The 1,040,584-nt window shown below is 41.5% G+C and overlaps 8 protein-coding genes across 31 annotated transcripts; 5 read left to right on the plus strand and 3 right to left on the minus strand.

The window, feature by feature from the left end:
- Positions 1-1,911: 1,911 nt before the first annotated feature.
- On the plus strand, positions 1,912-66,656 carry ppef2a (protein phosphatase with EF-hand domain 2a). Its single transcript, XM_072549469.1, has 18 exons — positions 1,912-2,200; positions 20,814-20,914; positions 30,899-30,922; positions 34,001-34,128; positions 36,335-36,392; positions 38,618-38,796; positions 40,322-40,436; positions 45,624-45,670; positions 45,775-45,941; positions 49,641-49,677; positions 49,784-49,933; positions 52,921-53,301; positions 54,170-54,355; positions 56,814-56,956; positions 60,537-60,643; positions 61,482-61,645; positions 63,256-63,343; positions 65,151-66,656. Exons 2-18 carry the CDS (start codon positions 20,860-20,862, stop codon positions 65,330-65,332), a joined length of 2,211 nt encoding a protein of 736 aa, XP_072405570.1. The 5' UTR covers positions 1,912-2,200; positions 20,814-20,859; the 3' UTR covers positions 65,333-66,656.
- Positions 66,657-75,252: 8,596 nt separating this feature from the next.
- nup54 (nucleoporin 54) lies at positions 75,253-148,192 on the minus strand. Of its 7 annotated transcripts, none has more exons than XM_072549592.1 (15): positions 147,615-148,192; positions 137,356-137,457; positions 125,558-125,629; positions 120,698-120,850; positions 112,922-113,005; positions 103,237-103,380; positions 102,865-103,088; positions 100,376-100,563; positions 93,721-93,917; positions 92,198-92,252; positions 83,352-83,445; positions 80,751-80,858; positions 77,210-77,329; positions 76,959-77,069; positions 75,253-76,595 (listed from the first exon to the last, which is right to left on the minus strand). In XM_072549592.1, the coding sequence occupies exons 1-15, from the start codon at positions 147,643-147,645 to the stop codon at positions 76,467-76,469; spliced, it is 1,812 nt and encodes a 603-aa protein (XP_072405693.1). In that variant the 5' UTR covers positions 147,646-148,192; the 3' UTR covers positions 75,253-76,466. The 7 variants fall into 7 exon arrangements, with proteins under 7 accessions (XP_072405693.1, XP_072405722.1, XP_072405730.1 ...); XM_072549621.1 differs by lacking the exon at positions 147,615-148,192 and adding an exon at positions 147,451-147,580; XM_072549629.1 differs by lacking the exon at positions 137,356-137,457.
- An 8,826-nt stretch (positions 148,193-157,018) lies between these two features.
- On the plus strand, positions 157,019-162,989 carry LOC140456053 (liver-expressed antimicrobial peptide 2-like). The gene is made up of 3 exons (XM_072550708.1): positions 157,019-157,127; positions 160,503-160,654; positions 162,655-162,989. The coding sequence occupies exons 1-3, from the start codon at positions 157,062-157,064 to the stop codon at positions 162,689-162,691; spliced, it is 255 nt and encodes an 84-aa protein (XP_072406809.1). The 5' UTR covers positions 157,019-157,061; the 3' UTR covers positions 162,692-162,989.
- On the minus strand, positions 162,985-231,985 carry LOC140455550 (lysosome membrane protein 2-like). 2 transcript variants are annotated; one of them, XM_072550501.1, is made up of 12 exons: positions 231,701-231,966; positions 219,574-219,731; positions 210,069-210,216; positions 201,029-201,220; positions 199,700-199,791; positions 199,221-199,340; positions 196,635-196,813; positions 195,651-195,769; positions 191,165-191,238; positions 174,195-174,246; positions 171,020-171,178; positions 162,985-164,591 (listed from the first exon to the last, which is right to left on the minus strand). In XM_072550501.1, the coding sequence occupies exons 1-12, from the start codon at positions 231,821-231,823 to the stop codon at positions 164,550-164,552; spliced, it is 1,458 nt and encodes a 485-aa protein (XP_072406602.1). In that variant the 5' UTR covers positions 231,824-231,966; the 3' UTR covers positions 162,985-164,549. The 2 variants fall into 2 exon arrangements, with proteins under 2 accessions (XP_072406602.1, XP_072406679.1); XM_072550578.1 differs by lacking the exon at positions 201,029-201,220 and having other exon boundaries at positions 231,701-231,985.
- A 13,095-nt stretch (positions 231,986-245,080) lies between these two features.
- Positions 245,081-283,112, plus strand: LOC140455894 (protein FAM47E). The gene is made up of 8 exons (XM_072550696.1): positions 245,081-245,166; positions 245,585-245,963; positions 251,460-251,596; positions 253,380-253,539; positions 260,688-260,876; positions 271,147-271,302; positions 277,035-277,112; positions 281,753-283,112. Exons 1-8 carry the CDS (start codon positions 245,081-245,083, stop codon positions 281,792-281,794), a joined length of 1,227 nt encoding a protein of 408 aa, XP_072406797.1. The 3' UTR covers positions 281,795-283,112.
- A 19,281-nt stretch (positions 283,113-302,393) lies between these two features.
- Positions 302,394-313,166, plus strand: stbd1 (starch binding domain 1). 2 transcript variants are annotated; one of them, XM_072550676.1, is made up of 2 exons: positions 302,394-302,680; positions 311,714-313,166. In XM_072550676.1, exons 1-2 carry the CDS (start codon positions 302,443-302,445, stop codon positions 312,652-312,654), a joined length of 1,179 nt encoding a protein of 392 aa, XP_072406777.1. In that variant the 5' UTR covers positions 302,394-302,442; the 3' UTR covers positions 312,655-313,166. The 2 variants fall into 2 exon arrangements, with proteins under 2 accessions (XP_072406777.1, XP_072406784.1); XM_072550683.1 differs by lacking the exon at positions 302,394-302,680 and adding an exon at positions 303,590-304,038.
- A 2,254-nt stretch (positions 313,167-315,420) lies between these two features.
- On the minus strand, positions 315,421-485,494 carry LOC140455186 (coiled-coil domain-containing protein 158-like). 8 transcript variants are annotated; one of them, XM_072550001.1, is made up of 25 exons: positions 485,066-485,166; positions 480,688-480,754; positions 471,426-471,521; positions 461,421-461,466; positions 459,448-459,611; positions 443,557-443,753; positions 438,122-438,231; positions 436,781-437,108; positions 417,397-417,473; positions 393,225-393,339; positions 389,472-389,591; positions 380,902-381,099; positions 378,583-379,098; positions 371,592-371,781; positions 366,910-367,062; positions 365,428-365,540; positions 353,810-353,968; positions 349,508-349,600; positions 337,997-338,110; positions 331,351-331,511; positions 328,777-328,833; positions 327,723-327,784; positions 317,150-317,353; positions 315,986-316,087; positions 315,421-315,751 (listed from the first exon to the last, which is right to left on the minus strand). In XM_072550001.1, exons 2-25 carry the CDS (start codon positions 480,710-480,712, stop codon positions 315,675-315,677), a joined length of 3,477 nt encoding a protein of 1,158 aa, XP_072406102.1. In that variant the 5' UTR covers positions 480,713-480,754; positions 485,066-485,166; the 3' UTR covers positions 315,421-315,674. The 8 variants fall into 8 exon arrangements, 7 of the variants coding, with proteins under 7 accessions (XP_072406102.1, XP_072406031.1, XP_072406259.1 ...); XM_072549930.1 differs by lacking the exon at positions 480,688-480,754 and having other exon boundaries at positions 485,066-485,494; XM_072550158.1 differs by lacking the exons at positions 389,472-389,591; positions 480,688-480,754 and having other exon boundaries at positions 485,066-485,494.
- A 143-nt stretch (positions 485,495-485,637) lies between these two features.
- shroom3 (shroom family member 3) lies at positions 485,638-939,145 on the plus strand. Of its 9 annotated transcripts, none has more exons than XM_072550746.1 (11): positions 485,638-485,830; positions 737,480-737,634; positions 896,268-896,399; positions 904,274-907,610; positions 916,448-916,545; positions 919,923-920,012; positions 922,827-923,651; positions 927,639-928,142; positions 932,869-933,025; positions 935,212-935,484; positions 937,079-939,145. In XM_072550746.1, the coding sequence occupies exons 3-11, from the start codon at positions 896,341-896,343 to the stop codon at positions 937,415-937,417; spliced, it is 5,682 nt and encodes a 1,893-aa protein (XP_072406847.1). In that variant the 5' UTR covers positions 485,638-485,830; positions 737,480-737,634; positions 896,268-896,340; the 3' UTR covers positions 937,418-939,145. The 9 variants fall into 9 exon arrangements, with proteins under 9 accessions (XP_072406847.1, XP_072406820.1, XP_072406925.1 ...); XM_072550719.1 differs by lacking the exon at positions 485,638-485,830 and adding an exon at positions 518,258-519,268; XM_072550824.1 differs by lacking the exons at positions 485,638-485,830; positions 737,480-737,634 and adding an exon at positions 519,133-519,268.
- Positions 939,146-1,040,584: the final 101,439 nt, after the last annotated feature.

A 1,040,584-nucleotide genomic window follows, 5' to 3' on the forward strand; every position in this document is an offset into this window, starting at 1 on the left:
GTATGCTTTCCTTTATTGGTCAGAGCATTGAGTATAGGGGTTTGGAGGTCATGTTATGGTTGTACAGGACATTGGTGAGGCCACTTTTGGAATATTGTATGCAATTCTGGTCTCCATCCTATCGGAAGGATGTTGTGAAACTTGAAAAGGTTCAGAAAAGATTTACAAAGATGTTGCCAGAGTTGGAGGATTTGAGCTCTAGGGAGAGGCTGAACAGGCTGGGGCTGTTTTCCCTGGAGCGTCAGAGGCTGAGGGGTGACCTTATAGAGGTTTACCAAATCATGAGGGGCATGGATAGGGTAAATAGACTAGGTCTTTTCCCTGGGGTGGGGGAGTCCAGAACTTGAAGGCATAGGTTTAGGGTAAGAAGGGAAACATTTAAAATGGACTGAAGGGGCAGGTTTTTCACGCAAAGGGTGGTACAGGTATGGAATGAACTGCGACTTTAAGTGATGGAGGCAAAAGTGAGGACTGCAGATGCTAGAAATCAGAGTCTAGATTAGAGTGGTGCTGGAAAAGGACAGCTGGTCAGGCAGCACCTGAGGAGCAGGAAAATTGATGTCGATTTTCCTGCTCCACGGATGCTGCCTGACCGGCTGTGCTTTTCCAGCACCACTCTAATCTAGACTGGAAGTGATGGAAGCTGGTACGATTACAACATTTAAAAGGCATCTGGATGAATATATGAACAGGAAGGGTTTAGAAAGATATGGATCACGTGCTGGCAAATGGAACTAGATTATCTTAGGATGGCTGGTTGGCATGGACAACTTGGACCAAGGGTGTGTTGCTATGACTGTGTGACTGCATAATTATGACAGGTAGGACGTGAGGTTTTTGGAACCTACTTTCATGTGTGAGGGCTGTGCTGTTATTTTCGGAGAAGAAAGGTGAGTTGGCTTGTCTGTCCTAAGGGAAGGACAATGTGGTCACTGTAGTAACGTCACGATAGAACCAGATTTTCCATTGTTATTCATAGTGATACCTCCTTGTTACTTCAGGTGAGATCACAGAGAAGAACCTAACCACAAAGCCTGCAAAACATGAGGAATTCTCCCAAGTAATATTGTTGCCACAGACAAGTGCCTGTTTTTAATACAAATCACACAGAAAGTGCGCCTCATAGCACATTCACGGGTGTGTTTTTTTTAAATTTGAGGAGGTTAATGAATATAGCTCTTTTGGTCACATTTAAGTAACATCTGTTTATAGAGACTAGACTATCTAATTACATTTGTAATTCGTATAAGATAATAAGAGGAGACAAGGGTTTTGGAATTTTTGATACAACAGGTTTGTAAAATAAAGTATTCAAAGTATTTTTGCATGCAATTGGTGCCATCAAGGCTTTTAGTGTTCCTCATAAATCTAACACCATTTGATAACGTTCTTGTGTATTCTTTTCACATTATTAACAATAACAAGCAGTTCTCGAACCATGTCAGCTACTTAGCTAAGCGAAAGTGAGGACTGCAGATGCTGGAGATTAGAGTCGAGAGTGTGGTGCTGGAAAGCACAGCAGGTCAAGCAGCATCCGAGGAGCAGGAAAATTGATGTTTTGAGCAAAAACCCTTCATCAGGAATCTTAGCTAAGTATAGCCAAGGATAACTCTCATCTGTCAAAGAAATCTGAGAAATGTTTAAAAAATGCAATATCTGTGATAATTTGGGAGAGACTTTGAATTAAGCAATCCATGGAGTATTAGTTCGAGCAGCGTCAAGTTTCACAAGCTCAGGCCTGTATGTGAGCTGGTGTCACTGGTAGAAGGAAAATGCTGAAGGTTTAAATTAAAAACAAATCCCTCTATAATCCCAATCTACTTGAACATGTTGGTTCAATTAAATGAGTCACATGGGGACACGAAGCCACTTAGAACAGCTTATAATAAGTGTCGTACTAGTGTGTGTACCTCAGACTGTCACAGGAGAAAATATGAATATGGTTTCTGGATTTGCCGTCTGAGCTCATCTTCACTGTGAGTTGGCAATAACATGAAACAGAATTTATTCCATCTGGCATCCAGTATGGAGAGTTGCTTAACAGATTTAACAAATTAATTTCACACTGGAGACAGCCACCATAAGACCATTACAAAAGACTGATCATTGTTAAATGAGGCAGTATTGTGAATAAACCAACTTCCAGAGGATTTGTGAAGAAGGGTCACAACTGGGAATATATACAGCAAACAGTCACCAGGTAAGGAGGTTATGTTACTACTGCTCTTAGTGCCATTTCAATGCCTGGCCTATGGATCAGTCAGTCGCTATGAATAAACAGTAATTGATGTTAGTAAGACTTAACCCAATGGAGTTTATTTCTGTGACAGATTGGTAGGCCACTAAATTTGGCTCTTTTATATCATAGGGAACATTTTCAACACCAGTCCCAATAAAACTTGTCCAAAAACTGATCATAGTTTGTTAATTTCCCACCTCTCACACTGCAAAGGAATATTTTTTCACATTAGAGTTATGTGTCAAATATATTTGTGCACTATTTATTATGTGAACTTTGATAGAAAGGAAGATGTAAAGCCAATTTGGAAGTGTTCTTAACCATACAGAACAGAAGCAAACACCTTGACAAGCACAGGGCAGGTAAACACTCAACAATTTGCTCACAGATATTTCAGTCTGTACCTGTTCTCTAGAGAGTGCATTTGCTTTTTATTTGGAAACAAACTCTCCTGCAATGTTGCAGATGCTCTTCTTTCTTGCTATTTTCTCTTTTTCAGGTTTTGGGAGCCCCATGTCGGTCAAAATAGGGTCCTGACTCCATTATATATGGGGAGTTTCCTCACATTGATCAAATAATGGCCAGATATTGGGCTCTTCTTTCAATTAAGTGCAGTGGGCACGGTCTCAAATATGGAGGGCCAATAGAAGGCATTCAAATATTGAAGATGCTGTAGCCTGCAGTTCAGGAGAGGTAAATGGAATACTTCCATTCTAAGGTGTTCTCTCCCCACCAACTTATTTAAGTATTAGATTTATAAATAGACCTGAAACCCATTCCAATATTATGGAAGGGGTGTCCTGCCATCACAAGCTTCATTTTGCATTCTTGACTGAGAGCCCTGACATTCATTAGTATGTTTGAACTGCTGCACCCAATGGAAGATATTGCTTGACTGACAGTTTCTTTGTGGTGTTTGGTGCTGTTAATTGCACAATGCTTATTTACATAAGATAAAGATTGTCAAGCACTGGTAGTGAGATTTTGGACATCTCTATAGGTCAAAGGTAAAGCCTCTATAGTCTTATCACATTAGAGAGAGATTACAATGATGGTGGTTTAACCTGAGGGTCAGATGAGGAGCAGCATTGAGAAGGCAGGACTTTTGTGGTAACCTGAGTTGACATGGGAATTGAATGTGCACTGTTAACATTATTCTTTATTATAAATCTGCCATCCAGGTAGCTGTACTAACCAATCCCAAATCCTATAGCATATAGTTCCATGAACACTGCTGTAACTTAAGGTTCAATATACTGGGTGGATGAACATGAAAGTATATTAGCTTGGCATGGAGGGTGCGAAGAATCATTGGTGGAGGTGCATAGGTTGCTGTGGAGGTATACGAGTCTATGAGGGTGGGTAGAGGTTTGTAGATTACCATGGAGGATAAGAGGAGCTATGTGGAAAGGATGGAGGGAATGAGAAGCCATTGTGATGGGTGGAAGGGCATAGGTTGATATGGGAGTGTACAAGAAAGACATTTTGAATGTAGCTTTCGAAAGATTCCCTCATCCTTTATTATCAAGTGAGTCAAAAGTTAATGGGGGCAGCAGGGAATATAGAGTTGAGGCCACACAGAGGGCAAGGAGCCCCTAATTCATATGTTTGTCCAATCCAAATAATGGTCCACAATATCTGTGAAAGACCATTAATCATGACTCCTTGAAAGTGTGTCCCTACTCCAAAAAGGTTAAAGGAAACTTGGAGATCAATATCCCCACAAAAGGCCTAGATAGGTCAGGAATGCAGGGTGCAAGCTCATGATCTGTACCTTTATATCTCCTTGACAAAAAAACGGAAATGTCAGAAATGGGTTTGGAAATCCTAGGATTGGGAGTTGGCTGCCTTGCCTAAACATCTAGGTAAAAACAATGACTGCAGATGCTGGAAACTAGAGTCTAGATTAGAGTGGTGCTGGAAAAGCAAAGCAGGTCAGGCAGCATCTGAGGAGCAGGAAAATCGGCTTTTTGGGCAAAAGCCCTTCATCAGGAATAGAGGCAGGGGGCCTGCAGTGGAGAGATAAATAAGAGGGGGTGGGGGTGAGGAGAAAGTAGCATAGAGTACAATAGGTGAATGGGGCTGGGGGTGGAGGTGATAGGTCAGAGAGGAGGGTGGAGTGGATAGGTGGAAAGGAAGACAGGCAGGTAGTGGATTCTGGATTAATTGTGCTGGAAGAGCACAGCAGTTCAGGCAGCATCCAAGTAGCTTCGAAATCGATGTTTCAGGCAAAAGCCCTTCAACAGGAATAAAGGCAGTGAGCCTGAAGCATGGAGAGATAAGCTAGAGGAGGGTGGGGGTGGGGAGAAAGTAGCATAGAGTACAATGGGTGAGTGGGGGAGGAGATGAAGGTGATAGGTCAAGGAGGAGAGGGTGGAGTGGATAGGTGGAAAAGAAGATAGGCCGGTAGGACAAGTCCAGACAAGTCAAGGAGACAGTGCTGAGCTGGAAGTTTGAAACTAGGATGAGGTGGGGGAAGGGGAAATGAGGAAGCTGTTGAAGTCCACATTGATGCCCTGGGGTTGAAGTGTTCCGAGGCGGAAGATGAGGCGTTCTTCCTCCTGGCGTCTGGTGGTGAGGGAGCGGCGGTGAAGGAGGCCCAGGACCTCCATGTCCTCGGCAGAGTGGGAGGGGGAGTTGAAATGTTGGGCCACGGGGCGGTTTGGTTGATTGGTGTGGGTGTCTCGGAGATGTTCCCTAAAGCACTCTGCTAGGAGGCGCCCAGTCTCCCCAATGTAGAGGAGACCACATCGGGAGCAACGGATACAATAAATGATATTAGTCACATCGGGAGCAACAGATACTAAACATCTAGGTAAAAACAATGACTGCAGATGCTGGAAACTTGAGTCTAGATTAGAGTGGTGCTGGAAAAGCAAAGCAGGTCAGGCAGCATCTGAGGAGCAGGAAAATCGGCTTTTTGGGCAAAAGCCCTTCATCAGGAATAGAGGCAGGGGGCCTGCAGTGGAGAGATAAATAAGAGGGGGTGGGGGTGAGGAGAAAGTAGCATAGAGTACAATAGGTGAATGGGGCTGGGGGTGGAGGTGACAGGTCAGAGAGGAGGGTGGAGTGGATAGGTGGAAAGGAAGACAGGCAGGTAGTGGATTCTGGATTAGTGGTGCTGGAAGGGCACAGCAGTTCAGGCAGCATCCAAGTAGCTTCGAAATCGACGTTTCGGGCAAAAGCCCTTCAACAGGAATAAAGGCAGTGAGCCTGAAGCGTGGAGAGATAAGCTAGAGGAGGGTGGGGGTGGGGAGAGAGTAGCATAGAGTACAATGGGTGAGTGGAGGAGGGGATGAAGGTGATAGGTCAAGGAGGAGAGGGTGGAGTGGATAGGTGGAAAAGAAGATAGGCAGGTAGGACAAGTCCGGACAAGTCATAGGGACAGTTACTGAGCTGGAAGTTTAGAACTAGGGTGAGGTGGGGGAAGGGGAAATGAGGAAACTGTTGAAGTCCACATTGATGCCCTGGGGTTGAAGTGTTCCGAGGCAGAAGATGAGGCGTTCTTCCTCCTGGCGTCTGGTGGTGAGGGAGCGGCGGTGAAGGAGGCCCAGGGCCTCCATGTCCTCGGCAGAGTGGGAGGGGGAGTTGAAATGTTGGGCCACGGGGCGGTTTGGTTGATTGGTGCGGGTGTCTCGGAGATGTTCCCTAAAGCGCTCTGCTAGGAGGCGCCCAGTCTCCCCAATGTAGAGGAGACTGCATCGGGAGCAACGGATACAATAAATGATATTAGTGGATGTGCAAGTAAAACTTTGATGGATGTGGAAGGCTCCTTTAGGGCCTTGGATAGAGGTGAGGGAGGAGGTGTGGGCACAGGTTTTACAGTTCCTGCGGTGGCAGGGGAAAGTGCCAGGATTGGAGGGTGAGTTGTTTGGGGTGTGGACCTGACCAGGTAGTCGCGGAGGGAACGGTCTTTGCGGAAGGCGGAAAGGGGTGGGGAGGGAAATATATCCATGGTATTGGGGTCTGTTTGGAGGTGGCAGAAATGTCGGCGGATGATTTGGTTTATGCGAAGGTTGGTAGGGTAGAAGGTGAGCACCAGGGGCGTTCTGTCCTTGTTATGGTTGGAGGGGTGGGGTCTGAGGGCGGAGGTGCGGGATGTAGACGAGATGCATTGGAGGGCATCTTTAACCACGTGGGAAGGGAAATTGCGGTCTCTAAAGAAGGAGGCCATCTGGTGTGTTTTGTGGTGGAACTGGTCCTCCTGGGAGCAGATCTGGCGGAGGTGGAGGAATTGGGAATATGGGATGGCATTTTTCAGGTAGGACAGGTCATGAGGGCGGTGCTGAGCTAGAAGGCTGGAGCTGGAGTGAGGTGCACCACCCTCATGACCTGTCCTACCTGCCTATCTTCCTTTCCACCTATACACTCCACCCTCCTGTCTGACCTATCACCTTCATCCCCACCCCCATTCACCCATTGTACTCTTTGCTACCTTCCTCCACCCTCCTCTCTGACCTATCACCTTCATCCCCACCCCCACTCACCTATTGTACTCTATGCTACTTTCTCCCCACCCCCACCCCCCTCTCATTTAGCTTCCACTGCAGACATCCTGCCTCTATTCCTGATGAAGGGCTTTTGCCCGAAACGTCGATTTTCCAGCTCCTTGGATGCTGCCTGACCTGCTGTGTTTTTTCCAGCACCACTCAAACCTTGCCTAAACATCTGCACAGTGCAGAGACACCACAAAAATCCAGTCCATTAAATTAATTTTACTTGCATATTGTCACGAGACATTTGTACGTTTATACGATGGTATTTCTACAGTTCAGGTTTCCTTTGTTGAACCCTTGTCAGTGCAAGTTGATTAAACTATAATCCAAGTTCAATGCATGAAATCTAAACTGTAATGAATACATATATTGACAAAGCCAGTCAAAAGAAAAATCTGTTTAATGTTACTTTTGACCAAGCTTTAGGTCCTCTGTCTTAATTCCTCCTTGATAAGCTTAGTGTCACATTTTCTTTGGTTAATATCACTGGTGAAGTTTCTTGAAATGTTATTAAATGTTCATAGAACATAGAACATAGAACAATACAGCACAGAACAGGCCCTTTGGCCCACGATGTTGTGCCGAACATTTGTCCTAGCTTAAGCACCTATCCATGTACCTATCCAATAGCCACTCAAAGGTCGCCAATGATTCTGACTCTGCCACTCCCACAGGCAGCGCATTCCATGCCCCCACCACTTTTATAATTGCAAATGTTGTTGCTTTTCATCAAAATGTCTGATTTGTTGGGTGATATTACTGAATTACTTACATTTGTGATATTTATGGAACACAGTCTGGTTTAATGTGTAATACTAATTTACAATGATGGCTGCATTGTGTTATGGAGTATGAATCAGTATTAGATGATTAACTATACAGAACATGTGCAACAGGGAACATCACTGAACTTTTAACAAACAAGTAAAACACAATAAAAACTGAAGAAAAAGAGAAAGAAAGACTGTGTTGAACTCCTTTGTTAGGCTTCACTTAATCTTTGAAAAAGGAATCTGTGATATAATGCAGGGGTTTATGATTTACTGACAGTTGATAGTACAAGGAGCAGTAGATTATGACAGTAATTACATTGGATTGCATTCAGCACAGCCTTTCACCCCAGCCTGTCCATAACTGGCATTTATGTCACCCCACTCTGTGTCCTCCTGCTCCCTTTCAGCTAACACCATCAGCACAAGCTTTCACATGTCGAGCAGAGAAGTGCCAGATGAAATTTAATGCAGAGAAGTGTGAAGTGGTTCATTTTGTTAGAAGAATACAAAATTGGAGAAATAATATAAAATAAAGGTAACAATTCTAAAAGGGGCACAGAAGCAGAAGGAGCTGTGTGTATTTGTACATAAATCATTGAAGGTGGCAGTGCAGGCTGAAAGAACAGTCAGTTTCTTTCAATAGATGCATAGAGTACTCAATCAAGTGAATTATGGCAAAATTATATAGAACACTGGTCTGCTTCGATTGAAGTTTTGAATCCAATTTGGTGTCAACTGTAGAAAGGATGGGAAGGCATTACCACAACGCAGAAAAGATTCATAGGGGTGTTTCCAGGAATGAAAAACTACAGTTACATGGATAAATGAGAAAAGATGGTTGAGTATTCAAAATTATGAGGTGTCCAGGCAGAGTGGATAGGAAAAAGTTGTTTCCACTATTGGAAGGATTGAGAACAAGAGGACTCAGATATAAGGTAATTGTCAAAACAAGCAACAGAAACATGAGAAAAAAATTCTTCACACAGTGAGTGATTGGGAGCTGGAATGTATTGCCTCAGCGTGTGGTGGAGGCAGATTCAATAGACATATTCTAGGGACAATTCAATTATTAGCTGAAAAGGAAGAGCATACAGTAAGGACAAAGTGTTGAGTTCCTGAGGTGAATTGTTCCTTTGGAAAGCCACCTCTGACATGGCAGGCTGACTTAGCTGTAATTATTCTATGATTCGGTGTTTATCCAGTTTGACTTTAAATGCATCTATATTATTTACCTTAAATACACCTTAGAGTTATGGAAGCTAAGGAAACAGACCTTTCAGTCCAACCAGTATGTGCTGATCATAATTACAAATTAAACTAGCCCCACCAGCATGTGCTTGGCTCTTATTCTGTCAAACATTTCTTATTCATGCCCTTATCAGAATGTTTTTCGGATGTTTGTTACTGTACCCACATCCACCACTTCCTCTGGAAGTTCATTCCACACATGAACCACCCTCCATGTAAACAAAAATTGCCCCTCATTTTTAAAATCTTTCTCCTCTCACCTTAAAAGCATTCCCCCTAGTCTTGAAATCCTAAGGAAAAGATACCAGCCATTCACCTGATCCATATCCCTTAATATTTTATAAGCTTCCATAAGATCACTCCTCAACCTCCTACGTTGCAGTGAAAAGAAATCCCAGCCGATCCAGCCTCTCCCTGCATCAAACCTTCCATTCCTGGCAACATCCCGGTAAATCTCTCTGAACCCTCACCAGCTTAATAATGTCCTTCCCATAACAGGGCCACCAGAATAGGACACAGTATTCCAGAAGAGGCCTCACCAACCTTCTGTACAACCTCAACATGACGTCCCAACTCCTATACTCTAAACAATGAATGCAAGTGTGCTACATACCTTCTTTACCACCCTATCTATACATGACACAGACTTCAAAGAATTATGTACCTGAACTCATTGGTCTCGCTGTTCTATCCAAGGTCCTACTTTTAATTGTATGACTCATAGAAGTCCATGCTAATCTCTGAAGTGTGACTTGATCAAAAGCCTTTTAAAAGTTGATGGATATTCACATCCAAATCATATACATAAATGATGAAAAACAGTGGACCCAGCACCAATCCTTGTGGCATACTACTGGTCACAGGCCTCTAGTCTGAAAGGCAACCCTCCACCACCACACTCTATCTCCTACATTCAAGTCAATTTTAGTATCCAAATGGCGAGTCCCCTATGGATTCCATGTGATCTAAACTTGCTAACCAATCCACCCAACAGAATCTTGTTGAATGCCTTGCTGAAATATATACTGAAAATGTCTACCACTCTGTTTTCATCAATCTTGTTTGTCCATTGCTCAAAAAACTCAATCAAGTTAAAGAGTCAAAGAATCATGGAGATGTACAGCATCTGAACAGACCCATCAGTCCAACTCATTCATGCTGACTAGATATCCTAAATTAATCTAGTCCCACTTCCCAGTGGCCAACATCCCTCTAAACCCCTCCTATTCGTATATCCATCCAGATGCTTTTTAAATGTTGCAATTGTACCAGCCTCCACCACTTCCTTTGGCAGTTCATTCCATACACACACCATTCCCTGTGCGAAAAAGTGGCCTCTTAGATCCCTCTTATATCTTCCCCCTCTCACCTTAAACCTATGCCTTCTAGTTTTGGACACCCCTACTCTGGGGAAAAGACCTTGACAATTCACTTTATCCATGCCCCTCATAATTTTATTAGGTCACCACTCAGCCTCCAATGCTCCAGGGAAATTGGCCCTGAGTTTATTCAGCCTCTCCCTATAGCTCAAACCCTCCAATCCTGGCAACATCCTTGCAAATATTTTCTGAACCGTTTCAAATTTCACAACGTCTTTCCTATAGTAGGGAGACCAGAACTGAACACAGTATTCTAAAATTGGCCGAACCAATTTCATGTACAACTGCAACATAACCTCCCAACTCCTATACTCAATACACTGACCAATAAAGGCAAGCTTACCAAATGCCTTCTTCACTGCCATGTCTACCTGTGACTCCATTTTCAACGAACTATGAATCTGTTCGCTTTATTTGACAACACTCCCCAGGATCTTAACACTAAGATTACTGAGGCACGATTTTCTACAAACAATGCCATGTTAACTAACCCTAATCGGTCCTTGCCTTTCCATCTACATGTCAATCCTATCCCTCAGAATCCTCTCCAACAACTTATCTACCACTGACATAAAGCTCACCAGCCTATATTTCCCTGGCTTTTCCTAAGAGTCTTTCTTAAATAATGGCACCACATTAGAAACCCTCCACTCTTCCAACACCTCACCCATGGCTGTCAATGATACAAATATCTCAGCAATCACTTTCTAAGCTTTCCACAGAGTTCTTGGAGATACCTGATCAAGTCCCAGGGATTTATCCACCTTTATGGGTTTTAAGATATTCAGCAACACCTTGTCTCTATTACAGAGACCTTTTAAGATATCACTGTTTGTTTCTCCAAGTACCCTAGTATCCATACGCTTCTCCACAGTAAAAATAGATGTGAAATACTCATTTAGTATCTCACCCACCTCCTGTGGTTCCACATATAGACAGCCTTTTTTGAACTTTATGGGGTCCTATTCTCTCCATAGTTACCCTTTTGCCCTCAGTGGTTTTGTAGAATCTCTTTGGATTCTCCTTAACCCTATTTGTCAAACCTATCTCATGTCCCATTTCCTGATTTCCCTCGAGTAGACTCCTATTGCCCTTATACTCCTCTAGTGATTCACTCCATCCTAGCTGTGTACCCCTGATATATGCCTTCTCTTTTCTTGACCAGAGCCTCAATTTTCCTAGTCATCCAGCATTCCCATTCACCAGTCTTGCAATTCATACTAACAGGAACATACTGCCGATAAACTCTCGTTACCTTATTTTTTAAGGCCTCCCGTGTTCTAGCCATCCCTTTACCTGCAAATAGCTTCTCCCAATCAACTTTTGAAAGCTTTTGCCTAATACCAACAAAACTGGCCTTATTCCAATTAAGAACTTTAACTTTTAGTTCAGGTTTATCCTTTTCCATACCTATTTTAAAACCAATGGAACTATGAAGACCCAGTGCTACCGACTGCTACTTAGTCCCTTGCCTTGCCTTATTTCCCAAGAGAAAGTCAAGTTTTGCTCCTTCTCTCATATGTACATCCACATTCTCAATCTAAAATTTTCTTGTTCATGCATATTCAAGCCCTTAACATGATCCCAGCCTATGTTTGGAAAGTTAACATCACCTACCATTACAACCCTATTATTCTTAAAGATATCTGAGATCTCCTTTCAAATTTGCTTCTGAATTTCCCGTTGAGTATTGGGGGGGGGGTGGGGGCTATAGTACAATCCCTCAATAAAGTGATCATTCTTTTCTTATCTCTCAGTTCCATCCAAATAACTTCACTGGATGCATTCACAGGAATATGCTTCCTAAATACAACTATAGTGTTATCCCTAGCCAAAAATGCCACTCACCCATCGACTCTTGCCCTGTCTCTATCCACCTACAGATAAAGGTGCCCAGAAATCATCCCTTTTCTGCTGAAAAAACAAATAGGTGCAGTTTTCAAGTGTTGGGTGAACCTTCATTCACTCTCCTATGCTTTTCTACCTAATGATTAGATCCCCTGTGGAAACAGGCCATTTGGCTCAACGACCCTTTGAAGAGTTATCCACCTCCCTACATTTATCCCTGAGTAATGCACCTAATATGATGGGCAACTTAGCATGGCCAATTTACTTGACCTGCACATCTTTGGATTACGGGAGAATGTGCAAAATTTACACAGTCGCCCATGGTGGGAATCAAACCTGGGTCCCTGGTGCTGTGACACAGCAGTGCTAACCACTGAGCCACTATGCTGCCCCAAACACATTGACTCCATCTGTAAATGCAAATTATTGATTGTGTTTCTCTAAAAGCGATTGCAGCTTCTGAATAATTTTTCCACCAAGCCTTCATTCCAGGCAACCAACACTTCAACTGCAAAGTTGCAAGCCCACAACAATATATTACTGATCTAATCTCATTTTCATAAATATCTTATATACTTACCTGCATTTCATCTTTTTATGCATTTAGTTAGTAACTTTGTTAACTTTTGCTGAAGTAACCTTTGGCGGTGCATTCTAACTTAACCTTTATTTTGTTTAAGATTAAAGCTTTGCTGTTGGTTATTTTTAACATGAGTCACTCGCCAATTAAAAGGGGGTAAGTGACACACATTCAATTTCCTAGCTCTCAGATCATTGTGTGGAAATGCGTTTTTTGTGGTCATGACACCAGTTCTACTATTCCTAAACTCCACAGTCCAACTATTGTTTGCATTGTATTAAATGATATGAAAGGCCCAACAACTTGCTATTTAAAGGAATCATGAACTAATTACAGATCATTTTGTCTGACTATCAGTGCAATTATACGTATTTTCAGACCCTTCCTGTAATTGATGAGTTGGAATTATTTACAGTTGTCTGTTGCTGAAGTACTTTCATGTTTATTTAAATGCTAGCGGTGGTAAAAATAGCTTCCAGACATGGGTAGCCTAGTGTGGTTTCTTCTGGAAATTGAATTTGACTGTAAGTTTAAAGAGAAGACACACGAGTGACAGTGCTGTAAGGAGGGAGAGGCTCTCAGCAAGAGACTGTCAGGGGACTGTCATTAGGGAGCAATTCTTATCGCTCAACTTCAGTTGCTTCAGAGGACCAACGCTTGAGCAGTCTTCACTCCACAGAAGAAGCTTCAACTGAGCTCTTGCACATCTTGAAACCCCTACTGTAACCTCGAAACAAATCAAGGGCAGCACTGCCACTGATCGTCAAGGTAACAGATCTTTTTTTGTAATTTGTGCCCCCCGCTTCCTTCAAGACTGACCCTGGAGATGTTAGCAACATCTCACAGTTTGCAACGGCAGGAGCTCGCTGTCGTTCTCCAACATGGGTTTGAGGGCACGGAGATTTTATAAAGCCCACCGGGTTGGGAAATGTGGCATCCAGGTGAACAAACCATTCAGAATGCGAAACTTAGATTTAAGATGCACAGGTATAGTTAATGATATGTTCCTGGTGTGTCAAACCTCACGCAATCTTGGGTGAGTTTCTACCTACAACGTATTTGCATGCTAGTAATTCTTGTTAAGCTATTTTCTAAAAAGTACATCCTATCTTTAACATGAAGTCAGCTGTACACGAGAATCTCGTGACGTCTGGTTCGTGATCAGTTAAAGACTGCGTGCCCCAGCTGACTTTGCAGTTTTGGAAAAGGTCTGTGGTTTCCTATAGTTAACTCCACAGTACATAGGAGAGCCGCAGGAGAGGGGATTGTTGCTGGGAGAACAGCGGGTGGGGCTGGCTCAGGCAGGAACGGAGGATATGAGGTGCTGGGTATAGTGGGAACAGCCAGTCAATGTCAGGCTCATGTTTGGGTAGCATGACTTTGTTATCTTCCTATTAAAGGGCTGTCCACTCCCACACCCTTTAAAACTCTTAATCAATAATCTTATGTAATAAAAATATCAATGGTAAAATTACCATCTTTTGTAACACCATATCCTGAAGAAGGGCTCATGCCCGAAACGTTGATTCTCCTGCTCCTTGGATGCTGCCTGGCCTGCTGCGCTTTTCCAGCAACACATTTTCAACTTTGTGGCTGCCTCAGCTGATCTGCTGCTGAAGCCCTCAATCACGCCTTCATTACCTCAATAGTTGACTCTTCCAATGCACTCCTGGCTTATCCCTCCATTCCCTTCAAACTTGAGGTCATCTAAAACTCTGCAAACATGTCCTGACACTCAACAAGTCCCATTCCTCTATCATCTCTCCGCCCACTGACTGACATTGTCTCCCAAGCAAAGTGTTGATCTTCATAAACATTTCACTTATGTTTACAAATCTCTTCATAGCTTTTCTCTAAATTATCTCTGTGATCTCGTCCAGCCTTCCAACCCTCTGATACGCATTCCCTCTAATTCTGGAATTTTATGCAATCACAAGCATTGTCTCCACGACTGATGACCATTCAGTTGCCTAGGTCCCAAGCTCCGGAATTTCCTCCTTAAACACCACCATCTCTTTACCATGATTTTCTTCTTTAAGGCCTTTCTTAAAGCCTATCTCAATGACCAATCCTGATGGACAGGATGTACACATATTTGGAAAGGAAAGCACTGATTAGGGATAATCAACATGACTTTGTTCATGGGAAATCATGTCTCACAAACTTGATTGAGTTTTTTGAAGAAGTAACAAAGAGGATTGATGAGGGCAGAGCAGTAGATATGATCTGTATGGACTTCAGTAAGGTGTTAGACAAGGTTCCACATGGGAGACTAGTTAGCAAGATTCAATCTCATGGAATACAGGGAGAACTGGCCATTGGATACAGAACTGGCTCAAAGGTAGAAGACAGAGGGTGGTGGTGGAGGGTTGTTTTACAGACTAGAGGCCTGTGACCAGTGGAGTGCCACAAGGATTGGTGCTGGGTCCTCTACTTTTCGTCATGTATATAAATGATTTGAATGTGAGCTTAAGAGGTACAGTTAGTCAGTTTGCAGATGACACCAAAATTGGAGGTGTAGTGGACAGTGAAGAAGGCTACGTCTGATTACAACAGGACCTTGATCAGATGGGCCAATGGACTGAGTAGTGGCAGATGGAGTTTAATTTAGATAAATGCGAGGTGCTGCATTTTGGGAAAGCAAATCTTAGCAGGACTTATACACTTACTGGTAAGGTCCTAGGGAGTGTTGCTGCACAAAGAGAGCTTGGAGTGCAGGTTCATAGCTCCTTGAAAGTAAAGTTGCAGGTAGATAGGATAGTGAAGAAGGTGTTTGGTATGCTTTCCTTTATTGGTCAGAGTATTGAGTACAGGACTTGGGAGGTCATTTGTGGCTGTAAAGAACTTTGGTAGGCCACTTTTGGAATTTTGAATGCAATTCTGGTCTCCTTCCTATCAGAAAGATGCTGTGAAACTTGAAAGGGTTCAGAAAAGATCTACAAGGATGTTGCCAGGGTTGGAGGATCTGAGCTACTGGGAGAGGTTGAACAGGTTGGTGCTGTTTTCCCTGGAGCATCGGAGGCTGAGAGGTGACCTTACAGAGGTTTATAAAATCATGAGGGGCATCAATAGGGTAAATGGACAAAGTCTTTTCCCTGGGGTCGGGGAGTCCAGAACTAGAGGGCATAGGTTTAGGGTGAGAGGGGAAAGGTATAAAAGAGGCAACTTTTCACACAGAGGGTGGTAAATGTATGGAATGAGCTGCCAGAGGATGTGGTGGAGGCTGGTACAATTGCACCATTTAAGAGGCAGTTGGATGGGTATATGAATAGGAAGGGTTTGGAGGGATATGAGCTGGATGCTGGTAGGTGGGACTAGATTGGGTTGGGATATCTAGTCGACATGGACGGGTTGGACTGAAGGGTTTGTTTCCGTGCTGTACATCTCTATGACTCTATGACTGTATGACCAAGGTTTGGATCATCTGACCAAATATGATTTTTGTTGCTCAGTATCACATGCTTTCATAATGCTGTTATGAAATAGCTCGGGATCATTTCATTATGCTAAAGGCTCTGTATAACCATAATACTTTTGTTATTATTTGCTTTATGCTCCAAGACTAGTATTGTTTTCTATGTGCATCGTCAGTGAATGTTTTCTGAAAACTCAGTGTAGATGAGTCCCCCTGCCTTCTCCTCCACCTCCATCATTCTGTGTGCAAACAGCTTGTCCTTTTCTGTTGCCTCTCCTCATCTCCATTGCAGGCCAAGGTAACTACAACACTTGACAGCAAGTGATCTAAGCAGAACTTTGTCAGATCCATACATGACTTTCACCCTAACTTCCTGTGGACATCACCAAAGTTAAATGATGATGGAAAACCCACCAAACTCATTCAAGAGTTAGTGATAATCAAGCAGCAGCCAATTGTTGTTGCCTTTAAAAAGTGTTGTTGGGAGAGCCCTTCATCGCTACTGAATGGTGTTCAGTGATGTATGTTTAAGAGTATGGAATGTTTTACTCCCAAAAATTTATAGGCCAGTGATCCTGCAACTAACATTAGGATTATGACCACCCCAGGAAACCTATCCACTGATCCTGGCAAACTTTTCAAAATCCAGGTATATTCCCTAAACTGCCTGTAAGTGGCTAGTATCAAGATATCAGGTACATTGTGCAAGTGAGAGAAGCCAGGCAAGGCTAGTCAGTGCTAGTGCCTGGTGTTGGGAGGATGTGCAGGAGGGTGCATGTAGGTGGGGGAAATGCTTGGGAAGGGATGGTGCAGGGCAAGGGGGATGGTGTGAGAATAAATGGGCACACTGTCAGGTTCTACACTTTGCGCTTGGAAATGAAAAGCAAATTGTCAAGTCTGATCCATGACAGAATGACCAATTGTTATAAAATAAAATAAGGGTCACTTCAACTCGGGAAAAGGATATGTAGCGATGGTGCTGGTCGGAAGTGTTTGGCAAATATGAGGATGGTGGGGGTTTTCAATATGAAGTGTAATGGGGAAATCATAATTGCAAGGGGGTGGTGCTGTCTCAATTTAACAACTTACCTTGTTTTCTCACATTGCAATCTCTCTACTAGCTGCCTCACTCACTTACAGTCCCATTTGAATTGCTCAAACTCAAATTGGAGGCTCCCAGGATTTGTTTCCATAGGCTGTAATAGAAAAACAAAAATTGTCCCATAAGGAATAAAGAATCCTTTAAAGTATGGGAGAGTTGGTCCTCTGAATGACAGCCTGGACCCCAGCTTGTGTTCCACAGTCACTGAAAGGTCAACTGCTATGCTTTCTCTGAAACAGACATTGTGAAACAGACCATATACTTGCTCCTAAGGTACAGAAATCCAAAATTCAGTGTCCTTATCGAAGGCTTTGCAACAGAACTCTTTGGCAAAAATCTACCAACTTTGCTGATGTGCTTTCACCCACTTTCACTGCTTTCTTTGTAAGATATAATATCCATATGACTGTAATTTAGGTCATTGCACAATTAACTTTCCATGAATTCTAAGTGTCTCATTGACCTGATATCCAATTCGGGTAAAGATGATTAAGTTAAACAGTTTAATCAACGTTGCTAAGATACAGTTGGTTTGTTAGCCAAGGCAAGTGAGAATCAAATTGACTTATTTCCATTGAATCAAAAATAATTTACAAACACTCCAAAATCATCAGTAGTATACTTACTTGGAACATGATACATTTGCACTGTGCAACTCTTATTTATAAAAATAAAGTATAGAATAGAATAAAAAAAGGAGGGAAAGCCCAAAATGTAATTAAACGTTTGGTCAGGAATATCTTCTGGCTTTCACCCACTCAGCTATTGTTACTTCAGCAAAAACACAAGGGGGTAGAGTCAGTGAATTGTCTCAAAGCTTGAACTTGGGGAAATAAATAATGATATCTTGAAGTATCCATATTAAAGAAGAGGAAGTGTTGAAGGTTTTAAAACGCAGGGCCTGATCAGGTGTTTTCGAGAACTGTGTGGGAAGCTGGGAAGGGATTGCTGGGTCCATTGCTCAGATATTTGTGTCACTGATAGCCTTGGGTGAGGTGCTGGAAGATTGGATGGTGGTTAATGTGTAGTGCCATTATTGAAGAAAGGTTGTGAGTAAAAGGCAGGGGACCAGTGAACCTTATGTCAGTGGTAGGGACATTGTTGGAAGGGATTCTGAGTGACAGGACTTACATGCATTTGGAAAGGCAAGGAATGATGAGAGATAGTCAGCATGGCTTTGTGTGTGAGAAATTGTGTCTCACTAACTTGGCTGAGTTTTTTGAAAGAGTGACAAAGAAGATTGTTGAAAGCAGAGCAGTGGATGTTGTCTATATGGAATTTAATAAGGTGTTCGACAAGGTTTTGCCAGGTGGACTAGTTAATAATTTTAGATCACATGGGATCTGGGGAAGCTAGCCAATTGGATACAAAATTGGCTTGAAAGTAGGAGACAGGGTAATGGTGGAGGGATAGTTTACAGACTGGAGGCCTGTGACCAGTGGTGTGCCATGAGGATCAGTGCTGGGTCCACTGCTTTTTGTCATTTATATAAAGGATTTGAATGTGAATATCAGAGGTATGGTTAGTAAGTTTTTAGATGACAATAAAATAGTTGGTGTAGTGGACAGGGAAGAAGATTATCTCCAGAGTACAACAGGACCTTGAACAGATGAGCCAATGGTCCAAGGATTAGCAGGTGGAGTTTAACTTAGGTAACCATAAGCTGTTGCATTTTGGCACGGCAAAGCAGGGCAGGAATTATACAGTAAATGATAGGGCCCAGGGGAACGTTGCCGAACAAAGATACTGAGAGGTGCAGGTGCATCGTTCCCTGAAAGTGGAGTCACAGGTGAACAGGCTGGTGAAGGGGGTGTTTCGGACCCTTGCCTTCATTGGTGAAAACATTGAGTATAGGAATTGGGAAGTCATGTTGGAGTTATACAGAACATTGCTTAGGCCACTTTTGGAATACTGCATACAATTCTGGTCGCCCTTTTATAGGATGGATGTTGTTAAAGTGAGAGGTTGCAGAAAAGAAACTTGCTGGTACTGGAGATCTGAGCCATAGGAAGAGACTGAATAGGTTGGGCTATTTGCCCTGGAGATTCAGAATGACCTTATTGAGGTTTATAAAATCATGAGCTCAATGGATAGGATAAATATCCAAGGTCTTTTTCCTTGGAGTCCAAAACTAGAGGACATAGGTATCCTACAGTAGGGAAGCAGGCCCTTCAGCCCAATGAGTCCATATCAACCCTCCAAAGACCAACCCACCCAGACCCATTCCCCATATTTACCCCTGACGAATGCAATGGGCAATTTAGCATGGCCAATTCATCTTTGGATTGTGGGAGGAAACCCAAGCAAACACAGGGAAGAATGTGCAAACTCCACAGACAGTCACCCGACGCAGGAATTGAACCTGGGTTGTTGCTGTTATGAGGCAGTAGTGCTAACCACTGAGCCAACATGCCATTTAATGTGTGAGTGATAACTTTAAAAGGGTGCTGAGGGGTAACTTTTTAAGGCAGAAGGTGGTGCATGTATGGAATGAACTGCCAGAGGATGTGATGAAGGCAGGTACAATTACAACATTTAAAAGACATTTGGGTGGGTACATGAATAAGAAGGATTTAGAGGGTCACAGGCCAAATGCTGGCAAATGGGTCTAGGTCAGAATGGAGACTCTTATTGGTGCAGATGAGTTGGACCAAAGAGTCTGTTTCCATGTTGTATGACTCTATGACTCTTTGGTGGCAGAGAAGGAGAATGGCTGAAGAAATTACCAGCCAATGCTGGAATAATTCAGTGGTTCAGTCAGTGGTTGGAAAGAATTCTATCTTCACCAGGCCCAGGGAAATAAAACAGCAGGGACTTTGTTGTATCAAGTTTGGCCAAAGCTGTGATGTAGTAAGCTGTGATGTTCTCATGGTTTGGTTCACATCTGGAAAATGGGCACTTGCCTGAGATTCAGGATGAATACTGATCCCAGTGGAATTGTAAGTGTGTCTTGCTGCTAATAAAAAAAATGAAATTTTCATTTTTTTAATTGTGCAAATGCATGATTCTAGTCATTTGTAATTATAATTCATATGGTTTTGTTTTTACCTTTCCCATTGATACTGATGGTTCAGATATTAGGATTCATCAAATATATTATCGTTGCCTGAACAGAAAATGAACGTATACTGCTGGGAGGAAATGTTTAAGAAATCAATAACATAGCCATGAAATCATGAAATTCCAGAGGATATTTATGCAGCAGATCTAGATTCAGGTGAATCTTCTAGCTGGTCAATGGATGATCGTTTCTCACACACTTGAATTCAGGAGGGTTTGCACACTTCTTGTGCTATGCCACATTAAAGTAATGGAAGTCGACCTGGTTCTCCATCCAATACTGTGACATCATTTTAAAAGCTACCGCTTTTCATTAAATTGAATTTCTGAAATCAATCTGTCATCTAAATTCCTTCCTTGCTTGGGAGCCAAGATGTTTCTGCTTCATGCTCCTGAATTATCTCGATCAATAATCATGTGGTGATAAAATTAGTTTTTTCACAATACAATCTTGTTTCACACTTCATATTTCACTTACACACTTCCTATGTAAAATGCAAGAATCTCTTTCCATTTCCCATATTGTTAAGACTCCAAGTTAGCTAAAAATAACTATATAATTTTTTTTGAGATAATTTGTGGCAAGGATGCACTGTTTCCATGAGTATACCTCACTGTCCAGTAACATATATATGCTGTAATGTTCATTAAATAAGCAAATTTCTTCTCACAGCTTTAGAAGGTGGTGAAAAAGAAAGACTTTGAAGGACCAACAGACCATGGGATGTGGTAATTCTAGAGTTAATACTAATTCGATGAAGAGATCAGTGAAAGGTAAGGCTGGAGTACTGCTTACTCAGTTTCTGCTCAACTGACATTACAAGAGTTTGATGAACCAAACTTTTTTTAGGTGCTATATTAGACATATTTAAATTTAAAGGCACAGTTTATATTTTCAGTGGTATTTTATCCTTATTACACCTTATACCCCCTCATGCTAAATTTCCATTGTTATATAGAATGTGACCTCCAGCTATGTTATATATTTAGAACATAGAACATAGAAGAATACAGCGCAGTACAGGCCCTTTGGCCCTCGATGTTGCGCCGATCAAAGCACACCTAACCTACACTAACCCACTATCCACCATATACCTATCCAATGCCCGCTTAAATACCCATAAAGAGGGAGAGTCCACCACTGCTACTGGCAGGGCATTCCATGAACTTACGACTCGCTGAGTGAAGAACCTACCCCTAACATCAGTCCTATATCTACCCCCCCTTAATTTAAAGCTATGCCCCCTTGTAATAGCTGACTCCATACGTGGAAAAAGGTTCTCACTGTCAACCCTATCTAACCCCCTAATCATCTTGTACACCTCTATCAAGTCACCCCTAAACCTTCTTTTCTCCAATGAAAACAACCCCAAGTGCCTCAGCCTTTCCTCATAGGATCTTCCTACCATACCAGGCAACATCCTGGTAAACTTCCTCTGCACCCGTTCCAGTGCCTCCACATCCTTCCTATAGTATGGCGACCAAAACTGCACACAATATTCCAGATGCGGCCGCACCAGAGTCTTATACAACTGCAGCATGACCTCAGGACTCCGGAACTCAATTCCTCTACCAATAAGAGCCAGTACGCCATATGCCTTCTTCACCGCACTATTTACCTGGGTGGCAACTTTCAGAGATCTGTGTACATGGACACCAAGATCCCTCTGCTCTTCCACACTACCAAGTATCCGACCATTAGCCCAGTACCCCATCTTTTTGTTACTCTTACCAAAGTGAATCACCTCACACTTAGCTACATTGAACTCCATTTGCCACCTTTCTGCCCAGCTCTGCAGCTTCTCTATATCCCGCTGTAACCGGCCACATCCTTCCTCACTGCCTACAACTCCTCCGACTTTCGTATCATCCGCAAACTTGCTCACCCAACCTTCTAACCCTTCCTCCAGGTCATTTATAAAAATGACAAACAGCAATGGTCCCAAAACAGATCCTTGCGGAACACCGCTAGTGATGGCACTCCAAGATGAACCTTTGCCATCAACTACTACCCTCTGTCTTCTTCCAGCCAGCCAATTCCTAATCCAAACCTCCAACTCACCCTCAATGCCATATCTCTGTATTTTCTGCAGTAGCCTACCATGGGGGACCTTATCAAACGCCTTACTAAAATCCAAATATACCACATCTACCGCTTTCCCCTCATCTACCTCCTTAGTCACCTTCTCAAAGAATTCAATAAGGTTTGTGAGGCACGACCTGCCCTTCACAAAACCATGCTGACTATCCTTGATCACATTATTCTTATCCAGATGTGCATAAATCCTATCCCTTACAATTCTCTCTAAGACTTTGCCCACAACAGAAGTGAGACTCACTGGCCTATAGTTACTAGGATTATCCCTACTCCCCTTCTTGAACAAGGGAACCACGTTTGCTAGCCTCCAGTCCTCTGGCACTACTCCTGTAGACAAAGAGGACACAAAAATCAAGGCCAATGGCTCTGCAATCTCCTCCCTTGCTTCCCAGAGAATCCTAGGATAAATGCCATCAGGCCCAGGGGACTTATCTATTTTCACCCTTGCCAGAATTTCCAACACCTCTTCTCTACATATCTCAAAGCCATCCATTCTACTTATTCGTGCCTCAGTATTCATATCGACAACAATGTCCTGTTCCTGAGTGAATACTGACGAAAAGTATTCATTCAGTGCCTCCCCAATCTCTTCAGCCTCCACATGCAACTTCCCATTACTATCCTTGATTGGACCTATTCCTACCCTAGTCATTCTTTTATTCCTAACATACCTATAGAAAGCCTTAGGGTTTTCCCTAATCCTACCAACTAAGGACCTTTCATGTCCCCTCCTTGCTGCTCTTAGCTCTCTCTTCAGGTCCTTCCGGGCTACCTTATAACTCTCAATCGCCCCTATTGAACCTTCACGCCTCATCTTTACAAAGGCCGCCCTCTTCCATTTAACAAGGGATTCCAATTCCTTATTAAACCACGGCTCCCTCACATGACCCTTTCCTCCCTGCCTGATAGGTACGTACTTATCAAGGACACTCAATAGTTGCTCCTTGAACAAGTTCCACATATCAATTACGCTCTTGCCTTGGAATCTACTTTTCCAATCCACACATCCTAAGTCATGCCTCACCGCATCATAATTTCCCTGCCCCCAGCTATAACTCTTGCCCTGTAGTACACACTTATCCCTTTCCATCACGAGAGTAAAAATCACCGAATTGAGGTCACTGTCCCCAAAGTGCTCACCTACCTCTAGTTCTAATACCTGGCCTGGTTCGTTACCCAGAACCAAATCCAGTATGGCCTCACCTCTTGTTGGCTTATCTACATATTGTGTCAGGAAACTCTCCTGCACACATTGCACAAACACTGACCCATCTAACGAACTTGAGCTATAGCTTTCCCAATCAATATCAGGAAAGTTAAAGTCCCCCATAACAACCACCCTATTACTGTCACTCTTCTCCTGAATCATCTTCGCAATCCTTTCTTCAACGATTCTAGGACTATTAGGAGGCCTGTAAAAGACACCTAACAGGGTGACCTCACCTCTCCTATTCCTAACCTCAACCCAAACTACCTCAGATAGCAAATCTTCGTCCATCTTCCTTTCCACCGCTGTAATACTATCTTTGACAAGCAAAGCCACACACCCCCCTCTTTTACCCCCACCTCTGACCCTACTAAAACATTTAAACCCTGGAACCTGCAACAGCCAATCCTGTCCCTGATCTAGCCATGTCTTCGTAATAGCCACAACATCGAAGTCCCAGGTACCAACCCACGCTGCAAGTTCACCTACCTTATTTCGTATACTTCTGGCATTAAAGTATACACACTTCAAGCCACTCTTCTGTTTACAGGCACCCTCCTTTAAGATTGATGCCATATTCCTAACCTCCCTACACTCCAGGTCCTGCACCCTAAAGCTACAGTCTGGGTTCCCATGCCCCTGCAGAGTTAGTTTAAACCCCCCCCAAGAGCACTAGCAAACCTCCCCCCAAGGATACTGGTGCCCCTCAGGTTCAGGTGCAGACCATCCTGTTTATAGAGGTCCCACCTTCCCCAGAAAGAACCCCAGTTATCCAAGTACCGAAATCCCTCCCTCCTGCACCATCCCTGTAGCCACGCATTTAACTGTTCTCTCTCCCTATTCCTCGACTCTCTATCACGTGGCATGGGTAACAAACCAGAGACAACAACTCTGTTCGTTCTAACTCTGAGCTTCCAACCTAGCTCCCTAAAAGCCTGTCTAACATCCTCAGCACTCCTCCTACCTATGTCATTGGTGCCAATATGGACCACGACTTCAGGCTGCTCCCCCTCCCCCTTAAGGACCCGGAAAACACGATCAGAGACATCACATACCCTTGCACCTGGGAGGCAACATACCAAACGTGAGTCTCTCTCGTTCCCACAAAACCGCCTATCTGTGCCCCGAACTATCGAGTCCCCAATTATTATTGCTCTGCTCTTCTCCACCCTTCCCTTCTGAGTAGCGGGGACAGGCTCCGTGCCCAGAGGCCTGAGCCCCGTCACTTACCCCTGGTAAGTCCCCCCCCCAACAAGTATCCAAAACGGTATACTTGTTCTTGAGGGGAATGGCCGCAGGGGGTCCCTGCACTGGCTGCTTCCTCCCAGTCCCCCTCACTGTCACCCATCTATCTGCCATCTTTGGAGTTACTACTTCCCTATAGCTCCGATCTATGACCCCCTCTGCCTCCCGAATGATCCGAAGTTCATCCAACTCCAGCTCCAGTTCCCTAACACGGTCTTGGAGGAGCTGGAGATGGGTGCACTTCCTGCAAGTGTAATCAGCAGGGACGTCCCTTTCAACTCTTTGCGCAATGTATCATTTTATGGTTCTATTATCCTCTACAAAAGATTTCCCTGAGACATCCCTGATTGTTGTATAGATTGTCTCTCAAGATTATAACTTAGTCAAATTTTCCACACAGTTCACAGTATTTTTCGTGGAAGCAGATTACTATGTCATTCAAAATCCTCCTTATGGATCCTCCTTTTGCGTGAGCAATAGGTTCCCAAATACTGTCTCTTTAAGGATGTATGTTAATGGCCTTTGGGGTTAGGTAAACTGACATCGCTAGATGGATTATGTATGGTTCAGAAATAATATGAAGAGCATTAGTTTCGACCCTGCTCCACCCCCTTTTCTGGCTGAGGAAGACTTGAAGCCTTCCTCTTTGCCCGATTCCCAAATCAAAACCACGGCGTGATGTGTGCTATGATAATCCTGAATGATGCTACCTAGAGAAGCAGATAATAGTTTTAAATACAACGTGAACAGTAGTAGGACATATGGCCTTTCAAGTCTCAACATATTGCCGTAAAAGTTGGTAAACTATTATAAAAGTTTAGATGTCATCCACCAGAAATTCAATTTTAAGATCATTAACAAGAATTCCACATCAGTTCACTAGCAAGGCAATGCAAAAATGGATAAATTGGTACTAACTGTCAAATAATGACAAACTTCCTGATGTATAAAAGAATAAATCAAAACGTTGTCTCCCCAATGACTGTACAGTGCTCACTGTAACTGATATTGTCATGGACAGATGCATTTGTAGCAGGCTGATTGGTCAGGATGAGGTCAAGCATGCTCTTCCCTCTTGTTGGTTTCCTCACCACTTGCCACAGTCACAGCCTAGCAATTATGTCCTTTAGGATTAGACCAGCTTGATCAGTAGTGGTGCTCTGAACTACTTTTGGTGATGGATATTAAAATCTTCTACACAGTGTTCATCTGCCCCCTCGCCACCCTCAGTGTATCCTCCAAATGCTCTAACCAAGAATGGACAGTACGTGGCAATAGCAGGAGGTTTCCTTGCCCATGTTTGACCTATGCCATAAGACCTCATGGGATCCAGAGTCAATGTTGAGGAATCCTAGTGGGCTGCCACCTCTGCTGGGTCTGCCCTGTCGGTGGGAATGTCTGAGTAAAATATCATGTAAGTATGACTATATCAGGTTATTGTATGACTAGACTGTGAGATAACTCAACAAGAGTCAATAAAGAGTGGAGCTTGAAAAAGCACAGAAAGTCAAGCAGCATCAGAGGATCGGCAGAGCCAATGTGTTATCAGGGCTGAAACCTTTCCCGTACCTTCAGCGCTCATTATCTCCAGATAGCTCACCCAGTTTAGGCTCGAGATATTAGTAAGGAGGACTTTTCAGGTTAAAAGTCAACAAAACTGTTGTGGGTTTGGAATCACATATAAACCAGAGCAGATAAGGAAGGCATTTCTCTCCTAAGGATATTAATAAATACTGTAAGATGGATTTTTAAAAACTGAATGTTTTCATGGACATCATTGGATTTCTAAATCCATTTTTAAAGAAAGTTACATTAGTTCCATCTGCCAGGATGGAATTTGAACCCTGGTCATTAAAACACTAACTGGATCTGAGGAGTACCATTCCAAGGTTTAAACCACAAGGTCATCGTCGCCATATGTGCCCTGGCAGCCATTTTGGATGTAGGCATCACTAATTGGGTAAGCATTTGCTGTCCATCCCTTGATGCCCTTGAACTGAATAACTTGCTAGACTATTTCAGAGGATAATCAAGTGACCCACATTGCTGAAGTTCTGGATTCACATGTGGACTAGATCTGGGTAAGGATGGCAGCTTTCCTCCCTGAAAGGGCATCAGTGAACAACGAGGTTTTTACAACAACAGCTTCATGATCATCTTTGACGTTTACTTCACTTTTTCTTTAATTGAATTCAAATTACTTCAGCCATGGTGGATTTAAATCCTGGTCTATGGGACATTAACTGGGTCTCCAGATTATTATCACTTTGCTCTTATTCTAACTGTGGATTTCTCAGTAGTTCAGAGACTAAATACTGGAAATGCTGACCTTCTGCATATATTGATTATTTAAACCAACTAAGCAAATTTGGACAACATGTTCATTTGTCAGTGAGGTGAAACCTGTGTGTCATTCTACTGGACAAATAATCTAGAAGCCCAACTAGTGTCCTGGGAATCCAGGTCAACCTTACCGGTCAACCTTACCAATCTCCCTGTCACAGATGCATTTGAGCATGATTTGGACTGGGGTGTACAAAGTTAAAAATCACACAACACTAGGTTATAGTCCAACAGGTTTAATTGGAAGCACACTAGCTTTTGGAGCGAAGCTCCTTCATCAGGTGATAGTCATCTGAGCATGACGGTATCAGTAAGATGCAATATCCTTGTGGAGATGAAATCCAGTGATAATATTGTCCATCATACTGTGTTGCACTATCACCATGCTAAATGGGTTAGACTCCAAACAGATATAGCAACTCAAGATTAGGATTCACATGAGGCAGGGTGGACCTTCAGCAGCAGAACTATACTCCACCACAATCTACAACATCATGGCCTGGCTTATTCTCCATTCTACCATTACCCTCAAACTTGGTGTAATGAAGAATGCAGGAGGGCATACCAGAAGGAGCACCAGACATGCTTAAAGGTGAGGTATCAACTTGGAGAAGCTACCAAACAGGACTGCTTGCATGCCAAACAGAATAAGTAGCAAAGGACAGACAGAGCTAAGTGATTGGATCAGATCGGCAGACATGTTGGACAATTAACAGTTCAATAGAACAGAAAGCTCCACAAATATCCCCATCCACAATATGATAGGGCCCAGTATGTCAGAGATAAAGCTGAAGCATTTGCAACAAGCTTCAGCCAGAAGGTGGTGCATTTTGGGAAAGCAAGTTTTAGCAGGATTTAAACACTTAATGGTAAGGTCTGAGGGAGTGTTGCTGAACAAAGAGACCTTGGAGTGCAGGTTCATAGTTCCTTGACAGTGGAGTTGCAGGTAGATAGGATAGTGAAGAAGGCATTTGGTATGCTTTCCTTTATTGGTCAGAGCATTGAGTACAGGAGTTGGGAGGTCATGTTGCAGCTGTACAGGACATTGGTTAGGCCACTGTTGGAATATTGCATGCAATTCTGGTCTCCTTCCTATCGGAAAGATGTTGTGAAACTTGAAAGGGTTCAGAAAAGATTTACAAGGATGTTGCCAGGGTTGGAGGATTTGAGCTACAGGGAGAGGCTGAACAGGCTGGGGCTGTTTTCCCTGGAGCATCGGAGACTGAGGGGTAACCTTATAGAGGTTTACAAAATTATGAGGGGCATGGATAGGATAAATAGGCAAAGTCTCTTCCCTGGGGTCGGGGATTCCAGAACTAGAGGGCATAGGTTTAGGATGAAAGGGGAAAGATATAAAAGAGACCTAAGGGGCAACTTTTTCACGCAGAGGGTGGTATGTGAATGGAATGAGCTGCCAGAGGAAGTGGTGGAGGCTGGTACAATTGCAACATTTAAGAGGCATTTGAATGGGTATATGAATAGGAAGGGTTTGGAGGGATATGGGCTGGGTGCTGGCAGGTGGGACTAGACTGGGTTGGGATATCTGGTTGGCATGGACGGGTTGGACCAAAGGATCTGTTTCCATGCTGTCGACCTCTATGACTCTATGACCCTAAGTGCAAAGTGGGTCCACCTTGGCCTCCTCGGAGGTCCCCCAAATTAGAGATGTCAGTCTTCATTCAATTCAGTGCACTCCATATGATATCAAGAAAGAGCTGGAGACACTAGATACTGCAAATGCCCTGTCAACATTCTGACAATAGTACTGAAGACATGCTCCAGGACCTGCCATGCTCCGAACCAACTTACTCCAGTATAGTTGCAGCAAGGCATCTACATGATAGTGTGGAAGGTAGCAGAGGTCTGTCCCATCTACAAAAAGCAGGACAAGCCAAGCTGGCCAATTACTCCCTCATGATTCTACTCTCAACCATCATTAACATGATGGAAGTTGTCACCAACACTGCATAAGAATAACCTGCTTGCTGACACCTAGTTTGTATTTGGCTAGGGCCAGTCTACTCTTGATCTCATTATAGACAAAAGTGCTGACATCAAGGCCACATTTAAACAAATGTGCAATCAGGAAGCCCTAGCAAAATTGCAGGGAGGGGTGGCACGGTGGCTCAGTAGTTAGCACTGCTGCCTCACAGTGCCAGGAACCAGAGTTCAATTCCTGCCTCGGGCGATTGTGTGTGTGGAGTTTGCACATTCTCCCCATGTCTGCATGGGTTTCCGCTGATGACGTCGGCTTGTACGAGAGGGCATAACTACAAATTGAGGGGTGATAAATTTAAGACAGATGTCAGAGGCAAGTTCTTTACACAGAGAGATTCTATGCCCTCCCTGCTAAGGTAGTCAACTCAACCACATTAGGGAGATTTAAACAATCCTTAGATAAGCTCATGGATGATTTTGGGATAGTGTAGGGGGTCGAACTGAGAAAAGTCCACAGGTTGGTGCAACATCGAGGGCTGAAGGGGCTGTTCTGCACTGTATTGTTCTATGTTCTATGTTCCTCTGGGTGCTCCGGTTTCCTCCCACAGTCCAAAGATGTGCAGGTTAGTTGAACTGGCCGTGTTAAATTGCCTATGGTGTTTAGGGATGTGTAGGTTGGGTGCATTAGTCAGGGGTAAATGTGGGACAATAGGGAATGGGCCTGAGTGGGTTACTCTTCGGAGTGTCGGTGTAGACTTGTTGGGCCAAATGGCCTGTTTCCACACTGTAGGGATTTAAAAAAGAAAGCTTCAATGGTTGGAGTCAAACCTGGCACATAGGAAGATGGTTGTGATTATTGTAGGACAGTCATCTCAGCTCCTGGACATGTCTGTAAGAGTCCCTGAATGTAGTGCCCTAGGCCTGACCATATTCAGCTGCTTCATCAATGACCTTTCCTCTATCATAAGGTCAGAAGTGGGATATTTACTCATGACTGCACAGTCGGCAGCACCATTCCCAACTCTTCAGCTGGTGAAGCAATGTATGTCCAAATTTAGCAGAGCTGATAATATCCAGGTTTGGGATGATTAGTGGCATACAACATTTGTGCCACACAAGTGCCAGGCAATGACCATCTCCAATAAGAGAGATTCTAACCATTGTCATTTGACAGTCAATGGCATGCCCCATATCATTGACCAGAAACTAAAGTGGATTAGCCACATAAATATTGTAGCCACAATAGCAGGTCAGAGGCTAGGAATCCTGCAGCAAGTAACTCGCCTCCTGTCTCACCAAAGCCTGTTCACCATCTATAAAGCACAAGTCAGGAATGTGATGGAGTACTCCCCAATTGCCTGGATCGGTGCAGCTCCAACAGCTCTCAAGGAGTTTGAAACCACCTAGGACAAAGGAGTCTGTTTTATTAGGCAGCACATCCTCAAATATCCAATCCCTCCACCACAGATGCACACTAGCAGCAATATGTACCATCTACAAGATACACTGCAGAAATTCATCAAGGTTCATTGGACAGCACCTAACCAACAAATGAACACTACTATCTGGAAGGGCAATAGCACAGATACATGGGAGCATCAACTACAAGTTCCCCTCAAAGCCATTCACCATCCCTGCTTGGAAATATATCACCCTTCCATTATTGACACTATGTCAAAATCCTGGAACTCCCTCCCTAACAACAATGTGGGCCTACTTACAGAAGATGGGCTGCAGCACTTCAACAAGGCTGCTAACCTTCTCAAATACAATCACAGGTGGGTAATAAATATTGGCCTAGCCAACAATGTCCACTCCCAATGAATAAGTAAAATAAACTGCTCAGTTAGTGTCCTAGTGTCTAAACAGCTCACTCTTCATAAACAGAATTAACTAATTCACTTCTCTGTATGTTTATGTATTGTAGAATATCACTGCACAGCTGGGACAGGTAAGAAATAATGTCATTGATTCTCTTAGCCTCCTTACAGTAAAATAAGTCTTATACTGGTTTTACATTTTTACTTTTACTTAATTTAATAGAACTCATTGTTTAAACAGTCAGATAAATTGAGTATTATGCACCCAGCAATGTAGTTGCTAGTTTCCAGCACTCAAATTAACACTAGAGGCTTATTGTGGCATTGCTTATCTATGCTGCTGTTTAATAAAGATCCACATTGGAGGGAAATTTTGCTATGCAAATATGTTTGGACTGCAGCTTTAAAAACATTTAGTAAACGTTTGTGCTAGTAAAGGAGAGTACCGTGATTACTAATTTAGTTCGACCAACTCAATGTTATTATAGAACTATCAACAGAAGAATAATTCACCATGAATGAATTCTTGGGATAGTGATGTTACTGAGAAGGCTGAGAAGTTATTATCCATCATTAATTTCTCAGAATTTCTCATTGATAAACAACGCTGATCCTCTGTTGGAGGTTTATTATAACTCATTAGCTTGTTGGACCAGCTAAGAGAACACTTAGCAGTCAACCACATTGGCTGTAATGATGTCACAAATAGTCTTGGCTAGATAAAATCCTAACCTAAGGTCAGTAATACCCAAAATAACTTGCACTGTATTTATATAGTGACTTGTCGTGTAATAAAATGTCCCAAAGCTACAAAGAAAACTTTGAAAAAGAGCCACTTAAGAAAATATTAGGACAGATGATCATATGTTTGGTCAAAAAGATAGATTTGAGGGTATGTCTCAAAGGAGCAAAAAGAAGAAAGGACATCTTGGATGTTTAAGAAAGAAGTTCCAGAGCTCAGAAAGATGAAAGCTTTGCTTGCTAATAGTGGGCAATTAAAATCATATGTGCTGAAGAGGTCAGACTGGAAGGAGGACAGACATCCCAGTGTGGGAAATAGAACCCATTCACTTCAATAATTTCAGTCAGAGGCAAGATCTGAAGCAGCAGTATTGTTTATTATACGCTTGCAAGCGTGGGGTCTAAAATAGACACAGAGTTTAGTAAGTACATATCGTATATACAATTAATTTCTTTTTTGCTCCTCCCCCACTTATTCCATTGCTCCTCCCCTGTTTACATCTCCCACTTCTCTCAACCCGGCGCCCATGACTGTTGTTTATCTCTTGCCTTATCCGGCCTTGTGCATAATAAAGTACAAGTTTTGCTTGGCCATTTCACCATATCCTGCTGTGGTCCATTGTTAGGTATATCCTCCTTTACTGCCATCTGTTTCCTTTGCTTGTCACATTTCCTCCCATTCTTCATCCATTCTGAGCCTTATGATCTCTTGATTGTGGTTTGTTTTTGTTTTTGCAGAAGCGGGAAACAGATGCTTATAACTACTGTTTGTACAGGCATATCTAGCTTAACCTACACCCCATCCCCTCACAGCACCTAATCTATTTGTCTGTAACATCTACCATTGTTTGCGGGCACATTTCATTCTTGTATGCACATTTTAGCTAATTCAAAAACAATTATGTATTTCCTTCACATAGTTCTCATTCTTGTTGACTCAGTTCTTGGCTGAAACAATTATACACTGGTGTGAGTTAATTTACCTTGCATAAGCAATAATGATTGCAGAAGTAACCCTGCTTTACCTATATCCCACATCAGGACTGTGGGCAGGGACAGCTTATAGAAGTAAGAAGGCGAAAGGCTAGGGAGAGATTTGAAACAAGAATGGGAATTTTAAATCAAATTGTTGCTTTCAAAGGAACAAAGTACATTAAAAGCACAGTATGCCAGGTAAGCAGAATAATTTAGGCTGGGACCTGCCAGCAGATAAATGATAAATGAATGAAATGAAATTGTGATGGAAGACTCTATTGACAGAGATAGTGTTAGTAACTGCATATCTAACCGCCATGATTTTGCAATGGCATTGCAATCACCGTGTTTCAGGCTTTCAGAGGCATTGTACGGAAGATGATATTCAAGACGTTGTGCAGTCTTGCTTGGCTATTCCTGCCAAGCTGTCTTTCTGAAAGTTCTGACTCACATATCGGTTAAACACATTGGGAAGTGACTTGTCAGTATTTGGTCAGCAGTGAAGCAGATGTCACACTGCACTGTCTGTTACAGAGACACTCCAACTACAGTGAGCATTGGCACAATGTGCCCCAAAGTCAACAAAATCAAATATGCAGGAGGTGGAAATCTGAAATCAAAACAGCACATGCTGGAAAATATTCAGTCAGCAGACAGAGAGAAATCAGTGATTTTTCATCAGATTTGACAAGAATCCAATCCTTGTGGATTTGCTGAAATGTGGATATCCGGGGTGGTGGCATAAAGTGCCACAGAAACAACCCACCTTATAACTCATTCCTTGCATATCTACCTCAACCCTGACAGGCATTCATCAGCAATCAGGTGCAGGGCTGCTCCATTACTTTCCATAGGGATTCAATGCATTTCCTTATTTCCTTTGTTTCTTCTTAATCATCTGCCCCTATACCTTTGTAAAAAGCTATTCATTCATTGTAATGCCTTTTAGAAGGCTTGCTTGTTTTTATATACCCCTACTCTACATTACTGGGCCAGTTAGATCATTTGGTTAAATGGCTGACGTGTTTTTGAATAATACAAACAACACAGGTTCAATTCCTGTTTCACAGGGATAGAGGTGGGCCTTGTCTCTTTACTCTTGGCCTGGGAGTAGAAGGCAACTACAAACAACTGAGAGATTGGCTCAGGTTGAAGTATCAACAGACAATGGACTAGGGATCTGCCTTCAGGCACAGCACACATACTGGGTTCAAGTTGCAACAACTCTTCAGCCTGTGTCAGAGACCAGAGCCTACAAATAAATGCTGTTTCCCTCTGCAGAATATTACTTTCCTTTTGCAGGCTGGAATCCTGCAGGACGCTCATGCCACAAAATGAATAAGCCTTGACCCAGGAAGTATGAGTCAGGGTCAATGATGCAGAAGCCAATAGTCAAGTGGAAGTCCCACTTCACTGCTACCCAACCAAGAAGAGGACAATTTACTCTGCAACTAAGTAATTTCTTTTGCATTTGTATGTAATCCTCCTCACAGCCATCAAGGCTGCCATTCTCATTCAGAGGTGGTATCGTCAATATGTTGCCCGGTTGGAAGTTCGCAGACGGTGCACGTGGACTATTTTTCAATCAATTGAGTATGCAGGAGAGCAGGATCAAATCAAGGTAAGAATGAACAGATTTTTGAACTGTGGTCTGCTATATATCATGAAAAGATACTGTCCTCACCTCTCAAGGTCTCTAGCAATATGGCCAGAGATCAGGCCAAATTTCTAACAAGTTCTTTCAGGATGAGGGTTCCCAAACTAGATTGTAAAAGGGAATTGAATTTCAATCACAATGATGGGATATGACCATCCTCATTTAAGAATTAAATTATAGAATTAGTGATATGAAAGAAGGCCATTTGGCCCTTTGTTCTCATACTGGTTCTAACTCTAGCAGCAAGATGTAGGGACACTGGATTTTCACAAAATTCAAGCCAGTACCACAGTCTATAATGTGGAGATATCTGGCCAGAGTCCAAACAGAAAGGTGTTTTAGAAAATTAACCATGGCATTAATAAATTCAAGAGGGTATTATTTATCCAAAGATTAGTTTAAATGGTTACAATTGCTACAAGGAGTAGTTGAATTGAATAGTGTACAAGCAGTCAACAGGAGACGAGAGACAGAAAGGAATAGAAGGTTAAACTAAAATAGTTAGAGTAAGAGGGATGAGAGGCGCATTAGGAGTATAATCATCAACGGGGACCAGTTGGGCTGAATGACCCAGATTTGTTCTATAAATTCGACATCCCTGATTTTCGTTTCCAGGTTGGATGCACAGTGACAGGAGACTGCCTGGCTCCGTGAACTTGATCTTTAAACCTAGGCAACCCCAAAGCCCATTTCCAGTCTGGAGGTGGTGGGGATAGAGGTGCTGGGCTACATTTGAAAATCATGTCTGATGACACCTCATCTCTCTCACAATTAATGAAATACAACAGAATGATAGAGCCCTGAAACTTGGAGCAATCCAGAACTTCCTAAGATGATCCTGTTACCTTCAGCGTGCCTTGGGACCAGTAAAGATGTTTATGGTGAAAGATAGATTTTTATTAATGTGTCACTTTCAGGACCAAAGAACAATTTAAAACACTTCACAGTCCGTGAAATATTGTCACTGTTGGCAGCCAGGTGGAGACAGTGTGCTCTCACCAGCAATAATGTAACAATGGTTGGAAAATCTGGTTATGGGATGTTGAGGGATAAATATTGGCCAGGATATTAGGGATCACTCTCTTTGAAATATGGAATCATTTATGTCCGCCTAAGTAGGCCACAAAAAGGCTTAGGTTTTCCATCTTATCAGAAAGACTGCAGCTCTGACTCCACTGCATTGCTTCAGTGGAGTGTTATCTTTGACTTTTGTACTTCAGGCCTGGGTATGGATTTCATGTGTTTTCGACTGGGTGACACATAAACAGATCTAGTAACCTATCCAGCTGTAAGCTCACTGCCACTTTGTGCCATGGATGGAATCAGCAGTCTGCCCTCCATGTTTAAATGAATGATTAAACATCAATTGGCCTTGTCAGCAGCTCTATTGACACGGATAACACACTACCCATGCCAACTGGTAAACCCTGTTGGCAGGCAGGAAAGAGTATCCCCCCCCCCCCCCAAATGAAAAGTAGTTTCAAGGAAGCAAAGGCACCTCATTTGGAAGGTGTTTAGTGCATGATGGGAAGCACTCTCTGAGATGTCACCCTTACACACCCAACAGATTGGACAGCCACTCCTACTGAAGGGTATAAGTCCCATGCTCAAATAATTTAGCCCACCCCAATATTAAGGCTGAAGGATGGATTTGCCTGGAGGGTCCATTTTTAACTGACTTTAAGCAAACCATCAGTCTGCGCCATAGACTCCAGCTCTTGAAGTAGCATGCACACCTACAGTTTTTTTGGCTCAATACAAAAAAGCCATCCACAGAACCACAACTGACCCAAATTGAATTAATCCTATGAGATTACCAAAATTAGCAGTTCAAGGAATTAGTGTGTAATTTTCAAAAGGAAGGATTCAGGATTCATTTAAAACACTGCACAAAATTAATTAGGTTTGGTCACTGGTTTGTAATGAATTAGTTGATCTTCTCAAGGGCTCAATGCCTTGGATGAGACCAGTGTTTACACCAAATGTGGTTTTCCTTTTGATTGAATAGTCACGTGTAGAATGGCTACTTGCATGAGACTTCACTGTTTGCAAATGGTACCTGCTTGTGTTTGTTAGCACTGACACAGTAGATGCTTAAATTGTAACTGATGATACTATCCCCATTCACTACCCTACTTCCAGTAACAGATGTTTTTTCCCGGTCTCACAGCTGCATGACTTTTTCAGTTATTTGATGGACCACTTTACTCCAGCTTCTGGCAATGAACGTAAGTTGTTTAAAACAGCATTGTTGTGCAATGGTAGTGTCCCAACCTCTGGGAATGCTTGTGTGTGTGTGTGTGTGTGTGTGAATTTGACGAACCTGAGTAGAAAATATCTAGAATGGCTAGTACTTAAGATGGATGTGTAACTGAGCTTCTCCCTGCCTTGGGAGGGAGACTGACAAATAGAACGTTTGTCTGAAAGCACAAGTTTGTTTCAAACCAAACTTTTTCTCTGTTCAGCATTCAGGATTTTAAAAAGATTTTTCTTTATTGTTTGTGGCTAGGTGAGTTGGATATATCAGTGTAAGTGCTGCAGACTGGCTCATCAGCGTCATTCTTGTTGAATCCGAATTAAAACACAGCCAATATAAAAGCTGCTTAACTATGAAACTCACGTGGGAAATGTCAAGCTGATAACAAAAGTGGGAGACTCGACTGTCATAACAAACATGTATTTATCTCTGGACAACAGGAGTTTGTGTATGTTTGTGCAATTTTGTAAAATGGATGAGAGTGAATCACCAGCACAGTTTAATTTTCTCTCTCGATGTTTATTTGTCAAACTCAACAGAAATAAAGTTATGGACAGCGGGAAAAGAGGCAACTGATGCACCGACACGCTACATCACTGTACAAAGTCAAAATTACTCAGGCTACCTGTAATCGTTTTGAAGGAATTGAAGCAGTTTGTGGCTACACTCTACAGCCATTTTTATGGGAACAATCGAGTTGCTTGCTGAGGCTGCTGAAGTTGCAGATTGAATCTAATCAGTTCCTATTGCAGGGAAATTCCATAGTGTTAACAGCAACATGAAAAGAGCTGTGCTTGGCTGGAATTGCCCAGTTTCAAGGAAGTCACATTCGGGAATCTTCCCCATGGGCTGTTGCTGAGTTTAAATCCATGGCCAGGAATTTCCTTTGAGCTTCTTTGTTGCTGATGTGGCTGAAAGTCTGTTTCAGTGTTGGAGCAGGAACAGCCATGAGGAATTGCTTAACCTGTGTCACTGATCCACACAGTTAGTTGAGCTGAGGTAAAGAAAAAAAACACCGAAGTGCAAGCTGCAAAGTCATTTAACACAGACGCAAAGCCAGGAGGTTTGTTGTGGTTGTCAGTCGGCCTCAGTCAAGTCAAAGGGGGATAGTCTCCACTCAAGGAATTCTGGGACATTTGGTCAAGGGCAGCCTCCAATAGCAGCCTAGGGCCTTGGACATGGTCAGTCAGCCTCTGAAGGTGGTCAGAATCAGGGTATTCCCCACATATGGGTTGAAGATCCGAATGTCAAGGAGCTTACTACCCATCTTTCTGTCCTACTTGGGGCTGTTTGCCTTCAAAAATGAGAGACAGGCATTAAAGATATGAAAGTGGGTGGCACTTACATTCCTTTAACATCTGTGTCAATTAAGCAGCAGAGAAAGCAAATAAGATTAGTGCTGTCAGGGGTCAGGGTGGGGGAGAGTGACTGCGAGAAAATGTTGCATGAATGGGGAGAGTGGTAGAGCAGGGTGGGAGGTGGACACAGTAGCAGAGATAGAGTGAGTGGGAGGTTTTGGAGAGAAAACGATGGCACTTCAACAGATGGAGTGGAGAATGCTCTAGTGCTGAGCATTCCTTTTGAGATCCGAGACTGCTCCAACCCTGGTGGCCACTGTGGACCAGACTGGGGATGGTGGGATCTGCTACTGGGACTGGGGGTAAAGGAGGTCCTGCCCCTACACCACCCAAACCAGCATGATCTCCAATTCCCTGTCCATGCAGTGAGGCACTAATTTCCCCCGTCTGCCATGTCTGGGCAAATGTCAGGAAACAGAAATGCACCTCTGGACTGATGCTGCTGCACTGGATGTCCTATGGGCTTTTAATGGGATCTGGCAGAGGGGAGTTGCTTTGGTATAGCTCATGATAAGGTTGGGCTGGAACTGAACATGAGGGGTGCTGGGGTAAGGTAGGTAGTTACAGGCATGTTTGATAAAGTATAGCCCCAGAACAATTGAGCCCTCCAAAAAAACATGGTATAATCTGTTCTGAACTAACAAATGTAAGATTCAGCTACAGATTTTGTGTACAGTCGTAAATCTAAAGTGCATTATATCAAATAAACTACAGTTTTGTAATGCATATTCGTTCTGAAATCCTAACCGTAAATGTTGATGTGGCAAAGTCTCAGAATCTCATGGATTATACTTATATCATCACCAAGAAATATTAACTTTCATCTTTCCCTTCACAGAAGATCATATTTCCCAAATTTTCACTCAGCCAAATAGGTCATGTAAGGATGCAGAACAGGATAATCAATGCATCTACAGTAATATTGAGATTTCAGGCTCTTACACTGGACCCCATCTCTGTTTCCCGCTCACTCCTGCACATGTAACTGCCTTACTGGAAGCTTTCAAAAATGAACAAGTAAGTATTTAGATATCAAAATCATTTTCGATTAAATACAAAGTCTAATATCTCTGGAAAGGAACTCAGATGACCCAAAAAATGGGCAGCTCATTTAGATAATTAGTGAAAGGGTAAATGGCTCTGACTATCAAAAGACATTGAGAAGCCTTAAGAGTTCTGAAGCATAAATGAAAGCACAAATCAAAAGGTCATCCATAACACTGAATGTGCAACTCTAAATCGGAAAGAAGGTAATGATCATCAGAACTGAAACAAATGGGGTGAGATGTTTGGGATCCTCAAAACAAAGTCCGGGAAGGATGGTAAAATTATTTTTAAGAAGGTCGAGAATTTATAAGGGAATATAGACAGGAATTATTCATAAAAGATGTATGGTATCCTGAGAGATTAATATTTTAAGTCTCAAATTTAATTGCGACTTTGGTAAAGGATTGGTGGACGTTATGAATTGTGGGAAAACTTACATGCTTCAGTCCAGAATAAATCCAAATATTGACCATAAGTGGACACTATTCCAAGACATAATTCCAAGATGGCAGCAGAGTTGGCTCCTAAGCCAGAGCTCGTCTATTCCGTCATTTCTTTTCTTCTTTTTCCTCTTTTTGTTTTGTTTTCTTTATCTTCTTTCTTTCTTTTCTCTCGACTTACCTCCATTCCTTGGATGGCATTGGTGGTGGAGAGGTGAGCCCACATAGACTCGAGGGACTCCTGGCCTCGAGGAAGTCCAGCGGGGATGGACTTGATTGACTCTTGGCCCTGTGGAAGGCCAGTGCAGACTCTATGGACTCCTAGCCTCGCTGTGAGGCCCAGCGTGGACTCCTGGCTTCAAGGTGAAGCCCAGTGTGGACTCTTGCTTTAGAAGGAGTGGAATGCTGAACTGTTACCTTTATTTCTTTATGTTTTAAATTTATACCTAGGATTTTGTACCTAGGCATCTTTGTACCTAAGATGGCGCCGAAAATGGTGACTTTATACACTTCTCACTGTACTCATGTATCCCTGAACTTGAGTGCATGTGATAAGAAACCTAATTTTAATTCTAGTTCTATTCCAATGGTGAAGGAAGTCAGTTTGAAGAGCCAAATGGCCACCTCCTGCTTCCACGTCAATGGTTTTGACTATCTTCCTATGTTACCAGAACAAATTTTTCATTCTGGTTAAATTACAAGACCAAGCCTATCAGTGAAACAACTTTTTGAAAAGGGAGGATGCAATAGTCAATAAACATTGGTTTAAATATAATAACACCTAATATATTGGAGGATCCCTGAGAAGGGACACAAATGAAATATAGTAAATTAAATAGTTTATTGTCAATAGTGAAAAATCACGAGGACAGAATACTTCATACAAATTCTATGAAAAGCAATAAGCAGCCACTTACAGTATACTTAAATAAGTTAAAAAGAATTTAAGCAAGGCCTCTGTAACTTTAAGTAATCTATTGCTGCGGTTCAATATTCAAATATGTTTGCCAGCATGTGCCTGCAATTTGTCCCACTCACTGCATTTCTCTCAGTAGCAGCTTCATGCTCACTATGTATTAGAGCTTCTCAACGAAACCAGGAAGCATTTGGAGCATTTTCCAAATATCAACCACCTTTCTACCTCCTACAGTAAAGAAATTACAATATGCGGTAAGAATTTTACCACTTCACTGCAATTAAAAGGCATTGATAAATCAGATGTAGATTATGTAGAACAATAATTTAGTTCAGTGCTTCATAAAGCTTAAGCATTGATTAAGGCTTCGTAAAACATTGTAAATCACAGGACAAAGTTGATGCACTAATTTTTACTGCAGACTGTATTTCACTTTAATGTGGTTATTTTACATCAGGAAAAATTAAAGAATTGTACAGCAACATCCTATTGACTCCTATTGAGGCTATTGACTCAACCTGGTTTGTTTGATCTTTAAAGAAGAATCTGCTAATCCTGCTCTTTCCTATACCCCTGATGTTTTTCCTCCCTGTAATTAGACAGAGAAAGAGTTGGGCGGGTCCATCCAATGACAGGACGTGGGCCTTCACCCTACGGCTATTATTACCGAGACCTCCCTTGGTTTGTGGGTTTGGGGAATGTGGCCATTGGCAAATGGAAGTGGACTGTACTTTGTACATATGTGTCGAAAGCAGAGGCTAGATACCTATCACACACATTCATAAGTAGCTCTTTTTTTCAGAAAGAAACTTCTGAAAGTTAGGGGCAGCACAGTGGTTAGCACTGCTGCCTCACAGCGCCAGGGACCAAGGTTCAATTCCAGCCTCGGTTGACTATCTGTGTGGAGTTTACACATTCTCCCCATGTCTGTGTGGTTTCCTCCCATAATCCAAGGATGTGCTGGTCAGGTGAATTGGCCATGCTAAATTGTCCAAAGTATTAGGTACATTAGTCAGAGGGAAATGGGAGGTTACTCTTCAGAGGGTCAGTGTGGACTTGTTGGGCCAAAGGGCCAGTTTCCACATTGTAGGGAATCTAATCTAATAAAAAAGTTGGAGGTTAGGACTTTTCCAAACAATGGTCGGGTCCTGGGTAGTGTTGTATAACAGAGTCCTAGGGGTTCAGGTACATTATTCTTTGAAATTTGCATCACAGGTTGACAGGATGGTTAAGAAGGCATTTAGTACACTTGCCTTCATTGCTCAGAGCTTTGAGTATAGGAGTTGAGCCGTCACATTGACGTTGTACAGAATGTTGATGAGGCCTGTTCTGGAATACTGCATGCATTTCTGGTCACCCTGCTATAGGAAGGATATTATTAAATTGGAGAGGGTTCAGAAGAGATTTATAAGGATGTTGGAGGGTTTGAGTTATAAGGAGAGACTGGATAGGCTGGGACTTTTTTCACCGGAGTATAGGAGGTTTAGGGGTGACCTTAGCAGTTTATAAAATCATGAGGGGCATAGATAAGCTGAATGATAAGCAGCTTTTCCCCAGGGTGGGGAAGTCCAAATCTAGGGGACATATTTTTAAGATGGGAGAAAGGTTTAAAAAGGGCAGGAGCAACTTTTTTTCCACAGAGAGTAGTTTGTGTGTGGAATGAAATGCCAGAGGAAGGGGTGGATGCAGATACAGTTAAAACATTTAAAAGACATTTGGATAAGAACTTCAATGGGAACGGTTTGGAGTGATATAGGCTAAGTGCAGGCTGGTAGGGCTAGTATAGTTTGGGAAATGGTTGGCGTGAACTGGTTGGTCTGTTTCCATGCTGCATGACTCTGTGTCAGGATCCTGATCCTTGCCTTGACCTCAGCCTCCGTCAGCGGGTGAGGGACTAAAGCCTGTTACCACACTTCACCTTTGGTGTACTAGGTCTCATATAAACCATGGCCCCCAATAACATAGACTTAACATAATAGCATAACAGTATTATTGTTGCAGAAAGGATGTTTGAGGACTTGTCTACTGAGGTAGTATGGGCTGAGATTAGAAACAGGAAAGGAGAGGTCACCCTGTTGGGAGTTTTCTATAGGCCTCTGAATAATTCCACAGATGTATAGAGTAGGATAGCAAAGATGATCCTCGATAGGAGCAAGAGTGACAGGGTAGTTGTTATAGGGGACTTTAACTTCCCAGATATTGACTGGGAATACTGTAGTTCAAGTACTTTAGGTGGGTCAGCTTTTGTCCAAGATGTGCAGGAGGGTTTCCTGACATAGTATGTAAACAGGCCAACAAGGAGCAAGGCCAAATTAGATTTGGTACTGAGTAATGAACCCAGAGAGATTTCGGTATCCAGGTACATAGATTCTTGCAAGTTGCCACCCAGGTTGAAAGGGTCGTTAAGAAGGCATACGGTGTGTTAGCCTTTATTGGTCGGGATTGAGTTTTGGAACCATGAGGTCATGCTGCAGCTGTACAAACCTCTGGTGCGGCTGCACTTGGAGTATAGCATACAATTCTGGTCACTGCATTGTAGGAAGGGTGTGGAAGCTTTGGAAAGGGTTCAGAGGAGATTTACCAGGATATTGCCTGGTATGGAGGGAAGGTCTCACAAGGAAAGGCTGAGGGACTTGAGGATGTTTTCATTAGAGGGAAGGTTGAGAGGTGACTTAATTGAGACATATAACATAATCAGAGGGTTAGGCTGGGCAATAGAGCCTTTTTCCTCAGATGATGATGGCGAGCACGAGGGGAGATAGCTTTAAATTGAGCGGTGATAGATATAGGACAGATGTCAGTGGTAGTTTTTTTACTCAGAGTAGTACGGGCGTGGAACGCACTGCTTGCAACAGTAGTAGACTCACCAACTTTAAGGGCATTTAAGTGGTCATTGGATAGGCTTATGGACGAGAATGGAATAGTGTAGGTTAGATAGACTTCAGATTACTTCCACAGGTCGGTACAACATTGAGAGCCGAAGGGCCTGTACTGCACTGTAAGGTTCTATGTTCTATAGACAGGCCATTTCTGTCAGAGTTCACCCACATGTAAGCAAGGGGCCGAACTTTCAATTATATGAGAAAATTTAACTTTTACCAAAAGTGTAAAGTGGGTGAGACCAAATTGGCAGTTTCTGTTCCAACTTACATGCCCATTGACCATCTTTTGTGTGTGATAGTTATGTAGTCCCACATAACCATGGAGTTTGCTACAAGCCTTTGAAGCAAGAAAGCACAATCACCTCTACCACCTGAGAAGACTAAAGAAATTCTGCATGTCCACAAGAACGCTTACCAATTTTTATTGATACACCATACAAAGCATACCTTCTGGATGCATCACAACATGGTTCGGCAATTCTCTTCCCAAGAGAGCAATAAGCTACAGAGAGTTGTGAACATGGCCCAGTCCATCTCGCAAATGAGCCTTCCATCCATTGACTCCATCTATTTTTCCCGCTGACTTTGGAAAGCAACTAACATAACATAAAGACCCTTCCCACCCTGGTTGTACTCTCTTCCACCTTTGTCCGTCAGGCAGTTATAAAAATTTGCATACACTCATGAATAGATTCAAGAGCACCTTCTTCCCTCCTGTTATTAGACTTCTGAATGTACCTCTCAAATTTTAAACTTCATGTTGATCTTGCTGTCTGTGCACCTTCTCTGCAGCTGTAACCTTGTAGTCTTTACAGCATGCAAAACAAAACCTTTCACTGTACCTAACGACAATGTGTATGACAATAATAAATCAAAGCACTGGTAGTTATTTGACCATGTGACAGTTTTTATAAGTAATGGTTGGGCATTGAGGGTGGTAGAAGGAGTGACTTTCAAATGCAGGCTATGCTTTTCTCTCCTGAACAATCATCCATCCTGTACAGTTTTCAGGTTGGTCTGTATATTGACAACCTGCATAGTCCACTCCTTAGGGAAGAATGACAATAAAGCAGTCATAGAGATGCACAGCATGGAAACAGACCCTTTGGTCCAACTCGTCCATGCCGATCAGATATCCTAACCTAATTTAGATCCATTTGCCAGCACTTGGCCCATATCCCTCTAAACCCTTCCTATTCATACACATCCAGCTGTCTTTTAAATGTTGTAATTGTACCAGCCTCCACCACTTCGTGTGGCAGCTCATTCCATGGACGCACCACCCTCGGTGTAAAAGGTTCCTTTTAAATTTTACCCCTCTCACCCTAAACAGATGCCCTGTAGTTCCCCCACCCCAGGGAAAAGATCTGGTCTATTTATCCTATCCATGCCCCTCATGATTTTACAAATCTCAGCCTCCGACTTTTCAGGGAAAACAGCCCCAGCCTCTCCCTAGAGCTCAAATCCTCCAACACTGGCAACATCCTTATAAATCTTTTCTGAACCCTTTCAAGTTTCACAACATCCTTCCAATAAGAGAGAGACTAGAATTGCACAAAGTTTTCCGAAAGTGGTCTAATCAATGTCCAGTACAGCTGCAACCTGACCTCCCAACTCCTATACTCAATGTACTGACCAATAAAGAAAAGCACTGTCCTATCTACTTGCGACTCTACTGTCAAGGAACTATGAACCTGCAGTCCAACAACACCCCCCAGGAACTTACCAATGAGTGTATGAGTTCTGCCTTGATTTGCCTTTCCAAAATGCAGCACCTTGCATTTATCTAAATTGTATCAGCCTCCACTACTTGCTCCGCGGGTGGCATGGTGGTTGAGTGGTTAACACTGCTGTCTCACAGCACCAGGAACCCAGGTTTGATTCCCTCCTCGGTCTGCGTGGATTTCCTCCGGGTGCACCAGTTTCCTCCCACAGTCCAAAGATGTGCAGGCCAGGTGAATTGGCCATGCTAAATTGCCCACAGTGTTAGGTGCATTAGTCAGGGGTAAACATGGGTTGGGAGAGTGTGTCTGGGTGGGTTGCTCTTTGGAGAGTCTTGTGGACTTGTTGGGCCAAACAGCCTGTTTCCATACTGTAGGTAATCTAATCAAATAAACTCCATCGCCCGAGGCTGGAATCGAACTCAGGTCCCTGGCGCTCTGAGGCAGCAGTGCTAACCACTGAGCCACCATGTTTCAAAATCTTTAGGCTTGTTTGGTAAGAAAATTGTTTGGTTTATTTCATCTTGCCTTCATTATTTTTGCTTAATAAGTATCTGTTTTATTGTGAAAAGCAAATCTGTAATGTTGCATGCTTATGTTTCAATGACCACCCACTCTTTAAAGACAACACTAAAAAATGTCCCAGAATTCAATTGGGATCAGACTTGTCCAATAGTAACATCAGCTGGAAGCATAACAGTATTAGCAGCAGTTCCTTTCATTACTTTATATTTTCAGTTATTGCAGTTTGTCTTTCTTACTATATAATCTTTGAGTTATACATACTTCTGTTGAAAAATTGTATCAATAATTTATATTTTCTCTATGGAATTCATAGGTGATTTACATGGACATTTGGATGACTTATTTTTAATATTTTATAAGGTATGCCTGCATATTTTTGAAAGCCAATTGCCAGAATTGTTATATGGTGCTGAAACAATAGACATTTCTGTTACAATGTAGATTTATTTCTGTTTCCTAACCAGAACGGTCTGCCATCACCAGAAAAGGTGTATGTCTTTAACGGAGACTATGTTGACAGAGGGAAACATTCCATTGAGATTCTGCTAATTCTGTTTGCATTTCAACTTGCTTATCCAAAAGCAATCTATCTAAACAGAGGAAACCATGAAGATCATGTCATCAACTTAAGGTACATAACATAATTCATTTACCATCATTTTGATTCTCTCCAATGTTTCAATGTGCATGTGGAGTGATAATTGTCTAGAAGAGAATTAGGTGGACATTAGTCAGAATTTTTGCTTGTAATCATTGCCTAATGACTATTTCTAGAAATATGCATGTCAAAAATTATGTTAGACCTTAATCGGAACTCAGCTTTAATGGGTTTTGTCATTGTATAACTTGTCAACACAGATTATCAAAGTGTAAGTATGAATAGTAATGAGTATATTATCAGTAATAATGGGCAAGACATAGCAAAGTAACTAGCTACTGTTGAAATTCTACACAGCAAGAAGTCCATACCTTAAAACCAAGATGACTGTCAGCATCTCTTCAGACAATGTAGATCTTCTAAATGAATTTCTAACAGAAGTTGGGATACATCTTCAGAGATACAACAGCTGAAATAGGCATTACCAATTGGGATTAAGAAGCAGGGCATTAATTAGTATTCCAAGTCTGATCTGATCGATTAGATCTCGGCTGATTTAAGACCTAACTCTATTCAACCATCTTGGTTTCATATTTGTTGATCTAATTTTTATTATTAAACATCAATTACTAACCTCTTTTGTGGGAGTGAGTTCAAAACTTCGACTACCCTTTGCTAATCTATTAACTTCCTCTTGAATGGTCTGGTTCAAATTTTAAAGAGCTGGATTTTACGTTCTCCTGTCGGCAGCTTTAAGGTGGGGCTGGTATGTGGTGGGGCATGTAACTTCCACTGGGTGGTCTTCCCACTGCCCACCCGGTTTGCAACGCTACATGGAGCGAGGGATGCCGTCCTTGGGCTTATTGAGGCACTTCCGTCACCAATGAATGGGCAGTTAAAGAACCCTGATTGTATACCGGCCTTTGGTGACGGAGGTCCATGCAGGACGCTCAGCTGCATTAGTTACTTGGGCTGGTGTTGAGCAAGGATGGCACTCTCAAATCGCAGGTTCCACAGGCCCATGAGAAACTTGTTGCTGTCATTCTCTCATTCAGACACTAGAGGCCAGTCTCTCATACTGACACACGCACATGCACGCACACATACACCAGCAGTGGCCACCACTCCCACTGACCAATTGATTTGGATTGAGATAGAAGTGAATCACAGATCATAGAACAGCAGAGCACAGGAACATGTCTATGCTGACCATGATGCCATTCTAAACTAATCCTATCTGTCTGATCACGGTCCCTCTATTCCCTACCTGTTCATGTCTCCATCTGAGTGCCTCTTAAACATTGCTATCCTCTCTACTTCTATCACCTTCCTCAGCAGCACGTTTCAGGAATCTATCACTCCTATGTAAAAAAAACTACCTTTAAAACAATTTCCCCCTCACCTTAAACCTATGCCCCATAGTATTTCACTTAGGTATCTTAAGAAAATGATTCCAACTGTCCACTGTATCCATGCCTCTCATAATTTGAGATACTTTTATCAGGTTGCCCCCTCAGCCTCCAATGCTCAAATGAAAACCATCCAAGTTTGATACAACCTCTCCTTATAGCTAACACGCTGATTGGGGCATCATCCTGGGAAACCTTTATTGTACCCTTCCTAAGGCCTCCACATCCTTCCTATAGTGTTGGTATCAGAACTGTACATACTACTCCAAAAGTGGCCTAACTAAACTTTTATACAGCTACAACATGACCTGCCAACTTTTATGCTCAATGCCCTGACCGATGAACGCAAACATGCCTTCTTTATCACCTTATCCACTTGTTTTGCCACTTTCAGGGAAGTATGGATTCGTATCCCTAAATCTCTCTGTATATCGATGCACCTAGGAGTCCTGCCGTTTACTGTAAACTTTCCCCATGCATTTGACCTCCCAAAATGCATCACTTGTCACTTGTCAGATCAAATTCAATTTACCATTTCTCCTCTCAACTTTCCAACTGATCTATATCATCCTGTAAGCATTGAAAGCTTCCTCCCTATCCACAATACCACCGTATTTGTGTTGTCTGCAAACTTACCAAATCACTTATCAGAGCACTGAATTTTCAAAAAGTGTGGTGCTGGAAAAAAAACAGCTCTTCAGAATGAAGAGCTTATGCTCGAAACGTCGACTCTCCTGTTCCTTGGAAGCTGGCTGTGCTTTTTCAGCACCAAACCTTTTGACTCTAATCTCCAGCATCTGCAGTCCTCACTTTCTTGCACTTACATTTTCATTCATATCATTTATATATTACAAACAACGGAAATCTCAGCATCAATCCTTGTGGTACACCACTGGTCACAGAACTCCCGTCAAAAAAACATTCCTCCTCAGCTATTTGCTGCCTTCTATGACCAAACCAAATTTGTATCCAACTGACCGTAGATCCTACGTGACTTAATCTTCCAGACCAGCCTACCACGATGGGCTTTGTCAAAGGCTTTAATAAAGCTAATGCAGACAACATCTACTGCTCTATCCTCATCAATCATCTTAGTCGCTTGCCCAAAAAACTCTATCAAATATGTGATCCAAGACATAAACCCATGTTGACTATCCCTAATTAGTTCATTCTTTTCCAAATGCAAGTCCTGCCTTAAAGCAATTATTGCTGCTCTGAGTTCCACAAGTATAGCCCTTATAAGTCCAAGCCCCTTTGCCCTAGTCTAGCCATCAGCAAAAAGAATTTCTTGCTATCTATCTTATAAATTACATATCGACTATGCAGGTCCTTTCATGGGCTCAACATTCTTAGTTATTTAAAATGGACATAGAGTTCATTCCTCAAACATGAGGACAACAATAGAGAAACTGTACACATCTTTTGCGATACAAGGACTCTTGGAAGTGTTGCTCACAGATAATGGGCCATCGTTTCCCAGGAGGGAATTTGTGTACTTTCTAGTCAAAAATGGGCTAAATGCTGGCAACCGGAACTACAGTAACTTAGGACATTAGGTGAGTTGGACAAAAGGGTTTCCATGCTGATCATCTCTATGATCCATCAATTGCTAAAATAAAACTTTCAAATCTACCCTTAACCTTCTAGGATCCAGATAATATGAAATTAGCTTATGGAATCATTTCTCATAATTTAATCTGTTGAACCCTCATAATACTCTGGTAAATCAATACTGTTCTCCAACTCAGGCCAGTTGCCCTTTCCAAATATTGGTGTGCAGAACTGCACAATTGAGATGTGGTCTAACTAGGGCTTGGATATGAGACATTGCACTATTTACTTTATAACTTATTATTAGACATTTTAGATGACCAGATATTAAGTACAGGTAGAAGATCCTTAATCCGAACATCTAAAAACCAAAAAGCTCCGAAATCCTAAGGTTTTTTTTTGGTGGAGTTTTTTCTCATGAACAAGGTTGTTTGGTGAGCAAACAGTTAACCCAAGTCGACACCCACTCGATGCATATCACTCAGCTGCGATGTGAGGGGGCGTGGCCAAGCAGTGACCGTCCTGTTCTTACTTAGAAGTCTGCTCCTCCGGTAAGACTTTTAAAAATTTCACATTAAACTGTCACTTATTCTGAAAACTGAAAACCGAAAAATTCCGAATTCCGGAAAACAGCTGGTCCTGAGCATTTCGGATAAAGTATCGTCTACCTGTAATACAAAAATATGCAGTAAAATAGCATATATTACAATAAACCATTCAACGTTCCAATAAAATAATTTTTCCAATATTAAGGTAAATTTTACTATTTCAGATACGGGTTCACAAAGGAAGTAATGCAGAAATATCAGGTAAATATTTGAATGACCACTTCTTTATTCTACAAGTTCTTGACGATGTAATGTTGGAATGTTTGAATATTTTCCATACACTAATGAATTTTTATGCTTGTCCTAGGTGCATGGCAGTAGAATACTGAAATTAATACAGAGTGTTTTCAGTTGGTTGCCACTAGCAACAATTATAGACGAAAAAGTATTAATTTTACATGGAGGTATTTCAGAAGCAACAGATTTGGATTTCCTAAGCAAGATTGACAGACACAAGGTATAAGTTGACCACTTAAGATAACAAAATATATGTCTGAATTATGAAACAAACTATTCTAATTACTTTTACTTTGCAAAGGAACCCTGGATATATTTTCTCTTGATTGCTTCTATTTTTATTTAAGCAGAGTGGGACATGTGGAAGACTCATAGCAACGCTAATTTATCTATTTCTTTATAATTTTCAAAAATCACTCTTCAATATTGATTGGATGAGTATGAAAACGCATAAAGGTCTAAGTTAACTTGGGCTGGATCAAACAAATCAATTCATCCAATTAAAAAGGTCTGGCTTATCTTTTCAAAGACAAAGTGAAGGGTCAAAATATTCCTTTATACATGATGACTACCCTTATAGTTTTTTAAAATATAACTGGAACAGGGATTAAAGAGCAAATATTTCCATTTCTTGTGCAGACTCACTATATGGAAGGTTTGATCCAAGCTCATTAAGTCTAGAGATCCCACTGGGCTTGTCTGGTGTACTGTGGTACAGGAATACCACTAACTGGCCTAAATAAAGAAGTGCCTTTCTTTGATCATGAAGTACCTTACTGCATGTTAGTAACTGGTTAGGAGTTAAATTGATAATGATAGGCATCATCACAGAGACTATGAGGAGGATTTGGATGGGGAACTCACTCCTTCAAGATCTTGAGATTTTCTGCCCACAAGTCCATAATATCATCATAATGTCAGGTTACAGTCTAACAGGTTTATTGGAAATCTCAAGCTTTTGGAGCGCTGCTCCTTTGTCCTCCTTCATACAACCTTCCTCCTTTGATCTAACCACACCTTAGAGTTCCCCTGTTAGCCATGGCTTGCTCACTTTCCATGCTCAGTATTTTTGCCTTAGAAGATTCTATGCTTGTTTGAAAATCAAGCATTGATTCTTTAAATACTAGCCATTGCCTATCTATCCTCGAATCTTCAAATGTATTTTCCTAACCTACTACTGCCAAAATTACTCCTCATGTTTTCATTATTACCCTGGTTGAGACTGAAGAGCCCAGTTTCAGATTAAACTGTATATTTTCCATTCTTATTGGAAATTTCCATCATGCTATGGTCCCTATTCTCTCCCTGCCTTACACTTCTTTCTCTGAAGTTTAAGTTCAACCATTTGCCTTTTTAAAATTTATGTTTTCTCTTTACTTTTCTCCTCTTCTATTTCTTGCTACTTCAGCTGCAGCTGACCTTTAACCAATGGAAGATGTGATCTGCTTGAGTTAGGCTGCTCTTCCAATCCTAAATGTTGTCCTATTACCTCAACTACCTTTGTTTTCTTAATCCATGCTTTTAACTCGTAACTTCATTGTTGTTAATTCGTGCAAATCACTTCAGATAAATCTTCCCTTTCCAGAAAAGTTTTAACAACTGACAAATTTGTTTTACTTTTGAACATTGCCAGTAAAATTCACAGTGAAAATGTTAACCATCCTTGACCTCAATCAATCCCAGCACTCATATTTGTTCATGGATTTTTCTCCACAAGATCCCCAAAATATGTTGTGAGCCAAGACAGGACCATTGAATTTATTGAAAGCTGGCTCGGAACCATTAGCTTTTATGTCTAAAGTAGAAAAAAGTGTGAAATCTGGGAGACTTATTCAGAAATTAAAAGCACGTTTCCACAATTTTGAACAAACAGTAAAAGACAGTTAGAATAATAAGACAGTACATGCGCAATTTACTTCTAATACCCAGAATTAACGTGACTAGGATGGGTAACAAACTGTGATAAAACACCCCACAATGCACAAATGGCAAAAGCTATCAAAACTGCCCCCATTAATTTTTCAGCAATTCCTAACGTCTCTCCCAAATGTTAATGTCATGGAGAATCACTAAGTCTCATTAAAGCTCACAGACAAACACAATTCTTTACATTTGCCAATCTTGAAACTTCCTCGCAAGGGCCACTTCAAAACAGCCTGCATCAATAACTGCTCCTGTTATGGTCAGTCACCTTCCTTTTCTGGGTCACTGTTCCCCTGGCCTGCTGAAAATGTTCTCCTTCACAGGCAGAGCTCTATCTTTTCACAAAACGCTTGGGTTTTTCTGAGTGTTAATCGTTTTCACTTATGTCAAGAAAATGCTGCTGGTGAAGTTTTCAAACTCCACTCTTTGCTGTAGTGAAGTATTGATACTCTCAGGCTTTATCTGAGCCCCTTACAGCTTCCCTCAGCATAGTGAAAGCAACTTTCCTATTTTCTCACCTTCTCAGGATGGTTTCTGAGCACTGACCCCAAGATTTAACTGCCTGCTAATCTTAGAACTTCTTCCTGACATCTGACAACACAGAGCTACCAACTGCTCCAGTCTTCATTGCTATAAGCCCCTCTGCTATTGTGGGGTAGAACTAAATGTTGTCACCTAATAAACTTATGCTACTATCTGTTCCTTAAGTGTTACCACAGGTCACTGGCTTGTTCAAGACAAGCAACTGATGCAAATAGAGGATTTCATCACAATATATTATACAAAAGGAAAAGAAAATCTTGCTTTTACCTTGCATGTTTCACAATGTCATGAAGGATAACCCAGAGCACACTGCAGCCAAATACACACATTTGGAAAATGTGTCACTATTTGCAATGTATAAATATAATAGACCAGTTAACATGCATTTATTTTTCATACAGTTATGGTTAAACTCATCTATCACTTTAAAAGCACAAAATCTGAATGCTGTAATTAAGTTGACTACCTGTACAGATTTATCAAAAACAGCTTGTGTTGAAGATGTTGAGGTTAATTGCTATATCTAAGGAAACTGGTTATCCTTATTTAAGACATTCTATGTTCATGCTTATTTTCCTATCTGTTTAAATGTGATTTGTAGCTGTTTTGTCAATATCATTAAGCTAAACAGCTGCAAATGCAATGGGTGTGTCAGATGTAAGACCTTCAAATCAATAGATAGAATGCAAATATACCACAAAGGTGTTTCTTTCTGAAAGAAAACTCATCTGTTTATGACAGTATGTTTCAGCCTTGAGGCCACACAAAAGGAAAAGGAATGAATGGAGCAAGCAAGTGTCAGATCAGAAACAATACTTCAATGGGGGTAATGAGCAATGTGTGAACAAGTCTGATCAAACTCCAAGGAAGTTGTTGTTACCCGGCATCTTTAACCTTCATTCTCATACGTACAAGAATCAGAGGGGGCAGAGTTCTGGCACAACATGTGTAAAGGAAAAGGAAATCTCTCGAAGAGTAAGGTGCTCAGTTGAGGAGGAACTAGACAAATGTCGTAGAAAAGTGGGCTTCAGTAACACGTATGAAGAATCTAAAACATCACAGCCCATGTTAGATTCAGATACTCAAGAAATCCTTGACTTCGATAAGCATGAATGGAAACAGGTGTGTTGGCATAAAATTTTATATCTTGATTTATAAGGTATCAAATACAAAAGACTAATTTGTACAACACTGTGTTATTCCTTGTACATCAGAAGCAAATGAGACATTTCATTACACATAGTATATGGAAGACCTTGCCAAAATAGGTAACCAAGTCTCAAACACGAGGCTAATTTAAAAATTGTTTTAACTGGCAACATAATGCAACTGAATGTGATGGACTTCAGTGTTCTTCATCTAAACCTGCTTGTGTCTTTTTGAAGACGGAGCCCTGAAAATCCATCAAACTCTTCACAGATACTGCCTGACCTGCTGAGCTTTTCCAGCAATGTATTTTTATTACAGATTTACAGCATCCGCAGGTCGTTTGGTCTACATTCAATTTTCATACCTATTACATCCCGTCTCTGCGGTATTTCCTCGTTGCTGAGCGCTGACTGGTTTAAATGACATTCAGAAAGTGATAAAGCATCAGTGCATGTGCAGAATTTTCTATTCGATACCACCCCTACTCGAAACAGGATTGCTGAATCACCCCTCGGTCATGAGTGGCCTCTAGGATAGGCTCAGAGAGTTTGATGGGCCAAATGGCTTCTCCAGTTCTATGTTTCATCTCCTAATGTTTTCATTTTAAAAAAAATATTGTTAATGGGACTTGGGCATTGCTAACAGTAATTGTTCCATTATAGATGCTCTACAAAGGGTGACCTTCTGTTTGAACTATGACGATCTCTTTGAATTAGAACCATCTTTCTGTTCTTATAATAATGTCAGGGAATTCCAGAATATTAGTCCAATGAAAGGGACATCAATAAATCAAATGGTTTAAGAATGTGGGACTGAAAAATGTATTTTATTTTCTGTTGAGATTGTGGACATCTTATGGAGTGACCCAATGCATCAGGAAGGTTGTATCCCAAATAAAGTCAGAGGAGGTGGATGCTACTTTGGACCTGATGTGACTGAAAAGATTCTACAGAAACACAAATTACAGCTCTTGATCAGGTCCCATCAGTGTAAACAGGAGGGCTATGAGTTCTGCCACAATGAAAAGGTAAAGATAAATCTCAACGAAGCCTGTGAAATCGTATCAGTACAACAAAGACATTCGGTACTTACATTTTGTCTGGCAGTAATCGTTTTACCTGCTTCACGTTAATACAATGTCTTGGTCACAGATCCAGTATAACTAACTGCCACAGAACTAAGTAACGACCGTTTCTACAGGTAAGGATCAAAATCAGAAACTGCTGGAAAAACTCAGCAGGTTTGGCAGCACCTATGGAGAAAAAGCAGAGTTAACATTTCGGGACCAGAGACACTTCTTAAGAACTGAAGTTAACTGTGCTGTCTCTCCACAGATGCTGCCAGACCTGCTGAGGTAATCCAGCATTTTTTTAAATTTTGTTTCTGGTTTCCAGCATCTGCAGTTCTTTGGCTATCTGACAGTAAGGATAATTCCCAAACACTGGGATGTTGAAGAGAATAAATCAGATCACACAACTTCAGACTACAGAGGACTACTTTATTCTGAATTTTAGGAAATTGACCCATTATATGCAACTGAATAGTGCAACACAACAAAGAGAATGAAGGTTCATATTTAATCAGATCATCTGTTATAGGAAGAAGAAACACTTACATTTATATAGCATTCTTCACACCTCTCAACTGCTCCAGTTGTGTTATGAGCCACTGATGACTTTTTTCACGATTGTATTGATGGATATAATGAATAAACAAATATTTGATTTTAGCACTCACATTACAATTGAGCACACACTCACAACATAAAACCAGTTACCTACATAGCTGTAATTACCACTGCAAGAGAAATTACTTCCCCCAACCCCAAATATCACAACAAACATTAACGTGCATTGAAGGAATGGAAAAAAAATACTTGATCAGCACAGGCTTGGAGGGCCGAAGGGCCTGTTCCTGGGCTGTAAATTTTCTTTGTTCTTTGTACTTAGTGAAAATAGATGGCTGGTGGCTGGTCGATTAATTATGCCAACAAACACCATCCCAGAATACATACATTGAATAGGAGTTGATTACGTGATTTGATCCTTCAAGCCTGGCCTGACATTCAATATAATTATGTCTCATCTTCTACTTCAACCACACCTCCCTACACGATCATCTTATCTCTTGGCTCCTTAAAAATCTGTTGATCTCTATCCTGAACACACTCAACAAGACACCTTTCTGCACTACAGAAATCTAATGGTCCACAACCCTTTGAGTTAAGACATTACTACTTATCAGATACCTAAATATTCTGAGTGTGACTCATAGTTCTAAAGTCACCAGCCAAGAGAAACATCTTGCTCCAACAGCCCTGTGAAGCCTCTTAAGAATTTTAGATGTCTCGATGAGCGCACCTTATTGCCATATTATAAATGTCAGGGTATTTAGGCCTGCTCAGCCCCATCTCTCCTTGGAGGAGAATCCCTGAATTACAGAAATCAGTCGAGTGAACCATCTTTACACTACCCCCAAAGGTGAGTATGTCCTTCCTTAAGTGAGGAACCCAAAAATGTACAGAATATTCAAGGTGTGGTCTCAACACGGTAATATACAATTGCAGCAGCACTTTTTCACGCCTGTCTCCAACCACTTTGTAATAATATTACTTGTCATCCCAATTGCTTTGCTGTACCCATGTGTTAACTTCCTATAATTCATGTCCAAGAACACACAGGTTCCCCTGAATACCAACTCTTCCCTGCTTCTTATCACTTCAAGGAATATTCAGCATTTCTATTTTTCATTCCAAAGTGACTCACTTCACACTTCCCCGCATTATATTCCATCTGCCGCAGTGTTTTTCATTCACTTATTTGGTCGATGCCCCTTTCCAGACTCTTTGCATCTTCACATCTTAATTTTTTTTATCTCACTTTATTGCATCAACAATCTTGGACACATTAAATTTGGTTTCCTCATCAAAGTCATTGCTAGAGATTGTAAATAACTGAGTACTGAGCACAGATTCTTTGCAGTAGCCCACTAATTCTGGGCCACCAACCTGAAAGTACCCATTTGTTCCTACTTTGGTTTCAACTGTAACCAATTTTCAATCAGTATTAATATATGACTCTCATTCATAAGCATTGAGTGTATTTAATAATCTCTTTTGTAGTACCTCTGCAATTCTTTTTTCCAAAATCTGAATACACTTGATCCAGAGACTGACCCAATGTACCTTCCCAGCTACAACAAAGAGCTCTAGCAGATTTTCCAAATACAATTTTCCTTTCATAAATCTATTGCTTCATCATATGGTTCATTAAGAGCACTGTTCCCACATCCTTAATAATGGATTCTCGCATTTCCTTACTGTTGATGCATATAATTGTGTTTACATTCTCCCTCCCTAGAAAGAAATGGCTCAGTCAACTTTCTTCATTGTTGAAGTGGTGCTCGAATTGTCCAAAATTTGTCTCTATGGCAGGATTGCACATGAATATCCTTCATTACATTGTAATTATTTTTCTTACTAATAGGTCCTGACCATATTTTCTGCTTCTAATTATTATGAAATTGGCAGTAACAAAGGAGCTTATGTGAAACTTGGCCCTGACCTTGTTCCTCATTTTGTACAGTATCAAGTTAGCCAAAGTACTCGGAAACTAACCCTGAGACAAAGGTATGTAAACTCCTTGCAAATACATTCTCATATTAAATGTTAGAGGTACATCCAACAATACTTTGCAAAATGTCTAGCAGCATCATAAGACCATAAGACCATAAGACATAGGAGTGGAAGTAAGGCCATTCGGCCCATCGAGTCCACTCCGCCATTCAATCATGGCTGATGGGCACTTCAACTCCACTTACCTGCATTCTCCCCGTAGCCCTTAATTCCCCGAGACAACAAGAATCTATCAATCTCTGCCTTGAAGACATTGAGCGTCCCGGCCTCCACTGCACTCGGCGGCAATGAATTCCACAGGCCCACCACTCTCTGGCTGAAGAAATGTCTCTGCATTTCTGTTCTGAATTTACCCCCTCTAAGTCTAAGGCTGTGTCCACGGGTCCTAGTCTCCTCACCTAACGGAAACAATTTCCTAGCATCCACCCTTTCCAAGCCATGTATTATCTTGTATGTCTCTATTAAGTCTCCCCTTAATCTTCTAAACTCCAATGAATACAATCCCAGGATCCTCAGCCATTCCTCATATATTAGACCTACCATTCCAGGGATCATCCGTGTGAATCTCCGCTGGACACTTTCCAGTGCCACTCCAAATGGGGCCTAACCAGAGCTTTATAAAGTCTGAGTAGCACAATGTTGCTTTTATATTCCAACCCTCTTGAGATAAGTGATAACATTGCATTCGCTTCCTTAATCACAGACTCAACCTGCATGTTGACCTTTACAGAATCCTCGACTAGCACTCCCAGATCCCTTTGTACTTTGGCTTTACGAATTTTCTCACTGTTTAAAAAGTAGTCTGTGCTTACTTTTCTGTACTTTTCTGTAGCCAGATGTATCATATTTATTTTCATCACACTCTGGTAATAGGATAATCTGAGAAAAATGCACAAATTTAAAATAGAAAGTAAACGTTTGTGGGGTGGGCCAGAAGGTAGAAATGGCAAATGATTTCTGAACAGAATTGTACATTTCTCTTTCCTCCCTTTTTATTTCCTTGATGAAGAAAGACACTCTCCATATCATGCTCGCAACTGAAACCTTTGCCTTAAAGCAGTAAGTAAGTAGGTGTTACCTTCTAACAGAGGTGAATTTTGAAGCAGTTTTGTTATTCTCAGTGAAGCTAAAGGGAACTTAAAGCTCCATTTAAGACTGCTGGTTATGCTACTCTGTATCTGTGTCCTGCTTTTTGTGGCCAGGAGAAATTTATCAGATAGGTGTGAGTGCAGTAACTTTATTGGAACAGCTTGGCGAGAGGAGTTTCTAGTTCTGCGATACAGGCCTTCAGCATTTGTCCACTCACTACCTGAAACGACCTAAAAATTGATACTAGGATCATCCACACAACGTGGGAACTAACCAAGAAAAGGAGACAATGGTGTTGTGACATCAGAGGAGCAGCAATTCAGAAGCTGTGGCCAATGACCTGGAGCTGAATTTGGATCTCACCAAGGTAGCTGGTGGACTTGGAATTTGATTGATATAATCAATTGATTGATTGAATCTGGAATTGAAAGCTGGTCTCAGCAATCAAAACTGGAAAGCAACCTTTGCTTGTTGTAAAACCATTTGTAGTTCACTCATATCCTTTAGGGAAAAACATCTGCCATCTTTATCTGGTCTGGCTGCTATATTACTCCACACCCAAAGCAATGTGGTTGATTCCTAACACCCCATGGTGTGGCTTGACACTCAGCTCAAGGGGAGTGGGAGTGGGAGTGGGAGCACCACCCCATCCCATGAAAGAATAACTAGAAAACAAATTTACATCCTTAAGCAGCCTCTGATCAGTTTCAAGAGAATGGGTTACTCTTCTATTTACAGAATCACCCAAGTATTGAAATCAGGAAGACCTTCAACACCACTGAGGTTACCCTACATCACTCTCAATTGCCAGCCACCCATTTTTGAGGTGAGAAATAGGCAAAGAGGATTTGAAAATCTAACCAGCATCTTTCTCAATATTGCATGCATCCTGAATTTGAAAGAACATAAGAGATATAACACATGTGCAGAAGAACACCTTTCTATTGCTTTCATGCACACTGATCAACACGCACATTCAACTTCTTAGCCTTAAACTAAACACTCAAAAGTTTCATTTTTAAAATAAGATGTTCTTAGATAGCTTTCCTTCAAATAATTAATGAATACTGTTAACACTTAAACAGCTAACTGGAAGAAAAGGTGGCTCCAGAAACATTTGCATGATCAAAGATGGCTGAGCCTGTTAACTTGAGTGCAAAAGTATGGCCAAAACATTTTCAACCACCTTTGGCAAAAAAAAGTATTGAATGAATGATGCATTTCTGCCTCTTCGTGACATCCTCACCTCCACAAAGACTAACCCTTCTCCAACCAATTCAGTACACTCCACGTGACATCAAAAACAACTGAAGGCACTGGATTCAGCAAAGGTTATAGGCCCTGATGACATCCTGGTTATAGTGCTGAAGATGTGTATTACTGAAGGGAGCACACCCCTAACCAAGTTGTTCTCATACAGTTACGATGTTGCATCTGGTCAACAACATGGAAAATTACCCAGGTATACCCTGTTCACAAAAAGCTGGAAAATGCAATCTGGCTAATTATGCCCGCTTCTGTCCCCACCACCTCCACCCACCACTTCCCACCCCGGCCAATTGAGTTTACCAATCAAAGTGATGGAAAGTATCACTAACAGTGTTTACTCAGCAAAACCCAATTCACCTATGCTTCAATTGGGTTCCAACAGGAATATTTGTCACCAGATCTCATTACTGACCTTGATCCCAAAATAAACAAAAGAAGTGAATGTCAGAAATGACATGGGTTTGACTGCTCTTAACATTAAGGCCTTTTGGAATCTGGAAAAAACTGAAGTCAATGAAAAAGCTCTCTGGTAGTTGGAGTCATACCTAGCACAAAGAAAGATGGTTGTGGTAATTGGAAGTCAGTCACCTAAATCTGAGGTGCTCCTTAGCATAATGTACTAAATTATGCATCTTTAGTTGCTTTGTCAATGTCCTTCCCTCTATCATAAGATCAGACATTCATAGATGACTGCTTTGTGTTCAGTTTCATTCATAATTCCTCAGAAACTGAAGCCGTCCATGCTCATTTACAACAAGACCTGGACAACATTCAGGCTTGTGCTGAAAAGTGGCAAGTAACATTTATGCAAGGTAACGACCATCTCCAAGTAAAGAGAATCTAACCATCTCCAATTGATTTTCAATGGCATTACCATCAGCCAGATAAACAACGTGCCATAAGAGCAGGCCAGTGGCTCAGTATATTCTGGTCAATAGCTCACCTTCTGCTGTACTAAACCTTTCCATTATCTACAACACACAAATCGAGTGAGATGGAATTCTCTCCACATTTTGCCCAGGTAAGTGCAGTTCCAACAACACTCAATAAGCTCAACAATATCCATGACAACGGATTGCAATTGCTTGGTATAAATTCACAAGATTAAACCATTCTTATCAGACTTCTAATTTATATCGACTTGTAACTGTATTTAACTTAGCAAAACATTATTTGATGTGCAAATACATTCTAATCAGAAACTCTCTTTATGCAGAGTGAGTAGAGTTGAGAGATCAGCATTAGGAGCTCTGCGGAAGAAGATTTTTGCTCATAAATCAGACCTCATCAGTGCATTTGAGCATTATGATAAGAATAAAACAGGTAGGGTTACAAAGTTCAGTTGTAAATAGATAGTGATTTATTTCACATAATTTGATTGGTGACTAGATTGGTGACAAAGCTGAATGATGGTCCAACCCTTCCTCTTTGGTAACCAACTCCAAGCATGCAACAGAAATCTAGAAGTTGTTGAAGAACATTAACATTTACTAAGTATCATATTGCATCACCAAGATCTGCCAAAGATGCAAGAGCAGTTTTTTCTTCTGCAGTTTTAAGGACTTGATTCTAAATCAGATGTTTTACACAGTGAATTTAAATTATTCGACAAGCAAGAATGTTGTGTCTCTTAAAAGTTGATCCAGATTTCAAACTATTTCAGTCTAATATACTAAACAAGCTCATTCAAAAATATGATGTCTACCTTAAGCAAACATAAATGTAATCACTTAACACCAAGCCACTCAGAGCTAGATGCATTTTCTTGTGGTGCTGAGAGAATACAAACTGTCTACAGAGTGAATGCTGTACTGTGCAACAGTTAATCAATTTTTCTTTCCGCTGTTAAAAATCCCACAACACCAGGTTACAGTCCAACAGGTTTAATTGGAAGCACACTAGCTTTCGGAGCGTCGCTCCTTCATCAGGTGATAGTGGAGGGCTCAATCCTAACACACACAGAATTTATAGCAAAACTTTACAGTGTGATGTAACTTTCAAACTGTGAATATAGAAATGATCATTGGAGAGGTCCCTTAAGACATCAGCTGCCATATTCAATCCCCCAAATTTAAGATAATAACATCTATTCAATGTACCAATATTTACTTTTGGTAAAGTAAACTGATGCTAATTGTTATTGTCTTACAATAATCCATAGGTAAAATATCACTGAATGACTGGGCAGATGCCTTGGAGGAAACTTTAGCTTTGGGACTGCCGTGGCGTGTTTTGCGATCGCAACTTGTGCCCAGTGCTCCGAATGGACTTCTGAATTTTTACTTATGGTTCGATGATCTTGCCAAAGAGAAACCCATTGCACAGGTAAGAGATGGGTTTCGCAACACACTGTAAGAATGCAACACTGATTATCTAGAGAAAGAACAAAATTTGCATACTTGCATGGCTTTATATTGTCTGTTTGGGCATTCTAAACACTTTGCATAAGATGAACTACTTTGAACCATAAGAATCTAAATAGGAAAACATGGAGATCCAGTAGGGTTCTGGAGTGAGCCCAGTGTGGACCTCAAGTGGGCTGAGCAATGGTACACTTGCAGATGTATTCAGGATGAATTAAATAATAGGATATTAGAAAGGAAAACTTAAAACATGCTGATAAGAAAGGAGAATGAAGTGGGCAGAGTCAGAATTCCAGAGCTTGGAAGTTGATGATTTCAGGCACATTTATTAAAGGGAGCATGTCAGAGCAGGTCAGACTTGGAGGAGTATGAGTTTTTAGAGGGATGCAGGGGTTACAGAATTCAAAGGATTAGACCATCAAAGGGCTTGAAAACAAAGATGAGAATTTAAAATTACAAGTCCTGGAGGACCAGGAACCAATATCAGTTACCAAGCACAAGGGCCATGAGTAAGGCCTGATGAGCATTAGGATATGATTAGCAGAGTTTTGCACAAGCTGATATTTCTGGAATATAGAACACATCCAGGAAAGCTTCGGAATTGCAAAGTCTAGAGGTGACAACAGCATGGATGAGGAATTTAGCTGTAGATGGGCAATGTCATGGAATTGAAATAGACTCTGTTTGTGGTGAAGGTACAGTTCAGATCAGGGTGAATAAGTACATCAGGGTTGCAAACAACTGACCTCAAACTAAAGCCAGAGAGGTAATTACTGGTGATGGCAGCAAGTTCGTGGTAGGGCCAAAATACAGTTACTATAGTTTCACCACCAATATTTTGCACTCATCCAGGACCAGTGCTCGACAAGTTAGAATCGTACATGGAAACAGACCCTTCAGTCCAACTCATCCACGCTGATTAGATATCCCAACCTTACCTAGTCCCATTTGCCAGCCCTTGGCCATATTCCTCTAAACCCTTCCTATTCGTATACCCATTCAGATGCCTTGTCAATGTTGTAATTGTACCTACCTCCACCATTTCCTCTGGCAATTCATTCCATACACATATCACCCTGTGTGTGAAAATGTTACCTCTCAGGTGCTTTTTAAATCTCCCCCCTCACCCTAAACCTATGCATTCTAGTTTTGGATTCCTGAACCCTGGGGAAAAAAACCTTGGCTATTCACCCTATCCATGCTCAACACAGCATTCCAGTCACAAAATCTGTGTATGTGCTGCTTTATTTTGGATTACATATTACATTCTACCTAGAATATTTCACTGCTATTTAACTTGAAAACAACACTTTAAAGATGTGTGTGTATAGGAGGCTTTGTTACTGTTGATGTGGGTAGGACAGGGGAAACAAAAAAACTAATTGATAATAAGTATATTTTAAGAGTTTGTACAGAAAACTACTCACATGCATAGGGAGTTTGATACCTGTATCAAAATTCAATATGCCAGACAGATGTGACCAGTTTTAAAAAACACGTCCATCTTGTCACAGAGACTAATTCATCTGGCAGTTTTGTTTAAAAATTAAAATGCACATTTCCCCTTCGCAGTATGTCCAACCTAGTTTGCTGGAAATGCTTTACAGAAGCAGGTCTGACCTGGAAACCATTTTCAGAATTATTGACAGTGACAACTCTGGTAAGTGCCTGTTTATAAATATGCCTTCCAATCTCCACCCCCACCCCCCACCAAACCCCACACAGACAGTTGCCCAAGGCTGAAATCGAACCCAGGTCCCTGGCACCGTGGGGCAGCAGTGCTCACCACTGATCCACCGAAATGCCCCCTTGACTGCTTGGAATCATATTTAACACACTGTAGTTGTTGGGAGACCAGTCACCTCAGCTCAGAGTTCCTCAGGATAGTGTCCTAGGCTCAACTACCTTCAGCTGCTCCATAAATGACCTTCCCATAAGGTCAGAAGCACTGATGATTGCACAATGTTCAGCATCAGCCACAACTCCTCAGATACTGAAGCAGCTCATGTTCAAATGCAACAAGATCTGGACAATATCCAGGCTCACGCTGACAAGTGGCATGTAACATTCATTCCATAATAATGCCAGGCCATCATCAGTAAGACGATCTAAACACCGCCTTAAACATTCAATGGTGTTACCATCACTGGATCCCCCACAATCAACATCCTGAGGGTTACCATTCACGAGAAACTGACTGGTTTACCCATATAAATACTGTGGCTACAAGAGAGGGCCAGAGGCTATGAATACTGCAGCCAGTAACTCATCTGCTGACTCCCCAAGACCTATTTACCATCTAAAAGGCACAAGTCACTTGCTCAGATGAGTGCAGTTCCAACATCATTCCAGAAGCCTGGCACAATTTGGGACAAAGCAGCCCATTTTTGACTGGCACCAGATCCAAAATATCCACTACCCCTCCAACAACACTCAGTAGCAGCTGCAGCACAGCAGAAGCTCACTAAGGTTCCTTAGACAGCAGCTTCCATTGACAAGGGCAGCAAGTACATAAGAACATAACCATCTCCAAGTTCCTCTCCAAGTTAGTCACCAACCTGACTTGGAAATATATCACCATTCCTTCACTGTTGCCCATTCAAAATCCTGGAATTCCCTCCCTAATGGCATTCTGGATTTACCTGTAGTACAGACTGTAGCAGTTCAAAAAGTCATCTCATCATACCTTCTCAAAGGTAACGAGAGACAGGTAATAAATGCTGACTCAGCCAGCACACATGTGCCATGAGAGAATTTTTTTAAAATTTGCACCATGTTTATTGTGGATATTGCTAGCAAGGCCATTTACAGACCACGCTGAATTGTCCTTGACGAGGTGAGTCTCTTTCTGGAACTGCTGATCAGCATCTGGTGCAAGTACACAGGGCTGCAAGGGGGTTCCAGGATTTTGACACAGTTAAGATTGTGATGTATTTTCAAGTCAGGATGATGTGTGACTTGAAGAACTTCTTGCAGGTAGTGGTGTTCCCATGCATCTGCTGTCCTTGTCCTTCTAAGTGGATTGAATAACACTTCAGGAAAACTGGAAACTAAATAATTAAAATAATTTATTGCTGGACAAATGATCGGGATGTGAAACTGAACAACCTGGTAACCAAACCCAGAATAGATAACAGCTATTTGCTGGGTCATTTCTCAGGGGAAAGCTAATCTGCCTGCTTTAAAACATAAACAAAGCTTGGCAATTAACTGTCACTCATCATTAACTGATGCATTCTCTATCGTAACACCAATTGACTTGTAAACCAATTAGCATCCTGTTCTCATACAGCATATTTTATATATATATTAGAAGTATATATTTTTACCTTTCTCTTCACATTTCTCATGGACTGCTCAGACAAATACAAGACAAAATGCTTTTTTACAGTAATCATTTAGAAATTGTACTTGTTGCTTTCTATCCCGGAAGCAAAGTAAACTGTCCATTTTCATGTCTATGGCAGGTCTGATAACGTTCGAGGAATTGCAAAAAACTTGTAAACTCCTCAGTTCTCACCTTAACATTGATGTTAGTGATAAAGCCATTGGTGACCTGGCTCGCAGTATGGACTTCAACAAGGATGGAAGTATAGACATTAATGAGTTCCTTGAGGCTTTCCGTCTGGTTGACAGCTCAAGTTACTAAAGCTGGAGAAGCTAGTTTGCTGCTAATTTCCCCTTGGGTTTGGTGAATTAAGCAAGGAATTAAAAAGGAAGATGTCAAGTTGATATGATGTAAAACAGGATTGTTAGAAAAGAAAACATGCTTTGTTTAATTTTAAAACGGTCATTTCTGGATCAAAATGGTCACTGCAGATGATTTGCAAGTTGGCTACAGCTCTGGAAACTTCCAGCAGTAATTACAAGGAAAAATGCAAAACCAATCATCTTGGTGCAACTTCTCAACTAGAAATTGCATGGACAGTGAAACACAGAGCAGTAGACATGCTGCCTGCTGAACTTGAACTGATAGTAATGGAGATGTATCATGCTCATCATTACTAAGCTGGTGGCAGTGATTACCATCTAACTCAAATGGTCAATGGATTTTGATAGATAAACACTAACTTGTCTTAAATGACAAAACAATGGACAATGTCACATGACCAAATCACATCTGCCTTTCTGAACAGTTTTAATTTCTGAACCCTTGACAATCTGCTTTAACATCAGGGCCAACAGCTAAGCCTGCCTCAAGAACAAGTCTCAATGAAACTTTGTTCTGGAAAGAATCTTGTATTCACCAAAAATAAACTACATTCCAACCAATAAGAATCGTTTTGCTGCGTCAAGAAAATCCGCAACTCTTGTGGTTCACCCATCTTGATTCACCTCAACTTTACTTCTTCGAGTAAAGGAACTCTAATTGACCTTTGAATCGCATGAATTAAGTGTCCTCACCGTTGGTTTTAATATTACAGCTGCAAAACTCTCCTTTCCTGTTTCTTGTGTGTGTACATAAGTGCATATATGAGAGAGAATGCCAAAGATCACAGCAGGTTTAAAAACTATTTAAGCATGAACACATACAATTCTTTAAAAGTGAGTGTTTTCTGCCAAGATACCTTTTCAAAAATTGACAACAGTGGGTTGGAAAACATACTACATTTGAAGTTAAACCACTCTGCTAAAGACAAAATGAGGACAATAAACTCATTTAATCTGCTTCCCTACATGTCTCTGATAAAGTTACTATCAGTCATTTTATGGTGACGATGGATGGGTTTCTGTAGCACAATACAAATATACTTCATCAAAGTACAGAACATCTGTTTTTGAACTCACTGTGCAAAATAGTTTGGATTTCCTGGCAAATTTAGTTGTACATTTACTGTTAGAAATACAATCATTACACATCATGAAATGTTTGGATGAATGGGTCAGTAATCATTTGCATATTATGTACTTATCAGCTTCTTTTATTAAAAAAAACATCATGACCATGAGTTTCAGTGCCAAAAATATACATTTCTTGGGTCATGTTTTGGTGGCTGCTATTGACAAAAGAATATTCCAATACAGCTCAAACACATCTCATTTCAGGAATGAAGAAATGGCATCTCACACAAGCACGGTAATAATGCGTAATGATTCGAGAAGCAGGACCTGAGAGGTAATGCATTTTGGCGGGAAGAATAGAACAGCTGAATCTTACTTAAATGGAGAAAGATTGCAGAAAGCTACAGAACAGAGGGATTAGGAAGTCCTGGTCCATGAATTGCAAAAGTTACCATTCACGTTAATCAGGTAGTAGGAAAGGCAAATGGACTATTAGCCTTTGTTTCAAAGGGAATGGAGTTTAAAAGTACAGTAGGGAGGTTTTGCTAAAACTAGATTGGATTCTGGGTAATCCAAGATGGAGGACGGGAAAACTTTCTGGCTCTAAGAGCTGCTCCTTTTTTTGAGGTATTTTAGGTGCTGGAGGTGATTTCCTCAAATTCCAGGAGCAGCAATTACTGTTTTATATGCTGTTGCATTGTTTTGGAACTTTGGGAAAAAAAAGTCAAAACAACAGCAGTTTTAAAAGGAAGAACAGAACAGACAAAGGAAGTACATGGTGAGGAGAGGGAGAGAGGGAGAACCTGCACAGTTACCACCTTTGCTGCTTGAATTAGTGTATCGCTGGACATCGGAGTGCATCTGGGAAAATTAACAAAATGAAATTCACAACTAATCTTGGAGGAACTGTTGGGCGAAGTTCACAGCACAGAATCAGATAAGTTAATTGTTGTTTTAAGTGTGTCCAAGAGAAAGGCTGTATTAGTGAGTACAGTGGGTTCTTTCTTGATTATATGTTTTTGGAGATAAGTCTCTTGATTAAACTTAAAATATAAGCCATAGCTCTTAATTTAACCTGGGGCAGTGTTTGTAGAGGAATAAGACAATGTTATTTTCTGGGTCTGTAGATTGTGAAGGAGCAAAAATGGCCTTTGCAGTGACATGTACTTAGAGTCATAGAAATGTACAGCATGGAAACAGACCCTTCAGTCCAACTCGTCCATGCCAACCAGATATCCCAACCCTACCAGCACCTGGCCCTTCTTGTCAGATGTGGGAGTTTAAAGAGAGTTTAAGGGTTACTGCAGATTATATCTGCCATAAATGCTGTTGGATGTGAATCTTATCAGATTGAGTGGATCGGTTGGAGAGACAGATAGAAGCAATGAGGAATTTGCAACAGCATGTGATGGATTTCAGTTATAGGAAGGGGGGAAAGTTTCAGATACAGTCACATAGATGGGTTAACTCCAGGAAGGATAAGAGGTAGGCAGATAGTACAGGAGTCTTTTATGGATATACCCATTTCAAACTGGTATGCTGTTTTGGAAAATGTAGGGGGTGATGGATTCTCAGGGGAATGTAGCACAAACAGCCAAGTTTCTGGTATTGAGACTGGCTCTAACACAACGAGGGGTACATCGGCTTCCAAGAGATCAATTGTGTTTGGGGATTCTGTAGTCCGAGGTACAGACAGACATTTCTGCGGCCAGCAGAGAAAAAGCAGAATGGGGTGTTGTTTCCCTGGTGCCAGGATCAAGGATGTCTCAGAGAGGGTGCAGAATGTTCTCACGGGGGAGAGGGGCCAGTAAGAGGTCATTGTCCACATTGGAACCAACAACATAGGAGGGGAAAAGGTTGAGATTCTGAAGGGAGATTACAGAGAGTTAGGCAGAAATTTAAAAAGGAGGTCCTCAAGGGTAGTAATATCTGGATTACTCTCAGTGCTACGAGCTAGTGAGGGCAGGAAAAGGAGGATCGAGCAGATGAATGCATGGCTGAGGAGCTGGTGTACGGGAGAAGGATTCACATTTTTGGATCATTGGAATCTCTTTTGGGGTAGAAGTGACCTGAACAAGAAGAACGGATTGCACCTAAATTGGAAAGGGACTAATATACTGGCAGGGAAATTTTCTAGAACTGCTTGGGAGAATTTAAACTAGTAAGGTGGAGGGGTGGGACCCAGGGAGATAGTGAGGAAAGAGATCAATCTGAGACGGGTACAGCCGAAAACAGAAGTGAGTCAAACAAACAGTCAGTGCAGGCAGGGAAAAGGTAGGATTAATAAATTAAACTGCATTTATTTCAATGCAAGGGGCCTAACAGGGAAGACAGATGAACTCAGGGCATGGTTAGGAACATGGGACTGGGATATCATAGCAATTACAGACACATGACTCAGTGATGGGCAGGATTGGCAGCTTAATGTTCCAGGATACAAATGCTACAGGAAGGATAGAAAGGGAGGCAAGAGAGGAGGGGGAAGTGGCATTTTTGATAAGGGATAGCATTACAGCTGTGCTGAGGGAGGATATTCCTGGAAATACATCCAGGGAAGTTATTTGGGTGGAACTGATAAATAAGAAAGGGATGATCACCTTATTGGGATAGTGTTATAGACCTCCTAACAGTCAGAGGGAAATTGAGAAACAAACTTGTAAGGAGATCTCAGTTATCTCTAAGATTAATAGGGTGGTTATGGTAGGGGATTTTAACTTTCCAAACAGAGACTGGGACTGCCATAGTGTTAAAGGTTTAGATGGAGAGGAATTTCTTAAGTGTGTACAAGGCAATTTTCTGATTCAGTATGTACCTACTAGAGAAGCTGCAAAACTTGACTTACTCTTGGGAAATAAGGCAGGGCAGGTGACTGAGGTGTCAGTGGGGGAGCACTTTGGGGCCAGCGACCATAATTCTTTACGTTTTAAAATAGTGATGGAAAAGGATAGACCAGATCTAAAAGTTGAAATTCTAAATTGGAGAAAGGCCAATTTTGATGGTATTAGGCAAGAACTTTCAAAAGCTGATTGGAGGCAGATGTTCGCAGATAAAGGGACGGCTGGAAAATGGGAAGCCTTCAGAAATGAGATAACAAGAATCCAGAGAAAGTATATTCCTGTCAGGGTGAAAGGGAAGGCTGGTAGGTATCGGGAATGCTGGATGACTAAAGAAGTTGAGGGTTTGGTTAAGAAAAAGAAGGAAGCGTATGTCAGGTATAGACAGGATAGATCGAGTGAATCCTTAGAAGAGTATAAAGGAAGTAGGAGTATACTTAGAGGGAAATCAGGAAGGCAAAACAGGGACATGAGATAGCTTTGGCAAATAGAATCAAGGGGAATCCAAAAGGGTTTTTACAAATATGTTAAGGACAAAAGGGTAACTAGGGAGAGAATAGGGCCCTTCAAAGATCAGCAAGGCGGTCTTTGTGTGGAGCCACAGAAAATGGGGGAGATACTAAGTGAATATTTTGCATGAGTATTTACTGTGGAAAAGGATATGGAAGATATAGAAAGTAGGGAAATAGATGGTGACATCTTGCAAAATGTCCAGATTACAAAGGAGGAAGTGCTGGATGTCTTGAAATGGTTAAAGGTGGATAAATCCCCAGGACCTGATCAGGTATACCCAAAAACTCTGTGGAAAGCTAGAGAAGTGATTTCTGGGCCTCTTGCTGAGATATTTGCATCATCAATAGTCACAGGTGAGGTGCCGGAAGATTGGAGGTTGGCTAACGTGGTGCCACTGTTTAAGGGTGGTAAGGACAAGCCAGGGAACTATAGACCAGTGAGCCTGACCTCAGTGGTGGGCAAGTTGTTGGAGGGAATTCTGAGGGACAAGATATACATGTATTTGGAAAGGCAAGGACCGATTCGGGATAGTCAACATGCTTTGTGTGTGGGAAATCATGTCTCACAAACTTGATTGAGTTTTTTTGAAGAAGTAACAAAGAAGATTGATGAGGGCAAAGCAGTAGATGTGATCTATATGGACTTCAGTAAGGCGTTCGACAAGGTTCCCAATGGGAGACTGACCAGCAAAGTTAGATCTCATGGAATACAGGGAGAACTAGCCATTCAGAACTGGCTCAAAAGGTAGAAGACAGAGGGTGGTGGTGGAGAGATTTACAAAATTATGAGGGGCATGGATAGGATAGATAGACAAAGTCTTTTCCCTGGGATTAGGGAGTCCAGAACTAGAGGGCATAGGTTTAGGGTGAGAGGGGAAGATATAAAAGAGACCTAAAGAGCAACTTTTTCCATGCAGAGGGTGGTATGTGTATGGAATGAGCTGCCAGAGGAAGTGGTGGAGGCTGATACAAATGCAACATTTAATAGGCATTTGGATGGGTACATGAATAGAAAGGGTTTGGAGGGATATGGCCCGGGTGCTGGCAGGTGGGACTAGATTGGGTTGGGATATCTGGTAGGCGTGGACGGGTTGGACTGTTTCCATGCTGTACATCTCTGACTTTATGACTCTATATAAGTCAATAGTCTAGTCAGACCACAGCTGGAATACAGTGAACAGTTTTGAGTCACGTATCTAAGGAAAGATACTGGCAATGAAGCAGTCCAGGGAAGGTTCACTAGGCTGACACCAGTTCTAGACTGTGTTATGAGAAGTTGAAATGATTGTCCTGTATTCATTGGAATTTAGAAGGACGAATGGCAATCTTATTGAAATGCATAAGAGATTTTGAGGACTTGACAGAGTAGACACGGGAAAGTTATTTCCCATTGTCGGAGAGTCTAAGATCAGGGGGCATAATCTCAGAATAAGGGTTTGCACATTTAAATCAGAGATTGGAAGGAATTTTCTTCTGAAGGTAGAGAGTCGGTCAAATTCTTTACTGCACAGGCCTGTCAAAGTTGTACTATTAAAATAAAAACCTCTCTGAACTTTGGATGTACTTGTTCAGTAAAAAAAAAATCAAGGGTTTTTGGGAAAAGGCAGGAAAGTAGAGTTTAGGATTTTCAGATCAACTATGATCTCATTGAATGGGGGGGGGGGGGGGCAGACTAGATGAGCTGAATGATCTATTACTGCCCCCATATCTCGTGGTCTCATGAACTGTTGCTCAGAAAATCAAATCAGATATTTTGGACTTATAACTTCTCATAGCAACTTGAAGTTTATACATTAAGTTGCTATGTCCATTTAATTTCACAAACCAACAGTAAAGAGGGATGAAGGAAAGCTAAGAATACACCAAAAGGAAACGAGGTCTATTTGAATCCATAGATGTTGCGAATATTCATTCATGGGATGCAGGTGTTACAGGCTTGACCAGCATTCCTTGCCTATTCTTAATTGCACCGAAAAAAGGTGTTCTAATGCCTCCTTGAACTGATGCAGTGCAAGGGGATTAGGGACACAAACAAATGTTATGAAGGAAGATCCAGGATTTCAACCCAGCAATGGTGAAGGAAAGGTAGTACAATTCCAAATTAGTGTGGTATATGGCTGGGAGGGTAACTAGCAGGTGGCAATGTTCCCATACACCTGCTGCTCTGTGCTTCTAGGAGATAGAGCTGACCAGGTTGTAAGGAGTCTTTGAAGGGAACTTGGTGACTTACTAAGCGTGCCTTGCTATTGGTACACACCACAGCCACTGTGCAGCAGTGGATGGAGTGAATAATTAAGGCATTGGATGGGTTGCTAATCAAATAGCATGCTTTACATTAGCTGGTGTCAAGTTCCTTCAATATTTGTGGAGCCACATGATTCCAAGCAAGTAGGGAGCATTCTATCATACTTCTGAGAAGTGTGTTGTAGATGATGAACAGGCACAAGGGAGAGGAGACAATTTCTCATCACAGAATTCCTAATCTCTGACCACAGTACTTATATCACTAGTTCAGTTTCCGATCAATGGTAACCCCTAGCAGCCTGATAGTGGGGAATTCAGTGGTAGGGCAATGGTTTCAGCCTCTCTTGTTGGAGAGGATTATTAACTGCCACTCATGTGGCAAGACTGTTAACTTGCCACACATCAGCCTGGACATTGTCCAGTATTTGGCACATTTGGGCATGGGCAGCTTCAGACATCAATCAGCAGAGAATGTTTCCCTGTGATTTTCATTGACTTTAGTTTTGCCAAGGCTGCTTGACACAACACTCAGTCACATGGTGCCTAGGTGTCACAGTAATCACTCTCACCTCAGCTCTGAAATTCAGTTCTTTGTCCACGTTTGGAGCATCAGTGAACAAGATATTTGTTTCGAAGTGCTGCTGGACAGTACTATTGACAAACCCTTCTATCATTTTATTGATAATCCAGAGCAGGCTGACGGGGCAACAATTGGCAGGGTTGGATTTTCCCTGCTTTTGTTGACAACATACTTGGGCAATTTTCTACATTGACTGGTAGATACTAGTGTTGTAGCTGTACTGGAATAAAAGTTAGCTAGGGGCACAGCTAGTTCTGGAGCATAAGTGCACAGGACAATTGCTAGAAATGTTGTCAGTGCCCATAGTCATGGCAGTATTCAGTGCACTAGCCATTACTTGTTATCATATCAGTGAACTGAATTGATTGAAGGCTGACATCTGTAACACTGGGGATCTTAAGAGGATGCAGAGATGGATTTTCCATTCAGTACATCTTGCTGAAGGAGGATACAATGCTTGAGCCTTATCTTTTGTACTGATGTGCTGGGATCCCCCACTGTTGAGGATGGTGTTACTTGTAGATCCCCCTCCTCCATTGAGTTGTTTAATTGTCCAGCACCATTCACGACTGGATATGGCAGGACAACACAGCTCAGATTTGATCTGTTGGTTGTGGAATTGCTTATCCCTGTCTGTCACATGATGCTTATGCTTTTTGGTGAGCAAGTGGTCCTGTGTTGTATCTCCATCAGGCCAATGTCTCCATTTTTGGAATGCTTGGTGGCTGCTATTGACATTCCCTTCTTCATTGAACTGGAGCTGATGCCCTGGCATGGTGTTCAGGTTTGGTGATAATAGTAGAGTGGGAGGGGCCATGGGGGTAGCAGATTGGGTTGGAATACATTTATGACTCTGATGGCCCACAGATTCTCAGGGATGTCCAGTTTTTTTTTGTTGCTAGATCTGTTTGAAATCTGTGGTGGTGGTGGTAATGACACAGAATACAATGAAAGGTATCCTCAACGGAAATGGGACTTAGTCTTCCCCAGGACACGGAGGTGTTCACTCCTACCCATACAGGTCATTGCTTGATGCATCTGTGAAAGGCAGCCTTGCCTGTCAGCTATATACAGAACCAACAGTTTTGAAATCAACTGTTTCATTTCCAAGGTAAAAACAATGACTGCAGATGCTGGAAACCAGATTCTGGATTAGTGGTGCTGGAAGAGCACAGCAGTTCAGGCGGCATCCAAGTAGCTTCAAAAATCGACGTTTCGGGCAAAAGCCCTTCATCAGGAATAAAGGCAGTGAGCCTGAAGTGTGGAGAGATAAACTAGAGGAGGGTGGGGGTGGAGAGAAAGTAGCATAGAGTACAATGGGTGAGTGGGGGAGGGGATGAAGGTGATAGGTCAGGGAGGAGAGGGTGGAGTGGATAGGTGGAAAAGGAGATAGGCAGGTAGGACAAGTACGGACAAGTCATGGGGACAGTGCTGAGCTGGAAGTTTGGAACTGGGGTGAGGTGGGGGAAGGGGAAATGAGGAAACTGTTGAAGTCCACATTGATGCCCTGGGGTTGAAGTGTTCCGAGGCGGAAGATGAGGCGTTCTTCTTCCAGGCGTCTGGTGGTGAGGGAGCGGCGGTGAAGGAGGCCCAGGACCTCCATGTCCTCGGCAGAGTGAGAGGGGGAGTTGAAATGTTGGGCCACGGGGCGGTGTGGTTGATTGGTGCGGGTGTCCCAGAGATGTTCCCTAAAGCGCTCTGCTAGGAGGCGCCCAGTCTCCCCAATGTAGAGGAGACCGCATCAGGAGCAACGGATACAATAAATGATATTAGTGGATGTGCAAGCAAAACTTTGATGGATGTGGAAGGCTCCTTTAGGGCTTTGGATAGAAGTGAGGGAGGAGGTGTGGGCGCAGGTTTTATAGTTCCTGCGGTGGCAGGGGAAAGTGCCAGGATGGGAGGGTGGGTCTTAGAGGGGCGTGGACCTGACAAGGTAGTCACGAGGGAACGGTCTTTGTGGAAGGCGAAAAGGGGTGGGGAGGGAAATGTCAGCATTACAGGTAAAGTCCAAGTTAATTACCGTAATCTTTCAGCAGCTACTGTTCACAGAACCCAGTGACAGACTCCTACATCTTTATAACTGTTACCTTTTTACACAGTGCGCATTTCTAATCTGTGGGTATGTGCACTGTATTTTGTTATCTTTTCTTTTCTTTAGTTTTGTCGTCAAAAACTCATTCTTTAAAAGGCCAAAGAGTTCCAGATTGTGTTGGAATACAGTTCCATTTTTGGGCATTTTTCTTAGCATGGGGGGGTAGTTCTGCAAACTTTCACCTTCAAAAGCAGTCTAATAAAGTAGCAATACCATCTACACCAGTCCATTATTTGAAACTCAAATTTCTTTTCCAAAGACAGCAATTCAGATTCTTAGCTGAACAAGAAACATCATTTCCCATGGCCAAAGGGCACTGACTTAGACTTCCTATATAGAATCACAGTTCCTCAGTAATACAAGGAACTGGAGCAAATCATTTGACTAATATTCTTAAGGAAGGAAATAAAACACTTATCAGATTGAAGAGCTGGGAGAAGGAATGTCAATGAAATTTCATAATGAAATTCCTGAACAATATCTGATTCACACCACGAACATAATATTAGAAGACTCCAAAGTGGATGATTATTAAATCAAATTGTTTATTTAGAATTTATCCCCTCTTTGCATAATTATTACAAATATTTAACACACTGAAAAGTAGTTCTTCACTACAGATCCTTGTCTGGCTTGACTTTGGTCTAGCCAATAGCTCATCGCTGCTACTCCAGCATTAAGAGATTGTACTGATGTACATTTCAAAGTGACCACAAATGACACAGGCATTATTTTGTAAACATGACTGGCACTAACCTGAACGTGCTGCTGGATAAGAAAGGAGTTGCACACACTAAACGTGAGAAATATCACGGATTGAACTTTTAAAAATATCAACTCTCAAAAACAAATGCTCCTTGTGGTAATTTTATAAATACACGTGTAAGAGTTTAACAAAAAATAAAATTGGTTTGGATATCTACCATTTCTGCTTCTCTGAATCTTCTAACATTAATTATCAATTCATGGTTCCAGTCTCCAGGGCTCTTATTATGTCCATTAAAGCACACTTCAAATTTTCCACATTCATAGCAAGGTCACATTTTCAAGCTATACAAGTTGTTCAGAAGTACTCAAGAGAGTCAAACACCCACCTCATTCAACACAAGCAAAGCTCCAGGTGCACGCTAATTTTTTGAAAATGTAAAGAAACTCCAATTTGGCCCTGACAGAATCAGTACTGATACAGACGTTCCTGTTCAATGCAAGTCTGATTACTAGCAAGCGTTTAAAAACACATCTGTCCCAACCGATTGCATAGAACAGGAAAATCTTCATATTTATACACTTGACAAAAATCAGAAAGAAAAAAGTGGAGATATGAATCCAGAAGCTACTATTTGCAACTTTGATGAATAAATGCTTATTACATATTCAACAGGTTAAAATCTACATTAAAGTAGGTCGTTCTTCAGTGAACAACATTCATTTCAAACATTCATCACGAATCTACACACAGTAGTTTCTAAGTTATGCCTTTGGACATGCAAAACAACGTCACTCAACAGTCACTAATCTCTTGCAAAGTTTTGCAGCTGGGTGCTTTCAGTAGGATCCCCAAAGCTGCAGATTTATCAGAGGTGACTGCAGCGTTTAATGAACAATGGCAACAACAATTCTTTCTCCAGTCCACACCAACATGGAGATGTTATATCATTTGTGCAGGTGGGACAGACCCAGAAACAGTTTGGTTAGAAAGGAAGAAAAGCCTTAACCACAGTGATATTCCAGAAAGGCCATCAACTGAAAAGGTCACGGCGAACATGAACACTCTCATTAAGGCCCTGCTCAATTAGCTTCACATCCTCCAAATCTTCCTTCAGGACACTGATCAAATGAGTCAGACCTTCCTGCTGCAACTTCAGGTGCTAGGAAGAGGAAGAGAAAGAGAAAGCAGAGATTAGCAGAGATTCAGGGAGATACTGTAAGCACAATTAGTTTTGAAAATCAGTGGCCATTTTTTTTTTAAAAACAACAATTAATAGGATGATAGAAAGCAAATTAAAAATGTGAAAGTTTCTCATAATGGTGTCAAACTGTCTGGTCAAGAGTGTTGCTTTTTATCTAAAATTAAACTTTATAATTAATGCAGTTTTTTTAAAAAAAAGGGTGTTAAGCCTAAGATTCTTTACGGTCAAAATTTAACCTGCACAATAAACATTAAAATTCAATTTTCAGTACAGTTTTCACTCTGGGGAGCTTATTCTAGCTCTCTGGGGAAAAAAATGTACCTGCTTGATTTCGCCCAAGAGATCGCCATCGACACTGTATCTCTCTTCTGATCGGACAGCTCCAACATGATTCTGCATTCTTATCTGAGACATCAGTTCGTTCAAACGGCCCTGCACATAAACATCATTACTGCAACATGCTGTCTTGTTCACTTACATTTCTTAGCAACCTTTCCAATCCAGTTACACTTGCTCAATACAAACTGTTTTGTTCTATGTCATAATGAATTCAGAGAACTAGATGTCTGTACCTTAAACTGGGTAGGTGCATTTAGCTCACTTTGGATAGTATCTAGCTGCACACGAAGCTGTTCTTCTTCTGCTTGTATTGCATAACCTGCTTTCCTCTGGATCTCTTGCTTTATTAGCACCTAAAGAAAAAACAGCACGAACTTGACAACTGACCACCTACAAGTTACGTGCACAGATTGTGGGTGGGGGAAAGTGGCCGAGGAGAATGCTCACAGTACTCCAAGTTTACAGAAAGCATTTAGGTCACCACTATCTTTGAGATACACACTTATAACTATAGGAAAGCGAGAGCAATAACGTTTTATTGTCCAGCCACCCCATTGACATCAGGAGATCTCCCCCCCGACATTCTTGCCAATATTTTTTCTTTCAAACATTAAAACAAACGCCATAAAGTACCTGGTGATGAAGACCTTGTTGCTTGCTGAGTGCAAATTGACTACTGAATTCCCTATATTACAAGAGAGACTGTAACTCAAGAAGTTCTTCACTGGATGTAAAAATCATAGAATGATTACACAGCACAGGAGGCGACCATTCAGCCTATCATTTCTGTACTAGATCTTTGCAGAAAATTTTGTTGGGAAATCCTGGTATCATGAAAGGCATTATATTAATTCAGGTTCTCTTTATTTTTCTTTTGTCCAGTTCTCCCTTAAAACATGCTGCCTGCCTCAAGTTTTCTGAACTTCAAAGACTGGCTGTATAAACCTCTACTGACAATCCACTTATTAATAATTTTAACCTGATAAATCGCACAGCAAAAGGTCATCTATTTATTTTATCAAAACACTCAATTACTTTAAACATGTTTAATAAATCTTTGGTTTCAGTTAAAATAGCCCCATCTCGTTTTACAATTTGTAAATATTAAAGTGCAATTCAGGTCTCCTTCCAATTGGAAAGATGTTGTGAAACTTGAAAAGGGTTCAGAAAAAAGATTTTCAAGGATGTTGCCAGGGCTGGAGGATTTGAGCTACAGGGATAGGCCGAATAGGCTGGGGCGGTTTTCCCTGGAGTGTCAGAGGCTGAGGGGTGATCTTAGAGGTTTACAAAATCATGAGGGGCATGGATAGGATAAATAGACAAAGTCTTTTCCCTGGGGTCAGGGAACTAGAGGGCACAGGTTTAGGGTGTGAGGGGAAAGATATAAAGAGACTCAAAGGACATCGTTTTCACGCAGAGGGTGGTATGTTTATAGAATGAGCTGCCAGAGGAAGTGGTGGAGGCTGGTACAGTTGCAACATTTAAAAAGCATCTGGATGGGTATATGAATAGGAAGGGTTTGGAGGGATATGGGCCGGGTGCTGGAAGGTGGGACTATAATGGGTTGGGATATCAGGTCTGTTTCTGTGCTGTACATCTCTGACTCTAAATGCTTTAAACACGAGTAAAACATCCCAATGGTTTTGCAATGGCACTCATTTCTAATTCTTCACTGCTGAATCCAATCTGGTCGATTTTAATTTCTCTTCTGTAAAACTGCAGACAGTGCATTAATTGTGACTTAAGCATTGAATTACATAAATTCACTACCCTCTTTGCTCTGTAGTTTATGCTATACATAAAATCCAAAATGTTATTTGCATTTTGTTAATGATTTTATCTACTATTCTAACACTAATTAATTACATCAAATTCACATTTCTCACTGTTTATCTGCAAACTTTGCTCTAAAAGGTATAGAGCATTATATTTCTTGATATTAAATTTATCTGAGTATGCCCTGGAGTCTTTCGTATTGCATTAGCAACCTTGGGGCATTAGCACAGCATTTGACTTCATATCCCTTGATCAAATCCAAACCATTATTATACAGTTTAGATGTGAATTAACCTTAATATTTCACACTTCATCAATGCGAGCAATACTGATAAATCTCATTACTGCTTTCTATCCATCAACAAACTTTTGACCTTTTGTAAAGAGAAGGATCTTTGTTATAGAAGAAAAACTTTGCAAAATTCAATTCTAAATACAATATGCCAAATAAATGATCATGGCATCATTTCAACAAAAATCTAAAGTCTGTTTTTGAATAAAATAAATGGACGTTCAATTACAAGGTAGGTAATCAAACTATTCTCAATGTTTCAAGTGTTTTTACAATATTCTTGTACTAACCTATTGTGGTAGAGAGTTGTTTCTGATCAATTACAAAGATCAGAATCATTTGTCACAAAAGCAGAAACAGTTGGAAGCACACAAGTCACTCAGTATCTTCAGGTTCTGATGAAATATTATAGTCCTGAGCTATCACAACCATCTTTTCTCTTCAACACAGCTGATTGCCTTGCAGCCTTAGATATTTTGATATAATCTCAAGATACTTAATCTCATACCAATCTTCTGCTTGCATTTACAACTACACTTCACATTTCCAGCAAATTGCCATTCTTGACTGCACTACTGCATTGCTCAAGAGTTGAGATGCTGGTCTGTGGAGAATTTATGCCCAGACAATAAATTGAGATCTCTCACACCCCAGGCCCAAAAGGTAAACCAGAGAAGAAAGCAGAGACGTGATTTCAAAGTCTCACAGAAGCTCAATAGTATAGGGCTCTCCAGGCTTGGAAAGTAACAATACAGGACTTAATCCAGTTACAAGATATTTGACAGACTTGGCAAAGTGAACATGAAATGAAAGATCCTACAACTTGGGGCAGCTGGGCAAGATTAGATTGAGAAGTGAGAGAGTTATAGGCAGGTATGGAGAGGAATATATTTTACTGCTGTTGATCACAAAATTTGTAACAGGCCACCAAGTTTTAAAAAAAAAGCTACGATATTAGAACATTACAGCGCAGTACAGGCCCTTCGGCCCTTGATGTTGCACCACCCGGTCATACTAATCTGAAGTCCATCCCACCTACACTATTCCATGTATGTCAATATGCCTGTCCAATGACGACTTAAATGCACTTAAACTTGGAGAATCTACTACCGTTGCAGGCAAAGCATTCCATACCCTTACTACTCGGAGTAAAGAAACTACCTCTGACATCTGTCTTATACCTAACTCCCCTCACTTTAAAGTTGTCTTCTCGTGTTTGCCGTCCCCATATTTGGAAAAAGGCTCTCCCTGTCCACCCTATCTAACCCTCTGATTAGATAAATTTAGAAGGTAAAATGCTGTGATGTGAAGACAATAGGGTTAGCATTCTGGGGGGTCAGAAAGATCAAATGAGTAAATGGGATTTCTTCAAACAAATATCTCTTGTGAAAGAAAATGAGGAGGATTCTTCAAAAAGGTTTGTGGAGTGCAGACTGCCTAGTTAGTACAATCAGAAAAGTTTGGATAGAGGGAATACTTACACTCCAAGATTAAGCACACAAGGCAGAAAATGCAAAATTGATTACATAGTGGTTTGAATAAGTGGGCATTTGGGCTGGAATATGACAAAACATTCTGTTCTGCAACACCTGATCAAGCAAATTCCTTACTGACATCTGTATGTAAAAATCCAAATTTGCAAAAAAAACATTTTAAAAAAGTTTTAAATTTGCACATAAAAATTGCAAATATATGCAATAAATTACTTGCAAGACTTTATGAGCTTGGTCCATCAGTTTTCGCTTGTACTGGGCTATCTTCGCTACAGTCGTAGCCTGGTTCTTCTGCAGCTCATTTACATCCTCAGATATAATCTGTATGTGGGGGTGGAGAAGGTACACCAATGATAAGCTATTAAAGTTTACAAGATGTACAAGAGAAAGACGTCTCACATTTATGAAACTCTATCTTTAATTGTTTTATTTGAATAATTGCACAAATGGAAATCAAAATATTATAGGAAAGGGTTAGTCTGTTTGCTGCTCAAACTGTGTGTGAAGAATGAAAAATCCTGCTCCTTGAATACTGCCTGACCTACTGTGCTTTTCCAGCACCACACTCTGGACTCTGATCTCCAGTATTTACAGTTCTCACTATCTCACTGTGAAAAATGTACGTGTGCTTCCAGTTTCTTTTTACATAAGCAGATGGAGATGCTAAAGAGTTCGGAGAGCATCTCTCATTTTGCAAATAAATAGGGGCAACATGGTGGCTCAGTGGTTAGCACTGCTGCCTCAGCACCAGGGACCTGGGTTCGATCCCAGCCTCGGGCAACTTTCTTCCCATGCCTGCGTGGGTTTCCTCTGGGTGCTCCAGTTTCCTCCCACAATCTAAAGATGTGCAGATTAGGTGAATCGCCCATGCTAACTTGCCTATATCGTTAGGTGCATTAGTAAGAGGGAAATGGGTCTGGGTGGGTTGCTCTTCGCAGAGTCGGTGTGGACTTATTGGGCCTAAGGGCCTGTTTCCATACTGTAAGGAATCTAATCTAAATTACCCATAGGGTTCAGGGATGTGTGGGCTAGGTGCATTAGTCAGGGTAAATGAAGAGTAATAGGGTAGGAAAATGGGTCTGGGTGGGTTACCCTTCAGGAGGGTCAATGTGGACTTGTTGGGCCAAATGGTCTATTTCCATACTATAGGGATTCTATGATTCTATGAAAAGACAGCAATCAAAAAAAAACATGAGGATGACACTATTTTCTAACCTTTCTCTCTCTAAAGAAAATAAACAAAACAGTTGCTTGTGTAAAGAACTTAGAATGAGTTGACCTACAGGCCTTTTTCAAACACTTCCTACAGTGAGTACCACAGCAAAGTTCTTATTGATACAGTCAGATTAATAATTATTAGAAATGTGCTCAAAGATGCTGCACTTTTTTTTGAATGACTCCATAGGAACTCAACAAACAAAATACAATCAGTACAAGATTCACATTGGAATAAAAAAAAATGATACCTCAGGTTTGTGTGGGTCTGATTGGATAAGGAAACATGCTTTGTGTGGCCAGGAATAAGAATGCCAAGTAATTTGCTCCCAGACGTGGCAGTCGACAGCCAACTGTTGGAAGCTGCACAACAGCAGCCCAGCATTAATGTTCCTGATGGTTGCCTTGTGCTCCTGGTAAGTAGTCAGCAAGACTCTGCTTGGGAAATCCATATAATGGCAGAGGATCAACTCAGCATCTGACTATGGCATGCTGCACTGCAAGTTCAACTCAGTGTCCAGGACTTCTATCAACATAGCTTGTTAATAGGTATTGTCAGCTCTTGTGCTTGACTGTATAGCATTTCTCTCCATCTTACTTTGGAGCCCTGATTCCTTTGGCCCATCTAGACAGAACTATGACAAGTTATTTTTTAATTTAAAAAATGTTTCTGGAGGATATTAAAATCAGGTTTTTGTTGAAATCTCAAATCATGCCTTAGAGGGTAGATGATCAACCTACTCTCAGTACCCACATCACACTGAGCTAGCTGTAGAAAACATAACAGCAACCAAAACACTATTGCCTAATTTACTTTAATTTGCTGGCAGGCAACTGAGATCAGCCAGGAGCAGATTTAAACATCATTCTCAAATGCTGAAATGCCACCTGCTGGCGTCTCAATGTGTTACACCTCTCCAATGTCAGATCCATACAAAGAACAATCAACTTAAAAATCTGCAAAAAGAAATTAGAGATTATTTGAATGTCTTACACTTGTTTCTAAACGTATTCATGGTGACAATTTTCACAACGTAGCGATGCATAATTTCTGCATCACGTACTGAAGAAAGCTTTGAAACAAAAATTAATAGATTTACTTACAGTGTGGAAACAGGCCCTTTGGCCCAAAAAGTCCACACCGACCCTCCGAAGAGCAACCCACCCAAACCCATTCTTCACCTAACACTACAGGCAATTTAACATGGCCAATTCACCTGACCTGCACATTTTTGGACTGTGGGAGGAAACCCACGCAGACACAGGAAGAGTGTGCAAACTCCACACAGACCGAGGCAGATTCTTAAGAGTTTCTGACCAAAATCACTTTCCAAAACAATGGTCCACAAAAGGACACAATATGTCCAAGTAGTTTGCAGCAGTGAAGTGACAACTGCTGAACTTTGCTTAAAGCTTTGACAAAATGTGCTACTTTTTAAACATAACTCAGGTTCTGTGTTACTAAGTGACTAATTGCTGCAGAACCTGCAGAGTGCATAATCATACCAGGTCAGAATTAACAACAGGGAAAAATAATGTTAAGTAAACAGAACTGATAGTGGCCTAAAAATGACTTTTGAAGCTAAAATCCCAACTCACATCCAATCTGCTTTGATGCTGTTTTGTCATCTGTTCCTGGAACTTAAGCCTCCTCAGCAATTCCTTAAAACCAACCATGGGCACTGGTATAAGCCTTAGGGGAGAGAGTAAGGGACAGAACAGTTAATAATCAAGTTGCATGTATATAATGAATGAAAATGCTGTTAAGGATCTTGTTATCACCACCCCCATTCGGTTGTAGTTTAAACGATCTGGAGATAGAGGATACCAGCTTTTTAGGAAAACGTGCAAACCTCTTAAAAGATACTTCTATATAAAGCAAGAGAGAAAGTTTGCTTCATTGCAAATAAAAGGTTAATTGTAATGGAGTATAATAAAGCTCAAAACATTAAAAAAATTGGAAACGAGTCCACACAGGATTTCACGTCTTGCTTGATTTTGCTGATGAAGGAGCGTCGCTCCGAAAGCGAGTGGGCTTCCAATTAAACCTGTTGGACTATAACCTGGTGTTGTGTGATTTTTAACTTTGATTTTAGGTCAGATGGTTTTGGTGGGGTCAAGGGTCACTTGGACTACACAGTGCTGAACAAAAAAAAGACTGCTGTGTGAGGCTGACAACTAGTCCACACCAAAGCAACACTTAGCTGAATAAGTTATTTTGCTCATTTACTAAGATTAAAATGCATGCATAGTAGCTTACAAAACCATCTTGTTTTATAATCATGCAAATTAGGGATGGGGCCATTCAGCCACATGAGCCTGCTCCCACATTTTGCAAGATCATGGCTGATCTGTTTAGTTTATGTTGTCCATGTTCCCTCCTACAGCTGATGACCTTGAATCCCCTTGCCTAACTTTAGTTTCACCTTGAAAATACTTAATGGCCTCCCTCTGTCACTGAGGCGCAGAGCTCGAAAAATTGACAACCCTCAGAAATGGAATCTCCTTCTCTCTGTCCTGAAATGAGTCTGGGTGGGTTACTCTTTGGAGAGTCGGTGTGGACTTATTGGGCCTAAGGGCCTGTTTCCATACTGTAAGGAATCAATCTAAATTACCCATAGGGTTCAGGGATGTGTGGGTGACACCTCATTTTAATTCCAGACTCTCCCACAAGGCAAGAAATCCTTTCCATACTTAGTGTCAAGACCATTCAGGATCCTGTCACTGTCACTTTTCTAAACTATCAAAACAAGCCCAGTCTTTCTAACCTTTCTTCATTAAGCAAGCCACTCATTCCAAGTACTAACCTAGTAAACTTCTGCTGAACTGCATTTATGACCTTCCTCATGCAAGAAAGACCATAACTGCACAGCATTTGAGACATGCTCTCACCAGTTTTTTTGTATAAATGAAGCACACTATTTTAACTGATGTTAAATTCCTCTAAAGATGAAGGATAACATCTCATTCGCTCTTTTAATTACTCGAAGTACTTGTATACTAATGTTTTGTGGCCCATGCACTAGAATTCCTAAATTCCTCTGCAGTCATTCTCCATTTACTCCATAAGACTTATTTTATTCTGATTGCCAAAAAGTGAACACCTTCACACTTATCCACGTTTTCCTCCCTCTACCTGTAGTGTAAAATTGTGAAATGGGGAAAGCATTGAGTGGTCCTTCTAAAAGATGTTTTTTTTCCTGTGCTTAGAGATTCAGAAAGGATGTCTGTGGTTTTGCGTGTGCACAGAGCCCCTGAATTGAAACATTGGTATCAAAAGGGCTGTGGGGTTAGCAATCCAGACAGCAGTTTTGTTTTGCTATCAGGACAAAGTTCAAATTTAACCAAACAATTTAAATCAGGCCCTTAGCCACCTATTAAATTTAAACCTGATGGTTTTGACAATCTAGGATCAATCTGATTGTAAAAATATTGACAGGTCATCATCAAGGGTATAAAAGAAGAGGGTATCTGAAAATCGGGGTGAGAGCACCTGCCATCTGTTAGAGTTAACAACCACCAGCTCTAAGGGAAAATCACTAGCTCTCTGAAAGTAGATCAGCGAAGGAGGCACAGAACATTCCGGAAGACGTATCTTGGCTTTAATTTCGAGGATGAAAAGTGTGGTGCTGGAAAAGCACTGCCAGTCAGCCAGCATCCGAGGAGCAGGGGAATCTGTACACCTGCAAACCCACTGATACCCTTTTCAAATATCACTAAGCACAAAAAACCCAATCTTTTAAAAGGGACCACACAATGCTTTCCTCATTGTACAATTTTACAAACGTTGCAACATACCACATTTGTATTCACTCACTCACTCTACCTATTTTTACGGGTCTACATCTTCCTTTGTCTTCAGCATACTTTCCAACTTATCTTGGTGTCATCAGTGAATTTATAGCTGCACTGCCACTGCTCCCCTTATCCAAGTTATACTTTTATGCTCAATTCCTTTTATGATAGCCTATAGCATCCCACTGGTCTTCTTGATTACATGCTATACCTGCAAACTAACCTTTTATGACCCATGTCATGACAACAGATAACTTGGAGACAAACTTTTAACGATGTGTATTTTTTTTAAAAAATGGATATGCAGCCATGAGGATTTAAATAAAGTGGTTGTCAATGGACAGCGTCAGGGTCTGGAACATCCCCCTCCCACTCTGCCGAGGACACGGAGGTCCTGGGCCTCCTTCACCGCCGCTCCCTCACCACCAGACGCCTGGAGGAAGAACGCCTCATCTTCCGCCTCGGAACACTTCAACCCCAGGGCATCAATGTGGACTTCAACACTTTCCTCATTTCCCCTTCCCCCACCTCATCCTAGTTTCAAACTTCCAGCTCAGCACTGTCCCCATGACTTGTCCAGACTTGTCCGACCTGCCCATCTCCTTTTCCACCTATCCACTCCACCCTCTCCTCTCTGACCTATCACCTTCATCCCCTCCCCCACTCACCCATTGTACTCTATGCTACTCTCTCCCCACCCCCACCCTCCTCTAGCTTATCTCTCCACGCTTCAGGCTCACTGCCTTTATTCCTGATGAAGGGCTTTTGCCCGAAATGTCGATTTCGCTGCTCGTTGGATGCTGCCTGAACTGCTGTGCTCTTCCAGCACCACTAATACAGATGACTAGGTGTCAAACAAACTTTAAAAGGACGGATGTTAAGTGGAGTGGGGGAGGTAGTAATGCACTCCAAATTGAACTGCAATTGTCTGGGAGCTCTCTCAGACTTTGAATACGATGGGAGAAAAGACTAGGTAAGAAATATTGCATGTTACCCCCTTTTAAGATGCACAATAACAGGAGTTAAAATTCACTTCATTCTTGGTCTGTGCGCGCTAGTGGCAAGTGTGCTAATGAGCTGAGTACAAGCATGAGTTTATGCACTGTCGCGTGCTGTGAAGGTCAGTTGAAGAATCACTCACTGATCACTGGCATTGCCGGTGAAGGCAACTCTCACTAACTGCTGGAAACCAGCCACTGCCAAAATGAAACAGGACAAGAGTATCTTAATTAATCTGCTGCACTAAGAATCTCAAAATCAACTGTGAAACTGCAATATTCCACTATCTACTCTTAATGAACAACTCATCAAAACCAAAATGCATATTTTAACTCTTTTTTTTTTGGATTCACTTCTGTTTTCCGGTCTGTATGAATGTACCATGTTTATTATTGCGACTTGTGTTTATTAACGACTAAACTCACTTTTCTTACCTCCGGAAAGCTTAATTAAATTGGCTCCTTTTGAAAATAAATTCATTTGGTCTAGGAGAATATCTTCCACAAGGGAGGGGATTTTTGTAAATTAACCTTGTTGTATAAAACTGAGGGGTCTGTGACTGAACAAAAACGTGGAGCCAATTCATCCCTCCCTACCAGAGCGTGGAAATTTGAAGTATCCTGTCCGGAACCATTATAAATTGGGAACCTTCCCTGGAATCTGGTAAGACATTTATGAACTAGAAAGCCCAGACCCATTTGACAGTGGAGTTCTGAGCTGCATTCTCCACTTAAGTAACCTTTTTAAAAATTCTTCTTACCAGGATGATCAACTGCACATTTCCCAACATTATATGCCTTCTGTCAGATTTACGCCCACTCACTCAACCTATCAATACATGTCTGCAAGTTCCTTCTTCAAAGTTTTTGTGCCCATCTTTGTGTCAGCTGAGAATTTAACTATTATGCCTTAGCTTTCCTCATTTAAGTCATTGATGTAAACAGCAGGAAGTAGAGGCCCAACACCACACACATCACATTATACCAGACAAGATCCATTTCTGTAGATGGTTTCTGCCTACCAGCCAATTATCTATTCCTGTTAATAGGTCATGCCCTACACCAAGAGTTTTATGCTCTGCAACAACCTTCAGCACCTTATCAAATGCCTCCTGAAAATTCACAAACATAATTTTTGTCGCATAATATCAAGCTGAATATTCCTGATTATAGAGTTTTGCGAAGCATTTAGCTGTCACCTCTGATCAATTCTAAACATCTTCCCCTACACAGACATCAAACTAATTGGGTTATAACTGTTTTCTGCCTTCCTTCCTCCCTTCTTGAATGGGGGCGGTTATATTTGTTACAGTCCAGTCTGTTGGAACCATTCCTAAATCTCGAAAATTGCAGCTTATCACAAAAGAATCTACTGGTCACTTCTTTTTAAGACCCTAAACCGAAGTTCCATCGGATCAGAAGCACTGTTGGCTACAGCTCCAGCTGTTTGCTTAGGACTATTGCCCTTGTGATTGTAATTGGACTTCTTCCTCCCTTCCAGCTATTACTGGAATGTTTTGTTTATCCTCTATAGCAGAGGTAGAGCTCTGGAAGGGAGGGATGAATTGGCTCCACGGTTTTGTTTATTCTCTACAGCATTTAATCGCGTGATCATCAATTATTCCCATTCTCACTCTCTAGAGAATCAATACTCACCTTCTATTCTTTTCCTTTCTAATCTGTAGAAACTCCTCGATCCACTTTTACATGTCTAGATTGTTTCCTCTCTATTCTCACCATTTGGTCACACTTTGTATTCTGACTAATTTTGGCCATTCTTTATACTCTGACTAATCATCTGATCTGCAACTCATTTTTGTACAGTTGAATACTTTTCAAAAACCTCCTCAGTAACCAAAGATGGTGAATCCTTCCTTTAGAATAGAAGAAACATAGTTATTCAAAGTATTTGCAGATATCCCTTTAAATACATCCGTTCCAAACTGGGTATAAAATTCAATCATATTATAGCCACTGTTACCCAAGGATGCCTTAATTCTGGTCATTCATTAATCCGGTCACTCTGCAACGATCAGCCTAATGCATCTGGTTTTCTGGTCAGTTCCAGAATGCATTGCTTTAAGAAACTCTCAAAAGCCACCAATGCAAGTCCAGGCTAGTACTGGCAATCTGTTTTTTCCTCAGTTTGTATGTAAAGTCATCCACGATCACTGCTGTCTCTTTATCACAAGCACCCAATATTTCTTGTACAATTTGTCCTTCATTGTGGTTGCTTTTAGGGGCCTGTAGACAACTTCCTCTAGTAATCCCCTCCCTACTTTTTCTCATCTCCTCTCAACAGATCCTATCTCCCAAATGAAGGTCCATTCTGACCACTGCACCCATTAATTAACCCTCCAACTTTACCTAGCTCCCTATTCTTCCTGAACATGATAAGCTGCTCAATATTCACAACCTATCATGCAGCCATATCTCCATGGTTATCAGATCATACTTGCTCATTTCAATATGGCCTATCAATTTGTTTACAATTTATGAATGCAACTCAAATAGAGATTTTAGTGTGCATTTCTTTGTAACATCTTGTCTTGATTGTTGATGTATACTTAGGGTTTCCCTCTCTGTCCCTTCCCATCATTCTCTAACCCTCCTTTCCAATTTTACTATTCTATTTTATCTTTGATGTACCACAAATTCATCTTTCTCCATTTGATCCCTTGCTCCTGATATTTAGTTTAAACAGCTCGCCAGATTTGAGAGAGAGAATGCACCTGCATTGATGATTCTTTACAGGTAGATTCAGTCCCAAACAGGAATTATGGTGCACTTATAGGAGAACAAATATTTGATCAAACACCAGTTGTTAAGAAATGACTCAGACACTTAAAAAGAAAAAAAAATCTGTTATCATTTTCCAAGTGCAAATGCTTTTAAAGATGTACAACTTGTATATTATGAACCTATCCACAGCAAGATGATGCCATTAAACATGCAATCTAGCCATCCTTGTGTCAGTCTCTCCTGACAAGATCCTTCTAATATAGGTCAGATTTTGGTGAGGAGGATGGGATTGATGTAGAGTTATTTGCTTCAGATAGCAGTAGAAACTGTGATTAAACAATATGGCTGCCAGGGAGTAAGCTGCTAGCATATCAAAGGATGTAGCGGGATTATGTGAAGCCTGAGCTTCAAACTGTCTCCTCAGTGTAGGAGATGCCTGTTGGTCCTCATGCCCATCTGATTCAACAACTGACCATACTCTGTTTAGATTAGATTCCCTACAGTATGTAAACAGGCCAAACAAGTCCACACCAACACTCCAAAGGGTAACCCACTCAGATCCATTCCCCTACTCTATATTTACCCCAGACTAATGCATCTAACTCTATGGGCAATTTATCATGGCCAATTCACCTGAGCTGCACATCTTTGGATTGTGGGAGGAAACCAGAGCACCCGGAGGAAACCCATGCAGACACGGGGAGAATGTGCAAACACACAGTCGTCCGAGGCAGGAATCAAACCCAGGCCACTGGCACTGTGAGGCAGCAGTGCTGACCACTGAGCCACCATGCCGCCCTCAAATAATTCACACCGACTCCCCCTTAGCAGGTCCCGCATATAGAAAAATCCCAAGGAGTATTTTAAAATAAATTAAAACTTCACCCTCCAGCTATATTTTTTTTTTAAAAACAGCATTAAATGAAGTTAGAGGGAAAACATTTTTTGAAACAGCTTGAAAACTGAAAAGAAAAAGGCTACATGCAGTAATAAATTACACTGAGCCAAAGTTTATCTTGGAGTAGAAGTACTTTATATAGTGATTGAATGAAAGGCGAGAGAGCAAGTTAGTTCAAATACATTGGTGACAGAATAGTGGTGATGAGCTGCCCAAGGCAAATCCTCTGCTCAATTCTTCATGCCTCCTAATGCTGAGCTTTGGTCTTCAGTTGTGTGGCAATAGGCGCTCATTAAATGTAACAAAAGGAAGATAATATACGAGATGGGTTTCCCTTCGCCATCCTCACGAGCGAATAAGGAAACATGCCCTCTTCCTGAAGGACCCTCTGCCTGCAAGTAGCCACTGTCCCTCAAGAACCTAGCTCTTGAAACATCACCATCAAATGATTGCTGAATCTAACATTGGGTCATGCTGCTAAGTGTGGCCCTCTTAATGGAGCCCCGACAATTTGCAAAAGGACAAAACCAACCTTCCTGAGTTATCAAACAATGTTACTTCAAGGGGTATGTCAGAGGGAAGAACATTCATTCCCCCCAGTAGAAAACAGAACAGAAATAAGCTAATTCTGCTTGTAATATTGGTATTTGAAACACTGGAAAACTGAACTCTAACTACAAACGTTACCTAGTTATTCAACCCAAACGTCCAACTGTGCAATTCATGAGGTAACCTTGGGAGCTCCGTCACTGTGCGGAGACTGACTTGAAATTTCATTATAAAAAAGCTCACTTATAATGGATCAAATAGCTGTTTATTTTCATATTTTGGCTATTTTAGAACCAACACAAAGATATAGAGTCATACAGTACAGAAACAAACCCTTCAGTCCAAATCAGTCCATGCCAAACATAATCCATAATTAAACAGGCCCATCCTGTCTGCTCTTGGCCCATAGCCCTCCAAACCTTTCCTATTCATGCACTTATCAAAGTGTCTTTTAAATGTCATAACTGTGCCCGCATCCACCACTTTCTCAGGAATTGTGAATCATTGCACATGCGAACCAACCTCTGTCCAAAAAGTTTGCCCCTCATGCCTTTTTAAAAATCTCTCTCTCTTTACTTTAAAAATATGCGCCATAGTCTTAAAATCCCCCATACTAAGGAAAAAACACCTACCATTAACCTCTAGCTATACCCTTCATAATTTTATAAACCTCCATAAAAATCACCTCTCAACCTACTACGTTCCAGTGAAAAGAAGTCCCAGCCTTTCTTTATAACTTAAACCTTTCAGAACTGGCAATATCTTGGTAAATCTCTTCTGAACCCTCTCCAGGTTAATAATATCCTTCCTACAACAGGACAACCAGAACTGGACACAGTCTTCCAGAAGAGGTCTCACCAATGTCCTGTACAACCTCAACAGGACTTCCCAATCCCTGTACTCAAGGGACTGAGCAATGAAGGCAAGCGTGCTAAATGCCTTTTTGATCATTCTGTCTATGTGTTGCAAACTTCAAAACAATTATGTACCCGAATCCCTAGGTCCCTCTGTTCTACTCTTTGTTGTATCAAAATGTAATGCCTCGCGTTTATCCAAATTGAACTCCATCCGCCATTTTTCAGTCCATTGACTCATTTGGTCAAGATCCAGAGTGAAAGAAAATCACTGTCTCTAACCACACTCACTGTGTTAACTGTCCAATGTTACTGTCTACTGTTTGGTACTGAAAGTATACTGCAAAGACATTAACGTATCGCTGCTTAATCCATTCTTCATTCAAGCCCTACCTGCCCCATTAGATATCTCCATTGCAAAAACAAAATGGAGAGGAATTTCAGAACTGTACTTTCAATGTTTGCACTGAACATATGAAACTTTACGCTATCATATAAACCTATGCACAAAAGAATTATGTAAACAAAAGCAAAACCATTGTACTTTTTAACACAGTTTCCACTAGTCATGCAATATGAATGGTGAAAGGAGGAGATAGAGAAACCTACTTTTCAGGATCAGGATTGTCAACTTTAGCCTGCTCCCAAATTATTGGATCAACACCTGCAATGGAAAATGGTACCAATAACTGTAACATTCACTGAGAATTTCTTTATGATTGACATTTTGTCAGAACAGATAACTTTTTTCCTGGAAACACATTATTGTGAATCACTTCAGATAGTTTCATTTAAAATCAACATTCCACATGCTTTGCAATTGCAGAGTGTGATTTTCTGATGTATAATTGAATTAAATACACGTTAGGGCAACAGAGTGGCTTAGTGGCACTGCTGCCTCATTGCGCAGGACCAAGGTTTGATTCCAGCCTCAGGTGACTGTCTGTTTGCATAGTCTCCCAATGTCTGCTAAGGGTTTCCGCCAGGTGCTCCAGTTTCCTCCCAAAATCCAAAAGATATGCGGGTTAGGAGGATTGGCTATGGGAAAATGCCTATTTTGTCCAGGAACGTGCAAGCTGGGTGGATTAGAAATGGAGGGTTACAGGGATAGGGTGGAGTGGACTCAAAATCAGCCAATGGGCCTGATTCCACAGTATAGGGATTCTATGATTCTACATAAAAATAGAAGTTCAGAAAAAAAAAATCACATTTTATAACTTGGAAATAAAACCCAGCAGGAAAGATCAAAGAATTCGCATGCACCTACATTCTTTGGTAACTCTGAATTTTCGAAGTTAAAATTAGCTGTGGGTGGTGATCATGCTGCTCCCACATGGTCTAAGAAGATGCTTTCTTTTCCTGCCCAATCCACTCCAGGACTTGGGCATAAACAAATCAAAGCTGACACTCCACTGCTGCACTGAGGGAGCTGCTGCCTTTCTGGTGTACATTAAACCAAGGATCTGTCTGTCTGTTTGGGTGGATGTTAACAATCCCATGGCAGTACTTCTTATAAGGGCAAGAGAGTTAAACTTAATAACCTGGACAATATCTATCCCTTGATTAGCATCAAAAAAGATAGACTACCTGGTCATGATCAGAATGCTGTTACAGGACGTTGCTGCAAAGAAATTGTCTGCTGTTTCCTACGACAGCATTAACATTTCAAATATACGTCACTGGCTGTAAGCATGGTGGTCAGATAAAACACCAGATAAATGCCAGTCTTTATTAAAGTTCACCATGAGATTGAATTTGATAGAGTTGGCCCTTTGTGGCAAGGTGGGAATGAGTCTTAGACTTGACAGGTTTATCCTGTACATTGTGGTTCGAATCCAATTTTCACATGCAGAAGCTGTTCAGCCGCATTATCTAAGACAGACAAAATACTGCAGAGACTGGAAATCTGAAACCAACAAACAAACAAACAGAGAATGATGGAGAACCTGAGCAGTTCTGGCAGCATCTGAGAAACAGAAAAAGCGTTAATGTTTGGAGTCCAATATGACTCTTCTTCAGAACTGATGATGCTGTTGCCAGACCGGAGTTTCTGGAGAATTCTGTATTTGAGCCACATTATCTGTTCATTTCTATAAACAGGAAGGGTAACTGCTTTATATTACACTACATACCAGCAGGAGGATTCTGTAAAAGTTGCTTCATCTGAGCTGGAGAAAGTTCTGTCCTGGGCAGTGTGACAATCACTCCTAACTGCATCAGATGACTCTTTACGGTAGCTTGCTCCAGTGAGCTGTAGAGGTTCGTCACTGAAACTCTTCTGGAATTCCCGTTTGGAAAACGTTCAACGACATAGATCACCATTTCTGTTCTGAAAATAAAAAACATCTTTATAACCAAGATGCAATCTAGAGACAGAAGTAAAGCTCCAAATTCAAATCACAACTCAGCAGTTCGCACAAACTGATTGTTAAGAAAATCTTTATTTAAAAGGGGCAGCACTGCAGCTCAGTGGTTAGCACTGCTGCCTCACAGCACCAGGGACCCAGGCTCCAAATCCAGACTCGGGCGACTGTGTGGAATTTGCACATTCTCCCCATTCTCCTTACAAAAGGTCTGATGGTCATTAGTCACTAATGGAAGGAAACCTGCATCCTTACCTGGTCTGTCCTACATAGGACTCCAGGTCTATAACAATGCAGTTGACTCAGTCGTCCTTTGAATAGGCACAGCAAGCCACTCAGTTACTTCAAACTGCTAAACGGTCTCTAAGGAATTAAACTGACAGACCACCAGGCGTCAAAAACAATAACGACATACTCAGCACTGTTGAGCCTGCAAAGTTCTCCCGATGAACATTCAAAGACAAGTGCTAATGTTGGAAGAGCTGACACAAAGTAGTCAAGAAACAGCCCATTGATTGTAAGGTACAATTGCATGAGCATAATTATGTCCCAGACAACACTATCATCATCACCATCTCGAGGGGTAACATCCTGTCCCAACAGCACAACAGGTCCAGCAGGGGTAATAGCATAGTGGCATCCAGTGAGTTTTCCGACCTGTGAAGTCTCATGTTATTGGGTCAAACAAAGGTAAGAAAATCTCCTGCTAATTAGCACATTAGAGACTTGGCTGAAAGAGGGACAGCTGAATGCCCCAGGATTTAGATGTTTCAGGTGATAGAAAGGGAGATCGAAGGAGTGGGGGAAATTGTGATACTGGTAAAGGAAAATTTCACAGCTGCGCTAAGGGAGGATACGTCAGAGGACTCACTCAGTGAGGCAATCTGGGTAGAACACAGGAGTAGGAAAGGTGAAACCACAGTGCTGGGGGTATACTACAGGCCTCCCCAACAGCCAGCAGAGATAGAGGAGACAACATGTGGACAGACTTTGGAAAGATGTCGTGGGGGGTAATTTTAACTTCTTCTATATTGACTGGGACTCACGAAGTGCTAGGGGCTTGGATAGGGCAAAATTTGCAAGGACCATTCAGGAGTGGGGCTCTTGATTCAGTATGTTACAGACCAGCCAGGGAAAGGGTTATATGGACCTGGTTTTGGGAAACGATCCCGCCCAGGCAAATGAAATTTCAGTGGGAGAGCATTTCGGGAGTAGTGACCATAATACTGGTGAGTTTTAAGATACTCATGGATAGGGATAACAGCAGCCCTTGGGTGAAGGTGTTAAACTGGGGAAGACAAACTACAATATTATGCAGAAACTGGAGAATTTTGACTGTAAGCAACTGCTTGAATGTAAATCCACATTGGACATGTGGGAGCATTTCAAACAGCAGTTGATCAGCGTTCAGGAGTGGCACATACCTGCGAGAATGAAGGATAGGTATAGCAAGTTATGTGAACCATAGGTAACCTTGGTCAGAAATTAAAATAAAAGGAAGCATACACAAGGTCTAGGAGAATGGGAATTGATGAAGCCCTTGAAGTTGTTATGAAGATGTGGGTGTACTGTACTTTGAGAGTTAAAAGCTTGCAGAACTACCTGACTGCACCAATTGTTCTGAATAATATACAATGTAACATGTGGTCCAGTAGCTAGGGTAACTGGTTATCTGGAGACAAATCAAATTTGAATTAGGCCAATAGGTTTAGAATATACTCCAAAAACAAACAAAAAAACCCCACCAAACTCCGATCAAGTACATTGACAACATTAAAAGTCAATGACACAATCCAATGCTTTGGGGGTGTAAGTCCAGGATAAATTAAACAGTTGGGTAGAACTGCCTAAAGATCAAAAGATGTAGGCTGCTAGTCAGAACTCTGAGGTACCTGTCTAGAGAAGGAATGTGCACAGAAAAAAAAAATCAACACTGGCCTGGAGAGAAAATCTATAGAGGAAGACATAAAAAGAAGATTCAACCGCTGGCTAGTTTTGAAATTTGAATTTTTGGTAAAACTGAATCGGGGGTTTTACCAAACTAGCACTATGGGAGGGAAAGTAAAAAGATAGGCTGGAGGAAGGAGTTGTGAATAGTTGTTCATTAATTATTCTGTTATACTTTAAGAAATAGACTTGTTAATTTTTACTTTAAATAGTTCTTGGCCTCTCAAACAGTCACAGATTACTGCGTGGGATAACTTTGTTTCTGGTTTAAATTAAGCAGGAGGGTTTAACCAGTGTTGTAACAAAGTACATAAGGAAAAGTAGGAAAAAATGTAACAAGGAATTAGAAGGGCTAAAAGGGGCCATGAAAAGTTGTGAGCAAACAGGATTAAAGGAGAATCCCAAGGCTTTTTGTATATATCTAATAAGCAAGAGAGTAGGCAGGGAAAGGGTTGGCCTAATTGAGGACAAAGGAGGGAATCAATGTGGGAGCCAGAAGAGGTACGTGAGATCCTAAACAAATATTGTGTGCCGGTATTCACCGAAGCGAAGAAATTGGTGGAGGATGATCTCAGGGAAGAGAGTGGTGCGTTTCTAAGCCAAGTTGTTATTAGAAAGGAAGCGGTGTTGTCAATCTTAAAACGTATTAAAAGGTAGATAAAGCCCCTGGGTCCTGATGGAATCAACCTCAGTATTCTGAGAGAGGCAAGAGAACAAATTGCTGGAGCAGTGCACAGATGTCTGTGCACTTTCTTTGGCTACAGGTGAGGTCCCAGAGGACTAGAAAATAGCCAATGTGGTTTCATTGTTGGTAGCAGGAATAATCCTGGAAATTGCAAGCCTGAGAGTCTCACATTGGTAGTTGGGAAATCATTGAAAAAGATTCTCAAGTACAAGATCTATGCACATTTAGAAACAAACGGACTGGTTAGCGATAGACAGCATGGTTTTGCGCAGAGGAGGTTATGACTCACTAACTTGATCGTGTTTTTTTTGAGGAGGTGAAGATGATGATTGATGAGGGGAAAGCGGTTGATGTTGTCGACGAGGACTTGAGTAAAGCCTTTGACAAGGTCCCTCGTGGCAGACTGATACAAAAAGGTGAAGTCACGTGGTATTAAGGGTGAGTTGGCAAGATGGTTACAGAACTCGCTTAGTCATCGGAGACAGAGGGTAGTGGTGGAAGGATTCTTTTTGGAATGGAGGGTTGTGATAGTGGTGTTCCACAGGGATCAGTGCTGGGACCTTTGCTGTTCATGATCATTATAAAATTATTTGGAGGAAAACATAGCTGGTCTAATGCCTCACATTCCATTTTGTGACCCTGCAACCATATGGGATAAATGTGGATTTCAACAGCTTCCTCATTTCCCCTCCCCCTACATTATCCCAGTCCCAAGTCTCCAACTCAACATCACCCTCTGGACCCGTCCATCACTTCCCCCTCTGACCTATCACCTTCTCCCTCACCTTCAGCCACCTATTGCTTTCCCAGCTACCTCACCCCAACCCCACCCCATCCCATTTATCTCTCAGCCCTGACCCATAAGCCTCATTCCTGAAGGGCTTGTGCCTGAAATATGGATTCACCTGCTCTTCAGATGCTGCCTGACTGGCTGTGCTTTTCCAGCACCACACTCTCGACTCTAATTCATAAGTTTGCAGACGATATAAAGTTTGGAGGAGTTGTGGATAGTGAGGAGGATTGTCAGAGGATACAGATCAGCTGGAGACTTGGGCAGAAACATGGCACAGAGTGTAATCCAGACAAATGTGAAGTGATCCATTTTGGAAGGTCAAGTACAGGTGGAAATTATACAGCGAATGAGCAAACTCTTGGGAGTATTGATATGCAGAGGATCTGGGGGTGTGCACGTCCTTAGATAACTGAAGTACGCAGTGCCGATAGATAAGGTAGTAAAAAAGGCTTATAGCATGCTTACTTTCATTGGAAGGGGCACGGAGTATAATGATAGGGAAGATGTGCTGCAGCATAAAAGAACTTTACTTAGGCCACACTTGGAATATTGCATACAGTTCCGTTCACCACACTATCAGAAGGATGCCGATGCTTTGGACAAGGTACAGAAAAGGTTTACCAGGATGCTGCCTGGTATGGGGGATTTTAGCTATGAAGAAAGTCTGGACAGATTGGGTTCATTTTCACTGGAATGGAGGTTGAGGGGCTACCTAATCCAAGTTTATAAGATTGTGAATGGCATGGACAGTGTGGAAAGTATGAGGCATTTTCCCCAGGATGGAGGGGTCAATTATGAGGGGACAGAGTTTCAAGGTTTGAGGTGGGAAGTTTAAAAGAGAGGTGCAAGGCAAGTTCTCTCACAAAGGGTGGTAAGGGCCTGTAACACGTTGCCAAAGGAGGTGGGAGAAGCAGACCCTAGCAGCATTCAAGCAGCACCTGGATGAGTACATGAATAGAATATGGATCCTGTACGTGAAGACAGTTTTAGCATGGAAGGGCAAAGAGGGCCGAAGGGCCTGTTCATGTGCTGTATTGTTCTTTGTTCTTGTTCTTTTAAAGAGCCAATGACTTCAGCTGATGAATCATGCTCCTCCATATTGAACATCAACAGAGGATGCACTGAACATGACAAGAGATCAGAATGTGCTCGGCTGGGGAATCTTCAATGTCCACCATCAAGAGTGGCTTGGCTTGGCAGCAGGACTACTGGTCAAACTGGTAGAGCCCAAAAAGCTGCTAGATTGAGTAAGGGAAACAAAAGATTAAAAAAAGAAACAGCTGGATCTCAGTCTCCAGCAGTTTGCCTGCTGCAGAAACATCTGTCCATGACAGTAAGAGTGCCCATTGGAGTACCTTCCATCATGTTGTGAGGCATTATCACCTAGCTGACTGCAATAGGCATAGAACAGATCTAGTAACTCGGGATAGGGCATCCACGAGGTGCTGTCGGCCATCAGGAGCAGCAAAATTGCACACCAACACAATGTCTCACTCACTGAGGTTGGACCGAGACCGAGACAGACTGCCAGACAATGAAAATTTTCAACAAGGAGAGAATCTGAACACTGGCTGTTATATTCTAAGGTACTTCCATCACTGAGTTTCCCATAATAAACATGCTGGAGATTACCATTGTTCAGAAACGGAATTGGAGTAGCCACCTTAATAGAATGGGTACAAAAGCAGGTCAGAAGTTGAAAATCTGGAGCAAGTAACTCACCTGACCCCTTAATGTCTGTCCAATACGTACAAAGCACAGATCAAAAAAGTATGATGAGAAAGTGCGACGATAACAACACAAAAGAAAAAGATCATCCAGGGCAAAGCAGTCCACGTGATTGGCAACACATCCACAAACATACACACTCTTCAATGGTGCACAGTTGCAGCATCTACAAGATGACTGGAGAAATTCACCTTAGACAGTACCTTCCAAATCCACAACCATTACCATCTAGAAGGACAAGAGCAATTGCCATCTACCAATTCCCCTTCAAGACACTTATCATCCTGACTTGAAACTCTCACTGTTTCTTAGCTGTTGTTGGGTCAAAATCCTGAAGCTGCCTCCCTAATGGCATGTGGGTCTACCTGCAACATATAAACAGCAACAGTTCAAGGCAGCAGCTCACCAGCTGCCTTTTCAAAGCATAATAAAATGGTTGGCCATCCATCAAAACCTAGCTTTCATTGTTCATATATGGGATAAAGTCAAAGTTTAAGCGTCAATCTTTGGAAAATTATAGATTAGTTATATCATGTTTGTTCATATTATTTTTAGAGTGAATAGCAATAAACTTTAAAATATTTTGACCGGCTTTGGTAATATACATAAATAACACAATGATGATCTAAAACTGACTGCACGGTTTTAAAAGCCTGCATAGACCAAAGACTCATGCTAGCTTGCTGATTGATTATATTTTCTTTATTCATTAATTAAACCTAACTATCAAGTTCTAGAAATATTTTAGTTAGTTATATTATTCTTTTATTTCAGCAAGTTCAAATTCAGCCTGGACTGATTGTAAAGAATTTACATGAAACACATCCTATAAGAAATGAATTTGGATAATTACAAGTTAAACTCCTAATAGGTATAGGTATTCAAAAAAAACACAATGAGCAGTAGATAATGAGGGTGGCTTCAAGAAAAGTTAGGTAAGCAGGAAAATTTCACTGATGTAATAAGCAAGGATGCTTCTAAAATAACACTAAAGAGCAATTAACCTTGCACAGCTTTCCAGATACTGCCTGACCTGCTGAGCATTTCCAACATTTCCTGGCTTTGTTTCAGAGTTCTAAAAACTTCTTTGAGTTCTGCTTCTTTTAAAAGGAATTGTTGGAAGGTGAAGAGAGAGATCCCCTCGCCACTAGCTGTACGACAGCTGGCATAGGATAGTTCAATATTGAAAACAAACCACTTATTATTGTCATTAACACTGTCCCTTCATTACAAACAAAGAAAAATGTAAAATAATCGACTCGCGTACTTACTGGTCATCAGGCAGTGCTCGGATTCCTTCAACATTCACCATGATTTGTGGCAACCCTCCGAGAATTTTGTGCAAAGATTCTACGATCAATTGTTGCTGGTTTCGAATGTCTGCCTCTTTTTTGTTAAAAGCCAAAGCTACTAGACCATCCTCATCCTTATTACTGGGTATGCAGCTGAAACCAACAGTCTGCGACAAGATGCAAAACATTAATTAATCACTTTCACAGGTCTTCAACATGGGAGGGAGTCCTAGACTCTAGAAACGTAACAAGGCTGCTACAACAACACAGCCAGAGAAAGTGGTAGCGTCGGCTGTGCACAAAGAAACAAACAATGTCAAGATGCTGTAAAATTCACATGAAAAATTATTTCAGTATCACATTGCCGCTGACGTGCCAGATTATAAAAGTGCATTTCAGACCAAGTATAAGCTCCAAGCACCTTTCATGGGACAATACAAGTTGGCTGTTCCAATAACAACCAGGTCAAAGTGTTCTGGTCCCTTCACAGATTGGGTTAAAATCTGGGCTGCTGATGAACCCTGGTTTTGAAGCCAATCAGAAACTTTAAAAAAAAAATGTGGTGTGAAGTTAGATATGGAACAATAAGAATAAACAGAAGAAAGAAAATTTTAAAACTATTTTTTGGAATATGTAACAGGAATTTAAGTACATTAAATATTTAATGTTAACTAACTTTAGTACACGGTTGGAAAGTATTTTCTTTATTTTCTGCTACTCAAGTTAACGAAGACAATCACTTGGGGCTTCTCACAGATGAGCATTAAGTAAACCAATTGAGCAGAAGAACATGAGGAATAGGAGGAGTTGGCCAGCTGACCTGTTGGGCCTGCTCTGCCATTCAAGATAATAATGGTTGATCTTTTTGTGTATTCAGTGCCACTTAACCATCTGCTCACCGTAACCATTAATTCCTTTACTATTAAAAATTCTGTCTTTGCCTTAAAAAGATTTAATGAGGACCCTTCAACTGTTTCATTGGGCAGGGAATTCCACAGATTCACAACCCTTTGGGTGGAGAAGCTCCTCCTCAACTCAGTCCTAAACCTGCTCACCCTTGTTTTGAGGCTATGCCTCCTAGTTCTAGTTTCATTCACCAGTGGAAACAATCCTCCTGCTTCGATCATATCTGTTCCCTTCTTAGTTTGATATGTTTCTATAAGATCCCCCTTCACGTCTAAATCCCAGTCCACCCAATCTCTCTTCATGAGGCAACCCTCTCAACTCCGGAACCAACCTAAATGAACACCCTCTGCATCCCGTCCAGTGCCATTACACCCTTTCTCAAGTAAACAAACCAAATCTGTACACAGTACTCCAGGTGTGGCCTCACCAGCATCCTGTACAACTGCAATGCAACCTCCTTTTTTAAACTGTATCCCTCCACCAATGAAGGAAAATATTCCATTTGCCGCCTTAACTACCTGTTGCACCTGCAAACCAATGCTCTGTGATTCATGCACAAGGAACGTAGGTCCCTCTGCACAGCAGCACGCTGCAGTTTTTCACCATTTAAGTAACAGCCCATTTTGCTGTTATTCCTACCAAAATGGACAATCTCACCTTTACCAATACTGTACTCCATTCGCCAGATCCTTGTCCAATTATTTAACCTATAATATATATAGGTAATATCCATCTGCAGACTTGTAGTGTCTGCTACACACTTCGCTCTACCACTCATTTTTGTGTCATCTGCAAACTGACACACTACATTTGGTCTCCAACTCCAAATCATTTATATAAATTGTAAACAATTGTGGTCCCAATACCGGTCCGAGGCACACAACTTGCCACTGATTGCCAACCAGAAAAAACAAACATTCATTTAACCCCACACTCTGCTTTCTGTTAGCTAACCAATCTTGTAGCTATTCGCAGTGATAGGAGCCATGTGGGTTTGCTATCTGTGTTAGCAATGCCTGTGGCCACCACAGGCAAAAACAGTTCTACCAGAGATTAACAATTAACTCACATTAACAAAGCGCACAACCTCCGAATCATACTATGGTTGAAATAACTGATCAATTTCAGGAATGCAGTCAGCTGTGAATGTGCAATATATATCTTCATACATATCAATAATGTCACCATCTAATTGTAACCAACTTTCTATTCATCAGTGAATTGAGTGAAATCTTTTAATGAATCAGATGTATCACAAGCTTTTCTTTGATGGGTAGATGAATAGGAAGGATTGGGAGGGATACGGGCCGGGTGCTGGCAGGTGGGACTAGATTGGGTTGGGATATCTGGTCGGCATGGATGGGTTGGACTGAAGGGTCTGTATCCATGCTGTACATCCCTATGACTGTTTGGGATCACACATAGTTCACGCCTACCAGCTGCTGCATCAGGAATCTATGGAGGTTCTTACTTTGTTCCTTTCCTTTCTTAAATCTGACATTTGTATCATTCAGTCATGTACAAGTACAAACGTTTGAAGTTGCTTCTACTTAAACATTCACCTTAAACCGACAGAAAGGGTTTTCTTGAGTGAACTCGACAGGAGCCAGATTATTGTGGAAGTAACCTTTCCCAGTTCCCCAGAATGCCTGTAGCTGGTTCCACTTTGCCAATATAGCATCGCGCTCATCCCCCAGTAGAGTTGGTGCAGAAAGGGCGCTTGCTGTGTTGATCAGTTGAGCTGACTGTGTCGGAGGCTGTATCGCCTGTCCAAGAAGTCCTCCAGCTTTAAAAGTAAAAAAGAGAAATCAAACAAAACTCCGAGCTGGTTTTACACATTTACTATACACTGCTGAAACCATATTTGAATTAGATTTTACAAGAGTCTGAAAGCTAAACACCTACTTTGTCCCTTTGCCTTCCTGTGAACTTACCTTGCTGCTGTTGCTGAGTACCAAAGCCACCAAACCCTCCAAATGTGGAGCCAGCTGCTAAGCCGGTTGTCAGACCTGTGCCAGTACCCGTGCCGAAACCACCACCAAACCCAAACCCTTTATTCGCTGTGTTCTGGAAAAGGCCTGAAAAACAAAGAGAACAACATGGCATTACAAAAGCCCCCCAAAAAAAATGCAACACAGGCTTTCTTAGGATTGCCAATTTGTTGGTTTAGATTAGGTTATTCTTCAGGAGAAGTTTTATTTAGGTGTAGTGCAAAAAAGAAATTTTGAACAATTGCAAAGAATGTCTTACAAACTATACACATTTACGTGAAACAAAACAAAAAGTTTGTTTAGACAGCAGTTTATCATTTCTTCAGGATGTCTCAAAGTACATTCCAACCACTGGATACTTTTGAAGGGCAGACAATGCCATTGTGGCAGATCACCAACAGAGTGAAATCTGTGCATACCAAGGTATCAGATAGCCTGGATTTAACATCTCCTTTAAAAGACAGCACACAATGTGCTCAAGGCTGTCGTGTGACTATAATCATCAGATGGAGTGCCATTAATTGAGCCAAGCGGATAAGTGTGTTTTGTGCACACGCATGCCTGCATGTACATGGGAAATCATGAGCAATGTTCATATCAACTCTGTGATGAATGACATCTGTTTTATTCTATTCAAGGTCCCCCGCATAAATCTCCACTAATTTTATTTTGCAATCACAGCTTCCAACTACATCATAGAGGGATAGAACTGAGTGAAGGAAATACAGAGCTTCAACAATTTAAAGAATTGAACAAATGCTGAGACAACCACAAACATCAGTAAAATTTGACGATATAGATCAGCTCAAATCTGTTAGAGATATGGAGTTTGAAGCTTTTCCCTTAGAGATTTCAGTAATAATGTAAGGAATTATTTTCTCCTTTCCTATTAATTTTTCTTTGAAATAGCAAATTGTGATTTGTTATATATTTCGCATCTGCCCTCTGTTACCTCACCCAATTCTCCAAGAGTTGTGCTGGACAGGCTCTCTGACCAAGAAAGTTCTTACATTTCTTTTCACATGAAGTTCTAGAAAGAGGTAAAACAAAAGAACGAAGAAAGTTTACAGCCCAGGAACAGGCTCTTTGGCCTTCCAAGCCTGAGCCGATCCAAATCCACTAAAGCTGTCGCCAAGTTCTTAAGCACCTGTATCCCTCTGCTCCCTATCTACTCATGCATCTGTCCAGATGTACCTTAAAAAGAATCTACCGTGCCTGCCTCTATCACCTCTGCTGGCAAGGCATTCCAGGCACCTACCACCCTCTGTGTAAAGTACTTTCCACGTGTATCCCCCTTAAAACTTTTTCACCTCTCACCTTGAAGCGTGACCTCTTTATTGGATCCCTCACCCTGGGGAAAAAAACTTCTCTATCCACCCTGTCTATACCCTTCATGAGTTTGTAGACCTCAATCAGGTACCCTTTTTTTCCCCCTAATGAAAACAATCCTGGCCTACTCAACCTCTTCATAGCAAGCACCTTCCATACCAGGCAACATTCTCAAACCTTCTCCAAAGCGTCCACATCCTTTTGGTAATGTGGCAACCAGAACTGTACATAGTATTCTAAATGCAACCAAAACAAAATCTTGCGCAATTTTAACATTACCTGCAAGCATACTCTATCCACTTGTGCAGCCACCTAGTGTACAAAGGACCTGAACTCCCAGATCTCTCTGCTCATCAACTTTGCCCAAGGCTCTTCCATTTACAGTATAGTTCACTCTAGAATTAGACTTCCCAAAATGCATCATCTCGCATTTGCCTGGATTGAACTCCATCTTGCCACTTCTCCGACCCACTCTATCTATATTCTCCTGTAATCTTTGACAGTCCCCTATGTTTTCTACTACTCCACCAATCTTAGTGTCATCTGCAAACTTACTGATCAGACCAACAATACCCTCTTCCCAGATCATTTATACATATTGCAAACAGTGGCCCCAGCACTGATCCCGGTGGAACACCACTGGTCACCTTTCTCCATTTCAAAAAACTCCCTCCAACTACTACTTTCTGCCTCCTGTTGCAGAAGTAGTTCTTTATCCACCTAGCTAGAACACCCTGCACACCATGTGACTTCACTTTCACCATTAGTTTACCATGGGGAACCTTATCAAACACCTCACTAAAGTCCATGTATATGGACTTCCTTTATCTATCAACTTGGTCACTTCCTCAAAAGAACTCTATTAAATTGGTAAAGCATGATCTACCCCACAGAAAACCATGTTGCCTATCACTGATAAGCCTATTCTTTTCCAAATATAAATAGATTTTATCCCTCAGTACCTTTTCCTGCAACTTTCCCACCACTGACGTCAGGCTCATCAGTCTGTAGTTACCCTGGAATATCCCTACTACCCTTCTTGTACAGGGGGGACATCATGAGCAGTCCTCTGACACCTCACGTGTGTTGAAACGAAAGGTAACCTGTGGCAAATTGGCCAACTTTCATACTTGGATCCCAGGGTTATTTGCGACATTTGCCTCAAACCCCATTAGCTATCACACTGACAGGTTAGCCAACTCTCACGATAAATGCTGAATCTGGGACATGCCTTAAAGCCACACCAAGTAGTGTATTTAGATGAAAAGTAACCTGGACACCACATCATAGGATTCAAAAACAGATTAATCACAGGCAAAGCTTTACTGTCACCTGCTGGCACATTTACAGATGGCAGAGACTGTAAAAGTTCCTGGGTGACCTTCCTGCCATCCTCGCCTCAGTTAAGGCCCTTTGATGGTTAATAATCAACCAATTAAAGAGAGGATCTGTTGAAAGCACATGCCCAGTAAGCAGTGCACAGTCAGGAAGGAGAGATCACACCGAGAGCGGGACACAGCCCAAGTTACTACATAGATTGGGGAATCCGGAAGCAGTCTGGGAATTCGGGCAGAGCGAAGAAGTGCTTTTGCTTGCTTTTTTGGTTCATAATTTGCAAGGTATTCTTACACAATAAACTTCAGCCCAGGATCTAGGACCCAGTGCAAAAGAAAGAAAGAGTGACATCAAAGGAAAACCACAAGTGCATTGGTTGGTAATAGCTACTAATTTGACTATCATAGGCTACCTTCAGAACGAAGGTAAATAGAAGAAATATTTACAGGTTAAAAACTAAAAGACCAGGAGGAAATCTTTAAAAATCAAGAGTGAAGTAAAAAAAAAAGTGTTGCAGGACCAAGTGATGTGTTGTACCTGCAGGAATCCGTTGTCGTTCAGAGTGACCACATCTGCAGCAAGTGTTAGTTGCTTGAGGAACTCTGGCTCAGAGTTAGTGAGCTGGAGTCTCAGCTTTGAACGCTGCAACACACCAGGAAGGAGAGAGAGAGAGAGAGAGAGAGAGAGAGTTACCTGGATGATGTGCTCCAGGAGACATCACACTCCTTAGACTAACTACCTTAAAATTCGGTCAGTGGTCAGGGCAGGTAGGTGTGACTATGACCGAGGCAGGCAGAGAGATCCAGGAGATAGTGCTGAAGGAGCCTCAGCCCCTGAGCTTGTCTAACAGGTTAGAGACTCTTGCTCCCCGTGTGGATGACAGCAGGGGAAGTAGGAAGGATGAGCAAACTGACCCAAGCACCGTGGTGCAGGAGCCATTCAAGAGGAGGGGAGAAAAGAGAAATGCAGTTGTAAATCAGGGATAATACCGTCAGGGGAATAGACACTGCATTCTGTGGCCAGGATCAAGAGTCCCGAAGGCTGTGTTGCTTGCCTGGTGCCTTGGTTTAAGATCAACTGGATCTTTCCCCTCCCACTTAAAAGTTCCTCTGCAGCCCAAAGATCCAGTTGTCCCAGTCCACTAGGTACCAGTGATATAGACAGAAAAGAAGAAAGAGGTTCTGCTCAGGGTATATGAGAGCCAAGGGCTAAATTAAACTGCAGAACCAAAAAAGGTAATAAGGGGATCACTACCTGGGCCAGGAGCAAATTGGCAAAAGGATCAACAAGATGAGAGAGAGGTAAACATGTGGCTCAAAGATTGGTTTGGGAAAAATGGGTTTGAATTCATGGGACATTGGCATGAGTACTGGGGAAAGGAGGGAGCTGTTCCAATGGAACTGGCTCCACCTGAATCAAATAGAGGGGCCTTTTGGGCAGGCAGGGATTTCAGCTGCATGGAAAATTACCCAGCAAGTTTACAGGGAGGGGGAGAGATCTCAGCAGAGGCTATTAAAAAAGCTTCCAGGATAAGTTGTAGAACAGAGAGCCTGGAAAGACTCAGAAATCTAACTTCAGAAGGATAACAGCAGATAACGAGACAACTAGGAATAGGGGCAATCAACACAGGACTGCACTTAAATATGCGCAGTATACAAACAAGACAAATGAGCTTGTACTGCAGATTGCAATTGGCAGGTACCATGTTGTGGGTATCTCAGAGACGTAGCTGCAAGGGGATCAGCGCTGGGAAATGACATACCCAAGGATGCACGTCCGACTGAAAACAGGCAGATGAGCAGAGGGGAGCAGTGTTACCTTGTCAGTAAGAGATGAAATTAAATCAAGAGCAATAAGTGACATAAATCTGCGTGGGTAGAGTTGAGGAACCACAAAGGAAAAGAAAAAAAAAAGACCTTGATAGGAGTTCCGTACAGGCTTCCAAGCAGTAGTCAGGATGTGGGAAAGAAAATAAACAGGAGAGAGAAAAGGCACGATCACAATAACCACGGGGGATTTAAATACGCAGGTGGACTGAAAACATCAGGTTAGCAGCAGATCCAAAGAAAAGGAATATGTGGAATGTCTACAAAATGGCTTTTTTTGGAGCGATTAGTGGTAGAGCCCACTAGGAACAGACAATTCTGAATTTGGTGATGTTATATGTCAATAATCTGGACAAAGGAACAGAGGGCATTGTTGCTAAGTTTGCAAATAACAAAGATAGTTGGAGGGGGAGGTAGTTCTGAGGAAAGGGTGGGGAGGCTGCAGGAGGACTTGGGCAGGCTAGGAGAGTGGGCAAAGAGGTGACAGATGGAATACAACGTAGGAAAGTGGGAGGTTATGCACTTTGGTAGGAAGAATACAGATGTAGACTATTTTCTAAAGGTGAAAAGGCTTCAGATATCTGAAGCACAAAATGGACTAAGGAATCCTAGCTCAAGATCCTCTTAAGGCTAAAATGCAGGCAGATAGGAAACCAAATGAAATGTTAACATTCATCATCAAGGGCTAGAATACAAGAGCAGAGGTGTATTGCTGAGGCTTTCTAAGGCTCTGATCAGACCTCTTTTGGAATATTTTAAATGCAGGGTCCAAAACTGCTCAAAGAAAGAATGTGCTAACGTTGGAAGGGGCCCAGAGGAGGTTCACAAAAACGGTCCCAGCGATGAAGGGCGATAAGGAAGATTTGAGCACTCTGGGTCTGTACTCGATGGCATTTCGAAGAATGATGGAAAAATCTCTTTGAAACTTACAGAATACTGAGGCCCGCAGAGTGTGGATGTAGAGAAGACATTTCCACTAATAAGAAAGCAGAGGACACAGCTTCAGAATGAAGGAATGACTCTTTAGAACAGAGCAGGAAGAGGAATTTCTTTAGCCAGAATCTATGGAACTCACCGACTTGCCCTCTACACATTCTGCTGCATTGTGTATTTAAAACATAGGTTAGATAGTAGGAGAAAGTGAGGACTACAGATACTGGAGATCAGAGCTGAAAACGTGTTGCTGGAAAAACGCAGCAGGTCAGGCAGCATCCAAGGAGGAGAATCGACGTTTTTGGCATCAGCCCTTCTTCAGGAACCGAAACGTCGATTCTCCTGCTCCTTGGATGCTGCCTGACCTGCTGCGCTTTTCGAGCAACACATTTTTCAGCTCACAGGATAGATAGTTCCTTGATTAGTAAGGGGTTCAAGGGTTATGGGGAGTAAGCAGGAAAATGGAGTTGAGAAACATATCAGTCATGATTGAATTGTGGAACAGACCCAATAGGTGGACTGGCTTATTTCTGCTCATGTGTCTTATGGTCAATGATGGGCTGCCATCACACCCTCAATTTCTAGGTTGCCGAGAGTAGTTCAGGGGTGGTGGAGAAAGCCTGACAGGTCACCTTTCTCAAATAACCCCTTTCCACTTCGGGTGCCCTTCCCACCCCTCTCCTTCCTCCCTGCCAAAGATCAGTACGCAACAAGTGTGCTCTCTCCAATGAAATCTTGACTCCTCCAGCTACAGCTGCACATCCCCGGTTCCCTTGGGTATCATCTCCACTGATTTTTATAAAAGGCGATTACTTTTCTGGTCTTGGACTCAAGGAAACTGCTGATTGCCCTGGCCCTGACCACTCAGCTGGAACTAAGAGCTATCAGCCAACCAGACTGACTAGCAGTCCAGAGGCTGAACCTCTGCCCCGTACTCAGAGCAAAGACCCCGCTGTGGTAGATCAACGTCATGGAAATCAACCACGATTGGCAGAGAAGTGCTCTTGACTGACTCTACAGGTGCCAGGACAGGAAACGCCAACATCCGAAAAGCCGAGTCCCAAGATTCTAAAGTTCTGCTGGTAAATTTTGGACAGTTTGATATTTCTTTGAAGTACTGGCGAGCTGGGTGGAGCTCCTCCAATTAGTAACAATTTAAAGCAGAAATCTACAAATCAAGATACTTGATCACCAAAATCAAAATGTTATGGTGACCTCAGCCAGGGTGCATTTGAAGAGTGCTGTAAAACTGCTTCCAGCTCTTCTTCACAGCAACAATCAGCCCGAATATTTAGAGAACTGCAATCCCTCTGGCACCACCCCTCACCCTGCAGCCTCTGTCGAATTGCTTGCTGATATTCCATCAATGCTGATGCACAAACAATGACAAATCTGCCACGTTCGCCAAAGGCAGACAGTAGCCGTAAAACCATATTCCATCAGAACGTTAGCACCGCTGGAGGGGTCTGACTACAAATTAGTGATGTGATACATCGTACATTGTGGAAGTTTGCAGAAGATTCAATTGTCAGCGCATATGTATCAAAGCACTTATCCAAAAGGTGCACGATACTGCTAAGCGAAAGTTAGCATGACAGAAGACCCTCCTTTTCAGGAGTGTTATCAAGGGATGCTTTCACTTAAAGCAAAAGTTTGTGGATATTTTAGTCAACAAAACTCTTTTACTCTCCTTCTCAATTCTATGGTGTGCCACTAAAACAAAAAAAAACTCGAACAAACAGAATTTATAAATAGCACTATATTTCAAGCTTCACAATCTTCTCAGTGAAAAAGCAAGCTCAGCAAAACATGTTCAAACCATGAGCAGCAGCAGCAGCAGCAATGGAACCAGTACACTCAGCTGGGACCAAAATAATCTAAGTTGTACAGAGAATCCTGAGTATAACTAGGATTTACACAGACTGCCTCTGAAAATCCAAAAGGAATAACAGTCAACAAATCTAAATTTTCAAATATCTTGAGAGTTTGGTCCAACTATTCTGCATCTTCCCTGGCATTTTATTTTGCAGCATGCACTGTAAACTTAGCTGTAGTATCACCTATAACTGAATTGCTGCTGTTTCAAATACAATATCTATTGGTCCTTTATTTTGTTGCAAAGTCCACCTACAAGCAAACAATATGTAAGGAGGTTTTCTGCCTCAATGGCTTGATGCTTACAATGCAAAGCCACATTGCTTATGGATAGAGTCATTGTGCGAGGGGAAGTAGTGGCATAGCAGCAATATCACCAGACGAGTAATCCAGAACCGCAGGCCAATGTTACAGGGCGTGGGTTCAAATCCAACTAGATACACAGTCAGAGTCAGAGATGTACAGCATGGAAACAGACCCTTCGGTCCAACCTGTCCATGCTGACCAGGTATCCCAACCCAATCTAGTCCCACCTGCCAGTACCCGGCCCATATCCCTCCAAACCTTCCTATTTATATACCCATCCAAATGGCTCTTCAATTTTGCAATTGTACCAGCCTCCACCACTTCCTCGGGCAGCTCATTCCATACACGTACCACCCTCTGCGTTAAAAAGTTGCCCCTTAAGTATCTTTCCCCTCTCACCTAAACCTATGCTCTCTAATTCTGGACTCCACCCCCCCCCTCCCACCCCAGGAAAGACACTTTGTTTATTTAACCTATTCATGCCCGTGATTTTATACACTTCTCCAAGGTCACCCCACAGCCTCCAATGCTCCAGGGAAAACAGCCCTAGCCTATTCAGCCTCTCCCTGTAGCTCAAATCCTCCAACCCTGGCAACATCCTTGTAAATCTTTTCTGAACCCTTTCAAGTTTCACATCATCCTTCCGATAGGAAGGAGACCAGAATCGCACGCAATATTCCAACAGTGGCCTAACCAAAGTCCTGTACAGCCGCAACATGATCTCCCAACTCCTGTACTCAATACTCTGACCAATAAAGGAAAGCATACCAAATGCCTTCTTCACTATCCTATCTACCTGCAACTCCACTTTCAAGGAGCTATGAACCTGCACTCCAAGGTCTCTTTGTTCAGCCACACTCCCTAGGACCTTACCATTAAGCGCATAAGTCCTGCTAAGCTTTGCTTTCCCAAAATGCAGCACCTCAGATTTATCTAAATTAAACTCCATCTGCCATTTCTCAGCCCATTGGCCCATCTGATCAAGATCCTGCTGTAATCGGAGGTAAGCTTCTTCACTGTCCACTACACCTACAATTTTGGTGTCATCTGCTAATTTACCAACTATACCTCCTATGTTCATATCCAAATCATTGATTATAAATGACGAAAAGTAGTGGACCCAGCTGTGGCACTCCACTGGTCACAGGCCTCCAGTCTGAAAAACATCCCTCCACTACCACCCTCTGTCTTCTACCTTCGAGCCAGTTCTGTATCCAAATGGCCAGTTCTCCCTGTATTTCATTAGATCTAACCTTACTAGCCAGTCTCCCATGGGGATCTTTGTCAAATGCCCTACCGAAGTCCACATAGACCACATCCACCACTCTACCCTCAACAATCCTCCTTGTTACTTCTTCAAAAAACTCAATCAAGTCTGCGAGACATGACCTCCCATGCACAAAGCCATGTTGACTATTCCTAATTAGTCCTTGCCTTTCCAAATGTGTAAATCCTGTCCCTCAGGATTCCTTCCAACAACTTGCCAACCACAGATGCCAGGCTCACCGGTCTATAGTTCCCTGGCTTGTCCTTGCCACCCCTCTTAAACAGTGGCACCATGTGCACCAACATCCAGTCTTCCAGCACCTCACCAGTGACCATCAATGATACAAATATCTCAGCAAAAGGCCCAGATGTTGAAATTTTAATTCAAACTAATAAGAAAACTTTAAAAAACCTATCCTAAAGGTTAGCGTTATCGATTGTTGCAAAAATCCATTTTATTCGTTGATGCCCTTTAGAGAAGGAAATCTGCGATCCTTACCTCATCTGGCTTTATGTGACTCCAGACCCACAGCTATGTGGTTGATTCCCCTCAATAAGGGGTGGACAATGAATACTGGCCTAGCCAGCAATGCCCACATTCTATATGAACAAACTGTTTTTAACAAAAAAAAGTTCTTTGTTCCCTTGAACATCACCAGAATACCTTCCTCAAAAAGCACAGAATAAAATGCTGTGTTTTGCTAAAATAAAATTTAATTGTTTATCTCTCTGGCAAGCGATTACCATTTTCTTTTTACCTGTTACCCCTGTATTGGCAGGTGTTGCTGAGAAATTGAAAGCAGGAGCAGCTGTCGTGGTTGTGCCAAACCCTCCAAAACCACCTATGTGGACATTTAAGAAAAATCAGAATTCAACAAAAAGTAAACTAATTCATTTCATACCTTTGTATTTGTGACCCACCATTATTTCAATACATCAAAGTATTCAGTCAGAATATTTTCAGATTTAGTGAGCAATTTCTAACCATATAGCTTTAATAAAATGCCAATCCTTTCCTACCCATAAATGCATAATCACACTGTAGGGTGGCAGGTTATTTGACTACAATCAGGAAATGATTGTAGTTGTGTGAATTATACCATAATCTTATTGCATCACTGTGATGCAAGGCTAGAAATACATTGTGCAAGATAGTAACTAGTCTTCAGAATGTTTCACAGCATTTTTATATCAAATTGCACTGGTGAAGCAGCATTGTCAGATTTCCAATCTTCTTGGAACAGTTAATTTATTCCATCATATTAAATCACAACTTTAGAAAACAAAAGACCTCTTGACTAAATCATTCTCCCTTCCTTTTAACCAGGAGCCTATAGCTATCAATATTTCTTATGCATTCATCTTCAATAGATTTTCCTCCTTCAAAATTAAACAAATCTCCAGTGTTCAGAGCTTTCTTAAAAAAAAAACTGGAAGAGGTAACTTGAAAACTATCCAGAAGTGACAGAATCTGCTATCAAGTACCTCAGATTTTTTTCCTGTCTGGGTATTTTTCTTGTAATGCACAAAAAAACTTCAATGCACAAGAGTTCAGTACAACTAATTTCACCACTTGCATTTTACATTTTACATTTAAGTCAGGAATTCAGAAAATCTCTTTCAACGTTTTATGCCAAATTGTTTCGTTGGTGTTTGGATAGTAAAGTGACCTCCTTTCAGCTATCGCCAGCAAGCTATTCAATATTTAACTACTTTCAAATGGATTATCAAAAGACCTTGGTCAACAGAACCTATGAAACTGACCATTCTGATGAAAAGACCTTTGACCTGAAACTGTTCTGTTCCTCAACTGATGCAGCCTGATATGTTGATTATTTCCAGAATTGTTTTTTAAGTTTCCTTGCAGGTTTCCAGAAACCACTGACATTTTTGGTTATTAAAACATCTGGATTCATTAGCTATATTACACAAAGAAATAGATTACATTAAAACAATTTACACACACTTTTCAGAGATCATAAAACACTCCGTCTGATTGGATATTAGGAAAAGGCGAGTAAAAGACTATTCCTTGCCTGGTTTAAGTGTTGCAAAAACAGGTAACCATAAAAATAACGACCAGGTAGTTGAGAAAGAATTTCTGATAATGTTACAGGTTAATTCAAACACATTGCGATTTAAAAAAAAAACATCTGGCCAGTAGAAGAATCTCAGTTTCCATCATCCCTGCCAGGATAATAAAGGTGACTTTTATATTTTAAATATAAAGCATGTCAAACATGGAAATGATGGGTCACAAATACTTACTAACCATTTGCAAACATACATCATTCTAGCTAGAAAGATTAACACACTAATGCTCCTTGTTAAGTGTATGAGTGCAACATAGGAGAAATGGATCATTTAAAAAGGCTCATCTGATGACAATTTTAATGCAAGATAACATAAATGTCATCACTGATCCCGCAAAAACATAATTAGAAGAGAGAATGGCATTCTTGCAAAAAAATAGTACTGGAACTCCTCCAAATTGCCATGCAAACATGGTGAGAATGAGAAGCGAAGTTCATTTCATACTATGTGATGTCAATGAACCAAAAGCTTGTGGTGTTTGACTTTTATAAAAGTCATCGCAGAACTTGAAAAAGGTGAAATTTTGAGCATCACACAATGGCTCAAGACTGGGAAACTAAATTGATTATATGCAACTAGGCCAGACTCTTAAAAAAAATTACACACCTCATTGTCCTTCAAATGTGTTACATTTTGAATGGAGCCAACTCATCACAGGTTGAGAAAACTAAAGCACACAGTAGAGAGAACGAAACAAAAAAAAAAGGGAACAGGGAGATAGAGACGGGCCTTGCAATAAGGTTTAACAAAAAAACTTTAAAAATAAATTCCTTCCTCTCTTCTTGGATCAATTCACATTTAAAATAAATGGTTAATTCCTCCATTAATGGCTAAGGAATGAATTTCAATAAGCACATTCAATGCCCATATCCAAAAGAATAATTTCAAATGATCCTGACTTCAACATGGAACTATCATAGCATTGCTGCAGTAACAAAAGGACTACAGGTTCGTCTATTCCAGGTTAACTACTAGATTGTAATTTCCAGCAAAAATATATCCTTACAGCATTTAAAACATTGACTCATACAGATACAGGAGCAAGTGTATTTGTCTAGCCTCAATTGCAACTTTGTCTCAGTATTAGTTCTCCATGCATAACCCTGATCAGCAGACCCTCGAAAACTCAAGTATTGCATTTTGATCCTTTGCCCTAATAAAAAGGTCTCAATCAAATTTCTCAGTCTTTGAATATCCTCAAACAGTTAAAAGGGAATGCCAACCAGAATTTTACATGTATGTTTGGAAACAAAAATAATATGCAAGTCATAGTGAGTAGCCTTTTGATGGAGTGGCTCATGCTGTACAATGGTTTAAAATAAAAAAAAAACATTGTCAACAATTGATCACAAACACAAATGAACCGAATCAGATCCAGCTAGGAAGCATTTTTTTTTTTTAAATTCAGGGTATTCCTCCTTAAACTAAGCAATAAACATTCTCTTCCCCCATGGTAACATACATATTTCTTCTGAAATATGACAATGTTTAAAAATATATTTCACATACAGGTTCCTACTTAAGGAAAGAAATTTCACGAATTCACATTTATTGTAAAAAGAGACATTTTACCAAAACACCAAATAATATTCAGTTTCTAAACTCAAAATTTAAAACAAACAAGAAACTTGTCAATGCCATGTACTGAGCACACATCTGACAACCCATTTCATACTGGATATAAAGCAGACCCATTAGCATAGAGACAGAATACCATTTTACGCCTGATCAGCAAAAGGACCTATACCCAAAATCCAAATTTACAAAATTTACAAAAATTTGCACTTTTTCTTCCACTTTTTTTAAAGCTACGTGGTGTTCATGATTCAGATGTGGTGAAAGTGAGGACTGCAGATGCTGGAGATCAAAGTAAATCAGGAGGGCTTTTGCCTGAAACATAGACTCTCCTGCTCCTCGGATGCTGCCTGATCTGCTGTGCTTTTCTAGCACCACAGTCTCGACCTGATTCAGATGTGCCCGCCTCTAAAACTAATTGACTACTTATACTTCACTCCTACTTTTTAAAAAAAAACTTTATTAGAGTTGTGTGGGTACCACAAGCACATCTTTCGCCCCATCTCAAGCAATGACACTATACTCCAAGAACTGAGTTTTTGTTCTATAAAATGATGAGCAAGGAGAAACTGTGCCTCTGAACAAAGACGACAGCAGCAGCGCCCTCCAGAACGTTATTCCAACTACTGGCACTTCAGAATTAAGTAAACAAATAATCAGGAACACCAGGAACAGTGAAACCAAACAAACAATGGTAGAAGAGATTTAAAACAAATAAAAGGAAGTGGTAACTCAAATAAACATGCAAAAGGTAGCTAACAAAAAAATAAACTTTCCAAATAGATACGCTGGATAGGTTTCTTGTACTGTCACCACTCCAACCCAGAGTTTGGATAATGACCAAGCCACTTCTGGAATTTGGAATTTTCTAGATTGTAGAATGGTGCGAGAAAACCTGACCACAGATGAATGACTGAAATACTCCACTGATAAAAAAACTTTTACTGGAGACATAGAAGTGATAAAACATTTGTAAAATAATAATAAAAATGACCTCACTTAAGCAAACCCTGTATCATTCAGGTTCCAGTTCTAAAGCACTGTTCGAAAAACATATCAACGGCAACAGAAAAAGTTAGTGTGCAATGCTTTGGGGGAAGCATACTAACACTCTACCCACTGATTTGAAAGATGTGGAGGTACCGGGGTCAGACTAGTGTGGACAAGGTCAGAAGTCACGACACCAGGTTATTGCCTAACAAGTTTATTTGAAATCACAAGCTTGCAAAATGCTTCTCCATCATGACCTGATGGAGCAGTGTCCCAAAAGCTTGTGATTTCAAATAAATGCGTTGGACTATAACCTAGTGTTGTGCGACGTCTGACACAGATTTGAATGGGCATGGCTATGTTCACTTGATTTAAATGTTACAGTCAGGCAAGCTTCTACTTAAAATATTTCAGTAGATTGGCTGGGAATAATGAAGGAGTAATGGAGCTTTTCTGAATCACGTGGTCTCTTCATCAGGTAGTTCCTTAATTTTCACAAACCTTTTCCAAAATCAACATTTTTAATTTCCATGTTAAATGGTAGTAAAATAAAGTTCCTCCTGATGGTGGTGTTGAGCCAGTGTACAGGGTTTCACATTAGCAGAAATATACTTGCAGTTTTGTCATCACAGTAAAAAAAAAGTTCAAGTCGTCAAAGTTTTCCACAGTACTATAAATGAACAGTGCAGAAAAGTGCATTCTGATTATGGTCTGGAAGCTGTACATCCATGAAAGGGAGTGCTTTGAAGGTGAACCATGAATATTTACAAAGAAAGTCAAAATTCTCCTATAGAAGAGAAGCACCATAATTGCTGGGGTTCCATAATTCCGAAGGCAGACTTTGACTTTTCCAAAAACATTGTCAAATGACCAAACCAGGTTTATGGAGAATAGAATGTGGGAAGCCAACTAAGAGTGGATTGGAATAGTCAAGCCCAACAGCAAGAAAGGAAGGCGTGGGAGGAGAGTTGTAGCAGCAGACGAGTTGTGGTGAAGCTAAGTTACTGAAGTGGAAACAGACAGTCTCAGCGATATGTGTTTACATGCTCAGCCTGGGTCAACATAACAGTCGAGAGCATGGTGCTAGAAAAGCACGGCAGGTCAGGCAGCATCCGAGGAGCAGGAGAATCGATGTGTCGGACATAAGCCCTTCATCAACATAACACAGTCTCAGACAGTGACCAAGGAGAGGGACAGAGACAGAGATAACAGTTAGACAGTGGTATTTGGAGCAAAGATTATAGATAATGGTTTCAGAATTCTCAAGTCACAACTGAAAAAAATTCTGCTAAGCCAGTGCCAGAAGTTAAATAAGCAGTCAAAGAGCTTGGTACTGGAAAAGCACAGCCGGTCAGGCAGCATCCGAGCAGGAGGAGAGTCAATGTTTCGAGCACAACCTCTTCATGAGCTAGTGCTCAAAATGTCGACTCTCCTGTTGCTCAGATGCTGTCTGACCGGCGGTGCTTTTCCAGCACCACACACTTCGACTCTGATCTACAGCATCTGCGGTCCTCACTTTCTCCTAGTGAAATAAGCAGTGACAATATGTTAATTTTTATTTTCAATTTTCTTCTCTATCATCCCATTGGCATGGACTTTCAATGGGATTGAGCTCAAGAAATAATAACAACCTTCTATCAGGGGCTGTTCCTCATATGATTATTACAGCGTTAGACATTCTATTGCTCCCGATATCGTCCTTTTTAAGAAGTGCAGATTATGAGAAATCAAGTATGAAAACCATTGAAACTCCTTTCCTTTCCCTCAGTCAATATATTGAGATCACTGCCTGTATTCACCCATTTAGGATTCTTCCACCACCTACAACAAACACTAAACTTCATTCTCTCCCATTGAAGACGATTCATCAAATGTTAAACCTGGGGCTTTGTAGAACCGCAAAACTAATTGGAAATGCTGATAGGAAAACTCTGCTTTCAAATTTCAATTTCAACAAAATGAAACATCAGTCTAGATCAGTGAAAATTTCAGATGAATTATCAAGCCAGTTGGTTATAAAAGTTACCAACTGACACTTTAAAGCAGCAGTAAAGATTGAAAATGACAAGGAACAACATGCGACCACTATGCCAGTCAAGCTGATGCTTTTTAAAAGCTAAAATCCAGCAAAAATACAAAACTGATTGCAAGAAGGATTTAATTCGCAGGGCTGATAAAGAACAAACAATTTGGCAAATCGTTTTGAAACACAGATTATATCCAATACAAAGCAGGGTCGAGTTCCCGAATATATGACAAGTTCTCCAAGTCAATCAGGAAACCAATTTGTAGCGCAATACAATCCTGGAGAATTCTATGATCATCTTATGTTAAGCAAACTCTCATTACATGCTCTAACGTAGCTATCACCCATGTGCAGGGAATAATGCACAATCCATGCAGTAGAACAGCCACATCTTTTAAGACAGGTGTGGTTCTCAGAAAATAAGCTGACCCAATTACAAAATGCTCCCTCAAACAACATTAACCATTTTACAAAACAAAGACTAATTTAACATTTAATAATCAAATCCATTGGATTTAAGAAATATTTGCCCTATTTCGTTTGTAAAAGACGAAGGGACAGAAACTTACCTTAAGTGGCTATCTGGAGTTCTAATAAATAAATTGAGATTAACACTACAAAGCTACTTGCTGTCCAAATAAGTCCATCTGTTTTACTGAATATATCACAAAGTTAAAGATTTAGTTATAAGCAGCAATTTATGTTGCATTTCACAAAACATTAGTATAACACTAGAATGGATACCACAACAATGAAATGTTAGCATTGATACATGGTACCTCCTGGAGGTGCTGGGGCATGCATTCACACCCACAATCTACCAGTCTTGACCATGCTGTTAAGGGACCAATCAACAAAAAGCACCTCCTCAAACAGAAGGACAGAAAGACTATGTCTGGGCCATGATCACACACTTCAATGTCTAGTGTGAAAGCTTCACTTGAAGTGGCTGGTAACTTGGTTTCACAGAAGTGACTATACAAACTTATAAAAGGGGTTTGGAATATAATTATTAACATTGGGCATACAATTCAAATCCTTCCCCTTTACATTTCTGTGGAAAAGCAGAGACTAAAGCATTTAAAGCAGAGATTAGGAGGAGAGAATAACCTAATGATTTTCTCAAAAGTAGAGGAGGAAGAAACCTTTTCTATTACCAAAAGCATGAATAGTCAGAGAAGAGAACTGGCAAATAATCCAGTGGAAAAGAAAGTGAAGCTTTTTTTTCCCCCTGAATTCTGGTTGAGTTGGAATGTACTGTACAGAAAAGTGCAGGAAGCAGATTCAACTGTAACTCTCAAAACGAAATTACATACACACTTGCAATGTAATAAGCTGGATAGTGAGATTAAAGTGATGGTTCTTTCAAAGAACTGGCTTAAACAGGATGGCCAAATACCCTTCCTTCCATTGTTAAATGCATAGTGCTCCCTTAAGTAGGGACAGCAAATTAACTGTATTATTCCAAACTGTTCCCATTATTTCAGGACTGATACTAACTACACAAAACCAGGTACAAAAAGTGTAAAAAGTCCAAGCTGCTGTAACCACTGTTTCAATACTGACAAAAAAAAAATACTACCTACAGCAATCACAGATAACTGTTGAATGAAAACGGAATAAGGACCCAATGAAGAATTGCAGAATGTTTATTACTACAGTGCAGGGTTTCCAAATCTACGTCCAGTATGTTACACTGAGCTACTCAGCTGGGGATCTGTTCGCTCATAGGCAACCACTAAAGACGTCAAACGCTTGGTGAAACCAAAACTTAGATGAAATGAGGCATTGAAATGAATGAGTGTATTGAAAATGATCTGCCACTTTGCTTGCAGTGGCAGGAAACTACCTGTGCCAGCCAAGCCACCACTACCAAAACCAAAAGCTGTGGTTGTAGCTGCACCAAAACTTCCGATATTTAAGCCAATTGCAGTGTTAGCGTTTAGTCCGAAACCCCCAAAATTAAAGCTACTGGCTGTAGCAGCTCCAAGCCCACCAAAACCTGCAGAAAAGGAAGCACCGTAAAACCAATGCAAAAAATGGTTAGTTTAAAGCAAACAGCATTTTATTACGGTCCCAAAACAAACACTGTCAAATACAGATTTCCCTAAAAGGGCATAGGAACATTTTTAGATTGTATTAAAATGGAAAACAGAAAGGACTCATTAAACAAATACAAACTAGCAATGCACACAGCTGCAGAATATAAAGTAACAAATTAAGAATACTGAATAAGGAGGTAAATATATAGTTCTGAAGTATTCAAGTGTTTGATTTGGACAATTAAAATAGTAAAGGGCCAAATCATCGACAGCAGAGTTTCCTGAAGTGGATGCCCAGGGGTCAGTGCCATATTCCATCAGAAAGACAACACCCCCAGTTCAACCCCATTTTGGAGCAGATTCAGTCATGGAGATGTAAAGTACACATACAGACCCTTCGGTCCAACTCGTCCATGCCGACCAGATACCCTAACCTAATCTAGTCTCATTTGCTAGCACTTTGCCCATATCCCTCTAAACCTTTCCTCTTCATATACCCATCCAAATGCCTTTTAAATGTTGCAACTGTACCAGCCTCCCACCACTTCCACTAGCAGCTCATTCCATACACTCACCACCCTCTGGGTGAAAACATTGCCCCTTAGATCCCTTTTAAATCTTTCCCCACACACCATGAACCTATGCCCTCTAGTTCTGGACTCCCCCACCCCAGGGAAAAGACCTTCACTATTTACCCTATCCATGCCCCTCATGATTTTCTAAACCTCTAAGGTCACCTTCAGCCTCCAACACTCCAGGGAAAGCAGTCCTGGCCTATCCAGCCTCCTTCTGGAACAGCTCAAACCCTCCAACCCTGACAATATCCTTTTAAATCTTTTAAGAACCCTTTCAAGCTTAGAAAGAACGTTCTGAAAAAGGGAGACAGAATTCCACACAATATCACAAAAGTGGTCTAACCAACGTCCTGGATGCAACATTGGAACTTCTGACTTAAACAGGAGGGTGCTACACCACTGAACTAAAGTTGGAACCACCTCAACACAAGTACCAATTACAGGAATTGTTTTTGACATATGCTAACACAAGCCATTATCATATGATTACTACACAGACATACTCAATTTTGATCACAGGACAGAAAGAAACTGTATTTTGTTCCAGGACAAAAAAAAGAACTGTTTTACTTTAAAAAAAATGTTAATTCATTAGATCACGATGTTTTAAAGTAACCACAATAATTGTGTCTTAGTTAGGAGCTGAATTACAGCTTTATTTTCCAATCATAAATATACACGGGGCAAGATTCTCTCTCGTTTTGTCTTGATATAAAATAAAAGGAACTCAAATTTCATGAAAAAAAACCAATGACCACTCCTCTTCCTCCAATCCTTCATAGCCTCTTTCTCTGCGATATTTGATCCATTGTAATTTATTGAATAACATGGGAAAGGATGCCAAAGTCTTTCATATTCCCTACATCAAAAGAAATGTTTAATTCCTTTTTTGGGATACATTTCTCAAAATAATGCTCATGCAAAGGTCCAAATAGAATAATGATTTGTTAAAATTATTGAAAACTACCCCTACTTAACAAGCCATTGAGAAAACTACACAATCTATTCACTGTATTAGTGCCCAAAACAGGTGATTTCAATAGTGTAGACCTTTTGGACCAGCTGAGGGCAATCTTTCAAGGGGTAACGATAAGTTAGAGACAGCACCACATAACTGCTGCAAGGTGGAGCAGCTTGGGAACCTTCACACTGCTAGGTGTTCAGCCTTTTGTTGTATATCAAGAAGTAAAATTGACATATTATTTTGAACGGGGAGAAAGTGAGGACCGCAGATGCTGGAGATCAGAGCTGAAAAATGTGTTGCTGGAAAACCACAGCAGGTCAGGCAGCATCCAAGGAACAGGAGAATCGATGTTTCGGGCATAAGCCCTTCTTCAGGAATGAGGAAAATGCGTCCAGCAGGTTAAGATAAAAGGTAGGGAGGAGGGACTTGGGGGAGGGGCGTTGGAAATGTGATAGGTGGAAGGAGGTAAAGGTGAGGGTGATAGGCCGGAGTGGGGGTGGGGGCGAAGAGGTCAGGAAGAAGATTGCAGGTTAGGAAGGCGGTGCTGAGTTCGAGGGATTTGACTGAGACAAGGTGGGAGGAGGGGAAAATGAGGAAACTGGAGAAATCTGAGTTCATCCCTTGTGGTTGGAGGGTTCCTAGGTGGAAGATGAGGTGCTCTTCCTCCAGCTGTCGTGTTGCTATGGTCTGGCGATGGAGGAGTCCAAGGACCTGCATGTCCTTGGTGGAGTGGGAGGGGGAGTTGAAGTGTTGAGCCACGGGGTGGTTGGGTTGGTTGGTCGGTCCGGGTGTCCCAGAGGTGTTCCGCAAGTAGGCGGCCTGTATCCCCAATATAGAGGAGGCCACATCAGGTGCAGTGGATGCAATAAATGATGTGTGTGGAGATGCAGGTGAATTTGTGGCGGATATGGAAGGATCCCTTGGGGCCTTGGAGGGAAGTAAGAGGGGGGGGGGGGGGCGCAAGTTTTGCATTTCTTGCGGTTGCAGGGGAAGGTGCCGGGAGTGGAGGTTGGGTTGGTGGGGGGTGTGGACCTAATGAGGGAGTCACGGAGGGAGTGGTCTTTTCGGAACACTGATAGGGGAGGGGAGGGAAATATATCCCTGGTGGTGGGGTCCGTTTGGAGGTGGCGGAAATGACGGCGGATGATACGTTGTACATGGAGGTTGGTGGGGTGGTAGGCGAGGACCAGTGGGGTTCTGTCCCGCTCATCCGCCCTTGAACCCCGCCCCTCCAATCGCCACCAGGACAGAACCCCACTGGTCCTCACCCACCACCCCACCAACCTCCATATACATCATATCATCTGTCGTCATTTCCGCCACCTCCAAATGGACCCCACCACCAAGGATATATTTCCCTCCCCTCCCCTATCAGCGTCCCGAAAAGACCACTCCCTACGTGACTGCCTTGTCAGGTTCACATCCCGACCAACGCAACCTCCATTCCCGGCACCTTCCCCTGCAACCGCAAGAAATGCAAAACTTGCGCCCACACCTTCCCCCTTACTTCCCTCCAAGGCCCCATGGGATACTTCCATATCCGCCACAAATTCACCTGCACCTCCACACACATCATTTATTGCATCCGCTGCACTCGATGTGGCCTCCTCTATATTGGGGAGACAGGCCGCCTACTTGTGGAACGTTTCAGAGAACACCCCTTGGACACCTGGACCAACCAACCCAACCACCCCATGGCTCAACACTTCAACTCCCCCTCCCACTCCACCAAGGACATGCAGGTCCTTGGACTCCTCCATTGCCAGACCATAGCAACACGACGGTTGGAGGAAGAGCGCCTCATCTTCCGCCTAGGAACCCTCCAACCACAAGGGATGAACTCAGATTTCTCCAGTTTCCTCATTTCCCCTCCTCCCACCTTGTCTCAGTCAAATCCCTCGAACTCAGCACCGCCTTCCTAACCTGCAATCTTCTTCCTGACCTCTCCGCCCCCACCCCACTCCAGCCTATCACCCTTACCTTGACCTCCTTCCACCTATCACATTTTCAACACCCTTCCCCCAAGTCCCTCCTCCCTACCTTTTATCTTAACCTGCTGGACACAATTTCCTCATTCCTGAAGAAGGGCTCATGCCCGAAACGGCGATTCTTCTGTTCCGTGGATGCTGCCTGACCTGCTGTGTTTTTCCAGCAACACATTTTTCAGCTCATATTATTTTGAACACAAAACAAATACAGGGCACATGACAAGGTAGTGAGGAAGGAAAAATATGCCAACACAGAACAAAGTATGAAAAGCATTGGTAAAAAGCTTAGTTTTAAGACAAAAACAACTGCAGAGGCAAATCTGCTTAAGCATGATAATGTGGATTAGGGTGGTGTCCAGGCAGCTAAAGACACAGATGGGGAATGGAGAGTTTTAAGTGTAAAGTGTGAAAGGAAGGGGCAGTGGCACAAAGGTATTCATTTCAGCACACCAACAGCAATTTTCAAATCGGAAACATTTAGGAATCAAAAGTCAGTGTGAACATCACTGTCAAAGGGAGAGAAAGAACAAAAGTAAACTTATCAGCATCTGGTCCTTATCTCACTATTTAATTAGACAAATGGCTCTCTGTACTTCAAGTCCATTTTTCCTATGTTTCAGTTTAGACACTAACACAAGAAAAATCTAGATCTCAATCTGAACAGCTTCAATTAATCCAGCATCTACAATCTTTATCAAGGATGAATGGCAAATTCTAAACACTATTTCTATGAACAAGGGCTTCCCAATTTCATGCCTGAAAAGTCCAGCTGTAATGATTATAATTCCCCCACCAGAGATAACAATACAGAAATAATCCATAGGACCTAAAGAATTTGTCTGTAAAATTAATTACTACATAGTGTTTCATTTTATTTACTAACAAACAAAATCTGGAATGGATACACCATCTAATAACCGGTATTATTAATGAATACCAAGCTTCACTGACTGAGGTTGAATCTTTAATATGGGGATCATTTCCACAGACACATGTGACCACCAAGCTCAATGAATTGTGGGTAATGAAGGTCAAGATAGTTTTCAGTAACCATCTAGCAAAAGAAAATACTAGAATTTCAAGGTGCAATATTTGCAACAACTTATTTCACAGATCATTTGTTGATCAACGTTACCACACCTGTTGATGCTCCAAAAGGAAATCCTGCTGTTTGCCCACTTGTGGTGGTAGTGGTCCCAAATGTGCCAAAACCTAAAGAAATATAGGACAGCTTACAAAATAGTATTTTAGAAGGCACTCATTAAATTTTAAACTCTAAAGATATTGGCTAATGAAAGGTGCTACTCAAAAAAGATTAACTTAATATTCTATTTACAAGTCCTCAACAACCTGTTCTTCAAGTCTGGCATTCTGGGAAGGGAAAGCACATCTAGTGGTAATAATTTTTTCAACATGCTTATTTTTCAGAAAAAAAGAATGTGGTAGGTCATGGGAAAACGTGGATCGTATCGCTCAAATACCAACTGAACCTGAAAACAAAAGTTCTGAAGAAGGGTCACTGGACCGGAAACATTTGCTCTGCTTTCTCTCTACAGATGTTGCCACACTTGCTGAGCTTTTCCAGCAATTTCTGGGGTTTTGTTTTATTTCCAGCATCCACATTCCTTTTGTTTCTTTTTCTGGAAAAAGGTAGTATTGACTGCGATTTCAGAATTCCCAGGCTGTAATATGGTTTGTTGGAATGAACATTACCGGAGGATAATCGTTCAGTCGTACAAGTGTTGGAGTTTTGCTCAAACAGTCAATTTGCTGGAATTAACATTTCAGCAAAGCTCAGTCATTATGTTATTAAGTGTATCCTCCAACCAATCAGCACTTATGATATAATGATGAGGTTTCTACCTCTAGACCAGAAAAGACAGGTTCAAGTCTCACCTGCCTCACAGAGAACGTCATAACACCTTTGAACAAGTTGATCAAAAATATCTGAAAAGATAGTTTTCCCTTTATTTTGGTATTTATTGTGAATGACCCTGATGAATGTAAGATAAAAGAAATTTGATAAAATGTATTTTTTTTTCAGTAATTCACTTTCAGGGAACTTCTTGACCAATTAATAAACCAACTCCCCTCTATCCTGTTACCAACTGTACTGGTGACATCATTAGAACAGTCCAATGAGGATGGACATTCACCTCAACAATCTCAGCACTGAAAAGAAATTTCAAAATTCTAATGGTTCCTATTTACCACTCCACAAAATATAGTTCCCTTGAATAAGAAGGGGTCTTCTCTCAAGACAATCCCTCCCTTTCAAACATTAAAGATAATGATAAAAGTGCATGCTTGTGTGCAAGTAATGCATAACAAACAACAGAAAAAGGTAAGTGACATTCTTGGAGTAAGATATCTGTCATCTCACCTGTATAAGCAATATAATGCAAGTAAATACCTAGAAAGGTTGTTAATATAAAAGACTGTATGGCACTATTCGAACAACAGTGGCATTCACCCTAGTCTCCTAAACAATACACACCCCTTTGAGAACACCCAAAACAAATAATTCAGTATTGCATTGCTGTTGTGGGACTCTACTGTGCAAATCAACTGACATATCTCCTACAAAATATAAGTTCTTACATCGGCAGGAAGAACCATAGAATCCCTGCAGTATGGAAACAGGCCCTTTGGTCCAACAAGTCCACACTGACCCTCCGAAGAGTATCCCACCCAGACCCATTCCCCTACGTTTACCCCTGACTAATGCAGCTAACCTGCACTATGGGCAATATAGCATGGCCAATTCATCTAAACTGCACATCTTTGGAATGTGGGAAAAAAACCAGAGCATCCAGAGGAAACCTACACAGACACTGGGAGAATGTCTGTGTGGAGTTCGCAGTCGCCAGAGGCTAGAATCAAAGCAGAGTCCCTGGGGTTGTGAAGAAGCAGTGCTAACCACTGAGCCACCATGCCACCCAGTATTTTGGGATATCACAAAGCTGTGCTAAGTGTTATATAATACAAGTCTTCCTTTCTTTATTACAGAAGGAAGAAATTTTAAATGGAATTAAATGAATGACTTCTACTTACAAATAGGTTACGATTATTGAACAATTTATTATACTTGTGGTGGCCAGACATCCAATTAGATGCCAGAATTAAATGATAGTAATTGGTTTTGTCAGATTTATATCTCACTTCTTTCAGCTACAGCTTCGAGGTGTTGGAAATTTCTTATTGAATCAGTTGTTTGGCTTTGTTAAATAGTTAAGAGTATTTTTGGTTACATGTTCAATTTTTTTCTGATGCTAATTTACTGAACTTGATTTCACAAGTTGTCATTATGAGATGGAAAGTCACGAGATCAGAGTTGCCCAGTTCAATAAGCAATATACTAACACACCTGAGATTTGGGAGAAAGTTTGTAGCTCAGGATGTAAGCTTGCTCGTTCATCTGGTAGATTTGTTCTCATTGTCTCATCGCCATGCTCGGTAACATCGTCAGTGAGCCTCTGGTGAAGCATTAGTGTTCTGTCCTGCTTACTATTTGTCTAGTTTGCTTGGTTGTGGCAGGTGATACCATTTCCGGTTCTGTTTGAGAGTTTGGCAGAAGGGGTCCAAAAGCTGTGTTTATTAATTGAGTTCCGGTTTGAACGCCAGGTCTCCAGGAATTCCTGTGCTTGGCTTTGTTTAGCCTGTCCCATGATGGATGTGTTGTCCCAGTCAAACTGGTGTCCCTCTTCGTCTGGGTGTATGGTATCACTGAATTGTTAATCAGGGATAGGCAACATGGTTTTGTGCAGGAAAGGTTATGTCTTACAAACCTAATAGAATTCTTTGAAGACGTGACCAAGTTGATGGGCGGGGGGGGAAAAAGGAGGGGGGGAGAAAAAAAGAGAGAGAATAGGCTGTATATATTTGGACATTGGGACCAGCTCTGGGAGAGGTGGTACAATTACAAATTGGATGGTCTACACCTGGGCTCGACTGGAACCAATATTCTTGGGGGTGCTTTTGCTATTGCTGTTGGGGAGGGCTTAAAACTAATATTGCAGGGGATGGGAATCAAATGAGGCGGTTAATGGACAGTAAGGAGGTAGTAGCTAAAGCCTGTAAGGAACGAGATAATGAAGTCAGCGTGACTCAGGAGAGGAGTAAGCAGGAAGCAGATTATGAACACAAAGGGACTGGTGGCCTGAGGTGCATTTGTTTAAATGCAAGAAGTGTTGTACATAAGGCAGATGAACTTATGGCTTGGATTAGTACCTCGGAAGTAAGATGTTATTGCCATTACTGAAACTTGGTTGAGGGTACAGCATGATTGGCAACTAAATATCCCAGGATATTGATGCTTCAGACAGGACAGAGAGGGAGGTATAAGAGGTGGAGGCGCTGCTTTACTGGTAAGAGAGGATATCACAGCGGTGCTGAAGGAGGGCACCAGCAATGAGGCTGTATGGGCAGAGCTAAGAAATAGGAATGGTGCTGTACTACATGCCTCCCAAAAGCGGAGGGGAGATAGTGGTACAAATATGTAAACAGATAATGGAAAGATGTAGGAGCAACAGGGTGGTGGTGACAGGAGATTTTAATCTTCCCAACATTGACTGGGATTCACTTAGTGTTAAAGGTCTAGATGGAGCAGAATTTAAGGAGAAACCGGGAGGGCTTTCTAGAGCAGTATGCAAATAGTCTAACTCGGGAAGGGGCCATATTGTATCTAGTTTTGGGAAACTAGCCCAGCCAGGTGGTTGAAGTTTTAGTAGGGGATTACTTTGGAAATAGTGATCACAATTCCATCAATTTTAGAATACTCATGGACAAAATCAAGTGGTCCTAAAGGAAGGGTGCTAAATTGGGGCTAGGCCAACTATAACAAAACTCGGCAGAAACTGGGGAATGTAGATTGGGAGCAGCTGTTTGTAAAATGTAGGAGGTTTTTAAAGCCAGGTTGATTAGAGTTCAGGAGAGAGATGTTCCTGTGAAAATGAGTGATACAAATGGTAAGATGAGAGAACCATGGATGACAGGTGAAATGGTGAGACTGGCTACGAGGAAAAGGGAAGAGTTCATAAGGTCTAGGTGACTGAAGACAGACGAAGCTTTGGAACAATATCGGGAATGTGGGACCAATCTGAAATGAGGAATTAAGAGGGCTAAAAGGGGTCATGAGATATCTTTAGCAAACAGGGTTAAGGAAAATCCCAAAGCCTTTTATTCGTATATAAAAGGACCGAGGATAACTAGAGAAAGGGTTAGCCCACTCAAGGACAAAAAAGAGGAAAGTTACATTTGGAATCAGAGAAAATGGGCAAGATTCTTAACGAGTACTTTGCATTGGTATTCACCGAGGAGAGGGACATGTCAGATTTTGAGGTTAAGATTAGATATTTGATTACTCTCGGTCAAGTCTGCATAAGGAGAAAATTTTGGGTATTCTAAAAGGCAAGTTCCCAGGTCAGAATGGGATCTATGCCAGGTTACTGAGTGAAGCGAGAGAGGAAATAGCTGAGGCTTTAACAGAAATCTTTGCAGCATCCTTGGACACAGATGACGTCCCAGAGGACTGAAGAATTGCTAACGTTGTCCCCTTATTTAAGAAGGTTAGCAGGATAAGCCAGGTAATTATAGACTGATGAGCCTGACGTCAGTGGTAGGGAAGCTGCTGGAGAAAATACTGAGGGTAGGACCTATTCCCATCTGGAACAAAATGGACTTATCAGTAATAGGCAACATGATTTTGTGCAGAGAAGGTCATGTCTTACAAACCTAATAGAATTCTTTGAAGAGCTAACCAAGCTGATTGATGAGGGAAGGGCTGTACATGTCATACACATGGACTTTAGTAAGGCGTTTGATAAGGTTCCCCATGGTAGGCTGAAGGTGAAGTTGCATGACGTTCAGGGTGTACTAGCTAGACAGATAGAGAATTGGCTAGGTAACAGGAAACAGTAGGGGAAGAGAGTTTCTCAAAATGGAGACCTGTGTCCAGGGGTGTTCCACAGGTATCGGTGTTGAGACCACTGTTGACTGTGATATACATAAATGAGATGGAGGAAAGTACAGGTGGCCCGATTAACAAGTTTGCAGATGACACTACGATTGGTGGAGTAGCAGCCAGTGAAGGGGACTATCAGAGAATATAGATAGATTGGAGAGTTGGCGGAGAAATGGCAGATGGAGTTCAATCCGGGCAACTGCAACTACTTTAGAAGATCCAATTCAACAGCGAACTATACAGTAAATGGAAAAGCCCTGGGGAAAATTGACAAAGAGATCGGAGTGTTCAGGTCCATTGTTCCCTGAAGGTAGCAACGCAGGTCAGTAGAATGCTCAAGGAATACAGCACACTTTCTTTCTTTGGATGGGGTATTGAGTACAAGAGTTAGCAGGTCATATTACAGTTGTAAGACTTTGGTTCTGCCACACTTGGAATACTGTGTACAGTTCTGTTGCCACATTACCAAAAGGATGTGGATGCTTTGGAGAGGGTGCAGAGGAGGTTCACCAGGATGTTGCCTGGTATGGAGGGCACTAGCTATGAGGAGAGGTTGAGTAGATTAGGATTATTTTTCATTAGAAAGACAGAGGTTGAGGAGGGACCTGATTGAGGTCTACAAAATCATACGAGGTATAGACAGGGTGGATAGCAAGAAGTTTTTCCCCAGACTGGGGGACGCAATTACTATGGGTCACGAGTTCAAGGCGAGAAGGGAAAAGTTTCGGGGTGATATGCGTGGAAAGTTCTTTACACAGAGGGTGGTGGGTCCCTGGAACGCGTTGCCAGCAGAGGCGGTCAAGGCGGGCACAATAGCATCATTTAAGATGTATCTAAAACAGTTACAGGAATGGGCAGGGAGCAGAGGGATACAGACCCTGAGAAAATAGGCAGCAGGTTTAGATAGAGGATCTGGATCGGCGCAGGCTTGGAGGGCCGAAGGGCCTGTTCCCATGCTGCAATTTTCTTTGTTCTTCCAAATCTACCAGCTCAACAAGCAAATTTACAAGCCGATACTAACATACCCTCGAATATTACTTTGCAATAATGCAAACCTCTCTTGTTATCGCACTTGTAGGACATGCTTTTGCATTGAATTTAGGCTTTTAGCTTATGCTTGCTTAGACATGGTTTCCTGATGTAGACACTGTCATTAAGATGGTTGAATAGACACACTGTTGCTTGCACCGTTTGTGCAGATACCGGAGCCCCTTGAAGGGATACCTTACTCAGGAAGCTTTCTAAACACTAGTTTCCACATAAAAATGGATTAAAAGCCTGTGGACAGCTGAAAGTTTAAGTGAACGTTCGCAGTTATTTCATTGCTGACCGCATATCCCGTGTCCATACCTCCAAGCATTTTATTTATAACAAACTGATTTATATCAACAACAACAAAAAAAAAATCAATTACATCAGTCTGGCACAAGTGCTTGATCGAGGTTGCCTAGTTTGAGAACTTGTCCAAGTTCAAGGTTAGAAGGTTTGCTGGTTTCCAAATTAAACACCGATTGTCTAAACCCACTAACCTTAAAAATTAGGAAACTATTTAGAACTGGAACTCAACATACATTCTGTGGAAATGGAGAATGATTTAAACACAAACATGATTCTTTTAATAAAGGGATGAAATTGTGACTTTTCCCAAAACAATGTTCCAGGTGCTACTGCAGCAGGACAAGTAATAGCTCTGACTATTACAATTATGTTTTAAAATTTCTTTGCATTGTAATTTGCTAAACACGAGTGTTGATAACACACAGTGAGGGAACCTGGTCACCAGGAATCAGGAAAGCATTGTATATATTAGCAAATGTAAGAATTTTTTTTAGTTTTTTTAAAAAAGCTTTTTTGGCTTTTAAAAGTCAAATTCAGAGGGACTGGTGTGAAACTGTACAAGGAACCCAAAGTTAGCATGCAGGTACAGTAAACAATTAGGAAGGCAAGTGACATGTTGGTTTTAACTTCAAGGAGACTAGAACACTAGATTGAGATTGCCTCGTTCTTAAGGGCAAACAGAGAGTATTGTGCATTGTTTCGGTCTCCTTATGGAAGAATATTCTTGCATACAAAGTCTTATAAAATATAGTCGCTCCTCCCTAATTGCCATTGAGAAGGTGGTGGCGGCTGCCGCCTCCAAGGAGAGGTTAAATAGGCTGGGGCTGTTTTCCCTGGAGCATCAGAGGTAGAGGGGTGACCTTTGAGGTTTATAAAATAGTGGAGGCATGTATAGGGTAAATAGACAAGGTCTTATCCCCAGGGTAGGGGAGTTCCAAACTAGAGAGAATAGGTTAAAAAGGTGAGAGGGGACAAATTTGAAAGGGACCTAAATGACAACTTTTTCACCCACAGGTTGGTGCGTGTATGGAATGAGGTTCACTTCCAATTACAACATTTAACAAGGCACCTGGATGGGTAGATGAACAGGAAAGGTTTAGAGGGATAGAGGCCAAATGCTGGCAATTGGGACTAGGTTAAGAAAAGGATATCTAGTCAGCATGGATGAGTTGGACCAAAGGGTCTGTTTCTGTGCTGTGCATCTCTATGGCTCTGACACTATGGCCTGCTATAAAGAAAAGGGAGTTATAGGACTTTGCTGCAGCAACATTCTGGATAGCATGTGGCTTCAAGAAAAACAAGAGTATTTGCAGCATCTTCTGCCCTGCTGGGCAGAAATCTCCATCCAAGTCACAAATTTTTGCTGCACATCGTGGAGATGGTACACAGCGTCGTCACTGCATATCGCTGGTGAACAGTGAATGCTGAAGGTGGTGGATGGAGTTCTACATAAACAGGCTGCTACGTCTTCAATGGTGTCAAATTTCTTGAGTGTTGGAGCTGCATTCATTCAGGCAAGTGAGGAGCATCCCATTCCACTCCTGACTTGTGGAAAGTTGACAAGCTTTTGAGGACAAGGAGGAAAGATATTCACTGCTAAAACCCAAGCCTACAAGCTGATGTTATAGCTGCAGCATTTATATGGTAGTGGAGTTCAGCTCCTGGACTACAATAACTCCAGGATGTTACTAGTTGGATTTTCAACAATGACAGATGGTTAGCTTCTTCCTGGTTGAAGACAGTCATTGCCTAACAGCTGTGTGTCATGGATGGAACTGGCCTTGATCAGCCAAGAATTGCTACACCAAGGACACCGACTAGTTCAGGATCTATGAAATGGTGCTGAACAATGTGTAGTCATCAACAGCATCCCCAGTTCCATCCTTATGATGGAGACAAGGAGACTGAAGAAGCAGCTGAAGAAAGTTAGGTCAATGAAACTACCCTGACAAACTCCGAGCCAGGACGCTCAGGTTCAAGTCCCGGCTGGTGGTATTCAATACCATCTCTGAACAGGCTGATCAGAAATAGTTACTCTGATGAATTTCAGCAGCGATAACCTGGGACTGAAATGATATTCCTACAATAGCAGATATTGCTTTGAGCTAGGTGTGACTTCAATCAATCAAGAGTTTTTCCCCTAATGTCCAAGGGACTTCCAGTTTGTGAACCTTCTTTAATACTAATCCTAGTCAAATGCTAACAAAAACAAACATTGCTGGGGTTCTGTGAACTTTCTTCAGAACTCCAAAATGCTGACCTTGCTTTGTCTCCACAGATACTGTCAAACGTGCTGCAGCTCTCCACATTTACTTTCATGTTCCTTTTTTGTTGCTCTCACTACCTCTTGTATCTAGTTTTGCTCTTTGTCATTTTGTTGTGTCCCCTGAACTGTTTCATTTGCTGCAAGAAGTTACTGAACCCAATACAAAGAGAGCTGAAACGATAAGGTCACTGACATCCATTATACCCTTACCCAAGCTCATGAGATCCATAAGACCATAAGACATAGGAGCGGAAGTAAGGCCATTCGGCCCATCGAGTCCACTCCGCCATTCAATCATGGCTGATGGGCATTTCAACTCCACCTACCTGCATTCTCCCCACAGCCCTTAATTCCTTGTGACAAAGAATTTATCAATCTCTGCCTTGAAGACATTTAGCGTCCCTGCCTCCACTGCACTCCGTGGCAATGAATTCCACAGGCCCACCGCTCTCTGGCTGAAGAAATGTCTCCGCATTTCTGTTCTGAATTTACCCCCTCTAATTCTAAGGCTGTGCCCACGGGTCCTAGTCTCCTCGCCTAACGGAAACAATTTCCTAGTGTTCACCCTTTCCAAGCCATGTATTATCTTGTACGTCTCTATTAGACCTCCCCTTAATCTTCTAAACTCCAATGAATACAATCCCAGGATCTTCAGTTGTTCCTCGTATGTTAGACCTACCATTCCAGGGATCATCCGTGTGAATCTCCACTGGACACACTCAGGTACCAGTATGTCCTTCCTGAGATGTGGGGACCAAAACTGGACACAGTACTCCAAATGGGGCCTAACCAGAGCTTTATAAAGTCTTAGTATTACAACGGTGCTTTTATATTCCAACCCTCTTGAGATAAGTGACAACACTGCATTCGCTTTCTTAATCACGGACTCAACCTGCATGTATACGTTTAGAGAATCCTCAACTAGCACTCCCAGATCCCTTTGTACTTTGGCTTTACAAATTTTCTCACCGTTTAGAAAGTAGCCCATGCTTGTATTCTTTTTTCCAAAGTGCAAGACCTCGCATTTGCTCACATTGAATTCCATCAGCCGTTTCCTGGACCACTCTTCCAAACTGTCTAGATCCTTCTGCAACCTACCCACTTCCTCAGTACTACCTGCCTGTCCACCTAACTTTGTATCATCGGCATACTTCGCTAGAATGCCCCCAGTCCCTTCAGCCAGATCATTAATATATAACGTGAACAGCTGCGGCCCCAACACTGAACCCTGCGGGACACCGCTTGTCACCGGCGGCCATTCGAAAAAGACCCTTTTATCCCAACTCTCTGCCTTCTGTCAGACAGCCAACCCTCAATCAATACCAGTAGCTCACCTCGAACACCATGGGCCCTCACCTTGCTCAGCAGCCTCCCATGTGGCACCTTATCAAAGGCCTTTTGGAAGTCTAGGTAGACCACATCCACTGGGTTTCCCTGGTCTTGTCACCTCTTCAAAAGAATTCCAACAGGTTTGTCAGGCACGACCTCCCCTTACTAAATCCATGTTGACTTGTTCTAATCCGACCCTGCTCTTCCAAGAATTTAGAAACCTCATCCTTAATGATGGATTCTAGAATTTTACCAACAACCGAGGTTAGGCTAATTGGCCTATAATTTTCCATCTTTTGTCTTGATCCTTTCTTGAACAAAGGGGTTACAACAGCGATCTTCCAATCATCCGGGACTTTCCCTGACTCCAGTGACTTTTGAAAGATCTCAACCAACGCCTCCGCTATTTCCTCAGCCACCTCCCTCAGAACTCTAGGATGTAGCCCATCGGAGCCAGGAGATTTATCAATTTTAAGACCTTTTAGCTTTTCTAGCACTTTCTCTTTTGTAATGGCAACCATACTCAACTCAGCCCCCTGACTCCCTTTAATTGTTGGGATATTACTCATGTCTTCCACTGTGAAGACTGACGCAAAGCACTTATTAAGTTCTCCTGCTATTTCCTTATCTCCCATCACTAGGTTTCCAGCATCAGTTTGAAGTGACCCAATGTCTACTTTTGTCTGTAGTTTGTTTCTTATGTATTGAAATAAACTTTTAGTATCATTTCTAATATTACTGGCTAGCCTACCTTCATATTTGATCCTCTCCTTCCTTATTTCTCTCTTTGTTATCCTCTGTTTGTTTTTGTAGCCTTCCCAATCTTCTGATTTCCCACTGCTCTTGGCCACTTTATAGGATCTCTCTTTTTCTTTAATACACTTCCTGACTTGCTTTGTCAGCCATGGCTGTCTAATCCCTCCCTAGATAATCTTTCTTTTCTTGGGGATGAACCTCTGTACAGTGCCCTCAATTATACCCACAAACTCCTGCCATTTTTGCTCTCCTGTCTTCCCCACTAGGCTCTGCTTCCAGTCTATTTTCGTCAGTTTCTCTCTCATACCCTCAATTACCTTTATTTAACTGTAACACCATTACATCTGATTTTGCCTTCTCTCTTTCAAACTGCAAACTGAACTCTACCATATTATGATCGCTGCTTCCTAAATGTTCCCTTACTTTAAGATTTTTTATAAAGTCTGGTTCATTACATAGCACTAGGTCCAGAATAGCCTGCTCCCTTGTGGGCTCCATGACAAGCTGTTCCAAAAAGCCATCCTGTAAGCATTCCATGAATTCCCTTTCTTTGGGTCCACTGGCAACATTATTTACCCAGTCCACCTGCATATTGAAGTCTCCCATGATCACCGTGACCTTGCCTTTCTGACATGCCTTCTCTATTTCCCAGTACATGTTGCGTCCCTGGTAAGATCAATATGCCACATCAGGCTTGATAAATTCCACTATGTTAGCAGTTTTCACTGTTCAAACAAAAAAGTATTCAACAGAAATTTATGGAAAAACAGGGATGATGTAAACATTAAATAGAATTCATTGCACTATAACCGTTTAATTTTTAAACGGGGTACTGACAGTGACAGTTCTCACCATTCAAATAACATTGAGGCTGCCTAGCCAAGTTAATGTTTAATGGTCAAATGGAAAAAACCTAAAAGCCTGCTAAAAAGGTTAATCTCATATTATAAAGAGGTTTATCAAATTACCAAAAAAATTAAAAACAGAAAAGGCACTTCATAGACACTTAGTTCATCATATATAAAACACCAATTAGTCAAAGCTAAATGGGTCTGGGAGGGTTGCTCTTTGGAGGGTCAGTGTGGGCCTGTTCCCCACAAGTAGATAATTTAATCTAAACTAAAAAAGCTAAATGGAAGAAGAGTATTGCAAATGCATTCCTCAATTCAATAAAATCAGAGCGTTTCCCCGAGTTATATTTCCCCAAGTGGAACGTCAGTACAAGGAATAATTTCTGTACTTGGCCTACCCTTGAAAAGCAAGAGTGTACAGAAATATTTGCATTACCTCCGAATCCTGAAGCAGCTGTTGTGGTGGTGGTTCCGAAACCAAAACTGGGCTGTGCCGTGGTTTTGGCACCAAAAGAACCAAAAGAAAATCCAGTGGTTCCTAAAAAGAACAGATTTATCACTAAGGATGGCACAGGTTTTCATTGTTGTGCATTTTAATTGTTGTTTATGGGTGTGTCACCAGAGACTTGGTAATACTGAAGATTTGATCATAATGGATTAAATAAATATTCACTCATCACACAACAGATGGCACGGAGTATTTTTTTCACCCATGTGATCCAAATTACGTAGAACATAGACTTTTGGAGCAAATGACTTTCTAATTGTCCTCAAGGTGAAAAGCAAAAAACTTTTCATTTCAAAACCAATCTTGATCACGTGGCATCGAATTGCTGGCCCTGTGTTAACAGGTGTAAGAAGAGCTTCACCAGAATTAAATAAAATTCTCTTTCAGATGTTGTGAATTCCCAGCAGATTGTGCATTTGATTTAAACTCAACATGTGGTTCAAGACCAGGCCTCCGGAACAGGCTTGTACACATCTATCAAGCTCTGAGCAGAAGATACTCTTTCTTCACAACATTGCTGCTGCAAGCTGAAAATTGATCTTTTGAATGAACTTGTCACTTAGGAACAGGAGGTGGCCATTGGGCATCTCAGACTCTCTGCCATTCATGAAGTTAATGATTGCTCCATTATTGTGCATCTCTAAGAGAACCTTTCATCCCCTTGCTTGGCAAGAATCTACCTACCTCTGGATTAAAAATATTCACAGACTCTGCCTCCTATGCTCTTGGAGGGAAATTTTCTAAATATTTACGACTGAGAAAAAATTCTTCTCATCTCTCCCTTAACTAGGTGACTTTTTTTTTTAAGAAGAACAGTGCACCCTAGTTCTGGATTCATGCCACCAACGGAAATACCTATTTCATGTTCGCCCTGTCAAAATCACTCTGCATCTTTGTATCAGGAGGCAGTCACACTTATGATGGGGGAGGGGGTCGCCTGACTCGATCAGTGTTCATGGTCAAGAGTGTATGACTCCAGGTAAGGAGAACTGGAGGGAAAACATGTCTCAAAGGCAAGATTCCTTCAGCTTGTCTGGGTAAAAACGGGGCTGCGTGGTGGAGGATGAAGCCATTTAAATGGGAGGAGAAGAAAGGAACATAATGGTAGTTTGTGACACTATACTGAGGGAAGTTGAAAAATGTTCTCCACAATAAAAAAACAACGCAAGTCCAGATGGTTGTGCTGTCTGCCCAGTGGAAAAGTTCAAGTCATTTGCTCAGGACTGGAGAGATACCCGCAGTGCAATATCTTCATGAAGGGAGAAATCATGCCTGACAAATTTACTAGAATTCTTTGAGGTAATACCAAGATAGATAAATTGGAATCAGTGGATGTAACATATTGGATTTTCAGAAGGCATTTGATGAAGTACTACATGTTAGACTGCTTAAGAGAAGGACCCATGCTGTTGAAGGTAATATGGTTTTTTTAAGCATGCTTAGAGGATGAGCTAACAAATAGAAGATAGAATGGAGGGGCTGTTGTGGTGCAATGGTAGAGACCCTTGCTCTGAACCAGGATGGCAAGTTCAAGACCTACTTCTGAACAGGTTGATTAGAAAATACCTAGAAGGGAAGAGATGGGATTTGGGGTCATTTTCAAGATGGCAATTTGGAACTAGTGGAGTGCCACAAGGATCAGTCTGGGACCACAGTTATTTACAACAATATTAATGACATGGATGTGAAAAATGAAGATAGGTGGAATGGCGAGTGGGGAGGATGACTGCACAAAATTTATGGACAGGCACGGAGCAGCAAAAATTCTGCAGTTCGAACACAGTGCAGGAAAATGTCAGGTACACTTTGATACTTTGGCAGGAAAAGTGGTGAAGCTGAATATTGTTTAAATAGAGAAAGACAGCAGAATAATGCAGAACAGAAGGATCTGGGAGACCTCAGTCAGGAATCACAAAAATGCTAGCATCCAAGTTCAGCGACTAATAGGAAAAACCAATGGAATGTTGGCTAATTCAAAGGGAATGTAGGTTATGCTGAAACAGCACAAATCACTGGTCAGAGCACAGCTGGAATACTGTGAACAGTTTTGGCTCCTTTATCTTAGGAAAGATATACTAGTACTGTAGGCAGTCCAGACAAGGTTCATTATGCTGATACCAGGTATGGAGGGACTATCTATTGAGGAGACGTCGAGTAAGTTGGAATTTAGAAAAATGACAGGTGACCTTAGGAGACCCGACAGGATTGATGCGGAAAGATGCTTTCCCCCTGTGTGAGTCTCAGTCCACAGGGCATAATCTCAGAAGGAGGGGTCACTTATTTCTGACAGATGAGGAGGAATTTCTTCTCCAAATGAATCTGTAGAATTCTTTACGACAGAGTTGGGTCATTAAACACATTCAAGGCAGAGGTAGATTCCCTTACTGGTGGAAATCTTTCTAAGGTTACTGGGAAAAGGCAGGGAAGTGGGATTTAGCATTATCAGATCAGCCATGATCTCACTGAATAGCAGAGCAGTCCCAATGAGCTGAATGACCTATCTCAGCTCTTACACCTTAGTCTTACAACAGAGGGAGGCTCCAGTCATCCTGATCCATGTAGGTATCAGAAAAGGAGGTTCTTGTATGAAGAATTAAAAATTGGATCCTGAAAGGATTTCTGGCCTAATACTTGAACCATGTGCTAACTGACAGGGTAAATCAGATTGGGTATTTTTAAAACACCCTGCCCAGGGATTTTATTATATATCTCTGAATCAGGTGGGACTTGAACCAGAGTTAGGGACACCTGAGAGGAATGTATGGCTCAAAGATTGGTATGGGAGAATTTGGTCACAGTTTAGGGAACATTTGATGCCAGTAACATGGAAAGCAGAATCTATACTGTCAGGACAGTCTCCACCTGAACCATGCTAGGACTGGCTTTCTTACAAGTCGCATATCTAGGGAAGTAGGCAGGCTTTTAAGTTAAATATTGGGGTCAAAGAATCAAACCTGGGAAGGGGTGATAAATCAACTAGTACAGCCAAGGCCAAAAGAAAGTAATATGAGTAATTATAAACATACTGTGGGAGGAAGGGACAGAGACTATAATCCAAGGGTAAACCATAAAAATATGGTCAGAAGATACAGAAATAAGAAAAGGTTAAAGACTGTATCTGAAAATATGTGGCTTTTGAAACAAATTAGATGTGTAGAGAATGGAAAAGAAATGAATAAGTACAACTCAGGAGTCACTGCAAAGGCACAGCTGCAGGACGACATGGATTGCAACCTGAATCTTGAAGGATTCATCACATTTAGGAAGGACACAGTACTAGCAAAAGGCGGAGTTTTGTAAATGTTAATCAATGATAGTAGCACATAGAAGGGGATGACCTAACTTTATGATATTAGGATGTGGAAACATTTGGTAGAGATGGAAGTTAATAAAAGCAAAAGATCACCTCTGGGAGACATACATAGGCCTCGTAATAGAAACCAAACAGTAGCTTAGAGCACAAAGGAATAAATAACTTGAGAGAGAGAGCAGCAAGAGGACCACAATGGCAGTTGCTACTTAGAATGTTTAAGCCCAGAATTTCAGCTCATGACCCACTTGGAATTCTGAACCCCAATTAGGGAAACTCTGCTCTAGCAAATACAAGCAGCATCCCAGAAAAAGTGACAAATCAAGAAACTAAAGTGAAGAAGAAACTCAAGAAAATTACAATTACCGAGGAGGCACAGAGTAAATTTCTGGAGCTGTGGTTTGACAAATGCCCTACTACTAAGGACTTGATCGCAGGGTCTCAAAAGAAATGGCTAGTGAAATAGTTGATGTGGTGGTTTCAATTTTCTGAAATCCTTCTGATTCAGGGAAATTCCGATCAGAGTATGACAGCAAATGTAACTTTCATTCCAGAAGGCAACGAGAGAGAAAGCAGAAAACTATAGGCCATTTAGCTTGACATTGGTCATAGAGGAAATGTTAGAAGCTAATATTAAGAAGGTACAGCAGAGCACTTATAAAATTTCAAGGCAAGGTAAGGGGTTTAAAGTAAAGGAACCCCAAGGGGGAAGTGGCCATAACAGAACAAACTGACCCTGCAGATGGAGAAGGAGAAGCTGGAAAGATTTAGTTGGTATTACAATTGAGTAACGGTAACTACAATTGAGGGAGGAGCTGGCCAGATTTGATTAGAAGGGGTGCCTGACAGGGAAGATAGTGCACCAATAATGGCAAGACTTCTAGGTGTAATTCAGGAAGTGTAGTGAAGGCAGGCTCAATTAAGGCATTTAAGATGGCATTAGATCAATAAAGTAGGAACATCGTGCTAGGTCACAGCCAGACGGCAGGAGATTGGCACTAACTCTCATGCTTAGACAGTTGGTGGAGATATAATCAGCCCAGTGGCCCTCCTCTGCCCCATAACGATTCCGTTTTTAAGTATCTTCAAACTAATAAATTGCTGGCCCAGATGAAATGCATCTAGGCTGCTCAGAAAAGCAAGGGAGTAAATGAGGTTCTGACAACAATTTGTCAACTCTGTCTGGTGACAGCTGTGCTGGCGAACTGGGGCCAAACATTGGAACGTTGTTTTAAAAAAAAGGACAAGTTGGAATGAGTAACAGCAGTTTTGAAGTTCGGCAAGTTATGGTCTCGTTTGTTTCCAATACTAATTTTCATTTCGAAAAGGTGAATAATCAAGGACAGTCAACATGGATTTGTTAAGGGAAGATAATGACTGTCTAAACTGCTTGAATTTCTTTGATAATGTAATGAGGATAGTAGATGAGGCAAGTACATTTGGATTTAGTCTGTTTGGATTTCAGTAAGGCACTTGACATGGTCCCACATGGTAAATTTGTCAGGTAATTAAGTGCAATAGTTACCATGGCACAGTGGTAACGCCCCTACCCAAGTTCAACCTCTCACCAGCTCTGCAGACGTGTCATAACATTTCTATGAGATTGATGAGGAAAGGTCTCCAAGGGAAAGTGGCAAGTTGGATCCAAGTGGCAGGCAGCAATGCTAATGAAGACATAATTAACTGAAAGGATGTTTCAAATAGGATTTGTCAGGTGTCAGGTCTGGGTTCCTTACTGTTCAAAGGATAAATCACTGACACAGAATTAAAGGTACAAGTCATGTAGTTGACAATGAGGACAGACGCTGTAGTCTGCATGGATACTCAAGACTGGTCTGTAGTGCCAGTGCCACTGCCACTGCACCATCTCTGAACCAGAAGATTGGGATTGGGCCATGCCCCAGAGATGTGTCACAGATCAAAAATGCTGAGAACTAAGTGCTGATGGGCAGAAAAAGTGGCAACTTTAATTCAACCTGGTGATGTTCAAGGTATGTAATTTTGGAAGACAAACAACATATGAATAGTTGGACACTGAGAAATGTACAGGATTACAGATATACAGACCCCTGTTGATATTAGTTTGCTGTAGATCTGCAGTTGACCAATATAATTTCAGTAAGAAAACCCCCATTTGGCCACTTGAGCTTCCTCCACCATTTAACAGAATCATGGTTGATCTGATTAGAACCTTAAATCCTCATTCTCATCCATCCCTGATAAACTTTCACCACCTTAACAAGAATTTATTCATCCATCTTAAAAATATTCAAAGACTCAAGAGCCAATGGGCAAAAAATGGCAGATGGAGTTCAATCTGGATAAATGCGAGGTATTGCTTTTTGGTACAACAAGGGTAGGGCTTATACAATTATTGGTTGGACCTTGGGTGGTGTTGTAGAACAGAGGGACCTGGTGGGGGGGCAGGTACATAATTACTTGACGTGTGCATCACATATAGACAGTGTGGTTAAAAAGGCATTTAGCACACTTGCCTTTATTGCTTAGTCCTTCGACTATAAAGAATTGGGAAGCAGGTTGAGATTGTACAGGACACTGGTGAGGCCTCTTCTGGAATACTGTGTATAGTTCTGGTCACCCAGTTGGAGGAAGGATATTATTAAGCTGGAGGGGATTCAGAAGAGATGTACCAGGATGTTGTGGATATGGACGGTTTGGGTTATAAAGAAAGGCTGAATAAGCTGGGACATTTTTTCACTGGAGTATAGGAGGTTGAGAGGCAACCTTTTAGAAGTTTATAAAATAATAAGGGGTATAGGTAGAGTTACTGGTTGTTCTCTTTTCCCTGCGGTGGGGGATTTCAAGACATGGGGACATATTTTTAAAGTGAGAGGAAAGAGATTTTAAAAAGACACGGGGTAAAGTTTTTTTTTACACAGAGTAGTTTGCTTGTGGAATGGACTTTCTGAGGAAGTGGTGGATGCAGGTACAATTACAATGTTTAAAAGACATTTGGTGAAGTACATGAATAGGGAAGGGTCAGAGGGATATGGACCAGGAGCAGGCAGGTGGGACCAGTTTAGTTTGCGATTATGCTCAGCATGGACTCGTTGGACTGAAGGGTCCGTTTCCATACCATATGTTTACAGAAAGAGTTCCGAAGCCTTACAATCCTCGGAATTATCTTGTCGTCACTTTTTTTAAAAAATGGGTGACTCCTTATTTTTAAGCAATGAACCCTAGCTCTTGCTTTCCCTGTAAAAAGAAACACTGTCTCCACATCTACGGTGTCGAGACTTCTCATCTATGTTTCAAACAAGTTACCTTTTACTCTTATAAAACTCAGCAACATAATCCAATCCTGCACAACCTTTCCTCAGAACATAACCTCTCCATTACAGTATTAGTCTGTAAACCATCTCTCAAATGCTTTTAACATGTTTACATCCTTCTATAAATATGGAAACTAATTTTGTCCACAGAACTCCAGATGTGGTTTTATCAGTGGCCTGTATAACTGAAGCATAATTTCCCTACTTTCTTTATTCAACTCCTCTCGTAATAACCATTAACGTTCTATTAGTTATCAAACATAATAGAATATCCTTTATATATGTGCTGTACCTGCCTTTTGCGATTCTTACATTAGAACACCCAAATAAAACCATAGGCGTAGAAATTAGGCCATTCAGCTCATCAAGTCTGCTCCGCCATTCAATCACGGCTGATAAGCTTCTCAACCCCATTCTCCCACCTTCTCCCGTAACCCTTGATAACTCTGTAGCAATTATCCTCAATGACATGGCCTCCACAGCCTTCTGTGGCAGTGAATTCCATAAATTCACTGCTCTCTGGCTGAAGAAGTTTCTCCTTATCTCTCTACAAAGGTCTTCCCTTTACTCTAAGGCTGTGCCCTCAGGTCCTGGTCTTTCCTCCCAAAGGAAAGATCTTCACAACATCCACTCTGTCCAGGCCTTTCAGTATTCTAAGTTTCAAATAGATTCCCACCCTCATCTTTCCAAACGCCATCGAGTGTAGACCCAGAGTCCTCAAACGTTTCTCATATGTTAAGCTTTTCATTCCTGGGATCATTCTTGTGAAGCTCCTCTGAAGATGCTGCAGGCCCAGTACATCCTTCCTGAGATAAGGTGCCCAAAACTACACACAATACTCCAAATGGAGTCTGACCAGAGTTTTATAGATCCTCAGAAGTACATCCCTGCTTTTATATTCAAGTCTGCACAAATTAAATGCCAACATTGCATTTGCCTTCCTAACTACTGACTCAAACTGCAAGTTTACCTTGAGAGAATCGTGGCCTGAAACTCCAAAGTCTCTTTGCACTTCAGATTTCTGAATTTTCTCCCTATTTAGAAAATTGTCCATGCCTCTATTCTTCCTACCAAAGTGCATAACGTCTCTGCATCTCAGTGCTCCACTTTCACCATTTTCGTAACATGCTTCTTTAATCTTTCTGCCAAAATGGACAATTTCACATTTTTTTCAAATTATACTCCATTTGCCACATCTTTGTCCACTCACTCAATCTATAACATTTTCACCTCCTTATGTCCTATTCACAACTTAACATCCTACTTATCAACATCATAAGCAAATCTGTCAATGTTCTGTTCCTTTATCCAGATCATTTATTTAAATTGCAAACAGTTGAGGTCCCAGCAACGATGCCTGCAATACACTTATTACATTTGGTCAACCTGAAAAACAGCTATTTCCACACCACCCTCCCCCGCCTAAATGCAGCCAGCGTACTGTATCCTGTGAGCCAGCCAATTGTCTGTCCAAGCCCATATACTGCCCCCCCACACAATAAGCTTTCTCTTATATTCATTTACATGGCACTCTATCATGTGCTTTCTGGAAATCGAAGTACAGAACATCCCCTTTATTCAGAACACGTTACCACTTCAGAGAATTTCAGATAAGTTAAACATAATTTTCTCTTCCCGTAACAATCTGCATGATTACCAAAAGACAAAAGCAGTTTTATACCATTCAGATAAAGTCTGCCCTGCCATTCAAATCAGGGCTTATATATTTCTCAACCCCATTCTCCTGCCTTCTTTTCATAAGCTTGATCCCCTTACGATCAGAACCTCTGTCTTAAATACACTCAATTATTTGTCCACCAAAGCCTTCTTCAGCACTCAGTTCCACAGATTAACCATCCTCCAGCTGACAAAATTCCTCTTAATCTCAGTAATAAAGGGTAATCCCTTCACTCTGAGGCCATGCTAACAGGTCTAGTCTCTTCTGTCTAATGGAAACATCTTCTCCATGTTCACCCTATCCAGGTCTCTCAGTACCCTTAGAAAGTTTTAAATCAGATCTCTCTCACCCTTCAAAACCCTATCGAGTACAGGCCTAGAGTCCTCAACTGCTCCTCAAATGACAAGCCTTTCTTCCCTAGATCATTCTTTTAAACCTCCTCTAGAACCCCTCCAACACCAGCACATCCTTCCTTAGATATAATTAAGAATCACACAACACCGGGTTAGAGTCCAACAGGTTTATTTGGAGCGCGGCTTCTTCATCAGATGGTGACAGTGCTCCAAAAGCTAGTGCCTCCAATTCAACCTGTTGGGCTATAACTTGGTGTTGTGCGATTTTTAACTTTTTTAACACCCCAGTCCAACACTGATACCTCCGAATGTGTCATGTGAATAATTTGTGGTCCCAGCACTGACCCCTCCACAGCTCCACTAGTCACCAACTGTCATCCTGAAAAAGACCCTTTATCCTCATTCTCTGCCAGTCAGCTAATCCTTGATCCATGTCTGTACCTTGCTCCTAACACCATGGGTTCGTATCTTATTTAACAGCCAGAGGGCTTGCTAAAGGGTTTCCAAACAGATGACATCCACTGGCTCTCTTTTGTATAACTTATCAAACTTGTTCATGAAAATGGTCCCAGGAATGAAAAGCTTAACATGTAAGAAATGTTTGAGGACCCTGGGTCTTTACTCAAAGACATTTAGAAGGATGAGAGGGGATTGAAATGAAACTTGCAGAATCTTGACTGGCCTGAACAGAGTGGATGTTAGGAAGCTGTTTCCACTGGAAGAAGAGACTAGGACCTGAGGGCACAGACTTAGATAAAAGGGAAGATGTTTTAGGACAGAGATGAGGAAAAATTTCTTCAGCCAGAGAGTAGTGAATCTATGTAATTCATTGAAAGGTTGCAGAGGCCAGGTCATTGAGTATATTCAAGACCAAGATAGATCAGCTCTTGAGTATCAAGGGGATCAAGGGTTACAGGGAGAAGGCAAGAGAATGGGGATGAGAAACTTATAAGCCATGATTGAATAGCAGAGCAGATTGAATAAGTTGAATGGTATAATTTCTGCTCCTGTGTCTTATTACCACCTCAAGAGAATTGTAATAGATTTGCCAGACATTACCTTCCCCCAACCAACCACCCTCCCCCCGTAGATTTAGCACCATTTATTTTTCATCATCATCATCATCCATCCCCTCAAACATCTCCACATTGAAATTCATTTTCCATGCATCCAGTGACTCCACAGATTTATCAATGTCCTTTTGAAGTTGCCATACTGTTTGCGCTCAGTTTCAACACATCCCCAAGTTTTCTATCAGCTGCGCCTGACCTCCCTATGCAGCCTCGTTAACCAATGTCCTGTACAGTGTGCGGATGTTAACCAATGTCCTGTACAGTGTGCGGATGTTCCCCCCTCCCCTCCGGTCAGGCTGCAGCCCTCACGCGGTACCATTGTCCCCAGATCCGGGCCACATTCGAAACCCCGGCAACTCCCGCGCGCAGCCCACGCGCCGCCGGGCCAGGTGGCCGGAGCAACAACACCGAGGCGGGGCAACCACTTCCTGCGGCTTAAACCCCAAATGCGACGTCCGCCCCTCCGGCTCGCAAACTCACCGGAGCTCCCACCGCCCAAACTGAACGCCATGGTGCAGCGCGCCGGTCCCTCATGGCATTCTGAGCCGGGTGGAGTGCAGACATCCCCGTTTAAACGTTCCGCCGGTCATGTTGCACCCGGAACGTTTCGATCAGGTCACTAAAGTTGTTGAACCATTTCGTTTTGCTGCTGGGGTTCGAAAGGGTTGCAGTGAAGCAGGAAGCGAAAACCTTGCATCCGCACAGCCATTGCTTCCTCCTACATTACTGATGCGTAGGAGTGGGAGATGTTGTCACAAAGAAGTCTGGCGTGAGGCGTTTGTATACCTACAACAAGCTTCAGGAGAAACCCATGCGGATTTACACTTCCGTTGGAAGCAATGGACAGTTATTTCTAAATATATCAGAAGTCTTTTGATTTTTGTTTACAGAATGGTGAAAGAATAAAAATGCAACCTTCGGCAACTAATCAATTCAGATCACAGTCAAGTGGATCTGGCCTCACTGTTTCAACAAACGCTGCCTCACACCACCAGGGTCCCAGGTTCGATTCCAGCCTCAGGCGACTCTCTGTGTGGAGTTTGCACATTGTCCCAGTGTCTCTGTGGGTTTCCTCCGGGTGCTCTGGTTTCCTCCCACAATCCAAAGATGCGCAGGTCAGGTGAATTGGTCATGCTCAATTGCCCAGTGTTCAGGGATGTGTAGGTTGGGTGCAGTAGTCAGAGGAAATGTAGACGAAAAGGGGAATGGGTCCGGCTAGGTTACTCCTCGGAGGGTCAGTTTGGACGTTGGGCCAAATGGCCCGTTTCCTCACTGTAGGGATTCTAGGATTCCGTCAACCTAATGGCAAGCATCTTCGGAAACATCACTGCGTTGTTTACAAACAAGATGTGGAGAAGCAGGTGTGGACAAAGTCAAGAATCACACAATGCCACGTTATAGTCCAACAGGTTTATTTGGAAGCTCTAGCTTTCGGAGCAGTGCTCCTTCATTTAGTAGCCGATGAAGGAGCAGGCTTATGAAAGCTAGTGCTTCCAAATAAACTTACTGAACTATAATATGGTATTACTGGATTAGTGGTGCTGGAAGAGCACAGCAGTTCAGGCAGCATCCAACGAGCAGCGAAATCAACGTTTCGGGCAAAAGCCCTTCATCAGGAATAAAGGCAGTGAGCCTGAAGCATGGAGAGATAAGCTAGAGGAGGGTGGGGGTGGGGAGAGAGTAGCATAGAGTACAATGGGTGAGTGGGGGAGGAGATGAAGGTGATAGGTCAAGGAGGAGAGGGTGGAGTGGATAGGTGGAAAAGAAGATAGGCAGGTCGGACAAGTCAAGGAGACAGTAACTGAGCTGGAAGTTTGAAACTAGGATGAGGTGGGGGAAGGGGAAATGAGGAAGCTGTTGAAGTCCACATTGATGCCCTGGGGTTGAAGTCTTCCGAGGCGGAAGATGAGGCGTTCTTCCTCCAGGCGTCTGGTGGTGAGGGAGCGGCGGTGAAGGAGGCCCAGGACCTCCATGTCCTCGGCAGAGTGGGAGGGGGAGTTGAAATGTTGGGCCACGGGGTGGTTTGGTTGATTGGTGCGGGTGTCTCGGAGATGTTCCCTAAAGCGCTCTGCTAGGAGGCGCCCAGTCTCCCCAATGTAGAGGAGACCACATCGGGAGCAACGGATACAATAAATGATATTGGTGGATGTGCAGGTGAAACTTTGATGGATGTGGAAGGCTCCTTTAGGGCCTTGGATAGAGGTGAGGGAGGAGGTGTGGGCACAGGTTTTACAGTTCCTGCAGTGGCAGGGGAAAGTGCCAGAATGGGAGGGTGGGTCGTAGGGGGGGGGGAACTGACCAGGTAGTCACGGAGGGAACGGTCTTTGCGGAAGGCGGAAAGGGGTGGGGAGGGAAATATATCCCTGGTGGTGGGGTCTTTTTGGAGGTGGCGGAAATGTCGGTGGATGATTTGGTTGATGCGAAGGTTTGTAGGGTGGAAGGTGAGCACCAGGGGCGTTCTGTCCTTGTTACAGTTGGAGGGGTGGGGTCTGACGGCGGAGGTGCGGGATGTGGACGAGATGCGTTGGAGGGCATCTTTAACCACGTGGGAAGGGAAATTGCGGTCTCTAAAGAAGGAGGCCATCTGGTGTATCCTATGGTGGAACTGGTCCTCATGGGAGCAGATACGGCGGAGGCGGAGAAATTGGGAATACGGGATGGCATTTTTGCAAGAGATAGGGTGGGAAGAGGTGTAATCCAGGTAGTTATGGGAGTCAGTGGGTTTGTAAAAAATGTCAGTGTCAAGTCGGTCGTCACTAATGGAGATGGAGAGGTCCAGGAAGGGGAGCGAGGTGTCAGATAGTCCAGGTAAATTTAAGGTCAGGGTGGAATGTGTTGGTGAAGTTGATGAATTGCTCAACCTCCTCGCGGGAGCACGAGGTGGCGCCAATGCAGTCATCAATGTAGCGGAGGAAGAGGTGGGGAGTGGTGCCGGTGTAATTACGGAAGATCAACTGTTCTACATAGCCAACAAAGAGACAGGCATAGCTGGGGCCCATACGTGTGCCCATGGCTACGCCTTTGGTCTGGAGGAAGTGGGAGGATTCAAAGGAGAAATTGTTAAGGTGAGGACCAGTTCGGCCAAACGAATGAGAGTGTCAGTGGAAGGGTACTGTTGGGGACGTCTGGAGAGGAAAAAACAGAGGGCTTGGAGGCCCTGGTCATGGCGAATGGAGGTGTAGAGGGATTGGATATCCATGATGAAGATAAGGCGTTGGGGGCCGGGGAAACGGAAGTCTTGGAGGAGGTGGAGGGCGTGGGTGGCGTCTCGAACGTATGTGGGGAGTTCCTGGACTAGGGGGGATAGGACAGTGTCAAGGTAGGTAGAGATGAGTTCAGTGGGGCAGGAGCATGCTGAGACAATGGGTCGGCCAGGGTGGTCAGGCTTGTGGATCTTGGGAAGGAGGTAGAACCGGGCAGTGCGGGGTTGGAAGCTGTGGGTGGGAGATCTCCTGAGGTGATGAGGTTCTGTATGGTCTGGGAGATGATGGGGGGTGGGGTCATGGTCGAGGGAGCAGTAGGAAGAGGTGTCCTCGAGTTGGCGTTTGGCTTCGGCGGTGTAGAGGTCAGTGCGCCAGACTACCACTGCGCCCCCTTTATCCGCTGGCTTGATGGTGAGGTTGGGATTGGAGCAGAGGGATTGGAGGGCTGCGCGTTGTGAGGGTGAGAGGTTGGAGTGGGGAGGGGGGGACGACAGGTTGAGGCGGTTAATGTCCCGGCGGCAGTTGGAAATGAAGAGGTCGAGGGCAGGTAATAGGCCAGCGAGGGGTGTCCAGGTGGATGCAGTGTGTTGGAGATGGGCGAAGGGGTCCTCGGAAGGTGGGCGGGAGTCCTGATTGTGAAAGTAAGGTCGGAGGCGGAGGCGACGGAAGAATTGTTCGATGTCACGTCGTGTATTAAATTCATTGATGCGTGGACGGAGGGGGATGAAGGTGAGTCCTTTGCTGAGGACTGATCGTTCGTCCTCAGTGAGGGGGAGGTCTGGAGGGATGGTGAAAACTCGGCAGGGCCGGGAGCTGGGATCTGGTGTGGGTGTAGAGCTGGGAGTGGGGTCGGAGCCAGTACCTGGAGTGGGTGTGATGGTGAGGGGAATGGGGGTGGAGGCATGAGCTGGGGTGATGTTCCCCTCGGGGTTCTGGGGTGTGGGGATAGTGACAGTGGGGTCTGTGGGGGGCGTATCAGCAGAATGCAGGTGAGTGGCGCTGGTGGAGGCGGAAGTGGTGGTGATCATGGCAGTAGGGGTGGCGGGAGTCACTGAGCATGTGGCATCAGCGATGATGTGAGGGCTGGAAGTGGCTGTGGGAGTGGCCATGATGTGGGCGGAAGTGACATCATCACTCAGCGTGGGGGTGGTAGCTGCGTCAGCCACATGGCTAATGGCGTTCCGCCTTCCGCAAAGACCGTTTCCCTCTGCGACTACCTGGTCAAGTCCACACCCCCCTACGACCCAATCAACCAAACCGCCCCGTGGCCCAACATTTCAACTCTCCCTCCCACTCTGCCGAGGACATGGAGGTCCTGGGCCTCCTTCACCGCCGCTCCCTCACCACCAGACGCCTGGAGGAAGAACACCTCATCTTCCGCCTCGGAACACTTCAACCCCAGGGCATCAATGTGGACTTCAACAGCTTCCTCATTTCCCCTTCCCCCACCTCATCCTAGTTTCAAACTTCCAGCTCAGTTACTGTCTCCTTGAATTGTCCGACCTGCCTATCTTCTTTTCCACCTATCCACTCCACCCTCTCCCCCTTGACCTATCACCTTCATCTCCTCCCCCACTCACCCATTGTACTCTATGCTACTCTCTCCCCACCCCCACCCTCCTCTAGCTTATCTCTCCATGCTTCAGGCTCACTGCCTTTATTCCTGATGAAGGGCTTTTGCCCGAAACGTTGATTTCGCTGCTCGTTGGATGCTGCCTGAACTGCTGTGCTCTTCCAGCACCACTAATCCAGTATTTGGTTTTCAGCATCTGCAGTCATTGTTTTTACCTATAATGTGGTATTGTCTGATTTTTAACTTGGTTACAAATTAAATTTTGTAAACAAAGTCCGAGTTAATTGGAATTTTAAGGTTCGTAGAGTTCATCATGATGAAGCTGTAAGATTCTTGTTTAGAATCATAATCAGTCTCACGTTGTAGTTGTGACCATTTTCAAGAAGGGAGATACGATTGATTGCAGGAACTACAGAGGGATCTCCCACCTGTCTGACACAGTCAAGGTATGTCAAAAATCCTCTTTGAACACCTCTTCCCAAGGTTTGAAAAGCTCCCAGCAGAGTCCATCCATCAAGAGACAAGGTGGACATGATTTTCAGGTCAAGGCAAAACCAAGCTAATTGCAAAGATACATAGCTTTTTTGAACCTCACAAGGGCCCTTTGACTCTGCCAAGCAGGAGAGACTGTTGAATGTGCTCCACAAGTTTTGTTGCCTGCCGAAATTCATCACCATCATCCACTTCCGCAGGACAACATCCAGGCTGTGAACCTGACCAATGGATCCACAATGCGTATGCAACTGAGGCCAAGTAAGGTAGTGTTATCACACCAATGTTTTTCTCCATCTTCCTTACCACAATACTTCTCCACATCTTCATGAAGCTTTCGACAGGAGTAGAACAAATGTATAGGACAAAACAGGAAACTATTCAACCTATCTCCAATTCAGAACCAACCCTAGCTCAATCTCTGCCATCAAGCTGCAGAGTACTTGTATGTGTGCAAGAACCATTGATGTATTCATAAGTGTTATGAAGATGTAGGTGTGTAGTGTACCTTTGAGAGAGAGAGGAAACTAGCAAGAACTGACTGAAAGCATAGAGTGTGCTCAACAATTTAGAAATGTAACATTTGGTTGAAAAAAATAGCTGGAGTTGCATTGGTATGGAACAGAAACAAATTCAAATTTGGCCAATCAGTTTAAATTATGCCCCAGATATCAAAATCCAATCGAATTTGAATTTTACTGTGTGGGATGACATCAAACCAATGAAATGATCCAATGTTTTGGGGTAGAAAATTGGACATTTTGAACAGTTGGGGGAAGAACTGCAAAACGCACCAACAAAAACAGACTACTAGCCAAATAGCTCTGTGAAAGGTTCCTGTCCATAAGAAAGTTGTGTAGCAGGAGACCAAAAAGATGACCCAGGAAAATACAGAGGAAAATCTACAAAGGAGAATCAATGGCTGGTTTTGAAATGTGATTTTTTTTTTAGATCTTAATTGGAGTTTTTATTTTTATTGGACCAGTATTGTGGAGTGGGAGGTAAAAGATAGGTTGAAGAGAAAGGAGTTGTCAATGCCGATTTTAATGTTCTCTGTTGGACTTAAAGAATAAAATTGTTAATTTTTACTTTAAATAGCGACATCTGGGATAGTTTTTTGCCTGTCAAAATTTAAAGGATTATGGTGCGAGGGGAGCTTCTCTGTGTGACGGGTTTAAATGAGCAGATGGGTGTACCTTGTGTCATAATAATGAGGCATATAGGAAAATGGAGCTTAGGCTAAACATCGTTAAGATAAAGGTCCACACAACACTGCCCCAGCCGTGACTCCCAACCCCCCAGAGTGACTACCTCACTGCTCTTGTGGAGACCATGTCCTGTCTTCACATTAAGAATAACCTGCACCATGTTGTGTGGCACTATCACTGTGCTAGGCAGACAAGGCAGATTTAGCAATGCAAGACTGGGCACCAATGAGGTGCTGTGGGTCATCAACAGTAGTTGCATTGTACTCCCAATACAATCTGCAACCTTGTGGCCTGATATAGGCCCCAATCCACCATTACCATCAAGCCAGGGATCAACCGTGGTTCAGTGAAGAGTGCAGGAGGGCATGCCAAGAACAGCATGATGCATTCCTAAAAGTAAGGTGTCAATCTGGTGAAGGACTACTTGTGTGCCTAAGCAGCAAGTGAGCTAAGCATGGAAACAATCAATGGGTCAGATCCAAGCTCTACAGTCCTGCAACATCCAGTTGTGAATGTTGGTGGAGAATTAAGTAACTCACTGGAGGAGGAGGCTGCACAAGTATCCTGATCTCAATGATGGAATAGTCCAGCAAACCAGTGCAAAAGATAAGGCTGAAGTATTCGCAGCAATCTTCAGCCAGAAATGTCGAGTGGATGATCTATCTCAGCCTCTTCCAGTATTCCCCAGCATCACAGATACCAATCTTCAGCCAATTTAGTTCAGTCAGTGTGATATCAAGAAATGGTTGGAAACACTGGAAATTGCATAGGCTGTGGACCCGAACAATACTGCAATACTGCTGAAAACTTATTCTCTAGAACTTGCCACTCCGCTAGCCAAGCTCCTCCATTAAGTTACAACAATTGCATCTATCCAATGTGGACAATTGCTCAGTTGTGTCTTGTATGTAAAAAGCAAGACAAATCCATTTAACGTGGCCTATTACTGCCTCATCAATCTACTCTCAATTATCAGTAAAGTGATGGAAGGTGTCATCAATAGAGCTATCAGCACGTGGTCCTGATCTCATTACAACTTTGGTTCAGTCATGGACAAAAAGCTGAATACCAGAGGTGAGGTTAGAGTGACAGCCTTTGACATCAAATTGGCACTCAATTGAGTGTGGCATCAAGGAGCCTTACCAAACTAGAATGAGTGGGTATTAGAGGGGCAAACTCTGTAATGTTTGGAGTCACACCTGACACATGGGAAGATGGTTTAGTTGTTGGAAGTCAGTCATGTCAGCTCCAGGATATCTTTGCAGGAGTTCATCAGGTAGTATCCTAGGCTCAACCATCTTCAGCTGCTTCATAAATGACCTTCCCTCCATTATAAGGTCTGAAGTGGGGATGTTTGCAGATGATTGCACAATGTTCATCTCAGCAGATATTGAAGCAGTCACTGTTCAAATATATCAAGTATGAATCATATCCAAGCTTGGGCTGATGAGTCAAAAAGTGTGGTGCTGGGAAAGCACAGCCAGTCAGGCTGCATCCAAGGAGCAGAGGAATCAGGTAGCATCAGAGGCATCAGGAAGCTTGCAAATGCCAAGCTATGACCAGCACCAATAAAAGACAATCTAATCACCACCGCTTGAAATTCAAAGGTGTTACCATCACTGAATCCCCTACTATCAACATTCTGGGGGTTACTATTGATCAGAAACCCATCTGGCCTCGCCACATAAACATAGTGACCACAAGAGCAATTCAGAGCCTAGGAATACACTGGTTAGTAATTCATCTCATGAACCTCTTCTCCATTATCTACAAGTCAGAAGTCTGTTAGAGTATTCTCCACCAACAACGCTCGGTCGCAGCAGGTTGTACTATCTAAAGATGCATTATTCCCAGCATTACGTAGGAATCTCACATCTAAGACAGAACAATTTGGAGCGGTAGCATCCAATTAGGAGCATAAATTACATTTGGAGCATCTTCAACTGGGCTAGATGAAGAACAAGTAAAAAAACTGGAAAATGCGTGAAAACTCAAGCGTCCCACCCAGCCGGTTCAGCAAACTCAATGTACCCTAATTGGGACCATGTTTGAAGATCCTGTATTAAACTGTTTAGACACCTCAGTGCTCACGTGACTGGAAAATAAGTAAATCAAGGGACTGCCTAAGAGGAAACAGACATTTTCAAAATGGGTTCCTGTGGCCCAACAATGAAACAGAAGACTTTTTGTTTTGTTTTTAAATGCAATTTGCACTTTTGAGGAAATAATGAGATGACCTTTGATAGACATTCTATGAAATAGACTGGATGGATCAAACCAGAACACTGTTTGCTTTCCCACTTAAGGTAAACTTGTATTTCAAGCTCTGTTACCTCGGTGTCAGTTTGGCTTGGTGATAAGTCCTCTGTCCTATAAATCAGAAATCTACAGATTCAAGCTACTCCAGTTTTTAAACAAAATCTTTAGTGCTGTAAATATCTGTTAGCTCCCCTTCAAGCCATTCACCATCCTGACTTGGAAAAAGGTCGTATTTATTCTGTTCCACTGGGTCAAAATCCTGGAACTTCCTCCCTAATGACGTTTTGGCCAAATGGATTGCAGCAGTTTGAGAAGCCAGTGTCCTGCCATCTTCACTTCGGGCTCAACATAATTTAACAAAAACAGTATTGAGGGACTGTTCTTCTATTAGAGGTGCTTTCCATTACTCAGAGCTTGAGATGAGGGCTCTCTCCACTCATGTCAAAGTGGAAGTTTCCATTTGAAGAAATTCACCCCCAATAATTTAATTGGTCATTCGTTTAATTTGCTCTATGTCTGATTTGGCGGCTGAACTTGTGTAAAATCAATTGAGGATGAGTTAATTTCTGTGAGGCGAAAGGGATTGGCCTCAGAGCCATTATCAAAAATTGGAGAAGAACACAGCAATGCTTGTTTTTTGAAGAAATGTTTCGGGCACAGGTAAAGCAGACAAGCAAGGCATCCAGAGCTAGAGATGGGGAATAGGCAGGAGATTGGAACTAGGAAACAGAACCGGTGCTGGTACGATGGACCGAATGGCCTGCCCTGTTACTATTCTGTGCAATCTAGGGTCACACAGTCCTGGGGGAGTGCAGGTGCCGCTCCGTCTTTCAAACTCGAGCTCTTCGAGTAATATGCCTGAATCCAGAACAAGGTCTTTTCCCGGACAAAGTTACAACTCACACAACACCAGGTTATAGTCCAACAGGTTTAATTGGAAGCACACTAGCTTTCGGAGCAACGCTCCTTCATCAGGTGATAGTGGAGGGCTCAATCCTAACACACAGAATCTATTGCAAAAATTTAGTGTGATGTAACTGAAATTATACATTGAAAATTTTGTTGCCCTTTGCACAGCTCCTGTTCAGGGAGAGCCTGCCTTCCTTCGTGCCGATCAGGTGATAGGATAATAAACAATAAATAGTTGAGCGGTTCAGAACCCTGACAGCTTGCACTGGGAGCAGGAGACAGCATGAGGGCTCAGCTGAACAAGGTGCTTGCAGTTACAGGGATGCTCCTATTAATTTCCAGCATGACGGTAAGGAACTACTTTTAAAATAAAAGGACGACTCACAAACCTCAGTAACTCTCATTTCAATCATTTGAAACAACAGGCGGAAAAATGAGTACCCCATTCGACCGAGTAGGATGACAAACTGTAGTTCAACAAGGGTTTACGTCCGGTCAGATAGGAAACCTCGAACTGCGTCCCAGAAAGTTGCACTCGCAGTTCGGCGGAATATCTGATGCTGGAGATCAGAGTGGAAAACTGTGGCCCTGGAAAGGTATAGCAGGTCTAAGGAGCTTGATCAAGAAGTTTGCAGATGACAAGACGCTTGGTAGTGTAATAGTGAGGAGGAAAACTATAGACGACAGGATGGATGTAGAGGGTGCTGGTCTGATGGCACATGGAATTTAATTCTGCAAAATGAGACGTGATGCACTTTGGGAGGATGAAGGAACAAGGGCAAAGGAGTACACTATGAATGGTATGACCCGAGGCAGTGCAGACGATCAGAAGGGCCAGGTTTACATATCCACAAATCGTGGAAGGCAGCCGAGCAGATAAAACAATTAGATGGTATATTCGAAATTAACCTTTCATTAGTCAAGGCATTGATCAAGCTCCTTAGACCCGCTATACTTTTCAATAACCAGGAACATAGACTTAAGGTAAAAGGACAGGATGGTTAGAGGGAATTTAAGGAGGCATTCATTTCACTCAAAGGGTGGTACAATTTGGAAACCCCCTGCCTGAAAGTGTAGATGAGGAACCATCACAACACTTAAGTATTTAGAGATTACTAAGCATTGATGAATGTTCCAACAGCCCTAAAGGTTGAAACATCACACTAGGAATGAAGTTAAGGCTTTAGTCTTCCCTGCGTTTTACCATAGAGTCATAGAGCTATACAGCATGCAAACAGACCCTTTGGTCCAACTTATCTATGCTGATGTGATATCCTACATAACCATTTACCAGCATTTGGCCTATTTCCCTTTGAACCCTTCCTTTTCCTATACATATCCAGATGCCTTTTAAATATGGTAATTGCACCAGCCTCCACCACTTCCCCTGTTACAAATAAAAAAAAACAGCTGATGCTGGAATCCATGGTAGACAAGCAGGAGGCTGGAAAAACACAGCAAGCCACGTAGCAGGAGGTAGAGTCGTCCTGAAGAAGGGTTACACGTGAAACGTTGACCTCTCCACCTCCTAACGCTGCTTGGCTTGCTATGTTCTTCCAGCCTTCTGCTTGCCCAACACTTCCTCTAGCAGCTCATTCCATACACTCACCACCCTCTGCATGCAAAAGTTGCCCTTTAGGTCTTTTTAAAAAATCTTTCCTCTTCACTTCATACCTATGCCCTCTAGGTTTGGACTCCACTTACCTCTGGGAAAAATACCTTGGCTATTCTCCCTCATGATTTTACAAACCTCTAAGGTCATCCCTCAGCCTCTGATGCTCCAGAGAAAATAGTCCCAACCTCTCCCTATAGCTCAAACCGCCCAATCCTGGCAACATCCTTGTAAATCATTTCTGAACCCTTGCAACTTTCAAAGGAATAAGTTTCCAGAAATTGATAAAAGCAAATAGTTAGACTAGAGTTACTGGATGTCTGGGCTTGACATGAACATGTACAATTAAGGATGGAGGTTTGCTTGTGAGAGCTGAAAGGTTCATCACCATTCTAGGTAACATCTTCAGTGAGCCTCCAGATGGAGCACTGCTGGTGATTCCTGCTTTCTATTTATGTTTGGGTTTCTTTGGGTTGCAGATGTCATTTTCTATGGTCATTTCCTGTTTTTTTTCCCTCGGGGGTGGTAATTTGGGTCCAAGTTAATGTGTTTGTTGATGGAGTTCCGGTTGGAATGCCATGCCTCTAGGAATTCTCCTGTGTGTCTCTGTTTGGCTTGTTCTAGGATGGATGTGTTGTCCCAGTTGAAGTGGTGTCCTTCCTCATCTGTATGTAAGGATACTAGTGCGTGTCTTGGACCTGATTTACCACCCACTGAGAAAAAGAACAGGAAATGACATCACCATAGGAAATCACATCACCATAGGAAATGACCACCACAGGAAATGAGATCACCAATCCAAACATATAAATAGAAAGCAGGAATCATCAGCAATGCTTTAGCTGGAGGCTCACTGAAGATGTTACCTGGTACGGTGATGAAATGTCTGAACATGAACCTTCCAGCTCATACAGCAAATGAACATGGCTATTGAACACTTACCTCATCTACCTCCATAGCCCTGTATGCCACTGATAATGAAAAATTAACCTCTACTTTAAACATATCGAAGATTGAGCTTCCAGAGTCCTCTACGGCAGAGAATTCCAAAGGTTCACCATTGTCTGATTAAAATATTCTCAATCCCGGGCCAGACTCACAAGCAGAGTTAAAAGAAAAATCCTACCTTCAACTGTCCGAAATATCCCTTTAAGTATTCGAAGTTTCAATGAGAACATCTCTCTTTCTTCAGAACCTGAAACACAGGCCCAGACTGCCCAAACTCACTTCACAGGATATGCCTGCTATCATGGGAACAAGTCTGGTGCATATTGCTTTCAGTCTACGGCAATAATATCCTTTCTGTTAGAGACCAAAACTGCACACAGTACCCCAGAGGCTGTCTAATCAAACTTTTTCACGCAGTTTAAAATGGAGAAGGGGGAAAGAAAAGGATGTTTAATCGAACCAAGACTTGAGGAAGTAAGGTCAAAAAGGTGGAGAAGTTTTAGAAACAGAATTCATGGGACATGTACAATTGAAATCCTAGCCTTCTTTTAAAAAGGAATTTAAGTACCTCTTCCCTTCATGAAGTCTTTCTCCCCCTTTATTTTCCATGCCCAAATTGATTAAATCACCAGGGTTAATAGACAAGTTAACCTTGTTAAGTGCTTTGGAAGAGTTTAGGCAAAGCAACATTACTTTTATATACAAAGTCTTATGATGCTGGAGTCACTGGACTTAAAACATTTACTGTTTTCCCCTCTATAGATGGTGCTACACCTGAGTTTCTCAAACTGGTCCTTTGGATGGAAAGTAAACAGTCTGCTGGGTTGCCAAATTTATCATTAGTTGCATGAACTCAATGATATGATTTATTATTTCGACTAGTCAAAATATTGAAAGCTTTCAAGCATGTTCACATGGAAAATGTTTGTTAACCAGGAATGTAATATTAAAATCTGATAAATGGTCATAATCTGTTGAATAATTTCCATGATTTCTCAACAAAATTAATGCAATTACTTGACAGAAAATTAATTTGTAAACAGACAGATTTGCAAATCTCAGTAAAAGGATTAAAACATTTCCAGTGAAAAAGTTTCTCATGTAGAGTTCATTGAATAGAATTGAGTGTTGACACTAAAATATGTAAAATACAATTATTTGTAGATCCAGTTGGTTCCAATTTCTGACAACCAGAAACCATTAGTTCAGCGGATTAAGAGATCAATGCTTTGGCGCTGGATTACTCAGAGACCCATTGGTGCAACTTGCAGGGTGGACTCTGAATGCATCACCAATTACTGTGAAATTCAGGATACGTATGTATTCAAGTACTATTCCCACACTTACTAAATTTTGTTTAGATTAAAAAATTTGTAAAATTCCAAGAAATAGATTTTAACACACATTAAGTAGACATATAATCTACAAAGCATAACAGTATTAACAATGGCAGTTTTGCCAGTAAATTAATTTTAACACCATGGCAGAAGGTTTAGAGCATGTTTTTAAACTTGGCATCCTCAAGAAAATACAACATGGGAGAAACAAAGAAAATCTTGGGTTACAAAATCTATTTTGTTTGTGGCAGATAGGAAAACCAGAGGTCAAAAACCAATGGACCAACTGGTCTTGTTGATCTCTAGATGTTAATAAGTCACATACTGAAATGTTCAGGCTATACTGTATACAGTTTTATACTTTTTCATATCTCAGCATTGAAGCTTAATATTGATCTATTAATATTGATTAACTACCAAAATTTTAAATGGAGTATGAAATCTATCCTTCAAAATCTTACATGCTGGAGTAGTTTAAGGGTTCCAGGAATTAGTTTGTTTATATATGGAGGTGTTCCTGGATAGTCAAGACTTTGTTTCTTCCTGCACCCACACAATTTTGACCAATGACCATGAAGGAAAATACTGTATTTCTGCTCAGCGGAGGCACAGTACATTACATTTTTTCACTTCAGGCACACTCAGGGCATTGGAATAATATGCATTGAAAGTGAACTGATGGAGTTTGTTAAATTGTATACATTTGCATATTCTAATTTTACATTGTCTTGCAGCCAAACAGCCTGGTAGCACCAAATTTAAAGATGAAGGAAAAAGTTGGTCCTATTGGAATTCTACGAGCACAGTCAATACTCTATTTGCTGTCACCATCTGAAAGGACAGTGTGATTTGATCCAATTATTGGGATATACAGTGACTCTAATTCATACTCTTCACTCCAGATGGCTGGATTTGCCTGCAGTAGTACACCTGCCAGCCAACTCCAGTCAATAGATACACAAATTCCTATAGCATTGTGTGATACAAGATTGGCTTTAACATCAATCTCATAAGTAGGGCTTGAGCTATTTGCTAGTCATGCAGGCTTGATGCCAAAATATGACACAAGGCTAGCTTATGGGATAAGGGCGACCCCAAACAAGTCATTGCTTGCTGTATATCATGCAAACTTATAAAATACCCTAAGGCCACCATTTTCCATCTAAATACAGGTGAAATTAACTGAATAATCCAGAGTATGAAAAGAATTGCATGAACAGCTAATTGAAGATAGAGCTCGCAACATGACTCACTGAAATATTTTAGAAGATGCAGGCGATCAAGCACAGGGCACAGTCCCTTGCAGGCAAAATAAATCTATCAGCACCCAATTATTTTTTATCATAGAATCTCTACACAGCGTGGAAGCAGGCCATTTGACTCATTGAGTCCACACTGCCCCTCCAAAGAGCAGCCGTCCACCCAGACACATCCCCTACCCTAACCTAGTAGCCCTGCATTTCCCTGGCTAACCCACCTAGCCTGCACATCCCTGGACATCATGGACAATTTAGCTTGGCCAATCCACCTAACCTGTAGATCTTTGGATTGTGGGTCGAAATCAGAGAATGCAGAGGAAACCCACACAGACACAGGGAGAATGTGCAAACTCCACACTGACAGTCGCCCAAGGCTGGAATCAAACCCATATCTCTGGTACTGAGTGCACCACACAATTCAAATTATTGTCCCCTTTGAAATTTGGTATGACATCTGTCCACCAAGTTTGTTTTCATCAATACCATCGACTGTTCTACACTATCAAATATTTGTACCCCTCCCTTCTCTCAGTCCTTTCGATTAATAACTTTTCTCATGTTTCCTTCCTGGATTAGTATACAAGTGTTCCAATGAAAAGATATTTGAGGTATATACTGAAGCACTGATAACCAACCCTGAGAATATATAGAACAGCTTGGTCAAATAAAGTTGGTTAAAATATGTGAACCAATACAATATGAATGTTTCTTCCCTTGCAGGATTTCACTATGTTCATTACAAACAGTCTCAGCCTAACCCAGTGGACACGAGGCTCCAATCATCACTATTTAGATGTAATCATGTTTTGGAAACTACTCATTTTCACTCTCCTAAAAATGATCTGTGGATGCAAAACCACTTCACTTCCCTGACAGTCAATGAAATCTCTAGCCACAGAACATGAATACTGGTGTAATAAAGTTACCTGAGGCCACTACAACTAAGCGATTCTAACACATACCATGGATATTGCTGATTTGCCAAACTCACTGGATGATCTTATACAGCGAAATTGTACAGACATATTTTTGTGATTAAAGTACCACAAATTGAATAGCATACTTTATTAATATTTTGGAAACATTACAATTACACACATTCTGCAATGCCAAACATGGGTCAGTATGTCACAAAATGCTATGAAGTGTTTGTGTTGTGCTTATTTTTAAAAAAACAAAATTATCTAAAACATTTCAATCCATACAAAAAATATATACAAAGTACACTACTTGGTATACAGTGTGAAGCAGAGTAAGACCTGTTCTATACAGACAATCATGGTTACTTCCTTGAAAATTTAGATCATGTTTTGGACAGTGCTTAGCATCACATTATTGGCCTGAACACAGAAGGCAGATTTAAGAAATTTAACCATGACATACTATTGGTAAGTACAGTTGCTGGGGTGGAGTCAATAGTGGATGTTAACTTGATTATTAACCAAGCTAGTAAACAAGCTAACATGTCATACAAAATATTAATTTGACACAGTGTAACTTGGATCCTTAGATTGCTTTATTAAATACACAAATATTTAATAATGAATTGTGGCATACCAAATCACTCGACGTTACACTGAATATGCAAGTGGTAATGTGAACAGTAAACTGTCCTGAGTGCCACTAGTGGATTCGCCAGAATACAAAACACAGGAATAAGAGGGAGGGGTGTGTAAATAACACTATGTCCTTCCTCATACCTTTTCTATTACATTCTGAATAAAATCTTAAACAGCTGAGCTGATGATGATGTCTGGAGTGCATTAAAAGGCAAAGAGTACACAGAGAAACCAACCAAGTCCAAATTCATATGTAGAGATAGAATATTGTTTGGTACTGACATTCTTCATTAATTTGACTACCTTCTTTCTTCCCCCAAATGAGCAAAATATGAATAAAACCATTTTTCCACAGAATTTAATAAATACTTTGATTTTCTTGACTGCAGCAACATAACTCTTTGCCATAATCACAAGAGGTGTATTTACAAAATACTTAGCAGTCCATTTGGCAAGTGCAGAAATAAATATGAATGCAGCAAAGGGATGGGAGAGAAAGAAAGAAAAATGTAGGGGTAAGGGTCCTAAACAAACTAGATCGCTCTAAACAGAAGAAAGGACCCAGCCTGTGGCCATTCTCATTAAAGTCAAAATGAGCTAAATTACATATACTTCAATATATACACAAGTAAACTTATTCAAAACCTCAGAGTGCCAAATTCAAAATTGTTATAGCAGTATACTTCTTCATAACACACACAGATCTGAAGCAAAGGCTTGGTTACAAAAGTTCGCCTTTACAAACTGAAGTCATAGCGGTCAACACTGCAGAACTGCACTGGGTAGTTCATTTAAAAATCAATTTTTAAATCATTACTCAATTTTTTAAAAGCTGCATTTGATACTTGAAGTAGTGTTGTATACCAATGTATAATTTTGCAAGCTCAACCTTGAAAGCTTATTATTCACGTCAGTAGACTTTAAAATTATAGGTAACAGACAGTGCTCTGTGAGACTTTGAAACCGATGGTAATTCCAAAAAATGGGGAAGAAAACAAACATGTATCCTTTGCATAGTTTCACTCAACGAGGCTGCAGAAATATTGGCATGAAGTTTCAAGACGGTTTCAAAAGGGGTGTCCTTTCTGCCTCGGATGCCTGTTTAGGAAAAGAATACATTATAAAAAATCCAAGAATAAAAAAAAGTGCACATCACTGACCATTCCAACAAATACCTGAAGATAAATGCTTCCTCACTGACATGTCTGCTCTCTTTTCTTTCCAAAGCCCATGAATTAAAGATAAATCACAGTAATTTACATCTTCAACACAACTCACCTCCTAGTTCAGTTCCTTCCCAGGTGATCTCTCCTCCTACCATCACATATGACCACTTTGCCATCCTAGGTTGCCTCTCTAATCTTAAGACTTGAATCATAAGGTCATACCTAATTTCTTCCTTGTATTTCGTACCATTCACACCCCCTTTCTGCATCTCTTCCTGAATAAACTCTTCAGCAAGTTATTGGCCAATACACTTTAAAACTCCTGTCTGACTTGTGTTACGCATTCCGCTGTCATTTTAAATCTGTCAATTTGCTCTATCACTCCCTTACCGTCACATTTGAAGTACAGAAATTTATAAAATCATGAGGGCATGGATAGGGTAAATAGACATGGTCTTTTCCCTTGGGTGGGGGAGTCCAGAACTAGAGGGCATAGGTTTAAGGCAAAAGGGGGAAAAAAATTTTAAAAATGACCTAAGGCACAATCTTTTCAGAGGATGGTACACATCTGGAATGAACTGCCAGAAGTGGTGGAGGCTGATACAATTACAACATTTAAAAGGCATCTGGATGGGTATATGAATAGGAAGGGTTGAGGGGGATATGGGCCAAATGCTGACAAAAGGGACTAGATTTAATATAATTAGGCAGCATGGACGAGTTGGACCAAAGGCTCTGTTTCCATGCTGTGCATCTGTATAACTCTCCAGTAAAACACTTATTTTCTCCCATTCTGTTTGATCCTCTGATATGTCTTATCTTTACTTGTCAGGTTTAAGGCATGCAATGGATTTTCCCCATCTCTAACCAGATCTGGCTGGAATCCATCAAACAAAATCAGATGATAAACTGGATCTGCCAATATGACTGGAAAAATAAATATAACTGTTTCTTTTCTCCAGCACAAATTGCAAACTTTCCCAACTACAATGAACTCAGATTTCTGTCACCAAAATTCAGCCTGTTCATTTAGCCTGCACCCACACCACTCCCTCACCTCCATCCAAGGCCCCAAAGGATCATTCCAAATTCAGAGATGTATTTGCACACCCTCTAACCTCATTTACTGCATCCATTGCTCTCCTCTATGTCAGAGAGGTAGAGTGCAAACTCATGGAACGGTTCAGGGAACATCTCTGGTCCATAGGCACCAACCAACCCCACCTTTTGGTGGCCAACCATTCCAACTCCACCTCCCACTCCTCCGATGACATGTCCATTCTGGGCCTCCGCCACCTACACACTAGAGAAAGAACACCTCATCTTCTGCCTCAGGATCCTAAAATCACACTACCAAAACATTGAATTCACCAGCTTACAAGTCTCCGGACTCCATCCCAGATCAAACCTCAGTACCGCCCTATCTATCCATGTTCTTTTCCACCGACCTATCACAATCACTTCTACCTGCATCCACCTATCGCCATCCCAGCTAGCTTTCCCCCAGCCCCACCTCCCTTTCCCATCCCATCCTGAAGAAGGTCCCACCTGAAACGGATTCTCCTTTTCCTCGGATGCTACCTGAATTGCTGTGCTTTTTCTAGTGCCACACTATCAACTCCCTTTATCTATCCCACCAGGTCAATTTTCACTAGCCTTGCTCCTGCTTAGGCACTGAACCCATTTTCTCAGTCTGGACGTTCAGGAGAACCTTGGTGGATTTCACAAGGGAAGTTAATCATTGACGGGATGTTCATCTGATATCTGACCAATATTTTAACGAAGTAGCAAAGAACTCTTGTTGCAATTTTAGATTAATAGTTAACCATTAGCTTAGAGGTAACCATTATCTTAATCCTCAATTGATGAGCAAGAAACATTCCTCAAAGACCTTGAAAATAATGGGAATATATAAAATGCTTCCAGTGCATGAGAAACATTATGCACTGTATAAGTTAAATTCTTTGCTTCCTTACAATGTAATCTCAAGATTGTTTATTTTCCTCCCTGTTGGATTGTACCCAAAATATATACAGTCATGCTGATGATAGTTTCTTTTGCAACAATGTTACCTCTACTCATTTGCATCTCAGTCACAGATGTACAGCACGGATATAGACCCTTCAGTCCAACTCGTCCATGCTGACCAGATATCCCAACCCAATCTAGTCCAACCTGCCAGCACCCGGCCCCTATCCCTCCAAATGCTTCCTATTCATGTGCCCATTCAGATGCCTTTTAAATATTGCAGCTGTACTAGTCTACACCACTTTCTCTGGTAGCTCATTTCATACACATACACCCTCTGCGTGAAAAAGTTGACCCTTAGGTCTCTTTTACATCTTGCCCCTTTCATTCTAAACCTATGCCCTCTAGTTCTGGACTCCCTCACCCCTTGTCTATTTATCCTATCCATGCCCTTCATGATCTTATAAACTTCTATAAAGGTCACCCCTCAGCCTCCGACGCTCCAGGGAAAATAGCCCCAGCCTATTCAACCTCTCCTTAGAGCTCAAATCCTCCAACCCAGGCAACATCCTTGTAATTATTTTCTGAACCATTTCAAGTTTCACAACATCTTTCCAATAGGAAGGAGACGAGAACTGCACGTAATATTCCAACAGTGGCCTAACTGACATCCTGTACAGCCGCAACATGACCTCCCGACTCCTGTACTCAATACTCTGACCTATAAAGGAAAGCATACCAAATGCCTTCTTCACTATCCTACCTACCTGGCGACGCCACTTTAAAGGAACTATGAACCTGCACTCCAAGGTCTCTTTGTTTATCAACATTCCCCAGGATCTTACCATTAAGTGTATAAGTCCTGCTGAGATTTGCTTTCCCAAAATGCAGCACTTCGCATTTATTTAAAGCAAACTCCATCATCCACTTCTCAGCCCATTGGCCTATCTGATCAAGATCCCATTGTAATCTGAGGTAATCCTCTTCGCTGTGCATTACACCTCCAATTTTGGTGTAATCTGCAAATTTACTAACTATACCGCTTATGCTCACATCTAAATCATTTATATAAATGATGAAAAGTAGTGGACCCAGCACCGATCCTTGTGGCACTCCACTGGTCACAGGCCTCCAATCTGAAAAACAACCTTCCACCACCACCCTCTGTCTTCTACCTTTGAGCCAGTCCTGTATCCAAATGGCTAGTTCTCCCTGTATTTCGTGACATCTAACCTTGCTAATCAGTCTCCCATTGGGAACCCTGTCAAACGCCTTACCGAAGTCCATATAGATCACGTCCACTGCTCTGCCGTCATCAATCCTCTATGTTACTTCTTCAAAAACTCAATCAAGTTTGTGAGACATGATTTCCCACGCACAAAGCCATGTTGACGATCCCTAATCAGTCCTTGTCTTTCCAAATACACGTACACCCTGTTCCTCAGGATTCCCTCCACCAACTTGCCCACCACCGACATCAGGCTCACTGGCTGATAGTTCCCTGGATTGTCCTTACTGCCCTTCTTAAACAGTGGCACCACGTTAACCAACCTCCAGTCTTCCAGCACCTCACCTATGACTATCGATGATACAAATATCTCAGTAAGAGGCCCAGCTAGCTTCCCACAGAGTTCTAGGGTACACCTGATCAGGTTCTGGGGATTTATCCACTTTTCTGTGTTTCAAGACATCCAGCACTTCCTCCTCTGTAATATGGTCATTTTTCAAGATGTCATCATCTATTTCCCTACATTTTATATCTTCCATGTTCTTTTCCACAGGAAACACTGATGCAAAATACTCGTTCTCTTAAGTAACAAAGCAGCAGCCACAAGCTCTGGGAACGAGCTGCTTTGTTGGTCTGGTGTTCAAAGTTCCCTTTAATCCTACTCTTTCTATTGCCTTCCTGTTTCCACAGGCAGTGATTAATGTTGGGGTCCAGTTCCATAACTGCCTTAGACACAGTGCCTGAATGGCCTGGCCGTGTTAAGTGGAATCAGAGAAATAACAAAAATCAAATCAGGAACTTCTGGTTCATCATGCAGTCCATTCACAGCGGAGTGCCACACTGGGCAACGCATTCACACTACTAGATGTCATTTGCAACAGTGTTTGGTTCCATTGAACAAAATAGCATACTGACAATCTAGCTCATCCATCATGTTGGGGCCTGTGTCTAAATGCTACAGATTTATGGCTTTAATTACACCTTCAGACAATGCATCAACATGTGCATTCAAAACTGAATGGAGCCATTTCAGTTAGGAGTAGGTTTAACAAATTATTGAGATGAATTTTTACAGTAACAGTAAGTCATGAACACCACACTGACATTTCAGTCTCATTAAATTCCCACCGATATCACCACCTTTTTCTCAGATCACTAGTCCAACCATCTGCATTGTCCTCACGTCCAGTATTGAAAAACAGATATAGGGAATAAAATCAGAGTTAGGCAGAACAATCCACTGTTTCTGTTCCTTCTGCATCTGATCCCTTTGCTAATGAAAACTGGTGCTTTGTCACCTCATAATAGCCAACTGGTCAAGGCAATTTTTGAATCTTCCTCAATAACTTCCTAATACTCAAATTTTTGACAATTTTGTTCCATTCAACATGCTAATTTTGATTAGCAAAATCAAAATTGTTCATTCAAGGTATCTGGGAATCACTGGAACAGCCAGCGTGTATTACCCATTCTGAAATTTGGTTCATTTTAACTCCTGGCCCTTATCCTAATTTTACCTTCGGTCAATTGAGCCTGTGGATCATACAAAGTTGCACAATGCAGATTCTTAAAAAGTACTGGTGCTCAAATGGCAGAAGAACTTCAAAATTTTTTTGTTTACACTCTTTCAAAAGAAATGCAAAAAAAATTCATTAAACTTCAAGTCCATGGAAGAAGCTACTTGTTTTGTAAATTAAAAACTGCAAACATTAAATAGAAATTCAATAAGTTTGCATTCTGGAATGATTGGCTAAATCTCCTGTGAAAGTTAAATGTTATCCTATATTTAGCAAGATACGTTATAGATTGGCTAAAAGGACAAACTGTTCAAGTCACAGGAAAATGACAAATACAATAGCTTTCAATAACAGTTAAATCAAAAATTTTAAAAAGATGTAATCAATAAGATAGCTCTGTCACCAAACTTCTGCACAAATCCTCCTCCATCACCATGACATTCTGCACACTAAAAATAGCCTGACTTGTGTGTGTTTTTTTTTAAAAACAAGCTGCCACACTGTTCTGAGGTTTATGACTAGGACAAAGATAAAGTAAAGTCAAATATGTGGGGATAAGAAGCAACACTCAAAATACATTATTCTCAAATTCTTGAGCTGCTATGGCAGATTTTAAAATGTGCACACTGAAAATTGGCTCATATCTATGATTAGTAGGCCTGTAGCATCACCAGTAACAATGCCTGAAATCTATAAACAATCAGACAATGATTATTAAATTGGGTCTATTAAGAAATCTGGTGTCTTAATACTGTTGTGCCTAGGTGAAATCCTTTTTTTTGTATTCCTATTACACCATCACATACAGAGCTTTCACTTGGAGAGGGATGTTTGATAATGTCACAGGCAAGTTGACTGAGTCACAAATTCCCTATTTCTCAATGGCTAATGTTGAGAAATTCACTACTGGGATGAGGAAAAGAACATGCCCTTCATCAAAATGCCATCCAAGTTCTGACACCTCAAATTGATATGAGCAGCACAGCTTTTTTCCTCCAACTTTAAGGAATAGTGTAATGCAATCAGTCTTTGCTCTGAAAGAGCGCTTTATCAGGCAAGATGAGAATACAAAACTATAATCTTTCCACACAAAAACTGGTGTCAACATAACGGTGCCACAATTAATGCAGATGCAGACATATTGAAAATAGGCATTTGTCTATTTTCTTACATCTGAACAGGTTTTGAACTTTTTATTTTAAATCAGCCACTGAATGGATGGAGGAGGTGTTTGATTGGTTTATTGAATTTTCAGTTAAATGTGCACAAGTTGTGTTTGTTGGGGTTACAATGAAATACTATGTGCAACAAATATTATGTCATCCATCAGTGGAAATTTAGGCCAGGGCAATCAGCTACTGCACTATGAAACTGTGCAAGTACTCACTGATGTTACAGGACCTGCGGTTTTGGCTCACTGATTCAATAGTTACAAAAGGTGACAATTTGTACAGTGCAGATGCCACCGGATCTGACATTAGCAAATAGCACAAGCCAGCAGACTGAAGCAGAAACTCAACTAAAATTAAGAGAAATAATTCAAATCAAGGTAATAAAGACCCTATGTACCAAAGATTCATTTTGAATAGAATGCAACCAAGGAATAGCAAAATCAGAGCACTTTTCATTTACATCATGAACACGTACCTCATTAACCTCATTGCGACTAGTGCACACAAGTATAATGAAGATCAAACCAAAGAGAATCCCCAGACCCATTATCATAAATGGAATTACAGTTATTACTTCAGACTGCAGGAGCATTGCGTTCAACTTAGCAGCTGATACATTGTCAATCAAAACACTCTGGAAAAAAAAGAGAAAATAATACAAAGCAAAAAAAGTGAAACAGAAGCAAACAGGAAATAATATAATGAACAATGTAATCGCAATACAAATATTATCATTCTGAAAAGATCAAAATCACTACAATTCACTGCTACGAACTCAGAATGTTGATTAGCAGGAAACATTAATAATAGAAAAAAAAACAGGGCAAGTTAGAAGAGGGAAGTCACAAGACAGATAAACTTGATGGATAAACTCTTCAGAATGGACAGGAAGGGACAACATTGCGAATGTACATGTGCTACCAGTCCTGCAGCTTTGGGGGCTTCACCCTCCAGATCCAGTTTACATAGCAATGTCTGCAGGGATCAAAATGTGCCCCAACAACAGTCTGTAAGCACAGTCTGGGGTGTTTGGAACACAGGTGGGATAAGAGTTAGCAAATGGCCATTTAAAAATAAGCTTAGCAGAAAAGGTGAATCAGTGTGAAATTAATCCTGACAGTCTGCACCATCTAGGCCTAACCTCAATCAATTTCTCCCCAAAACTTAAATGGGTTGGTAACCCGCAGCTTAAAAAGTGCTGTTTCTATGGCATTGCCTTGCTTTGTCACTGGAGAAAAAAGTATTCTATATTGCCCGTACTTTCAGTGTATAAACCACATCAATTCTTGATGAACAGACTCAATACTCAACATGGCAGTTAGACTGTTATCTTGTCCTCAGAATGGGAGCAGTCAAGATTAAATGATGCATGTTGCAATTTTGAACGCCCTTCCACTTCACTCAATGAAATAATAAATGTGGCCTGGGTCAGAAGTGATTGCAGAAGTGTGAAAGGAAAATCCATTGGAAAACAATTTATTGAGTTAGAAATGTTAGTAGTTTCAAAAAGGCACTTGGTTCGGACCAAGGTAAACAGGTATAGTTTCCTTTGTTAAAGGGAAATCATATTTGACCAATCTATTTGAAGGAGTATGTGCTGTAGATAAAGCAGAACTGAATGAGACACTGTACTTCGAATTCCAAAAGGTAAAATGAAAAATTGCATCAAATGCGTTTTGTATGTTCACAAAGGTTACTGAGGCAAATAAAAGCTCATAGTATAGGAGTTAACATTTTGGCATGGATAGACGATTGGTTGGCTGAAAGGAAATAATTAGTAGACATGAATTGGCCTTTTTCTGGTTGCCAAGGTGTTACAAGTGGTATGCCACAAGCTTCAACTGTTTATATTTTATGCAGATGACTTGGATGAAAGGACAGAAGGCTGCCAAATTTCCTGATGATAAAGATAGGTAGGAAAGTAAAAGGTCTTAAGGAGGCTACAATAATAGAGACAGATGAAGGAAGCGGGTAAAGATGTGGCAAAAAGAGAAAATGTGGCAAATAGAGAAAATGGGAAATTGTTACTTTTGGTAGGTCGGATGAAATCATCTAAATGTTGGGAAACTGCAGAGCTCAGGAGATGCAGAGGGAATTGGTTGCTCTTGTGGAATTCATGCACAAGATTAATATGCAGAAATGACAAGTAACAAGGAAAAAATGACCACAATAGAATTTAATACAAAAATAGGAAGGGTATGCATGAATTTTACAGGGCTCAAGGAAGGATGGTGTGAATTTACAGTCAGAAATGGTTTACTTGACTAATACATCAAATCTGGAGGGGAGGGGGGGAGGAGCAGGAGAAAGAGGTGAAGTGAGGCAGGATAGTTGTGAGAAGAGGAAAAGATTGGAGAGGATATGTTTGTATGTTCTACGTTCTGAAGAGTAAATGGTGTCATGAATCACGCAAGGTCCTGTGTGATCTTGTCCAGGTAGATGTGGAGCAGCTGTTTATCACTATATTAGTGTTACTCTTTAATACAGATTTTCTCTCCTCAAGAGGGTTAAGTGCTTTTGCAACTCTCTCCACATAATAACAATAGAAACAGAGACTTTGAACATCTTACAGTCCTCAAAGATCTTTAAGGCAGAGGGAGACAGATTCTTGTTAAGCAAGGGTGTGAGTGGTCATCAAGGAAAGGCAGGAATGTAGGTTGGAGGTTACAATCAGATCAGTCGTTATCTTATTAAATGGCATTCCTGATGAAGGGCTTTTGCCCGAAATGTCGATTTTACTGCTCCTCGGATGCTGCCTGAACTGCTGTGCTTTTCCAGCACCACTAATCCAGAATCTGGTTTCCAGCATCTGCAATCATTGTTTTTAACCTTATAAAATGGACCCGAAAGGTCTGCAGGTTCACAGCTCCTTGAAAGTGGAGCCACAGGTAGATAGGACAGTGAAGGTGGCGTTTGGTATGCTTTCCTTTATTGGTCAGAGTATTGAGTACAGGGGTTGGGAGGTCATGTTGTGGCTGTACAGGTCATTGGTAAGGCCACTGTTGGAATATTGCGTGCAATTCTGGTCTCCTTCCTATCGGAAAGATGTTGTGAAACTTGAAAGGGTTCAGAAAAGATTTACAAAGGTGTTGCCAGAGTTGGAGGATTTGAGCTATAAGGAGAGGCTGAACAGGCTGGGGCTGTTTTCCCTGGGGTGTTGGAGGCTGACAGGTGACCTTATAGAGGTTTACAAAATTATGAGGGACATGGATAGGATAAATAGACAAAGTCTATTACTTGGGGTGGGGGAGTCCAGAACTAGAGGGCATAGGTTTAGGGTGAGAGGGGAAAGATATAAAAGAGACCCAAGGGGCAACTTTTTCACGCAGAGGGTGGTACGTGTATGGAATGAGCTGCCAGAGGAAGTGGTGCAAGCTGATACAATTGCAACATTTAAAAGGCATTTGGATGGGTATATGAATAGAAAGGGTTTGGAGGGATATGGGCTGGGTGCTGGCAGGTGGGACTAGATTGGGTTGGGATCTCTGGTCGGCACGGACGGGTTGGACCGCAGGATCTGTTTCCATGCTGTACATCTCTATGACTTTATGACCTGCTCTTTGTAAGAAATATATTAGTGCCGTTCACATACTGGCAATGATATTTATATCAACCTGAACATTGAGTTTTAATTTGAGCATTAGTCTTACCTCGTTGAGGTACATCACAGGAAATACAAGTGTTTTGACTTTACCAGTCTCACTGCAAAAGTAAAGTAGAAATTTTTAGCAATAAACTAGCAGATATTCCTCTCAATTTCTGTTCTCTCAAGCTTTACAAAGTTAACTTTCTCTTACTCCTCTCCATTGAGGACAAATGACTGAGCATAGTGTTAATGCACAGTTTAGCAGATTTTGCGGAACAGAAGTGGTTGGATGGGACATACTGAGAAAGTAAGGAGAATGGGGAGAATTGCTCAACTGCCAGTCCTCAACTAGTGCTGCCCTATCAGAGTAGGCTGGATAGTGATGAGAAGGAATCCATGCTTGCATTCCACCTTGCCTTTTGTCCAAGACAAAGGCATTGGAGACCATTGAAGCATCCATCATTCTGAATGATAGCTAATGCATTTCAAGGATGACCTCAGGCTATAACATAGATCACTATATTAATACATGTACTGAACAGAGTCAGCTTCAGCAGTAATGCCAAAACAAGGTACATTTAAAACAAAGCTTCATCATAGAAAAAACTACCCCTGCTTCTAAGTGCAAGTATTTGAAATGGTACAAATCCATCAATGTGCAGTCTTTTTTTTAAAAACATCTTACACACTTGTACTCTTGTATACGCCAATGGACCCAGAACAGCACCTACATCCTCACTTTAAGCTTAACGATAGTTACAATCTTTGTCGGGACCAGCTCTCTCAGGGTCTCTTCTCTCTACTTTCCCAGGGTGAATCTTCCAGTGCCCTTTTAAAAGCTGCCTCCTTCACTCAATCTTCTGATCATAATTGAATGGATGTCTCATTGGCAGGGGCCCTCTGGTGATTCTGTGCAATTTAACCATTGCTTGGCAGTTAACCTGAAGCACCCGGTTGTGGATTTTCATTTTCTAAAAGTATTAGTCTGACAGCCTCTGGGCTGTGCGAGTATGCAACAGCCTTTACCTGTGTGCCTTGATGTTAAAGCATGGGCCACAATATCCATACATCATTGAATGCTGGAAAGATTTAGTGCAGCTTTGACAGTGCAGACTTAAGAGCCCCTTCTGTACAACTGTGTTTGACCTGGACTTCTACTCTTCTGGTAATCAGGTGACATGGATTTCTCCCTATGCAGACTTTGTATAAAAGTCACATGCTTCTCTTCACTATTACATCTTGAATTCAGTTTAAAGCACAAATCACAGGGTACAAGCTGTGCTACTGAGAATATTTCCATGCGAGAGATAAACATAACTCCTCTATAATGTCCTGTTGTCATTACAATTTGCCAATTCTTCAGGCATAATTCAATTGAGACACGTTACAGTTTCATATTACCACCACACTACATATCTTTTCGATAACAAAAAAATGTTGAGAGATCTTAGAACCTATATCTACTATATAAAGAGAATATAATGACAATGAATAGTTAAATAATAAAAGACCAAATTGCCATGATCCACCATAAAATACTTTTTTGGAAATGAAATAATTTAGAATCATGTAAAGTATCATACTGATTTAATCTTAACATTAATTTGTGAACGATAACCAATGTAGTAGTATATTGTTCATGTGGTCGGGCACTGAAATACAATCTTCCTCTGTTGCTAAGTAGTGTGATTCTTGCCTTTTTTAAAATGATTGAATGGGAATATACACCACTTTTCAACAATTTGCCTGCCTGTGAGATCACAGCGCACTATAAACATTGCCTTGGATCACAGACAAAAAACAACCATGCACATGACATTTTCTTTTAAAAATTATATTCTTGGGAAATCAATTAACTTCTTTGCATTATGCAGAGAGGCAAGGTTTATACTAGTGCTCCCAAACTTGCACCTCAGATGAAAGGTGAGAAATTTGGATCTCAACTCTGGCTTGCTTAGGCAGCTTTATCTGGATTACTAGTCAACTTGTGCCATTTATCATCCTTCTTCAGTTTATAAATTAATAAAGCAAAACAAATTTATATTTTCAAATAGAAGTCTTCACAAACATAAATGGAGAACTGGCTATAAATACCAACATAAACGGAATCCAGGACACAAAAAGGTGTATAATGTGTACTGAAATACTTAAGAGTTATAACTGAGAGAAAAGTATTGAGAAAATAAAATGGGAAAGGTAAAGAGTAATGTGGTAAGCAAAAGTGAAGTAATGAAAATGTCATTTTTAGCAGCGAGATGTTAAAACACAAACTACTCTTGCAGTTTTAGTAACTTATTAAAATTGGCACCTTCACTGTACACAAGCTGAAAACATAAAAATCAACTGGTCCAAAGAGACTAAAATTTTATTGACTCACTGCAGGTGAAGGGGTTTGATCAGTTGCTCTGATCGCTGGACTTAAAGATTAAATTCAAAATGTCTGCACATCTGCCATGCAATTTACACTGTGATGCAACTGAAATTTCTTGTGCATTAGTTAAAAATTAAATGCAATACAAGGCTGAAGTAAAAATGCTAACTGTACAAAAGCAGACTACTTTAATTGCTTGCACAATTACAATGCTCGGTCACATTAGTCAGATTATTCAGCTGGATGAAATTGTCTTTTTGTAGATCAGTTTCTGAAAAACTGCTCAAATAAAATTAGAAAAAAACACTCAAAAGGGTAATAGATGTTTTAAGACACTGATGCAAGGAATAACCCATTTCCATGATTCCTTTTGGCAATATCTGCTAACTAGACTGCACTTTATAACTTATTTCAGTTGCATCAACTAACGGTCATTGCACTGGACTGTAAAATTGATTACAGGTCATTGTACAAAATGACTTACATAAGTACATAACTATTATATAATTGATAATTCATCAGTACCATAAAAATAAACCTTCAGTAATAGAAAACTACTTAAAACATGATCAGATAAAAAATTGACATCAACTAAGAAAAGAGATATCAAAAGAAATGACCACGACCTTGGTTAGGACTGGCAGTTTTTAAATTAGGGTCTTTAAAAGAAGGAGAAAGAGAGAGAGAGAGAGAGAGAGAGAGAGAGAGAGAGAGATTTGAGTGTTATGGTCAAGAATTCCAAAGGAGAGTGTCCAGAGAACTCCTGCCACTGCTACCAGCCAGTCACAAACATGCCAAATGCCTCACTGAGAGAGAGCTTCAATTATTGCACTCAAATCTGGAGTAGGACTTAAACTCATAGTCTTCTGACTTGGAGACCAGAGAAATAATTGATACTCCAGAAGGGTGCACAGGTTTTCAACATAGAACAAGAGAAGGAAGACTGCATCATCTAAAAAGGCAGGAATATGGCAAAGTGCTTCCATCATTCTGATTGAATATGTCACTAATACCTGAACACTGACTCATCAAGAATGTGCGAATAATGATGGTGCCTCTCCGAGTTCTCACTTTAAGCCAAGTCTCACATAGATTTCCATCTAGGTTCATTTGCCAAGTTCTGAGGTGATGGGGAATTGGGCTATGAACCTGGGAGCCCTTAGACAAGGATCCTCTCACAGGCAACAGATCCATAAAGGTCATTGTCTGAATGACTGAATATCATCTGAATACTGTATCCTCTTTTCTGAACTCTCAGATAACTAATGTTCCAGGGTACAACTGATGAAATGCATCCTTAATGACTGTAAAGAGCTCACAACTAATATCTTCAATGATGAAAATTTGTCCATCAAGCAGCATCATGGTTAGCGTCCAAAAGCCTTAAATGGTGAGGCACAAAGGGGAAGAAAAGAAAGCAAATCTTTTACACTGGTTCTCAGATCTTGGCTCACCCAGCTCCAAAAGCCCAAAGATCGGTGGGTCTTTGGTTAAAAATCACACCACTCCTTGAAGAGCATCTACACAGACCCAACTGCCACCCCTATCCATGTAACCCCACATTTCCCGTGGTCAATCCACCTAACCTGCACACGTGGAAGAAGCCCATGAAGACACAGGGAGAATACGCAAATGCCACACACAGTTGCCTGAGGGTGGAATTGAGCCCAGCTCCCTGGCATGGTGAGGCAGCAGTGCTAACTACTCAGCTACCATGCTGCCCCATGCACTTGTCAACATACACAAATATAAATAGAATGCTCAACACTAATGCTTGATTAAATAGACAGGAAAATAATGTACTGACCATATGGAATTAAACTTATATGCATGAAAATGAGAGTACACTTAGAACAAAATAATGTAGCAGTGGCCATCATTAAAAGAGTGGAAGGATACATCTGCAGTGTTATTAAAAATTATTGACTAACATCTTCAGATTTATGATCTGCATTTCACTTGCCAAGTCAGCCATGAATAAACAGATTTCCCCCAAATGGATGGAAACCTAAAAAGCATTGACTTATTAAAAGACGCACATGTACAAATCACAACAATTATAGCAGCACTCCCAAATGTTCCCAAATGGGAACTGTGGGAGAAGCCTCCACTTATTCATTCATGGGATGTGGGCGTTGCCAGCTCAGCCAGCATTCATTGCCCACCCCGCAGCTAACCATGAACTACATTACTATGGGTCAGGAGCCACGCACAGACCAGACCAGGTAAGGACAGTACAGTGGACTTCAAATCATGCAAGAACAGAACTGGGCGGGGTAGACTTGAAGCAAGATTGGTCGTAGAATCCCAAATTCATTAATACGCACATCAATGGTAAAGGGTGGTAAGAGGAGGAATAGCACCAATTAGAGATTATAAATGGAAGCAGGACACCTCCACGTGCAACACCCTCCACATGTTAAACAAGTAATTTTCTGCTGTCGGCTGCATAGGACAGGGGAGGAAACTCATCACTAGAAAGGTTTAAAATTGGGAAAGGAGGTATTGGATAAACTATTTGAAATCAAAGTTGACATGGCACAAGAATTAAGTGAGAGGTTTCAAAAGATTTAAGGAAATGACAGTGGAAATTGCAGACGCACTGGCAATGATCTTTCCATCTTCCCTAAATTTGGGGGTGGTTCCAGGCGACTGGAGAATTGCTAATATTACATCTTTGTTGTGTTGGCTAGGAACTGCTCAGACATTGAAACGGCAGCTTGTGAACTGAAGTAACCAGAGCCCCATCCACTGGCTTGTGCTGGGTGGAACTAATTTGTCTCAGAGGAAAACGAAGGAAGTGACATAACGTACAAGGACTTTATTTGGTGGAAGAGTAATGAGGCCAGAGCCTATAACGAAAGGCCATAGCCTTGGCAGATGAGCCACAGCCAACAAAAGCAAGACACCACAGTTTGGAAAGATAAGGATGAAGGATAAAAGTGGAGGGTTTCATGCAAGCAGCCAGCAAAATCTCCGGAGATCAACCTTCGCAGTAGGGGATGATCTTACGTTCGAAGTGTGGAGACAATATCAAGGACCCAAGGGATCACCCAGTCAGCGTGAACTCCTATTCTCAGATATTAGCCTTTGTATCCTGTATTCAGGTAACCTATTGGGTGCACCATAGGTTTTAGTCTTGTATGAAGTGCATGCTTGCTTTTCACCCTTTCTCACCCAAACGGTGTGAACTGTATATGTGTTTTAACTTAAGTAATAAAGTCAGCTGTTAGCTGATACAGATGTGACTCTCTTCTTGGTACCAAGCCAATAACTTAAGGGCGGTAACCGGGCAAACTAATTGGTGTCCCTGAGTGGGCGTCGACAAGAAGCTCCAACGCCAAACCTACATCCAGCTCCAAAAAATGAAAACATCCAGCCTTAGGCCCTGAAGGAGTGCCAGAAGGGGGGAGGAACTAAAATAAACAACGGAGTTAATCCTGAAGAACACAAGAGCTTTTAAGTTGAAGTGTGCTCTGTGTCTTCTATACTAACTTCCACTAAGCTTAACTGGTGTCTCAGACAGAGACAGTGGGTAGACTCAAGGTTAAATCTCTTCAGTGGGAGACTCGAGTAAGACTCCATTGTGACAGTACAGAGAGAACTAGAGTCTGGGATAAAGTATACGAAGCAAAGGGAATCTCTAGGTCCTGGGGACGGGGTGTGTTTTGATTAGAGGGGATTCCTTCAAACGTGCGTAATGGGCAAGTGACCGCAACTCGGAGTATGCTAGCTGCGCCAACAGTGAGGGAGAAACTGCTGGGAAAACCATTAGAAAGACTGCCCAAAGGAAATTGCCAGAAAGGGAATTTAAAACGTTGCAGAAGGTTGCAGCAGTTAGCTGCCAGTGGAAGGATTGGGTAGCCTGGATCAAATAGGATTGGTTAGAGATTTTATTTCCACTGTATTGACTGGGCCATCCAGAGTGTAAAAGACCTGGACAGGGTGGAATTTATCAAATGTGTCCAAGGAAGTTTCCCAAAATCAATAAATATGTACAGGGCCCTACTTGGGACAGTGCGACGCTGGACCATCTTTTAGGAAACAAGATAGGAGAAATTACTGAAATGTCAGACGGAGAGCATTCTGGGTCCAGTAACCAGAGTCTAATGTCTTAGTTCTAACATAATTATGAATTGAGATAGAACTGATCTACAGGTAAAGGTGCTAAACTGGGGCAAGGCCACATTTGGGGCCATTAGGCAGGATCTAGCAGAGGTCAACTGGGTGAGTCTGTATGAAGGGGAATGAATGACTGGCAACTGGGAGGCTTTTAGGAGTATGAATCCAGGATAGTATGTCCCTATTAGGGTGAAGGGAAAAGCTTGGCAGGTTTAGGGATCCCTGGCTGATGAGAGATACTGAGGCTCTCGGCAGGAAAAAGGCAGCGGCATACACTGGGTTAAGTTATCAGGCTCAAGCGAATTCCTTGATGCGTATAAAGTGTGTACGAGCATAATCAAGGGGAAATCAGAAGAACAAAAAGAGGGTATGAGATGGATCTGACAAATAAAGTTAAAGATAATCCCAAGAAGTTTTATAGCTACGCTAAGAGTAAAATGGTTAAAATCAACTAGGAGATAGTGAGGACTGTAGAAGCTGGAGATCAGAGTTGAAGAGTGTGGTGCTGGAAAAGCACAGCTGGTCAGGCAGCATCCGAGGAGCAGGAGAAACAAAGAACAAAGAAAATTTACAGCCCAGCAACAGGCTCTTCAGCCCTCCAAGCCTGAGCTGATCCAAATGTACTGTCTAAACCTGTCGGTCAATTCCTAAGCATCTGTATCCCTCGGCTCCCCACCTAACCATGCATCTGTTCAGACGCATCTTAAATGAATCTACCCTGCCTGCCTCTACCACCTCTGCTGGTAAAGCGTTCCAGACACCCACCACCCTCTGTGTGAAGAACTCGCTGCGTGCATCCCCCTTAAAACTTTTCACTTCTCGTTATTGAATCCTTCACCCTGGGAAAAAGCTTGTCTCTGTCGACCCTGTTTATACCCTTCATGATTTTGTAAACCTCAATCAGGTCCCCCCTCAATCTCCTTTTTTCTCGTGAAAACAAACCTAACCTACTCAATCTCTCTTCATAGCTAGCACCTTCCATACCAGGCGACATCCTCGTAAACCTTCTCTGCACTCTTTCCAAAGAGACCACATCCTTTTGGTAACGTGGCGACCAGAACTGTACACAGTATTCTAAATGCAGCTGAACCAATGTCATGTACAATTTTAACATGACCTGCCAGCTCTTATACTCAATACCCCGTCCGATGAAGGCAAGCATACCATATGCCTTCTTGACCACTCTATCCACCTGTGCAGCAACCTTCAGGGTTCAATGGACCTGCACACCCAGATCTCTCTGCTCATCAACTTTTCCCAAGACTCTTCCATTCGTTATATAATTCCCTCCAGAATTAGACTTGCCGAAATGCATCACCTAATATTTATCTGGATTGAACTCCATCTGCCACTTTTCCACCCAACTCTCCAGTCTATCTGTATCCTCCTATATTCTTTGACAGACCGTTATGCTTTCTACTACTCCACCAATCTTTGTGTCATCTGCAAACTTGCTGATCATACCAATAGTGACCTCTTCCAGATAATTTATGTATATCACAAACAGTGGCCCCAGCACTGATCCCTGTGGAACTCCACTGGTCACCTTTCTCCATTTTGAGAAACTCCCTTCAACTACTACGGTCTCCTGTTGCTCAACCAGTTCTTTATCCACCTAGCTAGAACACCCTGCACACCATTTGACTTCACTTTCTCCATTAATTTACCATGGGGAACCTTATCAAACGCCTTACTAAAGTCCATGCATATGACATCTACAGCCCTTCCATCATCTATCAACTTGGTCACTTCCTCAAAACATTCTATTGAATTGATAAGGCACGATCTCCCCCACACAAAACCATGTTGCCTATCACTGATAAGCCCATTCTTTTCTAAATATAAATAGATCCTATCCTTCAATACCTTCTCCAGCAACTTTCCCACCACTGACATCAGGCTCACTGGTCTGTAGTTACCCCAGAATATTCCTACTACCCTTCTTGTACAGGGGGACAGCCTGAACAACCTTCCAGTCCTCCGACACCTCACTTGTGTTTAAGGATGCTACAAAGATACCTGTCAGGGCCCCAGCTATTTCCTCTCTCGCCTCCCTGAGCAACCTGGGGTAGATCCCATCCGGTCCTGGGGATTTGTCCACCTTAATAACCTCTGGCCTACCCAAATATCTTCCCTACTTGGGAGAATTGACGTTTTGGGCATAAGCTCTTTATCCTCATTCCTGAAGAAGGGTTAATGCCCGAAACGTTGATTCTCTTGCTCCTCAGATGCTGTCCGACTGACTGACTGTGTTTTTCCAGCATACACTTTCAATGAAAAGTAAAAGAGTGGCTAGGGAGAGAACAATCTCCTTAAAGATCAGTGTGGTCATCTATGTATGGAGCCACAGGAGATGGAGAAGATTTTTAATTAATATTTCTTCTGTTTACAGATGAGAGAATCATGGATGCTAAGGAAACAAGGAAAACTAGTGGAAATGTTTTGGACCTCATACATATAACCGGAGAGGTGTTTGTTGTCTTAAATCGCATTAAAGTGGATAAATCCCCTGGGCCTAATCAAATCCATCCTTGGATATTGTGGGAATCCAGGAAAGAAATTGCTGAGGGCCTTGCAGAGATTTTTACTTCATCTTTAAACACTGGTGAAATTCCGCAAGATTGGAAGGTGGCTAATGTTGCTCCATTGTTTAGGAAAAGTAGCAAAGATAAGACAAGGAACTACAGGCCACTTATCCTAACATCAGTGGTAGACAAGTTGTTGGAGAAGATAGGAAGGGACGGGATCAACCGACATTTGGATAGTCAAGGTCCAACTAAGGATAGTCAGCATGGATTTGTGCCAGGGAGGTGCTGTCTAACAAATTTGGCACAGTGGTTAGCACTACTGCCTCACAGGTTCCTGGGTTCAATTTCCACCTCAGGTGACATTGTGTGGAGTTTACACATTCTCCCGGTGTCTGCGTGGGTTTCCTCCAGGTGCTCCGGTTTCCTCCCACGGTCCAAAAATGGGCAGTTTAGGTGAATCGGCCACGTTAAATTGCCCATAGAGTTAGATGAAGGGGTAAATGTAGGAGAATGGGTTGCGCTTCGGCGGGTCGGTGTGGACTTGTTGGGCTGAAGGGCCTGTTTACACACTGTAACTAATCTAAACTAAATCTTTTAGATTTTATCAAAGAGATAACCAAGAGGATATGAGGGTAGGCAGCGGATGTTGTCTATATGGACTTTAGTAAGGCCTTTGACATGTTCCAGCACAGCTGGCTAATCATGAAGGCTAGGTCATATGGAATCCAGGGATAGCTAGCTAATTTGATTCAAAATTGGCAAAATGGTAGGAAGCAGAGAGTGACGGTTGAAGTTTGATTCTCAGACTGGAGGCCTGTGAATAGGGGCCAGTGCTGGTACCTTTGTTACTTACATACATGACTTGGATGTGTATGTACAAGGCATGATTAGTAAGTTTGTGGGTGGTTTAAGGTGAGGGGGGAAAGATTGGAGGAGGACCTTAGGGGCAACGTCTTCATCCAGAGAGTGGAGAGTATATGGAATGGGCTGGCAGAAAAAGTGGTTGACGCAGGTACAATAGCAACATTGAAACATTTGGATAGGTACATGGATGGGAAGTTTTTGGAAGAATATAGACTAAATGGAGGGAATTGGAACTAGCACAAGTGGGCATGTGATCAGCATGGACCAGTTCAGGCCAAGGGCCTGTTTCCATGCTATATTCCTTTATGACTGAGTTAAACCAGCAGAACCTGCAAATCGTGGTAGATGACATTTGAAAGATTATCAGGCTTACAGAAAAAGCTGAGAATTATTTCACCCACATGAAACAGTATAAGATAGAGTACAAGAAATTAGCAGGAGAAATAAACATGACGTGGCATTTAAACAAGATCAGGAGGAGAAAGAGACATTGAAAAAGCAATATAATAGTTTGAAGACTGCTATGAATGTCATACATAAAAAAAACTCAGGGGGAAGAGCAATACTACATGAGATCAGACAAAATGCTTAGAGAGATTAAAAATTCAGGAGTCACATCTCAGCTCAGCGAGGCATAAATGGGTACCTTCACACCCCTACCCTTTGAAGGGGGAGGAGGAGGAAGCGGAGATGTCAATTGGGGAGGGTTAGTGGTCAGAGCTGCTAGGTACAGTGAGGAAGATAATCAGGAACGGCAGTCTCCATCCTCAAGTGAAAAGGGGAGGACCCAGCGACATCTGCTCTTATGTATCCTGTAGTGACAAGTCAGAGTGGAATGGGGGATTGCTCAGGCTATTAACTATTCCACTCCCTTTGGGATCAGAACAGAGCAACAAAGACAAATTCCCAGACACTGATACAGATTAGATGATGATGAGAAGAAATTAATATTAATGTACCTACACCTGTATGTTCTCACAGCCCAACCAAGAAAAAGAGCTAACGGACAGTGAACCCTCACTCATTTAAAAGGAAGCTGTTTTTTACAGTTATAGGAGCTATTGGAGGTGACCTTGTCGAATCATTAAACAAGTGTAGACTGAGGAAGGGGGAACACCTGACAGCTTTCGCCCTTTGACTCTAGTCAAGGTTCTGGAATATTTATGGGCCAGCTTTAGACCACCAGAACCCACAGGACAGAGAGGTTGCTATGGTTATTCACCTTAGTATCACATGGTACAGAGGACTCAACAAAGGCTCGTGACCTTGTTTGACCAACAGAGACCACAAACAGACTGAGGGATAAGACGGATGAGAAGTGCACATGAAAAGGAAAGGGGAAAGCCAAATAAGATTAACACGGCTAGGAATGGCACCAGCTACCAGTACCAAAGGGATGGGGCAGGGGGAGGGAGAGAGAGGTGGAACTGGAGAAATGTAGAAAGATGGTCTGTGCCCAGGAACCTCTCCCCCACCACCATACCAATCGGTGGACAAGGGCAGGGGAAGGGGAACCTCAACCGGATGCCAGCAGCAACAGACAAAACCTGGGAAATGCTAACCAGTCTTGTATCTGTGGAGGAGTGGGACGCTACGCTAAATACTGTCTTGACCCCTCGGAAGGGTGAGAAAAATCACACACAAGTCTAATCCTTACCACTAGAGGGACCCCAGCCCATGCTACAAAATAATGTACAGCCAAGTGAGGCAATAAAGGGTTGTACCCACAGCTCACAATGACAACTTAAGGCCTCTCCAACATGGAGGTGGGACACCAGAAGGGGTGGAATGGGAAGACCTTGGAAGATGACAGGGTTGGAGGTCACCCTGCCACTCTTCTTTGGGACACAGGGAATCCTGAACCACCCTAAGCTCATCCTGTTTACATCAACATTCTTGGAAGATTGAAGCAGAAATTATTCCAACTTGGCTGATAGGGCATTCATAAGTAGGACAGGTGACTACTCCTTTAAGTGTGCGGATTGGATCTGGGCTCTTAAGGCACTAGGTCAGCCTACCACAACTACCCCAGCAACAGGAACATATTTTGGGAACAACCTACTTGGTATGAGCCAGTCTTTGTTTTGATCTGGTCAGCTGTATGACACAACAAACACCAGGATGATCACAGTGCAGACTGTCACTGCAGTTTCAGATGGTCAATACAGGGAACAGGTTTGCACAGGGGGAGAAATTTGAATAAACCCTATATAAGATGAGTTTTGGATCCAATGGTCCAGACCATACTAACAGTGAACCAAAATGCTTTTGCCAAAAGCAAACATGATTGTGAGAAGATGCAGGGGGAGGTTTGCATCCAAGGACCAGACCCTGAGTCACAGAAACAATACAGATTTCCCAAACAAGCATAAAGAGACAGAGAAAGTAATCCAGCGTCTAGTAACTTGAGTTCTGTGACCTCTCGCCTCCATTAATCTCCTCTAATTTGGCAGTTTAAAAGCCAGACTGGAGCTGGCGATCAACTACAAGGAACTAAATAAAGTCACACCGAAAACAGCTCCTATGGTGGCTACTAGTCCTGAAATGATGATTAAATAAAGTGAGTAAGCACTATGGCTTACAGTATTAGATATCATTGGATTTTGGTCAATCCCTTTGACTCAGGAGTGTCCGTATAAATTTGCATTTACCTTTAAAGGACAGCAATACATGTGGATAGCTTTATCACAGGGATTTGACAATTTTCCATCAAAGGGTAAGCAATGGATTAGGCATTTTCCTAGGCCAGACTGTCTGATACAATATGTTGATGACTTGCTTTTACAAACAGGAACCGAACGGGATCATTACTTGTTCCTATAAGAGTTTCTGCAACTATTAAAAGGCAGTTTGGGTTGAAAGCAAACCCAAAAAAAAATTACGAGGCATGAAGTGAGTTACTTAGGAGTGATGTTTAACACTAGGAAAAAGATAGACAAACAAATTGAAACAGCAGATAGACTTCCCATCCCTACAAACATGAAGGGATGAAGATGTTTTTGGGCTTAATTAAGTATTGTAGAGACCTAATTCATATTTTTTCCACAAATATAACACCATTAATGATGTTATTAAATAAAGATGCCCCATGGAAACGGAAGCAATAATAGTTTTGAAACAAGGCTTAGCAAATGTTCCTGTCCTGTAAACCCCAAACTCCACTGGACCATCCTCCCGAGAGGTGGCTGCAACATATTCCACAAAATCAGTGGTCTTATTGCAAGAGGTGTATGGTTAGATAAGACCTAAACCTCATGTACACTCACACCAGTACAACATGGGGTACTGGACATGAAAGGCATTTGTTCGCAGTTTTCCGGGTGGTACAACACTTCACCTACATTGTCGGGTTGAACCCATTGACAATTTTGACAGAACATATATTCATTGAGATGCTGCTGGATGGACATACTAACGATGGCATGGTAAGCCAGATGAACACTGTAGTTACAGGGGAGAAATATGATTATAGAGGTGAAAACCACCATTATGTTAGCCAATAACTTAGTGGATCAAGGAGAAAAACATGAGTGCCAAATTATGATAGCAAATGATCCCAAGGGGCCATTTGTATCAAAACAAAAAAGGAAGTAATACTGGGGGAGAGAGAACAAAACTCTTTAAAATGTTTTTTGACTGTTTGTCATCTGTACAGATAGGCAATAAAAGAAACAGGCCACTCCTCTATCCCACCACAAGAAGAAATTAGTGAAGAAGAAACAGACAGAGTCCAAAGAAAATTGGGAACAGGACTTGGATGGACTAGTAGGGAAAATTGAAAATTTGGACTTAATGTAAGAAACAAGCTGGAAATAATATGCAGATTTTACACTTGTGTATTACAGGTCTAGTCCAAGATGACAGGAATAATACTTCTCGTTGAGACCAGGTTAATAGCGACTGGGGCACCATTGGACCTGCTCCAGAGCCCTTGAACTTTAGTTCTTACTTTTCTAACTTATACTATGAATAATTAAGAGCAATGTAAACTTTTTTATCTATTTTGTATCTAAGATTGCGCCATTGTAAACGTTTCATTTTAATCCTGTACTTGAGTACACATGACAATAAACTAACTCTAGTTCTTCATCACGGCTGACAAACAGACCAGTAAGTGTTGACATTTGAAGAATACCCAGTGATCAACACTTCACTCAAAAGATCAAGATACTCCAGATTAATAGAGGGGAAGTAGAGGAGTCAAGCATGCATTATGCAGGGGTGGATGGTTTGGCACGCACAGGTACGACTGAGTATCTGGGAACGTACAGGGATTCGGTTCTCAACAAAATTTTAGGAAGTGAAATTGTCCATCATCCCAGATGGAAAAATTATTAGCAAGTTTGTCAGCTCATTATTGAGTGACGATTGGATAATGATGGCCACAGTAAAGTTGTTCACTGGGATCAGTACTTATCAAAATTGTTCATTGTCTGCTTGCCTGTGAAAAATCTTTTTTTCTTGTGCGATATGCATGTGTAGTACAGACATACTACATAATGGTATGTGGTTGTTGAAAAATGACTTCAGACCTGATCATCGTGGGGGAATGAAACATCCCATGGCCAGTAATAAAAGCGGTAATGAAGGAAAACCTAATGATTCAATGCATTGATACGGATCAGGTTCTGTGGGGATATGTGTCACCACATTACCACCAAGTCCAGACCTAACAGCAGGTTGTACATAAATTGCGGAGGAGGCAAAGAAGATAATCCATCAATGGATTAAATATACTGAAACAATTAGAATAAATGCTGATAAGGCAAATGAGGCGTTGAGTGTCCCCAGTTTTTGGCGTAAGCTTTGGAATTGGGGATCTAATGTTCAAATACATCTTTGGGGGAGAATATTATCAAGTGCGGCTGCAATACTGATTTTCTGTACATGTTGAGTACTATGATTACCAATGTCTCAGGGTCAGAAGGTGGAAAATTAAAATATGAAAATTAGAAGTTGAAGCTTTCCCAAAACAGAATGGGTGATTTATTATAATGGAGATTGTTTTTAAGGAGGTAGATGTACTTTTACATTTAAAATGCACATGTAACAGATCTACTGGGGTCAATCGTGATCCCATGAGCAGTGAGCAAAAAGAAAGGAAAATGATCCTAAGATCAAAAAGGAGGGAGGGGGGAAAACACGTTGGCCAGGAACTGCTCACTCAGAAAATCAGTAGCTTGTGAACTTAAGTAATCAGAGCCCTAACCACTGGCTTGTGTTGGCTAGAACTGGCTCAATAAAGTTCAATGCACAAAACTTCAAGCTGATGCACTATGGTACAAGAGAGCCTAAAGAGTAGTATGGAAAGTGCTACTATTCCAAAGGGTATAGAGGATGAGAGACACCTGGATTTATATATGCAGTCATCACAAGGTGGTAGTACAGGGAGACATAGCTGTTAATAAAGCCTAAAGTATGCTAAGCTTCATTAATAGAGATATACAGTACAAAGCAGGTAGGTTATGCTGGATTTATACAGAACTAATAAAACCTCAGCTGGAAGAGTGTGTGCAGTGCTAGTTGCCACACTCTAGAAAGGATCTGAATGCATGGATCGATTACAGAAGAGGTTTTTGAGAATGGTTCCAGGAATAAGAAACATCAGTTATGAGAAATGATTGACGAAATAGGTACAGATTTCCTTGTATAGGAGAATACGAAGATGAGATCTGATGAAAGTTTTCTCAATTGAGGGGTGGCTAGACAAAGCAGATAGGGAGAAATTGCTCGTGCTTGTAAGATGACAGATATAAAAGATATGACAAGAAATAAGTATAAGAAACATTTTATCGTACAGACAACAGTCAGGTATGGACTGGAAGTGATAATGCACTGCCTCAAAGTATCTGGAGGAGGTTCACCTAAAGATTTAAGAGGGCATTGGAAGATTAAGTAGAAACAACGTGTAAGGTTATGGGGAAAAACAGATATTTGGCACTAAGCCCAAATGCTGAGAGTCAGTACAGTATATAATGGACCAAATGGCCTTCCCTTTTCAAGTAACAATTTTGTGACTCAACAATCTCTTTGGTGCGATTTCTGAACTGTCCCCATCACTACACAGAAACAAGGAGTATTTGGGCCTGTTATATATGGATGCTTTATCTATCCACCTCAGTTTCAGAGCACTTATATCTTTGCTGAACAAAACTTTTCAACCTTAGTTACAAAATTTGCAACTGAATTACCGTTAACAATTTTTTGGAAGAGACATCTTGACATTCATTACCCAAAGTGCCCAGCTCTCTCTGATGTACTCAATTTTTATTTTAAAATTAGATTTATATAAAGTTGTAAATCCATCTAGGATAGACCAGAATGTGGGGTCAATATAGAATAGTGCTCATCAAAACATAGCAAGCAGAAATGAATAGCTAATAGAAAGGAAACAGGCAGAAGTCTGTGCTCTCGGAGGCTGCCAGCCACTTTACAATGGAGACAATCAACGTCATGCATTTAACAACTATCATTAACATGTCAAAAACTCAAAAATACTCTGACCAGCCAAATCTAGTGAAGAAGCAAAGTCTGAAAAGAAAATGGTCTCAAAATCTGATTGTTTAAAATACTGTGATTAAATCAAGGAAAACAAAATCTTAAAAATTGACGATAAAGCTTGATACGATGAAGTTGTTTTGACTTGTAAAGAAACAAGAACAAGAGGCCATACACTAAATGTGATATGCAAGTGAAGCACGGATGACGGAGGAAAAAAAAAGTGTACGGAATGCTAAGCCGGAAAATATGGCGGAGACAGGTTCAATTGAGGCCTTCAAGAGACATTAGATATGCGTAGTAATGGCATGTAGAGGTGTGGGGGAAAGGCAGGAGATTGGCATCAGATAATACAGCATGTGCAGGCATGAGGATCAATGGCCTCTTTCTCCACCGTAATAATTCTGGCCTTGTCCCCCAGCTTTATTGAGACAAAAAAAAATTGATGGGAAGAAACAATGCATTCAGAACTGCTTCTAACGTCTTAAGAGTCAAATCAAACAGTTTTTAAACTGAACTTCAAATTTTGCTTTTCTACCATTTTTGACACAAGCTAAAAATAGGTACAATGTGAACAATATTGATAAACGGCAAGTGCATCCCCAAAATCACCAAGCACTGGTGTTGAATAATATTTGAAAATCTACTCACATAAATCCTGCTATTGGTTCAATGTAAACATTGATCTGAACTCGCTTTGCTGCCCTCACCAGGAGACCTGTAAGCTAAATAGTACCACAAGTCAGCACAGACAGTCATTCACTCGTGCATTCATACAGAAAAACGAGTTATTTTCTTGTAGGTGTTCACCATCCTGTAATAAAACTTCTTTCAACTGTTTGCACCCATGCACATTATTTTAGAAATGAGCAATTCTTACTGTCTGTTTAATTCAATGTACTTTACCTTTCAAGCTGCCCCACATTAAGTGGCACTGTGACTATTCACATGTATTTACCTACCATGAATTATCGACATGTTTTAAAATATTCAAATTTACAAACTAAGAAAAATGTATTTGCCTTAATATTTACTTCGCCTACTCCTTAATTTTAATCTCCCCTCCCACTTTTTTTTGGGTGAACATCACAGTCACACTAATCATGAAAAGGCTCCATGTCCTCTCTCCAGTCAAAACTGCCCTGCTTGGTATAGTTTTCACTCATCGTATTTTCCCAGATAATGATTGCTGGTATGTGATATGGTGATGTGATATTTGCCACCTCTACTACAGAGGTACAGAGTAAAAAGTATTGGTGGTAACTCTGCCACAAATCCTTCATCTTTGCTGCATCTTGGGCTTTAGGATTAGGGATACACCATTGTAGATTATCAACAGAAGAGGCGCTGTTTTTAAAAGAGATCACATTATTAGTTGATAGCATTACGTACTGTATCTGGTCAGGCATAATTACTAGGATCTTGTGAAACAAATACAGATACACTGGCTCCCTCCCAAAGCTAGAGTAGAACCTATTGGCCACACCCACAGACAGAGATATTAACATACTGGCTGGAGCTAGTGTAACACAAAGGTTAATCCTTGCAGAACCACTGTTTCAGACAACACCCTTCATTCCTAATATCAGAAATTCCAGTCACGGTGGAATGTGAATCCACAATAACTTAAGAACAAGAGAAAAAAACATTCTATAATAATGACTTTGGTGTGCCATAGGCATCTGCTTTGTTTCAGTGGCATCAGTCACTATTTTAAGCAGTTTGTTAAATTGTTGCTACGTAGTAACATCAACTATGTCATCCCTAAATCATGAGACCATTCCTCAAATAGGAATATACATAGATAAATTAGTTTATAAACGAGTTATTTAATTTCTAATAGATGTGAAGCTATACTTGGGTAATTCCAAAGGCTAATTAAACATTGGAACAATTTCCTTCCTTGTACCAAACTTTTACATTGGTTAATTTTTGGTCTTTAAGAATGAGCTCTGTTATTGACTACCTTGTGCTTGAACTATCCCCAAATCCAGTCAGCTGATTTTAGGTTGAGATTTTTTTGTTGAAATACAGTATCAGCCTTTACAGCAGAAACATGGGAAGTCGAGGTGCACATCATTCTTGGATTAAAAAGTGCGACAAAGCACCAGATACAAAGCATGCTTGTAGCAAGTAGTGACAAGTGACAGGAAAGCTTAATAAGACTAGAGCACCTGTTTAGAGTCTCCGGAGTATCTTAATTTTATTGACCCATCCTATCAATGGCACTTCATCCCCATCAACAGCAATCATCCAACGAGCAGAAAACTGTATTCTTAAACAGAATTTGTTTTCTGAAGTGCACATTTCAGGTTTGATTTGATAACATAGTAAAAGAGATTAGTTCAAAAATCCACAAACATTCCCACTTTAAAAGAACATTCAAACAGCCAGATATTTCATCATTTTATCCAGTACAACACACTACATTTGAAAAATAATTGCTTCTGATTGGTGGGTTAGAGCGGTCCATTGGAATCCAGATGCTAACCTTATACTATCTGACAGAAAGACGACATTATAATGAGCATGATCTGGATTGAGAATTAGGCATGGATTGGTAGCATTATGTCCTTTACGCAAAAGTTGGGAGTGGGACTTAGACTGTGCAGTACTTGTAAGGTTGCAATTGTTTGTTGGATTACTGAGTGTTCTGCCTTAAACAATCTCAGGATACTTCCTTTGATCTTTACAAATGATGATAGCTGTTTTGAAGGAAGCCATTGGACAGTTGAGCACAACACATAAAACCGACCTTCTAGAGTACTTTCAGTAACAAATTCACTTATCAGCAGAGATCCAACAACCCAGTCCTGAACCTGCTTTCCAAGCAGCAATAATAAAGGAGCTGGAATTAAGCTACTGGGCTGCTTACATTTGAATTGTATCTTTGAGGTGGCTATCCTAAGCTTTAATACATTCCTTAGCACGTGGTTCTGTACCTTGCAATGTACCAATCTGTAACACTCAGTCAAGGACAACTCTTTACACTGCAAGACCAGAACGTTTCAGGCAAAATAGAGCCTTTAATCAGGGTGACAATCCTCCAGGTACAGTTGACATTTGCCTTGGTGCACATCCCTGGGAGTAGCTTGTACAGCACAAAGTCTTGCATCACAATGGTGTTAGGGGTGAACAACAGCAAAAACACCTGCCTCTAGGCAAAGGGAGACAGATGATCTTTTTTACCACTGCAGCTGGCTCAAGGGTAAATTTATGGTATCAGAGAGGCATCACACACACAAAAAGATCAAGACAGGGTGCACCCTTGTCACCACTGGCCAAGTTTGTTTGAAAGTTCTGGTGGTAAGGCATTCTGCCAAATGTCTGAGAGTCTGCTCCAGAACCGCTTGAGGACATGATATGCTGATTAAAGCCTGATGACAAAGGGGTTTCTCTATACAGTTTTTTTCCAGAAGGACCAGATAATATAGTACAGTCCAACTACTTGGAATATTCTGTAGCAATGTGGCCAGATCCAGTCTATTCAACACCAGGGCAGGTAGAAGGTCCGAGACAGCTGCCAGGGGAAAGTATATTCTTTATCCTCTAAAATAGAGAAAATATATGGCAGCACATAATTGATTTCCAGCAAACCATAAGAGGCCATTGTTCAACTGTTGTCACATATGAAGTTGAGCTAATCGCAGGGCAGATAAATGCATATTCTGGTGCCTAAGTAATATAAGGTGCGCTTCTGCAAATGGTCACTAATTCTGAATGCAAATCATGCATAAATTGACATTAAACCAATTTTGAGACACAATAACAAAGATTACAACTTGTAAATGGCCATCCCAAGCTGGGATATTGCCTGGGTCTTGTTGAGTTTGCATATTAACTGCTTCAGTATCCGAGTCGTCGTGAATGGTGCTAAAAATGCTAGAATCAGCAGCCATTATTCCTACTTCTGCCCTGACTATTGAGGGAAATACTGGATTAGTGGTGCTGGAAGAGCACAGCAGTTCAGGCAGCATCCAACATGCAGCAAAATCGACGTTTCGGGCAAAAGCCCTTCATCAGGAATAAAGGCAGCAAGCCTGAAGCATGGAGAGATATCTCTCCACACTTCAGGCTCACTGCCTTTACTCCTGATGAAGGGTTTTTGCCCGAAACGTCGATTTTGCTGCTCGTTGGATGCTGCCTGAACTGCTGTGCTCTTCCAGCACCACTAATCCAGTATTTGGTTTTCAGCATCTGCAGTCATTGTTTTTAACCTTATTGAGGGAAATTCATTGATGAAGCAGGTGAAGATGGTTTGGCTAGCATGCTGTCCTGAAAAACTCCTGCAAGGTGGCCTGGAGCAGAGATGACGGATGGCTCCAACCACTCAAGAGCTTTCCCGATTCTCAATTAGGTGTTGGTTATAATGACCAAGTGCATGATTCACAAAAGGTTAGTATGCAAGTACAGCAAATATTAGAAATGTTAATAGAATGTTATTAATTACAAGAGAATTAAAAGTAGGGAGATTATGCTTCAGTTAGATAGAGCACTGGTGAGACTGCGACTAATTTTGTTAGGAGAAATGGCTGGACAGGCTGGTCTTGTATCTGCAGGAGTTTTGAACAATGAGAGACAATTTGATTGAAATAAGGAGGGTATTGAGAGGTAGATGAGGAGAATCTACAATTGTGGGTGACTGCTTAACAATATGGGACTGAACATCTAAAACACTTGAGGCAAAGGTTTTACTGTCAGAGCATCCAGATGTTTTGATACTCTGCTTCCATCACGTTTTTGGGGAAAGACAGTCCTTGAATACATTTTTGTCAAGCAAGGCGCAGGGGGATGATGGTGAAAAGTTACCATGTGCAGGCACAAATATGGATTAGTGCTTATAGTCAGACCAATCACGACCTTAAAGTGACAGAGCAGGCTCAAGGGGCAGCATGATCTACTCCTACACATTGTTAACATTTTCATACATCATTTTGAAAGTTACAATTCTTAGATTACAACCTACACATTGTGCACTATATTGCAAATTGTCAGTGACCAAGAATAGTTGGATGATCCGCAATGATCATAACAAATGCCAGTGTAGGCTTGAAGGACCAGTGGCACTCTCTGCTCCTTTTCTTTTATATAATTTTGCTAGGTTCTATTTTTCATGAAGTTAACCACATTTACTTACAGGATTTATGTCCAGAAATGTTTCATGATTTGCCTTATTTGGATGCATTCCTTTAATATCATCGATAAATTTTTGATCTGCCTGGTAGAAGTGTGGCGATGAAAGAATAATAGGGGCCCCTATTGTAGCCAAGGAGAGAAAAATAAAGCATTAATTGACTGAGTGTGCCTATACAGTATTGTCTTTTGTAAATAAGGTGTCTTTTCGTTTATAGTGAAACTACTGCATATTTAGTGACTGCACAAATTAAACTCACACTTTACTCAAATTAAAAGAGGAAGATTGGCTTAGTTGATTTGTATAGCAGCTCACCATATGCACTGAACCTAGTTAGGTTTCCAGGAACAGAGAAACATGCACTCCCTAAACAAGCGGTGACATTATTGACAGGCTGGCCTGGTTGTAACATGCTGACCTGAGTCAGCTGAGACCATTTCAAGTGCTAAATACCCTCAGGCAGTCAATTTGCAAAATTCCATTGACCTTTTCAGTGGGACTTAGCGTAAGTTGCAATATCTTATGAACACAATTGTTAAAGGCGAGTTCTGCAAGTGCAACCACAGGTTGCAATACTTGCCAGTTCGAACTCCCCACACAAATTGCACACTGACCTACTATTGGTAACATCACAAGAAGTCATAATAAATGCTTCCCAGGTGACAAATCTTAACACACTGGAACTGTAATACCTTTCTTCTTCAGGTACCACACGATTACTTACGCTAATTTAACCGAGCCTAACGCCATCATCGTGCTAAAGGGCAGGATAAAGGAAGAGACCCTAAACCTATCCCAGCAAAGACAGGAATGCAAAGTTGGCATCATGCTCAACCACATCCTCGCTGTCCAGCCAGTGAAGCTAACCAGCCTCCTTTTGTATCGTTAGTCCACAAAATCTTTAACTTTATCTTGAAGGATCCAGAACTTTCCTTCAAATAGAACTCTGCTCTTTCCAACAGGGAACATGGGACTTTAATCAGTTACCTTGCTTGCAAGTGCTGATGTTCAATACACCTGATCCCAGGCAGTTTCCAGCTGGAACACAGAAACCTGCATTTTCTGGGTTGACTGTTACATTGGCAAAAATCTCATTTGGCGGCACAAATCGCATAACTGGTATCCCTTTGACACTAAGCTCCTGCTCAAAATTGGCATAGAGAGACCTATTAAGAAAAATTTTCAAAAAAAAGCATAATTAGTCAAGCTCCTCTTATTTTCAAAAAGATTGACAAGACAATACAGAATGAGTTGCATTCTGCGCCAGTGTTATCGAACACAAGCTTTGAACCAGAAGATGCTTCGTAATATTTAGAAAGACTAACAGTATACACGAGGGTCTTACCTGCTTAAGATGGTCAATTTTAAAAAGCAGACAATGGTGATTTGCTTATTTTACAATGACAACTTAATATTGATACAGCAATTCACTGTAAATTGAAGTGTAACCCGGATGTAATTTGCTAAAAAGCATTTTACAATGCAAGTGTCCAAAACATTACGGCCATTATATTTGTTGCCCGTTCCCCCGAGGCTCTTGTGGTGGTGAAGTTCCACAGGCATCCAGTGGCTCAAACTGACTGAGGCTTTTCACTGTCACCTGATGTACATGATCAAGAAATGGACATCCTCCTCCTAGTCCGTGACACCTCCCACAAGGTAAGGCAGCTCCACACAAGTTGGGTTTGCATGCTCAAGGCTACAATTATTTGAGAGAATGGGGAGCCAAACAATAATATATTTAATTAGATTAGTTCCAGTGTGGAAACAGGCCCTTTGGCTCAACAAGTCCACACCAACTCGGTGAAGCAGAACCCACCCAGACCCATTCCCCAACATTCACCCCTTCACCTAACACTACGGGCAACTTAGTATGGTAAATTCATCTAACCTGCACACTTTTGGACTGTGGGAGGAAACCGGAGCACCCGGAGGAAACCCACTCAGACATGGGGAGAATGTGCAAACTTCACAGAGTTAGTCGCCTGAGGCGGGAATTGAACCCAGGTCTCTGGCGCTGAGAGGCAGCAGTGCTAACCACTGTGCCACCGTGCCACCCAGAACTGCAATTCCGTGCCAAAGGACCTGAAACAAACCATCTCAATGTGTCAGACTCTTGCCATTCCCAACAGTTTGGGAATTGCATGGAATTCCAAAGACACACAAAAACTGCAACTTTCAAAGGGGATTGCAGAGTGTTCTTATCTGCTCCCCTTGCACCATCCCAAAAAGATATTCTCCTCTTTAAAGTGGTTAAAGCGTGTGGAGGATGGGAGGAGAATGTCCAATGTTTGTTCATATGCTACTGTACAGAACTGAACTGCTTTAGTGACTATGTATATGAAGATCCTAGTCATGAATATTATCTATTTTTGAAATAGATCAGAAAGTATAAACAATTTGCGTTATAAAGTAGCTTTAACATAATACATATTTCAAGGCACCACACTGGCATATTATTGAATCAATTTACTAAAATGTTTCTTGAAAAATGTCCAAGAACAAGAAATAATTGAACACATTCTTAAGAGAATGCAGACAGATACAGTAAAGCAACAAGTTCAGGTCGCACAGGTCTCCTCCTAGTGGGACACAGACTATAAATAAATATAAAGCAAGGAAGAACGAACTTTACATTGAAGGAGAAACTTCCCAGAATTTCTTTCCAACGGCTGTCATTTGAAAATTACCTTGGTATTATTTTATTTTTAAACTGCTGCATGAATTATTGATCCATAAGATCATTTAGATCAGCAAAATGATGAATACCAACGTCAGGAAATTAGAGGTGGTCCTCAGTGTATCGAGTATTCCTGCATCATGGACATTATTCATTATAACATACAAAATGAGCAGCAAACTGAATGCATTCTACTCTAGCGCGTGTCAGATAGATTCAGGGTTATTCAGGCTGGCCAAGCTCAGCTTTGTGCTTGGAGCACCATGTGGAGCTTGTGTTGTGGTTCTAGGATGGAAGTCACAGTTTCCTGGAACTGGAAGAATAGGTGGCTTCAGCTGCAGCCTTATTTTCTTCGGTGCTTTATTGTGGTATTCACAAAACAAAATGTTAAAATGTGAGGTAGCAATGGGAAAGAAAGAGCAGGAAAGGGATAAAAGGAAGAATTAAAAGATATACAAGAGTTTAAAGAAAAGGTGTCCAAATGCTTTTGTGACCATGTTCTCTCTGCCTTTCTAACTTGTTCACTCCTAAAAACCATCATGATCTACCTGCGCTTTACAATTCTGGCCACTTGCATAGCCCACATTTCCATCACTCCCAGTATTAGGTACCCTTCCTTCTAAATCCTAAGATCAGGCATTTCCTTTCCAATTCTCTTGTTTCAGTAACTCTCCTTCCTCCTTTAACTCACCCGTTAAAACACTTCCCTTTGGCAAAGCTTTTAGACGTCCTTTGGTTTGGTGCCAATATGTGTCTGATTACACACGAGAAAACACGAGCATGTGCTACTACATTAGAAGTCACTCTATAAATGCAAGTTCCTGTTACTAACAGCTTTGCACATTAGCTGAATGTTAAAAGAAAACCAAAAGAAAATGGAAGAAATAACTTACCGGCAAAGGTCTGAAGAAAAGAAGCGCAGCGTTTCATTTTTGGTTATCAATGGGTGGAAAGAGGTTCCATCAGTCCCATTGATCATATTGCATGCACCTGTTGTCCACCAGTCCAATGACCTAAACATTTTATAAAAATTGAGGGAGAGGTAGGAGAAACACAAAACCAGCCAGAAAAAAAGACTTGCATTAGAATAGCACAAAAAAGGAACAGCAACCATCAATTTGCATCATGCACTACAATTGATGCTTTCACAAAGCAGATCTGTGCATTACATTGTCAAAACATTTAATGGATAGTTCTGTACATGTTCCTGTAAAATGCCAGCATTAACAGTACACCATAAGTTGATTAACAGGAATCTAGCCAGAGTTTAAAGCTGCCAGATCAGCAACACTTTGTTCGGGTTTGCACATGTTGTCAAATTCGGTAGATTATTAATCCTCAAATCGAAACAAAAAGAAAAAAAAACACTTACTTGTTACCTCTCCATTCAACAATGGTAGTAAAATTTTTATAACTTTTTTGCCCAGTGAGAAAAACATATTCACCATCATCTGTCCTGTTCATCTGAAAAGTACAATAACGCATTATAACCAACGATTGCCTGGCAAACAGATACACAAATTAAATCACTTGACCCTCCAGGTCAGAAACCTTTCCAAATGCAATTCTAATCATTTAAATTAACCCCTGCTTCCACACAAAATCAATTCAAGAATCAAAAATGAAACATAATAGTGTACAGACTCATCCAGTCAGTGCATAAAAAAAAAGCACACAACTTAAAAAATATACTGTACAACAAATAAGGACTGTTGGAGAAACTCAAGTCTAGCAGCATCTGTGGAGAGAAAAACAACATTCTTCAGAGCTGAAAGGTGTTGGAAAATCGTGATATTTTAATAGTTTTCACAGAGGCGGAGGAGGATCAAGGAGCAGATGGCACAGATCCCCAGTGCAGAAGACAAAGGGGTAGTTAACGGTGGTCAAAAGAGAAAGAGAGATGCAAAATGGGTGCAAATATGAAAAGGAGTGAATGGGTCCTCTATGAGCAAATAAACAAGCCAAGAGTGTGATGTTGGGGCTGTAGGGAGAAGAAAATGCAAGAAAGAAAATGGGAGGACAATCATAATGCAACCAATTTCTGAAGCTCTTATTTCTTGATGTTGTGCTTTGTTGGAACATTGCAACACACCCAGAAACTAAAATATAAACATCGACTGCAAAATAATTTGGAAGAACTGAGATTTTTTAAAAACAAAAGTGATACTTTCAAGTGCATACATCTGATTTCATGCAGTCAGGCTAACTTTCTACAAGAACAAACTGAGAAGGCAGAGAATCTTTTTCTCTTCCTGAGCCCAGTTTCTACACACAACTGTGGGAACTTCATAACTGTTGATTCTTCCCTGTGCCCCCAGTTCAGCTGAAAAAAAATGCTCTTTTCATAAAGAACAAAATTCCAGATCACAGCTGAAATAGTGAATGCAACCTCATGCGTGCATTTTTATTTGAGTAGAGGGCTCCACGGCTTCAAGATCTAATTACAACTTGCAGGGTAGCTTCCTAAAGTATCACTCAAATCAGCAGTACCAAGTAATGAGCCACCCACACACAAAATGGTGAGGGGGTGGATCAGACTATCACGGTCTGAAGGATAAGGAGGTCAGCACTCACTTGCACACTATCATCAAGACTAGACTTTTAAAGTTTCCAGTCTCTCTTCAAAATGTTAGCAGAATTGCTGTGCATTTTCCACTTTGCAAATTCTTCATCAATAAAAAAAACGGGAGAAATTACATACCTTATAATAGAGCCCAAATTCATCATCAATGTCCTTTTCGAAGAAGTGGATGGCTGAAAGTACTGGATCTTTGTAACCCCAAAGGAGCTCGTGTACTGTTCTTGTTGTAAAAATGCCAGCCCTTTCGGCAATCAACAGAGCATTTAACAGTAAAATCTGGAGACTGGAATACCTTACCCTATTCATTACAGTCTATTTACAAAAAGAAACAAAGATAAATCAACTCAAGTACAAACAGAATTGAAAATAAAATCCAACTTTCATACACAGCTGATTGGGAAGAGGATTTTATCTCTGTGGTTGAATCTTCTGGTAGGTGGCAGGGGGCATGGAGTATTTCCAAGAGGCAGTGCTGAAAAAACCAAAACTTACCAACTAGTTATATTAGACCGCTGTACCCCTCTGACCTCCTTAAATGGTGAAGATCTAAAGAACATTGGCAACCCAGCTATATAGATTGTTTAAATGTCACAAACAAGTACAATATGTTAGCTGAAAGTGGATGAGTACAACTTTATATCGAGAGAAAATGGCAGTAGCAAAGCCCTGCTCTACCGTGATTGCGTAAATAGGGATCCCTCACTTAAAGATGTGATTGCGTTCCTGAGAATTATGACTTTAAATGAAACAACTATGCAAAGCATGGATCAGCGTCAAAGTCAGTGCTAGGGACTTGCAGAACCTTTGACCTGGAAAAAAACCGTACAGATGAAAATACTGTGCTATGTGTGACTTACCGTGTATTTCAAATTGAAGTAACTTTTAAAAAAAACAAATCACTAATTGTGGATAAATACCACACACTGTGCAATACATTAGTATCTTAAAGGATTACACGCTTACATTACACTACATTTAGGCTGACCAGGTGCCATCTAGGGGCAGACATTTAGGAGTCTGTGCAGGTATCAGCTGGTAGGATTACCTACACTGAGCAACTCTGGGATTAGATAGAAACGTGGTGGATGCAGGTTCAACTGAGGCAATTCAAGACTGGATTGGAAAGTTATGCAAGCTGAATAATTGGGCAGGATTATGGGAAAAGGACAGGATAAAGTTAAAATGCTCAGAAAAAATATGTAGATAGAAGAGGATGAATGGTCTCCTTCTACACCGTAAGCATTCTTCAAAATAAATTCATATGCACTAATTATCTTCTTTTAAGGTAAACAATGTAAAGCGAGTTGACTTTAAATGAGATTTTTACTTCATAAAAGTTAATAACTTGCACTGGCTTGATGTTTAGTCTTGTATGCCCAACCACTACAAGCTGCTAACGATATTCATATAATAACAAATGGTGAGGAAATTCAGAAAAGCAGCAATACGTGTGATGAAAAAGCCCAGCAGCAGCATCAGTAGGTGGTGGACTGCAAGGCCAGCCAAACAATTGACCAAGGAGAGGAAAACTGCAACAACAGTCCAGGGACAAGTACAAACAGCACCAGAGGGGACACAGACATCAGCTCAAGTTGAGTAAAGAACTCTGTCCAGGGAGTTTCCAAAATGTACGGGGCTTGAAACAGGATCGACAAGAGCGTAGCAGGTGTAAGCCATTCCAAGTCACTCACCTGAGAAGGTGCAGAACCAAGACAGCACCACTGTAGTAAGCAGGGAAGTGTGTCAAAAAAGGCACCGACCACCCATATCCCTGCAGTGGCAGAAGGAAGGTCTACAGCTGTGAAGCTGGCTGTGTCAAAAGCTTATGACTGTTGTGAACCACAATGGGTACAAACCCTTGCATCACTTTGCTCAACTAAATACACCTCAACGACAATTTTGAAAAGAGAGAGATCAGGCTTGGTGCTGACTGAATATTAACAATCATAATTTGAGCAAATTAAAAAGATGCTGATACCTTCAGAGGTCAGAACTTCTTCTTACTGTAATGGCAGATGCATTGTCCACAAATCTATGAGCATTTTCACTCCAAATTCAAGGGATAATATGACACTGCAAAGATACTGACTGAAACAAAATGGCTGCATTCAACAGGAAAGAAAGAACTGCTTGCTGCGACCTGGGCATGAAAAAAAAACTGACTATGCCTTAGGACTACCATTTACAATGGAAACTGACCATAATTTTTTATTAACTACTGAATGCAAAATAAATCACCAAGATGCTACCCAGAATCCAATGTCACACATCTACATCAGGGATCAGCGCTCGCTCCAAGATGAGTGTTTGCTGATCCCATGATGTCTGCATCTGGATATCATCCTGAAGATTGCCCAGGGTCATCTTGATATCTTCAAATATTGGGTCAGGACACAGTAATACACACGTAGTCAGTGGCTCAGCTTCTCTCAAGAACACGGTCACCAATTGTTCCATTCACAGATAGTAGCAGAAACAAATGCCTCCCTGACAGTGGAGTATTGCAATGATTTCAGCTTATGTTATTACTGGACAATTCAGATCCCAGACTAAAATCTAGCTTAATGGATTATATTTTGATTTTCTTTGAAAAAAGCAAAGTGACCTTTCACCAAACCACAAGCGTGCAATGCTGCAGATCGGACTTAGATTACACAAAATAAATGATAAATAAATGAAAGATTGTGAAACAGTAAAAAACACCATTATCTAATAGCAATCCTCTACAGTACTGAGAACTCCCATCACTATGACATCTGCATGCTTGACTTAGCTGTTTCTCTCATTTCCTAGTCATGAGAGTTTGATTCCCTCTTCCTTGAATATTCTCTCACACAACCGAGACTAGAAACCCCTTCAGAGTTCAAGCCAAATACTTTGGACTGGAACTTCCAAAGCTCAAGACTCTTGAATGGCATTAACATATTGCCTAACTTTTGAGCTTGTTCCTTTAGAGGAAACTATTTCAAGCAGGACTTGCACACATTAAAACCAAAAGCCCTTCCGAGCTATGCACGTTTCCTCTGAGCAAACTAAACCAGATCCCGAATTATCTAAATGAAAGCAAGCTAGAACTCCAAGATTTACTCTGTCCACTTGTAAAACACTTGCCAATGTGAACAAATTCCCATTACCCCTCCAAAAAATTTCTCTCTCATACAAATTTCAAAAAATGTGGCTCTAAAACTTCTTACAGCTAAACCTCCTCATGAGGAAGGATATTTTCCATGTAGGAAAACACAGCTAATATCATCTCTAACAATGGACCACAATTCACTGCGTGTTTCCAGTGCTTTGCATGTGGATTGGTCAGAAGTTCACCAAGGTGCTATACTGTAATTAATACGTTGCAGTAACCAAGCTCATACCCTGTCTAAACAAACTGGCATCATTTAGAATAACAGGAGTGCCATGATTTTGCTGAAACGGCCAGCAGCCAGGAGGTCTAAACACACTAACCCTCAGGAGGCAGCCAAGGCAACACTGCTAATAATGACAGAGGCAAGGAATGAAGGGCCTCAGAGGATGTGTTTGGAATAAACAAATCCTTAATTATCTCAAAAATAACTCAGTACATGGTTGGACAGAATGGTGAAACCATCCCAGAGATTATCCCCACACAAAAAAAAAATCCCTGTAAATAGTAAGAAGGGCTCAAGATTTGGAAATGTGGAATAAAGAATAAAATTGCATCAATACTCTGACAACAGTGACTGAGCATGTGCAGAAACATCAGATTACATGGGACAGAGACGCAACGGAATAAAGCACTTGCAGAGCCCTGCTCTGCTACACGTCTGGATGCTTTATAATGTCATAGAGTCATAGAGATGTACAGCACGGAAACAGACCCTTCAGTCCATTCTGTCCACGCCGACCAGATATCTCAGCCCAATCTAGTCCCACCTGCCAGCATCTGGCCCATATCCCTCCAAACCCTTCCTATTCATATACCCATCCAAATGCCTCAAATGTTGCAATTGTACCAGCTTCCACCACATCCTCTGGCAGCTCAATCCATACATATGCCACCCTCTGCGTGAAAACGTTGCCCCTTAGGTCTCTTTTATATCTTTCCCCTCTCAACCTAAACCTATGCCCTCTCGTTGTGGACTCCCCGACCCCAGGGAAAAGACTTTGTCTATTTACCCTATCCATGCCCCTCATAATTTTGTAAACCTCTATAAGGTCACCCCTCAGCCTCCGTTGCTCCAGGGAAAACAGCCCCAGCCTGTTCAGCCTCTCCCTATAGCTCAAATCCTCCAACCCTGGCAACATCCTTGTAAACCTTTTCTGAACCCTTTCAAGTTTCACAACATCTTTCCGATAGGAAGGAGAGCAAAATTGCATGAATTATTCCAATAATGGCCTAACCCATGTCCTGTACAGCCGCCACATGACCTCCCTACTCCTGTACTCAATACTCTGACCAATAAAGGAAAGCATACCAAACGCTGCCTTCACTAACCTACCTACCTGCGACTCCACTTTCAAGGAGCTATGAACCTGCTCTCCAAGGTCTCTTTGTTCAGCAATACTCCCAAGGACCTTACCATTAAGTGTATAAGTCCTGCTAAGATTGCTTTCCCAAAATGCAGCACCTCGCATTTATCTGAATTAAACTACATCTGCCACTTCTCAGCCCGTTGGCCCATCTGGTCCAGATCCTGTTGTAATCTGATGTAACCCTCTTGGCTGTCCACTACACCTCCATTTTTGTTGTCATCTGCAAACTTACTAACTGTACCTCTTATGCTTGCATCCAAATCATTTATGTAAATGACAAAAAGTAGAGGGCCCAGCACCGATCCTTGTGGCACTCCACTGGTCACAGGCCTCCAGTCTGAAAAACAACCCTCCACCACCACCCTCTGTCTTCTACCTTTGAGCCAGTTCTGTATCCAAATGGCTAGTTCTCCCTGTATTCCATGAGATCTAACCTTGCTAATCAGTCTCCCATGGGGAACCTTGTTGAATTCCATATAGATGACATCTACTGCTGTGTCCTCATCAATCTTCTTTGTTACTTCTTCAAAAAACTCAATCAAGTTTGTGAGACATGATTTCCCATGCACAAAGCCATGTTGACTATCCCGAATCAGTCCTTGCCTTTCCAAACACATGTACATCCTGTCCCTCAGGATTCCCTCCAACAACTTGCTCACCACTGAGGTCAGGCTCACCGGTCTATAGTTCTCTGGCTTGTCTTTACCGCACTTCTTAAACAATGGCACCACATTTGCCAACCTTCAGTCTTCTGGCACCTGACCTGTGACTATCGATGATACAAATATCTCAGCAAGAGGCCCAGCAATCACTTCTCTAGCTTCCCACAGAGTTATCGGGTACACCTGATCAGGTCCTTTATCCACCTTTAACTGTTTCGAGACATCCAGCACCTCCTCCTCTGTAATCTGGACATTTTGCAAGATGTCACCATCTATTTCCCGACAGTGTATATCTTCCATATCCTTTTCCACAGTAAATACTCATGCAAAATATTCATTTGGTATCTCCCCCTTTTTCTGTGGCTCCACACAAAGGCCGCCTTGCTGATCTTTGAGGGGCCCTATTCTTTCCCTAGTTACCCTTTTGTCCTTAATATATTTGTAAAAACCCTTTGAATTCTCCTTAATTCTATTTGCCAATGTTATCTCATGTCCCCTTTTTGCCCTCCTGATTTCCCTCTTTAAGTATACTCCTAATGCCTTTATACTCTTCTAAGGATTCACTCAATCTATCCGTCTATACCTGACATATGCTTCCTTCTTTTTCTTAACCAAACCCTCAATTTCTTTAGTCATCCAGCATTCCCTATACCTACCAGCCTTTCCTTTCACCCTGACAGGAATATACTTTCTCTGGTTTTTGTTATCTCATTTCTGAAGGCTTCCCATTTTCCAGCCGTCCCTTTACCTGCGAACATCTGCCTCCAATCAGCGTTTGAAAGTTCTTGCCTAATACTGTCAAAATTGGCCTTTCTCCAATTTAGAACTTCAACTTTTAGATCTGGTCTATCCTTTTCCATCACTATTTTAAAACAAATAGAATTATGGTCGCTGGCCCCAAAGTGCTCCTCCACTGACACCTGTCACCTGCCCTGCCTTAATTCCCAAGAGTAGGTCAGGTTTTGCATCTTCTCCAGTAGGTACATCCACATATTGAATCAGAAAATTGTCTTGTATGCTCTTAAGAAATTCCTCTCCATCTAAACCTTTAACACTATGGCAGTCCCAGTTGATGTTTGGAAAGTTAAAATCCCCTACCATAACTACCCTATTATTCTTACAGATAGCAGAGATCTCCTTACAAATTTATTTCTCAATTTCCCTCTGACTATTGGGGGGGGGGGGGGGGGGGGGGTCTATAATACAATCCCAATAAGGTGATCATCCCTTTCTTATTTCTCAGTTCCACCTAAATAACTTCCCTGGATGTATTTCCGGGAATATCCTCCCTCAGCACAGCTGTAATGCTATCCCTTATCAAAAATGCCACTCCCCCTCCTCTCTTGCCTCCCTTTCTATCCTTCCTGTAGCATTTGTATCCTGGAACAATAAGCTGCCAGTCCTGCCCATCCCTGAGCCATGTTTCTGTAATTGCTATGATATCCCAGTCCCATGTCCCCAACCATGCCCTGAGTTCATCTGCCTTCCCTGTTAGGCCCTTTGCATTGAAATAAATGCAGTTTAATTTATTAGCCCTACCTTGTCCCTGCCTGTTTTACTCACTTCTTTTCTCAACTGTACCAGCCTCAGATTGATCTCTTTCCTCACTATCTCCCTGGGTCCCACCCCCACCCCCCCCCCCCCACCTTACTTGTTTAAATCCTCCTGAGCAGCTCTAGCAAATTTCCCTGCCAGTATATTATTCCCCTTCCAATTTAGGTGCAATCCGTCCTTCTTGTACAGGTCACTTCTACCCCAAAAGTGACCTGTACAAGAAATGTGAATCTTTCTCCCATACACCAGCTCCTCAGCCATGCATTCATCTGCTCTATCCTCCTATTCCTGCCCTCACTAGCTCATTGCACTGGGAGTAATCCAGATATTACTACCCTTGAGGACGTCTTTTTTAAAATTTCTGCCTAACTATCTGTCATCTCCCTTTCGAGTCTCAATCTTTTCCCTTCCTATATCATTGGTTCCAATGTGGACAATGACCTGCTGCTGGTCCCTCTCCCCTTTGAGAACATTCTGCACCATCTCTGAGACATCCTTGTCCTGGCACCAGGGAAACAACACCCCATTCTGCTTTTTCTCTGCTGGCCACAGAAATACCTGTTTGTACCTCGGACTACAGAATCCCTGAACACAATTGATCTCTTTGAAGCCAATATACCGCTCATTGTGTTAGAGCCAATCTCAATATCAGAAACTTGGCTGTTTGTGCTACATTCCCCTGAAAGTCCATCATCCCCTACATTTTCCAAAACAGCACACCTGCTTGAAATGGGTATATCCACAAAAGACTCCCGCCCTAGGTGCCAACTTCTCTTACCCTTTCTGGAGTTAACCCATCTATGTGACTGTATCTGAGACTTTCCCCCCTTCCTATAACTGCCATCCATCACATACTGTTGCAAATTCCTCATCGCTTCTATCTGTCTCTCCAACTGATCCACTCAATCTGTTAAGATTCACACCCAACAGCGTTTATGGCAGATATAATCTGCAGTAACCCTTAAACTCTCTTTAAACTCCCACATCTGACAAGAAGTACATATCACTGCAAAGGCCATTGTTGCTCCTTCACAGTCTACAGACCCAGAAAATAACACCATCTTATTCCTCTACAAACACTGCCCCAGGTTAAATTAAGAGCTATGGCTTATATTTTAAGTTTAATCAAGAGACTTATCTCCAAAAACATATAGGAGAAAGTGAGGACTGCAGACGCTGGAGATCAGAGCTTAAAAATGTGTTGCTGGAAAAGCGCAGCAGGTCAGGCAGCAAAGGAACAGGAGAATCGACGTTTCGGGCATCATTCCTGAAGAAGGGCTTATGCCCGAAACGTCGATTCTCCTGTTCCTTTGATGCTGCCTGACCTGCTGCACTTTTCCAGCAACACATTTTTAAGCTACAAAAACATATAATCAAGAAAGTACCCACTGTACGCATTAACACAGCCTCTCTCGGACAGACTTAAAACAATTAACTTATCTGATTCTGTGCTTCGCCCCATACCAGTTCCTCTAAGATTAGTTGTGAAATTCACTGTGTGTTCATTTTCCCAGATATACTCCGATGTCCAGCGACACATGAATTCAAAAACAGCAAAGGCAGTAACTGTGCAGGTTCTCTCTCACTCTCTCTCCTGCACTGTCCTCACTATGTGCTTCCTTTGTCTGCTCTTCTCCCTTATAAACTGCTGTCATTTTGACTTTTTTTTTCCAAAGTTCCAAAATAATGCAACAGTAATTGCTGCTCCTGGAACTTGAGGAAATCCCCTCCTGCACCTAAAATACCTCAAAAAAAAAAGGAGCAGCTCTTATAGCCAGAAATTTTTCCTGTCTGCCATCTTGGATTACCCAGAATCTTATGAATAAACATTCATAGTTTGCTCTAGCCTGGTATTTAGTTCTAGTCTGTCCAAAGCTGCTAATGATATCTGTACAAAGTTGACAAGTTTTCATAAGTTTAAAGTTACTGAAAGTGACAAGGGGCAAAGGCAGGTTTATGGAGTTAAGTTGCAGATGAGCCATGATCTCACTGGATAACAGAGCAAGCTTCAGGAGTAAGTGGCATATGCCTTTTTCTATGATGGTTGGGCCAGGCACCTTAAAATCTCAAGATAATTTCAAACGCCTTGCTGCCTAATTGACCTGAACTTGATTAGAAAGTCTCAATATCAAAAGGTTTAAGTGCACAGGTCACACATCCCAATTTTCACTCTAACACAAACACAGATCCAATGTGGAACATCAGAGTTATCCAGGGTATCTGCCCCTTATGGAGTTGTGCCCCTCAGAAAAACAAAATTTCTTTTCAATAATCTAAAAATTCATCACCAAAATTAGGAGCTAACTTCTGAAGTTTAAATTCCAATGAAGATCAGAGGCAGCTCAAATTTATAAGTTCATCTCTAATATATAGAAGTTAATTTAACAGTACCTTGAGATGTCTATTGCAAAGGGAGTTTAAAAAAGCCAGCAACTCACCACAACTGGAATATTCACAGTCCTAATCAGGTCTGTCTCAGGATGTCCATTACTCAACTCAGGAACAAACACATAGGTCTTCGTGGTGATAGCAGACACCTTCTGTCCATCATCCAGAAAAGTCACATTTTCTTTAGGTTTATATTCTCTGAAAGAATATGCCAAAACTGGTTGCTATTCAAGGTACATTATTAAGGCACAAAACACTGTATAATTATTTAAGTGTGTACATATTGCCCTCTGCGCTGCAGACCCACTCTATCTTTTGTCAATACTTCAGTGGGTTTAGGCAGCTGACTGCTCAAGCCCTACTGACCAATAAAACAGGAAAGAGACAGCTTAGAATGTCTTTCATTAATGCCATACATTACAAAGTGCATCAGTGGCAATTAATTACCTCTAAAGTTTAAGTCACTGTTTTGCAGGCAAGCATAGCTGCTAATTTGAACCAGTTATCTCACAGACTCTAGAATAATTGGAATAAATGTTAGCCCACAACATTAGAAATCCATCTGTGATACAAAATACTATAAAAGCTTTATAGCCATCTAGGCAGGAAGGCAAAGTCACAGCTTAGTGCCCTGTGAACAACACTGCATCACTTACTTCTGCACCTAGACCAGAACACAGTGTGAACCCACTAATTTGGGATTCAGGAGAGTATTAGCAACTTACAAAATTGACACTTCAAACTCTGGTCAATGCCAGCATCTGCAGTCCTCACTTTCTCCTCAATGCTAAATTGGCCAATCTCATTGTTGGCAGCAGCAAAAGAATTAAAATCGGCCTGGATTAGGGAAGAGAGGGATTAAAGTAGATTTATCCTCCCCTCCAATAATAGTGACTGGGCTTGAGGCAAAAAAAGCTCAGAGACAAGAGAACAGTTTTTCAGAGAGGAATTTTAGAGCGGAAAAGAAGTTGGGGAGGAGTGAAAAAAAAAAGGCCATGCAGAACAAGTATTGAAGACAGAGGGTAACGAACAGTCAGAGCTTTAAGCAACAGAGTTTTAGGTCAACTGGACTTAGGGTTGGTGGGGAGGGGTCTGGACGGGGAAAACGTATTAAACTAAAAGTCTGGAAGCAAAGTACTTAAGAGGGTCTCAGTACTGGACTGGTTGAGACAGGCAGGTACGCAGGTAGCATAATGGAGGAGTGAAGCTATGGAATTGGAGGAATTAGGAGTTAGCTCATAGGCTGGACCAACCAAAAACTGATTCCATCTTCCTCCTGCCTTCAATGGGGAACCTGAATCCCTCATTAGCCCCTAAAGCTCCATCCCTTTCACATCAGATTTAGCTGCAGGACAAACGAAGAACAAACCAGGACACAGACAGACCCTTCGGCCCTCCAAGCCCGCGTCTTCACTTTTTTGCTCTGCCATACTAACTGCCTTTATTTACAGGATCCGTATCCCTCTACTCCCTTCTTGTTCATATACTCATCCAGATATGTCTTGAAATCTGCTATTGTGTCTGCTTCCAACAACTCCTCTAGCAACGCGTTCCAAGCCCTCAACACCCTTTGTGTGAAAAATGTGTCTTGCACATCTTTTGTGAATTTTACCCCTCACACCTTAAACTTGTCCCCTACTAACTGACCCCTCTAAACTGGGAAGATGACTCAATCTATCCTCTAGCCATCCCATTCACAATCTTGTATACGTCTGCTAGGAGGCTGAGGAGTGACTCGCATCCCAGATAAAACAAACCCAGCCTTTCTTCATAGAAGCATCCTGGTAAGCCTTTTCTGTACCCTCTCCAAAGCATCCACATCTTTCTGGTAGTGTGGTGACTAGAACTGTATGCAATATTTCCAATGTGGCCTAAGTAAAGTTCTTTAAAGCTGCAGCATAACTGACCTATCCTTATAGAGTCTAGATTAGAGTGGTGCTAGAAAAGCACAGCAGGTCAGGCAGCATCCGAGGAGCAGGAAAATCGACATTTTGAGCAAAAGACCTTACCACCCTGACCTATCCTTATACTCAATGCACCTTCCAATGAAGACAAGTATGCCCCAAAGCCTCTTTCCACTATCTTATCTATCTGCGCTGCCACCTTCAGTGATTGAAGGACATGAAATACACATCCCTCTGCACATTTATAGTCCTAAGAGTTTGGTCATTTATTGTACAATTTCCACCTGTACTTGACCTTCCAAACTGTATTACCTCTTATTGGTCTGCATTAACTCCATCTGCCATTTTTCTGCCCATGCCTCCAACTGATCTGTACCCTCTGACAATCCTCCTTGCTACCTGTTACCTCAATCTTTGTAATGTCCGCAAACTTACTAATTAGACCAGCTATGTTTTCCTCCAAATCATTTATGTAGCTCACAGAGGTCCCAGCACTGATCCCTGTGGAACACTAGTCACAGCCCTCCATTCCAAAAAGCATCCTTCTGTCTCCTATGAGACAGTCAGTTCTGTATCCATCTTGCCAGGTCACCCTTGATACCATGTGACTTCAACTTTGAACCAGTCTGCCACAAGGGACCTTGTTAAAGACATCTCTGAAGTCCGCATTGACAACATGAATCACTTTTCCCTCGATCATCTTTGTCACCTCAAAGAAACTCGATCAAGATAATGAGGCACAACCACCCCTCAAAACGTGTCAGTCTATCATTAATAAGTCAATTTGCTTCGAAAGGTGCATAGATCTTATCAAAGAATCCTTTCTAATAATTTCCCTACCACCAACGTGAAGGTCACAGGCCTGCGATTTCCTGATCATCCCTGCCTTTCTTAAACAGTGGAACAACATTGGCCATTCTCCAGTCCTCTGGGACCTCACTTGTTGCCAAAGGGGATACAAAGATGTATGTCAATGCTCCAGCAACTTATTCTCTTGCCCCCCTCAGTATTATGGGATTGATCCCATCAGGACCTAGGGGCTTATCTACCTTAATACATTTTAAGACAGACCACACCACTTCCTTCCTAATAGCTACTTGGCTTAGAAACTCGACTCTTCCTTCCCAGAGATCATCCGCTATCAATTCTCTCTTGATAGAACACAATAGAATAAGAACACAAAGTATTCATTTAGGACCTCAGCTACTTCATCTGGCTCCACACATTCATTTCCTCTTTGTGTGGGCCAACCCTTTCCCTGGCTACCCTCTTGTTGACTGAAAATGAAAGTCTCAGACCACACAAATTTCAACGTTTATTTTGAATAAGCCAGTGATAGATCAATAGTCTACAGGCCAGAGTATCAATTAAGATATCCCTGGATGGACTCATGAAAGATTTCTGATTTTTAGCAAAAAAGGCAGCATATTTTATAGCCTGCGTAACAATTCATTTTTACATTTCCCCACACAACAATTTTTCTATCTCTAAGTTCTCAGTTAAAAATTAGATGATTAATACATTGTTTTTAAATCTTGTTTGCATAGATCAAAACAAAGCTATTTCTATATCTGGTGTCATTCTTTTGCATCAAAGCAGATAAAGCTAAATACTTATCAGTATTTTGTTCATTGAAAGTGACCAAAGTTCTGTCTGAGAAAGAATAGCTGCAAGATTATGCTAAGAGTCTTGCATTCTTTGATTCATTCTCATGATCACTGTGACTGCCATTTTAAACTTGTAAGACAAATTATTATTGCAAGATGGAGACTTAAAATGGAGGCTTTTAACCGTTGATTCCCCAATACTTTACCACTCTGACTTTATGTATAAACAGCCTTGGGATTCTCCTTCTTCCTGTTTGCTAATGACTTTTCATGACCCCTTTTAGCCCTTCTAATTCCTTGTTTAAGTTCTTTCCCACTTTTCCTTATATACTTCAAGGGCATCATCAATTCCCATCCTCCTACACCTTATGTACACTTCCTTTTTGACCAAGGTCATAACATCCCTGGTCATCCAAGTAACTTGCCATACCTATCCTTCATTTCGCAGGAATGTTTCACTCCTGAACTCTGATCAAGCCCCGTTTGAAATATTCCCACGTGTCCAATATGGATTTACCCTCCAACAGCCGCCTCCAATCAACATTCTCCAGTTCTTGTCTGATATTGTAGTTTGCCTTCCCTCAGTTTAACACCTTCACCCAAGGACTACTGTTATCCCTATACATGAGTATCTTAAAACTCATGATATTATGGTCACTAGTTCCGAAATGCTCCCCTATTAAAACCTCAGTCATCCGGCCAGGCTCATTTCTTAAAACCAGGTTCAATATAGCCCCTTCCCTGGTTGGATTGTTTACATAGTGTTTCAAGAATCTCTCTTGCATTGAAAATAAATAGCCAATTGTCAGACAGTTTCACAGCAAAGAGCTGTGGAAAGGTCTCCGCCTGGAGGTCACTGCATGCAACTTCCTGTTACTTCTCGATACAGTTGACATTCCCCAATGTGGCAGATAGCCGTTCCAACCTCAAACTTGTAATTTAACTTCTACTTCCAAGAAGGAAACTTCCAGAAACTGTGTGAAATGTCCAAGTCATTTTTTTTTAAATTAAGCATGTATCAGGAGAAACAATAACACAAAAGGAACTGAAGAGACTTAACTGTCGACAAAGTTTTCACTCACAGTTAAGGTCAATGCAAACACTGAGAATGTATAAACCATCACAGTAAGCACTTCCTCCTTAGCAAATTCCATGAGATGAGATTTGAAAAGTAGGCTTTAGTTCAGGGTCAAAGTCATGAAACACAGGCTCAGGTCAGTAGAAACAAAAACCAACCACAAATCAGATGACCAACGCTATTTTGATTTAGATTAAAACATTCACTTTACTAAAAGAAAATCATGAAGTACAACATCCAGGTTAGTTTATTTCCACATCTGCCACGTATTTGACTTAATCAAGCCTAAATGCTAGAATCTGAAGAAAATAAATTGGAAGCAGTTCGAAAAATTAGAGAGAACTAAGCAAAAATACTTGTCAACAGGATCAATGGCAAAAGTTCAGATACAAAGGATGAGAGCGTTATTCAGATGTAAATAAAATTCCAATGATGATGCAGACTTAGGGGTTTGCACTATTTGACTTTGAGGAAGAGAGAAATATAAATACTGTGTGCATCATTTTTACTGATAGCTAGTATTGAAAGGTCACTGCCTATCCATTACATCCCCTAACATTGGTGGGCCACACTCCTCAGTATCACGACTAATGGAAGAGGTTCCAGTAACTGCAATACAATGACTGAGAACTTTCCCCAAGAATAACAGTACTTGTTTACACTGCATCCTTTTGCCAAAATCATTTTCCCTTCGCTGTAGTAAGGCCAAGAGGAGCCTGAACATGGTCTCAGCATTGTGAGCAGATGAGTTGGAATGCTGCCAAGTAGGTTGTGGAAAAGAAGCCTTTCTAAACCGAAACCTTTTTGCCTCTATTTGGTCCATACCCCTCTGTGCCCTACCTATTTATGCAGATGACTCTTAAAACATTACTATTATTGTGGTTCTGTTCGCCGAGCTGGGAATTTGTCTTGCAAACGTTTCGTCCCCTGTCTAGGTGACATCCTCAGTGCTTGGGAGCCTCCTGTGAAGCGCTTCTGTGATGTTTCCTCCGGCATTTATAGTGGCCTGTCTCTGCCGCTTCCGGTTGTCAGTTCCAGCTGTCCACTGTAGTGGTCGATATATTGGGTCCGGGTCGATGTGTTTGTTGATAGTCTGTGGATGAGTGCCATGCCCTGAGCACATCGACCTGGACCCAATATACCGGCCACTACAGCGGACAGCTCGAACTGACAACCGGAAGCGGCAGAGACAGGCCACTATAAATGCCGGAGGAAACAGCACAGAAGCGCTTCACAGGAGGCTCCCAAGCACTGAGGATGTCACCTAGACAGGGGACAAAACGTTTGCAAGACAAATTCCCAGCTCGGCGAACAGAACCACAACAACGAGCACCCGAGCTACAAATTTTCTCCCAAACTTTGAACATTACTATTATATCCACATCTACCACCACCTCTGGCAGCGCAATCCAGGCATTTACCACATTGTGTGTAAAAAAAACTTACCACTCACAGCTCCTTTAAACCTGAACTAATGTCCCTCAGAAATTGACACTTCCACCCTGGGAAAAAGACTGACTATCCATTCTATACATGTCTCTCAGAAGTTTCAAAATTTATCAATTCACTGTGCTTCTAAATGCACAATATTCAGACCTTATAACTTGCCAAATTTAAAAGGAAATATATAAGGGACATTAGAAAAGAGAAGAGAAAAGAAAGATGTCCAAAGTTGCTTTAGATTTTTGGTGAAGAGTTTAAAAAAAAATCTAAAATATCTGCCTTAGCTTTAAAAACGTTTACTGAAGAAGCGTCAACTACTTCACTGGGCAAGACATTCTGTGACATTACAACCCTCTGAGTTGGCAGGATTTGGAGATGCCGGTGTTGGACTGGGGTGTACAAAGTTAAAAATCACACCACACCAGGTTACAGTCTAACAGGTTTAATTGGAAGCACTAGCTTTCGGAGCGACGCTCCTTCATCAGGTGGTTGTGGAGTTTAAGATTGTAAGACACAGAATTTATAGCAAAAGAAGTTTACAATGTGATGTAACTGAAATTATATATTGAAAAAGACCTGAATTGTTCGTTAATTCTGTCATCTTTTAGAATGACCATGTTGGTTTCAGTTCTTTCACATGTAAATTGCAAATTTTTTTTTAAAAAGTTTCATATTCTAGTGAATTTTCACAACTGGGTGGCACGGTGGCTAGCACTGCTGCCTCACAGCGCCAGAGACCGGGTTCAATTCCCACCTCAGGCGACTGACCGTGTGGAGTTTGCACATTCTCCCAGTGTCTGAGTGGGTTTCCTTCGGGTGCTCCGGTTTCATCCCACAGTCCAAAAAACTGTGCAGGTTAGGCGAATTGGCCATGCTAAATTGCCCATAGTGTTAGGTGATGGGGTAACTGTAGGGGAATGGGTATGGGTGGGTTGCGCTTCAGCGGGTCAGTGTGGACTTGTTGGGCCGAAGGGCCTGTTTCCACACTAAGTAATCTAATCTAATCATCACTTAGATCAAATGAGAATAATGTCAACTGGTCATAGACATGTACAGCGTTAAAACAGACCCTTCGGGCCAACTAGTCCATGCAAACCAGATCACCTAACCTAACCTTGTCCCACCTGCCAGCATTTGGCCTGTCCTATTCATATACCCATCCAGATGCTTTTTAAATGCTGTAATTGTGCCAGCCGCCACCACTTCCTCTGGCAGCTCATTCCATACACGCAACACCCTCTGCGTGAAAAAGGCGTCGCTTAGGTCTCTTTTATATCTTTCCCCTCTCACCCTAAACATATGCCCTCTAGCTCTGGACTCCCCCACTGCAGGGAAAAGATCTTGTCTACTTACCCTATTGATGCCCCTCATGATTTTATAAACCTCTGTAAAGTCACCCCTCAGCCTCCGATGCTCCAGGGAAAACAGCCCCAGTCTGTTCAGCCTCTCCCTATTGCTCAAACCCTCCAACCCTGGCAACATCCTTGTAAATCTTTTCTGAACCCTTTCAAGTTTCTCAACATCCTTCTGATAGGAGGGAGACCAGGACTGCACGCAATATTCCAAAAGTGGCCTAACCAATGTCCTGTACAGCTGCAACATGATCTCCCAACTCCTGTACTCAATACCCTGACCAAGAAAGGAAAGCAAACCAGACGCCATCTTCATTATCCTATCTACCTGCGATTCCACTTTCAAGGAGCTGTGAACCTGCACTCCAAGGTCTCTTTGTTCAGCAACACTCCAGAGGACCTTACCATTAAGTGTATAAGTCCTGCTAAGATTTGCTTTCCCAAAATGCAGCACCTCACATTTATCTGAATTTAACTCCATCAGCCACTCCTCAGCCCATTGGCCCATCTGATCAAGATCCCGTTGTAATCGGAGGTAACCTTCTTCGCTGTCCACTTCAATTTTGGTGTCATCTGTAAGCTTGCTAACTATGCCCCCTATGTTCATATCCAAATCATTTATATAAATGACGAAAACTAGTGGGCCCAGCACTGATCCTTATGGCACCCCACTGGTCACAGGCCTCCAGTCTGAAAGGCAACCCTCCACCACCCTCTGTCTTCTACCTTCGAGCCAGTTCTGCTTTGCTAGTTGTTGGTATTGGGTGCTTTAGGTTCATCAGTAGCTGTTTCATTGTGTTGCATTCACCAGACATCACCATCATCATCAGCAAGGACAACATCCTCATGCTTGTAGACCTGTGCCTCACTACCAACCTCACTTTCAATAACAAGACCTACAAACAAATCAATGGAACATCCTGGGATCACCAGTATTAGGCTTCTTAGCAGAAGCAGTAATGCAGAGACACCAATGAGCAACCCGCCCCACCTACAACCCAAACTTTGGGTCCACTACATGGACAACACCTTTGCCATCACAAAATGGAACAAATTATAGGAAACCTACATCATCATCATTATCTTTACTGGTATACATTTCACAAAAGAGAACAACAACTAACTCCCCTTCTTAGATGTCACAGTAGAACAAACACAGTCAGTGGAGAACTGCAGACCAGTGTCTACAGAAAGCAAAACACCCAGAACAGATACTAAACTACATAAGCAATTGCAACACTCACAAACAGAGCCACATCAGGACATTTAAAAGGGCCACATCACACTGGAGCACCCAGGAACTACGAGCAGAAGAAAAATACCTATACAGCATATTCAAGAAGAATGGGGCACCCAAATAAATACTGTCTGCTGATTCTTAAACAATAAAATCAAACAAGTAGGACGTAACATACACCGAAACTCTAGCCACACTACCATAAAAAGACATTGCGGAGTTAACGACCAGACTATTCCGACCCTTCGGCATCATGGTAGCCCACAAACCTACCAACACACAAACAGCAGCTGATGAACATGAAGGACCCTATATCAACGACATGAAAAACAATGTCATTTATAAAACACCATGCAAGGACTGTAATAAACACCATATTGGACAGACAGGCAGAATACTAGTCATCAGGATACACAAACACCAACTAGCCATCAAAAGACATGACCCACTCTCGCTAGTACTCTTACATACAGATGAAGAACACCACTTCGACGGGGACAAGAGATACACACGGGAATTCCTAGAGGCCCGGCATTGAAACCAGAGCTCCATCAGTAAACACATCGATTTGGACCCCATTTACCATCCTTAAGAACAAAACTTGAAATGATATCACCCACCTTAAGAGATGAAGACACAAACAGAAAGTGGGACAGAACACCAGCGCTTCATCGGAGCTTCATTGCTGATGTTACCTCGCTCGGTGACGAAACATGTGAAAACAAACCTGCCAGCTTAGCGGGCAAACTTACAACCCAATCTATATGGTCTAGCAATGGAAGAGACTTCAGCAACAAAATTATTCCCCTACTCCATATTTTATTTTGCTTTAAATATAGCGAGAAACTCTCCAAACCTACGTAAGTTACAAAATGGTCTGAAAAGCATTTTGAAACAGTTTCAGTTAAACAGAGCAGAATTTCATTCATCATACCTGTAAGTGTAGGGGCCTTTTTCTTCAAGAAAGGGCTTTCCTCCATTTAGTACCTCTTCCGGATTTGTAACATTAAAGAAGTAAAACTGCATGTAAATTGGTGGAGGGGGATTTTTCCAAGTCTCAAAGGCATCCGTATCATTCTTCAGTTGCACTTCCTGCCAAAAGATGTGAACAAAAAAAAAAGAGAATGACCAAAGTTAGGAGCAGCTAAGGAATTCTTTAAATTGGTATGCATTATATCCACATTCTGTTGTGAAAGCAAATAATAGACTTAGTAATGCTGCACAATTAGATCACAAATTTGCAACAGGACTTTAAAAAGTCCCTGGTTAGTACAATGTTCTCTTCATGAAATGAAATATGAACTTCTAACTTCCTCAGTGAAATCCTGATTTGAAAGGACTTCTGTAAATTCAAAGTAGCAGACTCAGGAAGAAAGTGAACCCACCAATGGGAGGAAGTTTGAACCTTGGTCAAGCTTGCAGTAATTGTTTAGTTGTTCAAGATACTGACGGGACTCAGATTGGGGAAGATGGATGTATTCAGCAAGATCATCTATGAAAATTTAATGAATACACCATGTTAAAATGTTTTATTAAAATAAGATTTCTTCTAATATACACAGTGAATTGACTTGTATGAGCACAAAACCACATTTTCAAATTTTGTTTACATTGCACAGAATTAGCCAAACAAAGCCACCACAAACTCAATGCTTCTGCATAAGTGTTGAACTGAATTGACTGACATCCACATGATGTTAAAGAGTTAATCAATGCACAATACACAGCAAAGACTGACCTGGCAAAATCCTGACTGAAATGCTGAGGACCTAATTCCCTCCCAATCAAACACTTTGCGTAAAACCAGGACTGTACCTTCAACCAAAAATTTGCAGCTGCTCAGGTAGATCATCTCACTAACGAGTAGATAAGAGTATATATCATCCAGCCAACTTCCAGCTTTCCCCATTCAACAAAACGATGATCAAAGGTATAGGTGGAGTATTTAAGAGAGAAATCTCAAACATCACTGATTTAAAGGTTAGATTCAGATACACTTTGCTTCATACTTCATCTCTGGCCATTGGACAACCATCAGCCCACTGACTGAGGTTCAGAGTGGTGGCATGTGTCGATTCGCTTGATAGGCACCAAAATTGGTGGTATACTGGATAGTGAAGGTTATCCAAGATTACAAAGATATCACGAATGATTGGGTCAATGGGCTGAGGAATGGCAGACGGAGTTTAATTTGTATAAATGTGAGGTATTGCATTTTGATAAAACAAACAAGGGCAGGACTTATACACTTAATGCTTGGACCCTGGGTAACTCTCAGCACCAGGGTCCCAGGTTTAATTCCAGCCTCGGGAAACTGTCTGTGTGGAGTTTGCACATTCTCCCTGTGTCTGTGTGGGTTTCCTCCCACAATCCAAAGATGTGCAGGTTAGGTGAATTGGCCATGTTAAATTGTCCAGTGTTAGAGGGGGGTGGGTTACTCTTCGGAGGGTCGGTGTGGACTTGTTGGGCCAACAGGCCTGTTTCCACAGTGTAGGGAATCTAATCTAATCTAATCTAAGTGTTGCAGAACAGAGACCCCTAGAGGTTCAGACACATAATTCTTGTAAATGATCACCACCAGGATGGTCAGAACACTTGCATTCATTGCTTAGACCTTCGAGTATAGGAGTTGTGACGTTGCACAGAATGTTGGTGAGACCTCTTCTGGAGTACTGTGTGCAGTTTTGGTCACCCTGTTATATGAGGGAAGCTATTAAACTGGAGAAGGTTCAGAAAAGATTCATTAGGATGGTGCTGGGAATGGAGGGTTTGAATGATAAAGAGAGGCTGCGACCTTTTTCCATTACAGCAGAGGAGATAGAGGGGTGACCTTATAGAGGTTTATAAAATCATGAGAGGCACAGATTAAATAGCAAAAAAAAAGTCTTTTCCCTAATCTGGGGTTCAAAACTAGGGGCATATTTTTATTCTGAGAAGAAATATTTAAAAAGGACACAAGGGAAAAGTTTTGTTTTAACAGAGGGTGGTTTGTGTGTGGAATGAACTGCCAGAGAAAGTGTTAGAAGGATGCGGGTCCAGCTACAACATTTAAGATATCTGGATAAGTATGGGAATAGGAAAGGTTTGGAGGAATATGGGCAAAATGCAGTGAGGTGGGACTAGAGTAGTTTGGGAACATGGTCAACATGGACTAGTTTACCCTTGCCTATTTCCATACTGTACAATTCTATAATTGACAGATTACAGCATCAAGGGGTTCAAGAACAAGAGGTCAGGGGGAAAACCATCCAGCAACTACAGCCATGCTCAGTATGCAAGACGGTGATTATCACAGGCTAACCATCACAGACCTAAAACATTACTTTATGGGATGATTACAGGAAGATCCATGAACAATTTTACTTCCACAATAAAGATCAAGTGTGAGGCTACTCATGGACAACATTTATGTAGCAGCCAATGTAGCCAGTAGATGACAGACATCGTTCAATTTGACAAATAACAGACAATGCCCATCTGCAGGAAGACAGACTTGCAATCATATCTCATTGACCTCTAATATTCAATACATCAACCACAATCAACATCTTGGAGATCACCACTGATTTCAACTAGAATGAACATATCAATAAGATTAAAAAGAACAAGGCAGCAGAGTCTAACTGAACCCAACACGGTCACATGTCTCATTTCATCATTAACACAAATCTTAACCTCTGATCAAACTACAAAGTTCATATCAGGAACTTGATAAAGTACTCACTTCTGCCCTAAATACACCAGCCACAAAAGTTTAACCACAAAGAGACAAAGCAACCCTCTTGATCAGCACTGGACTTACTAGTCATATCTCAAACTACAGATGTTCCATCATGAGGACGCTCTTCAACACATTGGGGCAGCACGGTGGCTCAATGGTTAGTACTGTTGCCTCACAGCGCCAGGGACCTGGGTTCAATTCCAGCCTTGGTGATTGTCTGTGTGGAGTTTGCATATTCTCCCGTGACTGCGTGGGTTTCCTCTGGGTGCACCGGTTCCCTTCAACAGTCCAAAGATGTGCAGGTTAGGTGAATTGGCCATGCTAAATTGCCTGTAGGTGTTCAGAGATGTGTAGGTTAGGTGCATTAGTCAGGGGTAAATGTACAGTAATAGAGTTGGGGAATGGATCTGGGTGGGTTCCGCTTTGGACGGTCTGTGTAGACTTCTTGGGTCAAATCCACACTGGTCAGGATTCTATGAGAAAGACATGGTGTTGGTACAACAACACCCAAACCAAGAATTAACCAGGGGGAAATGATCATCACTGGAACAACCTTGGAAGTTGCTGTCCAAGCCAAGGACATGCACCCTCATTGGTGCAGGTTCAAATCCTCACCTGATATTATGGGGAGAGCACTGCAGGAATGAATAGTTCAAGATAGCCAATCATTAACTGAAGGGCAGCTGGGGAAGTGTAAATTGAGTCTTGGCAACATCATGCCTATTCTGTGACAAAAACATCCTTTGGTACTGGAAACCCTCTAAGATTATACTCAGTAGCTATTCTTCAGAATAGATCAGATGGCAAGTTATTTCATATGAAGAGCACCACAACCTGTTTGGGAGACATGTCAAACAAATACGAGCTAGTTTTTTTTTGGATGGCATGACCTGGGGAGACTGAGACTGTATGTAGTCAGGCAGTTGGATATAAGCAGTTGAAAACTGGGATACAACTTTTTGGTTAAAAAAAAACACTGACCAAACAAAAAAAAAGAGAGGACCAAAAAAAAACTTGCAAAAAACAAACAAAATTACAAATTAAATTTGCTACAACACAACTGAAATTTCGTCCAGTGTAACAATGGGAATGAATACCTTACGCCCTGTACATCACATATTTTAAAAGCAGAGAGAATATTTGTGTCTCGGCTATGTAAGGAAATGGCAGCACATGTGCTTTGAATAGAAATGCCAATTGCAGTGGGGAGGCAAGCAAGCTCAGTTCCTGCCAATAAAGTAAACTTTATAGTTGAGACATCACTTACAGACGTTTCACAGTATATTATCAAGTGTTTGTTGCAAATATATGGGGCTAATCTTTGAGCAAACAAAACGTCCAATCACCCATCTTTCTGCCTGTCAGAGAAGATGTATTTTGTTATATCATGGTTTTTAATTCCTGACTTTCAAAATTCTAAATAAAATCTTCCTACACACTTGAAACAGCTCATTCGCCTATGTCTTCTCCTTTTAGCTATCCATGCTTCCAACTGTACACGAAGTGGTTAGTACTGCTGCCTCACAGCATCAGGGACCCAGTTTTGATTCCAGCCTCAGGCAAATGTCTGTGTGGAGTTTGCACATTCGCCCCGTGTCTGCATGGGTTTCCTCCGGGTGCTCCAGTTTCCTCCCACAGTCCAAAGATGTGCAGGTTAGGTGAATTGGTCATAGTAAATTGTCCCATAGTGTTAGGTACATTAGTCAGAGGGAAATGGGTCTGGGTGGGTTATTCTTCGGAGGGTAGGTGTGGACGTGTTGGGCCGAAGGGCCTGTTTCCACCCTGTAGGGAATCTAATCTAATCTAAAAATTTCACAACACCTCCTCTTTATACACCAAAGTAATGGGCGTAATGCAAATACAAGGCTCCAACACCCCTCAATACTTGAGTTTTAAATACAAAAGGAAAAGTGGATACACTTCTGATCATAAGATGGACAAAAACCAACTTGTAGGTCAACAAGTTTACATATAGACAATTGTGACACAGGATCATCAACCTGCACGTACTGCATACCCTGTTGAGTAATTTCTGGTTTACTTGCAATTTCGAGCGCCCATGGTTGTATTGTTTTTAGAAAACAAAGAGAACACTTAGTTCATGAGCAGAGATCACAACTCGCCAACACATGGATTGATAGAAGGATTGAAACAACAAGCACTTGTTTGGCATGTGGAGCACTACTCATTTAAAATTTTTAAATTCTGTCACTAATATCTATCAGCAAAATATACACAAGAATCAAATACCTCAAACCCTGGAAAGGGCATGATTTCCGAAAAGGAATCAATTTCACATTCATCAGGTAGCAAATTGCCAAAAAGATGTGTTTTGTCCCTTCCAAAACCGCTAATGTGCACATATCCACACACTCCATTCACCAAATCCACAATAACCTTTCTGAAGTGGACAACAGCACACTGATTCACAAACACATTTAAAAAGGACTACTTCATCAGCTGTTTAAACTGCAAAGACTATTTCAATCTGACATGCTACAATGGCTTTAGGCGGTGTATTTTGTCCTGCTTTATTTTGAAGAGAGATTTTTAAGATACAGGTGATGCACTGTCTATTCGAAGCCAATAAGCTAAACATGCCTTGCGTTTTTTTTTAAAAAGAAAGGTTGAACAATGGAAGCAGCATGAATGGATCAATTCAGGATCTAACAGAACAAGCGTTTCAGTTTAGCTTTCAGCAATTGTTGGGGTTTTGAAGTTGGCTGTGGAAGCTGTAACATCTCTATTAGCCACAGCAAAAACCTAGAGTTCTCTGCAGCCAGAATTGCATATGAAACAATTTTACTGAATTTGTATTTGCCAAGGATGTTTTTATGGGGTGTTACTACATTGAAATAGCTGTTTAGTAGTTAAGTAATCTACTGTTCTGTAAGTCTTCCCAAAGAGTTACCAATTGTTCTTTCTTTTGTTTGTATTTTAACTGGGGGTAAGACTAAGTGTGCTTTGCTTAAAGCAGTGTAGTGAGACCTATTGAATTAGATCTGGAACGTAGCACGTTTCAGTTGCTTTTAAATAAAAGTTAGGGTCCAAGCTATCTCTTTAATACATGTAAAGGAAGAGGGTTGTTCTGGTCCATAGCACTGTTATTTAATGACCAAATATATGATGGGCCCTCATTTCTACCATTTCCACATTAAATTCTGACAAAAAAATGAAGATAAGGACACAGGAAATAGCAAAAGAACAGAAACAACAATGGAAACAAAGGAAGAATACTGACAGAAATCAGAGTTGTGAGAAACAGCTTCAAGAGTCATTAAAAACAACCTTATGACCCAATTGCCTGTGCCCAGTAGAACTGGAGCATGCGGTTTCTTCTCACTGTGTTGAGTTTGGTCGGAATAACACAAAGTTGAAGGCTGAAACTAAAACGGGTATCAAGCAATCAAGTTTACAGTTGCACAAGTGGACAAGAGCAGAGAAAATGGCACAGCAATTTCCTAACTTGATGTGGGTTTGCTAATAGAGAGGATTCAGCACTGTGACTAACTAATTAAGTGTACTAGGTGGAAGAAGTACATCTATGTGTATGTCATACCTATCAGATGAATTTTTGGCCTGGACAGTGAATATTTCTCCACCACTTCTCACCCCTCCCCCATCCTCAGGGTAATGGTAAGGGCCCCAACATTCCATGCCAACAAACCCCATATTTGGCAAATGAACAAGTGCCATTTCACAGCCTCAAAGTGATGCCATGAATCAGACAGATTACTTCTTCCCAGTAATATTTTGTATGCACTAATCCCTTCTTAATATCCCAGTCATTTTCACCATCGCTGTCATCACCAGTTCACCTTCCCCAGGCACTTTGCTGTGCAAGTCCTAGGAATGACAACTGTACTTTCTCATTCTACACCACACTGCCAATGTGAAATGGGTGCTGGTGAAGTAGGCTCAATCTACTCTTACATCCTCAGAGTCCTCAGCCATTAAAACTGCTTCAATTTATCAGATTTTAATATTTCCTATTCTACTTACCAATCAATCTTCAGCAAAACTCATATCTTACATGCATTTTTAAGTCCTCAATATGCCTTCATTCCTTCCTGTACACATTACTTCTCCTTTGCCTACTTCCTGAACCTCAATAATAACATTTTACAGACATTTCTTTCTGCATTCGCCACCCCATTCCCTTTCTCTCTATTTCTTCCCTCTTATCATAGATATTGTTAATTACTAAATCTACAGTACTGAGGAGAGGACTATACTGGAAAAAATCAATGTCTCGTGTTTTCTCCACAGATGATCCCCTGATTCTAACATCCTCAGATGTAGTTTGATTTCTAACATCTGCAGTATTTTACTTACAAATCACATTTAAAATAATCCTCTCCTGTCACTGGAAGTATTGCAAAACAAGCATTGATAAAACAAAATAAAAACATCTACTTCAATGCAAGTAATTATCTGCAAATTTGACATCATATCCAATACAAAAACCATCAGATTAAATCAAAATATGATCAAACTAAAACAGGTTTGCTCCCATGATGTTTTTCAAGTTTAATATCTAATTAAGAGAAAGGAACTTAGAGATTGGATAAATTGTTATCAGAGATGGAAAATCACACTACTTAAGAAGTACTTAAAGTACATGTTATGTTTTGAAGGAACTTTTATCTTCAAACATTTTCAAGATCCAATGAAAAGTTAAGAAAGTGATCCAATCAAGGTAAACTAAAAAGGATAGATTAACCTGGCAATTTTGATAAATTACTCCCTCTGCAAGAGATCAAATTCTAAATTTGTGTTGATAATAAACTAAACTATTAATGCTGAATAGACATTACAAAACAGCTTGGGCAGCTGTGAATACAGTTTACTTGTTGACCTCAATAAAAATTCTCACAATGGATGATTAATCCTGGCTCAAGGAACAGGAACAGAAACAGCTCGTCAGAGAGAGCACATGGAACAGATCATTGAATTAATACTGTATAATATCTTGAGAGCTGATTACCTAACACATTATATCATGATTCAGTTTTAAGTTATATTATGGTTCACTTTGGAATAAAGTTTCACATGAATAAACATCTTCTTCCAAATCTGAGATGAGAAAAACATCAGAATCACTTTGAACAGTACTATTTACTGCAACTTGGTATTCCCCAAATAGACTTCCAACAGCATTAAATCATTTCAAAGTATTTGGTGTCTTGTAGCATCTCACCCAAGTAAGATGTTATACACATCTAGTCTTTATAACAAAAAGCATTGGTAGGTTAGTCAATCATGGGAGACATGATTACTGAACCCAATTATTTTCCTTAGACTGATAATCATTGATCAGCTGTGTACGACTGGCTATGATTAGAAACCAAAACTTACTTCAACTCTTTTAAGAGGACAACTGCAGTGACACTACTGTTGCCCCTACACAAATTTGAAGATTACATGAATTCTATAGCTCTAACTCCTTAGGTGAGATCTTGCTATGCAACTATGAACCCAGCTGAGTTTCCTTATTTTCACACTGTCAAAGAAAATCCTTTCGAGACTAGTTATTGTACTTACCCAAGTAGTTTAAGCTTGTATTAGAGAGAATCAGCCAAACAAAAACATTCCAGTGAAACAGCTTAATTTGGAGACTGAATTAAACCATAAATCAACTTTAAAGCAGGCAATTTTAATTACTTTGTTGCTTTTGCTTGTCAAACTGAGTCCCGTTTGCTGTAAAGATTAGCTTCAGTGAGGTTTGTTGAGCGTGGTGTGTAACATGACACGATGTGCAATATCAAATGACTTCTAAACATGCTTCTTCCAAGACATGTTCCTTCACAAGCTACTACAACTCCTTAAAATTATGTTTCACACACCTAAATCATATTAAATATGTGATCACATCACTTGACAAAAAAAGGGTAATGACAAATAGCTCAGATAAATTCTACAAGTTTATAGTCCTATTTAATGAGATAACTAGCACCACAACAAAAACGCAATCTCATAACTGTCTGTGTGGAGTTTGCATGTTCTCCCAGTGTCTGCGTGGGTTTCCTCCCACAGTCCAAAGGCACGCAGGTCAGGTGAATTGGCCATGCTAAATTGTCCGTAGTGTTAGGTGCATTAGTCAGAGGGAAATGGGTTTGGGTGGGTTGCTCTTCGGAGGGTCGATGTGGACTTGTTGGGCCGGAGGGCCTGTTTCCACACTGTAGGGAATCTAATTTTTTAAAAAATTTACAATGAAATTATAGTGTAGTAACAGGCTCTTTGACCTACCTGTTCCATGCTAACATTTTATGTTCCACACAAGCTTACTTCTACTCTATTTGATCTGAAACCATCAACATATCTTCCTATTCCTTTCTCCCTCAAGTACTTAAGCAGATTATTGTTAAATACTTTCTTCTTCAGCTTCTCAATGTGATGATAGGTTTTCACCCACTAAACACTCTGGACAAGTATGAATTTCTGCAAAAGTTCTCACTGGATTTATTAATGACTGTTTAAATATACTATGTTTCTGGTTAAATACAGTAAAGTGCACTTCTCTGGTCTCAAAAACTCTCCTGCTCATGTCCTAATTTGCACCAAATACCATTCATCCAACACCTCTATACTGGCTCCTGGTTAAGTAACACAATGACTTTAAAATTCTTAATTTTTATAAATCTTTCCTTGACCTTTCTTGCTCCTCATGCCCAAGCTCTTCCCCATCACAAGCCTCAGACACATCCAAGCCTCACTTTTTCTGGCCTTTAGCATTGCCAGTTTTAATCACTTTACTATTAATAACATTTTGACAACTAAAGACTTGCCTTGGTTTATCTGTCAGTCACTTTCCTCCTCAAAGATACTCAACATTTCTCTCTGGCCAAGATTTCAGTCATGTGCCCTAACATTTCCATGATTCAGTGACAATTCTGTTTGGTGACACTCCTCAGCAGCATCTTAAGATATTTCCTTATATTTAGGAATTCAATATGAATGCAAGTGTTGTGATGCCATTTAGCTTTAGAGCCCACATTAAACCACAAAATATTACCTTATAATCACATTTCTAGAATTTTGGGAAACTAAGGGTCTCATCTTTAGATGCTCAGAAGCTGTTGCCACTATCTCTATGCATGAATACTTTGCACCTCCTCTTCAGTACAAAAAAAATGACATTTCCTCTGATCGCCAATAATCAAACTATTCTGACTTATGTCAGGCAGATTCCAGCATTCCCACGTACACTACATTTCGAACCAAAAATACCAAGAATAATTCAATCAAGAGAAATGAGTCTCAACTTCACAATTGTGACATATCCTTGCCTGACAAAATTCTTATCTAATTTCTGAAATTTTCAACTAATCTCACCTCAACAGTTTTATGGCAAGCAAAGTAAGTTCCATTTTGGCATACCATCACCATCAAGGATAATTAGGAATGGGCAAAAATGTTGACTTTGGCAGGGGCACTCAGCTCACTCAAAATCAATATAAAAGTCACTAACCATTACAAATTCCTGACATTGTGCCTAAATGACACACACTAAGTTTTGAAAATTTCTTGCCGTGTACCCCACCAATTGAAGAGTTTTTATTGAAAAGTCCCTTTTAACAAAATCCATCAGTGCATAAAGTTATTTAAAAAGTAAAAACAGTGGTAAAGAAAATTTAAGAGAATATATATTGCTTAAATATAGTTAAGTAAAGGATTTAGAATTAACATTAAGTACACATAGTGCACAACAGCTCAGCAGTTAATACTGCTGCCTCACAGCACCAGGGATCTAGGCTCAATTCCATACTCAGGTGACTGTGTGTGGAGTCACAACAATCTCCAGTGTTTGCATGGGTTTCCTCCCACAGTACAAAATTGTGCAAGCTATGTGAATTGGCTAGGCTATATTGCCCATAGTGTTCAGGGATGTGCAGGCTAGGTGGATTAATCATGGGAAATGTAGAATTACAGGAATAGGGTTGGTGGATGGGTCCAGGTTGTAGACTCGATGCGCCAAATGACCTGCTTCCACACTGTAGGGATTTTATGATGATCTATGATTAAACAGCTATACAACAAAAAGGATACAATTAGCAAAACAGCAATTTGTCCACAAAAAATGTAAACTTTGAGAGCCAAATGCTGAGATACCTGAAGGATATAGATGTATGGAGAAAGCCCACAGACCAGCCATGATTTCATTGAACTGAAGTCTGGAGGGGCTGAACAGCCTACTCCTGCTCCTATTTTTATTAAATCAAAGCTCTTTAAAAGAGGAAGAGAGTGTCATATGCGATTACCTGCAAAAGATCATTTGAAGTCATAAAATCTTCGTTATTCTTTCCTAGGTTCTCTCCTCTGCATCCAAAGGATTTAAAAATCTACTTTAAAAGCATGCCTGCTAATTAACCCAACTGGATGCTCGCATGCCACAATATCAAATCGTATAAAGAGAAACAATTTTGGTAAAAACAAAACTTGTACACTTCCACCCTCCTCCCACTTCAATATTGGTAGCTACTTTTAGCTGTATTCAAGCACCTATCCTTCTCTTCCTATATGCTCATACTACCTGCTAATGTAGTCAACTCAGCCACATTAGCAACATTTATAACAATCCTTAGATAAGCACATGGATGATTTCTGGATAGTGTAGGGGAACCAGCTGAGAATAGTTGACAGGTTGGCGCAACATCGAGGGCTGAAGGGCCTGTTCTGCGCTGTATCGTTCAATGTTCCCCTCATTCAAAACTTTCTTCATCACTATCCCCGTCCCTAACTCCTTTCTCACGTTTTCTTACTAAAACGCTGCACATTCACCTAGCTTTTTCGGGCTCTAGACAAATGAACTATGAATATGGACTGCTGTGCAGAAGTCATGTGTCATCCTCAACCATGACTCAACACTCCAGTATGTTCCAATTACGCAAACCTTGCAAACTACACTCATTCCCCAATGTACAGGCGACACATCAGTAGAATTGAAGTATTTGGGCCGTCTAACTAAATTACACGCTGTTTTTCAACACTAAAGATCTACAGTTTCAGGGCTGTCACCAACTCTGCAACTGTTTTCAATTCCAGACTTTTTGTGCAACATATTTAATTGGTAACAAACAACAGCAATGTTTATGTGACGGCTTTTATTTAAGCTTGGAACAAAGCCAAAAGTATCCTTCTACACAATGTTGAGTAGTTCATTGATGCGGCGGCCCCTATTGTGAATTTCTTCGCCTCAATATCAACCAAAAACAACTGCTGTTACATCACCAGGGACATCCAAAACATGAAACAGGTGAAAAGGAGGATAAGCAAAACAGAATGCACTCTTTCCCCCCGATACAACACAATTAACTTGAACACAAACGCCAGGCCTTACCTTTTTAACGTACTTATCGACAATATCAACGAAGACGTTAGTAACTAGGAGTGCAATGCTCGCTATTAAGAGAATAATGCAAAGAATGCCGATTGTGTAAGTGACTGCAGGCCGCACCCCCATTGTAGAGAGCGAGAAGCAGCAGCAGCTGGTGCTGGAACAGACTGAGTGACAAACAGCTGAGAGCGATCCCCGGGCCCTGCGCTCACACAGGGAACACGCATGCGCAGTTACTCTTTCCCAGGGCAGGGCGAAGCTGCAGCTCCTGCAGGAAAGCTGTCTCTGAAAGGGAAACCCATGCTGGTTTCAGGTACAGGCAGTCCAACCTCCTTTCACAAATGCGTCGACTGATGGGCGGTGCGTTTGCAACACTGTCGTGCTTTCACTTTGGATCTGTATCGTTCGCGCTATTTTTCTTTGAAGAATCACTGATCCGAAGATGCCCAGCCTCTGTATTTCAGTCTTCCCCTGGACTATGACCCCCATCATAGAACATCAGACCATTGTGTCTCCTACAGTCACTAACCTCATTTCATCTGGCGATCTGCCCACCACTGCCTCCAAGCTGCTAGAACACCAGCTTTGTACAGGTCGCCTCTACCTCCTTGCAGAAATCTACAAACAGGTCTGGCCTGGGCAGACCCATTGATTTTGTCTGCTCCTGTACCACAGAACTAATCTCCTCCTACCTTGACTCAGTCTTTTCTCCCCAATCCAGTCCCTGCCCACGTTCATCTGCAATTCCTTTGATGTTTTACGCCAGTTTTGGAATATCCAGTTTGCAGGCTCCAGCTGCCTCCTCAGGAAATAAAATCCCTTTACACGTCCATCCCCCACCAGGATAGTCTGAGGGCTTTCCACATCTTCCTGGAGCAAAGGCCTGAACCGTTCCTACCCACCACCACTCTCCTCTGGCTGGCTGAGCTCAACAACTTTTTAAACTCCCCTCATTTTCTTTAGGTCAGGGGTCCCAGTTATGGCTGTCTCTTCATGGGATACATGGAACATTTCACATCTTATTCTGGCCTCTAGCCACAATTCTTTCTCCGATATATCAATGATATCATCGGTACTCCTTGTCTCTTTTGTCTCAAATTGGAAAAGTTCATTGATTTTGCTTCTAATTCCAACCCACTTTCACTTGGTCTATCTCTGACTTCTCCCTCCACTTGCTCAACATTTTTGGGGATAGACTGGCCACATATCCACTTTCAACCCACTGGCTCCCACAGCTCCATGAACTATACATCCGAGCACCCTGCTTCCCGGAAAGCCTCCATTCCATTCCTCACTCTCTTTCGCATATGTTCCAATGAGTCGAGGGTGTGGTGCTGGAAAAGCACAGCAGGTCAGGCAGCATCCAAAGAGCAGGCAAATCAATATTTCGGGCAATAGGGGTTTTTGCCTGAAACGTCAATTTTCCTGCTCCTCAGATGCTGCCTGACTTGCTGTGCTTTTCTAGTATTGCAGTCCTCACTTTTGCCTATGTTCCAATGAGGCCGATTTTAAGAAGGGAGCCTCCGAAATGTCCTTCTTCCTCAATCTGAGGATTCTCCAGCTCTGTTGTCAACAGGGCCCTCAACCAGTTCAGACCCATCTCCCGTCCTCACCCCCCTCTCTCTTACCACAACAGTGCAAGGGCTCCCCTGTCCTTACCTACCATTGCACTAACATCCACATCCAGAAGATCATCAGTCACCAGTTGTACCATTTCCAGCAACATGCCATAAGCAGAGACATATTCCCTTGTCCACCTTCTGCAGGGAACATTCCCTCTGGGACATCCTGGTCCACTCTTACTTCACTTCCCAACACCACACCCACCTACCCAATATTCCCCCCCCAACACAGCCTCATGGCACCTTCCCCTGTAACCGCCAAAGATGGAACACCTGCCCATTTACCTCCTCAGTATCGAAGGGCCCAAACACACCTTCCAGGTGAAGCAGCACTTTACATACACTTCACACAATCTCGTCTCCTGCATTCACTGTTCACAATGGGGAAAATGAGGAGACTGGGTGACCGCTTCACAGAACATCTACGTTCTTCCCGCAGAAATGACCTTGAGCTTCCAGTTGCCTGCCACTTTAACACACCACACCTGTTCCCTGGTCAGCAGCTCTGTCTCAGGCTTGTTGCAGTGCTCCAGCGAAACTCAGCGCAAGTTGGAAGAACACCACCTCATTTTCTGCTTGAGGACTCTGCAGCCCTCTAGCCTCAATATCAATTTCAATAACTTTAGGGCCTAAACTCTCCCACGTCACAGCTTCCTACCCCACATACCAGGCCTTGTTTCCTGCCATTACACACTACCTATTATTAGCCACTAACAGTTTCTATTAATAACTCGCCTGATCATTATCAACTCTCTGTCCAACTGTTTTCTCTATTTGGGCTCTATCCCCACCTATCGATTACTCCCCACACCACCCACTACCCCACCCCCACCCCCCATATGATCTGCGTATAAGCTGACATTTTCCTAGCTACCATCAGATCTGAGGATCACCATACTCGAAAAGTTCACTTTGATTTCTGTTCACAGATGCTGCCAGACCTGCTGAGCTTTTCCAGCAATTTCTCTTTTTGTTTCTGATTCACAGCATCTGCAGTTTTTTCCATTTTTACTCTCTGTTTCAATATTTACTTGAGAAGAAATCAAATCAGATTTGTCTCGTCATTTGAAATCCAGGAGGATTGTCCTGGAGATTCCAGGAATTAAAAATTAATCTCCTGGACTTGATTGTGAGCAGCAAAATATGTTATTTATAGGGATGTTTGGAAACATTTTATCATTGTCCTTGAGTAGCTTCATTTAGTGCTTAGTTATACAGATTTTGGGAATTGGATATGGGATTGTTTGTTGAGGAGAGAAATGTTTTGACGAAAGCCAGGCCAACAGATTAGATACTTTAAATTTGTTCCTTCTCCAATCCAGCAGGAATGGAGCAAGACTTGGAGGAGTAAGATTTGGAAGTTGAGGAATCCCAGCATCTGGGCACATCAAGACAACTGAGTAGAGGGTGCTGCATCCTGGACAACATATCCAACACATACGGGAATTGAGCCATGGTCTTGGACCTTTCTGAGATTCAATGACAGATGGATTACCGCGATTTCTTGCAATAGAACTTGTTGCCTGTGAGACCTGTTGAGGTGAATATGCCCTACCAATGGTCCTCAAAGTCATGTCTACTTTGAATTTTGCTCTTCTGGGTACTTTCAGTTAGCTTCAGTTAGTTTATCAATCACTTCTGCCAGTTTGCAGTTCACAGCTGTAGTAGGTAGATAACCAATATCCTCTGTGCCAAATGAATGGATCATGATCTCCATTGGCTCCAACATTCAATAGAAAAGATACATTGTCCTGGCGTCTGTGTGATATTGGTGTCCATTGAGCACCATAATAAAAGCTCATTCCAGCAACAGTTTTAAATCTGTGGACTGTCAAGATCAGAAGTTTGCTTCAACACCATTTCCCCCAGATCATATGTCATACGTCAACATGATCAGCAGAATATTGTTCCACTTTGCCTTGAAGAAGGATGGTAAGGACAAGCCAGGGAACTTATAGACCGGTGAGCCTGACATTGGTAGTAGGCGAGTTGTTGGAGGGAATCCAGAGGAACAGGAAGTACATGTATTTGGAAACGCAAAGACTGATTAGGGATAGCCAACGTGACTTTGTTTGTGGGAAATCATGTCTAACAAACTTGATTGAGTTTTTTGAAGAAGTAACAAAGAGGATTGATAAGGGGGAGCAGTAGATGTGATCTATATGGACTTCAGTAAGGCGTTCAACAAGGTTCCCCATGGGAGACTGGTTGGCAAGGTTAGATCTCATGGAATACAGGGAGAATTAGCCATTTGGATAACGAACTGGCTCAAAGGTAGAAGAGAGAGGGTGGTGGTGGAGGGTTGTTTTTCAGACTGGAGACCTGTGACCAGTGCCACAAGGATCGGTGCTGGGTCAACTACTTTCTCATCATTTACATAAATGATTTGGATGCGAGCATAAGAGGTACAGTTATTAAGTTTGCAGATGACACCAAAATTGGAGGTGTAGTGGACAGTGAAGAAGGCTACGTCTGATTACAACGGGATCTTGATCAGATGGGCCAATGGGCTGAGAGGAGGTAGATGGAGTTTAATTTAGATAAATGTGAGGTGCTGCATTTTGGGAAAGCAAATCTTAGCAGACTTATACACTTAATGGTAAGGTCCTAGGGAGTGTTGCTGAACAAAGAGAGCTTGGAGTGCAGGTTCATAGCTCCTTGAATGTGGAGTCACAGGTAGATAGAATAGTGAAGAAGGCGTTTGGTATGCTTTCCTTTATTGGTCAGAGTATTGAATACAGAAGTCAGGAGGTTATGTTGCGGCTGTACAGGACATTGGTTAGACCACTGTTGGAATATTGTGTGCAATTCTGATCTCCTTCCTGTTGGGAAGATGTTGTAAAACTTGAAAGGGTTCAGAAAAGATTTACAAGGGTGTTGCCAAGGTTGGAGGATTTGAGCTGCAGGGAGAGGCTGAATAGGCTGGGGCTGTTTTCCCTGGAGCGTAGGAGGCTGAGGGGTGACCTTACAGAGGTTCATAAAATCATGAGGGGCATGGATAGGATAAACAGACAAAGTCTTTTCCCTGGGGTTGGGGAATCCAGAACTAGAGGGCATAGGTTTAGGGTGAGAGGGGAAAGATACAAAAGAGACCGAAGGGGCAACTTTTTCACACAGAGGGTGGTGCGTGTATGGAATGAGCTACCAGAGGAAGTTGTGGAGGCTGGTACAATTGCAACGTATAAAAGGCATTTGGATGGGTATATGAATAAGAAGGATTTGGAGGGATATGGGCTGGTGCTGGCAGGTGGAACTAGATTGGGTTAGGATATCTAGTCAGCATGGACAAGTTGGACCAAAGGGTCTGTTTCCATGCTGTACATCTCTATGACTCTATAAGAGGAACCACCATCAAATGATGAAAACCTATGAGAAAGAGGAAGTCACTGAGTGAAAAAGGCACTCTGCACAATTAGCATATTGTTGCAACAGATGTAAAAGGCCACACATTTAGCAGTGAGTCCCATGTGATTCTTATATCCCTGCCCTGAGAACGTAGGCAGAGCCCACCTGCATATCAATTCTTGTCAAATGCTTCATTTTGCATCGAACATTTAAAACATGCTATACTTCCTATAAATAAGACATTCCGACAATGTCATTCCTGATGAAGGGCTCATGCCCTAAGCATCGACTTTCCTGCTCCTCGGATGCTGCCTGACTGGCTGTGCTTTTCTAGCGCCACACATCTCGATTCTGACAATTTTGACTCAGAAGTAACTCTGAAACTCTGTTGAAGGCCAAGGTGGCTGAATATGATCGAGTTGGTTCATTTAATGACAAAAATAATGAATGCCTTTTATTTCTCTCATCCAGATGTAGTGTTTCTCTTTAGAGAATGTTTCCTAACTCCTGTGAGGTTCTCTTTAGTGAGCTGAGCAAAGCTGGCATTGTCTTGGTGTTCCTGAGTGCTCAAGCCCATTTGGATCCGATTTCAGGTTACTGCAACTCAGTTGCTGCCAGTGTGGTCTGTCCTAGCTGGCATGTTGGCACTGTGGCAGGTATTAGTTGTTCAGGTATGCTGACAGTTTGTTCCCATTTCACTACTGCCTCCCTTCAGATTTGGGTCTCTTCCACTGATCTGTCTAAATGAAGACAGCAGAAGATGCCAGGATCAAGGATATCTCAGAGAGGGTGCAGAATGTTTTCAAAGGGGAGAGGGACTAGCAGCAGGTCATTGTAAACATTCGAACTAACAACATAGGAAGGGAAAAGGATAAGATTCTGAAGGGAGAATATAGAAAGTCAGGCAGGAATTTATAAAGGAGATCCTCAAGGGCAGTAATATCTGGATTACTCTCAGTGCTACGAGCTGGTGAGGGTAGGAATAGGAGGATAGAGCAGATGAATGCATAGCCGAGGAGCTGGTGTGTGGGAGACGGGTTCACATTTCTGGATCATTGGAATCTCTTCTGGGGTAGAAGTGACATGTACAAGAAGGACGGATTACACCTGAAAAGGAAGGGTACTAATATACTGGCAGGGAGATTTGCAAGAGCTGTCTAGGAGGATTTTAACTAGCAATATGGTGGGGGTGGGGGGAGGTTGATGTGGGGTGGCACCCAGGGAAATAGTGAGGAAAGAAATCAATCTGAGACTGATACAGTTAGGAAAGAGAGCGAGTCAAACAGTCAGGGTAGGCAGGGACAAAGCAGAGAACAAGGTAGGACTGATAAGTTAAACTGCATTTATTTCAATGTAAGAGGTCTTACAGGGAAGGCAGATGAACTCAGGGCATGGTTAGGAACATGGGACTGGGATATCATAGCATTTACAGAAACGTGGCTCAGGGATGGACAGGACTGGCAGCTTTATGTTCCAGGATACAAATTCTTCAGGAAGGATAGAAAGGGAGGCAAGAGAGGAGGGGGAGTGGCATTTTTGAGAAGGGATAGCGTTACAGTTGTATTTAGGGAGGATATTCCTGGGAATACGTCCAGAGAAGTTATTTGGGTGAAACTGAGAAATAAAAAAGGGATGATCACTTTATTGGGATTGTATTATAGGCACCCTAATAGTATGTGGGAAATTGAGAAACAAATTTGTAAGGAGATCTCAGCTATCTGTAAGAATAATAGGGTAGTTATGGTAGGGGATTTTAACTTTCCAAACATAGATTGGGACTGCCATTGTGTTAAGGGTTTAGATAGAGAGGAATTTGTTAAGAGTGTACAAGAAAACTTTCTGATTCAGTATGTGGATGTACCTACTAGAAAAGTTGCAAAACTTGACCTACTCTTGGGGAATAAGGCAGGGCAGTGGGGGAACACTTTGGGGCCAGTGACCATAATTCTATTACTTTTAAAATCGTGATGGAAAAGGATAGACCAGATCTAAAAGTTGAAGTTCTAAATTGGAGGAAGGTTAATTTTGACAGTGTTGGGCAAAAACTTTCGAAAGCTGATTGGGGACAGATGTTCGCAAGTAAAGGGAAGGCTGGAAAATGGGAAGCCTTCAAAAATGAGATAACAAGAATCCAGAGAAAGTATATTCCTGTTAGGGTGAAAGGAAAGGCTGGTAGGTATCGGGAATGCTGGTTTACTAGAGAAATTGAGGTTTTGATTAAGAAAAAGAAGGAAGCATATGTCAAATATAGACAAGAGAGATCGAGTCAATCCTTAGAAGAGCATAAAGACAGTAGGAGTATACTTAAGAGGGAAATCAGGAGGGCAAAAAGGGGACATGAGATAGCTTTGGCAAATGGGGTTAAGGAGAATCCAAAGGGTTTTTAATAAATATATTAAGAACAAAAGGAAAACTAGGGAGAGAATAGGGCCCATCAAAGATCAGCAAGGCAGTCTATGTATGGAGCTGCAGGAGGTGGGGTAAGATACTATGGAAAAGAACATGGAAGATATACAATGTGGGGAAATAGATGGTGACATCTTCAAAAATGTCCATATTACACATGAGGAGGTGTTAGATGTCTTGAAATGCATAAAGGTGGATAAATCCCCAGGACCTGATTAGGTGTACCCTAGAACTCTGTGGGAAGCTAGAGAAGAGATTGCTGGGCCTCTTGCTGAGATATTTGTGGCATCGATAGTTACAGGTGAGACACCAGAAGACTGAAGGTTGGCTAATGTGGTGCCACTATTTAAGAAAGATGGTAAGAAAAAGCCTGGGAATTATAGATCAGTGTGCCTGACCTCAGTAGTGGTCAGAAAGTGAGGACTGCAGATGCTGGAGATCAGAGCTGAAAATGTGTTGCTGGAAAAGCGCAGCAGGTCAGGCAGCATCCAAGGAGCAGGAGAATCGACGTTTCGGGCATGAGTTCCTGAAGAAGGGCTCATGCCCGAAACATCGATTCTCCTGCTCCTTGGATGCTGCCTGACCTGCTGCGCTTTTCCAGCAACACATTTTCAGCTCAGTAGTGGTCAGGTTGTTGGAGGGAATCCTGAGGGACAGGATTTATATGTATTTGGAAAGACAAGGACTGATTAGGAATAGTCAGCATGGTTTTGTGTGTGGGAAATCATGTCTCATGAATTTGTTTGAGTTTTTTGAAGAAGTAACATAGAGGATTGATGAGGGCAGAGTGGTAGATGTGATCAGTATGGACTTCAACAAGGCGTTCGACAATGTTCCCCATGGGAGACTGATTAGAAGGTTAGCTGTCATGGAATACAGGGAGAGCTAGCCATTTGCATACAGAACTGGCTTGAAGGTAGAAGACAGAGGATGGTGGTGGAGGGTTGCTTTTCTGATGGGAAGCCTGTGACCATTTGTGCGCCACAAGGATCAGTGCTGGGTCCACTACATTTCATAATTTATATAAATGATTTGGATGTGAACATAGGAGGTATAATTATTAAGTTTGCAGATGACACCAAGATTGAAGGTGTAATGGACAACGAAGAAGCCAGAACATAACGGGATCTTGATCAGATGGGCCAACGGGCTGTGAAGTGGCAGATGGAGTTTAATTCAGATTAATGCGCGGTGCTGCATTTTCGGAAAGCAAATCTCAGCAGGGCTTATACACTTAATGGTAGGGTCCTGGGGAGTGTTGCTGAACAAAGCGACGTTGGAGTGCAGGTTCATAGCTCCTTGAAAATTGAGTCACAGGTAGATAGGGTAGTGAAGAAGACATTTGGCCTGGCTTCCTTTATCAGTCAGAGTATTGAGTACAGGAGTTGGGAGGTCATGTGCCGCCTGTACAGGACATTGGTTAAGCCACTGTTGGAATATTGCATGCAATTCTGATCAGCTTCCTATCAGAAAGATGTTGTGAAACTTGAAAGGGTTCAGAAAAGATTTGCCAGGGTTGGAGGATTTGAAGTGTCGGGAGAGGCTGAACAAGCTGGGGCTGTTTTCCCTGGAGCGTCGGAGGGCTGAGGTTTACAAAGTTATGAGGGGCGTGGATAGGGTAAATAGACAAGGTCTTTTCCCTGGGATGGGGGAGTCCAGAACTAGAGGGCGTAGGTTTAGGGTGAAAGGGAAAAGATACAAAAGGGACCTGAGGGACAACTGTTTCACTCAGAGGGAGGTTGCATCTGTGGAATGAGCTGCCAGAGGAAGTGGTGGAGGCTGGTACAATTACAACATTTAAAAGGCATCTGGATGGGTATATGAATAGAAAAGGTTTGGAGCAATTTGGGCCGGGTGCTGGCAAGTGGGACTAGAATAGTTTAGGATATCTGTTCGGCATGGACGAGTTGGACCGAAGGGTCTGTTTCCATTCTGTACATCTCTATAACTCTATGACCGAGCCCAGAGAATGTATTATCCATTTGATTTACCAATCACTCAGTTATGTATCCTGAACTCTGGATGGCAGCTATTTTAAGCTTAAACTAAAGCTGTAGATCATGTGAGCATGACTTCCCATAAACTGAGGGCCTAGTTTCTGCTTATCTGAAGCTAATCACACTATTCAGAGTGGAGTGCAGAGTATGAGATAACACCACAGACTAGATAAGGATTCCTTACTTCAACCATTATTGTGTAACTTCTAAGTATAACTCCTCCTACCCCATCCAGTTGTTTGTGTGAAGTCAACATTTATCAGGCCCTTAAGTACTTTATCTCTCTAATCTCAGTAGAAGGAGTACTCCCTCATCACTTTGTCACCAGAAAGATCAGGGATTAGCTCCTCTCTCAGTGATTCCAATCAGCCTCTTGCAACGTTGCCCTGAGAGCTGTGACAGAGTGTGACAGTGTGATCTCTCCTGGGTTGTCCTTGCCAGCAGTCATTACTGTTGTCCACTGCATTTTGCTTGGTGCTGATTCCTCAAGCTCATTATTTCTCCCATACAGAGTTTGAATTGGTGCTTGGGACAGATAGAGATCCTTCTCAGAAGGCGTTTTGATCTCTTACAGGATCTTTTAAGAAAGAATAAGGAAAGAAGGATTGGAATGGGATGGGAAAGTGAACATTAGCAGGTATCAGGGTTTAGATCAGAGTGGTGCTGGAAAAGCAGCATCCGAGGAGCAGGAAAATCGATGTTTCAGGCAAAAGCCCTTCATCAGGAATAGAGGCAGGAAGCCTCCAGGGTGGAGAGATAAATTGGGGGGAGGGAGGTGGAGAGGGGTGTGGGGTGATGGGGCTGGGGAGAAGGTAGCAAAGAGTACAATAGTTGAATGGGGGTGGGGATGGAGGTGATAGGTCAGAGGGGAGGGTGGAGCAGATAGGTGGGAAGGCTGATTGACAGGTAGGACAGGTCATGACGACTGTGCTGAGCTAGAAGGTTGGAACTGAGGTAAGGTGGGGGGAGGGGAAATGAGGAAACGGGTGAAGTCCACATTGATGCCCTGGGGTTGAAATGTTCCAAGGCGGAAGGTGAGGCGTTCTTCCTCCAGGCGTCGGGTGGTGAGGGAGCAGCAGTGGGGGAGGCCCAGGACCTGCATGTCCTCAGCAAAGTGGGAGGGGGAATTGAAATGTTGGGTCACGGGGCGGTGGGATTGATTGGTGCGGGTGTCCCAGGAATGTTCCCTGAAGCGCTCTGCGAGGAGAAGTCCAGTCTCCCCAATGGGAGCAACAGATACAATAAGTGACATTGGTGGATGTGCAGGTGAAACTTTGATGGATGTGGAAGGCTCCTTTGGGGCCTTGTATGGAGGTGAGGGGGGAGGTTTGGGCGCAGGTTTTGTAATTCCTGCCGTGGCTGGGGAGGGTGCCAGGATGGAGGGGTGGTTTGTTGGGGGGTGTGGACCTGACCAGGCAGTCACAGAGGGAACGGTCTTTGCTTTGCCAGTTATGGTCATGGGTTCCTCATTCTAACCACTGTCTAATAAAGAAGCTACATGTTGAATTTATGTGTGACAATGATTTATGGACCCTGGCCTTGGCTTTCCCTGCAAGGTTAAGCTTTTTTCAACATCTACTCTGTCAGACTCCTTCACAATCTTAAAGTCACCCTTTAAATATTTTTAGAGAAACAAGCTTAACCTGTTAATTTTTTTTTGCAGATTAATATAACCTGACATTTATATTATTATATCTTTTGCAACGTCTTCAGTGTCTCTGTAATGTTTTTTTGTTACACAGAGACAGAACTGATCATAATATACCAAATGAGTTCAATACTTTTTAAAGCTTTCCCTTTTGAAGTGAAAAGCTGTGCCTTATTTTTTGCACCTCATTATTTGTCCATTTAAATTACCATTTGTTGATGTTGCACTTAATTTGACAATGATACTCCCATTCTGAAAGTGTATTTTTCTTCAGTCCTTCTCCTTGTTAAAAATACTCCTCAAGTTGACATCATTCATTGTTTTTTCTAATTTCTGAATTTAAATTTCTGAATGTAAATGGGGAACTACAGTGAAACCAGCACTGATCCTTGTGAAACACCATTTCCTGCCTTTCACCAGTATGAGTGACAAAGAGAATTAATGAAGATAGTGTTGATATTGGGTATAGAGCCTTAAACAAGGGGTTGGTTCAGTTGTTTCACATGTTGTTCTTAATAATACCAACAATTCAATTTTCAATCTAGTTGAAGTGGACTTGGGACTTCCCTCTTTGTCTTTTGTCTGAGAGCAGAAGGCAAATCCCCAGTGACTAAAATGGTCAAGAAAGTGGCTCAGAATGAAGCATCAGCAGATAAGAATCTGTGGTCCTGCTCTCAGGCAAAGCACGAATGGAATGGAAATCTTAAACAGCTAACCAGTGTCTATGACAGTACTTGTTTTTTCTCGTTTGCATCTTTTATTACAAAATGAGAATAGATCACCTTTCGTGTATCATGATAAAAGATCAGAATCTTGCAGTACATTTGGACATATAAAACTTTTAATTACAATATGTGACTTTTAAGGTAGACTGATGCAGTTAAGAAATAATCTGTGGATGTAAATTCACTCACTATCTGATAGAGTCCTGTGTTGGCCCAAGGAATGTCACAGCTGTACAGTGTCAGGGAAACTTCAAACAGAAAGGCTAAAAACGAAGAGCTAACAAGAGGCTGATCACCTAAACCTCTCTCAGCAGGAAGCCGTATCTGTAGATTGTGTATTACTCTTCTAGGGATAAAGAAAAGGGTTAAAAACAAACTGCAACACTGGTCTCAATGTTTGGTGGCCTAATGTCCTAGATATGGAGTAGTGCACTCTGGAAGGCAAAGCTTTAAGAATAGCCACTAAACACTCCTCCACTGAAGGTAAACCAAGGGAAAGTATTCTCTCACTCTGAATGCAGCCAGTCAGATGCTGTCAAAAGGAACTGGAGAAGGGAATTACAATCAACTTGCAAAGTGAGGAATCTTAAGATCTACTGTTCAATTTCCGTGTCAACATTATTAGTGACATCCACTGTAATGGCCTCAATGTTTGCCCATTGGCTATTTATGAATGATTCAGAAACCAATCTTTTTTTAACTTGTATCCATTTTTGACTCATTTCACAATTCTAACCTGTGTGTATGTGTGCAGTGTTACTATTTTTCTTGCACATGAGAAAATAGTGAACTCACTCTTCTGTTTTGGTCAAGAAAGCCTGATTAATTCAGTTCCTTTTGAGACATAACTTTATTTGGTCTGAGAGGAAGGTAGTCACAAGGGAAGGGTTCCCTTTTTTTCAAAATAATCTTGCTGTGTCCATCCAAGGAGCTGTTTGCCTAAAGAAGGAAGCGAGTTGATTTCTCCCTGCTTTGGAGCTTAAGTTGGGGTAACCCATCTAGAATGGAATACACTAAGAGACTAGATAGACTGCAATTATTCTCCACAGAGCAAAAAACATGAGGGAAAATATGAGTCAGGTGTTCAAACCATGGAGTTCTGACTGGGTTAAATAGTTTCCACCAGGCAGTGAAATGTTCAAACTCTGGCATTCTGACTGGGTTAAGTGTTTTCCAGTTGCACATCTATTTAGGGCAAATTAATCTGGGGAGATAAGAAAACGTTTTTATGCATGAAATTGATAGAATAGAACGCATTGCCTGAAATGGTGGAAGAATTAGAGTCGATAGTAATTTTCAAATTGCACTTTAAAATATGATTGCAAAAGGAGAGTAGTGCTTGGCTATCAAGAGCATTAGAATGGGGGGGGTGGGGGGGGGGGTGTGATTGAGTAACTCTGTCAAAGACCCAGAGCGTCCTCTTGTGTTGTCAGACGATGTGATACTTGTCAGTTTCCTGACATAGAACTGGCCTTCCGGTGTTTACTGCTGCTACAAATGGGTCTCCTAGCAACTATATTGTTTACAATCGATGGGAGGGAAGTCAGGCTCGGCCAGTGCGAATGCTGCCTTTGTAATGTGTCCGCAGTGAACAGTGTCATTTGGGAAAAGCAGCACAATCCCCCCCCCCCCCCCCTGCGATGGCCCACAAGTACGACACGCTTCTTGCTGGGAAATCTGACTTCAGCAAAACACGCTCGAACAAGCCGCCACTTCCCCAACCCTGGTAAGCGGGTTCTCTCCTGCGGTGTGCTGAGGCAGCAGTGGTCAACTTGTTTTTCTAACATAGCAAGCATAATGCAAACCGAGCCAACACGGATTCAGTTGCTGCGCATTTGAAGTGGGAAGGTTAAATGGTGCGGTACCATTTACAATCTGGGAGCTGGCTTTTGGTTGCACTTCCCCGCATGAATTGGCAAGCAGCATCTGCACAGAGCTGTTAGACAGGATGGGGAAAATGTTGATTTTGTAGACAAGGGAATTTTCCCAGAGTGTAGCCGCTGCTGGAGGGGACATAGTATCGGTTATGGAGTAAAGTCTATCCTGTAAATTCAGGGCTGTGTTTTTTTTTGAGGAAGAGACACAGTATAGTGAGGCACAACACCAGGTAATGAATGAAACTGAAAACTTACTTCAAATTGTAGGTACAAGGAGAGGTTAAAGACGAAGTATCTCAAAAAGAATCCTACCGTGTTGTCTGATGCTTTGAATGGACATCGATGGCGTTTTTTGAAAAGTGGACTGGATGATTTCCGCGATGGCTATCCACCTCAGACACAGGAAGACTTAGCCATGATATACAGTGTGAAGGGTGCTGGTCCTCGTCCCTTTCTCGTGAACATCACCGAAACTTTCAAACCTGCTCAGCGTGTGTCAAACAGGCTGACTAAATCACAGATATGTTTTTCCAAGTCTCTGCCATTACAACAGACTAGGAGGGAGCAACTGGAAGAGATTGAATATGGCTTGAGTCAGCATCCATTAGCTCTTTATCCACACCTGGAGGAAGGAATACCTCCAAAGGTAGGAAATAACTCAGACAAAAAGCTGACAATCTTATTTTGGGTTTCTCCTATTTTGTTTGAGTGGGAAAGGCTTAATGTCTTCCACTTTTGACTTCTGGTTCAAATAGTAGTCAGGGTTCATCAAAGTTCAATTTGAACTTTTAATAAGTAAGACTCTGTCTATTCTGACCGGTTTAAAATTGAATCCTAGTATAAGTGGAGCAGGACCTTGGTGGGGAATTTCCATGTGTTTTTTTTAATGTCCGTTAGGCTACTTTTGACTGGAAGGGTAGAATTAAAATCACCCCATAAAATTATTTTAAAATTGCGCAGAGCAAATCATATTCATCTGATACAAACAAAAGTCATACTTTTCTATTCGGATCAACTCATGGATTTATCTACTTATTCTCTGTACTACTCAGAACTCTACCATTAATTGCAAAAGTCCAACCCATGTTTGTTTTGCCAAAATGTAGTATCTTGTATTTATCAAAATTCATCTCCATCTGCCACTCAGCCCATTGACCAAATTGATCAACACTCCTTTGTAATCTTAGATAACTGTCTTCACTGTCCACTATATCATAAATTTTGGTGTCATCTGCAAACTTATTAATCATGCCTTCTAAATTCTTATCCATATCAATGAACCTTGTGGAACACCGCTGGTCACAGGCCTCCAGTCCAAAAATACCAGCTTTCTCCCCAAAGGCCACCCTCTGTTTCCTACTGTCAAGCCAACTTGTATCCAATTGGCAAGCTCACCCTGAATCCCATGTGATCTGACTCTACTAATTAGTCTAGCAAGCAGAACATTGTCAAAGGCTTTACTAAAGTCGATGTAAACAATGTCTATTGTTTCACTCACATCAGTCTTTTGGTCAAAAAACTCAACCAAGTTTGTGAGAGATACAGTTTCCCATGCAAAAAAAATGCTGACTATCGCTAATCAATCCTTGCCTCTCTCAATGCATATAAATCTTATGTCTCAGAATCCCCTCCAACAACTTATCCATCACTGATGTCAAACTAACCAGTTCCCAGGCTTCTCCTTCCAGCATTTCTTAATTAAAGGCACAACATTAGCCAGCCTCTGGTCCACTGGCACCTCAGCCATGGCTATAGATGATACAAACATATCTGCTAGAGATTTCTTCCCAGCTTCCCATAACATCCTGGGTTACATTTGATCAGGTCATGGCGATTTATCCACCTTTATGGTTTTTAAACCCTCCAGCACCTCCTCTTCTGTAATGTGAACTGTTTTCAAGATATCTTAGCCTCCAATTCTTTCCCCACAGTAAAAATTGATCTGAAATATATACATTTATTATCTCTTCGATGGTTCCATACATAGACATCCTCGTTGAACTTCAAGAGGCCCTAATCTCTTCTTAGTTGCTCTTTTGCTCTTAATCCCCTTTTAGAATCTCTTTGGATTATCCTTAACCTTATCTGTCGAGGCTATCTCATATCCCCTTTTTGCCATCCTGATTTCCCACTTAAGAATGGTCCTACATCCCTTATACTCTTAAAGAGATTCACTTGATTCCAATTGCCTATACCTAATATATGACTCCTTCTTACTCTTGACCAGAGCCTCAATACCTTTATTCAGCCATTGTCCCTGACTCTTACCAGCCTTACCTTTCATGCTAACAGGAACATAACGTCTCTGAACTCTCACTAGCTCAATTTTGAAAGTCTCCCACTTTTCAGTCATCTTTTACCTGTGTAAAGTCTACTCCAATCAACTGTTGAAAGTTTTTGTCCCATACTGTCAAAATTTGCCTTACTCTAATTAAGAACTTTAACTTCTTGAACAGGCCTATCCTTTTCCATAACTATTTAAAAACTAATAGAATTATGATTGTAGGTCCCAATGTGCTCTCCTATTAACACTTAAATTTTAGTTGTGTCAAGTTTTGCTCCTTCTCTCATAGGTACATCTACGGATTTATAAAGAAACTTTTCTTGAACACTTTTAACAAGACTTCACCATCCAAGCCCTTAACACTATGGCAATCCCAGTCTATGTTTGGAAAGTTAAAATCTCCTCTATTGCAAACCTATTATTCTTACATATATCTGAGATTTCTCTACATATTTTCTCCTCAATTTCCATCTGATTTTTGGGGGCCTACTGTACCATCCCCTTCTTATTTCTAAGTTCCACCCATTTAGGTTCACTGGACAATCCCTCAGAAATATCCTCTCTGAGTACAGCAATAATGTTTATCCTAATCAAAAATACCGCCCCCCCCCCCCCCGCATCTTACCTCCATTTCTTTCCTTCCTATAGCATTTAAACCCTGAAACATTGAGCTGCCAGTTCTGTCCCTCTCTCAGCCATGTTTCTGTCATAGTTTTAATGTCCGAGTCCCATGTTCCCATACGTGCACTGAGTTCATCTGCCTCACCTGTAAGACCCCTTGCAATGAAATAAATGCAGTTTAATTCTTCAAAGTTACCTCTTTCTCTGACTTGCTCTTGCCTGCCTTTTCAATTAACTTGCTCTTTTTTAAATTCAAAATTTAACTCACCTGTCTTTCTATTCTCACCACAACTTTGGATTCCTTCCACACCCTCTCCGTAGTTTAAAGGCTCCCAAATCTCCCGCCAGGATGTTGGTTCCCTCCAGTCCAGCTGAAATCTGTCCCCTTTAAACAGGACCTTTCTGCCGGAGAAAAGATCCCAATAATCCAAAAATCTGAATACCAGCCCACTGCATCATTTCCTCAGCCATTGATTTATCTGCCCTATCTTCTTATTCCTACTCTCACAAGCACGTGGCGCTGTGAATAATCCAGAGATTACTACCTTTTAAGGTCCTGCTTTTTAGCTAACTTCCTATACTCACACTGCAAAGCCTCAACCCTATCTCTAACCATGTCATTCTCACCAATGTGTACAGCAACTTTCAGCTTATCAATCTTCCCTTTGACAATATGCTTACAATCACTTTGATATGTCCTTCACCCCAGCACCACGGTGGCAACATACCATCTAGAATTCTCGTTCACAGCCCCTGACAGGAAAGTCTCTGCGAACAATTAGTCTTTTGAACTTTGACAAACCCTGCTTAACAGAAGATTTATCCTGGTGCCCAAGATCTGGCTGCCACTTCAGTTTTCCTTTGAGTGATCCCCTTCAACAGTACCCAAAAGGGTAGAGGAATAAACACAGGAGAATCTTGATCTACCTTCCAACCTGACAGTCACCCATCTCTCTGACTGAACTGTGGTGTGACCACCTCTTTAGAACTATTAACCATCACACTCTGTATCTCCTGTTGATCTTGCTTCATGTAACTCCTGTGCAGTGTAACATTCCTCACTCTGTCTAAGAACCTTATATTCTGTATGTCCTTTTTTACTATGATCTGCCTGTATTGCTAGCAGACAAAGCTTTTCAGTGTACGTGGATACGTGTGATGACAATAAATCAAATCAAATCCTGTATGCTCCTCAGGGATTCTAACTGCCTCTCCAGCTGATCCAAACAGTCTGATATGAGACAGATCCAATCACACCTCTTGCAGACATAGTGTCTCAGGACAGTCAACTGTTCCATAATCTCCCAGTCCAACAGGAGGAGCATACCACTCCATGGACTGCCAGTGGTATGCTCCTCCTGTTTGAGTGGGAGATTAGGGAACAGTTGACTGTCCTGACAGACTATGTCTGCAGGAGGTGTGTTTGGATCCATCCCATATCAGACCGTTTGGATTGACTGGAGACTGTGCCTTAAAACATTTGCTCATTTACATTAGCCTAAAAAGACTCACACTTCTCTCGAATCCAGTGTTTGCACACTGATTACCCTACTGTCATATTGTGCTGGGAGAACTTAAAACCGATATTTGATATTATAAGGCTTTATATCATAGAAAGAAGCTCTAAACACAACCATTTTTTAAAAAAAGAACTACCCTTCCTTTACCCACAGTTTTTAATTTTAAGCACGCAAAAGAGAAAATTAAAATCGTATAATCCAGCATTTAGCTTAATCTCCCAGAAACCGAAAACAGCTTCATTCTCAAATCATTTATCAGTTAGCTCTCAAATCTCCGGCTCTGAGTAAAAGGTCTGTGGATCCCACCAATCCTTAGACTCAGCCTTACAAAAATAACGGATCCAGGAGCCTGCTCCCCCATCGCTATTTAGACCACTAATATCCACCTCTCAAGAAACAGGTTGAAAAGGTCGATCTCCCAGTCCAAGGAGTGGCACAGTGGTTAGCACTGCTGCCTCACAGTGCCAGGGACGTGGGTTTGATTCCCACCTCAGGCAACTCTCTGTATGGAGTTTGCACATTCTCTCTGTGTCTGCATGGGTTTCCTCCCACAGTCCAAAAATGTGCAGGTTAGGTGAATTGGCCATGCTAAATTGCCCATAGTGTTAGGTGTAGGGGAGTGGGTCTGGATGGGTTGCTCTTCGGAGGCGTCGGTGTGGACTTGTTGGGCCGAAGGGCCTGTTTCCACACTGTAAGTAATCTAATGTAATCTTATGAGTTTTGTGCAAATAAAAAACAGTCTCTTTCTGGAGCCATTGTCACCTTTACAAACATGTGGACAGGCCCCTCCCACAAACTCCATCTTTCCAATCTCTCCCTCTTCACTTTAGTCCTCTTTTAAACTATTAAAGCTCCACTTATAATTTTAAATATCCCGACACGGACGGCATAGTGGCTCAGTGGTTAGCACTGCTGCCTCACAGCACCAGGGTCCCAGGTTCGATTCCAGCCTTGGGCAAATGTCTGTGTGGAGTTTGCACATTCTCCCCATGTCTGCGTGGGTTTCCTCTGGGTGCTCCGGTTTCCTCTCACAGTCCAAAGATGTGCAGGTCAGGTGGATTGGCCATGCTAAATTGCCCATAGTGTTAGGTGCATCATTTAGAGGGAAATGGGACTGGGCGGGTTACTCTTTGGAGGGTCGATGTGGACTTGTTGGGCCGAAGGGCCTGTTTCCACACTGTAGGGAATCTAATCTAATCAAATGTGACACTTTCTGCTTCTGTGCTAGAAATCTAAAGACCTTGAATTCAGGAGCAGCTGCAATATCCACATTACTCTGCTTCCACCATTTTTTAAATGTTCGGAATATGTAAGAAGTTGCCCTTCTCACAGAGTGTCTGCCCTCTCACTGGGACGCTAATATAGTCCCACATTTCAACACATTAATAGACTAATAGAGTATTGACACTCTTAGGCTTCTGTCGATAAATTCTAAATGTGTAAGAGAGAGCCACCAACAGGTATCCAGGACTTCAGTTTAGAGATTCATTCAAAAGGTGCATCAGTGCCAATAGAGTACGTACTTGGTACTGCTCTGGAATCTCAGCCTCGGCTAAACACAAATACTGATGTCACGTTTGAACCTACAGCTTTCCGATCCAAGACAACATTATCACCTGAGCCAATCTTCTGTCCATTGATCACCTATGAATAGCCACAAAAAATTTATAGTTGTGCACTTGTCCCCAAAAGAATAACAAACATATTTTCAATCCAGCTCTTTGAGGTAATTGTAGGTCTCCTGGATCCAGAGATGCTATTGACTGAGGATCTTTGTGTAGAAGTACCTGAGGAAATGAAGCAGACAGTTATAAAACCAAAAAAGAAGACTCAACACAAAAAATGTTTAGAAAAGTAAGTAGTGCTGTTCTGTACTTAATGTGCATTTCAATTAAGAACATTTTTCACTCGAAAGACTGAATTAAAACTAAGTGTTCAGCTTATTCGATACATGAAACCTGTCCTCTCTACAGATGCTAACTAATCCAATTTGCCATTCAAACTTTTTTTCAAAGTCTTAATGAAGCATCTGCCTGCTCCAATTTCATCCTCTATTTGATGTTCTTTTCAATTATCATGTATCTCCTTCCATTTCTGGGCCCCTTGCAGTACAGTAAGGCTGTAAAAATCACAAAGAAGGCTGCAAAAATCACTTTCTTCTTCTCTAGCAACATGGCTGAAATTTGGGAGTTTTGGGGATTTTCTCAATCATTCGTCACAGCTTCGGTGAAAGATTTCTGGGAAATGCAAAAAAAAAGCAGTGTAGCTCTCTCACAACATTTTTATATGCAATACTGCACAACACTACTGAAAGAAAACAGAGGTTCGAAATGCTACAACACTGAAATTCCTGGGTTGGGGGAGAGCAGGGGTTGGTTGAATGGTTGGGCCAAAATGTGGGATGGACTCTACCTCAATATTGGGGAAGTCCAGAACTAGGAGTGACAGTCTAAGGGATAAGCCATTCAGGTCTGAGATGAAGAAGAGTTTCTTCCCTCAGAGTTGTGAACCTGTGGGATTCTCTCCCACAGGAAAGTGTTGGGGGCCAGTTCATTCGATACATTCAAGAGGGAGCTGGATGTGGCCCTTGCTGCTAAAGGGATCAACGGGTATGGGGAGAGGGTGGGAATGGTTACTGAGATTGCACGATCATATTGAATGGTGGTGCAGGCTCAAAGGGACAAATGGCCTACTCCTGCACCTATTTTCTATGTTTCCATGTTTCTGTGCTTTCTTCAATATGTGCAGTTTTCAGTGTTTGACCCAACATCCTTGCTGTGGGCTTTACCAGAGAAGGATCAACTGGCAACACCATCCCACCTGTTCTGCCTCAAATTGCAAGATGCAGACAGATGAAAGAGGGCTATTACCTCATTATGTGCTGGTTAATTAAAGGCAATTGATTGGAAAGTGATCAATCGCTCTTGAGAATGTTTCACTAACTCATTTTCTCAATATTATAGACATCCTCAGGAATAGCTAGCCTTGAAACTTATCCTATTTTTTGTTTTGGCCATTTGTAGAATAGATTAATAGTTAGATTTCTTTTTTTTAAACTTTATATTGATGTTATTATATTGCAAAGTGGAATACACTAGTTTGTATTATTTTTGTAATTTTGTAAAATAAATTTTAAATCTTCTTTCTTAATAAAAATATCTATATAAAAACAATGTGAAATTTATGGCTACTGGCAATGCAAGACACTCCAATCATGATGGAGTTAGTGCACATGTCCACACAATGAACTGAAGTAATTTTAAGAACCTGCTTTTTTTAATTTGATTCCTGTAGTGGAATCGCTGTGCATGAGGAACCATTAGTGAAGCAGATACAATTGTACACTAGGAAGTTGGAAGGGATTAGAGCAGAGATTGACTTTTTCAATCCTGTTGTTAGTTGTATAAAAATTGATATCATAAACTCTTATGCTCATTCAGTCATCTAGTTCAGTTCATTAAGTGTTCCAAAACAATGTGTTTTTGCCGAAAAAGATGCCAAAACAGGCGTTCTTGTGAGCTAAATTCAGTATAAATTGTGTGCTTAAAATATCCTAACAGTGACTCAGCCTGAAAATCACACGCTACTTCTATTGATACATATAGTTTCAATAATTATTGGTGCTTGGATTGTACAGTGGTGAAGAACCAAAGCAAAGAAACCCCTATAAGTGGATTTTATTCAAAGGGAAAGAGAAAGAAGATCAGAAAACCAATCGAAAATGGGATAAAAAGAAAGGACAAGATGAAGAAATAAAACAAATAACAAAGGAATTTTGTGACTGGGTAGCTTCTCTGGTATGTGGAATAAACATATATGATTAAGATATTTAAAGTGTTGCAATGGCATTTAAAAGATTATTGTGAATGAAGCTGTGTTTTGATTCACTGGTCTCCCGAGTCTGCTGGCTGTTTCAAACAAAGAAATCTTCCTGGAGTGCTGCCTGCTGGCACATATTCCTGCTATTGGTGATGTCCCTTTTGTCATACGATTACCATAAATGCTTCAAAGACAAAATCTACACAAAGATTGACTGGTACACAGTGACAAGAAGAATTGTTAAAAAAAAAAGTCATAAAAGATAATAGCAAGCAAAAATAAACATTCACAGGTTGCTCCATGGGCTTTTCATCTAAAAAGTCCTATTCAATGTTGCATTCTTCAAATCAAAAATTTGGCAATCTAGCAAGTCAGGAAGAAGAAATTATTAGTAGCAGATTATGCAGATTCAACACTCGCAAGCACATTTTACATTTAAAGAATTAGGGGCTTAAAATGATAATTTAATACTATTCTCTGAAAATGTTTGTAGCCTTTTGCAACAACGGATCTCGAGAAATGCATCTGTGACAATTTGAAACTTTATTTTCCTGTCATAACAAAGTCTTTGACATTCCTTCAGTGGACTTTAGGAAAACTTGTGCCAGCTGCCAATGAAATGAAAATCAATGTTGTATGCAGATATTAAGATGCTTGGGGCAAATAATAATTCCTTGTCAGATTGGTGATGGTGTATTCTAATACTCAATCTAACTAACCACATAAACTTGACCTCCTGAAATTAGTGCAAATTCACAAACTGAGAACTCTAATGGTTCAGGCTGGAAATGACCTGTTAAAATTTGAGAGAGATTTAAAATAAAATGATATCATTAGCAGAGTGAGTGCAGTAATAAAATACTTGGTGAGGAAATTTTCTCTGAACGTTTTCCACACTGGCACTGTAATGTTGGTGGAAACCCAGTTACATGTGTTGTATGAAAGGGGTTTCTGCCAAATTACCATCAAACTATGACAGCAGAGCAAGAGAAACCTCAAGGAAATTAATTGTATGATTTCTTTCAGTCCTTCAAAAAGTTCCAAAATAATTAAAGATTGGCAATAACTACATTGCAACAGTGGCTACACTGCTGAAGTAAATCTTTAGCTATAACGTTCCATGAAACATTCTGAGGGTTCTTCATGTTAATTTGTTTTTTTGTTCATGGGATGTATTTACTAAATTGCATCTTGCAGGTGGTACACACTGCTGCCATTGTCAATGATGTTGCAGGGTGGGAATGTTGAAGGTGGTGGATAGTACGCCAGTCAAAAAGGCTGTTTTGTCTTGGATGGTAGGTAAAAACAATGACTGCAGATGCTGGAAACCAGATTCTGGATTAATGGTGCTGGAAAAGCACAGCAGTTCAGGCAGCATCCGAGGAGCAGTAAAATCGACGTTTCGGGAAAAAGCCCTTCATCAGGAATGCAGGCAGAGAGCCTGAAGAGTGGAGAGATAAGTGAGAGGAGGGTAGGGGTGGGGAGAAAGTAGCATAGAGTACAATGGGTGAGTGGGGGAGGAGATGAAGGTGATAGGTCAGAGAGGATGGTGGAGTGGATAGGTGGAAAAGAAGATATGCAGGTAGGATAAGTCACGGGGACAGTGCTGAGCTGGAAGTTTAGAACTGGGGTGAGGTGGGGGAAGGGGAAATGAGGAAACTGTTGGAGTCCACGTTGATGCCCTGGGGTTGAAGTGTTCCGAGGCGGAAGATGAGGCGTTCTTCCTCCAGGCACCGGGTGGTGAGGGAGCGGCGGTGAAGGAGGCCCAGGTCCTCCATGTCCTCGGCAGCGTGGGAGGGGGAGTTGAAATGTTGGGCCACGGGACGGTGTGGTTAATTGGTGCGGGTGTCCCAGAGACGTTCCCTAAAGCGCTGGGTGAGGAGGCGTCCAGTCTCCCCAACGTAGAGGAGACCGCATCGGGAGCAACGGATACAATAAATGATATTGGTGGATGTGCAGGTAAAACTTTGAAGGATGTGAAAGACTCTTTTAGGGCCTTGGATGGAGATGAGGGAGGAGGTGTGGGTGCAGGTTTTGCAATTCCTGCGGTGGCAGGGGAAGGTGCCAGGATGGGAGGGTAGGTTGTAGGGGGGCGTGGACCTGACCAGGTAGTCATGGAGGGAACGGTCTTTGCGGAAAGGGGTGGGGAGGGAAATATATCCCTGGTGGTGGGGTCTTTTTGGAGGTGGTGGAAATGTCAGCAGGTGATTTGGTTTATGCGAAGGTTGGGAGGGTGGCAGGTGAGCACCGGGGGGGGGGGGGGGGTTCTGTCCTTGTTACAATTGGAGGGGTGGGGTCTGAGGGCGGAGGTATGGGATGTGGATAAGATGCGTTGGAGGGCATCTTTAACCACGTGGGAAGGGAAATTGCGGTCTCTAAAGAAGGAGGTCATCTGGTGTGTTCTGTGGTGGAACTGGTCCTCCTGGGAGCAGATACGGCGGAGGCGGAGGAATTGGGAATACGGAATTCCATTTTTGCAGGAGGTAGGGTGAGAAGAGGTGTAATCCAGGTAGCTGTTGGAGTCGATGGGTTTGTAAAAAATGTCAGTGTCAAGTTGGTCATCGTTAATGGAGATGGAGAGGTCCAGGAAGGGGAGGGAGGTGTCAGAGATGGTCCAGGTAAATTTAAGGTCAGTGTGGAATGTGTTGGTGAAGTTGATGACTTGCTGGTGTCATGCTTGTTGAATGTTGTTGGAGCGGCATCCATCCAGGCAAGCAGAGAATATTCCATCACATTCCTTTTGTCTTCTAGGTAGTGGACAGGCACTGGGGCCACGAGTTAATTACTTGCCATAGAATTAATAACCTGTGATCTAGTCTTACAACCACAGTATTTATATGGCTTGTTCAGTTCAATTTCAGGTCAATGGTAGCCCTCAGGGTGTTGATAGTGGGGAATTCAATAATGGTAATGGCATCTAATACCTAGATTCTCTCTTGGTGGGAATGAACATTGTCTGGCACTTCTGTGGTATGAATAGCCCTTGCCATTTATAACCCAAATCTGGATGTTGTCCATGGCTTGCTACACATGGAACATAGATTGCTTTAGTAGCTGAGAAGTTGTGAATGGTGCTGAACATAGTAAAATCAGTGAATATCACCATTTCTGACCTTATGTTGGAGGGAAGGTCATTGATGAAGCAGATGATGTAAAATTGGACCAAGAACACTGCAATGAGGAATTCCTGCATGCATATCCTGGGATTGAGATGATCAAACTCCAATAACTTCAGCCACCTTTTGTTGCACCAGGTATGATTCCAGCCAGCAGAGATTTGCCCAATTTCCATTGAGTGGAGTCTGGAGGACTGCAAACTGAGCATCAATGAGCAGGTTATTCCTTTGCAAATGCTGTTTCATAATACAGTTGACCCTTTCCATCATTTTGCAGTTGATCAAGAATAGATTTATAGGGTGGTACTTGGCTGGATTAGATTTATCCTACCTTTTGTACATAAGATGTAGCTGGGCTATTTTCTATATTGTCAGGAGAAGCCAGTGTGTAGCTTTGGAACAGCTTAGCTAGGGGACTGCTAACTCTGGAGCATAAGTCTTCAGTACAGTTGTCAAAATATTGTCAGACACCATATTCTTTGCAGTATTAAGGGCCTTCAGTCAGCTCTTGACATCATGTGGAATGAATTGAATTAGATGGAGATTGGCATCTGTGACACTGAGGACCTCAGGAGGAGGTCAGGATGGCTTGTCCACTCCAGCACTTTGGAGCTAAAGATGGAACTGTTGAGAAGTTCCCATTGTGTTTACATCAGATGAATAAACCAGCTGCCATTTCTAATTCCATTTGCCAACACCTAGCCCATAGTCTTAAAGGTTAATGAAACTCAGGTGCAGATCCAGGTTCTTTTAAATGAGATAAATGTGCCGGCTTCACCCCACCAAACTGGGTAGTGAATTCCAGACTCTCAGCACCCTCAGGGTGAAAATATGTTTCCTCATGACTCCTCTAAGCCTTAAATCTAAGCCCCTTGATTATTGATGTCTGTGCTAAGAGAAGCATGTCTTTTATCTCTGCTCTACCCAAGCCCCTCTTTATTAATTGATTAATCTTGATTGATTTATCCCTCAGCCTCCTCTAAGGAAAACACCTTAGCTTAACTAATCATTCCTCTTAGCTGAAACCTTAGAGCCCTGGTGATCCCCTCTGTACTCTCACACGGGTAATGATGTCCTTTCTGTAACGTGATGATCAGTACTTGTGCAAAACCCCAACTATGACCTAACCAGGATTTTATATAGTTTTTTAAACACTCCTGTGTAGGATATGGGGATCGCTGGCAAGGTCAGCATTTGATGCCCATCCCTACATGCCCTTGAAGTACTTGGCTCTTCAGGTCATTTCAGACAGCAGTGATGATTCACCTATATTGCTGTATGTCTGGACTCTCAAATTGGCCAGACCAGGTAGAGAAAGCAGATAACTTTAGTGAACCAGCTGAGCTTTAACAGCAATTGGCTATTTGGCTAGTGTTTGATTCCAGATTTTTATTAAATTTAAATTTTATTATCTACTATGGTGGGATTTGAACCCTGTTTCTGATACATTAGCATGGATCGCATATTGCTAGTCTATTAACAGTAGCCCTTCACCACTGCATCCCCAGTTTGCAGCAATAGATCCCTGTTTGTGATTTCAAAAGCTTGCCCAATGAAAGGAAACACCTCATTTGCCTTTACTATCTTATCTGCCTGTCCTAGCACCTCCAGGGTCCCCTGGACATGCACTAAAAGATCTCTCATGTTCTGTGCTCCTTACAGAACCCTCCTGTTCATTGTGTATTCACTTGCTTCTGGATGAAGAGCTTATGTCTGAAACATCGATTCTCCTGCTCTTCGGATGCTGCCTGACCTGCTGGGCTTTTCCAGCACCAGACTCTCGACTCTGAGCTCCAGCACTTGCAGTCCTCACTTTCTCCTATTTATTTGCTTTATTTGCTTTTCCCAAAGCCATAACCTTATACTTCTTCAGAATTAATTCCATTTGGCACTTTGCCTCCATTTTAGCCAATACATTACATCTTCTAACAGTCGATAGCCATTCTCTTTACTATCAACATCCCGACTAATGTTTGCATTATCTCCAAATTGTTCAATCATTTTTCCCACATTTAATCTTAAATCAATACATACCAGAACAACTAGCGACCCAAAACAGAGGCTTTTGGAACACCACTGGAAACCACTTCCCAATCACCAAACATCTGTTAAATATTACCCTTCATTTCCTGTTACTGAGTCAATTTTGGATCCAAATTGCCACATTCCCCTGTACCCATGGTCAGTTAATATGGGGCAAAGATTTAAGATAAATGATGAAAGGATTAGAGGGGTCATGAGGAAACATTTTTCACCCAAGTTCACTGCCCAGTTTGTTAGTTTAAGGCAGTGTTTAATCTTTCTGACTGGTCTGCCAAGTAAGACCTTGTCACATTTCTGATTAAAATCCATGCAGACAACATCTCCTCAATCACCATCATCAACGGTCCTCATTACTTCCTCAAAAAATTCAATGAAGTCAGTAAAACATTACCCTCCCTTTACAAAACCAGACTGTCCCCGAATAATCCATGTCTCTTCAAGTAACAGTTATTTCTATCTTCCCATATTAATTCCAGTAATTTGCCCACCACTGAGATCAGACTGACCTACCTATAATTATTTGATAGCTCACTCGCATCCTTTTGGATAATATTACAATGTTTGCAGACCCTCTAGTCCTCTGGTACTTTGCTGGTTCTGGTGAACATTGATAAATGATCCTCGCAGCATCCACCAGTTACTCACTGGCTTCTTTCAGGGTACATTTCATTTGGCCCTGATGATTTATCAGTCTTCACAAGGTCAATCCCTTCATTAACTCCTCACTTATTCTGCTTACTTTATCCAATATTTCTAATGCTTCTCCTCTTTAACTAGAATGTCAACATCATTCCTCTTCTTTGTGAAGACCAAGACAAAATACTAATGTAGAAACCTGTTCACATCTTCTGCATTGTCATATATGTTACCATTTATGTCTCTGAAAGGCCAAGTCCTTTTCTTACTCATCCTGTTGTTCTTAATGTACTGATCAATTAAGATGGATGAAAATGCTTCAGCCTGGTCTTTTCTAGGTCAGTGCCGAGTGGTCTGTCTGGTTTAATCCTTTCCTTTGGCTTTATAATGGCTTGATGTAACTGAGTGGCTCATTAGACAGAAGACAGTTAAGATTCCACCACAATGCTGTGGGTTGGGAGTCTCATGGAGATTAGTCTTGGTGAGAATTGTCAATCCTTCTGAAAAAGACATAAGTAAATGATAATCAATCATTACATAATTGCTATTAAGCTAGCTTTTAAATTCCATTTTTAAAAATTGAATCAAAATTTCACTATCTGCCATGGTGGGATTCAAACCCTTTTCCCCACAACTTTACCCGAGAATTCTGAATTACTTTAGTCCAGTGGTATGGCCTGTCTTAGCATTTCAATTTTTTTAATAAAGGCAAGTTATATTTATCTAATCTGAGGGCCTGGAGAGCCTTTTTTGGTCCAAGTTAAGCTGGTGATCATCCAAAATGTCTCATATTGTAAACTCCAACTTTAAATTTCATATATTAATTTTCCTGGTTTTATGAACCACTCTTAATACTCAACTATCTCAATGTTCTATTAAAGATTATGTAGTAGGAAATTAGCCAAATTCAGTATGTGCTGGGCGGTGCAGTCACTGAATCGAAGCTACATGGGATGCAGGTTTAATATTCCTCACATTGTTATGCTATAGATCACAATCATGCAATTGTGATGATTTGATGGGAGGATGTAGATTTATTCTTAGTGGTGTATAACAACTAACTGAACTACTATCTCTGGAAGATTTCGAAACACCAACTGTTTAAACGGGATAGCTTCAGGAAATTTATACAGCAGCTCCAAATTTATCCATCCTGTGCACTTTCAATAGATCAAAAGGATGTATTTGATCCCAGGATTGCCCTGGTCCCACTGCATTAAACATGCTGCCTATTCCCAAAAGAATACTGATCTGACTTGGATGTACATTATAGCTTATTTAGGTATAATAATATATCCATTAATATTTCATGAATTGTGTGTGCTATACAGGGTGGAGACAACCACAACATAGAAGAATCTACAATCATGAGCCTTTTTGCGAGTGACTATGAAACCAATCCTGCCCTACCCATACCTATCCAAGTAATGGAGTTGACCAACATTCCTACCGAGCTAAGGATGACAGTGGGAACACCTCCACCACGACCTTTACATAGAATCCGCAAAACCACTAACTTGGTGAGCAGGCATACTTACAATTTTCTATCAATGTTTCTCTTGAGTAAATGCCATGTTGTTTTTGACTGTGGACTAAAACTGGGAAAATATACTGTTTTAAACCAAACTGGGGGTGGACATGTTTCCAGTTTTAAGAACAAGTTGTTGAACTGCAGTGTGATTTTTATCTACAATATTGCCTTACTCAAGCTGTGAGGGAGAATTTCAGACAAACCAGCATCATCTTTACGTGTTATCGGCGGTTCTGCCTGGAGACAGTCTTTTGATTTGCTTTTCAACCAGATTTGCTGTGGGTTCAGGAGTGCTCATCACAGTACAAAGGTTTTGATTGGTTCCTGGGCAGAGGACTACAGTCTTGTATGTGGACAACACAGCAGAAACATCTAACCTGCAAAGAGAAAACATTTATCTCTCTTTTTCTCCCTTCTCTGTGGAGAAGGCAAAGAAAATCCAAGTAACTAAGAACCTTTCCATTGTGAGCCGCTGTATCTGAAAATGAAAGGGAAAACTACCTGCACAGGCACTGAAAGGGTGAATTCTCAACCACTGAATGAAAGACTGACTGTTATGTCATCAGCAAGGATCAGAGTGAAGGAATAGAAAAGAACCAAAGTCAAATAGTTCCCTGATGTCTAAGATTTGCACTGATGCCAGAACTGTTTCTCTGGCTTTTTGTTCTTTCCCGACCCACAATATTTGTGTCATGCCTTGTCCATTTCTGAATGTGTGTCTGTATGTGACAATGAGACTTTTTTAAAAGGGTAAAATTTCAAGTTTTACAGTTATAAAATAGTAATTCATCTTTTCTACTTTTGCCACTGGCTATAAACTGTTCAATTATAATGATTAGTTATCTTCATGGAAATGGGAAAACATGAGTTAGATGGATAAAACTGAGTAGTTCAGTGGTTTCATCAAATTTTCACATTTAGTGTCATAGAGTCATACAGCAGGGAAACAGACCCCTTGGTCCAAATCGTCCATGTTGACCAGATATCCTAGCCCCATTTGCTAGCATTTGGCCCATATCCTTCTAAATTCCATCTATTCATATACCCAATCAGATGCCTTCTAAATGTTGGTAATTGTACCAGCCTCTCCACTTCCTCTGGCAGCTCATTACATATACACACCAGCCTCTGTGTAAACAAAGTTGCCCCTTAGGTCCCTCTTAAATCTTTTCCTTCACATCCTAAACCTATGCCCTCTAGTTTTGGACTCCCCCACCCCAGGTAAAAAAGATCTTGGCTTTTCACCCTAACCATTCCACTCATCATTTTATAAACCTCAGCCTCTCAGGGAAAATAGCCTTGAGTCAATTCAGCCTCTCCCTATATCTCAAACCCTCCAACTCCGGCAACATCCTTGTAAATCCTTTCTGCACCCTTTCATGTTTAACAACATCCTTCCTACAGCAGGGAGACTAGAATTGAATGCAGTGTTCCAAAAGTGGCCTTAGCAATGTCCTGTACAGCCGCAACATCACCTCCCAACTCCTATACAGGTAGTTCTCCTATAACACGATAATTGCGTTCCCGTGTGACACTGTGTAATAGAAAATCATGTGATGTAAATAATGGGGCCTATGGGAAAAACAGGGTTAGGAGCAAACCTCCAAAATTATCAGTAAAATCAAAACAAAAACAGTATTCAGCCTAACACGAACAATAGCACAGTCTAAGTAAATCTTTAAATCACGTATTTTATGAAGTAATAGGGTAAAGTTAACACTTTAACACTAAAATCACTGACTACAGCACTGTACCTTTCACAAGGCTCTTCACCAGAGAGCGTGTGATCTGATTAACCATGTGACACCAATGTGGAAATCCAGTCCTCCTCAGGATTCTCCCCCAGTTTGAAATAAAGTTCCTTCTAAATGTAGGCTACAATTCCAGGTTTCAAGCTACGTTTCAAGGCTTACAGAGCTGTTACATTCCTGTTTTAGCTGAACACACTGAATGTGCATTTTGCAGATAGAGGGTCCTGAGGCTGGGTTTTGCTGTTCAGCTAGTGCCGGCCATGGAATCACATCAGCAAACGGGAGTTTGCTTTCTTAAAAAGCAATTCACAAATCAGGTTACAACCAAATCATATTTAATAAATACATGTTATAGGAGAATTACCTGTACTCAGTGCACTGACCAATAAAGGCAAGTGAACCAAACACCTTTTTCACTACCCTGTCTCTTGTTTGGCAACACTCTCTCGGGTTCTACCACTAACTTCATAAGTCCTGCCCTGATTTAGTATAAAAATGCAGCACCTCACATTTATCTAAACTAAATTCCATCTGCCACTCCTTAGCCCATTGGCCCATTTGATCATGGTCTCATTGTACTCTGAGATAACCTTCTTCACTGTCCATTACACTACCAATTTTGGTATAGAGTCATACAGCATGGAAAGAGACCCTTCGGTTCAACCAGTCCATGCTGAACTTAATCCCAAACTAAACTCATCCCACCTGCCTGCTCCTGGCCCATACCCCTCCAAACCGTTCCTATTTATGTTTTTATCCAAATGTCTCTTAAACATTGTAATTGTACCTGCGTCATCCACTTTCTCAGGAATTTCATTCCACATGCAAACCCCCCCTCTGTAAAAAGTTGCCTGTTTCGTGCTTTCTAAGTCTCTCTCCTCTCACCTTAAAAATATGCCCTGTAGACTTGAAATCTCCCATCCGAGGGAAAAGGCAACTACCATTAACTCTATCAATGGTCGCATGGTGGCTCAGTGGTCAGCACTGCTGCCTCACAGCAGCCCTCCTGATGAAGGGCTTTTGCCCGAAACGTCGATTTTCCTGCTCCTTGGATGCTGCCTGACCTGCTGTGCTTTTCCAGCACCACACTGATCTAAACTCTGGTTTCCAGCATCTGCAGTCCTCACTTTTGCCTCACATTTTTCCTTCACATCCTAAACCTATGCCCTCTAGTGTCTGCGTGGGTTTCCTCTGGATGCTCTGGTTTCCTCCCACAGTCCAAAAATGTGCATGTCAGGTGAATTGGCCATGCTAAATTGCCCATAGTGTAAGGTGCATTAGTCAGAGGGAAATGGTCTGGGTGGGTTACTCTTCAGAGGGTCGGTGTGGATTTGTTGGGCTGAAGGGTCTGTTACCATACTGTAGGGAATCCAATCTAATCTATACCTCTCATTATTTTATAAACTTCTATCAGATCGCCTCTCAATCTCTTATACTCCAGTAAAAAAACTCCCAGCCTATCCAGCATTGCTTTATAACACAAACTTTCCATACCCGGCAACATCCTGGGAAATCTCTTCTGAACCTCTCCAGCTTGACATATCCTCCTTATAACTGAGCGACCAGAAGTGGGCACAGTATTCCAGAAGAGGTCTCACCAATCTCCTGTACAACCTCAACATGACTTCCCAACTTCTATACTCAAAGGACTGAGCTATGATGTCGAGCCAAATGCTTTTTAACTGCACTGTCTACATCTGATGCAAACTTCAAAAAATTATGTACCAGTACCCCTAGATCCCTCTGTTCTATAATACTTTGCCAGGCCCTACCATTAATTGTAAAGGTCCTTTCCTTGTTTGTTGTATCAAAGTGCAATATATTGCATTTATCCAGATTGAACTCCATCTGCCATTTTTCAGCCCGTTGACCCATTTAAGACCATAAGACCATAAGACATAGGAGTGGAAGTAAGGCCATTCGGCCCATCGAGTCCACTCCGCCATTCAATCATGGCTGATGCGCATTTCAGCTCCACTTGCCAGCGTTCTCCCCGTAGCCCTTAATTCCTCTAGACAACAAGAACCTATCAATCTCGGCCTTGAAGACATTTAGCGTCCCGGCTTCCACTGCACTCCGTGGCAATGAATTCCACAGGCCCACCACTCTCTGGCTGAAGAAATGTCTCCGCATTTCCGTTCTGAAATGACCCCCTCTAATTCTAAGGCTGTGTCCACGGGTCCTAGTCTCCTCGCCTAACAGAAACAATTTTCTAGCATCCACCTTTTCAAAGCCATGTATTATTTTGTACGTCTCTATTAGATCTCCCCTTAATCTTCTAAACTCCAACGAATACAATCCCAGTATCCTCAGCCGTTCCTCATATGCTAGACCTGTCATTCCAGGGATCATCCGTGTGAATCTCCGCTGGACACGTTCCAGTGCCAGTATGTCCTTCCTGAGGTGTGGGGACCAAAACTGGACACAGTACTCCAAATGGGGCCTAACCAGAGCTTTATAAAGTCTTAGTAGTACATCTCTGCTTTTATATTCCAACCCTCTTGAGATAAGAGACAACATTGCATTCGCTTTCTTAATCACAGACTCAACCTGCATGTTTACCTTTAGAGAATCCTCGACTAGCACTCCCAGATCCCTTTGTGCTTTGGCTTTATTAAGTTTCTCACCATTTAGAAAGTAGTCCATTCCTATATTCTTTTTGCCAAAGTGCAAGACCTCGCACTTGCTCACGTTAAATTCCATCAGCCATTTCCTGGACCACTCTCCCAACCTGTCTAGATCCTTCTGTAGCCTCCCCACTTCCTCAGTACTACCTGCCTGTCTACCTAACTTTTGTATCATCGGCAAACTTCGCTAGAATGCCCCCGGTTCCCTCATCCAAATCATTAATATATAATGCGAACAGCTGTGGCCCCAGCACCGAACCCTGCGGGACACCGCTCGTCACCGGCTGCCATTCTGAAAAAGATCAAGATCTTTGATCAAGATCAGTTTGTAATCTTCGAAAACCTTCTTCACTGTCTGCAATGCTACCAATTTTGGTGTCATCCCTAAACTGACTAACCATGCCGTCTATATTCTCATCCAAGTCATTTATATAAATGAGAAAAAAATCACTGGACCCAGCACCGATCCTTGTGGCACACCGCTGGTCACAGGCCTCCAGTCTGAAATCAACCCTCTACCACCACCCTCTGTCTCCTACCTTCAAGGCAACTTTGTATTCAAATGGCTAGGTCTCCCTGGATTCCATGTGATCTAACCTTGCTAACCAGTCTACCATGCAGAACCTTGATGAACACCTTACTGAAATCCATGTAAACAACATCTACCGCTCTGCCTTAATCAATCGTCTTTGTCACTTATTCATAAAAAACTCAATCAAATTAGTGAGACACTATTTCCCACACACAAGGTAATGTTGGCTAACCCTAATCAGTCCTTGCTCTTCCAAATACATTTAAATCCTATCCTTCAGAATCCCTCCAATAATTACACACCACTGACGTCAGGCTCACTGGCCTATAATTCCCTGGCTTTTCCTTACCACCTTTCTTAAATAGTTGCAACACGTTAGCCACCCTCTGGTCTTCTGGCCCCTCTCCCCTGGCTATTGATGATACAATTATCTCACCAAGGGGCCCAGCAATCTCTTCTCTAGCTTCCCACAAAGTCCTAGGATATACTTGATCAGGCCCCAGGGATTTATCCACCTTTATGCATTTTAAGACATCTGGCACTTCCCCATCTGTATTATGGACACTTTTTAAGCTGGAGAGGGTGGCTAACGTGTTGCAACTATTTAAGAAAGGTGGTAAGGAAAAGCCAGGGAATTATAGGCCAGTGAGCCTGACGTCAGTGGTGTGTAATTATTGGAGGGATTCTGAAGGATAGGATTTAAATGTATTTGGAAGAGCAAGGACTGATTAGGGTTAGCCAACATTACCTTGGGTGTGGGAAATAGTATCTTACTAATTTGATTGAGTTTTTTTTAAGCTGTCACTATTTATTTATCCAAGTTCTCCAGCTTCCATACCCTTCTGGAGAATAAATACTGATGTGAAATACTTGTTTAGTATCTCACCATATCCTGCGGTTCCATACATATTTGGTCTTGTTAATCTTTAAGGGACCCTGTTCTCTCCCTAATTACTCTTTTACCCTTAATGTATTTGTAGAGTCTCTTTGGATTTTCCTTAATCCTATTTGCCAAAGCTATTGCATGTCCTCTTTTTGCCCTCCTGAGTATACTCATACTGCCTTTACACTCCTCAAGGGATTTGCTCAATCCCAGCTGCCTATACCTACCATATGCCTCCTTCTTGTTCTTGACCAAAGCCTCAATTTCTCTAGTCATCTAGCATTCCCTGCACCCACCAGCCTTGTTCTTCACACTAACAGAAACATACTGCCTTTGGACTCTTGTTATCAGTGGAGAAAATGCAAGAGTATTATAAAAGATGTGATAACAGAACACGTGGAAAGCATTAATGGGAATAAACGAAGTCATCGTGGGTTTATGAAAGTGAAATCATGGTTAACTAATCTACTTGAATTTTTTTGAGAATGTAACTAATAGAATATAAAAGGGAGAACCTGTGGATATGGTGTATTTGGATTTGAGAAGGCTTTTGCTAAGACCCTACGTAAGAGGCTCGTGGGTAATATTAAAACACATGGGATTGAGGATAATATACTGGCATGAACTGAGAACTGGTCGATAGGTCAGAAACAAAGAGTGGGAATAAATGGGTCTTTATCTGGGTGACAGAGGCAGTGATTAGTGGACTACCACATGGATCATTGCTTGGGCCCCAGTAATTCATGATATACAAAAATATACATATTTAAATGACTTCGTGAGAGAACCACATGTACTATTTCCAAGTTTGCTGGGAAACAAGGTGGGATTACGTTGTGAGGATGATCAAAGGAGGCTTCAGAACGATCCAAACAATTTGCTTGTGCGGGCAAACACATGGCAGATGCAGTACAATGTGGTTAAATATGAAGTTGTAAACTTCAGTCTGAAAAACAAAAAAGCGAAGTATTATTTAATGGAATATATTGGAATTGTGGATCTCCAAAAGAATCTGGGTGTCATTGTACACCAAGCAGTGAAAGTGAACAGGCGGCTGCAGCAAGCATTTAGGAAGGTGGGTGGCGTGATGACCTTTATTGTAAGAGGATTTGAGTTCAGAAGGAGAGTTGTTATACTGCAATTATGCAGGGCCTTTGTGAGACCACACCTGGAGTACTGTGTACAGTTTTGGTCTCCAAAATTAAGACAGGATATTTGTCATAGAGGGATCGCAGCAAAGATTCTCTGGGCTGACACTGGGGATTAGCAGGACTGTCGTGTGAGAGTCAATTGAACCTGTATTGACGAGAGTTCAGAAAGATAAGTGGGAATCTGATTGAAATGTATAACATTCTCACAGGGCTGGACAGACCAGATGCAGGGAAGATGTTTTCCTTGGTTGGCGAGTCCAGAACCAGGGGCACAGTCTCATGGTGTGTAGGTTAGGTGGATTGGCCTGGTGGCCACGTCTGGATGGGATGCTTTTCAGTGTGGACTCCTTGGGCCAAATGCCTCTTCCTGCAATGTAGTGGTTCTATGATTTTATGACATGGGTTAACCCATTTAGGACTCAGATAAGGAAACATTTCTTCACTCAGAGGATGACCAACTAGTGGCATTAGTTTATCACAAAAGTCTGTCTTTATCACTGAGTATATTCAAGAAAGATAATGTTAGTTTTTTAGATATTAAAGGCATCAAGGGATATGGGAGAAAACAGGAATATGGCATCCAGATAGAGGATCAGCCATGATTATATTGAATCAGTCTCAGAGGACCTACTTATGTTTCAAGTTTGTACTTTGGTTGCAGTAGGAGGGGGTGTGGAGGTAGTGGCAATGAGTCAGGGGATGTGAATCTGCAGGGGTGAAGCTAGGTGGGGGGAATGAATTTACAGATGATGGCCTGGGGTGGGGAGGGAGGGAGCTGGTGAGTGAATGTGCAGAGCAAGGCCAGGGATCGTTGGTGGATGGAGCCAGTTTGCAGGGTGAGGCTGATAGAAGTGGACATCTTCCAGGTGAGCTCAGAATGGGAGAGGCCAGTGGCTGCAAAGTGGAAAGGGAGGGAAGCCTGACAACAAACCAATACCTCACTAACTTGGATCCAGGAAAACTTAAAGTCACATGTCATGAATTCCTTGCAAATTACTGTGTTTATATTAATGAACTGTGTGTTAGTTACTGTAAGGAACAGTTTTTGTTGCCATCTTAGGGCTGTTGACTTGAGCCAATTTAAATACTGTGGTACTTTTGAACTTTAAGCTTCCCTCCTGTGACGTGGCATTAAGTTTAATGGGGAGTTGGTTTGATGAATGTTTCTAATTCTGCTGCTATGATTGCAAAGACCCTGTAGGTCAACAGACATACAGACACGATAGCTGCATCTCACAAATAGAGTTAGTGACAATGAAATAGTAGCCACAATAAACAAAATATTTTCTTGAGAAATCTTGAGAGTCCGCAGGGAAAAAAAAAGTCTTTCAGCATTTAAAGGGCATTTGGATGGGCATATGAATAGGAAGGGTTTGGAGGGATATGTGCTGGGTGCTGGCAAGTGGGACTAGATTGGATTGGGATATCTGGTTGGCATAGACAGGTTGGATCGGAGGGTCTGTTTCCATGCTGTACATCTCTATTTGACCTCTGTTTTGTAGTTATGTCACAAATTCTGGAATGTATGCAGTGACTCAATCAGTATTCTAAGACAAGGATTAATGTTTGTCCTTCTTGGGCAACACCAGATGAACTGATAGTCTACAATATTCGATCCAGTAAAATGTGGGGCTCCCAAACTGAACGTTTGCATCAGGTTGCAAGGTAGATACCTCCTGGTAGACTTATTCTCCTAACAAACATAAGAAATATGTGTTGAAATAGAAGTGGAAAAGAACATTAGAAAATCATGGCAGAAAAAGACCGGTTTGTTTATCTAATCTGTCTCATACACAGTAGCTATAATTCTTTGTGTCCACAAAATATACACTTACTACCTACCCAGAGCCATAGAAACCCCTGGAGATGTGAAAAATTAGATAAAACTCCAGGCCGTTTAAGATAAAATATACAAGTAGTCCTTCTCTAACCGTTTGGGAGTTCAAAACTAGTCCAAGATATCATTGACCTATACAGAATATGTACCTCTTGTATGGAGCATTCACTGATACAACAAGAAAGCTGTCCTGCTCTTTTTGAAAATATGCAATGAATTAATGTTCTCCAAACAAACTGACCACATATTCCAAGGAACATGTGCTACCTACAAGGAACAGAAGAACCATCTGACACCCAGCTTAAATAAAACATCGAGCTACAGATGCTGGAAATCTGACAAAAAAACGTAAACTTCTGGAGAAACTCAGCAGGTCTGGCAGCATCTGTGGAGAGAAAGGAGAGCTAATGTTTTGAGTCCAGTAACATGAAACATTAACTCTGACTTTTCTCCACAGATTTTGCTAGACCTGCTAAGTTTCTCCAGAAACTTGTGTCGTTGTAAATTTCAGCTTAATTCAGTTCGAATATAACTCTATGATTCTATAAATATATAAGCCTGACTTCTTATCTTCCCCGATTGGCCTGGTTGAACTATTTGACCACACAAACACGCTACCTAATAATCTATTAATTTACAGAACTTAAATCAAATTAACTTTGAGTTGACTATTCTTTAATATACACAAGCCTTGCTGTTTGAAACTATCTTGGTAGTTAAGGTGCTCGAAACTGAGAATCAATTTTCTGTCCTTTTTTGGTAGTTTTACCAAAGCCTCAATATCCCTCACAATATGAGGGGGGGCAAAGTGAATATGGTATTCTAAGAGACCTGGGAAATATTTTGTACTAAGACAATTGGTATATTTTGTTTTGTGTTACGTTTCTGTGTAATTGTTGATTTTGTATACGAAGTAAGGAATTAGAGTATAAATTAATTGGCATTTACAATTTATAGTTAACCTGCATGTCTTCGTTATCCTGCTTAGAAGCCATACTTGGTATGGCTGTCTTAAGAAAGCAGACTATTTAGGAGCACTGAGTTACTAAACCAGGCGTATTTGATGAGCTGATCTTTGATGAAATCTGCTCTCAAGGAATTTTAATGCAAGTAAATCATGTATTAAATAATGCGATCATACCTTGTGTCAGTATTACTGCTGGCTGCATTCAAGGAGAAGGCAACAGTCACTCTGATGCAGGACAAATTCGTTTTTGAACTTACTTTTGCTTATCTCCAAAAGAACTTTAAACAGGAACTGATGTATCAATGAGAATACGCGCTCAGATTGGATTCACTTTAACATATACTTTAATTAAAGTTAGGTTTCTGTTATAGTGTATTTTAACTCAATTGTTATTATTTACTTCATTTTTAATGAATAAGCAATTTATTCAAAGTGAATTTTCATATGCAATTTTTCACATGGACATAAAATGAAAACTCAGTGAAGTAGCATTGTGTTGATATTATGGTAGGAATCCACCCAGCCATATGGGGATAAATATATATATGGAGCCTGGTATTTGGACCGAAAGACATGGACAAAAAGAAGAGCTGATGAACCTCTGGTTGATCCCAATTTAGTGGCTGAGAAAGACAAAATAATTTTACCTGAAGGAGCTGGAGAGAAGGTACTAATTTATAACGTTTACTTTTGCAAATTAATAACCAAATCATCCAATTTAGTGGGTAAACTCATTCTTTTCTTATGTGGTGTGCCTTTAGCAGGTATCAGTTTAGTATTCCTACTTGTCACCAATTTAAGAAGCATAGTCTTCCAATAGAAACTAACTTCCTTACTACTGCAGGCAGAATGTGGGAATAGCAAACAGAAATAAAAGGGAAACTCTGATAATGTCAATTCATAACTTCTATTTGTGATTGTTTTTCTCATGAAATTTAGTTGCTTTTAATTGACTGATTGACTTACCATTTTCTAGTAACAGTCTCCTCGAATTTAACTTCCTAACATGTCTTGTGAATGAACAGATAAACATATATCCAAAATATATTAAATGATACCTACAAGAGAGTACTGATTGTTGGGCATTTTATTGATGGAAGTGTTGCCTTTTATATTTTGGCAATATTAGGAATTTGAGTGTGTGAATTAGCTTGATTACACATTAATGCAACCTCTAGAAACAACTGACTCATGCTGGGTAACAGTGTAATGGATACCATCCACTCACTGGTGGCTCGTCTAAGGGACAACATTTTACATCTGACTTAGATAGAGAATGTCAGGAACTTAACTGACCATGGAGGATATTATGTTGACATTTTACATCAGGATCACTCAATAGTGATCAGATGCAGGAACCATATATGGGACAGTTACTACAGTCATGAATTGAGTTGAATTAAATTAAATGAGACTTGCATTTAGTTAGCACTTTATCATGTTGTCAAAATCCTTCATATCTTGCAAGATTTTGTTTAAAGTGTACAGCTGTGTTTATGTTGACAGACTGAATTTCTATTCATGCATTCACATCAGAAAACAACAGCTGTTGTTTGAGTCAAACAATAATTGTAGACAGTAGTTCTGTAGCTTTATTAGTGGAACATGAACTCTTGTAAGGGTTTGTACAGATTCTAGACTTAAAACAGATTTGAACTCAAGTAAATAGGAGTAACTTTGATTTTGTGACAGTGTAAAACAGGTATTAGCAAATCAGCAGCCATTGTCCATGTTGTCTGATTTTCATTTCCAGTGCAGGACAGATGTAAAGCTGGTGATCAGTACGCTGTTGTCTGTTTAATTCGAGTAAAATTTGCCCTTAGCCTGTTTGGGAAAAGAGAGGGTGAAATTTGCCAGTTCAAAGATTGGCCACTAGATGGAGCACTGCCCAACAAGGGAGACTGAAGAAATAGAAACTCCAGCAAGTCAAGTTCAAATGACTGCAGTGCACCTGCTGTCAGTGATCTTAATGGCATTGAAAGTGACTGTGCGACCAGCCTCCCCCCACCGTGCCATTTAAAAGAGGAATCCAATAGGCAGAAACCAGCAGTGATGGCAGCCTACATGAAGATAAAAACAAATGGAATTAATAATATTACAGACTTAATTGTGGGACTAGCTGAGGAGCTCAAGAAATAACTGACATAGGTACAACAGGATGAGTGTTCCCTTTCTCTGCGACAACATTTCTATACTATTCAATCCAATCAACTTCAGGAGTTCTCCCTGTTTCATATTAACCATTAGGCTTTCATGGAATAACTACAAAAAATGGCTTTGGGATAAATACGTCACAGATTTCCCAGGCACACACACCACATACAGGGAACTAACAACAACCTAACTTTTACATTGTTCAAGGTATTAATGATATGATAAAATATTATTGATTCAGCCTGGATCTCCGTCCAGAGTCTGTTTCTATAGAAAGGCTATTTAAAAAGAAATTAAAAGAGAATTGTCAATGAATGATGATAAACTATATTTAGTTGGTGATCATAATGGATATAAAGGGTGCTAATGTGGAAACACTAACCTTGAACATATCACTGTCTCAGCTCTATTTTACATCAAGGTTTCAAAATTCAACAGTTTGGTTTGTAAATGTACGGTCTGGTTTGCACATGGAATAGAAAGACATAATGCAAATACATTTTAATATTATCACAAGTGCTAGCATTCATTTCTGTGCCCATGGAGGCTGTTAGTCCAAGCTGCTGTTTAATGAATATTCGTCCTAGCTCAGTTGGAAGCACTCTTGATTTTTATCAAACATTTCTGTGTGGAAGTCCCATGCCAGAGGTGGAATCTTGTTTTTCTTGAGAATGGTGATTCTTGAGTGCCCTTCTTGTCAAAAGGTTAATGAATGACTGGAGTTAGTTGGAATGTTGGTGTGTGGAGCTGCAAGAATTTATGTAACTTAGGGGCGGCACAGTGGCTCAGTGGTTAGCACTGCTGCCTCACAGCACCAGGATCCCAGGTTCGATTCCAGCCTCGGGCAACGGTCTGTGTAGAGTTTGCACATTCTCTCTGTGTCTGCATGGGTTTCCTCCAGGTGCTCTGGTTTCCTCCCACAGTCACAAAGATATGCAGGTCAGGGGAATTGGCCATGCTAAATTGCCCGTAGTATTAGGTGGGTTACTCTTCAGAGGGTCGGTGTGGACTGGTTGGGCGACGGGCCTGTTTCCATTCTGTAGGAAATCTAATCTTAATTCTGTAGTGAGTGATTCCCTTTGGTATTAATTCCTTCACTGAGTGCCTGTGAGGTAGTACTTTTCCGTTTCTGTTTTGATGTGATTGCCTGTGATAAATGTGTTTGTGCTGGGCAGGAACATGAGCAAACAGACTTGGAGTCCTTCCCATTTGGACTGTACAATCTCTGAGAGGCCTTTGCTTGAAAGCTGATGAAGAGCAAGATTGTGATTGTAAATGTTTCCTTTAAGTGATTCACCTTCCATTATGCCCCTCTAGAATATACTCCCCTTCTCCCCCCACTGTGGATAGCTTTTTCCTTTCCAATGGCCGCATGTCTGTCCTTCTGCAGTCTCCTCTTGAGACTAATGTCTCATGCTCAGTTTGTCAATAGAGACATGCTCATGATAACATTGTTACAGAGCTGTTTATGACCTGAGGGTGTAAAACTTTCATATTCCACCTTACCTTGGATCACTTGTACTAGTACGCTGTACTAGAAGCCTGCTGCTCTAGTTTAGTTTAATGTTAGGCCAGACTCTTCTATGCCTAAGGAATGTAACATTTGCATTTCATAGTTTGTTATAATAAATGGTTTTGGATTCTTCAATATCATAATATCCATGCCCAGTTTCTTATGTTATAGGAGATAATATCAGCATTGCTGAATCAGGTGAAAGACCTTTGCTAGAGGCAATCTCATGCTATCACTATCTCACAATCCCAGCACAGAGCCCCATGCCCAGCTTTACTCTAATATTGCCCCATTATTCAAGCTCACCTGCTCATTCTCCTTTCTCAGACGTCTAATTACTCCATTGTGTTCTACACCTTTCCTTGTCCCCTTTGCCCCTATTGCTCTGAGTCTATCCTCTGCATCCCAGTTTGCTCCCGTCATTCCCCAGGAACTACTCCATCTCACAACTACATATGTTAAGTTCCACTCTGTACTGTTCCTTTCAATTTCCTAGTTGAGTGCACCGCCCGGGTCCCCATGAATCTTGCCTATCTCAGTCAGGTGTGCTGGCTTCAGCCAGTGTGGCTACCTGCCTATTTTCCTTTCTACCTATCCACTCCACCCTCCTCTCTGACTTATCCCCTTCATCCCCACCCCCAATCACCCATTGTGCTCTTTGCTACCTTTCCCCACCCTCCTCTCTGACCTATCACCTCCATCCCCATCCCCATTCACCTATTGTAGTCTATGCTACTTTCTCCCCACCCCCACCACTACGACCCCCCCCCCCCCCAATTTATCTCTCCATCCTGCAGGCACTATGCCTCTACTCCTGATGGAGGGCTTTTGCCTGAAACATCGATTTTCCTGCTCCTTGGATGCTGCCTGACCTGCTGTGCTTTTCCAGCACCACTCTGATCAGACTAGTGCGCCTAGTCAGCCTTCACCCTGAACAATGGCATTCGTTAATGATAGGAAGGCAAACTGCATATGACTGAGGCTGCTCGTGAGCTGCTGCCACCCCAGTCAGATCTCACCCCTTGTACCATAATCATTTACCTTCCAGAAGAAGATCTCATATGACTGAGATGGTTGACTTGGTCAAACTTCACCCATTGCACTTTAAACACTTGTGCAAAGAAACAACAGCCTGATTGTGAAGGAGTCAAGATAGTGAGGAGTTTTCACTCACTGGAGCTTACATAAAGACTGACCCTGCCAGATACGTGCCTTATGTATATAGTGATCATGTGTTTGCTGTTTTATGCCTAACAAAATTGAGCCTGTGAATGTAATGCTGGTGAATATTCATGACTTACTAAAGAGGTTGGTGACCATGAGGCATGAGAGATCTGACCCGCCTGAGAACTTTAATATTAAAACTTTCACCCTCCTGGAATCGGATTTTTTTACCTCCCGCCAATCTAGTTCCTGGCCCACTCTTCTTAAAGCTCCAGATAGGCCCAGAAGATTCCGCCCCAGGACTTGAACACAAAATCAAGGTTGACATTATGATGCAATCCTGAGGGGAGATGCTGATTTTCAGATGAGATATTTAACTGAGACTCAGGTGGTTGTAAAACATCCCAAGATGCTATTCTGAACAAGAGGCAGAGGAATTATTATTGGTGTCCAGATAATATTTATCCTTCAATTAACAAAAAGAAAACAGATTATGTAATCCTTATCACATTGCTGTTTTTGAGAGCTTATTCTGTGCTGACTGCTGCATTCCCTACAGTACAACAGAGACTACATTTTGAAAGTACTTAATTGACTATAAAGTCCTTTAAGACATTAGATTAGATTTCCTACAGTGTGGAAACAGGCCATTTGGCCCAATAAGTCCACACTGACCCTCCAAAGAGTAACCCATCCAGGACCATTCCCCTACCCTATATTTACCCCTGACTAACACACCTAATACTACGGGCAATTTAGCATGACCAATTCACCCTACCTGCACATCTTTAGATTGTGGGAGGAAACTGGAGCAGTTGGAGGAAACCCACGCAGACAAGGAAGAATGTGTAAAGTGCTCACTGACGGTCACATGAAGTGGGAATTGAACCTGGCTCCCTGGTGCTGTGAGGCAGCAATGCTAACCACTGTGCCACCCAGGAGAAAGTAATCATTAATCTCTGCCTCTATAAGACTTATTTGTTAAGACCTCAAAGGATAATATCTGGTGGAGGACTGGTTGGGGTGGAGTTGCTGCACAATGTAGCTGTTCAAACAACAGTGATACTTGCACAATAAAGTACAGCTCCAAGATACCTAACACTTTGCAGGGTCTCTTGCCAGCAATCAGGCCTTGGAGTCCACAGGAAAAAACACATTTTGCCTATAAAAAGGAGCTTTGCAAGCAATCCCAGGATTGTCAAATTTGAGTGTCCATTGCGTAGCCACCATTGCTACCTCAGAACTTGTGCCCCTAGTTGTCTAATCCCCATGATCCAAAATTTGATAACTTCAGAAATAACACACTGTCTCTTAAATGGAGAGAGGTGCCATTGATCCTTTGTAAAATATGGTTAATTACCTGCATCAGAAAGTAAGTAGGAAACAGTTGCTAGAACATCCTTCTCTGTGCCATAGCACTGGGTACGTGGATATGTTGACCACGTTGGGCAATGGTAATATTTGAGGATAGATGAGAACTGGTGGAAGGAAGAAGCAAGTGGGAAAATAGGAGTGTGGTGATCAGTAATCAGATCTGTCTCCTTTCTAAATTATTGTTTTCTGTGAAGGATGAAGAAATAAGAGGACTTCAAGCAACAATATCTTTCAAGAAATACATAGAGGCTTTAGGATGTAGGAAACCAGAGGTAAATATCAATTTAACAACGTACAAATATATAGCATCTTGCACAGGTGGAGAAAAGTTGTAAATTCAATCATTCTGCCTGATATTTGAAGTCAGTCCAATAAAAAGTGTAGTTCACAAAAAATAACTCTTCAGTATAATACTGCAACACACAGACAAAAGGCTTTGATGATTATCTTCTCAACTAAAGTGTTTTCTAAGTCTTCCAGAGGTTTCCTACAAAATGCACGTGACAATTTTCATTTATTTTCTTGTTCTGAACGTATGGGCATTCTTAAAACCAGGTTTCATTGCTGGTCTGACAATTACATTGCTTTTCAGCAGCTTAATCTTAAGTATTAATTTAATGTTATTGGACTGTGGAACCATAGGAACATGTTGCAATTCTTTTCTATTATTTTTTGCTGAATTATATTCCAAATGTGAGTGAGCTGGGGAATGTAAGTGTTTTCCAATCCTGCTATCAGTTATTAACATTAGATTTAGCATTGACGCAGTAAATCTAGATAAATCATCTTACAAACCATATGTTAGTGTCATGATGGACTAAATATTTTTGCTTTTCATGCTCCTGACAAATAGTTCTGAAATGAAATTTGTTCTCTTTGAGATCAATTGCAATTGGTCCTTCGTGACTGCATAAAAATTGCAGGCCCTAATTGAACCTTATTAGGGATTGGTTAGCTCAGATGGCTGTATTGCAATGCAGTGATGTCAACTGTGTGTGTCCAATCACTGCCCTAGCAGACGTCACCATGAAGGTCCTGGTTTCTCAACCTCTCCCCTCACCTGAGAGAGTGGTTAATCTCTCCATCAGTCGTTTCTCTCTTTCTAATGAGGGATTGAGACTTGAGCAATGTTACCTTTTTTTTAAATAACGAATGGAAAAGTTCCTCCCAGCTTCATGCAAACTGTTTTCTTAAAGCGCTTTCCATTCTTTGTCCCCTCCACCATAACCTCCATAATGAGTGTGAGGAGGTGATGAATTTCTTTGCCAATAAGATCAAGACCATCCTCTGACATATTCTTCCCTTCCAAAAACTCACCTGGCCAAACTCCCCAATGCTCCCACCATCTTAGTCCTTAAGTTGTATCCTCCTTGAACATCATTTCTGTCTCTTGTCATTATTTCCTCTAAGCTCATTTTGTTCCTGAGTCTTAATTCCTTTTTCATCTATTCTATTCCAACTAAACTGTTGATCACTCACCTTGGTCTCCACCCACCTTGCCTTCTTGCTGTTCTGTCAGTCAATATTATAAGCAGTGCTTTTGCTTCAGATGTTACCCTTTGTTATTTTTAATTATGCTGTCATCATTTCTCTCCCCAAAGGACCAAAACTGAACTGCACTATCCTTGCAAACTATATCCCACCAGCAAACTCTGTGCTCTCCAAAGTCAGTGAATTACCTCCTAAATCTACTTCCATGTAGATTTTTTTATTTGTACTTTGTTATTTGTACTTATACTCTATTCAGGTGAACCTTCATTAGATATCCACATTCGTTAAGGATACAGAGTCGAATTTCTGTAAATAAATATATTTAAGGTCAATCACACACTAATTTCAAGCATTAATTCTCACATTAATTGAGAGACGTTCGCAGACTGTCAGGTGCTTGTAAATTTATAGCTTCGTGTGAATTTACAAACTTTCTTCAACAAAACTATCTACTTGACCTCACATGAAATAAGTGCCTTTTCCTCTATCATTACTTTAAATATTTATGACACTGGAATGATACATCGGAGGTTTGCTGCATTTTTCACATCTTACAGATAATAGTATCTTTTGTGGTATTGATGTTACTGGGTTAGGAGATATATTTGATTGTGACATCTGAAGCAAGATGATTAAAGACTGACAGGAAATAATTGTGACATTTACAGAAAATGCAAGTTGCTGCATGATTTTTTCGACATATATTAGAAAACTTGAATCTTTATCCTTTTGTGCATATGCTGTTTACTATCAGCAGGAACTTCAGTTCTGATGGGAGGTCCCTCCTACAATAAACATTGGCAGGATAAAATCTATTAACAACAGAGTTCAGTTCATGTCTTGCCCAATATCAGAGAAAGGAGTTGGTAATTGTGTAAAGCTGAAGACCCACATGAAACAATGAGGAGCAGCTATCCTGAGGGGAAAGGGGGCCTGATCTGAACTGATTATTGCCAGCAAGTGCTGATGAGTTTTATGTCTTTATGAAATATTGACTGTCAGTATGAAATGCAATAGTTGGTACATGTTTAAAAACATGTAGCTGACCAGATATTTAAGAAAAATTAAGAAGTCCTTCCAAGGCAGAAGGTAAAGTGGGAAAGAGTGGAGGTGTAGTTGGGTAAAACCAAAAAAGAGTGAAATCTGAGGCCAAGTGAGATGTGACAAACAAGTGAGAACATACAAGTCAAAAGCTGCTTATGGCAATTAGAAACTATGAGTCACCCAAGATTGCTTATTTCAATGTTAAAAATATGAAAGTGCTTGCCAATTGTATTGCACTTTAGTAAGTTCTGTGAACAGCAGAGCAGGATCAGAGGAAATTTCGACATGATGGTGTTTTGACAGTTAGAGGAAATGGGAGAGAGTTGAAATTGACCTTCTGGATAGCCTCAAAGGCACGTTTGTGAAAGTAATACAAGCAAATATGGACATTAGTTCTTTCCATTGGACAAATGTACACAAAGGTATGGCGACGACACTAAGGTTGCTCGGAGCTGAATTTTTTATGGTGTCAGGCAGAATCTGTGGACCTTTAATATTGGTGCCTGGGACCCAAATGGAGAAATCCCAGCTCTACTTCTGACAGATTACATTTTTGACATTAGGGGAAAGGGAGGAGGAATATTCACACAGGAGAGGAAGCCAAACTCAATGCAGTTATTACTCCATTTTGGCTGTTACAAGGGCCTTAGCCTTCGTAAAGTGCTCATAAATGCTCTTCAACAATGGTATAACTGTCCACATAATGCTGGACTGCTGTCATAGACAGGAGGAGGTTTGAAAACCACCAGCATCTAGTTGTACAGTTTCAAGATAACTCTGAGCTAACAGTTCCATGAGAGCTTTCATGTCATTATGATTACTTGGCTTCAGAAGCTATTATTATCTCTGCACAAGGTTCTGATTTCACAGTTTGACTGACAGCTTAGCAAGGCCATTAAAGAATTTGAAGTGCAGACTGAATAGAAGTTTGTTTGTTTGTTTGTATAAGAGATTAACCACTAGAGATTTTAAAGCTTGAAATAGATTTATGAATGGGAGTTTTTTTTTCATCAGTAAATGTTTAAGATTGAAAAACTGTTTGATGTCTATTTTTTAATCTCCAAGCCTCCCAAAGTCTTCCCATCTTACACACCAGGTAATTGACCATGCAGTTGACACAGAGTTATTGAATTATTATGGTGCAGAACATGCCTGCACCATCTGTATCATCTAGTGCCAATCCCCTGCCTTCTCCCCAAATCCCTGCACACCATTACTATCCAAACCCATCTTGAATGCCTCAATTGAACCTATCTCCATCACATTCCATGCAATGCATGACATACCCTAATAATTCACTATATAAAAAATGCTTTTTCTCTCCTCACTCTTGCTTCATTTACACATCACTATAAATCTATGCCCTCTCGTTCTTGTTTTTTTTTACAAGTAGAAACAGCTTCTCCCTTTCTACTCTGACAAGCCGCTCATTTTGATACCTCAATCAGAATTCCTCTTAACCTTCTTCCCTCCAGGGAAAACAGACCCAACTTCTCCAGTCCATTCTCATGGATGAAGTTTCTAATCCCTGGAACCATCCTCATAAGTTGCTTTGTATTTGCATCTTTCCTACAATATGGTGCCCACACTGTGCATAATAGAGCATGTCATCGAGTATGTATGGGGCCACGGAGGATGTGGTGTTTGGTGTGAGTGGTGAACGGGTGTGAGGGGTGAGGGTTAAAGACCTAACAACAACTGGGATGAAACCCCAGTGAACCAAAGTGAACAAGCTGCTCCAGCATATCCCCACCCCTCTGGCCAAATCTGCTCTACTTCAGGGGTCACAATATTTAACAGCATATATTTTATATAGCTGTGGCATTAGTATTATTGTGAATAAGCATTGTTAAATAGGATGCCTTTTGGAAGTGCCATTTTCATTTGCACGGTATCTATGAAATATGTGAAGCGCATATCTATTCTCTGCTTAAGAAAATAAATCGAGAACAGTCTGTCCAATGGCCTAATTGTACTGGCTGACATTGTTAGCTGAGCCTTGAAACGATAAAGTGACATTTATGTTGCCAGCATATAAACCCATTTAAGAATTTGCAAAAGTATATTTTGGGACTGGAACAACTACAAAATAGCTGACTTTTTGAACTAAAATGAGTGATTGTCAATTCACCAGATGACATTTGGAATAGCTAGTGTCATTGTCTTGAACTCAGTTGTTTTATCATATATTTGAGTCTGGCCCATCAAGAAGAGAAATGACTGATATTGAGTGTTGGCCTTGAAATGAAGACTGCCTAAAATTATGAAGATAGGGGGATTTGAAAAATAAATGTGTTGTGTATGTGGTTTGGCTTTGTCATAATGTGTACATGTAAATATTCACTGTGGTTAATATGTTATATTTTAAATATTTCAGTTCCTGGAGAAATTATTTGCTGAAGTTGATGAAAACAAATAGATAATCAGAAGAACAGCTTGAAACAGAAACCTCAGTAATGCAGATTTCATTCTTCATGACACATAGGATTCATGCTTAATTACCATCTTCTCTCAACGGTATAATTTTATCAATGTTTATATGAGATTATGATTCCCCCTACAGATATTAATACCAACTTTAGTTAATACTTAGTGCTGTTCAGTATTAAATATGATGCAGTACAAAAAATATTTACATTCCTTCTAGAATACTCAAATATTGTGCCAAATAATTATATAAATAATACCCATAACTGAATCCAATAAAAATGCAAGTTCTCCGCTATGCTGTTTAACCAGCTATCTGATTTTCTGAGCTATATCTTAAAGATCACTCTCATCTATTAAAAGAACAAAGTTATCACATTGTGTTACTAAACCCAAAGAAAGATGGTACTTTTAATATCTGCCAGAACTTTCATGAGACAAATGTTCTCCTAGCTTTCAGTTATTACTTTTAACCTTGTGAAATGATTCAACCTCACAACCTGGAACAGTACATCTCAGAACTGTATGACTCACCTACAAGGGTAAGGCCAAACTTTTGAAATTTTAAGTTCCTTACCCATTTTAACTGTTCATCAGAGGACTCCGCATTGTTGCAGATAACAGAGATCACTGCACATTTCCTTAATGTTGTATTTGTGCATACTGATTGACCAATAAATTGAAACAGTAGTTGAGTTAACTTGAACAGAGGTTTACGTATGTATTATGTAATGAACACTTTTTACTGCAGCCTATGCAAATTATTGATTAGATCAGTTAGGATATCTTATTTGGTTTGGCATGGCATAGTTTAGGAAGGATGGCAAGACCATGGATGTGATCATTCCAGGATCAAGGCAGTTTATGTTTGAGGAAAGACTAGAAAAAACACAACTCCTTTCATTAGAACAAGAAGGAGGAGAGCTCTGTCGTGATTAAAGTTATTACAGGATAAATGGGAAAACCTTTGTTTTACTATTAGAGAAATTAGTGACTAGAGACTAACAAATGTTTACCTTTACAAGAGGTTGTTGGAATATAAAATGCTCCTGCTGGAATGGAAACTTTTCTACAGGGAAGTAAGTAGCTATTGGAAAGTTAAGCGTTTGGGGAAAGCACGGAATATTGAGACCAAGTTTCACAAATAATAATGGCACAAATAGCAGGATAGTTTCCTGTACTGTGATATTGTATGAATATGAATTCATTTAATTATTTGTGTGAGGACTGGATTAATTCCATGAGTATTGATATATTTACTTGATCATCTTTTGATAACTGTAAGATTAATATACAAAACTGTACACATAAAAAAGGATCAAATACATCTGTATTCAAAATTTGAATTCTATTTGTAATGTGTCATTTCAAAGAATGAGAGGGGCATGGGGGTGGTTTGGTAAGTGGGGGCAGTTAGTGAGTTTGAGGGCTGAAGGCTGATTTTAAAAGATCTATATGTTCTGACGGTTTGAAATGAAACATGGCAACGATACTGTGCAAATATACAATAGATCTTCCGTTATATCCTGTAAAGCAAAAGAAAATATTAATATTTGATGTAGAGCCATTTGGTTCCAGGAAGCTTAAAGGGAGACATTCCAACTCAGTAATTGCAGCATATATTTAAATGGGAGATCAGGGACCCAGACAATAAAATAAAACAAAACAAAGAACTGTGGATGCCAGATGTCTGAAACAAAAACTGTTTTGCTGGGGAAACTCAGCAGGTCTGGAAACATCTGCGGGAAGAAGTCGGAGTTACCGTTTCAAGTCCAGTGACTCTTCATTAGAGATTAAAATGATGAGTCACTGGACTCGAAACATTAAATCTGTTTTCTTCCCACAAATGCTGCCAGACCTGCTGAGTTTCTCCAGCAGTTTCCATTTTTATTACAGTGACCCATGCCATTGCAAGAAACACTGGAACAAAGTTTCTACCCTAAAAACATCTCTATTATTTTCTGAGAATATAATGGAACTGTTCTGTATTTCCAGAATTTGCTGTTTGCTTTAGATTATTCATGCTTGTTGAATATGGGGCCTTTAATTTTTCTCCCGACATTTGGGTTAGGAAAATCTTTGGTGCTGATTCCACAGAGCCAGTGTTGTTTTAAAGTTTTTAAAAATTGTTACATGTACTTGAGTACAAAAGTACAAGAGTACAGTGAAAACTGTGTAATGTCGCCACACAGGGCACCATCTTAGGTACAAGTACCTAGGTACAGATCTTAAGAACACAATAGAAAGGATAATTATAGTACAGTGTAAAACATACAAAATAAGATTAAAACATACATATTGCAAGCCCTCTTTGTCTTAAGTAGAAAATGAAGAAATAATGCTGAAAGTTCAAACATTACAGTCTTACTTAAGTGCTTAGCCACAGTGGGGCTCTGCTTCAATGAATCTCCTTGAGACCGGAAATCCACGTTGAGCCAAGAGACTGCCACATACCGCCGAATGATCACCACGCTGGGCCGAGAGATTGCCAGCCAGGCTGGGAAGCTGACATGCCAGGCTGGGAGGCTGACACGCCAGGCCGGGGGGCTGACACGCCAGGCCGGGGGGCTGACACGCCAGGCCGGGGGGCTGACACGCCAGGCCGGGGGGCTGACACGCCAGGCCGGGAGGCTGACACGCCAGGCCGGGAGGCTGACACGCCAGGCCGGGAGGCTGACACGCCAGGCCGGGAGGCTGACATGCCAGGCTGGGAGGCCGACATGCCAGGCTGGGGGGCTGACACGCCAGGCCGGGAGGCTGACACGCCAGGCCGGGAGGCTGATATGCCAGGCCGGGAATTAAAAATGCACCAAAAGAAATTGTATTTAAGCTTGTAAATGATCTTCTGTCAACTCTAGGGTGAAGTAATGTCAGTGAACCAGGAGCAACCCCAAGGAATCTCCTGCTCAAAGTTTGGAGTGATAGCACAGCCATTTTACTGAAGACCATCGTAATTACAGCCAGTTTTCCTTCAGAACTATTTTTGCTTAATAATATAAAACTAAGGCCATATGCTGTCATTAATGTTCAATCTTCCAACTAGTTCAGAGGATTAAGCAATACAACTTACATCTCAGATACAGCTCGGGAGTTGTGAATCACTCGACCTTTCGGGTCAATGTATGTTCCACCGTTGTTTGCTACGCAGAACCTCATCCTTAACTTTCCTGTTATTTTTCAGAACTTACTGGATTTTCACACTAATGGTCCATCAAAATCACTGCAGAAAGTTTGGACAAGTAATACCTTTTAAATCATGAGTGTGGAGTAAAGAGTTATCCATACCTTTAATGTGGGTAAGGAGCTCTGTCACAATGATGCCATATCACATTGAACTGAAACTCAAGTGTGCAGGATACCAGAGATATCTTCTCTTACTATCTCCTTGATACAGTTTCTACCTAAAGATCATTGTGGTTCACTGATTTGGGTGTGAACTGTGTTCTGTCAACATCCCACAACAGATGACACTAAAACATAATAACTGCTAATGTAATGCTGATCAACATCTGTCCCAGAAAGGGAACAGTACAAATTGATCAATCTCATTTGTTTCTTTTCCAATTCTTGATATCACCATTTACTAAGGACATAGATGCCCTTTTGCCCTCACCACACTGTTGGCAGTTTTCCCCTTTCAGCAAAAGCAACAATGTTTTCAAGCTGAAGGCCACATGAAAATGTCTAACCATTTAATAGGGTACCCTATCAGAGCTGTAGCCCAGTATTGCTCTATTCTGCCTTGTCTTCTGTTCTGAATATATTAATGTTTGTAAATTGGCACTTCAGTTCTTCCTCATTTTTATTTTAATTGACAGTGTTAAATTTAGTTTGTTTAAACACTGAGTTTATGAACATAGGAATTAAGAGCAAGAGTAAGCAATTTGAATTCTTGGGCCTGCTCTGCCATTTAATAAGATCATGGCTGGTCTGATTTTGATCTTCAATATGGTAGTGACTGACAGAGATATGAATTATTTGATTACTGTTCAGGGGTTTATTTCTGTGTATCAGTGTGGTCCTGTACACCATCATATACAGTAATATAAATGGAATTTACATGCAAATGTACCTGTTTGCTGCATGATGGAGTTTGCCAACAGAGAAACCCAACATAAATATGGATCCACACTGAGCAGATTAATGGAAATGTGCAACAATTGTTTGTCTATACTTTTAAAATATTTGATATAGTTGACCCTCTCCCAAAGAGAAATAATGAGGTTCTAGTTATCGAACAGCCTCTCCAGTGCTTATTGTTGTTGGAAGAATCAAATCAGGTTCGCTTGGAAAGAATGTAGCTTGTCCAGCAGAGGATCCCAAAATATTCTTTAGATTTAATTACAGGACAGTAACATCCAACCAACTTCAACTCAATTAAAAAATTCATTTGAAGATGAGCTCTCTTGTTCATAAATTTCTCTCAGATCCACATACATTAAACACACTAAGATATCTGCATGATACTTCATTCGCTTAATGAGGTTGTTTGCAAAATAATTTCTGAAGAGGCCAAAGTTTGAAAATTAATTCCTGTCCAAGATGAGTCATAAGATTGTATAGTTTAAAGCCAAGTGTCAGTTTCATCTGGTTTCACAGAAGGTTTCTCTTCATGGGGTCTCATAGAGTTTCTCACTGTATCTTATCAAATCTGTGCCATTAACTACCTTCCACGCCCCATGGTGCCCTTTTCATTCAATGCTAGCCTAATTCTACTGGCATCTCAGCTGGGCCCACAGGGACCGACCTGACCTCACAGTCACCACCCATTTTAATTCCCCTTCCCACTCCCTTTCTGACATGACCATTCTTGACCTACTCCACAGCAAATCAGACTGCAAATTGGAGGAACAACACCTCATCTTCTGCCTGGACTCAACATTGAGTTCTCCAATTTCAAATAACCTCCCTTCCCATCCCCTCCCCCTCCCTTCCATTCCTCTTATCACCCCTTCCTTTCAGCCACCAATCGGATTCATTCCTCCCATTGACCAACCAGGTCGTACCGTCTACCTGTGTTCACCTATTCCCACCTCACCAACACCCCTCCCCCACACCCCATTTATCTGTAGCTCTCCAAACACCCACCCTCAGTCCTGAAGAAGGGTTAATAGCCGAAATGTTGACTTCTCCACCTCCTGATGCTGCCTGGCTTGCTGTGTTCCTCCAGCCTCCTGCTTGTCTCACCTAATTCTTCTATCTTGCCATAGGTGAAAGAATTCCCCGTCTGACCAGATATCCTGCAACAGAATGGCACCCTGGCATTGGTGCCATCTTTAAATCCAGGCATACATCTGGCCAAGCATTGGCATTCCAGACTGCCCTTCACTGGCAATATAATGACACAGCAGCTCCAAATACATGCTGATTACAGCATATACTTGATCTGGCTCTTACTTCCGAGCACATGCAATTCCCTTCCTTGCCCCAATTGCTGGCTTACCACCAGGTCACACAGTTTACTGGTTGTTCCATATTCCATCCCGAAGTCACCACTACTCTCTTCCCAGTGCCAATGATGTCATCTCCCTAAATTACCCCCTGAGCCCCGGCCGTACAGTTTAGTCATGACGGTTGGTATTGATGACCATGTCTCCCACTGTTACTCATATCCTCGAATGCGCTATTGTTTCTCTCATTAGAACGTTGCGTAATTCTCCTCTTCACTTTCTTGTCCCTTTGCTTTCCAGTATGCAGCCTCCAATCCCTCCAACTAACTTCTCCAACTTTCCTGCCACAGTAGTGGCCTCTGATAACTCCCCACTGAGTTATTGCCTAGGACTGACTGTGGCCCAAACGCTCCTAACTTGGACAGTCCTACTGATGTGATGGGATTCCTGACTGATCTCTATGCAGTTTTCCAGCTGACTTACTGTGATACCCCAGATTGATTGCACCTGTCCTGCAGGACTGACCATGGCCCAATCTCCAGACTGTAGTGATGCAGAACCTCTGACCCTGGAAGGCCCTAGTGGCTAACTGACCATGACCAAGTCCTTGGATGAATATCAGACACTGTCTTAACTGACTGGGACTACGCCCCTTAGTCTTTGAGACATGACCACTTGGCTGAAGCACACTTAGTGTGTTTGCCACATACATTGCTGGTACTTTATGCTGATGTGACATTGATGTCTCACTGTGCTGTACACCAACACGTCCACCTCCTTGACTAATCAACAACTGTGACAAGCTTCTTGACTTTGTCTGGGCGAGAGGACAAGCCAGAAGTACTGTGAGCCTTTGAGCTCTTGCTGAGGTGGCAAAGGCTATAAAGGCAAGACAGAGAGGCTGTAAGCATCCAAGCAGGCATCAAAGAAGCAAGCACTAAGAGAGCAAGCATTTATCCCTGAGATGTGCTGTGGTCTAATGCGAGTGTTGGGTGCCCCTCCCTAAGCACAAAGAGTCCTGGGTGCAGCATTCCAATGCTGGGGCTGGTGTGTTCCAAGGCACTGACTTGTTCATTGAGGACATGGCATCTTTTCTGATGATGAACACAGGACTTCCACTGCGATGTTTGTACAATCTGTAGCACCTTGTGGCTGGGGCAATCCAATGACGTTGGCAAAACCCATCACCCAGACTGAAGCACTGGCTTTGTCATGGGGAAATGAGGTGACATTGGGCACAAATTGTAATAACAGCCTTGATGTACTTGCGGGTCGAGAACGGAAAGATCTCGTGCAAGTTCCTAGTGAAGCTTGGAAGCAACCAGTTGCTTAAACATTTAGTGCAGTTTTCCCCTTGATAGCCACTGGGATAGGGTGGCCATGTTGCAGATTTGACTCCAACAATTGCAATCATTCTGTGCTGGTGTGCCAGGACATTGTCAGTCTGTTGTGACACTGTGTCTTTTTCATTAGAGAACAGTATCAACCATAATAAACTCTGGGCTTGCTCTACCTCCTGCGGGGATCTTCAACTGCAACCTCTTCATGTGCAGGTTGTCGGCAGCTGCTGGAGGTTGCTGCTGGCTTTAGACTTGCTGCCACATTTTCTTCTCAATTTCTCTGTCCCTTGCCAGCAACACAGCCACAGTGTGGCTGGATCCATTGGTCATAGTTTCATTGAACAGTGTGGAGAATACCAGAAACAGAAGTGTTTTAGTAATGTGAGCAGTCAGTGTTAGCATCACATGGCACACTTCCTCCTCTCCTTGAGGGACTGCTGATGAACGAATAAAACACATTGTTAAATAGAATATTTGTCAAGTGCAAATTTCATAACAGGCAAACGGAAAGTTTACTTTTAGATATTAGTCTTGAGTCTAGCCTTCAGGTCAGAAAGGTTTTAGATATGGAGCAACAGAATTTCAGATGCTGGAGGTTTAAATCTCTTTCAGTAGTGAGGTTTGAATGGTTGGATGTGATGGTTGGGGGGAGCTGTAAAGGACGTGGCTGAGTTTAAAGTTCACAGTGAAGCCCTTCTAAACTATTTGGTTTCCTGACCTGCTGGCAGCCTCCCCTGTTGCAGATACTTAGCTATCAGCCTCTGTTCAGAAGTTCGGTACCCATAGGGAGGGCCTCAACCAGGACCTTGGGTTCTTGTCACATTACAGGTGATCACCATTGCACTGCACACACACACAGAGATATTCCAACACACACACACACACTCTCACATACACACGGACACAAGTACACACAGACACCCACACACACCCTTATAGACACACACACTCACACAAGCACCCCCTGACAGACTTAAGACGCTCTGCACTCACTACACACACACACACACACACACACTTTCTCACACTCACAACCCCCACCCCAGACACACACACACACACAGAGACAGACAAAGACCCACACGCACACCTATATTTTGTGGGGTAAGTTTGTACTTGCAGGGCAACATTGTACTTTGCTCAAAAACTGCATGAATTTATGTAAAACTCTGTTACCTCACTTTTTAGATTAGAATCAATCTAAACATGCCTTTACGATCTACTGCTTGCTGCTTCACAGTGAGCAAAGAGAACAAGGGGGCCCACACCTTCAACATATTGTCTAGCTATCACCATTGTTAACAGCTAACCCGAGAATGCAACTTTTAAAAAAAGGGTTTTGTGATTTACACATGAAAGAAGTGAAACTATCACTGTATTCTAACAGATGAAAGGCTGAACAGACAATCAGTTTTTCAATGTATAATTTCAGTTACATCACACTGCAAATTTTTGCTATAAATTCTGTGTTACGATCGAGCCCTCCACAATCACCTGATGAAGGAGCATCGTTCCGAAAGCTAGTGTGCTTCCAATTAAACCTGTTGGACTATAACCTGGCGTTGTGTGATTTTTAACTTTGTACCCAAATTAACACACCTTTCAGCAAAGACTCAACTGATCTCCATTGTTCATCAGGCTGTTGCCTAAATGACCCCAAGGTTTGTACCTTCATGTACTGCCCAAACTGTCACTTCTTATATTCTTCCCTTTTTTGCATGACAAGTAATTAGTCATTTGTAATTAGTCTTAAGAACTTCATCCATAAGTCCTAACTTTGCCTTTTATTCAGTTGATCCTGTTTGTTCAATTCATATGAAGTTGTTTTACGGATCTACCTTTCAATAACATCTATTTTCTTGTATCATGCATATTATAACAGATTTGTCACTTCCCTCCAAGGCTGGGGAAAGTAAAACATTTTCAAATCTCTTCTCTTGAATTAATCTTCTGACTGTGAGGATAAAGTGTTGTGGCTCCACCCTGTGCTGACTGCATGTTTACATGCTTCCTCTGTCTCTTCATATCCAGAATCACACCCAGGTAATGTGTCACCTCAGCAAGCTTGAATCCCTCTAATTTCAGCTTCATGCCTTTACGATCTTTAGATTACTTACAGTGTGGAAACAGGCCCTTCGGCCCAACAAGTCCACACTGACCCGCCGAAGCGTAACCCACCCATTCCCTGACATTTACCCCTTTTACCTAACACTATGGGCAATTTAGCCTGGCCAATTCACCTAACCTGCACATCTTTGGACTGTGGGAGGAAACCGGAGCACCCGGAGGAAACCCACGCAGACACGGGGAGAATGTGCAAACTCCACACAGTCAGTCGCCTGAGGCGGGAATTGAACCCAGGTCTCTGGCGCTGTGAGGTAGCAGTGCTAACCACCGTGCCGCCCACGATCTACTGCTTGCTGCTCCACAGTGAGCAAACGTAAGAACATTGATCTGATATTGTTTCACTCTATTACATTCCTCTCCATAAGTAATACAGAAGAAGGAGACACAGATTGTGGACTTCCGAAATTAAAATTGACAATGATAAAAAATACTCAGCAGGTCAGCCAACATCTCAGGCAACATCTGTGGAGAGGGAAGCTAAATTCACTTTTCAGGTTGGTGACCTTTAATCAGATTGGAAAAAGTTAAGGGATGTAACAGTTTCGGAGAGAAATAGGGAAGTGTGGTAAAAAAAGAATTGAATTAGGTTTATTGTCTATTGTCACACGCAACAAGTTTACACATTGCCACATATGACATCATAACAGGGAATGTCTGAGATAAGAAATATGACAGAAGAGAGAAATTTTTTTTCGAAGTGCAAGGCAAAGGGAGTTGGTAATGGGACAATAAGGAAAGAAAATGGTAATTCCAGAGGAGTCATGAAGGGAAAATAACAAAATCAACACCAACAACTGTCTCCAGAAAATAATGAAAGATGTTCTAGTCCGTCAAGATAACAAATCATAACCTCAAATTACTTACAGACATATTGAATCTATAAGTAAGACAGTTTTATTTGTTGCAAGATGAAACAAAAGAGGTGATGCCAAAGTTGACTGGGCGTATAAATTCCCAGAATGTAGTTCAGCGACTTAAACATTCTTTGTGGATTCTTTGTGGAAACCAGTTATAACAAGTCTGAAACTGACAAACTCAGTGTTGATTCCAGAAGGTTGTCAAATGCCTAACTGAAAGTGTGTCATTGAAACAGGGGATGGTGGGGGTGGGGGTGGGGGTGGGGGTGGGGGGTGGGGGGGTGGGGGGGGGTGGGGGGAGTGGTGTGTGGGGAAGGGGTACTGCTGATTCCCTTGGTCCCGAAGAGATCCTGCCCCTTACGTGACTAAAGAAAATGTAAAATCCCATCCCAAGTTATTAATGGAAATGAAAACAATAGTATTGGAGCTTCCCTCTCCAATACTGTTCCTTCAGGATCCACTCTCTGCCCTTGCTCCATACCAACAGAACTTTTCTCATTTCCTTCATCACGGGGCTTTGAGTTTGTCAGTTTCAGACTTGTCATAACTGGTTTCCAGTTAAGGGTCCCTAATTCGTATTCTTTTGGACAGGACTCAGCCAAATTATTATACTCTTGGATGATAAGCAAGGTACTGGCTCCCCTCATTTCTTCAATGGCCCCTTGCCTTAGTAGGTTGAAATACGGTTCACTTAATACAACTGATCCTTTCCTTCATCGATATCTTTCCCAATTCCAATATATTTATGTTTTAACAGGAGCCACAGCACGGTGGCTCAGTGGTTAGCACTACAGCCCCACAGCACCAGGGGCCTGGGTTTGATTCCAGCCTTGGGTGACTGTCTGTGTGGAGTTTGCACATTCTCCCTGTGTCTGCGTGGGTTTCCCTTGGGTGCAAATCCAAAGATGTGCAGGCTAGGTGAACTGGCTGAGCAAAATTGCCCATAGCCCTTCAGGGATGTGTAGGTTAGGTGCATTAGTCAGGGGTAGGTTATTCTTCAGAGGGTTGGTGTGGCCGAAGGGCCTGTTTCCACACTGTAGGAATTTGATGATCACAGGAAGTGACATTAAAAATCTGTCAGGTGTGATCTTCCCTATTTAAATCCATGTTGGTTTCTGCTTAATAGGTTATTATTATAGAGATATTCCTTAACTTTATTCCTCATAACTAACTTCATTTATTTCCCCAACACTGAAGTAAGTCAAATGCATCTATTGGTCATGAGAGAATTGGCAACAAAGGAAAATAATTGGATAAGTTTTACCTGGAGAAAAACTCACCCCCTTTTTGACACCTCAACAATTAAGTGCCAGAAAGGTTCAGGGGTGTCTTTTTCAAGTCGCCAACAATTAAAGCCCTTCAAAGCTCAATTAATGGCTCCTTATCGGCCTTAACTCACCACCTTTTCACCCGCCTGCCTCTGCAGTGAGCAAGAGATGTAGATAGTTTCCAAACTTGGAATTCAGGGCAAAATCCTGTCAAGTTGAGGAAGGGCCTGCAATTGCCTCAGTCTGTGAGCATGGGGCGGTATGGTGCCTCAGTGGTTAGCACTGCTCCCTCATAGCACCAGGGACCCGGGTTCAATTCCACCCTTGGGCAACTGTCTGTGTGGAGTTTGCATGTTTTCCCCGTGTCTGCATGGGTTTCCTCCAGGTGCTCTCATCTCCTCCCACAGTCCAAAGATGTGCAGGTTAGGTGGATTGGTCAAGCTAAATTGCCCATAGTGTTCAGGGATGTGTAGGTTAGGTGTAGCCATGGGAAAGGCAAGATTATAGGAAAAGGATAGGGGGTTGAGTCTGGGTGGGATGCTTTTTTGAGGGTTGGTGTGGACTTGTTAGGCCAAATAGCCTGTGTCCACACTGTATGTATGGATTCTATGGATTATCTATGGAAAAAGTAATATAGGTAGGTCTGCCTTCATCTCCAACACCAGTATTCCCCTTTTCCATATGACTCACACCCCACAGAGAAGAAAAGACATACATTCTCACTGCTAGAGTAGACATCAAGTGGTGGATTTTAGGCCCAGATGCTGCCAGCCTCTGATTGGCTAGAAGCTTCTGGCAGCCTGGATTACAAGATTTGAGGCTTGTGATAGGTCAAGATACTTGCCTCTGCTCACCTCATAATGACCAATCCCAATAATTATATCACTGGTGGGTCAGCACCTTAGTTCACATTACACACCCATACCTACACTGAGGTAAAAAACATAAAATCATGCTCATATTCACCACATGTTATTTTATCACCCCCTTTTGAAAATGGAAAGCATTTGTGCCTGTTTTCAAACTCTTGGAATTTTGACAAGAGTTCATAAGCTCTCCCATAATGACTGTGAATATCCACAAAATTGGTGCATATAAATGAGAAACACCAGAAAAACAAAGTTTACACAATGAGTCCACTGCTGAAATTAGAAAAAGCAGAGGAATTCTCAATGCTATCTAGCTATATTAATGATTCTGGGTTTCAAGCTCATCCCATTCTTTTGGTCTATTTGATATGTTGAGTACGGTATACAGTATTATGATTGTGGTTACCACGTTGTGCTCCAATTTATGTATATTAATTTTAATGCTTTTGGCCTTCAGTGTCTTTATGTTCAAAAATGTATCATTTGTTCCAGTTAAATTAATAATAAATTGCTTTTAACATTATTTATGAATAATGTTTTTAAAAATTCCTAAAGTCAGCAAGCGTTTTAACTGTATGTTTTACTTTTCATTTTAGGTCTTATTTTATCTTTGACAAATATATAAATTTATATTACCCTGTACTGAACTATCACACCTCATAGTAATTCACAAAATGAATTACCAATCAAATGCAGGGACTATTATAATGTAATCCAAATGTATCTTATGATGCATTTAGGCAAGTCTAATTCTAGAGTGAATTATACAATGAATGGAAGAGCCGTGGGAAAAGCTGATGGGCAGAGAGATCTGGGAGTGCAGGTTGCTGCACAGGTGGATAGAGTGGTCAAGAAGGCATATAGTATGCTTGCCTTCATTGGATGGGGTATTGAATATAAGAGCTGACAAGTCATGTTAAAATTGTAGAAGACATTGGTTCGGCCACATTTAGAACACTATGTACAGTTCTGGTCGCCACATTACCAAAAGGATGTGGATGCTTTGGAGAGGGTGCAAAGAAGGTTTACCAGGATGTTGCCTGGTGTGGAAGGTGCTAGCTATGAAAAAAGGTTGAGTAGGTTAGGTTTATTTTCACTAGAAAAAAGGAGATTGAGGGGGGACCTGATTGAGGTTTACAAAATCATGAAGGGTATAAACAGGGTGGATAGAGACAAGCTTATTCCCAGGGTGAAGGATTCAATAACGAGAGGTCATGCTTTCAAGGTGAGAGGTGGAAAGTTTAAGGGGGATACACGCTGCAAGTACTTCACACAAAGGGTGGTGGTAGTTTGGAACGCGTTGCCAGCAGAAGCGGTAGAGGGAGGCAGGGTAGATTCATTTAAGATGTGTCTGGACAGATGCATGAGGAGGTGGGGAGCAGAGGGATACAGATGCTTAGGAATTGACCGAAGGTTTAGACAGTACATTTGGATCAGCTCAGGCTTGGAGGGCCGAAGGGCCTGTTCCTGGGCTGTAAATCTTCTTCTTCTTCTTCTTATGTCTTTTTTTTCAAACAGACTTTCAAGTGTGCAGCTTTGATTAATATTTCTGGAGAAATCAAATTGTCTGTGTAGACAGATTCTCTGCAAATGTACATATGGGAACAGCAAAAACAGGTTTCGGAGAAATCTGGTAATAAGGTAATTTTTATGGTAAATTCAGTCTGACAGACTGTTGATAAATTAAGCTGTCTGATAGCTAAGGGTGTTTACTTCTTGAGACTGGAGTGATCTTCAATTATGGTGACCTTTTTACTGTATACTATTCCTGTACCTGATGGCATATTGCTGTAGTATGCCAAATTGTAAAAGAATACAACTACCAGGGTCATGAGTGGTCATGTCCTCATGTTGATCAGTGCCAGATTTGTGTCAACAGAAAGTTAAGTGTTTCAAGGTTAGGATTTCAGAAGTGAACATGTAATTGAATGAAAGAACAAATATTTCTTATCAAATCTTTGGAAATAGTTACAAATGCTGCAATGCCTGCCTGTATAAAGACACGTACCCACGTCACAGTAATGCATGAACTTCGTTACAGAGTGGTGCTGTGACACTCCTTAAAGAGCAAATGTCTTGTAATCATCACACTCAATAATTGTTTTAAAAAAACCAAAATTTCATGCTTTCTACAACAAAAGATATCCTACATAAATCATTTTTCAATTTTAAAATATTTCAGCCAACATTTTATTCCGGGTAGGAAACTTTCTGTGGAGTTCAGATGACTGAAGCTGGAAATTTTGAACCTTAACATAAATGAATTCTTATTATTCTGTAGTAATAATTGAAGACATACAGGGGTCGTACAACCAAATATAACAATATTTTTAGTACAACAACTAGCATGTTGCAGCATAAAGTCTGCACTTTGATTGGAAGCATTCCATAGATGTGTGAGCTACCATTTCTCTGTGCTGACATATATTAACACTGACTTGATGTACTTACATATTGCCATTGCTATATTTATTTGCATCTGTCAGGATGAAATGTACATCAATAATGTTTCTAATCCAGTGTGTCCTTGCTGTGTCCAGTATGTCCCTTGTTTGTACGACTTGTAAAATTCATCAATTGGCATAAATATATTCGTATATTGTTACTGTTAAAATGGAATATAGACCCAATCCATTCCTTGGTTACAATGCAATATAACAGATTGAGTCAGTTGGTATTGTTGCATTACCACTGCTGGTACAATGCAGACAAGAGGAACACTGCAGGCAGCACATCCTACTGCTCCTAAATAAAATGTTCTGCAGGATTGTGATATAGAGGCACACAGTCATAGAGATGTACAGCACAGAAACAGACCCTTTAGTCCAACTCATCCAAGCCGACCAGATATCCCAACCTAATCTAGTCCCATTTGCCAGCACTTGGCCCATATCCCTCTAAACCCTTTCTGTTCATATTCCCATCTAGATGCCTTTTAAAGGAAGAGTTGGGTTAGGTTGGGATATCTGGTTGGCATGGACAAGTTGGACTGAAGGGTCTGTTTCCATGCTGTACATGAACAGCAAAAAAAATACCATTTTCATTTGATCACATTTACATTGTTATGGGACAAAGACTTTTTTGAAACAACTTTGTTTCAGCCAATAAGAGCACAGCCAATCCTAGGTTCATTTTTATAGTCCATTGATATCTTCCATTAAAATTTTAAGTCTTTCGAGCTTCCTCCAGGCATTTGTTGAACTGTCTCCAAAGCCTCAGCATAAACGGGGTTTCTGCTAAGGAGCATCAAGGTGTATTTCTCTTTCTGATCAACTCAGTAACCAGTAGAAACAGTATTTCACAATGAGCCTTCGCAACCATTATACTGCCCAATTACATTTCTAGATTTTAAATTATTTGCGTGAGAAGAAATTTTGAGTTTGCTTAATATCATGAAACAAATGAAATACTAACTGAAATATAATGAAGCTAACTTTGGCTCACATGAGCTTCCAAACACAAAAAAAAGCTCCAGGGCGGCACGGTGGCACAGTGGTTAGCACTGCTGCCTCACAGCGCCAGAGACCCGGGTTCAATTCCCGCCTCAGGCGACTGTCTGTGTGGAGTTTGCACATTCTCCCCATGTCTGCGTGTGTTTCCTCCGGGTGCTCCAGTTTCTTCCCACAGTCCAAAAATGTGCAGGTCAGGTGCTAAATTGCCCGTCGTGTTAGGTGAAGGGATAAATGTAGGGGAATGGGTCTGGGTGGGTTGCGCTTCAGCGGGTCGGTGTGGACTTGTTGGGCCAAAGGGCCTGTTTCCACGCTGTAAGTAATCTAATCTAAATATGCAAATTTGAAGTACTTCATCAATCTGAGACAATGATTGAAGAAAGGGATTAGAAAGTTTCAGAGAGGTTTGCAGCTTTAATGTGCTGAATTTAATGCTGGTGGTGATGGCCCTTACTGTATGCTGGAAAACCAAGGGTGAAGCCACCTTGTCTGTTTCCAGGAGATTCCCCCCACCCCTAACATGGATTTAAACCCATCAGGCAACTGATTGCCTGGCACTGGTGCTCCCATCATTTAAGGCCCTCAAAACTTGCCAGACAATTGGAGAGCCAACAGCTCTTTAATCCCAGCAGGGCCAATAAGAGCAGTCCCTCTACCGGGATTGCAACCAGCCAGGCCTAGTGAGATCGGACAGGTTTTAAAGCTCAGACAAGGTTGATAGGGCTTTCAGACACCTATCAGATAACCTCAGTGAGGGTGGAGGTTTATTGGTGAGGAAGCATTTCCAAGGCAATGCCAGCCCTCTTGTTGCTAGGGGGCACTCTCCATGCGCTCAGGATACTAAAAGGTGTCTCCACCAGCCAGGTTTTTGACTGGGCTGTCTTACCAAACTGCTACCAGAAGAGTCCATGAGGTGGTCCTTAATTAGTTACTGGAGGGTCTAAATTGCCTGCAGTATGGGAAGGCAATTTTCGATCTTTGCAGCTCCAGAGTCAATCAGATGACTCAGGAAGGTATGACTAGTTCTGGAGCACCTGTCTTTAGTATTATTGTGAGAATATTGTAAGGCCGCACACCTGGAGTGAACCAAATTCAATGTAGACTGACATCAGATGTTGGAGACCTGGAGAGAAAGCCAACATGGTCTGTAATCACATAGTGCATTTGGGTTCTATTGAGAATCTTATTCATTAGGATTTGAAAAACAAAAATTTCCTTCTACTTATAGAATGTCTTTACACAAAGGCTGGTAGATGTTTGGAACTCTCTTCCACTAACACCAGCAGATACTGGATCAGTTGTTAATTTAAAATCTGAGATAGATATATTTTTGCTAAGCAAAGGTATTAAAGAATACTGGCCAAAGGCAGATATATGAAGTTAGGCCACACAGCAGTCATAATCTCATTGAATGGAGAAACAGGCTCAAGGGGCTGCTTGGCCTGCTGCTGATCCTAAGTTTTTATGTAATATCGCGATTCAACTTTTCCCATTAATCTGCACCTGTCACCCACTTGCCCACATGGTTTTCCTTTCCCTGTCCTCCTGCATTCCTCTTCTCAATTCACCATGTCCAGTCATAAATGTAACTGATGTACTCCTCTGTCAATATCCACACCATTTATATAAATGAAAACAAATGATTCCAATACAACTCCCTGGTACATAGCATTGCACACGTCACTGCAAAGTTGCCAATTTATCTTCTACCTACAACAAGCTCCAAATAGATACATTTTACCACAATGTGTTCTTATTCAGCACTTTATCAATCAATTTACATTAAAAACTTAACTATACAATATTAAATGCAATCCCTTCATTTACGCATTTATTTCCTCAAAGAAATCAAAATGTTAATTACGTACAATCTTTTACAAATACCTGCTAATTTTCTTTGGAGCTGGAATAAACTCTCAAAGATCAGTCAGTTAGGTCATACCCACTTTTGGAAAAATACAAGGAATTCAAGGTTAATGCTCCGTCCAAGCTCTCTGACAGCCAATAAAATGTAATTCACAATCCCAAAATCTTACCTGGGGTCATGATCCACAGTTTGCGAGAATATTAGCATCCACAATAGCAGTAGCTGACCTATGACATCCTAGCTGACTTGTTCTTTAGCCACTGAACAAGATAATAAGATCACCATCCTCCCATACTTTAACACAATTTCTATTTCCAACATTTCCTTGGGGAATTATAAATTTGTTATCTCTTCCTCAAACTCAGTAAGTATTCTGGGCTGAAATCTAAGCCTGTCTGTTGACTTTTCTACTTCTGGTCTGACTTTTAAATAGAGTTTCCTTTTAAATGATTAGCTTCAGGATGAGCCGTTATACATTCTCAATGGTTGCCAAAAAAGTTCTGTTTCTTCTGTGTACACTGAGATTAAATCTTCAATAGCATCTCTGTCATTGCCTCACTCTGATGAAACTGGCAGCACCTTGCCTTTCTGTGGTCTCACACCTCCTTTACATAGTCTTTTTGACCTATGTATCATGTGTTTGAGTAGATGTGAATGGATTGTAATATTGATTCTCCTTGTTGCTGATTACGGCCAATTGGAGATAATTGATCAGATCTGATTTGTCCTCTTTCTTGGATAGCATGTACTGGGAAATTTCTACAGTCAGGTAAATACAAGTGTCATTGCTGCACTGGAGTGAGTTGCCAAAGCAAATGGTTAGAAGTTGGAAAAGCACAGCAGGTCAGGCAGTATCCAACGAGCAAGAGGGTCGACATTTCGGGTATAAGCCCATCTTATACACGAAACATCAACTCTCCTGCTCCTCAGATCTGCCTGACCTGCTGTGCTTTTCCAGCACCATACCTTTCGACTCTGACTCTCCACCATCTGCAGTCCTCACTTGTTCCAAATGGTTAGAGGTATGACATTTCTTGCCTAGCATTCATATCATGTGCCAGATTTTCATGGAGGTGTTGAGAAATTCGAGTTGGGAATGTTTCTATTTGTCTCCATCGTAAAGATTCCTGCCTGCCATATTTGTATGTCAGGACTGAAGGGGACAGGATATCCTACTGTCTTAGAGACAGGCCTGAAACAGCAACAGAGGCAGGCGGATATGCCCTCTCAACTTGAATGTTCATTCATATTCCCCAAGCCCCCAACATGAACCCCCTCCATGCCTCACAGTCTCTATGCACTCTCCACATTCCTTTATAGCCTCACATTCCCTCATGCCTCACGTGTCCTCCATAGCCATTCACCAAGTATCTACAATGGGATAGGATCCATGGTCAGGATTTTTAGTAAAGTGGGGTATCCTTCTTGCCATCCGAAGAGTCAGTAATGAACACACCCTGGCTGCCAAATGCCTGAAAATGGAGATATGGCCCCTCACTCAGCAGGAAGCCGTATCTGGACAGCAGCTGGCTAATCTGATTGATTGACAGCTCTGTAGACCCAAAGTACTAATGGTTCAGTGAATAGGACTGGGGTTCAGCCCCCAGAGGTTAAGTCCCAGAAACAAGAACCGGTGAAATCTAGTGGTTTCATGGCAGGGTGAGGAGATATGACGTAAGATGAAGTGGTAAGTAGAAGTGGACTAATGGATTGTTGGTGAAGAGGATGGGGTCAGGATTATGCTGGCAAAGTTCTCGGCCATTCCGCCACAAATTGTGGTTAGGTCTCGGTCAGCTGCACTCAGTAGGTTGAACACCTGTGGAATTTTTCAGGCTCACCCACTTCCAATTCTGACAGTGGGAGGATTGTAAAATTCTGCTCTATGTTTTTGAAGTTGAGATGATAAAAATCTAACAGAGCTCAAACACTCTTCTTACTGGACAAAGTTTCATTCATAAAACCCATTCAAAGTGGTGAATTTATTGCAAAACTAAATAGTTTTTTTTTCCCCCATATCAAAGGCCTTAAATGATCTCTTGAAGCTGCCATTCAAAATGTGAACGCAGCTGCTGTTATACTAAATGGCCTTGAATCTTTTAAAACCCTGTCAAGCATTTATAATGAGGCCAAACAATAATAACCACCCCTGGGAAAAGAAATGTAATCGATAGACTTGACTGAAGCTGGAAAAAAACGATCTTTTCCTTTACCAAGCTGTACCTGATTTCCTGACAAGCAAAGCAACTCAAGAGTGGGTTTATTTTACTGAGAATCTCAAGGATTTTTGCACTGTATAAAGTGACTGTAAAATTTAAATCATTGGACACTTTAAATAGTGCTTTCTTCACTCTGAAAGCATGAGAGCACTTTCCCAAGTTCAACTACATTAATTTACCTTGACGGATGGTAAAGACTGAAGAACATTTAACATATCCAGAGTTGTTGATGGAAATGATCGAGATGTTTGAGTTACAGATGCAACTCAGGCACATCGATTCATTTTTTTCAAATATGGGATGTCTTGCCCAACTTGGGCATGCTCCTACATACAGTAAAATCATCCAGGCTAAAATTGTCCATCTCTTATGCCATTACCATGAATAACATACCTGAGCAGTCTGTCCATTATGTTTCTTATTATCCTGCTTCAGAGTGAGCATTTGGATGTGAATGGTTTCTTCGGCTACTTGAGAAGGTATAGTGGACGCTCATCAGCCATTTAGGGTGCACCCAGAATTTTGTCAAATAGAAAATGTGGCAAAATTTCTTCCATATATGTGAGAACCAATTGAAACAGGTTGCATGATAACTTCTTATGGTAGTGCTGACAAGCTAGCATATTTATTGAATTCAATGTTTCAATTGTTGAACAGCAAAATTAGAAAAATCCATAACATTACTTTAAAGTATCTCGTTAAAAATGACTCAACACCACGTTATAGTCCAGCGGGTTTATTTGGAAGCACTAGCTTTCTGAGCACTACTCCTTCATCAGGTGGTTGTGGAAGCTGTCAATCAAAACGTGAACGCTCCACGTGCTTCCAATTAAACCTGTTGGACCATAACCCGGCGTTGTGTGACTTTTAACTTTGTCCACCCCAGTCCAACACCGGCACCTCCACATTAAAGTATCGAGGGTGTTAAAGCAGGAAGATCAGGTTTCAATAGATGAATGTGTAATTTAAAATAGATGGCATATAGAACTTCATGCAATTAGTGACCAGCAGTGGACATACTCTTTGAGGAGAGAAAAAAAAACCTCAGACGAATTCATAACCTTTGAGAAGAATGAACTAATCAGGTTAAAATGGATAGGGAAGGCAGGAGGGAAGGCGCAATTTTCGGCAGAGTGCCATGGGCTGGGAGGAGGGGTTAGGAGTGGGAGGAGGAGCCGGCAGCTGGGATTTGTCCAGAGTGTCAGCTGAAAAGGTTCAGAGTGAGGTGGCTTCTTGGTGGAGCCTGAGTGTCCAGCGATGGCTCTGGGGCTGGTGAGTTTCTTGCAGGGGATAGCAGCGATGGTGAGCAGCGTGTGGACAGTTTTGCCGCTGGCGCTGGCAGTGGCCCTCAGCACCTGGCTGTGGTTTCAGAGGAGCAAGAACCAGGAGCCGCTGGAGAACTCAGAGGGAGCCGGGCCACACAGCGCTTCCCCGGAGGGCAGAGAGAGCAGCCCTGAGGACACAGGGACAGACGGCTCTCAGCAGGACCCTGCTGGTAAAGATTAACTAGCTGTTTGCATTCGGGGCTGCTGGGAGAGGGGGCACTGGGTTTGTTTCATGCAGAGAAACAAACACACTCAGTGTGACCCGGGCTCAGTTATGGGCAGCCTCTTCTGGTGTGTAATGTACCTGGAAAATGTGCCACTCCTCCTCCTCCTCCTCCTCCACAGACTCTGTGTGTGTGTGGACACCAATATATCCAACTGGCAGAGATGAATGTCACTTTGGGAAGGGGGTGGCGGTAGAGAGAGAGAGAGAGATGACAAGGCGCCTAAATCCTTAACTGCGTATTCTCTGATCAACTCGAATAAATGAAACATGAAACACTGCGAATGCGGGAAATCTGAAGCAAACACGCAAGGGAAACTCAGCACTAACCTGCATTCTCAGTCTGTGGGCGAGAACTTCGTCCTGGTCCCCATCACGAGAGTGTTCTATTTTCCCCAAAATTAAAAAAAAACACACAAATCCGAGCTGCCGTCACCCGAGGGGACGGTAACTTTATTTGCTGCTGATGCTGCAAATGGGAAAAAGTGCGGATTGAATCCGGCTCAACTCGCGGTGAATGTGGTGGAAAGGTCACCCTGAAGCCGCTTGGCTTGGTTTGGTTTGGGAGGGGGGTGTGGGGGGAGGTGTTGGTTTGGGAGGGGGGTGTGGGGGGGAGGTGTTGGAGTTTCCTTGGCGGGAGGGAGGGAGATAGGGAAGACCATCCTCCTGGGCAGCCCGGTGTGTCCCTGTTGCTTCACGTCCGCACTGACGAGAGGCTCTCTCTCTCTCTCTTTCTTTCTTTCTCTTTCTTTCCCCCCCCCCCCCCCCCCCTCCTTCACTGCCCGCCCCCTCTCCCCTGGCCCGCATTGCACCAAATGAACACTGCACCTTATGAACCAGTGCGTTAACCATCAGAACCAAGCTGTGCCAGTACAGAAACCTGTTGTCCGCAGCACGCACAGTGTCTCAGTTCTGCTTTGAAGCGAATTTAATTTTTTATCAACTGTCTAGCTAGTGCTAACTGCTTTGCTGGGCTGAAGGAACATAGTTTAAACCGAGTCTGCAACTATCCCGTTTTGGTTTTTTTTTGGAAGAAGCATACAGAGCAGATACTGACAGTTGTGCAGGGACTTTTGGGGCCCCCAGTGATGGCACAACACGGGCGGGACGGTGGGCTCCCAGTGTCTTGGCTGTGCTGCAAGTCCTGGTGGAGCAAGTGGAAAGTTGGAGCGATGTCTTGTATCTGCAGGACCTTCTCCAGACCGTCTTCAGCAGACTGGGACACCGAGCCCAGTGCCAGGAGTCGGGCCCCGAGGACCTGGATATGTGCAACAGGGAAGCCGGTGACCTCGCGCCCTTCTCAAGGTCAGTGTAGGCAACCTGCAAGTGTCACACCCACCCCACTGTTCAAATCAACAACCCCTGCCATCCACCAAGACCTGGCACCAGTCAATACTTGTACCTGAAGCTCATATACATTTACTGCACTCGATACTTCTAGGATCAGAAATTAATACTGTCTTCTGAAACTACTCTTCCCTGCATCACTCTGAAAGTCGGCAGTTTTCCACCTGCCGCTGGAGCATTGCTGCTTCCGCGCACCAACCGGCACAAAGATTTGGTTTTGTATGCAAAATGCAACCATTTGATTCTGTAACTTTTCAGCTTCAACTATTTATTGGGTCACTTTTAATTTTCAGCGAATTGATGGTGTGATTGTGTGACAGGGAGAGTGGGAAGTGATATTCTTAATAAATAGGAGTGTATTTGTTTTATAATCGGATCTTTTTTGATGAACAGTCTGCACAGAACTGTGTGGATTGCTGCCTTATGTGGCACGCTACAGACTATCCATCATAAAGCCAAGTGCAGCAGGATCTTTCTCTCCAGAGTGGTCCAGGCGGTGGATGCATTGTTTCGGTGCACCAGTGGCCTTTAGTTTGCAACCCCTGGAGCATTGGAGGTTGACCTTTTTTTATATAGAGGTTTTTGAAATCATGAGGGTAAATAGAAAAGGTCTTTTTCCTGGGGTGGGGGAGTCCAGACTAGTGGGCATAGTTTAGGGTGAGAGGCGAAAGATTTTAGAAAGGACCTAACGGGTGACTTTTTTTAATGCAGAGGGTGGTGTGTGTATGGAATGAGCTGCTGGAGAAGTGGTGGAGGCTGGTACAATTGCAACATTTAAAAGACATGGGAAAGGGTGTATGAATAGGAAGGGTTTGGAGGGATATGGGCCAAGTGCTGACAAATGGCGTTAGAATAATTTAGGATATCTGGTTGGCATGAACTAGTTGGACCGAAGGGTCTGTTTCCATGCTCTGTCTCTAGAACTCTATTTGCTTTCATATAAATGCATATGTTTGTGTATAAGTCACAAGGATCTGAGCAGCAGATAGTCCTTTATTTTATAGTAACCAGTCATTAGGTTATAGCTCAAATGTTGCTCATATAGCGGACTCAGGAATTGCGATCAGATATTCGGCATCGACCACATTAGGTCTTTGATCAGCATGGACTCTGGGCCAAAAGTCCACTTGACATGCTTAAAAATAACAACACCAGGTTATAGTCTGACTGGTTTAATTTGAGGCACTCTCTCTTTTAGAGCAGTGCTCCACAACCACCTGATTGTGGGAGCAGCACTGAACTATAACCTCGTTGGGATTTTTAACTTTGTACACCCCAGTCCAACACCAGCATCTCCAAATCATGACTCTACATGCTGTAATACACCATGGAGAGTGAATCTGTCTGAAGTACATAGGATTTGACACTGTGCCTGCAAGCAGTGGTATCATGCTTATCCGAAGTGTCAACACCTAAAGGGCATATGTCTGCTCTGCTTGGTTCTGTGACTAGAATGCAATCTATTCAGCTCTTATTGAGTCGTGTCTGTGACCCCCCCCCCCCATCACGACCTTCGACCTCAAACTGAGAAATGTTGCCATTACCTCCAGCTTTACTCTGCAAGCAGCTAGACACAAAAAAAATCCATGTTAACGTCATCATTTTGCCACTGGACATATCGGCTAGCTATTCAGAGACTGCTGTTATGGCACATCATTTTGGTAAATTTCAAAGACATTTTTACTTAAACATAAGTATCTCTGTTCCTCTTGTAGGATTGTCCCCTCAATGCATTTGTTTCCCCCAAGCAGCTGTGAGCTCTTCATTCTCCAAGCCCATTCTGTTGCCAAGGGGAATGTTACCTTCTGCACCTAGTTTCCTTGAACATCTATCACACCAGTTTTTCTAGAGTTTAGCAGCTTTCTTTTTTTTTGTTTTTAAAAAAAACAAAAATACATGTAGTAAATAATAGCCAGTAGAAATTCTGAGTAACTAGCCTGCAAGCAGTTCTCATTTAAAATCTGCTGGATTTCTTCTGAAAATCATCTTTGAGGTGAAGACTGGAGTAATGATCTCCAAAATGGTGCCATAGGCATCAGATTACACTGATCTGATGTCATGACTTGCACACTTTCAGCATCAATTTAGTGTGTTCATCACCGCCCTCACCACAGCATCCTGTCTGATCTGCCCTTGAGGTGTGTTTGCTGCAGAAACTATTTAGTCCAGCTGGAGTACTATGAAAACACTTCAGACAAGCCCACAGATCACACTTGAGGTCAGGATGACTATTCTCTTGTTTAAAACATTGTTCCAGGTCACCCCATGTACACTAATAGAAACTTACTTACTAGTGCTTTTTTTTTAGCTTCCAACTGGAATCATTTGGCAATTTTTACTGGCACCATCTGAAAGAACTCAATGACTGGAAGAGGCCAATTTTAAAAATCAGGATGCCATTTCTTTGTCCATGTGTCTGTCAAAGAACATGCTTGTTAGAAAAAATATATTGGTGAAGTTAATTCTTGAATCATTGTGTTTTTGTAAATGTTGGGCATTCTTTTTTTCATAATATCAATAGAAGGTCAAGGATTCTGGGTAATCCAAGATGGAGGATGGGAAAAATTTCTGGCTGTAATAGCTGCTCTTTTTGGGAGGTGATTTTTCCTTGAATTCCAGGAGCTGCAATTACTGTTTTATATGCTGTTACATTGTTTTTGAACTTTGGAGGAAAAAAAGTCAAAACACCATTACTCTTAAAAGGGAGAAGAACAGATGAAGGAAGCACATGAAGTCAGTGCGGGGTGGGGCATGGAGGGAAAGAGAGCGAGAGAGAGAAACCCACACTGCTAACTGACAGTTAGCAATTATTGCCTTTGCTGTTGGATTCCTGTATCGCTGGACATCGGAGTGCATCTGGGAAAATTTAATAAAAACGGTTACATTCACAACTGATCTTGGAGGAACCTGTTTGGAAAAGGTCACAACACAGAAGCATACAAGTGGATTTTAAGTGCAGTCTTAAAATAAGTCTGCAGCAGTGAGTAGAGTGGGTTCTTTCTTGTTTTTGTTTTATTGAGCTATGTCTCTTGATTAAACTTAAAATAGAATCCATAAGTATTAATTTAACCTGGAGCAGTGTTTTGTAGAGTAATAAGACAGTGCTATTTTGAGTTTGTAGATGGAAAGAAGCAAAATGGCCCTTTAGTAGAGTGATATGATCTCTTGTCGGTTGTGGGAGTTTAGGGAGGGTTTATGGATTACTGAGGATTATATCTGCAATAAATACCGTTGGTTGTGAATCCTATCAGATTGTCTCTGTCTCTCTAACCGATCCATTCAATGGGAATTTACAAGAACAAGGGGATGTGATGGATGGCAGGTGTAGGAAAGGAGGGGGGGGCAAGTCTCAGATACAGTCGCATAGATGGATTAACTCTAGGAAAGGTCAGAGAGGTAGGCAGGTAGTGCAGAAGTCTTCTGTGGCTATCCCCATTTCAAACAGGGTATGCTGTTTTGGAAAATGTAGGGGGTGATGGACTCTCAGGGGAATGTAGCACAAACAGCCAGGTTTCTGGTATTGAGACTGGCTCTAATGTAATGAGAGATACGTTGGGTTCCAAGTGATCAATTGTTAGGGGACTCAATCATCAGAGGTACACACTGATGTTTCTGTGGTCAGCATCAAAAAATTTAGAATGGTGTGTTGCTTCCCTGGTGCCAGGATCAAGGATGTCCCAGAGAGGGTGCAGAATGTTCTCCAGGGGGAGAGGGAAAAGCAAGAGGTCATTGTCCACATTGGAACCAATGACATAGGAAGGGGAAAGGTTGAAATTCTGAAGGGAGATTAGAGAATTAGGCAGGAATTTTAAAAAGGAGGTCCTCTAGTAGTAATATCTGGATTGCTCCCAGTACTACAAGTTAGTGAGGGCAGGAATAGGAAGACTGAGTAGATGAATGCATGACTGAGGAGCTGGTGTATGGGAGAAGGATTCACATTTTTGGATCATTTGGAAGCTGTTTTGGGGTGGAAGTGACCTGTACACGAAGGACTGATTGCACCTGAATTGGAAGGGGACTAATATACTGGCAGGGAGATTTGCAAGAGCTGCTCAGGAGGATTTAAACGAGTAAGGTGGGGGGGGTGGGACCCAGGGAGATAGGGAGGAAAGAGATTGATCTGAGACTGGTACAGTTGAGAACAGAAGTGAGTCAAACAGGCAGGCAGGGACAAGGTAGGACTAATAAATTAAACTGCATCTATTTCAATGCAGAGGCCTAACAGGGAAAACATATCTCAGTCCCATGCTCCTAACCATGCACTGAGTTCATCTCATAGCATTTACAGAAACGTGGCTCAGGGATGGACAGGAGTGGCAGCTTAATGTTCCAGGATACAAATCCTACAAGAAGGATAGAAAGGGAGGCAAGAGAGGGGGAGTGGTGATTTTGATAAGGAATACATTACAGCTATACTGAGGGAGAATATTCCTGGAAATAGATCCAGGGAAGTTATTTGGGTGGAACTAAGAAATAAGAAAGGGATGATCACCTTATTGGGATTGTATTATAGACCCTCTATAGAAACAAACTTGTAAGGAGCTCTCCAGTTATCTGTAAGAATAATAGGGTGGTTATGGTAGGAGATTTTAACTTTCCAAACATAGACTGGGACTGTCATAGTGTTAAGAAATTCCTCTCCACCTAAATCCTTAAGTGTGTACAAGACAATTTTCTGATTCAGTTTGTGGATGTACCTACTAGAGAAGGTGCAAAGCTTGACCTACTCTTGGGAAATCAGGCAGGGCAAGTGACTGAGGTGTCAGTGGGGCCAGCGACCATAATTCTATTACTTTTAAAATAGTGATGGAAAAGGATAGACCAGATCTAAAATATAAAGTTCTAAATTGGAGGAAGGCCAATTTTGACTGGGTCAGGCAAAACTTTCAAAAGCTGACTGAGAGCAGATGTTCACAGGTAATGGGAGAGGTGGAAAATGGGAAGCCTTCAGAAATGAGATAATGTGAGACCAGAGAAGATATTCCTATTAGGGTGAAAGGAAAGGCTGGTAGGTATAGGGAATGCTGGATGACTAAAGACATTGAGGTTTGGTTAAGAAAAAGAAGGAAGCTTATGTCAAGTATAGACAGGAGAGATTGAGTGAATCCTTTAGAAGAGTATAAAGGTAGTAGAAGTATACTTTGGAGAAATCAGGAGGGCAAAAAGGGGCCATGAGATAGCTTTGGCAAATACAGTTAAGGATAATCCAAAGGGCTTTTTATAAATACATTAAGGACAAAAGGGTAACTAGGGAGAGAATAGGGCCCCTCAAAGATCAGCAAGGCGGCCTTTGTGTGGAACTGCAGGAGATGGGGGAGATACTAAATGATTATTTTGCATCTGTATTTACTGTGGTAAAGGATATTGAAGATATAGAATGTAGGGATATAGATCATCTTGAAAAATCTCCATATTACAGAGGAAGAAGAGCTGGATGTCTTGAAATGTATAAGAGTGGATAAATCCCCAGGATCTGATCAGGTGTACACTAGAACTCTGGGAAGTGATTGCTCGGCCTCTTACTGACACTTGTATCATTTGATAGTCAGAGGTGATGTGTCTGAAGACTGGAGGTTGGCTAACATAGTGCCACTGTTTTAAGAAAGGTGGCAAGGACAAGCCAGGGAAACTATATAGACCAATGAGCCTGACGTCAGTGGTGGGCAAGTTGTGGAGGGAATCCTGAGAGACAAGATGTACATGTATTTGGAAAGGCAAGGACTGATTAGGAATAATCAACATAGCTTTGTGTGGGAAATAATGTCTCTCAAACTTGATTGAATTTTTTTTGAAGGAGTAACAAAGAGGATTGATGAGGGCAGAGCGGTAGATGTGATCTATATGGTCCCCCATGGGAGCCTGGTTAGCAAGGTTAGATCTCATGGAATACAGGGAGAACTAGCCATTTGGATACAGAGCTGGCTCAAAGGTAGAAGACAGAGTGGTGATGGGTTGTTTTTCCAGACTGGAGGCCTGTGACCAGTGGAGTGCCACAAGGATCGGTGCTGCGTCCTCTACTTTTTATCACTTACTTACTTAAATGATTTGGATGTGAGCATAAGAGGTACAGTTAGTAAGTTTGCAGATAACACCAAAATTGGAGGTGTAATGGACAGCAAAGAAGGTTACCTCAGATTACAACAGGATTTTGATCAGATGGGCCAATGGGCTGAGAAGTGGCAGATGGAGTTTAATTCGGATAAATGCGAGGTGCTGCATTTTGGGAAAGTAAATCTTAGCAGGACTTAGACACTTAATGGTAAGGTCCTAGGGAGTGTTGCTTGAACAAAGAGACCTTGGAGTGCAGGTTCATTGCTCCTTGAAAATGGAGTCGCAGGTAGATAGGATAGTGAAGAAGGCATTTGGTATGCTTTCCTTTTATTGGTCAGAGTATTGAGTACAGGAGTTGGGAGGTCATGTTGCGGCTGTATAGGACATTGGTTAGGCCTCTGTTGGAATATTGCATGCAATTCTAGTCTCCATCCTATTGGAAAGATGTTGTGAAACTTGAAAGGGTACAGAAAAGATTTACAAGGGTGTTGCCAGGGTTGGAGGGTTTGAGCTATAGTGAGAGGTTGAATAGGCTGGGGCTGTTTTCCCTGGAGTGTCAGAGGCTGAGGGGTGACCTCAGACGTTTACAAGATTGAGGGGCATAGATAGGATAAATAGACAGTCTTTTCCCTGGGGTGGGGGTGTCCAGAACTAGAGGGCATAGATTTTTTTTTAGATTGGATTACTTACAGTGTGGAAACAGGCCCTTCAGCCCAACAAGTCCACACCACCCCGCCGAAGCAAAATCCACCCCTTACCTAACACTACGGGCAATTTAGCATGGCCAATTCACCTGACCTGCACATCTTTGGACTATGGGAGGAAACCGGAGCACCTGGAGGAAACCCAACGCAGACACGGGGAGAATGTGCAGTTAGTCGCCTGAGGTGGGAATTGAACCCAGGTCTCTGGCGCTGTGAGGCAGCAGTGCTAATCACTGTGCCACCGTGCTGCTGATTTAAGGTGAGAGGGGAAGGACATATGAGACCTAAAAGGGCAACTTTTTCACACACAGGGTGGTACATGTATGGAATGAGCTGCCAGAGGAAGTGGTGGAGGCTGGTACAATTGTAACATTGAAGAGGTATTTGGATGGGTATATGAATAAGGAAGGTTTGGAGGGATATGGGCCAGGTCCTGGCAGGTGGGACTAAATTGGGTTGGGATATTGGTTGGCATGGACGAGTTGGACTGAAGGGTCTGTTTTTTGTGCTGTACATGTCTGACTCTATAACTAATCTCTTGATTGATACTTGAGCCATGCAGGATTTACCTGGAAAATAATGTTGTTTAAATTTAATGTTCACTTCCTGATTTTAGGATTTTACATGTGGTTTGTATAATCAGCCTGTTATCACATACTTCCAGGGCATCTAACATCTTCTGGTTCAGAGGTACAGACACCACCACTGTACCACAAATCTTGATTGTACTGATCTGTTTAAAATTAATTGATGTAACGTAATCCAATTCCTTATAGTTTAAAATTGGAGTTTGAAAATTGTTTGACTGTTTCCACATGTTTGCCATTGTTACTTTTTTTTGTGAGAAGTAAGGGAAACCTATGTCTTTTTTTAAACAGATAAAATTACAGATTCTGAAAGTGACAATATGCCAGTGATCAAGACGACAGAATTGAGAGTTAGTACTCAGCAGTCTCCAGTTGAACAAAAAACAGTGGCTTTGGGAGCTCCAGATATTTCTGATGCGGTGGTAAAGATTCATAAAGAGTGTGCACAGGACCAAAATCTGTCAAATAAACAGGATCCAGCTGATTCCAGACAAAAGAATATTTGTGAGAGCAACCAGACACAAAGTAACTCAATGGCTCAAGCAACCAGTATTGGGCAGGTTACTGTTCATAATACAAGCATGGCTGAAGACTGTAACTTCAGTAAAGAGGAGATTTGTGTTTGTGAAACGAAGTCTGCTGACAAAATTGCAAAGGTGGATGAAAAAACTGGTTGTAAAGACGAAGCTTCTGATCAAATGTTGAAATTAGATAAAATGAACAGAACAGCTTATCTAAAGGAAGCAACTGATACTAATATCAGTGAAAATAACGTTGACATGAGAGATGAATTGGAATGTCTTAAAACTGAAAAGGAAAGAGAAGATAAGAGAAAATTCTTTCAAGAACATGTTAATGCTGAGTCAGAAAGAATGAGTACAAGTTCAGAGCCTGAAAACGTGACCAGGAAAGTTGCTGCAGTGTCTCCTTTACCTCTCAACAATGTCTCTGTGAACTTTAATGTTCACTATATTACTTATTTACACTCTCAGATCCTTGCAGTGACCGGAAACCATGAGTGTCTGGGGCAATGGGAGAGATATGTGCCATTGAAACCAATCAAAGATGGATTCTGGTCCAATTCCATTCTGCTCCCGATGAATTCCAAGATTGAGTGGAAATATGTGGTGGTGGAAGATGGAAAGATCTGTAGGTGGGAGGAATGTTTCAATAGGATTCTGGAGACTGGTCATGAAGACTTTGAAATATTTCAATGCTGGGGTTACCATTAAATCCCATACAAAAGTTGGAGTAACGTAATATTCAAGAGTGAGTGCACTGGTTAGTAATGTGGAATGATGGGGTTCAGGTTTGAGCTTTTGTTCACTTCACTGCTTTCAAAGAGGGAACTGGACATCAGTGATTTTATGGAATGTTTTCACTGGAGGATAACTACTTCTTTAAAAAAAAGCTTTTTCTTCTTTGTCTTTCTATTTTTTGTGCTTTGACTTCAGATTTTGGGCTGCCAGAATGTGTTTTGCTGTGCTAGTTTGTCTGTATGTAATAACTTGCTGCTAAAATGTGCTTTATACAATAACCTCTTCTAGAGGCAAGTAAATCCGTAATGTAAATAAGCCTAAAATATTCTAACATTTACTATATATGTAATTATACAAGGATAATTGCATGCATAGAATCACTAATACTCTTACTGTAATGTGCATTTGTGAGAAATAATAATAAAAACCACACCTGGATTTCCATACTTGATATTTAAATAAAGAATACTAAACTTTGGCATGAAGATAGCGAGGTATAACAATGTGCCCAGTGCACCAACTTCCTTTCTTTCTTTTCCCCCCTCTTTCCCCACCCCCCACCCCCCACCCCCCACCCCCCCAGCAAGTTTTTTCTTTTTTGAAAGCCTAGCAATTTAAGTTCATTTCAGAAATCTAATGTTGCATTTCTACAAACTATTAGAATACAAAATTTTGGAAAAAGTACTGAATGTTTTGGATCTTTTAAACAGAAGTAAAACTTGTCTGGGCACAGATGGGTTTAAAGGTCAGTTTTTTTTGAAAAAGATACTGAAACTTAAAGACTTTTTTTGCTTTAAATGTTGTGAATCATTTAGAGTTCTGATCAGTCATTACAGTGGTACAATTAAATGAATTGTTCTTTTTTGGTTTGTGGCATGCAAGTGCTACTTTTTTTTTGGTAAGGTAATAATGGTTTTCATGTACTTCAAATTAAATCCTGAAAATAACAACGTGCTACTGAATATAAAGCCTGTAAAAATATAAGCACTATGCAGTTAGGCAGTAGTGTGGGGGTTTTAAAAAAAAAGCCTGTAGTCCACACTAAAATTGTCAAATTAATTTTTGTATTCCTGAAGTCTTGCATTGCACTAATTTGAGTAGTTGCTGTTCTGATTCTAAGACCCAAGTCTGACCCACAGACACTGGAGTTCAAACAAAGCTGGAGTTGAATAGGGAGTGGGTTTATTTCGGATTTGGAGGTATTTGTAGCCATAGATCCTGGAACACAACTGTTAGATTCCTTATTTAGCAGATGTTAAATTCTTCTTGACTTACATTGAGGGCTAGTTTCCAATAATTCAAGAACGTTTTAGCCGCCTTTAACTGCAAAGCCCTGCAGGGAAATGGCCATTGTTCTAGTAATGGTAGATGCTAAGTTTACACGCAGGCATGCTAAATAACCTTGCTGTAGTTGAACAAACCAACTTAATTTACACCTATTTTTGTTCAATTTGAACTTTTCATAAATCAGAAGTTTAATTTGTGACTGCTGAATTTTAATCCGGTGAGAGGACGAAAGTTTGGAATAACACACTTTACCATGATTTTTGTAAATTTTACAAGGCTAAAGGACTGGTATTTACTCAAACCTTGAATTGTGTCCTGCATTTCAAACTTTAAAAGTCAAGATTTCCAGTTTCAAAATTTGTAATGCCTTTTGTTTAAAGATATTTATCTCTATGCAGAGAGCAGATTGATGTTTTTTTCTATAATTTTGATAGTGAGAATTCAGACTGAAGTTTTCCTTTTTTTTTCCAAACAGTAATTAAGAAGATTTTTGCCACACACAAACTAGTTAGCGTATTTGAAAATTGTGACTTGCAGCACTCCTCTACAAACATAAGGGACCCTGAATAGTATGCTATTGAGTCTCTGCCTGCAGTTCTAAATTGCTAGGAGGCTCAGATGAGTTGCTAACAGGTATGGGCCCATTAGAATTATGTTTTAATGGAGTGCATCTACACCCTTTTCTTCCACTTGCCTTTTTTCCCTGCAAATCCCACACACTGATTTTTTTTTTTCTCTCCTCCACAACAAAAAATAACCAATTGAAGCCTGGTTTTGCTTCTAGATGAACTTCTCAGAATCTTGCCTTAATCAATTGATACTGAAACCCTCCATTCGATTTTTTTTTTCATCTATCTGTTTGAAGAGTGATTGTGGAACACAAACTGGAAGTCGCCCAATTTTTAATTTGTCCATCCCTTTTTAAATATTTTGGGAGACCAGTATAATAATCTCAGATACTGCTTAGCAATGATACACCTGTTTACATGTCGTCATATTTTATTTGGAAGGTGCAAGTCAAAGTGAGCTAGAGAAACCTCTTAAGTTTTCCGACAGATTTAAGACTTCTCTGATTTTTGTTGTTCCATCTGGCTAAGAAATGAATTTGTAGTTTATTTTTTTGGAAAGGAGGTCTTGGAGGTTTTGGTAAAGGAGGTCTAAAGAATTTTAAAAATATTCTGACTTCATCTTGAATGGCATAATCATACCTATACAATAGAGAAGAGAATAAATATCCAACTGGAGAGTAGTAATCTTTTGCATTTGGGGAAATAATTAATCTGTTCGTGGTTAAGACAGTGTCTCCCACAGGCTTTTTAATCATAGTAGACAAATTGTCTGTATTGAATAATTCTGCATAATATAGAACTTTAAATACAGTGTGTGGAAAGAGGAACAATTCCATTAAGTTTACACTGTAGTTTGTTTTTCGGCTTTCCCTTCACCCTCCTCTCCAATTATTCTTAACTCAATTAACATGACTACTTATTTCACGATGCAAACGTAGCATGATGTATTTACAAACATCAGAATATTTTGGCATGACAGATTCAAGAGTGAGTAATCTCCTCCTGTATATATTTCAATGATCTTTAATTACATTTGGATAGATTGAACAGAATGGGTTTCACAAGGTATTAAATAGCAGCAGGTTTTATTTTGTGTACTGCAGCAAGTCAAAAGAATAAAATGCAAAAACATGGACTTCACTTCTTTAGCATTTTCTCTCTGTCTTTTACTCTCTTTATCCTCTTCTCTTGGTTTCTGATCATGGAGGACATTTCTGTAAATCAAATGTTGTGGATTCAGTTAATAGTTCTGAAGTATTAACTTGAACAAAGTCCTCCAATAAATGGGTTTAAGTTAAACAATCACAGTAATTTGTAATGTGTGCAGTGGAAGGGTGTACCAGAATAACTGTCAAGGTTTCACTTAAACATGTGTAAAGGTTTATTTCTAGCTGGTTTGTAAGTGTACACAAAAACCTAGTGAATTGTTTTGGTAAGGTTGGAAATACCATGATTCTTCAACTGAAGATCTTCCACCAAGTTTTGCAGACCGTCCAGCTTGTTCTGCAGTTTCTTGCAGGCCTGTCCTGCAACATCCATCTGGTCAGTATCTAAAGAGAGAAATAGTGCACTGAAACAAGGTATGATGAGAAACACTGGCTGCCATGTGTCCTAAATTGCAACACTCTTCACACAGTTGTGAAAAAGTATATATTGATGGGCAGAATAGGGAGTCAAAGTGGGGATAGAAGAACAATGAGTTCAGAGGTCAAGTATTTCTGAAAGTTGTATCATAGGCTAGGAAAAAGATTTTTTTTAAAAAAAGTCCAGTATTAAGTGTTATTTCTAGATTGGGTTTCACAAATTTTTAATTCTACGTTAGACTCATTACATACCATATCAGTGCAGTTCGGGTTGCTGTTATCAAAAAATGTAGAGGCACTGGAGAATTTGCAGAAATTAAAAGAATTAAAAATGTGTATGCAACAGCAAAGGCCATTAGGCTTGGATTTGGCATCTTCATTTGAAAATGATGAAAGGGTGACCTTATCGAGGCCTTCAGAACTCTTCAAGGTTTGATAGAGGGACTCCGAAGTAAATCTTTTTCATGTGGAAGAGCCTATTTAAAGGCAATCAATGCAAAAGATAGTCAATAAGGACTCAAATTTGGAATTCCGAAAGAATGTTTTGGGAAACTCTGCTGCAGGGAATTGTTGAAGTGAATGTAAAGATGTGTTTAAAGGGAACATAGGCCAGCATGTGGGGAAGATAGGAGTAGTGACTTCAAGAACTGGGAGGTCAGGGTTCCAGTCTCACCTGCTCCAGAGGTCTGTAATAACATTTCTGAACAGGCAGATTTAGAAAAAAAAATTACAAGAATACAGTGAGATGACCAAAGATGGGAGGGAGGCTTGAATGGAGCTTTAACACATACCAAGATTTGTTGGGCTGAACAGTCAGGACACAGGGTGCTGAAACAATCAATATAACCAAGTAATACATGTATCTAATACTCTTGTCCCTGTTAGTTGACTGCCGATGCTAACATTGTTAAAACTGAATCCTTCAAAACAAACCAAAAGGTCAAACATCCTTTTGTCTTAATAAAAAGACAACTGTAGAATAAATGTCAGTGGTTCCTGTTTCTGCCTTAGGTTACACACAGATCTTACTGTTATGGAAGTGAAGTTCATTTTCCGAATATGGTGATGACATGTAGCTGGTCCTTGAAGAGCAAAGGTCATTAACAGCTGTATTTTCCCTTCTGTATTCACATAGTGAGCCTGTTAGCAAGGAAGATACCGGTGATCTTTCTGGACTCTGATGCTTGGGGGAGGAGGTGTAGCACGCACCACTCATCTGTGATGAGTGGTTTGCTGTATGGGGGGGAATAAACAACATTTTTATCTTGAGCAAAATGTAACTGGGAAATTGAAATATACAGTTAAGTTCCACTAGCTGCATCAACACAAGTTGTCCTGAGATTAAAAGAGAACCAATTTCGGAATCTAAGTCACTGGATTTGTAAGTACCTTTTATGGGTTCAGCCCAGTTTGGTTTTTTTTTTAATCAACCAGTTTTGCAGATGTTTTGTAGCAAATGTAGTAATATTATAGCGAGGTGTAAGTAAGTGTTTGCGACACCCAGGCCTTCATGTCTCCATGCGCTTACCAAAAGTGTAAATTGCAGCAGTAGCTTTGTTTACCATTGGTAACTTTATTTGTAAATTTTGTGTATTATGGATTTTCATATTCTTAATTCAAAACATCATCCCATTTTAGTTACTTATTAAGTCATGTTTTGTGCTTTGAAGAGTGAAATGTAGACCTCAGCTGGTAAATCTGCTTTAATCCCCTATATTCAATCTCTTGCCAACTAAAATTCAGATTTGATAGGATATCCACTATAATAAGGTGGGAAGGCAGTAACGTTAACTTGAAGTTTAAAATTGAATATTTAGCATATTGTTGCTCTACCCATCTTGAAGAATTTTATTTTTCTGACTTCCTCCAGGTTCCTGATCCTGGCACAGGAAAAAAAACACACACTCAATCCTATGCAAGTATGACAAAAGTTAACTATCCTTCCTGATCAGCTGCCTGCAAATTGTGACATGGTTGACTAAAACACCCCCTTTTTCAGATTTTTATTAACTGAATACTGTATAAATTTTCTCAGTAAGCATGCTGGAGTTTAAACCCGTGGATTCAGAACATCAGTTTTGATTATTAGGCTAGTGACGTTACCTCTACCTCCATGCCACACTCTTATCCTCAATTTGCGGATTTAAAAAAAATCAGTCTATTCATGGATGTTATTACTCACATGTGGATCACATGGGATTTGAACCTTGGTCTCCTAGTTCAAAGGTAAGGGCACTACCAGTGCACTTGAGGTTCCATTCTTAACTAGCTAAGCATAATTGCAAAAGCTGCTTCAATTACTTTTCTTTCTGCTCCAGCACTGTTAACTGTGTGTCTCAACGATGTATCCTGTCCCTGATTTCTAATCCAAATAATGCCATAGCAACATTGTCTAAAAACATTAACATCAGTTTCCACATCAACAAAACAAAGTGCTGGAGAAACTTGGCAGATCTGGCAGCAGAAGTTATGACAAAGGGTCATGACTTGAAATGTTAATTCAGAATAAGAGAATTTAATATTTATAGTTCAGCCCTTAGTCGGAACCCTGCTGTCAAGCTTGCTTCCAGTACTTTTAGCTTGCCAGCATCTGCAGGTTTTATCTGCTTCATCATGTATGCTTATTACATCAATCTCTACCTAATCAATATTTCTCTCAACACTTTTCTCATTGTTAGACTACTGGTAAAGCAATCCAGTAATTCATGAGTAGAAATTTCCTCAATTTATGTACCAGGAAAACTGATGCTATTGATTTTTGGCCCACCTCAAACTCTTCTCTCAGCACTGACTCAATCTGGCAATTTTCTGCTGTTAAGCTGTTCACAACCTGTGTCATTACCTGATTCTGAAATGAGCTTCCAAACATGCACCTGTGCCAATAATAAGGCTGTCTATTTCCAACACATACATTTCTCGATTCCACCACTGATTCAGTTCAGCTGCTGAAACTTTCATCCAAGTATTTATAAATCTTAGACTTGGCCATTGCATTGCACTCTTGTTCAGCTTCCTGCCTTCTCTTTAAACTTAAGGCCATTCACAACTCTGCTATCCATGTCCTAACTCAACAATCTTGTTCAATCGCCACTCTAGTGTCCAATAATCTATAATCCAATAATCTCTTCCCTACTTCTAAACTCCTCCAGCTGTGCAACCCAGTGCTGAGGGCCACCAAATTGGAAGTTGAAGGGCTGAAGAACCATGAAGATTACCATCATTAAAATTGCAACAGCAGAAACAAACCATCATGCTTTTGATCTTCTGGTTTCTTAAGCATTCCTTCTATTTAATTAGTGCACTGTTTGTGGCTGTGCTTGCAAACATTCCCTCTCTAAATGTCTGCCCCTCCTTTTTTCCCTTTCTTTCTCTCCTCCTCCTTCCCCCCCCCCCGAGACAGTATTGGTCTGTAGCCTACAGGTTGAGGTACTTTATGTCAACATCCAAGCATTTCTAACAGTTTATTGTTAAAACTGACTTGTCTAAATAAGCATTTAATAAGGCTGATTACTATGTCCTTCTGTAGTTTTGAGAGACCTTGTTTCATACTTTTCTGTAATAACACTTTTTTTACCCCCACCCCCAACTCCCAAGGCATTTCAAGTTATAATCTGATCGTTATAAAAATAAGTTGCAATCAGGGCAGTATTTGGAGGGGGAAAATATACTGGCGTATTTAATCCATTTGCAAATTGAAAAGGTGGTGGTTCAACAAATGCTGGTAGGGTAACTTCTTTCCAAAGGAATTAGTGCCTTGTTTCATTGTTTTAGAACAAAGGTGAGATACTTTCTTGTTCTTCAGTATTGAATATATAAAGTCGCTATTTTTATCTTGCAAGGTTCTGGTCTTGATTGCATGACGTAGTATCACATACCTTCATAAATCTCAGTGGAACAGTTCACTGCAATTAGCTTCAATAGAACTCACCTGTGTGCAGCTGGGTGGAAGAAAGATATTTAAAAAGCCCAACATGCATACTGAACACAGTAAATCAGGCTGACTCTTGGTTCTGTGTTTTATAATTAGTTGCTGGAGCAGGATGCAGCTCATAATACTGCAGGCATGAACAGGATCTGAATTAAACTGATTTGCTCTCCTAGCTGCTAAGGTAGATATGTTTTGTCATGAAGGTGCCCAGGTATGGTAGCCGAGCCGCTTTGCCCTATTGTGCAAAATAATACATTTTGATAAGGGCTGTAGAAGACACTGTTGGTCAATAGGGGTGTGTATGTGTATGTATATGTAGTGAGATGAGCTATACATACTGTAAATGTTACTCTTGTGTGCATATGGACAACTGCTAACTTGCATTATTCAACATTCAAATAAGAGTTGCAACTTTAGTATCCTAGCTCATGCAATTATTTCATATGAAATAAATCCATATTACGAGAGTGACTGTCAATTTAGTTCTCCAAATAAATCCTTCTATGGTTTTAACAAGGTCATGTAAATCTCATGCTCTCAATATCCAAAAGGGGCCCAATAAAATATCCCATAGATGAAATGAAAACTAACACCCTATTAATGTAAATGTTGCTTGATGGTTTGGAAAGATGCAATAAAAAAAATTGAGATTTCAGGCCATTACTAATATGATTTTTAAATGGTCATTCTCCAAGCTTTTAATTGAATAGGAAACCATAGTGTTTGACTGAGGCGATAGATTGAATTTGGCCACCTTTTTAATATTGTAAAATTAATGCAAAGGTGATTAAAATAATTACATGTACTTTCATGCACTGTTGCATAGCTAATATTTTGTGGCCTTAAATTAGAAGGACACAAGTTTCATTTGTCTTTCTTTTGAGTTTGAAATTCCTTTACAAAACAAACTTTTAAAGTCAATAACATTTAAAAGTAACATTTTTAAACAAACACTATGTTGAATCTATAGTGAAAACAAAAAATGCTGGAGATCAGTGGGTCAGGCAGCAACCGTGGAGAGAAAGCAAACTAACATTTTGAGTCTAGATGACTCATTTTTGTTTTCAATACAGATTCCAGCGTCTGCAGTAATTTGCTCCTATGCTGTTGCGTCTGGTCAGGTCCATTATTGAAAAATTTGCATGGATACAAAATGTGACTATACTATGACAAGTTGATGTTCCCACCCCAAAAAAAATCTTATAAGGAAGTCTGAAATAAAAGCAGAATTAGCTGAGAATACTCAGCAGGTCAGATACTATCTGTGGAGAGAGAAAGAGTGTTTATATCTCAGATAGTTTGACTTGGACTGGGAAAAGTTAACAATGTCATAACTTTTAAGCAACTTCTGAAACAGAAGTAGGGTGGGGTGACAGAAGGGAAGAACAAAAAGGCATGTTTTGATTAAATACCTAATCAGACACAAGAAAGGAACGACAGAAAGCAGTGAATACAAACAATCGAAAAGAGACAAGTAAAACTTCAGAGTAGGCTTTCCTGGGAGGGATGTAGCAGATAATTAAACATTGACAGTATCTTAATCTGAAATGCTGTACAGGAAATGCTGGAAATATTCAGCAGCATCTGAAATTTCCATGTGTTTTTTTCCATTATGCACCATTATTACTATTTCCTTCTCCTGTTGATCAGGTGCCTAACAAAACTTCCCTCTTTGTTTACTCATGCAACATTTTGTATTATCACATATTCCTCAATCATACTCCTGATATTATAAGTAGGATATGGTAATACAGCATTTGTTATTGGACTAGAAAACTCAAAAGCCTGGACAATTGACCCTGAGACCTAATTTCAGATCCCACTATAACTGAATTTAAACACCATAGCTGTTAATCACGTTTAAAAGAAATTATAATAGTCGAAACTGGATAAACCAAAAGTCAGGATGGGTCAGAGTTATCAGCCATTCCCACTAGAACAGGAAATCCAGTACATGGATGTCTATGATAAATTGAAATTCCTGGTTTCTCTGGATGAGCCAAATTTGGACATGCCAGTCATGGGACCACACCAAGCAACTGGAGTGGAGGAAGGTCAAGTCCTGATGGACTGGGGTGATTAAGAACCTAAGATCCAAATACTAAAAGCAGTTGATCTGTCATATGCTAGAGATTGTTGATATGAAGCAGGTGTACAACCCACGTGTCTGCAGGCCTTTTTAACACAGGGTGAGGAAAATCAAACGAGACTCCTTCCCTTGCCATGGAAAGTCAGAATGGAAATTCCAACAGAGACAACCATAGAAACGGATACCAAGATGAACACCATTGTACACTGCACAATAGAATGGAGAGATGATGCAACTGTCAATATAGAACATTTTCAACTGAGGATGAATTACCCACTTGTTGCTGTAGTTGAGACCTTAAGGCCTAAAGAGGTGACATAGAGATGGCAGGTTCTGGATAAGTGGTGCTGGAAAAGCACAGCAGTTCAGGCAGCTTCCGAGAAGCAGTAAAATTGACGTTTCAGGCAAAAGCCCTTCATCAGGAATAGAGGCAGAGTGGCTGAAGGGTGGAGAGACAAATGAGAGGAGGGTGGGGAGAAAGTAGCATAGAATACAATAGGTGAGTGGGGGAGGGGATGAAGGTGATAGGTCAGGAAGGAGGGTGGAGTGGATAGGTGGAAAAGAAGATAGGCCGGTAGGACAAGTCATGGGGACAGTGCTGAGCTGGAAGATTGGAAGTAGGGTGAGGTGGGGGAAGGGGAAATGAGGAAACTGTTGAAGTCCACATTGATGCCTTGGGGTTGAAGTGTTCCGAGGTGGAAGATGAGGCGTTCTTCCTCCAAGCTGGTGAGGGAGCGGCAGTGAAGGAGGCCCAGGAGCTCCATGTCCTCGGCAGCGTGGAAGGGGGAAGTTGAAATGTTGGGCCACAGGGCAGTGTGGTTGATTGTTGTGGGTGTCCCAGAGATGTTCCCTAAAGCGCTCTGCTAGGAGGCGTCCAGTCTCCCCAATGTAGAGGAGACCGCATCGGGAGCAACGGATACAATAAATGATAATGGTGGATATGTAGGTAAAACTTTGGATGTGGAAGGCTCCTTTAGGGCCTTGGATGGAGGTGAGGGAGGAGGTGTCGGCGCAGGTTTTACAGTTCCTGCGGTGGCAGGGGAAGGTGCCAGGACAGGACCGTGAGTTGTAGGGGGGTGTGGACCTGACCAGGTAGTCACGGAGGGAACAGTCTTTGCGGAAGGCGGAAAGGGGTGGGGAGGGAAATATATCCCTGGTGGTGGGGTCCGTTTGGAGGTAGCAGAAATGTCAGCGGACGATTTGGTTTATGCGAAGGTTGGTAGGGTGGAAGGTAAGCACCAGGGGGGTTCTGTCCTTGTTATGGTTGGAGGAGTGGGGTCTGAGGGCAGCAGTGCGGGATGTAGACGAGATGTGTTGAAGGGCATCTTTAACCACGTGGGAAGGGAAATTGCGGTCTCTAAAGAAGGAACAAGTGGTGCATTGGTTTGTGGTGTAGCAATCAGTTACCAATAACATAGAACATTACAGTGCAGCATGGGACCTTCGGCCCTCGATGTTGCGCTGACCAGTCATACCAATGTGAAGCCCATCTAATCTACACTATTCCATGTACATCCGTATGTTTGTCCAATGACGATTTAGGTGCACTTAAAGTTGGCGAATCTACTACCGTTGCAGGCATGGCATTCCATACCCTTACTACTCTCTGAGTAAAGAAACTACCTCTGACATCTGTCCTATATCTATCACCCCTCAATTTAAAGCTATGCCCCCTCGTGCTCTCCGTCACCATACTTGGAAAAAGGCTCTCCCTGTCCACCCTATCTAACCCTCTGATTATCTTTTATGTCTCTATTAAGTCACTTCTCAACCTTCTCTCTAACGAAAACAGCCTCAAGTCCCTCAGCCTTTCCTTGTAAGACCTTCCCTCCATACCAGGCAACATCCTCGTAAATCTCCTCTGCACCCTTTCCAAAGTTTCCACATCCTTCTTATAATGCGGTGACCAGAACTGTACACAATATTCCAAGTGCGGCCGTACCAGAGTTTTGTACAGCTGTAGCATAACCGGAACTCGATCCCTCTATTAATAAAAGCTAAAACACTGTATGCCTTCTTAACAACCCTGTCAATCTGGGTGGCAACATTCAGGGATCTGTGTACCTGGACATCGAGATCTCTCTGCTCATCTACTCTACAAAGAATCTTACCATTAGCCCAGTAATTTGAATTCCGGTCACTCCGACCAAAGTGAATCACCTCACACTTGTCCGCATTAAACTCCATTTACCTCTCAGCCCAGCTCTGCAGCTTATCTATGTCTCTATGTAACCTACAACATCCTTCGTCACTATTAACAACTCCACTGACCTTAGTGTCATCTGCAAATTTACTAACCCACCCTTCTACGCCCTCATCCAGGTCCTTTTTTAAAATGACGAACAGCAGTTGACCCAACACCGACCCTTGCAGTACACCACTGATAACTGGACTCCAGGATGAACATTTCCCATCAACCACCACCCTCTGTCTTCTTTCAGCAAGTCAACTACTGATCCAAACTGCTATATCTCCCACAATCCCAATCCTCTGCATTTTATACAATAGCCTACTATGGGGAAGTTATCGAACGCCTTGCTGAAATCCATATACACCACATCAACCGGTTTACTCTCATGTACCTGTTTGGTCACCTTCTCAAAGGTCTTCAGCCTGTAAACAATTATGTGATAGGTTCTCAGGTAGCTGAACAGCCTGTGGCTGTGAACAAGATGAAGTGTTTTTAGACCACCAGCAGCTCAGGAGCTCTATCTATTCTCTGTAGAAAAAGCCACTTTGCCACTTAAGAAAATCAGTGTTTCTTTCATCTAGTAGGTGCTGTGAGCTGCAATTTCTAGCTGAAAATTCAGAGACCTAATATAAATGAACCAGCCACCATGTGCCTCTTGCAAACCAAAGGAAGTATCTGGAGAAGGATGAATGAAGAGCAGCACAGAAATCATAGGGATCAACTCAACAATTCTTTGAACAATGTCAAAGAGTAGTCCTGGAAAAGCATAGCAGGTCAAGCAGCAGCTGAGGAGCAGGGAAATCTTTGAACAATGACCACTGAACTGCTTTCCCTGTGTTCCCTCAGTCCATTATGCTCATATTTTATGACACAGTGCGTGTGCGATAGTAAAGTGGAGCATTTAAATTAGTAGTTATATGCCAAGCATTCATGAACTGTTTGCCATAGCTAGAAGCTGTTTCATGTAATAAATAGTTTTTGTTAAATACAGAAACCGGAGTCCAAAAGACAGGTACACCAGGATCTTTGCAAACTTTTGAAAAATCTTTTTAACTTTTGCGATGATCCCTGGATTAGTAGGGATAGATTTCCAGCATGCGACCCCAGTGACTAAAAGGTTGTGCCTACCACAGTTAGAGATGTGTCAATACAGCACGAGGAGGAGATGATGACAACATTGGTAGATAGTTGTGGGGTGGGGGGAGCGCTAGAAGTTTGGAAGGGAGATGGACTATGTAATGTTAAGTATTAATGCGAAGTGGCTGGGATTATGATAGTGGGAAAATGTTATACCATAAAGACTCAATGAGACTGTGTAATGTTATTGTACTTTTTTCCTACATTGTTACTATCTGCATGGCACCAGACCCTAGGATTTCACCAGTTAAGCAACATACTCACATTCTCTCTGCAGGTTGTGTATAGTGGATTTTGTTCTCTCTTGGAATCTGAGTGACAACATCATCCAATGTCACAGAGTCACAGAGATGTACAGCACGGAAACAAACCCTTTGGTCCAACCTGTCCATGCCAACCAGATATCCCAACCCAATCTAGTCCCACTTGCTAGCACCTGGCCCATATCCTTCCCAACCCTTCCAATTCATATACCCATCCAAATGCCTCTTAAATGTTGCATTTCTACCAGCCTCCACCACTTCCTCTGGCAGCTCATTCCATACACATACCACACACTGAATGAAAAAGTTGCCCCTTAGGTCTCTTTTATATCTTTCCGTCTCACCCTAAACCTATGCCCTCTATTTCTGGACTCGCCCACCCCAGGGAAAAGACTTTGTCTATTTATCCTATCTATGCCCCTCATGATTTTATAAACCTCTATAAGCTCAACCCTCAGTTTCCGATGCTCCAGGGAAAACAGCCTCAGTCTATTCAGCTTCTCCCTATAGCTCAAACACTCCAACCCTGGCAACATCTTTGCAAATCTTTTCTGAACCCTTTCAAGTTTCACAACATCTTTCCAATAGGAAGGAGACCAGAATTGCACACAATATTCCAACAGTGGCCTAACCAATGTCCAGAGAGCGTTCTTCTCTTGCCTGCTGCAATATCTTTCCAATGCTTAACATGATTTCCCATTCAGCCATGATTACAGCCCTTTAATAGGCAGAACATCTTTAAAAAGAGCAGGAAACCTACAGCACTTGAATGCGCAACAATGCTGCTGTGAAAGCAGGGAGAAGGTGAATCTTCAGTCTTCTCAGGGAAGACGTGCCCAAGCTGCCCAACCCAATCTTCATGTGCTACAGGAAGACGAAAATTATGTCCAGTGCACCTTGATTTCAATGAGCTCTGATGGGTCAAAGTCACAATCTCCACACCCAAAGGCCAGACAGGCCCAATTCAAGCCTATAGCTTCCTACTTAATCATAATCCAGTTGTATGAGGGGAATAAAATTTCTACTCATTCTCACAAAATCCAAAGCAACTTTACTTAGAAAAGATTATTTTCGAAGCACATGTATGCAGCAGAAAACTAGACTGATTTAAGTTAAATATGCGGTATATTAGAATTTCCAAGGTTACCACCAGAACAGCTGTCAGAAAATGGCATCTGTGCTTATATTAAACAGAATATTTTACTCCTTGGAAAATAGAGTAGGAAATGTTTATATTAATTTTACAATATTGTGCAGAGCTAGGGCAGAGTGCTGGCATTACACATAGCCCTGGATTATACATAGCCCTTTCACTTCTGGGGACTGGTTTAAATCTTGCCAATCTAATGACATGACAGTCTGATGTCAATCTCTGTAATGGAGTTCTACGATGTTTAAGTCTCCATGGAATTTTGAGGGATAAGAAGTTAAAACTCAAAACTAGCTCAGAACCGACACAATTTGCTCAACTCAGTCAAAATAAAATGTCATAGAATGCTCGAGAAATGGAGAAGCAACAGGTAGCACACCAGAATGTGCTTTGCCGAGTTGAACTGAACTACACTGTTGAGGTGGAGTACAGCAAATTTTACCTGGCAGCTTATTACACAACATCGTGTACGCAGAATGTTGGGCTGTAATTTTCAGGATCTGATTCCCCAACAATAACCCCCATCTCTCTCTCTGCAACCTCCCCTTCTATCCTTCTCCCCCCTTCCCCCATCCCCACCGACCCCAAATTTTAGATGGACACACAGAAAAGCACAAATTAAATAATTATGAAAGAATTGAAGATGAAATTTTTTTTCAACACAATGGTAAAATATTTTTGTTACACTGATAACATTTCTTGCATAGGTTTGCTATATGAATTCCTATACAAATTTCAGTTTGTTTTAGTATGACATTTTTCAGAAAAACATATATTATTGACAAAATTAACAAAGGGACACAGACTTTTAGCAATCCTGGCATGCTGTTAATGTTAAACTCACCAGTGCAAGAAAAATGGTCAGGTTTGAAGGTTTCTTTTGCATCCTGAGTGCATAATCGATCCCTGTGGGAAAAGAGGTGCAGATAGCATTCCAAATTGCTAGCAGCATGCACAGATTTAGTAACACATGGCATAAAGGTTAAATGCAGCAAGCATGCAAACCAAGCATTGTCGCTGGAAGAACAAAGGCATCTCAAGGGAGAATTGCCTGAACTACCAACAAACAGAACACAGTAATTCAAGGTTATAAATCTAGTGGAATTCAAAGTTGCTGTGTAGAAAACAAAGAGGATTTAATTTTCATCTAAATGTTGTTTGAAAGTTCAATTTTTCAAAAACAGTCGTAGAAAAAGTAATTCATTAAAAAAGTAAAAGTAGAAGTGATGACTCCTGCGGGAATGTGTGTGTTTGCGTGTGTGTATGTGTGTGCGTGTGTGTGTATATGGCAGGGGAGTAAAATAGGATCCGATTTGTGAAGCTCCAAAGATTCAAGCATTTCACATGTTGTCTGAATTTGGGCACAGTTGAGATTTTGCAAGTAGCTTGCAAACCATAATTGAACAATCTAAGTTATTACCATTTTAAATAGGGAATGAGAACTGAGCTTCACTTTCTTGACATGGGTCAGTTAACACAAAATGAAGGCCAGTATGACCCAATGCTTGCTGTGAGCTTTACATTAGTTGAATGGGTGGAAAAGGAGGACTTAGAGCGCATCTACCCACAAATATATATTTATTGCATCCTCTTCTGTTAAACAGAAGTCTTAATTCCCTCTCACACAGATAACTGATTTGCAAACAAACCTGTGTAATGATGTGAGTGAATCTCAGAACTGTGTCTCATTATTCAAAATTCACTCCGTGAATAGTAAAAAGTTATTTTAAATACAATTCATAAATTGTGAATTTAGTGAGTTTGACTGCATTTAATTTTGTTACCAGTACCTGCAGCAGAAAACAAAATCAACTATTTTCAGTTATTGTTCTAACAATGTATAAAAGCAACTGCATTTGAAAGCAAGCACATTAAACCAAATTGAAAAACGCTCAAACCTGAAGCAGGTATCATGTGTTCCTCTTTCCATACAAATTTCTGTATTCAGGTCATCCCTAAAAACAAAACATTGTGATATAAAAGTAATGCAATTAAATTTGTGAAACTTCCTAATTTTATAGCTACCATAACCGTTACGAAATGTTGTTTTTGCTAAAACACATTTGGAATTTATCATGAATAGAGAATTTCCCCATTTTTGAGTTTTCTGAATTCTCAACTCAAAGTCTGCAAGATAGATTTATCTCCCAGAAATCCAGTATTGTTTTCCCAACCTGTGCTCCCTTCGTTCAAACTTCCATTGGGTTCTTGCGTTTGGTAAGCTTTCCAAATTGAGAAATCATAGTGGTAGGACACCAAGCAAAAAGGAAACTAAAATGAAAGTAAGGGTAAACCAGGGGAAACAAGCTTTAAAAAAAACACAGGACTTATAGAGATAGTATTCAGTAAATGAAATAGTGACAGAGTATTCTGATCAGAAAATAATTTAAACCATTAATGTATTTTATGGCTATAATGAAAATGAGAAGGCAACTGTTTCCACTTATTGAAAGGAAAAATGCAATTCAAAAGAAGTGATAATGTTAATGATCAGATGAGATTTGGAGTAATTTAGGAAGGACAATTTTGCTCAAAACAAGGAAGGAGGGTGGTTATGTTAAAGGCAACCAGGATGCTTAATGGGGTCTGATGAACTGAAGTCATGAGGAAAAAAACTGAGTAGATTGACGGAAAACAGCTCCATTGCGAACTTAATAACAGAAATTGCAATTTGAAAGATCCATTTTCTAAAGCAAAGAAATTATGTTTCTAAACATTACATTTTTAAATTTGTGAGATTTTATGTGCAACATATATATGAGGTTACAGTTGTTAGATCTCAGCTACAGTATTGCATGCAATTGTGGGCATCACATAAAATGAAAGATGTTAATTCATTCCAAAGAATGTAGAAACGATTTACTGGTCCAAGGTATGAGAAACTTCAGTTATGAAGACAGATTGAAGGAGACTGTTCTCCCTAGAGAGAAGAAGGCTGAGAAATTTTCAATCTCATGCAAGTGGTGCAAGTTTTTCTGCATTTAATAACACATTTATTAAATGTGCCTGACAGGGACATGACAAAACCTAGAAACATTCTAATATGAAGTAGTGGTAGTGGAAAAGATCAAAGGATGGCAACAGTGCAAGCAACAAAAAAAAATTAAACAACACATAAGGGAAGGTCTGAATAGTCTGCCAAATCAATCCTATGTGGAATACAATGTATGAGGGATATAAGTTTTTTTGCTGATGTTTTGGCAACAATTGGGAGCAGCATTTGAATAACCTTAGCAGTAACTGAATATTATATATAAATCCAGAATTTTCAAGATTCTCACAAATAGGATCCATAGAGAAAGGAAGAAGCAAACTAGCATTGTTACTTGACCTCACTAGTCCCGGTAAGACAGCATGTGGGCAAATGAGTCCCTGAGCATCACGAGGGGAAACGAATTCCGGAGCAGCGTGAGAGGAAGTGAGTCCCAGAAAAGCTCAACTTACCTTGGAGCAGCTGAGTGCCGGTGCGGAGCAGACTGGAGGCTTGGAGTGGAGTGGGACAGTTGTTGGACTGGGGCCTGGCATGGGCAGTCAGACCACGTGCTGAGATGCTGCTATTTGAAATTCTTTACTGGACTATAATGCTAATCTTTTAATTATGTCATAACTATCTTATTTCTAACTTATTTTTTAGACACTAAGTAATAGTAGTACCTTTCCTTTTATTCCTCTTTTGTGTCCAAGATTTATATCTAGATGTATCTAAGATGGCACCATTAGAAGATAGACATTGCAAAAACTTTTCACTGTACTCCTGTACTGGAGTATTCGTGACAATAAAGGATATTCTACATTCTACACATTTGAGAATATTATATAATTCTGTTTTAATATTGTAAAATCTAGTGAAATTTCAAAATAAAATTCATACTTTCCAAAAAACTTGGAAGTTACATCTAAGAATAAAACATTAAAATGTTTTCATTTCATATTTTTCAAAAACATTGATGTTAGGATCCTGAGCTGATATTGATGAACATCTAAAAAGGCAGCCTTTTTATAAAATGTAACATTTTGTTTCCAAAAACAAATGGATTAGTACATGATTGACTATTTTCCTCCTTCAATGAGGGGGCAGCAAAAAATAATTCCTGGAGCATGCAACCCCTAAGAAGGCTCTTCCTCCTTTGAGAAACAGGCTCACAAATATTGAATTTGATCTGCATGATCAGTACCTGCCACGTAATGTGAATTTGTCCAAGTGGTCATTCTGAATGGGAACGCTCAACTTCAATGAGAATGCCTTTTTCTATAAATTGAAAGAACTGCTGTTCTAAGAGCTGACAATAATGTCAATAGAAATGCTGGAAAGCATGTTTTGATAATTATTCATTCTCCAGAAAAGTAAGTATGAATTAAGGTTTTCCAAGCACACTTGAAATTGGAATTATGGTAAACTTAAGCTATTGAACACATTTGATGGTACTCTATCATGACCATACAGTGAAACATAGCAAGTGTGTGAATCTTACACTGCATGCATATTCCTCGATGCTCTTTCTCCTTCACATTCAGTGTAATTTATGCTGCTTGATCTGTTACACCCATCACAGGCTGAACTCTTAAGATCCATTAGAAGATTTTTTAAATCAGGGTTCAAGTCCTCTTGAAGACAGCTGCTCCTGGACACAGCCTGAAATTTATAAATCGAAAAGACATTATACTTGGAATGTTTATTTGGAGTTAATTAAAAGGTTAAGATGGCTATTAATATGCTACTTGAATTTGCATTAGGCCTTGAGAGCTGGGAGGAGACACAAGGGTAAATTTCCATCTTCCTTAGTAAACAGGTAGGATGGATTGGCAGCCCAGTTAAGGAACCACCTGATTTTCGTTTCCATTGATTCCAATAAAAATGAAAGTCAATGTTTCCTTTCTCCCTGGTGGTGGAATATGAATAAAGTTTTTTGCACTCGTTTGTTTTTCACTGTGTCCTACACCTGCACACACATGACATGGGTGCTGGAAAAAATAAACATGACTGTTGTTGAGCGGTAGTGTGGAGATTTATATATAAAAAAAGAAAGTCAATAGAGTTCTCAAAAGGTCCAGTTCTTCAGTTTACCACCCAAGCCAAGAGATAAAATGACCCTCTTTGTCCCCAGAAATGTCGGTCTTTTGAAAAGCTCATCACTGTTGTACTTGGTTGTAACTCTTTAAACCTGTAATTTATAACTTGACATCATCTGTAATGCCTTGCTATAGTGACAATTTCACGAATTAATAATAAAGGTTTAACTATAAAGTCTACATAGTATCTCTTCATCCATCACCTCAATGCAGCACCTACTCCGTGACTTGGTATACTCCTCCTGCAATAATAACATTGGCATCTGCCTCTTGGACTCTTAAAATTCTTAGCATAGAATTTTAAATATTTTTGGCCATTAGTGATAAAGAACAATTATTTTAATATTTTTGTATGAATTTGTCATCAAGATGGGAACTCATCAAGTGATTTACCACATGATCTACTTTTGTCTACTGTTAATATCCTCAAATAAATCAAGCATGCAATGGAGTGAAATAGAAATATATACCCATGAATTTTCTATGACTGACAAATTTAACTAGAGAGCAGTAATTTGCCATTGTGCATTTGTACCTCTGAAAGGTAATGTGAACATATCTGGGTATCTCTAAGAGTAGACTGGATGCTAGCAATACTGCAAAAATACTAAGAACATAAGAAACAGGAGAAAAAAATGGTCATAACACCCATTGATCTTGGTTCACCATTCAATAAGGTTATGATTGAACTTCTACATCAATTTCATTGTACGGTCCTATTCTCACAAACCCTAATTTACTTTGTGTTAATGCCTAAAAATATATCAACCTCAATAAAAAACAATTACAAGTTACAGCATAAGAGATTGTTTGGCTCAATGTACCTGTGTCAGCTGAAGAAGCGATTTCAAACTTACTTCCATTTCTAGATCTTGGTCTGCAGCCCCACAGGTTGCAGAAGTCTGAGTGCATATCCATATCAAAGAAGGTGAGAATATCTGCTTCCAATGTTCTTTCAGGCAATGGGTTTCAGAGCCTTACTAATTTCTGGGTGAAAACAATCATCAGTCCCCTTCTAATCCTTTCACCCATTACTTTAAATTTATACCTCCTGGTTATTGACCTCTCTGGTTACTGACAGGTCCTTCCTATCCAGGCTGTTCATAACTGCGTGCATCTGAACTAAATCAACCCTCGGTCTACACTATACCATACCTTATTGCCTCACAGATAAAATGTTCCAGTCCTGAGAACATCTCTTAAATCTCCTGTGCACCCATTCTAGCGTAAATCAAATCAATCCAGTTAATGTGGTGAATGGAATGGCACACAGTGGCCTCAGAGGTGTTTTATACTAATTCTAGCAGAAACTCCTTACTCTCATATTCCGTGCCTTGACTGATAAAGGAAGGTATCTTTTGTATGCTTTCCTAACTACTTTATCTCCTTGTTCTCCTATCTTCAGGGTCCTGTGGGAATGCATTCCCAATGTTCCTCTGTTCCTTTGCCCAACCATTCTTCATTACTCCCTTGTCTTGTTTGCCTTCCCTAAATGCATCATTTAATATTCCTCTCGACTGAATTCCATTCATGATTTATATGCCAACCATTGATATCTTTGTGTGGTCTGCAGCTTTCTTCCTCTTGCACAATCTGCAAATGTTTTGGAATGTCTCCTATATTTAACCTATATAGAGTCATAGAGAAGTACAGCATGGAAACAGACCCTTCAGTCCAACCCATCCATGCCGACCAGATATCCCAACCCAATCTAGTCCCACCTGCCAGCACCCGGCCCATATACCTCCAAACCCTTCCTATTCATATACCCATCCAAATGCCTTATAAATGTTGCAATTGTACCAGCCTCCACCACTTCCTCTGGCAGCTCATTCTATATCAATCAAAGATATCACAAAAAGCCAGAAACGTAGTGTTTACCACAGAACTGAAATCTTAAATCATTCAAAGCCCTGTAGAAATATAGAAAGTATGAAAGGGGTACTTAAAAATAAATGAGGAAAGCAAAGGAGGGTATGAAAATCACTGTTGGCTGAAAAGAAGGAAAATCCAAAATCATTTTATAAATATATGAGGGACTAAAAGATAACTGGGAAAGAGTGGGACCTATTATGGGTTTAAGCGGAAACTGTGGGTGAAGACTGAAGATGTGAGGTTTTGCATTAGTACTTTATGTTGGTATTCAGAATAGAGAAGAACCATTTAGGTATTGAAATCAGGGAAGAGGACTGTGATATACTTGAACAAGTTAAATTTGGATAAGTTCCCTGGTCCCAACGAGATAATCCCAGGTACTGTGAGAGGAAAGGCAGATGATGGTAGGGAGACTGATATTAACGTTTTAAATCCTCCCTGGACACAGGAGAGGGAGCAGAACACTAGAGTAGAGTTGATATGGTCCATTATTCAAGAAAGGTGGTTTGGATAAACCAAGGGATAGGCTAGTATATTGAAGTTTTTGGGAAAATGCTGAGGGACAGAATTAATCTCCTCTTGGAGAGTCAAAAATCAATCAGGAATAGTCAGCATAGCTTTGTCAGTAAGAGATCATATCTGACCAGGTTTAATTGAGTTTTACACCGAAACAGAAGAAATAGCAAGAGCAGACCATTTGGTTCTTAGAGCCAGCTCCACTATTCAATATGATCATGCATCATCATCCAACTCAGTACCCTGATCTGATCCTACTTTCTTCCCATAGACTCTGATCTCTTTAGTCTTAAAAGCTATATCAAACTCCTTTTGGAAAACATTCAACATTTTGGCCTCAACTGCTTTCTGTGGCAGAGAATTTCACAGGCTCACCACACTCCGGATAAGGCTATTTCTCCTGATCCTAAGACTGAGCCTAATTCTAAACCCTCTTGTCCGATGGAACACTTATCCATTAAGCTTTATAACAATTTTATATATTTGCATGACATCATCTCTCTCTTAGGACAAGCCCTCCTATCCCAGGATTCTGTCTAGTAGACATATTTTGCACCCCCTCTAAGTCAAATGAAGCCAAAACGATGCGAAGTATAGGTACTCAGTTATGTGGGCCCCACCCCCAGTTATCTCTCCACCCTGGAGGCTTCGTACCTCTATTCCTGATGAAGGGCTTTTGCCCGAAACGTCGATTTTCCTGCTTCTCGGTTGCTGCCTGACCTACTGTGCTTTTCCAGCACCACTCTGATCTAAAATCTGGTTTCCAGCATCTGCAGCCCTCACTTTTGCCTATGTTCTCACCAAAGCCTATTTAATTGCATCAAAACTTGCTTACTTTTATACATCAGTGCACTTGCTATAAAGGAATCAGGCCATTTCTTTTTCCAACTGCTTGTTGCACCTACATGTTAACGTTCTGTATATAACATGCAAGCATCTCCAAATACCAATATTTATTAGCCCCTCATCTTTTAAAACAAAGCAGTTGTGTTTTTCATTCTTCCTGAACATTTTTACACTTACCCACGCTCTCGTCCATCTGCCAACGTCTTGTTCAATCACTAAGCCAGTCCTTATCCCTTTACAGCCGATTTGTGTCCACTACAGTTTATTTTTCCACCTAGTTTCATATCATGAGCATATTTCATTATCCAAACCATTGAAATGGATTGTAAATAGCTGAGGCCTGAGCACCAATGCTTCCACTGGATACACCTGAAATTAAAATGAGTCAGGACTTATGTCCTTCTTATTCATCTTAAATCAGGTAAACTACTATCAATAACTTGCTCTGCAAACTGCTGCAAGAATTAAACACTGGTGAATAAAGTAAGACCATAAGACGTAGGCCATTCAGTCCATCGAGAAAGTTCTGCCATTCAATGAGATCATGGTTGATCTGATAATCCTCAATTCCGCTTTCTTGTCTTTGCCGAAAACCCTTGATTCCATCACTGATTAAAAATTAGCCTTGAATACACTTAATGATCCAGCCTTGACATCCCTCTGCAGTAAAGAATTGCACAGATTCACTATTCTGAGAGAAGAAATTCCTTCTCATGTTTGTCTTAAACCTTTATTTGGAGATTATGCTTTCTGGTCCTAGACTCTCCCACATGGGGAAATAACTGTTCCTTAATTCGATGTTTGAATTAGTTACACTTCCTTGCATATTGGTGTGATGCTTACAATGACAACAGAGTTCATAAGTTGGCCTGTTGTGGACCTCAGCATCATCTTCCGGTGGTGCATTTACACAAATATTTGCTGAATAACTAAATAGAACAATTCGCAATGTACTCAGGAGTGAGCAGAAGCAATGCAGTCATCAGCCAAAGTAAAAGCTCACCAGAGCAGAAGATACTCAAGTACCAAAGTATTTGAAACAAATAAAAAAAATACAGATGTTGGAAATCTGAACTAAAAACAGAAAATACTGGAGAGACTCAGTTGGTCGGGCAACATCAGTGGGATAGAGAAAGAGTTAACATTTTGAGTCCGATATTACTCTTCTCCAAAACGTAGCCATGTCAGACTTGAAAAGTTAACTTTGTTTCTCAGATGCTGCCAGAAACCACTATAAATGTAAACTAAAAGATAACTTGCTTTTATAACTGATGATTTAATACATTATATAATGCAGTAATCCTACCTTCCCACTATGATTGTATAAACAAAATACAGAAATTTGAGGCCGCTAGTGTTCAGCTGTTTGAAAAACACAGAAATAATTTTTCAACTTTACTACTTAGAGGATATTGGACGCAGGCTTCTAAACATCATATTCAGAAGACACAGAACTCCTTGGAACACCTTCACTTCAGGATATGACAAAGTTTCCATGATACAGTTTCCTTTACAGTGGACAGAGTGAACATACATCATGTGACCACTTTGCAACCCTGAACTTCTCGTTGTCGATTATTTTACCTCCCTACCCCACTGGCACTCTAACCCTTTCTCCCAGTCTCCCACACACTGTTCCAGTGAAATTCAACTTAAGTTGGAGGAATACAATTTAATCTTTCGGCTAGGCATTTTACAACTTTTCAGACTCGACAATGATTTCAACAAATTCAGATCATAACATCTTCCCTCTATTTTTTTGGGACAATAACTGTTATCGATGTCTCTATTGTTTCCAGCTGTGCCTTCACTGGCCTGATCTTTTATTTATTTCCTTGCCTCAGTACCATTTCCTTTGGCCTTGCACAATTACCATTTTCCTCAGGTTGCTGATCTGAAACATCTACTCTGTTCTTCTTCCATAGATGCATCCAGACCTGCTCAGTATTTATAGCATTTTCTGATTTTATTCCATTGCATTTTCACTTGACAGAGGATATGTTTTGACCTGGCCAGCTTGCACATAAATTTGGCCAAAATGGACAAACTAAGATTTGGATAGTCATTAATTGGTTTTGTTCAGCTTTTAAGCTGAAGTAAATGATGGCTGTTCAAGTATTCATACTTTAAAACATACTAAATAGGTAGGCTGTTAGTTCCTTATCTGAATAGTTAAATTGTTCATTCCAGTGGCTCTCAGACTGATGAAATCCTGCGAGGAAAATCACAGCTACAAAATGCACTTCAGATGTTGATGGTGAACGTTCACTATGATTCAATGTAATTGTCACATTGTTCATTGGTGTAAGCCATCCAGTGCGTTGGTCTACTTTTCACTTTGGTTTAGATTCTTTCAGTGCCCAACTGCATCACTGATCATCATCTCCTCCCCAGGTTTGAGGCCCATGATTTTGTTTTGGTTAATAGAAAAGACACAAAGAGATTTCACCAAACTTTTCAGTCAATGCAAGTGCATGGTAGAACAGGAAAACATCATGAGAAGATGGCATGGCTCACAGCCTGCCTTACTATCCTGCTACCACCATGAGAACAAAAGAGGAAGGTGGGAGATCTGGTGTGGGGAAATCTGAACAAAGCCTTGGTACACTGTGCCTTGGTACACGTGACAACAAATTCAATTCAATTCAACTTCTTGACTCATGAGTCTTTCAGATGCTACCCTGACAGGACCAGTCCAGCACGAGCTCTCGACAACCCCATAATGGATAAAACAAGTCATTTGCAGCAAAATCATGGCCCTGGAAAATAAAAGTGCTTGTAGCAAATGGATTATGAAAGATGAACGCTTACAGAAGAGAGGTATCCTGCAGATGGCCGGGAAGATGTTGGATTAACACATACTGGAGGGGAATATACTCGAGTATTTGAACATTGACCAGTATTAAAAGCTGGACCTTGTAGCTCCTTTAAAACAAAGATATTACACAAAAATTATCATAGAAGATTAACAGTATATACCAGTTAAAAAGTTAAAAAAAAAGAAACATTTAGCAAACAGTTAAAGTTTGACTCAAACACAAAACAGAAATTGCTGGGAAAGCTCAGCGGGTCTGGTAGCATCTGAGAAGAGAAATCTGAGTTAGCGCTTTGGTTTGGGTCACCAGACCCAAAATGTTAACTCTGGTTTCTCTTCACAGATGCTGCCAGACCTGCTGAGCTTTTCCAGCAACTTTTGCTTCTGATTTGCACTTCCTTCAGTTTTTATAAAGTTTGACTCATCCTAGTAACACTGCAAATGAACCTACACCACATGAAATGCCCTTCCTACAGCTTCTTAAAAGTGATCAGTGATTGACAATAAGTACTAGCCTTGCCAGCAATGCCCACATTTTACGAACAAATAAATCAAACAATATTTTACGACCTTAATTAAGTTTAGTTCAACTGCAAACTCAAATAAGAATTGTAAAACTGCTCTGGAATTAAAACACAACATTAGGAGTTCAATTTGGTTCAGTTCAGAATTGACAACACAGCCTGTATCAACTTGACAAATAATATTAGTAATATTTTGTTTGGAGGATTATAGTCTTTTAACCTGTTAGCCCTTCATAGTTCATGTACAAAAGAATAGAGATCAGTCACACTCCTCTGATTTGAAACTACATTTTGGATGACATAGAAATATCTTCCAATTTAACAGCAGTTTAACCAGTACATTTCAGTTCCATTTCTAGCCTATTACTATCTCACACACACAACTCTGCTGTTTTCTAATTTCAAGCACTTTGAATGTACTTTTTATTGTACAACTTTAATTATCCCAACTGCTGTACTGGAACAATTTAAACAATCATTCACAGACTTCTGCTGAAGCACCTAGCAAATTACAGCACAGCTTTCCTTTTCTAATTAAACCAGCTTAAAATATTAATTTAACAACTTGAAAAACATAACCCACTTTTCAAACCTCTAATAGATTACTCAATTAAATTGCCTTGGCAATTTTCTAGTTCAATGAATCACTTGAGGGACATCAATACACTCACTTCTTGTTATCCATTGACTTGCTATTCATGGATCCATGGACTTGGGAGGTTGATCCCAAACCCCAATCTTTTTCCTCATTGACTCATCAGGTCTGATCATACAAGAGGGTCACATATAAGCAGTATCCACACTGTTATCCACGGGAAGTTTGTGCCCCAACACTGTGGATAATGAGGATTTGGTGTAATAAGTAAAATTACAATGTACTAATTGAGCATTGTAATCAATATTTTCCATCTTTACTCAGTGTATCTCAGCTATTTCATGGTTTTGACAGGATTGGAATTATAATTCGGCATTCAGTTTATGTCTATTTTTATCCTCCTTATATCCTCATGTGACCTGCTTAGACCCTTGCTTGCAATTGTAAATTTAGGAGCAAACAGATAAACAGCTATCAAAACAATCATTTTCTGATGTTATTTGGACAGGATAATAATATGTGGCTTGACTTCTTCAGTTCAGAAATGTGCATAAGAACACTTTTCTGATGTTATTACAAATATCAAACAGAAAAGTGGGTTAACAGGCTTTCAGTATTGAAGTTCTGTGTGAAATACTGACTTTAGAAGATGTCTTGGATTATTTAATACTGGTCTACAGTTGATATTAGGATCACAAGAATAGGAAAAGGTCATATAGTCTCTATGCAAAAAAAACCCCAAAGAATTGTCACTGGACCTGAAATGTTAGTTCTGTTTTCTCTCCACAGAGGCTGCCAGACCTGCTCAATTTCTCCAAGAATTTCTGTTTCTAATTTAGTCTCTGGGACCTGGTCTGACATTCAATTAGAACATGGTTAATAAGGTATCCAATTCCAACTTTGTTCCATATCTCTCAACACCTTTGGTTAACAAAAATCTGAAACTAACAATTCAACCAGTACCAACAATCACTTGCAGAGGACAGTTCTAAATTTCTACCATTCTTTCCATGTACTTTACATGAAGTGTTTCTTAATTTCAGCATTGAAAGATACTATCCTAATATTTAGACTATGCTCCTATTTTTGTAAATGTTTCTTTCAATTCATTCACAGGATGTGGGCATCACTGGCTATTGCCCATTTTTAATTACCCACAAGACAGCTAAGAGTCAATCACATTGGAGTCTGAAGTCATATTTAGGCCAGACTAGATAAGGATGATTGTTTAGGCAAACGTGAGGACTGCAGATGCTGGAAATCAGAGTCTAGATTAGAGTGGTGCTGGAAAAGCACAGCAGGTCAGGCAGCATCTGGGGAGCAGGAAAATCAATGTTTCAGACAAAAGCCCTTCATCAGAAAAATTCCTGAAATGCTTTTTAGCCAAAACCTTGATTTTCCTGTTCCTTGGATGCTGCCTGACCTGCTGTGCTTTTCTAGCACCAATTTTATCTAGACAAGGATGATTGTTTCCCTCCCTAAAGGATATCAGTGAACTAAAAAGGTTTTTACGACAATCTGCAATGGTTTCACGGTCATCATTAAACTTTTAATTCCAAATATTTATTAAGTTCACATTCCACTATCGTGAACCCCATGGCAGAGTTCAAACCAGGATCCTTGAATATTACCCGGTCTTTGGATTAATAGTCTTAATACCAATAAGCTATCATCTCTTAATCTAGTCACCAAACATACCTAAAAATGAGGTTTCAACCTGGTGAAGCCACCAAAAGGAACTGCTTGCATGCCAAACAGCAAGTAATAGACAGGGCTAAGCGATCCCACAACTAGTGGAACAGATCTAAGCTCTGCAATCCTGTCACATCCAGTCATGAATGGTGGTGGACAATTAAATAACTCAGTGGAGGAGGAGGCTCCATAAATATTCCATGCTAATAATGGAAAAGCCCCGAACATCAGTGCAAAAGATAAGGGTGAAGCATTCACAACCATCTTCAGTCAGAAATAGTAAGTGGAGAGCTATCTTGGCCTCCTCAAGTGGTCATCAGCATCACAGATACCAATCTTCACCTAATTCGATTCACTCATGATATCAAGAAACAGCTGGAGGCACTGGATACACAAAAGGTATGGGTCCTGACAACATTCCAGCAAAAATACTGAAGATATGTGCTCCAGAACTTACTGCTCCCCTAGCCATGCTATTCCAGTACAGCTACAGCACTGGCATCTACCCAACAATGTAGAAAATTCCCCAGTTATGTCCTGGACACAAAAAGTAGGACAAATTCAACCCAGCCAATTATTGCCCTATCAGTCTACTCCTGATCATTGATAAAATGATAGAAGGTGTCATCAACAGTGCTATCAACAACAGCTGACAACCTGCTCAGTGACACCCAGTCTGGGTTCCACCAGGGCCACTGAGCTCCTGACCTCATTACGGCCTCAGTGCAAACATGGACAAAAGAGCTCAATTCCAGAGATGAGGTGAGAGTGACAGCCCTTAACATTAAAGCTCTGAAAAACTGTTGCTTCAAAGAGCCTTCGCAAAATTGGAGTCAATAGGAAACGGGGGAAGCCTCTCTGCTGACTGGGGTCATATCTGGCACATAGGAAGATGGTTGTAGTTGTTGGAGGTCAGTCATCTCAAGAGTTCCTCAGCATCATGTCCTAGGCCCAACACACTGCTTCATCAATGACTAAAAGCAAATTACTGCGGATGCTGGAATCTGAAACCAAAAGAGAAAATGATGGAAAATCTCAGCAGGTCTGGCAGCATCTGTAAGGAGAGAAAAGAGCTGACGTTTTGAGTCTAACTGACCCTTTGTCAAAACTAAAACAAAGCTTTTAGCTTTGACAAAGAGTCAGTTAGACTTGAAACATCAGTTCTTTTCTCTCTTTACAGATGCTGCCAGATCTGCTGAGATTTTCCAGCATTTTCTCTTTTGGCTTCATTAATTACCTTTCCTCCATCATAAAGTCTGAAGTGGGGATGTTTGCTGATGATTGCACAATGTTCAACACCATTCGTGACTCCTCAAATACTGAAGCAGTCCATATTCAAATGCAACAAGACCTGGACAATATCCAGGCTTGGGCTGACAAGTGGCAAGTAACACTGCCACACAAATGCCAGGCAATGAACATCTCCAATAAAAGACAAGCTAACCACTGTCCCTTGGCATTCGATGATGTTACCATCACTGAATCCCCCAATTATCAACATCTTGGGTTACCAATGACCAGAAAATTAAATGGACTCACCATATGAATGCTGTGGCTACAAAGGCAGGTCAGAAGTTAGAACTATTTCAGCGAGTAACTCACCTTCTGACTTCCTCAAATCCAGTGAACCATCTGCAAGGCAGTGCAAAAAAAAACAGCCTGCTTTTTTGGCACCACATCCACAAACATCCACTCCCTCTACCATGACATTCAACGGTAGTAGTTTGTACAGTCTACAAGATACACTGTAGAATTTGCCCAAACCTTAGAGAGCACCTTTCAAACCCCCCACCACTTCCATCTAGAAGGATAAAAATAGCAGATACACCACCTGCAAGCTCCCTTCTAAGCCACTCACAACACTAACTTGAAAATGTATCACTTTTCCATCACTGTCAGTGGGTCATATCATGGAATGTCATCTCTAATGGCATTATGGGTCTACTTACAGAACATGGACTGCTGCAGGTCAAGAATGCAGCTCACCTTCTCAAAAGCAACTAAGGACAGGCAGTAAAATATCCTTCCATTAACACCCCTGTCCCGTGACAGAATTTTAAAGAAAACTAAGCCTTCCTTGGACTGCAATCACATTTGCGTAATTATTCTTCGCGATTTCACTTTTGAAGTCCAGATGCCATTCGAGTGAATCAATGCTTTGTTTCCTCAAATATAGATATATTTTTCCTGAGCCACAGTGCCCAGACTGACAGAGTACTTTCTACTGGTGTGGCCTATCCATGGTTTCATAGATGTCTTTGTATTTTAGTTCCTTAGATAGAAAAGCCAGCAGTGAATTAGCTTTTATAATTTTTTTTTGATCCTAAACATGATATTTCAACAATCTTTGTCCTTAACTTACTTGTTGAAAAGCATTCTTATTAACCATTTTTGGGTCCAAAATGGATTACCTCACACTTGCTTTATACCAAAACAAAAACAGAAATAACTGGAAAAAGCTGGGCATATCTGTGGAGAGAAAGCAGTGTTAATGTTTCAGGTTCAGTGCCTAAACGTTAACTCTGCTTTCTCTCAATAGATGCTGCCAATCCTGCTGAGCTTTTCCTATAATTTCTGTTTTGGTTTCTGATTTACATCATCTGCAGTTCTTTTTTTACCTTATACTGAAATCCATTTGACACAATTTTACTCTGTATTTATAAACACCACTTTTCAATTATATATTTTCATCTACACTGCTTACATTGACACCTATTTTTGTGTAGTTGCCAAATTTAGATATGTTGTTCTCCATCCGATAAACTAAGTTGTTATAAATGTAGTATATAGCTGTACCCTAACACCAGTGGCACACTACAAGTCACATCCTGACAATTAGAATAACAGTCAATGTCCTACTCTTTGTCTCTTACTATGAATTCATCAATAATTTACTCTCCAATTCATGAGCTTAAACTTTAACTAATGCCTTTTTGAGGGACGCTATTAAATATATTTTGGAAGTGCATATCGATAACATCAATCTGCATTCATTAATCTATACATAGACAAAATGGTTGTACTTGACCGAGTATTTGACTGAGAATGATATCAAGGAGAGCTGGTAAAATTGAAGTCAATGTAATTGGGGGAAATTCTCCCCTGGATGGGATCATGCCCTGTAGAAAGGCAGAGGGTTGTAGTTATTAGCTGTCAATCATCTCAATGCCAGGACACTGTCGAAGTTCCTCAGAGTACTGTAACCACTATCTGCTCAAGTCAGTAATGGAATACTTCTCATTTCACTGATGAGTGCAGCTACAGCAACATTCAAGAAGCTTGACACCATCAAGCAGTCCTTATGATCAGTATCACATCCATCAATCCACCACTACATAGCCACAGCAGTGTGTACCAACTACAAGGTGCACTAGGGTAACTCACTAAGGATCTTTTGACAGCACCTTCCAAACCCACAAACTCTACCACCAAGTAGGAAAAGGACAGTACACTCAATGAAACACAATCATTTGCAGGTTCCCTTCCCTTGACTTGAAATTATATGGAGATCCATTCGCTGATATGTGATTGAAGTCTTGGTATTCTCTTCCCAGGTGTACCTGCAGCAGATAGACTATAGCAGTTCAAGAAGGAAGCTCATTGCCTTCAAGGCATTTAGGGAATAGCAACAAATGCTAGCCTTGCCAGTACCGCACATATCCCATGAAAGAGTTAATAAAACTCCACTGTTCTCTACTTTAGTAACTAATTCAAGAACACTCATCAGTCGCATGAAACATAATGTAATCCATGTGGTTCTCTCCCTAGTCAACTCAAATATTTCCATGACATTCTAGTCCATCTTAGTCTTAATTATAGTAATTTTATATAAGATTCCCTTTCACTTAAATAGCAGAGTGATATGGTCAATTTTCTAATATTAATGAACAGCTAAATGACAGAACTGTTGAAGTTCAAAGTTAGAGTATTAACAATGTTTTCATCAACTTCTTTTAAAAGTCTGTGATGGATACTATCTGAGGTTTTGGTGTTTTGTCACCCTTTAATGCCATTATTTCTTTCATTTGCTGAGTTTTGTAAATTTGCTAATATCTGGTGAGACCCTGATTCATCCGATACAACATCAGTTCCCTTGTGATGACTGATATACCATTGTCTTTTTATATTGTACATAATGATGGAAAGCAATTATTTAATAAGTCTACCATTTCCTTATTTTCATTAATATCACCACATTAGTTTTCAAGGAGCACACATCCACCCACCTCCTCTCAATATTGTGATAATTGTGTTGATTTTGACGTCCTTTAGATGTTCCTTTTCTCGCACCCTTTTGTACACTCGATCTGTTTTGTTACCTTTGGTGTTCCATGTAGCTTTTGCTTTTTGCCAGAGTCTGTGCTATTTTTTGCATCCCTTTTTCTTTTAAGCTTACCGTGTCTTAAGGCTTTTGTCCCTTCACATACAGTGACTCTCATATCAGTCATTTTTATAATTTACAAAACTCAGCAAATGAAAGAAATAATGGCATTAAAGGGTGACAAAACACCAAAACCTCAGATAGTATCCATCACAGACTTTTAAAAGAAGTTGATGAAAACATTGTTAATACTCTAACTTTGAACTTCAATGGTGGAGGTATAAACTGGTTCCATACCCTGTTAAATTCTCTTTTGGAAGTATGCCACTGATTATAGTAACTTTACTCCCATTATAACTTGTGCAGTTTATTGTGAATAGTCTCTGGCTTTGCCCTCACAACTTCAACATTTAATGTATTGATATTATGTTCACTAAGAGTTCATCTTCTGTTAGGTTGCTACTAAATCAGTGTGGTGCTGGAAAAGCACAGCAGATCAGGCAGCATCCGAGGAGCAAGAAAATTGACATTTTGGGCTTATCCTCGGATGCTGTGCTTTTCCAGTGCCACACTCCTCCACTCTGATCTCCAGCGTCTGTAGTCCTCACTTTCTCCTGCTACTAAATCAGACGCATTATTTGTTATTAAATCTAATATGGCAAGACTCTCTGGTTCTAGGTCATATTGTTGCAGAAAACTGCAAAGATTTTCTATCTTTTTGACATGAGCACATCTACTTATCTCAATCTACACAAAAGCTAAAATTCTCTATTGAACTCACACTGTCTTAATTACTCATTTTTGTATTTTTCCACTTTACAACAATTACCATGCAACCTATACACAAATCCTAGACGCTCTTAATTCCTTTTCTGTTTAATTCTACCCGTTCTGTCTCCACTGCCCATTTGCCTGACGTTATATCATTGCACATCACAGAAGTAGCTTAATTCATAATTCATCCCGACTTTGAAATTTTGCTGTTTTTTCAGTGTCGCTGGGTCAAAATCCTGGACCTTCCTCTGAACAGCACAGTGGGGTACTTACTCCAAATTGATCGCAGAGGTGCAAGAAGGTAGCTCACCACTATCTTCTTAAGTGCAGTACATTGTGACCAAGCCAGTGATGCCTATATCCCATAAATTAACAAACTAAAAGAACTGTTAATAATACTACCTTCCTGCCTAGATTAAATTTCCTTTCTCTCCAGTAAACCTTTCAAACTTATATTCTCTCATGCAATGCGGTATATTGCATTGGTTAGCAGACCTCACCTATGATAAGAACCTCTGATTAGATTACTTAATGAGTGGGCATAAATGTTCACTTGGTGATGTGTTTGGAAGCAGGGAGGCATTTATTTGAGCAAGACAGTGCACATTATAGAAGGCAGCTTGAAACAACATCAGGGAAATTCAGGATTTCTAAATGAACACGTAGGGATATTTTACATGGTACCTTTATGGCAATTTGATGATCAACCAGAAATATGGTTCTGGTGACACCTTTTTAGCTATATGTGCTCATTATACTAGAAAGAGTCTAACTTATAATATGTACTTCATGTACAGTGTGACATATACAACTTTAAAGGTGAAACTCTACCATGTTTATCTTTCATCAAAGTTTGGAATTCTGACATGAATATATCAGACACAATACTTCTGAACTACAATTTCCGGCTGTTGTCTAACATTTATGGGTGATAATTTGACTTTATTAGAGTGACTGTGCAGAATGTTAGAATGTTGCCTCATCAAGATACAACTGCGCTCCATCAAGAACATGGATGAATATTTCCTGCCCTTGGCCACGTTCTATTGGAACTGTTTCTTTTTGTTGGGTTTCAATCCTTCTCCTGTCTCAAATCGATTATTCAAATTGGTTGAAATGGACAAGACTAATCCTCCCCTCTCCATACAATTTTGCAAGAGATGCCACTGTGCTTCAGTTTTAAAAAAGTTGTGATATGCATCATGTTAGAAAAAATAATACTTTTACTAATAAATATGCACAAAGCCTCAGTGCAAGCTGGAAGAACAACACCTTATTTTCCGCTGGGAAACTCTGTAGCCTTCTCGATTCAATATCAAGTTCAACAATATTCGGGCTTGAGTCACCTTTGACCATGTCCTTACCCCCACACATCAGGCCTTGTTATCACACAGTCAACTTTTACACACAACCTATTATTAACCACTAATAGTCCCTTTTCGCAGCTATGCATTCTCCTAGGCTGATTATTATTCTTTCCTTTGTCTGTCCAATTGTTCTCTCTCTCTATGGGCTCTATTTCCACCTGTCATTCACTCCTTACCCCCTCACCAAACCCCCCACTCTATCATCTGCGTAAAAGAATAGCCTTTTCCTAGCTACCATCAGTTCTGAGGAAGAGTCACTGGACCTGAGACATTAACTCTGATTTCTCTCCTCAGATGCTGTCAGACCTGCTCAGCCTTTCTCGCAATTTCTGTTTTTGTTTCTGATTTTCAGCATCTGCAGTTCTTTTGGTTTTTTAAAAAGAAAATGATCAATCTCATTGAGACATAACTGTTGATCCAGCAACAACACCTGTTTGCAGAATGGCTTTCCAAACTTCTGCCACACTTGAAAGGTCTCGCTATAATTTTTTGGTTCTGCCTCCGTTTTAGATGCCTCAAACAGTGGAAATACTTTTCTCATTCTACCTTATATGTTCCCATAATATCTTGAAAACTTCTAATAACTGATCACTTCACCTTCTAAATTCCAGGGAACACAAACCTAGTTCTTTTCTCTCTTCATAGCTTAACCCTTGGAGTTCAAATATCATTCTTATAAGCCTGTCCGACTTTTTCTCCAAGACCAACACCTCCTCCCGAAGATACAGTGGCAGAAAAACTCTTCATCCTTTGTGATCTACCCAGGGCTGCACATAAATGAAGTATGACTGTTGTGTTTTAATTATTTTCTGTCGCTGCTCATGATATTTTCATGATCTGTGAATCTCAACCATAAAGTATATTTGGATTTCCACAGTTTCAAATGTTTTAAACTTTAGAAAGTACTTGATTTTGGATTCAAAATCACATTTGTCCACATCGAAATCCATTTGCTCCAGTTTTGCCCATTCACTTTATCAATCAATATCTCTTTGTAGTTATATCCTTCCATCCAAACTGTTTGTAATACTACTAACATTGTGTCATCAGCAAACTTAGACAAGTAGCTAGCCTGCTTATTACACAAATTGTTAATAAACACTGTGAAAAGCTGAGGCCCCAACACAGATCCCCATAGGCATCAGTGGCTAGTGGATTAGGCGTCCATTTCCTTATTCTCTTTTCACAGACCAATTTCCAAACCAGGTAAATAATTTTCTTTAAATTGTAAAATCTTCAACTAACAGTCTCTTGGACAGGATTTTATTAATTGCCTTCTGGAAGCCCAGAGAAATAACATCCTTACATATTCTCCTGTCCACCATTTTTACCACTAAAACTAGAGGGCACCCCATGAGCTGAGTCAGGTCACATCCACCAGGCAGAAAATCAAACGTCCCAATAAGGGAGGGTGGCACAGAGAGTGCTGATGTGGTGAGCTGGGGAAGGGGTTGGGGGAAGACCAGGCTAATTGGCTACTCTGGGGCTAGCTGCAAGGCCTTCCATTGAATGTGGAGCCTGATTAAGAAGGCCTACATCCTAACCCTCAGCTAGGTCCATGACACACAAACCCCCACACCAGTGGCAGCAAGGTGAGGTCTTTAATTGGCATCTTCAGGGCCTCAACGGACCCAGAAGCAGGAAAGTCGACGACACCTTCCAATCCCTGACTTAATTGATGGAGAAGACACGGTGGTTGCAAAGGTGTCATTCACCCCTCTCTACCCTATACCTTCCCACGAGATTATACAGCCTATAGTCAGCTGCGGAGTAGGACCATTAAATTCTACCCTGTACGCCTGGTTTTGCCTAGCCTCAAACTAGACCCAACGCATGGAAATGATCTTAAATAATTAGGCACAGACCATAATGAAGTTAATGTCCAATATGTAAAACTAAATAGTTTTTGATGGATTTTCCAGGAGGGTAATCTGGAGGGCATTCAAATTTAAGTTCTAACTCACTGTAAACATTAATCAAAAATATTGAACCAGCAGAATTATTGCTTTGCAAACTGAATCCAACATTTACAGTAAAACTTTCATATGAATCAAATCAAATCCTTCCAGTTTCTATAGATTTAAGTCCCAATGCATTCCAGTTGACATGGCAGATGCAAAACTGTTTATCCACGTCTAAATATCAAGCACCAATCACACAGATTGAAACTAAGATTTTAAAAGAAATCATGATAGAACAAAGCATCAATATTATAACAAGTAAGAAATTCATACCTTTACTTCCAAGGCGTGCTGCAGCTTTAAGCGCATGAAGTCCTGTTCCTGTCGCTGAATAACTGACTGACAATCAGAAAACCTAAGGCAGGCCTGTTTCACATGGAAATCACAAACAAGGCAAATTCATTGGCCAAAGTTAAGTCCTCTCTTAGGAGCTTTTACTCAAAACATTAATACATCGCTATATTTCTTACCAATTTTAAACTGAACCTTGATGCTTCCAAAATGGGACGTACATCTATAATAAATGTTTGATAATTTTCAACTGGAAGACTATACAGCATTGTCATGTTTTGTAGGAGGGGTATCCAACCTGTAGCCCCAGAGTCATATGATTTAGTTATTTACAAATGGAGCTTTTGATGCTTTTGTAACTTACACCCATTTGTTTTCAGGTTTCATTTGCTCACTTGTCGGTATAAAATCTGTACAATTGGAAATTTGGGAAGAATTGCTTCTGGTGTTCATTCATTGTTAATTGTTAGGACTTAAAAAAATCCCTGTCCATTCATTGAGATAAAATAGAAGATGGTTTTGTAACTTAAGATGAAACCTGTAAATACATTGGGACTCCAAGGAAAGGGATATCTGCAAAAAACGGACATTGCCTGGCAGTCATAAATAGCTTTCACTGTAACACATTCATGACCAAATAAAGTTACACTGCGATATAACATGAAAGGCAAAACCATAGCCAATGGACAGCCTTTAACGCAAGAGATTTTCTACAACTTAAAATATTGGACACAATAAGTGCTCATTACAACAGGTTAAGAAACTGTTTTTGTGTAACGAAGCGTGTCCAGTGTGCATGAGTGGCAGAGAACCAATTTGATCTTGAGGATTGAATGCCTCCACAGTTCCATCTTGAGATATGGGAATTTCTCCTGTGCCAGGGATGGTCAGAAAAGAAACCATGAGGAGATCAGACGATAAAGATTTACAAGAATGAGGATTTAAACAGTTGGGGGCTGTGGGGTCAGGGAGGGGGGTAGGGGAACTTACTGGTACTAGAGAGGGGCAGACTTTTTTTTTCTTTGCCCCACCTTTGCTTTGATTTTTTTGCCTGTTCTCAGGTGGCTTCCTGGTTCTTGAAAACCCCTCATAATAGGTTTGGATGCAAAATCATTGACAGAAATGATCAACTACAGGAGGCCTTTGATCTCTTTTTTAAGGATCTTAAGTGCTGATGCTTTGGAAGCATTTCAAAAAGGTTTACTTGACTGATTCAGAGAATGAAGGAATTGTCTTCTGAGGAAATATTGAACAGGTTTACCTAGACTCATTGAAACTCAGAAGAATGAGAGGGATCCGTATAGAGTAATAGAAATGACTGAAGGGACTTGACGGTAGATGCTTAATATATGTTTCCCATTGGGGAGAAGTCTGGACCTAGTTTAAAAATAAAAGATTGCTGATTGAAGACAGAGATAAGGACAAATCTACTTTGCACAGATGCTAGTGGGAGCTGGATTACTGAACACATTGAAGGTTGTTTGAGACAGTTTTTTGATTGACAAGGACACTCAGGGTTCTGGAGGAACAGGCATGAAAGAAGAATAAAGGCTACAATCAGATCAGCCTTGATCTTATTGAATGTTACAGCAGGTTTGAGGGGATGAATGGCCTACTTCAGTATATTTTGTACAGTCTTTAAAAAGAAAATTAAGTAACATTTGTAGAAATTCCTCGACCCCGTCCATAATCAAATTTTCAAAGAACTTCTAAATTATACCTACAGCTGTTGCCTTATTCCATGGGTCTCTCTGGAAATCATGAGCTTCTTCGCCAGAACTTCAAACATTAGCAGTTGCTGCAGACAAAGTGGAGGGGTGCGAATTAATCCCACTCCATTGTCACACACCCAATGCCAATTTGACTGGGACTGATGATACTTTGACCTTCAGCTACCACCTTACCCTATTCAGATAGTGAACATAGCACATGGAAGAACCAGGCTATCTCTCTTTCTTGATGAAGAAGGAGTGTCCTTGAAAAATAGGGGACTGGGAAATATAAACTGAAATTACTTCATGCTGACACTGCACCTGAATTAGGCACTATCACCAATGAGAGAGAGAAAAAAATAATACAGCATGAGATGCATGGGAAATCGTATCTCACTAAATTTGATTGAGTTTTTGAAGAAGTAGCAAAGAGGATTGATGAGGGCAGGGCGGTGGACATGATATATAAGGACTTCATTAAGGCGTTTGACAAGTTTCCTCATGGTAGACTGCTTAGCAAGGTGAGACCACGTGGAGTACAGAGAGAACTAGCCATTTGGAGACAATAATGGCTCGAAGGTAGAAGGCAGAGGATGGTGGTGGAGGGTTGCTCTTCAGACTGGAGGCCTGTGACCAGTGGTGAGCCACAAAGATCGGTGCTGGGTCCACTGCTTTTTGTCATTTTTATAAATGATTTGGATGCGAAAATAGGACATATGTTTAGTCAGTTTGCAGATGACACCAAAATTGGATGTGTAGTGGACAGTGAAGAAGGTTACCTCAGAGTACAATGGGATCTTGATCAGTGGGCCAAGGGCTGAGGAGTGGATGATGGAGTTTAATTCAGATAAATGCGAGGTGCTGCATTTTGGAAAGGCAAATCAGAGCAAGACTTATACACTTAATGGTAAGGTCTTGGGGAGTGTTGCTGTACAAAGAAATTTTGGAGAGAAGGTTCATAGTTCCTTGAAAATGGAGTCACAGGTATATAGAATAGTGAAGAAGGCATTTAGTATACTTGCCTTTAGTGGTCAGCGCATAGAGTATGAGTTGGGAGGTCATGTTGTGGCTGTACAGGATATTGGTTAGGCCACTTTTGGAATACTGTGTGCAATTTAGGTCTCCCTGCTATAGGAAGGATGTTTTGAAACTTGAAAGGGTTCAGAAAAGATTTATGAGGATGTTGCCAGAGTTGGAGAGTTTAAGATATAGGGAGAGACTGAATAGGCTGGGGCTGTTTTTATGGAGCGTCGGAGGCTGAAGGATGACCTGATGGAGGTTTAAAAATCATGAGGGGCATCGATTACACAAATAGACATGATCTTTTCCTCAGGGTGGGGGAGTCCAGAACTGTAGGGCAGAGGTTTAGGGTGAGAGGAGAAGGATTTAAAAGGGACCTAAGGGACAATGAATTGCCAGATGATGTGGCGGAGGCTGGTATAATTACAACATTTAAACGGCATCCGGATGGGTATATGAATACGAAGTGCTTGAGAGATATGGGCCAAATGTTTGCAAATGCGGCTAGATTTACCTGGCACATCTGGTCAGCATGGATGAGTTGGAACAAAGGGTCTATTTCCATGCTGTACATGTCTATGACTCTATTAGATGCAGTCTGTTCCAGAATATTTGGCCCATATGCTTAACTACACATACAATTGATATTTTAAAAATAATGACATCTGCAAATAAAGGACACCTAATACAAGTCCTTGAGGTACTTCTAATTTACAGGTTTCACTGTATAAAATATCTGACTGCAAAATGTAAGAACAAAAGATTTGTTTCACGAAACAAGTATGAAAACAACAGGCAACGTTAATTGTTTGAAACACTGTCCATGAAAACCTACAAAAATTTGAAAATATCAATGGCTAATGAAAATACATATTAAAGCGAAAAGCTTGTAGAGTAGGCATCTTTGAAAGGCCAATTAACCTGATGGCACAGCATCACTCTAATGGAATTCATGTGAAATAACTCCGCAGAGGCCCACCACCAAGTTACCCTTTATTTACACATGCAGGGTCCTTGACACTGATCCAGTTCCCTCACAGCCAACTCTCAGAATGTCAGGATGTGTGATATAACTCCTTTTATCTGTCAGCCAGGGCTTCCTGATTTGAACAGATTAACAAACCAATCAGGGAACTCACATTCTATGAGGTCCACCCAGCTTACCTCGTTACAATGACTATATAAAGGGGATGTACAAAGTTAAATATCACACAACACCAGATTATAGTCCAACAGGTTTATTTGGAAGCACTAGCTTTCGGAGTGCTGCTCCTTCAATGACAACCAACTGATGAATGTTGATTCTTCTGCTCCTCAGATGCTGCCTGATCTGCTATGCTTTTCCAGCAACACACTCCCATCTAGATAGTAGGAAGGTCTGCTTAACTTGTCCACTAGTGTATGCTGAGTTGTCTCAACTCAAATCAGATGCAAATATTAAAAGGCAAAGTTTATTTAAGGTAAACTAATCACCAGCACTGCTATTATCTAAGGTGATAAACACAAGAGATATCTTAAATAATTAATGAAAAGTTAAAATTAGTGTAGCTACCTTTTCTAATGCTGACTCCAGTCTAACCAGCTTTTCCTTCAAACATTTTTCTTGAGATTTAAGACTATCAAGCTCTCCAGCAATTTTATTTCTTTCCGATACAATACAGGCAAGTTCTTTCGTTAGGCGAACCTTCTCTTCCTTTAGGTAGCATTTCTCCTTCAAAACATAAAAAGGTTAAACAATGAATTTGTTAATTTTAAATTATTTGAAGGACATAGAAGGTAGAAGCAGCGAGGGGAAATTTAATCTTGTATATGGTTCAAAGATATGCCTTAAACCTTTCCAACATTCACACTGATTGCTCAATGACAGTGATAAGATTTCTAAAGCCAGAATAATCAAACTTTTAAAAAACAAGGTACCCAAGATGCCAGTTGGAAGGGCAATATCTAAACTTCAGTGAAAAGCCTTACTGATGTATTTCTAGGATTATCTTCATCAGAAATGTTGATGAATCCTTGGAATTAAAAATAGTCATGAAGTAGCACATGTACTTATTTATGAGTTAAACGCCTTCAGCAATTTAAGTGTGCAGACATTTTGGCTTACTATTTAAAATGAAACAAGGTACTTTGATGGTTGGAATTTCTTTATGGGGAATAATTTATCCTCATTCTTCAAATTTTTTGATCTGAAATTGGAGTACTATAGAACGTCTATGCAGGTTGCAAGTTGAATACCATTTCTTGTTACATCAAACTCCTTTACAATTTTGAACACCTCCATGAAATCATGCTTTAACTTTCTCTGTACCAAGGAGAACAATTCCAGCATTCCTTGTCTCTCTATAAAACTGGTCTCTCTTCTCTAGTATCATCCTCGCAAATCTCCTTTGCACTTTCTCGAAGACCACGATATACTTCCTGAAAATGCAGTTCACAGGATTGGCTGCAACATTTAGACCACTAAATGTAGGAGCAGACGCATGAACCTTTTCTGCACTTCTCTCTCTGCACTTCTCTCAATGCCAGTCTATTGTCCCCGAGATATGGGGACCAGAACTGTTCAGCTGTAGTCTGACTAATGCTTGGATAATTTTAGTAAGACCACCTTATTTTTATACTCACTTTGAAATAGCGGCCAACATTTCATTTGGCTTCCCTATTCCCTGCTGAATTCGGAAGCAAGTTTTGTGATTCCTGCACTTAGACAACTAAATCCATCTGTGCTGTAGCTTTCTACAATCTTTCCCCATTAAATATCATTCAGCTTTCCTATTGTTCCTGTCAAAGTGCAATAACCTCACATTTTCCCACTTTATTTTCCATCTGCCATGTTTTTGCCCATTCGCTTCAACTGCTGTGTCATCCTAAGAAATAGTTGAATAAGCTTGGGTGGTTTTCTTTGGAAAGAAAGGCTGTGAAGTGATTGAAGTGTATAGGATTGAGGTGCAAGGACAGGATGGATAGAAAACAGCTGTTCCCCTTATTTGAAGGGTCAGTAACAGCACAGCATAATTTTAAGGTGAAAGGCAGGATGTTGAGGAGATTTGAGGAAAAGTTATTTCACCTGGAGGGTGGTAGGGAGCTTGAATGCAGTGCCTGGAATGGCAGTTGAGATGGGAAACCTGACAATCTTTAAAAAGTACTTGGATGAACACTTGAAATGTCATAACATTCAAGACTAAGGGCCAGGTTTTAGAAAGTGGGATTAGTGTAAATTAAGAGTAGTTTCTTGTTGGTGAAAACTTAATGGGCTGTCTGTCCTAAAGGATTCTGGGCGTCTATGATTCTCATGATTGGCCTTCCAACTATTTTTGCGATTCCTGCAAACTTGGTGGGACACATTCACTTCTGTCATCCAGCCCATTTACATATATATAAATAGCAATTAATTGAGGTCCCAGCAATGATCCCTGTGACACTCCAGTAGTTAGAGATTTCCATCCTGAAAATGGTCCCTTTATCCTAACTGTCTACCTTCTATTAGTAAGCCAATCCTCTATCTGGGCTAATATACCACCCCTAACACTATAGGCTCAGATTATGACTTAGCCTAATGTGTGGTACATTACCAAATGCCTTTTGGAAATACAAATTTATTATGTCTACTGGTTACCTTTTATCTATCTTGCTTGTTACTTTCTCAAAAGAAATGTAATGAACTTGTCAGACATATTTTGCCTTTCATTAAGTCATGCTAAACTCTGCTTGTTTGGACTGGAAAATGGCTAATGTAACATTTCTATTTGAAAATGGAAGGAAGCAGAAGACTGAAAATTATAGGCTGGTTAGTCTGACCTCAGTTGTTGTCAAAATTTTAAAGTGCATAATTAAAGATGAGATTGCAGAATACTCGAAAGTGTATAGTAAAATAGGATTGAGTCAGCATAGCTTCACCAAGGGGAGAACCTGCCTGACAATCTGTCACAGTTCTTTGAGGAGGTAACAAGCAAGTTAGACAAAGGAGACCCAGTATCTATTTGGATTTGGAAGGCCTTTGACAAGGTGCAACATGGAAGGCTGCCAAATAAGAGCCCATAGTGTCAGGGAGCAGGTAGTGGCACAGATAGAGGATTGGCTGACTGGCAGAAGGAAGAGAGTGTGTAAAAAGGAGATTTTATTTCAGGATGGCAGTCAGTGATTCGTGGACTGTCTGCGAATTCGTAGTGGTCCATGTTGGGACCACAATTATTCACGTTATACATTGATGATCTGGACAGAGGAACTGAAGGTATTGTTCCCACTCCACTGCTAAGTTTTCAGATGATACAAAGATAGGTGGAGGGACAGGTAGTGTTCAGGATGTGGGGAGGCTGTAGAAGGACTTGGACATACTAGGAGAGTGGGCAAAGAAATGACAGGTGGAATACAGATGGGAAACTGAGAGGTTATGCACGTTGGTAGGAAGAATAGAGTTGCAGACTATTTTCTAAATGAGGAAGGACTTCAAAGGTCTGAAGCAGGAAGGGACGGATGAGTTCTAGTTCAGAATTCTCTGAAGGTTAACATGTAGATTCAGTTGGCAGTTAGGAGGGAAAATGCAATTCATTTCAAGAGAGCAAAATACATGAACACAGATGTACTGTTGAGGCTGTATAAAGCTCTGGTCAGATCACATTTGGAACACTGAGAGCAGTCTTTGACCCAGTATCTAAGGAAGAATGTGCTGGCGTTGGAAAGGGTCCAGAGGAAATTTACAAGAATGATTCTGGTGATGAAGAGCTTGTCACAAGGAGTGGTTGAGGACTCTGTACTTGACAGAGTTTAGAGGGCTGAGGGGGGATTTGAATGAAATGTACAGAATACTGAAAGGCATGGATAGAGTGTCTATGGAGAAGATGTTTCCACTAGGAGGAGAGACTTGCACCAAAGGGGACAATCTCATAGTGAAGGGATTATCCTTTAGAACTGAGGTGAGGAGGATTTCTTCAGCCATAGTATGGTGAATCTGTGGAACTTAATGTTCTGCTATTATAGCATTTTTAATAAACTTCCGTCTCCTTCCTGTTTTGAATAACAGTGCTACATTGTAAGTTATCCAGACCTCTGGCACTTGCCCAGAATCTCAAAATTGTTTTTTTAAATAGCTTTTTATTTGTCATTTCTACCATGTACAATTGATATAGTAAAAACGAGACAGCATTCTTCCAGGACCAGGACAGCACAAACTACACAATCGGAAGATTACCACCAGTGTATCCACTATCTCTTCAGCTTTCCTTAAAATTCCAGGATACAATCTATTAGCTCCATAGGATACATCAGCCTATAGCCCATAAGTTTCTCTCCAGATAGTTATTGCATTTATTTTCTCCCCAACTTAAGACCCTTGATTGTTTAGTATTCTTTGGAATGCTATTATATCTCCTAGGCATTCTGTGGCCATCAACATGATTGGAAGAAAATATGTTGCCTCCCTGGTACCTGTTAAAAACAATGACTGCAGATGCTGGAAACCAGATTCTGGGTTAGTGGTGCTGGAAGAGCACAGCAGTTCAGGCAGCATCCAAGGAGCTTCGAAATCGAACTTTCCGGCAAAAGGCAGGAATAAAGGCAGTGAGCCTGAAGCGTGGAGAGATAAGCTAGAGGAGGGTGGGGGTGGGGAGAAAGTAGCATAGAGTACAATGGGTGAGTGGGGAAGGGGATGATGGTGATAGGTCAGGGAGGAGAGGGTGGAGTGGATAGGTGGAAAAGGAGATAGGCAGGTAGGACAAGTCCGGGCAAGTCAAGGGGACAGTTACTGAGCTGAAAGTTTAGAACTAGGGTGAGGTGGGGGAAGGGGAAATGAGGAAACTGTTGAAGTCCACATTGATGCCCTGGGGTTGAAGTGTTCCGAGGCGGAAGATGAGGCGTATTTCCTCCAGGCGTCCGGTGGTGAGGGAGTGGCGGTGAAGGGGGCCCAGGACCTCCATGTCCTCGGCAGAGTGGGAGGGGGAGTTTAAATGTTGGGCCACGGGGTGGTGTGCTTGATTGGTGCGGGTGTCCCAGAGATGTTCCCTAAAGCGCTCTGCTAGGAGGCGCCCAGTTTCCCCAATATAGAGGAGACCGCATTGGGAGCAACGGATACAATAAATGATATAAGTCGATGTGCAAGTAAAACTTTGATCGATGTGGAAGGCTCCTTTAGGGCTTTGGATAGAGGTGAGGGAGGAGGTGTGGGCGCAGGTTTTACAGTTCCTGCCGTGGCAGGGGAAAGTGCCAGGATGGGAGGGTGGGTTGTAGGGGGGCGTGGACCTGACCAGGTAGTCACGGAGGGAACGGTCTTTGTGGAAGGTGGAAAGGGGTGGGGACGGAAATATATCCCTGGTAGTGGGGTCTGTTTGGAGGTGGCGGAATGTCACAGACCAACAACAGGACATTCTTTGAGGGAGAATGAACAGAACCTAGGGAGCTACAGAAAAAGTTACCAAGCAAGACCAAAAACATGTTCATCTTTGGATTTCTCTTAGTGTCGTGTGCAAGCAAGTACAGAAACAATGGGATAAGACAGATGAATGTGTGGCTTGAAAGATGGAGCAGTAAGAAGGGCTTTAGATTCCTGGGATTTTGGGATTGACTCTGGGGAGGACGGCATCTGTACAAGCTGGATAGGTTGCACCTAAATGGAGCTGGAATTGAGGTCCTTGCAGGACATTTTGTTCGTGTTGTGAAATGGGCTGCAAATAACATGACAGGGATGTGCGAACCAAGGCAGAATATTAGAGGCAAATATCAGGGTTCATAAAATATTTTAAGATACGTTTGGCACTAGAGTAGAAAATAATAAGGCAACGGGTGAAGTCGGAGGAAGGGAGAAAGAAAATATCCAAACTGACTTAACATGTAAGGCTGTGAGCTGAGGTACCAGAAGACTAGATGTTGGAAATATGGTGGCATTATTTAAGAAAGGCAGTAAGAAAAAGCCAGGGAACTACAGATGCTGAGCCTGACATGAGTGGCTGGAAGGATTTTGGTGGGGATTCAGAGGGACAGGATTTATGTGCATTTGGAAAGACAAGGACTGATTTAGGCAGTCAACATGGCTTTGTGCGTGGGAAATCATGTCACACTAACTTAATTGAGTTTTTTGAAGAAACAACAAAGAAGACTGACGAAGACAAAGTGGTAGTCATTGTCTAGATGAACTTCAGCAAGGCGGTCAACAAGGTCCCATATGGTAGCATGGTTAGTGAGGTTAGATCACATGGACTCCAGGGGGACCTAGCCAATTGGATACATAATTCTAATTCCAATTAAGGTAGGAGACAGAGAGTACTGGCAGAAGGTTGTTTTTCGGACAGGAGGATGGGACCAGCAGTGTGCCACAAGAAGCGGTGCTGGGTCCACCACTTTTCTTCATATATATAAAGAATTTGGACGTGAATTTAGGAGGTATGGCGAATAAGTTTGCAGATGACACCAAAATTGGTGGTGTAGTGGACAGTGAAGAAGGTTATCTCAAAGTACAATGGGACCTTGATCAGATGCATCAATGAGTTAAGGAGTGGCAGATAGAGTTTAATTTAGATAAATGTAAGATGTTGCATTTTTGGTAAGATAAATCAGGGCTGGAATTATACACGTAATGGTAAGGCCCTGGGAGCACTGCCAAACAAAGAGACCTGGAGTGCAGGTACATAGTTCCTTGGAAGTGAAGTCACAGTAAACACGGTGGTGAAGAAAGCATTTGGCATGCTTGCTTTTATAGGTCAGTGCATTGAGTGTCAGAGTTGGGATGTCACGTTGCATGTCATGTCATGGCATGGCATCAGGACATTGGTCAGGCCACTTTTAGAATACTATGTTCTATTATGGTCTCCCTGCTAAAGGAATGATGTTGCAAAACTTGAAAGGGTTCAGAAAAGATTTACAAGGATGTTGTTGGGATTGGAGGGTTTGAGCTATAGGGAGAGGCTGAATAGGCTGGGGCTGTTTTCTTTGAAGCATCAGAGGCTGAGGGGTGACCTTACAGAGGTTTATAAAATCATGAGGGGCATGGAACGGATGAATAGCCAAGGTCTCTTTTCCCAGGGTAGGGAGTCCAAAGCTAGAGGGCATAGGTTTAAGGTAAGCGGGGAAAGATTTAAAAGGGACCTGAGGGGTAATTTTCTCATCTTGAAGTAAATTGTGACGAAATGTAAAGAAAAACACAACCTCTCCTCATACAAAGATACAGGATGGGGGAGTTTTCTGAAAGTCATGTGAATATATGATGGAGCTAAGAGAGTTAAGGATAAGATTAAAGGCTCTGTATCTGCTTTCATTTAACATTCAAAACAAACTTGATGAACTGAGAACACAAACAGAAATGAGCAAGTATGATCTATAGAGGCTTAACTGTAGGATGGTGTGTACATGCATGGAACGAGCTGCCAGAGGATATGTTGGAGGCAGGTAAAATTACACATTTAAAAACAGCTGGATGGGTACATAAATAGGAAGGGTTTGGGGGGAAATATGGGACAAATGCTAGCAAATGGGACTAGATCAGTTTAGGATATCTGGCCAGCCTGCACAAGTTGGACCAAAGGGTCTGTTTCTGTGCTGTATAGCTCAGTGACTCTTCGTAAATGTGCGGAGCATAATGAGTAAGGTTGAGGAGTTAGATGCAGATTGCAATGTGGAATTATCATATTGTAACAGTGACAGAGATCTGGTTCAAGGAAGGGCAAGACTGGGTGTCAAATAATCCTGTTGTATAACTTCTTGTTAGTACTTGGATGAACACTTGAAATTTCATAATGTTCAAGGCAATGGGCCAAGTGCTAGAAGGTGGGACTAGTATAAATTTACAGTAGGTTTTGTCAGTCAAACTCAGGGCCAAGGGGCCTCTTCTGACTGATATAACTTTATGATCTCAGTTTGCCATGTTCTTCCAGGAGTAGAATGTGAATGATTTGCCAGGTTTCTCATTTTGTACTGTATATCAATTGTAGTTAGTTAGCTGCTCCTGAGGCATTTTGACCATTCAGAAATGTTATCTTCATTACAGAATTATGAACCTACAGTACAGTAAATACTGAAGTGTAATTGAAAGTAGAAATTATATCTTCAAGTTAGCACATCAGAAGTATAACAACCTCAGTGTGGCTGATTCAGATTCACTCCTTCTAAGGCTATTATGGAAGTCAGCTATATTTAACTTCTAAATTTGAACTTCTGCCAAAAACAGTTGGCAGGAAGACTTAAAACTCTACCACAGTACACAGCTATAAATGTTTGTTGGGGAGGAATGAAAGATTTCACCAGTAATCTCCATTAGATAAAATGTGAAGTATGCCATGAGTTACATCATATACCCACTCTATTAAGTCCTCAGAAAGCAATTTGCACAACACAGAAAATAAACCAGGGTCAGCAGCTTTGGAAAGCTGTTTCTGCAGAACCTCCAAATGCTCAACTTGAAATAAATTGTGAGGAAATGTAAAGCAAAGCACAATTTCTCCTCATGCAAAGATATAGCACTGGATGGGGAGTTTTCTGAAAGTCATGTGAATATGTGATGAGGCTAAGAGAGTTAAGGATAGCATCAAAGGTTCTGTATCTGCATTCATTTAACATTCAAAACAAACCTGATGAACTCAGAATGCAAATATAAATGAGTAAGTATGATCTGGAAGCCACTATCGAGGCGTAGCTGCAGGATGGTATGCTTCAATACCTGAATCTTGAAGGTGCAAGACTTTTAAGAATGACAAAAGAATAGAAAAGGTGGAGTAGAGGCTGTGATATATTATGATGATATTAGCACAATACAAAGGCATCACCCAAGTTCAGGAAGCCAAGATATGGAAATAGCTTGGGTAAAAATGGGAAATGATAAAGGCATGCTACTTGTGGGTATGATTTATAGGCCACATAACAGTAAACACATGGTAGGGCAGATCATTAACTAAGAAACAGTAATAGTTTGTGAGAAAAGCACAATGATTATCATGGAAGATTTCATCTACATTTCGACGATAAAAGTCAGACAGGCAAAGAAAACTCAGATGAGGATTTCATTGAATGTTTTCAGGATAGCTTCTTAGAGCAGCATATTCTGGAACTGACCAGAGAGCAAGCTTTATCTGGTATTATGCAATAAGAAAGTATTTTTAAAAAATATTAATCTCATAGCCATGGTGCCCTGATAACAGCGACCAAAATATTGAAATTTACATTCAGTTTGAGAGAAAGAGGCCTGAGACTATATTTTTTAAATTTAAAGAAGAACACGAAAAGTGGCTAAAGTGAACTGGAAAATTAGGTTAAAGAATAAATCTATAGTGATGCAGTGGCAGATATTTAAGATGATGTTTCAGAATATGTTGAATTGATACATTCCAATGAATAGGTTATCCATGGTTAACCACAAAAGTTAAAGGAAGTATCAAACTAAAAGTTAAAATATTGGTAAGTGGCAGATCATAAAATTGGACTGAATTCATAAAATTGAACAGAATATATAAAACAGCAAAGATTAACTAAAAAGTTCATAAACAGGGAAAAAGTAGAGTATGACAGAACACCTGCCAGAAATGTAACACACTTTGTAAGAATATTTGTAAATATTGACACAAGAAAACAATTAACAAAGTGAGTACTGGTCCTATAAAGGTTGAGAGTGGAGACTGATTAATAGAAATTAAGGAAATGGCAGATGAATTGAACAGGTATTTTGTATCAGTCTTCATGAAAGTGAATAAACAGTATGTCCCAGAAGTAGCAATAAATCAGGAAATAGACGTAAGAGGGGAACCCGGGAAAATGACAATCATGAGGGAAGTGATACTGAGTAAATAGTTGGAGCTTTGGGCTGCCATGTGCCTGGGCTCTGATGGTTGGCCGATTATTGGGAGTAGTTTGAGGATAAAGGGGAATTGGTGGATGTACTGTACTTAGATTTCTATAAGGCTTTACATAAGATACCGCATCAAAGCTTATTGAGTAAAATAAAAGCTTATTGTGTATGGATAGTGTACTTGCTGACAGGAAAGCAGACAGTAGGTATAAGAGTTGTTTTCAGGTTGGAAAAATGCAATAAGTGGTGTGCCACAGGGACTGGCACAGGACTTCTACTGTTTCCAAGTTATATAAATTATTTAAAAGAATGGACAGAAGGTATAGCTACCTAAGTTGCGGATGACAGACAGATATGTAGGAAAGTAAGTTGTGAAGAAGACATAGGGAAGTTACAAAAATATACAGATAGGTTAAGCGAGTGGGTAAAGATGTGGCAAATGTTACATTATATTGGAAAATGTGAAATTGTCCAATTTGGCAAGAAGAATAAAAAAGAAACTTATTATATAAACAGTGAGAGATTGCAGAGGTTGTGACGCAGGGGAAACTGGATGCCCTGACACATGAATTGCAAAAGATTAATTTGCAGATATGTGAAGTAATTAGAAATTCGAATAAAATATTATTGCTTTAATGAGGAATTACAGTCACAAGTAGGGAGGCAATGCTTCAGTCATATACAGCACTGGTGAAGCTGCTGAAGTAATCTGCACAGCATTGATCACTTCATTTAAGGAGGGATGTAAATGCATTGGGGGTAGTTCAAGAAAGGTTTACTACACTAATACCTAGGATGAGAAGTTGTTATATTAGGAAACATCAGATGAGCTAGGCTTGGATCCAGTGGAATTTAAAAGACAAAGAGGTGATTTGATTGAAGCATGAAAGTCTCTGAGAGGTCCTGACAAGGTAAATGTGAAATGCATGTTTTCTCTTTTGGGAGAGTCTAGAACTGGGGCACATATTGCCTATGTAAAACAGGATGAGGCAATTTACTTTCATTCAAATCATCATGAATCTTTGGAACCCTCTTCCTGAAAAGGTGGTGGAAATACAGTCCTTACGTATTTTCAGGCAGAGGTGAATATGTTATTATGAAGCAAAGGGGTGAGAGGTTATCGGGGGAGGCAGAATGTGCATTGAGATTATAATCAAATCTGGCATTTCTATTAAATGATGAAGCAGATTTGAGGGATGGAATGGCTTACTCCTACACCTAATTGTAGGTTGTAAGGTAACGAATGAAAAAGAAAGTGAATAAGGTAAAGGGGAGAATGAACAATGTGTAAGTAAACTGCTGTTGTTTTCACTGCTATTGAAAACGGTAGTCTATGGAGCTTTTCTCCTTAGCAATGTTTCAAATGTGCACTACAGTGAAGGATGGAAGTTACAAATAGGACAGTATATCAATAATAAAGAAGTATTGGAATTTCTTCAACTCCTGCAATTTCAAAAATCTGAACTCTGCACTGGGCTTTTTCTCAAAATGCAATATCGTAAGCTGATCTGTATCTCTGCTTCTTTCCTTCCATCCATCCATCCATCCATCAACCATGTGAAGAATTTTATTACATGTTGGGAAAGATATCATCCCACCCCTAGATGTTAGAGTTTTCGACCACCTTCAGTGTTCAAGGGATTGTAAGGATCAGAAACGGAAATTGTTGGAAAAGCTCAGCAGATCTGACAGCATATGTGGACAGAAATCAGATTAAATTTTGGGCTTTTGTTTCTGATTTACAGCACCCGCAGTTTTTCTAGTTTTTACTGTAAGGATCAGTGTTGAGGACTCCAATAGGCTGAAGCTTCACAGTAAGCTTTTCACTTGTGGAAATCCTGAGAGATCAACACAACATATGGCTATCTGTTACCCAAAGAACACATGATGTTTAATATGAGTCTGAAATTCAGAATTCAGCATTAACTGGCACTGAAGCAATTCCATAATCGATCACTTTATTTAAAGCTGGACTCAACTTAAGTAAAGTAATAGAAAAAAAACAAGCATTGGTGACAATGGACAATGGAACTTGACAAGTAAAATTTTAAAAATTGGCTAAATTTCTGCAAATGATTATAATAATTACTTTACTGATAAAAATAAACTGGAAGGGATGTATTTTTGTTCTGTTTGCACAAGGAAAGCCATCAAGAAATACCAGCAAACTCGAGTGTGGTTTGAAACAAGTCTCCAGCTAAAACAGATTAAGAGGATTAGAAAGCATAAGGTTAGGGTGAGTCAATACAGTGCAAAGTACTAAAGGAAAAATGTTTGTTGGAATGTGTTCCCCACTCCAAGAACCCTGCATTAGATGTTGAGATATCATTAATTAGAGGGTGATCAATGAAATAAATTGTTTGTAATCAAAAGTTTGAATAAGTTTAGAAAATAAATGAATTACTGCATACCCTTTCAGAATTCTCTAATGCTTCTTCTAGGTACTGGATCTTGCTCTGAAGTGCATCAATTTGCCCACGCTTGGCTGTGATCTGCTTTTGCATTCCCACGGCAACTTTCATTGCTGCAGGGCACAGAATTTAACTTTTAAAATTGCATTAGGGCATGATATCGATAACAAGGCAGCAAGGGTATAACTATGGAGTAACAAATCCCTCTGGTAAATAAACAAACATGGTAGAAAAGTAGAAGAGATCCAACAAAGTTTTACTGGTGTTCAATAGAATATTTTTCTTCAGATTCTTCAAGTATAACAGAAATCAAGGTCTCCTAATTCCTTGCCATATCTTTGGTGTAAAATTATTGGCCTTTCTTAGAAATAGTGTAAATGACTTTTCTTCAGTCACGTCTTACAAGGTGACTGCAATTTTCCACCAATATTATGGTACCTATTATTAAAAAAACACTTTATTCATAAAAATTCAGAAGCATAAAATTGCAAAATTTGAAATTTGAAATGAAAGGAGAAAATACTAGAAATGGAGATCATGTCAAGCTCTGTCAGAAAGGGAAAAATGAGACCAGTGACCTGTCATCTGAAATCTTCGAGAGGCAAACCGACTATTGTGAATTGCTATTCCCACTGAGCTTTTCCTCTCCGACATACATAAAGGATTGTAATTACATCTCTGTATTGTTGTATATTGCAAGAGCATTAAAACATAAAGGGATGTGGAACACTTGATGGAGTATGATCAGATGAATGTTAGATGTCTTCTTGATATGGAAGTGCCATGTTGGACTGGGGTAGACAAATCACGTGAATTTCGCAAAGAAAAAGCTACTAAAAATTTTTTTTTCAGGATGCTCAGGTAATTTTGTTTATTTGATTAACTAAATGCCTGAAGGAATATTACTTTAATATACATGTTGTTCAACAGTCAAAGTGCCAAATTATAATCATATATAATTTGATTATTCCTGAATAAAAAAATGCTTATTGTTGGAGTTTTCAGTTTTGCAAGCATTAGGGCAGAATGAATTCAGTGGCAGTGCCTTGACCAATCAAAATCACCTTCTAAGCCAATCAGCACCCTTTTCTCATGCAATATAACTTGTTGCTGCTTTTGAAATTTGACATTCTCGTACCTGGCCTGATGAGTGCAAAAGCTTTGATAGCATGTCTCTGTTGATAGAGTGGATGAAGAATGAAGCTGGAAAAAGCACTGCAGGTCAAGCAGCAGCAGAGGAGAAGGGGAGTTAACGTTTCAGGTCGGAACCTTTCATCAGGGTTGGAGGTGGGGGGGGGCTGCGAAATAAATAGAGGGAGGGAGGGGGGCTGGGGGAATGAACTGAAGTTCTGTACTGTCATGTGACTATTCATACGGAATTTTAAAAAAATCACTACTGTCACACTATACAGGGTAAAAGGATATACAACTAAGTAGCTTGCATATATAACAGTCTAAAAAGTGTGGACTGAAAATGACTACCGTGGGTATCTGCTCCTTCGAGTACTTTCATCGCCTCCCTGGTTTGCTCAAGATCAGTTTGGGCTGATTTCAGCTGAGCTTTAAGTTTGTTTGTAGCCCAGTCATACTCTTCAGTTTTGCATGTGTAGGTCCTCTGCAAGTTTTCATACTCCTCTATGATCAATAAATAAAGAGTGAAATCACAACCTCAAGCAAATGGATAACACAACTCAGAGTATTCAAAAGTAATTATTTAACATATTTCACATTTATACAATGCAGAGTCAAAGCATCTCAAAACAGTAACAGATCATTTGGCCCAACGAGTACATTTTGCATATTTCTCCTGATGCGGCCTGCTCCAATAATCTTTCAATATCTTTCCTATAAACAAACTTTGGGCAGCATGGTGGCACAGTGGTTAGCACTGCTGCCTCACAGCGCCAGGGACCTGGGTTCAATTCCCGCCTCAGGCGACTGACTGTGTGGAGATTGCACCTTCTCCCCGTGTCTGCGTGGGTTTCCTCCGGATGCTCCGGTTTCCTCCCACAGTCCAAAAATGTGCAGGTCAGGTGAATTGGCCATGCTAAATTGCCCGTAGTGTTAGGTAAGGGGTAAATGTAGGGGCATGGGTGGGTTGCGGGTCGGTGTGGACTTGTTGGGCCGAAGGGCCTGTTTCCATGCTGTAATGTAATCTAATCTAATCAAACTGATTACCTTCTAAGACAATCTATGGATATTGTGTTGTAAGTGGCTTGTGGTAGAAAATTCCACATTCCAATTATTCTCCATGTAAATACACTTTTCTAATCTATCTTTTTAATTATTTCAAATTTCAAGTTCCAATGAGTGGAAGCAGTCAATGATTAGTATATCTTTGTTATCTTTCCTATGGTATAAAATACCAACTCAATTTTCTCATCTATGCTCTACTTTGCCCATTGTTTTTCATCATTCCTTAAATAGGACCCCTTTGAAGTGGGATCTCGTGCAAGTTCAACAAATTCAACAATAATGTCATGGGCAGACCTTGTCAGATGGTGTGTTTTTCACCTATCCCCCTGAAAAGTCAGTGAGGGAAACGTATCCCAGCAGATACCAGCTGCCAATTCCTGACATGAAAGTCAGAACTGTTACCCAGTGGCTGCAGCTGTCTGGTGCCTTCACTGAGTGCTCACCTTGGGCAGCATTCCCCTACATTTCAGGGCACATTCCATGGGCAGTGACCCCCTGCACCCTCCACCTACAGAGGTTGGCACCAGCAAAACATCACTCCCACCACATCATCACTGCACATCTCCAACTTAATGAAAGCATCATTCAGCACTTCAATACTGCACTTTGGAACTGACTGGCATCTTATTTTCCAATGTTGCTTCCAGCTGTTTTGCAGGCAAGGGACGGGCACCTTTTTCATCAATCAGAACATAGTGCATCTCAGAGGTCTTTGCTTGCCCTCTGTGCACTCACTCACTTTACGCTTACTTGAATCATCACGAAATTTCCGCCGTGCCTTTTGCTTTCACTTGGAACTTGCAGACTCACAGGAGTTCTGTCTTACTTTGCCTTTTAGTGCAGACACAAATGCAGGCAGCTTTTCAAATTTCCCATCAATGATCCAATCTTTCCTACAATACCCACAATCTCCTACTGAATGTGTGCCACATAGTCTGTGCAGCATATATCTAAATCACGCCTACCATTCTTAGTTTGTTATCCACTAAGTTCAATGTAGAGGCATCCCAGTGCCCGACTTGCCAGGGGCCTCCATTTCCCAATATTTGCAAGTCAATGGTTAAGTTTCATGGCTGAAACTGCTGACTGATCACATTACTGAGGAGCTATGCCATTTCTGATATTCCTTACATAGGCTCAATAGAACAGTCAATGATGGATCTTTCATTAAATAATATCTTCCACTCAGTTTTCTGTGTCATCCTCTCGTGGTTGTAATGTTAATATTCATAATTCTCCTTGATGTAATGCACTTATTGACTGCCTCCACATCCCTTCATTCTCTACAAATTTATCTACTTCATCTTTTAGTGGTGCTAATCCTACTTATTATTACAAGTATCCTAATAGAAAATCTTTTTATTCCACATTTTGGGAGGGATCTTTTATTAAGCTCTCCTCAACTTCTATAATCTTCATTTTGGCTTTCCTTTATTCTTTACTGCCTCAGTTTCAGATACTATTCATTGTCTTAAGAGCAATAAATTACCTGTTTAGATTTAAATCTGCTCTAAAACCTCTATTGACCCATGGAATAGAGTTAATTTGTATGTCTTTTTATCTCCTGTTCATGATTCCTCCTCTTGATCACTTGGTTTGTTTGCAATTTGCTCCTTCCATCTCACCTGGAGAAAGGTTCTTTTTAAATCTCATTATCCTATATTTCTTTTCCCAGTCCTTTTCTTCAGTTGACCCTAACTGTATAAAATCATTGTTTCCTAAACATTTCCCCACTTTTTTTTCCCTACTTGCTTGGATTCATTAGCCACAAGTAGGTCAAGAAATGTATGCTTCTCTGAGGCAGTAGTAGATGAGAAAATAAATGCAGAAACATTGGCAATAAGAGTTCTCCCTTCCAGCAGCAAACATTTTTCTTATTTCAAGATATATTTTTGGGTAACAAAAATCCTCTGAAATTATTCTAATATTAATAAATATTTAGCTAAATCATCTAAAGCTAAAGCTTCATTCTTAGTTTGTTATCCACTAAGTGACAGCTCACAATATACTCTCAATAAGGTGATAGATGCATTAGCTATTCCTCAGTTCAGTCTGAAAGCATTCAGCTTGTGCTGCATATCTATTGAGATGTTTTCATGCTGCAGTGCACAGGTCATAGCTGTAATCAATACAGCTAATCCACCCCTCTTATGCTTCTTTAAAGCTTTATATCAGAAAGTTTTAACAAACAGCTGTCATTGTGCTGAAATCCTAATGATGATTCAGGTGGAGAACCATGACACGATAAAAGTAATAAAACATCATTATTTTACTTTTCAATCTATGACCTGCTCTATAATTTTGCTTCTTACAGTGCACAGACACTGATACAATTTAGTTTGAATTTCTTTGGATGCGTAATTTTTCTTTTTGTTACCATTTTGATTTTTCGCTTGCTATGTTAACCTGCTAAAAACCATCAAATAGTATCTCATTACACAGACACTACAAGGTGCTGATTCTTCCTACATGTCTTCCCTTCTCTACTCAGTTCTCTCACCAGTAACTCCAGTTCATTCCCTTGCAAGAATCTTGGTCCCAACGCTACTGAGGTGTACGCTGTCTTAAATAGCTTAGTTTCTAGAACAGTCTGAGCAGATTGGAAATCAGCAATATAACTGCTTTTCATGAAAAGACAGCGAGTGAAAATATAGATTTTAAAGCTAGCCTTTGACTAGTATATATACCAGAATATGCTGGAATTAAGGAATCTAAAAAATGCATTAAAATTCAAATATGATCAAAGTCAGTAGTAATTTTTCAACTGGCAATTTCTCGAATGGAGTACTCCTTAAGAGTGCAGTAAAGTCGGAAAATTCGAAATGTTCCAACTGACCAACAAAGCTTAACAGTTAACCAGGATATGTGAGAAGATTAGAAACCTACTGTAACCCCTTGGTAATTAATAAGCTGACTCGCTGACTTATCACTGACTCCCTGAACTCCTTATAGCCCCATAACCCTGACAACCACATCCGAGCAGAACCCCCACACAACTCAGTCCCTATTCCACTCCCACCAACCCTACTGGATTTGACACATCGTCACTGGCACCAGCTTAACTCCACCCCCTCCTTCAACCCAGAACTGACAAAGCCTGCCCCTCCACAACCAGAGACTGGTGGATTGAGTACCCCATCCAGAAATCTCCAGCGCAAAATAATTTGGTAATTTTTAGTCTGAAAAGGGGCAGAATTTTTAGTCTGAAAAGGGGCAGAAACAGGGATTCCAAACTTAATCAAAATATTTGGGCCACTGTCACAGAATTGATTGTCTATTGGTTGCCCAGCTGGCTGTAGGTACATTATCACCTTTAATTCTTTTTTGGCAGCAGTGATTCCACGCAGCTCAGTGCTTTCCTTTGTAGGTTATCATTTTTGGAACACCTGTTCAATGTTAATAACTTACCTGTTGAGATAGGTCCTCTTCCCACCTCAGTGCTTATAATGTAACTGTCGAGCGATTACCTCTTGAAATACATATCCCAGAAGCCACTGGGCCTATAGGAAGGTATAACTCCTACCAGTATGTTTGCCCTGAATGCATAAATCACTTCCAACATCCATCACAGCAAAATTTGGAGAACAACAGTCACCCCTACCACGTAACCTTTTAAAAGTTTTACAATACAATATGAAATTCTTTAAAAGGTGTGCTTATCACTTTAAAAAATGTGATTAAAATCTATTCCAAAACTTCTCAAAATTTCCTTATTTTAGCAATTATACAACATCCAGTTAGGCAGTTTCTGTTCCACTTATAGCATTAGTTTGCATTATCAAACAATTCACCAACAGAATTGTTTGCAGAGAAATGTTAAGACCTCAGATATCATCAATGTTTAACCTCACATTTATATTAACATAGAGTTTTACAGTGATGGGAAGATGAAGAGTTTAAGATATTACTGACAAAATGCAAGGAGCACAATCAATATCCCAAAACCTTGTTGGCAGACTATCTCATACCTTTCAATTCAGCCATTTGATTCTGGATGAGATTTAATTCATTTGCAAGCACTTCCTTTTCCTGTAACAAATCTCTCAATTCAGACATTTGCTGAGTTGCAGAATTTACTAACTTAATTTTCTCCTTTTCCAACTCGGAGAGATGTGCCTTTAGTTCTTGCATTTGTGATTCTTTGTGATCCAATTCAATCTAACAGAAAACAAAGTTATTCGCACCAAATTAAATTATTGTAAGGTGACAACTCAAGAGTGCACATGTATAAATACACTTCTACCTATAGACGACTACTCGAAAAACAGCACATCAGCCTATATACCATACCTCCATTTACTTGATACTTGTATCAACCTTGTTTATAAGCAAATTTATGCTAATCAAAACAAAGTTCCTGAAAATAACTCAACTGCTGATTTCTTTCACCCAGTCACTCAGAAACAAACTGTTGTAATAATAATGACAATTTCACCACTATGTTACAATTGCAGTGATCTGTACAGGGTTTTCTCAGAAAACGGTATATCAGAAACAGATTGCAAAGGTTTAAAGGAAATGGGAACCTCTGGTAAGTAGTTGAGGGTAAGGTTTAGTTTAACTTTTTGAATTTACCTTGGAACTTTAAATACTCTTGTTCGTCCAAGTTCTTTTGCTACTTGCTTGCTGTTATATTACCTCTGACTCTTTCCACAGCTCCCCCCGACCCCACTGTCTGTAGCCATTGCCCAGTTACCTTCTCCAAAACTTCATTTGACGATCCCAACCTTAGATTTTCCCTGGTTCTCTGTCCAGACATTTTGCTTCCTGTCCCCCTGCACCATTTTCCAACCTAACTAAGTTTCTGCAAGGGATAAAAATATTCTCTCAAAACTTCTCATTAGCTCTAAGTTTTAGTTCTGCCTATTGACTGTAATGGTTTTCTACGTGCTCCTCCCTCAGTTGGTCTGTCCAATTTCCTTTATAACCCAACTGTGACAGCAAGGTCAATACTTTCTTTTCCTGTATATTCCTTTCAATATGCTACAAACCACTATCAGCTTCTTATTTTCATTTTTCTCCCCAGCTTTATCTATTCCTCTCCATATTTTTATTTCAATACTTGCATATCTGATACATCCCCATTTATTTCTAGACAATTCAATCTTTTTTTTATTCACTTGTGGGATCTGGGCATCGTTGCCCAGCATTTATTGCCTGGTTGCCCTAGAGAAGGTGGTGGTGAGCTGCCTTCTTGAACTGCTGCAGTCCACTTGCTGTAGGTTGACCCCCAGTGTCCTTAGGGAGGAAACGTTAGGATTTTCACCCAGCAACAGTGAAGGAATGACAATATATTTCCAAGTTAGAATATTGAGTAGCTTGGAGGAGAACCACAGGTGGTTGCATTCCCATGTATCTGCTGCCCTTGTCCTTCTAGATGGAAGTGGTGTGGGTTTAGAAGGTGCTGTCGAAGGATCTCTGGTGAATTTATGCAGTGAACCTTGTAGTTATGACATACTGCTGCTACCAAGAGTCAGTGATGGGGGGAGTGCATGTGGTGCCAACCAAGCAGGCTGCTTTGTCCTGAATAATATCAAGCTTCTTGAATGTTGTTGGTGCTGCATCCATCCAGGAAAGTGGAAAGCATTCCATAACACTCCTGACTTGTATGTTGTAGATGGTGGAGAAGTCAGGTTTTTTTTCAGCAGTACTCCTAGTCTCTGAGCTGGTCTAGTAGCCACTGTGTTTATGCAGTGAGTCCAGTTGAGTTTCTGGTCAATGATAACCCCAAGGATGTAGATAGTGGGGGATTCAGTGATAGTAACACCATTGAATGTCGAGAGGAAGTGGTTAAATTATCTGTTATTGCAGATAGACTTTGTCGGGCATTTGTGTGACACAAATATTATTTGTTACTTATCAGCCAAAACCTGGATATTATTCAAATCTTGTTGGATTTCAACATGGACTGTTTCACTATCTGAGGAGTTGTGAATGTGTCGAAGATTGTGCGATCGTTGACGAACATCCCCACTTCTGACTTTATGAAGGTCCTTGATGAAGCAACTGAAAATGGTTGGGCCCAGAACACTACCGTGAGGAACTCCTGAAATGTTTCTGGGACAGCTGAACCAAACAACCCCACCGCCCTGTGGCTGAGACTTTAACTCCCCCTCCCATTCCACCAAAGACATGCAGGTCCTGGGCCTCCTCCACCACCAAACACTAACCACCTGATACCTGGAGGAGGAACGTCTCATCTTCCGCCTTGGGACCATCCAACCACATGGCATCAATGTGGATTTCGCCAGTTTCTTCATTTCCCCTCCCCCCACCTTATCCCAGATCCAACACTCCAACTCGGCACCACCTTCTTGAACCAGCTACCTTCCCACCAGACCCAACCACACCTCCCCACCCCATTTATCTCTCAGCCCCTTTGGGCCACTAGCCTCATTCCTGACGAAGAGCTTATGCTCGAAACGTTGATTCTCCTGCTCCTCAGATGCTGACTGACAGGCTGTGCTTTTCCAGCATCACACATCTTTCAATGTGCCCAATATAACTCTAATCTGCAGAACGTTTGCCCTCTGATACCCATTAATTCCTGTTTTGGTATGACTCCTTGATACTACACTCTGTCAAATGCAGCCTTGATGACAAGGGCTGTTACCCGCACCTCACCTCTAGAATTGAACTCTTTTGTCCATGCTTGAACCAAGGCTACAATGAGGTCAGGAGCTAAGAGCTCATGGTGGAACCTAAACTAGGTGTCACTGAATGAGTTATCGCTGAGTAGGTGCTGCTTGATAGCACTGTTGATGACACCTTCCATCACGTGACTGATGATAGAGAAGACTGATGGTGCAGGAATTAGCTAGTTTGGATTTGTTCTACCTTTTGCATACAGGACAGACCTGGGCAAATATCCAAATTTGTCAAGTGAATGCTAATGCTATAACTGTACTTGAAGAGCTTGGCTAGGGCAGCAGCAAGTTCTGGAGCACAAGTCTTCAGTACTATTCTGGAATGTTATCAGGGTCATAGCCTTTGCAGTTACCAGTGCGTCCAGCCGTTTCTTGATATTACATGGACTGTATCGAATTGGCTAAAGATCGGTATCCGTAATTTATTTCAATTCAATACATTTTTTGCATTTAATTATTCTAAATGGCAAAATTTACCTCTTCATTGGTACAATGTTCCAAGGCACTTTAGCATCCACCATATAACTGTACATTTTCAAAACATTTGCTCTTTCAGTTTCCATGCAATTTCCTTTCTGGTCCATGACTGGCTCACCTTTCATTTGGCTATGCTGTTAAAATTTCTACTTTGGGCTCTGGTTTATTTTATCTCATCTATTCTCAAACATCCTTCCTTGAACTTTCTTAGTTCCTTTTTTAGTTCATGCTCTAACATTTGAAAGCAACAAACCTGACATTTGTTATAAGTTTCCATTTCCTTTTTTATTTTAATCTTCATATCTTCATTTATCCAGGGAGTTTGTGTTTTGGATGTTCTTCCTTTTGTTGTCATGTGGGAATGTGCCTAATCTTTACCCCAAAGTATCGCATTGTTTGAGGCTTTCCTTTGCTTAGTATTATTTTACCTGCCAATCTTTGAAGCCAAACCACTTGGTCTTTTCAACTTAGAAATTTATCCATCCTCCAGTTGAGTATTTTCACATTTCATGTTTCCTTGTCCATTTCCATGACTACTCAAAAACCAACGACACTATGATCACAGTCCCTGAGGACTGGTGAGTAGCTAATGTTGATCCTTTGTTCAAGAAAGGAAATAGGGATAATCCAGGAAACTGTAGACTGGTGAGTCTCACATCAGTGGTTAGGAAGTTATTGGAGATAATTCTTAGGAATAGGATTTACGCACATTTGGGAAAGCATGGCCTAATTAGGGACAGTCAGCAATGCTTTGTACAGGGCAGGTCATATCTTACTAACTCTATTGAATTTTTTGAGGAGGTGACAAAGGTGATCAATAAGGGTAGAGCAGTGGTTGTTGTTCATATGGATTTTGATAAGGCTTCATGGAAGACTCATCCAGTAGATTAATATGCATGGGATCCATGGTGACTTGGCAGTCTGGATTCAGAATTGGCTTGACCATAAAAGGCAGTGGGTAGTGGTGGAAGAGTACCTTTCAGGCTGGAGGTCCGTGACTAATGGTGTTCAACAGGGATCCATACTGGGTCCTCTGCTGTTTGTGATGTGTATAAATGACCTAGATGAAAATGTAGATGGATGGGCTAATAGTAAGTTTGCAGACAATACAAATATCTGTGCAGTTGTGGGTAGTGTAGAAGGTTGTCAAAGGATACAGTGGGATATAGATCAGTTGCAGATATGGGCAGAGATGGCAGATGGAGTTTAATATGGGTAAATGTGAGATGCTGCACTTTAGAAGATCAAATTTTAAGGAAAAGTATACAGTTAATGCAGGACTCTGAACAGCATTGATTTACAGAAGAGTCTTGGGGTTCAAGCTCATAGCTCCCTGAAAGTGTCCACGCAAGTAGATAGGGTGGTAAAGAAGGTGTGTAGTATGCTTGCCTTAATTGGTCGGGAAATTGAGCACAAGAGTCAGATGTCATGTTGCAGCTTTGGAAGACTTTGGTTTGGCCATACTTAAAGCATTGCATTCAATTCTGGTCGCTACATTACAGGAAAGATGGGGAGGCTTTGGAGAGGGTGCAGAAGAGGTTTACCAGGATGCTCCCTGGATTAGAGGGTATGAGCTACAAGGAGAGGCTAGAAAAACTTGGGTTGTTTTCTCTTGAATGTCAGAGGCTGAGGGGAGACTTGATGGAAGTCTATAAAATTATGAGATGCTTTAACAGAGTTGACGGTCAGGAACTTTTTTTCCAGAGCTAGAATGTCTAATACAAAGGGGCATGTAATTAAGGTAAGAGGCAGAAAGTTCAAAGGAGATGTGAGGGGCAAGTTTTTTTTTTAACACAGAGAGTGGTAGGAGTCTGGAAAGCACTGTCAAGGGTGGTGTTTCAGGCAGATTGGATAAGGCATTTAAGGGTCATTTAGAGAAGCACATGAATATACAAGGAATGGAGGGATATGGATCAAGGGCACACAGAAAGGATTAGTTTCATTTGGTGTCATATTTGGCACAACACTGTGGACCAAAGGGCCCATTCCTGTGCTGTACTATTCTATGTTATATTTCCCAAATATTCTCCCACTGAAATATATTCTACTTCATTCCCCAAAACTAGGTCTAGATTTCACAGAATCACTACAGTGTGGAAACAGGCCATTTGGTCCCAACAAACCCACACCCGAATCTCCAAAGAGTATCCCACCCAGACACATTCCCCTGCCATATTACTTTACATCTACCCCTAACTAATACACCTAATCTACACATCCCTAGATTCTGGCTTAGTGGTGCTGGAAGAGCACAGCAGTTCAGGCCCAAAACGTCGATTTCGAAGCTACTTGGATGCTGCCTGAACTGCTGTGCTCTTCCAGCACCACTAATCCAGAATCTGGTTTCCAGCATCTGCAGTCATTGTTTTTACACATCCCTGGACACTACAGAACAATTTAGCACGGCCAATTCGCCTAACCTGCACATCTTTGGATTAAGGGAGGAAACTGAAGCACTCAGAGGAAACCCATAATAGACACGGGGAGAATGTGCAAACTCTACACAGACAGTCACCTGGGGCTGGAATCAAACCCAGGTCCCTGGCACTCTGAGGCAGCAGTGCTAACCACTGAGTCACCATGCTACCTAACAATGAATTCATAGCTGCAAACCTGCAGACAAGGCTAGTATGAGGATTGAATTCATGATGTGGCATTATTATCACCACACTCTAACCAGTTGAGTTAACCGACCGACTCTCCCTTCCTTGCTGGGCTGGAAAGATCCTGATTCAGAAAATTCTCCTGTACTCTATATACATATCAGAAATTCCACCACCTCTTGCTCAATACACGATTACTATCCCAGTCTATATCAGGATAATTAAAGATTCCACTGACAATATTTTACCATTCTTGCAGCATTATGTAAATGGTGTCCAAATGTGTTTCTCTATCACCTCCTTGCAACACTTTACAGAAATGTGAGGTGGGGTGGTGCCTGTAAAATTTTCTAGGTGGCCTCCTACCCTCAACTTCTCTGAAGTTTTACACAGGGCAGTCAGTTATTGGTTACTTCAGAGCCAATTGCCATCTGGTGTCAATTTTAAAGCTTATTGAGGAGTTCAAGGATAGGGATAGAGCCAGGCAGGTCTTCCTGCCTGGGCCTCTGTGAGAGGAATGGGGGGGAAACGTGAAGAGGAGCAACTCCCCCAGAGACCCACACAATCCTTTCTAAAACCAGGTAGCAAACCCAACAAAGCACTGGGGCCCATTCTGGGGAAAATAAAACATTTGTTAAAAGTATATAGAACTTTAATTGCACTATACTTGAGGTGTTGTGCATAGTCCTGGTTGTCATAATATCAAAAAGATATAGAGATATTGGATTTGGTGGCATTATATTATGATCAGTTCCTAATCTGTCAATGCCTCACAAAAAAAACCTTGCAAATTATTCACAAGGAACTTATCCCTATCAAAGTGCACTGAACAAGCTTGGCTTCTTTTATCTTTTAGCAAAGTCTGAGGGGTCACCCTGATATAGGGACTTAATGATTATAAAAGGCTTTAAGGCAGATGTGGAGAAAATATTTCCAACTGTGGAAGATCTAAAACAGAAACTGATATTTAAAAAATAGTCACTAATAGACCTACCACGGAAGTCAGGAGCAACATTTTAACACAGAGGGAATTGGAATATGGAGCCCAGTACACAGACACGTTGAGATAAACTGCATTGATGCATTTAAAAATAAGCAATTATATATATGAAAGAGAAGAATAGGAAGTTATGGTGAGGAGATTTGATAAAAGGCAGTAGGACAAATCTTGTGTGATGCATAAACAAGTTGACCATAGTGACCTATTTCTGGCCGTATATTCATTATCTGACCTTTAACTCTTGAATCTTCTGGTTTTGACAATCTATATCGGACTGAAGTTGTTTTCTTTCACGCTCTAGTGCCTCAGATGCACAACTCTGTTGTGATGCCATTTCAGAAATGCTTTCCATTTCTTGTCGCAAAGTGGCAAGCATCTTGTTTTTCTCATTCAACTCCATTTTCAGTGAATCATTATCACACTGCATTTTCTTTAAGTGGGTAACCGCTTCTTCAAATTGATCACAAATGGTCTCCTCTGCTATTTTCATCCTATGAATCTTTTGGCACTTTTCATCAATTTCATGCTGCAGTTTACCTTTTTCTGCGATTTCATTTTCCAGACATCTGTCTTTTTCTTTTATTTTCTCCCCCAACTGGCAGATGGTTATTTCTGTTTGGTCAAGTTGCTGTTTCGTCTTTTTAAGCTCCTCTCCAGTTTTACAAAGTTGTTCCTTACAGTTCTCATACTGTTTGACTAAGTTCCTGATTTTCTCTTGGTCTTCATTTCTTTGTTCCTCTAATGATGCCTTTGGTTGAACAAAGAAAACACATGTTTACAAGTATCTAAGAGAATTTTTATTCTAAAAGTATCCAATTTGTTTCAAACCTTATATTATCAGCTTTCCCTAATTTGACAATGTCTCACAAAAAAACCTTGCAAATTTTGAAGCAAATGTCCAGGCACTAACATCATCATTACAATACACTCTGTCTTTGCCAATATAGGTGGCAGAGCTAGAGAAAAATTGTTGTGCTGTAGAAGACACTGATCACTGGTAAAGAGATTCAAAAATCTGTCCAGTCACAAAATTGGTCCATTGCAAGTTTTACTCTTTGAAATGTTTCCCCTTTGAGATTTAGACTTCCACTAAGAATGCCCTGTAATCAGAGGAAATATTTTTCAACTTTTAAGTCTTTCATCAAAACATTCTTGGGAATAATAGAGAAAAAAAATTATAATCTTCCATACTTAGAAGGAACAAAGAAATGAACATTTAAGAAACAACAGAATGTGCAAAATTTCAACAAAGGCATGTAGAGGAATTCTTAATTAAAGAGAAGCAACAATAAAACACTTTCAGGTTTGTGCTGTGATTTTGATGGCATCGTAGACTGACATCTGTACTTTACCAACATTTCTTTGTGATGAAAATCAGTTAATAATGCAATAATATGTGCTTTCCTCTAATGTTTGTTTGAGGGATAGATACTGACCAAGACAATGAGGACATCTCACCTGTTCTTCTTCATATTTGTGTAATGGGATCTTTTACATGAACCTATTCTGAGCACTCGTCTGCCAGTTTAACATCTCATCATAATGAAATTAGGCAACGAGACTGCTGCAAATTCAATTTCTTGGCTTGATTATTTGCCATACATTGGTCTTGTAATATCAAATTCTACCAAATAAAACCTGAAAAAACTCAATTGGCTTAGACCCAACCATCTTTGGCTGCTTCATCAATGATTTGCTCTCTACTATAAGGTCAGAAATAGGGATAAATTCACTGATGACGACAAAGCATTCAGTTCCATTCATAATGCTTTAGGTAATGAGGTAGCCTGTCTATTTACAGCAAGAGTTGGATACCATTTAAACTTGGGTTGACAAGGCAGGTAATGTATATGTGTTATACAAGTGCTCAGCAATGACCATCTCTGTTAATCACTCCATAATATTCAACGGGATTGCCAATGCCAAACAATAATTTGGGAGTCACTGCTAACCTTACAAGTCACATAACAAAAGCAGGTCAGTCTCACTATCTACAAGACAAAGGTCAGAGTTCTGATGGGATATTCTGCACTTGCCTAGATAAGTGCAGCTCCAATAATAATCAAGAAACTTGATACCATCCAGGATAAAGACGTCTGTTTGACTGGCACCCAACCACTACCTTAATAATGTAGTTCACCACTGGATCAGCAATCAACAAGATGGACTGCAACAATTTGAAAAGGCTCATTCAATAGCACATTTCAAGCTTGTTAAGAGTTTAGAAGGATAAGGGCAGCAATGGAGTTCTAAGAGCAGGTTGGCTGTCTCACTTCCAAGGGGAGTGACATGGAGAAACACCGAGAGCAACAGATAGACCTGCTTTTACCAAGGCTGTTGTAGGATGAGTTCAGCCATAATTAACAGAAGGGAGTTTTTAAAAAAATATTAAACTCAAAGAAAGTGTGACAAAATACAATACAATTTTGTTTAGATATTATGAATATTTTACGGTATTATCAATTCGCTGGAGTAGGTGAACGATCATTTCTATTCATTTGAAAAGAGATTTCTCACTCAAAAAAGCTTAACAACCTTTGCATAAACTAACCTGACATTGCAACTGATGCTGGTACTGTTCCTTCAAAGAGTTTATCATACCATCTAGCCGCAGAATTTCTTGATTTTTGCACTCCAATTCCCGCTCCAAGTTTTCAACAGAGAGACTATTACTTGCACCACGTTCCCACAGCTTCTGGTTTTGTTCTTTTGCCACTTTGAGGTCCTCTTCAAGTTTACAATAGTCAGCCTGAAAAATCAAAGATAAAACTGACTTGAAATTGAAAAACTACGACTGCCAGCATTGAAGAACTAGCTGGTTTAACAGAGTTTGGGAAATGGAGGGGGCTAAGAGCATCTAAAGTTTATGATTGAAGAAATATCAGTCAGCAGGATCTCATGAATATGTGACAGATGCATGAATGCAAAACCTTTTTTTCCTGCCCTCACCATTGTTCGCCTTGACTGAGAGATTAAGCTTGTCAGTCAGACCCCAATCCTATTTCTCGGGTAAAATTGAGCCATGGGTGAGTTTTGCAGAATCAGAAAGGCACTTCAGAAAATAGACAAAAAAGACTAGTGCTCCTCAGATCTCTGAAGGCTGATATGACGAGTGAAAAGAGTGGCACTGGCTATAAGGAGGAGGCAAGTGTGATCAACTGTGTGGCAGGAGGGGAGAGGCAAAATGCACACCAGGAAATCAATAATCACTTCCTTTCTGTTCAAATTGGAGATAAGCGAAAGAACATTTTCTACAGCACACCTCAATTATCCACCAATATATAGCTTAATAGGAACCATTCAAGTTTATATATGGAGATCTGGAAGCAGCAAGGATGAGGCAGTGCAGGTGTTTAACTGTTGTCTCACCCAAGGTGCACCCAATCCAGCCATTCCATTTTCAGGAGCATGCAATCTCTGCTGGTTGATTACATGATTATTTTGACAAGGATACTAGGGAGGTCCCTTCTTTGCATCTATTGTTTCACTACCACTTCCCTGAATCACTGATGATTGTCGATACTGTTCCACGCTTCATCACTTTAGCACCTCAATCAAATCACTCAATAATAATGAGTTTAAGTGAAAACTGCCTTAATCTTTCCAAGGATTTTCTGTATTCATATATCCTCACATCCTAGCAAATGAAATCCCTTTATTGCTTTCCTGTAGTGTGAAGCCCAAAACGACAAATGGCTCTCCTGCTCTCTTCTTCCTAAAGTTTCACATTGAGTCACATTTACTTCTCAGTGTTTATGTTTTGTACCAGTATTTTATCAGCTGACCCATCCCCTTATCAACTTGATGTGACACTCAATGTTTGTGAAGCTAAACACCCAAACCTTCCTTGTTGTTCTGTGTAAACTGTGTAAAATTAAATGCTTAATTGTGTATAAATTTGAATCATTAATATAGAGAGAAAACAAAAGCAAATGAGAACTGCACTGTGAGACATTCCTGGTCATTTTCAAAAACTGTGAAACTACCCCTTAACATGCAACACTCTGGTTGCAATTTAATGCTCTCTTCCAACGCAGGTTTAGTGCAAGGACATTTAGTTGAGACAGTGGATGGGATTCTGTCCATATCCAAGTAACTGGTACTTAATATCACAGACCTTCCTAACAGCAGGCAACAGACGGCCCTCGCTGATTCACCAGCCACCAGGCGAGACCTTATCACCTTCAATAACTTCCACTCTCTGTAATGCCCTTTCTAATAAATTTTCATCAAATTTCTTACCACCCTTCTAATTCCATACCACTTCAATTCCTCCAATAGTGTGCTCAATTGTTGAAAGCCTTATGAAAATCCTTCTGTGCATCCACTCTGTTTTCCTCAACCATCATATCTATTACTGCAAAATGATCCTAAGAGATTTGTCCAATGCAGTCATTCTGTCAAGCCAGTTTGGCTACATCTACTTCCTTTCTGCCCCAGTATTAGAGCTTTTCAAACTTTCAATCATGCCCTTTACACTCTCTAGATTTGACTTCCAATTATCTTGCTGGGTTTCAATCTAAAATAGACCCCAAGATATCTAATTCAGAAGATATTTCTTTCCTAAAGCATGGGAAGACTTAGCACCACATAGAGTGATTAAATTAGATTCCCTACAGTGCGGAAACAGGCTATTCAGCTCAACAAGTCCACACCGATCCTCCAAAGAGTAACCCACCCAGACCCATTCCCCTAATTAATGCACCTAACACTATGGGCAAGTTAACATGGCCAATTCACCTGACCTGCACATCTTTGAATTGTGGGAGGAAACTGGAGCACCCAAAGCAAACTAACGCAGACATGGGACGAATGTGCAAACTCCACACAGACAGTCACCTGAGGGTGGAATCGAACCAGAGTCCCTGGCGGTGTGAGGCAGAAGTACTAACCACTGAGCCACCGTGTCGCCCCATGGTTGCAGCAAATAGTATAGATGCATTTAGAGTGAAGTTGGATAAAACATGAAGGAATAGTTTATTGATGGTTATATAGATAGATAGAAGGAGCCTGAGTGGAGAGCAAACAGCTTCATGTAAAGGTTGGTCAAATGGCCTATTTCTGTGCCATATATACTCTGTAACATTGTATACAATTCACCATACCCAAAGTTCTATGGTCATATCATAGCTCTCAATATCCTATTCACCTATCAGCACTCTGCATGCTGACCTATATTGGTTCCTAAACTAGCTATACTGGAGTATTAAAATTCTCAGCCTTGCCTTCAAACCACTTTTATGACCTTGTCCCTTCCTGGGCAGGCTGTAACTCTCTGAACCCTCCACCTCACTGAGATCCCTGTTTTCTAATTTTGACCTCTTGTATATCTCCATCTTATGATTAGCAACCATTGCTTTTAGTTGCTCAGGACTAAATCCTGGAATTCCCTCTCTCCACCTCTCTATCTCAATAGCTACTTCTACTACCCATAACACACTCTTTAAATCCTAGCTCTTTGACCAAGCTTTTGATCACTTCTCAGGATAGAAGTTGCTTGGTGGACAGTGCTGATTCCAGACAATTATACAAGCAAGCTATATGTTTATCCCTTATTTCTAATGCTGAGTACAGATTATTTGGATAAAATGACTGAGATGTAAGTTATGCCAAGTGTCTGGTCACTGGCTGGCAAGTCATTGTAAGACAAATTTCAAACAAGCTTTTCACTTGACAGCAAAGATGTATGTTACATAAGTATAACACTGGAAAGTACCTATAGACCCAGTATTTTCTCTCAAAATGGAGGTGAGAGTTTGGCTGTGAAACTCTGAATTTTACTGGATAATACACTTTCCTTGTGCTTTTCCAGTCCCATTTCAATTTTCAACGTGGTTGTTTCACAGATCATGAAGTCTTTGAGTGCAAACATGCACATACCTCATCAGACGTTAGGGCTGGGCTCCTGCTGTGAGGGTCAGCAAAAATTTGTATTGCCTCCTGCACACAATTTTTGTGTGTGAATGTGAGTTTTGTAAGTGCTAAAAGAAAATCTGGTTCAAGAGATAAAAAATAAAGTTGCCATAGTCTTACCAGACCATAGGGCTGCTATCTCATTAGAGAGAGAGAGAGAGAGAGAGAGGACTGGTGGTGGTTTAACCTGAGGGTCACCACACCTCAGGCGAGGGGAGGGATTGAGAAGGAGAGTCCTTCACGGTAATCTCAGCCAGTATAGGAAAGAGATAATGACCAATGGGAAGAGCCCTGCTGAAATGGTGAGAACATTCTGAGAGATAGATGTAACATGTTAGGATTAGGTGCTGTACTGTAATGTAGATGCGTTTTTAGTGCAATAACAGTGTCTGCTTAAAGCTAATCCAAACCTTGAATGACAGCTCAGTATTGGAAAAAAAGCGCTGCCTTTAGAAAGTTGACAAATATTTCTGCACTTGCTTCCCTTCACTAATGGATAAGAACTTTGCTTTGAAATGGAAATGGTACATCAGTTACCTCAGTTTGAGGCAACATAACGGGAAGCTACTGTCAACATTCTGAATGCTTAGCTGCAACTGGCTTCAGCTCATCAGGTTCCAAGAATGTTTGAAAACTTTAAGAAGCTGTAATGACAGAATATGCTTTTGATGTGGTGTCTTATTTAAAAACCTAATAAATATTTAAGGATTATAACTTTTTTTAACATAGGTATTTTTATTCTAGTATCAATGCTGATGTGTTTGAATTCATAGTTTTATTACATTATTAGATGCTTGTTTTTTTCCAGGAAATTTTGAAAAAGAATTCCAAACCCATTGAATGACTCTTGAGGACTTTACAAAGGGCATTCTGGGTGATTGGTTACGCTGGATGCATGGGAAGAATGGAGAAAGCATAAGAGATCAGGTGGGACATGGAGTTGCCATTAATAAACTGAGGGAGATGGTGGTGTGGGTGCCTGGTGGGCAGGGTGATGGCAATAGTAACTGGGGGACATTATCATGAGAGGGACTGACATTATCCTCTGCAGCAAAGAGCATGAGGCCAAATAGCCATGTTACTGCCTGCTGTGAGGGTTTGGAATGTCTCCTTGGGCTGGAGAAGAAGTTACAGTGGGAAGGGGAGGATCCAGTGGCCATTGGTACCAACGATGTAAGTAGAATCAAGAAAGGGGTCCTGCTGACAGAACATGAGATGTTAGGTGCTAAATTAAAAAGCAGAACATAAAATATAATAATTTCTGGATTACTGTCCAAGTCATGTCCAAACTGGTATTGGATAAATAAGATTAGGGAAGTGAATAAGATTAGATTAGATTAAATTCCCTACAGTATGGAAACAGGCTCTTCGGCCCAACAAGTCCACAATAACTCTTTGAAGGATAACCCACCCAGACCCATTCTCCGACCCTATATTTACCCCTGACTAATGCACCTGAATTAGCATGGCCAATTCACCTGACCTGCACACCTTTGGATTGTGGGAGGAAACCAGAGCATCTGGAGGAAACCCACGCAGACATGGGGAGAATGAGCAAACTCCACACAGACAGTCACCCGAGGCAGGAATCGAACCCAGGGTCCTGGTGATATAAGATAGCAGGATTAACCACTGAGCCATCATGCCGCCTTAGAGAAGTGAATTCATGTCTTAAAGACTGGTGTCTGAGAAGTGGGGCATTGCATGAAAACTAGAGAAAGTGAGGTCTGTATCATTAGGATGGTCTTCACCCAAACTGGAACAGGTCTGGTGTTCTCAAGAACCACAAAAATCAGGTAAGTAGAGAAAGCTTTAAACTAAACAAGCGGGTGAGGGATCAAGTTTGTGTATTTGCAACAGAACAAGAGGTAGAGTCAAGATGGAGAGCACATTATTGTCAAAAATAAAGTTCAGAGAATGATATGAATCTGAACACATGTAGCATTCATGACAAAATCAATAAATTCATAGTGCCCTGAAATGAATAACTATGATCTAATAAATATTATGAAGACATGGTTGCAGGATGACAAAGACTAAGTTCTGAATATTGTGGGGTATAAGGCATTACCTACCTAATCATCTAGATGCAATAGCTAGAAGTGAGCTTGGCTCAGGAGATCAGGTTGTAGAATCTTGTTGGGTGAAGATGTGGATAGTAGGGAAAGGAAGTCACTTGTGGGAGTGATCTTCAGGCCATTAATTAATCGCAACGTAGCATCCTACTGATTATATATTAAATACTGGGTGCTTGTAACAGAAGGACAGCAATAGCAATGCATGAGTTTAATCTACAAATAAAGTAAAAGAAAAATCAGAATGGCAATGGTAGATTCAAGAAAGACATCATAGAATACTGTTGAGGTAGATCCTTAGAGCAACACGTTCTGGAACTGACCACACAGCAGGCTGTGCTAGACGTGGTATCAGTGATGACGTAGTAATGATCATAATATGATTGATCATTATATCCATTATGAAAGGGAGAAGAGTGGCTCTCTAAGACTAGTAACTGAAAAAGAGCAATTATGTGAGTTAGCTGAAGTGATATTAGGCTAACAGGCAGGTCAGTACAGAAGCTGTGTCAGATATCCACTCCTTCTAAAAAGAATTTCCAAGGGCTAGACCACCATCTGCAGTTAACTAAATGAGTTAAGGAGAACATCAAACCGAGGGAAAAAGCATACAAAAAAAAGGTAATTTACAACTGGTCAGAAGGCAAATAATCACATAAAATGAATAAAGAATTAATCAAGAAAAATAAATTGGAGCTTGAGAGAAAACTAACTAAAAATGTAAAAACAATCAGAATTTCTATAAGTATTTATAAAGAAAAAGAGTAAGTGAAGTGATTAGGTCCTCTAGAGGGCAAGAATGGGAGTCATAACAGGTAAAAAAGAAATAGTGAATATGATAAATAAATCTTTTGCCTCTGTCTTCACTATAGAGGATAGAAGAAGCATCCCTGTAGTAGCTGCAACCCTGAATATTGAAGAAAGAGGAACTTGGTGAAATTATCACCATTTAGGAAATGGTACAAAGAAAGCTGATGGCGCCACAGCTGATAAGTCTCTGGGTCCTCATTTGACTTCATCGTAGTGTTTTAAAAGAGGTGGCTAATGAGACAGTGGATGCTTTGGTGTTAACTTCCTAAAGTTTGTTATATCCCATGAAGGTTTCACTTTGACTTTAAAATAGCAAATATAACCCCTTTATATGAGGGAGGGAGGGAGGCAGATAATAGTGAATTATAAGCTAGTTAACTTGATGTCAGTCATGGGGAATCTCTTAGAAGCAAATCACTGAGGTTATAACTATGTCTGTGCTAAGCCCACAATGTTTTATAATTTATATTATTGAGTGAGATGAAGGATCAAAGATATGATTGCTAAATTTGCAGATAGCACAAAGGTAAGTGAACAAAGTGTCACTTAAACAGAGAATAACTACAGAATTCTGAGATGCACAGGGATCCAGGTGTACCAACGCATGAAACACAAAAGATTACTTTGCAGTGATGGCACAATCAGTCAATCTAATGTGTTGCTAGCCTTTTGAAATGACAGAAATTGAACATAAGACAAGATTTTTGCTTGAGTTATACAGGGCATTGATGAGGCCACATTTTAAATATTATTTACAGTCTTCCGATTTAAGGAATGAGGTAACTGCATTGAAGACAGTTCAGAGAAGGTTTACTAGATTGATACCTGTAATGAGTGAGTTGTCTGATTAGAAAAGCTCAAACAGACTGGGCTTGTTTTCACGAGTTCAGAAGAGTGAGGAGTGATTTGATAGAGGTTTAAAAGAACTTGAACGTTCTTAACAATGTGAATATGGAAAACATGTTCATGCTTGTGGGTAAGTCCAGAACTAGGAGACATTTTTTTTCTCTGAGGATTGGGTGACTTTGGAATTCTGCCTCAGAAAGTTTCAAAGGTGGAGTCATTGAATACTTTTAAGATCAAAGTAGTTAGATTCTTGTTAGGCAAGAAAATCAAAGGTTATTGAGGATATAGGAAATGAGGAATTTGGGACATCAACAGATTGGCCATAAACTCATAGATAATTGGAGGAGCCTTGAAGGGCTGAATAGCCTATTGCTGTTCCAAATTTGTTTAGGGAACCTTCACTTGACATTGAGGGCTGAGCTGCAGTGTTGGAGAACCAAGATTGGCCTTTTCCAGCACCAGTACCCAAATGCATACACCACAACTTACAAAACATAATCCCTATGAGAGAAGGCAAAGAAAATCCCACACAAAGTCACGTATGGATTAGGTGTGTTCTTCAGAAGGAGCAAGAGCATGAGGGTCTGGTTTTCTCAAGTCCACACAAAAGTCCAATCTTTGATCTTTCACAAAGATTATAAAACCAGAGCAGCCACCAATTGAGTCCAAGTTGCGATTAACTGGATACCCAGCCTACTCAACAGGGATATGCTTTACTTACCATTACCCACCCAAGGTGGCATTAGTACTTTGCTCCATTATAATTTCTAAATGAATTTTACCGGGAAACTGCATTATGGAAATAATATTGAATTGGGAAAAATGTCACAGGCTTAATTAAGAGTTAAAAATAATAAGGCAAAATTATTTTTCTAATGTGAAAGAATTCAGAGACATTATGTTCGTAAATAGAGAAAAGAACCAAGAAAGGGACTGGAACGAGGCATTATAATGGATGGCTATTCTTCTACTCATGAAGAATGTGATTTTCTTATTGGCTGTGTACCTGAATTATGTTCCTCTGTGGGAAGACTGCAATTCCTATTTTAAGACCGTAAGATCATTAGAAATAGGAACAGGAGGAGGCCATTCAGTTCAGGCATTCCTCATTTACACTTTCTTGCCTTTTACCCACAACCCTTGATTCCTTTACTGATAAATATTTAGCTATCTCAGACTTAAATATATAGAAGGACCTTGCCACCACAGTTCTCTGTGGCAAAGAAATTCCAAAGACTCTGAACCTTCAGAGAAAAAAATCCTTCCTCATCTCAGTTTTAAACTGGTGCCTCTTACCTCTGAGACTATGATGTATGGTCCTAGACTCTCCTTAAATGTTCAGCAAGTGAAGGTTTGTATAAATGAAAAGTTGTGGAATCAGTTAAAAGCAATTATAATTTAATACAAAGTACTATCCTGTTTAACATATTAAATATTAATGATTTCAGATTAGAAATTAACCAGCAACTAGACTTACCATTAAAAGTTGGAGTCGACCATTTGTGCTTTCTACCTGTTGCCTGAATTCATTTTTTTCTCTTTTGCAATTGTAAATCTCGCAATTAGATTGCTCTACTTGTTTTTCCAAGTTCTCTATCTGATAAAACAGCATAAAATTGCTATGAAGCTCTGAATCAGTTTAAACCAAGTGTTTCCTTGTTCTACAACACTGGGGAAAGCACTGCCTGCACATGTGCAGTTGCAATCTCAGTGTTAGCATCAGAATGCCAGCTGCATTAATGATAGCAAACTCACTTGCTTGACACAGACTAACTATAAAATTCAAGTTATCCGTTTTTATTATTGCATTCCTTAACCAAGTTAACCAACCAACTAACTGCAAGGTTTTGCGTTGAGCACACTTATCATTTAACTGTTTCTTCTGTAAAACGTCCTATATAACAAGGAAATTCATTAAATGGGATTCTCAAATTTCAACGTGGAGATTTGATTCTAATATTTAAGGATAAATTTGCAGGACCTGATCTAACGTTGTGGGAAGTAAGACAGAAAATTACAAGACCCCTTGCAGAAATACTTGCATCATCTATAGCTACAGGTGAGATGCCTGATCACTGGAGGGTGGTTGATGTTGTACCTTTGTTTAAAAAAGATTGTAAGGAGCAACCGGGAAACTATAGACCTGTGAGTTTGCGTTCAGTTAGGGGCAAAATGTTGGAGGTATTTATAAAAAATAAGATTTATGGACATTTAGAAAGGCAAAAAATTGATTAAGAATCGTCAGCATGGTTTTGTGCAACGAAAATCATGTCTCACAAACTTGATTGAGTTTTTTGAGGAAGTTACCAAAATGATTGATGATGATTGCAGAGCAGTAGATGTTTATTCAGATTTTAGTAAAGCCTTTCACAAGGCTCCACACAGTAGACTAATTAGTAAAGTTAGGTTACATGGGATCCAGGGTGAGCTTGCCAATTGGATATATAATTGGCTTCTTGGCCAGAGACAGAAAGTAATGGGTGGAGGGTTGCTTTTCAGACTTGAGGCCTGTGACCACAGCATTGTTTCATTTGATTGGGTCTGGGTCCTCTTTTGTATATCATTTATATAACTGATTGGATGAGAATACAGAAAGCATGGTTAGTAAGTTTGCATCCAATACCAAAATTGGTGACATTGTAGACAGTAAAGAAGGTTTTCTAAGATTACAAAGACATCTTGACCAAGTGGGTCAATGGGCTGAATAATGGCAGATGGACTTCAATCTGGATAAATGCAAGGTACTGCATTTTGGTGTAACAAACAAGGGTAAGGCCTATACAATTAATAGTCGGGCCTTGGGTGGTGTTGTAGAAGAGGGATCTAGGGGTACAGGTACATAAATCTTTGAAGTTTACATCACACATACACAGGGTGATTAAAAAGGCATTTGGCATGCTTGCCTTCGTTGCCCAGTCCTGTGAGTATAGGAGTTGGGAAGTTATGGAGAGATTTACAGGACATTGGTGAGGCCCCTTCTGGAATACTGGGTCAAGTTCTGATTGCTCAGTTATAGGAAGGATATTATCAAGCTGGAGGGGGTTCAGAAGAGATTTACCAGGATGTTGCCTGGTATGGAAAGTTTAAGTTATAAACTTAAGGTGAGAGGAGAGAGATTTTAAAAAGGCATAAGAGGCTATTTTTTCCCAAAGGGGGTGGTTCGTGTGTGGAATAGTGGTGGATGTGGGTGCAATTACAAAATTTAAAAGACACTTGGATACATACATGAATAGGAAAGGTTTGGAGGGATATGGGTCAGCAGAAGACAGGTGGGGATTATGTTCGGCATGGTCTGGTTGAACCAAAGGATCTGTTTCTGTGCTGTATGACTTTGTGACATGTTTGATTGAAGTTAATACAGAAGTATTTTGACCAAAGTACTCAAGAGAAAAATCATTATCAAATGTTGGACTCAAAAGCCATATTACTTACCAATGAGCAACCAAAGCTAGGTAGAAACACGCGGCATAAAGCCTTATCACCCCAGACTCAACTTAGGGAGTCAGCATTCAAAATCTCATTGAGTTTATGATTTCACCAGAGATTGGGAGCTATGACGTAAGTTTTGCTTTTCTCTGTGCTACACTGGAAGGATGCAGTGGAATTCCATTACAATGCTACTTGGTGGTACAATTGGCAACATACACACACGCAAGTGCTGAATTTTAATATTAAGAATTTCCACAGAGATGCTCACAATGCAACTTCCTATAGAGTGTGAGTGTACATTGCTGTTTCTTTTTCCGAGATCTAAAATTCTGCCTCTGACTGGAAACATTTTAGGAGCAGTTATGCATATGCCAGTAGCAGCGGTGCGCATGCACTATTATAACTGGTGATGTTCCAGTCAGCGGCAGAAGTGTCAAGAATTTACACATCTTTTAACATGGGTCACCCTGTCCCATACAGTCATAAAATTTCTTGTTGAAGCACTATATCTAAAAAGTCATTTTAATTTGTCCCAAGCATAAATCTTGTATAGTTGGGGGTTATGATGCATTATACAATGCATACATTGTTTATAATGCATTATGATAAAACCTCAAAATTAGCATTTTTACATGGGGTTTGTGGATTAACACAGCAGCTACAGTTAACCTTCTCCAAGTTTACTTGTTTAGATTAGATTAGATTCCCTACAGTGTGGAGACAGGCCTTTCGGACCAACAAGTCCACACCAACCCTCCGAAGAGTAATCCACCCAGACCAATTTCCCTCTGACTAATGTAGCTAACAGAGCTTAAAAATGTGTTGCTGGAAAAGCACAGCAGGTCAGGCAGCATCAAAGGAGCAGGAGAATCGATGTTTTAGGCATAAGCCCTTCTTCAGGAATTATGCCTGAAACGTTGATTCTCCTGCTCCTTTGATGCTGCCTGACCTGCTTGCTTTTCCAGTAACACATTTTTAAGCTCTGATCTCCAGCATCTGCAGTCCTCACCTTCTCCTAATGTACCTTGTGAGCGGCACGATGGCACAGTGGTTAGCACTGCTGCCTCATAGCGCCAGAGACCCGGGTTCAATTCCCGCCTCAGGCGACTGACTCTGTGGAGTTTGCACGTTCTCCCTGTGTCTGCGTGGGTTTCCTCCGGGTGCTCCGGTTTCCTCCCACAGTCCAAAGATGTGCAGGTCAGGTGAATTGGCCATGCTAAATTGCCCGTAGTGTTAGGTAAGGGGTAAATGTATGGGTAGGTTGCGCTTCGGCGGGTCGGTGTGGACTTGTTGGGCCGAAGGGCCTGTTTCCACGCTGTAATCTAATCTAATCTAATCTAATCTATCTAACACTTTGGGCAATTCCTGAAGAAGGGTTTATGCCCGAAACTTCGATTCTCCTGTTCCTTGGATGCTGCCTGACCTGCTGCGCTTTTCCAGCAACACATTTTCAGCTATAAGAGAAAACCAGAGCGCCCGGTGGAAATCCACGTAGACACAAGGAGAATGTGCAAACTCCACACATACAGTCGCCCAAGGTTAGAATCGAACCTGGGACCCTGGCGCTGTGAGGCAGCAGTGCTAACCACTGTGGATGATGTGTGCCACTTTCAGATACTGACAACAATTGTTTAACCAACTTATCTCTCTTTGCAGGACACATCTTTCTCATAAGGCGACAGTGAAAGGAAGGGTTTCTGACATTAAATGACTCCTAACGTATTTGTTTATCAGTATGTGCTTTTTTATTAAGTTGAAAGCAATCAAAAGAAGAGATTGTATATAAAGATGTACACCAGACCTTTTCTTCATACATCCTTTTTGCTTCTCGTAATTCAGATCGCAGTTGACAGACTGTGGTCTCCAATTCTGTAAGCTGCCGTGAGTACATTGTGCTCTGATTCTTGGCCTGGTCTCTGGAGGTAGGAAAAATGTTGACTCAATATTTTTCATTATTTACTAACAGAAAAATATGTTTAAAAATTTTAAATGTATATTCAGTAAATATGAATATTCAGTAAATATGAATATGGCTGAACACCAAACAACACTCCCAGAAAATAAACAGAATGGAAGAATTGTAAATACTTGTTACCCAAACTGGGTTCCTCCTTGTTTACAGAACATAATCCAGTTACCATAATTAAACACTCCCAAAACCACACATCTCAATTAAGCAAATAGATTTAAAAGAAGCTGTAAAAGGAAAAATATGTCTACATACATTTTGTACACTGGGGTGAATGAGAAAATACAGGAAACTATTGAAGTTTGATCAAAAGGGCAAAGAGAAACATAATCTTCGCTGGTATGCTGTTGTCCAAGAAAAACAGTAAAATATTCAATAACAGTAAAAGATCTGTCAGAAAGATGAGAACCAAACTGTTGCAAAAAGACCTGGAATATGGGAAGGCATGAGAAACATGCCCACCTCAAACAAGAATATCTCGTGTAAAGTTAAATGAGAAACTTAAAATATTCTCCATCACTTGAGAAAAAAAAACTGGAAAAAAGATGGAACTAAAAGCCTGATGAGATCTCTGGACCTGATGGATTACATCCTGGGGATTTTAAAGGATGTGGTTGTTGTGGAAAGTTTTAGACTTTGAACAGGGTTAAGCACAGCCCAATATATTTATGTTATAAAGACTCTGATGGACGAAAATGAACTGTTCAGCTTTTCTTGCTGCACAACTAGTTTTCCTCCAGTTGGGTCAGAAAAATTCTTCAAAGTCCACTGGAACCTTCAGTACTGCTCACCATGTTGTTTGATGAACCCTAAGCACTATTACCTTACTGAAAGATAAATCAGGTAGATTTGCTGACATCCTCCTCCTTCAGGATGAAGATCCATAGGGACTAACTGGTCTATTGTGGAAAGAAAGTCATTTGGTAGGCTAACAAGCAGAGGCTTTTGTCTAAAACATGACGTTTTTCACTGTTCGATGGCAATTAAGCACAAATTACGTTAGTTCAATATAAGGTTCAAAGTCATTTTTTTACCTTGCAGAGCTACTTTTTGATTTTTAGGAGTTACTTTTTGTTTTTTAAGGGCTCCTCTTTGCAGCCTATTTTCCTATTGCAGTTGTTTTCAAACCTTTACACAACCACTCACTCCCCTTTGTGGTTTTCTTCCTGCCTTGCAGACCCTCATCCTCTCTCGGTAGCTCTCCTCTCCCCTGCTCCACTTCAGCTCCTCTCTCCCCATTTTTCAGGTCACATTGTCATTCCACCCCCAGCTCCATGATTTTGTTTCCAGGACCTAGCTTTGTTACACAGCTTCACACCCCAGGCTCTTGGCCTAATTCCTGGCTTTCCCTACCTCCCTCCCCCGTCTTGCTGACCTTGCTCTGCAGTCTCAGTCATCTGTCCAGCTACCACTGGTCTTGCTGACTGCTACAATTCACCTTGCTTCTTCTGGTTATCCCACATTTGTTGCTGATTGTTTCCTTATGAAATTATCAGTGATAAATGTGGGACAGAACAAGTCTTTAACTGGTGGAGCAGCTCCTCACCATTTCCTTGCATTTAATTAAAATCAGTTATAACATTATGGAATGGCAGACCAGACGGATGGGCTGAATGGGTCGATTCCTGCTTCTATCCCTCATGATCTTTTCTGACTGGTCATTGCCATTAGTGAATTTTCCAGGATGACTTGGAGAATTTGTGGGGATAATTCACCCCCATGTATTTTCACCTCTGGTATGATAGTTACTAACACTATAAGGGAGACCAAAATGGTAGGACATTGCTTTTGGGATCCAGAGCTATTCTCCATCCAAGTCCATATGTCATCATCCTATTGGCATTGATTTCAGCATTAAGCCTTTCAAAGTCTAACACCTTGTGCAACAGCAACCACATCTTTTAAGATCTGCCAACTTTTTAAATCCCAAGAGAGCACATTCTGACGGAGTATGGAACAGAGTATAATCAAATTTGTTTCCATGGTCATCCCCCAATATTGAAGCATATTCACAACCACATTGTCTTGGGGAATCATGGAGTCAGGAAATGTTTGCATAATGATTCCCAGGATTAGGGTATTATCTCCGAGGATGACCTTAACCTTCCATTGTACCTGGAGTAATATGTGGTTATGGGGGTAGTGGCCCGAGTACCTGTGAGCATTACCAACTGATCTATATAAAGGGAATGTGTTTTGTTTGTTAAGGGCCTCTTTGACTTGACGTAGCACAGCTATGAAGGGTGTCAAAGGGGTCATCTAGCTTGTACAGGCTTTAATAAACTTTAACTGTTTGCAGATGTTGGTGTGTGAGAATTGCACCTCTTGTGTGAAACCTTGGGAAAAGAACCTAACGGGGCGACCCCTGTTTCCACAGAATCATTTTCTGTGGTTTCACTTACCCACAGTTTACCACAGCCGGAACTTATAAAATGGTATGTTCCAGCACTACTGTATACATTAAAATGCAAAAGAAGCTTGGATAAAATATTGTTTTAGGTGTTTGATGCTGATAGGATTAACGCTGACGAGTGCTATAAGCACTACTTTGTATGCTGATGTCCTAGAGATTGGCGATAGACCAACTTAACAGGGTCCATTAGATGATCTTCCCCATGTGGCAAGTTTCCGATCAACAAGTGGGTGAATAATGTTAAATGCCTGCTTAAGGGTTTCAAATGCCAACTGGGCGGGCATACCACCCACAAGCTTTCCTGCCCCAGAAAAAAAGAGGAAACTTGATGAGATGTCCATTCTGCACTATGCCAACCAATCGCATGGGAGCTCACTTCATATCCAAACTTACTGGAATCTCAGTGTCAGCTGGAAATATGCACAGTCCTGAACTCCATCATTCTAATCATTGGTGCTCAGTACCTTGGCAAGCAAACAGGGAACATGGGATTGTGACCTCACTCCAGGTGCTCCTTCTTCACAAGTAAACCAGACAGTCCCAACAATCATCCAGCTCAAGGGTGAAATACTTTCAGGTCCCCTTAGAAGTTTCCTCTCGGGTCACTCCAGAGGAACTGCATTTCCACTTTCATCCTCCCTGCTACCCTCAGCCTCAAAGGAGTTCAAGTCAAGAAATTCAAGGGTGCATCTGCCTTTAGGCAAAGTACACTCAGCACATTTGAGTCCTCTGGTCACAAACACTCCAGGGTTTGCCAACCAAACCTCCAAGGCCATGGACTCCATTGTGGATTGGGGTTCCACCACTTCACCTACAGAACCCAAGAATGCATTGAGATGTGGTGGAAGGGAGAGGAAGATAATGACCTTCTGAGGGCACATAGGCAGCACCAATGACACCTTATTGTAAATACATTCACACATTTGTAAATATATTGTTCACTTTTTAATCAGATATGTGAGAAAATATCTGTCGAGCTGCAACTACAAGATTTAGGATAGAGTTTTCAAGAGAAAAACTGTTTCTGCTTATGAGCACATAGATTTAAAGTGATCTGTAAAAGAAGCAAATATGACTTAACAAAATCTTCTTTTCACCCAGTGAGTTGTTAACAGATGGAATGCACTGCCTGCAAATGTGGGGGAGGCAGGTTCAACTGAGGCACTCAAGAGGGTATTGGATTTTTTTTGCATAGAAGTAGGGTGCAAGGTTATTGGGAAAAAGTAGGAGATTGCATGCGGTAAAGATGTTCATTTGAAGAGCAGTGCAGGCATCCTGGTGGGCTGAATGGTCTCCTTGCGCACCGTAACGCTTCTGTGATTTGATTGAAGGTACACAGTCTCGTCACCCTCGGAGATACATGAGGTTTTATGCTCCAGTGCATGAAATGAGCATCTCCTACATCATCTACAGGCTATGGGAACTTGAAAGATGCTTGCTACTTTGGCACCAAGGGTTACTCTTTCAAGACTACAAATAATTGCTTGTGGTCAAAATTGCTTATGGTGGCTTAATGCCATTCACATCGCATGTGCGCCTTTCACCTGTATTCTATCGATGTCTGTGTAACACGGATGCCCCCACCCTCACAGAATGAAACACTACCCTGCTCATTCCATTTATTTGTGATATGCTTTCCTTTGTTGGTCAGAGCATTGAGTACAGGAGTTGGGAGGTCATGTTGCAGCTCTACAGGACATTGGTTTGGCCACTTTTGAAATATTGTGTCCAACTCTGGTCTCCCTCCTATTGGAAGGATGTTGTGAAACTTGAAAGGGTTCAGAAAAGATTTACAATGATGTTGCCAGAGTTGAAGGATTTGAGTTATAGGGAGAGGTTGAATAGGCTGGGGCTGTTTCCCCTGGAGTGTCAGAGGCCGAGGGGTGACCTTACAGAGATGAAAAATCGTGAGGGGCATGAATAGGGTAAATAGACAAGGTCTTTTCCCTGGGGTGGGGGAGTCCAGAAATAGAGGGCATAGCTTTAGGGTGAGAGGGGAAAAATTTTAAAGGGACCTAAGAGGCAACCTTTTCACACAGAGAGTGGTGCGTGTATGGAATGAGCTGCCAGAGAAAATGATGGAGGCCGGTACTATTACAACATTGAAAAGACATCAGGATGGGTATATGAATCAGAAGGATTTAGAGGGATATGGGCCAAATGCTGGCAAATGGGATTAGATTAGTTTAGGATATCTGTTCAACATGGACAATTTGGACCGAACGGTCTGTTTCTGTGCTGTACATCTCCATGACTCAATGACTTGTTTACACCATAATGGAAGGAAACACCAGTCATTTCTCATGCATAGAATCATAGAATCCTTAGAGTGTGGAATCAAGCCATTCAGCCCATCAAGTCCACACTGAGCCTCCGAAGAGCCCCCCAACCCCCCACCCTGTAACCTTACATTTCCCATGGCTAATCCACCTAGCCTGCACATCCCTGGAAACTATTGGCAATTTAACATGGCCAATCCACCTAACCAATGCATTGAGTCTCAGAGACAGCCTCTTCTGACAGCTGGTGAACCCTCCAGTGTTAACATTCCTTTCCTGATAACCCTGCCAATTAACCTGACTTTGAAATTCCCCACATTCCCATCTAACCCATCTATCTTGATCAACCCACCTCACTCCCACAGCCCCAGGAATATTGAGTTAACGTGCCAGATATATCAGTCTACTGTCCCCCATCAGTCATGCTGTTGCTTTTGATAATACTTCCACACCCGACATTACACCTTTTCCTTCAATGCTTACCAGTAGAATTTGCTTCATTTGACACCTTACATGAAAAGCTAGTCTCCACTGCATTACATATCCTTGTGAGCAGACAATAAACAAAATACCCAAGACACATGGAGCATCTATGGTTTTTTAACTTTCAATTGCCCATACAATGACAGTAATGCGTGATGGATTTGGCAAACCAGTTAAAAAGATGCAATTTACTGATTGATTTTCTTGAAAATCATCCTGTGCCTTTTTGGGGAAAGTCTATACTTACTGTATAGCCTCCACTTGGTTCTGGAAACTTGTGGCAAAGCTGCGAGAACGGTTTACTTTTTCAGTTAGTGCTGACAATTCTTCCTCATGTTCATGATTCAGCTGTTCTACTCTATGGAAAAGTGATTACTGGTTATCGTATAATTCATCATGTCGTGCCTTTATCTTTATCTAATCTTAAAATCCCAAAGAAAATTTGCAAAGGTACTATCTGGTAACTCTTTACAAGTGGGTCTCAAAACCGATGCCATTTCAAAAAAAGGAATACCAATTAAGAATTATGATCTTTGCTTGTTATCTTTGAACAGCCAATAAGCTGATCTCCTATGACACCTCTCCACTAGGCTCAGATTTCATACTTTTGAGTGGGATTGGGGGGAGGGGGAGAGAGAGATAGAGAGAGAGACAAAGACGGCATGGGTGTTAACTAAACTTTCCTTCTCAATAAGGGTGAAATTATAGCTGTACTAACCCTAGGAAAAGGAGACAGTGAAAATAAGGCTGCGTAATGTCAGTTGAATATTGTGGAAGTCACGTAAAAGATTGCATACTAAAGCCTGGATTTAGCTGACAGTGTCAGGGAAGGGAAAGCTTTGATATTTGACTATCTTGTAATTTTTTTTCTCTTCCATCACAGTTATTGTCATGTCTAACCAATGTTTACATTTTAACCCTTATCCACCCTTTGCCTCCACTCACCCAGAGGTTACAACTTTCATTATAAGTTGGTGGAAGGTGTTTCAAGTCAATGCTGTCAGACTGTACTCTGATTACCTCCTTCATTATTGCAATAAATTATCACAACCTCAGGTTCATTGGATTAGTCAGAGATGTGGCAGTGAATAGAACGTGATAGTTTTCACACTGTTAAAGCCAATAACATCACCTATAAGTGTGATAAGTGATGCAGTTGAAGGTTGATTCTTCTAAATAGGACTTTACATTGTTGTAGCCTTAAGTTAAGATCTTTTGGTAACATTTTCAATAAAATTAAATGTTTTTTTCTACTCACTTGTGGGTTGTGGGTATCACTGGCGGGGGCAGCAATAATTGCCCATTGAATCATAGAAATGTACAGCACTGAAACAGACCCTTCGGTCCAACTTGTCCATGCCGACCAGATATCCTAACCTAGTCTAGTCCCATTTGCCAGAACTTGGCCCATATCCCTCTAAACTCTTCCCATTCATATACCCATCCAGATGCCTTTTAAATGCTGCAATTGTACCAGCCTCCACCACTACCTCTGGCAGCTCATTCCATACACGCACCACCCTCTGAGTGAAAAACTTACCCCTTTTATATCTTTTGTATCTCTTTTATATCTTTTCCCTCTCACCCTAAACCTATATCCTCTAGTTCTGGACTCCCCCACCCCAGGGAAAAGACCTTGTCTATTTACCCTATCCATGCCCCTCATGATTTTAGAAACCTCTATCAGGTCACCCCTCAGCCTCTGACACTCCAGGGCAAACAGCCCCAGCCTGTTCAGCTTCTCCCTATACCTCAAATCCTCCAATCCTGGCAACATCTTTGTAAATCTTTTCTGAACCCTTTCAAGTCTCACAACACCAGAATTGTAAGCAATTTTCCAAAAGTGGCCTAACCAGTGTTCTTACAGTTGCAACATGACCTCCCAACTCCTGTACTCAATACTTCTTCACTATCCTATCTACCTGCGACTCCATTTTCAAGGAGCTATGAACCTGTACTCCAAGGTCTCTTTGTTCAGCAACAGTCCCCAGGACCTTGCCATTAAGTGTATAAGTCCTGCTCGGATTTGCTTTTCTAAAATGTAGTAGCTCACACTTATCTAAATTACACTTCATCTGCCACTCCTCATTGGCCCATCTGATCAAGATCCTGTTGTAAACTGAGGTAATTTTCTTTGCTGTCCACTACATCTCCAGTTTTGATGTCATCTGCATCAAATTATGTCATTTACCTCTTATGCTCACATCCAAATAAAAAACGAAAAGCAGTGGACCCAGCACCGATCCTTGTGGCACTCCACTGGTCACAGGCCTCCAATCTGAAAAACAACCCTCCACCACTACCCCCCATTTTCTACCTTCAAGCCAGTTCTGTATCCCAATGGCTAGTTCTCCCTGTATTCCATGAGATCTAGACTTGCTAACCAGTCTCCCATTTCCAACTGCACCTTCAAATATCTTTAGTGCATAACAGAATGGTATTTTCCAAGGACTCAAAGCATGAGAAAACTGGCTTGAAGAAATTGAAAGTTAAAATGAAAAAAAATCATCTACCCGGTGTTTTATTATTCCTTACAAACAACAGAGCCTTTAATTTGAAACAAATTTCTTTGAAACTCAAAATTTGAATATGTGGTCCCATTTTGCATAAATTGGGATCTCATGAAAAAAAATTGGTCACTAAATTATGTGATTAAAAGAGGAATGTTAGCCAAGATAATGAAAAATTACCTGTTCTGCTTTGAGGTCAACGTGTGTAAATTTACCATGTCATTAATGTATCACTCAGCACTATCCTGAATGATTATTATTGTTCTGTTACTTATCAAATTAAGTTATGCTAAATCTTCAAAGAACACTAAAGAGGTCCCACACTGGGGTTGACTGGATGTCAAGATCGGACAGAGATACAAGAGAGATTTACGAGAATGGTATCATGAATAAAAAACTTCAGTTATGTGCAGAGACTGGGAGAAAGTGGAGTTGTTTTTCTCAGAACAGAGAAGGTTAAAAGGAAATTTGAGAGAAGTGTTCAAAGTCATCAAATAGGAAGCCATCAGAGAAAATAAGAATAAACAGTTTCTAATGACAGAAGGTTGGGAATTAGAGCACACCGATTCAAAGTGGTATACAAAAGAATAAGCAGGAACATGGGGAAATATTTATTTATTTAAAAAACTGTTGTGAGCAAGAATGCAATGCCTAAAAGGGTGGCAGAAGCAGTTCTAATCACAACTTTAAAGTGGAATTAGATAAACATTTGAAGAGAAAAAAACTTAAAGATCTTGGAGAGACAAAGGATGTGAGACTAACTAGCTCTACCAGAACCAGCACAGGCACAATGTCCTGGCAGCCACCTCCTGCGTTGAATTATTTTACACAGAAGCAGAGAAAGTAGAAGGAGTAGGCCAGTCGGCACTTGAGCCGACTCTGCCATTCAATAATGATCACGATCCAACTCAGTATCCTGTTCCTGCTTTCTCACCAAACCCTTTCATCTCCTGATTCTAATTTTATGATTCCACAAAAATGTAACAGCAAAAATAAAATCACAATTCTTTCCAATTGTTCAACTGGGGACAGTGCTTTATGTGCATGAATATGTCCTGGTTTGATACATGTTTAGTCTCAGCAAAAATATTGTCAAGCAGCCACTGAGGAAAGACAGTTGCCTCCCTCAAGGAGAGGAAGAAACTGGACGAAGAATTAGTGTTGGACTTTTGTATTGGGTCTCCAAGCAGCTCACATTCACATCAGTTGTGAAGGGTGTCAGGCATAATCCTCCTGCAGCAACATATCCCAAGGAAGTAGTGAAGTGAATACACACTTGAATTCAATGTTGTGTCACCCTCTTTATTCGTTAACAGTGTAATAATACTAAATATAGGTTATCATCCTTTCATTAATGATGCATCAAGAGCCCTTTGGAATAAATGGTCTTTCCAAGGGGAATATACAGAGATATTGTTTGAAAGAGCAGCTCCTTCCTGCCTTTAATGTGTGAGCACACTCAGCATATCCAGTAGCCTGAGAAAACAGAAGCAATGAATTTCTGGTCACCTCACCTAAAGCACAGCAAAAAAATGCACTCCGACTGGGATTCAGGATCATATGCTGGTAAGACAGTCAGGCCAGGGGTTTGTCAGTTAATGATTAATCGTGTGAATCAAAAAAAGATTAAAATACAATTGAAATCGCACTTCCTTAAAGTGACAAGTTGTTGCACTTAGACACAGACAGTTTAAAGATGTTGTTCCCAGCCAATGAGGAAATACCAATCGCTGGATGAAACGGATAGTTGAACCCGCAGTGACAAAATGTTTGCCTTGTCATATTTGCCTGTCCTCCTCCCAAGTTACTGATTAAAGTGGCAGTCATCTACTTGCTTGTATACACTTTCTGAAGCAATGCAGATGTTTAACAGCACAATGCAATGAATCCTTATGTTGCTACACAATAAGCCTGTCTGTTCAAAGCATCAACTAACTAGCAATTTTCTGCTCAAATCATGCTTTCTGTTTCATGGTTTACAAAACAATACAAACACAAAGAACAAAACAGCACAAGACCAGACCCTTCAGCCCTCCAAGCCTGTACCAACACATTTTGTCCTTCCATACTAAAACTGTCTTCACTGACAGGATCCGTATCCCTCTATTTCCTTCCAATTCATTTACTCATTCCACCATCTCCTCTGGCAGCGTGTTCCAGGCCCTCACCACGATTTCTGTGAGAAACTTGCCTCGCACATCGAACCTGTGTCCTGTAGTAATTGACCCCTCCACCCTGGGGGAAAAAGCCTCATACTTTCCACTCTATCCACGCCATTCACAATCATATAAACTTCTATCAGTTCGCTCCTCAACCTCCCATGTTCCAGTGAAAACAAACTCAGTCTGACCAACATTTTTTCATAGCTATAATCCTATATACCAGGCAGCATTCTGGTAAAACTTTCCTATACCCTCTCCAATGCATCCACATCCTAATGGTAGTGTGGTGACCAGAACTGTATGCAATATTCCAAGTGTGGCCTCACTGAGGTTCTTTAAAGCTGCAGCATAACTTGTCTACCCTTATACTCAATGCTACTTCCATTGATGGCAAGAATTCCAAAAGCCTTTTTTACTTCCTTATCTACCCATGTTGCCATCTTCAATGATCTGGGAACCTGCACACCGAGATCGCTCTGCATATCAATACTTCGAAAGGTTCTGCCGTTTACTGTATAATTTTCACCTGTACCTGACCTGCCAAGATGCATCACCAGAATAAATTTCATCCACCATTTTTCTGCCCATGCCTCCAACTGCTCTATATCCTGCTATATCCTCTGACAATCCTCATCACTATCCACAACTCCACCATCTTTACTAATTAGACCAGCTCCACAAACTTACTAATTAGACCAGCACTTTTTCCTCCAAATCATTTATGCAGCTCACGAACAGCAAAACTGCCAGCACTGATCCCTGTGGAACACCTCTAGTCACAGCCCTCCATTCCGAAAAGCATCATTCCACCACTACCCTCTGTCTCCTATGACTAAGCCAGTCGATTCTCTTGCGCCTCAGATGCTGCCTGACCTGCTGTGCTTTTCCAGCACCACATTCTTGACTCTGATCTCCAGTCCTCACTTTCACTTCCAAAGATGTCTGTCAATGCTCCAGAAATTTGTTCTCTTGCCTCCCTCAATATTCTGGGATAGATCCAGTTGGGATATGGGGACTTATCTGTTTTAAGATGCACAACACTTCTTCCTTTTTAATAGCAACTTGACTTAGAAACTCGACACTCCCTTTCATGAGATCATCCTCCACCAATTCCTTTTCTTTGGTTCATTTAGGACCTCACCAACCTCTTCAGGCTCCACATATAGATTCCTTCCTTTGCCCTTGAGTGGGCCAACCCTTTCCCTGGTGACGCTTTTGTTTTTTATGTATATATAAAAAGCCTTGGCATTCTCCTTAATCCTGTTTGCTAGCGACTTTTCATGACCCCTTTTTAGCCCTTTGAATTCATTGTTTTAAGTTCTTTCCTAATCTCCTTATATACTTTAAGGGCTTCATCAGTTCCCATTCTCCTATGCCTTATGTATGCTTCCTTTTTCTTGTTGACCAAGGTCATAGCATCCCTGGTCACCCAAGGTTCACATAACTTGCCATACCTATCCAGAATTCTCGCAGAAACAGCCGCTCCTAAACTCTTATCAACTGCTATTTGAAATACTCCCACATGGCTGATATGGATTTATCCTCAAACAGCCGCCTCCAATCAACATTCTCCAGTTTCTGCCTAATATTGTTGAAGTTTGACTTCCCCCGTTAAACACTTTCACCTGACGGCTGCAGTTATCTCTATCCGCAAGTATCTTAAACTCATGATATTTTGGTCACTACTCCCAAAATGCTCCCTCACTGAAACTTCACTCACCTGGCTGGGCTCACTTCCCAATACCAGGTCCAATTTATCCCTTCCCTGCTGGATAGTTTACAGACAGTGTCAAGAAACCCTCCTGAATGGTCCTTACAAATTCTGCCTCATCCAAGCCCCTAGTACATAGTGAGTCTTACCACAACAACCCTGCTGTTTTTACATCTTGCCAAAATCCGTCCACATATTCTCTCCTCTATCTCCCACTGGCTGTTGGGAGGCCTGTAGTATTCCTGAAGAAGGGCTTATGCCCGAAATGTCGATTCTCCTGTTCCTTTGATGCTGCCTGACCTGCTGCGCTTTTCCAGCAACACATTTTTAAGCTCTGATCTCCAGCATCTGCAGTCCTCACTTTCTCCGGCCTGTAGTATATCCCCAGCATTGTGATTTCACCGTTCCTTTTCCTGTGCTATACCCAGATTGCCTCGCTGCATGAATCCTCCGATGTATCCTCCATCAGTACAACTGTGAGATACTCCCTTACCAGTAATGCAAACTTTGAGCAGAACTGTCAGAAACGAAACAATTACGCAAGATCCATTACTGACTCAGTTGATAGTTTTCTTCATTAAAGAGGAATTACATAGTCTTTGAGAAGTTTGAAAAGTAGTTTATAAGCAGCTAAAGATGTGAATATGTCACAGCCATTAAATACTGTAGGTTGATTGGGAGAATATTATATTGATAGTTTTCTTTGAGACTTGAGTGCTGTACTTACTTTGATTCAGTATGGATCCTTAAGGTTATTAGATGTCAAGCGTCTAATCCCCAAATGATCCAAAGTAGCATTATCTTGAATAAAAATTATTTAAAATCCTTACAGCAAACTAATTTTAGATTTTATTTTAGATGACAAAGTAATAACAGTAAATCCAATAGCTTTCATGCACTAAAAAAGATACCTCTTTAGCTGAAAACAGATGAGCACTGATAGAGGAAGAAGAGCAAGGGGGGAGGTCATTCAGACCATTATGCTGTAGAAAGAGCTAATTAGTCCCACACTCTTGCACTTTTCCATAGTCCTCCACACATTTCCTTTAATTATTTATTCAATGCCCCGTTGAAAATTATTTTTGAATTTACTAACAATACCCTTTCACATAGTGAATGCAACGTGCTTTGCAAAATCATTTCTTCACATCATCCTAGGTTCTGTGACCCTTTGCCATGGTAAATAATTTCTTCATACTTAACCTATTACACCCTTCACGATTCTGAATACATCTTTCAAATCTCCGAATCTCTGCTCTTACGAGTACAAGCCCAGTTTAGTCCTTATGTAAAGGACGTACTTCACATTGATGCCATTCTAATCAAATTCTCTCCACTTTCCTTAAGGCATTGACATCCCTCCTAATTAGCCACAGTATTCCGGACGGGGGTCAGGTAGTTTGGTAGGTTCAATGGCTGTTCTGTGAAGCAGAACAACAACAACAGCGTGGATTCAATTCCCACACCAGCTGAGGTTACCATGAAGGACACTCTGTCTCAACCTCTCCCCTTGCCTGAGGCGTGATGACTCGGATTAAACCACCACCTGCTGAATCTCTCTAACAAGGGAGCAGGCCTATGGACTGATAGGACTGTGGCGATTTTGCCCTAGATGGTGACATGAATAGTGTTTAAGAAAGGTTCAGCATCATATTATTGATTTTGTATACTAATTTCTCAATTTGAGAAAGTAAGGATCCACATGAATTTTAAAATAGCATTCTTAATTTGGTCTATCACTTCACCAGCAGGCACCTCTGTTCCTGTTCCTTCTTGTAATTGTACCTCTGAGTTTATAATACTTCTCCTATACCAACATCCCCTCAAGGCCAACTTGGCTGGACAATTGTATCACAGAGTCATAGAGATGTACAGCATGGAAACAGTCCCTTCAGTCCAACTTGTCCATGCTGACCAGATATCCTAAATTAATCTAGTCCCATTTGCAAGCACTTGGCCTGTATCCCTCTAAACCTTTCATATCCATATACCCATCCAGGTGCCTTTTAAATGTTGTAATTGTACCAGCCTCCACTACTTCCTCTGGCAGCTCATTCCATACATGCATCACCCTTTGTGTGAAAAAGTTATCCCTTAGGTCCCTTTTAAATGTTTCCCCTCTCACCCTAAATCTATGCCCTCTAGTTCTGGACTCCCGCAACCCGGGGAAAAATCTTGTATATTACCCTATCCATGCCCATTATGATTTTATAAACCTCTATAAGGTCACCCCTCGGCCTCTGCCGCTCCAGAGAAAATAGCCCCAGCCTATTCAGCCTCTCCCTATAGCACAAATCCTCCAACCCTGGCAACATCTTTGTGAATCTTTTATGAATCCTAAATTCTGGTTTAGCAGCATTGTCTATTTCCCAAGAATGAATATTTAAAAATCTTCTCTTTTTTTTCCCTAGATTGAATCACTTTGTACACACTTGCATTAAATTTCACCTGTCATTACATTACTGTCTATATTTTCTTGCAGTTCATTAATATTCTGCTCACTATTACTACCATATTACTATACTTTGTGTCATCTGCAAACTTTGAAATGATGTCATGTATACCTAAATGCATATTACTAATACACATCTAAGAGAGCGATGGTCTCAATATCAACCCCTGTACAACATAATTGCACATTTTACCACAGTTTGAAAAACAATTCAACTGTACCTCTGATGCCAAAACTTCCATGGTAATAGATTCACTGTCTGAACTTAGCCCCCAAATTCTGAGGGTTTCTTCAAAAGGATGTGATAAAGAAGAAATCATTTAAAAATTGGGGTGCCTTTTCTAAAACTATTGGTGCCCATGTCACTTGTAAAATGAGATAAATATATTTACCAGGTGGCTCAGACTAATGACATTAACTAACCTCATGCCATTGTCAGGGATAGCTGGTTTGCTTTGTTGTTTTGCAGACTGCTAAGCTACTGCAACAATCCACAATTGATGACCTCATTGGTGGTGGTAATGGATGATGCAGCTCAGGATGTCTTTGCTCCACAGTCAAGCATCTTTATAAATTTCAGGTTTCTCCAATAATGGTCAGATGAGTCTTCTAATCTCTCTTAACAGAATAATTTCTCTTATGAGAAGTTAGAGTCACTGAATGACTTCACCAAAATGTAATTCTAGGTATAGCTCGACTGGCTGATTTTGCAACCCCACACCTATCTTTAACCTGAACAAAACAAAGTCAGCCTCAATGCTTAGGAGGTTTAAGAATGACCAGGTAAGGTTCACCAGCACTATCCAACCAAGATGGATTTACCAGCTACTACTCAAACTGCCATACCTCTTGAGTGACTTTGTCATAGCTCCTCCCTCAATATCTAAGACATGCTATTGGGTAGAACATTAAACATTTTGTGCATAAATTGAGGGACATTATATTGATTCTGTAGGCAAGGCAGATTGTTTGAGGGTCTTGTTTTACTTTTCTTGAATAAAAGAGTTGGTCATCAACAGCTACTGAAAGGTAAACAGGCAGACTCGTTCACTATTTACTAACTGGTGAAGAAAGTAGAGATATTTTAATTACATTATTTTGGGTGGAAATCAGCATGGTAAAGGTGAAACTGAAAAGTCTAAGTTATTTTTTAGTGAGATATATCTGTTCTCCCCTTGTCATTGGTAGAATTCACAACATGAATAGGTAACAGCAAGTATGACTGTCCTATGGGAATAATATACCTTAAATGTATGTTAGATTCAATTTGTATACTCCCAAACCCAATGGCTATCTAAACTATAATTTATCCTTAAAAATAAATTCATGAAACTCTTGGGTATTTCCAAAAGGCAATAAATCTCCCCTGTCTCATGTTGGGTCATGTTTCAAATTAAATAGACAAGCGAGCATCAGTCAGTGCTGTTGGTATAGTGAAAAATTCAGTGTTGAAAGCAATTTCCTCCTCCTCCACTCCCATCACTCCTTCACATAAATTAGGGCCATAACCAAAGACCAATGAAGTAGATAGTTGCTAAGTTATTTTAAAATTAACTGAGGGGGAATCTTCATGCAACCATCACTGATAACTGTTTCTCTGAGGTTCAAGTTGTCTTTGTTGGGCTTCATTTAAAGCTACTCCAATACTCAGTGAACAGTTTGACAAGAATTGTGAATCCCAATATCACACTACCTTCTAGGATCACTTTACACCCCTTTAACCTCCTAACAAATTCATTAAGAGTCTTAAAACAAGCTTAGTATTAAGTGCACTGTTCAACATACAAAAGTAATGTAGGCAACACTTGTGGCTGTAATTATTAAATAAAGGTGATCTCTAAGGTTATCAGAAACTTTGATGTAGTCACAATGGTCGGCAGATGTCACACTAATGACACAAACCTTGACTTAAGAATCGAGTCATTGTTCTCTGGAATAAAGGGTGGAATTTAATGAGTGCAATGAGCTCTCTCCCTCTCATTGGAGAACCAGCAGGCGCTTTGAATCGCTCCTGTCCAGGAAACCTGACACAAGTTGAAGGTAATCAGGCACTTCCATCAAGACGGACATTTGATTAAGGCCTCACACTTGATTAAGCCTTCAATTGAGTGGAAATCTCTCCCTGAGAACTGCCTGCCAATCAGAGGTCAGAATTCAATTGCCAGATCTGATACATCTCTGCCTGCAACAGGAAATATTCATGGATCCCTGGATAGAGGTGAGTGTGGGCAGTTGGGGTCTTGGAAGGACAGATTTCAGAACAGTTTAATTGTTTTGTTAAGAACCTCAAATATTTTCTAGTGAGATGGTCACTCTCGATCCTTGAGTTTGGTCAGAAGGCAAAAGGATGGCAGGGTTCCCACCCTACAACTCCCATTCAGACAGTGACTCATTCCTCCAAACCTGCCTTGAGGAGAATTATATCTACCCAAATAACCAATAACATGTACAAAACTGAACAAAAACACTTGCAAGCATTTATTTAAATGCACTTTCTCAAACTAATCAAACTGTTGAAACTACAGGAAATAACCAAGCAAATAGAAGGTTTTTCTCTCTAGCGTAGAGAAATATGAGTTGTGCCAAAGATGACAAAAACTTAAACTGAATTGATAAGAGTAGTCCTCGGGTGAAGGGGAAGGTTAACTATCAAAATATTCTGCAGGAACTGGGGAACGTAGATTAGGAATGGCTGTTTGAGGGTGAAATTACATCTGATACGTGGGAGACTTTTAAAGGCCAGTTGATTAGAATTCAGCATCAGCATGTTCCTGTGAAAAATGAAAGATACGGATAGAAAAATTCGGGCACCTTGGGTGACAAGAAGAATTGTGAGCTTAGTCAAAGAGAAAAAGGAAGCATTTGCAAGGTTTAGGAAAGTGAAGACAGGTAGAGGCCTCGAAGAATATAAGAAAAGCAGGAAAGAACCTAAAGATGGGATGGGGAATGTAGCGACTTTAACGAGGTCAGCCACATGGACCTCATAGAATAAGAGTTCCTTAACTGGGGATGTTAACCTGGTCCAATCAGGGAGCCCTGGCTGACGTATATAAACAGCAGTGAGAGGTTCTGTTCACTCTGAGAGCTGACTCTGAAGAAGCTGGACAAGTGTCAAGTATTCTGCATGTGTAAATAAAGGATGACTTGGTGGTGGGATACTGAACACCGTTGAGTTATTTCAAGGAGGGCTAAATGTCCTTGGGAAAAAGATTAAGAAAAATTCTAAAGAATTTTATACATTTATAAAGAACAAGAGGGTAGCTAGGGAAAGGGTAGGTCTCCTCAAAGACAAAGGAAGAAATTTATGCATGGACCCAGAGAGAGTGAGTGAGATCCTAAACGAATCTCTACAGTATGGAAGTAGGCTATTCGGTCCATCAAGCCCACACCAACCCTCTGAAGAGTATCCCACCGAGACCCACCCTATGTAATTCAACTAACCTGTATATCTTGGACTATAGGAGGAAATTCATGCAGACTCTGGGACAATGCACAAATTCCACACAGATAGTGGCCTGAGGGTACAATTGTAACTGGGTCCCTGGCGCTATCAGGCAGCAGTGCTAACCACTGAGCTACTGTGCCACCCTTTAAGGTGTTGGGTATTTTGAAAAGCATTATGGTAGGCAGGTTGCTGGGTTTTTATACAACATCTTAATTACCTCTTCAGTCATAGGAGAGGTCCCAGAGGATTGGAAACTAACTCATGTTGCTCATTTGCTTAAGAAAAGCAATAGGGATAATCCAGCAAATTACAGGCTGGTGAGCCTCATGTCAGTGATAGGGAAATTATTGGAGAAGATTCTTAGGGATAAAATTTACTCACGTTTGGAAAAAAATTGGACTTACTTGCTTGAGGGCAGCATGGCTCTACCTGGGGAAGGTCATGCCTTACAAACTTAATTGAGATCTTTGAGGAAGTGACAAAGATGATTGAGGGCAGGGTGACTGATGTTGTCTACATTGACTTTAGCAAGGCCTTTGAAAAGATCACTTAAAGCTGGCTGATATATAAAGTGATGTCACATGGGATCCACAGTGAGCTGGTATGGTGGATGCAGAACTGTCTTAGTCATAGAAGAAAAAGTCCCAGAAATAGAAGGGTGTTTTTCTAACTAGGCATCTGTGACCAGTGGTGTTCAACAGGGATAAGTGCTGGGAGCCCTGTTGTTTGTAATTTATATAAATTGTTTGGAGGTGAATGAAGGTGGGCCTGATTAGTAATTTTTCAGACAATAAAAACATTGGAGGAGCAGCAGATAGTGAGGAGGATTGCCAGAGGAAAAAGGAAGATAAATATAAGCTGGAGACTTGGATGTAGAATTGGCAGATGGAGTTTAATCTGGACAAATGCAAGGTGATGCATTTTGAAAGACCTAATGCAGGAGACAAATATACAATAAAGGCAGAATGCTCTGCAGCATCAACATACACAGTGATCTAGGCATACAGATCCTCAGTTCCCTGAAAGTGGCAACACAAGTGGAAAAGGTGGTAAAGAAGGCATATGGCATGCTTACCTTCATCAATAAGGACATAGAGGTATAAAAATTGGCAAGCCATGTTGCAACTATACAGAACTTTAATGAAGCCACATTTTGAATATTGGTCACCACACAGGATGTGAAGGCTTTGAAGAGGGAAAAGAAAAGGTTTACCAGGATGTTGCCTGATTTGGAAGGCATTAGCTATGTGGAGAGATTGGACAAACTTGGTTTGTTTTTGTTTGAACATTGGAGGATGAGGAAGTGATCTGATAGAGATTAACAAAATTATAACAGGCACAGATAGAATGGACAGTCGGAGTCTTTTTTTCCAAGTTAGAAATATCAATTACTAGGGGACATAGGTTTAAGGTAAAAGGAATAAGTTGAAAGGAAATATAAGAGGCAGGATTTTCTTCTACACAGTGGGGTGGTAAGTGCCTGGAATGCACTCCCAGAAGAGTCGGTTGATACAATAGCAACATTTTAGAGGTATCTTGACAGATTGTGAATTGTCAGGGAATAGAGGGATATGGACCACATACAGGCAAACCTTTTTTTAAGTTTAAAAAGACATCATATATCGATACAGTCTTGGTGGATCAAAGAGTCCATTGCTGTGCAGTACTATTCTTTATTCTTTACAAATTCAACCCATACAGAAGTGTTGCTGATGTAAGGAAGGGTGCATTCTTTAGAGCATGTTACTTTAGAGCAGATCACAGAGATAGAGTTTGGAGTACATTCATTTTGCTTTGCATTGGTTTGGGGAAACAACTGAAATCCATTACTTTTCTTCTCCAGGTAGCATCTCAAATTATTAAAGATTTGAGGAACCACAGCTTATGCTGTAATTTTACTGCATGGCAGGGTGAGGAAGGAGGTCTCGAGTCCAAATCAGGCAGCACATGAATTAAAACCTTTAATTTTAATGCCATTCTGAATACCTGAGCCATTTAGACAATATTCTAATCACACATTTGTTCACACACACACACACACACACACACACACACACACATATACAAAATGAGAACTGTGACAGGTTAATTTACATTTTTGAGATAGTAAAATTGAGCCAGTCCATGTGGTATACATGGATATTAAAGGACTCCTTCAGAAATGCTGTACTTCCATTCTGTCAATTCTTATATTGTGCATGCAGTTGGAGGAAGGCAAACCATGGTGCGTTTTCATAGCAGGGAGAAAGTGAGGACTGCAGATGCTGGAGATCAGAGCTGAAAATGTGTTGCTGGAAAAGCGCAGCAGGTCAGGCAGCATCCAAGGAACAGGTGAATCGACGTTTCGGGCATAAGCCCGAAGAAGGGCTTATGCCTGAAACGTCGATTCTCCTGTTCCTTGGATGCTGCCTGACCTGCTGCGCTTTTCCAGCAACACATTTTCAGCTGTGTTTTCATAGCAGTCAGTTGCTACATTTTGAAATTTAAAGCTCCTGGCAGCCACTTTGACAGCTGCTATTGACGATCTGCATATAGGGCAAGTGTGGTGTTAGGGTGTGAGGAGGGCAGGATACCAGATGGCGAGGGGGGTCATGTGCTAGCTGGGTTGGGAAAGGTGACAGGGTGAAAGGTAGCAAGGCAAGTGTTTCGGATAGGTTGGGGTCGGTTGGAAAAATTGGGTCTAGTTGTGTTGGGGGGCGGTGGGGAGGTGTGGTGGCTAGTTGGGAAGATGGATTATTGGTTTGGGTGAATGAGTGTGTGCAATCAGTATCTGGTGATGTAAGTGAGTGAGTTTTTAATAATAGTATTTATTAGTCCAAACGAGTAATTATTCCACTTACTTTGATTGGAACCATGCAAAATCTCAGATGTTTATGGCGATTTTTGGAGGGTTCCGGATGTAGAGCAATTGCCAAGAGGATAATTTCCTGAGCAATTCCTTCAGAGTCTGCCACAACAGGAATTCCAAAGTGTCTGTGTGTCCAGCTCCCATCTACACTGGCATTAAGACTATCTGGCCAGAAGAACATCTGCCCTATTGTGGGTGATACAATGCTAGCTGAGAAAGTCAGCTATGAGGACACAAAGAGAGACCAAAGAGATGGAGAGAAGTTAACAGCAACAAGGAGGCAGATGAAATATAATGTGTGAGGTTGTTCACTCTGGTAAGAATAGAAAAGCAGAACCTTTTTTTTAAAGATATGAATGTTTTAAAAGCTATTGATAAGGGAGACCTGTCTTTATGTAGGTAAAGCAAGCAATTAGGAAAGTGAGTTTGCTTTTATCCCAAAAAGATTGGAGTAAAGGAACAAGAAGGAGGAAATCTTCAATTCACACAACATTCTGACTTGGAATTATATTGTCTTTCATTTATTATCACTGGATTGAAACACTAGAACACCCTCCCTAACCTCATTGTAGTTGTAACAATATCACTTGGACTACAGTAATTCAAGAAGATTACCCCCTTGCCACTTTCACCAGGTCAATAAATCATGAGTTTGCCTGCAATGACCATGCAATGGAAAACAGCAGATGGAGTCTGAAGTCAGCAGTGAAGGACCTCAGGTCCCTTGATTCCCACGACAGCACTAATAAAACCAGTAGGACCTTGTCCATGTTACAGTTGAAGGTCACACACTAGCCAGCAGATGCTCCATGGAGATGCCCACTACTACTATATTGCAAATTATCAGTTCCAAACTCTGTAGGATGCCTGGAGTCAATTTACAGCAGACCTCTTCAACACTCATTGGCTGGAGGTATTCTGGCAGACTTACCATTACAGCAAGCATCTCATTGCATATATTGATCAATGTTTTCTGCAGTCTGTCCCAAGGAGGTCCTCATCCAAATCCTCTGCAGCAAAATTACTATGAGATTCAGCCCTCTAGAAAGTCTAAAGATGGAACTTATGCAGCCCATTTTGTCTTGTGACTCATCACTTGCAGATTCTGATTCTAAACTAGCCTGTAAGTATATGCCCTGCCAGAACCTGAAATGGAAGCTGCAAGTATTCGGTTGGATGAGGTCATTTTTTTTCAGGTTATCTTCCTTCACTTTCCTCTCCTCTGCTCCTGGAGGGTCTTAGCACCTTGTAGTTCCACATTATCTGAAAGAACTATAACGTAGCGGATGAAATCAGAGTTTTCATGGTCACTCCATGTGTAATCTCTGCTTCACAACACCTTTCATGATATGGAATTATCAGTTAATGTTAGAGATTTTTCTAGTGTTGTAAGTATGGTATATTGAGCAGTGGTGCAATTGAGATGGAGGTACAATTGTATCCAGTGAGAGATGTGGGCTGGATTTTATGAGGCACATTTTCCCCTTGAGCAAAACTTTGTCAGTCAACCCACTACCTGAAACCTACTACAGAGATGTCACATTGGGAGCAGTTTAAATTGTTTCACAGTGGAAAGTAGACCTGCCCAAGAGAGTTCCCCACCAGTCTCCTTAGTACCAGCTGGTGACAGGTTTCTTCCAACAGGGTGTTGTACCTGATGTAATAATACTTATGTACTCTCCCATAACATAAAACTCAGCATGGATATCATGGTGTTGATGAATCCAACAGATATTTATTACATTTAAACATTATTTACAAACACTATCTCCTGTGGCAGAAAACTACCTGTGTTAATATTAAGCTGTTAGATTACAACAGAGGACGATACTTCAAGTAATATGAGGTAAGATGGAGTATGTGATCTTTGTATCCTCAGGACACATACTATGATACAGTGATGATAACATGAACATGTCTCTTAAAGGAATACTGATATACTGATTATGAGACAAGACACAACATCAGCAGCATTAGGGGCATGCTGTAAATATAGACAGCCCCTGAAGAAGTAATGAAAACTGTCCTGAAACATAAGTATGGAATTTAGGACAGGTCTGGCTGACACATCCCAGTGAGGGAGGGGGTGGATGGGCAGGGGGAGAGCATTAAAGCTGCTCTACGATCTTATGGGAGCAGGGGGTTAATAGGCACAAAACCCCACAAGAGTTATTTACCATCTACCCCACACCCTACCCACTGCCAGCTCCACAAAAAATCCTCACAGTAAAAGCTGTTGAGTTATTGTCTTGCCTCTGCTTTCTCTTGCTCTACATAAAGTAGTGTTGGTGGTAGAAGGAGGCTCTTAACCCATTACTAATTCATCACTCAAGGGTTACTGGCCGAAGGGTGCCTGAGAAGGCTGCTTAACATTTACTCCACCCACCATACTGTGGGAGACAGATCAGGAGTACACTGAATAGCAACAGGAGGCCACTTACTTGATTCTGAACACAATTCAATCCTACCATCTTTAAATATTTCTACAGGGAGCTGTAAAATCCAGCTGATAGTGGAATGGAGCTTCCACTCATCTTGGCCAGTCAAGTGGAGCAGGAATCTTCATCTGCCATTGTCAGTCATCATTTTCTGGATACTGACAGCTCTCGGTACCTGTTCCCATCCTCTTCTCATGGTCAGTCTGCCAGGCTTCTTTCCCCACCATTCTCTATTCTCCTTACCTGCCAGTAATAGGACCTTCACTCTTAATTCCTGAAATAGCACATTCAGAACAGCATGGGTAATTCTGGGTGTCCCTCCTCCCTTCCTTCAATATGGCTTTGAGGGGCCAGAACCATTACCAACAGCTGCCATGTTGACAGTGCACTGCAACTTCCTTCTTATTGTAGGAAGAGGAGTCATATTGGACTCAAAACGTTCACTCTGTTTTTCACCTTACAGATGCTGCCAGACCTGCTAAGTTCTTTTATTAATCTTTTTATAGGAACTGCACCTTAAGAAGGCGCTGCCTGGCACACAAACTTTCCACTGAATTGCTACTTGACCAGAATTTGTACAGCATCCTTGTACTTCAATGGAGCTTTGAAGATATGCCTTACATGCCACAGTCATGAAAACAAGGTGGGTAGATTAACCTTCTGTTTTACCCATCCTGTTCCTAATAGATGAGGGCAAGTTATAAACTGTGGTTCATACAAGTACTTCTTTTATCGGGGTCCTGTGCCGATGAACTGAGTATAAAGTGAACGCATGAAACTAAAGGTATATACTGAATCTCAATCAGTCCATTTATTTATCATTAGCATCTGTGTTTGGGAATCATTGTGTATATAAAGAAGTAATATTAAAGAGAGGATGGAATGTTTTAACAATTGTTAATATGTACTCCACTTCAGTACTCCAATGCACTGTGTATGATTGCAACTGAGGTTTCCAATCTGTGTTATCGGGGAAAATGCTTAACTAGGTTAGTCTACTCCCCAAAGAGGGGGATATTTTAAAAAGTCACTCAAATAACACCCAGTTAAACAGGAAAATGCATACAGTTTGAGAGTAGATGAACCTAAAATGGGAAAGTAGACACAAGTTATGGTTTTAAAAAATACAAATATTCACGTTCACAATGTAAACTGTAGGGGGAATTTTCATGCAGCAATTATGTTTGACCTCAATTTCTCCCCACCCAGCAATCCAAGATAACAATACAAATTAACTCAGAGGAGACCATTAAATAAAATTACCGCTCTTCTTGTGACTTAAGCAAAGCTTCAGGTTGGTTTTGAGCTTCAGTTTTCAGGTTTGCCAGCTGTTCTTCCATCTAAACCCAAATAATATATTTCAAGGTGTTATTCTTGAAAGTCTAATTCCACGAACAAACAGAAAATAATGTTTCTCTAAGATAACAATCTTTGTAAATGTAGAAATATAATGTTTTATACAAAGTTGGAATATTACTGATTATCAAATCCCTTCTGTAACTGTCCTTGTTCATCTATCACTCCATAATTGTGATTTTGTTTATATTCTGCTCTCTCTCTCTGGCTCTTGGACTTTCTTTCTGCTATCTCTATTTTGATTCCTTGTCCATTTTTTTGTCCTTGTTCTTCTGTTTTCATAGATTTGTCTCTCTCTCTAAGCTTCTACTTCATCTTAATCCTTTACAATTTCTCTAACCTGCATTTTTAAAATAAATGTATGATTTACTCACGTTAAAAATTGTATTTATCAAGGTGTTAAAATAGATGCTAGGGAAGACATCACTCTGTGCTCTTTGTATATCAGCAATACTTCCAAATTCAATATCTGATGTGCATGCACTGAAACGCAATCATGTAGAAATGTACATCCTGGACTGTCATAATCAGATGACCCTGACCAAGAGATGGACACGCAATGAAGGTAGCCATTTCATAGATACTTCAGTGTAGACCAGACTGCTGTCTCGTGAGCATAGAACATGGTGTCAAAAATGTACTGAAGAGTACTGAAGAGCTTTACAAAGGTAGACCTACTATCAGGAATATTCACAGCTATGAAAGTTGCAGCTGAAAGAAACTGGAAAAGGACAAAGAATGAGGTCACAGCTAAAACGCTGGATAAGGCACAATGGCTGAAACTTCCCTCCTGACTCCAGTGAAAATGAAAGGTGAAACAAAGAAATACTGGCAGTTGTTCCACATGCCATGGCTAAATTACAAAATAGTGACAGGTTTGTTTAACAAGGCAGAGCAGCTGAGAGCAGCGACACATTTATCACTGACTGTTTGTTTCAAAATGTACTCCATGCTAAATTTCCCTGAAAAACACAAGAAACAAACTGCAGAAATTTTGAACATCTTGAAAGCACACTTTTACTTTGAATCCTAAGTGAGCATAATTTATGAATGGCACATGTTCAATATTAAAGTCCAGGTGGAAGAACAGTCCATTGAGCAGTATGTGACTTAAAACCCAACTAACAGATTTTGTGACTTTGCAAAACTAAAAGACAATCTAAGTAAAGAAGGATTATGTTAGAGTCATAATATCATGGAATCCCTACAGCGTGGAAGCACGGCCATTCAGCCCATCAAGTCGTCAGGGCGGCATGGTGGCTCAGTGGATAGCATTGCTGCCTTACAGCGCCAGGGACCCGGGTTCAATTCCCACCTTGAGCGACTGTCTGTGTGGAGTTTGCACATTCACCCCGTGTCTGCATGGGTTTCCTCTCACAATCCAAAGATGTGCAGGGTAAGTGAACTGGTCATGCTAAATTGCCCATAGTGTTAGGTATGTAGGGGTAGTCAGGGGTAAATATAGGGGAATAGGTCTGGGTGGGTTGCTCTTCGGAGGGTTAGTGTGGACTTGTTGAGCTGAAAGGCCTGTTTCTATATTGTAGGAAATCTAATCTAATCTAAAAGGTCAACACTGACTCTCCAAAGAGTATCTCCCAGACCCACCCCCTACCCTATTCCCTGTAGCCCTGTATTTCCCATGGCTACACTACCTTGCCTGCACATCACTAGACACTATGGGCAACTTAGCATTGCCAATTCACCTAACCTGCACATTATTAGATTATGGGAGGAAGAAAACTCACGCAGACACAAGGAGAATGTGCAAACTCCACATAGACAATCACCCGAGGTTGGATTGAAACCAGGGTCCCTGACGCTGAGGCAGCAGCGCTAACCACAGAGCCATCATGACCTATTAGTCATAAGAAATCCCATAGTGAGGTCACGTTTCGTGAGAGAGGAGAAACTAACTCTCAGGAAAACAGCTGACACACCCAGAAGTACTGGGATTATAAGCTAGCAACTAGAGCATGTTCATGCTAAAACAGACTAGACCTGTGTACACAGACAGTCCAGGCCCAAAGGGCTGAACAATCAGGGGGAAACAGCAGGAAGTAATACAGTGGAGGGTATCCACAAAGTGAAGGTGAGGGGAATGCAGTATTCTGACTGTAAGAAGTGGAATTACTTTGCAAACAACTTTAGAGCTGGAAGGAGCAAAAATAGCTGTTGGAGAGATAGACGCTGAAGATACTGATTAATCACTTTATACCATATCACTGGCTGGATAGATAGGTTGTAAATTGTTTATGGCTGTTGGAATGATGACTACATCAACAGTGTCAGACACTGACACGACATACAATATCAGTACTTACACAAACTTGTGCAAAGCATATTAAATCCAAAAATGAAGCCCTTGAAATAAGGTTGAGGCTTTGTGATGGCACCATACATGTGCTGAGAGGACAGATTACAAGTCTCTTTCAATGGCATGAACAAAGCTCTGAAGTTCCAGATCCCAGTAATCAAGTAAATGCCACTCTCTCACCCAAAATAAGTCAAAAGTTTGGATTGGTTATCTTCACTTGCCAAATCAAAGATGTAAAGTTTCGCAGCACACTAAACTATTAACAGTGTAACAGATCCTGGAGGAATACAAAGATGTATTTACAGGGTCAGGATGTCTTCTGGAGAATATCATTCAAAGTAGATAAGAATGTAAGACCAATTCAGCTGCTCTCACTTCCAGTCGACATTAGATGATGTGGAGGTGCAGTAAATGGACTGAGGTGGACAAGGTCAGAAGTCACACGACACCAGATTATAGTCCAAAAGATTTATTTGAAATCACAAGCTATTGGAGTGCTGCTCCTTTATCATTGAAGTGAACAGAAACACACAGACACAGAATTTATAGGCAGAAATATCAAAAGATTGTACATATGGTGAGAGTGGGGTGTCAACCAGCTGAATAACAAGTGTTTGCAGGTGATCAAGAGTGTCAGACAGTGTGGGTAAAATGTCAACAGCTGAATAACAAGTGAAAGGATAACCAATAATCTGATTAATTGAGGCAGAGAGATAATTACAAAAAATTAAAAATAAGATGGTCGTGGAGACAAACCAAATGTTGGAGTGACATGATAGACATAAGAGTCACATGGTGATGGTCTCACCAAAGCAATAAATAATCCAAAACAGTTCAAGCTAATTAAGGTAGAGAGATCATAATAAGTTATCAAGATGATGGGATCAAAACAGAAGTGAGGAAGATTTTACAAATACGGAACATGTGGTGGGGTTACATGTGAAGCAACATGAATCCAAGAGAAAATTGGAGAAATTGGTGAGATGATTGTTGTCATTGATGACATGTTGAAGGCTGCAAAGAACATGGTGTACTTTCTCCTCTCCGGGATGTTGGAGGGTATTCTATCGATCATGTCCTGTGTATGTCTTCTGAGGAGGTCGTTGCAGTTTTTCCACTGCAACAGTACCAGCAGTAACCAAGCCTCCTCAAGTACCACATTTGAAACCAATACCACCACATGGAAATCCATTGTCAACTTGTCTGACCATACCCTTCAACCAGGCGAAACAGAAGTTCTCAGCCGAGGGCTCAATTTCTGCCGCATGACAAAAATGGACCCCATTGGTGTCACAGCAGACACAGGAATTCATCAGGCGAATGAGGCTCTGGGAATTCTTCCACAAACCCCAACATGTAGGCAGCGAGCCCAATTCATCTGCTCACCCTCAACCACAACAAACAGCTCTTCATCCAGACACATGGAACAGCCATGGGGTCCAAATGTGCATCCCGATACGCCAAAATGTCCATGCACAAGTTCGAGCAATTCTTCTTTGCTGCACAGGACTTCCAACCAATGTGATACACTAGATACATGGACATTTTCTTCCTTTGGATGCATGGTGAGGAATCACTGAAACGGCTGTATAATGATATCAACAAGTTTCATCCCACCATTAGACTTATCATGGACTACCCTTCAGAATCAGTCTCAATCTTGGACACCCACATCCCCATCATGGACGGACACCTCAGTACCTCACTCTACCGCAAGCTCATGGATAACCTCATGGTGCTGCACTTCTCTAACTTTCACCCTAAACATGTTAAAGAAGCCATCCCCTATGGACAAGCCCTATATATACACAGGATCTGCTCAGACAAGGAGGAATATGATGGCCACCTGAAGATGCTGAAAGTTGCCCCTCATAAGAACAGGATAGAATGCTCAACTCATTGATCACAATGCCAAATGGAAAAACTGCAACGACCTCCTCAGAAGACATACACAGGACATGATCAATAGAATACCCTCCAACATCCCGGAGAGGAGAAAGTACACCATGTTCTTTGCAGCCTTCAACATGTCATCAATGACAACAATCATCTCACCAAGGTCATCCCTACATCTCCAATTCACGCCTTTAGACAACCGCCAAATTTTAAACAGACTGTTGATCATTGCCTTCAGGAAAACACAACCACACAACCCTGCCATGACAATCTCTGCAAGACAGGTTAGATCATCGACCACGTACATGGCACATACTCACGTGATTCGACCAATGTTGTCCACCTCATATGCTGCAGACAAGAATGCCCCAAGACATGGTATATTGGCAAGACCATGCAGACGCAACAACAACAGATGAATGGACACTGCGCAACAATCGCCAGATGGGAATATTCCCTCCCATTCGGGGAACACTTCAGCAACCAAGAACATTCAGCCTCCGACCTTTGGTTAAATGTCCTCCAAGGCAGCCTTCAAGATACACAACAACACAGAATCGCTGAGCAGAAACTGATAACCAAGTTCCATACTCATGAAGATGGCCTCAACCTTGATCTTGGGTTCATGTCACGCTACATGTAACCCCACCACATTGTTCTCTATTTGTAAAAGTATCCTCACTGTTCTGTTCTGATACCATCATCTTGATAACTTGTTATGATCTCTCTACCTTAATTAGCTTGTACTGTTTTGGATTACGTGTTACTTTGATTAGCCCCTAGTCATGCGACTCATACCTATCATGTAATTCTAACCATTTGGTTTGTCTCCATCACCATCTTCTTTTTAATTTTTTGTAATTATCTCTCTGCCTCAATTAGTTGGATCATAGGACATTCCTTCACTTGTTATTCAAGCTGTTGACACTTTACTCATACTGTCTGACACTTCTGATCACCTGCAGAGACTTGTTATTGAGTGTGTTAACACATTTGTACGAACTTTTAATTCTCTGCCTGTAAATTCTGAACCTGTGTGCTTCTCTTCATTTCACCTGATGAAGGAGCAGTGCTCTGAAAGCTTGTGATTTCAAATAAACCTGCTGGACGATAACCTAGTGTGCCATAAGATAAGACAGAAGAGCTGGAAAAGAAGGGAATAATTAAGGAAGTGACAATTTCTGCAGAATGAATTATCATCATGGTAGCAGTGATATAACCTTGAAAGCTGAGAATATGCATTGACTTAAGGAAACTAAATAAAGATCTGAGAACAATGTCCACTACCTATTATTAGAGTTTGACTTTTTTTTAAAAATTCCCAAGTCAACAATGCTTGGTCTTTCAGTGAACTTGCCAATTTCCAAATACTGGTAAGGTTTGCAGTATTAACTCATGCTTACTTTGGATTGAGATCATTTAAAGTAATTTTACCTGGGATTCTTAAAGCCAGTATATGCAGGTTATTTCCATTTCACCAACTTTAGCCGAATTTAAAGCTCATGATTAAAAAACAAGAGGAGAAAAGTCAATGCTAACTCTCTTTTGTGGACATTATTGGCTAGATCCATGTGGATTATATATTTTTAATTGCCCTTGGGAAGATTATTACCAGCTGCCTTTGTGAACTGTTCCAATCCATATAGTGTAGGTATACCCACAGCATTATTAAAGAGGGAGATCCAAGATTATGGCCCAGTATTAGTCTTGTCCATGTGAGAATGGTAGATAACTTAAGGCGAACTTGCAAGTGGTGTTCTCATACATCTTCTACCCTTGTTCTTCTAGATCACAGATCGTGGATTTGGAAGAACTGACCAAAAGCACCTTGGTCAGTTCCTGCAGTGCTTCCTGTATACGGTGTTCACTGCTATCACTGCAGTGGAGGAGGGAGAAAATATTTAAGTTGATAGATGGGATGCCTATCCATTGGGTTGCTTATTGCTAGGTAGTGTCAAGTTTCTTAAATGCTGTTGGAGCTGCATATATCTAGACAAGTGGATATTATACAACTATACTCGAAGAATGAGGGAGGATCTTATGGAAATATATAAAATTATGAAGGGAATAGATGAGATAGAAGCAGGGAGGTTGTTTCCACTGGCGGGGGAAACTAGAACTAGAGGGCATTGCCTCAAAATTAGAGACAGCAGATTCAGGACTGAACTGAGGAGGAACATCTTCACCTAAAGGGTTGTGAGTCTGTGGAATTTCCTGCCCAGTGAAGTAGTTGAGACTTCCTCATTGAATGTTTTTAAAGCTAAGATAGATAATGTTTGAACAGTAAAGGAATTAAGGGTTATGGTGAGAGGGTGGGTAAGTGGAGCTGAGGTCACAAAAAGATCAGCCATGATCTTATTGAAAGGCAAAGCGGGCTTGAAGGGCCAGATGGCCCACTCCTACTCCTGTTTCTTATGTTTCATGTGTTTGGTGCACAGGCCTTGGAAATCATGAACTGAATTACTCACATTGAATTTCCAGCCTCTGGTCTGCCTTTGCAGTGGTATTATTTATATGATGGGTGTCATTTCTGGTCAACTGTATAATCGCACCCAACCACCCCCACCAACTCTCCCCACTCCCCAACCCCTTCCCCGGCCTCCCAAGAAAGGATTTTGATAGAAAGAAATTTAGGAGTGGTTATGTCATTGAATGACAAGGGGAAATGATAACATGCTTTGATGTGGGAGATGGTCATTGCCTGGCACCACGTCGGGTAACTTACATACCCAGTTCCACATATTTAATGTGCTACTGCCAAGCAAGTGCAGCCCACCTTATCCAGAAATCCACATTTAAATCCCTTCAACAAGATGTGATGGAATCTATTGGGAGGTCATGTTGTGGCTGTACAGGACATTGGTTAGACCACTTTTGGAATATTGCGTGCAATTCTGGTCTCCTTCCTACCAGAAAGATGTTGTGAAACTTGAAAGGGTTCAGAAAAGATTTACAAAGATGTTGCCAGGGTTGGAGGATTTGAGCTATAGGGAGAGGCTGAACAGGCTAGGGCTGTTTTCCCTGGAGCGTTGGAGGCTGAGGGGTGACCTTATAGAGAGGCATGGATAGGATAAATAGACATAGGATAAATAGATAAATATTTATTGGGTGTGAAGCACAAGAAAGATTTAAGGGCACTAGGGTGACTCAGCAACTTAGTGTATATGTGGAATGGTTAGAAATGTTTTTCACAGCTGGAGGAGTGAGCTATGGAGGTATTCAAAAGCAAGGATTAAAATTTTAAAATTGAGGAACCACCATAAGTCAGCAAACACAGCAACATGACTGCCTGGGCTAGAATGTATTTATTTCCAGGTTGGATTGCCTTCCAGTCACTTGTGCAGTGGATCTGAAGCTGCAATATAAAATGGTACATATAGAAGAAAAATATTCCCTGCAGAGAACACTGAGGCCACCTGCAGTGGGAGGTGGAGCCATGTCTGGAAAAATAATCGGGACACAAGCCAAGGAATTCAAGTTAGGACAAAGCCTAGCTGAGGCCTGGAAACTGTCAGTCAACCACTGGTAAAATGACAAAACCGTAAAAATAAGTCAGATCCTAGTCAGTACCTGATAACGCCCCAACTGTTAACATTTAATTATTCCTCGCCAAAGATACATTAATAGTCATGTAGTTGACAGGGAGCAACTGGAAATCAACATTAAGATATAGAAGAGCAGACATAAGTGTATGCATACCGCCTCTTGTTAAAATAAGCCTGTATAAATGAATAGAACCATATCTAAATTGTGCACAGATATTAATATGATGACTACGTGGCAATGTGCCATTCAGGTCTGGAGTGTGACAAACTCAATACATGGAATGCACTGAAGTAAATGATGTCAGCTGAGTCTGCTGTAGGAAACTATATTTATCTGGTATTACATCTGTCTCAGTGACCTGAGGCAGGGATCATAAAAAGTCAGCTAAGATGCCTAGACCCACTAAACATGCTGCCAGAGACAGCATGCAAAACATTAGAATATTATTTGAACAGAAAATACAAGGACAGCTTCTACTGTGTCAGAATCAAGGCTAATTAGATTAGATTAGATTACTTACAGTGTGGAAACAGGCCCTTCAGCCCAACAAGTCCACACCGCCCCGCCGAAGCGTAACCCACCCATACCCCTACATCTACATCTACCCCTTACCTAACACTACGGGCAATTTAGCATGGCCCATTCACCTGACCTGCACATCTTTGGACTGTGGGAGGAAACCGGAGCACCCGGAGGAAACCCACGCAGACATGGGGAGAACATGCAAACTCCACACAGAGAGTCGCCTGAGGCGGGAATTGAACCCGGGTCTCTGGCGCTGTGAGGCAGCAGTGCTAACCACTGTGCCACCGTGCCGCCCACAATATTACATTAGTTAAAACAATAACAAAGGTAATTAATTCAGAAGATTACTGACTTTAAACTTGATAACTTATAGCAAACAACAGTTTCCTAGCAAAATGATCAGATGTGAAACCTATTTCCTTAACAGTTGATAAATTATCCCCTCCTTATTTGGAATTGGTTCTTGCATAATTCTTCAGAGATGATAATACTGACTGCAAACTTAATACTAGTTTGTTATCTCGTGTTTCACTTGGACAACTTTCAGTCAATATATAGGATGGTTTCCACAACTTGCATTTATATGAAATCTAAAGCATTTCACATAGATACACGAAAAACATGAACATCAAATAAGAGAATGCAGGATATTTATTGGGTGCGAAGCACAAGAAAGATTTAAGGGCACTAGGGTGACTCAGCAACTTAGGGTACATGTGGCGTGGTTAGAAATGTTTTCCACAGCTGACAATATCCTCAAAGGTCCTGCTAATCCTGTTAATCAGGCAACGGGAAAGCAAAGGGATGATATTTCTGACAGAAGTAGGCTCAGAAGTGTTTGAGGTGCTCATGAATTTGCTCATCCCTGCTAAGTGCAAAGACATGTTTCTTTTTGGCATGATGTGGAGGTGCCGGTGTTGGACTGGTGTGTACAAAGTTAAAAATCACACAACACCAGGCGATACGCCAACAGGTTTATTTGAAAGCACTAGCTTTCGGAGCGCTGCTTCTTCATCAGGTACTCCACAAACCACAGTCTGGTGTTGTGTGATTTTTAACTTTCTTTTTGGCGTTTTGTGTAAACTTGAACAGTGCAACAGTCCCAAACCATTGGAGATTGCAGAAAATTATCAGAATAAAAACAAGAAATTAGTTACCCAATGAGGATATTGAAGACTTTATTGTAACTTTGAAGATATTCATACATTGTTATTTTGGAGAATTTTGAGAGGCAACATTGCAGAACAGATCTGTGTGTGGTGATAAAAAGTGAAAGCATTCACAGTGCATTGCTGTCATTGCCAAAGTTAATTATTGACATGGCCTGTCAAACAGCCTTGTCACTGGACATAGCAGTACATGATTTGAGAGAAGTCAGAGTTGACCACCACCTGTTTATATGTTGAAGTAAACTAGCTGCAGCTCACTGTGCAAAAGGCCCCAATGTTGGGTGTTATTACTAGCAGAGGTACAAAAACGTTGTAATATCAATCTGTGGACTAATATTGGGCACAGAATTGCCTGTTTGTAAAGACAGAGTGCAACAGCTGCAACAAAAACGGTCATCCTGCCAAGGTATGCTGAACAAATGTAAACACAGAAAATGCTGGAAATGGAGGAAACAGCAATCACTGCACATGGTATTGAACAGTGTCAGGTCAATGAAGGATCAGATGAGATCCATGCGAACCAAAGTACAAAGATATTGAGTGTAAATTCACAGGACGCTGTAGTCCATGTAGTGTTTTTGGATAGAGATCTGATAAACATGGGGTCAACAAGGATGCATGTGATTTCTGAATCACTGTACCACAAAAAAGCTGAGTCGACATCAATTGGAGAAATCGTGCACAGAATTCAGAAGTTATGGAAGAGAGAAGATTATGAAGCATGTTGGTTTCAGTCACAATATAAAAGGTAATATACAAAACTGCTCACCAGTGTGGCATTGGGGGATAAAAACAGCCTCGTAAGGAAAAAGACTAACAGCATTTAGTTGAAAAAGGCCTTTTTGCACAGAAATGAAATTCACAATGCAAGATGACATGATAACCAAGTGAATCGTCGCCGATGTTAGTGAACATCAAATCAATGAAGGATATAGGACCAATGTACAAGTTCAAATGCATCAGTAATTATTGTGGAAAAGGATATGGAAGATATAGACTGTAGAGAAATAGATGCTGACATCTTGCAAAATGTCCAGATTACAGAGGAATAAGTGCTGGATGTCTTGAAACGGTTAAAAGTGGATAATTCCCCAGGACCTGATCAGGTGTACCCGAAAACTCTGTGGGAAGCAAGAGAAGTGATTGCTGGGCCTCTTGCTGAGATATTTGTATCATCGATAGTCACAGGTGAGGTGCCGGAAGACTGGAGGTTGGCTAAGGGGGTGCCACTGTTTAAGAAGGGCGGTAAAGACAAGCCAGGGAACTATAGATCGGTGAGCCTGACCTCGGTGGTGGGCAAGTTGTTGGAGGGAATCCTGAGGGACAGGATGTACATGTACTTGGAAAGGCAAGGACTGATTCGAGATAGTCAACATGGCTTTTTGCGTGGGAAATCATGTCTCACAAACTTGATTGAGTTTTTTGAAGAAGTAACAAAGAAGATTGATGAGGGCAGAGCAGTAGATGTCATCTATATGGACTTCAGTAAGGCGTTCGACAAGGTTCCCCTTGGGAGACTGATTAGCAAGGTTAGATCTCATGGAATACAGGGAGAACTAGTCATTTGGATATAAAACTGGCTCAAAGGTAAAAGACAGAGGGTGGTGGTGGAGGGTTGTTTTTCAGACTGGAGGCCTGTGACCAGTGGAGTGCCACAAGGATCGGTGCTGGGTCCTCGACTTTTTGTCATTTACATAAATGATTTGGATGCGAGCATAAGAGGTACAGTTAGTAAGTTTGCAGATGACACCAAAATTGGCAGGGTAGTGGACAGTGAAGAGGGTTACCTCAGATTACAACAGGACCTGGACCAGATGGGCCAATGGGCTGAGAAGTGGCAAATGGAGTTTAATTCAGATAAATGCGAGGTGCTGCATTTTGGGAAAGCAAATCTTAGCAGGACTTATACACTTAATGGTAAGGTCCTAGGGAGTGTTGCTGAACAAAGAGACCGTGGAGTACAGGTTCATAGCTCCTTGAAAGTGGAGCCACAGGTAGATAGGATAGTGAAGGCGGCATTTGGTATGCTTTCCTTTATTGGTCAGAGTATTGAGTATAGGAGTTGGGAGGTCATGTTGCGGCTGTACAGGACATTGTTTAGGCCACTGTTGGAATATTGCGTGCAATTCTGGTCTCCTTCCTATTGGAAAGATGTTGTGAAACTTGAAAGGGTTCAGAAAAGATTTACAAGGATGTTGCCAGGGTTGGAGGATCTGAGCTACAGGGAGAGGCTGAACAGACTGGGGCTGTTTTCCCTGGAGCGTTAGAGGCTGAGGGGTGATCTTATAGAGGTTTATAAAATTATGAGGGGCGTGGATAGGATAAATAGACAAAGTCTTTTCCCTGGGGTCGGGGAGTCCAGAACTGGAGGGCATAGGCTTAGGGTGAGAGGGGAAAGATATAAAAGAGACCGAAGGGACAACTTTTTCATGCAGAGGGTGGTACGTGTATGGAATGAGCTGCCAGAGGATGAGGTGGAGGCTGGTACAATTGCAACATTTAAGAGGCATTTGGATGGGTATGTGAATAGGAAGGGTTTGGAGGGATACGGGCCAGGTGCAGGCAGGTGGGATTAGATTGGATTGGGATATCTGGTTGGCATGGACGGGTTGGACTGAAGGGTCTGTTTCCATGCTGTACATCTCTATGACTCTAATTGTGAGACCAGATTATTGCAGGCCTTGTCCATGGCCTTATGCCCTGAGGGAGAATGTAGCACAAAAACTGAAAGACTTGACACTGAGAACACAATCACTTAAGTCAAACAGAGTAACTGAGATAACTGGCAGGTGGTGGTGCAAGATATGTGGGAATTATCAAGCAGCCATAAATCAGGCACTAGAACATAATTCACTTGATACTTTGTAAATGTCATGCAATGTCATCAGGAGGCCAGATTTTTTTCAAAATTAGAATCAGCAAATACTTATCTGCAACTTAAGTTAGATGGTGAGTTAAAAGCCCTATTTAACTATTAATATACACATTTGGTCTATTTCAGTTTCATAGACTACCATTTGGTGTTTTCTCTGTCCCTGGAATTTTCCAATAGATAATGAACTTAATTCTGCAAGGAATTCAGGGTGTGGTATGTTATTTAAATACCCTACTTATTTCAGCTCCAAACAGGCAGGCCCATAATGTCAGGTCAAATAACATGCTCCAAAGTCCAAAGCATGGAATCTGAGTGAAGGCACACAAATGTGAAATGGTTCAAAACTCTGCAATGTACTCGGAATACAGAATAGATATCCTACCAAGTGCAAGGTTAAAATAATAAGAATTGCACCACACTCCCTGAGCTCAGATTTATTTCAGAGGGGCTAAGTGAATTACTATGGTAAATACACATACCAAAGTTATTGTATCCATTCAATTAACTCCAGAGGAAGGCTATTCTGGGGAACTGGACAAGGCAGTGTGGCAAAACATTTCAGCTGAGTATACGTTGCTCCAATGACTGACGGTAGTGAAGAAGACATTTGGTAAACTTGCATTTCTTGGTCAGTGCATTCAGTCTAGGAATTGGGAGGTCATGTACAGGACATTGGTTGGGCCACTGTTGAAGTACTGCATTCAGTTCTGGTTTCCCTGCGACAGGAAGGATGTTGTAAAACTTGAAAGGATGAAGTAAAGATTTACAAGGATGTGGCAAGAGTCGGAGGGTCTGAGCTGTAGGGAGAGGCTGAATAGGCTGGGGCTATTTTCCCTGGAGAGTTGGAGGCTGAGGGGTGACTTTTCGGAGTTTGTGGAACATAAGGGGCATGAATAGGATGAATAGTCAAGGTTTTTTTTCACAGGGTAGGTGGTGTCCAAAATTAGAGGGCGTAGGTTTAGGGTGAGAGGGGAAAGATTTAAAAGGGACCTAAGGGGCAACATTTTTCAAGCAGAGGGTGATGCGTGTATGGAATGAGCTGCCAGAGGAAGTGATGGAGGCTGGTACAGTTACAACATTTAAATGGCATCTGGATTGGTACATGAATATGAAGGGTTTAGATTAGATTAGATTAGGTTCTCTACCGTATGGAAGCAGGCCATTTGGCTCAACAAGTCCACACCAACCCTCCGTACCCCATCCAAACCCTCCCCCTTACCCTATATTTACCCCTGACTAGTGCACAAAACACTATGGGCAATTTAACATGACCAGTTCACCTAACCTGCACATATTCGGATTGTGGGAGGAAACCGGAGCACCCGGAGGAAACCCATGCAGACACCGGGAGAATGTGCAAACTGCACACAGACAGTTGCCTGAGGCGGGAATCGAACGTGGGTCCCTGGCAGCAGTGCTAACCACTGAGCCACTGTACCGCCCAAGACGAATTTGGGCCAAATACTGGCAAATGAAACTAGATTAATTTAGGATACAGGTACCCCCGCTTTTCAAACATTCGCTTTACATAATTTTCCTTTTATGAAAGAACTACATTAGTACATGTTTTTGTGAATGCAAAGAGGATTTTCGCTTTGACAAGAAATGACGATCCTTTTTCTCATATAAATTTTGCACCTATGCTTTATGCCATTTTCAGCTCATGAAAGGTTTCCTGGGAACACTGTACTTTGGGATAGCAGGGGCTACCTGTCCAGTAAGCTGAGCAACTACTTGATGGCTCTGCACATGCCAACATGTTGACCTCAAGTTCCAGAAAATACTCCTGTGCGTGCACTGTGGGAGTCAGCACAGTAGTGGGAAAATCACAGGGAACATAGTAAATAAAAAGTTACTGTGTCTTGGCTAAGGCAACAAGAATAGAAATATTGAATTCCTACTGTACAGATAGAGCCCATTCGGCCTGTTAATTGTGCAACAATTGTCTGAAGAGATCCCATCCAGACCAAGCCCCCAACCCTATTCCTGTAACCCAATACTTAGCATAGCTAATCCACTTAGCCTGCACATCCCTGGACACTATGAGCAATTTAACTTGCCAAATCCCCTACCTGCATATCTTTGGACTGTGGGAAGAAATCTGAGCATCTGGAGGAGGCACAGTGACAGTGATTCAGCAGTTAGCATTGCTGCCTCACACTGCCAGGGATCCAGGTTCGATTGCAGCCTCCAGCAATTGTCTGTATGGAGTTTGCACATTCTCCCCATGGGTTTCCTCCGGGTGCTCCGGTTTCCTCCCACTGTCCAAAGATGTGCAGGTCAGGTGGATTGACAATGGGAAATGCAGGGTTACAGGAATAGGGGTAGGGAGGTGGGACTGAGTGGAATTGTCTTCATGTGGTTGGATTTAATAACACCTTCCAGGGCTTCTGCCAAGCGCCCACTTGTTCTGGACATTTCCAAAAGCTTTCCTGAGTCCTAACCCTGCCCTTTGTTGCACCTATCCATTCCCAGGGCTGTTCCTGAGCCTTAACTTCACGATGGGCCGAATGGATGGCTTCTGCATTGTAAGGATTCTATAAAACCCACGCAGACACAGGGAGAATTTACAAACTCCAAGTTAACCAAGGCTGGAATCGAACCCGGTCCATGGCACTCTGAGGCAGCAATGCTAACCACTGAACCACCAATAAAGCCACAACATTCCACAACTTTGACCAAACAAGCTTTTCTATACAAAGTTAAAATAGTAAAAGAATATTCTATATACATACATACCTTCTGCTATACCTTCTTGAATGACCATGTTGTAAATATGGGCAACAGTGGTCAAACACCCCACAGAGTGCATTGAGTTGCAAATGCCGTCAAGACAGATCCCAAGGATTTCTTAGCAACTTTTCCTAGAGTGGGTCTGTGACACTATGGATGATCAAATGTCTTTAAAACTTTATAAGGCATTACAATTGTCCATTTTTTAAGGATGTAATCTTGGAATGTCCTTGGAAGCAGATCTATTAAGGACTGCCTCAACAACTTCACAAGTCCTTACAGTTCAGTTTCTCCCCACTAAGATGGTGTTCCATTGGATTCCCAAGACAGCCCTCAAGTATGTAGCCAAGGACATAATTCCAACTGTTTTACAGACTGCCAGCACTTAATTTGACTAGATTAGATTACTAGATTAGATTACTTACAGTGTGGAAACAGGCCCTTCGGCCCAACAAGTCCACACCGACCCGCCGAAGCGCACCCACCCATACCCCTTCCCCTACATTTAACACTATGGGCAATTTAGCATGGCCAATTCACCAAACCTGCACATTTTTGGACTGTGGGAGGAAACCGGAGCACCCGGAGGAAACCCACGCAGACACAGGGAGAATGTGCAAACTCCACACAGTCAGTCGCCTGAGGCGGGAATTGAACCCGGGTCTCTGGCGCTGTGAGGCAGCAGTGCTAACCACTGTGCCACTGTGCCGCCCACGGGTTTTGTCCAATCCCCAATCATTTTCAGTTGCAAGCAATTCTGCTTCTGTCCCCCCCCCCAACCCAGTTCTCAGATGCACGGATTTAATAACACCTTCCAGGGCTTCTGCCAAGCACCCACTTGTTCTGGACATTTCCAAAAGCTTTCCTGAGTCCTAATCCTGCCCTTTAGTTGCACCTATCCATTCCCAGGGCTGTTCCTGAGCATTAACTTCACAAAGCCTGCTACAGTAGCATCTCTTCAGCATGGAGCATCTACCCCTGCTCCTAAATCTAATTGACCACCAAAAGTAGCAACCTTCTGCTTTGACTGACTTTGATCAACTGACTAAACACCAGTTGTTCAGTGACCGTTGAATGGTTTTGAGCGATCTCTCGATGACAAAGCTATTAAAAACTAACCAACCTTGTTTCTGAGCAACATAGAATGTAACAATGAACTTTGAATGTCCTGTTCGCTGAATGTTAGAATATTCAGGAAGTTGCTGACCTACACAGCACATTGGATAAAAAATGGATTTACCAAAAGTACGTTGGGAGATGGTAGAATGCTTATATTTTACAGTGTGTCTAAAGAAGGAATTGCTTGGAGGACGTAGGGGGACAAGGTTCCAGGTGATCGAGGTAAGATAACAGATGGTGAGCACGTACATCCTGGTGGGTGAGGTGGTTTAGGTCACAGATAAGTCGTTAGGGCAGATCGTGGGGTTAGCATCTGGAATTGGAAAATTGAGGTCCAACGTTGGGGCAGCAGTGACAAAGAGATGTCAGATCTTGCAGTGGAGAGAGGGAGATCGACTGAGGGGTGTCTGAATTGCAAGGTGTCATTGAAGGGATCAGCAGTGATTCAGGGATTCAGATTAATAGTTACCTAGAAGCTACAGCAGGTTTTTAAAATACTCTGACATTTCCTGACTGTTAAGTGGGTCACAACTCTCCAAATTCTTCACACATAAGGGACATTTTCAGAGGATCAAGGCTCTATGTAAACAGTTGAGATCCAGATATTGGGTGCCTGTCACACACCATGCACTACATTTTGCCCACTTGAAGAAGACCCATGTATTCATGCTATCTTCTTGTTGTTAGCCAGCCACTTGTCTTTCCATGTCAGTATGCTAATCCTACACCTACATGAGATTTTAACCTTTTCTCTGATGCTTTATTAGACATCTTGACAAAATATTGCCCATCGGAATGGTCAATTTCTCGGATAATTGCCTCAGAATCAGGTGTCCTGTGATCTCTGCACGGTCCTGACATCCACTGTCAATCTACGCTGCAGTTACTCTCTTACAAGTTGTGACCAAACCTAGTACAGATCCAGTCAGAGTCAGACTGACACATCTGACAAAATGGAAATTTCAAATGAAACTCAAGGCCAAGATCAACCCTTGTTGGAGAAATCTTTTTCTCAGATGCGGGCCATTTAGGTCAGGGTTCTAAAAGTTTTGGTCAAGAGTGGAGGTGCCCTCTTTAAAACAAGAAATGAGTGGTTCGATTAGATTTGTAAATAAGTGATAGAAGGAATGTTGTACAGAATTATGACCATAGCATAACTCTTTCATTAAGGATGGATGAGTGAAAAAGCATCTTCTTGATGCTATTTGTCTGTGTATGTATATGAGCCAAACTGAAGGATACTTGAATTCAATATGCATGCATCAATTTTTCTGTGCTGCAATTAAAGTTTGACCTGGAAAAAGCTGAAATCAGCAGAGGCAATAAATGGGTGGTTTCCCTGAGCAGGTGAAGATGAGAATGGAGATGGCATGAGAAAGGTTGGTAAAAAGAAGCAGAAGCCAGGGGTAACATCCGCTCCCTGGAGTAATGGGTAGTTTCAGCAGAGGTCAACCCAGTAGAACATGCTGTGTTCCAGCCTGATCTGATAATAGATGGGCAAACACGATCATATTTTGTCAAGATGTCTAATAAAGCATCAGAGAAAAGGTTAAAATCTCATGTAGGTGTAGGATTAGCATACTGACATGGAAAGACAAGTGGCTGGCTAACAACAAGAAGATAGCATGAATACATGGGTCTTCTTCAAGTGGGCAAAATGTAGTGCATGGTGTGTGACAGGCACCCAATATCTGGATCTCAACTGTTTACAATTTATATAAATGACTTGTTTGAAGGAATATTTGGTGACCAAAGTTGCTGGTGACACAAAGGCAAAAAAGTAAATTTTAAAGAGGCGATTACAAAAAGTCATAGATACGTTAAGTGGGTGTGCAAAGATGTGGCCAATTGAGTATCACTTTGGAAATTCAGATTAATAGTTACCTAGAAGCTACAGCAGGTTTTTAAAATACTCTGACATTTCCTGACTGTTAAGTGGGTCACAACTTGTGGGTCACAATTGTGAACAGCCCATTTTGGCAGGAAAAATTAACAAGTATTTTATCTGTTGGTCAGAGATTGCAGAACTCTGTAATGCAGAGTGACTTGGATTAGATTAGATTGATCTCTCATCACACGTTTTACAATTACAGTGAAAAGTGTTGATTATTGTTGTCACTCTCCAGCACCATCTTCTAACTTGGAAAACAAAGCAAGACTCAGAATATAAAGCCATAAAGAGAGCAAAAGTGTTCATCATCACATTTCTTTCTTGTTATGGACTCCAGAGTCTTTGGATACAATCATCTCCTCTACTGCCATTGCTGGTATTCTGCGGGTCCTCCACCTTGCCAATAGGGCCTGGGACCAACTGTTGCCACTGCCATGAGTCCCACTCTGGGGCCATCATCATCACAGCCTGCCTCCACCTCTGCTTTCCTTTGTCAACATAGACACCACAATGGCGCACTAGTGCCATTACCATTGCTGCCATGATCGCATACTGAGCCCACCTCACCAATGCCACTTGATGATGCCACAGAGCTCTTCAAGAATGTGGTAAAGGGTAAAACAAAGCCAAAATAAAATAGTTGAGAGAAGGCAAAAAAAAAGAAATGTGGACAGAAGAAAGGAGCAGATGAGCCCCAGACTCAGGAGCCTGAACGCTGCCTACATCACTGCCGTAATCTTAGTGCAAGAATTGCAAATAGTATGCAGATACAGCAAGTAATTAGAGAAATAATATGATATAATTTATTGTGAAGGAAATTGAATACAAAAGTAGGCAGATTTATATGGAGAAAGTGAGAACTGCAGATGTTGGAGATCAGAGTCGAGAGTGTGGTGCTAGAAAAGCACAGCAAGTCAGGCAGCATCCGAGGAGCAGGAGTGTTGATGTTTTGGGCAAAAGCCCTTCATCAGGCATATTTATATGTCATTTATACAGAGCACAGGTGAGAGCACATCTGGAGATTGGTGTTTTCTTTGGTGGGGGACACAGAGGAGCAAAGGTAAAGGCCACTATGTTTGACAGGTCTCCCTAATGACAGAACAGCATCAGCAAACAGTCCACACAACAACTGGTATTTTTCCAGAAGCATCCCGTAACACAGCCCCCAGCGATGAACTAGCAGACAAGAAATTATTGTCTAATGAAATCTGATAATCACTTACTGGTCCAAGTCTTCCTTTGAGGTAGGAAATGTCAGCATCTGCATCTCTCAGAATTTTATCCACTACTGTGCCCATATTCTGGACATGAAGGCAAGAGAGATTTTTGTGTTCATATATTTTTTTGCCAGTGCGCTCCTCATAATGCAACAGTGCTTGATGGATATCGTTTAGCACAGCATCATAGATATGTATCTTTTTCCTCAGTTGCTCAATTTGAGTGTTTGCATCTCGAACAGTATCATCTTGCATTCGATTAACTGTCTCAAGGTCTTGCACTGTGTTGTGTAGCTTGCATATCAATTCTCCCTGGTCCTGACTTTCTTTAAACCTGAAATACAACACACGTTCACAGATTTCAGCACTTGATATTGGAACTTTTTGTTCATTCTCATCTTGTATGTGCACTTTGTTACAATGTATTGAAAATGATTTTTGGCTTTCACAACTCCAGTTGAATATTTTCCAATCAATCTAGGAGAATCTAGTACAATTTTTGCATCAAAATAGAAATGTAACTGGGAACATAGAACAGGGAAGCAGAGTAAACAAGGGAAAATACCAGCCAACACGTTTGCCAGTGCCAACAATGCACAAAATCTGGTAGTCTGTCTCGGACATCATAGCAACATCATCTGACAGGTCAGTATAGTTTCCGCCCTGGAACAGCATGTCAATGCAGGAAGCTTTCAGCAGAGATGGACAAAAGTGAATCATGAAGAATACGTGGACTAGAATTTTTCTTCAAAACAATGTCTGTCTCTTTGAATAAAATACACAATCTAGTTTGCACACAGAAGGAGTCCTCCAGCTGTAATCCCTGGTCCATTGAATGAATTGATTTTTAGCTAGCTTGCTTCCGTATTCTACCACTGACCTCAGTAGATTTGAAAAAAGAAGAAACTGAGGGGGCTAGGTAAAAAAGTGAAAACCAGCCAAATTTCCCACACGTAATGACTTCCTGTGTACAAAGGCAATATTCAATGGAAAATGCCACTCCATGTTGGCCCTGACTAATTGGACAATATAGTAGAGAGGCAGGGTAAGACAGGTGAAGGTACACCTTGACAGGTAATTATAGTCTTCATGAGAAATGGGTGGAAACAGATAGATTTCTTCAAAAATAGAAACAACAGTTTGTATAAGCCAGAAATCACTGTGTTACTTCAAATTCAACAATCCCGTCAAGATAGTGAGCTTATTCATTGTGCAAGTATAAGGCACCTCTTAAAAAAAAAAGACAAACTGCTGATCTTTAGGAATGTAAGCTAGAATCTGCTCAAATTACTCACATGATAATTGTATCATATGAAAATACTGGATTCACCACATTTCCTCACATACCTGAGATTCATCAGGTTATCTCTTTCTGCTTGTAATTCCTGTAATTTACACTGCAAATCTACCACAGATCGTCTAATATTACACCTTGGCTGTTCATGATATTGAAGACTCTGAAAAGAGAAAGAAAAATGGATAGGATATCGCCTACAAAATTATCTACAGTTTTCAAAGTTTAGCACAATTGAATTTCAATTCACTTTCATTACATTTTATTGTCCATATGTAATTTCATTTTGGTACATTGTTTATTTACTTTGTATACAATTATTACCTAAAATCGCCACAGTCCTACCAGACTATAGGGCTGCTCTCTCATAAGACAGAGACAACTGGTGGTGAGTTAACCTGAGGGTCACCATACCTCAGGCAAGGGGAAAGGGTGAGAAGGAGAGTCCTTCATAGTAACCTCAGCTGGTGTAGGAATTGAACCCATGCTGTTGGCATCACCCTGTATTGCAAACCAGCTGGCTAGTCGTATATGATAATCAACACCAAATATATACAAGTCATAGTATCACAGAATTATTACAGTACAGAAGGAGGCCAGTCAGCCCATCAGGTCTGCATCATATCTCCAAACAAGCAACTCAGCCAGTGCCATTCTCCTCTCTTCTCCCCACAACTCTGCAAATTTATTAATGACCATTTAACCTCCTTTTCAATGTTTTTGTAGAACCATATCAAACGGTTAACAAGTACATTCCAGTTCCCACACAGAATGAGAAAAGCTGTTTCCCATGTCACTTTCTTTTCTTCTTTACGAACTGCTTTAAACGTGCGCCCTCTCCTTCTCCTGTTATGAATGGGAACTGTTTCTCTCAAACTACTCATTGACAATCTTTCACAATTTCGAATACTTCAGTCATATCTTCACTCAGCTTTCTCATCTCCAAGGATAACCAACCTTTCTAAATCCATCTTCATAAATGAAACTCCTTGTAAACCTCTTCTGCACTTTCTCCAAAATGTGACATTGGGGAATGGACATACAGTTGCTTCAGCCAACTGGTGTATTATATAACTTCAGCATTGCCTTGTTCTTGTACTCTATGTCTTTATTAATAAAGTCCAAGGTACTGTATGCTTCATTAACCACTGTCTCAAACTGCCCTGCCGACTATGGCTTATGCATACAGGGTCTGAAGAGTGACAAGTGACATATAAGGCTTTATTTCAGAGTGAAATACTTTTATTTCATTGAAGTTTTTGGTAAAAGAATAATTAAGAACAATAAATTTGATTGAGAGTGTTTGGAAGTCTCCACTAGAATCATTTGTACCCCTTCACTCAACCTATGACCCTTTAGAGCCCTAGTGACAATTCACACCCTGCACCCACCATCCTTTGCCCTTACAGCCTCCATGGAAATTCCCCTAGTATCCACCCACGGCAGATGTAAGACCCAGGCTGAGATGAAATGAGATCAACTTTTTAAGTGTCTATTGACAAGTTGCTATTTAAAAGTGGATAATCTCATTAATTAAATAAAATTAATACATTTAATTCCCTTCAAGAAAACGACCCCTTAGCAAATCAAACATTAATATTCATAGGTTTACTTCAAGTGATTGTATAAGTAGTTGAAGGAGGTGGAAGTGGCTACTGCAGATGCTGGAGATTAGAGTCAAGATTAGAGTGGTGCTGGAAAAGCACAGCAGGTCAGGCAGCATCCAAAGAACAGGAAAATTGATGTTTCAGGATGGAGCCCTTCATCAGGAATGAGGCTGGGAGCCTCAGGGATAGAGAGATAAATGGGAGGGAGGTGGAACTGGGGAGAAGGTAGCTGAGAGTGCAATACGTGGATGGAGGTGGGGGTAAAGGTGATAGGTCAGAGAGGAGGGTGGAGCAGATATGTGGGAAGGAAGATTGACAAGTGGAACAGGTCATGAGGACAGTGCTGAGCTGGAAGATTGGAACTGGTGGGGGGGAAGAGAAATGAGAAATCCGGTGAAGTCCACATTGATGCCATGGGGTTGAAGTGTTCTGAGGCAGAAGAAGAGGCATTCTTCCTCCAGGCGTCGTGTGGTGAGGGAATGGTGATGGAGGAGACCCAGGACCTGCATATCCTCGGCAAAGTGGGATGGGGAGTTGAAATGTTCGGCCACAGGGTGGTGGGATTGATTAATGCGGATGTCCTGGAGATGTTCTCCGAAGCAAGAAGGCATCCGGTCTCCCCAAAGTAGAAGACACCACATAGGTAGCAACGGATACGATAAATGACGTGTGGAAGTGGAAGTGAAATTTTGATGGATGTGGAAGGCTCCTCTGGGGCCTTGGACTGAGGTGAGGGGGGAGGTGTGAGTGCCGGTTTTGCAATTCCAGCGGTGGCAGGGGAAAGGTGCCAGGAGGGGAGAGTAGGTTGTTAGGGGGCATGGAACTGATCAGGTAGTAACTGATGGAACGGTCTTTGCGGAAAGCAGATAGGAGTGGGGAGGGAAATATATCCCTGGTGGTGGGGTCCATTTGTAGGTGACAGAAATATTGGCGGATGATGCGATCTCTGCAGAGGTTGGTAGGTAGGAAGGTGAGGACGGGGGGGGGGGGGGGGGGGGGGTCCTTGTTTCAGTTGGAAGGGTAGGGTTCAAGGGCGGAGGTACGGGACATGGATGAGATATGTTGGAGGGCATCTTCAACTATGTGGGAGAAGAAATTGAGGCCTTCTGGTGTAGTTCTGTGTTGGAACTGGTCCTCCTGGGAGCAGATGTGGCGTAGTCGGAGGAATTGGGAATGCAGCATAGCATTTTTGCAGGAGGTAGGGTAGGAAGAGGTGTAATCCAGGTAGCTGTCTGAGTCGGTGGGTTTGTAGAAAATGTCAGTGTTGAGTTGGGCATCATTGATGGAGATTGTTTAAGGTCGGGGTGGAATGTGTTGGTAAAGTTGATGAACTTTTCAACCTCCTTGTGGGAGCACGAGGTAGTGCCGATGCAGTCATCAATGTAGCGGAGGAAAAGGTGGAGAACGGTGCCGGTGTAACTCCGGAAGATAGACTGCTCTACGTTGCCGAAAAAGAGACAGGCATAGCTGGGGCCCATGCGGGTGCCTTTGGCTACCCCTTTCGTCTGGAGGAAGTGGGAGGATTCAAAGAAGAAATTGTTGAGGATGAGGACCAGTTCAGCCAAACAAATCAGAGTGTCAGTGGAATGGTACTGGTGGAGACAGTGGGAGAGGAAGAAACAGAGGGCTTGGAGGCCCTAGTCATAGTGGATGGAGTTGTAGAGGGACTGGATGTCCATGGTGAAGATGAGGCATTGGGGGCCGGGGAAAGGGAAATCTTGGAGGAGGTGGAGGGCATGGGTGGTGTTCCGAACATACATGGGGAGTTCCTAGACCAGGGGGGAATAGGACAGTATCGAGGTAGGTAGGTGGAGATGAATTCGGTGGGGCAGGAGCAGGCTGAGACGATGGGTCGGCCGAAGTAGTCAGGCTTGTGGATCTTAGAAGCAGTCAACCTGTGAATTGACAGGCACCTCAGAGATTTTAATGGTAGATTGTGAAATCAATCATGTAGCATAATTCCTTTAATGATAGCCCTCAGGTTAATATCAACAGACAGAGTGAAACAACAAACACTGATTGATTTTATTAAACTACATGCAGTCTTCTCAAAAATTTGAAGTCCATGAGACTGAAGCCACCTGACACTTTGCTCAAGAATTCCCTTGACAGTTCAATTGAATTTAATAACTTTTTACAAATACTTGTGTCTACTTCTAACCAGGTAAAAAAAGTACCTCTACACTCCCAAGTTGTTGCTGGACCCACACAAAAAGGTGGTCCACTCTCTGAAAGGATACCCTATTTCTCCAAAGAACTCCAGGAGCTTTAGACTTTGGCTTGAAAAGTAAAATTCCACACCATGTATTTTGGAAATTCCACATGTAGAAACCAGATCCGATTTTAATTTAGACATTGCCTCTGTGACCCACCGATGTGCAAAGTACAAGCTGACCCTGTTTCCAACTCCAAGTCCAAGCCGACCAATCATCCCCGCCCTCCCAATCCAGCAAAAATGAAAGGAGCTGGTTCTGGGGCATGACATCCAGAGTCATAGTTCCAACACAATTTTTGTTAAGTCTGAATTTCTCTCTATTTTAAGGAATATGAGGGCCTCTGGCTATCGGAGCAGGTCAGAGATTTGAATTCTATGGCAACCAACTCACCCCCGGACATTTCATAAGCCTTTCACCATCTACAAGAGATCAGGATGAAATGGAATACTGCCTACTTGCCTGGATGACTGCAGCTCTGAAATTATTCAAGAAGTAAAACTAACAAGGTTAAAATGGCCCAGCTGATTGACACCAAATACCAACTGAAGTGTGATTGCCTCCATGACAGGTGCAAAATGTTAATGGGGCATACCATCTAAAACTATTTTGCAGCAACTCTCCAAGGCTCCTTCAATGACACCTTCTAAACCATTAGATCCACCAACCTAGCTAGAACAGGAACAGCAGCCATGTGCCGTTTCTTTCCAAGTTATAGACCATACTGACTTGGAAATTTATTATAATTTCTTAACCGTCAGAGGTTTAAAATTCTGGAATATCATACTTAATGAACTATCTTCATCACAGGGACTGAAACATTTCAAGAAAGTGACTCATTACCACATTTTCAAGGATAATTAGTTGGGTCACAGAAGCAAATGTGCTGGTGATACCCACATCCCATGAGTGAATAAAAATGACTGGTTCCTGAACATGGGTGATGTTGCTAAGGTTACATTTTACTTCACATTCGTAGTTTGTGATTCTTAAGATCATGGTGAAAGGCATTCTCAATATACTGAATTATTTGATTTAATGCTGCTTCCACAATGCACAGAATATGTAATTCCAGGATACTGATATTGGAGAAATGAAGCAGTACTGAAATATGATGCAGTACTGAACTACCAATGACACAATTGAGTTACTGACATAGTTTGATTGCTGTAACCAATTGCTGAGGTAATAATTATAAATAAAGGTTGAAACAATTATCTAAATGTCACAGAAGGAAGATGATTTAGGTTCCATAATTGCAATTTTTCTTGTATGGAGTTCATTATTTTGACCGAGTAAAGGAATATACATCTTTTATAAATCTACAAGATGCCTTCTAGTGGCCAGCTCAAGAGTATTACTTTCTAACATGAAATGGGAAGGAAATTGAAATGAGATATATATTTTAAATACAAGGTATCCCCAGCTTACTAATGTCCAAAATATGAACATTCATACCCATTCGTCCTGTAATATTTATTGTAAAGATCCAATGCACGATCATTTCCATATTCTTATGAATGGTTATTTTATATAGTACTGCATTGTGTTCCAACTTGTGTACAAATCAACTTGCGAATGATCTTAAGAACAGAACCCATTCACAACCCAGGGACTGCTTTTCAGTAAGCATTTTATTTCACTTGATCGCTTATACAAATTGTTTACCTCATGTGCACAGTCATCCATTGACCTCTCCACACATGGCGGTCCAGAGAACAGGGGGTTCTTTCTGGATACAACCAAATCCAGGTCATATTTAGTAGTCTGTGGTGATTTGTTACGATGGGCTTTTGAGATAGAAGCCTGAAGCATTGAACTACGCAAAGGAGATTTCACATTTGTGAAGCTTGTTGTAAAAGAACCTGAAACAAAAATTTAAAATGCTTGAATAAAATTAATAGAGGTCATATTACTTATTATTGAAGAATAGAATTCTTTAGAAATGATAACAACAGCAAAGCACAGTCTTATGCTTAGATCGCAAGAAGAATCATAGAATGTAAAGTGAAGTTAGAGAACTGCCAAGTCCACGCTCCTGTCGAATCTATCCATACCACTGAAAGATCTGTGTCTTCCACAAAGAAAACTTTAATTTTTTGTTGGCATGCTGGTTCCTTTAAGAAATTGGAGTAGAGGACTTAGGTCAAGGACTTAGTTTCTAGTTAATGATGATCCGAACAAATTGCATGAACATAAACAAACTGATAAGATTAAGAATGAGTTCATTATAGAGGTGAATACATTGAGTGTTTTAGCTTCTAGCAAAGTTAATTTGAAATTCGGTATATTGACTAAACAAAGTTAAACCTTTCTGGATTAGTGGTGCTGGAAGAGCACAGCAGTTCAGGCAGCATCCAAGGAGCTTCGAAATCGACGGTTCGGGCAAAAGCCCTTCATCAGGAATAAAGGCAGTGAGCCTGAAGCATGGAAAGTCTCACTGCCTTTATTTCTGATGAAGGGCTTTTGCCCGAAACGTCGATTTCGAAGCTCCTTGGATGCTGCCTGAACTGCTGTGCTCTTCCAGCACCACTAATCCAGAATCTGGTTTCCAGCATCTGCAGTCATTGTTTTTACCTAAGGTTAAACCTCTTGTTAACTGAAGGCTCCTAGCAGAGAGTTAGGCTTCTGGTATAGCTATGCTGAGAAGCAGGAGAGGGAGAGAGTGTGTGAGAGCACGAACAAACAGAAATAAGAGAACAAACAAGAATGAGAGAAAGGTAGTGAGAAGAACAAGAGGAACAGAGAGATAGCAATTTGAGACAGTGACAGACAGCAGAAGAGAAAGTAAGATAGAAATGAGAACCTATGTAGAGATATTGGGGTAACTGGGCTTGAATTCTCTTGAGTTTTGAAGAATGAAAACTGATCTCAGTGAAACCGACTAAACACTTAGAGGTATAGTCAGTGTAGATGCAGATAAGATTCCAATGGATGGGGAGTCTGCAACTAGAACCATAATAACAAAATAAGGAGAAAGCTACTTAGAACCAATGTGAAATCATTTTACTCAGCCTTTCGTGAAACTTGAAATTCTTCTCACTAGAGGGCTTAGGATGCTCGGTCATTGTGTGCATTAAAAATAGACTTTGACAGATTTCTAAATGTCAGTGACATACAGGAATGAAGGGGAGCTGTGGATCATCAGCCATGACTTGGTGCTTACGGCCCAAAAATTTCAAACTTTGGGAAGGCCTACTCTGCATTCCCCAACAGTAGAAATAGTGGATTGCTCAAAGCCATAAACATGTTGCCCTCAATAAATAGACGGGAAGAGAAACTGCAAAAACAAGTCTTGAGGTTCTAGCAGGACAAAGAATATACAGAATCTATCCTCCAACCCATGAGCTCATTCCACTCAAAACACTGGCAGCCTATTGATAATAGCAGAATATTGATCCCAACAAATTCTTAATTCGCCCATATAATGCTCCAACCAGATTGTAACTTGGATAGAACGTCAAGTTCTACTGGCCAAGAAACAAGGACTGAGATGTAAAGGTGGACAGAAGTCACTCATGGTACTTGAAGCCTTTGTTTTGCTCAATGGTCAAGTCACAGGGCTTCAAACTGTTGTTAGAAACTAACAGTTGCTGCATGTATTTTATAAATTGTATGAACTAGAACTACAGTATTTCAATGAGATGAGTAGATCACTAAGTCCTGTGGCAGGACATTAATCAAACATATTCCACTGTCCTGAACCATGATGAACATTACCCTCATCCACACAAGGGACAAGTTCTTAACTGTGCATTGCAGATATTGAAAAAGCTTTATTAATATGGCTGCCAGTTAATCATCTGTTCGATATGAAGTTATTAAGCAAACATCACAGCAAATCAACTAATTTGTGTGTGAAGCTTGCAGGGTTAAAGCAGATTAACTGCCACACAGGGTCACGAGATTGTACACACACAGCACTTGGAATTCTAAAAAATGAACTGTCTTAACAGCAAGGTGTACAAACAATATCTCTTTGCATTCCAAAAAAAAATTGTTATTGTAAATAGGTGGACTGAGTCTATGGATTGGAGTCTCTATGATGTTTAGGTTATCTGCTGAAATATCCAAATCCCAATGGTGACTTTGCTTAGAGGTATTGTTGATTAACTGTCACCAGTCATTGTGATACTGTTTGTCATTCCTATTTGCATCTGGGATCTGGTACATGATGTAAAAGGATTGGAAGGCCATGGGAAATTGAAACTGACTTGATTTGTTCTAGGTTTTGTTTCACCAGTTACACCACCATGCGTGTGGACTCAAAAGGACCTCAGTTCTGAACACATTCTTATCACCTTGGTTGGTTGCCATGCACATTCTGTGGAACTCTCAACAGACTTTGTTGACCCACTGTAATTTAAGTCATTCTATACTCCCCTATTCATCATGCTGGTCATCCGCTCTTGCAGGTTTACAAGGTGTTCTTGAGTTTTAAAAAGAGAAATTCAGATATGCGTTGACAAATTGGTGTGCATTGGTCTGCCAAACGTGAGCAGATGGAAAAATTACATTGAGTGTTGCTTTCAAATATAACATTGGAATATCCAGTCCTTTCTTAGCCTATCTATATTTGAGTACTAGGTTTTTAATTCTGTGAATCATGCATTCAGCTCGACCATTGAGAACCTGGAATAATCTAAAGTAGTAATAGTAGTAGCAGTACAACTGATAATCCATTTCTCTCACGTCTCCTCGAATGTCCTCAATGCAGGTGTCAAATAAATAAAAAAGGGCTTAGAGTGTACATGATAGTTAGGCTTGACATATTGTGCAATTAACAAATGACAGTGTACTTGGTAAAATATTCAATGTTGATAAAGTAGTAATTTAGATATACATGAAATACATTGAAAACAGTGTTAGACCAAGGACAGGCAAAGACTTTGTGGTATCAATAGCTCTGTGTATTGACTTGGCATAAGCTCTTCATATGGCTCCAAGTTCTTAACAAAATGACAACATTACTGCTGATACTTAGCCAATATACTGCCTGTTTTAGGAGTCTTCTCATTCAATCTATGCCCATATGTACATGATGTAGTTGTTGAAGAATATCAAGTCGCTAAGGAGCTGGTATGCTGACCTATCTTTCTTTAAAGAATACTCCATAGAAAAGCTTAACTCATACCAAAAGCTGAACTCAATCCATGCATATGTGTGCAAAGATGTGCTGAATTGAATCAGACCACCTACAACAATGTTTTTTCATAGCTTCTGTCGTGTTTCTATTTCACCTTGGAGCTGATGTTTGTACCAGATCAATTTGGACAACACTTTTGATGTTATAAACTAAGGGTATAGCTTCTGTTCTGACCAAGTTAGGTAACCTCATTGCGTTTGATGTGAGCATCAGATTATTAGCTTGGATTTAATCTCACAAACATAACCTTCGATCTTTATCTGGAAATGACTGCAATCTTGGCAGTATAATTTGGTCGTCAAGGGTTTTTGGCAAATCATCTTTTTTTTTCATATGTAGGATGTGGATGTGGTTGGCTAGGGCAGCATTTATTGTTGATTCTGAAACACCAAGGAGATGATGCTAGTAAACTGTCATGATGCACTGCTGTAGTCCTTTGGGTGTGGGGACACTGTTAGCGAATTCGAGGATTTTGATACAACAACACTGAAGGAATGATGATATAGTTCCAAGTCAGGGTAGTGAGAGACTTGGAACCTGCAGGTGGTGATCTGTTGCCTTTGTTCTTCAAGGTGGTACAGTTACAGGTTTGGAAGATACTATCAAAAGGACCTTAATGAATTATGCAGTGTATCTTGCAGATGGTTCACATTACTGCCACTGTGTGTCTCAATGGTGGAGAGAATGAATTTTGAAGGTGGCTTACTGAGTGCCAATCTAACAGTCTGCTTTCTTGTGGATGGTGTTAGCTTCTAGAATGTTGTCGGAGATGCACTCACCCAGACAAGTAGAGAGTATTCCATCACAATGCTGACTAGTGCCTTGCAGATGGTGGACAGGCTTTGGGGAGACAGGAGCTGAGTTAGTTGCAGCAAAGTTGGGTGGCACGGTGGCACAGTGGTTAGCACTGCTGCCTCACAGCGCCAGAGACCCGGGTTCAATTCCCGCCTCAGGCAACTGACTGTGTGGAGTTTGCACATTCTCCCAGTGTCTGCGTGGGTTTCCTCCGGGTGCTCTGGTTTCCTCCCACAGTCCAAAGATACGCAGGTCAGGTGAATTGGCCATGCTAAATTGCCCGTAGTGTTAGGTAAGGGGTAGATGTAGGGGAATGGGTGGGTTGCGCTTCGGCGGGGCGGTGTGGACTTGTTGGGCCGAAGGGCCTGTTTCCACACTGTAAGTAATCTAATCTTCAAAGTTCCTAGCTTCTAACCTACTCTCATGGCCACAGTATTTATATGGCTGGTCTAGTCTAATGAATATCACAAACAATAATGGGCACGGCCTTGATCTCTGTGGTATGCTAATAGACACCAGTCTCTAGTCACATGAACAGGTTTCTATCATCACCCTGTCTCCTACCACAAAGCCAATTTTTGATCCATTTTGCCAAGTTAGCCTGGATCCCATATGGCTTCACCTTCACTGACAGTCTCCCCTGTAGGACCTGAACAAAGGCTTGGCTGAAATCCATATGAACGACATTAATTAAACTATTCTCAGCTACACATCTAATTATCTCCTCAAAAAAATACACAATCAAATTTATTAGGCATGGCCTCCCACTGACAAAGTTATGCTAACTATCCAATCAAACTTTGCCTTGTCAAGTAGAGATTAATTCTCTCCTTCAGAATTTTCTCCAAAAGTTTCCCCAACTCAGACTCACTGGTCTGTAATTCCCTGGTTTATCTCTGCTATTCTTCTCGAAAAGTGAAACCATGTTAGCTGTCCTCCAGTCCCCTGGTGACCAGAGACAAAATAAAAGGTTGGGTCAGAACCCTGTAATTTCTTCCCTCATCTCCCACAGCAGTTTGGGATAGAACTTATCTGGACCTGGAGATCTGTCCACTTTTAAGCATGCTATAACTTCCTCACTCCCTATGGCAAACCGCTCAAGAACCTCAAGCACCCCCTCCCAAGATTCTGTTCCTCCTAAGTGAAGACAGAAGTCGAGCACTTGTATAACACAGTACCATTGGTCTCCACTCAGACTACTTTGTGCTCATCACCCTCAGTGCTTCCTCCAAGTGTGCTTAATATGGAGCAACATTGGTTCATCAGCATGAGGTTTCCTTGACCTGATGACATGGAACTTCATGGGGTCCATGTCAATGTTGAAACTCTCAGGGAAACCCCATTCCAACCTCTCCGGTGAGTTTGTCCTGCTGATGGGACAGGACATTACCAAAGATGATAATGATGACATCTGGGAATCTCTATCCAAGGTATGATTTTGTGGATATCATGATGTTAGCCTGTTGCTCGAGTACTCTCTGGGACAGCTCTCCCAACGTTCACACAAAGCCTGAGATGTTGGTAGGGGAGTGGTGTCATAAGAGCTGTCCTTGCAGTCAGGCCTGGTTTACAGTGCCTGGGTTGATACTGGGTCATCCATCTGGTTTTATGTCTTTGTTTAGGTTTTGAAGGAGTTTGGTACAACTGACTGACATACTTAGACCGCAGTTCAGAGTCAACAAAATTGTTGGGGACCTGGGGTCATACTTCGGCAATATTAGGCAAAGACATACGTGTATCAGAAAGGGTTTTTATATTAATTGAGAGTCGTTACATGGTCACCAATAGGTCAGCCTTTTATTCCAGATTTTTAAAAATTTCTCCAACGACTGTAATGAGATTCATATCCAAGTCACCAGAAATTAACCAGAGCTCTGGGTTACTCATCCAGTGACTTTGTAATCATGATGCCACTTGTGGTCAGTCTCTATCATAAATCTTTTGCATGAAAATACACAATTCCAAAAACTAAAGCAGACTTTTTCTGATCAATATTTGAATCATTGGGCTGTACTATTGACAGCACATTTGCAACAAATGTGATTTTGGTTTGTCTTTGAGTAGAGTGCATACTCTGAGGCTTTTCTGTCAGGCATCTACCTGCAATGATTGTAAAATTGCAGAACTGATACTTCTAATAGTGACTGTTTCAATGCTTTGACGACATTCTGGTACTTCACAAGCCATTGGAATGGCACACCTCTACAATAGCTCCCTGACAACAATTTTCAGAAAAACTGGAAATGGATGGTGAAATTAAACAGGCCTAGACATCTTTGAACAGTGGCTTCACCTTTAGGTGTTTGCTTGGCTTTTGTACACACTGACCAGGTTGGAATAAAAAGTACAGAAAAAGTTGATCTGTGACAATTCTGGCTGTTGAACACCAATCCTCTAGAGTGTTCTGCATGCTTCAATAAAAGCAAATTATGATAAAGCTCTTGATTTGTTTTTCCTATCACAGCAACATCATCGGCTAGCCAGATAAATCCGGATTATAGTAGATGTATTGCAATATATGTGAGCAAGCATGACATCCTGGCCAACATATAGTTTGAAGGTAAAACACTGAAAACAGTATTGCCCAAATCAGGTTCAGAAAGTAGTGAGGCCTCGTGACTGCTCAACAAGACATTTTGACGAGTAACCATACGTGGTAGCAATCGTCAAGAAGAGTTTTGCATCTACAAACCGCGGATCTAGCTGTTCTGAGCTAGGCATTTAGGCATCACGGACCACAACTTAGTCTCAAAAGGTGCATATTTTCATAACAGATGTTGTTGTGTTCCTGTACACTCTTAATACATCCATCTCACCTAGCTGAATCTTCAAAGTCTTTTTAGTGATCACTGCAATTGCATGAGGGGCCAATGGACGAGCTTGCATTCTCCAAGTACAACACTACAGCTTTCTTCCAACTGGCAATTTTATCAAGTCATTTGGAATATTTCAAAGTTAAGCCACAAATAGACTTTATAGGTAACTTTATGAACTTGATTTGTAGTCTGATGTCTGACTGATGCCATAAATTGTTACTAGCATTAGTTCATGGTATGCCATTAGATTTGCACTTGCTGGTACAGCAGTATCTATGATGTGGACCATCTGCTATATCTAGTAGGATTATTGTAGTTGTACACCAGCTTTGTTGATCCTGTGTGTGGAATTGGTGAATCATTGCATGCAAAAAGAATTACACTGTAGCTTCTATTATGATTTGACACTGTTTTATATGCGGTTTATGTTTTGGTGAAACTCAATAGTATTTCAGCACTTGTCCCTTGCCGATCTTAGCCAATAACAAATAACCACCCTTTTTTTTTTAAGATTAGATCATTTAAGGTTTTGCAAACATTTCACATAATCTGATCACTTTAAATTTTCCAGGCAACTGACAGTGTGAAATGGCTTTGCTACTCTTCACACTCAAAAGGCACAATCAGATTCTGATCTATCGATAATTTCATGTCTAGCAGAATACCCAATGTATATGCTCCATTTAGGTCAGTATGTGGCTCTTTGTAGCTGTATCAGCCTTTGCTATTGTGCACTCTCACTGCTAATGAACTCTTCCTGTAATATAGCTTTCAGAATTGATTGAAAGATGGGTACTTCCTTGATGCAGGCAGAAGGCCACACATTCGATGTGTCTTGCTGGGTTTGAGCGTTCTTGTGATTATGTCAATTGTCACATTTATACTTAGGACGTGTAAAGATTGCTTTGCACTTTCAACTATTCTTCAGTAGCTCTTTGTCACTATAAGTCTTAGATTTGCTAGACAAAGTTCTAGAAAGCTGCATGGATGGATGAGATCACCAACTCAGCAATTGTTTGCTCGCTCCCCATCTGAACTCTTTTCCTTGCATCTGTTCAGAGTGACCTACTCATTCTGTAAACTTTTGTCGAAATGCAATAGATTTTAATCAATAGATAAGAAACTTAATCTGATTTTGAATTGATCTTCTCATGTCTCCACTCTTTTTTGGGATCTTTTAGCTTTCCACCTGTTAATCCTGATGTTTTAAATTGGTATTGATCTTCATTCCCATTCTTAAGCAAATCTCTATTTTTGTTTTTCTGCATCGGACATACACAAACTTAGAAACCATAGAACGGTTAGCTGTTTAAATATTGTAAGTACTGTCAGACCTGCCATGTTCCAGTTTAAACAAGGGAATTTTCCGGACACTCTGGAAATATAACTTTGAGTTTCCCTTGCTCGCTACCGATTTGGTGCACACCTTGTAATCACCACCAAGCAACACTATTCCTGACATCATAATGAATTAAATAGCATCAGTGGAGTGATTTACAGTAGCACGCAAGGAACCCAGAGAGCAACAATTACAACACTTTAGTAAGTTTGCAGATTACACCAAAATTGGAGGTGTAAATGACAGTGAAGAAGGTTACCTCAGATTACAACAGGATCTTGACCAGATTGGCCAATGGGCTAAGAAGTGGCAGATGGAGTTTAATTCCGATAAATGCGAGATGCTGCATTTTGGGAAAGCAAATCTTAGCAGGACTTATACACTTAATGGTAAGGTCCTAGGCAGTGTTGCTGAACAAAGAGACCTTGGAGTGCAAGTTCATAGCTCCTTGAAAGTGGAGTCACAGGTAGATAGGATAGTGAAGGCGGCATTTGGTATGCTTTCCTTTATTGGTCAGAGTACTGAGTACAGGAGTTGGGAGGTCATGATGCAGCTGTACAGGACATTGGTCAGGCCACTGTTGGAATATTGCGTGCAATTCTGGTCTCCTTCCTATAGGAAAGATGTTGTGAAACTTGAAAGGGTTCAGAAAAGGTTTAAGGATTTTGCCAGGGTTGGAGGATTTGACTATTAGGGAGAGGCTAAACAGGCTGAGCCTGTTTTCCCTGGACCGTCGGAGGCTGAGGGGTGACCTTATAGAGGTTTACAAAATTATGAGGAGCATGGATAGGGTAAATAGACAAAGTCTTTTCCCTGGAGTCGGGGAGTCCAAAACTGGAGGGCTTGGGTTTAGGGTGAGAGGGGAAAGATATAAAAGAGACCCAAGAGGCAACTTTTTCATGCAGAGGGTGGTATGTGTTTGGAATGAACTGCCAGAGGATGTGGTGGAGGCTGGTACAATTGCAACATTTAAGAGGCATTTGGATGGGTATATGAATAGGAAGGGTTTGGAGAGATATAGGCCCGGTGCTGGCTGGTGGGACTAGATTGATTTGGGATATCTGGTAGGCATGGACAGGTTGGACCGAAGGGTCTGTTTCCATGCTGTACATCTCTATGACTCTGACTTTCTCCCAGGTATGTGACAGCTCCATTATAAAAACAATTTTTTTTTCCCTTTTATGGGACAATAAACTGAAATGGAAGCTGAACTGCTCTATAATTTAAATATCAGATTATATTTACAACTTGAAGATCAAGTGCATGATATTTTTGAGCTGTGCAATACAATGTCACTCTTTGAAGCAGTGAGGCAGAGAAATGAAAACAGAGTTACTACAAGTCATACGAATTAAGGAAATGCTACCTGAAGACAGCCCTCTGGTCGAACGATAGGGTATTAAAAGCTTTAAAAGGGTAGCGGAGAGAAAAAGCATCCAGATCTTGCAAACTGAAGCTTACAGCCCCTGTCAACATCCCCATCACCTTTCCCCCCCCCCCTCTCTGTCTTTTGTTAAAGTTGTCCGTTATAAATCGATTAAGCTATTTTTGTTTAATGAACTTGTTTGAACTACTTTTTCTGTCTTGAATAGCAGTATATCAGGCAAATTAGTCGTTTTGGGGATGTAATTGGGATTTTATACATTTTATGAAGACTTGTGGACCAGTGATGAATGATGATTGGCACATGATTCCCAGTTAAGTGGTGCAGAATTTCCAACTCTGTACCCTTCTCCAGTGAATGGTGTTGGAGAGAGTGGGATGAAGTTGTTCCTTTAACAAGGTTAGGTTGTAAACAACGCAGGTTTCAAAAAGTGGGAGGTCGGATGGACTTTAGGGCCACTTTGTTTTCAGCTAACAGATACTGCTTAAGGCAGAACACCTTCAAGTTAAATAAAAACACTTGTATGATGAAAAGGGAGCAGCCAGTTCTGGCAACTCAACGATGGGTGTATGGGTAACACACATCACCATAGTTCTTTCAATAGAGAGAAATGACTAGTGGTGACTTTAACCAGAGGATCACTATAATCCCAATATCTCAGGTGAATGTCCTGCCTTCTAAATCTCACATTAACCTCACTCAGCGCATAAATTGAACTCGCACTGTTGAGATAACTTTGCATTGCAAATCAGCTGTTCAGCCAACTGAGCTAACCAACTACCAATAATATGGTGATAAAATCAGGAGGCAAACATTAGGAGATAATGACTAGGTGACCTTGAGTATGTATTGCCTCACGACACTTAATATTTTCTGAAATAACTTTGCTGTTGATTGGGAAACATTGTATTTTTTTCTTTATGTAGCCAGGACATAAGATTATATTATAGGAGCAAAATCAGGCCATTCAGCCCATCAAGTCAGCTCCAATACTTGATCATGGCCAACATGTTTCTTAAGCCCATTCTCCTATCTTCTCCATGTAACCCTTGATCACTTTTCCAATCAGGGACATCTCTCTCTCTCACTCTCAAATACACTCAACAACATGGCCTCCACAGCCTTCTGCAGCAATGAGTTCCACAGAGTCACCACCCTTTGGCTGAAGAAATTTCTCATGTCAGTTCCAAATGGGTTGTTCCTTCACTGGAGGCTATGCCCTCAAGTTCTAGGTTCTCCTACTGGCCTCTCAAAATTATATTGGTTTCAATGAGATCTCCTCCCACCCACCCCCACCCTTCTGAACTCAGAATATAGACCTCGAGTCCTCAAACACCCCTCATATAACAAACTCGTCATCTCCAGAATCATTATTGCAAACCTCCTCTGGGTCCCTTCCAACATCAGCACATCCTTCCATAGATACAGGACCCAAAACTACTTATAAATTCCAAATGCAGTATGACCAGAGCATTATACAACCTCAGCAGCACATCTTAGCTCTTATATTCTAGCTCTCTTGAAATGAATACTAACATTGCATTTGCCTTCCTAACTGCCAAGTGAACCTGCATGTTAACCTTAAGAGGATTCTGAACTAGGACTCCTCAGTCCCTTTGTGCTTCAGATATTCAGAGCCTTTCACTGTTTAGAAATTAGTGAGCCTCTGTTCGCCCTAGCAAAGTGCATAATCTCTCTCTCACAGGTATTCCATCAGCCACTTCTTTACCCACTCTGCTCACCTCCCCAGCTTCTTCTACAGCTCCCTGCTTTCCCAACACTACCTATCCCCATATCTAAATTTGGGTCACCTACAAACTTAGCAATAATGCTCACAATTCCTTTGTCCAGATCATTAGTGTATAGCGTGAACAATTCTGGCCCCAACGCAAATGCCTTGTGGAACTCAGCTAGTCACCAGCTGCCATCCTGAAAAACATCATCTTTGTCCCCACTCTCTGCCTTCTGCCAATCAGCCAATTCTTTATCCATGCCACTACCATACCCCTGACAACGTGGTCTGGTGTTATTTATAGGCCACCTGTGCAACACCTTGTTAGACTCCTTCTGCAAATCCAAATAGCTCACATCCATTGGTTTTCCTTTGTCTAGCATGCTCGTTATCTCAAAGAATTTTTAACAGATTTGTCAAGCACGGCCTCCCTTTGACAAAGCTGTGCTGACTCAGCCCTATTTTACCATGCTCTTCCAAACACTCTGCAATCTCACTCTTAAATGGATTCTAAAATCTAAATTAATGACCAAGGTCAGGCAAACCAGGGTATTGTTTCCTGCCTTCTGCCTTCCTCCCTTCTTGAACAGGGGTGTTACATTAGCCATTTGTCAGTCATCTGGGACCCTCCCCAATTCCAGTGATCAGTGAAAGATCACCACTAATGCCTCCATAATCTCCTCAGCTATTTCCTTCAGAACGTTGGGGTGTAATCCATCTGGTTTGGGTGATTTATCCACAGCTTCCCCAATACCTTCTCCTTAGTGATGGCCTCGACACTCACATCTGCTCCCAACTCTCTGGTATACCACTGGTGTCTTCTACTATGAAAACTGATACAAAGTATCTCTGCCATTTCTTTGCTCCCCATTAGTACTCATTAGCCTCATTTTCCAGCATTTCAATGTTCACTCTAGCCTCACTTCTCTTATCTTTTAAATATCTATAAAAACTCTTGCAACCTTCTTTTCTATTAAGAGTTAACTTACACTTCGGTTTCATTCCTCCCTGATTGACTTTTTCGTTGTCCTCTGCTGGATTTTAAAGTCTCCCCAAACTTCTGGTTTCCCAATAATCTTCACCACAGTGCACGTTATATCATTTGTTTTTATGCTGTCCCTGACTTCTCTTGTTAACTATAGTTGCCACATTCTCCCCTTAGTGTGTTTCTTCTTCCTTCTGCCTTCCAATTACTCCCAGAAACCCCTGCCATAGCCTTTCCCTGCTAGGGTACCCTTTCAACTCTGGCAGCTCCACCCTTATGTCTTAGTAGTTACCTTTACTCAACTGCAATAACATTACATCAGATTACAGCTTCTCCCTCTCATTTGACCTTCAGTAAATTCCCATCTCATTCGGTTCTACCTTGGCAAGTAAGTAATTCAACTACTTTGGTCCTACTCCATAACTCTAAATCATTGCATCAATTTGTCTCTGTTGTAAGAAAGTAGCTGAGAACTTTGTTTGACCAAGGTTTCAGTCACATCTCATAAATGGACATCTACAGAGTCACAGTATGCTTAAAGTAAGGAAGGAGTAATATTCTTGAAGATAGGTTAGAGTTTAATCCGGTCACCTATAGAGAGGTACTTCAAACATTTTGTTTTTATTAAAAATGTACTATACAAGAACAGAACTGAGTGATTTTTGTTAAGCTGTATTAGCAAGGGATATAGAGTCATAAGGAAGATTTAGATGTGTGGAAAAAGAAAAAAAGTTGGCCAAGGACAAACGTGGAACCCATAACAGGTGGGAACAGAATTTATTTTATAGCACAGGGAAATAGTGGCGAAACTGAAGTTACATTTTCTCTATCTTTACAGAAAATCTCCCAGAAATATTATATTATATGAACCTAAAAACCTACAAAACTGAGGAACTAAATGAAATTAGTACTAATAAAGAGGAAGCAAATTCTATTTTTAAAATTGCAAATCCACTGGACCAGCTTTACTTCTTTTCCAAGTGTTGAAGGTGGTGGCGAGAGAGTGGATGCATTGGTGCTACCTTGCATAATTCTATACATTCTGGAAAGGTTCCTGTAAAAGTGGAACCGCACTATTTGAGGGAGGGAGGGAGAGAGAGAGAACACAGAACATTCAGACATGTAAGTGTAGCAAACAATTAGGCAAGCAATTGGTATTGCCCTGTACCAATTGGTAGTAATACTGGGCAAGTTTGATCGGTTCAGAAGGACACCTGGCTTTATAAATTATACACTTTTTTCAGTTGGTTACCATAGTGATTGGTCACTTAAAACATACTCACACAAGGCTACAAATGCTTTTTCTAAACAAAAGAATGCAAGTTTATTACTCAAAGGTAAAGCAAAAGCTAAAAATAGGTATCTATGAGTGACAGTTACAAAAAGTCTTCATACAGCATTAAAACACATGTTCACTTGTTTTCTAACACTATCCTTTCACTCAATTCCAGACTCATTTCATAGAGTCAAGAGTTGTGCAACACAGGAAAAGACCCCCTTGGTTCAACTTGTTCATGCTGAACAGATATCCTAAATAAAAGAGTCCTGTTTGCCAGCATTTGGCCCCTCTCCCCTTAAGCCTTTCCTATTCATCCAGATGCCTTTTAAATGTTGTAACTGTACCAGCCTCCACTACTTCATCTGGCAGCTCATTCCATACATGCACCACCCTCTGCATGAAAGTGTTGCGTCTTGGGTCCCTTATAAAATCATTCCTCTCTCACCTTTAACCTATGCCCTCTAGTTCTGGACTTCTCTACCCTGGGAAAAAGGCCTTGGCTATTCACCTTACCCATTCTCATGATTTTATAAACTTCTATAAAGGTCACCCCCCTCAGCCTCCGATACTCCAGAGACCCAGCCTATTCAACCTCTCTCTATAGCTCAAACCATCCAACGCCGGTAATATCCTTGTAAATTTCTTCTGAACCCTTTCAAGTTTCACAACATGTTTCCTATAGCAGGGAGACCAGAATTGAATGCAGTACTTCACTCCCATCCCAACTCTAAATTTTTAACTCTTCTCCATATCTTCTCCTTCAACTGTGAAGACAGTTTTACAATTTCGTTGTCAGTGTGCTCACGTAACCTCAATTCTGATGGCCTAAACATTTTTGGTTCAACAACTTGAAGACTTCAAGACAAATTCTCCTGATTTGGAAGACTCTTAAACTAAAAGAACGCTTTGGTTAGGATTCAGTGTTCCCTTTAAACTGACTCTGACATTCTCTGCATGGCAGTTGGAATGCTGACGTTGATCAGTGCTGGAAGTCACAATTTAAGAAGTCGCTGCCATGAATGGACCTTGGGAGTACCACATTGATGTAGCCAAGATATTTCTTCTGCCTGCTGAGTGGGGTCATAATCTCAAAATTATGGCTAGGTTATTTCAGTCCACCTAAAAAGGAATTCCTTCAATGAGGGGATAGGGAATATTTTGAAAGTCTTGACCACATAGGATTGTGGAAGTTCAATCACTGAGCATGTTCTAGGCAGAAATCATTATATGGAGACAGACTAAGGAGGTGAAATGGAGGTAAATAGTCAGTCAGGATTGCATTGAATGGCAATGAAGGCTCAACATGCTATACAGCTATTATTGTTTTTATGTTCCGCAAGCTAAGGTGGACAAATGAAGCTTAGATCATGACATAATTTAATGGTGTAGCAGGATGAAGGGACGGATATGCTTGTTACGGTCTCTAAACTTCGTAAATAAACAAATGAAAAATATCACCCCATGAAGAAGAGACAAACACTACCCATAAGGAGCTCTCAATTTGGTCTTGCAGTCTCTTAAGCAGAGTGTTTGCCAGTAGGCTGTCAAAATAAACTGTGATCATCACGTAAAAAAAGGTCTCTATATCCTAACTAGAAAGGCTGGAAATGAATACATTAGTTCCTCAACATTTTTGTCAATACAAAAATATTTTGGTTTTACATGACTCACGAGCAAAAAGTTATCAAGGCATTTAGAACTGAACTTATTTTCAATGTGGAGAGAATCGGAGAGAGAAAAACCTGTCAGTCATTTTAGGTTAGGACAGGAATTGGCACAGTCATGGGTCATTGGAGAAAATAACAACACGAATTTTGAATAAATCCTTGATGGTACCAAAGTGGACATTGTGGTATAAACTGTATTTTTCAATGGAGAAAATCAACAAGAAAACATTTTCTATACATTTACAATGAATTCCTAGCATCCTTTCAGATGGCTCTATCTTTAGGATCTATCTTGTCCATCAGAAAACAATGAGTTAAGGTACCACACAGATAAGAATATGTATGAAATTTATGACAATTGTACAATGCATCATGAATTCATCTCCAGAGAGTGTAGTACATAAGCTAATACTTACTGTCTGGTTCTGTCTTGTCATTAGGGCTAGTTGAGAACTCATTGTGATCGGAACTTCCATCCTCATTGAAATTCCAGTTGAATTTGTCCATTGTTAATTTGGTAGCAAGCTCTACTTCTTCCTGAAGTATCTTTGTTTCTTTTGTCTGTCTTTCTAGTTCTTTCCTGTAGGCAGGAGCAGAAATAAATAGTAGAAAAAAAAAGTTGTTCTTGATACTAGAAAACATTCTATATGCCAATGTTGTCATTGGCTACAATCAACAACCTCAAAACAATAGTCAATGATAAACTGCAGCACCTAAAGAGGAATCAGGAATATTTTACTGAAGGTTATCTTGTGCCTAACTGATGAGAATTGATGATCAGATCTTTGCTAAATTTGAATTTCTCCACACATCATTAACAGCAGGCAGAAATCAAAAATCCAGTATGTATCCAAAATAATTTTTCCTCATATTAGGAACACAGAATATTTTTGAGATTTTGCGCATACTTCCAGAAAGTATTCAAAAATTGGAACAGTATAACATAGTGCACTGTCGTTAAAGCTTAAATTGACTAGCAAGGAAGAAATATCCTATGAACTGCAACTCCACACAAATTAGAGATCAATTTGCAAAGGTCTGTAATTAGCTGTGGGACAGAACTCTCATGGCTAACCTTCCTGAGAGTGTCATGAAGTAGCTGCATTTGCTACTTCAATGTATATCAAATAATGAGAGTAAAAGTGCATTTGGTATTCGAACAATGACCTCAACAATACCTTGTACAATCAAAACATAATGTCCCCTTGATGAGGGTCATAATTTAAAGCTATCCCCCTGATTTATGGTTTAAGAGAGGGTTTGAATATCTCCCACCACCTCCCCCCTCTTCTCTCCTCCACTTAGAAGATTGCAGTATCTGGAACCCATTACCTAAAAGGGTGACAGAGACAGGAACCCTCAAGACACTCAAGAACTATTTGGAAGAATACTCAAAATCCCATGGAATACAAAGTTATGGGCCAAGTACTAGAAAGGGATAGATGCTCGATGAACCGAAGGACTTCTTTTTGTGTTGTAGAATCTGACTATATGTTGAATTCCCCTCAAACTATATCATTGCATTAGCCTTAGCCTTCTTAATTACACACTGTGGCTACATACTAAGTTTGTGACTCATGCTTTGGAACACCTAGAATCTTCTGTCACCTCAATTCTGCAGTTGTTCCTCATTCAACTAATACTTAATTTTAAATATGATTCGGAGGGGAAAAAAAATGAATTTAATGAATAGATGCATCGCAGTGAGATAGCCTCAGAGAAACTAAATGTTTGTAAATTACCATTTACCACTGACTGATGGAAACAACCTCAATTTGACTCATGATAAAAAGGTGTTGAGGAACAGAAGGATTACAATGGTTAAAAAAGTCAACAAAATCCATTATAAAAACTGTTTTAATTTTGACTCTTAACTATCATTATACTCAAATGTTTCTGACCCTCTTAATTAACCCACCTCATCGTTATCCTTCTGACCAGTGGGCAGGGAGAGGGAAAAAAACTACAATATGCAGTATCTTTGAAATCAGTGTTAAATGCATCAGAAAATCCCTTCCTTAGCGTCCAAAAGCAAACTTACATAAAGACTTGGGGAATGACTCTTGCATTTGGTGTTCCAGTTGAAAAGTGCATCTTCGAAAATCAGAGGTGATATTTCACAATTTATGTTCATGTATTTTAACAGATTAAAGTTCACAGATGACCCACCCACAATATCCAAGTTCACAATGTGGGCAGTGGATCATAGAATAATGTCTTATATTCTAGTTTATGATGGGGTTGTTAAATATGAGAACAACTTCTTATAACTTTTTCACTTCAGTCTAATTGTAAGTGATGTACTGTCTGAAGAACATTTAGTTCAGTGTCACATTATGAAATAAGAACCAGCCATATATACACTTTATTAAGTCAACCTGAAACTAACCTCAATTTCTCTAAGTTTTTGCTCGGTCTTCTGCTATCAGAAATATCTGAAAAAGACAACCATATTATTCACAAAATTAAGATGATGAAACTCAAATTGCATTTAAATGAAGTATTTGAAAACTTCAGCATTTCCTTAAATTCTCAAATGAAGTTCGAAGAAAATCTTTGTGCCACTTCCATAGACAGTCCACTTCAATGCAGAGAACAAACAACACAGATTGACACAGATATAAATTAAACTCAGTGGACCAAAGTCCTCTGGTAAAGGGATAAGCTTACTGATTGACTGTGTCTCCAGCTACTGAGCAAATTTGTAAAGTAAATTACAATGATACATTATTAATTGGGCACTATCATATACATTGATCAAATCTACATCACCAGAACAATCCTTTTAACCCATTTACTCTATGCTGGAATTTATGATTGACTGCCCCTAAATTTCATCTAATTCCATCTGTCTTTGACGTATCCTTGATCTTTTACTACATAAAAAAAACGGTTAATGCTTACAACAAAATTCAGCTCCACTCAATCTGTTGATATCATAAGGATTTGGTTGGTTTGAAGACAGAACACCTTAGGATATCAAAATGTCTTTCTTACTAAAATAATTTGCACATGATTGCTGACAAGCAATAAACTACATCTTGTTTGAGGCTCTTCTTTTCCAACTACCACTCTTTACCAATTCAGCCCAGTGAAAACAATGTGGATGGAGGCAGCTATTTACCCAGCTACATGTTGGCTACAGTCAGCAACAAAAATTCATGAAGAGAATGAAGGGTGAAGATATTGGATGGGGTGCTAATCAAGCAGGCTATTTAATCCTGAATGGTGTCAATTTTTCATTGTTGTTGCATCTGCATTCTTTCAGGGCACAGGAGAATTCTAGCAGCATAGAAACAGACCCTTCAAAATGGACCATAATCCCAATCTTAACTACTCCCATCTGTCTGCGCTTGGCCCATATCCCTCCAAACATTTCTTATGCATCGAATTATCTAAATGTCTTTTTGAAATTGTAACTGTACCCATATCCACCACTTCCTCTGGAGGTTCATTCCACATACAAACCATTGTCCTTTTTTTCTTAAAAAGATCTTTCTCCTCTCACCTTGAAAATATGCCCACTAGTCTCGAAAACCCCAACCCTAGGGAAAGAAAACACCAGCCATTCATCTCATCTATATCCCTCATGATTTTATAAACCTCTAAGGTCATCCTTTAACCTCATATGCTCCAGTGAAAAACATCCCAGCATATCTAGCCTCTCCTTATAACCCAAATTCCCCATTTCTGGCAACATGCTGGTAAATATCTTCTGAACCCTTTCCAATGTATTAATATCCTTCCCATAACAGGGCAACCAGAAAAGGACACAGTACTCCAGAAAAGGCCTTACCAATAGCCAGTACAACCACAACATGATGATCCAAACTCCTCCTCAAAGATCAGAGCAATAAAAGGCAAGCACGCTAAATGCCTTCTTCAACACCCTGTCTACATGTGACGCAAACTTCAAAAAAATTATGGACCTGTACCCAGTTCTCTCTGTTCTATAACACCCTGTTCTATAATGCCCTACTTTTGATTGAAGTCCTGCTCTTGTTTATTTTATCAAAATGCAATACCCCGCATTTATCCAAATTAAACTCCACCTGCCACTCTTCGGTCCATTGATCCAATTGAACAAGATCCTTTCGTAATGTTAGATAATCTTCTACACTGTCCACTAAACCACCAAATGTGGTGACTTACAGATGGCAAATAGGCTTTGAATAGATAAAAGGGGAGTTACTTGTGTAGAATTCCTAACATCTGACTATTCATATTGAGGATCTGAAACCTGAATACAGGCCGAGGTAACTAGTTTTTGTCAGGAACAACCACTTAACAGATTTCTTAATAACTTAGGTGGAATAAAACGGCTTCTCGATTCAAACAACATGACAAAATGGCTTCTAGGCTGAAAATGGACAATTCTGCTAAAGCTGCATAAAATGGCTTTTAAGTTACTAACTGCTAATTCTACTATGGCTGCATAATTGACTAACCACAGTCTGCTTCAATAGAGATTAGAAAACAATGCTCCCTTTACAGTTAGGATGGGCAGTAATGTCTTATCTAGTCTAGAAATAACTCTACTAGACAAGACATTACTGGCCATTCTAACTGACCTATGCAGGTGCAATGGCTTGGATAGTAGATAAAGCTGGCCTGAGTGTTAGAAAACAAAGTTGGTTCCCAGGAAATATCATTGGACCACGTAACTGTCAAATAAAGCAATATAGTGTATTGATTGGTAATTGTTTGAATGTACTGTGTGATCATGGCCTGTACCCTTCTTTAAGAAAAGTATAAAAATGTCTTTGTTTTAAGCCATGTGCGCAGCTGCTCCAAGGAATACAGAAGTACACAACCTGCTTCCGGATGCTCTATACCCAGCCGTATGAAGAAATAAAGAATGAAGTCTTAAAGAACCAGACTGATTGGTCAATAAACACTCAAATCACAGAACAGAAACCCCCCACCCCCCAACCTCTCCCACCACCACCACATCTTCAGTATAGCCATGGTCTTCATACAGTCAGGAATTAAACTACCGTGAGGCCAACGAATATCAAGTAGAATAGTTAGATTCTCGCCTTTCGGAGATGGGAATTTCCTGGCACTTGAGTAGCACCAACATTGCTTGCTATTATCAGCTCAAGCCTGGATGCTGTCCAGCTCTTGCAATGTTTCGACACAGGCTGCTTCAGTGTCTGACGAGTCACAAATTGTGTTGGTCATTCTGCAAGCATCCTCATTTCTGACCCAACAATGGAGCGAAAGTCATTGATGAAGCAACTGAAGAATTCGTGCAGATGTCCTGTGACTTAAACGATTGACCTCCAACAACTACAACTATCTGCCTTTCAGTTTGGAATGAGCAATCAGCAGTGTTCCTAACAATTCCCAATGGCTCCAGTTTTCCCCCAATTACTCCTTGAAGCATCCAGAAAGCATTTAAAGCAACAGGAATGAAGCAGCAATGAAATACTTTAAATCTTTTCATTTTTGCAGTAAGAAAAATAAATAATCATATTCTGAAGAAACAACAGGAGAAACAATATAGCGAGGAAGATTTAATTTCAGATATATGGGCCAAGTAAAATACTGAAATGGATACCTTGGAGGAAATAATTGTTAAGATGCAGAATTGCTTCCAAACCTAGTGGGCGGCACGGTGGCACAGTGGTTAGCACTGCTGCCTCACAGCGTCGGAGACCCGGGTTCAATTCCCGCCTCAGGCGACTGACTGTGTGGAGTTTGCACGTTCTCCCGTGTCTGCGTGGGTTTCCTCCGGGTGCTCCGGTTTCCTCCCATAGTCACAAAGATGTGCAGGTCAGGTGAATTGGCCATGCTAAATTGCCCGTAGTGTTAGGTAAGGGGTATCTGTAGATGTAGATGTAGATGTAGATGTAGGGGTATGGGTGGGTTACGCTTCGGCGGGGCGGTGTGGACTTGTTGGGCCGAAGGGCCTGTTTCCACACTGTAAGTAATCTAATCTAACCTAAAAAGCTGAACAAGTAAACAGAATTTGCATGTTCTCGCTTACCTCTGCATGGGTTTCCCTCCACGTGCTCAGGTTTCCTCTCCCTCCAAAGACAAGCAGTTTAGGTGAATTGGCAATGCTTAATTGCCCATAGTGTTCAGGGATGTGCAGGCGAGGTGGATTACCCACGGGAAAAGGAGGTGTTGTAGGGAGAGGGTGGGATACTGCTCGGGGAGTCGGTGTGGACTCTATGGCCTGCTTCCACACTGTGAGGATCCTTTGTGAGGAATCCATAGATAGTTTCCTTACCAGTATCTACAGATTAGTGAAAACATGTGTATATGGAGCTTTGAAATTAGAGTTCACAAGAGACACAATTGTTGTTGAAATTGCTCATAAACATTTGGACTGAAATCTGTATTTGGGCTTTCAGAAAGTGTTTGACAAATTCCCACATAAAAGAGAGATTATTGTGTAAGATTAAAGTGCATGGGATTGGGGCAAGTCTGTTGAGATAGAAAACTGGTTGGTTGAGAGAAAACAAAGAGTAGGAAGTGATGGGTCCTTTTCAAGTTGTCAGGCAGTAACTAGTGGGGTGCCACAGGGATCAGTGCTAGGACCCCAGCTATTCACAATATGTATTAATGATTTGGATGAGGGATCAAAATGTAACATCTCAAAATTTGCAGATGATACCAAGTTGGGTGGGAGGGTGAACTGTGATGGGGATGCAGAGATCCTTCAGAATGATCTGGACAGGTTGGGCGAGTGGGCAAATCAATGGCAGATGCAGTATAATTTGGATAAAAGCAAGGTTATTCACTTTGGAAGCAAAAACAAGACGGATTACTACCTGAATGGGTGGAAATTGGGAGAGGGGAGTGTGTAGCAGGACCTGGGCATCCCTGTGCACCAGTCGCTGAAGGTAAGCATGCAGGTGCAACAGGCGGTAAAGGCAGCAAATGATATGTTGGCCTTCATTGTGATAGGTTGCAAGGTCAGGAGCTGGAATGTGTTATTGCAGTTATACATGGCCTTGAGGAGGCCACATCTAGAAATATTGTGTGCAGTTTTGGTCTCCTTTTCTGAGGGAGCGCAGCTAAGGTTTACTGGACTCATTCCGCGGATAGCGGGACTGACGTGTGAGGAGAGATTGATGAGGTTAGGATTGTTTTTGATGGAGTTCAGATAAGTGAGGGGGGAATCTCAAGAGACTTATTGAATTCTAGCAGGACTAGACAGAGTAGATGCAGGGAGGATATCCTGTTCCTGATGGAGGAGTGCATCCAGAACCAGGGGACACAGTTGGAGGATTTGGAGTAGACCATTTAAGATGGAGATGTGGAGACATTTCTTCACCCAAAGAAATCAAATAACTACTACATACATATTAATGAGGCAGAACAAGGTGCAATAAAGAGACAGCCAATGCATGCCCCAGGGGAAATTGGTCATCTAAACAATTCACTTTGAGAAAAGCCATTTAATGTCTTGTCATGAATTGCAAGCTTGATACTCCCTCCAAGTTTGAACAAATCAATGTTTGACAGTTGCGCTTACTTTTTTGCTATCAACTGTGGAAAAACAGTGGACAAAAGGTGCAAGTGTTACATACCAAGACCAATGATGGAGTTCTCAGGGTCTTACTTAAAACATTCACCACATATGGGATCCTTGATGTGGTTGTGTTAGATAGTGGACCACAGTTTGGTAACAAATCTTTCATCCAATTTGCAGCTCATTCTGGAATTGAAAATTATTCAAATGTGCTGAAATGCCCACAGTTGAATGGAGAAACCAAGTGTGAGATCCAGATAGACGAGTCATCTTTGAAGAAAAATGCTGAGTTTTATACAGAGTAGTTACATTACTGGTCCACCTCATTCCAGTGTAGCTTAACGCTATCAGAATTGCTGAAAGGTAGAAAACTGAAGACTCATCTCCTTATCTTCCCAAAAGCGTTGACTTTGCAATGAAGTCCACAGGGCTATAAGCACGTATACAAGAAGGAACTATCGTGCTGGAAATAATAAGCTGCCCACGATCATAGACATCACTGTGCATGATAAATGACACACAAGAACAGCTGGACCATAACAGGGAAGGGACAGCTGTTAAAGAGGCAGTGCACCAGCAAACATGCATTGATCATATAGCTGAGGAAGTTGAACAGAAGAATTACAGTAATCTTGTGGACCAATCATTCATCAATAGTTGATCAGGGTGAACGTAACATGACAAAGTCTTAAGATTCTGTTAATGACTATGAACAGTTCAAGGTCAAATGTCCTCAAGCTAAAGACTTAATCTTCCAATTTTGAAGGGAATGTATCCTGAAAGAACTGTGAAACCTCCAGATAACAATATGAGGAAATGAGGTAGTAGTAAACGTACTTGTATACAAATTTGTAAAGGTTGATTATTGGAGAAAAGCTTGGGGGGAAGGTGGTGTACAAGGTATTAGTTCTTAAAAGGTGAATGCTAAAGGCCTCATTAAGCTCTGCCAAATCTGATGACTAGAACGAGTCGAGTAGAGAAAGGCAGATCCTGTTTGAATTACAAAAGGGACAGAGCAATGTAGTAACTATGTCTGACTTACTTATGTTACTTGTATTACCATCATTTCATTTTATTCATTCACAGGATGAGGGCATTGCAAACTAGGCCAGTTTTATTGTCCATCCCAGACGGCAGTTAAGAGCCAACCACATTGCTATGGGTGTAGTCACATAGTCCAGACCAGGTAAGCATGATATGTAATAAAGTACACCTTATTTAAGGTATCTATCCACAGCAGATTATCTAGTGGTTTTCCTCTAACCCTTTAAACCAAATAGGTGCTGTAGACTCAATCAGAAAAGGGGGATGGTGACAACTATCTAATCAACCACATGTTGGTATATGCTCATACAACATTCTTAAATGAAAATATTTCCACACGCATGATTGTGATTCCAGACACACACAATAGTGTCAACAACTGGGCTAAGTTACAGCAATTTAACTTACGTAATAATAGACTAGATTTATATAAAGAAGTAGTTCTTTATGCTTCTGTTCATGTAGTTAATTGACAATAAAGTTGCCACATGCTGAATGTAAATTGGTCTGTTGTATTGCCACAGAGGAAAACTCCAGAGAAGAAGCCAAAGAAAGTAGATACCAGAGGGAAGTGGCTTTGTTTTCACTCTTGCATGTTGTGATAGTTCATATTTTATTTGTTCATGAGACATAGATGCAAGTGGCAAGGCCAACATTATTGCCCAACCTGAGTTGCTCTTGACAAAGTCTTGATAAGCTGCTTTCTGGGATCACTGCTGTTGGGAGGAAGTTCCAGGATTTTGGCCCAGCAACAGTTTAGGAATTATGATATAGTTCAAGTCAGGATAGTGTTTTACTTGCAAGGGAACATATAGGCAGTGATATTCATCTGCAGCTGCTGTCTGTCCCCTTCCAGCTGGCATAGATCAGGCTTTGAAAAATGCTGTCAGAGAAGCCTTGTGAGTTGCAGTTGTACAGTTTGTAATGGTATTCATCACCAACATTCTGCCTCCATGGTGGAAGGGCCTGAATGCTGATATGGTGCCAATCAATTAAGCTGCTTTGTCCTGGATGATTTCAAGCAACGAGTGTTGATGAAGCTGCACTCAATCATGCAATGGAGAGCATTCTATCACAACCCTGATTTGTGCCACATTGATGGGAGAGGCACTTTGGAAAAACAGGACTTAGTTATGGCAGAATATCTATGATAGCAGGGAGTCAGTGATGAAAATGTCACTGAATATCAGCTAGATTCTCTTGCAATCTCAAGTGGCATGTATATTAATTCTCATTTAACAGTCCCAGCTGAAATGTGCAATGAGACCTAGGTAGCAGAGACATGAACTATTTCACGGTCCAAGGAGTTGTGAGTGGTATTGAATTCTGTGTAGTGAACATTCCTACCTATTGCATTAAGAGGGAGAGAAGTTATTAAACGTAACTGCTGAAGATGGTTTGAACTTGGACATTAGCTTCTGACATCTATGAACATGTTCCATCATGCTAAGTATGATTCCAGCCAGTGGAAAGTTATTGCCAGCTGCCTCATTCTGATTTTCACTGACTTAGTTTTATTGAGTCTGGCATCAAGAATCTCCAACCAAGAATGGAGATCAAGAATAGACTTTTGTTTCATGCCTGGAATTCTGTTTTACTGGTGAAGACACTGGTTTTGACCAAAACTATAATGAGATCCGGAGTCAAGTGACCCCTAAATTGTGCATCAGTCAGCAAGCTCTTGTTGTATTTAAGTGCCACTTGAGAACGCTCCTTTTGACACCTGCCACAAATGTGCCAGTGATTGAGTGTAAACCAATCAGGTGATAAGTGGGCAGATTGGATTAATTCTAGAACAAAAACAGAAGTTGCTGGAAAAGCTCAGCAGATCTGGTAGTATCTGTGAAGAAAAATCAGAGTTAACGTTTTGGATCCAGTGACTTTTCCTCAGCCAAGGCACCAGGCCTGGTTCAATGATAAGCAGAGATGCATGTCAGGAGCAGCACCAAATATACCTAAAGATGAGTTGCCAACTTGCCAATAACGCAACACAGAAGGATATGCACAGGATGAGATTACCACCTGATCAGTTTACTCCCTGAGAAAGGGTCACTGAAAACTAACCCTAATTTCTGTTCACAGATGCTGTCAGACCTTTTCCAGCAACTTCTGTTTTTGTTCCTGATTTACAGCATCTGTAGCTCTTTCAATCTTTATTTGAAATAATTCTAATTTTGGTGAACAGAATAGTCCTGAGTAACTTTCCACATTGGTGGTAGTTGCCAGTTTTGTAGCTGCATCAGAGAAGCTTGGTTAGAAACATACGTCATATTGGAACACAAGTCTTCAGTAATACAGCCGGAAAACTGTTGAGAGACCAGAGGTTCTCTCAAAACCAGTGTCTTCAGCAGTTTCTTGATTACATGCAGTGAACTGAATTGGTTATAATATTGGGAATTTCAGGAGACAGCCAAGATGGATACTCTGTACCTCTACATGAAGATGGTTGCAAATGCCTGATCTTTTCCACTCACTTGCTGTGGTCCACAATGACTAAATATTAAAAACCTTCTCCCCATTAGATATTTTGTTGTCTGCCACCATTCAGGACTAAATGTGACGGGACTGTAGAGTTTTGACATAAGTCATTGGTTGCGAAACTGCTTCACTGTCTGTAGAACGCTGCTGTGCTGTTTAGCATGTATATCATCCTGTGTTGCACTTCCATCAAATTAGCAACTCACTTTTAGGTATGTTTGCACATCAGGAGCAGCACTTGCACTTATCATTGAACCAGGGTGGTGCCATGGCTACATGGTAATGATAAGAGTGTGGGATATGCCACAGCATGAAATCAAAATTGCAGCTGCATACAATTTCAATACATTATTGGATGCCTAGTTTTGAGTCACTTGCTCTCTTCTGAACCTCTTCCTTCAGTAGTAGTGCTGCACAATATGACAGAAGGTGTTAAGCTGGGACTTCATTGCATCACTACTTCTGCAGTGGTCAACTCTATCAGAATGGTCATTGACAAATGAATCTGTGTCAAGTTGCTTGGTAAGGACAATATTATGCATATTTTCCACTCGTGTTGGTTCCCTTACCACCTGTCAGGGGTCATGTCTGGCAAACATATCCTTCAGGACTTACGCAGCTGTCAGTAGTGGCACCACTAGAAAAGTCTTGGTGATCGCCATTGAGGATGCTTATTGCTATGAGTCTGAAATCACAGCCCTGAATGAAGAGGTATGGACAGCAAATTTCCCTCCTTTGGAAAAACATTAGTGAACCAGGTAGTTCTGATGACAGTTACATTATCATATGTTTTTATTCTAGATTTAGTTAATGAAATGAATTTGAATTTAGATTGTACTCTCTTCATCCACATAAAAATGAACTTTACTATAAAATGGCATACCATATATTTGTATACATTATCAATTGCAGATAAGAATGCCACCATTATAATAAAAACCAACAGATCAAACCCGATAATCCCTTTTCTTCACATTCTGTCCACTATAAAGATTGACAAGAACACAGGATACAGGAGCAGACTGTACCAACTCTGCAATTCAAATACGATCAAATTGATAAAATGCTTCAACTCCACTTTCCTCGTCACTCTTCATAACCCTTTCTTTCCTCCAGCCCAAAGATTTGCATGTCTAAGCCTTAAATACATTTATTGATGGAGAAATGACAACCTTCTGGGGCAAAGAATTCTGGATTCAATGTTTTGAGTGAAGAAATTTCTCCTCATCTCAGTTCTAAAATGAATGACCGCATATCCTGAACTTGTATCCCAAAAAGAGCCCAGCTTCCTAAGCCAGGAGAAGCAACCTCTAAAATTCAGCTAGTGTTGCATTGAATAAATTAATCAAGAAATAAAAGAGCATTACAAGTAATCCAACCACTTACAGTTACACAATGTAAATTGTGTTTTTCCAGCTTCTGAGGCATGCAGACTTGACTGACAAGACCGATGGTCAGTAGATGAAAAATGTCCACGAGCCCCTAGTGACAAAAATAACAAGTCAATACAAATTCAGTTATATTCACTTTTTCTTGTTATCCTTTAGTATACGAGTATGCCTTTGCTCTTTTTAAATTCAGTTCAGTCACCAGCTTTTGTTTTACTCTCGCAATAGCATACTACGTTAATTCACTCATTCTAAAGACAACTTTACATGAAACACAATTGAAACATTTCAACTGTAGAACAATGGCAAAAAAATGTTCCTTTCATCTATGTGATTTAAAATTCACAACTGACAACAACAGTACCACAATAGATTTTGGTAATATATTCACTGTTATACTAAATCAATTGCAAGTTCACAAAAACACAAGTTAACAGCGATATTGATGAATAAATTGCCCCACAATTTTACAGATTGAATACTAAAGAATCGGACCTAAAAAGAATAGTTTAAAAGTTGAGTAGAAGGTTGTGGAGGCCAAGTTATTGAGTATATTTAAGAGATATAGATAGTTTTTTGATTAGTAAGGGGACCAAAAGTTACAGTGAGAAAGCAGAAGAGTTGAGAAACATATCAGCTGTGATCAAATAGTGAAGTGAATTTGATGGGCTAAATTACCTAATTCTGCTCCTATAGCTTAAGGCCCTATGAAAATAAGCAAAAGCGACCATTTTATCCTTGAATTCTGCCCAGAGACTCTTGTTAGTGACAACAGTTAATAGCAGCTTTCTCCTCTTGAAGAAAACCAAGAACTACAACCTATGAAAGAATCTTAGATGAAATAAACATTTTGATTAAATCATGTTCTATGGCAGTAAAAACTTTAAAGATGGTTTTGCTCCACCAAATCTAAAAAGTGACCCACTTTCGCTGGACTTCAATTCAGGCTGTTCGGTACATCAAAATAAACCATTTGTTGACACAGGTGCAACAGTACTGATATGCTCACCCAATAAACATTTTATAAAATCAATGTCAATATTTAAAATTATGCAAAGTAAATTAATTTTAAAATTAAGTGAAAGGTATTTAGATAATAAAATACATCCAAACCTATGTGTCTCTGCAGAATGAGCAGCAACAGGATAACTTTAAAAATCAAGAGCTTCGAGTGATACAGATTAGTAAAAGTAAAGCCGAAGTCTATTGGTTTCATTACTTAAAATATATATTGAATATGTATATGGAAACCGAATTAAAAATTCAAGAGAGATATTATTACCACCACAGCTGGACAACAGTGGAAAAACCTTCAGGAGATGCTGCAGTGACAGTGCTGTGATGGGGTATTATGACATAGTTAACAAAGAATAATCAGTTTGTGATTCACAGCAACATATAACAAGAAACTTATTATGCCCCCAGAAATTGATGATTTATCACATTTATGGAAATCAAAATAAATAAAGTTGATCAATTTTATTTAAGTTAATTGTTTCCTTCATACATTTCTGGCACACACATTTTCTCCAATGTGGCAAGTAGTGGTGCTAAGAGGTTATTATTTGGCCACTCTAAGTGAGGTGGTAAAAGCCTAATGATATTACAGCTGGGGAGTGGTACGGTGGCTCAGTGGTTATCTCTGCTGCCACACAAAGCCACGGACCTAGGTTTCATGCCACCCTCAGGTGACTGTCAATGCAAACTCCACATATTCTTCCCATGTCTGCGTGGGTTTCCATCAGGTGCTCTGGTATCCTCCCACAGTCCAAAGATGCGCAAGTTCGGTGGATTGGACATACTCAATTGCCCATAGTATCCAGGGATGCATAGGTTAGGTGTGTTAGTCATGGGAAATGCAGGGATAGGGTAGGGGGATGGGTGGGATGCTCTTCAGAGGGTTGGTGTGGGCACACTGGGCTGAATGGCCTGTTTCCCCACTGTGGAGATTCTATTCTATAATTCTAACTGGGCTGTTAATCCAGAGACCGAAGTAAAGTTTTGGGGACCTGTGTTCGAATTTCACCACAACAGATTGTAGAATTTGAATGCAATAAAAATCTGGAATTAAGAATCTGTCAATTGTCAGAACACCCATCTTGTTCACTAATGTCCTTGGGGGAAAGCGAAACTGCCATTGTTACCTGGTCTGACCTACATGTGACTCCAGTTCCACAGCAATGTGGTTGTCGCTCAAATGCCCTCTGATCAGTTAGGGATGGGCAATAAATACTTGCCTGGCCAGCAATGCTCTTATGCTATGAATAAATACATGAAAAATAAACAGGTTTAGGGGTCTTAATTGGTGTTAAATTGAGAATGTCACCAACTGTTGTGGTTCTGTTCGCCGAGCTGGGAATTTGTCTTGCAAACGTTTCGTCCCCTGTCTAGGTGACATCCTCAGTGCTTGGGAGCCTCCTGTGAAGCGCTTCTGTGCTGTTTCCTCCGGCATTTATAGTGGCCTGTCTCTGCCGCTTCCGGTTGTCAGTTCCAGCCACTGTAGTAGCCGGTATATTGGGTCCAGGTCGATGTGTTTGTTGATTGAATGTGTGGATGAGTGCCATGCCTCTAGGAATTCCCTGGCTGTTCTCTGTTTGGCTTGCCCTATAATGGTAGTGTTGTCCCAGTCGAATTCATGTTGCTTGTCGTCTGTGTGTGTGGCTACTAAGGATAGCTGGTCGTGTCGTTTCGTGGCTAGTTGGTGTTCGTGTATACGGATCGTTAACTGTCTTCCTGTTTGTCCGATGTAGTGTTTTGTGCAGTCCTTGCATGGGATTTTGTACACTACATTAGTTTTGCTCATGTTGGGTATCGGGTCCTTCATTCTGGTGAGTTGTCTGAGCATGGCTGTTGGTTTGTGTGCTGTTATGAGTCCTAGTGGTCACAGTAGTCTGGCTGTCAGTTCAGAAATGCTCCTGATGTATGGTAGTGTGGCTAGTCCTTTGGGCTGCGGCATGTCCTCGTTCCGTTGTCTTTCCCTTAGGCATCTGTTGATGAAATTGCGAGGGTATCCGTTTTTGGCGAATACTTTGTATAGGTGTTCCTCTTCCTCTTTTTGTAGTTCTGGTGTGCTGCAGTGTGTTGTGGCCCTTTTGAATAGTGTCTTGATGCAACTTCGTTTGTGTGTTGGGGTGGTTGCTTTCATAGTTTAGGACTTGGTCTGTGTGTGTGGCTTTCCTGTAAACATTTGTGGTGAATTCTCCGTTCGGTGTTCTCTGTACCATCACGTCTAGGAATGGGAGTTGGTTGTCCTTTTCTTCCTCTCTAGTGAATCGGATTCCTGTGAGTGTGGCGTTGATCATCTAGTGTGTGTTCTCTATTTTTGTGTTTTTAAATTATTACAAAGGTGTCATCCACATATCTGACCCAGAGTTTGGGTTGAAGTTGTGGTAAGACTGTTTGTTCTAACCTTTGCATTACTGCTTCTGCTATGAGTCCAGAGATCGGTGAGCCCATGGGTGTTCCGTTGATTTGTTCGTATATTTGGTTATTGAATGTGAAGTGTGTTGTGAGGCACAAGTCCAGTAGTTTAAGTATGCCGTCTTTGATTATAGGTTCAACGTCCTGTTGTCTGTTATGTCTGTCCAGCAGGTTGGCTATTGTTTCGTTGGCTAGTGTTTTGTCGATGGAGGTGAACAGTGCTGTTACATCGACATCCTAGAGGCATGACACTCATCCGCAGACTCTATCAACAAACACATCGACCTGGACCCAATATACCGGCCACTACAGTGGACAGCTCGAACTGACAACCGGAAGCGGCAGAGACAGGCAGAATGCCGGAGGAAACAGCACAGAAGCTCTTCATAGGAGGCTCCCAACCACTGAGGATGTCACCTAGACAGGGGACGAAACGTTTGCAAGACAAATTCCCAGCTCGGCGAATAGAACCACAACAACGAGCACCCGAGCTACAAATCTTCTACCAAACCTGCTGAAGCGGGTCAAAAGGAGTATGCATCTCTCCAGGGTCAATTTGGCCAATTATCTGACTGTCCCATTACCTCCGGGGAGAGAAAACTGAATGTTTCCATCAAGGAACTGTACTAGAATTACCTAAAATAAGGTAATGCATTGAGCAATCTGGATTGTATGCAGTCATGGCAGATGAAGGGAATTGATTTTTTTTATAATGATGATTGTGAAATGGGATTGGGGCGAGGGTGGGGAGAGGAAGCAGCGACAAAGCGTGGAACAGAGGATAGAGAGAGAGAGGGTGGGTTTGGCAGCAGTGTGAAGGATAGTGGCTGTAGTTTCTGCCCCCCCCCCCCGCCCCAGGAGACCCCCTTAACCTCCCTTCACATTGAGGATGCCCTGCATTGTGCTCTCTGCCACTACCACTATGCTGTGACAGATTTTAAAACAGATCAGAATGAGCATCAGCCCTAGGTATCAGTGCTTCATTTGACCAATGATGGTTGCAAGGGGCACAAGCAAAACTGGAGTTATTGGAAATTGGGGTAAACTTTCCACTGGTTGGAGTCATACCTAGTGCAAAGGAAGAGGATTGCAGTGGTTGGAAGCCAATCCTAGTCACTGGATATCAGTGCAGGCATTCCTCAGGGTAGTGTCCTCGGCCCAATCATCTTCAGATGTTTCATCAATTACAACAAATGTTTAGAATGCATTATTATTTCTTTAAAACTTAGATTCTAAAGTCGAGGTAAATGGGTTTGGGTTTTCAGTTCTGTGAAGGTGACTTTTTCTTTTAAAAAGGTCAAAAACATTTTTTTTTCAAGCAGTGGGTCAAAAACACCATTCCCAAGACATTACATGGTTTAAATAAAACAATGAAAATATTTGTAACCTCATCAAGTTGAGTAAGAAAGTAGAGAAATAAAATGGGAACAATACTTTACAGGGATTGAGTCTGAAAAGCATCTTTCTGGGGAAAAGGGTGCAGTTCATGGTGAGACCTTAAACTTCATCTTTTCTCCTTGTAACGTAATAAGCTTGTGTTCTTTTAATAAAAGGTACATTCGCAGTCTTGTGAATATTTCAGTGACTGATCACAGTAAATAAATTGCAAAAACAAAATAGGGTCTATCAAGCTAGGATTCAAACTAGAATCGGACTTCGAACGTGGTGCTGGAAAATCACAGCAGGTCAAGCAGCATCCGAGGGGTAGGAGAATCGATATTTCCGACAAGCCCCTCATCAGGAAAGAGCTTTGATGAAGGGCTTATGCCCGAAACGTTGATTCTCCTGCTTCTTGGATGCTGCCTGACCTGCTGTGATTTTCCAACACTACACTCTCGACTCTGCTCTCCAGCATCTGCAGTCCTCAACTTTCTCCTAGAATCTGACTTATCTAGTATTACCAAAGCAAGGGCTTTGGGATAGAAATCCATTGGAGATCGAGTACATGAATATACTGCACATCAAAGCAAGACTTCTTAGGAAGTATATTGCAAAGATTGGAATTCAAAAAAGATGTGACTGTTGGTAGAAAATTAAACAGTGAAGTAATTGAAATCTTTGACGAAAGCTAAACTGAGAAATAGTGGATAAAAAAAAGTCAGCATCTATGAATGAGATAAGAAGTTATGTCAGTGCTCGTAGCAGCTAGGATTCAATTAGAAACTAATCAAATTCCAGTGGAATTGATTATTTATCAGGGTGTTACAGGCTAAAATACTAAATCATCAACTGGCCAGGATTATATTAAAATAGTCAAATTTTACCAGACATATTCAGAATCATAGAATGCCTACAGTGTGGAAACACGCCATTTAGCCCATCAAGTCCACACTGACCCACTAAAGAACATACCAATCAGGCCCATCCTTGCAAACCTGCATTTTCCATGGCTAAACCATCTAGCCTGCACATCCCTGGACCCTATGGGAAATGTAGCATGGCCAATCCACCTGACTTGCACACTTTTGGACTGTGGGAAGAAACCAGAGCACCCAAAGGAAACCCACGCAGACATGCAAACTCCACACAGACAGTCGCCCGAGGATAGAATTGAAATCCAGTCCCTGGTGCTGTGAAGCAGCAGTGTTAACCACTGAGCCCCATCTGCCATGTCATTGGGAAATCCTAGCCGGTTAAACCAATGCTTTTAATTCTAATGTAATCTTTTGAAGACCTATTTAGCAGTATCTTACTGGATTATCTAAAAACAGGAATGGGCATTAGTATCTTTTAATACTTAGACAGTGAGGCAGTAGCTTTCAAAAAAGGAGGGGCAAAATGGTACAGAAAACCTCTTTTTTTAAGTATGCTATTTGAATTACTCAAAATTAACAACAGTAACAAGGATTAAACATAACGTCACAAATAATCAGGGAAATCGTATTTTGGGGTTAAACCAGTTTATATCTTGAGTTTATCATTCACGATCTCAAGGAACGTACAAATCCAGCATCAACCATTAAAGCCAATCAAACATGATTGGAGATTACGGCTGGGATAATGGAACTTCCTTGTTACTGTTTGCCATTAGGGAATAAGGACCCAATCCTTTTGGACAAATATATGGAAGAAGTGAGGTCACCTTTAAATTAATTTTTTTTAAAAAGTAACCAACAGCAGTTTTTAACAATCTGTGTTTCTCTCTCTTAGAGTGTATTTTCATATCCCATTTGCACTTTATCAATTTTGATTATACTTTGCTGCTCTAAGTTAAAAAAAACTGAATCCAAGGCTTACTAGCCTTCTTTGCAACATTATCAACCTTTGGTAAACCTACTTTAACTTTTCATTAGCCATTGGTTATCATTCCCCACCCAACACCAATGAGGTTTTAAATTCTTCAAGCAATCTATATTTGCTGCCACTACTAATTTTATTTACATTTTTACCATTGGTCATCTATCTTTTAATCACATTTCTCAATCTGATTTAGCCTAATAGCATAGTTTGCTTTACTCAGATCGAAGAATGGAGTTTCAATCAAAACTAAATCACAAACTCAACATTGAACTCTCATGTTGCAATCACTCTTACTCAAATTAGTTTACTGCAAGTTTTGGTTTTTGTTGCATAATACCAGAAGTAAAATACTCTCTGCTCTAACTGGCTGCTCAACAAAATGATCTCAAAAACTACCGCTTACAGGCATTCCATTAACTTGTCCTCTATACTATAATTTAAAATTTGATTTGTCCATTCTAAATGAAGTTTAAAATTCATGATTCACATTTCACCCTTGTTGCGTTACTTGAATACTTTTCGGAACAAAACATGAATTAATGGCACAACTACAGGCTAATGGTTATGATCTTATAACCATTACAGAGACAAGGAAATCGAAATTGAGAACTGAACATTCAAGGGTATGTGATCTTTCGAAAAGACAGGCAGGAAGCTAAGGGTGTGGGTGGGGTGGATTTAATAGATGATGAAATTACTACATTGGTAAGAAATCATCTTGAATCAGAAGATGTTGAATCCATATGGGTGGAAAGGGGAATAAGACATTGATAGAAGTTGTCTATAAGCTTCCAAACTAACTGATTATTAGGTCAGAATAAATCATAAGATAAAATGATAGCATGCTAATCGTGGGACACCTTAATCTACACATAGACTGCGGAATATCAAACTGGCAGAGTAGGTGAGAGGAAGAATTCAAAAATGCATTTGGGATTGTTTTCTACAATAATAATTTAAAAAAGAACAGTACCGTACAGAACAAGATACCTTTTGAAACCAAAAACCTTTTGCCTCTAAAGGGGTCCACATATCTCTATTCCCTGCCTATTCATCTCTCTGCCAACTTGACCCTTAAATCTGCTTCCACCATCTCCTCTGGCAATAATCCCAGATACATATCATAATCATCATCATCATCAGTCCAAAAACATGCCTCTCAGTCTCCTTTAAATTTATTCCCTTTTACCTTAAACCCAAATCCCCAGCAATTAATATTTCTAGCCTGGGAGGAAAAAAAAAGGCTGACTATCCATTCCAACCTTGCCTCTTTCAAGTTTGCAAGCTTCTATCAGTTCACCCTCATCCTGTAACATTTAAGTCAAAACAAACCAAGTTTGTCCAATCTCTCCTCATAGCTAATGCCCTCCAAATCAGGCAACATCTTGGTAAACTATTTCTGTATCCCTCTGCAAAACCGCCACATCCTTCTGGTAACGTGAGGATTAGAAGTGCACACAATATTCCAAATGTGACCTAACTAATGTTCTGTATGTTGGGACTCCAACCAGGGATCAATCTATTTTGGATCTGATAATGTGTAAAGAGGCTGCTTTTAACAAATCATCTCAGAATAAAACAGCCCTGAGAATAGTGACTATAACATGGTGAAATGTAGTATTTAGTTTGAGAATGAGAAACTTGGGCCAGAAACAACTGTACTAAACTTAAAAAAAAGAGTGATTCCATGGGAATGAGGCCAGAGTTGGTGGTGTGGATTGGAAAAGGAATTTAACAGAAAAAGGCAGTTGATGAACAACAGCAAATGTTTTTTAAAAATAAAGTCATGACTCACAGCAAATATAATCCTGGTGAGGAAAATGGATTCTAGGAAGGGAAGACACTGACCACAATTAGCCAAGAAAATTAAAGACTGTATCACAATTAAAAGAAAAGGCAATCAGTGTGCCAAAAGATTAGCGGTAAATCAGAGGATTGGCAACATTTTAAATACCAACAGAAGGTACTCAAGAAAACAAAAGTGAGAAAATAACCTGAGGGCAACTAACAAGCAATATATAAAACAGAAATATAGCCAAAGGAAGAGAGGGCTGAAAAATGTGTTGCTGGAAAAGCACAGGTCAGGCAGCATCCAAGGTACAGGAGAATCGACGTTTCGGGCATAAGCCCTTCTTCTGGAATGAGGAAGGTGTGCCAAGCAGGCTAAGATATAAGGTAGGGAGGAGGGACTTGGGGGGAGGGGTGTTGGGGTTAAGGTGAGGGTGATAGGCCGGAGAGGGGGCGGGGGCGGAGAGGTCGGGAAGAAGATTGCAGGTCAAGAACGCGGTGCTGAGTCTGAGGGTTGGGACTGAGAAAAAGGTGGGGGAGGGGAAATGAGGAAGCTGGAGAAATCTGCATTCATCCCTTGTGGTTGGAGGGTTCTAGGCGGAAGATGAGGCGCTCTTCCTCCAGGCGTCGTGTTGCCATGGTCTGGCGATGGAGGAGGCCAAGGACTTGCATGTCCTTGGTGGAGTGGGAGGGGGAGTTAAAGTGTTCAGCCACGGGGTGGTTGGGTTGGTTGGTGCGGGTGTCCCAGAGTGTCTCTGAAACGTTCCGCAAGTAGGCGGCCTGTCTCCCCAATGTAGAGGATGCTGTCTGACCTGCTGCGCTTTTCCAGCGACACATTTTTCAGCTCTGATCTCCAGCATCTGCAGTCCTCACTTTCTCCTAAAGGAAGAGAGGGGCTCAGTCAACATAGGCCTCTTACAGAATGGGTCTGGGGAAATAATGAAGGCAAGGTGGGAAATGGCAGGGGAGTTGTACAAATACATTGCATCCATCTTAAATGTGGAGGATACTAATAGCATAACAAAAAAAATAGTGGGGAGTGAGGGTTTTGGGTAGATGAGCACAATAAATATCAGTAGAGAAAACGGACCAGGGAGATTAAAGACTAATATGTTCTTGACGCTGCTGGGTTGTATCCTAGGATTTTAAAGAACATAACTACAGAGACAACGGAGGCACTTACAATAATCTGTCAAGAATCCTTAGATTCGGAGAGTCCAGAGGATTAGAAAACTGCTAGTACAACACCCCTATTCAAAAAGGGAAGGAGCCAAACAAAAAAGCCACACAGGTAACTATAAGCCAGTTAGCTTAACATTTATCATTAGGAAAATGTTAGAAATGGGGCAGCACGGTGGCTCAGTGGTTAGCACTGCTGCCTCACAGCACCAGGCTCCTAGGTTCGATTCCAGCCTCGGGGGCGACTGTCTGTGTGGAGTTTGCACATTCTCCCAGTGTCTGCATGGGTTTCCTCCGGTTTCCTCCCATAGCCCATGTGCAGGCCAGGTGAATTGGCAATGCTAAATTGTTAGGTGCATTAGTCAGAGGGAAATGGGTCTGGGTGGGTTACCCTTTGGAGGGTCGGTATGGAATGGAAGGGCCAAAGGGCCTGTTTCCACAATGTAGGGAATCTAATCTTATTATAAAGGATGTAAGAGCAGAGCACTTAGCAACACCATATAATCAAGCAGAGTCAGCATGGCATCATGCGGCAGAAAATGGCTGAAAAAGTTATTACAGTTCTTTGAGGAGGTTAACAAGCAGGGTCAATAAAGAGGAACCAGTAAATTTAGTTCTGGATTTCCAAAAAGGCATTTGATAAAGTGCACACAAGGCTATTGAATAAGTTAAGATTTCATGGCGTTGGGCATAGCATATGAGCATGAATATGTGATTGGCTAACTAACAAAATACAATTGGGATAAAGAGGCCATTTTCAAGATGGCAATCTTTAACTAGTGAACTACCACAGGATCAAGGCTGGGGCCACAATTATTTACGATATATATAAAAATGACTTGGATGACTGAAGCAAATATACTATCGTTAAGTTAACAAACCACACAAAACCATGTGGGGATGCAAGTAGTGAGGCTGACAGAAGGCGTCTACAGAAGGATACAGATGATATAGAAGGATATAAATAAGTGGGCAATAAAATAGCAGATGAAGCAATGTGGGAAAACGTCAAGTTAGGAACATTGACAGAAGAATAAATGAGCAGAAAGTGAGGACTGCAGATGCTGGAGATCAGAGCTGAAAATGTGTTATTGGAAAAGCGCAGCAGGTCAGGCAGCATCCAAGGAGCAGGAGAATAGATGTTTCGGGAATTTCCTGAAGAAGGGCTCATGCCCGAAACATCTATTCTCCTGCTCCTTGGATGCTGCCGGACCTGCTGCGCTTTTCCAGCAATAGATTTTCAGCAGAAGAATAAAAGAGGTCAATATCATCAAACTGGAGAAAAGCTGCAGTAGAGAGGATGTTGGGGTCCAAGGGCGTGAATCACAAAAGTTGGCATCCAGGTTCAGCAGGTAATTGGGAAGGCAAATGGAATGGAGCATAAAGTAAAGAGGTTTTGCTAAAACTACACAATTAATCAGAGATTACTATTGCAACTATGCTAAGGAAATATGTGCTGACATTGGACATTGCTGAGAGAATGTTCACTACATTGATCCCGAGTACAGAGAAGAGATTGAGTAGGTTGGATATGTACTCATTGGAGTTGGAGAGAATTAAGGGAGGCTTCAACAAAACATATACGAAGCTTTGGGAGCTTGACAAGGTATAGATACAGAGAGGGTGTTTCACCTTTGAGTAAAGCCAACAGAGTAAAGCAGAGTAAAGCTCAGTGTGTAAAGCTGAGTAAATCAGCAAGAGAATCAAGGATTTGGGGCAAGATAGGAAAGTGGAATTGATGATTATCAGATTGGCCAAGATCCCATTTGAATGGCAGAGTGTACTCAATGGGCTGAACCAACTACTTCTGATCCTATACGTTCATTCATCTTTAATGGTCTGAGTTATGCACTGCCTGACATACTATTGTACAGAAGATCTATAAACTGTTCCCACTAACATTTCCTGCTCAATTATTTCTTAACTGCATTCAAAATGATTCTGTATGTTGATTTTTTTTGAACCACTATTCTCTCAAAGGTTTTAACTCATCTTTCATTATCTGTACTATCCATTCTGCTAATCATTCTTCCTCTGCCATTTTCCTACACTGCCAAAAAAATCCCATCCCCTCCACTGTCAGCATTCCTCAGGAACTGTTTCCTCCAATGACAGCCTGGCCCATGCCTCAATTCAACACTTCATTACTCCCTTCTTCCTGTAATACTTGCCAATTCACCTCCTCCTTTATCATTGTTGAAGGCCCCGAACACAGATTCTCGGTGAGACAGCATTTTACTTTTCCATCTTGTCTACTGCATTTGCTGCTCACAATACAGTCCCCTTTAGATTGGAGAAGCCAAATGCAGACTAGGTGTATTGCAGATGCCTCTGCTGTTTGTAGGAATGATGCTGACCTCCCAGTTCCTTGCCACTTCAATAAAACAATTTGCTCTCATGCTAACATTTTTATCTTGGACTTACTACAACATTCCACAAAACAAACTCAAAAAACAATACCTCATTTTCTGGTTAAGTACTTTACAGCCTCAAGGTCTCAATATTGAATTCCGGGGGCAGCACAGTGGTTAGCACTGCTGCCTCACAGTGCCAGGGACCCAGGTTCAATTCCAGCTTCGGGCAACTGTCTGTGTGGAGTTTGCACACTCTTCCAGTGTCTGTGCAGGTTTGCTCCAGCTTTCACCCACAGACCAAAGATGTACGGATTAGGTGAATTGGCCATGCTAAACTGCCCTTAGCGTTCAGAGATGTGGAGATTAGGTACATTGTTCAGGGGCAAATATGTAGGGGAATGGGTCTGGGTGGGCTACTCTTCAGAGGGTCGGTGTGGACTTTTGGGCCGAAGGGCCTGTTTTCACACTGTAGGGACTCTACTTTTAAAAAACTTCAGAAATTGACTGCATTATGTATGTTCGCCATTTTTCTTATATTTTCCCCACTGCCACCACAACTCATTTGTTTTTAGCATTGGACCTCTTCATTATCTGCCCCCTTGTTTCTCCTCTGCTTCTGTCAAAAGCATTTTATAAATTTCCAACACCTTTCAACTTTGAATAAGAGTCAGACTGGACTTGAAGCATTTAACTCTATTTCTCTCTCCATAAAATGTTTCCAGCCTGCTGAGTTTCTCCAGCAGAATCAGTGTTGGTTATCCATTTTACATATTGCTTCTAAAAGTGAAGCATCCTAAAATGTTTAGTTTCCAAAACGTGGCTAAGCACCAAGTCCTAGTTATTTAAAATAACAGGGAAAAAAACAGAATGGTCTGAATTTTGACCTCCAGGAGACAGTTCTGTGTACTTCTCCAATTAGAAAAAAAAATCCATTCAGTATTTTCTCTAACTTCACTGAACCATAGAGTACACTAGCACTTTTGTTTTAAATAAGGCCATTATATGCTACATTTTCACAATGTTTTTCAAAATAGCCAAATATACAAGCACATTTACTACAATGTCTTTATCAACCCTTTGTGTTACTTTCAAGAATATAATCAAAATCAGTCAGTCACGATTGGCTTTAAATCTGCACTGGTTGTCCTTTATTAAACCTGTGTCAGAGATCCAGGTGGATTAGTGACTCATTCAAAAGACAGGCCAAGCCTCTTGGTGAAAGGAAGAACTTGTTTTCCTTTTTTTAAATATATAAAAATGAGGAGTGGTAAGAAACAAAAGCCTAGAGTTAACTCACTAGAAATTGAAAACCTGGGGAGATTCATGCCCATAGTCCTCCAGCACCAGCGCTTTGTTTACAGCCTTCCATGGGATCTCAAGAGTTTTTTTTTGAAACCATTCAAGGGTTGGCCAGCATTTACCACCTAACCCTAACTGACTTTGAGAGGATTTGTAGAATTGCAGCCAGGTTTCAGACAGAAAATGCTACTCTGTTCTGCCTCCGACCCAAATAGTGTTCAAACAGCCAGCATTCATTCACAAGAACATGTATAGTAGTGCCCTCCCGCATTATACAGCCAACAGCTCACCCTCAGCTGCAAGGCGCCGCGTGAATTAAAACATGTCAAGGAACATTTACTAACCATGACATACTCACTTCCTAGAGATCTGGAAACTGCTGGCAAGTCGAGGGCCGGTCTGCTGCTCAGTGCCGCAGTATCGCCACAGGCCGCTGGGTTCTTCTCGGCTTCAGTTTCAAAAACGTTGGGCATTTCTTTTTCAAAAATAAACTTTAGGCGACTTTTAAAAAAAAATAACCTTTGGGCCTTAACGTTGGCTGACTTAGAAAAATACACATTTACAGTAGATAAATAGACGGACCTATGTCAAAATTTATATTTTAAAAAAAAAGCAAGTTCAGCTAAAAAAATATATAGATTACGAATAAGACTATGACTCTGCGAGATAATTAAAAAAAAGCTCTTGACTAATTGTGCGCGCGCACGGAGGTTTCGGTGAAACACCACCTGTCGCCCTGATCACAGGAGAAGCCTTCCTTGCCTCTAGCTCTGTCCGAGCGGCCACTGGAGACCCACCTGCCCCCTGCCCGCTTCCCCCTCCCCCCAAATCCTCAGCCAGGGTTATCACTCCCGGAGTCCGCGGGAACCGACGCGGCAGAACGCTAACGGGATTCCAACGCTCCGTATCTTAGCAACCGCCTTTGCAACACCCAGCGGCTTTGTGAGGTCACAATGGATCCCCCGCTGTGACGTCGCACAGAAAGGACAGTCGCCGCTGGGATTCCCAGGTCAAGCAGGTGGCAGCATCACTTAAGCTGTCCCTCCGGAAGTCGTGCGGTGTGCATCCACAGGACACTGTGCTGTTGCCCCCAACTAAACATTTTCAAGCACCAACATTGGAGGTAGGAATTGTCTTGAGGAAGTACTTGGAGTATTAACTATTTCAATGAAAATTGAAACTTGTGTCTCTTTTGCTGGTGAATCGCTGGCGCTATTGATGACCTTAAGTTTCAGAAAGCAAAATGTATAGGAAAGAGGTCAAAACCGCACTGATTCTTTCCAGAGGGGAATGCTGCCACTGACTGGGGCCATTTTTCATTTGCACCATGTTATTTGTTTGCCGAATTATTATTTTTGGTCTATATTTAGCAAAGTTAAAAATCACACAACACCAGGTTATAGTCCAACAGGTTTATTTGGAAGCACTAGCTTTCGCAGCACTGCTCCTTCATGACAACCACCTGATGAAGGAGCAACGCTCTAGAAGCTAGTGCTTCCAAATAAACCTGTTGGACTATAACCTAGTGTTGTGTGATTTTACCTTTGTACATCCCAGTGCAACAACAGCACCTCCAAATTATGATTCGCAAAGTTGATAAAGCGTGGTGCTGGGAAAAGCACAGCAGGTCAAGCAGTATCTGACGAGCAAGAGAGTTGATGTTTTGGTCAGAATCCTTCAGAACTGGGGAGGGGTAGCACCTGCAGTCCTCACTTTCTTCTAGTTGCTGCAAAAGATACTGCAAAGCCTCTTCCAAGGATGCCCACCTTGAAGAAATTTTCATCCTCCCTCCATAAAGATTACCCGCTCCTCCTCCCCAGTTCTGAAGAAGGTTGCTGCCCAAGACATCGACTCTTGCTCCTTGGATGCTGCCTGTCCTGCTATGCTTTTTCCAGTGCCACACTTTATCAACACTGACTCTCCAACATCTGCAGTCCTCGCTTTCCCCATAATTAGCAAAACAATGGGAAAGATTAATGCATGTGCCATTACTAGCCTGTAAATTGTGCAGCAGTTTTTGTCATAGAGCAGAAATGGTGTGAATTGTGAATTATCTGAAATTGTTGGAAGATATGTGCTCTTGCACTACTAACTGTGCAGAATTGATAACAGGATGACAAACTTCTTGTCAATTTCAAGTTATGACTATACTTAAATATTGACTGCAAATTAAATTTGTTGCAAAAAGTCAGGGTTGGTACTTAACAGTGTAATTCCACGATTTATGTTCTTAATATCTATCAAATTCTCTAGTTTAGAAAAGGAAAATATGAAATGTTTAAGTCTCCTGATGGGAAATAGTAACTTGTTTCTTAAATTTTTCAAATCAATCTTCAAATCACTTTGTTTTACCTTTCTGGTGTTGTATTCTCTATTCTCTAACCTTTTACTTCTTCCTGTTATTTGTTTCTGTTTCTGTTTTTGACTTGATTGTAAATCACAAAGTTTCTTTCTGTGTCATCTCTCTGATTCCTTAACCATCTGTATATCTGATCAGTAAAGACTCAATACAGCTGTTTATCAAGGTCCTAGGTGCTGCATTATCAACACAGTAATGTGCAGTGCAGCAACATTTTGAGCTGAAGATAGTGGTAAGAGCACACTCCAGCAAATTCCATACCTGCAGAACACCTATTGGTAATGATTCAATCCCCAGTTAAATCAAAGGCAACTTGAATTTGTTGTTTAAGTCTCTGAAAATGCTATTACCACTTAGATCATTTCAGATTGGTACTTGTGAGTAGAGGAATCAGATTGATCAAAGCAGATGCCACACTTTTGAAGGATTAATGTAAGGCAAATGTAAATGTTATTTGTACTTGTTTCTTGCACCTAATTATGTAATTGAAGAAAATAGAATAATCAGAATACTTTGTTTTCGCCGGAGTAACTGTTTTCTGCATTGACATCAGAAACCGTTTCATAAGCAGTCAGATATTGCACAACATTTTTCCCAAACTTCACCCATGCCAGCCATAGCCTTGTGATACAGTGTGAGTCACAGGAAAACAGTCCTCTAGGAAATATTGTCCCTGTTTATCATCTTTTGATAGTTTTCTGCTGATTATAAATAAATGTTCGTCAAAGGTGACCATCTAATGATTTGATACTGCTGTGTTATGAATTGCATTGCACAGAAAGAAGTTATTATGGCTATACTGGCTCTTTGAAAGAGCTATTGAATTAGCTTCACTCCCCAACTCTTTTCCATGGTGCTGCAGTGTTTCCTTTTCATTTGTGTGCCTATATTTCTTTTCGAAAATTACTGTTGGATGTGCAACCACACCTCCCTTATTTCTTACTGTAATTGAAGAAAGTAGAATAGTGGATAAAACTTTATCCATTGATTTTGGGATAACTGTTTCCAGCACTGGCATCAGAAACAATTTCATAAGCAGTCAGATAATGTACAGCATTTTTCCCAAAATTCACTCACGCCAGCCTGAGCCTTGTGATACAATGTGAGTCACAGAAAAACTGACTTTGAGAAAATGTTGTCCTTGTTTATAATCTTCCAGTAGTTTTCTGCTGAATATAAATAGGTGTTCGCCAAAGGGAACCATCTAATGATTAGATACTGCTGTGTTTTTATTAATTTACAGAATTGTGTGGCACAGAAAGAAGCTATTCAGCCTATTATGGCTATACTGGCTCTCTTGAAAGAGCTATTGTATTAGCCCCACTCCCCTCCTCCTTTCCACAGTGCTGCAATAATATATATTTCTTTTTGAAAATTACTGTTAAATCTGCAAGCACGTCCCAAGCAGCAATCTATTCCAGATCATTAAAAAATATTTTCCTCACCTCTTTTTTTTTGGTTCTTTAGCAAATCATGTAAATAATAATAAATTGTGTTAATGATAACGAGCTGTCTTCTCCTGCACTGCTATGACCAGATCCTGGACAAGATTCCCCTAAATTCATTACAGTTCCAGATGGAATACCCAATATTGTCGAGCTCCTCAGTATGGACAGATGAACTGGCACTCCTTAATTGGTCACAGCAAGGTTAATTTACCAAGGATTCCCTCTCTTGTGAATACTTTTCTCAGATCAAATGAAAGCTGTGTGAGGTGATGCACTTGGGCAGTTATACTTCGTGAATGGTAGGACCTGGAAAGCACCAAGGATCAGAAGTATGTTGATGTGCATGTCCACCAGTCCTTTAAGGCAGTGAGACATGTAGATAAAGTGATCAAAAAAGCATAGAGGATACCTGCTTATATTGCTCAAGGCTTAGAGTTTACGCCTCAGCTAAAAATGTAATCGTACAGACCTGTAAATAGGAATGATTACTCTGTTTCGGTATGCAAACAAATGGAATGTTTACATATGTATGGCATGTCCAGTTGTACAGATCATCAAAGTATTTTATGAATAAAGTGTATTTTTGAAATACAAACAGTTCCAGTATAACTTCCATTTTATGATACACAGGTTAGGCTACAGCCAGAGTTTTATGTGCAGATTAGGTAAGCATAGGTTAGAATAGTCAGGTGTAGAGGTAGCAAAGAAATGAATGAGGATTTCAACAGCAGAAGAGAAGAGAGAGTTGAGAGGGCAACATTGCTGTTGTGAAAATAGTTAAAACTCACACAACACCTGGTTATAGTCCAACAGGTTGTTTTTTTTGGAAGCACTAGCTTTCAGAGCACTGCTCCTTCATCAGGTACTTGTGGAGTAGGACCATAATGTTACAGTGTCATGCAGCTGAATTGATATACACTCTGACACGTTGTGCAGTGATTGTCATGACAGGGTTGTATGGTGTTCTGGTCGATGCTGTCCTGAAGGCTGGGCCATTTGCTGCGAACAGTGGTCTGTTTACAGTTTGGCAGTTGTTTAAAGGCGAGAAGTGAAGGCATAGGGAAGGTCTTGGTGAGGTGTTCATCTCTGAAAATGTGTTGTAGGCTGCAAAGAACATAGCGTAGTTTTTCAGCTCCTGGGAAGTACTGGACAATGAGGGGTACACTATCGGTTGCAACCAGTGTCTGTCTTCTGAGGAGGTCATTATGGTTTCTCGCTGTGGCACATAGGAACTGGTAATCGATGAGTCATGTTTTCTGAGCAGAGGCTGTGTGTGTGTGTGTGTGTGTCTGTCTGTCTGTCTCTCTCCCTCCTCCATCTTTGTCTCTGTCTGTCTCTCTCTCTCTCTCTCTCTCTCTCTCTCTCTCTGTGTGTCTCTTTCTCTGTCTCTCTCTCTCTCTTTCTTTCTTTCTTTCTGTGGGTCTTTCTTTGTGTCTCTCTGTCTGTCTGTCTCTCTCTGTCTATCTGTCTCTCTCTCTCGCTCTCTCCACCTCTCCCTCTTTCTCCATCCCCTCTCTTCTCTCTTTCTCCCTCCTTCTCCCTCTCTTTTTCTCTTTCTTTCTCCCCTCCCAATTTCTCCTTCTCTCTCTCTCTCTCTCTCTCTCTCTCTCTCTCTCTCTCTCTCTCTGTCTCTCTCTCTCGTTCTGTCTGCCTCTGTCTGGCTCTCTGACTCTCTCTGTCTCACTCTCTCTGTCACTCTCACTCTGTCTGTCTGTGTCTCTCTCTCTGTCTGCCTCTCTATGTCTGTCTCTCTCTGTCTCTCCGTCTCTGTCTATATGTCTGTGTGTGTGTGTGAGACACACAAACACACACCCTCTCACAGACTTATACCCCATCTCGCTTTCACTCACACAAACACGCACTCTCACATGCACTCACACTTACCCGCACACATTCTTTACCTCATGCGCGCACACACACATATATATTTATATAAGCATATCGGGTGAATTTGTATTTGCATTCTATTTTGCTCAAAAGATGCACAATCTGCAGGCAGTCAATCCATGTAATATTTTGTACATTCCACTTTGGAAATAGAACCAGTCTGACTCAGATGTCACCTTTTTATTATAAAACTTTTAAGTTATCTCAAGAATGTGAGTTAAAAGAAGTTCTGGGATTTACATAATAATGAATCAAAACCTGCAACCCATTCTGAAAGATAAAAGACTTAACAACACTCTAGGTTTGTTCGATATATCATTTCAGTTGCATGACACTGTGATCTTTTGCTATAAATTCTGTGTCTTATGATCCTGCTCCATAACCACCTGATGAAGGACCAGCACTCCAAAAGCTAGTACTTCCAAATAAACCTGTTGGACTATACCCTGGTGTTGTGTGATTTTTAACTTTGTCCACCCCAATCCAACACCGGCACCTCCACATTGTGGTGTAAATAGGCATTTATAGTGATGCAGAGGTTCATGGCTGTAAGCTAATCTCGGATTCAACTACGAAAACAAGATTGAAAACTGTTTTATTCAGCCTCATGAAGTTGTCAGAAAGAAAGATGAAAATGGTAGCAAATGAATAGGGTTTGTAACAAGGATCAAAGTTAATAGTTTTAGCCTTCCCAGTTTTTAACTGGAAGAAATGTGGATTCATCCAGTACAGCCTTCTGGTTACTGACCCTTGCACCCCTGAAATTAGCTTTCTTTTTTACTGGAACAAGATGATTCATAATTTTGAATGTGGTTTGTCAGTCTTGGCAGTAATGGAGCACTCTTGCCTGAGTCACAAGATTCCCGGTTCAGGTCCCGCTCCAGAGAATTGAGCTTTCAAATTTCTCCTGATCTTCCAATGCAGAGTAAGTGCTGTATTGTCAGAAGGCTGTCTTTGAATAAAACACCAAGGTCCCATTTGTTTTGAGTTTTCCATGCAAGATCCTGGGAAACTATTTTGAAAGGAACATTACACATGTTCCTCTGGCCAGTGTTTACCCTTTGATCAACATTCCACAAACCTCGTATCTGATCAATGTTACATTACTGTTTCTAGGAGCTTGCTGTGTGAAAATTGTCAGACATATTTCTTATATAACGTTGTGTTTGCACTCAATATTAATTCATTAGCTGTTAAGTTCTTAGAGACCCCAGAGGTCATGAAGTGCGATGTCAATCTTCATGAAATTTCTTTGCAATAGGAATAATAATCCCAACCTCTCCATATATCAAAAGACCCTCATCATTGCACTCTCCCTTCAGCCTCAATATCTTTATCTTGTGGTTACTAAATTAATGATTGGGAGATATAACACAAATTTTACAACTAATTGTAACAAACAATCTACTGGAATTCAAGATTAATCACACTTTTGAAAAATAATTGACATTATACTCTCATAGTGTTTAATTTCACAATCTAAAGATTAAAATTCCAACAGCAATTTACAACTGAAACTGCATGTGCTCTAGAAGTATGATTAAACCATTAAGCCACTTCTGCTATACAGTTATATCAGGGGGGATCTGATTTGAACTAATTCATCATTATCTATCATTCTGTCTGTTACACTGCTTTGTTCACTGACGCACATTCTCATTATTTACCCAGTGAATTTTATCAGAAATATCAAACTGGAAGATGGGAGTTTCAACATTGTGATGAGTTTGTCATTGGAGCAATATCCTTCTGTGCCTATTTGGGGGATTACAAAACATATGTAAAACACATTCAGAGACCTGGTGGATCTTCCTCTGACCTTTTATTTGGGCCTTGGAAGAGAATTATTATCACTCATTTCTGTTTGTTAGACCATGTTGTACAGAAAACGATTGCAGTATTTCCCATTGTAACCAGAATAACTATGCTTCAAATGTAATTAGTTTTGAAGTTCTTAGGGGCATGCTGACAATGTGCACTAGATAAATGGAAGTTTGTCCTTGATAAAATAGGTAAGATAAATGTTCTTGTTGGTCTTCCCAAAGCAAGGAGTTGCCCTTGACTGAATGTCACATTCGAAGGTGCAGGATGACTTGCTGAGGGATGCACTAAGGCTTGGAGCAGTTGCCACCAAGGCACAGTGAAGAAAGACCACAATCTAAGGCTTTTCTCCTGAAGTTAAATGGGGGTCTGTTCAATTATTGGATCCTGCCAGTACCTCAAATATATATAAAAGTTATCTTGTACAAGTAAGAAATGTGTTGGTTTTGTTTGCTGGATAGAGTCAAACTCCAATGTTTGTGTGTTTTAGTGCTTTACTGACTATCTATATCTATATAAAGATATTTTTATGAAAAGAGTAAAAACTTTGTGATAGTATTATGTCTTATGTCTTGAAATATCTGTGACAAATGATAACTTCTGCTCAAGTCCAGTCAATCACCGTCAACTTCAAGCAGAAGCAAATAGCCATTACTTTGTCCGATAAAACAAAGATAAACTACAAAAATTAAGTCAACAAATGTTTTTCATCCTAATAACACAAACCAAGGTAACTTCTGGCTCTTTCCAGGTTTTGCTCAGATTTTCATTATCCATTAGATTCCCTTTTAAACTGCCGACATCAATTTGTCAGATGGTAATTTCACCTTGCTGCCATTGATGATGACAATAGACAATAGACATTAGGTGCAGGAGTGGGCCATTCTGCCCTTCGAGCCTGCACCACCATTCAATATGATCATGGCTGATCATCCTTAATCAGTATCCTGTTCCTGCCTTATCTCCATAACCCTTGATTCCACTATTCTTGAGAGCTAGATTAGATTAGATTACTTACAGTGTGGAAACAGGCCCTTCGGCCCAACAAGTCCACACCGCCCCGCCGAAGCGTAACCCACCCATACCCCTACATCTACATCTACCCCTTACCTAACACTACGGACAATTTAGCATGGCCAATTCACCTGGCCGGCACATCTTTGGACTGTGGGAGGAAACCGGAGCACCCGGAGGAAACCCACGCCGACACGGGGAGAACGTGTAAACTCCACACAGTCAGTCGCCTGAGGCGGGAATTGAACCCGGGTCTCCGGCGCTGTGAGGCAGCAGTGCTAACCACTGTGCCACCGTGCCGCTCTATCTAACTCTTTCTTAAATGAATCCAGAGACTGGGCCTCCACTGCTCTCTGGGGCAGAGCATTCCACACAGCCACCACTCTCTGGGTGAAGAAGTTTCTCTTCATCTCTGTCCTAAATGGTCTACCCCGTACTTTTAAGCTGTGTCCTCTGGTTCGACACTCACCCATCAGCGGAAACATGTTTCCTGCTGCCAGAGTGTCCAATCCTTTAATAATCTTATATGTCTCAATCAGATCCCCTCTCAGTCTTCTAAACTCAAGGGTATACAAGCCCAGTCGCTTCAGTCTTTCCATGTAAGGTAATCCCGCCATTCCAGGAATTGATCTCGTGAACCTACGCTGCACTCCCTCAATAGCCAGAATGTCTTTCCTCAAATTTGGAGACCAGAACTGCACACAGTACTCCAGGTGTGGTCTCACCAGGGCCCTGTACAGCTGCGGAAGAATCTCTTTGCTTCTATACTCAATCCCTCTTGTTATGAAGGCCAGCATGGTATTAGCCTTCTTCACTACCTGCTGTACCTGCATGCTTACCTTCATTGACTGGTGTACAAGAACACCCAGATCTCTTTGTACTGCTCCTTTACCTAAATTGATTCCATTTAGGTAGTAATCTGCCTTCCTGTTCTTGCCACCAAAGTGGATAACCATACATTTATCCACATTAAACTGCATCTGCCATGCATCTAACCACTCACCTAACCTGTCCAGGTCACCCTGTAATCTCCAAACATCCTCCTCACATTTCACCCTGCCACCCAGCTTAGTATCATCAGCAAATTTGCTAATGTTATTGCTAATACCATCTTCTATATCATTAATATATATTGTAAAAAGCTGCGGTCCCATGCACTGATCCCTGTGGTACCGCACTGGTCACTGCCTGCCATTCTGAAATGGAGCCGTTTACCACTACTCTGTTTCCTGTCAGCCAACCAGCTTTCAATCCAGGTTAGTACTTTGCCCCCAATACCATGTGCCCTAATTTTGCTCACTAACCTCCTATGTGGGACTTTATCAAAAGCTTTCTGAAAGTCCAGGTACACGACATCTACTGGATCTCCCTCGTCCATCTTCAGAGTTACATCCTCAAAAAATTCCAGAAGATTAGTCAAGCATGATTTCCCCATGCTGACTCTGACCTATCCTGTTACTACTATCCAGATGTGTCGTAATTTCATCCTTTATAATAGACTCCAGCATCTTTCCCACCGCTGAGGTCAGACTAACTGGTCTATAATTTCCTGCTTTCTCTCTCCCACCTTTCTTAAAAAGTGGTACAACATTAGCCACCCTCCAATCCGGATGAACTGATCCCGAATCTATCGAACTCTGGAAAATAATCACCAATGCATCCACGATTTCTTGAGTCACCTCCTTCTGTACCCTGGAATGTAGACCATCAGGCCCCGGGGACTTATCAACCTTCAGACCTAACAGTCTCTGCAACGCCAATTCCTGGCAAATATAAATTCCCTTCAGTTCAGGTCCTTCAGCCACTGTTACCTCAGGGAGTTTGCTTGTGTCTTCCCCAGTGAACACAGATCTGAAGTACCAATTCAATTCTTCTGCCATTTCTTTGTTTCCCGTAATATATTCCCCTGTTTCTGTCTTCAATTTTAGCCTTAACCTTTTTTTTGCCTTTTCACATACCTAAAAAAGCTTTTACTTATCCTCCTTTATATTTTTGAGGAGAAAGTGAGGACTGCAGATGCTTGAGATCAGAGCTGAAAATGTGTTGCTGGAAGAGCGCAGCAGGTCAGGCAGCATCCAAGGAATAGGAGAATCGACGTTTCGGGCATCAGCTGGACTGACCTGCTGCGCTTTTCCAGCAACACATTTTCAGCTCCTTTATATTTTTGGCCAGTTTACCTTCGTACCTCATTTTTCCTCTGCGTATTTCCTTCTTAGTAATCCTCTGTTGCTCTTTAAAAGCTTCCCAGTCCTCCGTTTTCCCACTTATCTTTGCTATGTTATACTTTTTCTCTTTTAACTTTATATGTTTCTTAACTTCCCTCATCAGCCACGGCCACCCATGCCTCCTCCTAGGATCTTTCTTCCTTTTTGGAATGAACTGATCCTGCATCTTCTGCATTATACACAGAAATATCTGCCATTGTTCCTCCACTGTCATCCCTGCTAAGGTATTGCACCATTGAACTTTGGCCAGCTCCTCCCTCATAGCTCCGTAGTTCCCTTTATTCAACTGAAATGATGCTGTGGTTCCTCAGGTTTAAAGCTGCCAGTCAGCTCCTGTCCTCCACAAAATACTGCATTTTTTTCTGATTAATTATTTACAATGTAAACTAACAACTGAGTGTATGACTTTAAAATGGCAACTGACAGATCAATGTTTACTGGTCCACTTGTGGTCTGTCCTCTTGCCTTCATTTGGTGAAAAGGCTACACTTGTCTTGACATTCCTTGTGCTGTAGAACCATATAAACATAATAAAAAGACTTTGCGTGAAAATATTATTTTAGTTTTAAAAAAGAGATGCTTATCATTAATAACCTGACAATTAGTATTCACATTTACAAATGCTGTATTTGTCACAGTCAGTTTTGATTACAGATAAAATCAGCATAATAAATTAAAAACCTGATAACACAACAACTATAGGGATTTGAGAAAATTCACCTTGAAAGTGTAAATTAGTTTTCCAATCATTAATTACAGAAAACAATAAATATTCTTTTTTCTATTGAAAAGCCTTCTCCAGCAGCACTGATTTCACTGCATCACTTCCAACCCTTTTCAGTTCTCAATATCCCTTCCTGCTATTTGCATTTGTAGATTTTGTTTGTATTTGGCTTCAGCAAACCTATGTTTTCTAATCTTTTCAATATTAGTTTGAATAATATTCATGACTTGTCTTTGTTGTTTGTTTTGTGTTAAGGATGGAAGACTGAGAGTTATGGTTATTTGTTATTTATCAGATTTCAAAATAGTTGACTGTGGTATTCCTTGAGGATGATTACAATGACTTTTTTGAAATACCCTCCTTTTATACCATGAGAAAACTTCCTGAAACCTGTCTCCAGTGTCTCCAGAACAGTGAAGAATGAAAGTGTATGTGACTGGCACAATCATTGCCATATGTTTACCTGTTGAAACATGGACAGATAAGTCCATAACTGGAAATAATTTGCATGTCACAAACATATTTTTAAAAACAATGCTATCAAGCCATGATGCATCAATAATAATTACATTCTCGAATAAATTCTGTACTGATAGTTTAAGAGAACTTACAATTGAACACATTAAAAGAGGTTATTTACATTTAAGATACATTTAACTTTGATTTTCAGAATAGAATTGTATTAATTATGGTTTCATGTTTGGATTCACTCTTTAAGGGAAGTAGAATAAAGAAAAAAAGGAATTTGATTTGATTACAAATTCATTTACATCTGATTGCCTTGGAAGAAAATTATTTTTCTATAATAGTTTTACCATTGAGGCAGTAGTTGTAATGATACTGTAGCACTACAATAATACAGCACTTTGTGATGTTTCTGAAATAACTTCTTTGTTAGTCACAAGACAATATTAATTCTGATTTTAAAAGTGCTTGCCAGACAGAACAATGGATGTTACATCAAAAGACTTCCTTGACCGGAAATGGAAATTGTATTTTCTGATGTGTCTTTCAGTGCAACACAAACAAAATGGGCGACTACTGGCAAAATAGTCGGTAGAAGTTAAAGTTTGTCAGTTACAATTGTTCAAGTCAATTTTTTTATGAATACGTTGAATAATTACATCATAAATTGAGTATAGATGGCTCAAATCTAGTATTAAACAATTGGACATTTTCAACACCCGTAAACTATCCATGGTGCTATTTTAGTTAAAAATCTGTTGAAATTCTGTACTCGAGACTTTTCATATTGTCTTTGGCAGACTTAGAATTGAGCGACTCAACTTTGCTTCATTGTGTGATGAGGAAATACCTGGAAAGGATAGGTAGCTTCTTTACTGGCAACAAGAAATAATAGCAATTGTTTCACTCCCACTGCTGCCCCTTTTAACAATGTACTTTTATGAGATCAATCACCCAGATAGCTAAATGGCAATTACTTCACATTAATATATTTATCTAATATTAATATATTAATCTCTCCTTTTCATCTTCATACCTAACATTTACTCTTGCTTACTTTAAATCTCTCTATCTGCATTTTAGCTAATTACTTCATCAATTTTACTGAAATAACTTACAGTAATATGTATGTAAGAAATTAACCTTTTATTTTGATTAATGGATAAACCATGCTGCTGATGGTCTATAATTTGAAAAAAGTTATAAAGAAGTAGTGACATTTAAGGTTACATAGTGTACAGAACCATTCATGAGAGAATCTAACTTCTCCTTGATATTCAAAGGTACCGCGATAGCTAAATCATCCATAACATTTTGTGGGTTACTATTGACCAGTTTTCTAAATACTCTGGCTAGCAGAGCAGATCAGAAGTGAGAATTCTGTGATGGGTACCTCGCCTCCTGATTCTTCAAAGTTAATATTTTCTACAAATCTGAAGCATGAAGAAATACTTGTCACTTGACATGATTAGCATCCCAACCAATATCTTAAACATCTTGAAGAAGAAACGACATTCTCTCTTGTTAGAGAGGATCATTGCCCGACATTTGTATGGCATGATTGCTACTAGTTACTAATCAGCCTGAGCCTAAATTTTGAACAGGTTTTGCTGCATGTCGACACGAATCTTAAGAGTCATGAATGGTTCTGTACACTGTGTAATCTTTAATGTCATTACTCCTCTAAGTGTGGTTCATGAACTAAGAATGTATATACTTTATAACTGTATGTTAATTTTCAGATTTTTCACAGCAACTGTGTATACTATGTACAAGATGCACTGTCGCACCTCGTCAAACTTGCTATGACAGCATTTTCCAAATCTATGAACTCTCTCCCAACTAGAAGGACAAAGACAAAAAGCACATGGAAATATTACCTACTGCAACTTCCCCTGCCAGCCACACACCATCCTGACTTGGAAGTATATCACTGTACCTTCATAGACACTGGGTCAAAAAACCTGGAACTTTCTATTATACTGTAGTGAATGTTTATCTTTATTAGGTGGACAGCAGTGGCTCAGGAAGGCCACTTAGTCATCACTATCTTCTCAAAGACAATAAGAGATTGGCAACAAATGCTGGCCTTACCAGAAATGCTCATGTTTTTTATGGATTTTTTTAAAACTAAATTTAACACAGAATTGTGAAGTGATTAATTTTCATAGGAAGAATGAGGAGAGGCAATGTAAATTAAACATTCCAATTTTAACTGGAGAGGAACAACAGGAAAACCTGGGGGATGTATGGATGGGAGGGATAGTTGATGCTTGCTCTGACATATTTGAAGGTCATGGACAAGTTAAGGTGGTTAAAAATAGAAGCATGGAACATAGAAGAATAGCAGCAATGCTAGATATTTAAAGAAGATGCATATAGTAGAATGGCACCAAGGGTGAAACTCTTCAGTTACATGGAGAAACTGAGATTGACCAGCATCGAGTAAGGCGAGATTTGTTAGAAGTTGGCAAAGTTATAAACAATTTTTGTTTCAAGCGAAGTGAGCCTGTTAGCAATGGAGGAAGGGTTGGTAATCAGAGGATGCTGATTTTAAAGTTCACCAAGAACCAAACAAAAGGAAACATAATGAAAATATGTTCATCCAGAACATGTCATGATGTGGAAAGTACTGCTTGAAAGGGTGATGTAAGCATTTCAGTAAAACTTTCAGTGGAATTGGATGTGTATTTGAAAGGGGGAAAATGTCTAGGCTATGGTAAAAGAACAGAGAGTAGGTCTATTTGGATGATTTTTTAAAAAATAGCTAGAATAGACATAATGGGCTGAATGGCCTCTTCCTGTAACTTTATGTCAGCTACATATGCATTGTTGATTACTAACTTTGATTTTGTGAGTACCACAATCAGCCCTCAGCTTCCTTTACCCTCTCCTGTCTCCTTGCCTTCCCCTTAAATATACCTCGCTACTTCATTAGATCGGGAGAAAGTGAGGACTGCAGACGCTGGGGATCAGAACTTAAAAATGTGTTGCTGGAAAAGCGCAGCAGGTCAGGCAGCATCAAAGGAGGGGTCAGGCAGCATCAAACCTGAAGAAGGGCTTATGCCCAAAATGTCGATTCTCCTTCTCCTTTGATGCTGCCTGACCTGCTGCGCTTTTCCAGCAACACATTTTTAAGCTCCTTCATTAGATCTCCTCACACCCTTGCTTAGATTTATCAGAAAACAAAGTAAGGATTACTCTCGCCTCACCTCTTTCTCCATAACTGACACAATTCTGCTTCCACATTATGCCTTACTAACTGCAATGTCCTTTAGGGAAGGAATTCTGCCATTCTTCTCTGGTTAAGCCTATATTTGGTCCAGATCCAAAGCAACATGGTTGACACTTGACTCCTTCAATTGGAGATGGATAATAAAAATGTTGGCATAACCAGTAATATCCACATCCCATGAACAAATAAAAAAAAATTGGTTTAAAAAAATCTTGAACATTTTTAATTAACATATTTTCTTCTGTGTATGTGCTCAAAATGGCTTCATTCCATGTTAACCTTTTATTCCTCAAACCTCCGCACTCCTCCTTGTTCTCCCTCCCAGCTTTTCTCCTTCCATTCCTCATCTCTCCCATTTTACCCCTTCCTTCTTCTCCATTCCATCCTTCTCCTTTCCTAATGTTTCCTCTCCTAAATTCAATCCTCATCCAATTTCCCCCTAATTCTCTGACCCTATTTCTCATTTGAGCAGTTTGTGGGCATCTTACAAATTTCAAGTCTGCATGGACATTCTCTTGGGTTCATTGTTATTGGAGACTTAATTAATTGAATTTACCTTTCTTGGCCTACATGTTCAGTAATTATTGTGACAATCCTGTCATTTTAAGAGGTTATTTTGTCTTTTTATTTGAAGAGAGATTATAAGGAAGAGGTGTTGAACTGGTTACTGAAGACCTCTGGGTTTTTTAAACAGCCTGAAGGTGTATGGCTAACTTTCTCAGATGTAAATTTCTGGGTTTTAGTTTCTTTTCAGTGACATAAGAAGCCGTTGGTGTCCCAAAAGAGTTAGAAGCTCCAGTGAAGCTCCTGGCTGTTAGGTCCTCTGCATTTTCTCTTGATGTTTTTTCCTTCCTGAATTGGAGAACTATATGTGGATCTATGTGTGAATTTGCCTTTTTGCCAAGGGGTGTGTTTATGGGTTGTTATTATATTGGAACAGTTAATTATTAAGAGTTGCTGGATCTATTATTCAGTTAAGTTTTCCAATGATTAAGTTATTCTAAATTCCTCCCTTGTTTGTTTGTTTGCATTTTAAGTATGGTGTTTAAATAAATATCAGTAGTTTGAGCAAAGGCATCGAATCCTGAACATGACACTTCACATTTATCTTTAAAATGAGAATAAGTTAGGGTCTAGGCTACCTTTTTAAAATATTTTAACAGGGTCTGAACTGGTCCATAACGCTGTCTGACAGCATAATCCAGAGGTAAAAACAATGACTGCAGATGCTGGAAACCAGATTCTGGATTAGTGGTGCTGGAAGAGGTTATTAGGGTGAGGTGCTTTCTAGAATCAGCAATGTTTCACAATATTCAACGTGTGCTTCCCTTATCTTCCAGCAGGTGGACTAATAATATTGTGTAAAGATTCCGATTGTAAAGAAGAAACCTGTATTTTTTTCTCTACAGATGATACAGGATTTAACAGAATGCAGTTATTAATACATTTGGCTGCATTTCATATAATTCCTCATAATTCAAAAATAACAAAGTACACATTTTATCTCAGTTAATAGCTAACATTAACATTACAGGTAGGTAATCCTTGAAACTAGGTGCTACTGTAGAAAAGAAAGAGTTCTATTAACTCTTTGCCCTTTTTCCATTTTTTCTAATATACCCATTCAAACAGTAGCCTCTTCGAGATGAAACTGAATACTGTATAGTGAAACCCTTGCTTCAAAGTAATGTTTTATACACAATAAAACTACTATTTATCAATATCATTAATAAAGGGATTTTTCCCCACTGTGGAGTTTCAAAAGATGACTATGTCATTTGCATGACTTGCATTTGGCTGGCTGACTGATCAAATTGCCTGCAAAAATTTTTTTATCCCTTGCATAACATCAGTCTCCTGAGAACACAACTGAACAACTCATTCCAAGAAACATATAAAATTGAGAGTTTGTATTTATGGCATAGAATCATAGAATCCCTACAGTGTGGAAACAAGCCATTCGGCCCATCAGGTCCACACCGACCCTGCAAAGAGTAACCCACCCAGACCCATTTCACCAACTCTATATGTACCCCTGACTAATGCACTTAACCTACACATCCCTGAACATTCTAGACAATTTAGCATAGCCAATTCACCTAATCTGCACATCTTTGGACAGTGGGAGGAAACCAGAGCACCCGGAGGAAACCCACACAGACATGGGAGAATATTCCCTTTTCCCAGAACACAGCAACATTTTCATTTTCAAATCTATGCCCAATTCCCTTTTGAAAATTACTGCTGAACCTCAAGTTATTTTAGGAGTTCTTAATATTAAAAATATAATGATCAGTGATTGGCGATATAATTCAGATTACCATAGAAACAGTAATGTTGCATAAACTGGACTGTAATGTATTTTCTTTCCAAAGAAGTGGCCAATAGCCATAAATTAAATGTGAAAATACATCTTTCAGGCACCATTTGTTAGACATCCATCTGAAAGTTTTGGATTAACAGACAATCATGCAACAGGAACCATCTCGCAGTCAACGGTAGTATAAGGCTTTCAAATTATAGTTCGATCGTGGGGATATTTCAGAAATACTCAGTTAAACAGAGAAAGACAGGGATCCATTATTACACACTAACCTATGTTACTAAGATGCTAATTTTAGCATTTTCTAATTATTACGTATCAGAAAAACAAGAAATGCTCATAGAAGTTTTGTTCAAATGACAAGCTGAAAATTCTGAGGAACATAGGAGAACCTCAAGAGAAACAATCCTGTGACTTCTTTACCTGATCAATTGGAACTCAACTAATTGCTGACATGCTTAGTAATAGCAAGAGCATTAATTTACTCACTTTTTCAGAGTTTGGTATCAGCCAACATTAATTTGCAGATCAGGCAAGGTTGATCAGACTCCGGTTCTTGGTTAAGTGTCACCTCACAGAAAATCTGATGTAATCCAGCGGGATTACTGACAGTTGGAAGATAGAGAAAAGTTAAACCATTTTATTCTTGATTTTTGGATAAGTCGTCATCTTTTTAATATAAATTTTCTCTCTGATCCAAATAGCACAAATAAGCCTAAGATAACCAAACACAGAGAATCCTCAAGTCTGGCAGCATCCGAGGAGAGGGAAACAGAATTGGTGTTTTTGAGTCCAATATAACTGTTCTGAAAAAAAAAGTCATGTTGGACACAAAATGTTAGTTTTGTTTCTGCCAGACCTGCTGAGTTCCTCAGTTTTACCTTTGACTATTTACCTTATCATTTTCTCGTAAATATTTTGATTTCATGACCAATTGATATTGATTTTGAAACATTTGTTATGCTCCTCACCACCATGTGAAAATAAATGCCGGAGCTGGCTGGTGAAGAGGCAACCATTCGTATGGGGGAGACTGGGACCTCCACGTCCAGCAAAATGAGTGAGTTTCATTAGGCTATGCTGCTAGGGTTTTATCCCTTTGTTCACAATTAATTCCCTCTCTCCTCTTAAGCATGTACTAATGGGACCCAAGAAACCACTGCAAGAAAGAAGCCAGCACCAGAAATCCTTAGCTCCACCTCCCTTTTTGAGGGGGAAGCCACTGAATCCTCAGGATGCACCAACAAGGCTTCCACCTGCACCCTCCTCCACCTCTTTCTAGATTAAACCTGGGAGCACATCACTGATACATGTCGCAGTTGGCCAAGGAAGAAATATCTCTGGTCTCTGATGTTCACAGCGCTGGCTGAGACCAGGCACCTGCTCAGCCCCAGGAAGACAAATCGCATGACCTTGGCTTCATCCAAATGCACAAACAGGCATGGAGAAATCAGTTATGTCAGAGGCAGTTGGCATTGAAGGATGGAGGAATCCATCACCATTATCTGTACCATGCTGACTCCTGTAGGTGCTCATCTGGCTCCTGCCATCTTCACCACCCTGTCCACCTGTGATTCCACTTTCAAGGAAATATGCACCTTCACCCCTAGGTCCCTTTGTTTAGCAACAGTCCCCAGGGCAAGGGTGAAAGAAGATACCTTATATTTGTTACCGTAAAGAAACATTTTTTTAACCACAAAAAAAGTTCCTGAACTGTAGAAATAACCAGGTTCACATGAACGGACTGGGAGCCTGTTTGCCATATTCAATAGAAGTGACACAATGAAACTTCCATGGAGAGTCAGGCCTAGTACATTCAATGCTTGCTAAGTATCCACACAGATCTGTACTCTATCTCAGTAGCCATTGGTGCTCAACAAGAAGGGGAGGGGGAACCTCACTTCAGGTGTCCCTTCCTTTCATGGTGATGAGGTGGTACCAGCAGGTACCCATAGGAGATGGGGTTACACACAGGAGAGCCTTCTCTCCAGGTGAATCTACCGAGAACACTCCAGAATGGCCAGCCGTTTCACCACCTCCTGCCTCTGATGTTGAAATGTGCGGAGGGGGAGCCTGTATCTGGGCAGGCCTATGCACTCTAGGCCCAAACCTACTGAAGCCACATCGGTTCACAGGGGACACAAATAAATGTTCACTTGCACAATTACATTTCAGCTGTAGTCTCTTTTTAGCTATGAGACCTGATGAAGTTGGATCCATTTGAGATGATGTGCAGCTCCTTTAGACATGAAAGACGTTATAATGGCCAAGCTTTACTCATCTATCACTAGTAGCCAACTCCTTGAAGATATCAGTCTTCAGGGGTTGGAAACTGTATGTTTGATGATTGCATTCAAGGCATTGTGCAATAAGATAGACAACACTGAGGTTACAAGTGATGTGAAGGGATGTGGTAGAGCTTGCTCTGCATTAATCATCTGCTTACACCCACACTGTGAGTGAGAAGATAGAATGAGTGACCATTCCAGACATTTTTTCAACCTTTCAGCCCTTCAAGGCAGCTTATTGTTAATCAGCACTGAATAGTGTACAAAGGGCAATTTACATTCTCTCTCTCTCTCTCTCTCTCTCTCGACGCTGCTCAAGCATTTCATCACAATATAATAATCTGTACAAACTTTGAAATGTTGAAGGGTGAAAGAAGGTTCCTTATATTTGTTACCAAAAGGAAATACATTTGTCAACTGACACGTTCCAGGACTGCAGGAGTGACCAGGTCCAGAGTGAACTGACTGGTGGCTTGTTTGCCATGTTCAACAGAAGTGACACAATGAAATAAGTCATTCCTCCTGGAAATGGGTCCTAGTTAGATTCTGTCTGACTGCTTGCACTTGCTGTTGCAAAGCTCTATCATGGTCTCTTGGATATCCCTCCCAGTCAATGCCCTGATCCTCGTCCTTTGAGAATCGATTTTGATCCCTTATTTTTTCCTGGAGTAATGACATGGCCCTCTTGGTCAGCTCCAGTGTGAAGGCTTTCTAGAATATACAGTTAGTTCTGCATTTCTTCAACATGATTTGGCTATAACACGATTGAAAAATTTAGACCATTATTTGTGGAACACAAACTTTCCTTACTTGTATTAGCTATAAAGCGATTCTGGTCCCATTGATTTAAATGGTGCTGCTATTATGCAATTTTCTTACATCAAGGGATCACAACGGATTGGAACTATCGCATTATACCAGAACAGACTGTGCTGCAAGATCATGCCAGAACAATGAAACCTTGTATTAAGGAGATCTATGGTCGGTTTCACTATGACACCGGTGACAGTGTGAGCAGCATTGTATCTCCCTTCTGTATCAGTCTGAGATTTTGTAAAGGTGTCATCAATCAAGTTTGCAAGGGGTAACCCTTACCTCCGAGGAGCCATCCTGTGTAGGCCAAGGACTTTGGGATTCCCCATTGCTCCTTGAAAGGAACTGGTATAAAAATTGGGATACAATGTAGTACTGTATTAATATTTTGGATACATACAACTGGATGAGGTTACATCACTCAAAACTCCATATCCAGACATGACATTAGCCTCCTTGCAAAGCCTGCTAGCCACACTGTCTACACAAACAGTTGCTTCATTGTAATTGTTGTGGGGGATTAGGACTACTGCTACTTATTCACTATTCTCCACTGATTATCAGCTCACTCATCTGAGGTACAATCTGTGTTTGGAGGATCCCTTGAGGCCTTAATGAACATACGACAACAGCATCAAAGAAGACATCAATCAAAGTGTCACAAGCAAACCAGATCAAACAAACAATCACCAGCAGCTGCAGCCCAGTGTCCAGAGGGAGAAGCAGCAGGTGAAGAGCCCCCAAGGAGGTAGGGAAGAATGACTAGGAACTGAGCTTACCAGCCTCATTGTCATTTGTCTGAGCCAACAGCTCGAGATAAAGTTGGCCCAGGCCAATATCACTGAATTATGCCATCTGCTGAAACAGGACTGGCACTTGGAAAGAATATGTGCCATAGCTTGGACCACACAGGGATGGCTGCTGGGAGGCAAGGGTTACCACTTCACAAAATCTCAGACTGACACAGGAGATACAATGCTACTCACACTTTCACCAGTGTCATGGTGAAACCGACCATAGGCTTCCTTTTGACAAGGTTTCATTGCTTTGGAAATTCAATGTAGTGGTAATGGCACCACTTCCCAAAAAAGGTCATCCCAAAACATCACAGATCATGTCTTTGCATACTTCAAGTTAGGTGCGGGATGTAGCAGTTCCAAAGCATTGTTTTTAATTTCACATATCAAAAATTTATGAATTGGCAAAGGCAGGTGAGATTTTTAAATTTGTCTTTGCATCGCTTTGCAGATGTGACATGGTGGAGGCTAGTTGATGCATGATGGTCAAGATTCCTAGATGCCATTATTCTCAATGTTGATGGTCCCTCACTTCACACTTATCCAGATTCCATTTGTGACTGAGCAGCTGATCTAACAAGCTGGTCTATATTCTCCTGTAATGCAAGGCTATCCTCCTCACCATTTACAACTCCAAATTTTGCAACAACAACAGCAATAAAATAGAAATTGCTAGAAAAGCTCAGCAGATCTGGCAGTGTCTGTGGAGGGAGATCAGAGTTAATGCTTTGGCCAATTTTTAAATCATCTACAAACTTGAAGATCTAACCTGCTACATTCAAATCTAAATCGTTTATATACACCGCAAACAGCCAGAACCCCAACACTGACCCCCTGTGGAACCCCCTCAGACACAGACTTCCAATCACTACAACACTTCTCAACCATCATCCTCTGCTTCCAGCCAGTCAACCAATTCTGGATCTAATTAGTCAAATTTCCTTCATACTCTTTGGATCTTGCTTTTTTTTTCTTTACTTAGATCCCCTGGATTCTGATGATCACTAAGAGTGTCCCATCTGGGATCTTATCAAAAACCTTGCTGAAGTCCAAGGAGACTATGTCAAATGCACTGTCCTCATCTACACACTTGGTCACCTCTTCAAAGAATTCAATCAGGTTGGTTAGACATGATTTCCCCTTAACAAGACCATGTTGTCTGTTCTTGATTAATCCCTCCTTCTCCAAGTGCAGATTAATTCTATACCTCAGAATTGCTTTCAGTAGTTTCCCCACCATTGAGATTAGACTGATTTGGCTTGTAAATTCCTGGTTTATCCCTTCCTCCCTTTTTGAATAGTGGAAGGACATAGGCTGTCCTCCAGCCCTTTAATATCTCTCCTGTGGCTAGAGAGGAATTGAAAATTATTGTCAGCACTCCTATTTCCTCCCTGGCCTCACTCAACTGTATGGAAAACATTTAATCTGACCCTGGAAATTTATCTCATTTTAAACCTGCTATTTTACTCAGAACCCCTCTCTTCTTTGTCTCTGCTAATTTCTCCTTTACATTATCCCTCTCATGAGTGAACACCAAAACAAAGCATTCATCTAGAACCCTACCTATGTACTCTGGCTCCAAGCATGCATTACCTACCTGTGGTCTTTAATGGGCCTTACTCTTTCCCTAGTAATCCTTTTACCCTTAATATACTGGTAAAATAATTTAGGGTTTTTCTTTACCTGCCTTTATCCTTTCATGCCTCCTTTTGCTCTCCTGATTTCCCTTGTAAGTTTCCCCTTGCACATTCTGAACTCCTAGAGGGTTTCTGCTGTTTTGAGCCCCCAGCTCATGTCCAAAAGCCTCCCTTTTCTCTTTATTCAATCCTGTATATCCTTCAATATCCAGTTTGCTGGATTTGTTGGTCCCACCCTTTATTTTTATTGGAACGTGTTAGCCCTGGACACTCCTTATTTCCTTCTCATTACTCTGACACAGATTTGCCTACAATTATCTGCTTCTAATCCACTCTGGCCACATCATACCTGATGTCTTTAAAATCAGTTTTCTCCAGTTTAGAACTTTGATTTTAGGATCATCCTTTGCCTTTTCCATAACAACCTTGAATGTAAAGGAGTTATGATCATTGTCTGCAAAATACTTCCCCAGTGAAACTTCCACCAGTTGCCCAGCTTCATAATTTAAAATTAAATCCACAACCACTGGCTTAAAAAGCTCTCCTGGAAGCATTTTAAAAATACTGTTCCCTTTACAACTTTCACACTATGATTATCCGAGGTAATGTTGGGGAAATTGTACATCCCCATTATTTATTATGCTATTACTTCTTATAATACTCAAACTTGCCTACAAATCTACACTTCTATTTCTTTCTGACTGGAGGATCTACATTATACTTCCAGTGATGTGATTGCACCTTTTTGGTTTTTAAGTTCTATCTGTATGACTTAATTTGACGACCTTGTAAAATATCACCTGTACTGCTAATCAATATTGCCTCCTCCCTCCTCTTTTATCTCCTTCCCTCTCTCACCTGAAGACCCTATATCCTGGAATACTGAGTTGCCAGTTCTGTCGCTCTCTCAATCATATTTCACTGACAGCAATATTATCATGCTCAAAGTTTGGGAGACAATTTGTAGCTCGGGTGCTCATTGTTGTGGTTCTATTCGCCGAGCTGGGAATTTGTGTTGCAGACATTTCATCCCCTGTCCAGGTGATATCCTCAGTGCTTGGGAGCCTCCTGTGAAGCGCTTCTGTGATGTTTCCTCCGGCATTTATAGTGATTTGTACCTGCCGCTTCCGGTTGTCAGTTCCAGCTGTCCGCTGCAGTGGCCGGTATATTGGGTCCAGGTCGATGTGCTTATTGATTGAATCTGTGGATGAGTGCCATGCCTCTAGGAATTCCCTGGCTGTTCTCTGTTTGGCTTGTCCTATAATAGTAGCGTTGTCCCAGTCAAACTCATATTGCTTGTCATCTGCGTGTGTGGCTACAAAGGATAGCTGGTCATGTCGTTTCGTGGCTAGTTGGTGTTCATGGATGCGGATTGTTAGTTGTCTTCCTGTTTGTCCTATGCAGTGTTTTGTGCAGTCCTTGCATGGGACTTTGTCCCTACATTGGTTTTGCTCATGCTGGGTATCGGGTCCTTTGTCCTGGTCAGTTGTTGTCTGAGAGTGGCTGTTGGTTTGTGTGCTGTTATGAGTCCTAGTCCTAGCAGCACTAGAATGCACACTCAGAAACAATGGACTGACAGAAGAGACACAACAAACAGTGAGACAAAGTATCGTACCCCTGATAACAAGAAAAAGACAAACACATAACCTCAACACCAAGGAGAGGGAAGCACTAAAATCTCACTAAGAAACGATAAGAACATAATCATACTACCAGCAGACAAAGGCAGAATGACGGTCATCCTGGACAAAGCAGAGTACATCCATAAAGCACAACAACTACTTGCAGATACCAACACCTATCAAAAGAGGGAATTTGACCCCACCCCACAACTCACCAATCGGATAAACAACACACTGAGGAACCTACAAAAAAACGGACAGATAACCAGGTTTGACCTACAGAGAATGAAACCTGAAAGCAACAACACCCCCAGATTCTATAGACTACCGAAAGTGCACAAACCAAACATCCCACTCAGACCAGGGACACCATCACACAAACTGGCTAAAGAACTAAGCAGAAACTGAAACACCTGATCAGCGGATCCAGACACTCTATACAGTCAACACAGGAATTCTTGGACATCATCAGAAATATACACATAGACAAGGAAGGAACTATGGTCTCATTCGATGTAATGGCACTGTTCACCTCTATCGACAAAACCCTAGCCAGAGAAACAATTGCCAGCCTGCTGGATGTACAGAACAGACAACAAGACTGGGAACCTACCCACAAAGACTGCATACTCAAACTACTGGACCTGTGCCTCACAACACATTTCACATTCAACAACCAAATATATGAACAAATCAACGGCACACCCATGGGCTCACCCATTTCTGGACTCATAGCAGAAGCGGTAATGCAAAGGTTAGAACAAACAGTCTTACTGCAAATTCAACCCAAACTCTGGGTCAGATATGTAGATGATACCTTTGTAATCATTAAAAACACAGAAATAGAGAACACACACCAGATCATCAACACCACACTCACAGGAATCCGATTCACTAGAGAGGAAGAAAAGGACAACCAACTCCCATTCCTAGACGTGATGGTACAGAGAACACCGAACGGAGAATTCACTACAAAGGTATACAGGAAAGCCACACACACAGACCAAGTCCTGAACTACGAAAGCAACCACCACAACACACACAAAAGAAGTTGCATCAAGACACTGTTCAAAAGGGCCACAACACATTGCAGTACACCAGAACTGCAAAAAGAGGAAGAAGAACACCTATACAATGTATTCGCCAAAAACGGATACCTGCGCAATTTCATCAACAGATGCCTAAGGGAAAGACAACGGAACGAGGACAAACCGCAACCCAAAGGACTAACCACACTACCATACATCAAAAGCATTTCTGAACTGACAGCCAGACTACTGTGACCACTAGGACTCATAACAGCACACAAACCAACAGCCAAACTCAGACAACAACACACCAGGACGAAGGACGAAGGACCCAATACCCCGCATGAGCAAAACCAATGTAGGGTACAAAGTCCCATGCAAGGACTGCACAAAACACTGCATAGGACAAACAGGAAGACAGCTAACGGTCCGCATCCATGAACACCAACTAGCCACAAAACGACATGACCAGCTATCCTTAGTAGCCACACACTCAGATGACAAGCAATATGAGTTCGACTGGGACAACGCTACTATTATAGGACAAGCCAAACAGAGAACAGCCAGGGAATTCCTAGAGGCACGGCACTCATCCACAGATTCAATCAATAAGCACATCGACCTGGACCCAATATACCGGCCACTGCAGCGTACAGCTGGAACTGACAACCGGAAGCGGCAGGTACAAATCACGATAAATGCTGGAGGAAAGATCACAGAAGCACTTCACAGGAGGCTCCTAAGCACTGAGGATGTCACCTAGACAGAGGACGAAATGTCTGCAACATAAATTCCCAGCTTGGCGAGAACCATAACATATCATCATGCCCTCATATTTTAATTTGTGCCTTCAACTCATCTACTTTGTTCATCAAACTCCCAGCATTAAAATAAATACTATCCAACCTTGTCAAACTCCTTTAGTAGGAGAAAGTGAGGACTGCAGACTCCTTAGTACCTTAACTTGCCTTTAATTTCTATTCTTTAATTACTCACTTGCTGTCTTTTCTAATTTTGGCCAGACATCTTCCCATTCTGGTTCACATGCAGCCCATCCAGTGTGTGCAGGTGCCAGCATCCTGAAAAATGGTCCCAATTCCCATAAAACTAAAGCCCTCCCTCCTGCATCATTTCTGCAGACATACATTGTTTTGGGTGAACCTCTTATTTCTGTATGCACTAGCATGTGGCATCAGACATAATCCAGGGACCTCATCCATTTTCTGCTGATGTTATCACACAAAGCAAATTGTCTCAAGCTCAGCTGCAAGGACCCAATCTCACTGTAGTAATCACAAATAGTCTTGAAAGATGACTGAGTTTCCCAATGGTGGTACAGATGAAATAGTTTACACAAGACCATTGAAGACAATGATTACATTGTGAAGGGAGTTTTTATTCTGCTTAATTTATGCAGTTTGCAAGGTCTGTAAATCTAGCTTGTGTGCCTCTAATTTGTTTGATTATCAGTCTGTTGCTCAGCCAGTTGGGGCAGTGGGTACAGAGAGGCTATGTGATGGATGGTGGAAATGTGAATGTGGGCCTTCATTCATGGAGGAGAAATACATGTTCTTTCAGGAACTTCATGATGGAGAAATCACTCTGAATAAGATTCCCATGAACCTTCCAAGTATGCTGCTGCAGGGCTCTGACTGAAAGTTGATGTTCTGATTCCTTTTGCTTTTTCCTCCATATTTGTCAGTCCGAGTCTGCTGTATCATTGTGCCCTTCTCTGTTGAGATAGATTGTAGCATCCTTCGTTCTTCACAATCATCGTGGAGACCCTTCCTGGCTCATTCTGAAGAACAAGCCCAGAGCAGGCACTGCAGTTTTTAGAAGGCGAATTGGTTGCTCTGTGTCATGTCAGAAATTGTATTGAGTCTCTATTTCATTACTGGGGTTTTGAACAGTGTATTATGACCTCAACTGAGTGCATCATCTCCTAAAAAAAGAAGTCTGTACTTTTGGTTATTAACTGAAAGAATCACGCCGTAAAGTTTCACATTTTAAACAAAACTTTACTATATAAAAACTAAATAAAACAATTTAACACTAAATATATTTTATAAACATTTAGATTTTAAACTTGAAGATCTCAATAGACCACTTCCTGTTCTGTTTTTAATTCCATGCAAGAATTCCCCTTCACATTACAGAATTTAGAGGGTTCCATTATATCTCCTGGGACCAAAGGAAGTTGTGTCACAACTCTTAGGATTTTGTCTTGATTCTCCTTAGCACGTCTGCTTTTCCTAGAGATATGCAACTTCTTGATGTTCTTCCAGTAGCATTCAGCTAGGCAGCCCACTTTAAAAGCTCATCACTATGGACACTCCAACTCAGGTGAAGGTTTGACTGTCTTCCTGCTTCTTGGTGTATGATTTTCTTTTCTCTACTGACTTCCAAGCTATTCCACTTTGTAAAGTTTGTAAAACTATGGTGCTTATCGGAAAAGACACAGGTAAACCCAAAAGAAAAAGGGTGCCTTCCTTGCATACTATCTCCATGACAATGTGGCCCAATTGAGATATCCCAGATAGCGATCCAAACTAATTAACTTTACCTTCCCAAATCAATTTGTTGCTATAACAAATGTGTGAATACTATAAGGCCTGCTCTTATTTGCCAGTTGCTTTCCAACATCTCTTTGACGTAGCGGAATTACATGAATAATTTACACATTTAATTGGGGAAAACAGCAAACCCATCAGACTCACTTGTTCCATTCATAAGCAAACAGTAGCCCACCGATCTAATTATCAGTTTCTCAAACCCAATATTTTTTACACTTATGTTTAAAAATGTATGAATCATGAAATTAGGCATTTTCACAACAGGTGTTAACAGCCAAGATTTGAGAGGGGAACTCCTGTTGCCTTGGATATATCCATGGTGTTGTGTGACATGTGTAAACAGCTGGACAAGTTGAGTACTGCCGGATGTGACTGGTGAGTGCTTCCTGGGATAACTTGCACAACATACTTCCCATGGTCACATACTAACTGATCATAAATTGAATTAAACCTCTTGCTGTTGTTAGAGGCTGCAGTCTGCAGGGCTGAAGCTTCAATGGCCAGATATGTGGAATTGATGGTTTCCTGCCCATATGGAGAGCCTTCAATGGACTTGAATCCTATACACACCTCATCTTGGTTTTTCAGGTGCATTCAGAATTACATGGACTCTCCAGTATTTTTAAAAAGTTTTTTTTGTGACACCCTGATGCAGCATTATTTATCTGTCCTAGAATGTTTCCCTTGGATTCTTGAAAGAACCTGGATGCTTAAAAACCTGATGTCCCAGTGATCTTTAGTATGATTGGCATCTGCTGCCCACACAAACCCATTGAACACAGGTTATTCCATAGTAGTCTGCTTAATCTTTGATTCTACACTTGTACGCTGGAAGTCTGAGATAAGAGAAAATGCTGCAGAAGTTCAGTAGGTCTGACAGCAACTGTGAAGAACAAAGAGTTAACATTTCATGTTTGATTTGACTCTTCTTCAGAACAGTCATACTGGACTCAAAACATTAACTGTTACTCTCTCCACACATATTGCCAGAGCTGCTAAGTTCTTTGCAGTGATGTGTCTGACTATTTGGATATATCATGTATATTGTAAATATCAGTTAGTTTTATTCAACGACCAGTTTATACTGACACCTTCTCACAAGAAGGATTTCTTGCTGATAAGTGTTGTGTCAGTAGCCATGTTTATTTCTAGTGTATTCTTCACTTTCCTGGTCACCATTTCTGAAGTTTAGTTTATTCTTTACAATGGAACCCTTTCCTTCCTTTCTGCCAGCTTTGTGAAGTCAATTTTTGAGAGGTCTTGAGAAACAAATTGCCGTTTCATTTCACCTGTTTGTCTTTTTAAAGTTGTATTTTTGATCTGACACTTGGTTTGTCTTCATCCTACATTATTTTCAATTTCCTCTTGAAGGTGCCCTCGCTTGTGCTATCTTGAGATACGAGCAAATAATTGCACCCAACCACATTGTTCATACAACTTATTGTGTAGCTTTACAGTCAGTCTTTTTAGAATGTTAAAATATTGACTGTGTTGAATCTTCAGTCAAGTTAATCCACCCAGAGTTTTCCATTTTCAGTGTACTGTCAGAATAAGTTGTCTTTGTCAAGTTAAGCTGAGAGTTTCTTCTTGTAATTTTCCAGGCACACCAAGTCATGAAATAATCGTGAATTATATTTACAAATTTTGATTCTAAGCCTCTTCCATTTTATGCTTGATCGAAGTGCACCATGAATGCAACTCTCCTATTTTTACTTATCCTCTTTAGTTTTCCATGATGCATTCTTTCTAGGCTCTTATTCTGATCTAGCTGTCTGTAAAATCTTCCAGTTTTATCATTGCATTAGAAATGTGCAGCCAGATGCTTTCAATTCAAGCAGTCCATGACAATGTGTCCAGTAATGGGTAGAAGAGCATAAAATATGTGCAGATAGATTTTCCACTTGTTTCCACAAATAATAGCAGTGTTGTCCAGATGGAAGTAAATGGAGCAGAACTAAAGATTAGAAAATGTTAACAGCAAATAATGCCCAAATACATTTACATTATGCACAATCTTTTGCCTAAACAAGTCCCGATCCCACGAAAGGGATTATGCACCAACTCTTCTTCCCCCCCCCCCCCCCCCCCCAGTTGAAATTGAGCTCTTTTTCTTTGTACATAGGCATTATTATGCACATTTTAAAAGTTCTTTCATATCAAAATCTACTTAATTTACTAAGAAAATGACTTGTATAATTATGAAATGAACCTGTCTAGTTTATTGTTTTGTTGAAGTTTAGATCATATTAATCACTGTTGGAGAGCTAGGACCTTCACTAAATATGATTAGTTGGTGTTAAACCTATTTTCAGATGTAATAAAACTGCACTTGATCACTTCAAGAAATGCATCTTTAATGAAAATAAACAATTGAATTCTATAATGCTGCCAGATTGTGTTTGTACATGACAATTTCACATTTATGATTAGAACAAATTTTAATGGAAACTAATGGTAACTGGTGCAACATTAAGGAACTTTTGAGTGTAGTTCCCGATTATATCTAAAGCAGAAACTGTAACCAGTGTCTTCTCCCAATGCGGCACTGATAAGTGAGGCACATGCAGTATTTGCAAGTGAGTGATCCTTTTAGGAAATGCACATCTTAGTACCTTGTTGTGGCCAAGTCCTTTCGCTGCCCAACATTTCTACAAATGGAATTATAGTATGGTTACAGCATGAAGAAGGCAATTGAGTCCTGTGTGTCACTGCTTGGTCCCTTTCCCCAGCTTTATCATGTAGGCTTTTTTTAAAACAGAATCTTCCCTTTATTATCTAACTCTGTTTCGAAGGCCTCACTTTAATTTGCCATCACCCCACCCTCAGGCTATGTAATTCCATTACACATATGGATCACAGCATTAAAAATGTTTTTGTTCATGAGTCCTTTGCTTCTTTTGTCAAACGTCTTAAATTGGTACCCTCTAGTTTTGGATGCTTCTACTACTGGGAACATCCCAATATGAACTCTGTCCCTAATTATTTGCATACTTCTATCAAATCTCAAGTCAATCTTCTCCTGTCCAAAGAGAACAGTCCCATTTCTCCAACCTACCAATGTAACTGAAGATCTTTATCTCTGTAACCATTCTCATGAATCTTTATTCTATATTCCATCTCATGTCTTCATATCCATCATGATACCCAGAATGGTGTTTCTTCATAACTTCTTTGCTTGCACTTTCTGCCTCTATTTATAAAGTTCAGATTACTGTATACTGTATTCCATTAATTGCTTTCTCAACCTGACTGCCACTTTCAATGATGTGTGCACATGTACCCCCAGATTCCTCTGTTCCAGCATTCACCTGAGAACTGTATTTTCCACTTGATGTTGCACACCTTTGTACTTCCTCCTGAAATGAATTGCGTCAGATTTTTTTTCTGCATTACATTTCACCTATAACTTCCATCAGCCTGCCTTCCTCATAAAATTGTTAAAGAAGGTAGGATAGTGAAGAAGGTGTTTGGTGTGCTTTCTCTTATTCACCGTGGGGCAGCATAGTGGCTCAGTGCTGCCTCACAGTGCTAGGGATCTGGGTTCAATTCCTTCCTCAGGTGACTGTCTGTGTGGAGTTTGCACATTCTCCCAGTGTCTGTGTGGGTTTCCTCCAAGTGCTCAGGTTTCCTCTCAAAGTCCAAAGGTGTGCAGGTCAGGTGAATTGGCTGTCCGAAATTGCCCATAGTGTTAGGTACATTTAGTTAGGGGTAAATTTGGGATAGGGAATGGGTGTGGGTGGATTACTTTTCGCAGGGTCGGTGTGGACTTGTTGGACCGAAGGGCCTGTTTCCATCCTGTAAGGAATCTAGTCTTGTTGGTCAGAGCGTTGAGTACAGGAGTTGGGAGGTCAAGTTGCAGCTGTACAGGACAATAGTTAGGCCACTTTTGGAATATTGTGTGCAATTCTAGTCTCCTTCCTATCGGAAGGATGTTGTAAAAACTTGAAAGGGTTCAGAAAAGATTTACAAGGATGTTGCCAGGGTTGGAGGATTTGAGCTACAGGAAGAGGCTGAGTAGGCTGTTGGACCAAAGTATCTCTTTCCATGCTGTACTTCTCTATGACTGTAACAGAAAGAGGCCATTCGACCCCTTATGTCTGTTCTGACTCTCCAAGTGATAAATATCCATAGTACCACTCCACTGCTTTTTATCACCACCCTGAAAACCTGTCAAGTTCATTCAGTTCAGATTTTAAAAAGCTCATTCTTGATTTTGAATGCTTTATTGAAGCTGCCCCATTCACACTGTGAGGTAACCCATTTCCAGGTCTTAACTATTTGCTATGCTATTTCCAATGACCTTAAATCCCTGCCCTCTATATTGGATCAGTCCTCCAGTCAGTATATCTTTTATACCTATCTGTTCTGCCCCGACCCTTCCTGATTTTGAATACCTCTCTCAAATCTTCTCTCAATATTTTCTTCCCTACTGCTGAAGTTCCTCATTCCTGACCTGGAAATATTTGGAATGTTCACACTATCCTCAAGGTTGGAGGCGTTGCTGTTGGACTGGAGTGGATAAGGACAGAAGTCACACAACACCAGGGTACAGTCCATTTGGTTCATTTCAAATCAAAAGTTTCAAACCACTGGCGAATGAGCAGCGCTGCGGAAGCTTGTGATTTCAAATAAACCTGTTGGACTATAATCTGGTGTTGTGTGACTTCTGACAAAGTTCATCGTAGGTCCAGGTTTTGTGTCATCTGCACTTTGCATCTTGGTGAGAGTGATGCGTGGGATATCCCCGGGGAGCAAGGCGATGTCCTCCCATCTGAGACCTAACACTTATCAAATATTATTCAAAGGTACAAATTGCACAACACCAGGTTATAGTGCACTCCACAACCACTTGGTGAAGGAGCAGCGCTCAGAAAGCTAGTGCTTCCAATTAAACCTGTTGGACTCTAACCTGATGTTGTGTGATTGTACACCTCAGTGCAACACCAGCACCTCCAAATCATTATTCAAAGGGGTTGTTGAACATGATGCTGTGAAAGGGAGCTGTGATTGTTGTCCAGTGTAAGACTTATTGCTGTCAATTGCCCAGGGCTCGGCTGTTTTCTCCTTTTGGGTTCTGAAAGTACCAGGGAGTTGAGTCTCACTCTGTCGCCCTTCCAGGCGCCCTGGGCTGCAGGGAGCGGCTCGGATTGATTGCGCCCCCCGGAGGCGCTGCAGCACAGCCCGGCCGGCAGCAGAGCGCATGCGGCACCGGGTGCCTGCAAACTTCCTGGTCAGTGTGGATGGGCGAGAGGCGGGCAAAGGTGTTAGCAAAGGAGAGAGAGAGAGAGAAAGAAAAGGAGGTTCTGCTGCTGTTGCGACTGAGAAACTCAAAGCCTCCAGTGGAGTAAAGCAAGGAGGCGCTGTTGGTAGGAAGTGCAGCTGCAGCAAGAGGGAGGCGGCTCTAGCTGAGTGAGCCCAGGCTCCCACCACAGACAGGGACACTGACTCCAGCATGTACTCCCAGTGCCAACTCTTCCTGCTCCATAAATCCAACTTCCAGCGACCTGGCAACACGCTGCACCGCTAGCCCTGTGCTGCCTGTGATTACAACCTGTGTGCTTTGCTGGAGGAGATTGTATGGAAGAACAAACAGCCCCAGGTGACTGGAATACACCCTCTTCTTGTGATTTCTTCTAGCCGGCTTGTGAGCATCAGGAGCAGGGAGCAGTGACGGGAAAGCGCCTTCTGCCTCCCTCTCACCAGAAGCCCGGCTGTAATGGTAAACATAAATCGGATGGACAGCACGTAATTAATCAAGAGTGAAAAGTTTCTGCAGGCTGGTTGCTGCAGCTGCTGCTTTTCCAAGTATCTATGCACGTTTTATTTAAACGAAAGCGCTCCTGACATTTTAAAGGAATTTCAACGACATTATTGTGCTAAACCATAAAGGGAGAGAGGAAAGAAACATTGTGGGGATGCCTGCGAGCACCTTGCAGTCTGCCATTGAGATGGTGTTGTGTTTGAAGGAATGGTGTTAGCTGAAGTGCATTAATCCAGACGCTGGCTCTGCAGAGCAACAGCGGCCGGGCGGGCATCAGGATTTTGTTTTTCCCTGCGGGCAGGTTTCGTTGCGAAGCAAATTAGCGTTTCAAAGTGTATTTATCGGAGTATTTTATCTGTATGTAAGAAAAAAAAGGAGGTGGGGAGGAAGGATGCACCCCAGCGTGTACAGAGCAAAAGTCGAGAAGCAGAAAGGGAGACACAACTCTGTGACTGTGGAAGTGTTTCTGCAGGGAGGTGCTCCCTGGGGATTCACTCTGAAAGGTGGCCTTGAACATGGGGAGCCGCTGATCATCTCCAAGGTAAGATGTGATTCTCACTCTCTCTCTCTCACACACACACACACACACACACACACACACACGGAAGAAAGCAAAACAACGCATTCTGCTTTCTTTATGCAGCATTGGCTGTACATCGTGTAGAAACTGTTGGTGCATGGCCATTCCCGGTTGTGTTTTGAACTGTATCGGAGGAAATTGAGTTTTGAAGCGCTAATTTTCGATACTGGATTAGTTCCCATTGATAATGTCACACCTCTGTTGCCTTCAACGCTGATTTTTTTTTTTGGTGAGAAAGCCCCAAACGAGTCACCTTGGCAGGAGGGAGGTTCGCCACTTCGCTGGAGCTCCCCCCCCCCCCCCCCCGAATAAAGTGAGATGGAACTTCTGGACTGACGGATTAAATGAGTGCAAGGATCCGGTTTCCACAACAACCCGACCCTTTAATGGCAAACACGCCGCGAGGGAGAGAGTGATGCCACTGGGCGCTGCATCACTTGGACTCGTTCACATACCAGCACATCGCGACGTTTGGACCTCTGCTTAGGGGGGTTAGTTTACAGATCATTGTAGAGCCAGGAACACCGCTGCCGGCATGATAGCGTTCTGCCGACCTCATCGTTGAAGACAGGGTAGCATTTGTTCCGATATGTTCCTCCTTCACCGGCACAGGGAGCGATGGAGGGAAGCACAGCTATGGTGTCTCCTGTGACCCCGCGTTTCAATTTGGTTTGAAGCAGTGGGGGCTAGGTGTAGATGAAAGTTTAGATGCAATCATTGGGCGAGAGAAAGATTGCGACGAGACTGTGGATTCTCCCATAATCAGCTCTAGAGAGAGACTCAGCAGGGCAAACGGGTGACTCGTACTGAGTGTGCTCCACAGCTGTAGCAAGAGCTTTTGATTTGATTTATTGTTGTGTACCTAAGTACAGTGAAAAGTTTTGGTTTGCAAGCAATACAGGCACATTCATAACAAACGCAGACGTACAAATCATAGGGTGCTTAGAGCAAGGCATATCAGGTTACAGCTGCACAGGAAGTGCACAACAGCAAGATTAGATTTGACATTAGAGAGGTCCACTCAGCAGTCTAATAACAGCAGGCAAGATGCAGTTCTTGAAATTTTGGTGCTTGTGTATCTTCTGTCTGACCGAAGAGGTTGGAAAAGAGCTTTACCAGGGTGGGAGGGGTCTTTGATGTTGGCAGCCTTTCTGTAGCAAAAAAGTGTAGATGGTGAGCATTGGCTTTATGTGGTGGTTTCTGAATGTGATGGGAGCTATAAGGCAGATGAAAACCTGTGTGACACATGGAGACTTTTTTTGCATTTATTTATGTCAAACAAATAAAGGCTACAGCCTCATTGTCACACCATATTATGATGTGACTAAGACTTTTTGCATGTGTTGATCAGGTTAACAATTTTATACCAATTTTTATATTTCTCTTCACTTGACAAACCAGGGAGAAAATCATCTTGACAGTTCTATCCGGTGACAATTACTGGCAAGTTGCTTGTTACTAAACCCATCACTCATCCCACCCCCTGTCAAGTGCACCCATCTCTGCTCCCCAAAAGGCCATCCTAAATCAATTGCTACAAAAGACTTGAAGTACAATTGCCCTGCTAATAGAGAATTGGAATTAGCTTTATTATCACATGTACTGACATGAGTACAATGAAAAGTGTACAAGTCACCACTTCATCATCTTAGGGATGAAAGTACGTAGGTACAGATAGTTAAGTATAAATTCTTTGATATGAATTAGAAAAATTAAGAAAAAATCTAGCAGAGGAATAAAATAGAAAATAAAGAAGTAAAAAATATATAATATACAGGCTTTCCACCCCAGTCCATTCAACTTCCATTTATGAACTCCATCTCAGTATGAATTAGCAGCCCAAGGAGAGTAAGAATAAGGGGAAAACATCTTTTATCAGAAGCTAGATAGTGAGTGAATTCTGCTGGTGCTCATGAATAACCGCCCTCAAGAAGTTGATTTCAGACCTTGCCTTGTTGAGTCTTTGTTCCCATCTAATGTTTTGTTTGATACTGTGGTAGTTTTTTTTAATATAGATTCTGGCACCAATACTCCTACAAAAACAGAGACTAATCACTCAGTGCACATGAAGGTTGTGCCGCCCTTGCACTCCTCTATTGTTTCTCAGTGTGGGCCAATTGCATTGTGGTAGTTTGCTAAGGAGACTTCCTAGAATGAGATGTTCCTAATCTGTGAAGATTCATGTACCCCAGCACTGTAAAGGTAATAAATTCTAAATATTATGTTAGACTTGTTTAGTAATAATTTCCATCAGCTGTTATAAAGTATTGGTAATCTTTGGGTGATACCTTAAAAAAAGAAGGAAAATTACTAAAAGCTAGTAGAACAAAAAAAAGAGAAGGCTGTGAAATAATGAAGTCAGCAAGAAATACTCAATATTGGGAAGGGTATTGGATATGTCAAAACTGTCAGTTGTGTATTGGTTCTGTAATATTTGAGAGTTTTCAAATTTATGGGAATTAATGTAAAAATAGAAGGTCAAAACTGTTATTATCAGTCACAGTAATTCAAAAAGTGTTATTTTAGTGCTTGAAGCATTTTCCGTTTCTTAGTTCTGTCCTTTTCTGATAATGTAAATTAAACACAAGTAACCATTTAAAGCTGAACATTCAGGGGAAGTTACCATTTTGGTCCCCAGTGTGATCAGTTTAGCTGTGGAGACCTAATACCTGGAGTTCTGAGCGCAGTTTTGATTTCTCTATGTAAAGTTGCAACATACTGAAAATTCACTGTTGATGTCTGACATGAGAGCATTCTGCTAAGATAAAGGACTGCATAAGTTAGGCCTATGTTGTCTGGAATTTAGAAGGATAAGAGGTGGTCATGCTGTAATATACAAGTTCTGATGGAGCTTGATAGAGTAGGTATTGAGAGTTTATTTCCCTTTGCTGGACAATCTGGATCATGAGGCTGCCATCACCGTAGACCATTTAGCACTGTGATGCGGTGAAATTTATTCACTTAATGGATTGCAAATCTTACAAACTGTCTCCTTAAGTGAATTCTGGGTACTCCAATCTTTGAATGTATTTAAGGCTGATATTTATGGCAGATTTTTCAGTATTCAGTGAATCAGTGGAGCAGTGAGAAGGTGGTGTTGAGGCAGAATAATAGCAGAGTGAGCTTGAGGACCCATGTAGTTAATGCACCCTCCTATTTCCTATATATTGTCTGCATTGCTGCTAGCTTAGGTAGAGAATGGTCAGCAAATGATGCAATCTTCTGTTTGCAGGTCTACAACATTTGGTGATCAAAGACATAATTGGATTGTGATTTTGCCTGTATTTAGATAAACTGATGTGTTTACTGTTCAGGCTAGCAATGAAGAATAATCACTTAGTACTGGAAGATGCCAAATGATAATGACAGTGGTTCCAATAAACAGTCAGTGTTGCAGAGGCCAGAAAGGGGGAGCAAGTTTAATGAGAAGAAAGTATCCAAGTGCCTTATTGTTTCTTGGGAAATTTCATGATCTTACATCTTTCTTCTTCCTTAGTGTATGAATAATATGGCTTTAAGAGGTGTATTTGGTCCTTTTTTTTTGAAGAGAGGTTGTGAGCCATAGGCGCCAAGCTGTATCTTCCAAGTCAATAAGTAAAAAGCTGTGAGGCCTTGGTTTTTTTTAAATGGTTGGAACAATAAAAACACCATGAATGGGCAGAGTCAGGTTCCCACAAAACGGGAGTTTTAGTTTAGCTTTCAGTGGTTAGGTTTTGAAGTTGCTTGTGGAAGCTGCCATACCCCTCTCTCTCCAGAGTTTTCCCATGGTGTTTGTTTCTTCTTGACTTAAGAAGCATCGCATGTGAGATAATCTGTTTTATTGAATTTGCTTTCACCAAGGGTATGTTTAGAGGAGGTTACTATATTGTTGTTTAGTAGTTAAATAATCTTTTATTCTGTTAAGTTTTCCAAAAGAATTATCCCGATTATTCTTTTATTTGTATTTTAACTGTAGGGTAAGCATAAAGTGTGTTTTGCTTAAGGCAGAGTAGTGTGACCAAGTTACACCTGAAATACAGCATTCTTGCACTTGCCTTTAATTAAAGTAAAAGTTAGGGTCTCGGCTATGTTCTTGATAGACTTGAAGGGGGGTTTAGTCTGGTCCATGACGTTTGTCCAATCTCTCTGATTCACTTGAGTGTTTATGGCATTACAAACTGTAAAAGCCAAGTTCAAGTAGTTAAGGACATCATTTTTAATTTCTTCATTAAGCTGGCTGATTTACTTAAACCATAGAACAAATGTTTAACTTGTATAATATCCTAAATAGTTTAGTGAAAATGTAACAAAGATCATGACACAGTATCTTTGGTATTATTGTAATGGTATTATAATTCCTTTTGGTGTCAGGTAAAACAAAACCTTTAAGAAATGTTGCTGACAATAGATTATGGGTGAAGGAAAAGACAAAGTAATACTTTGGACTGTTGTACATCCTATATAATTCTCAGTCACAACCTTGGTTCGTGATCATTTTGGCTGATTGAGGAACATTTATGGCATTTGCATCTCTGTAGTACAACACTTCTGTCTTCCGAGGACTGTAAAGCAAATGTTTTCCAGTTGCATCTAGAATTTTTCTAAATAGCACTTCAGTTAAGTTTTTTTTAAACGTTTTTTCAAATCAATGTTTGGTAGCACAGATTCAAATTAGTGAACTAGGAATTGTACTTTATTTCATATTTGATTTCTAAAACTCTGCGATTTGGAGTAATCTTTTGGAAAATGATTTTTGATCATTCTGCATACATGGAACAGTGCATTACCTGTATATATGTGTTTAGAGTCTGGTGCAGATTGACATGCAGGATCCTGCATTCACAAACTTGAAAAACTCTGTGATGAGTGATCTGAGCCAAAAAGGGTCCATTTTCTTGTGAAATATCTTAAAGCAATCTTTTTCATAATAATGTGCAAATTTATGACGTTTCAATATTGTCTGAAGTCAGTTGTCTCTGCCAGTGAGCTCATTTTCCTATTTGCTCATAAAAAAATGCATCTGAAAAGGAGGGAAAAAAAAAGTGAACAAGAGGCTTCCATCCAAGCTGATATCAAGGTCCATGTATGAGAAGCAGTCTCATAGAAGCTGGGAAGTGAACATGTGGAATGTAGCTGAAGTTTTGGCTGTGCTCCAGGGTTGGCAAAGGAATGCCAAAAACATGTGCAGCTTAGTCAGCCCAGTTTGCTTAAACCGTAAAAGGGTCATCATTTCAAAAGGATTGTTCGAGACTTCCTAGTCTGCCTGTTAAAGAGTAAGGTCTTTTATTTAAAAAATCATTCATTTGAAAAAAAACTATATTTAATTAGTCAGTTTTCTAGTGTGGAAGCAGAAAGGAAGTGGTGTGTTAACCTATTTGTCAAAGAACAGTAAGATTAAGAAACTTTGCCTTGTTTTTCAGGTTTGTATTGATGGCTGTATTGTGGTTGGTTTGGCAAAGGGTTCATATTTTTAAAATTCATATTAACATTGTACAAATAGTAAACATTTGTTTTTTTCCCTGGTAAGTAGTAATTGCATTAAAACTTCCAGATGGAAGATCTTGGCTAAAGTGGCCAACCCTATAGTTGAATCTTTATATTTTTCGTATTGATTTCTAAATGATTGTGTAATTGGATCATTTTGTTTACCAGGTTTTCTCTAACCAAATCGCCTTTTTAAAACTCTGCAGCAGCTCACAATCGTTTATTGGAACACATGGCATTGTGTAGCAGATAGTTAGTTAGTCTCTGAATCATAGCCCCTGTGATGCACAATGTTTTATTTTTGTTATAAAAAGTTTAGGTGAGCTTTTGATTTATCATGATCAGAATCAGAATGGGCAGTACGCTGAATTGACCGCGGATTCACTCCTTGCTACAGACATCAAGTAGGACAACGTGTCAGATGCAAAGTATTGTCAAATACATTGACATCGTTTCCGTTTTACAGAAATAATTTGGTAATGGAAAACAGCGTGAGGAGGGATTTTACTCTTGATGCCATAAAAAGCTTTTTGCGATCCTCATTAATTAAATGCATATTTGAAATGTTTGCGCTAATCTAATTACTAAATCTGATGTTTAACCTGAATATGAAGTCCAAGTAGATTACAAATTGTCGAGTTGATGTTGCATTATTACTGATAATTCATTCATGCCTTCATCAAAATGATTGCAATTCTGTGCATTACTGAAATGTGACTTTATTATCATGGGAACTTTTGTAAAAGTTCGCAATTACTAACAAAATACTTTTTTCATCATCAAAGCAGTCCTTAAGCTCTCTACTTTATACATTACACCATATCTAACTTTGTTGTGGTAAAATAAAATGAGGTATACAGTATATAAACTTCAAAGAGACAGGCTCATGTGCCTGATGGGAAGCTTCACGTATCCACCATTTTTGATTTTAAGCCAGTTCATTTGTCAGGTGTAATTGAAAATTCACCAATCCTTTTATCATGTATCAACTATCTATTGTAGTGCTACTAATAAAGCCTCATTCCCACTTCTGTGTCGTTCTCCAGCTTTCTATTCAGGGAAGATTTACTTCCTCTAACTGTGGTTGCAGCTGCTGTTGTTGCATCTCCTTGATAAGTTCTGTGAATAAGTAGATAACTTTCCCTCCAATTTGCCGCCTTGAACAAAAGAATAATTTCCCCTCAAAAAAAAGAGACACCAGAGACTAGATGAGCAGTGCCCCCTGAACTAGAGTATACAGGAAGGCCTGAGGCCTCTGCTTCCACTGAATGAACAACATGAATGTTGGGTTCCTTTTCTACCACTGTCTCCTGAAAGATCAAACCAAAGGTCTTGAGTGCCTTATTTAGCTTTGCTGCCATTTGTCTCACCACGTGTCGCTGCTGCTTTAAGAGAATGAAGGGTCTGCTTTACCCTTGAGGAATCTTATGACTTTGGTGCCTGCCAACTTTAGAATATTCAATACGATGCCCGCATCTCTGCTTCATAAAGAATCAGAATGATTTGGAATGATTTGGAATGATCTACAGGGTTTCTGTTATCTCTCTTTCATTCTAACAAAGATTAGCCTGGATCTGCTCTTTGGGGCACAGACATTATTAAAATCAGAATCAAAGTTGGTCTGAAAATTATTTGCCTTAAACATGGCAGGCAAGCTTCTGAAAGAATGAATACCTCTGCCCTTATATCCAATTTAAAATTAATTTTCTTGTTTTTAAGCATGATCTCAACACACCAGAATTTGTTTTATGGGCCTGTGCATTCTGGGAAACTGACACTTTGCAGTAGCCCTGTCACACCCCAGAGGAAGAATTCACCATCCCCTCCATTGTCCTCTGTTGCTGGAACACAGATTGCTGTAGTCTCTGTTTAATTTTTGGTGTTGCTGCTGTAACATGATCTTCCTCTTGGTACTTGTGGCCTTCTATAAAACTAGCTAGGCTGATTTTCTGCTGGTCAGATTCCTTAACTCTGTTTCTTTATTAGCAAATTTCTTTGAGTGTTAATTTCTTCTCCATGCCTGTAAGCCCTGTGATCTGTGATTCTATTTACTTGCTTTTGCTGGAGGCTTGCTGATTTTCCTGCAATGAGCTATTTCCTGCATTTTTACTGCTTTTATGCATGTTTTCCTTCTCCGTGGTCCATTGCTTAGGTGAACCTTGAGGTCAGTCACTCACTGCTTCATGTTACTGTTGGGTTTCCCTTCTGCGATTTGCCGTACTCCCAGAGTTAGGTTGCTGGGCTAGTTTCATCTTTCACCTGTAGCACTAAACTGCCGTTGGGCTTCACTTCAGGCACTCCTTGCCATTTGCCTCTAATTATCAATGTCCAGTCATTGCTGTTAAGATGTGATTGATATGCTTGAGTGAACATTGATGAGTGTTACTAAGCGTAACTATATACAAGATATGGTAAAAGGTCTTCTGGAACCCTGTAGACTTTGCTTCCATTTCCAAGTGTTCTGATGTTCTGTGACTGCTCAATTTGCATGTGCCAACTGGCTATTCTTAGAGTCAAGTTATAATTAACCCCTTACTCCACACCTTGTACAGCCCAGTTGAAACTTTCCCTAAGTAGGTTGGCACAAGTCTCTGAAATCTTTGTAAAAATGACCAATTGTCCCACCAATTTGTCCTCAGTCAATTCCAGTCAAATCATTGATATCACTAAAAAGGCTTGTATTGCATGAGATTGCAAAGTGGAAGATTTATGTTTTCCAACCTTCAGGTAATTTTGCTGTTTGTCAGGAAGAACATAAGTGTGAAGCTCCTCTCTTTCTCCCCCCCCCACCCCCTTTTTTTCCAGTTACCTTTGTGCTCCAGTAAAAACAAAATACTGTGGATGCTGGAAATCTGTTAAGCAAGTTGCTGATGATAGTCAGCAGATCTGGGGGTACCTTTGGCAAGAGAAACAGTTAGTGCTTCGAGTCAAATATTAATTGCAGAGCCTCGAGAAGACTAAGACTCTTTGGCCATTGTCATTAAATTGGAGGATAGCGCAAAGCGGACGGAGGCAACTTGAGCCATTGTGTACGTGCTGACTGTTTAAAAGAGCTGCCCAATTCCTCCCACTCTTCTGAATTTTCCCCAGAGCCTTCCAAATTTTCAAGTGTTTCTCCAGTCCCTCTTGTAAGTATTATTGAATATGCATTCCAAATTTTCTCAAAAATATTCTCCCATCTCTCCAGTAAATAATCTGCCTTTAAAATCATCACCTTTAAACCAGTATTCTGTGCTCACCAGCCTGCTGCCACTTGAAACAGTGTCGTCTATTTACTCTGTCATAAGGTTTCCTGATGTTGAACATGATTTAAGCTGGTGTAAAGCCTCCAGGTTTGAATACACTGGTAAGTATCAATGTAATAAGGTTGGGTGTCAAAATAATAAGTACATACATAGTTAACTAGTTTTTACATATGATGTGTATCGCTGATGGCTACAAATCACCATACTGTGTAACTTGCTTAAACTCTGAAAGTGCTTTTCCTTACTTAGATTTAGCATCGCATTCGAAAATGTGCAGACAGTCTCAAATTGGACAATATGGTATTGCATTTGGATGATTGATTTTGGTGGTTTTCCTCTTGCAGATGTTTGGAGCTTCAAATTATATGCAGTTTTGAGAATGCTTTTAGTGTGGCAAACCAGAATGAAGCCATTGAATTAGTGGCCCAACCTCAAAGATTTGGTATACGTTTTACATTGCTGTATTCACATCTGATGGAGAGTTCTTCCAAAAAAAACCTTTCACAAAATTCTGCTGCACCTTGGATGTGAATCGCGTAAATGCAAAATTACAAAACTGGTGTGTTTCATCTCTGGCATTGTTGCATACAATGATAGTCTTTAGCAATGAAATAAAATATGTTCTAGTGTGATTGGTTGGGTTCAGTTAACATAGGTACTTTCAAGCCTAATTTAAAGATGTTATTGTATATCTCTGAAACAGGTGGCAGTTGAAGCCCGGTCTCCTGGTTTAGAGTTGGGGGCACTACCAGTGCCCCACAAGAGCCCACAGGGGTGCGAATATAGAAAGTTTTTAATTAACGTGTTCAGAGTTCTTTATTACACACATTTGGAGCAGCTGGGATCTAAACCCAGGCCTCAAAGTGGTAAAACAAAATGCATAAATATATAATGTTTTGCAATAGTATATACTTTGCTATGGCTATTTGCATTTGTCAGCTTACTTAATCAGAATTGGGCAGTTATAAAATAACATGGCATCAAAAATAAATGATTTAAGGGTTTAATTTTGAAGAGCATCATAGCTAAGCTAACCCTACACTCAGATAAGGCTCATGAGATGGATTGAGGAAGGGGAAGTTGGCGGATGTTTTATTTTTCATTTGCTTTCTCCATGTCTGAAGGTGCCGAGGTGATTGTAGTAATGTTACTGTAGCTGAGATCGATTAACTCAAACTCAGGAAGTGAATCTGGAACCTTTGTCTGTAATTCATTTTCAAGCAACTAAAACATCTGTGACATGTAGCAGACTTTAACAGCCTTGATCTAGTTAGAGGTTTCCCTGCATCACATTATTAATTGACTCCCAGTTTCCAAAAGGCTGAAACTTGTTCAACATAAATCTAATATTTATTATTTGCCATTAGGTTTTGCAGTCCCTTCTAGTGGCTTTAAAGTATTACCAATATTGCTCTGATATGTGGATGTGGTACTGTCAATATCTCATTCTCTCAAAGGCTCCAATTTCCATGGAAAAGCCATAGAAAAGACAGAAAAAACATGATTTATTTTTCTTAAACTTCCTCAGCTACTGTGCTGATGTCACAACAGAAGTATGGAAGAACCCTTATGGATGGTGCCACTCTTTAGGAAGGGTAGTGAGGACAAGCCAGGGAACTATAGACCGGTTAGCCTGACGTCAGTGGTGGGCAAGTTGTGGAGGGAATCCTGAGGGACAGGGTGTACATGTATTTGGAAAGGCATGGACCGATTAGAGACAATCAACATGGCTTTGTGCGTAGGAAATCATGTCTCACAAACACGGTTTAGTTTTTTTGAAGAAGTAACAAGGAAGATTGATGAGGGCAGAGAGGTAGATGTGATCTATATGGACTTCAGTTACGTGTTCAACAAGGTTCCCCATGGGAGACTGGTTAGCAAGGTTAGATCTCATGGAATGCAGGGAGAACTTGCCATTTGAATACAGAACTGGCTCAAAGGTAGATGATGGAGGGTTGTTTTTCAGACTGGAGGCCTGTGACAAGGGGAGTGCCACAAGGATCGGTGCTGGGTCTTCTACTTTTTGTCATTTATATAAATGATTTGGATGTGAGTATAAGAGGTATAGTTAGTAAGTTTGTAGATGACACCAAAATTGGAGGTGTAGTGGACAGCGAAGAAGGTTACTTCAGATTACGAAAGGATCTGGACCAGATGGGCCAATGTGCTGAGAAGTGGCAGATGGAGATTAATTTAGATAAATGCAAGGTGCTGCATTTTGGGAAAGCAAATCTTACCAGGACTTATACACTTAATGGTAAAATCCTAGAGAATGTTGCTGAACAAAGAGACCTTGGAGTGCAAGTTCATAGCTCCTTGAAAGTGGAGTCACAGGTAGGTAGGACAGTAAAGGAGGCGTTTAGTATGTTTTCCTTTATTGGTCAGAATATTGAGTACAGGAGTTGGGAGGTCATGTTGCGGCTGTACAGGACATTGGTCAGGCCACTGTTGGAATATTGCATGCAATTCTGTTCTCCTTCCTATTGGAAAGATGTTGTGAAACTTGAAAGGGTTCAGAAAAGATTTACAAGGATGTTGCCAGGGTTGGAGGATTTGAGGTATAGGGAGAGGCTGAACAGGCTGGGACTGTTTTCCCTGGAGCGTCGGAGGCTGAGAGGTGACCTGATAGAGGTTTACAAAATTATGAGGGACTTGGGTAGGGTAAATAGACCAAGTCTTTTCCCTGGGGTCGGGGAGTCCAGAACTAGAGGGCGTAGGTTTAGGGTGAGAGGGAAAAGATATAAAAAGGACCTAAGGGGCAACTTTTTCAAACACAGCGTTGTACGTGTATGGAGTGAGCTGCCAGAGGAAGTGGTGGAGGCTGGTACAATTGCAACATTTAAAAGGCATTTGAATGGGTATATGAATAGGAAGGGTTTGGAGGGATATGAGCTGGGTGCTGGCAGGTGGCACTAGATTGGATTGGGATATCTGGTCAGCATGGACGGGTTGGACTGAAGGGTCTGTTTCCATGCTGTCCATCTCTATGACTCTGTCTGTCTCAGCTGTTTAATTTCCAGAGACCTTTTACATTATGTATATAGATGGGCTGTTGTCCTGTTTAAAATCCACAAAATATTTATCTGCTCCTTCACTCTTCCTCTCAAATGTTTTACTTCTGTTCTTGGATGAAAGGATATAGATGTACACAAAAGCAACAACTTCCTATCAAGATATTATTCATACATCTGAATAGTTGTTTTTTAAAGAAGCATAATATTGCTGCATTTAACTTTTCTTTCATTTTCATGTACTTCAAACTTACCGGAAGCACAAACCTTTATTCTGGTACTGCAAAAGACATCTGCAAAGATATTCTTTACATATAGAATATATATTTTACAGTATTTTCATGTTCCATTTTCTTTCTACCATGATGGATGAAAATAATATTCCACTCTGCATGTGAGGTGAAGTAGTTGGCTGAGCAAAGTTCTCTTTCTTTCTCATTATAGTGTTCATGATCTTTCTCACAATAGAGCTAACTCATTGCAGAGGAATGACACCAAACTTAAACCTTCCAAAGAGAACCAATCTCTGTTTTACCCCAGTTGTATATGCTCACTCTTACTAAGAGTACTCATGACAAAGCCAAGAACGTCACTATGAAAGCCAATTTGTCTATGAGCAGTGTTGTAACAGACTTGGGAACTTGTGTTCATAACTACTAATTCTCGTTTGCATTTACCACTATATATAATCTGAAAGAACTTGGAAAGGATTATTTCAAATGTTCCATTCTGATGTTCACAGCATTATGATCCCAAAGAGGTAGGTAGTTTCGGCAAAGCATAAACTTTCATTTGATAATTTCTGTCTGCTTTCGGGGATCTTGGCAGCTGCTACTACCTAGCTGGGTCATCTTTAACGTGCAAATCGACTAAGGATAATATTGACTAAGGAATGCAATGTGTAATGAAGTTTTATGTCTATTAGAAAATTGCCCTTAAATATATCTCACTAAAGTATTCAACACTGTCAGCAGGGTAGGATCCAACAAAAAGTGGGTGAAAACTGCTGACAGAGCTCCTCAGTCACATATTCTTTTACGAAGATGTTCCTTTTTACTGGACAATTTGATTACAGCACCTCTGACAATTTCATGATGAAGAATGAAATGAAACAAGGTTGTGTCAAAGACGCAATGAAACAAGGGACTTGAAAGTCCTCATTCAGGATTCTCTTTAAGGTTAGCATGGAAGTTCATTTGGCACTTAGGCAAATGTAGTTTTAGCATTCCTTTCAAGAGGGCTAGAATGTAAGAGCAGAGACGTACTGCTGAGGCTATATAAGGCTGTGGTCAGATTGCATTTGAAATATTGTGAGCAATTTTTGGACTCCATATCTAAGGAAGGATGTACTGGCATCATAGAGGCTCCAGAAGAGATTTACAAGAATTGGTCTGAAGTTTCGAAGGGTGCGGAGGGGATCTGATTGAAACTTAGAGAATACTGAGAAAACTGGATAAAGTGGGCATGGCGAAGATTAGATTAGATTCCCTGCAGTGTGGAAACAAGTCCTTCAGCCCAGCAATGTTTCCACAAGTAGGAGAGTGTGCAATCTGAGGCACAGCCTTGGAAGGAAGGGGCAACCCTTTAGAACTGACATGAGGAGGAATTTCTTCAACCAAAGCGCGGTGAATCTGTGGAACTCATTGCTGCAGAGGCCTGTGGAGGTTAAATCATTGAGTGTATTTAAGATAGAGGTAGGTTATTAATTGCTAAGGTGATCAAGGGTTACAGAGAGAAGGCAGGAAAATGTGCTTGAGAAATATACCAGCCATGACTTAACATAGACTCATCAATGGCCTAGTTTTGCTTCTATATCTTATGCTGTTCTAGCCCCCATCTTGCTAGTATCATCATCTCCATGGAACATGGCACAGTGGTTAGCACTGTTGCCTCACAGCGCCAGAGACCCAGGTTCAATTCCTGCCTCAGGCGACCTACTGTGTGGAGTTTGCATGTTCTCCCCGTGTCTGCGTGGGTTTTCTCCGGGTGCTCCAGTTTCCTCCCATAGTCCAAAAATGTGCAGGTTATGAGAATTGGCCATGCTAAATTGCCTGTAGTGTTAGGGGCAGGGGTGAAATATAGGGGAATGGGTCTGGGTGGGTTGCTCTTCGGTGAGTCAGTGTGGACTTGTTGGGCTGAAGGGTCTGTTTCCACACTGTAAGTAATCTAATCTAATATCACCTTTCCCTGCATACTAGGTTAGATGGCAAGCTCGGCAATCTACTGAGATTGCAAGCAAAAGCAAAAAGTACATGTATTTATCAGAGAGCTTGTCTGTGCTGACACTGCAGCATCAGTCACTCACAAAGAAACTGTCAAAGATTCATGAATTGTCACTCCAATATCTGCAACTTGCTGTAACTGTGCTACTTCTATAATGCTATAGCCATCCAGAAAATTGTGGTTGTGGGTCAGCATGTCACATTTCTACCCTTGATCACATAAGTAACATGCCATTGGAAGTGGTTAGTAGTTTCTTGAGTCCACAGTGACAGATAATCTTTCTCTTGGCACAGAACTTGCATGCTTGTGGGGAAGGCAGTTTCCACCTTTTGGTCAAATCACATAATATGCATGTAATCGCATCAAGCTGACTCTTGACAGGAAGATATAGGCTTCTGATAGAACATAGAACAGTACAGCACAGTTCAGGCCCTTTGGCCCTTGATGTTGTGCCGACCATTTATCCTACTTTAAAATCAAACTAACGTACATACCCTTCATTTTACTGTCATCCACGTGCCTATCCAAGAGTCGCTTAAATGTCCCAAATGTATCCGATTAATGCACCCAGTACTCTGTGTGTAAAGAGCCAACCTCTGATCCTCCAATCACCTTTAAAATAATGCCCCCTTGTGATACCCATTTCTGCCTTGGGGAAAAGTCTCTGACTGTTCACTCTATCTATCTCTGCCTGTCGTTAAGTTGTACATTCTATCAAGTTGTCTCTCGCTGTTCTTTGTTCCGATGAGAAAAGCTTTTGCTCCCTCAACCTTTCTTCATAAGACATGCCCTCTAGTCCAGGAAGCATCCTGGTAAATCTGCTCTGCACCCTCTCTAAAACTTCCACATCTTTCCTATAATGAGGCAACTGGGACTGAACACAATATTCCAAGTGTGTTCTGAACAGGGCTCTACAGAGCTGCAGCAGAACCTTGCGGCTTTTAAACTCAATTCCTCCTGTTAATGGAGGCCAACACACCGTGCCTTCTTACCAACCATATCAACTTGGATGGCAACTTTGAGGGATTATGGACATGGACCTCAAGATCCCTCTGTTCCACCACACTGCCAAGAATCCTGCCTTTAGTCCTGTATGCTGTATTCAAATTTGACCTTCCAAAATGCATCACTTCCTCGCACTTTTTAATATTGAACTCCATCTGTTACTTATCAGAGTAGTTCTGCATCCTGTCAATGTCCTGTTGCAACCTACAACAGTCCTCCACACTATCCACCACTCCTCCAACCTATGTGTCACTGGCAAACTTAATAACCCATCCTTCCACTTCCTCACTGAAGTCATTTATAGAAATTATAAAGAGCAGAGATCCCACATCAGATCTCTGCTGGTTACTGAGCTCCAGGCTGAATATTTTCCATCTGCTACCACCCTCTGTCTTCTATAGGTCAGCCTAGATCCAGACAGCCATATTTCCCTGTATCCCATGCCTCCTTATGCTCTGAATGAGCCTACCATGGGGAACCGTATCAAAAACCTTGCTACAATCCATGTACCACATCTACCGCTACCTTCATCAATGTGTTTTGTCACATGAAAGTTTGTGAGGCATGTCCTACCCCTGACAAAGCCATGCTGACCATCGCTAATCAAACTGTGGTTTTCCAAGTAATCATAAATCCTGTTTCTGAGAATCCTCTCCGATGTTTCACCTGCCACAGATGTAAGACTGACTGGTCTCTAATTCCAGGATTATCGCTATTCCCTTTCTTGAATGAGGGAATAACAGTTGCCAATCTCCAAACATCTGCCATGACTTCAGTGGACAGTAAGGACGCAAAGACTATTGCCAGAGGCGCAGCAATATCCCATCTGGCCCAGGGGACTTATCTATCCTTACGTTTTTCAAAATTTTCAGCACATCCTCCTTCCTAACATTAACCTGATCACGCATATCAGCCTTTTTCATGCTGTCCTCACAAATGAAAAAGGTCCCTCTCAGTAGTGAATACTGAAGCAAAGTATTCCCCTATCTCCTTCGACTCCAGGCACAAGTTCCCTCCACTATCCCTGATCAGCTCTACCCTCACTCTGGCCATCCTCTTGTTCCTTATATAAGTGTAGAGTGCCTTAAGGCTTTCCTTAATCCTACCTACGAAAGCTTTTTCACGCCCTCTTCTCGCTCTCCTAAGTCTATTCTTCAGTTCCTTCCTGGCTACCTTATAAACCTCTAGAGCCCTGTTTGATCCTTGCTTCCTCAACATTAAGTAAGCTTCCTTTTTCTTCTTGACTAGATGTTCTATATTCCTTGCCACCCAAAGTTCCTTCACCCTACCATCCATTTCTTGCTTCAATGGGAAAAACATATCCAGTACTATCAGCAAGGGTTCTCTAAACAACCTCTACATTTATCTGTTATGCATTTTCCTGAGAAGATCTGTTCCAGTTCCTGCCTAATAGCATTGTAACTCCTCCCCCCATTAAATATTTTGCCATTCCATCTGCACCTATCCCCCTCTATGACTGTGGAAAAAGTCAGGGAGCTGTGATCACTATCACGGAAATAGAGTCATTGAGATGTGCATCACAGCAACAGACCCTTCAGCCCAAAGTGTCCATGCTGATCAGGGTGGCACAGTGGCTCAGTGGTTAGCATTGCTGCCTAACAGCGCCTGGGACTGGGGTTCGATTCCAGCCTCTGGCGACTGTGTGGAGTTTGTACTATCTCCCTGTGTCTGCGTCGGTTTCCTCCAACAATCCAAAGATATGCAGGTTAGGTGAATTGGCCATGCTAAATTGCCCTGCGTGTTCAGAGATGTGTCAGTGTATTAGTCAGGGATAAATGTAGAATAATGGGGAATGGGTTTGGGTGGGGTACTCTTTGGGGAGGTTGATGTGGACTTGTTGGGCCAAATGACCTGTTTCTACAATGTAGGGATTCTATGATATTCTAACCTAATCTAGTACCATTTGCCAGCACTTGGCCCATACCCCTCTAAACCCTTCCTATTCATATACCCATCCAGATGCCTTTTTAATGCTGTAATTGTACCAGCCTCCACCACTTCCTCTGGCAGCTCATTCAACGCATGCACCACCCTCTGTGTGAAAAATCTGCCCCTTAGGTCCCTCTTATATCTTTCCCTTCTCACCCTAAACCTATGCCCTCTAGTTCTGGGCTCCCCCACCCCAGGGAAAATACCTTGTCTATTTATCCTATCCAAGCCCTTCATGATTTTATAAACCTCTATAAGGTCACCCCTCAGCGTTCGATGCTGCAGGAAAAACAGCCCCAGCCTATTCAACCTCTCCCTGTAGCTCAGATCCTCCAACCCTGGCAACATCCTTGTAAATCTTTTCTGAACCCTTTCAAGTTTCACAACATCTTTCCGATAGGAAGGAGACCAGAATTGCACGCAATATTCCAAAAGTGGCCTAACCAATGTCCTGTACAGCTGCAACATGACCTCCCAACCCCTATACTCAATGCTCTGACCAATAAAGGAAAGCATGCCAAACATTGCCTTCACTATCCTATCTACCTGTAACTATTTTCAAGGAACTATGAGCCTGCACTCCCAGGTCTTTTTATTCAGCAACACTCCCCAGGACCTTACCATTAAGGGCAGCGCAGTAGCTCAGTGTTTAGCACTGCTGCCTTGCACTGCCAGGGACCCAAGTTCGATTCCAGCCTCGGGTGACTGTCTGAGTGGAGCTTTCACGTTCTCCCCGTGTCTGCGTGGGTTTCCTCCGGGTGCTCCGGTTTCCTCCCATGCTCCAAAGATGTGCAGGTCAGGTGAATTGGCCATGCTAAATTGTCCATAGTGATAAGTGCATTAGTAGGGAGGCGGGGAATGGGTGTGGGTGGGTTACTCTTCGGAGGGTCAGTGTGGACTTGTTGGGCCGAAGGGCCTGTTTCTACGTTGTAGGGAATCGAATCTAAACATTGTGTATAAGTCCTGCTTGGATTGGCTTTTCTAAAATACAGCACCTCACATTTATCTAAATTAAACTGCATCTGCCACTCCTCAGCCTGTTGGTCCATCTGATCAAGATCCCATTTTACTCTGAGGTAACCTTCTTAGCTGTCCACTACACCTCCAATTTTGGTGTCATCTGCAAACTTCCTATGTTCCCATCCAAATCATTTATATAAATGATGAAAAGCAGGGGACCCAGTAGTGATCCTTGAGGCACTCCACTGGTCACAGGCCTCCAGTCTGAGAAACAACCCTCCACCACACCCTCTGTCTTCTCCCTTGGAGTCAGTTCTGTATCCGAATGGCTAACCAGTCTCCATGAGGAACCTTGTCGAATGCCTTCCTGAATTCTGTATGGATCACACCTACCGCTTTGCCCTCATCAGTGCTCTTTGTTAGTTCTTCAAAAACTCAATCAGGTTCGTAAGACTTCTCACGCACAAAGCCACGCTGACTATCCCTAATCAGTCCTTGCCTTTCCAAGTACTTGTAAATCCTGTCCCTCAGGATTCCCCTCCAACAACTTGCCCACCATCGATGTCAGGCTCACCGGTCTACAGTTCCCTGGCATTTCCTTACCACCTTTGGAATTAGTGACACCTCATTAGCCAACTTCCAGTCTTCCAGCACCTCACCAGTGACTATCACTGATACAAATATCTCTGCAAGGGGCCCAACAATCATTTCCCTAGCTTCCCACAGAGTTCTATGGTCAGGTACCTGATCAGGTCTTGGGGATTTTTCCACCTTTATGCGTTAATTTTATCAAGCACTTCCTCCTCTGTAACATGGACATAGAGTCATAGAGATCTACATTTTCAAGGTGTCACCATGTATTTCCCTACATTCTATATCTTCCACGTTCTTTTGCACAGTACTCATTTAGTATCTCCCCCATCTCCTGCTGCCCCACACATAGCATGCTTTGCTGATCTTTGAGGGGCCCTATTCTACTCCTGGTTACCCTTTTGTCATTAATGTATTTATACAATCCCTTTGGATTCTCCTTAACTCTATTTACCAAAGCTATCTCATGTCCCCTTGTTGCCCTCCTGATTTCCCTCTTAAGTATACTCCTCCTGCCTTTAATACTCTTCTAAGGATTCATTCGATCTATCCTGTCTATACCTGACATATGCTTCCTTCTTTTTTTTTAACCAAAATCTCAATTTCTCTAGTCATCCAGCTTCCCCTCCACCTACCAGCCTTTCACCCTAACCGGAATATACTGTCTCTGGACTCTCATTATCTCATTTCTGAAGGCTTCCCATTTTCCAGCCGTCCCTTTACCTAAGAACATCTGCCTCCAATCAGCTTTTTGAAAGTTCTTGCCTAACACCATCAAAATTAGCCTTCATCCAATTTAGAACTTCAACTTTTAGATCCAGTCTATCCTTTATCATCACTACCGAGAGATCGACACCTGGCCTATTTCGTTGCCAAGCACCAAATCCAATATGGCTTCCCCTGTAGTCGACATATCTACATATTGAGTTAGGAATTCTTCCTGGATGCACTTCACAAAAGCTACTCCATCCAAACAATTTGAACTGAGGTTCCAATCAATATTTGTCATTTCAGTGTCGTGTTGAGAAATGAGATTTATTTTCAGCAGTGAAGAAAAGTATATTCAACAACTTTAATCTGTTGTTTGTGACACATTCTGGGCATCTCATAGAAGGACAAAATAACAAATATGGTAGTCATCTTAAGGGCAAAGCTGCCATGTATGTTGGTACTCAGCGGACAGAGGCGTCTTGGTTCTCCTAGTCATTTTCTCAGGATGGAGCATGATTAAATTCCTAAAGATTTTCTCTATAATGAGTCAGCTGGAGCCAAATGAAAGGTACGACACCCAGAACACTGCTTCAAGAATTCAAGCATGGCATGATGGCCCTAAACATTGATTCTCTGTCTGGGAGATGGTAGCTGATCAGAGGACAATATGGCATCATCATCTGTGGGCTAGCATCTGTCCCCATGGTGATCAGTAGTTACAATGGGTGCCCACATCAAAATCAACAACCTGCAACATGACCTGATAACCACTTCAAATGAGACATGTGTCACAGATCCTGCATTTCATGAAAAGCTTTCTTCAGCTCTTCGCAGAAGTGCACCAGGTTAAGCTGCTGGGCCATACCTAACATTTGAGTTGTTGCATGCCCATCATCACGTGCAGATGGTCAGATGCCAATGACATCTGAGGGAGAGAGTTGTGACCTCTATAATTATTAACTTTGACTGTGTAGTCAGTAGTTAGCAGTGTGAGGAAATGATGGAATCGAGAAAGGCCAATATTGCTTGAACCTTCCTGAAATGTGTTGGAATGAAGGGAAGTAAGAGAAAATTGAGAAAATTATTCAAACAAGGGATCAGATTTCTGAAGACGAGATTCATTTTTCAACCAGCTTAAAGGTGTTGAAAGGGGGATTTGGTAATTTTGTGAGATTAAAGAGCAAGACATCAACACAATAAATTTAGAATTACATTCTGAATTGAATAGAATTAGCTTTATTGTCAATTGTACTCCATTCTCTCCTATCAGCTCGACAGGTTAGGGAGAAAAAGGTTAGGTTTAATACAAGTTTTGGTGTGATGTAGTTCAGAGGCTTTTAGATTTATTTTAAGGCAATGGACAGAAGTTTGAGCTAATAGAAACTCTGACACAGTTTTATTGAGATTCTGAGAGTACCGATGTTATTGTACAGAGAGAGTAAACAGAGCAGTGGGAGGATTTAAACTATAAAGCAGTTGACAATCGATAAATCCTAGTGAAATGAATCAGTGTAAACGTAATTTTATGAAAGATAACTTGCAAAGGATAGACATTAATAAGAAAAGCAAAAAAATGAAGAAAAGAATTATATTGAAGAGGATGCCAGGAAGTACAAATATACCAGTATTAGAGATGGTGATGAGAAAACTGGTGCTTCTAATTTGAATACAAAAATTATATTCTCATCTTGATGGAGGTCATTTGGGGTGAGGCTGAGCTAAATATTGCTGGATACAATATTTTCAGGTGACACAGAAAAGAACAGGAGTGGTCTTATTCATTATTACATAATCTTGCATTTATTTTGTTCTTGTCATCAGCAATCACTCGCTGGCGAGTGTGATTGTCCATCTGGGTAATCCCCTGTCACTGGTCATGGTTTCTTTGGGTCCTTGAGGGGCTGATGAGCCCAATCCTCGAGCTGCATGTGACCAGTGTTTCTGGGAGTTGGAATTGGTACTTGGCCTCAAGATCACTGGCATTACTTTCTCAGCCTTTTTTCTTGCACTTTTCACGCCGACGCAAGTTTGCAAAGAATTGTGCCCCTTCCTACAGGAGGCTTACCTAAGTGAGTTACTTCTAAGTGAGGGTCCCCCTGGTGTTGATGTCTATGTTGCCTTTCTTGGTATCTCCCTCATTCAAGTGCCTTCCTTGAGCAATTTACATAGTGCCTTTAAACAAGGAGGATCTTTTGTGTACACTAAAGAAAAGCATTGCTTTTGTTTTGGTTGTCATGTAATAGGAGTATAGTTCCAGCCATGGCTCAGTCTTCCTTGTTTGCCAATGGAGAGAGAGATATTCAGACTAAAAATCACAAGCAGTTTAGGGAAGTTGGCAGCTGTAGCTGATTGCACCAAGGTAAACTGCATTAAGACGGTAATTCTGGTTAATTATTTTAGCCTTTAATCAATTCATTTTCTTTAATGGTAAACCGAAAGAAAGCTTTCATTGCTTGATCTGATTGAAAGTGACTAAGGAGGAGGGTGAACAACCCAAAAGTAGACATCATGACATAAATCTAATTGGGTTTGTTTTGCAAAGAGCAAGGCTGTAAGTTTAAAAAGAATGGACAGAAAATTTTCTATGGCATGAAAGAGCTTATGAAATACAATCAATTTTTTTAAAAATGATAGGTCAGTTTGTGATGTCCAAGTACAAAATAAATAAGATTAATAAGTGGGAGGTTAGAATAAACAGACATAGAATACACTCACGTTCTTCCAAATGCTTGTCCACCATCTACAAGATACAAGTCAAAAATATAATGGAATATTCTTCACGTTCCCAGATGAGTGTTGTTCCAACCACATTGAAGAAACTCAGCATGATCCAAGACAAAGCAGCCTGCTGGAGTAGCATCCATCTGCCGCATTCAACAGTTACTCCCTCCAGCACTGGTGCACATTGTGGGCAATGTGTCCTCTTTATAAAGCGCTCTGCACCAGCTCATCATAGCTCCTTCAGCAACACCTTCCAAACCCACAACCTCGTTCACCTTGGACGTGGGCAGCAGACATGTGGAAACACTGCCACTTAAATGTTCTCTCCTATGCAATATGTCATCCTGGAACAGAAATGTTACACCACAGCAATGATATCATTTAAAAAGGAAATATTTGACTATTTTACGCAAAAGAAGAATATAAAGAGATGTGAAGTGAGTACAGGAAGATAGGATCACAATCGATGGTTAAAAGCACCAACGCAAGATAAGCGGAATGATGATCTTCTGTGCCTTGATTTTTTTTTGTTCTGTTTTTGTTGTATAATCTTGAGTGGATATAAATAGATTGAAAGGAGAAGTATAAAAATAACATCCCATTGTAATATAAGATGATCTCATGCTGTGTTTTCTGCTGTAGAATCCTTTTAAAATGTAGCGCCCACCTTGCCTCACCCTGAGTCTCAACAGTTAATTGCTTCTGTGCTGGCACAAGTAATATTGCGAAAGGACAATGTTGTAAGAATACGTTAACTTGATTCAGCTGAAATGGTTATTTACTGACCAGAGTTGAGGTACAGATGGCAATACCCAGAATGGTAGAGAAACCAAGCTTCAGACAAATGTTGCTGCATCCTGTTGAGAATGTTCCTTCATCTGATGAGAGAAGAATGGTCAGAGAATATACTGTGTTTTGTTTCAGAAGGTAGCTGGAGTGGGCCTTATGCTTTCAATCCCTTTAGTATGCACCCTTTAGTTATTTAAGGTTGACTGCTGCACATTAAATAAGAGATTGCCTCCTCTTGTTTCTTGACCATGGCATAAGTGTTGTCTGCAGTCTGCATTCAACAAGAGAACTGTTGTAATCTTCCTTTTGAAGCACAATATAGAAATGTTGGTGAATAATCTGCTATCCTTCAATGTTTTCATTGTGGCTTAAGTGACATTGGAACTTGATAAACATCAAATATTTTTATTCAATTCCTGCAGCAAACTAGTTTTTCAGATTCAGCAATGTACAGCACAGAAACAGACCCTTCCATTTGTCCATTTTTGTTTTGTTTAATGTTTCTAAAGCTCATGTCTTTAATAATTTTGAATGCACTTGGTCTTGATTTTTAGTTCGGAGGTTTGTTTCAATCTTACTCAACTCTTCTGAGCGTTACAGTGAATGTCTTGACAGTAAAAGACAGAATGTTGTCAATAAATTGTTTATACTCCTAGGGAGAGGTGATGAATGCGAGTTCTGCTGTTTCGTAAGTTTCTCTTCTGCGCCATCCATCTTAAATGTAAGACAGGGTGCACCAAACATCTTTGACCTTCCTAAATCCTACGTATCACGCAATTCATTTTATTCCTTGACTCCTTTTTCTTTTCACAGCTTTGTTTGAAAGGTCATAATTTCTCCAGGACTGGTGAAAACCTTTTCCTCTCCTGCTTCCGTTTAGTGTTTTTCAAGCAGTTACTTGTGAATCCCCTGATCATTGACAAGCAATCTGGAACACATTTTCTTCTCTGCCAATCAATTCCTCTCCTTCGTTTCAATTATGTATCAGTAATTTTGAGTACTTTCTTTTAATAACTTCAAAATATTGTATCTCTACACTTTTGTATTATTCTGTGAGCTGTTTGTACTGCTCAAGCAAAACCCCAGTGCAATTGTTTGTTTTTCTCATCTACTTTTTTTTAAACTGTGAAGCAAAGAGTAAAGCAATTTCTGAATTTCCGGACTTTCTTGGTGTGCTTTCATTTATGGGTGTATACAGGAAACATACAGGAAAATCAAGGAGTTGCAGGAAAAATGCATAGAGAAGTTTTGGAGTATACAGGAAAAGCTTGGATTCTGATCTAGGAATATTGAAGTGATAATTGCAACAGAGTGTGTTTTTGTTTTTAATATTTTTCCTATCTTATCTTCCCTATTCATTAGGCATTTGTTTTTGAATGATCTGCAATGTGACTCTCTGAAAGACAGTTGCCCACTCCAGCTATCATGTACAAACCACAAAAAAATGCATTTGAAAGAAAGGAAGGGAATTCTGGTTTGTGCTTCTTCCTTTAGCAAGAGATGAGAGAAAGTTGCAGAGAATGGGCAGGATGAGCTTGCCTGTGACAAAGTCAAATGCATATCTTGGCCAGAATTTGGGCCTTTTCTGCCATAAGTGTATCGTTTATTTTATCTGTGATCATACTGCAGTGCTCATAAAATATATTCTGTTCCTTTGCACTCTGCAGCTTTATTCCAGTACTTGCAAACAACTAGCACATTAAATTGAGAGGCTTGTGAAATTGAGATTTATTACCTTATGTGTATGTCTTATGTACATATACACACAGAAAATAGTTACTGGTACTATGAGAGTCTTTGTATCAAAGTAAAAGCTAAGCCCGCTCCTCTTTGACTGATACAGCGGGCCATATTTCTTTCAAAAATAAAAGCAGAATCTGCTGGAAAAGCTCAGCATGTCTGGTAGCATCTGTGGAGAGAAAGCAGAGTTAATGTTTCAAGCCCATGTACACCTAGCTATTATTGCTTTCGAACATTTCTCGAGCAAGCTGGGATCACATCTCATCAATCTCTTCCCTGCCCTACTGTGTTGGTGAGGCACAACACTAGATATCAGCAAAATGCAGGCTACATGATTTAAGTACATTATCTTTGTCAATGATGATGTTTTGATGGAAGTAAAGCAAATATTGACTTTGTCGATCCAGACACGTCTGCGCCAGAGCAAACAGTATGCATAGTTCCCAATCCTCTGGTTGTTATCATTTTAAGCAAATAATTTACTCTATAAGTAAACCTAAATTTAACACAGATGAGAAGGTATAACAAGGACATGTGTATTAACAAAATGCATTGACAAACAAGGAAGACTATTTTACAAGATTATACAATCTATTGAAAGTGCCGTTTCTGACCCGTAATAACAATGCATCTGTATAGAAGGTATTCATTAATAAAATAATTAAACAATACAAAATTACTAATCTATTTTGGGATAATTTCCCAGGTCTGCTTGCCTTGCAAGGCATGTGGTAGAATTTTCCATTCATGTAAAAAAAAATCAGGCCTTGCTGAATTACCTAGCTCTTGAAGCTATTCCTTTTATGTTCACGACCATCGCACCCTTAACAATGGTCTCCCTTCATTCCTGCATCCTCAATTTTTCCACTGTTTCAGCACTGATTGTTCTGATTTCAATCCTTTTCCTATAGACCCAATTATTTCCCTTCCAGTCCAGTTTCTTAAGGACCAATTTTTAAAATTATTTTATTCCTGAATAATGACGTAGCTTTAGGGATTTCCATGTGGGGACAGATCTGAGTCTGGGGGAAGGCAAATTGTATGTTAAACTTTCTAAAGTTGAAATAAGTGTAAAGAAGTCTTGCTGCAATTATACAGAGTTTTCATGAGACCATACCTGGAGTACCATGTACAATTTAGTCTCCTTCATGAGGAAAGGATATACTTTCCTCGAAGAGGAGCAGCATTAATTCGTTAGATTGATTCCTGGTACTGACAGTGATACTGACAGTACTGTAAGCGGAGATTGAGTAGAATTGGACCATATTATTGGAGATTAAAGAATGTGAGAGATCCCATTGAAAGTCAAAAACCCAGTGAAACCCAAACAAGATTGATGCTGGGAGGCTGTTTTCTTTGGCTGAGAATCTAGAACTAAGGATCATAACTTCAGCTCAAGTGATGAACCATCTAGATGAGGTAAAGAGAAATTTCTTAGCTGCAATGATTGTGAAATGTTTGAACTTTCTACTTCGAGAATTTTCTGAATGAGTAGATTCAAGTATTTGAGGAGACCAAAACAATCAAGGGATCGGATAATGGGGTAGGGCAAGTGCAGTTAATATAATTGTTTATGATGATTTTATTGAATGGTGGAGGAAGCTTGAGTGGCTGTACAGCTTACATTTGCCTTTATTTCTTGTATATTTTTATGACTTGGCCTCTGTTCTCTAACTTGCAGATTGAGGTTATGTTGTATTTGATGACATGTAGTCGGCAATTATATTTTGAATTGATGCATGGACTTCTAACTAAGAGGTTTTCGCAGCTGTAAAACAGAAAATGCTGAAAACACTTCGTGGGAGAGGGAGCACCTGCAGAGGGAGAGTCAATTACTGTCATTGTTCTAGTTCAATAGCCTTGCATCAGAGCCGGAAAATGTTAATAATGTAACAAATGTTTGCAAGAAATAAGGTGGGAAAAAGAGGGGAATGAAGAAAAGGGAACTTGATTAAATTGCAAAAATGGTGATGGCACAAGGTAAAAGCTGATGGTTATGGGTCATGTAAGAAACTAAAAATGCATCCAGAGAAGCTGTGATTGGGAGTTAGCAAAATTTTCACTCACAACTGTTTTTATACAATAAATGGTAGAGTCCTTGGAAGCATTAACATACAACAGAATCTAGGTGGAAAGGTCCACAGTCCTCTGAAAGTGACATTACAAGAGGATAAGGCAGTCAAGGTGGTGTATGGCATGCTTGCCTTAGTTGGTACTAACATAGACATAGAAAACTGCTAAGTCATGTTGCAGCTTTAGTTAGGTCGATTTTGGAATATTGTGTTTCGCTCTGGTCACCGCTGTGCAAGAAGGATGGAGACAGAAAGGGTTTACCAGGATTTGGCCTGGTTTGGAGGATGTTAGCTATGAAGAGAGATTGGACAAACTTGATTTGTTTTCACATAAATGTCGGAGACCGAAGACATGAACTGATGGAATAATTTTCCCAGGGTAGAAATATCAATTATCAGGGGGCATAGGTTTGGATTAAAAGGGGGAAAGTTTAAAGGAGATGAGAGAGACCAGCTTAAAGGGTGATAAGTGCCTGGAATGCACTGCTAGAGTACTTGGTAGAAGATGCAACAGTAATGTTAAAGAGGCATTTTGACAGATACATGAATAGGCAGGGAATAATAAGATACAGACTGCATAGAGGCAAAAGATTTTTAGTTTAGGAAGGTGTTGTACGTCAGTGCAGAACTTGGTAGACCAAAGGGCCTGTTGCTATGTTATATGCAGATGTTTCAATTTGAAAACTGTGAAACTCAGTGTCATGGAAGACAGTGAATTGTCCAATCAAAAAATGAGATACTGTCCTCCAATTAGGTTGACCTTAATTTAAACACTGTTGAAGCCAAGGACAGGGAGGTTAAAGTTGGGATAGGGTGGAGAATGAAAATGAGTAGTGAGAAGTTCAGGATGGTAACTTAAAAAAAAATTTGGTCTTACTAACCTGGAACTGTCTTTTCAGAATGCTGAAAGGAAATGTGAAGGTAAGTTTACTGATGACATCCTGCATTTGAGATGGTGGAAATGATAGAAGATGATCCATTGAATGTGGATAATAAGGCGAACATGTTGGAAACACTGGTATGAAAAGTTGCATTAGTGGCGATGTAGTGGAGATAGATTAGATTAGATTAGATTCCTCTACAGTGAAAACAGGCCCTTCGACCCAACAGGTCCATAACGACCATCCGAACAGCAACGCACCCAGACCCATCTCCCTCTGACTAATGCACCTAACACTATGGGCAATTTAATATGGCCATGGAGGAAACTGGGGTACCCAAAGGAAACCCACATAGACACAGGGAGAATATGCACAATCCACACAGACAGTCACCTGAGGCTGGAATAAACTGAGAGAATGGGAACAGTGTTGCAGGAAATGTAATAAACACAGCTAACATTCCCCATACTCATCAAAACTTTATAACTCTCATTGAGAAAGAGAGAGGCAATGGCCTAGTGGTATTATCGCTGGAGTGTTAACCCAGAGACCCAGGTAATTTTCTGAGGGCGTGGGTTCGAATCCCACCAAAGCAGGTGGTGGAATTTGAATTAATTAAAATATCTGGAATTTAGAGTCTAATGACTACCATCAATCCATTGCCAATTGTTGAAAATACCCATCTAGTTCACTAATGTCCTTTAGGGAAGGAAGCTGCTATCCTTACCTGGTCTGGCCTACATGTCACTCCAGACCCATGGCAATTAGGGATAGGCTTGCTTGCCAGCGAAGCCTTCATCCTGTGAATGAATTAAAAATAAATCATATTGCAGTCTACAAACATTTAAAGTTGTGTCAGTTGCTCTGTGAGAAATGTTATGGAAATTCATACAATAACTTCTGAAGGTCAGGCACACTAGCTGCAAAGCAATATTGGGAAGTTTAATAAAATAAACTCCATAGTTTGAATGGGGAGATGATGGCCTTAGTGGTATTTTTCCTAGACTATTAATCCAGAGACCCAGATGGGGTTCTGAAGATCTGGTTAAAATCCTGCCATGGCGGATGGTGGAATTTTAGTTCCAGTTTTTGTATTGAATTCAGAATCTGTTGATGGCCATGAATTCATTGTTGATTGTTGTAAAAGCCCATTTAGTTCACTAAAATCCTTTTAAGGAGGGAAACTGCCATCCTTAGCTGGTCTGGTCTCCAGACCCATGACAACGTGATTGACTTTTTACTGCCCTCTGGATAATTAGAGTCGGGCGATAAATGCTGATCCTGTCAGTGATGCCCTCATCCAGTGAATGGTAAAGAAAACTTGCCCAGTGTCCACTATTTTGAGTCTGCTTAGTCCAAGAAAAAGGACATTTGTAATATTGGTCAGTTATGAGATTTAAAGCTTACAAGGTTAATTTTATTCTAAGAATTGTTGGAGAGATTTTTTTTGAATAATTGGAAGTCAGCAGAGACTGCATGGTTAGGATTGAAGAATGATAGAGAACTGAAAATCAGAGCAGGAATTGTCTGCAAACCTCCTCAGAAGAGCAGCGAAGTGGTAAAATGTTTTAATTCTGAGATTAAAGTTTTATTTGTAGAAAATGTCAAGTTGTTTTCGTGTGAGTCTTCAATTTTCACATGTATCAGGAGCAACAAAGTAGTTGAATTGCTGAATTTCTTGAGTACACTCCATGTAGTTTTTGGAAGCAACGTGTTCGAGAATCAGCAAGAGGACAAAGCAAACCAGATTTAGAAATGAGCTCGACTTAGTTAAAATTATAACTGTAAATAACATTTTATTAACAGTGATCATAATATTATCAATTTAATGTTTGGATTGAAAAGGAAAACTTATCGGAACATGTAGTTTCAGTGTGTTAAGACTAACTTGGAGAAGGTGGTTAGTGATGACTGCAAAAACGTTACTGAATAAAACTACAATTGAACCGTGGAAGTGTTCAAATTGCAGTTAGATTAATACAGGAAAAATGCATAGTCCTAAGGAGAAAAAGTGCTACTTATTAAATAAAGTAGCTATGACTGACAGAATACTTGTAAATAACAGCAAAGAAAATTTGCAACTGATTTCAAGATTTATACAGGGTTGACAATTATATTGGGGAGAAAAGTGACGGTATTGAGGTTAATAAAATCATGAGGTATGGGGTGGCACGGTGGCTCAGTGGTTAGCACTGCTGCCTCATAGTGCCAGGAACCCAGGTTCGATTTCAGCCTTGGGTGACTCTGTGGAGTTTGCACATTCTCCCCGTGTCTGCATGGGTTTCCACTGGGTGCTCCGGTTTTCAAAGATGTGCAAGTTAGGTGAATTGGCCGTGCTAAATTGCCCATAGTCAAAGGGAAATGGGTGCGGTGGGTTGCTCTTCAGAGGGTCTGTGTGGACTTATTGGGCTGAAGGGCCTGTTTCCACATTGTAGGGAACCTAATCAATATAGATAGGTGAATGACAAGGGTCTATTCCCTAGGATGGGGAGTTCAAAAATAGGGGACATACTTTTAAGGTGGGCGGAGAAAGATTTCAAAAGGAAATGAGGGGCAATCTTTTTACACGCAGTTTAGATATCAGACAAAAGTAGTGGATCCAGGTACAGTTACAATGTTTTAAAGTCCATGAATAGGAAAGGTTTAGAGAGACATGGGCCAAACACTGGCTGGTCAGATTAGTTTAGTTTAGTTTGGGAATATGGTCAGCTTGGACTGAAGGGTCACTTTATATGTTGGATGACTGACTCTGACTCGATGGCCAAACAGTGTAGTCAGGGATATTGTGGGCATTTAAAACAGTTGTTGAGAATATCAAAAATGGAAATAAAGAAATAGCACCCGTCTTGAATGATGGAGGATGAGGATAAAATACCTGATATTCTAAGAAAGTTAGTAATGAACTAAGAATTAGAACTCTCAAAAATTAGCATTAGCCAGAAAACAGTGTGGAGGAAAAAGGCATTAATGATAGACAACTTCTTGGGATTTGATGGTTTCCACTCCAGGATTTTAAAGGAGGACCCTTTATACACTTTTTACTGTAATTTTCCCAGATATGGAGGTGCTGGTGTTGGACTGGGGTGGACAAAGTTAAAAATCACACAACACCAGGTTATAGTCCAACAAGTTTAATTGGAAGCACTAGCTTTTGGAGCACTGTGCTCCGAAAGCTAATGTGCTTCCAAATAAACTTGTTGGACTATAACCTGGTGTTGTGTGATTTTTAACATAATCTTCCAAAGCATTCTTTTAATACAAGAATTGCCTTCTCTAGATTTCTAAGTTGTAAATATAACTCCCTCATTTAAGGAAGATAACAAGTAAACACTTTCAGAGATCTGTTTGTCTGAAATCTGTTACTGGGAAGTTTTTGGAATTAAGGACAAAATGACCGAACTCTCGGAAATATGAGTTGATTAGAGAGAGCCAACGTGGGAGCATAAAGTGTATGTCATGTGTAACAAACCAAATTGATTCTTTTTGACCAAGTAGTTAATGTAGTGTACAAAGCAGCATGTATAAATGTAACTTTTACGGACTTTTAGTAGACACTCAGAAATGGCCCTGTTAAATAACTTCGCTAAAAGGTGAATTATTGCCCTTATCAGGAGATTGATTAGGTGGTAGAACAGAGAAGGAATCTGGATAGTGTCCCAGAAGGATTTGTGCTGGGGCATCAATTATTTGCTATATTATTTGTGTCTGTGATAACATAGCAGTGTGCTATATATGCATGTTGGCTGACAACACACAGATTTGTGGCATAATAAGTAGTTTAAAAGGAGGATAAAATGACAAACGGATATTGATAGCTTATGAGTGGGGAAGATGAGAAGATGGGTTTCAGCACAAGCCAGTTTGAGATCATTCATTGTGGGGCAAGAAGAACGGACCGGAGCATTATTAAAATGATGAAACGTTGGGAAGAATCGGCCTCCAAAGGAATTTAGTGGTCTATTTGCTCAAACCTTAAAAATATATCAACATATGAAATAAAATCAAAACAGATTATGGAAAGTTGATGTTTAAGACTTGATTATAATGAGGAGGAAATTTTTAGCTCGATCACCACAAAGCTCTGGTTCCACCACATCTGGAATGCTATACACAGTCTGGGAACCACATTTTAGTAAATATGGATTGACCTTTGAGGGAATGCAGCACAGATTCACCAGAATGTTATTGTCCAACTTACAGAATGATAGAATGGCTGGGGTGCAGCAAGAGGTCCTTCAGTCCATCATGTTGGCCTCAGGCAGGGAAAAAAACAAGTTTCCCATGCAAATCCAATCTCCCCAGCACCTGGTCTGTATGCATCAGCTACGGATCCAGGTTCCTTTTAAATGAGTTGATAGATTCAGCCTTCACCAACAAACCACGCAGTGAATTCCAGGCACCCACCTTTATCTGGGTGAAAAATCTCTTCTTCCTGTCCCCTCTAATCCTTCCAGCAATCACCTTAAATCTGTGCCCCTGGTAATTGACCTCTTTACCAGGGACCAGGTAATTCTTGTCCACTTAAAAGAAGAGTCATACTGAACTCCATGTTAATTCTGTTTCTCTATCCACTGATGGACTGTGGCTTTGAGTACTCTTGTGATCTTTTCATGAATGCTATATACAGTATTCTATAAGTTTGGCTGGCAGCATGCTTTCCTGTGCTAGGGCAACAGAATGTTGGCTCCCAAGCAACTCAAAACAAATAAAAATGTGGACAGGAACTGATCACTTTAAACTGTGTTACATTTGCAATTCATTTAATTTAAAGATTACTTCAGGCTAATTTAACAAATGTTTTAGATTTGAACTTTTATGGGGAGAGAATGGCAGATAAGGTGAAGACCAAGGACAAATATGTAATACTGAACAAAAACAGAAATGCAAAGAAATATAAAATGCAAGCACTGGAAATACGCAGTCCATCTGACAGTATCTATGGAGAGAAAAGTAGTTAACATTTCAAGTCTGTGACCTTTCATGAGACTTATGGGTGGTATACATTATTACAGTGAATGATTGAAAATGCTTATTGTTTACTCAATAATTGCTTTGTGTTTTAGCTTGTAATAGCAAATAGCATAATTTCTGTATTTAAAACATGTAAATGTGAGCATCAGAACATTTGAGGAACTATATTCAGGTTTATGTACATAACATTGAATGGTTACCAGAACTTATGGCACATAATCACGTGCTGTACTAAGCCAAGCTTGTATAACAGTCATCTTATTTGTGTTGGAATTTACCTCCCAAAGAGTTTCAGCAAGTTTGAAATGTTAAATTATGATCCAAACAGTTTTTAAAAAAAAAAATCAGCTCCAAGATAAACATTTTGTTTCCTCACTCAGTCCTATCTTTCAGAAACTTGGCGCATGGTTACTTTGCTATGCAACAGAGTGAAATTTTCCAGGTAAGATTTTTGTAAGGTTCAACATTGGAATCCCCATAAAAGTACTATAAGTTTAGAAACGATGCTGAATGCCGCCTTGTTTTAATCATTTCTGGTTTGATCATGTTGACCTTAAATTTGAGCACTGGAACTTTGTTTGATAATTGTAAAATCTGAGGGAAGAAAACCTTTGATCACACGTAAGTAATCAGCGCAAAGGATGGTGCTATAATCCCCACGGAGGCCAAGAACCTTTCTAAATGTTGGAATCCAAATAATTCCAAATAGGTAGAGAACTGGTGGACAAGAATTCAAGTTTTTGAACTCCTTCTACACAACTAACTGAAATGAAGGCTAATAGCATGCTGGCCTTCATAACAAGACGGATTGAGTACAGAAGCAAAGAGGTTCTTCTGCAGCTGTACAGGGCCCTGGTGAGACCACACCTGGAGTACTGTGTGCAGTTCTGGTCTCCAAATTTGAGGAAAGACATTCTGGATATTGAGGGAGTGCAGCGTAGGTTCACGAGGTCAATTCCTGGAATGGCGGGATTACCTTGCACTGAAAAACTGAAGCGACTGGTCTTGTATACCCTTGAGTTTAGAAGACTGAGAGGGGATCTGATTGAGACATATAAGATTATGAAAGGATTGGACACTCTGGCAGCAGGAAACATGTTTCCGCTGATGGATGAGTGCCGAACCAGAGGACACAGCTTAAAAATACGGGGTAGACCATTTAGGACAGAGATGAGGAGAAACTTCTTCACTCAGAGAGTGGTGGCTGTGTGGGATGCTCTGCCCCAGAGGGCAGTGGAGGCCCAGTCTCTGGATTCATTTAAAAAAGAGTTGGATAGAGCTCTCAAGGATAGTGGAATCAAGGGTTATGGAGATAAGGCAGGAAGAGGATACTGATTAGGAATGATCAGCCATGATCATATTGAATGGCGGTGCAGGCTCGAAGGGCTGAATGGCCTACTCCTGCACCTATTGTCTATTGTCTATTATCTATTGAATACAATTCCCACATTAATTAACAGGTGGGATCTCTGCCCAAGGAATGAACATTGCTCCTTGGAATGCGAAATGATTGTGGGGCTGCAGTGCTCACTTAGGATGTGTTCCTCACCCACTGTTAGGTGGTGGGGCTGGGAAATCTGCCATCTAAAACATCCTGTCATGTGCCCTGAACTGTGGGTTGCACTGAAACCAGGGTTGCAGTTCAATCTCTGTTCAACGTTTGCTATTTAGCTTTCATCCCCCAAAGCATCCTCGGGTTGCTTCTTGTAATGAAAATGCTTGCTTTGGAAAATCTGCTTATGTCCTTTTTCAAAATATTAGCCACTTTCACTCTGAAGCGGACACGACATTCCCAAAAGAACTCGCAGGCTGTTCCCAAAAGCGAACAGGTCCACACACATGCTTGCAAAAATGAGTAAACATTTTAGGAGCAGTTAAATAAAGAAAACTAGCCACTTGTGCTTGAAACATGGCCCTATTTCTATGTCCTATGCACAAGTGAGCAAAGAATTGAAGTGAGGGGAGTGGTCTCCAGCTCTCTCAAAATGAGACATTTCCCTCGCCAGTCTCTGTGGAATCTGCAGTCACTATTGATCTGAATTGAATGAATATTTTCAACTTTGGTTCTGTGACAGCACTCTCACCTCTGAATCTACAGGTTCAAGGTTCAAGCACATAGTTTCAACTGACTCGTCAATGAGCAATTTCTTAGCAGTGGGAAGGGGCTTTGGCAAGTTAAACCGAAAGCGCTGTGCTGCACTTTGGAGAATGCTGCAGGCAAGAATGACACAATTTTGTTACAAATTCCTTTTTTTTAATTCTCTCCCTTTGGCATTGAGGTTGAATGTGATGTTGGATATAGGAGAATAAAGGGTGCAAAAGATTAAATGTGAGAATCCATAGGACAGTTGAAGGCTTAATGTATGTGGATAATCATGGTATATTGATCCTTCAATTTAGTTTCAATGGCGATATGGATTAGTGGATACATGTCTTCCTTCATATTTAAGATTTATGAGTATACTTGTGTTAGAAACACAACCCCAGAGGTCAGCTACTTGCTTAACTTAACAACATAGTGCAGTAGCTTTTACATGCTCGTTTACTTTTACATTACCTGCATTCCCTCTGGAACATTAAAGCGCTTCTGTCTCACCTATTAGCTCCTTGTCTTTGCCAAAATGAGTATTTTCTATCAGAGCTAAAGGATTCCCTTGGACAATTGAGCAGAGTTTTCTCAAGGTGAAACAAAATAACTACATATAGAGTAGGCGATTACATTTTTAATAAGAATTATATATACTGTAATTGTAATTAATTTTCTTCTCTTTTTCAAAAAAATAAATGACAAGTGCATGGCTATCTTTTCCTACCTTCCTCTGTTGTTTGCCCTCCATGTTGTTCAATTTTTTTTAAAAAAGAACTGAATGAATTGTACCACTGTCACCTTGCATTTAGTGTTACTCCAGCAGGTGGCAGGCAGAGATAGGACTGAACTTTCTCAAAAATTGGCAAAGTGTCAATTTTGGGGAGTTTAATGGAGGGTTTCTCCCCATGAGCTTGAGTGAGTTATCACAGAGTTCTCAGTTGCTTGCTTCATTATGTCAGCTCCACATCTTTGAGACACTGTTGTTAGGTTATCCTGCTCTCACCAGATGTACTACTCATTGTTGCTGGGAGCTCCCGGGATTTGCTCTGTGTGTACCTTTATTTGAAGTCCAGCTAAGTACCAGGTTAAGCTCTGTCAGACCTTCGTGCACATAGTAAGAAGGAATGAAAGAGGAAATCCTTTTGAGGGCACATAAGTGGCATAGGTAACACTTCATTTGAAATGTAACATCTGTGAACTTGAGGTTTTATCATTACCTGTTTGGATGTCATTGTGATTACAGCTGCAAGAGTCCAGCTGCAGTGGTTACCTGACCGTGGCACCATGCCATGTTCGAACCCTGTCGGACTCTTTACCTAAGGCCCTGTGTGGTATCTTGTCAGTGCTCAACATGTGAGCAACAAGGGTAACCTTCAAACAGCTGAGAGTGTTAACCTTTCTTGAACTACAGCAAAAACAAAGAACAAACAAAAAGCTTTTGTTTTTGGGACTAAACTGGGGCTGCTGACCTTGCAATGAGCCAGACACTTATGGTCAGTGGAAGGTTACTTTATCCCATTCCAATCTGTAGGAGCAGGTGTCGATTACATCCTGTCTGAACAGTTGTACCTGATGCCCCACTTCAGTATCGTGTTGATCACAATGTCCCTCCTGCGCAGTCTCATCCTCTGGAGACTGCTGCCAGTCTCCTAGCTCCTCAGCGTCCTTTGCCTCCTCCATCTGTGCAAGGTACAGTATGTTAAGATAATTCTGCGCACTCTATATGGACTATATTGCAAGACCATCTCCTCTCCATGAATGACACCGTCCAGGACAAAGCAGCTGCTTTGATTAATACCACATCCACAAGCATCCGCTACTGACGCTTAGTAGCAGCAGGGTATACTTCCTGCAAGATGCATTGTAGCAATTCACCAAGGCTTATTTTGCCACACCTTCGAAATCCGCAATCTCTACCACCTAATCGGGCAAGGACAATGGATTTACAGGAGCACCTACGCCTGCAACTTCCCCTGCAAACCACACACTATCCTGACATGGACATATATTGCTGTTCCTTCACTGTCACTGGATCAAAATCCCAGGATACCTTCCTGAACAGTACTGAGAATATACTCCATAGTCTACCACATTTCAAGAAGGCAGCTCACTGCCACCTCATTTTCTCCAGGATAGTTGTAGAGTCATCGAGATGTACGGAAACAGACCCTTTGGTCCGACTCGTCCAGGTATCCCGATCCAATCTAGTCCCACCTGCCAGCACCCGGCCCATATTCCTTCAAACCCTTCCTATTCATATACCTATCCAGATGCCTTTTAAATGTTGCAATTGTACCAGCCTCCACCACATCCTCTAGCAGCTCATTCCATACACGTACCACCCTCTGCGTGAGAATGTTGCCCCTTGGGTCTCATTTATATCTTTTCCCTCACCCTAAACCTATGCCCTCTAGTTCTGGACTCCACCACCTCAGGGAAAAGACGTTGTCTATTTATCCTATCCATGCCCCTCATAATTTTATACACCTCTATATGGTCATCCTTCAGCCTTCGATGCTCCAGAGCAAACAGTCCCAGCCTGTTCAGCCTCTCTCTATAGCTCAAATCCTCCAACCCTGGCAACATCCTTGTAAATCTTTTCTGAACCCTTTCAAGTTTCACAACATCCTTCCAATAGGAAGATTTGCTTTCCCAAAATGCCGCACCTCGCATTTATCTAAATTAAACTCCATCAGCCACCCCTCAGCCCATTGGCCCATCTGGTCCAGATCCTGTTGTAATCTGAGGTAACCCTCTTCACTGTCCACTACACCTCCAATTTTGGTGTCATCTGCAAACTTACTAACTGTATCTCTTATGCTCACATCCAAATCATTTATGTAAATGACAAAAAGTCGAGGACCCAGCACCAATCCTTGTGGCACACCACTGGTCACAGGCCTCCAGTCTGAAAAACAACCCTCCAACACCACCTTCTGTCTTCTACCTTTGAGCCTATTTTGTATCCAAATGGCTTATTCTTCCAGTATTCCATGAGATCTAACCTTGCTAACCAGTCTCCCATGGGGAACCTTGTTGAATGCCTTACTGAAGTCTGTATAAATCACGTCTACTGCTCTGCCCTCATCAATCCTCTTTGTTACTTCAAAAAACTCAATCAAGTTTGTGCGACATGATTTCCCATGCACAAAGCCAAATCCTTGCTTTTCCAAACACATGTACATCCTGTCCCTCAGGATTCCCTCCAACGATTTGCCCACCACCAATGTCAGGTTCACTCGTCTATAGTTCCCTGGCCTATCCTGACCATCTTTCTTAAACAGTGGCACTACGTTAGCCAACCTCCAGTCTTCCGGCACCTCACCTGTGACTATCAATGATACAAATATCTCAGCAAGAGGACCAGCAATCACTTCTCCAGTTTCCCACAGAGGTCAAGGCACCCCTCTGCCCTCAAACCCCACCCCTCCAACCGTAACAAGGACAGAACCCCCCGGTCCTCACTTTCCACCCGACCAACCTTCGCATAAACAACGTCATCCGACGACATTTCCATCACCTCCAAACGGACCCCACCACCAGGGATATATTTCCCTCCCCACCCATTTCCGCTTTCTGCAAAGACCGTTCCCTCCGTGACTACCTGGTCAGGTCCACGCCCTCCAACAACTCGCCCTCCCATCCTGGTACCCTCCCCTGCCACTGCAGGAATTGCAAAACCTGTGGCCACACCTCCTCCCTCGTCTCCATCCAAGGTCCCGAAGGAGCCTTCCACATCCATCAAAGTTTTACCTACACATCCAACAATATTATTTATTGTATCCATTGCTCCCGATGCAGTCTCCTCTACATTGGGGAGACTGGGCACCTCCTAGCAGAGCGCTTTAGGGAACATCTCCGGGACACCCTCACCAATCAATCACACCGCCCTGTGGCCCAACATTTCAACTCCCCCTCCCACTCTGCCAAGGACATGCAGGTCCTGGGCCTCTCCACTGCCTCACACTCACCAACTGACGCCTGGAGGAAAAATACCTTATCTTCCGCCTCAGCGCACTTCAACCCCATGGCATCAATGTGGATTTCACCAGTTTCCTCATTTCCCCTCCCCTCACCCCAGCTCCAACCTTCCAGCTCAGCACCACCCTCATGACCTGTCCTACCTGCCTATCTTCCTTTCCACCCTCCTCTCTGACCTATCACCTCCATCCCCACCCCTATCCAGCTATTGTACTCTATGTTACTTTCTCCCCACCCCCACCCCCCTCTCATTTATCTCTCCACTCTGCAGGCCCCCTGCCTCTATTCCTGATGAAGGGCTTTTGCCCGAAACGTTGATTTTCCTGCTCCTCTGATGCTGCCTGACCTGCTGTGCTTTTCCAGCACCACTCTAATCTTGACTCTAGGTCCTGGGATTTATCCACTTTTATGCGTTTCAAGACATCCAGACTTCCTCCACTGTAATATGGACATTATTCAAGATGTCACCATCTATTTCCCTACAGTCTATATCTTCCACGTCTTTCTCCACAGTCAACACTGACACAAAATACTCGGTTAGTATCTTCCCCCATCTCCTGCGGCTCCCCACAAAGGCCACCTTGCTGATCTTTGAGGGGCCCTACTCTCTCCCTAGTTCCCCTTTTCTCCATAATGTATTTGTAAAAACCCTTTGGATTCTCCTTCACTATTTGCCAAAGCTATCTCATGTCCTCTTTTTGTCCTCCTGATTTCCCTCTTAAGTATACTCCTACTGCCTTTATACTCTTCTAAGGATTCACTCGATCTATCCTGACTATACCTGACATATACTTCCTCCTTTTTCTTAACCAAACCTTCAATTTCTCTACTCATCTAACATTCCCTATACCTACCAGCCTTTCCTTTCACCCTAACAGGAATATACTGTCTCTGCACACTCGTTATCTCATTTCTGAAGGCTTGCCATTTTCCAGCCATCCCTTTATTTGCGAACATTTGCCCCCAATCAACTTTTGAAAATTCTTCCACAATACTGTCAAAATTGGACTTTCTCCAATTTAGAACTTCAACTTTTAGGTCTGGTCTATCTTTCTCCATCACTATTTTAAAACTAATAGAATTATGGTCGCTGGCCCCAAAGTGCTCCCCCACTGACACGACAGTCACCTGCCCTGCCTTATTTCCAAAGCGTAGGTCAGGTTTTGCACCTTCTTTAGTAGGTACATCCTCATACTGAAAAATTTTCTTGTACACATTGAACAAATTCCTCTCCATCTAAATGAGTTAATAAATGCTGACCCAGCCAGTGACACCCACATCTTGTGACTGAATCGGAAAAATGCCATATGAAATTTCGCATCCTCTTGAGAGAATAAGTAGGACTTCAGTTTAACATCTCATGAAAGGTAGCACATCTGACAGTATGGCTGGGCTTCAGCGGTACACTAAGTGTCAACCTGGATTGTGAGTGGAAGGCAGGAGTGGGTGTGAACCAGCAATATTCTGACTCCAAGAGAATGCAGCTATTGAACCAAGCTAATGAGTACCAAGTTATAATGAAATACTGTTGACATGTCCATTTTGCAATTGTATCAATTTAGAAATTGAAATGAATATTTTTTGGGAATTTACCAAGGTGTTAATATGAATATATTTCTGATGGACAAAATTCAGATTAACTTGAGGAGTGAATGCTATGTTTTTGAAAATTGTAGAACCAGTCTCTTTACTGATCATCTTTGTGTGCAACACCCATGGTGCCAATGGTATTGCTAATTGTCAGAGTATCCCAGCAACATAAAACGAGTCAAAATGTATTGTCTTCTGGTGCTGACCGAAGTGGTCAGTGATAACACTGCCTGTTCATACACCAGCCACTGATGTTCAAAGAAGATCTGTTGCACTTCAAAGATTGCACATATGTAGTTATTTATTTTCTGGCACTACTCCTTGGAGATCTATTTTTTAATGTGGATGTGCTGAACTAAAAGCATTGCGCAATTGCTTCGACAGGAAATCTGGAATGAACAGTTCAGAATAAAGTATTTGTGTAACATAAAAGCACAATGATGCTGGCTGTCGGTGTGTAATTGTTGATGAGCTATACTATTAAATATACTCATTGAAGTAAATGTTCCTATAACAAAGGTCAAATTCCTGACCAAATTAACGTAATGTAAAAAATCCATATTGTGAAGATTACACTGCACTACAGAAGAGCATAATTGAGCTATTAATGCTAGTACGTTCTCTTGCCTTTGTGTTCTCAGAAAACACAGGCAATTAATTGCCTGATGCTTGCATGAGGGCAATTAGATTCCCATTCTCTCCACCCAGCCCCAGTGTTGTACTTTAGATATTCTGCATCACAATAAAGCCTTCATAGTTACGCTATGGTTGGGTCCTCTTATTTCATGCACGTGGAAGAAATTCCTTTTGTATGGACAATTGACCGTTGGCTGCAGATTTTTGGTCATGTGACATTATGGACCAGTCTCGACGGTTTTCAGCAGGAGCTGAGTTAGAAATGATCGTTGCAGCTTGAGCCACCAATTTCATTCAAAGTAGCAGCGTATTTGAAATGGGAGGATGTCAGTTCTGTTTAAATAAAAAAGTATCCTGCATTAGTTTCATAGCTGAATCATTCTTGTACAGAAATTATTCTGTCTGACATGATTACATTTCTTGCAATTGTACAGAACAAAAAGCCACATCTGTGATCAGTATTAATACCAGGTATATATTTAATCAATTCTCTAGTCTATTTGTTTGACAGGCTCAGATCCTGAAATCTATGTTATTGGGAAGTTATAGTAAAGAGCAGAGTGAGTAATTGGAAATGGAGACTATCTAATTTAGGTGAGAGGTAGATAGTTGACAGAAAGTGAAATAAAGGCACGTGGAACTAGTTTAAGAATAACCAGCAGCTGCCTTCTTTACCTGTTGTGATTTGTATGAAATGTTTTAATTACTTTCACAGTTGCTGATCTGCATCATAATTTGTAACATCCAAAGGTACATAACATTGAATATATCAGCTCACATAATTATAAATTGCTTGTTTTGTCAGTGTCATTTTCACTGAAAAAAGGGTTGTACCAGTTCTTTTATTTTGCACGACACAGGCATTTTGCTTTTATCCTCCTTCTCATACTTAGTAAATCAAATGCATAGGGTCCCTCTCCTGAATGGTTTTGTGGCTGAACTTTACATGCTGTGAAAGCTTTGAAAATTCAACGTTGTCTTTCAGTGTATCTGCCAGCTGTCTCTTTCAGAAATGCTGCAAAGATTAGGGTAGAGAAGAGGAATTTTGTGTATTGTCTTTTTTCCTGAACTGGACAGGGCAGTGCACCAACATCCACTTTGGGAACATTTATCATTCTGCAAGAACTGGTGAATTCAGCGAAGCACTGTCCTGGAATGTGGTCTCTTTGAGATTTTCAACAATTTGAAATTGAATCCACATAATTAACGATGCTCGCAATCAATTTTTAGCCTGAATGGATTTAACTTTATCAAGAACTCTTCCAAGTCTGAATTTCCTCCTGTCCATAAAGAAGGGAGGAGGTTGTTTCCTTTGTGCATCGTCTCATCACTAACTCATTGTTTGTAGCATTGTCATAAATTTCAGAACTACTGGTTCATCAAACCAGTCATTAGAAGAAGAGGTGCAGGACACCCATCTAAAAGGGTGGGTAGCAATCGCCATATAGATTGAGAACACAGCATATAGAATTAGTGTGGTTTATTTCCATGTCTGGTAAAAGAACTTGTATTTATACGTCTTCTCCAAGAAATGTCGAAAGGTAGATTCTTTTTTAATAGCTGTGTCACTTCTGAGGACACAGCAGTCAATTTGTGAGATTCCTCAAGCAGCAAAGTAAAGGAAGGATTAGTTAATCTGTTAGGACACTGGTGGTAAAGAACTTGAGTGTTGCTGAGAGGTATGCTTTGTTGAAGCTTTTCATCTTGTACTCATCAGACCAATTTGCAAGCACTACCAAAGCAATCATTTATACTGTATGAGGTGAGTACTGATTGTTTGGTAGTTAGGGGACTATCATTGGTCATGGTGTTGATGGTTGCTGACAATTAACTGTCAATCTTTATTTAAATATTAAACCATGTGCGCTGACTCTGATTAAGCCATCATCCTTGGAAATGAACCAGAGACTAGCCGTCTTCTGTTTTATTGCATCGAATCAGGTGCAGTATTGGTACATGTTCTTTCCATATGACAAGAATAACCGTCTGTGTAATTATATCTGTAGCTTCCAGTACATATCAGTACTGTAAGCCGAACTGACAATCCTAAATCTTTGCACGCTCAGGATTATGGTGCAATTGTTGTCCTGTTAAGATAGTTGTAATTTTGGATCCTGTTATGAGTTTAGTGAGCATGGGCTAGTTGGATATGGGTAATACCTTTCTTCTTGCAGGCAGCTAAAGGAATATGCTGTTAAATGTGATCTGTCTGTGTTTGGTATGTGCAACCTATGTATCTAGCTTCATAGAAGTATGTAAATATCTTTGCAACCAGAAAGAGCTTACAGACTGCTTGTTTCGATGCAACAAAATGGGTGGCAGCCATTCTCTGGTTCATTTCTCAGGGCCATATCTAGATTAATCAGAGTCACTTTTTAGTATTTTCTGAGGGTTGTCTCAAAAAGTGCACAATGAAATCACAGCCGGATGTGATTTTTTTTTTCTTCAGCAATGCTGAATAAGAATTGTTAACCAAACCACTGGGCGAATACTGCTCACTCCAAATAACGCCAGCTTTTGCATTTATTTAATAGGTGGGAGGGGCTTTCATTAAACCTCTGAACCAAAAGGAAAGTATCTTGCTTCTAGATGACTGAGTTGAAGCCTTTTTTATACTCTTGGTCTTATATATTTTTCATAGATTTTTCAAGCTGTGCAACTGGACCTTGATAATGAAATACATGAATAAAATAATTGCATGGCTTTTGTAAAATCGGACATAGAAGAAATACAGAAGCATAGAAAGTAAGTGCAAGAGTAGACCATTTGGCCCTTCGAGCCTGCACCACCATTCAATATAATCCTCGCTGATCGTGCAATCTCAGTATCCCGTTCCCACCTTCTTCCCATACCCCTTGATCCCTTTAGCAGCAAGGGCCACGTCCAGTTTCACATTGAAAATATCTAATGAACGGGCCCCAGCAGTTTCCTGTGGGAGAAAATTCCACAGGTTCGCGACTCTGAGGGGAAAAAAATCCTTCTTCTCAGTTCTGAATGGCTTACCTCTTAATCTTAGACTGTGACCCCTAGTTCTGGAATTCCACAACATCAGGAAGATTCTTTCCAAATCTAGCGCCTCTAGTCCTGTCAAGATTTAATGTTTCTATGAGAACCTACCACCCACTACCCACCCCCCAAATTCGCTTCATTCATCTAAATGCCAGCAAATATAAGCCCAGTTGATCCATAAGTCAGTCGTGCCATTTAGTGAATCAGTCTGGTGAGCCTTTGCTGGACTCCCTCAATAGCAAGAAGTGAGCGTCTTTGTGAGATGTGAAAAGAGTGCTCATGCCGCAGAGTTTATTTTCTCTTTGGCAGCGAGTGATATCAGTTTACATTCCTGGCCAGGGTCATTTCATTTTTCATTGATTTAAGGAATGAAAATAATGATCAAGACTTTCATTATAATTGATAATCCATACAGCAATATTCTGTTTAACCAAGTAAGTGACTCATTGGAGGTAATTTTGTTGTATTCTCATTTTGAGTAAGCAATATTGTGAGAATCGTTTGAAAGATAAATTCTAGTACTTGATCAGTTACACGAAAAAATTTAATTATTTCTCTCGTACTTTGAGAAAATTTTCCCATAAGCCGCAAAGTGTGTTTATAGTGCCATGTTTACAGGAACAGAATAACAAATCATCCTGATTGAGAATTCTATACGTATGATACCCACGGAAATTAGAACCTCACAATCTCCTCTTTGTAGAATTTAAATTATATACTTTTTAACTTTGTCATTGTTCTAACAACTTGCCCCCACTGATGTCTGCCTAGCAGCTGCTTGTAACATTCCCATCCACTGCCCTAACATCCTAGCCAGCTGCCTGAATTGGGAATCTTCTGGTTCAGCTTGGGAACCCTTTGCTCTTGGTTCACTGGCCCAGTACCGACATTGTTGGCATCCACAGAGAGGAATATTTGGTCAAATGTTAGAGCTAGCCACTCTTTACAAGATTGGGAAATCCTACATTGAAGGGTCTAGCTAAGTTTCTAATAGCCACATCTAAGACTGATTAAAAGTGAATGCAAGTCGAATTCCCCAGCTTCATGATGGATGGAAGATATTTAAAGCTGATGTCCAGTGGTTACAAATGAGCAAGAAATCACAGAATTTTGGAAAAGAGGCTTGGAAGTACTGACTGAGGCTAAGTTGAGATGTTAGTCAGTATTGATATTTCCATCAAGTCTACAAATTTGAGAAAAATGTCAATATTGTGGAAGTAATTAACTTGCATCTCTGTTAAACGTTAAAAATCACACACCAGGTTATAGTCCAACAGGTTTAATTGGAAGCACTAGCTTTCGGAGCGACGCTCCTTCATCAGATGGTTGACAATCACCTGATGAAGGAGCAGTGCTCTGAAAGCTAGTGCTTCCAATCAAACCTGTTGGACTATAACCTGGTGTTGTGTGATTTTTAACTTTGTACACCCCAGTCCAACACCAGCATCTCCAAATCTGTTAAACAGAATATTATTGAATAGTGTGTGAAAGGACAACTATGATTTGTCAATTTTGTGCCTGCATATGCAAGAGACAGATATGCATGGAAGGTATACATTGTTCTTTTGACCTATGCTTGACTAAAATAAATAATATTTATAAATATTTATACAAATAATTATGGGAGGCGATAGACTAGTGGTATTATTGCTAAACTATTAATCTGGAGAGCCAGGTAATGGTCTGGGGTCCTGGGTTCAAATCCCACCATGGCAGATGGTGGAATTTGAATTTAAAATTTTAAAAATCTGGAATTAAAAGTCTAATGTTTACCATTATCAGAAAAAAATACGTATGGTTCATTCGTGCCCCTTAGGGAAGGAAACTGCCATCTTTACCTGGTCTGGTCTGGCCTGGCCTACATGTGACTCCAGACCCACAGCAATGTGGTTGATTCTCAGCTGCCCGCTAGGTAATTAGGGATGGGCAATGAGTGCTGGCCTCGCTTACAACGCCTGCATCCTGTGAATGGATAATAAAAAAGAAAGATCTTGTTTTCCAGATCAGATTATTTGACAACAATCTGTGACTGTGATGTCGAACAATATACTTGTGAGTTAACTATAGCCCACAAGATTATTTGGAAATTTCTTTTGTCACTTGTGTGCAAAGTTGACTTCAGAATCCATTTCAAATATTCATTTCTATGATTGCAATTATGGGAATACTGGTCAAGTCAGATTCCAGAGTGAGGCCTGACTTGATAGACTGAGAGGTTTTTTTTTGTTTACCATGGAGGTCCGTTATTGAACATATTCATAATGGGCTGTGGGTGTACTTGTACATTCTTTTGTTAAAAGGTAATTACTCACACAAGAACAACATGAACTGTTACAGCCTTATTGCACATATCAGAATGTATGATTCAACACATAACCTCAGAATAGAACGGGACCGTGATCAGATGTGCTAATGGGCTGAGGAGTGGCAGATGGATTTTAATTTAGATAAATGTGGGGTGTTGCATTTTGGTAAGGCAAACCAGGGCAGGACTCGTATAGCAAATGGTAGGGCCCTGGGGAATGTTACCGAACAAAGACACCTAGGGGTACAGGTGCATAGTTACTTCAAAGTGGAGTCACAGGTAGATTAGATTCCCTATCGTGTGGAAACAGGCCCGTCAGCCCAACCAGTCCACACCGACCCTCCGAAGGGTAACCCACCCAGACCCATTTCCCTCTGACTAATGCCCTTAACACTATGGGCAATTTAACATGGCCAATTCACCTAGCCTGCACATCTTTGGACTGTGGGAGGAAACCAGAGCACCCGGAGGAAGCCCACGCAGACTTTGGGAGAATGTGCAAACTCCAAACAGACAGTCACCCAAGGCTGGAATCAAACCTGGGACTCTGGTGCTGTGAGGCAGCAGTGCTAACCACTGAGCCACTGTGCTGCCCTATGTAGAGAGGGTGGTGAAGAAGGCCTTTGGCATATTTGTCCTTCATTGGTCAGAACATTGAGTATGGGAGTTGGTATCATGTTGCGACTGGACGGGGCATTTGTGAGGCCACTTTTGGAATACTGTGTATGATTTTAGTCGTCCTCCTATAAGAAGGATGTTGTTAAACTTGAATGGGTGTGGAAAAGATTTACAAGGATGTTGCTGGTCTGGAGGGTTTGAGCTGAAGGAAGAGGCTGAATAAGCTGGAGCTTATTAACCCATGTAGCATTGGAAGCTGAGGGGTGACCTTATAGAGGTTAAGAAAATCATGAGGGGAATGGATAACGTGTATAACCAAGGTCTTTTTTCCTTAGTTGGTGAAGTCCGAAACTAGACGGTATAGGTTTAAGATGAGAGAGAAAAGATTTGAGATGAACATAAGGGGTAACTTTTTTATGCAGAATGTAGTGCGTGTCTGGAATGAGCTACCAGAGAAAGTGGTGGAGGCTAGTCCAATTACAACATTTACAAGGCATCTGGATGGGTATATGAATAGGAAGGGTTTGGAGGGATATGGGCCAATTGTTGGCAAATGGGAGTAGCTTTTTGACTCTAACCTCCAGCATCTGCAGTCCTCACTTTCTCCCAGAACTTCTCTTCAGGCCCATGCTCCTTGAGACTGTTTAAAATAGCCCCTCTGCTTTTTGTCACCTCTTCTCCCAATGAACCTGCATGCTATTTGGTTTCTTTCGGATTGTTCTCTTTTGTACTGAACTGTTGATGTCATTTAAATACATGTAGCTGAAACAAATCTCCATGCACCCAATCACTGCTCACAGAACAAAACTAAAATGAAGCTAAACCATCTCTCCCCTTCCAACACACACAAATATAATTTCACCTTAAAGCTGTACATTGTTCTTCCATTTTAGAATCTAAGCTTTCAAATAGTAAAACGACACTATGAACCTTCATTACACCAGGCCTGATGAGGAAAGGAAAAGATGTGTTTGTACTCATCAGCGAACTGTCTTCACTGGACCTTCACACCATAGTAGTTTTGAATAACTATTACATTTTCTCCAGCTATGCTTGGGACCTTTGTATCTACTTTGTTGAACCACCACATTCAGAACATAGGATTCAATCGTCAAACTTACTTTGAAATAAGTAGAATGTTCGAAAAATCTTGAAACTTTGCAGTAGAGAAAGATGAAGAAATCTAGCTGAAAAAAATTAATTCCAATCAAAGGCACAAAAGCTTTGCACTACAAGGTAGAGAGAGCCTGTGAATGACAGTAATCCTGTGGTGCATCATGGATGGGTTTGTAAATACGGATGAAAATTTAAAAATGGGAGTATTGTCGCAATGCGAGGCAATGTACGTTAGTAAGTACTTGGTTGTGGGAAAACAGGACATAAAGCAAGTTAGGATGCAGACAGCAGAATTTTGGATGTACTGAAGTGTATGTAGAGTGGAAGGTAAGATGCAGATCAGTAAAACTTTGGAATATTGGAATCTGGAGTTAATTAACTCCAGATGGGGCTTCAGCAATAGATTAACTGAGGCTGGTTTGGAGTCAGTCAATATTATGGAGGAATAAAAAAGAAACCTTGACAAAGTTCATAAGTGTATTTTGAAGCACACCCCACGGTCAAATAAGGCACCAAGGTTCAGCATACACTCTTTCAACCTTGGGCAGATGCTAGGGAGAGAATGGAATTAAGTTAGTTTATTATAAACTGTGCTTGGACTGTTTGTGTGGGATAGTCAAATCTATTAAACTGGTGATACCTGTGACATACCCAGGTTCGTAACTATTGAAAACAGGTAGCCTACCTGCTCAGCTCTCACTGTGCATTAGTCAAAGCTTGTATATTAATTTTGATCCTTATTTTGGATTGCTTACAATTCTGAGGATGTGCGTTCTGCACTTAAACTGCAATACACTGCTTTACCAAGGCTCAGTACAAGTATTCTTAGAACTGAATGATGTAGGCAAATCATTCTGAAAGGTAACCTGCACTTTTTGATGTTAATCTGATTTCCTATTCTATTATGCAGTGTTTAGAAATGATAGAAATGTTAGAATTGTTCGTATCCCCATGGATTGAGCATTGTACGAATAGCTAAGGTGCATAATTAGCTACCTCGGGGTATCTTGACTGGCATTAATGTGTGCAGCATGGAGAAAGACATTTAATGACTGTGGGAAAAATGAAATAAAATCAAAAGATGAATACAAAGTATCTGTTTCACTTGTCTACTTTAGATAGTATTTCAGATAAGAAATCTAATCTACGCAGAACACCATTAAAATACCAGATCAGCCCTAGGAAAATAGACTATCTAAAAACCAGCATCTGAGATTTTTGTGGTTAAGGGAATGAAATATACATGACAGTATTTAAATGGAATGTCAGACTCTTGTTGAATAAAGGTTTATTTTTAGAAGGGCAAATTTTATTGTATGACGATCATAAATAATTTGCAAAACTCTTGTTTCATTAGAAGATTACCCTTTGCACAAAAGACTTTTTTTTAAACTGTTCTTTGGCTAAATGAGCATATTAAGTGTATTAATTCCTTTTGATGTGGTTGATTGGACTGAGTATGTGCCTGAAGGTTCTGGTTGAAATGAACAAAAAAAAACCTTTATCAGATTAAGCTAATGTATCTGATTTCTAGACAGTCAGAATACTCACTGTAAAACAAAAATGAAAAGTATAAAAGTAAGGTTGACCCACTATACTATCTGAGTTTACCATTTATTCTGGTTCTTGAGGTGTACGTGTGGTGGAATGTATTTCACAAACTGGTAATTGCACAATATCCCATTCATCCAGCTGTTGTCTGAATCTTCTTGTTGTAGTGTAATGGCTTATGCTCATTTTAAAATTGCAATAAGAAATCTGCAGTGATTCCCAGTTTACACAGTGAAGTTGAACTGGCAACTTATATCTAAATGCGAATCAATCCTTTACGCCGTGTATCCTTTTCTTGCGTTATGTAGCTAAATGCAGGTCAAATCTATGATGCCACATATCCCACAGTGATTGAGGAGAAAGGTCCTAAATCCACCCCACAAAAAAGACACAGGAATCAAACCCCGTGTTGTTGGCAACAATCTGATGCACGCCAACTAAACAAAGCAACTACCAAAGGAGTCCAAGTTGCTGTGGCAGCATAGCTTTTGCGTATATGTTGGACCCTGGAACATTGAATGGTGATGATAGAGACTCCAGCTTCCTTCCACCACTTAGCAGGAGGCTGGAAGAACACAGCAAGCCAGGCAGCATCAGGATGTAGAGAAGTCAACATTTCATGTGTAACCCTTCTTCAGGACTGGCTTCCTTCCACCACTTACTGTATTAGTGGTGCTGGAAGAGCACAGCAGTTCAGGCAGCATCCAACGAGCAGTGAAATCAACGTTTCAGGCAAAAGCCCTTCATCAGGAATCATTCCTGATGAAGGGCTTTTGCCCCGAAATGTTGATTTCACTGCTCGTTGGATGCTGCCTGAACTGCTGTGCTCTTCCAGCACCACTAATACAGTATTTGGTTTTCAGCATCTGCAGTCATTGTTTTTACCTTCCTTCCACCACTTGGCTGACCAAGAGCTCTCCCACTTTCGCTGTCTTCTTGGAAGAGTTTTAGCTGGATTATGAGTTCCCTTGATCATCAGGTCCTAGGGTGGAATTCAACCCACTGCACTACAACATCTCCACACAGTGCATGCTTTGCCCCAATTTGTTTGTGTTCTAAGATATGCAATTTTACATGGTATGGTATGTCGCAAACATTTTAGACCAGCTCTCTTTTGTAAGCATTCCCTCAATTCAATAAGTTTACATTAGCAATATGTATGTCCAGTTATATTCCAAATTATGTAGATAGATCAACTTTTTAATTGTGAAGATTTCAAAACAAAAAATATGGTACTTGTCAACATGCTGATCAACACCTGTGGAGAGAGAAACGTTTCAGATTGATAACCTTTCACCATAACTGGAAAATGCTGGAGTTTTAAAAGGTTTTAAAACTAAAACTAAATATGGAGTTGAGTAAGAAAACAAAGAGTCTGGGATTGAGTAGAGGCCGGGGCGACTAAACAGCCAAGGCAATGATGGTATATCACAGAAGTATATGTCAATGCACAATGTTGAAAAATAGTGAAAGCATACATCTAGAAGAAGTATAAATGGGAAATAACAAAATCGCCATCAGCAGTTGCTAACAGAAAAAAATAGGAAAATGTTTATGATTTGAAATTGTTGAACTTAGTCTGGATGGCACTTCTTAGGTTTCTAAACTCAATATTGAGTTCAACAAAATTGATCAAGAATGAAATGAAATGTTTATTTTGAGTTTAGAATTGATCATTACGATATTGGGGGGCAGTGCCAAAGTGGAAATGTGACTAGGTTAGCACTCCAGAAGTCTTTGTTAATATTTGAGGGCCACGGGTTCAAATCACATCATTGCAGTTGGTGTAATTAATAAATCAGGAATATAAAGTTAGTCTGAGCAATGGCGATCATGTGAACCATCATAAAACGCATGTGGTTCACTGGTCTCATTTCGAAAAGGGAATGTGTTATCTTTACGTGGTCTGACTTATTTGTGACTCCAGGCTCACAGAAATATGTTAACTCTTAACTGCCCATTGAAGTACAACAGGGAGTGAGCAACAATTTCTGGCTTTGCCAGCAACACCCGCATCCGATGAAAGAATGAAACAAAGAGATCTGCCGTACTGTCCTGAGATGATAAAGTGATTAAATATTCCTGTAACTCAACACACTAATGGCACTGCTGTTTCTGATATTGAGCTGAACATTTTTGAAGAGACTTGAGTATAAATGTGTAATTTATTAAAATGGCCATTTTAGGATTGCATAAGAGCTGCTCAAACCTGAAATTAGCAATGTAAGTCCAGTTGTATTCAGAATTATGTTAACAGAAACTTTTTAATTATGAAGATTTCAAAACAAAGAAGATAAGGAAATGACTTGATGAAGGAGCAGTGCTCTGAAAACTTGTGATTTTAAAAAATCCCCGTTGGACTATAACCTGGTTTTGCTTGACCTCTGACTCTGAAATTTTTTTCTGACCAACTAAAATTCATTATTTGTCGGTGCTTATGTCTGTGTGTTTCACTTGTGACTTCTCTTGAATTTCCTCATTTTTCTTGAGTGCTTCCAAACTGACCAACTGAAGATTTAAGGTTCTCATAGATGTATAAGTGTCCTGACATTGCACTGTCAAAACCGAATCAACATGCTGAGGATTATTGTCAGACTGCAAATTACGGATATGCAATTTTGATTTGTCTGTATATCCCAGGTTGTACCCAACAAGATTGGAGAGACAGATTGACTGACTGACTAACTGGCTCAATTAAACAGGCTCATGTATTTTATAGCCATGATCTAAAGGAAACTGTTGGTGTTCATCATCATTACTTCATTGATAGCAGCGGCAGTATTTGGAATCCATTCGTATTCTGCAGAATCCAGAAGTTACCGTCTGTTTTTCGAGAGTTTGCAATGTTGAGGAATCTAGGCAGCAATCGATGCACAGCTTTATGAACTGGTGAGAGTGTCTACTCTGCTGGTTGTGCTGTTAAAACACCTTGAAATAGAATGTCACGTGGTGGAATGCAGTGCAAATGGGTTTTTATTGATGCACTAACAGCTCTACTTGCTGATGTTGTTTGTTTTGATGTTGTTACGCGTCACTGGGATGCTGCACTGGACATCAAGCTCTGTTGTTCCGAGAGTAATCGCAAAAGTTCAAGGTTTTATAAAAATGCAAAATGCCTTCTCTATTATTTAGATTCAGGTTGACAGAAAACAGTTTCTGCACTTAAACATTATATGAGAAAATTAATAGATTCTAGCTACAAGTAAATGACGATGGACTGTCACCATATAACTCTACAAGTTAAAACTCTCACCCCATTACAAAGCTCCTGCTACACACAGATACTGACAGACTCAAAAAAATGTATGTCCTGGGCAGAGGGAAAGATTAGGAAGGCAGTTCAGTTGCCCTGTCAATAGGATATGCGAAGATCATCATTTTTCCTTGTCAGGACTTGCAGCTCCTGAATCGTCTTTCTCCAGGGACTTTCGGTGCTTGCAGGAGGCACAGGGTTCAAATATTTCCAATTAAAGGATTTCTGCTCTAACTTTGCACCTCCTCTTTCCACCACGACCCTTCACGGTCTTTGTTTGCCACCCTCAGTGTGTCTACTAATTTCCCAGGTATGTGCTAATGCAGCATTCGAACAGTGTGGGTTGATGCATGCTCCGGTTTATTTCCTCTCTCTTCATTGATTTTCCATTAGACATCTCACAAGATGTTTCAAAATGATATTACAGTCTTAGTATTTTGGAAATTATGTGGGAGCATCTGTTTCTCATCCTTCTATGGTACAGTCTCTTGAGTATCACAGAGAGATAATTCTGTGGATTTAATTTTGAATCTTGGCAGAATCAGAAACTTCAAATGTCCCATCCAGCTGTGTGTAATTCATATATGTGTAACCAAATGAATGGTCGAAATTAAATTCTTTCAGATATGCTGAGGGAGAGAAAGAAAGCAGATGGACTCAACTACTGAATTGCATTAGCATTAGGGTTATTAATAACATAATAATTTCTGTGATAACTGTAAACAATGCCATTGAGCTAGACTGAGGTAGTGGGTCAGTTTGAACCAAATCTTGATCAATGATTCATGCACCAGTCTGGAGCATTGGTGTGCTCTGCTTTAGAGTGGGTTACAAAGGCTCAATCCCATCCTGCTCTGTTGACTTGCCAATCTCTATCACACCTCTGTGTTCAGGAAAGTTTAGGAGGCTCAATAGGCATGGTAGTGGAGGAAGTGTTCTGTATGGAATGAAGTAAGGATTCTGCTCTCTGTAGTAGATATGAAAAGACCAATGTTGATAGCTAAGGAATGTGATTGCAGTTACTGAAAAGAGAGACATGTTGAAGCTTTCTCTCTTGCACTCATCAGGACAAATGCAAGAATGTCAAAATTCAAACAATCAGGATAATTTATACTAAAGGAACCAAGGGTGCTGGCTGGTTAGCAAGTTGACTTTGTTTTTAGAATCCCATAGTGTGGAAACAGGCCCTTTGGCCACACAGACACTCCAAAGAGTAACCCACCTAGACCCATTCCCCTACCCTATATTTATCCCTGAATAATGCACCTAGCAAGCACATCCCTGAACCCCATGGGCAATTTTGCGAAGCCAATTCACCTGACATATCTTTGGATTGTGGGAGGAAACCGCAGCAAACCCATACAGACATGGGGAGAATGTGCAAACTCCACACAGATGCCCGAGGCTGGAATCGAACCCAAGTCCCTGACACTGTGAGGCAGCAGTGTTGGCTGACTGAAATGTTGATGTGAAGAAAGTAGCCGGTAAAAAGCTCATAAAACTTCTGGGTAATTCAAAAAAAGGTGTACATCTTGAACATATTTATTTTGCAGACAATCGGCCACTGCATATGATCATACACTGCTTCTAGCAAATATAAGTGAACTATGAAGATCTTGGAAGTTGCTGGCGAACCTCAGCAGGTCTGGAAAGATCTGTGAAGAGGAAATAGAGTTAACGTTTCAAATCAGGGCCACCGAATCTTGCTGTGAATCGTTGTGTCTTGCTCTCACCTTGAATCCGGGAATATTTAATGTTGACCCTAACAAATACCTTGTTTATGCAGTTGAGCTATTCAAAGCAGTATAAAGGGTTTACGTCATTTACCAATGAGGCTATTTTTAAAGAAGACAACTCAGTGCGTCAATAAAATTTAAAACCCCTCGACAGACTGTTCTGAAACGGTCTTTTATCTGCCATTTCATCCATTCAGTACACTATAATGAATTACTACCTAATTGAATTGATCTCCCTTTTCGCTGAACTGAACGCACTAGAAGTTCCACTTTGGTAATGGAAGACAGGCAACAGGGAGTAGGAAAGCCCATTTTATGTAGTTGGGTCAGTTAATTTCAATGGAGAAAAAAATGGTGCAGTTTGTAAAACTGCTGATTTTGATCACTTGTTTTGTGTTGTTGCAAATGTTGAATTTTATTCACTGATAGCTACTGTGTCAAGCTTTGCAGGTTTTCCTTCACCTTCACTTTATCACATAGTCAAATGCATCAATATTGAGATATGAATGTACCTCAAAAGGTGAGGGACACCTTTTATGGGTGAAGACTTCGCTGAAAGTGGCTCATGTGTGGCCAAACAAGGAAGGCATTTTAAGGGCTACTTTAGATGGTTACAAATATTGAAGTTATTATGTTTGACAAAAAAAACTGATAATCTAGGTAACGATCAATTTTTAAGACATACAAGAGATTGTTTAATAATGAGGATATCAGTCTCAACATCCAAGTAAGTTGCAAGGTGTGTGTGGAAAATTGCCTTGTCATTGTGGATCCAGATGTCCCAGGAGATGGTTTAACGTCTGTCTAAAGTAGCGTTCATCTGTGTGTGGTTTGGGGGATGGGGGATTTTCATCACAGTGAGGAATGGAAGGATGGAGACATTTCTAATCAAACTATCTAAATTATTATTATGTAGGCATGTCTGGAGGAGATAAGACTTGATCCCAGGCCTCCTGAGTCCAGGGGTATGGTTGCTACCACTGTGTCACAAGAGCCTGGAAAGTAAGAAAATGAAGTGCACATTTTGATTCATGACAGCTGTGGTGGAAATCTAAATTTACAGCTGTTTACCATGTAATACGTCAACCATTTATTCAGTACATGTAAAGAATAGACAAAACTGGCGAAATAAAGTTTGCATATCTGTAGTTCACTGATCAACACTTTAATGATACATATTTGAAGTGCTACAAATTATTTGTTCAGGTGGAGGAAAGCTGCTTTGAGAGAATATAGGTCATTTGATGACAATGAATAGGTCTAAATTTGGTTGGGGAAAAAAAATTCTGCATGGTTATCGTGCCACGGAGTCCAAAATCAGAAGCAATTGTGGAGCACTAATTTCCTTATTATTTGTCTTCTGAATCTTTGAAGCCTTACGTACAATGCGATTAAATGCCACATCGATCCTTGTCAGACTTGGCTGCCTCACTGCCTCAAACAGCTTTTCAGCACCAAAAGATAAATTCTTCAGCTATCTGCCTCATTCTTGTACTTGCCAGGTTGGCTGAGTGGTAGCATTGCCTCTGCATCACAAAGTTATGGATTGAAGAACAAAAATGAAGTGGATGATGTAATCAACATTGACACTTTGTTGCAACGTAATATCAATTGTCCCATCCATCAGGTGGATGTTAATCCAAGATCTCGTTTGCCTGTTGAGATGGTCATAAAATTACAAGCTCTCCGAGTATCCTGGCCAACCTCGTTCCTTTAATCAAGGCCTGTAAAAAGGATTAACCAGGAGCTTTATTTCAGACACTGTGCATAACATGGTTACTATATTTGTTAGACTACAGTGACCACACTTCAGAAGTAATTAAAACAAAGAACGGCTGAAAATCTGAAACAAAAGCAGAAATTGCTAGCAAAACTCAGCAAGTCTGACAACATGTATGGGGTGAAAGCAAAGTTAACACATCGAGTCTGGTGACTTTTCTTCAGAAATAATTAATTGGTTTTGAAGCATTTGAGCACTTTGAGGGTAAGAAAGATACCTCTTAAATGCAGGTTTGCTCTTTCTGTAGAGAGCTTATGTGTAATATGAACACCTGAGAGCTGTCATATCTTTCCTGCTTCCCCCTTCCCAAACTTCATGGTGATCTTTCTTAATGAGACAGATTCCCTTACTGAACCTTTCTTTGCTCAGTCTTGAAGAGTTGACCCGCCAAGGCAGTTGTTGCTCCACAAACCATTTTGCAGCTCAGTAAGTAACACAGTCTGTAGTCCCGTAACTGCTAAGACCCAGTGCTGCAGTACCGAGTCCCCTGCTGCTCCCACTCAACATTGCTGCCCCAAGCCCTATGAAGCTGTTCCTAAAATGTGGCGCTCTGTATAGACTGTGACACAAAATTAGTGTGCCGCTGGGTCATGTTGAGCCTAAGGAACACTGATCCAGCAGTGCTGCACAATTTCAGAAGCACATTATCAGGCCTATTGAATTCACTTAAATTATTTTTTTAAGGAGGCATTGCAAGCCACAATTCACAATTAACAGAGATAGTAGCTTTATTGAGATTGGATAGGATATTTTTAAATGTTTGCATTATGAGCAAGGGGAACAAGTAAATCTGTTCAGATACGTTATCACAACAGGTTTGACGCTATTCTTTGGTGATGTCTAGTATGCCTGATGCTAAATGGCATGCAGTCAGGAGTATTTCCGTCATCGTTGCATCAGGAAAAGAAAAAATGATATAGTGGTTATATCACTAGCCTAATAATCAGTACTAATCCAAACAATAATTTACGTGCAAAGTTTAAGAATTTGAATTAATTTACGATAAGAATTTTTTTTATCAGTAAGTTTATTGGATCATAGCAAGAACAAACCACTTCCCTCATTTGAACATACAGATTAAGAGCAGGAGTAGGCTGTTTTGCCCCTCCAGCCTTGCTCATCATTCAATAAGATCACGGCTGATCTGCATGTGACCTCAATTCCACATTTCGCCCCCTTACCTTTGATAACGTTTCACCTCCTTGCTTAACAAGAATTTTTTCTTCCTCTGCTTTAAGATAGTCATTACAGAAAGAAAGTTCCAAAGACTTGCATCCCTCTGAAAGAAATCAACTAATTTCTGTTTTAAATGGGTTGCCCCTGATTTTTAAACAGACCCTCTTTCTCAATTTTCTTAGAATTGGAGAGGATGTTTCCTCTTATATCCTGTCAAGATCCCCAAGGTGGTCAAGTACTGTGGACAGCACTCCAGAAGTGGTCTCACCCTGTAGAATTTGAAGCATCACTTTCATACTTTTGAATTGAATTCCGCTTGCAATAGATAATAATATGCTGTTAGCTTTCCTAGTTACTCACTGTACCTCAGATTAAACTTCATGCACAAGAATACTCAGATCTCTGGGCATCACATAGTTCCACAATCTCTCAACATTTAGATAATTTTTTATTTTGTTCTTCCTGCCAAATGGACAACTTCATATTTTCCCACATATTCCATCTGCCACATTTCTTTTTCACCACTCACTTAATCTGTATAGTTTTACAGCTTCCTTCGGTCCTCTTCACAACTTTTCTACCTACCTTTATATTGTCAATAAATTCAGATGAAAACCTTAAGGCATGTTTATTAAGTTACTTCTGTAAATTGAACCATCAGCATCAATTCCTGTTGCACATTGTTGCATCTTGCCAACCTGGAAAAATCCTATTTTTGCCTGCTGTCAGCTAACTGTTTGCCAGCCTATCTTCTTTCCCTGCCAGTATACAGCCCACATACAACATCAGCTTTTATTTTCCACTGTAACCTTTGATGTGGCATCTAATCAAATGCTTTCTGGAAATTTAATTTTAGCTCATCTCACCAGGTCCTTCCTCAAAGAACTCCAAAAGATTGGTCAAACCTTCACATCCAAATTGACTCTGCTAGATTGGCGTGAACCTGTCCAAGTGTCCGATAATTTCTTGAATAATAACTTATAATATTTTCCTTCCAATAGATGTTGTAGTTTCGTGCTTTCTGTCTCCTTCCCTTTTTGAGTGAAAGAGCCACATTCACTCTCTTCCAATCAAATGAGACCATCTTTGAATAAAAGGAGTTTGGGATACAGTACACAAGCTATTTCACGAGCTTTTATTTTCAGCCCCGAGGCTGATCCATGAGGACTTGGTCACTTTTACAAGAATTTACTCAGTACCACTTCACTCCTGTTTTTAATTTTCCTGAGTTCCTCCCTCCTTTCCATTTCCTAATTTAATACTGCTTCTGGGACATTACTTGCATCCTTGATGTTAAAATTACCCGTTAAATTCCTCCATCATTTCTTCATTTTCCTTTATTAATTCTCCAGTCTCCCCTTTTATAGGACCAATGATAATTTTGTAAAAGTTTTGATATTTAAAGAAAAATTAATAATCGGAATTCATACTGCAGCCAGCAAACTCTTCTCTCTTTATTCTCTCTATTAATATTTTAGTCATTCTTTGTTCTTTTTCATGTTATGTCCAATTTTCTGACCTCCAAACACATTTGATCAATTGTATTTTTTAAGTTTGATACCCTCTTTAACACTTCTAGTTAACAGGTTTGTGTATCTGTCCCTTGGAATTTTCTTCCTCATTGGAATGTATCCATTCTGATATGTCTCTTAAATGTATGGCAATGCACCTCTCTTGACATCTTTTAACCTAATTTGCCAATTCATTTTGGCTAGCCCTGCTTTCATAATTGTCATTATTTAAGTTAAATAAACTCATCTCGATCCCATGCTCATCTCCCTCAAACTGAATGTAAAATTAATATATATTATGGTGTCTCCTACATAGTCTTCACTATGAGATCATTAATTAATCCTGTCTCTTTGCCCAATACATCAGCATTGGTGTAGCTTTCTAGGCCGCTCCAGAACGTGCTGTGCTTACAATACCATCTCAAAAATAATGTATGAACTCATGTAAGCCCTCTCTGCCCATTTGATACCTTCACTCTGTTTGTTGACTAAAATCTCCCATGATTGTTGTCATGAGGTCAGCCACGTGACCTCGCGGAATATGCATTCCATGATTGGACCAGATTAACGGCCCCAATCAGGGAGAAGAACAGGAATGTCTAGTCGTCTTGACATTCTAAGGGAGCTGAATTGGAATCAAGGACTTTCCATGTATAAATAAAGGGTGACTTGATAATGGGATATTTGCCTCTGTGGAGTTATTTCAATTATTGCTGTGTCTTTCTGACAACCTTTTGTTTTAGAACACAGAACATTACAGCGCAGGACAGGCCCTTCAGCCCTCGATGTTGCGCTGACCTGTAGAACCAATCTGAAGCCCATCTAACCTACACGATTCCATCCTCGTCTATATCCCTACCCAATAACCATTTAAATACCCTTGAAAATAGCAAGTCTACCACTGTTGCAAGCAGTTCTTTCCACGCCCCTACTACTGAGTAAAGAAACTACCTCTGCTATCTGTCCGATACCTATCACCCCTCAATTTAAAGCTATGTCCCCTTGTGCTAGCCATCGCCATCAGAGGAAAAGACTCTCACTGTCCAATCTATCTAACTCTCTGATTATCTTGTATGTCTCAATTAGGACGCCTCTCAACCACCTCCTCTCTACTGAAAATAGTCTGAAGTCCATCAGTCTTTCCTCATAAGACCTTCCCTCCATACCAGGCAACCTCCGAGTAAATCTCCTATGAACCCTTTCCAAAGCTTCCACATCCGTCCTATAATGCAGTGACCAGAATTGAACGCAATAATCCAAATGTGGCCGCACCTGAGTCTTGTGCAACTGCAGCATGATCTCATGGTTCTGAAACTCACACCCTCGACCAATAAAAGCTAACTAATAAAAGTGTGCCTTCTTAACAACCCTATCAACCTGGGTGGCAACTTTCAAGGATCTATGGACCTGGACACTGAGATATCTTTGCTCATCTACACCACCAAGAATCTTACCATTCACCCAGTACTCTGCATTCCTGTTACTCTTTCCAAAGTGAATCACCTCATACTTCTCTGCATTAAACTTTATTTGCCACCTCTCAGCCCTGCTCTGCAGGTTATCTATGTCTGTCTGTAATCTACAACATCCTTCGTCACTATCCACAACTTCACCGACCTTAATGTCATCCGCAAATTTACTAACCCATCTTTCTATGCCCTCATCCAGGTAAGTTTTAAAAATGACAATCAACAGTGGACCCAAAACAGATCCTTGCGGTACACCACTAGTAATTGAACTGCAGGATGAATATTTCCTATCAACCATCACCCTCTGCCTTCTTTCACCGAGCCAATTTATCATCCAAACCACTAAATCCCCCTCAATCCCATGCCTCCATATTTTGGTATTTCTTACTTTATGGTCCATTCTACTGAGTATTTAGTGTTAAGTGGCCTGTAGACCACTCCTGCAAGTGTTGTCTTGTTTTTATCATTTTAACTTGTGTGAACCAGTTTCCCAGGCTTTGGTTCATACCTCTGTTATGCTCGTCTCATCATTAACTAACAGAGCCAACCCTCTACTTTCTCCAATTTTCCTGTAATCCCTAATTATCATGTATCCCTCAAAATGGAGGTCCCCAATCCATGCCCTCACGTAGTCATCTCTTTTTTAATGGCTACCAGATCATACTTGTACATTTTAATATGCATGCGCAGTTCATCTGGTTTATTTTGAATACTGTGTGCATTCAGATTTAGAACATTTTAGTTTTATTTTATTCTTTTATTTTATTAACATTTTATTCTTTTTTTATTACAAATTCTCATCTTATTTCTTGATTGGCTGTTAAATTTGTGCTCTCTCTCCATTCCTGTCATGGAATGTTTGATACCTGTTCTCTTTGGCCTTCACTGTACTCTTTATCGCATCTTCTCAAATTGCATCCCCGATCCCACTATTTATTTTAAAATGTTTGCTGCTTCCCTCGTTATGTGAATGGCAATAACGCCAGCCCTTGTGTGGATCACATGAAGACTCTCCCATTGGTCCAGACTCCACCTTCCCCAGTGCTGCTGCCAGAGCATCGTGAACTGAACTGACTTCTCCCATACCAGTCTTTGAGCTACACATTGATCTCTCTCATATGCTCGGCCTCAAGGCATAATGCAGATGTCTTTCTTAATTTGCCACCTACCTCCTCGTACTGACTATACAGAACCCCCTTCATTGCCTTGCATATATATTTGGTACTTACATGGATCACAGTAGATCTTTCCCCTCCCAGTGCAAATTTCTCTATCACTCTGAGCAGATGTCACAAACGCTGGCATTGGGCAGGCAACACAGCCTTCTAAATGCAAAAAACTTTGCTGCTGACAACAGTGTCATTCCACCTCCCTATATTAGCCCTGCCACCACTACATCCCACCCCACGCCTGAATGGATTCTGTACCGTGGTCAGTTAGCTCATCCACCCTATGGCCCTTGCGCTCAAACCAGACAAGCCAGCAGAACCTCAAATCTTTTGGACAATTGCCAAGGTTGACGCTCCCATCCTTCTCTCCTTGTTGGGTCATTTGCCTGCCTCAAGTGCAGTCACATTGACCTGTGTGGAATCATAGTATCCCTGCAGTGTGGAATTAGGCCCTTCGGCCCAACAAGTCCACACAGACCCATTCCCTACCACTCTACATTTACCTTTAATTAATGACCTAACCTACACATCCGTGAACACTATGGGCAATTTAGCATGGCCAATTGAACTAACCTGCACATCTTTGGATTGTGGGAGGAGTCCAGAGCACTCGGAGGAAACCCGTGCAGACACTGGGAGAATGTGCAAACTTCACATCGACAGTAACCCGAGGTTGGAATTGAACCTAGGTCCCTAGCACAGTGTGGCAGCAGTGCTAACCCTAAGCCACCGAACACCAAATAAATCAGATGACAAAACAGATCAACACTAAGAGTGTGACTGCCTGTTATTACAAAGAATCCAGGAACTATGCCCCTCTCTGATGCTTTTCAATGTCTATAAAACTTTGAGCATGAGCAGCTTGAACATAGAACATCGAACATAGAACAATACAGCACAGAACAGGCCCTTCGGCCCACGATGTTGTGCCGAACTTCTATCCTAGATTAAGCACCCATCCATGTACCTATCCAAATGCCGCTTAAAGGTCGCCAATGAATCTGACTCTACCACTCCCTCGGGCAGCGCATTCCATGCCCCCACCACTCTGGGTAAAGAACCCACCCCTGACATCTCCCCTATACCTTCCACCCTTCACCTTAAATTTATGTCCCCTTGTAACACTCTGTTGTACCCGGGGAAAAAGTTTCTGACTGTCTACTCTATCTATTTCTCTGATCATCTTATAAACCTCTATCAAGTCACCCCTCATCCTTCGCCGTTCCAACGAGAAAAGGCCGAGAACTCTCAACCTATCCTCGTACGACCTACTCTCCATTCCAGGCAACATCCTGGTAAATCTTCTCTGCACCCTCTCCAAAGCTTCCACATCTTTCCTAAAGTGAGGCGACCAGAACTGCACACAGTACTCCAAATGTGGCCTAACCAAAGTCCTGTACAGCTGCAACATCACCTCACGACTCTTGAATTCAATCCCTCTGCTAATGAACGATAATACTCCATAGGCCTTCTTACAAACTCTATCCACCTGAGTGGCAACCTTCAAAGATCTATGTACATAGACCCCAAGATCCCTCTGTTCCTCCACCTGACCAAGAACCCTACCATTAACCCTGTATTCCGCATTCTTATTTGTTCTTCCGAAATGGACAACCTCACACTTGGCAGGGTTGAACTCCATCTGCCACTCCTCAGCCCAGCTCTGCATCATATCTAAGTCCCTCTGCAGCCGACAACAGCCCTCCTCACTGTCCACAACTCCACCTATCTTTGTATCATCTGCAAATTTACTGACCCACCCTTCGACTCCCTCCTCTAAGTCATTAATAAAAATTACAAACAGCAGAGGACCCAGAACTGATCCCTGCGGAACTCCACGCTAAATATTTACCATCTACCACCACTCTCTGACTTCGACCGGTTAGCCAGTTTTCTATCCAATTGGCCAAATTTCCCTCTATCCCATGCCTCCTGACTTTCCGCATAAGCCTACCATGGGGAACCTTATCAAATGCCTTACTAAAATCCATGTACACTACATCCACTGCTCTACCCTCATCCACATGCTTGGTCACCTCCTCGAAGAATTCAATAAGACTTGTAAGGCAAGGCCTACCCTTCACAAATCCGTGCTGGCTGTCCCTAATCAAGCAGTGTCTTTCCAGATACTCGTAAATCCTATCCCTCAGTACCCTTTCCATTACTTTGCCTACCACAGAAGTAAGACTAACTGGCCTGTAATTCCCGGGGTTATCCCTATTCCCTTTTTTGAACAGGGGCACAACATTCGCTACTCTCCAGTCCCCTGGTACCACCCCAGTTGCCAGTGAAGACGAGAAGATCATTGCCAACGGTACTGCAATTTCCTCTCTTGCTTCCCACATAATCCTAGGATATATCCCGTCAGGCCCGGGGGACTTGTCTATCTTCAAGTTGTTCAAAATGTCCAACACATCTTCCTTCCTAACAGGTATCTCTTCTAGCTTATCAGTCCGTTTCACACTCTCCTCTTCAACAATACGGTCCCTCTCGTTCGTAAATACTGAAGAGAAGTACTTGTTCAAGACCTCTCCTATCTCTTCCGACTCAATACACAGTCTCCCACCACTGTCCTTGATCGGACCTACCCTCGTTCTCGTCATTCTTAGGTTTCTCACATACGCATAGAATGCCTTGGGGTTATCCTTGATCCTATCCGCCAGGGATTTTTCATGCCCTCTCTTAGCTCTCCTAATCCCTTTCTTCAGGTCCCTTCTGGCTATCCTGTATCCCTCCACTGCTCTGTCTGAACCTTGTTTCCTCAACCTTATGTAAGCCTCCTTCTTCCTCTTTACTAGACATTCAACCTCCCTTGTCAACCAAGGCTCCCTCACACGACCATTTCTTTCCTGCCTGATCGGTACATACATATCAAGGACACGTCGTATCTGCTCCTTGAAAAAGTCCCACATTTCCACCACATCCTTCCCTGACAGCCTATGCTCAACATCAAACATTTGCCACAGAAGCATATGCTCTGGGCCAAACTGACATCCAGAATCTTCCACATTCTGCAACTGTGATGCATCACCTGTTCTACCATCCTTAATATGTTCTTCTAATTGTTTATGCAGTTAGATACTTGGCTTCCTCTTTATATCTTTTGTTGACCATACAACCAATTGCAGAACCATGTTGAACCTTATGAATAGAATAAACTTTATCGTTTACCAAATAGCCAACTTCTCCTGTAGCAGAGTGAGAATCAATTCCTGATGCTGGAAAACTGCAACATTACACCTCTTTTCCTTAAACTAGATTAGATTCCCGACAGTGTGGGAACAAGCCCTTTAGCTCAACAAGTCCACACCGACCCTCCAAAGAGTAACCCACCCAGGCCCATTCCCCTACCCCATATTTACCCCTAATTAATGCACCTAACCTACACATCCCTGAACCCTATGGGCAATTTAGGACAGCCAATTTACCTAGCCTGCACATCTTCGGATTGTGGGAGGAAACCGGAGCACCTGGAAGAAACCCACGCAGACACTGGGAGAATGTGCAGACTCCACACAGCCAGTCACCCCAGGCAGGAATTGAACCTGTGTCTCAGGTGCTGAGTGGCAGCAGTGCTGACCACTGAGCCACCGTGTCACCCCTGAAACTGCAAAGTTATATTGCAACTCCTACTAGGTTGAGTATTTTCATATGCTTCTAAGACAAAAATCCTGTCTGACTCACTCAATACACATTCAGTTTCAGCAAGTTTTTAAATTAAATTTTTCTTTGCCTGGAAGCCTTACTAAAATCCTGCTGTTGGCTGACAACTACAGAATTTAACTTATAGGTTTCAGTTAAATGCCAACCACAAACTACATTAGATCGCTACAAAGTAAAATAATTAGACTTTGTCTTCCTTACTGAATGCTAGGACGCAAGCTGTGCAGTTTATGGGTAACAATCTGTTCTTATCAAATATGACTCCAGCCCTGTACCAACGCGATTGACTAACAGTAGCAACAAACCATATTTATGTAGCACCTGTTAAAACTCTCCAAGGTGATCAAAATGATTGTTATTGAACAAACCTTGACACCACGTTATCTGAAGAGACCTTAGGACAGGTGACCAAAGGCTTGCTGAGCGACTTATATTTTAAGCAGCTTTCTGAAGGAGAAAATGTAGAAAGATTTAGGCACAGAATTCCAGAAGGTAGGACTAAAGCTGCTGCATGTGGAGGTGCCAATGATGAAGTAACTAGAATTGGGGATATCTTAAGAATGTGGGGCTGTGAGAAGTTTAACGCTAGGGTTGGGATCCACAAAAAAAGCATTATTTTAAAATTGAAGCGTTGCAAAATCAGGAGTCAATCTCAGTCAGTGAGTACGGGGCTTATGAGAAAGCAGGAGGCTAGTGAGCATTTTAAGTGAACTTGAGATTTTCGGGTACACATCAGGAGGCTTGCTAGGAAAGCATTGGAATTGTCGAGTCGCAAGGTAACAAAGGCATAGCCGGGAGTTTCGTAAATAAATGAGTTGGGGGCAGGTGAAGACAGGGTATTCGAGGTGAAAGTGGGAAGTCTTGATCATGAAATGATTCTGAAAATTCTTTAAACACCACCCACTTATATCAAACCTTGGATATACTACTTGCTGTCTTTACCGGTGACGTAGATGCTGGCTTGTTAGAATGAATGACAACACAAATATTCTGTTTATGTGGCTGTATCAGTTATGTATCACTAAGAAGTGTTGCAAATGGCTTAAAGTATGTTTCTATGCAATGGGAGCTTATTTCCACACAGTGCTTCAGCTAATGAGGTATGAGTAACACTGTGAATATACTGTTTATAGGATTTCTATAATCCAATGATTCTCTGCTAATACTCTAGTATTAATGTCAGGAAAGAGGCTAAACTAACTTGAAGGTAACAGTGTGGAACATTTCAACATAGAAACTGTCACAATAATGCAAATGACCACATAACTCCAAACCAACAGGAAGCATATCTGTTATGCCCATCAACAGGTTAAAGACTGTAGGGGTGGTCAAATAACGTCAGTGCTCTTTAAAGCATTGCGTAGTCTTGGGTGTAAGTATTCATTACTTTGCAGTGTGTAAATCCATAATGACATGATAATTACCCTAATTTTGCTTTTGTAAAGACATATGACTTTTTTTTATAAATAAGGACAGTAATTTTAACCAAAAAAAAGCTACTTATCGGCAGACTTCAGCCTTCACATTCACCATGGCTTCCACCGAATCGATTTTGTGTTACTTTATTTGTGATGAATGAAAGAGGAAGAATTTCCTTATTATTCATGATCATGATAATTATTAACAGTCTCTTTGTGTTAAGGATGATTCTCCTTTGTGGATTGCTGGTTTCAGTGAGTTGTCAGTGTTACTTGTGTTCTTGCAGATCGTGTGACCTCTACTTTAAACTTCCAGGCTCTCCATAGTGAGGCCGCCTTTTGTCAGCTGGTGGTGGCAATGGCAGGTTATTGCTTGAGCAGTTGCCCCCTCTTCTGGTTTCTCTTGCCCCATGCTCAGTGGATCTTGCAGTCATCCTGAATGATGGAAGACCAAAGTGGCTTCAATTGGGCACCTGCTTTCTATGTTAGTGTGAATAGAACAGACTTACGTTGAGGCTTTAAGTTTGTATTTGAAACATTTCACTTATCCCCCATGTGAATGGGCACCTTGGCATAGCTCTGAGTAAAGAGTCTGGTTGATGGTCTTGAGTCAGACATTGTAACATGTCCTGGAAAAGCACAGCAGGTCAGGCAGCATCCGAGGAGCAGGAGAGTCGACATGTCGGGCATAAGCCCTTCATCAGGAATACGCTTGTGGGCTGGTGGAGGGGGTGGGGGCTGAGAGATAAATGGAAGGTGGATGGGGTGGGGGGGGTTTGGTGGGAAGGTATCTGAGAATGTGATAGGATAGTGAAGGTGGGAAAGAAGGTGATAGGTCAGAGAGAAGGGTGGAGCAGATAGATGAGAAAGGTGATGGACCGGTCAGGAGGGCAGTGCCAAGTTGGATGTTTGGGATTGGGATAATGTGGGGGGGAGGGGAAATGGGGAAACTGGTGAAATCCACATTGATCCGATGTGGTTGCAGGGTTCCAAGGCAGAATATGAGGCATTCTTCCTCCAGGCATCAGGTGATAAGGGTTTGATGATGGAGGAGACCCAAGACTTGTATGTCGGTGGAGTGGGAGGGGAACTTGACGTGTTCAGCCATGGGGCAGTGGGGTTGGATGTTGTGGGTGTCCCAGAGATGTTCTCTGAAGCAAGTTGGGGTCTTTTCTTCCTGATGTAGAGGAGACTATCTCGGGTGCAACGAATACAGTAGATGACATTGGTGGAGGTACAGGTAAATTTCTGTCAGACGTGGAAGTTTCCCATGGTGTCTTGGACAGAGGTAAGGGAGGAGGTGTGGGTGCAGGTTTTGCACTTCCTGTGGGGAAGATGCCGGGAGTGGGATCTAGGCTGGTGGGGAGGGGGGTATGGATCTGACAAGAGAGTCGCGGAGGGAATGGTCTCTCCAGAATGCTGATAGCGGTGGGGAGGGATTAATATATCTGGTGGTGGGGTCCGTTTATAGGTGGCGGAAGAAGCGGAGGATGATGTGATGGGTTGGAAGGTGAGGACCTGGGGGTTCTTTCCTTGTTGCATTGGAAGGGCGTGGAGTTCAAAGGCGGAACTGTGGGAAGTGCGTTCACTGCATGGGAGTGGAAATTGTGATCTTGGGAAAAGGAGGCCACCTGGGATTTTCTAAGGTGGAATTGGTCATCCTGGGAACAGATGCGGTGGAGGCGAGGGAATTGGGAATAAGGGATAGCGTTTTTCTGAGGTACAGTCTAGGTAGCCCTGGGAGTCAGTGGGTTTGTAGATATCCATGTGTAGTTGGTCACCGGAGATGGAGGCGGGGAGGGAGGTGTCTGAGATGCTGAAGGTTTCGGTTTTGTAGTATATACTGGCTATCTTGTTCAGGTCCAAATTGTGTTGGTTTGAATGTAGTCCGGGGTCCATGTGGGATCAGTCAGTTCCATAGGTAGGCACTGAGGAAGGAGATATAGATGTGGTAGTGAGTCTGCTTCAGGACGTAGTTTAAGAGCTTCAGGGCGGAGGAGATGACCGGTGTGGTGCAGTGAGAGAGAGACTCCCTGAGATCCTTGTAGAGAGAGGAGGGGAACTTCTTCAAGGTAGGCATCTTTGGAAGAGGCTTCACAGCAGGGTTGAAATCAACTAGGAGAAAGTGAGGTCTGCAGATGCTGGAGATCAGAGTCGAGAGTGTGGTGCTGGAAAAGCACAGCAGGTCAGGCAGCTCCACCCTCCTCTCTGAGCTATCACCTTCTCTGTCACTTTCAGCTCCCTATCACATTGTCAACTACCTTACCCCAACCCCACCCCCTCCAAATTATCTCTCAGCACCCCCTAGCCCAGAAGCCTCATTCCTGATGAAGGGCTTATGCCAGAAACGATGACTCTCCTGTTCCTCAGAAGCTGCCTGTCCTGCTGTGCTTTTCCAGCACTACATTCTTGACTCTGATCTCCAGCATCTGCAGTCCTCACTTTCTCCTAATATAACATGTCCTATCCACCTCAGCTGATGTGAGATATTATCCTGGCCCCTCTGCTTTCATTTTGTAGGTCCCTATCGTTGGTTCTTCATCCATCTCCTTGCTTCACAAGATTCTCTAAGACAAAGCTCATTACCTTCTCGAGCAGTGATTCTCAACCTTTTTTTTGGTCACCCCCCCATATGGCCCCCATCGAGAGTGACTGACTGTTCTCGAGCCTTGATATTGCAGCCAGATGTTGTCCCAAGTTTCAGCACTGTGCAGAGTGCAAAGAGAACCACTGCCCAGTGCGTCTTCAGTTTAGTGTCTCGAACCTTTGTAGGTGTAATTTATCACGAGCACCAGCACAGTGTGTGATTGTCGCAGCGTGTTTCTCTTTAAGTGCAGCTTAGAGGTGCAGGCAATGCAGCCTGTTGGGCATTCAGTGCCATTGCAAAGTGTGGGAGCACAAAATGAGCAACAAGCAAACACAACTGTGCCAGCAAGAATCTGGAACCATTGAGCTCCCGAGCCTGATATAATTTTTATAAAAATAGACTCCTATTCAAGCTCAGGAGGAATGATGTAATGGCCAAGACTGGGCAGCAGGGAATCATGTGGCATCAACGTGCTGCCAGGAATTGAAGGAAACAAGCTTTGGCATTGTAAGTAGCTTTGTTTATTGGGTGAGGAAAGCCAAGTATTCCTTCTGTGAACTACATTTTGCCTGTTGCCATAGTTTGGAAATTGACACAGTTTCTTGCTTGAAGATTTTCTTAACATTTATATTTAAACTTTCAATTTCATTAGTTAGTTTGGCAGATGGAACATAATATGGGCAAATGTGAGGTTATGCATTTTGGCAGGAAGAATGGAGGAGCTGAATATGATTTAAATGGAGAATAACTGTAGAAGGCTATATTACAGAGCAGAATGGTTAAAAAAAGGCATAATTTTGTTCAAATGAGAATATTTCAAGAAAGCAAATCTTATCTGTATCCTGAATGGTCAATTTGAATTACTAAAGCCTTTTGCATTGGTTGACAACTTTGACCAAAGAAATGCACTCTCTCTCCAATGATCTCTGATTAGAGAATCAATAAATTTGATTTTCTTTCTCTCTTTTATTGTGGGTTCACAGGAAACAGTAACACCTCTTCAAACAATTATTTGTCCTATTTTCCATCCCATTGAGAATAACCTCCATCACCGAGTTTGAACAGATCTAGCATCTCAAGACTGGACATTCATAAGGCGGTGTGGGCCATCAACAGCAGCAGAATTGTACTCCAACACGATCTGTAACCTCATAGCCTGACTTATCCCCTCTCGACCATTACCATAAAGCCAGGGGATCAACCCCGGTTCAATGGATAGTGCAGGAGCCAGCACCAGGTAAATCTGAAGATGAGGTGTCAACCTGGTGAAGCCACAGAACAGGACTACCTGCGAACCACACAGCACAAGCAGCCAATGATAGACAGAGCTAAGCAATCCCACAAACCAGTGGATCCGATATAAGCTCTGCAAGCCTGTCACATCCGGTCATGAATGGTGAAGGATGATTGAGCAACTCACTGGAGGAGGTAGCTCCACAAATATCCCCATCCCCGATGATGGAAAAGCCCAGCACATCAGTGCGAAAGAGAAGGCTAAACCTTTCGCAGTTGGATGATCCATCTCGGCTTCCTCCGGTGGTCTCCAGCATTACAGATACCAGTCTTCAGCCAATTCAATTCACTCTGTGTGATATCACGAAACAGTTGGAGGCACTGGATACTGCAAAGTCTATGGACCCTGACAACGTTCTGACAACAGTCCTGAAGCCTTGTGCTCCAGAATTTGTGCTTTGGTGATTTTAAAAGAAAATGCTTAATAAAATCATGGACTTTGTTAAATTCAAGATCGCAACTCCTACATTGTGCTTTGCTTCAGGAAGCAATTGTACATAAACTAAAACAAAGTGTTTCCGAGCAGATTAATTGAACTTACTTGGGTTGTGATGTTACTGTTTTCAATTAACACTGAAAAGACTTCTCTTTCCTGCTTCAGCCTTTGCCCATCTGGCAGTCATAATATGATCTTTCTCTTGGCAATTAAGACATTTGATATTTCTGTACTGACAGCTTGTTATTATAGCAAAAGAAGTTTCTAAGCCACTGTCAACAACAGTGTTCTTGCTCTAGGGTCTCCACCTTAGACATGGCAGAGACCTTCTGACCATCAACAGAAGTCAGTTGCATTGAACCAAATTTTTGAGAATTCCTTGCCATGTCCATGGAAAGAGAAATCTTACATTCTCGCTGAAATGTAGGATTTTGGCTGTTCAGTAAGTTCGATTGCATCTAACTTCTGCATACATCTGTCACACGATGCGCTGTCTAAAACTGTAGTTGCAATGAAGTGACAAATTCTTTAGTACCACAACATACTCATTGACTGTTTCATTATTTTTCTGATGTCTGGTTCCAATTTTCCTCTGTCTCACTTGGGATGAAATGTTTCTGAGAATTGGTGAGAATTATTTTGAATGGAACATCTTTAGCGTTATCGTGAGCAAGAAGATTTGTTGATGCATGACATTTCTTCAGGCCAATTTCTATTTACAGGATTGCTTGCCTCTGCTCAAGAACCCATGAATTGCTGCATTCTGAATCTTGTCTTCTTCACTTTCAACTTCCAAATGTTTTTGGCTTTGAAGATTTGTCCATTCTTTCAATGTACAAGCTGAGTGGTTCTTGGCTCCTTTTCTATGCCCTGAGCTTTCTGATATGTCTCATGCTCACAGTCATATTGTCCTACATCTAAATCCAACAGTGACACTGTCAACACTTTAGTGTTGCTGGCCAAGACAGTGTGTGATGCATGCATGCTGTAGATGTGAGGCATGTGCGATTCAATGAGAGCGTTCATGATAAAACATCTCAAGTCAACTTACAACAATCAAACTCACCCAAAGCCATCCAGTTCATGATTACAAATGTCAAGGAACCCCAGTCCAGGAGGTCAGTGACAGAGTTGAGTCTATTCCAAACTGTCCTGTGGGTCTGGGGCCAAGCAGTCAGACCAATTCACTCGAAATTTCAAAAAGCACAGCAGCAAGGTCAAGTTCAGGCCCTCTGCGACTTGTTGTTAGTATTTGTGGACTTTCAGCCCATGCATCCAATTTATGTTGCCAATTTTGTTCTACATTGGATATCACGCAGAGAAAGCCAGTTCAACTGAGTTTATTGTAATGTAGCAAACTGAGCAAGCTCTGATATCCTATTATGTTAACTTGTGACATGAACCAACTTTTTAAACTGAACACTCAAGATGAATCCGGTGTTACAAAACCTTGCCTGCACATTCACCAACCCAGTTCTTACCAAGCTTTTCTGGCTTCCTGTGATTTTGCAACTGTTTCAGTTTCATTATCTTAGTTTTAAATCCCTCATTCCCATACCCAGCTTACTTAAGTAATCCTTTCAAGCCATACATCTAATCACTTCACAAAGAATGATTTGCAATTGCATTATGCCTTTCGTGACCTTGGTCCCAATAGCCAATTAAGGGTTTTTCAAGTGTTGTGACTGATGTAGCAAAATTTGCTTCAGTTCAGTATTGACAAAAGCAAAGCCATTGTCTTTATCTTTAACATAGACTGCAAATCATATTCACGCATCACCCCAGGCTGACTGAGATAGATTTATTCCCAGTCTAGCAATTCCTCAACTCTTGAATTTTCATCTTTGTCAACCATCTTGTTGTTGATACCACATCTGGAGAACTGTGTTGTGAACTGTATTGTTATCCTTATTTAGGGAAGGACGTAAACATGTTGGAGACAGTTGAGAGAAGATTTACTAAGCCAATTCCTAGAATGTTTGGGTTGTGTTATAAGGAAAGGTCAGACAGGCGAGACATGTTTAAAAGGGTAAGATCTGGAGGGGTCATGACAAGGTGGGTGAGGAAAGGATGGTTCCTCTCATGGCATAATCTAGAATTGAAGGCCATCCATTTGAAACTGACAGGGAGAAATGTTTTCTCACAAAAGGTCGAGAAAGGATTTAAAGAGAAACTTCGGGGGTTAAAGGCTGTGAAGAGCTGGCACAAAAGAGGCAAAGGGCAGATCAGCCATGACTTTATGGTGAAGATGGGTGGGTTTGAGGGGCTGAATGGGCTACTCTTCCTATTTCTTATATTCCTTGAATATTTTTAAGGCAAAGTTAGACAGATTCTTGATCAGCAAAGGGGTAAAGGGTTATCGGGGCTGGGCAGAAACGTGGAGTTATCAGATTGAATGCGCAGCAGATTTGAGGGACCAAGTGGCTCATGTCTGCTCCTAGTTTGTATATCCCTCCTTTCCCTTGCTGCTCCCTATCACTGTGCCTTCATCCTAATCCCTGTTCAAAGAAAATTGCTGAGACTTCATGTCTGGATTGCTTTGTAGATACACATGTATTATGTTTGTATATCTACATGAACAATTATATATAAATGATAGTGCTATTTGTATCATTCTGAATTCTCTGCAAAAAGGCTTTTCAGGCAACTTGCAATTTCATAAAGTTATTGAAATTCCATGCCCTAAATTTACCTTTTGTATCTTTCTCTCTCTTGTTCTCTATCTGTGTCTCTCTGCCAAATTGTACCATAGTTCAAGATGCTTGTTTACAAAGTACTTTCAGTAAAATGTTATACAATTGAAAATTCTTGTTGGTCTTGATACCTTGTGTATTATTTATGAAACAGTGAACAGGCTACAGAATACCTGTTCACCATCTTCACAAAATGTTATTTTAAAACTTTTTATTCTTGAATGTTTAGATTAGATTACTTACAGCGTGGAAACAGGCCCTTCGGCCCAACAAGTCCACACCACCCCGCCGAAGCGCAACCCACCCATACCCCTACATCTACCCCTTACCTAACACTACGGGCAATTTAGCATGGCCAATTCACCTGACTTGCACATCTTTGGACTGTAGGAGGAAACCGGAGCACCCGGAGGAAACCCATGCAGACACAGGGAGAATGTGCAAACTCCACACAGACAGTCGCTTGTTGTTGTCAAGATCCAAGTTCTTAATCTGTTTAAGACAGCATAATTGAGCTGTAAGCAAAACATTTTCTTTCTTAAAAGGAAAATAAGCATGTACAGAGACTTTGAATTTTACTGTTGTTTTATAGTTAGTTCGTTTTTTATTCATGGGATATGGATGTTGCAGGGTGGACCAGCATTTATCCTCTGTCACTAACTGCCTTTGAGAAGCTGCAATGAGCGGCCTTCCATTTAGTGTAGGCAGACCGACAAAGCTGTCAGGATGGGGTTCCAGGAGTTGAACAGCAACAGTGAAGGAATGATGATGTAGTTCTAATTCAGGATGTGGGGTATACTTAAGAAGAAAATCAGGAGGGTAAAAAAGGGGATGTGAGATAGCTTTGGAAAATAGAACAATCCAAAGAGATTCTACAAATGTATTAAGGGCAAAAGAATAATGCAGGAGAGCATAGGGCCCCTTAAAAATTAACGATACCATCTCTATATGGAACCATAGGAGATGGATGAGATACTAAACAAATATTTTTTGTCAGTTTTTACCATGGAGAAGGATATGGAAGTTGGGCAGCTTGAGGAAATGTGTAGTGGTGTCTTGAAAAGTGCCAGTGTTACAGAAGAGGAGGTCTTAAAACACATAAAGGTAGATAAATCCCTAGGACCTGACCAACTGTGTTCTAGAACTTGGTGAGAAGCTAGTGAAGAGATTTCCGGGCCCCTTGCTGAGATATTTGTATCATCAATAGCCATAGGTGAGGTGCTGGAAGTTGGCTAATGTGGTGCCATTACTTAAAAAAAGGTGGTAAGAAAAAGCCAGGGAATCAATGAGCCTGATGTCAGTGGTGGGCACGTTGTTGGAGGGATTCTGAAGGGCAGGATTTACATGTATCAGGAAAGGCAAGAACTGATTAGGGATAACCAATAGGGTTTTCCGCATGGGAAATTGTGTCTCACCAACTTGATTGAGATTTTTTGAAGAGGTGACGAAGAAGATTGGTGAAGGCAGAACAGTAGACGTTGTCCATATGGACTTAAGCAGATGTTTGACGAGGTTTCGCATGGTGGACTAGTTAGATCATACAGTGGAGCCAGCCAACTGGATACAATATTGGCTAGAAGATAGGAGACAGATGGTGGTGTCAGAAAGTTGTTTTTCAGACTAGAAGCCTACAACAGGTGGTGTCACAAGGACCAATGCTGGGTCCACTGCTTTTCATTAATTTATATAAATGATTTGGATGCAAATACAAGAGCTATGGTCAATAAATTTGCAAATCACACCAAACTGGTTGGGGTAGTGGATAGTTAAAATGGTTATCTCGGGTACAACAGGATGTAAACATCAGAGGGATTAGATTAGGTTAGATTCCCTACAGTGTGGAAACAGGCCCTTCAGCCCCACTAGTCCACACTGACCCTCTGAAGAGTAACCCACCCAGACCCATCTCCCTCTGACTAATGCACCTAACACTATGGGCAATTCAACGCAGCAAATTCACCTGACCTGCATATCTTTGGACTGTGGGAGGAAACTGGAGCACCCGGAGGAAACCCATGCAGACACCGGGAGAGTGTACAAACTTCACATAGACAGTTGCCCGAGGTTGGAATCGAGCCTGGGTCCCTAGCGCAGTGAGGCAGCAGTGCTAACCACTAAGCCACCTGACCGCCTCTTACTTAGTAAGTTTGCAGATGACACCAAAATTGGAGGAAAGGTGGACAGCGAACGAAGTTATCTCAGAGTACAACAGAATCTTGACCAGATGGGTCAATGGACAGAGGAGTGGCAGATAGAGTTTACTTTTAGATAAATTTGAGATGTTGCATTTTGCTAAGGCTAATCAGGGCAGGACTTGTACACTTAATGGTAGGACCCTGGGGAGAGTTGCTGAACAAAGAGACATAAGGGTGCAAGTGCACAGTTCCTTGAAGCCAGAGTTAAGGATAGACAGGGTGGTGAAGGAGGCATTTGGTATGCTTGCCTTCATTGGTCAGCGCATTGATATCCAGGTCAATTCCTGGAATGGCAGGATTGCCTTACACGGAAAGACTGAAGCGACTGGGCTTGTATACCCTTGAGTTTAGAAGACTGAGAGGGGATCTGATTGAAACATATAGGATTATGAAAGGATTGGACACTCTGGCAGGAGGAAACATATTTCCGCTGATGGGGGAGTGCCGAACCAGAGGACACAACTTAAAAATACGGGGTAGACCATTTAGGACAGAGATGAGGAGAAACTACTTCACCCAGAGAGTGGTGGCTGTGTGGAATGCTCTGCCCCAGAGGGCAGTGGAGGCCCAGTCTCTGGATTCATTTAAGAAAGAATTGGATAGAGCTCTTAAAGATAGTGGAGTCAAGGGGTATGGAGATAAGGCTGGAACAGGATACTGATTGGGAATGATCAGCCATGATCATATTGAATGGCGGTGCAGGCTCGAAGGGCTGAATGGCCTACTCCTGCATCAATTGTCTATTGTCTATTGTCTATTGTCTATCGATATAGGAGTTGGGATGTTATGTTGCAGCTGTACAGGACATTGGTGAGGCCGCTTTTGGAATGCTGCATTCAATTCTGGTCTCCCTGCTATAGGAGGGATGTTGTTAAACTTGAAAGGGTTAAAAACAATTTACAAGAATGTTGCTGGTATTGGAGGGTTTGAGTAATAGAGGTTGAATAGGCTGGGGCTTTCTTCCCTGGAGCGTTGGAGGCTGAGGAGTAACCTTTTAGAAGTTTATATAACCATGAGGGGCATGGATAGGGTGAATAGACAATGTCTAATCCCTCGGGTGGGGGAGTCCAGAACTAGAGGGCATAGATTTGAGGTGAGAGGGGAGAGATTTAAAAGATACCTGAGGGACAACTTTTTCACATAGAGGGTGGTGCATGTATTAATGAGCTGCCAGGGGAAGTGATGAAGGCTGGTACAATTACAGCATTTAAAAGGCATCTGGATGGGTGAATGAATAGGAAGGATTTAGAGGGATATGGGCCAAGTGCTGGCAAATGGAACCGAAAGCACTGTGCATGCTGTAAATCAGAAACAAAAACAGAAGATGCTAGAAAAGCTCAGCAGGTCTGGTAGCATCTGTGAAGAGAAATCAAAGTTCATGTTTTGAGTCCAGTGACCCTTCCTCAGCACTGACGTTAGCGAGGAAAATGTCAGTTTAATGCAGAAGATAGATTGTGGGAAAGCGATAAGGAGTAAGTGATAGGCATGGAATGAACCCAGAGATAGAGACGAACAATTGGACAGACAAAGCAGTCAATAGCAATCTGGCTGGGAGGATGAATAACTGTTATTGGAGGCTATCGATGGCTAACAATAAGTCGTGTGTAATGGCTGACTATGTGATAGCAAGGCCTGGTGTGTAGGGGAGGGAGCTAGGATCTGGGGGAGCTCAGGCCTTAAAATTATTGAACTGGATAATGAGTCTGGAGGACTGCAGGGTCCCCAAGTGGAAAATGAGGTGTGGTTCTTTCAGCTTGCATTGAGTTTAGCTGAAGCACTGCAGCAAGCCTGAGGCTGAGATGGTGACCAAAGAATGTTGAAGTTTTGGATGTCGGTTTGCTCGCTGAGCTGGAAGGTTCATTTCCAGATGTTTCATCACCCTACTAGGTAACATCTTCAGTGGGCATCAGGCAAAGCACTGCTGAAATTTCCTGCTTTCTATTTTTGTTTGGGTTTCTTTGAGTTGGTGATGTCATTTCCTGTTCCTTTTCTCAGGGGGTGGTAAATGGGGTCCAAGTTAATGTGTTTGTTAATAGAGTTCCGGCTGGAATGCCATGCTTCTAGGAATTCTCATCCGTGTCTTTGTTTGGTTTGTCCTAGGATGGATTTGTTGTCCCACTCAAAATGGTGTCCTTCCTCATCCGTATGTGAGGGTACTAGGGTGAGAGGGTCATGTCTTTTTATGGCTAGTTGGTGTTCATGTATCCTGGTGGCTAGTTTTCTGCCTGTTTCTCCAATTTAGTGTTTGTTACAGTCCTTGCACGGTATTTTGTAAATGACATTAGTTTTGTTTGTTGTCTGTATAGGTCTTTCAAGTTCATTAGCTGCTGTTTTAGTGTGTTGGTGAGTTTGTGGGCTACCATGATGCCAAGGGGTCTGAGTAGTCTGGCAGTCATTTCTGAGATGAATTTAATGGAGGGAAAGGTGGCTAGGGTTTCTGGACGTGTTTTCTGGAACTCTATCAACAAACACATCGAGTTAGACCCCATCTTCCACCCCCTGAGAAAAGGAGCAGGAAGTGACTTCACCATAGGAAATAACATCACCACAGGAAATGACATCACCAACCCAAACATATAAATAGAAAGCATGAATTTTCAGCAGTGCTTTGCCTGAGGCCCACTGAAGATGTTACCTAATAGGGTGACGAAACATCTGGAAATGAACCTTCCAGCTCAGCGAGCAAACCTACATCCAAAACCTCAACCTGAGCTACAAATCTTCTCAAATTTAGGTAAGGTATGTTAAAGTAGCAGGTAACTGGAAGCTCATTTTTTGCAGGTAGAACATAGATGTTCTGTGAAGTGGTCACCCAGTCTACGCCTCATTTCCCCAACGTAAAGGAGACCGTGTTCTGAGCAGCGAATACAGTAGACTCGATTGTGTGAAGTGCAGGTAAAACGCTGCTTCACCTGGAAGATGTGTTTGGGCCCTTGGATACTGAGGAGGTAAATGAGTAGGTGTTACCCATTTAGCAGTTGCAGAGGAAGATGCTGTGGGGTTCTGAGGGATTGTTGGGAGTGAAGGAAGAGTGGAATAAGGTTTCCCAGAGGTATTGGTCCCTGCGGAAGGCAGACAAAGGAAATATGTGTCAAGTGGTAGCATCTCACTGGAGTTGGCAGATGTGGCGGCTGATGATCTTCTGGTTGTGGTTGCTGGTGGGATGGCAGGTACGGTAAAGGGGAACCCTTTCACTGTTGTGGGAAGGAAGAGAAGGGGTGAGAGTGGAAGTGCGGGAGATGGGTCGGACCCGGTTGAGAGCCCTGTCAACAATGGTACTGAGGAATCTCTGGGCTTTCATTCCAATCATTTTTCTTGTCCACTGACAGTAATTTTGCTTTCACTCCTAGTGTTTGACCAGGTATTTGTTAAAACTCATTCCCATTGTCACAGCACATTCCTCACTGACTGTCTTTGGCTCAGACTCACCTCACATAGATTCCAATTGAAGTTTCATCCCTCTGACTTTGAATCCAATCAGGATCACAAGTATCTCTGTCGTGTTCAATGTTCCACAGACAGCTGCTCTCACCACATCCTGAGATCTGCACTGACTGCCATGCGGCATCACATACGCACTCTTGACCTTTCTGTCCACACACTGTCTCAGGACTGCACTACTCCACAGCTACACTTCATTCTCCACCTTATTCACCGCGCTAACAAGAAACGTTTTATTTTCCTTTCGGGCATTAAGGCTCACAAGATGCAAAAAACCAGGGATACCCATGCTTTCTGGAATTTTCCTTTCCTCCCCTCCCCTCCCCTTCCCTCCTGTCTACATCCCCTTACCCCAACCCCCACCTCCTGTTGGGTATTTACCATCCGTCCCAACTGTCCACTCTCTGATGCTGAATGTTCTGTCCTCAGCGAAGGTTTCAGCTTTATCCCACTGCGTCTCCACCTTAACGAATTCCCGACACGACATGATGTCGAACTCTTCTTCCATCATCTTTGCCTCCATACCCATTTCTTTGGACAACAGTCCTCTCCCCATCCCATGGATCCTTTCGCCCACTTCCAACACTCTTCCTCCACCTGGACCTCTTCCTCTAGCCTTTTACGTGCACTTGACCTGTTCATTGAGAACTGTCGATGTGACACTGGTCACCTCAAATTCTGTCCCCTTCACCCAATCCAACCCAATCCCACTCCCTCCAATCTGACAGCACTCCGTGTGCTTAGGTCCAACCCTGACTTTGTTGCTAAGCCTGCCAACAGGGGTGGCGTTGTTGGAGTCTGGCGTACTGATTTCTATGTTGCAAAGGCTGAGTGCCAGCTCTCAGATACCTCCTCCTATCACCCCCAGACCATGCCTTCACCAAGGAACAACATGCTATTGTATCACGTTCAGTCATTAACCTCACTTCATCACCCCCCCCATCCCTCCCCCACCTGCCTCCAAGCTGATAGTGCCCCAGCCTTGCATAGCCCGCTTCTACCTCCTTGTAAAAATCCACAAACAGGTCTGGTCTGGACAGACCTATTGTTTCAGCCTGCTCCTGTACCATAGAACTCATCTCCTCCAACCTTGACTCAGTCCCTGCCCACATACATCCGCAAATCCTCTGAGGCTTTACTCCAGTTTCCGAATTGCCAGCTTACAGGCTCCGGCTACCTCCTCTTCACCGTGGACATGCAATCCTTTTACACGGCCATTCTCTTCTCCTCCTCCCCCCCCCCCCCCCCCCCCCCCCACCTACCAGGATGGCTTCAGTGCTCTTTCGTGGAACAAAGGCCTGAACCGTCTCCACCTACCACCACTCTCCTCCTCCTCGCTGAGCTCATCCTCACCGTCAATAACATTTTTAACTCTTCTCATTTTCTTCAGGTCAGTGGGGTGGCCATGGTACCTGCATGGACCCCAGTTGTGCCTGTCTCTTTGTCGGGTATGTGGAACATTTCTTGTTCCTGTCCTATACTGGCCTCCATCCATAACTCTTTCTCCGATTATATCAATGATATCATCGATGCTGCTTCTTTCACTCGTCCAGAATTGGAAACGTTTATCATTTTTGTTTCCAATTTCCATCTTACCCTGACTTTCACCTGGTCTATCTCTGACTCCTCCTTCCCTGCCTTGACATCTCTATTTCCATTTCTGGGGATAGACTGGCCACTAATATCTACTATAAACCCATTGAATCCCATAGCTACCTGGACTATACATTTTAGCACCCTGTTTCTGTCACATATGTTCCAATAAAGCAAACTTCAACAAGGGAGCCTTGGAAATATCCACCTTCCTCAAACGAGGATTCGGGCCCTGAATTCAGGGCCAACCCATCTCCTGCACGTCCGCCCTCACCCTTCTCTTCCTTCCTGCAACAGCAATAACTTTCCTTAACTACCATCCCACCAAGCATCCACATCTAGAAGATCATCAGCTGCTATTTCTGCCACTTCCAACGAGATGTCACCACCAGACACACATTCCCCTCCCTCCCTTGTCTGCCTGCCATAGGGTACGTTCCCTCTTCCTATTCGACTCTTCCTTCACTCGCAGCATCCACCCCACCCCCAACCCACAGCATCTTCCCCTGCAATGTGTAAAAACCTGCCCACTACATCTTCCTTCCTCAGTATCCAAGGGCCCAGACACACCTTCCAGGTGAAGCAACACATTGCCTGCACTTCACACAATCTAGTCTACTACATACTGGGATAACGAAGTGTAGACTGGGTGACCACTTTGTGGAACATGTGTGTTCTGTCTGGCAAAAAAGAGCCTGAGTTTCCAGTTTGTTGCCTCTTCAACACAACGTCCTGTTCCCTGGTCAACATCGTGATAGGTACATTCGTCAGGGGCAAATATAGGGTAGAGGAATGGGTCTGGGTGGGTTACTTTTCGGTGGGTCGGTGTGGACTTGTTGGGCCAAAGGGCCTGTTTCCAAACTATAGGGAATCTAATCTAATCTCTGTCTCAGGCTTGCTGCAGTTCTCCAGCGAAGCTTAGTGCAAGCTGGAAGAACAAAATCTCATTTTCCGCTTGAAGACCCTGCAGCCCTCCAGCTTCAATATCAAGTTCAATAAGCTTAGGGCCTGAGAATCCCCCATATCCAGCTCCCTATCCCACACAGCAGGCCTTACCACAGTCTGCATTACACACTGCCCATTATTAGCCACTAACAGTCTCCATTAGCAGCTATTCAACCCCCAGCCAGATTGTTAACGACTCCTTTGTCTGTCCAACTGTTCTTCTCTCTCTCTTTGGGTTCATTCCCTACCTATCATTTACTCCTTACCCCCTTCCCCATCCTATTCTTCTGCATATAAACTGACATATTCATAGCTACTATCGGTTCTGAGGAAGGGTCACCAGACCCAAAAGGTTAACTTTAATTTCTTGTCAGAGATGCTGCCAGACCTCCTGAGCTTTTCCAGTAATCTCTGTTCTTGTTGCTGGCAAATTGAACTTGATCAGTTTAGGATATCTAGTCAGTGCGGACAAGTTGGACTGAAATGTCTGTTTCCATGCTGTATAGCTCTATGTGCAACAGACATTCTACTCCCATCCAGTCAGTCTTTAAAACAGAAAAAACCTACAAGTATCACCGACCCACAAAAATAAAATTTGTTTTCTGTTTTATATTACAATATGTATAATTTCTAAAAAGGTGGCATCTAAAACCAAGTATGTAGTTGAACTTAGGAGTTTTTAACTTCAGCTTGAACTCCACCCTGAAATTAGTTACACATTTTTCTGGGTAATTTGTATCAAAGGTGGAGATATTGATTTATTTCTGAGCTAATCTGAAAAACTGCTTCATTCTCAAGTTGGTTAATGCTAATAGGGGGAAAATAAACCACATCCTAAAATTCCCCTTGTGCAGGTTCAAATTCTCTTCCCTTGTGGCACAATTGCAAAGTGCACATGCTGAAAACACATTTGTTTTACAAGGTGGCCTGGGAGAGCTGCAATCTGTGCGTGAGTGTGCTAATGAGGTTCAGATGTGATGTCCTGAAAATATTTGAGATTGTAATCCACATGACTGCACAAAGAATGTGTGAGCTACTCAACAATAGACAGCTTCACATCAACAAATACCTCATTATTCAGTGTAAAATGTTATCCCTTCCAGGCATCTTAAAGCTGAAGTATTTAATTTGTAGCACAAAGGGATTTACAAAAGAAGAGATTGATGCAAATGTCTAAAAATGGCAAAGCAACACCTCACACTTTGGCTGTGTGTATAATTTAAAATGACATATATTGCTGACAAGGCCATATTTGAGATACTGTAGGTTCATGCACCGTGTGTGGGGAATGGGTATCTTCAGAGGTGACTGACTCCTTGCCAGATCAAGTGCCATTCAGAAGTTTTTGGCAAGCTCCCTGGTGAATTGCAAGCCTCCACACTGATGTGTCCCACTCTTCTAGAAACTGCCAGCCAATCAGAGATGGCAGTTTCTGGGTCATCAAGAGTGTTGTTTGGATAGAGCAAAGGTAAGTGGCTGCGAATGGTGAGTGTTATGGGGTGGATGGGTTTGGGAGTTATTGGAGGCAAAGGCAGTGGGGTGGCCTTCAGTGGCTACTCTGGGTGGGTGACAGGGATCAAAGTTTTTTTTCTCTTTTACAGGGACTCCACCTAAGATTTTCTCGTAGAGTACTTTATAATTTGCGGGGGGAAGGGAGGGGCTTGATTTTTGGGGGCTATTTTATTCTCACTGACTCAATTTATTGGGCGCTGTTAACCCATCTTCTATTTGTTGAGATCTGGGATATTTAGACAAACAGCAGCAATATTAGACTAATTCACTTTTTATAATTATGAACTCCCCTCTGAGCTTACAAGAGAGTCCTCCTCTTTTCAAAGTATTGTATGCAGCAGCCCGAAGCAATAGGAAATTAAGCAGGGTCTCTGGGGGCCAGGCAACACACAGTTTCTGTGGAAGGAAAGCATTTTTCAATTTAAAAAAAAAGATTTTGTTTTCAGCCTGGCATTTAACTATTTAAGGGAGCTGTGCATAAATATTGATTGCACCTCCCTCCATGCTGTTGAAACGTGAGCACACTTTGTGCAGATTGGAGGGCCTGCTGTTGGGCCTGGCCAGAATGGCTGTCAACAAGTCCAGGTACTGGATTAGTGGTGTTGGAAGAGCACAGCAGTTCAGGCAGCATCCAACGAGCAGCAAAATCGACGTTTCGGGCAAAAGCCCTTCATCAGGAATAAAGGCAGTGAGCCTGAAGCGTGGAGAGATAAGCTAGAGGAGGGTGGGGGTGGGGAGAAAGTAGCATAGAGTACAATGGGTGAGTGGGGGAGGAGATGAAGGTCAAGGAGGAGAAGGTGGAGTGGATAGGTGGAAAAGAAGATAGGCAGGTCGGACAAGTCCGGACAAGTAAAGGAGACAGTTACTGAGCTGGAAGTTTGAAACTAGGGTGAGGTGGGGGAAGGGGAAATAAGGAAGCTGTTGAAGTCCACATTGATGCCCTGGGGTTGAAGTGTTCCAAGGCGGAAGATGAGGCATTTTTCCTCCAGGCGTCTGGTGATGAGGGAGCAGCGGTGAAGGAGGCCCAGGACCCCCATGTCCTCGGCAGAGTGGGAGGGGGAGTTGAAATGTTGGGCCACGGGGCGGTTTGATTGATTGGTGCGGGTGTCTCGGAGATGTTCCCTAAAGCGCTCTAGTAGGAGGCGCCCAGTCTCCCCAATGTAGAGGAGACCACATCGGGAGCAACGGATACAATAAATGATATTAGTGGATGTGCCAGTGAAACTTTGATGGATGTGGAAGGCTCCTTTAGGGCCTTGGATAGAGATGAGGGAGGAGGTGTGGGCACAGGTTTTACAGTTCCTGCGGTGGCAGGGGAAAGTGCCAGAATGGGAGGGTGGGTCGTAGGGGGGTGTGGACCTGACCAGGTAGTCACGGAGGGAACGGTCTTTGCGGAAGGCGGAAAGGGGTGGGGAGGGAAATATATCCCTGGTGGTGGGGTCAGTTTGGAGGTGGCGGAAATGTCGGCGGATGATTTGGTTGATGCGAAGGTGTGTAGGGTGGAAGGTGAGCACCAGGGGCGTTCCTGCCACTGCAGGAACTGTAAAACCTGTGCCCACACCTCCTCCCTCACCTCTATCCAAGGCCCTAAAGGAGCCTTCCACATCCATCAAAGTTACACCTGCACATCCACTAATATCATTTATTGTATCCATTGCTCCCGATGTGGTCTCCTCTACATTGGGGAGACTAGGCGCCTCCTACTAGAGCGCTTTAGGGAACATCTCCAAGACATCCGCACCAATCAACCAAACCGCCCCGTGGCCCAACATTTCAACTCCCCCTCCCACTCTGCCGAGGACATGGAGGTCCTGGGCCTCCTTCACCGCCGCTCCCTCACCACCAGACGCCTGGAGGAAGAACGCCTCATCTTCTGCCTCGGAACACTTCAACCCCAGGGCATCAATGTGGACTTCAACAGCTTCCTAATTTCCCCTTCCCCCACCTCATCCTAGTTTCAAACTTCCAGCTCAGTAACTGTCTCCTTTACTTGTCCGGACTTGTTCGACCTGCCTATCTTCTTTTCCACCTATCCACTCCACCCTCTCCTCCTTGACCTATCACCTTCATCTCCTCCCCCACTCACCCATTGTACTCTATGCTTCTTTCTCCCCACCCCCACCCTCCTCTAGCTTATCTCTCCATGCTTCAGGCTCACTGCCTTTATTCCTGATGAAGGGCTTTTGCCCGAAACGTCGATTTTGCTGCTCGTTGGATGCTGCCTGAACTGCTGTGCTCTTCCAGCACCACTAATCCAGTATTTGGTTTCCAGCATCTGCTGTCATTGTTTTTACCTTGTCAACAAGTCCAGGCCACAGGCCCTGGAAATGGTCATACTACCTGATTGTCTGGGCAGGAGTGGGTGCTGCAGATTAGAGTCAAGATTAGTGTGGTGCTGGAAAAGCACAGCAGGTCAGGCAGCATCCAAGGAGCAGGAAAATCGACGTTTCAGGCAAAAGCCCTTCATCAGGAATGAGGCCTGACTGCCTGTCTTCAACCCCATGAACAGGGGGCATGTGAAGCCCACTAGTACAGTACAAGCCTTCCGTGAGAGGTGGGTACCACATAGGCTGGGGTGTAATCATTACCTTCGGTAACGATCTAATAGATAGATAGATAGGTAGATAGACGGACAGACGGGCAGACAGATGGGTGGATAGATAGATAAATAGCAGATAAATTGATAGATGGATAGATAGATAGACTGACAGTCAGACATTCAGAATGGTGGATCGATAGACAGGTAGAGAGATAGATAGATAGATAGAAACATAGAAGGACAGACAGATGGGTAAAAAAAGTGGGCGGCACGGTGGCACAGTGGTTAGCACTGCTGCCTCACAGCGCCAGAGACCCAAGTTCAATTCCCGCCTCAGGCGACTCTGTGTGGAGTTTGCACATTCTCCCCGTGTCTGCGTGGGTTTCCTCCGGGTGCTCCGGTTTCCCCTCTCACTCCAAAGATGTGCAGGTCAGGTGAATTGGCCATGCTAAATTGCCCCTAGTGTTAGGTAAGGGGTAAATGTAGGGGTATGGGTGGGTTGCGCTTCGGCGGGGCGGTGTGGACTTGTTGGGCTGAAGGGCCTGTTTCCACACTGTAAGTAATCTAATCTAATCTAACAATATTGTATATTTTTCTGGCTTTAAAATTTAAGTTATTGGAACAATTAGGTGAAAGGATAATGGAATACAGTGAAATATTTGACAAAGTATCATTTGCAAGTTGCAAGGTAGAAAGTCACTCCAAAGGAATCATGATGTGAAGGTGCAGGTGTTTGACTGGGGTGGACAAAGTTAAAAATCACACAACACCAGGTTATAGTCCAACAGGTTTATTTGGAAGCACGAGCTTTTGGAGCATTGCTCTTTCATCAGTTGTTTCTAATGAAGGAGCAGCGCTCCGAGAGCTAGTGCTTCCAAATAAACCTGTTGGACTATAGTCTCGATTAGAGCGGTGCTGGAAAAGCACAGCAGGTCAGGCAGCCTCCGAGGAGCAGGAAAATTGACATTTTGGGCCAAAGCCCTTCTTCAGGATTTTAGCTCTACTCTATTCTTGACTCGAATCTCCAGCATCTGCAGTACCCACTTTCGCCTGTTGCACTGTAACCTGCTGTTGTGTGATATTTAACTCTAAAGGAGGGAAGCTTTTGGAATGAATAGCTGCAAGGCAATGAATGCATTGTTTCTGAAAGAAGCAGCTTCGGAGCAGAAAGCGGTGTCTCACAGCTGCTGAAGAGAATTAGATGTTTGGTCATTGTTACCTTCAATGTTTCATTCATAGTTTTAGGAATGAATGGTGGTGGCATTTTGTCAAGAGTTGAGGTTTGATGAAATGAGTTCAGAAAGTAAACCTGTTACAAAGGGGCATGCTCAGGTCGGATGTCTGGACCAAAAATATGTAATGTGGAATATAAAACCATCGAGTTGCAGAAGGGAAGCAAACAGTGGAAGTACAAAGCGTATCGGGAACAGCTTACAGAACAAGCACTGTAGAGAAAAAAGAACAATAATGTTAAATTGGCCCAACTAAGTCTTACTGTGGATGACAAGGCCAGTGTTTTCTGCTCCTTTACTGATGAGGGCATTTTAAAAAAAGATTTTTTATTTTGTTGTCATGTACTCAAATGCAAGAGTACAGTGAAAAGTATATAATGTCACCACACATGGCACCACCTTAAATACAGAGCTGAAAATGTGTAGCTGGAAAAGCGCAGCAGGTCAGGCAGCATCCAAGAAGCAGGAGAATCGACGTTTCGGGCATGAGCCCTTCTTCAGGAATAACCTTCTGCATTACTACTGCACCACAACTTCTATACATATCTCTCATGTGCTTATGCGTTGAGTCTGGCACAGAAATGTAGAAGCTTTATCTTGAGGAAGGAAAAGGGAGATTATAACTCGCTTGGGGTCCCAGGCAAAAGAGGAGAAATTGTTTAAGTAGAGAGTTAATTGCAGCAGCTCAGAACCGAAAATTCAGGAAGTGAAATGGTGAGAGTGCTGAAGAGTAACTTTTCCAGATGCACAGGTGGATTAACCATCACCAGGGAGATGTGGACGTTATCTGTGACAGTATTATCAATAGCTGAGATCTCAGAAGAAGTGGGGCAATGGATTTGGTATGTAATTAGGAAGATTGCCAAGAGAGAAAAGCTAAAGGAGGTCAATTAAGGCAGGATGAAGACATTGGGGAAGAATGATCGTTAAATGTAAGGTTTGGACTGTGTTCCAAACTCTGTTCACAGGCCTTTCTCTCCCTAACAACTGCCTGAAGCTAAACCAGGCAGTTTGCAATCTTGATGTAATTTAAACCAGAAGGTGAGCTTCTCTCTACATTTCTGGTGTATCACCATGTCTATCTGCTTTTATACTAATGACATCGTCAGACTCCACCTTTGCTTCATCATACAGAAGCGATTCTGCAACTGGAGTGATTTGGACCCAGCACATAGAGTCATAGAGATGTACAGCATAGAAACAGACCCTTCGGTCCAACCTGTCTCTGCCGACCAGATATCCCAAACCAATCTAGTCCCACCTGCCAGCACCCGGCCCATATCCCTCCAAACCCTTCCTATTCATATACCCATCCAAATGCCTCTTAAATGTTGCAATTGTACCAGCCTCCACCACATCCTCCGGCAGCTCATTCCATACACGTACCACCCTCTGCGTGAAAAAGTTGCCCCTTAGGTCTCTTTTATATCTTTCCCCTCTCACCCTAAACATATGCCCTCTAGTTCTGGACTCCCCGACACCAGGGAAAAGACTTTGTCTATTTATCCTATCCATGCCCCTCATAATTTTGTAAACCTCTATAAGGTCACCCCTCAGCCTCCGACGGTCCAGGGAAAACAGCCCCAGCCTATTCAGCCTGTCCCCATAGCTCAAATCCTCCAACCCTGGCAACATCCTTGTAAATCTTTTCTGAACCCTTTCAAGTTTCACAACATCTTTCCGATAGGAAGGAGACCAGAATTGCATGCAATATTCCAACAGTGGCCTAACCAATGTCCTGTACAGCCACAACATGACCTCCCAACTCCTGTACTCAATATTCTGACCAATAAAGGAAAGCATGCCAAATGCCTTTTTCACTATCCTATCTACCTGCAACTCCACTTTCAAGGAGCTGTGAACCTGCACTCCAAGGTCTCTTCGTTCAGCAACACTCCCAAGGACCTTACCATTAAGTGTATAATTCATGCTCAGATTTGCTTTCCCAAAATGCAGCACCTCACATTTATCTGAATTAAAATTCACCGTGTGGCGGCACGGTGGCACAGTGGTTAGCACTGCTGCCTCACAGCGCCAGGGACCCGGGTTCAATTCCCGACTCAGGCAACTGACTGTGTGGAGTTTGCACGTTCTCCCCGTGTCTGCGTGGGTTTCCCCCGGGTGCTCCAGTTTCCTCCCACAGTCCAAAGATGTGCAGGTCAGGTGAATTGGCCATGCTAAATTGCCCGTAGTGTTAGGTAAAGAGGTAAATGTAGGGGAATGGGTGGGTTGCGCTTTGGCAGGTCGGTGTGGACTTGTTGGGCCGAAGGGCCTGTTTCCACACTGTAAGTAATCTAATCTAAACTCCATCTGCCATTTCTCAGCCCATTGGTCCATCTGGTCCAGATCCTGTTGTAATCTGAGGTAACCCTCTTCACTGTCCACTTCACCTCCAATTTTGGTGTCATCTGCAAACTAACTAACTGTACCTCTTGTGCTCGCATCCAAATCGTTTATGAAAATGACAAAAAGTAGAGGACCCAGAACCGATCCTTGTGGCACTCCACTGGTCACAGGCCTCCAGTCTGAAAAGCAACTCTCCACTACCACCCTCTGTCTTCTATGTTTTAGCCAGTTCTGTATCCAAATGGCTAGTTCTCCCTGTATTCCATGCGATCTAACCTTGCTAATCAGTCTCCCATGGGGAATCTTGTCGAACGCCTTACTGAAGTCCATATAGATCACATCTACTGCTCTGCCCTCATCAATCTTTTTGTTACTTCTTCAAAAACTCAATCAAGTTTGTGAGACATGATTTCCCATGCACAAAGCCATGTTGACTATCCCTAATCAGTCCTTTCCTTTCCAAATTACATGTACATCCTGTCCCTCAGGATTCCCTCCAACAACTTGCCCAACACTGAGGTCAGGCTCACCGGTCTATAGTTCCCTGGCTTGTCTTTACCGCCCTTCTTAAACAGTGGCACCACGTTTGTCAACCTCCAGTCTTCCGGCACCTCACCTGTGACTATCGATGATACAAATATCTCAGCAAGAGGCCCAGCAATCACTTCTCTTGCTTCCCACAGAGTTCTCTAGTACACCTGATCAGGTCCTGGGGAATTATCCACTTTTAACCGTTTCAAGACATCCAGCACTTATTCCTCTGTAATCTGGACATTTTGCAAGATGTCAGCATCTATTTCCCTACAGTCTATATCTTCCATATCCTTTTCCACAGTAAATACTGATGCAAAATATTCACTTAGTATCTCCCCCATTTTCTGTGGCTCCACACAAAGGCCACCTTGCCGATCTTTGAGGGGCCCTATTCTCTCCCTAGTTACCCTTTTGTCCTTAATATATTTGTAAAAACCCTTTGGATTCTCCTTAATTCTATTTGCCAAAGCTATCTCATGTCCCCTTTTTGCCCTCCTGATTTCCCTCTTAAGTATACTCCTACTTCCCTTATACTCTTCTAAGGATTCACTCGATCTATCCTGTCTATACCTGACATATGCTTCCTTCTTTTTCTTAAACAAGCCCTCAATTTCTTTAGTCATCCAGCATTCTATATACCTACCAGCCTTCTCTTTCACCCTGACAGGAATCTACTTTCTCTGGATTCTTGCTATTTCAATTCTGAAGGTTTCCCATTTTCCAGCCGTCCCTTTACATGCGAACTTCTGCCTCCAATCAGCTTTTGAAAGTTCTTGCTGAATAAAATCAATTTTGGCCTTTCTCCAATTTAGATCCTCAACTTTCAGATCTGGTCTATCCTTTTCCATCACTATTTTAAAACGAATAGAATTATGGTCACAGGCCCCAAAGTGCTCCCCCACTGACACCTGTCACCTGCCCTGCCTTAATTCCCAAGAGTAGGTCAGGTTTTGCACCTTCTCCAGTAGGTACATCCACATACTGAATCAGAAAATTGTCTTGTATGCTCTTAAGAAATTCCTTTCCATCTAAACCTTTAACACTATGGTAGTCCCAGTCGATGTTTGGAAAGTTAAAATCCCCTACCATAACTACCCTTTTTTTCTTACAGATAGCTGAGATCTCCTTACAAGTTTGTTTCTCAATTTCCCTCTGACTATTAGGGGTTCTCTAATACAATCCCAATAAGATGATCATCCCTTTCTTATTTCTCAATTCCACCCAAATAACTTCCCTGGTTGTATTTCCGGGAATATCCTCCCTCAGCACAGCCGTAATGCTATCCGTTATCAAAAATGGCACTCCCCCTCCTCTCTTGCCTCCCTTTCTATCCTTCCTGTAGCATTTGTATCCTGGAACATTAAGCTGCCAGTCCTGCCCATCCCTGAGCCATGTTTCTGTAATTGCTATGATATCCCAGTCCCATGTTCCTAACCATGCCCTGAGTTCATCTGCCTTCCCTGTTAGGCCCCTTGCATTTAAATAAATGCAGTTTAATTTATTAGTCCTATCTTGTGATGGAAGCTGTGGCTTGAGACACCAAGTAGAAGGTGTAAAAAGCTGTAAAACTAATAGCTAGGATGCATCATCAGTGAGGTCCGATCATGAGGAACTAGAACCTGAGAGAAGACAGTTCTGGTGAGTCCCCCCAGGACCCGTTAAGAAGTGAAAAGAGTGATGGAAAAGACCTGGGCTCTTCTCACAGTCCAGAACTACGTGCAGAGCATCAAACAAGCTGCAGACTGGATCAGTCGGGTTGTTGTTTCACTCGATACTGACCTGCTGCTCGAACCTCTCAGATGTTTAGCAAAGTTCCAGTTGGTGCATTAACATGTGCAAAAGGTAGAAATGCCGGTGCCATTCTGACTAGGCAGTAGGTCAAAGAAAAGAACTACCAAATGTTAAGAAATGATGAAGGCCATTGATTCTTCTTTAGTTTGTACCCAACCCTATAATAGACTAGGCAAAGTTCACCTGGCAGAACCAAGGAAGATTATTGATTCTAGTTTTAAGTGACCTGCACCACCTCACAGACAATTATCAATATGGGACATCGAGAGATGAACACATAAGAGCCCAGTTATAATGCAGATTCTGGATTAAACTTTATTCGCATTCTTGCAATCTAGTGAGAACTTTATCGTGGCCAAAGTAGTGTAGATCGTCTGACAGGCTGCAAGCAAACTGGACGTTTTATCTGATGGGGCAGGGAAGTTTCCTGGGGCCAGGCTTCTGATTGCGAGCTAATCTGGGAATAAGGGAACAGAATCAGTGTGAAGAAACAGCACGTCCTGCCATTGCTTCGGATCTGTACTGAGGCAGAAAAACGCTGGATCAGTGTCCGGCCTGCCCGAACGTTGTTGCTGAGTGCTATGAATGCCGTGGGAGAGGCCATTGCAAAATGATCTGCTGCTACAGCAGAAACTGTCCATCTGCAAAACAAAAGCTGGACCCACCTGCAACTGTCTGAGACGTAGATGATACTGAAGAATGATATATGTTCTTCTGAGGGGATGTCATAGATCACAACATGATTTCTGGTGTGCTAATATTATGGCTGGTGGCAGGAATATTAATTTTAAACTGGACCCAGGTACAGGAGTATTCAATCTTTCTGATACCACAATGTAGCTGAAGCCTGAACCCCTCCAAATGGCCATCATTCAACTTCACTTTACGGAGGATATTCTGCTTGGTCCCAGGCCATATATAACTCCGTACATGTAATTCCTAATCAATGCTGTGTTTTATTAAGCAGGGAAGCTTGTGTGGTTGAATCACTTTTATTTGCCAACTGCAAAAGTAATTCAGTTTGACTCAGTACACTCTCAACCTGTCTTCCATAAATCCATCTCGAAGACCACAGGAAGATGTTGGAGATCTTTCTTTTCCCTTGGAGGAAAAGCAAAATGAAGCAGAAGAGGTGCCCCAACGATGAAGATCATCAGCTACAAGATGGCCTGTCAAACCTTCACTTATTCTTTAAGGAAAGTGTGGAAGATGTTGGTGGTTTTCTTGGGTGAAGAGGTTCTCAATCTAGCTTTGCTCCCCGAAGATGACATAGATAATGTTCATGATAGCCCCAATGTCTTTATTGAATGGAATCTGCATATTATTGCACTTTCCAGGAAACGTATTCAAGAAAAAAGATGTTCTGAAGAAAGAAACTCAGGGGCACTCTAGCTTGGCAAATACGTGAGGAATCAGACTACATGTGCCACATGTAATTAATATTTCTGTACCTGGAAAAACTAGGAGAGGTAGGTTTAATATGAAAGGAGGTAAGTTTAAAAAAGATGTGAAAGGCAAGTTTTTTTTGACAGAGTGGTAAGTGCCTGGAATGCGCTGCTAGAGAAGGTGGTGGAAGCAGATGCAATAGCAATGTTTCAGAAGCATCTTGACAGATACATAAATGGGCAGAGAACAGAGGGATATGGATTATGTACAGGTAAAAGGATTTTAGTTTAGGAAGGCATCATGGGTCAGTGCAGTCTTGATAAACCGAATGGCCTGTTCCTGTGGAAGTGGAACCTGAGAGGAGGAGGTTCTGCTGAGTCCCCCGGGGGAGCATCAGCCATGGCGGCCGTGTGCAATCAGCTGCGTGGCCGTTGAGAAGTGAAAAAAGCAACAGAAAAGACCTGGGCTCTTCTCACAGCCCAGAACTACGTGAAGAGCCTCAAAAAAAAAAGCTGCAGGCTGGATCAGTCGAGTTTTTGTTTCCCTTGATACTGTTCTTTGTTTCATACGTAAAAACAGGAGAAATGTAAGAGTTTCTGTATTTAACTGATGTAAATGCTGGAGAACAAGTAACTGAAACAACACAGTAGGGATTTTACAACCCACGTATTGTAAAGATTTGAAAACTGTGCAAAGTGTAGAATTGCAGAGTGACACATCTACTGTTTGAGCTCCAGAACACCCACTGCAACTAAAAATAGGAAGACTCATCAAAGAAAGGGTCTTGTTCAAACTGCTGCTTCATGACTCAGCTCAACAAATCAAAGACGTTTTCTAATTCACACATTCTGAACTAAACTGCATGGATTTTTGAGGTAAAAACAATGACTGCAGATGCTGGCAACCAGATTCTGGATTAGTGGTTGGATGCTGCCTGAACTGCATGGATTTTTGGGCAACCACCGTTTATGCAGCGAGAGGTTGAGGAAGAAAAGGCTTTCTGCAGAAAATCAGTACTGTGCTTCACAACAAGATTGTTAAGACAGACACAGAGGAACTTGGCCCCATCAAAGATGGTAGTCTTATAGGGGGTTGAAAATGAAGAAACTCTTAGGAGCACAGTGACTGTAAGATAATAGTGTTTACCTTGTAGTTTGAGAGGGAGAAGCTGGAATCCGATGGAATGATATTACAATCGAGTTAAGGTAGTTACAAAGACATGAGGGAGGAGCTGGCCAGCGTTGATTAGAAAGGGAGCCTATCAGGGAAGACAGTGGGAGCTGCAATGACAGGAGTGTCTGGCAGTTTTTTGGGAAGCAGTGCATAAATTCATCCCAATGAAGAAGAAGAAAAAACATACTCTGAGAGGACGAGGTAGCCATGGCGACCAAAGGGTAGCATAAAAACAATGTGGTTGATGATTAGCAGGAAGCCAGAGGATTGGGAAGCCTTTAAAAACTAGCAAAAGAGCGAGGGTGCAGGGTGGGGTGTGGGGAGGGGAAGATGAAACATTTAGGTAAGCTAATAATATCAAAGAAGATTACGCAAGTTTTGGCAGATATATAAAAGGAAGAGTGAACATTGGACACTGGAAAATGAGGTTGGAGAAGTAGTAATGGGGAGCAAAGAAATGTTGGAGGAACTCAGTAATTACTTTGCATCGGTTTTCATGGTTGAAAATACCGTTAGTATACAGGAACTTCAAGAGAGTCAGAGTCAGGCATGAGTGTAGTGACAACTGGTAAGGAGAAGGTGCTAGGGAAGCTAAAAGGTCTGAAGGTGGATAAATCAATGGACCTAGAGTACTAAAGGAGATAGTGGAGGTATTGGTGATGATCTTCAAGGAATCACTGGAATCAAGGAGGGTCCCAGAGGACTGACAAATGGCTAAGGTAACACCTTTGTTTAAGAACGGAGGAAGGTAGAAGATGGGAAACTATAGGCTGGTTTGTCTGATCTTAGTCATTGGTAAGATTTTAAAATCCATTATTAAGGATGAATTATGGAGTACATGGAAGTCTATGGTAAAATATGGCTGAGTCGGCATGTCTTCGTCAGGTGGTTGTCATGCCTGACAAATCTGTTGGAATTCTTTGATGAAATCAGAGCAAGTTAAAACGTGATCTATTTGGATTTCCAGAAGGACTTTATCAAGGTGCTGCACAGGAGCTAAATAAGCAGAGAGCCAGTGGTGTTTGGGGCGAGGTACTTGCATAGGTCGAGGATTGGCTGACTGGCAGAAGGCAGAGGATGGGGATAAAAGCATTTTTTTTTTCAGAATGGCAGTCGGTGACTAACAGAGTTCTGCTAGGGTCAGTATATGGACCACAAATGTGAACAGAAATCAAAGTTAACCTTTCGAGTTCAGTGAACCTTCCTCAGCTCTGAGGAAGAGTCACCGGACCTGAAATGTTAACATTGATTACTCTTCACAGCAGCTGCCAGACCTGCTGCGTTTCTCCATTTTTCTTTTTGATTTACGATATTTGCAGTTCCTTCGGTTTTTATTTAGGGGCCATAGCTATCCACGTTATACATTAACTCTCTGAATGAAGGAACGAGGGCATTGTTGCTAGGTTTGTAAATGCCACAAAGATAAATGGAGGAACAAATAGCATTGAGGAAGCAGGGAGGCTGCAGAAGAACTTGGACGTAGTAGGAGAGTGGGCAACAAAGTAGCAGATGGAATGCAATGTGGGAAAGTGCCAGTGGTAGTAAGAATAGAGGCATAGATTACTTTCTAAATTGGGAAGGACTTTGGAAATCTGAAGCACAAAGGGACTTAGTTTTAATTCAGGGTTCTCTTCAGATTAATATGCAGATTCAGCTAGCAGTTAGGAAAGCAAATGTATTGTCCGCGTTCATTTCCAGAAGGCTGGGATACAAGAACAGGGATGTACTGTTGAGGCTGTGTAAGGCTTTGGTCAGACTCTGTGTGGAATATTGCGAGTAGTTTTATGCTCCATGCCTGACGATGGATGTGCAGGTGTCAGAGGAGTCCACAGAAGGTTGACAAGAATAATCCTGGAAGCGAAGGTGTTGTCAAATGAGGACTGGTTAGAATTAGAATCCCTACAGTGTGGAAACAGGCCTTTCGGCCTAATAAGTCCAGACCGACCCTCCGAAGAATGACCCATCCAGACCCATTCCCCTACATTTACCTCTGACTAATGCACCTAACCTACACATCCCTGAACACAGTGGGCAATTTAGCATAGCTAATTCGCCTAACCTGCACATCTTTGGACTGTGGGAGGAAACCGGAGCACCCAGAGGAAACCCACGCAGACACAGGGAGAATGTGCAAACTCCACACACACAGTCGCCTGAGGCTGGAATTGAACCTGGGTCCCTGGCTCTGAGAGGCAGCTGTGCTCACCACTGAGCCATGTGCTGTCAGTTGACGCTTTTGGATCTGTGTTCATTAGAGTTGAGAAAGATAAGGGGGGATCTGATTGAAACTTAAAAGAATACTGAGAGGCCTGGCCTATGGAGAAGGTGTTTCCATTAGTAAAAGAGACTAGGACTCGAGGGCAAAACCTCCAGGTGAAAGGACCAACCCTTTGGAACTGGGACCAAGAAGAACTACTTCAGCCAGAGGGTGGTAAATCTGTGGAACTCATTGCTGCAGAAGGCTGTGGAGATAAAGTCACTGGGTGAACTTAAGACAGAAGTCGATAGATTCTTGATTAGAAAGGGAATTGAAGTTTCAGGGCGAAGGCAGAAAAATGGGGTTGGGAAACATATCAATCATTATTGAATCATGGAGCAGACTCTCTGAGCAAAATGGTCAAATTCTGCTCTTATATCCTATGGTCATATAGTCTAGTCACGGTGCCATCAAGCAATAGAGCGATATTCGCACATTCGGAATGGTGCAACTAAAGAAAGGAACATACTTCACTGGAGGTGTAAATGTAATTCTGCAGAAATGCAATACATACTATACACTAAAGAGAATAAAAGAGCACTAGTGAAAGTACCAAAACTGGATGCCTTCCTATCACTGGGGCACCTACAGTGGACAAAATGCCTGATACTAATGTTGAACTTTGAAAAAAGTCTGTGGATCAGAATGCTGTGAAGGAGCTGTCTTTGTGTTTCAATCCTGAGGTATGTGTCCAAGAGATTCCAAGTTCACAGGATCTTCAAATTTATTCAAATGTTTGGATGGGTATATTAATAGGAAGGGTTTGGAGGGATATGTGCCGGGTGCTGGCAGGTGGGACTCGATTGCGTTGGGATATCTAGTCGGTGTTGATGGGTTGATCGAAGGGTCTGTTTCCATGCTGTACATCCCTGACTCTATGACTCTATTAGTCTGTGGAGAGGTGCAGCCTCATGTTGGAAACTATAGAAATAATGCCAGAAATTCTTAATGCAGGAATCAATTGTTTATTATAATACCTTCATTTTCAGAATAGTCTTTGAAGTTTTTTTGTGTCTACCCAGTTAGTTCCTCAATGAAGTGTTGAATAATTATTTAATTGTCGCATTGAGGAGGGATGATACAGTTGCAAAGTTTTTAATGAGCGGTCAAAGTGCTTCAATTTTTTTCAACCTTTGTTTTAACACCTCCTATGTAAAAGGATATGACGGAAAAGCAGAAGAAAAAAAATGAAAATTTTGCATGGTTTCATGTTTTGTGATGGATTTTTGATGTTTTAGGTCCTGAGGATTTGTCCTTTGAATCAGTCCTACTTTGATCACTTTTCAAGTCACCATCAGTGTCACGGATAGTACAGGCTTATTATTGACATTCCCAAGTGCACCAATGGGTATGCATTCATCGGAGACAGATAATGGAGAGCATTTATCCCTACCTTCCTCAAAAAAAAAGCTGTGAATATTAGTGAAGATTGATGCCTTTGGTGGGGGATACTTGGATTTGGGGAGGTTTTGTAGGGTGACGGGTGTGGCAGAGGGGAGGAGAGAGGAGAGTGTACAAGAAGTGAGAGAAGGAAACCTAGATTACAAAAGGAAAACACTGGAAATATTCAGGTCAGGCAGTATTTGTAGACAGAGAAATGGAGCAAAGTGTAATTATACAGTCCACAGGAAGATGAGTAGAAAGATGGACAGGAGATGGTGTGAATTCAAAATTCAGTATCTAAAGTAAGAAAGCAGGAAAAATTCTTGCAATTTAGTTCCCTCACCTTAAAAGGCAGGTTGCCATTCCTGACTGCAAGTGTCAGGAAGCTCATCTGTCTCTCAGTAAAAATAGAATGAAGTGTTTACTTGCTGTTAAGTTAGACTAGATCAAGAAATCCAGGCTTTCACGTGGACCTGGTGAGCTTGACTTCTTCCAAAACTTCAAAGCAACTATTAGCCACTTTGTCTTTGATAGCACGGCAGTGTCGATCAAAGTTAATGATTGAGTTGTGGCGTTTGGTCGCCAAAAAGCATGAAAGTTGAACAGGGAGAAAGCTGGCTATGGGTGTGGGGCAGGGCAGAGCAAAAGCAGCACAGTTTTGGTGGGGAGTGGGGGAGGTGTCAGTGGTGAAAGGAAGAACAATAGCTGACATGGCGTGGGACATTAGGCAAGGGTAGAGGAATAGCCTGTTCTGTTCTGACCAAGTTTGTTAGGGGTGATAGCTGGGCACGTTGTGCAACACAGAGCTGGGTGGCCAGGGTGTAGTTGTTGTTCTGGGATGTCTCTAATATCTTTGAATCCATCTGTTGATATTACACAGCAGAGCGACAATCGTGGGGTAGGGAGCTGGCAGTGGGATTTCAAAATGAGCATAAATGCAATCTGTCTAAATGGGTGGGGGAAGGATTTGGTCACAATGGACAACAGGAATCACAAGGCAGTTTGGGTGAAGGATAATGGGAAAATGTTGGTGGGAGACAAGTAGAGATGGAATGTATTAGACCTCACAATAAATTTGAATCGTACCGTAATCTCCCAAGGGAGTCAGAGGTGCTCACGAAACTGCAACACCAAAGGTGGGAGAGATTTTCTTTTGTATGGGCTGAGTTGATATTCAAATGTTTGACCCACTGAAGAGACATCCTAATGTTTATGATCCCAGTTACTGGAGAAGGACGCTTGACTAGGTTCCACTCTCAATGGACCTTCATCGCTTCACATCTCCAAGCATCTTATTCCAACCAGGTCCCATGAAGTCATGGAGCCACAATTCACCAGAAGCTGATTGGCATTTTATGATTTCTGAGGTATGGGCACTATCAAGAAGGAAAGATGCAATTCTTTAACAGGCCTCAGTGGCAAAGGGCAACAGTCTCCTGGACTGGGACCTCGACTTTCCTGTTTAGCAGCTCCAGACTGGAGAGAGAGTGGAGCAGATGGACTTATTCATGGCTGCTTCGGTGATACAATGACAAGATTATAATGGTTGTGCTGCAGCTTCACTGAAGGGAAACTGAGTGTTGTCTCTGGGAAGGTCCACAGCCATTCTTTAAGATACCCCTGACATGATACAATGTCTTCATGCCTTTGGATGTTGGATCACAAGGCTGTCGTCTGGGGTGTCCTGACCGAACCTCACTGCAGTGGACATGATGCGTAAGGAGGAGACAGGTGAGGTAAAGGATTTAGCGGGAGAATTGTGGAGCAGGTTTGGAGGATCCACCATCAAGATGTGTGGGTTTCCTCCAGGTGCTCCAATTTCCTCCCACAATCCAAAGATGTGCAGGTCAAGTGAATTGGCCGTGCTAAATTGCCCATAGTGTTCGGTGCATTAGTCAGGGGTAAATGTAGGGGAATGGGTCAGGGTGGGTTGCTCTTTGGAGGGCTGTGTGGATTTGTTGGGCCAAAGAGCCAATCTAAACAACCTGCCCTCCTCCTAGCCATTGTGCTGCTGAGGAGAGGCCAGCACAAAAGGATACAGGAACAGAAACAGTGAGATAAGCTGCAGACCATTGCTCGTTGTCCCGGAGAAGGTGGTGGTGAGCTGCCTTCTTAAACTGCTGCTGTTTTTGGGGCATTGGGACACCCGTAGTACTAACAGACAGAGACTGTCCTGTGAAAGCCTTATCGTGGACAGATTACAAGCTGGGTGAGCTGCAGGCAACTATTTCTTCTGTGAAACCTGCTTGATCGGAGTCCGCTGCTTCCTCTTTGGGGCATTGATCATTGGGTAACACAAATTTCATTTCCCTGTCCTTCATGAGGTGAAGTGTCTTTTCCTAAAAGTGGCACCTGGACCTGTGGTCACGGCAAAGGCAATAACGTAATTCTGCATAAGGTTTGTCATACATGAGCAATGAGCTAATTGTAACTTAATTGTACAAGTGCAAGGGACCAGCCTGTCAACTTGAGAATTCCTCAGTGTTTCACGAGAACTGGTCTAAGTGAGGAATGAAACCGGTTTCAATCAAGTTTAGAGGCAGGGATGGAAGGTAAGGGAGAGAAGAAATAATCAAAGGGATGATCCATGATAGGAGCCATGTCAGAAAAGCATAAATGATACAAGAAAATGGTTTAAAGAACATATTGGAAATCTCTTTAACTGACCTGCTTAATTAGTTAGTCACATGAAATTTCGCTTTAGTTTCATCTGATAAGTTAGAAGTCTCCAAAACATTGGCTAAGAAAGTGAACTCTGCCTGAATGGGCTTAAATCAACAATAAAAGAATTGCAGTTCCAGCACTGTGTCAGACTTTCTTATCACTGCAGAATGGATTGAACTTTGTTCAAATCTATGTAATCCTATTTTGAGAATTGTTATTTATAAACTGGTTTGAATTTGAGTACACTGTTTGAATATCACAACTTGCTCTTCTATCATAGAATTGTAGTCGAAGAGTAAAATGCTGGAAAAGCAAGCAGGTCAGGCAGCATTCGAGGAGAAGAAGAGTCAATGTTTTGGGCATAAACCCTTCATCAGGAATGTGCCCAGATTGTGCTTTTCCAGCGCCACATTTTTCAACTCTGACTCTCCAGTGTCTGCAGTCCTCACTTTCTTCTGACATAGAATTGTCTCAATCCATAGAGTGACAATGTAATGGCTTCTCATGATTCATTACAATGCTTTATCCACATAGGAAGTTGAGAAAGGTCCATTTCAGATCATCTAATATTGAAGAAAATTAATAGTTTTAATATCCCTTCTTTTTGAGAGTTTATTACTTGAATTTCACTGAAGTGTTTTATTCTAGGATCCCAGAGATTACACATTTTGTTGAAAATGCAACTTAAATTCTATGTGTTTTATTCTGCACATCACAGGGTTAGGATAGGCAGTTAGGTCTGGGTGGTGTGCTCTTCAGAGGGTTGGTGTGAACTCAATGGGCTGAATGGCCTACTTGCACACTTGGAATTCTGTGATTCAGAAGATAAAATAAATAAAGAGGTTCCTTGCTCTGAGATGATTGGTGTAACATGAAAATCAGTCTCTGAATTCATAGGCAAATGAACATAGGAAATCTCAGCAGGAGTATGCTATTCAGCTTTTCACGCCAGTTTCACCATTCACATACGATCATAAATAGAGTAGTAGTAAGATGTAAGTTCTGACTTAAGGGTATTTACTCTCCAACTGAAATGTGTCTTCACATCAGTGCCTTCTGTATCTTAGATTTGCAAAGTACAATTAGCTACCCAGAGAGGCCACCACAGATACCTCCACTCCCTTATCTGCCCTCTTCCTGTATTGCCTTCTGAAGGTATATATTCTGGCATAATTCCATTCTCTGTAAATGCCAAGTGCTCAGGTTTGGGGTAATTGCTGACGACCGCCAGGCAGAAACTTGCACAAGATCACTTTCCTTTTCCTTCCCCCATGAAAGTGTGTCTCATGCCGGGCTGAAGCTGTACAAGTGCCCTCACGACCATTCCTCATAGCTGGGTCCAGACAGTGGGCAGGCAGTCAGTGTTAGACCATGACGGGTGTTCGATTTGGGAATGGCAGCAGAGAATAATCCTGTCTGCATCACTGTGTAAGCACATTTCATTTGGCAGAATGTGTCTTGGCTGATTTGTGTTCTCTCTGTTACTCAGTTCAACTCAGTTAAATCTATACAGATGAAGGGGTCCTAGCTGAACTATATGGATCAGTACCATGCCACGCAATGTCGTTATCCACTGAGCCATCAGACGTGGTTTAATTAACAGTAACACATTTTCCAAAAGAGAAACAGACTTGCTGAATTAGGTCAAGTGAGTAAATCCTTGGTTTTCCTGCTGTTTAAGGCAGCTGAATGGTTCTTATCCACTCAACACTAACTTTTCATCAGGTGTTACATTTCTTGCTGTGTAAGAAAATATTTCATCACTTCTTATCACAAGGTTGTACAGGTTTGCTTCCATGTGACCTGGCCTGAGCTTCAGTAAAGTATGAAATGCGAAATCTGAATAATGCAAAACTAACTTATCAGTCGAATGGATTGAAAGGAAGAAATGTCTGGAGTTTTGTGATATGATGTCCTGTTTTTCTTTGAAATCATGCTTTGTAAACGGGGTGTAGTCCTAATTTAGAAAGCCACTTATCTGACTGGCTCGGGTCCATACAAAGTTAATGGATAAGATACTGTACATGCCTCTGGTCCCATGAGACCTTGTTTCCCACAGTGAAATACTAAACTTTATCTCCAGTTGAAATTGCCACCCAATTTGAAACCAAGGGCATCGAAGTAATTTTAACAAATTGCAGTTCACCAATAGATGTAGTAGCAAAAAAATGCATTATTGTTTTAAAATCGCATATGAATGTCCATTTTCAAACATTACCTTTTAAGCCGTATTTAGTAAAGACAGAATAATAGCTATCAAAATTTCCTTGAATCTCCTGGATCTTTTTAGCGGTTGGTAAGGCTGTTCCTGTACTATGCTCTGTGGTGAGGCTGGTCAGGCTACAGGGCTTGGGGAATAAAGAAACTGCACAAATCTGTAGGTTTTGACATGGTTAAATAGTGAATGAGGCAAACAGCAGGAGGAACACTTTACTAATAAGACACCATTTTTGTTAAATTAGCTATGGAAAAGTATAATATATATAGCCAACCATTGAGTCATTGTATTTTGTCAAATCCACGGTTCAAAGGAGCTTTGGCCAATAGCTTTTCAAATAAAAAACTTGAGAAGGCAAAACCGACTTTCTGTAGTTATGCTGAAGGGAAACAGATTCTGTATTTAACTGAAACCATCTTTCGACAGAAACACAAATGGAGTCTAATTTTCATTTGAGTTGAAAGGCTTATTTCAGTGGCCATCTGACTGCTCTGTTTATCCCCAGTGTGGCGGTCAAATTAATATAAATTATGGTGTCCCTGATAAGCATCAAATACTCTTTTTTTTCATCTTTGTGTTGGCTATGTACAAAAATAGATAATTCTCAGTGTGGCACGAAGTGTGATATCCATCATTGAAAGAGAACTTAAAACAGTCAAATTGCCAGATGTTTCAACTGCTATGAGCCTCATTTTGCTTTCCTTTTAATTTCTTAAGCATGTTGTGCAAATGTCGCTTGACTTCTCTTCGGCCATTCTCAAACAATGAGGACATTCTCTTCCCTAAACTTGAATTTGGAACCTATATATCAGTAACTGTGAATCTTTTCCTCTGCTTTCTGGATCTCCAAATCACGAGATGTGTTATGCGTATGGTATGTTTGTGGGTGGTGATTTATAAATCGATACTTTGGCTACAGTGTGCATTTTGTAAAGGCATACAGCTAAGCTACTGCACAATCTATGTTTTAAATCCGACTGCATGATTTAGTTTAATATAAACAAGTTCCTTTGATTTGAGACTAAAGATGGAGACTGCCCAGATAACCAGAAATGATGACTCACTACTTTTTAACCTCATTTGGAAATAAAAACTGGAATCATTCTGCACCTCTGATTGGCTCAGGACTCTTGTAATTTTATTAACAACTAGATACAGAGACTGTTTGAAAGCAATGGCTGTGAATTTCCTTTTGCACTTTGGCTAAGGCTGCCTCCGAAAGGAAATTGAATTACTTTTTTCTGTTGTTGGCTTTACCAACTGAAATCCAAGTTGTACAGTAAGCGGTGACTTGTTAGTCTTGAACTATGCTGTGTTTCCATTGTTTGCTTTACAAGTTGTCACACTGTATAAATCGACTCCGGATTTAATGGGTACAGTGAAAAGATGGGAAGTGGTGTTCCACAAGAATTAGTGTTGGAATCACTATTCACCTTGAATGTGAAGAGTTTGGATTTGTGACTTGGATGTAAATTGTCCATTTCTCCAGACAACACCTAATTTGCCAATATCGTCAAAATACAAGAATACATTAAGAAACTTGCAAAATGGGCATAAAAGTGACATCTTGGTCCAAATGGGGTTGATGTGCAGAGTGATCTGGTGGTACATGTACACAAATCAGAAAGCAAAATGGCTCAGATTTACCAGGCACGCAAAAGAACATATAATGCACTCAGATTCTTTGGGGCTAGAAATGAAAAGCAGAAAAGTTGTACTAAACCTTGAATACTGATTAGACAATAATTAGAAACTATTGAAAATTTACTTCTCCATATTAGAAGATAACGAGTCCCTGAAGTAGAAGTGGGGAAAAGAATTACTGGAACATTCAAGTTGAGGTTTGACCAATCAGAATAGATTGAGCAGGCTGGAGTGCTTTCTTCAGGAAAGAAAAATTGATTTGTTAAGTATCTTCAGGATTTTGAAAATGTTTGATAGGGTGTATGTGGAGATGGATGGTGTACAATGGCAGCAGTGTGTACCTTTTGCAAAATGTGTTGTAGCAACTTGCCAAGCCTTCCAAATGATGGAGCTCTACCAGCTAGAGGATCAAGGACAGCAAATGCACAGAGACATCACCATACCCAAGCCACATACTATCCTGATTTGGAGCAATATTACTGTTCCTACTGGAATTGTCCCTATCCTTCATAAACTGAAGTGGTTCAAGAGCCAACTGTGCCTGGTACCTTTTGGAGTGCAAATATTACTTGCCCAAGTCTGAATGTGGTCCACATCTTGTTGTATTTGGTCAAAGTTATTGCACAACAGCTGAGCTTAGGGTATTGGGGGTTATATATTAGTTTGGTGGAGAATTGGCTTATGAACAGAAAACACAGTGTGGGCAATGGGTTATTTTCACACTTATAAACTGTAACTAGTAGAGTGTCATAGAAATTAGTACTGGGGCCTCAACCATTTACGATCTGTGCTAATGACTCGGAGTTAGAAGAGTGAGATGATTTCACGAAGACATGTAAGATTCTTAATGGGCTTGACCGGGTGGATGTTGAGAGGATATTTCGGCTCATGGAAGAGTCTCCGACCAGAGGATATAGTCTCAGAATTAAGAAAACCAATTTAAGCCAGAAATGAGAGGAATTTCTTCACTAAAACTTGTCTTTGGAATTCCTTGCGACAGGGACCATTGCTACAGAGTCTGAAATAGTACGGCTGAAATAGTAGTGGAATCAAGGGTTATGGGGAAAAGGTAGGATGGTGGATATGGAGAGCATCTGATTAGCCATGATCCTATTGAATGATGGAGCAGGCTCGAGGTGCCATATGGCCTACTCCTTTTTCTATTACTTATGGTCTTATGGATGAAAAGACCAAACATTTTATAAGCAAATGTCACCACAATGTTCAAGAAGGGATGGACAGAGAGAAAACCAAGAACACTCCAACCCTACATTGACAGCAGGGAAATGATGGAATCCACCATGAAGGATGTGATAAATGTACACTTGGAAAACAATTATCTGATTGGGCAGAGTCTGTGTGGATTTGTTAATGGGAAATTGCGTCTGATGGACTGGTTGGAGCTCCTGGGAGATGTGTGGACAGAATTGATGAAGGGAAATTAGTGGACATAATATACCTCCATCCTCAGAAGGGCCCTTAATAAAGTGCCCATTGGAGGTTGCTCAACAAAATATAAAGCTCGTTGGATAGGAGGCAACACTTTGGCAGCTATTAATGTGTTTATACCCAACACTCATCAGTGGTTAGCATTCAAGAAGAATTCCAATTTCTGTGTTTTTGCCAGTATGACAGGTTGGAACATACACTGATAGTACAAAGCAGGTATTAAGCTTGAGGTTTTCTTGGTGTCTGTGGTTCAGTTCCTGATAATTTGTCATCTTGAGCTGTTATTTACTGAGCTACAGAGAAATCTGTGAAATTTTAACTAAGGTTGAAATGGTTGGTGTAAGCTTCAATACAAATGACCCTGACATTCACCTACTCAAGATGCTTGAAGGAAGAGAAGAATAGAAAAGCCTTTGATCATATTAAAGATACACAAAACAAGGCATCAGCAAATACTCCCAGTTGCTTACCTTTACTGGACAAACAAAAGAACCGTCTGGAGGTTCTCTGTTGGTCACAGAATCTTGGAGCCCAATCATAACCTCCGTATACATGTCACCTCTGCTCCTCTGCACTCGGGGCATGTCTAGTGGGAGTTTGTGTCATTTGTGCATCAACAAAGGCAAAATCAACCTGTCTTTAAAATTACGTCCAACCTGTTAAGTGACATCGGTGGAGGTTCATCATGGTCATAATGTGTACCTTAGTTGTCCTTCTGACCGTGAAAGATTAATTGCACTATAAGTAAGCAGTTCCTTTTGAAGGTTACACAAAATGTTCATGATATTTTTATCTTGGTAATGTGGATGATTCAAGGTTTTGAGACTAAAATGATCCTACCTGTTTTCAGTTTTCTTAACCTGTAGAATTCTGGTTTGTGTGGTAAGGCTTTATTTATACAGAGTTAGTTTTCAAAGTGTTCCAAGAAATTGGAGTTGTCGGTTCTTATCTCGTGATATTTTACAGTCACTGAAAGCAAGTATAAAAAGTAAACCAAGAGGTTAACACATTTCCTTCATAGTGCTTCTCACTGTATCTATGATTAATGTCATTGTCTGAAACTATTTTCAGCCAGTCAGATGCTAGTTTGTGTGTATCCTTCCAGTGTTTTTGAGTTTCATTTCAAAGGGAATGATTGTGAAAAGTCGCAGACACAGTTTGCCATTCTTTATTTTGAGTATAAACCATCATTTTGTTGAGATTTGGGATATTTGTCTCCTGACCCTTAAATACATGGTGACAGCTTATATTACTCTGTTGATATATGATTATTTCATAGCACATCAATGAATGCTTTACAGGCATTGATGAAAGGGTATAACATCCTTTTATTCTTCTGTTTTTGCCACTTGGAATTTAATTTGCTGAAGCTGTTGACTTTGGCTAGTGCATGGTTTTCATATAACTAACAACTTACATCCATTCAGGAGGCTTGTTGAGTTTTGAATCTTTGACCCGAGAAGCAAGATTTGGTTCATCTGGTAGCAGTAATGCTCCCCGAATCAGGAAGTTGTTGGGTTCAAATATAGTGCAGGAGTGAAGCATATAATCGAAGCTGACACAAATGCACACTGTCGAGAGAGGGCCACTTTGTCAGGTACTATCATTCATAAACTTTTTGTTCTAAAAAAGGCCCCTTCAACCAACTCCACCGAAATTCATGAACTAATCATTCAGCTCATTTCTACTGGAGTGTATAACAGTTGAAGAGCGTGGCGCTGGGAACGCTCAGCAGGTCAGGCAGCACCCCAGGTGCAGGAGAGTCAATGTTTCGGGCAAGTCCTTCACATTCCTGATGAAGAGCCTATGCCTGAAACATCGATTCTCCGGCTCCTCGGATACTGCCTGACCTGCTGTGCTTTCCCAGTAGCACACTCTTCGACTCTGATCTCCAGTATCTGCTGTCCTCACTTTCTCCTTGCTGTGTATAAGTCAATTACAGGAGTTTCCTGCGTAATAACCTGACTATATACCGAGTAATTCAACTGAATGTGAGAAGTGCAATGTAAGGACAGATTTGCTCATTCTCTTATCGAGCTGAGGGGCATGTTTTCCAGCACAGTTTTAATCCCATCATGTTTAGTGTATATTAATGGTCAGGCAGATAGACTGTTTGAGGGCTGGACATCTCCAAACCTCCTTACTCTAATAAGTACGTTTCTGTCTTTGCTAAACTCCAGGTGGGTTTTGCTGTTGTAACTGTAATCCTGAGCATCATTGTGTCATGGTGACACCACCATGTTCTCTCTCTGCCACTGCCGTGTGTGTGTGTGTCTCTCTATCTCTCTCTCTCTCTCTCTCTCTCTCTCTCTCTTCCTCCCCCTCCCCCCTTCCTCCCCGTGCCCCTCGCCCTGTCTATCTCTCCCTCTCTTCCCCCCCACCACATTCTGTCTCACTGTTCCCCTCTCTCTCCCTGCTCCCCTCCCCTCTTTCGTGTCTCTGTCTTCTCTCTCTCTCTTTTTCTTTCTCTCTCTCTCTCTCTCTCGGTCTTACACACTCTCCCTTCCCTCCACCCTCTCTCTTTCTCTCTCTCTCTCTCCTCTTCTCCCCCTCTCTTGACCCGTCTCTCCCTCTCCCCCCACCCCGTCTCTCCATCTCTCCCTCTCTCAGCCTCATCCCCCGCGTCTCTCCCTCTCTACCACCGTCTCTCTCTCTCTCTCCCCCCCACGTCTCTCCGACCCCCACGTCTCTCCGACCCCCACGTCTCTCCGCCCCCCCATCTCTCCACCCCCCCATCTCTCCCCACCCCCCTCTTTGCTCCCTCCCTCTGCCCCCACTTTCTTTCCCACCCTTTCTTCCCCGCCCTTTCTGCCCCCTTTGTGCACCCCGCCCCCCCGCGCCCCTTACACCCTCTGCCCCCCCTCTCTGCCCCCCACTCTCTGCACCCCCTTTCCTCTCTCAGCAACTCCTCTCTCTCACTTCCCCCCTCACTCTGCAACCCCCTCTCTCTCTCCCTGCGCCCCTCCCCGCACCCCCTCTCTCTGCTGCCCCTCCCTCTCTCTGCTGCCCCTCCCTCTCTCTGCTGCCCCTCCCTCTCTCTGCTGCCCCTCCCTCTCTCTGCTGCCCCTCCCTCTCTCTGCTGCCCCTCCCTCTCTCTGCTGCCCCTCCCTCTCTCTGCTGCCCCTCCCTCTCTCTGCTGCCCCTCCATCTCCCTGTCCCCATCTATGCTGCCCCTCCCCCTCTCTGCTCCCCATCTCTCTCCCCGCCCCTCTCTCTCCCCCCACGCCCCTCTCTCTCGCCACCCCTGTCTCCCCGCACCCCCCATCTCTCTCCCCGCCCCTCTCTCTCCCCCCACGCCCCTCTCTCTCGCCACCCCTGTCTCCCCGCACCCCCCATCTCTCTCGCCGCCCCCCTCTTGCCGCCCCTCTCTCTCCGCCCCCCCTCTCCCCGCCCCCCCTCCCCCTCTCTCCCCCGCGCCCCCCTCTCTCCCCCGCGCCCCCCTCTCTCCCCCGCGCCCCCCTCTCTCCCCCGCGCCCCCCTCTCTCCCCCGCGCCCCCCTCTCTCCCCCGCGCCCCCCTCTCTCCCCCGCGACCCCCTCTCTCCCCCGCGACCCCCTCTCTCCCCCGCGACCCCCTCTCTCCCCCGCGACCCCCTCTCTCCCCCGCGACCCCCTCTCTCCCCCGCGACCCCCTCTCTCCCCCGCGACCCCCTCTCTCCCCCGCGACCCCCTCTCTCCCCCGCGACCCCCTCTCTCCCCCGCGACCCCCTCTCTCCCCCGCGACCCCCTCTCTCCCCCGCGACCCCCTCTCTCCCCGCGACCCCCTCTGTCTCTCTCCCCGCCTCCCTCTCTCTCCCCGCCCCCCTCTGTCTCTCTCTCCCCGCCCCCCTCTGTCTCTCTCTCCCCGCCCCCCTCTGTCTCTCTCCCCCCCTCCCTCTGTCTCTCTCCCCCTCCCTCTGTCTCTCTCCCCCCCCTCCCTCTGTCTCCCCACCCCCCTCTTTCTCTCTCTCCCCGCCCCCCTCTGTCTCTCTCTCCCCGCCCTCTCTCCCCACCTCCCTCTCTCTCCCCACCTCCCTCTCTCTCCCCACCTCCCTCTCTCTCCCCGCCCGCCCTCTCTCCCCGCCCCCCCCCTCTCCCCACCTCCCTCTCTCTCCCCGCCCCCCTCTCTCCCCACCCCGCCCTCTCTCCCCACCTCCCTCTCTCTCTCCGCCCCCTCTGTCTCTCTCCGCCCCCCTCTGTCTCTCTCTCCGCCCCCCCCTCTCGCTCTCTACCCGCCCCCATCTCTCTCTCGCTTATCACTCTTTCCCCCCCCCATCTCTCTCTCCCGCCCCCACTCCTAAAAAACGTAAAACAAAACTTTATTAAAACTCTTATTCTGCTGAGTTACTTCACAGCAATCAAAGCAGTGGGGGGAGCTGGTAGCTGCAGATATTTTTGCAATGCTCACTTTTGATGTAGGGCCTTATTGCTGCTGCTGTTTGGTGTGTTGGGTTTGCTGAACAAACACATGTCAGACATCTGTATCATGAACAGATGTTTCACTTCAGTTAACGCTGGAAGCTACTGCAAATACTGAAATCTGCCGAACTGGTGCTGGATATTCAGGGATGCCAGTCTCTTGCACAATTGATCCATATTCCAGGAACTACATTTCAATAATTTTTTAATGTGATTGGTCAGTGGCATTGGCTGGGAGAGAGTTCAATGGACAGTGAATGGAGCTCTAGCCAACGCATAAAAGTGGATAAATCCCCAGGACCTGATCACGTGCATCCTAAACTCTGTGAGAAGCTAGAGAAGTGGTTGCTGGGTCTCTTCCTGAGATATTTGTATCATCAATACTCACAGGTGAGGTGCCAGAAGACTGGAGGTTGGCTAAAGTGGTGCCACTATTTAAGAACAAGCCACTGTCGACCAGTGAGCCTGACTTTGGTGGTGGGCAAGTTGTTGGAGGGAATCCTGAGGGACAGGATATACATGTATTTGGAAAGTCAACATGGCTTTATGCATGGGAAATCATGTCTCACAAACGATTGAGTTTTTTGAAGAAGTAACAAAGAGGAGTGTTGAGGGCAGAGCAGTAGATGTGATCTATGTGGACTTCAGTAAGGCATTTGACAAGGATCCCCATGGGAGACTGCTGTGCAAGGTTAGATCTCATGGAATACAGGGAGAACTCACCATTTGGATACAGAACTGGCTCAAAGGTAGAAGACAGAGGGTGGTGGTGGAGGGTTGTTTTTCAGACTGGAGGCCTGTGACCAGTGGAGTGCCACAAGGATCAGTGCTGGGTCCACTACGTTTCATCATTTATATAAATGATTTGGATGTGAGCATAAGAGGTGCAGTCAGTAAGTTTGCAGATGACACCAAAATTGGAGGTGTAGTGGACAGCAAAGAAGATTACCTCAGAATACAACTGGATCTTGATCAGATGGGCCAATGGGCAGAGAAGTAGCAGATGGAGTTTAATTTAGATAAATGTGAGTTGCTGCATTTTGGAAAAGCAAATCTTATCAGGACTTCTACACTTAATGGTAAGGTCCGAGGGAGTATTGCTGAATGAAGAGACCTTGGAGTGCGGGTTCATAACTCCTTCAAAGTGGAGTCGCAGATAGATAGGATAGTGAAGAAGGCATTTGGTATGCTTTTCTTTATTGGTCGGAGTATTGAATACAGGAGTTGGGAGACCATGTTGCAGCTGTATAGGACATTCGTTAGGCCACTGTTGGAATATTGCATGCAGTTCTGGCCACCTTTCCATTGAAAAGATGTTGTGAAACTTGAAAGAGTTCAGAAAAGATTTACAAGGATGTTGCCAGGGTTGGAGGATTTGAACTATTAGGAGAGGTTGAATAAGCTAGGGCTGTTTTCCCTGGAGCATCGGATGCTGAGGGGTGACCTTATAGAGGTTTATAAAATTATGAGGGGCATTGATAAGATAAAAAGACAAAGTCTTTTCCCTGGGTTTGGGGAGTCCCGAACTAGAGGGCATAGGTTTAAGGGTGTGGTGGGAAAAATATAAAAGAGACCTAAGGGGCAACGTTTTCACGCAGAGGGTGGTACGTGTATGGATTGAGCTGCCAGAGGAAGTGGTGGAGGCTGGTACAATTGCAACATTGAAGAGGCATTTGGATGGGTATATGAATAGGAAGGATTTGAAGGGATATGGACCAGGTGCTGGCAGGTGGGATTAGATTGGGTTGGGATATCGAGTTGGACCGAAGGGTCTGTTTCTGTGCTGTGTATCTCTATGACTCTATGACTTTTCCCAGCTTGAAGCTTTATAATGTAGATGTGAAATATGTCATAACAAAAGTAACAGCTGTTTTGAATCCTCAAGCAACCAGGAAGCTCCGGCTGCAAAGAAATTGATCTCACGAAATGGTTTTGCCGAGCACTTACCAAAGCAAACTATTGCCGATGCTGGAAATCTGAAATAAAAGCAAAGTGTGGACAAACTCAGCAACTCTGGCACCATCTGTGGACAGAGTAATAGAGTTAATGTTTCGAGGTTAGCGTGAATCTTCTCCAGCACACCCTGTTTTAATGCCAAACTCTCATATTTGTACAGCGAAGTAAAAGAAGCTGAGAAATGTGTTTGGTTTGATATCCCATTTGTTTGAAAATGAATTGTTTTGGCACATTTTATGCCTGCAGATTTTGAAATTGTGAAAAAGGTGGTGATGGGAGGTGGGGGAGGAGTTGATCTGAAATGATCTCATGAATACAGACAAATCTTGGGATTCTGGATGTCAGTTTCCTCGCTGACCTGGAAGGTTCGTTTTCAGATGTTTCGTCACCATACTAGGTAACATCATCAGTGAGCCTCCCATGAAGCACTGATGTTAGTGACCTACTTTCTATTTATGTTTCACCAGCGCTTCACCAGAGGCTTACTGATGATGTTATCTTGTATGATAACAAAATGTCTGAAAACGATCCTTCCAGCTCAGTGAGCTAACTTACGTCCAGAACCTCAACCTGAGCTACAAATCTTCTCAAAACTCGCTAAATCATGGGATTCTTCAGCCATTATTCTTCAGAACATTCAGGGCCTAACCGTGTGTCTTCAGTAGGTAAGCAGCTAGATTGTGGCATTCAAGTTGTGTTCATGACGTTTGTACTAAACCAAGCAGCAAGAGAGACATTCTGCAGAAAAGAAAACTGCAATATTCAATCACAATTCCGACATTGGCTGTCTACACATGGAAGTTTCAGGATAAAAGTGATACTGTTATTTCACTGAAAACCTGTTGTTCCCACCACCCACTTCTATTTTTCTCTTCTAATTAAGTATTGGATCATTAATTCCCATGGTCCTGCACACCACATTAAATCTATTTAGATTGTGCCATTTACATTCTTGTGCATTTATAAATTGACTGATTACTCCTGACCCTCGAATTGCCTCCAGATTTAATGTGCTTCATTGATGTGTGGGATTGAACTGCCTTGCAATGTGTGGTATCTCCATCTCTTTCCTCAAGTAAGGACTTTTCCATTGAAAACCTGTTCTCCATCATGTTACTGAATAAAGATTTCGCACTAGCCCACTCAGCCACAAATCACTCTTGTGCTGCCCAGATAAAAATGGTGCAAGAGCTGAAGATACATCCTCAGTAGCATCCAAAGCAACAAAATATGGAAGGACAAACCAAAGATCACACTCTGTGCCCTGGTTGGTAGCATCTTCCTGCAAAGGGTTCGCTGTCTCCCTGGGGATAGCTATTGTGCAGAGCACTTGTGAGAGCCCAAAGGAACCATGAATGGTCTGCCAGTTACTGAGGAATCTGCTCAGTACCTGAGAGATGTATCACTGGAATAAAGGGAACCTCTTTCAACATGAAAACAAGCTGAATTCCCCATTTGTATCTGTTTTATGACAGAGGCACCCTCCCCTTCTGTAAAAGTGAATGCTTAGTGGGTGAGTAATCCAGCCAATTTGGCGAATGATTCTATAGACCTGAGGTCAGATCTCACTGTGCCAGTGGAGGAATTTACAATCAGTTAATTAAATCTTAGATGAAAAAACTAGTACCAGTGCTGATGGTCATACGGATTGCCCGAAAAACATAACTAGTGCATTAATGTCTGTCAGGGAAAGATTTGGTTAATTTTATTGATTTTGCAGACTTTCTTTTTATATATTGTGGTTTGAAATCTCCAAATCCCTCATACATCCCATATTTAAAATAGTTTGCATCAGCTTTCCCAATGTTGTGTTGTGTTTGATCAGTTATTCACTAAACTTGAATCTTGCCAGAACATATATTTGCTATCATTCAGAGTGACACATTAGCCTCAATGCTTCAGTACAACGGAGACTTCAGCAAGTTTATTCCAGCAGATGAAGGCCTAATGATATTATCATTAGACTGTTGATCCAGAGACCCAGGTAATGATCTGGGGAGCAGATCAACTAGAGGGAAGTGGGTACTGCAAATGCTGGAGATTAGAGTGGTGCTGGAAAAGCACAGCAGGTCAGGCAGCATCCGTGGAGCAGGAAAATCAACGTTTCGGGCATAAGCTCTTCATCAGGAATGCCTCATTCCTAATGAAGGGCTTTTGCCCAAAACGTCAATTTTCCTGCTCCTCGGATGCTGCCTGACCTGCCGTGCTTGTCCAGCACCACTCTAATCTTGACTCTAATGACCTAGGGACCCAAGTTCAAACCCTGACATGGCAAATGGTGGAATTTGAATTCAGTGGAAATCTGGCATTAAAAAAAGTATAATGCTGACCACAAATCCATTGTTGATTGTGAGGAAAACCCATCTCATTCACTAATATCCTTTAGGGAACGAAACTGCCATCTTTATCTAATCTGGCCTACATATGACTGCAGACCCACAGCAATGTGGTTGACTCCTTAACTGCCCTCTGAGCACTTCGGGATGGGTAATAAATGCTGGCCTAGCCAGTGATGCCCACATCATTTAGTATTCACAGAGGGGAAGTTTCCAATGACTGTTTAGCCTGTGGAACATTCGTTGAACTGAGTAATTGAAAGATTAGGTGTGTGGTCCAGTATCAGATTACAAACGTCTGTGCCATTTTCTTCAGTCAGGTAAGGTGTGCACTTCATGTTGAGCCAAAGAACACATTGTTGGATGCAGCAATCATGCCATGACTCAAAATCTGTGGAATGTGATTAGGCTGATGAGCTGGCTTAGCATGTAAACAGGAAGGCGTCTCACTTATATGACCTTCAGTGAAAATTAGTTTGAAAATGTTTTTATCTCTCAAGCAAAGATAACAGAAATGAATTGTAGCATTCCATCTTTTTTGTGTGCTTCTAACAGTTCTTTTTGTTTATATCAAGTTTATATCTTGCGTTGGCAACTATTTTATTATAAGATTGCATCTAAAATGCTTTTGGATTTCCTTAAGCCATCTTTTATTTCACACAATATGACAGTGCTTGCAATAAAATTTGTTAACATGACCCTGACTGCACGAGAGGCATCGAGGTGTATAGCATGGAAACAGACCCTTCGGTCCAACACGTCCATGCTGACCAGATATCCTAAACCTCATCTTGTCCCATTTGCCAGCACTTGGCCCATATCCCGCCAAACCCGTCCTCTTCATATCCCTATTCAGGTGCCTTTTAAATGTTGTAAGTGTACCAGCCTCGACTTCCTCTGGCAGCTCATTCCATACACGCACCTCCCTCTGTGTGAAAAAGTTGCCCCTCAGGTCCTTTTAAATCTATCTCCTCTCATGTTAAACCTGTGACCTCTAGTTCTGGAACCAACCAACCCCACCCCCTGCAAGATGCTGCCTGACCTGCTGTGCTTTTCCAGCACCACTCTAATCTCCAGCATTTACAGTACCCACTTCCCTCTAGTTGATCTGCTCCCCAGATCATTACCTGGGTCTCTGGATCAACAGTCTAATGATAATATCAGCCTCTCCCTATAGCTCAAATCCTCCAACCCTCGCAACATCCTTGTAAATCTTTTCTGAACCCTTTCAAGTTTCACACATCCTTCCTATAGTAGGGGATCCAGAACTGAATGCAGTATTCCAAAAATGGCCTAACCAATGTCCTGTACAGCTGCAACATGACCTCCCAACTCCTATACTCGATACTCTGACCAATAAAGGAAAGCATACCAAACCCCACCTTTACTATCGTATCTACTGACAACACCACTTTAAAGGAACTATGAACCTGCACTCCAAGGTCTCTTTGTTCAGTAACATTCCCCAGGACTTTACCATTAAGTGTATAAGTCCTGCTCTGATTTGCCTTTCCAAAATGCAGCATCTTTCATTTATCTAAATTAAACTCCATCACCTTTCTTAAATAGTGGCAACACGTTAGCCAACCTCCAGTCTTCTAGCACCTCACCAGTGACTAACGATGAGACAAATATCTCAGCGAGGAACCCAGCAATCACTTCCCTAGTGTTCCACAGAGTTCTAGGGTACACCTGATCAGGTCCTGGGGATTTATTTGTTTCAAGACATCCAGCACCACCACCTCTGTAATATGGACATTTTTCAAGATGTCACTATCTATTTCCTCATATTCTATATCTTCCATGTCCTTCTCCACAGTAAATACTGATGCAAAATACAGGTGTAGTATCTCCCTCATCTCTTGCTGATCTTTGAGGAGCCCTATTCTATCCCTGGTTACCCTTTTGTCCTTAATGTATTTGTAAAATCCCTTTGCATTCTCCTTAACTTGCCATAGTTATCTCATGTCCCTTTTTTGCCTTCCTGATTTCCCTCTTAAGTACACTTCTACTGCCTTTATCTATCTATATCTGTGCTTCCTTCTTTTTCTTAACCAAAACCTCAATTTCTTTATTCATCCAGTTTTCCCTATACCTACCAGGTGTGGGAACAAGGAGCCCCAGCTTGGTGGGAACCAGGGGAAAATGCTCCCCAGGTTGGAGTCCTACCTGATATACAGGAAAATCGTTGTAACTGTTGGAGGTCAGTCATCTCAGCTCCAGGACATTACTGCAAGAGTTCCTCATGGTAGTGTCCTAGGCCCATCTATCTTCACCTGCTTCATCAATAGTCTTCCCTCCATCATAAGGTCAGAAGTGGGAATGTTCGTTGATATTTTCACAATGTTCACAAATACTTGCAACACCTCAGCAACTGAAACAGTCCATCATCAAATGCAACGAGACCTGAATGACATTGTAGTTTGAGCTGATAAGTGGCAAATAAAATTCATGCCACACAAATGCCAGGCAAAGACCATCTCAAACCAAAGAGAATCTAACCATCCCTATGACATTCAAGTGCCATTCCATTGTTGAATACCGGATTATCAACATGCTGGGTGTTACCATTGACTATAAACGGAGCTAGATTTGCCATATACATACTGTAGCTACAAGAGCAGGTCAGAGACTGAGAAATTCTGCAATGTGTAATGCACCGTCTGACTACTTAAGGTCTGTCCAAGTCAGGAGTGTGATAGAATACTTTCCACTATCTTGAATGAGTGCACTGCCAATAATACTTCAGAAATTTGGCAGCATCCAGAACAAACCAGCCTGCTTGACAGACATCCACTCACCACGATGACCATTCAGTCCCTTGACCAGCAATGGCAGCAGTGTGTACTATCTACAAGATACATAGCGACAATTCACCAGATCTCTTCAGATGGCACATTCTAATCACAAAACCTGCCCTTGTGCAGTGGATGAATGGGTAACCAACACCTGCCAGATCCCCTCCAAACTACACACTATCCTGACTTAGAATTATATTGCCATTTCTTAGGGGAAAAAAATCTTGGAATTCCCTTCCCACTACCAATATCCCTAACCACCAATGACTGCAGTAGTTAATGAAGTTTTCCACTCCCCTGAGAGTTTAATAACCTAGTGGCTGTAGACCTACAAGACCTACAAGATGAAGATCAAGGTATTGTTTGGTTACACTTGATGGATGCACCAACTAGAATCGACCTATTAATGTTGATAAACAGCAAAGTCAGAAACACCTTTGTGGACAACGCTATTATAAAATGGGTTGAGTATCACTTGGAATGATGATTTAATCTTTGGATAATGCAGGAGAATTCAAAACTTATGAACTGCTGGATAAGTGAGAATTTGAGTATTGTAGTCATGAATGCTGCACTGGAAAGCATCTTCACTGATCGTTTTAGTACGAGGAAATAACAGTTATTGACACATATTGTGTAAGATACTGATTCATCAACCAAATTATGGTTTACCAATGACTTTGACATAGGTCGTGCATTTAAAAATGCCTGACACCTCTTTGGGGGTATTATATCCTATCTCTGTTCTCTTCTGTACTCTGTGACAGTCCCACTATGCTGGAAGGAATAAATTCCATTCTTTCTACTTAAGTGCATTACGTGAAAATTGGAAAGTTTGTATCAAGGCTGAGGTTTCATGTTCTGAGACACACAAAGCTAGTTCCACCTGGGAGGGGGCTGGTTGACACTAGTGGATAGTTGGCTTTTGCCCGAAACGTCGATTTCGCTGCTCGTTGGATGCTGCCTGAACTGCTGTGCTCTTCCAGCACCACTAATCCAGTATTTGGTTTCCAGCAGCTGCAGTTATTGTTTTTACCACGAGTGGATAGTTGTCTGCACTAATACCATAATGAATATTGTTAATAAAGCTCCATGTCCCTACCTCTGAGCCAGGACGTTTCAGGTACCACCTGCCACTGAAGTGTATTACAGCACATCTGTCTGAACAGGTTAATTTTAAAAAAAACTGATGTGAAGGACAGCTTCCTTTACCACATGGAGGCTCACCACATTTACACTTCCAACACTCCCCACCTCCCCACCCGACATTGCTCAGTACCCCTCGTAACATTGCTGAGCCTCCTCCTGTCACAGCTCATAGCAGACATTGCTCAACCCTCACCCCTTCTACTCCCCAACAGTGTTTATAGTCCAGAATCCTTGGCTCCTTAGTCTGGATGAGGTTGCAACGCAGTCAGCAGTGTTGGGACTGGTGTCAGGGGGCTGATGTGGGGCCAGTTGGCATGTTAGGTAGTGGCGAGCGTTGCCAGAGGTAAGGGAGGACATGGATGAGCACAATCAGGGGCTACGTAAGAGGGATGGCTGGATGTTAAGGCTGTGGTGGTGGGTGGGGGAGAGCAGGATTACATTTTCAGAGAGCATGAGTTGTACTATTTTCAGATGTCAGTTGTGAGCGGTGTCAGAGGTGGGGGAGGCTGAGGCGTGACAAATGTATGGGGTTGGAGTGGGAACCTAACGAGTAAAGATATATTAAAAATCTGTCCAGGTCAGTTCATGATGATAAAGGAGCCTTGACATCACCGTACTTACTCTTCATCAGACAACCTCCCAACTCCTCATCTCAATGGATTCCAACTGGGGATGGGACGAGAAGGTTGGAAAGAAAAGCATAATAGTTAAAGGGGTATTTTTAAACCAGATTTATGGCATGTGTTTCTGCTTACCAAAAATCTGGGGCAAGATTCAATGTTCATCAGGAAAATTAAAATATTATGAATATAGAGAACACTGCCCTCAAAATATTGGCAACACTGCTGTACCTCCTTTCAGCTACATTTATCTAGTGCCTTACAAGGAAGCTCCTTCAGTTCACTTCTCTCTAACAGTCATTCTGTGGTAATCATCACATTCTGCAATGGACACATTGTTGGGATATTTTTCAACATATACTAAAAATAGAGAATGCTGGAGAATCGGAGCAGATCTCGCAGCATCTTTGGCGAGAGAAAATGTCAATGTTTTGAATCCAAAGATTCTCTTCAGAATATTTTCCAAACCTAATATTTATAACCTGCCCAAAGTATTTACCCTCTGCTCTGATCTAAAATGTTGAGCTCTGATTCAGTTGTTTTTACATTTTGAGCTAAAAATAGATTGAAAGTGGAATCAAATGTGAGTGTGATCTGATGTAGATTGTTTTTCTTGTGCCATATTCAAACAAAACTATTGCTTCATTCTCAATAGTTACATTCTGTTGTTATCCTTTGAGCCATGAACCTGCCTTTCAAATTGTACAGACATTTTGTTTAAAACTTCCTTATTATTTTAGATGGTTTGTTTTGTTAATTTTATACATGACCACAGATCAAATCCATCCAAATTATGAAGCAGCATTTTGGGGATACATCTAAGTCCACAGTTTTTTTTTCCTTTAGTGACTGCATTACTGCAGTATTTCATTCCTTTTCTATTTTGTTCTCCCAGTCAGTTCATTAAAATAGTTGCTGGAGCTGGTATGTGTTTGTTTCAGCAAGTTCACGGTCTCACAGCTGGAACTAGGCATCTGGAGAGTTGGATTATCCAATCAGCCACGGGGCCATTAGGGTTGAGAGCCTGTGTTTAAAAAGTGTCATGTCGTTGATGGGATTCCACTCTGAGCCTTGTCTGTGTCTCGTCTCGTAGCTATAAATGGTATACCACCCGGCCAGCGTTCCATTCATTGACGAAAGGATGAGAAAAATATAGTCCTGTAAGTTGTGAATGTGAACTTGGTCAGCCTGTTTTAATAGATGTGAATGACGTGGATATTTGCTGCCAGAAAAATTACTTGGTCCATTCCAGAGTTTGTACAGCACAGGAACAGACCAGGCCCAGGAGTTTTTATGCTTCGAATTAATTTTTCTCACCCTTCCTCATACAATGTGATGAATACAATCATCTGTTTCTCAGCTCTCCCAGCTTTATCTAACCTGCCTTAAATGCATCAATTTCTTCCACACATTTTTAAGCAGTTTTTTTTTCAATATAAGAGTGAAATTTGTCATTTAATTTTTTTCACCACATCAAATATGATAACTATGCTGGTGTTGCCAACAGATGAGCTCAAAGCAGATTATTTTAGTTCAGGAGGCAAGCAGTGTTTTTTAGCTTTTTGTTTTCTGAGCGTTGCCTGAAGGATGTGTCCTTTCTCTGCACATTTCTGCATGCCTGAGTTCCAACACTAAACTGAAGTGAAGGGATTTAGGAAGGGAGTTCCAAAGATCAGGATTGTATTTGACATTCCTTCCCTAATCTGTGCCTGGACAATTGATCTCAGCTGAACTGGCAGTGGAACTGTCGCAGTTGACTTAAACACTCCTGAGCAGTGGCGAGAAACACAAACCAGCCTCGTCCAACAAACAGTCGATACAACTGTGAGGGTGTTGAGGTTGGATTGTGATGTCCTCCCAATGTAACATAATCCACTATTGATCACTACATTTAAAGATCAACATTTAAATTGATCTTTTGCACTGGTCAATCCATATATTACTGAGCTGTACAGTGGCTAGGAATCAATATGTCATAGAGGAAGGAAATGGTGAACTGAGAAATTTAGCATGTCGGGGAACCCATTAAATATTAAGAATATAAAAGAATTATGAGTTAATATTAATTATGGTGATAGTGGGCTGCAAGCTCTGTTCCCACCTTTACTACTAGAAGCAACCCAATGAGGTGATCTGTCATAGGGAGTCGTCATAATTGTATCACTGGTTATTCTGATTTTGTACATGTATACAGAGTTCCAATTGTGACAGTTTACAGCACAATCGGATAATGCTCTGGATATCAAATTTCGCCATTCCAGGATCTCCACAATTACAAAGAGTTGGCAAAATTCTAAAATCCCAATTTGTCTCTTACTGACTGTGCTACCCTTGAGAAAAACAATCAAAATACCAGGTTCCTTCAGCAGTAGTAATAATAATTATTTGTTGTATGCTGTTTAACAGAACAAGCACAGTTGGCAGGGGGTGATGACCTCGTGGTATTATCACTGGACTGTTATGTAATGTTTGGTAATGTTCTGTGGTCTAAGGATTGAATCCTGCCATGGCACACAGTGGAATTTGAATTCAAGAGAAAGAAAAATCTGGAATTATGAGTCTAATGTTGACAATGAATCTATTGCCAATTGTTGGGAAAAAAACATCAGGTTGAGGGAAGGAAACTGCCAACCTTTCCTGGTCTGGCCCATATGTGACTCCAGACCCACAGCAATGTGGTAAACTGTTAACTGCCCTGTGGCATTGTCAATGAATCTCGCCTGGCAAGTGGTGTCTGCATCCCATGACTGAATTAAACAAAGAAGGATTTATGTACCTCGCATTTCGTCCCTTTGAAAATTCTTTGTCTCTCTCACACGCGCATACGCATACACACGCACATACATAGAAATAAAACAAACATATAATTCAAATATTATGAGCAGATGGAAAAAAATAGCCTGGAGAGTGCAATTCTGTATCACAAGTCTGAAATCACTTAACTGGATAGATTAGTTTCACAACGCTCAATTCTTCAGTGCTGCTCAATGTTATCCACGCAGGAGGCTGCTAAATAAGGTAACAGTCCATTGTGTTAGTGACAAGGTACTGGTATGGATAGAGGATAGGCTGACTGGCCATAGGCAGAGAGTAGGGCTAAAGAGGTCTTTTTTCAGGATAGCAGCCAGTGGCAACATTGACTTGCCATTATCCCTCTGCATATAAATTCTGTACCTGTGCACTTCCCTCCACTTCACCTGACGGAAGGGTAGCGGTCCGAAAGCTTGTGATTTCAAATAAACCTGTTGGACTATAGCCTGGTATCATGTGACTTCAGAGAAAGGAAAGACAGAGCGATTGGTGCAGCCAACCTCTGGAGAGATCCTTACTTTTCTGCTCTCTGCCCAGTGTCTGTGTTAACCCCCATCCTGACCAATCAGAGTTGTTACCAGGCTGAGTACTTCAGATCCCACAACAACTGGTGCTGGTTTGTCTGAGCTCAGTGTCTCTTAAAAAGTCAATATTGATGTGTATTTATCATTTAGCTTCACTTGTTTTTCCAAATTGCAACAACTTTTTGTGCCTTCTCTCCTTTTCATAACCATTTTTCACATTTTCAGTTTGTCCAAAAATGAAAAGTTCTCTCCCAAACTTGGAAGAAGAACTGCTTCTGAAAGCAACATTTTAGTTGAACTGATCCAAACATTCAAAGAAAGCTTTCTGCAACGATTAAATGTAGAATCTCTGTAATGGAGATTTTGGAATACATGAAGGAATTATTTGCAGTCAGCATCGCAGTCACCACCCAAGTGGTCACCTGTCCTTAGAGAGCCTTGGTATAGAACCTGAACGAAAAGCCCAATAACCATGTTTGATATTTAGATTCTCTCTGACTATTCCAACAAATAGATTTTAATTAAATTGTTTATGAAATGAAAAAAAGTTGGAATTCAACTCTTGTGGCTGAGAAGTTTCATATGGATGAGCAGTGTTCATGTTAATTCAGTTCTGAATTAGTGTCTATTCATAATCCAGTATAGTTTAGACAGAGGTATTTCCACGCAGATTGGATTTTCTGATGCCATATATTGTTTCCATTCAATTTTATTGCATTGGTCCAGCATTTAGAAAGCTCACTGTGTTAGATTTTATCTAACTTTACACCTCTTAACGATGAGTCTAGGCAGTTATGAGTTAAGCATTCTCTTTAAAATTTTTCAATGGCAGCCCATATCGAAAGTAACAAGTCTCCTTCTGAGATAATCTTATGATTTTTGCCGAAGTGTAAAATGCTGTCGGTTCGATTACCTCTCTTCTGTAATGGTGTGGACTTTATGTTAATGCGAATCATAAAAAGCAAAACCCCCCCCAATTGGTAATACAGTTGGGCCATCAAATGGTAAGACTGGCCATGAGTTTTGAAATTGATGCAGACAGTGGTATAATGCTGCCAGTGGGCAACGTGATGAGAAGCAACTGTCATGTGAGTCAATATTCTATGCTGTATAGAAATGGTAGAAGAGTGGGTGGCATGTTGATAGATCAGAACTGCTGAAAAGCATTTAATAGGAGAAAAAATGTTCTGTCTTTGAAAGTGTTGGGATTTTTTTCTAACCCACACAGTGCAAATTTTCTGTGCCTGTACAGATAATGCTGACACGAGTTGATTTGCATTGTGTTTGCCTGTGTCAATCAAATAAACAGACCTCGTAAAATATGGAAGTCTTTCCCTTTTCTTCCAGTCTTCCAAGTCTTTCAAATAGCTTCTGAACAAGAAAGCTTGAAGTGTTAACTAAACTTTAAACAGCAGTTATCCAGCTTTTAATACAATGTTATACAAATGGTTTTGGTCAAACAAATTGTGTCCCGTTGTACATCTCGAAAGAATGCAGCAAATCCACTCTAATGACTCTCAACCCTTAATGCAACAAACAGTGAACAATGTTTTTAGTGTAAGGGTCATTATCTCACTCTGCCTTTCTTAGATCTGTTCATGATATTATCACTGCATCGTATGACCTGACGGTATGGGGATCTCATACTTTTTTTTACCTTGGATCACTTGAAGCTTAATGCTTTACAATAAGCATGCTTCTCTGTTATAAACTATTAGCTTCATGTTAGCCCAGAGCCCTATGTGCCTGGGGAATGTCATGCTTGCACAGATTACTCATTTATAATAAATGCCTGTGCGATTCCTCAGTGCCAGGATACCCATGCCCCTTGCATTATGGAAGATTGCATAGATAATGCTGCACTTAGAACTTGCATAGAAGTGACATGTGGAAGTTGAAAACAATCCAGTTACAAGATCCATGCTATCCTTTCAACCAGATGCCTTTAGTTGTAATGTACATAATGAACATCGCTCCTCTAAATGATACACCTCTTAACTCTTATATTGAAGTGTAACATGTGGACAAGGTCAGTGGAAGTCTTGGACTCCTCTTGAAATTAAGTATCCAACCATATGAAAAGCTAACCTCACTGCAAAGGAAATAAAAGTTTGTCCTGAGTAAGATTGCAGTGACAAAATTTTCAACTTGATTAGTATTGATTTAGATTAGATTCCCTGCAGGCCCTTCGACTCAACAAGTCCACACCGACCCTCAGAAGAGTAACCCACCCAGACACATTTCCCTACCGTATATTTACCCCTAACTAATGCACCTAAGTCCTATGGGCAATTTAGCATGACCAATTCACCTGACCTGCACATTGTGGGAGGAAACTGGAGCACCCAGAGGAAATCCACGCAAACACTGAAAGGATGTGCAAGTTCCACACAGACAGTCACCCGAGGCAGAAATCGAACTTGGATCCCTTGTCCTGTGAGGCCGCAGTGCTAACCACTGAGCCACCGTGCTGCCCAGAAGTTTTGCAACAACGAAGTTGACTTTATGCAGGAAGAAAGCAAATGGCTTTGTGTCATGATGACCTTGTCTCACATACATGTCTGTGTCAAATTTGCAACATCTTGATTAGTTGAAATTCATTAATTATAGTTTTGAAATTAGCCTTATTTTTCAGTGCCTGACATTTTAATATTTGTCTACTTAAATTGCTGCTTTAAGATTCGCCAATGAAGATATTCCCCATGGTTACTGTCATTGCATTGGGGAGCCAATTAGTAAGCTTAATATCGAAGATAAACAGCCAAGCCCTGCTCGGGTAATCCCAAGTGTGTTGGTGAGCGCTGTGTAAAACTTCCTGAGCTGAATGTTTGTGCCTGACTCTAAGGGCCCTGAAGATTTGCGCAGTGACCTGAAAACTTACACACTGGACCAAAGTCTGAGGATTGGATGCACGTGTTATGACTAGGATAGTGGCATATTACAGCAGAGAACCATTTAAACAGTCATACTGTGCAAATTGAGCATATTTCATTGGGCTCATTATTATTTGAATGTTTTAGTTTCTGTTAAAATAACATTTATCAAATTAATTACTACTATTAATGTGCCTTTTATGAAGTACATAGTGCAGAGAAATAAAGTCATGAGCCAAGTAGTTGATTCAATGGATAACTGCTGAGTAATAGGAAACCTCCTCTTTTATTTCAGCTTTGTCAAACCAGTTTGCTATAAGGTTCCTATTTCAGTGAGGTCTTTGTGTGGGCGAGTAGGCACTTGGTGCTAATATCTATTGCCTACATTTACATTATAACGGAAGTAGAAGATATTCTGAGTTTTCTGTTGGCTTATATCTGTATTTCAAAACATAAATTCCAGGTAGAAAGTACTTTGAAATGTTTGATATGGTGAGGCATAGTTTTTATTAACAAAAATCTGTTCATAGATGATCTTTTATTAAAAAGTTACAGTATAATATTTTTGATCAACTTAAGTGGAAGGATTAATTATTTTGGGAGAACTATAATTTTAACAAGCTGTAAGTATATTTAAGAACTGCAGCTTTGTTTCAAAATCTCTGTATAATTAGGGATGGGCAATAAATGTTGACTGAGCTAGCGATGCCCTCATCCCGAGAAAAATAGAAAAGAAACATAACTAATGTCCTTTGGAAGCTAGCTAGCGTTTGTGCACTTATTAAAAGTAGACTTTGTTTATTTAATAAATGCATAACGTAGTTCCAGTACATTCCCACAAGGTTTGTATGACTCCTCCCTTCTTCTGAAGATCAAAACATTACTGCTTTCTCTCTTTATGTGAACAAATGCAATATTGAGTCTTTTATGTTTGTGATACAACACTGCCTCTCATGGTTTATAAGGAGATTATCATCAGTAGATATTTGCACAAAGGTTATAAACTAAGGATATTGGCCATGCAAGTTATTCTGAATGCGACAATTTTTTCAGCTTGCAGAGCAGTAGGGCGGCGCACTGAATAATTCACTCTTTCAAGATGTTGTCTGTCTTATTGAATGTGAACCTGGAGTACTATCATCTCCAAATTGAAAGTAATTCTGTTCTTTAGTTTCTTACGCTTTACAATTTGGCTGCTTGAATGCCAGTGTGATAATTTTCTCGCAGGTTACTGTAGATGCCACTTTATTTTACCCTTTTTGAAAACAAATACATTTAGGTGTTGTAGGCCACCCCCCTCTCAAATATTATTTCTTGTTAACCCTGTTTGCATGCCTCTCCATTCCCTTCTTTGTGTCAAGTGTTTCCTTTCCAATCAGCAAGTCCTTTTCCTTGAGAAAGTCGGAACTAACTCCAAGACATGAAAGCTGCTCTCATGTCTGAAAAGGATCTTCTATCACCTCCCTCATATTCCTGGCCAGTATGCAAGCAAAGCTCTGTCACCTAATAAGGTAAGTAATTTCCCTTGTTCCAATTTTCAGTTGCTGTCACACTCTAGTTTGTATTAATGATCAATTGCGTCAAAATCAGTGCACCATGGAACATTGTGCCCAGTTCCTCTGAAATTGCAGATAATTACCTCAGGGTGATGTCCTCAGCCCAAGCACCTTCAACTGCTTCACCAATGACCTTCCGTCCATCACAAGGTCAGCATGCGTGTTCATTGATGATTATGCAATATTCATAACCATTCACTACTGCCCTTGTGACAAAGGGAAAATCATTGATAAAGCCGTATATAGACAAAAGTACTTCAGACCTGGACAGCATACAGACATTGACTAAGAAATGGCAAGTAATGTTTGTGCCACACAAGTGCCAGAAAAATGACTCCCAACAAAAGAGAATCTAACCATCATCCCTGACATTTAGTGATGATGGTGAGCTCCCTTCCTAAACCATTGCAGTCCATTTATAGGAATTAGACCTACAATGTTGTTAGGGAGGGAGTGAGTTGCTGAATTCTCCATTGATACTGACCAGGAAGTGAACTGGAGCTGCTATTTAAATACTATGACTACAAGAGGCAGTCAGATACTGAGTGTTACAGCAAGTAACTCAGCACTTGTCTCCCGGTGTCTAATCGCCATTAATAAGGCACAAGTCAGGAGCTGGATAGAATACCCTCCACTTGACTGGATGAGTGCAGCTTCACAACACATGAGGAACTTGACACCAACCAGGACAAAGCAAACTAATTATTGGCACCTACCCATCACCTTGAACTTTGCTCCTTTTACCACTGAGGCTCAGTAGCAGCAGCACATGCCATCCACAAAATACACTGGAGGAATTCGCCAAGGCTCCTTATACAGCAACTGCCAAGTCTGCAATCTCTATAACGTAGAAGGACAATGGCAGCAGATGCATAGGAATTCCACAACTTGCAAGTTCCCCTCCCAAATCACATTGTGTCATGACTTGGAAATATATCGCCATTCTTTCAGTGCCACTGGGTCAAACTCCTGCAACAGCCTACCTTACAGCATTGCGGGCCGACCTACAGTAAGTGGACAGCAGCGGTTTAGGGAGGCAGCTAACTACCACCTTGTGATTGGCAATAAATGCTGACCTAGCCCCTGGCTCCCACATGCTAGGAACAATTTTTAAAAATAGATTCAACATTTTTTTTCTCTTTCCTGGATGCTCATCATGTAGACCACTTGCCAGTTACTTTTTCTGAAGTTACTTTATCCTTCCATCTCAGCATTCCCAATATATAAGTAGTGTCATGTAATTGACATTTTCTGATTTACTGAATTGTGACCAAAACTTATTTTATTGAAGATAATAAGCCAAAAAGTGATGCAATCATTTTAAAAACCATTTTTCTGTCTCCTTGGTGCCAAAGGTATGCTGTTTTTTGGTCGCTATTAAATCAAAGAAGATTGTTCAGCACTTTCTGATCATGTTTATTAAAGTAGAACCTTACACTTAAGGTCTGTTGGTTTAATTAGATTCCTCAAGATTGTCGACAGGAAGCACAGAGTTGTAAATAGTGGAACCTTTTATCTGCATAAAATTATGATACTTTGTAGAATTTCCCCTGTATCCCGAAAAAAAAACACAACCAGCTGATCCCACTGAGCAATGGGAAAGACGTGGTTGTTAAGAATTTCCTGATTAAGTGAGTCTGAAGTTTAATCCCTTACTAATTCGAGCTGATTAGAGCTCAGTGCCAATGAAAATATGTCATGTTAGTTTGCTCACTTTGTAAGAATAGAAAACAAAGAAGAAAAAGCAGGCAAATAATACTTGTAAAAGTTAGTTTAAACTATTTAACGAACTGCAATTTCTTGTTTTTTGAGTCGTTGCCTTACTTTCAGTTAGACACCAACCCATTGCCACTGCCATTCACCCAATAAGGCAGAAGGTTTGTTTCCACCATCTTCTGGCAATGTTCTAGTTCGTGTGTGTCTGTGTGCATGTACGAGCGCTTAGGTGGGGAGCAAGATGACTGAGTTAGAGGGAGGTGGACAAGTATTTGGACTGCATGGTTATTTAACAAACTTTGGTGAGCTTTCTACATCCATCCACAAAAAATGAATTCTGTTACCAACAGCCACCATGAAATTTGTTGTGACGTTCATGGAATGAAGGATCCTTCTTAGGTTAGTTAATTAGCTAGATTTCATTAGCATTCATAAGCTATACTTTCTCATCAAAGTTATAATGCTATATAACATTGATAAAATGACAGTGCTGCATTTAAAGTGATTTAGTAATGTTTTAAGGCAATACATATGTAGGTAAAGATATCAAATATTCAGAATTTCCCTCAATGCTGTTGTTGTGTTTTTGGTAGGGTTGAAGTAACTATTGAATATTTATTAATCTTATTAAACAATTACTTCTTGATCTGTATGCTTTTCTATTTTGAATGACGATTACTGGTTGCAGCACAGTGCTACTTTTACGGTTCTATTAAAGTATATAACACACCTATAGTGTGTTCACTAATATGTCCAACTTTAGTTAAATCTGTTCAGATGTTTAGTACAGAGTCAGCAGCAAGAGACACTCAGAGGGTTACTTAGGCTCTACACCTTCATGCTGCCCTCAGTTCCCACCTCACCTCCAGCCACTCTTTTGTTTACCTTGAGTTACCTTTTGATGTCATTCATTATCCAGATAAAAGCAAGCAATCGGAGTTCCTTCCCTTCTCAGATTCTTTGACTCGTGCCCTTCAGAATATTTCATTTTCCCACTGGATGGCTTTCCAGTACAGCTCAATATCTCTCATAGGCAATGTACACCCCCAGAGTACACCATGAGCTTCAGAGCTGTTAAGAGAGTCATAGGGTTGTACAGCATGATAACAAACACTTCGGACCAACTCATCCATGCCAACCTGATACCCCAATCTGATCTAGGCCCATTTTGCCAGCATTTGGCCCATATCCCTCCGAACCCTTTCTATTCATATACCCATCCAGATGCCTCTTAAATGTTGTAATTATCCCAGCCTCCACCACTTCCTCTGGCAGCTCATTCCATACACAAACCACCCTCTGTATGAAAAAGTTGTCCCTTAGGTCCTTTTTAAAACTTACCCCTTTCCCCTTGAACCTGTGCCATCTAGTTTTGGACTCCCCTATCCTGGGGAAAAGGCTGTTTACCCTGTCCATACCCGACATGATTTTAGAAACCCCTATAAGGTCATGCCTTAGCCTTTGACACACCAAGGAATAGAACCCAGTCTATTCAGCCTCTCCCTATAACTCAGACTTCCAGTCCTGGCAACATGCTTGTCAATCTTGTCTGCACTCTCTCAAGTTTAACAACATTACTCCTATAGAAGGGTGACCAGAAGGTCTGAAAGTGGCCTCACCATGGTCTTATCCAGCTGCAACATGATATCCCAACTCCAATACTCAATGTTCTGACTAATGAAGGCAATCATGCCAAAAGCGCCTTCTTCACTGTCCTGTCTACCTGTGACTCCAATTTCAAGGAGCGAAGCACCTGCATTAACAATCAATCATGATCTGCATCCCTAGGTCTCTTTGTTCAGCAACAGCTCCCAGGGCCCAACCATTAATTGTATAAGTCCTGTTCTGATTTAGCTTATCAAAATGCAACACCTTGCATTTATCTCAATTAAATTCTATTTGCCGCTCCTCAGCCCATTTGCCCATCTGATTAAAATCCTGAGATCATTATCTTCACTGTTTACTGCATCACCAATTTTGGTGTCATCTGCAAACTTACTAACCATGCTGCCTATATTCACATCCAAATCATTTAAATAAATAAGGAAAAGCAGTGGACCCAGCACTGATCCTTGCAGCACACTGCTGGTCACAGGCCTCCAGTCCAAAAAGCAACCCTGTACCACCACCTTTTGTCTCTAACATCAAGTCAATTTTCTATCCAATTGGCTAGCTTCTTCTGGGTTCTATGTGATCTAACCTTACTAACCAGTCTATGATACGGAACCTTGTTTGAACACTTGACTGAAGTCCATATAGACAATGTCTATCACTCTGCATTCATCAATTTTCTTTGTCATTTCTTCAAAAAAACTCAATCAAATTGGTGAGATATGATTTCCCATGTACAAAACCATATTGACAATCCCTAATAAGTCCTTGCCTTTCCAAATGCATGTAAATCCTGTCCCTTGGTATCCCCTCCAATAACTTATTTACCACTGACATAAGGCTCACTGGTCTATAGTAGCCTAGCAGTTCTGTACAGCCTTTTCAAATAATGGCACCATGTTAGCTAACCTCCAGTCTCTGGCACCTCCCCCATGGCTGTCAATGAACTGTTCAGGGTTGACACCATCTAATGAGGTGCCTCTGCTGTTTCCATGTTTATGCTACTCACTAAGTGTAACTCACCCCCTCCAGCTTCCTGTACCCTAATCCTGATCACCTCGCTCTCTTTAGTTTACTCACCATTCTCCCACCCACAATTTTATTTCTGAGCTCATATCATTTAAGGACAGCACAGTGACTCAGTGGTTAGCACTGCTGCCTCACAGGGCCAGGGTTCTGGGTTTGATTCCACCCTTGGGGGCTGTCTGTGTGGAATTCGCACATTCTTGTGTCAATATGGGTTTCCTCCCACAATCCAGAGATGTGCAGGTGAGGTGGATTGGACATGCTAAATTGCCTGTAGTGTCCAGGGATATATAAACCAGGTGGATTAACAATGAGGATTCCAGTGTTACAAGGATAGGTTAGAGCCTGTGGGTCAGGGTGGGATGCTGTTCAGAGGTAGCTATGGCAGCCTATATCTTTCAAACAGTAGAATTCCAACATTGTCGAGAGGACAGTGATCTAGGATCATTTAAATATGTTTTGCCTAATTCCCATAATAAATTTCCAGATTTATTTAGGATAGTGGATCAGTAAAAACAGGTAAAGTGCTGGAAAATACCTTCAATCTTCACTTATTCCTCATATTTAAAATTGGGTTCTGAAACGCAAGCAAATTTCTTTTATTTATAGTGTGAAGGATGAAAGACTACCATTTGGAAATTTGCGACATTTTGCAGGGGTGGGGGTTGGTGTTGGTGTTGAGGTGACAGTCAAATCAATTGTGTTCTTATTAAGTGGAGGAGCAGGCTGTAGGGGTCCAAAGATGTGCAATTCGGGTGGATTAGCAATGCTAAATTGCCCCGTGGTGTCCAGGATGTGCAAGCTAGGTGGATTAGTTCTGGTAAATGTGGGGTTTCGAGGTTAGGGTCTGGATGGATTGTTCTTTGGAGGGTTAATGCAACCTCTTTTTGCATTGTCGGGAATATATCTGTAGTGATTGTAATGAGGTCAGCCGGATGGACATTGTGCAATACAAGTTCCCTGACTAGGCTGTGAACTTGGTCCAATCAGGGAGCCCTGGCTGACAGCTATGAACAGACGTGTCAGACATCTTGACACTCTGAGTTGGCTCTGAGGAAGCTGGATCACTCTCCACATGTCAATAAAAGGTGACTTAGTGCCGAGATACCAACTCCTGTGGAGTTATTTCACAATGATTCTATGATCCTTATGAAATTGCCTGCTCCTGCACCCCTTTCTTCTGGTCTGTTGTGTGAATGAGATATTGTATTATCTGTTTTAGCTGTGGCTTCTCTTCAACTCTACCTGTTCTCTTGAATTTTAATGTCATAGAATTGTACAGGATAGAAACAGGCCCTTTAGCCCAACTCATCCAGGCTGGTCAGGTCTCCTAAAGTGAATTAGTCCCATTTGCTTGCTTTTGGCCCATATCCCCCTCAACCTTTCCTGCTGTTGGCAAATCAGGTTAAGGTCAGAGAATTTTGACAGCTAACTCCAAAAGTAGCTTTTAACTTTCTGTCCCATGATGTGCATTTCTCTTCCTTGTACAAAGACAGATTAATCCTTCGTGTGACAAAGCCATTTTAAATCTTGGTGCTACTGAGTCTGACCACAATGAAAGATAAAAATGCATAAGTTATTATGATCAGAAATAGGCCGCATTATTACAGTTCATGATCCATGATATCTGTACATTGATTGCATTGAGCAACTACTAATCACAGGTGTCTTTTCAAGAAGTTAAAAACAAATATTAAGTAATTTGGCTGCTCTTTTGTGCCTCCTAGTGGTCATTAGTAAAGCAACAGCAGTAGAAGGTTGCACAGTTCTCCAGCTGAAACTGTCAGTCACAGGATGTTCAGGAAAATTTGACAAAACAAATAAACCACCTCAAAAGAGAAAAAAATAAATGACACTGCAAAAGGTCAACCTACTGCCATTCTCTTAATCTGTTGTAGGTAGAATTAAATATGATTTAAGGAAGAGGACTTGAAAGGATTACTTGAAAAACTCTAACATTTTGAAGGGTAGGTATGAAGGAATAGAAAGACGGTGAAGAGGGAAAAGCATTTTAGTTGGTGTTAGTATCAAATGCAATTTTAATCTTCTGATAAGCTGCCCCCAGGCAACTGGAGACTAAATCCGAGAGGGAGATTAATTCAAGGATGAATCTAAAAGGATGGAAATACCACCAACTTAAAAAAAATCATTTTAACATTGTGGAAATGGAGATTAACCTGTAATTACAGTGTTCTACATATTATCACCAGAATTAGTTCACCACTACAGGAAGAAACAGGAAGGCAGTTGTGTTGATAAGTGACTGGAGGGTAATGAGTAATCACACTCCCTCTGAATAACATTTTATTTCCGATGCATTAGAATTCAAGTTGGGGTGATGTAACTTACTTCTAAATTATCTCTGTTCCCGAAGATGCTGATCGAGAGTGTGTAAATGTGTAAATATCTGTGGTATCTCATCAAGTGACAATCTTTCCTTTCTGAGCTAAATTAGCCTGGTAGGATATTGCCCCGAGGGGCTTCATTTGATCATTTGTGTATCTACGCCAGTCCTCATCCAACTTGGATGCTGCATAATTTCCAGCGTGAGGAAGTGGTTAGTGATGATGCATGGAATCACTGCCTGTTCTTGTTTAATTCGTTTTGTGCCAAAGAGTGTGGCTGCCACTTGTAAATCCCAGGTATTCACCCTGAGTGAGATTAGCAAACTAGGCACAGACCAGGATCCTTGTAGTGCAGTGGTATCTTCGTAGGATATGTGGAACAGTCCATATTCCGCAGCTACACTGGCACCACCCCCCACCTTTTCCTCCACTACATCGAGGACTGTATCGGCGCTACCTCGTGCTCCCACGAGGAGGTTGAACAGTTCATCCACTTTACGAACACCTTCGACCCCGACCTCAAATTTACCTGGACTGTCTCAGACTCCTCCCTCCCCTTCTTAGACCTCTCCATTTCCATCTCGGGCAACCGATTCAACACGGACATTTACTATAAACCAACCGACTCCCACAGCTACCTAGATTACACCTCCTCCCACCCTGCCCCCTGTAAAAATGCTATCCCATATTCCCAATTCCTTCGCCTCCACCGCATCTGCTCCCAGGAGGATCAATTCCACTACTGAACAACCCAAGTGGCCTCCTTCTTCAAAGACCGCAATTTCCCCTCAGACGTGGTTGATGACGCTGTCCACCACATCTCCTCCACTTCCCGCTCCTCCGCCCTTGAATCGTGCTCCTCCAATCGCCACCAGGACAGAACCCCACTGGTCCTCACCTACCACCCCACCAACCTCCAGATACATCGTATCATCCTTCGTCATTTCCTCCACCTCCAAACAGACCTCACTACCAGGGATATATTTCCCTCCCCTCCCCTTCCCTCCCCTATCAGCGTTCCGGAAAGACCACTCCCTCCGCGACTCCCTTGTCAGGTCCACACCCACCCACCAACCCAACCTCCACTCCTGGCACCTTCCCCTGCAACCGCAAGAAGTGCAAAACTTGCGCCCCACACCTCCCCTCTCACCTCCCTCCAAGGCCCCAATGGATCCTTCTATATCCGTCGCAAATTCGCCTGCACCTCCACACACATCATTTACTTTATCCGCTGCACCCAATGTAGCCTCCTCTACATTGCAGAGACAGGCCGCCTACTGGCAGAACGTTTCAGAGAACACCTCTGGGACACCCGCACCAACCAACCCAACCGCCCCATGGCTGAACACTTTAACACCCGCTCCCACTCCGCCAAGGACATGCAGGTCCTTGGCCTCCTCCATCACCAGACCATGGCAACATGACGCCTGGAGGAAGAGCACCTCATCTTCTGCCTAGGAACCCTCCAACCACAAGGGATGAATGCAGATTTCTCCAGCTTCCTAATTTCCCCTCCTCACACCTTAGTTCAGTCCCAACCCTCTGACTCAGAACCGCCTTCTTGACCTGTGATCTTCTTCCCGACCTCTCTGCCCTCACCCCCTCTCTGGCCTATCACCCTCGCCTTAACCTCCTTCCACCTATTACATTCCTTACGCCCCTCCCCCAAGTCCTTCCTCCCTACCTTTTATCTTAGCCTGCTTGGCATACCTTCCTCATTCCTGAAGAAGAGCTTATGCCTGAAACGTCGATTCTCCTGCTCCTTGGATGCTGCCTGACCTGCTGTGCTTTTCCAGCAACACGTTTTTCAGTGCAGTGGTATCGACCACTACATCCAGACCAGGAAGTAGGGTCAAGTCCCACTTGCTTCAGCGGTGTGTAATAACAGCTCTGAAGAAGCTGTTTTGAAAATACCAAATCAGCACAGACCAAAGACTGATCCTTGAACCCAGAACTTGTCGGTAGAAACACAAGAACAGGAGTAAGCAAAAGTGAGGACTGCAGATGCTGGAGATTAGAGTCAAGAGTGTGGTGCTGGAAAAGCACAGCAGGTCAGGCAGCATCTGAGGAGCAGAAAAATCGACGTTTCGGGCAAAAGCCTTTCATCAGGAAGCAGGAAAATCAACATTTCAGGCAGAACACTTCCTGATGGTTCTTGACAAGAACAGGAGTAGGCTATTCAGCCCATCAAGTTAACTTCATTCGGTTAGATTATGGCTGATTTGTCTCAATGCCACTTTCCTGAACTATCTCCATAATCCCTTGATATCATTAGCCTCCAGAGACTTAGCAATTTCTGTCTTGAACATCCTCCATATGTCCCGTGGGGTGAAGAATTCCACAGGATGAAGAAATTCCTGCTTATCCCTGTCTTAAAAAGGGGTAATTTATCCTGAGATTATGTCCCTGATTTTAGAGTCACCAGTCCAGGGGGAAGATCCTATCTGCATCTATTCTGTCTTGTATAAATTTCAATGAAATAGCCTTTCATTCTTAAAGAAAGCTCCAGAGAATTCATACCCAGTTTTCTCAATTTTGTCTCAAGGGCCAATCACACCATCCCAACATCTGGTGAAACTCCACTGAACTTCCTCTGGCAACTATATCCTCCTTTTAGACAAAGAGACCAAACTGAAATAACTCCACAAAGGCCAGTATCCCGTCACCAAGTCACCCTTTATTTACACATGCGGACTACTTGACACTGAATAGGAAGGGTTGAAAAATGTGGTGCTGGAAAAACACAGCAGGCCAGGCAGCATCCGAGGAACAGGAGAATCAACGTTTCGGGCTGAGATAAAAGGTAGGGGGGAGGGAATTTGGGGGAGGGGCGCTGGGAATACGATAGGTGGAAGGAGATGAGGGTGATAGGCCGGAGAGAGGGTGGGGGCGGAGAGGTCGGGAAGAAGATTGCAGGTCAAGAGGGCGGTGCTGAATCCGAGGGTTGGGACTGAGATAGGGTGGGGGGAGGGGAAATGAGGAAGCTGGAGAAATCTACATTTATTCCGTGTGGTTGGAGGGTTCCGAGGCGGAAGATGAGGTGCTCTTCCTCCAGGCGTCATGTTGCCATGGTCTGGCGATGGAGGAGGCCAAGGACCTGCATGTCCTTGGCGGAGTGGGAGGGGGAGTTAAAGTGTTCAGCCACAGGGTGGTTGGGTTGGTTGGTGTGGGTGTCCCAGAGGTGTTCCCTGAAACGTTCTGCAAGTAGGCGGCCTGTCTCCCCAATGTATAGGAGGCCACATCAGGTGCAGCGGATAAAGTAAATGATGTGTGTGGAGGTGCAGGTGAATTTGCGACGGATATAGAAGGATCCATTGGGGTCTTTTTGGGGGGAGGTGTGGGTGCAGGTTTTGCACTTCTTGCGGTTGCAGGGGAAGGTGCCGGGTGTGGAGGTTGGGTTGGTGGGGGGTATGGACCTGACGAGGGAGTCACGAAGGGAGTGATCTCTCCTGAATGCTCATAGGGGAGGGGAGGGGAGGGAAATATATCCTTGGTGGTGAGGTCTGTTTGGAGGTAGCGGAAATGATGAAGGGTGATACGATGTATCTGGAGGTTGGTGGGGTGGTAGGTGAGGACCAGTGGGGTTCTGTCCTGGTGGCGATTGGAGGGGCAGGGTTCAAGGACGGAGGAGCGGGAAGTGGAGGAGATGTGGTGGAGAGCATCGTCGACCACTTCGGAGGGGAAATTGTGGTATTTGAAGAAGGAGGCCGTTTGAGTTGTTCGGTAGTGGAATTGGTCCTCCTGGGAGTAGATGCGGCGGAGGCGGAGGAATTGGGAATATGGGATGGCATTTTTCAGGGGGCAGGGTGGGAGGAGGTGTAATCTAGGTAGCTGTGGGAGTCGGCCAGTTTGTAATAAATGTCTGTGTTGAGCCGGTCGCCCGACATAGAAATGGAGAGGTCTAAGAAGGGGAGGGAGGTGTCTGAGAGATGGTCCAGATAAATTTGAGGTCGGGGTCGAAGGTGTTCGTAAGTGGATGAACTGTTCAACCTCCTCGTGGGAGTACGAGGTAGCGCCGATTCAGTCATCGATGTAGCGGAGGAAAAGGTGGTGGGTGTTGCTAGTGTAGCTGCGGAAGATGGACTGTTCCACATATCCGATAAAGAGGCAGGCATAGCTGGGGCCCATGCGGGTACCCATGGCTAGTCCTTTGGTTTGGAGGAAGTGGGAGGATTGGAAGGAGAAGTTAAGAGTGAGGACCAGTTCAGTCAGTCGAAGGACGGTGTCAGTGGAAGGGTACTGGTTGGTACGGCGGGAAATGAAGAAGTGAAGGGCTTGGAGGCCCTCGTGATGGCGGATAGAAGTGTATAGGGACTGGATGTCCATGGTGAAGATAAGGCGTTGGGGGCCGGGGAAGCAAAAATCATGGAGGAGGTGGAGGGCGTGGGTGGTGTCCCGAACATAGGTGGGGAGTTCTTGGACTAAGGGGGACAGGACTGTGTCGAGGTATGCAGAGATGAGTTCGGTGGGGCAGGAGCAGGCTGAGACAATGGGTCGGCCGGGGCAGTCAGGTTTGTGGATTTTGGGTAGGAGGTAGAAACAGGCGGTGCGGGGTTGTGGGACTATGAGGTTGGAGGCAGTGGATGAGGTTATGGATGGTCAGGGAGATGATGGTTTGGTGGTGTGAGGTGGGGTCATGGTCAAGGGGGAAGTAGGGGGGGGTGTCCGCGAGCTGGCGTCTAGCTTCAGCGGTGTAAAGGTCGGTGCGCCAAACTACCACCGCGCCTCCCTTGTCTGCCGGTTTGATGGTGAGGTTGGGGTGGGCGTGGAGGGCTGCGTGTTGTGAGGGTGAGAAGTTGGAGTGGGTGAGAGGGGTGGACAGGTTGAGGTGGTCAATATCGCAGCGGCAGTTGGATATGAAGAGATCGAGGGCAGGTAAGAGGCCAGCACGGGGTGTCCAGGTGGATGGGATGTGTTGGAGGTGGGAGAAGGCGTTGTCAGAGGGTGGGTGAGAGTCCTTGTTGAAGAGGTAGGCGCGGAGGTGAAGGCGGCAGAAGAAATGCTCGATATCTAGCCGCATGTCGAACTTATTGATCTGGGAGCATAGGGGTATGAAGGTGAGGCCTCTGCTGAGGACTGATCGTTCATCTTCAGCGAGGGGGAGGTCTGGAAGTATAGTAAAAATATGGCAGGGCTTGGAGCTGGGGATGGGGGCAGAGTTAGTTGTGGGGGCGGAGATCGACGTGGAAGTGGTGTAGCGTGCGGTGTGGTCCTTGAACAGGTGAGTGACGTCACTGGGGGTGGAAGTGGCTGTGGCGACGGCCACTCCAGGGGTGGAAGTGACGCGCCGGGCAGAAACAGCGTTGGTCCCGGTGGCCGTGGATCCCATGGCAGCCGCGTATCTGTCGGCGATGGTCTTCCTGGCGATCGTGGAGGCGGTTGTCTGGGCGGCGATCGCGGAGGCTGCATGGTTGGTGGTGGCTGTTGTCCGTGCGGTGGTGGGGGCGGAAGTGACATCGCCGTTTGCCGCGGCAGTGGTGGCTGCAGCGGCTGCGTGGAAAATGGCGCCCGAGCGGTTCCGGAGGTCGCGAGAAGGTTCTGGAACAGTCGAGGAATCCTGAATCGGAAGGGTTTGGAGGGATCCGGGCCAGGTGCTGGCAGGTGGGACTAGATTGGGTTAGGATATCTGGTCGGCATGGACAGGTTGGACAGAAGGGTCTATTTCTGTGCTGAACATCTCTATTTCTCTGTGATTCTATGGGCATGCAACCTTTAATGAGTCATGGACCAAGACATCCAGATCCCTTTGAACATATATACTTTGTAACCTCTCACCATTTAGGAACAGGCATAGGCCATTCAGCCCTGGCCTGATTGCATATTTCAATACCCTTTACTCACCCCATTCCCATAATCCGTATCACAAAATCTATCCATCCCTACCTTAAACCTATTACAGAAACTGCACTTCCTTAGTACTCTGTGATAGAGAATTCCAAAGATTCACAACTCCTCTGAGTAAAATAATATCTCGTATCTAAGTAGCATCCTGTACTTTTAAGTTGTGCCCCTTATTCTAGACTCCCATACAAGGTTTGAGAGTGGCCCTTGGAAAAATTGTGAACTTGTGATAGGAATTCTCATCATACTCCTGGAAGATCTTGTCGTCGTGCTGGTAATCGTAGTCGTAGTTCAGAAACAGATACGAGAGTAAGTCAACATCATTATTTGACAATAACAATGACTGTGAGACAGGCTGGGAATATAGCCTCTCCTGATTGAGATGTTTTTAGCTTCGACAAAAAAATTGATAAAGGATGACAAACCTGGATAGCTGGAAAGTATTTGATATATTCACTCAGGTACCAGATGGGGAACGACAATCCTTATCAGACAGATGTGCACATAAAAGATGTCTCCTGATCGACAGATATGGCTAAAGTTAATCGAGTGATGTGCGGTTTCAAAGAAAAACGTGTTGATAGTGTAGATTCTTCTACTGCTGGAATAGTAACAGGAGATTATCTTTGGTAATATATCCCTGGGAGTGTACGTTAGTCGATGTAAAGGTTAGGTGAACGTGAGGACAGCAGATGCTGGAGGTCAGAGTCTAGATTAAAGTGGTGCTGGAAAAGCACAACAGATCAGGCAGCATTGGAGGAGCAGGAAAATCGATGTTTCCGGCAGGAGGCCTTCATCAGGAATGGGATGTAAAAGTTACACTGTTGCAGAGAGGAAATTTTCAAAAGCAGGTGACATAGAAGGTAAGCGATGGAAATGTAACAAGTGTTTTTATGGATGAGACAATCTGTTTACAACAGACTTTGCAATATTCTACTGCTATCCCAGAGATAAACTAACAAGCACCTTTATGATCAATGATTTTCTGTGGAACAGTTCTATGAAATTTGAGCAAATGTATGATAGGTAAAATAAATTGGGAATTCAAGTTTGGCAGCCAGCCTTAGGGACCTTTTAAATGTAAAAGGTTTGACATTAAACAGAATAAGCCAGGTGTGACTTTGGATGAACAATTTCCGAGGGGTGGGAAGTTTTATCACATCCTGGTAAATCAGACCAGGCCCTCACAGAAAGATAACGTTGCATCCAAGGAACAAACAGACCAGTCAAGAGTTTGGTTGGAGAGTTAAACTGGTTGTGCACTCTGACTAGATCTGATGCTGGTTATGCCTTATCCAAAATGGGTACTATGATGAAACATATTACTATTGAGGAAATCTAGACAGCAGATAAAGTATTAGTGATTGAATTCAAAAACATGCACACTCAAGTTTCCAGCCAGAGGTGACCAAGAAGATAAGAAGTGAGTCCTTTGCAGCAGTACTTCATCGGAAGTCTTCTGGATGATTAATCGAATATGACAGGCTTTATCATAACCTTGGTGAAAAACGTAATGAATGTTGTTGGTTGGCCTGGAATGCCAAGAAATTAAAAAGGATCATTAAAAGTACCTTAGCTGCTGAAACACTGGTGTGAGTAGAAACTTGAGATACAGGGATGAATTTATCCAGACTTCTAAAGGAAATCTGATAGCAGTGGCAATCTAACATAAAGGATATCCTGTGGATAACCATTCTTTTAGGATCATGTCCATTTGCAAAGGATGATACTGAGAAATGGATTGATCTTGCCAGCAGAAAGGAAAGTTTAGGAAGAAAAGAGATTTCTAAAGAAAAGTGGATTTGTGTGAGTGACCTGTTGCTAGACTGTTTCACGAAAAAGATATCTGCTTCAAGAAATGATTGAAGATCCTCAAGGAGGGATGCCTGGTGTTATGAGGAGTTGTAAAAATGAAAAAAAAAATCTGTTTTTAATTTGGGTTGCTTTGTGATTAAAGTTGATGTCTGGAGGTTTATTGTATTACATGGAGTATGAGGAAAGTTTACATACAGTTGTGATTAGAGTGTTGTGTTATAGAATAAGATGTAGAATAGGAACAAATCCTTTTGTATAGTTTTCATCAATTTTGTTCAAAGATTGTTTGTATGACTCCAAAAGCTTTTATTTAAAGAGGGGAAGATGTTAATATAGTGAGTAATTTAGCAGGGGGTGGGGTTTAATAGCTTAATTAACTGAGTAGATATCTGGAATGCCAAGAAATTAAAAAGGATCATTAAAAGTACCTTAGCTGCTGAAACACTGGTGTGAGTAGGAACTTTAGATATAGGGATGTATTTGAGTGGGAGCAGCAACAGAGGTAAGGTGAACCAGGAAGCCTACAGCTAAGGTAAGGGAGATTTTTAAAATTACTTACCGGTCGTGGCCAGCGGTGTTTTTCCTCCACAGTAGGAATGGGAGCAGCTGCGGAAGTGACGCGGACCAGAGGGGCTGCTGGGAAGGAAAGTAAGTGACCATGTATATAGCAAGGCAGCTAAACCCGAGGCACTACTACTGTAGTGTCTCCCACCCGCCCTCCTCCTCTAACCAAGTTAATAAGGTACGGTTCATTTATAAACTTCCTTTATTGAATATAAGTTTATTGCTTGATTTTATAGCAATTGAATTAACCTTTCTTGTTTAGTATTGTGTAGGTGTTCAGATAAGTGGGGTATGGATGCTAGGGCAGTTGCTTGCTCCTCCTGCAGAATGTGGCAGATGAGAGACATGGCACATGTCTCCGCTGGCTACATCTGTGGGAAGTGCACCCAACTCCAGCTCCTTGGAAACCATGTTAGGGAATTGGAGCTGGAGCTGGATGAACTATGGATCATTCGGGAGGCTGAGGGGGTAATTGAGAGAAATTACTGGCAATTGGTCACTCCTGAGGCTCAGGATAAGGATAGATGGGTTACAGTCAGGGGGAGGAAAGGGGGCAGACAGACAGTGCAGGGATCCCCTGTGGACATTCCCCTCAGCAATAAATATATAGTTTTGGATACTGCTGGGGGTGAGGGGGGATGACCTACCAGAGGAAAGCCATTGGGGTCAGTTCTCTGGCACGGAGCCTGACACTGTGGCAAAGAAGGGAAGGGGGCAGAATAGAAAAGTACTCGTGGTAGGTGACTCGATAGTTAGGGGAATCGACAGGAGATTTTGTGGTCAGGATTGGGATTCCCAGAAGATATGTTGCCTCCCTGGTGCCAGGGTCCGGGACACCTCTGATCAGGTGTATAAGGTTCTGAAAAGGGGAGGGTGAACAGCCAGAAATCGTGTTACATATTGGCACCAATGACATAGCCAGGAAAAGTATTGAGGATATAAAAACTGATTTCAGGGAGTTAGGGTGGAAGCTGCAGAGCAGGACGAACAGAGTAGTGTTCTCAGGTTTACTTCCGGTGCCACGAGATAGCGAGGCGAGGAACAGGGAGCGGGCGCAGTTTAACACGTGGCTGCACAGCTGGTGTAGGAGGGAGGGCTTCAGATATGTAGATAATTGGGATGCCTTCTGGGGAAGGTGGGACCTGTACAAGAAGGACGGGTTGCATCTGAACTGGAAGGGGACCAATGTCCTAGTTGGAAGGTTTGCTTGAGTAGTTCGAGAGGGTTTAAACTAGTATGGCAGGGGGTTGGGAACCTGAGCTATATACCAGAGGTGAGAGTTGATGCAGATGAGGCAATAGCAAGAGGTAGACCAGCTAGTGGGAAGGAATTTCCTGGGAATGAACCAAGGGATTGGTTAAAATGTGTTTGCTTTAATGCAAGGAGTATCAGGAATAAAAGTGATGAGCTTAGAGCATGCATCAGTACCTGGTGCTATGATGTTGTGGCCATAACAGAGACATGGGTTACTCAGGGGCAGGAATGGTTGCTGGATGTTCCAGGGTTTAGAGCATTTAAAAAGAATAGGGAGGGGGGAAAAAGAGGAGGGGGTGTAGCACTGCTAATCAGAGAGGGTATCACAGCTACAGAAGTTACCATTGTTGAGGAGGGTCTGCCTACTGAGTCAGTATGGGTGGAAATTAGGAACAGTAAGGGAGCAGTCACCTCGTTAGGGGTTTACTACAGGCCCCCCAATAGCAGCAGGGAGATGGAAGAAAGCATAGGTCGGCAGATTTTGGAAAAGTGTGAATGTAGTAGGGTTGTTGTAATGGGTGACTTTAACTTTCCCAATATTGATTGGAACCTCCTTCGAGCAGATGGTTTGGAAGGAGCTGTTTTTGCAAGGTGTGTTCAGGAGGGTTTCCTAACGCAGACGAGGGGAGAGGCCATTTTGAATTTGGTGCTCGGCAATGAGCCGGGGCAGGTGTCAGATCTTGCGTGGGAGAGCATTTTGGTGATAGTGACCACAACTGCCTCACATTCTACATAGCTATGGAGGAGGAGAGAAGCAGGCACATCGGGAGGATATTTAATTGGGGAAAAGGAAACTATAATGCTATCAGACGTGAGTTGGGAAGCATGGACTGGGAGCAATTGTCCCATGGAAAGGACACTTTAGACATTTGGAGACTGTTTAAGGAACAGTTGTTGCGAGTGATGCACAAATGTGTTCCTCTGAGACAGGCAAGAAGGGGTAAGATAAAGGAACCTTGGATGACGAGAGCGGAGGAGCTTCTCGTCAAAAGAGAGAAGGCAGCTTACGTAAAGTGGAGGAAGCTAGAGTCTTGCTCAGCTCTAGAGGATTACAGGCAGGCGAGGAAGGAGCTCAAATGGTCTGAGGAGAGCCAGGAGGGGGCACGAGAAAGGCTTGGCAGGAAGGATTAGGGAGAATCCAAAGATATTTTACACGTATGTGAGGAATAAGAGAATGATCAAAGAAAGAGTAGGGCCGATCAGGGATAGTATAGGAAACTTGTGTGTAGAGTCTGAGGAGGTAGGGGAATCCCTAAATGAGTTTTTTTGCTTCTGTTTTTACTAAAGAAAAGGATCTTGTAGTGAATGAAACCATTGAGGAGCAGGTAAGCATGCTGGAACGGATAGAGATTAAGGAAACTGATGTGCTGAATATTTTGACAAACATTAAGATTGACAAGTCGTCAGGGCCAGATCAGATTTGTCCTCGGCTGCTTTGGGAAGCGAGAAATGTGATTGCTTCACCGCTTGCGAAGATCTTTGCATCCTCACTCTCCACTGGAGTCGTACCTGAGGACTGGAGGGAGGCAAATGTAATTCCTCTCTTCAAGAAAGGAAATAGGGAAATCCCTGGCAATTACAGACCAGTAAGTCTCACGTCTGCCATCTACAAGGTGCTGGAAAGGATTCTGAGGGATATGATTTATGACCATCTGGAAGAGCATGGCTTGATTAAATGCAGTCAACACGGCTTTGTGAGGGGCAGGTCATACCTCACAAACCTTATCGAGTTCTTTGAGGATGTGACTAGAAAAGTTGATGAGGTTTGAGCTGTGGACGTGGTGTATATGAACTTCAGCAAGGCATTTGATAAGGTTCCTCATGGTAGGCTCATTCAGAAGGTCAGGAGGAATGGGATACAGGGGAACTTAGCTGTCTGGATACAGAATTGGCTGGCCAACAGAAGACGGCGAAAGGTAGTAGAAGGAAAATATTCTGCCTGGAAGTCAGTGGTGAGTGGTGTTCCACAGGGCTCTGTCCTTGGGCCTCTACTGTTTGTAATTTTTATTAATGACTTGGATGAGGGGATTGAAGGATGGGTTAGCAAGTTTGCAGGCGACACAAAGGTTGGAGGTGTATTTGACAGTATAGAGGACTGTTGTCGGCTGCAGCGGGACATTGACAGGATGCAGAGATGGGCTGAGAGGTGGCAGATGTTCAACCTGGATAAATGTGAAGTGATGCATTTTGGAAGGTAAAACTTGAAAGCTGAGTACAGGATTAAAGACAGAATTCTTGGCAGTGTGGAGGAACAGTGGGATCTTGGTGTACATAGATCCCTTAAAATGGCCACCCAAGTGGACAGGGTTGTTAAGAAAGCATATGGTGTTTTGGCTTTCATTAACAAGGGTATTGAGTTTAAGAGTCGTGAGATCTTGTTCCAGCTCTATAAAACTTTGGTTAGACCGCACTTGGAATACTGTGTCCAGTTCTGGTCGCCCTCTTATAGGAAAGATGTGGATGCTTTGGAGAGAGTTCAGAGGAGGTTTACCAGGATGCTGCCTGGAATGGAGGCTTATCTTACGAAGAGAGGTTGACTGAGCTTGGACTTTTTTCACTGGAAAAAAGAAGGAAGAGAAGGGACCTAATTGAGGTGTACAAGATAATGAGAGGCATGGATAGAGTTGATAGCTGGAGACATTTTCCCAGGGCAGAAATTGTTAACACAAGGGGTCATAGTTTTAAGCTGTTTGGTGAAAAATATAGAGGGGATGTCAGAGGCGGGTTGTTTATGCAGAGAGTTGAGAGAGCTTGGAATACGTGGAAGCGAGGTCATTGGGGATATTTAAGAGACTGCTGGACATGCATATGGTCACAGAAATTTGAGGGTTCGTACATGAGGATCAGTGGTCGGCACAACATCGTGGACTGAAGGGCCTGTTCTTTGCTGTACTGTTCTATGTTCCATATAAAGATGTAAACATTGAGGCTGGTGTACAGAAAGAGCTGTAAGACTAAGCAGTGAAGAATCACACAGAGAGCTGTTGTGGTTTCGATCTCCAGTGTTTGGCCTAAGTCTGAATTGGCAGTGTAGCATTCTAGCGATCTTTATATTGATCCCAGCTCCTTTCTTGATTCATAATTTGTGTTAAGCATCCAACTATCCAGGTTTGACTTCTATGCCAATTCCTTAAACCTTCTTTCCTCTTCAAAGCTCATGTCAAATCCTCACTTTTGAACCTGCATTTACTCAACTCTTCTACTTTAATTTGCTGCTTATTCTGCTTTGCAGTTTGGGATTTTATTAAATGGAATAATTTGGAATAGAATTACAACTTTAAAAACTGGATTCCCTTGGCTATAGTGGTAAATGCTATGAAATATAGTGAATTGGGTTAACTTTCATAATCATGGTGAGTTATCGAATGTCTGTGAGAGTAATGTTCTCCCCTCCTCCTGTTGAAACACAGTGCCATCGCACTGGAGGGGAGGAGATATAGTTTCAAACCCCTGCCTGTCAAACTTCCCGGAGCAGCCGTGCTTTTGTAAGGAGGCAGTAACTGAATTGATATGTGGACTTTGTAGTTAATGATTCAGAGCAATGTTGATGATGACCTGGGAGTAGTTAACATGCTTGTTAGAGGAAGTGTGTGACCTTTCAGGAGACAAGAGAGACTGGCAGGAAATGTAGGAATTTTGCTTGTAGTTGAATAAATGTTGAATTTTTGTGCAATGCCAATTGAGCATATATTTTCTTCTTGGCTTATGTTTGGTATAACGCAAAAGCAACAACTCAAATGGTAATATCGAATTGTTAAATTTCATATTTGTACTACATGTAAGTTTAACAGCACAGATTGTTCGCCAGACATTTTGATGGCAGCATCTTATCAAAATCGCTTCTGGAAACCCAACCCCAAGACATTCAAAACAAGTTTACAGGGCAAGCGAAAGAAAGCTGGTCCCAGAGGCTGAAAAATGAAATAGAGCATAGCAAAAGCTAACCGCTCAGAGCTCCTATTCATAAACAGCTCGCATAATCTGAATTAACCCAGTAATGACCTTGTATAGCAATCAAAAGCAGCCCTCTTAATTGTATCACAATGTATTTGGGCTGTTGTATAGCTAAATTCATACTATTTCTGTCCATCTGTCCGTAGCCAATTAAGTACTGTGACTCCAGTGCATTTGGGATAATGGTGAATAACAACTTTTCTTTTTACTTTCAAAAGAGGATATTCTGTTGGATGCTGAATTAGGGATTTAGATACTTTTCTCCATACCACAACTGGAGGAAGCATAGCAGAGTGGCAAGGCAACTTGGGCCATTTGCTTTGTGGCTGATCATGTTGTATCAGAAATCTGAATAATTAATGCTTCCACATAATGAAACATGGATTTTAAAACAAGACACTTTGTTAAAAAAAATTGTTTTAAAATTGCTGTCAACAGTCAGGAATTCATGATAATGTGGTTGTCACTGTCAGAACATTAATGTCCACATTAAGATTTTTTTGTTGAAAAAAATGTTGGTAAATGTTTGAGTTGGGTTCAGTTCAAGATTAGAATAGATGTTGGAATGTCCTTTATAGAATTCCATGCTTCTGCACAAGAATACATTCTACACTGCGCAACTATTATCAGAGCAATTTGGCATGTTTTAGCGAAATTGTTGTGACCCAGGTGCTGGTAATCTTTTAGAAAATGTTCCACACTTTCCAATATGACCATAATGAAAGATTAATGTTCTCATTATGTCTGCACTGGGTGTCTGCTATCTCTCACCTGCCTGTTAGATAATTCCCCGAATGTCCTGACCAAACTGGGGTAGTGTGCCGAAAATAAGCCTTATCGTTCCCAGAGACATGACAAATGTGAGGATTTGATTAAACCATCAAATTGTAGAATTTTATCTGATTCAGGTTCAAAGATTGTGCATAACAGGTTTTTATCGTTAACATGAAATTAATCATTTATTGTAATCAAACAGTTTCTACCCAATGGCAAAATGTAGACAAATTGAATTGCTAATCTATCATTTTCTAACTTAAACCCTATCTCTTAAAATTCAGATACATACTAAAGAGATGCACAAAGAGATAATATAAGGGACAAATATTATTTGCGAGGAAGAGATTTTAAAATAAGTTAGAGAAGCACCATTCTGGCATCAGTCTGCATCATAAATGTTGATGAGCTGTTTGCTTTCAATTTATTTAGATTCCTTCTAAATCTTTTCTAGCAATGCAAGTTTGCAGAATCACCTGTTCTCATCCAGTGGTTGAGAATTTACTCCCTCCAGGGCCTCTAAATGAGGATTTTCCTTTATCTTTTAACAGAAGATTTTCAGAGAAAGAAACCTACAGAGAGAGGTGAGGGAGCGTAGACAGCTGTTAGGGAATTTTTTTTACTTTTCTGCACATTAAGGAGAGAGAGAGAGAGAGAAAGATGGACACTTTCTCTTCTAAGGCTGGATATTTCCTTATCTAAGGCTGCAACCATCTACCCAAGAACCAATCAAGTGGTCGTTACGATGCTGGGCTTGCAACAACTGGTCCCAATTGAAAAGCTAACCAAAAGATTGTCTCTCAGCAAAAATGCCCTGAACGCACGCGCACACACACACACACACACACATTTATACACACTCATTCTATCTATAATCCTCCCTCAGAGTTCAACTTAGGGAACATCGTACATACAATTCATATTGTGTTCCAGTAGTTGTAAAAACTGCAAACATCATCTTACTCAGTTTCCTTGATTTCAAGCAGTACCTTTTCCCATTTTTATAAAAAATAAGAGTGGCCTTTATACAGGTTTTTAGCTTGTGAATAAATTTTTCAAAGCTCATTGAAGTAAAATTGGTTTCAGCATTCTATATGTTACTCTCACTCCTTACAAATATAATATCCATTTATGAAAAGAATTGACTAATTAATCCAAATATTTTGCTAGTCTTGATTATTTGTTAGTGAGCCTTTTGATGAGAATTTTAATTTTTAAATTATTAGTTACCTCAAACTATCCATTACGAGCCATGAATTTCTAAAATTGTTTTTATTTATTCATTTTCATAATTTCAGAGGGAACTGTTATGCCTACTATTTACATTTGTTGTGAAATGTAGTTCTGAAATCTGAATGACCATGTGGTAGTTAAGGATCATTTTCATGAAGACTCAAAGATGACTGTAATGTATTCAACAACTTCCTGTCCAGCCGAATCTTAGTTGCTGTGTCAATTTTGTGTCACAGTTTGTCAACATGAAATCCTATCTTGGCAATTCTTCTGTACAAATTTCAAATTCAAACCGAAGCTGATCAAAACTGTGAAGGTGTGTGTCGTGATTGAAACTAGGTAGACCAAGTTGATTGAGGGATTGTTAACATGGGCCAATCTAGCGTGCCCTGGCTGACAGATATGTGTAAGAGATTCAGAGTCTCCTCACTTCAGGGGCTGACTCTGAGCTGGCTGGCCACAACCGTTGTACTCTGCACATGTTGATAAAAGACTGAATTGGTGATGGAATACTGGCATCTGTGCAGTATTTCAGTAATCCTTAACTACCACATGATCATTAAGATTTCAGAACTATGTTTCACAACAAATGTAAATGGTAGTCATAACAGTTCCCTATGAAATTATGAAAATAAATAAGTAAATCAAAGCAACTCCAGAAATTCATGGCTCATAATTGATAGTTTGAGGTAATTGTAATAATATAAATGTAAAATAAGTGGGTTACAAGCTACAAACGCGAAATGTATAATTGCTATGAAGGATGACCAATCCTGAAGGACATGGTTAGCAGATGCAAGAAGTTCAAGACCATTGCAACATCAGTCAATGTTTTTTGGAAGGAAAAAGAAAGCCACAGTTTCTCCCATAATAACATAATTTGTAATGCCGAAAAGAAAATTTTAAACAAGAACTGCGTACAGTCGGTTCTGCTATAACGCGTGTTTCTTCAATGCAAGTTGTCATTAATCCAATCGAAGAATTGAGACCGTTATTTGTAGAACACAAACATTCTTTACCTGTATTGGTTAAAACGCAATTCTGGACCCGTTAGTTTAAATAGTTCAGCTATTGCACAATTTTCTAATAATGCGAGATGGCATGAGAACAGAACTATCACATTTATCAGTACTTTTCAGGAAAAGTGGCCAAAGTTTTCACAGTGTAGGGGGTGGGTTCACATTGCAAGTCTTTCCTTCCTTGAGGGCAGATAAGCAAATTTCAGTAAGAGAGGGTTGCCAAGCCAGTAAACATGCATTTCATCAATCATAATTCAATAATCGATCATTTAAATAAGTAAATAATGCTTAGGACCATTAAAATGTACAGAGGAGCAAAGCTTAATACTAAGGTGAGTTTTTGGCTGTTTGATTAGAAGCAATAGAGACCAAAAAAAAATCAGCCCTGAATCATGATCACCAGGAACGGGGTGGTGACTAGTGCTGAGTTCTTTTCGGTCACCTCTGAGTTGGCCTTAGCAGAATTTACAGAGAAGTTGGAATCGAAAGTGAGTTGACTTTCAGCCTGGGATTCCATCCCCTCTCTCCTGCTCTCACATTCTTGTCCCTTTCCCTCCTGCTGATCCCTTCACTCCACTTGATACTACTTCCCACGCGCCCCCCCCCCCCCCCCTCACCCTCTTACTGTGTCTGTCTTACTCTGCCCCCTTTAACATCAAGAAAATAATCCATGGGGCTTTATGCTCCAATCATTGCTGCCAGCACTGTTACCTCACCAACAAAAATTCCATGTTGCAATGAAAGTGGCAAAGATTTATTTTCAAGAGAAGCTTTGGTAAAAGGCAATTTTTTTAAAGCATGAAATGAAAAACAAATTAGCGGGGCTGACCCAGCTGCATGACTCTCATTGCCTTCTCCTTGTGGTGTGACTCTCATCCCCATCTCTGTCCCCAAGTCAGAGTCTCCTTGAATGTCTCCTATTCAGCCTTGCCTCCAGGCCTCAGGCTGCTCCAGTCACAGACTGGCATTTTCCCACATTTGCTCCTGATGTGCTTATAAGTTAATACTTATGGGAGAGAAATGGCATCTGATTGGAGGAGCTGCTTCTTGTAAAATCATCCACTTCCACCTTCCTATATTTGAAACTCAGGCTTTAAATAAAACATTTAAAAAAACAAAACCAATAAACTTGAGCAAGTTGACTGTTCTCCTCATCATTTCTTTAGTTCATTAGTAACTTTTGTCCTTCCGTGCTCCTATGAAGAGCCTTGGGACAGTTATAGAATCATACCCATATCCCTCTAAACTGTTCTGATCACTTTCAATGCTGAAGGCACTTTATAAAGAAAAGCTGTTCTTGTTCTTTATGATGTTTATGATTTTTAAAAAATTTAACAGTGCATAAATATCCTCATAAATACTCTGAAATGTATTCCAAATGGAAATTGTGGTCTTGTGGTTGAGAAAATTCTTTTGGAAATCATCTTGTCATAGCAGCAGTGGGTCTGGGACTGTATTTCATCATGGAGCTATGTTAAAATGGAATCCACTATATGTATTAGAGTAATAAGATTTTGTTTCCCGTATCTTTGGGGACTTCTGCATTTTATAGATTGCGAACTATCCTGGTGAGCTATTGACAGGTAATAGTGATTTTTTTAAAAATGCCCTTCACAGGGTTGTGAGAGAAAGACCAGGAGGATATCTGCATTCTCCATGTGAATATAACCAGCTAACACCAGACAAAGCTCTTTTCAATGTCTGGGGCCCATTGTGGAAGTGCCACTTGTGAGCTAATGAGCTGCTGTTTTCTCAATCAAGTGTTACTATTGTATTGTTTTACGATTTACCAAAATGTAGTTGTTTAATTGTTTCCGTACTACTTGTGTTTGATTATTCTGGGAAAAACGTCGGGATAGTATGTCAGAAATTTAGGAAAGTCTGACCTGGACATTTTGAATTAGCATTTTCTTTCCATTGATGTTGCACCAAAGCATTTTTACATCCATTGGTCAGAGCGTCATGTGCTTTTTGAATCCATTCCTCGCTGCGTTCTTTGGTCTTGTCAATGTACACATCAGAAACTCTTGAGGTAGCCCCATTCAATTCCTGCAGCTATAAAAAGGAAATAACATTCTTCAAAGTTTTTTCTGTGGCTCGTTCTGGGTTTCAAGTAATGTGTATGAACTGTAGATTTGTCACTCCAGAATAAATTATGGAATGCAAATAAGACAAGGCTGAAGTTTGCGGTTGCATCTTTTAATTTTAGTTCTTATGCAGTGTACATTGAGGCAAAGCACAGCACACAGACATATGAAAGTGTGAGTCAAATGGCACATCTAAACGTTCATCCTGAGCAAAAAACCAAGGTCCTAAATAAGAAATGGGGCAGTTTATTACCAAATGGAATGATTCTCCAGGTAACCACTTTCTGTAATATCTTGGTGTACCAGCAGGGTGTGCTGTGTAACATTGTAAACAACTTGTCAAACCGGCTTAAAATCCAGACGCAATAGGATCATAATATGTACAACATTCTGAGCTACATGTGACTAAGTGTATAACAATCAGGACTGTAAAGACATTTGGGGGAAACAAAGGTACTGAATACAATACAGAAGTGTCCATTTAAGACACTTAAACGACCTGTTGGGGATAGTATGTGGATATAGGTTATAGAGTCACAGCAAGTCATAGAATCCCAACAGTGTGGAAGCAGGCCATTTGGCTCATCAAGTCCCACCCAGACCCTCACCCTACAACCCTGCATTTCTCATGGCTAATCCACTTAGCCTGGGCACTGTGGGAATTTTAGCATGATCAATCCACCTAACCTGCACACCTTTGGACTGTGGGAAGAAAGAGCACCCAGAGAAAATCTACGCAGGCACTGGGAGAATGTGCAAACTTCACACGGTTGCCCAAGGGTGGAATCGAACCCAGGTTCCTGGTGCTGTGAGGCAGCAGTGTTAACCACTGAGCCACTGTGCTGCCCCATGATTTAATTATTATCCAAATAATTATCAAATCAAATACACTTACAGGACAGAAAGTAACTCATTTGGTCCATTGTGTTTGATGGCCCTTTGCTCAAAAGAAAGAAGCTTGTAAGGGTGAATGAATGGAGACATCAAAAATTCAAAAACTGAATCCCCTGAAATTAAGTGCAGATTGATAACATCATGTAAAAGGCCAGTAGCGTAAGACTAAAATCAAAGAGATCATAAGAAATTTGTACAAAGCAATATAGTTGCATAATCGTATATTATTTGGGGTACCTCATTAGATGAAGAATATGAGAGTCATCAACAGATCCAGTTGCTATTCACTGGGGTTGATACTAAGGATGAGAAGCTACAATTATGAAGAAATACTTGAGATAATTGGACATGTTCTCCACATGTTAGAGAACGCCACAAGATTTAATTTGTGTTTTGAAAATAATGGTAGCATTTAGGGAGAGGTTTCATCATAAAAACACTGGGGAGAAACGTTTTTCTGCAAAAGGGTTTTAAAGCATTGGGAAACTGATACAGGGAGTGAGAGAGAGAGATAGTAAACATTACATCCTAGAAGGAAAGTGTTTCAAGAAAAAAACCTGGTGATCATATGAAAATGGATTTAATTTTAGATTATTCTAAAAAAAGACCCATGGTTCAAATAGTTTCCTTTTTTACCTGTATAACTCCATGGTGAGATGGATAGGTTTGATTGCATTTCCACTCATGATTTGCCTACGTCAATCCTCCAGGAAGTTGTTGGTTTCTATTTTGTTTTGGAAATATTCTTGTATGCATAACTTAAAAAAAAAGGTCAAGAGTGACTTGCAAATGCAGTGCAGAGTGGGCAAGAATACTGCAGTCATCCACACACTTAGGTCATGTACACCTACGATGGTGTATTCAGTTTTTGACACACAGGTGCCTGAGCTTGGAGTTTCTCATCAGTGCAGTATTTAATATGATGTGGAGGAGTTGGTGTTGGACTTGGGTGGACAAAGCTAAAAATTGCACAGCACCAGGTTATAGTCCAACAGGTCTATTTGGAAGCACTAGCTTTCAGAGCACTGCTTCTTCAGTGGGGCAGGATCATAAGACAGAATTTATAGAAAAAGATCACAGTGTCATGCAATTAAAACGATATATTGAACAAACGTAGATTGCTGTTAAGTCTTTTATCTTTTAGAATGAGTTACATGTTTCAGTTTATTAATATGCAAATCCAAGAACTTCTTGCAAATCCAAGAATTTCTTTCAAATCAAATTATAGAGTCATAGAGATGTACAGCATGGAAACAGACCCTTTGGTCCAACCTGTCCATGCCGACCAGATATCCCAACCCAATCTAGTCCCACCTGCCAGCACCCAGCACATATCCCTCCAAATCCTTCCTATTCATATACCCATCCAAATGCCTTTTAAATGTTGCAATTGTACCAGCCTCCACCATATCCTCTGGCAGCTTATTCCATACATGTACCACTCTCTGTGAAAAAGTTGCCCCTGAGGTCTCTTTTATATCTTTTCCCTCTCACCCTAAACCTATACCCTCTAGTTCTGGACAACCCCACCCCAGGGAAAAGACCTTGTCTATTTATCTTATCCATGCCTCTCATAATTTTGGAAACCTCTATAAGGTCACCCCCCAGCCTCTGACACTCCAGGGAAAACAGCCCAAGCCTGTTCAGCCTCTCCCTGTAGCTCAAATCCTCCAACCCTGGCAACATCCTTGTAAATTTTTTCTGAAACCTTCCAAGTTTCACAACACCCTTCCGATAGGAAGGAGACCAGAATTGCACACAATATTCCAACAGTGGCCTAACCAATGACCTGTACAGCCGCAACATGACCTCCCAACTCCTGTACTCAATACTCTGACCAATAAAGGAAAGCATACCAAATGCCTTCTTCATTATCCTACCTACCTTTGACTCCACTTTCAAGGAGCTATGAACTTGCACTCCAACGTCTCTTTGTTCAGCAACACTCTCTAGGACCTTACCATTAAGTGTATAAGTCCTGCTTAGATTTGCTTTCCTAAAATGCAGCACCTCGCATTTATCTGAATTAACCTCCATCTGCCATGTCTCAGCCTGACATCCTGTTGTACTCTGAGGTAACCTTCTTTATTGTCCACCTCACTTCCAATTTTGGTGTCATCTGCAAACTCACTAACTATACCTCCTATGCTCACATCCAAATCGTTTATATAAATGACAAGAAGTAGAGGACCCAGCACCGATCCTTGTGGCACTTCACTGGTCACAGGCCTCGGCAGAGGGGTAGATGTGATCTATATGGACTTAAGTAAGGCATTCGAAGGTTCCCTATGGGAGACTGGTTAGCAAGGTTAGATCTCACGGAATTGAGGGAGAACTAGCCATTTGGATACAGAATTGGCTCAAAGGTAGAAAACAGAGGGTGGTGATGGAGGGTTTCACTTACTTTTAAAAAGTGACCTCTCAGCTCAGACAAATGTTCGAAGGATTGACTGCCTGCAGGTTGTGTGCTTTTTGAGCTAAAATAGAATATATCTGCAAGTACAATTCTGCAAGTGTAAATTAACTACATTAGCCTTGTGAGTGTGTGAGTGCATGTGAGAGTGTGTGTGTGTTTGTGGTGTGTGTGTTAGTGTGATGGAGTATAAACCTGTGAGAGGATGTGTGTATAGGTGAGAGTTTGGGGCCGAGGAGAAGCTGATAGCCAAGTTCGGTACCCATGGGGATGGCCTCAACCGGGACCTTGGGTTCATGTCACACTGCACTATAAACTCACACACACACACACTCACACACACACACACACACACACACACACACACACACACACACACACACACACACACACACACTCCCACATGTTCACACATGCAGACCCTCTCTCATACACATACACCCCCCCAATCCCTCTCCCATTCACACGCTGTCTCAGGCCTATACTCCGTCATACTCATGTGCGCTACTAAACACGCAAACGCACACTCCCTCATGCCCACTCTCACATCCGCCCACTCACACGTGCACACACTCACTGTCTTTTTTTCTCTCTCATTCTCTCTTTTTTTTTTCTCTCTCTCTCTCTTCAAATGCACACACACATACATATAAGTCTATGCAGTGAATTTGCATTTGCAGAGTTGTATTTGCAGATACATTTTATTATTGCTCAAAAAGCACACAACCAGCAAGCAGTCAATCCTTTATAACATTTTACAAATTCCTCCTTTGGAAATACAGCCAGTCCAACTCAAGGTTGAGATACAGACTCTGACCTCATGCCTCTAATACTTTGTCTGAGCTGAGATGTCACCTGTTTTTATAAAACCTTAATTTATCTCGAGAAGATGACTTAAAATTAGTTCTGGAATTTACATATTAATGAACCGAAACCAGCAACCCATTCTAAAAGATGAAAGACTTAACAGCAATATAGGTTTTTTTCAATATATAATTTTAATTACATGACAATGTGATCTTTTGCTATAAAGTCTGTGTCTTATGATCCTACCCCATTAGTTGCCTGATGATGGAGCAGTGCTCTGAAAGATCGTACTTCCCTGTTGGACTATACCCTGATGTTGTGTGATTTTTAACTGTTTATAATTGTCAGATTAGAGGACAGTAGGCCTTTGATAAAATGAATAATGACTATCAGGTAAATAGTATGGGAGCTATCGCAGAGCTTTGCTTGACACCTCGGCTGATTTTGAAACTTCTGTTGCAGATCTTAACTTGAATCAATTTTAGTGACGTTGTTTGAATGCAAGTATAGGATTGGGATGAGCATTGTTGGGCATCCAGATCTCTTAAGAGCAATTGACAGAACTTCAAAATTTATTAAATCAAATGCTTTGGTCACATCAACGGATGCTATGCAAAGTTCCCAGTCTTTTTCTTAAGATATTTCCGGAATTTCCCTGGTGAACAAGGGCAGAATATCAGAAGTTCTTCTGGAAGATGTAAAGCCACACTATGTCCCTCAGAAGATTCGTCATAGCAGGAACACAGGACCTACATGAATTGGGGGTCGGCCAACGAATGAGAGCAGACGTTGTGGATTTGTATCCGTGATCCACAGTCTTACTTTGTTCAAAACGTAAGCACAAATGGCTGCCAAATTTCTAACAAAGAGAAAAGAACACTCAATTCTGGAATGATATGCAAATACCTCACAAGAGTAGAAAATACATAAGTGTATTCAGTACGGTAAATTTTTTTTCAAAGATAGATGTGTTTCTACTTTCAAAAAATAATTCCAGATTGTTTTTATATTTGTAATTACATATTTACTTTATATACACAATGACAGAAAATATGAAACCTCGGCAGGAAACCGTCTATTTCAGAGCATAAATGAGGATCAGCAAAAAAAAGGGGGGTTTGGTGGTGGGGGAGCCGACCCACTGCTGGCCTCCTGTCAACGTATATTGCATCTATGAAGTAAGGGAAAGAACCAGAGCTTTAAGTCATTTTAGGAAATAAAACCACTCTTAGGCTTATTTATGTATGTGTGTTGGCCCATACTGTAAGTTTGTATTGTGTGGGTGTGATATTTTTATAAAAACAAATACCAGTGTGTGGAAAATGGTGTACAGCATTTTCCAAGAAAGACTAACCTTGAGATTGTGCTATAAACATTCTAAAACATGAACCAGTCATTTTTGAGAGACCTTGTTACATTAGCCTATTGGAACTAAAATGGGTTGCTTTTTTTTTTGGTTTTGGATTGAGCTTCGACACACAGGACAGTCACTCAGTGACTCTCTGCGTTTCTGTTCTCTCTCTCTGCATCTTTGTTGTGGAGACCCCAGCCAAATGTCTCTAAAACATTGTCTCTGAGTGTGTTTACTCTTCATGCACACCATTCCTACAATGAATGCTATTAAATTAAAACCCCATGACAAACAGCTGTAATAAAAGCCATTTGCTTGCCACGCCAAGATGGCAATTGCATATATAATAGACAAACAGGAGGCTGGAAGAACACAACAAGCCAGGCAGCATCAGGAGGTGGAGAAGTCAGCATTTTGGCGATTTGGATTTTGGTTGGCTGAAGTCCTGAAGAAGGGTTACCGCCAAAACATTGACTTCTCCACCTCCTGATGCTGCCTGGCTTGTTGTGTTCTTCCAGCTTCCTGTTGTCTAGTTTGGATTCCAGCATCAGCAGTATTTTGTCTCTAATTGCAGATTAAAAAAAACATAAACAAACCAAAAATTGGTCAAATTTCTTAAGAATACCCAACGTGTAATTCACTAATAACTATCTTGTTAACGTTGATGTGTGTCAGTAACACCAGTTTCAGTCCACATTGCACACACCTGCAGCTTTTCCCCAGTTCTCTTTATTTTACTCCTCGCTGCCATACAGTGTGCTGCAGGCTATTCCCACTACTCACACTGGAGAACCATGACAACCGAGCTGCCTGAGTCAGGGTCTTGTCCCATCGGTTTGGTGCCCCATAGCTATTGTCGCCTGTTTTGGAAAAAAAGTACTGAAACGTTTACATTTCAACAAAGCAACAGGAGGCTGGAAAAGATTGGTCAGCCAATTGTATATTTTGTATATTTTGTCACATGCTTGCAAGCAAAATTGTGAAAAACCATGGACTGCAGCGGTTCGTGAGGGCAGCTCACCACCAACTTCGAAAGAGAAACCTAAGGACGAGCGATGAATGCTGGCCCAGCCCACGATACCCAGGACCCACGCCTGTGTTTAAAAAAAATCGTCCAATGGATGTCCTGTCGATTTTAATGAACAGTAGATTTAATTCAGCATTGAGAGAACAGTTAGGGTCTGTAAAAACCAATCAGATCCTTCAGGAGTGGATTCATCACCTTGACTGAAAATAAGAACGATACAATCAAAATCTAGCAGATTGCCACTCTGCCCTTTTTACTGAAAGAAGGGAGCTCCTCTTTTTCTGAGAGGAGTTTCCACTCCGGTCTTCCATTCACATTCAAGTCACGTACTTCCATTCTGACCATAACTCTGAGCTGTCAAAGGAAAGCAAGGTGCACCTCCTCTTCACAGCAGTCAGCTTCTGTATCCTAACATTTAAAAGTCCAGATAGCCACTTGGGCAGTGGCTCAAGACAGGTAAGTCCCCTGGCCCTGTTGCGTTGCATCCCCAGAATCCTAAAAAGAGTAGCTAAAAAGGTAGCAGATGTGTTGATTGTACTTTTCCAAAAATCCTTGGATTCTGGGAAGTACCAGAGGATTGGAAAACTGCTAATGTGGCACCCCATTCAGAAAAGGAGGTAGGCAAAAAAACAGCTAACTTTTGGCTGATTACCCTGACATCTGTTGTTGAAAAAGTGTCAGAATCCATCATTAAGGAAGTAATAGCAGGACATTTGGAATCATAATTTAATCAAGCAGAGTCAACATGGCTTTGTGGAACGTAAATTGTGTCTTTATAATTTAAGGGTTTTTCAAGGAAATCTCAACCAGCGTGGGGAACCGTAATATGTTGTATTTGGACTTTGAGAAGTTCAACAAAGTATCTCACAAAAGGTTAAGTCATAGTCATAGAGATGTACAAAATGGAAACAGACCCTTCGGTCCAGACCGTTCATGCCGACCAGATATCCCAACCCGATCTAGTCCCACCTGCCAGCACCCAGCCCACATCCCTCCAAACCCTTCCTATTCATATACCCATCCAAATGCCTCTTAAATGTTGCAATTGTATTAGCCTCCACCACATCCTCTGGCAGTTCATTCCATACACGTACCACCCTCTGTGTGGAAAAAGTTGCCCCTTATGTCTCTTTTATATCTTTCCCCCCTCACCCTAAACCTATGCCTCGTTCTGGACTCCCCGACCCCAGGATAAGAGCTCAGTAGTATGTTGGCATGGATAGAGGATTAGCTCGTGAGCAGGAAGCAACGAGAGAGGTTTAGAGGTTCTTTTCCAGGTTGGCTCACTGTGACCAGTGGGGTTCCATAGGGGTCATTGCTGGGACCACAGCTGTTTATAATATATATTAAAGACTTGGAGGAAACAAGTAAATTTACTGTATCCACATTTGAAGACAACATAAAAATACAGGTCATTCTGCTATAATGTACGTTTTGTAAATGCGAATTCGCAACAACACGATTGATACATTGGGAGCACTGTTTCTATAGCACGAACATTTAAACCGTGTGTTGGTTATAGCATGATTCCAGCCCATTACTTTAAGTGGTGCTGCTATTATGCGATTTTCTTGTAACGCAGGATTGAATGAGAAGGGAACTACCGTATTATAGCAAAACCGACGGTAGATGGAAGGCAGATCGTGGGATGGATGCAAACAGTTTACAGAGAGAGATTGATTGGTTAAGTAAACAAGAAAAAAGTTGGCAAGTGAAGCATAATGAGAGAAAATGTGAAGTTATTCATTTTGGAAGGGAGAGCAAAATAACAGGTACTGTTTAAATTGAGAAAAGCTGCAGCACTAAGGGTACTTGTACATGAAACACAAAGCTAGCAAACAGGGTGCAGCCTTTAATCAGGAAGGTAAATGGAACATTGGCCCTTATTTCCAGGGGATTGGAGTAGAAGAGCAGGGAAGTCATTGTGCAACTGTGCAAGGTGCTGGTGAGACTACATCTGCAGTACTGTCAATAGTTTTGGTCCCCTTATTTAAATAATTATACTGTTTCATTGGAGGCGTTCAGAGGGGGTTCCCAAGGATGATCTCTGAAATGGAGAGATTGCCTTAGGAGCAAAGGTTAACAGTTTGGAACTCCAGTCATTGGAATTTCAAAGAATGTGAGGTGATCTTGTTAAGTCATCGAGGATTCTTCAGGGTTTGACCAGGGTAAATGTTAAAAAGATGTTGTCACTCATGGGACCAAATAGTGCAGTCTCCAAATTAAATAGCACCAATTTAAGACTGAAATGAGCAGGAATTTCTTCTCTCTGGGTTGAGAGTCCTTGGAACCCCTTGCCACAGAGACCTGTGGGACAGAGTCCTTGTGTATATTAACAGCTGATATAGATTGATTCCCCTGCAGATCGAGAATCTCTGTAAAGAGCAGGAAGGTGGACGCTGGGAGCATTTGATCACCCATGATCCTTCAGAGTCTCAAGGGGCTGAATGGCCTACTCCTGTTCCTATTTCTTATGGACAGTTGCTATCAAACTGTAACTTCATCACGTAAGTGTACTGTTAGGGTGTAGGGTGTGGGAGTATGAGGTCAGATGGGTAGGAATAAGGTGCCAGCTCTGTAGGGGTAAGGTGCAATGTGACAAGAAGGCCATACGCACAATGTAGTGTTTCAGTAAGGTCAGTGGGAGTTGGAAGATCTAGCAGAGGCATGTCATCCCATGACCCAAAAGGGGGAAGGGAATGGTTGGATTGGGTCCAGGAATGGCTGGCAAGTGGTTGGCTGTGGATTGGAGCAGGAGATGTTAGGCCCCTAGGACGGTGGGAATATGGTGCTAGGTGTGTGTCAGGTATGGTCTGGAAAGGTGTATTTGGGCGTGCAATGAGGTAAGTATGCAGTTGGATTAATGTTTACTCAGGAGTTAGACTATATATTTAATTGTCTTAACCTTTCCTGAGTAACTATTTTACATAATTTCATTAGAACAATCTGAAGTCTCAAATTTAAATGGAGATACTCAGAGGGATTCGAGCAAAGGAGAATTGTCCAATGTAATTTCCCAACAAAAGCCTTGGTGTGTGCTATCCTGGGGATTGCACAGGGTCTTCATGCATAACTCCCGCTTACACTGAAATAATCAGGAAGTCCAGGCCAATATTTTATTAATGTCAGAATTAGTTTAACCAATTAAAGCAATTTGAAATAGGTTCCAATAACTGCTTGGCTCTTAATGTATGACTCTAAATGATTTTAGAACGATAACTGTACATATGGAAAATGTGACAGATGTTGTGTTGTGCTCCCGGACAAAATATAATTTTTAGTGCAGATCCTGAAAGCACCTATGATTCAACTGAACTGAATGTTGTTTGATGTATGTAATCAATAAACAAAACAGCAAGGTGCTTCGTTCCTGCCAAATTTGGCTTGATCACTGAAAACACGTTTGTCATTAATCGGGGCATAATTTACAGGAAGAGATTTGAAAGAATGAACTGTAATAGTCCTGTTCCTCCATTATTATTTGTGTATATTTGCGTGATTAATCTTCAGATGACTACAACCTGTCAAAGCAAAGCTTTTCCTGTCGCTTCTTCTCTTTCCCTTTTTGTTGCCATTGCTTATTCTACAGTAAACCTGAGATGAATCCGGGTTAAAACCTTTGAAGAACTGATATCAGGATGGCTCAGTGGTTAGTGCTGCTGTCTCACAACGCCAAGGACCCAGGTTCAGTTTCGGTCTCAGGTGACTGTCTATGTAGGGTTTGCACATTCTCCCCATGTCTGTGTGGGTTTGCTCCAGGTGCTCCGGTTTCCTTCCACATCCAAAGATGTGCAGGTTGAGTGGATTGGCCATGGCTAAATTGATTTGCTTTGATTTGTTGTTGTCACATGTTCCTAAGTACAGTGAAAACTTTGTTTTGCGAGCAGTGCAGGTGGATCATAGCAAACGTGCAGACCATCGGGTGCTGAGAACGAGGCATACAAGGTTATGGCTGCACAGATGGTGCGCAAAGCAGGATCAATATTAACAAGACCAACATTATTTTGTGTTAGAGAGGTCCAATAAGCAGTCTAATAACAGCCAGGAAGAAACTGTTCTTTAACCTGAAGGTGTATGTGTTCAAGCTTCTGCACTTTCTGTCTTGTAGAAAAGGTTGGAAACCAGCATTATGGAGATGGGAGAGGTCTTTGATGATGAAGGCTGCCTTTCCACGGATTTGTAAATGGAGTCCATGGGTGAGAGGTTGGCTTCCATGCTAGTCTGGGCTGTGCACACAAACTTCCTGTAATTTCTTATGGTCCTGAGCAAAGTATTTACTGCAAGAGATGTTATGCACCCTGTTAGAATGCTTCCTATGATGCATCTATAAAAGTGTCCAGGGATGCATAATTTAGGTGGCTTAACCATGAGAAATGCAGGGATATGGTTGGGGATTGATTCTGAGAGGGATGCTCTTCAGATGGTCAACATAGACTTGATGGAACAAATGGCCTGTTTTCACACAGTCAGGATTCCACAATTGATATCAGTGCTGTTCATTTGTTTGGTAGCAGAAGACCACTTCCTGTTCAAACGTATCCCCTAACTCTTTACAACCCTGCCCCCCCAAACGATGATGTCACCCCAAAAACCAGCTTTGTAAATCACCTTCTCAGCATTACAGCAGCAGAGTAAGAGTTGATGCAACTGGTATTGAGATGGTCTAGACCCCCATTAGCCGATAGACTTTGGATCACTTCACAGTACCATATACCATAATTAAATCACCAAGCAACTGTTTATTTGCTGCAAAATGTAGCTGGGTGCTGTTGAAAAAGTCTGAAGATCTTTCATCAGTCATTTGTGAGCACAGGCTTGAAAGACAGTTGATGAATGAGTGTTGTGATTGATGGTGAAGTGATCTATATGTGTCATTCTGATCATGATTCTGACACTGCATTGGAAGCCACATGAAAGAAGAATTTTTTTTTTAGTTGACAGGGTTATTCATCTGGTTTTCTAAAAGAACAGACTTCTAATTTTGAAAGTGAATTTTTGTAAATCCACAAATAATTAAGATAGCTCATGCACTACTGACATATTTGGGTTACACACATGCCAGGCAAGAAGTTAATTGCAATGTAATTGAAAATGTAAGGATAGAAAATATTCCAACATACACCTTTGGGTCTTTCTGTTTATTAATGGCATGTTATATTTTTTAAAAATCCTTCTCGTGATGATACTGGGAAACAGAACCTTACGTCATTGCTGCTTTCAGTCTTGCACAGTATTTTCACACAAGTTTTGTCTTCGAGAATGACGTCTTTATCTTACTGTGACAAAGTAACCAACACATTTTCTACCACCGCCATCCACAATGGATTTGAGCTTTCCATTAAACTTTACGAGAGTTGCAGTTGCTGCATATGGAATGAATCATGAGGGTGTAATGATCTCCAGATTCATGAAACGTTTTCAGTATGATTGAACATCATCCATGTGCTATGCAGTCACCTGGTTTCTCTTGGTTTGGTCTTGTCGGATATTCCTAATTAACATGATTATAGAGAAGCTTTATAAAAGGAAGTTACAGGCTGCCTATATAACATGACCTGTGGTTAAATTAATGGTACTTAGTTGGATAATGCCCCACGAAAATGGCTTAATAAACATATTTGTTTTAATAGAGAAGAATGGGTGAAAAAAGTATGGTGTAACATTTTTCTATAACAATAGAACATTCTCCAAGTGTACGATAGCTCAATCCATAGCTCTGAGGCGAAAGAAGGGGCTGACATTCCAGATCAAGACCCTTCATCTGATAACACAACATGATCATCAATGTTCTTTTCCTCTTTGCATCTTGATGGTTCTCCTATGTTTTTCCATGGTTCTTGTTTGAGTTTATTTCACTCTTTTTTCATTTAATATCCATAATTTAAAGTAATTTCAAACAGCTGCGTTTTAAAGGTTTTACTTTCTATAAGCAGGGATCATGAATGCTCCTGCAAAATCTTTGCTGCTGATCCAGCCGTTGCTGTCACTCCCAGAGCCAGCAATGAGTTGTGTCGATCAGAGGTCTGTACCACTTGTAATCAAAACATTGCCTTCCAGAGTCAGGCATCACATAAGAAGGAAAGCAAGATAGATCAAGAAGCAGAGGTATAGGGAGGGAATTCAAGAGATCATGGCCTCAACACCTGAAGGGTGTGATTTAAAATTGGGGAAGCTCAAGAAATTGGAATTCAATAAGTGAGGGTTGTGAGTCCGTCAGAGATTTAAAAAATAGAAGGGATCAAGATGGAGAGATTTGAAAACAATAAGCATTTAAAATCAAGACTTTGCTTGATTGTAGGTCATTGAAGATGGACTGATGGGTAAATTTGTCTTGGTGCAACTGAGGATACAAGATCCAGAACTTTGATCAAGTTTATTGAGGTGAGAATATCGGAGACTGGTGAAGGGTGCATTGAAATTGTCCAATTTAAATGTAACAAAGGTATCAATAGGAGTTTCACTAACAAACAAGCCAAGTGTTTGGGGTGAAATCAGTCAGTGCTCTTGAGTTGGAGATTGGTGATCTTGGAATGACACGAATTGTGATCAGGAGTTCGTCTCTGGGTCACATTGGACACCAAAGTTATAAATAGACTGCTTTAATCTCAGACTGTTATCAGGAAGAGGTGTGGAACCCAGAGCTAGGGATCAGACTTTGGAACAGGGATTGAAAATTATATCCTCGGTCTTGCTAATATTTAATTGGAGGCAATTTCTGTTTCTACTGTACTGGAGGCCGGAGAAGCAGTCTGATAGTTTAGCAACATTTGGAGGCATTGAGGCACAATTGAGTGCCATCAGTTTAAACATTCTGCTTCTGACAATGGTGCTCAGCAACTGTAATGTCCAAGTGCCTTTAGAAAGTTCCTGCTGAAACTGCTTCTGCCACTTTTTCAGATAGTGCTGTCTTTCTCAATCTACTGAATGAAAAAAGCTTTGTTTATTACTTTTCTAACTCTTATATCATTTATTTAAAATCTGTGATCTCTAGTTGCTGATGATCTTACGGAAGGAAACAGTCTCTCCCTACTTCTATGAAAATTTGTTGCAATTTCAATTGCCTCAATTAGTTTTTCCTTTAATCTCCTCTGGTAAAATCAGAATAAGTCCAGCTCCATATCACCCCCGAACTGGAGTAGCTCATCCATTGTATCAATCTGATAAGCCGATTCTGTATCTTCCCTGAGTCTTGATATCTTTCATAAAGTATGGTAATTTGAGTCGTACAGTGTGCTCTAGTGAGGTCTAATCAGAAATTTGGAAAGATTTAGCAAATCTTCCAAGTTTTGGTATTAATTGCACCTACTTACAAAGCCAAGTATTCCCTGAAACTTGCTTCCCAAACATATTCCTTATTTGACTCAATTTGATGCCTTCAATTTCATGTGACCCAAGGAGGAGTGGGGGGGGGGGGGGGGGGCATGGGGGAGGTAGGTGGTGTGACTGGTGACTGTGGTAGCTTTATTCATTGAGCCTTGGGCAAGGGGTGGGGCGGTGAAGTTCAGAGTGGTGATAATTATGTCAGCTACGGGGTTTACAAAAATGCAAACACTGCTCTTTGCACAAATTTGTTTTTGCATCAACAATTAGATTGGTCAATTAGGCCATCAATAAAAGCAAAGAAGGATTTAACCGTGCCTCATGGCTGTATGCAATCAGGTTAACTTCCACTTGGGTTTGCAACCTATGCATCTTAACTACCCTACCAACCCTTAAACATTTGTGCATGTTACCTCAAGATCACCCCTCTTATCATTCACTTATCCCACCCAATACTCCTTAGAATATCATAATATGTTTTCCCAGTGAACAGTGCCATTAAAGGTGGCCATTTATGCATTGTGGAGGGGCTCAGGTGAAGTTGACCCTATGTGCCAGGCGGTTCAGATGCCAGGGTGCCCCCTCTACATGCATTAATAATGTGATGTACAATCAAGAGTGAGCTGAGGTTTAACCTTAATGTTTGCTATCGGACAGGAAACTTGGGATTCTGAATACCAGTCAGCCTCAAATAAAGATTCAGGCCTCATACTCATAAATAACCTGCCTTCAACCGTACCCCCACTCTAATTAATTCAGAACTCTGTATGCTCTAAAGAGAGATTGCTGGGTGAAAAAAAATCAAGCTTCATGTATTCGTCCTACCATCCTTGTCATATTGAGATGTGACGGTGGAGTTGCTGACTAATCCAGGCAATTGGATTCCAAAATGTAATTGTTCAAAACAATCGTATTTCCATTCAGTACTAGCTGCTACGGCAGTGATGGGGAAAGGGGGTTGCTGACAAGAATCAAATCTCTCATTCCAGCCGATTATGAAACACTGTCAGGGATGCTGCAAAGATTCTGCCTTGTGAGTAGAGAGGAACCTCGATTATCTGAAGGACACGGGTGGGGAGTATTTTATTCGGTTAATCGAATGCCAGATAACACAGTTTAGTCGAGCATTGGGATCTTGTGGTCTTGCCGTATAGTCCAAAATTTGGATCATCGAATGCCGGATAATCGAGGTTCCTGTTTTTTTTATTACAAGCAGTGTCACACAATCACTTTATACTGACATCACCATGCATCGCTTGAATTTTGCCCATGTGCAAGCGATACTCCACCTGGTGGTGGCACTGACCTTAAACGTCACCTTAGATGACACTATCTCCCCGTATTGTTCTTCCCACTGTGCATCACAGCGTTTCGTTGACACGTGTCTGCCCATTTTGTTGTGGTTTTCCTCCTGAAGTATTTTATTATTTACTTGCTATTTATTAAGTTGCCAAGTTGTGCCTCATCTGGAAACTTAAAATGAAACTCCCTACATCTAAATCCATGTAATTTATATAAAACAAGAGAAATACTAGGCCTGGGAAACACCTTGCACACTTAATTATGCAGACTGCAGTAGTTCAAGAAGGCAGCTCACCACCATCTTCTCAAGGGCAACTAGGGACGGGCAATAAATACTGGTCAATCAGTGATGCCCAGGTCCCACAAATAAATGGAAAACAATTTTCTAGTCTGACAAACAAGAGTTTGTCTTACAGTATTTGCAGATCATGGGTAAAAGCAAAACAATCAGCGAGAGACTACAGAAGCAGAAATTCTAAAATTAAAAAAGAAAAATATTGCAAGTACTCAAAATCTCAGTCACCATCAGAAAGAGGTTAGTTTTGAGTGTCCAATGATGAGTCTGCCTTGCATTTCGCATTCAGTTACTAATTGCTTTACTGTGTATTTCCAAAATTTTAACTGCTCAATCAAAAAAAACTCAAACTTCATACACAGTATCCACGTGGTTAGTTATCTAAGTCCATTGATGAGAATTGTGTTTTTCTTTCCTCTTTTGAGGTTTTTTGGTGTTAATTTTCTAGTATTGACCTAGTTCTGCAGCATTGCATCCAGGTAATTGGAAAACATGCTGAAATCTCTAGGGTAACACCTGTTGTGATTAATTGGTTCTATGGTTAGGGTGTGGATAATTCATTTACGAGAATAGAGATAGAGTTGGGGGAAGGAGGCAACAGCAATAATGGACTGGATTTTAAAGTGGAAAATCCACTTCTATGGGGGAAAAAACCCATGACCAGTATTGTCACTTTCTATTTCACTCTCTAGGCAGATGGCATTTGTTCCAAGAAGCTAATTTCTGTGTTCCTTTGTGCCTCTCACAATCCATATATGAGACTGATTTCTCTGTATACACTAGCTGTTGTTGAGCATGCCTTAATCAGAAATTGCCAAGGGACGTTTACTGATCGAAACTAAATTGGAGGAAGTACTGAATATACTGTGGAAAAGTTGTTCCTGTCTAAATAAATGTTGGAAAATCAATATGACTTCTTTGGTGGTGTTCATTTTCACTCTGTTCCAATCTGACAGTTTTTGGACTCAAATCAAGCTCTTGCATCAATCTCTCACATCAATCTCTCACATCAATCTCTCTGATATATTATCTACATAAAGATTCATTTCATGACTTTTGCCAAACTGAAGTTGGTCTCAAATATTCACCTTTTACTTGAGTTTATACAGTACATGTAAATCTTTGACCCAATGCAGCCAAAAGTGGATGATAGAAGAATAATGATGGGCGTCACAGAAGCAATCATTCCCCTGGCATTGGTGAGGCCACTTTTGGAATACTGTGTTTAATTCTGGTGTCCCTCCTATAGGAACAATGTTGTTAAATTTGAAAGGGTGTAGGAAAAGATTTACAAAGACATTGCCAAGGTTGGCAAGTTTGAGCAATAGGGAGAGGCTGAACAGTCCTTTCCAATCACTAATAAAAGAAGGATTCAAGAAAAGCAGAGTAGAGGAGCTCTAGTGAAGAGCACAGAATAATCTTTGCCCAAATAACATTGGAACTGTGTAAGAGAATCACATGATGTGTCAATGCGCTGATATCCAGAACAAGATTGACAACATGAAACAGGGCCAAAGCAATAGTATACCAAGGAAAAGGGTTAGCCAGTATTGAGGGAGATATTTAACTATTCCAAAACAAAACGTAAGCCCTTAATGCTCTAGAGGAACTGAGTGAGTTTCAGAAAAGTTGTTTCAGGGCTGAGATAAGCAGCAAAGATGAGCTTCTCAAAGAATACCCTTGGGTGCCAGTGACTATTTTGATGAACAGAAGTTTGAAAAGTGCGAATATTGTCCATTTTTCTCTTGTATCCATTTCTATTGTGTAAGTCAGCAAGCTGTGAAAATTGTAACATACAGCAAAGCTTGGTGTTCTAATACTAATTACGTTTGAATTTACTCAGAAAGAGGGGCTGAGTTTGTTGTAAGGTTTTCTATAACTCCATCAAAACTGCTCAAGGCTCACTTGAGAAGGATGGAAAGGGAATAGAGAAATTTCCAAATGTTGTTGATTGAAATCTGGAAAAGTGGAGAGAACATGACAGTGTATCAGGGACACTGGCAGACTGGATCCTGACCAAAAAGAAATTTCCATCTTTGCAATGGCATCTAATGTGTACTGTAATACTTGTTAATTGCTGCTGTAACTGTTAAAATACCATGTATTTAGCAATGTAAGTGGTTAATACCTAAATATTTTGGCCCCTCACCCACGTTAGTGAAATGATTTCAGACCTATGGGCAATTATGCACAGTCTCATGAGCACAGTGAGATGTCTCAGCATCTTTTACTGCGAGTTAGTTTTCTACTATTCAAAAAGATCTGCGTCTACAGCTCTTTCCTATGAAAAATTTCATGTTTGTCCAGGTGACTTCAGGATTGGGTTGGTGTTAAACTGATTTGAAAAGCTTTGCATCAACCAGAGTTATACCATAGCTGTTCTGTCGAGCAAAACTACCTGTACAAGGTGATTGTTATGTTGCTGAAGTGAGGATTGGGCTGCATCAGGACCATTTAATATGTGTACAACCTAACTACAAATTCAGAGGAAGAATAAGTCATTTGGTCCCTCTAGCTGAACCATCCAACAAGACCACAGCTGATCTGATGGTGGCCACAGGCCCACATTCCCACTCTCCTCTGATACCCATCAACTCCCTTGTTAGTCAAGAATCTATCTCTGCCTTAAAAATATTCATGACGTGGAGGTGCCGGTGTTGGACTGGGGTAGACTAAGTTGAAAATCACGCAACACCAGCTTATAGTGTAACAGGTTTATTTGAAAATACAAGTTTTCATTACGAAAGCTTGTATTTTCAAATATACCAGTTGGTCTATTACCTGGTGTCATGTGATTTTCAATTTTAAAAGTATTCAATAACTTTGCCTTCACTGCTCTCTGGGAGATAAAGTTCCAATGGCTCCCATCCTCTGAGACCACTACACCATTCGCACTGATGCAGTTGAAGCCTTGCTGTGGCATTGATGTGAGTAGTTGCATCAATAGTCTAAATTCAGAATAAGTTTACATGCCAAAAATACTGAATTATCCAATCATCTAAATGAAGCAATTTTCGTAAAAGAGCATTTATATAGTTTGAATAAAGCCTATCCAAAATATCAGCATTTGACTTCAGCAGCTTCAATAGACCACAGCACCAGCAGAAAGTTGTCTCAAGTCATAACATTATCACTTCACCATGTGACTTTTTAATTTCCTGTGTCAGATGTTTTCATGGCCTCAGTGTTGTTTTAGGTAGACTTTGATGTGAAATACGAATCATTTCAAAATCATTTAACATTGCACCCTTAAAGGTCAACAGAGAGATGTGACTCCCATCTGTTGTCTGAAATCTTTTTATTTCAGATACTTATTAGAACAGGTTGGATTCATATAGTACCAACAACAAGGATAAAATAGCTTAAAGAACTTTCCAGAGCAGGGTGGGATGAAGCAGCTGCTAAACCATGGTGAGAGCAGTGAAGAGTGGTGACTGATCACTTGGTTGATAAGGTTGGCTTTAAGAAGGTTCAGAAAGACAAAAGCAAGATTAGAGGGATATAAAGATTTATAAAGTATTACAATCCCAGCTGATGTTATTATTGGACAAGTCAGATCTCGGGTTGAAAGCTAGCTCAATATATCATTTTTACATTTCTTTGCTTTTAATGAAGTGGTCTCTAGCTGAAATATAAACCTGGAATGCTACAGATATAAAAATAAAGCAGAATTTATTTAAAGTAAATGAAAATGCAATGGAATAAACCAAACTATTTGATTACAACACAAATTTAAAGATGTTTAGTCATAAGTCAAAGTATTAATCACATTAATCCCAAAACACTCCTTCATAAATTGAAAAGAAAACAGCTTCTGTATTTTACCAAAAACTTTTCCCTGATACTACAGCTAAAAACCTTGTATAATATCAAGAGATCATAAGATAAATGCACATATATAGACCATTCAGCCCACCAAGTGGCCTCCGTCATTGAGGGCCATTGTGTCCCATGTAAATGTTTGCTACTCCCTTTGCATGTGGATTAAGTCCCTGATTGCTGACACTGTGGGAGTCCTTGGAGCTGAGTAGATGCCTAGTCTCCGGCAGCCCTCTGAGTGCCAAAAACCTGGGGCCATTTCTTTCTCAGTCAGCTGTAGAGCCAATCAGGTCTGCAATGGCTCTTCAATTGAGCTTCATTACTTTGTGCCAATCTTTTCCCTTTTCCCCATACCCTTGTGCACTGTGTCTATCCAAATAATGCCTCAATTAAATCTGCCTCACTGTGTTGGGGTTGAACCATTTCATATCCTAATTACTTGCCAAGATTTAAAAATGTTGTTATTCATTTGTGGGATGTGGGCATCACTGGCTGGCCAGCATTTGTTACCGCCCCTAGTTGCCCTTGAGAAGGTGATAGTGAACTGCCTTCTTGAACCACGCAGACTATGTGATGTAGGTTGATCCAAAATGCCTTCAAAGAGGGAATTCTAGGAATTTTAGCCCAGCAACAATGAAGGAACAATGGTGTGTTTCCAACTCAAGGTGGTAAGTGGCTTGCAGGGGAACATGTGGGCGGTGGTGTTCCCACGTATCTGCCACCCTAGCCCTTCTAGATGAAAGTGGCTATGGGTTTGGAAGATGCTATTTACGGATTTTTAGTAATTTTTTTTTAGCAGTGCATCTTGTCGGTGATACACACTGAGCATCAGTGGTGGAGAGAGTGAACATTTGTGTATGTGGTGTGAATCAAGAGGACTAATTTGTCCTGGATGGTGTCAAGCTTCTTGAATGTTGTTGGAACTTAACCGATCCAGGCAAGTGGGGAGTAGCTACCTCCATTGTATGATTTCAGTTACACCACATGTATCATTTCGACCTGGTAGGAGCAGAATCTGGATGTTATGGAAGTGTTTAGATATTCATAATGTTACTCTGGACAAAAGCCTCATTGCATAAGTTCCTGGGACAACTATGGAGAGGTCTGGTGTCCTCTGAGATTGTTAATAGTAGACTGTAATGTGTGTAAATAGCGCACAAATTTATTGATACTGACAAACAAATTGGAACTGTCCAAAATGCAAGAAGATCTATCAAGAGAAAGTATCAAAAATGTCAAGGGATTCATAACTCCTGCCCTGTAAATCTTTGAAATAAAAATGTCTGGAATGTTTTCAAAAAGCTTGCTATTCTATTCTGTCTGTTGACATAACCCTGACACTTAACAGTACTGGATTGACATTTATGGTAAGTGACTAATTTAATAATATTTCATTCTCTCAGTAAGGTGTCTGTCATCCCACAGTTGAATTAACTGCTTTATGTCTTTATAGATTCATTGAAGTGGGATTATATAGTGCAATGGTTGCCGTTACTAGAGATTATATGAATTAAATGCTTCTATTATAAGGGATTATGTAGTTGAAGGAAATTAAACATAGTGATTGTGTTTTTATAATATGAAGTCCTCAGTAGGCACTTAGATCTATTGTATCTAACCTGGGCATACATTCAGAGGTCTACTTATGGTACATATTGGGTGAGCTAGCATAGTCGGCATCAGGTGATGGGTGGGAATGTGGTTTGGAAAGAGTTGGCATGTGGGCTATAAATGACGATGTGGTGGACAGTGGATCGTAGATTAGCATCAAGGTTGTGGGGCTGGGCAGTGGGCACGAGGTGACATAAATGGAAATGGGACATTTTGTTGTGATTTATTGCTTTTTGTTAATACCTTTGACACAGTGCCAGTGCTGAGACAGGCCTATCACCAGCGTGCTTGTGCACTCAGAAGCAAATGCATTCACTCTGCGATTTGCCAGGCCTGAGGCCTGCCTCCCAGGAGTCTCACCACACCAGAGCAAAAAAAAACAAACTTGCCTGCTACTTTCTTCAAGGCTAAGTTTGTAGAGGGAGGATATGTCCTAACTCTGGGCTCCTGATATGGGAGCAAAAAAAACAGACTATAACTTTCACCACACCATTGTTACAAGAGAGTTACCAATATACATCCAATACAGCCTGCAATTCCCCATAAGAAAGTAGACCTCATAATCACGTTTTTGTTGTAATTTCCAGAAAACATGATAAAACGTTGGATCAATCCAACATTTAATTTGAGATAAGCCCATAGTGCCCTGTGGCATTGTCACATACTCAGGGCTATGTTTATATGGTTTTTTTTTGAAGCTGTTAGTCATATTTTGCAAATTACAGGGCTCTTGTGTGCAGTCTTCAAATTCCCACTTCTGGACCAGAGGTCAGGATTCAAATCCCACCTGCCACAGAATTGTGTCATAGTATGTCCAAAAAGATTGCTTAAGAATAATGTTGTTATTTGCTGGTTGGCATTCACAAATCTGTGCCCTTTGTTGAATTATGTGGTTCACTTTTGTCTTCAGTTCAGGTCATACTTCATTCTTTCTTCTGAAATTATTTGATGCTTTATTCGTAAAAGTCAATTGTTGTTGCGAGTACTTGTGTAATACAAGGTAGTTCACTTGCTAGCCATTAATTTAAATTCAAGTTTAATTTAACTATTGAACGTTTATCTGTAATTATATGATTAACAGCTGTCTCAAAACCTACTCTCTAAAACATCTTAAGAGACTGAAACCCACTAATTCTTTGCTGTGGTGCTATTCAAATACTACACATCTTTGTATCACATAAAAGCAAACCATCAATGTTCAAAATACTCTCTGCAGTCGGTCCACCTTCAATTACCCTACAAGTATCGTCACGACAGAATAGAACAAACAGCACCAAGATTTAGGTTTGATTTAATATTAATCCTTCGGATGAAAAGCAAATGTTAACATCTGATAACTGTGCCATCTACTCATAACACATGTGTATGCAATGGAAATTGCTATTTATCTTGTCATTGAAAATGACAGTTGGTACACAGACTAAGATGTTTGGCTAACAGCCTTTTCATTAATGGATGCAATGAACTAAAATGAAGTAATGCAGCATTTGTTATTCTTTGATTATGTTACCTGGAAATGGACCACAGCGTGGAATGTCTGGCATCTTGTTTTCTATATTTGGAACAAAAATGGCACTGAACTTTGGAAGATGTGAGCAACAAAAGAATTTCTAGATCCATCAAGGAAACTAAATAAAGGAGTTTTGTTTTTGAAGCTTTCAGGCAAGGAAACAGACTGAAAAGTGGTGGTTAAATGAGGGGAATAGTATATCTATCAATATGTCAGCACAGCAGCTCAGTGGTTAGCACTGCTGCCTCACAGTGCCAGAAACCTGGGCGACTGTCTGTGTAGAGTTTGCACATTCTCCCTATGTCTGTGTACGTTTCCTCTGGGTACTCTGGTTTCCTCCCATAATCCCAAGGTTTGCAGGTTAGATGAAATGGCCATGTTCAATTGCCCATAGTATTCAGCGGTGTGTAGGTTAGGTGCATTAGTTAGGGGTAAATGTAGAGTAATAAGGTAAGAGAATGGGTCTGGGTGATTTACTCTTTAGAGGGTCGGTGTGGACTTGTTGGGCCCAATGGCTTGTTTCCACACTATAGGGATTCTATCTATGATTCTATGTCATACTTCCTGTAATTATGAAAAAGGAATTTATTATATTAAAATAAGAAAACTTATTTCACCAAAGAATTGCAAGTTTTCACTGCTGTTGCTCTGTTTTACTTTATTTTCTAATCGAACTGCACCACTGTATAATAATCTTCACTGATTTTACTCAGATGTACATTGTCCAGCTCACTGTGCTGCTGAAGGCCAGATGCTCAGTGTCTGGATTTTCTTGGCCTATTTATTTTGGCATATGTCTCTCTCAGTAACTGGTGCAAACAAATAAACGCAAGTGGTTTGTGTTGTGGAGTGGGTTAAAATATTGCTGCTTTATCCAAGAAAGCTAAAATCAAATTCATGTACAGGTAGATTAGGGATGGAATCCAGGAAAACATATGCAACTGCAATTTAGGAGCACGTTATCAGGAACAAGGAGTTAAAGTTTGAAGAATGACTTCTAACACTCCAGTTATTGTTTCAGTTAAAATGAGAAGGATGAGCAGTGACTTCATGAAGTTCTTCAAGATTATGAAGGGCTTATGGTAAGAAAAGTTCTTCTATATTGTCTCTATTGTAAGTAAGAGACCACCAATGTAACATAATCACAAAAGTCATTTAATGGAGATTTGTTTACACACAGGATTATTAGACCGTGGAGCTTTCTGCCACAAGCTATTGTTGAAGCGAAGTTTGTGCATTCTTGTAATATTGAAAACATTTTCACAAACCTTGGAAATTAAAATTAAAGGGTCAGGTGTAAGGCAGAAGATGATCAGATTAAACTTGGTGATGTGGAGAAAAGCACTGGTGCAGTTGTGATTAGATGAATCTGTTTTGGGTCTGCAATATTCTATCATTCTATCCTCCCTCTCATCCATCCTCTGAGAGGCTTCTGTGTGAGGTGAAGTGAATGTGAGCAGTTTCCACAAACTCCGAAGTACAGCACACTTATTGTAATTTTCCTTTGAATTGATGAGCTTGCTGTTAAGGAAGACAAAGGTGGTGTGTGAGAAATGGAAGTATCCTTTAAATTTGAGCTTGTTTTTTGGAAGCTGCATTTTATAGCATAATAATAGAACATAGAACATAGAACATAGAACAATACAGCACAGAACAGGCCCTTCGGCCCACGATGTTGTGCCGAACTTCTATCCTAGATTAAGCACCCATCCATGTACCTATCCAAATGCCGCTTAAAGGTCGCCAATGAATCTGACTCTACCACTCCCTTGGGCAGCGCATTCCATGCCCCCACCACTCTCTGGGTAAAGAACCCACCCCTGACATCTCCCCTATACCTTCCACCCTTCACCTTAAATTTATGTCCCCACTCCACGGTCTAATAATCCTGTGTGTAAACAAATCTCCATTAAATGACTTTTGTGATTATGTTACATTGGTGGTCTCTTACTTACAATAGAGACAATATAGAAGAACTTTTCTTACCATAATACAGAGCAGAAGGAGATTATCTCTCCATTTAAGCCATGTTGCTTCTCAGTTTCAGGATGTTTGATGCTGATACTAGAATACGGGTTTTGCCTGCTTCAAGAGCAAGATAACAACACAAAGCAGAAGAGGAGTGGGTGTGAGAAAAAAAATCTTGTTTCTGTGCAAGAAAGTAGGATGCTTCTTTATCAGTTTAACCTGAAATATTGCAATGTGTTTTTTAAAATGTGCTTTTTTCAAAATAACTAAATTGCTCTGTTGTAAATTGCTGATTAATCAAAGATAGCACATGTCAATATGTTGTCACCAATTGCTGAATTATAAATAGTATGAAAGGGACAGAGTATAACCCTGGGTTAAATGCATTCATTTAAATTCAGTATTTGTTAGGAAGGCTGGTTTGTGATGCAGTGATACCAAGAGCAGGGTTCATTTCCTGCACTGACTTGATGAGCATGATGGACTCTCCTTCTCCACCTCTCTCCTTACCTGAGGCGTGGTGACCCTCAGGTTAAACCACCATCAATGGTCTGTCTCTGATGAGAAAACAGCCCTGTTCCCCGGTAGGACTACGGTGAATTAACTTCGTCTTATCCTAAAACAACATTGAGCAAACATTAGAGTAGCAACTTGTTGCCAGGAGACCTTTATACTAATTATATTTAACCAATGCCAGTTTGAGTTATTTATAATGGACAATAAATGCAAACCATCCAGCTTTGAGAAATCTGAATTAGTAGCAATAAGAAAGCCACTATTTACATATCTGCCAGAGGTTTCAGAGCTCTGTGTTCAGGGACGGACTAGGGAATGAGTTTGCTTAATCTGGATTAGGTTTTCAAAACCTGTTTTGAACCTGAATTGGACCAAAGTTGATTTATTTTCTAAATGTTGATTTCTAAGTTTGCATATAAAAGGAAGAGCTGTGTTTGAGACTTGTGCCTTATTACACCATTCAGAAAGCTAGGTCTGCATGTAATGCATTGTTTTGCAGCAAAGTGAACATCTCTACCAAGTTAGGTATGAATGTCACTTGCAAAGAAGGTAAAAATATCAGTTTGAAAAATTGCAACATATGTGCCTCTGCATTATATATGGTGCAGTTGTTGCTTAATAAAAAATGACAATATTTTAATTAGAAACACAACCATCTTTTTAGTTCACTGGGAGTGGTGAGAGGATTTAGTTATTGCTTACACCCGCAGGGTTATATGACATTTTAATATTAAAATTTAAGACTTGACATGTTTTCTTGCATGACTGGTTTTATTGGTGTGGTGTCAGCGTATGTGTGAAGCAAAATGTGATTTTAATTTTGCCATTTCAACTATTTTGGCTCATATGGGCATCTGGTAAAGGGGCTCAGTGGGAGCATGTTTTTTTTTTAAACATCATCTTTGTTTCTCATCCTCCAGATGCAACCTAACCCGCTGAATATTCCCAGCATTTCATGTTTTCATCTCAGATTTTCAGCATTAGCAGTATTTTTCTCTAATTAATTCTGAGGAGTGAAATAGGGTCACAAACTGCAAGAGAACATTTGTTTATGACGAATTGCAGCAGTTTGCTTCTGTGTAAGTACAGGAGGGCCAAAGCAAGTTTAAAAACAAGGGGACTGCAATGGTTTGGGGAGGAAGCCAAATGCAACGATCAAGGGAAGAAATGGGGCTAAGAGACTTAAAAACAGGACAATGGAAGAAAATTTGGATAATTCTAGCATAGCTAAACTAGAAATGAATGAAAGCCAAAATGTCCTCACTGGACAGAAAATTGGCAGATGACATCGAACTGTGTTACCTGCAGTGGTTTGTGTGCCATTTGATTGAGCTATTATACACCCTGTACATTTCTAAACACAGGGACACAGATTCTCTGATCAGCTCGTCAGTGTGGACTAGGAGAGCCTGAAATGAGGTCATGAATTACTTATTCTTCACCATCATTAAGGTAACCGGTTCAGTAGGACTCCCAGTGATACTAACCTCTTCATGACCTTGATTGCTCCTGTCTACCATCCTCTGTCAAGTTAGTCCAACATATGTTAATCCTTAAAAGCCTGGACATTTGAAACATCGAGTGGGCGTTAATAGACTCTGCTGGAGAGGGCATGCTGGCAGATGGCCTGGAAAATCAGACAGGCTTTCTCCAAATCCAAATCCAATTTCCAATACTGGGAAAGCCAGCCCTCACTTACTGGGGATTAGGAAGGTCCTGAGGCAGGAATTTCCCCCAGCAGGTGATGGGATTTCAATTGAAGTCATTAATAGGCCACTCAAGCAGTTGCCCCTGAGCCTTTCCAGGGTTTTAATGGTGGGTCAAGAATTTAAAGGGACTGTCAGGGCTCTTCCATGTTTCCTGAGAGTCAGACAAGAAACCCTAGTATGTTCACCTGCAGCACTATAGGAAAAGCATTCAGGCACTCAGCGCCTTATTAAAGAGCCTGGCGTGGGAGGTGGGTGGGTGCCTTTCCATCTGAGTTTCCTAACACCTTGTTGGTGACCCCCTCACCCCATCCTGTACCACTCCCCCACCCAACACGCCCCCCTTTCAATTTTTCCAGGTATCCCACACTAATCCCCGGTGACGACTGTGGCTGACAGCTCTTGGGATGGGATTTCCTCCTGCTCGGTCTTTAATCCATGGGCATACCAAATCTACCTGGGTAAATGCCTACTTACATTTAGACAGTATTGAGCCTCCCAGAGAGCAGAATTGCAGGGCCCCCACACATTGTCCAACCATGACGGGCAGGAGAAAGTGAGGACAGCAGATGCTGGAGATCAGAGCTGAGAAGTGCAACACTGGAAAAGCGCTGCAGATCAGGCAGCATCCGAGAAGCAAGAGAATCAATGTTTCCGGCACAAGCTCTTCATCAGGAATGTGGGGAGGGGGAAGGGGGCTCAGAGATAAGTAAGTGGGTGAAGGTGGGGCTGGGAGGAACCTGGCTGGTAAGGCGATAGGTAGATGCAGGTTGGGGGTGATGGTGATAGGTCGGAGGGGAGGATGGAATGCTTAGGTGGGAAGGAAGATAGACATCTCTGGGACACACGCACCAAACAACCCCACCACCCTGTGGCTGACCACTTCAGCTTCCCCTCCCACTCCGCCAAGGACATACAAGTCCTGGGCCGCCTCCATTCAAATCCAAGCCACCTGATACCTGGAGGAAGAACGCCTCATCTTCCACCTTGGGACCCTCCAATCGCCCAACATCAACAGTGATTTCACCACTTTCTTCATTTCCCCTCCCCTCCACCTCATCCCACATCCAACTCTCCAACTGTACACCGCCCTCTTGATCTGTCCACCTTCCTTCCCATATGTTTGCTCCACCGTCCCCTCTGACCTATCACCATCGCCACCCACCTGCAGCTACCTATCACCTTCTCAGCTACCTTCCCCTCCCCCCCCCCACCATTCTATTTATCTCTCAGCCTCCTTCCCCTTCCCCACATTCCTGATGAAGGCTTATGCCCGAAACCCTGCTCCTTGGATGCTGCCTGACCTGCTGTGATTTTCCAGCCCCACACTTTTCGACAACCATCATGGACATCCCACCTCCCAAACTGCATTCTCCCACGATCTCTCATCGGCCAAGTATGGAGTAGTCCCTATTCCTGACAAAAGTGTGTAGCGTTTTGTTTCTCGTCTTAAAAACATTGAGTCCAAGTGCAAAGCAATTAAACTAATTCATTAAAAGCAATGGTTAAGACACGATTCAGGTATTGGATGGATGCAGTTTTGCATGGTCTGTTACAGAAGGCGTGCAGAGGAATAATAGCAAACTTCTGCAGATGCTTGAAGTCTGGAAATAAAACACAGAAATTACTGGAGAAATTCAGCAGGACTGGCACCATCTGTGGAAAGAGAAACAGAGCTAATATTTTGAGTCCAGTATGACTCTTGTTCAGAACTGAGGCCTTTGATCCAGCAACAGTGAAGGACAGTGATATATTTTCAAGTCAAGATAGTGTGTGGCCTGGCAGGACACTTGCCAGTGGTAGTGTATCCCAGTGTCTACTGGCCATGTCCTGCCAGTGGTAGTGGTCATGGGTTTGAATGTGTAGAAGCATCTTGTAGACAGTACACACGGCTGGAACTGTGCTCTGGTGGTAGAGGGAGTGAATGGTGATGGTGGGGAATGGGGTACCAGTCACATGGCTTGCTTTGTTCTTGAATGTTATCAAGGATGATCTCTTCCCCCTGGTTCAGTGGATTCTGAGCTGGCTGATAAGTGCAGTGTGTGATTTGCCAACTTTGCCACGTGTAGGTTTGGTGCCACTGAAAGAGTCGAACAGAATGATACACTTGTAAGCATGGGTGCTCTCTTTGACACCTTGACTTCATCTTTGTATGTTCCTGATAAAGTCTTTTAGTGTGTTTGGTATCTTTCTGAATTAACCATCTCTATTTTGTCAAGCCAGGAGCTCGTGCAGGGAGTTGACAGGGATGCACAGTATTAAGGGCGTCTATAAAGTGTATCTGCTATCCTCCTGGGAATCTCTAGCTGTGACCACACTCAGAGTAGAACAGATACTTGGAAGTCTGAGAATAGGCATACAAACATCATGTCCTGCACAGCAGAGCAAGTATACAGTGATTAGGAGCTCCATATGGGCACATCATCTTGGCAATGGAAATTATAGTTAAACCTTTATGCTTTGAGGTACTACTGAAAATCTGCCTTGGAAGTCAATTAGCTCAGTTGGTAGGATGGCTCGTTTGCAATCCAGAGTGATGCCAGCAGTATGGGTTCAATTCTCATATGAGATGAAGATTATCATGAAGGTCGCACCTTTTCAACCTCTTCCCTCACCTGAGGCATGATGACCCTCAGTTTAAACCACCACCAGTTCTCTCTGTCTAATGAGAGAACAGCCCTATGGTCAGGGAAGGCGAACGTGAGGACTGCAGATGCTGGAGATCAGAGTCAAGACCTGGAAATGTCAATTTTCCTCCTCCTTGAATGCTGCCTGACCTGCTGAGCTTTTCCAGCACCGCACTAATCTGTGGTCAGGGAGGACTATAGTGACTTTACCTTTATATTTGAACATCTGCAAGGTTTTGGTAATCAGCTCTAATATCTTCTGAGGTGACTCGGTGTCAACTTGTGTTTTATAATGTTCAGTGAAATTCTTGGGATGTTTCTGTATGTTACAGGTGCTAATTAATTCATTTTGCTTTTGGCAATTCTAAATTGATTGGTTGTGATCAATTGACAAGTCACGTCACACGAACACATGCAAGAAGCCAGATCTTTTATTGGGTCAATTGAGCTGATCAGTCTTCCATGTGGAGTAAAGATGAGGTGCTGTATTTTGATTGTAAGAATCTAAACACCTTGCCTCAAAATGTTTTGTATTCTGTGTATTTTCTTTTTTATTTAAACACAGAATGAATACTCCAAATGCCAAAATGGCTTACAAGATGGCCACCGGCACATGCGCAAGCTGATAACATTTTGCTGAGATTCAGCATTCCTCATTGGAAAGTGCCCACATATTTGCGGATGCTGCGGACAGTCTCTGTGATGGCAGCCATTTTCCAGTCAGTATTGCAGCAACTGAGACGCAGGAGAGTGCCTCAGTAAAATCAGTGAGATGTTTCTTTGCATACACCAAACTCCCAAGAAAGTTCATTCAAACTTCTAAATTTTAAGCTTAAAAAGAATTAAACAATCATGGCTGTGAAGCTGGCGCTCTATAAGGCAGTGCTATCTTCTTCCAGGCAGCTGTCTTTCTGGACTTGGGCGCGTGCACTGTTGCTGCACCACCTGTGGTGACATTCATGGTAAAGACAGCATTTTTTAAAAAAAAGAAACAAATTCCACAGTTAAAATCCATCTGACTGGAGGTAAGAAATACCAAGGGCAACAGTGGGGACACAATAAATCAGGAGATAATGGCGCATGTGGATTGGGAAAATCAAATTGGCAGAGGTAACCACGAGAAAGAACTTGTAGAATGTATTTGGGACAATTTCCCAAAACAATATGATGTGTATCAAACCAGGGATCAGGCAGTTATGAAGAATAAGGCGAGTTTAATACATGATTTCAGAGTAAATCTTTTGCTCAGGTAGAATTTAGCATTCAGTTTGAGAATGAGAAACTGATGAAGAACTCATGCTCGAAATGTCAACTCTCCGGCTCCTCGGATGCTGCCTGACTGGCTGTGCTTTTCCAGTGCCACACCTTTCGACTCTGATCTCCAGCATCTGCAGTCCTCACTTTTTCCTTGGAACCAACTGTGCCAAACTTACCTTGAGATAATTGTATGGGAATGAGGAGAGAGTTAAGTGAAGCAGACTGGGAAAGGAGTTTAGCAGAATAGATAGATGAGGAACAATTACAGATATTTCACAAAGTTGTACAAGATGAATAACTAAGATTTATCCCATTCTGAAAAGAGGTTTCTCGGTAGGGGATAAATTAACCGTGGTTAACCAGGGAAATTCAAGATAGCTTCAAATTGACAGAAGAAGACATACAATATGACAAAGATTAGTGGTAAACCAGTGAATTGGGGTAGTTTTAAAAGCTAACAGAATTTAACTAAAGGTATCGAGAGAGAAAATAAGCTGCGGGCAAATTAACAACTAATATTAAGACAGTCAGAAAGAGCTTCTTCAAATATATAAAAAGTAAAAGAGAGACCAAAGTGAGCATTGGCCCTATGAGGCTGAGGCAGACAAAATAGCAATGGGAAACCAGGAAATGGCAGAGGAGTTGAATAATTACTTTGCATTAGTCTTCACAGTAGAGGACACCAATAGCAATACTAAATACTCCATGGGGCAAAAGGAGAAGAGGAAATAATTACAGTAACCAACAAGAGAAACTAATGGGGTTTAAAGCTGATGGCCAAGCATATTAAAGGAAGTAGTCACAGAGGTGGTGAATGCACTGGTTGTAGTCTTCCATGAGTTCTTAGCCAATAGTATTGGAGGTATGGAAAGAGGAGTGACTAACTAAAAGAAGACAGAGAGCTGGGATCAGTCGGGGTCACTTTCAGGATGGCAATCTAAAACTGATGGAGTGCCACAGAGATCAGAGCTGGGGTACATTTATTTATAATATGTATTCATGACTTAGAATAGTCACACAAAGGTGAGTGACACAAAGGTGGGAAGGCAAGTGATGAGGATGGTACCAAGAGTCTACAAAGGAGTTTAAACAGGTTAAGTGGATGGACAGAAACTTGGCAGATGAAATATAACATGGGAAAATGTAAGGTTAAGCGCTTTAGTGGGGGAAATTGAGGAGCTGAATATTATTTAAATAGGCAAAGACTGCAGAAAGCTGCAACAAAGCGGGGTTTTGGGAGTCCTCACACACACGTCACAAAAAGCTAACAAACAAGTTCAGCAGCTAAGAGGGAAGGTAAATGGAATGTTGGCCTTTTATTTCAAAGGGAATGGAGTATAAAAATAAGGAGAAATCTTGCTAAAACTTTGCAAGGCTGTAGTCACATCGCACCTAGAATACAGTGAACACTTTGCCCTTTTTTGTGGAAAGATTTACTGGCATTGGAGGCAGTCTAGAGAAGGTTAACTAGGTTGATCCCAGGTATGGAAGGACCTTCTTATAAGGAGACGACGAGTAGGTTGAGTCTGTACACATTAGAGTTTAGCAGAATGAGAGAAGACCTTATTGAAATGTACTAGATTCTTAGGTGACTAAGGGTATTTGTGAAAAGGTTATTTCCCCCTGTGGGAGAGTCAAGGAAGGCGTAAACTTTGAGTAAGAGATTGCTTATTTATGACAGAGATGAGTAATTTCTTGTCTCAGAGGGTACTGAATCTGTGGGATTCTGGACCGCAGAGGACTCTAGAGGCTGGGTTATTAACATAGAAGCATAGGAAATAGGAGCAGGAGTAGGCCATTTGACTCTTTGAGACTGCTTTGCCATTCTGTATGATCATGGCTGATTATCTAACTCAGTGCCAGTTTTCTCTCCAAACCCTTTGATTCCTTTAGCCCTAAGAACTAAGCTCCTTCTTGAATGCATTCAATGTTTTGGACTCGACCGTGTTCAATGCAGAGAACTCCACAGGTTCACCACTGTCTGGGTGAAGACATGTCTCCTCATCTAAGTCCAAATTGGATTGTCCCATATCCTTATTCTGATTCTAGACTCCCTAGTCAAGAGGAACATCCTCTCCGTGTTCACCCTGCTTAGTACTGTTGACATTTTGTAGATTTCTGAGAGTCCCTCATTCTTCTAACCTCCAGTGCATATAGTCTTAACCAATTCCCTTCATACATCAATCCTGCCATCATAGGAATCAGTCTAATAAACCTTTGTTACACTCCTCCATCGCCAGAATGTCCTCCCTCAGATCAAAACTGCACATAATACTCCTTGTGTGATCTCACCAAGCCCTGTAAAATTGCAGCAAGACTGTCTCCTCTGCACATTAAGTATATTCAAGGCTGAGATGGACAGATCTGTAATCAGGAAGAGAATGAAGTGCTGTGGGGAAAAGGCAGGACAGTGGAGTTGAGGATTGTTAGCTCTGCCATGATCTCACTGAATAGTGAGCAGACTCAATGGGCTGAATGGCCTACTTCTGTATCTAGCCTTTAAGGTATATTTTGTATTACTGTGTAGATTGCCAGGTGTAAGATATGTAAGGCCAATTATATACAGATGTTCTTCTTACTCATATTATCTTAAAGTTTTAGTATTCTGAGAAAATGATAATATTTTGACTATCATTGCCTTTGGATGTCTCTGGCTAGATAATTACTGATCTTGTTGGAATGATACATGTCTGCCTCCTGGGAGTCCTGGTAATGTATATTCACTATAATGTACCTTGGGACCCATGCTGAAACTGAATTGGATACCAGCCACTAAGCTAATAATTCTTTTTTCTTTCGTGGTTTCCTCTGATTAGACAATCTGTTTGAGAAATGTGTGGAATGCATCACAAATCCAGAAACTGGTATTACCAGGATCTGCTTGCCAAAGGGGATGATTTCCCTTGTCATCGAGATCAAAGTCTATTGCTGTATCAGTACTGCCTTTATTGAAGGCTACTGTAATTAGCTATGTCAGCTGGTATTCAGATGCAGCCCAAGTACTGCTCTACCTCAATTGGCTGAACATTGTACAACGTTTATTTATTTCCTTGAAGCCAGGATTAGGTTTTTATTGCTCCAATTAACAGGTACATTGTTGTAAGTGACGATTGCAACAATAATGCACAACATGGCAGAGTAGCAAGTGTTGCTTCCTGTTATTCTCAGTGAAGGTTAACCTTCATTTCATCTGTACATCACTCAGAGAAAGAAAATGACTGGTGCCATTTTATCAAACGATGACATAATCTATACAGGTGCACATTGACCAGCAAGCAGTTTTGTATACCTTAGCGTCTAGCTTTAATGTTATTGTATACAAAATACTGAACAAGTATTTATGTTACTGTGTGGATGTTCTTCTTTCTCAGCCTAAGGTTTGAGTTTTCTGTGAAAATGATAATTTCACGTCTATCCTAGCCTTTGGACTATTCTGGCTGAACTATTACTGACCTCATCAGAATGGTTTATGCCTGCCTCCTTGAGGTCCCGATAAAGTATATGCACTATCTGAGAGCGCGAGTAACTTTGGACCCCACCTCAGTATTGAGTTGAGTTGGATAGCAGTCATTATTTGACTTGCTTTTGTTTTCACTAAGTTAATTCTCAACAGATGTTCTTGGGCTTTATTTGAAATGGTCATTTTTACTGAACCGTTTCGATGGTGTTCGAAAGCTCAACGTGATTGTGCTTTCTGTGTTTGTCATTAAAAAAAACCCCACAACATGTGATTAATGATGTTGCAACAATTGAATGATTCATCTTCCATATATAGTATTTCAGAAGGGCCATGCAACGTTCTGTCATCTTTTTCTTCCAATTCTAAACTGAATAACTCTGGTTTGAAAAATGAATACAAAAATATTGAGCATTTTAAAACTTGACTGTGCTACTTGTGATGCACATATAATGCTTATGTTCTATAGAATGAATCATAGGAAGATATATTCTTAAGGCAGTTTTCTCAATTTGGCATCTCAAGTTCTATAAAGTGGGAGTCCTGATTATATCACCATCCTTAGTTTGCAATGATTTTGAAAAACATTTTAATATCAGCGCGGTTAACAAATAAACTCTATAATTAGATACAAAATAAAGACATTTCTAATTCTTCCTCTGGATCAAAGAATTTAGCTTGCTGCGTTCAGACAAGCCTTTTACAGTAAAAACCAATATCAAAAAGCCTTTGACACAGAACTACATGAAGGGATATTGAGACAGATGATCAAACACTGGGTAGAATGTGTAGATCTTAAAGAGCAGCTTAAATTCCAGAGTTTAAGGAACAGCCAGCTGAAGGCCTGGCTGCCAACAGGGAAGTGATGACAATCCAGGAAGTACAAGAGGCCAAAATTGGTAGAGTATAAAAATTTGATGTGTTATTGGTTTGGAGGAATTAATGGTAGCATGTAATTTTCCTTATTTTTTACCAATCTATGTTTGAAAAATTTTGTTCTATTGGTCTTCCAGCCAATTTAATGTACCAATAGAATTTCACAATCTTGCAGTTATTAAAATGTATTAATCAGCTGTATATGAGAGTGCTGTTGTCGAAAGCTAAAGATCATTCGGACTATCTTGACCAGTCGCTGAGCACATGCAGGTCAGCAGCACATCTGAATGTGTTAACCCATTTATCCACCATTTCATCCACATTGGCAACTTATTCAGTTTTAACCTCTTGTTTGACAGTTATCTTGCTGTTATTAGCTTGTGTGTATTAGCAGCTTTTACATCATTCTCTTCTCCCATTTATGTTTCTGATATTCTGATACTTGTTTCAGAACGTGAATTTTCTCTTAAGAGCTTGAGACTGGAGTGTGCATGCCTGGGTGAGAAAGAAAGGGGTACAGGGAATTTCTGAAGGCTTCATTTCGAAGTTTTGACACTGTATTGGCTTTGAGTCCTGGGAAGAGCTCGGCCAGAATCATTGTGTCTGCCACAACCAAATGAAACAGCGTGCCTTCCTTTGAAAGCACCCACAAAGCAGATGCAAAATGTCAGCACAAGAACTGGAAAAACCAGGCTGAGCATTTCCAAAACTGAATTGGCTGCCGCATCCAGTCTTGGTTACTGCAGAACCCTCTGAACCTTAATTGGCTTTAACAGTCACCTAGGTCCCCACAAATTGCCACCAAACACCCCGACTGAATACATTCAAGTTCACTTCAAGGCACAAAATATTATTATGAATCTTTGCAATACAGTTGCAATTTTAATAAGATTTCCCATCTGTGATTAATCTGTGTAACCTTCCCTGAAGCATGTAGTAAAATTTGTAAATCTGGGTTTAGGTTTTAAACAGTGTCAGCTTCTATTTTTAACAGCAAACAAATTATTAGGGCTGGAGGAGAATACCCTCCCTCGCTTTGTCTGAAGATACTGGGTTTTTTAAAAATAATTTTCTTTTGCAGTTATTTCTGTCCATGTAGGCAAACCTTAATTGGTTTCTTTGAATGGAATTTTTAATATAATATTTCCTGCAGGGTGTCAGCAAAGAAAACTAACATTCTTGGACTTGTTGACTTTAAATTGCATCCTTGTTTTTAAATTCCTTTATAGTCTTACCCCTCCCTAACTCTGTAACCTCCTTCAGCCCAGCAACACTTCAAATCGTTATGCTGTACCAATTTTGATCTCTTGTACTCCCTGTCATCACCACACTGTTGGCAGCCGGGCCTTCAACTGCCCAAACCTTCAACTCTGGAGTTAAGCTGTTCCTTAAGACTTATACATTCTCACCAGTGTTTGATCACCTGTCTCAATATCCCTTCATGTGGTTCCATGTCAAATGTTGTTTGATAATGCTATTGTGATATACCATGGAACATTTGGAAGAAGTCATTGTTGTTTGACCTTCGAACCAACCGGCTGTTTTGCTCTTCTATTAATTAAAATATTGCAGTATTGAAAATTCCACATTTGTGAAAGCAATCACAGCTTAACCTTTGATGTAATGTGATTCTCTTCCTGCTCGTGCTGAACTAACTTTGTTTGTTTACCAGCATTCCAAGTAACTGCTGTTACTGAACTAAAAGATTTCAAAGTCAAGTGCAATCTCTGTATGAAGATCTCAAATTGAAAATTATTTCATAAATTTCTACTTTTAAATCCATTTGTTTATCCATCTGCTTTCATAAACCCATTCCAGTCCCATTACTTGGGTTAGCAGGCTGGGGGATTCTATCTCAACAATGGAACTGGATGCGGAATGGCGGGGGCTGCCTGTTTACATTATTTCACTCTATTAGAGGTGATTTTTCCAAGCTTGGGGCAGACACTGATCACAGAGTCATGGACAGAGAAGGCAGCCATTCAGCCCCATTTGGTCCATCCCAGTTACCTCTCTGGCTTTTCAAATCGCAATTTTGTTTTTTTAATTGGCCTCACTGAGGAAACCTGTATCCAAGACCAAAGGGCTCAGTGGTTAGCATTGTTGCCTCACAGCACCAGGGATCCGGGTTCAATTCCCACCTCAGGCAACTGTCTGCGTGGGTATCCTCTGGGTGCTCCGGTTTCCTCCCACAATCCAAAGATGTGCAGGTTAGGTGAATTGACCATGCTAAATTGCCCGTAGTGTTAGGTGCATTAGTCAAGGGTGAGTATAGGGTAGGGGATAGGGTTTGGGTGGGTTACTCTTTGGAGGGTCGGTGTGGACTTGTTGGGCCGAAGGGCCTGTTTCTACACTGTAGGGAATCTAATCCAATCACAGGGCTGCCAAGACTGCAAAGCTGTTGGCCCTCTGATTGGTTTGGCAAAAGTGGGAGCCCGTGGACTGCGAGCCCTGATACTGCCTCTAGTGAAATTGTTTTGCTGGTCAGGTTCCCAATGAGTGTGTTTACAGGCCCCAATGGCCTTGATATCAGAATACTGATGCCCTCATGAAAACCCCATCTCAGACCAGTAACTGAAACATTTAATGCAATAATTTGTAAAAGTAATTTGTTTCCTGATAAATCTTAATAAAATTTCTAACAAACCAAGGCAATGGATTATTTGGCTGGAAAAATAACAAAGGAACCTATTATCTAAATGGTGTAGATTGCAGATCTCTGGGATGTAGAGGGATCTGGGTGTCCTATTGCATGAATCACAAAGGATTAGTGTGCACATAAAGAAATTAGGAAAGTTAACAATATTATTACTTATAAGAGAGGAATTGAATATAAAAATAGAGAAGTTGTGTTTTGGTTATACAAAGTACAGAAGAACCTTGATTATCTGAATTTCGGATTATCCAAAGCAGATCTCAAGGTCCCAATAGAAACATTATATAAAAGACGTGTTTCCAACATTGATTGCATCTTTTGTTTACAATGATTAAAAGTGAACTCGCCTTAATGAAATGCTGCCGAGAATAGTCCAGGACTGATAAGAGCCCAGGCACCGTCTCCAAGTGACTAACCCTCCTGCTCTCTCTCTATCCCTCTCTTTCCGCCCCCCCCCCCCCTTCAAAGGTGTGTGTGTGTTTCATTGATAGTCACAGGTGAGGTGCCAGAAGACTGGAGGTTGGCTAACGTGGTGCCACTCTTTAAGGTGAATAGTAAGGACAAGCCAGGGAACCATAGACCAGTGAGCCTGATGTTGGTGGTGGGAAATTGTTAGAGGGAATCCTGAGGGACAGAATGTACATGTATTTGGAAAGGCAAGAACTGATTAGGGATAATCAACATGGTTTTGTGCGTGGGAAATCATGTCTCACAAACTTGATTGAGTTTTTTGAAGAAGTAACAAAGAAGATTGAGAAGGGCAGAGCAGTAGATGTGATCTATATGGACTTCAGTAAGACGTTCAACAAGGTTCCCCATGGGAGACTGGTTAGCAAGATTAGGTCTCACAGAATAAAAGGAAAACTAGCCATTTGGATACAGAACTGGCTCAAAGGCAATAGGCAATAGACAATAGATGCAGGAGTAGGCCATTCAGCCCTTCGAGCCTGCACCGCCATTCAATATGATCATGGCTGATCATTCCCAATCAGTATCCTGTTCCAGCCTTATCTCCATAACCCTTGACTCCACTATCTTTAAGAGCTCTATCCAATTCTTTCTTAAATGAATCCAGAGACTGGGCCTCCACTGCCCTCTGGGGCAGAGCATTCCACACAACCACCACTCTCTGGGTGAAGTAGTTTCTCCTCATCTTTGTCCTAAATGGTCTACCCCGTATTTTTAAGTTGTGTCCTCTGGTTCGGCACTCCCCCATCAGCGGAAATATGTTTTCTCCTGCCAGAGTGTCCAATCCTTTCATAATCCTATACGTTTCAATCAGATCCCCTCTCCGTCTTCTAAACTCAAGGGTATTACAAGCCGAGTCGCTTCAGTCTTTCAGTGTAAGGCAATCCTGCCATTCCAGGAATTGACCTCGTGAACCTACGCTGCACTCCCTCAATAGCCAGAATGTCTTTCCTCAAATTTGGAGACCAGAACTGTACACAGTACTCCAGGTGTGGTCTCACCAGGGCCCTGTACAGCTGCAGAAGCACCTCTTTGCTTCTATACTCAATTCCTCTTGTTATGAAGGCCAGCATGCTATTAGCCTTCTTCACGACCTGCTGTACCTGCATGCTTGCCTTCATTGACTGGTGGACAAGAACACCCAGATCTCTCTGAACAGCCCCTTTACCTAATTTGATACCATTGAGGTAGTAATCTGTCTTCCTGTTCTTGCCACTAAAGTGGATAACCATACATTTATCCACATTAAACTGCATCTGCCATGCATCTGCCCACTCACCTAACTTGTCCAGGTCACCCTGTAATCTCCTAACATCCTCATCACATTTCACCCTACCACCCAGCTTTGTATCATCAGCAAATTTGCTAATGTTATTGCTGATACCATCTTCTATATCATTTACATATATTGTAAAAAGCTGCGGTCCCAGCACTGATCCCTGCGGTACCCCACTGGTCACTGCCTGCCATTCCAAAATGGAGACGTTAATCACTACCCTTTGTTTCCTATTAGCCAACCAATTCTCTATCCAATCTAGTACTTTGCCCCCAATACCGTGCGCCCTAATTTTACTCACTAACCTCTTGTGTGGGACTTTATCAAAAGCTTTCTGAAAGTCCAGGTACACTACATCCACTGGATCTCCCTCGTCCATCTTCCGAGTTACATCCTCAAAAAATTCAAGAAGATTAGTCAAGCATGATTTCCCCTTCATAAATCCATGCTGACTCTGTCCTATCCTGTTACTATTATCCAGATGTGCCGTAATTTCATCCTTTATAATAGACTCCAGCATCTTTCCCACCACTGAGGTCAGACTAACTGGTCTATAATTTCCTGCTTTCTCCCGCCCACCCTTCTTATAAAGTGGCACAACATTAGCCGCCCTCCAATCCTCAGGAACCGACCCCGATTCTATTGAACTCTGGAAAATAATCACCAGCGTATCCACGATTTCCCGAGCCACCTCCTTCAGTACCAGAAGACAGAGGGTGGTGGTGGAGGGTTGTTTTTCAGACTGGAGGCCTGTGACCAGTGGAGTGCCACAAGGATCAGTGCTGGGCCCTCTACTTTTTGTCATTTACATAAATGATTTGGATGCGACCATAAGAGGTACAGTTAGTAAGTTTGCAAATGACACCAAAATTGGAGGTGCAGTGGACAGCGAAGAGGGTTACCTCAGATTACAACAGGATCTTGTTCAGATGGGCTAATGTGCCGAGAAGTGGCAGATGGAATTTAATTCAGATAAATGCAAGGTGCTGCATTTTGGGAAAGCAAATCTTAGCAGGACTTATACACTTAATGGTAAGGTCCTAGGGAGTGTTGCTGAACAAAGAGACCTTGAAATGTAGGTTCATAGCTCCTTGAAAGTGGAGTCGCAGGTAGATAGGATAGTGAAGAAGGCGTTTGGTATGCTTTCTTTTATTGGTCAGAGTATTGAGTACAGGAGTTGGGAGGTCATGTTGCAGCTGTACAGGACATTGGTTAGGCCACTGTTGGAATATTGCGTGCAATTCTGTTCTCCTTCCTATCGGAAAGATGTTGTGAAACTTGAAAGGGTTCAGAAAAGATTTACAAGGATGTTGCCAGGGTTGGACGATTTGAGCTATAGGGAGAGGCTGAACAGGTTGGGGCTGTTTTCCCTGGAGCGTTGGAGGCTGAGGGGTGACCTTATAGAGGTTTACAAAATTATGAGGGGCATGGATAGGATAAATAGACAAAGTCTTTTCCCTGGGGTCGGGGAGTCCAGAACTGGAGGGCATAGGTTTAGGGTGAGAGGGGAAAGATATAAAAGAGACCTAAGGGGCAACTTTTTCACGCAGAGGGTGGTACGTGTATGGAATGAGCTGCCAGGGGATATGGTGGAGGCTGGTACAATTGCAACATTTAAGAGGCATTTGGATTGGTATATGAATAGGAAGAGTTTGGAGGGATATGGGCCAGGTGCTGGCAGGTGGGACTAGATTGGGTTGGGATATCTGGTCGGCATGGATGGGTTGGACCAAAGGGTCTGTTTCCACGCTGTACATCTCTATGACCCGTGTGTGTGTGTGTGTGTGTGTGTGTGTGTGTGTGCATGCGCTTGCTATTTGGAGACTCATCCCCAAAAGGCAGCAGCAGCCTTACTGTTGGTGTCCGGTCCAACTGCCCCGGAGGGGGGCGGGTGCAGATGGGAGGCACCCATCATGATCTTATTGAATGGTGGAGAAGGTTCAAGAAACCAAATGACTTAGTCCTGCTTCCTGCTGGTACACTCAGATGTAATGGAGAAGGCCAATAGCTAAATATACTCTGTTAGGAATTATAGGTTTATCCTTTTTCTAGTTTAACTTTTCATTGCCCAATATCCATTTGTAAAATGGAGTGTCTCAAAGCTGTAATAATGAAATCTTCATCAATTGTAATCTTTAGCACAACCACTGAAAAATGGACTGATTAACAATTTATTACGATGAAACCAGGTAATCATTATGTTGCCAGGTAACTATGGCGATGATTGTTCAGGGAGGTTTTATGCCACAAATGCATGTCCTTTGGGAGCTGACTTGACACTGCTTAAACACATTTTACATCAACTCTTAAAGCCAGGAGGGTACCTCAGGATCTTTTAAATTTAACTTATAGTAACCTCTTTCAGTCGTACAGCCTTCCAAGATTTTAACACTCCTCCAATTCTGAGGCACTAGTTCTTGTCACATGGTTCTGAGTAACCAGACATTCAGCTACTGGGACCCAAAGCTCTGTCATTCCCTCTCTGCACCTCTCTGTCCCTCTCTCTCATGTCCAGCCAGTCATCTTCTGAATCAGTGATGACAAACATTATCACTAGATTAAACTGAGATTGATTTAAGTAGATTGTTGCAGAAATTTATAGACTGCAGTAATTTGAATTTTAGAAGTAGAGTGTCTTGAGGGAATTTTTGTATATTATTTAAGACCTATTTCAGACAATCTAGGGTTGATTATCTTATTGCACTGCAGCACTGTTGACGCTGCACACTGGTTATCTCACTAAGGTCAAGGAACCTTTAAGTGGCTCAACATGGGTTTGGTTTCAGACAAGCATTGAGTCCTGTAGATTTAGTTGAGTCTCACTAGATGTACATGATTACTTTTGCATGAGAACAGGACTCATATTTTCAGTAATGCCTGTGGTTGAATTAATGAGAGTGTGCCTTACAAACTAAATCATTATCAGCTACTTCCTTCAGATTGCAATCTTTGCATTTTCCTCTCCTCCCACATATTAGATTGTTAATGGAACCTCTAAAGTTATTTTTGATCTTGCTACCAATCCCCTGAATGCTTTAATTCCTCATTCTGTCACTCCACATTTTGTTTCCACGGGGTTTTTTTTAGCTTTCCTTGAGTTGCTTGAAGTACTTGAAGACACTCCCTTTGTCTGGTCATGGAACATTGCTCATGCTATTGTTATTGTTTATTTTTAACTTTATCTTCCTCATTCTCTGCTGCTTAAAACATCCACTCACCTCAAAATGTCCTTTGTCTACACTACATTACATTATATCATTTCCATTTCGGTATCTCAGCAACCTCATCTGAAAACAAAGAAGCTGTGAGGCAAATGTGCGCTTTGGCATAAATGAAATAAATTTCAGTGGAGGGAAGGCTAGCAACAGGGTAATTTTATTACTGCAGCATCAAATTATTTTTGCAGAATAGTTTATCATCTCCTCAGTCTGAAGGAAGTCCCCTTCAGGTGCACATACTTGTGTGTGGTGCCTCGTGTCAGTCCCTCGTGTGTCCATAAATAAAAGATGTTACAGAAGCTGGACACAATTTTCTACTTTCTTCCCATGTCCATTATCTGGTTTTCCTTTAATCCAGACCAGAAGCACTTTTTGGTCATGGTGTTTCTTTTGTTCCTAATTTATCAGAACTCTTGCCATGTTCAAATAGCATGAGAGGTGAATAGGGCAGGAAGTTGGAGTTAAAAATATTTGCATATTGTAATCAAGCATGGGTTTCCCACTCAAATGAACAAACTCTCAAAAGCTTATTACTGTGGATGCTGGAATTCTGAAATCTGAACAGGGAAGGCTACAAATACCCATCAGGTCATGCAGTCTTGTTGGAGAGAGAAATTTAACATTTCAGTTCTTGACCTTTAGCTGTTACTTATTACAGACAAGTATGCTGGCCTGAGCACCAACTGAACAATGCTAATTGGACATGCACATAATTTAATCGAGTGGCAGGTAGATTTGATAATAAACAGTAATTTCTGGAGAAATACAATCCTCAAAGATTTGAGAAAAATTGGAATTCCACATTTGAGGAAATCGTGAGTTGAATTCAGTTGTGAATGATGAGTCATACTCTCACACCATCATCAGGTGTTTACGTTCAGCGTGTTTTAACAGTTGATAGTCAGATTAGGAACGAAGGGAATTTTAAATTTGACCAGAAGGATTAATTTGCAAATCCTTTGCTTATGAGTGAGCAATGCAGTCTGTGTTTTTGGTTGTGAAGATTTACATTACCATGAATCACAAGAATTGATCTTCAAAGATAGGTTTTGAATTTGAGCAGTGTATGTTTTGAATTTCAAACTGCATTCTCAGTTTTGCTGCAATTATTTTACCCCTTATACTGTAGCAAGAAATAAACCGAACATTATGTGTCCTTGAATTTTCAATTCTTCCCACCTTCCTGCCTTACCTGAAGTGTAACTCCATTTATAGGTCTTGGGAGTGGAGGTGCCAAGTAGTGCTCTTGTCTTTGGGCCTATTGATTGAGGTTCTTAAGTGGCCAATTCATCCCAAACCCACTTCTGGTTTAGCTGCAGTCATGGGGAGCCCAGACTAATTAGGTGGATGAGCCAGTGTCACGATTGAAAGGATTAACTTAGTTAGGGGGATCCCTGCACCGTTGGAAACATCCTGCCAATGCCGTATCATATACTGCCCACCCCCAACCCCATCCTCCTGAAGTGGACCCGCACAGTTCCTTTACCCATCAGCCTTTCTTTGGCTGCTGCCCTGGGCATACCTTCAGACCCTCCTCTCTAACCTCCTCCTCTTTCGGGCTTGCATGTATCTCCAACAGAGCTCACCACTTCATCTGGTGCTGCTGGGACGACAGAGATACCAGCCGATTAAATTGGGAAGGGTCCTGACCAACTTTTTAATCAGACAGGTAAATTATAGGGCACCCAATAAAGTCCAGCCCAAGGAATGTTTGAGTTGCTCAGAAAATGCTCTTTCTTGAGCATCACGTAAAGTTCATTGAACCCTATATGAATTATAATGAATTGCGCTCTAGGTGTATCTCTCGTAAAAAGCAAGCAAGTTTCATTTGGTTTAATATCTTTGAACTGTTCAAATGATGGAATGTTCCCTTATTCAGTCAAAGGGTTTTATGTGGAGAGAAAAGCTTTTCCCACAATTTTCAACTTCTCATCTCATTAATGAATGCAATTTTGCTCTTAGGGAATCGCTTGGCTCGAGGGGCAGAAGTGCTCACCACTGCTGGATCTTCTGGTGCTCACACACTGGCACCTTATTTAAAGCACTTCAGAAGCTGCAAGCCAGGAGCTGGCCCCAGTGGTCTTGACCGTTATCACTGAGGACATGTCCCAGCGGCACATGTTGCGGATACTATGATGAGCACAGTGCCACACGGCTACATGTCCCCACCTTTGACAGTTCAATGTTGCCTGCTATTACTGCCTCTTCTGTATTAAATGTAATGTAAGCCACAGGGGCTCGCAACCTGTAACTAACTGCGATAAATTCCATAAGCTACAAAAGAAATTAGTCTCACATAGGCTGGCAGCCTGTAAGTTTGTGCTGAGGTCAGCGAGTGTGTGTTAAGAAAGCAATGTGTGGTGGGCCTGGCAATCTCCAATTAAGCACAAAGTGAATGAATGTTAAGAAAGCAAACTAAGAGTCAAAAGATGTATCCTGTGAAGACCTGAGAGGTGCTTGTTTTCCTGGAAGCAAAATGATGTGACAGAGGTGTGCAAATCTAAATCTAATCTAAAAAAATCTAAATCTAATCTAATCTAATCATAACTGAGCCTCTGTAAATCATTAAAGGCTGAAGTGGTGTCAGAGTTGGTCTGAGAGCAGACGCGATGACATGGTGAGCTCAGTGGCTGAACTGATACCAGCTTATGAGAACGAACATTCAAGGAGGATGGTGGCCATGGAGCATGCAGGGACTTTTTCTGAAGAAATAGTTGAATAATGGCCAGGATAAACATTCAGTGGACTGCATTTACAAGTCAGGAACTTGTGTCTTCTAGTTTTCCAGGGGAGGAAAAGATCATTGGAAGTGTGTATGAATACATTGAGTTGGCACGTTAATAAGATGCAATTGCACAGCATTTACCGCTCAATGATGAGATTCTAAAGTTGCTATTTAAGGCTTGGGGGAATTTTGTGAATATTTTTCTTGAATTTGAGGTACAGGTTGTTTACATTCTCAACATTTCCACACTTCACACTTGGGAGGAGAAAGTTTGCCCAATATTCTTAAATAAAGTCATACGACATTGGAACAGACCCTTTGGCCCGCCATGTCTATGCTGACCAACAAATGATTCTAATCCATTTACCTGCACGGATCCTCAGCCTACTAGAAACGCACACAGTATTCCATCTATGGACTAACCAATGTTTTATAACATTATACCAAGGCTTCTTTGCTCCTATATTCTACACCCTGGCTAATGAAGGCAAGCATCCCTCATGCTTTCTTAACCACCCTGTCTACTCGTGCTGACACCTTCAGGGATCCATGGACTTGTACACTCATTTAAGTATATCCTTCCCTATGAGACCTCCCAAAATGCATCACCTTACACTTCTCAAGATTAAATTCCATCTGCCATAGTCTGGTCTAATTTATCGACTGATCAGTGTCAGACTGTAGCCTGAGACGATCCTCTTGGCCCGCCTCTGGTCATGTGGTAGTGTCCCTACTCTTGCCCAAGAGGCCTGGGTTCAAGTCACACTTGCTCCAGAGGTGTGCAAAAACATCTCTGAACCAGTTGATTAGAAAAATGGGTTAAGTATTAAAAAAAATCTTTCTAACTATCAACAACACCCTCAATTTTTGTGCAATCGACAAACTTGTTAATTATACATTCTACATTCACAATCAAGTCTTTAATGCACATAACAAACAGCAAGGGTCCCACTGCTAGTAACAGGCTTCCCATTACAGAAACAACTCTCCACCATTACCCTTTGCCTCTTGTTTGCAAACCAATTTTGGATCCAGTTTGCCAACATGGATTCAGTGGGCTCTTACTTTTTGGACCAGCCTTCCATGTGGGACTTTGTTCAAAGGCCTTACCGAAGTCCATGTAAACATAATCAACTGCACTACACTCATCGATATATTTCTTTCACCTTTTCAAAAATCTCAACTAAATTAGTCAGACAGAATTTCCATTGAACAAATCCATGCTGACTATCCCTGGTCAAAGATTGCCTTTCCAAGTGTAGATTCCCTCAGAACTTTTTCCAATAATTTCCCTACCACCGACTCCAGACTAACTGGTCTGTAATTACCTGGCCTATCTCTGGTGCCCTCCTTGAACATAGGAACCACATTAACTCTTCTCCAATCGTCTGGCATTTCACCTGTGGCCAGTGAAGTATTAAAAATCTCCACCAGGGACCCAGAAATCTCCTCCTTTGCTTCCCATTAACAGCCTGGGATACATTTCATCAGGCCTTGGTGGTTTTTATAATGTTTGCCCATTAAAATATCCAACACATTCTCCATATTAATCTTAACATGTTCATAGAACCCCTGCAGTATCGAAACAGGCCATTCGGCCCAATAGGTCCACACTAATCCTCCAAAGAGTAACCCACCCAGAACTATTCCCCTATTACTCTACATTTACCTCTGACAAATGCAACTAACCCACACATCCCTGAACACTATGGGCAATATAGCATGCCCAATTCACCTAACTAGCATATCTCTGGATTGTGGGAGGAAACCGGAGCACCCGGAGGAAACTCACACAGACACACTTGCCTGAGCCTGGAATCGAACCCAGGGCCCCAGCATTGTAAGGCATCAGTGCTAACCACTGTGCCACCTGTTAAGAACTCTAGAACCTCACCATCCCAACTTACATCCCAGGCTACAATGTCTTTCTCCTCCGTGAATGCAGATGAGAAATAGTCACTTAAGACCTCACCCACATCCACAGGTTTCACACACAGGTTGCCCCTTGAGTCTATAATACGTCCTACTCTATCCCTGGGAATCCTGTTATACTTAAAAAAAGCTTTGAGGTTTTCTTTGATGCTATCTACAAGAGATATTTTATGGCCCCTCTATGCCCTCCCAATTTCTTTTTCAAGCATCCACCTACACTGTTTATACTTTTGAAGGGTCTGCCTGTTTTTAATATTCTGTACCTGACATATGTTTCCTTCTGTTTCTTTATCGAACTCAGGATAAACCTTAACATCCAGGATTCCCTTGACTTGCTGCCCTTGCCCTTCACTCTTAGATTAAACATGAATTCTCACTCTACTGCTATTAAAAGACTCCCATTTTCCAAATTTAATCTTGCATGCAAGTAGCTGCTCCCAGTCTGTTTGCCAGATCCTGTCTAATGATACTGAAATTGGCCTTCCCCCAATTTAGATGCTTAACTTCAGCACTATCCTTGTCCCTTTCCATAAAAATGAAAATTTACGATGTTCTGGTCACTATCTCCAAAATGGGCATCTACTCAAATTTCAACCACTTGACTGGCTTCATTCTCTAGGATTAAGTCAAATTCAGACTCATCTCGAGTAGGACTATCTACATATTGGTACAAAAAGCTCTCCTGGATGCACTTAAAAATTCCAAACTGTCTAATCCTTTCACACAAGACAATCCAAGTTAATATTAGAAAAGTTGAAATCCACAACAACCATAACCCTGTTTCTCTCACACCTCCTTATGATTTTCCCACATATCTGCTAATCTATTTCCTTCTGACTGTTGGGAGGCCTGTAGTATAATCCCAGCAACGTTATTGCAAAATTTTTTATATCTCAGCTCTACTGAGATGGCCTCCCATGGAAACCCTTACAGGACATCCTCCCTCATTACGGCAGTGATAGTTTCCTTTATCGAAAATGCAATGCCCCTACCTTGTTTACAATTCCCCATCAAGCCTGAACCTTCCATAGCCTGGAATGTTAAGCTGTCAGTTCTGTCCTTCCTTCGACCATGTCTCAGTGATTGCAACAATACCATATTCCCACATGCTGATTAATACTCTAAATTAATCTGCCTTACCAGTCAGGCACCTATCATTGAAATAAATACAATTTAGCTTTCTAGATCCCCCATGTGTCTTATCCTGCCCATGTCTTCTCCACCTACTGGACTTTCCTAGCACCCCTTCGATATTGAATGGACCATGCTTCCAACTTTACATCAACTCTGTCCCTCACTATAAAATCAATTTTAACCCTCCCCAACAGCATGATCAAACCTTCCAGCAAGGATATTGGACCTATTCCAATAACATTCAATTCCAGTTTATACCCCAGAAACTTGCCCAGCAATCGAAAAATCTAAAACCTTCTCTCATGCACCATCCATTTTGTCACATGTTCATCTATTCTATCTTTCTATTCCTGTACTCTGTAGCACGTAGCATTGGAAATAATTCAGAGATTACAACCTTTGTAGTCTTTTTTTTAATTCACGACCTAACTCTCTCAATTCCTGCTGCAGGACCTAATTTCTTCTTTTACCCATGTGATTGGTCCTGATGTGTACCATAACTGCTGGCTGTTTGCTCTCCCCCTTCAGAATGCCCCACAACTGCTCTGAGACAGCCCTGACCCTGGCACCAACGATCTCAGTGGAGAGTCTCTTCTGCTGCCACAGAATCGCCATCAGTTTCCCTTACAATTGAGTACCAGGTCCCTAAATCTCTGCAAGTCTTTTTCCTTCCTAGCAGTTCAGCACAGCCAACTGTGATACTACAAACTTGACCATTGCTGCTTTCCTCTGAGAGGCCATTCCCCCCAGTAGTATCCAACATGGTCTATATGTCTGAAGGGGACTCCTGTACTCCCTGTCCATGGTGACTTGTCTTCCTGGTGGTCACCCAGTGCTTTTCTGCCTGTGTAGCCCTAACCTGTGGTGTGACCAGCTCAGTAATGGTACTACCCACAATGCCCTCAGCCTCATGGCTGCTCCACGGTGAGTCCATACAGAGTTCCAGCCGCTCCAGGTGAATCATGAGCTGGAGCTGAACACACTTAAGGCATCTGAGGTCACCATGGAGACTGGAAGTGTCTCTGAGTTCCCACATGTTGCAGGAGGAGCATTCCACAGGGTCGCGTTCTCCTGCCATTGTGATTCTTACCAACTACCGACAATAAAGTAGGAACTATTACTCGACCTTCCCCATTACTTGCCAAATCAGATTTCTCTCTCTCTCTGTCCACTCCTCTCTATTCTTAACAAGCCACAAAACACACAAATAAGGACCTTACACTCTGTCTCCCTCCCAGTGCTGCTCACTCACTACCTAAAGCTGGTTCCCACACAGCCAATCCTCTTGCCGGACATCACTGTTTGAAACCATGACATCACCAATTGTGCTCTGCCTCTGGATTCAGGATCACTCCCATTCCCACTCTGCCTCTCTCCCTTCCAGCTGAGCTGAATCCAGTCACCTCCCACTCTGTCTGCTCCAATCTGGGCACCGTTCCTCAAGTTTTTATCCGGAAGCCCCTCTCCTGCCATTGTTTACCACTAGACTCGCTCATCTGCCACTGCTGCTCTGACTGAGATGAAAAGGAGTGACTTTAGGAATAAAACAAATTGGAGTTTTGGATCGTTTCATTTTCCCAAAACTTTCGGGCTCATTCTGGGCTCATAGTCCAATTACAGACTGTGAATATAACATGGTTTTCAAATTTATATATTAGATAATCCTAAACCAGTATGCAATGATGGAAATATGGCATTTGTTGAAATAAACTCAAGGTACATAAACCAAGGAATCTTGCTCTTTATGTTCTTGTGGTATGTATTTCATTTGCAACAAGTATCTGTGCTTTAATTATCAAACTCAACCAATTATCATTTTATGGATTTGAACACATTCATTCACTGTAGTCCAAATATTTATTTAATGTTGCTGAGATATCTGGATGTGCCTCACAAAGAATGATCATTTATGCAATGCTAGGTAGTAGATTGTGTCTTCAAGAAGGTATTGAACTATTTCGTGCTAACAGGGACTCTGTTGCAATTTGATTGAGTGGGTGTTCAGCAAAATCTGTCAGTACAAATAAAGGCACTTTGTGGTGTGTTCAAACTATTCAGGCATCTTTTCCAACTTGTCCAAGTTATTCATGTTAATTGATGAAAGTAAACGAACAAAAGCTGATATTTAACTTCACCAGGATTCAGCATGTTTTTATAAAATTCTGAGCCATGACGAGAACTGCATTAGCAATATAAAAGATACAGTTTGGAAGAACTACAGATGTAATTACTTTTAATTATGCAGTTGTGGAAATACACAATAGATTGAAAAAGTCACGTGTTTTAACTTGTTGATAGATGAAGTCATTACTTTCACTTTAATTGTCAAAAAATTTGACTGCTTCAAACTTTGAAATTTATTGTGGCATTCCTGAAGAAGGGCTTATGCCCGAAACGTCGATTCTCCTGCTCCTTGGATGCTGCCTCACCTGCTGCGCTTTTCCAGCAACACATTTTTCAGCTGTGGCTGGAAAGGAAACAAACATTTTCTAAGTTTTGAATTTAAATATTTTTGAATTAGCTCTGTTCATATTTTTGAAGTGTTTCCAACACTCAGTTTAATGGTAAGATGCTGCATTCTTAGAAAATATTTACTCCTGAGCAAAACGACAAACCTCGGTCCATTTCCAGTTCAACACAAAGCCATCCCCTCTTCGTGGATTTGAAGATTTACCACATACACTTTTCCACCTTTTTTAAAAAAACATCAATTGATAGTTGAAGGTAGACTATAATCTAAAATCATAATTAAAAGAAACAGTCATGCCATGATAAAAATAATCAAGACTGAGATAACGAGCTTTGGGTCTAAAGAATAATTCAAGAGGAATTGAAATCAAGTTTAATTGCAATTTTTATCCAATTTGCACATGCATGTAAATTTCTGGTGATATCCCTCTGAATTGTGCGATTCAGGACAAAATGTGAATCCTGTGCTGAAATATTCCAAATATGTTTTATGTTGTATCTCAAAGAATACTAAGATATGGTGCAACCTTTAAACAAGAGGGACATTGAGCAAATTATTAATATGGAACTGTCAGTTCTAGTTAACAAAGGATGCAATTTGTATTGGTAAAACTCTATTAAGACAATCCCAAATTTCAAAGCCATCACAAATGTATTATGAAACAGAATTTGATGGTGCACTTGTCCTTTTTAAGGGTAGAGGTTTGTGGCAAATGTCGAAAAGCTTGGTCAAAGAACTAGGTTTAAAGAAACAGCTCAAAAGCAGAAAGAGAGGCAGAGTTTCAGAAATGAGCAGCTGAAGAAATCTCTGCCGATGATAGAGTCATTAATGTTCGAGATTGCAGATAGCTAGGGGCTGTAGAGGTAAAGGAAGTTATGGAGATAGGGTCGAATATCCCCAGAAGCTTTGGAATCCGACCATTACGGTCAAATGAAGGGCATTCTTGCACTATGTGGGGAACAGGCATGGCTGTCACCTCCCCAGAATTAGGCAATTAACAGCCAGTGGGCAGACATACCATCTGGTTGAGGCTGGAAACAGGATCTCAAACTTAGACAGCCAATAAGAGGCCCCCAGCACTGACGAAGCAGTGAGAATACCCTTTCAGTTGGAAGAGGGAAAGGGTGCTTAATCTCGAACTTTGTCAACGTTACATAAAACAAATAGCCTCAGCAACTGGGCCATTGAAGAGAAACCCCTCCATCAGGTAGCTAATGGCAGGGGGAGCTGGAAGAGCCTCAAAGTCTACATGGAACCCTGAGCTGTCCCCATTGGGCTGCAGCCGGAGGCCTCCTTAAAAACTACTCTTCGGTACCTCCAGGGATTTGGAGACAACTGGAAAACTCCAACTGGCCTTTGCCTGTCCTCAAGTTCACTATCCTGGGAGAGAATGGAGCCGGCAAACCAGCATGTCAGACAGAAATATGAACTTAGATGTCCGCCCACCTCCTTCCCCATCTGCCTTGGAGTCAAAATTCACAGCCTGGAAATCGTTCTTTGAACTATGTAGCTCTCTTCACAACATATCAAAACACTGCACAGCCAATAATGTTCTTTTGAAGTGTAGTCTTTAGTAAAATGTGTAGCATTTGATTTGCAAGCCATAGGCTTTCACCAGCAGCAATAATGTAAATGAGCAGGCCATTGTTTTTGAATTTTAGTTGAAGGTAATAAATGATTTTTACATATTTTGTAATAAAAGGACTAACCTTTTCGATATCATTCGAGTTTTGAAACATGGTTGCTGTGAGCATCAGTTGAAAGCGTGCTGCATTAATGTATCTGTGAAAACCTGAGAAAAGAAAAGATTCTAACAGAAGTTAATTATATGTTATTTGGACAAGGTTATTCCACAAGAGAACTGAAAGCAGGTTTTTAGGAATGTTTTTGACTCTTTTGTAATATTTTAACTGCAGAGTATTTTTAATTTCCTATCTAAAATCACTGTCATGAGTGAGAGTGAGTTCCATTTCAGCCTAGCTTCAGAAGTGTCTGTATTTGCCTTGGGATCAGGTAAACCTCTGGGAATATGCCTGGATAAACAAGCAGCAAAACCTTGTTTGGTCATTGTTTTCAGGGACTGGGTTACCTTCTGTGCACAGAAAAATTTATTGACCAAATTAAAAATGCCAACCAGAACAGCTTGAATCCAAATAACGCTCTGAATTCCATAAAAAGCCTCATGCACCTCACAGGAGATTTACCAAACCAAAGTTGGAACTGAAGCGCATAAGAGCAGATGGCCCAAAACTGGCAGTCAGTGTGTTTTAAGGCATAACTTAAAGGAGGAAAGAATGGGAGAGAGATAGAAAGGTTTGGGGGCGTGGGGTGGGGTATGTTTTACGGACTCAACAGCTGATGGCAGTTGAATTCAGCGGTGTGGGTAAGCCAAAGACTGTATGCCCACAGCAATCCTTAAGGTTTATAAAGTTGGAGGATGTTTCAGAGGTAGAGGGTGGTGAGGCTACCTGTACCAAAGAGCACAGTGGCAGTAGGTAAATAAGATTTCGAGTCATAGAGACGTACAGCACGGAAACAGCCTCTTTGGTAGGTCCAACCCGTCCATGCCGACCAGATATCCCAACCCAATCTAGTCCCACCTGCCAGCACCCGGCCCATATCCCTTCAAACCCTTCTTATTTATATACCCATCCAAATGCCTTTTAAATGTTACAATTGTACCAGCCTCTACCGCTTCCTCTGGCAGCTCATTCCATACACGTACCACCCTCTGCGTGAAAAAGTTACCCCTTAGGTCTCTTTTATATCTTTCCCTTCTCACTCTAAACCTATGCCCTCTAGTTCTGGACTCCCCCACCTCAGGGAAGAGACTTTGTCTATTTATTCTATCAATGTCCCTCATGATATTATAATTCTCTATAAGGTCACCCCTCAGCCTCCGACATTCCAGGGAAAACAGCTCCAGCCAATTCAATGTCTCCCCATAGCTCAAATCCTCCAACCCTGGCAACATCCTTGTAAATCTTTTCAAGTTTCACAACATCTTTCAGTTAGGAAGGAGACCAGAATTGCATGCAATATTCCAAAAGTGGCTTAACCAGTGTCCTGTACAGCCGCAACATGACCTCCCAGCTCCTGTACTCAATACCCTGACCAATAAAGGAAAGCATACCAAATGCCACCTTCACTATCCTATTTACACGCAAATCTACTTTCAAGGAGCTATGAACCTACACTCCAAGGTCTCTTTGTTCAGCAACACTCCCTAGGACCTTAGCAGGACTTATACACTTATGGTAAGATTTGCTTTCCCAAAATGCAGCACTTCACATTTATCTGAATTAAACTCCATCTGCCAATCCTCAGCCCATTGGCCCATCTAATCAAGAACCTGTTGTAATCTGAGGTAACCTTTTTCACTGTCCATTACAACTTGGTGCGCATAAAGCCAGCAGAGCTTTGAATGAGCTGAATAGAGGTTCATGGATGGGAGGCTGGCCAGAAAATGTGATTGAATAATCAATTCTGAAGATAACAAAAGAATGGATGAGAGTTTTAGCAGCAAATGAGCTGAGATAGCAACAATATCAGGTATTGCTGCAGCAGTGGAATTGGGCAGTCGTATTGATAACTCAAATATGTGGTTACAGGCTTATCTCGGGGTCAAGTACGATTGAGTCATCATACACCTCTATTTCAGTCAACTTAATGGTCCAGTTTTGTGACAAAATTATATATTCTTGTTTTAGTGAATTTCACTTCAAAAACTCAATAGCTGCATCAACAGTATAACAACAGGCTAGAAACTGAATTTTTCAATTATTCTGACACACTGCACACAAAGGCATTTACAGCAACTACACAGTCGGCCTCCAACACCACTCCTTCAGTGTCCAGCTGTTGCAACTACTCTCACCTAGCAGAAGAAAGTGAGGACTGCAGGTTCTAGACAGTCTTATTGATGACTCAGATATGTGGTTACAGGCTTATCTCAGGGTCAAGTATGATACCAACTTTATAAACAGTCTAGGTCAGTCTCTCACTGTTGCCAAGGGATGGGTAGAGCTAAACTTAAGAGGCAACATTTAAATCAATGGCTTTAATCTTTCCAATGTTTGATCAGAGGACATCGATCAGATTACTCATGTCAAATAAACAATCTAACAATTTCACAGCTGTGGAGGAGGAGAGAGGTGTGGTGTTGGTGAATTAGAGCTTCATGTCATATATGTTTGTGTAGACTAGCATTGTTTTTGGATAATGTTGCTGAGGGGCTGCATGTCATTGAGAAATTGGAGCAGGCCAATGACAGATCTTTGGAGGACACCAAAGATAACAGTACAAGAATGGGAAGAGAAGCCACTTCTTCCTGTGACTGAAATGATAATGGAGCCAGGCAGGAGACATTCCTGATGAAGGGCTTATGCCCAAAATGTCGACTGTCCTGCTTCTCAGATGCTGCCTGACCTGCTGTGTTTTTCTAGCACCACATTTTTTGACTTTGACTGTCTAGAATCTGCAGTCCTCACTTTCTCCTGCTAGGTGAGAGTCATTGCAACAGCTGGACACTGAAGGAGTGGTGTTAGAGGCCGACTGTGTAGTTGCTGTAAGTGCCTTTGTGTGCAATGTGTCAGAATAATTGAACACACATCACCTGAAATACATTGTGTCAGGACTAGGGCACGATCCGGTTTCTAGCCTGTTGTTATACTGTTGATGCAGCTATTGAGTTTTTGAAGTGAAATTCACTAACTTAAAACTTAACAAGAATATATAATTTTGTCACAAAACTGGACCATTAAGCTGACTGAAATAGGGTGGATGATGAGAGGTAAAGTCTGTAGGCATTTTATAGTTTATTGGAACATATTTTCCCAGCATTTTGGAAGGAATATTCCCTAGTCTTGGAAATGTGATCACATTCTATGTCTGATATCAACATTTGTTTCTGGGGAAAATTGGCATTTTCCCATGCCAGAGGCTGCAACTTAAATGATGTTTCAATGGATATTCTTGCATCTTTCACAATTAACAGGAGAAGAAACCCAAAGTATCTAGTTTTGTCAATATAAATTGAATATTGAGTATGCATTATTCTCCGTATACTTGGCAAGTTGTCAAAAAGCACGCTTAGAAAAGCAAACTGGAACATCTTGGCTGCATGGAAAGCAGTTTCCAGCTGCTGCATCTTAGTTCTTTAAGAGAAGTACTTAAGGTTCTGTCATATTCCCCCAGAAATTACACAATTCGATGAACAGCCCATTAAAACCCCCACAAAGATATAATATTGAAGACAATATTCACCAGTATCAGTAAAGGCAACTAATGCCAGATTGAAAGCAGGTATTGGTAACCAACCAGATGAATATCTATGATTAGATTGTGCAGGTTTGAGGAACAGGTCATATGATAAAAATACAAAAAGACATTTAAACCTCTCACTGGGCTTATCGCACAAGATTAGAGCCACTTAAAAGTGTATTACACTGGAAAAGATGATATTTACCATGCAGCACCAGCAAGGTTAAAAGGTTTGAGAACATCTATTTTAAATTAAATTGGGGAAAAAGTACATTGCAGGTTCGTGTGGTTAAAGCAGCTTTTCTTGGTGTTGGTGATCATATGTATAGTTTTAATCTTAGCTGTATGATAAATGCAGTATATTCAAATACCAGTGGAGGAGGTATGAAAGGGTACAATTCAACAGGATATACTGAAGAGCAGTCTCTCATCGACAAAACACATTAGGATAGTTGGTTAAGCAACCCAGCTAACATATTGAGAAAATGATGAGGAAAATATCTTAAATACCTCCACTTGGAGCAGTCTTTGATTTTTCATAAAAGTCTGAAAGAAGGATCACTGGACCTGAAATGTTAACTCTGACTTCTGTGCACAGATGCTGTCAGACCCTGCTGAATTTTACCAGCAATTTCTGTTTTGTTTTTGTCTTTGATTTTTCATGTCTGTTTTCTTCAAGGGATTAAGCCATTTGACTGGGATGCATGAACATATCATTATAAATCTCCATATGATTGGTGCAGTAATAAAGTATTCTTAAAATACAAATGCAATTGTCTGAAATGAGCATTTTAGTGTCACTTCCCAGTCAGGTCATTTTAGAATCAAAGATGTTGCTACTTCTGGATATGTCAAAAACCAGCCACTCGAATACAAATACTACCAACATGCTCAGTCCACATCGTATTTATTGAGATTATTTAAACCCAAAACACTACCCATGCCAAGTGTGACAGCACTTTATGGTATTGTTTAACGCATATCAATCTTGTTTGAGATCTAAACATGAATTCTCCTTCCCGAATACCAATGCGTTTTAATGTTTGTAGTATGGTAGCGAGTCTTTACTCAAATTTGGGGACCAGGCACACATGAAGCAGTGACTTTCTTCCATAAAGAGTGAAAAACCGAATTGAAACACCCTTCACTCCTAACAACATGGCTGCAGACACACTGGTTAACTATTTCATCGGTATGTTGCAATCAGGTGTTTATATTTAATGCAGCAGGTTTTAACAGTAGCATTTACTCTTAGTGACTTTTGGCATCCTTTGTATTGAATAATGGTCAAAATGAGAAAATAAGTCGGTAATTTGTAGCCAAGTACCTTACATGTTGCTCTGTATTCAAGATAAAATTGTCCTGGTTGAGTTCAAAATTGCATTTCCCTTTCCTTTTTAAAGCTTCAACTGAAGTTGGAAATATAGGAGAGTAGCTGGTAGGAAGCTTACAACCAACCACTGGATTCTGTAGTCTTGTTACACTAATGTAGAGCTTACCTCAGAAGAACACCACAACTGTGCAATCTACCAGTGATTTTGCTCAGAATTTGGATTTGGTCTCGCACCCTTAGTCCAACCTCTCTATTAGTATTAGCTGGCATACATGCCTGTTTCGCGTTTGAAAGAGTTTACTTTGAACCTGTGACATTTGCCTCCATTGCTAATTAATCAAGATTGCTGTATGAGAGAGAAATTACTTGGCAGGTGATAAATCATGCATGACGGTTCTTTTGAAATACAGCAGGGCCTTGTATTTCTTTCAAATACCATTCTGATATTAATCTACAAACCTTGTTATATATTTATAATGGAATTCAAAAGCAACACAGTCACTGGCCTGTTGGGGTGGGTTTCTGTTTCCAAGTGAATAATCCAGGAATTATGACCAACTAATTAAACCTACAATATTTTATAAATGTAGTCCTGGTGCACTATTAAATATTTCTTATGCTATCAAGATGAACTTCACCTTGGTGCATTCTCTAAGCTCTCATGTTATCTGCTGAAGAATAGTTGCCAGTCACTCTGAAAGGTGAGTTGTACATATTTGTTTCATCAACACTGTTATCTGTTCCTCCTTCCTCTCAAAAATGCTGACTCATATGTAAACTATTCAAAGTTTAACGTGTATTTGAATAACATTACAGATGGCTGCTGTGCTGACTATCATTCTTGAAGGGCCTTGCAATTCTGCATGGTTCTTTTCATACCTGATGCATATATCTCTCATTAGGAAGAGATATTAGGTGGAAATCAGGGCAAATTAAAAAAAAACTTCTAGTACATTCTTGTCTCACAACTTTGGGAAGCCTTCAAGCAGTGAAGTTTTAGTTTTTAATTTGTTTGCTTATTTAAATACAAAAGTGTTCCACAAAAAATGATGTGATGATGATGATCTAGTGAGATATATTAAGTGACATATACTGCCAGGGTACCAAAGTGACCTCCTCTATTGTACTTTGGATTTATGAGACTTTTACATCTGTCTGAGAGAGTAGGGCTTCAGTTAAATATCACAGTAAAATTGCACATCAGACTGTGCCACCCTGAGAGCACTGCACTAAATGTCAGCATAGTCTATTCAAATGGCTGGAGTGGGTCTTTGACCATCGAACCCACGGGATAGAGCACTCTAAATCAAGCCCTGCTGATCCCAGAGATGAAGCAAGTGTTGTTTTTAAAGTACACACCATATTCAAAGTTGCTGGACTTTAAGACCATGATTGATAGAATGCACGGACCAGGTTTCTGTACTAACGAAGAATTATTATTTATTTCAAGTAATTAGATTTTAGCTACAGGTAAACAGATATATAACACTAATAATTGAAACTCTAACCCTCCTTATAATCTCTATCTTAAGCACCCGCTTACACGATATAACAGGCTACAAAGTGAAGTAGAGTAGTATCATGTCCAACAATGCAGCTCTCCCCAATGAATTCAGTACATTCTATGCTTGTTTTGAACAGAAGGTCAGTGAAATGATGTCACCAACTCCCAGAGCCTCGGGTGTATCTATACCCACAGTCACTGCTGCAGATATAAGATCGGCCTTCTTGAGGGTGAACCCATGGAAATTGACTGGCCTGGATGGAGTCCCCAGCTGTGCACTCAGATCCTGCACAGACCAACTGGCGCAAGTATTCCCGAACATCTTTAATCTCTCCTTATTACAGAGGAAGCTCAATTATCCACCATTCAGTTCTCTGAATTTTGGATTATCTGGCAAGATTGCAAGGTCCCGATGCTTGGCTAACCTATGTTATCCGGAATTCGATTTAACCGAATGAAATATTCCCTGCCAGTGTCCTTCGGATATTCAAGGTTACTTTGTACATGTGAGTTTCTCATCTGCTTCAAGAAAATCATTATTATCCCATTGACAAAGAAAAATCAGGCAATGTGCCAAAATAACTATTGCCCTTTGGCTCTGATATCCATCATTATGAAGTGCTTCAAGAGGTTAATAATGGCAAACATCAGCTCCACCCGCCCAGACTGCCTTCATCTGCTACAATTCAACTACCACCACAATAGGTCCACAGTGGATGTCATCTACCTGGCCCATCACGCATCTCTGGAACATCTGGGTAACAAGGATAACTACATCAGACTTCTACTTTTTGACTTCAGCTGTACCGTTCAATACCACAGTTCCAACCAAACCCACGTCCAAACTCTGAGACCTAAGACTCTGCTCCCTCTTCTGTAAATGAATCTTCCTGACCCACAGACCACAATCAGTAAGGATGGGTGACAACACAATTTCTACAATAATCCCGAACACTGGTACTCTGCAAGGTTCCATAATCAGCCCCTTACTATACACTCCTCATACACTCGCAACGATGTAGCCAAATTCAACTTTAATTCTACTTACAAATTTGCTGATGACACCGTGTAGTGGGTCGGATCTCGAACAGTGACAAGACAGAGTACAGGAAAGAGAGAGAGAGCTTAATGGCATGGGGTAAAAACAACAATCTCTCCCTCAATGTCAGCAAAATGAAGAAGCTGGTCATCACCTTCAGAAAGCAGAGTGGAGGACATGCCCCCTGTCTGTATCAACGGTGCTGAGGTGGAGAGGGTCAAGAACATCAAGTTCCTAGGACTAATTTTTGCCAAAAATCTGTCCTAGTCGGTGCACGTTGATGCTACAGTCCAGAAAGCACACTAACATCTTTACTTCCTCAGAATGCTAAGGGAATTTAGCATATCCGCAATGACTCTTGCTAATTTTTATAGATGCACCATAGAAAGCATCTTATTCAGATACATCACAGCTTGTTATGGCAAGTGCTCTGCCCAACTCCACAAGAAATTACAGAAAGTTGTGAATGCAGCTCTGTCCATCCTGAAAACCAGCCTTCCTTCTGTTGACTCCGTCTACACTTTCTCTGCCCCAGGAAAGCAGGCAACATAATCAAAGACTCTTCCCATCCTGCTTATACTCTCTTCTACCCTCTTCCATTGGGCAGAAGATATAAAGGTTAGAAAACACATGCCAACAGATTTAAGAACAACTTCTCCAGTGTTATCAGACTTATGAATGGACTTCCCATTTTGTCTGCAACTTTTCTGTAGCTGTAACACTACATTCTGCAGTCTCTATTACCTTGATGTACTTATGTAATGTATGATTTGTGTGGTTAGCACTGTATCTCTGTGCATGTGACAAAAGTAAATCAAATTAAAGACAAACAAATAGGGAAAATAGATTATCAGTGGTGATAGAAAAAACTGGAACGATGGTTCAGTGGTCTTTGCTTCCTAATTCCGATGTTAAGAAGATTCTACTTTGGCTAATGTGGCTCTTGGTGTTTATTTTTTTGTCTTTGCAAGGTGCTATTGGTTTGCAATAAGTACAGTCTGATTGATTCAGTCACAAAGAAAATGTCTTTGATTTATCAGTTCAAATTCAAAAGTCCCAGCTCAAAAGCAACTGTTGCAAGAAATGTCAGTGGTTTTCTTCAAGTTTAACCTGGCTTTGTTTTTACTGCAGAGAAGAGAGAGCGTCTGAGAGAAACATAACTGCACACACCTCTGTGTCTTTCTGTCTCTATCTCTCTCTCTCTGTCTTTGTCACTTGTTTCCCATCCCAACCTGCTCATTTAGCTGAGAACTAATCAGCTTCACTTGTAAACAACTTCTTGGCTCCTAATTATCTGTGCATTGCAACAAAACAGAGTTCAAAGTGTGTGTTGAATTCCTTGCTGTGAAATTATGCAGTCATCCTGGTAAATCCCTGTTTTTTTCCCCCCAAATAGACTCCTTACTTGTTGCAGTTTTTGAAACACACAAGTAGTAAGACATGGTCCTTACACTTTAATCTCCAAAATGAGAGTGCTGCCAAGTACTGATGACTCATTTGACAACCTGAGGGGGAATAAGGGAGTTTTGGGATTGAGGACTAGATTGATGTTGGATTTGAGGGCAAATGTTGTGGGGAAAGCAGTTTTCGAAGGAAGAGGGATACTGGCAGAAAAAGGGAGACATTGTATCCGAGAGAGGTGGTTTGTTGGTAGTGGTTCACTCTGCAGGGGTGATCATTGAAGTAATGAGCTGATAAGATACAGGATAAAGCTATAATTTCATACTCTATAATAAATAAGTTCTCAATACCCTAGCCTATAATAGTTGAAGCTGAAGACCAATCCAACTTGCTAACTCTTGTGAAAAAAAATTGAACACACAGCAGTGACTTACATATTCACATCACCTTTTACATAATGCTACATTCCAAGGCATTTCAGCGGAGCATTGTAAAACATGGTGTGACATTGACCAACTTAAATAGGTTTTCATCAAAGAGGTAAATTTTAAGGTGTGACTGAAAAGAGGAAAGTGAGGTTGAGAGGTACTGAGATGTAGGAATTGCAACATGGTGGCAGCACAGTAAAAAGTGATTGGTTCTAGCAGATCTGTACTGGTTTCAGTGCTCAACATGAGCCTGTTCCCACCATTCTTTATCTGACCTTGTCAATTCTATTCTCCATCAAACACACAGCAGCCTTCGCTTAGAGTGCATCTGTGCCTCTTTGCCTCAACAACTGTTTATGGTAGCATGTTCCACTTGACCTACCCTCACTGAACAAAGGTTTTCATTCTAAACATGGTCCCTGATCTGGTCCAGCTTGCAACTTTAAATTAGATTACTTACAGTGTGGAAACATGCCCTTCGGCCCAACAAGTCCACACCGACCCACCGAAGCGCAACCCACCACCCAGACCCATTCCCCTACATTTACCCCTTCACCTAACACTACGGGCAATTTAGCATGGCCAATTCACCTAACCTGCACATTTTTGGATTGTGGGAGGAAACCGGAGCACCCGGAGGAAACCCACTATGTTCAATCTGTCTCCAGCTGTCTTGAAAAGAGCATTTAGGAAGAAAGTGGGCGGCACGGTGGCACAGTGGTTAGCACTGCTGCCTCACAGCGCCTGAGACCCGGGTTCAATTCCCGCCTCAGGCGACTGACTGTGTGGAGTTTGCACGTTCTCCCCGTGTCTGCGTGGGTTTCCTCCGGGTGCTCCGGTTTCCTCCCACAGTCCAAAGATGTGCAGGCCAGGTGAATTGGACATGCTAAATTGCCCATGGTGTTAGGTAAGGGGTAAATGTAGATGTAGGGGTATGGGTGGGTTACGCTTCGGCGGGGCGGTGTGGACTTGTTGGGCCGAAGGGCCTGTTTCCACACTGTAAGTAATCTAATCTAATCTAAAAAAAAGTGTTTCCCCGGCAAGTAACAAAACGTTTTAGAAAAGTATGAGTGCTCTTGGAGTGAAGACCTCCCCAGCCTCCTCATTGCCTTGAGTATAATCTTCAGGTCAGTGCCTTGTGAGCATTAGGTAGCTCTGCCTTCAATGCCAGCTTCCACCTCACATCAAGGAAGCCGACACTACTTCATTGAAGGTAAAGGCATCAATTTAATGGCCGCCATGCCTGTTTCAAACAGACCCCCATTTTGCCCTAGCTTCATGCCACTAACTGGACACCAAGCCTACACTCTAGACAATTAACATTGGGCCCCTTGAAAATGAGAGGTTGTGCTTCCTTCTCTCTCTGGCAGGATCAGGATCTGAAGATAATCTTAAAACCAGTTTTTCAACCGCGGAAAGAAATTCAGACTGTGGAGACTGCCAAATGAAATTTCACTATCACATCCAGCATTTATCACTGAACCCAATCTGACCATCCAAGTGCATACACAGTTTTTGGCACATGTTCTCAGCAGGAAGTCAGTTGGAGGGGGATTGCAGTCATATAATGTAGATAAAAGAAGGTTGTTTGTGTTGACTTAGTGTTAAAAATATTAAATTGACAACAGCACCTGTGGAACTGCAGCTGATTGCAATTTTATTTTGTTTACTGTATTTGCATTGAGTATAGGAGTTGGAAGGTCATGTTGCAGCTGTACAGGACATTGGTTCAGCCAGTTTGGAATCCTGTGTTTAGTTCTGGTCTCCCTCCTAGAGGAAGGATGTTATGAAACCTGAAAGGGTTCAGAAAAATATTTTACAACAATGTTGCCAGGGTTGGAGGATTTGAGCTATAGGGAGGGGCTGAAGGCTGGGGCTGTTTTTCCTGGAGCATTGGAGGCTGAGGGGGTGACCTTATAGAAGTTTATAAAATCATGAGGGGCGTGGGTAGGATAATTAGACACAGCCTTTTCCCTGGGCTGGGGGAGTCCACAATTCGAGGGCATAGGTATAGGGTGAGGGGGAAAATTTTAAAAGGCCAACCTTTTCATGCAGAGGGTGGTGTGTGCGTGAAATGAGCTACCAGTGGAAATGGTGGAGGCTGGTACAATCACAATATTTAAAAGGAATCTGGGTGGGTATATGATTAGGAAGGGTTGAGAGGGTTCTGGGCCAATTAGAGGGATATTGGCAAATGGGATGAGATTGATTTAGGATAGCTGGTCAGCATGGACTAGTTGGACTGAAGGGTCTGTTTCCATGTTGTACATTTCGATGACACTATAATTCTAAGTAACCCACCTATCTTCTGGAAAATGGTGTTAGAATGTCTGTCTTCCTTTCACCTCCCACCACTCACTTGGTTCATGCAGATTGCAAGTTGGAGATGAATTGGTTCAGTGAGTTAAAGGTTAGACACTTGTGCCCAATTTTGTGGTCACTTACATACTTGGTGATTTACTGTATATAGCACCTAATCAGTTACCACAAACTGAAGTTTCTGACACGTTATCCATGTCAGAATGTGTTCCATCATTTTGACTGTTTTAACTCTTGGATGAAGCATGATGCTGTGAATGGAGCTAGTTCATTTTTCTTGTCACGATGAAGAAAGCTAATCCTGGCCATCAAGCTCATCTGTATTTGGACAATCAGCTTTGAGCATTACAAAGTCAAGGATGTATGAATGGGCTGCAATATTAAGGACTAACAAAATTACCCTTGGTTCACCTTAATACCCGAAAGCAATGTATTGATTTCTCACCCTGGAAATTGAATGTAAATGTTAATTTAATGCAAAATTTTCCAAATAATTCTTTCAACCAGGTTTAACCCAGGTTCTGAAGGCCATTCTCACTATGTTACCCTTCTCTTCTATAAATTCTACCTTTTTCCTCATCTGTTCTTGATGTGCCTCTGTATCTTGATTTCAGCTGGGCTCACGAGCAGTATTTTGCTGTGCGGGTACTTTGCCACATGATGTTGCAGCAATAAATGATTAAACTTTACAGATCAGTGTATACACTGGAAAAGTGTTTGGCTACTTTTGAAGTGAACTGTGTTCAGCAATTGGCAGATCAAAAATGGAATGGCATCAGCCTGGGCTAAGGTACTTTAATTATTACTAGACATTTATTTAATTGTTCTCTGTTACATTTCTATTTTTAATTTCCGAAGTCTCTCCAACCAATTTGTGGGGATTGGAAAAGGAATTTATTTTCTGGTGCCCTTCCCTTCAAAGCATTCTTGACCCCATAAGCATAGTTAATTTGACTTGTTAAGAATTTTAGTAAGTTATACATTTTTTTTAGGCAATTGAAGCTGCTTATTCAGGAAACCTTAAATCTTCTCAGATTTGAAGCTTTTGTGTTTACTTAATTCTTCGGAAAACCAGTGCTACCCAGTCCTCTTGAAAAGTGCAGTGTATGATGCAGTCTCAGATTTCTCACTGGGACCATTTTTTTCCACTGATTAAGGATTCCTTTGTTATTCGACTTTGTATATAGGGGGTGCATTTGGTAGGATTAGGAGATCGTTGTCTGGATTTCCTCAGTGGGATATTCGGTGGTCTGTGGAGAGGGGGCAAAGGTTACAGGAGCTTTTAGGGAATTTAGTGCAAGACTTTTTTCAGAATTTTTTTGGATTACCTCAGCAAAACAGCTTATCCCATGTATTCAAGTAACCCACTTCTGGTTAAATATATGCCCAATTGGTATTTTTTCATCTAAATTCTGAGAATGTTAAGCAGTAACTTCCAAGGTAAATGAGTAACATTAATCTTCAATGTGCCTTTAGAAATCAGGTTTACTTTACATTCTTTTGATCCACTAATGATTGCTGAATTAATATTAACACCATTTCAAAAAAAAACATAGATTCTAGCATCAATTAAACCCTAAGTTTGGAATCAATTCTGAAATATGAAACACTTAAATTGGCTTAATGATGGCCATGTTCAATCAGTAATAAGTATTTGCAAGATTTTTAATTCAGTGACCAGTTAAGAAAATTGCAAGTTGATTATGCTTTTATTAAAAATTTGCTTTAATAAAATCAGAAGTTAACCTTTAAGATTCTTGGGGGGGAAAAAAGCACTGCTTCACAAAGCATTGAAGTCAGCGATATTTTGGTGCTAAAAGATGTAGAGAAAGGAGCAGATTTGTTTGTAGAAAGTGCACTGCATTTGGATCAGTATTGCTTTTTATACCAAATTCTTCAGCCTATTAGCCATTGAGACAGAAATATCTTTGCGCATTGTTAACAAAACACTGTGCACATCTTTAAAAGCTCGAATAGTGATTGATTGTGCTCAAAATTCAAAGCTAAAATAGCTATGCTCATATAAGCCATTTGATTGCAAAAAAGAACAAGACCATTCTTCAGTGGGCTTTTGTGAATCACTAATTCTGTGCAGGTGGTGCCTGGAATACGACAGGATTGTGACTTTCCTCATTACTGAGGGTCAAGGTTAAAAAGTGTGGTGGCAGAGTTTAATTAGCAAAGCAACTTAAAGCCCTGTCGGAGGTCAACTGCAATCATGATTGAAAGGTCTGCGATGTTTTCCTCTAATTTAGTCTATTTTTTTCCTTCTTTTGTAGGTTGAGGAAGGAGGGAAAGCGGACTTGCTAACAAGCAAACTGCAGGTGGGGGATGAAGTGATCAATATCAATAATGTGGAACTGAGCGGTTACAGACAAGAGGCTATCACTCTAGTGAAAGGTTCCTACAAGACCCTGAAGCTGCTCATTCGCAGGTATGAGATATGGTCCAGATGAAGATGTACCCTAAATCCAGTAAAGGCAGCTAAAGTACTGGAAAACCTCTGTAGAGGAAAGGAAAAATGTTGATGAAACAGACATACGGAATGTCTACAGTTTTCCTTTCTTTGCAGATGTTACCTGACTTGCTTTTTTTAGAACATTTTTGAAAAATTTCCATTCCAGGAAAAGCCCTTGTTTATTGCAACTCATAGAGTGCATCTGTTTGTCTTTCATCTGCTTCCTTGCTTCAGGAGCTGTTTCAAAATGAGATACAATTTAATTTTGAATCATGTGAGAACTTTCTGTCTCTTGATCCTTGCTCATGGGTTGACAAGAAAATTACGTTTTTATGAACAAGATAGCAGCCAAAGCAGTAATTCTCTGTGTTCATATTTTTAACTCTAGTCATAGAAAGGAAGAGCTTGGTAAACAATCTGACTTAGAGGGAGAAAGAAAGAGCGAGCTGTAATGTGCCTTAAGAAAAGTAATGGCAAATCGTGAAATGGATTTAATTCATCCACCAAGATCGTCAATCATGATGGTTAACTGACAGGTTCAAATTGCAATCTCCAACTCACACAGGCCCTAATATTGCCCTATTTCATTTTCAAATCAAACTGAAAAGCTGCAAACTATAGGATATTTAAGTTACAATTTTCGAGCAGAATCATAGAATCCCTTCAGTGTGGAAGCCAGCCATATAGCCCATTGAGTCCACATTGACCCTCAGAAGAGCATCCCACCTATTCTTGTTAACCTGCATTTCCCATGGCTAATCCACCTAGCCTGCACATCCCTGGACACTATGGGCACTACAGCATGGCCAAACCATCTAACCTGCACATCTTTGGGCTGTGGGAGGAAACTGGAGTACCCAGAGAAAACTCACACAGACATGCAGAGAACGTGCAATCTCCACACAGACAGTCATTTGAGCGTTGAATCGAACCTATGTCACTGGCACTGTTAGACAGCAGTTCTAACCACTGAGCCACTATGCCATTGGACTGCATGGTGTCTATACATCAAGAATGTGTATTTATTTAATGCCTTTGACTTCAGAAATTGTCAGAAGGTACATCACAGAAGTATACCAAACCCAGGTCAATGCTGAGTTGTGTGCAATATTGTGTCCAAAAGCGCAATCAAACTGTTCGGTTTAAAACAAAGTCTTAAAGAAAGAAAGAGACCTATAGAGGTATGGTAAAGCATTCCAGAGCATAGGGTCCAGGTAGCTGAAGACACAGTCAATAATGTTAGTGCATTCTGAAGTGGTGTCACTGGGTCAGCATCAACATCAGCATGTATATGGAATCTGACATTATATTGCATAATGTGCTGAAGGACGGCATGTAAGTGAGAAATATGAGGCAATGAATCAGTATACAAGCAACTATAGACACAAATCACCTTAGTTTTCAAATAACAAACCATCCTGAGCTCTACTCCTGAAAGTTATGGATTGTAAAAATACTCAAAAGCTGTGTATATTTTTTATATTTCTGCACATGCTCTAGCAACTCTGTTGTTAGATGTTTCGAAGCAGGAGTCAGCTGCAGCCAATCCAGATGCAGTACTTAAAAATGGTTACAATGTGGGAAATAACTGGCTGGTCGTCCATTGAAGGAACTCAGTAGCGGATAATTAGGAGGTATTGATATACAGGGCCTGTGAATCTTGGAAGACAGTGCCTGTAATCTTGATATTTGTATTCTTACAAAGTTAAAATTGGATTTCAATAAAACTTTGATTCTGTGGCACAAACAGAATAAAACCAAGGATGAAAGTTATTTCTCAATTTGTGCATCATGCTAGCACCATTTGAAATGTTTTTGTACTTGTTGTATTTTAATGTAAAAATTCTTATCTGTAAATAGGTAATCTAGTCCACCAAACTGATTTTTAGGTGAGGCAGCGTGGGCAGATCAATCATTTTACCTGTACCCTTTGTAAACACTGATCTTGCTGATAAAACATTACATAGAATATTGTCCAGCAGCACTAACACCCTGCAATAAGCTACTTCGCTTAATTTTTTTTGCAATGTTAGATATACTGATTTATTCTGTTGTCAATCATTTGATTTTCATACAAGCATTCAGCATTTTTGTCACCAAATGCATATTCTGAATTTTTAAATGAACCTGTCTTTGCAGTTTAAATATCCCTAGTTTATGAGTTTTAATCATAACTCAATTGCTCGCTCTTTCTTTGTGTAAGAAGATTGAGAGTTCAATTCAAGCATATGTTTTTAATTCCTGTACATGTTGTTGACTGCTAAACTTGTTGGAACATGATTTGTTTTTAGCAGTCCATCCTGCAAACTGTGGCACTGATCCTCGTCACCAGTAAATCTAAGGGGAAATTCAGGTGAAACCTCTTTATTCAGAGTGGAATTTGTTGTGTTTGGAATTGTGTATTTTCTGTGGTTGCATCTTCACCCTACAACTGACAAGTGAGCGATCAGTATCGCAGTCTGCAGTGTGATAGGGTTGGGTGTGAGCAATACTGGTCAGATCACACCTGGTGATTATCAAATCAAGATGGTGCTCAGTAGCAGAAGACAATATGACAGTTTGTGCTGATATCTCCAAAGAAGGTGTTTGTATAATGTACACTTCACACTATACTCACTGTAGTAGCTGCTATCTGCTCTGATCATCTTGCCAACGCTGTGTTTACCAAGGCGCATTTATCATGAAACTCTGATCTAGCTCTTGTATTGCATTCCAGAAGGAGTAATAACTTTTCTCCATGTGGTTGATACTCCATGATATCACCCAGGGTGTTGTAAAAGTAATCTTTGTTTTCAGCATTGGCATATAAGGTGGATGCATAGGCACAAATCATGGTGATAAAATCTTCCTCTGAAAGTGTCATATTTATAGTGGTCATCTGTGCTTTTCCACTGCCTCGGAAAGATACAGTTGGCCTCGTGTGTTGCTCCAGTGTTGGATGGAGACCCAGCAAAGAGGTGGCTTCCAACAATGGGGCCTGAGTTGGGGGTCTTGTCCAGGAGGGGAGGCAATCTGGGACTGGAGTGGGGTTTTTGTCCCAGCGTGGAGGTCCTCGGCAGCTTCCGGGTATTCCAGCAGCCCAGTGTGAAAGTCCAGTCTTGGTGCAGAGGTCTTGCCTTGGCATTGAGGTCTCATCCTTACTTCAGAAGTACCTTCAGGGTTGTCCAGCAGCTCAGCGTGGAGGTCTCGTATCAGTGTGGTGGGGTGACCCTGTGTGGAGGTTTCAGCCTGGTTTTCCAGCATACTCCAAACTCAGTTTTATGAACTTTTACTTTTATTTCCTTCATATTTATGGCTTCTGTATGGTTTTGTAAAAATACACATGACAGTAAATTGCTGTTCTATTCTATTCTGTCTTGATCTTGTGAAGGAGGAGAAAGTGAGGACTGCAGATGCTGGAGATCAGAGCCAAGAGTGTAGTGCTGGAAAAGCACAGCAGGTCAGACAGCATCCGAGGAGCAGGAGTATCGACGTTTCGGGCATAAGTCCTTCATCAGGAATCGTGATGAAGGGCTTATGCCCGAAATGCTGATTCTCCTGCTCCTCAGATGCTGCCAGACCTGCTGTGCTTTTCTAGCACTACACTCTTGACCTTGTGAAGTTCAATCAACAATGTCGAACGTATATTGTCTGTTCGCTGCAAATTGCCATACATACCAGGACACACAATGTTTTAAGTCCAATATGACTTTCATTGAACTTGGTCAACTTGTATGGATGATCACTTGGTTATTTTGAGTCAGTGTTTTGCCCCTTAAGAACTTTAGCCTTTCAGCCCATGCAAGTCCCAGGTATTAAATCTGAAGACTGGTTTCAAAAATCAAAAGTCCTTTTTAATACCATCACAAAAATTGTGGTATTAAAGTCAAATTACTGGATTTTGAGAAATATTGAATTTATAAAATAGTCACATTATTGAAAATTATGGACTCCACACAGCGGACTTAGCAGATTTGATACGTTTGCTTTGGTGGCGCCACTGACTTTGTGACATTTGTATGTATGTTAGGAACCAGCAACACTAGCAAAGCATTTGTCATATTAGAGTCAAGAGTAAGCTGGTTCTATCAAAAGATTTAAATTATTTTAAATATTCAGAGATTGAAGCATCAAAATAGTTTATCTCCAGTCATTCTTTTGAAGGATTTTTGTTTCAATTTCTCTTAGGTATTTGGTCTATCTGACGGTCTGCTGTGTAGATTTAGCAGTATCTATTGGTATAATAATTTTAGATCGCACCAATATCTTTGTCCTTTGATATCACGAGTTGCCCCATTGATCACTGAGAACATCTGAGTCAGTGAAGCAGGGATTAAACAGGACATTACCTTCCAAACCCATGACCATGTCCACCTAGAAGGACAAGAGTAACAGGTACTTGGGAACACCACCACCTGCAAGGTCCCCTTCAAGCCACTCACCATCTCGACTTGGAAACATGTTGCCAATCCTTCACTGTCGCTGGGTCAAAATCCTGGAAATCCCTCCTTAATGCCATCATGGGTCACCCTACAGCATGAGGACTGCAGCAGTTCAAGAAGGCATTTCATCACCACCTTTTCAAGGGCAACTAAGAACAGGTAATAAATGCTGCCCAGCCAGTGATGCCCACATCCCACAAATGAATCAACAAAATACTGCTTTATCTTGTGCTTGCGGCCAGTACTCCTACCTGAATAAGGAGACACCAGACTAGAGTATCTTGCAGGTATCTGCACATGTACTGTCCCTGGGGCTGCTTACGACTTATGACTAAGTAAGGCTCTTTAATTCCTCATGTACTGTAACACTCCTTTATTTATCTTTGGCTCCTTACTTACTGATGTCAGTCACACGATCAGTTGCATCATTAGCCTGTGTAGGTCAGATGCTAGGAACACTAATGAGTAACTCACCTCTTTACTCCCCAAAGCCTGTCGATCACCCACAAGGCACAGGTTAGAAGTCTGATGGAATACTCCCACTTGCCTGGACCGTTGTAACTACAACAACACTCAGGAAACATGACATCGTCCAAAGCAAAGTAACCCTCTTGATTTGCACCACATCCACAAGCATACACTTCCTCCACTGTCAATGCTCAGTAACAGTGATGTGTACCATCTACAAGATGCACTGCAGAAACTCGCCAAGGTGACATAAACTGAACCTACCGAGCTGATGAGCACCATCTAAAAGGACAAAGGCAGCAGGTACATGAGAAGTCCACCGCCTGTAAGTTCTGCTCCAAGCTGTACACCACAAGTGTCGCTGGGTCAAAATCCTGGAGATCCCTTCCTAACGGCATCACCCTACAGCAGCATGAAGACTGCAGCAGTTCAAGAAAGCATAAGATATACATGCATTTGGAAAGATAGCGTTTGATTAGGCATAGTCACCATGGCTTTGTCACCATGGGAGATCTTGCCTCACAAGTTTGTGAGAGTTCTTTGATGAAGTTACCAAGTAGGTTGACAAGGCTGGGCATTAGGTGTAGTCTATATGGATTTCAGTAAGGCCGTTGATAAGGTTCCACATGGTAGGCTGCTCTGGAAGGTTAAATTGCATGGAGCTGGCAAATTGGATACACAATTGACGTGATGGTAGGAAGCAGAGGATCATTGTAGAAGAATGCTTGTCAAACTAGAAGTCTGTGACTAATGGAGTGTCTTTGGGGTTGGTGCTGGTTCCATTGCTGTTTGTTATCTATATCAATAATTTGGAGGAGAATGTACAAGGCATGATAAGTAAGTTTGCAGAAGATGGATTCTGGGTAATCCAAGATGGAGGACAGGAAAAATTTCTGGCTGTAAGAGCTGCTTTTTTTTTGAGGTTTTTTTAGGTGTTGGAGGTGATTTCCTCAAATTCCAGGAGCAGCAATTACTGTTTTTTATGCTGTTGCATTGTTTTGGAACTTTGGAAAAAAAAAGTCAAAACAACAGCAGTTTAAAAGGGAGAAGAGCAGACAAAGGAAGCACATAGTGAGGACAGTGCAGCAGAGAGAGAGAGAGAGAGAAAACCTGCACAGTTACTGCTTTTGCTGCTTGAATTCGTGTATCGCTGGACATCGGAGTGTATCTGGGAAAATTAACAAATAGTGAAATTCGCAACTAATCTTGGAGGAACTGTTGGGCGAAGTTCACAGCACAGAATCAGATCAGTTAATTGTGATTTTAAGTCTGTCCAAAAGAGAGGCTGCAGTAATAGGTATAGTGAATTCTTTCTTGATTATATGTTTTTGGAGATAAGTCTTTTGATTAAACTTAAAATATAAGCCATAGCTACTTATTTAACCTGGGGCAGTGTTTGTAGAGAAATAAGACAACAATGTTAATTTCTGGGTCTGTAAATTGTGAAGGAGCAACAATGGCCTTTGCAGTGATATGTACTTCTTGTCAGCTGTGGGAGTTTAAAGAGAGTTTAAGGGTTACTGCAGATTATATCTGCCATAAACGCTGTTGGGTGTGAATCTTATCAGATCGAGTGGATCTGTTAGAGAGACAGATAGAAGCGATGAAGAATTTGCAACAGCAACAGTATGTGATGGATGGCAGTTATACGAAGGGGGGATGTCTCAGGTACAGACACATAGATGGGTTAACTCCAGGAAGGGTGAGAGAAGTCGGCACCTAGGGCAGGAGTCTTTTGTGGAATATACCCATTTCAAACAGGTGTGCTGTTTTGGAAAATGTGGGGATGATGGATTCTCTGGGGAACATAGCACGAACAGCCAAGTTTCTGGTATTGAGACTGGCTCTAATCCAACAAGGGGTACGTCGACTTCCAAGAGATCAATTGTGTTCGGGGATTCTCTAGTCTGAGGTACAGACAGACGTTTCTGTGGCCAGCAGAGAAAAATCAGAATGGTGTGTTGTTTCCCTGGTGCCAGGATCAAGGATGTCTCAGAGAGGGTGCAGAATGTTCTCACGGAGGAGAGGGGCCAGCAGGAGTTCATTGTCCACATTGGAACCAACGACATAGGAAGGGAAAAGGTTGAGATTACAGAGAGTTAGGCAGAAATTTAAAAAAGAGGTCCTCAAGGGTAGTAATATCTGGATTACTCCCAGTGCTACGAGCTAGTGAGGGCAGGAATTGGAGGATAGAGCAGATGAATGCATGGCTGAGGAGCTGGTGTATGGGAGAAGGGTTCACATTTTTAGATCATTAGAATCTCTTTTAGAGTAGAAGTGACCTGTACAAGAAGGACGGATTCCACCTAAATTGGAAGGGGACTAATATACTGGCAGGGAAATTTGCTAGAACTGCTTGGGAGGATTTAAACTAGTAAGGTGGGGTCGGGGTCGGGGTCGGGGGTGGGACCCAGGGAGATAGTGAGGAAAGAGATCAATCTGAATCAGGTACAGCTCAGAACAGAAGTGAGTCAAACAGTTAGGGCAGGTAGGGACAAGGTAGAACTAATAAATTAAACTGCATTTATTTCAATGCAAGGGGCCTAACAGGGGAGGCAGATGAACTCAGGGCATAGTTAGGAACATGAGACTGGGATATCATAGCAATTACTCAAACATGGTTCGGGATGGACAGGACTGGCAGTTTAATATTCCAGGATACAAATGCTACAGGAAGGATAGAAGGGGAGGCAAGAGAAGAGGGGGAGTGGCATTTTTGATAAGGGATAGCATTAAAGCTGTGCTGAGGGAAGATATGCCCGGAAATACATCCAGGGAAGTTATTTGGGTGGAATTGAGAAATAAGAAAGGGATGATCACTTTATTGGGATTGTATTATAGACCCCCCCAATAGTCAGAGGGAAATTGAAAAACAAATTTGTAAGGAGATCTCAGCTATCTGTAAGAATAATAGGGTAGTTATGGTAGGGGATTTTAACTTTCCAAACATAAACTGGAACTGCCATAGTGTTAAAGGTTTAGATGGAGAGGAATTTCTCAGTGTGTGCAAGACAGTTTTCTGATTCAGTATGTGGATGTACCTACTAGAGAAGGTGCAAAACTTGACCTACTCTTGGGAAATAAGGCAGGGCAGGTGACTGAGGTGTCAATGGGGGAGCACTTTGGGGCCAGTGACCATAATTCTATTCGTTTTAAAATAGTGATGGAAGAGGATAGACCAGATCTAAAAGTTGAAGTTCTAAATTGGAGAAAGGCCAATTTTGATTTTATTAGGCAAGAACTTTCAAAAGCTGATTGGAGGCAGATGTTCACAGGTAAAGGGACGGCTGGAAAATGGGAAACCTTCAGAAATGAGATAACAAGAATACAGAGAAAGTATATTTCTGACTGGGTGTAAGGGAAAGCTGGTAGGTATCGGGAATGCTGGATGACTAAAGAAATTGAGGGTTTGGTTAAGAAAAAGAAGGAAGCATATGTCAGGTATAGGCAGGATAGATCAAGTGAATCCTTAGAAGAGTATAAAGGAAGTAGGAGTATACTTAAGAGGGAAATCAGGAGGGCAAAACGGGGACATGAGATAGCTTTGGCAAATACAATTAAGAAGAATTCAGAGGGTTTTTACAAATATATTAAGGACAAAAGGGTAACTAGGGAGAGAATAGGGCCCCTCAAAGATCAGCAAGGCGGCCTTTGTGTGGAGCCACAGAAAATGGGGGAGATACTAAGTGAATATTTTGCATCAGTATTTACTGTGGAAAAGGATATGGAAGATATAGACTATCGGGAAATGTCCACATTACAGAGGAAGAAGTGCTGGATGTCTTGAAACGGTTAAAAGTAGATAAATCCCCAGGACCTGATCAGGTGTAGCCTAGAATTCTGTGGGGAGCGAGAGGAGTGATTGCTGGGCCTCTTGCAGAGATATTTGCATCATCGATAGTCACAGGTGAGGTGCCGGAAGACTGGAGGTTGGCTAACGTGATGCCACTGTTTAAAAAGGGTGGTAAAGACAAACCAGGGAACTATAGACCTGTGAGCCTGACCTCAGTGGTGAGCAAGTTGTTGGAGGGAATCCTGAGGGACAGGATGTACATGTGTTTGGAAAGGCAAGGACTGATTCAGGATAGTCAACATAGCTTTGTGCGTGGGAAATCATGTCTCACAAACTTGATTGAGTTTTTTGAAGAAGTAACAAAGAAGATTGATGAGGGCAGAGCAGTGGATGTGATCTATATGGACTTCAGTAAGGCGTTCAACAAGGTTTCCCATGGGAGACTGATTAGCAAGGTTAGATCTGATGGAATACAGGGAGAACTAGCCATTTGGATACAGAACTGCCTCAAAGGTATAAGACAGAGGGTGGTGGTGGAGGGTTGATTTTCAGACTGGAGGCCTGTGACCAGTGGAGTGCCACAAGGATCGGCGCTGCGCCCTCTATTTTTTTTTTGTCATTTACATAAATGATTTGGATGCGGGTATAAGAGGTACAGTTAGTAAGTTTGCAGATGACACCAAAATTGGAGGTGTAGTGGACAGCGAAGAGGGTTACCTCAGATTACAACAAGATCTGGACCAGATGGGCCAATGGGCTAAGAAGTGGCAGATGGAGTTTAATTCAGATAAATGCGAGGTGCTGCATTTTGGGAAAGCAAATCTTAGCAGGACTTATACACTTAATGGTAAGGTCCTAGGGAGTGATGCTGAACAAAGAGACCTTGGAGTGCAGGTTCATAGCTCCTTGAAAGTGGAGTCGCAGTGGGATAGGATAGTGAAGGCGGCATTTGGTATGCTTTCCTTTATTGGTCAGAGTATTGAGTACAGGAGTTGGGAGGTCATGTTGCAGCTGTACAGGACATTGGTTAGTCCACTGTTGGAATATTGCATGCAATTCTGGTCTCTTTCCTATCGGAAAGATGTTGTGAAACTTGAAAGGGTTCAGAAAAGATATACAAGGATGTTACAAGGGTTGGAGGATCTGAGCTACAGGGAGAGGCTGAACAGGCTGGGGCTGTTTTACCTGGAGCGGTAGGGTCTGAGGGGTGACCTTATAGATGTTTACAAAATTATGAGGGGCATGGATAGGATAAATAGACAAAGTCTTTTCCCTGGGGTCGGGGATTCCAGAACTAGAGGGCATAGGTTTAGGATGAGAGGGGAAAGATATAAAAGAGACCTAAGGGGCAACCTTTTCACGCAGAGGGTGGTATGTGTATGGAATGAGCTGCCAGATGTGGTGGAGGCTGGTACAATTGCAACATTTTAAGAGGCATATGAATCGGAAGAGTTTGGAGGGATTTGGGCCGGGTGCTGGCAGGTGGGACTAGATTGGGTTGGGATATCTGGTCGGCATGGACTGGTTGGACCGAAGGGTCTGTTTCCATGCAGTACATCTCTATGACACCAAAATCGGTGGTATCATGAGCAGTGAGGAAGATTATCAGAAATTGCAGCAGCACCTTGATCAGCTCGGGAAGTGGGCCAAGAATTGCAAACAGAGTTTAATATAGATAAGTGTGAGGTCTTGCATTTTGGAAAGTCAGATCAAGATAGGAGTTTCATGGTGAATGATAGGGCCTTAAGGAGTGTAGTGGAACAGAGGGATCTTGGAGTTCAGGTTCACGGTTCTCTGAAAGTGGAGTCACAGGTAGACAGGGCAGTGAAGAAGGCTTTTGGCACACTGGCCTTCATCAGTCAGGGCATTGAGTATAGAAGTTGGGACATTGTGTTTCAGTTGCTCGGGACATTGTATTTCAGTTGGCCAGGACATTGGTGAGGCCGCACTTGGAGTACTGTGTTTGATTTTGGTTACCTTGTTATAGGAAGGATGTTATTAAACTGGAAAAATTGCAGAAGAAATTTACAAGGATGTTGCCAGGACTGGAGGGTTTGAGTTTTTGGGAGAGGTTGGACAAGGTATGAGGGAGACTGAGGGGAGATCTTAAAGAAGTGTATAAGATCATGAGAGGCATGGACAGGGTGAATGCATTTAGTCTTTTTTTCCCCAGGGTTGGGGAATTGAGGACTAAAGGCCATCAGTTTAAGGTTAGAGGGGAAAGAATAAAAGGGAACCTATGAGCAACTATTTTACACAAAGGGTGTTCTGCGTATGGAATGAGCTGCCAGAGGGAATGCTTGATGCAGGTACACTAACAGCATGTAAAAAGCATTAGGTCAAATATATGGATTGGAAAGGATGAGAAAGGTATGGGCCGAGTGCAGGGAAATGGGTTTAGCAAGGATGGACATTTTGGTCGGCATGGAGTAGTTTGGGCAAAATGGCCTGTCTCCTTGCTTTAGGACTCTATGACTCCTTTCCTAAAGACATTGAGAGTGTACCTAAATTAGAACTGCAGTCGTTCACAAAGGCAGCTCACTACCACCTTCTCCAGGGCAGCTAAGATTCATCTTGAGTTGATAACAGAACTTTTGAAATTTTTGTAATAATATGTTTGAAAAATGTTAAAGACTGTGAACAGTAATGGTCTCCTTATTTGAGAAAATATATAGTGGCATCAGAGCCAGTCCAGAAAAGATTTATGAAGTGATTCTGGATATAGGAGGATTTTCTTAAAAAGAAACGTTGAATAAGTTGGGCCTGAACTCATTAGAATTTAGAAGGTTAAGTGGTAACCCTATTAAGACATACAAAATACTTAGAGGGCATGACAAGGTGGATGTTGAGAGGTTGTTTCCTGTTATAGGAGACTCAAGGACCAAAAAGCATAATCTTACAGTAATTAGTTTCCCAATTAAGACAGAGATGAGGAGGAATTTCTTCCCTCGGGCGGTGGTAAGCCTGGACCTCTTTACTCCTATTGAGGCTGAGATAAACACTCTTTGAATCCGTAAGGTAATAAAAGATTATGGGGAAAAGACATAAAGTGTAGTTGAAAGATTATCAGATCAGCCATGATCTCATTGAGTAGTGGAGCAGACTCAGTGGGCCAAATAGCCAAAATGTGCTTCTCCATTTTATGGTTTTATGGTCTTTTCGTTGAAAACCAATAGGTTAGGTGAGTGGACAAAAATCTGGCAGGTGAGGGATAATGTTAAAAAATGTGAAGTTGTTTGCAAGAGGAATAGAAAAGCAGAGTGTTACTTGAATAGAGGTTGATTTAGAATTATGAGGTGCAGAGGGACTTGGGTGTTCTAGTGCATGAATTACATAAAGTCAGTTCATCATCAAGAAAGCTAATGAAATGCTTCCCTTCATGACAAGAGGATTTGGACATAAAAGTAAGGATGTTATGCTTGTGTTATGCATTGAAGACACCATATCTTGAATACAGTATGCAATTTTGGTCTCCTTATTTAAGAAAGAATTGTGGGTATTTCAGGGAAGGTTTACAAAATTGATACATGGACTGAGTGGGTTGTCTTACACGGATAGTTTGGACAGCCTGTGGTTGTCTCCATTGGAGTTGAGAAGAGGAACAAAGAATAGTATATCACAGGAACAGGCCCTTCAGCCACACCAAACCACACCAACACGTTATACCTTTCTAAACTTAAAACCTTTTGCCTCTGTTCTCTGCCTATTTATATATTTGTCAAGATGCCTCTTAAACGTTGCTTTTGTATCTGCCTCCACCCCCATCTCTGGCAGTGTTTTCCAGGTCCTTACCACTCTATTAAAAAAATACTTACTTCTTGCATCTCCTTTAAACTTACCTCCTTTTACCTTAAGCCTGAGTAACTGATATCTCTAGCCTGGCGAAAAGACTCCAACTATCCATTCTATCTATCTGTGCCTCCCATAATAAACGTTTATCAGGTCACCCCTCACCCTTCAATATTCAAGTGAAAATAAACCAAGTTTGTCCAATGCCTTCTCATAGCTAATACTCCCTAAATCAGATAACATCCCGGTAAACCGTTTCTGTACTGTCTCCAAAGCCTTCACATTCTTGTGTGGTGACCATAACTGTATGCAATATTCCAAATGTGCCTAAGTTCAATACAGCTGCAAACTGACTTAATAAGCTTTATACATTGTGCCCTGACCAATGAAGACAAGCTTGCCACACACCTTGACCATCTTATGCACTTGTGTTGACATTCTCAGTGAGCTGTGGACCTAGGCCCCTCTGTATGTTGAAGCTTAATAAGGGTTATGTCCTTTACTGGATACTTTCCTCCTGTAATCGACCTTCCAAAACACACCACTTGTATTTGTCCAGGTTAAATTCATCTGCCACTTCTCTGCCCAAGTCTCCAGTGTACCTATATCCTATGGAAATAAAGGCGGGGGGCAGAGGCGGTGGGGTTTGCCTTATTAGTAAGGAATGAAATTAAATCAATAGAAAGAAACAATGTAGGGTCAGATGGTGGAGAATCGGTGGGGATAGAATTAAGGAACTGCAAAGGTTTAAAAAAAACATAGTTGGAGTTATGTACAGGCCTCCAAAAGATCATCAGGAGCTGGAGCAGGAACGGGATAGAGAGAAGATGTGGAGCAAAGGCAAAGCGATCATGGGGATTTCAATATGCAGGTTGCCTGGGAAAATCAGGTTGGTAATGGATTGCAAGAAAAGGAACTTATGGAATATCTACAAGATGGCTTTTAGGAGTAGCTTGTGATGGAGCCCACTGGGGAACAGGCAATGTTGGATTTAGTGTTGTGCAATGAGGCAGACTTGATAAGGGAGCTTAAAGTGAAGGAACCCTTAGAAGGCAGAGATTATAATACAATTGAATTTACTCTGCAATTTGTGAGAGAGAAGATAGAATCAGAGGTAATAGTATTACAGCTGAATAAAGACGACTGCAGGGGCATGAGAGAGGAACTGGGTAGAATTGACTTGGAGAGGAGCCTAGCAGGAAAGACAGTGGAACAGTAATGGCAGGAGTTTCTGGGAATACTTCAGGAGACAAAATAGAGATTCATCCTGAGGGAAAAGAAGCATGGTACAGGAAGGATGAGGCAACCGTGGCAGACTAGGGAAGTCAGGGATAGCATAAAGGCAAAAGAGAAAACATATAGGCAGTGGAGAACCAGAGGATTGGGAAGCTTACAAAGACCAACAGAGGGCAACAAAAAAAGAAATAAGGAGGAAGAAGATTAAATACGAGGATATGCTAGCCAGTAATATAAAAGAAGTCTGTAAAAGTTTCTTTCGATATATAAAGGGCAAAAGAGAGGCAAAACTGGAGATTGGGTCACTGAAAAATGACGTTGGAGAGATAATAGTGGGGAATAAGGAAATGGCTGAGGAACTGAGGAAATACTTTGCATCAGTCTTCACGGTGGAAGACACAAGTAAAATCCCAAAAATTCAAGAGAATGGGTGGCAGAACTGAGTATGGTGGCCATCACCAAGGAGACGATGCTAGAAAAACTGAATGGCGTGAAGGTGGTTAAATCACCTGGACCAGATGGACTACATGCCAGAGTTCTAAGGGAGATAACTGAAGAGATAGTGGAGGTATTAGTGATGACCTTTCAGGAATTGCTAGAATCAGGGGGTATCCCAGAGGACTGGAAAATCACTAATGTGACACCCCTATTTAAAAAGGGAGTAAGGCAAAAGGCAGGAAATTTCAGACTGATTAGCCTAACCGCGATTGTGGGTAAGATCCAGGAATCCATTGTGAAGGATGAGATTTCTGAATACTTGGAAGTGTATGGTAAAATAGGGCAAAGTCAGCATGGTTTCATCAAGGGGAGGTCGTGTCTGACAAATCTGCTAGAATTCTTTTGAGGGAATAACGAGCAGGTTAGACCAAGGAGAGCCAATGGATATTATCTATTTGAGCTTCAAGAAGGCCTTTGACAAGGTGCTGCACCGGAGGCCACTGAGTAAGATAAGGGCCCGTGGTCTCAGAGGCAAGGTACTAGCATGGTTAGAAGCTCGGCTGTTTGGCAGAAAGCAGTGTGTGGGGATAAAAGGATACTTCTTTGGATGGCAGCCATTGATGAATGGTGTTCCGCAAAGCTCAATTTTGGACCACAGCTTTTCACTTTATTCATTAATGATCTAGGTGAAGGAACTGAGGGCATTCTGGCTTAGTTTGCAGATGATACAAAGATAAATGGAGGGGCAGGTAGTGTTGAGGAGGCAGGGAGGCTGCTGAAGGATTTCCACCACTACTGTCATTTATGACCAAGCCAGTTCTGTATCCATCTTACCAGCTCACTGTGGATCCCATGTGACTGATGTTTCCATTTCAGCCTTGCTAAAGACCATGTAGTCAACATCCAACCCCACCCTCATCAAACATCTTCCTCACTTAGAGTCATAGAGATTACAGGATGGAAACAGACCCTTTGGTCCAACTCGTCCATGGCGACAGGTATCCCAACCCAATCTAGTCCCACTTGCCAGCACATGGCCCGTATCCCTCCAAGCCCTTCCTATTCATATTCCCATCCAGATGCCTTTTAAATGCTGTAATTTTACCAGCCTCCACCACTTCCTTTGGCAGCCCATTCCAAATACGCACCACCCTCTTTGCGAAAAAGTTGCCCCTTAGGTCTCTCTTATATCTTTCCTCTCTCACCCTAAATCTATGCCTTCTAGTTTTCCCCCACCCCAGGGAAAAGACCTTGTTTATTTACCCTATCCATCTCGCATGATTTTATAAACCTCTATAAGGTCACCTCTCAGCCTCCAATGCTCCAGGAAAAACAGCCCAGCCTGTTCAGCCTCTCCCTGACAACATTCTTGTAAGTCTTTACTGAACCCTTTCAAGTTTCACAACTTAGGAAGGAGATCAGAGTTGCACCCAATATTCCAAAAGTGGCCTAACCAATGTCCTGTACAGCCACAACATGACCTCCCAACTACTGTACTCAATACCCTGACCAATAAAGGAAAGCATACCAAACGCCACCTTCACTATTCTATCTCCCTGTGACTCTACTTTCAAGGAGCTATGAACCTGCACTCCAAGGTGTCTCTGTTCAGCACCATTCCCTTGGACCTTAGTGTATGAGTCCTGCTAAGATTTGCTTTCCCAAAATTCAGCACTTCGCATATATCAAAATTAAAACTCCATCTGCCACTTCTCAGCCCATTGGCCCATCTGATCAAGAACCCGTTGTAATTTGAGGTAACCTTCTTTGCTGTCCACTACGCCAGCAATTTTGGTGTCATCTGCAAACTTACAAACGATACCTCTTCTGCTCACATCCAAATTATTTTGTATAAATGACAAAGAGTAGTGAACTCACACCAATCCTTTTGGCACTCCACAGGTCTCCAGTCTGAAAAATAACCCTCCGCCGCCAACCTCTGTCTTCCACCTTTGAGCCAGTTCTGTATCCAAATGGCGAGTTCTCCCTGTATTCCATGAGATCTAGCCTTGCTCACCAGTCTCCCATGGGACACCTTGTCGAACGCCTTACTGAAGTCTATATACATCACGTCTACCACTCTGCCCTAATCAATCCTCTTTGTTACTTCTTCAAAAAACTCTTATCAAGTTTGTGAGATATGATTTCCCACACATTAAGTCATGTTGACCTCCTCGAAAAAACTCAGTCAAGTTTGTGTTATGTGATTTCCCTTACACAAAGCCATGCTACTTATCATGAATAAATCTGTATTTTTCCAAATGTGAGTAAATCCGGTTACTAGGAATCTTCTCCAATAATTTCCAGACCACAATTGTAACGTGTGATTTCCCGGATTATTCCTGTGCCCTCCTTAAACAAAGGAACAACGTTAGCTATTCTCCAGTCCTCTGGGACATCTCCCCTGAATAAAAAGGATATAAAGATTTCGTACAAGGCACCACCAGTTTCCTCCTGTGTTTTCTGTGATAGATCCTACCACGACCTGAGGGCTTATCTACCTCAACACTTTTCAAAACATGCAAAACCTCCACCTTTCTTATATCAATATGCTTTCAAGCATAACCCTGTCTGAACTCACCATCCACCATGCCCTTCTTCTTCGTAAATATTGATGAACGTACTCATTAAGGACCTTCCCCACTTCCTCCAGTTCCACACATGCATTTCCTCTTCGTCCTTGAGTGAATGTACCCTTTCTCTAGCTATTCTCTTGCTCCTAGTGTATAAATAAAATGTCTTGGGACTTTCCTTAATCCTGTTTACCGAGGGCAATTCATGGCCCTTTTAGCCCTCCTAACTCTCTGTTAAAGTTCTTTCCTGTTTTCTTTATATTCTTCGTAGGTGGTGATGTGATAGAAGCATATAAGACTCTGATTAGTCCTGTCAAGGAGAACAAGATGTTTCCTCTTGTGGGTCAGTCCAGAACCAGGAGGCACCATTTTAAAATTGGACTTTCTAGGTCAGAAATGACCGTATTTTCTGTCTGAGCTTTGTGTGACTTTGAGACTCTTTGCCTCAGAAGGTGGTAGAGGTGAGGTTGGTCAATGTTTTTAAGACATATGTAGATAAGCACTAGTCTGGCAAGGGACTCAGAAAACTGGGGGTAGATGGGAATGTGCAATTCCAAGACAAACATCAGCCGTGATATTATTGAATGGCAGCGCAAGGAGCCAAATGGTCCACTTCAGCCTCTATTTTGTATGTTTATTGTGTAACTCTAGCAATTCTAAACACATTTGGATTATATTCTTGCCACGCCAGACTGTTCAATTCTGGCCATTGATTTATGTTAAGTCTCAGAATGTAAAGGTGGGCACCTGTACTGACAAAGAACTGATTAACCTTGAAGAGACCATCAGCTAGCTCCTTTCAGGTCAGCTTAATTTCTTTGAATAAATGACCATTAAGTTGGTCAGGAGAAAGTTGTCTCACAATCATTAGACATGTGAGTAGGATCCAATTTCCAATGAAATGCACCCACATATGAATTAGCCACACTGACCCGTATTATTAGGTTATAGGGCATGTTTCCCAAATATCATTAAACCAGTATAAAATTGTATTTAATTGTTTTAAATTCAAAAGCTAATCAGGGCACATTTTATAAATGTAGTCAGTTTTTAAAGCAAACCAAACACGTAGCGTGAGGATATGTGCTCTTCATGATGTGGCTTGACCTCTCAAGTTACTGCGGCATTGAAATGAGTTTGCAGAGAGTAAACATCAGAACAGGAACACTAATATTAGGACACACCTTTTGACTAAATTGAATGAATTGGAATAGGGAGTGACTGCCACTTTCCCACACTCAGACAGATATTTTTCTTTTGAAGATTTGTTTTTGATTAGCTTTATTGCTGAATTCATGGAATTGCCATCATCTATGAAAAGGTTTTAAGCTTCCTCCCAGAGACCACGTTTTATTCAGTTAAGACCCATCATCTGTTTAGTGAGCAGTATAATCATTCTGGTCTACAAAGGAGCCAAACAGGATGTAAATGTTTTAATGATGGTCAAAGTACATTTCAGTTTATTGTTAGATCATTTACTGTGTGGAAAATCTCCAGCCTGCACACAGGTGAAGATTGCAAAACAAAAGAAGCTGTGTCAATGGAGTGAATTTTGACAATATGAACAATTACCTCAACATTAACAAGAGGAATCAGAGGTGAGCTCCCTAAAATAAAACACAAAGATGATTTGTCCTTTCTGATAATTTGAACGATGACAGGTAAGATGTCATTTAAACTTTTAAATATTTGCAAAGCCTCATAATGTGCTGAAATGTCTAAAATACAAAAATATTCATTAATAAGTATTTAATACAATCTGTGTGTACAGGTATATAAATTACACAGTAGAAGTACCTAGTTACCTGAAAAATAGAACGCTGCATAGCATTGGCCATGAAATTTAGAAAGTTTAATTAGTTTATACTGGTTTATTGTTTAGCTGTGAGTTGCTGCTTCATGTTGTCTGACTCTCCGTCCTTTCAATGGCCTTTTCAAGTTTACGGCAAGTAAATTGTTTTATTTCACAGGCAACTGGAAAAGTACCTGCATGGGGTAAATTCCATAGTCAACTCATTGTGATGCAGCTGAATAACAGTTGCAGCTATCGTTTGTGAACTGACCAACAAGAATAATATGGAGTCATTAATTTAATTATCGAATTTATTTCATGATGTGGAGGTGTTGGTGTTGGACTGGGCTGGACAAAGTCAAAACCAACACAACACCAGGCTATAGTCCACCAGATTTATTTGGAAGCACTAGCTTTTGGAGTGCTGCTCCCTCACAGCTACCTGATGAAGGAGCAGCGCTCCGAAAACTAGTGCTTCCAAATAAACCTGGTGGACTATAATCTGGTGTTGTGTGATTTATTTCAAACACTGTGGTACATTTAACTATTTTCAAAGCTAATAATTGTGATTCTTAAATCGTGGTTGCATGAAGATTTGTAATATTAATTTGGCACAAGAATTTTTCCTCACTTAACAGACTTGCTTAGATTAGAATAGATTACTTACAGTGTGGAAACAGGCCCTTCGGCCCAACAAGTCCACACCGACCCTCCGAAGCACAACCCACCCATTCCCCAACATTTACCCCTTCACCTAACACTATGGGCAATTTAGCATGACCAATTCACCTAACCTGCACATCTTTGGACTGTGGGAGGAAACCGGAGCACCCGGAGGAAACCCATGCAGACACAGGGAGAATGTGCAAACTCCACACAGTCAGTTGCCTGAGTCGGGAATTGAACCCAGGTCTCTGGTGCTGTGAGGCAGCAGTGCTAACCACTGTGCCACCGTGCCGCTTCTCCAATTACCAAATTCCTTTTATTGAAGAATAGCCACTGAGTAAGCACGCCTGAGGACAGTGCCTGTAAAATCACAACAGTCTAAGACACAATCTTCAGGTGGTGGTAGTGGAGAAAATAGTCATTAAATAGCACCATTTAGAAACGGAATTTTGGATCAATCATAGAATCTCTACAATGAGTAAGAAGCCATTTGGCCCATCGAGTCTGCACCAACCCTCTGATGAGCATCACACACCCAACTCTATCCCCATAAACCTATATTTTCCAAGGTTAATCCACCTAGCCTGCACATCCCCGGACTCGACAGGGCAATTTAGCATGGCCAATCCATCTAACCCACACATCTTTTGAACTGCGGAGTACCCGGTAGAAACCCACGAAGAAATAAGGAACATGTGCAAACTCCGGTAAGACAGTGACCCAAGGCTGGAATCAAACCAGAGTCCCTGGCGCTGTGAGGTTGCAGTGCTAATTACTAACTAATTGCTACTCTCTTCACAGGGAGGGAGTGGTGAAGGGACACTCACTCCTGGGTCCATAATCCCAGGCCAGACTCATCAGTGCCTGGGTAAGTGCTAGTTAATATAGACCTTCCCCAAAGCAGCTAATGTGGGGCTGTCAACAGCTCTCTAGCTGGTGGGCAAAATTTTTATCACCTAGAATAAGTTGCATTCTGATAATCTCACTAGTCACAACATCAAATTACCTCTTAATGCTTTCAGAATGTTTTCTCCCTGCTACTGTTCTGCATAACAGAAGATCATTCCCGATTATTATTCGGTGCATGGAATGTATCTTTAAAAAATCGTAAGCAGAATTGTAGAAGAATTGATTTCCTTGAAGGAAAGGAGACACTTTCAATTTGTGAATTGCCTTTCTAAACCCTGTAGAGAAGTATAGAACAGGTTAATTGAATCAGCATGAAATGATACATCATTGAGCAGGAATCTACAGAATATTTGCATTGTGGACTCACTCGAAAGCTTCATGAAGTTCGATGATGACTTTTAGTATTCTGCAGTTTTGACAATATAGATCAAGTTACACTTTGGTTTGTTGGCTGCTGCTTCACATTATATGAGTGTTCTTAACATTGAATTTAACTATATCACCATTAGAGTGGTGTTCATATGTTATCTCAGCTGCTTCCTTATATGTGATGCTTGCCATTGGTGCAATGCTGTCTCAACAGAAACATTTTGTATATCTCATTTAGTAAGTTCTGCTTGCTCCAAATTAATTACTCCTTCTAGTTTGAAAGCTCAATGCTCAAATTTGAACAATTTATGTTGCATTTCTGAAACCAAGACATTAATGCAAATTAGAAATTGTAATAGTGCCAGTGTTTGTCCCTGGGAGACTGTATTCAATGTTTCCCTCTCCTCCACTGTCTCTGCCACTCCACAGATTTACATATGTGCTGTAATGAATAGCTATTGTTTTCCATTCTTCAGCCAATATCTTATCTATTCCCAAACTTTATAACTTTTACCAACATTATCATATCCTCAACTTGGATCATGGGGCTGGTACTGAGTTCTAGAATGTGGACAGTATGAGCACATTTCGTCTGTGCCAGTGATGTATTACAAATAAGAAAAACATTCCATTCTATGGGAAAAGGTACTTTACATGAATATACACTGGAATTGATCACTAAACATGGGATCTAAAAGGTGACAACTACCACAGCATTAGCTATACACTATTAGGATTTATAATGCATTGGTCGAAAACAATGGTTGGGTTGGCACATTTGCCCTCCTCATTGGGCATCAACTAGTAAGCTGTCTGAAGTTGGCCAGGATATGTCTTTTGGACCTGTGCAAGGCACAGTATCTCCCAGTGTGAACTCAGGGATTCCTCAAAATGGAACTGGAGCAACTGAGTGTAACTCCTTTAACTGAGCTCACATGACAATTCTGTAGTATCTTGTAGGGTTGTGGAGAATTGACATGTTCAATTTATTTTTGATGCTGGATGACCATTTCCTTGAACTAAGATCTACCCTACTGATTTCAGCAGATGTCAGCAGCCTTCACTGGCAAAATCTTGCAAGGAGCAGAGTGAATGCAACGCACAAAACAAATGGAAACAATGCACCATACATTAGGAATGTCATCAAATTGTTTAAATTGGCAGATCCCATGCAGAGTGGAATGAAGTTGGTCATTTGCGAGCAGTCAGTTGGTAGCAGGTTTCTTAAAGGGTGGAAGGACATTCAGTGAAGGAATTTTCCCATTCTTTCTTCAAGTTTGAGTTTCATGCTGCTTGATTTGTTTCGAACAAAGGCAATGCACAATCAAGAGTAGAGAACAGAATGGTTTGAAAAAGTCACTACTCAGCAAAATACCATCTTTTTACGTCAGTTGTTTGTGGATTTCATCCATGTATTTCAGTCCTCAAATTTTTTAACATGCGCTGTGCCAGATTTTGAGTGGAGCTTGCATCAATGTAACAAAGACCAGCGTTCATTGGAATTGCTTCTGCCCCAACTGTTGTCCTTAATCAGCAGCTTTCTCAAACAGATTTAACAGTGATCGCTATTATAGCATTCCATCCAGTGCGCTGTGTAGCTTGCACTGGGCTTAATTGAGCAGAAAAGGTATCTATTAAAACCAGTTTTATTATATTGTTCCCATTGTCATTAATTGACTTGCTTGTTGATGACTGATGTTTGTGAGTTGACTGCGATAGCATGTATCTAAGTTTAAAACATTCACGGAGGCATTATCATATAATAGTTTCATTTTCAAAACTTTGAGGAATATCTTGGAAAGATTGATTCTTTAAATTTACTTCACTGGTAAATGGAATCAATTGGATCATTTTGGCATTTTTGAAATAATCTTACTTTCTGATCTTAGTTCTTGGTGAAAAGCACCATTCACAGTATTTGCAAGAGGAACCTAAAGACAAGAAAGACTTGAATATTTTGAACACAACTTTCAAATGTCTCAAAAGATTTCGCTTAAAGTGATGACATTACTAAGCAGCCACTGTTATAGAGTCATAGAGACATACAGCATGGAAACAGACCCTTCGGTCCAACTCGTCCATGATGAATCTAGTCCCATTTGCCAGCATTTGGCTCATTCCCCTCCAAACCCTCCCTATTCATATACCCTTCCAGCTGCCTTTTAAATGTTGCAGTTGTACCAGCCTCCTCACTATTTCTGGCAGCTCATTCCATACACGTACCACCCTCCGCCTGAAGAAGTTGCCCTTTAGGTCCCTTTTGTATCTTTCCCCTCTCACCCTAAATCTATGTCCTCTAATTCTAGACTTCCCTACCCCACAGAAAATACCTTGTCTGTTTACCCTATCCATGACCCCTCATGGTTTTAGAAACCTCTAAGGTCACCCTTCAGCCTCTGACATTCCAGGGAAAACAGCCCCAGCCTGTTCAGCCTCTCCCGATAGCTCAAACCCTCCAACCCTGTCAACATCCTTGTAAATCTTTTCTGAAACCTTTCAAGTTTCACAACATCTTTCTGATAGGAGGGAGACCAGAATTGCACATTCTGTTCCAAAAGTGGCCTAACCAATGTCCTGTACAGCCGCAAAATGACCTCACAACTTCTATACTCGATACTCTGATCAATAAAGGAAAGCATACCAAAAGCCTCCTTCACTATCCTGTCTACATGCAACTCCACTTTCAAGGAACTAGGAACCTGCACTCCAAGGTCTCTTTGTTCAGCAACACTCCCCAGGACCTTCCCATTAAATGTGTATGTCCTGCTCTGATTTGCCTTTCCAAAATCTAGCACCTCACATTTATCTAAATTAAACTCCATCTGCCACTCAACCCCATTGGCCCATCTGATCACGATCCTGTTGCACTCTGAGGTAACCTCCTTTACTGTCCACTTTTCCACCAATTTTGGTGTCATCTGCAAACTTACTAACTATACCTCCGATGTTCATAATCAAATCATTTATATAATTAGTGGACCCAGCACCGATCCTTGTGGCACTCCAATTGTCACAGGCTTCCAGTCTGAAAAGCAACCCTCCACCACCACCACCTCTATCTTCTACCTTTGAGCCAGTTCTGTATCCAATGGATAGTTCTACCTGTATTGCATGAGATCTAACCTTGCTAATCAGTCTCCCATGGGGAACCTTGTTGAACGCCTTGAAGTCCATATCAATCACGTCTACCGCTCTGCCCTCATCAATCCTCTTTATTTCTTCAGAAACCTCAATCAAGTCTTTGAGTCATGATTTCCCACGCACAAAGTGATGTTTACTCTACCTAATCAGTCCTTGCCTTGACAAATACATGTATGTCTTGTCCCTCAGGATTCCCTTCAACTTGCCCACCACCAATGTCAGGCTCACTGGTCTATAGTTCCCTGGTTTTCCTTACCACCTTTCTAACATTGTGGGACCACGTTAGCCACCCTCCACAGTAATCCGGCACCTCACTTGTGACTATCGCTGATACAAATATCTCAGCAAAGGGCCTGAAAATCACTTCCCTAGCTTCCCACAAAATTCTAGGGTACACCTGATCAGGTCCTGGGAATTTATCCACCTTTATGGGTTTAAGACATCCAGCATCACCTCCTCTGTAATAAGGACATTTTTCAAGATGTCACCATCTATTTCCCTACATTCTATATTTTCCATGTCCTTTCTACAGTAAACACTTGTTTAGTATCTTCCCCCATCTCCTACAGTTCCACACATAGGCTGCCTTGCTGATCTTTGAGAAGCCCTATTCTCTCCCTAGTTAATCTTTTGTCCTTAATATATTTGGAAAATCCCTTTCGATTCTCCTTACCCTCATTTGCCAAAGCTATCTCATGTCGCCTTTTTGGCCTCTTGATTTCCGTCTTAAGTATACTCCTACTGCCTTTGTACTCTCCTAAGGATTCGCTCAATATCTGCTGTCTATCCCTGACATATGCTTCCTTCTTTTTCTTAACCAAAACCTCAATTTCTCAAGTAAACAGCATTCCCTACAACTTACCAACCTTGCCTTTCCCCCTAACATGAATATACTGTCTCTGGACTCTTGCTATCTCATTTTTGAAGGCTTCCCATTTTCTAGCTGTCCCTTTACCTGCTTTTGAAAGTTCTTGCCTAATACCATCAAAATGAGCCTTCGTCCAATTTAGAATTTTAACTTTTAGATCTAAGTCGAACCTTTTTCTTCACTATTTTAAAACTAGTAGAACTATGGTCGCTGGCCCCAAAGTGCTCCCCCACAGGAACGTCAGTCACCTGCCTTGCCTTATTTCCCAAGAGTAGGTGAAGTTTTGCACCGTCTCTAGTAGATACATCCACATACTAAATCAGAAAATTGTCTTGTACACACTTAACAAATTCCTCTCCATCTGGCAGTCCAAGTCTATGTTGGGAAAGTTAAAATCCCCTAGCATAACCACCCTATTATTCTTACAGATAGCTGAGATCTCCTTACAAGTTTGTCTCTCAATTTCCTGCTGACTATGGGGTGTCCATAATACAATCCCAGTAAAATGATCATCCCTTTTTTATTTCTCAGTTCCACCTAAATAACTTCACTGGATGTATTCCCAGGAGTATCCTCCCTAAACACAGCAGTAATGCTATCCATTAGCAAAAATGCCTCTCCCCTCCTCTCTTGTCCCCCTTTCTGCCGTTCCTATAGCGTTTGTATCCTGAAACATTAAGCTGCCAGTCCTGTCCATCCCTGAGCCACATTATGTTGGGAAGGTGTGGATCAAGATGAAAAAAATGCTTACACTTGCTAAGTTAACTGTCGTATGGTTGTTTTGAATGGAAAGATGTTAATTTATCTGTTTATCCACAGGGGAATAAAGCAATAAGGAGATTTTTAAGTAGACATAATCCCTCCTGTTGATAATTTTACAGAAAAGATATGCATACAGGCATAACACAGGAAATCCTGCTTTGTACTGCAACTGTTTTTAGTAAAATGAATGGAAAGAATTTCAATCCAAAAGTATTCTGCAGATTAGTTTCAAAACGTTGAGTATTTTCTTAGTTATTTAGATCGACCCAGTAATTAGCGTCCAGTTTCTACCCCTACAGCCTTCAATTAAATTCTGTCTGGTTGTTGAAAGCCTGTATTATTATTTCACTTAGTTCAACTGCTATAATATGGCTTACAAAGAGAGATTATAAAGTAAGTAAAAAGAATTTAAGAAAAATATTCGTTTGGAAGGAAAGCCTAATGATAGAGTGCAGAAGGTAACAGCGACTAAATGTGAATTGAAAGCTGTCCAAATGATTTGCCCCATTCCTATGACTTTCCGAGCCCACGACTTTCAGGTGTCAATCCCAAGACATCCCCCAGTATTCTCCTGCACACTTCTCCTTGGAATAACATGCCACTCAGCTACATTTACCCCCCGGTGCCTCCAGGCAGTGCTCAAGCCCACCAGAACAATAGACACTCACGCGCACCCCTCATCTTTTTGTACTCTCTTAGCCATCATCCCATTTGAAAGATGGTACTTTTCCATTCTCTGCACGCTAACTATTACCAGCAATCATCTCTCCCAACCCCTCCACCCTGATCTTCTCCATTTGTTTTCCCTGCAGGAGTGTGTGAGCGGTAGAAACATTGGATGGGGCAGGCAGTGGGCCATTGTGACACATGCCTTTGGCGACAGGCAATGTGTGTTAATCAGGGAAGTCTTATTCCAAGAAGCTGCGTATATTCACAGCAACTAGCCTCAACCTCATCAGGCAATGATGCTGAGGCATTTTTGGAGAGCACAACCTCTGACTGTAGACCTCATTTTGTGGGTCTCTTCTCCTTCCATTGGATCCAGGAGTCCATCCCATTTGTGAAGTGGAATATGTTTGAGGAGAAGGTAACTGGTACTGCTGCTTGTGTTGCTGGAGATTTTGAAAGTGATAGATATTCTGCCCTTGACCCTCAGCAGAGGACAATGGTGCTGCATAAACTGCTCTCAATACAAGGCTGGCAATTGGGGCAGTGCACCAGACAGGTGTTGGTAATGCTGGGCAGGTGAACACCTTTGCAATTACCTCTCAAGTAGCATCAGCAATCCCTGACAGAAGGATTGCTATAAACAACAACCTTTTACCTGGTCTGTAGCTCTTCAGTTTAACTGAGTGTACCCTTCCCAGCTCGTTCCTTTCACAGTGAATGTTCTTGTTGCAGAACAGGTCACCCGCTCTGACCTGCTGGGTTGCAGACACAGCCTGTGACAATTCACCTGATGGAATCCATGTGCAGAATCAATGTTGACTGTTGTCTTGCATTGGCCAGAGGAATTCTCCACTGTACTCATAGCCCACCACCAGGCAAATGGGGTGGTGGTAGAGAAAGATGGTAAGATCATATTGGGACCATGACCAAATTTCTGCGATTTCCTACCCTGCATGCCCTCAAACCTTTTGCACAAGTTAGAATTGCTCAATTTGAAAGACTGAAGTATTATTTGTTTTTCTGACAGAAGGAGCCAGCAGTAATGAAGTCGTCTACCAGTCATATTCTGTGTAATGAAATTATGAATAAAATTATAGTTGAAAGCAAGCTCTATTTTACTTACCAAGGGTTAAGAATGCTCTCCTTTGCATCAGAAAGAACAATTCAGTAATTGTGTCGCATATAACATTTAGTGATTTTAATTGAGTGCAGAAATTTCTCAAGATAGTTTGATGCTTGCATCATGCTGTCAGTCTCCTGGTGAACTGGCAAAGAGGAACTACTCATCCACATTCCAGAGAGACGATGTTAGTGGACAGCTTGACGTAGCTGGATTTCAGCCAGTGTACCAGTATACTGGCCTTTCAGCAAGTAATCTTTGCCACCTATTACAATAGTTCCAAGAACACAAAATTGATTGAAAGTGGAACTGTTTCTCATTTGAGGTATGTAAAGTGAAGCAGTAATTTCTCTTGTGTCATTTCTTGAACAGAAATAGTTTTAATAGCGTTTGCTAGCAAGATCTATTCATTTGTGAAATTAGTTTTAAAACATTTATTTTCAAAATCTTATGTATTTGAACACCAAAAGTAGAGTTTGAACTGCATTCTTCCAGCTCAGATGTGAAGGTGCTGCCAATGAACCAAGGCTAACACTTCAGAGTGATTGTTTATGGAATACACTTATTGTCACAGTGGAGGCAAAGTCCTTTTAAAAGGAAATGATTGCAATGGGAAGAACAAAAGCACCTTTCAACATGTTTACATTTACAGACCAATAAATTAATATGATTATTGTATTATTCTTGGAGAGAACAACAACTGGGGCAGATAAATGGGAAGCATTGCATTTAATACATTTGGATTTTCAGAAGGCATTTTGATAAGGTACCACCTATTTGACTATTTACTAAGGCTGTTCTATGAGTCCATGGTATTGAAGGTATATATTAGTTTGAATAAAGGATTGGCCAGCTCAGACACCTGTGACACCTGTGCCATTACAGAATTGCAATCTGTAACTAGTTGTGAGTAGTGCTGGGGCTCTGTTTATTTTGAATATCTATGAATGATTAAAATCGGAAAGTTAATGTACTACAGTCAAGTTTTTGGATGACACAAAAATAGGAGGGAAAGCAGGTGATGAGGATGATGGAGTCTGCAGAGGATTACATGAGTTGGCAAAGGCATGTAGTTTGGGGAAATGTGATGTTTTGCACTCTAGCAAGAAGAATAAAGAAGTTGAATATTATTTAAATGATGAAAGACAGACCACTCTAGAACACAGGGATTTGGGAGTCCTCATCCATGAATCACAAAATGCTAGCATCTAAGTTCAGCAGGTGATGGGAAAGCAAACGCAAGGTTGGCCTTTACTTCAAAGGGAATGGAGTATAAAAGTAGGGAGGTTTTGTTAAAACTATGCAAGGCACTAGTCAGACCAAAGCTGGAATACTATGAACAGTTTTGGGCCCTTTATCTAAGGAAAGATATACTGGCAATGGAGATATCCCAAGAGTGATCAATTGGTTGATACCTGTTATAGAGGGACTGTATTATGAGGAGACATTGAGGGGGTTGGGCCTGTACTCATCGGAAAATAGGACAATGAGAGGTGACCTTACTGAAATATACAAGTTTCTGAGAGGCTTGACAGGGCAGACACAGAAATATTGTTTCCCCTTATGAGAGAGACGAGGTCCAGAGAGCATAATCTCAGAGTAATGGGTCAGAGTTTCAGGCAGATATGAGGAGGAATTTATTTTTTCAGAGGGTAGTAAATCTGCGGGACTCTTTACTACAGAAGGCTTTCAAGGCTGAGATAAACAGATTTTTAAACAGTAAGGCAATCCAGCCTTATGGCAAAAAAGCAGGAATGTAGTGTGGGGAATTATCAGATCATCCTGGTCTCATTAAATTTTAGAACAGACTTGATGGATTGAATGGCCTACTCCTGCTCCTGTGTCTTTATGGCCTTATTAACTTAAGCTATTATTACCTTGCAGTCTTTTCATTTAGAAATAACAACCTCCAGCATAGATCTTTCATGAGTGGATTAATCCTGAAGGAATTGAGCTAAGAACAAACTGTTTCCAAGTGCCACAGCTAAATTCAAACATAGTGGTAATGAAAGTTTATCAAAAAGGTAGTGCTGTATAATTAAAGCACTAAATAGTGCTGTAAAAGTAGTAGTATAATTAAAGCTAGAGGAACTGTCCGCAGAGTTCTTATGAACCCAATGAAACCAAAAGCTGCTTTTGTTTAGGGTTTATAATGTTACATCGATTAAATAAACCTTTTCTCTGGCTGCAGAAAAGAATGATGATGGGATATTTATGGTGCAACAATCTGATATAATGTCTGCAATTTTTCTTAAAATTTTTAGAAGAGTTACTGACAATTTTTCATGCACGTGTGAAACATCTGCAGTCTCATTGTAAGGATGTAAAATAACTGCACTATCTAATCTTAGCTCTTCATCCGAAAAAGTATGGCGGAAGCACCTTAATGGACTCATGCCCTTTGGCTGTGGGGATGGGTAAAATTGTCCATGTCACACGCTTTTGATCTTAATTTAGTGACTCCCTCCATCAAGGATATTGACTGGTTGAAATTTGATGTACATAAGACTGATATATTCCTAGCTTCTGAGCTTTTTGACATTCAATAGCTGAAGTAACGTGAAGACTGTCACTTTAGCAAGATACTGTAAGAGATTTGATGTGTACATCCCAGCAGTAATCAACAATGTCAGAATACATGAGCAGAAAATAGACCTTTTTTTTAAAATTAGGCATAAGTTACTGAAAGTCACCTCTGTCAGTTGCAGTTTCCAATTATTATTACAGAGGAATGTTGAACAGAACACCAGATTGGTGCTTCATATGCACAGTAGTAAGGGAGAAAATAGACTGTGGTGGAAAGACATAAGTCTCACTTGGAAAGGAACTATTCTGTTCATGCCCAGAAGTCAGTGCTCAAGAATTGTCTGAATGTTTTGCCTTTGCATAGATTTCTCATGAAATTTGATAAAAGTTCACTTTGGTGAAATTATATTGTCTTCGTACAAAATTATTACTGTGATGAAATAGAAGATGAATCTCAGTCATGTTTGTTTTCTGTGTTAAGTTAATTGGCATGAGAATTTAATTTTCTTGGTAAATATGCATTCCACCTTCAATCATTGGACAGATGCTTGTGCACTATATTACCGGATATAAAGCTTTTTAAAAAGTAACTTGTTTCATTTATGTAAATAAAAATGCTGATAAAATGTAATCTTATATCCTTCTCTACTTTCAGAAAACTGAATGACACTGCCTCGCACGCGTCATATACCATATTGTTTCTTCATTTTACAGAAATCTTTGTATTCATAGTGTATGTCATTGAATGCAATGCTTGAAAAAGTGCATGGATTTATAATCATGTTATAGAAATAAACTGTACCTGATCCATTGTCACTAAGACCCAGAGTAACAAAACTATTAAAAATGTTCCTGACTATAAAGTCCTTTAAATATTCAGCCTTACACTTATGTATGTGTTGTGCTTTTATAGCTTATTTGCTAATATGAAGAAAGGTTACACCTGAAATGTTGACTTCTCCAACTTCTGATGCTGCCTGGCCTCGTGTCCTTCCAGCCTCCTGCTTGTCTATCTTATGTTATAAGGTGCTAGGATGTTTTCTCTAATGTAATTTGACTTTTCCCTAGTTTGTAATTTCTGGGTGATGATGCACCCAGCAAAGTACGGGCATGCCACACCACTAAGTCAAGTTTCTGCCAAGGTAACTATTGAAATGACCAACAAAAGTACACTAAAAGATGATGTCCCTTCAATGCATGTCCTTCTCTTTCTCTTGCACTCTCTCTGACCAAGTCCCTCAACCTATCTCTGCCTTTCTAAAGTGCTTGGACTCTCCAAGTCCTGCTCAAAGATGTGTCTAAGTTTTCGATATGGCAGTCAAAAGCTTAATTATGAGGTGCCTTTAATGTAGAAAATATTCCAAGTACATTATAAAAGAAAAGCAAGCCGCACAAGAAGATGGGACAGATGACCGAAAGTTTGTTCAAAGACATAGGAATATTCTAAAGAGGAAACAGTGGAGTGGTGGAGACGTTGAGGAGGGCATTTCAGAGTTTATGGAAGAGGCAACTGAAGACTCAACCACCAATGATGGGGTGATTAAAATGAGCAATGCGAAGAAACCAGAAGTAGATGAGTGTTGACATCTTGGAGGGGATGAGTCTGAAAGAGGTCACAGAGACAAGGCAGGGTGAAGCCATGGAGGGATTTGAAATAAAAATGAGAATTTTTAAATCACAACATTGCTTGACCTGGAGCCAATGTCAAGCAGTGAACGTCAGGTGATAATGAACAGGATTAGTTGCAGTCAGGAATATGGGCAGCAGAGTTTTAGATGATCTAAAGTTTGCAGAGGGTAGAATGTGGGAGAATATCCAGGAACGCAATAAAAGAGTCAAATTTATCAAAGGCCTAAATGAGAATTTCAGCAGCCGATGAGCTGAGACAAATAAAGTTACATGATATTAAAGAAGTAAAAATTGGCACAAATATTGACGAGATGATTTTGTGGTTTGAACATTAAAGAATAGGGATAGAGATCCGAAATGATTTAAAAAACCTCCTAAGATAGACAGGGAGAGTTGTTTATGTGAGAGATGAATATGTTGCCATTCAGGTGCCTCTTTGAAACTATATGCTTTGAAAAAATGGAATGTTAAAAATATCTGTATATTTTTAATCTTGAAATCAGCTACACAGTGGTCACTTGAAAATCCTGAGGAGTTTCTATAAAACATGTATTTTTTTTATAAAACAACTTGAATTTATGTCACACCTGTTTTGACCTTTCGTTTTGATATGCTCTACAACTGATGAAGTACTTTGGAAGTGTAGTCACCACGGTAACGTCAGTAATGCAGCAGTCAAGTTGCATCCAGCAAGCTCCCACAAATAATAATATGATAACAACCAGCTAAACTCTGTTTTGTAACAGCAATTCACAGATAAGTATTGGAATGATCTCAGCATCACTTTCTCACCATTTCCCATATAATTTAATTTCCTTTGTTCCCAAATTCTATTTGTTGAAGTCTTATCACTCATTACCGCAGCATCCACAGGCTTCTGGGCAAGTTGATTCTAAGGGTCCACATTCTCTGAATGAAAAACATTTCTACTTCTTTCAATCTGAAATGGCCCCTCCAAGTTTTAGATTCTCCAACAACCTCTTAACATCTGGCAGGACAAAGCCTCTGAGAATCATGTTTAATGAGATCATGTTGCATGTGTTCTGAACTCCTGAGAATATAGACCCACTCTTTCCCAGAACAGCCCTTTCAAACCTGGATTTTCTTTTGTCATAATCCCATAGGTAAAATATCACTCTTTTGGTAAGGTGTCTAACACTGTATTGAGCAGTCCAAGTGTACACTCAACGAACCTGATAAAAATTTCAGCAAAGCTTCATTACTTTTATACTGGAACATCCTTGCAGTAACTGTGAATGTACCATTTGTGTTCCTCGTTGCCTGCTATTCCTGCATGTTTATGTTCTGCTTTTTATGTGCATGGAGCAACAAGTCTCTTGGCATAGCAATATTTCCTAGTCTCTCAGTCTTTGAATCATTTCTCCCTCAATTGTATTGTACTTCATTAGCCAACCCACTTAACCCATTATCTAATAAGTCTTATAGCCTCTTGGCATTCAACCCAATGCCTATTTTCCCATCTAGCTACATATCATCAGCAAACTTAAGTGGACTCAGTCTCTTTAGTTAAATCATAGATATAAATTATAAATGGCAAAGGCCAACACAATGATCTTTGCGACAGTCTAGTCCTTACATCCTACTGCACCCAAAATGACCTGTTTATTTCTGTTTTGAGTTTGGTTTGTTAAACCAATCCTTTTTTTAAAACTCCAATCCCCTGTTACCTTGTGTAACAATCTCTTTCTTGACACTTTTAGAATGTCTTCCAAAAATCCACATAGATTGCATCCATGGATTCTCCTGTATCAGTTACATACTCAAAAATCAATGCGTTTGTCCAACATGATTTAAGACCGTGTTGACTCTGCCCAGTTTTGCTATGATTGCATATTGTAAATAGGCAATATTTCGCACTTATCAAGAAACCCTTTGCTCAAACTGCTCAGAATCTACAAATTTCTGTTGCTCAGCGACCTGAATATTTCCAGCAGTTTTGGTTTTAATTTCAGATATTCAGTGTACTACATTGTTTTCTCATTTCTTTTTGGTGTTTTATAAAATGGGTACTCCATGAATGAATTTTGTATCCACAACAGAAAGCCCTTGCTCGCACCTGGTCCTTCTTTTGGGATTCATCTGAAAGATAAAATCTATATAATGACCTGTGTAATTACTACATCCTTCTGTACCTGCTATTTAACACTAGAAATATTCTACTTGTGTCCTTTGATGGAAGTAAAACTGACAGACTCTGAGGGGAGAAGGCGTTCTTCAATTTCACTCCCAGATCAGGAAGCAAATTTTGACACAGGAATCCCATTCAACAGCAGGAAACACCTGATGAAAGCAGAGGTGCTTTCTCAAAGGGCCCAGGTAGCAATGAATAGACGAATTGTTCCAAGAAACCCTGACGTAATTGCTTTCAGATTGTCGCTGACAATGAAATCTGCTGATGACTTTACAAATGGGAGTTAAGAGGAGGGAAAAGAAAATGTTTTTGTGCTCATTATGATATAGTGGCTTGCCTGTACCCAGCAGGAGATTTTGTTAGTCCAATAACCAAAGGATTGTGCCAAATGCCTTTATAGTTAAAAATATAGAAGGAAAACTGATGTGTATTCATGCATTCAAAATATTTAGCCAAATCTATCATTAAAATTGGCACAAACTGTTAGCATTCACAATTAATTAATGACATAGAAAAGAGACTTTTCAAGTCAAATATTACTCCTCTTCAGAACTCTACAGATACCACCAGAACTGCTGAGTTTCTTCAGCACGTTTTTATTTCAGATCTCCCAGCAACCATGGTACTCAATTTTATTTGGCCTTTACAAAAGCTGCTTTTGACACTAACGTAAATGTAATACTTGAGCAAATATGGCATTATTTATGCATCAGACACAGTCTTTATACAAAGTCAGTATTGCCAATAAGAAGAAAACACACAATAACTTGGATTCAATTTTTGAATAGCCAATGCTTGAATGTGTGGGCAACTCTTTTTTTCATTGTTTAAAATTTTATTGAAATATTTATATGGTTCCTTGTGAAGCCAGTTTAGATGATGTCGATCTCATTGACATCATGATTTGGTAGGCCCAGTTGGGTATATGCTTCCTTTTCACCATCAGGCCTGATAAGAGTGTTGACTTTAGCTATGTCATTAATTTCTTTGCAGCCTGTTTGTGCTGGTTTTTGTTGGCCTTGATTTCAGCAATGAAAACCAAAATATTTTTGTCCTCCGTTTTCTTCATAGCAGACGAGTGATCAGACGATATATAACAATAGTATAATTTGTTCCTCCTGGGAGCACTCTTTCTGAAATACATGGGTTACCTTCTCAGTCTGTATGTCTTTGGTCTCTCTCTTAGGTATTGTCATAATTTCCTTCTGTCTGTGACTATGAACTCGCTTCAAAATGGTCTAATTTGATTAGATTAGATTAGATTTAGATTAGATTTTAGATTACATTACAGTGTTGAAACAGGCCCTTTGGCCCAACAAGTCCACACCGACCCGCCGAAGCGCAACCCACCCATACCCCTACATTTACCCCTTACCTAACACTACGAGCAATTTAGCCTGACCAATTCACCTGACCTGCACATCTTTGGACTGTGGGAGGAAACCGGAGCACCCGGAGGAAACCCACGTAGACACTGGGAGAACATGCAAACTCCACACAGTCAGTCGCCTGAGGCCTTTGTTTTACGCTCAATTTTGTTCGGGCCAGCTTCCTCCTTCCCCTTTGGAGCCATCTTAGAAAAAGAGTTTAAAAATTATTTAATGTTTTTTTAGTTCCATCAATTACAATGTATTTTAAAATCTCTTCGACAAGTCTTTATATAGGATTTTCAAAAGATTTTGATTTACTTTTATCAAAGGATTAAAACGTCTTGAGAGTATTTGTGTAATGATTCTTAAAATGAAATAAGACAGAGTCCTAACTTGTACGGTATCGGTATAAGCACGAGGACGTTTCTCACTCTTCAGAAGTGATTAATCTTGATGATGCCGCTGTAGAACACACTGGATTACTTTTGAGAGATGCTGAGACAAACTAATTACCAAGTACCTGCTTGCAACCCATTCGTCAACTATATCCATAATAAGGGTGCAGCTCATATTTTATTTTAATGATTTCAGCCAAAGTTGTATCTGCTTTGATACATTGTTCACATTTATCCATCCAGTTGTGGGCTGTTCTTTCCTTCTCTCAGTTTCCATTGAATTACTGTGAAGGTCTGCAAAGTTCCCATAGCCAAGCAACTCAGATTAGAGATTTTCTTTAAGCGTGAATGGAGCTTTCACATGATTGATTGATGGGGAAGTGGTTCTTGGTGCACAGATTGGTCGATTAGCTGTCCTAAACATCAAACTTCACCCCAGGAGTTTTCACAACTAAGTGCTGCATTTGAGTAGATAAATGAAGTTTAATTTTCTCTAATTAAGAAATAGATGTCTCTTCGTTTCCTCTCTTCTGAAAGTGGTGGATGAAACAGGCATACATTTCCACTGGTAGTCTTGTCCTCTGTTCAGTCAATGACCATCTGTGGGACTCAGTATTTCACCTCACGAGAATCCTTGATTCTGAGAGGCATCCTAGCCAGGCCCATTCTCCCTCCATATGCCCATCTGACAGAGATCATTGAATGGCATTTGAGAGATGGGGCTGTTTTGTACCATTGCTAAACTGGGGACATTACCACTGATTTCAGTGACCTATTGCCAAAGCTTTTTATTTCACAAAGTAATTAAAATTCATCTCATCACGTGCCTTGCTTTTCCACTCTCCAGTGATGTTGAAGTTATAACATACTGAGTGGTTATTGGAATTGAATCACACCACTCAACAAGGCTATTTGGCCCATTGTGCTGTGAAAAAGCTGTCCAATTGGTGCTACTGTACTGCTATTTCCGCATAGTTCTGCAACTCTCCTTCCAAATAAATATCAAATAAATAATCAATCTGCTTCTACCGCAGTTTCAGGTGATGCAACCCGGGTTATTATATTCAAAGTGTAGTTTATGATACATGAAGTACAGTTTGTGTGGCTGTTAAGTATGTGATTTTGTTTTTAACTAGAGAAAGGCAGTGTCTGAAAAACAATTATTTGAGCAGAGATGTGACTGTTGGTCATAAGACACAACTGCTGATTACAGCTTCCGAAATATTCCTGTGTCATGTCTATGTTAATTGGTGAACATTTGTCACATTTCTGTGCTGACCGCTAAGTTACTCCCACTGCATCTCCCTTAGTTACACATGCCAGAGGAAGAAAGGAACAGGTAGTGCTTAGAAGTTCATGTGTGGGAAAGGGAGGAGTCTTACTGCAATGGAAAGAAAGCTTTAAAAAGGCTTTGGTGTTTTTTTACCAAGTCATGATTTAGATTAGACCTTTTCCTTAAACAGCCTGAATTCACAACATAATTATTTTATTTTGGCAGTGTGTGGGTGTTTTGCTAAATTTCCTGAATGTCAGGTGTTATTTTCTTTCACACAGAAACTGGCAGTCTGTATATCAGAGCACGCTGACTTCATAGTTTCAGGTTAAGTTGGTTTTGATTGGTTTGCAGGAGGAAAGTAATTTGAGCCACCATTCTATTTGTCTGTACGACACTTCCTTCTGCAAGGTATCCTCATTGAGATCACTTGTGTCTTGCTTACTTTAGGGAAGCCTTTCTCGTGTTGAAATGTAGGCTCTTAATGTCGGCTCTTAAACTCCTTTGTCGGTTAATCATTGCTGGGAAGCCTGTGGTACTGGTTGACATGGAAGACATATACCTCCCTGTGTTTACTCGCTGACTTGTGTGCCATGCCTGAGGTATGTAATCAACTCTGCATTTTTTCATTTTCTGCAACAAATACTCAGGAGGAGCACTGACCAGTTCACTGTTTGGCATTAGATTTAGTCTGATTATTTATATCAAACCACTATTTTATCTTGCGTGTACTGTCCAACATTTTTATATATTTATGAAAATTACTTTCTCTTGGGGCAGCTTTATTCACAAGAAATTATTTAGCGTTCTAAAGTGAAATCATATTTTTTATTATAAGTTGATTTGTTTTCTATTTCCTCTGCCATTGACTTATTATTTGTAGTTGGAAAGAAAGTGCATGCAATCCCATATAGATGTATTGAAAGTACTGGCTCTCCTGTTTCTAGGTACATAGGAACAGGTTGGAGTGACCCCTCGAATGTTTCATACCATTCTTAGCCAGGTTTTGTATGTACTTTCCCCAAAAGGTCAGAAAGTGACCAACGAGTTCTTCAGGCTGCAACTGCAGGAGAAACAAAATATCTGATTTACACGTCATGGCAGGTATAGTTAGAAACCTTTTATGATGATTGGAAGCTTTTTAATACTCAGTGTTAGAATTGTGTAGCACAGAATGAGGTTATTCGGACCATTGACCCTCTACTTTTGGAAGATGTATCAAATTAGTCCCAGTGCCTTGTTTTATCCCCAAAGCCATGCAAATGTTATCTTTTTCGATTGAGAGTGTAAGAGCACACACTGAACTTGCAAAGTGATATAGACAAGTTTGGTGAGTGGGTAAGAATATGATAGATGGAGCACAATGTGGCAAAGTGTGAAGTTATCCATTTTGTATGAAAATATTTTAAGAATGGTGTGAGATTGAGAAATGTCTGCACCAAAATGAAGCTTGGACATGAAGCACAGAAGTGTAGTACGTTTATATAGCAAGCAGTTTGGAAGGGAAATGTTAGCTTTAGTTGCAAAGTGGTTGACAAAGTACTTCTTCATTGCTCTACGACAATTATTCAGGATGTTGATGAGGCCACAGGAGGAACTGTGCACACAGTTTAGGGCCCCAAACCCAAGGAAAGATGTGCTTGCCCTACAGAGAGTGCAACTGAAGTTCATTGCATTCCTTCCAAACATGAGGCTGATTTGATTTGCCTTGTATTCCCTGGAGTTTAGATGAATGTGAGTTGAACTAATTGTAGTGTATAACATTCTTCAGAGTCTTGACAGGTTAGACACTGAGAAAATATTTCTCCAGTTAGGGAACCTGTATATTGGCCTGGATTTTGGAACAGCTGTTGTGGCAGTTGAGTCCACACGATTCCACTGCTCCCAACCTGCCAGTTTGTTGTCAAGTTCACACCTTGGTCACTTTCAGTCTGGTTATGGGGAGGGTGGGGAAGAGTTGGTGTCAGCTACTCACCTGTGAGTGCAAGGAACTAATTCCACCCCTGATAGGGCTCATCGGGACCTCGGTGCAGGCACCCATCTGGTCAACCATCGGGACTATGAAAACATGGGATAGTCTGGGAAGGTGGCAAGTTGAAGTAAAATACCAGTTATGATCTTGTTGACGGATAGTGCAGGCTTCCATAGCCTGTTGTGGTTCTTATTCACTATCTTCTTGTGATCAGGTGAATATCCAAATTTCCTTTGAATCTACTTCCAGCACATTCCAAATTATAGTGACTAATTAAATAAAATAATAGTCTCATCTTCCCCTCCACCAATCCTCCCAGCTACTGCCCACCCAACTAGCTGCACTTTGTCTTTAACTGTGTTCTTTGCTTCTCAACGCTTCTGCCAGTGCAAGTAATTTCTCCTTGCTATCTTTCCTGGTCTCAAAACAAAGTGAAACCTCTAATTTCTGTTCTGCGGAGCAGTCACAGGACGCAAAATGTGAACTTCACGGATGCTGCCAGCCTAGGGGAGCTTTTCCATCAACTTCTGATTTTGTTTCTGATTTACAGCATCTGCAGTTTTTTTGGTTTTCATCTGAAACCTGTATTCCTTGGTATCATTTTAGTAAGTGACCTGTTCAGCCTTTTCAAGGCCTAGATATCCTTCCTTTTCCTGCATAAAATTTCACTCATGAGTCCTGCTGAGGCTTAACCAGAGATTTATATATGTAGCAATATTCTGTATTTAAGATTAATACAGTTTTACAATTCACTGCTCATTCCCCTGATAAAAACTGTGATGACTTGACCTGGTGGATTAATGTCCTACTTTAATCCAGCAAAAAACATTGTCCATCATTCAGCATGGAAGACTTTGTGATTTAAGTAGACAGGTGCACAGTTATTTCAGTTTTTAATCTAATGTTTCAGTGTATGGACTCAGTCAGATGAAATGGGTTGAGTTACCCTCTCTTGAGATTCTTTCCAGGGCCTAAATTTTCAAAAGTTATAAACACAGAAATAGAATGAAAATAGTACAAGACTTGTCGTTTCTTTGTACTGCATGCAGTCTTAATTTTGAGTAATTTTAGAAATGATGTTATTATATTGAGGATTTGCTTTTGACGTCCTCTGGAACTGTGCTTACTGCTTTGTAGTTAACGCTGTCGCCACTATTCAAATAGCAGTTTCTCAACTATTTATTATTTCCAAAAGCAAAATGTTCAGCAACAGAACTGCAATGTAACTTTATTATAATTTTAACAATCGCAAGCACACTAGTGTTGGGACTGGCAGTTAAAATTGGAAATTCAACTTTGTCTTTAAGGAAGGTCTCCGAGGTCCAGTGAAGTCCCAGATATTAATAAGTCCATCAACAGAATTCCTATGAGGTTGCTCCCCGATGGCAACTTACAAAAAGTGCCAGCTGTTACTTAGACTCACCCTCACCCATTTTATCTCCATCATATTTTGCAAAGCAAATTGTCAGAACACGAAAAAGCAAAGTCAAGTAAATTTGAATTGAGAATAGGAAATCATGCCAAGAAAGCAAAGGTAAATAATTTTAGCTGTGGGAATCATGGGCCTTCGTCTACACTGGACATCAATCATTGTGTCACAATAGTCGATGTAAATCCTAGAGTGGCCTATAGATGTTAGAAGTCTCCATTTGAACATTTTCTAACCTGGGACAATTTATGGCAATGGAAAACTAGTCTTTGTTTACAAAATAGAGGAAGAGTTAGACCAGTGTAAAATTAATTGCATCAGTTGAAACAATCATGTGTCTGTATTTCCCAAAGAATTTCCTGTGATTTCACCATCCATTTCAATTCAAATGTCCCCTGCACGGAGTTTGCTGCCTTCCTGTCCTCCTTTGATCCCTCTCACCATATCATCTCTTCTCCCCTCATTCACAACCACACCACTTACCTTCTCATTTCACATGGTCTTGCTACTCCTAATGCGTTGCTCTCTGATGAAGCCATTTCTTATCAATTCCTTGTATCATTATCCACTCACATCCACATCTTCCCCCAAATTCACCTTCATCTGTGCGCCACCCTGGGAGAAAAATAATTTCTGTCAATTCATTTACACCCACCTTTTTGAAATCCCCACTATCTAACCTTTCATACCCTTTCACTGTAACATTTCTGCAGCTACTGATTTGTTTGATCTCACTCTCACCCCCACCTTTGCACTAGTCCCCAATGAGAGCATGATTGACTGATGCCCTGGCATGACCTTCAGGAACGTAGATGTGACTGAATATGATGGACAACTGGTTTAGTAACCCACTGCCGGAGACACACACAACGCAATCAGTTCAACTCTCATTTGCCAAATTTGCCCAGTATTCGAGGATCATCCCAGAATGCCAGTATAGCCCTGTTAGCGTTCCTCTACTGCCCAACATTTTGTTAAACCTCTGCCTACTCCAGCCTCACCACCAACAGCTCGTGCTAGGTGTCCATGTGCTACTTTATTCCTAAATTGAGACTGCCCTGTCAACTGCCACTGTCACTGTCCTTCCATCCCCTATCCCTGCATGCTATTCTTCATCCAAGCACCCTCTCCTCACCATATCCTAACACAGAACTTGGATTTTCTCTAGCCCTCTGCTGTCGACCTCCATGTCCTCCCCCAAGTTCAACTTGTCTGTGAGAGCCAGACCCAGCTTTCTTGAACCTCACCCCATTGAACTATTAACCATCAGGTTCTGTTAAAAATACTTGTGAGAGTGCATGGCTGTGTAGGCTGGAAAGTAGCATAGAGACCTCTTCTGTATTAAATACAGATCATGACCAGACATGCAAAGTCATTTAAAACTACCATAAGTTGAACAATTGGATGTGCATAACAACAAATTTTGCAGAGAATTTGGACCAAGTTCCCTTCCTGGTTCAGGAGTTACTTTTTACTGTTACTACTTTTCCCTGTTAGAGTGTTTTCCCTCTCTATTTGAAATCTGGTATCATCACTCCTGGAAAAAGCACCCATTAATCCTTCTCTTCTTTCAAACTAATGCCAGTTTTTCAATTGCTTTGCTCTCTGAAGGCTTTGAACAGGATATTACCTCCAAAATCTCTGCTCATCCATCCCACAATGGAGTCTCTCCGCCAGGATTCTACTCCTGCAGTAGATTAGATTAGATTTGATTCCCTACAGTGTGGAAACAGGCCCTTCGGTCCAACACGTCCACACCGACCCTCCGAAGAGTAACTCACCCAGACCCATTTCACTCTGACTAATGCACCTAACACTATGGGCAATTTAGCATGTCTAATTCACCTAACCTGCACATCTTTGGACTGTGGGAGGAAACCAGAGCACCCGAAGGCAACCCACGCAGACACAGGAAGAATGTGCAAACTCCACACAGACAGTCACCTGAGGCTGGAATCGAACCTGGGACCTGGTGCTGAGGCAGCAGTGCTAACCACTGTGCCACCGTGCCGCTCTTATCAAAGTCACAAATGATAGGCAAAGTGAGTTATGTCTTTCCATCATCCCTAAACCTAATTATGGCATCTTTTTCCAACCTTATTAATTCATTTGTAACCAAACATTCAAGGATGTATAAGTCCAGAGTTTATTTTAATTAATCTATTCAGACATATTATGAAGCAACTCTGCAGCAGCTGGTGCTTGAACCCAGATGTTCTGGTCTAGAGGCAGGGACGCTACCACTGCACCACAAGAGTTCTGTCAGCCCAGTGAAAAGATTGGGAAATGAACTGGAAGAGTTGAGAAGGAGGGGGAATAAGAGTGTGTGAGTTCAATGTCAAATTAGGCTCCGAAAGAGAAATGAAAATAAGGAAAGAAACAATGGATTAAGACTGGGAAAAAAAGAAAAACTGTAAAAATTTGAAACTTATCATTTTTAAAATCTCCTTGAATAATTCAAGCCTAATGGAACAGAATTTCACACTTATGATGGTTTCCTTTTAGGTGAGAGGTTAAGTAGCAGTCATTAACAATTACAATCTTGTTAAAATGGTATTACATAGATTCCTAGAATCCTGACAGTTGGCCATTTGGCCCATTGAGTCCACACAACCCTTCCTAAGAGTTTCGCACCCAGACTCACCTCACTACCCTATCCCTGTAGCCCTGCATTTGCCAGGGCTAATTCACCTAACCTGCACTTTTTTGGACTGCAGATGGAAACCAGAACATCTGGAGGAAACTCATGCGGACAGGGGGAAAATGTGCAAACCCCACACATACAGTTGCCTGAGGGTGGAATCAAAATTGGGTCATTGGCGCTGTGAAGCAGTAGTGCTCACTGCTGAGTCACTGTCACCCCTAATACATGCAATTAATTACGCAAGTTGAAAAATGTCATGCTGGAAAAACACAGCAGGCCAGGCAGCATCCAAGGAGCAGGAGAATCGACATTTCGGGCATAAGCCCTTCTTCAGGAATGAGGCTGGTGTGCCAAGCGGGCTGAGATAAAGGGTAGGGGGAGGGAATTTGGGGGAGGGGCGCTGGGAATACGGAGAGGGGGTGGGGGCGGAGAGGTCAGGAAAAATTAATTACGTAAGTTTGTTTCCTGTGGTGATTGGACAATTTTATACGCAAATGGAACAACCCCCTGAAACTCACAGGAAAGCTAAGTGTGAGATGCCATTTTCACAAAGCTAAAGGTGGAATGTTCTAATCAGCTAATAACCTCTGGAGATTTGCATTTCATGAGATATCTTCCTTGCTGCATGTGACTGGCCAATTTGCATGGTTATAAATACGTGTGTCATTTATACACTTTTTTTTCCTAGCAAAAGTTGGCCCCGTCAATGTACAGCCGATCCAACTCATGTTAAAAATAGAAGGCCGTTAAATGCATTCTTCACTGAACTCGATAATATCTTTTTTGAATTTAAGAATTCAGTTATAAATGTTTCAGTTGATGGGCCAAGAAGTATCCTTTCAAAACCCTAGTCTCCTAAAGTAAATTGGCAAGCTTTAATTATGAAAATACATTTTTGAAAATGCTATTCTGTTGTGTGTTATTCTTTGTGAGGCTTTTCATTTGGCAAGGGATTGGAGACAGCAAGGTTCAAACTCTTGTTGATGGAATTTTTATAAAGTGTCATCCGGGGAATTGTATCATACTTTAATAAGAGGCCAGGGTGTCGTTCAATATGGGCAAATTGTCTTGGAAACAGGGTGCACAGCAGTGAAACTTCGACTTGAGGCATGTGAAGAATGCTACTGGCATGCTTGAGTGGAGGACTTCAGAGCAGATCCCCCTGAACAAAGCTCACTGCCATCTGTTGTTATCCATATCGCCTCATGGCAACAGCCTCTCCGGAATGAGTTCATTTTGAGCAAAGTTACTTAGAATAGACAGCAGATGACTGCAGCATTCAGCATCACTGTAATGTATTAACAAGAAAGAAAGCTTAATCTAATGCTTAATGTATTCTGATCGGAAAGCCAGAGCAATACTGCCTCCTCTCTCCAGTACCCCCCCCCCCCCCCAGCATTGTGCACATCCCTCTTGAACACCATGCCACAGTATACAGAGATTTTTGTTTGCTGGCTATCGGTACCCAGTCTTTCTATATCTTTGAGGCTGGGCAGAGAACTTTCACAGACTCCTTGTCATCAGATGAGAACCCAATCTTGTTATTCAGCACCACTTTTGTACTTTAGTTGCATGGCTATGTAAAAACAGAATGAAAGTGGAAGTACCTCTTTCGAAGGATTGGCACAGGCTCATTGGCCAAATGGCCTCAGTCTGAACTAAAGGATTCCAAAATTCTGCAAATACAAATAAAGTTGCGAGCCCTTGACTAGCTTTCACTCTTTGTTTTTCCCTCTCCCAAATGTATAAACACAGGACAGTTGTCATATCTCTCCCAGTTGCCCTGCTAACAGCTGAGTGAGTCAATGTCAGCACAGTGGGGAGTTTTGAAGCAAGTTTGGTTCCTGAAATAAGATATGGTGCAAACCCAATGCCAGTCATTATGTCGGCCTCTGCTGCAAATTCACAAGTCTGCAAGCCACTGTGTGTGTGCTGTCACAAAGAAAGCTTTTTATCTCTTCACTTTCTATTAAGACTCATAATGATTTCTTGCTTGGTTTGTGTGGAAGTAGCCATAAAAAACCTTTCTTTAAATAGACAAAATATACTGCCACAAAGACGTAGGAGTAGGTATTAGAATTAAAAGTGCTCCAGCTGCTAGTCTTTGAAGATCCTTTTGGAAGAGCTTAGTTTTTGAGAGAAGAAAGCACTGAACAATAAAACTAATAAAATGTAGTAATGAGCCAAGGAAGCTGAGCTTTAAAGAGTTGAATGTGTTGGAGGAAATATCGATTGTATATGTCTCTACTTGCACACACATACAAGCTTTAGCTCTGCATTGCTGAGGCCTATCTCAAGATTTAACATTCTAGCGCAATACTGAGCTGTATAGACCCTGGACAGGCAGGAGGCTGGAAGAACACAGCAGGCCAGGCAGCATCAGGAGGTGGAGAAGTTGATGTGTTGGGTGCAACCCTTCTTCAGGAGGGGGGTGGGTGTTGGGGGAGCTGCAGATAAAGGCGGTGGCATGGGGCACGGTGGTGAAGTGAGGATAGGTGAAGACAGAGAGAGGGTACAACCTGGTTGGTCAATGGGAGGAATGAATCCGGTTGATGGCAGGGAGAAGTGGAAGGGAAGGGAAGGGAAGGGCCTGGGAAGAGAATCAGGGGATGGGAAGGGAGGTTATTTGAAACTGGAGAACTCAATGTTGGGTCCTCCGGGCTGTAAGCTGCCCAGGCAAAGGATAAGCTGTTGTTCCTCCAATTTGCGGTTTGGTTCACGGTGGCAATGGAGGAAGCCAAGAATGGTCTGTCTCCAGTGTGGATACTGGAGCCATCTTTCAGGCAAGGCATTAAACGAAAGTGCTGTCTCTCTCAAGTACACATAACTGATTCTATGGCACTGAATCAATAAAGAGTAGAAAAGTTGTCTTTCTCTGATGGCCTGGTTAATATTTTGCCATCAATCAGTATAACTAAACCAAATTGTGTGGCCATTTAAACATTATTGTTTGTGAGAACATTTTGTGTGCACATTAGCTGTGCTATTTCCTGTGGTGACAACACTTTACACGTACTTAATTGCCTGTAAAGAGCTTTATTATAGATTGAAATTGTGAAAGATGCTACATAAATGCAAGTTTTGCTTTTCTTAATTGCTTAAGCACAGAATAGAAACTCCTGTCATGTTAGTTGGGAACAACGCTAAATCCAGAATAATAAGGGAATTCTTCTCCTCTATGCCTTCAGACATAAACATGAGATACAAAAGCTACCATTTTACATTTAATATTACAAAATGTTCAGGAAGCAAGCAGGATAATGGGATTAAAGTGGATTGTCCATGTGGGGAAAATCTCCTTGGCAAATGTTACAGCCCAACCACCCTCCTCCTGTGCTGTAACATGCTAGCTAGGATTTGATTTTATTGCAGTTACACCTCATAAATCTGTCATGTTAATCTGACTACCTCAATATTCACTGGAGATTTTAGCAGAATACATGTGTCCAGTTAGTATTAATACCCATAAATTTAGAATTTGGTCAATTAACATGAATAATTTGTGTTCAGCCTGCCCTGATTCGTGAGATGATGTTTGAAGTTAAATAGTGCAGCACTCGTAACCATGGCAGTCAAACGTTTTACATTGAGATGTTTAATATTAACTGATGTCCATTGATGAGTTTTGCTTTCTTCTCTCTCAGCCTGAAACATTGTGTGGATGTGAGAGAGAGAAAGAAATACTCAAGAAAAATTAAATGTAAGCATTGTATAAACAAGAGAACAGCATTGACCATGAGACAGTACCTGGAATGAAAGGTGTGGGAGCAATAACTGACATTTGGATTCTTTGAGGAAATGATTCTATGAGTAAATCTTTGGATTTGCATCTTTTCCAAGGTAGACCTTATTTTGAATAAAATGTATGCTGGCAAGACTTTCTAATTGGGTACCCTCTCCTCTGCTGATTCTTATTTTTTAACAGTGGTTAATGATACTTGTGAAAACTCCATAGCAAGACAATAAGGTAATTCAGCTCCTAAAGTTGACTCTGCTGCTCAGCTAAACCGAGCCTGATATGTACCTCAACTCCATTTCTTCCCCCTTAGTTTCATAATCTTGAAAAAACTTTAACTAGCATGCGATTTATTCCCAATTTTTAATTTGTAAATCAGCTAGCTCTAATTTTAACCATTATCTCCCTTTGATTTGGATTTCTCTATCAGAGGGTATAGCTTCTATGGGTTTACCAAATCCTTTTGCAGATTTTAAACACTTTAATGTGCTCATTTCTCAATGCTCTGAACATAAGGGACTATAAGCCAAATTTGTGCAACATATTCTCATAATTTGGTTTTATTCTTCTCAATCTGTGCAGTTCTTCCTGCAATATATCATTCCTGAGCTTTTGTGCCCAAACTGAACACCATATACCTGATGGAGTCTTGTACAGTGCTTCAGTTTTGAATTTCAAGTGACTTTAAATTAAAAGCAGAATTTCATTAGCTCTTAATTTATTTAATTTTGATTAATTTTTCTAGCTGTGCACTGGCTTTAAATGATTTCCATGAATGGGCACATAAAATCCTTCAGCTCACCATGTCTTCTGCTTGCTGCTTGTTAAGAAAATATTCCAAAGCATCCTTTTCAGATCCTTAATTCTTGCATTTCCCCAGACTGATCATTAATTGCTACATTAATTACCAACTTATTTAGTCTTCCTATGTGCCTTTGTACAGTCTTGCTCCTGTTCACACTCAGTACCATGCCACCCAACTTAGTGTTAACAACAACCGTGGATACGTAACTCTCTATTTAATCATCTGCTTATATTATCGTGTATGGTGAGGGTTTCAAGCCCCAGTACTGATTCTTGGGTTGTACCACTTGATGTATTATGCCGAGCAGTGAGCAACGTCTTTATCCCGCTTTCTCTCTCTCCTATCCTTTTTTTTCTCCATGCACTTTTAATTTTGTCAACTTTATAAACCACTCATGCAGAACCTTCTGGAAATTCACATAAACAACACCCATAGGCAATCACTATTCAGCATGCTAGTGGCTTTCTGAAAATATTTTTGAGTACAAAGGAATTTTGACTTGTTTTTGGAACTTGTCATGCTATAAGTAACATTTGTGACCCTATTTAGTCAAAAGTAACATTCGTAGCTAATGTAAACACTCTTTTTCTAACAAAGTGCTGGTCAACCCAACTAATTTTCTGACCTATGTCAGGAATGCAATTGCAATAAGAATATCCATTATCAGTCACGAGACCAAGCAGCCATTTTGTTTCCTGGCAGTATGTTTTTTCTACAAGGTCAATGTTGCTCCAGTCTGCTTTGAAAAGACAAATGTGCCACTGTTTTAAATTTTGTGGAAAAGAATAGCAGGTGGAATTTTACCAAATTAACTCGGAACGGAGTCCTGGAGTTATTTGCAGCACAGAAGCAGGGATGTAAACGAACCTAGTTGTCATGATTTAATCCAGGAGCATCCAGGATATTGGGGGAGTGAAAAGAAAGTTCTCATCATCTGGAAGCCCTCAACACCAAACCTTGTCTTAGGGGAGATGGTGACATAATAAATAACATCACTGGACAAGTAACCTAGGGGTCCAGACTAACACTTTGAGAACATAGATTCACATCCCAATACAGCAGCTATGGAACTCAAATTCAAATAATAAACAGGGAATATTTTTTAAAAACTGGTCTCCATAATGAGTACCATAAAAACATCATCAGTTGTTGTAAAAACTATCTGGTTCACTATGTCCTTTAGGTGAGGAACCCTAAAAACCTGACCTGGTCTGACCTACATTTGACTCCAGACCTAATGTGGTTGACTCTTCACTTCCCACTGGACAACAAATATTGGCTTTATTGAAAAAAAAATCTTGGGATTCAGAGATTGATATCAAATATTGGCAGATATTTAATAAATTCAGTAATTCTTCCAAGTAATGTGCTGCATAAATTGACAGATGGGCCACATTAACAAAGAATGTTTTAACTGCGTATATAGATATTTGTAACCTTGGCGCAGTATGTGAATAGGTGCATCTTCTTGCTGTGAAGTCTTTCTCAAACTCCTTGATGTCGAGGTTTCAGGATTTGCAGCTGGAATTTTCCAAGAAACAGTATGAAATTCTGTTTTCAGTGATGATTGATGTATGTGGCAGCAGGTTTGTCTAATAGTTATTGTATCCCTTGAAACATCAAGCACCAATCATGAGTCATGTATTACCAACCATATAATTGATAAAAACCAAAAACAAGAGATCATATGCTGTGACAATGCACATTGACTTAAGAAGGTTAATACATGCATGACTGAATTATGATCTGTTAATATCTGGTTACCCCATTGCCATAAAGGTTAACATGTTGTGCAGTATTTAATGCACTTTGCAGTTTTAATCTTTGGGATGTTTTGACCACTTAAATGCCCCTCGTGTCATGTGTGTTACAGAAATAAGGCATTTAACAGGCAAATACAGTCCTGAACAATGCTGTCATTCTGGCATTACCCAGCTATATTATTCACTATCAAGTTGCTCCCCTTCTTTTCTAAAGCCTTTGATTGCTTGCACAAGTTTCACTGATCATCTCCATTATCTCACTGAATAGCCATTCTTCATGAGTATATCTAGACAGCAAATATTGAGTGAATCTTCTATGTCTGAAGGAGATGGAATCCCCACAGTGCTGTTTCTTGTCTGGCCCTCTGAAGCAGCCACTGCACAGCAAGGCAAGAGAAGGTCCCCCCCTATACTTGGACCATATCTATTCTTGATTCTATCATAAGTTGTGGTTAAAGGACAGCACAGTGGCTCAGTAGTTAGCAGCCTCTCAGCGCTAGGGACCCAAGTTCGATTCCAGCCTTGGGCAACTGTCTGTGTGGAGTTTGCACGTTCTCCCTGTGTCTGCATGGGTTTCCTCCCACCGTCCAAAGCTGTGCAGGTCAGGTGAATTGGCCATTCTAAATTGGGACATTTCTCTTTCTTATAGAAATGAAATTTTGAGTCTATATTGCTGATAAACAAGACTGAAGAAAAGCTATCTTTTTACTGATATACTATGTACTAGAGAAATTGGACAGGTTGAGTCTTTTGCATTGGAATTAGTTGGGTTGACTGCATTGGACCAGCAAGCAACGGTGGGAAAACATTGAATTAGGTCATTTTAACATAAATAGCTGTGTACCTACTCCCAACAAGTAATCACAAGATGGCAGTCTGGGTGAACTTGCTGACCCTTCCCCTTCTGCATATTGCACTTCCCAGCTCCTTTCAGAAAATTCAGAGGCGAAGAGGGTGAAGGTCAGCCATGGTAGAAATCGCTAAAACATGCAAGAAAAACTCCAGTGGCTTGTCTGCCAGTTAAGAATCTTTTATCAGAGTCAAAAAGTGTGGCACTGGAAAAGCACAGCAGGTCAGGCAGCATCCGAGGAGGAGGAGAGTCAATGTTTTGGCCTGATGAAGGGCTTATGCCGGAAACATTGATTCTTCCGCTCTTTAGATGCTGCCTGACCGGCTGTGCTTTTCTCGTGCCATACCTTTTGACTCTGATCTGCAGTCCTCACTTTCTCCAAGGACCTTTTATCACATGATTCTGAAAGAAATTTGTGCTGCTATACCTCATTGTTCTATCAATGAGCCTTTATTAAAACCATGTAGAAGGTTTACTTGTTGGGCAATGAATTAAAAACTAGAAGTGTTGGAAATCAAATTTATGCCAAATTACATCTTCTAAACATTGCTCCCCATCAATATAGATTTGAAGTCACTAAAATCTTTCCAATTATGAGGAAGTTGTTCCTTGCAAAGTTAAAATTGCACTCATTTAACAGCAAAAGACAAATGAGGAGAATTGCATGCAGGCTGCTTTTAGTAATGGTGTGTGGAAGAGTACAATTTTGCGCAAGCAAGAAATGCATACAAAGTCTTGTTATTTGTTGTGTGGATTTAGATGTAGAGCATTCAATTATAATCCTTTTTGGAGGTAGTTATTTTGAAAGTTCAAAGAAAATACACATTGTATATTTAACTTCAGTTCACAACGTGCAAAATTTGAAAGCTTGCCTTCGATTTCAAACGCGGCAGGTAATGCCAAGGGGACTGTAAAGAATGTTTCTATTGCAGAAAGTACCTATATCTGAGGAAGCATTAATGTAGAAGGCACTACAATGCTGGAAACAGACATGCCGAGAGAAGAAAGCAGCTTTACTGTGCAGCTCTTGCTAGCATTCCATTTCCTACATTCAATATATGAAATGTTATTTGTTTTGTTATTATTTAGTTTGTAAGAGGCAAAGGGTGAAAGTGATCAAAATCAGTAGAGTTGAACAGTGTAGTACTCATTGATCTTCCCCAGCAACTGCATGAGGATTTTGTACAACATGTTTGCTTGGCAATGATGGGCGTTAACATTTTCTTACTGAATTATTTATATTAATTGAGGCAAAAGACTGTGCAGAGTATATTTTAAAGTCTTTGAACGACTGTACATGTCTGTGTGATTTCTAGATTCAAGATCTTCATTAATTTAAAATATTCATATCAAACACATCATTGAAGTGTTTATAGTGCAAGGGATGCATTCACATTGGGATTTGCACATCCAAGCAGCTGTCTTCAGTACAGCCCTGTGGCAAGGATGAGAATATGTAAGCACACTGCTGTGCAGAGCCTCCAAATTCACATACTAACCATACTAAATAATACATGAATTCTCTGAGGTGAATTTTAAAAAGAGTATCTTACCCATTTTGATACCATAGCAAGTGGAAAAATTAATCTTTAACCATCTTATTCTTCTCAAAATGGTAGTTTGCTATGTAATCTGTGATATAACTGCCTTCATGTTTTCATGGTGACTATGTATTAGCCATAAAAAACCTTGGAGGTGTAGAGTGTGTTTTATTCTCACTTCTCCATACCCAGTCAAAGATAGAACATTTGGCAGCCAATCCACTTGGAGTTGTCCTTATGTGCCGCCTAGTGCCTGGCCAAGGGGTAAATTACTCTTTATTTAGGGGAGCAAAGCGAACATTTAAAGAGGTGACAGAAGTCTGTAAGAGTAAGGAGCAAAGCAAAGATTGAACTACAACTTGAGATATGCTGTTTTAAGATTTATGTGTTGATGTGGAAGGAAATGATCTCACTCACTTGCCTAATAGCAAATAACATTGATGAGAATCTATTAACTTTGTAGAAGCCGCTCTTCTTCACAAAGCCTTTGAAAACTCTGTAAAATTACATTTGCATGCTGTAGGCACAGTTGAAGTCACCATTAATCTAAATTGTCAGTTTGATCTTTCAAAGCTGGTTGAAAAGAAAAATACCGGTGTAAGCTGATCAGAGCATTTTGCAGCTGTGAAGATGTCTTGCTCTTCACAGGGTCTGTTATCTTCCAGCCTCAAGACTGTCATCTCATAAAATGATTCCCATATCAGCTTTCTGGGAACGGCAGTGTCCGCACAGTTACCCGCCTGGGGTGACATGTTCACAATGTACAGAGAGAGAGGTGTCACTTACATTCTGTGAATCAGAATTCAAAGCGTGCACGCAATGGCAGATTGCTTCTCACTTGATGATAGCAATGTATTAATTAGTAATGGAAATAAACTTCTTCGATTAAGACTCTGGGTCGTCCTTTCCTGAAGTTCTCAAAAGGTATTTCTGTTAATGGTTTAGTTACAGTAAATCTGTACATTTTCTCGAATAAATGTGTTGATCTTTAAATGTCCTGATGATAAAAGGCTTGTGCAGAATATAATTTTGGTGAACTTTGAAGAAGGAAAACCTGCCTATGGTTGCCATCTGGGTATATTTACTCTTTTTGCAAGCTCAATGACTGTGCATTTATACTATTCAAATATCATAACAAAGGTGTTGCCATGACACTTGTGCATGACATTATAGAATTGCAAATTACAATAACCTCGAGCAACTTTTTCTTTCTCAGTAATTTAAGCAATTGAATTTTCTGTTTTATGTCTAAGAAATATATCAAAAGTAATGTAACTTACACTGAATTACTCTAAAACAGTGAATATTGCCTTAAAGGCAATTTGGCAGCCATTTTGCATACAGTAAGATTCCACAAACAGCAATGTGCTGAATCAGCAATCAGCTCATTCAAAGTGATGTTGGGTGAGGTCAAAATATTTCTCCCTACATCAGGAAAGCTCACTGTTTTTCATTTGTAACAAGAGATCACATCCACTGAGCGTGCAGGTACACAGTTCAATATTTTATCATGCAAGTCTGGGTTGTCATCTCATCTCATTGAGTTTTCCCTTGAAGGGGACAGTTGGTTGTTTATCACCATGAGATACTATGCCTAGTAAGCACACTTAAAATCAAACTTTAGAAATTGTGACCATGTGCCATTAATTTCATATATTTCAAAATGCCGATACAAACAGATGTTAGTCTTCTGTTTAGGGTTAATTAAGCAAGAAGGTTGCTGTGCTTAGAACAGTATTTTTTGAACCTCACACTCACACAGTTCAAACAGGGCCATAGTCAAACTTCAAGCATATGCACAAAGACTGATTTGCCTTGGCTTTGAGAGTTAGATTTACCAGAGTTGACGGTAGGATGTTACCTTTGGGTCTTTTTATGAACATTCCTGACCGAATGAGAAGTTACTGACATCTAGATATGAATAGTGGTACAATTATTAGCAGTAATAGCAATACCTACTGTTGTATCAACAGCATTTTATTAACTGAGCCGTGTCCATGAGCCTTTGCTAATTTCTCCATCCATCCAGCATGTTGAGACTAAGAGGGACAGACTGATAACCAGTCTTGGTTAGAGTGGTAAACTCACATACACCAGGGATTGAACTTGTAACTTTCCTTTCTATGCGCTTGCTTATTCGAGCTGTTAAGGAAGACAGAGACCTCCTTTCTCAAAATCTATGCTCCACAACCACAAATAACAAAATCACTTTTTAACAGCAATTTATACCATTTTTATGCATCCTTCTTATCAAAGTTTATTAATGTTATAGTCTTTTGCAGATAGTATATTTTTCTTGGGCAATGGTGTATTAGCTGCATTTTTCTATGCCCTGCATGTTTCAGGCAGTTTTTCGCAGGGTGTAGAAGAGATAATTCCACATTTGTGTATTGGCCACTGCATCACCATGGCAAAATTCTTTTCTCTTGAACATAGAGTCAAAAATTGTTGCTGTGTCATATACTGTGCAAACTAAAAGTGCCTTTACCCATAGCCAGCAAATGCACTTCTTGAACGTGGCTGGAGGTAATTAAACAGACTGGTTAAGTTATGGTGCACTCAGTAATTAACATTAAGAAAAGTTAATGGCAGAACTGTAAAAGTGTAAATGTCAATGCAGCCCTTTGAAGGAGATGAATGATCCTCTCGAGACTATTCTGAACTCACACCTCTAATAAAAATGATATGTAGCTTGCTGTATCCTTTGTCATCTTACTCCTCCAAGACCACAAGCTCTTTAATGCAGAAGTCATACTCCCACCTTCTCCCCCCCCGTCCCCCAACACCCCTTCACCCCTGCTCCCAGCCCCACAAACAGCTATAATCTACAGTAACTGCCCTAAAATCCTAAATTATGCAAAATCAGCTCAGAGGGGTTTTGTTTTGTTGAATTTATTGTTTCTTACCATGGGCAAAGACCTTTGTGGTTGGTCACTGGAGCAATTTCTGTGCATAACCCTGACTTGTTCAGTTTAGTTGGTTCTTGCTCAGTAGCAAATTCTAAGCTTCAAGACATATTTCACAATTAATTTTGATGTGCTGCCAGTAATCTCTGTGATGAGGGGCACTGACTTGTGAGCAATAACGTGCAAGCCTAATATGAATCCCTGGTTAAAAGGAATTATCCTCCAATTATTTCAAATAAAGTGAAATAACAAAGGCTGTGGCCAACCATGTTTCATTTGAAGTAGGAAAATAAGATCTTGAGATTTTCTTGCAAAATACAACTATTTATCAATAGAAAGTGAATTTTGCTTTGGACCAATAAGTAATTATCCCTTTTTTTAATGTTGCTGCTAGATTGATGCAAATTCATCAAATAACACGTTTTCAATTGGGTTGAAGCTGACCATTAGAAATGAATGTCGTGTACTCTGCCAATTTTAGTACAATTTAGTTGGACTGGACCTAAGTATTGGAATAAATAGATGCCAATGCCTTTCTGTTCTCTTGTTTTGTTACTAGGAAATAGACAGTGTTCTTTGAATGCCCTTGATTTATTTACTTTCTTTTTTTCCCCTTGAATTCACAGCAGCATTGGTTTTGTGCAAAGCAAAGGTTTTATTTTAGACTTGCTCCATGCACCTTCTGTGAAACAAGGTTTCTAGCACACGAAATTAGCAATTTCATAGTTTAATTGAAGAGCCCCAGTAACTTCAAGTTCTGATTTGGGTAATATTTCAAGGTAAGGAAATGCCTGAATATATGGTAGAATGTTCAAATGTAATTTTCAAAAGGGAACTAAACATATACTTGAAAAGGAAAATGTCGAAGGAAAAAGTGGTGGAATGAAGCTAATTGAATATTTCTTAAAAGAACTGGAACTGTGACACAGGATGGATAAAATGGGCTCCTTCTATATATCATTGACTGAACGTATATTTTGCCTTATTGTGCATGATTTGTATCTATTGTTTGTAAGGAATGTGTGTTTTCTTATCCTCAGAGTATGGGACCAAACAAATAATATTAGCAGAAAGGTTTTGTGAGTTTAAAGGCAAAGATTATTATTTATTCTCACTCATTTAGGTCAAAATTAATGAGATGTTTCATTCACACACTCAAGGGTTAGGTACAGGTGAAATTATACTTTTACAGATTGTCATTATTGTAGTATCTTTTCTGGAAGGCCTTTAGTTTCTTAGATAAGTTTGATGCTTTATATTTGAAGAAATGATTGAAGTTTCTTGTTGAATTTCTAGGAAAAGTGTTCTTCGGAGAACCTGAAGTTGATTTGATTTGCATAATTAGAGGATCCATCTTTTTATTAAAATCTCCTGCTTTCAAGTTTTGTTTTAATTACCATAACTGCTCGGGTGACATGCCACAAGTTCAAGGGCTTTCTAATAGAACTCAGTCTGTAAATAATTTCTAGATGATTTTAAAAGTACACAGAATATGGTTATCTCATCACATGACTTTTTACAAGTTCAAAGCCCTTTTTCAAATAAAAAGTATGATCAAGTTGATTATATGTCTTATATTGTCATTTAACACTTCGAGAATTTTATGTCTTGTGTTTGAATGACTCATTCAGTTTGGTGACAGTACTGTTCTGGATTGGTTTCAGGGAAGGTATTGATTCATACCTGGAATGTTATTTTTGATCCATCCTGAGACAGGAATTGATTTTAATCCAGAAAATAAGTCACTTGACCCCCCACAATGGACAGTCACCTTTGTGGTTGTTTACATCCAGTTTTAAGATATAAACATTAATTCTGTGATGATGATGCTCCTTTATCCCAGACCAGTTGTAAAAGAAATAGATTCCGAATAGTCTGGGGTTAGACGGGTTTCAGGGCCAATTTAATTATTGCTAACAGATACTGCCTCAGGCAAAAGGCTTTTCAGTTTAAAAAAAACACTTGTACAATGAAAGGGCAGTGGCCAGTTCTCCCAGCTCAACTTTTCTCTGGTTTGGTTTTGTCTGGCTATTCACTGAAAGCAGTCACGCAGTTGAAAAAGCTGCTGGACCCAATGAAGTAGGTCCATGCTGATCTTCTCTTGCTGACATTCCAGTAAGACCCTGTGTGTTGATTTTATCTTTTGTGCCGGTGGGGTGTTTATTGGGATTGTTGCAAGTATTGAGAACAGGATCATTATGTTGGGATGATCTGTTGGGTTTGCGGATAGGTTCAGTTTTCTGGTCTTTGTTGTTTGTATTTTGTTTGGTAATCTCGTAAATAAATTCTGTTTTGTTTACAGCTAAGTAGCCTGACCAGCTGATTCCCTCCTGGAATATCTGCTGTACATTTGCTTAAAATCAAATAGCGATGTTAGGGTCTGGGTTACTTCCTTGAAGGTTTTTGAGGGGGTCTGGCCTGGTCCATAATACTTTGAAGTTCTGAATATTTTGAGGCATGATATATACAAGGACATAGAATGTAATGGTACTTCACAACCTCAGAACTTTTCTAACTGCTTTGTCACAAGTAAAACAGTTCTCCAGTGTAGCCATTGTTGAAAATAGCTGGCAATTTTGGGCGTATCAAATACGCACAAACTGCAGCATTACCAGATAATCTGTTTGTCAGTAACATGGAATAATGGATAAATACTGACTAGACCACCAAGATAATTTTCCTGATCATCTTTGAATGAGCCATGAGATAGTTAGGTAAGGGGAAGGGAGAGACAGCTTCAGGCAAAAGCAGTCAACCCTACCCTTCACACTTTTTCATTCAAAGTTACAATTTCTTATTGCAGTATTTAAATCATAAGGAGGGATGGCTGTCAAAATGAAAATATGTGTGTGCATGTTGCACATATAGAATTTGTACGTACAGCAAAATTTAACAAGTTGAATCACAGGGCTTCTGCTCACAAGGTCAAGTTAAGCAGAGCTTCAAATTAGCTGAGCGGCTTCCTTATGTGCCCGAGGTCAAAAACCAATGAAAAAACAGTAAAAATGACTTTATTTTATAACATGTTCACACCTTACAATGGTCTTCTTACCTTGTATAAGTAGACAAGGCAATTAGAAATGTTCAGAGTTAGCTCTGGAAAATCTCAATTCTTTTTCAGAATTGAGAATCTTATTCTGTTTAGTGAGTTATCCATCTTCAGGTAAGTTTGAAACTGCCCAGAGTGCCATGTCGCCAAAGTAGTCAACATCTTTTCCCTATTGTTGTGCTGCAGTGCAAAATCCCAGATTTTGGGAAACATGTGGGTGAGTAGGTGGCCGTTCATTGGCCTCCTCAACCATATTTGCAGTGTTTCACAGGGAGATTTTGTTATCGATCGATGGCTTGCCATGCTTTTGCACTGTGGTGTGGCTTAACTCCCCTTCAGTAGATTGGCATGATCACATGACAAAGTGGCATAGGCTTGTCCAATCCAGATCTTTGATTATCATAGCCAACTTCCTACTGGATTTCCTATTCTGCCGGCAGGAACAACTGATGACTTCAACACAATCGGAATTCCAGGTTATCCAATTTTGACCGATTGTGATGTCATTGTGACTTGAAAAGTCTGATTCAGGAGTAGTACTTTTCCTCTCATTTAAAATATTATGGTAACAATGCCTATTTCAGGAAAGAAGCATATCGTAAGGCTAAAGGGATTAAAGTCGAAGAGTGTGGTGTTGGAAAAGCACAGCCGCTCAAGCAGCATCCAGTGAACAGAAGAGTCGACATTTTGGGTATAAGCCTTTCATCAGGACTCTCCTGCTCCTCGGATGCTGCCTGACCTGCAGCACTTTTCCAGCACCACATTCTTCGACTCTGATCTTCTGCGTTTGCAGTCCTCACGTTCTCCTAAAGGGATTAAAGGTATGGATGAAAGCAGGAACAGTGTACTGAGTTGGATGATCAGCTACGATCCTATTGAATGGTGGAGCAGGCTTGAAGAGCTGGGTGGCCTCCTTCTGTTCCTACTTTTCTATGTTTCTAGGTTGAAACTTTTGCTCCATACTGATGGAGTGTTCCATTGTAGGGAAGACCATGTTTTTGATCGGATATTAATTCTGTTCAAGTGGCTAAGCTAGTCTATGGGGTGCATTGAAGAAATGCAGGATTTTTCCTAGTCAACAGTTATTCCTCAACCACTACCTCCATAATGAATTGAGTCATAATTGAACTCTTTTCAATCTTGGCCAAAAGAGGAGCCTACTATTGGGCTACCAGAATTAGTTTATCTTTCTGCATAAGTCTTTGACTATGCTTTTGTAATTACAATATCAGCAACAATTGATTGATTCTCCAGAAATTCTCTAGAAAAGAAATCTTTTGTGATAAACCTACCATTTTTGAACTATTCACATCAAGGCCGTTAATATGCCATTAGGCTGTCCTCACACAACTGTATGCATTTCTAATTTCCAATTAAGTCCTCCTTTTTTGCAGGAAACACAGGCAGAAAGATTTATTTTGCGTGCAGTACAGCATGTAATCAGAGTAATCAGGTCTCCCTTGTCCTCACTTTTCATCCCACCAGCCTCCGTATTCCAAGGATCATCCTCTGCCATTTCAAAAGCATCTTCCCCTCATTCCCACAATGTATGCATTGTGCAGGGACCGTTCCCTCTGGGACACCCTAGTTTATTCCTTGATTATCACCAACGCCACCCCCCTTCCCATGACTCCTTCCTGTGTAACCACAGAAGGTGCAACACGTGACCTTTGACCTCTTCCCTGCATCTTTTCTCTTCCAGCACTCCACCCTCCCCACATTTCACATCAGCTCAGATGAGTCATTTCAACTCAGTTAGTTTGCTCTGTCTCCACAGATGCTGCCTGATCCGCTGTGATTTCCAGAAGTTTTTGTTCCGTCCTAAGAGATCAGCTATTGTTGTTTCATGGAAAACTTTATCAAACTTGTCAGCATTTTCCTCGTGATTAACTCCTGTCATCTGTACCTGGTTTTATATGGATTTATAAAGTTAAAATAAATTAACTCTGCTTATGGCGTTTACAAGTTAAAAATATGAGCAGAATGGAACAATGTTATCATAAAGTGAACAGGCACCTGCTTTGTGTTTATTTTGGCATGTTCAGCTGAATTTCTTCAATCAAAAATATCCCAGCAAGGGGTAAGCAAAGTGACCTATCACACTGACCTTTTGGGTGATGTTGGTGAGCAGTAATATTTTTCCTGTCATGATTTTATCGTAAGTTGTTTGTGTGGAGTATGTACGGATCATGGTATTATCAAGTGGAGAATTTTTTAGTAATACCTCTTTCAGAACCTCAGTTGAAGGAATGTGCGGTTCTCAAGTTTATTGGCGATTTACACCTTGATCCGTTAACACTGACTGGAATGCATCTGTTCAGTAGGGATGGAATTAGCTGATTCTAAATTCTGAGTCCATCCTAATTTTTAGTTATCAAATAATTTGTTTATGGTCAACAGGGTGAAGGGAAGAATGTTTTATTGGATGGTATTCTGATGGTTTTCAAAATATGCCCATAAAGCACCAAACTCACTTGACAGCAGATTAGTAACAAGCTGGGCAGTTCATGTGAAGGCTGCTGTTTAACCACCAACGAAAGCTTTTTTTTGTTCTCCTGTCCCACAGCAGTAGCTTTTGTGACTTCTACAACAAGCTTCATCAGACATATGCCAAAACCGCAGCAATGTTTTCAGTACAACATGTTTACAGATCCTCTTTGTGAGCAGCTTGTTGCTTTTAGCTTCACCAGTGCAGAGTCAGCATGAACAGCACTTAATCCTGGCACTGGGGCAGATGTGGATCATATGCCATCATCGGCGATCAGATATTGTCACAGCACAAACCTCAAATAATTTTAATATCAAAGTATGTTCTCCCAAACCCAGTACAAGCAGCATGTCAGAAAATGAAATGTTTTCAATACTCATGGAATCATTTGAGTTGCCCCCAGCAATATCAAAGAGGACAAAATTCTAATGGGACTGTTGAATGCCAAGGTGAAAGGTACAGTTTGTTTATAGAGTCAGAGTCATACAGCACTGAAACAGACCCTTCGATCCAACCAGTCCATGCTGACCATAATCCCAAATTAAACTAGTCCTACCCACCTGCGCTTGGCCAAATGTCCCTCCAAATATTTCTTATTCATGTACTTGGCTTTTAAACATTATAACTGTACCCATGTACACCACTTTCTCTGGAAGTTCATTCCACACACGAACCACTCTGCGTTTTAAAAAAAAATTGCCCTATGTGCCTTTTTCAAACATTTCTCCTCTTACCTTGAAAATGTGCCCCCACTCAAGGAAAAAGATACCTGCCATTCACCTTGTCTATACCTCTCATGATTTTATAAGCTTCTACAACGTCACCCCTCAACCTCCTCCAATGAAAAAAAATCCAAGCCTATCCAGTTTCTCCTAATAACTCAAACCCTCCTTTCCTGGTAACATCCTGGTAAATCTTTTCTGAACCTTTTCCAGCTTAATAATGTCATTCTTACGACAGGGTAAACAGAACTAGACACTACTCCAGACGAGACCTCGCTAATGTCCTTAGCATGACATCCCAACTCCTATACTCAAAGGTCTAAGCAATGAAGGCAAGCATGCTAAACACCTTCTTAACCATTCTGTCTGAACATGATGCAAACTGTACCTTCTTTGATATCAAATTTTTCAGAGTAATTTACCAACAGTCAAAAGCAATGTACTAATTCTCATTTCAGTGATTACAATAGACCTCCAATCTGGTAACATTTATTATGAACTCCCCTGTCTAGCTCTCTGTGGATTGCTGATTTACAGCTTATCCTTTGTCATCCTCCTGAAAACTGTTGTGCAATATGACAAAGCAGGGAAGAGCAGAAATAACTTTCAAAAGCATCCTAGAAATGCACATTGCATTATCCAGAATTTGAAGAAGTAGAATGGATTAACATTTTAGAAGGAATCATTCTTGAGGACTACGGTACAATTGAGTTGATTTTATATCCCAGGAGTATATTTAATAAATGTCACAAGTAGTACAGACTTGTTTGAGAAATGTATTTCTGACATCAGTTAAAACTGCAATCCTACTTGCTTAGAAAAATTTATTTGAAACGTTCTCTTTTCCTGAGTGCTGTGTGGGCTGTGGGTGTGAAAGTGGCAGGGTCTCATCAGTACCTTTCATGGGAGAGTTCACAGTGACCTTTAGTAGGTCATTTGACCACCAAAGGAAACCACTGGATCTAATTAAAGTGCTCATTTTATACTTTGCTCAGGACAAAAGTTACTATCTCAAAATATTACAGTAAAGCTTCCATTCTGCTAATTAGTCAGTAATATTTGTTTATTAACAAAATTGTTCGACTAATTTTACAAAAATGTCAGCATTAATGAATCAACCCATCTAAGGACATGGTTGTCTTTAGATGACAACTACAGGACAGATGCTAGCCAACTCAAATTGTTAGCATCAGAGAGTTCTGTGCTAATAGGTGGCCAGAACATCACTCCAGAACAATAAATTCCAAATGTTCTCAGTGTGTAAGCAGCAAGAGTTGAAACTAATAAAATATCCCAATCTGAGGTTTCACAGGAGTTACATTCCCTTGGAATTAAGACCAGAACATCGATAAGGAGTAGATTCCAGAGTGCCTAGATAAAAATAGTTGGGGTCTAGCAAAGCAGTGCAGGCATTCCCCTCCGAGCAACCGGTCAGATTGGAAGGCTGGCCAGTGACTCTGACCCTTCTAGATGAAGCTGCCATTGGTGGTGAGAGAATTTACTGGTGGACCCAGCAGGCCATTTGACTCATGAGCTGGGCTTCACAGAATACCTTTCTTCTTGAGCTCTGACTCTCTTCATTCTGTGAGTCTTTCTAAGTCCTTGAAATCCTGATTGGCCACTTTCAAATTTTCAGTCAGGCTCCCAGCTGCATGGAGTGATCCTTGCAGCAGTGAAGGGTTCCACCTCCCAACCTGTAGGGTAAAAACAGCAATGGACATGTGCGTGACAAGGTGGGGAAATTTGTTGTATGTGTTAACAGTTTTAGCACCCCCGGACGCTTCCCTCTTCATGATGGGACTAATACTGAATTAAGGCCACGTAAACAGGAGAGAGGCTTTGCATATTGTGAAGTTGAAACCTCAGGAATACTGGACAAATGCAACTTTAGTGCACAAGATGAATTTTGGGTGCCACCCAACAGATGACGTGTGTACTCCTTTCAGACACCTTACTTATGGTAAAATGTAAATAGTTCCTTAAAAAAGATTTGCGTGGAATATTCAGTGTCAGGCAACTGTTCCGGAACAAATTTATAAGATTAGAGTATCATGCTGGGTAGAAATGTTTGGTGAACCGAGGCAATTTGCCAACTTATTTAATGGACTTTAACAGAAAGAAAACCTATCGTCCTTTTCCTGAACAGTTGCCCCATAGTGACAGTGTTGCATATAAAGTGGTTAAATGTGCTAATTTTAAAACATTTAGAGAATGACTTGTTTTTTGTGTGCTGGTGTGATGAAAAGAGAATTGAATGTTCTTTGGATGAGTGCTGAATTTCTTTTAGCTGCAAGCAAGTGTTTCAGTATTCAGTGACTTTGTGAAGTCTCTACAAAATAGTGTTCAATCCGACAGATAACTAAGAGCCGAGCTTTGTCTCCTGTTTTTTTCCAGGCTTGCATGCTCTGCCCTCCACAGCAGTAGGCCTGGTCTCTGCCTGTTTTTGTGACACTGAGACTGTGTGTAGAAGTCTGTATAGTCTTGCTCCCTGGCTCACCCTGCACTGACTTTGCTCACATTGTTTCATTCTTGGAGAGTTTCATTGTTTCCTGGGAAATGAAGTATTGGAGTTGGAGCTCAGTCACAATTATCTCAAGCAACCACTGCAGCCAACGAGGTATAGAGGTTTTCTTGGATCACATACTGCATTGATATACCACAGAAGAGTAAGTAGTTTGCTTCTTTCACCATGTGGCATGTGTACAAATCTGGCTGTGACATCTCTTCCAGTCGATGATTCCCATCCAGGAGCAAAGGAGATGAAAAGTGTCAGATTAGCAATGGGGACAAATTGTCTGCTTTACCTTTTTTAGCTGCTTATTAATATATGGAATAAAGGAGGCTGGGCAAGGCAAGAAAATTAATTGTTAAAAATTCTCAGCGTAAGCAACTAAGTAGGTAAAATAAAACTATTGCAGATGCTGACAATCTGAAACGAACAAAAACTGAAATTGCTGCATAAACTCAGCAAGTCTGGCAGCATCTGTGAAGAGAAAATGGAGTTAATGTTTCAAGTCCAGCGATCCTAAGGAAAAGCATCTGGTCTGGATGGGAGGGTAGTAGTAACAGTAAGGACAGGGGTGTGGCTTTCTGTGGTCTTCTCCGTCTTACTGTGGGGGTCGTTTGATTCGGTACAGAATGGCAAACACACCCACGTCCCTTCCCTTTTTTGAAGGATTCAGGCAAGCACAATAAGTGGGCCTCCTGCCCAGCACCAGTTAAATACCACTGACAGCAGGAAATGGCCCAAAAGTAGCCACTTCAGGGCTTCAGTCGCTTTCCAGGCAGGAAGGCTATCACAAGTCTTCCCACCTACACTTCATCAGAGGGGATCGAGACAGCTGAGAGATCTCCAGGCAAGAGATCCAGGTTGATCACGTAACCCTCGTCACCTCCAATCTTCCCCCTTTGTGGGAGGGTGTGAAATTCCACAACATGTTTCTTTGGTCCTTTTGGTAGCTTTGTTGTATCAGTGCGATGATACTTTTAAACCATTCAAACACCATGACTGATCATTATATTCTCTGGTTCATTTTCACTTGTTGGTGAGGGCATTTATTAACAATCAATTAATTATCAGCTTCATGGGACATGGCTAAATTAGAAGCTTTTCCAATCTGTAAAATGTATTATTTGATTTTGTTTATTGTGTTCTCACCTCTGCATTCCATTTTTGGGGGATCACATAAAATGGGCAGATAGTTTGAAACTAAATCTGTGCTGTAATATTAGGAAGAGTCAAAAATGTATCATATGGAATAACCAAGAGTTGCCAGGATTGGATGCCCGAAAGGAAATGGAAGCAAACTCAAGCAGACCTTTCAAAGAGAAGTGGATATGTACTCTGAGGAAAACATTTTCAGGATTCTGTGCAAAGTGCAAGGGAGCGGGACAAATTGAGCAGCTCTTTTGAAGAACAGGTGCAGCATATTGGCGCAATTCATTACATTAAAGAGGTTATACAAATATAAATAGTTGCTGGTGCAGACCTAATGGGCATAATGGCCTGTTTCTGTGAGTATAAAGCAATGACTTTCACCTCCTAATGTAAACCAATGTAAACCTTTCCATGTCTCCCATGTTTTGTATTTATTATAAATAAAGATGTGCTACTTTAGCACAATGCAGAATGGGAATCTTGTCCATTCTGTTATGACAAAACTTGCTGCAGAGTTAATTAAATGAATTTGCACCGAATATAATTCTGACCAGGTGGCGGAGCAGTGGTTAGCTCCCTTTCCTTTCAACCCCTCTCTTGATCGGTGACAACAAATACACCTTTTTATTGTACGCAGATTAAAATGAATTGAAAATCTGTTAATTAGATAAGAATGAAGGAGAATATTCTGAGATTTCTTGAGTAAAAGAAGAATTTAATACCTACTAAATCTGAAGAAGAAAGAAATGAAAAATGACATCAAACACACAGAGACAGGTAATAAGCTTTAAAAGGAGTGTATGTCTGGTACAGAACACAATTTAAAAGTCAGCAGAGTCCTTGAGATGTTAGATTTTTAACTTGAGATCACAGTTGTTCAATTGTCCCTCTGTCGTGGAGAAAGTTTATTGATATCTTTGCATTCTCACCAATGCTTTTTTTCCATCATTTGTTTTCTCATTGGCCACTTTCTTCTGAGGTGATGAGAGAGACATGGCAAGAGTCTTTTGGTCCTTGTTGTTCCCAGTCCATGTTCTTTCTCTGCTCCATTGCTCAAAAACAGCATCTGAAATTTGGACTAGGTGGCACAGTAACCTGGGCTAGTTGGGGACCCTTGGCTGACATTTAAATGGGGCCCTCATTCTGGGGACGGGCTCTGAGCAAGCTAATCAGAGTCCATGTACTATACACATGTAGATAAAAGGTGACATTGTGACAGGATACCTGCCTCCTTGGAATTATTTCAATTTTTATTTCAGGAGAAGCTTGTGACAAGAAATAATGTAGAAATAAATGCAAAGATTGCTTGAGAAATTCACCACATCTGGACAGCATCCATGCAGACCGAAAAAGAGTTCACATTTTACGTCCAGTATGACTATTCTTCAGAATTGAAATGTTTTTTTTAATCATATTGGCAGAGGGTGAAGAGGAGTGTGTAAAATAAAACATTTGATTGCTAAAGGATTTGTTTACATTTTTTGGGTGGAGTTTATTTTCTTACTTAACGTTGAGACAAAGTATATTTGTCTTTGCAAATTATCAGGGCTTTTCCTTACTGCTGCTGTGGGGCCTTGCCGTGTGCTGGCTGTTGCGCTGTCTACACCATAATAGTGGCACTGCTTCAAAAGCACATCACTGGTTGTATTGCTCTTTGGACATCTTGAGGTCATGAAGGGTGCTTTTCTTTCTATATCTTGAAGCAGTAATGTCAGTCTCAAATCCACTATCTGCTTGTGTTATACTGCACCTAATCAAGGATTCTGATTCTCATAACATTACTTTTTCAAATTTTCAATTCCATGTTCTGGTCTAGAGTTCGATATAACAAGTAGTCAACTGAACAGCTTTTTCTGTCATTAGTCAACAACACTGTCATTTGCTTGACATGGTATTCATCCTCAGTTCTCTGCCTAAAGCCAGGTCTGACCCACCAGAAAGGCAGGTCCTGAATCCATTCCTACTGGGACTGGAATTGATCTCCATTTCTTGGCACCAATCTGATCCATAACAGCCAAACAGTCTCATTCCTACCTGTCTGAGTTGCTTTAGCAACGTAATCATTCACATACATGTTGTAGTCCAGAGCTATGAATCAAATAACAAAACAGCCTGCTTGATTGGCATCCTATTCACCATCTTAAGTGTTCACTCCCTCCATTTTCCAAACACTATAACTGTACCATCTACACAATTCACTGCAGCAATTATCCATGTTCCTTTGCCAGCACTTCCAAATTCACAACCCATGCAACTTAAAAAGACGAGGACAGAGAGAACTACTACTTGCAAGATCTCTCCTGACTTGGAATTGTTCTGCTGTTCCTTTGCTTTCGGTAGAGATGTTGGAACTCCCTCCCTAATGGAAATATGGCTGTACCTATACCCCAGGGATTGCAAGGGATCAAGACAGTGATTTGTGATTAGCTTCACAGAGGCATTTTGGATGCAATAAATGCTGGCCTCTCCAGTAACACCCACATCCAGGAAGGAATACATTTCAGAAAAAAGTGATGGTAGGGGTTCTAATGTTTTTTCCATCACATGACTGAGCAAGAATCTCTGCTCTCTTATTGTCTGCCATGTTGAAAGGCTTTTCAAATTGATAATTGACCTGCTTGGTTCAAGTTATGAACACTCCTTCCTTAGCCATTAGGTCCTAAAGTAGGACTTGATCCCAGAGCTTCTAGCTTAGATGTAGGATTGCTACTCACTGCAGTACAAAACCTCCTGCATAGTCTCCACCTTTAAATTGTTATGAATCACATCCATGTGTGGCATGTTTTAATTGATGGCACAGTGCTAAATACAGGAAATCTAATTGTAAACTGCTTTAATATTTAGCATTTCCCTCCGAGATGCAATTCTGTAGATTTCCTGTATGTCAACACATAAGGTGCTTAATGTGCGAGAAGGGCAGCATCAGGATTAGTTACTCTGGTTAGATTAATGTGAAAACATTGCAGTAAGATATATTTTTCTTACGGTATGCCATGTTAATGTTTATACATACTCCAGTAAAATATATTTTATTTTACAAATGATGTTGCAGTGATGCATGTTCATTATTGGATTGGTATTACAGCAAATACACATTGTATACTTCTAAACCTGATTAGAGACAAAAAAGAACTGCAGATGCTGGAATCCAAGGTAGACAAGCAGGACGTAGGAAGAACACAGTGAGCCAGGCAGCATCAGGAGGTGGAGAAGTCAATGTTTCAGGTGTAACCCTTCTCCCCACCCGCACCACACCCCCTTCGACAAACTTGATTGGCATTGTCAATCAAACCTACCCAAATAATGGTGGAGTCACGAAAATGTGATTTAATTTATAACTGAGTTGTTAACCATATGTACACTGCTTCACCTAATCTTTGAAAGTAAACTCAATATGCACTTTCTGTAGTCAGTTTTCCATTCAAAATTGCTTTGTTCTCATGCCTATTTTACCATCTGCTTTTGTAATTGCACCTCCTTCAGTTCCCCACCAAGTTACCTTGTAAGGAAAAGCTAGACAGGCTAAGCTTGGGTCTGTTGGAGTTTAGAAACGTAAGAGGTGACTTGATTGAAACATATAAGATCCTGAAGGGCTTGGCAGAGTGAATATGGAAAGAATGTTTCTTCTTGTGGGAGAATCTAGAATGATTTGAAATTAGAGTTACTCATTTAAGACATAGGAAAGGAGAAATATTTTTCACAGAAGATTGTGAATCTATGAACTCTGTTCCTCCAAAGATGGTGTATGAATGTAGAGTAATCAGATCAGCCACGATCTTATTGAATGGTGGAGCAAATTGCAGGAGCTGAATATTCTACTCCTGCTCCAAATATGTATGATCTTTTCAGTGGAAGTGCTGCAGTGTCATTGCTGGTGGAATACTGCAATCGCAGTGTGACATTTTTCCAAGGACAGTTTCACTTATAAACAAGAACTTTTATTCTATGCAATGTTTTTAGCATGGCAAAACATCTCAAGACCCTTCACAAAGGTGTTAACAAACAATAAACCACATTAGGAAATATTAGAGCAAGGTTGCAACACAGAATGGAATACATCAATAGGATAGAGTCTGTGACTTTAAAATGAAGATTGACATCTGCATTCCTTGGTAGAATTATCCTTGATATGGAGGTGTCGGTGTTGGACTGGGGTGGACTAGGTCAGAACTCAGATGACACCAAATTATAGTCCAACAGGTTTATTTGAAATCACTAGTTTACAGACGTCACCTGACGAAGGGTCAACCCTCCGAAAACTTGTGATTTCAAATAAATCTGTTGGACTATAACTTGGTGTCGTCTGAATTATTCTTGGCAACGAACCCTCCTTCACCTGCAAAACTGCACTTGTTTTTGAATCCCCCACTGTAATTCCACAGAAGATTGACGAGTATTTGAACAATAAGTAGTTTTGTGATGCAGTGTATCAGATCATCAAAATCCCTCAGCTGTGTTACACTTTTGTAACACGTTCATAGTTATTTATTGGCTTCAGTCTGATATTGCATACTGTGTGTGTACCAAACCATTTCATGTAAGATGAGACAAAATTCTTTGGTAGTGCCAGTACTGCTTATTAAAGAGTGCAAAGAAATTTCAGGAGGTTGAATTTCCATGGAAAACATATCCTGTTGAAATGATATAAATGGCATTAATGTTGGTTTTCTGGATTTTCTACCGGGCTTACAGCAAAACGCTACTATGTTGCTGCTCAATCAAGCAACGAGTCTCTCAGTATCAAAAGTCATGATTAGTGACATGTTGCAGTTAGGTAAGAAAGATTTCAGTTTTGCACATTGACTGACAACTTGGAAATGGCATACTTGGATTTTACTGTGCTTTAATGGTCTGCTGTTTTGTTTAATTATTTCCAAGTATAATGTGACTGCAAATATAAAAGATATTCCGTCTCTCACATTGATTTCTTTTCAGCATTCTTTGTGTCACAATCCAAATTTGTCTCTTGCCAACCAGAACTTGCGCAAAATGCTTACAGTGTTGTTAAATAATACCAATAATCCGCAGAGGAAATAAATCTATGAGCTATTTTTGCCTTCGCACCACCTCCTTTTAAGTACATTGTTGTTTTAATCATTTTTAGTTTACCAGAACAACATAAGTTATACAACGAAACTCATAACTGAGCTAAGTAGTCAGCACTGGATATGGCCCTGTAATTGAGAACAGAAGTTGATTAAAACCAAACTGATCTGACTCTGCCAGGTTAGCAGAAGGAGGATTACAGATGGCCTCAATGCTCCTCGTGTCTTATCTAAGTGGTCACCCTCAGAAACAAGCCTAAACCAGTGTTACTAACTATTTAGAAAGAACTACAAGCCTAAATGATCTCTTGTTTGAGGTGTATTTTCAGGAATGCTACACCCTAAACACGGTGATGAGTATCTCCGCAGTAAATCCCTGATTCTGTTGTTTACCATTTACAATTGGAGTCCCGGTGTATTCGTGTAAGAAAGGGAAATAAAACCCATTCATGCATCAGATGAGGGCATCACTGGCTGAGCCAGCGTTTATTGCCCACAGGGCAGTTAAGAGTCAAACAAATTGCTGTGTAGGTACGGAGTCATGTAGAGGCCAGACCAGGTAAGGATGGCAGTTTCCTTCTTTAAAGGATATTTGTGAACCAGATGGGTTTTTCCAATAATTGGCAATGGATTCATAGTCTTCAGATTTCAGTTTTTTTATTGAATTCAAATTCCACCATCTGCCATGATGGGATTATTTTTAACCTTGGGTCTCCGGATGTCCTGAAACACATAAAAAGTGGATAAATCCCCAGGAACTGATTAGGTGTACCCGAGAACTCTGTGGGAAGCTCGGGAAGTGATTACTGGGCCCCTTGCTGAGATATTTGTATCGTTGATAGTCACAGGTGCTGGAAGACTGGAGGTTAGCTAACGTGGTGCCACTGTTTAAGAAAGGTAGTAAGGAAAAGCCAGGGAACTATAGACCGGTGATGGGCAAGTTGTTGGAGGGAATCCTGACGGACAGGATTTACATATATTTGGAAAGGCAAGGACTGATTAGGGATAGTCAGCGTGGCTTTGTGCGTGGGAAATCATGTCTCATTAAGTGATTGAGTTTTTTGAAAAGAAGAGGATTGATGAGAACAGCGGTGGACACGATCTTTAGGGACTTCAGTAAGGCATTCGACAAGGTTCCCCTTGGAGACTGGTTAGCACGGTTAGATCTTATGGAATACAGGGAGAACTAGCCTTTTATATACAGAACTGGCTTGAAGGTAGAAGACAGGATGGGGGTGGAGGGTTGCTTTTCAGGAGACCTGTGACCAACGATGTGCCACAAGGATCAATGCTGGGTCCACTGCTTTTGGTCATTTATATAAATCATTTGGATATGAGCATAGGAGGTATAATTAGTCAGTTTGCAGATGACATCAAATTGGAGGTGTAGTGGACAGCGAAGAATGTTTCCTCAGAGTAGAATGGGATCTTGATCAGATGCGCCAATGAGTTGTGTGGCAGATGGAGATTAATTTAGATAAATACGAGATGCTGCATTTTGGAGAGGCAAAACAGGGCAGGACTTATACACTTAATGGTAAAGTCCTAGGGAGTGTTGCTGAACAAAGATACCTTGAAGTGCAGGTTCATAGTTCCTTGAAAGTAGAGTCGCAGGTAGATAGGATAGTGAAGAAGGCATTTGGTATGCTTTCCTTTGGTCAGAGTATTGAGTCTCGGAGTTGGGAGGTCATGTTGTGACTGTACAGGACATTGGTTAGGCCACGTTTGGAATATTGCGTGCAAGTCTGGTCAGAAGGATGTTGTGAAACTTGAAAGGGTTCAGAAAAGATTTACAAGGATGTGCCAGGGTTGGTGGATTTGAGCTATAAGGAGAAGCTGAATAGGCTGGGGCTATTTTCCTTGAAGCATCAGAGGCTGAGAGGTGACCTTATAGAGATTTGTAAAATCATGGGAGGAGGGCCGTGGATAGGATAAATAGACAAAGTTTTTTCCCTGGGGTGGGGGAGGGCCTCCAGTACTGGAGGGCATAAGTTCAGGGTGAGAGGGAAAGATATAAGAAAGACCGAAGGGGCAACTTTTTCATGCAGAGGGTGGTACGTATATGGAATGGGCTGCCAGAGGAAGTGGTGGAGACTAGTACAATTGCAACATTTAAAAGGCATTTGGTTGGGTATATGAATAGGAAGTGTTTGGAGGGATATGGGCCAGGTGCTGGCAGGTGGGTCGAGATTGTGTTGGGATATCTGGTCGGCATGGATGATTTGGACTGAAGGGTCTGTTTCCGTGCTGGACGTCTCGTTGACTCTATTATAATACCACGAGGCCATCGCCTTCCCAAATTATTATTTTAAACGTTTGTATTTTATGGGTTTTTTAAAATCTATGCATTTTTTTATCTTGACACGATATCACTTTCTCCCTTTTTAACAAGGCAAAGAGTAGCAATATATTCAGCATTTTTACCATTCTACAGTTGGGCAAACCAAGTGTATTGAGCAGTACAGCTGCCTTGGGCTGGCATAAATCAGTAACCCTGCCATGAATACTGGTATGTATGGGATTCACCATGGAGGCATCAGAGCTCAGTTTCCTCACAATACTATTTCCTTCCAATATTTTCTGTTTTTATCGAAATAAAATCAATGTTTGTCATATTTCACTGCTAAGGAAATGGTTACTGGGTTTACCTGCAACACAACAAACACTAACCTTTAAAGTAAGTAATTGCTCTTGAAGCACATTGAGATATTTGATATGACGCTACATAAGTGTAATTGTTTGATGGTGTTTGTTACTGTTGTATTAAATCAGTAGATGTTGCAGCCTTCTGGTAGTAATTTTAAAACTCCAGAATTTGATAGCTAATTTTCGTCCTGATTGATCAGCTTGAGGTACATTTTACCTCACTTCCAGCTTTTCATGTCACAATCCCCAACTTGCTCTCAACATAGGGCTATGTACAACACTTAATTTTTGGAAAGCTCTGAGTGATACAATGAGCTGGTTATCCAGACAATTAGTAAGAATGAGAGGGGATGGGAGGGAGTGAGGACGTTATTAAATTACTCACCATCATTAGTCATCTCCTACTTAATAGCAGGTAATGCTAGTGTCCTCTTTTGATTCCTGTGGGATTAAAATTAGTGGATGTGTTTGAGCTTTTTACAGCACTGGACAGAGTTCATTTCCGACTGCCCTCTTACCACCTCCCTTTTCCAAAATGGTACATTCCTGTCTAGAGAAGGATGGACTTGTGATTAGTTAGTGGAGGAGTTGTTTGGCTGTGAGAGAGAGCCATGTTGAACAGCGGAATGCTTCTGCTACAAATGTAAATGAACAAGTGGATTAAGAAAGGATTGAAAAGATTGTCCAATAATAAAAAGTCTTCTGAGTGGGTGAGTTTTTAAAAAAATTAAAACTGAAATGTAACCAATGGTAATGTATGTCAGCAACGATAAGGTGTTTTCAGTGACATTGCTTGGGCAAGATTAAGGGTCTTAAAGCTGCAAACATGAACAAAAGACATGTTTCAGACCTGGTACCGTTTCTCTGCGTGCACCTTATGCGAGCTCATTCTGAATCAGCTAACCACGTCGAACAGAAACAAACGTTTCAATAGCTTCAGAGACCAAAGGTAAGGTGTGTTGCTACTGCAGACAGGTATGGGTTGCAACAGAGGTTTTAGATTCCCAGTCTTCTGTTTTTAATGGATTTTAAATCTTTGTATAACCTGCCTCCCAATCTTATTGCTTTGCTATTTCAATTAATTAAATTATTTTTTGTGCTGGTCAGGGGTTGGACATTCACTCTGCCTCACCTGCTACAGTGTACAAAGTCTATTGACATTGATCCTGAGACTGACTGAATATTCAAATACTTAAAACTAGCCAATCAGATAAGCATTGTCATGCTGACTGTCTAGTTATGGTATCTAATACCTTTTCTAACGACAGTTAGATGGACATTGTTCAACAAAATAACTTTTGCAACAAAATGTAATGGCGTAGATCCCCAGTGAATTCATGCTGGCACTTTATCCCTGTCGTTTTTATGAATGTTTACCCTAAACAGTAGTTGTATAAATCATGAAATTTAACGTGTGTTAAACAGTAGAGTCACTGGCTGCGTCTGAGTTACATAAAGGTAGTTCACAGAGAATAATGATTTGCAGTAATTTTAGCATGATCAGTCTTTGCTAGTCCATATCTTTATTATTCTAATTAATTATTAACAGTTGTAATTAAAGGGAGTGGCGTTGAAATTCTAGTTGATTAAGTGCCGAGAACAGATGCATTAAGATTGATCTCAGACAAACTCCCAGGGACAGGCATGCTAGCATGTCGTATGCTAGAATCTACTAAAGTATATAAATAACACTGTCCCCTGGGTCGGGGGGCACTTTACTCCTCTAAGGTTTAAATTAAAGGCTTTAAAGGACCACATGCATCCATTTTTAAAAATTCTGTTCAGCTTCCAGTCAAAATTATTAAACCTGCTAATTCTCTTTCCTTGCTGAAGATTTGGGACTTCTCCCAAGGCCCAAAACAACACTACATGTCAGTTCTCAATTGGCAGTATTTTCATTGAGGTCTTATAAGAGCCCATTCAGCGAAATACCCAGGATAACAGGGACCGTTATGTGAGCAGTGTTGGGGTTGGTGAAGGTTGATAGTGCCTGACCAGACATAAAGTTGCACACATACCTGCCGAGCCCCATGAGCCGGAGGTGAAAAGCTATTTAACTTGAATCTAACCCCAAATTCTAGCTGCAGGTAAATAGTTTGCAGGATATCTGCCCTGGCCCAAGACTCTGCATTCGTGGGCCAGCAAACTTTGCCTTGCAGATTCAATTGTCAAAAACAGGAAGTTCTCATGAAACTCAGCTGGTCTGGCAGCATCTGTGGAGAGAAAGCAGAGTCAACTGTTCCAAAGAAGGATATTTGGCATTAAAATGTTGATGCTGTCTTCTCTACACAGATGCTGCCAAACCTGCTGGGTCTCTTCAGCAATTTCTGTTTATAAATCATGTGATAGTTTGGTATTTGATAAAAGCCTAAAGGTTACAGAAGAAGAAGAAAACTGAAGGATTTGAGAAGTTAAACAGTTCAAGGAGGAAAAGACTTTAGGCTGTCAGCGCATGATGAATTTTGGGCCAGGAATTTTCTTCGAACCACTTCAGCTTTGCTGCTGTATGTTCACCAGGGATGCTTTGCAAATCTAGATTTACACGTAAGCCGAAGAGACTCTGTGAAAATTACTGTGTGATAGAGAAGGTTTTTGCATTGAAATAGATAAGAATGAGGAGCGGAAGAGAGATTAGTTCAATGCTAAATGAGCAACATTGGCTTGTACCCTGTTTAGAAATGGGAGAGGGATGCAGGGTTTGGAGTGCTCTGGGAGAAAGGATGTTGTTTCTGATTAAGTAATTGGTATGCTTGTTTGAAGGAAATACAAGTGTTTGGCACAAAAGAAAAATTGCATTTGAGCTATTTGTTTCACTAAGGGATATGGAAGTACCTTTTAATGACAAAGGAGTTTGAGGGCAAGAATCTCTGAAGGAAGAATAAAGGTGAAACCCTGCACATTAAAAAGACAATTAAGAATATCGATCTATGGAAAGGTTGGACAGAATGGGAACTTTATTATTCTATTGAAAGACTTGAAGATTGTGATTTGGTGATTCATCCTTTACATGGAGGAACTTTTGTGTATTTACAGATTCTTCTGTGGAGGATGTTGAAGGCAAATGGAATAATTTGTGGAAGACTGTATGAGATTGATTGAATGGAGGGAGGAAATTGAAATGCAGGTGAACCATGACAGAAATGAGACCGAATGGTTCGGTACTCTTGTGTTTATGGGGAAAACCATTAAATCCAGCATTGATTGAGCAGTTTGAGAGACAACTGAAGAGCAGTCATCTTGGACGTTTTAGTAAAAGGCCATATGAGTTTATTAAATAGTATACAATGCCAGGCTGTGTCAAGGTAATCAAAAGCTGACCTTCAAAGTATATGATAGCAGCAACAGCATATACAGTGGAGAGGTCATGGTGATCAATGCACTGCTAATCATGGATTTGTTTAAATCTTGAAAAACTGACTACTTTCATAATGTACAGAAAGTATTGATGTAAAGGCAGTGACATTAAAGTTGAAATGATTGCTATGAGTGATTTGTTGCAGATAGAGTGAAAACAAAACAATCCAAGAAGGAAGACTGCAGGTTAAAGAGATTCCTCTGAATAAGAGTAAATTTGAAGACCCATGTCTTGAGGGTGATTGAGGGTTGTTAAGAGGACTGGGGTCAGAAGATTAAGCACACCAACGGAGCTCTGAATTCACAGTGTATCAAGTTAATTCAGGTTATTCTGAAAACTGCTAGCTGGTCTTGCCTCCATTGTAACACAAAAGAAAATCTGTATTTTGATCAGTTTGACTTAATATTTCCCTGCTTATAGAACTGAACAAGGTTTGAAGTAATTGGCATGTCAGGCACTAGGTGAATAAGGAGGAGAAGACTGAGAGTGATCTGTTTGATGTTCAACTGTTGCAATGAAATTGAGAAAGTGGACAATGAGGAGAGAGGTGACCCAGTGTGAGCAAAAGAAAGCAGGAGTGATTGTAGGCAGGGAGTAAAAGAATTGTAGGTTCTGAAAATCTGAAACAGAAATTGCTGGAAAATTTGAGGAAGTCTGGGAGCATTATCTGGAGAGAAATCAAAGTTAACGTTTCAGAAGAAGGGTCACTGAACCCAAAATGTTAACTCTTGATTTCTCTCCTCGGATGCTGCCATACCTGTTGAAATTTTCCAGCAATTTTCGTGATTGTGGGGAGGGTTGGCTGGCTGGCTACATACTTGTTCCCATGTCCGCCCTAACTATAGACTGTAGCTATTGAAATTCCTTATACAGGCGGCATATCCACTGACTTCCATCCGAAATTAAAAAAAAGAAATCAGAATCAGACAAACGGAAGCGAAAGGAATTAAGGGTGAGAAGAAGATTATTAAAAAGAAGCAACAGAGGAGAGAGATTTAGAGAAACAGCAAAATGAAAACTTATCAAACAGTGTATAAGAGTGACCAGATTTGATGACCAATAGTTGCAATGGCACCATTGCTTGATTAGTAACTCAAAAAATGAAGTTAAAAATAACACTACACCAGGTTATAGTGCAACAGTTTATTCGAAAGTACAAGCTTTCAGAACGCTGCTGCTTCTTCAGGTAGCTAGTAGAGCACTGTCAAATAAACTGTTGGACTATAATCTGGTGTTGTATGATTTTTAATTTTGTCCACCTCAGTCCAACACTGACACCTCTACTTGAGAAAATGAATTAAGATTATTTTACCCCTCCTTGTTTTCTCCAGTTTGATCTTATTTCTCTGTTTCTGTTGGCTCCTGAGCAGCAGCAGCCAGTTGATCCTAACTCACCGCCATTGTGACCCTCTAATAGGCTGGTGGAGACTATTGCAACTTGCATCATTGTGAATCTCCTTTTCTCCTTGAGGTGAAACTGTTTCTCACAGCCTGTTCCTTTACTTCTTCCCAGCCATGTGGCCCCAATATGATTGTTTTATGAATAATAGCTTCTTGAAATCATCTTATCACCATATTACATTCTTGTCTAGTTGGTATTACGATGGCTTATTTAAATTAGCTGAAAGCGGGGCATTTTGCTTTGAAGGAAAAAGCCTAAAAAGACTATGTGCAAATTGTCACGCTCAATGTGTCGCAACAAATGTACAACAGTGTGTTTCTAACCTTTTTGGTCATAAGTTTCCAAGATGTGCATTGAAACTGACTGTTTTCGAGATATGTTGGCAAGTTCACCGTACCTGTTTGCAGGAAGTCCTTGTTTAAATAGCCTTGCCTCAGGGTGTAGGTGTAGTTAAACACAGGAACTGCTGCTGTAAATAGTATGATCAATCAGAAACTCGACACAGTATCAACTCAGCAAACAAAATTGTGATTACTTACAATGAGCAATCGCACTTTTAATCACCCCCTCCCCCTCCTCCAGGAGGATTATTTTTGAAAAGGTAAAATGCCAATTTTTGTTTCTTTCTTCTTTCACGCTACAATTGACCCTGTACTACAATTGACCCTGTACATGGTCCAGTAGGAGTTGAGAGTTGTCCTGCATCTCACCCACATGTCATTGTTTGTGAGCCATGAAATGGTGTGTTGGTAGATCAGTCAACCATTTGGAAATCATAGCCATCATTTCACCGTGTTTGACAGGCTGACAATTGAATACAGAAGCTCTGGTTGAGCTGTCCCCACCTGCTTTCACACAGTCATGCCAATGTCAATTGTCGTGCCTCATGTAACCCATCCAACCTGGAATCTTTCATAGGAATAAACAGGAATAGGGCATTTAGGCCCTGAAGCATGTTGTCTCATTCTGTCTTTCAGATGAGATGTTAAACTGAGGTTCCATGTGCCCTCTCCAGTGAACATAGATCCCCACAGCACTATTTTGAAGAAGATTGAGGAAGTTATCCCTAGTGTGCAGGTCAAAATGTCATTTTAATTGCCATCACAAAATATTATGTGACCTGTATCACATGCTGTTATTGGGGGTTTGCTGTGTACAAGTTGGTCACTTTGTCTCCAACCACCTTGTCTCCAACATGAGTGATTCGACTTCAAAGTACTTCATTAGTTTATGGTGCTTTGGGAGATTTGATGCTCATGAAAGGCGCTATGAAAATGCAAGTTTTTTTTATTTCATTAAATCATGACTGTTTTGCACCTTAACTCCATTGACCTGTGATTCTTACCTTTCATCTTTCACAGCATTTTCAAAACCTGCTACAGTGAAATCCTTAGGCAAAAGTGAGGACTGCAGATGCTAGTAACCTGAATGGTTTTTGCCCAAAACGTTGATTTTCCTGCTCCTCAGATGCTGCCTGACCTGCTATGCTTTTCCAGCACCACTCGAATTTAGACAGTGAAGTCCTTGCAATGCAAAGAAACAATTTGCATCAGCTAGAAAACCACGATGTGAATTGTTCAAAAGACCACTTTATTTTCAGTTCTCTTGGTTGGTAGAGAAATGTGAAACAAAAAAAAGGAGAGTGATCACTTAAAATTAAATGAGTAAAAGAGGAAAGGGGTCCAAATGGCCAAGTGTATTAGAATGCAGCCATCTTGATTCTGAGTGAGATGGGAATAAGGCACTGTTATAACAGGAACTGTCTTTTTAATGATGTGTTGATGGGGTGAAGATGAGAAGTGCCATGCAATGAACCTTTGTGCTTAAAAGAAGTGGACTTAAATTGGTCACTAAGGAGCAGATTTAATTTTACCAGCCAATTTGTTCAAAATTTATTTTCTGTGAATACCAAACGCTGTTACAGCCCAATATAATTTTTTCAGTTAAATCTATTCCTCTTGGTTGCAGGATGTTTCAGAACACAACTGGCATCACCTGCTGTGTCTTCTATTCCAGTTCACCTCTCAATACTGTCATTAATTAAATGCTGATGTGTACATTATGGACACAGAAACTGTGTTGGAATTTGCAGGATAATTTGAAAGGCATTTGCAATTAATAGTCTGGTGATTTTGTTTTGTTACAGAATTAATGCCGTGGGCTGGATAGGCTATTATACATCTCAGATTGTACTGTATTTGAAATCATTGACTGTAACTGATGTCGGATAGAATATCATTGACGCCCTTTCAAGTTGATAATTAAATGGGTACATCACAAAATATCTCATATTGCAGATGGGGACATAGATTGCGTGTATTGAAATACTGAAAACTATAATCACTGTACATGGGTTTTTTTAAGAAACCTTTTGCGTCAGTGACCTTTTTTGGAGTGAAGTCTCCTTTTTGCATCATCCTTGGGAATGTTCCTGTAAGCTGTTAGGTAAGAAAACAGTAAAGCAAGTGTTGCTTCTCTGGAGAGAGTGTCTCGGCAGTTAGTTATGGAAATCGAGAAATCAGTGGATGCATTGAATGGGAATTTTGTGTCCATCTTCTCTGTAGAAGACTAGCAGAACTTCCCAAAGATACTTGAAAATCGAGAGGAAGAACTTAAAACAATGAACGTCACCCGGGGAAATATGCTGGGAAAGCTGTTGGACCTAAAGACATGCAAACTCTCAAGCTCTGATGGTCTGCGTTCTAGGGTCATAGAAGAAGTGGCTGTAGAGAAAGTAGATGCATTGCTGTTAATCTTCCAAAATCCCTTACTTTGGAAGAGTCCCGGCTGATTAGATAATAGCCCATGTAACACCGCTAATCATGAAAGATAGGGGTGTTTTAGGGGGCAGAGAGAGTCAGACAGAAAGCTAGAGACTATCAGCTATTAGGAGGAGAAAGTGAGGACTGCAGATGCTGGAGATCAGAGCTGAAAATGTGTTGCTGGAAAAGCGCAGCAGGTCAGGCAGCATCCAAGGAACAGGAGAATCGACATCTCTATCAGCTATTAATCTATAATCTGTAAGGAAAGTAACCATTAGCTTTTATTAAGGAGGTTACAGCAGGCTATTAGAAAATCATAATGTGATCGGACAGTTCATCAAAATTTTGCTTTTATAACAAAAGTTACCAGAAAGCATTACTTGAATAAGCACATTTTTTAAAAGAGGAATAACAGCCTTTAGTGTTTATTTAAATTGCAAAATCAAAGGTTTTTCGGTTTGTAATTACATTGATTGTATCATGCCTTCCCCTTATTTTCTGTAGTAACTGAATACTTCATATACTTTTTCAGACTTGCTAAATGTGCTTTAGCAATGTCTCATCCAATTAAATAGGACAGATCAAATCCAAGTCTTTGTAAGAAACATATCTGTGTAACTTCTTTTGGGTATTATATCTTTTACTCTAGAGACTACAGTGAATTATCAAGTTTTGTGAATACATTATGCTGTGGGGCAGAATGGAAACTACAAAAGCTGCTGCACTTATGACAATTAATAATGTTGAACAAGTATGGTTCTTCTTGTGTCAGTGTGGGGTTCAGACTTCGATCTTAACTGGTGCAATTCTGTTGTATCATTTCATTCCCGTATGAGTTTCAAACACGTAACTCTTTAATATTTTCCTCTTTTCAGGCTCTGGTATCAAATGTAATATGATCTAAACTTGATGAAAAAGAAAACCATTTAGAGCCTGAGGATAAGATTTCGTTCATGAGAAATATGGAGGACAACAATAACCATTGAGGCAATCAGAAAAGTGTCATTTCGGAGTTATCAACACCTCCATCATAAATAGGAAGTTTATGTCCCATATTTCATTTACATAGCTATGGTTATCAATGCTGGGGTTTTAACAATACTTCCACTTTTCCACGCATTCCCGTGAGAGTCAAGATATTGCTTTTCAGTATCTCAAACATTCCAATATAGTCCTGTCCCAACGTTAATCTTGCTGTGAGATCCCTGTGGAGAGCAATAAATTTTAGAAAGAGATAAATTCTTTCCAGTGACAGAACTGAAATGCATGTCTTAAACTTGTTTTGTAATAAACAAATAAAAGTAAAATAAAAAGTTAAAATTAATTAACATAAACCTAATACATCAAATTAAAGACTCCCTCACATTAACTAACTAACTAACTCAGCCAAAGCATAAGACCATCAGATATTGAAGCAGAAGTAGTGCATTCGGTCCAGGGAGTTTACTCCATTCAGTGAGATTATGACTGATTGATAATCCTTGACTCCATCTTTTTGCCTTTTGCCCACGATTTTCTTACTGAATTAAAGACTGTCTTGGCCTTGAATATTCTCAATCACCCAGCGTCAATAGTTCTGAGTGGTGAAAAATTCCACAGATTCATTACCTTATGAGAAAAATATGTCTTACAAAACATGTTCACAATGCTTTTGCTGATATGTAACATTATGCAAATAGTCACTCCTTCCTCTCGAGTCGAGGTTGAAAGTTCTTCCAGCATACTCAATAATAGCTTTACTCGGCTTACGTTTTCCCAGATACATTTGCCACTATCGATGGGCACCTTGGTTTAAGCTGTGATTTGTAAGTTTTCACGATCGTGTCAGTTCTATTCCCTTTTGAACACAAACTAAGCTCTCACCAGCATCCTGATTGATTAATTGGTAACACAAAAGCAATTACCCTGTTACTTTCTTACTGAATCTCAAAAACAGTTGTCCTTTTGCTGGAGATATTGTGAAAATTTAAAAATGAAGCCTAGCCTCCATGAATTTTGCTTTGAGTTTCTCCCTCGGTAGCAGCCAGATCACATGGGCATGCCTTCATGCTGAAATGTTTATCCAGAACTTTAAGTTCCACTTTGAGTTAAATGTTTTAAAAATAAGTTTTTTAAAATTCAGCATTTGTGACAGTATCTTTGTAGGTAATGAAGCCTTTTTATCTAGACAAAAAAAATTGAAAGAACTGCGAGTGCTGAAAATTTGAAACAGAAATTGCGAGAAAATCTCAGCAAATATGTCAGCATCTGTGGCGAGACGAGAGTTAGTGTTTCGGAACCAGTGACCCCTCTTCAGAATGGACCAGCCTTTTTATCTGTCTTCCTTGCAAAGGAGAAGCAGTGTTTAAAGCTTAAGTTTGGTGATCTTGGAAATAGAGTGGATGAGATTGCTGGCAAAAGTCAGGAGGAACGTGTGTAGAAGAAGGAAAGAAAAGTCACACAAACATTATGTCACAGAAGGATACAGTTTAACCTTTCCAGTCCATACCAGAAGAAGTGAAATAAAGAGTGGAATAGCCAGGAAAAGTAACCCTGCCTACATTTTGAACAAAAAATGAGTTTATAATATTTGCCACAGACACAGTAGGAACTTTTCATTACCACTTTATGGAATCAGGTGTAAGTGTAATGTAAGATTTCCTTTTAAATGAGTGGGCAGTACCACACAATTCTTAGGTTGTGCTTTTACAGAGAAGAAAGTGAGGACTGCAGATGCTGGAGATCAGAGCTGAAAATGTGTTGCTGGAAAAGCGCAGCAGGTCAGGCAGCATCCAAGGAACAGGAGAATTGACGTTTTGGGCATATGCCCTTCTTCAGGAATGAGGAAAGTGTGTCCAGCAGGCTAAGATAAAAGGTAGGGAGGAGGGACTTGGGGGAGGGGTGTTGGAAATGCGATAGGTGGAAGGAGGTCAAGGTGAGGTTGATAGGCTGGAGTGGGGTGGGGGCGGAGAGGTCAGGAAGAAGATTGCAGATTAGGAAGGCGGTGCTGAGTTCGAGGGATTTGACTGAGACAAGGTGGGGGGAGGGGAAATGAGGAAACTGGAGAAATCTGATTTCATCCCTTGTGGTTGGAGGGTTCCTAGGCGGAAGGTGAGGCGCTCTTCCTCCAACCGTCATGTTGCTATGGTCTGGCGATGGAGGAGTGCAAGGACCTGCATGTCCTTGGTGGAGTGGGAGGGGGAGTTGAAGTATTGAGCCACGGGGTGGTTGGGTTGGTTGGTCCGGGTGTCCCAGAAGTGTTCTCTGAAACGTTCCGCAAGTAGGCGGCCTGTCTCCCCAATATAGAGGAGGCCACATCGGGTGCAGCGGATGTAATAGATGATGTGTGTGGAGGTGGAGGTGCAGGTGAATTTGTGGCGGATATGGAAGTATCCCTTGGGGCCTTGGAGGGAAGTAAGGGGGGAGGTGTGGGCGCAAGTTTTGCATTTCTTGCAGTTGCAGGGGAAGGTGCCGGGAGTGGAGGTTGGGTTGGTGGGGGGTGTGGACCTGACGAGGGAGTCACGGAGGGAGTGGTCTTTCCGGAACACTGAAAGGGGAGGGGAGGGAAATATATCCCTAGTGGTGGGGTCCATTTGGAGGTGGTGGAAATGACGGCAGATGATACGCTGTACATGGAGGTTGGTGGGGTGATAGGTCAGGACCAGTGGGTTTCTGTCCTGGTGGCGGTTGGAGGAGCAGGAAGTGGAAGAAATGCAGTGGAGAGCATCGTCGACCACGTCTGGGGGGAAATTGCGGTCTTTGAAGAAGGAGGCCATCTGGGTTGTACGGTTTTGGAACTGGTCCTCCTGGGAGCAGATGCGGCGGAGATGAAGGAATTGGGAATATGGGATGGTGTTATTACAGGGGGCAGGGTGGCAGGAGGTGTAGTCTAGGTAGCTGTGGGAGTAGGTCGGTTTATAGTAAATGTCCATGTTGATTCGATCGCCCGAGATAGAAATGGAAAGGTCTAGGAAGGGGAGGGAGGAGTCTGAGACGGTCCAGGTGGATTTGAGGTTGGAGTGGAAGGTGTTGGTAAAGTGGATGAACTGTTCAACCTCCTTGTGGGAGCACGAGACAGCGCCGATACAGTCATCGATGTAGCGGAGGAAAAGGTGGGGGGTGGTGCCAGTGTAGCTGCGGAAGATGGACTGTTCCGCATATCCTACGAAGAGGCAGGCATAGCTGGGGCCCATGCGGGTGGAGCCCAACTTCTCTTTCCAATCCTCCCACTTCCTCCAAACTAAAGGAGTAGCCATGGGCACCCGCATGGGCCCCAGCTATGCCTGCCTCTTCGTAGGATATGTGGAACAGTCCATCTTCTGCAGCTACACTGGCACCACCCCCTACCTTTTCCTCCGCTACATTGATGACTGTATCGGCGCTGCCTCGTGCTCCCACGAGGAGGTTGAACAGTTCATCCACTTTACTAACACCTTCCACCCCGACCTCAAATTCACCTGGACCATCTCAGACTCCTCCCTCCCCTTCCTAGACCTTTCCATTTCTATCTCGGGTGGCCAAATCAACACAGTCATTTACTATAAACAGACCGACTCCCACAGCTACCTAGATTACACCTCCTCCCTCCCTGCCCCCTGTAAAAACGCCATCCCATATTCCCAATTCCTTCGTATCCGCCACATCTGCTCCCAGGAGGACCAGTTCCAAAATCGTACAACCCAGATGGCTTCTTCTTCAAAGACCGCAATTTCCCCCCAGACGTGGTCGACGATGGCCTACACCGCATCTCTTCCACTTCCCGCTCCTCCGCCCTTGAGCCCCACCCCTCCAACTGCCACCAGGGCAGAACCCCACTGGTCCTCACCTACCACCCCACCAACCTCCATGTATAGCGTATCATCCACCGTCATTTCCGCTACCTCCAAACGGACCCCACCACCAGGGATATATTTCCCTCCCCTCCCCTATCAGCGTTCCGAAAATACCACTCCCTCCGTGACTCCCTCGTCAGGTCCACACCCCCCACCAACCCAACCTCCACTCCCGGCACCTTCCCCTGCAACCGCAAGAAATGCAAAACTTGCGCCCACACCTCCCCCCTTACTTCCCTCCAAGGCCCCAAGGGGTACTTCCATATCCGCCACAAATTCACCTGCACCTCCACACACATCATTTATTGTATCCGCTGCACCCGATGTGGCCTCCTCTATATTGGGAAGACAGGCCGCCTACTTGTGGAACGTTTCAGAGAACACCTCTAGAACACCCGGACCAACAACCCAACCACCCCATGGCTCAACACTTCAACTCCCCCTCCCACTCCACCAAGCACATGCAGGTCCTTGCACTCCTCCATCGCCAGACCATAGCAACATGACGGTTGGAGGAAGAGCGCCTCACCTTCCGCCTAGGAACCCTCCAACCACAAGGGATGAACTCAGATTTCTCCAGTTTCCTCATTTTCCCTCCCCCCACCTTGTCTCAGTCAAATCCCTCGAACTCAGCACTGCCTTCCTAACCTGCAATCTTCTTCCTGACCTCTCCGCCCCCACCCCACTCCGGCCTATCACCCTCACCTTGACCTCCTTCCACCTATCGCATTTCCAACGCCCCTCCCCCAAGTCCCTCCTCCCTACCTTTTATCTTAGCCTGCTGGACACACTTTCCTCATTCCTGAAGAAGGGCTCATGCCTGAAACGTCGATTCTCCTGTTCCTTGGATGCTGCCTGATTTGCTGCGCTTTTCCAGCAACACTTTTTCAGCTGTGTTTTTACAGGCCCTAGTTCTGGTGGTCAAAGAAAACTTACCAAGTCAGAACTGGTTTTATTCCTGTTGAGCTTCAGCATAATCCCTTTTTCTGACTGTGAGCAGCAACTCCAACTGGAATTGTGTGCCCACTGATGCTGCCAATAAAATGGTGTACTCTGAACTGAAAACGAAATGTGATGAAAATCACAGCGAGTCAAGCAGTGTCCATGGAGAGAGAGCACACTAATGTTTCAAGTCTAGATGATTTTCCTTGATACATTATCTTGCTCTCTTTCCATGGATGCTGCCTGACCTGTGATTTCTAGCATCTTTTTTGTTTTCGATATCAATTCCAGCATCTGCAGTAACTTGCTCCTAAATGATGTACTCTGAAGCCAGATATGATTCGTGACCTTTTATCTCGGCAAAAAAAAACCGAAAGAACTGTGAATGCTGAAAATTTGAAACAGAAATTGCGAGAAAATCTCAGCAAATATGGCAGCGTCTGTGGCGAGAAGAGAGTTAGTGTTTCAGGAGTGACTGCTTTTTAGTGGGATTTCAGGCAAGTGGAAAAATGAGGGACTGAAGCTGTTGATCAGGACGTCTGCCAGTTGTACTTTTTTATGATGTGATTGTAATTTTATAGTTGATTGACTTTGACCTTTTATCCAGGTAGATGGTCCAGGATAGAATAAAAGAAGAATACAATATCCTTTGTCACATATACTCAAAGAGAATAGTGAAAAGTTTTTATGTCGTCAGTTACTGTGCCAGTTTAGGTACAAAAGTACCTAGGTGCAGTTTCTTTTGTTACAAGATTTTAGACAATACAGAAATAAAATGTCCAGCATGACAGAAAATAATTAACTACAGTGGACCACACTGGCACTGCCACACCACATTCGGCACCAGCCCCTGGGTCCATGCCGGGAACCCACTGCACTAGGCCTGGAGGAGGCCAGATCATGAGTCAAAGAGGGAATAATACAGGAAATGACAAGTTGAATTTTAAGAGACCGAGGAGTGTAAAAAGAAGGGAGAGCATGGATCTTTATGCCATTTTGGACCATCTCACTGATTGTCTGTTGTAATGTAGAAGTGTGTATTATGTGAGAATGGTGGGAAAATGTAAACAACCTTTGTGGTTTAATTTTTTAGCTGCTTGTAACCAATGAACTGGGAACTTCATTAGCCACAGTAAAATTAAAATGTTGGTTAGAAATCTAAGTTTGCACTCAGTTACATTCCTGACAATTTTCATTTCTTGATTGACAGGAAGAACTATTTGATCTGTCTGCTGTTTAATACCCTGTCTTTTTCATTGGACATTTGAATGCGGATCTTTTTGAAGTTAGCTCTTCGTTACGGTATCAATTCAGATGAAACTTGGTTTGTTCTTCAACCTGGCTAGATTGATGCTCCTGATGTTGGCTTCTCTGGTGGATATTGTAGAGAACTAGTCCATTTTGTCTTTTCAGAAATACACACATTCTCTTACACATCCACAAATTTTTCCCGATTTGCAGGGTTTTCTCTTGATATTTTTTTCCAGTTTTTTTTTTGTATTGTCACCTTGTGATCAGAGAACATGCAAGTTCCAAGTGCTTGGACTGAATTATCCAGAAGTAATGTACATTAACAATATATTACTGAGGGGCAAGAAAAGCTTCACATATTTTAAAATGCTTAAAACCCTTACTGATTGTACTTGGGGTGTAAAACTACGAACTATTAACCAGAGGATTGCAAACATGACCAAGTGTTCTGTAATGTCAGAAGTCAAAGGTTAAGGTAACTGATGTAATTTATTTATAATCTTAACATTCAACCTTTGTGTTATTTTCTCAAATCTTTGGAATTTTTATTGCACATGAATGTGATTGTCTTTCTAACTTTATGTGCACAAGAAGATGAAGATTGCTTTTGAAATTGTGGTTGATTAGTGATCTGAATTGTAGCATTGTATCCCTTCTACTATATACACATTTAGGCACTTAGCTTTAACAAAAGATTGGATTTGGGTTGCTAACGAGAGAATCTTTTAAAATAAATACAATCATAAATGTTGCAAATACACTGCAGGTCTTTCATTATCTGACAAGAAGAAAAGTAGCTGAACATTTCAAAAGAGATCTGTTGAACAGAAAGCTTGTCTGACTAAACGTAACTTTTCTTCTGAATGCTGAAATTTCAGTTGTTTAGATCAATTTGACCATTGTTGGAAGAGCGATGACACAGGATTTATTCCTGAATTGTCAAGCTATTTTTCTGTTTTTCGTTGCTGATGAAGCTCCGCTAAAGGTTTAATATTTCACGTTTCTGTTCCAGATTTACTGGAAAATGGAATTTTATTAATTGCCACACATGAACTAGGTCATTGATTTGAATAAATAGCTTTGGAAAATACTGTATTGAATGATACAAAAATGTCTTAGCATTAAGGAAATTGAGAGAAAGTTGCTTTACAAGAGGCATGGTATACGCTTAAGGCTTTACTTATAAGTTACATTAGAAACATCTGTGATTGACCTCTCAAGAGATGCATGAAGGGGATTCCTCAAGCCCTTATGCTTTCTTCCTGCAAGTCCATTCTTGTGAAAAAGTTCAAGGTAGACAAAGAGGCTGGTGTCAGGTATACGTCCTGCTGAGCAAAACTGGTTTTGGGTGATTTGATTCTCAGTGCTGGACAAGTTGAGTTGGAAGTGAACATTGCTGTTCGACCACCTCTCTCAGCAGAATTTTGAGAAGGTTGCAAAAATACAGATGGTGAGGATCTACAGTGTTTTGCGCTGCCTGCTAGAGGTACTACAAGATTCTAAAGCACATAAGGGTACAACAATCACTGCTACCCGATAAATAACGACTTTTGTCCTCAGCTTGAAGTCCTAATCCTCAAATTCTGTGCCTCCACTGTACTTGAGCTCTCTGCCAGCAGAGGAAATATTGAGTTTTATCAGAAATGTTTGCCTTCAACAACAGGCTCTGAAGCGACAGAAAATGGTGCACATTTTTTCAGGAGCTTGCCTTTGATCTTGGTCAATGTGTGATATGTTTTACTGTACAAGCTGGTTGGTAGAGGATCTTAGTTTTCCAAGTGGTAAGTGAAAGGCATATACCTCAGAAGGAGTCCCAAAACATCTGAAATTCACTTTGAGTAAGCATAGAGACAAGTGACATATGTACACAAAGTCTGTGAGCGGCAGCACGGTGGCACAGTGGTTAGCACTGCTGCCTCACAGCGCCAGAGATCCGGGTTCAATTCCCGCCTCAGGCGACTCTCTGTGTGGAGTTTGCACATTCTCCCCGTGTCTGCGTGGGTTTCCTCCGGGTGCTCCGGTTTCCTCCCACACTCCAAAGATGTGCAGGTCAGGTGAATTGGCCATACTAAATTGCCCGTAGTGTTAGGTTAGGGGTAGATGTAGGGGTATGGGTGGGTTGCGCTTCGGCGGGGCGGTGTGGACTTGTTGGGCCGAAGGGCCTGTTTCAACACTGTAAGTAACCTAATCTAAAGTTAGAATGGTTTTGGTTTTGGAGGATTGAAGGTGGCATAAGTTAGTCTCCCGTTGACAATATAAATGATCTCCTGTGGGTAATTTGCTGGAGGTGAAGAGGTGAACAAGAAAAATGGAACAGAAAATTGGTGTAATAGCACAGCCTTGTTTGACTCCAGTTTTCACTGCAATGGGACCTGGAGGGTACCCGTGGTGAGGGGATGGCTTGTATTGTCATCGTCAGATTGGCAAAGGATGGTAACATGTTTGAGTATAGCCAAATCTAGTCTGCAGGAAATTGAGGAGCAAATTTGTAAGGAAATCTCAGTTATCTGTAAGAATAATAGGGTTGTAATGATTTGAATGTTAATATTGGAGATTTGGTTAGTAAGTTTGCAAATGACACCAAAATTGGTGGTGTAGTGGACAGTGAAGAAAATTATCTAAGAGTACAGTGGGACCTTGATCGGACGGGCCAATGGTCTGAAGAGTGGCACAATGGAGTTTAATTTATATAAATGTGAAGTGTTGCATTTTGGGAAGACAAATCAAGACAAGAATTGTACAGTTAATGGAAAGGTCCTAGGGAGTGTTGCGAACAAAGAGACCTAGGGGTGCAGGTGCATTGTTTTTTTAAAGTGGAGTCACAGGTAGACAGGGTGATGGAGTTTGGCACACTTGCTTTCATTGGTCAGTGCATTGAATATAGGAGTTGGGACATCATGTTGCAGCTGTACAGGACAATGATGAGGCCACTTTTAGAATACTCTGTTCAGTTCTGGTCTCTCTGCTACAGGACAGATGTTGTTAAACTTGAGAGAGTTTAGAAAGGACTTTCAAGAATGTTGCTCAGATTGGAAGGTTTGAGCCAAAGAGAGAAGCTGAGTTGGCTGCGGCTATTTTCTCTAGAAGCTGAGGGGGTGATCTTATTGAGGTTTATAAAGTCATGAGGGTATGAGTAGAATGAACAGCCAAGGTCTTTTGCCCAGAGCATGGGAGGCCAAAACTAGATGGCATAGGCTTAATGTAAGGGGGGAAAGGTTTAATGGGAATCTGAGGGGCAACTTTCTCATGCAGAGGATGGTGTGTGTATGGAAGAGGAAGTGGTGGAGCTGGGACAGTTGAAGCATTTAAAAGGCATCTGGACGGACCATGAATAGCAAGGGTATAGAGGGATATGGCCCAAATGGGTCTAGATTAATTTAGTCAGCATGGATAAGTTGGATCAAAGGGTGGTGGTGAGCTGCAGTCCACCTGCTGTAGTCTGTGTCATGATGCTCTTAGGATATTATCATCGAAAGCTAAAATATTACTTTCTATAGCCGAGCAAGTTAAAGTGCTTGAGCTTTTTTTAAATGCAGTTTCAGGCCATAGCTGTGATCTTCCGTTTATATTTCCATTCAGTAAATTGAACTTGGTCTTCAGTTGGATAATATGTTAATAGGTCATCCATTACTTGAGTCTGGTCAGCTTAAGCGTTACATTCCAAGCTCTGCAAACATTCCTGAAGCACTCATATCATTGTAAACATTACGTGAAGTTATTTGAAAGAATGTTACCTTAATATACTTTGTATGTGTTCTCATTAAGAGCACCCTCCTGTAAAGTGGGTAAGAATGGCAGAAAATATCCTGTAGATTAACAGAAGTACATGTTCAATTTCTGGATGACAGTTCAAGGTAATTGAGATTTTCTGGCATTACTTTATAAATTGCAATGTGTGCAAGTTAAGTATTTTCTATCCATTTTATTCAATTCACAATAAAATATAATACCTTTTGATTTGTGTAGCACTTTCAAGATGACAACCTTTCTAATACACTTTCTAAGGCACTATCAAACAAGATTTGGCACCAAACCCCACAATGCCCTGCTGAGATTATAGCAGGGGTCATTTAATTGGGTAGGAGGTGACAGGTGGCGACCCCATCTCAGTTCCACCTCCTCCTTGATTAAGTCCAGGTTGGTAATACTTGTGGCTGATCTTCCTGCAACATTGTCAGTTAAGGCAAAACATACCCACCTGAAGTCCTCATCCCCCTTCCAATAGTGTTCACCCAGTACTGGGCAAGGTTCTTAATATCTCAGAACTCCAAAAAACAAATCCTCTCAGGATTACTTGCAACCTTCTGAGGAGGAGGGTTTCTCATTTAAAGACCTGTATGTGATTGAGGGACCAGGTATTGACAATACTGGGGGTTGCTGGTGGTGAGGAAGAATTGCTGAGAGCAGCCTCCCTTGCTGTTGTGCCGATGCTTACCCAGCGACACCCCACCCAGTATCACTCACCTGTGCCTCAGTCCATCAGAAATCCTTGGTCTTGGATGTATGTAATGTAAGCTGTTGGCACCATATCTCTAGTGGTGCTGCTGAGCAATGAAGATGTTGCACCCTCCAGTGGCTGGTGGTGCCTGACAAGCAGGACTCTGCTTTAATCCCAGCGATGGCCAGCGACTGCCCAAATAATTGCTCGATTGGCACTTCACTCAGCAGGCCTTACTGTGAGGAAGCAACAAGGCTTTTGCTGGCTTTCCAGCTGGTGGGGAAAACCCTGTCATCTGCACTAAACATCACCAAAGGAGGTGTTGGATCAGAAGACCCAAATCTTGGTCTAAGAGAGCAGTTTTAAAATGCATCTTGAACAAGGGAGGAGAAACAGAACAGTTCAGAGAGGAAATTCATGAGGCAGAGACCTCGGCAACCGAAGGCATCCATGTCACTGATACAGCAGTTAAAATGAGGAATGAGTAAGAGACCAGATTTGGAGGTGTCCAGAGATTGTAGAGGGTTGTAAGGCCTGAGGTGAGATTTGAAATGAAGGATACCATAGAAGGTGCATTGGTGTTTATATTGATTTTACTTTCAAGGAAGATGTTAGGTAAATTAAAACTAAAACTCCCTCAAAGTAGTTTGGTTAGCTGTCAAAATTGTACTGTTGACCTTTTCTCTGCTGAATAATTGATTGAAATGTAAACTGATAAAATTCAAGCATTGTATTTTCTAATCATTAACAAAAATTAACAAACACCAAAATCTGAGCCAGTCTTGAGTGGATGTAATGCCAGGTGTAGCCACCACCTCCCTGGTGGTGCTGCTGAGCAATGAAGAAGGTGCACCCTCCCATTGACTGATGGTGCCTGACAAACAAGATTTCTGCCTTAATACTGGGGGTGCCCAGTGTCTGCCCAATTAATTGCCCGATTGGCACTTCATTGAGCAGACCTTCCTGTGAGAAATTTTTGAGATGTCAATATGTGATGTGAAAGGAGGCCTACAATAAGGGTACAGCTGTGGAAATGGCAGGAAAAAGAATTAGGAAGATTGCTGGAGGTTCTTTTCCTGGGTGGTAGGTGAGGTCCACTGGTTTTTGACAGGATCCAGGCCACTGTAGCCTGGTTGACCAGTTTCAAAAAGCAAAACTTGGATTCCATGGTTGTCATGATAGTCACCAAGCATTTAAATGTCCCTTTTTTCATTCAAAGCACATTACTTGTTGGAAAATCAATCCTATCCAGATGGATAGCATTTGGAAGTGAAAGAAACAGTGATGTTCCCAGGCCACAGCCATGCAGGGATTGTGGAAGCAGAAGCTGATGTTATCAAGCAGGAAGATTAAGAGTTATACTCTATCAGGCTGTAAATAAAAAAAACATGGAAGATAAGAGTAATAGGGCTGAAGATAAAATTCCAACACCCACAGTGGAAATTAAAGTCAAGATTCACAGATTGCTACAATGGCATTAAAAGATGAAAGGAATGTCTGTTATTTCAGAAGCAGAATACAAAAAGTCCCTAAGTTCCATTCCCTTATTGAAAACTATTGTGAAGTTGATTAGTTATTCCATTAACACTATTTCAGGGTTAAGTCAAGTTAGAGTGGAACAACATGATAAGGTGCCCTTTTACTTGCGTTTTGGCAGTAAGAGAGGGAACAGTGCTCCCTGATGGAAAGAAATCGGCTTCTGAAAATATGGAGTGAGTTTGTTTTTATTCACTCATGGAGTGTGGGCATTACTGGGTTGTGCCAGCATTTATTGACCATCCCTCGTTGCCCTCAGGTACTGGTGAGTTGACTCCAGTCAATTCACTCCACTTAGGAAATCAGCAAGAGTATGTCTGCCACGAAACGATCCTTAAGCAACAAGGACCAAATGATGAGGTTTTGTCTTCAGTACGAGATTAAATGTCATAAATTAGTGATCATACAAATGTGGGCATTCTTTCAAAATTTCCTTTCAATACCAATTTCATTCTAGTTACTGAGTTCACTTGTGTACTATTTTATGTGCAGAAAAGCCACATCCCAGTATTGGGTTGAGGGGTGTTGGGAAGGTCGCAACCAAGCTGGGGAAAGTCTGAAAGGGTGTAAAAATGGCAAAGAGAGAACAACACTACGAAGAAGAAAGGAGAGTTTCAAGTTTGTCAGCAACAAAACAAGAAAGATGTTATGCCTTGTGTTCTAGCCAATATTTGTTCCACAACCAACCTCAGATTCTCTGGCTGCCACATTTCCTGCATTATAGCTGAGACTACTACACTTCAAGTATATTCTGGATTGTCAAACTCTTTGTCAATCCAGAGGTCATCACAGATGCTATACAAATATAAGTATTCCTGCTTTAATGACAATACAATTTTCTTCCTCTGCATGGGATGATGTTTGAGGTATTTCAAGGGTAAGGCATTAAGCAGCATGAAAGCGATTATCAGTTGAAATTTAAAACTCAGCTTTTGCCATCTATTCATGAGGTAAAATGTGTTTGAAGAAGTAATATAGGTTGGCGGCAAATTCATTTCAGGTCAGTTGCTGTTGAAAAGCAGGATTTATATTCTAAATACATGATTCCATAAATCGGCCCACATTTCATTTGTTGCCACTAATGAGATGTTAATTTTCTTGCAGTTGTGTTCTCCCATGATAGGTTAAGATCTGCATAGGCGAACATTGGAAGAACAGCATGATTTATTTAATTAATCCACCCTACATTGTAAAACAGTGTTTTTCAGATTGCCTGTTATTGGAAGGTTGATCTGCACTCGTTATGCATGCTGCTGATCTCGTGTTTTGTTTAACCTCCGCCACCCCCCCCCCCCCAGTGAACCAGTAAGTTAGTTTACAGAAGCCCTGGTTGCATGTCAGCAGGTGAATTCTAGTGACCTAGGACTAGATTAGATTACTTACAGTGTGGAAACAGGCCCTTCGGCCCAACAAGTCCACACCGCCCCGCCGAAGCGCAACCCACCCATACCTCTACATTTACCCCTTACCTAACACTACGGACAATTTAGCATGGCCAATTCACCTGACCTGCACATCTTTGGACTGTGGGAGGAAACCGGAGGAAACCCACGCAGACACTGGGAGAATGTGCAAACTCCACACAGTCAGTCGCCTGAGGTGGGAATTGAACCCAGGTCTCTGGCGCTGTGAGGCAGCAGTGCTAACCACCGTGCCACCCAGCTAGCTTGCTCTCTGCAGACTGGGTTCTTGGATAAAAGCAGTGTGAATACACAATTGAATCTTTGCATGAAAGATCTGCAAGATAATTATCACTTCTTGCATTTTTGTTTTGAAGTATTGTCCTTGCTACAACTTAGATATGTCTTGCTTGAGACTTGGTGCATTTTGCCAGGATCTTCCTCGATGTAGAAGAAACCTCCATAGTGGCCAGCTGAGTTAAAAGCATGTTCTAACGCTGTTTTTGTGGCTAGATTAAAATGTTGCAATGGCAAAAGGTGTTATTAGGAATTTTTCAGATTGATCACCACTAACATTTTTAACCAGAAACATGGAATCAAACTACTATTCAAGGAGAGTTTGCTAAGTACCAGGATATTTATACTACAGCAGTGACTCTAATATTGCCTGAAAAGACCCATTAGTATGAAGGGAACACTAATGTATTTGCAACCTCGCAGAATTAGAGTTAATCCAGTTTGGATTTTTTAAAATTGCTAATGTTAGTTCAAATTTTCAATGCTTTGCTGAGTAATTAACATTTTAAGATGTTGACATTGGTTGTGAAGGCAAACTTTTTGCCCCAGTTCTGTGTAGTAGAATTATCAGACAAAAGGCATTGGGTATGTACGTCTGTAACTAGAAACTATTAACTTAACAGCTGAATTCAACACAATAGAAAGAGTAAGCTAGTCTCTAAAGCCAGCAGTGCCTCATAATTACAACAATACTTAAAGCGATCGTTGGCCTCATCTTGGCATAAGCTGAATGTAAAAGCAATAAAACGAGTATTACTGAGAACACAGCTTTGTTGTTTACATGTCGCAAAATGGGACATTACACTATTGACGTCAATCCCCATTTTTCTCACCAGTTTGTAGTGTTCCAGTTGGGTTTTTTTTTCAATGGATATTTGTGCTCATCAACATAAGCGCTGCCTCTACTCGGGGATGAAAAACTGACATTCTCGCCACATGAGTAAATGTAGGGAATTTTTAATTTGGGAATATCCTGGTCGAATGCAGTTCAGAACTTACATGTTACTGTGTCCTTTTTGTATCTTTTTCTTCTAGCTATTTTGTTGCCTTGCTGGCAGTGCTTGAGTTCCAATTTGATTATTCTCATTTAGAATTTATTTTTTCTTCAATTTTCCACTTTTCCTGCAGGGGACACAAGAGCAGGATTAAACCCTACCCCTGCTTCCAGCCTGGAAAACTGATTAGCTGATTTACGTCCTCTGCTGACCCAGTCTACTACAGACATTTCTCATGTTCAAATGTGAGCTCAGCACACACCAGGGATCTAACTTTGCCTTTATAGATCTTCACGGCTGTTTCACCATCATTCCATTTACTAGCCAAGTTTTACTTGTCAGTTTTTGTTGTCTGGCCAACAACAAAGCTTACTGAAATGCTTAGTGCTCCATATTACTGGGTCTTTGCTCTGAATTGTCCAATAGAAAACAATGAGGAAGCACAAGATGGGTTATGTTTTAGTCATGTACATGAAACTTAGATGACACTGTACGTGAGCATCTAAGTTTGTAATGTTCCAAAAATGTGTTATCTATAATAATGCATAATGTCATTGGCTGAAGATATGTATAAAATAAATCTATTTATCTTGAAATATTTGAAAAGAACACTGCCAGAACACACAACACTGTTAAAGCAACGAAAACATTACCTTTATGAACAACGCAAGCTACTCAAATAAGCTCAACAAGTCTGCAATGCTTTGAGAGGTCACATGACCCACCTTCTTGGATATAAAATGTATTGGTTTTGAATAGAGAGAGAGAAAGAGAGAACCTGCCATAGGGATAGCAACCTTCAAACCGCTCTTATCAAAATGTGAGAGATAGAAACCCAGTGCAAGACCTCTTTACCCTAAATGAGAAATCTAAATCTACAATCCCATTTTCAGGAAAGGGAATTCATCCATCACAACTGATCCAGGAAAAATCTCCAACGCCTATACTTGGTGTGAAAAGTGATTTCAGATGCAGGCCAGCATTTTGGGCATTCTGTGTGTATAATGTCTTTTTACAAAAAGGATAGATATATTTGCACATATTAAAACCTTTTCTTAGTCATCTTTGCACCTTTGCTTGAGTGCTATTTTTGACATTTATTTGTAAATTTTAAAAAAACCTTAACAGATTTGTTTCTGATAATGAATCACATGCAGTCTCATATTAGTAACATCACCTTCCTGTTAAATTCAGGTTTTGTTGGGGCTAGTGACAGAGTGAGATAAAGAAAGGAATCTGTCCACTCCACGTACCTGAGTTGTAACAGTAGACAAAATTAACTTCGTGTGTATTTGCTTAGGAACCAAAGTCATATAGAGATGTGCAGCACAGAAACAGACCCTTCAGTCCAATTTGTCCATGCTGGCCAGATATCTTAAACTAATCTAGTCCCATTTTCCAGCACTTTCCCCATATTCCTCTAAACCTTTTCTATTCATATATCCATCCAGATGCCTTTTAAATGCTGTAATTGTACCAGCCTCCACCACTTCCTTAGGCAGCTCATTCCTTACATGTGAAAAAAGTTGCACCTGAGGTCCCTTTTAAATCTTTCCCCTCTCACTCTAAAACTATGCCCTCTAGTTCTGGACTGACCTACCCCAGGGAAAAGACATTGTCTGTTTACCCTATTCATGCCCCTCATGATTTTATAAACCTATATTAGGTCACCCCTCAGCTCTAGGGAAAACACCCTCAGCATATTCAGCCTCTCCCTAGAACAGCTCAAACCCTCCAACCTTGGCAACATCCTTGTAAACCTTCTTTGAGCCCTTTCAAATTTCACAACATCCTCCTAATAGGAGGGTGACCAGAATTACATACAATATCCAAAGAGTGGGCTAATCAATGTCCTGTACAGCTGCAACATGACCTCCCAACTCCTGAATCTGATGCTCTGACCAATAAAGGAAAGCATACCAAATATCACCTTTACAATCCTATCTACCTATGACTCCACTTTCAAGGAACTATGAACCTGCACTCCAAAGTCTCTTTGTTTAGCATCACTCCCCAGGACCTTATTACTAAGTGTATGAGTCATGCCCTAATTTGCCTTTCCAAAATGCAGCACTTTACATTTATCTAAATTAATCTGCCACATGACATACTTGCAAACTTTGTAGTTTGTTACTATTTTAGCAGCAAACACAAAAATGATTAAATTTCATTTGCATGCACTATGGCTATGGTGTTGAGATCACATGCCCAATGACACTGTCTGCTTTTTTTATTTTCTAATTGGAAATGTAATTAACCACATCTGGATTCCAAACTAGTGACATGTGGCTGACTAACAGCTAATCTAATGAAGAAAATTGTTCTAACTTTGTTGACTCAATTGGTAGAGCAGCCATAAACAATATCTTTTTAGTTCACTAATCTGCAAATTCCTTTGCATCTCCACGTCTCTCCCTCTGTGTAAAAACATACTCAACATATATTTCTTATATTTCTATATTTGATTGTCCTAACCTATTTGGAAAGATTTTATGCCTGCCCATTTTCTTTACAAAGTAATACTGGGATGCTTCACTATATGAAAGATGTTATACAAGTACAAACTGATGTATATATTCTTCAAAATGAAGTGCATGTGGTTTTACCCACACCATGTTAGTATGATTCTAATGCTATTGTTCTGTATCAGTGTAATATCTGAAGCAGTTATAATCAGTAACTCTATAATCAGTGATTGCATCACTCATCCTTTGTCATTCTGAGATGCAAAGCTCGATTGTTATTTCAGTTATCTGTTGGCTCTCCACGTCCACACTCAAATTATGCACTTGTTTAGATGCCAGCAAATCTTATTTTCATCTCTAGTGTTTAATTTCACAGGGTGTGACTGTCTATTATCGGAAGTTTCAAGCATTTATTTTGATTGTGCATGAATTTTCCCAGGAATGATTGATGGCAAAAATGCTTTGGGCAATCAAATCATTAAGTGTCTTTTTTGAAGTTGGAAAACAGCAGGAGGCATTCTTGTGGAATTTGGAACATTGTCAGATTTTTTGATGGAAATAAAAATTGGCTGGGAATCGCTAAGATACTATGTACCATTTGTTTTTGCATCAAAATGATGTGAGTCAGGTGAAGACTGTGATGGGAACAGAAAATAATCTATGTAAGATTGCATTTTTAGTGGAAAAATGCAAAAACTTGAAAGCTCTGCTTTTCTCCAGTTAATGTTATAATGATGGGACCAAGGCATTTCCTGCACCATAAATTGACTTGCACATGTCACTGGAATTCTTAACAATGGCCTGCCCAGTTGTTGAGCTTTGGATTTCGACCAGAAGTTCCCCATTCTATATCATGTATTCTGTCTTTGAATCTAACCATGGACAAGAGGGAATGGCAGACTGGTTTATAGTTTTCAACTCTTTTGTCCATTTGATTCCCGTTTTGAAACAGACTGTGGTGTATATCTTCAAAAATGAGCAGTGGCAAACACACTTTTTAGGTTTAAAATAAAAGTATGGTTTCTTCATGCATTCAAGCAGGAGGAGGATTAGTGTAGCGTGTGTATATGGACATGCATATAAGGAGGAAAGAAAAAATGAAGGTTATAATTTAGAATAGCATAAAAATCAAAGATTTGGACATCAATGCATGTCAGTTTTGGCTGAATCCAGTACGTCACTGTCCAGTGAAGGTTTCTTTCCATAAAGTGCGTGCACTTGACTGAAGGCAGGATATTGTGGAAGATTACCATTTCATAGCTGTTGAAGGCATAACAGTGTGAGGCTGGGCCACCTTTCAGGCAAATGTAAGGTCTCTTCTGGAAACTGGGTTTTGTAGAGGATTTAAATTTGACGCAGGAGTCTGGTGTCACAAGTTAGATTCTTAGCAGAGTAACTCAGATGTTAACTCAGATGTTAACTACCTCTTACCATACTGAGGCATTGGAGCCCAGAAGGTATAGTTAAACCGTTTTTCAAACTTTTGATCATGTGACTGGGTTTTAATGCACCTGTTTCAAGTTAAGGTTGACTTAAGAGGGTGGTTTGTTTGTCACAATTGACATCTATCTTTCTGGCTATGACCATTGTTTATTTGTACAAGGAGTGAACCATTGTATCACTTCAGGTGTAATGAGTTATGATCAGAAATTTCATCTACTGGTCTTTTGTGATCCACTAATACAAGGGTGTGACATTCCAGAAGGATAATGTCTCAATTCTGTCTTGTCTCCTGGTAATTGAATCTTTTTAGAAATTGTGACCAGTTTTATCATGTGATTGGCAGCAGCCACATTTTATTCAGCAAAATTCATTTCAAATATTTAACAAAATATAGCATTTAAAATAAAATGAAACTCCGCTTGAAGTTTCATGGACCTGACAATCTCAATTTACTCTTGTTTATGTCATTGGTTCAGGTGAAAAGAAGGTCATTTGTCCCATCGGGTCTGCATCAGCACTCCAAATGAGAGTCATGACTTAGTGCCATTCTGTGTAATTCAGTAACTTTATTACCTGATTGTACTTTTGAATGCCTTATGTTGTGAAGATATGGTTGTACTGTACCTTTAAGAGAGTTAAAAGCAACAGAGGTACCTGACAGAACCAAGTGTACTAAAAAGAAATACAATGTAAAAATTGGTCGAACAACTCTATTAGATGGTTGCCTGGAAATAACAAAACATTTTCGAATTAGGCCAATTAGTTTCAATTATACCCTGAAAAATACCAAACTCCAATCCAGTTTGAATTGTGTATATTGACAATCTTAAAAGCCAATGATGCAATCCGATGCTTTGGGGTATAAGACCGGGGGAAATTGAACATTTGAGAGGAGAACTGCCAAGCCCTAGCATGTAAAAAGACTGCCTGAAAAATAGCTCTCTTCAAAGGAACCTTTATCGATCAGTAGCCTATGAAGAAGAAATCCCTAAGAAGAAAAGAAGACCAGAATTCAGAAAACAAAAACTGCCTGGTTTTGAGAGAAGAAGTTATGTTTTGTAAATTGTAATCAGGAGCTTTACCGTGCTAGTATTATAAAAGGGAAGAAACAAATACATTACAGTAAGGAATTGTAAATCATTGTTAGGTATACTTCAAGAAATAAACTTGTTAATTTTTACTTTAACTAATTCTTGACCTATTGAATGTTCACAGATTACTGCATCGGATAAATCTTTTGTGCTGCTGGATTTAAATTAAGCAGGAGAGTTTACCCAGTGTCATAACACTTGATTGAACCTACCTGCACCACATTTCCAGATACTCCTAACTGTTCACTTCTTTTGCACATTACTTTAATTCCCTGCCCTCTGGCTTTTATGAATAGGAATTGTTTCTCAATATCTACTCTGTCCAGACTTCTGACCAGATCTCCTTATTTTCTCTTGTCTGAGGAAATTCTCCACAACAAAGATTTAATTTCTTTATATCTCTTTCCTCAATTAAAACGTAGTCATCTATTTTACTTTAAGCAATACAGAGTCAATCAGAAGATTTTCTTGAGAAAAAAGGAAATTTTATTACCTGCTAAGCCCAAGAATGATAAAGCTATACAAGGTCAAACATACAGCCTTTGTTATCACATGGGGCCCTCACCTTTGGGAGTCAGTAAGCTCAGTTTGCTGGATGACTATTTTCCAGTGCAGCGTGGGTTCAATTCCTGTACTGGCTGAGCTTACCATGACTGTCCTGCCTTCTCAGCTTTGTCCTTTGCCTGAGCTGTGGTGGCCCTCAGATTAAACCCACCACCAGTCAGTTCAATGAGTGAGCAACCCTCTAATCCTCTAGGACTGTGGTGACTTGGCCTTAATTTACCTGGGGCTTGCACACAAATCCAATTTTTTTTTTAAAAAGATTTAGCCTTTGGAAAAAAAGTGAAGGAATATCCAGTTTAGAGTCCTTACAGTGTCTTTGAGGCATAAGGTTTTAAGAGTTGGTTTCCTGGTCTGTTAGAATAGAGTCATAGAGATGTACAGCACAGAAACAGACCCTTCGGTCCAACCCGTCCATGCTGACTAGATATCCCAACCCAATCTAGTCCCACCTGTCAGCACCTGGCCCATATTCCTTCAAACCCTTCCTATTCATATACCCATCCAAATGCCTCTTAAATGTTGCAATTGTACCAGCCTCCACCACTTCCTCTGGCAGCTCATTCCATATGCACGTACCACCCTCTGTGTGAAAAAGTTACCCATTAGGTCTCATTTATATCTTTCCCCTCTCACCCTAAACCTATGCCCTCTAGTCCTGGACTCCCCAACCCCAGGGAAAAGAGTTTGTCTATTTATACCATCCATGCCCCTCATAATTTTGTAAACCTCTATAAGGTTACCCCTCAGCCTCCGACGGTCCAGGGAAAACAGCCCCAGCCTGTTCAGCCTCTCCCTGTAGCTCAGATCCTCCAACCTTGGCAACATACTTGTAAATCTTTTCTAAACTCTTTCAAGTTTCACAATATCTTTCCAATAGGAAGGAGACCAGAATTGCATACAATATTCCAACAGTGGCTTAACCCATGTCCTGTACAGCTGCAACATGACCTCCCAACTCCTGTACTCAATACTCTGACCAATAAAGGAAAGCATACCAAATGCCGCCTTCACTATCCTATCTCCCTGCGACTCCACTTTCAAGGAGCTATGAAGCTGCACTCCAAGGTCTCTTTGTTCAGCAACACTCCCTAGGACCTTACCATTAAGTGTATAAGTCCTGCTCTGATTTGCTTTTCCAAAATGCAGCACTTCGCATTTATCTGAATTAAACTCCATCTGCCACTTCTCAGTCCATTGGCCCATCTGGTCAAGAGAATATTGCAGATTTCTTTTAAGAACTTGTTTCTCTGTTGCTTCTTCCCATTAACTGCTGTTGAACCAGGCATTTCCTTCATGAGAGAAAAAACCTGTGTTCAGTTTTGCATTCATAAATCCCACTTTTCACCACCTGGAAATATCGGCTTTGTTTGTGTTCTTTGTCTGCTGAGCTTATGTTTTCAGGCTTGCTAATTGTACACGGTGTTCATTGCTAAGGTGAAGATTCTCACAACAAATTTGTAAATCAAAAGTAGTCATCATTTGGAGGTGCAGATGTTGGACCGGAGTGTGCAACGTTTAAAAATCACACAACACCAAGTTATAGTCCGACAGGTTTATTGGAAGCACTAGCTTTCGGAGCATTGTTCCTTCATCTGGTGGTTGTGGGTGCATTCACATTTTCATTGACAGTTTCCACAACTACCTGATGAAGCAATTGTTTCCAAATAAACCTGTCTAACTATATCCTGGTGTTGTATGATTTTTAAACTTTGTAAATCAAAAGGTTCTTTTCACACATCCCATGAGCTAACTGACTTGTTTCACTGTGAATGGAAAATGTAAATTTTAGCTCAGACTTTGTTGGTCTGATCCATGTTGGTTTCACGAGACATGGCCAACTTGTCTTGATCAGTTTCATTCTTTTAAGTCTGTTTTTGAACCATTTTTAAAATTGTTTCAGTTCATGGAAATTCATCAGGTGGAATAGGATCATAGGACACAGGATTTAAAGCAAAAGATAATAGTTTCATGTGCTGCAATGTGTTGAACAAACCTAGATTGCTGTTAAGTCTTTCATCTTTTAGGATAGGCTGCAGATTTCAATTCATTAATATGTAAATCCAAACTTCTTTCAAATCATATTCCTGAGATAACTTAAGGTTTTATAGAAAGAAAGTGACATCTCAGCTTATATAATGCATTAAAGGTGTGAGGTTAGATCTGCTTGTATTCAAATCTTGAGTGAGACTGGTTCTGTTTCCAAAGTAGAAATTTATAAAGTGTCACATGAATTATAAAAAAAAATTGACTGCTACAGATTGTGTGCTTTTTGAACAAAATAGAACGTATCTGCAAATACAGTTCTGCAAATGTGAATTCATCCCTTAAACACATGCGTGTGTGTGTATGATGGGGAGAGAGAATGTATGTGTGCATGAGTGTGCTGGAGTATATGCCTGTGAGAGGGTGTTTGCATGGGTGTTTGTGTATGTGTGTGAGAGCGTGTATATGAGACCGTGTCTGTCTCTGTGTGTGTGTGTGTGTGTGCGTGTGAGAGAGAGAGAGAGTGTATCGTGTAGTGGGTGACCTGTAGTGTGACATGAACCCAAGGTCCAGTTGAGGAAATCCTCATGAGTACTGAACATAGTTAGTCTCTGCTTGGCCAGTCTGTTTGTTAATGAACAACAGTCTTTGCAATGGTTGTCACTTTGAATTGGATCTGATTCTGTGTTGATCCCACCTCATTCCCACATGCTGTGCTTAATTGAGCAGGAAACAGGACTTGTGGCCAAATAAGCATTTTGTGCAACAAAACTTTCAGCACATTTGTCTTCCCATGCTGATGCTGGCTGCTGATCAGGAAGTCATTTCTACCCCTTAGCACCACCCAATAACCTATAAGTGAAAGTTTGTGCATCAGTTGAGAACAGAACTTGACCTGACTGTCTACTCAACGGCCTAGCTCCTTTTTCCACTGTTGTATACATTGTTCACACCAGAAGACTGGATTTTGGACAAGGGGGTAAGAATTTAGCTGTTAATTCCAGTTTCTCGCTGTCCCATTTCAGAACGTCCTATGTTCACTTTGTGAACCCTGGCACCTGAGAAGCAAGCCACTCGGGACTCTGGAATAAATTTACAAAAGAAGTTAACTAATCTCCTTTTCTGTCACAAAAAGTATATATGCCCCCACAATCACCGTACCTTTATTCTTAATCCCCAATGGGTAACCACTCATTCCGTTACCTAATAGCGATCATGTTTATGGTCTGACCCTTTTCTTGTTCAGAATACTGCTGCCCAATCAGAACAACCTGTAAGATGGCTCCTTGTATTAATCTCACCAGTCGCTCTGGCCTTGCCTGCAGTCTGCGCAATCAGCTTCTCTACTTTGAGTGAATATGAAGCAACCACTACACTGCAACCCTACATCACCAAGAAAGCAGCAGTTTCAGAAGGCAGTTCACTACCACCTTCTCCAGGGCAACTAGGGATGGGCAATAAATACTGGCCCAGCCAGCAACTTCCACATTCCTTTAACAAATATATGAAGTAAAGGAGCCCTGGGGCACTTAGTCCCATGAACTTTCTTACTCCTGAATATTGCCATTTATGTCACTCAATTCTCAAATTCCCTTCACACCAAAGAGCCTGACTGTGCCCAAATTTGGAATCTTAATTCTTATTCAGATCTCATCAGGAGATGCCACTCCTGCAGCTAAGATTCTTTTTGTTTAAAACTGCTTCCAAAAAAAAAGGAAACTCGTCATTAACTTGTTTTTTTCAAGCAGCCAAGCGACAGCCCTTCAAACTGGTCTGATAAATGTGGGAAAGCTGGAGGGCAAGAGTGCGATGAAATCGAGTGATAGTTATTTTACCATTAATGGAGGGTTTATTCTCGAGAGAAAAATATATAAAGTTCTTGAATTGATTTCTGAGAAATAAAGTTCACTGGTTATGAATAATCTACTGAAGAAAGGGTTGTGTAATCTATGTATTTGAATGTCTTGAATTTGTATTTACCTGTTTGAATTATGACAACCCTTGTAAATAGACCTCGCTCTTAGTGTAGACTATTAAGCATTTTCATCTGGAACTCTATAAGACATAGTGAATGTGCAGAATTTGAATTGATTTTAGCATAGCTCCTAAACAGTACTGCAAGTTTCATCACCTGTGAAATATTTATCCAGTTCCCTGATCTCTTCTCAAGTACACACCAATATTTGGGTTCTCATTCCACAGTTTCCAGTGGTCCATTTGATATAATACATGTGTCAATAAAGAGTTTATTGAGTATAAATGGAGAGCATCATATATTAGACCCAACTTGCAAGAAGGAGCTACACATAGTCATCAAAATCAAGGTTGATTGTTTTCCCCTAGCTTAGCCAGTAGCTCTGAAGTTGAGATTAACCAAACAAACAGAAGCTCGAATTGAAGAATGGGCCTTTTGGAATTTATGGCTTTACAGCAGTATTTTATCTGACTAGGTCATTTTTTTTCTAATTTTCAAATCTAATTTTTTGCAGAAAATATTGTGGGAAAAGGTCCAAATTGCTGAATCTTAGATAATTAACAAACATTTCACCAAGTGAGAAAAGTTTTGGAAGAATTGAGCAGGATGGTCTCTTCTCTAGAAAGCACAACTCATAGAGGCCTTCAAAGTTATGTAGTGATTTAATAGAATGGATGTGAAGAAGCTGCTCCAGCTCTGGCTACGAGCGCCAAAAAAAAAAATTAATAATGTGGTTAGAGTTACATAGAACAGTCCAGCACAGAACAGGCCCTTCAGCCCACGATGTTGTGCCGACCATTGATCCTCATTTATGCACCCTCAAATTTCTGTGACCACATGCATGTTCAGGAGTCTCTTAATTGTCCCCAGTGACCTTGCTTCCACAACTGCTGCTGGCAACGCATTCCATGCTCTCTCAACTCTCTGTGTAAAGAATCCGTCTCTGACATCCCCTCTATACTTTCCTCCAACCAGCTTAAAACTATGACCCCTCGTGTTAGTCATTTCTGCCCTGGGAAATTGTCTCTGGCTATCGACTCTATCTATGCCTCTCATTATTTTGTATACTTCAATTAGGTCCCCTCTCCTCCTCCTTTTCTCCAATGAAAAAAGTCCGAGCTCTCTTCATAAGATAAGCCCTCCAGTCCAGGCAGCATCCTGGTAAACCTCCTCTGAACCCTCTCTAAAGCATCCACATCTTTCCTATAATAGGGTGACCAGAACTGGGCGCAGTATTCCAGGTGTGGTCTAACCAAAGTTTTATAGAGCTGCAACAAGATCTCGTGACTCTTAAACTCAATCCCCCTGTTAATGAAAGCCAAAACACTATATGCTTTCTTAACAACCCTGTCCACTTTGGTGGCCATTTTAAGGGATCTGTGTACCTGCACACCAAGATCCCTCTGTTCCTCCACACTGCCAAGAATCCTATCCTTAATCCTGTACTCAGCTTTCAAATTCGACCTTCCAAAATGCATCACCTTGCATTTATCCAGGTTGAACTCCATCTGCCACCTCTCAGCCCATCTCTGCATCATGTCAATGTCTCACTGCAGCCTACAACAGCCCTCAATGCTGTCGATGACACGTCCAACCTTTGTGTTGCCTGCAAACTTGCTAACCCATCCTTCAATCCCCTCATCCAAGTCATTAATAAAAATTGCAAACAGGAGGAGCCCAAGGACAGAGCCCTGTGGAACACCACTCACCACAGACTTCCAGGCAGAATATTTTCCTTCTACTATCACTCACTGTCTTCTGTTGGCCAGCCAATTCTGTATCCAGACAGCTAAGTTCCCCTGTATCCCATTACTCCTGACCTTCTGAATGAGGCTACCATGGGGAACCTTATCAAATGCCTTGCTGAAGTCCATATACACCACGTCCACAGCTCAACCCTCATCAACCTTTCTAGTCACATCCTCAAAGAACTCGATAAGGTTTGTGAGGCATGACCTGCCCCTCACAAAGCCGTGTTGACTGCATTTAATCAAGCCATGCTCTCCCAGATGGTCACAAATCCTATCCCTCAGAATCCTTTCTAACACCTTGCAGACGACAGACGTGAGACTTACTGGTCTGTAATTGCCAGGGATTTCCCTGTTTCCTTTCTTGAAGAGAGGAATTACATTTGCCTCTCTCCAGTCCTCAGGTACGACTCCAGTGGAGAGCAAGGATGCAAAGATCTTCGCAAGTGGCGAAGCAATTGCATTTCTCGTTTCCCAAAGCAGCAGAGTACAAATCTGGTCCGGGCCTGGCGACTTGTCAATCTTAATGTTTGACAAAATTTTCAGCACATCAGCTTTCTCTATCGCTATCCATTCCAGCATGCGCACCTACTCTTCAAAGGTTTCATTCACTACAAAGTTCGCTTCTTTCGTAAAGACAGAAGCAAAAAACCCATTTAGAGCTTCCCCTACCTCCTCAGACTCCACACACAAGTTCCCTATGCTATCCCTGATCGGCCCTACTCTTTCTTTGACCATTCTCTTATTTCTCACATACGTGTAAAATGCCTTTGTGTTCTCCCTAATCCGTTCTGCAAAGCCTTTCTCGTTCCCCCTCCTGGGTCTCCTCAGACCATTTTTGAGCTCCTTCCTCACCTGCCTGTAATCCTCTAGAGCTGAGCTTGACCCTAGCTTCCTTCACCTTACGTAAGCTACCTTTTTCCTTTTGACGAGACGCTCCACCGCTCTCGTCATCCAAGATTCCTTTATCTTACCACTTCTTGCCTGTCTCAGAGGGACATATTTATTCATCACTTGCAACAACTGTTCCTTAAACAGTCTCCACATGTCTATAGTGCCTTTACCATGGAACAATTGCTCCCAATCCGTGCTTCCTAACTCATGTCTAATCGCATCATAGTTTCCTCTTCCCCAATTAAATATCCTCCCATTTTGCCTAATCCTGTACTCCTCCATAGCTATGCAAAATGTGAGGCAGTTGTGGTCACTATCACCAAAATGCTCTCCCACCACAAGATCTGATACCTGCCCCGGCTCGTTTCCAAGCACCAAATCTAGAATGGCCTCTCCCCTCGTCGGCCTGTCAACGTACTGAGTTAGGAAACCCTCCTGAACACACCTTAAAAAAACAGCTCCATTCAAATCTTCTGCTCGAAGGAGGTTCCAATCAATATTGGGAAAGTTAAAGTCACCCATTACAACAACCCTACTACGTCCACACTTTTCCAAAATCTGCCGACCTATGCTTTCTTCAATCTCCCTGCTGCTATTGGGGAGCCTGTAGTAAACCCCTAATGAGGTGACTGCTCCCTTGCTGTTCCTAATTTCCACCCATACTGACTCGGTAGGCAGACCCTCCTCAACAATGGTAACTTCTGTAGCTGTGATACCCTCTCTGATTAGTAGTGCTCCACCCCCTCCTCTTTTCCACCCCCCCCCCCATTCTTTTTAAATGCTCTAAACCCTGAAACATCCAGCAACCATTCCTGCCCCTGAGAAACCCATGTCTCTGTTATGGCCACAACATCATAGCACCAGGTACTGATCCATGCTCTAAGTTCATCACTTTTATTCCTGATACTCCTTGCGTTAAAGCAAACACACTTTAACTGATCCCTTGGCTCCTTCCCAAGAAAATTCTTCCCACTAGCTGGTCTACCTCTTGAAATTGCCTCATCTGCATCAACTCTCACCTCTGGTATACAGCTCAGGTTCCCACCCCCCTGCCATACTAGTTTAACCCTCTCGAACTACTCGAGCAAACCTTCCAACCAGGACATTGGTCCCCTTCCAGTTCAGATGCAACCCGTCCTTCATGTACAGGTCCCACCTTCCCCAGAAGACATCCCAATTATCTACATATCTGAAGCCCTCCCTCCTACACCAGCTGCGCAGCCACGTGTTAAACTGCGCCCGCTCCCTGTTCCTCGCCTCGCTATCTCGTGGCACCGGTAGTAAACCTGAGAACACTACTCTGTTCGTCCTGCTCTGCAGCTTCCACCCTAACTGCCTGAAATCAGTTTTTATATCCTCAATACTTTTCCTGGTTATGTCATTGGTGCCAATATGTAACACAATTTCTGGCTTTTCGTCCTCCCCTTTTCAGAACCTTATACACCTGATCAGAGGTGTCCTGGACCCTGGCACCAGGGAGGTAACATACCTTCTGGGAATCCCGATCCTGACCACAAAATCTCCTGTCGATTCCCCTAACTATCGAGTCACCTACCACGAGTACTTTTCTATTCTGCCCCCTTCCCTTCTTTGCCACAGTGTCAGGCTCCGTGCCAGAGAACTGACCGCAATGGCTTTCCTCTGGTAGGTCATCCCTCCCTAGCAGTTTCCAAAACGGTATGCTTATTGCTGAGGAGAATCCCTGCACTGTCTGTCTGTCCCCTTTCCTCCCCCTAACTGTAACCCATCTATCCTTGTCCTGAGCCTTAGGAGTGACCAACTCCTGGTAACTCCTCTCAATTACCCCCTCAGCCTCCCGAATGATCCATAGTTCATCCAGCTCCAGCTCCAATTCCCTAACATGGTTTCCAAGGAGCTGGAGTTGGGTGCACTTCTCGCAGATGTAGCCAGCGGAAACGTGTGCCATGTCTCCCACCTGCCAGATTCTGCAGGAGGAGCAAGCAACTGTCCTAGCATCCATACCCCATTTATCTGAACACCCACTCAGTACTAAAGTAGAAAGCTTAGTTCAAGTTGCTATAAAATTAATAACAAACTTATATTCAATAGAGGAAGTTTACAATGAGCTTTACCTTATTAACTAGGTTAGAGGAGGAGGGCAGGTGGGAGACACGACAGTTGACTTCTTTACACAGAGAGTGGTGAGCACGTGCAATTCATTACTACACGCAGATAACATTGCATCCTATTTCCTCTGAAATGTACATTTGAAAGAGAAGGAATAGTGTGACATGGGAAAGATCAGATGATAATTGGTGAGAGGAGGCTCCTGTACTGTATAAACACTGTTATGGAGCAAAAGGGTCTTTGCCAGAGAATTCAATGTGTTTTTTTTTATTCTGGTTCTGTATTGGGAGGTTGAAGCAATACCATATGGTTTTGAGTTTTACCATCCTGTCTTTCCCCATTGTAAAGCAGCAAACCAGCCTTTTGCCCAAACTGCAATGCAGTCAGTGACCTTTTGATATGTAGCATGAGAATATTTAAGGAGAAAGTAAGGACTGCAGATGTTGGAGATCATCGTTAAAAAAAGTGTGGCGCTGGAAAAGCACAGCTGGTCAGGCAGCATCTGAGGAGCAGGAGAGTCGACATTTTGGGCATAGGTCCTTCATCAGGAATGTGGGGGATGGCCAGGGGGGGCTGAGAGAGAAATGGGAGAGGGATGGGATTGGGGAGAGGAGAGTGTGAAGGTAGCTAGGGAGGCGATAGGTAAATGAAGGTGGGGGATGCTCGTGATAGGTCAGAGCAGATAGGTGGCAAGAAAGATGGACAGGTAGGGCAGTTCAAAAAGGTGGGGCCAAGTTGGAGGGTTGGATCTGGCATAAGGTGGGTGGGTGTGGGATCTTCCCTCCCCCACCCCCTATTTATTTCTCAACACCCTTGCCCCCACCCCTCCCCCCTAAACATTCCTGATTAAGGGCTTCTGCCCGAAACGTCGACTGTCCTGCTCCTCAGTTACTGCCTGACGTTGTGTTTTTCCAGCGCCATACCACATAAGAATGTTTAAACATAGGGACAATTCATACAACTTAGAAAAGATTCTAATGAATCTTATTCTCACCAGGGACATGAGGGTAAATAGTGTGAATTTCCCTGGAAAGTACTTTGCTATCATGTTTAGTACTCTAGTATTATATTCAGTATATTAACGACTGAATTTATTTGTTCTGAAGTTTTTTTGATGTTCTGATCAGCATAGATAATTTTATTTGCACTTGGGATGTGGGTATAGCTGGCTACAGCATTTAATGCCCATCCCCAGTTGCCCTGGAGAAGGTGGTGGTGAGCTACCCTCTTGAACCATTGCAGTCTCTAAGGTATTGGACATTCACCAGCGCCATCAAGGGATGGATATTATTAACAAGAGTCTCTTGTTTCATGTACTATAATGAGCTAGAATTTGCTTTTGTATAAATTTAATTAATGTTACAAACACCAATGTCTTTAAGACAGTCTGTGTTCATTTAATTCAATAATAGATTTTAAATGTCTTTGGCCTGATTTTCATTTCTCCCCATAGTTATTGATTTTCATGTTTTGTGCTGGTGGGTCCATTCGTCAGGTCGTCAGCTGCTGAGAAGGAAAGATTTCCTCCTCCCCTCTTCTCCACAACAGCCCCACAGAAGCCAACATGCAACCATGCCATGATTCACTTTTCAGATTCCCCACATGGTAAGGTGGGTGGCACTGTGAGGAAACCCTTGTGGGCATCGATTGCTCAGTTAGATGTGTCAGCAATTGACGGTGGAATATGTAGACCATCCTCGGGCCTTGCTGCAAAGGGCTTACTTGGAGCAGTGGCTGGAGGGCGGTCAGGTTTCCACCCTGCATCCTCCCCCAATATTCAATACAGCTTCCACTCCAGACTCACTGGTAGTGGACCCTCTGTGTTAGCTGTGAATCAGTGGTGGCATACTTGCGTCTGAATCGCAGCATTCTGGATTCGGGTGCCACAGAAATCAAGGGGTTGACAACTAGGGCAGCAGTATGGCAGCATCGCACTGTCAGTTTGCTGTCTTGCAGGTGAAACATTCTCTTGGAGAAGGTGGTGGTGAGCTGCCGACTTGAACCACCGCACTCCCCTTAGGTATAGGAGCACCAACAGTGCCACTAGGAAATGGAGTGTGGGTGGAAAAGGGCAAAGCAGTTGCTCTGGATTTCTTGGCTGATAGTTATTGCTCAGTTCCCATCATTACCACGTTGTAGTTTGTGCGAGTTTGCTGAGCACGAAGGTTGTATTTGTTGTCAATGCCACCACAAGGTGGCAGAGCAAGCAGTGAGTTCAGGTAGAGAGAAAGCTGGCAGCCCACTGGGGAGATGCACACCCAGGAGCTGGGGGGGGGGAAACAGTTGTGTGGCAGCTGGGGGTAGGGTGCAACATACAGCAGTCGGGGGTGGGGGGGGGAGGGGCTGGTGGTGTGAACACAGAACAGCTCAGAGGGAGGGGCAAACATGGCTAGGGAACTGTGGAGCAGCCTGGGGGTATGGGGGTGGGTGGGTGGGTGACGTGGAGAAGGTAGTATGTGGGGAGGGCGGGATTCAGCAGGCAGCTGGAGACCATCCTGGTGCTGGTAACACACTCCAAAGGGTGAATGAGCTGATGCACCTCCTACATTATAGCAGCAATTATACTTTCAAAGGTACTTCACTTTCTGTCAATCACTTTGAGACACCCACTGAAGGTGAAAAGCAGAAGACAAATACAAAATCTTCATTTATTTTTAGAAGAGCCTGTTAGAATGTCCTTTAAATTAATAATTTAAAGATATAATCCTCATTTTTGTTTTCAAAATTATATAGAAATAATATTGTTTTTGAAACAGATTAATTTCCAGTGATTGAAGTGAGAATAAAAGTCAGAGGTATACAGCACAGAAACAGTGTTTTCAGTCCAACTTGTCCATGCCAACCAGATATCCTAAATAAATCAAGTCTAGTCCCATTTGGCAGCTTTTCGCCCACAGGCCCCTTTTAAATTTCTTCCCACCCCTGGCCTCACCCTAAACCTGCACCATCTATAAATGTTGAGGTGTTGCATTTTCGAGGTGTTTTTCGGTGTACTCCCAAAGTCAATGGATAGTAATTACGCATAAACCATTTCAGAGTATCGATTCCTTTGAACCTTTGTTTTAAAAATGTCTCTATGTTTACACAGCTCATCCTTGGAAATCTTTTGTATGCTCACCTGCAGGAGCATAATGAAGGAGTTATTTGTTCTGTTTGAAGGCTCCATGCTCTCTTTAGGTGATGTTTCCAGGACGGGTTGTATGTCATCTCTCTTGACCTTCCCTGTTCGGGTTATTTTCTGTGAAACACAATTCATTGTGGATAGCAAGGAACATTGTCAAAGATACAAGCAGGATATAGACCAGTTGGAAAATTGGGCGGAGAAATAACTGATGGAGTTTAATTGAGACAACTGTGTTGTGGTGCATTTTGGGTGGTCAAATGCAAGAGGAAAGTATACAGTAAGTGACAGGAGCATTCATACACAGAGGGATTATGGGTACAAGTCCATAGCTGTCTGGAAGTGACAATACTAATGGACAAGGTGGTAAGGAAGGCGTAGGCATGCTTGCCTTTATCAGAGCATTGATTATAAAAGTTGGCAAGTCTTGTTGCAGCTGTACAAGACTTTATTTAGGCCACGTTTGGAGTGTAGTGTGCAGTTCTGGTCCCCACACTGTAGGAAGGAAGTGGAGGCATTAGAGTGGTGCAAAAGAGGTTCACCAGGATAATACATAGATTGGAGTGTATTAGCTGTAAGGAAAGGTTCAACAAACTTGGATTGTTTTCACATTGGAGGCTAAGGAGTGACTTGATACAAGTGTGTAAAATTGAGAGACATGGATAGGGTGGATAGTCAAAGTCTTTTTCCCAGGGTGGAGCCAGGACTCAAGGGATGATGTTGCACTGCGGAGACTGGAGGTATAGAGAGGGTGAGGTCGATGGAAAGGGAAAGATGAACTTTTGAAGCTGTTTCAGTTTTAGTAATATCAATTTAATATTAATTTATTCAGTAATTTATTTGTACAATTTATTCATGAGTTTATTCTGTAATCCAAGGTGGCATCTGAATGTAGTGACATGATCCACTTTTCACTGTACCTAGGTATAAGTGACAATATTAAATACATCTAAATCTAAATATCAAATATTTCTATGCAGAGGTGAAAGGGGCAGAGATGAAAGGAGGTAAGTTTAAAAGAGATGTGTGAGGCAATTTTTTTTCTGCAGAGGATGGTGGGTGTCTAGAACAATGCCAGGGGAGGTGTCAGAAGCAAATATGATAGCAATGTTTAAAAAACATTTGAACAGACACATGAACAGGCAGGGAATAGAGGGATACAGACCATGTACAGGCAGACGAGAATAGTTTAAAGTAGCATTGGTCAGCACAAAAATGGTGAGCCGAAGGACCTTTTCCTGTACTGTACTGATCTATGGTGGATATTTCAAGCCAATTAGTACCCTTTTTCTAAAATGTTTTCCAGCATTGTTAACTTCAGCTGTGGTTCATCTTTGGTTTCATCTAAACTAATAAAGTCAATGGAAATGGACGTACAAGCAAGGTGTGCAATTCAAAAAATGTTACGAGTCCACTGGATGCTACTGTACAGAAAATAAAACGTTGTTACTGGTAAAAGTGAATACTGTTTAGAGTGTTAATACATATAACAGTACAGTTTGGAGAGAAAAATGATATTAGCTGGAAACACTTCCTAAGCTGCCCAGTCTTCAGATACACTGTGAAAATACCTCTGTATGTTGTGCCCTTACATTGCCAGTTGGTCCATTAATTTGCATGCCCTTTTTTTGTTTCATGCTTTCACAGTGATTCCAGTAGTCACTCATTAATTTGGTATAGCTTGTGTGAACTTTAGCTGTCAAGTTCCAAGGCATCAGTGGAGATGCCACTAAAATAGAAGATATTTTCATTTGGCAGATCCTGAATGTTAGCGTTTCCAAAATTGATTCTTCAGTCATCTGACTTTTGAGTCTTTTGCAGTTTTTTTCAGTTGACTTTCTTAATTCTGTTTTTCTAGTCATGACATTTGAATTCCTGTGCTATTTCACATGCATTCCTTGGCTTTTATTTTTCTGTATCTGATTCTGTCTTCTCTCAGCTTCCTCTTGTATGTCGTGGCATTCTAAGTCATGACATTCTAAACCTTGTGCCAAGTTTTGCATCAATAACATTCTCCTTTGCAATATCATGAGTTCTGATCAAATTGATCTTTTCATAGAATGGTTACATCCCTGGAAGGGAGTGTGCATCCTATTGTGTCTTTGCTGACTCTCTGCAAGAACAACTCAGTCAGTCCTACTCCTCTGACTTCTCCAGTATTCCAGCATTTCTTCCCCCTCTTTGTACTTTTTAAAAGCTTCAGTTGAATCTGCCTCCACCACACTCTCAGGCAGTCCATTCCAAATTCTTAAACACTTGCCGAAGGAAGAACCTTTACCTCATGTTGTGTTAACCCCCTTAAATCATTGTCCTTTGGTTTTCAATCCCTCCATCTAGCCCTTCAGGAGTTTGAATGTATTCATTAAATCTCCTCCCAACCTCCTCTTCTCTTAAAAGGAAGAACTCTAAGTTTTTCCAGTCTGTCACATAACAGATGTCCCTCAACCCTGGAACCCTCCTTGTAAAATATTTCTACACTCTTCCTCCAGTTTTCACATGTGCGGTGGCCACAATTTGAAATATTATTCCAGTTGAGACTGAAGCATTATTTTATCAAAGTTCATTATGATTTTCTTTCTTTTGTGCTGTTTGCCTCTATTCATAAAACCCAGGATCACATATGACCTTTTTCTCTACTCACGTTGACCAGCTTCAACCATCTGTGCGCATTAGTCCTCTCTTTCTTCCTGCACCCCCTTTAGAATTATAAGCTTTATGTTGTCTCCTCATTCTTCTAAACTTCACCAGTTCACAGTTTAACTGCCACGTTTCTGTCTTTTGTACCAATATCTGTGTTCTCTTGAAGTCCATCACTATCTTCTTCACAGTTCTTCATACTTCCAAGCTTTGTACCAAATGCACTCAGGTCAAAGTCATTAACGTGTAGCAAGAAAAGCAGTGTGGTCTGAGAACCAAAGCCTGAGTCACCTAAGCCCACCCAGCGACAGTCTCCCACTGGAGCTGACCCTAACGCTAGCCTAATCCAGACTCTGCTTCCTGAGCTGTTGAGAAGGGTGTCCAAATCCAACCGTTCTGGCCCAGAGCTAGGTGCACAGAACCAGTGGTCATTCCATCCAGGTATGTTTACCCCATTGGGTATCTGGCCAACTTAAAGTTAGAGCAAGACTGTTCAAGGATGATACAAGAAAGGGAAAAAGTGAGGACTGCAGATGCTGGAGACCAGAGTTGAAAAATGTGGTGCTGGAAAAACACAGCAGGCCAGGCAGCATCCGAGGAGCAGGAGAATCGACGTTTCGGGCATAAGCCCTTCTTCAGGAATGAGGCTGGTGTGCCAGGCGGGCTGAGATAAAAGGTAGGGGGGAGAGAATTTGGGGGAGGGGTGCTGGGAATATGATAGGTGGAAGGAGGTGAGGGTGATAGGCCGGAGAAGGAGTGGGGACGGAGAGGTCGGGAAGAAGATTGCAGGTCAAGAGGGCGGTGCTGAATCCGGGGGTTGGGACTGAGATAAGGTGGGGGGAGGGGAAATGAGGAAGCTGAAGAAATCTACATTCATCCCGTATGGTTAGAGGGTTCCTAGGTGGAAGATGAGGCGCTCTTCCTCCAGGCGTTGTGTGGTCAGGGTCTGGCGATGGAGGAGACCAAGGACCTGCATGTCCTTGGCAGAGAGGGAGGGGGAGTTAGTGTTCAGCCACGGGACGGTTGGGTTGGTTGGTGCAGGTGTCCCAGAGGTGTTCACTGAAATGTTCCACAAGTAGGCAGCCTGTCTCCCTAATGTAGAGGAGACCACATCGGGTGCAACGGATACAGTAAATGATGTGTGTGGAGGTACAGGTGAATTTGCGACGGATATGGAAGGATCCATTGGGGCTTTGGAGGGAGGTGAGAGGGGAGGTGTGGGCGCAAGTTTTGCACTACTTGCGATTGCAGGGGAAGGTTCCGGGAGTGGAGGTTGGGTTGGTGGGGGGTATGGATCTGACGAGGGAGTCGCGGAGGGAGTGGTCTCTCCAGAACGCTGATAGGGGTGGGGAGGGAAATATATCCCTGGTGGTGGGGTCTGTTTGGAGGTGGAGGAAATGACGAAGGATGATACGATGTATCCGGAGGTTGGTGGGGTGGAAGGTGTGGGCCAGTGGGGTTCTGTTCTGGTGGCGATTGGCGGGGCGGGGTTCAAGGGCGGAGGTGCGGAAGTGGAGGAGATGCGGTGGAGAGCATCATCGACCACGTCGGAGGGGAAATTGCGGTCTTTGAAGAAGGCCATTTGGGTTGTTCGGTAATGGAATTGGTCCTCCTGGGAGCAGATGCGGTGGAGGCGAAGGAATTGGGAATATATAAGAAAGCACTTGTCGACACAGAGGATAGTAGAAAACTGGAGCTCTGTTTCTAAACATAGTAGAGCGAGATCAGTTGAAAACTTCATGAGTTCAATTGATAGTTTTATTGCTGGGTGTTAGGATTATGAAACTAAAATGGCTTGATGGAGTTAATCATAGAATCCCTACTTATCACAGAATTCCAACAGTGTGTAAACAGTCCCTTCGGCCCAACAAGTCCACACCGACCCTCCGAAGGGTAATCACCCAGACTCGTTCCCCTATCCTATTACTCTACATTTGCCCCTGCCTAATGCACCTAACCCACATAACCCTGAACACTGTGGACAATTTAGTATGGCCCATTCACCTAACACTGGGAGAATGTGCAAACTCCACATAAAGACAGTCGCTTGAGGCTGGAATCGAGCCCTGGTCCCTGGCGCTGTGAGGCAGCAGTGCTAACTGAGCCACTGTGCCAATCAGTTACATAGTTGAATAGTGTAATAAGCTAGAAGGACTGAATAGCCTGTTATGGTTCTGAGACCACGCTCTTTAGTTCAAACACTTTTGGAGGCAGTTGCGCTTGAATTGGAGTTTGACACTATTGGAGAATTTTTGGTGCAGAGATCTTTTGATAATTGATTTACATTAAGTTTACATTTGCTCCTGTTTGGGTGCTGACACCACAAAGACCGTACAGGAAGTTGGGGTTTGTTCTTTACTTCAGGAACAAAATGCCTCTGTGTGCCACTGATTTTTCAGGAATAGGGCTGAAAAATCTCAGTCCAGTTATCTTTATCCTTGGCACATGTCAATGTAATTAACTTTATCAGCATTTGTCTGATAAGCATCTTCACTGTTGCTCTTAAAGTCTACCGAGTCCAAATGAACCTCAGTAAGCATTTTGATAGATAAGTTATTGAGTAAACAGAGTATCTATGGTGCTTTACTTCAGGAATACAGTCCCTCACTGCTGGATACTTGAATATGCTTTTCAAGTTTCAAAGAGATTGCAGTTAATTGTAATTGACATACAGACAGGAAGTTCATAGCCAATCAAACCAGTTTGTCTTTATGATAACGTGACGGGAGGACGGAGTTGTTCGTCAGTGGACTGAAGAGAAGTTGCAGGTGTAATGTTCTCCAGAACTCCTCATTTTAATGAGGGAGATTGCTTTCTGTCCCTGTAGTTTTCTTTGGTGAATGTTAGACCTTTTTTAAAAGGTGGGTGAAAACATCCTATGAATGAGGGATGTCTGTTTGCTCTGTCTCCCTGTTCTAAATTTCAAGGTTGAGGGTGAAATTGATCAATTGTTGCACAGATTCTTTAGAGGTACCCACCCAGAGTGTTGCTTGGGTCACTCAGATGGGCAGCCTCCAGCACTGAAGCTCTTGTAAATCTACACTTGAATCTGCTCAACGCTCGGCTGGATTGCATCTCTTTTCATATCGTGGCCTCACCTTGGATCTAAAATCTGGTCACTTATCTACGATAAAACAGAAAATTTAGAAAATGATGACATATTAATCATCAAACACATTGCATATTTATTAAATAGTGTCTTTCATGCTATTTTCACTTGTCTGTCATGTAAGCACTTGAAAGGTTTGGATATGCTTCAGGCTGCTTCTGTAAAGTGACTGGAAAATTTATTACCTACTTTGACCTGTAAAACAGGAGAGAGTAAGTTTACGATCTTGGACCTAAAACCTCTGACTTTGTTAAAACATCACTGGGTTTTAAATTTTAGTTCTTGGAGCTTAATTTGTTATGAGCCATTTTGCATTGGTCATAATGTTGAGAATGTAAGTATTCTCAAACTATTCTTAGATGCTATACAAAGTGCACACACATATATCTATACAAAAGCAAAGTCTTTAAAGAATAAAGAGGTTCTTTACCTCTGCTAATGGTCCCTATTATCAGTGTCAGGCAGCATCCGAAGAGCAGGAGACTCGACGTTTTGGACCTAAGCCCTTCTTCAGACCAAAACATCGATTCTTCTGCTCTTCAAAGCTGCCTGACCGGCTGTGCTTTTCCAGCACCACACTTTTCGACTCTGATCTCCAGCATCTGCAGTCCTCACTTTCCCCACTATCAGGGTCACTTTGGTATGTTGGCACCAACACATTTCCCTGACACTGTTCAGTGGCAGTGTTACAAGTGATTGTTCCAGCCTTGTATGTGCCACTATCCGAGTACAGGATAACCTTGAAAGATTTTGAAGTATCCGTTTTTCTCACTGGTGGATTTATGATGTTGCAATAATCCTGACTCCAACATGCTCTAAAACTACTTTTAAAATTCATTCTCAGTTGCTTCCTCCTGCTCACGTTGTTGATTGGTTTCTGTGGCAGGGTTGAGTAGGTTTGCCAACAGCAGGGAGAGAACCTGTTCACGGTTAGACATTGTGCTTCCCACTCCAACAATATTACAAATTCAGGATGAGACAAGGACTTGGGATTCACACCCACTACTTAGTGAACAAGTTACCTTGCCTTCTTTTCCCTTCTGTTCATTGATTTGATGCAGATCTGTTTGAACGTAGACCTAGAAGCGCTCCAGTATTTAGTAAAGTCTGTGATATCCCCTCACGTCCTCTAGCTTTAATCCTAACCTAACGTTGCATTCTAATAATTGCCCTCTACATCCTCTAATTATTGACTGTAAAAGAATGTTTCCTATCAACCGGTCCAGATGAGTTCTGATGAAGTGTCACCAGACTAAGACATTAACTCTGGTTTCTCTCCACTGATGATGCAGACCTGTTGATTTTCGTCAGCAATTTCTGTTTTTATTGAAGTTATAAAACACTTCTGGAGCAGATGGGACTTGAACCTGGACCTTCTAGTTCAGAGTTAGGGACATTTCCACTGCCCTGAAAGACCCCTAACTAGCAACTGTATCATTTCAAAGTAATCTAGATTGAGTGTGTGGAATGCACTGTCATTGCCAAAGCTTCTGTTTCTTGTCAGTTTATCGATTTAAACCGATGCCAAAGCCCTCTGTATTTTAGTCTGAGCAAAATAATTTGTAGAAGAATTCAAGATTTCAGGTGCTGATATCTGCATGTGCTTTAACATAACTTTGAGCAGTGGCATAAAAAACTTTGATACTCAAATTGGCAGGTGTGCAACGGTGTTCCACAAGGACCTAAGTCCGGGCTTTGATTATTCACATTTATTGTTAATGACTTGGATAAAAAGTTGTATTTTCAAGTTTGTTGATGACACTCAGTTATGCAGCACTGTAAACTGTAGATAGCATAAAATTGCAAAGAGATATTGAATGAATGGGCAAAGTTGTGATAGATCAAGTTCAATGTAAGTGAGTGAGCGATTAGCTATTTTGGGTCGAGAGAGGGTAGATCAGGGTACTTTCTAGATGATAAGCTGAATACAGCAGATGTCCAAAGATATTTGGGGGCATCGGGTAAACAGATCTTTAAAATGCTACAAACAACTGCAGAAATTAATCAAGAAGGCTTATGGAATGCTGGTTTTTATATCTAAGGGACTGGAAGATAGGGGTAAAAACATTGGACTGCAGCTGAACAAAACGCTGGTTAGACTCCACTTGGAGTACTGTGAGCAGATCTGGGCACCATGCTTTAGAAAGGATCTATTGGCCTTGGAGGGAGCACAAAATAGGTTTGCAAGACCGATACCTAAACTTCAGGGGCTCTATTATGAGGAGAGATTGGGCGTATTTTCTCCAGAATTTGGAGGGTTAAGGAGAGATATTTGATCCAGGTTTTTGAGATATTACCAGGAAAAGACAGGGCAGATAAAGGTAAACTATTTTCATTGGTTGGGGGTTCTAGAACTAGAGGCATAGTCTGAGCATTTAGGACCAGACTATTCACACAATGTTAGGAAGCACATTTACACACAAAGGGTGATGGATGTTTGGAACTTGCTGCCACAAGTAGCAGTTGATGCTAGATCAGTTCTTAAAATTCCTATCTAAGATTTAAAACTTTTTATTGAGTAAATGTATTAAGGGATATGGGCCAAAGGCAGGTCTGTGTAGTTGGGCCACAAATCAACCATGATCTCATTGAATGGTAGAGTAAGCTTGAAGGACTGAATGGCCTACTCCTGTTCCTATGTTCCAATTGGATTTCAATAGAGAAAGCATACTGAGGACCTGAAATAGGCAAGCTGTGGCAGTATTGGTTGTAATTTTGAACGTCAGTGTTAACCCTCCCCTAACCTTGTAGATCTGTCAATTTGGTCAGAAGCTGGCAATCTGAAATAATAAGCCTTTCCCTCCACATATGCTACCGGTACTGATGAGGTTTTTCCACACTACTTTTGTTCCTATTTCTATCAATTTGGTCAGCAGTCCAGACAGGAAATCAACCTGAAAAATAAGTGATCAAGTGATCATGGTGTTATGTTTGACAATGCATGCCCAGCCTTGTCAGGTCCCATTGCCCTTCCCCACCCCGCTCTCATTTAAATGTCAGGGCCCATCTCCTTTGCCTTTGTTTCCATTTAGATTGCAGTGGTAAAGAAGAGTAGTCAAATGGACTTCTCCATTCATCAACCACTGCAAAGTCATTTTGAACATTAAAGTAAGGTACACAAAGTCATGTAAAAAGAGATGCTGATCATTCCCCAGTCTCTCCTCTTTATGCTGTTTCACACTTGAATGTGGGAACCACTTGTTCCCTTCTACCTAATCTAGGGCCAGATCTTTATTTGACATCATGGACCAGCTCAATCATGTCACTACTTAAGTGTCTGTGCACAAACACTTTGTGATCTTGGTCTCTTGGCTAGAGTTCACGAATCTTGGATGATTTGTCTTTCTCAAGCGCAGGGATATAGTCATAGAGATGTACAGCACGGAAACAGACCCTTTGGTCCGACCCATCCATGCCGACCAGATATCCTAACCCAATCTAGACCACCTGCCAGCACCCAGTCCATATCCCTCCAAACCCTTCCTATTCATATACCCATCTCGGTGCCTTTTAAATGTTATAATTGTACCAGCCTCCACCACTTCCTCTGGCAGCTCATTCCATACACGTACCACTGCGTGAAAAGGTTATCCCGTAAGTCTCTTTTATATCTTACCCCTCTCACCCTAAACCTGTGCCCTCTAGGAGTGGAGATGTTGCTTGGCTACTCTGCTGAGATTAGTTAATTGAACCTGGAACCTTGTACAATTCAGTATTGTATGGGGTGAACACAAAGCAGGCACTTTTAAAAGGAATTGTTTTGGAAACACATTACAGTCTGATTTCTGGTGTAAACAATCGTTTGTTGCTTCAGTTTTCATTTGTTAGGATAAATGAGATACTTAGTTCTAGACGTCCATGATGTCATCTGAATCATAGGATCAAGTTACAGCACAGTACAGCCACAAGTTGCCAGCTCCTCTGGTGTTTCATCAAATTAAGTACAATGCAGTTGGCAAATGTGTGATGGAAAATTTTTGGTGTGCCTTACTTTAATGTTCAAATACCGATCCTTTCATATGCCACTAATACGACCAATTTAATTGTTAAAACTTTGTTTCAAAGCTTTTGTTGTAGCACTGTCTAAAACTCTGGCACTTATAATTTTATTTTCAGTACTTATCAGAATTAAAGCGTTGCAGACACATTTTGGAGCTATCATGATGTGCCACATGGTAGAACTTTGAGGAAAGAGGGTGTTTTCACTCTGATTTGGAGGCACAACACTTTCCCCTGAAATGTAACGCCGACTAATAGCGTGTCATTCATGTTGCAAGAGCATCAGCATTGTTTGAAAATGTGTACATGCAACAAGAATGCAGTCAAGACAAATAAGCTTGTAGATTCCATTCTATTCAAAACTGAAGAATTAAAGCCACAGTCAAGATGGAAACCTCAGCGATACTTCATATTATTATGCACTGTTTTATATTGATATTACAGCAGAAACAATGATTTTGTTGGTTACATGTGTTTGTTGTTGACCGGTGTGAAATGGACGATTTATGTTTGATCTACAGGAAGGCACTGTGGGATTGAGAGAAAATATATCTAAGATTATTCATTGTGTAATTTTGTATTCCTTATCCAAAATTCCTTGTGCTGCTTCACCGAAAACAAATCATGTTGTCTGAAAATGTGCATCTTCACAGCTTGCTGTTTCCGTGATGTACTTAAAGTAATTTGGAATGCGCATTGAGACATTAGCGAAAATGAATACTGTGCGGTGCTGTATTAACCATTAATGCTTTACTAGAAATGTTCAGTTTGCACCGATACAGACTGTTAACTTGTTCTGCAACTTAAGAGTTAAGGTGCATAGTTTGGATTCTCTTTCAGCATTTGCTGAGCAGAGTAATGATTAATGTGTTGAGATCTTTTCCAGATCAGCTTGCCCACAGCACACCATGTTCCTGTTTTGCCTGACAGGCTTTTTTGAAGCACTTGTGACTGATTTGTTAGGAGTTGATCTGGATGTTGAAGGCTGGCCTAATAGGATTTGGTTCTTGTAGAAGGGCAGCATTTTGTCTCTGCTTGCAATTTTTTTCATACCTTCTGTAATATATCTAGCTTGGTTTGTTTCTTTCTTGAAGCAGTCACAATATGATGCAGGTGGAGGGGACAGGAAGAGAGTGTAGTGTAGCATTGTTTGTCACTGTTGTTCTTCATTTCAGCACATTGATTTAAATTTATTTTTCCTTGGCCTTTTATAGCTGCACTATTACAAAGCATCTGTTCCTGATAATTGCCAATGGCTCCCTTTCCTCCCCTGTTTTCTTTCACTTTCACTCCCTGCATTCCCCTCTTGGCCCCTCCTACGGCCAGGCACCATAAGATGAAAAGGAATTATTCACATAGTGCCTTTCACAACCTCAGGATACCTGAAAGCCTCTCTTTGCTTTTAAAAGAATGAGGAGAAAGTGAGGACTGCAGATGCTGGAGATCAGAGTCGAACAATGTGGTGCTGGAAAAGTACAGCAGGTCAGGCAGCATCTGGCCGTGCTTTTCCAGCACCACACTTCTTGATTTTGAAAGAATTACCATATCTAGTGAGACTAGTCCCAGAAATTGGCATTGAGACAAAGTAATCAAATCATCCTTTTTAGTGGAGTTACCTGAGAGATGATTAATAGCTAAAACCTCTAACTAAAAATTGGAAAATCCCAGCATATTGGCAGTGTTGGATGTGGAGATTTGGTAAAAGTCATTTGTAAAGGAAATTGAGCCACTCAGGGTAAGGAGAGTATGTGGGTGATCACAAGGTATCTTCCTGTGGCAACAAGCAGTTTTACAGTGGAACCTTGGTTATCTGATCAACACGGGCGAGGAGTATTTTGTCTGGATAATCGAATGTTCGGATAAAACAGTTTACCCAAGCATCGGGACCTTAAGATCTTTTTCGGATAATCTGAAATTCGGATAATCGATGTTCAAATAACCAAGGTTGTTCTGTACAGCAGCTTCAGACATCACAGAAACAATTCAGATGAAGCACAGCCAGTTTGGTTTTAACTCTGTAAAATTATTGCATTTCTTTTTTTCCCCCATTTTAGTTTTCTCATCACCTTTGTTGAAGGCATTTGTTCAACCATGAGAACCATGCATTTGCATGACCTTCCACATGGTAAACACTCTCCTGGCAATTCCACAGACATTGATGAGCTGCTGAGTTCACTGTTACTCCTGTATGAGATAACTAAGTGCTACTGGCAAGTGAATACACATGTGGGCATCATTGCCCAGCACAGGCTAATTGTCACTGCTTTAATCACAATTGGCATTTTTTTTTAACAATGTAATCATAATGTCACTTCAGCTTCTGGTCAAAATACTTCTCCCAATGTGCTCAATGGGACTCTTCAGCGTGGTCTTATGTTGAATGCTGTATATACAAGGTGTTATTGAATGAAAGACACATTTTCAAAAGTATTCCATGGCTTTATGGATTTCTTTTCCAAGAGAATTTCATCATCTTCATTTGGCTGAGGAGTGGAACATTTCTCCCAGTATGAGCACACTCAGAGCAGTGAGAGCATACTGCTGCTGAGTAATCTGTTCCAACAAATACTGTTGATGCACAGTATCCTGTATTGACCAGTTTTTTTTTGTGTTTTCCAAACCATCCCACTGGCTTCCACAAGGGGTAATACTTCTCCCAAACTTGTTGCAAGTAGTGCAACACTGGGATCAACTCAGCTTTGTGAGCTTTTAACCCACAGCTACCAAATTTGACAATCTTTGAATAAGTTTCCTGGCTTTCAGCTATCCCTTATAGACTCACCCAGACTTCGGCGCTGAATTCAAAACAGGTGCCAGAGGTGAAGGGGATGCGCGAACATGGTGATCATAGAAGCCAATTTACACAGTGGCTACCAATTTACGTTTGTTTTATGTTGACAAGTGACACCAAGCAAATATTTGCATGTAAACTATTGGCAGTTAGGTACTGTGATTATGTATGCACTGACCTGTAAAACAGGAGGGTCATGTTACATGGATGTATAAACACCTGATTTGAACCTGCTGTTGCTTTCCTGTGGGGAGTAGGAACTCGCTGCGTGGTATGTGACCTCCACAGGATTGCGGTGTATACACAACAAGGGTTGAAAAGCTGCACTGTTTACTGCAGCACAAAAGCTTTTGTGCAACCTTTATACTGTCTGCATTTTTTGTTCAATAAAATTGATTGGGCTTTCTATTATTTTAACTTGAAATCAGGTTATTTGGGTGCTGTTGTGATAGTGTTAAAATGGAGTTGCTGTTACACTGGACTTAAAGGATTGTTTGTCATCCCATGTTTTAAAACAAGAATGCACCTTCTTGTCCAGAAGCAGCAATTCCAGTGCCAGTTTGCTAAATACCAGAAAAGGTGCAACATAGAATCATGAGGACAATGCTGGAACTTAGAGGTTTATTTATTAGAAAAGGTTGAACATACTGGATGAATACATGATTGAAAACCGATTACCTTTATTGAATGTCACATAATAAAAATGCAGACAATAGAAAGGTTGCATAAAAGCTTTTGTGCAGGCATTAATTGCCCGTCATGAGTGACCCCACAATTAATGGGACAGTTTGAAAGTGAAACCCACAAGTGTTGAGCTAGAGGGAGGAGCTGAGCAATTTGTTGGAGCTGTGAGCTGCCAATTTCCTGGATCCTGATGGACTTCATCCTCAGGTCATTGAAGAAATGGTTGGTCAGATAATCAATGAATTGACATTAATTTACGAAAACTACCTTAGATTTATGGAAGGTTTCACTAGATTGAAAAGTTGTGAGTGTAACTCATTTATTCAAAAAGGGAAGGAGACAAAGATAGCAAACTACGGGCCCAGTTAGCGTGACATCTGTCATAGGAAAGCGGTTATCTCTAATAAATAGACTGCAATGATTCAATAAACTCATTCACCTCCTAATCACTGCCTTACAGATTGACAATTAATGCTAGCCCAGCCAACAAAGTCCATATCCCTTGAACAGTTAAAAAATCCTGACTGCGTTAATTTGTGGGTGCTTGAAACTATATTTATCACACACAAGGCCTCTTCCGTGCTTGAGAAAGAATATATCCACAGTGCACCTTCTTCATTAAAGAAAGGGATATGAATCCAGCCAATCCCTGCTGCATCCCAATGGTAATGTCCTGACCAATCAGAGTTGACTAAGTACAATCACTTAACTGTGGAAGTTCACAGTTCATGCTGCAACTCCAACCAAGTACAGGCTAACCAATCAGAACCTTGTTGTCTTAGTGTATATATTATTGCTTCCTTTTTAACATTGTTTTCTTGCATTTCAATCCTGATGAACATGAGACAAAAAACTTTGACTTGAGGCCTGCTTTTTAACCATGTTTAAGATATATTCCTGAGATTGTCTACACAGTCAGATTCTTCTGCATTTCTGATGTAGGAGTTGGTTATTTTTAGTTCAGTCAATGTTTATCTAGAACAGCAACCTCCGTACTTGTATCCCAGATATGTGTATCCAGCAGCCCCTGCTTCCTTTCTCACAGCATCTTGACATTTTCCAACTTGACATCCCGCGCTGACCTGAGCGCTATAGAATTCCTTTTCCTCGTGCTACTTTGCTATCAGCCTCTCTGTAAATATTTCTAATGTCTTCCTGAATCCTGCTCCATCATTTTCCCAGCATGTTTGACTGATCTTCATATTGCCATTTGCTGTTGAGTTTTTAACCCTATCCTTTTGTCCCAATCTAGCCGCCTCCTAATATGAAACAATACTGAAAATGTTTAAACAGACATTTAACATGTCAATAGTTCAAAGCATTTCAACAGTAAATTTTTTCTCATACAAAGTAACTTGTTGGAAAAATGGCAGCCATTCTGTATCAACAGCACCAAACAAATCACAAGATGGATAAGCAGGTAATTGGAGTTTTTTTTTGGTACTATTGGTTAAGTCAGTGATGCTGACCAGAGTCAGGAAAACTGGCTGCTGTCCCACAATTCAAAAAGGACGTGAGGGGCAACCTCTTCCCATGGTGGTTCTTGTAAGGAATGAACGTCCAGAGAAAGTGGTGGATGCAGATACAGTTACAGTGCTTAAAAGACATTAGACAGGTACATGAATAAGAAAAGTTCGGAGGGATATGGGCCAAATGCAGACCGGTGGGGCTAGTTGAGTTTGGGATTGTTGTTGATGTGCACCAGTTGGACCAAAGACTGTTTGTTTCTGTACTCCATAACGATAAACACTGAACAGGAACCAGCAGAGGGATCTGAGTTTCAAAAGATATTTGATCAAGTATGTAGTTAAGAAAGATTTAGAGGGATATGGGCCGAGCGCAGGCAAACGCGATTAGTTCACATTAGGAAACCTGGTCAGCCTGGACGAGTTGGGCCGAAGGGCCTGTTTACATGCTGTATGACTCCATAATAGCAACTGCTGCAATGTAGCACTGTTTCAGTGTTCCACAGAATTGTGCACTCCGGATGGAGTTCAAACTTACCAACCATTTGAGATCTAATCTAACGAACACTGTTTTACAAGCACTTAAACCTATATGGGATCCATGTCTACTTCTGTAAAGTAACCTTTGTTTGATCCAGAGCAACTAATTACTTCAAACAAAATTAATTTAATAAGAAAAAACTTCAAAGCCCTACTTTAAATACAAATAAAATAAACAGATTGGAGGGTGGATTTTGAAGCACCAGACAACTGATTGCTGCCAAGTTTGTGACTTGTATGAGCACATTTGTTAAGCTGTTTCTGTGTGAACGACTTGCACCAGTGTTTTCCATTATGATGCAGAATAAACACTCAAAGGGAGCGATGGAGCTTGTAGCTTCTTTCCTGACAGAAATAGCCAGAAACTTACTGAAAGGTAGAAATAGGAGTTTGAAACCTCTTTCTGAATTCCTTAAACTGAGTAAACCCACTTGCCCACCATGTAAAATGAAGAGTATTATGAGAATTAAGAATTTATCTTAATTTTTCATACGTCACTTTGTTTTGCCTTGAGGGGATAACCACTTAGCACCATAATAATTTCCTAACCATGGTTTTACTATGGGTTTGGATTTTGAAGTCACTAAGTATTTAATTAGTGTATGCTGGTGTCTATAAAGTCTAGTGACCACTGTGGTGTTTATTAAAATTCTAGTTGTACCTCATTCAACAAGATGCAGATTTGCCGAGGCAATCTGCTGCAGGACCAACAGTGTAACAGTGCAAGTTCTCATCTGATCAGTTTTTCATTATTTAGTAGTGACTCAGTACTATAGAAACACTGTTCATCAGCAACATTGAACTTCAACGTTATTCAGCATCTGTACAGTATAGACTCCAGAGCTCCTGTCAGTTTTAGTAAAATAAAGATGGCTAATGGTGATATTTTTACCATCATTACCTTTGCAAGGTTCAGGCCACTAAATTAACTGATCAGTTTGGAATGTTGTTGAATGGAAGCCATAATAATACTGAATTTTAATATTACTATGCTATGTTTGTTCACAGTTGCATGTAATATGGAAACAAGTTGTTCTGATGTTATGCTCTTTTGAGACTGATACTACCTTGAAGCACCTGAACATGGCACATTTAAGGAAATCAGAAAACATGCCGATTAAACATATTCTGCCCATAGTTTGTAAATGGTTTAGCAAAATCTGCTCCAAAATAACATCTTGTGATAATCTTTCAGACTTGTCTGTCAGTTTTTCTGTGCAAGGTGAATATAAAGTTTCCAATGTGAATAAAAATCCCTTTTTCTGTTCTGTGACACACACCACCTCTCTTGCACTGCACAGTATCTTTACACAAGGTTACTTTTCCCAACCTCAGTATCAATGTGCTCAAATCTGGCTATAAACTGCTATACTATTACATTTAAATGTTTGCCCTGCTCAATGCTTTCTCTGATAATCATTCAACTCTGATGAAGAAAAATCTTAACTCGAAACATTAGCTTGCTCTCTCTCCATGGATACTGCCTGACCCACTGTGATTTCCAACATTGTTTTTGTTTTCAGTACAGATTCCAATATCGGCAGCAATTTGTTCCTCCAAACATTCATTCCACTAGGACCTGGGAATTGTTTATAGCTGAATAAATGCTGTTTAAAAAGTTAAAGAAATATTTATTGCTTGATTCAGATACCTTGCAAATTTCATCAGAGAAGAGGGGAACTTTGTCATAACAAGACAAGATTGGATGTCAAAGAGGAAAGATTAAGTTGTATAAATTAATTATACATATTAATGGAGCTATTCTCATCTCAATCAATCCAAATTTAAACAGCTGTCATCTTGAAGCAGAATCTCATGCACTGAAGGACTTTTTTGTCACTGAGCAAATAAAATGATTAAAACCATATCAAAACAGCTGTTAACTTCAATGCACACCTTTTCCAAATACTAATTGTGCAATCATATGCATATGTATTTATAATGAGGTTGCAGTGTATCACTTTGAAACAGTTCACGGCATCTCTCTAAAATAGGGCTTCATGGCATCCTACTTGTTAAACTTGCATATTTGTGGATATAGTGAAAATTGTCACAATGTTCACAGATTCTGGTGTTACCATTTAGCCTCCTATGTTACCACGTTCTTGAAACAAACCTAAACATAATCTTGGTGCAAAATAGTTTAGAGACCAGAGATAAATCCTACTGATTGGAACTGTCTCTTGAAAACCCTCTATCTCACCTCCTCACTCTCATTCTTTCAGCCCTACCTTTTAAATTAAAGTTTGGGCATTTGTATTTCCTATACCCCTGTGAAGTGCCTCCTGACATTTTTCTGCAATGTTCATGGATTAAGTGCAAATTGCTGTTGTTACTGTTATAGAATCAGGAGTTGTGCATTTTGTGCGTGTTTGTGGACAGGGGACCTCATTTCATTGTGTAGTTACATGCTGTACACTCACTGGCTTAGCTATCTTTTTCTGACTGCAATCCCATAGGTGACACTTCTCTCAGGTTTTTGAGTGTGCTTCATTCTGAGAATAGTATAAGTATTCCCCTCCCCACAAACATAAGTAATGTGATTGACTGGTCACAGTAGATTTTACTTCAAATCCACCAGCTGGTATTTAGGTGATTAATCCTCACATACATTCTTCACCATTGATGGAATCTCAGTTATTTGCAATCACTGCCTTCACTCATTGCTTTCTTGAGGGCTCGTTAAAACAATAAATAAAACACTAAAAATAGGTGCACTGTGAAGCTTTTAAGGTTGTTAATCATTGGTGACTGTAGTATTTTGTGACAAATGATTCAACCTTTTGAATGATGTGGTAAAAAAATTCTTTAAAACTCAAATCAACCTTGGAAGAATTTAACCTGCAATATCTGAACACTCTTTGAAGTCTCACTAAATGCATGACCTACTCCAAATGAGCTTTTGAAGCTTTACCAAGGTATAATTTTTATAATTCATGTTACTGTGAAGTCCTGTCATTTTAAAATAGTTTGAAGGTTGAAACAATGTTTTTAGGCCCTTAGACCAATGTAACAAGAATTAAAAAGGCAATGAATAATTCAACAAAATAAATCAAGTGTTACAGAATGTTTGTCACTAACTTCAGAACAGATTGTTTAGAAATTGTTCCCTATTTTCCCTTTTTGCTCCTGTTATTAAACTTCAGGTGGATCCAACAGCAGTATCAGCTTGTATTTTCACATAGAGTATTGTCTTTGTGAGAGATGGATGCCAAGAGAGGAATGAAGTATTTTAGCTAGGGTTATATTCCAGGTGATATTTGAAGGAAAAACAAGTACACAGCAAGATTTTTTTCAAGAAGAAAATGCCAAAGGATGTACATTGATTGCAAGATCAGAGAACAGGGAACCAGCAAAAATCTAGAATAAAGGACTGTCGAGAGATGCAGGCAGGGACATCTGACTGGAGAAGGTTGTGCAAAAGGAGCGAATCAGAACTGTGGATTTGAAAGCAAGGTCAGTTTCTAGTTGTCCATTCTGATCTGTGTGAAAGTAGCCAGCAGAATAGTCTTCGTGATCTTTCTCCCCACCACCACTGAGCAGAGGCCAGCATTGCCTTTCTAGTGACCTGTAGGAGAAGGTGAACTCTGTGAAGTGGGTGGGGGAGGGGATTTTGGGGGGAAATGTGCATGTCTGTATTGTACAATACTATTCGTTGATGCTCCGAACATTCTGCACCACATCGTTTCCATCGGATTGCTCTATTTATTGCTGACTGTGCTGAAAGTGCCTCTCACTTTACTTATTGAGTGAGTATCCTAGCTGCTGGCTCTATTTTCTGTTGTGTAATGATTTTGCTTAATTTCTTCACTCATTGAAAGCATGATCACAGCCTCCTGTTTGACTAGTTGCTGCTCATCAAACAATGGCAGTTCAACAATGCACTTCGATATTTGACCTTTGAACTTGAATCTTTTTCTCTTGCAATTTTCTGTTTCTAATATATTCAGCCTTAACAATGCTGTGGAATGCTGCTTCTCTGCAAATCTTTGCATCCTATTTGTTTTTGACAGGGACGCATGCCCAGACAAGGGCAAGGCTGAGCTCATAGTTTCTCTCTCTCACAGTCCAGTGTTCAGTGTCTCTGATCTATGTTGGAGGAAAACAGCATGGCAAGGAAGAGTTAGACTGTGACTGAAAGAAAAAGAGGTGAAGGAGAAGCTTGTGGGTTGGTTCACACAAATAAGTAAGTTCAGCTTCAGCTGAAAGGCTGCAGGCTGTAATTGTTCTGATGTATATGTTTTGTTTATCAGCCACGTTGACTCTCTTAAATTCTTAGAAACGTGGAAAGGTGCAGGAAGACCAGAAAGCTGATTTACTTGATTGAAAATGCAGCACCCTAAGAGATAATGTGGGTTGAAAAGAAACTTAATGTCCTGTTGACCTTTACATAAAAGGTTAAAAAAAAAGTCAGTGCAGAATCTAATTCAAATTTTTATTGTATTCCAGCTCACATCTGTGAGTGAAGTGTGTGGGAAATAATCACATTTTTCGATATGCAAGGATGTTCAATGACAATCTAAAAAATATTACTTGTAATTTAAGAAAAGGTTGTTATGTGTTCAAGTTTAATTTTTAAAATTAATTTTGTAGTTTGGGTTTTTCCTCATTCTGAAGCCAGTTTTTAGGTAAGTAGATTATTTATTGTGATATACTTTGTATAGTTTGTTAAATCGCTGTTATATACTCTTACATTCTTGTTGTAAGACTCTTGTGTGCCTGAGTGAGTTAACTTGAGTCAGGTTTGGATTTCTTGCCTCTTGCTTTGAAATGAGTTCCTCATTTGATGTAACTGGGCAGAGGAGAGTCAGCTTCTGCTGAATGAAATGGAACATTAGTGAATGTGTTTTGTAGTGCTATTCCAACAAGAGCCTCCAAAAGATTGATTTGGGGTAATAATAGTAATGGTTCTGACTAGCCTTATTTCTATCAGTGTTCCTCACCCTGACCCCATTTCTGGAGTTCTGTACAGCATGGGAAGCATACTATTGTGGAAACATGAATGAACAAAAATAAATGCATGCAAGGTTGTGATATAAACTAATTTAATCACCTTCAGTGGTGGGATATATTCTTCCTTCATTTCGCTTTAAGCAGGGATATCCTGGAATTCATTGCCCTTGAACGGGAATTATAAAAAAAAGTTAAAGGCTTCCTTATTTCTCATAAAAATATGACCACTGTAATTAAGCAGAAATTCACAGAAATAGCTCTTTTACATTCAACCACAATTCCCTGCATCTAAATCAACAACAACTTCTATTTATGCAGTGCGTTTGACGTATTAAATGCCCCAAGGCACCTCACCTGGAACATTTATAAAACAAAGTACATAGCCAAGCTACATAAGAAAATATGCAGTCAGGTGACTAAATTTTTGGTCAAAGAACTCAATTTTAAGGAGCCTCTTAAAGGAAGGAAAGGGGTTCGAGAGGCAGAGGCATGAAGGGAGGGTATTGTAGAGCAACAGAAGGTACAACCTTGAATCATGAAATAATTAAAATCAGGAATACTCAAGACCAAACCAAAACCTCTGCAGGTATCTGAGTTGTGGGACTGGAAAAGAAGATAGAAATGTAGAGGGTTCTAGTCATGGAGAGATTTGAAAAGAAGTGTGAGGATTTTTAAATCCAAACATTGTTTGACCAGACCACTATACAAGTCTGAGAGGGTGGGGGTGTTGGGGGAATATGACTTGGTGTAAGTTAATACTTGGACAATGGGTGAACTCTGTTTTACAGGGGATAGTATGTAGGGCACCAGCCATAAATGGTTAAATTGTAAAGTCTAAATGGAGTAGGCATGAATGAGGGTTGTAGCAACAGTTACCAGCTGAGGCAAGAACAGAGTTGGGTGTTAATATACTGACAGAGATGGACGGTGTTCGAGATGGAATGAAATTGAGGTCAAAAGCTCCGCCCTAGGCCAAATGTGACTCCAAGGTTACAAACATCTTGACATAATCTCAGACTGTTGCCAAGGTGTGGGGTGGATTTTGGAACATTTTGATCCTTCAAAGCATAGAACTTTCTGGAAATCTCTGGTGGACTCCAGCTTTTAGTCTGATAGGAGTGCATCTGAATAGCCTCAAATTTGGCAGAGTTCCAACTTTGATCTGAGGATTCTGTATTAGCCTAGTAGACATCGAACCTGCACTTAACCTTCCAAGATCACCTGTGTATAAAGAACTGTTTGTAACTGGGTTAGATTGGCACTGTTAATTCCAGGGACTAGATTTTGCAGCTTCACTACTCGGTGTTTTTTGAAAGTGGGGGGCACAGGCCACCTCCTTCCTGCATATCACTATCCTGTTCCCTGTGATATGGTGGGGGAAATTGGGTAAGGTGTCTATTATTCAGGCTGTAACATTGTAGTCCCATTAGGACTTCCTGTCCACTGAGATGCAGAGGCCAAAGCTCAGCTTGTTTGGGGTCAGCCCTGTCGTGTTCGGAATGCAGGGGATGGTGCTGGTGGTTGATGGCGTAATCTATCGCACCAGCTGACCACTTCAGCTGGCGAAATTTGTCCAGAGGATGTGGCTTCATTCACTGGCACCACTCTGTGCCAAGTAACATGAATTAGATCAGACAGTGGCAGTCACTTAGCAGTATTTATGCTGAGAAATTCTCTCTCTGCAGATTTTAGAGCTGAAATCTCTAAACCTGGCCTTAAATCTGAGAAAAACAAAGTTCTTCCTTTGTTTTCTCCTGGAAGGACTAGCTGCTATTTATAGAATGAATGTGTTGATTTGAACATGTTTCCAAGACAAAGTAAAGCCACTGTTTGGCCAACACTGTTGTGCTTTTTTCTCACAGCTAATTCTGGTCCATAGGATGATGTATGAGCAGATCTCAAAGGCAGTGGCTTCAGTTTTACACAGTTCTTCTTAGCATTAAAAAAGTAATAAATAATTACTGTAATAAATAAAGGCAAGTTTAAAATAAAAGCAGTTCTGTTGGGGCAAGGGCTTGATGCCAAATGAGACTATTGAAACAGATGCACTTGAACTATTAAATGGTTAAGAAGTACAAGCATTGATTTCACACAACCTTTTCATTGCTGCATTCCATTTCAATTCCACACTAACCAGTATCTTTAGTTTTGTCACTTTAGCCCTTTAGCTAAGATTCAAAGTGCATTTTATTACCAAGCGGGAGGTCGAGGCATGTGAACTATGAAAGCTATGCCACAAACTTGCCTAGCTTCATGAATCCATTATCAAACCATCAATCCACATTTATTGATAAAAGTCCTTAATAGTTCTTTGTTTTGGCAAAATCTGAAGGGTGTTTAATAGCGTTTGGCAGTCTTATCTCGACTGTACCTGTATAAACAGATGTGCCTTCCAATATATGTAAGCTCTTAGCAGTCTGTTACAGCATAATATGCGGTTTGTGTAAGATTGTGATCCATTTTAAGTTTAACATGTTCTTAGATATGTAGTTGGTGCATATTATTATACACTTGTCAGGTTGAACATTACTAAATCAAAAGTGATGTAGTCACTTCACTGTGGCGTTAAAGATATTCCAGCAGGCAGTTTTTAAGAATTCCACTTGTCGGAACATGGGAATGGGAGTAGGCCGTTTAGCCCATTCTGCTGTCCAATTAGACCATGACTAATCTGAATCCTTGTTACTTGCCTTTTTGTCGTAATCACTTCATATTGTATCCTAACATTTAATTCTTTAATCTTTCAATTGACTCAATGTGGATTTCCTTAAGCCTTGCTGAGAAAACTAGTTGAGCTCAGTTTTAATATTATGCTTCCTTGTTCTGGGTTCTCTCACTAAAAGAAATAGTTTCTCTGTGTCTAGCCTGTTCAGTTATTTTTAAAAAAAGGACACAAAGTGTATGTCATTTATCTTCATAATTTAACCCTTCAAACCCAACACCGATCCAAGTAAATCTGTGAAGTACTGTCTTCGAGGTCAATATACCTTAGAGTCATAGAGACATACAGCACAGACCCTTCAGTCCAATGCCTCCATGTTAATTAGATATCCTAAATGAATCTAATCCCATTTGCCAGCTTTTGGTCCATATCCCTCTAAACCCTTCCTATTCATACACCCATCCAGATGCGTTTTAAATGTTGCAGTTGTACCAGCCTCCACCATTTCCACTGGCAGCTCATTCCATACACTTACCTCCCTCTGCATGAAAAAGTCACCTCTTAGGTTCCTTTTAAATCTTTCCTCTCTCCCCCTAAACCTATGCCCTTTAGTTTTGGACTCTCTCACCCTGGGAAAAGACCTTGTCTTTTTACCCTGTCCATGCTTCTCATGATTTTATAAACCTCCATCAGGGCACCCCTCAGGCACCAATGCTCCAGGCAAAACAGCCCCAGCCTGTTCAGCCTCTCACTATAGTTCAAATCCTCCAACCCTGGCAACATCTTTGTCAATCTTTTCTGACCCCTATCAAGTTTCACAACATCCTGGGAGGCCAGAATTGCACGCAGTATTCTAAAAGTGGCCTAACCAATGTCCTGTAGAGCCACAGTATGACCTCCCAAATCCTATACTCCATGTCCTGATGAATAAAGGCAAGTATACCTGAGACTCCACTTTCAAGGAACTATGAACCTCCCTCCAAGGTCTGTTTGTTCAGCAACACACCCCAGGGCCTTACCTCTTCCTGAAGCTTCTACCCAAAGTGCATGCAGTATCCTAACTGTGCAAAAAAAAAGCATACTTTGCTCATTTTATATTTTTACCCCTTTGAAATAAAGGTGATGCCATTAGCCTTTTTCATTACTTTGGGTATAGTTACACTTTTATGTTCAATAATTTGTTTACCTGGACATACAAATGGCTTTGCTTCTCCACAGCTCCTAGTTGCTCACTGTTCAAAAGATATATTGTTTTAAGTTCAATTCATTAATATGTACACTAAAAAGCTGAGGCCCCAGTACAGATCTCTTTGCAAGCTCTCCTTATTACATCCCGGCATTCAGAGAACTAACTCCTGCACTCCCTCCAACCTTGCAATCAATCATCAACCCATGTCATACTATTTATTAGCTTCAGTTTCTTGCATTTGTATTTTTGAAGATTTGCTCAAAAGAATCTCTTGCATGAGCTTATGAATTAGGAACAACATTTTTGCCGTTCAGCCCCTCAAACCTGCTCTGCCATTCAATAAATTCATGCTCATCTGTTTATATTTAGAATTCCAAATTCCCATTTACCCTCTCAAACATTCAGTTACCCCAATCCACCATCCTCTGAGGCAGAGCATCCAAAGTCATACAACACTGAGAGAGAGAAATTCTCATGACTGTCCTAAAAAGATGACTCTTAATGTTAAAACCATAATCTCTAACTCTGGACTCAGCTGCAATGCACACATTGTCAAGACCATTCAGGATCTGATACACTTCAGTCAAGTCACCCTTCACTCCTCTAAACCTCAGTGGAAACACATCCAGTCTGTCTAACTTTTCTCTCAAAAGATATTTCTCAGGTATGGAAACTCATTTTTGGCATTGATCTAATAAACATCCTCTGGTTTGCCTCCAAGGTATTTCTATCCTCTGATAAGGGACCAAAGCGGCACACTGCATTTGAGATCTGGTATCACCCTTTATATACAAATAAGCACAAAATCCTTATTTTTATGTTCAATTCCTCTCATAAAATCAATAACATCCCATTAGTCTTCGGTACGTTTTGTACCTAAACATTAACATTTTGTGACTCATGCACTAGCATGCCTAGATACCTCTGCACTTCCAAATTCTTTGTTGCTCTCCATTTAAGTAATACTCTCCTTTTTATTCTTACTGCTAAAATATGAAAATTTTATATTTTCACACATTAAATTCTACCTGCCAGATATTTTCCCATTTCCTCAATCTATCTATCCATCTGCCCTCTTCACAATATACTTTCCTCTCTCTTTTGTGTCATCTGCAATTTTCCTACTTTGCCTTCACTCCCCTCGCCTGACATTGATAGAAATTGTAAAACATTAAAGCCCCAGCACAGGGATATGCAGAACTCCACTTGTCACATCCTGCCAATCAGAAAAAGATCAGTTTTTGTAAAAATACTTTTTTTTTTCTCCAGCAGGTGTCCAATCTTCCATCTTGTAATGTGGTGCAGTGTACACCATGCAATCCTACTTTGTACAATAGGTGACCTAGTCAAACTCAAGTATTGTCTGTCTACAGGCTTCCCTTTATCCAGAGCTCATGCTAGTTCTTCAAATATTTCTCATAGTTTTGTCACAGATGATTTCCCTTTTACAAAACCTTGCTGACTCTTCCTGGTTCTGATGAGCCTTCGGAAAATCTTGATAGACAATTTTCATAGATGCTAGTCTATCCAGGATGGGAGTGACCTTCTTTTCAAAAGATTTGTATACATTAGTTAGACAAAATCCACCCTTCACAAATCTATGGTGACCTAATTTGATCAGCTGTTTAAGTGTTCAGTCTGTTTCTAATTATAGCTTATGCAGTGTGTTGCAGGTCCTCATTTGTTGACGTCCATTATAATAACCCTGAATACTCAGCCATTGTGTTGCTTTCAGATTGCATAATGGAGTAGTTACACTTCAGTTTTTTTTTGTTCATTTAAGGTGAATGGAAGCCTTGATTCTATTTGAATAGAAGCGAGAGGAGTCATGTGGGGGCAGGTGTTGCACCTCGTGGTTGTTACCGGGTGTGGTAAAGACGTTGGTCAGGAGTGTAGAGTTGACAAGTAGGTCATGGAGCACCTACCCCAACACTTCCCCCTCACCTCCATCAAGACCCTAAACAATCCTTCCATATCCAGCAGAGGTTCACCTGCACATCATCCAACCCGATCTATTGTATTCATTGCTCCCAATGTGGTCTTCTCTATATCAGGGAGACCAAACGCAGACTCAGGAGCTAGTTTGCAGAGCATCTGCACTCCTCAACCAATTTGACCTTCCAGTTGCCACCCATTTTAATAACCCCTTCCATTCCCCTGGCTGCATATCCATCCTTGGCTTTCTCCACTGTCAGAGTGACGAAGGGTTTCAGCTTGAAATATTGACTTTCCTGTTCCTCGGATGCTGTCTGATCTGCTGTGCTTTTCCAGCTCCACATCTATTGACTCTGACTTCCAGATCTGCAGTTCTTACTGTCTCCTAGTCCCATTTGCCTCCCTTTTGGCCTATATTACTCTAAGCCTTTCCTTTCTCATATCCCTATCCAAACCTCTTTTAAATGTTGTAACTGTACCTGCATCTACCACTTACTCTGGCAGTTCATTCCATATAAGCACCACACACTGTGTGGAAAAAGTTGTCCCTCAGGTCCCTATTAAATCTTACCCATCTCACTTTAAACCTATGCCCTCTAATTTTGGATTCCCTTCCCCTAGGGAAAAGACCTTTGCCATTAACCTTATCTATGCCTGTCCTCTATAAGGTCACTCCTCAACTCCAGGTGAAAGGTCCCAGCTTATCCAGCCTCTCATTGTAATTCAAACTGTCCAGTCCCAGCAGCATTCTTGTCAATCTTTTCTGTACCGTTTCCAATTTAATAATCCCCTTCGTATAGCAGGGCAATCAGAACTGTGCACAGTGCAGCAGAAGAGCCCTCACTAATGTCCTGTACAGCCACAACATGATGCCCCAACTCCTGTACTCAATGCACTGACCACCTTGTCTACCTGTGACTTCACTTTCAAGGAACTATTTACTGAACTCCTAAATCTCTTTGTTCAACAAAATTCCCTGGAACCCTACCATTAGCTGTGTAAGTTTTGCCCTGGTTTCTCTAAATGTATCTAAATTAAACTCCATCTGCCATTCTTCGACCCACTGGCACAGTTGAGCAAGATCCATTGAGCTCTTAGATAACCTCTTCACTGTCCACTATACTACCAATATTGGTGTCATCAGTAAAGTTACTAACCATGTGTCTTTTATTTTCATCCAAATCAATCATATAAATGACAAACAACAGAAGGCCCAGCCCCAAACTCTGTAGAACACCACTAGTCACAGGCTTCCAGTCCGGCAAAAATCCTCTGCCACCACCGTCTCTCTCCTACCATCAAGCCAATTTGGTATCCAGTTGGCTAGGCGTCCCTGGATCTCATGTGATCCAACTGTATTGGAATCTTTGAACTAATGGTCCCTGGCCCTGACCTGCCACAATTTTTTATGGTGGAAAGGACAAGGCTAATTTAATGGACAAGGCAATGTTAGTTCTCTTACTTGAGAAATTATGTAATTGTATTGGAGACAGTTCAGAGAAGATGTACCAGGTTAGTTCCAGATGTGAAAGGCTTCTTTTATGAAGAGAGATTGGGCAGGCTAGGCTATACTCTGACACTTTAGAAAGATGACAGCAGATCTGAATAAAGTATATAAGATGCGAATGGGCATTGACAAAGTGGATAGAAATAAAGTGGAGCATTCCCTTTTTGGTGCAATCTAGAAAAAGAGACAATACATTTAGGTTAAGGAGTGACAGAATTAATTATTTGTTTTTAATCTATCAAAAGGTGGTAGACCTTTGGATACTGAACAAATTTTGATGGCAGGGTGGCATAGTGGCTCAGTGGTTAGCAGTGCTGGCATACAGTGCTAGGGACGCGGGTTCAATTCTAGCCTCGGGTGCCTGTCTGTGTGGAGTTTGCACATTCTCCCCGTGTCTGCGTGGGTTTTCTCCGGGTGCTCCGGTTTCCTCCCACAATCCAAAGATGTGCAGGTTAGGTGAATTGGCCATGCTAGATTGCCCCAAGTGTTCCGTGATATTTAAGCTGTTCAAAATTTGTGAGAAGATTTGTAGCTCGGGTTCTCGTTGTTGTGGTTCTGTTCTATTTAAGGTAGGTACATCAGGGGTAAATAGGGTAGGGGAATATGTCTGGGTGGGTTTTTCTTCGGAGGGTCAGTGCAGACTTGTTGGGCCGAAGGGCCTGTTTCCACACTGTAGGGTTTCTATTCTATTCTAAATTTAAGGAGAAGTTAGATTTTTAATTAGGATTGGATTAAAGAGTTATGGTGATCAGGTGGGAGAGTGGAGTTGAGACCGAGATTAAATCAGCCACGATTAGATTTAGATTAGATTAGATTCCTTACAGTGCAGAAACAGGCCCTTCCACACCGACCCTCCGAAGAGTAACCCACCCAGGCCCATTTCCCTCTGACTAATGCATCCAACACTATGGGCAATTTAGCATGGCCAGTTCACCTAATCTGCACATCTTTGGACTGTGGGAGGAAACCGGAGCACCTGGAGGAAACCCATGCAGACATGGGGAGAACGTGCAAACTCCACACAGTCAGTGGCCCAAGGCTGGAATTGAACCTGGAACCCTGGTGCTGTGAGGCAGCAGTACTAACATCTGAGCCGCCGTGCCACCCCAATTGACGGAGCAGACTTAAAAAGCTGAATTGCAATCCCCTTCTCATTCTAATGTCCTTCGCCCATCCACCTGCCATTGCCCCAATTGTAACCCTGTAGTGGGCAATTATGGAAATCCTGTCTGCATCTAATTAACACCATCCGAGAGACCAGTTCTACCATGAGAGCCTGTCACTATGGGGATTGCCCCTTTGAGACAGAAGGTCTTGGATTTCAGGACCTGATTATAAAATATGGGCTGATACTCCCTTGTGGGAAATGGTGAATTTAGGTGAGACACTTTTTAAGCTGAGGCCTTCCGTCTGGCTGCACAAGTGGATGATGCAGTATAATGAGAACCGATATGATAATGAGATGGTAATGCAAACTAGGTTGTAACCGTGACATCAGTAATGTGGAAGAAACTGTGAAGAAAGGATGGAATAATCTGGATTAGTGAGAGATGTACCTACAAAGAACAGTATTGGGTGTAGTACTGTAAATAAGAGTTTGCAGAGTGTACTAGAGTCAGACGACCTATACCATCACCATACAATTTATTTGATCATGGATCGCAATTCAGTTTAGTAAACTTATTATGTGCATGTTGGTCACTGTGTTTGCCCACGTGATGGTGATTGTACTCCAGAAGTAATGAATAAATTGTGAAGTACGTGGTTGTAAAAAGTGACAGATAAGTTTGCATTCTTTCTCTTTTTTAAGTAGTTCTTCGTTTATATAGCCATTGTGTGCCTTGTTCACTCCCAAATTCATTATAACATAGGTTATATGCACTGAAATACTGTTGATGCTGGAAATCTGAAACAAGCACAGAAAATGCTGGAGAAACTCAGCAGGTGTGACAGCATCTTTGCCCAATGAAACAATTAATATTTCAAGTCTGACTGAAATTCTGCAGAATCATACTGGGCAAAGAAATGGCATTTGGAGTACAATATGGGAAAGTGTGAGCTTGGTAGGAAGAATAGATGCATGGACTATTTTCTAAATGGGGAGTAAATTCACAAGTCTGAAGTGCAAAGAGTTTAGGAGTTCTAGTCCAAGATTCTGTCAAGGTAAATTTGCAGGTTGAGTCAGTAGTTAGGAAGGCAAATGAAGTGATGGCATTTATTTAGAGAGGAATATAAAAGCAGGGATGTACTTGTAAGGCTCTGGTCAGACTACATTTGGATTATTGTATGCGGTTTTGGGCCCCAAATCTCAGAAAGGATGTACCAGCCCTGGAGCGTGTTCAGAGGAAGTTCACAAGAATGGTCCCAGGAATGAAAAGCTTAACATATGAGGAATGTTTGAGGCCTCTGGGTTTATACTCGGTGGAGTTTAGAAGGATGAGGGTGGATCTAATTGAAACATCCAGAATACTGAATGGCCTAGACCGAGTAGATGTTGGGAAGTTGTTTCCATTGGTAGGAGACCAGAACCCAAGGGCATAGCCTTAGAGTAAAGGGAAGATATTTTAGAATGGAGAGAAGGAAAAACTTCTTCAGCCAGAGAGTGGTGAATCTATGGAATTCATTGCCACAGAAGGCTGTGGGGACAGTTCATTTAAGACTGAGATAAATAGGTTCTTGAGTATCAAGGGTTACAGGGAGAAGGCAGGACAATGGGGTTGAGAAACTTATCAGCCATGATTGAATGGTGGAACAGATTCCCATGAGCTGAATGGCCTAATTTCTGCTCCTGTGTCGTATGGATTCAGAACATTAACTCTGTTTCTGTCTCCACGCGTGCTGCCAGACCTACTGAGTTTCTCCAGCATTCTCTGGGTTTGTTTCAGAGTCTACATAGCTCTGATCATGTTTTTTTCATTGATGCCTCAGTACAAATGATTACAGTGTTGGTCAACAGTCATCTAGAGAAAGGTGTTTTGCTTGTGATAGACTAAATGACAACACCCATGTTAAGTGTAGTCTACAGGTGAATTTCAGGAAGTGAAGTAAAGGAAATGCATATATGCATTGGGGTCAATACCAATTATATGGGCACGGGTCTTGGCAATGGTAGTACCATAAAAGGTCAAGAGGACAGTGGTCTTGGGTCTAGTCTCAAAGAAATGATCATTTCTTGGCATTGATGTTGTGTGGCTCTTGATGTTGTCCTAGTGGAAAGCCACTTTGATATTGAAACTAGTTGTTCCTCCCACTCTACAGTCCACGTGTCCAGGGCTGAAAATGTTCTGTAATGAGATCTGCAGCTGTGGTTATTGTAACACTCGAAAAGAGTTTTTGAGTTTTGGTATGTGTGTGTGTCTCTCTCTCTCTGTCTGTCTCTCTGTCTCTCTCTCTCTCTCACACTCACAGATGACCTTTTCCATAACCATACCATTTGGAAGGAAGTAAATTTATTGTGCTAGATTTTTCCGGTTTTCTATGGATAGTTTTTTTTGTTATCAGTTGGATTCTGTTGTCATGGCATCATGGAACAACTAGCTCGTGAAGGACTACAGTATTTGGCCTCTGATCACACCTGATCCTGTTACATCCACTACATTCAGGAGCTTGATGGTTATCCACAGCTTTTGCCTGATCCTTATATGCCTTGTAAAAACAGAGTTAGCTCTGACACAAATGTCAATAGCTGTGTTAACTAGATATCAGAATTTTCCTGTGAATGACATTCCCTGATGAGCTAACAAAGAATTTGAAACTGGGAAGCTTTTCTCCAGGAAGCAGAAGTAATTTTACCTTTTCTTGTATAATGGACTGGCTGAAACCTTAGTTCAGCAAAACTTTAATAATCACCTTGGTGTTTTCTTCCTCATTGTACATAATCAATAAGGCACTGGCCAATGCATATATTTTAGATTCATTCTGATTCCATTCTTTTGATCTGACTGCAGCATTATTGCAATTACGTTATCCCAGTTGAACAATATTTTGCATGCCAAGTATTTGTGTAAAATGGATGTTTGTTCCACTGCAGAGTATAGTAGTTTTTAAAATTGCAATCAACAAGACAGTAGCTGAGATGTCTCATGCAGTATTTTTAAGGTTGACTGGACTTCTAGAGAGAGATTTCTACTGCAAAGCTGCATTCTTTCGATTTCCCTTCTAACTCCTCACTGCATTACTTCATCATGATGCTTTCTCACTCCCAGAACAGGACATACCAGCAGCATCTCAAGTCAGTTTAGCTGCATGTACAAAATCATTACTTTGCAGCACAAATTCAGGCCATCTAATTTTGTATATAAGGAGGAACTAAGTAAAAGTTCACTAATTAAGAAAAAAATTGCCAATTGTTTATTTTTTTTAATCCCTGCAAATATCATGTTCTGGTTATAATTTAAAGCCGATAAGTGATCAAAGATCAGAAAGCCTCAGGTTGCATTTATATTGTCCTACAGAGAGCGCGAGATAGTGAGATTTCTCCACTTCCTTCTCACTTCTGTTGTACACAATAATACGGTTTTCGAAGGAATGTTTTACAGCAAAAACGCAAGCAGGCTTTTGTCTTGTTTTAAATCAGAAGAAAAGACCCTGTATTGCCTGATCCTTATATGCCTTGTAAAAACAACACCCTGTATTGTAAACTCACACTCGTGAAACTTACGCTCTCATGTGCACGTGCATTCAAGCCAAAATGGTATCTGGAGACAAAGCATAGATTTGTGCCATTAGCAGTCGTGCAAGAAGTAAATCATATGAATAAATTTCAGTTCCTTTTAAGACACATGCAGTGCAAGCTGGATGGATTGCTTCTCATCATTCTTGGATAAAGGAAGTTGGAAGCATCTGACTCTCCAGACAGAATTGTGGCCAGGTTTCGCTAAAGGCAAATCTGTTTTTGCTAAAGCTGTATCAATGCTATTTCTCTCTGTGTTATATAATAGAATTGATCGTAGGATTGTTACAGCATGGAGGAATGCTCTTCAACCCATTTTGTCCATGCTGTTTCTTCTCAGGACCAATCCATGACCTGCCATCCCCTTACACACTCCCCAAATTCCCTTCAGATATTTAGAATATTTACACAATACAGAAGAAGTGCAGCACAGGAGACTGCTCTTCCCATTGTATCTGAACCTGCCAAACAGCAAGCCAACTAGCATCATCCCATTTTCGGGCACTTAGTCCATATTCCTCAAGGTTATGGCACTTCACTAAGATACGTTTTTTAGATGAGGGATTTTGACTCTTAGGCAGTGAGTTTCAGAGCTACCCTGTGGATGAAGCAATTCCCTCATGTCTCATTTAATCATTCCATCAATCACTTTAAATAAAGGTCCTTGAATCATTGATCCCTCTAATAAGATGTTTGGGCACTTCATATCCACTATATCCAGGGTCCTCACAGCCTGTCTGCTTCATTCACATCTTTCCTCCATAGCTATGTTTTTCAGGTCCTTTTAAATCTCCACTGCACCCTTCCTAATAATGAGGTGATTAGAGCCAGAGTGTGCAGGCAGCATCTGAGCTGCAGGAAAATCTATGTTTCGGGCAAAAGCCCTTCATCAAGAACTGATGACTTTGATCTCCAGTATCTGCATGTACTCACTTTCGCCGTACCTAATTTCTGGCCGACCTAAAGGTTTCATAGCTCCAGTCTAACCTTCCTATTCTTAGATTCTGTGCCTCGGCTTTTGGAAGAGTATTTCATAGTCTTTCTAAATCACCTTATTGACCTGGTCTACTCCTTCAGAGATCTGTGGATTTTTACTCCAAACACACTCACTTCTCTTCCATTGCATTTCTCAGTTCCTTTTGTGAATTTTCTACCTTGTTTGATTTCCTGAAATACCTTGCACTCGACTTGGTTGAATTCCATATGCCACGTTTCTGCTTGTCTGAGCAATCGTTCATACCTACCTGAAGTCTACAGCTTCCCTCTTCATGACCAACCACATAGCCAATGTTTGTGTTACTACTTGATACTTCCTACTTTGACAGGTTGATCAGATAGGGTCCTTCTCTCCGTTCAGGTCAGCAGGGAAATGCTTTCTCTACACCACAGATGCTTCAACACTTCATTCCATGTTCTGGGCTCTCAGCCAATGCATATTGAGATTAAATGCAATCATGTATACTGAGGCTAAAGAAAAGTTTGCTCGATTGACAGCTCTCATTCTGCACTATTGTGTCAATTCCACAGTGTTTATTCACACAAGATAAAGCGGTTTCAAGTATTTGTAGTTTCTGTTATTGATACTTTAAAAGGCCTGGATGATTGACACTTTTATCGGGCCGCCATAAAAGCACTCTTCATAAATGATGACTTTTTAATCTACAGGGTAATAAGAATTACTTAATACAGAGCATGGAAGTGCCAAAACTTGGTGTGAAGGACGTGGAGGGGCCTTGGGAGTATGTGAAGGGTGTAATTTGGTACCTAGAATGGAGAATGTGAGTTGGATGAGAGCCAGAAGGCCTTATACAGCTGAGTCGAGTGTGGTGCTGGAAAAGCACAGCAGGTCAGTCAGCATCCGAGGAGCAGGAAAATTGGCGTTTCGGGCAAAAGCCCTTCATCAGAAATGAGGCTGGGAGCCACCAGGGTGGACAGATAAATGGGAGGGGGTGGGGCTGTCAAGTTTCAAAACACAGGCAGGTTTTCAGAACGGCCATCTTGGCAGCTGCCTCTGAATTATGTCCGAGGGGGTGGCAGGCCTGACTGGTTACTCCCCTCCCCCGAGCAAAACTCTCAACTTTGCAGGCTCTTTATCCCAAGGTAGGCCACTATTTCCCAATCCCCCGTTACACATAAAAATCCAGAGAGTTGTCTCTCTATTCAGAAACTACAGCAGAAATCACTTGACTTTCCACTAACTATTTTGATGGGGCAGACATTGATTGCACCTTGTTTCTTCCATTTTAAAAATGTACAGATTCCACTGCCCAATCTTCACACCAAAACGTGACTGTCACAACTACCACTTTATACAAACGAGCTTTCAGTGCAAAGTGATGGTCTACTTAATGCAAAACCCTGTTCAGGGGTATATAGCATTGGTTTGAATTCTCCAGTGCGGCATATAAATTTAATTACCCAAGATACGATCAGTTTTTCAAGTGAGTGTTTGTTCAAGTGACTGTCAGTTAATTGCTGGTGAACATCTCAAAAGTTGAGATTCGAAAGAGCAAGAAGCTCCATTTAAGTCAGACATAAAGGTCAAAGTCATGAATCATCTTGAACATGGACTCAAATGTGGATCATCAATCAGCTAAAATGATCCACTGTTTGTCTTTTATTGTGTTTGTTGTTAGGATTGTGCAGTCAGTTTGTTTTCTGGACCATTAATTATTGTATCAGGTCATTAATTAGGACTATTTTCTGAGAACTTTCTTTGCCAGGTTAGGATTACTCAGTAATCACAAGTTGCCTGTATACTTGTGCATAGACATTATAAGATCGTCAGTGGTTGCCAGGGGTTTACCCATCTTGAATGTTAGAGTTGCTGCACATTTTATCACCAGCAACCATGAAAATTATCCAGTCGGGAAAGAGGCACTTTCATCAAATGAAGGTCATAGGTTTCTGAAGGAATGCAACAAATGATTTTTGATAAATATGTCAAGTTGTTTGACATATCCCCATATATTGCAAGACGTTATTTATATTTTGCATCTTTTGCTTTTATTTTGCTCAGGGGTGTCACTGTGATATTTGCAGCATAGATGATGACTTTGGGTCCTCAGACAGGCTTGCCCATGGTCACTGAACTTGGTATGACCAAATAAAAAATGAATAGCCTCCTTTGGAAGTAACTGAATATCACAAGCAGAAACAAAACATGGGAGAGGAATCTTTCGGGTGCATCATTGTAAGTACCTAGTTTCCCTTAAGTGAGCTGCCTTCTAGAACTGCTGCATCCATATGCGGTAGGCAGTCCTAAGGGAGGGAATTCCTGGATTTTGACCCAGCAACAGTGTAGGGATGGTGATATATTTCCAAGTCAGCATGGTGAGTGGCTTGGAGGGGCAATTGAAGGTGGTGGTGTTCCCATGTATCTGCTGCCCTTGTACTTCAATGGAATTGGTTGTGAGTTTGGAAGGTGCTGTCTGAGGATCGTTGGTGAATTTCTGCAGTGCATCTTGTAAACAGTGCACACTGCTGCTACAGAGCATTGGTGATGGAGGGAGTAGATGCTTGTGAGAGTGGTGCCAATCAAGCGGGCTGCTTTGACCTGGATGGTGTCAGGATTCTTTAGTGTTTTTGGAGCTGCACCAATCCAGGCAAGTGGGGAGTATTCCATCACATTCCTGACTTATGCCTTGTAGGTGGTGGTCATGAGTTATTTGCCACAGTATCCCTAGGCTTTGACCTGCTCTTTTCGCTGTTGTGTTTATGTGGTTAGTTAGTTTTTGGTCATTGGTAACCTCCAGAACATTGATAGTGGGGGATTTGGTGATAGTAACGCCATTTACTGTCAAGGGGCAGTAATGAGATGATCATTGCCTGACATTGTGTGGCACAGATGTTACTTGCCACTTGCCAGCTCAAGCCTGGAAATTGTCCAGATCTTGTTGCATTTGAGCATGAATTGCTTCAGTATCTGGTGAGTCATGAATGGTGCTGAGCATTGTGCAGTCATAGGTGAACATCCCCATTTCAGTTTACATTGGGGTAAGGAATTTATGGAGCAGCTGAAGATGGTTGGGCCGAGAATATTGCCCAACTCGTGCAGAGATGTCCTGGAGCTGAGATGACTGACCTCCCAAATATATAGTAAGGTGGTTGTGCCAGATGCAAGGTATTACTCCAACCAGCAGAGAGTTTCCCCCAGTTCCCATTGACTCCAGTTTTGCTAGGGCTCCTCGACGCCATACTGATCAGTTTTCGTCATGTTGTTTACAAAGAGACAAAATATGGGCAAACACCGGTAAAAACACATCCAGCACGGGCACGTCAAATCCAGCCCAATGTGAATGTCAGAAGAAAAGCATGGAATTAAATGTGAGTGACTTCCTACATTTAACCTCAGTAATAACTTGTTTAATGAAATATATTGATTTAATGCTTAACTGGAAAAGGTTAATGTTCAGTGACTCCCCTCAGTTGACTATTTATGGTCATTAAAGCAGGTGGCGATGATCTTGATGGTATAACCTCACCCATTCTCAATGCAAACTGTAGAGGTGTGGCAAGGAAGAAAGCCTGAACATAATTCTGTTTAAAGCAGAGAAATGTATCTCCAACTGTCTATAACTGAATGCTGAAAAAAAGTCTTGCTAATCAATTCATTTTGCCATTAATGAACTCTGACTCAGTCTCTTACTTCAAAGCAGTGACATAATGTCAAATATTAACTTACTGTTTTGCTTTGCAAACTAGTCCCCAAGTGATTTATTGTTATTATAGCCTTTGGAAACATTTACCTCACGGGAGTGTTAACTTTTAATGATGTAATTTAATTGTATCAAAGCAACTGACTAAATATAAGGAAATGCATTGTCAGTCAGTTTTTCGAAAATAGTATCAGTATTTTGACATCGTACAATAATGCAGAAAATGGGTGGTACTGAATTAACAGAACACTTTGCAACTCTCCAGATTTTACTTTCTATTAAAGTAGATGAAAATAACAAATCTAAAATTTCCCCTGTGCCTTCACAACAAATAAGCTATCAAACGTGATGCTGAAAAGATTGAAAGCTGATCTGTCTAAAGATAATTTGACCCTGGTTGAAGTGCTGTGACACTTGTTACAGTACACATGTACCCTTTTTATTCCTTTTCTTTCCTAAAATACTTGTTTTAGCTTGTCTTTAATGTGTCACATTCTTATTGTGATTGAATACGCCCAGACGCAGAATTAATCTCTGTGTGATCTTTTCACCCTACTCCCTAGACAGATTAACACTGCTATGACATGTTGAATCCCAAAAGCCATTAGATAGCACAAAGCAGTATGAACTGTATCTATTTTTTCAGGACTGTTTACACAGACTGCTCTTCTAGCTTGTTCATCAGACATCATTCAGCGTCTTCAACCTGTACTTAAAATTGCAGTTACAGCCTGTTTCCTAATAAAGTTCTGCAGTAAGTTCAGATTTTAGGTTATTTCTTGAAGAGAAGAGTTACTGTACTTGCCCAATTTTGCACTCTCTTTTTGCTTACAGACAAGAGCATTTCAAAACTGGTACTGCAACTGAATAGGTGAATTCGGTCACCACAGCTATCATTGTCACATGCTCAGTGATGTTTCACCGATGGTTAACCTGACATCATCGAAATCATGTAAATCTGCAACCACATCCTTCAGGACCAATCACATGGTCCCAAACAAGAGAGTTTTGAAAGAGGCATTGGCCAGTGATAGGTTACAAGGATTTTAAAGGAAAGGAAAGAATATTGGAGAAGCTTGAGCTCCTTCAAGGAGGAAGATGCACTAGTGGTACCAAGGTGAGATTTGTTGGTAAATGTTGCAAAATTCTTTACTGTAGAGTGCTAACAAAGTTAGGTCATTCAGAATATTCAAGGCTGAGATAGTCAGATTTTTCATCAGTAAGGCAATTCCCCCAAGGGGAGTGGGGAAAAGGCAAGTGTGGAGTTGAGGTATGTCAGATTCGCTATGATCTCATTGATGGAAATGACATGATGGGCCAAATGTCTTTTTAACTCACTCATGGAGCTTAGGCATTGTTGGCTGAGCCAGCATTTAGTATTCGTCCCTTGTTGCCATTGAGAAGGTGAGCTGTCTTCTTGAATCACTGCAGTAAATGTGCTGTGGGTAGACCCACAATACTATTATGAAGAGAATTCCATGATTTTGACTTAGCAATGGTGAAGAAATAGTGATCTATTTTCAACTCAAGATGGTGAGTGGCTTGGAGGGGACCTTGGAGGTGGTATTCCCACATATCTTCTGCCCTTTTCCTTTGATGGAAGTAGTCATGGGTTTGGAAGGTGCTGTCTGAGGATCTTTGGTTAATTTCTGCTGTGCACACTGCTGATAGTACACGCTGCTTCAGTGGTAGAGAGTGTGGATGTGGTAACAATTAAGCAGGCTACTTTGTCCGGAATGGTATCAACAACTTATGTGTTGATGGAGATGCGCCCATCCAGTCAAGTGGATGGGAGTATTCCATCACAATCCTGACGTGCACCTTGTAGGTGGTGGTCAGGAGTTGAGGATTCGGGAGGTCAATTATTCGTAACAATATTGATGACAGTTTTGCTTGGGTTCCTACATGCCACATATTCAGTTGAGTACAACCTTGGTGTGAAGGGCTGTCACTCTCATCTCACCTCTAGAATTGAGCTCTTTTGTCCATGTTTGAGTCAATGCTTGTAATGAGTTTGGGAGCTGAGTGGCCCTGGCAGAACCCAAACTGGGAGTCACTGAGCAGGTTATTGCTGAGCAGGTGCTGCTTGATAGCACTGATGACACCTTCCATTATTTTACTGATCATCGAGAGTAGACTGATTGGACAATAATTGGCTAGGTTGGATTTGTCCTGCTTTTTGTGTACAGGGCATACTCTGGCAATTTTCCACATTGTCTGGTAGATGCCAGTGTTGTAGCTGTACTGGAACAGCTTGGCTGGGATGCAGTAGGCGTTGGAGCACAGGTCTTCTGTACTATTGCTGGAATGATGTCAAGACCCATAGCCTTTGCAGTATCCAGTGCTTCCAACCCTTTCATGATATCACATGGAGCTAATTGAATTGACTGAAGACTGGTATCTGCAATATTGTGGACCACTGGAGAAGGCAGAGATGGATCATCCACTTGGCACTTCTGGCTGATTGTTGCAAAAGCTTCAACCTTCTCTTTTGCACTGATGTGTTGAGCTCTTCCCATCATTGAGGATGGGGATTTTTGTGCAGCTGCCTCCTCCAGTAAGTTGTTTAATTATCCACCACTATTCATTATTAGATGTGGCAGGTCTGCAGAGCTTAGATCTGAACCATTGGTCGTGGGATTGATTAGCTCTATCTAGCACTTGCTGCTTATACTGTTTGGTGCGCAAGTGGCCTCACAAGGTTGACGCCTCATTCTCAGGTATGTCTGGTGCTGCTCCTGGCATGTCCTCCTGCACTTTCCATTGAACCAGGTTTGATCTCTGATTTGATGGTGTTGGTTGAGTGGGAGATCTTCTAGGCCATGAGGTTTCAAATTGTGTTGGACTACAATTCTGCTGTTGATGGCCCACAGTGCCACATAGATGCCCAGTCTTGAGCTTCTTGATCTGATCGAAGTCTGTCCCATGTAGTACGGCGATTAGCGCCACAATACAATGGAGAGTATTCTCAATATGAAGGTGGGATTTTGGCTCCACAAGGACTGTGTGCTGGTTACCGATACTGTCACCGACAGATGCAATTGCAGCCAACGGGTTGGCGAGGTCACGTCATTTTTTTTCCCTTAGTGTTAGTTCCCTCACCACCTGCTGCAGACCCAGTCCAGCATCTATTTCCTTTAGGATTCAACCAGTTCGATAATAGTAACACTGCCACATCCCTGGTGGTGGACATTGCAATCCCCTGCCCAAAGTACATTTTGCCCCCTTGCCACCCTCAGTGCTTCCTCCAAGTGTTGTTCAGCATGGAGTACTGATTCATCAGCTGAAGGAGGAAGGTACATGGTATTCAGCAGGAGGTCTCTTTGCCCATGTTTAATCTGAAACCTTGAGTCTTCATGGGGTCTGGAATTACTGTTGAGTACTCCAGGACATTTCCCTTCTGGTGATACCACTAAGCCACCACTTCTGGGTGTGTCCTGCCAGTGGGACGGGACATATATAGTGATGGTGCCATCTGGGACATAGTCATACTCTCAGAATCATAGCTTGCAATGTCAGGCTGCCACTTGTCTGTGAGACCACTCCCTCAATTTTGACACCAGCCCTAGATGTCAGTATGAGGACTTTGCAGAGTCAACGGGACTAATTTTGCCATTTCCGGTGTCTAGGTCAATACCAAATCATATGACCATAAGACATAGGAGTGGAAGTAAGGCCATTCGGCCCATCGAGTCCACTCTGCCATTCAATCATGGCTGATGCGCATTTCAGCTCCACTTACCAGCGTTCTCCCCGTAGCCCTTAATTCCTCTAGACAACAAGAATCTATCAATTTCGGCCTTGAAGACATTTAGCGTCCCGGCTTCCACTGCACTCTGTGGCAATGAATTCCACAGGCCCACCACTCTCTGGCTGAAGAAATGTCTCCGCATTTCTGTTCTGAAATGACCCCCTCTAATTCTAAGGCTGTGTCCACGGGTCCTAGTCTCCTCGTCTAACGGAAACAATTTCCTAGCATCCACCTTTTCCAAGCCATGTATTACTTTGTACGTCTCTATTAAGTCTCCCCTTAATCTTCTAAACTCCAACGAATACAATCCCAGTATCCTCAGCCGTTCCTCATATGCTAGACCTGTCATTCCAGGGATCATCCGTGTGAATCTCCACTGGACACGTTCCAGTGCCAGTATGTCCTTCCTGAGGTGTGGGGACCAAAACTGGACACAGTACTCCAAATGGGGCCTAACCAGAGCTTTATAAAGTCTTAGTAGTACATCTCTGCTTTTATATTCCAACCCTCTTGAGATAAGAGACAACATTGCATTCGCTTTCATCATCCAGTTTCATCTCTTTGTTAAGACTTTGTAGTGATTGTTATAAACGAGTAACTTTCCAGGCCATTTCAGAGGACAATTAAGAGTCAATTACATCGTTGTGGGCCTGATGTCATAGGTAGGCCAGACAAGGTGAGGATGGCGGATTTCCTTCCTGGAAGGACATTAGTGAGCCAGATGGAGTTTTGTTTTACAATCGACAATGGTTTCATGGTCATCATTAGATTCTTAATTTCAGACATTTTTATTAAATGCAGATTTCACCATCTGCCATTGAGGGAATTTAATCCAAATCCACAGAATATTGCCTGAGTTTTTGCGTGAATAGTTTAATAATAGTACGACTTAACCTTTGCCTCCAAATGGACTACTACTGCTGCTGTGTCTTATGTCCTTTATGGCCAATAGCAGTGGAGCAGCTGGAGGAACATATACCCAAATGAAAAATCTGAGTAAGGGGCAGCGGGTTCCCACTTTTAAGACCAAGCTTTGGTCAAAGTTACATTATTAGTACGTTTGAGATTGTGAATGCCTCAAGCTTTGTTCACAAGACATCCCAGAAAAAAATCATGGAGAAAACCCATCAGGCAAACCTAAGGGTGGGTAAAATTAATGAAATTGATGAAGTTGGCTCCCAGCAACTGATCCAGACAAGAACATCAACAATCTGAACTGAGGAGAGAAAGCAGGATCACAATGAACTAGACCCAGAGGTTGTATATGAGGTGCTGGAACACTGGGGGATTGTGACCATGGAAGTAACATATTTGGTAAATTGATTCATCTGTTGAAAGTTCAAATATGTTTTTGTTTTTCTTTCTTTTTATTTTAATCATTTTTGAAGATTAATATATTTATGTTGGACCAGAACACACCACTTTAATATGCAGCTTAACATTTTACAAGGGTGTAAATCCAAGATAGCTCATGTGGGTATGCGGAACCAATTTTTTGGTTCCGACATTTAGATTCTTTAGGGTCTGTGTCAGCTTGCTTGAAGCAATTGCCAAGTTTCTAAGAAAGCTGTGGACTAAAATTTCATTTTGCTGTCAGGAGCAGAGTTGGAAATATTCCTGGCTCCACACACCCAATCCTAAAAGTCTGCCCGACATGTTCCATTGTTCGTTCTAGATCAGCGGGAGGATAGGTAGGTGTGAGTAGGAATTAGATCCAACATTCTGAGGCATCAATGGATGCTGGTGGTACTGAAGCTTTGCAAAGAAAACAATAAATGAAATGCATCCCACACCATTTCACCTTCTCCCCTTTAACCAACACTGATTCCCCATGTCCTATCCAGGCCAACCCAAGTGAGTTCATGATTCTCCCCCTACCCACGACCCTTTATAGCTCATGAATTATGCCTCCCCAACCCTTACTCTCTCCATGCCAACTCACCCAGCATTCACCATCTGCAGACCTCTGGACCCAGGCCAAATTGAAAAAAAAATGTATTAATGAATGTTATTAATTTTCTTTTGTTAATGAATCCTGTCCAGCTGCCTTTTAAATGTTGTAATTGTACCCATTCTATATTCCGTGTTCTGACCAACTTCTCCTTCGTCTTGTCTTCCTGCAAGTCCACTTTCAAGGAATGAGGTATCTGCTTCCCCCCGTATCTTTGTTCGTCAGTACTCCTCAGGGCTCTACTATTAACTGTATAAATCCTGCCCTTGTTTGTCTTACCAAGATGCAACACTTCACATTTTTCTAAATTAAACTCCATCTGTTTTTAATTTTGGTATGGGTGAAGAACAAAACACAATGTAGCCTGACCAGTGGTGACAGTAGTAGGAGGAAATTATGTGAACTTCGCTCCTTAAATCTTCCCACTCCTTTACCACCTTCACAATCAGTTCTGTTGTTGATGCTTTCAGTCACCAACTTGTAAACTTCCTGTCTCATTGTCAATATGCCTTCCAACCGTTCATGAAAATGTGGTTCTTTCTTTTTGCAAAAAAGATGTTCCATACATTGTTGCAGAGAATGTAAATAGAGTTAATTGTGGTTTAATGATACTAAGATTGACTTTTGGAAATCAATGTATAGTGGAGAGTGAAGTAATGAGTTCCATGGTTTTGAGAAATAGTGAAAAAGGGTGTAATGCATGTTTTTGGAATGTAAATTGCAAATTTCAACAATATGTTTTTGTGTTTATTTATCTCTCAATGATTCTTTCAAAAAAGATAACTAATTTGTCATTAAGGAAATACTTCTTCATAGAATCCTGATAGTGTGGAACAGGCCATTAGTCCCGAGTCCACACCAACCTTCCAAGAGCATCCCACCCAGACTCAACCCCTACCCTACCCCGTAACCCTGCATTTCACTTGATTAATCCACCTATCCAGCACTACTTATTCTCTGCAAATTTTTTGTAGGTTCATTTTTAATTAGTAGTACATATATGGGAACACCATCATCATCAAGTTCCCCTCCAACCCACACTCAATCCTGACTTGGAAATATATCGCCATTCATTCACTGGGTCAAAATCCTGGAATTCCCTCCCAATGGCATTGTGGGTCAACTAGACGGCAGTTCACCACCAATTTCTCAAGGGCAATTAGGGATGGGTAATAAATGCTGGCCAGCCAGCGACACATGCATCCCACAAAACGAAGAAAAATAACTGAAGACATACAAAATGTATTGCAGTTTTTAAAAATATCACCGTAAACTTGCATTTGTGTTGCACTTTAAAGGAAATTTGATGTGCCCAATTATTTTTGTGTTAGCATTTCTGGAAAGTGATTTCCATTTCAGAGCACAGCATCTGTGACCATGTGGGTCTCAAATCTGATTGTGACTTTGTAGGAGAATTGAGAGAGATCATAGAAAGTGCTGTCTTGGACTGCCAAAGACTATTCAAGTTTGGTATCAAGCTAAGTTTGCCAAGGGGTCAGATGAATTCCCTAAATGTAAAGAAATTTATTCAAATACATGGAGGAAACATTTTAATAGTTACAAGTATAGGTTTTCATGTTTATCCCAAAACTGGTGTCTTTTTTAAACTGCTGCAATAATTTTTATCCAACTGGTGTTTCAGTGACTTGTTAGAATGGAGGCAACTGTTTCCAAAAGTTCAGAACTCACATCACATTCAAACACGTAACAGAGGAACACTCTGATTACCTGTGAACAACTCAGCACAGAATGTGTGTGGTCCCTATAATCTCTTTTGTGTGCCAACATTGAATTTAATATGGGTGGTGCACAGAGGAAAAAGAACTTCAAAAAACGTGAAACATAAATCTATTTCCAAAGGCCTTTACCATCTTGTATTCTTAGAAGTCCAGTACTTTACTGCAAGGTGCGTCGAACCAATTTTATTTTGAGAATTGGTTTTTATACCTTGAAACTTTGAGGCAAGTACATTGCAACTTCACCAAAGCAACACTGTCTTCAGAAATCAGACCTGTGTTTTAAGACTTTAAATCTTTTTGATGCTTTTCTTTCTGTGATTTGTTTTTAGTTAGTCACACCCAGAATTCTGGGCTTGGGAGAAAAGGATTCAGCCAAGCCTCTGACTATTGATTGTTGTCCAGTGAGCCTTGCTAGAAAGATATGATTATGCTGAGACTGAATGGAGAGCAGACCAAGTGTAGTTACAATGACCAGGCTAATAAGTAATCTTATTATAAAATTAGAAATCCAGTTTGGCACATTTATCTTGTCAGCAACCAATTAAAAACCCCAAACAGTATGCTGTTCCATTGACCTTCATAAAGGCAGCCAAAGCAATGCAGTCTGGTTTTTGCCCCATGTCTTTGGTGGCCACTTTGATTGAGGTACATTTGACACTCCTGGAGCTTGGCTGTAAATAAATCAGTACTGTAAAAAGAAAATGCAGGGGAACTTCTGGGAAAAAGCAGAGGAAAGAAATTCCAGTTTTTCATTAAAGCAATCTGTAGTTTTTAACATCATGTTCCTGGCTTTCATCTTACCTGAAAGCTAATTCCTGTAATAGATCAAAATAATTTCAATTTATCACAATTGTGTATCTGAAATATGTGGCAATGAGTTTAAATTATTGCTTTGGAATACTTTGCTCTTTCTGGCCATTGAACCTGAAAGATCAATTATTTTATTTTTCACTTTTAATAAATTTGAAAGAAGAATCAAAAAGCTGTCACTTCTAAATTACATTTTCATTAGAAACTCTCAAAGGAAAGCTGTAAATGATGGTTATTTGACTTTGATATGATTTATTTCCATTATTTTCTTGCTTTGATCCACACCGATGTTCTTCCAAAAGTAAATTCTATAGGGAGGAGAATCTAGCTGTTAGTGTGGTGTTTATGAAACTAGTTAATTTACCATTAGCTACCTTCTGAAGTCTCGAAGCATATTTTCAATGTACTTGATCAAGCAAGAGACAATTCCAAGAATATTTTCAGTCCAGTTCGGTTTTACTTAGATCACCGGTGGGAGTGTTCACCAAAATCAATATTATAGTTCGAAAAAGACAAGCTGATGATGTAGCTTCAAGTAACTGTTGATGTTACCTGCAATCTCTCCTACAAATGATCAGCTTTTACTTTGTGTCACTGCCTGGTAGCAAAATCAAGGTTGAAAATGTGCCAACTGGGGAATTGAAGACTGGTTTGCACCTTTGACATTAGATAGCAACTCTGCTTCATGTTTGATAGAACTTCTTCTCTAGTAACATATTGTTAATAGATCAGGCCATTGCAGCAACACAAACTTCAGAGTTTTGACTATTTTTATGGTCCAAAGTTGTCAAAGGGAGAGTTCCAACATATTTAATGTAGCAGTACAGCTTCCAGATAGTTTCAGTCATCTTTTAGTAGCAGGTACTGGCATAAAGAATCCTGCCTCTCTGTTGTTTTTCTGAGGTGCTGTCCCTTCTCTGTCCTGTTCTTGTCATGAGAGTGGAGCATGACTGAAAATGAAAGATTGCATAGAATAGGATGCTTCATTCCTCAAGGGAACACTTTGCTTTTAAAAAAGGGGCAACTAGGGATGGGCTTTCAACTTCAATTTTACAATTACAATGTAGTGAGGAAGTGAGGCAATCTGGACAATGTTTACTTCAGAACTCTCTAATCTCTAAACTTTCCTGTATTTCCCTGAAGCCTGCTTTAAATGTATCTCCATATTGAACACAGTGATTGTTTTGCAGAAAAACTCAGAAGTGGAGGAAAACAATGAAAGCTTTTTTTTTGTATGTCAGCAAATATAGAATGAAAGTGAATGTGGAAATTATTTACTGGACTGAATAAGCGTACAATTAAAAACTGTCTTGATCAGACTTGCTCCTTGTGACTGACTTACTGTTAATAAGCTGCATTTTTTTCTCTCTCTCTGTTCACAGGCGGACTGAACTGACAGGCCGACCTCACTCCTGGCATTCTACAAAATTAGTGGAAAATCAACCAGATTCAAGCATGATGCAAATATCTCAGGGCACGATCAGCACTCCTTGGCACCAAACCTACCATTCTAGGTTCGTAAGGGTCCAATTTTTTTCTGTGGCAACAAAAGAATCTGCTACTTATTTCTGTACTATGAAACCAAAATATAACTATCTGGAAAGCAGATCTAATCCTGTTTCACATACAGTGAGGGAATGGAGAGGTTAACGGCAGACTTTTTAACAACTTCTGTTTACACTGCTGGCTAAACATAGTTAGTTGCTTTCATTCCTTTAGCCACTTCCAAACATTCACAGTTAATTTTCATTAATGTTTGCAAGTTTGAAGATTTAGAGGATCCTAAAATGCAGCTTGTAAAATTTGTACAAAGATATGTCGTCAGCTATTAACCTTGTCTCTAGTATTGACATAAAGGATCCCACTGCCACATGTTCTCTATTTGGATGCATGACTTTCATCTCTCTCTCCTACCACTGCCCTCACATTCCCCACCTTCTCTCCCCCAATCTCAGATATTTTATTGTTGGCCTGGATCATAAAAATAACTGTTAATCACCATCAAAGAGATTCAAAACTTCTGACCTATAAACTAGGTACATATACTGTAATTGGTCAATGTTCAGAATAAATGTTAACATCACCAGGGTTAAACCAGTTGAGCTGGACACAGGAGTTTGATAATTGGACTGAACTCTGAATGGAAGTTGATCAGTTACAGTGTTTCATTAGGTCTAGTTACACTGACACATCTAATTTGTGCAGGTATGTCTCACTTACAAGTAAAATTTAGATAGGATGTTATGAGCAATGTGACCTTTCTGAAGGAATTATTTTGTAGCAGATGTTCTATCTGATTTTCACAACAGCTCACGTAATTTCTTCATCCTCATATGCTTTATAATTGCATGTTGTTAATTTCAAAGGTTAACATCTTACAGCAGAACTAATCAGAGTTTAAATCAACTTATTTCAAATGGAAGAAACTAACTGAATTTGAGGCTCATGTCGGACCCTGCCATTCCAGGCAGCAAATGGAATTTACTTTTTCTTAAGGTTCTACACTGTAGAGGTAAATGTATACAGGAGTCCCTGGGTTACAAACGTCCCATACTTATGAACAATGCTCTGTCTCTTTTTTCAAAAAAAATTATTTTTTAAAAATCCAAGTTATCTACAATGTTTCAGCCTAATGAACGGGCTGACTAATTTCCCCATATCTGTTCCGACTTACACATAAATTTGGCTTACGAACAGCAGAAAAAACAGAACTCGTTCGTAACCTGAGGACTTAAATGTTTGCAGTATTCTTAGTCCCTACAAGTTAGTTTAATTCAATGTCAATTTTTTTAGTCGAGACAGGAAGCCCTAGCCAAAGGTAAAATGTTGGAAGGTATTATTAAGGAGGTTTTAGTAAGGCTCAGAGAAAAACATAATGTAATTGGGTAGAGTTAACATGGTTTTGTGAAAGGGAAAATTGTGTTTCACTAATTTATTATGACTGATTTTTTTTGAGGAAATACTAAGTAAGGTGGATAATGGGGAATCTGGAAGTTTAGCATTTTTGGATTTCAAGAAGGCATTTGTCAAGACCTCCTATCAGAGATGACTACACAAAATCAGAGCTCATGATGTAGAGGTTAGCACATAAACCTGGAAAGAGAATTGGTTAGTTAACGTGAAACAGATGGCATATATGGATAATTTTCTGTTTGACATGATGCATGATTGGAGTGACACAAAAACCAGTACTGGGGCTTCAACAATTTAATCGATATCAATGACTTGGATGAATAACCCAGTTTATGATTGCTAACTTGCTAGTTACAAACAGGACATGATGAGTCTGCAAAGGAATATAACTAGGTTAAATGATTGAGCTAAAATGTGGCGGATGAAGTATAACATGGGAGTTTCTGAACTTGTCCATGTTGGCGACAAGAATAGAAAAGCAATACTTTACTTAAATGAAGAGAGGTTGTAGGACTCGGAGGTAGAGGGGGATTTGGGTGTCCTGGAACAAGTTTTAAAAAGTTAGCCTGCAGATACAGCAAGTGATTAGAAAGGCAAATGGAGTTTTTAAAAATTATTTTTAGAGGAATATAAAAGTTGAGAAGTTTTGTTCCAGATGGCAGGGCATTGGTGAAGCACATCTTGAGTACTACATATAGTTTATGGTCTTGTTGTTTAAGAAAGGATGTAATTTCAATAAGAGTCATACAGAAAAGGTTCATTTTACTAATTCGTGAGATAAAGGTGCGTTACTTTACGAAGGAACATTGGCCAAGTTGGACCTTAAGCAACTGGAAGATTGAGAGTTGATCTGATTGAATCAACTAAGATCCTGAGGGGACTTAATGAGTGGATGCTGAAAGGATGTTCCCCCTAATGTGAGATAAGAGTCAGGAGACATAATTTCTAAATAAGAAGATTCCTAATTATTCTGGAGATTAGACTTTTTTCCTGTCTTGGAGAGGCATTAATCTGTAGAATTCTATTTCCCTGAGAACGTTGGAGGCAGGGTCATTGGAGATTTTCAAGCTGAATTTGATGGATTCATAATTGTCAAGTGAACTAGTAGAGAAGGTAGACAGAAAAATGGACTTGAGGCCAAAATCAGATCAGCACTGACCTTGTGTATATATGTACTTTATATATAGAACAGAATAGAATGAATTACTACTTACCTGTTGTGTTAAAATGGGAGATTTTGTGTTGTCAGTTGAGTACCAAATCTTTCTCTGGTTCATCTGGTCCTATGAAGTGCACTGTGACTGGTGACCTTCCACTCACTGTCAGGAACTGTCATTTGGAACCTGAGACAGAACATGACAGATGACCACTAGGTTCCGGTTGGCAAGATGTTCCCACTGTTGGGGTTGCATTTCTACTTGATTTTCTTACAGAAAACCAATGCCCCTGCTGCTGTGTTGAAATGAGGCTTCTGCCAAACTTTACTTTTGCTTTAGCTCTGCATATTTTTCATAAATTTGCTAAGTGCTTGACATTGTTTGTTGAAGATTGTTGATTACATATTTTAACAAATATTTGCAGTTGTGTACTTGCCAAGGTCCTTTCTGAGCTGCATGTCCTCCTGTCACCCTGTTGTCCTGGTGTGTTTGCTTTATCCGTGACAGTAACAGCTGAAAACTCATTACACAATAATAAGAAAAACCAAACAGTATCCAGGATTGGCTTCATTAAAGGTGGAAGACCAAGAAATGAAAGAGGCTGTCAGGATTTCTTTATTTCAGGGCAACAAAGTAGCTTTTGATAACAAAAAGAAATGAGCCAGCAGCTACATGGCCAAAGAGACATAAGAGCAAAACAGGCGGTTCAGCACATCAAGTCTGCTCTGCAATTTAATAAGATGATGGCTGATCTGATCATCCTCCATTCCACTTTCCTGCCTCTTTCCTATAACCTTGATTCCCCAATTAAAACTCTGTCTCTACCTTGGACAACGAACCAGCTGTATGTGATGAAGAACTCCATTGATTCACTATCCTCCTGAGAGAGGGAATTCCTTCTCATCTCTGCCTTACGTGGGTGACTTTTACTCTTTAGAACCAGAAGACATAACTACACTGTCCCACAAGGGGAAGCAATCTTTCCGCATCTACCTTGTCAGTCCCCTAAGAATCAAGAAGATCATCTCTCATTCTTCCAAATTCCAATAAATGTAAATCCAACCCACTCAGCCTCTCATTGTAAGACAGGCCCACCATAGTAGGAGTCGGGCTGTTGAACCTTCTCTAGACCGAGTCTAGTGCTAATATTAAGGAACCAAATCTGTTCATAATATTTTGCAATATACTTTTTCTGTGAAACCCATGAACTTCTGATTTCATAAATCACCCTACTTTTTTAGCTTTCAGTTTAATATTTTATTGGAACAAAGTTAAATCCTGTATTGAAAAGTACAGAATAGTTTTCTGCTTTTGCTATTAGTCAACAACTGTAATGGCAGAGGAGATAACTTCTAATATAGGACAACAATGACTGAGTTAAATCAGCAAAAATCCATCCCTGGGCCCTGCTCCTGGCTTTTCTGAAAAAGGTGTCAAGAGCTTTCAATGAGGCACAACTGCGTTTTCTTGGAATTTCCCACATGGGCTAATAAATGATGTGTGGACATGATTGGAGCTCACTCAGGAGCAATTGCCTCTTGGGCAAGGCAACAGACCACTTCTGCAGCTTGTGATCCTGTGCCTTAAGTCATTGCCCCAAATGGTGGAGAGTTTACAGGAGATCTCTACAGTTCAATCATCAATACATGGTCCAGTCCATTTTATAGTGCTGCATTGTTCCTCTTTATCCGAGATTTTAAAATGTTAAAAGGATCAAAGGAGATTTCCATAAAGGAAAAAAAGATTTATTTTCTTTGGTGACAGAAACAAGAACCAGGGATCTTAGTAGAATTGGAGCATGCACCATTGAGGAGATTCACGTGTGTGGAGCAAAGATGGGAAAATTGATGCAATATAAAAACGCCATGGCTTTTATTGTCAAACCAACATCTGATTTTAATCCACTTCCCTCAACTCATTGATTTCTTGCAAAATCTCTCCGGTTACTTATATTTCTCAGAATAATGTAACATTCATTTGAGTAATTTTTATTTGTTTCATCTTGAGGTGGGAGCCTGTTCATATGAGACCCGAAGTACAGTGTTTTGTTGCATGGTTTATGAGGCCTGAGTTGACCTTATGTTGAGAAGCCAAAGTGATGTCTCCTGTTGCCTGAGCACATGCTGCCTGCACTGAAAATTGCTTGAGGAACATTAGGTTTCTAATTGCACAGAGCTACGTCTGGAATCCTTCTGCCTCTCCATTCAGTGTGGAAATTTTTTTTTTAAAGTGAGCTTTTTATTCCATACTGTATAGAGACTTTGTGACATTGCAATATTTTATGCAGATCTTCGGGATTTATGAAGGAACAACAAAAGCCATTCAGCCCCATAATTAGCTCCGTCGTTTACAGACTTTTCTGAATTGTGTAGATGGGACCATGCACAATAGATGATGAATCCGTTCCAGTTCTAAGTTGGTATTATGTTTCACAAATAGTGTAGGGAATAAATTGCAGCATTAGTAACTGAGGAAACAACATCTGCTCAAAATGACAACAGCACAGAAAATTACCAAAATGAGGAATTGGAGAAAATGAGTCAAGGAACCAATAACTAAAAGCATGACCAAAGCGATAAGACAAGAATTATTCTGTAATAATGGTAGGAAGTACAGAGAGATTTATGAAATGATTGCAGACAATCTGGCAGCAAAATAGTTTCATTACCGTGGAAAGGTGCACAAAATGTCAAAGGAGTCAGTAATACAAGAGCAATTCTAAAACTGGAGAGGTAACAGGAATGAGATGGGCTGAGGTGATGGAAGAATTTACAATTAAATTCATCAGGTGAAGGGATACATGCAAGTCATGTTAGGAGGAGGTGGTTCAATCAAAATTGAACTTAAGGTGTGGTGAGATATCAGGAACTAAATTGTTAATTATTTGAAGAGGGTCGAGAATGAAAGCAAGGAATAGAGGATGACAATGTATTTCCTATGTGTGTCTTGTGGCATTGTATATGAGAAATCGAGGTGAGGTATTGCCCCAGGTGAAGAAGAGGTAAAAACAATGACTGCAGATGCTGGAAATCAGATTCTGGATTAGTGGTGCTGGAAGAGCACAGCAGTTCAGGCAGCATCCAAGTAGCTTCGAAATCGACATTTCGGGCAAAAGCCCAAGAAGAGCCTTGAAAGGGATTAGTTGACCAGGAGGCTCAAAAGCAATTCATTCAATCCTAATTTTAAACTAATTTACTCACATTTCCATTATAAATGTCCATGCCTGTGCTTGTTAACTGTTGATGTAAATTTGTCACATTGCGATTATAGACTGTCAATGATGATACTTGTGCACCTCCACCAGTTAAAGGGTGTAATTACAACCTGGCAGATTTCCTTTGGCACTTTCAGTTATACATGAGAGTGTAGGAATTTATGATGGAAGTTAAAAGAGAGTGTACAGTGTTCAAGAGTATCATTTATCACTGACCATCAGTGCACCTATCACTGGCTTTGATTAATTAGGAAATGTAGTTTGAATAAATGGTAAAGTATGAGCGCTTAATGCATCTTTTGACAATCATTAACTCATTGCTTTATTGAGATTGTGTCAGTTGATGGGAATATGATTCCTAAACACACAACATTTAGTGTTGAAATGCTTGGTCTGTGTAACCTGGTATCACTTCCTTCAGTACATTCCGCCATCGTCTTGGCGAATGCTAACAGTTAAATTTGACTTAGAAAGAGTCAGTGAGCTGTTTCATTCATTTTTAAAACTTAGATCTCCTTGCCTTTAAAGCTGGCAAGTTATACTTACTTTGAGAGCCTCCAAATCTTTCCCAGGATGAGGGTGTCACTGGCAAGGACAGAATTTTGTTGCTCATCCTAACTTGAGACACTAACCACATTACTGTTGATATGGAGTCATATATATATGGGAAGAATGGTAATTTCCTACCTCTACCACTTATTAGTGAGCCAACTGGGTTTTCCCTGACGTCACTGCTAGTTTTTTGTTGACCATTCCATTTTTCTCCAGACTTTTTATTGGTGGAATTTGAATTCCAGCAACAGTGTATCTTCCCCTGCACCCTAGAGCCTCCAAACTAGTATCCAGTGGCATTCCCGCCACCACCTCAGCTTGAAAGCTGAAAGTGTTAACATCAAGTTTGATAGGAATGCAGTTTTACTCTGATAGGACGGTTGCATTATGACCAAGATCTTTGAACGTGCTCTTCCATCCTTACCTCTCTCTGAATAGACTAGCTCTGTCTCATCCAGTCCTAACCAAAGTAGCCTGGAACGTTAAGCCAAATTGTAGTTGATTGTCAGGGATGGTATTTTTGGGTGGTATCCCTCTCTTGCTCCCTCTCTGTCACTCCCAACCTCCAACCCACCCCTGCTCCCGCTCACTATCACCACAACTGATGAATGGAATATCTTCCATCAAATGTCCTGGTCCCCATATTTCGGGAAGGATGTGGAAGCATTGGAAAAGGTGCAGAGGAGATTTACCAGAATGTTGCCTGGTCTGGAGGGAAGGTCTTATGAAAAAAGGCTGAGAGACTTGAGTCTGTTCTCATTGGAAAGAAGGTGGCAAAAAGGGGATTTAATAGAGACATACAAGATGATCAGAGGATTAGATAGGGTAGACAGTGAAAGTTTTTTTCCTGGGATGATGATGTCAGCATGTACGAGAGAGCATAACTACAAATTGAGGGATGATAGATTTAAGACAGATGACAGAGGCAGGTTCTTTATGCAGAGAGTGGTCAGGGTGTGGAATGCTCTACCTGCTAATGTAGGTAACTCAGCCAGATTAGGGAGATTTAAACAATCCTTTGATAAACACGTGGATGATTTTGGGATAGTGTCGGGGGATGAGCTGAGAATAATTCACATGTCGGCACAACATCGAGGGCCGAAGGGCCTGTTCTGTGCTGCATTGTTCTATGTTCTAAATCTTTCTGCCACTTAGCCTAGTCAATCAACTGGTAAAACCTGATCAAGAAAATTACAACTTTGATAGTTTGTTCATAGCAAATCAAAAGACACTGGGAGGTTAATGCATGTATAAAGATGCTTTTTATTTTAAAATGTTGGTGAGAAATTTAGTTTTCTTGGGACCATGATATAATCAAATCACAATAATGTTGATATTAAAATTGAAGGCACAAAAATATTATTATAGTATTTAGTAACATAGTAAGTATTGGGTGCTGTGTTTTGCTGTTTGTTTAAAGTTTTTTGTTTTATGTATTGAATGATTGCTTGGACAGGATAGATTCTCAGCATTGAAATGATGTTGTTTGGCACTAATATACAAGTAAATTCAATCTCTGATTCAAAATAACTGTTGCTCTTTTCCTGACCAGTTCTTCCACGAGTGACCTCTCTGGCTATGATCCTGGGTATCTGAGGAGGAGTCCGGATCAGTACAGCTCGAGAGGTAGTATGGAGAGCCTGGACCACACCAACCCTCCGTATCATTCCTGCAGCCTGTCACCAGCCAAGTCCACCAACAGCATCGATCAGCTTTCTCAGCATCATAGCAAAAGGGACTCTGCCTATAGCTCGTTCTCAACCAGTTGTAGTATTCCTGAATATCCAGCTGCACCCTTCCGGACTGAACGTTCCTTTTCCATGGAAAACATGCCTTCCAGAAATAGCCTCCATGAAGGAATCAGACAAGCTGACATAAAGTATGTGAAAACAGTTTATGATTCCCACAGAGGAATTTCTGAGGAGCGTGAAGTTAGCTGTCCTTCAACAAAGAGCTCAAATAGTCGGGCCCAGACAGATCCCAGGAGCTATTATAAGCCCTACAGTGGTAACAGACATAGTATTGGACCAGTGTGGAATACCCCGAGTAGGAGCTCTTTCGAGATGGATAATAAAGCACCTCCACTTCCACCAACCCGCAGTGACAGTTTCATGGCTATCAGAAGTCATGAGAAACCTACCTCCTGGTCAAGTCTAGACGGACAGCCCAAGCCTGTTCGACCTCCGCCAAAGGGAGCATGGCCTCACCATATGAACACAAGTTCCTCTGGGCAAACCCATCCACTGAAGTCTGCATTCGTAGAAGGACAACTCAACACAGTATTGGAGAAGAGCCCTGAAAGTAGCCCAGCTGTTCAGCCGAAGCACAGTTTCACTCAAGCACCACAACCAGGTCAAGCAATGCTTCCAACTGGAATTTACCCAGTGCCTCAGCCTGAACCACGGTATGCCCAGGCACCAACCACCAGCACAAACTATCTGCATCAAAACAGCAATAATGGATTACTCTACCCTGCCCTAAGTAGAGAAAATACACACACTGCTCAAAATTCAATTGGTAGGACTAAATGTACTCCGTGCAATGTAGAGGAAAGCAAAAACCAAAGTATCGTCAATAAACCTGCTGTTTACCAACCCAGCACTGCACACCTTGATTCTAACAGTAAATATGAAGTGAGTTCAGAGCGTCCAGATAGACAGTATGCCCAATACAAGGTACATGTCTTCTCTGATTCAAAATGCTTTCCTGACACAGTGCCTCCTAATGGAGGCCCACTACCTTGTCACAGTTCCCCAGCTAGTGCCAGCACGAGTGATGCACAGTATCGTTGTAGAAATATCGAACCTTCACAAGCACAGCAGAGAAGGCAAAGCAGTGAGAAAGGCCCAGCCAATCAGCAAGCTGAGCACTGGCAAGGAAAAGGTCAAATGGATGGAGACTCTTATCAGCAGAAAATTGAATGGAAAAATCATCCCGTTCAGATAAAGGGCGAGAACAGAGACCAAAAAGGACCTCCACTGTGGCAGAACCACCCAGAGAGCAAAATGGTCCACCGTAGGCAACAAAGCTTGGACGCAACAACATTACAGCAGTGGGAAAGTTACAGTGACAGCCGATCATCCCAAAAATGGGATCCGGACTTGAGACAGCAGATTCCTGAACCATGGAGTCACTATGAAAGGCAGTTGTGTCCGAAACGCTACAGTGATATAATCAGTACATCGTCATATTCACAGCCAAAGTCCGAGGAGCAGATTCCGTGCCAAGAGCAGCATAATACATCTAATTTCAGCAGGTCAAGGTTCAGTACCAGCAGCACCCAAAGTTCCCAGAGTGGTCACTTTGGAAAACCCGAAATGACAAAACGTTCCTCTGTGCTTGAGACTGTCAGTAAGATCGAGCAACGGGAGCATGACAGTGAGAAGGTTTCAAATAGCCGAGGACTACACCACGGTTCAGACGCTGTGAGGTCAAACCAGTCTTCCAGTGCCAGAAGTTCACTTAACTGCTCGGATGACATGAGGAACAGATGCAGTGCTGCAGAAGGGCAGCCAACAAAGCAGCCATCAACTTCAATGAGCAACTTAATAACTGCAGACAAGACCCCAATCCTGCATCACTTGACGTGTGAGAGTAGAGAAGCCAGCACTAAAATGGAGGAGCTGAGACATCAGGAGCTGCAGCTTCCTGCTAAATCTGCACAGAAGAGCAAACATGCTTCACTTCCCATCACAAACAAGGGAGGTCAGCTCAGCAAGAGCAGAAGTTCTATCCAGTTGATGGATAAAGATGAAAATGACACTCTGTGGGAAGATGACCTCTCAGGCTCTCCCCCTGATAATGCCTTTAACCGAGCTTATCGAAACAGTCTGAAAGATGCTCAGAGCAAGGTGCTGAGGGCCACTTCTTTTCGACGAAAAGACCTGGATTTAACCTCTCTGTATGTGAACAAACAGAGCATTCCTGTCAGGCCCGCTTCAGCTCACGTCGGCTCCATGTCTCAGCCAAAGCTCTTGCACATACCAAAGGACAGGCATTGCATCACACCAACAGAGGTGAGGAACCTGACCCCAGACGTCAGCAGCAAAGAACTTCAGAGCAGTCACCATGTCGCACGAATTGGAAACAGGAAACGCTTGACGGCGGAGCAGAAGAAACGGTCTTTCTCCGAGCCTGAGAAGATTAATGAGCTGGGGGTGTCGGACAGCGAAACCTCATTTGCTGCTCAACATAAACCAGATCGAGTGTTTGCTTTCCCTGAACCCTCAGAGCTACGGTCTGTGGCGGACAGGCGGAGGCTGTTTGAAAGAGATGGAAGGACCTTGTCCACTGTGAACCTCTCCAAACCTGAACTGAAGCAGATCCAACAGAACGCACTTGCCGAATACATTCACCGGAAAACCGGCAAAAGGCCTTTTGTGCAGGAAATGGGAGTGGTGAAGGAGCGATCACAGAGCGTTTACCTGCAACCGAGCCAATCTGAAGATCAGAGCCTTTCCTCCTATTCGAGTATGAGCTCACTACTTGACCAGAGCGTCTACAGTCGCCAGCCTCTGGATAGATTGCCAGAGACCACTCGTGTTTCCTCTACACTCCCCCCTGGACTTCCGGGCAACTTTGATTTATACGGCAGTGCGTATCAGGCTGATAGCGGAGCCTCACTGAACCGGTACAGAATGAGCGTGGAGCGCACATACAGCTCAGAATTAACACTAAACAAAATCGCTCCTCAGGATCCAGTCCAACTTTATGATCAGTCCGATCAAAATCAGTTCCACCATCAGCAACAGCCGGTATTTGATAGGCAGTCATCTGCAAGGAATTCTGGGAAGTTTGCATCTGCCGACAACCTCCTGGAAAGATCGAAAAACCCGGTGGCAGTCCATGTTCGGTCACGGTCGTCACCATCGACTGATATGATCTCAGAGGTAGGTGGCAAATTCATGAGCGAGTAAATTAAGGGACAACACTGGCAACAAAGCACAAGTTCAATGTCAGTTCAAATTCAAGAGAAAGAGAAACTGTCAGTTTCAAAGTGGGAAGTGATCTTTTTCATAAAATATTGAGGGCCGAGGCATGAATTAACAACACCTGAAGGTTTTATATTAGTAGAATATTACCTGCATTCTTGATCATCTTGTCTAATGTCTTTTAAAAGTTTTAAAATGTCAAATCCAGAACTGTAAAATCCTGAACAGGCCATGTGTTATAACTGTATGATGTGGGAGCTGGTTGACCTCATTACACTTCAGAGTGACCACATCTGTAGCAAATGCTGGTTGCTTGAGGAACTCTGGCTCAGAGTTGATGAGCTGAAGTCTGAGCTTCAAATACTGCAACCGATCGGTGAGGGGGAGAGTTACCTGGACACTGTGTTTTTGGAGGTAGTCACACCCCTTCGATTAACTGTCTTAAGTTAGATCAGTGGTCAGGCACAGGTGGGTGTGACTACAAGGGAGGCAGGTAGAGGGATCCAGGAGATAGTGCTGAAGCAGCCTTCGCTCTTGTTCTTATCGAACAGATTTGAGATTCTTGATCCTTGTGTGGATGACAGCAGGGGAAGTAGGGAGGATCAGCAAATTGGCCGTAAAACCGTGGTACAGGGAGCCATTCAAGAGAGAGGAGAAAAATGAAATGTAGTTGCAATCAGGGATGATATAGTCAGGAAATAGACACTTTTCTCTCTGGCAAGGATTGAGAGACTGGAAGGTTCTGGTGCCCAAGTTGAGGATATCTCAGGATCTGTCATCTGGGCTGCAGAGGATCTTTAATTTGGAGGGGTAAAATCCAGCTGGTGTGATCCACGTCGGTACCAATAATGTAAGAGGTTATGCTGAGGGAATGTGAGCAGTCTCGGCTAAATTTTAAAAAGCAGAACCAAAATTGTAATAGTCTCCAGATTACTACCTGTGCCACTAGCAAATTGATACAGGGTCAAAAAGATTAAAGAAGAAGATATTGTTGTAGCAGAAAACGTATAAAGGTGAATATATGAATAAATCCCCAGGACGTGATCAGGTGTACCCTAAAACTCTGTGGGAAGCTCGAGAAGTGATTGCTGGGCCTCTTGCTGAGATATTTGAATCATCGATAGTCACAAGTGAGGTGCCAGAAGACTGGAGGTTGGCTAACGTGTGCCACTCTTTAAGAAGGGTAGTAAGGACAACCCATGGAACTATAGACCGGTGAGCCTGACCTCGGTGGTGGGCAAGTTGTTGAAGGGAGTCCTGAGGGACAGGATGTACATGTATTTGGAAAGGCAAGGACTGATTCGGGATAGTCAACATGGCTTTGTGCGTGGGAAGTCATGTCTCACAAACTTGATTGAGGTTTTTGAAGAAGTAACAAAGACAACCGATGAGGGCAGAGCAGTAGATGTCACCATGTTCGACAAGGTTCCCCATGGGAGATTGATTAGCAAGGTGAAATCTCATGGAATAAAGGGAGAACTAGTTATTTGGATACAGAACTGGCTCAAAGGTAGAAGAGAGAGGGTGGCGGTGGAGGGTTGTTTTTCAGACTGAAGGCCTGTGACCAGTGGAGTGCCACAAGGATCGGTGCTGGGTCCTCTACCTTTTGTCATTTACATAAATGATTTGAATGCGAGCATAAGAGGTACAGTTAGTAAGTTTGCAGATTACACCAAAATTGGAGGTGTAGTGGACAGCGAAGAAGGTTACCTCAGATTACAACAGGATCTGGACCAGATGGGCCAATGGGCTGAGAGGTGGCAGATGGAGTTTAATTCAGATAAATGTGAGGTGCTGCATTTTGGGAAAGCAAATCTTAGCAGGACTTATACACTTAATGGTAAGATCGTAGAGAGTGTTGCTGAACAGAGACCTTGGAGTGCAGGTTTATAGCTCCTTGAAAGTGGAATCGCAGGTAGATAGGTTAGTGAATGCGGCATTTGGTATGCTTTGTTTTATTGCTTGGAGCATTGAATGTAGGAGTTGGTAAGTCATGTTGCGCTGTACAGGACATTGGTTAGGCCACTTTTGGAATATTGCTTGTAATTCTGGACTCCTTTGTATTGGAAAGATGTTGTGAAACTTGAAAGGGTTCAGAAAAGATTTACAAGTATGTTGCCAGGGTTGGAGGATTTGAGCTACAGGGACAGGCTGAACAGGCTGGGGTTGTTTTCCCTGGAGCATCGGAGGCTGAGGGGTGACCTTATAGAGGTTTACAAAATTATGAGGGGTGTGGATAGGATAAATAGACAAAGTCTTTTTCCTGGGGTGGGGGAGTCCAGAACTAGAGGGCATAGGTTTAGGATGAAAGGGGAAAGATATAAAAGGGACCTAAGAGGCAACCTTTTCTTGCAAAGGGTGGTATGTGTATGGAATGAGCTGCCGGAGGAAGTGGTAGAGGCTGGTACAATTGCAACATTTAAGTGGCATCTGGATGGGTATATGAATAGGAAGGATTTGGATGATATGGGCCGGGTGCTGGCAAGTGGGACTAGGTTGGGTTGGGACATCTGGTCAGCATGGACGAGTTGGACCGAAGGGTCTGTTTCCATGCTGTACATCTCTATGACTCTAAATGGGTTTGAATTCATGGGTCATTGGCGCAAGTACTGGGAAAAGGAGGGAGCTGTTCCAATGGGATGGGCTCCACCTGAACCATTTTGAGACCAGAGTCCTGGTGAGTTGCTTAACTAGGGCTGTGGGTAAGATTTTAAATGGCATAAAAAATTATGGGAAAGGTTAAGGGCAATGGGGGTGCTCAGCAGTGGTATTAAATTTTCCAGAGCAAGGAAGAGGACAAAGTATGGAAAGACTTATGAATCTAACTTCAGGGATAGTAGGTAAGGGGACAGCTTTGACTGCTCCCCCTTCTCATCGCAACACTGAGGGTGTTGTACTTATATACATGCAACATATGAAACCAGGGAAACCAGCTTGTAGTACAGACAGAAATTGGCAGGTTCCTTGTTGTGGGTCTCACAGAGCCTTGGCTGCAAAGGGTTCAGGGCTGGGAACTAAATATCTGAAAGATACACGTGGTACCGAAAGGATGGGCATATGGGCAGATGGAGCAGGGTTGCCTTGTTGGTAGGAGATGAAATTAAATCGATAGCAAGAAGCAATTTAGAGTCAGAATATGAAGAATCAGTGTGGGTAGCGTTGAGGAATAACAAAGAAAAACTAACTCTTAAAGGCTCCTAGTGGTAGTCAAGATGTGGGGAAGAAAGTAAATCAGGAGATAGAAAAGGCATGAAAGAAAGGCACGGGTAGCATAATAATGGAGGACTTGAATATGTTGGTGGACTGCGAAAGTCTGGTTGGTAGCAGATCTCACAAATGGAATTTAGGGAATGTTGATGAAATGTTTTCTTTGGAGCAGCTTGTGGTAGAGCACAGCAGGGAACAGGCAATTCTTGATTTGGTGATGTGTATTGAGGCAGACGTTAGAGAGCTGAAGGTGAAGGAACCAGTAGGAGGTAGTGACCAAATTATAACACGATTCACCCTGCAATTTGAGGGTGAGGAGTTGGAAATCAAATGTATTACAGTTGAGTAAAGATAGCTACAATCTTGATCAAATGGGCTGAGGATTCGCAGATGGAGTTTAATTTCGATAAATGTGAGGTACTGCATTTTGATAAGGCAAATCAGTGCAGGACTTATACACTTAATGGTAAGGTCCTAGGCAGTGTAGCTGAACAAAGAGACCTTAGAGTGCAGGCTCATAGCTCCTTGAAAGTGGAGTCGCAGTTGGATAGGATAGTGAAGGCAGCGTTTGATATGCTTTGTTTTATTGGTCGGAGCATTGAATATAAGAGTTTGGAGGTCATGTTGCAGCTGTACAGGACATTAGTTAAGCCACTTTTGGAATATTGCATGTAATTCTGGTCGTCTTCCTATCGGATGGATGTTGTGAAACTTGAAAGGTTCAGAAAAGGTTTACAAGGATGTTGCCAGGGTTGGAGAATTTGTGCTATAGGGAGAGTTTGAATAGGCTGGGGCTGTTTTCCCTGGAGAGTTGGAGACTGAGGGGTGACTTTAGATGTTTATGAAATCACGAGGGGCTTGGATAGGATAAATAACAAAGCCTTTTCCCTGGGGTGGGGGAGTCCAGAACTAGAGGGCATAAGTTTAGGGTGAGAGGGGAAAGATATAAAAGGGAACTAAGGGGCAACCTTTTCACGCAGAGGGTGATGCGTGTATGGAATGAGCTGCCAGAGGAAATGGTGGAGTATGGTACAATTACAGCATTTAAAAGGCATCTGGATGGGTATATGAATAGGAAGGGTTTAGAGGGATAAGGGCCAAGTGCTGGCAAATGGGACTAGATTGGGTTGGGACATCTGGTCTGCATGGATGTGTTGGACTGAAGGGTCTGTTTCCGTGCTGTGCATCTTTGACTCAAAATACATGAGGGAGGAGTTGGCTGGAGTTGATTGGAAGGAGAGCCTAGCAGGGAAGCCAGAAGAGCAGCAATGGAGGAGTTTCTGGGAATAATTTAGGAGGTGCTACCGAAATGCATCCTGAGGTAGAGGATGAGACAACCATGGCTGACAAGGGAAATCGAGGGCATAAAAGCAAAAGAAAAAGCATACAATGTGTTGAAGATTAGTGGGAGCCAGAGGATATGGAAGCTTTTAAAAATGGGTAGAAGATAACTAAAAAAGCAAAAACGATGTCGGGGGTGGGATGGGTGAAATATGAGAGTAAGATCGCTAGTGATATAAGGGAAGATTGCCGGACATCAAAATGTAAGGGAGAGGTGAGGCTGGGCATTGGACCGCTGAAAATTTAGGCTGGAGAAGTAGTAATGGAGAACACAGAAATGGTGGATGAACTGAATCAGTACTTTGCATCGGTTTTCACAGTCGAAGACACCAGCGACATACTGGAACTTCGAGAGTCAGGAAGCAGATGTAAGTGTAGTGGCCATCATTTATAGAGAAGATGCTGGGGAAGCTAAAAGGTCTGAAGGCAGATAAATCACCCAAACTGGATGAGCTACACTCCAGAGTACTGAAAGAGATAGCTGACTACATTCTAAAGGCATTGGTGGTGATCTTTCAAGAATCACTGGAGTCAGCGAGGGTCCTAGAGGATGTGAAAATGGCTAATTTTAACACCACTGTTTATGAAGGAATGGAGATAGAAGACAGGAAACTATAGGCTGATTAGCCTGGTAAAAACAATGACTGCAGATGCTGGAAACCTGACCGCAATTGTTGATTCGGCTTTCAAGTCCATTATTAAGGATGAGATTGCAGAAGTGCCTGGTAAAAAATAGGGTTGAGTTTACATGGCTTTGTCAGGGGAGGTAAAATGCCTGACAAATCTGTTAGAATTCTTTGAGGAGGTAATGAGCATGTCAGACAAAAGAGAGCCAGTGCATGTGATCTATTTGGATTTCCAGAAGGCCTTTGACAAAGTACTACACTGGGGCTTCAAATAAGAGCCCATGGTATTCAGGGCAAGGTACTGGCGTGGATTGAGAACCTGCTGAAAGGTAGAGAGTGAGATAGAGGGATCTTTTTCAGGATGGCAGCTGGTGACTAGTGGAGTGTTGGGACCCCAACTTCCACGTTATACATTGACTGAGGGCATTGTTACTAAGTTTGCAGCTGGCACAAAAATAGATGGAGGGATGCACTTGAACATTTTATGCAAGAGATCAAAGAAGTGGCAGATAAAACACAATGTGGGAAGTGTGAGGCTATGCCCCTTGCTGGGATGAATAGAGGCATGGACTATTTTCTAAACAGGGAAAGGCTTCAGAAATCTGAGCACTAAGGGACTTGGGAGTCCTAGCTCAGGATTCTCTTAAGATTAACATGCAGGTTCAGGTGGCAACTTGGAAAGCAAATGCATTGTTGGCAATCATTTCAAGAGGAATAGAATACAAAAGCACTGATGTACTTCTGAGGCTGTATAAGGCTCTAGTCAGACCACAATGTTGTGAGTAGTTTTGGTCCCTCTATCTAAAGAAAGATGTGCTGGCATTGGAGGGGTTCCAGTGGAGGTTTACAAGAATGTTCCTGGGAATGACAGCTTGTCATATGAAGAGAGGTTGAGGTCTCTGAGTCTACATTTGATGGAGTTTAGAATGATGAGGAAGGATCATTTTGAAACTTACAGGATGTTGAAAGGCCTAGATAGAGTGAACATGGAGAAGGTGTTTCCACTCGTGGGAGGGACTGAAAGGAGAGAATAGCACCCGATGGCACAGCCTCAGAGTGAACGGACAACCCTTTAGAATTGAGCTGAGGAGGAATTTTGTCAACGAGAGGGTGGGGAATCTGTGGAACACGTTGCCGGAGATGCCAAATCAATGAGTATATTTAAGGCAGAGGTGGGATCAAAGTTACAGGGAGAAGGCAGGAGAATGGGGTTGAGAAACCTATCAGCCATGATCAAATGGCAGAGAGAGTCAATGTGCTGAATGACCTAATTCTGTCCCCATATCATATGGTCTTGATGTGTTCAATAATGTTTCAGCAAGCTGAGTGTAAATTAGAAGTTGCTGGATGTGCGTGGCATACAAGTTGTCATTGTTAGGAATCTAACAATGTAGACAAGGCCATTCTGCCCAATACACCTGTGCCAGCCCTTTGTAAGATCTAGTTACAAGTCCCAGGTTGCTCCTCTCAACACTGCAAACCAGTTTTCTTCAAGTACCTGTTCACTTGCCCTTTGAAAATTCCTATGAAACCACCCTTCCAGGAAGTGTGCTCCAAATCATTAGAAACCCCTGTGTGAAGAAATGTCTCCTCTAGATCTTGTGCCAGTCATTTTTATTTGATAGTCTCTAAAAACTGACCCAATGCCAGAGGAAATAATCTCCCCCACTTGCTATATTGAAGCTCTTTGTAAATTTGAAGTCCCTCTGTTACAGCTCCCTTAACTTACTTCCCTTTTAAGGAAAGCAATCACACTAATCCATCTGTCCACCTAACTCCATTACTCTACTATTATGTTGGTCAACAGACTTTGTATTCTCCAAGATTTTGATGTCCTTTCCAAAGGAGGGTATCCAAAGTTTACACAATGTTCCGGCTGATGCTAAACTAAAACTTTGTATCAGTTTAGAATGACTTCACAATTTTTGTATTTAAAACTCCTACTCTGAAGGCCAAGTATCCATGTAGATTCTTAACCACCTTCTCAACGTTTCCTCCCATCTTTAAGGTTTAGTAAATATGCATACAATGTATATTATGAATATGAAACAGAACATGTATCTTTAATTGCAATCCCTCACATTAGTACCATACAACCTCTCCATGTTATTCCTCTTAAAGTAAATTGCTTCATGATTACCCAGATTAAATTGCATCTATCAATGGTCTACCTATTTCGTCAGGCTATCTCCTGAAGTAGTCTACTATTATGCTTTCTATTTACGAAGTTGCCTATTATTGTTCTTCTGGTTTTGCTCCATTAAACTTCACAATTGCACTCCATGCCTGAGAAATCAGCACTGATGAATACAGAACCTGTTAATGTGCAGCCTCATGGTGCATGTGCTATAGTCATCAGTTGTTGTCTAAAATTGTGTCAAGATATGCAAGAATAATGATTTTTGTTTCAGGTCATGGGAACTATTCTGTGCTTGACAAGTTTGAAAATAATCAAAAGGGAATTTGCCAGAACTTCAGTGAAATCTCTACAGTTAGAGTAGCAGACAATTAACTGTCAGGAAATCCTTTGTAATCCTACCCTACCCATTAATTGCATCCTCTCATTATAGGTTTTATCTGTCTGTGTTGATGAATAGCACAGGTATTTATCAGTCTTTAGTGTCAGTCATCATGTTGCCCTGACTCTCATGACACAATTATGCTTGAGGCACTGTTATAATGGCCGTTGACAAGAATGCCTCAGAATTGTTAGTTCACATGGTTAAACAGAACTACTCTCAGTTAGGTTCAAATGCTGGTTAAATTTAATGTTACTATAAATCTGGTGCGGTACTCCAGCATTGAAACAATTAAAAGAAACTTTTTTAAACTGCTTGTGCCAACATGAACAACTACCTGGGAGGTTTTCAAGTGTTCAACACAATGCTTCAGTCAGGGGATAAGCTGCAATGGGGTCTGATGATTTCTTTGAGGTGTCTTTCCAAATGTTGCTGGACATTGACTTCTCTGACCCCTCTCCTGAGTTGTTATCCTGTTCATTCAGCCAATAAACTCAAATAATATAACATAACCAGTTGATAAGATTTAAACAACATAAAATCATAACTACACTCTGGTGAACTGATTATCTTTCAATATGTGTTTGATTGATATTGTTTCTGTCTGGATTATCAGATTAATTCAAAACAACGATGCAGTGCAGTTTTTATTTTTATTGAAACAAATGCCAGCTGTGGTATATACAATGGTTCCTGCTGGTCATGATCAGGAAACGCATATTGTTTCAGTATTTTCCCTGGGTGCTGTCATTTAGTAGGCAATTAATTCTTTACCTGATGTTATAACAGCAAATTTCACACTAAGTTTGTGTATTTTGGGAGATTAGATTCTTTCCCCTTTGGCATATGTAATTTTTTTTCTGAAATTTAAATGGGAATTTTTTAATCTAATAGTAAGTGGTGAAAGAAAATCAAAATTTCAACTGGCAAAGCAATTGTTGTTATTTTTTGCTATTACAGCAAATATAATCTCGTCAAGCTTCTCTCTTAATGCCATAAGCCAAAGGTCAGGGGGATATTTACTAATGTTGTTTAGTCAGAACATGCAGCTTCTGCATTATGTTTACTATGTTAGATTCTAATTGCACTTTTCTCTCTCTAGGATGTTCTCTATGCCATGAACAGACCTTTTGGTACCAGCACAAAGGATCCATCCTTCTCTAAGTTGATGGGCACTGACTGTGTGGGCAGCATCCATGGGTGTGTATGATTTGTGATCTTTGAATTCTGTTTGTGACTCCTGATGCAGCTGCTTAATGAGGTTGATCCAAATGTGAAGTGTGTGTAGCACAGAGTTAGTACCTGCTGTCAATTCTCCACTTTATCTATGGTGGATATGTCTGCTGTCCACTAAAAGGATTGTATTATGCAACATAAAGGACTAACTGCATCTGCAGGTCAATTCTATATTGGGATGTCGTAGTGGCTCAGTGATTAGCACTGCTGCCTCACTGCGCAAGGGACCTGGATTCAATCCCAGCTTCAGGCGACTGTCTGTGTGGAGTTTGCACATTCTCCCCGTGTCTGCATGGGTTTCCTCCAGTACTTCGGTTTCCTCCCACAATCCAAAGATGTGCAGGTGAGGTGAATTGGCCATGCAAAATTGCCCATAGTGTTCAGGGATGTGTCGGGTAGGTGCATTCGTCAGGGGTAAATGTAGAGCAATAGGTTCAGGGAATGGGTCTGGGTGGGTTAGTCTTTGGAAGGTCAGTTTGGACTTGTTGGGCCGAAGGGCCTGTTTCCATGCTGTAGGGATTCTATATTTTTAAAAAACTTTAGAATTGTGCTATATAAGGGTTGCAGCATAAGTGATTCTGTCATATGTAAAGCATCTGCTGTTTAGTTTAGTTTGGGAAGCCTGGTCAGCATAGGCGAATCAGACTTGAGGATCTGTTTCCGTGCAATATGATTCCATCTATATTTAACCTGAGCAGTGAAAGTTAAAATTATATCCAGATAAAATCACTGTCGATCATACACAAAGGTTGGGATGAGTGATTTGCTCTTTATTTATCTATCCCTATTGTGCATGTTTATTTTAGCTTGCTTTGTGTTATGGGTTACTGTAACTTTAATATCCTTTTTATTCACTGAGAACAGCCCCCCCCCCCCACCCCCCTCCTCCCACTGCTTCATTCTGCTCACATTAGAGACTAAATGTTGCAGCACTCAAGTCTGGTTCTCACAGGGCTGAAATTCAATGTCATTAAGCCACCCAACAATGCTATCCTTCCTGATCTGTGAAAAGAGAATATGTTACTACTTCCACTAGTATCAATGAGCAAATCTGAGCATGTGCAGGCTTACCACTATAAACTGTTCCAATATCAACTTTTTTGGTAGCATCGGCCAATAGAAGAAATATACCCAGAAACTATAGTTCGGAAATCCTTGAATCAAAACCCTCTGGGCCAATTGTTTTCCAGAAAAAGGATGTTTTCAGTTTTTAACATTCTTACCTTACCTCGGATCTTTCACTAATCATCTCAATTCCAAAAGCAAAATATCTGTTCTTGATCAAAAACTTGATGGCATCTGTAAACTTTTGTTTCATTATTGTTCTTTGTCTCCACTTGTTGCTGCTGTTCACATTTAGGTCCATTCTGGGTCTGTTTGGGCCAAGCAAAGTTTTATTCCAAAATGCCAGAATGGACCTGAACAAACCTGAATTGATCTGTGGACACACTGAAGTCGGAGGAAAGAAACTCATTTTTAGGTCTGTTTATACCAAAGGGTCTGAACCCAGTGTGTCTGCAGGTTGTTTGGGGTCTGCTTTCAAAAAGCCATACAGCTTTTAAGTCTTTTTGGTTTTGGATGTGTGGCTAAAGGATAACTGATCTGTAATTTACTGATGTACGCTCATAAGTCAGTTCCGCTACATTATTCTATTCTTGCAAAAGAACTATGCACTTTCTATTCTGCTTCATTCTTTTTTGTGAGTTAGACCTCATAAATATGATTTCTGCCTTCAACAGCAATTTTTAATTATATAGCACCTTTAACATTGTTAAGCAACCAATACCCCTCACAGGAAAAGGGTTACCAAGCAAAATTGGACACCAAGCTGCATGAGGAAATTTCAGGTGATGTACACTTGGAGGAGCACTTTAAGGAGGAGAGAGAAGTGGACAGATTTCTGGAGGCAATTTCAGAGTTTACAGCTTAGGCAACTAAAGGTGTGACTGCCAATAGTGCACCACAGAGCCAGGAATGAAGAGGTCTCCAAGGCTTGTTCGGCTGGAGGAGGTGACCACATTGTCGCTGCATTACTCATATTGAACTATACTCACTTAGCTATGTTCTCTCCCTTTATTTATTACACATTATGAATTATCAAATCTGATTAATTAAGATTTGACATTGCTTTAGTCCACCACACTTCTGAATCTTCTTGTTTGGTGCTCAGGTCTGTTAGTTCAGCTTTTCTGTACTTCTGCCTCTGAGGTACATTTTCAGTTTAGTGAGTCCCACGAAAGAAACGTGAGAAAAACAGTTGGAAAGACTTTATAAGGCGAGTGAAGCAAAGTGGAAAGGGATTCAGATTAAGTTGACAAACATGTCAAGTGTTCATTTCTTCTGCATGTTTAGCTATTTCAAGAAACTTTGAATGGTTCTGCTTCCCTTTGCATATCCCTGGGCATGTCGGTCTGTATTGTAAAGCTAGTGCCTCACTTCCTCATGTCATTCATCCATTTTAACCTACTGTGATATTATAATTCAAGCACAGTTTTGGAAAGGTGTTTCCTAAAAACTACATTGATGAGGATTGGGGAGGGAAGAATTGTTGTGTGCCAGTTATGTAAAATGACTTGAAATTTTATTAAAACTGATGGCTGTCATGAGTCCAGTTCCTTCTTGAATTAAGATTCCATTGGTGAAGTTGATTTCTTGTCAATTTGTTACAGCTCAGGACCGATTTCACTTCCCTCTTGTACTTTTTCCAATTAAATGTTAGTCAGCAGATCATAGTATGTAGGTTAATTGTAGAAGTGTTACTGGAGCTGTCCTGAGATGTTGTACAGAATTGGTCCACCATAACATACTAAGCTGTTTCTTTCAAATTATCTCCCCTCTTTGAAGAGCAAGCTCCGGTTCTGTGGCTGCCGCGATCTGTCTGATCAGCTGTTCAAACAGCATTTCCCACCTGTGAGGTGGCACGTGATGGCTGGAGGCTTGTCAGAAGTAAATAAAAATTTTGCTGCACAAAATTTACACTTAATAAATGTTTTAACTCCTAGCTCTCACTTTCACAATTTGATCCACCAACTTCTGTGAAGCCTCCTGGGGTTACTCCCAGCAGCCAGGTGAGTAATGGAGCACAACCAAAGCAATTCAGTCCACTCCTCAGACCAGAAAGCTCTTTGCATTAGCTTTGCAGGGAATGCATTCCATTTATTGCTCCCACTTTAATGCCTCTTAGAGAATGTATTCAGCTGGAATAGTATTATATTGTCTCTTACAACCTTTCAGGTACTATTCCCACACAATCTACCACTCCAGGAGTTCCTCAAAAGCCCTGAGTGAACAATGCAAACTGAATGAATGCAGTGCTCTAACATGCATTGTTTGGTTCACAGTGTACCGTCAACATCAAGAATGCAACAAGTGCCCAGACTACAACGTTCTGACTGTGGGCAACAGCTAGTGAGGGCAGCATCACAAGACTGGTATGGAAAAAGATGTTGCAAATGTTGAAACTTTTGCCTGCTGTCGATATTCAGTTGTGTTTACTCCCTATTTCCTGTCATTTATCATGGAGTCATAGAGATGTACAGCACAGAAACAGACCCTTCACTCCAACTCGTTCCTTGCTTATCATATACCCTAAATTAATCTAGTCCCATTTGCCAGCATTTGGATCATATCCCTCTCAACACATCCTATTCAAATACCCATCCAGATGCCTTTTAAATGTTGTAATTGTATCAACCTCCACCACTTCCTCTGGCAGCTCATTCCACCTTTTGCATGAAAAAGTTACCCTTAGGTCCCTTTGAAATATTTTCCCTCTCGCCCTAAACCTGTGCCCTCTAGTTTTGGACTCCCCCACCTGAGGGAAAAGACCTTTTCCATTTACCCTATCCATGCCCCTCATAATTTTATAAGCCTCCATAAGGTCACGCCTCAGCCTCTGACGCTCCAGGGAAAACAGCCCCAGCCTATTCAGCCTCTCCCTATTGCTCAAACCCTCCAACCCTGGCAATATCCTTATTTCTTACGTGCTATGTCCTGAAGCCATTGATTCATGGCCTGAGTGTCATTCCATCCATTCCGCTCGGCAGTCAGTTCCTTACCAGTTTTTCAATGTCAGAGCCAGGGTAAAGACAGGCTGTTACCATTCAATCTGATCCTGGCCTCAGCCAGGTATTTCCTAACATGGTTACAGAATCACAGACTTCTCACAATGCAGAAGCAGGCCTCTTGCCCCATCATGCCTTGCCTAGCTCCATTACCTACTGCCAATCTCTGAACCTTTTTCCCATATTCCTGTGCATCATTGCAAATCAAATAACCACCCAATGTTCTGTCTGTCACAGGATAGTAAACCAAGGGGATATAAGGCAGCTCTTTTTCTCTGTTGCAACCCAGAGACCAATTGTCACATTCCATGTGTCAGCCTTGCTACAATCAGTGACCTGAATGGTGTCCAGACTCTAATACCAGGGCTAGTAAGAACAGGAAATATTCACATCTGATAACAAAGAGAAGTAGAATTAAAATTGAAGGGTGCTGTCCTTGTAAGGAGGATGTTTTAAATTATCAGAGAGCCTTGTAAGGACATGGACTGGGATTGCCCTTCCAGCACCGTGCGTTTCCTACACCCAAGGCCAGCGGTCAGTTTGAGAAGGCAGCTCACTGTCACCTTCCCAAGGGCAAGATGGCATGGGCAATAAATACTACCCAGCCAGCCATGCCCACATCCCAGAAAGGAGTTTTTCTTTTCTAAATGGGGTGACGGATAGGATTGAAGTAATATAATTTAGGAAGGAAAATGTGCAGTGGGAGTATGAACAGGTTTGGAGGAAGATAGAGACTTACTGGTCTATTTCTTGAAAACAAGGGAAGAAATATTGAAAGGAGAAAGTGAGGACTACAGATGCTGGAGATCAGAGCTGAAAATGTGTTGCTGGAAAAGCGCAGCAGGTCAGGCAGCATCCAAGGAGCAGGAGAATTGACGTTTCGGGCATGAGCCCTTCTTCAGGAAGCCCTTTCTGAAGAAGGGCTAATGCAAGAAATATTGAAAGCCATATAAAGAGCCTTCAAACTTCGGGGCTTTAAGATACACTGGATTACAAGAAAATAGAGGGAAAGAGTTACAATAGTTTGGTAGTATATAACATGCTGGAAAAGCGCAGCAGGTCAGGCAGCATCCAAGGAACAGGAGAATCGACGTTTCGGGCATAAGCCCTTCTTCAGGAATGATTCCTGAAGAAGGGCTTATGCCCGAAACGTCGATTCTCCTGTTCGTTGGATGCTGCCTGACCTGCGCTTTTCCAGCAACACATTTTCAGCTCTGATCGCATCTGCAGTCCTCACTTTCTCCTAGCATATAACATGTGCAACTTTGGAAACGTCAGACCTGAAAGGGCAGTAAATTAATAGAGTATACAGCTGCGATGTTTTCAGGGAAAAGAACTGGCTGTTTTGAGGAGATGCTGGAGGTAGTGGAATAATTCCCAATGAAGCAGAGGTTTCCAGGAGATTTTACATTCAGAGAAAATTTTGTTCATTGACTGATTCCTCTAGTTGGAAAGGGTCAGTGGCTCAGTTATTAATTTCAAACATCTCATTTAAGAGTGAAAGTGTGTTAAGAAAAGTGAGGTAGACAGGGCAGGGTAGATAAATATTGGAGATACATGGCAGAATTGTCTGCCTCGAGTCAGTACAGGTGTAGTGGATGAAATGGCATTGACCTGTGCTGATACAGTTGGCCTTAGTCTCTGTTAATCCCAGTCAGAATAATGGTAGGGGCATCCTCAGATGGAGATTACTGGATTGGGTTTGGCTGCGATGCCTGCCACAGTGGAACAGCTTGTTGCCGTCACGATCTGTGCTGCCCAAGAAAATACTGTTTGACTGAAGCACCAAATGGCTGGTAGAGCTTGTGGATTTGTACCAAGGTGTAAGCAAGGGAGGTGGGAAAATAAATTGGAAGTGGAGGAATACAGGGAAAAGAGCAAGAAGCTAACATGGACTGCAATAATACCGAAATTCCAATAGTCACTAAATTTCTCTTACCCTCCACTTTATCACAGATTAGCCCTTTTGTTCTTCCCACTTCTCCTTGAGCAGCTGTTGTATTTATTTAAAACCTGTTACGTCTTGAACTCTTCGAGCCAATTACTGAAATTTCAAATGCTTCTTTCTTCACTGGGGCCAGCTCAGATGCTGACTGTTTCCAGTATTCCCTGTTATTATTTGCAATAAAATCAGTGATTTTATTTTTAAGGAGATTGTTTGTTTGTTTTTGACTTTTAAAGGTCTTATGGCAACGAAGGAATGGACTGCAAAAGCAAGGCGACACATCTCCCAGCTGGTTATGAGAAGGAGCCAAAGCCCATGGCAGGAAGCAGACTGCCGAGTCAGAATGAGAAGCACAAATCACGAGAAGGTTACCGGCCTAGAAGCACCTCGAGCCTCAGTCAGCTGACCAGCATCAGCCAACACAGCCATCGCTGTGCAAGTGATAACTCAGCAGCGGGCAAAGCAGCTTCGGAACAACGCAGTAAATCTTTCGCAAGACTTCACGAAACTGTCAGCACCAAACCAGCGACGGCAGGACCAGAGCCCTTTGTAAACTATCAGCCGGAGGGAATTAGAGCTGAAACAGCATCAAAGAGGACCGTGCCACCTCAGAGGCCTCCAGCTCCTAAAATGAAATGGGTCAATTCGATACACGACGACATCACCAAGCAGAGCCCATTTCTCCCCCACATCGCTGGGTTAATCTTCAAACAAGCCGAACAGGGGCAGGGTCCTGGAACAGCCAGCAGCAGGACCTGGGAGTCTGAGGTGCCACCGGCTAGACCACCTTCACCACAGCCCAGTGGTCACTCGTCCCCTTCTCCACTACGCCTCAAGTCGTCATCTTCTTTTGCAGAGGAGGACGACGTGTTTATCCAAGATCTGGAACAGCAGGCTCTTAGTAGCTGTTACCCCACTCCTCTACCACCACCTCCACAGGATCCCACACTCAATCCAAGGGTTAGAGACCAGGATCTTCCACCACCACCTTCTCCCATTAGTGTTGGTGATCAGGAGACAGAAGAGCTGTTTCACAGGAAGGAGAGTGGAGTTCTGGCCAGGTAACTAGCCACCTGCTACATTCTAATCCACCAGTCCCAAAATTCAACAGACAGCAGATCAGGGCTTTATTTAAAAATAGAGCCAGTCTGCACCTGAATTACTTTGCACTTTGTGTGTCAGTATCCCAGCTTAGACCTATGTGGGTGCCTGAGGACAGGTCTGACAGACTGGCCGAGAGTGTGAGGGAAAGGTGATTTTTTTGAAGTGTGTGGGCAATCTTAAATGATCTTGAGAAGGTGAACACAATAATAGTGTTTTCTGGGTAAGTACCAAACGAGGGGAGTCTGTTTTAAATTAGGGGTCACCTTTACATGGCCGCACCAAGGAGGGTTATTTTCTTGAGGATTGTCTGACTTTCGAACTCTCTGCCTCAGGTGGTTATTTACGACTGACCTTGCTGGGTGGAGGGGTGGGGGGGGGCTGGTGTGGTGGTGTGGGGGTGTGAAAGCCTTTCAGTTCATATTTTTATGATGGAGGAGGAATAGATTTTTATTTAGACAAGGGAATCAAATAATAGAGGGAGTAAGCGGAGTGTGGGATTCAAAACACAAGCAGAATTGCCATAATCATTTTGAGTTTTGGTGCAGGATGGAAGGGCTGAAAGGTCCACTCTTAGTCTAATTTGTTTGTTTGTTCGTCCCTAAACTCGCCCATATTGTCAGAACAGCCTCTGTCGGAGACAGCTTTGCAGTGGTACCACTCTGCACTCTCTCTCCTTGAGCAGGTTCCTGAGCTTGGAGCCCACAGTGATGTCAGACTGGCACACATGGGCACTCCTGAGGGAGGTGGGTGAGTATGGAGGCACCTTGACATTGAGGCACCCTCAGCTGCCTGCAAGGAGAGCATCTGTTAACCAGCCCGAAACCGTTCTGCTGGGCTGAAGAGGGCGAACTCTTTCTCTAGATGGGCGGAGCTGGGGCCTTTCAGACCTGCAGCCTGGGCTGTGGAGACTCCTGCTCCAGTCACCCTTTTGTCTGTCATCAGGAAGCCCCCGGGAATTGAGCTGGAGGATTCCCCATTCAACCGCAGTCTGCTAGACGATTAAACACCAGCACTGCAGGCAAAATGGTCCCAAGGTAGACACCTTGGCTGCTCACCCCCACAGAGCAGTCCACACTCTAAGGTTTGCAGAGAAGCCGAGCTCTGTCAGGGAGGCACGTGATGTGTCCTTGACCTCCAATCCCACTGCCACACGACTAAACACATCGAATTCTCATATTTTTTTTTTAGCCATCCTCTTAAGACATAGTTATTTTTATATTGAATTATGTTATATGTGGTTTTCATTTATTAGTTGGAAACAATATAACATGGAAAGTGTGCAATAATTGATGGGCAATGGGTACAGTATCTGTCACCTTCCTTTGAGAATGATGCAAATTGTAGCTGTAGTTGCTGAACTTTGTCCTGTGGCTGACATGAGCTCTCTGTATAGAAACAGCACTGCTGGCAGGTACAGTGCACTGAGGAGATGCACTGGTACGTGGCACTGGCAGCCATTTATATTCTTATTTCAACTCAGTAAAATAAACCACATTTAGGAACTTATATAAAACAAATTAGTCAGATAAATAAAGGTGCAGAATGCTAACAGTGTTTCATAGGACAAATTATCCAGAATTTATAAGTGGGAGTTAGACCAGAAGACATAGGAGTGGAAGCAAGGCCATTTGGCCCATCGAGTCCACTCCACCATTTAATCATGGCTGATGGGTGTTTCAATTCCACTTACCCGCACTCTCCCTGTAGCCCTTAATTCCTTGCGAAATCAAGAATTTATCGATCTCTGCCTTAAAGACACCCAAAGTCCTGGCCTCCACTGCACTCCGTGGCAATGAATTCCACAGGCCCACCACTCTCTGGCTGAAGAAATGTCTCCTCATTTCCATTCTAAATTGGCCCCCTATAATTTTAAGGCTGGGCCCATGGGTCCTAATCTAAAGTTGTTTATTCTTTACAGAAATTTAATTGAGGTCAGGAATTGAAAGCTTTTTGGGAATAGGCAATATGGTGGTTAATAAAAAGGCCTGATATTGCACTGAGATTTGTTTTCCTTTGCTGTTCTGCTCTTTTGCTACACTGATATGTGCTTGTCACTACATCCTCCAAACAACAGCAGGCCTGTCTAAACAGTGGACCTCTCTTGCATTAAGAAAAAACTGTTAATTTTAAATCAGAGGCAGTAATACACCTTTGCCTTCTGGATTTATGGTGGTTGGGTCATTTGAAATTCCAAATTGTTCTTCCAGTGCCATCATCCTTATTGTTTTTAAGTCAGTTGATTAAAAATAAAATCTTGGAAGCATACTTGTATTAATCCAGGTTTGAAAACATCGTAAAAATAATTCAAAGATACATATAACATTTCATATTTATGTATAATTGGCTTCTAATATAAATTCTTTCTTCTGAAGTTGGGTTAGAGGCAGACATTTAAACAAGTTAGAACACTTCTTCACATTTGTCCAAAATCACAGTAATAACAGTTTTCATCTCCCATCAGCAACCTGTTTTCACTTACTGAGCACATTGATTCACGAGGGAATGATACCTTTGTGAGATATTGTGCAGCCGTGCCCTTATAAGAGCCAGCAACTTGAGGAGAAGAAGAGAATAAGTTGGAAGGTGGAAGCAAGAGAATCCACATTTGGGAGCTTACCAAATTTGAATTCAGAATTCAACGTACAAATTTTCAAGACATTTCAAATAATTTCAATTCTTTCAGCCAAACATAACTCGGCATAAGGTCGTGTATCTTACATGGAACTGTACGCACAAAATGCTGTTGGAAATCCCAAATATGGAAATATTCCCTGCAATAATTAGTCCTCCAAATCTGTGCCATAGCTCCAGGGAACGCTAACGTATTCTGAATGGAATGAATGACATTGCTGGAGTTCAAAAGCACCCACATCTGTACAGAGTGGTGATTTAGTGCCACTTGGTGGTCAATATTAGAAGTACAAATAGTTTTCAAATAATAAGGGCTCCCTCATTTAAGGTGGGCATCAATGAACTGTAATGGCTTATGTAGAGTTGATCTATGGTTCCCTTCACCTTGTTGAATAAATACACAGAAAATTTTCCTTTAATTATTACCAAGTGTATTCTGATGCCAGGATCATTAGCACAGCTATTAAATAATCATTCCAGAGGACACTCAAAATAATGTCAGCACAAGTCCCATTGGAATGACCAGATATTAAGCCATGGCCCAAATAGTTGCAGGTTATAGTTTCGGGAACGGCCTTGTGAGTGTGAAACTTCCATCTGTGTCCTGCAAGGCCATCAAAATAAGAGGACAGGAATACTAAGCACAGAACTCTCATGTACTGGTCCTATAGAGGGATTGGACAGTGTGGTTGCTGAAAGGATGTTTCCTATTGGTGGAAAGGTAAAAAACTGACAATTGAAAGCTTCAACACTCTCCAAAATGGGAATATAAATGTGCAACATAATAAATTCTGATGTTGGAGTACATTTTTTGTTTATTAGGATTTTCATTCATTCAGAAATGTGGGCATTACTGGCCGGGCTAGCATTTATTGCCTGTTCCTAATCCAGTGCCTAACTGGAGAAGGCAGTGGTTTATGTCGTCTTGAGTTGCTGTAGTCCAGTTGGTGAAAATATATCCAGAGAGCTGATAGGGCGAGGGATCCAGGATTGTGACCCAGTAACAGTGAAGAAACAACAATTATATTTCCACATCAGGATGGTGACTTGGAGGGGATCTTTTTTTCTCATGTATCTGCTGTCCTTCTCCTTCTAGATGGTAGTTGTCACAGTTTTGGAAGATGTTGTCGAAGGAGCGTTCTGCAGTGTTGTAATTACTGACTGATAAACCAACCCAATGATGTATTTTTCTTAATTTCCAGTCTGGTTTACTGATTTTTTTTATTCAAAAAATAACATTTACCAGCTGTTATCATTGTCAAGTTTGAATGTGGGCTGTAGTGTTGGTTAACTCCAATTTTCTGCATTTAAAGGTTTTCAGACAAAGACACTGCAAAGAACAAGTTTCCTGCAATGACCTGGACAGAAAGAAGTGACCAAACAAACCTACCCTGCAGCGGCAATGTTTCTACAGTGAACGGTGAGCTGGGAAGTGCAGCAGTGGTCACTCCAGCTGCCACAGAACAGGCTCTCTCAACCCAAAACGCACTGCGCAGTAACCAGAGCTGGGATAGCTCATTCATTCAAACACAAAAGGCTGCCACAAGCCAAGAAAATTCAGACTGCAAACATTCTCCTATGCCACTAGAAGAAAATAAGAAGTCTCCCGAAGACCTCAAGTCAGAAGAACTTGCCAAGGAGATCATTGGCAAAGATAAGTCTTTGGCAGAGATTTTAGATCCAGACTCAAATATGAAGACAACCATGGACCTAATGGAGGGTATTTTCCCCAGAAGCAGCACAGTGAGGCAAGAGACACAACACAGAAAGCCAAGATTACAGAAAGTCATTGACAAGTCTGTATCAGAAGAACAACAGTAAGTTCCAAAGCTCTGTAAAGGGCAGGTTCTTGAATTTGTCAGACAGCTATTAAATAAATGAGCAATGTTATTGCTGTTTGACAATACACAAGCATATGTTGTACTACTTCCCTCTCCCATTGGCGCCAACAAAGAATACAAGTGCAGCCTCTGTCCATGGCAAAACCCCGGGAATGACAGTGATAGTCAATGTCCATTGATGATGATATTTCAAGTCCAGTTTCTTTCTAATGTTGTGTGCTAGATGTTAAGCAGCTGGTTCTGTTTTCTAAGGGGAATATGGATATTCCACTGTTCTCAAAAAGTATATTATTAAGAAAACTATATATAGCAATAATAACAAACAATGCAATAGGTTTACCCATAGAAACAATGCCCCAATTCTGCCACCAGCTCTTCCTCATCACTCATTATTTTATATCTTTTTTGAGAATAGCATTTCAAAGTAAACAATACTATCAACACTTGATTGTGTTATTCTTGCAGCATAACTGCAAGCTCCGATCCTCCATCTCTACCTTCATAAAACCTCAGCACATTATTGAGGGCCATGTGAAAACAAACTAAATGCTAACCGCTTGGTGGCAATGCAATAAAGTACAAATTGATTAAGAAGTAATTCCTAAAATGTTGTACTTTGCACTTATGGTGCACGTGCCTCATCTAGGAAGACCACCGTGGCTCACCAGGATAGCATCAAATTGAAAGAAAAAACATCCAATATGGCAAAGGTTAGTGGTAAGCCAGGTGTTTGGGCAAGTTTTAATAACCAATAAAAAATGACCAACAGAATAATACAGAGAGAACATAACTTTGAGGGTAAACTTGCAAGTAATATCAAAATGGAGAACAAGTGCTTTATATATGTAAAAAGGAAGAAAGAAGCTAAAGTGAGGAAACGTTTCTTAGAGAAAGAGATGGGGAAATAATTATGGGAAGCCAGGAAGTGTCAGAGAAATTGATAACTATTTTGCATTAGTCTTCATAGTAGAAAACACAAATAGAACACAAAAGTGCTAAATAATGAGATGCAAAAGGAGAAGAAGAAGTAAGTACAATAACTATCATTGGGAAAAAAAGAGCTAGGGTAACTAATGGGGCTAAATCCCCTGGACCTAATGGTATGCATTTTAGGGTAGTTGAAGAAGTAGCTACAAAGATAATGGATGCACGGGTAATATTCCTTCAGGAATCCTTAGATTTTGGAGAAGTCCCAGGGCATTGAAAAATGCAAGGGTAACCACGTTTATTTTTTTAAAAAAGCAAAAGAGACAAAGATCAGGGAACTTGAAACCAGTCAGCTTAATGTCTGTTATTGGGAAAATGTTAGAACTACTTATAAAGAGTGCAATAGCAGAGCAGTTGAAAATGCATAAAATGATCAAGCAGAGTCATCATGGCTCCATGATCGGAAATCATACCTGACGAATTTTATTAGGATTCTTTAAGAACGTAGCGAACAAGGTCAATAAAGGGAAAGCCATGGATGCAATATATTTGCATTTTCAGAAGGCATTTGATAAGATACTAGACATTAGCTTACTTAATAAGATAAGAGGCCATGGTGTAGGAGATTGTATGTTAACATGGTTGTAGGATTGGCTTCCTACTAGAATAGTTGAGGTAAGAGGAGCATTTTCAGAGTGGCATCCTGTTACTCATGGAGTGCCACCACAATCAACTTTTCTTCATAAACACAATTATTTACAACATATGTTAATGACTTAGATAAGGAAGGTGAATGTACTACAGCTAAGTTTGTGGATGACGCAAAAATAATTGGGAAGGCAAGTAGTGAGGATATCTTAAAATTGTCTGCAGAGGGACATAGGCAGGTTAAGTGAGTCAGCAAAAGCTTGGCAGATTGAACATAATGTGGGAAAATGTGAGGTTATGCCTTTGGCAAGAGGAATGGGGGGGCTGAATACTATTTAATGGAGAAAAACAGCAAAAAGACATAGCAAAGAGGGATTTGAGAGTCCTTGTGCATAAATCATAAAATGTTCACATACATGTTCAGCAGGGAAAGGGAAGACAAATGAAATAGTGACCATTGTTTCAAAAGGAATAAGGTATCAAAGTGGGGAGGTCTTGCTAGAATTATACAAAGCATTAGTCAGACCACAGCTGAGAATTCCATGAACAGTTTTTGTAAAAATTACTTAGACCCTTTATCTAAAGAAACATATTCTAGCATTGGAAAAAATCCAGAGATGGTTTAGTAGGCTTAGCCCAGGTATGGAGGGACTGTAATGTAGGTTTGGCCTATATTCTTTGGGATTTGGAAGAATGCGAGGCAACCTTATTGAAACATACAAGATTCTTAGGGAACTTGACAAGGTAAATGCGGAGAGATTGTTTCTACTTGTGGTAGAGAGCATATTCTTAGAATGAGGAGTCATCCATTTAAGACAGAGATAAGCAGTATTTCCTTCTGAGGGTGGTTCATCCGTGGAATCCTTTATCACAGAGGGCTATCAAACCTGGTCTGTAAGTATATTCAGGGTTGAGATAGATTTTTAATCAGTAAGGAATCAAGGATTATGGGGATAAGACATGAAAATGGAGTTGAAGATTGTCAGATGAGCATTGATTGCCCTGAATGGCCGAGCAGACTCAATGGGCTGAATGGCCAGTTTCTGCTCTTGTGTCTTTTGGTCTGTCTTACAGATGCAGAATAATCCTATATAGTGGTACATTGCAGCTAAACTTACCCTAGTGTCCACAAATTTGTTAAACAATCTGAAAATTACAAAATGCCATGATTCTCATTTGCACTTGACCTCGAACAGAAGCAGAAGAGAATTAATTGAATCTCTTGATTATTCATTCAGACAGCTTTGGGCTCTGAGAAACATGAGAGCCATTTCAGCAATGGGGGCAGTGTGGGGAAGAGTCGTGCCCAGAGTTGGGTCCAGCTTCAGTTTAACATCGCCTAATCAGGTGTCTATAGCATTACAAAGTGGGAGGGTACTGATGAGGAAGAGCTGACGGTTAAAAAGAGGAGATCACTGGTTCTTCAAAGCTCCAGTCTAAAAATAAACTTCAGTTGGCTCACTGTCCTAAGAACAGTTTATATACAACCCCAGTCTGACCTTCTCCAGATACATAAATATAAAATGTCTGATATTCAATATAAAGACATAAAGTAATTGGCCAGCATGCTGCTTAGTGATGAAGAGCACAAGAACTCTGAGCAGATGTAGATCTTCAGCCCTTTGAGCTTACTCTGCCATTTAATATGATCACGTCTGATCTTATCTTGGCCTCAACTCAACTTCCCACCTGCTCAACTAACCACCTGACGCCAGGAGGAAGAACGCCTCATCTTCCACCTTTGGACCCTCCAACCAGACAGGATTAATGTGGATTTCACCAGTTTCCTCATTTCCCCTCCCCCCACCTTATCCCATATCCAACCTTCCAACTCTCACCACCCTCATGACTACCTGTCAATCTTCCTTCCCACCTATCTGCTCTACCCTCCTCTCTGGCCCATTACCATTACCCCCACCTACATCCACCTCACCTCCCCCCCCCCCCCCCCCCCCCCAGCTCCAATCCCCTCCCATTTATGTTTTCACCCCCTTGGCTCACAAGCCTCATTTCTGATGAAGGGCTTTTGCCCAAAACATCGATTCTCCTGCTCCTCAGATGCTGCCTGACCTGCTGCACTTCTCCAGCACCACACTCTCGACCCTGTCCCACCCATGTTTCCAACCCTTCAACCCATTACTCATTAAAAATCTGTATCCTCCTTTGAATTTCATCAATGTCCCAGCATCCACAGCACTCTCAGATAGTGAATTCTACAGATTTATTTGAGAGAAGTAATGTCTCCTTACTCTGTTTTAAATCTGCTACCCTTACCCTAAAGTTGTGACTTCTCATTCCAGACTGCCCCAGATGAGGAAACATCCTTTCTACATCCAGTTTCTCAATCAGCTTTAGCATCTTGTGCCTCAATTCAATCTCCTCTCAGTCCTCTCAACCCCAGAGAATATAGGCAGTATTGCTCAATTGGTCTTAAGACAAATCCCTAGTCTCTGAAATCAATCCATGACCTTCCTCTCACGTGACTCCAATAGAACTACATCCCTTGTCAAATAAGGGGACAAAAATTGTCCCCCAGTACTCCCAGTGCAGCTTCGTTAATGCCTTGTACAGTTGCAGCAAAACTTCCCTACTTTTATACACTACAAAAGCATACGCTGATGCTTGGACTGTTTTTGTTGATCTTCACTAAGGTTGTAGCTGCTTTAATTGAGCTTGAATTACACGGAAGGAAAGGATGTCTTTTGTTCACCTGGAAGAGATACTTTTGTTGTAAGTCTCATTGAGGTCTATATGTGAAACCCTGGAGGTCAAATATCCATCCCATGGTTATGTTCTGGGTTCAAAACCAGCAAGAACATATACATCATATAATCATAAAATGAAACAGCAGGAAGCCATTTGGCTCATCAAGATCATGTTGACCTGTTGTACTCTCAATCTTGGTACAACTTAGGACCTTTCCAGGGAGTGAGGGTTAAGCAGGAAAACAACTTAACAAAAGAGGTTTTCAGTGATGGAGATGTCCATGTATTTGGTGTCATTTTGTTAAACAGAAAGTTTCTAATCTGTCCTATCCAAAGCAGTTCTCCTTTTTTTTTTGTTCTTTGGAAAGATTGTGTTCATTAGCAGCAACTCATGTCTTTTAAACTTCCTCCTATGTATCTAGAAAAGAAGAGAGAGAGACAGGAGCGACTTCAGCACGTTGTCCCACTTACTACAACACATCAGCTGTCAAAGCTGAACTGATGAATAAAGTAAAGGACATGCAGAGAAGTTCTGCTGAAGATGAGGATGTTGAAGAGCCAGACATCAATGAGAAAAAGGTACATGTCATTGCAAATCGTCTTCAGTGAAAGCAAACCCGGCAGCTTAACATCTCCCAATGCCACAGCAGCTAAAAGTTCTAATCCAGTCTAAAGCAAACCAGTCGGGACCAGGAGGCCATCAGGTTTGAGGGCTGATTTGCCCTAAGTGAGCTCACCATTCACATCATGGCAGATGATAACTAGCCTTAGAGCCTTTGTGATCCCTGTAGGATCACTGCGACGTTTCAGTTCACATGAAATGTCTCTGTCTTCAAGGGTGACTGTTATATTTGACTATTCCTGGTTTCTGATTTGCAGAAGAACAAATTAGTCAGTGAGTTGCATTACAGCTAAATATTACATTTCCCCTTCTGAAATGCCTTGTAGATGTTTTTAGATACCTTGTATAGTGCAGAAGAATTACTTGGTGGGGGTGGAGAGGAGGAGGTGTGTGTGGTGTTGGGAAGGGGGTAAGAGAAGGGGGGAGGTGTGTGTGGTGGTGGGGAGGTGGTTGTGGTGGTGAGCACTGTGCACAAACATTACTTGGTTGAATCAAGACTACTTGCACAAATTTGCAAGATATTAATGGTCTGTGGTGCATGTGACTTTGCGCCACACAAATGCCAGGCAATGGCCATCTCCAATAAGAGACAATCTGACCACCACCCCTTGACACTCAATGCCATTATCATCACTGAATCCCCCACTATCAACATCCCGGGGGATGATCAGAAACTCAACTGGACTCACCAGTAAATACAGTTGCTCCAAGAGCAGGTCAGAGCCGAGAAATACTGTGGCAAGTAACTCTCACGTCCTGACTCCCCAGAGCCTGTCCACCATGTCCAACACACATCATAAGTGTGATGGAACACTCCCCACTTGCCTGGATGACTGCAGCTCCAACAACGCTCAAGAAGTTCAACACCATCCAGGACAAAGTAAAACACATGATTGGTATTATATCCTCAAGCATCTGCTCCCTCCATCACCAACGCTCAGTAGCAACAGTGTGTACTCTACAAGATACACTGCAGACGTTCACCAAAAGTCCTCAGACAGCACCTTCCAAACCCATGACTACCTTTGTCTAGAAGGGTCAAAATTCTGGAATTGCCATCTTAAGGGTATTGTGGGTTAATCAACAACAAGTGGACTGCAGTGATCAAGAAGGTAGCTCACCACCACCTTCTCAAGAGCAACAAGGGACAAGCAGTAAATGCTGGTCAACCCAGCAATGCCCAGGTCCAACAAGTGAATTTTTAAAAATCCGTTTACAATGGCTGAAGACACTATATCCTGGGCTTTCCACAGATCATTCTGGAATTGTGTCATAACCTATCAACATCCACTGTGACAGATCTTTTTGGGCAGTTTTCAGTGCAGCTGCAGAAAGTAGGGCAGCACAGTGGCTGTGTAGTTAGCACTGCTACTTCACAGCCCTGGAACCCAAGTTCGATCCCACCCTTTGGTGTCTGCCTGTGTGAGGTTTGCATGGATAAACCTCTGGGTACTCCAGTTTTCTCCCACAGTCCAAAGATGTGCAGTGTATTAATCATGGTAAATGTGGAGTTACGGGGATTGGTAGGGCATTGGGTCTGAGTAGGGTGCTCTTCAGAGGGTCAGTGCAGGCCTGGTGGGCTGAATAGCCTCTTTCATAGGAATTCTTTGAAAGTAATCATGTAATCCCCTTCACATTATGAATATGAGTCAAGTAGATATCATTCAAACTGTATCACAGCCAGTGCTGTGGAATCTGATGCGTTTCATCTTGAAGGAGGCGTTTCATTGCAGCAACAAACCAACAACTGTTCAAAAGTGGTGATTGCTTTTTGGTTTCTACCTATCGGATTTTCCTAAACGCTGAGGAAAGTGTATTAAAGCCAGGGATGATAAAGTCAAAAGTGGTCTTTAAGAGGACAGTTTTTGGTCAAAACAAACAATGATTCATAGTTTGCTGCTAGAGGAATTGGCGGAGAGTATCCCTGTGCTTCTGCACGTGGCCCCCACTCATTTGCTTGGCAGCCATTGGCAATAACTCTATGAAGTCCAGAGCTGTTCAGTGTGTCTCTGATGAACAGTAAACCAAATAGTTAATGAGTAAAGGTGCTCAGAATCAGTTACTGCCTTTAACATTCAACAAAGGTTAGTTGTTTCTGACATTTTTATCACTAACGTATTGCTGTTCCTTTCTTTCTTTGTAGTCTGAGCTAATTGAAAGCATAACATGCAAACTTCAGACACTACGGAAAGCCAAGGAGAGTCTAGCAGCTGACATTAAATTGAACAGTGCTCTGGGTGAAGAAGTGGAGACCATGATTAAAGGGCTGTGCAAGTCGAATGAGTATGAGAAGTACAAGATGTTCATCGGAGATTTGGATAAGGTTGTCAATTTGCTGCTTTCCCTGTCCGGCCGTTTAGCTCGAGTGGAAAATGTTCTGAAGACTCTCGATGAAAATGCAAATACTGAGGAACGTGTACGTAATCTGTTGTTTTTAATTTGTTTCTGGATTGATTAAGATAATCACCAAATTCACCCAACAGAGAGGGCATGTTAGTTCCTAAAATTTGTAAGGAATAAAAGGGCAAACATGACAGATATTTCTGTTCAGGGTAGTCAATAGATTGACTCTTAGGACCTTCAATAAAAGGGAAGGGTTTGTTTCATGGGCTGATAGTAAGTGCAGTGTTGTAAGTATTACAACACTGGGTCATGCTAACTACAAAGTGCCAGTATTACAACACTGGGTCATGCTAACTACAAAGTGCCAGTATTACAACACTGGGTCATGCTAACTACAAAGTGCCATGGGTGATTCTCGATGTAAAGTTGGCTGCAGCTTTGAAGATACTGACACATTAGTCCTGGTTTATCTTTTTCTCATAAGTGAGCCTAAATCTTAAATGTTAGCACACCACTGAACCTCTTTTGGGGAGGGCAATGCCTAGCCAAAGTAAATGCAATCCAGTTTTCAGCCTGTTGTGGCATGACTTAATATGGTTTGAGACCCCTGACTAGTTTTATTTTCTCCAGTTTCCTTTGCTGAATCTGTTTGTAGACCCTCCCCTCCACTGTCCCTGATCAGGCACCGGGCTGAGAACGGCTAATTCAGTGTTGCTTCGAAAATCCAATCCAAGTCTCCCTAAGTACTGAGGTTCAGTAATCCCCAAGTTTATTCAAGGATTCATTACGTTTTTCAAATAAACCCACCAGGGTGTATAAATTTCAAAATGACTTCCATTTTTAAATTCAGAACAAACCATACTAGTCATACACAGCATTGGAACCATAATTGTATCCTACAGCTTGCAATGCAAAGGCTTCAGTGCAATTGGTAATAAAGATGACAGAGCGACTGGTGGAGGGGTCAGTGTTCCTGTTTATTGAGTAATTCTGCCTATCAATCTAGCTTAGAAATAGCAACCCTAGATACACATCCACATGTGGCTGAAATGGCAAATTCAACCTGTGAAGTCAGTGAGAAGCAAGGAGCAAAAGTCCACTATTGAATTCATGCTGAAAACCATGATGGAACCAGAAGGGAATGTTTCCACTTTGAATCATTTTTCGGTTCTAAGTAGTGTTAATATCAGTCTGCTGTAGGGAGCACTTTTGAAAGAGAAAATGATTGAAAAATGTAGTGGGGGGGAAGATAACTGAGACAAATGGGGGTTAACAAAACATAATTTTAGATTCCTGAGTTACTTGATCTCATGTGGGACACTGATATATTTAATAGAGCCAAATTCTATCTCCCTAAGTTACAGCGCAGAAAGATAACCAAATGTACTGTTCCCATTGGAAGTAGATGGCTGTTGGCTAGACATAATGTTGGGACTAACTGTGATGTCCTCTTGTAGTTACTGGTACCAGAGCAATGCACACATTAAGGCCAAAGTAGTGAGCTAAGAATGCATGTTGCAGGAAGAAAAGGGGAGGGCAGAAAAGTAAACAAGAAGAGTAAAATGAATGGATTTGATAGGCCTAATTGCTTCCTAATTCCTTCTCAAAACAAAATCATCTTCAAGTAACTTGGAGTTAATACTAAAGGTGTGCATTTGATATTGCAGAATCTGTTGAATGAGAAGCGAAGACTTCTGACCAGTCAGCACGAGGACGCAAAGGAACTGAAGGAGAATCTGGATCGTAGGGCACGCGTGGTCCTAGATATCCTGGAGAACTACTTGACAGAAGAGCAATTCCAAGACTACCAGCACTTTGTGAAGATGAAGGCAGCACTGCTGATGGAGCAGCGAGAGCTGGATGACAAGATCAAGTTGGGTGAGGAGCAGCTCAAATGTTTGTTAGAGAGCCTCCCTGCTGACTTTGTATCACAAAGGACAGCTCACTCGCCCGCCACTCACCCAGAGCCTGACACTTCGCAACCTAAACTTACCTCTTCACTTTAAAAGGAAATTGTAAGGGTTTTTTTTTCAAAAAAATCAGGTTTTAATCGTAAATCACTCAGAGAACAAGATTGAGGAGGGATTCTGCATGAAGAAGATGACATCTTTAAATTGCTATCAACATCTATGTATTAGTGAAACAATGGCTAGCATTGTTTGGGCACAAGATGGTCCTTGTGGGAGCTTCTTACCAGCAAGTCTCCAACAACACAAACTTAAAAATGCTCCTGAGGCATCTTGAGCATCTTTTCAAATATGACGTTAGAGATACTTTTTGAAGACCCCTTCAAAGGAGAATGGCACAACAAGAAATTTCTGTTTGCAACTTATTTTAAAAACAAAAGAAAGCATTTTTTAGCCTCCCCAATAACATCAGAGCATTACTACTATTTATAATTTTGATGTGTAAGTTTCTGTACATATGCTAACCTCTTATGGTTCAACTTTGTTGTGTAGGGAAAATAAACTAATTTTTGTAAGAAAATAACTTTTGAAAGAACGACAGCAAGCTCTAATCACAAAATGTGATTGCAGTCTTCTGTGATTTTGTTTTTTTTTTAATATTATCCATGATGAAGGACATGGGACCACCAGGATTAGAGAAAGCTGCAGTTTGGGAAAAGTTTTAGAATGGTACATGTTGACGATTGACTGATTCTTTCAAAATAACTTCGGGCGATGCTCAATTTTTATGTCATGAAGTACAGTTCAAACTATCAATAATTCACTTTCAAATAATGTTTATAAACTTCAATTTATATATATATATATATATAATATGCATTTTTGTCCAAGTATTTGGCAATTGCATGCGAGACATGACCCCCAGTCGGTGGGTAATCATCCATCTTAAAGCTGGTAAACCTTAATGATCACTAAAGTATATTTAGCATGGGTGACCATTGCAGAAAGCAAGCATCTTCAGTGGACCCAATATTTATATCTCAGTTGGATTTAATTGAAAATACAACTCCAGATGACCGAGGTCTGTGGAAAAATTAGAATGTGTTTGCCACTGAAGTATTCTCCGTGAATGAAGGAAATTCATGCAAGTACACTACATAATCCAAGCTCACCCTTTTTCTGAGTGTACCTGTCCCTGCGTGCATAATGTGATTTTAATTGTAGTATTGGAAATGCAGTTTACAGTGCAAAAGTGCACAGCTCCACCCACAGAGCTCTATTTGTGTGGTTTAGCTAATGCATTGATTCAGTTAGAGGTAAAGGATTTTCTAACACTTGCTTTCATTCCTTTTTAAAACATTCATTTTTCATATTCTGACTTCTCAATGTACTGAGCTGCGTGTAAACCACTGTATATAATACTAACTTTCTGAACAGTAGTCGCTGGCATAGATTAAGAGTATTCATTTCTCAGCCTCTGTCAGATCTGGGTTTTAGTTTTTTAAGCTTTGCTGCACTTGACAACATGTTACTGTATGGATAACTGCTCATTCTTGATTGTAATGTCAACTTTTTTTTGTTAAATCAGAGGGTGAGGACTTTCCAGGGTTCATTCACCACTTGGCTATGGCCGCAATCTTTCATAGCCATTCTGAGTCTTTGTCCAGTCAGTGATGTGAAACACACTGCATGGCTTCTCACAAATCAGCCAGTTATATGGTATGTGAAATAAATTAAAAGGAACTTGCTGCACTTCTCACAGTCAAATGTTTTGATGAGATGTGTTTTCAAACAGAAATCATGACATTAAAGCTTGTAAACCACTTACTGCTGCAGACAATAAAGATGATGTGTGTCAGCAAATGTGTTTTGTTTCTTGTGTGAATAGAGCAGCAACTTCATGTTGGAGCATTCGTAAATTTACCTGACTTTGTAGGCTTTCTTTGTAGGGACAAAAGCAGGGAGACATAATATTCAAACAAATAATATTGACTCCCACATTCAGTTTGCTGAGCAGTTGGAATTAAAACACATAATGACATAATAATTCATGTACATTTGAGTAAGTGAGAAAGGGCTGGCGAGGACGGTGTGGCTTGTTTTAGACCAAAGAACTTGAGATTGATTTCAGACCAGGTAGAAAACCTCTCAGTAAGGAAGCTGGGTAAAATAAATATGGGAAATCTCAAAATAGTTCATAATTGATCCAACTGGGGTACTGCATCCAATCCTGGGCACCATGCTTTAGGAAGGATGTTAAGGTCTATAAAGCGTACAGAAAAGATTTGCCAAAATAGCTGTAGGGATGAGGAACCTCAGTTATGCATGGATACATCTGTAAAGTGGTTGTTGTCATCCTGTTAATCTTCTACTCCTTACCAAGACTTAATCAAGGTAGTCAATATCGGGGTAGATGGGGAAGACCTGTCCTCATTGAGGGAAGCATCAGGTACCTGACAGCATTGATTTAAAATTGTATTGGTTCTTTCATCAGAGACATAAGAAAAAAGATGTTTATGCAGCATTTGGTTAGGATCTGGAATGCATTCTCTGAGAATATAGTGAGGCACGTTTTAAATTTTTTATTATTAACCCCCACACTACTGCCTACTACCATGGAGGTGCTTATTTGATGTCCTCTTTTATTTTTTTTTTCCCCAGCACCCATGGTGTGTGTGTGTGTGTAGGTGTGAGACACAGTGAGAGACACAAGGTGCACAAATCTTTATTCAATTTCCACCACCAGGAAGATAGGAAAACACCCGAGTGACCAGTGACAAGCACTGCCCTTCACATCAAAGGGCAATGCTGTGTGATCAAAACAGTGAAGGGAAGGGTAGGGACTAAATCAAAATAGAGTTGGACGGGGAAATAATACACTCCACTCCCTGCGGCGCCCACCTCTCCCTGAACAACTCCAGGGTGTTGGTGGACACCGCGTGCTCCTTCTCCAAGGACACCCGGGCTGTGAGGCAGGTTTTATTGTGACTTTAGATAATTATTCAATTCACTTTTTAGACAGAAAAATTTCCATGGCTATGAGGGAAAAAGGCAGAAGTGGCACCAGATTATTTTTTTCATTTCGTTGGGTAGTGAGCCATCGAGTCCAGCAGGCCATTCCTAACTACACTGGCCAAGGCGATAGAGAGCTGTCTTAAAATCCACGTGGTGTGCAAACACCCATAGTGCTATCAGAAAAGGAGTTCCAGGGTTTTGACTCCGTGCCAATGAAGGAATGGCAATATAGTTCCAAAACAGGATGCTGAGTGTCTTGGAGGGGAATTTACAGATGGTGATGTAACTGCTGCAGTTGAACTTCTCGGAGGCAGAGTTGGCTGTTTTGGAAGGTGGTGTTTAAGGAACTTCAGTGAATTGTTGCAGTGTATCTTGTAGATGATACATACAAGTCTTCAAAAAGGATGTGGAGACCTTGGAGACAATACATAGAAAATTAATAGAATGGTAGCAGAGATGAGGAGCTTCAGTCACATGGTGAGACTTGGGAAATTGGAGTTGCTCCCGTTAAAGCAGAAAGGTTAAGATGGTACCAAATTGTCAGGGTACAGATTACACTGCATTGTGCGAGAGACAGTGCTAGATTGTGCTAAAGGTTTATTTATCCTTTTATAAAAAGACAATTGTAATCTCTAAAAAGACCACATGGTAAATAAAGTATGCCAGATTTTTCCCTCTGATTGTATGCCCATTGTTTCTGTCATGGCTGTCAATCTTTTAGCATCTCATCCAGACTCCATTGGTCAAGGGATAACATAGCTCAGTCTCCATCCTGTGTCAGCCTGATAATCTCCGACATGGATCTTTCCCTCAGGGTTCACAGGACAGTGATCAGAGTTGGTAAAGCCATTAGCAACCACTTAGCCAAATTTCCCTGTCAAGTAGGGTCAGTTAACACCACAACACCAACACAATGGAATCTTACTGGTCTCTGATTCTGCCCCAATTATCCATCTCATTACCAAGTCTAACTTCTGTTTGTGTACAGATTGCGTTTCTTTTTTCTCATTAGTTTGGAGTATCACATGTCGAATGGTTATCATTTCTTTAGATGTTGCACTTCCTCACTCCCAGGAGACAATATGGGGGGAGATTTCCTCTTTGCATCTTACCTAGTGGGACCAAAACTGAGCAATTCCCTGACCCCTAGCCCATTTTTGTCAGCAAAACAGCAAGCACATCCACCTGTGTAGAGAATTCAGTTGTCATACAAACTGGGAGTCAGCTATTTGACCCTCAAGCCTGTACTGCCATTTAATAAGACAATGGCTGATCAGGTCATATTACTGCCTTCCTATGAAAGTCCTTCACCCTCCTCGTTTGTCAAGAATCTAATGTCATTCAAAGACTCTTGCTTCCATTGCTTGTCAAGAAGAGAAGCCAAGAGCACAATCCATCCCTTTCGTTCATGATAAACAAGAATATGCCTATAATACCTTAGGCTTAATGCCAGTCTCCCTCTATAACTGTGCTGTAGAGCCAGCAATGGGCAGTGGTAGATGCCTCATTTAGGCAGTTAGTTCTCCACTCAATCTGGGACTTCTCTCATTTTGTCAGGGACAGAACCTCCCTCTTCCTCAGAAAAAATAAAGCTCAGGGATGGACCTGGGACATGGACCCATACACCGCAAGTTCCTTTACTTCGTTGATAGAGTGTGGTGCAGGAAAAAGCAGAGCAAGTCAGGCAGCATCTGAGGAGCAAGAGAGTCAACATTTTGGGCATAACCCTTCATCAGCTCCAATTATTCATCTCATTACCAAATGTAGCTTCTCGAAGAGAGGGAACGCCAACTCGTAGAGTGGTTCAGGGAACATTTCTGGTCTGTAGGCACCAATCAACCCCACTGCCCTGTGGCCAACCACTTCAACTCCCTGCCCCCTTCTCCACCCTCCCCCTAAGGACATGCAAATCTTGGGCCCTCATCACCACCAAATCAAAGCCACCCACTGACTGGAGGAAGAACACCTCATCTTCTGCTTCAGGACCCAACAACCACACAGCATCAACATTGACCTCACAAATCTCCTCATCCCAAATCTAACCCTCCAATTTGGCACCGCCCTTTTGACCTGTCCTACCTGCCCACCTTCCACCTATCTGCTCCACCCTCCCCACTGACTCATCCTAACTGCATCCACACCTGCCATCCAACCTACCTTCACCCCAGCACCACTCAGCCCCCTTCCCCCTCCACATTCCTGATGCAGGGCTAATGCTGGAACATCGACTCTCCTGCTCCTCGGATGTTGCCTGACCCACTGTTTGTTTTCCACTTTTCGACTGACTCTCCAGCACCTACAGTCCTCACTTTCTCCTTTTAATGAGTTGTGCAACTTTCGAACTCCCTGCCCCAGAAGGTTGTGGATGCAGTGTCATTGAATAGAGTTAGATAGATACTTGTTAGGCAAGGGAATCAAATGTTATCAGGGATAGAATGGAATATGGAATTCAGAACATAGACAGACCAGCCATGATCTTATTGAATCTTTTTGTAGGTTTGAGGAGCTGAGTGGTCTACTTCTTAGAGTCATAGACATGTACAGCACGGAAACCCACTCCAACTTGTCCATGCTGACCAGATATCCCAACCTAATCTAGTCCCATTTGCCAGCACTTGGTGCACGTCCCTCAAAATCCTCCCTATTCATATATCCATCCAGATGCCTTTTAAACACGGTAATTGTTCAAACCTCCTCCAGTTCCTCTGGCAGCTTATTCCATAGATGCAACACCCTCTGTGAAAAAGTTGCCCTGTAAGTCTCTTTTATAATTTGCCCCTCGCCCTAAACCTATGCCCTCCAGTTCTGGACTCCCCTGCCCCAGGGATAAAACCTTGTCTATTTACCCTATCCATGCCCCTCATGATTTTATATACCTCTATAAGGTCACCCCTCAGCCTCTGATGCTCTAGGGAAAATAGCCCTGGCCTATTTAGCCTCTCCCAAGAGTTCAAATCCTCCATACGTGGCAATATCCTCGTACATCTTTTCTAAACCTTTTCAAGTTTCACAACATCCTTCCAATAGAAGGAAGACCAGAATTGCACACAATATTCTAAATGTGGCCTAACCACCATCCTGTACAGCCACAACATGACCTCCCAATTCCTATACTCAATGCTCTGACCAGTAAAGGAAAGCATACCAAATGCCTTCTTCACTATCATGTCTACCTGTGACTCCACTTTCAAGGAGCTATGAACCTGTTCAGCAACACTCCCCAGGACCTTACCATTAAGTGTATAAGTTCTGCCAAGATTTGCTTTCCACAAAATGCAGCTCCTCACATTTATCTCAATTAAACTCCAGCTGCCACTTCTCAGCCCATTGGCCCATCTGATCAAGGTCCTGTTGTACTCTGAGGTAACCTCCTTTAACTACAGCTCTAATTTTGGTGTCATCTACAAACTTACTAACTATATCTCCTATATTCTCATACAAATCATTTATGTAAATGATGAAAAGAAGTGGTCCAGCACTGATCCTTGTAGCATACCATGGTCAAAGGCCTCCAATCTGAAAGGCAACTTTCCACCACTACCCTCTGTCTTCTACCTTTGAGCCAGTTCTGTATCCAAAAGGTTAGTTCTCCCTGTATTCCATGTGATCTAACCTTGCTAATCAATCTACCATAGGGAACCTGGTTGAACGCCTTACTGAAGTCCATATAGATCACGTTCACCAATTTGCCATTATTAATCCTCTTCGATACTTCTTCAAAAAGCTCAATCAAGTTTATGAGACATGATTTCCTACGCACAAAGCCATATTGACTATCCCTGATCAGTCCTTGCCTTTCCAAATACATGTACATCCTGTCCCTCAGGATTCCCTCCAACAACTTTGTGGGTGGCACGGTGGCACAGTGGTTAGCACTGCTGCCTCACAGTGCCGGAGACCTGGGTTCAATTCCCGCCTCAGGCGACTGTGTGGAGTTTGCATGTTCTCCCCGTGTCTGCGTGGGTTTCCTCCGGGTGCTCCGGTTTCCTCCCACAGTCCAAAGATGTGCAGGCCAGGTGAATTGGCCATGCTAAATTGCCCGTAGTGTTAGGTAAGGGGTAGATGTAGGGGTATGAGTGGGTTGTGCTTCGGCGGGGCGGTGAGGACTTGTTGGGCAGAAGGGCCTGTTTCCACACTGTAATGTAATCTAATTTTTAAAAAAAACTTGCCCACTAACAACGTCAGGTTCACTGGTCTGTACTTCCCTGGCTTGTCCTTATCACCCTTCTTAAACAATGGCACCAAGTTAGCCAACCTCCAGTCTTCCAGCACCTCACCTGTGACTATTGATGATACAAATATCTCAGCAAGCAGCCCAGCAATCACTTCCCTCGCTTCCCATAGAGTTCTAGGGTACACCGGATCAGACCTAGGGGATTTATTCACCTTTATGCATTTTAAGACATCCAGCACCACCTCCTCTGTAATACGGACATTTTTCAAGATGTCACCATTTCCCCACATTCTATATCTTCCATGTTTTTCTCCTCAGTAAACACTGATGCAAAATACTCATTTAGTATTTTCCCCCATCTCCTGTAGTTCCATACTTGCTGATCTTTGAGGGCCCATTTCTCTCCCTAGTTACCCTTTTGTCCTTAATATATTTATAGAATCCTTTTGGATCCTCCTTAATCCCATTTGCCAAAGCTATGTAATGTCCCCTTTCTGCCTTCATGATTTATCTCCTACTACCTTTATACTCCTCTAAAGATTTATTCAATCTCTGCTGTCTGTACCTGACATATGCTTCCTTCTTTTTCTTAACCGAAGCCTCAATTTCTCCAGTCAGTCAGCAATCCCTGCCAGCCTTTCCTTTCATCCCAACAGGGATATACTGTCTCTGGACTCTCATTATCTCACTTTTGAAGGCTCTCCATTTTCCAACCGTCCCTTTACCTGCGAACATCTGCCGCAATCAGCTTTTGAAAGTTCTTGCATACTATTGTTAAAAGTCGCCTTCCTCCAGTTGAGAACCTCAACTTTTAGATCCAGTCTATCGTTTTCTATCACTATCTTAAAACTAATAGAATTATGGTCACTGGCCCCAAAGTGCTCCCCCACAGAAGCCCAGTCACCTGCCCTGCCTTATTGCCCAAGAATAGGTGAAGTTTTGCACTTTCTCTATAAATACATGCATATGCTGAATCTGGAAATTTTCTTGTGCACACCTCACAGATTCCTCTCCATCTAAACCTTTAACACTATGGCAGTCCCAGTCTATGTTTGGGAAGTTAAAATCCCCTACCATAAGCACCCTATTATTCTTACGGATAACTGAGATCTCCTTACACATTTGCTTTCAATTTACCGCTGACTATTGGGGGGTCTATAATACAACCCCAATAAAGTGATCATCCCACTCTTATTTCTCAGTTCCACCCAAATAACCCAAAAATCTGTTCCCAACTCAGATGTTTGCAAGTCCCTGCCTTTGCACCTCCTCAAAATAGTATAATTTAGATTATACTGCCTCTCTGTTGTTCTTCCCAAAGTGTATCCTTTAATACTTGGCCACATTAAACTAATATGTCTGCCTACTTCCCCAGCTTATATATAGCTTCCTGATGACTACCTTGATCCTGTTTACTTATCAATTGCTTATTAAATTGTCAAGTTTAGTATCATCTGCAAATTCAAAAACTCTGCTTCTCCAATCCAAATCCAGGCCATTTTTCTAACTTGATGACCCAGTGCTGAACCTTAAGGGACCCAACAGCACTCTTCCCCTCGGTCAGAAAATCACCCATTCACTTTGACTTTCTACCTCTTGTTATGTAAGTTACCACTATCCCTGTAATCATGTCTACATCTATATTCTGAACAACTATTATTTTCATACTTTATTAAATGCCTTTGGAATGTTCATACACAACATCACTACTTCATCAAATCTGCTGTGTTATTTCTTCAAAGACTTCAACAACTTAGTCAGTGACAATTTACCTGTAACAAGTCTATGTTGTTTTCTCTAACTAAGCAATATACCTCCAAGTCAGTATTAATTTTGTCCTTGATATTGATCTCTACTTGTTTTCACTAATCATGTCAAACCGATTAGCCTATGATTATGTTGCCATTTTTTTTAACAGAAGTGTAACAATAGCAAAACTCCTGTCCTCTGGCACCATTCCCAGATCCAAGGAGATTCAGACAGTTGTGATTTGTGCTCCTGCTATCTCCACCCTGGATTCCAGTAGCAATCTGCAATGTATTACAGCTGACTCAGCTTTGAATGAGTCCGCTTTTTATTTTATCCTATTCCTTTATCTGAGGAATATGGAACAGCTCAGCATCTGGAGAAAGGTGATGTGGGACACTGAATGTATCTGAACTGACTGAGGCAGCTTTGAGAAGTTGTGGTTTGACCGCCTCATTGATCATGAAAGGAGCTAAAGCAGATTTTGAATCTGTAAACTTAGAAGTTGGAAAACTGTATCTTTAATGCCAATTAGAAGGGCGTACATTTGCTACCAATCAAGTTAATAGACTCGCCCCCAGTACAAACAACAAAAAAGAAAAAAACACTTGTTTAATCACTAAAAGGAATGCCTGGCAAGTGACATGGCAATGTTACAGTGAAACATGAAAATAAGATGTTAACCACAGCAGGAATACTGATAACAGATGCTGAAAGATCGTTACCACTTGGATATTGGTAGATAACCAGGATCAGACAACACTTATAAGGAGAGAAAAATTAGCCATCTTTTTTATTGATAAACCTTTAATGAGGATTCTTTTAAGACTGAAAGAATAAGAAGGTGATGAAAGAAATATTTATATAACAGTATAAAACAAACAAATCGACAAGATAAAAACTGACACTTTCGTCACCAAATAATTAAGGAATAATATTTTTTAGATTACTTTTTTTTAGATTAGATTACTTACAGTGTGGAAACAGGCCCTTCGGCCCAACAAGTCCACACCGACCCGCCGAAGCGAAACCCACCCATACCCCTACATTTACCCCTGCACCTAACACTACGGGCAATTTAGCATGGCCAACTCACCTGACCTGCACATCTTTGGACTATGAAATGATGCAGTGTCACATGGAAATGGGAGGAAACTATACTGAGGGTTAACACCCATATTTGCTTAGTTGGAGGGAACCAAACAAAAATAAAGCTTACTTCACTGAAATTTCAGAAGTATCAGGAACCCTCAGATAATATTCCCCAAAAGATATTTTCTCTCACCGAGAGAAAAAAACATATTTGTTCAGGACGTTAATGTAAAACTTTGCTTCAACTTTTAATGGATAATTTATTCTTGGATTTTATTAAATATCCTATTCTTAGCTGTTCTTGGATATTCTTAAATATCCTTAGATATTCTTGATTAGTTCAAAATAACATCAAACTGAATTCTATGAGATTTGGTATTTCATCTTTCAATAGTTTCTGAGTGTAATAGTATAGTTTCCATTGAAAGTTTATTGTTTAGTAATTTCTGTTAATTAAGTTGTAAAGTTAATAACTCATTTAGTTTAAGCATTTCTATCCCCTAGACTCCATATATTCTCAAGAGAGAAGTATATTTTCTGGAGAGCAAAATCCTGGACACAAACAATGTATTGGATGCTTAAAACATAGTGATGATTTATTGAAATTCAGCTGGCTGTATGGAGGAACTAACATTCTCACATGGATCTACTGCTATGAGATCATTATGTGAATTCTACTGACCAAAGACTAAGCATTTGCAGGATTGACTGGCTTGGACAGAAGTTATCAGTAAGATAGTCCTGATCTAATTTCATTCAAAATAAGTGTTAGGAGTTAGAAATTGTTTAAATTAGTTGTAAGTGTTTCAAGCTATAATATGAAAGCTTACTCCGAGACAGGGTTAGAGTTGAAGTGCCCATGGATTTCTTTGGACTTTCACATTTTAATGTGCTGCCAGTCAACATTCAACAAGAGCTGCCCTCAACTGAGTGTCTGGGGGCTGGGCATACAAGGCCAGCATCTCCTTAACCAGTCAGATGGCAGACTTGTTAAAGGGCAGTGCAATACTCAAACCAGGAAGTGTCAGGTAGAATGTTTAATTCAATATCAAAACAGGTTCAGAAGGGGAAAGAAATATTTGAGGTAATGGGGACAGAGAAAATGTGAAACCGTCTATTATATTTTGAAAAATCTCCAACAGTAGTAATAGGCTGGAAGAATAAGGCTTCACACTTGAAAAGCAATTTTTTTCATGACTGGAAAAGTTGGTTTTTGGTAACTATAAGTTATCACACAGTTAAAAGTGCGTTATCAAAGTGCGGATGTAGAAGGTTCAGATTCTTCAGGATAATTGAGTGGTGATTCAGACAGTAAGAGGTCATTATTGCACAACTTTGGGAGGGGCAAAGCATCTCAAACAATTTCCAAATTTCAACAGATAACTAGCCAGCTACAGGCACGGAAAACAGCTGTCTCTTTTAGAATAAGACTTCCTATCATTATATTTACAATAAAATCTGTCTCAATGCCAATCAAATACAAATCAAACAGGGTGCTTTGTCCTGGATGGTGCCAGACTTCTTGAGTGTTATTGAAGCTGCATCCATGCAAGCAAGTGGAGAATATTCTATCACACTCCAGATTTCTGTCTTTTAGATGGTGGAAAAGCTTTGAGAGCCACAAGATGAATTACTACAGAATTTCATGCCTCTGACCTGTTTTCATAGCCAAAATATTTATTTGGCTGATCCAATTCAGTATCTAGTCAATGATAATGCCCAGGATTTTGGCAGTGCACACAAATAAGGGACAAGAGTAAGCCACTTAGCCTTTTGAGCCTGTTCCCTTATTTAATAAGATCATGGCTGATTGATTTTAATCTCAACTGTACAGTCCTCTATATTGGGGAGAAAGTGAGGACTGCAGATGCTGGAGATCAGAGCTGAAAATGTGTTGCTGGAAAAGCGCAGCAGGTCAGGCAGCATCCAAGGAGCAAGAGAATCCGATTCTCCTGCCCCTTGGATGCTGCCTGACCTGCTGCGCTTTTCCAGCAACACATTTTCAGTCCTCTATATCCCCAAAATCTCCTTAGTAATCAAGAAACCAGGTACCTCTGCTTTAAAAATATTTAAAGATTCTGCATACACTGTCTTTTGAGGAAGGGAATTCCAAAGTCACTCATACCTCCCAGAGAAAAAAATGTTTTCTCAACTCTGTTTTAAATGGGCATCCTATATTTTTAAACTATCACCCCTTCATTCTAGATTCCCCCACAGGGCTAAACAAATTGGGCCAGGAGTCAAGTTGACTGGTAGTTTTATTCAGCCACATTTAACTGTATTTCTACCTTCCCATTCTGCTTCTGACTAAGTTTCCAGTTGCAAATTTAGCTTGTCATTTTTTTTCCTTTACTGCGTTTACTTCTGGTTCAATTTGAGATTTCCAACTATTAGGAGCGTTTTAAAATTGTATGATTGGCAAAATATCTCCATCTTGTGGTCACATTTTGAAAGTGCAGTTAACCCTAATTTGATTTGCAAAACATGAGCATCTCAAATAAACATACTTCGTCAGATCATCAGAATTTTACCCTTTTTGAAACATCACCGAACATAAAAGTAGCATTAACATACATAATAATATAAGGGAATGAAAAAAAGAGAGAAGAAACCTTTTATATAGTAATGTTCTCCAGAAAGTGGAGCGACATCCTTACCCAGTGTAAGTCCAAATAATTCCAGTTCAATACAGTGTACCTCCTGGACAGCTTGACACACTGAGACAAACATCAATTCAGTAACATACCCAATGCCCCCCTCACCCTGATGGCCACCTTTGTATGTGGCTGCATCAAGCTGTGCGTGGATCCCCGGTACGCAAACACCAAGTGTCACTACATACTGAGGTACTACCTGTCCCTTGTGTTGCAAAGGATGGGCCTGGCGTTGCTACCGCAGAACGCTCCGAGTAGTTGGACCATTCTGTGTCACTTGTCCTTCATGGAGAGGTTTATGAAGAAAAACATCTTTGACCACAAGTCCATCAGGAAGTGGTCAGCACGTAGTTTCCTTGAGACCCTTTGGGAAAAGGAGAGGGCGGATCCTATCGAGCGGTTCCCTGAGCAGACTGTCAAAGCCATTTGGCAGAATGCCTCATCGCCAGAACTTTCCAACAAGCACCAAGACATGGCTTGGCTGGTGGTGAGAAGGGCACTGCCTGTGAGATCCTTTATGCACGCCTGGACTCTCTGCCACACCGCAAGCTGCCCTCGAAGTGGCTGCGGTGGGGACGAGACTGTCACACACCTCCTTCTGGAATGTGCCTATGCAGAAGAAGTCTGGAGAGGAATGCAGTGGTGTTTGTCGAGGTTCATCCCGAGCAGCGCCATGACGCGGGACTCCGTGCTCTACGGCCTGTTCCCCGGGACTCACACTGAGACGAAAATCAACTGTACCTGGAGGATCATCAACTCGGTGAAGGACACTCTCTGGGCGGTCCGAAACCTGTTGATCTTCCAGTTGAAGGAGTTGACCCCGACTGAGTGTTGCAGACTGGCATATTCCAAGGTCCAGCACTACATGTTGAGGGACGCGCTGAAGCTTGGGGCAGCTGCCGCCAAGGCACGGTGGGGAAAGACCACCGTGTAACATTTGCCTGCCTAAGCACAGGGGGCCGACGCAGTAAGGGGGCTCCGCTGACCCCCCAGCTAAATATGTGGATAGTAATCGTACAGACCTGTATATATGAATGATTACTCTGTCTCTGTATGCAAAGAAATGGAATGTTTACGTACGTATGGCATGACCAATTGTACAGATCATCAAAATATTTTATGAATAAAGTATATTTTTGAAAGAAAAAAAAGACAAACATCAACTCAGTCTGCCTCATCACCAGAACTTTTCACCAAGCATTGAGAGATCACTTGGCTGGTAGTGAGAAGGATACTATTTGTGAGATCCTACTTGTACACCCAGTATGCCTCTGCCAAGGCACACTGCCGTTAAAGCAGCTGCAGGGGTATAGAGATGTCACATATCACCTTCTGGAACGTGTCTTTGCAAAGGAAGTCTGGAGGAAGTTGCAGTGGTTTTTATCGAAGTTTGTCCCAAACAGCTCCGTGACATGGGACTTTATGCTCTATTATCTGTTCCCCAGGATGTACACTGAGACAAACATCAACTATGCCTGGAGGACCATTGACTCAGAGAAGGAGGTTCTTTGGTCTGCCTGAGACTTGTTGATCTTCAAGACTCAGAAGTTGACCCTGACCGAGTGTGGCAGACTGGCACATTCCAAGGTCCAGGACTATGTGCTGAGGGATGCATTAAAGCTTGGGACCACTCCCACCAAGATGCAGTGGGGAAAGACCAACGAGGTCTTCCTGCTGAAGATTAACAAGAGTCTCTTATGTTCTGAGATAACGTTATAGCTTTAATGCTAATATCAATAGTTCCCTTTCATGATTAGAAAATGTCTTTTTGTTGCAACTGGATTGAAGCTCTCATGAGAAATGTCAAAATTCAACGATATTTCCTACAAATTCTGTACTTGCATTTACTTAGAGATCATATATGAATTAAGTATATTTTTGAAGTTAAAAATAAATACTAGTTTGCCAGCTCACCCACATCATAAGGAAATTAAATGAAGAAAATATCTTGTTGAAGAATTATTTGTAGTCTTTGTGAGGTTTTATTGACATGGCACCATTAGTTGTATTTAATGATGGTATCCTCGTACATTTCATCGAATCTACAATAATTATAGAAAAGACCATTTGTCCATGATATCACAAACTTCCTTAAGTCCACTCTCCCCTTTTTCCATTGTGTTGGATTTTTTTCTCTATCAATAGCTATCCATAAATAGTGATCCATAAATGTGCTTATAACTTTAGTGCCAAGGACAACTGTACTGATATGACATGAGAGATATTTTTCTCCTGTCTTTCTCTGCCTATTTTAACCATACTATTTAAAATACAGACAGTTAATAATGTAAATGGTATTAATAAAAATGCAGGCTTTATTCACCACTGATTATTAATTATATGTCCTTCAATTACAATATAATTGATATGTATTTTTTATATTAATTATATTTCCACACTGCATCTTGGTGGCAGTGGTCCCAAGCTTTAATGCATCCCTCAGCACGTAGTCCTAGATCTTGGGATGTGCCAGTCTGCCACACTCGGCCAAGGTCAGCTCTTTGGTCTGGAAGATCAACGAGTCTCAGGTAGACCAAAGAACTTCCTTCTCTGAGTCAATGGTCCTCCAGCCGTAGTTTGTCAGTGTTCTGGGATTATCAATGTGCAATATCATAATGGCTTCTTTATTCAGACAAAATGGCATTTTGGCTTTGTTAGACTTGCAGAATAAGTGTTTGTAAGAAGAGAAACTTTAAAAATGACCAGTTTAAACAAACAAAGTCAAAAACCCAACAATCTTAAACCTAGGTCTCCTTACACTTCCCTAGTTTCCTTGAATGTATCCCATCTGATCCTGGTGATTTATTGACTCTAAATGCAGCCAATCTATCTAATAATATAACCATTTTTAGTCCACCCAGTGTCTCAACTATCTCCTCCTTCTAAATTGGACAGCTTCTTCTTTGTCCACACATTAAATGTATTTATTTAATACTGTGATAACCCTCTACAAAGCCCGTGGGGAATAACTAATTAATCAGCTTGTAGAGCTCAGGTAATGGGTAATGGCCTTCCCAGCTGGAACTCATCTCTTGAGTCTTTGAGAATGTAGGCCCGGGTTAATGTTTCATTAGCCACGTGGCTGTTTTCCTAGTGGCAGAACATATATATATATTATGGGGCAGAGGTGGTGTGGGGGGGAAACATTAAAAATAAATAAATAAAGCTGATTCAAACATGCCCAGCTAGCTCCTAATGTAACTCTTAATGGGACGCTTAATCTTAGGATCATGGTTCTGGCTCCAAACTGGGTGCATTTACAAGGCCCTCTTGGGATGAAAAGAAGCAGGCCTAGGGATGGGTGTGTAGAACTGTCTGTCTCAGACTGGGACTAACCTATGCACACCACAAGTCGTGGCACTATCTTAGTGTTCAACAATAAAGGATGTTCCTGTCCGCTTCGGTTCCCTGAGTGATTACAAATAGCTTCAGTAGCTCCAATCTCCATATGTAAATCCCTTTTAGGTCACAAATAGAACCCTCTCATCTCTTTACTAATTTTTTATTACTTAAGGATTCAGTTTGGTGTTAGCTGTCTGTCTCTTCGCCTGCTATCTCTCTGATTCTTTTGTTTGTTTTTCACTTACCTTTCGAATCCTCTAAATGCACCCAGTTTTCAATTGTGTAATCCACCCAATATTGATCACATTCTCCCTTGTTTCATTCTTAATTTTTGTTGTCATCCGGTAGCTTCAGGATTTATTTGATTTTTTTCCCTTGTGGAATGTACCTAAAGACAATCCATTGTGAATACTTTTGCCTGCCAATCTTTGATTCCAATTTATCTGGGCTAAATCAGTTCTCATGCCAATGAAATTGGTTTTTCCCTAATTAATTAATTTTACTTTGGAATGCATCTTTTCCATAGCCGACATGATTCTATGATCACCGTCCCCTGAATGTTTGTATCCTGAAAGTTAAACCACTTGATCCACTTCATTCCACAGAATCAGAATCAGAACTGGCGATGCCTGCTTCCACGTTGAATTAGAAATATACTGATGTCGAAAATTGTCCTGAATACAATTTAGAAACACTTGCCCCTTTCTGCCCTTTTACTGTTCCAGTCAATACTTGAAAAATTAAAGTGTAAAGTTCCACATTATAATTATCCTTTAATTAATAGTCATCTGGTAGTGTAGAACTTCAATCTTCCTGAAAAACAACGTATTTTTAGTCTTGGACTGATCAGTCCATTTGCAAGAATATCAGTGTGAAGGGGAACAACTTAGAGAGAAGAGAGTGTTGATTGCTTGCAAAGTGATTGCTAGAAGCATTGTCAATAAAGTGTGCACCAGTTAGATAATAACTGGCAGTTAACTGCCAAGCTGAAGTTAAGCCAGACAAGATGACTCAGATGGACCAGGGTATTGTAAGGAGGAATGAACCAGACAATAGTTTTTGCTCATTTTGTGAAGTTGAAACAGGCGCAATTTGTTTCCAGTCTATGCAAGTTGGCCACACAACAAGACCAAATGACAATCATGAATTGCTTATCAGTGTAATTCATAACATGCTGTGGTTACCTTTCTAAAAGTGCTCAATTAACAGCTGGTTTGTCATGGGGACTCAACCAGCATCAATGATTTGGAAAATTGTGGTACAGCCAAAGTACAGGCAGCATCCGAGAGGCAGGACAGTCGACGTTTCGGGTGTAAGCTCTTCATTGCGAATGTGGAGGGTGAAGGGGAATGAGAGATAAATGGGGGTAGGGGTGGTGCTGGGGGAGGTACCTGGGAAGGTGGATGCAGGTGGGGGTAATTGTGATAAGTTGGTGGAGAGGGTGGAATGGATAGGTGGGAAGGAAGAAGGACAGGTAAGGTAGGTCAAGAGAGCGATGACGAGTTGAAGGGTTGGATCTGGGATGGAGGGAGGGGAGATGAGGAAGCTGGTGAAGTCGACATTGATGCCGTGAAGGGTCCCAAGGCGGAAGGTGAGGCATTCTTCCTCCAGTTGGTGAGTGACTTTGATTTGACAGTGGAGGAGGCCCAGGGCTTGCACATCCTCAGGGAAGTGGGAGGGGGGATTGAAGTGGGGGTGGTGGGGTTGTTTCATGTGTGTGTGTCCCAGCGATGTTCCCTGAAATGCTCCGTGAGTTGGCGTCCTCTCTCCCCAATGTAGAGAAGACTACATCGAGAGCAACAGACATAGTAATTGAGGTGTTTGGATGTGCAGGAAAACTTCTGCTGGATGTGAAATGATCCTTCGGGGCCTTGGATTGAGTGAGGGGGGAGTGTGGATGCAGATTTTACATCTTGTCCGGTAGCAAGGGATCAACTCAACCCAAACATCCATTTCAACCACACTGAATTCCACAGCTACCTTAGCTACCCCTCCTCCCACCCCACCTCCTCTAAAAACATGATAAGTTACTCCCAGTTCCTCTGCCTCTGCTGTATCTGCTCTCTGGAGGAGCAATTCTACTCCAGGACATCCCATGGCTTCCTATTTCAAAGATTGCAATTTCCACTCACTCATGATCAAGAATGCCCCCCAGAACATCTCCTCCACTTCCTGCACCTCTGTCCTTGAACCTCACCCCTCCAACCGCAACAAGGATCGAACCTCCCTGGTCCTCACCTTCCACTCCACCAATCTCCAAATTCAGCACATTATCCTCCGTCATTTCCACCCCACCACTATCTGCATTCCGCAGAGACCATTCCCTCAGTGACCATTCCTTGTTAGGTCCACGCCCCCACCAACCCAGTCTCCACACCCAGCACCCTCCCTTGCTGCTGCAAGAGGTGTAAAACCTGCGCCCACACCTCGCCCCTCACCCCCATCCAAGGCCCCAAAGGATCTTTTCACATCCAGCAGAGATTTTCCTGCACATTCACCCCTCTCATCTACTATGCCTGTTGCTCTCAATGTGGTCTCCTCTACATTGGGGATCTAGGACACCAACTCATGTACCGTTTCAGGGAACATCATTGGGCCGCACACAACAAACAACCTTACCACCCTCTGGCTGACCACTTCAGTTCTCCCTCCCACTCCCCCAAGGACATCCAACTCCTGGGCTTCCTCCACTACCAAATCCTAACCACCTGATGCCTGGTGAAAGAACATCTCATCTTCAGCCTTACCCTTCAACTACATGGCATCAACATCAACTTCACTAATTTCCAAATCTCCCCTCCCTCCACCTTATCCCAGGTCTAAACCTCCAACTCTGCACTGCCCTCTTGAACACTACATTTTCCTTCCCATCTCTCCACTCCACCCTCCCCACCAACCTAATACAATTACCCCTTACCTGCATCCTCCTATCACCTTCACAGCTACCTTCCCCCAGCCCCACACCCCACCCTACCCCCCCTCCCCCAATTTATCTCTCAGTCCCCTTCCCCCACCACGTTCCTGATGAAGGGCTTATGACTGAAACATTGACTCCCCTGTTCCTCCAATCTTGCCTGACCTGCTGTGCTTTTCCAGCGCCACACCTTTTGACTCTGACTCTCCCACATTGTCAGTCCTCAATTATTTTCTTAATTCCCATTATAATGCTCTCTCCTGACCCTAAATGCTGGGAATACTTGGATAATGTAAGGGTTAAACAATCCAGGCTGTAGGGTGCAGCCAATGGATTCAGGGAATTCTCAATGCTCTCAAAGAATGGTGTGAAGAAAGCCAACTGAATGCTCAGGATTTTGCCATGCGAGTCAACTAAGCATGTTCCCCTGGACAAAGGTAAGTAATTATATCCTGGCAGAGGGACAAGTCTCAAAAATCATGAATGCATACATCCAATGGACTGGTGTTGGATGATCAGGTGGACAGTTATACAAAAACACAAATAACTGAATGTTTCTCCTCAGATTCTTCATCACTGTCAGACCCCCTGTCCATGATCCATTGTTCATCGACACATCGACTTCTATTCCTTGTTCGAATCTACTGTGCGCGTGGGGAACCTCAGTCTCACATTTATCCATACTGCTCAGGTCACAAGAATTGGGTGGCACGGTGGCACAGTGGTTAGCACTGCTGCCTCACAGCACCAGGGACCCAGGTTCAATTCTCACCTCAGGCAACTGTCTGTGTGGAGTTTACACATCCTCCCCGTGTCTGCGTGGGGGTGCTCCGGTTTCCTCCCACAGTCCAAAAATGTGCAGGCTGGGTGAATTGGCCATGCTAAATTGCCCATGGTGTTAGGTGAATGGGGTAAATGTAGGGGAATGGGTCTGGGTGGGTTGCTCTTCGGAGGGTTGGTGTGGACTTGTTGGGCTGAATGGCCTGCTTCCACACTGGAAGTAATCTAATTTAATCTAAAAATAGAAGCACAGGCTGAGCTCGGTCTTAAAGCCTCCGTCTCACATTGTCCTTCCATTTAAACTCTCCTAACAAGAGTAGCCATTAAGTGCTGAAAAACCCTGACACTATTTGCCCAAGACCTGAATGGATTGCCACCACAACCAGAGAAATCTAGACAACGCTGAAGTTTGACTAACTTCATCCCCAAAAGATGTAAGGTGGAATGGTACCAAAGTAATCCTATTCTTTTCATGGTCCAAGACCCCAATGAAACACCTAAATTATGAAATCTGTATCTATTTCAATGCTTGTAATGTAGGAAAGGTAACATTAATTGTAACTTGTCTGTAATTGTTTATAATTTTTTTTACAAATATTTTATTAGCAAATTTTTTTAACTTTACAAACATGTAAAATTGCTGAAAAAATGCAATCAATAACAAATATCAGTATAATACAAAGAAAAAGAACACAAATTATAATACAATTGCAGTCTACTAATTACTAACCTACCCTATAGTACAAAACAAACCCGAACACTCTGCAAAGCATCACCAATAAATAAGTAAATAGCTTATAGATCAAAAAAAAGAAAAGCAAAAAAAAAGCCCCCAAAAAAAACACAGAATACAAAATAGCTATGCTCAGCGCAAAGCTCCCAAACAAAGGAACGAGAGCATTGTCTATATATACATCCGTATTAACTCAGGAGACCCTCTCCAGGGCCCAGGGCTTGACAAACCTAACCATCCTGGTTAAGCAAACACCCTAGTTAAGATAACTGACAAATCTATATCCAAATAACTCAAGTAGGGCTGCCATGTCTTATAAAAATGGTCTGTTGTGTGGTGCAGTATGTTTGCGAAAAAGTCCAAGGGAATGTGCTCCATAATTAATTTCTGCCATCCCAGCAAGTCCAGCGGGTTCTCAGACACCCAATTCATCAGAATATTCTTCTGTGCACAGTATGCAAGAATACTAAATGGTTTCTTCCCATGCCCATCTAAAGATGGTAAATTCGGTAGACCTAAGAGGAGAGATATCGAGTCTACTTTGACTTCAGTCCTTAATACCTTCCCTATCTCTTCTGCCACAGCGCTCCAATAAACACAGAGCCTGTGGCATGTCCAGAAGCATTGGGTAAGAGTACCTACACTTATTTTACCCAAAGAGAGAAAATGTTGGAAAATCTCAGCAGGTCTGGCAGCATCTGTAAGGAGAGAAAAGAGCTGACGTTTCGAGTCTAACTGACCCTTTGTCACAGCTTTGACAAAGGGTTAGTTAGACTCGAAACGTCAGCTCTTTTCTCTCCTTACAGATGTTGTCAGACCTGCTGAGAATTTCCAGCATTTTCTCTTTTGGTTTCAGATTCCAGCATCCGCAGTAATTTACCTTTTTACACATATTTTGCATTTGGGGCACACTGAAGATGCCCCTTCTTTAAACTTTGCCAGATGGTCTGGTGCCAGATAAGTCCTGTGTAGAACTTTTAACTGTGTAGTGCACAGCCTGTTACAGATTGAGATCTTTCAAGCATTCTTCCATATGTTCTCCCATGTTTCAGAAGAGATCTCCACTCCCAGCTCGTGCTCCCAGATCTCACATAACCAGTTAATATCTTGCCAGGCCCTGCCACCCAGCAGGTGATAGAGGGCACTAACTGAAAGGGTGTTTGTGGAATGTAACAACAACCTCTCTGTATCGGGCTTATAGGGCTCAGTGAGAAGTGTAGTCTTCTTCTGGATGAAATCCCTGACCGGAAAAAAACGGAAAATAGCTCTTCTGCGCAACTCGTATTTGCAGCTCAGTTGCTCAAAGACATCATAGCCTCCCCCTCAAACAAGTCTCCCAAACTAGAAACTCCTCTCGCTGCCCATAGTTTGAACTCTTGAGTCCATCATCCCCTGTCAGAACCCTGGCATGCCAACTATAGGTGTAAGTGGCGAAGTCTTGGATAAACAACCCTCACTCTGACGCATCGCCCTCCGCCTTGACTGTACTAATGACAATGGGGTTCCAGCAGTGGTCCATAACTGTCCTCATCTTATCCATGAACAACAGGTTAATAAGAGGGCACTTTGCCTGGGAGGCCTCGATATCCAGCCATATTGAGTTCAGATCGTTACCTACCCAATCACAGACAAAGGAATAGCAGGGAACTCAATTGATCCCCTCTGATGTCTGGGAAATCAACTCCTCCCCCTCCTTGAGGGAAATACAATTTAGTAAGTTTGATGAGGGGCCACCCACGATGCCAGACAAAGGAACTAAACCACCCCATAAGCTTCCGTAGCGTTGACCTGGGAAACATTATAGGGAGCATACGCATGGGATAAAGCAAACGAGGAAGAACATTCATCTTAATGAGAGATATTCGGCCCAGCCATGAAATTGGAAGAGCCTCCCATCTCTGGAGATCTCACCCAGTATTGTTGAGCAAGTGAGCAAAGTTAGTCCGAAATAATTGATCAAACCTGGGGGTAATAAAAATGCCTAGGTATCGGAACCCTGGCCGTGACCACTGAAAAGGGAACTTAGAGCCACCTTCAACTTCTGGCACATCTTTAAGGTTCCCCAAAGGCATAGCCTCCGATTTTGAAAGTTAATCTTACATCCTGAAATAGCCCCAAATGAATTGATACATTGTATCAAATGAGGTACGGAGGTGATCAGGTTCGACAAAAACAGAAGGATCTTATTTGCGTACAATGTAATCTTGTGTGCCCTTGATCCCACTTCCGGAGTGGTTATGTGGACGTTCTGACGAATGGCCTCTGCCAGTGGCTCTATCACCAACATAAACAACAACAGTGAGAGGGGCAGCTGACTACCCCACCAATTGTAAAATTCCCAGACTTCACCCCGTTGGTGATGACCGCAGCCACAGGGTGGTGATATAAAACCTCCACCCACCGAGCAAAGACCCCACCCAGCCCGAACTGTTCTAAGACATAAAAAAGATACGGCCATTCCATCCGGTCAAATGCTTTCTCTGCATCTAAGGAAATCACCAACCCCTGAATCGATCGTTGCTGACAAACTTGGACTATATTCAGCAGCCTTATAATATTATTAGAGCCCCTACAGCCCCTTATAAAGTCTGTCTGGTCCTCTTTAGCAATATGGGGCAACACCTTTTCCAATCTCAGCGCCAGGATCTTACACAAAATCTTGAAATCTGAATTTAATAGAGAGATGGGCCTGTATGAGGCCCAATCCTCAGGAACCTTCCCCTTCTTTAGAATTAAGGAAATATTAACTTCTCTCTAAGATGGTGGTAGGTGTTCATGCATACAGGTGTGATTATACATCTCCAACATCGGCCCTGATAGAATCCCTATAAACTCTTGATAAAACTCACCCGGGAGATTACCAGAGCCAGGCGCTTTCCCACTCTGAAGTTGCCTAGTTGCATCCTGTATATCCTGAACTGTCAAGGGGGCATTAAGGAGAGAGGCCTGTTCCAAGGTTACCCCTGGGAGGTCCAGGTTCTTAAAAAAGATCTCCATTTTAGCACTCCTGTCCTCACAACCTTCAGACTGATACAATTCAGAGTAAAAACTCCAAAAAGCCTCATTAACCTTTTTAGTATCGTATGTAAGGACCCATGTAAGGACCCAATCGTATGTAATGGATTGGGGAGCACGCTTTTTCCTAGTCAGGTACGCTAAATACTTCCCTGGCCTATTCCTATATTCGAACAGCCTTTGTCTAGCAAAAGCAAGTTCTTTCTTTGAGTTTTGTGTCAGTATTGAATTCAAGGCAACCCAGAGGGCTGCGATCTGCTGTAAGTTAGTCACCGAAGGCCACACAAAATGTGCCACCTCGGCGGCTTTCAACCGCGTCTCAAGTAGACGCTGCTGTTCCTTCTTCTGTCGTTTCCAGCTAGCTGAATAGGAAATAGCTAATCCCCTAGCAAAGGCCTTAGCAGTCTCCCATAGCATGGATGGATAACTCGCCATGCCTGAGTTGATAGTCAAGAATTCCTGAAGCTCCTTCAAAAAGTATTCCACAAATTTGGAATCCTTAAGGAGAAAAGGGTCCAAATGCCAGTGCCGCAAACCTAGCCCCTCACTCCTGGTCTTAACCTCCAAATATACCGCCGCATGATCAGAGCTCTATTCCCCATTTTACAACCCATAATCGAATCCAGAAGGGCTGAGGGAGCCAGAAAGAGGTCAATCCTTGTGTGACATTTATGTGGGCTTGAAAAAAAGGTGAAGTGCCTGCCGGTAGGGTGAAGACATCTCCAAATATCCACCAGCCCCAACTCCTAGCATAAGTCAACCATCTGCTTGGCCTGCGAAGAAATAGCTGGGGGCCCACTAGGCATCCTGTCCACTGTTGGATCCAAAAGACAATTAAAATCCTCAACTATAATAATATGCCGAGTTCCAAAAGCACTCAGCTTAGAGAAAGCACTAATCAAAAATTTGAGGGGATGCACTAGAGGACAATAGACATTTAAAATGCCATATTCCTCCCCATGTGTCAGGGATTTAAGTATCACAAACCGTCCCTGCTCATCTTTCACCTGCTCTAATAAAGTGAACAGAAGATTTTTCTGAATAAGTACTGCCACTCCCCTACTTTTAGTAGTAAAGGATGAAAAGAAAACCCGGTCATAACACCCCTGTTGTAATTTCAGGTGTTCCTCATCATCAAGATGGGCTTCCTGCAACAAAGCAATATCAACCTTTTCTCTCCTAAGGCTAGAAAGCACTTTTTTTCCTTTTAACAGATGAATTACTTCCCTTGATGTTCCAGGTGCACCATTTAATAAGACACTTAGCCATATCCCCTTTCAGAGACCCTTGAATCCTGCTTACAAAGCGCCAAGCACAAGTAAATAAAGACTCATAGAGTCAAAGAATTATGTTCACAATAATTACTCTATCATGACTATAAACAACTATCACTACCAAAAAACTACAAAGAAAGCAACTATAAAACCTTGAATGGAAGACACTTCCTCCTGCCCATAGGGGGCACTCACCCTACCCATCCCCTCCTTCACAGCTAGTAACTATAGGCCAGTGAGTCTCACTTCTGTTGTGGGCAAAGTCTTAGAGAGAATTGTAAGGGATAGGATTTATGAACATTTGGATAGGAATAATGTGATCAAGGATAGTCAGCATGGTTTTGTGAAGGGCAGGTCGTGCCTCACAAACCTTATTGAATTCTTTGAGAAGGTGACTAAGGAGGTAGATGAGGGGAAAGCGGTAGATGTGGTATATATGGATTTTAGTAAGGCGTTTGATAAGGTCCCCCATGGTAGGCTACTGCAGAAAATACAGAGATATGGCATTGAGGGTGAGTTGGAGGTTTGGATTAGGAATTGGCTCTCTGGAAGAAGACAGAGGGTAGTAGTTGATGGCAAAGGTTCATCTTGGAGTGCCGTCACTAGCGGTGTTCCGCAAGGATCTGTTTTGGGACCATTGCTGTTCATCATTTTTATAAATGACCTGGAGGAAGGGTTAGAAGGTTGGGTGAGCAAGTTTGCGGATGATACGAAAGACGGAGGAGTTGTAGACAGTGAGGAAGGATATGGCAGGTTACAGCGGGATATAGAGAAGCTGCAGAGCTGGGCAGAAAGGTGGCAAATGGAGTTCAATGTAGCTAAGTGTGAAGTGATTCACTTTGGTACGAGTAATAAAAAGATGGATTACTGGGCTAATGGTAGACTACTTGGTAGTGTGGAAGAGCAGAGGGATCTTGGTGTCCATGTACACAGATCTCTGAAAGTTGCCACCCAGGTAAATAGTGCAGTGAAGAAGGCATATGGCGTACTGGCTTTTATTGGGAGAGGAATTGAGTTCCGGAGTCCTGAGGTCATGCTGCAGTTGTATAAGACTCTGGTGCGGCCGCATCTGGAATATTGTGTGCAGTTTTGGTTGCCATACTATAGGAAGGATGTGGAGGCACTGGAACGGGTGCAGAGGAGGTTTACCAGGATGTTGCCTGGTATGGTAGGAAGATCCTATGAGGAAAGGCTGAGGCACTTGGGGTTGTTTTCATTGGAGAAAAGAAGGTTTAGGGGTGATTTGATAGAGGTGTACAAGATGATTAGGGGGTTAGATAGGGTTGACAGTGAGAACCTTTTTCCACGTATGGAGTCAGCTATTACAAGGGGGCATAGCTTTAAATTAAGGGGGGGTAGATATAGGACTGATGTTAGGGGTAGGTTCTTCACTCAGCGAGTCGTAAGTTCATGGAATGCCCTGCCAGTAGCAGTAGTGGACTCTCCCTCTTTATGGGTATTTAAGCGGGCATTGGATAGGTATATGGAGGATAGTGGGTTAGTGTAGGTTAGGTGGGCTTTGATCGGCGCAACATCGAGGGCCGAAGGGCCTGTACTGCGCTGTATTCTTCTATGTTCTATGTTCTATGTTCACATCCGGACTGTGCCCCAGCTTTAGGCCAGAAAAAAAAACAAGGAGGTGATCCTTAAATCAACAGGAAAAAGACAAAGTCAGGATGAGCACTCCACCCATCCCTGGCTTCATGACACATCTACGACTAGAAGAGAAACAGCAAACAAAAAAAAGGGGAGACAGCAAAGAACATCCACAAAATTTCCCATCAGAAAATCCAGTTATATAAAAAAGGACAACTTATTCCAAGTTTTTTTCCCTCTTTCCAAAAAAGAAACCATTAGGGAGTAAGAAAGGAATTTTAAAAAGGAAGGGAAAACATGGGGAAAGACAGAAAAGAGAACAAACATTAACTCTATTCTTCAGGCCAATCCGTTTATTCTAAAGTGTCCACAATGTTTTTAGCTTTATCCACCAAGTCAAATGTATAAACTGAGTCCTTGTGGCTGAAACGAAGTACTGCAGGGTATCTTATGGAGTACTGGATGCCCAGGTTCCTCAGCCTCTTTTTAACTTCATCGAAGGACTTCCTCTTTCGGATTACAGCTGCCGAGAAATCCTGGAAAAATATGATTTTTGACCCCTTGTACAGCAGTGCCTGTGGATCATTTACAAGTAATCTGGAGGCTTCTACAACATTTTGCTTGTCCTTATATGAGTGCAAGTGCACTCGGACTGGGCTGGGGTGCTGCATGGGCCATGACCTGTGCACTGTAACCTGATATGCCCTTTCAATCTGCAGCCTGCTGGACTCGATGTGAAGGCCCAAATACTTCGGCAGCCGGCTATCAAAGAAGCTGATTTTCAAGGTCGTTGATATGGTCTCGCAAGGCCTGCTCCAACACCTGGATCCGACTAGATGAGGACTCCATCGCAGCTTCCGAGACCTTAGCTCACCCATCCACCTCCTCCAGCCGCTCCCCGAGGCCCTGGATCTCCTGCTCATGCTTCTGCAGCATGGATGCGATGGGTTGGACCTGGGCACAAATCTTCAAGGTAAGTCTCTCCATCGCCGCAGCCAATTCCTGTGAGTCTGTCAGGTCCTGGGGGGGGGGGGGGGGGGGGGGGTGTTCAGGAGAGGCTGCAGTCTCTGGTATGGTAGGTGTGTGAGAAATGGGGAAGGGTGTTGTTTTCGCAGATGTAGCAAAAAGGGTAGTGATAATAAGCTTAAGCATCGTGCTGACAAACAAGTATAGAGGGCAGCTGCAGGCAAAGATCAGATTCGCAAACTTCTGGGAAAAACAAGTTTGTGCAGGCAGAAAAGCAGGACAATAGAAAACACTAGCACAGCAAGTGTTAATATAGTTACAAAACGGTTGCAGCTAACGGCCCAAGGAGATAGAAGTAGAATCTAATCAAGATAAGGAGAAGTCACATAGGGGCAGTCAGGTCACAAGTTAGGCAGAGAACTAGGGTGATTGGGTAATGTAGGAGTCGGGAGAGGTGACCTCACGCAGCTCAAAGGTATAACCGTATACTTGTTTCAATGCTCATTGCTCATTTGCTTTAGCTTTTGACGCCCTTTCTTGCAAGATCGTAAAATAAATTGTCTTGCTTCCAGTTGTGGTGGTCTTGGCTAATTTTGTTAAGTTTGTTTCTAACAGGTGCTGTAGGGGAATGTCCTCCCTGCTGCTGTTTGCGCGCTCCTTTTCCCTTTGGCATTCTTCCCACTCCCAAATTTTAACAAATATGTGTTCTGTAAAGTTTTAAACTAATGATTCTACCACATAAGTTGGCCAGGGATGGCAAAAAATACCAGTATGCCTTGGCTGTGAGGCAGAACTGTCCACAGCAGTTCTACAGAATCGCCACTGTTAGCGCGGATGAAATTATCTCAGTCCGAGCCCAGAGTGCGGTTCGACAATCGGTAATTTATTAAAGTGTTTAACGCCGGTGGAGACCAACCAAGGTCCGAATCTCGATCGCTCTCCCGTTTCCCGCGCGATGTTACAAGTTATATACTTCATGAGTCAGGATGTAGGAGATTGGGTATGAATGAGTGTGAATGGTGGCAATCATGGCTGGAGTATGTGTGAATGTCAAGCTTCCTACCGTCCTCGGAGAGTCGGCAGCATACACAAAAGGTGTGCTGTTTATCTTTACGTAAATGGGTCCGGGTGTTTTCTGCTTGTCTCTCCATGAGGGCTGGAGGCTAGCACCCCCACTTTGTTACTTCCAAAGTGTCTGTTAGATTCATCCTGTTCGTTTGGTGTTTGCTTTTTGTGTAGGACTGTTTTGCATGATCAGGTTATGGGTGTGTGTCAGTTGGAGCCTTGACGAGATTATAAGGTGGGTTTCGATCTGTGAGTCATGACCATTGTCAGGAGTCCTGACTAGTGTCTGGTCTGGTGTGTATTCGGATCTGTCTTTGGGCCCCCTTCTCCCGATCATGTGGTCGGGCTGGCAGCTGCTGTTTTAGAATGAATACTGTTTGCTTTAAAATGGATACTGCTGGCTCTCCCGATGTGGGCCTTGCTCCATGGTAAACACGGGGCGGTTTATCACCCCCCTTCAGCCACCACCTTGCCGAGTCAATTGTTTATAATTTTAATATGATTTTAACACAATTGTTGAGCTTCTAAAATCCTATGGCAGGTTTCTCTCCATGAACTCTAGTGAGATTCTCACACTGTTCTCTGAAATTTGCTACTACCTGTGCATCTACAGTGCCACACTCTTATCTTCCCTCTTGCCACTGCAGGGACCTTTTGACTCAATTTTTAAAAATCCAGCTACGCACCCAGTCATAGTTGGGCATGGGGTTTGTGTAATAGAGTCATCATTAATGGTCCCAGAGGTTTGCACTTGCCTCCCAGTAATCATCCTTGTAAAACAAAACAGGAACATCAGAGTTCTCAAGGATATTGTCATTATGGCAGCTCCCAGGGTACTCGGTGTGTATGGTATTAATGCTCACAAATGACTTGCACATTGATAGAATCTCTACTCATGAACACTGCTGTGTTATGATACGGCCTTCTGAATATGATGCGTGTACTGTCCACAGCACCTGCCCCGGGGGGAGCAAGCCATGTTTGGCAAAGCCTCTTGCCCCTGAGGGCTGCAGTCCTGAATCATGAGGAAATGAGGTGAAGCTGTAGGATCTGGCACAAATAGCAAGAGCAACAGCCTGGATACTTTTTGTGCATCGAGGGTTGTGAGATCCCACACAGGGTCCCCATTGGATCCTTGGACACAGCCAGTTTCACAAGCGTTTCAGAGAACTGTCACTCAGACAGCTACTGGGACAAGGTGGTCAGCCATCCCTTCAGATCCCAGATCCCACTCCAGCAGTTGGCATTGGGGGATCCCACAATATCCTCAGTCTGCTGTGACACTGCCTTTTTCTGCAGAGTGTTATGGACCAGGCCAGACTCCCTCAAAATATTTCAAGAAAGTGGTCCAGACCCTAACTTTGACAGTTGTTTTAAGCAGGATAGTGTAAAGTGGATATTCGAGGAGAGATGCAGCTGGTCAAACGACTTCGTTTTAAGCAAAACAGAATTTATTTACATGATTACCAAATGAAACACAAAACAAAAGAGAACAGAACATTTTAACCTATTTGAAAACCCAAAAGATCATCCCAACTTAATAATGCTATTCCCAATACTTGCAACATTCCCCATAAACATTGCTTGGTATAAAAGGAAAAAATCAAACACAGGTCTTACAGGAGAGAGATGTCAGAGAGAGAGGAAGGATCAGCATGGACCTGCTTCTTTCATGTAGTTGCTGCTGGGATCTGCAGCCTCAAAACTGCCTGATTGCTTTCAGTTAACAGCCAGACTGCCAAAAACACAAATCAAATCAGAGAAAAGCTGATCTGGGAGAACAGGCCACTCCCCCTTCATTGTAGAAGTATTTTCAAAACCTTGAAAGCCAGTTTCCTGAGGCAGTATCTGTTAGCTATAATCAAACTGGCCCTAAAACACATCCAAAGCCAGACTTTTTGGAATATCTGTTTTTATGACCTCTCTGAGAAAAAAAACAAGGACAACATAACCTTGTTAAAGAGCAGCATCATCACAGGAGGAAATGACATTGAAGATGTTAGACCCTGGACCTCCTGTACCTCTTCCATGTCCTGAGGGGACCTTCAGCTGCCACCACTTCACACGGAGGCTATTCGACAGGTACTGGAGGTTGCTGCTGGCCCTGGGCTTTCTGACACATTTATTCTTCCTCAGTTTCTCTGTGCCTTTGTGGAACTGTGGCCTCAGCAGTGATGACCCCCAACCCCGCTATGGCTGGATTAATAGCTCGCAGTCCCCGTGAAACAAACCAGATCTTTAATAACGTGAGCAGTCAGCGTTTGGAATCACACATAACTGATAGTTTAGCATCATCCTCCATGCATGGGACATGGAAGACACCAACAAGGGCTTTAGAATGCTTCTACATGAACTCTTTAACATAGGGACCTTATTCTGATGTATCCAGCACTAGCCATGTCATGCAAATAGAGGAACCTGTGAGTGCTGTTTGATTACTGATATTTTGTTCCACTCCCCACCATTCCCACATCATCCAAGAAATCAGCATATTGGCAAATACCTATAGTTCGAGGAAATTAACTCTGTGCACCTTATGCTGCCTGTGAGATCCTGGATTGTCTTTGAGAATTGTCACCTTTGATTACTTCTGCTTCACAGAGATAGCTAGACTAAAGCTGCACTGACCATTGACATGGTCAGGATTGTTTGTGACCAGGATTTGTAACCCACCCAGTTGCACACGGCATGTATTTAAAATGCAGGGGGCTATGGTTAGAGAGGGCTGCAACCTGTACTGTGGACATGCCCGATTAATGCAATTGCCCCTTGATGGACCTCATATTGACCACAAGTGGAACCTGCACATTCTCAGACATTTAAAAATCACTTATTCCGCCCATTTCTCGTGAGATTGTAGCCATTTTTCAGTTCCATTGTGCATTTACAATTCAGATGGGAGTGGAGGTGACACAGGTCACACTTGGTTCAGTGGTTCATAGACTCAGCCTGGTCATGAAGGCACTGCCCCTGAACCTCCCTGTATCTTTGTTCCTTCCATTCCCTGTTTAGCCCCCATCAATACTGAGCCTCCGCACATCCCCACATACCATCTTCAATTTCAGCTTCTTCTCTCTCTCTCTCTCTCTCTACTGCTGTTGCAGGTAGTGTGTTCCACGCCCCTACTACTCTCTGAGTAAAGAAACTACCTCTGACATCTGTCCTATATCTACCACTCCTTAACTTAAAACTATGTCCCCTCATGCAAGCCATCACCAACTGAGGAAAAAGGCTCTCACTGTCCATCCGATCTAACCCTCTGATTATTTTATATGTCTCAATTAAATCACCTCTCAACCTTCTCTCCAATGAAAACAGCCTCAAGACCCTCAGCTTTTCCTTGTAAGACCTTCCCTCCATACCTGGCGATATCCTAGTAAATCTCTTCTGAACCCTTTCCAAAGCTTCCACATGCCTCCTACAATGTGGTGACCAGAACTGTACGCTATTCTCCAAAAGTGCCTCACAAGCCTTAATTGAGTTCTTTGAGGTGGTAACCAAACAGGTGGATGAGGGTAAAGCAGTTGATCTGGTGTATATGGATTTCAGTAAGGCTTTTGATAAGGTTCCCCAAGGTAGGCTATTGCACAAAATACGAAGGCATGGGATTAAGGGTGATTTAGTAGTTTGGATCAGAAATTGGCTAGTTGAAACAAGAGAGAGGATGGTGGTTGATGGGAGTTCAGTTACTAGTGGGGTACCACAAGGATCTGTTGTGGGTCCACTGCTGTTTGTCATTTATATAAATAGAGTCATAGAGCCTTTGAGACGTACAGCATGGAAACAGACTCTTCGGACCAACCTGTCCATGCCGACCAGATATCCCAACCCAATCTAGTCCCACCTGCCAGCACCTGGCCCATATCCCTCCAAACCCTTCCTATTAATATACCCATTCAAATGCCTCTTAAATGTTGCAATTATACCAGCCTCCACCACTTCCTCTGGCAGCTCATTCCATACACGTACTACCCTCTGCGTGAAAACGTTGCCCCTTAGGTCTCTTTTATATCTTTCCCCTCTCACCCTAAACCTATGCCCTCTAGTTCTGGTCTCCCCGACCCCAGGGAAAAGACTCTACCTATTTACCCTAACCATGCCCCTCATAATTTTGTAAACCTCTATAAGGTCACCTCTCAGCCTCCGATATTCCAGGGAAAACAGCCCCAGCCTGTTCAGCCTCTCCCTATATCCTAGTAAATCTTTTCTGAACACTTTCAAGTTTCACAACATCTTTCCGATAGGAAGGAGACCAGAATTGCACACAATATTCCAACAGTGGCCTCACCAATGTCCTGTACAGCCGCAACATGACCTCCCAACTCCTGTACTCAATACTCTGACCAATAAAGGAAAGCATACCAAACACCTTCTTCACTATCCTATCTACCTGCGACTCCACTTTCAAGGAGCTATGAACCTGCACTCCAAGGTCTCTTTGTTCAGCAACACTCCCTAGGACCTTACCATTAAGTGTATACATCCTGCTAAGATTTGCTTTCCCAAAATGCAGCACCTCACATTTATCTGAATTAAACTCCATCTGCCACTTCTCAGCCCATTGGCCCATCTGATGCAGACTGTACTAACTGTACCTCTTATGCTTGCATCCAAATCATTTATGTAAATTACAAAAATCAGGGGACCCAGCACCAATCCTTGTGGCACTCCACTGGTCATAGGCCTCCAGTCTGAAAAACAACCCTCCACCACCACCATCTGTCTTCTACCTTTGAGCCACTTCTGTATCCAAATGGTTGGTTGAGGGTGTAGAAGGATGGGTTAATAAATTTGCGGATGACACTAAGGGCTGTAGAGTTGTGGATAGAGAAAAAGGATGTTGTAGGTTACAGAGAGACATAGATAAGCTGCAGAGCTGGGCTGAGAGGTGGCAAATGGAGTTTAATGCGGTAAAGTGTGAGGTAATTCATTTTGAAAGGAGTAACAGGAAAGCAGAGTATTGGGCTAATGCTAAGATTCTTGATAGTGTAGATGAGCAAAGAGATCTTGGTGTCCAGGTACATAGATCCTTGAAAGTTGCCACCCAGGTTGATAGGGTTACTAAGAAGGCATACGGTATGTTAGCTTTTATTGGTAGAGAGATTGAATTTCGGAAACATGAGATCATGTTGCAGTTGTGCAATACTCTGGTGCGGCCACATTTGGAGTATAGCGTACAATTCTGGTCACCGCATTATAGGAAGGATATGGAAGCTTTGGAAAGGGTTCAGAGGTGATTTACTAGGATATTGCCTGGTGTGGAGGGAAGTTCTTACAAGGAAAGGCTGAGGGACTTGAGGTTGTTTTCATTAGAGAGAAGGTTGAGAGATGAATTAATTGAGACATATAAGATAATCAGAGGGTTAGATAGGGTGGACAGTGAGAGCCTTTTTCCTCGGACGGTGATGGCTAGCACAAGGGGACATAGCTTTAAATTAAAGGATGATAGATATAGGACAAAGTTAGTTTCTTTACTCAGAGAGTAATAGGGGCGTGGAACAGCCTGCCTGCAACAGTAGGAGACTCACCAACTTTAGGTCATTTAAATGGTCATTGGATAGGCTTATGGATGAGAATGGAATAGTGTAGGATAGATAGGTTTCAGATTGGTTCCACAAGTCGAAACAACATTGAGGGCCGAAGGGCCTGTACTACACTGTAATGTTTTATATTCTAACATCACCTCCGAGCCCTGGCCCTATATTTAGTCTCAACTCATCGAAGCCAGACTGGGTATGTCCATCAATGGCCCCCATTCCACAGTAACTTCCTCACCCACAGACCGCAATCAGTGAGAATACGAGGAGGCTGGAAGAACACAGCAAGCCAGGCAGCATCAGGAGGTGGAGATGTCGACATTTCGGATGCAACCCTTCTTCAGGACTTGGAGTGGGCGTAAAGGGAGCTGCAGATAAAGGGAGTGGTGGGGGCACGGTGGTGAAGTGGGGATAGGTGAATACAGGTAGAGGGTACGACCTGGTTGGTCAATGGGAGGAATGAATCTGGTAGATGGCAAGGAGAAGTGGAAGGGAAGGGGAGGGGCTGGGAAGGGAGTCAGGGGAAAGGAGGTTCTTTGAAATTGGAGAACTCAATGTTCTTTCATGTTGAGTCTTCTGGGCTATAGCAGAGGATGAGGTGTTGTTCCTCCAATTTGTGGTTTGGTTCATCGTGGCAATGGAGAGGCTAAGGATAGTCATGTCAAAAAGGGAGTGGGAAGGAGGATAAAAATGGGTGGTGACTATTGTGGCAATGGAGGAGGCCGCCTGGGCAGCCTACAGCCTGAAGGATCCAACATGGAGTTCTCCAATTTCAAATAACTTCCTTCCATTCTCCTGATTCCCTTCCCAGCCCCTCCCCTCCCTTCCACTCCTTCTAGCCACCTACCGGATTCATTTCTCCCATTGACCAACCAGGTCATACCCTCTACCTGTGTTCACCTATCCCTACTTCACCACCCTTCCCCCATCTCCCCCTTTATCTGCAGCTCCCCCTACACCTACGCCCAGTCCTGAAGAAGGGTTATACCTGAAACGTCGACTTCTCCACCTCCTGATGCTTGCTGTGTTCTTCCAGCCTCTTCCTTGTCCACCTTGGATTCCAGCATCTGCCAGTGAGAATAGGCAAAAGCACCTCCTCCACAATAATCCTCAACACCAGCGCCCTGCAAGGCTGCGTACTCAGCCCCTTACTCTACTGCCTGTATATTCATGATAGTGTGGCTAAAACCCACCCTAACTCCAGCGAAAAGTCCGCTGTTGACGCCACCATTCTAGGCTACATCTCAAACTATGATGAGGCAGAATACAGGAAACAGATAGTGCGCTTGGTGGTGTACTGTAAAGATAAGAATCTCTCCAACAACATCATTAGAATGAAAGAGCTGGTTATTGACTTCAGGCAGCAAGGTGGAGGGCAAACCCCTGTCTACCTCAGTGGTGCTGAGGTGGAGGTGGTCGAGAGCATCAAGTTCCTGGTCCTGGTCCACCCACATTGACACTAAGGTCAAGAAAGCACAACAATACCTCGACTTCTTCAGGAAGCTAAGGAAATTTGACATTGTAAGAAACTACAGAACATTGTGAATACAGCCCAGTCCATCCTGCAAGCCAATCTTCCATCCACTGACTCCATCCATACTTCTTGCAGCCTCAGGAAAGCAGCCAACATCATCAAAGTCCCCTCCCACTCCAATTATAATCTCTTCTAACCTCTTCTGTTGGGCAGAAGACTCAAAAGCTTAAACACATATACCAACAGACTCAAGAACAGCTTCTTCCTCGCTGTTATTAGACTTTTGAATAGACCTCTTAAATTTTAAATTTAATGTTGACCTTGCTCTTTGTGCACCTTCACTGCAGCCGTAACATTGTATTCTTCGCACTGTTCTATTACTCTAATGCACTTAGTACGGCGTGATCTGCCTGTACTTCACACAGAACAAAACTTTTCACTGTACCTAGGTACTTGACGATAATAAATCAAATCAAATTTTAAAAAAATCATGTTCACCAATACACAATTGTCTCTAAAACCTCCTCTTATATATTCAATTGCTCAATTACAACTATTGTCTCTAGGTATCCTAGCATGCTGCCTCCAATCCCCACAACCAACTTCTCTAAATTCCCCACACCAGTGGCCCTGATAATTGACTTTTATGGAGCTGACACACAGGACTGATACTGGCTCATTCCCCTGACATGTACAATCCCATTGATGTGGATCTCTGACTGATCTCTGTACAACTCTCTGACTGACTGGTTGCACTGGGCCTGCAGGTCTGAGCTGTGCCCACTCCCTGGACTGTCGTGATATGGATCCCTGGATTCTGTAAACACAAGCAGAAGCCTGACGGTGTCTAAGCTGCTGGACGCTGCCCTTGATTTACAGTGTAGGACCCCCCTAACTGAAGAAGACTGCCTTCCATGAGAGTGTGGAGAGGCTGGTATGTACCTGCTGCCAGCCTCCATATTTGGGGGGGGGGGGGGGGGTTTCATGGGAAAACTGCATTGCAATGAGGTGAGATTCGGAATTGTGGAGTCCCCCTAATGCACACAAATGAGTCATTCACCATTCGCCACTTGCTGGCAAGATTCTTGTCACACTCTTCCAAACCTGGTTGAAGAATCAGACTTGTTCTTCTTGATGTTGAGAATCTCACTTTTGCCAATCCCACTCTATTGTCCAACTGACTCATCAATTCCCACATTGTGTAGGGCCTGGGAAAATTCCATTCCATTCCGTGTCACAGAAGATACAAAAGCTTAAACACAAATCCCAACAGATTCAGGAACGGCTTCTTCTCTGCTGTTATTAGACTTCTGAATGGACTGCTCAAATTTTAAATTTAATGTTGATCTCACTCTTTGTGCACATTCTCTGCAGCTGTAACATTATATTCCTCACTGTTCTATTACACTTATGCACTTTGTACGGTGTGATCTGCCTGTAGAGCATGCAAAACAAACCTTTTCACTATACCTAGGTACATGTGACAATAATAAATCAAGTAATATCAAATAGATTTCCATATTTTAAGTCAATTACAATGTTTATATATAATTACAATGTTTATATATAATTTGTACAGGTAGTTCTCCTATAACGTTGTAGTTGCATTCCCATGCACGTCTTAGAGCAACATTAATAATGGGGCCTGTGGGAAAAACAGAGTTGGGGCAAGCCACCAAAAATATCAGTAATAATTGAAACAAAAATGGTAGTTAGCTGAACACAAATGACAGCACAGTCTTAAGTAAATTTTTAAATCATAAATTTTAATGAAATAGTGCAGCAAATTTAACATTTTAACACTAAAATCACTGACTACAGCACTGTACCTTTCTCTCCACCAGAGAATGCGCAATCTGACTGACCATGGGATGCCAACATGGAAATCCCATCCTCCTCAGGACTCCCCCACCCCCCACTCACCAGTTTGAAATAAAGTTCCTTCTAAATGTGGGCTACAATTCCCATTTCAAGGCTTGCAGAGCTGCTACATTCCTGTTTTAGCTGTGCACACTGAATTTGCATTTTGCAGAGGATGCTGAGGCTGGGTTTTGCTGTTCAGCTAGTGCCAGCGATGGAATCGTGTAACAACAAACGGGGTCCGCTTTAGAAAACAAAGGTCAGCAGTTCACAAATTGCACTACAACCAAATCGCGTTGAATAAACGCGTGTTATAGGAGAACAACTTGAATGCAACTTGCAATGAAATTCAGTCTTTGCGCTTTGAACATATTTCTTGAATAAAATATCATTATTAGCATTATATTTCCTCTTGCTCTGACCCCTTTTTATTGTATATCCTAGAGCTATTTTTGTTTCTTAATTGTCTGTACACCTTGTTTATCCTTCCCTTTTCATCCTAAGCCCCATACCCCCAAGCCAAGTTTGTTTAAACCAGGTTTCTGAAATGTTTCGTGGATCACATTGCTTCATTATCCTTTGAGAAATAAAAATGTTTACTGAAACTACTTTCTATCAGAAAATTAAACTTAGATTCTGTGATATACCATTGCTTACAATTCTCCTCGTTGCAATTATATTGGAAGAACAGCTAAATGATATAATTTGCATTATAAAGTGAAGCAACTCTTGTAGTGCGAAGATTGGCAGCATCCGGGTTTTGCAGGTTCAAATCAACAAGAAAATGGATTCACAATAATCAACTAACGGAGTTCCGAAGAAGGGTTACTTGAATCAAAACACCAACTCTGCTTTCTCTTGTTAGAACTTCGGAGTTTTCCCAGCAATTTCTGTTTTTGTTTCTGATTTCCAGCATCGTCATTCTTTGGGGCTTTTTTTGTTCAGACTAATCAAGCCCATTTCACTAAGAACATACGAACAAACATAAGAATGTGTGATATCCAAGATAGTTGCGATTTCACATGCATCCCAATCTCAGTCAATCAAGCATCATGAAATCAGCAAAAGTGATCAAAATGTACTGAGGCAGAATATCTGGAAAATTCCGCTCTGACCCCAGTAAGGGATCGAAATTCTTTCAGGAAATGACCTTTTTGCTGAAGCGTGTTGCAAGTAGAAATCTCTTGTTCAAGGCATTCAGTGTCTGATCACAGGTCCAATGATCTTTCAAGAGGTTCTGTAAATGAGCTTTCACTACATGGATTTAGATTCATTGTCAATATTCAAACATGTGCATTTACTCCTGTCCATATGGCATGACAAGTTTCCGATCTTTCAGGAAAAATCAACTTCCAATCGACTGCAGAGGTAAAAACAATAACTGCAGATGCTGGAAACCAGATTCTGAATTAGTGGTGCTGGAAGAGCACAGCAGTTCAGGCAGCATCCAAGTAGCTTCGAAATCGACGTTTCAGACAAAAGCCCTTCATCAGGAATAAAGGCAGTGAGCCTGAAGCATGGAGAGATAAACTAGAGGAGGGTGGGGGTGGGGAGAAAGTAGCATAGAGTACAATGGGTGAGTGGGGGAGGGGATGAAGGTGATAGGTCAGGGAGGAGAGGGTGGAGTGGATAGGTGGAAAAGAAGATAGGCAGGTCGGACAAGTCCGGACAAGTCAAGGGGACAGTGCTGAGCTGGAGGTTTAGAACTAGGGTGAGGTGGAGGAAGGGAAAATGAGGAAACTGTTGAAGTCCACATTGATGCCCTGGGGTTGAAGTGTTCCGAGGCGGAAGATGAGGCGTTCTTCTTCCAGGCGTCTGGTGGTGAGGGAGCGGCGGTGAAGGAGGCCCAGGACCTCCATGTCCTCGGCAGAGTGGGAGGGGGAGTTGGAATGTTGGGCCACGGGGCGGTGTGGTTGATTGGTGCGGATGTCCCGGAGATGTTCCCTAAAGCGCTGTGCTAGGAGGCACCCAGTCTCCCCAATGTAGAGGAGACCACATCGGGAGCAACGGATACAATAAATGATATTAGTGGGTGTGCAAGTAAAACTTTGATGGATGTGGAAGGCTCCTTTAGGGCCTTGGATAGAGGTGAGGGAGGAGGTGTGGGCGCAGGTTTTACAGTTCCTGCGGTGGCAGGGGAAAGTGCCAGGATTGGAGGGTGGGTTGTAGGGGGCGTGGACCTGACCAGGTAGTCACGGAGGGAACGGTCTTTGCAGAAGGCGGAAAGGGGTGGAGACGGAAATATATCCCTGGTGGTGGGGTCTGTTTGGAGGAAATGTCGGCGGATGATTTGGCTTATGCGAAGGTTGGTAGGGTGGAAGGTGAGCACCAGGGGCGTTCTGTCCTTGTTACGGTTGGAGGGGTGGGGTCTGAGAGCGGAGGTGTGGGATCTAGACGAGATGCGTTGGAGGGCAGCTTTAACCACGTGGGAAGGGAAATTGCAGTCTCTAAAGAAGGAGGCCGTCTGGTGTGTTCACCACATTTCCCCTTCCCCCCACCTCACCCTCGTTCTATACTTCCAGCTCAGCATTGTCCCCATGACTTGTCCGGACTTGTCCTACCTGCCTATCTCCTTTTCCACCTATCCACTCCACCCTCTCCTCTCTGACCTATCACCTTCATCCCCTCCCCCACTCACCCATTGTACTCTATGCTACTTTCTCCCCACCCCCACCCTCCTCTAGCTTATCTCTCCACGCTTCAGACTCACTGCCATTATTCCCGATGAAGGGATTTTGCCCGAAACGTTGATTTCGAAGCTACTTGGATGCTGCCTGAACTGCTGTGCACTTCCAGCACCACTAATCCAGAATCCAATCTACTGCAGCAAACTGTATTCCCAGAATCTCCAGAACACATTGGTTAAAGATTAGGGCAGCAGATACAGTACACAGGAACACTGTCACCTGCAAGCCTCCTCCAAGCCACTCAACTTGGAAATATATCACAGTTCCTTCACTGTCGCCACGTCAAAATCCTGGAATTCCCTCCCAAGAGCATTGTGGGTCAACCAATAGCACATGTAGTACAGGGGTGAGAGTGTGGTGCTGGAAAAGTACAGCAGGTCAGGCAGCATCCAAGGAGTAGGAGAATTGATATTGAGGGCATAAGCCCTTCATCAGGAATCATTAAGATGCCTGTAGAGAGAGGAGAACTTCTTCGAGGAAGGCATCCTTAGAAGAGGCTTCGCAGTAGCGTTAAAATCAACTAGGAGAAAGTGAGGACTGCAGATGATGGAGATCAGAGTCGAGAGTGTGATGCTGGAAAAGCACAGCAGGACAGGCAGCTTCTGAGGAGCAGGAGAATTGACGTTTCGGGCATAAGCCCTTCATCAGTAAAGGACTACAGGGGTTCAAGAGGCAGCTCACCACCACCTTCTCTTAGAAATGGGCAATATATGCTTGCTCAGCTCGCAGCACCCATGTCCCACAAACGTATTTTTAAAACATTAACTCAGGTACCCTCACTTTTAGTTTACACACTCAGAATCTTACCTTTAATTTTTTCATATTTTCAAGAACTTGCTCAGTTAGCACATTAATTACTCAATAAACTCACCACAACTCATCAAGGTTGGTAATTAACAGTGTGAGTAACCTTTTATTAAAGTAACAACTGTTAATGAAATGCTGAGCAAATGCTGTTCCTGAAAGGGAACACTTGAAATTTTGAAGTTTCACTCATTTAAGTAGGGAAAATTCTTTAGAGATATTTTTCAATTTAAAAATATCATTTCTTACCTTCTATTTGTCTCTTTTCTCTCTCTTTATGTCTCATTCTGTATTTGACTCTAATTCAGGGATTGCAATTCACCCTCTTTCTCTGACGTTCCTCTGCATCGTTTTCGTAGGCTTCAGGAGATTGAACCTCTCTTCAGCTTTTCAATAAGATCCAAACTGCAATATTGCCCTTGCCGTGGCGATGCGTTTCTAGAAGTTACAGCTTCAAAGTGTTTATCAAGATCAAGGATACAAAGCAAGCTGCCTGGCCTGTTGTGCTTTTCCAGCACCACACTCTCAACTCTGATCTCCAGCATCTGCAGTCCTCACTTTCTCTCGACTAATGATAGGTAGAGCATGAGATGCAAGATGCAAGATCCAGTCCTTTATGTCTAGGTGTCTGTCAGGATTGGAAACATTTATAGATAAATGACGCTTAAAAAGGATCAGTTCAAAGTGAAAGGGAGGAATTCAAAAACATAGACTTACAATGGAGTAGGACGATCTGCAAAATGCTTACAAAGAAAACAAAATGGTTGAACACTTGAAAACAAAATTAACATGAGAGATCAGGAAGAAAGATCTGTTGTACAATAAATTAGAGACATTGAAGAGACATAGAAAACAAACAGTGGCAATGTAGCATAACGCTGATCTTAAATGGAAATGAGTAAAAGCTGGCAACATGGAGCAGAACCTGGCAGCCTCAGAGAGCAGGCCCACACCAAGTGAGCAGACTGCCCAGATTTTAATGAGGCTTGTGATCTGCCTTCAAATTATTTCTCTTCTTTTCTACTACAGCAGAGATTCAGTTCTGGTACGATTTTGCATTAGAACGCAAATGAGTCAACACGGTGACAGCTTGGGGGTTCAATCCAATTTGCAGTTTGCCTCATTCCTCCAACAACAGCACAGATGGTAGTGGTGACGTTCAGGCTAATATGATGATTTGCCAAGAATTAAGACTGATGAAGAAAATGTGTTATTATTTGCTTTCTACAGCACTACCAGGCCTGTGCTCAATTTTATCATGACACCAAAATCCCAGGCCTGTCTCCAAGCTGTCATTAATGGGCTGACAATAAAATTGGTCCAGATTAGGATAAAAATCAGGAACGTGGCAAATGTGTTTTTATATATGGATATATATTTATTGGAAAAGAGATTTTTTAATATTACAACAAACCCAAAACAATACAATTCAAAACAGTACAAAGTCAAAGAACAAAACTACAGTCATGTACAAATATGTATATATATAAGAAGAAAAACAGATGAACTAAATACATAAATAAATATATAATAACTAATAATAACAATGCACTAATAAATAATAATACGGCTCAGCGAAACAAAACAATAGCTCTCAACCATTGAAACCGTTAATTTATACATGTTCATATGTTCGCAATTCCCCCTCTCTGGGTGTTAGATTCATTAAACACATTCATTACCATTATACAAAAGCCCTTATTAGTGTAGCAGACAAATCTGTGTCCAGGTAAACCAAAAAGGGCTGCCATGTCTTATAGAAATTCTCAGGTTTATGCTTCACCATACTTGTAAGAAAATCCAAAGGGATATGCTCCATGATTGTCTCACACCAGTGCGACAAACCTGGGGGATTTCCAGACACCCAACCTAGCAGGATGTTTTTTCTTGTGTAAAAACTAAGGATATTGAAAAGATTTTTTTAATATGCTTCTAAAGAATATACGCTAGCCAGGCCAAGAAGAAGACAGACCGGGTCCATTTTCACTTCTGTCCCCAAGATCCTCTCTGCTGCACCTACTACAGCGCTCCAGTATATTTGGAGCCTGTGGCAGGACCAAAGACAATGAGTGAAAGCACCCATACTCGCTTTGCACTTGGGACATGTTGAAGATTGCTGACAGAAAGTGTGCTGTTAGCACTAACCACCCTCTTCTCTATGTCGGATCTTTAGGAGTCAGTTAGAAGTGTAGTTCTTTTGTGAATGAGGTCCCTAATTTGGTAAAAAACAGAAGAGATCCCTGCTAGGTAGCTCATACTTCCAAGCTAACTAGTCAAAAGACATCATTGTGTCCCCTTCAAATAAAACACCCAGGCAAGACACACCCTAAGTTGTCCAGAGTCTAAACCCAGAGTCCATCATCCCCAGTTGAAAACCCGACATGCCACTTATAGGCGTAAGAAGTGATGTGTTGGCAATATTACCTTCACTCTGCCTCATTGCCCTCCATGCTTAAACAGTATTGATAACTATTGGATTATGGTCATATTTCTTAACTGTCCTCATTTTGTCCAGGAACAGCAACCGAGTAAGGAGCACCTTTCCTGAGAAATTTTGATATCTAACCATATTGAAAGAGGGTCCCCACAGGCCCAGTCACTCACATTAGATAAAAGTGAGTGTAATTGATCATTTTTCTTATTTGGGAGGTCCACTCACCCCCGTCTGTGGGGCAGTTATAATTTAGTTAGTTTATTAAGGGGCCATTTACGATACCAGATGAAAGAACTGAACCCTATTCAGTCTCCTGAATGCTTACCGAGTGAAGATCAAGGGGAGCATTAAAATTAGCTTTAAACAGCTGACCAAATACAGAGGAACCTCGTTTATCCGAATAGCAATTATCTGAAAATCGGATTATCCAAAGGAGATTTCGAGGTCCTGATGGAAACATTACATCAAAGACGTGTTTCCAACAGTGATCGCGTCTTTTGTTTACACTGATTAAACAGGCATCGTCTCCAAATGACTGACTGCCTGCCCTTTCTCTCTCTCCCCCCGCACTTACCCTGGAGTTCTTCAAAGGGGTGTACCCTAACCTCCCTCAACCCCCCCCCACCCCCCCAATCCCCTCCGGTTCCCCAGATAATCTCTCCAACATTGTCCTGTACAGGGCAAAGATGGAACCTGTCAAAAAAGTTGCAGTTAAAAGTTGTGTGTGTGCACTATTTGGAGACTTACACCACAAAGGCAGCAGCTGCAGTCTTGTTGGTGTCCAGTCCAGCTGCCCCGAAGAGGGGGAGGGTGTATATGGGGTTGGGGGGGGCGGGCGGGGGAGGTGTTGGTTGGAGTTGGGGGCGGGGCCTCGCGATATGTGCTGCTGCTGTCTCCTGAACGGGGAGCAGACTTTAATATCTCCGAGCCCCAGAGAAAAGGCATTTAATCAATTTACCAAATCATCAATTATCCGAACAAAGTAGCGTCCGCCCATCACATTCAGATAATCAAGGTTCCCCTGTATACCTAAATTTAAAAAAAAACTCTCATGACCACTTAAAGGGAAATCAAGAGCCGCCCTTGAAACCAGGTATTTTCGGGAAACCACCCATAGGCATGGCCTCCGATTTTGTAAAATTGATATTGGAAACTGAAAAGGTGCCAAACGAATTGATGCATTGTATCAGATGAGGTACTGAAACTGCTGGGTTTGACAAAAAGATAAGGACACCATCCACATACAATGTAATCTTGTGTGACTTTGACCCCACGTCTGGAGCAGATATGTTGGGATCTACACCTATGGCCTCCGCCAGCAGCTCAATCAGCAATGTAAAAAGCAATGGCGAGAGGGTGCCCCTATCGGCTACCCTTAAAGCTATTAAAATTGCTTGATCACACACCATTAGTGAGAATCACGGCAAAAGGGTCACCCTAAAGAACTTTTACCTGTCTAATAAAGACCTCACCCAAGCCAAACAGTTCAACCCGATCAAATTCCTTTTCTGCATCTAGTTCCTGTCCAGTTACCCTTGTGTCACTTCTTACCGGCAGAGTACGAAATAACTAACCCTCTAGCCTAAGCTTTAGCAGTTTCCCAGAGTTACTGGCTAAGCCTGAAATAATATTTGGGAAACCCTGAAATCATCGAAGAAGCAGTTGAATCCTGTCTGGCTCAGCTCATTTTTGAGTTGGTCCGTGGTGGGTACTTTCTCCTCTGCTTTCTCCCCTCTCGTATCCCAATGCTCTCTCTATAAATCACCCAATCCCCTCAATTTGACTGCAGTCTGCGGCTCACTCCTGGGTATCTGTTATTTTACACATAATCATCCCGAATCCCCTTGGTAAAATTCCAGTCTGTAACTGACTTCCATTTTTAAGGGAATCTGTACATTAGCCACCTCAATCCTTTGATTAGATTCCAGTCTGTATCACACTCCTGGCTATCTGTTATTCTATATATTAACCATCCAATCCAAACCCTGTTAAAATTGCCCATAGTGTTCAGGGATGTATAGGTGAGGCGCATTAGTCAGGGGTAATTGTGGGGAAATGGATCTGGATGGGTTATTCTTCTGAGGGTCAGTGTGGTCTTGTTGGGCTGAAGGGCTTGTTTCCCCACTGTCAGGATTATATGAATCACCTGGAACCCTCTCGATTAGATTCCAATGTGTAACTCACTTCCATGTATGTGTGACTCGCATGTTTCATAAACACCCCAAAACCTTCAATTCTATTCCACTTGATGAAGTTTAACTTAGATAAACGCAAGGTGCTGCATTTTGGGAAAGCAAATCTTAGCAGGACTTATACACTTAATGGTAAGGTCCGAGGGAGTGTTGCTGAACAAAGAGACTTTGAAGTGCAGGTTCATAGCCCCTTGAAAGTAGAGTGGCAGGTGGATAAGATAATGAAGGCAGTGTTTGGTATGCTTTCCTTTATTGGTCAGGGTTTTGAGTATAGGCATTGAGAGGTCATGTTGCGGATGGACAGGACATTGGTTAGGCCACTGTTGGAATATGGCGTGCAATTCTGTTCTCCTTCCTATTGGAAGGATGTTGTGAAACTTGAAAGGGTCCAGAAAAGATTTACAAGAAGGTTGCCAGGGTTAGAGGATTTGAGCAACAGGGAGAGGCTGAACAGGCTGAGACTGTTTTCGCTGGAGCATCAGAGGCTGAGGGGTGACCTTATTGAGGTTTATAAAATCATGAGGGACATGGATAGGGTAAATAGACAAAGTCTTTTCCTTGGGGTGGGGGAGTCCAGAACTAGAGGGCATAGGTTTAGGGTGAGAGGGGAAAGATACGAAAGAGACCTAAGGGGCAACTTGTTCACACAGAGGGTGGTACATGAATGGAATGAGCTGTCAGAGGAAGTGGTGGAGGCTGGTACAACTGCAACATTTAAAAGCCATTTGGATGGGTATATGAATAGGAAGGGTTTGGAGGGATATGGGCCAGGTGCTGGCAGGTGGGACTAGATTGGGTTGGGATATCTGGTCAGCATGGAACATTGCAACATTAAAAATGCAGCTGGATGGGTATATGAATAGGAAGGTTTGGAGGGATATGGGCCAAGTGCTGGCAAAAGAGACTAGAGTGGATTAGGATATCTGGTCGGCATGGACGGGTTGGACCAAAGGGTCTGTTTCCACGCTATACATCTCTATGACTAAATACTCAACAAAATTACTATCCTTAAGGATGAAGAGATCCATTCGCCAGTGTCCCGGTCCTGCTATAGTGTCTTTACTCTTAACCAATATGTACACTAGAGCGTGATCAGAGATGGTAGTATTACCAACTGTAAAGGATGCTGTGTGGGGAAAATCATCAGTCTTGGAGTCAGAATTGGGTTCAGTGACAGAGTTAATTGCACAAGGAAATACCGGAGCTCCAGGAAGACAAAGACACCAACAGCACAGAGGTCAGCTGCGAGTCTTCTCTCGACCCAGAGCACATGTCAAGAAACTTTTATACCTCTTTTGATACAATAGGTGAGTGATGAGATTATTGTCTTTGTAACATGGTTTGTTTATAGCAATCATTGCAGAATTATTGATAGCTTCGATACGGTCTTTGTCAGTTCCAGTGTAGCCTTTGTTAATTTTTGCATAGTCGTTGTCAGTTTCAGTGTAGACATTGTCATTTCAATGTCTGCACAGAAGTCCATTGCTGTAATAATGGGCGCTAATCGCTCTTCCTGAGAAGGACGATTACTGCAGCCGTGGCCTTTAACATTCCATATTGAGTCTGTATCAAGCTGTTAGCATTTCTATGAGAGGTGTCGGCTGGACCCAGACACTTCAGCCGGCGGTATTCATTACTCTTGTGTATTCTGTCCCCCACCTGACTTAAACTAATCAATTGGGTTGTGAGTTTATTGTGCTGGCATTCTGGTGGCCCCAGGCAGTATCTGTATCTGCTCGACTGTTTCTCTCCATATTGTGGCTCAGCGGCCAAACATTTGTGTCTGTGTGCTTAGTGTTACCCTGCCCCATGCCATCTCCCACTTCACTCCCCCCCCTTTTTAATTAAGGAGGCGACTTTGGAGATCTCCCACACACCACCCAATTTACTCCTCCTCCCGATGGGTGTCATGGAGTGCCAATTTCGTTGGGGTCTCTTCTGTGGTGACACTCACTGCTAGCATAGTTCTTGTCAGTAGCGTCGTGCAGTAGAGCTTTAAACACCTGAGGCCCACACAGAACACCAGCATGAGTGCAATGAGGAGAACTCATTGGAGTTTAGAAGATTAAGGGGAGACTTAATAGAGACATACAAGATAATACATGGCTTGGAGAGGGTAGACTTTAGGAAATTGTTTCCGTTAGGTCTGGAGACTAGGACCCGTGGACACAGCCTTAGAATTAGAGGGGGTAAATTCAGAACAGAAATGCGGAGACATTTCTTCAGCCAGAGAGTGGTGGGCCTGTGGAATTCATTGCCGCAGAGTGCAGTGGAGGCCGGGACGCTAAATGTCTTCAAGGCAGAGATTGATAGATTCTTGTTGTCTCGGGGGAATTAAGGGCTACGGGGAGAATGTGGGTAAGTGGAGTTGAAGTGCCCATCAGCCATGATTGAATGGCGGAGTGGACTCGATGGGCCGAATGGCCTTACTTCCACTCCTATGTCTTATGGTCTTATGGTCTTAACTATCCTATGTGACTAATAGGGTCCACAAGATTTACATCGCAACCAATTTCGCCAGCTGTGTGGTTCCCTGTCGAAAACTGTCGAGCGGGTCTCGGATATTTTTAAAGGCTTCTGTAATAATATAAGAGACATCACTAACCGTCACCAACAATTATACAAACTCCCCCTTGCTAGCTAATTGATAATCCACCATGTAACGTGTCAGCTTTGTGTAGAGTCTGAGTTTAGCCAGTGTTTTGTTAATTGCTTCCAGAGCTTTCGAGGTACTATTGCTTAAGATAGTCAGGCCACATACAAGATAATTTTGGTTTTTAGCGCTGACAACCCCTGTTGTGCCCCCGCCCCCCAAAAAAATAGAGATCCTAGAAATCCATATCCCAATGATGACCCAAAAGTGGTGGGGACCTGTCAGTTAGCACAGAAGTCCTGACTGATGGAGCGGGTCACTATCCTTCTCCGCACATGTCCCCCACTGGGGCATGGTACAGTAATAGGCGCAATTGCCTTTGACCACAAGTCCATCGGGAAGTGGTCAGCACGTAGTGTCCTTGAGACCCTTCGGGAAAAGGAGAGGGCGGATCCTGTCGAGCGGTTCCCTGAGCAGACTGTCAAAGCCATTTGGCAGAATGCCTCATTGCCAGTACTTTCCAACAAGCACCTAGACGTGGCTTGGCTGGTGGTGAGAAGGGCTCTGCCTGTGAGATCCTTCATGCACGCCCAGACTCTCTGCCGCACCGCACACTGCCCTCGAAGTGGCTGCGGTGGGGACGAGACTGTCACACACCTCCTTCTGGAATGTGCCTATGCAGAGGAAGTCTGGAGAGGAATGCAGTGGTGCTTGTCGAGGTTCGTCCCGAGCAGCGCCGTGACGTGGGACTCCGTGCACTACAGCCTGTTTCCCGGGACTCACACCGAGACAAACATTAACTGCGCCTGGAGGATCATCAACTCGGTGAAGGACGCTCTCTGAGCGGTCCGAAACCTGTTGATCTTCCAGCTGAAGGAGTTGACCCCGACCGAGTGTTGCAGACTGGCACATTCCAAGGTCCAAGACTACGTGTTGAGGGACGTGCTGAAGCTTGGGGCAGCTGCCGCCAAGGCACGGTGGGGAAAGACCACCGTGTAAGATCGGCCTGCCTAAAGAAGAACAGGGGGTCCATGCGGACGTTTTTTGGGCTCTGCTGATGCCTCAGCTAAATATATGCATAAGATTGAGAAATGCACAGACCTGTATACGACAATGATAAACTCGAATCTGTGTTTGTAAATGTGGACATATGTATGGCATGACCAAATGTACAGACCATCAAATCATTTTATGAATAAAGTATATTTTTGAAATTTAAAAAAATGGTACAGTAATAGGCGCAATTGCCCCCGCTGTGAACTGGTTTGGGAGATTTGGGGTATCTGTCGCGTAAGTCCCCTTGAATAGAAAAACAAATCCTGTCACCGCTCAGTAATAGATATTGTCCTGTCCTTCTGTTTGTCCACCTATGTCGCCCCTGATCCCCCGGGTGCCCCCCCCCCCCACCCCAGCTGGTAAGTATCAAACGGGTATATCCATGTGGCAGAGCTGACATGGGTGCCATTGCACTGACCACACATGAATTGTCTGCCGGCGGTGACATTCAGGCATTCCTGCTCCATGCAGGTACAGGTAAACTGTCCCCTAGTGACCGTACAGTGCTGATAAATGCACGGAGTCTGGACGTATGAGTTGTTTTTGGGAATCAGGGTATAAACGCATCTCCATCCCTGCCCTGTGAAACAGAGTGGGTAATTACTGGGTTTTAAATTGATTTTCCCTTCCCTAGGCTGCTGGGGCCTGGCCCCACGGGCCGGTGGTCTTGCCCAGCTGTGCACATCGACCCTGGAGTCCTCGTTTGTATTTCCCTACCTGCCCTTTAGACAATGCTCCCGAGGTGTCTACTGTATACAGTTCGTGAGGGGTCCACACTGCGGTAGCCATAAATAGTGATTCCACTGATTGCGCCAGTGGGTAGCAACAGCTCAGTTCCCATGCAAGCTTCAGTGGGTTGCTCCCAACAATTGCAACACTTAAATACAATGAAATACAGATAGGTGTAAACACGTTTCAGTTAAAATAAGAGTTAACAGTTAAAGTCTTTGTTCCTGTTAGGAGGTGCAGTCGTGCCGTGTTCTGTTGTGTTTTCGGTACTCTCTCTGGGAGGACCATCTTGTCCACCTTTGCTGCTTGCACCTGGGGAATGGTCAATGACATTTGGCCACAGGAGTCTTTAAACAGTTTTAGCATGGTCCAGTGCCTCCATGAGCCTTTTCCTTTAATGTCTCGGCAGGCACAGGTGTCCCCATTTAATCCCACCTCGTATGGCCCATTCCATTTCGGGGCAAGGCCTGGTTTGTCGGGCAGTGCTCGCACCAGGATGCGGCTTCCTGCTGCTGGGACCTCAGGGGAAGACTTCAAGTTCCTCTGCCCTGTCCTTTTTGTCCTGCTTGTCAATTACAGATTTCCAACTCCCTTTCAATTAGGCGCTTAATTCTATCACATACTGCCAAATTTTGTCTTTAAGTGCCACCTGGGATTATTGTCTCTGGCAATTGCATTGCTCGCCCGGTCATTAATTCAGATGGTGTTAGCCCGGTTGCCTGATTCATGGTGGCTCTTAATCTCATTGGTACGGTTGGCAGCACCACAGCCCATGTTCTGCCTGAGGTTTGCATAGCCTGAACTAAAGCATTTTTCAGCTTTCTAGTCATTCTCTGTACCATCCATGAGCCTTGGGGGTAATAGGGAATGTAGAAATTTTGTCTAATGCTGAGCAATTGGCATACAGTTTTCATGACTTTTCCTGTAAAATGTGTCCCTTGGTTGGTGTCGTTCTGGAGGGGTACCCCCCACCGAGGGATTACCTCCTCTGTTAATATTCTGGCCACAGTGGTTGCAGTGTAGCTTTTGATCAGGAATGCTTCTACCCACCGGGTGAGTTGGTCTATGATGACCAGGCAGTATGTTTTCCCATGGGAGGGTGGTAGCTGCCCTGTAAAATCTATCTGAATGTGTTCCCAGGGTCCACTAGGTCTGGGTTGGCGTCCCATCCTAACCTTTATGGGTCTCCCTGGGTTATGTTGTGGACAAGTCATGCATCTGTGGCAATGCTTGGTCATGTCTCTTCCCATTCCCTTCCACCACCACTCTCTCCCTAGGCTTGCTATTAAGGCCTCTCTACTGGTATGGGAGAGCCCGTGGTGCAGTTCAAGCAATGCGTTCTGTATACACGCTGGTGCTACCACCTTGCCTGCTCGCCTCCAGACACCATCCTCCCCTTTGAATGCCCCAGTATTCTTCCTCTTCCTGCAAGGTGTCGTCCCGTAGTTGGATAGCATAGTTCGCTGTTTCAATAGTGGGCCACTGCAGTCTCGTTAATGGCTTCTTGTTCTAGGACTTTCTGAGCTGCTCGGTCTGCTGCTTGATTTCCTTTGAATAGTAGCCAATTTGGGGTCTCTTTTGCGGGTTCTTTTTGATGGGCTTTTATTTTTATTACTGCAGCCTCTTTTGGCTGTTCACTGACACACAATAGTGCCTGAATTACTTTTATAATAAATATTTTTATTAAAGACCTTTTTAAATCTTTTACAAAACATCTATATACAAAAAAAAGGAATAACACCAAAACACAGAAATGCAGAGGCAGTACAACAAAATAATATCACGATTGTATTAGTAACGAACAACCTACTATTCCACCAGAACAAACTTAACTTAAACTACAAACAAATTAAATAAATATTACATTAAACTAAATTCAAATAACTTAAATTATATCTCACTACTAGTGCCTGAATTCTTAACTGGTGTCTGATAGGGCCTCCCCCTGCAGTGGTGGCCCCATGCCCCCATATAGTCATGGACTACACTGAAGGCATATTGACTGTCTGTATATATATTCACGGTTTTTCCTTTTGCTAGTGGTGAGTGCTACCAGTTCTGCTACCTGTGCGGACTGACTTCTATCAATCCTCCCAGACTGAACTGTTGCAAATTTATCATTTACCACAGTCCATCCTGTTCGGGGCAACCCTGCTACATATTTTCGTGACCCGTCCGTCAAGAGGGTCTCCTCGGCTGTGTCTGGGGGGTATCATTTACTCTCCCCCAATCTCCATCCCCATCTATATCCTCACAGTTGTGCAGTCTCCCTGCGTCTAGAATTCCCTCAGCTGGGCTTTCTCCCGTATCCCTATTCCCATGGACTGATTTGGAGGCAAAAGAACTGCCTCCCACTTTGCCCTTCTCATATTGGAAACGGCCCTCAGTTTCGCTGTTTAGTGTGGAGGGTGACATTCCCTGTCATTACTAGGGGCTCACTAACCCTAACAGCCCAAGCAGCACAGTCTAAGGCTGCTTTGCACCTGGGCAACCCAGTGACTACTTGCCCTTCTGTAGTTAAGTAATATCCTACGGGCCTTCTCCAGCTACCGTGGTCTTGGGTGACCACTGTGGAGAAAAATCCTCCCTCGTTACTACAGTGGATGTGAAAATCCTTGCTGGGATCTGGCGGCCCCAGCTTGGGGGCCGATATGAGTCAAGTTTTTAGCTGACTGTATGACTCCTCTTGTTCTGGTCCCCAGGTTACAGGTTCCATGGCGTGCGTGCCTCTTTTAATTAATCTCTGGATCGGTTCAGCCAATTTTGCGAACTCGGGTATAAAGCTCTGACTGTAGTTGAATAGCTCCATGACCTTTCTGACCCCCCTGACAGTGGCAGGTCATGGCATCTGTTGGATTGCCTTCCTGCCGTCATTCGGCATTTCTTTGATATAAGGTGTCCCAGGTATAAGACTTGTGTTTTGCTAATCTGTGAATTTGTGGGGCTAACTTTTAACTCTGCAGTTGCCAATCCCTGCAATACTAGCCCTAAAGCTTCCTGGTGACCTAACTTAGACTCTGAGGCAATTAGAATTTCATCTACATATTGAAGGGCAGTGCAACCCTCTGGTAAATCTATTCTCTTCAGAATGTCGCTCGTCACCCTGTGAAAAACAGTGGGGCTGTTGTGGAACCCTTGTGACAGGCAAGTCCACGTGTACTGCCTGTCCCTTAGTGTAAAAGCAAATTTGTTCTGGGACTCAGGGTGTAACAGAATAGACCAGAACCCATTGGTTATGTCTAAAACAGTAAAAATCTTGAGTTCGGGGGCCAAGCATCTAAAATGGTAGAGGGATCCGCTACAATGGTATGCAATTTGGGGGTGACCTTATTTAGTCCTGTATAATCAATGGTGAGCCTGTAGCTCCCATCAGGCTTTATTACTGGCCACGTTGGGGAATTAGTTGTAATTGCAGTTTCTTTCAGGATTCCCTATTTCACTATCATCACAATTGCTTGTTCTGCTTCGGGTTTTATTGGGTATTGCCGGTGGGGCTTATGCTCCTGTCTGGGAACCCTTATCAGATCGATGTTAACTAGACCTGTATCTAACTTTGTTTCTGCCCATGCTCCGGGGACGGAGGGGCAGATGGCTCCGAATCCCCCCTTTTCGAGGTTCCAGTCCCTACTGTAGCCACTTTAATAGTTTCGAGGTGACTTATACGTTTCCCAATCTCAGTCTTCCGACCGTCCTGTCTGGGACAAATCAATTTCCCTTTTGCCCAATCAATTAGAACATTATATTCTTTCATGAGATCATTGCCCATTATGGGGCCCTCGTTATTTTGGCATATATAAAATCTCATTGGGATATACAGGGAAACCTCGCTTATCCGAACGTGATGGGCAGGCATTATTTCGTTCAGATAAATGATTATTCGGTTAATTGATTAAATGCCTTTCCTCTGGAGCTTGGAGTTTTTAAAATCTGCTCCCTGTTCAGGAGACTATTGAAGCACACAGCACGCGAGACCCCAACCCCAGCACCACACCCTCGTACCCAACCCCGTCCAACACCGCCCCTCCAACACTGTCCAACACCGCCCCCCCGCACCCAACCCCATTCAACACTGCCCCTCCGCCCCCAAACCCATTCAACACCGACCCCACCCCAACCCCGTCCAACATCACCCCCGCCCACTAACCCCATCCAACACCTCCCCGCCTCCAAAACTGTCCCGCCCCAACCCCATCCAACACCGCACCCCACCCTGAACACCGCCCCCGCCCACTAACCCCATCCAAACCCACGCCCCTGCCCCCGCCCCATCCAACACCGCTCCCCCACCCCAACCCCATCCAAAACAGCGCCCCTGCCCCCAACCCCATCCAACACTGCCCCCGCACCGAACCCTATCCAACACCGCCCCCCACATCCAACCCCATCCAACACTGCCCCAACTCCATCAAACACTGCGCCCCCGCCCCCATCCAACACTGCCCCCTGCCCCAACCTCACCCAACACCGCCCCCCACCACTAACCCCAGCCACAACTGCACCCAACACCGCCCCATCCAACACCGTCCCCGCCCCAACCCCGTCCAACACTGCCTCCCCGCCCCAACCCCATCCAACACTGCACCCAACCCCATCCACAACTTTGCCCCCGCCCCATCCAAAACCGCTCCCTGCCCCAACCCCGCCTCCCTGCCCCCAACCCCATCCAACACCGCGCCCGCCCCCGCCCAACACCTTCCCCCTCCAACACCACTCCCCTGCCCCAACCCCGTCCAACACTGCGCCCCCACCCCAACCCAACACTGCCCCTGCCCTCACCCTCATTCAACACCGCCCCCTTGCCCCCAACACTGCCACCGCCCTCAACCCTATCCAACACCACTCCCTGCCCCCAATCCCATCCAACACCGCCCAACCCATCCAACACTGCCCCCGCACCCTAACCCCATCCAACACCCCCCCAACCCCATCCAACATCACCCCCCAGCAGCAACCCCATCCAACACTACCTCAACCCCATCCAACACCGCCCCCCCACCCCCTAACCCTGCCCAACACTGCCCCCTAACCCTATACAGTGGCTCCTGTGTCCACTAGCATCTAACATTTCCTCCCTCCTATCACTGCAGGTACATATATTCTCCTCTCTCCCTTACCCTCACGAATGGGGGAAGCTGGTTGTCAGCTCTGCTAACCTCGGGATTCCCGTAGTTCCGCAGTTTTCTGGATGATGTTTGGGAGTGCCCCATGCTTTTCCCAGTGCACTGCTTCTGTGTGTCCTGTTCTGTTGCAGTGGCTGCAGTATTTACATTGTTTCCTGGTCTATCTCCTGCTTGTTGGGACCCTACATTCTCGAGCAAAGTGTCCCTGTTGGCCACAGTTATGACAGGATAGTTTTATTCTACTCTCATCTCCATTTCAGTCAGCTGCTTTGTCAGGTTTTGCCTTTATCACAGGGGCTTCTGCCTCCTGCACCCCGCTAGCCCACTCAACTAGATCATCGTAATCCTGGGTCATAATGACTCCCATTTTCAGGATAGCTTGGTGGGCACTAGTGAGCCCATCTCTATAAGCTTGGATGAATGCCCGGTCTCCCCAATCTGGGTTTGCTTGCCCTGAGCATTTCTGACTGACCTTAAATAATCATTCCCCATATTCAGAGGCTCCTTCCCCTTTAAGTTGCTTAGTGTTCATGATCCTGCTCCAGTTCGTGGGAGCATTTCCTAGCACCCTCTTAGTTTCCTCTTTAAAATTGGTGAAGGCGGCCTGCTGAGCTATGAGGTCAATGGCATGTATCCACCATCCTCCCCTAAAGTCTTGGGCTGCTGTGGCATCGGGTCAGCCAGCTATCTGTCTCCACTTGTTTGCTGGGCAAGCTGCCCGGACCAGCTGATATATGTCCCTCAGGTGTAGCTGGTGCCCTACCCATACACTATCCAGCTCTTCCCAGAACCTGGTGTTTGCGCTCTGGGGCTGTAATTTGCCCAGGGAGGCCATATTCTGCTGCCTCTCCCCTGGGGTGAAGGTTTAGGTTTAGGTTGCGACTCTGTGCCTCCTCTGGTAACAAAGTTAAAAATCACACAACACCAGGTTATAGTCCGACAGGTTTAATTGGAAGCACTAGCTTTCGGAGCGCCACTCCTTCATCAGGTGGTCGTCCTCTGGTAACGGGGGCGAAGTTAAACTCCTACATAGTTCATCCAACAGAGGGAGCAGTTGGCTCCTGCTGGACAGTTTCACAGGAGGGGGGACAGTCAATTTCTCTCTCCTCTCACATTTTTTCTAAGGTGAATTCTAAAGCTTTTATTCTGCCCTCCAGTTCTCTAACTTGCTCCTGGTCCTTTCTCCACCTACTTGTGGAGGCACTCACTTGTTCCATTAGGCCTGCTAATTGGTGTACTCACGTTACCCCTATCTTTTTAGTTTTATTTTGTTACTGTTTACCTACCCACCCTCGCTGCTGTGCTAATGTCTGGGATGGATCCCAACCACTCTCCTCCATTTGCTCTCTCAGCCCTTGTCTGTCTGCCTTGTATTTCTCAATAACGGAACCCGCAGTATCCCCTTTGATCTGCCATTTAGCAGATTGTATACCCCTGGATACCACCAACAGTAAGGTGTTCCTAACCAGTGAGTACTTCTCTACTCCCTGGCCAATAATACTGTCCCAGCACCATCTGTATGGCCATAGCAGCCTCCTAGCAAGGTGTGCTCTCTAACGGTGGGATCTCTCTACCCTCCCAGCCACCACTACTAGTCGATACCTATCGGTCAGCTGGGAATGCTGGTTCAATAGGGTGTGCTCTCTACCGATGGGACTCTTTACCCTCCCGGACACCTCTACTGACACAACACCTCCTGTTAGGCCCAGAAACCCACCTGTAGCCCGGTGTGCTCTCTACCAGTGGGACTCTTTACCCTCCCGGCAACCTCTACTGACCCAACACCTCCTGTTAGGCCCAGAAACCCACCTGTAGCCCAGTGTGCTCTCTACCGGTGGGACTCTTTACCCTCCCGGCCACCTCAACTGACCCAATGCCCCCCAATAGGCCCAGAAACCTACTTCTAGCCCAGTGTGCTCTCTACCGGTGGGACTCTTTACCCTCCCGGCCACGTCGACTGACCCAACGCCCCCCAATAGGCCCAGAAACCTACTTCTAGCCCGGTGTGCTCTCTACCGGTGGGACTCTTTACCCTCCCAGCCACCGCCACTATTCAAGCTCTGTCGTTCTACTCCGGACTGACAGGGGATCACGGTTACTCATAGTGTCCACGCTCCCCACCTCGGTAACGTGTGCTCCACTGAGGTTTGGCTCTTGGTCAGAGTGATCAGCTCCTCTTTCTCACCACACTGGAAATTACAAGTACAGACAGCACCCAACTTTTAACTTAAACTCTAACTGGATTCCGCGTTGTTCGCCCCTACAGAGTCCAATCTTACCTGACTTTGCCACTGGTGGTTCACAGCTCCTAGTGCCCTTGGCACCTAAATTCCCACTTCAAATCCCAACCTTCACATGGGGGTGCCTACCCCTCTTAACTACCAGTTTAGGGCAGGGTCTTTGAGATGGGCACTACCTTGTCCTCTGGCTGTTTCAGCACAAGCAGCAGATTCTTACAGCAGTTGATACAGTTAAACACTTATTCTCCACAGACATGCACTTAAAAAAAATTTAACTCAGTACGGTAGCAAGTTAGACATTACAATCGGTATACCATTTAAACTGTGTCCTTGGCCCGGTCTGACTCTTCCCGTTTGCAGGTACAAATTGGTTCTTACCCCAGTCCCCCCATTGTGGCCTTCGACCAGAGCACCAGTAATAAGAACTCTGCTCGCAGTGTAGAATACATCTATCAGGAATTTAGGGGGGTGAAAATCACCAGCCTCTGAGTCAGAGTCAGGGTTCAATGACAGAATTTATTACACAAGGAAATACCGGAGCTCCGGGGAGAGAAAGACGCCAACAGCTGTGGTCAGCTGTGAGTCGTCTCTCGACCCGGAGAACATGTCAAGAAACCTTTATGCATCTTTTGATACAATAGGTGAGTGATGAGATCATTGTTTTTGTAACATGGTTTGTTTATGGCAATCATTGCAGAATCGTTGATAGTTTCGATACAGTAATTGTCAGTTCCAGTGCAGCCTTTGTTAATTTCTGCATGGTCATTGTCATTTCAGGGTAGACATTGTCAGTTTCAATGTCTGCACAGAAGTCCATTGTTGTAGTAGTTGGCGCTAATCGCTCGTCCTGAAAAGGACGATTACTGCAGCCTTCGCTCTCAGCATTTCGTATTGAGATGTATCAAACTGTTAGCATTTGTATAAGAGGCGTTGGCTGGACCCAGACACTTTGGTGGGCAGTGTTCGTTATTCGTGTGTATTCTCTCCCCCACCCGCCTTAATCTAATCAATGTGAGTGCATTGTGCTGGCGATCTGGTGGTCCCAGGCAGTGTCTGTTTCTGCTCTGCTGTTTCTCTCCGTATTGTGTTCCAGCAGCCATCTTGTGTGCCAAGTTGGCCAACTGATAGCTCAGCGGCCATCTTGTGTGTCCATGTGCCTTGTGTCACCCTGCCCCATGCCATCTCCCTCTTCAACACCACTGAGCCCAAGTGTGTTGCTGGAGTCAAAAAGGGATCAATCCTGGTGTGGCACCTGTGCAGATTGGAGAAAAACGTAAAATCCCTGCCTAAAGGGTGGAGATGCCTCCAGAAGTCCACCAACCCCAGTTCAACACACAAATCCACTACTTGCTTAGATTGTAAAGAAGGTATTAGGGGGACCTTTGGGCAATCTGCAAACCGTGGGATCCATGCGACAATTAAAATCCCCCCCTACGCTAATATGCTGAGATGCAAGACTAATCAGTTTAGACAATACATCTACCAGAAATTGAAAGGGGTATGTCGGAGGAGAGTAATTATTTAAAATACTGTATTCTTCTCCACTGATCAAGGCTTTAAAGATTACGAACCTCCCATATGTGTCTTTAACACACTCTAGCAACTTAAATGGGAGATTCCTCCTAATAAGTATGGCCTCTCTCCTACTCCTAGTATTAAAAGATGAGAAATAAATACAATCAAACCCACTCTGCTGCAATTACAAATGTTCCCTATCATCCAGGTACGTATCCTACAATAAGGCAATAGCCACCCTTTCCTTTTTAAGATTGGAAAGTACCTTTCTCCTCTTGACTGGCAAGCGACTCCCCTTGATGTTCGAGGTACACCATTTAAGCACGTCATTAGCCATAACATTCTGTCACAACATTTAGACTCCAGACAGGAAGAAATCGAATAGCAAATCACTGAGCCTCAATGAAAGAAAATCCACAGAACAAAAAAAAACTACACAAACTACAACTAACAAAACTGCAAAACGTTCGAAAACTATGCATAACAAAGCCCAAAAAACAAAACCACATGTGAAGTGCCAATGGCAGTGAATTGGGGGAATTTACCTCCCCTCCCCCCCTCACCCAAAGCGGGTACCGGATTAGTGGTGCTAGAAGAGCACAGCAGTTCAGGCAGCATCCAAGTAGCTACTTGGATGTTGCCTGAACTGCTGTGCTCTTCCAGCACCACTAATCCAGAATCTGGTTTCCAGCATCTGCAGTCATTGTTTTTACCAAAGGGGGTACTGATACACTCCAAAACCCTACTTCCTGCCCTGTTGCCAATATGGCAACTATGGTAGTTAAATACCAAAATTAGGCTTAAACTGCCCTTAGGTAGGTATCTAGCCATCCCAACCACCTCCTTAACTTCTCCTGACTAGAGCTGCACCACAGGCCTAAGCAGAATTAGAGAAAAGAAACAAGAATATCACTACGAACAAAGGAGTTAAAAGTAAATACTCCCCCTATCCCCTGGTATAGCTGAACTTAGAAGCTAGAAGTGAATACGCTGTCCATCCCTGAGGATAATTTAACACAGATTATTAGCAAAAAAAACCCCAACAAGATTTTCATTAGGAAAAGCAAACCCAAACAACACTATTACCTGAACCTATTAAATTGTCCATCTGTGTTAACATGTCTACAGTTTCTTGCTTTCTCTAGCAAGTAAATAAGTGTACAGATCCATGAAAGGTAAACTGAAGCACTGCTGGGTACCTTAGATCCTGAGCTCCCTCAATCTTTTCTCGAAGCCATCATAGGATTTCCTTTTCCAGATGACTGCCGCTGAGAAGTCCTGAAAAAACATGATCCTGGAGCCCTCATCAACTAAAGCCTTCAGATCTTTCCCCTGGGAAGCTTCCATGATTGTTTGTTTGTCTCTATAATTGTGGAACTGCACCAGGATAGGGCGAGAGCGTTACTCCAGACCTGGCCTCCGTGCCATGACTCGGTGGGCTGTTTCAATCTTCATCCTTCCCATTTCAGCCTCCAAGCTAAGGAATTCCAGCAGCCATTTCTCGAAAACTTCCACTGGTTGCTCTCCTTCCTTTCCCTCAGGCAGAGCAACAATACAAATATTTTTCCTCTTGCCCCTGTTCTAAGACATCTTGAAAAATATCCATATAACAGAGGAGGAAGTGCTGGATGTCTTGAAACGCATAAAGGTGAATAAATCCCCAGGACCTGATCAGGTGTACCCTAGAACATTGTGGGAAGCTAGGGAAGTGATTTCTGGGCTCCACCTGTCAGCATCCTCCATGAAATACAATTGATTCCATAGCTTGAGGGGCACCACTCAATTTCTGTGGGTCAAGGCTAGGAGGCAGGCCTGCATTAACTACCATATCAGCAATAATAGGGAAGGCAAATGGAGTGCTGGCCTTTATTTTGAAGCGAATGGAATACAAAATTAGGGAGGTCTTGCTAAAATCATAGCCGACACTAGTCAGACTACACCTAGAATATCATGAACAGCCTTGTTTTATCTAAGAAAAGATATACTGACATTGGAGGCATCCAGAGAGGATTCACTGGATGATTTTCTTATGAGAAGAGGTTGAGTAGGTCGGGCCTATACTCATTAGAGTTTAGAAAAATGAGAGAAGACCTTCTTAGAAATATAGAAAATAGGAGCGGGAGTAGGTTATTCGGCCCTTCAAGTCTGCTCTACCATTCAAAATTATCATGACTGATCACTCAGCTCAGTATGTTGTTCTCACTTTCTCCCCATACCCTTTGAATCCTTTAGACCTAAGAACAATATTTAACTCTATCTTGAAACCATTCAATGTTTTGACTTCAACTGCTTTCTGTGGCAAAGAATTCCATAGACTTATCACTCTCTGAGTGAAGAAATTTCACCTTATCGCAGTTCTAAATGTTTTACCCCATATAGTTAAACTGTGAGCCCTGATTCTGGACTTCCAAGTCATTAGGAACATCCTCCTGAGTTTACCCTGTCTATTTTGTTAGAATTTTATAGGTTTATATGAGATCCTCCTTCATTCTTCTAAACTCCAGTGAATATAGTCCTAACTGATCCAGTCTCTGGAGGTCCAGTCCCCTAAATGTTAGTCTTGCCATACCAGGAATTGGTCTGGTAAACTTTTGTTGCATTCCCTCCATAGCCATAGCATCGCTCCTCAGATGAGGAGACCAAACTGCGCAACATACTCTAGGTGCACTCTCATTAAGGCCCTGTACAATTCCAGCAAGACATCCCTGCACCTATATTCAAATTCTCTCATTATGAAGGCGAACATACCATTTGTCTTCTCCACCACCTGTTGCTCCAACATCTTTAGTTTTAGTGACTGGTGTACAAGGATACCCTGGTCTCATTGCACCTTCCTCTTTTCCAAACTATCGCCATTCATATAATAATCTGCCTTTCTGTTTTTTTTCTACCAAAGTGGATAACTGTGCATTTATCCACACTATATATCATCTGCCATGCATTTGCCCATTCAATGAACTGGTCCAGATCACAATGAGCATCAAATACTGAAATATTTCTGCATCCTCCTCACAGCTCTCTCTCACACACACCTTGCTTTGTGTTATCTGTGAATTTGGAAACATTACGTTCATGTCCCTCTTCTAGATTATTAATACATACTGTGAATAACTGAGGTGCAAACACTGATCCCTGCCACTTGGAAAATGACCTGTTTATTCCTCCTCTTTGTTTCCTGTCAGCCAACCAGCTCTTTCTCCAATTTGGTACATTACCCCCCACCTCAGTCCCATGTGCTTTAATTTTACATACCAATTTCTTACTTGGGACCTTATTGAAAGCCTTCTGAAAATTCAATGAAACCACATCTACTGGTTTCCCCGTAACAACTCTACTAGCTTTACATTCATAAAATTCCAATAGATTTGTCAAGCATTTCATAAATCTATGCTGACTCTGTCTAATCCTGTCACCATTTTCTGCCATTCGTTCTCTAATAATGGGTTCTAATCTTTTCTTGAAACATGCAAGATTCTTAAGGATTTAACAGGGTAAATGCAGAAAGATTGTTTCACCTTGTAGGACAGATTAGGATCAGAGGCATAATCTCAGAAACTGGGGTGGAAGTCACACATTCAAGAGAGAGATGAGGAGGGATTTGTTCTCTTAAAGGGTAGTGGATCTGTGAATTTTTTTTACTGTAGAGGGCTATAGTAGTTGGGTTCTTAACGTCTATTCAAGATTTTTAATCAGTAAGGGGATCAAGGGTTGTAAGGAAAAAGTAGGAAAGTGGATTTGATGATTATCAGATCAGCCATATTCTCATTGAATAGCAGATTTAAAGTTCTGAGTGTCCCATGGCTTCTTAGTCTGCATTATATTGTGACCATCAAACTAACTGAACCCTCACATAGGAGTGTATTTCACATTGTGTATGAATGTGCTGGTGAATGCACACTATCCCTCTGAAATGGTTATGCTGAAATGGGATCACTTTTCGAAAATGGGCACCCTTTAGAAATATAAATGATAATGCTGGAAAGTGGGATTCATTACAATTTTCACTCGTGTACTTTATTGATATAAATGGACCAAATTATCTTCCTAATCCATAACTATCTTGTCATCCTGTGCTCTTTTCACACCATAGAGAACTAACTAAACAGAAGCTGAAAGGTAAATACGTGTAGAAACTATTTTTCACCCAGTAAGATACAAACTCACCCTGAGAGTGAGGTTTAAATTCCAACATTCCTGTCTATCCCACCATGCTATATTTTGAAAGTAACTTTCTATTGTCAGCAAACTTAGATACATTATTCCCAATTTCCTTTGTGTAAGTCATTAAGTAACTGAGGCTCTAAGGTTGTCTACTTGTTAAAGCCTGCTAACTTGAAAATATACAGTTTATCCTTACTCTCTGCTTGTAGACCATTTAGCAAGCCTCCATTCATGTTAATATTTTATCCCCAATTCCCTGAGCCCTAGTGCATGAATTTTGTATCATACTTTATCAAATGTTTTTTGAAAATTCAAGCTGACTTTTTTTATCATTTCCCTTCTATCTACCCCACTAGTAGTGTAAAAGCACAAATTAATTTATCCAAGATGACTTCCTTTTCCACAAAACCATACTGATCTTGTCTGATAACCCTATGAATTTCTAACCACAATGTTAGATCTTCCTTAGATTTCAGCACTTTTTTGGAGCTGATGTCAGGCTAATTGACCTGCAGTTTCCTGTTTTCTCTCTCCCTATTTCCTGAACAGCAGCATTTGTGCTAACCTCCCACCTGTTAGGTAATTCTAGAATCTAGGACATTTTGGAAAATCATAACCGGTGCATCCACTATTTCCGCAAATAGCTCCGTGAATTTCCTTTTCAGAGTTGGCAGTTCCATTCTCAGCGTCTTATGGAAGGTCAAAATGACAAACATGGCATCCTCTACAAGAACGAGTCCCCTGAGTATTTTCACACAAGCAGAGGCAGCTTTTTTGGCTCAGACATGGTTGCTGATGGAAGATGGAGGAAAGGATATTCTGTAAAGGGAAGTAGCTGGAGCCAGGAGGAAATTAGGACATTCAAAACTCTACTTTGAGAATGGTTGTGTATGAGACTTGGTGGTTGTAAACTTTGATTTTCACAAATCATAATATGTGGCAGAGACTAGCTAACACTAAAGGGAAATAGCAATATTACCTTTGGGCTTTCATGTGCCACTAGGATGATCACTGAGTGTCAACACCAAAACAACAACCCACAACAAAACCTGAAACCTCAGTGGCACGGTGGCATAGTGGAGTTTGCACATTCTCCCCATGTCTGCGTGGGTTTGTTCCAGTTTCCTCCCACAGTCCAAAAATGTGCAGGTTAGGTGAATTGGCCATGCTAAATTGTCCGTAGTGTTAGGTGTAGGGGAATAGTCTGGGTGGGTTGCTCTTCAGAGGGTCAGTGTGGACTTGTTGGGCCGAAGGGCCTGTTTCCACATTGTAAGTTATCTAATCATTAGGCAGAAGTTGTCTCCTGGACTGGTCACTTCTGAAGAGATGAGCAAGTGTATGTGATGTGAAATTATCCCCTTGGCAATAAATTGACTGCATGGTTATCATATTATGTATTGCCATTTAAGGGCAATTGAGGGTGGATAATGATTTTTCCCCAGCTAGTAATGCCCACATCTCCTGAATAATTACATTTTAAAAAGGTGGAGGATGCTGACATAGCTATCCTAGGGAAAATTGTTAATTTGGGTGAGTTTTGCAAAAGGACTTAAAACCTAGCTACCATTTTTTTCAGATTATATATTATATATTCACTTGGCTATGATGGAATGATGTAATTATTGGAGGATCATACTCACAGAATAAACAAAATAATGAAAAGTGGCCAATCTGAGAAATTAATCTTGAAGGTTAATATTGCACCTCCTTTTCTGTTCTTTTTTAGTTCCCTTGCAACTCAGTTCCAGTCTTTTTGCTAAAGCCTTACTTCTTAGCAGATTAGCTTATAGAGTCATAGAGATGTACAGCATGGAAACAGACCCTTCGGTCCCACCTGTCCATGCTGACCAGATATCCCAACCCAATCTAGTCCCACCTGCCAGCAGCCGGCCCATATCCCTCCAAACCCTTCCTATTCATATACCCATCCAACTGCCTCTTACTTGTTGCAATTGTACCAGCCTCCACCACATCCTCTGGCATTCCATACACGTACCACCCTCTGCATGAAAACGTTGCCCCTTAGGTCTCTTTTATATCTTTCCCCCTCAGCCTAAACCTATGCCCTCTAGTTCTGGACTCCCCGACCCCAGGGAAAAGAGTTTTTCTATTTATCCTATCCATGCTTTTCATAATTTTGTAAACCTCTATAAGGTCATCCTTCAGCCTCGACGCTCCAGGGAAAATAGCCCCAGCCTGTTCAGCCTCTCCCTTTAGCTCAAATCTCTCCAACCCTGGCAACATCCTTGTAAATCTTTTCTGAACCCTTTCAAGTTTCACAACATCTTTCTGATAGGAAGGAGACCAGAATTTCACACAATATTCCAACAGTGGCCTAACTATTACAGCCGCAACATGACCTCCCAACTCCTGTACTCAACACTCTGACCAATAAAGGAAAGCATACCAAATACCTTCTTCACTATCCTATCTACCTGTGACTTCGCTTTCAAGGAGCTATGAACCTGCCCTTCAAGGGCTTTTTGTTCAGCAACACTCCCTAGGACCTTTCCATTATATGTATAAGTCCTGCTAAGATTTGCTTTCCCAAAATGCAGCACTTCGCATTTATCTGAATTAAACTCCATCTGCCACTCCTCAGCCCATTGGCCCATCTGGTCCAGATCCTGTTGTAATCTGAAGTAACCCTCTTCGCTGTCCACTACACCTCCAATTTTGGTGTCATCTGCAAACTTACTAACTGTACCTCTTATACTCGCATCCAAATCATTTATTTATGTAAATGACAAAATGTAGTGGACCCAGCATCAATCCTTTAGGCACTCCACTGGTCACAGACCTCCAATCTGAAAAACAACCCTCCACCACCACCCTCTGTCTTCTACCTTTGAGCCAGTTTTATATCCAAATGGCTAGTTCTCCCTGTGTTCCATGAGATCTAACTTTGCTAATCAGTCTCCCATGGGGAACCTTGTCGAATGCCTTACTGAAGTCCATATAGATCACATCTGCCACTCTGCCCTCATCAATCTTCTTTGTTACTTCTTCAAAAACCTCAATCAAGTTTGTGAGACATGATTTCCCACGCACAAAGCCATGTTGACTATCCCGAATCAGTCCTTGCCTTTCCAAACACATGCACATCCTGTCCCTCAGGATTCCCTCCAACAACTTGCCCACCACTGAGGTCAGGCTCACTGGTCTATAGCTCCCTGGCTCATCTTTATCACCCTTCTTAAAAAGTGGCACCACATTTGCCAAAGTCGCAGGTTGAAGTCTTCCGGCACCTCACCTGCGACTATTGATGATACAAATATCTCAACAAGAGGCCCAGCAATCACTTCTCTAGCTTCCCACAGAGTTCTCTGGTACACCTGATCAAGTTCTGGGGATTTATCCACCTTTAACCGTTTCAAGACATCCAGCACTTTCTCCTCTGTAATCTGGATGTTTTGCAAGATGTCACCATCTATTTCCCTACAGTCTACATCTTCCATATCCTTTTCCACAGTAAATACTGATGCAAAATATTCATTTAGTATCTCCCCCATTTTCTGTGGCTCCACACAAAGGCCGCCTTGCTAATCTTTGAGGTGCCCTATTCTCTCCCAAGTTACCCTTTTGTCCTTAATATATTTGTAAAAATATATCTGAAGAATATAAAAAAGGAGTTTTATCAGCAATAGTTAAACCAAGTCATCACTAAGATTATCTATTTTCACATCTGCATCATTGCCCTCCTCTCCTCCCCTTGACCTTACTTTTCACTTTTAAGACTTTCCTTAAAACCTGTTCTGTTTTGGTCATCTAACTTAATATTGCCTTTAGTGGTTTAGCTTAGCGTATTTACCTTTACAACGCTCATATGAAGCAACTTGGGATGTTTTATTATAATAAAGGTGCTCGAGAAATACAAGCTAATGTTGTTGCTAGACTGAAAGCAACTTCAGGCAATTGTGAGCTTTCTGGATTGGCCATTCTTTATCAGAATTTCTGGTAATACAATGTGATTCAGAAAGAACATCCCTATTAATACAGTAGTAATATTGACCAAGGTTCAGAATAAACCTTTAACACAACATACACTTTTTACAGGATCTCAATTTTGGTCAGTTACAACAAGGGTTTCTGTCTTTGTGCCATGTCTTTGTGGTGCCCCATGAGGACTATTTTGCCTCTGGCCAGTGGGAGGAGGACTGGCACTGCTGGGACCTCCTGGGAGTTGTTGCTGCTAGTTGTAAAGCCCAGCTGTGTACCCAGCCAAATGCAGCTAGCAAGGTGTTATTCTTCATCTTGCACATAATGGGAGATATCCAAAACCCTATGGTTCTGAGGGCACACAGGGGCACACCTGACACTTCATTACAAATATAAGTGTGCATTCATAAAGGTATTGCTAGTTAAGAACCAAGCCACACAGATTTTTTTCATTTCAAAAATATATACTTTATTCATAAAAATCTTTGTATACATATATTGTCGCTACAGCAGTTTGATTCTATACAGTCTTTACATATGAAGAACAAATAAACCCAAGGCATTTCTTACTTGTACACGTCTACATTTACATATATTTAAGGCACCGGGAGGGCTCGATTACTGAAAGGACCCTCATTTAACTTTGGCAGAAAGACCTTAGCTGGTGGTCTTTCCTCACTGCACTTTTGTGGCAGTTGCCCCAAGCTTTAGTGCGTCCCTCAGCACATAGTCCTGGACCTTGGAATGTACCAGTCTGCAACACTCATTCAAGGCCAACTCCTTGCTCTGGAAGACTAGCAAACTTTCCTTCATGTCATCCCATCTTATAACATTGTCTGAGACAGAGCTACTCCTTCCACAATGCACCATGTAGCCTAACAGCTTGTTCAGTGTGAGAGCTTTATATACTGGAAAGACATCAGAGGGTTTAAAACATTCATTTTTCTTCAGCAACAGCAAAAACAAATAAAAAAAACAAACTGTTAGAAGTTGCATTTGCCTCTGGGAATGGACAGGGTCCTTCTACCTTTCAAGCAACAACAAATTTACAACTGCTCCCAGCTCACATCAGCTGGAGCCAGGTGACAATGATGTCCTGTTTAGCTTGGTGTGCCCGACACTACAGCACTCCACTATGGTGACAGCAATGTTCTTCCTGCTAAATGCCTCCTGGCAAGACTGCTGCTGCTCTCTCAATTCTTCAGAGTTCATCACATTTCCTCTTTGCCTGCTCCAGTTGTGTAGCGCACAGCATGCTTGAATGCAATACACTCTGTGGTGTCCTGCAAGACCCCACAGACACATCCATGCATCAGAACCTCATCTTCATCAGGTCCATTGCCTGTTCCATGATTTTCCTGACCAAAGAATGGGCTGCATGATACCTGCAGTCAGCTTCAGTTAAAGGGTCGAGAAAAGGGGCGGCACGGTGGCACAGTGGTTAGTACTGCTACCTCACAGCACCAGAGACCCGGGTTCAATTCTCGCCTCAGGCAAATGACTGTGTGGAGTTTGCACATTCTCCCCATGTCTGCGTGGGTTTCCTCCGGGTGCTCCGGTTTCCTCCCACAGTCCAAAAATGTGCAGGTTAGTTGAATTGGCCAGGCTAAATTGCCCGTAGTGTTAGGTGAAGGGGTAAATGTAGGGGAATGGGTCTAGGTGGGTTACAATTCCGGGGTCGGTGTGGACTTGTTGGGCCGAAGGGCCTGTTTCCATACTGTAAGTAATGTAAAAAAAAGAGATATTAGCCATGGCTGCAGATGGTAAGTCTTGTTTCCTCATAACAATCCTTGTAAGGAATCCAGTCATTGAAATGAAGCAGAAACATGAGTATTTTCAGCGATATGCATGATGGCTAGCAGCTGGATTACCTGCTGTAGACTTCTAAGATGTGGCTAGTGATGGCTGTAAATCTGACTGCTTGTGTCCCTTTACTGACTGCTTCCATGAAGAACTGAACAAACTGAATTGCTTTTCTGTAAAATGTATTGGTGAACTCACAAATGCACCTTGTGGGCTGCTGATTGGAAAATACTGCCCCGGTCCCCAGTGGAGGTTTGAAAGGAGCCAGTGGCAAGGAAGATTCAAGCTACAGTGATCTTCAGCACCACAGGTACTGCCTGCATGAGCTGACACATGTAGCCAATGGTCCTCAGTCATGCAACCACCCTCTGGCACTGCCTTTCACTCATCTGCAGACAGCTGCATTACCACCTGCACACCTTTTCCTGGTACACTGCTTGAGTGAATTGAAGACCCTTGTTTGCCCTCTTCATGAACTGCTTTTTCATCCACAGCGACAGCCCTCTCAGGGTCTTGCCTCTGATTGTGCTGTTGCTTTCTTCCCCTTCTTCTCCTTCCTTTCTTTCATCTTCTTCTTCTCAGTCTTGGCAAATCTAAGACAGCTACTGGGTTAAGTTCAAACAACTGGTATAAAGTACTGGTCTGTGAAGACCTATCCAGACAGAGATGTATGATCTCAATTTGAGATGTTGATATAGTCAATGTAACCTTTGGGCCCTTATCAGTTTTGCTCATATTTTGGGTGAACACCTGCTCTAGAGTAATCTCCAACACAGTGAGGTGTATCTTCCGTGACCCAGGATTTCTGTTCCTCTTCCTGATGTTATGTGTGCAAGATATTTGAGTCTGTTGTCTCTATCTGGTTTTTCATGCATGTGGTGACTAGATTAATGTAAATCTTTTTGTCCTGCATTACACCCTGTGATGCAGCCATGTAATCTTGCAATGAACTGTCTGCAATTCAGTTTCAAACCCATGTTCTTAACTTTGATATGCATGGGCCTTTGAATGACCCTTCATGGTGGAATCTGAAATGGCCCCACCCTCCCTAGCATCAACACTGCTGGTAATTGTTAGGCTGTCCTTCTTATCAAAGGTCATGGTTGGGAGGTCACTGATTGCAGTTTAAAGATTTCATTTGCCTTTGTTCTGCAGTAAGTGTTTCCCTTCAAAGACCTTAAGTGAGTGATTACACAATGGTTTCTGTTTGGATTGGCTTAAGTTGGGTAAATTTAGTTTGGACAGTGACCTGGGTAAACAGAACAGGAGACCCTACTGTTTTCACACCACATTCTTTGAGAGTCCACCTTCTGGAAAAAGTAGCTGACAAAGATAGTGATGGTTAATTTTTCATTTGCGTCGTTAATCCTCTGCCTACCCTTTTCAGAGTATAACTACCCTCTAGAAAATAACATTGAAAGCCTTTTTTCTCCTTTCTTTCCCTTTTGCTTTCTTCAGCTTCCTCCTGTGACTATCGGTCCTTACACCATCTCCCTGAATATTCAGGCTCTTCCCCTAGTCCCACTCCCATTTAGATCCCAAGCTCAGTCTTACCATGTCACTCCCATTCAGTTCTGCTGGTTCTTCTCCCTCCTCAACACACCAAATTACTCCCTTGTGTACCCCTTAGTATGTAACTTAGTCACTCCTTGTTTCTATTCACTGTTACTCTGCATCCCATTTTATTTCCTCCACTGCCCAGGATTCTTCCAGTGCCCAATAACCACATCCTAGAAGTTGCATCTGGTTCACCTTTCAATGCATCTTTTCTGTTGATCCTTCTGTTAGGTTAATCCCCCATTAAATTTGAACCCTCTTTTAAATTGAGACTCATTCGCCTGCCCCAGTCAGGTTTGCGGGAATCAGCTGGTGTGGCGCTGCCTCTTGGGCAGGCTTTTGTCTGAGGCAGGCTTCACCCATAACAGTATAATCATTTACCTACAAGATGGCAGACTGCATATGACTGAGACTGAGCATGAGTATAAGACTGAAAATGAGCATATGACTGCATAAGATCATGATCTGGTTGACCTGATCCGGCTTCACCACTTGCTCTGCAAGTGCGTATGCAAAGCAATAATTTGTTTATGAAGGAGTTGGCTTCGTGAAAATGTTTGAACACACTGGAGCTTACAGGAAATAGTCCATCTTGACAGGTAAACATCTAATATGTAAAGTTGTTCTTGTGTATACAGGGGGTTCCCCATTTTTGGCTTACAGGATTGCATAATTCCAGCAGCCTGGGTTGTTAATGAACAGTCAGGACATGCAAAAGAGGTTTCAAATGATGAAATTCAGGAAATCCAACCAGCCTGAAAGATTCTGAGAACTTCTTACAGTTTTACCCTACTATCACGAAACTGAATGCATTCATTTCCTAGTTATATCCTCAATGCCACCCACTCTTCTAAAAGATTTAAAAGGGACCTGAGGTGCAACTTTTACATGCAATGTGGTATGTGGATGGAATGAGCTGCCAGAGGGAAGTGGTGGAGGCTTGGACAATTACCCGTCTGGATGGGTATAGGAATAGGAAGGGTTTAGAGGGATAAGGACCAAATGCTGGCAATTGGGACTAGACTTACTTAGGATATCTGGTTGGCATAGATGAATTGGATCAAAGGGTACAGCTCTAAGACTAACTAGAAGGGCAGAATTCCTGAGGCCTGCCTAGAGATCAAGTCATACAGCACAGAAACAACTTTGGCCTTCAGTGAGTGATTTTGTAAACCTCTACTGTATATGGTCACCCCTCAGCCTCAGATACTTCAGAGAAAACACCCCAGCCTATTCAGCCTGTAGCTCAAACTCTCCAACCCTGGCAACATCCTTGTAAATCTTTTTCTGAACCTTTTCACAATTGTTTCAGTTGTACAATTGTTTCCCACAGAATAACCATCATGTAATGGTTCTCATAGCTGTAATTAGTCATTGATGTTATTAAATACTACGAGGCATGCAATGAAGACAGTAAATGGAAAAGATTAAGCTTCTAAAATCAAGTATGGCAGGCTGCCGATTTTCCTAAAAGCATGTCTGAAATGTTGTTAAATACAAGTTTGCAAAACACTTGATCTATCTATAAGTGGGAAGAGTTGATCAGCATTTCTTTTGTGAAGTGGTGTGGGAGAGTTGGAGTAGAAACATTTCTGTCATTTCTTTAATTATACCCCAGATTGATGTCCACACCTATTAAATATTTTCATTCAGTGTCACTGAGATACATGCCTCGACACATCTCCTCTTTAGATTCTTGGAACATAGGCATCAAAACAATAAACAACAAGCTACATGTATAATGTTGCAGCTGTAAGTGTTAAATCAAACCAGAAAATGCTCAGCAAGCCAAGCAACGTCTATGAAAAGAGATATATCATTAAACTTTCCTTTAAAGGTTATGATTCTCTCTCTCCCCAAATGCTATCTGACTACTAGCATATTGCAGCAGTTTGCTGCTCTTATTTTCTTCTGAACTACAAACATGAATTGAAGCTCGTGGACTTTTCTTCCCTCTCTTAGTCTTATTGCTTCTATTCATCAAAACAGTGAATGATGCCAATATGTGGTTTCATCGATACTGAAAATAGTTCAATACCTGTTTATTACTCAAGTGACCATTAATTATGTGCAAAGCTGGAATAATAAACTGGATTTTCTTCTGAAATCTTGACGAGCAATTGGTTTAAAAGCAACAGATAAGGTAAAATCCAGTCTGTGGTTCCCTGTCCGGCTTAACCTGTAGTTGCCCTTCTGAGATCCCCTGTAGCTGTATCCATTGACAAGAGGTAGGATGTAGCTTTCCAGTTAGACCCTTGGCCACTCACCTTTCGCAACTCTTCCCTGAGATAACCTTGTGAGAAGTGACGAGAGTTCCGAGATAGTAGATGTAAGGCCACAACATTTTCTAAACTGAGACAAAAAATATAAGACAAGAGTCCTAGCAAACTGCATAACTCAGGCTGTAGACAGGGCTTTAAACTAAATAAGGAGAGGGAGGGCTCAAAAATAGGGGAAATTAAACGAGGAGGTGAGAACTCAGGAGAGGTTATTAAAGTCTCCAAAGCACACTGGGTGAACAAATGACAATGAGAAGAGGGATGATTAAGACAGGACTGAAGGTGTTATATCTGAATGTATGCAGTATAAGGAATAAGGTGAATGAACTTGTGGTGCAGATTGAAATCAGCGGGTATGACGTGGTTGGTATCACGGAGCCGTGGCTGCAAGGGGATCAGGATTGGGAGCTGAATATTCAAGGATAAACATCCTTTTGAAAAGATAGGCAGGTGGGCAGAGGGGGTGGGGATGCCTTATTAGTATAAAATGAAATTAAATCAATACTAAGAAACAAAGTAGGGTCAGATGGTGTAGAATCTGTGTGGGTGGAATTGAGGAACTGCAAAGGTAAAAAAAAACATAGTTGGAGTGATGTACAGGCCTCCAAATAGTAGTCAGGAGCTGGGGCACAATATACACCAGGAGATAGAAAAGATGTGTAGGAAAGGCAAAGTTACAGTGATCATGGGGATTTCAATATGCAGATTGCCTGGGAAAATCAGGTTGGTAGTAGATTGCAAGAAAAGGAATTTATGGAATATCTACGAGATGGCTCTTTGGAGCAGCTTGTGGTGGAGCCCACTAGGGAACTTTATAAAGCTCTGGTTAGGCCCCATTTGGAGTACTGTGTCCAGTTTTGGTCCCCACACCTCAGGAAGGACATACCGGCACTGGAATGTGTCCAGCGGTGATTCACACGGATGATCCCTGGAATGGTTGGTCTAACATATGAGGAATGGCTGAGGATCCTGGGATTGTATTCATTGGAGTGTAGAAGATTAAGGGGAGACTTAATAGAGACGTACAAGATAATACATGGCTTGGAAAGGGTGGATGCTAGGAAATTGTTTCCGTTAGGTGAGGAGACTAGGACCCGTGGACACAGCCTTAAAAGTAGAGGGGGTCAATTCAGAACAGAAATGCGGAGACATTTCTTCAGCCAGAGAGTGGTGGGCCTGTGGAATTCATTGCCGCAGAGTGCAGTGGAGGCCGGGACGCTAAATGTCTTCAAGGCAGAGATTGATAGATTCTTGTTGTCTCGAGGAATTAAGGGCTACGGGGAGAATGCGGGTAAGTGGAGTTGAAATGCCCATCAGCCATGATTGAATGGCGGAGTGGACTCGATGGGCCAAATAGCCTTACTTCCACTCCTATGTCTTATGGTCTTATGGTCTTATGGAACAGGCAATACTGCATTTAGTGTTGTGCAATGAGGTAGAATTGATAAGTGAACTTAATGTGGAGGATCCCTTTGGAGCAGTGATAATAATATGATTTAATTCACTCTGCAGTTTGAGGGAGAGGATAGAATCAGAGGTAACGGTATTATAGCTGAATGAAGACAACATGGGGAGGAACTGGATGGAATTGACTGGGAGAGGAGCCTAGCAAGAAAGACAGTGGAGCAGCGATGGCAGGGGGTTCTGGGAATAACTCAGGAGACAGAACAGAGATTTATCCTGAGGAAAAAGAAGCATGCTACAGGGAGGATGAGGCAACCATGGCTCACTAGGGAAGTCAGGGATAGCATAAAAGCAAAAGCATAATGTAGTGAAGAGCAGTGGGAAATCATTGAATTGGAAAGCTTACAAAAAACCAACAGAGGGCAACCAAAAAAGAAACAAGTAGGGAGAAGATTAAATGTGAGGATACATTAGCCAGTAATATTAAGGAAAACTGTAAGAGTTCTTTTAGATATACAAAGCGCAAAACTGGACATTGGGCCGCTTGAAAATGATGCTGGAGGGGTAGTAATGGGGATAAAGAAAATGGCTGAGGAATTGAATAATTACTTTGCATCAGTCTTCATGGTAGAAGACACAAGTAAAATCTCAAAAATCCAAGAGAGTGAGGAGCAGAGTTGAGTATGGTGACCATCACCAAGGAGAAGGTGCTAGAAGAACTGACTGACTTGAAGATGGATAAATCATCTGGGCCAGATGTTCAGCTGCTCTACACGCCAGAGTTCTATGGGAGATAGCTGAAGAGATAGTGGATGCGATAGTGATAAACTTTCAGGAATCGATAGAATCAGGGAGGGTTCCAGAGGACTGGAAAATTGCTAAAGTGACACCCCTGTTTAAAAAGGGAGGAAGGCAAAAGGTGGAAAATTACAGACCAATTAGCCTAACCTTATGGGTAAGATCCTGGAATCCATTGTGAAGGATGAGATTTCTGAATACTTGGAAGTGTGTGGTAAAACAGGACAAAGTCAGCATGGTTTCATCAAGAGGACATTATGCCTGACAAATCAGCTAGAATTCTTTGAGTAAGTAATGAGCGGGTGAGACCAAGGAGAGTCAATGGATGTTACTTACCTGGACTTCAAGGAGACCTTTGACAAGGTGCTGCACAGGAGGCTACTGAGTAAGGTAAAGGCCAATGGTGTTAGAGGCAAGATGCTATCGTGGATAGAAGCTCGGCGTCTGGTAGAAAACAGAGAGTGGGGATAAAAGGGTCCTTCTTGGGATGGCAGCTGACAATAAGTGGTGTTCCACAAGGCTCAGTTTTGCCGCCACAGCATTTCACTTTATACATTAATGATCTAGATAAAGGAACTGAGGGCATTCTGGCTAAGTTTGCAGACAATAAAATGATAGGTAGAGGGGCAGGTAGCATTGAGAATTCGGGGAGACTGCAGAAGGACTTGAATTGGTTAGGACAGTGGGCAATAAAATGGCAAATGGAGTACAACATTGGAAAGTGTGAGGCCATGCTCTTTGGTAGGAAGAATAGAGTCATGGATTATTTTCCAAATGGGGCGAAAATTCAGAAGTCTGAACTGCAAAGAGACATGAGAATTATAGGAGAAAGTGAGGACTGCAGATGCTGGAGCTCAGAGTCGAGAGTGTAGTGCTGAAAAGCACAGCCAGTCAGGCAGCTTCTGAGGAGCAGGAGAAATTCCTGATGAAGGGCTTATGTCCAAAAAGTCGATTCCCCTGCTCTTCGGATGCTGCTTTGAGAGTTATAGTTCAGGATTGTCTCAAGGTAAACTTGCAGATTGAGTCAGTAGTTAGGAAGGTAAATGTAATGACGGCATTTATTTTGAGAGGACTTGAGTATAAAAGCAGGGATGTACTTCTAAGGCTCGAGAAGGCTCTAGTCAGACCACATTTGGAGTACTGTATGCAGTATTGGGCCCCATATCTCAAGAAGGATGTATTGGCCCTGGAGCATGTTCAGAGGAGGTTCACAAGAATAGTCACAGGAATAAAAAGATTAACATATGAGGAATGTTTGAGGACTCTGGGTTTATACTTGATGGAGTTTAGAGGGTGAGGGGGTATCTAATTGAAATATACAGAATACTGAATGGCCTGGACAGAGTGGATGTTGGGAAGATGTTTCCATTGGTAGGAAAGACCAGGATCCAAAAGCATAGCCTTAGAGTAAAGGGAAGACCTTTTAGGATGGAGATAAGGAACAATTTCTTACAGCCAGTGAATCTATGGAATTCATTGCCACAGAAGGCTGTGGAGGCCAGGTCATTGAGTACATTTAAGACTGAGCTAGATAGGTTCTTCAGTATGTAACAAAGTTGCTCCTTACTGCTGTAACTCACCAAATAAATTGACCAAACTCAGTCCATTTGAATTAGTTTTTGGGCATAAAGTGAGAGGACAGTTGAAATTAATTAAGGAAAAATTGGTAAGTCAGAATTCAGAGACCACATATTTGGACTATGTGTCAAATTTTAGGGAACAATTAAATAGAGCTGGGGAATTGGCTGGACAGCATTTAAAAGTATCACAGTATATGATGAAACAGGAAGCAGACAAGAAGTCAAACTTTCACAATTTTGCTATCGGGAATAAGGTATTGGTGTTATTTCTAGTGATGGGTGACCCTTTAAAAGCAAGGTTTAGTGGACCTTATCAAGTCAAAAGAAAATTGAGTGAGGTGAACTACTTGATAGGGCCTCCAGACAGAAAGAAATCTCACAGAATGTGTTGTGTGAATATGCTCAAAAGGTATTTTGACAGGAAGGAAGTAAGAGGAGAATACGTTATTGATTACAACACTGAGGGAAGAACCAAGTTCAGAGGATTCTGAATTGGACATTCCTCAATTTAAATTGGACAATGAGGAAGTTGTCAAAAGTTTGGATAGATTATTGAGTTACCTTCCAGAGGAAAATCAATATTACCTGAAAGAGCTATTGCTAACACATGGGGAGATAATTGAAAATTAGCTGAAGTACTAACCTAATTATGTAGGATGTAGATATAAGAGATGCTGTTCCGATTAAGCAACATCCTTATCGACATAACTCTCTAAAATTGGCATAGGTTCAACAGGAGATTGAATACATGCTCCAGGATGACATAATCGAAGTGCGTTACAGTGGCTGGAGCTCACCCATAGCAATGGTGTCAAAACCAGATGGTACCTAATGGTCATGTGTGGACTATCACAAAGTCAATGTAGTTATAAAGACTGATGCATATCCGATTCTGCATTTGGAAGACTGTGTTGAAGAGGTGGGACAAGCAACTTATATTTCTAAGTTAGACTTGCTCAGAGGTTACTGGCAGGTTCCTTTGTCAGACACAGGAAAGGCAATTTCTACTTTTGTAACGCTGAGTGGACTATTTCAGTTTAAAGTCACTCCATTTGGAATGAAAAATGTGTCTAACCAATAAGGTCATTGCCAGATTATCCAACTGTGTCATATATATCAATGACCTGGTGATTTTTAGTCACATATGGAACAAACAGTTACAACATTTATCAGACTAGTTTGATCAACTTCGGAAGGCAGGCTTGGTGATAAATTGGGCTAAAAGTGAATTTGTCAAAGCCCAAGTCACCTTCCTGGCCCATGTTATTGGAACCTGACTAATGGCCCCATGGGATGGAAAAACAAAGGTAATTGGGGAGTTTCCCATACCATCAACAAAGAGAGGAGTACTACGGTTCCTGGGATGGAGTGGATTTTATCAAAACATTATACCAAACTTTAGCAGTGAGGCTGCTCTACTCATTGAATTGCTAAAGAAAGGCAAGAAGTTTCAGTGGACAGCAGACTGTCAGAAGGCATTTGACAGCCTGAAAGCTATCTGGTTTTGGCACCATTGCTATGGGTGAGCTCCAGTCACTGTAACCACTGCCCCAGTATGAGCCACAACTAGTTACACAAAGTCATTCAAGGTGACTATCTATGCGAGTGATGTGGGTGTTGGTGCTGTGCTCCTGCAAGATAACGATGGGAATATAGAAAGACCGATCGGGTATTTCTCCAGGAAGTTAGACATTGATCAGCATAAATATTCAATGGTTGAGAAGGAGACTTTGACCTTGGTGTTGGCATTACAACACTTCAGTGTTTGCTGCCAGTGACGTATCCAAGACAATTATATACACTGATCATAACCCATTGAAGTTTGTGGAGACATTTAAGGACAAAAATGCCTGACTGCTTATATGGAGCTTGTTGCTACAGTCATTCAATTTGAAAATTGTGCATGCGGCAGGACGGGAAAACATGATTACCGATGCACTATAGAGTCATAGAGATGTACAGCATGGAAGCAGACCCTTCGGTCCAACCCATCCATGCCGACCAGATATCCCAACCCAATCTAATCTCACCTGCCAGCACCCTGCCCTTTTCCTTCCAAACCCTTCCTATTCATATACCCATTCAAATGCCTCTTAAATGTTGCAATTGTACCAGCCTCCACCACATCTTCTGGCAGCTCATTCCATTCACATACCACCCTCTGCGTGAAAATGTTGTCCCTTAGGTCTCTTTTATATCTTTCCCCTCTCACCCTAAACCTATGCCCTCTAGTTCTGGACTCCCCGACCCCAGGGAAAAGACTTTGTCTATTTATCCTATCCATGCCCCTCATAATTTTGTAAACCTCTCTAAGGTCACCCCTCAGCCTCCGGTGCTCCAGGGAAAACAGCCCCAGCCTGTTCAGCCTCTCCCTGTATCTCAAATCCTCCAATCCTGGCAACATCCTTGTAAATCTTTTCTGAACCTTTCAAGTTTCACAACATCTTTCTGATAGGAAGGAGACCAGAACTGCACACAATATCCTAATAGTGGCCAAACCAATGTCCTGTACAGCCACAACATGACCTCCCAATTCCTGTATTCAATAGTCTGACCAATAAAGGAAAGCATACCAAACGCCTTCTTCACTTTCCTATCTTCCTGCAACTTCACTTTCAAGGAGCTATGAACCTGCACTCCAAGGTCTCTTTGTTCAGCAACACTCCCTAGGACCTGACCATTAAGTGTATAAGTCCTGCTAAGATTTGCTTTCCCAAAATGCAGCACTTCGCATTTATCTGAATTAAACTCCATCTGCCACTTCTCAGCCCATTGGCCCATCTGGTCCAGATCCTGTTGTAATCTGAGGTAACCCTCTTCGTTGTCCACTACACCTCCAATTTTGGTGTCATCTGCAAACTTACCAACTGTACATTGTCAAGACTGGAATGAGAAACGGAGGCGTTCAGTGGCAGAAATACAACAGACTGAAACGGAATGTAGTTGTGCATGTGTTCACAGTTATAGTCAATGAAATGTGTGTGAATTTTAGAGTACTAATACATTTTAAGGGGTTGTATTATGAAGCCATCTTTGGATATTGATGGTTCTTTTTTTTTGAAGGGGGAGGTGTGACAAAGCTGCTCCTTTAACAAGTATATGCTGTCCTTTGGTATTTTTTAGAGAGGTTGTAAACAATTCAGACTCTGAAAAGTTTGTGGTGTAGGGTTTTAGGGCCAATTTGATAATAGCTAACAGATACTGCCTCAGGTAGAGGGGCTTTCATGTTTAAAAAACACTTGTACCATGAAAGGAGTGTGGCCAGTTCTGCCAGCTCAGCTTTTCTCTGGTTTGGTTTTTGTTAGCAGGACTGTGTGTAAAAAGGCTTCTGGACTCACAGAAGCTGGTCCAGGCTGGTACTCTCTCTCTCTGATTTCTATCCCGTAAGAACATGTACTTGATTTTACCTTTTGTGCCAAGGGATGTTTTGGGGGATTGTTTTGCAAGTATTTGGAACAGCATCATTAAGTTGGGATGATCTGTTGGGTTTTTGGAGAGGTTAAGCTATTCGGTATTCTGCTTTCTGTTGTTTGTGTTTCATTCAGTAATCTTACAAATAAATTCTGCTTTGTTTGAAACTAAGTGGTTTGGCCAGATGATTCTCTCCCGCAATATCTACTCTACACCTGCTTAAAATAACTAGCAAAGTTAAGGTCTGGGCCAGCTTCCTCAAATGTTTTGAAGTGTCTGGCCTGGTTCATAACAAGTATCAAAGGGATCAAGGATTATGGAGAGAAAGCAGGAGAATGGGGTTGAGAAATATATCAACCATGATTGAATGGCAGAGCAGACTTGATGGGCTGAATGGCCTAATTTCTGCTCCTATGTCTTATGTCTTAAACAGGAGTAGGTCATTCGGCCCCTCAAGACTGCCCCACCATTCAGTAGGATCATGGCTGATCATTTTCCACATAATCCTTGATTCCCCCTACTGATCTAGAATCCATCTATCTCAGCCTTAATATACACACGGACTCTACCCTCACAGTGCTCTATGGAAAGAAGTTCCAAAGACTTACGACTCGCTCAGAGGAGAAAAGGGTAGGTTTCTTCTCTTTTCAATGCAGCAAGCCTAGGCTTATCTTTAAGGGCTTCAGTGTTGGTGAATTTTCTTCCTTTTGTAATGTATTCTGCCTAATTGGAAAGGAAAACCAAAAAGGGATACTAAGAAAGGAAACTGAGCTGCTGAATTTCCAAGGAAACTAAAACTATCACAGGAAACTGGGTAAAACATACAAAAGAACACAGACCCATTGAAGTTCAGACATTGATGAGTCCAGTGGTCCAGTTCAGGTATGCCAAAGAAAACAGGGGTCAGATGCAGGGACTGTGAATAAATAAATATAAAATCGCTACAACTATTTCAACTAAATCTACAACTAAATATTTTTTAAAGATTTCATTGCGGGATCTAAACGATCCAGATCGAATTAAAGCGATCTGCAGTGCCAGTTGTGGTGAAGGCATTGTTCATGGAATTCAGGTTGGCTGTGCACCGCTGTTTGCTGGACTACTTCCAAGAGGAGTTAAAATTCTTCATAAAAAAACTTGAAACTCAAAATACTTTGTCTCTGAATTTGGAACTCTATGTTGAGTAGAGTGCTGAGCCAATTACTAAATCTCTTTTAGCTGTATCTGCCATTTAGTGGGTAATTAACAGTTCCCATTAATTCATGTTCAACTGATACTGACTTCATGTTTTATAGTAAAAGTAATTCACTAAATTGCATTTACTGTTTACTTTCTTTGATTCTTGTCGAACAAAAAAAATCTTGAATTCAACCATGGAATCTCGTGGCTCCATTCCTTTCGTAAATAACTTGAGTTTCAGATTTCTTCCAATTTTAAAAAATTACTGGCTGTACTGAGATTGTAACATTCTTCAGATGATATGGACTGGATGTCATTACAGCATCACCTCAATCATTCAGCTTTCCAACCCTGATCCTGAGGACAGAGATTCATTAAACCAGACCTCAGATAGAAAAAACAGCTGGGGTCACAATGGAGTCACAAAGACAGGAGGAGATCTTATTTTTCTGCTACTCCACCTTAAAAGGAAGAAACAGACATTGTCATTGGATTGTTAGGAACTTGAGTCTTAACTTGTTTACTCCTCCCTATCTTTGAAATGCAAGGGATTTCCAACAGAACCATTATCCTCTCTCCTGTATTATTTTAACAGTAACCACTGAGTACAGGAAACTGAGGTTTTGGTTAAGAAAAAGAAGGAAGCATATGTCAGTTATAGATAGCAGAGACCAAGTGAATCCTTAGAAGAGTATAAAGGCAGTAGGAGCATACTTAAGAGGAAGTCAAGAGGACAAAAAGGGGACATGAGATAGCTTTGGCAAAGAGGATTAAGGAGAATCCAAAGGGATCTTATAAATGCATTAAGGGAAAAAAAGATAACTAGGGAGAGAACAGGATCCCTCAAAGATCAACAAGGCAGCCTATGTGTGGAGTCACAGGACATGGAGGAGATACTAAACAGGTACTTTGCATCAGTGTTTACTGTGGGGAAGGGCATGGAAGGTATAGAATGTGAGGAAATAGATGGTGACATCTTGAAAAATGTCCATATTACAGAGAAGGAGGTGCTAGATGTCTTGTGTCACAGTGGTTAGCACTGCTGCCTCACAGCGCCAGAGACCCAGGTTCAATTCCTTCCTCAGGCAACTGTCTGTGTAGTTTGCACATTCTCCCCGTGTCTGTATGGGTTTCCTCCAGGTGCTCCGGTTTCCTCCCACAGTCCAAAAATGTGCAGGTTAGGTGAATTGGCCATGCTAAATTGCCCATAGTGTTAGGTGAAGGGGTAAATGTACAGGAATGGGTCCAGGTGGATTGCTGTTCGGAGGGTCGGTGTGGACTTGTTGGGCCGAAGGGCCTGGTTCCACACTGTAAGTAATCTAGTCTAATCTAATCTAATCCCCAGGGCCTGATCCGGTGTATCCTGTGGGAAGAACTCTGTGGGAAGCTAGGGAACTGATTGCTGGGCCGCTTGCTGTGATATTTGTACCATTGATAGTCACAGGATTGCAGATGCTGGAGATCAGAGTCGAGAATGTGGTACTGGAAAAGCACAGCAGGTCAGGCAGCATCCGAGGAGCAGGAGAATCAACATTTCGAGCTTAAGCCCTTCATCAGGAATGAGCCTAGTGGGCTGGGGGGGGGGGGCTCCAGCCATCACCATTCCCATCTATCCACTCCACCCTCCTCTCCTATCACCTTCTCCCTCACCTTCATCTACCTATTGCATTCTCAGCTACCTTACCCCCAGACCTACCCCCCTCCCATTTATCTCTCAGCCCCCCTGGCCCACAAGCTTCATTCCTGGTGAAGGGTTTATGCCCAAAGCATTGATTCTCCTGCTTCTTGGATGCTGCCTGACTTGCTGTGCTTTTCCAGCGCCACACCTTTCAACTCTGACTCTCCAGCATCTGCAGTCCTCACTTTCTCCTACTGGATTTCAACCCTACTGTGAAGCCTCTTCCAAAGATGCCTACATCGAAGAAGTTCACCTCCTCTCACTACAAGGATCTCAGTGAGTCCCTCTCTCACTGAACCCCTCAGGTCATCTCCTCTGCCCTGAAACTTTTCAGCCACATCCTTAAGCAGACCTGCTACCACAGCCACATCTCCTTCTTCATTGCCTGCCTACAGAACCAACTGATCCCACATGGATCTTTCTCATCTATCTGCTCCACCCTTCTCTCCAACCTATCACCTTCCCCCTCATTTTCACCTACCTATCACACTCCCAGCTACCTTCCCCACAAACCCCAACTCCCTCTCATTTATCTCTCAGCCCCCTGACCCACAAGCCTCATTCCTAATTCAGGATTTATGCTTGAAACAGCATTTTTTCTCCTACTCCTCAGATGCTGCCTGACCTGCTGTGCTTTTCCAGCACCACACTCTCAACTCTTACCTCAATTTAACTTGATCTGAGTGGTTATTAAGCCATTTCAGATAGTCGTTAAGACAAGTCGGCAGACCAGGATGGCTGATATCGCTCCCTATGGGGCAACAGTGAACCAATTGTGTATTCATTGTTATTCTTAATAGTTGCTGTTGGACCTGCATTTTACTTCCTGATAGTCCTTAAAATTGATTTTGGCCATCTGCTGTGGTGCAATTCAGGTGACAATGTCCTTCTTACAACGCAATGATCTCCTGGAGGGAGTAAATGAGGGACTAGCTGGTACAGAACATTAAAGCATAATTATTTCACCCATGAAAGCATGTGTGAATTGAGGCCAGACAGAAAGAATGACAATACTTTCTCTTTAGAACAACTGATGATGACATTATAAACGTAACAAGTTCTTTCAGGCTTAAACCAATTTGATTTGTCATCATGGATGAATCGCAGAGATAGTACTAATTAGTCATGGACTACAATCTCATGAGATTTCATGAGCTCATGTCTTTGCTCCTTTATTGTACATACAACGTAAGCATTTTCAAATGAGAAAACTGAGTTTATCTTTGCAGCAAAAAGGAAGGAAAGTCTCAATTTAGTTTCCTTTTCTGATTGGTTTACTGCCCTTTGAATGTGATGACTTTTGCCAAGTTACAGTTCTGCAGGGACCTGATCTGGTGTAGTATCTCACTCAATGGGATACTCTTCCTATGCAATGGATCTACACAGTGAGTGTTGCCAGTTTAATGTTTTCGTTGCATTCAACATAACCTTTTCAATTATGTCCTTACACAAGTGCTTGACACAAACAGCAGGGGTACTAGATAATGATCAGAAACTGGAATCTTGTCTGATGTTAACTCCATATCCCACAAATCAATCATTGAACCTCTGAGCAAATGACAGAGAGTAAAGAAGAGCAAAAAAGAGTGAGATGGTTTGAAACGTTCTCATTTGCCTTGAACAAAACAATATACTATTCTCAATAATAAAATCAGGAAGTGCTGGAAAAAGTCAGCGAGTTGGTAGGGAACAGAGAAACAGAGTTAATGTTTGAGATTTACTATGACTCTTCTTCATTACCTTCATTTGTATTAAAATTGGCAAAAAAAATATGAGCAGCAGTATGGTAGTAAGAGTGAGAACTTGCACATTTAGTGACATACAAATGTGTTAACTCTTGACACCAAAACCCCAAGCAGCCAATAGAAATTTCAAAGGAAATCTCTCAGGTTCACTAAAGTTCACCAGGTTTACTCTCAGGTTCACCATGAACACATGTGTACCAATGAGTCACTAAATCCAATTAAAAAAGAAATTGAAGAGGTCAAGTATCAGACTCAATAGCAACAGGAATTGAAGTTGCATCCCAGTTGGATCCTGGCAGCATTACTAAATGAGATAAGTGAGCCTTAACCAAATGGAACTCCAGCTTTAATTGTTTACATTGTTCCTATTGAGCAAAAGCCAACAAACAGAGCATGGTGTAACAAACATATAATCATATGAATTAGGGGCAGGAGCAGGCCATTCAGCACTTGAGCCTGATTCACCATTGATTAAGTCAGGTTATAGTCCAACAGGTTTATTTCAAATCACAAGCTTTGGGAGCACTGCTCCTTCATCAAGTGAAATCACTATACCTGATGAAGGAACAGCGGTCTGAAAGCTGTGATTTCCAATAAACCTGTTGGACTATAACCTGGCTTCGTTTGACTTCTGACTTTGTCCACCCCAGTCCAACATTGGCACCTCCACATCATGGCCACCATCATTAAGATTATGTCTGATCTGATCGTAATCTCAAATCTATATTCCCACCTAACCCTGATGAGGTTTCACACTCTTGCTTAACAAGAATCTTAAAAATATTCAAGCCATTACCTTTTCAGGAGGAGAGTGCCAAAGACTCATGACTCTTTGTGAGAAAAAAATTGCCTCATCTCTATTTTAAATGGGTGACCTCTGATTTTTGAATAATAACTTCAAATTCAAGATTCACTCTTAAAAGGAAACATCCTCTCCACTTCCACATTCTGTCCATACCCCTCAGGATCGTATATGTTTCACTTAAGTTACCTCTTAGAATTCTGAACTCCAGTGGCCTAGCCAACCTTACCTCAGAAGATAAACTCACCTTCCAGATTTTCATCTTGTTAATCTTCTCTTGACTGCCTCCAACACAGTAAAAGCATTTCTTAAATAAGGTGACCAATACTGTACACACTGCTCCAGATACAGTCTTAGTGCTCTGTATAATTGGAGCATAATCTCTCGACTCTGGGAAATGGAATTTCAGCATTTATTGCAAAAGGAGTGGAGCATAAAAGTAGTGACATGTTGTTTCAATTGTACCAAGCATTAGTGACACCACATCTGGAGTCCAGTTAGTTCCCTTACTTGAGGAAGGACGTAATTGAATTGAAGGCAGTTCAGACAAAGTTCATTAGATTAATTCCAGAGATGAAATGTATGTTTTATGAGGAGGGTTTGAGTCATTCAGACCCATACTTTCTGGATTTTATAAAAATAAGAAGAGGTCGAATTGAGGCATATAAGATGCTAACGGAGATTGGCAAAGTAGAAGACGTGGAGAGAATGTTTCTTCTTGGGGCACTCAAGAATGAGAAATCATGGTTTTAGGATAAGGGTGGCAGCTTTAAAACAGAGATGAGGAGGGAATACTTCTTTCAAGGGTTGCAAATCTATGGAATTCAACAGCCCTGAGTGTTGTGGACTCTGGGATTGTGAATTAATTAGGGATCTGATGGACAGACTTTTAAACAGCACAACAGGCTTGAGGGACTGAACTGCCTGCTCCTACTCCTGGTTCTCATGAACTTTTGTACTCAATTCTCCTTACAAAAATGATAACTTCCTATTACATTTCTTGATTTCACCATGTTATACATCAATTTTCGAACTTTCTGGATGAATATATGCATGGGATCTCCCAGAAGCTTAAAAAGGTCTATCCTTTATATGTGTGACGACCACAACCCTTGCAAAGACATCACAGAACATCAAGAACTGATCCAATTAACAGCACAACTGTTTGCTTCTCTTGTTAACCACTGTACTGCTATGTTGTACTCAGAACTGCTTTTCTTTACCAGTACCATCAACTGAAAACTCATTCATTGTGAGTGAGATACATAAATTTGACCCACATTGAGTCGACACAAGTAACAAAGAAGTTCTGAGGGAGCATGAAGTCGGCAAAAAACAATTATAAATCAGTGGCTTGGATAGTACCTTTCCCTTCTACAGTGGGAATAAAAAACATCTCTGTAACAGCTGTTGCAATAATTTTTACAAGTGCCAAAACTATCGTAGAAATCCCAGCATCCAAACCCTGAGAAAAATAAAACTCCTGCAAGAACACAAGAATATCATGCCAAAGAAAGCAGCTGCTCTGATACTGTAAAGCTAGATTAATCCTGGAGTTTTGCTCAGTTTACCTTTGGGAGGAAACAAAGAAATTTTGCAGACCTCTCCCAGGGAGATTAAATGGCTTGAATCATGCTAGAATAGATTGTACTTACTTTGTGGGAAGAATAAGCCTGAAGGAGCTTAGTTCATGTTCTCTTTTATTACAAATTATAAAAAGTAAGAATGACCAGGCGAGTGATTAGGATAGAATTTTTTGGCTTGTAAGTATTTTGTATTTAAAAATGTAAATTTGATCATCTGAGCACATTAGTTTTATTCTCTGCTATTTAATAATTAATGATGGTACAATATCTATTTTAGGGAATGGATTTTACAGAAATCATACACAGGTTTGACAAGAAACAAAGGAGAGTGCTAACTTCATCTTAATTGAACTTCAACAACCTCTTGATTCAAATAGATTACATATAATGTATAACCCAACATACATCCTAAAATGGTTTTAGGTATTAAATCTAGTTCAGAACTGCTAATAAATACAGTGGAAAATGTGAGTAGTTTGGGAATATTCTTTTAATTATTCTAAGGGGTGTTCCCCTGTATGTAGTATTTTAGCATAATTATTAAAATCTTCTTCCACTGGTCACATACACAGAGCAAATAAGAGGGTTACTTCATGCAAACTGTAAGTGTTGGTTCTTTGAGAAAGTATGTAAGTGGGGAATTCTAGAAATAAACCTTCCAATCATTCCTATGCCTCCAAGAAAACATTTTGCTTCCAATCAGCAGCTATTTAACGGAGAAAGTGAGGACTGCAGATGCTGGAGATCAGAGTTTAAAAATGTGTTGCTGGAAAAGCGCAGCAGGTCAGGCCGCATCCAAGGAGAAGGAGAATCGATGTTTCGGGCATAAGCCCTTCTTCAGGAATGAGGAGAGTGTGCCAAGCGGGCTAAGATAAAAGGTAGGGGGGAGGGACTTGGGGGACGGGCGTTGGGAATGTGATAGGTGGAAGGAGGTTAAGGTGAGGGTGATAGGCCGGAGAGGGGGTGGGAGTGGAGAGGTCGGAAGAAGATTGCAGGTCAAGAAGGCGGTGCTGAGTCTGAGGGTTGGGACTGAGATAAGGTGGGGGGAGGGGAAATGAGGAAGCTGGAGAAATCCGCATTCATCCCCTGTGGCTGGAGGGTTCCTAGGCGGAAGATGAGTCGCTCTTCCTCCAGGCGTCGTGTTGCCGTGGTCTGGCGATGGAGGAGGCCAAGGACCTGCATGTCCTTGGCGGAGTGGGAGGGGGAGTTAAAGTGTTCAGCCATGGGGCAGTTGGGTTGGTTGGTGCGGGTGTCCCAGAGGTGTTCTCTGAAACGTTCCGCAAGTAGGCAGCCTCCTATACATCAGGTGCAGCGGATGCAGTAAATGATGTGTGTGGAAGTGCAGGTGAATTCTGATGGATATTGAAGGATCCCTTGGGGCACTGGAGGGAAGTGAGGGGGGGAGGTGTGGGCGCAAGTTTTGCATTTTTTGCAGTTGCAGGGGAAGGTGCTGGGAGTGGAGGTTGGGTTGGTGGGGGGTGTGAATCTGACAAGGGAGTCGCGGAGGGAGTGGTCTTTCCGGAATGTTGATAGGGGTGGGGAGGGAAATATATCCTTGGTGGTGGGGTCCGTTTGGAGGTGGCGGAGATGATGAAGGATGATCCAATGTATCTGGAGGTTGATGGGGTAGTAGGTGAGGACTAGTGGGGTTCTGCTTTGGTGGCAATTAAGGGCAGTGGAGCGGGAAGTGCAGGAGATGCGGTGGAGAGCATCGTCAACCACGTCTGAGGGGAAATTGCGGTCTTTGAAGAAGGAGGCCATTTGGGTTGTTCGGGATTGGAATTGGTCCTCCTGGGAGCAGATGCGGCGAAGGCGAAGGAATTGGGAATATGGGATGGTGTTTTTACAGGGAGCAGGGTGGGAAGAGGTGTAATCTAGGTAGCTGTGGGAGTCAGTCGGCTTATAATATACGTTCGTGTTGAATCGGTCGCCCGAGATAGAGATGGAGAGGTCTAGGAAGGGGAGGGAGGAGTCTGAGACGGTCCAGGTAAATTTGAGGTCGGGGTGGAAGGTGTTATTAAAGTGGATGAACTGTTCAACCTCCTCGTGGAAGCACGGGGTAGGGCCGATACAGTCATCAATGTAGCAGAGGAAAAGGTGGGGGAGTGGTGCCAGTGTAGCTGCGGAAGATGGACTGTTCCACATTTCTAACAAAGAGGCAGGCATAGCTAGGGCCCATGCGGGTGCCCATGGCTACTCCTGTGGTTTGGAGGAAGTGGGAAGATTGGAAGGAGAAGGTGTTAAGAGTGAGGACCAGTTCAGTCAGTCAAAGGAGAGTGTCAGTGGAAGGGTACTGGTTGGTTTGGCGGGAAAGGAAGAAGCAGAGGGCTTTGAGGTCTTTGTGATGGGGGATGGAGGTGTACAGGGACTGGATGTCCATGGTGAAGATAAGGCATTGGGGGCCAGGGAAGCGCAAATCGTGGAGGAGGTGGAGGGCGTGGGTGGTGTCCCGAACATAGGTGGGGAGTTCTTGGACTAAGAGGGACAGGACCGTGTCAAGGTATGCAGAAATGAGTTCGGTGGGGCAGGAGCAGGCTGAGACAATGGGTCGGCCGGGGCAGTCAGGTTTGTGGATTTTGGGCTGGAGGTAGAAATGGGCGGTGCATGGTTGTGGGACTATGAGGTTGGAGGCGGTGGATGGGAGATTCCCTGAGGTGATGAGGTTATGGATGGTCTGGGAGATGATGGTTTGGTGGTGGGAGGTGGTGTCATGGTCAAGGGGGCAGTAGGAGGAGGTGGCCGCGAGCTGGCGTTTAGCCTCAGCAATATAGAGATCGGTGCGCCAAACTACCACCGTGCCTCCCTTGTCTGCCGGTTTGATGGTGAGGTTGGGGTTGGAGTGGAGGGAGTGGAGGGCCGCACATTCCAAGGGTGAGAGGTTGGAGTGGGTGAGAGGGGTGGAGAGGTTGAGGCGGTCAATGTTGACTGCCTTCTTGACCTGCAATCTTCTTCCCGACCTCTCCGCCCCCACCCCCTCTCCGGCCTATCACCCTCACCTTAACCTCCTTCCACCTATCACATTCCCAACGCCCGTCCCCCAAGTCCCTCCCCCCTACCTTTTATCTTAGCCCGCTTGGCACATCCTCCTCATTCCTGAAGAAGGGCTTATGCGCGAAACGTTGATTCTCCTTCTCCTTGGATGCGGTCTGACCTGCTGCGCTTTTCCAGCAACACATTTTTAAGCTCTGATCTCCAGCATCTGCAGTCCTCACTTTCTCCGTTAAATAGCTGCTGATTGGAAGCAAAATGTTTTCTTGCAGGCATAGGAATGATTGGAAGGCTTATTTCTAGAATTCCCCACTTACATACTTTCTCAAAGAACCAACACTTACAGTTTGCATGAAGTAACCCTCTTATTTGCTCTGTGTATGTGACCAGTGGAAGAAGATTTTAATAATTATGCTAAAATACTACATATTTAACGGAGGTTGCTTCAGCTACCTGGTGGAGTAAAGGCCATTGAACTTAGCCCACTAACGGTCACAGAGCAAGAAATGTACATTATTATTTTTGGTGATACTTTGTATTTATATAGATAATTATTTCACTGCAAGAGAAAGAAACTCTTTTGCACTGATTGTATGGTAAAGACTAAAGGTGCCAAAACATTCTTGGACTAATGAAATTCTGATGCAGTAGATCAATGAACATTGAAATAGATAAGACCTAGAAATGTCCAGCAGGCAATTTGAACAGAAGCAGGGTTAAGTGTTAAGTTCAAAAGAGGAAAAGCTTGGGATTGGAATATCTGTTGCCATGAATATTACCAGCTCCAGTCTAACTATAAAGTCAAAATAAACAACAACCAGAACAAGACTTTGGCTTTTCTGGGGTCCTGCCTGAAAACAGTAGCATGTTAATTAATAATGACCCTTCTCATTAGCAATAATTGGAATCTGCACTTATGTCATACCTTTCATGTATGGTGGTAGGGCTATGGGGAGCATTGCCGAACAAAGAGACCTAAAGGTGCAGGTGCATACTTCATTGAAAATGGGGTTGCAGGTAGACAGGGTGGTGAAGAAGGTATTTGGCATGCTTGTCTTATTGGTCAGAACATTGAGCATAGGAGTCGTGATGTCATGTGAGGCCACTTTTAGATTACTGCATACAATCCTGGCTGGTCTTCTATCGGAACAATGTTGTTAAATTTGAGAGGGTGCAGAAAAGAACTACGAGGATGTTGCTGGGACTGGAGGGCTTTGGTTATAGGGAGAAGCTGAATAAGCTGGGGCCTTTCTCTCTGGAGCGTTGGAGACTGAGTTGTGACCTTGTAGAGGTTTACAAAATCATGAAGGGCATGGATAGGGTGAATAGTCAAGGTCTTTCTTCTAGGGTGGAGGAGTCCAAACCTAGAGACATAAGTTTAAGGTGAGACGGGAAAGATTTAAAAAGGACCTGAGGGGTAACTTTTTCACGCAGAGTGTGGTGTGTGTATGGAATGAGCTGCCAGAGGAGCTGATGGAGGTGGGTACAATTACAGGCATTTGGATGGGTATATGACTAGGAAGGATTTCGAGGGATATGGGCCAAATGCTGGCAAATGGGAATAGGTCATATTGGGTTGTCTGGTCAGTGCAGATGAGCTGGACCAAAGGGTCTGTTTCCATGCTATGCCAAGTCACTTTATAAAGGGAAAAAAAAGGGAAGAGGATGTTAGGAATGGTTTTCCAAAAGTTTGGATGAAAAGGTGATTTTAAAGCAGACCTTGAAGAGGATAGTAACTTGATAATGTAAATTGCTTTAGAGATGGGATTTCAAATCGTGTAGTCCACCATATCGATATGGATACTAAAGATAGGATAAAGGAAATGTAAGTTGAACAAGAGTTCTGGAGCTTTGTACACAGAGATGTGAAAGGAAAGGATTTCAAAACAAGGCTGAAAACTTTAAATTTGAAGTATTGAAGGAACCTATATCAAATGTAGCCCAGGTACAGTTGCAATGTTTAAAAGACATTTGGATAAGTTCATGAATAGGAAACATTAGGAGGGATATGGGCCAAGCACAGGCAGGTGGGACTTGTTTAGTTTGGAAACATGGTCGGTGGGGATTGGTTGGACAAGGGTAATTGTGATTGGAATTGCTCATTATCAAGAAACATTTATGAATATATGACCAAGAAGCAGGAGTAGGCCATTCAGCCTGCTCTGCCTTTCAATATAGGATCTTTGATGATCTGACTGTGATATCAAACCTGCCTTCTCACCCACCGCAGATAACTTTTCAATCCCTTGCTGAACAAAAACCTATCCACCTCTTTCTGATAGATAGTCAATGTTTCTGACTCACCAACTTATCAGCAACGGGAGCGTAGGAGATTGAGAGGAGACATTATAGAAGTTTATAAAATCATGATGGGTATATCTAGGGTTAACGGTAGGTCTCTTTTCTCTAGGTTGGAGGATTTCAAGACTAGGGGGCACATCTTTAAGGTGAGAGGACAGTGATTTAAAAAAGACATGGGGGCAATTTTTTTTACACACATGGTGATTTGCATATGGAATGGACTTCCTGAAGAAGTGGTGGGTGTAGGTACAAAAAGGACATTTGGATAAGTACATGAATAGGAAAGATTTGGAGGGATATGGGCCAGGAGTAGGGAGGTGGGTTTGGAATTATGTTTGAAATGGACTGGTTGGACGAAAGAGTCTGTTTCCGTACTGTTTCTGTGACTCTACGATTGTATAAGAGAGTTCCAAACATTCAGCCCATTGTCCCTAAAACAAACTTTGCCTCATCGTTGAAATGGGTGACCCTGAATTTTTAAACAGTGACCCACAGTTCTTAGTTCTCCCATAAGTGGAAGAGCTGACATAGGGAAACATAGACTGATGAATTAAGTAATCACATGTAATTTAATGCAGAAAATGTGAATTGATTAATTTTATGAGAATTAATGAGGAGATGTAAATTGCTAAAATTTTAAAATGAGTGCAGGGACAGTGAGGCCTGGGGTTTGTGTACATTAAGTTTATTAAAAGTGTTAGGAAAAAATGAAAATGTTGGTTAAAAGATATATGGAAGCCTTGGCCTAAAGACAGAATACAAAAGCAAGAAAGAAATGCTAAACATTAATAAAAGACTTGTAACGAGGCTGCTCTTTTAACAAGTTATGTTGTCCTTAGTTTTTCTTCAGAGGGGTCATAAAATCATGGGTTCTGAGTTTTCTGGGTTTATCTACTTGAAGATGCTTTTAAGTTTTAAACAAAACATTTGTACAATCAAAGGGGAGTGGCCAGATCTCCCAGCTTAGCTTCCTCTGGTTTGTTTTGGTTTGAGCTGTCTGGCTATTCAGAGGCACTGGTCAGTTTAAGCTGGGGAATCCAAAGAAATAGCTACAATGGAAGGAGGGTCCATGCTAAATCTTTCTGCCATCTCTCTCTCCTGTAAGAACCTATGTTTGATTTTACATCTATGCCAAGAATGATTTTTATGGGAAATGCAGGCATTTGGAACAACGTCATTAAATTGGGATAATCTGTTGGGTTTTCAGATTGGTTAATTTATTCTGTATTCTGTTCTCTCTCGTTTGTGTTTCATTTGGTACTCTGTAAATATATTCTGTTTAAAACCAAGGGGTTTGGACCAGCTGCATCACTCCTGGAATATCCACTGTATACCTGCTTAAAACAACTAGAAACATTACTGTCTGGGCTTCCTTCTTGAAATGTTTTAAGAGGGTCTTGCCTGGTCCGTAACAGATTGGGGGTCTTCGTGGGATTTGTTCTATACTTCCAGTTTGGAATTTGGGTTGCTGGACTTGAGGGCAGTAAGTGGTAGGTGTTAGCTGAAATGGCTGATGATTATGAGTTGGTTCATTATCAAATTTTAGCATCCAACATCAATTTCAATCCACGAGGGATAGAAATTGGGGAAAAGATAAATCCTCACATGGTAAGGGAAAAGGAGATCTCAGTGAAGATCATCAGGATAACTTACCACAGGTTAAGAAGAAAACCCTCAAAGGGGAGAGAGAAGTTAAAAAGCTCCAGTGTTTTCACTGTAATTAAGTGGGCCATATGAAATCACAGTGTCGGTGGCTTATAACAACCACTGGGAAGCCAGATTTAGGAAAACAGAATTTTGTTGAAATGGTAATGGAAGCACAGTGGAGGCTAAAAGGTTGCACCAGACTGTACAACCCGGTCAGAGATTGGTTAAGGAGGAAGTGCCAGATCTTCTTAAACCATGTACTTGCGAAGGTAAAGTTTACTTGCATAGGCCAGGAGCAGCAGGTAAAGAGGTTCCAATATTAAGAGATACAGGATCCTCTCAATCTTTGATGTTGAAAGATGAGGAGATATGTACATCTGAAGGACTATTGCAAGAAAAAGTGCTAGTAACAGGAATTCATAGTGAGACAAGATGCACTCAGTTATGTAGAGTGAGGTTAGAGTGTCCAATGAAGAATGTCAAAGTCGTGGTAAGAATATTAGACAAACTCTTAGCTTCAGGAATACAATTTGTCCTTGCCAATGATACAGCTGGTTCGCAGATAGCAGTGCTGCTTACTATGGTTGAAAAGCCAGTGGAAATTCAGGCAACTGAACCATTAAAAGACACATGTCCTGGAAATTTTCCTGACTGTATGGTAACGAGGTCACAAAGTCACCAGTTGAAACAGAAGAGATCAAAGAATATAGATAAGAAAGTTGAAGTGGAATTAGCAGAGACCCTGTTTGATCAAATGTTTGAAATAAAACAGGAGCAGATGGCTGGCAAAGCAGAAATCTTTAGCTCAGATAAATTAACTGAATTACAGCAGTATGATGAAACTTTAAAGCAATTGTATCAAAAGACATACACAGGGGAAGAATCCAAGTGTATCCCTGAATGCTACTACCTGAAAAATAATGTCTTAATGAGGAAATGGAGACTACTACATATTCAGGCAGATGAGAAATGAGCAAACATTCATCAAGTTGTATTGCCAGTCAGTTATAGAAAGGAGGTATTGCGGGTGGCACATGAACTACCAATAGGAGGTCATTTAGAGGTAAGAAAGACACAAGCTAAAATACAACAATATTTTTACTGGCCTGGACTGCACAAGGATGTAATTGAATTTTGTCAGACATGTCATACATATCAGATAACTGGAAAAACCACAGGCAATAATAAAACCTGTACCTTTAATACCTGCATTTGAGGATACTTTTACAAGAGTCCTAATTGATTGTGTACCTAAAACAAAAAGTGGGAGTCAGTATTTGTTAACAATAATGGATGTGTCTGCTAAATTTCCAGAGGCCGTTCCATTACGCAATATCACAGCTAAAAGAATTGTAGAGGAGTTACTCACATTTTTCACTAGAGATGGATTATCCACAGAGATACAACAAGATCAAGGGTCAAACTTCACATCAAAATTATTCAAGGAAGTTATGGACAGTTTATGAATAAAACAATTCAAATCTACTGCATACCATCCAAAACCGCAAGGAATGCTAAAAAAGTGGTCTCAGACATTAAAGACCATGTTGAGGGCTTATAGTCAGGACTATCCAGATGATTGGGCTAAGGGAATTCTGTTTATATGTTTTGCCAGGCAGAGATGAACCAAATGAATCAACCAAATTCAGTCCATTTGAATTAGTTTTTTGGCATGAAGTAAGAGGACTGTTAAAATTGATTGAGAAGAAATTGGTAAGTCATAATTCAGAGACCACATATTTGGGTTATGTGTCAGGTTTTAAGGAATGATTAAATAGAGTGGGAGAGTTGGCTAGACAGCATTTAAAAGTTAGCAAGTTTTGAGAAGAATTGTAGCTCAGGTTCAGGTTCTGGACGTAGGTTTGCTTGCTGAGCTAGAAGGTTCACTTTCAGACATTTCATCACCATACTAGGTAACACCTTCAGCAAGCCTCCAGACCAAGCACTGCTGGAGTTTCCTGCTTTCTATTTATATGTTTGGTTTTCCTTGGGTTGGTAATCTCATTTCCTGTGGTAATGCCATTTCCTGTTCTTTTTCTCAGAGGGTGGTAAATAGGGTCCATTTATTTGGACTTGGACCCCATTTACCATCCCCTGAGAAAAAGAACTGGAAATGACATCACCAACCCAAGGAAACCCAAACACATAAATAGAAAGTAGGCAACACCACCAGTGCTTCATTCAGAGGCTCACTGAAGATATTACCTAGTATGATGACGTAACGTCTGAAAATGAACCTTCCAACTCAGTGAGCAAACCTGCATACAAATCTTCTCAAAACTCGCTAATGCTCAAAAGATATTTTGATAGGGAAGGAAAGCAAAAGGAGACTGTGTTAGTGGTTACAACACAGAATGAAAACCCAAGTTCAGAGGATTCTGAATTGGGCAATCCTCAAATTAAATTGGACAATGAGGAAGTTGTCAAAAATTGGGATATATTAATTGAGTTACCTTCCAGAGGACAATCAAAATGAGCTGAAAGAGTTATTGCTATCACATGAGGAGATATGTGGAAATAAGATGGGAAGTACTAAACTAATTATGCATGATGTAGATATAGGAAATGCTGTTCCGATGAAGTGACATCCTTGTTGACATAACCCTCCAAAGTTGGCACAGGTTCAAAAGGAGATTGAACACATGTTCCAAGACGACAGCTGAAGCAGAAATTGAAGTGAGCTACAGTGGTTGAAGCTCACCCATAGTAATGGTGCCAAAACCAGATGGCACCCAATGGTTACGTGTGGAATATTGCAAAGTCAATGCAGTTACAAAGACAGATGCATATCCAAATCCAGGTTTGGAAGATTGTGTTGAAAATGTGGGATAAGCAACTTATATTTCTAAGATGGACTTGTTCGGAGGATACTGGCAGATACCTTTGTCCAAAAGAGTGAAAACAATTTTGTTGGACTATATCAATTCAAAGTCATGCCCTTTGACATGAAAAATGTGCCATCCACATTTCAGAGATTAACCAATAAGGTGATTTCTGGATTACCCAATTATGTAATTTATATTGATGACCTGGTGATTTTTAGTCACACATAGAAGGAACAGTTGCAACATTTATCCAAATTGTTTGATTGACTTCAGAAGGCAAGCTTGATGGTAAACCTGGCTAAAAGTGAATTTGCGAAAGCCCAAGTCACCCTTGTGGGCCATGTTATTGGATATAGATAAATGGCCCATGGAATGCAAAAACAAAGGTAATTGGGGAGTTTACCATACCGTCGACAAAGAAAGTACTACGATTCCTGGGATTCAGTGGATTTTATCAGAAATTCGCACCAAATTTTAGCAGTGTGTTTGCTCCATTCACTGAATTGCTAAAGAAAGGCAAGACTTTTCAGTGGACAGTGGACTATCAGGAGGCATTTGACAGCCTCAAAGCTGTGTTAAGCATTGCCCCAGTATTAGCCATATCGAATTACTCAAAACCATTTAAGGTGGCTGTCGATGCCAGTGATGTGGGTGTCGGTGCTGTGCTCTTACAGGTATACGACTAGTAAATAGAAAGACCTAACAGGTGTTTCTGCTGGTAATTGAACATTCATCAGCAGAAATATTCGACGGTTGAGAAGGAGACTTTGAGCTTGGTGTTATCGTTACAACGTTTCAATGTTTATGTTAACAGTCATGATTTGGAGATGCCGGTGTTGGACTGGGGCATACAAAGTTAAAAATCCCACAACACCAGGTTATAGTCCAACAGGTTTAATTGGAAGCACACTAGCTTTCGGAGCAACGCTCCTTCATCAGGTGATAGTGGAGGACTCAATCCTAACACAGAATTTATAGCAAAAATTTACAGTGTGATGTAATTGAAAATTTACATTGAAAAATTGATTGTTTGTTAAGTCTTTCATCTGTTTGAATACCATAATAGTTTCACTTCTTTCATGTGTAAATCACAAAACCTTTTTTTAAAAAGTTGCTTTCTTAGGTTAGCTGTTAACAATGGCGATAGCTAGACAATATGTTGCAGGTGTTAGCCCCCGTGTTCTCTGTCTATGCCATGATGTTTAGATTGACTCTAATCTAAAAAGTGAGATAACGGAGTTTTACATGAATGCATACAGTTTTGAGCAAAATACAATGTAACCCTGTAAGTACAAATTCACCCCACAAAATATATGTGTGCATGTGGGTCTTTGTGTGTGTGTGTGTGTGTGTGTGTGTCTGTCTGTCTGTCTGGGTTGGGGGTTGTGAGTGTGAGAAAGTGTATGTGTGTGTGTAGTGAGTGTAGAGTGTCTTAAGTCTGTGAGGGTGTACATGTGTGAGTGTGGGAGTGTGTGTGTATGTGTGTGTGTAGAAGCATCTGTGTGTGTGCATAGTGCAATGTGGTCACCTGTAATGTGACATGAACCCAAGGTCCTAGTTGAGGCCCTCCCTATGGGTACTGAACTTAGCTATCAGCCTCTGCTCGGCCACTTTTCGCTGCTGCCTGTCCCGAAGTCCACATTGGAGGATGGTCATCCGAAGGTCCGAGGTCAAATGTCCTGGACCACTGAAGTTTCCTCAACAGGGAGGGAACCCTCCTGCCTGTTGATCGTTGTGCGGTGCCCATTCATCCATTGTCATATTCTTTGCTCGGTTTCCCCAATGTACCATGCCTCAGGGCATCCTTGCCTAAAACGTATAAGATAGACAATGTTGGCTGAGTCACATGAGTACCTGCCATGTACAAGGTGGGAGGTGTCCCCACGCGTAATGGTGGTATCTATGTCCACACTCTGACACATCTTGCAGCGCCTACCGTGACAGGGTTGTATGGAGTTGTCCTGAAAGCCGGGCAGCTTGCTACGAACAATGATCTGTTTGAGGTTTGGCGGTTGTTTAAAGGTAAGTAGTGGAGGTGTGGGGAAGGTCTCGGTGAGGTGCTCATCCTCATTGATAATGTATTGCAGGTCACGAAGAACATGGCGTAGTTTTTCAGCTCCTGAATTCATGTAAAACTCTGTTATCTCACTTTTTAGATTAGAATAAATCTAAACATCATGGCATAGACAGAGAACACAGCGGGCTAACACATTCAACATATTGTCTAGCTATCACCATTGTTAACAGCTAACCTGAGAATGCAACTTTTTAAAAATAGGTTTTGTGATTTACACATGAAAGAAGTGAAACTATCATGGTAGTCAAACAGATGAAAGACTTAACAAACAATCAATTTTTCAATGTATAATTTCAGTTACATCACATTGTAAATTTTTGCAATAAATTCTGTGTGTTAGGATTGAGCCCTCTACTATCACCTGATGAAGGAGTGACGCTCTGAAAGTTAGTGTGCTTCTAATTAAACCTGTTGGACTATAACCTGGTGTTGTGTGATTTTTAACTATGTTAACAGTAATTTATCTGAGACAATCATATACACTGAACCCATTGAAGTTGGTGGAGTAATTTAGGAACAAAACTTCCAGACTGTTTAGGTGGAGTTTGGTGTTACAGCATTCAATTTGAAAATTGCGCATGTGGCAGGAGGAGAAAACTTGATTGCAGATGCATTGTCGAGACTTGGACGAGAAACAGATACGTTTGGTGGCAGAAGTAAACGGGCTGAAACATAATCTAGTAGCACATGTTTGCATGTTTATAGTCAATATAATGTATATGGGTGTCGTAAGTGTTCTAACAGTGTAATATTAAAGGGTTCTAAAATGAAGCCACCTTTGGATATGGATGGTTCTTTCACAGACGTGAAACAGATTGTCAAACTTCAGAGTTTTTTTCAGAATCTGCCTTCACTAAAGGACAAAGCTGCGATCAATCACCAGGGGCAATCAAAATCATTTTCTGGGTTTTTTTTGTATTCTTTAAACATTTTGTTGAATAGTTATCAAAACCTTGGTGATGGAGATATGGATATGGATGGTTCTTAACTGGAGTAATTACAATGACACTGCTTCTTTAACAAGGATATTTTGTCCTTGGCCTTTTTCCAGAGGGGTCATAAAACCATGGGTTCTGAATTACTTGGGTTTATCTACTTGAAGATGCTTCTAAGTTTTTTAAAAATTGTACAATGAAAGGGGAGTGGCCAGTTCTCCCACCTCAGATACTCTGGTTTGTTTTGGCTTTAGCTGTCTGGCTGCTCAGAGCTGCTGGTCAATTTAAGCTGGTGAATCCAAAGAAACAGCTAAAGTGGAAGGAAGTTCCATGCTAAATCTCTCTGGCATCTCTCTCTCCTGTAAGAACTTGTGTCTGATTTTAGTTTTCTGCCAAGGAGTGTGTTTATGGAGACTGTTGCAGGTATTTGACACAGCATCATTAAGTTGGGATAATCTATTGGGTTTTTGGTTTGGTTATTTTTCTGTTCTCTTTTGCTTGTGTTTCATTCGGTACTCTGTAAATAAATTCTATTTTGTCCAAAGTCAAGGGGTTTTGACCAGCTGCATCACTCTTGGTATATCCACTCTATACCTGCTTAAAACAACTGGAAAAGTTAGGGTCTGGGCTTACTTCTTGAAATGTTTTGAGGGGTCTGATCTGGTCCACAACACACCTAAAACATTTCTAAGAATCAGCCAGAGCACTATGTCCAATTCTGGGTAGAAAAGCCTTCAGTAAAAATGCCAAGGCCTTACAAAAATGACTTACTAGATTGGTTCCAGTGATGTAGGACTTCATTTTTGTGGGTAGACTACAGGAATTGGGACTGATCTCCTTAGAGCAGAGAAAATGAGGGAAGATTTTATAAATGTGCTCAAAATACTGAACAATATTGATAGGATAAATAAGATGTTTCCAGTGGGAAAAGTGTAAATAGACAAGTGACACAAAGTTAAGGAACTGGCAAAAGAATTAAAACAACAATTTGCCTTTTTGCAGCATATTTAACTAGTAAAACAGTCCGATACACTTCACAGAGTATTACCAAACAAATATTGAGTCTGAGCCGCATGAAGCAATATTAAGGCAGCTGTCCAAAAGCTTGTTCAAAAAAAGTAAGTTTAAAGATCAACTTAAAGGAGAAAGAAAGGAAGAGAGATGTGAACATGTTGGGAGGGTAATCCAATTGTAAGGCAACGGAAGACGTAGTCACAAAAACTGGAGTAATTATAATCTGAAGTGCTCAAAAAGTTAGAATTGCAGGAATATAAATAAATTGGAGGTTTGTATGACTTCAGAAGATTAACGAGATCATAGAATCCCTGTAGTGTGCAAGCAGGCCATTTGGCCTACTGATCCGAGAAGAGCGTCCCACCGAGATCCACCCCCTCTTAAATAATAACCCTGCATTTCCCACAGCTAATCCACCTAACCTGCATATCCCTGGATACTATAGACAATTTAGCACAGCTAATCACCTAACCTGCACATTTTCAGATTGTGGGATAATACCATGCAAACTCCACACAGAGTCATCTGAGGGTGAAACTGAACCTGGGTCTCTGGTTCTGTAATACAGCAGTGCTAACCACAGAGCCGCTGTGCTGCCCTAAATAGTGAGGGTGAAACAATGCAAACAGATTTGGGGACTTTAAAATCAAAGCATTCTGAAACAAGGAGTTAATTTGGATCCACAAGGATAAGGGTGATGGGTGAATGGGATTTGGTTTAAATTAGATGTCAGACAGAAAAGCTCAAAGTTTTGGAGACTACCATGTGAGAGGCTGTTCAGAAGGGCACTGGAATAGGCAAATTTGGAGGCAATAAAGGCCTGGATAAGGGTTTCAACAGCAGGTAAACTGAAACAGATGTGGAATCAGCATTGTTGTGGAGGTGGAAGCATGGAGATGAAATGAGGAGGAATTAGTGATAGTGTAAATAAATTTTGGAAGCACATATCTGGGTGAAATATAACATTATAGTTTGATAGTTTAGTTCAGCCTCAGACAGCAGCCATGAAGGAGGTTGGAGTCAGTGACTAAGAAACAAAGTTTTTTCTGGGCCCAATGAGAATGGTTTCAGTATTTCCAATATTTAGTTGGAAGAAATTTCTGCCTATCCAATACCTGTTAGTAGGCAAAGAGTCTGATAATTTAGCAACATTGAAATAGTTGAGATTGGTTGTGTTAAGGTAGTACAGGATGTTGTTGGTATGGACATGGAAATGGAGTACATTCTTTCTGATGCTCCCATAGTTGAGAACTAGGAAGGGAGGTGGGAGAGAGGAGTTTGGGGGAGGGTTAAAGGATAGATCTCTGTGCGAGTGCATGAATAGGAATGTAAGCTATTGGAAGTCATTCCTTGGTTGTGATTATATAGATGAAAATAGAATGTGGCAACTGCAGTCTCACCCACGTGGGACATCAGTGTGGAGGTACTCGAAGAAGTGGTGAGGACATAGAGGAGACAGGCTGCAGAGAAAAAGAAGAATGGAATGTGACATAAGATGTAATTTGGGTCTTTGGTAAGAGCTATTTTTGTCCTGTGGCAGGATTGTAGAGATTCAACAAAGGTGTTCCAGTAAGATGACCAAGGATTTGACGATGACAGAGGTGAAAAGGTCTGGGAAAAGAAAGGACACCAACATACAAGAATGGAAAGATTGCTTGAGATCAGGATAATTATAGCAGATCTGAAGGACCTGAGAAGAGAGATTTTTTTTAATAATACTAGTTAACATGGCAAACAGTTAGAGAAGTTGGTACTGATGTTATCAGACGTTTTACGCAGCTAAGAGGAAAAGGGCAGAAGGTGGACCTTCTGAGCAAAATGAGATTAGAGAGGACATGTGGACAATTGGAAGAAAAGTAAGATAACAGCTTTTGTTATAGGAAGAGCCATTATAGGGAAGTGTGATTGTACAAGAGAGGATACAGAGGAGAAATATCAGCATGTTGACTAGCCTGGAGGTCTTGAGATATGAGGAAAGATTGGTTATCTGGATTTGTTTTCCTTGAAGCAGATGCAGTTGCAAGGAGACCTGATAGAGATGTTTACTGTTACAAGCGACATAAATAGAGTGCAGAGAAGTCATTTTCTCCATTATTAGTGGAGGTATCAATGACCTGGTTGGTGGGGGTGGGGGGAGTAGCAGACAGCTTTAAGGTAAGAGGTAGAACGTGTTGAGGAAAACTTTTTTCACCCAGAGGGTAGTGGGGTCAGAAACTCTTGTAAATTTTAAGCAGGTTTCAGATATTCACCTGTATTGCCATTGTCTCCATGGCTATGTGCTAAGAAATAGAAAGTAGGATTGCCTTTCTCCAATTAACATATAATTATCTATTTTCACCAGAAACATTAAAGAGCCAATCACAATATTTTTGTGCAAAAGAGCAATGTTATTACTTACTAACTTCATGAAAGAATAACAAAAGCAAAAACTAAAACACACACGCACGCCCACACACACTATTTGAGTTTCAGTGTTTTCATGTTTCTTTTTGATCAATATTGTCACTGGATGCTTTTTCATTTTGAGAGGCAAAAGGAGAGGCAGAAGAGTTGAATTGGTACTTCAGATCTGTGTTCACTGGGAAAGACACAAGCAATCTCCCAGAGGTAACAGTGGCAGAAGGACCTGACCTGAAGGGAATTTATATTTGCCAGGAATTGGTGTTGGAGAGACTGTTAGGTCTGAAGGCTGAGAGGTCCCCAGGGCCAGATGGTTTACATCCCAGGGTACTGAAGGAGGTGGCTCTAGAAATCGTGGATGCGTTGGTGATTATTTTCCAGAGTTCGAGAGATTCAGGATCAGTTCCTGCAGATTGGAGGGTGGCTAATGTTGTACCACTTTTTAAGATAGGAGTGAGAGAGAAAGCAGGAAATTATAGACCAGTTACTCTGACCTCAGTGGTGGGAAAGATGCTGGAGTCAATTATAAAGGATGAAATTATGACACATC

This window comes from Chiloscyllium punctatum, chromosome 1, assembly GCF_047496795.1.
Source record: "Chiloscyllium punctatum isolate Juve2018m chromosome 1, sChiPun1.3, whole genome shotgun sequence".
Lineage (NCBI taxonomy): Eukaryota > Metazoa > Chordata > Chondrichthyes > Orectolobiformes > Hemiscylliidae > Chiloscyllium > Chiloscyllium punctatum.

Excerpts from the sequence above, each read along its gene's own strand:
- ppef2a (XM_072549469.1), top strand. The coding sequence starts at position 20,860 with ATGGGATGTGGTAATTCTAGAGTTAATACTAATTCGATGAAGAGATCA. Across the intron at positions 49,934-52,920 it reads GCAAGATTGACAGACACAAG|TATGTTTCAGCCTTGAGGCC; the intron begins GTATAAGTTGAC and ends TGTTTATGACAG. Across the intron at positions 61,646-63,255 it reads AAGAGAAACCCATTGCACAG|TATGTCCAACCTAGTTTGCT; the intron begins GTAAGAGATGGG and ends TCCCCTTCGCAG.
- nup54 (XM_072549592.1), bottom strand. The coding sequence starts at position 147,645 with ATGGCGTTCAGTTTGGGCGGTGGGAGCTCCG. Across the intron at positions 120,851-125,557 it reads TCCTTTTGGAGCATCAACAG|GTTTTGGTGGGCTTGGAGCT; the intron begins GTGTGGTAACGT and ends CCTTTTCTGCAG. Across the intron at positions 76,596-76,958 it reads TCTTGGGCGAAATCAAGCAG|CACCTGAAGTTGCAGCAGGA; the intron begins GTACATTTTTTT and ends TCCTCTTCCTAG.
- LOC140456053 (XM_072550708.1), top strand. The coding sequence starts at position 157,062 with ATGAGGGCTCAGCTGAACAAGGTGCTTGCAGTTACAGGGATGCTCCTA. Across the intron at positions 157,128-160,502 it reads TATTAATTTCCAGCATGACG|ATCCAGTTGGTTCCAATTTC; the intron begins GTAAGGAACTAC and ends AATTATTTGTAG. Across the intron at positions 160,655-162,654 it reads TACTGTGAAATTCAGGATAC|GATTTCACTATGTTCATTAC; the intron begins GTATGTATTCAA and ends CTTCCCTTGCAG.
- LOC140455550 (XM_072550501.1), bottom strand. The coding sequence starts at position 231,823 with ATGGGGGTGCGGCCTGCAGTCACTTACACAATCGGCATTCTTTGCATT. Across the intron at positions 199,341-199,699 it reads GTTGAATGGAGAGGTAACAA|GTCATTGGACTGGTGGACAA; the intron begins GTAAGTGTTTTT and ends TAAAATGTTTAG. Across the intron at positions 195,770-196,634 it reads CATCAGCACTTGCAAGCAAG|GGGCCCCTATTATTCTTTCA; the intron begins GTAACTGATTAA and ends TGGCTACAATAG.
- LOC140455894 (XM_072550696.1), top strand. The coding sequence starts at position 245,081 with ATGGCCCACAAGTACGACACGCTTCTTGCTGGGAAATCTGACTTCAGC. Across the intron at positions 251,597-253,379 it reads CACAAAAAATGTTTAGAAAA|TGGTGAAGAACCAAAGCAAA; the intron begins GTAAGTAGTGCT and ends TGGATTGTACAG. Across the intron at positions 253,540-260,687 it reads GTGACTGGGTAGCTTCTCTG|GGTGGAGACAACCACAACAT; the intron begins GTATGTGGAATA and ends TGTGCTATACAG.
- stbd1 (XM_072550676.1), top strand. The coding sequence starts at position 302,443 with ATGGCTCTGGGGCTGGTGAGTTTCTTGCAGGGGATAGCAGCGATGGTG. Across the intron at positions 302,681-311,713 it reads CTCTCAGCAGGACCCTGCTG|ATAAAATTACAGATTCTGAA; the intron begins GTAAAGATTAAC and ends TTTTTTAAACAG.
- LOC140455186 (XM_072549930.1), bottom strand. The coding sequence starts at position 485,180 with ATGCCCAACGTTTTTGAAACTGAAGCCGAGAAGAACCCAGCGGCCTGT. Across the intron at positions 438,232-443,556 it reads TGGATGACTGTGCACATGAG|AGTCTTCAATATCATGAACA; the intron begins GTAAACAATTTG and ends TTCTCTTTTCAG. Across the intron at positions 365,541-366,909 it reads CGAAGGAGCAGATACCCACG|CAATGAAAGTTGCCGTGGGA; the intron begins GTAGTCATTTTC and ends TGTGCCCTGCAG.
- shroom3 (XM_072550719.1), top strand. The coding sequence starts at position 519,119 with ATGCACCCCAGCGTGTACAGAGCAAAAGTCGAGAAGCAGAAAGGGAGA. Across the intron at positions 519,269-737,479 it reads AGCCGCTGATCATCTCCAAG|GTTGAGGAAGGAGGGAAAGC; the intron begins GTAAGATGTGAT and ends CTTCTTTTGTAG. Across the intron at positions 920,013-922,826 it reads AGGGCAGCATCACAAGACTG|GTCTTATGGCAACGAAGGAA; the intron begins GTATGGAAAAAG and ends TGACTTTTAAAG.